A 1,051,545-nucleotide genomic window follows, 5' to 3' on the forward strand; every position below is an offset into this window, starting at 1 on the left:
AGAAAGAGTAGATAGGTACCAATATAAAAAATCTAACTATATCTAGTGAACAATTATATGACAACAGAGAATACGTGAATTAAACAAAATAAACAATGAGATTAAATTCAGTTTTAATAAATTCTTAATAATATAAATTAGAAGCATATTATATTATTTCCTCTAAATATTTTCTAAGCAATGACACTTGAGTGACCAGCGCACTGCAAACCACAGGTGTCGCACGATGTCCAATTAGCTACATCGCATTTCTTTTAATTTTCCGACCGACAACGTTATTTACCTGGTCATAATGAAATAACACATCACTCAGTCAGATGTTAGTCATTTAGACCGCAACTTGTCGATAGTTGGTGTTCACATTCATTTGCGCTGTTCTTTTACGAAAATAAAATAATATATTATAAACATCAGATTGGGATAACTCAATAACGATAATTAATTATTATATCATTATATATAACGACAACGGGACACTATTGTTTAATGTGGAATAATCTCGTGTAAAAAGTGATCTATTCGAAATTCAAAAAATATATATTAGTGTTGTTCTTAAACATTCTTTATATTTTGACGTTTTAAATTGTTTATTTTTTTTAATAAATAGTGCAAAATGGAATTCCAGTACACGGTGGACGACATATTTTAAAGTAAGTACTTACTTATATGCAAACACTTCTAATTTTCTTTATCAATATAACAATTTAAGTAATTAACGCCCCCTACCTTGAATGGTGACCTAACTAAAGATAGTTTTACTTTGATAATATATTTGTAAATATTTTTAAAAAATACATGTTGGTGTTACAACTGTTTTTAAATACAACATAAAAATTATTTTTTCCATTTGAATTTATTCTTACGACACGTGTTTCGTCTATACCGGAGAATTTATCAAGCATTATACATTAAGTACATTTTTTTAGTATTACTTAGTAAAAAAAATACCACGCTTGATGTCATTGTAAGGACAATCTAACATAATTTTATTTTATTTTGTATTTATTTATTACAACATAGTTTCGTCTACACGGCAGACTTTATGAAGTATGATAGTGTCACATATTATTAATAATTATTAATTATACAAAAATATAATTGTCTAAGTATTTGAGTTTATTGTTATGTCACATGTTTCGTCTATATTGTAGACTTTATCAAGTATGGTAGTGTCATATAAATCATAATAGCAATGTTTATGTTATTGTAAGAATACTGCATCTTGATCTCTACACAATAACATGATTTTTTAACTTAAAATAATTAAACTTTAAACAATTTAAATAATAATATAATATCATCATGAAAGGTGTTTTTAAAACTCCATAGAGATATTGATTCGTGAAACATATTAACGAAATGATGTTTTTTTACTGTATACATTATTCAAGTGTGTTTCAAGAGCATAAAAAATCTACATTTAAATAAGTATCTCAGAAATGAATTAATTATTAAGAATTACTTACAAAGAATTAAATTCAAAAGAAGAATAATTTGTTCTGCATTCGCATTCAACCGCTCTTTTATTGTTTTCAAAAGTAATTAAGAATCGATTTTAAATTCATTTGTTTTGAAATTTCAACATTTTTCATTTTACTGGTCAATATGTTATTCAAATGTAGTGAAACATGAACCAGCAAACCAGACATAATGTCATTTGAGTGGGTATATTATTACAATGCACTTGTTTTTACAAAAAAATCAGAGGTATACAATTCATTTATATTGTATTACTAAAATTTATATTCAAATTTTAATCTCATCATTAGTGAGGACTAAGGATTCCAATCCCGGGCTATTTTCGATACCTGTGAATCCCGGGATTGATAAACATAATCCCGAAACTTTCGGGATTGATTTTTTTATCATTTTTTATGAAAAATAAAATAAAAACGAAAATATAACAGAAAAAATATTTTTAATAACAAATAACTACATTAGAAATAAACTGAGTTTGAATGAAGTTTGATTTATATCCATGTGTAAGTTGCCGATTCATTTTATTTTTTCACATGAATTAATAAAAATGAGAAAGATTGGAAAAAACAATGCTTCGCACTTTTAACAAAGTGATTCCACCATGATCTCATACGTTTTACGGCAGTTTCATATTTGGCTGACTAATTAGATTTATGAAGCGGAAAGGTACACCATGATTATTTGCTTTACTATTTTAAATCTCGCTAACCCATTCATAAAGTCTTTACTATCAGAAACAGCAACCTCATATTAAATTCACATTATTATTTATATTACAATATTATTTACTCCATTAAACTTATGTATTTCCAAGATTGAACGTAGATATAGAATATTAACAATAAATGTCTTAAATAGTATAAATTATACTAGATTTATTTTCGACCGATTTTATCGATTTTATTTGTAAATATAAAATTTTAAATTAACAATGGAAAAATATTGTCAATCCCGGGACCAGTCCCGGGATTCCGGGATTGTCAAATTGTAATCCCGAAATCCCAGGATCAAAATTTTGGCGCGGGATTGGATTCCCTACTAGTGAGGACCACTATCTTAACTAAGTCTTCTTATATATTATATCATAATTTTTTGACATATTTCTCCTTTTATTTACCTCAATCTTAATTTCCTTGTAGTACATTACTGTCCATTTGAATTATATATTATTATACAACCCATATGAATCCAGTCATCATATCCTGGATTGTGATAATATCTTAACTGTATGAATATTGATTATTACATGTAGGTAACAGTACGGTGTGATGACTTTAAATTTAGGAGATATAGTTAAAATTACGTAATTATCCATTAACTAATATTTTTTGTTGGCGGGCGATGTATGAAGTATAGCAAAAGTGATTTTATTAATATGGAATCTTTAAAACAAGTAGTTATGTAAAATGTACCATACAAATTCACAATATACTCAATATACTCAATATGCTCCGCATATACTCCATCTATTGACCGCACCCCACTGGTAGGTCCACACTTCCATTTGGGGAAAAATAAAATATTGTTATTGTATGCATTCTATGAAGGTGTCTTAGTTTTAAAATTATATTAATATGAGCCCTAACTGCCCGATACTACTCCTTGTGGGAGCAAATCTACTATAGAGTGGGAATCGCTATTTGGTAATGAAAAATAAATGATGTGTGGATTACAAAAACATCATATGTCACTTTTTTTCATATTTGAGATTTATATGTTGTTTTTTTTAATGTTGTCTATAATAAGCTCTCATTTACCGTTCTTAAAAAAAACAGCATATAACACGAGTTAAGAGCCGTTAAAGTTTTTTTAATCCAGCAAAGTTTTTACAAATGCATCATAATAATTAAGTCAAATGACAAACTTATGTCTTTTTCATAGTTTTCTGATAGGTACTTCGAAAGTTCTAATAATTATTATTTTTCACTGCAAAAAAACACATATTGTGTAGTATCACATAAAAAAAATCATAATTCACAAGGAAGATTTTCTATTACTTAAGTTTTTTTGCTTTCCCGTAAAATTGTTCAGTTCTGACATATTATTATGTTGTTTTTGTAATCCACCCTTCAAATGAACTAAGCCTTATTGGACTAAAGACCTAAGAATGGTTTAACTATAGCACAAGATCCCTGTTCCGGGCTGTTGGTCTGTAAAATTCATTATTAAAATGCATTGTTTAAATTGACTAGGTATTTGAGAAGAAAATACATAATATATTGACAGCTTCTGATTATAACTTATTACCGAAACCAGATTCCAAATAAACACTTCACAAAAACACGTTTATTATGTAAGTAATTTCATCATTGGCATATAACAATATAATCATTATTAATAATATTATGAGCCATTAAAAATACATTTATTGTCAATTAAATTATTTATAATATATGTCGTTTATATATGTTAACAAAATATCGGTGAATTATAACTTATAACATTATGTACCGCAATCAATTATTATTATTTGGACTATATTATATAAATTAGAAATACTAATTAATAGTCACTAACAGAATTGCTGGCTTTATTGCTAACCACATCCACCTGTAGTAACAACACAATGTGGACTGAATTTCTGACACTATTTGTATGGTATGTCCCCATACGCTTTGTAGCGTGCATCAATCGGATGCAACACGGTACGGAGTTCATAAAGTCTATAGTTAGTCATTGCGACTATCTTACAAACTATTCGCGCTTTCATTCCAGTATACTTGCTATGACCATTAGTGTTCGACTATAAGTATCAGTTGCGAAGGGTGGAGGTAAGCTGTTAAGATCCGCCATAAATAGTGCACACTAAACGTTGTTAGTCATACGTATTTGATAACATAACATCAATGCAAGCGGTTAAATGCGACAAACAATACGCAGTTTAAATTCCTTACAATCTGACGTATTTTAGAAGCAGCGCCGCAAACCAGTCTGCAAATCTCCACCCAGTGGAGGCCCATATTATAATCTTCTTAGGATTGGGCGTGGGGTTAACAAAAATAACCAATATAAAATTCGAAAGAAGAAGACATATTAAGGCTATAAGTTGAGGCATGGTCTAAAAAGATCGTGACTAGGCGATGCGCGGATTGTGCAAATGACGCGAGCCGAACGAAATATAATTTGTCATAAAATTTCAACATGCGTCCTTTTTATGTTATGTTTATTATTATATTCGTAATAATAATAGTATATTCATTGACACGTTTTCTTTTTCAAGTACATGCGGAACGTTTTTCGTCATCTTTACACGATTTAAGAATATATTCCTCCGACGCCATCACAAAACAAATTGACGTGCAAACAGATCAACTATCGCTCTCCGAATGGCAATGCGGCCGAAATTTCGTTCCACATACAGTTGAAAATTATTTGCCGTTTCACTTATGTATGCTCTTAATGGCCGGGACATCCTATAAACGATGAGATCCGTACATGACACTCGAGTAAAAAGAGTGGCGTTACCGTTCAAGACTCACACGTATGCCGGCGTTAGCGGCGCCGCTGAAAAGACACACGTATGTAAATATCGCGTGACAATACGCAAACAACGTCGTCTGTTCCGAGGCCTAAGGTTCCAGGTATCATCATTTTTCATACGACTTTTGATGTATTTAACCCATATACCTAACATCTAAATAGTTGAATCCATGTTATCTAGAAACCCCCATCTTCATATAGATCAATATCCATAAAATAATAAAATATATAACTAAAAGTAAAAACGATACCTAACTCTACAAACACCGGGTGTGAAATAGGTACATATATCTAAAATCCCATGAAATATTGATAATGACTTCATCGAGGTAAAAAATTATCATAACGTCCAAGAAAGCCTTTTCTATGTAGACAGAGCCTAATTACTCGGTTATTTATTATTATTTACTAAGTTAATCGTTTCAAAATACTAATACTAATGAATAAACCGGCTACCAGTGAGTTTTGTTACAAAATGATTTCAATTATAGAAAGGAGAAAGGACGTAATACACACAAATCAAATTTTACAGGAGGCACAAAAACCTTTTTGTTACTTATGGTTTTCGGTCAAAGTTAAAATTCAAAATAGACATAACATTGAAGTGCAAGATAATTATTAATAATTTTGTTTAAATATTCCTAACCTGATTATTGAGTTAATTAAAGAAAAACTAACTAAACTGATGGTTAAGTCGTTTTTCCCACTTCACTTCCTTCTTTTGCTTGTCGCTTGCTAAGATAATAAATCTGCATTTTTGCAGCTTAAATCCTTGGGCACAACCAATATTCCCTTTAATTTTTCTATTGTGTGTACGGATCATCAACGCATCTGAGAAATGGTATAACTAGGGTTGGTGTCACCCGTCAGTGACGTGAGTAAGTGAGTGATTATTAGTTTTGTATTATAAATATTTTAAGTAAAAAACACAATATTTTTGTGTGAGGACTGTGCGGGGGATGAAAACATGTGTGCGGACACATATTGGTAAGTGTGCGCGAACACACGCGCACACCATACACGCCTGCCAGGGAACATTGGACACAACTTTTTTAGTCGTGTACAACGTTATTATCCAATAAAACCTATTTTGAAAAAAAACTGAGGGATACGTCCTTTTTCCTCTCTACAGTCGATTTGTATTAAATTTCATATTGTCATACAAATTACAACTATGTCTACACAGTGTTAGATTTACTAAAACAATCAATATCATAAATTATAATATTTTTAAGATAAACCCTGAAAATTGAAAATGTTAAAAACATCATTATTTAATAAGAATAATTCAATTACAAAAAATCGCATATTATGTCATTTGTACATAATATTAATATAATCTCAAGTTTATATTTTTAAATGATCCAACGTACAGAATATTATTTTATATTATATTAATGTCTACAAAGTCAAACGAAATAAAAACGTTAATAAACTGCTTTCAAGTATTATATAATATTTCAAACTCTTTGACAATGATTTACATTTTCAAACGTTATTGCTATGATGTTTTTTTATCTCCATACACTAAATTCATTATGGTTACATGTAAATTGTACGTAAATCATTTCACCGTGGCACAGTTCGCGTGAGCTTTCTTATCGGAAAGAGTTCACCGTATACTATACGGTCTCCAATTTTATTACATTCAATATGAGGACATTAATTCAATTTTCATAGCTGATTTAGACAAAATTCATGAATTCAAGAATTAAAACCTAACCTAACCTAACAAATAATCCAGTTTATCGGCTATTTTCAAAATTTGTTTGCTGCTAGCTTCCTATAAAGTGTAAATCGACAAGAACCGTGTTTTATTTAGACATGAATTTTATGTCAGTACTATACGACCAAAAGAGGTTGGACGGTCTTTAATATACGGCCATATATTATTTCCGATACAATATTTCACTGTGAAGTATGATACGGCGAACTGCATACGTATATGTTTCCGGACACAATTCATTATAGTATATTGTATTTTAAACATTAATTTCTGAAAAACTATATTATTTGAGAAGCCGAAATATCATCACTTATGTCTTATAGTACAAGACCTAATATCTTGGTACAACATAATTTCTTACTAGGCTCAAAAATTCTAAGAATAGATAATAAAATCATTATACTTTTCGTTTCTTAAAAATTTACTAAAAATGATAAATGTAAGTACGTGATATTATTATAGTTTAGGTGGCGATATGATAAATATGTAATGAGGTTACATATAATACTCTTTTTTTAATAATTTAATGCATTTTTAGGCAGTCATTGCATTATCATAAGATTTTAATAACATCAGTTAATTAGTAGCAATTTAATACGGCACCATTAACATTATTAAAACGTTAAAATACATCAACTCGTCATATTATAAGAGAAATTTCTACACCTTTTTATAAGAATATCATGTAAGATCTTTATGAGCTGAAAATATCAGTAGGTTAATCTTAATAATTAGACTATGTAAAATCTAAAATATGACCACATGTAGAGAGTATGTACATTTAATTGTTTTTTTTCTTCTTCTTGCAATGTCAAACTATTTCTTAAGGGGCCCGTAAACGAGCATCAAAAATTGCAGTTGCCGATACAATTGTCAAAAAAATAATGCAATTATTGCCCAGTTTCTGGGCAATGTATGACCCGTCATCAGTGTTGGGCAAGTGAAGCTGATATATTTTGTGCGAACTCGTGACAACAACGGCAGGCAATGAAGTTTCTGCACCATAAAAGAAATAATCACATACCTAAACAAATTAACCCAAAATGAAAAAAGGATTTGGATCGGGTCCTACTTTTAAACAAACGTGAAACAATAAGTAATATAAACCAGGAATTAGTTATTGATAATTATGTATTTAAAAACTTTAAAATAATGTCAAAATTTGACGTTTGTGCAGCTTTGTAGTTGGTCTTTTCATATTAGGATCATTATAGTTTGGAATCGATGTTCCATGGCTCCTGGACGTAAATAAACCTCATTAATAAGCTCCAATACCCTGTCGTTTGTCCATTTATTCATTGTACGTAGTGTGAATTGACGATTAGTAATAACACATTAATAACGACACGGCGAAAAATTATAACAATGTATTGTCGAATTGGCTGTCACAAATGTTTTTATTGTTGCTAGGGGTGAGGTCAAACAGAGACGCACATATGGAGCAGAGCGAGAATGAAATATATTTAACTAGCAATTATTGCCGTATTTTCGATTGAGTTCGATATTCGATATCGACCAAGTAAAAAACATGTTTTTGACACAAAATGATTTTTTTGTCCATTAAATTGCAAGTCCTTTTTTGGTTCACGATTTTCCAGTTGTTTCATACCGTCCGAAAAATAGTTTTTGTCGAACTCTATAAAATAGTAATTGTCAAGCCCACAGAACAGATTAATAAATAGAATTCCGATATGCTATACCCTAATACACTACATTTTGACGCAGTATTTTGAATGTGTGAGTGTACTACGAAAATAAACCACAAACAGTGTTGCAACCTTCAAATACACCAATATTAAATGTGCGTCAGTACATAAACCGAGAGCAGTTGTCAGAACGAAGGACAAGCGTATTTTTGACACTTGTTTTAGTTTATCCCATATTCTTTCACACTCGAGATCGGTTGCCTGTTATTCCACACCCATCGGGTATTTCAGTTTCCATTATTTCGGAGTTCCCTGGTCAAACATTTATCTGACAATTAATATAGACGCCAGCGGCTAGACTGATAACAAAAAGAGAATACAAAGTGAACTGCAACTAATTTTGGAGACAAAAATATTACCAAAACGACTAAAATGCGTCTAGTAAAATATTATCTTGTATTTCCAATTTGTATATATGGCTCTATGACTTGTACGGTAATGTCACTCGTAACTCTCTTCGTGATATCCCGTCGCAGGACAAAAATGTGATGTTTCGTGATACTGTGTACCGTGTGATTAGCCTATTTTTGATCACACCATAAAGGTTGATTTATTTTTTATAATTTTATAATCTTTGTGAACGTTTTAAATAAGTTAAATTTATATTTTTTTTATTATTTTAACTTAAGAGCGTACTTCAGTGAAACGGAAAATAATTTTCAACAGTAGGTGCGACGAAATTTCTCACTAGTCGCAAATCGGAGACGGACAGAGAGGTGTCCGCACGTCGATTTGTTTTGTCATGGCGTCGGATGAAAATATTCTTAAATCGTGTAAAGATGACTAAAAAACTTTACGTATGTACTCAAAAAAGAAAACAAGTCAATGAATATAGGTACTATTATTATTAGTAATATAACAATAAACATAACATTAAATGGACGCATGTTGGATTTTTATGACAAATTATATTTCGTTCGGCACGCGTCATTTGCACAATCCGCGCATCGACTAGCCATGATCTTTTTAAACCATGCCTCAACCTATAGCCTTAATATGTCTTCTTCTTTCGAATTTTATATTGGTTATATAAGAAGATCATAATATGGGCCTCCACTGGGTGGAGATTTGCAGACTGGTTGTTATTTGTAAATACGTATTTTTTATTAATTTCACACGACAAAACAGAACATGACAAAACAGAACAGTGACAAAACAGAACATGACAAAACAGAAAATGACAAAACAGAACAGCCAGGGGAAAAATTAAACATTAATTTTTGTGGAATCTATTTTGGTTAGATTAGGTTACGTCATTATTTCGTTGTACCTAGTCACCCAATCATTTTGTACATTATTATATTGATTAAGATGAGATATACTAAGCTTGCCGGCAAAGTCCCGTTTATTTGAGGTTTTCTAGCGATTAGTAATGCTGAAATTAGGTAAGTATATAATTTGATGTATTATGGCGTATTGAAAATCTGTGCTATTAAAAATCTATCAACATAGAGATGGGACAATTTCAATATTAAATTTATATTTTTCCTGAAAGGTCATAGTTATATTAATCGTTGTTCTGTTTTGTCACTGTTTTGTTTTGTCATGAAACCGTTTTTTATGTATTATAGCGCATTGGTCAATAACTGTAATGTCATAATACACTTTCTAATAAATACCTAAATGAATTCGTTGATTTTCCACCCTCAACCAACGCATAATCTTCTAGTCACTCACACGAAACGATACCTACCCTCATTTCTCTCAGATTTTAATTTCTGAATTAAATTTTCCTATATAGGTACTTAGTATTATTTTCATACAACTATTTTTGAGACCAATAATGTTGCTACAGTGGATAGGTGCTGCTCAAAAATAATTTTATATGTACCGTAAGAAGAACAATTAGAGGTTACAAACTTCTGCAATAATGGGATCTATTATCATTTTGATTGCTGATTAGCCCAATGTATTAAGATTGTTTGGAATATTCATATTAAAAAAAACAGTTTGCGGTGATCTAGGACGCTGTGGCATACAGTTTGAACACCATTGTCATAATATACATATTACCATAAATGCATCATGCTTAGTTTTTTTGTATTTGTTAATTAAACAAGTGGAAAATTTATCTTCATTAAATGAGGAATCTCGGAAAATCCGTGACCTAATCGTATATTCATTATTTCAAAATATTATATTATTTACTATCAATTCCAATCATCAATAATTATTATTACTATCAGTGTTCGATCTAAAAATAATGTGACTTTTATAAAAATTTCCTTATATTGTGAATATAATATAATATTATTAATCATTAACATTGCCGGATGATGGCCTCTACACAATATAATATACCTGAGTCGTTTGGCTTAGAGAAAATTTAGTAACCTAATAAATAAAATCCTTAACATAAATTATTTTAATAGAGTTTAAACTGAGTTGATAACTTTTTCTGATAACCCTTTCATTGTATAGCGAAAACAAAATCTTATGGCAACCGATTCACAGTGGCGACTCTGTCTAACTACGGGGCTCAAGGGGAGGTTATAGGTAATGCGTTCTACAGAGTCATTGTTGTACGCTAAAACCGATTTGCAGTTGTGTTGGTGTTCTTTGGTAGTATTGACACAGGATGTGCATGAAGTATTACGATAAATAAGGATATTTTTATCACTTATTGTTTTAATAAAATATTAAATAAAAATGCGTACATGAGAACATAGGTACTTATATATTATTTACTTATACTGAGAGTTACAATTCAATGAAAACATCATGTATTATTATTTATTTAGTTGGAATTGGGAATATACAATGTTTTGGAATTTATTAATAAGCCTTAACGATCGCATTATCGTTATTTAACAGATTAGTTATAAATTTATAGGGAACTACACAATTATAATACCGAAAATACGTAATTTCGTTAGCACTGTCATTTAATTATACATATAATCATTAGGACTTCGGAAAACACTTACACTTAGCATTTTCAACTATAAGTACACAATATGATATGCTGTTAAAGTAATATAAATAATAAGAAGAACATAATTTATTGAAAGTAATCGCTAATGTCATCCATTTGAGTCACTGTCTGTGTCAGTATCCGTATTATCTTCGTCAGAGGTATCTTCGGTGTGGATTATAATCTCACTGGTCAATTCATATGTTCATAATATATATCATATTCGTATATATATTATACACAACTTCCTTCGTTTGGGCATTAATATTATGATTAATTAAACGGGACATTATAATTCAGTATGCAAAATCGTTTCGATAACAATCACTATATGAATACACTGCATGACATGTTTATGACCATGGACTCTCAATAACAATAAAAATTCCGCCCTTTACAACCTTTCACTGCACGCCTAATCAATTGATGACAAGGTAATAATTGAAGGCGGTTCTAAGTAGGGTTTTATTACAAGCCTTAATGCATACACTCAAATAATACCAATACAGATGCGAAGCCATTTTACCGTACAATTATGACTCTGTAAGACGCATGGGCTATACCCGGTAACAATTAAATGAAAATGACGAAAGAAAAGTAAATATTTTTTCATTAATATCGGGGATTTCTCTTAACTGTACGACATAATTATGTATTGTATTACAAACAAAATAATATATCTACTATAGGAATCAATTAAATATATAGGGACCTGCGTAAATTATTTTTTTATTTTGTCGATGTATAAATAATAGTAAATCAATAATTTTATTAGTATTCCGTTTTTTTGTCGACCCCATCTCTATTGATACCGATAGGACAAGACCTACGCCCTACTGAAAGAATCAACGCCCAGCGATGGTGATTTTGCCAGCCATCCCTTCCTTGTAAGAATATGCCGTAACATTAATGTTTGAATGTACTATGTACAATATACGTATATTCAGATTGAAGACTGTGTGTACGTTCAGTTAATAGCACGACGAGTATCTTTTGAAAAGTCAGGGTAAATCAGCGCCATGGTGTGGTATCAGGCTATCACCCTTTTTATGTATCTATGCAGCGCCATCTTTAGGTTAATAAAGCCTGAGCATATCTTTTTGCACAAGCAACGAGTGGTCCACTGTTCAACTGTCAAAATCAGATCCCAGATTGCTTGACATATTGATTCGCCCTTTCTCGTTTTAAATTGAATTATAAAAAAATCTCAAATCAAATATATTAACTAGCAGTGTTATTTGTAAATATTATACATTCTTGTTATTCATCAGCTGTCAAAGTCAGACTAGTCCTTCATACAAAAACCGGTGGTAATATAGATTTCCAAAAAATATGTAGCATTGATCTATGCATTACATTATTGTAATGCTAATGCTAATGTAAGCATAAAAGTGGGGCCACACCGGCAACAAGTCGCGCGACAACTCGTTAAATTTTACGATAATTATCATAATTGCTTAAGAAATTTTACGATAATTATCATGCTTATCGTAAAATTTAACCAGTTGTCGCGCGACTTGTTTTCGGTGTGGCCCCACTTTTACGCTAGTGTATTATTTATCTTGTTACTCATCTATCCAAATCAAACCCTTCCCTGCGTGAACACGACAGACGCGTCAGTATGAACACTCTATAGAACAATGACAGGTCATCCATATACAACAACGGGAGAGGCGGAAAATGTAGGACCAGTCGTTGTGAATGTATCGGCTTTCTACTTGAGTCGGCAATGATCGATGCCAATTCACTATGTCCTATTGGATTTTCTCTTATACTAATGCATTTATAATGTATATATCATTAGCGTAGGGTGGAGGTAGGGTATTAAAATCCGCCATAAATAGTGCACATTCATACAGTCATACATATTTGGTTTTATTGAACTAAGACTATAATTTACATATGGTGTTGGTTAGAAAAATCAATTAAACCCTGCCTAAATCAAACCATAATAATTTTGATATATTTTGGGCGATCCGAAAAAAATTTATTGTGCACACTTCTTCATTCATATTTATTTGTTTTCGCTAAATTACAAATACATATTACACATGTTATTGTTTTTGTTTAAATTCATGAAGCCCTGCCTAAACCAAACTATAATAGATAAAAAATATTATTATATCTATAAAATATCCAAAATTATATACCGCAGGGTTTAATTGAATTTTAAAAACTAACCAACATCAACTGTAAATGATTGTAGTCTTAGTTCAATTAAAACAAATACGTATCACTGACTAAGTTTAGTGTGCACTATTTATGGCGGATCTTAACAGCCTACCTCCACCCTTTTCCACTGACGTATACATACCTACTAATGTATATTACCAATGATATGATATTATAATATAATATAATATATGTGTCCACTTATATTAATTAGGCTCTAAGTCAGTTTGTTCAAAGGAAATTTATTTCTTTATAATACGGATTTATTGATGGTATGGAATAGTGATTTGTAGGTATACGTTTTATATCTGTGCACTTTTTTGCACCTTTTACTACACTAATACGCCTCTTTCCCTCATTACCTAGCATAAAATTAGATCAAATGATATTCACTTGTATTAATATATGTAGTAATAAGAAAATAAATAGATAATAAATGTAAAAAAGATATTTTTTTTACATCATTTTCATCCTAGCGCCAGAGTGCAAAGTTATGAAGGATCTTCTGAATAGCACTGCAGTTTCATATAAAATATAAATGACATATAAATCCAAAACTCGCATTAACGATTATTCCATTTCAATTTTGTACTTCTTCGTTTTGCTTTTAAATTTGCTTATCAGTTTCATTATCTACGAATAGGGAATCCACCCGAGCCAAAATTCTTATCCTGGGATTTCGGGATTACAATTTAACAATCCCGGGATTGGCATTTTTTTCCATTGTTAATATAAAAATTTTATATTTATAAATAACATTGATAAAATCAGTCAAAAATAAATCTAGTATAATTTATACTATTTAAGATATTTATGGTTAATATTGTACCTATACGTTCAATCTTGGAAATACATAAGTTTAATGGAGTAAATATTATTGTAATATAAATAATAATGTGAATTTAATATGAGATTACTGTTTCTGATTGTGAAGATTTAATGAATGGGTTAGCGAGATTTAAAACAGTAAAGCAAATCACGGTGTGGGTACTTATGGCCTTTTCGCTTCATAAATCTAATTAATCACCCAAATATGAAACTGTCATAAAACGTATGTGATCATGGTGGAATTACTTTGCTAAAAGTACGAAGCATTGTTTTTTTCCAATCTTTCTGATTTTTATTAATTTATGTGAAAAAATAAAATGAATCGGCAACTTACACATGGGTATAAATCAAACTTCATTCAAACTCAGTTTATTTCTAATGTAGTTATTTGTTATTAAAAGTATTTTTTCTGTTATATTTTCGTTTTCATTTTATTTTCCATACAAATTGATAAAAAAAATCAATCCCGAAAGTTTCGGGATTATGTTTATCAATCCCGGGATTCATAGGTATCGAAAATAGCTCGAGATCCCGAGATTCCGGAATTCGGGATCCCGGTTTTGGAATCCATATCTACGATAGTATGACCTTCCAGCCTTCGGATAATGAGGACCGTTTCGCCTGCGTATTGTTTGGGAATCTGTAAAAGCGACCATACCTTCACAATATTCTTTTTAATAAACATATTTTTATTTATACATGAAAATATATTATTTATTGTTATATCAATACGTACGCAATTCATCATAAAATCTCGATAGTCAATGTGAACACACTTCAATGTCATGGTTGTATTTTTTTATAATCTTAATCTTATATTACACAATAAGGCATATTCTATTGTTACATATTTAATGGCATAATTGTTAAAACAATAATTCAAATTTAAAAATATTGACCAGTATTTAGGTAGACACTTAGACGAATCAAACAATATTTTTAAAGCATATTGCAACATAACATGATAAATAAGTAATTTTCCATAAATCTACTGAAATACATAATTTATTATAAATCATTAGTCATTTTACAATTTATGATAAATGCAAACCTATTATTTTTTATTAAAAATGTTTTAACCTTTAATTTCTCTCTCTAAACCGATAAAATAAACCGCAATGATATTTTAAAGTACCTACTAACTATGAAATATTTACAATCATTATTTCGATACTTTGGATTGGCTAAACGAAAGAGCTCGTGCAATTTAACATGCATCATTCTGAAAATACTCGCGCCCTATGCATTACTACTATGCTACTTTAACTATTGGCCTTTTGAAAACCCCCTTTTATACACAAGAGACGCAGGTTCGATCCTGCCGGGTTCCTTACTTTTTTCGAAAAAGATTTATTGGAATCTATAAGAAAGATCTATTGGCCATATTTTCTCATGAGTGTTTTCAGAATTATGTATGTTCAATAATTAGAATGGTAGGTACATTCTTAAATCTTGTAATAATTCTTTGAATAAAAGAAATAGTTAATCACGTAATTTAGTAAAACTGTATACTTACCGATTTTTTTTTTAAATTTTTTTTTCTCTTACCAGTTTTTTTTTTACGTTTTTACCGGTCATGTCAGCATTTCGTAGTTCTGCTATATATACTCTGACGCCTGATTTCGATTGGTTTGAAGAACTGGTAAGCCACTTTGTAAATCTGTTAAGGCATCATATGCATTTAAAAAAAAAGGTTCGGCCAATTATGGTCGCTTTCATCCCTCCTACCTCAAATCCGCAGTTAATGTCGCAAGTCCAGGCGACCAGCAGTTACTTCAAGACAACAGGCGCGCCTAGACTTATTACAGCTAGACCATGGCGAGTAATTCAAATCGCCTACAGACTGATTCAAAAGTTAAGTGTAGACCACAAGCTTGTAACAGTGAAATTGTCGTGGAAACCTTCTATTCGAGTCTCTGTGCAAACTCCGTTAATCAAACTACCTGTGATCCTTAATATAACCCCCGACCAACCGCCAACACCCACATCCATCAAAATTAATTACAGCCAACAACTGTTGTGTCCGTTCGAGAGGTGCATTTAGACTATTCCCAACCATAACTTTGCTACCATGATGACCGCGTCATTGACTTCAAACATATCATCAACGGTGCTGCTGGTTGTAACGAGTGGGTAACGTCATGTTCCGCAGTATCCCCACTTCGTCATATTATTTTACTCCGGTTTAAATCCAATTCATTGTCTTCCAAAATGCAGACTCTTGCAGAATCTAATCCATTCCGTATCACACTTGGTTTTCATTGGACGCAAATAGGTGGCGTGAGGTTCATTTTTTAGCACTGGGAATATTTAGGGAGTAGTCAAGGCTGAGTTTACCATGCATTGAAGTCTATGTTAACTACGATTACTGAGCATACTTCTTATAAATGCTCGTGTGAGAAATGAGCAAAGAGAATGGATGAAGCCAATGCAAAACGATTTGAGTGATTAAATAAAGAGATCCTCTCTCTCAGTCTATATGTTATTCCTATTGTTTTATGCTACTATTGTATGGCGATCAAGTCGCATTAGGGAATCTTATCCCCAAAAATTTTCAGTACCGATGAATCCTGGGACTAGTAAACATAATCCCGAAACCTTCGAGATTGATTTTTGTATCAATCACAATCAATTAGTATGTGTACAAAATTATGTTAGTGAAGTGTATATAATAAATAACATTTTTTTGTTGTCATACTCAATCGTAAAAACATCTGAAAAATAATAAATTCGTTCATTTAACCAACTAGACGCCACTGACGTTCTGGCACGCGAACGGCGTCTAACCGCCAGTGCCATGGACGTGCAGGCAGGCATTTGTTTCTACGCCGAATTTTATGAATGTTATCTTTTCTTAAATAAATAAAAAAACTTTTATTTTCACATTAATATCTATGTATATTACAATATTATTTACTATATATTAAACCCATGTATTTCCAAGATTGAACGTACACAATATGAACATTAAATGTATTAAATAGTATAAATTATACTTTTTTTATTAATTAGACATTTTGACCGATTTTATCAATGCAATTTGTATAAAAAAAAATATGAACTATCAAGAAAAACACAAATCCCGGGACCAGTCCTGGGAACCCGAGATCTTCAAATTGTAATCCAAAAATTTTGGCTCGGGATTGGATTCCCTAGGTCGGATGGGCCATGACTTGGAAAGAAGATGATTCTCATTTCGAAATAAAATCAACAAAAAATGAATAATTCTGATCGGAGGCGAGCAATCTTGCCTCTATTTACCATTCCATTGCGAATGCACGTACCTACTTATAAAACTACATATTTACATTTTATAGCAATGATTTTTATTTTTTATTATTTTACATTTATATTCGCGAACGAATTTCATTGTTTAATATCCACCTGCGATGTTGATCTTGAGAGATTACCGCAGTGTTGCACGGAGTCGTGTGCAAAAAAAACGTACCGCGGTTTTTTTAATTATTACACTCTAGCACAAACTAGCGACAACCGACACGCTCCAGCGAGCAAAAGGGTCACGCAATATGTCTCAACAAAAACAGCTTTTAATTTTACATTACTAACTAAAAGCATCCATTGATTCGTAATCCAATAATTTTACTTTGAAAATATAATACCGACGAGGGCTTTTTAAGGCCATACCTTAGTTGGGGCACGGTCTAAAAAGATCGTGGCCAGGCGATGCGCGGATTGCGGGTAGCGGGTGCAAATGACGTATGTCAAACCAAATATAATTTGTCTTATAAATCCAACATGTGTCCATTTAATGTTCTATTTATGGTTTTATCAGTAACAATAATAATATATTCATTGACATGTTTTCTTTTTAAAGTAAATGGGTAACGTTTTTAATCATCTTTACACGATTTAAAAATTAATACGGCCGTCGCCATCACGAAGCAAAATGACGTGTTTCCAGCTCCACGTTCTCTCTCCGAATGGGAGCGAGTGCAAAATTTCCTCGCGCCTATAGTTGAAAATTATTTGCCGTTTCACTGATGTATCACCTTAAACTACTGACTCAAGGTTCTCGGTTAAGGCGATACCTCTACGTCCTCTACCTACCAGAGGCACCTAGCGGAAAAATACAAAGCTTGCAATATGAGACATTTTTTCATAATTTACAATTTAAATTATTTTAATTAATAAATATGTATCTGAAAACATTAAAAGAAAAATATGTTTTATTTTAAATCAAAGATAAACTAATAAAATGCAAATTTGTCAAAGGATCCCATCTTATTATTATCTACATATCATTTTATGGGTAGAGCCTTTTGACTAATTCGTGGTTTTAATATTTTTTATATTTATTTTAAAATAAAAAAAATTACAAGATAAAAAGAACTTTTTATATACTTACAACGTTTTTAAATTTTCTGTTGAATTAGTATGCTCAATATGCTCAAACTTGTACTTGATATGAAGTAAATAAAAAACAAACAAACAAATATAGAATACTGAAATGTCATTTTGATTTCCATAGTAACACATCTTATATATTAATAATTTAGTTGCTAGGACCACCCACTTAGCAACCAATAATAGTAGATTGATTTCTTCCGAAATAACTTTTCATACAAAACAGAATTAACCGAAAATTAATTCAATTCTACTTAAAGGTGGCTAAAAGTATTAAAAGAAGCATCGTGTTCTGTTATTTTCTAAAAGTTTCAAATGTCTAGCTAGTCGGGAAGTTAGTTAAAAATCGATTGCAAGATTTTTACCGGACAAATAAGAATACGAGCTAATAAAAACGTTGTAAAATATAAATGTATATAACTTGAAATTCTTTTTATTTATATGAAATATATTATTTAGGTATGGTCCCATTATTGAAGCTCGATTTAATATAACGGTAAAAGATATTGGTTTCAACTTTTAACCCACTGGGTCTAAGATTTTTTCACTAATTTTCTAATATAAATGTTTAATAAGCTGGTGTATGTATTTCTTAATTATTTTTAATAATTACTCAGTCTCAAAAACATGATATTTTAACATTTAAAGACTACTTTATAATCGCCACATATAAAATAAATATTATTATCACATTACGTGTTTCGCTCACATCGCTATGTAGATACTTCTTTCTAGTAGTTTCGAGTCGTGATATGAGCATCATAAATCATAATATAAGTATTGGTGAAAACCATCAACGATAATAAAATTATGAGAATGAGAACTACGTGAGATTTTTAAAATAACTGACCAAGCGTAGGTGATCACAAAGATATTGGGATCCATCCAATTAAGGCTCGAAATGGACCGGAGTGCCGTTCCGGTTCGTGAAATCGGTTAAATTATCGCTTTGTCTCGTGGAAAAAATAATTTGACTGCTGAGCTAGGTAGGCCACATAACCAAAAAAACTTACACACTTATTTTTATAAAATACACATATAATTTGATAACTATGTTAATATCTTCAGAAAATTTCCAGCGCTCTGATTCGTAAACTTTTCCATTTCGAGCGCTACATCCAATTGTAGATTGATAACAACTGACGATGATTGATGATGAACAAATAGCTTGTTTTCGTACCCCGTCTGGTGCTTAAGTGCAGGGTTTTCAAAAAGATGTGTCTAAAATGTCTTCGATGAGCTGGATATCATGAATTTATAAAGATCCAAAGACTCTACTGGGTGAGACATATAGACGAGCACTTAACGTCGACAAAACAATAATATGAACGTCGATACGTTGGCCATATACATATGGATATCACGACTCCGGTGGCTGGACGGATTGGAAAAGCACCTCTGGATCCTCCGTGTGTCCAATTTGCGTCACAGGGCGAAATAGAAGAGATACTACTAATATATCTGTACTGTATTTACTATTTGTGGCACTTTCATTATACTTTTGCAGTATAATTCAATGCTTGTATTTAGAATTAGGTGTGTAGCTAGTAATATTCCACTAATATTATAAGGCTTCTAATTATTCGGTAAGTATAAATTTTCAAAAATAGGAAGTATCTTAATAAAAGTATTTTATTAATTTTTGGGAACAATTTAAAATCAGCAGGAAGTAAAAAATGCTCAATGGTAAGTATTCAAATAATATATGAGAAAGTATTTAAATAAGCACAGGGAATTATTAAAATGTTTAATGTCAAGTATAAATATTTGTGTGTCAGAATAGATTAAAATTTGGGCAGAAATAATTTAATTGGCCGCTTTTTTAAATTTTCTAGGATAGTATTCTTCTCTGTCATTCCAACCAGGGTTATAACATAGACTAATATTCGAGTTTGTTGTATCATAGACTACTACCATAATCGTCTATGGTTATGCTGTACCTTGACAGATGACAGTTGACTTCCTCAGCACTAGAAATCTAGAATAGTATTTTTTCTTTCTATTATAATGAATGTATCTAAAAAAAATGGCTCAATAATTCAATGTGGATCTTCTGAGCAGGTTTCTTAAGAAATTCGTTCTAGCCATCAGCTGTAACTGTTGGTTCTATGCTCTGGGTACAACAAAATTAGTTTGTAATCAATTATTAATGTTTATTAGAAACTGTTTTCAGTAGGTATCTACACTGGGCTAATGACCATTGAAAATAGATGCTCCATTATAGAATTATGTCGTATGCCTAGTGTGTATTATAATATATTTTTAACATTTAAAAAAATAAGAAGACAGGTAGGTAGGTACACCAGATGTGTCTATTATAGGTTTATTTTTGATATAAAAATAAAGAATAAGGCAGACTTCAGTTGTTTACAAAAAAAAAATACATGGCAACTTGAAGGGTCGCTTGGCTTGTCGTGTCAACGGTGAACGGTGTGACCAGGTTATTGTAAATTTTATAAAAATATATCAATATTTTCCCCACAGCAAAAAATGCCTAGCCATTGTCGATCAATGGACATTCCTTTTATTTGTAAATAAAATTATTTAGTATAATTTATCGATATCCGTAATTTTGATATATGGAATAAGTAATAGGTATGTTTCAATTGTCTCGACATTAAAAGGTTCGTTATCTAAAAGATTTATACTAATATAAATTGTTTTATAATCGACATGCAAACCAGAAAGTAGGTAGCTATTTTATTTGAATTAATACTAATATCACATAAACTCATTCGATTATCGATTTATTAGTTCGATCAATCATATTAGGTATTTTAATCTCATTCAAAATGTATGAAAAATTTGGTTGAATGAATAATATTTCACAATATAACATTTTTTATCAAATTTAACCTTAAAATGAGGTATTATTTTTCATTATTACTTTCTTTAAAAATATTTAAGTAAGTATATTAGATATAGGTTGAAATAGTCCATTAACTATCACTTAACTTTAAGCTCATTAGTTATTTTGCACGTAATTTCAATTGAAGACAAATTATTCATAATCGTTTCGATAGAATTAATTTGTGAAACAGGTTATTTCAATTAGATAATAATAGCTTAATAGGTATATTTTTAATTTCCATAATATTTATAAACCGTCAAATACCACTAAATTATTATAATTTGGGTTTAAAGTTATCGTAATTGAGGTTATCTTCTGTCATCTGTGTGATGTGCTCATATAATTATTGCTCTTTTGGTGCACCTTCGATTACTTCTTAGTTGGTGTTCTTTTAAGAATCACAATAATGGTGATTTGTACCGAATATTCATGAATTTGGCGTGCGAGCATAGACAAATATCCCTTACGTGCGAGATGGTAACCCTAAATTGCTACGCGTCCCATATAAAATTGTTTACTTGTCAAATTATCATAATAATAATGGATATATGTTTTATCTACTGACACGCGTAATTTAAATAATTATTTTTTAGTTTTACAACCGATTTTTTAATATTATTACTTCCTCAAACATTTATTAACCCTCCACACTAAAACTGGCGTCCTAATTCTGACACTTCGAAATAAATACTTACCAATGATTAAAAATTCTGACACTTGGAATTTAAAAACTTTTCAAAATTGTCTATTAATACTTCCTTCAAAAATACACGCCATATTATAAATCACGTTTTCTCAACGACAGTTGGCAACACTGATAGCAGTCCGTAAAATAATTCTCAGAGTTTTACCTGTCCACATCTATAAAAACACTAATACAAACAATACTTTTTAAAATAACCAGAGTTGATTAAATAATTGAAATAATTTTGGTATAACAATTACCTGTTCCACAATATTTTCTCATAATAGGTATATTATATTTTTTTAAATTTTAGTGCGGTCATAAAACCTGGTCTAATCTTTATCCCATTTATAAACTGCAAACATTGATAAGGATTAGATTGCAAATATTGTTTAAAAATGTATACGATTTATATGCAGTTTCGTTAAGAAATTTCGTCATACATATTCCAACATACTAACGACGTATATTAGAGTCAAAGTGTCCCTTTTATTCACTTTCTTAACGGAAACGTAACGAATCGTCACGATTGAAATTGATTTATCAATACTTTTTGTAATGACCGTATAAATTGTACATACTATTTTACTCATATTAGCTGAATTAGCTAACTTCAATACCATTGCTGCAGCTAGGTTTCTGGCTTATACAAAAATGCGATCTGTAAACGAACACTATATTCGCAGACTATTTTGGAAAAGTCTCACATTACCCACCTACTTATTGACAGCATTATTTAAAATGGTGTCATTATCACGGAGGACCGCCATCTTTATATTAATAAAGCCTGAGCATAACTTTTTGCACAAACAACGAGTGGTCTATTTTTCAGCTGTCAAAATCAGATCGCAAATTGCTTGACATATTGATTCGCCCTTTCTCGTTTCAAATTGAATTATGAAAAATACTCAAATCAAATATATTAACAATCAGTGTTGTTTATAAATAATATACATTCCTGTTTTTTTTTTTTTAGAATTATTAATAACCATATCCTTGCTTTTTCTTACAAGGTGGTTGTTAGTAATTTTGAACAATCACAAACATCCAGGCTTTGAGAAAAACACATAAAATGTTTTTGTCATGACCGGGAATCGAACCCAGAACTCTCGGGTGGAAGGCCAGCGCCTTATCCACTGCACCACGAGAGCCGCCTATACATTCCTGTTATTCATTAGCTGTCAAAGTCAGACTAATCCTTCATACAAAAACCGGTGGTAATAACGATTTCCAAAAAAATATGCAGCATTGATCTATGCATTACATTTGTAGAAAGTGTATTAATGCTAGTGTATTATTTATCATTTAACTCATATATCCTAATCAAACCATTCCCTGTGTCAAGGCTTACTTTGATCGTCACTTCCAATTATTAATAACACAGAACCACTAAATCAGATGAACTCCAAGGTCTCCAAGATACGTTAAAACAATCTGAAAGAATACTCCAACGAGTGAACACGACAGACGCGTCAATATGAGCACTCTATAGACAATGACAGGCAATGACAAGTCATCCATAGATAACGGGAGAGGTGAAAAATAGGACCAGTCGTGAAATGTATCGGCGTTCTTCTTCAGTGGGCAATGCAGGGAGTCTTATCTTAAATACGAAGCTTGCAATTATAGAATTTTTTTGGAGAATTCACTAGTGTTTTAAATAATAAATACGTATATAAAAACATAAAAAAGAAAAATATTTTTTATTTACAACAAAGATAAACTTAGGTACAATTATTAGAAAACTTTAAAAAAATCGATTTTATTATTATTTTGTGGTCATGTGTATTATTAAAATTTAGTTTATTAAGTTTTCTCTAACATACAGATAAAAATTTTAATAAATTTATGGTTTTAAGGTTTTTGTATGTTTTTTTATATGTGTGTAATTTAGAATCCATTCTACTAAGGCGGTAACCGGACAAAACAGAACAGTGACAAAACAAAACAGTCAGGGGAATAATGAAACATTAATTTTTGTGAAATTTATTTAGGTTAGGTTAGGTCATTGTTTCGTTGTACCTAGTCACCCAATCATTTTGAACACATCCTAAGCTTGCCGGCAAAGTTCCGTTTATTCGAGGCTTTCTAGCGATTAGGAATGCAGAAATTAGGTATATAATTTGATTTATTATGACGTATTGAAAATCTGTGCCATTAAAAATCTATTCACATAATAGAGATAGGACAATTTCAATATTGAATTTATATTTTTCCTGAAAGGTCATAGTTATATTTATCGTTGTTCTGTTTTGTCACTGTTCTGTTAATGCGTACCTACATATTTATATTCATATCTTCCGAAGTTGTCCTAAACGAGGATTACTCATTTACCTTTTTAGGGTATTCGCTAGATGCTACTAATCATAAGAATATACGGTACTGTTCGGTTATGAGGAATTAATACAGCGGAAAATACATTTTTAAAATACCCGATATACTGGATTATTTTTAGGTTAACCTAACCAAACCTAACCTAACCTAACCCAACCTAACCTAACCTAAACTAACCCAAACTAACAAATAATCCAGTATATCGGGTATTTTCAAAATGTGTTTTCCACTGTATTCCTCATAACCAAACAGTACCGAATACACTTAATAGAATTATTATATAACAGTAGGCTACTTATTAGTTATGTTCATTTACTGAATCACTAATAATAGTTTTATCAATATAATTGTATTATGTTATTTTAGTTCTCTTTTTTGTCTATGGCCAAACTGCACGGTTCTTCTTGGAAATAAAATATTTTATTTTGATTATCATTATCATACTGCTTCGGTGTAATCGAACATAATTCCGTAAATACCTGCCTAATCTAATTTGTATATGGACGCATTCGTTTTAGATTTCCAGGTATACAGTCATTATCTCTAATATAATCGCCATTGTTTTCCAATGATAAGCTTTATCTCTATACAAATCGTGTGTTTATACGATCATCGTTATCACTATTTTATTAAAACGTCAAGGTATAAATGTTATTCTGCTGACTGAAGAGAAATTTCAGAGTTATTTTTTAAATATTTTCAAATGATTGAAAGAAATAAAATATTATTCGGTTATATCTAAAAACAATACAAAAATATTTGGCCGGTATTCTTTTAGCTTTGCGTACAACTTTACAAAATACTTAGGGATCACCTATGTGTACGCAACATTACTATTCTCTTTGGCCCATGCCCAATCCACAGATGAACCATATAGACTACGCCGAGCCTCTAAGGCATAAAGCATTATACGCGCCCGCCGCATGAATCATCGTTTTTTCGCGAATCACCGCTTCTCGGCGATACGAATGAAAGAAAATACAATGGAGTCCATTCATTGAACACAGCGAGCAAAATCACGCTCTGGACGGCGTCATCGATCGACGGGCGAAAAGTCATTATTTAATAACAGAGAACGCATTGTTTAATTTTATTGCATGTCCTTTATTTCGCTGGTTGAATAATGTCGTCGTAAATATTTATTACAAGCCCGAAATAATATAATATTTTTATTGCTTTGTTATGAGAGACGCTGTAAAAATAATTGTTTTGTGCTGCTTGGGCCGCTTATTACATAGGTGAAGGGTAATGCGCGGCGAGAGACGTGTGATTATGGTTATGAATAAATACTTAATACGCCGACTTCGCCCGCTCGACGCGTTCTGTGGGCACCATCGCTAAGAATACCTGATGCTCACAAGTCTTCAAGGTGACGCCAGCATTCGTAGTATACAGCATATTATGCTGGGATTACATTATGATCACGTCACGTGCTGTATGTGACAGTAGAGTGACAAATTTAGTCTATACTTTCGTCATTCCGCAGAATATTTTGAATTATCACTATCTCTATTAATAATGTCAATGATCTCTATAAATGTAATTATGGAAAGTAACAACTCAAATTTATTAGTATTTTTAAATATTATTCATTACAAATATTCATGGTAATATCAATAAATTTTAACAGTGTCTACATGTTCATGCGTTAAAATTACTTGCGATATTGCATCCATAAATAATATTTTTAACAGAAAACAACCAGCGTATAGAGTATATATTAGACGTAAATACCAGACATAGATAATAATTTAATATAAAATCCATAGAGAAAAAAGATAAAAACAAAGATCGCGTATTTTGACGTAAGTCAAAAATGTGTAGGCATGCAGAACATAATAAAAAAAAAAGTTCATTGAGTCATGCTGTTGCTGATGTAGCGCGATACGCGTGAGGTGACCTCATTGTTTTTTTCTGGTGATTTCGGCATATTTTTCCAACTAACAATGTTACCGATTTTAAAGTTTCAAATGTGCTACGGGATAGGAGCATCAGTCTGATAACATTTTAAATACCAAGAAAAACGACGTTACACGCTTTTTCTTGTAGCGGCAGCTTACTGTGACGGCAGTTAACGTGATGATAATGTATTTGATGCATTAATGGTATTTGATAGCCTTCAATGACGCAATAATTTCATTAGCTTTAATGACAGAAAGGCTAGATCCAACGTTGCTTCTTCACTTTCAATGTGACGAGAGGCTGGATAGTTCTCTTTCTTATCTTTTTAAGTCATACAACCACAAATCCAGTATTTGCCTTAAGAATTTGTTCTTTAAGTTTAGTATACGGTTGCTCTGAGCTTTGTAAGGTGCCATGATTAGGGCTGTCAAAAAGTACCCATACTCTTTGACCAATACTTCTTCATTTTTTCATTCGATATGATGGCCTTAGCCATGTCTCGCTACCCTGACGTATCACCGTCAGAATGCAAATGTTGAAAAGGTGACATTAAATTTGGTGTACACCTGTACTAGGCTAACATTACTCACACAATTCACTATTCATCTGTTCGCCGCTCTTTCTGTGTCTTCGTTAATAGATTACCAATTCCCAGAAATATCTAAAATATCTTCAAGGATACCGTTAAATGATCATCAATCAATCCTAACCCAAACACGTGTGTAATTTAAAAAAAACCAATAAACTATTTTTACGTATGCCCAAGTATAATTCACTCCTGAATAGTTCGTTTATCAGCATGTTTAATACATCCGTTTAGACACTCAATCAAGTTTCTCAGTTTATAAGCATACCTATTACTATAAACATTGAATTTGTTTTTTATTTAGCCCAAATATGTATCTATTTTTTTATATTTTTACACGTCAAAATATGTTGGTATAATATTACACAATATACATAAAAAAATATTAATTACATACATAATTTTAAAACACCTCAGAAAAAATACAACAACTAATCTAAAAATAAGACACTCAGCGGGATTCGAACTCGCACCTCCTGGGATTCGCGCCCATGTACTACCACTAAGCTATATATGTCCTATCTAATTGTGACAAAATTAATAAGTGGTTTTTACAATTCTCACTGAAGTGCTTTCTAAATTGCGTTATTTTTTGGCAATCGGCTTTTGTATCTTAAATCAAAGTAAGTATTAAAAATTAGGTACCTTCTCCAAATTTTTGTTATAACGTACTTGCACTTGCTAATAATGTTATACCAATTCATTGAATATATTTTCTTTATATTATTAAATAGGTACATAATTTTAAGGTTATCAAGGGGCGGTTCGGACCTTTGAAACACTTTTTCTCCGTGAACACTCGATTATATACGGAATTATTTCAAAATAATATAACCCTGTACTTAAGTGACACATTTTTTATGACAGTTCTACACTTTACGTGTTAAGCTCTTTTGAATTAGTAACATACCTATATTATCAGCGATACTCTAATAATCTGTGAACATAGACTGGGAAATAAATATTGAAATCTAATCTCCACATTAATAATGTCACGAGCAGTGCATTAACAGTAGGTACTACATTCCCTTCGTATTAAGGTGTTTCGTATTAATAAACTTATCAAGGTATTATACAAATTAATATAATATCTACCTGGATAAAAATTGTTTAAAATTGTACATTTATATTGTGCAAGGGATCATAAAAAGTGTTGATAAAATGTATGTAATCAAGTGCGAATTATAATAAAATAATAAATAATACGTAAAGCTTAACAGGCTAAACTGAATAAAAATACACCTTTCTAAAACAGACTAAATATTTGCTCTTCGAATCAATACATACAATTATTACGTTTTTAATTCATCTAAAATATGATATTACCGTTGACGAGGGCTAGTTATTTGGTCATAACATTTGACAGAGTGAAAATACATTTATATACATTGTAAACCATGTAAAGCTATATAATATAGGCGCAATTAAATTAAAATAATATTTATAATTAAGTATATAAAATATACTACCAAAAATGCCTTGAAATTGATAACGAAAATCTTGAAATTGCTTAATTTTCATAATACGTTCAGTTTGTTTTAAATACGAGTATTATTTTTGTATATAAGTAAAAAATGGTTTTTAGTTTAATTGGATTAAACTCTAGGTACCTAATGAAAATATTATTTAGATAACTGAAATCACACTATATTGTATACAAAATATTTGTATTGAAAAAAGTAACATTTAATACATAACCTTTATAAAATAATGTGTGTTCGGTAGAATGGGGTCTATATGCGAGTAATTTATTACAACCGTAAAAGGGTCTATATAAAATAAGGATATATTAATACATAGTCATTAAACAGTAATTTTATTCGATGGCTACAAGATTTTTGTTGAATACTGATGGTATGTATTGTGTGTTGTGATATGTGCATCGGATCATTTAATTTTTGTTTTTGAATGGCCAAGGGCCCAGAGTAGGGAATCCAATCCCGAGCCAAAATTCTGTTCCCGGGATTTCGGGATTACAATTTGACAATCCCGGGATTGGCATTTTTTTTCCATATAAATATAAAATTTTTATATTTACAAATAACATTGATAAAATCGGTCAAAAATAAATCTAGTATAATTTATTCTATTTAAGACATTTATTGTTAATATTGTATACGTTCAATCTTGGAAATACACAAGTTTAATGGAGTAAATAATATCGTAATATTAATAATAATGTGAATTTAATATGAAATTGCTGTTTCTGATAGTAAAGACATAATGAATGGATTAGCGAGATTTAAAATACTAAAGCAAATAATCATGGCGTACTTATGGCCTTTCCTCTTCATAAATCTAATTAGACAGCCAAATATGAAACGGCCGTAAAACGTATGATATCATGGTGGAATTACTTTGTTAAAAGTGCGAAATTTTTAATAATTTATGTGAAAATATAAAATTAATCGGCTACCTACACACGGGTCTAAATCAAACTTCATTCAAACTCAATTTATTTCTAATGTAGTTATTTTTTATTAAAAGTATTTTTTCTGTTATACTTTCGCTTTTATTTTATTTTCCATAAAAATTGATAAAAAAATCAATCCCGAACTCCCGGGATTATGTTTATCAATCCCGGGATTCATAGGTATCGAAAATAGCTCGGGATCCTTAGCCCAGAGTACAACAGACCTAACTCTTTGAGCAAGCATTGTAAACGTTTTCCAAGGTTGCATAATATTTTGCGATTTTCTATCCCTTATAGACGCTTTTTTGAGGGAAGCCTTCATATATAGAAAATTATAAATCTTTTATATTTTTCCAAAGTGTGGTGCTAGTTATTTTAATATTAAAAGAAGTTACGATTATAATATATCAATATATTCAAACAATTTAAATATATCGACAGTTTTTCATGTTGTAATTGCATGTCTTAACTTTACTGTGGAATAATAAATCAATTTGCAACGTTCTTGGCAGTAATATTTAGCTAATAATTATTCGTATTTAAATTATTTTAATTAACTTGGATGAAGGTGTCTCCTAGCGTTTTCTATCCACTATCCAGCGGCCTGAAAGGTATGCCTTTCGTTCATACCTCTTAAGGTGACATACCTCTTAAGGTGAGGTATCCTTCAAGCTATGTATCCTCCGAAATTGCACTTAAGGTTTTTAGTAAACTAAGTATGGTAAGTCCATATAAGTGTTAAATAATCTAATTAACTATTTTTTTTTATTCAACGAATAATTCACAAGACTTAAGAATGTAACATTCATTTTATTGAACATACATAATTTAGAAAACACATAGAACCTGCGTCTCTCGGGTTTCGCGCCCACGTACATTGACCACAATGCTATAGGTATCCTATCTAATTGCGACAAATTTTAACTAATGGCAATTACAATACTCTCTGAAGCGCTTTCCAAATTGAGTTACTATTGGCGATCGGTTTTTGTATTGTAAATCAAAGTATGTATTAAGAAACTACTTTAATTACTAACCGATACCACAGTTCACTCCAAGCGGAGCGCAGGTTCGATTCCAGCGGGGTGTCGTATTTTGTTTCGAAAAAGATTTTTTCTATTGGTAATAAGTATATTTTCTCAGAACTATTTTGAAAATTATGTATGTTAAATAATCGTTTATTATCGAGTTATCTCCAGTGTTATTTGCAAATAATTATTGTATAATCCGGATATGAAGTGACCGCAAAATATAACTATCGATAAATATAATAAATGTGCTGTTATAAAAGTGAATGCAAAATATGTATACCGGAATCTAAAAAAGCACCCATGCAAATAAAATACACCATAAAATTCATAAATAACATACTAACATTCAATAATAATGGTCGATAAATACGTCAATTAAATCAAACAGTGAAAGGAAATTAATGTATCTAATAATAATTAAAAAATATCAATACGTCCTCTTTCATCTTTCTGTTTCTTTCATATTATCGAAAGTGAATTAATGTTATGCTTACACAGAACATCGTAGAATGCAATAATATAGGCGTTTCTGAAAAGCATATTCTCTGGATTTTTATTAGTTATATTATTTATTGGTGATATCATATTCGCGATGTCTCTGCCAAGATACAAACATCTAGATATGGACGCAGACGACATCGACTTGGAGACTTCTTCGGAGAATTCCGATTACGATGACGAGTATGACCCACTCGAAGCGATTATGATCTATCGGAGCATGTATGCGAGGTCTCAAGGTGATATACATTTCTTATAAAGATATTATGTTTCACTGATATACCTGTATTGTGATATCTTATTACGAGGGGCATTCATTGTTTTATATCTAAATCATTTGGAAAACGATGTAAAGGCCAGTTCAGGTTGGTCGAGTAGTTTATTCGAGTGGCGAATGATTTAGTTTCCACTAAATGATTTAGTATCTGAAAAGTGTCAGAACACAGAACATTATTGAGTAGCGTGTCAAAATGAATAGATCACAGCGAAACAAAGCAAAAATAAAAAATATTTATTTTTTTATTATTCAACGAATAATTCACAAGATTTAAGAGTGTATGTTCAAAAAAGTTAATAACTTCATTTATAATGGCTATATTAGTAGTAATTTGAAGAAGAAATTCTACAACAATCAATGAACTTGATTAAAGAAAACGTGTTCAGACCTGTCTCGTAGCTTATTTTTTAGTTAGAGATGGGCCCGCTACTCGACCGAAAAAATAGAACAAAATGGATTGACTCGACTAATTACTAAATTACTCGAATTACTAAATTTGTCTCTTTATACCAATGACATTATTAATGGACAACGCACTCAATACAGTAGCTAGCAAGTAAATTCGCGCATAGCGACATTTGCACATGTATAGGTAGACGTCACGCAATTTCCATTATGCGATATCACGCATCGGGAATTTATAGCAATATCACCTTTATTGTAATGGCCTTAGAACAGTGTTTCTAGTGCCAATGTTCATTTGAGCGAACCCGATCAAACCGAACCATTCGGCACACCAAACAAAAAGCATCGGGAATTTATAGCAATATCACCTTTATTGTAATGGCGTTAGAACAGATTATGCCATTCGGCAGACCCGACAAAGAAGTGAGTGTCATTTTTTTTCCAGATGATTCATCCATATTAATGTCATTGGTTTATACACGTTTAGTTACTAAATTACTCGCCACTCGACTAAGTTACTTGACTAATCCGAACCAGCCTTTAGATCAAAATGATTTTTAATACTTCTAGCTCTCACCGAAATCCTTCAGTATATTAGTGATATTTAAGAAGAAGATAACAAATCGATAGAATCGTCAACAATAAACTTAGTTTTTTTTTAAGAACGTTTTATGAAGAAACATTGTTGTTTTAATTTAATAAAACGATTTTTTTTGTAGTACTTATTCCACTATTAATCAATAGATTAGGACCTCTGAGGTCCTAGGAATAAACCGGTCCTAATCTATTGATTAAAAGTGGAATAAGTACTACAAAAAAAATGCGTTTTATTAAATTAAAACAACAATACAATGCAGTTCCACCATGAATTGACAGTTAACAAAATAAAAGGGGAAAAAAATGGAGAAACATGTTTGGATACGGGACCACCTTTAATTATAGTAAAATGTATTAAGACTGCATTAGCACCTCGTTAGATCTAATTTTAAATCTCTTTGTCTATCTATAATAATATAATATTATGTAATTGGCGAAAAAGGTTTTTGAGTGAGATAGAAAAAACATTACAGATTTTAGTTAATCTTTTTAATTTATTTATTTATTTTAAAAAGATAAAACATTGTGTACATAATAAATCAGAATTCAGTACGTTCACAACATGAGATTTCAATTGAAAAAAAAGCTGGTTCTAATCATACAAGGTAAATAAAAATACATACTTGTCTAATATTATATCACAAGAGAGAATAAAATATGTAATATGTTATATTATAGAGCATATTCAATTATATAATATACCTAGTGGCCTGCCAGTTAAATGCTTTTCGATACCTCTCTTGTAATGACTTTAATCACATCGAAAAAATCTTATTTTGATGAAAACACATAATTTTGAAAGATTAGATATACCTCTTAAAAATATCTTAAAAATAAAACTGTGGTTAGCAAAATGTGGTTATGGTTAATGCATACATTAAAGTGAATACTCCATCTACCAGAAGCATCCAGCGGATAAATACGAAACTTACAATTTGGGACATTTTTTATAATTTATATTATAAATTTTATAAATACGTATTTTAAATCAAATATAAATGAAAACAAATACTGGTTCCATCCAGAAACACCAAGTTCCCTTTCTAATAGTGTCTCAAATATTATTTTGCCAATACGATCAGATGTAGTCTAACTAATTGTAGGTATACATAATAATATGTACCTACCTAACTACCTACTCTTGCTTTTAAAACTTTTGAGATAAACTAAACGCAACTTTTCCAGTCAAAACTTTACCGGTGGTTTGACGTATGTTACATCTACTCACGTGTGGTTAAGTTTCAAGTTGAACATTATTCGTACAGACGTTCATGCCCTAACTAACGAAATACATTCCAACTGGTTTTCTCTGAAGAAACTTTTGATTCCTTGGTATTTATTTAAACCCTGTGATTTAATTAGCTTTCGTGTCAAGTGGTCGCAATGTACACAGTTCTTAATAGAAATAATTAAATATTAATATAAATTATAACCATGAAGTTATAAATTTTGATCTCGGTTCTAATTTAAATATGTTAATAACTATATTATACTTTAAAAAAATTCCACCAGTAAAAAATAATTACTATACACTACTGCTCTGTTCAAATTTTGGAACTTTTACATCGAGTAGTAATTATAAGTAAACATAATATGACGTATTAAAATGTCGTAGACGATTTCAAAATGATCTTTTACAAACAAGCTTGTCGACAAGTACCAAGTTCCATAGAAAAAACAAATTTTAAATACTATAAATATTCTTGGCTGTGATTATTTTCTAAACCAGACAAAATGAGTCAAAATAACTGTCTAGTTGATTACTTATAATATTTTCAAACAATGCTAAGTACTGAAAGAGCCATTCCGATAAAGAATATATATTTAATTAAACGACTTTTATTTGTAATAATTTTCAAAAGGAACTTATTTTTATTAAAATGCATAAATAATTATTACTCATCTGTAGGTAGAGTTGGGTTCGGGATTTTCCATCCCGAATGTCGAGAATTGAAATTTTTAACATTTCGGGAAATCCCGGATCTCGAGAATCTTTTCTCGGGATTCAGGATTTCTTAATTATCAAATATTTTTTGAAAAAACAATTTTCTATATTATGAAAAAAGACAGAAAAAACAAAACGTTCAAAGACTGATCGGGGCATTTAACACAATTAAGCCAACGTCGACTCAAAATGAGCGCAATTTTTACAACATCAGGGAACTTTGAGTCTCAAAAGCGTACGCGATTGTCAGATGCAGCGATTTACAGTCTGTGTTTTTTGAAAGTCTATTTAATAAGTAATGTTTTGAATTATTTTTGTTTTCCTACTTCTATCTTGTTTTGTCTTTTTTTTTAATTTGTCTGTTTATGCACTGATTTTAGGAGTTTTACAGTTTTTTTTTTAAATTTCCCGATATCTCGAGAATTTTCGAGAATTCTTTTCTGGAAATCCCGGATTTCGTTAATTCAAAATTTCATAATTTCGGGAAAATCCCGAATCTCGAGATTGAGATTTTCTCGGGAAATACCCAACTCTATAATACACAGTTCTAAATATAAATAATTAAATATTAATATAAATTATAACCATGAAGTTATATTTTGATCTCGGTTCTAATAAAAAAACTTATCCACCAGTAAAAATAATTACTATACACTACTGCTGTGTTCAAATTTTGGAACTTTTCCATCGAGTAGTAATAATTATAACATAATACGACGTATTAAAATGTCGTAGACGATTTCAAAATGATTTTTTACACAAGCTTGTCGACAAGTACCAAGTTCCATAGAAAAACAATTTTTAAATACAATAAATTAATATTCTTGGCTGTGGTTATTTTCTAAACCAGACAACATGAGTCAAAATAACTGTGTGGTTGATTATTTATAATATTTTCAAACAATGCTACTGAAAGAGCCATTCCGATAAAGAATATATATTTAATTAAAATACTTTTATTTGTAATAATTTACAAAAGAAACTTATTTTTATTAAAATGCATACATAATTACTCATCTGTAGGTATTCTCGACCATGTCCGATCCTAATAGGATTATATGGGTCTCCAAAGAGTGGAGGTTTGTATTAACAGATTTTGTTTTCACGAGAAATGGATGTCAGCCACTTGCTCAACCTATTAGGTCCACACTCTGACTCATACACAAATTGAAAAACAATATGTGTACTTCCCAGACCTAGGATTCGAATCTGGGACCTACGACGTTATAGGCCAACGCTTAAGCTGCGCGACCATCGTGGGTGTATATTCACAAATATAACGCCAAGGAAAGCAATTTCCTATTTTTACAACGTTTTATTAGCTCGTATTCTTGTTTGTCCGGTAGTTGTTTGTCCAGTACAAATCTTGCAATCGATTTTTAACTAACTTCCCGACTAACTAGACATTTGACACTTTTAGAATATATCAGAACACGATGCCAATGCATTCTTTTAGTACTTTTAGCCATCTTTAAGTAGAATTGAATTCATTTTCAGTTAATTCGTTTTGTATGGAAAGTTATTTCAGAAAAATCCGTAAAAAGAAAGAGACTATTATTGGTTGCTAAAGGGGTGGTCCTAGCAACTTAATTATTAATATAAACGTGCGTTACTATGGAAATCTAAATGAAATGTCAAAATGACATTTCAATATTCTATATTTGTTTGTTTTTTATTTACTTCATATCAAGTACAGAAAAATTAAAAACGTTGTATATAAAAAGTTCTTTTTGTCTTGCAATTATTATTCGTATTAACTGTGCAAATCAAAATATAAAATTTAAAATCTAAATTTAAATATGTTTGTACCTACCTTATCATATTTATTAACCGAAAAAAATATAGATAAGTCCACACCGAACCATTATTATTAGTTATTTTATATGTACCTATATAAAATTAATGTATTCAATATTACATATATAAACATTTATTTTGGATACACAAGCTTTTATACAGGGTAAACTTTATTAAGTAATATATAGTTAATAAAGCTCACCACGTGAGCTAAGCACCTATCGAAAAACATATAAAACATCATAAAATACCAGTAAATAAATGATGATTCTCTTAAAAAGTCATATAATATGTGTTTCGTATATATTTTAATATAAAAAGTATATCGAATACAGCTTAACAGCGTGTATTTAAAGTTCAGTATAGATAGATCAATACTAATTAAAAAGAAGCCATAGCAATAGGAATATCGACGACTAAACATAAGCAAATCATTCTATGTACAATATAATAATATATCGATGGATTAGTCGGGTTCGTGCACAGATATTGTATGTCCAATTAAATCTATATAATTAATTATTATAATCTAGGTACAACACGCCCACTTGCATTACACTTTTATACCCCGTTTACACGTGCATAGATTTACTGTGAACAGTAAGAAAATGTATGGGGAAACATGTATTATCCTGCAGTTGGCAAGATTGTGTGCATGAATCAAACAAGTTTGGAAGGTTCCGAATTTCAACGCGCAAGTAAGATTATTTTCGATCTGCGTCTGCGCAGTAGAGCGATAGTGGCGAATATGCCGGTAAAAAAACGAACTACTCATTTTGAGCTTAACCGATTTCAAATACGACCTGTCAGATAGTACTATAAAATGACAACATTGCGCCTCTCTTACTCTTGAAGAATGAGATTTGAGAGACAGTCAGCACTTTTACTTGTAAATAGTTATTGTCATGATAGTTTAAAATAAGCACTATTGCCGACAGTAATTCCATGCACGTGTACATTTCGTTTGATCCAAATCATACAAATTCAATTTTCTAAAAACATACAAAAACTGGACTTATAATTTATGTGCATTAAACCAATCGATATAATACATACCTATATATAATAGGTATATTAGTTTTTTACTGAGTTCATTTTTTTTAATGAACTATTTTCTCTTGTCATTTATAATATTCTCTCTTGTAAATAAATGAAATTGAAATTGAAATACAGTAGTGCTATCAGGGGCGGATTTACCATAGACCTAACGGACCTATAGTCCAGGGCTCCTAATATCCAAGAGCCCCTGAAACCAAAATATAAATGTGTGCTGTTCATGGGTATATCCCGAAATAATACGGCCAAATAAATACAATTTCTACAAACACTTCAAATATTCATAATTTGTTTGTTATATTTTTTATTGTGATCCTTGACTTAATAGGTAGGCGATAAAGTTTTTACTTACTTTATTGTATTAATTTGCGATATAAGTTAGAGTTAACTATATCCGTTGTCAGTGTGTTTTTGCCTTTTGGTGAGTGCACATAGTGCCTGAAGATCCCGAAAGCGAAACGTTGGTCACAAAAAACGACTCAAATGAAATAGTACAAAACTTAAATCCGTTAGAATTTAAATACAATTTCAATTATATATATTGAGGAAGGGTCTTGTAATATTTCCGTAGTTCTTTTACAACTTACTTTGTTACTAAATGAAATAAATAAACATTTTTCTTTAATTACGTTTTATTAAGTTTGGTAGTTTTGGGGTCCAATAAGACAAGTATTAGCTCAGGCCTCTTCAAGTGTAAATCCAATTTCATTTTAGTTTTAAATAAATGTCTTATAACAAAAAATATTTTTCCAGGTCTGTCGGTGTCAGAAAAGGGCAAGGGCGGCATGTGGGCATTAGCCCTACAGTCCTTAGGCGCCGCCCTTCGCCTTCTAGCTCCTACCGTCCTGCTCACCATCTTCTGTGGACAGGATTCCCTCATCATCAGGCTTCTGCATCACTGTGACAAGGCTGTAAGAGGAGGTAATACGGTATTGCTTTACTAACATAGCTACTCGTATTATTTTACGCGTTCAATTACAATTGAGGGGTTTAGAAACAGAAACGGCAGTTTCCATTTTCGTAAAGTATTGGTGAGTCATTAAAAAGATTTTTTTACTCTCTTATATGTATAATTTCTGAAAGAGAGAGAAAAATATTTTTATGACTCGTCAACGTTTTACGAAAATGAAAACTACCGCTTTTGTTTTTAGAGCCCACGATTGTAATCTTAGTAATACAAATCATGACTAACTATATGCTTGCACACGAAAAAATAAATAAAATCGAATGAGAATTTGACATACCACAAAAATAATAAAAAAAAACAGCGATATCTTTAAATCAAGTACACCAAAATTATGATTAATAAAACATAATTATTATATCTTGCATTTGATAGTCGTACATTTTGGACACTTGATTTTGCATTCGACTATTGCCTTAAGGCAAGGTCTAAAAAGATCGTGGCTAGGCGATGCGCGGATTGTGCAATTGACGCGTGCCGAACGAAATATAATGTGTCATATAAATCCAACATGCGTCCATTTAATGTTCTATTAGTAACAATACTAATAGGTATATTCATTGACATGTTTTCTTTTTCAAGTAAATGGGTAACGTTTTTTTGTCATCTTGACACGATTTAAGAATATATACCCCCGTCGCCATCACGAAACAAATTGACGTGGTCACAGCTCTACTTTCGCTCTCCGATTGCCAGCGAGTCCAAAATCAAAATTTCGTCGCACCTATAGTTGAAAATTATTTGCCGTGTCACTGAAGTATGCTCTTAAATATTCCTTCTAAGGTTATTTGTAAAAAGAAGACTAAAAATATTGTACAATTTACGTAAAAAATAATTAACCTACTTTCTTATTAACTTGTTGTAGTTCTTAAATACTTTTTTCGCGGCATAATAATTTGACAAGTTCATTTATCTACGCATAAGATGAGAATATTTTCGCAAATATAATTATTTTTGAAGAAATTTACTGGTCAGGTGAGTTTAAGATCGGTATACAGAATAGGAAAATTAGAGGGAATGTTGCTCGAGAGCCAAGTAGGTACAAGATGAATCTACTCTAATATCAATAAAATAAAATCAATTATTGCTGTTTTTTTTATATGTTCTCTTATTTGGCATAAATATTAGGTACATAGAAGAATTCATAATTATTTTTTAGCTTTTTGACAATGATCATTATATTATAATTTATATTATTCCATTGCAAACAAACAGTTAGGTAGATACATAATATACTTCATTGAAAATTACATAATATTTAATATTACATTCGAATTTTTGTCCGGATAAATAAGTAAAAATGTGTGTTAAATAATATTTCTGCGTTTTGAGGGTAGGTTTTTACCTCTTATACACAAATATAAAATACATAATTTTGAAAAACACTTTCTGAGAATATATTATAACCAATAGAAAAAATCTTTTTTGAAAAAAGTTACATCATCATCATCATCATAAATTAAGTTACATCATAAAAAATATTGGAGAAATCTACGATGTCGGTTAGTAATCGAAGTAATAGGTATCTACTTTGATTTAAGAAACAAAAATCGATTGCCAAAGTAGCTTGATTTGGAAGAGCGCTGATGAGTAGGTATTAAAATTTACCAATAGTTAAAATTTGTCGCAATTAGTATGTCACTGCGTAGCATAGTGATAATGCACGGATGGGGCGTAAACCCGGGAGATGCAGGGTTCGATTCCCCGCCGGGGTGGCTTACTTATTTCAAAAAAGATTTTATCTATTGGTTATAATATATTCTCTCAGAAAGTGTTTTTCAAAATTATGTATTTTCAATAATTAGAATGATACATTTTTAAATCTTGTGAATTATTCGTTGAATAAAATAAATAGTTAATTATAAATTATTAGCAATTGCAAGTAAGTTACACCATAAAAAAATATTGGAGAAATCCACGACGTCGGTTAGTAATCGAAGTAATAGGTATCTACTTTTATTTAAGAAACAAAAATCGTAGCATAGTGGTAATGCACGGATGGGGCGTAAACCCAGGAGATGCAGGGTTCGATTCCCCGCCGAGGTGGCTTACTTTTTTTAAAAAAGATTTTTTCTATTGGTTATGATAAATATTCTCTCAGAAAGTGTTTTTCAAAATTATGTATTTTAAATAATTAGAATGATACATTCTTAGATCTTGTGAATTATTTGTTGAATAAAAGAAATAGTTAATTATACACAAATATAAATTTAATGCGTTGTAGTGTTACCACAATTGCGCAGAGAAATAGCTGAATAAATTATTCAATTCATAATTTTTCATAGCCAATAGAAGGATAAAATGAAAAACAATAGAATTATTTTTATTACATGATTAAAAATAAACATGTAATGTTACTTGCTTCAAGTCGGCACATTCGTAAAAGCTTTAATCCGTCTATGTTCAGTTTACGCATGACCTTTCTTGCATTACAGTAGTTCATTCCAGTAATTTGAACGAAGCCTTATATAAAATAAATAATAATAATAGTCGTAAAAATCAATAACCTACATTTTCATCTTAGCCTACTTACATAAATATATTAAATTATTGGTTGTAACACTGGAAGTCCCGGCATAAAGCTTTCATATTATTTAATAATATATTTTTATGAAATAAAGTAATATAACCTAATGGCGCCTGTACACATGCATGGAATTACTGTCGGCAATTGTGCTTATTTTAAACTGTCATTACAATAACTATTTACACGTAAAAGTGCTGACTGTCTCTCCAATCTCATTCTTCAAGAGTAAGCGAGACACGAGGTTGTCATTTTATACTATCAATCTGACAGCTCGTATTGAAAATCGGAGCTGAAAATGAGTAGTTCGTTTTTTTACCGGCATGTTCACCCCGCCCCTATCGCTCTACTGCGCAGGCATCACAATTTGGAATCTTGTTTGATTTATGCACGCAATTTTGCCAACTGCAGAATAATATGATACATTTTCTTACTGTGCACAGTAAATATAATATGCATGTGTAAACGGCGTATAAGTCTCAGAGTAAATCGGTGCATATTTATAAAACTGTGCAAAAATGGGATCTAATTCAATTGATTTTTTGAATATTTATGATAAATTAACAATAATTTTCCATACTTATATTATTAGAAGTCAATGATTTTAATAAATAATATTTTGAACATACATAATTTTGAAAACTAACACTAAAAAACACAAAAACCATTATGCTAAAGGTGTCATACTTAATTGCGAAAAATTTTAACTAATATATTTTAATACTCTCTGAAGCGTTTTCCAAATTGAGCCACTATTGGCGATCGGCTTTTGTATTTTAAATCAAAGTAGGTATTGCTTTAATTATTAACCCTCACCTGTCACGGGCCTTTCTTACTTTTTTCAAAAAGATCTTTTCTATTGGTTATAATATATTTCCTCAGAAGTGTTTTCAAAATTATGCATGTTCAATAATTAGAATGTTACATTCTTAAATGTTGTGAATTATTCGTTTAATAAAAAAATAGTTAATTAAAAATAATATTTTCGTTTTGGAAAATTTTGAAAAAGCTCATTTGTGTTTGATTCTTTTAAAAAAAAAATACTATATCTGTATTCGAAAGAAAGTGACTGCTTTGAGCAACTATTTAGTTGGGACGAGTGGAATCAATGCCTACAAATTAGTAAATTCACATACAAAACAGTCCAAAACTCAATATGTACTCTATTGGCTCCCCTGAAAAATAACGGTTGTTGACTTATCTCTCCTTTCTTTTTGCACACAGATATAATATACAGATATGCCAATTTCACTTTGATTCTAATAAGTTTTCAATTTAAATTGCCTGCCACCCAGAATTTTTCTTTATAACAGAAAATAAGGCATCAAAGTTTTTAAAAGAGATTCTAAAACTATCTATGATTTTGCAAAGATTAGAAACGGAAAAAAAACTGTACCGATGTAATATACTTGTAAAATAATCTATTGAATCTACAGCAGTAGCGAAGGGTGGAGGTAGGCTGTTAAGATCCGCCATAAATAGTGCACACTAAACTTTGTTAGTCATACGACATACATATTTGTTTTTATTGAACTAAGTCTACAATTTGCAGATGGTATTGGTTAGTTTTTAAAAATCAATTAAACCCTACCTAAACCAAACCATAATAGTTTTGGTATATTTTGAGCGATACAACGAAATTGTGCACACTTTTTCATTCATACTAATTTGTTTTCATTGGATTAAGAATACATATTACACATATTAATGGTTCATTTTTTTTTAATTCAAAAATATTATTCTATCTATAAAATATTCAAAGTTATGTATGATTTAATTGCATAATTTTAGATATATTATAGATAGACGACTATTTTTTTACTTTTATCTATTATGGCTTTGCTTTCACAGGGTTTAATTGAATTTTAAAAACTAGCCAACACCATCCGTAAATCGTAGTCTTATTTCAATGAAAATAAATACTTATGACTGACAAAGTTTAGTGTCCTCTAACTATTGTGGATCTTAACAGCCTACCTCCACCCTCCGCCACTGATCTACAGTATATATTATACATCTGTGACATAGCAGCGTATTTTCGGTTGAATGAGGGTATACACATACGACCATCTCTCTGTGAATATGTATGTTTAATATTACAGCAGTATCTCTCTATAGTTTCACACCCCTCTTACAAGCTAATCAAGCTGAATAAAAAATGTATGCACGTTGTTTATGTTGGTTGCTGGAAATGTGTCACGATCAATAATAATTAGGCTTTATTTGATTTACGTAAGAGGTGTGCTTTCTAATGTGACATCAAAATAAATTACAAAAATCTTGGCCAATTCTTTACTATTTTAATCGTGCTTTTGCTATATTTGTTTCTAATAAAAATTAGCCAAATAGTTTTTGATAAGATAAGACGTTTTACGAAAAATGGTTGTCAGCATTTAAATCCATCGAGTCCTTGTTCTGTATCAAACATTTCAAAATCCAAAATTCAGAAAAAAAAATTACATGCAATATTTGCCAGAACACCGGAATAAGACCCTCACTCACTGCTTCAGAGACAAATTAATACAATACATACTCTCTACCCTGTGGCTGAACTGACATGGAGTTCCATAATAAATTGGACGGTTACATGTAAATTGTACGTAACATATTTCACCGTGGCACAGTTCGCCGTGAGCTTTATTGTCGGAAAGAGATGACCATAATTTTATTAGATTTTATTAGATTTCTCCAAGTTTATTAGATTCAATATGAACATTAATTCAATTTTCATAGCTGATTTTGGAATGAAAATTCATGAATTCGAGAAAAAAACCCAACTTAATCTAACAAATAATCCAGTATATCGGCTATTTTCAAAAATTGTTTGCTGCTGGCTTCCTGTACAGTGTACACCGACAAGAACCGTGTTTTATTTAGACATGATTTTATGTCAGTACTATATGAGCCAAAGAGGTTGGACGGTCTTTAATATACCGCCATATATTTCCGATACGACATTTCACGGTGAAGTGTGATACGGCGAACTGCATGCGTGCAAGTTTCTGGACACGTAATTGGACATACTAGCAGGTGGCTAAAGACACAATTGAATGCCTTATATTTATATCTGGAAAAATACATGTTATAATTTTGTTTTTAATTAAGACGTTTGTATTTGTAACCAGGATAATCTATTTGTTTATACCTTACGTCCTCTGACTAAAGGTTGAACAAGTGCCCAGAAACAATGGTCATAAAAAATCATAATACAATATACTTCATAAATCTATCTATAATTAGGCTGAAGAGGTAATCCTCGTATTGTAAATAGTAAGTAGTTTGCAAGTATTTTATTTGTCTATATTCACTCAATATAAATTTAATATAATATATGGCAGTTAAAATAAACTCAAACAATTATATTAAAACCTTTACAAGCTCTGTAAGTTTTTTCGTAAGCCACTTTGGTAAAGCTTTTACTGTAGGAATCTGTTCGCTCGATCTCACATCGCTTGGCGGGAAATCAAAAAGCCATTTTCTTGATCAGCTGACCGTGAAAACTTTTCCGTTACAGGAAATTCAATCTCAGAGATTGGCTCGTCAATATAACGAAGAATTTCGAAGGTGGATCTTTAGGGGTATGAGAAAAAAAAATGGAAAGATTGGGAATATCTTCGGTGGAAAGTCATTAGGAATAATATTGTTATATTCAAATATACGTGAATTCTTTATTCACTACAGGCATTATCGGGGTATTTGGGCCAATGTCTGTAGGTATTAATTTGTACTTAAAAATATTTTTTAATAAATAAATTTAAGATATTTCGTTAGTATGTGTACGTACCTACATTAGTGGCAAAGGGCGTCTGTTGAAGATAATATACAGGCTGTAGTAGATAGCTGAAAAGGTCCATAAATACAGTACGATTAATACGATTTTTTTCATCTTCGGTATTTTACTGAAATAAAAATATTAAAAATGTTACCATTTTTATAATAGATATTACATGAAAACAATACAAAATGCACTAAAATAGTTACCTCTATTCCATCTTGGGCTAAAAAATTGTGCTATCACGGCAGTCGGGCATTTAGACTGCGAGACTGTTTCGGTATGGGCCTGGTGCACCGAAAAGAATGTATATTTTTAGATCGGAGGGCACATTAGGCTTATATATCTACAGCCTCGGGTCACGTGATGGTGTGACACTGGTTTTAATATTGTATGTGTATTTTTACAATACGTATGTAATCGTACGTATGTGTTGTTCACGTGAAATGTACCAAATTAGTTTAAGCCTTTTTTGATTGTATTGGTGACGTTGATGAAATTCTTGCATACATATCCGTGCCAATAGCTACATGTCCGTCTAGTTTAGCAAGCTGGTAGTTAATTTATAATGTATATTATATACATAAAAACATATATTGTTGGAAAATTATATCACTTTTGTACAATATAAAATAATGAAGTTGTGTTTTAAATACGGTAATAGGTCATTTTAAATACGGTAATAGGTCATTTTTATTTTAAGAAAGCAGGCTTTAAATAGGTAGGTAGTCGCTTAGTATGGAGTATTTTCCACTGATGTCCATTAGCTTAGTTTTATTTTTGTCAATTGTATGTAATCATACCATCGATATATAGGTATACATAGAACCTGAAGATGGTGAAAAGCTAATCCCGGGTCAGAAAAAACCGATAGTAAATAATATTAATACTTAGCTCTAATATTTCCTTGTTGTTTTTATTTAATAAAACGCAATTTTTTGCAGTACTTATTCCACTTTTAATCAATAGATTAGGACCGGTTTCGTCCGCCTCAGTGGGATATTTTCAAGATTCATTCAGTTGAAAATGTCCCACTGAGACGGACGAAACCGGTCCTAATCTATTGATTAAAAGTGGAATAAGTACTACAAAAAAATGCGTTTTATTAAATAAAAACAACAAAATAATGCAGTTCCACCATGAATTGACAGTTAACAAAATAAAAGACATCTAATATTTCCCATTAACTACCCTCAGTTGATATAATATATTATTATAGTGTTAATTAAAAGTTAATTAGATATAATATTTTATATTTTTCAGTTCTTTTCCCAACTCCGCACCAGACAGACGGAATCCTTCAATGGCTTCAGACGTCCCTCCCAGGAGACAAGAGGACAAAATCCTTAGACGCCGTATGGGCAGATGGATCAGTCCTGTGTGACCTGGTCGAGTCAGTGGTACCAGGATCCTGCCAAGGTCATGCTGGAGAAGAAAGAGTAAACTTAACACACGGCCAGAGATTGGCTGAGCAATATTTGGGCGTAACTCCAGTAAGTACAATTAACTAAATTGTACGTAAAACATTTCACCGTGTTACAGTTCGCCGTGAGCTTTCTTATCGGAAAGAGATGGCCGTACCTATACTGCGTATATGATCTCCAATTTTATTAGATTTACTAATATGAACATTAATTCAATTTTCATAGCTGATTCTGGCAAAATTCATGAATTCAAGAATGAAAACCTAACAAATAATCCTGTATATCGGCTATTTTCAAAATTTCTTTGCTGCTGGCTTCCTGTAAAGTTTAAACCGACAAGAACTGTGTTTTATTTAGACAAAAATTTTATGTCAGTACTATACGACCCAAAGAGGTTGGACGGTCTTTATAATATACGGCCATATATTTCCAATTCAACATTTTTTCGGTGAAGTGTTATTTTAAATAAAAACATAATACCTACATATTACATTTTTAACGAGAACAGTTTAAAGATATTAAATAAAATAAAAGTTTATCAGATTACTGCTAGCTTCATTGTGGTACTGGTTAATATTTAACTATTTATTTTGTATGCAATAGTGAATATAATATACCAGATTTAACAATCAAAATATTCATAGTATTGAAAATACGTATGTAAATTTGAAAATATAATGTTTGAGGCTTTCACGGTTGTTTTTTATCGTAGTAGATTTTTGGGTTTCCACCGTGAGTCCTTCTACCTTCTTTACTCGACGTTTCGGGCTCGTTGCAGAGGCCATTATCAAGAGATGATATAGATATATAAATATATCATATAATATCATCTCTAGATAATAGCCTCTGCAACGAGCCCAAAACGTAAAATAAAGAAGGAAGAAGAACACACGGTGGAAACCCAAAAATCTAGGTACTACGTTGAAAATATATATACATATTAGCAAGTACAAGGACGCCATAATCAAACATTTGGATTGCTCGTGTCCTGACGCCAGACAAAGTCGATAGCAACTCTTTTTGAGAATTCAAAACCTCATTTTGCGTAGTTATTAGTAATAATTCGCATGATTTGTACACTTATTGATAGCTTATAAAGGGTAAGTGCATCCAAACTGTTTCTATAGAATTTTTGTAAAATGTATGTTTTTTTAAGTTTTTCATAATAATTTTCTCAATAATTCTTGTGTACTAAATAAAAAATATTGAATTAATAGTTAAAATTGAATAATAGTTTATGATCCTAAAGTAAGCTATACTCGATACTGGCTGTCTTCTCTAGATGGTGTATTTTCCAAGAGTTCAAATGTCCCTCATTTAATTAATCAGAGTCATTTTCTGGAGTCCAGACACCATTAGTCTTCGTGCCTTTCGCTGACAACTCAATTTCGACAAAGAAAATTAATTATGTATCTCTCGCACTCCGCTAAAAGCAGTGGCGAATGTAATATACGAATGAGATACGAAAAATAAAAACATGATACGTATGGACATAGACTAAAGAGTATAATATGCTTCATAACTTTTCACTCAGGCTGTAGGATGAAAATGATGTAATATATTCTAAAAATATTTTATTTAAATATATTATATTTATTTATTTATTATTACTTACTTATATTAATACAAGTGAATATCATTAAAATTTGATCTAATTCTATGCGAGGTAATCAGGTAAAGAACGTATCAGTGTAGTAAAAAGTGTAAAGTTATAAAACGTATATTATAGTAGTTTCCCAAACTTTCGACATTTGTGTACCCCTTCTATAATTTTTGTAACACTGAGTGCACCTCGTCAAAAAAAAATGCATAATATACTTTAATAACAATCAAAATATATTTATTTTTTCCTTTTTTTAGTACATAAACAAAATAATAATAAACGAAAAATTAAATTCATTCATAATAAAATATAAATAAAAGTTATATTATAAATAACATGCATTATAATCAATGAGAAGGATGAAATTGTTTATGTTGAGACAGGTCATCATAATTTGGTTCCCTGGTTGTTAATTTTAATCTGAGATGCGGTTCCACATCCAAAAGCATGTTACTTTTTTGACTTAATGTCTACAAAATGCTAAAAAGCAACTTCACATAGATATGAAGTTGGAAAAGGCAAGATGTATTTTAGGATTTTCTCTGTTAAAACTGGGTACACATGTTTCATTTGCAACCAGGATGATGTTAAAGTACACTTTTTATATTTATTTTTCAAGAATCCGTCTGAAGCTATGACATTAATATGAACGAATCATCTGGAATGCCGAATAGCATAATCTGTTCTAACACCATTTACAATAAAGGCGATATTGCTATAAATTCCCGATGCTTTTTGTCGGGTCTGCGAATGGTTCGGTTCGAACGGGTTCGCTCAAATGTACATTGACACTAAAAACACTGTTCTAACGCCATTACAATAAAGGTGATATTGCTATAAATTCCCGATGCTAGCCACTGTACTGAGTGCGTTGTCCATTAATAATGTCATTGTCTGAAGCTAATTCCAACAATAATTGCTCTTTTTCCGCATGCGATAAACCCTCTAGCATGGATGTTGTATTGATGTCGTAATAATGCTTGTTGCATCAGGCGCAGTCAAAGCCCGGTGCAGCGCGGACCCCCACCAAACTCTTCCCGTACCCCAGGGGGTACACGTAACACACTTTGGGAAACACTGAGTCTACCTGAATATCACGTCAACGGTTTTAACTGAGAATTCCTGATGGAATAAATAAATAAAATGAATAATGAATAATGAATAAAATGAAATACTTACATACCTATATTAAATATTCCTACATAGAACAATGATTCCCAGCAAGGATTTCGAGAACCGTCTCGGGGGATTCAGCGAATTCTCGAAATACTGCAAAAAATATAATCTTCAGACCTTATTGGTAATGTAATAATAAAGGTCACACTATCGAAATAATAATATGTTAAGATAAAATTTCGTGTATCCGAAGTGTATGCAATTAGTAATATTATTATAATGTATGTATTTTCTTCAAACATATTACTTAATTAATTATTATTTACTACCCCTGTGGGTCTATTTTATACATAGGCGGCTATCAAGGGTAGTTTAGCATATTTATGTATCGAGGTATTATCCTCATTGTTAAAATAAGTTAGCCGTCTAAACTTTCAAAACTGTCTATCTCGCTCTAAAAATTAACACAGCCATGAGAGGTGCTATTAAAACATAGCACTTTTGACAGTTCATAATATGCTTAACAGTTACTATTGTAACAATTAATACCTCAATACATAAATATGATAAACTACCATCGATAGCCGCCTATAACCGCCTTGTGTATAGAAAATATGTGCTGAGGGCACTTTTATACGAGTAGGTTGGTCATGCTTTGCTTAAAAGCCATAAATTCAAATGAGAGTTAAATTAAGGAAGCAATGCGAATCATACAACTGAATAGATTCGATCAGGTAGAGTGTAGACAGACAGAGATAAACATTTCGATCAGGTCAATATCAAAGCATAGCAGTATTTTGTGTACTATGCGCGAATGGCGGGACATTAAAAATTTATAAAATTTAATTCAAGAATGTATTATCCCTACCATAATAATGCATTAGTTTATAAATCTCGGCGCATTATCATGATGGTGGCAGTACTTACCATGGTGAACTTAGGACCCACGCACATCACGACTCCTTAAATCACGTCTTGAAAATTAAAAAAAACAACAGCTAACTTCCGAAGAGTGGTTCCCCCGAACCCCCTCTTAGATGAGCTAACGAGGTTACCCCTCCACCATATTTGTGTTTATTTTTCTGTTTGTTTGTTTGTCGGTTAGTTTGTAGAACTTTCTTAGTCTTTGTACAGTGCCGTAATAAGTAACCGTAACCGGGTAACCTGTATGAAGTTCGTATTTTTATCTCGATTTGTGGATTTTCTTACGGTAACTCATCGCCTTCTTTAACTTAACATTAAATAAAACCGGGAATTGGACAATTACATACCAAAAAAAATCCTGGACATTATCCGCTGTAAACAATAAAAACTCTTTAATGAAAATTTCTTTGACACAACAAACAATATTTGACAAAATAAATATGTTTTTAAAATAAATTATATGTAAGTATGTAATTAAATAATATCTCAATAAATTTTAATTATTTAAAATGAATTAATAATAAATGTATCTCTGTTAATCTTAAAATTTATATAAGTACATATTAGGTTTAAATATAATTTTGAATAATAATATTTAACTGCATTTTACTGTTATTCTGCCGTTCATAATGGCCCAAGAATGCGAATGTACCTACGTGGTCACGTGGTGGTCACCATTGCGAAAAGGGTACTAGTGTGGCATATAGCAGGCAAATTTTTGCCGTCTATAGACACAGTGTCGGTATTTTAATATGCATGCGCAAGTGCGCCAACATTCGCCTTACTTGGGCCATTGTGAAGAGGAGCATAAAATCTACATGTTAATATTTGTTAATTTGTGTCAGAATTTTTATTTTTTTCCTGGGATTAATGTCCGGGAGGCTATTGTACTGGGTGTTTTTGAAACAGGGGGTTATTGTATAGTGGGAGGGGGTAATTGTCTTCAAATATTTCATTGTGTAATAATACTAAAATATGTATATGATTTAGTGTTTTGGCAAAATGGGCGATGAGTCACCGTATGAAATGTAAGTACCTACTTCTAGGAGCTTGATTAGGTATGTACTGTGACACCCCCGTATGGTCCCCATTTGGGGATGTCTTTGTGTATCTTGAGAGGCCCGAATCGGTATCGAAGCCAACAAATAGTAACGGCTGGTTGCGAAAATAATTAAATAATGTTTAATATCTGTCTAATAAATATCTGACCGGCAACATTGTCAAAAAAAAAATACGTATGGCAACGCCGCATTTTTCGCACGGCCCGAGCGTGACAGTTTATTTTGGCGGGCAGAAGCTTCCTTGCGGGAACGCTACAAACAGCTTAATCGCGAACACGCCGATTTCGTCCTCCGCAAAATTAAATTATAAAAATGTAACGATTATAATATTAACGTAAATAAACTCGTCGTCTTCCATCATAATTCCGGTGTGTTAATTATCATCTCCACATCCCGAACCCAGACGAAAAAAAAAACCATAACAAAACACAAAGTGACAGTTGGTTTTCACATACAAAATGGAGGGAAATGATAGTACCTACTTAGTATTTTTTGCTTTTGACCATACCTACTCGATAATATAAAAAGTGAAAACTACAATAAATCTAAAACAAAATCAGTCTGAAGGTGTGCATACATTCTCCATACCTACTAATACGGGGAAGAATGGGTGGGGAACTCACATGTATGCTGGCAGCATTCTTCACGAGTATCACCTTGATTGAGGGTTGTGTGGACATCAGGACATATAATTCAAGATAAAACACTTCTTTGATTTGACAATTTCCCTGCGCAGGGACGTTTAATTACATTAACTTTTCAGACATTGGTTGGATTACATCATTAATTACACTTGCACAGGAGTCTTAGATTTAGCTATCGCACAGTCACCATGTGGGAACACGTGTTTGAACACATTAGCCAAACTGGCGCGAAAACGTTTTTTTATCGAGGACGCGACACATGGTTTTTAGGTGGTTATAGGGATTACTATCGGGCCGATTACACAAAAAAAGGGATTCACTGATTTATAATAATGAAACAAGCGCGACTTTACAGTTTACATCGTAAAGAATCCGGGCCGCACCAATGGTGCCGCCCTAGATGCCAGCTTCCACTTTGGCGGGAGAATAATTACTGTCCTATGCTCTTATCTGCAACGACCCTCTCGGTGGTGAGACAGCGGGGAGGGGTACGAAGGGAATCTTTCGGTCAAGTCAAAACCTAACGGTGATCTTTTCTGTCGGCAGGTACAATTTTGTTCGCCCGTCGAGGGTGTTATTGTTTACTTAGCTTTGTCAGAGATTCTAAACATTCGTCAGGGGCAATGGTGTTTTTGATTAAATCGCTGATCTGGAATTTGAAACTGTCGGGCACCAGGGCCTTCCTTTTTCTTTTGGTGACACTACCTACATAATTTGTTATAAGCAGTGACGTCCTTAGACAAACTGCCGCCCCTAGGCAGCGCCAAAATGCTGCCCCACTTTTTATATAGTGTTTTTTATCATCCTTGCATGATTCCTATATCTAATAAATGTGTTGTATGGATAGGTACATTACTAACAAAATATACACCATTAAATCTAATTTAAATGCCAGCTCTACTTCAATCGATAATATTCCGAGTCCACGATTTCAGATATAATTAAAAATACTCCTGACAACTTTCAAAAAACGCAAGTGACTGGTAAAAATATTTGAATAAATTAATTACGTCAGTATGTACCTACTGGTACCAAATACAACCCCTCGCGAAGAGACGTCTCCAATCCCATATCAGAAACCTTACATAAAACAACGATAACCGTCCCGTAAAATCACCATATGCTCTGCAAAAGCTTGCAACCCCCTATAAATATTATAAAATAAACATTTCGCAAACGAACATGAGGTTTCTCAGCGTCCCCTGACAAAAAGCAAACTACCTGTTTGCACTTCTCGATAAAAATACATCTGACTCTGATGGAGAAAGCATAAAATTTACCTACCCGAATTACCTTCCGAATGAAGGACTTCACAACACACACAAGGTATTACTACCTATAATTCAAATATAATTTGCAAATCTGCACGTTTCATTGCTGGCCATCAAGTACGTGACATCCAAGTACAGCGGAAGTAAACTAGATATCGCAACCCTGACAAAAAATATAGTCCTGTTAAACCTGTGTTATGTTAATTAATACATTTTGTTTCCAACCAGTGAGATGAAATTTTTAATTGAAAGATATAAGTTTAGGTACACATTTCTATATACTTATACCTAATGATTCTTCTCGATTTGCCGCCCTTCGAGTAACTGCCGCCCCCAAGCGACGTTCAATCTGCCTACCCCCGTGGAACGTTACTGGCTATAAAGCTTCAAGACCATTTTCAATGAGCCCATAAACATACGAGTTGTTATTTTTATTATTATTTGGTGCCTGTAATTCCTAATACGGTACTGCCACTAAAAGGAGGCATAGCTGCCGACACACTTTTTACTTTGTTTCGGCTTCCTACAGGCAATGTTAAACGACTGTTTGTTTATTTTCAATGTTGCGACTTACGTGGTACACACACCAGATGTACTTTATTAGGAATGTGAAGAAACTGTAAACTTCACCAAGATACGCCAATGGGGCACGTCTTTAGCACCAGGGCGGCATATAGCCTGACAATAAATTATAATATTTCATAGTCAGCATAAATTATTAATCCCCCCATTTTTTAAATTATTCCCTATAACCGAAAACACATACAGACACCTACCTACTTGTTTGTTCTCCCAAGGAGCAGAATTAACCTGCCATTGGCGATGCCAATTGGGAGGGCAATAGCTCTGTTCAACCAAATCGCTTTGGATGTTGATATATTCCACATACGTGAGGATTGGTATTATACGTGGGCGTTGTTTTATAAATTCTTAAAATAGGGTCCACTTAGCTCATTTGGTGTGCTTCCATGCTTTATAATCTATAATTTTTATAATTTTAGTGCCTTTTACTTTACTTTTCATACAGTTTTTGTGATACGGCATATTATATTTATTTCTTCTTTACATGTTTAATACTATTGCTTTATTTTTAAATGTCATGTTGTGAAAGTCTTAAATTTATATTTTGTAATGTTCACCAAATAAAAATCAAATAAAAAAAAAAAAAAATTGAATTTGAATTTAAATTTATCCTTGCATATTCTCAGCTATCAATTTCACAAATAAAACAAATATCATCCTGAATGACAGGACGAAGAATAGTTGGTATGGGTCACCATCATTACCAACAGGGGTGCGCCACATATGTTTGCCAAGCTTGATTTGATGTAAATAAAAAGAATTTCATATTTATAATTTTTATTAAAATCGATGTTTTTTAAATAAATATAAAAAACTTAAAACTATGAATTAGTCAAAAATATTTATAATGCATTAGGTAGATAAACTTAATAAAGTAAGCTTTAATAATAAACATGACTATAAAATAGTAATTGTGTAATAATAACATTTAAGATCCTTAAAGGAATTCACATTATATAATATGTTTAATCGTAAGAGTATCTAATTATGTATTTAAAGTATTAAGAGTATCTAAACTAATTATGTATTTTAATAAGATATCTCAAATATATTCCAGTGATAATATTATTATAGAGAATAATAAAATGTATCACTTGAAATACAAACTTGTGAAATCTAAAGTTACACAGCATAATCAAAACCTTTTTGTTTACAATGAATTGAACATAATACCAAAGCCTCTGTTCTATAATAAAAGTATTCTATTTTTAGACCAATAATTAAAAAAAGAAAAATATATTAATGATTTATTAATATTATTATAAAAAAACCCAAAATACACCACTGACATAAGACGGAATTAATTTTAATTGTTCTAATTATTTTGTTTCAGATCTTCTCAGAACGTGAACTATCCCAAAAGGCACTGAGCACATACCAAGAATGCAGACTGACACATTATCTCGGCTGTGTGAAAGATGCAGTCAGCCGCATCAGTCCACCAGTTTCGAGAACCGGTACTCCGCTCCTCAATGTCCAAGCCTACACCCTGGACTATGTAGCGCGAGGTATGGGGCTGGTCACGGCATCCAGGAATCGGCGATCAACATTTTACTTATATCCGACTGCACAACAAGGATTAGATCCCGGAGATATTTCGGTTCAGATTAAAGGTCCAGGAAATTGTTATGGATCCACCGTTATACCCGTGATATATGGAAGAGCACATATTATCCGTAACGTATTCTTAAATCTTGGACCGCACTCGAACTACTTGCATCTTCCTTTACCGGTGGTGCAAGGATCTTCATATTTAAAAGCGTGCAATAAAACGGAAGTAGAAAATAACTACTTTGTGCCGAAAGTTAAAAATGATATTGAGGTCAATATAGTTATACGGCATGATAGAGTAAAGGTTAACTATGTTCCACTAGTAGCAGGATATCATGAACTATCATTAATTAGTAAGGGATGTCACATAATTGGTTCACCGTTTACAATTGACGTGGATGTAGGATCAAAAGATAGACAAAATGGTACAGACTATCTGGATGAGGACTTTATAATTGAAGAACAAAATAAACCTGAAAGGAGAGTTGTGTTTAGGATTGTAGATTTTGTAACCGAAAAAATGCTTCTCACTGAAGACGGAACGCTAGAGAAGATCTCCGATAGAGATGCAGAAAAATTATTGCATTCTGCAGAATCTCTGGATGACATGACATTAAAATATCTTCAGTACACTAATAGGACACTTCCGGGACCAGATTTAATAGAATATAATAATAACAAACACGAGGACAGTCTACAACACACAGACAAAATTAAAAAGACGTTTAGTATTATAGCAAGAGAAGTTATGGTCATGCTACGAGTATGCAAAGAATTTAGAAAATCAAAAAGAATCCTCAAAGAGAAGTCTTATATTTCAGAAAAAAATATTGGTCTGAAAAAATTAGCTGTGACTCCTGATGTTGTGAATTCAACCATAAATGAAAGTCCTTTCAATAGTTTTAATAAATCGCCTGAGAATAAATTATCAGAAGACCCTAATTTGGGTGTGGACAACCTCAGAGATCAGTTCAAGAAAAAAGATTCAAGTTTTAATTTGACCATTGACGATGATAATGAAACAGAGATGATACCAGAAACTAAAGGTGATATAGATTCTAAAAATTTTGCAGGAAATGAAATAGTGAATATTAAAAGTGAATATGATTCAGAAAATGATAGTGATGATTTATCATATAATGGTAAACGAAGAGTTTATCCTCGAATGGCTTCCATAGAAATTGTCATATCATCGATAGACGAAGATGATGCTGATTTACTTGACAATTTGATACCTTCTACAATACTACCGGTTTTAGAAGAACTTCCTGAGAGACCGAAAACACCTGTTTTTAAAATCCTCGCTACAAAAAACTCTGAAGACACCAATTCAGTATACAATGAATTTGAACATTATGAGCTTGAGAATCAAATATTTGATTCACTCAATGAATATGTGAATAGCTATTGTCCACAAACTGATATTGCCTTAAATACAAACTTGATGACTGCAAATGAGTTAATTGAAGAAAGATGCGTCTCTCCATCTATCAATTTTCATATCGGTGCACCTGTTACTCCAACTCGAATGATGAATCCGCCTTCATTAGATTTAGATATGGATTCGATAATATTGGCGACAAATTTACAAGAGGCTCTCAAAAAATATGATTTGAAGTTACAAAAAAATATGAACGATAATGATGGTGATGATGGAAATTCTCCGATATTCACCACATCGAATCCTGCAACACCGTTTGAAGAAATGACAGACAGTCAGATCTTAAGAATGTATGAAGAAAAGGTACCTCTAAAATTGGAAGAAAATTTAACCGAAACTAAAAATGTGGATGAGTTAAACCAATTCAAAAGAGATAAAATAAGTTTAGAGAATTTAAAGAGTCAAAAATGTGATACAGATGATAGTCAAAGTTTAAAAAATGTCCAACAGCCTGTGATACAAAATTTAGAAAGTTTTTCTAGTTTTATGCAAAACGATGATCGATTTTCATTAAATGAAGCTGCACACAATCACAGCATTGAAACCTGGGATTCTGCATATATCAGTATTGATGAAATTAACAGTTCTCCAGATACCAACTCAAATAGCCCAAGAAGTGAATCGTCGTCAAGAGGAAAGCTGTTTTCAATAGTTGAAAATGAGAATGAAAGTCCAATCAAAAAGACCCTCGATAAACCTATGTCAGAAAAAGACTTTGATGAATTGGGACCTGCAGAAAGAGAAATATGGAGGAGTATAAGACATGAGACAAAGAAAGAGAATGACTTCAATTTTTGTTTAAATAGCAATGATATTGTGAAAACTTCAAAACCATTTACAAAAATAATTCAGACTGGTAATACAATAGAAACAATTAAAGAAGATGAAGATGCATTGTTTAAAACAAATGAAAATGTTAGCACCGATGACAATAGTTCGGTTTTTTATAAAACGGGCGAGCTATTAACTACTAATGGTCCATCTTTTTTACACCACGAGAATGACGATGACGCCCGTTTTGAAAAAATATCATTGAACAATAGCTGCGATAAATTATTTCTAAAAAAAGATACATGGAGACACCATAAACAAAAAGATAAACAAAGGAATGTACTTGACACCGAAAATAAATCAAATGCAATAACTGGTGACGGTTCGGCGTCTGATTTTATAGCAGACGTGAAACGATCTACAAAAACCAATAAATATTCAAAAGATAAACAAACCCATAGTGAGATTTTCTCGGTTCAGCTGACATCTGAATTCAAAGATGCAAGTCAAGATTTTAAATTCAAAAACAATAAACTAAGTGATCCTCTGGTAAACTTTTTTAAAGGTACCGATATGCTAAGTCAACAATTTGAGTACGACATAAGCCATTTACATCAAAATATCAAAGCAGAAGATGATAAGTCAAAGATGGTTTCTGAGAAAAAAGAATTTTGGGATGATATAATTAAAACGCAGGAAAATAAGGATGAAAAAAGATTCCGTTCTCCCCGTAAAAGATCAACCCTCAAAAGGAATGACTCTCTAAGTAAAAAGCGAGGAAAACAGAAAATTGCTAAAATACCTAGTATAACGGAAAAATGGAAACAAAGCTTTGAACCCAGAGTGCATAATAACAACGAAAAGTTACAAGTATTGCCTTATCCAAGTCTTGTTGCTAAGTGGAAGAATTACTGGAATGATGTAGTCGTTAGAGCAAATAGTCCAGAAAATCATGTAAAATCAACAGAAAAACATACTAATGACAGTTCTTCGAATAATATTGATATACTAAATCTAAACGGTAGCCCTAAAAAGCTATTTGGAAAGACCGAATACCAATTTAATTCATTTAATAATGTTAATGTTCCGTTGAAGAAGACAATTGAGCCCTACGGTGATAATTTTTTAGACAAAGAAAAGAATTTAAGTTTCCCTTCCTTAAAATATTCAGAAAAGAAAGAAATTCAAAGTGGTTCTGATATTCAAAAATATAACCCAAAGCCAATAAACCTCGAGAAGCTATCTGAAAGAATTGAAAAATTCTTAGACTCGTTGCCGAGTTCAACCCCGGTGGTCGATTATAAAGAGTCAAGATTCTCAACACCCGAATTTCCGTTCGGTGGTACGGTATCACAAAAAATAAGCAGCCTCTCTAAGGTTGAAAGTAAGCAAGAGAATAATTTACTAAAAATTGAGAAAAATGACAATCGTTTAACAATTACGTGGAATGGTGATTCTACAGATAAAAGAATGAAGGCATTACAAGAAATTAGTAATGAACCGACTCCTGATATTAAAGTTATTGTAGCAGATTGTGTGATGGAAAACAAAAACGGTTATCAGAAAGCAGTATTAGAAGATAAAGACAATATCGATGTGAGTGAATACACAACTCCGGAACCCTTTGAGAAGATACAAGATAAAGATGACTTTACAGATTTTCCAACGATTTCAGAAATCAAAGCAAAAATTGAAAACAATGAAAAAAATGCTAAAATTCTTGCAAAAGAATCATTCCTCAAGAAGTCGCACACTATTGATGTTCCAAAAACACATTCTATTGAAAAACTGAAGAGATTCTTTTCAGTGGAGTCGTTGGACAAAAATACGGAGAATAAAATCTTCTGTCAACCGTTTCACAGTAATAAAGTATTATCCAAAGGGCAGTCATTGAAAAATGTCAGCTTAGACTGTAATGAAAAACGTTTGGCTTTTCTAAATGAAAAAAGTGTATCAATTGAATCTTTTCCAACGATATCAGAAAGAAAAGCAAGAATCGAAAAACATCTCCAGTTGGTACAAAAAAGAATGACCCAAAATCAGGCGGAAATCGTTAATAATGAATTAGATAAAAATGATCAAGTAATAAGTGACAAGGAAATGGAAGTAGAAGAATCTCAAGTGATACGCAGCTGTGTAGTAAAGGATTCGGATGAAGAAAAAATACCTAGTTATAGCGTTGAAAAATATGTATACGAGAAGGAAATAAGAACTGTCAAAAAGAAGAAACCCGTAGGCGCTATTGTAGCAGCGTTTGAAAATTGGTCAGTACAACCAGAAATACAACACTCGAAATCAACAGAAATTTCAAACAAAAGAAAGAAAAAATTAGAAAGTAAAGTTATAAAAGAGACAATGAAAAATAAGGAAAATGATGAGTCAGTGAAATTTTCCAATATTGATGCCGAAAACGGAGAAGGTATGTAATACATTCAATAAAACATATTATTTATTAAGCTCTACATTTCATCCAATCACATTTTATTAAATATCCCAAGGGAGAGTATAATAGCGCCTATCAGTGGCGAAGGGTGGAGGTAGGCTGTTAAGATCCGCCATAAATAGTGCACATTAAACTTTTTCAGACATACATATTTGTTTTCATTGAAATAAGATTACAATTTACAGATAGTGTTGGTTAGTTTTCAAAATTCAATTAAACCCTGAGAAACCAAGCCATAATAGATAATAGTCAAAAAATACATGTCTATTTATAAAATATCTAAAATTATTCAATTAAATCATACATAACTTTGAATATTTTATAAATAGAATAAAAATTTTTATTTATTATAGTTTGGTTTAGTCAGGGCTTAATGAATTAAAAAAAAATAACCAACAATATGTGTAATATGTATTTTTAATCCAACGAAAACAAATAAGTATGAATGAAAAAGTGTGCACAATTATGTCGTATTCCCCAAATTAGACCAAAACTATTATGGTTTCGTTTAGGCATGGCTTAATCGATTTTTAAAAACTAGCTAACACCATCTGTAAATTGTAGTCTTAGTTCATTAAAAAAAAATACGTATGACTAAAAAAGTTTAGTGTACACTATTTATAGCGAATCTTAACAGCCTACCTCCACCCTTCGCCACTGGCGCCTATGTACACTTGCAAGGATTTACTTGCAGCAATAGTGTGTATTTTAACCTACCGCGATAATAACTGTTTACATGTGAAAATGCTAACTGTCTCGCCAATCTCATTCTTCAAGAGTAAGCGAGACGTATATTTTATAGTACTATTTGACAAGTCGTGAAAATCGGTTAACCTCAAAATGAGTCTGCGCGATATAGTTTGTTTTTTTACCGACAGGTTTACCACTATCGTTCTACTGCGCAGGCGCAGATATCGAACGAATCCCAACTGTCACGTGAAAATTCAGGAGCTCCTGAACTTTTTGATTCATGCATGCAATCTTGCAACTTGCATGATAATACATGTTTAATACATGTTTACACATGCATTTTCTTGTTATTTATTTATTTAGAAAAAAGTATTACGGCATTACAGTGATTGGCCAATGCGCCATAATACAAAATTATAAAGATGACTTAATTACAAAATAACAACTAGTATAACAAGAAAGTAGAAAAGACAGCATTTATTATGCTTATGTAGATATTAGAGTAAAATGATAAATACAATTACAAATTTTACCTATTTAACACGTCCACAAACATGATATCATTAATAAAAAACAAATCAACCTTAATGGTGCCATCAAATAGGTTAGGTATAAGTTATGGCCACGATAATACGCACTGTATCAGTCAAACATATTAAGTGCATCCTTCATATTATTTCGTTATGGCTCAAATAGACTCTATGACGATCGGTCATATAAATGCCGAAAAACCCGTTTCTTATGTTGGCGTCCTGTGTCACAGGGTGTCACAGAGTGTAAATACGATGTCATAGCTATCGTATAATATGTCGGAATGGCATAGATATGATCATAGACACTAAATCGCTATTAGCATATATGTGCCCGATCGTATAGTCTATTTAAACCTTTAGAAAATAAAAATTTATTATAACTGCACTTAATTGTCAAAAAATTAAATGATTTATAAATTAATCAAACCCATTTTGTCTTAAAATTCAGGTTTATTAACAATCACTCCATTGTTTTATGTTTTATCCTTTGTATGTATTGTTTCTGTGTTCTAATGACCAATGTCGGTGACAGTGGCAATGGGTGGAGGTAAGCTGTTAAGTTTCGACATAAATAGTGCACACTAAACTTGGTCAGTCATACTTATTTGTTTTCATTGAATTAGAATACAAATTGCAGATGGTGCTGGTCAGTTTTGAAATTCAGTTAAACCTTGCCTAAACTAACCCCTAATAGTTTAGGTATGCTATGGGCAATCCAATAAAAATAGTGCACACGTTTCAGTCATGCATATAATATGTTTTTGTTGAATTAAAAATACATATTACAGTAAAGTTAGTGTTGGTTATTTTTTTTTAATTCATTAAGCTCTGCCTAAACCAAATCATAATCGATAAAAAATATTCTTCTATCTATAAAATATTTAAAACTATGTATGGTTTAATGAATGGAATAATTCTAGTTATTTTCTAGCTTTTAATTTTATTAGTAATATTTAATTTAATTTTAATAATTTCAAAAACTAACAAACACAATCTACAATTTGTAATCTTAGTGTAATGAAAACAAATACATATTATGAATGACAAAGATTAGTGTCCACTATTTACATAACCAACGGTGGCCGCGCGGCTTAAGCATTGAACTATAGCGCCATGGGTCCCAAGTTCGTATCCTGGGTCTGGCTAGTACATGTATTGTTTTTCAATTTGTGTGTGAGTCAGGGTTGAGCAAGTGACTGACATCCATTTCTCGTAAAAAACAAAATCTATTAATACAAACCTCTACTCTGTGGAGGTCCATATGATCCTATTAGGATCGGACATGGTCGGAAAAAAAAAATTGTGTAAGATCTGAACAGCCTACTTAAATACCCTTCGCCACTGGTCTGTGAAAAAATTTAACAACAGGTAACCTAAGTAATTTCATCTTTGTAACTAATATCACTTTATTGTGTTCAGAAAATGAATGAAATTTTATAAAAACATTTATTACATTACACTCATCTTATAATCATTCTTTCATTTAAGAGAAATTATTTCTCATTTCATTTTATTATAATACCAATCATGCAAATGTATCGTATCATTTACCTTTTGGTTTTTAAATTGCATTAGGTACCGAGAGAAAACGAATAGACAATACCAACTCCAAGCCAATACAGGGAGGAATTGGACAGGACAAAATGGAGGATGTTAAAACATCTTACAGCAAGATACTTATAGATCAAGTAACGGGTATAAGTAACGAAACAGATGTCCAAAGACAAGGAAAAGATAATATCAATTCTGTAAAGCATGATAACGAACAGGCAGAATCGATTAAGTACAAGGAACGATTTCATAAAGCCAAATTGTTTTTTCAGACTCTAGACGTCATTCAAAAGAGCAGTCTAGATTCAAACAGTGCCTCTATGAATGAATGTGAAAAGATACTACTGGGAATAACAGATGTAAAAAAAGACAATATTGCAAACGAAACATGTGACGCATTAACGACAAAAGATACGAAAGCAATAAACGAATTTATAAATAGCAGAGAGAGTAAAAATAGACAAAAATTTTATGAGAGGCCAATTAGAAGACATTTTAGAAGATTTCCAATAAAGTCTTTTTCTGCTCCCACTTCAGATGCTGAAAACGACTATCATCACAGCTTTGAAAGAACGCGAGGAGGAAGCTGCAAACTGAAGAAAATATCAGAGAAATTCCTCGTCGATGACCTTTTTCAAGATATCGCGGGAGAATCAAATAGAACATCGGTCGGTATATTTAAAGGGATCCCTCATAAAAATGCAGTACTGGCTGCATTTCGATCCATGGACAATATGAGCCAGGCGACATCTTACGAATATACTGTATCACAAATGGAAGATTTCGCAAAGAAAAACGGTATAGTCAACGCTCAAACGTACCACAGTGAATATCCTTATTTACCGACTACGCAGCCAGGGAAGTATAGAGCGAGACAAGACTTTGTAGCATCTGGTCTGATTTCACGGAAAGATCTATTAAAAGTTGATAAGCCAAGACGTAACAGTGCGCCAGATGCATGTCAAATGAAACTTAGCTTCATAACACATGTATAAAAATCCAAAGCATATCTATTATCCTATACATACTACTATTCGTCACTTAAACACTTTTCAAAATATCAACTCATTAAAATGGTCAGTAGACTATATAACATCAATTTGTCAACTCAATACTATAACTAGGTCACTCACTTGTTTGGCTATCAATTAAACACTAAATTATTAAACTAACAGCATTATTTCTTCTCCTATATTCTGTGACAACTAGTTTACTCCATATATTACTATTATATTATTGTACTGATTTTAAATGTAATTACCTTCCAAAAACATAAACACTTGTTTATCATAACAATCGGGTAACTTAAAGTTATCTTAAGTTTGAAAAAATCAATTGTACCTACATAATAAAATTTCATGTTAATTAGAGTTAATCAAAATACGTAGATATGAAAATAATTTTTGTTTTTATTGGCTCCACAATCCGATGTGGATCTTGGCCTCAGGAAGAAATAATGGATATTAACCATTTGCTCAACCTGTTATGCTCTCGGTCCATACAAACATTGTAAATCAATATGTAAATTTGTCAGACCCGGAATTCAAACACAAGACACACAACTCGTCCATTGTGGATGTATAATCAATAAGTTAACTTGAACTAACAATAATTCACCCTTATTTGATTTTTTGTGACATATTACATTTTAGTATTATGTTATTTCATATTATTCAGTGCTTGAACGAAATGTAAAACTTACTTTAAAACTAATAAAATTGCAATATTAATGTCAATGACAATGATATATTGTTCCAAGCAATACAACAACATAAAGCATTTGATGAGATATATTATTATAAGCATACCATTTATCATCGAATTTCATTTCAGTCTAGTTATCGTGTAACGGTGACAATTAAAATTGTTTCATAATACCTAAGTGCAAGGCAAATTAGTGCCATAAGCTATGGAAACATACTGACACATATTTAAGTACAATTAAAGTACAATAAACAGTTGACATTCTTGTATTGTAGACTTCATAATTAATTAATACTAAGTAGATACTTATGTATTATAACATCCTAATAGATATTATTTTAGATGACGGAAACATAATAATGCAAGTTACAAAGGTACCGCATTGAAAATTGGGTTCATTTGTTGTTCATATTTGCACTATTGTACCATTATAAAGTCATTTGCAAGTTTTTATGTTAGGTATATAATATATACCACAAGAATTAAGTAATATTTGAGAAACTGACAATTAAAAAGATTCAAGTGAATACCAGCTAACCAAATTAAGTAAATCGACTTCATATTTAAATATACTATTGCAATAATTACTGCATAACTGTCTTCAACATCAAATAATGAGGTGTAATTCTCGAATGATCTAACAGTATTCTAAGAATATAACATTGATATTTCTTTAATTAGTATTCCTAATAGTGCCTTTGATATTAAAATTAAAGTGGTACAAATCAAGCAAAAAACATTAAAAATGGATAGGAACGTAACTATGAAAATAAAAATAAAATTTTATAAATAGAACTTCATGGAGTATCCAATTTTAGGAATAAAATACTTTAACATTTATGTAAAGTAACTAGGTACCTATCTTGTTACATGTTTGAATCCTTTTTCATTCACAATTATTAGTTTATGTGGTAATGTGACATCTGCCCATAACTATTTTTTTAATAATACTTAATGAGTAATTTCACACTTTACTTAACCTTTTCTTCTCACTTTTTTTCATCCATGTATGAATTAAGTACTTATTAAATTTGTTATTGTCACTATTATCAGTATTATAAGTAATTATATTTTACAACTTCAGCTCGCCAAAAATCTGTTATATTAAATATGATAAGATAGTTTGTATTCCTAATGATTTAAGTAGAAATTTTTGTGTCAACATAAATAATAGAAATTCTGTATGTTTACCCAATAATTTTATTATTATGACTAAGCTTCTGCAATCTACATTGGATGTCATCCTTAGAATCTTATTCGTAAATGAAATATTGTCTTTATTTAAATTTAAATATTCGACTAGGTACTGATAAATAATATCTGGCATTTGATGAATAGAAGTTTTATTTTGATGGAACGAAATTATATTTATTCACCCATTCATTAAAAAATATACCTATTTGTTCAAAATGATTGATTTCTGTACAGTGTAAAATATAATGGCATCTTGGAATATTTTCTCTCATCACAATAAGTCATAATATATCATTCCTCCTTCTCTCATGGACGACCTCTTAATGCAAAGAAAATCAAATGACACATAAAAGAAAATGTCAACTCGATAGAAAGAAAAACATGTCAACGAATAGAAATAAGAAAACCTTGTAATGTAATTCGATATGTGATAATTTAATTAAAACCTATTATATCATGTTTAATTAAAATATTCTACATTATGATATGAATAGCAACCAAAAAGCAGTACTAAATATTGACATACGGCTCATAATAAAAAATAAAATAAATATAGTAAAAATTATGTAGGTATTCTGAGTAGAACACATATTAAGGCTAAGTGAAATGCTAAAAGTGACATCTTGTAATGGAATTACGAATCATGCATTTTACTGACAATTTTATTTTATTATAGGTTTCTAAAAAACATTAAATTAGCCTTATAGCACCTGTACACGTGCATGGATTTACTGGCAGCAATAGTGTGTATTTTAAACTATCGTGACAATAACTGTTTACACGTAAAAGTCCTTACGGTCTATCCAATATCATTCTTCAAGAGTGAGCGAGACGCGATATTGTAATTTTATGGTACTATTTGACAGGTATTCAAAATCAGTTAACCTCAAAATTCGTTCATAGTTGGTTTTTTTGCCGGCAGGTTCGCCACTATCGTTCTACTGCGCAGGCGCAGATCGAAAAATTCTCAACCGTCACATGACAATTTATAAGCTTCCGAACTTTTTTAATTCATGCGTGCAATCTTGCAACTGCAGGATAATAAATGTTTACACGTACATTTTCTTGTTATGGCCGCGATAATACGTACTGTGAGCAGTACATCCATACACGTGTAAATGGGGTATTATTTTAATTTAAAGGTACGCTTATTTTTTTTTAATGTATAAAATGAAAGGAAGTTAAACAAAACATTGATTTAAACTTACGTAACTGGTACCTATGTACTTATTTTTACAATTATTGTTAATATAAAATGTAATGTTGAAGAAGTTTTAAGAGGTTTCAGAATAATTCATAGTTTTAATTTATTTTTTATTTAATTTCAAAAACATTGATATTATGAAATAAAAATGTTAATAACTAGAATAAATAAACTGCATCTTTCGTAATTCTATCAATAGATGTTCTTAGTAGCATTACACTCTCCCTTTAATAGAATGTTATAAAACATATTACTTACATACGTATTTTGTCGTCCTAATGTAAATTGGGTGTATCTACCCGTACATACATGTTCACTAGTCTTAAATTAGGATTCAAATAAAAGAAAACTTAAAACAATAAATTGCTGTTTTTTTTATAAATACTGTGCACCGAAAATGCACCAACAAATGTTTTCTGTAATTAATAAATTCTATCAATCTGTCTACTTTCTGTGTAATAGTATGTCTACAATATAATATATCGATACCTCAGTTTCAAAGTCAAAAATTTTCAGGTTTGAGTTTAGTATGAGGAAATGCATAAAATACCGATATCTACTAGCTCCAAAATGTAACAAGTGATAATCTGTGATTATTTTATAATGACAATGGTTATTATTCTTTAGAAAACTCATATTATTAATATTAGAAAAACATCAAATTATGTTTACAGTAATATTATAAATACACTTTTTAGATAATACTAGAATTTCATTAAAATCTACAAACATTAGGTGTGAAGATTAAACCTGCCCAAATTCTTGTTTCCTAATTATCTCAGAACTATGCTTTTTAAAGGGGTCGGATTGTTGTTACACTTTGGAACTGAGGTATCGAATTATACAATAGGTCAAAATCTGCAAAAAGTTTTTCTGTGACAATCAATTTTTGCCAACTTTACATAATATACTATGTCTTGAAATTCCATAAACATGTGCTATAATGAGGTGACAATAGATTCTATTTCTATTTGGAAGTGGTCCAATGCTCCAAACATGATGCTCCATAAAGTGACGTCCCGTGGGGGTAGGCAGATAGTGTCGCTTGGGGGCGGCAGTTAGTCGAAGGACGGCAAATCGAGAAGAAATAGCTATCTAAATGTAGTAATAACGAAATATCTTTCCATTAAAAATTCAGCATTGGTTGGAAACATAATGTATTAATTAACATACAAGGTTTAATAGGACTTTATTTCTTTGTTGGGTTCACGATGTCTAGTTTACTTCCGTTCCCATTTCCAACACATTTCTTAGATATTTGAGTCATGGAAGGATGATAAAAAATACTGAATAAAGGATGAGGTGGCATTTTGGAGCAGCCTAGGGGCGGCCTTCTGTCTAGGGATGTCACTGTGCTCCATACAATACTCTTCAAAAAAACTTACCTTTTTGCTAATGGCGCTATTAATCTGAAATCTTCACTACCTATTAGATTCTTAATGGACGTATAGAAATGTAAAAAAAGCATATATCGTCGCTCTTCTTTTAGTGATAATGGAATATAAACATTGCATTATTTTAGCATCCATTCCATATTATGATTGTCTTAAAAACTATCTTTTTTGCTAATAACACATCAATTCGAAACCTTTACCAATAAATAGATTCCTCATAGTGTCCAAATAAAAGTTTTAAAAAAACATAGGTCTCATTATTTTAATTTAATAAAATGCAAATTTTTATACTACGTCCGCCTCAGAGGGACATTTTCCCTTTAACACTCCCGTTGCCACGATGGTCTCGCAGTTTAGAAATGACCTTAAATCATAGATACCCCACTTATTATTATGTATATAAACGTCTACTTTTAGCTATTTGTAGATAAAATATTTAGGCATAAAAAGAAAAATATATAGGTGGTTGAATTGAATGTTTTATATGTAAAATTAATCATTTTTCGAAAGTCTAATCAATATTTTGATAAGACAGTGATAGGGCTATCTAGAAAGATATACGTTAGAGAAATGCGCATAATAGTAATGTAAACATGAGACGATATTTTAAAATGTCATTTGTTAGTCAGAGATAGAAATGTATGTCTTTGTTCAACATAATTCTGTGAATAATGCAATCAGTTATAGCCTCCCATAATATATCGAACCTTGAAGTATACATTGTTCAAATACATCTGACGATAAACGCCAAAGCAACCCTTAACGCAATGTTATTAGTGTTCATTTTACCGTGTTAACTTCGCTACATGTGGCGTTTATTCATAAACAATTAACGAAAAGGATCCAATGCTATTGACCATTGTCTAGTCAAGTCATAAAACCTTTTTTCCCGGATTTAGAATACAGACCCTTGCTACAAGGTTTGTAAAGATTACATCAGTTTGTGGGACATAGGCAATTGAAAAAAATTCTCGAGCGGGCTAAATAAAAACAGCACAGCATGTGGCGTGGCGTATTCACATGTTCTACATGTTTATACTATTATCATATTAGGCAATGCAATATGTTAAATATTGGCAAGGGTAATATTATTTCATTCTGTTTTAGAATTTTAGGAAAATAATACAATGCGATAAATTTCATAATATTGATGTACCTACCCATTCAAATGTTGTATTCAAACCCAAATATTAAACCCGTTTAAATAAATACCCTGCATTGAAATCAGACAGCTACAGAAAATGTAGGTATGTTCTAATGACTAGCATCAATAATAATATATTTGTATCTATAGTTAACTGTAGCTTTGTAAATTGCGGTGCGGTGCGGTTAATACGATATTCTAAAATATCCTTTTTTTGACGATATTACTAATACCTACCTATATTAGTTTTTTTTAATTATAAAAGATTATAAATGAGACATTATTTTGTTGGTCCAAGGTTGAACCGTAATAAATTGTATTGTCATCGTAAATCACTAATAATAGCTTTCATCCGAAAATAATAATGAGTCAGCAAATGCAATTTAAGTGCAACTAGGTAGTACACGTGGAGTTTCTTTTGTTTATGAAGTAGACACACAGTTGCAAAAAATATTTTATAGTGTTTGCAGCATTTTTATTTTTTAATTTTACAAGTACCAATAATAAAATTATAAAGTAGGTACCTACTTACATACCTAATATGTAAATAAATAATCATAGTGAACTTGTTGTGTTTACATGATATTGTGTTATAATATTATATATTATTATTAACTATATATAATAATATGTCCATAATATCGGTGGATTGTATGTAGGTACAAGAAATTCATATTAAGATTACTGAATCATTCTAATTTCATAAGTACTTACCAAATAATATTATTATATAAATAAATATTATCATACTCAATCTGATGTAGGTATATACATAATAATATACTATTATATTATTTCTCAGTGGTGAAGTGTGGAGGTAGACTGTTAAGATCCGACATAAATAGTGCATTGTGAGTCATACGTACCTATTTGTTTTTATTGAACTAATACTACAATAATTTACATAATATGGTGTTATATAGTTTTTAAAAATCAGATAAACCCAGGCCGAAATAAAACCATAATAGTTTCGGTACGCTTTGGGCAATCCTACAATTTTGTGCACACTTTTTCATTCATACTTCTCTTTTCGTTAAATATAAAATACATATTATTATTACACGTCATGTTGTTGGTATTTTTTAACTCTTCAAGTGAAGCGCCTAGTTTCAGAAGCCCTAAAAAGGTTTTCATAAAATTTTGAGTTTGATATATATTTAGATATATGTTTTTGTCCACTATATATTGGACAAAATGTAAGCAATAAAACTTAATGTGTTCATTAAAATATATCGAAGCCAATATTATTTCATAATATGCTAGGTATCTATTATTTTATGTGGCGAACGTAATAACGAACGCCTGCACACGTGTTATTCTACCTTACAACACCCTCGTCCGCTTCGGATGAATTAGCCATCCCCACTCTCCGTGAAATGACAGCGTGTGTTCGTTGTTCCATTTAAAACAGATCGAGACACACCGTGGTTTGGTTATGACGTACATTTATCGATGTCCGATTATTATACACGATTATAAGATAATTGCATGTGATATACACAGAATAACATGTTAAACGATGACTAAATAGTATTTAAAAACATACTTTACCTTTTGAAGCAATCAATTAGCTTTTAAAATGCCTTAAAATGCCAAATTTCTAGCGGGACACTGAGTGGACGGCATGGGAACGGGCGTAATTTTTTTACCATGGTAAGGGAAAGGTTAAGGCGGACGAAACCGGTCCAGATATTATAATAAATAAAAGTGGAAAAGGTACTATAAAAATTTGCATTTTTTTTAAATTTAATTAATAATACTATGCATTTCCACCACGAGTTGACAGTTAACACAATAAAAGAAAAAAAACACAGGTATCATCAACCTACCTTTCGAAATAATGGAACATAAAAATTGCATTAGTGCGCATGTAGCAAAAGACAGGTAGTGGCTCTGGCAGTGGGTCAAGGGGTGGTGTACCAAAGGCGGACTGAGGCCCACTAGTAATTCCATATAATTCTAAAAAGTATGTATTTTACAAAATACAAAAGAAATAATTATTTATATTTATTAAAATTTCTTATATACATTAACATACTTTTTACAGATAACTTTTAATAAACAAAAATACTATAATAAATCAAGATAACACAGTTTTAAAATATTTAGTTTGGCTTTGCCAGATTGACAAAAAACATACAAGTATCTGATAAACCAACACCCTGCAAAACAAAAATCTATATAATATAAGTTCAATACTCCAATTTAGTTATTTTCTTCTTATTCTCTGACCATGTCCACTCCTCAGAGTATATGGATAACATACGGCACCTTCAAGAATCTCTGTCGTTTGCCAGTCTTATTGCATCTTTCCAGGTCATGCCAGCATTCCGCAGCTCCTCCTTATACACCGTTTTTTAGTCGGTAGATATTTTGGTTTTAACACAATAATTGAAGGCGTCCCCCGAAAAGGGGTCTATATAATACATCATGTCAAAAAGTGATTTTATTGACTAAAACGGGTCTATATAGATAGCATTGCTTACGTTATTGGAAAGTTTTATTATTTTATCTGCCACAGTTTTTGAGATATTAGCAATACTAAAATGCTTACCGTAGAAGAGGGGTCTATATGATTTTAAAAATTTTGTCAATGATAAAGAGTGCTTTCATGAACATAATTATTATCACAGTTATACTCCAAAAGTCCGCATGATCGAATAAAACGTTTTTTTCCTCTCCTGAACAATTTTGTTTGGCATATAGACCCATTTTCGGGGGACGCCTTCAATTATCAACACCATAAGAATACGCTGTTCATCCTTGATAATTTAATATGTTAATACTATCGACCGAAGGTACTTAATGGAATTTGCATTTAAATTCTAATGGATCCATTAGAGTATAATAATATTATGTGTACTTACAAGACTATAACAAGACTATTACTTATAAGTATTTCAAATATAATACTAGTTTTCCAAAAACCTAATTAGCGTGAATAATTTTACAATAAGTTCCCTTTATAAAATAAACAATTGAACAACCAAAATAACTTTGGACAAGAAATCTAATTTTGTGGAATTTAAGAAGCCAATTTCGAATGTGTATTTTGAGATTCTTCCAATTTACATAATGTTCAATGGAAAATGTTATATTTTTAAAACTTACATACTATTGGTATTCAGTCTTGAACAAAAACATAATCTACATACTTAATTAAAAATTATTAGTTTTCAATAAACTTTTTTTTTTATTTAACGAATTAGATACAAGATTTGAAAATGTAACATTCTATATATTGAATATACATAATTTGGAAACATCTCATGCATGTACACACTAGAAAAAATCATTTTGTCGAAAAAAATATGACACCCGATGGGATTTGAACCTGTATCTGCTGAATTCGCGCCAGTATGCTTTTTCAATTAAGCTATGGGCATTTTATTAAATTACAATGATTTAAACTAGTAGTTGTTACATAAAATGCTTATCGAATTGCGTAATCCAGCAAATACAGGTTCAAGTCGCACCAGGTATCATATTTTTTTCTACAAAATGATTTTTTCTAGTGTGTATATGCATGAGATGTTTTCAAATTATGTATATTCAAAAATTATTAGCATGTCAAAATAAATATTTTGAGAGATCGTTTACAAAAGATGGTTGCCAATATAGACATTGAAATAACATCTCAAATGCATAGTTAGGAAATGTATCGATAGTACAGTAGAACCTTGATTATCCGGGTTTCTATATAATAGTCGGTTTAGTATTATTGTATGAAAATGAAAAGTGAAATTTCATTTTTTTTTTGTTGTTTTTCACATTTTTCGTCATCTGAACTATCGTCATAATGGATAATGGAGGTTCTACTATATATGCATTGGTAGTAAGTCCCATACAGTCCAAAATATAAATGTACTTATGTAAATGTTAACAATCCTTCATTGTGTATTACTATTACAAGATAAAAAGAACTTTTTATATACCTACAACGTTTTTAAATTTTCTGTTGAATCATATAAACTTGACTTGACTAGACTCGTTTAAGATCAAAAAAATTGTATTTGATAGAAATAATACTGAAATGTCATTTTGACTCTCATAATGATTTCCATAGTAATGCACGTATATATTAATAATTTCCTAGCAACCAATAATAGTGAATTGGATTACAGATTTCTTCCGAAATAACTTTTCATACAAAACAGAATTAACTGAACATGAATTTAATTTTACTTAAAGATGGCTAAAAGTATTAAAAAAATGCATTGGCATCGTGTTGTGATATAGTCTAAAAGTTTCAAATGTCTAGCTAGTCGGGAAGTTAATTAAAAATCGATTGCAAGATTTGTACCGGACAAACAACCACCGGACAGATATGAATACTTAAGTATTTACTGTAAAATGGAATTCTACCAATTAAATGCTTTCTCAATTAATCTATTATTATGCAGGCCTATTTTAACATATCACTTAACATCAAAAAAGAACTAACTGTGATAAATAATATATCACATTTATGACATTTATTTACTGATGGTTAATTATGTAAAAAAGTTAACTGTCGGAACTGTCAAAAGGTGATATCTTTTAACAGCCTCTCTCTAGGCCGTGCTAACTTTGAGAATGTTTACATATTGAGAATTGAGATGCAAGACCGACTGTTTTGCTGAGTTCGCAATGACATGACTAGTAAAATTGTAGATTATGTTGATATGTCTGAAGTGTCAATACAAAATTATTGTGTTCAGCTCATTACCGACTAGATGGTGCTGGTTCGGCTTTATCTGCTTGGGTTCGGCAGCATGAACATATCCGAATTTGATTGCCATGTCCACCAACCTAAATTTTTGCAGTATTACGAATTGCCGATAACCATTTATAGAATATCTTCCGTATTAATTTGTAACAATGATAATAACTGAAACGTGCTAAAGTGATAACCGTTAATAATAGACCCAATCGTTTCATCATTCCGATTCCTTTAAAATGTAGTACTATAATACTGAATGACGAGTAATTGTAAAACTTTATTAAGAAGTATTTTCGGGTAACTGGCTTGTAGATGAGTTATCATCAGTTTTGTCTCGATTTCTATTAGTATCTTGTAATGTTTTTTTCACATTATTATTAAACAACTCTAAATCCACATAATCACAATCGCTGTCATTCCTGTCGGCTTCATACATGAACACAGGATTAGCAACAACCATAATGCTGCGCTGAAAAGACTCTGCAATAGTATCAGGAGACACAGCATTCCACGATAATGAAACATTTACCATAGAATCTAATGTAATTCTTTTCTTTATCTCTTCTTCATTTAGTCTATCTTTTACATATTGCATATAATTATCAGTCAGGCATTTTTTATAATGTGTCTTAATTTTGTGAATAATATTTCCATCTATCGGTTTGATTATACTATTACCAATAGCAGGGAAAAAAAGTAGTTTAACGTTAGGCAGAGATAGGTTGATTATATTAAAAGCCGATGTATTATCCAGTGCAAGTAATACTTTACAATTTTCTTTTTCCATTCTCTTCTGAAATGCAATAAGCCATTCTCGTAAAATGCTCTCAGTCAAATGAGCTTTTTCATCGTAAACATACGTCACCGGTAATTCTTCTACTCCTGCCTCTTCGATAGACTCAGGTTTCGGAAACTTTCCAATGATTAAAGGTTTTAATTTTTCAGTACCGTTCATATTACAGCATAATAATATTGTTAACGTTTCTCTTTTTGACTTGTCTTTCTTACGTTTCTTTGAAGCCAGCGTCGGTTCGGAACAATACAAAAATATATTCATTTCCACTAAGTTATAGATGTCTTCATGGGAATATTTCGTGACAGTGTTCTGCATGATATCAAGCCATGCTTGCAGCACGGATGATTCTACTTTAGGTGCACTTTTAACGGTTTGCAATGATACGTTAAACCGTTTTTGGAATCTCCAAAGCCAACCATTGGATCCATTAAAATTAACAATATTCATCTCTGTAGCGAGTTGATTGGCTTTTTCTCTGAGAAGAAGGCCAGTAATTGGAAGGTTTGCAGCTCTGACCTCAACGAAGAATTCAAAGAGTTTTGTTTCAAGGTTTTCATGTTTTGCAGTGCGTAGCCGTTTCCTATCTGGTGGAATGCCTCCATTATCGATGTCTCTGTTATTGAATAACGTATTTAAAGTGGAATGTGATATGCCGTATTTTTCTGCTAGTTTTTCTTTGTTTATTCTTTGTGGGTCGACATCTTTGGTAATATTGACTTTTTGACAAAGTTTCAATCCATTATAATTGCGTTTCGACATTGTTCAATTATTTTTGTAAATTGATAGGTACTCTAGAATGACAATAAAATACCTACATTAATTAATAAAGACATTAATATAATTTTAGAAACAAATAAATGACATGCAGTGTTATCATATTCTTTCACTGATATACTTGTATGAAGATCGAGAATTTTACATTATCAAATCTTGTGAATAAATCGGAGAATAAAAAATATGTTTAATGTTGATTTTGTTTTTGATTCGTAACAACCAAACAAAAATGGTGATGTTTCGAATTCGAATAAAATTCGAAATTTCGAATGTTTGTTTTATATTATCGATATTACTACTGTTAATACCTATGACATGTCGCAATCAAAAATACACGAACAATCTCAGACAACGTCAAAATTCCTACTTTGGGTTTGGAATTTTGTCTGTTTCATTGTGTCACTTTTGACAGTTTGACATTTCGTCTTGTGACAGCCGTGATGTCAGACAGCAGACAATAAATAGACTTGACCATAGAGACAATATTATTCTATACATTTTTTGTATTCGATTCTCTTTGATTGTACAAACGTGATCGTGTTCATAATGCCTGCGCTCCATTGGCGAGCCAAAAGGCCGAGGACAAATCGTTCGATTTGTCTATGCTCTGTTACTGATCAACGAACGAATAAAAAAGTCGAGCTGTCAAAAGTCAAAAGTTGCGATTATCGTAATGTCTTGCAAAAATCCCATAATTTTGTGTTGTTTATATGTAGACTTCTGTACAATAATATAGCAGTGAAAACAACACAAATTTTACGTTTTCTTTTATGAATTTCATAAATACAAATTAAAAATGATCGATAAATCTCTCATTTTCTAATGTGTAAATTAACAAATTATTCAATAAAAATGTTTAAAACAATTACAGATTTTTTCGGTCCGAATGATCGCGTATTAATATCAAATCGAATTTGCATAGTGATCGACGGACGTAGTCTGGCAACTCAGTGAGTAAAATATCAAAAAGTTCCATCCAACAAAAATCAATCAACAAAAAAACATGCAAAAATCCAACGAGCCTGGTCTGCGGATTAAAAAGTCCGCAGATCTGGGTTTCTCCACGCGAAAAAAAAGTCCGAAGACTGTAAATCGTCTGACTTGCGTGCCAATGGAGCGCCGATATAAACCACAACTATTTTTTAACGTGGAAATTAAAATAGCTAGGTAGGTACCTATGTACATACTTACACAGAAACCAACTTATTTTATTATAATTTTAAATTCACTCGTAAGGGCAATATGTAGTTATATTATTGCGACGTTGGACCTGGCTCGGCCACGTGCTGCGGATGTCAAAAGAGAACCACAACCTGGCTTGCCTGTTCTTCAAGTCGACTGGATTCCGGCGTCCTGGAAGGCCGCTAAATACTATCTATAGAGTGTATACGGCGGAGCTACGGGATGCTGGTTTGACCTGGAACGAAGCAAGAAGACTGGAGAGCGACAGGGATTCTTGGAGGCGTCGCGTGGTGTCCATATGCTCCGATTAAGGGGCGGACATGGAAGAAGAAGAAAATAGGTAGGTAAGTAAGTGCTAAGATAAACTCAGTACCTACATACCTTTACAATTACGTTTATTTACTTAGGGACCCCAACTTTGATTAATTGTCAACTTTTTTGATTGCATATGTTTGTGCATCCAGGGCACGAAATGGAACGGAACGCACCGGAGCGCCGTTCCGGCTCGTGAAATTTGTAAAATTATCGCTCCGTCTCGTGGAAAAAATATGTTGACCGTATGAGCTAGGTAGGCCATAGAATAAAAAATCTGACACACTTATTTTTATAAAATACACATACGATTTCATAACTATGTAAATATCTTCAGAAAATTTGTCGAGCGCTCCTGTTCGTAAACTTTTACATTTCGAGCGCTGTTTGCATCGAATGTACGTTTGTACTTACACATTTTTTTTCGTTTGTGCACCTCTTATTACCTACCTAATAAACTCATGGCCGTAGGAAAAATTTAGCATTTTGATGCCCTTACCTATTTCTATTGCTATTTTACAATTGTAGTAGATCTAGAACCAACATTAGGTAGGTATACATGTATGCAATAAATCTACATATCCGTAAACAGCTAAAATATTATCATACAATGTTACACTAAACTTATATTTTATTTTTATAATTATTGTAAGTATTAACAATTGAGGGGTATAAAAGCATAACCGCCACTATCCATACTTTATCATTTTTCAAGTAATGATTGATTAATGATCGGTTTATTACTCTCTATGCCCTATAAACTTCAAACCGACGCAAAAACGCCTCTAACTCCTTCAAAATCGCCATCAAAAACGGCGATCAAATGCATAACCGCCTCTCTTACACTATAAGTGAAGTTCAAAAGCGCCACAACCTAAATGCACCAATCACGAACCAGTAAACACATACTTATCGTAAATCTAATATGGCCGCCGTGCTCAGTTGCCGTACAAACGTGTTGTGTTCGCTTTGCTAATTATTTAGAAATTAACTTTAAAAATGGATCTCAATGTATCACCTGTGCCTAGTACTAGTGCTAGAAAGCGTCAAGTCAACAGGGATCAATGGAAACGGAATGTACAAAAGTGAAATAGGTAAGAATTATTCACTTTAAAAAACTGCTTTTCAACCGTCACTTGTTAACACTTTAAGGGTCGGAGGACTGAATCGATTTTTAATAAACTATTTTTTTATAGATACGCACCAAAGAGTTTGCCGAATCTACAAGTAATTGGGAATACTTGTCGCCATGAAAACAACATAAAGATGAAGTGCAATGAAATAGGACCGCAAGACATCAGAAAATTTCACAGTGCCTTCTACGCAAAACATGATAAAGTATATCAAGATGCATTCATTTTGAAATTTTTGAAAGTGAAATTGCCTCAACGACACCGTCCAAAAGTCAATACAAGGGCGTTGCCACAAACGCACACTAGACTGTACGTGAGGAAGTCCACACAGCCGTTTCAGGTACTGCAGGTATGCCAAAAGTTTTTTTTAAATATTCTAGGCATTGGAGTCCATAGACTGCGATCCATTGCGAAAACTTTTCTACTTTCTGGAACACTCTTCCAAGATAAACGTGGTGGAGACAGAGTATCTAGCAAAAATGCTGAAAAGAAGACGGCAGTAATGAGATTCATCGAATCTTTCAAATGCATTGAATCGCATTATTGCAGGAGTGCAACGGCAACAAGAAAGTACATGGTATCTGATTTAAACATCAAAAAAATGTGGCGTATGTACCAAAATTTGCAGGGTAATGATGGAATTCTTAAGGTGCGGCATTGTTACTTTAGAAATATATTTACCCGGTATTATAATATCGGGTTCAAGACACCGAGTACCGATGTTTGCTCTAAGTGTCTTGAACTATCAGCAAAAATTAAAAATGAAAGCGACGACCATGAAAAGGCGTTATTAATGTCGCAAAAACATTTGCACAAACTAAAAGCTAAATGCTTTTTCGAATACCTGAAAGAAAACAATAAAGCGATGGTAACTCTTTCCTTTGATTGCCAAAAAAACCAGGTACTTCCAAAAGTACCAGATCAAGCGGCATACACTAGCCGACAGCTTTATATAAATAATTTTGCCATTGTGCAAAATAATGTGCAGAATGATCTTAGGAAGGAAAGTGTTTTTATATACACGTGGACAGAAGACAGGCATGCGAAAGGAGCTAATGAGATTGCTTCAGCTGTTTTCCATCGCCTCAGTCAGATCGATCTAACCAATATTAAAATTATCCGATTGATGGCTGACGGCTGTGGCTCGCAGAATAAAAATTCTGTGATGATATCGATGTGTACATTTTGGCTAATAAATAAAGCTCCAAGAACAGTCAAACATATCCAGTTAATATTTCCGATACCAGGTCATTCGTTTATGCCAGCGGACAGACTCTTTGGACTCATTGAAAAGGAGATAAAAAATAAACAAGAAATAATAGATCCATCCGAATACAAGCAAATATATGAAAATTATGGAAATGTTATTGAGCTTGGTATAGATTGTCCCGTACTTGATTGGAAAAAGGCTGGAGCAGAAATATTAAAGTCTCCCAATCAGTACCATTTTAAATTTGCACCTTGCAAAAGATATTTCATTGCTAGAGTTAAAGGAAATCCTGAAAGGGCATTACTAAAAGGTGAAATAAATTACAAAGTGGAACTTGGCGAGTTCAAGTCTTTTGTTAAGAGGGGTAAACATATTTCTAATATGACGCCCAATGTTATTAATCCATACGAAGTAAAATTGAATCCTCTGAAATTGAATGACGTTGAAAGACTCATTGAAAAACATTTCGGGGTAAACTGGAAACAAGATTTTGGCGTTGGACAACTCAAATTTTATAAAGACATAATTGAAAGAAATAACATTTTAGCAAATCATGAAACTGAAGATGAAAATATTTTGTGTGACTATTACCCAGAAGAAATTGGACAATCAGTGTAGTTGACGAATCTTTCTTAACAAATTGGTTGCTGCCGGCAATTTGATTTTTTATAGACATTTTTCGGTGTTTTATTGTCATGTGTTTTATAAGATTATATAAGGTACTCGTACTACCTACCTACCAATTATCATTATCGTTATCACTTATCACATGTTCAGCAATGGCGGCATTGGGTTATTTAGAATATTTTTCAGTATGATTTTATAAAGATAAAAAGTTTTTTAATCAAGCGCGCCACTGTTCAAAGAAAATATTAATTGGTCTACATATTATTGGTACTCAAATGGACTGCTTTGAAATTTGATAGTTTTCATAACATGGTGAGCAGACCGTAAAAAAAACCATAAAAAAAACTGTTGACATATTTTGGAGTGCGACATTCACAAAACCGACTTAAATAATGTTTTCAATGTATGGGTACTGTAAATTTTTTTATAATTTATGACTTGTTATAACATAACTTATTTATAACAAAATACAGTTCAAGTGGCGGTGCCGCTGACTCGGAGCGGTGCATTATATTTTACTGACGTATTTACATATTATCGACTAATAAAAAATATTATGAATATAGTCATCACTTGGTTTCGTCTACCTTGACCTAATTTTTACGTTTTCGTGAATTGGCACATGGCGTCAATTCTATTTTATACAGGGCGGCAGCGAACTGTTAATTTAAACAAAATATATTATAAATTATAACTATCTCACATTTCATTATCTATACATAATCAAATTTTAATTATTACAATAATTGTATCCGCATTATGTTATCTTACAATTATGTTTTGATCCTTTAAAATTTTTGTATCCTTTTTATCCGCTTTAGACATTTTCTTTTTAAATTAAAAAAAAAAAGTGTTTCTTTAGAAATGCAAAGGTAGCGTTTTATCTGTCACAATAACATGTAAAATTTAATTTTTTATATAATTTACATATATTTTGAATTTTTTTAGCCTGTAAATAGCCTATTATTTTACAATATTTTATCATTATTATTTGCAAATATTTTTACCTGTTCATTTTATGTAGGTACCCTATGAATAAAATAAAATAATAACAAAATTTATCATACATATTAGCTTTATTTCGTAGTTCTGGTCTCGAAATGGTTAAGTCATTAAGTAAAAGTATGTTGAAGTGCAAATCAGCCACTACCACAAACATTCAGTAACAAAAGCGCCACTTTGAAAAGATGAGATGCAAAACCTCCACTATTAAAAAAATAATTGTTTTTATTGCAGTAACTGAACTAAAATTGCTTGATTTGGAATCGCGAATCTTAGAACAAATCTAATAGGATGTGAATACAATTCAAAATCACTCAAAAAGGTGTAAAGGGAACATTAAAATCGTTTTTTTTAAATACTGAACAATTTGCATTTGTGGATAGTGGCGGTTATGCTTTTATACCCCTCAATTATTAATATTTTGAAACAGCCTAAGTACTTACTTCGGTTATTTATTATGTATATGGACAAGTTTAGTGTATGCAGAATTAAATTTGTTTCATCAATAATCATACTAAAATATGATGCATCCATTTATCCATAAAGATAATAAATAATTATTCCAGTAAGTTGTTTCAAAAAACTCTCTCAAAAATTTCAAATGTATGTTAGAATAGTTCTGCATTCAGAATTATTATCAGATAGAGATTCTTTAGAAAATCGTTTTTCTAAGTAGGTAGGTAGATTGCAAAAAATTATATTGTATTTATAACCATAATAATGGGAGTTGGGATAATAATTTTATTATGTTCATTTCTGAACATTATTCTATCGCTGTTGGTGTTGCTCATAGACTAAAATACTTTTGTGTTGCTTGTTGCTACAGTCACGTCGTTACGTTGTCGTTGTCGTTGTCGTCGACGCTTGCGCCTGTTGAGGGGCGTAAAAGTCATCCGCCATATTGCGAATTCTTCGGTCCCTTTTATTTTTCCTACATTTTGTTTTATCCAAATAATCCGTTTGTATTTGTGCCATCCGCGATCGGGACAGTTACGCAAAGTTACCGGTGTGTTATTTTCGGTAGCTCATTTTAAGTTTTGTATTGGTTTTTTGGCTCCGTGAACTATATTCTGACACCCTATCGGGGTGTAAATTCCAACATCCAAAATGGGCACTCGAGATGACGAATACGATTATTTATTTAAAGGTTTGTATTTTTGACTATATTATCTAAAGTGACCGTGTCCGTGTCATATTTGAGTCACTGTCTCGGCTTCAATATTTACCCGTCCGTATCTTTCATTGATTATCTAAACTCCGTTCCATTGTTTTGCGAAATGTCAATACATTCTCTATTACGATAATAAAAGAAAATCTTTCTACAACCATCATTTTATGACACCGCGGTTCACAATGTACGTTGGATTTGAAGATTGAAATCATTTCGGCGTTTGAAATTACAGTTTTTCTTTGTTATATTTGTGTTTTCCGCGTCTTGACAGATTTCAGACCTTGAAAAAAAACATCGATAAGTCATTGTCAGCAGCTGATGAAAGTACAACTTTTTACAAATGGTAAAAATGTCGATTACTTTCACTGTTTATGTTAACTATTGGGCTTTATTATTTGGTTTATTGATGCAGATGATACGTTTAGTATACTAATTAGAATATTCTCTACGTGTAGACCAAGTATTTTCTCTTTTTGCGTATCATGCGAAATCTTCTCACGACTTTTACTTTTTGCTTGCCCACTTTTCTATAAGTTCATCTTCCTGGCTTTAACTATTTCTATTGATTATTTTTCATTAAAAACCGTTTACTCCCCTTGATATTCACTAGTTTATCGTATTTCCCTATCGTGTGAAGTAGATATTATTTCAGTGATGAGTCATAATATCAATCGACGACTTTTTCATTGAATGACTCGAAATTCGTGATAATCCGATAATTAATATGACTCGAAATTGACGCATATTTTGTATGCTTTTGAAACTTTTCACACATTTTTAAATATACCTACCCATATACATTTTACATTATTTATCAATACTTCTAATTACCTCATATAGGTATGTCCAACGTGTACCTTGTTCACTAGTATTTTAATGTTTATAATATTATCGTATACCTATACCTAGGTATTATTATGTATTATCGAGTGCATCTGGATTTAAATGTTAGACATCAATTAATTAATATTTGAAAAATTCAAAAAAATGTTATGTCAGAAATTTCAAACTCAATGTTTACATTTCTGTTAGAAATGCTAATTAATAAATCTAAAATCTAACCTATTGTCCGTAATTCTAACTTGGTACGTACTTACATTAATTCAATTAAATTTACATTCTACCAAAAATTTTGAATTATAAAATATATAAGGATTCTTATATTTTATTTCTGTTATGACATTTGAAATTTATTTGGAAGCGCATGAAGTATGGTTAAATTGGTAAACTCCAAAAATATTAAAATCGCTCAGTTGCCATTCCGATTTTCTTACATACACAACGGCGGGCATTTTTTATGTCCATTGTGATTATGTACTCGAGTGCAGTTACGGTTTTACAGTTTTACTTGATTTTCCAACTAAATAATAATCAAGTGTCAAAGGTTATGGCCCTGCAAATTGGCAAATAAATGTCAGCAGTAGTGTGAAGTTCTTTGTAAATGAACCTGCAATACAAAGTCACTTGTAGCTAATTTCATTTGTGTTCCAGTGGTCCCTATTTTCTTCAATTTCATACATCTATTATATCTATAGGAGGTTTTCTACATTGCATATTTGCTTAGTTATTGTTGATTGGTAAAAAAAACTAATTTCTATCTAAGAAGGAGCATAATATTGATAGCCACCAACCATCTAACCAGTAACATACTATATGGCTCAAGAGGGGCGGGTGAGTCCTGGTAAGCAGTAGGAAAATTATGTTTTTATAGATTTGTCTCCGGTATGTCAATTATGTGTTTTTAAGTGGTGATATGTTCTGCTTGTACAGACAGTATTTCATGTAGCTACTTTTTATTTTATTGGAATATTTTTTTTATATAGGTATTAAGTAATGACTGACTGTAATAAAAGGGGCCAGCAAACTATGGTCTGAAGCAGGATTCTTCAATACGCTGCCCCGTTGGTTAGGTCTTTTTATTTTCACTCATTTTATACTAGCAGAATCGATACAGCAGAAGATTTAATTGTGAACGTATTGTTTTAATGTGGCTCTTGGATTACATGAGGTTGGATAGCCCCAGTCTAGAGTCTGTATTCTATAAACTGGCGTACACGTCACACAGAAAGCAGTGTGCCATCGCATTCAATGTTGCAAGTTCTCAATGGGAGGGAACGAGAAGGATGCTGAAGTGGGGGGGGGGGGAAACCGGCACGCCAGCTTATGGAAGACAGACTCTAGATGGATTTTAAAAGTCTGGTTGTAAGCCATTCGTTTAGCCCGGTAGGTCCATACCCTGGGTCAAACAAATTGATTTAAAAAAATAAATGAGTGAATTGCACCCTGGCACACAATCGTTCGGTCTAGAGGCGGGAGTTTTACCCCCTTCACCTTACGGTAGGGGCAAACAATTAAATACATATCTTTTTATTTCGAGTTCACTGCTTACATATTATGATTTACTTTCAATAGTAATAAATCATTTTATTTACTTTGATTAATGTAGGCCACATGAATTGGTGTTTTGAAGATGTGACATTGTATTTATATTTTTCTCGATCGGTCATCATATAGATTTGACCTTTGCTTTTTTTTCAATGATAGATTCCATTGTAAATGAATATTATAGCATGTAGGGACTGTGAAGCTTTGACCCAGTAAAACTGTTTAAACATATGTAGGTACATATCAAGTATTTATCCTAACACTTAAGTACTTATACTGTCTAAAAAATATTTATAAGCTTCTCATATATGAACGGTGTTTTCAAATCTCAAGGAAGTACTCACAGAACAGAAAAGCCATTGTCATCGACCAAGGTTTTGAAGCAGGTAGGTTCTTTATGACGGTCAGGCCGTAAAACCCAACTATAACGAATCATACCGACTGTCCCAATATTGAATGCACGTTACATTTGCATGACAGATTTTAATGCATATTATTAGTATACAAGTGTAACTGTTAAAAATAATATATTCTTTAATGTGTAGTTTATCTTATACTTTTCCACACTCATCTGTAGCCTATTACACCACACCCAGTAGCGTAAGCCGTTTCCATTAATTTTGTGTTCCCTGGAAGTACTATTGACAAAGAAAATAGATCATTATATTGTTAATTTAATTTTTCATGATTTACGTACGTTTTCAAGTATACTTTATGGACCTATTACTGACTAACTTTTTACAATCCTTATGTACATATTGATAATAATTTACCAAAACACTGAATAAGACAACAGTGTTACTTTCAGCAATAAAAATTGTTAGCATTATTCAAATTACGATTTTAAATTACTATAATACATAAATATATGAAAATTGTACAATATAAACTTTCAATAATTAAATAGTTATTATATCAGTGGTTAATTGAATAAATGCACATATATAGTATTTGTAGCATAATTTTTATTTATTATTTAAATAGCAACACACTTCCCATGTTCATTTGTATTATTCACTAATTTTTCATCGGTTAATACACAAAAAGGAGATCCTCATCAATGGCACTCAGCTCGAACAGGTGAAAAGTTACATCTATCTGGGACAACAAGTGTCTATAGATGGATGTATATTTGATGAAATTGTTCGCAGAGTAAAGCTAGGCTGGAGTGCTTTTGGCCGAATAATGTCTTCAAAAGTGATCTTCCACTGTGCCTAAAGCGCAAAGTGTTCAACCAGTGTATGCTTCCCGTAATCACATATACGTGTGAAACATGGACCCTAAGAGAGAGATCCAGAAACTTAAGGGTAGCACAACGTGGTATGGAGAGGTGCATGCTGGGCATAATGCGAAAGGACAAAAAGAGGAATGAGTGGATAAGGAAGCAGACAAGGGTTTTGGGATGTAATAGAGTTTATTAAAAGCCTTAAATGGAGATGGGCTGGACACAGTTTGAAGAAGAGACAATCGTTGGACAAATCTAGTCATCGAGTGGTATCCAAGAAGTACAAAACGTCCGCAAGGTAGACCTAGAAGCCGCTGGATCGATGAAATGATAAACTTCTGCGGAAGTACGTGGCAACTCAACGCACAGGACCGAAAGAAGTGGAAGCAGCTTGAAGAGGCCTTCATCCAGCAGTGGATAGATTCATGCTGATAATGATGGTGAATCCACTAAATCTCAAACATCTACAAGGTTTCCGCAGATAATCAGTATTGAACGATACCTTGATTGGTCCGAAACTGCATTTGATTGATTTCTGTTCACAAAACATAATTATTAGACAGCAACAACTGTCACTTTTTTTTGGATTTCATGTTTATTTTTTGCGTCATTTCTTATTCGCGTCGTTGACTAACACGTAAGCCCACTAATGGAATTAAGTATTACTATGCACTATCCTCTAAGCAACTTATTAATATTATAATGTTTTTGACTTTGTTTAATTTCTGAAAACATCAATCAAATTATTATAAATAACAATAAATACAGGTAATTTATCTACGACTTAATCAATAAATCAACTTTGAGACTTGTTTCTTGAAGCCAGGCGCTCTGTACATTATCTTCATGACACTATTATCAGTCTCATTTTATCTTAGCGGATATACTCAAAATTAAAGATTAAAAGACAGATGTGCCAGGTAGCTACTCTAGAGAAATTAAACGAAGCTTGTTTGGTTTGGTATCACTGACAATGAGAACTTTAGCATATTATCTTTATTATTTTTGATTCAATGTCAATGAATTCAATCTCTGTTGTTTTCGTGTTCTTATTATGTTTTTGTTTATAATTCCAAGCAACTGAACCATGAAAATACTTCTCAATGGCAGAATATAAATTCTCTCAAACATCAAATTAAATTATTAAGTATTGCTTTAGCAAGAACTCAACTCTTAAACTGTGTATCGTAGCTACTTATGATTAAACATAGGCCTTTTGAAGTACTTAGTTATCGCATACTAATAATAGGCAATGAAATGGTTAATCACACGCCGTGTTCTTGTATAAATAAAAAAATAAATAAACTTCTTTTCGATAAAATATTGATGTTTCGCCTATTGGAAAATAAAAAATAATGTTCATAAGTGAGTACTTGTAATTATTTATCTAATCACATCTTGTGGTTTCATTGACATGTATTTTCAAAGAAGCCCATCAATACTTCAAAGGTTTTACAGTCTTACAATAACTCATTATATTCAATGTGTATGTAATTTTACAGTAAGTAGGTAAATAAATTCCATATTGACCTTAGGATAAGGTAAGCTCTTATTCTACCGTAGACATAAGTAGTGGAATAATTGAAAAAATGGTTTTACTGCAAGAGAGTAAAATATTGGTCCTTGACAATGAAACATTTTTCTATCCATCTCGATACGAATACAGGAAGTTCTTCACCTTGCATTCCAACTCCTGCAAGGTGTTTTGAATTTTTTTCCCTGTGCTCGTGGAGACTCCTTTATGTGCGACAATCATACTGAGCCCACTTTCAGTTTTGGCTTACCTGCACCATAGAGATGTAAAGCCTCATAGTCTGCATATTGGCTAATACCAATAGGCCGACTAGCAAACAACCGCGATTGCCTTATGAATTTAGCTAAAAGCCCATCAATAATATCCTTCCTCTTTCACCAGAACTTATTAGTCTTTTATATCAAAGAACTGTATATAACAGTAGATGGCAATCATATATAAGACAGTCTTTTCATGATGTTTAGTTACTGCAGTATGGAGGCACCGGTTTGGTGCCTTTCCCATTCACAACTTTTCAAAGACATCATCTGTTCTTCTTTAGCTCTTAATGTTTTTGGTTCTGGCCCTTACAAGAAGCTGGAAAACACTAATCTTTAAAACAGCCATATTTTATTATTCCTGTATGTTTGTTATTCCGCAGTCCTTTCATTTTAGTGATACTTAAACCAGTACTGATTAGTCGCTGAGCTGTTATTAAATCTGTTCTGACATACGAAAACCCAATTGACCTATCTACCATATGAACTGAAGTAGTTTGCATTCATTTATTCTCTATAGGTCAATGAGATGCCTATTCATAAAATAATCTATAGTTTTTTCCACAACGTTTTGTAATATCCCTGTGCTACAACTCTGTAATGAATAACTAATGCAATGCCACCGTATAATAACCCATGGATGCGTGCCAAAACTTTGAGATCCGGTTATTCCAAAAATTAAACTCATATTGCCAAATGGCCAGTATGGGTATTCCAGCATTGTGAAGTGCCTTATATAATTTCTTGACTGTTATTAACAATTTGTTTTTTTTTTATTTGTTTCAGTTGTTCTAATAGGAGACTCAGGTGTGGGTAAAAGTAACCTACTCTCCAGGTTCACTAGAAATGAATTCAACTTAGAATCTAAATCAACAATAGGCGTAGAATTCGCCACCCGAAGTATAGAGGTAAGATATCTTATTTTATATTAGTTTAATTAAACCATGAATTATTCATGTACAAAAACTTAGTGCCTTCTTCTTGAAGCTCGGAGAATAATACAATATACTTTGATGATAATATAATATAATGATCCAACCAGAAAAGTGACCAAACAGTTCCTTAAGTTTTTCAACAAAGAAATGTTTATGAATATGGAGTTATTCATTATTGATTTTTGTAACGTTCATTATAATATTCAGCGCATCTATACTATACACAAGACTGCTTTCGGCCGCTACAGCAACTAATTATGGTTGGTTTGTATCAAAGTATTAGCACTTATTGTAACAATTACAATAAGTTAATTGTAACTGTTACAATAAGTGCTATATTTTAACAGCACCTCTCTTGGCTGTGATAAATTTTAGAGCGAGATAGACAGTTCTTACTGTTTCCACGGCTAACTTATAGTAATTGTTACAATAACTGCTAATACTTCGATACAAACCTACCCTAGGTAGCGGCCGAAAGCGGTCTTGTGTATAGAATAGATGCGCAGAGAGGCATTATAGGGATGGGAAACTGCTACCAATCTGCTATTAAATGAAGGAGTCATTTTTTATAATGGTCTGATAGAAGATGGCGATAAGTCTTAAAAGTCTAAAAATTAGTTAAACATGCCAAATGATCCATAATGCATAATATATAGACAGATGAGAAAAGGCAAAGTCGAATCAACACATCTGAAATACTAAATTACATACTTACATAAAAATTGGGAGTTCCCATACAAAACGGTCTAAAAATTTTTTTCTTTGGCCTCCTAAATAGTAGAGATTTTAAACATAATGCCTTCTTTCTTTCGCACACAGAGAACTAAAGTAACCCACATGTAAATCTCAGCTGTACAGATTTTGTCACCAATAGAAATTATACAATCACATGAAATAATATCAAAAAACTTTATGAATTTTATCTAAATTTCATGTTACGATCGACAGTTTGGATTTAAAGAGCTGGCGTCGAATGTCAAAAGATGGCGCTACTAGTATGTCCTCTATATTGGAAAAAATACTCAATATGGAATTAACGTTGACGCAAGTCACCAAGTTCAAATTAGTCAAAAAAGACCCTGTGGCACAATCTCACCCATACTCTCACAATTCCACCCCAGTTTACGGTACCACAAAACAGATGAATAAATTAGAAAAGCGAAACCCAGTCGCCCTAGACCAAGACTTTAATGACATTTTTGTTAATGACATAATGAGGGCAAGCCATTCAACGCAAATAATATCACTAATATTGAATGTACGTTGCACTTATGTGGCAAACTTAATGCATGTGTTGCATTCTTTATACCTTATTAAAATATACATTTTTTTTTTTAAATTTTGTGAATCGTTTTTCTTTTCGTAATTATTTCTAAATAATACAACTTGGCATTGATGTTGGTACAAGTGTTTTTTTTTATCATACCTTTTAAGTATCTACCTACCTAAACAAATATAGTTTTTTTGAGGATTTTTTTGTTTTATCAGTTGTGTGGTTCCATCCTTGTGGCATTCGGTGATGCACTTTGCTTCGTAATATGTTACAAATACTATTATATTATGCGATTATTTCTTTTAAACTTTGGTCCAGTTTCCATTGCAATCAATATTTTTTAATAGCAGTATGTATTATGCCAATTTGTATTTGAACGTGTATATCTAGATCGGTCTCTAATATCCCTGTGTTTCCAAAAAGTAAAGTAGGTCAGGTCAATATTACAAGGACAATGTTCGAAAGAAAGTCTGTAGTAGAGTTTGCACTGTGGTGTTTTACTTGCAAACAGTTTATTTAAATGAGCCGTCTCATTTACATTTTAATTGGACTTGCTATGCTATTTGTTGAGTACTTCACCTTTAGATAACTTTATTAAAATTTATAAAAATTTGACTTACTCTGGCTAGACTTTTGAATTCATTAAAAGGAATATAACTTATTATCACTTTGGTTGTTTGTATTAATACTGAGCAATAATTATTACTAGTTTCCACACTACCTACTTTACAGAAAGAATTTTACTCTTTACTTTCTTCATGCAGATGTTCCCAAGCAGAACTACAAAGCATGCTTATAAATGTACCTCATTCACACGAACAATTTATTCTTCTGATTTGATTTCATTCATCACAATATTCTGAGGAACATTTTTGGACACAGCGAAACCCAGGTCGCAAAAAACGACTTAAATGGCATAGTACAAAACTTAAATCCATTAGAATTTAAATTCAAATTCCATCAAGTACCTTCGGTTGATAGTATTAAAATAATACACAGTCAAATTGTAGATGCATATTTTTCTTGAGAGTTTCCGAACTGAGAAGGGAGTCCGTCGGGGATGTGTTTTATCTCCCCAGTTATTCAATAATATGGAGAGCATATAATGCGGAAAGCCCTAGATCAATGGCAAGGCGGTTGGTGGTGAGAAAATAGACAAATTAAGATTCGCAGATAATACCACTCAAATCGCCGCTGATGAGAACTCACAGAGCTACTACAGAAGAGGAAGAGTGTCGCAAATACGGCCTCCTTATTAATATGACTAAGACCAAGTCAATGGTTGTCGATATGGCTAACCTTCTACCAACAGCAAGTATATTCCAAAACTTAGAAACAGTGGACGAGTTGGTATATCTGGGATCGACCATTAGAGGAAAAGGTAAATGTGAAGCGGAAATAAGAAGACCACACACAAATTGCGAAAAATGCGATGACACGTCTTACCACTATAATATGGAAGGATCGGGGAATTTCAATTCCCACAAAAATTATGCTTGTGCATATGTTAGTGTTTTTCGGACATATTTTCCGGCACAGACCAGACAACCTGAAGAGAATGGTGGTTTTGGGTGGCCTCCAGAAAAGACGAAGCAGAGGAGCGTCGGCGCGCTGGAGCCAACGAATAAAGGAGCTGACTGGGGGCACCATTCATTCTGCTCTGAGAGAAGCGGAAGATCGAGAGGGATGGAAAGTCTTGGTAACCCTAAGGATGACGAATTTCAAAGGTGATCATGATCCTCAGCCATAAGGATACGACCGAGAAGAGAAAATAACCGCCAAAATACACAACACCGAATTGACAAAACGTGGCCGATGTGTCACCAAGTGTTGCTAATAGGGAAAAATACGCATGGAAGAAGTCACCAAAGTACTTTGGTGACTTTCCATAACACAAATATCCTTTTTTTTGTAGTTCGTGAATTTTTTGTTTTTGTGTAGGAGAGAGCGAGATTTAGAGAAAACATATTATTAAAAGAGCTATGGTGTGAGAAAACATACATGTACTTACTGACTAAAAAAGTAAATTTAATTTGGATTAATGCACCAAAATGACTGTTTGTAACATCCTAATGATTACCTAATTTCCTACATTCTTGCATTTGTGTTTACGTATCATTTCATGACTATTGGAACAGCCTGTATACAAGTAAAGGTTAACACTTTACTCACTTGGCCTACAATATGACTCGGTGACTCAGTAGCATGAGAATCACCTGTAATAATGACTAGTTGTTTAAATACAGGTGTTACCTATTATTTAACTAGTAGATAAGTTCTCTTTGTTGCAATATTGATAATTAAATAGCACTTTCAAAAGTTTATTCGGCTGAATTTAAGACCTCAGTGACATCAATGAAAGGAGGACACACTTTTTGATTAGTCTAGTGTCTCTATTGTGACAGTTGGAAAGCTAAATTTATTCAGAGAATAAGAATCCTTGACATATGACCGCACATAACCTAATGGATCAAGTATTGAAGGAGTATACTGTATTTCTTTAACATTGAAAGGTTATACAGCATCACACCTACTTCATACATAATTAGGATAGATGAAAAAATGACCAAGTGTAATAAAAATAGTATAAAACTAAAAAACAGTGAAACATTGACATTGTATCCCGGTTACAGTTCGGGGCTCTCAAGATTCTGAATCAAGGGGTCCATTTCCAAAATAAATTATGGTTCTCTTGGTTCCAGGGATCAGCACCCGTTCCATTTCATATTGTAATAGCGCCTGCACATGCACATAATTTACTGGCACCAATAGTGTGTAAATTAAACCATTTCAAGTGCTAACTGTCTCGCCAATCTCATTCTTCAAATGTAAGCGAGACAGGTTGTTGTCATTCTATGGTGTTATTTGACAGGTTGTGAAAATTGGTAAACATTAAAATGCTCTGTGCGGGTTAGTCGGTATGTTTTCCGGCAGGTTCACTATCGTTCTACTGCGCATACGTCATGCAAGTTGTAACAATTGCGCGAAAATTCAGAAGCCCTAAACTTTTTTTATCCGTGGGTGCAGTCTTGCGACATGCGCGAAAATATCTGTTTACATTTTATCATTATGGTCACGACAATGTGTATTGCCTCCAGTAAATCCATGTACGTGTAAACGGGCTATAATATTGTTCTGCTGGCAATTTTCAATCCCTCATCAATCATAATTTTTATTCATTTCATGAATGATAAATTAATTATTAATTTTCTATCAATTTTATTTTGCAAAATATTCATTAACTAGTTTGCAATAAATTCTATCCCATGTTACACATTTACCATAATATTTGGCTCCACTCCTCATAGCAAGATGTAATACTCACCCTGTCAAAAAATTACAGTCAATCAGTAGTATTTCATACAATTATTTATGGGTCTATTATTTCAATTGGTTCTGTTAAAATTCTTTTGTAATTATTTGTCATTTCATTGGACCCTCTTCTAGTCAATAGAATCGATACCCCTATGAAGTCAATAATTTGTTATCTTAGGTTATGTTACAATGTTGTGTCTGTGCACAGCATTAGTATGGGGATAACTAATAAATTCATAGTGTGTGCTAACCAATACGCACCCGTCCAGCATATGACATTGTATGGTGAGGTCATTGATTTTGTGTGGTGTTTTATTTTCTATACAATTATGGATTCTTTTATTGTGGCTGCGTGCATGTATGTGTTCTATGAATGTATGTGTGGGAACTAGTCTAAAGTAATATTATTTCAGCTTATTGGATTAATGTGTTGTTCAGTATTATATTTGAATATTTTGTTATTGTATTGTTTGAATATGGTGTGAATTATCATTATGCAAATGTTATTTTTTTTTAATTGGATTTATAAAATATCTGGGAGAAATTATTTAAATAATGATGACCATATAACGTAATGAACCATCCAAGCCTAAAAATCTCATTGGGTTACGTGTTTCTCAACCAAGCTTTTTCCAAACCATTTCAAATTATTAATTTACTTGTGGTTTCTCCATGTACAATTATCTTTCCAATAATCCTCGTTTACTTTATGTTAATTCAACATATAATTACTACACTGGCCGAGAAACCATTTCAGCTTTCTCAATATACATTCGAATTACTTATACCTCAGGTGTCATCTCAAAGTTTCTGGGCAATACTTCTTAAGCTACAATAAAATGTAAAGTACAGAAAAAAATCCCGTCTTGAAAATTTTGCTTTTCATGGTGGATTGGTACCAGGATAATGACCCGACGAGCAATTGGCTTACAACCGATCCTCAAAAACCTCAATTAGAACTATATAAGAGACAGACTGCCTCGATAAGTGAATAAGAATTAGAAATAAATAATCAGCTGTTATATGTATGTGTTTTCTTATAATGAAAATACTGTTCTCTACATTGTTATAAGAACGGGTTGTTTCTTGCATCCAACTTCGCTGACATCAGATAATGCTAGGAGACAAACTCACAGCATTTGATGTTTGGTTTTGGACACATGGTTTTTAAGTTTCAACCATGTCCTATCATAATTCAGCCACTTGCTCAACTCAACGTATTGGCTCCATACTCTGACTCATACACAAATTTGAAAACAATATGTGTACTTGCCAGGCCCAGGATTCCAACCTGAGACCTACGACGCTTAAGCCGCGCGGCCATCGTGGGGTCAAAATGGTTGGATAGATGTTATGACGTGTCCACACTGGCAACAAGTTGCTGGCAACCTCATTAAATTTTACGATAATTATTGTAAAATCTAACAAGGTTACCAGCAACTTGTTGCCAGTGTGGACCACTGGCCATTATATTGACAACATAAAAGTGCAATATATTTTCTTTAAAAATTGCTTCAACATAATTTTAGGTTTGCAATGCTTTGCAGAAAATGGGATAAATAGCCATAATTTCAGATGAAAGTATGAATCCAGATATCCAGGATGTATGGCAAAAGAAATAGTATTTACTACTTACATACTAAAATTAGTATGAAAAGACTAATGCTAAAAGAATGTTAAGAATACTTGCACACAAAGCAATTTTATAATTTCTTTATTTTCAGCTTTTACACAACACTGACAAAGGATTTTGTTGATTGCCAAATTCTTTGTCACTGTTCCACTTGCAAGAAGCCATAGATAGCATAGTTATGTTTTTGCCTGGCCGGGGTTAATATCCAGTCAAGTTCAAGGTGGACCAGTCTAGAGTGGTATTCTGATTATGTAGCAATTCACATTGGCTGTCCAAACTGCTTGATGTGCAATATTATTGTGTGTCATCGTGGCATGCCAGTTACCTGCATACCGTGAAATAGCTGGGGCCACCATGTTCTTGCTATCTGTTGCGCATTCCACTGATAAAAATGTCCATTGCTGCAATGCTTGATAATAATGTCACCATAATTGATATGACCACGAATTTATTCAAATTACACATTTATTATACTGATAACTGTGTAGATTTACTTATGAAATGATGGTTACTCAATTGTTTCATTATTTTCATGTTTTTACTGCAATTTTACCTACCAATGTGCTCATAAAAAGTACTTAAAACAGCAAACGTGTTGAAGAAAGCTGTCCATAGAGTCGAGCAAGTCATTTCACATTGTAAAATGATTTGTCACCTTATTTTTGTACTCTGAGATTTTTATGAATTTTATAAGTAAAATGTGGCAATATTATTTAGTTAGATTTAAAAATCCTCAATAATAATACTTTGTCATACATGGAGTATGACCAAACGTCAAACCAGGGCTTCTATCAGGTGTTATTCAACAAGTTTATGTGAATATTAATATTATTACATAAACTTTAACATAAATTTCAGTACCCATACTTGTGAGGGAAACATGTGTTGTAACAGAATTTTTTTATGTGGTGAATACCATGTGAAGAACAGATTTTATGAATTACCACTAAGTGAATAAATTTTCTCTTAATCTAATTATACCCTGTGCCAGTAATGGCGAACCTATGGCACGCGAATGTTTTATTTTGAAGCGAAAAAAAATACCTATAATAATAAATGACGCATCACATTGTATAAAAAATAACAGGCAAATAGAAGAATAAGCATTATATTTAATGTAAAATATATAATTGCATAGGCCATTCCTTACACTTTATGCGTCACATATAATATCGCACTAACCTCATCAGGCGATGTGAGACGTCGTGCCACAAACTGATTTTGATTGATTTACAATGCTTGAGACCACTGTAGCGAGAGAACGCCTCATCTGATCAGTCCAATTCTGGTGTCAATTTGTGCGTAAAGAACCAAAATAAGTAATACAGTAACAAACAATTTCATTTCTATCCATAAAAATGGCTGTACCAAATAAGAAACAAAAACTTGGTGGAGCTAGTTAGTAGTAGTAATTTTGGCAGACAGTTTCAAAATAGGTGGTCCGAAATGTATGGCGTAATTGAAAGTGATAAAGCTACATATTATGTTCTGTGAGTGTTATCTAGAATATCATCATTGTTTAATAGAATTCTTAAAAACTATTTTTTCCACTGTGAAAAACTACTCGGCACGTCAGACAGTCGAAAAATAATGTTTGGGAAATTTTGTCACGCGTACGTAAAAAGGTTTGCCAACCCTGCCCTATGAAATCGTTTTAAATTCACACAGAATATTTAATAGGTAACTGTAAGAAACCGACCTATAAGTCGAGCAATGCCTTTTCAACTGGATCATAAAAGGATCCTTTTATAAAATCACTCATATGTAAAAGTATACAAAATATATTCAAAGCACATGGTAATTTATTTCCCACAATGCCCTGTCAAATATATCAGCTGTGATTACTTTTAAAGATATGCCTAAACTTTTTTCATGTGTTTAGTTATTGAATTTTACATAGTTCGTCCAACAAATTGGGCTCTAATATTTATATTAATTTTTGGTTTCTTCATTCAACGATATTCTTTATTTCTATCAAAGGTATGCACGCTTTTGTGCTATAATCAAAGTTTAAATTAAAATAATAATTGAATTCAACATGCCTCTTCGCACACCCAAAGGAGAATAATCAAAATGTTGATTTGCTATCGGAACAGCCCCTATGCAAAAATTCACCTAATTTAATTTATTTTATGGTAGATGCTGAAAAATATGATCTTATCGATAACCATAATTGACTATAATCAATCAGTTTTGTATGAAAAAGGTATGAATGAATTTTTCAAATAGGTTGAAAAAAGTTCATGAAGTGTAAATGTTGGTTTTTTATGTTTTTGGTTATCCTGATTTATTATTCTCCGGACTACTCTCTATAATCTTGCCCGTCTGCCTCCTGGTGAGGTTACTTAGCAGATTTTTTAAAAAGAAACAGTTGTCGACCATTCGCCTGTCAGATCTGTCTCTAAACACATTCTAATAGCAATATAGGAATTCACCAGATGTGTGATTGAAACCTGTAACCCACAACTTAGATGCAGACATTCGGCCACTACACCGCCGCCTAAATATAGATTGATTTAATGTGTAATCAATATAATTTATACTGATATTGCACTATTTTTCTCGATGTTTGACATCTTATATCAAATATTTTATTGTACAACTATTTATACAAAAAGAGTTCACTATCTCAATTGGAATAACTTTCCCAATGTGCAGAGTCTGGGGCTCATAGTTGTACTTGGTCATAACCAAATGACTTTTTCAACTCTTGCATTCTAAACTGTGCTGCCTTATGGATGTGAGTCGTAACACCTCACAAAGAATCATAGCTACTGTTTATTACGACGAGAACTGATGCTCAGCGCAGCTGGCAGAAATGACAAGATTGTAAAGCCGAACATGGAGCCTTCCATCACATTTTAGCCGAGTCTCACATACAAAATCGTCTCTTGTGCGACAGCCATGAATCAAACATTATAGGTTTCTCACATCCATATTTGCATCTTTCGCCCTCGTACATAGCTGCCTAGCGACAGTGACGTGCGTAACCTTTCGAAACATCAACAAAAATGCCATCAGACATCAAAACAAGTGATATTATGTATTAGTACCGCAGAAATCTAAGAATAAAGCAAAAATATTAGGTTCATCCGTCAATTAGGCACATATCGATGCACAGTACATTACTGAAATAAATATTGGTGCTTTCTTCTGCCACAGCGACTGGCGAGTTTGATGTTTGAATTAAAAATGGCCGGCTTGTAGCTCCTGCGCATTCATAAATGCAACACCAAGTATGTACGACATGCAGTCAAGAGTCGCGTGAAATTTAGAGACACCAGTTGTTTTTATCAAACTAAAAGCTACTAGCGGTGTGTGGAGATCCATTAGGTTACGTTTGTTTTGTGAATACCAACAGAATCATATCGACATATTCCACGTGTTGCAGTCGCAACGAGTTTAGATGTCCGAGTTAGTTTAAGAGAAGATATGATGTTGAACCTGGCTTGCCTCTTTTTCAGACCGATCAGATTCTAGCGTCTTCGGTCGCTACATAAGGAACAAATCAAAAAGAATTCATTATTGACTGCTAAGCTTTTGATTTATTAGTTGTTTCAAAGGTCAATGACATTTCTAAAATCTGTCTGTCTAAAATTCACTTAAATTTGCTTATAAATGGGTGTTTGGTATGCTTGTTGGGTTAGTTAAGTGCCAGACTAAAATGATTGCTAATATAATAAGTGATAAAAATTATGGAATGAAACCTACTCGGCATTTTGCATGATTGGTCAAATTGCAATGAAAATAATAGCGTGTTGCCGTTCACAACATCAGCAATTTTCAAAATAAAAATTCATCACCGCAAACTTTTCAGTTTTTTTAATATTATTTTAGGCATGTAAGTTCCCTCAATTATTATAATTAATGGAAAGGAAATCTTTGTAAGTAATTGACAAAATTTTTGCAACTTATCTGGATAATTTTCTTGGCATTAGTGTTTTATTTTAAATGTGAAACAATATTAAATGTACTTTGAATTTGTAATACTTAGATAGTGTAGTTTATCACTCAACAAGACAGGTTACATTGAAATAAACAAGTAATAAATTGAGAAAGAAAAAAATAAACTATCACATTATTTTTTAATCTTAGTAGTAATAAGGATATCAGATGAATAATGTTTTCTAATAAAATTTTTCATTGACCTGAATGGAATGTCCAACAACTTATTATGATTATCTGTTGTGCTCTCTGTATTAACACATCATTAAAATACAAGAGAAAAGTGAAGATAACTTTGAATTCAGCATTTTATTTCCATGTTTTAGTCCCGATTTTCATCAATATACTTTTCAAGTATAGATCAGGGATTAGCCGGTGAAATTTTACCTAAAAAATTTGCTTTATTGATATGAATTTATATTATCAAAAAAATATACAAGAAATTTCACATCATGACTGTGATGTTGGATCTTGTTGTCTGTTGGATGATTAATGATTTACTGTGTATATTACAGTGAACATTTTATAAAATTTAAATAAAATAAAGACACTGTTACCTACCATAAAAGAAGGCTACCATTAATATCATATAAGTTTCCATATTTTTTTTTGATTCTACAATCCTATAAAATTTGGGAGATGAATATAGTTTTTCTGTAATTTTGTAATTGTAACACTTATTTAATTGACAAACTGCACTTCTTTTTTCTCAAAATTCACATTACAATTAATTCCTAAATACAGGAATTCCAATACTTCAAACTCAGAATTTTGGGGTCAAGAAATCGACCGGTACCCTACGATTACAAATCCTAGAATAAATACTCAGAATGATGTTAATGAGCATTGAGATCAAAGTATCTTCACTTTTATTATAGTAAATTAATGTAATCACCTTCCAATATGTGATAATAACATGAGTGACGTCTTTGTTTCCAGGTGGACGGCAAGACGATAAAAGCTCAGATCTGGGACACGGCGGGACAGGAGAGGTACCGGGCCATCACGTCAGCTTACTACCGCGGGGCGGTAGGCGCCCTCCTTGTCTACGACATCGCCAAGCACCTCACCTACGAGAATGTGGAGCGGTGGCTGCGTGAGCTGCGCGACCATGCCGACCAGAACATCGTCATCATGCTGGTCGGAAACAAGTCCGATCTGCGACACCTCAGGTCACTATACTTTGTTGGACATTCTCTGTCCCAGTCATGGCACAAATGTATGTATTGAGTTCATACAGCATCTTCTAAAAGGATTTGATCAGCTGCTCGTTGACACAAGCAATAGTAAAGCGACAGTGACAGTGTTGCTGTTTTTCATCATACAATAGATGTGTAAAAATTTTGTATTTTCATTCAGCAGCGTAAGAAGTGCACCGGTTCGATTGTTGATTTGTTGATTCGTTGATTCACCTGCTCTTGAATATCGGCATAATTTTTGATTATGTTGCATTGGCTTGGGTGCTTCAAAAAATGTCATTTAAAATCTCTAATTGTACTTTTGGAGAAAACAAAACTGCTAGTTGTTTGTTCTCAATTTCCCTTGCGAAACTCTGTCGTTGGAGACGAACTTGATTAGCAGCAAGATTTTCAACTGCATTGCAATTATTTCATATTTCTCTGATGTTTTCCTTCTTTTGGACTTTATTACAGTATAATTGAATAATATGATACACTGTTTCTTAGGCATTTTTATTTTGTTCACAAACTATGGAACGTTTGAATTTATAGACATAATAATATGTACGATTTACTTGTTTCATTAATTATGCCATTTCATTCGTTCCACCTGTAATATGTCAAATATTATGGTAATGTATTGGTACCTACTTCAAATGTCAATATTTTGTGAACACAATCACACGATGAGCTCAAACAACTTGCATTGACTTAGAAATCAGCTAATCTTTAGTAAAAATTCTCTCTTGAGTCATTTTGGAGCCTTTACATCTAAGATAAACAGGATGTCAAACTTTCAGTCCTATAGTATGTTTACTATGGATGATTAATGTACATTTAAATTGCTGGTGTTTGCTAATATGACTGATAATGTATCAATCAGGTACTCTTTGTAATGAAACATCCAAAATCTTCATAATGCATGATGCACTAATGCAAAGGAATAATTAATTATGTTCAATGATCAGTGCTTATCTATTGTACCAAAATAATTGTTTATATGGGTTTTTTTAGAAAGTTGGTATTGTTGTATTGAGGTTGGTTTGCTATTATGTATAATAAAAAAATAATTGATAGGATGTGAGTCAGCCCAGTCTAGGAATGACATAATTTTGTGGTTTTAGGTATATTATTATTGTTTTCTCTTATCATTACGCACATACCTGTTTTATCATCGAGATAAGGAATTTCTTATCAGTTATCACATGCAAGGCTGGAGGTTTCAGTATAATATTTATATCATTAAAAATGCATAATGGGAACTCCTAACTCTGATTGACAGTTTTCTCTTTATCAAATATTTGTATTTATAATCACGATTATGAATTTCACATTTGGGGTTTTCTACTGAACATGGGATTTTTATCTACGGTACGGGTAGTACGGGTGATTGTGACATTATCCCACCCACCACCCATAAAAAAATTTTCATTATAATTCAACCAGACTGCAGGATCCCTATACTAACTACTTCATATCGTCACTGTTCTGGCAGAAGACACTAATTCGAAAAAATGACATATTGAGTTAGTTATACCAAAATTTTCCTTATTTCAAACTTTACCGTCTGGAAAGCTTCTTAATAAATAAACAGTCTTTATTTTAAAGTCATCCTTCTTACGATTACTTAATAAACTTACATGATAGACCATTATTTCAAACATTTTAACAACTTCAAAGTCAAATTACTCAAAACTAGTATTCTCCAGTTAGTGTGTTCTGCCAGAACAGAGACGATATTATGTATCATGATATATTGAGTTAAAAAAGGCACATAAGTGATATATGTATACATCTGAAGAATTGTCAGTTATTATCACTTTGTATCTTTATTTCGACTTGTGGCACTTTAGTTGTTGGGGTGCAATAAACTATGTGTCCAAAAAGAGAAAAATAGCAACTCCTAATTAAACATTTATATTAATTACAGTAAACTACCAAATTAGTCAGGATATAATCGAAAATATATGGATTATCCAAACCAGTAATATTTATTTAGTTTTAAAATACTGTTACATAGTTCTAATACAGACTATTTTACATGTTTTGTATGGTGAATTTTGTTCATGGAAAATTCCACACAGAAAACTGCAGATGCAGAAAATTTCAGATACAAATCGCACCGTGAGTGTAAAACCAAGGCATCTGCAAATTTTTCAATTTCGAGATTAAATGCAAAACAACTGCAAAAGTCGTGAACTTGATAATATAAAAGTGAAGTAACTGAAAAAACATGCAATATAATATAGATATAAACCAAATATTATGTTTTTTTTTAGAAACTATTTCTCCTAACAAAACGAAGACTTCAAACCCTAATATATCCAAAATATGTCTTTTGCAGATGCCTTGGTTTTACACTCACGGTGCGAAATGTATATTCAGATTTAAAAAAAAATGTTTAAACAACAATATAAATACTCTTTTTTTGGTCATTCCTTCATGTCTGATGATCATGATCACCCGGAAATGCAGTAGTCTTCTGAGCGACCAAGAGTCTCCACCCTTCACGATCTTTTGCCTTTCCTGGAGGCTGCCCAAAACCACCAGTCTCTAGGTTATGCGGTCCGCGCCGAATAATATGTCCAATAAACTGCAGAATGCGTCTCAAGACATAGTTGAGGGCCATTCTTTTATCTGGAGTCGCTGGCTGATTAACCGGTTCATTCTGTGCTCTGTCAAAAGAATACAAAGCATTCCATTTCCATTTGGTGCCAAGAGCACATTTCGACGGCATCAATTGCTGGCCCTTTGCCCTCGGTGTCCATGACTTAACACTACAAGAATATGGAGAACACTGATGTTAGCACAAGAATCATTTTCGTGGCAATTGAAATTCCTCTATTCTTCCATAAAATGTGTCTGAGTTTAATGAGAGTAAAAAATTATTATTTGTTTACTCGACCAGCAAATAGTTACAAATATCCTATTTACCTATGCCGGAAAAGACAGAATTACATATTATTATTGTCTTCTTAAAAGTATTCAAATTTGTTACTATCACTTTCAATGTAGTGATATCGTTGATCTGATGACGAGCATTAAAAGTTTTTATGGCCAACAAACTGGTAGCCTTTATGAGCGGCAGCAATAAAAATCTTTTCTTTTTATTGCTGTGGATTGTCTGATGATTTATGATATCCAGAATGCTTTACTATGTAAAATGTAGATACACCTAAACCAGCTTATTTTATTGCATTTTGTAGCAAAGTGATATGTTTTTATGAAAGTTTGTAAACTGTTTCTAAAATTAAGCCTAAAATATCTTTATAATGGCTGTTTTAAACTTAATAAGGTAGTCATGAGAGGCTTGAACTTTATCGGAATGTAAAAAACAACTGAATTACTTTGGTATTTTTTACTGATTCTTGCTGTCACTTATGGATTCTCTGTTGGCTGAATGTTATGAATTATATTTATCTTTTTAATGGGACGAATAAAACTACAAAGTAAAATAAGCATTGGTGTATTAAAGGTTTTTTTAAGAATATCTTAGTAATCCCAGTTCAGCGGTCCCAGTCAGTCATAGCGGGGTATAAACTGGGGAAGGAAAATTAAAATAATAAACACTTTTTAATTGGTATTCCAGAAATAATGGCAATATCTTCTTTATAATAATTTTACTGAAAGCCTAAATGAGTATTCGTATGTAGAGACATCTAGTTTCATTAATTGTTTGTATTAAATGTCTTCAGACAGTATATTATACACATTATTAAATGCCATTGCAAGGAATCATGCAAATTGATCATTTTATATGTAAGTTATCAAATTACAACATAAAAAACCAGTGACTTCTCTAATTAGTATGAAATTATTCATAACTAATATAATGTAACGCCCACGGTGGCCGCGCGGCTTAAGTGTTGGACTATAACGCCGTGGGTCTCAGGTTCGAATCCTGGGTCTGGCAAGTACACATATTGTTTTTCAATTTGTGTGTGTCAGAGTATGGGCCTAATAGGTTAAGCAAGTGGCTGACATCCATTTCTCGTAAGAAAACAAAATCTGTCAATACAAACCTCTACTCTGTGGAGGCCCATATGATCCTATTAGGATCGGACATGGTCGAAAGAAGAAGAAAGAATATAATGTATGTATGTATTCAGTATATATTATGTTATTTTCAGCTTAGCTGAATATCTTGAAATAAATTGACACTTAGCCCCCCAAGTTCCCCATAAAACTTGGGATATCCAAAGCAAGCACTTTATCAAGCATAGATATAATATTGTTATGGTTACATGTAAATTAGTTCGCCGTGAGCTTTCTTATCGGAAAGAGATGACCGTAAACTGTATGGTCATCTCTTTAGCAGCAAAATGGAAAAATTACGCGTTCATTTAGAAATTGCAGACAATAATGATCCAATTTAAACCTAACCTAACAAATAATCCTATCGGCTATTTTCAAAATTTGTTTGCCGCTGGCTTCCTGGCATACCACACCCAAAGAGGTTGGACGGTCTTTAAATATTTCCGATATAACATTTCACGGTAAAGTGTGATATGACGAACTGCATACTTATAAACTTCCGGACATGTATTATTATAACACAATATAGATGGGGTAGTTTTTAAATGTGTATTGTTCTTCTTTTCGTTTGTTATAATCGTTCACCACTATCTAATAGGCAATTTTCCCTACATATTTTAGTATAGCTGTCTGAAGTTGTATAGGTTCTTTGAAATATGCCTCAAACATGACCATTTGTGTGATATGCCTTGCCTTACCATCTCTTGCAGGAACTTACTATGCTTGAGAGGTTGCATAATTAATAATCGTGTTTTATGTTTAAAATTTTCAATTTTGTCTTTTGATACTTCCAGATCGATTCCTACGGATGAGGCGAAAGCATTTGCAGAACGCAACGGCCTCAGTTTTATAGAAACTTCAGCATTAGATTCTACCAATGTGGAAACAGCTTTCCAAAACATACTCACAGGTAAGATGCCAATGGTTGTTTAATATTTCTTTCACACATTATTCATCCTCATATCTACCTGGATTAACAAGGCATTGTTTGCATGAAGTGACTCTGGAATGCTTTATTCAAGAAACCAGAACACTTGCTACATTTAGAGTTTGTCATTTTGTTTGTTTTTATGTATCAGTTGACAATGTCCTTGTAAGGACTAAGACACGGTGTTGCAATTTTCAGCAAATTGACGCAAACTGTGGTGGTTCTTGTCTGATCCCAATTTGATTCATTTAGAATCATGCAAGATCTGCCTTGTGGCATCGCAGTCTGCTTTGATTTGCAGCGGTGTGTGTCTTGGCCCTAAGCGATGACATCAGTCGTGATTGGTAAATTATATTGATTTTTATATTGACTTAATTAATATGTTATAAACTACTATGTATTGCTTTAGTGTTAAATTATATTTTTGGTGTACATATACGCGAATTAAACATTTTTGTAAATGTTCAGAGAGACCAAAGACCATTTTACCATGCGGGTTTACTTTGCTTAATTTGAATATTATGCTTCTTCTGCAGTATGGTTCGAACACAGTTTGGTTTAGAGTTGAGTAGTATGCATGGTTCATTTTGCAGTATTGATGATAGCCAATAACAAAAAAAATTCAAAAAGATTTTTCTAATACTTAAGTTATCATTTCTCTGAGGTGTTTTCAAATTATGTATGTTCAATAAAGAATGTTACATTCTCAAATATTGTGATTTATTAACTTGAGTTTTAATAGAACAGAATACAGCAAGATATACTTTAACCATTTGTGTCCAAAATGTCCGCTTAACATCTTCAAACGTGGATTTCATCATGTTGTTTGTTTGTTGTGCAGAGATTTACCGGATCGTGTCTCAGAAGCAAATGAGAGATCCCCCAGAAGGGGACGTCATCCGGCCAGAGAGAGTGGAACCAATCGATGTAAAGCCAACGCAAGCCGACAACGTCAGGCGTCAGTGTTGCCAGTAACATCACATTTCACACACACACTCACACCACAGCCTACAACTCAAGGTAACTCTATTTTAATATTTTACCATTGTGCTGTGGGTCTATTCTATACTTATCGACCGCTAAAGTGATAAAGTAATAAATATTATCATACTTAGGGTAGGTTTGTATCAAAATATTAGCACTTATTGTAACAATTACACGAAGTTGGTTTTTATTGTTGCAATAAGTGCTATATTTTAACAGCACCTATCTTGCTGCTGTTGAAATATCGCACTTATTGCAACAATAAAAACCAACTTCGTGTAATTGTTACAATAAGTGCTAATATTTTGATACAAACCTACCCTAAGTTTGATACTATTTATCACTTTCGTGTTTGATAAGTATAGAATAAACCCACTGGTATATTTTCTTAACTTAAGACTGAGTCATAGTCAAGTGGCATACAAAATATTAAAATCTCATCATGCAAAAATCAATTAATTACACTGAACTCCCCATTTACACGGTAGATACGTTCCACGCGATAGCGTGTTAAAAAAATGTGTAAAAATGGTATACACTAAAATACTTTAAAAAATCAAAGGTAACAAAAATTATTCACTATGTTTTAACACATTCTGAACAAATGGGTTTCCAACATGCATTCAGAGTTAATGGCTTTGCACTGTGTTATTTCAAAATCGTGTAAAAAAAAAACGGTGTAAAAAGGGAGTTAGTGTATAGTCAAATTTTTATAGCATGTCACTTGTTGAAACGAATGTTCTATGTCTGATTCATGATGAGAACGCCTATAAATAATGAAATAGCAAAGAACTTATTTTTTGTTCCATAAAATATTACATTAAACAATCCATGGAGGAAGAACGACAATGATATTCGTGTTCATGAAGTGACTAGCTGGGCTGTGGGGACTATAATAACAATTTAAAATATTTTTTACATTATATGTCATAAAAATGTCAAGGAATAGGTACCTAATTACTATAAATTGTTATAGCCATGTTTGTGATTATTCATTCAATATTACTGTAACTATACCAGAAAATAATACCCGTCCTAAGGTCGTAGCCCAGATACCATGTGTACGCATACAAGTTACTGATTAGGAAAAACTGACCAATCCTCAGTTATTTTTTTAAATGGCTTTATTTCATAGCAATGATGCGTATCAAAAAGGAATAAGTCACAAATTCAGCATAATCAGCTATTAATTTTGATAAAAGGAGGATTTTTGAAATTATGTTCAGGAAAAACAATTTTAGGGTTATAAAACTATCAACATTCAAGTAAAATTTTACAGTATCTATGGAATCTATATCTAATATCGTTGCCGTAGATGTCAAGGGAGTCAAGCCACAAATTTGGCGAAAATGAGTTCAGTACACCAAAGCATTTTTAAACCATGAAAGATGCCGTGGTCAATGGATTTGAGCCACAAAACTCTTTTGACTACCACACAGTATGCCAACTGTAGATTTAAATTTTCAGTGATCAAGAGATATAACACACATATATTCTAAAATACTATTTTTTTTAGTTATTCATCCAAAATAATAATAAAATAACATCACAAAGTATATTCTATGTTCAAAGTTCCACAGTTCTATCTTTAAAAACAAAAAAGTTCAACCAAATGTTATTTTTTTTGTCACACAAAATCTTTGCGCACCGATTTCTCACCTTTATGATTTGTGGACTGGCTCCCTTTACATCTCCGGCGACGATAATATATACTATATCATTCTGTACTAAATCTCGTTATTATATTGTAAGGAAAGCCGTAGTGATGTATACATACATAATTTCATTTTTTTTTAAATGTGCCGTATACATACATAATTTCATTTTTTTTTAAATGTGCCGTTTATTTCGATATATGCTCAAACTATCCAAGAAATTAATATTGTTTATGAAAATTGATGGTATGTGAAATTAGGGGGTATTGGAAAATTGGAAATACTCATATTTTGAACCAGTTGAGATGTACGGTGGTTGAATAATTCTTGTATAATTCCACACAATTGATGAAACTTCAAAGCCATATTTTTAAAATGTTTTTCATCCTTATGCTAATTAATAATTTGTATTGCTTACTTGAGTGTTATTGAGTCTTGATAATTGATTGTTTCAGACATGAAGTAAACGGATGGAGTGGTCAGACTGAGAAAGCGGTAAAGTTGGAAGCTTGTTGTTTTGACCGACCGACGCATATTTCTTGTAGATACCCATTTAAAATTCTCCAAAAATTAAAACAGACGTTTAAAATTCAACACACCCGTGAGGAAGAAGAATAATAAAATAAAACAAACGCGTCAACGTGATACGATAAAAAGAAAAAGGACAGATTATTAAAAATACATTATATATATTATGAAATCTATATTTAAATAATAAATTTTAAACAAACCTACTAAAAATACATCATGCAACTTTTGTAGTAGGCATACACTCGACTGTTTATTTTTTGTTTCGCTGTTACAAATAATAAAATTGTAGTCGATAATGATCATTGATTTGCCGTCTTCAAGCGATGTTTTCTCACTCTAGTTAAAATAAAATGGACCGAGCGAGGAACGAACGCCTTTTACCAGACAGACGAGTGCACAGGGTTTGCGGAGCATTTCTTTGGTTCGTCGTTGTCTAAATTGAATAAAAAAAATCAAGTGATACAATACTCTGGGATAGTAGTGAATCGAACACGACATCTATTGGAGTTTTTAAGCTAACGTGGTTATATTATGAGAAGCGGGCCCGGCGCGCCGGTGATTTTAGTCATAACGTTAAAAAAATAATAAATTATACTGGCCTTAATTTTTCTATACTTATGTCTCTCACGCAATTTTTTAGTTCCAGTGGAATGGATCGATAATGATTATTATTGAATGTTATTATTGTTCTCATCGGCGATGATGACAGATAATGTTGTTTTGAAGAATTATGTTACTTTTAGGATACCAATTTATCATTATTGTATTATTAAAAAAAAAATATGTTATATTAAAATAATAAACTATTATAAATTGCATACACACACCGAAGAGGGGTCAAATTGTATCCCCTCCCCTGGTTTTTGTGATGATCGAGTGAAGGGCCGATAACAAATCCAAACTTCTACAAACTTACCCCCATTTACAGAAGCAATATTGCAACCTAACCAACATTATTTATGTTTTAACTATTTTTTTTGTATTTAGTTGTTACATTATCTTCAACTAAGAAAAATTAATTACTAACTAAGCTCAGTCAGTCATTGACAACGTTGTTATGTATTGTTGTGAAACAAATTCAAGCCTTATTTGTACTGTCTGACTTTGAATTTTAGAGAGAAACAACTGTCACTATTTCTTTCTCACTTATTCCAGTGGAACTCGATACCTGTCTACGTAAATGCCAGTTTCATATATTATATTAGCCAGTTAATTGGGAGATGTATAAGATGGTTTTGGTAAAATTGCTTCGATAATGTTAATTATTCATTGTGCTGGTATGGATTTGATATTTGGGCCGCTCGTATAGACTTTACTACCATGTTGAGAAGTAATTAATATGACACCCGGTTTATCATTTGTATATTGCTATTTATATTTGAAACTATTGAAATAAAAATAAGTGAAGCTAGCGAAAGCTTTAACGTGACAACCCCCTCTTTTATTTTTTCTCATTATCCCCCCCCGCCTTTTTTATGTTTTTATTCTGTTAACAAATTCGTAAAAAACATGTAACCATTGTTGATAAGAATATGCTTTGTAGGGTTACACATTCACTGCATTGTTCAATAATTTACACTGATGTGTTGTCAAATATCATTAATTAGATTTCTAAATATTTCCCTTATCTAGTATTTAAATCTAACCCGTGAACTGGGAATGTATGAAAATCCCTCATGAATAGTTTTTCTATTTATGCTGCAATTAGATTGACATGTCGCCAGGTTGATCCTGAGTTCAATTCTTAACTTGGTGAAACAACATGTTCAATTCCAAGATGTGTCTAATGATTGTGTCCTCAGCCCCTCGAAGGAGCTCAGTGTATGGCTAACAAATGATCCTTAAAAAAACAGCAATAACTCATGATATTTAGAAATTTAAGTCCGAATATAATATTTGAGTACACATTCAGTTTTTAGTTAACATTTTCTTATTTGATAAGCTTATATCAGAAATAATTGAATGATTCAAACTATGTGAATGGGTATAGGAGTTATCACCCAAGACTTTCTCTTGGGAGGGTGGTAATATCATCCTTCAATATTAACCTGGCACTCGCGGGCTATTGTAGTATGACGAATTCACTCTCCGCGGTGACGGTTTTTGTTTAATTTAACTTCTGTGTTTCATAATAAAAATGGTAATAAAAAATGAGTTTTATGGCTCTTTAGGCGCCTAGACATGTTCAGATTATTTTACAACATTAAAAAACCGTAATAAATCAGTCATAATGTCAAAAATATCCGAAGAAATTAATTCTATACAAAGACTCACCATTTAGAAGATTTCCGCCATTTTGTTTTATGTATATGGAGCACTGCAAGGCTTGTATTTTGTTATTCGTCACGCTCGTGCTTGACGCGAGTATAGAAACACTTCACAAATGGTAATAAAATCACACATAATGTTTTTTCCCTGAGTAGGGTCGTAAATATAGCACAATAATTTTAGACTAAACAAACTTTTAGGCAGACACTTAAACAGCTATTAAATATTATTACTGAGTTACATATTTATTTTTACTTTTCACATTTAAAATTGTTTTGAAGAGTGGTAGATTTTATAACACGGACTGAGACATAAAGCCACATTGCAAATACAACACATATATCTAGATAGAGATGTTTTTTTTTTATTAATTTTTGAATTTCCGCACACATGACAGCGTCTTCTGGGCTTTTTATTATTTGCCGTGGGCGGAATGTGTTCCGGCAAATGATCTGTTAAAGTTCTAGGTAACAACCTCAATGGATTTTCACTAGTCGATGGTCTGGGTTGTGGAGTTTTCGTGATTTTCACAGCGTACTTAGCAACTAATTGTTTTATCACGACTAACTGAAATTCTCCTAAAGTTTTTTTACTACCAGTAACAGATTTATACATATAGAATGAATTTAATAAATAGAGGTCAATCATGTGAAATGCTACTTTTTTGTACCATTTCACAGATTTCCTCATGCACGACAAGCTGCTGAGCATCATGTCGGCCTTGTCGACAGTCCCCATATTTTTATTATACTCTAAGATGCACTTTGGCTTCATAATGGGTTCTCCGGTTCTAAAATTAGTTTTACCGGTTGGACCGAAGGAGTCATCGTGCATGGTTGTAAGCATGTGGACATCTCTTCTGTCACACCATTTGAGAGCCAACAGTGGGCTTTTTGACTTTGCCTCTGTCTCCCCCTTTTTCAGCTTTTTGAAGCATGGCATTTCTTTGCGATTCTTACGTACAGTCCCACAAGCATTGGTTTTATTTTCATGGAGGTGTTTGAATAACTGTGGACCGGTGTACCAGTTATCGCACCACAACGAATGCCCTTTGCCCAGATACTCGGTCAGCAGCGTTGTCACAACAGCTCCGGAAATTCCAAAGTTTTGGCTATCCACTATGTCTGTCCCGTCACCACAATAAATAATAAAATCTAAAATATAACCCGTCATAACGTCACACAGCACGAACATTTTGATACCGAAACGATGACGCTTCGATGGAATAAATTGTTTAAAAATAAGTCTCCCTTTAAAAACAATAATGCTCTCATCGATACAGAGATTTTGATGCGGAATCATCGTGTCTTTGAAAATTTTGCGTGTATGCTCTAAAAGTAACCTAATTTTATTTAGTCTATCTGAGGTAACACTTGTTGGATCGGAAAAATGGAGCATTTGGAGCAATAACTCATATCGGTCTCTAGGCATTGTCTGACCGAAAATGGGTGCACTTAAAAAACAATCCGTACTCCAGTGTTCTTCTAGTGACAAATGTTTGTTTCGTGTCATGAGCATTGACACCGCAAAAAATGCATATAATTCTGATACAGTTGTATCGATCCAATTATGAGAACGTGATTTTGGTCCAAGTTCTTGAGTATTATATTGATAGTGAAAAAAAATGTTTGTTTGTTGGACTACCTTCAACATTATATCACGGTTTAAAAAATGTTCAAAAAAAAGACACTCAGGCGAAGTCTCAGTCAAATCGCTGTTTGCTATGCCGGATTGAAAATCATCAAACTCATACACGATCGGGACATGGGGTCCGGATGTCCATGTTCTCAAGTGTTCAATTGGCTCTTCTGATATATCTACATCACTGAGGTCAGATGGTTCCAATTCTTCTTCAGACATTTCGTAATCGGAGTCCAATTCCTCACTTAAACCAGCCATATTGAAGTTTGAAAAAAGTTTTCAACCAAACACTCACACGATAACAAAGGTAAAATAGTCCAAAAAAATATAGTCAAAACACCTTATAACAGTTTAATACACATGAATGGAATAGTTAAAAACACATAAACAATAACACAGACAAAATATTTATAAATATTATAATAGTATTCACACAATACAATAGATCGCGTAAAATACGTAATATTTTGTACGGAAAAACGACAAGAGCGATTCCTTGCACAGTCCTCTCACAACAGTGATATTACGCATACTGCGCAAACGCAGTAAAGTGGCGCGATGTTTCAAGCCAAAATTAAATGAGCGTAGATTGACGGCCTGTCGAAGGCATGTCAAACATCGAAGTTTTAGTATTGTAACATAATTTATTTGACAATATTATATATATGTCACCGTTGGTAATGAAATAAGGCAAATTATGGTAGAGATTTCAAAATCATGCGTCATGTATATTCTACATAATCGACCGGCGCATTTTTGCGTACAACATTGGCGACAGAAGCGCTGTAGCCCCGTAGTTTTGCGCAATTTCGCGTACTACTTTCGTGACAGAAGCGGGCGCCGGGTTAAAATGTGTTTTTTTTTTTTTTTACTAAATAACTGATTTGTTTATTCCTCTTCATTAATCTATTTTATAAAATGTGTACACTTCCACATCAGCTGATGTTATTCATACCAGGATTTCAACTTTTGATATTATCATGGCTCTATACCGATGGCCGCGTGGCTTAAGCGTCGTGGGCCCCAGGTTCGAATCCTGGGTCTGGCAAGTACACATATTGTTTTTCAATTTGTGTATGAGTCAGAGTATGGACCTACATAATAGGTTGAGCAAGTGACTGACATCCATTTCTCGTAAAAACAAAATCTGTTAATACAAACCTCCAATCTGCGGAGGCCCATATGATCCTATTAGGATCGGACATGGTCGAGAGATACCACTTAGTGCTTGGCCAGAGTGAACGCGTGGGCAGCGAGGCGGCAGCAGCGCGTTAAGCCCAAACACATAACCGTGTGAAATACCCAAAAAAAGACTATACAAACATTTCACACACGGTTATACGTTTGAGTTGTGCACGCCACTGCCGACCGTTCAATCACTGCGTTCTAGTACTTACGTTTGTCATGCTTGAAGGTGCTGTAAGGCAAACCTGTTTTAGATCCACCAGAATAAGTTTTCCGCTGAGTGAAGGCGCCACATGCCAATATTTGACATATCACTCAATACTTTTTATACTGTGATGTGTGATAATGTGGAAGTGTAGATATTTTAAGTAATTTAGCCTTATGCAATGTGCGTTTTTAAAATGTGAATTTCAGAATCTGTAGGATTATTTTTGTCTGTCACATCTAAAACTTCAGTTCTCATCGAGGAAACACAGTTGAAAGAATTTTTTCTGATATAAAGTTGATCAAATAAGTGAAATGATTCCACAAAATAGTTGCCACTGTTTAACACCGCTTTTCTTTTCATTTTTAATGAAGTGCTATTTTTATGGATATTAAATTGAAAAATGCTAATGTAATAAAAAAATAAAAACAGCTATGAATTTTTTAAAATTTCATTTTAATGTCATTTTGCCTTATTCTCACAAAATATACAGTAACTTAATCATATAGCTAATCATTGTAAATAAATAAAATTTGCAGTCACTGTCAATAATTTTACAGGGATGGCCAAATAAAAGATAAAAAAAAAAAAACACGCAATACTAATACAATACGATTTTTATACCTCTTCCGACGGTTCAAAACGTAGCCCTTATGTTTGGCCGCCCCTGTTATATAGCCAATGCATTTTTAATTATTGTATACATGTAAATAATTTTATAGTATGGTAACTTACTGAGTGCATCATTGAAATATTATTCTACGCTTTTGTGTATAAAAAAAAACATTTTTTCTTAAATAAAAACATTAAAAATGATACAAAGGAATTTCAATGACTTCTCTAGGACACAAGTTTTTAGTTAGGTGCCCTTATATATTATAATAATTGGTTATTAATCATAATATGTTTATTCTTGTATAATATACAATAAAAATCTTTTAGGCACATTTACATTTTATATTACTGAATTGCGTTTTTTTATTTTAACATTATTTTGCAAAGCCTTTTATACTTTTATACAATATCAAATTTCATAATAAATATAGTCTAAAATGTAAAAATATTAATTCATTCAAAATTTTTATAAACAACTCTTTCTTTAAATTCAAATAATTTTATTTCGGTTATGGTAAATAAATATTTCATATTAACAAAAATTGTATCAGATTCTCACTTGCAGTACTTGGGTGTACATAGTATTTTTTTATTATTTAGTCATAAGCATTCAGAATTTACCCAAATTAAGGTAATATCAATTAACGATACCTACAGTCAAACATAATAATATAATATCCCATTTTTTTCAAATGTAAAAAATAATTACCTACCTACCATAGCTAAATAATTCATGGTATAATGATAATGAATAGTTTATAATAATTATTAGATCTAACAAAATTATTCATTAATTGCTACAATAATTACTTTTCAATATAATACAGATTTAGGTAATTAAAACTAATAATATTATGTATGGTCCCCTTGAGTCTACTTATAAAATACTTTTTTCATCACAATATCACCATTATAATATATTATTATTTAATATGTTTCTATAACCAGACTCATAACACAATCTGTCATTTTGATTTTTGAAAATACATTTTGGCAGGAATTCTAATACATTTTAATGAGTATTCATCACAAATAAGAATTATTTAATACAAGTGATTCACTCGCATATTTATGTATCAAGTATAAACGTTTAGATGACAGCAGCAATTATGAATTAACATGCAAAGACTGTCATAGGAAATATATTGGAAAGACAAGTGAAGTTTCAATATTAGGCATAATGAACATTTGATATAGGGCTTTCAACTGTTATTTTTTTTCCGTTTTAGTTTGTTCAGTTCCGAGTGATTAATTTTTAAGTTATTTTCTATAATGTATAACATTTTATAGTATTTGTATGATGGTGTCATGCTCTGAAACCAATGGGTATGTTGTACCGCACGGCCGTAGCCATAATTTTTTAAAATGATATATAATGAAAATTATGTCGAGATGCGTCACGACAACTGAAGTGGGGAGTAAAATCATCTTAAAACACGTGTTTTGAACATGTACCGAACCGAAAAAAACTGATTTTTTTTTTTCGGTTTGGTTCCGATTTTCATTTTGACAAAATTATCAACTAGTATCTCTTTTTAATATAGGTTTTATAATAAATACCTCATATAAAAAAATATATTTGATACATGCACTCAAACATACGTTTGTGCTGCTTTACTTGATATGTGAGCGATACGGTGTGAGTTATTAAATAATTCTTTTGTATGGTGAAAACCAAGTTATAGATAGATTTTATAAAAGAGTTTAGTAATTTTAATACCCATTCAATGTTATATTATGTATTATTTTTCTTGCCAAAAAACAGTGTTAATACCTAGCATAACATAATATAATAATACATAGTTTATATGGCTAAAGTTACATGCATATCATGCTGCCTAAATAATCACAAGATTTGCCATTATTCCTAAAAAAATCAAAATCGTTAAGTCTACTAGGGGGATGAAAAAGAATTCCATTATTTTTATGTCCTGTTTGAGTTCAATTCGTTACTACGGGCAGAGTAAACAAGGATTTTTTTGTAATATTGTTTAACTTTTTTTATTTATTGTAATGGTCTCATTTTATGCTGACTTTTTTTTTCAATCATGTCTTTAAACCAGACCAAAGCCATTAAAAAGTATAAAGAGAAATTGACAGATGTCAATGGTGATTCAAATAATATCAATCAGTCAATAGTGATTTAAAAGGGATAACCCTTAAAATTTGATGTCTACATGCTAAAATCACTAATTGAATCAGATACTCAAGCAAACAATAAATTGAGGAATTATAAAAACAAGCATTTAAGTTTTAAATGGATCGGTGAAGTGAACAAGTTTAAAAAGAATGGGATAAGTAATTCTTCATCATAATGGTACTACAAAAATTGCCTTTAAAAAATTTCAAACTGAGAGGTTCTATCACGCCCTCTATATTCCCCGGATATCACTCCTCGAATGATTATCTATTCAAATTCATGTCTAGGGAGACACATAGATTTAGACTAGCATGTAACTAAAAAAAACTTATGTTGCTAGATAAAATAATGAATTTCTTTCCAGTCCCCCAATATGTACATAATATGATTACATATTTTTTATTTGGATACATTACTTTCACTAACATATTACATGTCATTATATTGTAATCAGACTGATAAATTTTATTAGTAGGACGTGTTAATTGCATGTCAAAGTAATTTCAGGTTAACACATAAATGTATTAAGAAATATAAATTCAATAGCACAGCTTTTTTCTGACGAGTTTGATCTATAAACATTTACTTCTCTTAGTGGCAGAGCACACTGCAAGCGGCCTGGCGTTGCGCACACGGTGTAAGGGGCCTAAACGGCACATGTTTTTTACACCTATTGTGCCACATGCTCATCGCACGGCCACACGCAGTATGCTTTGGGTCTTAGACATGATAAATATAATATTTATAAAATAAATATAATATATTCTATACATAGACCACTTATAAATACAACATTTTTATTTTATTGAGATTCATCTAATGAAAGGTCCTTTTTTATCACTCACTAAATCCTAGTGCCTAAGTTTTAGCATGACTCATCAATTAGTATGAATGAAACAACATATTATATCATCTTCCATCTTCTGCTTTGTCATACATGACATTTGAAGTCAGTAATGTTGAATGAATTTGTCATCCTAAAGCTATTGCCAGATCTACAGCTGAGGTGGCTAATTTTGTTTTAAATCTCACACCTCGGCATTCCACGGTACCGCTACATTTTCGACGTGCACTTGATTGTCTCCGCAAAGTTGAGTTCCACAATTGACGGCCTATGAACGGTGTGTCGGCTCGGTACCACAAGATTTCCTTCAGTGTCGGCTGCTCTGCTGATTCCCTGTTCAGAGATTGTCATGTTATTGGTTCTGTTGTCAGTAGAGTTCTCGTCGCCTATCTGGAAGCCTGAGTTGATAACGCCCGCCCTGTTTTTATCTGCTGCTTGGGCCTCTATTTCACCTTCTTTGAGTATTCGTTCTTTCTTGTGGATTGTATACATCCATCTGGAAATGAAATTGTTGAAAATAATGAGATAAGTTTAATTATGTTTGACATTGGTATTCCATTTTTTTTTCTGACCATATCCGATCCTAATAAGATCATAAGGGCCTCCCTCCACAGAGTGGAGGTTTGCATTAACAAATTTTGTTTTTACGAGAAATAGATGTCAGCCACTTGCTCAACCTATTAGGTCCATACTCTGATTCATACACAAATTGAAAAACAATAAATGTGTTATTGCCAGACCCAGGATTCGAACCTGGGATCCATAATGTCATCAAACTTTTAAGGAATTTTTAATCATAAAATATTGGATCTTTAAAATATAGTTTTATTCTATGCTAAAATTTTTCTTCTCAGATTTTGATAAATATGCAGTTTTAAGATTTTTGATAGATACCTACTTTCTGATGAAGCGAAAACCTCTTACAAATCGGGTCCGGAATAAACATATTTTCATTTATTCTTAGATATTATTTTTTTGCGAATAAAGGTTTTTTACTGATGTTCATAATATAATCTTACTGAAATCAAGCTTCTGCTCTTTACTGTATATTCCAGCTTACAGCTAAAAATCACTTAAATTGTAAAAATTGTTACCCAAATATGAAAACAGCTGGTGCAGTCAGAGCTCCGCCCAACAAGAAGAAAGCTCCCGGTAATGTATTTATGGTTGCAGAGTATAATGAAGTGTACATCGGAGCATATACCAGAGGCATCATGGCTTCACAGACACCAAATATCGAGTTTACTTTACCTGAAACAAAAATGAATCACAATTAAATAAAAATTTTGGGCCAGATGCAGAGATGTCACTGTTAAATTGATGTAACTACAGGACAGATGATAAATAATACTCGCGTTCATAAGCTGCCTCTAAATATTGATATTTCAAGTATTACAGTTTGTTTATTCATATGCGAGGTTGCAAGAATATGTCATACGTCGAATACTGACAACTGCTCTCGGTTTATGCATTGACGTTCATTATTATTATTAGTATTACACACTATTGCACGTCTATAATGCGTGGTTCATTTTCGTAGATCACTCACATTCAAAACCCTGCGTCAAAATTTACTGTATTGGTATATAGCCTATCGGAATTCTATTTATCATCTATTCAGTAGTGCAGCCGCTTAATTGGGCCTAAATGAATTAGTCTTGATCTGTCCCAATTAAGTTGAATCGACTATATTATTACATGAATATTTTGACAACTAGTTAGTGGCATCATCAGTCACTAAACGATCGAATTCGCTGCCTAACGGAGTGGTTAGGTTGTAAGCATCTGGGCCATGATGTGTACTTCACATTTTTGTTTCAAAATTAAGTATTGACATGAAAATGAATGAATACTATTTCTGAATATTGAACAGCTAAAAGGGCGATACAAATCTGATAAACACAATATGACAAGGCACTAGGAATTATTATGTTTACAGTCATTCAATAGTTTTAAATATCTCTGTCATGATATTTGAGTTGTTCACAATTTGCAGTAAAGATGTTTGATATAAATGCATTTTGGCTCCCCACATAATATATTTATTATCCTACTGGGCCAATCCATACATTTATGTACATCCACACAAGAAACTAATTAGATTGACTGCTCATGTTACCAACGTACAAAAAGTAGTTCCATAAAAAATACTGCGCATAGATTGATATAGAGATAATTTTTATTTAGCGAATTGGGATACGCTGGTAAAATCTGTCTCCAAAGGGGTATTAGAATTAAGCTTGAGAAGCATTGGTGCATACAATTACTAGTTTTCAATGGATAATTCATTTTTATTAAAATTATTACTATCTTAACCCAAATTCCTTATTACTGATAGTGATTATAAAAATTTGCTATGTATATTATCATTATACCACCCGACTCTTTAAGGCAAATGCTTAATCTACCAGTGGCACCTAGTGGAGAAATATGAAGCTTGCAATTTGAGTCCGGTATCTTAACATGAAAATGTCGACATCGGACAAAGCACCATTTTTTATTATTTTATGGTTATGATTAAGTTTTCTCTTATATAGCAAAAGTTGAAAAGTCTACCAAACTAGTTAAGGTTGTGATGGAGAATTCTCGAGAACGAGAACTCTGAAATTTCGTTTCTTAAGAATTTTTCAGATTTTTGACAGATTTTAGAGAAAATGTATACAAATTTATTTATAGGAACAGCTGATAGGTTCAGAATATCAAAAAAAGCTTTCGAATCTACTTACTACATTAATTCTAATTAGCCACTCAGTAAAAACTTAAAAAGAAAAATTCTCAAAACTGTTTCTAAACGGATTTTCGGAATTGCAAAATTTTTCAGAGCTTTTTCTTTGCACTTTTCCTGGGATAAAACTTTCTCGTGAAACAAATAGTCTAGAAACACAACTCTTGTCTCAGCCGTGTTCTGCGCATTGTGTTTCCAAAGTGGACTTAGCTATGTTGGTAGTCAACTTGCATGAAAGGATGAAAAGAAGAAGAATCGAAATAAAATATTGAGACAGTTAAAAATATATTTTTTATTACTCACCAAGTTCGTCACTAGGCACAAGTTTCGAAGCTATCGCTCTCATAGCAATGAATGAAGTTCCGTTCAGTATTTCAATCAGGGGAGCTGTAAAATATAATTAAAAATTCATGTTAAAAATATATTTATTGAACTGCATTTTAATATAATATATGAGTATTTAGAGGAGGTTGTAGTTTGTAGTACAAGAGTTCTCATTTTATTTTAAAATCTAATATATCGTACTATATGTAATATGTAAAATATTTTCATTACTAATAAACCCAAAGACCAATCATAATCAGTGACGTCCCTTGAGGGTAGGCAGATTGAGCGTCGCTTGGAGGCGGCAGTTTCTCGAAGGGCGGCAAATCGAGGAGAATCATTTGGAATATATAGAAATAGCTACCCAATCTTAATAATAACGAAATTATCTTTCCATTAAAAAATTCAGCTCACTGGTTTTGTTGGGTTCGTGATGTCTAGTTTACTTCCGTTGCCCTTCGATGTCATTGGTGACCAGAAACGACACGTGCAGATTTGCGAATAATTACAGTCTGATATTTTGTTAGTAATGTATCCATACAACACATTTCTTAGATATTGGACTGAAAGGACTGGAAAGGATGATAAAATACTGTATAAAAACAAGGGGCGGCATTTTGGCGCTGCCTAGGGGCGGCATTTTATCTAGGGACGTCACTGATCATAATATTGGAGGACACTGTATATGCGTTTCCGAGACCTGTGGCATGAAACAGTTTAAAACTGTTTTACTAAACTTAATAATATGTATATGCATCAGCCAGTTCTCTGAAATTTTACAAATCGATGCAAGGGTTCTGCCAACAGTGCCAACCAAAAGAGTATGGAAATCACTATTGTATGTAAATTGTTAAAATTGCTATGCTAAATTTATAGTTTGTATTTTAGTTACCATCTTACATAATATGTGAATTTTTTATGACTTACCAATATACAATTGAAACTTGGTGACGGCAAAGGCATACATGAAGCTGGAGAGGATTTTACTCATGCATGACAGGATCCCTATCACTGCGTCGTCTATCTTCATCATTTGGCTGAAAACGCCAACCGAGAAAAGAGTTCCTGTAAGAAATGCATTACATATTAATAATTGTTATTCTTGCAACAATGCACGATTATATTGAGATTTTTCAATACATATAAGAAGAAAATTTATATTTTAAATGAGTAGCGGTAGTAATCAGGGAATTCAGAATTAATGGTAACTGAAATACCAAACGGGTGTGGAGTATAACAGGCAACCGATCTCGAGTTTGGAAGAACATGGGATAAACTTAAACACGTGTCAAGAATATGTTATTATAAGCTTGTCCTTCGTTCTGACAACTGCTCTCGGTTTATGCATTGACGCTCATTCAATATTCATGTGTTTGAAAGTTGCAACAAACACTATTGCACATCTATAATGTGTTTCATTTTAGTAGGACACTCACACATAAAATGCAGTGTATTGGGGTATAGCCTATCTGAATTATATTTATTAATCTGTTCTGTGGTAGGAATCTACATACATACACTTATTTAGTAAAAAAAAATCTCACCTGAAATGCTACATGCGTAAAAGAATTCTTTGTTACATACCTTTAGTCAAAGTCAACGTACCTATTCTTGACAGATAATAATATAACATACGTACTTTCATCAGATTTTAGTATTATATGTACGGATAAGTACGCATCAGATGTTATACCCATGTTTATATCCCAGTGGCTAAAGGTGGAGGTAGGCTGCTAAGATTCGACATAATTAGTGCACGCTAAACATTGCCAGTAAAACGTATTTGTTTTCATTGAATTAAGACAATGTGTTGATAGTGTTTGTTAGTTTTTTTTTTTAATTCAATTAAACCCTTTACATCTCCAAATTATTAGTTCAATGAAAAAAGTATGACTGACAAAGTATAGTGTGCATTATTTATGTCGAATCTTAACAGCCTACCTCCACCCTCGCCACTTATATCCTGCCTATAGTATTTTTACACTTACAGACATATTTCATTATTGACTAGATACCCACTTACAATGTTTCCTACTACGGGTAATTCTTGTCCCAAATCTCACATGCTAACAACCAAAACTGTAAAATTTGGAATATAATTCTATGAACTAAGTCCACAAACGATACGGGGGAGAGTGGACACAATATAATATTAAACCACCATAAAATATATAAATATTTCATATTGATCGAAAAATGTTACAGACATTTAAATAAGTAATGCTTTTATGGCATACAAATATTTTATGGTTTCATTCGTTCATTCATGCAATGAGAAAAAATAGAGCATCATACTGACCTCATCATCTGAGATTAAGTCTGAGATCCTCATCATCATTTCCTTTTTGACATTCATAAGGCTTTCTTTAATAAACTATTTTTTTATTCAACGAATAATTCACAATTAAGAATGTAATATTCTAAGTATTGAACAAACATAATTTTGAAAACACTTCTGAAAACTTTCTTTAATATTGTTAAAGTTTTTCATTTATTATTTTACTGTAAGAAATCTTGTTTCGCAAAAAAATCATAATGATTTTTAGTGCATAATAGAAAACAAATAAACGCACACAATTATTATAATGGACTGAATTGAAATGTAATCACAGTTTTGGATCATTGCTTTTTGAAAAGCGTGAATACCTCAAAAGAAAAAATGCGTATTTAATGACCGTTTTGACAATGACCAGTAAGTAATTAATTAATTAGGTAAATTTTAAAATACAGTTATTTTCGATTATCTCAGAATGTGCCAAACATCACATACGATAATCAATATTATTGAATATGCAGCGACGATATGTTATAATTATGCTGTTGAGTCCATGGTCTAAAAAAATTGTCAATTTTAGAGACAGATAGATTTTGGTTCTGTAATTTATTGGTATTTAATAATTAGAATGTTCGGTTCAAGTCTGTTTACTGTAAGCCAGGCGGGAACAGCTGGAATTTTCAGAGCCGATTTGGGGAAAATTCATGAATTCAAGAATGAAAACCCAACCTAACAAATAATCCAGTATATCGGCTATTTTCAAAAATTGTTTGCTGCTGACTTCCTGTAAAGTGTAAACCAACTAGAACCGTGTTTTATTTAGACATGAATTTTATGTCAGTACTCAGTAGTCGGTACTGGTACTATACGACCCAGAGAGGTTGGACGGTCTTTAATATACGGCCATATATTCCCGATGAAAGATTTCACGGTGAAGTGTGATACGGCGAACTGCATAGGTACACGTTTAGAAATATAGTAAATTAATAATTACAAGATAAAAATAACTTTTTATATACTTACAACGTTTTTAAATTTTCTGTTGAATTATTATGTTCAATATGCTCAAACTTGTACTTGATATGAAGTAAATAAAAAACAAACAAATATAGAAATACTGAATACTGAAATGTCATTTTGATTTCCCTAGTAACGCACGTATATATTAATAATTTAGTTGCTAGGACCACCAAGCAACCTTAGCAACCAATAATAGTAGATTGGATTACGGATTTCTTCCGAAATAACTTTTCATACAAAACAGAATGAATTGAAAATGAATTCAATTCTGTTCAAAGATGGCTAAACGTATTAAAAGAATGCATTGGCATCGTGTTCTGATATTTTCTAAAAGTTTCAAATGTCTAGCTAGTAGGGAAGTTAGTTAAAAATCGATTGCAAGATTTTTACTGGATAAACAACCACCGGACAAATAAGAATACGAGCCAATAAAAACGTTGTAATCTAAACAAACCGAGCAAGATAAACATTAATTAATCATAATATGTATTTTTGTATTCTGGAGAATAATAAAATAAAATACACATGTAATTTTAGGGTTCTTAGCATTTTACATTATTAGGTACCACTAATTCGATGTCCATGTATCCAGAGGGCTTGCTAATCCTAGCATCAACTCCACAGTTAATATAACAAACTAATTACGAATATTTTTTATCACGAAATGGTTATTTTTTTAAATTGAATAATATAAATAAATTCTGCACTATTTGATGTATTTCCCATTAGTTGCGGTCGCAGCTAATTATTTTATAAATAAATCGCCTTGATCTCGATTTGGTTCTGACTCGTAAAATTGTAAAAAAATATGAAAAATAACATTTTGCTAAAAAGGTGGATCACAATTATTAAATAATAATTAGTTATTGCGAACGTGCCTACCCTCTGATAGAGCTGTATAACTAGGGCCGCATTAAGGTACGGGGCTTAGTGGCTACAGCACCGAGTCTCAGCTAGCTGAAGTGTGTCAATCATATTTTTATTATCTTTGACAAAAAATACGAATTTAGCAGATATTAGAATATGAACTTATTTCACTTTTTCAGTTCATCCTATTTTATAAAGTGTTTTTTTAGGAAAATCAATGTTTTTTTCTAAATAAATATAAAATACATTGAAACTATGAATTATTAAAAAAAAAATCGATGCTCAAGAGAAAACTTAAGGTGAATGCGCCGCGGTAGCGAAGGTTGGAGGTAGGCTGTTAAGATCTGCCATAAATTGTGCACATTAAACTTTGTTAGTCATAGAACGTATTTATTTTTATAAGACTACAATTTACTTACTGACGGTGATGGTTAGTTTTTAAAAATCAATTAAACCCTGCCTAAACCAAACCATAATAGTTTTGGTATACTTTGGGCGATACGAAAAAATTGCGCACACTTTTTCATTTATACTTATTTTTTTCTGTGGATTAAGAATACTTACGTGATATTAGACAATATATTGTTGGTCCATTTTTTTACATTAATTATGTCCTGCCTAAACCAAACTATAATAGATAAAACTATTTTGACTATTATTTATTTATTTACTGAAATTTTGACTATTATTTATTATGGCTTGGTTTCGCAGGATTTAATTAACTTTTAAAAACTTATCAACACCTTCTGTAAATAGTTGTAGTCTTCTTTCAATGAAAACAAATACGTATGACTGACAAAGTTTAGTGTGCACTATTTATGGCTGATCTTAACAGCCCACCTCCACCTTTCTCCACCCAGCAGAAACATATGAAGTTTGCAATTTGTTTTAATTAATAAATGCATAGGTATCTAAAATCATATAAAATAAAAGTGTCTTCAGTGTCTTTTCAATTTACCTTTTTTAGATATCTATCGCGTTTTAAAATCCAAAAGGCCGTAATTGACAATGTACAGTACATTACAGCAATTTAAAAAAAATGTTATTTCGCCTATTCGCTTTTGAGACGCTGAAGATGGCAGTCGAGACCACCTAAGTACCTATATACATTTTTTCAAATTTCTACATATTGTGGACATTATAAATTATAAGTTTACGACGTTCACAACATGAAACATTATTATAAAGAAAAAATATTAAAAACGATTATAATGAAAATATAAAAGATAACATAATATAATATAAACATACAAAAGCAGTGAAAATACAATTATACATCTATATAAGTTCGACGAAGTACACCGAGTTTGCTAAGGAGACCCTATTTCAAGAATTTATAAAATAGCGTCCACCGAAACTCACCTCACGCAAGTGGAATATATCAACACCCGAAGCGATTTGGTTGACCATAGTTATCGCCCTCCCAAATGGCATTACCAGTGACAGGTTGGTTCTGCACCTTGGGAGAATAAACAACTGATGCTCCCTATTTCCCTATCACTGATACACAGGTCAACACTACCCAGAAAGGTAGAGTTCTCATTTATACCTCGAATAAGTCGAAAAAAATACGTAGCTAAATAAAGATCTCTTCTAAATTGCAGACTGCAGTATGTAAGCATACCTAATAGAAAGTCAGTTTTACATATCTACGTACCTAATTAAATTTCGTCGAAATGTTCTTTTAAAAGAAAATTTAGTGCACAATTTAATTCGTTCAAATTTCACAAAGGTCATCTGGTGGTCAAAGTCATGATCTAATCCTAATCTTTCTTACATTATACAAATGATGTACGATCATATATATATAATATATATATATATATATATATATGAGGCGCCGAGTGCCAAAGGAGCTCAAGCGCCAACTTTACGATTTTTGACATTTGAATGTAGGTTTTTTCTATAAATCGATATGTATCATGCCACAAAGTCTTATCGCTCAAATAATTATAGATATTTTACAATAGAGATTTATTTTCTGTGGCATAATTGTTTTGGTCGTTATGTCGGCACGCCACAAAAGCTTATCCGCCATTATTCTATGGAGAGCGCGAGACCAAAACAGCTGTCAGATTTGTCTTATTGAATATACGTTCTCAACAGTGAAAAAAACTAAAAATGAGCTCAAGAAGGATTAGAAAAATAGCTTCGATGTGTGTTAAACCTGTAAACGGGGAAAACCACGCTAAGTTTAACATGTTTTATCCGTTTTTCTTTCACATACGCTGTTGTTTTAAATATTTTAGATTACTTTTGAAATATGGTTATTAACGTCATTTTAGTAATTATGTCCACTAAGCTTTTACTTTCATGAAGGAAAATAACTCTTATTTCTAATTTCATCTTATTTTATATCCAATTACGATTGATATACACTAAAAAAAGTATTTAAAAAATCACCCGAATCCTTAAGAAAAAACGATGCTGTTAAATTTGAATAATGATTTTGTTATTTTGGCCAGTTTGTAGTAACGATTTGATTTAGTATTATCAATAATATTGGATATATAGACGGTTATTACAAAAAAAAACAATCCAAATGCTTTGAAATCATCGCTGTAATATTTATATCAAAATGTTTTTTTATTGCTATCCAAACCCTTACATTAAAGTATTTTTTTTAAATGATTTATTTTTTTAAATTAATGCCATTATTTGAGTTTGAAAATGTTAATGCCACAGAAGCTTATGCAACAAAAAAAAGTTTTAAGTGCCACCTTTTTTCATTTTTCTTTATGAAAAAGGGGCTCAAACACTATTTTTTTTGGAATCCAATAGATATTTTTCATTAAATATTATTGCAAATAATACTTTGATTTTTTTAAATTTGCTTTGCTTAGAAAATAATTGTCCATTTCAACATTCAAGTTTAAAATTAAAAAAATAAATTCACTGAAAACTTGTCGGCCATTTTGCAGCACTTTTGTTAAATGGTGCTTGAGCTCCTTTGGCGCTCGGCGCCTCATATATATATGTATTATTCAAAATGATTAATTACTATTCATATTATTTTCTAACAGTCTGTGTCAACAAAAGAACAGCTACGTACCTGGAATACTATGCAAAGTGAATTAGCATACAATGTTTTTTGCACCTTCGATATTGACTTAATTTAATTTAGGCATATTTATATGATTTTTTTGTTTGACCTATACGTCATTATCTCATATTCTAATGGTTAGGATGACGCATTATATCAGTGGTGATCATCCATATTCCAGACTATCACTACTCCAGACTAGGGATTGCATTACCGGTATTCCAGTATTTATCCACACCGAAATACCGGTTTTAAAAATCCAAAATACCGGAATTTTCGGTAAACGCACACTTCTTTACGTTTTTGAAAATGAATTATAAGTTATATGCTGCTAAAATGCAAATATATTGAGTGAATCCAACAGAGGTAAACAAATAATAAAACAAATTTCATCAAATTTATATAAGTAATTGTCGCGATAAATTATCATAATATTATTTCGAAATGGAAAACATCCGTGACAAAAATGTTCAATTATTAGCCGGCTCGCACATCACAATTCGCCTTGTGTGCCTAACGGCCATAAATCAAAAGTTGACAAAATTTCGACGAATGTTGCATCGTACATCCTCGCACATCTGCCCAGCGGCAAACGTCAAACACGAAAAAAGAGAAGTCTCTCGTCTGCCATTTTTATTGTGTTGATTGTATGAACAAACGTCAAACGCGGCGGCGTGAGCGAGCAATGACATTGTAGACAGAGACAAAGACAGAAATGACCGATGGCCGCCAGCTGTGCGCTTGCGCGGAGGCGACATTCCCGAGATCGACATGCACGCTTTGGCCATTGCAACTAGACGAATGTCGCAGGGTCGCAGAGTTGCAGTTGCATCGGCCAATCTGCGAAGGTCCATTTGATAACGTTTGTTTCTTGGTTTACGATGACGTCACATCGACGAATTCGTCGTAAGACGCATGCGGCGAGTTCTGATGTGCGAGCCCTCTTATGTAATTATTGATGACTGTACAAGCGTTGAATTTAAGAAGCTTTTCCTGCAGCCGGACTTATTTACATTTGATGAACATTTGAGGGCTTAAAATATTTTTAAATGTCAACATAACAAATGTAGTTATGTTGGTTTTTGCTATAAAATAATATATTAAAAAGATTTTAATAGCTATATTTATTAATACGCACCTTCTTCTGTTTTTTAATGCTTAAGTAATACCGATATTAATACCGGTATTCAATAAGAAATACCGAAAAACCAGTGACATTTTCATTCGGTATTGCAATCCCTACTCCAGACTAGCTAGAGATGTCTATTTCAAGGCAACATGTAGGTATCAAAATGTCAATCTTAAATTTTAGGCCCTTTAATAATATTATTTATGTTAGAACTTACCTACCATTGGCGATGCCAATTGGGAGGGCAATAACCCTGTGCAACCAAATCGCTTCGATTATTGATATGTTCCACCTACGTGAGGACGAGTATTATAGATGAGCGTTGTTTTATAAATTCTTAAAATATGGTTTACTTAGCTCATTCGGTGTACTTCCTTGTATCTAATTTATAATTTGTGTACCTACTCTTTCTACTTTTTAATAACATAATACTGCATTTTTTTATATAATACTGTTTTAATAATTGTTTCTAAATGTCATGTTGTGAACATCTTAAATTAATAATTTGTAATCTTCACTAGGTGTATGTAAAAATAAATAAAATTTGAATTTGAAATGTAATGTTGAAAAGTATGCAAAAGTATCCTTCAAAACCTTAGTAGGTATGTTTGGCTTATTTAGCGTAAAATTATAGTATAATAATATTATAGTATAATTATAGTATAATAATATAACTGTTACACATTTTTCGCGGCAAAATTCAGTTGCCAACATTGACGTGATGTTGAAAATAAGTCCATCGGCGATGGATCTACGTAATCTATCTAATATATATCTACTGTTTTAATACTATTTCTTTCTTTGTTTAAATGTCATGTTGTGAACGTCTTAAATTAATAATTTGTAAATTTTACTGTAAGTAATATTTATAAATAAATAAATTTTAATTTGAATACTGAAGAAGGTAAGTAACTAGAAATTATTTAAATTCATTTGAATGAATATTATATAAGAAATCTTTATTAAATTAAGGCGAAGCGAAGTGTTACAAGTGACACCTAGTGACGGAATTGCGAAACATGCAATTTATTGAGAATATTCGCTGATGGCTTGAAAGACTTTCAGGCGCACGGGGGGGGTTCGGGTCCGCGCTATCAATTTGTATAATTATGGTTCCCTATTATTTATTTGTAACTGCAATGAAGTATTTTTCATTCATTGACATTCATTCACTTTTGTGTATACACCTAGATTTTTTGTAATACATGAACTAATTAAATATTACCTGTGTTGTGATTTTCCATCGCGCATTGTTATACTTTGCGATTTTAATTACGTAATGTGACATTTTGAAAATATCACAATGATGGATTCGTCACACGTTTGACTTGTCCCAAAACCGCAACGCATTCAAAACCACCATTGTTGCGGATTAACCCAAATAGATATATCTATAATCCGACTGAATTAAATCGGATAATACTAAATTGCAACGACACTAAACACAACATGACATTGATGCCAATTATGTTTGCAGGCAGGTACTTACAGGTACACATTTCGTTTTAAACTAAACAAATAATCTAAATTAATTAGAGTTTTTAATTTCCTAACAAACACGTAGACATATAAAATTAGAAGTTTAACATAGATGGTACCTATAATTAATAGGGTTTGCAGTTCCGCAGTTCCTGAATGTATAAAAAATCCCGGAATTAGAAATTATGTAATCCAGGGACTGACTTTTATGTGATTCTCATAAAAATATTTTTTTTTTTTTTTGTGAACTAAGGAATTATTATTCAGATAAAGTACAGGGTGGGCCAACTTGCACTGACTGATATAAAAATGCACATAACTTTTCTAATTTTAATCTTTTAATATTTGAGAATGAAAGTGAAAGTGTAATAATATGTTATTTGTTTTATCTTTGTGTGAAACATAATATCATTTAAATAACCTCCATTTTCTTGTTGACAAGTAATGGCTCTTTCTAAAGCATTTTGCATTACGGCATGTCATTGATTACGGCACGCAACGTTTCTGGCCCCAACTTTGTTATTTCTGATTTCAGAATTTCTATAATAAAATTAACCAATTATTTACTGATCGGTTTCTAATTATTTCAGTTAATAATAGAATTATAAATAAGGTAGACCTAATAAACAGTTGATGATTTCACTTAAAAATTGAATTTTTTTAAAATATTACATATTTATAATATATATTTCGTTAATAAACTTAAGTTTTATAAGTATAGTAAATAGATTCCACAAAAATGAATATTTTATTTTTCCCCTGGCTGTTCTGTTTTGTCACCGTTCTGTTTTGTCATGTTCTGTTTTGTCACTGTTCTGTTTTGTCATGTTCTGTTTTGTCATGGAACCGACACTTCAAGTTATAATTTATTTTCGCACTCTATAACAGGGGGGGGGGGTAAACTGCGGCCCGCCGGGTATTTTTTTGCGGCCCGAAAAAAAATATTGATAATAGATTAAAATAGTAATATTGATAGTGTACCGACAGAGCTACAACTTGAGATTATTGATCTGCAGTGTGACACTGATTTAAGAGAATTGCATCGTCGTGAAGAAATCTAAAAATTTTACAATGCCCTTAATTCAGACAAATTCGACCAACTTAAAGATTATGAAAAAAAATGTTCGTTATTTTTGGATCAACCTATATATGTGAACAAACATTTTCGATCATGAACCTCAATAAAAATTCTTTACGATCAAATATCTCCGATGCCCATTTACAAGCAGTTTTGAGAATATCAACTACAAAATTAACACATGAATTTAAAAAAAAATGTTAAAAAATGTACAACAGTTTCATTCCTCTCATTAATTTTTTTATAATGTTTATTTTTCCTGATAATAAATAGTGTATATTGTTATCTAAAAATGGTATTTTACTTGCGGCCCGCCGCTCATTTTGAATTCTTGAATTTGGCCCTCCATCCAAAAAGTTTGCCCCCCCTGCTTTATAAGAATGATTATGACAGTGAATTTACATAATAATAATATATTGGTAGGTACTCAATTCCATCTACATAATAATATATATATTTTTTGTCAAGCAATATCATTGTTTGAATTTTTTCGTTATTCAAAAATTTTGGTGAATGTTTCCTTTCAAGGAAAAGCCACTTAACTCGATTAGATTCGCAATTATAAAATAAATTAAAATAAGATAAAACAATTAAATAATGACCGTAACTGGTGACTTACCGCAGAGGTTCGTGATCATGCTGTACGTCGAGAATATGCTGAAGTCCACTTCGTTCCAGTTGAAACGGAATCTGGTGAAGAGGTACATCACGACCATCTCGCCTGAAAGGAAAAACGCCATTGTGATGTTAGTTTTGTAACAGCAATTATTAGAAGACGGTAAATAGTTTCAGAACGATAATTATTTAGTATTTTATTCATTTAATGCACGGTTATTGAAAAATAGGTTAAATAATGTTGAGGTCAACTTGGATTATTAAGGTGACGCTAGCTCCTCACGACGGTATATTTACACCAGCGATTTCCAAACTGGGGAGGCGCGGACTGTTGCAAAGGGAGGCGCGAAAAGTTTAACACAATAATGTAGCCACAGGGCCCACAGGTTTGCAGTTTTCAAGTGCATAGTTTATAAAACGACAGCTAGTTATAAACTACATAAAAAACATTCCTATGAAAGTTAGGTTGTTTGCAAACCTGTATGAAGATATGGAGACTAATTTTATTAAGTATACCTCATTTCTATACTATTGTACATGGCCTCCACAAGAGGGGAGCTAACAGGGCTCCAGCCTGGGGGACCGGTGTTGCGGGTCGACCAGTTAAGTGAGATAAACACGCCGAAAATTCATTCTATCAGTAAAAAAAGTCGCCTTTGGTTACAGGATGATGACATTTTATAATATATGTGTCTGTGTGATACAATTTAATGTGATTGTGTGGTGTGTGTGTGATTGATGATAATTCACATGTAGAATTTTATTTTATAATTATTTGTAATGTATTTCCTGACTAATAAAAATGGCTATATGGAAACAAAAACATTTGTTCAATTTTGGTTGAATCGAACTGAAGAATAATTTAATAATTTGTCAGGAAAAGCGATGCGAGTAGGAACTGCTACCATTCGTAACATCATATTTATGCGAATCGGAATTTTCTGCATTAGATGCAATAAAATCCATATATCGAGCCCGTATATCGAAATCCATATAAAGTCACTTTGGTGTAAAAATGTATTTAATGAAATAAAGGGGGGAGGGGAGGGGCCAAGATTAGATTGTTTTAAAAGGCAGACGTAGTAACGTAGAGTTTGGAGACCACTGATTTACACAATATGTAAATTACATGACTAGAGTCACGTCCCTAGGCAAAGTTCCACCCTAAGCAAACATATAATTTGACATTCCCTTTCAATTTTTGTTTCAATTCGTACGCAAATTCATTAAGTACCTACTTAGTTTTATTATAAGGCCATGCATTAGTTGAGGCACGGTCTAAAAAGATCGTCGCTAGGCGATGCGCGGATTGCGGGTGGCGGGTGAAAATGACGCCTGTCAAACGAAATATTAATTGTCATATAAATCCAACATACGTCCATTTTATGTTCTGTTTATTGTTCTATTAGTAACAATAATAATATATTCATTGACATGTTTTCTTTTTAAAGTAAATGGGTAACGTTTTTAGTCATCTTTACACGATTTTAGAATTAATTGACCCGTCGCCATCACGCAGCAAAGTGACGTGTTCCCGGGTCAACATTCTCTCAGTGAATGGCAGCGAGTCCAAAATTTCGTCGCGCGTACAGTTGAAAATTATTTGGCGTTTCACTGATGCGTCACCTTAAACAGATTAACATATAAAAATCGGTACAAGTCGATTTACGGGAAGCCAGACGGCAACCGCTCCAATTTTCATGGTCGATTTTGACAAAATTCATGAATTCAAGAGTTCAAACATAACCTAACCTAACTTAACTTTACCGAACCTAACAAATAATCCAGTATATCGGCTATTTTCAAAATTTGTTTGTCGCTGGCTTCCCATAAACCGACAAGAACACAAAAATCTTTAAATTAATGAACACGTCATGATGTAGTGAGATTACTCTAAAAAAGCGGCGGTTTTAGGTCTCTGGCGCTGACAGATTTGGAGGCACCCTGAAAATATTTATATGCGATACACCGCCATTATAATACGTATTACAATACAACAATGGTTGTGTTGTCAGCAACTGTTATCAAACGCTGTAATATTAATTGTTTTCGTTCCTTCCTCCGTCTCTTTTTATAGTATGTCTTAATGTTTTGTCGAATCGCACATAACATACCAAAACTATTATGGTTTTGTTTAGGCAGGGTTTAATTAATTTTTAAAAACTATCCAACACCATCCGTAAATTTTAGTCTTAGTTCAATAAAAACAAATTCGAATGACTGACAAAGTACACCATTTATGTCGGATCTTAACAGCCTACCTCCACCCTTCGCCACTGATTACTTAGAATATAGTATACATACACGTATGTAAGTATGATAAATACATGTACCAATTGAAATATACAAGTTTAGCGAAGTGCTTAGTAACGAAAGAGTCATCAGGGGCGCGACAACCCGGGGTGGGTCCTGGCCTCCTCCAACAGCTCCCTCCACCTGTCCCTATCCAGTGTGGCCGCTTTCCAATTTGGTACCCCCAGAATACGGCAGTCACTGGCAGCTCCATCTAACCAGCGAATCTTTGGCCTCCCTCTTCTTCTACATCCTATTGGATTGCTGGATATCACTCTCTTTGCTGGTTCATTGTCATTCATACGGTGCACATGACCTATCCATCCAGCGCTCGAAATGGACCGGAACGCACCGGAGCGCCGTTCCTGTTCGTGAAATCGGTAAAATTATCGCTCCGTCTCGTGGAATAAATAATTTGACCATCTGAGCTGGATAGGCCACATAATATAAAATCTAACACACTTATTTTTATGAAAAAAAAACACATAAACTTTGATAACTTTAGTATGTACAAAATATTGAAAAAAACTGTCGAGCGCTCCGGTTCGCAAATTTTTCCATTTCGAGCGCTGTAGCCATCGCATCTTAATTGATTGAACTGCGCTGCAATCTTCGTACAGCCCGTAAAGCTCAGCATTATATCTTCTCCTCCAATTGGTGCCATCCCTGATCGGTCCATATATACGGCGGAGAATTTTTCTTTCAAAGATGTTCAGGGCTCGTTCATTTCGCAGAGTTAATGTCCAGGTTTCCGATGCGTAGGTGAGCACTGGCTTTACAAGTGTCTTGTAAAGAGTGCTTTTAGTTCGGCGAGATAGTAAGCGGGACTTAAAATGTCTTAACAGACCAAAGTAGCATTTATTCGCAGACATGATTCTCTTGTTGATTTCTTCTGTAATATCAGAGTTACAAGAGATCCAAGGTATATGAAACTGTCGACCGTATCAAACTTGTATGCACCAATATCTAACTTTGGTGCGACTTCTCGTGGTGTGACATAGACAGGCATGTATTCAGTTTTTGCCTCGTTTATTTGTAAACCCATTCTTTTGGCAGAGGCTTCTAGTGCTGTGAATGCCTCGAGTAACGAAAGAGTAAGGACTGATAATTGGTGTGGAGAAAGCAAAGAAAAACCTTCGCACAACGGCATATTGAGAGTGGATGAAATGGTAATGTTAGATAATATTGTTGATAATATTATACAGTCTTTATTTACTATCTGCGAAACAAATTCAAGAGACAAATAAATTGCTGTTTTCTTAAAACGTTGTACCTTTATGCCCCTGTCCATTATCCAGCGCGCCCTTTGTCTTACAAAGATTAATATTTTTGCAGAAACAATTTATTTATTATACAATTGCCAATCATATTGAGACTTTGGAACAATGCTTTTCGATATTTTGTAAACAACTGTGACATCATAGATCGGAAATTTAAATGTCATAAATAAAAATATAATATATACCTATGTAATGGTTGTATAATTCGCTCTTACTCCTCGATTTGACGCACTTACTTTATATATTTCACCATACAATTGAGTTTACGTAAGTTAAAATCATATATATTTTATTGAAAATGTTTTTTTCGGACTGTTACCGCCCGGGTGTATCGCACCCTTCACATCCCTCTTGGCGAATCCCTGTGGGCGTTAACTCATCAAATATTGATACCACGAAATACAGAATTAATGGAAACTGAAATACCTAACGGGTGTGGAGTAACAGGCAACCGATCTAGAGTGAAGAAGTATATGGGATAAACTTAAACACGTGTCAAGAATACGTCTTTCTAAGCTTGTCCTTCGTTCTGACAACTGCTCTTAGTTTATGCACTGACGCTCATTCAATATTGGTGTATTTTAATGTTGCAACAAGCAGTATTGAACGTCTATAATGTGTGTTTCATTTTTGTAGGACTCTCGCACATTCAAAACCCTGCTTCAAAATGTAGTGAATTGGGGGTAAAGCCTATCTGAATTTTATTTATTAATCTGTTCTGTGTTTGACACTTAAGTTTGATCATTTAAGTATTTAAGCTTTATGTTTGTATTGATTACTTACTTACCTTTCCTGAACTCTTATGATTCCAAACATCATGATTTGACTTCATTCTTATCGATTTCATTTTATCAATTTATTACCGTAGTGATCCATAATAAAATTAACAATGAGAGAAAAAAAACAAAATAATATATAGATATTCATATTTTTATCTTTCTGGCTTTCTTCTGTGGATAAACTTGCACGCATTAAATATAAAATGACATTGTTGTTTTAATTTAATAAAACGCATTTTTTTTGTAATACTTATTCCACTTTTTATCAATAGATTAGGACCGGTTTCGTCCGCCTCAGCATTCTCCGCATTCAGCTAAAAATGTCCCTCTGAGGCGGACGAAACCGGTCCTAATATATTGATTAAAAGTGGAATAAGTACTACAAAAAATGCGTTTTATTAAATTAAAACAACAATACAATGCAGTTCCAACATGAATTGACAGTTAAGAAAATAAAAGAAAAAATAAAATAACAACACTGGAAAATAAACCTTAGAGTTGTAGATGTAAGTTTAATTTTTAACGAACCGGTTGTTGGTTATAACTTCGCCTGCTACGATTTATTATCTGCTCTGTATGTGGGGTAAGGACCAGTTAAAATAAAATTTAATGTCGCTTTCTTTTTCTTTCCGCTCCAATTGACAATATTCTGTTACGATAAGTAATCTTTTTTTTATCGGAATAAAGGAACAGGCTTATTCAGCAGGCACGTATTACTAATTTAAAATGAAAAGATGCAATATACTTATTTTCTATAATTAAATAGTAACCCACACGAAACGAACTATATATGTAAAATAGTACCTGCTTTTAGAAACCTTATATAGTACATTGGTAATTATTACTATGCATAAGATACTCTGTGTAGTTCGTCGTATTATCATTACATCATTTAAAATCGTAAGTAGGTAGTATTTTCAGATACAAGTATGTTTACAAATTAAAGTTAAGTCGAGGGTCTCAGATTCGAATCATGGGTCTGGAAAATATACATATTGTTTTCAATGTGGGTTTGGAGTCAGAGTATAAACCTAAAAATACAGCTATCAATATTCGTAGAATGTTTATCACAATTGAATGGTCAAAGACATAGTTTATAATAAGTATCTTTAGAATGATCTTCAAATGTGTTAATCTTGCCGATTTTTTGAATAATAAAATGCCTAATTCTTGTCAAATTTGGGATCACAGAGATTTTCAATATAATTTTTTATCGTAAATATTTTACTAAAATTATCTCGTCATAAATTATACTAATGGTTTTATAAATGCGATTAAAAATTAATAAATGTAAAAAATTTTAACACCACTGCACATTCATGTACTGAAATATGACTATATTCTAAAACATTAGAGCGAGAGGTTTAAAAGAATACTATTTTATGTAACAAAAATACTTTATGCAGTCATCAAATGTGTATAATAAATATAAAGGATAATAAGGCTTCAAAATTATATAAATAGATTATCTACATCGTTTAAGGAATGTCCAGGATCATGGTTTGAAAATACAATAAAAACTCAATTTTGACCTACGCCGAGCATGTCCCCCCTTAATACAAACCTCCACTCTGTGGAGGCCCATGATGGGATTAGGATCGGACATGGTCAAAAATAATTTTAATATTAATACAAATTATGTCCATCATATAAGATTTTAAAAATAATTAAGCACAGCATGTATCTACTGATATTTTACTTACACACCGGCGTAGAGTGGAGAAAGTATAATTTATTAAATTATCTGCAAAATTAATACCTACCATAATAATATATGAGTATATCATTTTACATTATACAAACATTTTAGCTTGAAAATTTATTGGCTTTCTACGCAGATTTTAAAACGCAATAACAGATAAAGAAAAAAATTACCAATAGACAGTCAGACATTCCAATTTTATCATAAATGTAGATATTTTTGCCACGTCCTTGGGTGAGGTTCCTACCTAGTTGAAGTACGGCCTTATGGTGGAGAGAGTCAAAAATAAATTTTTAAGACTCCTTTACTTTCGGCTGTATGGATATTATCCGTGGCTCTATCCGACTGATTTTATCTTAGGGATGCTTACATACTGTAGCTTAAAATTTAGAAGGGATCTTTATTTAGCTACATATTTTTTTCAGACTTATACGCGGCGTAAATGTGAACTCTGCCATTCTTGGTGGTGTTGGCTTTTGTGTCTCTGATAATTACCTTAGGAATCGAGGGCATCCGTTGTTTGTTATTCCACGGTGCAGAACGAACCTGCCATTAGTAATGCCAATTGGGAGGGCAGTAACCATGATTAATAAAATCGCATCGGATATTGATATATCCCACTTACGTGAGGGTGAATTTAGGTGGACGTTGTTTTATAAGTTTTTAAGATAGGGTCTATCAAAGTTCACTCTGTGTGCTTCCATCTACTTTTATTTTGTTACTCTTTTTTTTTATTACTTATTCTCTGTATTTTTATTTTTAAAAATTATTAACACTTATTTTATGTCATGTCGTGAACGCTTTGAATTTATAATTTGTTATGTTCATTATATGTAAAATAAATAAATTTGATTTGATTTATTTGTTTATTTATAAGTATGATAATAATATTTCACTTTTATAAAACACCTATATCATTTTAAACAAATTCCAGATCATATTAAATTAAGTAGACCTAACTTATGAATTAATCTATTTTCACTTCATACAACTCAAACACGACTTACATTTTCATTATTTTATTTAATTTTTAATTATTTATTATCATTATTTAATTTTTTTCGGAATTTTTCTGAATTTTATAAATAATGTAGATACTTCTCAATAAGAACTCTAGCATTCAGAAAAATCAAGGGGTTACTAGCATACATAATTTGGATAAAATATTATTATATTCTTATTTATAATCAAACAAATATAGATATAAATTGTTATTTTAATGATGACAGTAACATTTTTGCATAAACTGGAATTTAATACATCTTACTGATCAATTTAATTATAAATACATCTTACTGATCAATTTAATTATCTCCTATATATTATTATCCTACAGCTTTGCCCGTTTTTGCGAGCGATTGTGTGCCTTATTCGTCATGTCCAATAGGTTTAAATGAAAAATCGGCTCTCGGATCGTGAAATATCGGTAAACCATACGTCGCTATAAGATTTGTTTCCCGAATATCCATTTTTTTCGAAATCAACATTTTAATGCAGTTCAATTTCTTTTATCGAACTCTACCGAAATCATTCATAAAAACAATATATTTTTATCTAGGAACAGAGATATTTTTTAAAAAAACCCGAATATGCCATGCTAAGTTACAATAACTCCGTGGTGTTCTCCCGAATGTCCAACTATTTTTACCTGAATATCCAAGTTAATTTCGGTCGAAATAAATCTCTGGCTGAGTTTTTATTTCCCGAATATGACTTTTAGCCAATAAACCGCGCTGACGCCGTGCATCTCGCTCCCACATTCACGCTGTCTAGCTCTAAAACAATCACGCCCACTTTCATATTTTTCGGCCGTCCGGAGTCCTCTTTCAAATTTCGTCTTATTGATATTGTTTTTAAAGTTACTATTGTTTTAATAGTGAATTCATCAAATTTGAAGAGATCATGCATAGCTGATACATCACCAGTTCGCCCTGAACTTACAGTACAGTTATGAAAGTGAGTATTTTAACCCAAATAACTGCATTTTGTTCTGATAAATGACACAAAATCCCAACGGCTATATGAATTCTACAGTGTGACCCGGCAACTACTATGACGTAAAAATAATTATTATTTCAAATTATTGTTAATCAAACATTGTTTGTCTTTATTTTACTTTTAATCTAGGTATTTCTATGAAAATAAAGGCGATGCTATTGTTATTTTTGAATGCGCTGATAGTTAATTTAATTTAATATGTATGTTAGTAAATATTTATTTGGTGAATATTATATACTTAGGATATTGGTACCTACCTAATATTAGCAGCCAATGGTAATTAATTTATACATGCTATTATTTTGTATTGTTATTCCTTACAATAGTAAATATATAATATTTATTTGGTGGTTTGTACGAGTAATAAGTTTAATTGTTAATTATAGAAATATATAGATATAATAATATACAAATATAATATACATAGATTTTTTTTTAGGAAAAAGTATTAATATAAAATTGTTAGCAAGTATGAGTAAGTACCATCATAAAATATTGGAGAAATCCATGACGTCGGTTAGTAATTGAAGTAGTAGATACCTACTATTATTTAATAAACAAAAACCGATCGCCTATAGTCGCTGGATTTTGAAGAATACTATAGTGGATAATTCGTGGACTGGGTCGTAAACCCAGGAGATGCAGGGACGATTCCTGCCGAGTGTCTTACTTTTTTCAAAAAGATTTTTTCTATTGGTTATAATATTTTTCTCAGAAGTGATTTTAAAAATTATGTATGTTCAATTATTAGAATGGTACATTCTTAAATCTTGTGAATTATTCGTTCAATAAAAAAATAGTTAATTACTTAAAAACTATTTTATTAGGTACTTAATTCGAAAAAAAACCGAAAAAGCGATTGCCGCATGTTATTATTACATACGAACTTCGGTGATTACGATCATTAAGTATTTAAATAGTAGAAGTAATTACTAACAATTATCGTATAAATAAATATAACATTCGAGGCGCGTACTTTTTGACCACTCAGTAATCCGTGGGCCGTGCAGCAATACGCTACGGTCTTAAATCCCGAACATCTTTGTTTTGTCCCGAATAACCATTATTCTGAGAGAGCGCTAAAAATTTCCCGAATATCCACAGTGAGTACTTGTAAATTAAACGCATTTTCTGTGCATTTAATGATTTATACCAGTATATTATTCTTGGAATCTATTCTTAGATAATGTTGCAATCATACAGTGTAGAAAGAATGATTGATAGATCTACTGATATTTAAATATACGACAATAAAATTAGTTTTTCGTCTCCTGTACAATTGACATTTGGTCTATTCGGGAATCAAATCCTATAGCGACGCATAGTTGACAGCCGTTTGACGAAATTCCACCCGATATCGGTGATTTTTATGCATTTCCCGATACATTTTCCAGCGACACGCCACTTTATTGACAACTGATTATGTCGGGAATTTATTTTTTCACAATGTTTGCAACACTCAAACCGACTAACCAAAGATGGCCGCTTTAAATTTAAAATGCGTTTTAACCGATATATACAATCGATTTTCACAAACTAATCATAATAAGATAAACCGATAAACATATTAGAACTGATTTATTTAAATTTTTATGAATTAAGTTCTTTGTTTAAGTTAAGTTTCTACACCTCTGACGGAAAGGAAGTCTTTTGACACTGCGCGTATTTATCATGCTATGTATACTAAATTACGGTATTTCAATTGACTCACCACATATTTACTTATCAGATGCATTCGAGTAACGACAATTTGAAGTGAGCACAATTTTGTAAAACTTAACACAGTCACAAAAAAATCACTTCTAAAAACTAGGTAACATCCGTCATTTGTTGTTTCACAGGTCACAGGTGATATTATTTACGTCTCACAATGATTTAAAAATGCACAGCACTATATAATAACTCACATTTATAACAAGTACCCGTAGATAACTATAATTATTCAAATAAACAATAACATTTATACGAATTCCGATTAAAACTGACCATTTCATTGAAACGCGGGCGCACGAAATATCGACGTTTTAACATAACCAAGGAATAATATTTCCAAATTTAATGTCACTTTTTTTTGTACGGCTGTTGGATGAATTTTTTTTGAACCAATCAAACTTATATATATTTAATTAGCTCATTATATAACCCAAAAATATTTAAAAGGTATCAACCAGTGTTGCCAACTAAAATTTTCAAAGTTCAGTAGATTTTTTGATTTTTTCTTCAAAATATCAGTAGATTGACAAAAATGTATAAAATTCAACGATTGTGTTTGGTGAAAGCGTGCATTTTGACACAATCTTACAAGTGTCTTTTAAAAAATCATGTAAAAAGTGACTTTTGTTCATCACAAATATCTTAATTTTTTCTTTTCCTGACAAAAATTTCAGTAGATCTAATGAAATTCCAGTAGACATGGCAACACTGACTATGCGATCAACCCAGTGTTGCCAAGTCAAAATTTAAAAATTCAGTAGATAGACATGGCAACACTGACTATGCGATCAACCCAGCAGTGTTGCCATGTCTACTGAAATTTCAGTAGATCAACTGATATTTTTTGCCAATATACTGAACTTTTGATTTTTTTTTTCGAAATTCAAGAAATCTACTGATATTTGTGTTTCTCCATAATTGTAAATTAACTGATGATTCTTTTAATAATAAACTTGAAATGATTTACGCATGACCTTTTTTGATGTTATACACTTCTAAATTAACATAAAAAGCATTGTAACTCTACCCAAGAGCACCATTTTACCCATTAATATCATCATTGCTTACAATAAATTAATATAATTAGTTATTGTTATTCTTATTAGTTTTAAATAATATCTAATAAACCACATTTTTCAAAATCTTCTGAAATTTTAAATTTTGACTTGGCAACACTGGATTGATCGCATAGTCAGTGTTGCCATGTCTATCTACTGAATTTTTAAATTTTGACTTGGCAACACTGCAAATATTAAATTTTGAATTGGCAACACTGGGTTGCAGTGTTGCCAAGTCAAAATTTAAAAATTCAGTAGATAGACATGGCAACACTGACTATGCGATCAACCCAGTGTTGCCAAGTCAAAATTTAAAATTTCAGTAGATTTTGACAAAAAAATCAGTAGATTTCATAAAATATCAGTAGATTTTGAAAAATGTGGTTTATTAGATATGATTTAAAACTAATAAGAATAACAATAACTAATTATATTAATTTATTGTAAGCAATGATGATATTAATGGATAAAATGGCACTCTTGGGTAGAGTAATGCCAGCGCTCCATTGGCGAGCCAAAAGTCCGAGGACAATAAATCGTCCGATTTGTCTATGCCCTGCTACTGATCAATGAACGAATAAAAAAGTCGAGCTGTCAAAAGTCAAAAATTGCGATTATCGTAATGTCTTTTGATAACCCTATAATTTTGTGTTATTTATATGTAGCCTTGCGTAAAATAATATAGCAGTGAAAACAACACAAGATTTACGTTTTCTTTTATGAATTTCATAAATAAAAATAAAAAAATAATTGGTAAATCTCTCATTTTATAATGTGTAAATTAACAAATAAATCAATGAAAATGTTTAAAACAATTACAGATTTTTTTGCGGTCCGAATGATTGCGTATTAATGTCAAATCAAATTTGCATTGCGATCGACGGACGAAGTCTGGCAACTCGGAGGTAAAATATCAAACATGTTTGAAATCCAACGAGCCTGGTCTGCGGATTAAAAAGTCCGCAGACCTGGGGTGCTCCACGCGAAAAAAAAGTCCGAAGACTGTAAATCGTCTGACTTGCGTGCCAATGGAGCGCCGGCATTAAAATGCTTTTTATGTAAATTTAGAAGTGTATAACATCAAAAAAGGTCATGCGTAAATCATTACAAGTTTATTATTAAAAGAATCATCAGTTAATTTACAATTATGGAGAAACACAAATATCAGTGGATTTCTTGAATTTCGAAAAAAAATATCAGTTGATCTATTGAAATTTCAGTAGACATGGCAACACTGGATACCATAGAATATTATTTCAAAATTTGATAGCGTAACATTTTTTTTATGGCTGTTAAATGATAATTTTTTAAACCAATGAAACTTATATGCATTCAATTAGCTCATATAACCCAAAAATATTTAAAAGATATTCAACAATAATTGGTGTTATACATATTATTTAAATCATTATCAACCAGGATCAATCCACTGCTGGATAAAGGCCCCCCTAGCTTGATTCTATTCCTTTCTGTCATTTGAATTCCTGTATTTATCAAAATCGGTGATATTATATTTATCCTCATATTCATATCGTCATCATAATCATCGACCTGAACCAATTCACTGCTGGATAAAGGCCTCCCTACCCTGATTCTACTCCTTTCTGTCATTTGAATTGCTGTATTTATCAAAATCGGAGATATTATATTTATCTACATATTCGTATCGTTATCATCATCATCATCAACTAGGATCAATCCACTGCTGGATGAAGGGTTCCGCAACCTGATTCGACTACTAGCAGTTAAACGAATTTGTGATACTATACCTATTTATATCATCCTTATCGACATCGACCTGAACCAATCCACTGCTGGATTAAGGCCTCCCTACCCATATTCTACTCCTATCTATCATTTGAATTGCTGTATTTATCAAAATTGGTGATATTATATTTGTCTACATACTCATATCGTTATCATCATCATCATCAACTAGGATCAATCCACTGCTGGATGAAGGATTCCGCAACCTCATTCTACTACTATCAGCGAAATGTCAAACTGTCTGACGTGAATAAAAAACCCATCCCGAAGAGAAAACTATGGCGCCATCTATGCATACTTCACAATTATATTAAAATCCAACACCGCCAAGCCGTCTGCAAGACCTAGCGAGACAGCTGGCTCAGCTAGTAAATAATAAATACGCAACCAAAAACTTATCTTTTTTGGTTAAAAAATAAAAAGTCTGGTTTTTATTAGTACCTACCTATATCGTATTTTATGAATAGTTTTCTCAACCAATGAAGTTCTTTAAAGTACATAACGTTATTATTTTTTATATTTAATAGCTAGTAACTCCTCAGCATGACCCCCACATCCTGAAGCGGACCCCAGGCCAGGATCTTTAACGCCCCCCCCCCTACCTATCACTAGGGTCAAAGGCAGTCTGACGTTCTACAGTGGCTTTTTCTAAATGGTGTTCGAGGTCAATAAAAATGTCGTGTATTTATTTGTAGCGATTTTAACACATCGAATTATAGAGTTGTCGAGTATCAACACACAATAACCAAAAATTGCATTACACTACCATATTATATTTTTAAATGGTGATAGCCCCGAAGTAAAATAGCGCCGCAGACGACTTTTTTTTACTATTAGAGCAAATTTAAGATGTGTGTTTATCTCAATTATGTGGTTGACCCGCCACGCCGGGCCCGCCCTGAACCCGGGCTCCTAGGCTAAAGCCCTGTCAGCCCCCCCTTGTGGGGGCTATGGTCCTCAGACATTAATATTTTTTATCTCTGGCTGTTCCAACGTAGTCTCTACATTTTCATATACCACTTGATCTTTTCGCTTACATAAAAAGTGTCATTCTAATATGAATGAAAATATACGTATAATAACTGTTCTATCTGTTTAACTGTATACTTTATTTAAGTTATTTTTATTTTCTAGTTAACATAATAATTATTATTGTCAAGGATAATTAATTATAAACGCCTAGATTTGTCTCTGATCATAATACTTATTCAAAAACTGGATCTCAGTACTTATGCGTGTTAAAATGTATTCAAATAAAAACGTCATTGGTAAGTAGTTCATTTAAAAAAAAACTCACTTGAATGACAAACAAAGAGTGACATATATGGGATACACAACAAACGATAGAAAGTAAAAAATTATATTTTAATTAAATCAGTAAAATTTAAAAAAATAGTTAGTTTATAATTGGGCAATCAAATGAACAGCTAATACCACTCCTCTTAAATATCTACTTACGTGTCGCAGCATGGATGTGAATTTTGCTACACACACTTAACTTGTAAAGTTATGAACGGTATAATAATATACGCGCATGTGCATACTTAGCTAAGTACTTACTTCCTTCCTTTATTTTTTTAATGTTTCATAACTGTAAATATAATACGAAGAAAATTCTCACGATGTCTCAAAAGCTAATCACAATTAAACAGTATTATTGCTTAATACATGATTTAAGTATATATATGTGGTGTTCAGGGATTACAATTTAAGATAGATGTTTCAATTCTGGGACATCGAGATTGGATTTGTTTGACATAAGAATTTCAGTTAATTACCCTTTTCAGGCTTATATTCCTTGTATTTTTTTTTACAATATCGATTGCTTAATCTACAAACCAGCTAACTGCACTTTTGACCAAAAATGAGACTTTGATGGCATTTTATTATAAAGCATGTTTTATATGCTCACACAAAATTTCAAACTTCTAAACCTATAAATAAATGCGTTATCGTTCTTTACACAAAACAGTAAACTGCAAGTGCCAAATTTCCAATATCGTAAATGGAACAACTCCGCTCGTTATATAAATTTTAATTATATATTAAAGGGAAGCTAAAATAATCTATTGATTCATAGTGCAGCTTCTTGGTAAAAAAAATCCAAGTGTATTTTTGGAATAAATTTTATTGTTCGATAGTTAAATTATTAAGTTTTTTCTTCTTTCTAAACAATTTGCCAAAATGGAGTTAGCCGGTTTGCAGATTAATCAATCGATTTATGTTATCTACTACATTGGTACATAAATGGCGGTTTTCTTTCAAAAAAACTTTTCTAGTTCACAAAGATAAGTTAAAACAGGATTCCACCGTTTTTATTTCAAGAATTTCAGCATCAAATCATCGAGCGGTATCCCGGGAATGAAAATCCTAATAGTCACATATATTTTCTTATTTTCAGTAGTCTCAATTATTCTTGAGTATATATGCAGCCAATTTTATTAAGGTTTGCACATACGAGTAAATATATACCTATTATCATCAGTCACCATTTTGACACCCATTCATTATACGCTGTTTAATATACAGATATGTGAAGTATTAATATTACAATGTCGTATTAAATATTATTTTTAATCATGCACAATCGGTCAAGTGTGTTTTAAGGTTCTTTTGTTATTTAATATAAACGCATGTAAATTATTGTAATATACAAATCTTTTTGGTTGTTTTTACATTTGTAAAGATAACACAATTATTATCATAGCATATTATTTTTATGACAATTGTAGCGTTTCTCGCAATATGTACGGGATGTTGCCAAACACTAAGTCATCCTGGACTAAGTGCCATGGCCCATAATTATAGCATTTATTGAATTGTAAAGAATGACTTTATATATAATAAATAATAATAATAATATATTAAACGATAATAGAATATAATATATTGACAGATAACCTCACTTTCTTATGTCCATTATATCTATGTTGCCAGTATAGTGTATTACTATAAGTACAAGAAGTGTTTAAGTGGACATAGACACTTCTTGTGTCAAGAATTACTAAACTTCCATAGCATATGTCAAGGTATTTATTAAAGTAAATAATGTTAAATAATTATTTAGACATACGCGCTGAGATTCGTATCTCATTCGTTTTATAGTGGTTGACATATGCAACTTTCAAGACTTAACTCAAAATGAGCAAATTTTTGACATCAGCACTTCTTTTTGCCAAGGTTCAGATATATATCATGACAAGTACATGAAACACATCCAATTTATTTAAAATTACGAGTGAATTACAAATTCCAATGAAAAATTTTCCGAGTATATTGCGCTATACAATGTTATATTTGATTAAATTAAAGGAACAACACGGATTGACAAAATAATAATAAAACTCAAAAGGTGATAATATTTTAACCGTGATATCTGACGTAGATACCAACTATTAAAATAAACGTTTACGTTTAGTATTATATTTTATATGATATATAAATAAAATTTCTACAATGAGAAAAGAGAAAGCTTAATAAAAGCTTATAGGTAAGTACATCTTTTCTACAAAGTATACAGATTGCTCAGATGTCAGCTTTCAAAGATACCTGACATTCTTAATTCTCCACCTTCACTGGGCATGTTGGTCATTCAGATATAAATTGACAGTCAACACCGTAAAAGAAATATTATTTTACAACGTTTTTATTAGCTCGTATTTTTATTTGTCCGGTGGTTGTTTATCCGGTACAAATCGATTTTTAACTAACTTCCCGACTAGCTAGACATTTGAAACTTTTAGAATATATCAGAACACGATGCCAATGCATTCTTTTTATACTTTTAGCCATATTAAAGTAGAATTGAATTCATTTTCAGTTAATTCTGTTTTGTATGAAAAGTTATTTCGGAAGAAATCCATAATCCAATCCACTATTATTGGTTGCTAACTGGGTCGTCCTAGCAACTAAATTATTAATATATACGTGCGTTACTATGGAAATCAAAATGACATTTCAGTATTCAGTATTTCTATATTTGTTTGTTTGTTTTTCATTTACTTCATATCAAGTACAAGTTTGAGCATATTGATCATAATAATTCAACAGAAAATTTAAAAACGTTGTATATAAAAAGTTCTTTTTATCTTGTAATTATTTAATTTCAAGTCAACGTTTATTTAACAGAATCTCGTAACCAATGGAACATATTGTATTAAGTCAATGATAAAATCAAAACGTGGAAAAGTGCTTTAAAGACATAATAATAACAACTCATAATCAAAGAATTATTCATTTAACTAATATAACGGTCTTCCATCAGGAAATGACAGTTGAGATAGGTAACTAATAACATTTATAAAGGGTATTGTTTATGATTCTTGTGTTGTTATTATAAATTATTATAACTCAAATAAGATTATCTAAGTAATTTAACATTGTATTTCTCAATCTTATAGCGATTATTATGGTGTATAACTTCAATATCTATTTTGCGTATTTATATTGCAATTAAATAAAGTTATTTATATTATTGTTATCTTGACGTAAATAATAATCACGTAGGAACTTGTAGAATACATAGTTATATCGTATGTTTATTTTTAAATATAGGCAACACTGTGGAATGTCAACGAACCTGTCACTACTTACGTATTGTTTTGTAAACAACGGAAATTGGCAATTTTTCTTTTGTTTTCATATTTCGTACGTTGTCAAGTTGGTGTAAGCATAACGACGATGTCTCAAACACGGCATGTCATTTTCCAATTTTGTCAGCTGCGATTTTATGACAATATTTTATTTTTGTCGTTTTGAAAAATACACAATTTGATTTCAAAACGTCGTGTTATTATGATGTCCACTTTATCAGTTCATTCAACCGTACTTGGGTACACACATATACCAATATAAAATTAAAATAAGTACCTAATGGATAAAGATTATGTACACATTAATACGTATTAAAAAAAAAAACGTCGCTGTTATGACTAATTTACAACAAACAACTATTTAAAAAATATGTAGGTATCAAAATAAATATATTATTAAAGAAACCGTTCTTCTACTGAATGTTTTGGGGGGCAATGTGCAAATCATTAATATTTGGTAAGTACATTTTTTTTATTAAAAATAATTCGAAAATATTTTTTTGAAATTGCAACCATGACTTTTCGAGAAAATTACTGTTGCCATTCCAATCATACATTTTAATTAAATGCAGCGATTTAGTTCTGTAAATGATTTGTTACTGAAAAAAAGAAATCGTTTTGATATCACAAACTGTGGAGAGTTAAGATTAAAATTGATCAAATTAGTACCTCACATAAAAACTCTTTATACATAGGCACCTACTTACCTAATTACGAAAGTTAAATTAAATAATTACAAGATAAAAAGAACTTTTTTTATATACAACGTTTTTAAATTCTGTTGAACCATATAAACTTGACTTGACTAGCTTAAACGATAAAAAAAATTGTACTTATCATGTCTTATTGATTTCCATAGTAACGCACGTATATATTAATAATGTAGTTGCTAGGACTCTAGACCCTAGCAACCAATAATAGTGTCGAAATAACTTTTCATACAAAACAGAATTAACTGAAAATGATTTCAATTCTACTTAAAGATGGCTAAAAGTATTTAAAAAATGCGTTGGCATCGTGTTCTGATATATTCTAAATCTTTCAAATGTCTAGCTAGTCGGGAAGTTAGTTAAAAATCGATTGCAAGATTTGTACCGGACAAAGAACCACCGTACAAATAAGAATACGAGCTAAGAAAAACTTTGTAAAATAGTATTGCCTATTTGCATTTTTTTTGAAACAATTCATTTTTTTCAAAATTTGTTAGTTAACACTATGAAATTTTGAAAGGGGGGGCATGGAAATTTTTGAAGCGTTGAAGTGGGGCATGGCACAAATAAGGTTCGTTAGTATCACCTAGTACCACCCAGTACCATCTAGTAACCAGATGGAGCCTACTGCAGTGCTCGTATCAAAATCACCGAAACAAGTAGTTCCAGTTTGTTGTTGTAAGTATCAGTTTTATAATATGCAATATAGCAGCGTGTCCGGAAACTTGTACGTATGAAGTTCGTCGTATTACACTTCAACGTGAAATGTTGTATCGGAAATATATGGCCGTATATTAAAGACCGTCCAACCTATTTGGGTCGTATATTACTGACATAAAATTCATGTATAAATAAAACACGGTTCTTGTCGGTTTACACTAATGAATACGTGTATTAAATAAGGCTCTAAGTACCAAAAGGTAGTATTGCCTGTAGTTACAAAATACCGAGTCATTGCAGTAAAATTTCATTAAGCAGACCTTTTGAAAAATGTAGTTTTACAGTGTGAAGCAATCACGGCACCTTCTATAATTTTAAGAACTCGCTAGTGTCAACACACCATCGTCAGCTATTTTATATTGAATGCCGTTGACCACTGCAGTGCTACTTACACCATTATAAATAAAACACGCCAACGGACTTACAACGTCGACAGGTTTAATTATTTTGCTGTATTTTTTTGACTTGCTTGAGGCACTTAGACTATAGTTGTAGTTATTGGCGATGGTATGTAGAACATTTTTCTATAAAATGTCAGTTTTTATTTTTTTGGTACTTAGCGCCTTAATTAATACACGTATTCACTTTACAGGAAGCCAGCAGCAAACAAATTTTGAAAATAGCCGATATACTAGATTATTTGTTAGGTTAGGTTAGTTTTTCATTCTCGAATTCATGAATTTTGCCAAAATCATCTATGAAAATTGAATTAATGTCCATATTAACCTAATAAAAATGGAAACCGTTATACGGTCATCTCTTTCCAATAAGAGAGCTCACGGCGAACTGTGCCACGGTGAATTTGCGTACATTGCAGCGACAATCTTCGAAGTGAAAATGGACGAAGAAGAAGATCTCTTATACTTTTGGTTCAATGGCTTTATACCATTGGGGAGACAATCTTTTAAAAACAAATAATGTCAAACTTGATTGCACACTGCGTAGGTCCTCGGCGTGCGTAGAATCAAATCCGGCAAAGATTAATAAAGACCAAGCTGTTTGTTTATAATGTTTGATTGTGCTCGCTGCAGATTTGGCCAAGGAAATAATCCTTGATTGTCTTTGATTGTCAAATTTCCATATTGAAAATTGAGCAGAGGATAAAGCTATGAACACATTCTGTACCCGATATTCTATTATTCATATTCTTTCATGCTAAAATGTAAATCTCAATTTTTGATACAATATGAAACATATAGACACAATGTAATATGTCCAGAACACTTTACTCTACAGTAGACTTTCTCTTTGATTGTAGAGATAATCATAGTGCCTTCACCTACCCATGCTTTGGCAAACTAACAGCTGAATCGAAACCATCTATGTCATATGAGCTTCAACCCTGGGACTCATGTAACTAGAAACACCTGTGAAAATCAGAGTTCCGCAGTGTGCGTAATATAGAAACTAAATAAAAATAATTACAAGATAAAAAAAAACTTTTTAAATACCACGTTTTTAAATTTTCTGTTGAATCATATAAACTTGACAATTCTGTGTTAATAAATACTTTTTTTTGTACTTGATAGAAATACTGAATAAACATAGAATACTGAAATGTCATTTTGACATTTCATATTGATTTCCATAGTAACGCACGTATATATTAATAAATTAGTTAATTAGGACCCACTTAGCAACCAATAATAGTAAGGAGTAAATAATATTACTTTTAACGAATTTCTTCCGAAACATACAAAACAGAATTAACTGAAAACGAATTCAATTCTGCTTAAAGATGGCCAAAAGTATTAAAAGAATACATTGTCGTCGTGTTCTGATATATTCATAAAACTTTCAAATGTCTAGCTAGTCGGGAAGTTAGTTAAAAATCTTGGAAAAACAAGAAAAAATCTGCACCGGCCAAATACTTTAATAAAATTGTAGTTATACTGTGTTATATAGTATACTGAATAAATTAATATAGAATACTGAAATGTCATTTTGACATTTCATAATGGTTTGCTAGGACTGGACACACAAGAAAAAATGTGTACTGGACAAACAAGAATACGAGCTAATAAAAACGTGGTAATAATTAGGAATTAACAATGTTTCAGAGTATATTGTTAGCTGAGTTATACCTATTGTCGCAATTTCATATCATTTGTATTTTCTATTTGATTAGGGAAATATTGCAAAATATTTAAAATGTGTTTCTAAGAATTAATTATCAATAACACTTAGTTTTGTAATATCAATACGTTTTCAGGGTATAATGGTTAGATAGAAATGTTTAGAAAAATATTCCCGTGTTCGAAAAGAGAAAGGAGATAAGTCTCAAATCATTAATCTACAAGAGAAATCATAGAAGGATTTAGATAACTCTTTTGTAATCAATGACATTGTTTGTAATATATAATAATTCACTCGCTCACAGAAACGATTCTCAAAAAATTTGAAGCTTTTGAAATGTGGGTGTATAGGCGCATGCTTCGTATCAGCTGGAAGGACAAAGTTACAAATGTCGAGGTGATGTCAAGGATGAAAAAGACCAAAGAAATAGTCAAACTAATAAAAACCAGGAAACTGGTATACTTTGGCCACATCATGCGGCATCCCGAGAAGTATCGCCTTCTACATCTCATCATTCAAGGGAAGATCTCCAGTAAGCGAAGCCCTGGTAGAAGAATAACGTCCTGGCTCAAAAACCTCAGGGATTGGTTTGAGCTCAGCACTCCATCCCTATTCAGAGCAGCGACGGACAAGGGCCAAATGGCCAAATTCATCGCCGACGTCTGATAACGGATATGTCACACAAAGAAGAAGATATAATAATTAAATTATCATAATCAACTCACTTTTAATTATTTTTCTGACTTTCATTCTTTTCCTTTCATGTATTTTCATGTGTTTTCATTTTAGAAATTGCTGCCAGTTATTTTGCATCACTATAAATAGTATATATTGATGCCAAATATACTGTAGTTAAATAATTATCAAATAATGCAATAATCCCAAACGTTTATAAAAGTTTTTTTTCGCAATTTTCGACGAGATTGAATGAAACATTTTTTTCTTTTTTGAAAAGTATAATGCCACTTTATCGAATTTTTTGTAATATAAGCTATTTATAACATTTAACTGTAGGTAAATCGCTTCGGAATGTCTACTTTACTTCCGCTGTCCTTGGACGTCACTTTCTTCGTGAACATCAATGACACATGCATACCTAATTAAAAATTTATCCAAATATGCCACTCTGATGATGAGTTTTTGAAGTTGTCAGGTGTATTTTGAAATGTACCTTCCTGAAGCCGTAGACTCACAATATTGTCTATTGAAGCAGAGATGGCATTTAAATTAGATTTAGTTGTACATAATATCTTGTTAGCAATGTATCCATGCAACACATTTCTTAGATATTGGAGTCATGAAAGGATGATAAAAAGTATTGTGACGTTGCAGACGTCACCAACGGGCTAATTAACAATTGTAATTAGTGGAGAGGTTTTTCTCTCGCGGGCAACACAAAAATCCTGCGGTTGGCACTTCAAGCTTCCGGGTTTGATAAGTGGTGGGGGGAATCGATGTCAGGCGATCGAATTTTGTTTGGATCCTTTTCTTTTCTGGTTGACCCTTGGGTACGAGAGGACGGGAGAGGAGCGAGTCCCGCTTGGCGGGAACGCCAAGCGGCTGTAAATACATTTCAATTTCATTTTTTATTAATTAATTAATTTTAAGTATTTGTTTAAATTATAACCTCACTCACATGTGGATATTTTGGTTTAAGTTAGGTTAAGTTGCTGAGAACTTATTGTATTAATATTTTAGTTTGCAGACGATAATATGTCTTTTGTGTAACGTAAATATTCGTTTATGTATTATAACATCGTCGTTTATGAATGATGGTGATTTGACTATGGCGCTATGTCGCCATTTTTGTACCTTCGTAATTAATTGTTATTACGTTCTAGTACCATTGACTTTAAATTACAATGTCATTAAATACAGTGAGGTTAAATTATCACGGTGTTTCATTTAATTTAATTGTATCCTATAATATTATGTTCTTTTATGTTCTTTTCTTTCATAGAAAAGGCTTTGGCGTCCAACTCGAGTTTAGTTTTCAATGCTCGCAATTAACCGCTGCAACGGTATGGTAAGGAAATGTCCATAGGATACCAATCGATTCCGATGATCCTTTCCGTAACAGGATTGGAATTCATCAGAGAGATAGTGCGAAAACCCAAAACCCTGAGCTAGCGGTGCCTGTTATCCACGTAGCTTGGATAACAGTGTTAAATGGATCGTTAGATGATATTTTATTTAACAGTATCTACTGTATAAAAAAATGTGGCGGCATTTTGGCACTGCCTAGGGGCGGCATTTTGTCTAGGAACGTCACTGGCTGGCGATCGCTGCCGAGGTGTCTTGGATGGAACACCGATAAAAATGCTTCGATACTGTCTAAGCAGTAAGCTAAACATAAGCGAGATACTGTTATCGGTGTGTTTGGATCATATTACTCTTCGGATACACTATTAAATTTGTCGAGTTCCAGAAAGACTCGAAATGTTAATTGTTTAGTGCCAGGTAAATGAGGCAGAAGATGTACATCGATGAGGTGGACTAACCAGGTGAAGGAATTAATTTGAAAAACTTAGAGCAGTTGTGGGGACATGCGGTCTTTGGAATGAATACAATGTTGTATATTTTGGTTAGTAACTATCACAAAGCCATGGCCCCCACACCCTGAAGCGGGCCCCCAGGCCAGGATCTTTGGTAGGTTCCCCTACCTATCACTAATATTAAAGGTAGTATGGCGCTCTACAGTAATGTTTTCCAAATTATGTTCGAGGTAATATTAATATTATTTAGCGATTTTTAGTATTTTTTAATACATCCACTTGAAATTATTGAATTTCTGAGTATTGTCATAGGTACCTACATCAAAAATTGCATCGCATAACTACATGTTTTAAAACCATAATCAACATTAACATGTGAAGTAAATTAGCGCCGCAGGCGACTTTTTACTATTGGGGTCAATTTTTAATGAGTGTGCTGATCTCACTTATCTGGTTGACCCACGACGCTGGGCCCCCAGGCTAGAGCCCTATCAGCCCCCCTTTGTGGGGGCCATGCACAAGGCTTCAGTGGATTAAAGAAAATTTGGATAATGCTGATAGAGACTTCGCCAGTATTTATTTTAGATTACTCACGATCATTAGTCATCAAACTGATGACGAGAAAGATATTATGTTGTATGATGGATTTTATTTGAATGGAAATACAGTAACACTTACATTCACATTATACGGTTTCGACCGTACGGAAAAAAATCGAATGGTAAAAATCCGAATCGGCAACAAGTTCACGCTGTTTTCTCACTATACGGTTTATGCACGGTTTTTTTCCCGTCATTAGCTCACTGTGTGGTTGACTGTTATATTGTTTGTACGATTTAAAACCGTCTAATATGGAAGCTTGCATTAGGTCACGCACACCGCTGAGTCATCGGTGACCGTCCGGCCGCCGTGTATACAGTGGAAATGGGCGGTTGCTATACCGTTTCGATGTTTAACCGTCGCCGTGTAGTGTGAAAATGGCCATGCTCTTCTTCATGCTATTAAAAGAATGTCGCCGTTCGATTTTTTTCCGTACGGTCAAAACCGTATATTATGAAAGGAGCGTAATACCCTGAAGTTACGCGATAGGTGGGTTCTACGAATTCAAGTAAGTCGGAGTATAATTTTGAATATAAATACATATATATTTTGTTTAATTGGGACCAAGGATGAACAAAAACACTAGTTTAAAAAAAATATTTAATAAAATTGCAGTTCTTTGTACTGTTTAACGGCCCACGTGCTCGTCGTAGGTCAAAATTGAGTTTTTATTGTATTTTCAAACCATGATCCTGGACACTCCTTAAACGTTGTAGATAATCTATTTATATAATTTTAAAGCCTTATTATCCTTTATAGTTATTTTAAACATTTTATGACTGTATAAAGTATTTTTATTACATAAAATAGTATTCTTTTAAACCTCTCGCTCTAATGTTTTAGAATATGGTCATATTTCGGTACATAACTGTGCAGTGGTGTTAAGATTTTTTACATTTATTAATTTTAATTAACCAGGATCATGGTTTGAAAATACAATAAAAACTCAATTTTGACCTTCGACGAGCATGTCCCCCCTTAATATTTACAAATCTTCAAAAAATAAATGAGTTACGTAAAATAAAATACGCTTCATACAAATTCGTCTGACGACACAATGCCTTTTTTTCACGCAGAATCACGTGAGCGACAGGCAATGGGACAACTGGGCGCCAGGACAATTAGGCGCCGCACTGTCGAATGAAATAAATAGACGTTCGTTACGATTTCATACAGAAAGTAGACGAGGAATTTTAATCTGCTACTTATTAGTTTTAATTCATTTTGCTCTTAAAGTAATGTTTTCTATTTGGAGATTGAGAATTATCATGCCTGAGGTTTTATGTAAAAATAAAATTACTGTCTTCCCTTTGGAACTTAAATATTTGCACAATTAAACGTTATTTACGTGTGCATATTTAAATTTTCACCAAGTGTTAAATATATATTTTAAGAGTTGGTACCTATAATTATTCATAAACGTATATTTATTTTCGAATTTCATTCGATTGCGTGGCGCCCAGTTGTCCAGGTGTCGAATTGTCTTAGACTGCGCCATGATAAGTTTCTGGCACAGTTTCCGAATCGTTTTTTTTTTTTTAAATATCGCGTAACTCTGAATTCGCGTAAGTCAGAGTAGCGCAAGTCGGGGTATTACTGTACTGTAATGAAACATATTCGGTCAGTATATTATTTCTTCAATAAGTTTTGTGATTCTGGTCTGGTTTGAAGAGTGTTAAAAAAGTATGTGCATAATTCGCTCGCTCATTGTTATCTTGAGCTGAACTTGACGTTGCGGAAACATCGAATTATTTCGCTGGCCCTTCGCTGGCTTCAATAATAATTTTCTATTTATTGCTGGCTGAGAGAATGATGTGTACACGTACAGATCTTATAACCATGTGCTTATCCTGTATAAGAAACAAAAACGAAAAATCTTTTTGACAGTTTTTTTGTAAATCTTGATACCCCCTAAAACATTTATCTTCAGGCCATTAATATAATATATTATAATATAGATTCATCACATTTAAATATTGGTGCTTAACTTGCGGCATATATAGTTCTCCAAGTCTACAGAGTTAATAAAATATGGAAACAACAAAATTTTATTACGTAGACTAGGTTTTCAGTGTAACACGATTTAATTAATTTTATTAACACATTTTATAACATTTTTTTATTGGAAGGTTATCTTTGTATTAACAGAAAATAATTACAAGATAAAAAGAACTTTTTCTCTTGAATTATTATGCTCAATATGCTCAAACTCGTACTTGATATTATAAAGTAAATAAAAAACAAACAAATAAATATAGAAATACTGAATACAGAAATGTCATTTTGATTTCCATTGTAACGCACGTATATATTAATAATTCAGTTGCTAGGACCACCCACTTAGCAACGAATAATAGTGGATTGGATTACGGATTTCTTTCGAAATAACTTTTCATACAAAACAGAATTAATTGAAAATGAATTCAATTCTACTTAAAGATGGCTAAAAGTATGAAAAGAATTCATTGGCATCGTGTTCTGATATATTCTAAAAGTTACAAATGTCTAGCTAGTCGGGAAGTTAGTTAAAAATCGATTGCAAGATTTGTACCGGATAAACAACCACCGGACAAATAATAATACGAGCTAATAAAAACGTTGTAATAAATATTGTTTTTAGATAAGTAGGATTTATTCTGGGACCAAATGCTGGAAGTGGCTATATAAGATTTTGACCATTTTTAGTTGGATATCAAAAAGTATTTTAAGCAGTGAATCGACCGCGGTTAATGAAATTTTTGTTACTAATTCGTTTTTTACGTTTACTTGTTTCAAATGTAACACTATTATATGTTTTTAGATAAGAATACTTCTATAATTGATTAAGTGTGAGACGTTAATTACACAAAATTTGTTTTTCCGGAAATGTCAATTTTCATTCTGAAAGTCTCGCTTCAATCATCAATAGTCGTCAATCACCATTGACTCGGAGGTTTTCCGCACCATCAATATACCATGAAGATATTTCATGTAATACTAACAATAATGATAATATTAAGCTTCCTGATATTTCATTAGAAAAAATAAGTAATTAATACAAAGTTATAGCACCAATGATTATGCACCAGTAAACAGTAGATCTAAGTGCATGGATGATCAAGGATAATGATTTAACTTTCAACGATTTCATATTATTAATCTTCAAATTTCTATAAATACGGTGGTGTTTCAAAAAGGCAAACAATTATATCTATAATACGAAAAAAACATAAAACAACTTTAAAAAAAAATCGGTCTGTGTACTTATGTACGCGCGTTAGAAGTTATACTTCTTTGGCGTAACAGAACAAAAACAAAACTTGTGATAACATAGATTCTTCGACTGGCTCTTAATTATCTTGTTAAATTACACACTCAAGAAAAAGGACCGCTTATTGGAACGCCGTTGGTTTATTTCTATACACTTTAACCTATTACTAAATTATATAATTATTTCTCATTGTTTTTATTTTTAAAGTGACAACTGCCACTATGACGTTTAATGATTTGTTTACGTGCATATGGCCGACAATAATAAATTCGCTGCCTAGGCAACGGAACAATTCTAAACTATAATATTATACTGTATAATAAATTCGCTGCCTGGGCAACGGAACAATTCTAAAGTAAAATATTATACTGTATAATCGTTACGATTGGAGTATCATACTGTGGTGTAATGGTAGTGCGTTTGGCTGACAACCGAACAATCGCTGGTTCGAATCCAATCAAGTGCGTTTATTTTTGTGTGAAAACATAAGTTATGTGTTACATGTCACATGCCAGAAATACACTGATCTGATTTTCCAAACGCGCCTAAAGAAGTAGGTATAACTTCGAAAAAACATAAACAGGAAACATGAAATTTAAACCTAGGTATGTTAGAAATGAATAAAATGATTTTCACTTGTTTCCATTCTACTGAAACGACAATTCGAATTGTGCTGTGTACCTAACTAACTATAATTTTGTGCACAAAGAAATTCCACATCTAAACCCACAGAATAGATTAATAAATAGAGTTCCGATAGGCCTTAATACCAATACAGTAAATTTTGACCCAGGGTTTTGAATGTGTAAGTGTCCATCGAAAATGAACCACGCATTATAGATGTGCAATAGAGTGTGTAATACACCAATATTAAATGAGTGTCAATGCATAAATCTAGAGCAGTTGTCAGTATTCGACGTATGACGTATTCTTGACACGTGTTTAAATTTATACCGTATTCTTCCTTATTGAAGATCGGTTGCCTGCTTATCCTTACCCGTTAGGTATTTCAGTTCCCATTATTTTTCCCTGTTCCCTGTTCATGTATTTATGTATGTAATGATGAGGAAATACATCTGTGTGTGTATAGGTAAATCGTTCTACAGCAGCACCATATGCAATTCGCCAGTGTATTGGAATTGTTTGCGGGAATGCAGGGTTCAAAGTAGCAAACAATACCACTACAACTGCAAGCTTCGTCTGCCCGTGCCCGTGATACCGCTGTAATACAATGACATTAATATAATATATTATTATTTTGTCTTACAATTTTGTTAGATCTAGCGTTTTTAAATAGGCGTTAAATCTAACGTTTTTTGACACCACAAAAGTATAAAACTAATCATAAAAGGCTAGAAAATTACAATAGATTTGTCTTGCATTCGTTTTCTACACTATGTATTAGGTACCAAACCAATACAACAAGTTTAATGAAAGTGATTGTATTTGCATTAGTTTTTAATTGTACCTAAGTCTTAATCATTATTTTTGAAGCAATATTTTTTTCTTCAAGACTTGCTTTCGTGAAAACAATGCTAATAGTTATGGCTTATTTTATTGAAAGTCCAGTTATTAAAAAAATCTAACATCACAGTTGAAAATGTATATGGACCTATAGTTAACTTTTCTACATATTATCATTAATTCTCAAAAGCACAGCATACACATTTCGAGCAAAACATATTTTTAAATATTATATTTTATTCGCGATTAAAAAGAACACGTAGAGTTGTTGAAATTTGTCAAGCATGTCAAAAGACTGTCAAAGTATTTTTTTGTGTTTTTTTTTTTTAAATAATTTAACTAACCATATAATTTAAAAGAGTCATTGTAACGCTTCTGTGGCCGATGTGATTGTTTGCAGAACGTTTGAAATGCATGCAATCAAAATAAGTAGCCATTTACAATTTTCAAGTGTTTTTTTTAGCAAAAAATAATCGTTCTCGATACAATAATAAGTGAGTTATTATATTATGTATTTTGGATTTGTTTTTATTTACTTATAATGGAGTCCACAGTGGAGCAAAGGTTAGCTTATTTGAGCGGGGGGGGGGGGGGGCGGTAAATGCTATTAGCTATATGTAGCGTCATAAGAGGAAGTAAACAATTTAATACAAATTCTTGATAATTTAACTTAGCATTATAATATGATTTAAATTCTAAGATACAGGGGCGGCTCTACCTTAAGGGTTCGTAGGGACCGTCTCCACCGTTATCATGTCAAAAATACACGTCCGATATTTTTACCATAGTCATAATATATCTACTTAATTACATGTCTAAAAAATGGACTATTTAATTTATTTCATCCATCTAAAAAAGTCGCAATTTTATAGAGATATTTATTATTATTATACTTATAAATAAATAATGCAATGATTGTAAATTATGTAATAACATAATGATGATTACGCGGTATTAAAATAATTAATTAAATTAAATACGCCCTATTTCACGGTGACTACATATGTAAAAATTAAGAAAGCTATTTCGTCTATTTTTTGCTGACCGGGGTCACTCAGACCCATCCCGTTGCCGCAGTACAAATCTCGTTATACAAAGGATGTGAATGCATTAGCGTTAGTATACGTATACTAGGGAGCGAATCAAATGACCCCTAAGTGATTAAAAACGCTCGCTGTTTGTCGTTGCTTAAAATTGATAATGGTAAATCTATATATGTAATAGTATCTTATTATTATTATTCAGTTAATATTTTTAAGTATGCTTTTTAGATGTGATTAAGTAACGACTTTGAATATCATATTATTTATTCTGAAAAAGTACTCATTTTCTCATTCATAAAATCATATTATTATAAGTAGATTGGTACATAGTAGAAAGTAGGTAGGTATGTATATTTAATAATAATTATTGGCCAAACCCCACCACCAAGAAAGTCGTCGAGCCGCCACTGCTAAGATAATCGTAAAATTTAACAAAAAAACCGTTATAAAATTTGCATCCGTTAAACAGATTTCTCTCAATAATACAGTGGTATCATCAACATATAGTTTAATAAGTTCTTTATACTAATTTATAAAACACTGATTATTTTATTCAATGAATATGTATGTGTATTCTTAAAATCTTTTTTATTTATATTGAGGTTCGATATTGTAAAGCCCAAATTACACTGTCAGTAACACTCATTGCCCCCGATCATGAATTGTCACTTTGAATCATTCACTGGAGTCGTGGTCAAAATAGAATAATACCTATTCTTCACTCACAATTCAAGATCAGCGACAATTAATTGCCGTTTATTATCGGTAATCATCGAATCAACTGAATCAACTATCCCATTGCCGACTCAAGTAGAAAGCCGATACATTCACAACGACTGGTCCTACTTTTTCCGCCCCTCCCGTTGTTGCCTATGTATGAACTGTCATTGCCTGTCGTTGTTCTATAGAGTATAATGTAATGCATAGATCAATACTACATATTTTTTGGAAATGTATAAAACCACCGGTTTATGTGTAAACGACTAGTCTCACTTTGACAGCTGATGAATAACTGGAATGTACATTATTTATTAATAACACTGATAGTTAATTTTGATTTGAGAATTTTTTATAATTTAATTTGAAACGAGAAAGGGCGAATCAATATGTCAAGCAATCTGGGATCTGATTTTGACAGCTGAAAAGTGGACCACTCGTTGCTTGTGCAAAAAGTTATGCTCAGGCTTCATTAATCTAAAGATAGTGGTGACTATCCCCAATCATCGATTTAAAAATAAATTTATAGCTCTAAACAACTGTCAACGTATTTCAAAAAAACACTACCTTATTCTTAGGTCAATAATTATTATAAAGTAATCATTATTCGTAGAATGTTTATCACACTTGAATGGTCAAAGACATAGCTTATAATGAGTATCTTTAGAATTATCTTCAAATGTGTTAATCTTGCCCATTTTTTGAATAATAAAATGCCTAACTCTTGTCAAATTTGGGATAACAGAGATTATCAATATAATTTTTTATCGTAAATATTTCACTATAATAATGTCGATATAAATTATACTGATGGTTTTATAAATGCGTTTAAAAATTAATAAATGTAAAAATTTTTAACACCACTGCACATTTATGGACTGAAATATGACTATATTCTAAAACATTAGAGCGAGAGGTTTAAAAGAATACTATTTTATGTAATAAAAATACTTTATGCAGTCATGAATTGCTTAAAATAAATATAAAGGATAATAAGGCTTCAAAATTATATAAATAGATTATCTATAATGTTTAAGGTATGTCCAGGATCATGCTTTGAAAATAGAAAAAAAGCTCAATTTTGATCCACGCTGAGCACGTCCGCCGTTAAGTAAGGACCTACTTATGCACAAATGTTAATGTAGGCATTTTGGTAGTAAATAATCTTAAGGTTGCAAAGTGATCATATTATTATTTATTTTAACTTTTTCATATTTTGAATTTGCAAATAACTGCGTTAGAATGCCGATTTAAATATAAACTTTGAAGCTTTTTTTAAATCAAGACTGTAAGTAGTCACTGTGAATTATGCTATGAAATATTTGAATAAATTAATTAGTATCAAGACGTTGACTCTTACAAAATATGTATTGTAGATAATTTAAATATTACAGTCTACACATTGACAGTAATAAGTAGCTTCAAACACCCGTTATAATGTCGCAAAAAAAACTGACAATGTATTTGACACCAAGTGTTTGCTATCCTATGTTTAGCATCTACGTTCACAAAACACAATTATTCTTCACCGTTAGGCTGAATTAGCTACAATTTTCAAAAAAAAAATATATATGCTTAAGGTTATAAGTACCTTAGTTGAGGCACGGTCTAAAAAGATCGTGGCTAGGCGATGCGCGGTTGCGGGTCACGGGTGCAAATGACGCATGTCAAACGAAATATAATTTGTCATATAAATCCAACATGTGTCCATTTAATGTTCTGTTTATTGTTCTATCAGTAACAATAATAATATATTCATTGACATGTTTTCTTTTTAAAGTAAATGGGTAACGTTTTTAGTCATCTTTACACGATTTAAGAATTAATACGCCCGTCGTCATCACGAAACAAATTGACGTGTTTCCAGCTCGACGCTCTCTCTCCGAATGGCAGCGAGTCCAAAATTTCGTCGCGCCCATAGTTGAAAATTATTTGCCGTTTAACGTTGACCAAATCAAAAAACAATAGTGCCCAATGACTTATTTAAAAATATTATTTATATACAATTATGTGTATATTTTATTCCAATTATTCTGCAAAAAAATAATTAAAAAGATGGGGATATCAAGTTTTTTTTGTAGCAGGATAGACTGTATTACATTAGGTTATTACCTAATACAAATATGGGTACTGTTCGGTTATCAGGAATACAGCGGAAAACACATTTTGAAAATAGCCGATAAATTGGATTATTTGTTAGGTTAACCTAACCAAACCTAACCTAATCTAACCTAACCTAAACCAACCTAACCTAACCTAAACTAACCCAAACTAACAAATAATCCAGTATATCGGGTATTTTCAAAAGGTGTTTTCCGCTGTATTCCTGATAACCGAATAGTACCCAAAAATTTACATGTGAAAAAGACGCATGTAAGTAATTAAATACCTACTTACTAATATAAAAAAAAATAATTTCCGACCATGTCCGATCATAATAAGATCATAATATGGGCCTCTACAGAGTAGAGGTTTGCATTAACAGATTTTTTTTTACGAGAAATGGATCTCAGCCACTTGGTCAACCTATTAGGTCCATGCCCTGACTCAAACACAAATTGAAAAACAATATGTGTATTTTCCAGACCCAGGATTCAAACCTGGGAACTACGATGCTATAGGCCGAAGCTTAAGCCGCGCGGCCATCGTGGGCGTTTTAAATTAAATTGATAATAATTAATAAACTGCAGAAGTTTAAACAAAATTCAACTCAAAATCCCGTCAGTATCAAAATCCAACTGTTGACTTTTATCTCCTTCCAACAGATATTCTTCACAACTACTATACATCCACCAGTGTAGTTCGCTGAGCGAGGGCGCCACATGCTAACATTTGACATTTATCATTCAATACTTTTTATACTGTGATGAGCTTAGTTCTAAATCCGAACACCTGACGATTTAATATGATGGTATATCTATACACAAATTTAAATATAAATAACCTTACCATTATATCATGGCTGCAGACGACTTGGCGGGGAACTGTATAACTTTACTACAGATCTCCCCGCACTTTGATGTATATTCTACACCCCGACCTCGTAAAATAATAGCCGAGAAATGGCTCTAGAATAGTGGATCAATTTTTAAATAGTTAGCATAGTCACATAATATTATGTAGTATGTATGTATCTGTCTGGCAAACATAGCGTTCCGGAAATAAACCCATATAAAAGAATTTATCCTATCCACTCCTCACTCGAACTAATCGCAAATGTAGTGCATCAATTTGTCTGGTATGTATAATGTATATTATATCTGTCAGGTAGATGCCACAGAACGGAAATAAAATCCCTGGACAATGGTTATCCGTAATTATATGTCGGTGAGTGGATGCCACTATCATACCATTATCATTAAATTCATTACTACGGCCGTGACCTTGACTCAGGTCTCTAATATGCACCGAGGAGAGCTCAACCATGATTCGCAGACTCTGTCAGAAACTGTCATTTCATTGTTGTATTATATTTATATTACACCGCAATAAAACGTCATTATTACATCGTCTGTCATATTTGGCATAATAACCCGCGAATGGCAGGTGACAGCTGTTGTTATTTTTTTGAATTTGGAATTTAAACTTTTTTTATATACTTATTCGAATGTCAAATGAATCGAACATTACGTTATAAAATTATTACCAAGATAGGAATCTACGTGGTATGCTTTTGTGCATTTTGATTTCATCTTTTTACATATTGTGTGAAAAACTATAATTTAGAATTTAGAAAGATTAAATTTACAAGCGTATTCAAAAAACTATACCATATTACGATAATTAAAGTATTTTATTTCAGTCTTTAATAATGTTGTGGGTCCCAGGTTAAAATCCTGGGTATGACAAATACATATATTGTTTTTCAATGTGTGGTTGGAATCAGATTATGGACCTAATAGATTGAGCAAGTGGCTGACATACATTTCTCGTAAAAACAAAAATCTGTTAATACAAACTTTTCACTCTGTAGAGGCCCATATGATCTTCTTAGGATCGGATATGGTCGAAAAAAATTGCGCACACGGTCAATTAAATGAGTTACATCGATGATCAATTCCTGAATAATTCAGCAATCATAAAGTAATAAAAAAAAAATCGTAAAAAATATTCTGTAATTAATATTTAATGATGTGCTTCTTTGGGGATCAATTAACCGTGAACCTAATCACTAATCACACATATTATAATTGGTTGAAAATCAATATTATAATAAATATAGAAAAACTTATGAGATTCACGAATATTTCACATCGACTGTAGAGAGGAAAAAGGACGTAACCATCACTTGTTTCAAAATAAGTTTTATTGGATAATAACGTTGTACACGACTAAATACACGTTGTGTCTAAAGTATGTAAGCTGCAAATACCTACCGATCTATTAACTAAATTTAGCAGACAATTAAAAAAAAAGAAGGAAGTGAAGTGGGAAAAACGACCTAACCATTTTGTTGGTTTTTCTTTAATAAACTCAATAATTAATATCAGATTAGGAATATAAAAACCAAATTATTAATTATCATGGACTTCACAGATATGTCTATTTTGTATTTTAACATTGACCGACAACCGTAACGAAAACGTTTTTGTGCATTCTGTAAAATTTGATTTGTGTGGATTACATCGTTTTTCCTTTCTATAATCGAATGTGTAGAGTAGGTGTAGGTGCCTTGTTTGGTACGGTGACTGATAAACGTAATTTTAGTGCAACGTGGGTGGCAATTACTTAGGGCCGAGAAGAGTGGACTATATTCTGGGTTGATGATAATGGCGTAAAAATATGAGATGGCCACACAAAAGAATTGCATTCATTGATATCATATTTTTTTATTAAGTGAATAAGTATTTGTTTTCCCCTGTATGCAGTAATTTGTCCAAGATGATGCTCGTAAATGTATTAAGAATTGACTAAGTACTTAAATGGTTTCTTCGAAACAAATACAAAGGAAAATTGGGTAGGTACTTTAATATGTATTCTTTAATAATTTAGTTAATATGTGTCCTTTTTGTTGGTACAGTCGGTGATTGAGCCGATTGGATGATAAATTCATGAAGTTAATTCTGAATAAAAATATGGTAGTATGTATGTATAAGACATTTAAATCGCGGACCCCATTTGTAGAATTCTTAAAAAAATCGAGAACGATGATTAAAGTTTAAATTTTGAATAATATGTACTAATTTGCCGATAAAAAGACAATAAAAATATCATCGTGGTTAGATAATTATTAATAATGAATATCTACCTTTTTTTAAAAAATAGTTTTTACAAGTAAACTATTTACACTGATATATTAAATTTGTACCCACACCTAGTGGCCTAGCGCACATACTCTAATCATGTCTCAAAACCTTTGCAAAAAACAATTAAAATTAAAATTTTAGAAAACTTTACAATCGCCATGTTAGTTAGTACATACCTTACTCAATTCTTTGTATAGAAAATTAAAATGCATGTTGAAGTTTTTCTTTGATTATTAATAAGTGGTGCTGTTATTAATTGCGATTTTAATACGCTGCATTCTATTGCATATTTTACATTTTTTTCGTACATTTACTTTGAGTATTTATTATGGCGCATTGGCCACTTAACTGTGACGCTGCAATAGCAACCGTACGGCTTTATGAATAAAATAAATTGAGGCACTCATTGTCATAGAGAGGTGCATTTAAAAACTACGTAGATTAGTAGATACATTATTATAATATACGTTATATTGTAATGTAAATACGGAAGCATTGAAAAAATGAGGCAGTACGGAGGTATATTGATAATTATTGTTTATTTGCATATAATATATGTTTGATTAAATATACGTAGATACGTTAATTTCTATTGTTCCATAAAAATGATAAATTATGATTGAATACATTTTGAACGGAATTCTATCGTATCAGTTATTCTATGTATTCTAATCTTTTTTTAATGGTTAAACATAATAAATTACCTGCCGTGCTATATTTGAATTGTAGGCTACAAATTCAACCTTTATATTATTAGGTACCTATAATATGTTATATTAAATTTCATCATTGGCCTTAGACCAGTATGTATACTAGAGGTGAGTTGGAAATACTGTCACCAGTTTGTGTATTGAAGTATCGGATGAAACTACCCATACTCAGTACGTGTGGCCCAATAAACTTGTTCCAAAAAACTTGTGATGATATCATCGCGAGTCGCTGGCTAGTTGGTAGACTTTCAATATTATTGACATTAAATGCGCGCGAGCGAGGTAGCACTTAAATACAATTATATTTTAATTTATTAGTCTATGCATGCGAATGACATCATCTTATGTATGGACAAATAGGTCATAAATTTTCTGTAGCAGCATATTGTTCCATCGGAAATGTGGTGAGGTGACTGAGGTGACGCAGTTTATAATAAAACAAATCATTGTTATTCATTTTACGTTAACAAGAATATTATAACATAACATAAAAACAACTCATAAATTTAAAATGTGTTTAAAATTTTATAATTAATGGGACATTTCGAGAAGCCCAGCTCAGTGTATTTTTAGGTATTCTATTGAAGCCGATATTTCAAATACTAATATGCAGTTAAGTTTTAGTTCCAGTTTAGTATGAGACTTATGTCGCATACGCACGCCAACCGCTCTATATAGTATTCCAAATACTAGTAAGTATTTTGGAACAAGTTTTGATACTAAGTATTTTTTATACTGGTAGTAAGTATACTTCAAAATCGACCAGCTTTACCATCTCTAATGTACCTATACTTAGACAGCATTAAATCAAAACCAATTTATATACCTTAAGCACTCACTGTCCACATTCGGGAATTTTTTCGTTCGCTAGATGAAAGCATCGCAGTGCATGCGTAGCTTGCGCATTTCCTGCCTCAAATCGGTTTCAAAATTGTCGTTTTTCGTGATGGAAGTGCTAGTGCACGTAGATCTATCACCGATATACTTATTTTCATATTATTTCAACATCACATCAATGTTTCCAACCGAATTATTCCGCGAAAAATGTGTAATACTATATTATATTATAATTTTATGCTAAATAACTTTGATAATAATCAAAATACTTTGGTTTTGAAGGATGCTTTTGCACACTTATCGGTATAATTACTTGCACAATTTTTTCGCACAGGTATAATATATGAGTATGATTATCATAATAAAGAACAAGTCTTTTGACTGAACATGCAATATAAAAATGTTTAAATTTAAGCAAGTATAAGTAAACAGGTGTAGCAAGAGACTTTCGCAAACCAATTTTTCATCGTGTATCTCGACGAATTGCTTCAAGCGGAAACTGACATACCGTGTAGTGTAGACTGAGACTGTAGTGTGTAGAGAGTAGAAACATATGCGCAAGTATACCGCTCAACTATGCAACGTATATAACTGGCTTTAGAAATTAGAAGTCTTCTAACTTTATTGAAGCGAAAGTTCGATGTATATATTATATGGTTTATTTTGACAATAATATATCTAAGTATAGTATTTGCATATGCGAAAAGGCCACAAAAGGACTATTCACTTTACTTAATGTTTTGGACGTTCTATATTTTTGAAATATGTATTTGTTTTCTTTTCAGATTAGTTGCATTCAAATCGAATCGAACACCTATTCGCACATTATCCTGGCTTGATAATAAATGAAAAATCGGAATAACACAGTATAAAATAAGAGAAAATTAACACTCACCATGCATTGGTCCAATAACAACACAGACGACAATCATAAGCATTGCAACCCTCATTCTTCTATTGCCAGCGCCATGCTTAAAAGCTACCGCGAAGGTGTCCTTAACGTGCTGAATATCAAAGAAGTTCTTCAGGAAGCTGATGAATCCTTCAGGGGGCACTGACAGATTCTCCTACAAAAAATCGATTAGCATTAATAACACCACGAGACAATCACATCCAAAAAACGACTACTTATGAACACAACCGCTAGCAAAACCTTCAGATTAAAATATTAAAAAAAAAATAATTGTCAAAAGTAAACATTCAAATATCTTCTATAAATATTGTGTAAGTACCAACCTAATCTCAAAACTCTATTGATAGCTTAGTAGGCAGATATAAATCGTGTTCTGAATCGATGTCCAACTCGCTGATTATAGGTTAATTAATTTCAAATAAATATCGAATTCGAAAATTCTACGGCAACGTTAATTGGGCTTCTTATCCGGTAGGCTACTCGAATTTTGCCTAAATGTGAAAAATAACTAAATCATTACAATTACACAATATACGCAAAGGTGGGTAGGTATTGTCGTGGAAGTATTAGTCGTTTTATATAATGAAATAGACGGTTCTAAAGCCGTGTCCACATTCAAATTTTTTTTGACCAAAAATTATTTTAATCGAAATTTAATGAGGTTGCCAGCAACTTGTTGCCAATATGGACACGGCTTTAGATCTCAAAGATAAACACCGTCTACTTCATACAAAAAAGCTTTGGACTATTTATACCAAGCCTTTATTAATCTGTTAGTAGAAAATTCTAATGGTTTTCTACAATTTTTTGACGGTCTGATGGTTTCGGTCAATTTTCATTCGTACAAGTATTTTTGTACAAATTACCGTATACAACATGATCTTTCATAAGTTGGTTGCTATTGTAGGGTAGGATACTATTAGAACTTCCTTCACAAAAAGAAGAGATTTATAGTTTATAGTTTAGCATACATACTATTGGACCGACTTATCAATTACGTATTAATTAACTATTTTTTTATTCAACGAATAATTCACAAAATTTAAGAATGTAACATTCTTTTTTATAGAACATACATAATTTTGAAAACACTTCTGAGAAAGTATATAACCAATAGAAAAAATCTTGGTTATATATTTTATCCGAAGAGTTTGCAAAAGTATGTATGTTGAATGATCCGTGAAGTTGTTAGTAATTAATGTAATTAATACCTACTTTGATTTAAAATACAAAAGCCGATTGCCAATAGTAACTCAATTTGGAAAGCGCTTCATAGTAAGAGCCACTAGTTAAAAATTTTGTCGCAATTAGATAGGATACCTATAGCATTGTGGTCGATGTGCGTGGGCGCGATTCCGGAGAGCCGCAGGCTCAATTCCTGCTGGGTGTCTTTTTCAAAAAAGATTTTTTCTATTGGTTATATACTTTCTCAGAAGTGTTTTCAAAATTATTTATGTTCAATTACATATTATATCCAACACACTGAAAGGTATATGATATACGATGAATTTTTTACGTAAGAGCGGAATGCATAATCTAAGATTTCGGTCCTAAGGATAAGTCGCCGAAAAGGATGACTTAACTATAGACTATACTGAGTATAGAGTTAAGGAACCCTTAACCATAGACAACTTTTGTTATGAACACGCCTCTTTCCGTATTACCATTTTACCCCTGACAGCTGCTGTCAAAATAAATTTGCGTGCTATAAAACAGTCCATACACTCATATTCATTTAATAATTTATCTCAATATGGATATTGATAGTGTTAATTAATTTGGCATGTACTTGCAGAATATTATTTTACTTGTATACGCCAGCCCGCAGAAATACAAGATGCCAGATGATAAAATGACACTTGCCGCTAGTGTTACCATGTTAAAAAAATATCTTGCGATGCCTGTGGAATCACGTATAATGACTTATAACGGAAACATAAGAGTATTATAATTAAATATTAATATGTATTTATAGTTATTGCATTTATAAAATTCAGTTGTCATATTTTTGTCATCGTTTAACAATTATAAAATAATTTACCTATACTATAGGAAAGAGAATTTTTAAATATGGTATTATTTTCAATAGAAATGATCTTAACTAAGGACAATGTTTCTGCATAGTGTTTTCTGCTAAGGAAATTTTAGTTATGACAAATGTTTCTGCATTCCGCTCTAAGAGTCACATCTCCTTCTTCCTCTTGCCAATTATCTTGTCTAATTATGGATTGAGTGAATGATTGATGATACTCCTCATAAACAGCTTGTTAGGAGACCTCTCCAGGGTGTGAGTCTGTAGGTATGTTTTCTTTGGGTTAGATAATATGTTTGATAAAATATTCTACATTTTTTGCAATATTGATTAATATTGATAGGTGTTTCCGGTAACAAATTCATCTCAACAATAATCTAACGCTATTTACTAAAGTATGTTTGCAGTATATTATTATGCAAATGGGTTTGTAGCCAAAAATAACTGTCAAAATTAAATAAGTAAATTCTCACAGCCATCTCTAAGCAGAGCATCATGGGACTCGACAGAATGGAGATTATATTATTATATTGTTTTCGGGGAATGTTTTTTAGCTATTCACCCTTGCAATGGATAAAATACACATTGAGAAAACAGATTCCAACCCGCAACTCACGGCTTCATAATAAAGGCAGCCGTTTTTCACACTAGGCTATCGTGGGTATTATAATACGATACACGATAATATAATAATATTATGTAAACACCTTGGGTGAAAAAGCGGCATGCATTTTTTGACAGTCACAGAATAGACCCGCGACCCACAGTTTCAGAGTGGGTTGTACTTGGTTTGGTGTTGTGGGTGCAAACTACTGTCAACGTTACCAACTTAGAAAAATAAAATTAACAAGACCTGTGTTGCATAATAGCAATGATATTATTAATGGACAACGCACTCAGTACAGTAGCTAGGAAGTAGATTCGCATAGCGACATTCGCACATGTATAGATAGACGTCACGTGACAAAATTTCGCAATTTCCATTATGCGATATCACGCATCGGGAATTTATAGCAATATCACCTTTATTGTAATGGCGTTAGAACAGGGTTTCTAGTGTCAATGTTCATTTGAGCGAACGATATTCATATTAAAATATGAATTATGCCATTCGGCAGACCCGACAAAAAGCATCGGGAATTTATAGCAATATCACCTTTATTGTAATGGCGTTAGAACAGATTATGCCTTTCGGCAGACCCGACAAAAAAGTGAGTGTCATTTTTTTCCCAGATGCTTCGTCCATATTAATGTCATTGCATAATAGCAAAAAATACTTTTATTACATATTCCATGCTGATGTAAATTAGCCAGTAATACCTTACTTTATCTAAATTTTTTTATGTAATGAAATCATTCTTACCTTTGACGTTGTTATCCTGACTGGTTCTTCAATATAGAAATATCCATAGCAGAAACTGACCAAATAGAGACACGCCGATATGCTGAATATCCCATAGAATCCAATCTGCTTCAGAAGTATACCACTCAAAGCCATCCCCACAGGAATACCAAGAGAGCAGAATAAATTGACGATGCCTATCCTCAACGTTCTTGTCTCCTCTGTTGTTATATCGCCAATATAACTAAATATTCCCATAAACATTGTGAACCATCCTCCCGTTAGACCAGGAAACAGTGCTTCTGTGACTCCAGCTACTTCCATTGGTAATTCATCGAAGTAGTATGTATTCAGGATAAGACCGATGCTTGTTAAAAATTCTCCGACTATTGGAAGAAGCATGCAAGGTTTTCTTCTACCAACTCTATCGCTCCAAGCTCCAAGAAAGAATATCAATAAGCATGGTAATGAAGATTGAAGAATTGTCTTCCATCCTTGCATTGCTGCTACTAACTGCTGAACTTCACTTTCTTCCATGGTGTAATTTGCAGTTTCTCTATTTGATAGGGCATCGCAAATGTGTTTGTCGTATTTCAAATTTACTCTACAGGCTTTTTCTAAATTTAGATTTTGTGTAGCTAAAGACGCTAGAACGCTTGGCATGATATAGCACGCTAGCATTGGTTCGACGGTTATGTATGATTTGACGGTTTTGTATCTCTCGAATAGAGTTTTGGTCTGCCATCTTAACGATAGACTTGACGCTTGTGTTTTGTCGTCTTTCGGTTTTTCGGTTATCGGTTTTTCTTGCTGAGTTCCGCCATTTGCTTTTGCGCCCTCCGCCATTTTGGGGCCAGATTACCTGCAATAAAAGAAAATCAAGGGTCAATATTTTATCATAATATTTTAAAATGAATTATTGAAAATTCTAAAACAATTTTAATAATCAACTAATTATAGTCCATGCATAAGAAACCTGCTGACTACAAGCCAGATCAACCCCATAGCTCAGCAATATTTAAAGTGTGCATCGACCTTCATTCAATACGCTTTTGGCTATAGGTACTTCAGTGGCTGTTTTCTATCTAGGTATAATATCATGTAAACTGCTTTTCCTTCATTGTTATGGTGACTATTTGTCATTCATTTCACAGAGAACCAGTGAACGAAATCTGTCGTATATGTAGAAACATATTATAAATATATTCAGAACCATCTGTCAGAGGTTAAAAAAAATAATCCACATCGTCATTTCTCTTCAACTATTGTATGTACCTATCGGATTATTGTGCGATGAATATTAATTATTTTGTATGGACTTTACCTCATGTGACGTCAGCCCTGTCTACAGAAATAAATGCAATATGATAGGCTCGAAAGGCGAAGCCTAAAACTTTTGCGCATAATATTATTGTCTATGACTGCAGCGTTGTCCAAAATAATTAATAATAAAAAAGAATTTCTATGGCATTCAATTACATATAAATTGTTTTTAAAAATAAAAATGAACTGTATCTAATGCTTTTTGATAAATATAAATGCTTAGAAAAATACAGAATTTAAACTCATCGCCCAATTTTATATCGTCGGTGAACTATTGAAATCCCATCGATTAAGTGTGTCCCTATTCATCAGTAGTAATATCGTATTATCATCTTATTTCCCTTAAGTATACCTGTCAAATGTGCTCTTTTTCTCTGATCTCCACAGACTACTTCTTTCGAAAAGTCACCCTTTGCCACTGTAGAGGACCGTCCTTTATTTGATTTTTCTTTTCTTTACATATATTTATTTTTGATTCAAACACTCATTTGTCCATTATTTCGAAAATAGTAATTTATCTTTATTTCAATATTAAATAACGGTTACGCAACGCAAAAAACTGTTTCTGAAAGGATTTTTTTATCGTTGATAATTAATAAAAATAATTATTTTATTTATTTCACTTAATATAGCGTTTTTCCCTGTCCCTGTCCAATAGTTTTGGCATATTTTATAGAAGAAAATTATTGGCAATATCTACTGCATGAATCTATACTTTTGTAAACATAACCTAGACCTGTTTAATTTATTGTATTATTTCTTTAGGGCGAAACTATAAATTTTTGTTTTTTCGTGTGTATTTTTCGTCTGATACTAATCTAGTATCTTTATTTTCTATGTGCAATCTTTCGATAAGATACCACGTATCAATACTTTATTTTTCAGTATAGTTATCATGTGTTTAGTCCCGGGAAAAGTGGTAGTCCTAGTGCTTGTTACCAATAACGACAATAAGAGGATGACATTATAGTATTGAGATGAGGTCAGATATATAATAGTATGTATGCGTAGCTGTACAATGTACCATGTAAAATTTAAAATAATTTGTATTGGTACACTGTTCATCCTGGCCTAAGTCTTGAGCGAACTAGCATTCACGTATAATAATATAAGCGTAGTGACACGTGCTTGCTTGGGTACAGTAATCATTCAATTGTCCACCGCATAGCTACGAATTCATTTAGCCTCGCAAATAATATTGTTTCGGCTTAAACGGACTTGGGTAGATCCAAAACTGACGTGTAATCCAGTAAGAAAATTAAAGATGCTCTCGTAAAAGCTTCAAATTATTCATGAGCAATGATGCAGGTGATGTCATTCTTTGAGACATATTATTGGACTGGATCAACCGTGCCAATATCAGTTAAAGTGTATTAAATATAATACTTCTTCTTCTTCTTTCTTCTTCGGCCATACCCTTTAGTTGGAGCATATGGACACCACGCAGCGCCTCCAAGAATCCCAGTCCCTCGCAAGTCTTCTTGCTTCGTTCCAGGTCAAACCAGCATCCCGTAGCTCCGCCGTATGCACAAACCTATCATTATCATATTTTTATAGAGCGTTTCAAACATCTGCGGAATTAAAATTATCGATGTTTTTGTATTTGGGTTTTGGGGTGTATTCTTCTTCCTTCTTTCCTCGATGTTTCGGGTTCGTTACAAAAAAACATTTTCATGACATAATCAAGAGTAAATACTATATAAACACACTTCATAGAAGTTCTTTGTATTCGCTACGGTGTAGGGCTTGTTTAGGAGTTTATCTGGGCCAGACAGGAAGAAGTTTAATTACTATTTATAAGGTTACCTACTCATACCAAATAACGCAATAAATTCCTAAATCTAACTCTTGCTGTTAGTATAGTTGTAACTTTTAAATAAATGAATCGATTTGAGGAATGTTAGACCGGGACGCATAATGAAACAAAATGAGGAAGTGAAATAGACGTTGTGTGGCTGTAAGGTTTGAGGGTTGGTAGTCGGGAATTAGCCCTTGACCTTCACTCTGGCACGTCCGAATCTTTTTCGCGCCAATCTGTGAAATATTGATACTTACTAATAATAATAATTGTTACTTCAATCAATATCTATGTTTTATATCTCGTGTGAAAAGCCAAATATACTTAATTTTTACTTTCCCGAATCCGTGGTTTTTATAAATTATTAAAGGTGAAACAAACATTTCGATATAAACCCATCCATTTACTACACTCATGGTAAACAGTCAAGAAATTTCACGAAGCATCATATAGCGAGAGGCCATGATGATAAGCTTATGGAGAAAGTTAAGATCAATAATTACAAGATAAAAAAAACTTTTTATATCCAACGTTTTTAAATTTTCTGTTGAATTATTATGCTCAATATGCTCAAACTTGTACTTGATAAGAAGTAAATAAAAAACAAACACACAAACAAATATAGAATACTGAAATGTCATTTTGATTTCCATAGTAATGCACGTATATATTAATACTTTAGTTGCTAGGACCACCTTCTTAGCAACCAATTATAGTCTTTTAGTTTTTACGGATTTTTCTGAAATAACTTTCCATACAAAACAGAATTAACTGAAAATTAATTCAATTCTGTTTAAAGATGGCTAAAAGTATTAAAAGAATGCATTGGCATCGTGTTCTGAAATATTCTAAAAGTTTTAAATGTCTAGCTAGTCGGGAAGTTAGTTAAAAATTGATTGTAAGATTTGTACTGGACAAACAACCACCGGACAAACAAGAATACGAGCTAATAAAAACGTTGTAATAAATACACTGCAAAATGATCAGAGATGACCTAAGTAACGTACTTATATCTGTTTAAGAGTCTGATTTAACTGTTTTAACACCGGAAATTAATTACAGTCCGTATAGGTAAATTTTTGAAGTGAAAATAAAAATAAAACTAAATAAAGTAAATAAACTACGCCAATGTTGTGTCGAAGAAATCGTATACATTTAACACAATATAACTTCTCTTTCTATTATGAGTGTTATGACCATTATCTGTTATGAGCCGTAGTTGTGAGCGTTCACTTTTGGTTTTTGAAAAATAGTTACGAGGGTGGGTCAATAATTCCTTAGAAAAAAGCATTAAAACAGTTTTTATTTTTGTATTTTTTTTTTATTTCTCAACATAATCTCCTTGGAGCTCAATACACTTGGTTAGACGTTTCTCAATTTTTTTTAAACCGTCAGAAAAATAAGTTTTCGGAAGGTCCTCAAAATAAGCATTTGTCCGATCGATGACTTCTCCATTTGAAAAAAAACGTTGTCCACTTAGCCATTTTTTTAAGTTTGGGAAAAGGAAAAAGTCACTGGGGGCTAAATCTGGCGAATACGGTGGGTGGTCGACCAATTCGAACTTCAATTCTTCAATTTTAGCCATTGATCGTAAACATGTGTGAACACGGGCATTGTCCTGATGAAAGAGGATTTTTTTCCTGTTTAAATGAGGCCGTTTTTCTTCAATTTTGTTTTTTAGCTGGTCCAATAAAGATGCATAATAATCCCCTGTTATTGTTTTTCCTTTTTCCAAATAGTCAACGAAAATAATTTCACGTGCATCCCAAAATACAGTAGCCATAACCTTACCAGCTGATTTTACGGTTTTCGCCTTCTTTGGACATGGTTTGCCTTCGCAATCCACTGCTTTGACTGTTCTTTCGTCTCGGGAGTATAGTGGTGTATCTATGTTTCATCTACAGTCACAAAGCGACGAAAAAATTCATCCGGATTGCGTTGCATGAGCGACAACAGGGCTTTAGAGGCCACCACCCTATTGCGTTTATTGTCGACTGTGAGCAAACGCGGCACCCATCTTGCAGAAATATTTTTCATGCCCAATTTGTCATGTAAAATAAAAATGACGCTACCTTTTGAGATCCCTGTAACCTCAATTATCTCACTCAACTTTAATCTTCGGTCACTTAACACCATATCGTGGATTTTATTGATCATTTCTGGTGTAGTCACCTCTACAGGACGTCCTGAGCGTGGTTCATCCTTTGTTGATGTACGACCACGTTTAAATTTATTTAACCAGTTATAAATAGTTGCAAGTGAAGGAGCAGATATGCCGTGAACTAAATCCAACTCATTTTTTTATTTCGTTTGCTGTTAACCCTTTTATATTAAAATGTTTAATAACAGCTCTAAACTCAATTTTCTCCATTTTCCATCTTTCCATTTTCCACAAGCAAATTTTTTTTTTAAATGTATGAGAAACACACAACAACCCGACCAATCTGATTGAAACTTCGCAGCATACTGAATCGGTAGTGCCGCTGCATGAAAACAAACCGCTTACAGTACTAGTCGCGCCACCTGTCGGCTTTTCTAAGGACTTATTGACCCACCCTCGTATCTTACGATCGTGAGACGGGTTAAAACCGTGAGGAAAAGCAGCTGTCCACATACTTAAATTATGTTTGTTCAACATTATGATGCAGTGGCGAAGGGTGGAGGTAGGCGTTAAGATCCGACATAAATAGTCCACAATAATCTTTGACAGTCATACGTATTTGTTTACACTGAAATAAGACTACAATTTATAGATGATGTAAGGTGTTGGTAACTTTTTAAAATTCAATTAAACCCTGCGGAAATCAAGCCATAATATATAATAGTCAAAAAATACTCGTCTATCCATAAAATATCTAAAATTATGCAATTAAATCATATATAACTTTGAATATTTTATAGATAGCATAATATTTTATTGGTTTAGGCAGGGCTTAATGAATTTTAAAAAATGAACCATACAATATGTGTAATATGTATTCTTCATCCAACGAAAAAAATAAGTATGAATGAAAAAGAGTGCACAATTTTGTCGTATCGCCCATAATATACCAAAACTATGATGGTTTGGTTTGAGTAGAGTTTAATTGATTAAAAAAAACTAACCAATACCATCCGTAAATTGTATGACTAACAAAGTTTAATGTGCACTATTTATAACGGATCTTAACAGCCTACCTCCACCCTTCGCTACGGAGACCAGTGGTAGTCAACCTGGTCCCTACCGCCCACTAGTGGTCATTCCAGCTTTCATGGTGGGTGGCAGGGGTTTTAAAAACATTTTCATTATGTTTAAACATTTATAAGTACAAGTCTCCATTCATAATTAACTATAATAATTCGAGCCGTAAACAAGATCAAATCCAATTCAAAAAATGATAGAATGTTTCGACAGCTTTGCCAGGATAATAATGAAGATTATATTAGGTTACTTCTGTCAAAGGGTGCATCTTTCGCTCGTTTTGTAGCATTTTATGATAGTGTCATACAATTTTTGGAAAGTAATAATGAGACCAATCTGTGTCAACAGTTAAAACCAGTAAAGAATGATGCCTTTTATTTGGCAAATGTTTTCAATTATAAAATAAAGTTACTTCCCTACTTCATACATCACAATTACTGTGGAACCGGTGGGCGGTTAGAAAAATTTACTACTAACAGAGATACTACAAAAGTTGGCGGTAGGTATAAAAAGGTTGACTACCCCTGCCATAGACAGACTATAATTATTAGACCATTCGTAATTATTAACTTTGTGGTGGAAAAACTGGCGCGGATATAACAAATTTTCATTGTACATTAGTTCATGTATTTATTGTTGCTCGGTGTAACATTTTTATTGTGTTGCAGGAATTTTTATTTTTGTTATTTTTGTGATCGGCTCATTGAGGTCACCACGCTCTTTGGGTTTCCATTCATTTGTTTCCAATCAGCTGTTACAGATCTGTCAGTTTGATTATATAACATTAAAATTGGCATTCACATCGTATGCAATAATTTATTTATAAGCGGTGTATGCCAGCCAGATAAAAAAATATTCGGTCCATTTTGAAAAAAATATCTATAAGTAATATTTTTTTTATTGATTTTTAAGGCGGCCGGAAGGGGCGGGGGGAGGCCCGTTTTGAAAAAAATATCTTTAATAATATTTTTTTTATTGATTTTTAAGGCGGCCGGAAGCGGCGGGGTTTACAAACTACTCACTTTGATAACCCCCGATACATTCCCCATACCCAGATACTCCACTTTTAAATCTAGTGATAAACAGGTATAATTTATTATGAGTTATTGCAACCTAATGCCGGGTCCACATTGGCGACATGTCTCCGGCAACCTTGTTAAATTTTACGACAATTATCATAATTGCTTAAGAAATTTTACGATAATTATCATACTTATCGTAAAATTTAACGAGGTTGCCGGCGACATGTTGCCAGTGTGGACCCGGCATAACGCATTCACAAGTGGTTATCAATTGCGCGTGGCTTAACGTTCATAAATATTAGGATTGTTAGTGTACGTTTGTGTCGTCCGTGCTGTCTAGTCTTTTAGACGCGACGCCTTAGATTATAGAAAAATCGCGACGTATTCTAATATAAAAGCAAACATTATACATAGCACCCCGGATAATTGCACCAATTTATGAGTGCTGCGGTTATTCCGGTGGCCAGATGCAGGTAGAATACCGAGAGGAGAGGAGGCACTCCGTTGAAAAGGCTTTTCGACAGCAAATTATCCGAGTCCCGATCCTCAGTCATGAGGTCCTGACGAAAAATAAGTAAGCAATTAAGAATTGATTTACCTAAATAATTAGCTGAATGCAGAACTATTCTAACTCACATTTAAAATATTTTACAAAAGTGCTTTTTGAAACAGCTTAGTCATTTATGTGTTACCAATTATATTTATAAATATATATCACATTTTTTCATCAACAGTTCTACTAAATTATGATGTATACATTTATTTTACAAGGGTTTGCGATGTGATTCAGTTCATTAAAAGCCTCAAATGGAGATGATGGGCTGGACACATTGCTCGACGAAGAGACAATCGTTGGACAAATTTAGTCATCCAGTGGTATCCAAGTGGTACAAAACGTCCGCAAGGTAGACCTAGAGGCCGCTGGATCGATGAAATGATAAAGTTCTGCCGAAGTACGTGGCAACGCAACGCACAGGACCGAGAGAAGTAGAAGCAGCTTGAAGAGGCCTTCATCCAGCAGTGGATAGATTTAGGCTAATGATGATAAAAATAAAAGGTTGTTTCAAAGAATCCCCTTTTCGAAAAATTCAAATGTGAGTTAGAATAATTCTGCATTCGGCTGACGTTTGATGATTGTATTTTGCCGTTTATGGAGGGTGTCGTCTGGACCAGAATATTTGCTCCTTGTGTGCGCGCCTGATGCATGCACATATTATAACAGAAATTTATTGTACCTTAATTGACTTATTTTATGTATATTTTACCGCTGAGTTTGTCACAATTATTTAAGTTGACAGTGCCACGGTTATATTATTTACATAACATAATTGTTATTACCCAATGCCGTATTATTTAAACTTTTTTCATCAATGCTTAGATATTATAATAGTGATTTGTAAAAAGTCTACTAAAATCACGCGTATTTTGGGGCTACAAATCAACAACATCATATTATCACCGTATTTTGTATTACGTGTTTTTTTTAAATTACCATCAGTTATCAAAATGTTTGTAATTTTGGTTTTTCTTCTAGACGCATTGGCGGAGTAATGATATATTTATAGAGTGTGGCTATTGTTCGGCAAAATGAAGCCGTGTTTCTTGCATATAACACACAGTAGAACCTCGATTGCATTAATATCAACTTAACTATGAAACGATATACTATCATGTTGCTTCTCAGTACGGCTACCAAATTTAAACACAACCTAGTTAACCATAATATTATGTTCTATTAAATTAACTAAAATGATTAAGTACCACTAAATTTATATTTAACACAAAAACAATAAATGTCAGCAATACGTGCTCGCAGTTTTTAAATGAATGTAATCAGTAAAATACATGTTTACCGGCGACGTTTACAAAAAATATTCAATTCAGCCGTAGAAATTCTATCTTACTCTAACGCTAACCTAACGCATACTGCAGAGATATAAGGGTGCCGAATGCTTACTCACTCATACTTATGGCTCTTTTTTTTCAGGCCTTGATTTTACATATTTTGATTAATCAGATAAAATCGTTGCTATTAGGAATTCTAGTATGAATATTAGACGTTCTAGGATGTCGTATTTTATATAATTATAATTTTTAAAATATTAAATCATTATTATCTTACATTATTAAGTTAGGGCAGTATGTAAGCAGCGTATTTTTATGTTATATTCTCATTATAAAACGCTTTGCACCCACGGTGACCTTATTAGTAGAGCGTTTATCTCTGAACCAGCGCTCGAAATGAATATCGCTCGATAATTTACCAAAAATATTAACATATTTATTTACTCAGTGTATAAAAATAAGTGTGTTAGTTTTTTTGTTATACACCTACCTAACTCATAAAAATGAAATAACAGTCTTTTTTCAAAATGTGTGGTAGGTACGCAAGAATATGCAAATTTTATCAGCGTCGCAGGCGATAAACAGGTAAATCCTCTCATAATTAAATTTCGTTATAAACATCTAAAAAATAAATAAAATAATTTAATTTAAGTGAATTCATAATCCGAAACGTAATATTTAATTTTTCCACGAAACGGAGAGACAATCTCGGGGATTTCAAGAACCGGAGTGACGTTACCGTGCCTTCCGGTTCATTTCGAGCCCGTATTAACGTGTACGTTGTTTTTTTCTATTTTTTAAACAAAATAATTTTATGTTTTTTCATTTTTTTGATAATTTATTAATAACAATAAAATTATAATACATATTATTTAGGTTTTAGATTAGAGATATAAAAAAATGGATATCTAAAGATTTTCGATATTATGTAATGTGCAGAGAAACCATTTAATGCTTAAAACGTAAAATATTCTCTCCGAATCCCTTCCCCTATTTTTTTGCATGGATAAATGCGAATAGTAAACAAGTGGCAAAATAAAACGCGAATTTTATTTATTTAACCATAACGATCAGTTAGATATGCAAAAAACTCAATAAGTATTGTTTTAATAATAATAAAAAATTAAATGAGTTTTTTATTGATCAATTTAATAAATATTAGGTCACGTAACATCGTTAATTATTACAGATTTGTTATCAGCTTTGAAATTTGCGAATTTTTTTAGGTCTACGTACGACCTTCAACCATTGCGTTCAATTATAAAATTATGTTTACATATTTTTTGGTCGTAGTATAGTTAACGAGCGTGAATTTTTGTTCAATTTTTGAATGGACGTCGGCCTCTATGACTATATTGATATAACTTTGATTAAGATGCAAACTGCCCTTGGATCGATTCCCAAATGCATCAAAACACACCATAAGATGATTTTATCTATTGAATACACCAATGGCGAAGAGTGGAGGCAGGCTGTTAAGATCCGCCTTAAATGGTGCACACTAAACTTTGTCAGTCGCACGTATCTGTTTTTATTAAAATAAGACTTCAATTTACAGATGATTTTGATTTTTAAAAGGCTTTTGTCTTCTATGAGGCTTGATTAATATTTCAATATCTCATATATAAGAAAGTACATAATATACAAAACTTGTAAACAATAATTATGTACTAAAATTACTCCAGGGTAACTATCTGTGTAGTTAATCAAGGTACCTAATTACAGTGGCGAAGGGTGTAGGTAGGCTGTTAAGATCCGACATAAATTGTGCACACTAAGCTTTGCCAGTCATACGATTTTGTTTTTATGGAACTAAGACTACAATGTTCAGATGGTGGTGATGGTTAGAAATCATACTAGTTTCGGTATGCTATGGATGAATGTATGCTTTGCAAAATATTGTACACTTTTTTATTCATACTTATTTATTTTTATTGAATGATGTTGGTAGATTTTTTTTAAATTAATTAAGCCCTGCCCAAACCAAACCATAATAGATAACAAAATATTCTTCTATCTATAAAATATCCAAAATGATGTGTGATTTAATGACATAATTTTAGATATTTTATAGATATACGAGTATTTTTTTTTACTATTATCCATTATGGCTTGGTTTCACAGGGTTTGATTACATTTAAAAAAAACTAACCAACACCATCTGTAAATTGTAGTCTTAGTTCAATGAAAACAAATACGTATGACTGATAAAGTTTCTTTTGCACTATTTATGTGGAACAGCCTACCTCCACCTTTCGCCACTGCTTAATTATATTACTAACATGATTATAGATGGCGCCAGGTGTGAACTAAATTTATTTTATTTAATATTGTATTTTTGGATCAATTCGGTACCTGAGTGATTTAGTCTTTCTTCTAATCTTTCTAGTCAACTCTATCCCTAAAATATTGACTAAACAGTTAGTGATGTTCATATCGATAAAATATTTCAGATTTTTATGTATAAGTACATATATGTAATATGATTTAGTAATCATATGCTTCACCTGGGATAATATTGAGATAATGTATGAATTTTTTTATCGCGTATGCAATATTATGTCAAGGTAAAATATTATATCTAATGAATCGACCAAATTAGAAATTCATACTACTATTAGAGTAAGATAATGTACTAAAAATTACCATTATTAAATTTAGTGTAAAAGTTAAGTATTAACTTTACTATAATTATCAACAAGTAGACCAGTCTAATTATTATTACATTAACTGCGAGATTTTTTGTTATTCATGGCAGTAAAAGTTTCTACATCAGTAATCAAAAACCTTTTACCAATAGCTAACTAAAAAATAATTGATTCTTAAATATTTGAAATGTTTCATTGTAATAGATTAGGCAATCGTTATTAGCCAAAACACCATAGTAATTTAATTACTAAAACGTGGTAATAAATCATCGCTACAAATAATTTAAAAAAAATGTATCAATTAATTGCATAACATTATTATTATGTTTTGGCAATTCTGGCATCATCGAGATTTGAAAGTAAAAAAATAATAATTATATATAAATAAGATTTTGAAATTGCTAATCTATAGTCTGGTATCTAAGCAATTAATTAATTTTCATTAAGTATTTCTTTTATTCAACGAATAATTCACAAGATTGTAATTATTGAACATACCTACATAATTTTGAAAACACTCGTGAGAAAATATAGCCAATAGAAAAAATTTTTTTTTGAAACAAGTAAGACACCCGGCAGGAATCGAAGCTGCGTCTCTTGGGTATCGCGCCCTGTGCATTACCACTATGCTACGACTGCCATGCTTATTTTTTCTATTGATTATATTTTCTCATGAATCTATAAAATATCTAAAACTAAAATTAAAATTTCTAAATTAAAATTATTAGCAAGTTCAAGTAAGTTACAACAGAAAATATTGTAATATAGAAAATAATATAGAAAATATAATCATACCAAAGAGAAGAAGGTACGGATGAATATTAATTTGACCTAGCTACCAGAATATTATGAATTCACGACAACATCGAGTTAACTGTTTCTCTATAGTGGGTGGCAATATAGTCAAACCAAAGAACGATGTAACCGACCATTCTTTCTAAATATAATTAGTATGAATTTTTTGGTATGCACAATGATAGTAGTTATAGAACGGTATCAAGAATACAGACTGCCACTATACCTTGGTTTCATTGATTATGAGAAGGCATTTCAATAAAAAAAATCTTCTATTATAGCAACCAAGGAATTTCCAGACGCTACATATACATATTGAACAGTATATACAGTGATGCCACAGCATGCGTGAAACTCCACAAACGGTCGTGTAAATTCCCCATTAACAAAGGTGTCCAGCAAGGTGATACCATTTCACCTAAACTATTCACCGCTACTCTTGAGGAAATATTTAGTTATACTTTCACAAGACCCGAAAGACCTCCAAGGTAGAATGCAAGAACTCGCGGATGTCAGTCAAACGGTCGGCCTAAAGATAAACGTCTCAAAGACAAAAGTGAAGAGGAACTGTTTTTCGGACCCTGCGATTATCTGTATCAATGGCACCCAACTCGAGAAAGTCAGCAGCTACGTCTATCTCGGACAGCAGGTGTCCATAGACGGAAGCATGCACGATGAAATTGCTCGAAGAACAAAGCTGGGATGGAGTGCTTTCGGACGTCTGAATAGTATCTTCAAAAGTGACCTACCATTGTGTCTTAAGCGTGGGGTGTTCGACTAATGTGTGCTAGCCGTGCTCACGTATGGCTGCGAGACGTGGACCCTCAACACGAGAGATGTCCAAAGGCTAAGAGTCACACAGCGAGGCATGGAGAGGTATATGTTGGGCATCACGCGAAAGGACCGTAAGAGAAACGAACGGCCGCTGGACAAATGCCGTCATCCAGTGGTACCCAAGGGGCACAAAACGGCCACAGGGTTGCCCTAAAAGCCGCTGGATTGACGAACTGGTAAAGTTCGGCGGAAATACGTGGCAGCGAACGACACAGGATCGAGAGAGTTGGAAGAAGCTTGGGGAGGCCTTCATCCAGCAGTGGATTGACCCCGGCTGATGATGATATAATGTAATGTCAACTTTTGGGTGAGATTTTGAGGATATTTGACAGTAATGACTAGATACCGGATTATTTATGCAACATAAAAAGCTTGAAATATGCATGAAAAGTGTCAAAATATGCAATATTAAATAATAATAAAAATAGTCATTTTTAGTTATTTATTTCAAAATCATCATGCAATTAGTAAGTAATTAATTAAAAATTGTTTAACATTTTGTTACTCTTGTAAACGTTAACAATCAGGTAGGTACTGTTCCAAATGTTCGGTAGTAAGATTGTGTCTTCGATCACTCAAAATATTTTTAAAAGTGGAAAAGGACCGTTTATTTTTAACCTTTTTCACCTGTACATTTATTTATATGTGTCCAAAATAATGACATTTAAATGCTCGTCTACCGACTAATTTTCTCTTAGGTATGCTTACATACTGTAGCTTAAAGTTTAGAAGGGATCTTTATTTAGCCACATATTTTTCCGACTTATACGCGGCGTAAATGGAAACTCTGCCATTCTTGGTGATGTTGGCTTGTATGTCTCTGATAATTACGAGGGTGGGTCAATAAGTCCTTAGAAAAGCCGACAGGTGGCGCGACTAGTACTGCAAGCGGTTTGTTTTCATGCAGCGGCACTACCGATTCAGTATGCTGCGAAGTTTCAACCAGATTGGTCGGGTTGTTGTGTGTTTCTCGTACATTTAAAAAAAAATTTGCTTGTGGAAAATGGAAAAATGGAAAATGGAGAAAATTGAGTTTAGAGTTGTTATTAAACATTTTAATATAAAAGGGTTAACAGCAAAGGAAATAAAAAATGAGTTGGATTTAGTTCACGGCATATCTGCTCCTTCACTTGCAACTATTTATAACTGGTTAAATGAATTTAAACGTGGTCGTACATCAACAAAGGATGAACCACGCTCAGGACGTCCTGTAGAGGTGACTACACCAGAAATGATCAATAAAATCCACGATATGGTGTTAAGTGACCGAAGATTAAAGTTGAGTGAGATAATTGAGGTTACAGGGATCTCAAAAGGTAGCGTCATTTCTATTTTACATGACAAATTGGGCATGAAAAATATTTCTGCAAGATGGGTGCCGCGTTTGCTCACAGTCGACAATAAACGCAGTAGGGTGGTGGCCTCTAAAGCCCTGTTGTCGCTCATGCAACGCAATCCGGATGAATTTTTTCGTCGCTTTGTGACTGTAGATGAAACATGGATACACCACTATACTCCCGAGACGAAAGAACAGTCAAAGCAGTGGATTGCGAAGGCAAACCATGTCCAAAGAAGGCGAAAACCGTAAAATCAGCTGGTAAGGTTATGGCTACTGTATTTTGGGATGCACGTGAAATTATTTTCGTTGACTATTTGGAAAAAGGAAAAACAATAACAGGGGATTATTATGTATCTTTATTGGACCAGCTAAAAAACAAAATTGAAGAAAAACGGCCTCATTTAAACAGGAAAAAATCCTCTTTCATCAGGACAATGCCCGTGTTCACACATGTTTACGATCAATGGCTAAAATTGAAGAATTGAAGTTCGAATTGGTCGACCACCCACCGTATTCGCCAGATTTAGCCCCCAGTGACTTTTTCCTTTTCCCAAACTTAAAAAAATGGCTAAGTGGACAACGTTTATTTTCAAATGAAGAAGTCATCGATCGGACAAATGCTTATTTTGAGGACCTTCCGAAAACTTATTTTTCTGACGGTTTAAAAAAAATTGAGAAACGTCTAACCAAGTGTAGTAATTGAGCTCCAAGGAAATTATGTTGAGAAATAAAAAAAAAATACAAAAATAAAACCTGTTTTAATGCTTTTTTCTAAGGAATTATTGACCCACCCTCGTACCTTAGTAATCGAGGGCATCCGTTGTTTGTTCTCCCAAGGTGCATAACTAACATGTTATTGGTAATGCCAATTGGGAGGGCGATAACTCTGTTCAACTGTATTACTCAGGATATTGACATATTCCACCTGCGCGAGAATGAGTATAGGTGGGCATTTTTATATAAATTCTTAAAATATTGTCTGCTTAGCTTAACTCATACGGTGTACTTCCTTGTACCTATCTATTTATTTTGTATTTACACGTTTCTACTGTTTAATGACATTTCTTTTTTATATATATATATAATACTTTTTTATGTTCAAACACGCGCGTTGACATCATTTTACTTCCTACTTAAATTAAAGTTTGTCAATTTATGGCTACGGCCGTATGTTGTAGCTTAACCAGTGGGGAATGTCAAAAGAAATGGCGTATTTCAAAATAACACTACCTTATTCTTAGGTCAATAATTATTATAAAGTAATCATTATTCGTAGGATGTTTATCACACTTGAATGGTCAAAGACATAGCTTATAATGAGTATCTTTAGAATTATCTTCAAATGTGTTAATCTTGCCCATTTTTTGAATAATAAAAAGCCCAATTCTTGTCAAATTTGGGATCACAGAGATTATCATTATAATTTTTTATCGTAAATATTTCACTATAATAATGTCAATATAAATTATACTAATGTTTTTATGAATGCGTTTAAAAATTAATAAATGTAAAAAATCTTAACACCACTGCACATTTATGTACTGAAATATGACTATATTCTAAAACATTAGAGCGAGAGGTTTAAAAGAATACTATTTTATGTAATAAAAATACTTTATGCAGTCATCAAATGTTTAAAATAACTATAAAAGATAATAAGGCTTCAAAATTATATAAATAGATTATCTACAACGCTTAAGGAATGTCCAGGATCATGCTTTGAAAATAGAAAGAAGCTCAATTTTGACCCACGCTGAGCACGTCCGCCCTTAATACATTGTAATATTCATGTAAAAATAAATAAAATTTTACTTCGAAAGGGCCCGATTAAAGTCAATGGTTCTCTTGTATACACAAACATATTAAATGCAGCGTAAATTCCACATAACAATAGAAGTGACTACATAATAATATGTAGTATTATAGCATCCTCGTAGATATAATTTACTTCCTAACGTATTCAGATTTTTGATACGTCTATATCACGTTTTTATGTGATTATCTAACATGTGAATCTTTACACGGGTTGCATTAGCTAATGAAAAAATAATGCTCTGGTGACAATTTTAATACAAATGCATTTTTATAACTTAATTTGCGATACCGAGTGATTTACTATTACATCTTTTGTTTTTCTTCTATTGTAATTTTGACACATGCACAGCACTGCGAAATTATAAATAACAATGGAAATACACATAATAACTCTAATGAATTTTATAAAAAAAATCGCAACGTAAATTTTTATTTTATGATATGAAATTAAACCACATAATAATATGACACCACTAAAATGCAGCAATTACGAGAATCATAATTTAAAATACTATCAATTAATTTTCACTAACTCAATTGCAGGTGTAATTTGAATATCATAAACCAGTGATACTCAAAATTAACATATTAACATACAACTCCTTTTGAAATATTCCTTTCCTTTTTTCCTTTACCTTTTGGACGCGGATGACGCACCCGGCGCGTAATGATCAGGCGGCCGATCGATGTAATTAACGTGCATTTTAAAGGTGCTAATTAAAAAATCATTATCTACTCAGCAGGGAATGAGTTAAATACAATATTTCAACACTAAAGTGGCCTCGTTTTCAGAATAGGTGAATTATCTAACAGCAATCTGTATCAATCGCCTTTGTTTCAGGGGGATACATGTAAGTTGTACGCATGCAATTCATCGAGGGACACTTATTCGTGCACTGCAGTACGTGAACCATGAGTTCGTATAACATTTTATCAAATGACGAGTTCTTCGTTGAACATTTCACCGTGGAGTATATTTGTACGTATGCTACAACATGTGGCGAATTTTATGAGATGTCTTTACTAGGTTAGGTTAGGTTAGGTTAGGTTAGGTTTATGCGGCGATAGTTTGCAAATAGTACTGTTTCAATTAGATTAACCCTAACCTAACCTAACCTAACCTAACCTAACCTAGTAAAGACATCTCATAAAATTCGCCACATGTTGTAGCATACGTACAAATATACTCCACGGTGAAATGTTCAACGAAGAACTCGTCATTTGATTAAATGTTATACGAACTCATGTTTCACGTACTGCGGCGCACGAATAAGTGTCCTGCGGTGAACTGTTTACGTACAAATTTCCGGATACGGTTTCAGGGTAAGTGCATATCAAAATGAATTTTTACTATACATATGTGGCTATACAGTTGTGGACACGTTGGGCATACTATATCGATAACGGTGTTAGGTAATGTAGTTTTACCCAGAATTTTACCGTTATTATAATGCGGATGAAGTTATTTTTTTAATCACATATATGATAGATTGTGCAGACTAAATAAAATGAAATATATTGCATAGTGCCATTTAATTATTCAAACACTTTGTCCACTTAATATATCAATGACCAATTTTGACAGAAAATATACAGGTAGGATAGTATCATAGTGCATTATTTTGTAATGCATACATTTTATTTTTGAATGCAATTTCGAAAAAAAATATATTTGACCACGTATTCCTTGAATTAATTTAGTCTATCAGTAGAGGTATCTACGATTACAACACTTTAGGAAATAGTATTAAAAATGCAATTATTTTATATGATTTTTAATCATTACTGCCCTTACAACCTAGAGTAGATTTTGACCTTGTTCTGAAGAAGTTTCTTGGCAGATTTCTTTTCAAGATAATAGTCATTTATTGGATTATTACGTAAAAGTTATTTAAACAATTTAAACATTAATACCACAATCACAGTTTTTTTTAATTTTGAATAATTTCGAGATGCTCAAGTTAAAAATGACGGATCTACCGAGAGTGTCCGAATAACAATGTCGGTTCTTACCGACCGTTGCTGTTATGTTCACCGGACAGACGGATGTTTTTATAAACGTTTAGAAAAGTTTCTGTAACCCGTATTTTTATTCATTATGGCAAGCAATATGTCACAAAGGATATTTGATGAAACATCTTTGATTGCTGGTATTGAAAAATAGCATTTTGCATATCCGACTTTTTTAATAGGGACCGACGATATGCTCTAGCTAGATTGAAACACCCATTGAAAAAATACAGCATCTAAACACAGGGCTCACATCACTTTAATATCCAACCAATTAACAAAAAAAAATAACCTTAATGAGTTTTATAATAATTTTTAATAATATATTATTATAGTATATATATATTATATATATATATATATATTAGGTATCTAATGAGCCATTATGGTAGGTATAGGTAGGGTTTTTTACATACACTTCAACTATTCATAATTTTCTTGTTATATTTTTTATTGTCATCTTTGACTTAATGGGTGGTAGGTGATAAAGTTTTTACCTATTTTATTGTACTAATTTATTATAATAAAAGTTAGAATTAACTGTATTCGCTGTCAGTGTGCATTTACCATTGGTGAGTGCGCATAGTGCCTAAAGATTCCGTAAGGCGAAACCCGGGTCACAAAAAACGACTCAAATGGAATGGTACAAAATTTAAATCAACTAGAATTTAAATTTAAATTCCATCAAGTACCCTCTGCTGATAGTATTAGTATCATAATTTATGTTTTAATCTTATTGCACTAGTATATTAACATAAAAATACCGTACAGTTAGAAAAAAACATAATACCATAACAGTAATAATTACCTACTTGTCTAATTATATGTCTTCTTATCAATGACATTAATATGGACGAAGCATCTGGAAAAAAAATGACACTCACTTTTTTGTCGGGTCTGCCGATTGGCATAATCTGTTCTAACGCCATTTACAATAAAGGTGATATTGCTATAAATTCCCGATGCTTTTTGTCGGGTCTGCCGAATGGTTCGGTTCGAACGGGTTCGCTTAAATGAACATTGACACTAGAAACACGGTTCTAACGCCATTACAATAAAGGTGATATTGCTATAAATTCCCGATGCGTGATATCGCATAATGGAAATTGCGTGACGTCTACATATACATGTGCGAATGTCGCTATGCGCGAATTTACTTGCTAGCTACTGTATTGAGTGCGTTGTTCATTAATTATGTCATTGCTTCTAATACATATACCTTAAATAAGCATAATATACTTAAAGTATGGTGGTTCGTTATAGTAAATTGTGAACACCCTTTTCATTGGATATTTATATTATATACAAATAATACAATTAGCAATCATGTGAAATAAAACAGCATAATCACAATGTTAGGTACCTAACTACATAATATAATCTATTAAACGACATTGAATTCTTGGCACCTCGAGCAATGCATTATTGTTCTAAGGGCAGCACAGTAATCCACACAGCAAACTACCAAATGAATATTATCAGAATATAAATATCAACATAATAATTTGTTATAATATTATTTTTGTACCTTTTCGATATCAACCATTACCATAATTTTAATATGATTATAGTATCATAGTTTGTTAGTAATAAGTAATAATAAATATATTTTATTAATCTATGCATAGACTATGTAGGAAAGATGTATATTATGCCATTATAAATATTACCCTGTCTTTTCTTATCTTAGTAAGCTACGTCGCTTGAAATTGAGAATAATGCCATAGTTTAAGTCTGTATCATTCAACCTGAATCAAACAAACGAAATGGAACCGTTTGGTTTGGGACCGTTTGGTAAATGTCTGACGACTAATTAGTGTTGCCAGTACTTAAAATTAATTCATAACATATTAGTCTCTAAAACAGAAACATATTTATTGAAACGTCAACTTGTTATGAAATTCTAACCTCCTATCGTTGTCTACAATAATACAAATTCGTATTCATTCATTTTAAATGTACAAAATATAAAGAATGCTTCGTGAATAGGTAGCCATTTAGTTAATTTATAAGATTTATAGGTATGATTAGTTTTTAAAAATTACTTTTGATGAGAGCTTTTTATAATTGACCACTTGTTCATGTCGACAGTATGATTTTGTGACTTAGATGACAATCGAACATATTAAATTGATAAAATTCGTTAGGTAGGTAATATAAAGATCATTCCGGGTTGATTTAACACAGTTTGTAAATTAGAATCTCCGTTACAAAATATAAATAAAATGAAAATAAATAATTCTTGGTCTGACATAATAATTATAGTAATGATATTAAATCGAACTCTTTGCATAGAAAATATGGCTGGATTTTAAGATAATAAGCCCAAAAGCGGCGTCTTGTTCGCGTATGGTTACTTATGCATAATATGTACTGATTATTAATCTATAATGTACATAATTCAAGTGAACTAACATATTATTATGAACACCTCACGATATGTAAATGCCGAATAATGCTTATCAACACTTTGACAGATTGCCATTAGTCTATGGATCGTCCGAATTGGTTTGACGTTTCATGTCAAACCATTTCTGATGGTCCGAGAACGGTTTGATTTTCAATGATACATTGAACCAAACGCCAAATCTCAAACCATTTCCGGTCAACTTTCTACTCATACTATTTGTACGTATATTGTCTATGGTTTAATTTAATTTGTTTCGTTCAGGTTGAAAGATACGAACCTAGTTTAGTACATCAAAATATTGTCCGTAGTTATAGTAAATTTAAGTAATAAGTTTAATGCAAAAATAACAAATTATCATCATCATCATCAGCCTGAATCTATCCACTGCTGGATGAAGGCCTTTCCAAGCTGATTCCACTTCTCTCCATCCTGTGCGTTGCGTTGCCACGTACTTCCGCAGAACTTTATCATTGCATCGATCCAGCAGACTCTTGGTCTACCTTGCGGACGTGTTGTACCTCTAGGATACCACTGGATGGCTAAGTTTGTCCAACGATTGTCTCTTCTTCGAGCTATGTGTCCAGCCCATTTCCATTTGAGGCTTTTTGCGAACTCTATTGCATCGCAAACCCTTGTCTGTCTCCTTATCCACTCATTCCTCTTTTAGTCCTTTCGCGTTATGCCCAGCATACACCTCTCCATGCCACGTTGTGCTACTCTAAGTGTCTGGATCTCTCTTTTACTTATGACAATTGACGGGAAAATCATAATATAAAGTCAAAAAACGTAAAATTTAGTAATAATCATTGTAGGTATGCATTCTCTCAGATACCATAGAATTATCGACTTTGTTAAAATATCAATTGACGGGAAAATCATAATATAAAGTCAAAAAACGTAAAATTTAGTAATAATCATTGTAGGTATGCACTCTCTCAGATACCATAGAATTATCGACTTTGTCAAAATATCAATTGACGGGAAAATCATAATGTAAAGTCAAAAAACGTAAAATTTAGTAATAATCATTGTAGGTATGCATTCTCTCAGATACCATAGAATTATCGACTTTGTCAAAATATCAATTGACGGGAAAATCATAATATAAAGTCAAAAAACGTAAAATTTAGTAATAATCATTGTAGGTATGCACTCTCTCAGATACCATAGAATTATCGACTTTGTCAAAATATCAATTGACGGGAAAATCATAATATAAAGTCAAAAAACGTAAAATTTAGTAATAATCATTGTAGGTATGCACTCTCTCAGATATCATAGAATTATCGACTTTGTCAAAATATCAATTGACGGGAAAATCATAATATAAAGTCAAAAAACGTAAAATTTATTAACTGTCAATTTTGTTGGCTCATCGATACATACACTAAACTTACTAAAAATACCTCTTGAAATATTAAATAATTTTTTTGAAAACCTTCAGAAACATACTTTTTGTATCGTGTAATACACACACCTTTTATTTAAACTCTTTTTAATTTATTATTCAGTTTCCGAGATATGTCTACCTACCTATTTTCAATAAAAAAATGTCATTCATAATTTGAAAACACTTCTGAGAAATATACAACCAATAGAAGATTTTTTTTTGAAAAAAAAATATGACACCCAGCAGAATTAGAACTTGCGTCTCTAGGGATTCACGCCCTCGTGCATTGACCACTATGGTATAGGAATCCTATCTAATTGTGACGAATTTAAACTAATGGTTCTTATAACACAATCTGAAGCGCTTTCTAAATTGCGTTACTATTGGCAATCGGCTTTTTTATTTTAAATCAAAGTAGGTATTAAATTACCTTAATTACTAACCATCTTCACGGACCACTCTAAGATTTTTTATTGTAACTTACTTTGAACTTGCCAATAATTTAATTAAATATTTTTTTAATCAAACGAGTAATTCACAAGATTTAAGAATGTAACATTCTTTTTATTGAACATAGATAATCTGTATTTATGTATGTATACAAATTATGTATGTTCAATAAAAAGGATGTCACATTCTTAAATCTTGTGAATTATTCGTTTGAGTAAAAAAAATGTTAAAAGATGTCATTCATAATTCTTATAAAATTTATTGAAAATTTAATCATTGTTCGCCGAACAACTCTTTAGGCTTGCCGCTCACGAGAATACTAAAAAAAGACGATACTGAAACTGAAATTCTAGCTAGACACTCTAGCAGCTAGCTAATGTATTTCAATGGCGGCTCGCTCACGGCAAGACTGGAATCTCTCAGTATCAAAACGTTCCTTATAAACTGAAGAGTCGCGACATGTTAGTCTCCCAGTCTCTCAGTTTCCAGTCCCCCATAAAACAGTGGTGCCAATATCAGTAGATTCGATGAAAAATCACATTTTCTTACCAAAATTGGTAGCGCTAAACTGAACTGAACAAGCAATAACGAGTCAAAACGTCAAAGGGGAAAAAAGGAAAAAAATCGATTTTTAATTTTAAATCTGTGGTGGAGGTTGAGAAATACCTCTGCTTGTATAATTACAGGCTGCCAGAATATTCCCGTAAAGTTATTACGGAAAAGGCTTGGAATCATGTAGGAAAGACAATGTGCTTGACAGTTTGAGGTTATGAGATTATTATTTCAAGTGGGCTTCAGTAGTGCCGTGTGCGAAGCATCAGTCATTGGCCAGTTTATAAGTTCCATCAACAACTAGTTGGTCGGATCTTAGTTTCTCCGTGAGCGAAAGGCCTTCTAAACATTTTTGTCGAGACTGAAATTAATATAAGTGAGCCTCTAATTTTTTTCAGTCGATACGTGTATGAGCATAAAATTACGAAAATTACCTATGCGAACAGATTCAGTTATTGAATAATTATTGTACCCACTGTCCACTGACCCATTCTCTCCGCCTGGTTAGGATTCATTGAGCTGTGGTCAAATTTAGTCATACCGCTTTTTATCATACTGGAAGTTGTTTGTAAACATTGCGACTTTTCATAAAGTTGTAAGAAAGTTGAAGATCTTGGCATAAAAACATCAAATGTCCACTTTTTTCCATTTTCATTTTATTGCATTTCTATATTCCCTGTGTATGATTACACACAACTGTGCAAAGATATATTTTTAAAAAAAATCCTAAGTCCCTCAAATCTGCTCTCCAAAATATGCCACTTTTCTAAAAACAGCAATAGTCCAGGCATTTTTGTGTAAAAACAGCAAAGGTCCAGTAGTTCTACACTTTTATCACCAGGTGGCGTTAATAATGTTAGTATACATTCCATACAATTTAGTGTCTGAGCTGTCAAATTATCCTTGATTCTTTTAATTATTGCTTTTAAAAACGTTTTCTTATGATTTTTTTAATATTTTATCATGGATATTACTAGCATAGACATCTGAAACGTCTCGAAAGAGAAAAATTAACAACACCAAGCAACGTTTTTGCCAAAACGGTGACTTTCATTATTGTTTAGTTGATAGTTCAGATCAGTTGAATAGGGTGGTAATGGATGCAATAAGGAAAATTCTAGGCCCTTCATTATAAAATCTAAAAATACCGGAAAAGAGATTTTTTTAATATCAAATATAGGTTCAAACTTTGGCATTTTTCGGTAAAAATTTGTAGGCTAGTTATAATGTACAGAATAGATCAGGATAGTAAGGGAGAAGTGCTTTGCGAACATTTCAGTTTCTCTCCGGGCTGTGGGATAGATTTAATGTAGTGAAGAAAAATCAAATGCAAGTCACGATTGCATTTAAAACAACACAATGGTGGATTAATTCCATTGAAAGGAGCTAAAAAATATATATTATTAGTATTATGAGCTAAATATTTACAAAACCCAATAAATGCATCGTTTAATTTGCTAATAGTGAAGGTGTCAGACGAAGCTAATAGGTTTTCTTTTATCGTGTTAACTATCAATTCATGGTGGAAATCCATTGTGTTAATGATTTAATTTAATAAAACACATTTTTTTAGTACTTATTCCACTTTTAATAAATAAATCTGGATAGGTTTCGTCCGCCTTAGAGGGACATTTTCAACTGTTGAAAACAGTTGGCAGAAAAACAGAGGCGGACGAAACCGGTCCACATTTATTTATTTAAAGTGGAATAAGTAGATAATAAAAAAAGTATTTTATTAAACTAAATCAATAATAATAATATGAAGCTAATCATTATTAACCCGCACATAATTAAAACATTTTTTTAAATATTTAATTCTTGAGTTTTTACATACATTGAAATCGTTTGTTAATAGGTAAATAATATGTTCAAACCTTATTAAAAGTTGTATTATGATTAAAAAATAACAGAAATATATATTCTTTATTTTATTTAATAAAATTATAGTTTTAGTCATACTATTTACATTTCGATCTTTTCAATTTTGCAATAAAAACAACAAATGTTAAATATTAGATAAAAATATTCTTTTATTTATAAAGTATCTAAAACCATGTACGGTATAATGGTATAATTTTAGATGTTTTATAGATAAACGATTATTTTTTAGTATTATGTACTATGGATTGGATTAGGCATGGTTTAATTGAATTTAAAAAAAAATAATACATTAATTAAACATTAATAAAAAAATACATTATTTAATAGCCAATAAATATAATATACTCGTATCTATTTTAAAACCTGAAGAGGAAACGATGTTCAACATTCAGTCTAGACTCTAGAAGAAAATGTATGGCTGTAATGCTTGTTCGTAAGTGTATTTTCAAAATGTTGCGTGATGTAATTCAAGTTTTTTCGTCTGTATCTAGTTTCTTTATCACATTATATCATTGGTGATATTAAAAAGGTTAAAAAAACATATGTATTTCGCTGCTTTTTACGAGAGTCCATAAATCTTCAATAACAATAATTGAACTATTTGTATCATGTCATGATTTAAATATAAATAATAGATACACTGTATCCACAGAGTAGACGTTATAATATGATATTTTTTATACGAATAATCGTGTAGGTAACTATTAGCCAAACATATTTTTTGGCCATTGCTCTGAATCAATCACACATTAAAAAACGGCAAGTGAATTACGTATGAGAGACACGTCTTTCAGGCTACTAATGAACGGCAGGTATTCGTAGACATAATAACACAAGCCTCACAGTAAAAACAGCAGAAATTAATGATATTTATTATTTTTCAATAACTACTCATTACCAATAAATTATTGTTATAAGTATGAACCAAAGTACGGAGAAAAAATCAAGATAGGTTCTTAATTATTTTTCAGCTTCCATAAAAAAAACGTGGAAACATTAAAGAGAAAATTACATTTGTTTTGCATTGTATTTGAATTTTTTGATTTGATATTTTGTACTAAAATATTAAATCATTATCCGTCATACAATTATTACCTAAGTATTTAATTACATATTTTTTATGATGATGTTTTCAAAAATTTGTGATAAACCATATTTTGAAAATTGTATCCACTGTAACTATTAAGTACAGAGTAGAGGTACGAAAACTGGTCGATTTTGAAGACTAAGTATACTTACTACCAGTATAAAAAAATACTAAGTATCAAAACTTGTTCCAAAATACTTACTAGTATTTGGAATACTCTATAAAGCGTTTGGCGTGCGTATGCGACATAAATCTCATAGTAAACTGGAACTAAAACTTAACTCCATATTAGTATTTGAAATATTGGCTTCAACAGAATCGCTAAAAAATACACTGAGCTGGGGTTTTCGAAATGTCCCATTTATTATAAAATTTTAAACACATTTTAAATTTATGAGTTGTTTTCCTGTTTGATTATCTTTCTTTCTTTCTTGTTAACATAATGAAGAACAGTCATTTTTTTATTGTAAACTGCATCACCTCAGTTACCTCACCACATTTCCGAGGGAATAATATGCTGCTACAGCAAAATTATGACCTATTCTCATACATAAGATGATGTCATTCGCATGCATAGACTAATAAATTAAAATATAATTGTATTCGAGCGCTATCTCGCTCGCACGCGTTTAATGTCAATAGTGTTGAAAGTCTACTAACTAGTCAGCGAAACTTGCAATGATTTATCATCACAAGTTTTTTGGAACAAGTTTATTGGGCCACACGTACTGAGTATGGGTAGTTTCATCCGATACTTCAGTACACAAACTGGTGACAGTATTCCCAACTCACCTCTAGTACAGAGTAAAAAATAACTCATTTAAACGGATTTATTAAATTATCAAAATAATAAACATGGCTGAGTGGCCTAAATGCATACTCATTTATTTGGTATGCATAGTCTACATTTTTTGCAATTGCATTCAATGTAAGGCCATAATATATCTCTCTATGTATATAAAAAAATAAAAATTCTTTCAACACATTATCAATGGATTATAATTATTCAGGGTTAATATGATTATTCATATTTTTTGTTATATAACTAAGTATGTATGTTATTATTATAATTTATAACATATGTTTTTGCGATAACACATACCGATATGCCGTCAATCGATTAATAATAGGTAGACATGCAGGCATTACTAAAACATTTCATTAAATGCAAATATATTTGAGTCACAGAAAAAATGACACACTTTATGAAAAACGTATTTCAAAGCAATAAATCTTCGCTATCTTTCATGTATTTCATAGTATCAAGACAAATTATTTTGTGTATACAATAAATTGTCATACATTTATCCTGAAATACCATATTATTATGTTTATCGTAATTAATTCTCTTGCAATAGGTACATCATAAAATTTAAAAAATATATGATAAATTTAATCATAAATGTTATTTATTGGTGAAATTACGTATTTAAAAAAAGCAATGACGATAGTTCTTTTAAATTGTTAAGATGACACATCGACATCATCTACCTGACTGTACACAAAGCAAATATTTTCTTAACTGTTTTTATTTCAATATATTCATTTATCATCCTTAAAACCAACTGCAATACTATCTATCCCAGGAGTCGGCAACCAGCAGCACAAACGTAATTCTTTATAACCCATAACGTGTTGACTATGCCAATTACCTACATGACATGAGGTCATAAATGTCGAAGTATTACAATAATAAATTTCATATAAATTTAACGATTAAAGAAAATCTACACTGTTTTACATGTTGCAAATTTGTATTTTAAGTTGTGTAGTAAATGAATAAATTCACTTTTGTTATTATAGAACCTTCATAAACTGAATTTTTAACTAGAATGTAATATATCAAACAATGGTGTACCAAACCAATATATTATATATTTTATTACTAGGTACGTAATGAAACATTGAGTCATATTTCATGGAAAATTTTATCGATGCTTGTCACCTTTTTCGCCTTTTTCGCCCAGTTATACGTCTATAGTGGGCTCTGCAGTATTAGATTTTGCTTTTTGGTTTGCACCCGCATCATCCCGCCGCTTTTAGTGGGTTTTGAATTACGTATTATATAATATATATGTTACGCCGAATGTGCGAAATTGACTATTTCATGAAATGGGCAAAATTTTGCCTATATCATGAAAAATGCAAGCCCATTGCCTTATTCATGAATTAGAAAAAATATCTGCCGAATGCGTGAATTCGGCAGTAATTTTTCTGCCTAGTTCATGCATTGGACAAATTAGATAGTATGTGTCAAAATGCTCATGCATTGGTCAAAATTTACGTATATTATCTATGGTCAAAATAGGTGGTCGCGCTCCGGTGGTGTTTTTTGCAACTAATCAAACTAACCAAATGTGTCAAATGTCATTGATTATATAAATATACACCAATCAAAAACTACAATGACGTTTTTTATGAATTATAAGTATAAGTATTTTAAATATTTTACGAATTTACTATGCGCAAAAAAAAATCTGAAACTATAATAAGAATTTTATTAAAAGGTATTTTCACGATTTGATTCGTGCTTGGGTATCAATCGTGCAATAGTCGATTGTATGTTTGTGATAGTTTGTAGACACTTGTTAACTAACCTCAAAATGGACATTCCGTTGAATAATTCAGAATTACAAAACCTAACCTAACCTAATAATAATAATATAATATTATGTCCAATTATAACTAATAAAACCATCCGTATTAAATTTACTTTTTCTACTGTCATGTTGACAGTTTAAGAATTCCATACTCTGGTGAATTCACGTACTCGGCAGATAATTTACCTAATTCATGAATAAGGCAACGGGCTTGACTATTACATGAATTAGCCAAAATTTTACCCATTTCATGTAATAGTCAATTTCGCACATTCGGCGTAACATATATATTATATAGAATTACTTATTAGAATTACTCTTACTTCATTAAAGATAACACTAATTATAAAAAACGACGAAAGGGCTCTGGAAATATTCGAAAACGAGGTTCTAAGAAGAATTATATTTCTCATTGAAGAGACTGGTATTTGGCGCTATGTCTGAGCAGGGATCGCAATACCGGTATATCAAAACCGGGATTCCAATATTTATTGATACCGAAATACCGGTTTTAAATATCCAAAGTACCGGTATTCTCGGTATTAAGAAAGCATGCGTTTACGTTGACGTGCTGATCGATCAAAATACACTATTAATCAATTAATTTAAAAATTAAGAACATAAGAAGAATGGATTGATATTTCAGATGTCTTACAATTAATACTTGTTTAGCTTAAGAAAACATACAGACTTCTACATGCCTTCATAAATATATAATCCAATCACGAAATCTAATTCAAGGATGAAGGTTTTTTCACTGATTGTCAAAATAATTGTACGATTAACATAATATTGTTATATATATATAATTTTAAAGATCAACAGAATATTATGTAGGTACTTAGATATTTTTAATATAAAATATGAATGTTTGAAATAGATTTCTATAGCTGTAAATATCTATTGATAGGTACTTCTGTTTTTTCGTATATGTTTTAACGAATACCGGTACCTAATTAATAAGAAATACCGAAATATCGGCATTGATATTTTTATTCGGTATTGCAACCCTACGTCTGAGTTGAATCAGTAAAAATGACTAGATATAAATAAGTAGAGATAATTTATAGAAGGAATGAATGACAAATTTATTACAATTCCATAGTAGTTCAGTGTTCTACCTAACGTTATAGGTTTATTTCAGTTAAACCATAAATAAATCATTCACATTCATATCTTACTATCAAGACTACCGATCTTGATAATGGTGTGACAACCAAAATAGCAATCAACTCAACATAAAAAAAAACTGTAGAATTTAATTCTATCATTGCTATTCTAATGTAAGTATCACGATTAATAAGTAGTGTTATCAACACAATAATACACTGTCAAAGTGTCTGAGTAGATATGTGTCGCTGAGTTTCAAATCCGCTATAACACTTTTTTGAAATAATTAAGATATATATATATATCGTTGGATTCGTTATTAAAATCTCTACATGAAAATTGTATCGCCTCTTTCAAAAGCCGCTACGATTAACTGTCATTTATGAAACAAAATCAATGTGTCTATCAAATGCCGCTATAACACTAGGTACTGAAATATTCAAAAACCTTTTTGATTCAAAAAGTTTTTGCTGATTTTCTCAACACAATGAAAAAGTGTTATAGCGGGTTTTGAAACTCAGCGACACATATAGTAGTGTTTATGACCAAAACATCTCTATATATATATAAAAATCTCGTGTCACGATGTTTGTGGTCGAACTCCTCCGAAACCGCTAGACCAATTTTTATGAATTTTTTTATGTATAATTGTTAAGTATGAGAATAGGTCAACAAGTATATTTCATACCGCTAGGTGATTCGGGTATCTCTATCCAGAAAAAAAATTCTTTAAAGCTCGACCGATTTTTATGATTTTTTTTATGTATATTTGTTAGGTATAAGAATAGGTCAACAAGTATATTTCATACCGCTAGGTGATTCGGGTATCTTTATCCAGAAAAAAATTTCTTTTATTTTTTTGACATTTTTTTTTGTATTTTTTTTTATTTGGCATCAAAAAATACCTATAACCCAAAATTTTCACCCTCCTACTTCCACCCTCCCATTTTTTAATCGCGATTTTAGTATTTTTGTATGAACAAATGAACCGTCGTTCATATTTCAAACAGAACGAAATTATTTATGTTGTTGAATGACAGATGGCGCTACGTCCAAGAAGAATTCACGAGAAGCGTTGCGTTATTTTGACATTTCATTCGGCATATCACAAGGCAGTGTGTGCAAAATGTTGTACGATTTATTTTAATTTATCTATTTGTGTGTGTGTGTGTGTGTGTGTGTGTTGTGTTACAGTGTACAATGCCAGCAAGACGCAAGGGGGCCTATTTGAGCCGTCAAACGAATAAAGCAACAAACATGCGAAACATTAGAGCAGAAATCACAGACGAACAAATCCAACAAGATAACGAAAATGTGCGTGTGAGCATGTCGCGATTGCGTGAATCTCAATCACAAGAGGCACGAACTGAACGAAATCAACAACAACAATTGGAACGGAGACAAGCGCGCCTGTTTGCAGTTAACACACGCAGAGCAAATGACCGACAACGTCAACAAGTACATCGAGCATTATCCGCTTCGTTCCTTCGTCTTGCATTCGAATACGAGCCAGATATTGAATATTCCGCTCATCCGAAAGTGCTGATTGGTGCTATGGACAAAGAATGTCCCCATTGTCATGCGCTAAAATTCAAACATGAGTCAGCCGGGATGTGTTGCGCATCAGGAAAAGTGCAACTACCAGAAATTGAGACACCACCAGAACCATTGAACGGCTTGCTCATCGGCACGGATCCAGATTCAAATCTGTTCCTGAAATCCATTCGCACATTCAATTCATGCTTCCAAATGACTTCGTTTGGAGCTACAGAAATAGTTCACAATACTGCGGCAAATGGTCAACAATTCCATTCAACGTTCAAAATCAAAGGCCAAGTGTACCACAAAGTAGGCTCATTGCTGCCAATGCCAAACGAACCACATAAATTTTTACAAATTTACTTCATGGGCGGTGAGGACATCAATCGCGTGGATGCACGTTGCGGCTACAATAACCTCAATTCGCCTAATGCCAGGCGCATCGTCGGCGAACTGGACACCCTATTGAATGAGCACAACGAATTATTGAAATTCTTCAAATCATATATGCACGAATTGCAAAGTGACAACCACGCTATTGTCATCAATCCTGATAAAACACCAGCTGGAGAGCACTTGCGTCGATTCAATGCGCCTGTTGTTGACGACGTTGCTGGAATCATGGTTGGCGACCGCACATCGCCGCGAGAAATCGTGATTCGAAGAAGAAACAATAATCTGGAGTTCATCGCTGACACACACCGTTCATACGAAGCTCTCCAATATCCGCTAATTTTCTGGAAGGGACAAGACGGATATTGCATAAACATTTAACAACGAGATCCCGCTACAGGTAATTCATTCATTATAAACATCATTATTCATTTTGAATTAATATTTATGAATGAATTAATATTTGTGAATATGTTGTTACAGGAGCCGAAACAAACAAGAAAGTGAACTCGATGGATTTTTATGCGTATCGTATGATGATTCGACGTGGTCAGGACAACGTCATTCTGCGATGTCGTGAGCTGTGCCAACAATTCATGGTTGACATGTACGCGAAGGTAGAGAGCGAACGACTGCAATTCCTACGACACAATCAACAGAAGTTGCGTGCGGAAGAATATATTCACTTGCGAGACGCTATCATGAGCGACGCCGACATCACCAAAATTGGTAACTCTATCATTCTACCATCATCCTACATAGGCAGTCCACGTCATATCCAAGAATACATACAGGATGCTATGACTTTCGTGCGCGAGTACGGACGACCGTGTTTATTTATAACGTTTACATGTAATCCAAAGTGGCAGGAGATTACATCTTTGCTATTGCCAAGCCAAAATGCAATACATCGTCATGATATTACAGCACGTGTGTTCAAACGAAAATTGAAGTCTTTAATGAGCTTCATTACAAAATTACACGTATTTGGTCCCACACGTTGCTGGATGTATTCGGTAGAATGGCAAAAGCGAGGATTACCTCATGCACATATTTTGATTTGGTTAGTCGACAAAATACGCCCTGAAGAAATCGATAGTGTAATTTCCGCGGAAATTATAGATCCGTCTACTGATCAACTACTGTTCGATATTGTTACCACAAACATGATTCATGGCCCATGCGGTGATCTGAATCGTTTATCGCCTTGCATGGCAGATGGAAAATGTACAAAGCGTTTTCCTAAACATTTCACCAACGACACGATCACAAATGTCGACGGATATCCAATATATCGTCGAAGAAATACTGATAGTGGCGGACAATCATTTACGCTAAATATCAACAATGCAGACATTGACATTGACAATCGTTGAGTGGTACCATATTCGCCTCTGCTGAGCAAAACATTCAATGCTCATATTAATGTTGAGTTCTGCAGTTCGGTGAAGAGCATCAAATACATTTGCAAGTATGTGAATAAAGGCAGCGATATGGCTGTATTTCAAATTCAAAATACCGATGTGAATGCTCCTCGATTGAATGACAACGACGAAATAATGCGCTACCAAATTGGCCGGTACATCAGCTCCAATGAAGCTGTCTGGCGTATCTTTGGTTTTCCAATTCATGAACGGGACCCAGCAGTTATACATTTAGCCGTCCATCTTGAAAACGGCCAGCGCGTATTTTTCACCAACGAGACAGCAATTGAGCGTGCCATAAATCCACCAAAAACTACACTCACCGAATTTTTCAAATTGTGTAATCGTGCGGATACTTTCGGTGCCTTTGCACGAACATTACTCTATTCCGAAGTACCTCGCTATTTCACATGGAATCAAACAAAAAAATGGATGCCCCGCAAGCAAGGCACACCAATTGTTGCGTGCCCCGGCCTATTCAAATCAAACACTTTGGGCCGAGTATATACAGTCAATCCAAGGCAGATTGAGTGTTTCTATCTGCGACTGTTGTTGGTTAATGTCACCGGCTCATTATCATTTCAAGATATACGCAAAGTGAATGGGCAACAGTATCCAACATATAAAGATGCATGCCTTGCACTCGGCTTGCTCGAAGACGACAATCACTGGGACGATATGCTTGCTGAAGCAGCATTGGGCTGTACAGCAACACAAATTCGTCTACTATTTGCTATAGTGTTGACTACGTGTTTCCCGGGACGAGCAGACACGTTGTGGGATAAGCACAAAGATTCAATGACTGACGATATATTGCATCGAATTCGTACACGATGCAACGATCTAACGATTACATTCAGTGACGCTATGTACAATGAAGCATTGATTACTATCGAGGATCTTTGCGTTGTCATTGCCAATTTACCACTCAGTCATTTCGGTATTAGTTCGTACTTCTGATTTAATGGACACCGAAATGAATCGTGAACTGCAGTACGATACTGCAGAAATGGCAGCAATTGTTACTCGCAATGTCCCACTACTGACTCATGAACAAAAAATCATTTACGACCGCATTATGCTGGCAGTTTTGGCGGGACAAGGTGGATTCTTTTTTTTGGATGCACCAGGTGGAACTGGCAAAACATTTCTCATTTCGCTAATTCTCGCCAAAATACGATCAAATAATGGCATTGCACTGGCTGTTGCATCATCTGGCATTGCAGCAACTTTATTGGATGGAGGCAGAACAGCTCATTCAGCATTTAAGCTGCCACTGAATATTCATAATAACCCAGACGCAATGTGCAACATAAAAAAACAATCGTCCATGGCCACAGTGCTGAAACAATGCAAAATTATCATCTGGGATGAATGCACTATGGCACACAAACATTCTCTTGAGGCGTTGAACAGAACACTCAAAGATATAAAAAACAACGACAAACTATTCGGTGGCACTCTGTTACTCCTTCCAGGTGATTTCAGACAAACACTTCCCATCATTCCACGTTCAACGTACGCTGATGAGATCAACGCTTGCTTGAAATCATCGCCACTGTGGCGTAATGTTGAAAAAGTCCAGCTAAAAATAAACATGCGCGTGCAAATGCTACAAGATCCATCTGCTGACACATTCTCGAACCAATTGTTAGATATCGGCGATGGAAAAGTTGCTGTCTATGAAAATACTGGATGCATAAAATTGCCCACTAATTTCTGCAGAATCGTTGATTCGCAAAATGCTCTCATTGACCGCATATTTCCCGATGTACGCACACAATACATAAATCATGCGTGGCTAGCAGAAAGAGCCATTTTGGCAGCAAAAAATGTGGACGTTGACGATTTAAACTTCAAGATACAGCAGTCGTTGCCAGGCGATTTAGTATCATACAAATCGATCGATACAGTTTGCGATGTCAACGAAGCTGTAAATTATCCAACAGAGTTTTTGAACTCACTGGATTTACCAGGCATGTCAACACACCTTCTACGACTGAAAGTTGCATCTCCGGTTATTTTACTTCGGAATTTGACCCCACCACGGCTGTGCAATGGCACGCGATTGATCATTAAAAAATTGATGAAAAACATTATCGAAGCCACCATTTTGAATGGCAAATTCCGAGCCGAAAATGTTTTGCTGCCACGAATTCCAATGATTCTTACAGACGTGCCAATTGAATTCAAACGCGTTCAATTTCCTATTAGATAGGCATTCACAATGACAATCAATAAGTCGCAAGGCCAAACGATGTCTGTTTGCGGCTTAGATCTGGGCACACCATGTTTTTCACACGGACAATTGTACGTGGCATGTTCTCGCGTGGGCAAACCATCGAGCTTATTCGTGTTGGCTAAAGACGGACTGACAAAAAATATTGTACACTCAATTGCTCTTCAAAATTAATATTGATTTTCTTTATTTCATTTTCCTACTTTAGGATAAAAAATTTATAATTTTTTTTCACTTTACATTAATTTAACTTTTAAGAGATCAAACAATGAATATGTTATCGGCGGTCATCATCTACAGTGCTCCATTCCTCTTTCTGTCATAGATCTCATCCCCACACCCTTACAATACATTCGTTATTTTTTATTTAACAACCAAAATATTTACTAGAAAAAATTTAGATGGCAGAACAACGTTTGCCGGGTCAGCTAGTTAATTTATAAATTTATATTTCCCGTGATTTCGTAATAAGTAAGGCTTGATAGAAAATCAACAGACGTACCATGATCACAGATTTGACGTTGTCGGCTGCCTGATTTTTTTCATTAGACGTCGGCAGAAATACGTATCTGTAGATACGTCTCTTACGTATGAATCACGCCATTTTGTTGTTGAGGATACTAGGAGAAATATTCAGCATTACTCTAAATCAGTGGTAGTCAACCTGGTCCCTACCGCCCACTTGTGGGCGTTTTAGCTTTCATAGTGGGCGGTAGGGGGGTTAAAAATATTTTCATTATGTTTCAAAGAAAGAAACTATCTGAATAAGAGGAGACCTTCGTTTCTTTCTCACAAAAATTGAGCCTAATATCCAGGATTTAGTTTCACAGCATTAGCCTCAGGGATGTCATTAATAATTTAATTTATTAAATGTAATTTCATCAGACTGCATGCTTCTATGTATGCAAAGTTAACTATAGTAAGTTGTTTTATAAAGATCTGACATAAAGTATTTGGTAAGTAATTATTATTATTGGCTTTAACTTGTCTTGCTGTAACTCTTATAAATTTTATAAAGTAAAGTTAATTCCCTACTTTATCAATAACCATTACTGTGGAACCGGTGGGCGGTTAGAAATTTTTACTACTAACAGAGATACAAACATGGGCGGTAGGTATAAAAAAGTTGACTACCCCTGCTCTAAATCCTCCGAGTATATAATTATAACAGTATAATATAATATATATTTAAGTAATGTTTAAAATAAAATCTCTGTAAAAAATAAATATATTAAATTTGTAGTGAACGAAATTGTGTGTAATGTTTGTTGTCATTCAAACACCCTAGTCCCTTCATAAAATCCTTAGTCGTAGACTTCTGTCATCCAGTAGAAGATAATCAACTGTCGTAATACGTAGCTTTGCAATAGGAATAGTGAATAGTGAATATGTAATAGATATATATATATATATATATATACCTAAATAAGTTTTATCGTGAACGAGTGAGTATCTAGGTTCTAGAACTTAGTAAACTAAATTGAAGGTAAGTATGTCACTGAACTTAGTAGTTTATGCATCATTATAAATTCTCGATGCGTTGCATTGAAATAAAATTTTGAATCTAGAGGACTAGGTACGCCGTTTAGTGTGTAAAAGAATTCTCCGGAAGAAGACAAAGCATCCGTTACGAATAGCAATTTGCATTATTTGTTTACGTACTTAAAACATACAAATATGTTCGCAGAATTTTAATGTGCAACATCAAATACGTACAATGCATGTCAAGGATTTGAAACACCGGAGACCAAGATGAGTAGGCGTGACACAATGTCTCAAATTATTATTAATGTCGATGAGTCTTGTTATTAACAAAAAAATGTATCAAGAATCAACTAAACCTTCTGGAAAGAGAGTAAATTTAATTTTTTGAGAGAGTATTTAATAATGACAAGATTATGGTTAAAGTTGTAATTAATATTCTTTTTGGCGTAACAAGTGGATAACTCAAAAAAACTCTTTTTCTCTTCTATGACGTTTGAAAAGACGATAAATCGAGTTATTGTCGGGCGATAAGATTTAGGATTTTTTTGTAAATGGGTATTCTAATAAGGCAGATTATTCAAGCTATCGCTGTTTTCCCTCTGCATAAGAAATTAGGTAACATGTAAATTGTACGAAAAACATTTCACCGTCGCGCAGTTCGCCGTTAGCTTTCTTATCGGAAAGAGATGACCGTATACTATACGGTCTCCAATTTTATTAGATTCAATATGAACATTAATTATTCAACTTTCATGGCTGATTTTGGCAAAATTCATGAATTCAAGTACATCGCCTATTTTCAAAATTTGTTTGCTGCTGGATTCCTGTCAAGTGTAAACCGAAAAGAACCGTGTTTTATTTAGACATGAATTTTATGTCAGTAGGTACTATACGACCCAAAGAGATTATTACGGCCATATATTTCCGATACAACATTTCACGGTGAAGTGTGATACGGCGAACCGCATACGTACAAGTGTCCGGACACGAGGAAATTATTAGAAAAAGAAGAAAGTGAGAAGAAATCATAATATTTATGATAGGTATAAAAAAATATAAATTCTTTTTTTAAAACATTACAACAGCCCATGACGCCCAATGAAAGAAGTGTAGTAAAACAGTACTTAGTGTAATTATTAGTTATATGAATGAAACAGTAATTACAAATAACAAGGCTTTGAGAAAATCACTTAAATTAAAACATAAATATATTGTGACCTCACCGGGATCGAATGCGGAGCCCTGGATAAACTACCCGAGCCTTACGCACTGGACTACAGGGGCCTCGATAACTACTCTACAACGCTAAAAACTTAATCGCTCTTTCCACTCAAAGACGAACAATATGGGTACTTTTAAGTCTGGTTCTAAACACGTAATTCGATTGGAAACCCAACATGAGAAATTCACTTTGCCATATAGTAATCGAAAACATACAAGCAGTGCGAAGCATTTGCAGTGTCAACTCATTTGTCAGATTTTCAGACATTTCACTTTTCTGTTCACACAATATAGAGTTATTAGATTTTTTACGTCATTGGGTTGCCTTCTTTTTTCCAGGGGAAAAAAATAACACAATGATTGATTTTTAACATTGCGGTTTGATTAAAGATTTTTTTTTAAATAAAATCAGTACATTTCCATATATTTCGTGATAAGAATAATATTATAATATGTACAACAAAAATCGTTATATATAATAAGCATTTTTTTTTTAAATTACCTACTGTGGAAATATTAATAAATGTATTATAACGGATTTAATGCATGTCCAAATACGTGGTATGTATTTTTTTTATTTTGATTATAGGTTTGTTGTATGAAAAACACAACTTCCTACTTATATATTTAAATTTTTCGTCAACCAAGGACAGAGTAATTTACTTCTCTTCTTTTTGAAAATAATAAATAAAAACATCCTAATATATTGTGAATATTTATTATACATCATACGTATTTTAATAGTAAAACTTGTTCGTCCAACAATTTTTAAAAAAATGCGTAAGTAACTAACTACAATGTTTTGTTTACAGATGACGTTTTAGATATATTTTTCAACAAATGCTTACTGTAATTACAAACTTAATATTTCATAGAACGACAGATTTTTATTAGAAATAACCAGCACCGGTTTCATCCAAACGGATATTTTCAATTGGCGACAGTTTAACAAGACAACATTTATACATTTTTTGTTTACACTTATATTCACAACCATCAACCAATCAAATACTTTACCTACACAGTGGGCACTGTATGAAATTAGCATCTCAATCAATTAAAATGCCATTAAGTAAAAAACAACACTGAAGGAAGTCATTTTGTAAAATTAGTAAACTATAATATAATAATTATGATAAAATTTAAAGTGTATGATATTTCTTATATTGTAATATCAATGAGCAATTGATTTATTTTCTAAATAATTTACAATGTTAAAGTATATGTCTCTACCAACTCACGAACCAGTACAAAAGTTGAAGAAACCTCAACACATCGAATTATATCTTACAGTAAACCAATAAAAAAGGACATTAATTCAAGTAAAAAAAATATCATCAACTGTACGTTGTAATGTAACTATTACCCAGTGTGGTAACCGCTGTCATTGGTCACGGTTCCATATGGATGAAATAGATTCAGATATTATTTATGCCCAGGCATGCGCCCGAAGCATTAAACAGCTGACAACCTAACCTCGTAAAAAAACTGTAAGATATCTCAGGAATGTAGAAATATTATAATCTCAATTGACGTAGGTAAGTGGGAGTTGTGATTTTTTATGTTTATTTATAGTGTTGCCAACTGGCATTCAAAAAATATGCCAGAAAGAGTAAGAAAATAAACTAGATGGCTGAAAAAATTGATAGATCTTCTCAAAATTAAAAAAGTGTTTCTAAAAACTAGCATTTTGAAAACATATGTCATAAAAATATTAACATTGCATTTACAAGAACAAAGATCGGAGAATATTTTCTTGTTTTAAAATTAATGATATACTCAGGTAAACAATAAAAAACTAGCGTTATTATGAAAAGTTCAAAGTTATTTTCGGCGTCAAAAACGCTAGATTTAACGCCATACGCTAGATGCAAATTTTTCAAGCTAGATCTGACAAGAAAAACGCTATATTAGCAATGCTGCATACTTGTAAGAAATATAAACTACACTTTGTTATTGATGCAAATCTAAAACATTTCACACCTGCTGTACAAGGTTTGGCATTGTTTCTTATACATATAATAATTATTATGAAGCATCTAAATGACACTATCAATGTTATCACATCACTTTAATGTACAGTCCCTTATTCAGGGATTACTTTGGTATATAAATTATTGAATTTAAAATATATTACATTAAAAACAGGAAACATATCTGTATTTAACTAAGAATTTTTTACTTACTTAGAAAACTCGATGGTTACAACGATGAAAAATGCATAGGTTATGTGCCTTGAAAAAATATAAAATCGATACGAAAATTACTAAACCAGGCAATGTTTAGAAGCCTCTCGCAATTCAATATTCAATACGGAATACATTCATATGCTTTCATCTTTTTACAATGCGCAATCAATCAGCGCTCGAAATGGAAAACTTTACGAACCGGAGCGCTAGATAATTTTACGAAAATATTAACATACCTAGTTATCTAATTTTACGTGTATTTTACAAAACGTATAAGATTTTTTGTTATATGGCCTATCGAACTCAGACAGTCAAATTAATTTTTCCACAAGACAGAGCGATAATTTTGGGGATTTTATGAACCGGAACCATTTCGAGCCTGGATCAATATGATCACACTTGTTACAACATTAATTGTGTACACAATTTAATACAGTTATACATGTTTAGTCGTTTACATAACCAAATACATGATTAATAAAGTATTTTTTTTTAAGATAGGGCTTTAATCGGCATTTTACAGTAGCGAAGAGTGCCAGTTAAATGAAAAGAGGCGATGGGTAATGGAAAAAGTGTACATTCATAAATGTGGTACATGAAGTCAAATTTTATTTCATCTTCAGTATTTTACCGATACAATTTGCGGAACATTAAAATATTATAGTTTACATTTTAAAAATAGATGTTTTATTAAAAAATCAATATGCGCTTTGAATGCCATGGAAACAAACCTGAGATCAACGCCTCAATATAAGGCTATTAGATTCGTAAAAATCGTATGATATAATAAATACATTTCAACCAAACTAGACAAAAATAACATATTCATATCAAACATCAGTAAGATCTAATCGCCAACGATAGATCGTTATTATCATGTAAAACACTAAACTAAACTATCGCTTATTACGGTATATTATATACATAGAATACACTTACTGTAATGTAAGGTTATCAGTGTTATCACATATTATGGCACACATAATTTTCAAAATTGACAGTATATATTGAACATTTAGTTTATTACGTATACAGGTCACGCTCCAATGTCATTGTAATTAGTAACCACTGTACATATTTATATGTCACGTCAAATCGTATTTCGTCAACATAAGTAACGATATATATATATATTATTATTAACTGATACCATATGCTTAAAATGTTTGCATTTATATCCGGATTATGTATACTTTCCGGTAAAATATTTACTATATATTTTATTTAACACTGCTTCTCAACTATTTGCACGAATGCATACTATTCGTCGAATTGGTAATAATAATTACAAAAGATTATTTATAAATTATCTTTATACAGATATATCGTATTGCTAATATATTGTTAGGAAACATGAATTTATTGAATTGCCAAGTATCACAAATCAGGGTAGTAATGACCTCTTTTCAGCAGCTATTATGCCATTTTTTAATTTGCCAAAATTATTCTCTTATGTATATATAAAATATGCATATTTGGACTCAATCTTCAAACTCAATTCAATCAAAATTGATTATTCACACCTTATAACCAGTTATAACTAGGGTGAAGATATACCTACAGTTTTTTGTACGTTTCATGTTGCTTCATAACTAAACAAGGAAGATTAGATAATGTTATTACTACTTACTCATGGCATGTACAAGGGTGGATGTTGACAGGGCTAAAGACTGGGGTGGGGGCGAAGTTGGGGGAGGACTGGTTTCGACGATTTCATAAAATATTAACTTTTTTATTTTCTATTTACATTCACATGCATTTTTCATGCAAATATTTGTTACATGAATAGTAGAAAATGTCGCTTGCGCCATTTTTTATTTAAAAAAATTAGTTTAAGGCGAAGTCTTCACTGAGCCTTTTTTAAAGAGGCACCTAGCGGAAAAATACGAAGCTTGCAAATTGAGATATCAATGAATAAATATGTATCTGAAAACATTAAAAAGAAAAATATTTTTTATTTTAAGTCAAAGATAAACTTACAATATTGTAAAAAATGTAATAAAGTGTGAATTTGTTGAATCGGACCGCACCCTATTATTACATATATTTTATGGTCATATTTATTATTAAAATTTAGTTTATTAAGTTTTCTAAGCATAACTTAAGAGATTTTTGACTAATTCATAGTTTTAATATTTTTTATATCTATTTTAAAAAACATCGATTTTTATAAAAAATATAAATGTGTATAACTTGAAATCCTTTTTATTTATATCAAATCAAGCTTCAATATTATGACCATACATAAATAAAATTCAAACTTTATTAAAGTTTATCTTTGACTTAAAATAAAAAATATTTTTCTTTTTAATGTTTTCAGATACATATTTATTCATTAATACAGTTGGAATTGTAAATTATCAAAAAAATGTCTCAAATTGCAAGCTTCGTATTTTTCCGCTAGGTGCCTCTTTAAAAAAGGCTCAGTGAAGACTTCGCCTTAAAAGTTTTCTCACTTTGATAAAAATGCCTTTATGGATACGTTTATTTGGCGGCGGTCGCAGGTTATATTTATAGCTACTGCAAAAGGAGTTCGAGATACGAGCAAGGTATGATCTGTATTTATAATTATTTTTTTTTGACAAAAAAAACACAAATAACCACTATACAGTTTTGGAACGCCCTTCATTTTACCTCGCCCAATCCTGGGGTTCCGCAGAACACCGTTCGAGAAACACTACTGCACAGCATTACGCTGTCCTAGTACCATAGCGATAGGTAGAGGGACCCGCCAAAGATCATAGTCTGGGGGCCCACTTCAGGATGTGAGGGCCATATCCCTCAACACCTACTAAGACTCACTCAGCCCATTTATTGCGGATGGTCAATAAATTAATGTGTTTTTCACACTCCTTTATAATATTACTATGATTTAAAAAAAATATGTAATAAGCCCGGAGAAAATCGATTAGCACACTTTGAGAATCATAATATGGTATACCGGTAAGGTGCTGTTATTTAATATAAATTATCGAACTAATTACAATCATTGGGTACATTACCTACATATAAAAACTTGATCTGGATCTACTTTGCAATAAAAAATCTCTCTTTCTCTGTACTAATAATGTACGAAAAAAATAATTGATATACCCATATTAAACCGAATTGCTGTTATATACAATCACAATTGTGCCGACTTAATGGTTTCATTTCGATAGCGTTACGTAATTATTAAAAGTGAAAAAGCAAAACAGAACAGTTCAAAAGGCTTATTCTAAAAACAAAAAAATATACTATATGTACTCAAAACACAACTTTCCCCAACATAAAAAAAAATATTTCTCGCGGAACGTTTTTTTATGTGTACCTATCCATCTACACTAAAAATTCTATGGCCGAATGGCGAAGGTTATATCTATTGGACGGAGGTAAGCGATTATTAAAAGAATAACAATACGTACATACAATTGTATAACAAAATATGTCGAAAATTGTATAAGTACAAATGTTTAGTAAGTAGGTACCTACATATTATATTTATTTAAAATATTATTTATCTACTTTCATATTTCTTACACTAATTATCTGTGTACATCAGTGGCGAAGGGTGGAGGTAGGCTGTTAAGACCCGCCATAAATAGTGCATACTAATTTTTATCAGTCATACGTATTTGTTGTCATTGAACTAATGCCGGGTCCACACTGGCAACATGTCGCCGGCAACCTCGTTAACTTTCACGATGAGTATGATAATTATTATCGTAAAATTTCTTAAGCAATTATGATAATTACCGTAAAATTTAACGAGGTTGCCGGCGACATGTTGCCAGTGTGGACCCGGCATTAAGACTACAATTTACAGATGGTGTTGGTTAGTTTTTTCAATTCAATTAAACCCTGCGATAACCAAGCCATAATAGATAATAGTCAAAAATACTCGTCTATCTACAAAATATCTAATATTTTATAGATAGAATATTTTTTTTATCTATCATAGTTTGATTTAGACAGGGTTTAACGAATTAAAAAAAATAACCTACAACATGTTACTAATTCAACGAAGACAAATAAGTATTAATGAAAAAGTGTGCACAATTTTGTCAAATCGCCCAAAGTATACTAAAACTATTATAGTTTGGTTAGGTAGAGTTTAATTGATTTTTTAAAAACCAACCAACACAATCTGCAAATTGTAGTCTTACTTCAATAAAAACAACTACGTATTACTAACAAAGTTTAATGTGTACTATTTATGTCGGATCTTAACAGCCTACCTCCACCGTTCGCCACTGATGTACATGCCCATATTAGTTACGATTACAGGTACAATAATTTGACAGTGTTACACTCAGTGACGTCCCTAGACAAAATGCCGCCCCTAGGCAGTGCCATAAAGCCGCGACATTTTTTTTATACAGTACTTTTTATCATCCTTTCATGACTCCAATATCTAAGAATTGTGTTGTATGGATACATTACTAACAAGACCTATACCTACCACTAAATCTAATTTAAATTCCATCTCTCCTTCAATAGAAAATATTGCGAGTCTACGGTTTCAGATAGGTACCTACATTTAAAATACACCTGGCAACTTCCATAACTCGTGAGCGACTGAAGAACGTGACGTCCAAGGACAACGGAAGTAAACTAGACATCGCGAACCCGACAAAAAACTAGTCCTGTTGAAAATTTTATAGCACCTACTTACCTAATTAATATATTTTGTTTCCAACCAGTGAGCTGATGTTTTTAATGGAAAGCTATTTCTGTTATTACAATCTACGTTTAGGTAGCTTTCTATATATTTTTTTTATTTCTCTTTTTTTATGTAACACTGTTTTATATTTCTTTGTTTCTAAATGTCATGTTGTGACCGTCTTAAACTTATAATTTGTAATGTCCACAATATGTTAAAAATAAATAATTTGAAAAAATTGAAATATACTTAATGATTCTCTTCGATTTGCTACCCTTCGAGTAACTGTCGCCCCCAAGTGACGCTCAACCTGCCTACCCCCACGGGACGTCACTGGTTATACTTACTGGGTGAAAAAAAAATGAATATAATAATGTTTTCATTTTTATGTGCACTAATATTTTATCGAATATTGTGTACATTTAAAGTACCTAATTACTTTGTTACGTATATACACTATGATAATATAGACTTTACTTTTGATTGACAAAATGACATATATAGGTTATGTCATACTGTCAAACTATTACTATTATTGACTGAAAATAAATGTTTTGATCGGACTACGATAATAAGATTTTATACCTGAATACACATTTTGCAAGTACCTACATAATATTATGTACAAAAATGTCAAGTAATAACGATTTAACTTGAAATATAGGTTTTTGTCATAGAAATATGTCTTTCTTTGCGGTATATGTCGTATATTTACGGTTATATGTCGGTATATTTACGAAAGATATATCTTCAAATATAATCCAATTAGTAAATGATTTGCATGAGGGTTTATTAATATTAATACAAAAATAAGAGCAATTCATTTAAATATAAAGTAAATGCCAAAAATATAATAAACCTAGTACTAATTAATGTATACTGCTTTTTGCAACATTAGTGGTCAGAATTTTCAATTTTATTTATAACCAAAACCACATTTATTTTCAAATAAAACTACAACCTGAAGATGCCCTACATTGCATCATATCTAACGTAAGACCAAGATTCGATGAAAAGATTACGATACAGATAAAAGTTCAACGATTTTTTATCAACAAATTGTTAATACCTATGACAACGTTGTAGAAATATGTATATACGACTTGACAAGTTTCTCATTAAGTTTTATTAAAAATAATTACATGATAAAAAAACTTTTTATTTACAACGTTTTTAATTTTTTTGTTGAATGATTATGCTCAATATGCTCAAATTTGTACTTGATATGAAGTAAATAAAAAACAAACAAATATAGAATACTGAAATGTCATTTTGACATTTCATTTTGATTTCCATAGTAACGCACGTATATATTAATAATTAAGTTGCTAGGACCACCCCCTTTACTTTTTACGGATTTTCCTGAAATAACTTTCCATATAAAACAGAATTAAGTAACTGAAAATGAGTTCAATTCTGCTTAAAGATGGCTAAAAGTATTAAAAGAATGCATTGGCACCGTGTTCTGATATATTCTAAATGTTTCAAATGTCTAGATAGTCGAGTAGTTAGTTTAAAATCAATTGCAAGATTTGTACTTGACAAACAACCACCGGATAAACAAGAATACGAGGTAATACAAATATTGTAAATTAGGATGAATGTAGAAAGGTAATGATTTTCATAATAATTTTTCCACGAGACGCTCCGGTACGTTCCAGTCCATTTCGAGCGCTTACTTTGCTTATATTACTGGTATTCGAAAATAGAATTCTGGTCGCCATTTTAAAAATCTGCATTACAAAATGGCGATTATCTTCGTTAGATTCGGTTGACCGCGTCGCAAAATGGACTTATTTATGATTCGTTGAAACGTAATGTTGCACAACCGACAAGAAAACTTTTACTTATTTAATAATGGGCAGGTACCTATGTTACATTTTATCACTGATCTAATGAATTTCGTATACTTATTACCTATAACGGATATAATATAATATGTGTAATAATAACCATTATAATTGAATCTAATCGTGCCAATTCGACGCAAAATCGCAAATCAATGTTGCGGTTATATTTTGAATACTGTATACAAACGTGAACACATTGCAACTATGTTGTTTTGACTGTAAGTGGTTTTATTGCAACGAATATATTGGCAAATACACATACCTTCTCAATTAACCCAATGATAGCTTCTGGATAGTTTGTAATAAACATTGAATTGGATCACCCCCATCTTTAGATTAATAAAGCCTGAGCATAACTTTTTGCGCAACCAACGAGTGGTCCACTGCCATACTATTTATTGATAACGTACTTGCAAGTAGAGTTTGGTATTCTATAATGACTGAAGAGTATAAATAAGTTATTAGTAAAGTTATTGTCATTTAGAATCGACTGTTGACAAACGTCCTAGTGTATTATGAAATTATTATACACAGAAGTTTACTTACTTTGATCGTCACTTCCAATAATTAATAACACATAACCACTAAATCAGATGAACTCCATGGTCTCCAAGATACGTTAAAATAATATGAAAGAAATCTGAAACTAAGAATACTCCGACAAGTGAACACGACAGGCGCGTCAGTATGAGCACTCTATAGACAATGACAAATCATCTATAGACAACGGGAGGGGCGAAAAGTATGACCAGTCGTGTAATGTATCGGCTTCCTTCTTCAGTGGGCAATGATTGGATATAATCTTCGAATGTCTCTAATAATATTAAATTTGACATTAACTCGTTTTAATCAAACTGTTTTTACAAAATATTCAATAATGTAGCGTTATTTATGTATGTAACTAGTACGTATTAAAAATACATATTTGCAGAGGATGAAAATTCACAATCCGAACTCTGTAGATATTATACAGTCGAATCGAACTTGGTTATTACGAGGAAGATGGGACCGACTGATTTTGCTCGTTATAAGCGTTACTCGTTATATCAGAGAATAGGTATGTTTAAATGAGCAGTCACATAACACAAAAAATTGAAAATAAAACATCTGAAAACCATCTTAAAAATCTCCGAAACAAGCATGGCATTCATAAACTACAAAAGAAGTTGTTTATTGTAATGAACGGTGGTAGGTACCTGGATTTTTTACTTATTTCAACCATATGCGTGGATACTTTTTCAATATTGTCGGCGAAAATACCAATTAGGTAGGTACTTAGACACTTAACTAGTGTCATAAACGTAATACGATCCCGGCGTCATCCTGTCCAGTCGGATTTTATTACTTAGGGTCGAAATATTTTTAAACTTCGACACATTAACAGTTTTAAGAAAATTTTTGACGATATTTTAGCTCGGTATATCCGATAAGTCGCTCGTTATAACAGTGAATAAATGTATGGAGTAAATCATAAACTAAAATGTCAACGAATGTTTCCTCATTACATCCGAGATCTCGCTATACCAGTGATCGTATTAATCCAGTTCGACTGTACCTATTAGTAATTAAATATTTTTAAGATATCGTAAAAAATATTTTTAAGTCACTTTTTTGTATGAAACTTCTGTCGACCACTGGCCTAATCTATGGGTCAGTGTTTCTCAACACTAAGTCATAATATTTTTTGTGACTTTACATAATAGTTGTTTGGGGGGAAGAAATGCACCGTTTATTTTAAGACTCGTAGTCCAACAGGAAAATGCGATCTTGAAGTGAATTTGATTGAATCAGTGTTTTTTTTAATTTAATGTTGTTATTGAATATTAATAGTTTAAATCGATTTTCATTTAAATTTAATTCTTTATTCTGACTGTGACTCCTCTAGAATTAAGGGACCAGTGTCCAAGGAAGGCACTTGGACCCTGGTTGAAAAACACTGCAGGCTATATTTTTTTTATCGCGCAACCCATTGTACCCTGTTCGAAAACGATATTTGTTTTATTTCGGGAGCAGAGCTCAAACCAGCACCAACAGTGATGACTACTGTAGGTACTACTACTCCACTGTGGGATTGAAGTAAGTGTATTACAGAAATATAAATCATCCTTCATCTCACATACTCTAGTAAATAATTATATTAACCCTAAACACTATAATTATTATTAAATCAATAGCGAATTTGTTAGATTTTGTAGGGAGGGTTCTACTTCAGAAGAATTCTCAACCAACGATAGTTATTTTAGTAAATTGCATACAAAATGATATTTACATAATATACCTTCACATAATCTTAATAAAAAATGTAGAATTTGATTAAGTATGAAATAACTATGGAAGAATTTCAGTCAGTTAACTGCAGAGCAATCCACTATTAAAAATAGGTAATCGAATTATTGGTCATGGCAAGTTTGTTGCAGTGCACACTCGAAAAGTAATTTGCTAATAGTGCGTTAAAAAGTTAAACTATTATGAAAACCAGTTAAAATAATATAAACTCAATAAAAGTATTTATTTTCTGCAAGAGATCATTATTGGCCTTGGTTTTCATATTTGTAATGGTTGAATAAAAAATACTTGTTTATTTTTGTTAAAAATAAAATAAAATAATATCTAGGTATATCTTTTATGATTATTTAATTTAATTTTATGGTTATAAATCAAATAAGTCTTGGGTACGTCGATATTTCCAGTAATTACAATATATAAACCACTTTTCCCATGTATGCAATAACAGCCATTGTCCAATCATTAGTGTAAACAGGAATGATATATTATGGGATATAATAATATAAAATAATGATTTTTACCTTCTGCTGATATTTTTATGACATGTAGGTATATATTACAATATTTTCGGGATGAAAATGAGAGTTTTTGCTAGAGTGGCTCTGATAACTACCAAATGAATCAGAAGTATACGTTATTCATTCTCACAATGTGTAGAAGTAACCTGCCATTGATGATGCCAATTATTATTAAGAGAAATATCTATGTTCAACTTAATAATGATGAAGTTCGTGCGTGTTTTTGTAATATTTTAAAATATGCTCATTAATGTGGGGACTGTTACACATTTATATAACTATATAAGAATGTGCGGTTAAAATCTATTTTTTCGTATGTAATTAATCACTTTTTAATCAATTCTTCAAATTACGTATGTAACAGTTTAATTTTTATTTGAGAAGTAAAAGAATCGAATCCTTTATTCCGAGTGGCCGTTTAGGATGTTCCTTAAGAAAAAATATTTTTGATTTGGAAAAATCAGGCGATAAAAATTCAATTTTTAAAACTGTGTTGTGATGAAATCATTGACCTGATTATTTATAAATTTATTTGGCAATTATTTTTATTTTAATAAATGTGTATGTACTATACTTTTGATTTTTTTTTGTAGAATCGATTTTTATTATTAAACATCACTTTCAAGAATCGATATTTTTGACATAGTCCTTTTGCCTTAGACATCATCACCATCATCATCATCAGCCTGAATCTATCCACTGCTGGATGAAGGCCTCTTCGAGCTGCTTCCACTTCTCTCGGTCCTGTGCATTGCGTTGCCACGTACTTCTGCAGAACTTTATCATTTCATCGATCTAGCGGCCTCTAGGTCTACCTTGCGGACGTTTTGTATTTCTTGGATTTCACTGGATGACTAGATTTGTCTAACGATTGTCTTTTCTTCGAGCTATGTGTCCAGCCCATTTCCATTTAGGGCTTTTAATAAACTCGATTTCATCGCAAACCCTTGTCTGATTCCTTATCCACTCATTCATCTTTTTGGCCTTTCGCATTATGCCCAGCATGCACCTCTCCATACCACGTTGTGCTACTCTAAGTTTCTGGATCTCTCTTTTACTTAGGGTCCATGTTTCACACGCATATGTGATCACGGGAAGCACACACTGGTTGAACACTTTGCGCTTTAGGCACAGTGGAAGGATACTTTTGAAGACATTATTCAGGCGGCCAAAAGCACTCCAGCCTAGCTTTACTCTGCGAACAATTTCATCGAATATACATCCATCTATAGACACTTGTTGTCCCAGATAGATGTAGCTTTTCACCTGTTAGAGCTGAGTGCCATTGATGAGGATCTCTTTTTGGCCCGCAAAGCAGTTGAACATGACTTTCGTCTTTGTTACATTTATTTTCAAACCTACTTTGTTGCTTACTTCGGCGAGTTCCTGCATTCTGCTTTGGAGGTCTTCTGAGTTTTGCGAGAAAATTACTATGTCATCGGCAAACCGCAGATGACTCTGGTATTCTCCATTTATGGGGATCCCTTTGTCATTCCAGTCAAATTGCCTGAATAAGTCTTCAAGGGTAGCTGTAAATAGTTTAGGTGAGATTGTATCACCTTGTCGGATTCCTTTGCTAATAGGAAATCTGCGCGATGGTTTATGGAGATTGACAGATGCTGTTGCGCTACTGTATATAATATTATTGAAAATATTTATATAGCACCCAGGGATTCCTTGTTTTCTGAGTGCGTCGAGTATTGAACATTTCTTTATCGAATCGAACGCCTTCTAATAGTCTATAAAACCCATGCATATGCATGGACGCTTGTATTCCTGGCACCGCTCTATGATTTCTCTGACGACTTGGATATGGTCCATAGTGCTGTAGAATAGACCTTAGACATATTCCCATGGAAAAAAATACAATTAATTTATACATAACTAATCGTATTTTAATGTTAATTCTTTTCTCTTGTACTTCTCATAGTTTCAGTCATATTACGATTAAAATAAAATTGTGATCGATAATGATCGTTAAATGAATTTCATATTCAGAAATAAAACAACATTTTAAATTTAATACTTACCGTTTTGTGAAGACACCACATTGCCAATAAAAGTTTAACGCGGCCAAAATATTGTAGGTATATTAAAAGAACATGATATTGCAAAATTGTTATACATATCGACAGTTACAGTGATTAAAAAAATATATATTACTTATTGATGTATTTATTACTACACCAAAACATCCGGTAAAGAATATAATATTGTATTATTATTACAATTACATAATACTCTCTGATACGCTGTAGGAAATGAATTAGTATCTATATTGCGTTGATTTATTAAGCAGACAGTATGTATGAATGAATTTCCTCGACCAATAAATAGTAAGTACAGAATAAGTGAAAGGTTCGCTTGCAAAATGTAATAGTGTACGACGAAAACAAATCTTGCGTAACGAATACTTGAGTGAAAAGCCATTTAAGATCGCTATCAATGCTAAATAGTAAGTTCATTTGTTTTTTTTTTTAAATTGAAATATTTTGTGGGTTTTCACAGTGTATTTGATATTATGTTCGTATAATGAATTTTTATTTTAAACCATTTAAGTTTTTTTTTTTATTTACTGTGAATGGTTGTTGGCTATTGTAACCTAATGAGAACTTACTGTTGATTAAATATAATATTATGCGTTGTCAAAAAAAAACATGTGATTGTGTGTGTAATTATTTATAATGCGTACATTCTGACAGTATCAACAATTAAATACGTATTTAAATAAATTAAAGATTTATAATATTAATACTATCGACCGAAGGTACTTGATGGAATTTGAATTTAAATTCTAATGGATTTAAGTTTTGTACTATTCCATTTGAGTCGTTTTTTGCGACCCGGGATTCGCTTTTCGGCATCTTCAGGCGCTGTGTACACACAGGTAAAAACTCCATTACCTACCTATCAAGTCAAGGGTCAACAATAAAAAAAACTATTACAACAAACAAATTATGAATTGTTAAAATGTTAGTAAAAAACCTAATTAGTAAAATCCCTTATCTTATTAATAATACACTCGACAAGTATATTATAATAAATCGTCAAAGCTTAATAGTTGATCATTAGTACTTATAAAACATAATAAAAATACTACACTCAACGTAAATCGTCAATTCTAAGAACAATGGTAAAGTATTGGAAAAATCAATTAGAATTAAACGTTTGTCTATATACCAGTGGTATTCAAAGAGTCCATCGAGGCGACCTGGGTCGCCTTAAGAGCGTACTTCAGTGAAACGGCAAATAATTTTCAATAGTAGGTGCGACGAAATTTCTCACTAGTCGCCAATCGAAGACCGATAGTCGAGGTGTTTGCACGTCGGTTTGTTTAGTCATGGCGTCGGATGAAAATATTTTTAAATCGTGTAAAGATGACTAAAAAACTTTACGTATGCACTTAAAAAAGAAAACATGTCAATGAATATACTATTATTATTAGTAATATAACAATAAACATAACATTAAATGGACGCATGTTGGATTTTTATGACAAATTATATTTCGTTCGGCACGCGTCATTTGCACAATCCGCGCATCGCCTAGCCACGATCTTTTTAGACAATGCCTCAACTGAAGTATATATAGCCTTAAATAATAAGGTTGTAAAAATACGAAGAAAATCAGCATGCTTCAATTAAATATAAAACTCTCACAGTAACAGCTAGTTTCGTTGATACACCGTAAAACTGAACTCAGCGCACAATCCTTTTGATCAGAAGGACGTTGAATGAAATCACGCTAAATAATGCAGATTTTACGCTGATTGTTTTTCAATAAGTGTATTTTAATCAATGGAAAGGATCAAAATTGTATGTTTGTACTTTAGCAAATGTCTAACAATCAATCTTAGTAAATATCAGTTTAGGGTAATATTATTCCATAGTCTACAATATAGAGGTTAACAATATAGTTCGCGACGTAAGGAAAACGGTGATTAACCCATAGATACATATTAGATTTAAAATTCTAATGCCATGTTAACTGTAAACTATATAAAATTATTATTTAAAAGTTACTTTTCAAAACTATATAAGTTCTATGTAAAATGGGAATCTTAAAAACTCATTTTTATAGACGAAAGTACTTTTTTATAATTACTGTTTGTTAAGTTTGTACCCACTTACATACCTGCATACAGTTTACTCACAATATGTACTTACATAATATCTCACAAAAGTTGTAATAAACAGTACATAATAAACATTGCCTATAACTTCGTCCACGTGAAATACGATATTCACGTGAAACAGATACTCACAATGAAGACAATGTATACTAAATCTTATTATTAATAATTATTCGATTTAAATGTGCATTTTCTACCCATGAGTCATCTCGTATAGTTGTAAATTGTGAACACAGATTTGTTAGATTTTTGGACAGACACTTTTGAATGCTCTTCATCCCATGTTGTTGAAAGTGTGTTATATTTTTATTTTCGAGATGAAAGTTTACTGAGTTGATACCATTAATGTAGCCTTTAAACTGTCTTTAAATGTTTCTGGTAAAATTGATTAATCGATTATAATATTTTTTCCCTCAAATTAATATTATTGTAAACCTTGGCTTGATAGCAATTGGTCTGAAATACAAGGAAGTACTCATGTACACATGTTATTTAAATAACATTTCACTTTTGCCCTACTAAACCTATCCAAGGGAGATTATTTTTTTGCCATAAGATAAAGAACTTAGCTAAAATAGTATGACGAATCAACGGCATTGCAAATTATTTGTTTAAAGTTTTTTACAACGTTTACCGGAGGGCAGATCATGTCGAATTTGCGATACAAATCAAATTGATTGTCAATTATTCGACAATAAGCACAAAAAAATGACTTACATTTTATTACAATATTATCTGCAAAAAATGGACAAGATGTTATCTTGAAAACGTTTTGTGAACTACTTAATTTATAATTAATAAAAATTACAACGATATTGAACATCAATAAAATTACTTTGTATTGCTACCCTTTTCACAGCACAGTTAAATATGTAATACGAATCGCAGTGTGATTCTAGTAAACAGCCAAGGTAATCAGTTGCCCACACCAAAGTATTTTTATTTTTATCCATAATAATGCAGTAACCATAAAGTAAACAAAAAATGGAAAAAAATCACCTATGTACAATGGTAAATTTTCTGTGGACTTTTAAAAATTAGTGGCCAATAAATGTTATACCTACTATAGAGATTATAATATTATGTAGGCATTTTAACTTTGATTCAAATTTATATAAATTATAAATATTATGAATAACAGTGAAAGAAAGGTTTTTTAATTTGTTTTGTTTATTGATTGAATGAAGTTCTCTGAGGGTATCGAAGATTGGGTAAAGCCAGCAGAGCATATCCCACACGGGTACCGTACATGGAAAGCCCTAAATATACGGAGAACCATGGTAGGGCGCACCCGAGACAACATTGTGAAACGGGGGTTCTCCGATGACCAATTCTGCGAGTGTGGTGACATACAAAGCGTGGAATACCTATTTTAATGCAAGGCTTGCCCAGTAAGAATTTTGAGGAGATCCTACAGACCGAGGAAAATGGTGTTGCCTTCGCCAATTTCTGGAGCAACACATTGTAGCCAATGAAGACCCGACACAACGAAGAATGAATGAATTGTTTGAAAAGTAACACATACAACATTATTTTGAAGTAGTAGAGCACATATAAAATGGCCACCGGAACGCAGTTATCGAGACATATTTTATTCTACATGTCTCTTTTACGCATTCAATGCCTGATATTAACTAACCTTTTTTTGTCTACGCTGTGGTATAGTATTTGTTTTGTTACGTGTTTAAAGCTATGGGCGATTGTAATATACCACTTTTTTGTGCCGCACTACCAATAATTTGGCGACATACCTTGGCGAATACAAAAACGGTGTTATTTATATGTCGAAAATCTAGTGATTATAATGCCCTTTAATATACGAGAAATTATCTACATTATATGAAATATTTATTTCCATATAAATTATACACAATACCTATGTATTTCCATTGTGTCATTTTTTTCATGTACTGCGTACTTTATCAAATAATATGATGTAGGTCATGGATGGCGAACCTTTTTACGTACGCGTGCCAAAATTTCCCAAATATTATTTTGTGACTGTCTGACGTGCCGAGCAATTTTTCGAGTAGATCAAGCAGGAAAAATAGTGAAAAATTGTTATGAGAATTTTATTAAAAATGTTCAAAATCATAAGCAATTGAGTTCTTGAGTATTATTATTATAATACCTACTTAGTTTGGTTCTTTACGAACAAATTGACGTCAAAATTTCTCGGATCAGATGTGGCATCCTCTCGCTACAGTGGTCTCAAGCATTATAAAATGATTGTAAATCGATTAAAATCAGAGGTTCGCGGCGACACGGCTTACTCCGCCGCCTGATGAGGTCAGTGCTATAATATTATTATGTGTGACGCATAAAGTATAAGGACCCATCTATGCAATTTAAATTAATTATAATGCTTATTCTTCAATAGTACCTATCAGCTGCCTGTTATTTTTTATACAATGCGATCTGTCATTTATGCATGTATTGTTTAAATTATATATACTTTTTTTCTCTTCAACACAAAACATTCGCGTGCCATGCGCGTCCCACTAGTGGCACGCGTGCCATAGGTTTTCCATCCGTGATGTAGGTACCTACATGTGTAATATTATTATTTTTTAAATATTTTATTTTTATTTCCGAAGCTCAAAGAGCAAACTACCAATATTAAAAAAACATACACACGTACCTATTGTCAGCTAGTGACATATTATAATCGCAATATATGATAAGTACCTTTCAAAACAGCCGAATAGACAATAAATTGAAACAGAAAATAACGTACTCTTCCAGTAAACAATTAGTAATTATCTACATAACTACAGGTGATCGATTATTTATTATTCATGATGTAGTATACCTAGGTATTGACTGTTCGATAGTGATAGGTAATGAAACCACGACGTCATTTACCCCAATAAACATTTATTCCGAGATAAATCCAAAAAACAAATGCCAAACTAAACCTAGAAAATAGATTATTGGATTTCAGTGAACATGTCAAATAATTATTGACCAAACAAGTGAGTGCGCTCCTACACAGGGAACTGAAATACCTAACGGGTAAGGAGAAGCAGGCAACCGATTTCGAGTAAGGAAGAATACGGGATTAATTTAAAAACGTGTCCAAAATACGTCATACGTCGAATACTGACAACTGCTCTCGGTTTATTCATTGACGTTCATTTAATATTGATCTATTAGACACACTGTTGCACGTCCATAATACGAGGTTAATTTTCGTAGAACGCTCAAACATTCAAAACCCTGCGTCAAAATTTACTGTATTTCTATATAGCCTGTCGGAATTCTATTTATTATCTGTTCTGTGGTCCCACATATAGCAAATAAGTATATCAATCTAAAGAGTAATGCAACATCTGTTTTACTCGTATGTGCAATTGAAGTATCCAGAGTGCTGGAGGAGGTATTTACTAACAAACAAAGCGTCACTTGGATTTATATGTTATATATTATTATATATACTGTCATCATCAGCCTGAATTTATTCATTATTAGATGAAGACATTTCCTAGCTGACTCTACTCCTCTCGGTCGTGTGAGTTGTGTTTCTTCGATCTAGCGGTTTCCAGGTCTGCCTTCTGATTACCAATTTAGTACAGAAAACTAGATATACCTAGTCGAAGAGGCGTCTAGCAAGAGAAATCATAGGAATATTATCAAGTTGTGTGTTAATACAGTCCCAAGATATCAACCGTAATAATAATCGTATTTTCCATGCTTAATTACTGCGCACTACAAGAAATCGCATCTGCGTACTTTCAAGCATAAATTCCATGGATTAGTCCAGCGATTGTCCCCTATTCGAGATATTATGTGTTTAGTCCATTTCCATTTGAGATTTTTGAATTAAACTCTATTACGCCGTTTTACGAGCGTTGGGCTATCACGCCGTGGGTTTCAGGTTCGAATCCTGGGTCTGGCAAGTACACATATTGTTTTTCAATTTGTGTGTGACGGGGTATGGACCTAATAGGTTGAGCAAGTGGCTGACATCCATTTCTCGTAAAAAACAAAATCTGTTAATACAAACCTCTACTCTGTGGAGGCCCATATGATCCTATTAGGATCGGACATGGTCGGAAAAAAAACATCGTTTTACTTATCCAATATTTCCGTGTTTGTCTTTTGATATATTATATATACATATTATATGCTAATTTTACATTGTTATATTTTTATTGTTAATGATATTATGTATATATTAATTTATTTATCTAACTATAAATCATGTAAAATGTAATAATTGTGACTGAATAAATTGTATGATTGAAAAATTATAAGTGTAAATGGAGAATTATAATGACCTAAAACGCAACGTAAATCTTGGAATGCCAGTTTTTGTTTTTTGATAAATAACTTACTACTAACTTAACTAAGTTAACTTGACTAGCAAAATATAGTTAAAGAGCTTTCTTTGATAAGTATAAATATATTGTTAAGCGAGGCACTCACTCAGCATAGGATAAACATTGCTAACGATATATTGAACATTTATTAAATTTGATCTAACAAATATTATAAAATGTTTTACTAATTCATTTCTATTATTACAATTTTCAGACTGCAAGTTAAAAGTAAAAGGTCACGTTAACCTCTTGACTTATTCTGAGCAATCTGTACAGCAACTTTACTAAAGAAGTGTAATTAGGGTTTGAAAATATACTCGTTTTATGCAATACGGTGTCATTATGAGTGCACTTACATAGATAATTTGTTATTACTCAAAGTTGCCATGTGGTTGCAAAACCTATACCTAGATACCTACGGTATTTTCACTATGCTACGATATAGGGAATGCCACTTTTCAAAATTTATTTATACCTAAATAATAATAATATTTCGAAATTTTATTCTGTTGTTTATTCTTAGGTTACCTAAAGTTCATAGTACCTACATCTAGAGGTATAATATAGGTATAATAACAAGTCAGAGATCTATGATTTGTAAATAATTGCATTTTGATTAGCGCTTTGACTATTTCCACGATTGGTACCTAAACACAAAATTATATATATATTATTTTAATATATTATTATTTTACCATTTCCGACCCTAAAAATATCATAGTAATATGGACCTCCTTAGAGTGTAGATTTTCAACAGATTATTTTAAGAGATATAGATGTTAGCAACTTTCCCAATCAATTAGGTCCATACTTTGGGTCCAAACACAAATTGAAAAACAATTCGGCCATTGTTTATTACCTATATATATTTAATAACTATTTTTTAATTCAAAGAATAATTCACAACATTTCAAAATGTAATATTATTTTGTTAAAGACACTTAATTATAATAAATCACACGGACGCAAATCCCAGGGGCGCGGGTTCCTATCCCGCTGGGCGTCGTATTTTTTTTTTCAAAAAGATTTTTTAAGTGGTTAGGTAGTGGGGTGTTTTTAAAGAATCATGTATAGGTATATATATATACTTTTAACTACACTCTATCATAGTTTCTAGTTCAGTAGTTATAAGTTCTTGAAAACAACGAGCTGGCAATAAATCATCACGCTTAGGTTAAGACGTTAGATAGTAGCGATGGAGTGGAGAGGTGAGGTGCCGGTAGAATGGACCGCACCAACATACTTTCTTATAGATTTGAAAAAAATCTGTCTATATTATATTTATTCTATATATTATGTATCTGTTTACTATTCAGTTCCAGTTTTAGTCCCTAGCTTGTTTTAAACAACAGATAATTCATAAGTTTTACCGATATTATAATACCCACGATAGCCGCGTGACTTAAGCGTCGTCCTTTAGCGCCGTGGTTCCCAGGTTCTGATATTGTTTTTCAATTTGTGTTTGAGTCAAGGTATGGACCTAATAGGTTGAGCAAGTGACTGACATCCATTTCTCGTAAAAACAAAATCTGTTAATACAAACTTCCACTCGGTGGAGGCCCCCATATGATCTTATTAGGATCGGATATGGTCGGAAAATAATATGAACAATATTTGAAAAATAAAACCTAATTTTATTAATAAAAACTAATAAATGTCAGTATGATACCAATGAATTCCTAATTGAATAATATATGCTTCTGAGAAACGGTTTTCACTTATCACACAAATCCTCCACATTTAAAAATATATAAAAATATAGAACGCCATTAAAAATTTAAGAAGACGATTATCATTTTTCAAAATACATACTGTACTTATAATATCGTGTCAAAAGATTGTTCACCTGTAGGTGAACGTATACACCAGGGAACTCAGAAATAATGGGAACTGAAATACACAACGGGTAAGGCGATAGCAGGTAACCGACTCGAGTAAGGATGAATCCGGGTTAAACTTACACATTTGTCTAGAATACGTTTAACGTCGAATACTAAAAACTGCTCTCGGTTTATGCATTTACGCTCCTTTAATGTTGGTGTATTACACACACTATTGCACGTGCATAATGCATGCTTCATTTTCGTAGGACACTCACACATTCAAAAGCCTGCTTCACCATGCGGCGTATTGAATATAGCCTATTGGTATTCTATTTATTATCATTCTGTTCTGTGGTATACACTCTGTAATAATATTATGACAATAATATATTCCATTGAAATTTGGGATTGGTTCTGTGCTCGAAATAAGGGTCCACATTCAAATTTTAAGAGATTTTTCCCCGACGATGTCCAATCCTAATAAGATCCCAATATGGGCCTCCACAGAGTGGAAATTTTAACAGATTTTGTTTAAACGAGAAATGTTTGTCAGCCACTTGCTCAACCTATTAGGTCGATGCTACTCATACAAAAATCGAAAAACAATATGTGTACTATAATAATATAGTACTATAGTAATATAGTATACAACGAAATATAATTTGTCATATAAATCCAACATGCGTCAATTTAATATTCTGTTTATTGTTATATTAGTAACAATAATAATATATTCATTGACATGTTTTCTTTTTCAAATAAATGGGTAACGTTTTTAGTCATCTTTACACAATTTAAGAATTAATACCCCCGTCGCCATCACGAAACAAATTGACGTGTTCCCAGCTCGACGTTCTCTCTCCGAATGCCAGCGAGTCCAAAATTTAGTCGCGCCTATAGTTGAAAATTATTCGCAGTTTCACTGATGTATCGTCTTCAGCCGCGCGGCCATCGTGAATGCTTTTCTTCTTGAAAAATCTTGACTAATCGAATTTCTAGATATAAAAATGTAAAAAAAAACATGTCTGCTATCGATATACTTTTCGAGATAATAAATAAAGGCGAATCTTTGATTAATCAGTTATTGTGTATAACACAATATTTTTATTAACTAGATACTAGAAAAGTGCAGTGACCTTTTTCTAATTTTGAACCATTTACTAATGCGAAGCTTTTTGCCTCATGGCCTCGTAGAGAAAGAAAAATTAATGAAAGTGCATGAAAAACTCCGTTTAGAGAATGTTTAGCAAGAATTGCTGCACTTTTAGTAAACAGCGAATAGGTTTTTTTTCTCTTTCGATCCAATTCAAACACAATTATGAAAATTCTTTCCGAGTAAAATGTATAAACACAAATTTTCAAATTCCATCACAATCAAATAAGGAATGTAATATTTTTTAGTATAATAAATTATTGTTATATTTTCTAAGTAAGAAAATATTTTCAACTACGTATAAAGTGTTTATTTTTTAAATTAAACATTTACATTCTTTTGCATAATATATAAGATACCAGTGGCGAAGGGTGGAGATAGGATGTTAAGATATGACATAAAGAGTGTACAATTTACTTTACTTTACTTTACTTCACGTAACTTTGTTAGTCAAACGTATTTGTTTTTATTTAACTAAGACTACAATAGATGTAGTAGATGTAGAAGAGTATATATAGTGTTTGTTGGTCTTTAAAATTCAAACCCTGCCTATAGGTAGATAATAGTAAAAAAGTCGTTTATCTATAAAATATCTAAAATTATTTCATTAAATCCAACATAATTTTAAATATTTTAGATAAAAGAATATTTTGTATCGATTATTATTTGACTTGGGAGAGCTTAAGGCTATACCTCAGCTGAGGCACGGTAAAAGATCGTGACTAGCCGATGCGCGGATTGTGTAAATGACGCATGCCGAACGAAATATAATTTCTCATGAAAATTAAACATGCGTCCATTTAATGTTCTGTTTATTGTTCTATTAGTAACAATAATAATATATTCATTGATATTTTTTTTTCAAGTAAATGGGTAACGTTTTTTAGTCATCTTTACTTTACATTATTAAAGAGTTAATACTCCCGTCGCCATCACGAAACAAATTGACATGTTCACAGCTCGACTTTCGCTCTCCGATTGCTAGCGAGTCCACAACTTCGTCGCACCTATAGTTGAAAATTATTTGCCGTTTCACTGAAGTATGCTCTTAATGAATGTATAATATGTATTTTTAATACAACGGAACCAAATAAGTATGACTGAAAAAGTGTGTACCATTTTTGTTCATGGCATACCTAAACTATTATGGTTTAGTTTAGGCAGATTTTGAATTTCCAAAACTAACAATTTGCAAATTGTATTCTTAGTTCAATGAAAACAAATAAGTATGGCTGACAAAGTTTAGTCTGCACTATTTATGTCGAATCTTAACAGTCTTAACAATCTTTCACTCCTCGCCACTATAAGATACATAATTGTCAGTTGTTTAATAATTATACAAAGTAAACATAAAATCTAAAGTTCAAAAAAACCAGAATAATTGGTCTTTACGACGTATCGGTTATGGTTATACAGATAATCGTATCAAATTTAGTAATGAATAAAAATGATTACGAGTAATGATTTCAGTTGTCTATATTTTCATTTCAGATGTACGATTGATAGCTGAACCAAATTGGTCGGAACTGTCTTGAAATATAAATCCCAATCAGAATCCCAGTTTGCAAATTGTTAGAAAAAATCACCGACGAATATTTTAATATATTCATTCACTCATTAAAGAGTTCTGTATATTGCAGATAAGTCTTCATGGCGCTTAGAAATTTTACAAATTCATCAATCTTGGTTAGGTATATTATATAATAGAGGTGAGTTGGAAATACTCTCACCAGTTTGTGTACTCAAGTTTTGGATGAAACTACCCATACTCAGTATGTGTGGCCCAATAAACTTATCCCACAAAACTTGTGATGATATCATAGTTAGTCGCTGTTCTGTGCACTCGCAAGTTGCTAGACTTTCAACACTATTGACATTAAATGCGCGCGAATAAGATAGCACTTTAATATAGGTATATTTTAATTTATTAGTCTATTGCGTTCGAATGTATGAATAATAGGTCATACATTTTGTGTCGCAGCACAGTGGCGAGATGACGCACAGGCTTATTATAAGACCGCTCAAAATATGTAATAAATTTTAAAAAAATCACTATTATTCATTTTTGTTAACAAGAATATTGTAACCTAACATAAAAACAACGCATAAATTTAAAATGTGTTCAAAATTTTATAATAAATGGGGCTATTCGACAAGCGGAGCTCAGCGTATTTTTAGCGATTCCATTGAAGCCGATACACAGTCTGAGTTCCCTGAGCCGATACGTATTTCAAATTCTAATATGGGGTTGGTTTTAGTTTCAGTTGAGTATGAAACTTTTATCGCATATGCACGCCAAACGCTCTATAATATAGTATTCCAAATACTAGTAATTATTTTGAAATAAGTTTGTATACTAAGTGTTTTTTTATACTGGTAGTAAGTATACTTAGTCTTCAAAATCGACCAGTTTTCCCATCTCTAGTATATGTCAAAAAGAAGGCTGTACTTTCTACTAATTTTTTGAATTTTATAAAATTACTCACATTGACACATTTTTTCATTCCAAAGAAAGAAAATATTGTTTTAGTATACATAATTTCCAAGTATTTCAGCCATACGACACTAGAGTTGTTAAGGGTAATTCTGAGGCTACTTTTGCCCGAATGCTACATGATTATTGTCTTCATTACCGGTAAGTATCAAAGGAATAAACTGAAGCGTGGAATATTGAGAATCCCTTAATTATTTAAGAACCCTTAATTCTGAATCTTGTAAGCCCCGAATTGGAGCGACAACCCCTTGAAAATGTCGGGGCTCTAGAGGTCCCATTTTTTACAATAATGTTGAAGCCAGATATCCCAAAAATATACTCGTATTTTAATGAATTTCTGATACTCACGTAACGTTTACGAAAAGTTTTTTTTAAACTGATGTAGTTGAATCATTCCTACAATTTGTATATTTCATACGTTCTACATGGTAATAATAATTATATTGACTACATATAAAACATCTAATTTTTTAATGTTAAAATAAATTATAATATATGACCAATTAATTATATACTAATAATTACGTAGATATGTATACGAACATATTATTATGTATGCAATATAATATTGGGGTTTCAATGAACCGAACCAAGGAACCATAGTTCCGATTTTTACACTGGGATAGAACCTAGAAACGAACCTTTACCAAATTGGGAGCTCTAACAGCTCTGGTGCGTAGGCAAGTGATGGTAAATTATTTTTGAGTAAAGAATATTGAAATGTTAATAGTCGCTTCTAAAATGTTACTATATTTTTTTATGTTCAACAAAAATACAAGGCATATCAAAAACTATGCAATGCATTTTATTATACATTACTCCACGCCTAATCGCTCTGCATATAATATATTATACACCTACAAGCAGGTTAGTTATATTTTCTATTGTCATATATAGCAAGGACGGATGCATTGTACCTAATATACAATAAAATTGTAATTGCTCACGGAAACGCTAACAATATGTACATACACTATAATTTATCATTGTCATTCTGATCGGATCATCTACTAATATTTATTTTATTGAGCATGTCCATTTTTATGCATGTAGGACCTACAGTTTTCCATGGGACACTATTTGTCATGTGAATATAAATAATGTATTATTATATACTTACGTTACATATTTTTAACGATTTTATTAATGCTTTTATGTACGATCTAACAGTAAATTAAATTTTTGAGTATGAAGTGAATCCAAGATAAATTGATTATAATTTTATATTAAACACTTATTATAATGCACGAAAATATAAAAAAATATATATTTTAATCAAATACGCTTAACATTCAGTTTAAATTGTGAGGAAAATACGAATTATACCTAGGTATATAAATACTATATTATTATCATAAATAAAATTTATAAAACCATCGTGAATTAGAGTGTACATTTTAAAACTTTGTACTTTTTACTTCACTGATTACCTTGCATAAAATTAGATCAAATGATATACATTTGTATTAATATATTATGTAGTAATACATAAATAAATAGATAATATATGTAAAAACATATGTTTAGAATATATCACTGCATTCTCATCCTAGAGCCGAAGTGCAAAGTTATGAAGCGTATACTATATACTATATCACATAGCTAACGCTGGATATCTAAAAAGATTAAATAATATTATATTCAAGAGGACGATTCCAAAATAGAGAATGGGTATATAAAAATAAACGAAAATTATATTAGTAACTATGGATATTAATGTACATACTCTTATAAATATTTGAAACGTATATGAGAACTATATATTTAAAAGTTATTAGGTATATTCATTGATAGTAATAATAATAGATTTTGTTAAATCTTCTATAATACAACATTATCGAAAATTAAAACTAAATCTTCATATAACTCGGTAACTAGCGAAATCACTAACCGCAAACTGACACAAACTAACTACACTAAACATAGACGTCTTACCAATAAGTGGTTTAACTTATTTTCAATTCAATTTCTAATAGAACGGTTAATTTTCCAATTCTCTGTAAAAATGATACTCATAGGACAAACTAAATGACAAAAAACACGACAAAAAGATATTCATTAGTAATTAAAATAACGCTATTTTTCGCAATGTCAACATTTAGTTGCTAAGCTTTATACGATAACATAATATAAACACAACTTACCGAATAGTTTTGATTTAAATCACTCTGCAGAATGTCATTTATTTAACTATAATATTTTACAACTTTGTTTAGTATTTTTAATTATTTATCATTATCAAAAATAAACACTGTATTATTTAATATAATTAAAGTGTGAGATTTTCTTTTTTATCACATAAGAAAAACAATATTAATTCTTATTTCTATCAATTGATTTATATTGTATATTGTATTTTAATATCGTGCTTAGAATTCACTGTTTATAATTGTATACTAAAATAAATATATATTAAAAATAAATATAACAAATACACGACATAAAATTCGGTATTGTTTATGTTATATATATTCGTAACGGTCCGGCTAATGCAATCACGCTACGAAAATGAAAAACTGTAATATTTTACGCGCTCTAATCCGTGATTTTCGCAATTTTCCACGCGAGACATATATATATATATATATGTATATGTTTATATATATTTGCCAGCGGCATAAGACTGATCTCGACAGCGAATATGAAACAACTGTGGCCGGATAGCAAGTACTCTCCTTCTTAAATCGGGCAGTAGTCGATTTGCCGCGAGCTGACTGTTAAAAAGTGAGATTCACTGACAGTTTTCGCGACACCGCTCAATGTGCAACTGTTTATTCAACATACCCCCACTACTAAAAGGGTGCTGGGTTTGAAAAACTTAGAAAATCTGTGATTAAAATAAACCTAAATAAAAAAAATACAAAAACACATAATATGGCAGCATCCAGTGTTGTAAAATATTAAATGTTATTTCGTCAAATATACATTGAAAAAAAAACAACATATATTTTCCCGCCAAGGATTCGAAGCCATAACCCATAATTGGCCGAGCGGTAACGTGTCGGCCTACAATGTCGTAATGTCAAATATGACGTTTTAATATTTATTCTACAAAACTATTAAAAAATCGCATTCTAAGCTAATTTGTTGTCACGTCGTTTGTATGCGTAAAGGCGTTATCCGTGGCGTAAATCTAACATGGTCGTAATGTATTGTTTCCAAAATAGTAATGAGTTACTTACAATATATAATCCAGCGGCGGCGAACCTATGGCGTATGCGCCACTTTTGGCACGCGCGGAAATTATCATGGCATGTGAAAGAAGTTGAATCCAATTTAATTTTTTATTTTTTTAGAAAGTTAAATTAAGTTTGTCTACCTCAGCGGTGGTGTACCCTTTGGTGTTCGAGTGGAATAATGGTAGTAGGTAAACCGTATTAAAATGTATTGCACTGTATAAAAAAATAGGTGGAAGAAAGGAAAATAAACTCTCACCTTGACTATGAACGAAATGTAAATTTCAAAAAAATCCTTTAGCACGCCACACATTTGTTTTATCACATAAGCATCCAAAGGTTCACCATTCCTGGACTAACTCATTCGAGACTTTTGAATTTATCTGTCACAAATTTATTACAAAGTCGCTTACCACCCTTTAAATACCTATGTAATATTTTCTATTCTACTAAAATATTTGAATTATAGAGTTAAATCATAATCTGTCTACATAGCGCTTGCGGCGTCCAGTCAATGGGCTCTTTTCGAAGTCATGTCGCTATATCACTTATTTAATGAAACTTTGTATGACTTTTATATCAGTATAAAATACTGCTGGTACAAATAATTATAATTATTACTTTTTATTAGAAAATAGATCAATGTAAATTTTAAAAGAAGTCGAAAAATTATTTTGTGTCTAGTTGTGTAACATTTTATAAATATATTTTTTGAAACTTTTATACGTTTTTTATTATCAATTACATTGCAATGTCGCTTTGAAACAAACTCTAATGTGTAATTACATATTGTAAAATAATAATAAATGTATTGAAAAGAAATGCTTTGTATTTTTATTGTCTATGTGATTACAATAGTGTTCCATCTAAAGATCTAAAATTATAATTAACGATAAAAAATGTTACCTAATCAGAAAAACAATAGATATTTAATATATTAATTATGTCTTTATTTATTTTAATGGTCCATTAAATAATTCTAAGCGATGTTATTAATTAGTATTATAATATATTTTCAGTGGTTTAATAAAATGATTTATTTAAATTTCACTTTAAAATCGTTTAGGTTTCATTACCACAAAATTTTAAACATTGAAATACTCGTATTACGATTTGTGGTAAGGTTGTCATAATTATATGAGGTATTGTGTATTTTATCGATCAATAATGTTTAATCTGCCACACATGGACATTCAATCAAAACGTTTCAAATTTTGATATAAATCCCGCTTGCATGAGTGAAAGAGTTAGGTGGACAATGTCTTATAAATCATTAAAATAGGTAGGTAGGTACTCATTCAATAAATATAATCATCTCGTATATTATTTTTATCACATTTCCTTTCAAGTATTCATATATACATATGAATCTTATGTATTAGTTTTATATCATGTTGTAAAATAATTTTGTAATATAATGAATGCATGTTGTGACTGACATACTGCGTATTGCGTAAAGGTACAACCCTCTTTTGACACGTATTGACAACGGGTCGATAATATTATTATGTTTACTTTTAAAAGATAACTGTATTTTGTACGTATCTGTTGATTTAATTGCCAAATAATTGAACATACATAATTTTGAAAACACTTCAGTAAATATCTGTACCTCAGAGGCAGACGGATGCAACTCCGTTTTTGGGGAAAATGAGTTTTTTTAAGAATCGTCATGCTAAAGGCTTTATCTATTAGTGACAGAGAGATGAAAGTCCTAGTCCAAGATATGTGTAGCATAAAGATGCAAATGCCATACCTACCTTAGAAGCATAAGGATGCAAATCCAATAATCCACTAAGATAAAATTCTCTCAAACCGTCTGCAATATGTACTAGACGAGAACCAGCCAGGAGAACGAGCTTTAGAGGAGGATACAGCACTATGGACCATATTATCCAAGTCATCAGAGAAATCAGAGCGGTAACAGGAATACAAGCTGCCGCTATCCATGGGTTTTATAGACTGTGAGAAAGCGTTCGATTCCATAAAGAAATTTTCAATACTCGATGCACTCAGAAATCAAGGAATCCCCGGGCGCTATATAAATATTTTCAACAATATATACAGTAGTGCAACAACATCTCCATAAACCATCGCGCATTTCCTATCAGCAAAGGAGTCCGACAAGGTGATACAATCCCACCTAAACTATTTACAGCTACATTTGAAGACTTATTTAGACAACTTAACTGGAATGACACGGGTCCCCATAAATGGAGAATACGTGAGTCATCTACGCTTTGCCGATAACAATAAATAGTAGTTTGCAAGACTCAGAAGGCCTCCAAAGCAGAATACAGTAACTCGCTGGAGTAAGCAACAAAGTAGGCTTGAAAATAAATGTATCAAAGAATAAAGTCATGTTCAACTGCTTTGCGGGCCAAAAAGGCAAATGACATTCAGCTCGAACAGGTGAAAAACTACATCTATCTGGGACAATAAGTGTCTATAGATGGATGTATATTTGATGAAATTGTTCGCAGAGTAAAGCTAGGCTGGAGTGCTTTTGGCCGCCTGAATAATTTCTTCGAAAATGCCTAAAGTGCAAAGTGTTAAACCAGTGTGTACTTCCCGTAACCACATGCGTGTGAAACATTGAGCCTAAGTAAATGAGAGATCCAGAAACTTAGAGTAGCACAACGTGGTATGGAAAGGTGCATGCTGGGCATAACGCAAAAGGACAAAAAAAGGAATGAGTGGATAAGGGAACAGACAAGGATTAATGATGTGATAGAGTTTGCTAAAAACCTCAAATGGAAATGGGCTGGAACATGGCTCGAAGAAAGGACAATCGTTGGACAAATTTAGTCATCCAGTGGTATCCAAGAGGTAAAAAACATCCGCAAGGTAGACCTAGAGGCAGCTGGATCGATGAAATGATAAAGTTCTGCGGAAAAACTTGGCAACGCAATGCACAGGAACGAGAGAAGTGGAATCAGCTTGGAGATTAGCGAGGCCTTCATCCAGCAGTGAATAGATTCAGGCTGGTGATGATGATGACATAATAAAAATTTAAAAAAAATGTGTTTTGCTTTGTTATATCTATACCTATAATTTTTTTTTAACTTACGAATTGTTTTATTTTGGCTAGGTAAATAAGATATAAATCCACATTAACAAAATATCTTTAGAGGCAGAAGGATGCAAATCCACACTACGTTTTTTTTTTTTTTTAGATATAAAATTGTATTATATTTATTCCTTTCTTACATATTCCAGAAGTACTTTAATTGAATTAGAATAAAAAATAATGATCATTCTATGTATATTTTCTTAGAAGTTATGACTGTTATGAGTATTCGTTTAAAATAAAAATTGTTTTTTGGCTCTCCTGAACAATTGGGTATTTGGATTTGCATCCGTCTGCCTCTGAGGTACAGATATTATATGACCCACAGAAAAAATCGTTTTTTTTTAATACAAAAACTGATCGCCATTAGTAACTCAATTTGGAAAGCGCTTCAGAGAGTATTAATTAGTTAAAATGTATCGCAATTAAGTATGATACCGATACTGCCCTTCTAAGCAAGAAGGCAGTAACTGACTCTCACTCACTTTCGAGTTAAATGACATAATGTGTTTTTTTTCAAACTTTATTACTGTAAATTAATAAAAAACGGTGGTAATTTTTATTAGTCGTACGTTAAAATACAAACATAGTAATAATAAACAAGCAGTAACTGCAATGAATAGCTGCAATTTACTGCCTTTTTGCTAAAAAAAAATGTATTAAATATTTTAGAAGATGTCTATTTTTTCACTAAGGATTTTAATGGTATTTTAGTGATAATACTGATTTTAAAGTGAACAGAATATATTATAGCTTTCAAAATGACTTAACGGATTGCATTCATAACTCAATTTCACAGATTTTGCGAGTTACTGCCTTCTTCCTTAGAAGGGCAGTATAGCATAGTGGTCCATGTGCATGGGTACGAAACCCGAGAGATGCAGGTTCGATTCCTGTTGGATTTTTTCTGAGTATATTTTCTCAGAAGTGTTTTCAAAATTATGTATGTTCAATTTAATTTTTGCTTGAAAATAAAAAAAAATAATACTTATAGGTAATTTACTAAGTGAATTTTCATTTAAATATCTTAATAAGTAGGTATATGACATTAATTTGTTCTTGTTATAAGTAATCGATATATTATTTTTAAGGTGGCAATGTGCTGACTATATTTTGTTGGGTTCGCTCTGCGTCATTTATATAGTGGAGAATATGCATAAGCATTTTTTTTTGTGTTAGTCAACGTTTGTGTACAACAATGTTCTTATTAATAACGGGACTCACCGAGCAAATGTTAAATATGAACACAAAATAATTTATAGTAGTCACCTATTTCTTATGTACCTAATTAATGAATCATTATTTTATCATATTATTATCTAACCAAAGATATACCTTGTGGGAACTCATAGCAATTGTATACCAGACGAGAACAGGTACTGGATGTGCGTTTGAAAGTAATGAGGATATGAGAAGCAAGACCATACAGCATCTCATCGCATTTAAGATGATGATGCGCAGTTTCAATTTAGCGGGTGCCGGATAAAGGTCGTGATTGAAAAATCTCGTCTCGAGAATTCTCGAGAAATAATCAGAAAATCTCGAGAATATCTAAGCTACCGACCGCAACAGAATTGTAAAAAATTGCAAATAAAAAATATTGGAAGAACAAACAAAAGCTAAAAAAGCACTTGAATTCGAAAAAGTTAACTATTCAACCTAGAATTCTCGAGAAAACATATATTCTTGAATTCGAGAATTTTCAAATCTCGAAAAATGAAAATTGTCGAGAAATGACAAGATCTAGTCACGAGTGCCTTACAATATACTAAAGGCCAAAATCCTGAATGGCTGAAATCCCGAATGTCGAAATCCCGAATGCCGAAATCCTGGAAGGCCAAAATCCCGATAAATAAATAATATAATAATAAATACTCTTTTAATACGTTAACTGCTTTCAATTACCATGTCAAATGAAATAGACAACTTTGTAATACTCTACTTCTTTATGAGTTTTGTAATTATTACTCTTCCTGTTACACTGTATATGAAAAAAAAATACATATATATACTTACATAGGTACTTATAATATTATTTTGATATTTATATCTATGTTCTAAATTCATTATTTTTTGTATATCTGCATTTAAATTACATGCATTGTCGGATGGAAACCTGAACACAAAATTACATTAGTCAAGATAGTACATGGTCACACCAGATACTAATAAGTTCTCAACCCACATCAAAGTCTTCGAATTATCCCAGCAAATGGAATGTAGTCCCTTCGGGAACAATACAGGATAAAGGTATCTACATAATGTGTCAGTGGTTTGGTGATATTTCATCATCATAAACACCAGATTGAATCTAATCACTGCTGGATGAAGGCCTATCCAGCTGATTCTACTCTGTCATATGGGTTACATTGCCACTAAGAAATACCGAAATACAGGTATTGGGATTTTCATTCAGTATTGCAATCCCTACTCCAGATGGAAGGAGATTTGGTAACGTCTGTATTTTAAGTGATCAGACGCCCAGTAATCCTCAGTAACAAATATCAAAAATCTATCAACAAAAACTGGATAAAAATATCATCCGACCATGTCCGATCCTAATAGGATCATATGGGCCTCGACAGAGTAGAGGTTTATATTAACAGATATTGTTTTTTACGAGAAATGGATGTCAGCCACTTGCTCAACCTATTAGGTCCGTACGCTGACTCGCACACAAATTGAAAAACAATATGTGTACTTGCCAGACCCAGGATTCGAACCTGGGACCCACGGCGTGACAGTCCAACGCGTAAGCCGCGTGGCCACCGTGGGTGTAAAAATATACCTACTTATTGTACGATTTTTTAATATTATGTTCACAATTTGTATTTCACATAAAAATATGTTTTTTGTCCAGTGTATAAGGAGTTTTTAAATTTATGTGATCGTTTTTTTAATCTCATTTTTGCGAGAGGATAATATTACATAATAAAATTATGAACAGAAGAAATAACATTCTTATTTGGGCACGGCTGTTGAAAACCATCATGTCTGGAGGCTAATGCTTCAGGAAGCCAGTACCTATATACCTAGAGCCGTTTTACAATACATTATTATATTACATAATATGTACTTACATAAGAAACATAAAAACTGTCGGCCTAAGCTGTCATGTCATATTTACTCACTATAACGGATACTATATTTTAGAAAATAAATTGCATATATGTATCTAAACAAGCAATTTCCTGATACCAAAAGTAAATGTGTAAAGACTGTTTTTAATTAACTATTTCATTCAACAAATAATTTACAAGATGTAAGAATGTGAAATTCTTATTATTTAACATACATAATTTTGAAAACACTTAAATAGCAAAACGTCGGTTAAAAATTAAAATATCACTTACCTACTTTGATTTAAAATACAAAAGCCGACAGCCAATAGCAGTTTAATTTAGAAATTGCTTCAGAGAGTATTATAAGCGCCTTTAGTATTGTGGTCAATGTGCATGTGCGCGAAATCCGAGAGATGCAGGTTCGATCCTACGGAATGTCTTACTTTTTTCAAAAAGATTTTTTCTATTGGTTATAACATATTTTCTCAGAAGTGTTTTCAAAATTAATTATGTATGTACAGTGGCGAAAATTCCTTACTAAGCGATTATTTAGCGTTTACCTTAAATAATACAAGCGAGAAGACTCGATAGTAAACTATTATTTAATAATGTTTTAACGCTTTCCCCGATATAAATAAATAAATATGTTCAATACTTAATAATTAAAAGATAAAAATAACTTTTTATATACAACGTTTTTAAATTTTCTGTTGAATCATATAAACTTGACTTGACTAGCTTAAACGATCAAAAAAAATTGTACTTGATAGAAATAATACTGAAATGTCATTTTGACATTTCATATTGATTTCCATAGTAACGCACGTATATATTAATAATTTAGTTGCTAGGACCCCAGACCCCTAGCAACCAATAATAATGTTTTACTTTTTACGGATTTCTTCCGAAATAACTTTTTATACAAAACAGAATTAACTGAAAATGGATTCAATTCTACTTAAAGATGGCTAAAAGTATTAAAAGAACGCATTGGCATCGGGTTCTGGTATATTCTAAAATTTTCAAATGTCTAGCTAGTTGGGAAGTTAGTTAAAAATCGATTGCAAGGTTTGTACTGGATAAACAACCACCGGAAAAACAAGAATACGACCTAATAAAACGTTGTAAAAGAGGGAAAATCGACATTTATGTATAGGTATATTTGAAATTACGTACAATGACATATATTTATTCTCAATGGAATCTGAATAATTTGAATTAGACATTAGTAACTTCGTAAATATATATAAGTATAATAGCGCTATATAGAAAACTATTTGCCTAGCAAGCAGCTTGCCACATAACCAAAAAATCCTATGTTGAACAAAGAGAAAATTGTACGAAAAATACTGTCTATCGCAGGTGGTTTTGTTCTTCTGGTGTAAACGTTTGCTTTGAAACAAAACTGTAATTTTTCAAAATGTATAATATTATTATGAGAAATGATTTTTACATTATTTTATGTTTTTCTTGTTTTATCTGTCTGTCTGTCTATAATGCAGCGCAACACGTCACAGAATACACAAACACACACACACACCATAATCATGTCTGCCAAAGGTACGCACAGCCAACAATAAATTGTCTCTCTTTGATGCGAGTAAATTTTCATGCGAAAAAGTTTGCGTCTTTGTTGCGCAATCGCATAAATCGAACACTTACGTTACATCCCTCTCACACACAGTTATACTGCACTTGGTCACATCTATGAATTTCGCATACAAGCTTAAATAAAAAAAAACTATTTTAAGACAAAACTACAGTACAACATACCGGCTTTATCGAAATAGATACCTACCGATGTATATTGGTATTCGAATGGACATGTTTTTTAGCTATGGATATTGTTAAGTATTTAAATATGGGTCTAGGACGATTTGGCACCGCGAACTGGCCTCCGGCGATTGGCCTCCGGTAATTGGCCGCCGGTACAATCGGACTCCGGCCCAATTGGACGCCGACCCAATTCGACGCCGACCCAATTGGCCTCCGGGAGGATTGGACGCCGCACAGTTGAATTAAATGCGCAAAGGAATAGACGTACGTTACGATTTGTTGGAGTAAATAAGCAAGTCAGTTTAATATGCTTCTATCTTCTCAGTAGTTGTACCTTATACATTTCGCGCTTGACACATTTTTAATATAGATTGAGAATAATTATTATGCATTATGATGTTTATTAAAAGAAAATAATTCTTCCCTCGTTAAAACTTAAAAATGTGCATAATCAATTAATTTATTGTCTATACATGGGTACTTATTTATATTTACAACAAATATTAAAAATAGTGTTAGATGTTAGAATGAAAATAACATAATATTTCAGCGTTAGTGAGTGTGAAGTGTGAAGTGTGAGTAGAAGTGTGAGTTAATAATAATATCTTTGAGAATGTGGACGAATTGAAAGGTACCCTGGCGGTGGATAAGACGGAAGAGCTTGGTAAAATTGTAAAGTTATTTAACAGAATTGGAGTGAGGACCTGATCGACGGATCTTCTTCTAGAAGAGAAGAAGCGACATGACGCAGTCAAAGCCTCGGTAACATCATAAAAAAATATTATGTTTATCAGTAGAAAATTGATGATAAAAAAATCCCGTACGTACTTATAACTGTCCAAGTGTGCACTATTTTCGGTTACCCGTCGCTTACCTTCTTCCATCAGACACTCTTTGCCACTAGAGTTTAATATTATGTCATATTAATTTTCTTAGTAAAAAACAACACGTTTCTCTCATAAAAATAACATCGAAGAACACATATTATAATACGCATTATGACACAAACAAAACAATGAAAAATTCATCATGTCATAGGCTTTTCTATCGCGATTTTTCACAATGAATGTTGTTTGTTTATTTATTAATTCAAATATATGTCATAACAGTCACCAAGATGACAAACACTTCAATGAAAGTCACGATACACAATGAAAGAGTAAAAATTTCACACTATTAAATTTACACAGAAACAAATAAAACGATTTTTTGTCAATATAATTTAATAATACTTTTATCGATTACATATTATGTACAATGTCTATATGCTGTCAATGTTATCATTTACTGAACTACCATTTTATTTAGGGCAACACCATTATAATGATAGAAATTTTATTTTATTCGTACAGTAAGGCAGACATATAATGGTTAGCATTTAGGGGCGGATTGACCTGGCTGGCGGGATACAAGGGTAGTTCTTTTTTCGGAAAATTTGAAACTGTTGAATGAAAACGTAATATGCGATACTCATCTTTCAATATTCGACAATAATAATTTATTCATTTTAATGGCATGTGAATATATTATGATGCAAGAATGGGGTTTGAAAAAGTCCAAACTACATAACACATGGTGAAGTTCTGCAACCTATATGATTTTCCTGGAAGAGTTTCAGCTAAAAACCTAGCCCAGGGTTGGCAAACCTTTTTATGTACGCGAGCCAAAATTTCCCATATATTATTTTTCAACTGTCTGACGTGCCGAGCAGTTTTTCATGAGGAAAAAAAAGTTTTTAAAAGGTATGTTAAAAAAAATGATAATTCTAGATACCACTCACAGAACATCGCACTCGTATAACTTTATCACTTTTTTTCAATTACGCCAAACATTTCGGTCCACCAATTTTGAAACTGTATACCAAGTTTTTGTTTCTTATTTGGTGCAGTCATTTTTTGTGGGTAGAAATGAAACTGTTTGTTGATGTATTAATTATTAATTTGGTTCTTATCGCACAACTTGACATGAGAATTGCTCCGATCAGGAGGATTAGGCATTCTCTTGCTACAGTGGTCATAAGTATCGTAAATTGATCAAAATTAGAGGTTCGCGGCGCGGCATCCTCCGCCGCCTGATGAGGTCAGTGTGATAATATTATATGTGACTCATAAAGTCTAAGGACCGACCTATGCAATTATATATTTACATTCAGCGTAATGCTTATTCTTGAAGAGTATTTGCCTGCTATTTTGCGATCTGTCATTTTTATTATTATTATAGGTATTTTTTTCTCTTTATACGCGTGCCATGCAAAATCGTCTCGCGTGCCACGCGTGCCGTAGGTTTGCCACCCATGACCTAGCCTAACGGAATGTTATTTTTAATTAATTCCTTTTTTTTATTCAACTAATAGAATACAATAAAAAAGAATACTATTTTATGTAATAAAAATACTTTATGCAGTCATCAAATGTTTAAAATAAATATAAAAGATAATAAAGCTTCAAAATTATATAAATAGATTATCTACAACGTTTAAGGAATGTCCAGTATCATGGTTTGAAAATACAATAAAAACTCAATTTTGACCTACGACGAGCATGTCCCCCCTTTTCGTTGATCTGCCGCCCTCTTCAAATGTCTGCCTTATGCAACGCACGATCTGCCTAACGGCACGATATGTTACTGCTAGTAGGCATCTTATAATAATTAGTAGGTACTTACGTATTAAAAAATGTATTATAACAGTTTTTAATACAGTCGAATTCCTCAAAGTTTGCTCATTCATATAGCTGTTAGAAAAATTCTCTTCCCAAGTAGAATTCGCTCTAGTTCAATAATAACTAAACCTAAGCAAGCTCAGCTTTCCAAATATGCACTCCATTGCAGGTCACGATAGATCTTACTATCACTTACGTATTACCAAAAAAACTTTCAAGATGTAGGGTACCTATCTAACTTTTGGGTAAGCTTTTATGATTTTTCGCGGAACCCCAGGGTTTCGTAGAACCCGGTTGGGAATCACTGAAGCCGTCTGCAAGACCTAGCGAGACAAACTGGCGACCGCCAGCTAAAATAAATTAATATTGTACTCGCGATGGACGGATAAAATTGTCCGTTGATGTAGTTAAATGTCTCGGATACATGAGATGCACGGATCTAATAGGTTCAACAAGTGGCTAACATCAATTTTCATTTTAAAATGTTATTCGGAAACCAGGAGGCGGTCAAGATTCGCGTCGGATAGTAAAAGTAAAATATAAAATCTTAAAAATCCTCCATTTCAGTTGATTTCAGAACAGATCTTCCATTTTTTAGTGTTAGTATTATTGGTAACCCTAGTCTAGGATTTTTTCAAATATTTCCGTGAAAAATATAACGGTGCTAAGTATATGATTTTTTTACATCCTTATGTATTATTAGTAAATAAATAAAAAAACATTCGGCGAGTAGGTGGCTTTTGTACATAATATATTATCAAAACATAGGTTGCCTACGTTACAAACTTGAACCTGTCAAAATATTATACTAATGATGTGACTGATAAGACGTTAATCGATAATATCAAGTATGTTAATAATGTGTATATTTATCACTTCAACACATTTGTCATAATATCCATATACAGGAATATTATTGGTGACAGCATTGATATAATTTTTGTAAGTCTTGTATATTTATAGTGCAGTAGTGAGACGGGTGTCCGGTATTCGACTATCGTTCACTGGGTGCCATTCAGTGCATGAAATGAAGATGTAGCGAGTCGGGAAAATATTTAATATGTCACTGACAACACTGCTACGATGGCAACCCCGGTCGACTTTGCGTTGTAATCTTAAATTACTTTTTTATGTGCCTTTATACATTACGACCAAGTCCTGACACTCAAGGAGCCAGTGGGGAAGGGTGGAGGTAGGCTGTTAAGATCCGCCATAAATGGTGCACACTAAACTTTGTCGGTCATACGTAGGTATTTGTTTTCATTGAAATAAAACTACAATTTACAGATGGTGTTGATTAGTTTTTAAAATTCAATTAAACCCTATGAAAACCAAGCCATAATAGATAATAGTTAAAAACACTCGTCTATTTCTAAACGAGTTTAAATCTCCAATAATGATAACTAACAACTACCTATATCCCGATACCCACGGTGGCCTAATAGAAAGAGCATCTGTTTTTGAAGCTTTTTGGGTCTTTTGGGTTTAATCCCGAGGATAAAATTCATGTTGTTTTTGATTCAGTGTATGCGCTCTTGGGTGAATAACTAACAATCATTATTCATTATAAAAAGTCTGTTAACATTACTTACACTCTGTGTTAGCATAATTTCCTTTATTTTTACTTCCTACGTCTACGATACCCAAGCGTCTAACAAGTATGCTTGTCGTGGTTCCAGGTTCTAATTCTGCGTCTGGCAATATACATATTATTTTTCAATGTGTGTTAGGAGTCAGAGTATGGATCTAATAATATGTTGAGCAAGTTGCATACATCCATTTATCGTGAAAAAAAAATTATCCACTCTGTGGAAGCCCATACAATCTAGAATCTACTTAGGATTGGACATTATCAAAAAAAAATGTAGTGAAACGGAAACGACTTCAGTGATTATTAAATTTTATATTTGACTACACATAATATAGACATCAGAAACTTGATATGGACGTTTATTTTCGTTCGTATACATATTATACTTTTTGTATATAATAAAATTATTTATATCACAATGGATTTTTTGCTTTGATATCAAATACTTGGAGATAACTACCGCTCAAATTTAGGATAAATAAAAAAGATGTTATCGTTTTAGGATTTTAATTTCAAGAATAACAACTTTCGTTACATCAAAACTGTCATAATAACAATATTCAACAATTATAATAGGTATCAATAAATATATGAGTCGCTTAGAATCATAACTCACATATTGCAATTTTGTCGTTTTTTAGTTAAATATGCCAAGTGATTCTAAATGAATTAATCTATATACCGAAAAATAGTTGAGTATTAAAAGTCAATTTAAACCATGTGAAAATCGTTGACAAAGTTCATTGTTGGTGTAATATGTCGTATATTTCAAAGAATAGAGTTTTGTCACCAACGCCTTCCTAACCAATCGGGGAGCTCTATTTCTCATAGTATGCTGTATGTCTGCAACGTTAGGAGTATTAGGTATATATATTTAAAAAAAAAAAAAAAAGTTATTCGACTCTCTCACTCATTAATATTCTAGGGAGTTCAATACTGTTCTTCTAATTACAAAAATTAGTGCTCTGTTGGTTTTTTAGCGATTATCTCAAAACTTAATTTTTTGAATATGTGAGTTATGATTCTAAGCGACTCATATACTACGAGTATGTTCAAAGAAAAATGTAAAAGCAAATAAATACATAGGTATTTACTATCTATATAGTTACATTTGTCTGATCTTATTGTATATTTTTTAAATCGAAATAGAACATCTTGTTTAACAAATATACATCGTATTTTTGGATATATGGTTAGACATATACTTATATACGGTGGTCCTCGTAGTCCAGTGGATAAGGCTCTGGCCTTTCTGGAATATTTTTTATAACGAAATACAAGCGGCGAAGGATGCCGGTTTGAAGGAAGGTAGGCTGTAGTTGGTAACTAACTGAATGAAATCTTCTTCTTCGATGGCGCTACAGCTCAAGTCGAGCCCTGGCCTCCTCCACCGCCGTCCTCCAGCCGGAACAGTCATCCGCACGTATTTTCCAGTTCTTGATTTTTAGCAGCTGTTGGCATCTTTTGTAATGTTATAACCCCATCGTGTGCGTGGCTTTCCCACTGGCCTTTTCCCCCCTGGGTTTCCTTCGAGGATCTTCTTCGGTATCCGTGACTCAGGCATGCGCTGGACATGGCCTGTCCAGTTAAGCCTCTGGAGTTTTTTGAAGGTGGAGAGTTTTGAATCTTGATATAAGCGGTATAGTTCCGTGTTGTACCTAATTCTCCACTCCCCACCATCATTCACAAGAAATGAATGTGAATGAAATCTTAGGACAGCCATATTCACGTTACTTGAATTAGAATTTTGTTTAATCCTCAGTATTTTACTGATACAAATTATAGAATATAAATTATTATAATAAGATATTTCACTAAAAACACAACATGCACTAAAATTAATATATTACAAAAAGTGATGCCTTCAGGGTATCGGCTTCGTTAGTTGGGTTTCTCGTTCGGTAGGCTACTCAGAGTTTTCTTATTGTGCGCAAAATAACATATTAGCCGTTACATCATCATCAGCCGGGTCAATCCACTTCTGGATGAAGGCCTCCCCAAGCTTCTTCCAACTCTCTAGGTCCTGTGTCATTTACTGCCACGAGTTTCCGCCGAACTTTACCAGTTCGTCAATCCAGCGGCTCTTAGGGCGACCCTGTGGCCGTTTCGTGCCCCTTCGGTACCACTGGATGACGGCATTTGTCCAGCGGCCTCCTTTCAGTTAGCAATGTGCCCCGCCCATCTTCATTTCAGCTGTTTGGCAACGTCTATTACATCGCGTACTCCTGTCTGCTTCCTAACCCATTCGTTTCTCTTACGGTCTTTTCGCGTGATGCCCAACATACACCTCTCCATGCCTCGCTGTGCGACTCTTAGCCTTTGGACATCTCTCGTGTTGAGGGTCCACGTCTCGCAGCCATACGTGAGCACGGGTAGCACACATTGGTTGAACACCCTACGCTTAAGACATAATGATAGGTCACTCTTGAAGATACTATTCAGACGTCCAAAAGCACTCCATCCCAGCTTTGTTCTTCGAGCAATTTCATCGTGCATGCTTCCGTCTATGGGCACCTGCTGTCCGAGATAGACATAGCTCCTGACTTGCTCGAGTTGGGTGCCATTAATACAGATAATCGCAGGGTCCGAAAAACAGTTCCTCGTCACTTTTGTCTTTGATACATTTATCTTTAGGCCGACCGTTTGCCTGACATCCGCGAGTTCTTGCATTCTACCTTGGAGGTCTTTCGGGTCTTGTGAGAGCCATTACATAATATGCACAAAAGTAGGAAGATGTTGTAAAAGTATTTACCGTTTCATATTATAATTAAGTACAGTTATCAGTTCACAAGAACAGACACAATCAAACTTAATAAAAATAATTACAAGATAAAAAGAACTTTTTATATACAACGTTTTTAAATTTTCTGTTGAATCATATAAACTTGACTTGACTAGCTTAAACGATCAAAAAAAATTGTATTTGGTAGAAATAATACTGAAATGTCATTTTGACACTCATTGATTTACATAGTAACGGACGTACATATTAATAATTTAGTTGCTAGGACCCCAGACCCCTAGCAACCAATAATGGTGTTGAAATAACTTTTCATACAAAACAGAATTAACTGAAAATGAATTCAGTTCTACTTAAAGATGGTTAAAAGTATTAAAAAATGCATTGGCACCGTGTTCTGATATATTCAAAAAGTTTAAAATGTCTAGCTAATCGGGAAGTTAGTTAAAAATCGATTGCAAGATTTGTACCAAATAAACAACCACCGGACAAATAAAAATACGACCTAATAAAAACGTTGTAAAAATGGATTATACCATACCATTATTTTCATGTCGCAGTAAAATTATCTCTTCACTTTACCTGGGTACATTATTATGTCTTAAGAAGGTATGCTTAAAATAATTCACTACACTACTGTCATTGGGCCTCATATAATAATTTACGTATCAGGGTTTGGAGCATATTATATCGATTGAAAAGCTTTAACTATTATGATGCCATTGGCATTACCAACATTTCTAGAGATGATGACACATTATAAAGAAGAAGATTATTTATTGGGAACGATCATGAGTTTCACTGTGAAAAAATAATAAGTCACAAATCATAACTATTTCAAAATACATACTCTCTCCTTCAATTTAGCTTTAACTCATTGTATGGGAAAAAAATTACGTAACAAATCCTTAATAAATTATGTATTACAAAAAATATATATATATGTGATTTTAACCCATCTGCTGGTTTTGAACTCGCTTATTTAGCATCTGACCTTTGATGGAAACAAGTTACTAATTATTACAGTAAACAATTGAACAATTTTTTGACTAAGTATGTTTTTCATTTTTCTCGCAATAAGTACAGACGGAAGTTTTCTTAGAAAAACCAATATTGATTAAAAGAAAATCTTAACTTTGACATAATTGTTTAAAAAAAACTTTTCAGTTAATTGTTAATGATGCTTAATATTTTATACAAAAGTCATCATCATTTGTGTAACCATCTAATTTTATAATATATTATTTATTAATTATTATTCTTAGAGAAACCGCAAAATTAAATATTTATTTTGACTTACAGGCTTTTTATATAAAGGGGCAATAAAAACAATACAAATAAAACTTAATTACATAGCTGTTACAAGTACCAAATAATAAAAATGTGAAATAGTCCGCCTCTAAATCTGTGAGTCAGGGATTTAAATTAAATTATGCAAAAGTATGAAATATTTTCAATGCGCGTGTACATACTGATTGAGCACTTTGCATTTTAGGCACAGTTGAATAACATTTTTGAAAACATTATTCAGGTGATCTGACATACATAGTGCATACTAAGCTTTATCAGACATATTAATTTGATTTCATTGAACTAATAATGCAAATTGGAAATAATGTTGGCTAGTTTATTAAATTCAATTGAACCCTGCTTAAATTACCTAAGTTTAGTGTGCACTGCTTATGTCGAATCTCTACAGCCCAGTGGTGAGGGTGGAGGTAGACTGTTAAGATTCGACATAAATAGTGCACGCAAAACTTTGTAAGTTATACTTATTTGTTTTATTTGAACTAAGAGTACAATTTGCAGATGGTGCTTGTTATTTTTTTTAAATTCAATGAAACCGTGCCTAAACCAAACCATAATAGTTTCGGTATGCTATGGGCGATCCGAGCACACTTTTTCACTCATACTTATTTGTTTTCGTTGAATTATAAATACATATTACAGATGGTGTTGGTTAGTTTTTTTTTTAATTCATTAAGCCCTGCCTAAGCCAAACTATAATCGATAAAAAATATTGTTCTATCTATAAAATATCTAAAATGATATATGATTTAATTACATACTTTTAGATGTTTTATAAATAAACGAATAGAGGGTTTATTTGAATTTTAAAAACTAACATACACTGTCTACACATTGAAGTCTTAGTTCAATGAAAACAAATAGATTTGACTGACAAAGTTTAGTATGCACTATTTATGTCGAATCTAAACATCCACCCTTTGCCACTGCTAGAGCCTACCTTTACTCATCACCACTTGGTGGCCATAACCACTCCAGCCCAGCTTTGTTATGTGAATAATTTCACCTAATTCTAATAGACACCGATTTCCCCAGAAAGATTTTCAGTTGTTCAACCTGAAGATGATCACTTTGTTTTCGTTTATTTGTATGCCTAATTGCTACTCACTTTAATGTATTCATGGATTCTGCTTTTGGAGGTCTTCTGTTGTTAGAGAAATTTTATCTATTCTTTAAATATAGTTAACTCAAAAGACTGACAACGAGTTAGAACTAGTACGAAAAAATGTCTAAATCAACTTCTTGGATAATAAGTAGGTATATTAAGACAATTAAATCTCAACTATATCAAGGTGATAGTGTAGTTCGAGTGCTTAAAGTCAGACAACGTTATCTACAAAAAAGTGTTTTTTTTTTTTTTGAGATAACGTTATTTTACATTTACGGCTACATGATAGTCAAACAACGTTATGTCAATCTTTTCTAATTTCTTATTAAATCGTCAGTAAAGTTTACCGCTAACTACATAAGTTACCCTTGTTTTCATATTTTTTAAAAACTATCCCTATAAATTTTAAGATCATATTAACTTTAGGTTTTAAATAAACATTTCCCTTGTTGAGTTACAAGAATCTAAAATAACGATTTTTGGCTCTCCTGTAAAGTTGCACTTTTGTAGATAGTGTTGTTTGACACTAAGTCCTCGAGTTGTACATATGTTATTTGTCGGTTAGCCGGCTCTCAGATCTAAACTCGCCTTGTCTGCCGCACAGCCATAAATCAAACCTTCCAAGAACGTCGATCCGGTGTTGCATATGAAGACCGAGCACATCTACCTAGCGAAATTCGCACGTAACCTTCGAAACGTATAGATATTTGGTTGCGGATATCGGCGAGCCGGTATAGGAATGACCAATTCGTAGGTGATCCTATGCGTCCTGGCGTTTTCGACTCGCAGCCCGAGAAGCATGCAACTTGTCAATTGGAACAGTAGATTTTTTTTTCAAACTAAAAAGTCGCATTTAAGAGCCGGCTTACATGTAAATTGTACGTATTATATTTCGTCGCAGCAGAGTTTACCATAAATAGATTCCCGTATAGCATTGAGTGAATACGAGTGAATACAAAATAGCGCCGTCATTACAATCATATATTTGATAATATGAACTACTTGATTCGAGTAATCAGAATCTTATATAAATTGTACCTACTGTAAGAATGTATTTCTAATTTACTTACCTAGGTACCTATTTTAGTCTGTCTTTCCTTGTATTCCGCTGGTTTTTATTACGTATTTTTAAGTGGTTTATTTAGGCAAATAATTTATTTCAATATTATACAGTCATGTATTTCCGATACAACATCTCACGATGAACTGTGGTTACGATCAACTGCATATGTACAAAGTTCCAGAGACAATATTTGTCTGGGAGGGAGTGTATTTTAAAATATAATTATTCTACCTAACTTGTTTGGCAATGACATTTTTATAACATACTAAATTATTTAGAATTAACTAAAATGTTAGTAGAATAATGTATTCAATATTCCTTCTATTCTGGTACATTATCAAAAGTATATTTATAAAATTACAATACGATCTTGAGTCATTCATAATATATTATATGAGATCTCTTTATTCGTTAATCAATGAATAATAACTAATCCTTGAATGAACGAGGTTTTCGTATAAAAGAAAGCCTTAATAATGAACAATATTTCAAGCAAATTCATTTAAATACCGAGATCATCAATTATTCTCTTGTAAGTCTTGTATATTATGAATTATTTAAATAAACAATTTCGCGGATCCTTATCATAATAGTTTTATAAAGGTCATATTAATCACTAATAATTAATACGACAGTGTTGAATAAAACGAATATTTCTATATAATTGCAATCATATCTATCGATAATTAAATTTAAAAAAAGAATCATGAGAAGGTGCTTTTGATTAAACTATATACCGGAAAATATTATAATTATATAATATCCGGGTCAACGAAGCCAAATATTATATGTACCTATATCTAAGTGTAAGGTTCATTTAAGCTCATCATTTGATAAAAATATGGTAATGCATTTGGGCAGTGAAGTCCCGTTGGGATAGGTAAGCAGTAAAATTGATAACAAGTAAATTGTATATTTCGCGCTAGCACGGTTAACCGTGGACTGTCTTACCGGAAAGAGACGTGTAGCATCGAGATAAAAATACACATCTGTGGAGAATTGTGGACAGTAAAATAATAAATGTTATTAGATTCAGTAACAACGTTAATTGGATAGGTATGACTTGATACTTATGAGTGACTTTCAAAAATTTATATAAATTATACGATATAATTGTAATTATTTACTTACCTACGTATTTTCTTCCGTCTTTTCCATGTATTCCGTAGGTTTTATTACGTATTTTGTACAAATGTTATTTAGATGTGAAAATGATCTAAATACTACACGGCCATATATTTCCGATACAACATATTCTAACTGTGAACAGTAATACGGCCAACTCCATATATACAAATTTCCTGGCACGATTTTAGAGGTATGCGCATCTATTCTATGCACAATACTACTATAGGCCGCTATCGGCAGCTGTCGAGGGTAGTTTTCACATTTTGTATCGAAGTATTAGCACTTATTGTAACAATTACAATAAGTTAGTTGTAATTATTACAATAAGTGCTATGTTTTAACAGCACCTCTCTTGGTTGTGTTACATTTAGAGCGAGATAGACAATTTTGACTAATAAGACTACTAACTTATCGTAATTGGTACAATAAGTGCTAATACTTCGATACAAAAAATGAAAAACTACCCTCGATAGCGGGCCTATAGCAGTATGGTGTATAGAATAGATGCGATGGAATGAAATATACATTTTTTCTTTATAAAACAGGAAAACTATTTATTTTAGAATCTATAAATTTAAACTAATTAATTTTATTATCGGAAGTGCTAATTTTTTCCGTAAATTAATAGATATTAATATAAAAATATATATATATGGAAATTCCGCCTTGAGCAGTCTTATAATACCACTCTATCAATTTTAGTTTAACTTTTAAAATAAATTCATTACGTAAATACTTACCTTTTTTTAATTATTTCTTCTAGAATCTAGGCTGTCTTAAACCGAAAAAAATCAATTACACATTAATATAGTTACACATCATCTACCGATGATCATATTTAAAATATGTCAGCGAAATCGATTCTCAACGTTTGTATTATTCGCATTTCTTCTTGCATTTCCATCCTTTAAAATTTGCCGTAATTGAGCAGTGCATGACCTACCTACTCGATGTCACTCCCAAGATGTATGTTACGGCAAGATCAAAAGAGATAAATCACCAATTAATTGAAAAGATAATAGTGGTTGGAATAAGCAATGAATTAATATTTCCAGAGTAATAAAGAGTTAACACATGTTTTTTAAACCCATAGAATTTCTTACAAATAAAAATGTATCGACGAGATTCAACAGGCGTGATCGTTATTGAAATTTAACAAGGGTCACTGCCATTGTCGCAGATACAAGAGACACTCCTAGACCTTGCCCTTCAATATACCGTATGTGCACCTGTCCTAAACGAATGCTTCGTATTATTTCATGAACAATCCCATGACCACACTATTTTAGATTCGACCTTTAATGTATTATTGTGTGCCATTACAGATTCCGGTGCAATACCCAGTAAATACAATGACATTCATTTATTATACATACCATAGTTTAGTAAGCAAGGTTTGAATCATGGCTAAATTATTATTTTTTACTTTACCATCAGAACTGAATGATTGACGGCAATTTTGTGCTTGATATTATGACAATTATTAATCATCGATAGTTTAAATATATGTATTGATACTACTAGGGATTGCAATACCGAATGAAAATAATTAATACCGGTTTTCGTAAAATAACTGGAAAAAATAGTAGTATAAAATAATAGTATCTAGATATTTACCAATAAATATGATATATCTAAAAAACTCTTAAAAATATTAATATTTTATACAATGTGTCATTGCTGGTCACCAATGATCGATGAAGTTCCACAGAAGTAAACCAGACATTGCGTAACCTGACAAAAATACAATTCTGTTATGTCTTTTATGTTAATTAATACATTTTGTTTCCACTGTCAATACCGAATATATCGGTATTGTATGATTTTTAAAACCGGTATTTCGGTATCGAAAAATACTGGGATGTCGGTATTGCAATCCCTAGTTACGACATATATGCAATATTCGCATCCTATAGAGCAGGGGTTCCCAAACCTTTTCTGCAATGGAACACTTCGCAAACCCGGAAATTTTAACGGAACACTTAGCTTATTTTGTAGGTTATTTATTAGCGCAGCTAACCGTTCTGCCAATTTTGGCAACTTTAGTTAAACTGACAAGACTTGTCTGCCGGTCAGTTAAAGACAATATACCCCATCTTTTTCATGCGCACGGTGTGAGAAAAGATGGTCCTCCGTAATATACCTAGATCATGGCCCCCACATCCCGAAGCGAGTCCCCAGGCTAGGATCTTTGGCGGGCCCCCTACATATCGCTAAGGTTAAAGGCAATATGACGATCTACAGTTGCATTTTCCAAATGGTGTTCGAGGTAAAATTAAGGGTATTTTTTAGCGATTTTTGTATTTTTAATACACCCACTTTAATGTTGATATGCACAATTATTATGGACATGTCAAATATCGACAATAATCAAAAATTGTAAGTATGGCAAAACCACATATTATTAAATGGCATTTTTTTTACTATTAGTGCATGTTTGCGATGTGTGTTTATCTTACTTGGCTGGTCGATCTCTCACAAACCTAAACCTAACCTAACCTAACCCCCCCCCCGTAAGCCCAGACCCCCAGGCTAGAGGTCTGTTAGCCCCCCCTTGTTGAGCCATGACCTATCTAGATACTTGACGTCATAAACATCAGTGGAGATTGATCATCACTCGTCTTTCAATATGAAGTAGATTCTTTAATTATTTTAGTTTTACTTATTTTACTTCTACTTAGTAGAAGATCTTTAAATGTGTTGCTTTGTATAAAACCTTTCAAAATGGTCGCGGATTTTTAATTAACAATTCAAATTTATATTTGAAAATCGAACAAAAACAATGATCGTATTTTTTTTTAAATAATGTCGTTTTGGTCAGCCGTAGTATTGTCGGAAAGGTACAATTTAAAAATAAAATAAAATAAACACCAAATAAACACAAAATAAACATAAATGTAATTTTATTTGTATATGCTTTTATTTACAATATTATATATTATTTATTGTCATGATTACAAACATAATGTCAGTGAAAACATAAATAATATAATAATATATGAAGGGTACAGGCGAAAAACATGTTAGGTATGTTACAATTTTGATTTTTTTAAACTGGCAATGCAGTCTCATAGATCGAACCGACTACTACAAAAGGTTATTTTAATTTCGGTATTAATAGTAATTAGCCAAAGCATCATAGAGCATTGAAAATTATCATACAGTCTAAAAACAAGAAATGTCCATTTCGTTCTGGATAAAAATATGTATCGTCTATGCCCGTGGTCAACATTCACGTCAGACTTAACACACTTGATAGTGCATTGTAATCATAAACCAAGAGTTCCCCCTGTAAAACGCCGGACGAATGGATGAGCGATTTAAGGCAGTGGCGAAGGGTGGAGGTAGGCTGTTCCACCATTAATAGTGCACACAAAATTTAGTCAGTCATACGTATTTGTTTTCAACATATATAATTTAGAAAAACACTTTCTGAGAGAGTATATTATAACCAATAGAAAAAATCTTTTTTTGAAAAAAGTAAGCCACCCCGGCCGGGAATCGAACCCTGCATCTCCCAGGTATACGCCCCATCCGTCGCATTTAACCAATATGCTACGGCGTGACATACTAATTGCGACAAATTTTAACTATTGATCAATTTTAATATCTACTCATCAGCGCTCTTCCAAATCAAGCTACTTTGGCAATCGATTTTTGTTTCTTAAATCAAAGTAGGTAACTATTTACTATTACTTAGATTACTAACCGACGTCGTGAAATTTCTCCAATATTTTTTTTTAGATGTAACTACTTGCACTTGCTAATAATTTATAATTAACTATTTCTTTTATTCAACGAATAATTCACAAGATTTAAGAATATATCATTCTGATTATTGAACATATATAATTTAGAAAAACACTTTCTGAGAGAGTATATTATAACCAATCGAAAAAATCTTTTTTTGAAATCATCATCTGTAAACTGTAGTCTTAGTTCAATAAAAAGAAATACGTATGATCAACGAAGTTTAATGGGCATTATTTATGGCGGATCTTAACAGGCTACCTTCATTCTTCGCCACTGCTATAAGCAATGCTAGACAAAAACCGACGGCCAATCAACGATATCTAAGCTTGACATTGTGTGACATATTATGTTCTTCTCCTGTACCCTTCATATGTCTTTACGGGAAGACCATTAAAATAATAATAAGTATTATTTATTTTAATAATACTGTAATTTGAAATACAAGGCAAGTCTTTAACTCAATTTATTGCAATGAAAGTAACTCAGCGTTTCTTTATAAATACTTAGATTATTTACGTTTAATATGAATGACTAAAAATATACATTAAAGGTTTTAAATTAATTATTAACATATAGCTGAAATCAAGAAATAGAAACCGAAAAATAAGTACCACTGCACATTAAGAAACAAAAAATATCTTTAAAATAATGTTATTTTAATAATAGTTCTAAAAATTAATTTCTAACGATTTATTTTTCAAAATTATTTCAACTGGCTCTTATATGGCAATCATTTTATTACGAGAGCTAGAAAAATAGTTTATACTATAGTTTTACGTAAAATTACAGTGTTATTTCAGGATATACTCTATAACCAGAAAATCTAGTTAAAAAAACTCAAATTGACTTTTTTAGTTAACTCGGGAAAAACTTTAAAAAAGTAAGGGGGTTGCCCAATAATTTTTATCTGGCTTAGATTTTATGTTTCATTCAGTGACGGTTTTCAACGAAGCTGATGAGATGATTGATTTTTACATTTTTCACAACCCTAGTAATGAAGCAATCATGGACTTTTTTTTAAACTCAGCAACATATATTTTTTATTACACTGTTTTTCTTAACTCGTATTATTATTTTTCCGGTGCTTCTTTGTCCGGTACAAATCTTGCAATCGATTTTTAACTAACTTCCCGACTAATTAGACATATGAAACTTTTAGAATATATCAGAACACGATGCCAATGCATTTTTTAGTCATTTTTAAGCAGAATTGAATTCATTTCCAGTTAATTCTGTTTTGTATGGAAAGTTATTTCGACATCATTATTGGTTGCTATGGGTCTGGGGTCCTAGCAACTAAATTATTAATATATACGTGCGTTACTATGGAAATCAATATGAATGTCAAAATGACATTTCAGTATTATTTCTATCAAGTACAAATTTTTTTGATCGTTTAAGCTAGTCAAGTCAAGTTTATATGATTCAACAGAAAATTTAAAAACGTTGTATATAAAAAGTTCTTTTTATCTTGTAATTATTCGCACTGGCAACAGTTTACCGTCAGAGAATCTGCAAGCTTATCAGCGTCCCGGGCCTCCACGTGCCTAAAACATCCACCGTTTTCACTAGTCTGAAAAGAGGTTAGATGAGCAATAACCGACCCTCATAAAAACAGGAATACGCACATATTTCACGATTATTACGAGGAGTCTTCGAGAATTAATGAATCGTATTTAATGTCTGATTTTTTAAAAACAAATTGATCTTATTCTATATATTGTAAACATCGTGGCCAATGGATCTACCAGATAGTTATCTTCTACGGAAATACGTGTAAATGGAAACAGGGGAGAGAGGCATTCATACAGCAGCGTATTTATATAGGCTTATATTAATTTGATCACTATTAACATGATCGTGACAGTTTTTTGAAAATGAGTGTTTTACCTCACTTGTTTTCGCTGTGAAATTATTTTGTATACTGTGTACTGTCGCACTCCTAGTGATTATGTATTCATTTTTCCTTAGCAATTTTAATAATTCTATATTTTAATAAGACATATATATTTGATTTTTTCCGGAAAGGGCTTATGTTACATTGTGAAAACTTTACAGAAGAGCCAAAAAGAATCACAGCAAGTGAAACCAGTATAAATGCGACTTATCTTCGACACTTCAAAAATAAAAGGCTCTTGATGTAAATATTTTGATTGTAACATTTGCCGTTCATCGAAGAAATTTTCCTTTCCATTTTATTGACATCTGTTGGCAGTTCATAGAACCTTTATTAACATAGTACGCCACATAGAATCTAACCTATCTAGAATAAAACCGTCCCCTTAGAGCAGAACAAGCCTAACTGATTTTTTTGTGAAAATACTTTTATTGTACTAGAACATTCCTTTTTGATTCTCTGTATAGAGTCAGAACACAGTCAGAACGTATCTGAATTATGAACGTAAAGTTATCAACTTAGATCATTCAAGCTTAACTTCAATCTTAAAAACATTTTGGAACAAAATTAACCTATCTGACCTAACCTAACCGTATCTGACGAAATATTTAATAGAACAGAATATACTTTTTAATGTTTTTTTTTCACATAAACAACGCTTTGAACTAATGTATTATTCTATATTTAAATCAATATTCTTATATTTACAGTTTTCAAATTAATGACAAAAGAGTTTAAAAGTGCTTTAATGTAAAATGTCAAAAAATCAGTTAGGCTTTTTCTGTTCTGAGGGGAAGATTAACGATTTTGGATAACAATTTAACATACGCATCCGGGAAAGTATTCATTCATATTTTTGAAAAAATAGTATAGTGTATTTATGTTACAAAAGCGCGTCCGCACGCCAAATAACAGTTCCATTTCAATCTCTCGTTTGATTTTTGCTATCGCCTAGTAGAGTAGAATGAGCCTTCGTGAGATACGATAAATACACAATAAGTACTATTACATTTTACTTCTAAAATACTTATGAACATGTGACCCATATTATGAGGTAATAAATAGCGGTGTAACTGTTCAATTCGACAGTAATATCCGGTTTGAGTTACCATCATGTTAAATTTTTTCATTTTCAATATCCAACCCCTTATTATCTTGTCCATAGCCATCTAAAGAACCCCTCAAAATTTGTGACTCATTTTGTTTACTCTCTCCCAGTGGCAACGATGTCTGCTCGGAGTTCTTCTCCTTGTGGTCCTTAATTTTCTTCATAATGTAAATTATATTAACAACTACGACCAGGACGACGGAGAATACTCCGATGCCGATGGCTATGGCCATGTACTGGTTCTTCGCAGGTGGCTTGGGCTCCTCGTAGGTGTCCATGAAGATTCTTAAAGGTTTGAAGTACTCCAGTAGCGCAGACGTGGAAAGCTTTTCATCTTCGGTGATTTCCAAATAGAGTACGCGCCAATCGTTAGTGGAATTGTCGGTAAAGAATTCTCTGGAAAAAACAAGCATATTGCATTATTGCGTATACATAATATAATATACATTATATTATATATACTTTTTGATATTAAGGAACATAAACATTGCATTTGGTGCACGTCGTTGTCTTACGTGTAGCGAGGTGTTTGTTAGGGCCTTCACCTCACTAATAGAAATTTCAATACCGGTATTTCAAAACCGGTATCACAGTATTTTTCGATACCGAAATACCGGTTTTAAAAATCAGACAATACTGATATATTCGGTATTGAAATTGGTAACAATAATATGTATTATTTACATAAAAGGTTTAACAGGACTGTATTTTTATGTTGGGTTACGCAGTTTGGCTTACATCCGGTGACCTTTTGACGTCTTTGACCAGCAAAAAGACGTGCAGATTTTTAAAATACATTTTTGCATTACTGGTAGGTACCTACTTTCCTTATTTAAAATTTATCCAAATATTATTTTCGCCAGTCACCCACGAGTGTTACACGTGGCAGGTGTATTTTTAGATGAATCTGAAATCGCGGTTAAATACTGTTCGTTTGTTTTTTTCAAAAAAGCAATATTGTATTTGGTTTTACTTCTTACGGGATACAAGTAAAATATGTATGACTAACAAAGTGTAGTGTGTACTATTTATGTCGGATCTTAACAGCCTACCTCCACCTTTTCACCACTGCCATATTATTATCATACCTTCACCAATTTTAACGGTTTACATAATATGTGTAAGTATATACATAATTATGCTATATATTTTTGCTATAAAATAATAATATTTTAAAGAGATTTATTGATGGATACTTTTGTTTTTCCATATATTTAAAAAATACCGGTTTAATACCGGTATTCAATTGGAAATACCGAAATACCGGTATTAGTATTTTCCTTCGGTATTGCAATCCCTACTCACTAGTAATATTATATGGTTCCCCAAATTTAAAAAAATAAATAAAGTAAATTAGCCAAAGTAGCACGAACGTTTAAAAACACAACGATCTTCGTATTACAAATAATTAAGCAATATTAACTTTTATTATTAAATTTTGAACTTATTTTTCGATATTTAAGAAAGATGCACTGTTTAATCCAGAGTACAATTCAAAAAATGTTGTGGAAACTATTATTAATACAACCCTCCATAACGCCAAAGTTATGAAACTCAAAAAAAAAAAAAATCAATTGAAATTGTATTAAAGCTATTTCATTTCAATTGACATATTATTGTAATATAAGAAAAGAGCAATATAAATTTATAAGTATATTTATATTTTGAAGAAATTTATTGATTACGTTGATTTAGGAATTTGAGACAACAATATTATGATTTTTAAATTAATTTATTAAAAATTTTGATTAAAAACTATATTTTTCTATCTTGGGCCTGAATTGCTAAATCCGCACCTGATGATCTTCCATTTTAAACTTGGAACACTTTCGTATAGGTAAACTTATGGGTGCATACTTACAGATAGAATTAAATACAAAGTCAAAAATTAGGCCAAGACTAACAACACTGCAAATTAGATTTTAATAATATCTGTATTAAAAATTCTGGTATCTACCGTAATCTGATTCCAGCTGATTCCGATCCGAAAAGATTGCATCGGTGGAGTTTGTTTTTAACAATCTTTCTACCGTGAAGCTTAGAGGTTTCCTTGCACAGCGATTTTAATATCTCATAACTCATCGTGTAACCTAAGAATTTTCTGAAAATGAGAAACGAAGACATGTAATTATAATAATTTTGTTATTATTTCATAGATTTAGCAGCATAATCTTTATAATGTTAAATATTGTGTATCTATGACAATATTATCCCATAGAAAAAAACCCCCGGAAGTTAATCTGTTAGCGGTGGATTATATGGAGAAGCATGAATTCATAGTGACTTGGATGTTGTAAAGGGTGAGTTTATGAATTTATCATTGCAATAATAAATGAATTCACCAATAATTCATTTGCGGGTAATTATGTGCTGGTGAGATCAATGTGATCAAGAGGTTGACTATATTAATAAACTGAAAGACTTGATTCGAGCTGAATTCGGTTGACAATATTGAGTAAAGGACTCGACGATAATAGTGCGTCGCGCGATGGACTCGATGAGTGAGTCAGAATTCATGTATTGTCCTTCCAATTAATACAAATGCAGTACATATAATATTACACGAGATATTGTCGCAATTAACAAATCGCAACATACCTTACCGATTTAGTTATGGTTGAAGAAATGTTGATTCTTTATCGCTCTATTGTTTTGTTTTGACAACAAAACATATATATTGCAGTGTGTCGCTCATTTATACGTTCAGTATGATTGTTACAAACTCCTGTCAACACCTTGTTTGAAAACAATAACCCGTATATAAATAAAATTACTTTGACACAAAAACAATAGAGTTTTAGATGGGGGGGGGGGGGTAATAAAAAATAAATTTGGGCTAAAATCCAAAAAAGCTTTGCCAAAAATTATTTATACAAATATTTTTTTAAAAAAACCTTAAAAAATGACAAATAATAATAATACTTTAACAATAAGCAGTATTTTAAAATTGAAAAAAAAGTAACTCTCAACAATCTTAACTCCATTTTGAATGTGCGACATATAAGGTTACCTATTTATTTAATGCCACTAAATTTAATATGCCGTTATTCAAAAATAGGTATACGAGACTAGAAACTTGATTTATAAACCAAACTTTTATATTGTATGTATTAGCGCCCAGTATTAACGTATGGATCAGAATGCTGGAATGAAAGGATGAGAGGAGACTTTTGTGAAGAATCTTTGGGGCTGTTCAAGAAATTGTAATTTATAGGTCAAGGTATAATGTGGACCTGTACACACTTTATAGGGGCGAAAAGTTCACGTAGCATATGAAAATCCAGAGACAGTGCTTGATCGGCCACTTGCATAGAATGCCGAAAGATACACCAGCAAGGCAGGCTGTGTACTCAACCCCCGAGGGCAAGAGAAAACCTAGACGGCTGAAATTGAAATGGCTGGACTGTGCCACAGGAGATTTAAGATTGCTCGCTCAAAGCAACTGGAGAATGTCAGCGCTGGATTGCCCAAGATGGAGCAAGTTTTTGAAAGATGTCAAAACACGCCAAGGATTGTAGTGCATTAAATGATGATGAAAGATTTGATGTTTTTTTACTTACGGAGTGAGTTCGCGATCCATTACGATATCATAGTTAGCAGCAAAATCAAAATCTTGCTTAGATCTCGTCACTGGGGGCTCGATGAATTGGTATTCTTTTCTGAAACATAATTATAGGTACTGAATACATACGAAATTATATTTATTGCACTCAGATACAAAGTAGGTATTCCTGGCAATATATTTAAAATTTGACAATAGATGGCGCCGGTAAATAAAACGACTTGTCAATAATTCGTAGTTGTAATAGGTACGTAGTAAGGATTCCAATCCCGGGATCCCGAGCTATTTTCGATACCTATGAATCCCGGGATTGGTAAACATAGTCCCGAAGATTTAGGGATTGATTTTTTTTCAATTTTTATGGAAAATAAAATAAAAACGAAAATATTACAGAAAAAATACTTTTAAAAACAAATAACTAAATTAGAAATAAACTGAGTTTGAATGAAGTTTGATTTATACCCATATGTAAGTTGCCGATTCATTTTATTTTTTCACATAAATTAATAAAAATGAGAAAGATTGGAAAAAAACAAAGCGTCGCATTTTTAACAAAGTAATTACACCATGATCTCATATGTTTTACGGCAGATTCATATTTGGCTGATTTATTAGGTTTATGAAGCGGAAAGGCCAAACACCACGATTTGCTTTACTATTTTAAATCTCGTTAACCCATTCATGACTATCAGAAACAGCAATCTCATATTAAATTCACATTATTATTTATATTACAATAATATTGACTCCATTAAACTTATGAATTTTCAAGATTGAACGTACACAATATTAACAATAAAAATGTCTTAAATAGTATAAATTATACTAGATTTATTTTTGACCGATTTTATCAATGTTATTTGTAAATATAAAAAAAATATATTAACTATTGAAAAAATGCCAATCCCGGGTCCAGTTTCGGGATCCCGGGATGTCAAATTGTAATCCCAAAATTCCGGGATCAGAATTTTGGCTCGGGATTGGATTCCCTAGTACGTAGCAACGAAAATCAGAGATCGTATGTTACAATGTTAGTCTTAATATGTCTACGAGAACTTGAAATTATGGAAAAACAATCCGCGATAACTTAATATGTCAGGGACAAATAATGTGACATAATATATAGGTAATATTATTACTGTGTTATTATGATACTGTTTGTAACACATATAATATGCATATCTTTACAAAGTAACATGACCAATGACTACTGTTATCTTTGTACAACCATATGACCCGAAGACTATGGGATGTATTATATCACGGTAACAAATAACTTTTAGGGTTCAAAAATAAAATATAATTCATTAAATTATCGACTATAAGAACTTATACACTCTACGTCTCATTAGTGCGTAGCATTCTTGAATGTGTGTCGATTATCTGGTGTCCTTATGAAGTTTCCTATAAGTATAAATATTTAGTTTATTTTAAAACGCGTCCAGAAGAAATTTCTTCGATGTCTTTATTTTAGGACATGAGTATAACTATTTTCCTTTTGATAATTCGTCAAATGATTATTTTCCAACTGCCTTTCTACAAGGCATGCTTACTTATCACTCTCTTGAATCTCGTAGGTCTCTTCTGCTCTTGAAACACTTTTGCCTGTTATCATGAGGGATGGTTTCCAATCCTGGTGTCCTAATGAATTTGAATTTACATGCGCCTGTCAATTACTTACGTGGTCGCAGCCATGATTTATTCTGGATCGAAACCGTTTCTTCGTGTCAAGCCTATCAGGCACCATTAGCGAGGGGGCAAGACTAGTCAATGCGCTCCCCAAAGACGTAGATATTTTCGGTGACGTGCTATGTATTTTGTATTCGAAATTTTATTGTTCTGTGTGAAATTGTATTCTAAAATCTCATGTTGTGTACGTCTTGGATTTAGATTTGTTATGTTCACAATGTTTTGTTTTCTTAAATAAATAAAATTAAAATAAATAAACATGGGCCCAGAATTGTCCTTTAAGCGGCCCTGGATTAATACATATTGGTGGTCCCTATAAACTATTATTTACACATTTTTAAAAAAATATTTCATGCTAAAGATTCATGCCTTTTTGTTCAAAAAATCACTTACTTAAGTATTATTTCATTAAAATGCATTATTTTTAACAAGGTAAATAACTTTACCAATTTTGAACGGTCGTGTTTCGCAAATAATGTTTATTTAACGATGAATGAATAATTCTAATGGTCTACGAGAATGAGAGGAGATTTTGAAAAAGATCAATAATAATTATTAATTAAAAATCATCTAACCTCAAATTCCACCAGTGCTCGTTCCACATATCCTTGGGAATATCTCCATCCAATGTATTCCATCTGAAGGTGTCAACGGCCAATGAATAAGCTATAGAGGGAAGAACCCTCAAGGCCTCCAACATCAAATTATTTATCTCCGTTTCATGATCCTGCTTTAAACCATGTTCGTCCAGCATCAGATTCCTCAGGTGGAAATCCATGGATACCTGCTCGGCGAGAATATTGCCAAAAGCTTCTGCAAATCCTAAAACATGGTAAAATAAGATATATAAACATACCTAAACGGCATAAACAGGTATAAAACAATGATGGTGTACATTACATCCAACGTTTTTTGCTAATAAAATGTTTGGTTACTTCATTTTGGAGTCCGTAAGAGACAGGTCTGTTATTTTGAAATCGTTATACGGATCATTTCGCTACGTGCCATGGGTTCGCCATGTTATGTTTATCTTGAAAAATATGAAATGTGACATTTTAGAAGCTAACGCTGGAAAATGGCAGATCAATAATGTCCATTTCTAAAATAGTGGGTTACGCATATAAAGTCAGTGAATCGGCCAAGATCATTGAAGTTAAAGTCCCTCCACCAAACCCGCCCCGTACCACCCTCGGTCTTAATCGAGAGTATCACGGGACCCATATATTGGTGATGTGAAGCATCTAAGATTTGGCCTGGGAGTGTCCTGGGAGAAGATGCCCAAGACTTAGATTGCTACGCTCAAAGTGAGCTCTGACTGAGTTTACTCTAATGCAAAGTGCCAGGGAGAGAAAAAGCACATGGAAATTACTAAAAAGAAAATGAACCTACGGCCAAGATCAACTTAAAGTCAATGCATTGATTGAATGATAAATTCAGTGCTTAATTGTAATAATGGCGAAGGGTAGAGGTAGGCTGCTAAGATCCGCCATAAATAGTGCACACAAAACTTTGGCAGTCATACGTATTTGTTTTCATTAATAAAGTAAGACTACGATGTACAGAATTTGATGGTGTTGGTAAGTTTTTAAAATTCAAATAAACCCTACGAAACCAAGCCATAATAGATAATATCCAAAAAATACTCGTATTCTTATAAAATATCTAAAATTATGCAATTAATTCATACATTCATTACTTTGAATGTTTTATACATAGAATAATATTTTTTATCTATTATAGTTTGGTGATGCAGGGCTTAATGAATTTAAAAAAAGAACTAATAATACGTGTAATATATATTTTTAATAAAACGAACACAAATAAGTATGAATGAAAAAGTGTGCACTTTGTCGTATCGCCCAAAGTATACTAAAACTACTATGGTTTGGTTTAGGCAGGGTTTAATTGATTTTTAAAAACTAATCAATACCATCTGCAAATTGTAGTCTTATCTCAATGAAAACAAATACCTACGTGTGACAAAATTTAATGTGTACTATCTATGGCAGATCTTAACAGCCTGCCTCCACCTTTCGCTACTGCTACCTACATTCTTAGATAGAAAAAATGTGTATATGTCATTAGCATTACCTTGATGAGGAAGTCTTTCAGCAGATAATGAAGAACCGTTGTGGTAGATTGAATACTCCATTAGACCTATCGCGTAAAATACATCCTTCAAGGCGTCAACACCATTGAAATTGCAAACCTGTAATCTATGAAAAGGGTTGTTTTAATACTCATTAGTATTTCAAAAGTTGTATTAACCCATAGCTTACGGGCCGCACAAAATTGTGTTTTTGCTAATTACTTTTCAAATGCAAATTAACACGTTAATTACAAAATTAATTAAAAGGGCCCGTAAGCATTGTGTTAATAATATCCATTCTTTAATTTGCCGCCTCTAAGCAACGTATATCTTGCTTTCCCTCAAATGGTGCCAGTGTCTACCAGTATATATATAAAGAAGGGTTATTACTGGTGGCGTCAGAGGATAGAAGGCATATGCCTACCAGATGTCGTGATCGGAAACATGTACGTATGCAGTTCGCCGTATTCACCGTGAAATGTTGTATCGGAAATATATGAACGTACATTAAAGACCGTCCAACCTCATTGGGTCGTATAACTGACATAAAATTCATGTCTAAATAAAACACTGTTCTTGTCGGTTTACACTTTACAGGAAGCCAGCAGCAAACAATTTTTGAAAATAGACGATATACTGGATTATTTTTAGGTGAGGTAAGGTTAGGTTAGGTTTTCTGTTGGTATTTATTATAGTAGGTAAGTTATTTGTTGGATTTGATACCGATTCGGGCCTCTCCAGATACACAAAGACATCCCCAAACGGGGACCATACGGGGGTGTCACAGTACCTATAATGTAGTAGTTAGTAATGAACAAAAAAGAAATTCATTTTCAAAAAACATAAACGTGTATGCATTCTTAGTACCGATAATACCGGTATTTTGAATTTTTGAAACCGGTATTTCGGTATCGATAAATAATTGAATACCACTTTTTAAATACTGGTATTGCAATTGGTACTACCGTACTGTTTCCGGTAGCAAACAATAAAGAATAAATCGAGCCGATGATGGCCGACCTCCGACGAGAAGAAGAAGATAATACTTAGAAATATATCTTATTCATCACGCGGACTCGTCCCTTGAACCTAAACCTTTACTGTACTCGGTGATGTCCCTAGGCAAAGTGCCGTCCTTAGAGCCGGACCACACCGGGCGACTCTGGTCTCGAGACCAGTCGCGCCACTGTGGTCTCTCGGGCGATTTACTCGGGCGACTTACAGGCGACCAGAGAAGCAACCAATAAATAATAATAATGAATGTACACGCAAGTTATGCAAAAAATACGTTCTACTTTATAGCAATAAAGTCGGGCGATCAGTAAAATCTCGTTCTTGCGCTCGGTCTGGTCTCGCGGTCTCTCTGGTCGGGCGACCGGTAGCGATGTATGAAAACATATAGCGATGTATTGAGTGCAGCCACACTAGGCGATCAGTCGCGAGAACCAAGCCGCGGAGGGAACGAATTTTTTTTTATTACAATCTTACATTATACATTCATTATTATTATTATTTATTGACTGCCTCTCTGGGGCCTTATGTTAGAACTTGCGAGTCGTGTGAAACATCGTAGTCATTCGCGAAAGTGACGTAGGTTATCGAAATAAGGCATGTCGAAACTTATCACTACCTGAATTAGTCATAATCTGTGTCGACAATATTACCCATACCAAAGGGCACTCGTGACCATAGTCCCCCATACGAGTTGAGTATGTGAGCATGCGCACTGATGTCTCGCGCCGATAACGCAGTTTAGTTTTCAACTGTCAAATAAAAGTGACAGGTTAGGCTGCGAAAAGATAGTATTTTATTATTGGGCTCGCGAGAATAATTACCTACATATTATTATTTTATATTTCGCCAAAGAATTGCTATAGATTTGTATCGTTCACCCAATTATTGTAAAATATGTCAATCCCATAAATAGTTACTTTTGCGGCACTTTTAGGATCACGTAATCATCCGCGAAACAGATCAAATAATTATGTTAACTTATGTCAAAATGCTTTTTCACTCAGTGATGCACTATTTATACGTAATTTTCGATTAAACAAAGAGCTTGTGAGATATATTTTACAAATTCTCACGCCATATAGGTTTATTAGGTATCTTAAGTTTAATGTTACTACCTACCTACAAGCGTGAAGAGTTTACAATGCGAAAAAATGAATATGGTTGTATAGATTAAAATTAATCAAAGACATAGAAGATGTATGTTATATTTTGACACATTATTACGTTTATAATATTATATGCATGGAGAATTAAAAAGTCGTAGGTAGGTATAATGTTGAGACGGACATAACCTCACCTACCTCATTTCAATTAAGATCACTTAATTGAAACCTCTCCATTCTTTTGCTACTTTTGCACGACGAAGGACGTGAATTCATGAACCTATTACCCGATTTCCATGTTTATTTTGATATTTCGTTTCGTATGTGACAGTGACCTTGAAAATCAAAACGTCAAAATGAATGAGTTCACTGACGGAAAGAACACGGCATTACCAATTTATAAACAATAAAGATGCCGAGTTATTATATTACCTATTCACAATGTTACTTAATACTCTGTTATCTTGAGTTCAATTAATTATGTTAATGTTTTATAATGGTTTGTAATGAATAAATACCTACATAAAAATAAATGTTATTGAAGACACTGTGTTTATTTTGTTAAATCTTGTTTTACAGTGTAATAATATTATATGGTTTCGCATTTATGTAAGGTTATATTCTACGTACATATATCTATATCATATTATACTAAATCAATCGAATATTGTAGGAATTATACACAAACATAACCAACAAAAATAATGATTTCGTTTGACATTTCATTTTTGACGTTTCATCTTGTACCATAGACACCGATTTTCTCGGTTTTGGCGATGTTGCCAACTAGTCACTCGCGAATTAAAATAGTCCGTAGCGAGTGGCTTCAAAAATAGGTGTTATCGTATACGGTATGAAACGGGCGATACTAACTTGTCATACCACACGGTTTTCGACCATACGACTCGCAAGTTCTAACATACCCGCCCTGGTCGCCTGCAAATCGCCGGCAGGCACGCCGCGGAGAGAACGTATTTTATGCATACTTGCGTGTACATTCATTATTATTTTTATTATTGGCTGCCTCTCTGGTCGCCGGCAAGCAGTGTTGCCAACCGTACTATAATTATAGTATTTGTACTATAATTTTGGTCCGCGTACTATGTACGATATAAAATAGATATAGTACGCCCAAAATACTATAATTTTGCACTTGCCATTTCGCAATCGAGCGGTCTTCGGAAATTTGGAAATTTGCGGCCCGCGGCGAAATATTTTTCCTAAAAAAAACAAGCCGACCATGAAAAATTGGGAACCTGCGGCCCGCGACGAAATATTTCACCTAATAAAAACGAGTCGACTGTAAAAAAATTGGGAAAATTTTCATTTTCAACAGATGACAACGCGTACTATATTTTATCCCCAAATACTATAATTTTGGAGGCTTTGTACTATAATTCCACTTTCAAAATATGGCAACACTGCCGGCAAGTCGCCCGAGTAAATCGCCTGAGAAGACCAGTCGCGCGACTGATCTCGAGAACCAGAGTCGCCCGGTGTGGCTCGGCTCTTAGAATACAACCCCCTTTTATTTTTAGTCTAAAATTGTGTGTCATTTTTTTGTACCTACCGGTCTAGTTTATCAATTATATTCTGCTGAGGATTAGAAGATTTCCACGAAACTTATTCTAAAACAGCGGTGTTTTTATGAACGTGGAGGTCTGAGGTGCTGATAGGTTAGGACGCCCCTCGTGATTTTTTCCCCAATGCAATTAACTGCCATTGGATATTCAATACAAAATAGGAATAATAAGATAAATTACAAGGATTTTTAATGTTTCCAATTTCCACTGAGATTTCGGCACTTTTAACAAATCGCCCGCATCGCCTGTTTCATAGAAAACCGTCACTGCTCTCAAAAGTTGAAATATTTGGGTTTGTTCCTTCATTTGCCGCCCCTAAGCAACGCATAACCTGCTTACCCCCACGGGACGTCAATGACTGTACTAAAATAAACTCACCTATATTCTTTACCAGTGCAGAAATCGTAAACCATCGGGTGGCAGTCCGAATCACGGTCCTCTTGTCGGAACATTCTCAGAGTAGAAACACAAGGGTCTTTGATGGCATTAAATCCCAATGACTTCAATAAGGTGTCGACGCCCCTGCAGTAGCTCCACGCTTCCAAACCCTCGGCTAAAGATCTTGAGAGATCAGGGGCATCAGGATAAGGTTTTACTATGTGATATAATGATGTCCAGCTTTCACCGGTTGTGCTTCCTGAAACATAAGGAAAGGAACAAATTACTTATTTTGAATTTAAAGTTTCTCTAATGTAGTAATCCAATAGAATGACAAATATGTTACTAGGGAATCCAATCCCGAGCCAAAATTCTGATCCCGGGATTTCGGGATTACAATTTGACAATCCCGGGATTGGCATTTTTTTCCATTGGTAATATAAAATTTTTACATTTACAAATAATATTGATAAAATTGGTCAAAAATAAATCTAGTGTAATTTATACTATTTAAGACATTTATTGTTACTATTGTATATGTTCAATCTTGGAAATACATAAGTTTAACGGAGTAAATAATATTGTAATATAAATAATAATGTTAATTTAATATGAGATTGCTGTTTCTGATAGTAAAGACTTAATGAATGGGTTAGCGAGATTTAAAATAGTGTACTTATGGCCTTTCCGCTTCATAAGTCTAATTAGTCAGCCAAATATGAAACTGCCGAAAACGTATAAGGTAATGGTGGGATTACTTTGTTAATAGTGCGAAGCATTGTTTTTTTCCAATCTTTCTTCATCAATTTTTAATTAATCTGAAAAAATAAAATGAATCGGCAACTTATAAAGCAAACTAACTATAACTAACTAAGCAAAAAAAAAAGCAAACAAACACATGGATATAAATCAAACTTCATTCAAACTCAGTTTATTTCTAATGTAGTTATTTGTTATTAAAAATATTTTTTCTGTTATATTTTCGTTTTTATTTTATTTTCCATAAAAATTGATAAAAAAATCAATCCCGAAAGTTTCGGGATTATTTTTATCAATCCCGGGATTCATAGGTATCGAAAATAGCTCGGGATCCCGTGATTGGAATCCCTTTATGTTACTGATTAGTGATTACATAGTAAATATATCAATGAATACTAAAACCACGTCAAAATCCACGCTAATTTTCAATGGACGTGTGATTTGAATGACTTTGTATGGATTAAGTTAAGAGCTATCGCCCATTCTCATTGCCAGCTAGTGTAACAACTACAACATGACTATAATATGCAGTCCGCTTAGATTCTGAACTGGCTGGGTATGAAGAGAAAGTCAGTCGGGTAAAGTAGGAGTACCGTTGAAGAATTAGTAAGATGAAGTAAACCGGCTCTCACATCTAAACTCGCCTCGTCTGTCGCACAGACATAAATCAAAACTTCCAAGAACGGCGATCCGGTGTTGCATATGAAGACCACGCAGATCTACCTAGCAAGAGTGGCACGAAATGTATAGATATTTGGATGCGACGATCGGCGAGCCGGTATAGGAACGACAGGTGTTTGTATGCGTCCTGACGCCTTTGAATAGCAGCCCGAGAAGCATGCAACTTGTCGATTGCAACAGCAGATATTTTTTTTCAAACTAAACAGTCGCATTCGACCAATCTGCGGAGCTCCATTTGGCAACGTGTGTTTTGTGAATAACGATGATGTTACATCAACGTATTCGACACGATGCAGACGAGGCGAGTTTTGATGTGAGAGCCCGCTAAGTTATGGCATAAACGGGGTACGTGTGTAGTGGTTAGCCTACCGACCAGCCGTTGTATCGAATTTTATCGACCGACCGGCGTAATGAACGCGCACGCTAAGGGCCTGTCGTCCGTTGGAATAAAACTTTAATTTATTTTGACATAAGTATGTCATTTGGTGTTAGTTTATGTAGTTATATTTTTCTCCGCCTTTGTATAATAATAATCTTATCATTTTCTGTTTGGGGAATTTTCGATTTATTTTATAAAAATATACTAAGAATCGACCATCGACCATGGAAGAAAATAAGCAGTCGAAGCATTCCTCAAGAGAAACACTTAGTTAACGTTTCGACCCCGAATAAAGCAAGATATTTTTAAAAGTAATGTAAATACCGCGAAGGGGAATTTACATATATATAACTAATAAAAGTGTTATTTAATTAAATTTACAGTCGGTTTATATTATAAGAAATAAATTATACAGAAACCTTGTAATAAATAGCCTAGTTTTCCTGCTGACATTTTAAAAATACGAATGAAAAATACGGAGAAACAAAATTGCATAAAACGGCTTACGATTATTGATTCAATTTTTATGTTTGTTAATAATCATGGCGATTTGATAGTAAGGCCGACGTAACATATTGTGATTCTTTATTTGAAATAATGTCAAATGACGTCATTAAGACTAAGTATAATTAAATTTAGTGAAGTTCACCTCAGATGCAATATTTTACCTAAAAAATGTGTTATCCATTAGCCTAACAACTGAGATTGTATTGACAACTTAGAACTGAATTACGTGAGCTGCAAAATGCGGTTGATGTCGACGGTTTGGCTATTTGACAATAGGATAGATATTCATAATAAAATCACTGTAGGTGTATTCATATTTAAAGACAAAATATGTGCCTACAAAATATGGTATATCTGCCTGACAACCTCGCATAAAATTAGGTCAAATGTAATGAGATTCACTTGTATCAATATAGTATGTAGTAATAAATAAATAAATAAATAGATAATTATATAATATGCAAAAAATATATTTTTAGAATATTATATTACACCATTTTCATCCTAGAGCCGGAGTGCAAAGTTATGAAGCATAATATACTCTACTAGTGGTTGTTACAGGTCTCAACGACTCGTAATGAGCATCCCATGTGTTTGTGACTAGAATCAAAGCTGAAATTTTCTATAAATATAGGAATAAAATTTTCAAAACCGGTTTTTCGGTATTCCATATAGAATACCAGTATTAATACCGATATTCGTTAAAAATATATAAAGACAATAATTCTTTCACGGCGACCTAATTATTTCCTCAGTTCCGTCAACTTTCCGCACAAAATGAAATAAAATTCCATCGATAAATCGAAATCAACAGGATTATTTTAGCTCCTGATAAGTTCCGTCCAAAATATGTTCTGGACTTTTTAGATATTATTTCACTTTTATCGCGTGATTCAACCATTTATGATATGTTCAGTTTTTTTTAATTATACCTAAAATACCGGTATTTTAAATTATTAATCCCGGTATTTCGGTATAAATGAATAGCGAGATCCCGATTTTTGGAATACCGGTATTGCAATCCATATAAACATTTTAAAGAACACGAGTCCGCCGTAGAAGTGACGGTGTGGCGTTACGGGGAGGGAGACTCTGTAACGTAAAGCATGCGTCGACCGGAAATGAAACCTGTGAAGATGAAATTCGGTCCGCATCGTATGGTTGTTTGTGGTCGGTGGACGTGTCTGCGCGGAGCATAAGCCGGCTCTCACATCTAAACTCGCCTCGTCTGTCGCACATCAATAAATCAAACCTTCCAAGAACGGCGATCCGGTGTTGCATATGAAAATCGCACATCTACCTCACGACCGTCGCACGTAACCTCCTAACGTATATATATTTGAATGCGGCGATCGGCGAGCCGGTATAGGAATGACCAATTCGTAGGTGATCGTAAGTGTCCTGGCGTCTTCGACTCGCAGTCCTAGAAGGATGCAACTTGTCGATGGCAACAAATATTTTTTCAAACTAAAAAGTCCCATTCGACCAATCTGCGAAACTCTATTTGGCAACGTGTGTTTTGTGAATAACGGTGACGTCACATAGACGTACACGAGTTTTGATGAATACACGCTAAAATACCTATTATTCAGGGTTCTAGGCAGTGATGCCAACCGTACTATAATTATAGTACAATACTATAATTTTAATTTTGCGAAAAATGTAAAATACTATAGTTTTACGCCAAATATGCCAAAATACTATAATTTTAAAGGATTCAAGACGTAAAATGTTCCTGTACTATATATTTTTCAGAAATACTATAATTTTTACACCTTTATACTATAATCAGCATAAAAAAAGATGGCAACACTGGTTCTAGGTCACCTAATCATTCATGGTAACCTAGGAAATAATTCCTGACTATCTGTTTGCAAAACATCTGAAAATTAAATGATTTGTTTGATGAAATTTTATTTTATATAATATTTACCTAATAAATGGGCTGGTATTAAATTCCCTTTCTGTCTGTATTTATTTCCGTAACGCAGCTTGATTTTCATAATCAAAAATTCATGAAGAGATTCGTAGAGAGGTTTGATTTCCAGCCACAATCCTTCCAAAGTATTCGTCAAATTTGCGTCTTTATATTTCTCCTTCAGCATCAAGGAGCCATCAGAATAGCCCAGCATTCTCGCAGCCAGGTTTTTTTTTTCGATGTATGTTTGGTAGCTTTCGAGGTCTTCTTCGGTCGAAGTGTTGTGCCATGATGTCCAGTAGTGGAGCAGCCTGTGATAAGACGATGGCTCCGACAGCATTATGTCGACAGCTGAAAATAATAATTAATAATAATTATTATTATAATTCAATTAAACCCTACTTAAACCAAACCATAATAGTTTACGTATCTTATGGGCGAGTCGACAAAAATAGTGCAAACTTTTTCAATCATACTTATTTGTTTTCGTTTAATTAAGAATACATATTACTGATGGAGTTGGTTAGTTTTATAAATTAATTTATTAACGGCCCACATGCTCAGTGTAGGTCAAAATGGAGCTTTTATGGTATTTTCAGAGCATAACCCTGGACATTCCTTAAACGTTGTAGATAATCTATCTATATAATTTTGAAGCCTTATTATCCTTTATATTTATTTTAATCCCTAAGGCCCTGCCTGTAATAACAAACCGTAAGAGATATAAAATATTCTTATATCTATAAAATATCTAAAACTATGTATGATTTAATGGCACAGTTTTAGATATTTTATAGGTAAACCATTATTTTTTGACTATTATCTATTTTGGCTTGGTTACGCAGGGTTTCATAATTTTTTTAAAGTAACCGACACTATCTGCATATTGTAGTCTTCAATTACCAGTTATGAGATTGTTTATTCGAAAATAGAAACATCTCGGTTTTAATGTTTAATATTTAAAAGAGAATACTTCGACCGGTTCACGGAAATAGATTAACAAGATAAGACGACACACTCGATACAATGAGCAGATGTACTTGCCGAAGGATTATTCACTTCAGGTGTGTGTCGCATTTGACAACTGGATAACCACACTTTGCGCTAGAAACGGATTTCAATAGTGTAAGGTGCTTAGTCTCAAATCTGTATGATCAAAAGGGTCTGAGCTAATCATACTAAGCTGAAGCTGAGAGATTGTGTTGTAATTCAATTAAAACAAATACGTATGACTGACAAAGTTTAGTGTGCACTATTTATGCCGGATCATAACAGCTTACCTCCACCATTGTCAGTGGGTAATATAAGTAGGTACATATTACATGTTAATTTGACTAAACGCGATAGCTGTTTAATTGATATTGGCAGTTAACACAGTATTAATAACAACAGTTAAAATGGTTTTTAATTAGAATCGATATCAAAGAAATCATCTAATTATCCGTCAAAAGAGGCAATATCCTAGAAATAACCAACTAATGTCACATCGCATTTAGCCTAAAATTATTTCTCAATTTGACATTGAATTTTAATGTACATAATTAGAGTAGGGTATTTCCCGAGAAAATCTCAATCTGGAGATTCGGGATTTCCCGAAATGATGAAATTTTGAATTCTCAAGATTTGGGATTTCCAGAAAAGAATTCTCGAGATATCGGGAAATTAAAAAAAAACCTGTAAAAATCCTAAAATCTGTGTAAAAACAGACAAATTCCAAAAAAATATGATTTTTATTAATTTATGTAAGAAGAAAAACAAAATAGAAGTAGGAAAACAAAAAAAAAGTCAAAACATTACTTATTAAAATAGGATTTTAAAAAACACAGACTGTCAATCGCTACGTCTGACAATCGGGTACGCTTTTGAGACAAAAAATTCCCTGATGTTTTCTTTGAGTTGAGTCCACTTTTTACATATAGAAAATCGTTTTTTCAATTAATATTTGATGATAAAGAAATCCCGAATTCAGAGACAAGAGATCCGGGATTTCCCGAAATGTTAAAAATTTCAATTCTCGAGATTCGGGAATAGAAAATCTAGAAAGTTTCTCGAGAATTCCCGTCGGAAAATTCCTGAAACCCAACTCTATTTCATATAAAATAATATTATGGGTAGGTACTGATACCATCATAATAAATAGGTAAGGTTTGTAAGCCGATTCATTGTAATGAATTGGTGATTGAGATTTAAATTGACCTATAACAAAACCCTGTTAATTTAGAAACACTGATATAATTATTAAACTACTAAATACTAAATAGTCAAAGCAGGATTGGTTGAGGTGAATTTGTGTGAACTTTGTATTCCTAATAAAGTTTCTGTATCATGTAGAATTGACAAGCTGCCAGCATATTATAAATAGTTTATTATAATAGGCGTTTAGAAAAATCATCATCGTCTGTCTGGATGAAGGCCTCCCCTATCTATCCAGCGAATTTTAGGGTGTCCCTGTGGTCGTTTAGTTAGTTTAGTGCCCCCAGGTAGCATTGAATGACGGCATTTGTTCTGCGGTTGTCCACTCGTCGAGTGACATTCAAACCCATTGCCATTTTATCTACTTAGCGACCTCTATCACATACATACTTTGCCTTATTCATTGATTTATTTTGTGGTCTTTCCGCGTTATGCCTAACATGCAACTTTCCATGCCATATTACGCTACTCGTAATTTTTGAAAATCTCTTACATTAAGACTATTAAGAGTCCATGTTTCACACGCATACGTGAGCACTGGTAGCAAATATTGGTTTAACACTTCAGATACAGTATGGCACTTTTGAAAATAATTTGCATTGCATTTGAATTCAGTGAGTAATCTCTTCGTATATAAATATTAATAATAAAAAACTATGGAAATAATAGCGAATGAACTAAGGAAAATGTCTTCATTTATTTTAAAAGAAGGTCGTTTATTTTAGTAAAACTGAAATGTGTTATTATTAAGTATTCAAAATACTGTTTCAGATTGAATTTGAATCGGACGATAAGTGGATTATGCTAATTTGAGAGGACACATAACTACGACAACAAGTAATGCAAATATGGGTTTTTTATGTCAAGCAGTTTTAATGGTCGATAGAACGATCACAATCTAAATCTAAGATTGATTTTTTAGCGATTGAATGTCTTATATGTACACATTGAAAAAACGGTCTAAATTCATAACAAGATAAAAAAATTATCAGGTTTTTTTTTTTAAATATTTTCTCTAAACAGCAGGCATTTACGTTTGTATAGTAGTAATAAAAAAGGGAGCATGTTAAATTACATGTCAATATATTTAATATTATCTAGTCCGCTAACCCAGGCATTCCCAACAGTGTTGCCAACTGTCGTTGACGAAAACGTGCAAGACGGGGTACGAAAACAAGCTATATAGCACAACACTAGATTTTGTGAAAATAAAATTTCAATACCCTCTTTTGGCTATCGAAAAATAAGTGCGAAAAAATCACACCACATTTTCCCAGAAGCTCATTTCAATATTTACAAAAATTTATTAATACATCTAATAATAATATGATAAGTAATAATTAGGTAATACTAGAGAGCGGAATCCCCGATAATCGTCAATACGACGCCACATGTCTAAGAACATATTGATAAATTGTCATCATGATTAACTGTAGTAGCGTATATGTGATGAGACGGCGAGGAAGGGTGCAAAAAAAGTTCAATCCAGCGAGAAGTACGTCATCATCATCACCAGGGGCGCGACAACCCGGTGTGGGTCTTGGCCTCCTCCAACAGCTCCCTCCACCTGTCCCTATCCAGTGTGGCCGCTTCCCAATTCGGTACCCCCAGAATACGGCAGTCACTGGCAGCTCCATCTAACCAGCGGCCTGCCTCTTCTTCTACGCCCTATTAGATTGCTGGACATAACTCTCTTTGCTGGTTCATTGTCATTTATACGGTGCACATGACCTAACCATCAGTCTTGCAATATTAATTGATTGAACTGCGCTGCAATATTCGTACAGCCCGTAGAGCTCAACATTATATCTTCTCCTCCAATTGGTGCCGTCCCTGATAAGTCCATATATACGGCGGAGATTTTTTCTTTCAAAAATGTTCAGGGCTCGTTAATTTCGCAGAGTTAATGTCCAGGTTTCCGAAGTGTAGGTGAGCACTGGCTTTACAAGTGTCTTGTAAAGAGTGCTTTTAGTTCGGCGAAATAGTATGCGGGACTTAAAATGTCTTAACAGGCCAAAGTAGCAAGCGTGAAGTTCGACTGGTACAATAAATAAATAAAATAATTTAAATGTCTACTGCAGCAGACCTTTGATTTCTTCTTTTGTACATCCTTGTAATAATAAAATAATTTTTGGTTCTTAAATTATTTGTTTCTTTGTCATATATCCCGTTCCTATCCCGGTTTAGAGTTTCATAATTATGGTAAGCCTAACTATAACGCCAAGAATTCTTCTATTGTTTCATCGTGTTGTTTTATTTCTCAAGAACCGACCTACCTTCATTACATATCTGAATAAATAAACTAAATATCTAGCTTATTTTCTGCACATTTAAAGCTGTTGAAGGCATCAAAAGACGCAAATAGAAACGCCATAAGCTAGATGCCTCTCTAAAAATGCTAGATCTCGCAATAAAAATGCTACGTTGGCAATGCTGATTCTCAACTGCTTCATGGTGGTGGTGGTGAGTCGCCGGTGTCATCAAATATTTACTAATTAGGTATGTATAGTCTCTCTCTTCTTGGTCGTGCACTCATGGCTGAGGATCGTGACCACATTTAAATTTCGCCATCCTTTGAGCGACCAAGACTTTCCATCCTTCTCGATCTTCCGCTTCTCTCAGGGCAGAATGGATGGTGCCCCCAATCAGCTCTTTCACTTGGTCGCTCCATCGCGCAGACGCTCTTTCTCTGCTTCGCCTTCCCTGGAGGCTACCCAAAACTACCAGTCTCTCCAGGTTGTCCGGTCCGCGCCTGACAATATATCCAAAAAACTGCAGAATTCTTCTCAGACATATTATCGTCGTGTATAGTAGTGGATGAATAAATCGCATACTGCGAGCATTGATGTGTTATTTTAAATAACAGTAAAATATTTATGAATAAATAATGAAGTGGGTACAGGCAGGTATTCTGCTATGCGGGTGGCGGGGAAAGGATTCCATTACATGACATTGGCCAATTGACAGCGGGGTCTAATTTACGTTTGAAGCAGTTTAACTACTAAATAATATACAGTTCTCAAAAACTTGATCAAAGAGTTTCATCCAAAATTATCGTACGCGTTGAAAAAAAAAATCAGCCGAATTTAATAAAATCTGTTCTGGATAAAACACAAACCATTTTTTTAGCTGCCTATTATTTTACTGGAGCAATTTAAGAATTTTTTTTTCAGAGTCTCACAGTCAAAAGCTCTTTCTTAGTCTTTTTCGCTCTTATCAAAGACAGGAGCTTTTTAAAGTTCTCTACATATTCCCGCCAGAGTCGCAGTTGCGAGCTTTTTCCGTTTTCTATCAAAATTATAGTACTTATTTCCACCAAAAATATATAATAGGACAAATCTTATTTATATGTATATTTTCTTTTATTTGATTAAAATTATAATACAAATACTATAAGCTTTGAAGGTTTTAAATACTTCATTTTTAAATATGCTAATAAATACTCTTTTTACGTTTATTGGTATATGATACTGCACACATTTGTAACCACAAAAGATTTGGCTAGCGTGAAAACAAAGAAGCTTCTGCTATATATGTGTATGTAAACATTATAAACAGTTTTTTTCCGGTTGTATATATTGACTGAAATTGATTTCAACAATATTATATATACATACTATGAAAGTAGTTTTGTACTTATGTCGAGATTTTAGTTCCCTTATTTTACAGAATTGGGGAGAAAGCCTTAACAATGGATCCTCAGTCAGAGGAGAAATGCGACATGACAACGGGTCGCAGTCAAAGCCTCGGAAAAATTAAATTTTAAAAAAACAATCCTCAACTATTTACCATCTTTCTATGTTTCATTTTCTTGTATTCAAAATACGATATAGTTCTACCCATTTTTTTATTGTCGTCTCGATGAGTTACACTCATCGAAAACGCACTACAAAAATCAATATGACGTTATTACTTGCAATGGTTATACATAAGTACCTAACTAGCATAGAGTATTTATTTCATGCATTAATAGAATACATTATTGATATTAGGTACTTATGACTAGGGAATCCAATCCCGAGCCAAAATTCTGATCCCGGGATTTCGGGATTACAATTTGACAATCCCGGGATCCCGGGACTGGTCCCGGGATTGGGATTTTTTCCATTGTTAATATAAAATTTTTATATTTACAAATAACATTGATAAAATCGGTCAAAAATAAATCTAGTATAATTTATACTATTTAAGACATTTATTGTTAATATTGTATACGTTAAATCTTGGAAATACACAAGTTTAATGGAGTAAATAATATTGTAATATAAATAATAATGTGAATTTAATATGAGATTGCTATTTCTGATAGTAAAGACATAATGAATAGATCAGCGAGATTTAAAATAGTAAAGCAAATAATCATGGCGTACTTATGGCCTTTCCGCTTCATAAATCTAATTAGTCAGCCGAATATGAAACTGCCGTAAAACGTATGATACCATGGTGGAATTACTTTGTTAAAAGTGCGAAGCATTGTTTTTTTACCAATTTTTCTCATTTTTAATAATCTATGTGTAAAAATAAAATGAATCGGCAACCTACACATCAAACTTCATTCAAACTCAGTTTATTTCTAATATAGTTATTTTGTATTATAAGTATTTTTTCTGTTATATTTTCCATAAAAATTGATAAAAAAATCAATCCCGAAATCCCGAGATTATGTTTATCAATCCCGGGATTCATAGGTATCGAAAATAGCTCGGGATCCCGGGATTGGATTCCCTACTTGTGACGATTTAAGTATTTAAGAGGATAGATACATCAGTGAAACGGCAAAAAATTTTCAACTACAGGCGCGACGAAATTTTGGACTCGCTGGCATTCGGAGAGACAACGTCGAGCTGGGAACACGTCAATTTGTTTCGTGATGGCGACGGGGGTATTAATTCTTAAATCGTGTAAAGATGACTAAAAACGTTTACTTGAATTTACTTGAAAAAGAAAACATGTCAATGAATATATTATTATTATTGTTACTAATGGAACATGGTGTGTAAAACTCCCACCTCCGCACCCGTTATGTATATGCACCACGTCATACGTGGCCGGCTAACATAACCCTTACGTGTGCCAGATCAAAGAATTTAAGCCCTCATTTTGTCCCGAGCAAAGCCGCACGGGACTGGTGATGCAACCTTGCACCGAAGTGCGAATGCATGATGTTAATTACTAATAGAACAAAATAAAAGTGCCCACCACCACCCGTCATATATGCACAACCGTGGATATGCACGGCCGCTTTCTATGACGCTTATAAACAGAACATTAAATGGACGCATGTTTGATTTATATGACAAATTATTTAATTAATTATAAAAAAAAAATCGTTCGGCATGCGTCATTTGCACCCGCGACCCGCAATCCACGCATCGCCTAGCCACGATATTTTTAGACCGTGCCTCAACTGAGGTATAGTCTTAAGACATGTCTATAGCAGTGGCGAAGGGTGGAGTTAGGCTGTTAAGATCCGACATAAATAGCGCAGAATGGACTTTGCCAGTCATGCGTTTTTGTTTTCATTGAACTAAGACTACAAATTTTTAGATTGTATCGGTTAGTTTTTAAAAATCAATTCAACCCTGCCTAAACCAAACCATAATAGTTTTAATATGCTATGGGCGATCCGACAAAAATAGTGCACACTTTAAGTCATACTTATTTGTTGTCGTTGAATTAAGAATACATATTAGGTACATATTGTGATCGCTAGTTTTTTTTTAAAATTCATTAATTCTGCCCTATACCATAATGGATAATAAATTATGTATGATTTAATGGCGTAGTTTTAGATATTTTATAGACGAATATTATTTGACTATTATCTATAATGACTTGGTGTACGCAGGGTTTAATTGAATTTTAAAAACCAACCAACACTTAGTTCAATGAAAACTTATACATATGACTGACCGGTGTGCACTTTTTATGCAGCCTGCCTCTACCCTTCGTCAGTAGTCTATAGTCTTCAAAGATGCTTAGTATTATAGAAGATGAAGCCTTCTGTGTTTTCCGTGTCAATGTCGTAGAAGCGAGTTGCAATAAAGATTGTAGTAGGTACGTGCAATTTTTCTATGCAACAAACAAAACAATGATTTTCGTCTTCTCTTTTCAAAGTTTGTAATAAAATTAGGTGACTCATTTTTCGTCGACGTGACAACAAATAGCAAAGGAAACCTCTATCCTAAAATTGATACCGGTTATTGCTAGTTATAAATTTGGCTACTTTAATGTAACAAAGTATTGCACTTATTATAGTAACAAATATATTTATTTACCAGGCTGACGAAACTTTCTATGAGATGTATGGGTGCCATCTCTATAGATGTCAACAGCTCTTCCTCTATAGCTGGACTCGAGAGATGCCAAGGCTAGTTGTAGCTGAAATTTAAATAAAAAACACTTCAATATTTTTATAAAAGAATTGGATCTGATTAATGAACATATTCGATGACGTCAATTTTACGTCATCAATATTTTTTATCAATATCTCCTTGGCAATACTTATTAGTAGGGAGCGGATTTATATGTAACAAAAAACATGATTATATGCATGCATATGATGATGATGATGATGCATATGATTATTGTGCTCTGGCATTAAAATTTACCGCATATCTGTCGAAAACGACCTCAACGTTGACAGAGGCGATTGGGCAAAATGTAAATAAAGGTGCCCGAGTTGACTTCACTTTTTCTGATAAATCCACAGCTCGGGGATACCATTAAAAATGCAAGTGCATCTAAACTATCTACCAACATGATATAGTAATATTTCGATAAAATAATTTAAAAAAAAAACTAAAATTATAAATGCAAAAGCCCTAAAATATGCATTTATATGCAGAATAAAATTTTATTTTTGTATTCTGCGTCTTTCAAAACGGATTTCTGTGCAACTCTCATAGCTGTGCATATACCCTAACGAAACATGCACTGGCATATAAATCCGGGCCCTACTTATTAGTAATTAGTATTTTTGTATTTTAGAATCAGTATAAGTAAAAAGAAACATTTTCTATATAATGTTAAGTACATAGGTATGGTTTGTAGTTTTAACAATCTCGCGGTTATGAATAAACTCAAAAGGTAAATTGACTCTGAAAGAGATGGTGAAATTTAATATAAGATATGTATAAATAATTTCGGTAAAATAAGACTTGAGACACAATGGCTCTTTTTCAATTACTCGACAATGGATTCGAAATAAGAATCACTCACTATGAATGGAATTAAATACGTCCGAATTGACTGAAAACATCCATTTTAAAAGGGTGGATTTTATTAAAATCTAGTATACCGAAATTAAGCTGACCAAATAAGGTATCAGATTTAATATATTATGTTATTTTATAAAAAAAAAATAATGAGAAAAAAATTACATAAATACAAAAAATAAGGTGATACCTATTATTTCCCCCCGACCATGTCCGATCCTAATACGATCATATGGGCCTCCACAGGGTAGAGGTTTGTATTAACAGATTTTGTTTTTTTACGAGAAATGGATGTCAGCCACTTGCTCAACCTATTAGGTCCATACCTCACACACAAATTGAAAATCAATATGTGTACTTGTCAGACCCAGGATTCGAACCTGAGACCCACGGCGTGATAGTTCAACGCTTAAGCCGCTCGGCCACCGTGGATGTTATTTATTTGATTTTGATTAGTTGTTATTACCGTGGACCTATTATTTACTCCCTTTTAAAGAATATTCATAATTTGAAAATATCTCATGCATATACACACTAGAAAAAATTCGATAAGCATTTCATGTAATACTAGTTAAAATTAATTGTTGTAATTCAATATGATTCTCGTAGTTTAATTAGAAAATCATACTGGCGCGAATCCAGCAGAGGTTCAAGTCCCGTCGGGTGTCGTATTTTTTTCTACAAAATGATTTTTTCTAGTATGTATATGCATGAGATGTTTTCAAATGATTTCAGTATTATAGAATGTTACATTCTGAAATCGTGTGTGTTATTCGTTGAATAAAAGAAATAGTTTATTAAAATCCTTTTTAAGTATTTAAAGTATTTCCGTATTGTGTCGCCTCTAGTGACAGAATACGGTTAACGCAATTTAATATAATTTTACTGATAATTTACATTTTTTTCATAGATAATTAGTACGTGTATAATACTGATAAAACTGTTATTAAATGCGCGTTTACTGAACAAAATTACCGAATATTCTTTCACATTTTTTTTGAAATTATGCAAATATATTTACACTAACATAAACACATAATTTTCAAATTGTTGAATTCAAGGCTTACTTGCCAGCGCAGGGCCATACTCCCACGTGTGCTCCGGCGCGTTACCGGTGGTTATACGGGTTCAAATCCCGTCGAGCATAGTATTTTGTTCAAATATGATTTTTCCTGAGGGTGTATATCTGAGGTGTTTTCAAGTTATGTTTGTTCAATATATGGAATATTACATTCTCAAAATCTTATGAATTATTCGTTGAATAAAAGAAATGATTTATTTATTAGTAATCAATACGATTAAATTAATAAAAACTTTAAAAAGTTAAAAAAAAAACAAAGAATACTTACACTATTTGCATCATCACTTGAGAGTACTGATATTCCAATACTGCTCACTGCAGTTTTGAGCTCTTCCGCCAAATTCTCATCTTTCTGTGATAGTTTCTCCAGGTCTACGGCTCGAAGAATTTTCAAGTATGATCCTTTTACCAAGTGATATGCGATTACATCGCGAATCTGAAAAATATTTCAGAATTTATACAAATATTAGCTTTTTGCGATCATCGTCACAGGGGTGGGCCTTATCCTACAGGCATAGGGATCTCTACTGCTATCTGCCTTTATAAACTATCTCACGTCGCCTAGACGATTTGGATACTCAAACATAATCAAAACAAGAAATTGATGACAGTAGTCTCGTAAGCGTGACTAGGGCCATCAAAAACTATGTTTTTTCGAAAGCGATACTTTATTATTCATATCGAATATTAAAAATTATATTCAAAATTAAATATCCTCTGGCAAGAATGAACGTTCCCGTAAAAATGCAGTTTGAATTAATAGAATTAATTAATTTGAATTAATAGAATATAACGTGAATTTAATTGAATTCTATAAAGGACTTTCACTTGAGGTATATCCAAATATAGTTGCTCATCAGATGGCTTCTTTATTTGGAAGTAGGTACTTACCTATATTTGTGAAAAAACATTTTCTACAATGAACATTAACTAACATTAAGCACTGCTGACTAGATAATGACTTTTTAATTACCACCTTTAAAATGCACGTTAATTACATCGATCGGCCGCCTGGTCATTACGCGCCAGGTGCGTCTTCAGCGTCCAAAGTATTAATAAATCAAACTTAAGATCAAAATTAACAGACAATCAAATCGCATCTGTTTTGCGTATTTACACCACAAAATTTGAGCCTAGATTGCAGAATTTAGTTTAAAACAAACAATTGCATGATTTATATGCTGAAAAAATTTAAATATTATTTTTTAGTATATTAATAAAGTAATAATAATGTATATTTAGTTAAAAATATAAGTTTACACAATGAAATTTTTGTTTTTTTTATAAGCAGAAAATATTTATAATAGAAAGGGCGGCCCGCCAAATATTTTTGATTTCAAAATTGTCCCTTTGATGAAAAAGTTAGTGAACCCTTGCAGTTTACGGAATACTGACCTTTTCATCCAGTTTATCACTGTCCCTGACGTTCGTCATATGGTTCCAAATGGATTGACTGACATTATAGCACTTATCTTCAACCACGTGGTTGTATCTTCGCATCAATCTCCTAACATCGTCAAGATTCAATTTGGCAGAGTGGCCAGATCCGAAGATATCATCCAACTCCTTGCCAAAGACAGATTCAAAATCTTGCGCTTCCTCCGGTGTCATGTCAGTTCCCTTATAAAGATTTTCTTCGCCATATCTGGTCTGTGTGGATTTTTTCCCCTCTTCAGTGCTTGCAACGTGCGTTGTGTCATCGTTTGATTCTTGTTGTACCGTGACGTCATCCATGAATTCTTCTGTAACAGTTTGAAAATCTGTGGGTGGAAGTGTTGTCTGGCAATAACACACTTTGGACAATATACATAAGTAGAGCGCTGCATGTAAGTACTAAAAAGAAACAGAAAATAAAACATGATATTTTAGTCATTTCATCTCAAGGTGCTATATAAAGATCGAAAATACAGTCGAACTTGGTTATTACCACCACAGAAACAGCGAGACCTCTGATGTAATGAGAAAACATTCGTTGTCATTAATTTTATTTTATGATTTTCTCCATACATTTGTTCACTTTTATAACGAGCTACTTCTCGGGTATACCGAGAAAAAATGCTAATGTGTCAATCGTTTAAAAACAAAATTTTCGACCCTAAGCAATAAAATCCGACCGGACAGTTAACTAGACCGAAGCCGCCGTAATCGAATTACATTTATAACACTAGTTAAGTGTCTAAGTACTTAATTGGTGTTTTCGCCGACAACATTGAAAAAGTATCCACGCATATGGTTGAAATTAGATGTAAAAAATCTTTGTGAAGTAAGTAGGTACTTACCTCAGCACTTCATTACAATATACAACTTCTTTTGTAGTTTATGAATGCCATGCTTGTTTCGGGGATTTTACGATGGTTTTCAGATTTTTTATGTTCTATGCTTAAATAGAACGTGGCGCGAAAAATGTTATATAACGATATAACGAGTAATGTTTATAACGAGGAAATTCAGTCGGTCCATCTTCCTCGTAATAACCTAGTTCGACTGTAGTTTGATTTACTTGAAAGCTAATTAGTGTGAAAAATCTGTAAACTTATAAGAAAGATTGTCACTGTAATGCCTTGTTTTTTTCATATTAAAAATCAACATTATTTATGATCACATAAAACATATTAATAACAAAAAATGGTACTATTATAATCCTCGTCTATTGAAATTGAGAATAAAGCCATACTTCGGTATATCGAATGTCCGTGTTTATAGCACTTTTAAATGTGTCTCCAGTTTTACCAATAACATTATATAGTACAATGTATTTGGTAAACTTTCTATTGGAGTTTGCAATTCACTGGTAATATGGACATTGTAATTATTTGTAAAGTTGCAACATTTTGCTATATTATTCAAAATTTCGAATTAATTTATTTTAACATACCACGAACATTACAAATTATAAATTTAAGACGTTCACAACAAGAAATAAATATATGCAGTATTACACAAACAGTATGAAAAATAAAGTTAAAGGTAAACAAATTATAAAAAAAAATATAACGCATGAAGCACACCAAATGAGCTGAGTGGACCCTATTTTAAGAATTTATAAAACAACGTCCACCTATTATACTCATCCTCACGTAGGTGTAATATATCAACATCCGAAGCGATTTGATTGAACAGAGTTATTGCTCTCCCAATCGGCATCACCAATCGCTGGTTAGTTCTGGTCCTCGGGTGAAGAAACAACTCATCCTCCCGATTTCTAAGATAGTTATCAGGGACACACAAGTCAATACTAATTGTTAGTGTTTAAGAGATATTTCATTGAGACTGCAGAGACTCCACTTGTATATCTTCGATATGTAGTTCGTATGCTAAGAACGGCTGAATTTCGCAGACTGACGCAATTCAGCTTTATTTTAGACCCCCTCCCGGCGCGGCAAATGCACGTTGTATCTTATTGGTAAGATCGGACCTTTGATTTTTTAAATGGATTCACTTATTACTATCCGATTATTGGTTTCTAAGGTACACCTATTAAAAATTACTACTAGCTTCATACTGCAGCCCCCAACTGCAGCGTAGCACTGTCCTTAGAACCGATTTCAAATACGTATTAAACTTCAAGAACCGTGCACTTTTAACTTCTATTCTATACACAATACTGCTGTCGGCGGCTATCGAGGATAGTTCATCATAAACTGCCAAAATTAACACAGTCACGAGAGGTGGAAAAATTACACTTTTTGGCAGTTTAGATGGCTAACTTATTGTAACAATTAACCGCCTCAAAAACTAAATATGTTAAACAACTTACTATACTCGATAGTCGCCGATATCCGCCGATAGCAGCCTTGATTAAATAATAGATGCGCTGGGGTGTTCTTATCTAATCATAATAATGATACCCGAGACCCCGTAACGAATATGGCACCAAAAGAAGACGAATGGTTAAAACTATTGCCAAACCGAAGTTAGGTTACTGTATGTTACTGAAGAAAATCTGTATTATTACAACGTTTTTCTTAGGTCGTATTCATATTTGTCCGGTGGTTGTTTGTCCGGTACAAATCTTGCAATTGATTTTTAACTAACTAACGACTGGCTGGACATTTGAAACTTTTAGAATATATCAGAGCACGATGCCAATGCATTCTTTTAATACGTTTAGCCATCTTTAAGTAGAATTGAATTCATTTTCAGTTAATTCTGTTTTGTATGAAAAGTTATTTCGGAAGAAATCCGTAAAAAGTAAAACACTATTATTGGTTGCTAGGGGTCTGGTGTCCTAGCAACTAAATTATTAATATATACGTGCGTTACTATGGAAATCAATATGAAATGTCAAAATGACATTTCAGTATTTTATCTATACTTCTATCAAGTACATTTTTTTTGATCGTTTAAGCTAGTCAAATCAAGTTTATATGATTCAACGCAAAATTTAAAAACGTTGTACTTATATAAAAGTTCTTTTTATCTTGTAATTATTTATATTAATAATATGTATGCAATTGTCCCATAAAAACACATACAATATCGATATTGTAAATAATTATAACTTAATTGTTGACTAACAGTTGTCATGGCGTTATCATTCAATACTGCAAACAATTTTATTTTCTATTGTTGTAATAAACAATTTCCATATACCTCTTGAATGAGATTGACTCAAGCGTCATTTTTCACTAATAGTTACGACACTAACTAGTAGCTATATTATCTTGAAATAACGTATTATTACATATTGGCCTTATGTATAATTGACGTCACATTACACATATAATACTATTTTCCAAAACCTGCGCAATATATTGATGAGAGCAATATTATATACTTAAAAAACCAAATGATATCATTTTATATGCAAAATAAATAACTCTAGAGTAGACTGGGATAGTATCGACTAATGGACTGTAATAAATTAATAAATTATATTACATTGAGAACATACTATTTAATATAATATTTATAATGTCTGTGGTCACGTCAAGTCATATACAGAGTACAACATCATGACGCAACAAAATGGCAAATATTAAAACCACTCGTAGTAGTTGGGCCCTGTCCATTTTTAAAAACAAATGGCGGTTTATCGCATCAGTGATATATTCATAAATGGGCCTATAAACCTGTCAAATCTTCGGCCTTCCGTGGACTTAAAATTGTTGCTATAGATAGATATTACTCAGTTTTATTTTATAGCGCTCAAAATGAAAAATATTACGAACCGGAGCGCTCGACAATTTTTCGGAACTATTTATCTAAATTGATGTATATTTTATAAACATAAGTTTGTTAGATCTTTTGTTATTTGACCTACCAAGCTGAGCTGGTAAAATTATATTTTCCTTAAAGCAGAATGATAATCTCAGGAATTTCACTGAACTGAAGCTGAGCTCCAGTACGCTCGAGTCATTTTGAGCTCTGGTTTGATATTAATTTCAAACTTTCATCTCACTCAGTCAGGTTCTTATTTAATTTTTAGGTTCTTATTACCAAAAAATGTTGTTTAGAGAGTTGATTTAATTAAAGGATGCGTGTAACTATGTACCTAGATACTGACCAAAAGAAGCCGTCCAACACCCAAATGTTATAAAACTACTACAGTCAGAAACTCAAAACGCGTTTGAATGATACTATATTATGATAAAGACTACCTACGTATGTATCTTTTATGTATGTGGGTTTTCCTCAAAATCATGACGATGCGCGAAAATAATCACATAGCTCTACAATATGTTGGCAGAAAATATTATAGCACCTTCACTCGAATGCAACTTGTTACAGTTAGTTCACAAAAAAGTTGAAAATTAAACTTTTCGATATGTTTCCAAACATATAACCAAATTTATGTATATATATACAAATCAGTGTATTAGATTTATATACTTGCTAAGCTTAAACGGTCAAATGAAAAAACAGTCTTTAAACTTTGTGCCATGCATAATTAGGCTATATAATAATATATAACAGCGCCACCAATAAAAATCGGTGTTTAAGACAAGTAATGTTTTACTACGGTTCTGACAAGTTTCGTATAAAAAGTATCTACATACGTGAATTTAATTACGGGGATATTTCGAACCTGAGCTGCGTTCCGGTGCGCTCCTGTCCATTTCGAGCCCTGTTAATACTGAATCTTTGACAGATACTATACCACGTAGTTTAAAATAAATCATTTATACCTGCAATTAAGCATTATTGTTTTTATTCTGTGAGTGAAACAATGAGTATTGTGTTATTAACTACGATCATTGTTTTGCAGAATACCTTTGCCAATCTCCATAAACACAAAATAGGTAGGTACTCATAAAATATTATTGTTGGGATGCATTTTTTATTGAATCAATTATTTAATTAGATGTCAAAATCACTTCGGTCACGACCAGTGTTGCCAAAATATTCACAAAAATATGCCAGATAGAGTAAGGAAATAAGATAAATGGGAGATAGTTCTATAAGTGTCTAGAAAAATATAATTTTGAATATTGTTTTGCAAGAAAAGACATTTTGAAGGATAATTAAGCGTTTTGTAAGTAATAATCAAAAAATAATCAGCTGCGTAACTTGGTCATCGATTAAATATCGCATGTTACCAAGGCCTGAACAAAAACGATGCATGAGTGCGAGCTGCGACACGCGCTAGAGTAAGATAAAAGGTCTACATTTGTGTGAGTTAGTTTCCAAAAGTATCGCCGGCAAATCGTGGTGAATCGCTTCACGTAGAATCGATAACCTGCGAGCTCGTGTTGCTAAAATTGCTATTTTTTGTGTTAAACATAAAGTCAGTGGTAAATATTTTTAGTTAATTAAGTAGGAAAGATGGTTCTGTGTGTTGTATTAAAATATGGTAGCCGTACTGATAAGCAAGAAGATGGTATTACGTTTCATAGGTAAGTTGATACATGTTCGTGATAATTTATTTGTATATTATTATATATTTTAATATCAGTGACCTAGTGTTTCTTTAAAATAACTTAAATTATGGATATCTTTACCTAATGGTTGCATTTTGACCGCCTAATAATACTATATAACGTAAAAAAATAGAAAATTATATTTTAATTCTGAGCGTCTGTTGCGAGCACTTTGGGCGAGCACTAGCGAAATGGTCTATGGTCTCGAACATTTGTAGACGAATGCGTTCGCTCGCCCACAAACCAAACACACGGCACGCAGTTTCATTTAGCAATGCAACGGGTGGCGTCTAGATGTATCTATAGTCTATGCATGTTACATTTTTAGTTTAATGTTATTATAAGATAGGCTCGAGAGGACAGCATGTTGATTTCCAGGCAAATTGTTATATTATTCTCGCTTTTTTGTGAGAAATTACAAGCTGTTTGCGGTGTCAAAAAACGCTAGATTTACGCCAGATAAATATTTTTCAAGTTAGATATATATCAAAAATGCTATATCTAGCAAGAAAAAGGTTAGTTGGCAACGATGGTGACGATCCTCTGTCATTCCGTCCCAATTAAGAGCTCAGACTACAGAACCAATTAATGAATATAATTCGGGTTACACTACAAGTACAACAATTTACAAGACATAAGTTTTTGAATATGTGAGTGTCGTACGAAAATTGACCACGCATTATAGACGTGCAATAGTGTGTTTTGCAACCTTCAAACACATCAATATTGATGAGCGTCGGTGCACAAACCGAGAGCAGTTGTCAGAACCCAGGACAAGCATATTCTTGATACGCGTTTAAGTTTATCCCATATTCTTCCACGCTCGAGATCAGTTGCCTGTTACTCCACACCCGTTAGGTATTTCAGTTCCTATTATTTTTGAGTTCCCTGGCTCAGACACACTACATTGTAGTACAGATACAAAAATCCGATTGTAACGCGGCGTGTTCGCAGGTGACGGTGCATCGATTACGCGCCCCATACACGTCAAATAGATTTACAGCGAACCACTTCACTGTCGGTTTTTTGACGAACATAAGAATATACGACGAGAAGCGCATGTAGGCACCTCATGGCCCCTGCATCCTGAAGCGGGCCCCCAGGCTAGGATCTTTGGCGGGCCCCCGTACCTATCGCTAAAGATAAAGGTAGTGCGACGCTCTACATTAGCGTTTTCCAAATAGTGTACGCGGTAAAATTAATGTGTGCTTTTAGTGTTTTTTGTATATTTTAATATATCCATTTGAATCATGGTGTTGTCGAGTATCGATACGTAATTAAAAATTGTATCGTACAACCACACAATTTTAAATAATGACACCAATGCAGATAAATAGCTCCACAGGCGACTTTTTTACTGTTAAAGATAATTTGTGATGTGTGTTTATATCACTTATCTGGTCGACTCGACACGCCGGGCCCTTCCTGAGCCCGGGCCCCCAGGCTAGAGCCCTGTCAGCCCCCCCTTTGTGGGGGCCATGAGGTACCTACATAGCGTGCTCGTGGGAAAAAATGCTGCGTTTCTGTCGCGATGTGTGCGACACCACCCTTCATCTTGTAGGTAAGTGATCGACCAGATATTTGTTTGATTTTCGGCTCCTGGAATGTCAGTTACGTTGCCACGAATGACACGTTTATCATATTAAATGATTCAGCCAATAATGCGGACCAATTTGATTGACTGTAGAATGTGCTGGCTCCCGTTTAAAGCTTATACCTAGTCATTGCTTCTCCCAATACTCTTTCCATATTTTTGGTCATGCACCAAGTTTCCGATTATCTAATGACAACTTACGGGTCTACGAGTAAAAGTGTCGGTGCAAGGCCTTGACCACATCTTCTCGTAATTATTTAGATTTCTAGAGATTACTCTCCTTGCTAATGGACGATCCCGGGTATTCGAAATTGTTAACCCTCTCAAAAGCTATGTTATTAAAATAACCTAGTAAAAATTATATTCAGCATTTATTACATTTTTGAAGCGCATCTAAATGTGTACTAATGCATGGCCCCACATTCTGATGCGGGCCCCAATGCCAGGATCTTTGGTGGGCCACCTTTCTTATTAGGTCAAGGGTAGTCTGACCCCTACAGCAGCATTTCCCAAATGGTGTTAAAATATACGTAAAATTAAGGGTATTTCGTATATTTTTAGCGATTCTTTGTTTTTAAAAATTGTATCACACCACTACATAATATATTAAAAGGTTAATATTCTAAACACCGCAGGCAACTATTTTTTTACTATTAGAGCAAATTTTTGTTGTGTGTTTATTTCACTTAGCTAGTCAACCCGCCACACCTGCCCACCCTTAAGTCTGGGTCCCAGTTGAGAGCCCTCTAACGTCCCTTTTTGGACGGCATGACTGATCACTGTACCACTGTATCTTTATTATATTTAGAGTGATTTTGCGTAGTGTCACCGCGTAAACCAAGCGTACTGTGTGTTTTCGTTCACTGGGTATTCCCCGCTCAAGTTCCCGGTTTTTAGAAGACTATAAGAGGTGACCCTATAAATATGCGGGGACATTGATCAGTAATTATGATTAATTCTACTGCGGAATTAATTGGTAGTCCGATTGAGGATTATGCCTGATTGTGATGGTTAGGTCGATATTTGTTCTAGATGACGAGTGTTTTGGACCTAAATTTAGTGGTGTCAGTTAGTACTTCTCGTAAAATTAAGTTAATGAATTTATCATGCCTAAAATCTGGTAACTAATCATCGGATTAATCCTACGATAACATAGATTTTATTACTTATTAGATTAATAAAAATAAAATACACATAAAAACATCAATAAGTTTAATTTAATTATTTTTATAGTTTTCATCCTAGTTTTATTATGATGGCTTTATAAACTATTAGCCCGTGACCAATTCACGTCCGGTTACTCATTATCATACGTTGCTAAAATATGTTACGTATTAAAACCAGATTTTTTATATGCATATTCGAAAACGATTAAGCGACCATAACATGTTTAGAATTTCGCATAGGTATTAGGTGGATTTTCTACAGTTTTATTTCCAAATCTGGCGAATGCATTCGTACATACATAATTACATTGTAGTATTTTACCTGCACTATTTTGAAAAAAAATACCGGTAAACAAGCGACGCAACAATTTATAATATATGTTACTATATAAAATAACTAAATTAATCAGGGCTTCGAAACCGAAACCCGAAAAAACCGTTATTTTTGTCGGAATAAAAACCGAAAAAAAAACTATTTTTCCGGTTTGGTACATGTTCAAACACGCACGATGCATAATAAATCGTCCACGATCGTGTAACGCATATCGACATAATTCTCATAATTTATAATATAATATTATTTAAAAAAAAAATATGGGCGTGCAATACAGCATAACCATCGGTTTTAAACCGTAGCGCTTGGCTATCATACAAGTACCATAAAATGTTCTAAGTTATAGTAGCAAATAATTTTTTAATACAAATAAAAAACATTTAAAAATCAATCACTCGGAGTTGTACCGAAAACCGGAAAAACCGTTATTATTTTCGGAACGAAAGCCGGTATCGAACCGATATATTATATTTTTTTACTTGAACCAGAACGAAACCCGAAACGAAAAACAATAATGGTTGGAAGCCCTGAAATTAATCATACATATTTAGAAATAACCTCTGAAATTTTATTCATTCATTTTTAAATTTTCTGTTGAATCATATAAACTTGACTTGACTAGCTTAAACGATTAAAAAAATTTGTACTTGATAGAAATACTGAATAATGAAATGTCATTTCATATTGATTTCCATAGTAACGCACGTATATATTATTTAATAATTTAGTTGCTAGGTCCCCCTAGCAACCAATAATGGTATCGAAATATCTTTTCATACAAAACAGTATTAACTGAAAATGAATTCAATTCTACTTAAAGATGGTGAAAAGTATTTAAAAAATGCATTGGCATCGTGTTCTGATATATTCTAAAAGTTTCAAATGTCTAGCTAGTCGGTAGTAGTTATAAATCAATTGCAAGATTTGTACCGGACAAATAAGAATACGACCTAAGAAAAACGTTGTAAAATACTAAGGTTAGCAACGTTGAATTATACATTTGATATGTATACGATTTTTACAGTAAACGTGGTGGAAATAATAATATTAAACCATTATGGATAATAGCGTTATAACATCGATAGGAAGTACATCCGTTATTTTTCCACCATTTCCCGCGCAATTTGTATATGCCTAAGTGTAGATGACGTTAAAAACAGTTACATAATATAAATCAATGGTATTATTAACTATATTCATATCAATATTTAAAATCTAATAAAACACAATATTGTAATAAATTACCTATGTATACACATACCTGCCGATATTGGTTGCGGTTTGAATCGATAAATAATTAATAACCGCTAATTGATCTCATTTATTATTTAAGTACCTAAACCCGCCGTGTAATAGTAGCTAAAAAGCTCACATCAAAATGCAATTAAAGAATCTCTAACTTCATGGTACGTTTTTTTTTTGTTCTTCGGTTTAATTAATTTTTATGCGTTTTTTAAGTTTCGACGGTAGATTAGCGTACCCATTCTTATTTTTTGCAGTTTGTAAATCTTTTGATACAAATTAATACAATATTATTGAAATAATAATAGTATGGTAGGTACATAATATAATATACTTATTATTATTCTTATAACATCGCGGTAGGGTCGACAGACAGTAGGTAGAGAACATACCTCTAAATCAGTAAATTAATCATGTCTTCGAATCCCATGGCTGGTTCAAGCTCTCGTGTCGTTTTTTTATCAATGTAGACATAAAAGGTTGAACGAATGACTCTTCAATCTGGTGTGGGTCTCATAAACAACATTTGAGATTTTAAATACTATCTAAGTTTTATGAAGAATGGTTATTAGCTATTTTTTTTTAGAATTATTAATAACCATGTCCTTACTTTTTCGTAATATAATATATTATAAAATATTAGCGTATTTTATTTGTACGTATACGTGTTTAGTTTTATCCCATATTCTTCCACACTCGAGATCGGTTGCCTGTTACTCCACACCCGTCTTAGTTCCCATAATTTCTGAGTTCCCTGTCAGGAACCAATCACAATGTAAAAACTACGAATACGCTACCGCACATATTATATGTATCGTCACTCAGTTTCTAACTTGTCGTAAGGGGAAATTACTTTGGCGAATTGTTATCAATTATTAAAAAAATGTTTTTTTTCTTTTTTTTAATCGGATATTTTATTAATTGGTATGCTTTGCTACTGAGAATTATACTCCACTTGAGGTATAAACTCATATCGCACATATTTCGATTTAATCTTCAAACTTTCATGCAGCTCTCGTAGTCCAATGCGCAAGACACTGGCTTTTCATCCGAACGCTCCGGGTTTGATCCGGTGATGTCGTATTACATGTTATAAGATGTTCTCAAAATATGTCAATTCTACTACACTGTACCTACTATTAAAAAAAACTATAAAATCACACCTATATGCGTGTACTTGGGTAACGATATAAAGGTACACCCCATAATAGTATTATTAAATGAACATAGAATAATTTTATTCAGCTGTATAAATTTACAAAATGAATACAAACTTGATATGGACAGAGTTGCCAACCTGTCATTCACAAAACTATGTCAGATCGGGTAAAAAAATAACCTAGATAACTACAGAAAAAATGTCAAGAAACAAGCAATTTAACAAAATAAGTCTTAATAATTATTATTTACATTATTTTTACGAGAACAAAATACATTGAAGAGATCTATTGTTTCACAATTTTATTAATACCCCGTTGGCACGTGCATGGTTATACTGGCTGCAGTACCAACGTATTATCGCGGCCATAACATCACATGTAAACACGTACTATCGTGCAAATTGCAAGATTGCATGCATGGATTAAAAAAGTTCAGAAGCTTCTGAATTTTAACGCGATAGTTGGAGCCTTCATGACGTATGCGCACGCGCAATAGAACGATATTGGCGAACCTGCCGGATGAAATACGAACTATACCACGCAGCGCATTTTGACATTTACAATTTTTTACAACGCGTCTCGCTTACGCTTGAAGAGTGAGATTGGCGAGACGTTTAAATAGTTATTAGTTTGTTTAATCTACATAATATTTGTGCCAGTAAATCCATACACGTGTACTAGGCGCAATAATACAAAATTTGGTCATTACTAAAATGTATGTAAGTAACATATTTTATTTTATTGTTTTTCAAGCAAATCTGATGTAATATTCTAGTCTTTTTAAGCTGTTTGCGATGTTGAAAAACGTTAGATTTAACGTTATACGCCAGATGCGAATTTTTCTAGTATTCCTATTAAAAAATGCTAGATCTGACAAGAAAAACGTTAAGTTGGCAACGCTGGATGCTGAGAACTTACTAAGAGAAAGTACGAAGTAATTTTGATAAGATTGGATTTAATATAAACTTGATTGGTCGATAGGAATATAATAATGGAGCTGATGTTTCCAAAGTATTCCTCCATAATAATAACCAGAAATAAACTGTGCTATTAATTTTATTGTGTATAACTTTAGAATTTAATATGTTTCCGGACGATTTGATGAAGATGATCCCTGCCTGTGCCTTCATCCAACGATTATAATGTTATGTTATGAAACTATGGCGTAAATTGAGTAGATACAATATATTATTATATATATAACGGAAAGAAACGAAACGTATGTATATGTATGTATAATTCTATTGTTTTAAACAAACTTTAAGTCGATTTTATAAATAACTTAATAAAACAACATAAATGAATCTCATATTGTGCCGAACGTTTATAAAATTCCAATCGTATGAAGACACTTAATTTAGCAGGAAAATGAGACAATAATATTATCGAACTCTCAATCGTAAAACAATATAATATTTAAAATAATCACATATGGATATAATATATTTATAAAAGGTATAACTAAGTTTTAAGAATAGATGATTGCATTATTTAAAAAAACTAGTATGATAATATCACGTTAAAACCAAGTAAATAACCTATTTTAATAATTACTTACCTTCATTTTATAAAGCATTCCAACATTATCACTAATTTGCGAACATGCACATTGTAAATTGTGTTTGGTGATACTGACATAAAAAACGGACGCTTGAGTATAGATAGATGTTCGGAGAAAAAAATATAATAAAATTATAAAAAAAAAGTTATAAACAAAAATCCGGTTTTCGAGCAGCTTAGCTTCGTTTGGTGGCTAATGGCTAACTGAGATTTCTATACGCTTTTTTGCGATTTACAATTCAATCAGCGGTGCCCAATCTTTAATCATGTGTTAAGCCGGGAAAATATTGCATTAACAACATTGTTTTTGTACATAAATTAAGAGCATACATAAGCGAAACGGCAAATAATTTTCAACGGTAGGTGGAACGAAATTTCGCAATCGTCGCCAATCGAAGACTGACAGTCGAGGTGTGAGCACGTCAATTTGTTTTGTGATGGCGTCGGAGGAATATATTCTTAAATCGTGTAAAGATGACTAAAAAATGTTCCGCATGTACTTGAAAAAGAAAACATGTCAATGAATATTTATTATTAATTATTACGAATATAATAATAAACATAACATTAAAAGGACGCATGTTGAATTTTTATGACAAATTATATTTCGTTCGGCTCGCGTCATTTGCACAATCCGCGCATGCCTAAGCTGAAGTATAAATAGCCTTAACGGAAACCTGACGATAAATTTTATTTTTGATTGACCGTATACTACGGTATATACCTTATGGTTGCTGCATTATTCATGATTGGATAAAGATAAAAAAAATACACGAATTATGCAAATTTAAAAAAAAAACTCCAAAGCGAAATAAAATAATAATGCGTGACTATTAGTACCCTTCGATATCAAATTAGTAGGTAATTGTTTTTTGAACAAGCTTTTGAATCTATTCGCGCGTGAAAGTTTCTATGTATGACATTTATATTATACTTTGATAATTGACTCGTTGAACTGGGGCCTTATGTTAGAACTTGCGAATTGTAGTCGCCCGGTCGACATGACGTCATATGACATCATTGTGACGTACTACCGGAGTGATAATAGCATTCGAGAAAATAGCGCTACTAAAATAGTGGCGTTATCCATTGTCACCATTCACAAATAGGTGTTTTAGCATAATAATATCTATGGTGAGCCATGTGTGTTGGACGGCTTGCCTCGAGCGTGTATTGGCTGATGCCACAATTACGTCATGTCGTCGGGTGACTTCATATCACTAGTTAGAACATAGGGCTGCTGATCGGGCAAATGTCACCAAGTACTTCCCACTGCCTATGGTCCTCACGATTTAGGAGTGTATAAAATAGGGAATTGCCCTAACTGTCAACTGAATAACGCACAAAGCACAGTACCAACACTATAAATAAACTGACAATTTCTATATTTAAAATATGTACTTAAATAAATTTGATGCCATGGTGTGTGTCAACTCGTGCCCGGAAATCTGTCTGTATGTAGTTGGTCGTATCACACTCAATCGTGAGATGTTGTATCGGAAATAGATGGCTGTATATTATTGAGATGAAATTCATGTCTAAAATAAATCACTTAATATGCGTAGGTACTCAAGGCGATACATCAGTGAAACGGCAAATAATTAATTTTGAACAGTATGTGGAACGAAAATTCCCAGTAGGTACTCGCCAATCGGAGACCGACTGTCGAGGTGACTGCACATCGATTTGTTAAGTGATGGTGACGGTGGTATTAATTCTTAAATCGTGTAAACATGACTCAAAACGTTACCCATTTACTTTAAAAAGAAAACATGTCAATGAATATATTATTATTGTTACTAATAGAACAATAAACAGAACATTAAATGGACGCATGTTGGATTTATATGAAAAATTATGTTTCGTTCGGCATGCGTCATTTTCACCCGCGACCTGCAATCCGCGCATCGCCTAGCTACGATCTTTTTAGACCATGCCTCAACTGAGGTATAGTCTTAATAAAAACCACCGAAATACAAGAGAAAGACAAAAAATAGGTAGGTATGTGAATCAGAAATACTATCATAATTTATATAAAATTCTGGTTAGTGCTTGTCAAACATCTGATAATGCAGAGTTATTATCAGATATTTGATACCAATCAATAGATATCAAATGTTTAAAATTGGAACATTAATATTTGCAATGTTCTACGAACAACGCGTAATTTGACTGATATCAATGCTATACGGCCATCTCTTTCTGGTAAGACAGCTCATGGTAATATGTGCTACAGAAAAATATAATATGTACAATTTACATATTCCGTATCAACTATCTCTAGACAGCGGAGAGGCGTTGAATCGTCAAGACTTGACTATGACTATGAATAGCATCATCTTCGTTCCATTTACAGAAGGTCGCGACCTTCTACAACGAGGAAAAACTACTACAGATGAACCCATGTAAAGTGTAGATTATGTAATAAAATGCGACCCACACTTTGTAACCATCACATAATAATATCCAGCGTAACCTTGCAAATTATTTTATTATGTATGGCTTATCACGACACAGACGTGTGCTGTATGAGCTTAACAACACCAATTTTTTCGTGTAATGAAGCACAGTCTTTACTTTATTACACATTGTTGCCCTTCGTCGTTAAAATTTCCAGTAATAACATTTTATACGGTCGGATTTTCATAAAACACTTTGGGAAGTTTAGAATATTCGCTTGTTACTTGTGTAAGTAGGACATAAAAATCTTAAGGCATACATACCTAAATGACATCTAGTAGTTTATTCAAATGAAGTACGTACCTGTAAGTACTTATTTAAAAACCTGTAATCAACACTACATACTCTGTACATAGTTGTATTGAAAATAATACGCATAATTTTAATATTGTTTTTAGTAACGCAGATAGGCATTGACATGTAGGTAACTGAAATATACAAAACGTGGGGTCAACTGGGCGCCACGCAATCGAATGAAATTCGAAAATAAATAGACGCTCGTCAATTATAGGTAGGTACTGTTAAAATGTATATTTAATATTATTATTTATATTCAAATTATTCGTTATGTTATTATTATTTAATACTTGGTAAGAATTTAATTATACACACGTAAATAATGATTTACTTGGGTATATTATTATGTTTAAGTTCTAACGAGAAGTGAGTTCTTTTATTTTACAACGTTTTTCTTAGCTCGTATTCTCATTTGTCCGGTACAAATCTTGCAATCGATTTTTAACTAACTTCCCGACTAGCTAGACATTTGAAACTTTTAGAATATATCAGAACACGATGCCGATGCATTTTTTTAAATACGTTTAGCCATCTTTAAGTAGAATTGAATTCATTTTCAGTTAATTCTGTTTTGTATGAAAAGTTATATCGACACCATTATCGGTTGCTAGGGGTCTGGGGTCTTTGCAACTGAATTATTAATATATATGTGCGTTACTATGGAAATCAATATGACATGTCGAGTACAATTTTTTTTGATCGTTTAAGCTAGTCAAGTCAAGTTTATATGGTTCAACAGAATTTAAAAACGTTGTACCTATATAAAAAGTTCTTTTTATCTTGTAATTATTTATATAAAGCCTCGGGCATGATAATTCTCAATCCGCTATAAAAACATTATGTTAAGAGCAAAATTAAGTAAAACTACTAAGTAGGAAATAGCAACTGTTCAAAATTCCTCGTCTACTTTCTGTATAAAATCGTAACGAACGTTTATTTATTTCAATCGACAGTGCGGCTCCCAATTGTCCTGGTGTCCAGTTGTCCCATTCCCAAAACGTTTGGTAAATAAAATCGCTTTTAATTTAATGTCTAACAACGAAGTTCGCTTCGGCCAGTATTCATCTATGAATCAGGGTCCTGGGTAGGGAATCCAATCCCGGGATCCCGAATCCCGGGATCCCGAGCTATTTTCGATACCTATGAATCCCGGGATTGATAAACATTATCCCGGGATTTCGGGATTGATTTTTTTATCAATTTTTATGGAAAATATAACAGAAAAAATACTTTTAATACAAAATAACTACATTAGAAATAAACTGAGTTTGAATGAAGTTTGATGTGTAGGTTGCCGATTCATTTTATTTTTTCACATAGATTATTAAAAATGAGAAAGATTGGTAAAAAAACAATGCTTCGCACTTTTAACAAAGTAATTCCACCATGATATCATACGTTTTACGGCAGTTTCATATTTGGCTGACTAATTAGATTTATGAAGCGGAAAGGCCATAAGTACGCCATGATTATTTGCTTTACTATTTTAAATCTCGCTGATCTATTCATTATGTCTTTACTATCAGAAATAGCAATCTCATATTAAATTCACATTATTATTTATATTACAATATTATTTACTCCATTAAACTTGTGTATTTCCAAGATTGAACGTATACAATATTAACAATAAATGTCTTAAATATTATAAATTATACTAGATTTATTTTTGACCGATTTTATCAATGTTATTTGTAAATATAAAATTTTTATATTAACTATGGAAAAAAATCCCAATCCCGGGACCAGTCCCGGGATCCCGGGATTGTCAAATTGTAATCCCGAAATCCCGGGATCAGAATTTTGGCTCGGGATTGGATTCCCTAGTCCTGGGTCTATGGCCCCGCAAGAGGAAGCTGACAGGGCTCTAGCCTGTGGTGACGGCTCGACCAGATAAGTTAGATAAACACACATCACAAATTTGCAATAATAGTAAATAAATCGCCTGTAATCGCTTAATTTTTTGAATAGGTTTATATGTGTCGGTGTGGTAATTTTTTTGGATACTGGCTTATAAAACAGATTATATTCCACGTAAGTAATACTATCTCCCGTAATACATGGCGTACAGCAGTGACGTCCCAAGACAAAATGCCGCCCCATTTTTTATACCGTATTTTTATCATCCTTTCATGACACCAATATCTAAGAAATGTGTTTTATGGATACATTACTAACAAGACCTATAACACTAAACCTAATTTAAATGCAATCTCTGCTTCAATAGACAAATATTGCGAGTCCACGGTTTCAGATAGGTACATTTTAAAATACATGTAACAACTTCCAAAACTCGCGAGGGACTGGTAAAAATATTTTGATAAATTTTAAATTAGGTACGTATGCACCTACCTATAATTCAAATGTAATTCGCAAATCTGCGCATGTCATTGTTGATCACCAAGGACGCGACGTCCAAGGGCAACGGAAGTAAACTAGACATCGCGAACCCGGACTGTTTTAACCTTTTATAGTAATTGATACACTTTGTTTCCAAACAGTGAGCTGATTTTTTAATGAAAAGAAATTTCCTTTATTACTAAGTTTAGCTTATACTTATAGTTTAGCTATACCTATACTTAATGATTCTCCTCGATTTGCCGCCCTTCGGGTATCTGCCGCCTCCAAGCGACGCTCAATCTGCCTACCCCCACGGGACGCTACTGGCGTACTGAATAACTGAGAAGATGCCCTTTCAATTCTCGACTACGATGGAATCTAAAATAATAATATAATCTCATTTTAATATGCTACACGTCATAATGAAATAAAGTGCTGTGTTGATACTCACGTGAGTGGCCAATAATCAGAAACCTTCAGTTTTTGTACAATTCAGTAAGCAAAAACAGCAATCAATTCGGTTGTGATTTATTACAAAGCAAACATTGACCGGTGCGCATACTTCGTTCATACACTTTGCGAAGAAATTACGGATTATGTGCGAATTGGCCTTGAGAATTGAAAATATGATTTTTAACATGTGGTCCATAATATCTGGTCTACTAGTTAATATAAAAAGGTCGTGTCAAAGTTGTTTGTGTTAATAAATTTGCTCTGTGACTGATCCGACTCATATTTCACATTTATTTCATCAGGGCTGTCGAAGACATAAATCATAATATATATTTATAATTTTAAATTTTTATTTATAATATATATTATTTAAGTTTTGTGCATCTAATGCCGGGTCCACACTGGCAATAAGTTAATTTGCTGGCAACCTCGTTAGATTTTACGATAATTATTGTAAAATTTCTTAAGCAATTATGGTAAGTATCGTAAAATTTAATGAGGTTGCCAGTGTGGAAATGGCTTAATATCCACTGTGGTTCACGTAGTGGCATGGACCTGGGGTTAGCTAATTCAGGAAGTCAACACCCATGATAGAATTTTTTCCAGTTTTGGTTGCATTATATTCCAAAACTCTTCTGTAAAAATCGTTTCCGAGTTTATAAATGGAAATTTCTCGGTGTACATAGTAAACAAACCTACGAATAAAAAAAGACAAAAAGGAACATACTGATTCATCGCAGTAAAATCTGGTAATCAAATTCGCCATTTTGAAAAGCGACGATTTTGCGTAAACAAATATCACGTGGTCTGTACGTGTGCGGCAAACTTCGAATGTGTTTGTAATTTTGTGCAAAGTGCGAATGTAATGTTTTCAAATAATTGATATGGATTAATTATACCATCGTATTATTTTCTCGAAATCATAAACATACTATAATAGTATTTGAGTATCAACCTATGTTCAATTTGAATTGGGTTATAATAATAATATACCCGTATATATATCAATAGTATGTTTGCTACAAAATCCACCCAAGTTATCAGTACGTACTTGCACAGGTTTGATTAAAAACCATGATGAAATTAACATTTAAAAAATATGAATGCTTAATATTATTTTGACAGCCCTGTTTTCTGATCGGCTTCATCTCGCAGGTGTTCATAAAATAATAATAATTCTCCGCGCGGCAGAAATTATCAGTATAATAATAATATTTCTTGAAATAAAATCTCCGATGATTAGTGATTTTTGCGAAAAGATCGATTTAAATTGACGTAGTTACGACGCCGAGGTCCTTTTTATACTGAATTATATTTGAACGGCGGGCTCTTCAGCGGGCCCTTAAGCCGCTCCCACACGAACGCCATAATTCGCGACGCAATGCAAAGAAGCTACATCGTAACATATTGCTAATTCAAAATTTAAACTTCCATTTCGGTCAAACTTCGTAGATTATTTTTCTTAATCCAGTGGTGCTCAAAATTATTCGTTTCACGGTGCCGTTTATATATAATTTCAAGGCATCGTAAATATTTTTATCTTGGATGGTCAATATTAGAAATTTTCCCTTCATAATGAGAATCGAGACCTTTTTGAGAGCTGACGATGAGAATGACATTCGGATTTTTTTTAGGTTTTCAGAGCAACCAATCGAAAATATATTTATCAAAATCAGATGTACCTACTACCTACATAAGGTTTGCAATTCCAAATGAAAAGACTAACACCGGTATTTCCAATTGAATACCGGTATTCGTCAAATATATGGAAAAAAACAGAAGTATGTATGTATCTTGATGCAGGGTTTTGAATGTGTGAGTGTCCTACGAAAATGAAGCACCCATTATGCACGTGCAATAATGTGTATAATACACCAACATTAAATGAACGTAAATGCATAAACCGAGAGCAGTTTTCAGTATTCGACGTAAAACGTATTCTTGACACGTGTGTAAGTTTAACCCGGATTCTTCCTTACTAGAGTCAGTTACCTGCTATCGCCTTACCCGTTATGTATTTCAGTTCCCATTATTTCTGAGTTCCCTGGTATCTACCAATAAATATATATATAAATCTCTTTAAAATATTAATATTTTACAGCATGTTTTATTACTGGTCTCCAAGGGCGTTGAAGGGCAACGGAAGTAAATAAGACATCGCGTAACCAGACAAAAAATACAGTTACGTATGTGAAATCTTTTACGTTAATTATTAATACACTTTGTTTCCACTTTCAATACCAAATATATCGGTATTATCTGATTTTTAAAACCGGTATTTCGATTTCGAAAAATACTGGGATACCGGTTTTGAAATACCGGTAAGTATTTACAAGTAAGTAAGTAGGTAAGTTGGACTACAAAGCCGTGGGTCCCAGGTTCGAATCCTGGGTCTGGCAAGTACAAAAATTGTTTTTCAATTTGTGTGTGTCAGGGTATGGACCTAATAGGTTGAGCAAGTGGCTGACATCCATTTCTCATAAAAAACAAAATCTGTCAATACAAACCTCCACTCTGTGGAGGCCCATATGATCCTATCAGGATCGGACATGGTCGAAAAAAAAAAAAAAAAAAAAAAAAAAAAGATGTACGTTCATAATAGCTTTTTTTCTGCGTGTTCCATTTTTAAAAATTTCAACGAAAATAAAGTAAGTACGGGATTAGTAACACAGAAATGGCGTTGATTTAGTAAATGGTATATCTACATTTCATTTAAGCATAGATTTTTGTGGGACGTCCCTCTTTTTAAGCATAGTTTGTTCCGCGCGGGACAGTTAAATTCACGATTATTCAACAAAATATAAATAAGACGTTTAGGTTAAGACAAAAGAACGCGATGGATGCACAATTGCACACAATATTTGCAAGGTCATTTAGTTTATTTTAATCATACTAACATCTCATTGCTACACCGAACGAGTATTTTCTCAGATGAATTTAAAATGGTCAAATGCAAGAAACGGATGTTCTATTGAGTTGATAAAATCGGAATTACTTGTTCAATTTAATATGAAATACGTTAAGAATTAGAATTTTACTAATATATCTAGCAGCAGAAAGAAACTATTCAGGAAGTATAAACGTCCTATGTACAAAGGCGAGTGTTGGGGAAAAATATTGTTTAATATTATTATTTTGATAGTTAAAGAGTTTTGTAGTTTGTGTTGTGTCATTTATAATTAATATTATAGAAATAAACATTAGAAATATTGAATGAAGAGTTTTTTAGGATGTCCCGCTTTGTGCTACTGATTTTTTTAAATTCACATGGTAAAAATCCCGATTTGGTAAAACACACATGCTGCAAAACAACGAAAGCCTCAATGGCATATTTTTATATTTTAATTTATCTACTTATATAATTTAAAATAATAGGTATGTTGGAAATGCATTACAATGATAGGTAGGTACTTGCATGTTATTTGTTTGCAGTACAAATGGCAATAAATATTGTGTATCTTTGTATATTATTGAATTATGTATTGTATATGTGGATATATCATTCTGACCAATAATAAATAATATTATACTAATAACATCAATCATAAACGTTATTATGATTATGATCCCAGGGTTATGTGATAGTTACTCTACTGTTTGAACATCAACAAGTGAGTTGTAAAAAATATATGTACCTATATAAGTACTAATTATGTCATATAGGTATGACCAGGTATTACACAACACGCCAATATGAATTTGATTGAATAAAAACAATGATTTATAAACATAATAAATTTCTAAAGATAATTTGGGATAAAGAGGGCAGTTAATAAACTAAGGCTACATTGTAGATCAGTGGTGGCGAACCTATGGCATGCGTGCCACCAGTGGCACGCGAGATAATTTTACATGGCACGCGGTTAAAGAGAAAAAAATACCTGTGATAATTTATTAAATGACAGAATTCTCATTGTGTAAAAAATAGCAGGCAAATACTCTTTAAGAATAAACCTTACTGTAAATATATAATTGCTTAGGTCGGTCATTAGGCTTTATAAGTCATATTATATAACCTAACCTAACCTCATCAGGCGGCAGAGGATGCCACGCCACGAACCACTAATTTTGATTGATTTACAATGCTTGAGACCACTGTAGCGACAGAATGCCTCATCTGATCGGAGTAATTCTGATGTCAATTTGTGCGTAAAGAACCAAAATAAATAATACATTAACAAAAAATAGTTTCATATCTACCCGCAAAAAATGAATACACCAAATAAGAAACAAAAACTTGGTGAAGCTAGTAGTAGTAATTCTGGCAGACAGTTTCAAAATTGGTGGACCTAAATGTAAGGCGTAATTGAAAAAAGTGATAAAGCTTTATGTGTGCTATGTTCTGTGAGTGGTATGTAGAACATCATCATTTTAATAGGATTTTTAAAAATTATTTTTCCCCATAAAAAAACGTCTGACAGTCGAAAAATAATATTTGGGAAATTTTGGCACACGTACGTAAAAAGGTTCGCCATCCCTGTTGTAGAATGCCCTTGTAAAAATCATCAACGTGGAGGAATATAGGAATAGAAGACTAAGCCAGCTAGGAGGAGGCTTGATTGAAACTGAACCCCTACCAAAAATAAGAATCCCTAGAGTTACGATTGTGTAAAATCTCAATATTTTCTGACTCTTGTAGATATTATCTCCTAATATTATTATCCTAGGACATTTTAGAAAATGCACACACATCTTACTTAAATGCCGTTCTGTTGTTTTTAAACAATTTCACGTCAATTTGTAGAGTCCCGAACTTACTTCGATTTGAATCCAGCACAATCCTATAAAACTCGAAATAATCACTTTTAAAAACGCGTTTTCTATCCGTCACCATATTTTTTCATGTCTTGCCGTCCATCTACTACAAATTAATTATAATGTCGCTTAATACTTTATATATAATCGATATATCACAATAATTATTATTCTTCAAAACTATTTAAATCTGAAATTACCCCTTGGGTGCACTGTGAGTACAAGAAAGTAACAAGAAATAAAAATGCATTGTTCCTCACCAATCACTATGAAAATATAATCTAAAAACACTTTACTGCTACTTATCTGTCAAACTGAAATATAAGATTGATTTGTCAATAAATTGTTAGTCAGAATATTTTCAAATTTAGAATTTGTGGAAATCCGAGAAAATATCGAACAATGATGTGACATTTCTATTACCATAAATAATCAAGTGAGTGTTTCACAAGCATAGTGAACCAAGTCCATTCTGGTTATTTTTGAGCAATCTAGGTTCAAACATAATTTTTGAGTATTTCTTATTCTATAAGGGTATGATTTCCCTTACATAATAACTTAAATGGATTAAAAATAATACTTCAGAATTTCAATCATACCCTTACAGAATTAGAAATACTCAAATATTATATTTGAAACTAACTTACTCAAAAATAACCAGAATGGACTTGGTTCACTATGCTTGTGAATAACTCAATTAAGACATTCATTGTAATATGAGTTTTATAATTTTATAATTTATAATAAATTAACAATAGGTAGGTACTTACATTGATTCCTAGATGGTGTCAGATTCTTTACAAATTTTAGCTTTAACATAGTAAGTTATTATGCTGGTAAAATCACAATTATGATAATCAATGTGTTGGGTCCATTGCCCACTGAAGAAGGAAGCCGATACATAACACGACTGGTCCTATTTTTCGCCCCTACCGTTGTCTATGGATGACCTGTCATTGTCTATAGAGTGCTCATACTGATGCGTCGGTCGTGTTCACTTGTCGTCGGAGTATTCTTAGTTTCAGATTTCTTTCAGATTATTTTAACGTATCTTGGAGACCTTGGAGTTCATCTGATTTATTGGTTATATGTGTTATTAATAATTGGAAGTGACGATCAAAGTAAGTAAACTTCTTCTATGTATAATAATATCATAATACACTAGGACGTTTGTCAATGTGACAGTCGATTGTAAACGACAATAACTAATAACTTATTTATACTCTTCAGTCATTATAGAATACCAAACTCTGCTTGCAAGTAGGTACGTTATCAATAAATAGTATGGCAGTGGACCACTCGTTGCTTGTGCAAAAAGTTATGCTAACTCTTTATTAATCTAAAGATGGCGGTGGTTGGATTGATTCACAGTTGGTATAAACTTATAATACCTACCATAATATTGTAATGTAAAATTTTGAATGAGGACTAAAAAACCAAGTGTTGAATACTCTAGTTTTTCTCTTTATCACCTCCACAATACGTCTCCACACCCGTGACATGGGTGCATACTGTGGCGTAACAAAGTGTTTCAGGATTTAATTTCCATGACATTGGTTGCCATACACTAGTGACTAGGGTGTGTGTGATTAAAGTTGGGTTTCGGAAATATCCCGACGGGAATTCTCGAGAAATTTTCGAGATTTTCTATCCCGAATCTCGAAAATTTAAATTTTTAGCATTTCAGGAAATCCCGGATCTCGAGAATCTTTCCTTGGGATTCGGGATTTCTTTATTATCAAACATTAATTGAAAAAAAACGATTTTCTATATTATGAAAAAAATGGACAGAAGACACAAAACGTTCGAAGACTGATCGGGGGCTTTGAACACAATTAAGCCAATGTCGACTCAAAATGAGCGCAATTTTTGTAACATCAGGGAATTTTGTGTACCAAAAACGTACGCGATTGTCAAACGCAGCGATTGACAGTCTGTGTTTTTTGAAATACTATTTTAATAAATAATGTTTTGAATTATTTTTGTTTTCCTACTTCTATTTTGTTTGTCTTGTTACATAAATAAAAAAAATTATATTTTTTTGGATATTGTCTGTTTTTACACAGATTTTAGGATTTTTACAGGTTTTTTTTAAATTTCCCGATAACTCGAGAATTCTTTTCTGGAAATCCCAAATCTCGAGAATTCAAAATTTCATCATTTCGGGAAATCCCGAATCTCAAGATTGAGATTTTCTCGGGAAATACCCAACTCTATGTGTGATTCCTATTTTACAATACGATCTATCCTCAATAAGAAAAATATTCTCACTCGCCATAAAATACCAGAAACTATTTGAAAGTTGAGAAATTTTGCCTCATAGATACCGAGTCAGATAGGTCGACCGGTCCAACTGAGGGTCGGCTATCAAAGGTAGTTTTTCATATTTTTGTATTGAAGTATTATAATTTTTACAACAAGTTAGTTGTAGGAATTGTTACAATAAGTGCTATGTTTTAAAAGCACCTCTCTTGGCTGTGGTAACTTTTAGAGTGAGATAGACAGTTTTCACTGTTTAGATGGCTAACTTATTGTAACAATTATAATACCTCAATACAAATGTATGATGAACTACCCTCGATAACCGCCGATAGCAGTCTTGTGTATAGAAGAGATGCGTTGGTCTTCATAAAGTGGTCGCATACTAACCATTGGTTTTTAAAGTGAAGTAAAATTTGTTGCAAGTACATATTGTATAAAATAAATAATTAGTTTAAACAAATTGTTTTTTGTATTGTAATTAAATTCTAGTAACAATTAGTTTCAACTCAGTAAATAAAAAAGAAGAAGAAGAAGAAAGAAGAAATTAAAAAAATTAGTTAACGGAAGTCAGTAAAAAGTTTCCTAAACTTTTTCGTCATGACACACCAGCGTTCCGCAGAACATTGTTTGGGAAATATGGTGTTTTATAAAATAGGACAATGTGCGAATTAATAATATGAATTCATTTATTTCAGATTTATTTATTGAGTACAGAAACACAACATTATCAAGTTAAATCACTTTGACATTATCAGTATTAATTATTACATTTATGAAGGTACAGATGATTGATACATGCATGCCATATCTAATTATTATTGTTTTATATACAGTTTTTCAAAAGAAAAGTATCATAAAATATATTATAAACTCATATTATGATAAAATATACATTGCCATTAAAATAATTATTCAATCAGATTGTACAAAATAAGGGAGATATTAATTTGTTAAAGAATTAATGTAGATTTTGTCTTTATTATTACAGAAAAATTACATTTTACAAAGAAATCTATATTATGCATATTGACTGTGTTTAGGAAAAAGGGCGTAACCCTCGATTTTTCGAAAAGTGCTTTTATTAGATATAACAATGTATACAACTAAATACACGTTCTGTAAAAAGGATGTAAGCCGCAAATGCCGAATTATTATCTAAATTCAGGTTTTAATTGAGCTTTAATTAAGTTTTGATTTAAGGAAAAAAGCGTTTACCCTTAATTTTAATGATTTTGTAATTGTAATAATTTCTTTAATTATCCTTAGATCAAAAACTTATTACACAAAATCATCAATTGCATCCAATGTCTGTGACTTTTTTTTTGTTATTTTTAATATTGAACAAAAATCATTCAAAAAAAGTTTTTTGCCTCTCCTGTAAAATTTGTTCTGTGAGGGTTACCCCTTTTTTCCTAAACACGGTCGAATTATCATTATAAATTTCAGTTAACAATATAAGTTCTAAGTTTCAATTTCGGGTATGACTACTTTTCCTGACTAACTACATTTCTCATAATATTAATTGTATAAAATGTCTATATAACGTCACCTCAGTTCTAACCAGGAGTGATTTAATAGTTTTAATTAACTGAGATTCTAAATTGAATCAAAGTATAACATGTATAATTATTATTATGTCCAGTTTGCAATGTTAGAAATGGGGTGACAAGTTATATTCGATGTATTGTAATGCAATAAAGCTGACAGTAGAAGAAATTAAAAAAATAAAATAAATACAAGTCCAAGGAATTAATTTTTGTTTGTTAAATCATCTATAAAATTACGCAAGATGACACTATAAGTAACTGTTTATATTACAAAAGACTTTTTGTTAATTAAGGGTGGAATACAGAGATTCGATTCTTCATAACATATATTATGCATGATTGTGTAATTAAATAATTTAAGTGAAACAGCTTTTATGTAATTATTTTCATTTGCTTATACCCGAATGTCGTCTCTGCAACTCACCTCAAGGCATTCTTAAGAATAACTTACATTACAGTACAGAAATTTACTTCTCTAATGACATTCACTAAGAAATATATTACTTAAAAAATGAGTTAGTATAATATATATTAGTCAAACATTATAATTATTATTTATAGCTATGACGAATATAGTAATGCAAAAATAAAAGCATTGGTTTTGATCAAAATATTTACATTACGTAATAAAAATTGAAGAAGTATAAAAAATAAGAAAAATAGGAAAGAATTCATTAAGCCGGTGCATGTTTTAATGTTTATTATGATTGTTACAATATTATAATTTATGTTTTTCTGTTTATATAAATTCTGTAAGTACTAATTTTTTAGATGACTATCATTATTTTATTCAAAAGAAAATCGGTAAATATTAATTTAATTAGACCTGATTTGATTACTTGAAATCATAAACAATATAATATTATGTTCATAGAAGCTTTATGAAGACAGTTTTTTTTTTGTTTGCGAGAAGAATAAGAAGATATCAAGTGATATTGATGTAAAGAGAAAAATAATAAAAGCATATTCAAACCATTATTGAATAAATTTATACAATTTATTTTAATCTAAAGGTAAAGGGTGTTAACTATTAAGTCTACCTGAGAATGATGTATACTTTAATATTTAGTGTAAGTAACCATTAAAACTAATAATTGTATATTTGGCCTCTGGTTTTAAATCAGTTTTAACAACTAAATATTCGTGAGATATGTAATTAAGTAATTTTAAAATAACATTAAATTATCATTACATATTACTATAACTTCATTGTTTCTTTACAGGTAGCTGCTTTGTACAATAATTTATATCAAAATGGTGTTAAAATATTCTAAACAAATTTACTCCACAACAACAACAAACAATAAAAAAATAAATAATCATACTTATTAATATTCATTCAATAATAATATTATTATTAATATTATTACAAATATATTTGTATTATCATTTAAAAAAAAACATTCATAATTTATGCCTGATTTTTAAAAACAGATTTATGTGTTAAATAATTCAGCAATAAATAACATGATTTTTGATCAGAAAGGTAATTATTCTATGGTAGACTGTAAAAAAATTCTTTAAAAAAATAAGAAAACAATTCAGAAGCGTAAAATATTAATTTTTCTCTTTAATAAATAAAGAAATTATTATATTCGCATCACTTTTGAGAACTTGTTTCATGTTATAATATTATAGTATAAGAATAGTATAGAAAGTCAGAACATACCGAGGTTGCTAAGTTATTAAATTTTACGTCTTCAGTTTTCCAAAAGTGTATAATGCCGCATTTAGACCAAGCAAGCGAATGTTTGTTCTTCCCCCACTCCAGTGAAATTCTCTTGACGTAACGCTTTTTGTTGAGCGAGCATAAGAATTTCACTGGAGTGGGGGAAGAAAAAACATTCGCTCGCTTGGTCCTCGAGTTCTTCTAGACGATGTTATCACCGAGTATTTGATAGCGTAGTTTAGTATATGACGAGATGTACCCCTATAAAGTTGGAAATGTCACTTACGACTTATTGACTTAGCGATCTCGATACTTACTTATTATGCCATTTGATATTATGATCATAAATACATTATATAGAAAAAATTTCTTTTTAAAAAAAATGCCATAATGTCATGATTATTGTGAGAAATTATTATATTATGTCATGTGAAAAAAATATTACTCTAATGACAGGTGTAGGTATTTTAAGCGTGTGTAAAATATTTTGTTTTCCTCAGATGAACAAACTATGCTTAATTTTAATATAACACTCACATTACATCGGAAACAATTCAGAGATAAATAGCGAATCGTAGAAATATCATTCGGATTGTTTTTGATTTCACATGTTTCTTTATTCCACACCACTGTAAAAAACTAGTTAAAAATCCGTTCCGTAAAAAATTCATTAAGCACTTTTTTATAATTTGTAATTCGTAATTTCACCGAATTCGAATTACACAAAAAAATCTCAAGCGGCTCCGTCCCTTCGCTCCCTCTCCAGTTCCTTCTTGTGCTTGTACCTTTTCCTACCGATAACGATAGCCAAAATAACAATAATAAGTGCGAGAAGTCCGAGACCGATCCAAACGTATAAGAGAGACGAAGAGGCTTGAACGATTGGTTGCTCTCCGTCTTTCGATTCACTCGATGAAGCTGCTGCGCTTCCTTCGCTTCCTTTAGCAACTAAATACGGATTATTTTCATAATTGTCAGTTGGTTCATCAATTGGCTTGGCGACTTCGGGTCCGGCTTGTGATTCCTTCACAATTTGTTCTGCATTCTTATCTGCGACTATTTCCTTTTGATTTGCTGCGTCATTTGCTTCATTTTCTTCATTAAAGTCTTCGATTTCCTCAGGCATGTCTGATTCTGTGTCGTATTTGTGTTCGGTATTAGGTTCGTCCAGTTCAGTTGCGAGGAAGTCAGCCAATTGCTGGTAGTAACCGACCATAGCATCCGCGCTGATGTCGTTGATTTGAAGAGGTTTGTAGATTAGTTTCGGCCATTCTTGTGCATATCCTTTGCCCATCAAATTCCTGTTAAAAATAATGAACCTTATTAATGAATAAATTCATAAAGTAGAATTCATTTAGTAAAATTCTTACATAATGGACCTGCGATAAAACAGTATCAACCGTTATTCTCTTAGGGCTTAATGCATAGAATGTCGATGTTATGTAAAACTAACTATTTATGAACCTTATGCATATATGTCAGTTTAGCAAAACAAGCACTAATGTAGCACAGTCACATTTGGCTGTCAAAATTGTTGCATTTTATTAAATTTATTAAATATTTTTAAATAACATACATTAACAGTTAATATAAACATCAAATAATTAATTGGTTACTTTATCTGTGTTTATTTAGCATTTGGATAGTACTCGAAATTGCAAAGATTGGGATACAAAATCACAAAAAATTTAAATCTGTATACAACGCTATCTATGATACATGACAGAAACAATAAACAAGAAACGAACAAACAAAAGAAAGAATGATAGTCGAAATGTCTAACTGTCAATGGTGTAGTGTGCCCAACATTTCGTGCTTCATGTCAACAGCTCAATTTGCTTGAAAACGATACTCATTGCGATATGACAATCGCTGAAGCAATTGTTTCTGCATCTCTAAGTCAGATACGCACTTTATTTACTATCATTATTTCGACATGCTTCCCATCGAATCCACGTGAACTGTAGAACAAATACAAGGATGACATGTCAGAAGATATTTTCAGAAGATATTTTACATCGAATTCGTGTCAGTTCAGGGAATCCCGATCTCGAGGTGAATGAGAAGATACATAACCAGGCTTTGCTTTTGATCGAATACATGTGTTACCTCACGTGCAGCAATTTGTTAGTTAGGAATGCCAATGCCACATCGTGGAATGTACGACGCTTTCAATCGAAAATTGGAACGTGAATGTGAATATTATGATCGAGATGCATTGAACCAATCAGTTCGAACGAATATACCACTGTTGAACCCCCAACAGAAAGAAGTGTACGATACTTTAATGAAGGCAATTAATGATGGAAATGGTGGCTTATTTTTCCTCGAGGCGCCCGGTGGAAGTATGAAGACATTCCTCATGTCATTGATTTTGGATACTGTGAGTGCGAGATTTGAAAATGCTGTAGCAAATGCTTCTTCTGGGATAGCGGCCAGATTGCTAGAAGGATGCCGAACGCCTCATTCAAAGTTGAAATTGCCCTTAAACCTGCAAACGACTGAAAAACCGACATGCAACATTGTGAAACACTCAGTAATGGCCGAAGTTTTGTTAGCAAGTAAAATCATCACCTGGGATGAATGCACAATGGCGCACAAACGCGCATTGAAATCACTTAATCGAACTATGAAAGATCTGTGTAACGACCCAAGAAGTTTTGGAGGCGCAATGAATCTACTATCTGGCGATTTCCGCCAAACACTACCAGTCATTCCAAGATCGGCCGCTGCCGATGAAATAAATGCTTGCCTCAAATCATCGACTCTGTGGCGCTATGTGAAGAAACTTCAGCTGACGACAAACATGCAAATTGTATTGCTAAACGATCCATCTGCCGAAGATTTCTCCAAGCAATTGCTGACTATCGGTAACGGCCGTGTTCCTGTCGATGAATCGAACGGATTGATTTCGTTTCCGCTGAATTTTTGCAATTTAGTCTCAACAAAGTGTTACCGAATATCATTGCTAACCACAAAAATCACAATTGGTTGAGTGAACGAGCATTCTTGCGGCAAAGAACAAAGATGTGGATCACTTAAACTTCACAATTCAAAATCAAATCGTTGGTCCACTGCATTCCTTCAATTCTATCGACTGTGTAACAAACGAAGACGAAGCGACCAACTATCCAACTGAATTTTTAAACTCATTGCACCGCACAATTTACAACTGAGGGTTGGCTCGGTAGTCATCATGCTTTGAAATCTGAACCAACCAAAACTATGTAACGGAACGCGTTTGGTGGTGAGAAAACTCATGGGCAATTTGATTCACGCGACGATAATCATACGAATATTCAAAGGTGAGGAAGTTCTCATTCCGAGAATTTCGATGATCCCAACCGATATGCCATTCAAGTTTAAACGAATTCAATTTCCAATTCGTCTTGCATTCGGCATGACGATCAACAAATTACAAGGCCAATCCTTGAGTGTTTGTGGCCTGAATCTATAAAATGAATGTTTCTCTCACGGTCAATTGTACGAAAAATATTCATATGTCGGCAAACCATCTGGTTTATTTGTTTTCGCACCTGACAAGAAAACGAAAAATGTCGTATATCACAAGGTGCTTCAATGAAGGGAATCGACCTGAGTGCAACCCATCCAGCAAATAGTTTAACAGAAAGTAGTGCAAAAATGCTACGCGAATCATTTCGATTCGCTTCAATAAAGCAAATGCCTTGCTGCCACGTGAATTACATTCTTTTTTTTTCTTTTGACCATGTCCGATCCTAATAGGATCATATGGGCCTCTACAGAGTGGAGGTTTGTATTAACAGATTTTATTTTTACGAGAAATGGATGTCAGCCACTTGCTCAACGTATTAGGACAATACTCTGACTTATGCACAAATTGAAAAACAATATGTGAACTTGCCAGACCCAGGATTCGAACCTGGGACCCTCGAAACTAGACAGGCGCATAATATACGCGGTCATCGTGGGTGTACAGTTTAATGTAATTAAAATACTTTTCATTTTGATTTGATTTTTGCACATTTATTGAACTTATTCATTTTGAGTATTCATTTTAACTTAATAAAAAACTGAATATAATTCAGCTAATAAGTTAACACAAGTATATTGATTCTGAGGCGGTACGAAGTTCGCCGGGTCAGCTAGTAATATACAAAAGTTTAAAATTGTAGGTGACAATCTATTTGAAAATTCTACAGCCTTGTGTCAATTTTAGAATAATAATTAACATAAGCAGGTTGTTTCTCTTCATGATAATGGAGTTTTACTACATTTACCGCTTCAAAATTGGTTCAATCTCAGTTGTGGTCTTGAAAAAAAATCTGTAAATTATCATAATCAGCAGCGTGATAACTGGAGTGCATCTTGATTTCCTCCAAAACTCTCAATACATATCTCTATCCAAAATGGCTCTAGCAAAAATTAACAATTAAAAACAATTCTTACTTCAGCTTCAGGGAGTCTTCTCCAATGTGCCTAACAAAATCGTCAGCTGGATCGTAAGTTTCTGATGTGAGGACATCCAAGATTTGGTATTTCAATACTCCACCAAGGAATTTTCTGAAAGAAGAAGAATATAATATAATATAATATATCAATAGATGAAGCCTTTTAGTTTTGTCATGTTAACCGAGTTGTGGCTTAAACTAAATGAAGATGGAATTATACACTATTCTGCCCTTCCAAGGAAGAAGGCAGTAACTCGTGAAATTTGTGAAATTGAGTTATGAATGCCATCTGTTAGGTAATTTTGAAAGCTATATATTCTTACACTTTAAAATCAGTATTATCACAAAAATACCGTTAAAACCCTTAGTGAAAAAATAGACATCTTCTAAAATAATACAATTTTTTTAGCAAAAAGGCAGTAATTGCACCAATTCATTGCAGTTACTGCTTGTTTATTATTACTTTGTATTTTAACATCCTACTAATAAAAATTATCACCGCTTTTTATTAATTCACAGTACTAAAGTTTGAAAAAAAAACACATTATGTCATTTATCTCAAAAGTGTGTGAGAGTCAGTTACTGCCCTCTTCTTTAGAATGGCAGTATTGGTATTGTAGATATTCTCGGGAGTAGATACGAAATCAGAGGTTTTAAAAGTGTTGAATTAATAATATTTTTTTTTCAAACATATTTTATAAACATTGTTGTGGTAGGTAGAATAAATTATAATAATAAAAATAGTAGACCTCCAAATAAAAACCTCATATTATTGATATGCTGAATTTGTGAAGTGACACCTTTTCTTGAACCTATCATATTGTAGGTGTTTCAAATTGGTATATTATTTATATATATCGGTGTGTATGAATACAAAAGTTATTCATTTTTTCATGAGCTAACATTACAAATTATAAGTTTAAAACATTCACAAGATGGCATAAAAGATGTCTGTTATTATTGCGTTTTTATTGAATTATAAAAACATGACTCATAAAAGAAAGCAATTCAATGAATATTTGTCGAGGCACAATTTTTTTTAAATTTAGTACGCAACAATCAAGATTTAAAAAACCATTATTATAATAACGTGTATTTGACGGCAGTACGTTTTGGTCGCCGCGGAGGATTTCGGAACATTAGTGTATAGAAAATTAATAATTGGTTCTTTAATTAGTGTACAGGCTTAACGGTATGTAATGTATTAGAATAACTATTATAAATTATTATTTTTTAAATTTTTTTTCTTCTCTATTGATAGCATCTAATATAATTATTATATTGAGGGTTTCTTATATCCATCAACCATGTTAGTCTAGGATCAACGAGTTCAGGCAATACACAATTCATATAAATCTTGTCAGTTGTGATGTAAAGAGTAATATTGTTTTTATTATTCAATGAACTTGGTTCTTACCTCATTATATTTTTTACTTGTGTTAAATAATTACTAATAAATGCCTAAGGTGATTCCATTCAATTCAACTCGGCATTAAATATATTAAATTCTAATGGATTTAAGTTTTGTACTATTTCATTTGAGTCGTTTTATGCGATCCTGGTTTCGCCTTTCGACATCGTCAGGCACTATGCGCACTCATCAAATACACACTGACAACGAAAGCAGCTAATTCTCACTTAACAATAAATTAATACAATAAAGTAAGGTAAAAACTTTATCACCTACCTATTAAGTCAAAGATCACTATGAAAAATTTAACAAACAATTAATTATGAATAGTTGAATTGTGGCAGTATGAAAAAAAAGATTTTACCACAAACCATCTGAAAAATACATATATCATAAAACATATTATACGTGATTTTGTGCCCCAAAAGACTTTTTTTATTATTATTTTAACGATTAATAAAATTGTGACACATGTTTCAGTGGCCATTACGATGACAGCATTCGAAAACGTATTTTACTTTAAATTTTCGGTACTGTTCGGTTAAAGCGGATACAGCGGAAAACGCATTTTGATAATGGCAATGATACGAATAATTGCGACTTGCCAATTTGATTGTTACTGCAAAGAGAGTAGAGGTCATTTTCCCATGAGTCAAATAATATTGCTTCGGACTAAATTTTGGGAAAAAAAAAGACGTCCTTACCCGTTGAAATTCCAGATCGTACTAACCATGTACTAACGTTAGAAATAAGAAATTAGAAAAACTGTATGGATTAATCGCAAATGGTCTCTTTTTGTTAATTTTGCAAAATAATTATATTTCTAAATTGTCTGAAAACAGGATAAATACATGAAAATGTACGACGTGTTTTGGTAATATAGCGTCACTAATTGTACCGAATTTATGGGGTTTTATTTATTTTTTTATTATAAATTATTATTTATATTATTACGGAAATGTTATATTATAATAAAAAAATATTTTTATTGTGCAGTATATATTATTTTGTGAGAAAAAATCATTCAAAATTGGCTGATGTATACTCAAACTAAAATGGCTTTAAAATCTTTATTTTTCTGAAATTAAAAAAAGTACGTGAGTTAATCAATGAAATGTATTGTTTTACCCATTTCTCTCATACAATATATACCTGCAAAACTATTATTAAGTTCAACATTCATTGTGGCGTGACAGTCGTTTTGACCAATTTCGAAAACAGGAAAACAGAACAATTTGTCATTTATTTTAAAAAGTAAAGCGATTCGAAAAATTTTAATGACACAGAACGTTTTAGTTGAATACTATTTATTAGATTTTAAATAAATAAAGAGTTTATTGTGTATCAATTCGTTTTAAACATGCTTATCATTTCCGCGATTCCGAGAAGACAGGAAAAAACGGGTCCAATGGCCTTAATGATTTTATGATAATGGAGTCACCAAGCATGCAAAGATAATAATTATTATATGTTGCAGGGAGTAGATACGAAATCAGAGGTTTTAAAAGTGTTGAATTAATAATATTTTTTTTTTCTAACATATTTTATAAACATTTTTGTGGTAGGTAGAATAAATTATAATAATAAAAATAGTAGACCTCCAAATAAAAACCTCATATTATTGATATGCTGAATTTGTGAAGTGACACCTTTTCTTGAACCTATCATATTGTAGGTTCAAATTCAGTCCAAATATTTTTCAAAAAAAAATCTAATACTTATGTATGTTTCTGAGGTGTTTCAAATTGGTATATTATTTATATATATCAGTGTGTATGAATACAAAAGTTATTCATTTTTTCATGAGCTAACATTACAAATTATAAGTTTAAAACATTCACAAGATGGCATAAAAGATGTCTGTTATTATTGCGTTTTTATTGAATTATAAAAACATGACTCATAAAAGAAAGCAATTCAATGAATATTTGTCGAGGCACAATTTTTTTTAAATTTAGTACGCAACAATCAAGATTTAAGAAACCATTATTATAATAACGTGTATTTGACGGCAGTACGTTTTGGTCGCCGCGGAGGATTTCGGAACATTAGTGTATAGAAAATTAATAATTGGTTCTTTAATTAGTGTACAGGCTTAACGGTATGTAATGTATTAGAATAACTATTATAAATTATTATTTTTTAAATTTTTTTTCTTCTCTATTGATAGCATCTAATATAATTATTATATTGAGGGTTTCTTATATCCATCAACCATGTTAGTCTAGGATCAACGAGTTCAGGCAATACACAATTCATATAAATCTTGTCAGTTGTGATGTAAAGAGTAATATTGTTTTTATTATTCAATGAACTTGGTTCTTACCTCATTATATTTTTTACTTGTGTTAAATAATTACTAATAAATGCCTAAGGTGATTCCATTCAATTCAACTCGGCATTAAATATATTAAATTCTAATGGATTTAAGTTTTGTACTATTTCATTTGAGTCGTTTTATGCGATCCTGGTTTCGCCTTTCGACATCGTCAGGCACTATGCGCACTCATCAAATACACACTGACAACGAAAGCAGCTAATTCTCACTTAACAATAAATTAATACAATAAAGTAAGGTAAAAACTTTATCACCTACCTATTAAGTCAAAGATCACTATGAAAAATTTAACAAACAATTAATTATGAATAGTTGAATTGTGGCAGTATGAAAAAAAAGATTTTACCACAAACCATCTGAAAAATACATATATCATAAAACATATACGTGATTTTGTGCCCCAAAAGACTTTTTTTATTATTATTTTAACGATTAATAAAATTGTGACACATGTTTCAGTGGCCATTACGATGACAGCATTCGAAAACGTATTTTCCTTTAAATTTTCGGTACTGTTCGGTTAAAGCGGATACAGCGGAAAACGCATTTTGATAATGCCAATAAACATACTCCTGGATACGTACGTCCCTTTGAAAATAACAAAACATGGCCACCCAGGTACATAAAAACTGTATTAAGTACATGCAAAGTTTTTCAAATCGCTTAAAGCCTAACCAAGTAGGTAAGTACATATTTATCAAAACAATTAAAGTCCACCTATATTTTATCTAAACTGCTCAAGACCAAAATATTTTTTTTTTATAAATGGGTCACCGAACGAATACCTTCAGTACTTCCTTGTAGCCATCGTGGTTGTTAGATTCAATTATCTTACAATATCTCACATGCTGCAACCATTTCAATTACAAGATAATAAATAATATAATAAATATAATAAAACTACATTTTTTTCAGTTTGACATTCAGTGGTACTATATGATGTTTGATATTTTAGTCAACACAAATTATAGCACCTGGCATGCGTCCTGTGTTCAGAATAGAACGATACAAATAATTGCGACTTGCCAATTTGATTGTTACTGCAAAGAGAGTAGAGGTCATTTTTCCATGAGTCAAATAATATTGCTTCGGACTAAATTTAATTGTCTGAAAACAGGATAAATACATGAAAATGTACGACGTGTTTTGGTAATATAGCATGTTTTGGTAATATGAAGTGTTTTGGTAATATAGCATGTTTTGGTAATATAGCGTCACTAATTGTACCGAATTTATGGGGTTTTATTTATTTTTTTATTATAAATTATTATTTATAGTATTACGGAAATGTTATATTATAATAAAAAAATATTTTTATTGTGCAGTAAGGTGCATTGGGGTAATTCCGAATATGGGTATATTCCGAAAGTTCAAAAATTCTACCAATCGAAGCGATATTTTCCTATTGGCAACATTTAGTCTAGACGCCATGTTCATTGTGCTCGCCTCGTCAGTCGTCGCTAGTTGCTAGTGTCAACAATGCGTGCATACCATCAAGTTTTTTCGGAGAAGTGTTTTTCGCGCCATTTTTGCTGATTCGTAATTACCCCAATTTACATATCTCGGAATTCTGGTAAGTCATTTGAATAAGTGATTGCTTTTACGATAGATTATCGTTTTTTACGAATTTGTGAGAGGAACACAACGTCATAGCTGTGTTTTAAATTTTTTTTCGGAAATACCCCTTTGGGGTTATTCCGATATATATTCATTCCGCAATAGCCCACTTAACTTTTTCATAGTAATTGGCAGTGATTCTCAATCTGTAAAGAAACTAAAATTATATCTAATTTAGATGTACATAATATACTTAATTAAATTAATATTAAAGTAAGTAAATTTAGCGTCGTCCTAACAAGAAGCTATCGCACATCCTATTATAATCTTGAGTAAGTGCGGTAACGCCAGCCTTCACTTAACAGCATAACTAGTGTATCCGACATCATGAGCGAATATAGCGATTCTGATATTATAGATTATCTTGATTTTGAAGAATTGATGGATGAATACTCTGAAGATGATTTTAAAATATACAAGGAAGAACCAAGGTCACAAAAAAAACAAAAGATGTGAAATATGGTGAAAGTTTAACTGACGAAAAGATACTAACCAACAACGATTCAAAATCTCTCTGTAAGTACTAAGAGTAAAGGTGTTGGCAAAAAAAGTAAAGGTAAAGAAAATCAAGCTGATAAAACAGACAAAAAAAACGAAGAGAAAAGACACATTGAAAGAGATGACAAAGACAACGTTGATGTTTTTATAAAAGGAAAACATATGACAACTAGAGACGACTCAAAATAAAAGACAAAGATGAACAACCGCTACTAAAACTGAAAAATAAAAATATAGTATACAAAACTGAAGCCGAACATGAAGGAAAATTACAAATTAAATGATTCGGTGCTTGTCAGATATTCAATCAGAAAAAATGGAGATACTATATTGGGTTTCCTAGAAGAAATAATAAAACATGTGGAAACATACTTCTCTATCAACTTCTTAAAAACTATGAGACCACAGCAGCAGCTAACCTTTATTACGACCAAAAGAAAAGATAGTGACAACGTTCCAGAGTCATTAATAGTGAAGAAGATAGATATACAAAAAAAGTGCTGATGAAAAAGAATATTACTTATCTAATGATAAAGATAGAATTTATTTTGACTGATTGCATACCAAACCAATAGATCATTATTATGTATATTTGAGGCTTTCAGACCTTAAGCAATTCTGTTATATTTTTTTAACAGTATAGCCCGCATTTTAGTTTTAGGTTTGCTAGCAAGAATAAATTATAAGTCTATGCCATAAAAGTAGATGAAAATGATTAAAAAGACAAGTTCCGACTTTGATTTAACATTTTTAATGTTGACTAATTTAATTGTATGGGTATGAAGAAAGTTTATTTTGCTATGCAAAAAGCAGGAAGTAAACAAAAGATATCTTTATAAAAAATATTGTTCTATCAAGGTAGTCAAATAAGAATGTAGACTCAAATAAAAATTGATTTTTAAAATTGTAACTTTCTTTGATTTTCCTCGTCTTTATTTTATTGATTTAAGGTGGTAGGTACTTGTGTCATATTGGGATATTTTTTCTCATTATTTGTCACCGGTGGGAACAAAACTGGTAGTGACAACCGAGAATAAACCTGCTCTGCTCCATCCCGTTCCACAATCCCTATAATCCAAAGTACTTAACTGAAATGTTGAGAACCACTACCTTTTTTAGGGGTAATTCCGAACTAATAGTATCAAAAGTTAGGGATTATGGATACTATTAACAAAATTGATGATATTTTGCGTTAGGAGTAATTACGGTCGAAAAAGAAAGGTAAACCTTCGGTCAAATTGCAATAAAATCAACTTTTGAATAATTTCGGAATTACCCCAAGATAGTTCGTAATTTCCCCAATGCCAAAAAAAATGACTCAATATTTCAAATTCTCAAATTAAAAAACCCAACTATATATTCCAGAATCTAATATATATTTATCATACATCTTTTCTTTAAGTACACAGAGGTAAAACAATAATGGCAGTAAATATAAAACACTTTGAATAATTAACCGAAATATATAACCTCTAGTCATCTCATAGAAATTCCTGTCGGAATTACCCCAATGCACCTTATATATTTTTTTGTGAGAAAAAATCATTCAAAATTGGCTGATGTATACTCAAACTAAAATGGCTTTTAAATCTTTATTTTTCTGAAATTAAAAAAAGTACGTGGGTTAATCAATGAAATGTATTGTTTTACCCATTTCTCTCATACAATATATACCTGCAAAACTATTATTAAATTCAACATTCATTGTGGCGTGACAGTCGTTTTGACCAATTTCGAAAACAGGACTTACTATTTGTCATTTATTTTAAAAAGTAAAGCGATTCGAAAAATTTTAATGACACAGAACGTTTTAGTTGAATACTATTAATTAGATTTTAAATAAATAAAGAGTTTATTGTGTATCAATTCGTTTTAAACATGCTTATCATTTCCGCGATTCCGAGAAGACAGGAAAAAACGGGTCCAATGGCCTTAATAATTATTTTTCGTGAATTCTTGAGAATTTTTAAAATATCAAATAAAATTAAGTATAATACAGACATTTATGTCATCATCGTATAATATAATCAACATTTTCATGAATAAATAAAAAAGTGACATAAATCTGCGATATTATTAATCGCATACCTTTCTGATTGGCATTAAAATATAAAGTGCTGGATAATATTATATAGAACCAAAATAATATGAAAATAAGATTTTCGTTTGAAACTGATAAAGGTAATATTTAAATAGTTTCTATATAGAATGGAGAATATCAGTAGGTACATGTTATGAAATTTCGTATATCGTATATGCACATATTTTGTCAAATAAAATCATTTAGAAACAGAAAGAAATATAATATATTAATATGTAACATTGTGGACTGAAATAATCAGCAATTTATAAACCCTCTTACCCGATGTAAGGCTTGTTGGACACGATTTCATAATCCCCAAGGTAGTCCTTATCAGATGGAGACACTTTGGAAATGTTTCGCCTCTCGTAAGCCCAAGATGATCCAATATTGATGGGTTCGTTTCCTTCCAAGAGCTTTAGACGCCATTTGTCGGCTGAGTAGTAATACGCAAGCCTGGAAAAAATATATACAAGTAGAAATAAAGGTTTAATGAAGATATATATTACAATTATTGTAATGTTTCTTGTAGCCGAGCCCACCTAAACCTGAGAAATAATTATTCATGACTTCCCAATATATTGTGACTGACTACATACTTTATATATATATCTTATAAATAAAAACAGTTTATAAATACAGGTACTTGCTTAATTGATAATCTAACCAAAATCTTAAAAACTTCATTAAAAAGTCAGCATTGCCAATTCAGCGTTTTTCTTGCCAGATCTACCATTTTTCGATAGACATCTGCAAAAAACCCATTTAGCTTGTGGCGTTTTTACTAGCATTTTTGATACATAGCTTTAAATGTGCTGAAAAATTGCTAGATATTTAATTCAACTTAATTCAGGTAGGTCGGTACCTATTTTAGCGTGGGAAATAAAACAACATAATTTAGCAAGTTGAAACAATAGGAGCATTCATGAGCTTATAGCCAAGTGGTATCATATAATTATTTTAAATATGCTTAGGTATGTGACATCAGTTTGACGATTATCGGGATGACATGAAACGAAGATTGAGCACCGTTGACAGAATATAGGCATTTGTTGTTAATTATGAAAAATATTTCTGTTAAAATGTCTGGTTTTTACACGTATAGACATTTTTTTCCATTTTTACACTTTTTTCGATACATGAGAGGACTTTGTGCTAAGTAGAATAAGTAAATTTACTTGCAATTTTATTTTCACAATATCTAGCATTTTTCCATGCCAAATAGTTTGTTGCCGTACCCCGTCTGGCACGTTTTTCTTATATTCATTAAAAAAAAGATTTTTTTTATTATCCAAATAAATCCATGATTTTTGAGTGAGTTTTGAATTAATGGCATATGCGTAAATTGTATACATAATCCAAAACAAAAACAAAAAAAATGAAGTTAAGTAATTCTCTGTTTGTGAAAATGTCACTAAAATTTAGTGACAGATTAGATTATTCACAGATTTAATCTATGAATGGATCAAATCATTTATCTTACTTTGGCAGATCCCTCAGCGCCGAAATAAGCTGTAAGGCAATCCTGCTGGTGAATTCATATTTCTGTGACTGCGAAATCTTGATCGGAAGAACTCCTTCGATGCTCAGTTGGAATGGAGAGAGAGCCAAAAGAGACCCCAAACCAGATAGTGCCTCATCCATAGCTAAGACAAAAAAATTAAATCAATGTAAGTTAAAACTAGATGCAGAAATTTCATTAACGTATTTTATTAGGTTACAATGTAAATTGTACGTAAAACATTTCACCGTGGCACAGTTCACCGTGAGCTTTCTTATCGGAAAGAGATGACCGTATACTATATGGTCTCCAATTTTATTAGATTCAATATGAATATTAATTCAATTTTCATAGCCGATTTTGGCAAAATTCATGAATTCAAGAATGAAAACGTAACCTAACCTAACACTTGCTTTTCCCTCCACCACCCGCCACGTCTCCACACCCGTTATGCAGGCGTATACCGTGGCGTAACGAACGATAGGCGCTGTTCAAATTTGTGCCGAAAGTGTCCCAGGAGCAACTTCCCAAGACCTTGGTTGGCGTGCACTAGAGTGTGCGTGATCCCTACTTCCATATAATGTATTACGGTCAATTCTCGATGAGAAAAGACCTTCTCGCTCGCCGTATAATGCTGCAAACTTTTTAAAAGCTGAGAAATTTTCCCTCGTAGATACCAAGTCGCAATGGCCGACCGGTCCAACTGAGGGTCGGACCGACTAACCTTACCTAACCTAACAAATTCAGTATATCGGCTATTTTCAAAATTTGTTTGCTGCTGGCTTCCTGTAAAGTGTAAACTGACAAGAATCGTGTTTTATTTAGACATGACTTTTATGTCAGTACTATACGACCCAAATAGGTTGGACGGTCTTTAATATACGGCCATATATTTTCGATATAACATTTCACGGTGAAGTGTGATACGGCGAACTAATGTACAAGTTTCCGGACACAAATTTAATAATTCCAAAATTAAGTGATATTTCTTTATTGATTACCTGTGAATCTATTGGCATCTCTGAGCATGTAAGTATTAGCCCTGAGAAGTGCTTTGATCTGCGAGTACATGGCACTCATTCCAATATCATGAGCATCCAATAAGTTAGTCAGACTGGGTTCCCCGCAGGTGAAGACTTTGGTATCACCTCCGCGGCAAAGTTTGAAGAGTTTTGCCGGACACGTTTTATTGAAAACGGAATCATTCCAGAATGATTCTTTCAATTGCTCCAGACCCAATCTCAGCATCATATCACTTGCTTGAATATATGCATTTTTGCCACCAAGTTGCTAAAACAAGGAAAATTAACATAAAATTAAAGAAACATAACCATCTCACAATAGTACCATCTATGAATATTTGTATGAAGCTTCTTTAGTTTCCCATTAGTTAGATTCTTACATTTATTAATAGATGGCAATGCATCACTAAAAAATTTTCCAGTTATTTTTTGAATAATTAAATAAAATTATATTATATGTATATAATATTATTATAATAGGATCCAGAACTACACCTACCTTATCTTTGATATTCTTGTTCATTTCTTCATAGATGTATTGGGTAGGCACAACCATTTCGATAATATTGGACCAATCCTCACCAAATAGAGATCCTACAGTAAAAAAGATTTTATTAAAAAATATAAATTATCTCATACCAAAGTATAACAGTCTACCTTTCACAGTTCAATGCACAAGTCACTGGGTTTCCAGGTTGAATTTCCGGTGAGGTCATAATAAAACTTATTGATTTTTCAAGCTCGAGTGTTTCTGTGATTGTTTCACTACTACCCTACTGTTTTACTACTATACCCGTAATTGGAGCCCATGGTAAATTAAAATTTAATATATGTATTACAAAATAAAAAAAAATCTATGTTAACTTCATATTACTATGTCCCAAATAGTTTTGAATCTTGAATATTTTTATAAGGCTTCTGTAAAAAATTATATCATACGAGGGTGGGTCAATAAGTCCTTAGAAAAGCCGACAGGTGGCGCGACTAGTACTGTAAGCGGTTTGTTTTCATGCAGCGGCACTACCGATTCAGTATGCTGCGAAGTTTCAATCAGATTGGTCGGGTTGTTGTGTGTTTCTAGTACATTTTAAAAAAAAATTTGCTTGTGGAAAATGGAAAAATGGAAAATGGAGAAAATTGAGTTTAGAGCTGTTATTAAACATTTTAATATAAAAGGGTTAACAGCAAACGAAATAAAAAATGAGTTGGATTTAGTTCACGGCATATCTGCTCCTTCACTTGCAACTATTTATAACTGGTTAAATGAATTTAAACGTGGTCGTACATCAACAAAGGATGAACCACGCTCAGGACGTCCTGTAGAGGTGACTACACCAGAAATGATCAATAAAATCCACGATATGGTGTTAAGTGACCGAAGATTAAAGTTGAGTGAGATAATTGAGGTTACAGGGATCTCAAAAGGTAGCGTCATTTCTATTTTACATGACAAATTGGGCATGAAAAAAATTTCTGCAAGATGGGTGCCGCGTTTGCTCACAGTCGACAATAAACGCAATAGGGTGGTGGCCTCTAAAGCCCTGTTGTCGCTCATGCAACGCAATCCGGATGAATTTTTTCGACGCTTTGTGACTGTAGATGAAACATGGATACACCACTATACTCCCGAGACGAAAGAACAGTCAAAGCAGTGGATTGCGAAGGCAAACCATGTCCAAAGAAGGCGAAAACCGTAAAATCAGCTGGTAAGGTTATGGCTACTGTATTTTGGGATGCACGTGAAATTATTTTCGTTGACTATTTGGAAAAAGGAAAAACAATAACAGGGGATTATTATGCATCTTTATTGGACCAGCTAAAAAACAAAATTGAAGAAAAACGGCCTCATTTAAACAGGAAAAAAATCCTCTTTCATCAGGACAATGCCCGTGTTCACACATGTTTACGATCAATGGCTAAAATTGAAGAATTGAAGTTCGAATTGGTCGACCACCCACCGTATTCGCCAGATTTAGCCCCCAGTGACTTTTTCCCAAACTTAAAAAAATGGCTAAGTGGACAACGTTTTTTTTCAAATGAAGAAGTCATCGATCGGACAAATGCTTATTTTGAGGACCTTCCGAAAACTTATTTTTCTGACGGTTTAAAAAATATTGAGAAACGTCTAACCAAGTGTATTGAGCTCCAAGGAGATTATGTTGAGAAATAAAAAAAAATACAAAAATAAAAACTGTTTTAATGCTTTTTTCTAAGGAATTATTGACCCACCCTCGTAGATTGATCGAAAACAAGGTAACTTTTAGTATGCCTTTTGCACTTCCTGGCAGAATCTAAGAACAAATAAGCTTTTATAAAAATATATATAATAGAGCAGGGTTAGCGAACCTTTTTACGTACGCGTGCCAAAATTTCCGAAATATTATTTTTCAACTGACTGTCGTGCCGAACAGTTTTTCATGGAGAAAAAAAATGAAAAAAAAAATTTTGGAATCCGATTAAAAAAAATTAAAAAAAAACAGTGCATATTCTAAAAATGCATTCTTGGTATAGTCTCCATCGCTGAATGGTTTTCCATGTTTGGCGATTACTTTGGCTACTTCAAAGCTAGCAGCGACAGTATTGAGATTACTACTAATAAACGTACATACTCGTGCTTAAGGGGGGACATGCTCGTCGAAGGTCAAAATTGAGTTTTTATTGTATATTCAAACCATGATCCTGGACACTCCTAAAACGTTGTAGATGATCTATTTATATAATTTTGAAGCCTTATTATCCTTTATAGTTATTTTAAACATTTGATGACTGCATGAAGTATTTTTGTTACATAAAATAGTATTCTTTTAAACCTCTCGCTCTAATGTTTTAGAATATAGTCATATTTCGGTACATAACTGTGCAGTGGTGTTAAGATTTTTTACGTTTATTAATTTTTAAACGCATTTATAAAACCATTAGCATAATTTATTACGAGATAATTTTTGTAAAATATTCACGATAAAAATTATATTGATAATCTCTGTGATCCCAAATTTGACAAGAATTAGGCATTTTATTATTCAAAAAATCGGCAAGATTAACACATTTGAAGATAATTTTAAAGATATTTAGTATAAGCTATGTCTTTGACCATTCAAGTGTGATAAACATCTTATGAATAATGATTGCTTTATAATAATTATTGACCTAAGAAGAAGGTAGTGTTTTTTTGAAATACGCCATTTCTTTTGTCATTCCCTAGTGGTTAAACTACAACATACGGCCGTAGCCATAAAATGACAAACTATAATTAAAGTAGGGAGTAAAATTATGTTAACGCGCGTGTTTGAACATGTACCTAACCGAATTTATTTTTATTTTTTTTTAAACGGTACATGTTCAAACACGCGCGTCAACATCATTTTACTCCCTACTTTAATTATAGTTTGTCATTTTATGGCCACGGCCGTATGTTGTAGCTTAACTACTAGGGAATGACAAAAGTAATGGCGTATTTCAAAAAAACACTACCTTATTCTTAGGTCAATAATTATTATAAAGCAATCATTATTCATAAGATGTTTATCACACTTGAATGGTCAAAGACATAGCTTATACTAAATATCTTTAAAATTATCTTCAAATGTGTTAATCTTGCCGATTTTTTGAATAATAAAATGCCTAATTCTTGTCAAATTTGGGATCACAGAGATTATCAATATAATTTTTTATCGTGAATATTTTACAAAAATTATCTCGTAATAAATTATGCTAATGGTTTTATAAATGCGTTTAAAAATTAATAAACGTAAAAAATCTTAACACCACTGCACAGTTATGTACCGAAATATGACTATATTCTAAAACATTAGAGCGAGAGGTTTAAAAGAATACTATTTTATGTAACAAAAATACTTCATGCAGTCATCAAATGTTTAAAATAACTATAAAGGATAATAAGGCTTCAAAATTATATAAATAGATCATCTACAACGTTTAAGGAGTGTCCAGGATCATGGTTTGAATATACAATAAAAACTCAATTTTGACCTTCGACGAGCATGTCCCCCCTTAAAGCATTTGATTTTAGATTCACTATTACTAGCTCCACCAAGTTTTTGTTTCTTATTTGTTGTAGCCATTTTGGTGGATATCAATGAAAATTTGTAATACTGTATTAGTTAGTTTGGCTCTTTGCGCACAAATTGACACAATAGTTGCTCCGATAAGATGAGGCATTCTCTCGCTACAGTGGTCTCAAGCATTACAAATCGATTAAAATCAGAAATTCATGGCGCGGCTCTCACTGTCGCCTGATGAGGATAGTACGATAATGTATTGCGCATACAGCCTAAGGACTGACCTATGCAATTATATATTTTACATTAAGAGTATGTACCTAATGCTTATTCTTGAAGAATATTTACCTGCCAATTTTTATACAATGCGATCTGTCATTTATGCATGAATTTGGTCGTTTCCGTTTGCGCATCGATTGGGAAAAATAATATTAAGATAAAAACCCAGAAAATACGCATAGCTATGTCATCATTATTTTAAATATATATTAAAATAAAACTTTAGCGTGCCATCCAAAATCATCCCGCGAGCCATTAGTGGCACGCGTGCCATAGGTTCGCCATCCCTGTAATAGAGTATGTCACACCATGTGTTTGGCTTCGCGTTTCTTGGAATTGGGGGATATTTATTATTTCTGTATGGAAACGCTCTATCTGTGTATTTAACTTAATCTGAAAAGTAAAGTAAAATTTTATCAAAATTCTCACCCAACAAGTATGACGGAATGGTACCATCTTCACGAACTGTGATGCCATTTTTCTGCAGTTTTAAAACAACATACTTTTGCAAATCGTTGTACAATGGCTCCAGCTTTTCCCAGAGGTCTTGGGATTTTTTGAAGGCATCTGGGTATTCTGCAAGCATCTCCCAATATTCCTCAACGCTGTCATAACCTAGAAAAAACGCGATGTGATACCTTTACATGGATTTTGTTTTTTTTTCATATTTTTTAGCTTTTATCCTTTTTACTTGGATGAACTCCACCTCCCCCCATATGTCCACTGTCGAGCTAGTAGTCGGAATTCCTTTGTCTTTGTATGGAAAATATTAGATCTCTTTAAAAAAAAATTATATTACAATACTTGATAGCAGCTCCACAACGATTTTAGTATGGTTAAATGGTGTGTATAGAAAAATAATTTTCTGTATGTTGGCGCATTGAAACACACAATCTTTCCATCCTGTTTTGACGTTCTATTATATTGGGTAAACTACATAATAATATGTAATGTTGTATCTAAACAAAGTGTCAGGAAATTATCTCATTAATAATAGTATGTGCACATTTCACAATTATTTATGAATTTAAAAAAATTAGCGGTTTTTTACAGTTACAGGTGATACATGTGTGAAGTATATGCCATCAATAAGTCTGCAATGCGAAATGGCTTGCAGCTAATTTTCTTAATAATGGCCGAGCGGCTTACACGTCGGTTTATAATGTCGTGGATCCCAGGTTCGAATCATGGGTCTGGTAAATACATATATTGTTTTTCAATTTGTGTTTGGAGTCAAGAGTATGGACCTAATATGTTGAGCAAGTGGCCGACATCCATTTATCGTAAAAAAATATATATATATATATGTTAATCTCCACTCTGCGGAGGCCCATATTATGATCCTATTAGACATGAAAAAAAAACTATTTTTTTTCGGATTCACATTCATATATTTCGAGTAGGACTAGTTTATATGGAAAAAGTTTTCTTAAATGGTTTTGTGTTTTCCCAATTTTCTCTCTCTAACAGACTACTAATGAAACAAACAAAAAATAATAAATAAATAAATAAAAAATAATAAAAATTATTTTTAGATAACTCCAAATAAAAATTATTCCTTCTTACCATTCATATGTGAAGAGTTCCTCAAGAGTGGAAGAATCCTAGTGGCGAAGGTGGTTTCGTTCAGCAGTACCTTTTCCCAGGACGCTTTGGCAGACGATAACACTTGAGGGTCTTTTGACTTCGCTAGGACTTCAATATATTCTGAAAACAGAAAATCATTTTATTTAAAAACGAAGGAATATTGAAAAGTTAACGAATCAAGGTAGGTATTGTCAATAAAAGAAAATTCTCAATTTGTAATAAAATAATAAATAAATCCCGTTAATACAATTGCCCACAGTTTTTTCACTTCTTGAACAATTTAATATTTGAGGGTTACAACAATTGGCTTGGACAGTCTACATTCTAAAGGCATTAATTAAATATACATATAGATGAAATTCCTCGGTAAATGGTTGCGCGCCTATATCTAACCGTTGTCTATCTCATTGATATGAGGAAAAAAATAAATCAGATCAGTATAGTTTTTCCCCGTATTTCACACGAAAAAAGTCGCGGGCTGTCGCTTGTAGATAATATGTTATACGGCAACTCCTGCAGTCCTATACCCAAGGCATATTCTTGTCATCCGGGGTTTACGGGTTAGACTTCCGGTGAGGTCACAATACATTTTTAAAGCCTGCGTGTTTCTGTGACTGTTTCACTTGTATTACCCACTAAACTAGGTACTGTCTCATTGAGCCCCATGGCCTCTATGTTCGATTTGATGAAAAGGAGATATTTAAATAATAATTCTAATAGGAAATACGTACCTGTAGGTGTACGAGTTTTTCCTATACTTTTAAATTAATCTTCAATGTATATGAATGTACTTTAGCTTAAAAATGGGGAGAGTTTGGACGTTGGAGACAAAATACGAAAAAAATAGTTACCAGCTTGGGTGCAGTTCTGCGGAGGACGAGGCCGGCAGTCAATACTCTTTGTGGTTTCCATGGCATTAACTGCAGTCTCTGAATATGACACCAACTGTACAATGAAAAAAACAATATTTTAAATCTACTGTCAAGACATATTCAGTGGCGAAGTGTGGAGGTAGGCTGTTAAGATCCGACATAAATAGTGAACAATAAACTTTGTCTGTCACACACATTTGTTTTCATTAAGTCTACAATTTACAGATAGTGTCGGTTATTTTTTTTAAATTCAATTAAACACTGCGAAAACCAAGCTATAATAGACAATAGTCAAAAAATAGTCGTCTATCTATAAATTATCTAAAATTAGGTCATTAAACCATACATAATTTTGGATATTTTATAGATATAAGAATATTTTAAAACTACTATGGCTTGGTTAGGCAGGGCTTAATGAATTTAAAAAAATATAACCAACAGGATGTGTAATATGTATTCTTAATTCAACGAAAACAAACAAGTGTGAATGAAAAAGTGTGCACTATTTTGTTGAATCGCCCATAATATGCCAAAACTATTATGGTTTGGTTTAGGCAAGGTTTAATTGATTTTTAAAACTAACCAACACCATTTGTAAATTGTAGTCTTAGATAAAGAAAAGCGAATATAAATGACTGACAAAGTTTAATGTGCAATATTTATGTAGGATATTAACAGCCTATCCCCACCCTTCGCCACTACTAAAAAATGTACCAACGGCACCATAAGTAGCGAACTCAAAATTCGACACAGACTTTCCTCGGTTTGCCTTCGCTCTTCAGTTTTTTGGTCATACAGCATGCTGAGAAGAGATGACAACCTGGAAAAACTCGTGTCATTGGGTCGGGTCGAAAATCGGATGGAGCTGGCTAGGATGAGCTCCCTCCGTACGGGCAGAATAAATTGATAGGGCCACAGGTTTCACACTGACGAAGGGCGTGCTTATCGCTGAATGACGAGGGGGATGAAGCAAAGCCGTGAAGAAGGTTATCAGATAGCCAAATCATCTGGTTCCCGACAAAGAAGACTTTTTGGAATAAGTTCATATTTACTACAATTTCTTTTCAACAAGAATTGACAGTTACCACCACTCAAAAAAAAGTACCGGTAAACTACAATTAAATTGTACTAAACAAAATCCGTTTTTGAAGTTATACTTCTTTTAGGGCGTTTGGTAGAGTGAAATTGAGACCTGCGCGCGCAGACCGTTACGAAAGTGCCCGACAGTATGAAGTTAGCTGTGAAACAGTCAGCTGTATACAAACGCAAGTGTGATAGTAGAATTGTTTCGAATTTTTAATGTCAGCCATTTGCAATTCCTTGCGTAAACAACCAATTAAACGTCAGAGTGACAGTTGTTCCTTTAAAAATAAAAACAATGAGAAATAATTATATAATTTAGTAATATAAGTTGTATAGAAATAAACCAACGGCGCTCCAATAAACGGCCGTTTTTCTTGAGTGTGTAATTTAACAAGATAATTAAGAGCTAGTCGAAAAATCTAGGTTATCAAAAGTTTTGTTTTTGTTTTGTTACGCCAAAGAAGTAAGTACCTATAACTTATAACGCGCGTGCATGTGCACACCGTTTTTCTTTTAATTAAAGCGCTATTCGTTGCGCAATTCCGCCACTAGCTGTCGCTAGTCACTACACTCCCCCTTAAAACCAGTCGGAAGGAAAAAACCACTCACATTGTTCCATTGGTCAGTTCCAAGAAGAGTGTCTCCGGATTTTGACAAGAGGTCCATCCTCCTCTTGTAGATGGGATCCGTTACATCACGCTTCATCGGCGCTGTGATCTCGTTCGCCTGAGTCTTCGCAAAGTCACCGAAGGCTTTTTCGATATCCAGCTGTGGGCAAAGAAAAACGAAATTCATTAATTATGTATCAATCAATCTATTTGGGAGGGCGGCTCTCGTGGTGCAGTGCGCAAGGCGGTTGCCTTCCACCCGAGAGTTATGGGTTCGATTCCCGGTCAGGATACAATATTTATGTGTTTTTCCCAAAGCCTGGGTGTTTGTGATTGTTCACAATTACTGACAACCACCTTGTACGAAAAAGCAAGGACATGGTTATTAATAATTCTAAAAAAAATCTATTTGGGATAAGAGCTTCAGCTATAACTAGATGGAATCGTTATGAACTCGAAGTATTTGTTATGTACTTATTTTTTAGTCTGGTTCAATTCAATTTTCAATTCATTTTTTTTTTAAACATATTGTGGACATTACAAATTATAAGTTTAAGACGTTCACATGACATTTAGAAACAAAGATATATAAATATAACAGTATTACATTTAAAAAAGAGATAGATCAGTAGATAAATTAGATAGGTACAAGGAAGTACACCGGATGAGTTAAGCAGACCCTATTTTAAGAATTTATAAAACAACGTCCACCTAAACTCATTCTCACGTAGGTGGAATATATCAACACCCGAAGCAATTTCGTTGAACATAGTTATCGCCCTCCCAATTGGCATTACCAGTGGCAGGTTGGTTCTGCACCTTGGGAGAATAAACAACTGATGGTCTCTATTTCTAAGATAGTTATCAGAGACACACAGGTCAACACTGCTCAGAATGGCAGAGTTCTCATTTATACCTCGTATAAGTTGAAAAAAATACGTACCTAATTAATTTATAATTGTACCTTAAGCTTATTATTAATTAGCTTAAGGTTGAATTTGTAGACACAACTAAATTAATATACTGTACGTTAGCGCATAGAAACATGGCGGCATTGTTTATAGCCACAGAACAGATAATAAATATAATACCGATATGCTATATTCAAACGCCGCATCTTGATGCAGGGTTTTGAATGTGTGAGTGTCCTACGAAAATGAAGCACGCATTATGCACGTGCAATAGTGTGTGTAATACACCAATATTAAATGAGCGTAAATGCATAAACCGAGAGCAGTTTTTAGTATTCGACGTAAAATGTATTCTTAACACGTGTGAAAGTTTAACCCGGATTCTTCCTTACTCGAGTCGGTTACCTGCTATCGCCTTACCCGTTATGTATTTCAGTTCCCATTATTTCTGAGTTCCCTGTTTATAGCTGACATATTATCTGACAGCTATTTTAAAGATTCGGAAATATACGTAATATGGTTTTTATGATTGTTTATCTAACATTTAATTAACAACTATATTCGGCGTCTTTGGCTGCCTTTCTATTCACAATAATTGAGGTGGTCTGTCATTTCATTTCTAATGAATACAAAAGACTAAGCAATGCAGTATTCTTTACTGAACCATACATAATTTGGAACCATTGATAATACACCAATGTTTGGAACACACCATAAACACACCTATCATATAAAAAATGAAAAGTATTCGAAACAAAATAAACTTGCGAATTTTGAGGGACTACTGCAGTCCGGCGCTGTTTTTTTACTACCTAATTAAGCTATCGATGTTTTACTGTTAAGGCTATAATACCTCAGTAGAGGCATGGTCTAAAAATATCGTGGCTAGGCGATGCGCGGATTGTGCAAATGACGCGTGCCGAACGAAATATAATTTGTCGTTTAAATCCAACATGCGTCCATTTAATGTTCTGTTTATTGCTCTATTAGTAACAATAATAATATATTCATTGACATGTTTTCTTTTACAAGTAAATGGGTAACGTTTTAGTCATCTTTACACGATTTAAGAATTGATACCCCCGTCGCCATCACGAAACAAATTGGCGTGTTCACAGCTCGACGTTCGCTCTCCGATTGCCAGCGAGTCCAAAATTTCGTCGCACCTATAGTTGAAAATTATTTGCCGTTTCAATATTTACCGTCTTAAGCCTCAATTACATTGAGCTTATTTACGAGCTGTTTATTGGCGAATTTATAATTTGCCTGTAAAGTCGCCCAGTGTAATCATCGAACATGTTAGCTTGTTCGATGATTACACTGGGCGACTTTACAGGCAGATTATAAATTCGCCAACACACAGCTCGTAAAGAAGCTCAATGTAATTGAGGCTTTAATATAAATCATAATTTCCATCAATTTAAATATATTAAAAAATGGATCATTTTCTTTATATTGTATTTCTTCAGCTAATGTATGATATTGTAATTCTATATAATATCTAAAATATGATAATTATTATAATATATAATATAATATCTAAAATATGATAATTATTATCATACCATATTAGGTCAAAATTCGAACACATTTGAATTGCATATCCTCCTTTATTTATAAAAGAATTTAGATAAACCTTAGTTAAAAAGAAAAAAAAATACCACTTGTCTGATTCCTTTGTAATATGTGACATCACTAAAGAGTAAGAGTGAGTTCAAATGAACGTCAAATAAAATACAATTTTATAGGGAAAACAGTAAATTCCGCGTCTCTTTAATTTCGGCATTGTAGGGCTGTCGTCTTTGGAATTTTAGCTCAGTCGAACGAAAAAAGAAATAAATAACTTGAATTTTCCACAAACGAACGGGAATGGAAACCATTGTTGTAGAAATTACACTGTCGTGGGGTAAAATGGAGGACAGGGGCGTACCGGCATGGGTCATAGCATTCATTTGATGGCCCATTATTTTTCCGCGCTTTGTTTTTTATTTATTTTTGAACGGCAACAGATGCATAAAAGGGAAACAGAAACCTCCGCCTCAAAATAGAGTGACGTTTAGATATCCTGTTTTATGAATTTTGAATGCATACCTATTTAATTTTAATAGCACTGATTAAAATAAAAAAATAAATAATTCAGTATGTCGCTGCCTGATTTTTCTATGTCACTTTCAGTAAAATGTTCAGGAGAGCAATTTGAAAGTTCACATTGAAATAATAAATTGCACCACCAATATATACATTGCTGTCTGATTCCCAGGTTGTTCTATGTCATTTTCTGTAAAATTCTCAGGAGAGCAATTTGATAGTTCAAATTGAAATAATTGCACAACCTATATATATTAAAAACTGTGTTATGTGTATAAAAGAATAACTTATTTTCGAGGTTATCTACAAATGTGTTCATAATTTTTATATTCTAACTAATGGGTTAAACAGAGTTCTGGAAATAGAACCAAATGGCATTAAAAATGTGAAATAGAACAACCGGAAATCAGGCAGCAATGTATAGTCATGTTTCATAAGATTTGAGAATGTACCTAACATTCTATAAATATATTGAACATACATAATTTGAAAACATCTCATGCATATACCCACTAGGTCCCGTCGGGTGTCGTAATTGTTTTCTTCGAAAAAAGAGATTTTTTCTAGTGGGTATATGCATGAGATATTTTCAAATTATTACTATGTTACATAATGGAAAATTCAACACACACGACCACCAAGAGCATACAATAAAATTGGAACTGATTTCATCCACCAGTGGGTTGGTTCAAGCTAATACTGACGATAGCAAGTATATAATATGTATATAACACGAAACTAGCATTTTAAAATTACTCTGACCGGCCCTGACTAAAAATACTAAAAATACTGCAATACACATAGGGATGTAGTATTGTGTATTCGTACACTTGTAGGTAATTTTCCTTTCAGTAAGCTCTTTCTGCACAAAAATTAGGTCTTGTACTTATTGCATCTGTCGGGTTAAAACAAAAATTAAAGAGGTTCCCAACAATTTTATGAATAACACATTTCAGCAAATATTTTTTGATAAAACTATATTATGTGGTATATATTATAATATTTTTGTGAATAACATTGAACAAGCAAAAAACCAATATGTATATCGGTTGGCCTGGAACTGAGAAGTAAACTGTCTTATTCAGAAAAAAAAAAATAACATTTAATGTGTTATGTGAGGGAATCAGTTGTAAAGTTAGTTTTCTCCACCGCAGATTATATCAAATTAAATAGTACCGCCACTTTACGTTTTATGCATTCCTTAAATAAATTATTCATTAAGTAGGCACCTACTTTTCCTACCATTAATATTATTTAATATACATACATAACTTGAAAACACCTCAGATATTATACCCACTAGAAAAAATATATTTGAAAATACGATGCTCGACGGGCTTTGAACCCGTATAACCACTGGTATCGCGCCACTGTGCATTAACCAATTATGGATTTCTCAATTCTTAACCGGACACGGTGGTTTTGCCTCCAAGCTCTGTCAGCTTGACCTAATAGAATCTCGGATTTGCTGATGTGACGAATTGCAGGATGCTGATCACATCCTCTGGGAGTGTCCCCTTATCTCAGTTGAAAGGGAATAGCTTCTCAAGTCGGTCCGACCCTCAGTTGAACCGGTCGTCCATTGCGACTTGGTATTTACGAGGGAAAATTTCTCAGCTTTTAAAAAGTTTGCGGCATTTTACGGCGAGCGAGAAGGTCTTTTCTCATCGAGAATTGACCTTAATATGTTATATCGAAGTAGGGATCACGCACACTGTAGTGCACGCCAACCAAAGTCTTGGGAAGTTGCTCCTGGGACACTTTCGGTACGAATTCGAAGAGCGCCTGCATAACGGGTGTGGAGACGTGGCGACTGGTGGAGGGAAAAGCAAGTCTTACAGCCAGTCAACTTAGTCTGATTAGATATGACCCTTTTGATCATACAGGTCCTATATTAGCACCTGACACTATCAAGATTCGTTTCTAGTGATAAGTGTGGTTTCTAGTTGTCAAATGTGATACCTACATGAACTGAACTAATTCTTTGGCTAGTTCATCTGATTATTTGGCCGAGTTAGTCATCTTATCTGTTTTCGTGTGCCGTTTAAAGTATTCTATGTTATTGTTGATTAAACTCTGTGAACTCTTAATAAATACTAAACCGGAAGTGTTTCTATTGTTATAAATAAAACATACTATACAATTAATTATTATCTTTAGGAAAACGTTGCCATGCTTTAAAATCAACACTTTGGAAGTTTAAGGTATCGCAACCAAGAGCTGTACAGTCGATGGCCACATAGCGGGGTATTTTATACGTCGGAAAAACATTACAGTGGTGCAGTTGTCTCTGAAGTAATATACGAATAAAAATAATAAACCAGAACACCCCTTTTGTGCGAATATACAGGTCCCTATTTTCCATTGTTCAGCAGGGTGCATGCATTTTCCATTCAGAGAGGGTGGAAAACGTAAATGTATGGAAATCATACCTGAGCTGAATAAGCCTGATGAATTAAACGGGACTGTAAATTAATATGTAAATGAAAATATTATATTTTTATTATGAAATGAACAATGACACATAAAGAAGTGTCATGAGTGGATTTGACAACATCATAAAAACGGCTCGATTCGCTTGGAAAAAGTTATTAAAGATGAACCAACAGAAAATGTTGCCAACATTTTGCATATAGCCCGGTTACACGTGCATGGATTTATTGCTGATAGTATGTATTGTAAACACGTATTATCGTGTAAGTTGTAAGACAGCATGCGGCTTCCGCATTTTCACGCGATAGTTGCAACTTGCTTGACAGAGCGATAGTGACGAACCTGCCGGAAAAAATACGAAATATACCGAGCAGAGCATATTTTGATGTTTAACCGATGTTTACAACCTGTCAAATAGCACCACACAAAGACAACGCGTCTCGCTTGAATGAGATGGCGAGACAGTTAACACTTTTATGTGTAAACAGTTATTGTCGCAATGGTTTAATATACATGCTATTACTAGCAGTAAATACATGCACGTGTACAGACATTATTAACAAACCATCAAAAGAAAATAATACCTATAGTAGATAGTATAATACATTTTGACATACTATTCTATAAGGTTGAAAAAGCCAGGGAGCTCAAAAATAATGGGAACTGAAATACCTAACGGGTATGGAGAAGCAGACAACCGATCTTGTATATGGAAGAGCACTTACAGGATAAACTTAAACGGGTGTCAAGAATACGTCATACGTCGAATACTGACAACTGCTCTCGGTTTATGCACTGACGCTCATTTAACATTGGTGTATTGAAGGTTGCAACACACACTATTGCACGTGTATAATCTGTGGTTCATTTTCCTAGGACACTCATACATTCGAAACCCTGTATCAAAATGTAGTGTATTAAATATAGTCTATCAGAATTATATTTATTAATCTATTCTGTGGTACAAGTATTGTTAAAAGCAACATGAGGTCTCCTTAGGGTAATTAATAATTCAGTCCACCTAATAATGAACTATGTAGGTGTTGATATATAGCCGTCTAATATAACAACATAATTAAATATTATAATTAATAATATAAGAATAAAATAAATACGTGTTTAACTCTAGCACTCGCTGCGCGACGCTGCTAAATACTAATTACTGTTTTATGTTTCACTTGTGTGTACGGCGTGATTCCAGTTAGTACTATTCGGTCAATAATTGTAAAGCGCGCATTATAAAATGTAATCTGTTATAATAACTCTGTATAATAAATATTCATGCAGTTGAATATAAATAAAGTTTTTCATACGAGGGTGGGTCAATAAGTCCTTAGAAAAGCCGACAGGTGGCGCGACTAGTACTGTAAGCGGTTTGTTTTCATGCAGCGGCACTACCGATTCAGTATGCTGCGAAGTTTCAATCAGATTGGTCGGGTTGTTGTGTGTTTCTCGTACATTTAAAAAAAAATTTGCTTGTGGAAAATGGAAAAATGGAAAATGGAGAAAATTGAGTTTAGAGCTGTTATTAAACATTTTAATATAAAAGGGTTAACAGCAAAGGAAATAAAAAATGAGTTGGATTTAGTTCACGGCATATCTGCTCCTTCACTTGCAACTATTTATAACTGGTTAAATGAATTTAAACGTGGTCGTACATCAACAAAGGATGAACCACGCTCAGGACGTCCTGTAGAGGTGACTACACCAGAAATGATCAATAAAATCCACGATATGGTGTTAAGTGACCGAAAATTAAATTTGAGTGAGATAATTGAGGTTACAGGGATCTCAAAAGGTAGCGTCATTTCTATTTTACATGACAAATTGGGAATGAAAAAAGTTTCTGCAAGATGGGTGCCGCGTTTGCTCACAGTCGACAATAAACGCAATAGGGTGGTGGCCTCTAAAGCCCTGTTGTCGCTCATGCAACGCAATCCGGATGAATTTTTTCGTCGCTTTGTGACTGTAGATGAAACATGGATACACCACTATACTCCCGAGACGAAAGAACAGTCAAAGCAGTGGATTGCGAAAGGCGAACCATGTCCAAATAAGGCGAAAACCGTAAAATCAGCTGGTAAGGTTATGGCTACTGTATTTTGGGATGCACGTGGAATTATTTTCGTTGACTATTTGGAAAAAGGAAAAACAATAACAGGGGATTATTATGCATCTTTATTGGACCAGCTAAAAAACGAAATTGAAGAAAAACGGCCTCATTTAAACAGGAAAAAAATCCTCTTTCATCAGGACAATGCCCGTGTTCACACATGTTTACGATCAATGGCTAAAATTGAAGAATTGAAGTTCGAATTGGTCGACCACCCACCGTATTCGCCAGATTTAGCCCACAGTGACTTTTTCCTTTTCCCAAACTTAAAAAAATGGCTAAGTGGACAACGTTTTTTTTCAAATGAAGAAGTCATCGATCGGACAAATGCTTATTTTGAGGACCTTCCGAAAACTTATTTTTCTGACGGTTTAAAAAAAATTGAGAAACGTCTAACCAAGTGTATTGAGCTCCAAGGAGATTATGTTGAGAAATAAAAAAAAATACAAAAATAAAAACTGTTTTAATGCTTTTTTCTAAGGAATTATTGACCCACCCTCGTATATTAACAAATACGTTGATTATTTACGATCCTCAAACGATCCACAATTCCCAACAGTATGTATATTAATCCAGATTTTCAAGATGTATTTAAAGTTTTGACACGGTAGCTGCTGTCCATCAATCTATGTAGTATTTCATAAAGACAGATTCGATAGCGGAACCCTGTAAACGATAGTCAAACACTTGGTTGACATACGATATATTGCGTAGCTACTAGTGTCGTTTTTGATGATAAAGTGCTCTATTATTGTTAGATAAATGTAATCGAATAAACCATCGCAATAAAAGAGCTGAACTGTAACAATGCAACAACTTAGAAAAGCAATATTCCGAATTCGGAAATAAAACATATTTTAAAAATCACAATCTCTCTCTATCCGATATCCACTCCAAAATCAACAATAAGTTAGTAGAACAATGTCACAAGCATCTAATTACAGCTAATAGCGACAAGAATACTATAATAAAGCTTTGCCTTTCTCATCTAGCCCATACTGACCTATGGACAAAAATGTAAGGCCGTATATCGTCTCTGTTCTGACAGAACACACTAACTGGAGAATACTAGTTTTGAGTAATTTGACTTTGAAGTTGTTAAAATGTTTGAAATGGTCTATCATGTGAGTTTATTAAGTAATCGTAAAAAGGATGACTTTAAAATAAAGACTTGTTTATTTATTAAGAAGGTTACCAGACGCTAAAGTTTGAAATAAGGAACATTTTGGTATAACTAACTGAATACCTATGTCATTTTTTCGAATTAGTGTCTTCTGCCAGAACAGTGACGATATTATAAGTACGTATAGTGCAACTTTTATATTAAGTCTTAAACGTCACCACGGTTGTTTGTGGAACTATAACCCGCCCCCGTATTTACTTTCTAATATAATTCAGTGATGTTCGATATCGTGTAGTCGTATTAACATTAAAATGCATAAACCTTTGCAGAAGCAGACGAAGTGCATTATTTAGAATATAGTGACGTATTGCGAGAAGAAGAAACTGAAAACCGCAACCACGTGACGTAGAAGACTTGATATAGAAGCTGGTCTATAGGTACCTACTAATTACCAAAGAAACGAAGGTTTTTTTATGGATATCTCTAAATATTACATAAGTTCGACGAAAAAACTTAAATTAACATATATGTTTGAATATTTTTAAGTTGTTTCAGTATTGCACCCGGAAGATGTAGCATTGCGTAATTTTACCCCTTAAAAGGGGAAGTTGGGAGAACGTTGATAGCCCCCTTTCAATAAAGATTGATGAATAGAAAAAGATTACAAATTGAAATATATTATACTTATTTGTTATTTTATTACAATGCAAACAATAAAACAGCGATCGGCAATACTTTATCAAAGATAACATTGGGTAATGTAAAAAAGACAATAAATGATATTGATATCTCCCTAGAAAAATAAGTGCTTTTTGCCCGCACTTGCTATAGTAATGCATAAACATGATAAGTATACCAGTGGCGAAGACCAAACGAGTTGTTAACTTTTACATAGCGACTTTTAAGCAGGTATTCGAACCGTTATTTTTTTTCGTTTCGGTTTTCATTCCGGTTCAAGTATCTAGAAATATATCGGTTAGGTTCCAGTTTTCATTCCGAAAAAAAAAACGCCTTTACCGGTTTTTGGTTCAGCTCCAAGTGATTAATGGATGGTAGTGAGTGACCCAATAGTCTAAGTCTAAGGCCACATAGATAGGTGCCTTGCTTGGTGGGTACGTGCTAGTTGACATAATATTCTAGCGAACGGACGCACACTATACTGTCGCAATGGCCACACTGCACGCTTCGCCCCTCGTTACGTGATTATTAGTCACCTAGTGAGTCTCCCGGCGAACAAACGTGTTGGTTAATTTTATTGCGTCACCGTGTGATTTTGCAAGTAGGAGGATGTTTCTTCAGTATGAGGTTATGAATAATGACGCATGGGCCGCAGTGTGCCCATGGACGAAAAAATATTGCGACGCAGAGACATAATAAAAAAACTAATAGATAAATACTTTTCAAAATTGTTTTACCTTACCTTAATGTTACAACAAGTTGTTCCTCGGGTGTTTATGTCAAATGAATTTGTACCTAAGCACGTAGCGTGCAATGTGGCAGTAGTGTTTTTAGTAGACAAGCATAGCACCTAGCTCAGCACCTACCTATGTGGCCGAAGCCTAAGGGTCCAATGGCCAAGACCCAAGACTTAAGACGTGTTGCGCCTACGACAACTAAAGTGGGAAGTAAGTCCATATTAACGCGCGTATTAAAACATGTACCGAACCGAAAGAAACATATATTTTTTCCGGTTCGTTTCCGGTTTTTGTTCCGACAAAAATAACGGTTTTCCGGTTTTCGGTTGAGTTCCGGTTCGAAACCCTGCTTTTAAGTTTCACGTTATATTTATTTATAGATAATGCATGCACTTTAGAATAGCGATATATTACAATAATAATAATTGAGAATGATGATATAGATATACTCATAATAATAAAAAAATAGTAAAAACGTAATATAATGTTCGAGTACCTGAACGGAGGTATTCAACATATAAATATACGAACTATTAGAAATGACGGTATAAATACTAGGTATTTAAGAATGCACTGAAAATTTTGATTTATAACAATCAATGGGTCACGATAAATTGTGAGGGCTAGTAAAAAATAGATTTTAAACCATTAAACACGACCAAAAGGTCAGCCGTTTGACGCTTTGATCAGTTATCTCCAGTAATTTACTGTAGACAATTCGACAACTCATTGCGAAAATTCTACCCCGTATTGACAGTAATTAATTATACCCTCATACTTTAAGAAGATCACCATACGCAAAACACGTGTCGTAAAAACAATATGTGGTGAATACCAAGTGATAAAACGATTTATAAATTATCATGAATTACGACTAAGTAAACGTTGAATACTTTGAAAAGCTTAAGTAACTTAAATTGTGATAACCTAGTATTTTCGCACCTAAATAAATTAAAGTTTTTAATCAATTAATTCAATGTATAGATATCAAATGGGTAGAGATATTTGATAACATTATGAAGTAATAAATAATTGTACGTAAGCTCGTCTATATTTCACGAAGTTTGCGTCAAGTTCAACCCCTTGCAAATTAATTTTAACTTTGGGATTGTATTTAACTAAATGTCAGACAGGGAAAGTTTTAAACGATTATACTTTCATCATCAGTAAGTATCATCAATACGCAGAGAGTTATCCAAATTTGGGATAGGTATCGATACTTAATTTCGACCATATCTTCATGGCCACAATATACCTACTATATACTAACGTTGCCAACAAAATTATGCCTGGTGTATCTATACACACTAAAAATAATTATCTCTTCCAATACAATTCACATACTAATAGGAGGACATACATAAAAGGACCCTCGTAACAAGCTTGCTCATCCACAAATTCGAATCTTTCGTGATAAAAATGATATCTAACTATAGATTTGCCTTATTATGATCAGTAGCGAAGGGTGTAGGTAGGCTGTTAAGATCCCCATAAATAATGCACATTAAACCTTGTTAGTCATACGCATTTGCTCTTATTAAACTTTGAATTTTCAATGTAAATTGATTTGATTTATTTGGTTTTCGCAGGGTTTAATTGAATTTTAAAAACTTATCTACACCACCTGTAAATTGTAGTCTTATTTCAATAGTAAAAAATACGTATAACCGACAAAATGTAGTGTGTACTATTTATCGCGGATCTTAACAGTCTACGTCCACTCTTCGCCACTGAATAATAATACATTGCAATACGGATTATTATTGAAAATTTGTGTTCATGTCTTTAGAATATTGTTGTCATAATTAATATGACACGTCTGCAGTTGCCTGCATATTGTGCCAGTATGTAGTTGAATTGAAAATGAATCTGCCTACATTGCAATAAGGATGATGATTGCAAATTCGCCATCATAATGATTGGAAGAAGGATTATGTAGAAACCGTCCCGAGCACACATTGATTTCGAATACGTCCATTAATTATCAAATATTTGGATAACATTATATAAGGACTATTGATTGAACTGATTGAGAAGGAATCAACAGCTTACATGCCGCGTATCTTCTGGAGCTAAGCCCGACATTCAGCATGTAGATGTCATTATGATGCCCTGTCTTTTCTCATTTTATAAATTAGATAATATAAATTAGTTTCATGGTCATATATTGACGCAGCATCATTGATAGTGGATCTCCAACCTTGACATGTATCCATGTGACTTTTTAGGGGTTGTAGGATCGGAAAAAAATATGAAAATCTATTAGGGTAAGAGCTACTATTATGGGCCAGCTTCAACTATTGGCCACTTGCAGATAAAATCTAGTTTTTTAAGATAATAAATCAACATTGCCATCTATAAAGTTATTAAAAAATCTCGTCAATTGTTCCTCCGTTGGTAAAACAGATAATTGTTACTTTAAGCATTATAAAACAACCTCAAAACCGCATTTGTATCTGACAGTTCGAGCGAAACCGTGAAATAAGTGCGATTTGTTGTAAATTGTACAAGGACATGACTTCTGTTAAAAGGTATGTTAAACATTTAATATCATACAAAATGCTAATCCAATTGACAATTATATATGCATTTGAATTATGTATACATCATTAGACATATATTTTGGAAAAAATATTATGATGGTGGCCAATAACTGATTCCAAAATATGTCGATTTTCCTTTATCAGCCGGCCTTGCTAATAATAGAATATGTGATTAATTAGTAAAGTATTACATTTATTTTTATTAGTTGAATAGTGTTTTAACAGTATTATTAATCTTCTTTGTTTTTATTATATTTCTCCGACATTCGTAGGTAAATGTTGGCCACCTGGCCCATAATTGTAGTTTTGATGGCCGATAATAGAAACTTTTTTCTTGATTGTTCCAGAATAAAAATACATCAAAATAAACGAATGAAATGTCAAGAACTGAAGTATAAAAGAAGCAATAGAGTATATGAAAGACCATAGTGAAGAGTCTTTGTGTTCAGTAACAAGAAGATTTGAAATACCAAGAAGCACACTAAAATTCCTTCCGCAAAAATCCTCTAATGAAAAGTTTTGTATGCTGTTCCGATTGTGAGAAAACTTCAATGATTCTCATTTATCCTTTATGCTACGTCAAGATGTTTGTTAACTTCTATTAGCTAGGTATAAGATCTCTTTTGAATTTTTGAAATCAATTTCCAACAAGCTCTACGTATTTAATTAAATATGCCTATCTCACTGTAACTCAATGTGAATGTGTTCTTTGTATTTTTAAGTAATATGTTACGTATGTCTAACAAAATGACGATAAAGTTGCATTAAGTACTTGATTGAACACTTAATAATGATGTGTGATCATAATATTACGTAAACTGTTTTTTAATTTTTGTTTAAATAATGTTATTACAGCAATTTTGGGATGGCCAATAATTGCATCTTTTGGTGACCAATAATTGAAAAAAGTGGCCAATAATTGTAGATTTCTGCCTTTTTTTTGATTCTTTTTTTATGTTGTAAAATATTCTTTTTTAAATGTTCTGATAATTGATTATTATAAACAAACTAGCTGAAGTACCTGGCTTCGCACGGGGTCGCTTCGTGGTTATATTTATCTTAGATATTTGAAAAATAATAAGAGGTAATTATTTCTTTAATATTAAAATATCTGTGTAATACAATATGGCAATATGAAAATAATTATAATAGGAATAAAGGTCAAACATAAGAACACTAAATTAAAATAGAATCCAAAATATGAAAACGTTATTAATGTTATAAATATGTAGTAAAAAAAAAATCAAAATTGGATGGAACAAACAAACAACAAACTTTGTATGTTATATAATAATAATTTAGAAACCGCACACAACTGACAAAAGTTTCATCGCAATCGGATGAATGGTATAGGAACGCATACGAATAGTAGAAGAAGATGATTTTCTAATTCAGAAACCTTCGTGGGCATGCGCATGACAACTCACCAAAGTTTCATTGCAATCGGATTAATGGTATAGGAACGCATACGAATAGTAGAAGGAGAAGATGGCTGTACTAATTCAAAAACCTTCGCGGGCTTGCGCACAACAACTGGTCAAAATTTCATCACAATCGGATGAATGGCATAAGAACGCATACAAATAGAAGAAGAAAAAGATGATTGTAGTAATTCAGAAACCTTTGCGGGCAAGGGCACAACAACTCACCAAAGTTTCATTGCAATCGGATGAATGGTATAGGAACGCATACGAATAGAAGAAGAAGAAGGAGGTTGTACTAATTCAGAAACCTTCGCGGGTGTTGGCACAATTACTGACGAAAAATTTGTTGCAATCGGATGAATGGAATAGAAACGCATACGAATAGAAGAATATAGAATAGAAGAAGAAGAAGAAGAAGATAGTTGTACTAATTCAAAAACCATTGCGGGTGTTACCACAACAACTGACAAAGGTTTCATCGCAATCGGATAAATGGTATAGGGACCATACGAATAAAAGAAGATAGAATGAAGAAGAAGAAGAAGAAGATGGTTGTACTAATTCAGAAACCTTCGCGGGTGTAGGCACAATTACTAACGAAAATTTTATTGCAATCGGACGAATGAAATAGGAACGCATACGAATAGAAAAATATAGAATAGAAGAAGAAGAAGAAGAAGATGGTTGTACTAATTAAAAAACCATTGCGGGTGTTACCACAACAACTGATGAAGGTTTCATTGCAATCGGATGAATGGTATAGGGACCATACGAATAAAAGAAGATAGAATGAAGAAGAAGAAGAAGATAGTTGTACTAATTCAGAAACCTTTGCGGGTGTTGGCACAATTACTGACGAAAATTTTATTGCAATCGGATGAATGGAATAGGAACGCACACGAATAGAAGAATATAGAATAGAAGAAGAAGAAGAAGATGGTTGTACTAATTCAAAAACCATTGCGGGTGTTACCACAACAACTGATGAAGGTTTCATCGCAATCGGATAAATGGTATAGGGACCATACGAATAAAAGAAGATAGAATGAAGAAGAAGAAGAAGATGATGATTTTTCTAATTTAGAAACCTTTATGGGTGTGCATACAACCACTTGCCAAAATTTCATTGCAATCGGATGAATGGTATAGGAACCATACGAATAAAAGAAGATAGAATGAAGAAGAAGAAGAAAATTATGATTTTTCTAATTCAGAAACCTTTATGGGTGTGCATACAACCACTTACCAAAATTTTATTGCAATCGGATGAATGATATAGGAACCATATGAATAAAAGAAAATATAATGAAGAAGAAGAAGAAGATGATGATTTTTCTAATTCAGAAACCTTTATGGGTATGCATACAACCACTTACCAAAATTTCATTGCAATCGGATGAATGGTATAGGAACCATACGAATAAAAGAAAATATAATGAAGAAGAAGAAGAAGATGATGATTTTTCTAATTCAGAAACCTGTATGGGTATGCATACAACCACTTACCAAAATTTCATTGCAATCGGATGAATGGTATAGGAACGCATACGGGACAGACACACAGACAGACAGACATACAGACAGACAGACATTCATTTTTTTATATTAGTATAGCCTATACTCTTCCCGCAAGTGCAAGCAATAAGTTTACAAAGTTTTATCGCAATCGGATGAACGGTATGGCTGCGCATTAAATACGAACAAACAAACACACAAACACACAAATATTAATTTTTATATATTAGATAAACAATTTAACAAATAATATTTTTTTATTTCACCTTCCTAATGATATCTGTCCACAAAAAAATAACAAAGTTGAAAGAATCCTTAACTGGCCAATAATTGTAGCTCTTCCCCTATTATTTTTTAAATTTCACATGCTAAGGATCTCGGTACCTATCTATTGAATAATATTTAATTACCAATGTAAAATAAAACAATATATGTATTTAATAACTATAATTAGCGATCTATCAAAATTTTACAGTAGGCACACACAATATTGAAATGAAATAATATTTATACGTTAGATTGCTATTATTTGTGTTTTCTGACATATTAATAATTATGGTGGTTGGATATGACGTTGTGGATAGATATATTCACTGTGAAATAATAGTAAAGGGCTTTAATTACAGATATACCTTCAGACCGATTTTATCGAAAATAGTTGTCCGCCAATGCTTTTAATAATGCCACCTAAAAGCCTTTGATGGAATGTTTGTCTGGCTAATTGAAATTTAAACTAACCCCATTGTGGGGCGGATAATTGACAATAGGGGGCTAAGTTACAACTCGGAATTATTACTATAATGAGAAACTGTTACTGATTATAATTCGAAGCTATTGTTAATTTTTTATTTGAATTATACCCGTATATGAAATTTATACAATAATAATAAACTACATAACCCTATCTCTTTTTTTTAAATTTTGAGTAGGGTAATCCAATCATGGTAAAATTTTAACAATGGTTTTAATAATGAAGCTCTTTATACAAGCAGTAAGCACCGCTTACATACATTATAAATAAGTAGGTAAATTATACGTAGTAACGTAGAATTGTCCCCTCTAATTTTACGTTGCTTGTGCGTGCGAAAAAATCTTGATCTGTAAGGATAACAGTTGTCTGTATCAGTGGCGAAGGGTGGAGATAGGCTATTAAGATCCGCCATAAATAGTGCACACTAAACTTTTTCAGCCACACGTAATTGCTTTCATTGAAATAATACTACAATTTACGGTGTTGGTGAGTTTTTAAAATTCAATTAAACCCTGCGAAACCAAGACATAATGGATAACAGTGAAAAAATACTTGTCTATCTATAAAATATCTAAAATTTTGCATTTAAATAATACATGACTTTAGGTATTTTATAAACAGAATATTATTAAAAATAAACCAACAATAAGTGCAATATGTAATCTTAATCCAACGAAAACAAATAAGTATGAATGAAAAAGTGTGTAAAATTATGGTGGTATCGCCCAAAATATACCAAAACTATTATGGTTTGGTGACAGGGTTTAATTTTATTGATTTTTAAAAACTAACCAATACCATCTGTAAATTGTAGTCTTAGTTCAATAAAAACAAATACGTATGACTAACAAAGTTTAATTTGCATTATATATGGCGGACCTTAACAGCCTACCTCCACCCTTTGCTATTGGTATATATTGAAATATAGACACAGAGTGAGAATGACAGCCTTGCCAGTAAACGAAAACTTTCTATAAGGGATCTGCTTTCATGACTAATATTTTTACAACACGAATTTTATTTATTTTTAAGCCAATCGAGCTGCGTACATTGAAGTTAAGTGCCCTCCACCAAAACCCGCCCCGCACCAAACTCGGTCTTAATCGAGCGTATCGCGGGACCCTACAATTGGTGATGTAAAGCATCTGAAACAATTGGACTGGGAGTGTCCTCGGAGAAGATGCCCAAGACTTAGGTTGCTACGCCCTACAGCAGCGATTTCCAAACTGGGAGGCGCGGAGTGTTGCAAAGGGAGGCTTAAAAAGTTTAACACAATTAATGTAGCCACAGGTTTGCAGTTTGCAAATGCATAGTTTATAAAACGGCCGCTAGAAATTACATAAAAAAAACAATCCTATAAAAGGTTGTTTGCAAACCTGTCTGAAGATATGGAGACTTACTTTATAATATAATTTTATAATACCAAGTAAAAAAGGCGCCTGCGGCACTACTTATTACGCTTGGCGGGATATTGAATATTTAAATATGTGGTTGTGCGTTGCAATTTGATGTGTTACCTATGATGATTGATATACTTAAATGATAACTCCCGTGTATAATTTAGGAAACACTACTTTAGAGCACCACACTGCCCTTAACCTCAGCGATAGGTAGGTGGGCCCGCCAAAGATCCTGGCCTGGGGGGCCGCTTCAGGATGTGGGGTCCATGATAGAATCCATTTGTCAATGAACGATGATGAATTTTGATTGACTGCTATTGAAAAGGAAAAATTGGTAGAATTATCATGTGATAATTCATTGAAACAAAAATCCTAGTTTAATTTTGGTTGAATCGAAGTGAAGAATAATATAACAATCTGTCAAGAAAAGCAATGCAAGTTGTAACTAAAGTACTGCTAACATTCGTAACATCATATTTATGCGAAACGGGATTTTCTGCATTAGCTGCGATGAAATCCAAAAAAATATCGATCCCGTTTAGTAGAAAAAGAGCACTTTGTACTAATACACAAGCACATTCATCGCATGAAAAACAAATTAATTTAAATTATAACAACCTTGTTTATTTTTAAATATTTCTTTTCATTTTTGTATTAGTACATTTTTAGCTATTTAAAAGGGTATCTATTATTTAATGAAATAAAGGGGGGGGGCGCCAAGATTAGATTTTTTTTAAAGGGAGGCGTAGTAACATAAAGTTTGGAAACCACTGCCCTGGAGTGAGCTCTGACTGAGTTTTATGAGTTTACTTTAATGCAAAGTGCCATGGAGAGAAAAGCACAAGGAAATTACGAAAAGAAAATGAGGTTACGTTGTGTATATAGCAAAGAAAACGAAGCTAATCATACGGACAGCAAAAATTATATGAAGATATCTTCACGCCCGCAGTAAGACGCCGTAAATTTTTTAAAAGCAAGATAATTGGCTTTAGTAGCAACCAAGTCGGACGGGCCGATGGGCCCAACAACTGGTTGGACCGACTTGAGTATTTCCTCCCGTTCGGAGCACATACTCAGACATTCCCAGAGGACAGCTACGCAAAGCAAACAATTTCTCAAAAGTGGTCTCTCAGTGCGCGCGTAACTACAAATGGTATGTCCCCTAAACACAAATCAAGCGAGCCGAGCAAGAAACGCGGCAAAATTTGCGGCATGTTGGCTGGTGCGGACAATGGTTTTTGGCGATCCGCTTACTTGTCGGTATTTCAACGAACACAAATAAATTTGAGACGGCGTGTACGTGGGAAAATGTTGTTTGAGCGCTCTCTAAGCACGGTTGATACTCGTGGGGATTGTTGACAGTTTAATTAAACTATTAATAGGAACATTGCACATGCATGAATACAATTTAAATTAATTATTTTTCATGCTACCTATTAATTTATTATGAAAATGATATTTTTTCTTGATGGTACCGAGAGTCGAGTAGATATGATGACAAGTTATCAGGATTGAATGTTCTAATGATGGCATCGCAGTCTGAAACAGCTGTCAAAAACAGTTTACTTTTGTCGGGACCGAATAATTGAGGATTGAGATCCGGATGATTTGGCCGTTGGTCAGCTGTCTTCTTCACGGCTTGGATCCACATCTCTCGAAATGCCCCACAAATGTGATTGTTTTGTACGGTGAATATAGATTATAAACCATTTTAAGGATGTGGAGTCGAAACCGTCATAAGTTGACTTCGACTAGATTTTTCTTTTAAAACACATTTTTTTTAAATTAATCGATAGGTAATGTAGACTCCGATTTTTATAAGCTGGCGTACACGTCATCGCGTCGCATTGACGATGGAGTTGGCAGTGTTAAGATGCTGAAGCGGGGGGAATTTAGGAATTTAGTTCTACTAGTACTAGTTCACAAAAGAACCGTATATTTGTACCTTACTTTTTAAATTTAGATTATAATATTATTTTAAATTTAAAAATGGAAGTCGGCGTCGGTTTTGAAGTGAGAACTTTTTAAAACCTGGCAGAAATAGTAGCAGTATAATTATATTTATACCAATTGGAATATACTATTCTATACCTACTAGTTAAATCGAATATTATTCTGTATTATATTTATATACTTAGAGAGAAAATAAGATTGAAATGGGCTTAACTCAACCAGTGACGTAGATACGTCAGAAACGATTTGAGAACCCCTACAAAATATCGTTACAATATAATTATAGTGCGATAGGAATAGAACTGACCTAAATGCATTGGCGTACGTATCTATTCCCAAATGTATGATGCAGCGTCAATAACTTACTACTAACTAGAGATAAGCCAGCTAACTTCTCCCATGGCGTCTGTTGGTGTGGAGATACTTACATATACTGACCTGGTCTTGCACAAACTGGTAGAAAATAATCGAAAAGAAGATACGTATTTTTGTGTTTATAATATAAGTTCAATATGAACCTTGTAAAATCAATTGTTGCATCAGGAAAAAGCTTACACAAGAACAAGCAGCATCTATCAATAGGGAGATCACGACACTAAAAGCGCAAGATGGAAGTATCGTGAGTAACTGGGATCATCTACTGGACACTGTTGTAGAGTTTTACAGCGCTCTATACAAATATGACACTGGCATCAATTCAGATCTTCTGGTGAACGGAGAATATGGAGATCCTCTTCCCGAGGTTAGTACCACAGAGGTGGAATATGCTATAATGTGCATGAAGAGTGGGAAAGCCCCGGGAGAAGATGGGCTGACTATCGATGTTCTCAAACGGGCCGGGAGGACGGTGAGCGAAGTGCTCGCACGTTTGTTCACAGCTTGTCTGCACGACCATTACTGACAATGCCCTGAAGGAAGTGAGTTAAAACGGGGTATAGTGTTACTAGGAATATTCAGTGATGAAATTAATATAATATGTACACGTTCGTACCTAAATACAATTATTTTCCTTTAAATGAATACCTACGTATCTAAAAATATTATTAAGTAAATACCTCCGCGCCTGAACGGTACCGTCAAAAGTGACTCCCTATTGTATCGCGTAAAGTGCTCAACCAATGTGCGCTACCAAAGCTCACGTATAAGCTTGCGTGTGAAAAATGAACTCTTAATGGAAGAGAAATTGTTATGTTCAAAAATGACCATAACCAACATTCATACTCTGGCAACCCCGTCGAATATTTATGGTCAAGTCATGGAGCGTTCGCGATTCCACAGATGTCGCTGTTAGAATTTCCGGCCGCAGCGGACCTCGCGAGGTGTGAAAGTAGCAACAGGGCTTTTTGATTCTGACTGTCGCCCAGTGAAGTCGTGCTCCGCTTTAGTTTTCCCAACATTTCTTCTTGGCCGTTATTCATACGGAACCTGTTGCATGTTAGTATATTTGTTTTTTTTTTATAGCCCTCACTTGAATGTGAGACGCGCTATAACCTATATTGGTTTATTAATTACATTTAACTTCCGACGTGTTACTGATGCCTTTGCAGTTGTCTGTTTTCCGCGTGGCTTTTCCGTTTGCTTTATTTCTTTATTCACTTTCACGTCCGCGCCTTTTGACGGATCCCAACCTGGAGTTTAGGAAGCTTTGTGGGGGGATTTTCCTTCCGGATGGAGACGCCGGTCGTGGTTGAGAATAGTCTCTTGTGTTGCGAGATCAAGTTAATTTTAACGTTCACGGTGTGGTAATCATATTGTAGGTTAAGTTAGTTTAGGCTTCATCCCTAGAGTAGTCCTGAAGAATGAACCGTGTTTGTTGAAGTCTACGACAGTCTCGTACCGCAATCGTAGACCTTTAACGTAGTTATTTAAATTTAGTTATCGCGGAGCTTCTCTCGTTTTTTTCGTTCCCTTGTTTTTGTATTTAATAGGAAATCTACGCGTAATTCAGTACACAGCTTAGATTATCAGCTCACGTTACTTTTATTTATTTATGCATTCAGGGAATCCAAGGTACTGCGATTGGTTGTTAACCCGCTGTTGAATTAGTCAGATTTGGTAGTCTGTACTATTTTGTTGTAGTTTAATTTTGCTAAATTTATTAAATATACGGATTGACGTTTGTCGTCAATACATTATACCGTTAGCCTCATACGCACGCCAATTCAAAAGTAGCTATTTACCATATTTTCTGTACTCATTACATTTCTTTTAATTCAGTAATTGATCAAGTTGTGGAATGACCTTTTTCTTTTTTTTTATTGCAATACTGTATTTAATAATGTACGATGATCAGTCGACAGTTCATTTATTATTTCTATACTGGTTTTTCTTCTTGACGTATTGCATTGCTTCCATCAACTATTTGCATCATTACACTTGCGCTGATTTTGATACCTTTTTGTCAAAATCAGTAATTTAAAATTCGAATTATAAATAATCATTTTTTATATACAATTTATTTTACGCTTAGCGTCTTATTACTATTCCTTACTTGCTAAAACTTATTGACTGAATTTCACAATTTATCTGGGTTGTTTATGAATGTATTTTGTTTTGTTTTGTAGATGCTTCTGTTTCATATTTTTTTTCATAAAAACAATTAGTTACTTCAAATCATTCTTCGTGGTGGAACTTCGTTAGGTAGGGAAAACTTCTACGATGGCTCCTAGACCTTCACTACCCCGTAGAACACCCTCCCGTTGGACCACCACACACAATTTCAAGATTACTTCCCTCCGACGTCAACCATCGGAGGCGAGCTTTACACCCAATTCTCGTCGTTTTTTTTACATAACATCTATCGAAGCATTATTATTGAAACGTACCAGCCCACGTCGTATGCCTCCTGGAAGGGTCACCCAAAACCGGAAAGCTACCACCAGGATACCGTCCGATGAAGCTGATGATTGAAAATTATGTTGCTTTCACATCTCCTCCCGTTTGCTGCCCTTTGTGCACGAGCCCCGGGAAGTTCACTCCTACTTTGAAGACATCCGGGACGCCTCAAGACGAAGCTCGCATCATGGCTGGACCTTCTCTTTTCCAAGGACGGGGATATTGTTATGTTCAAAAATGACCATAACCAACATTCATACTCTGGCAACCCCGTCTAATATTTATGGTCAAGTCATGGAGCGTTCGCGATTCCACAGATGTCGCTGTTAGAATTTCCGGCCGCAGCGGACCTCGCGAGGTGTGAAAGTAGCAACAGGGCTTTTTGATTCTGACTGTCGCCCAGTGAAGTCGTGCTCCGCTTTAGTTTTCCCAACATTTTATAATGGACGTTACTTAACGGAGCACGTTGCAGCCACAGTGCTTGAAGCCTTTGTATCGTTCCAAGTTTGGTATTGTAAAAACTATTACTATTTAATTCACTTATCTTCCAATGTTTCTTTTAAAACTTAGCTGCTTGCCTTTATTATAGTATTTCCTTTATAACCTTTTAATGTAATATTCTTGTTTTCGCTATAATATAGTTCGGTCAAGTACATAAATTGCTCTTTCATTTATTATTTCCCCTTTATTCCACACTGCTATATAATTCTAATCTTTCACGGTATCAAGACCGTGTGGCGTCCAGGACTTTAATAACTACATCTTTTAATCATAGATTGCACGTGCCTTCAGCCGTGCAATTCCTGTTTTGTATTTCTAATTTAATTTTTTACAGTTGTCAGTTGCGAGGTTACGGAAGTAATTTTGTTCAGCTTGAAAAGGATGCACGCAACCCATGGCCTTTGCTTATGTCTCATGCTCAGCTCTTTAACTTTATACTTTATTCCATCCCATCTAGAGAGGCTTCTCTCTTCTTTCTTTTTCTCTTTTATTTTGTAGTTGTGACGATAAGGATCGCAACTACAAAATATTAATATATCAAAATCTAAAAGTAAACAATGGATAAGGAAGCACACATGACTAGGTACGCGATGTGATAGAGGTCGCTAAGCGGATGAACCGGCAATGGGCTGGACATGTCGATCGGCGAGTGGACAAATGTAGTCATACAGATATAACCAAATGTATATATATTAATTTATCTTTTTAATGTTTTTATATACCTACTGAATAAAAAAAATACTGTTAAAGATACATTTTCAGTTTGTCGCTTACTCCCTCCTAATTATACTTTTATAATTACTAACCACGATGGCCACGTGGCTTAAACGCCGGCCTATAAAGTCGAGGGTCCCAGGTTCGAATCCTGGCTCTGGCAAGTACGCATATTGTTTTTCAATTTGTGTATTAGTCAGAGTATGGACCTAATAGGTTGAGCAAGTGGCTGACATCCATTTCTCGTAAAAATAAAATCTGTTAATAAAAACCTCCACTCTGTGGAGGTCCATATGATCCTATTAGGATCGTACATGGTCGAAAGAAAAAGAAGAAGAATTATACTTTTTATTCACCGGAATTATATATAATTGATATTTATAACGTGGTACATTATCTGTTGTCATCCTTCATCTTGAAAGATACGTAGGTACACGTGTTTGTCAAAACAACGAACAAAACGAACGAATCCTGTAAATATCAAACTTTTTAAGAGAGGTATTCACCGTGTAAATATTTGACATTCGCTACATTTAAAATTAGTTGCGAAGAACCGACAATCCAATAGAGCTCCAATTATTAATAAACTAAACTGGGAACATCTGCGGTACAATTTTAGTAATGCATCCATCATTTCGGTAGTATGGTTGCCGCAACGATCATTGGACAGCTGAGTGACGTTTTTATTGCATAAGTGCATTTGGGTGAAGGATCGACATTTAAGTTGGTTAAAGTCCTATGTATCGTAAATAGCGGTAGGTCACTTTTTAGACAGTCATCACAGCTGTTTTTTTGCGTGACGTATTATGTTCGATATTTAAATTGATAATTTTTGGTTATATAAATTGCGATATAATTATGTACCTACCAAGTTTATCGAGCCATAGATTGACGGAGGCATGATCTTATCTTTATGCAACCAATTATGCGCATTGATAAATTTTTCCAATTAAAAATAAGTATGTAAGTTTAGTGTTTTTACATTTAATTCAGTGAAACTTATTTCGTGACACTTAGGTATTCTGGTATATCTAATTGAAAGGTCAACTTGTTAGTACATATAAAAAAATGATCTCGGAATCTACCCATCACACATTGAACAAATTTAATAAGGTGTACCAAGTAGATATATAAGCACCGTATATTTGTCATTGTAGTAAATATATGTACCAAAGAATACAAATATTATTCTGTGATATATCTATACAATGGCACTAGGGATTGCAATACCGAATGATTATCAAAACCGGTATTTATTATTGAATACCGGTATTAATACCAGTATTCGTCAAAATATATTACAGAAAAAAGAAGTACATATCAATAAATATAACTATTAAAATATATTTAAAACACTACATTATAGCAACCTATCTACATTTATTATGTTGACCTTTATAAATATATATAGATCATAATATTTTAGAACTGCTATATTTTAAAAATATTATATATCCCGGTACAGGAAAATCTGTCTAAAATTTAACGTGTGTTGGATGTACTATCAACGTTGGATCAACAGTAAAGTTATAGAATAATTGGAAATATTTGCCACGAACGTTTTCTTTTTTGAAATATGTTAACGAATCGCGAAAATTCTTAAGTATATTTGATGGATTTTGTTTTATTATTATTAAACTTTTGTTGGTTCTAGTCAATATATTTGCGTTTTGGCAGCAAAAAACGAAAAAAATAATATACATTTTTCTTTAATACATATAAATTTCATTAAATTCATTTTTCGAAAAGCATAATTGTGTATGCTTTCTAAATACCAAAAATACCGGTATATTGGATTTTTAAAACCGGTATTTCAGTATCGATAAATAATTGAAGAGATGTCTCGTATTTACTGGCCATGTTGCAATTTATAAAAGTTTGTCCAATCGTCCCGTATTTACGTAATTATCAATTAACTATATTACTTAATGAAGTAGTTTAGTTTAAAGAACTTGAAAATTTCAAAAACATTGAATGAATTCAAATTAATAATCCTTTAACATCAAAGGCGACATAAAAAATGTATGACGTTATTCAGCGGGATTGAAAGCGTTATTAATTAATCTATAAGAGTATCTTGTTAACACTATGTCACCCGCCCTCAGGCATAGACCGTCTCTGACAAATTGCTGTGCTAAATCATTCCACCCATTCTCAGCGGGGTTTATTACAGTATGATTAGGAACAGAAACTAGCAATGTGTGAAAGGGAAGTTAGTGAGAATGGAGATCTAGATTCCAGATTCAAATTATGATTATATTAATTGGGTAATAATATTAATAAGAGTAATAATTATTATTAGTGAAACGCAAAAAGACGCAGAATTTAGAGAGTAAGAAGTACGGGCATTAAAAAGGAAAAGAAGAAAACATTAAAAACAAAATTCGAAACGATCTCCGTCTTGCGTATTCTTTTCACTCCATCGCTTATTGCTACATTACGTACCTATACGCCATCTTTACTTGGTTGTTGTACTATGTAATAATACTACACTATGTAGATAGTGTTTGTTAATTTTTAAAATTTAATTAAACCCTGCATAATCGATAAAGCCATAGTAGATAATAGTAAAAAAAAATATACGTCTATAGGTACGAGGGTGGGTCAATAATTCCTTAGAAAAAAGCATTAAAACAGTTTTTATTTTTGTATTTTTTTTTATTTCTCAACATAATCTCCTTGGAGCTCAATTCACTTAGTTAGACGTTTCTCAATTTTTTTTTAAACCGTCAGAAAAATAAGTTTTCGGAAGGTCCTCAAAATAAGCATTTGTCCGATCGATGACTTCTTCATTTGAAAAAAAACGTTGTCCACTTAGCCATTTTTTTAAGTTTGGGAAAAGGAAAAAGTCACTGGGGGCTAAATCTGGCGAATACGGTGGGTGGTCGACCAATTCGAACTTCAATTCTTCAATTTTAGACATTGATCGTAAACATGTGTGAACACGGGCATTGTCCTGATGAAAGAGGATTTTTTTCCTGTTTAAATGAGGCCGTTTTTCTTCAATTTTGTTTTTTAGCTGGTCCAATAAAGATGCATAATAATCCCCTGTTATTGTTTTTCCTTTTTCCAATAGGTCAACGAAAATAATTCCACGTGCATCCCAAAATACAGTAGCCATAACCTTACCAGCTGATTTTACGGTTTACGCCTTCTTTGGACATGGTTCGCCTTTCGCAATCCACTGCTTTGACTGTTCTTTCGTCTCGGGAGTATAGTGGTGTATCCATGTTTCATCTACAGTCACAAAGCGACGAAAAAATTCATCCGGATTGCGTTGCATGAGCGACAACAGGGCTTTAGAGGCCACCACCCTATTGCGTTTATTGTCGACTGTGAGCAAACGCGGCACCCATCTTGCAGAAATTTTTTTCATGCCCAATTTGTCATGTAAAATAGAAATGACGCTACCTTTTGAGATCCCTGTAACCTCAATTATCTCACTCAACTTTAATCTTCGGTCACTTAACACCATATCGTGGATTTTATTGATCATTTCTGGTGTAGTCACCTCTACAGGATGTCCTGAGCGTGGTTCATCCTTTGTTGATGTACGACCACGTTTAAATTCATTTAACCAGTTATAAATAGTTGCAAGTGAAGGAGCAGATATGCCGTGAACTAAATCCAACTCATTTTTTATTTCCTTTGCTGTTAACCCTTTTATATTAAAATGTTTAATAACAGCTCTAAACTCAATTTTCTCCATTTTTGTAAACAAGCAATTTTTTTTTTTAAATGTACGAGAAACACACAACAACCCGACCAATCTGATTGAAACTTCGCAGCATACTGAATCGGTAGTGCCGCTGCATGAAAACAAACCGCTTACAGTACTAGTCGCGCCACCTGTCGGCTTTTCTAAGGACTTATTGACCCACCCTCGTACCTATATAGTATATACAATATTTACCTATAAACTATATACTTTATTTTAAAACATTTAACTATTTTCCTTTCGACAATTCGTCAGATGATTATTTTCCGACTGCATTTCTACAAGACATGGTTTCTTTTCACTCTCTTGAATCTCGTCGGTCTCTTCTGCTCTTGAAACACTTTTTTCTGTTATCCACTGTTACCCAATCCTGGTGTCCTAATGAATTTGAATTTACATGCGCCTGTCAATTACCTACGTGGTCGCAGCCATGATTTATTCTGGATTGGAACCGTTTCCTTGTGTCAAGCCTATCAGGCACCATTAGCGAGGTGTGCAAGATTAGTAAATGGGCTCCCTAAAGTCATAGAAATTTTCAATGATGTACTTTGCATTTTGTTTTTGTAACTGTATTTTTCTGTATAAAATTGTAAGTATGTTTTTTGTTTTCAAAAATTATATTTTTATGTATTAAATTGTACTTAAGTATGTTGTGGTTTTTTTTGTTATTATTATTAATAAATTATTATTAGTAAATCTCATGTTGTGTACGTCTTGAATTTAGATTTGTTATGTCCACAATGTTTTGTATTCTTAAATAAATAAATATCTAAAATTATGCCATTAAATTATATATAATTTTAGTTATTTTATAGATAGAAGAATATTTTTTATCGATTATGGTTTGGTTGGGCAGGTCTTAATGTATATTAAAAAACCAATCAACATATAATAATATTATGTATTCTTAATTCAACAAAAACAAATAAGAATGACTGAAAATTGTGCACTATTTTTGTCGGATCGCCCATAGCATACCTAAACGATTATGGTTTGTTTGAGGCAGGGTTTCATTGAATTTTAAAAACAAACCAAACACCATTTGGAAGTTGTATTCTTAGTTCAATGTAAACAAATAAAACTGACAAAAAAGCCTACCCCCACCCTTCGCCACTGATACAAACAAGGTTATACGCTATTCTAACACGTGGTGTGAAAAATATTGTTCATTGTCTACATAGTCATAAACTGCATACGATGTTTACACATAACCATGAAAGAACAGACAGACATTTAATTGTGTTACTATAATATCTTCACTGTTCTGGCAGAGGACACTAATTCGAAAAAATGACATATTGAGTTAGTTATACCAAAATGTTCCTTATTTCAAGCTTTACCGTCTGGAAATCTTCTTAATAAATAAAGTCTTTATTTTAAAGTCAGCCTTTTTACGATTACTTAATAAACTCACATGATAGACCATTTCCAACATTTTAACAACTTCACAGTCAAATTACTCAAAAGTAGTATTCTCCAGTTAGTGTGTTCTGACAGAACAGAGACGATATTATACCTACACTACAAGAGTACATAATTGAAAATACGCGTCATAACGTGAAGGTGTGTGAAAAGCTCAACGCTTTATACGACAACTTCAGCATTAACAGGCGGCTAAATGCTGCGCTTATGTTTAATGGGTTAAATTTGTTATGCACGAATAAAACTGAGTCTAAAATGAATGTAAAAAAAGCTCGTTTGCTAGTAGAAAGTTTTCAGTAAAAATAATATTTTAAAAACGACTAAGCAAAGGGTTGTTGGCATGAACATCTTTTGAAATGCAGGATCAGATAGGGGAGAGTATGGAATTTGTCAAAACGAATTAACAAGACTTAGGGCTTGCCTGTGAAGAGTTTTAAACTTAATTACATGTCAGAAAACTTGGACAGAAATTAATTACGGACATTGAGAGGTTGACTAAAATATCTCTGTCGATTCTTTATCGCTGTGGGTATTGGTACCTACCTACTATAAAACAATGCCCGCACAAATGAAGTAAATTCTATTTTAATAGAAGCTTTGTGGATACGTATCTTACTCGTTATAATTATATACTCAATAATGGCTTGAAAATTTTCTTCACCGCAAATGTGGCAATTTTGCTTATTGACGTAGTCATTCAACCAAAAATGAGCTTAATCGCTGATGAAAATGTCATGGTGAAAATGAACTGAACTGAACCACGATTTTCGAAATAAATTTGCACAATTTGCAACCGTTGTTCTGGCGTAAGTCTATTCATGGTGAATGGCAAACCAAATTGACCACAAACCAGCTGTCAGCTGTCAAATTGGCTGTCGCTGGAAAAAGTGTTGCACAATTTGAAAAACCAACCTCTAAAAAAACACCCGTTATGTATTATAATAGTAAACAGTATGTACTTATAAAAGCTTTCTCATAAGCAAATAATTACAAGATAAAAAGAACTTTGTATATACCTACAACGTTTTTAAATTTTCTGTTGAATTATTATGCTCAATATGCTCAAACTTGTACTTGATATGAGGTAAATAAAAACAAACAAACAAATATAGAATACTGAAATGTCATTTTGACATTTCCATAGTAACGCACGTATATATTAATAATTTAGTTGCTAGGACCACCCCCTTAGCAACAAATAACAGTCTTTTACTTTTTACGGATTTTTCTGAAATAGCTTTCCATACAACACAGAATTAACTGAAAATTAATTCAATTCTGCTTAAAGATGACTAAAAGTATTAAAAGAATGCATTGGCATCGTGTTCTGATACATTCTAAAAGTTTCAAATGTCTAGCTAGTCGGGAAGTTAGTTAAAAATCGATTGCAAGATTTGTACTGGACAAACAACCAAAAATACGAGCTAATACAAACGTTGTAAAAATACGAAACTCTACTGCCGATTTGAGACTTTTTTTAGCGAAACAAAAATACACAGCAAAATAAAAATATGTAAGTATATTGTGTACATTTGGAATAATAAGGAGGATATCGTTTAAGAGCGGACGTGCTCAGCGTGGGTCAAAATGGAGTTAAAAAAATTGGTTATGTACATGTTCAAACACGCGCGTTAACATCATTTTACTCCCTACTTCAATTATAGTTTGTCAATTTATGGCTACGGCCGTATGTTAAAAACACTACCTTATTCTTAGGTCAATAATTATCATAAAGCAATCATTATTCGTAGGATGTTTATCACACTTGAATGGTCAAAGACATAGCTTATAATTAGTATCTTTAGAATTATCTTCAAATTTGTTCATCTTGCCCATTTTTTGAATAATAAAATGCCTAATTCTTGTCAAATTTGGGATCACAGAGATTATCAATATAATTTTTTTTCGTAAATATTTCACTATTATAATGTCGACATAAATTATCCTGATGGTTTTATAAATGCGTTTGAAAATTAATAAATGTAAAAAATCTTAACACCACCGCACATTTATGTACTGAAATATGACTATATTCTAAAACATTAGAGCGAGAGGTTTAAAAGAATACTATTTTATGTAATAAAAATACTTTGTTTGAAAATGTTTAAAATAAATATAAAGGATAATAAGGCTTCAAAATTATATAAATAGATTATCTACAACGTTTAAGGTATGTCCAGGATGCTTTGAAAATGGAACAAAAGCTCCATTTTGATATACGCTGAGCATGTCCCCCCTTAATGTCAGATATTGTTTTTGAAACTGCTCGTTAATAATATAACACGTAAGTTTTTGACTTAATAGCTGTAAATTTTTAAATGTCGAACCGATTCATTACCTACGAACATTCTTTTATGATTTTGAGTGTCACGCATTGTTGACATAAAGCGGAAACAATACACGCATGATTTATTCGACGCATAAAAATTACAATAAATTAAATTTTAGTTAAGCACGTGATTTGCTATTTTAATGACCCCTTTAAAATTTTGATACTTAACCTATCATAATAAACTGTGACCATCCCTAAAATTAATAATATAATACAGTATTTAAAAAAAAACAACAGCGTTATGTTGGTGTAAAACAGCGATTTCCAAACTGGGAGGCGCAAAAAGTTTAACACAAATGTAGCCACAGGTTTGCAGTTTGCAAATGCATGTTTATAAAAAGCTTGGGGGCCCGAACATAACACACATCACAAATGTACTCTAATAGTTAAAAAAAGTCGCTTCTTTGTTTCGAACCTATTAAATATTTTAAATATGTGGTAGTACGTTGCAATTATTTGATGTGATACCTATATGATGATTGCTATACTTGATAACTCCCGTGTACACTTTAGAAAACACTACTTCAGAGCACCGCACTGCCCTTAACCTCAGCGATAGGTAGGTGGACTCGCCAAAGATCCTGGCCTGGGGGCCCGCTTCAGTATGTGGGGCCCATGATAGAATCCATTTGTCAATGAACGATGACGAGTTGGATAGACTACTACTGAAATTGATTGTGCTGTTGTGTGTAGCACATTCATCGCATGAATAAACAAATAAATTTAAAAATGATTATATCTAATATAAGTAGTAAAACCTTGTTAATATTTTTTTTCCATTTTTGTAATAGTACATTGTTGACAATTTAAAAAGGTATCTGTATTATTTAATGACACAAAGGGGGGGGGGGAGGCGCCAAGATTAGATTTTTTTAAAGGAAGGCGTTGTAACATAAAGTTTGGAAACCACTGGTGTAAAATGTAACCATGACACTGCAATGCCTCAAATTTAGTATGTTTTATGACTCTAATGTAAATTTCCAAAAAATTTCAAGAATGATGGGAATTTAGTATATTTTTATTAGGTCCACAACGGCGTGGATCTCGGCCGTATCCAGTGGTGGAAATGGACCGGAGCACAGCTAAAAATAGCTCGACCGCCTGAGCTAGGAAGGCCCTGTAAGAAAAAAGCTAATATTTAAAAAAATACACAAGTACATAAAATTAGATAAATATGTTAAGGCTATTACTTCAGTTGAGGCATGGTCTAAAAACATCGTGGCTAGGCGATGCGCAAATTATGCAAATGACGCGTGCCGAACGAAATATAATTTGTCATGAAAATCCAACATGCGTCCATTTAATGTTATATTACTTATAATAATAATAGTATATTCATTGACATGTTTTCTTTTTTAAGTACATACGTTAAGTTTTTTAGTCGTCTTTACACGATTGGCGACGAATGAGAAATTTCATCGCACCTACTGTTGAAAATTATTTGCCGTTTCACTGAAGTACGCTCTTAAGACGATACTTCAATCTCATTCTTCAAGCGTAACCGAAACGCGTTGTCTTTGTGTAGTGCTATTATTTTACAGGTTCTAAACTTAAGGCGATACTTCAGTGAAACGGCAAATAATTTTCAACTATAGGCGCGACGAAATTTTGGACTCGCTGGCAATCGGAGAGCGAACGTCGAGGTGTGAATACGTCAATTTGTTTCGTGATGGCGACGGGGGTATTAATCCTTAAATCGTGTAAAGATGACTAAAAACGTTACCCATTTACTTGAAAAAGAAAACATGTCAATGAATATATTATTATTGTTACTAATATAACAATAAACAGAACATTAAATGGACGCATGTTGGATTTATATGATAAATTATATTTCGTTCGGCATGCGTCATTTGCACCCGCGAACCGCAATCCGCGCATCGTATAGCCACGATCGTTTTAGATCATGCCTCAACTAAGGTATAGCCTTAATGCTTTTATAAATTATCGAGCGCTCCGGTTCGTAAAATGTTCCATTTCGAGTGCTGGCCGTACCGAATATAAGTAGTTATGGTAACAGATATTTAATGCAATACGCATGTGAAATTAATCCACCTGCACGATTCAACTGAAGTAATTGACATATTTCCACTGATTTTCAGCGAAGGCATATTTTAAAATTCCAATAAATTGAGATACGAGTATATAAATAAATATATATAAGAAATACCCCTTTATAAGAATATGCTTTAGAAGAGCATGTCCTATCTCAAGACACCGAATGCCATTTTCAAGTGCCTTGATTGAAAATCACAAAATATGATCGCCAATATTAACGAAATTTGAGATACCCTACATCTAGGACGAGGACGCACAATAAATTTCGACGTGATTAAACATGGCCATAAAATAAAAAGAAATACCTACGTAGTAATGATACATTTGAGATGTCGTGTTGAAGGCATGCTAAGGATTCACATAGCCAGTAAAAAAGACAATAATTTGGAAAGGCTAATCGTTCGCGGAAACACCCAATCGTCACCGTTCAGGCAAAAGTCACTAACCCTGAAAATGGCAGTTTTGAGTTGAGTATGTCACCCGAAGCGTAAAATTATGTTCTTTAAAATGCAAAACTCACCACGGTACATTAGTTAGGAAAATTTTGCTTAAATCCGAATTATTTGTTTTTCACTAAATGACTTTCGATAAAATCTTAACAAGCAAAAGTCATTATAGGTGAATAGACATTATTGACTATATAAAAAAAAAATCCTTCGTTATAAATATACAAGCAAAAGTCACTATACTATGGATGGTGTGTTTTACTGATCCTTCTTTTGGCTAACATTGTTCAGATTACAAGCAAAAGTCACCAAACCATAATTGAGCTACCTTGCCTCCTTCAAAACCTTCCAGATGTTTTAATTAGCATCAAAAAGTAAAATTACCTTAAAGAAATTATTAAGAAGACATGAGAAAATAATTTTATGTAGATAAAACCTTAAAAACATTAAAATCTGATTTTTCCTGCATTTTCAAACTTTCAAATTGCGATATCTCAAAACTATGTTTTTAGGGTTGGTGACTTTGCCTGAACGGTGACGCAATGATCGATGCAGAAGAGGGATCGTTTAAATACTCAAAATTGAACGATGGTCCGACTACGTGAAGGAGGATGCAAGCCTCTCAATATCTATAGCTATTCGTACACCGTACAGCGGAATACAAAGATCGCTGGAGAGACATAACTACGACATTTTAAAACAGTCACGATCCTAACCGGCGAAGAATTGAAAAACAAAATATAATTACTTAATTATTTTTCACATTAAACATTTCATCAAACATATTATTTTTTACATCGAAATAAACGTCTATGAGATTTGATTTAAAATATTACAGTAAAATACACACTATACATTAATATTTTGATTTAATTCATTTAAAGGAAGATTTCAGCCGCCAGGCATTGACGTTATAAAGGGAATCATTTATGAAATGATAGATGTATTTATCTAAAGGTGGTTGTATGAGGATCCTGCTATAGAATGCTTCGCGAAACTCGTGGCAGTGAATACAAAAACCAATATATATTTTGATACAAGAAGAGGCAATGAAAGGGATCTGCCAAACGCATTAAACGGGAGACGAAATAAACTAAAAGCTTTTCATAATATTCAAAAGAAGAAATTTACAATTGAAACCACAAACTAAAAACTGGCCATTTTATCAACGTAATCATAGAACTGAAAGCTTGTGAAATGCTGGTGAAATAAAAATTCTTTGGATTAAAACAAAAAAACAATACCACACAAAGCAGCTACTTGAGAAAAGTTATCGTCTCACCGCCAGCGTTGCCAATTTAACCTTTTTCCTGCCAGATCAAGCCTTTTCCGATAGGCATCTAGCTTGCAAAAAATGCATTTGGCTTGTGGCGTTTTTACTATCATTTTTTGATGTCTCCAACAGCTTTAAATGTGTTGAAAGTACGCTAGATATTTAGTTCATTTATTTTCATGCGCATTAAATTTCTGAACATCAGATACCTATTTAATACAGGTAGTTAGGTCGGTACCTATTTTAGTAGCGTGAGAAATAAAACAACATAATTTAACAAGTTGAAACAATAGGAGCATTCATGGCCTTATAGCGAAATGGTATCATAGAATTTAATGTGCTTAGGTATGTGACATCAGTTTGACGATTATCGGAATGACATGAAACGAAACTTAAACGCTCTTGATACAATATAGACATTTTTTCGATTTTTCCACTTCTTTTAGATACGCGGAAGGAAAGGTACTGACTTCGTTCTTGGTAGAATAAGTAAAATTTACTTGTAATTTTATATCTACAAAATCTAGCGTTTTTTCCTGCCAAATAGCTTGTTTTCTTACTCCGTCTGGAATTTTGTTGTCAACGACGGTTGGCAACACTGCTCACCGCTATATGTGGGTCTATTCTGTGCTTATCGACCGCTAAAGTGATAAATATTATCAAACTTAGGGTAGGTTTGTATCAAAGTATTACCACTTATTGTAACAATTACAAACAACGTATTATGATTGTTACTACAATAAGTGTTAATACATTAATACAAACCTACCCTAAGGCCCATTTCAGACGGTGTCGCACTCGTATATAATAAGGAGGTCTTTGTATTCGAATAAAAGGGCCTTTGCATTATGTTTATGAACACCCCGAGCTAATGAGTCAAAGCGTGTCCGGTACACTTTTCCGTCGGCCGCTACATTCTCAAGCCGCTGATACACATGTTTTTATGACTGCAGCCAGTTTTATGTTCTAATTTATATCGCGAAATTATGCGTTGACTCATTAGCTCTGGGCGTTCATAAACATAATACAAAGGCCCCTTTATTCGAATACAAACGCTTCCTTATTATATACGAGCGCGACACCGGTGTCCCGTCTGAAACGGGGGTAAGTTTGATAATATCTATCACTTTATCACTTTAGCGGTCGATAGTATAGAATAGACCCACTGAAACTATAATATTATGTCACAAGTATGCCTCAGTGTTGGTTAACTTTGCGAGAGTATCGTTCCATATACGTGCGTTGATTCTAGATATTAATTAAATTTGTCATCGAGAAAAGTCGAAATACATAGTATTATACAGAATAACAGGGCGAAAATATATAAATATCGAGACGACTGCAGCGCATTAAGTTTGACATATTATTAGAATGGACAGGTAACAATAATCATCTTCGGCCGCTAGGAGAGCTTAGTGGGCTCGCACATCAGAACTCGCCACATGCGTCTTACGACGAATTCGTCGATGTGATGTCATCGTAAACCAAGAAACAAACATTATCAAATGGAGCTTCGCAGATTGGCCGATGCAACTGCAGCTCTGCGACCCTGCGACATGCCTCGAGTTGCATTGGCCAAAGCTTGCATGTCGATCTCAAAAAATGTCGGCTCCGCGCAAGCGCACAGCCTGCGGCCATTTCTGTCTCTGTCTCTGTCTACACTGTCATTGCTCGCTCATCGCTGGTCACCGCGTTTGACGTTTGTTCATATAATCAACACAATAAAATGGCAGACGAGAGACTTCTCTTTTTTCGCGTTTGACGTTTGCCGCTAGGCAGATGTGCGAGGTTGTAGCATGCAACATTCATCGGCGGTCTCAGAAAATTTGATTTATGGCCGTCAGGCACACAAGGCGAGTTGTGATGTGGGAGCCGGCTTACTTGTGCTCAAATACGCCATTCCTGTTAAACGCGTGGCAAGATGAGTAGCAACATAAAATGACATTTTGATTATTGTTGTTTTTATTTAATAAAACGCATTTTCTTGTAGTACTTATTCCACTTTTAATCAAGAGTAGGACCGGTTTCGTCCGCCTCAGAGGGACATTTTCAACTGAATCAATCAATCATTTTGATTATGTTTTGACAATTTGAAGTGAAATTAAAAGATTCTATTTTTGACAAACCCGACTAGATGACTGGGCAACGATTACATGCGAAGATTAACGATCTATTAAAATTATAATGCAGTTGTTTAAAGAAATAACACGCTTGATAAGATTGCTATGACGTGAATAATTTTGATTTTGTTACCATAGAGATAAATAAATAAACATAATATTCTAGTTAATAAAATGGCGATATAAATATTCTCTTGTGAGAAATCGCTATTGCAAGAATGTAGTAGGTATGCTATATTATTAATGTAAATAGTGTAACTAGCAAATAGACAATGTATAAAGAATATTCTCACACTCACTGTGGAGCAGTGATTAACAGGATAGACTCCTCATCGGTGGGATATTGATTCGACGCCTGCTGGCTGGGCAACGTGCATAATAATATGTTGTCATTTTAATCAATATTGTGTATTTGAAGAACTACTTGATAAATTGTATACAAATGACTATAATATTATCAAGAGATAGACAATTTAGAAACTTGGCACCTACAAATACGCACACAAGAAGAAATATCAATAGGTATTTGTATTAAGGTTATTGAAAAGATCATACATACATATTATTATGTAGGTAGGTACAGAAATGATAATGAAATAGTAAAACTGACAAAATACAAGAGTATAATATATCACGGTTAAATTATTACGTAGGTACATAGTTTCATTACCTACATTGCATTTATATGCTGTAAACGTGAATGAGTCCAACAGGTAAATTATATACTTAATAAAAGAATGGAAAATCGTTGAATAAATCTTTTTTCTATAAATATAAACTATAAAGCATAAATATATGAACGTAAAACGAATAAAATGTAACTGACTCTAATTATTAATGAATTAATTGAACTTCATTTACGTGATAGACGTCATAATAATAGTTTTAAAACATTTTTTTGTTAATTCTGCGATTTTTAAATTTAAATACAACAATATATTATATATATACTTTATAAATAGATGATGTCTACCCGACTGTATTGAACGTGGAGGGAAGCAGATATTTACGCCCTCTCGTTCTATCATGACTATCTGAGGATAAACGTTTGTTGTCTGAATTTTCAAATTATATTTTTTCTATTAAGAACCATGCCTTTACTTTTTCGAATAAGGTTGTTGTCCGAATTTTAATATTAGTTATCGTAGACCGATTCAACGATGAGGTTATATCCTGAAACAGTTGACAACATAAATAACTAAAGTATAATAAGGAGGCTCAATTATAAGAAAAAACTTTGTTTCAAAACTACACTAATTATTAAATCAGACCTAAGTCATTTTGCATTGCAGATTAATATGTTGCGTGCTCCGATTATTGATTTCAGGGCATCATTGAGATTTAAAAAAATCCTTGCTAGCTACCCAAAGCAAAATAACAGTACAGATCAGTCTGAGGATCACCAATATCGTATTTTTACAAAGTTTTTATTAGCTCGTATTCTTATTTGTCAGGTGGTTGTTTATCCAGTACAAATCTTGCAATCGATTTTTAACTATCTTCCCGACTAGCTAGACGTTTGAAACTTTAAAAATATATCAGAACACGATGCCAATGCATTCTTTAAATACTTTTACCCATCTTTAAGTAGAATTGAATTCATTTTCAGTTAATTCTGTTTTGTATGAAAAGTTATTTCGGAAGAAATCCGTAATCCAATCCACTATTATTGGTTGCTAAGTGGGTGGTCCTAGCAACTAAATTATTAATATATACGTGCGTTACTATGGAAATGATATTTCAGTATTCTATATTTGTGTGTTTATTTGTTTTGTATCTACTTCATATCAAGTACAAGTTTGAGCATATTGAGCATAATAATTCAACAGAAAATTTAAAAACGTTGTAAGTATATAAAAAGTTATTTTTATCTTGTAATTATAACGGTATCAATTCAACAGGATATAGCTATCATTGCTATCAATGAAATTAATGTTACTATAAAAAGTCTATAGTATGATTCCTTCTAGGTATATTACCAAAGATTTCAAACTATGTATTAATTACAGTATATTAAGCTAAGTATATGTCATAAACTTCAGTAGACATCGTACTCACAGAGGCGTTCATCCTAAAACATTAAGATTATGTCAGGAATACATAATTCATATAATTAATTAACTCAGCAAAAATCTGTTAAACTTCTTAATAAAATTAGCGTATGACGTTGTTTATTATTCCCACGGGTAATAAATTTAAATTAAGAATCTTACTTTATGGAAAGTAAAGTACTCTCTGCATATTTTTTTAAATTATCATTGGCTTTGAAATATAGGTAGGTAAGTATAAAGTGTTCTATTATATAAAATAATTAGGGAAATATTTTTTTGCTCTGTTAACACTGAAAATAAAAATAATAATCACCGTATTTTTATTGAGTAGTTTTGTATAGAGCAGCATTTCTCAAAATAATTTGAATACGGAACCTTTTTAAATTAGTACAGCATACAATAATTTGGTTATAGGTGAAAAAATATTAAAATATTCTAATAAAAAGTTACATTTTTCAAGAGAACACAATTACACGCCTCATCTTCTTGTTTTATAAATAAATGCAATCGGATTAAACATGTTATTTCACGGAAAAAAGATAAAGCTCGTGGTGGAACCAAATGCCGATAATTTAAAGTTTGCACATAGCATTGAACATATTTTACAAAGAGGATGAAGAGGAGAGGGTTGCTAAAACACCTAACTAGTATATACCTACTTACTGTGTGTACAGCGCGTGTAACCACGTTGCGATTACTGCATTGACCATTCACAATACTGTTCGAAACACGAAGCCCAACCAATCAATACCACGGATATGTGTACGACAGTTGACAAGTATTATTATACAACATGTGTGAAAAAAAACACCCTGATTCTATAGTGTAACAACTTAACCTTAAAATTGTGCAAAGTGCGATTTCTTCTACTGCACACGAATTATACAGGGTAATTTTAATTATTGTTACCGTTATTATTTTCGACTACTCTTACATGAAGTTTATTGCATATTTTTCTCTCGCTCGATGTCGCTCTAACTATGTCACATTTTCTGTCAAAACTATCGAACTTGACGCTTAGGCCTTCCGCTCACGAGAATAATCAAAAAATACGGGACTGAAACTAAAATTGCAGCCAGTATCTAGCTAATGTAATTCAATGGCGGCTCGCTCACGGCAAGACTGGAATCTCTACTAAACTGAAGAGACGCAACATGTTAGTCTCCCATAAAACAGTGGTGCCAATATCAGTAGATTCTATGAAAAAATATATTTTCTTACCAAAATTTGTAGCACTGAACTGAACTGAACTACCAATGACTAGTCAAAACGTCAAAAGTTAAAAATGGGCGAACCGATTTTTAATTTAAAATTTATGGCAGAAGTTGAGAAATACTCCTGCGTGTATAATTACAGGCCGCCAGAACATTCCCGTAGACACATAATTACGGAAAAAGCTTAGAATGAAGTAGGAAAGACAATGGGTTTGACAGTTTGAGGTTATGACATTATTATTGCATGTGGGTTTCAGTAGTTTCATGTGCGAAACATCAGTTATTGACGAGTTTATGAGTTCCATCAGCCACCAGTTCGTCGGATTTTAGTTTCCCCATGAGCGAAAGGCCTTATGTGTATGTTTATAATAATAATATTATCTCTTCTGTACAGACGTGAACGTAGATATAATATTTAAAACTGTAGATATCTCGGTTTTAAATCCATTTGGAAACGCTGGTATAGAGAATGCTCCCATCATGGAGTCGTTAAAATCGATTTGCACCGTAACATACAAGACGTTCCCTTTATATTCGAAGACTGTGGTATTCCCGGAACTCTAATGTGAAATTCTTCCACACTTATAGGCATTCAACGAAAAAACATTAACAATTATTTCAAAGATTCCTCTTTCAGAAACTGCGTTTTGTATCGACAGAACATTGACTGATTTAGACATTTATTTTCACTGTCTTGTAATGTAAACAGTATTGAAATGTAACGATTGGGTCACATTTTATAAGGCTATCTCTTCATCAAAGGTTATTTTGGATGGCTGAATGACAGCATCCAATCTAGTTAATGTAAAAATATTACACGATGATTTTTATCAGAATACTGGTATGGAACAGGGATGGCGAACCCGTAATACGTCGACCATTGTTATGTGACACGCGGGCGAAGTTCGAATGTTGCATGCCAAGGTTGAATTGATCGTAAAAAAAATAATTAATAAGGTAGATAATAATATGAACCTGCAATTTTCTAAAAAATAGCAATCGCCATTATAACAATATTGTCTAAATTTAGAAAATATACGGTATGTTCCAAATATTTTAAATAATATGTACCTATTTACAATGTTATGTGCCATTCAAATTACGTAACTATTAGTGAGTCAACATTCAAGTAGATTCGACTGGCTGGAACAATGAGTTCATTATTTTACATGTTAAATCTTGTTTCATTTTTTGGTTTGTTGCATCATCAATATTATTCCTGCCTAGTAGTTATCCAGTAATGTCCAGTATATAAAACACTCTTCCGTTGGACTTCTAACCAGAAACACATATTGTAATAATATTCAAACTTTATATTAGTATACCAGTAAAAGTGTTATGTGATTATATGTTATAAAGTGGAAATAAAGGACAACATTAAATATAATTAATAATATCTTTTAATAACTCCAACCCATAACAACAATAAATACTTAAACCATTATGTATTTTTGTTTCCATTTTCATGCGACTGTTTTTGTTAAGAAATGGTCATATAAGTTCACACATATATATAAAACGGTTTGCTATCCCTGGTGTAGAATATAGATGTTTAAACCTTTTGACTTTTTTGGGCCATATTGTGTGTGAAGAGGAATTTTCTTGTCCGCGCTCTTTTTTTGCAAAAAAATCGTCCGTCAAGTTAATCAAGAAAAATAAAGAATAACTTCGAGCCGACAGTTTTTTAACTCTTCCTTTCGAATTTTAGAAGAAAAAATGTTTCAAAATTATTAAAATAGAGTTCTACCAGGTAAATGTTTAATCAATTGATAACTATTAATTAATATCTATTAATCATTGTCTTATAACTATTTATGCTGACTTATAATAAAATATAAGGGTCAATTTATTTTATTTTATTACAACGTTGTTATTAGCTCGTATTCTTGTTTGTCCGGTGGTTGTTTGTCCAGTACAAATCTTGCAATCTCTTTTTAACTAACTTCCCGACTAGCTAGACATTTGAAACTTTTAGGTTATATCAGAACACGATGCCAATGCATTCTTTTAATACTTTTAGCCGTCTTTAAGCATAATTGAATTCAATTTCAGTTAATTCTGTTTTGTATGGAAAGTTATTTGAGAAAAATCCGTAAAAAGTAAAAGACCTTATTGGTTGATAAGGGGGTGGTCCTAGCAACTAAATTATTAATATATACGTGCGTTACTATGGAAATCAAAATGAAATGTCAAAATCACATTTCAGTATTCTATATTTATTTGTTTGTTTTTTATTTACTTCATATCAAGTACAAGTTTGAGCATAATAATTCAACAGAAATTTTAAAAACGTTGCATTTAAAAAGTTCTTTTTATCTTGTAATTATTTGGAAGTTATGTCAAACGAAATAATATTAAGTATACAAAATATTATACTTACCAGAATCTACGAAATATATTATCTATCTATCTATGACCAGAATATCAGAATTGCATTTTCTAATACTGCAACGCACCCGCTTTCCTAAATATCTGCAAGCCTGCACGAGTCATAATATTTTTATATTAGATTCTTATTTTTATGCGTTATAATAGAAATTTAATAAAATAAAAAGCACACAATGGAAAACATGCTTTTAGTATAATGTTTTGGTACGTATCACGTGTTCTTAGAAAGTTCAGGAACAAATAAGCCATAAAAACAAAGGACTTCAGTAGTGTCCCGATGCAACAATAAAATAGTATAAAGGTATTGAAATGCATGGAAAACTTTAAAGATAGTACATAACAACTATTTCAAGAACTAACTTTCTATACGGATTATACGTAAATTCTTAAGTAAAAGCCCTAAATACGTGTTTCTGGTGCTATTTCAAGTTATGTATTTTGAATATATTACAATTTTTATGCTCATATAGATTTAAATACCTACGTACTTATTAAATTTATTAATTAAAAACCATACATTTAAATTTCATTTATTTTAGCACTTATGACCAAATGCAACGTGGCGACGATAGGTTAGCTTTCGTTCTAATAGTAATACAAAATATGGAGTTCTGCGCAGTATCAAAAACATACGACAGGGTACTTAGTCGGCATTGTGAGAAGACAAAACTACAACATTCTCCAACTTGTCTAAGAAGGAAAGAATAACGGTAAACGTAGAGTATATGCTTCATAACTTTGCACTCCAGCTCTAGGATGAAAATATATTTTTTAGATATATTATTATCTGTCTATTTATGATCCAATTTTATGCGAGGTAATCAGACAAAGAGGCGTTGTTTATTCTTCCAAGGTGCAGAACCAACCAGCACTGGTAATGGCAATTGGGAGGGCGATTACTATGTTCAACCAAATTGCGTTTCAGGAGTTGACATATTCCACTTGCGTGAGGGTGAGTTCAGATGGACGCTATTTTATGAATTCTTAAAATAGGGTCTCCTTAGCAAACTCGGTGTATTGTATTTTCACTGCTTTTGTATGTTTATATTATGTTCTCTTTTTGTACTTTCATTTTTATCGCTTTTATTACTTTTATTCTTTTTATAATAATGTTTCATGGCATGTTGTGAACGTCTTCAACTTATCATTTGTAATATCAACAATATGATAAAAAATAAATTGAATTAAATAAAGAGTTCACAAAAGTGCAATGTTATGAAACGTATACTCTAGCATAGAACGACGCTGCAGCACCTCCCTGATGGTGGCTGACGTCCGATAGGGGATGGTACGAGAGGACTAAGAAGAAAAATAAACATGTCGTTTGTATTTCTCATTTCCACTAAGTCACCGATGTCGGTGGTGTAATGTTAAGCGTTGTCTGTAACCACTTAAGTACCTACATAATTATGCCTATGCATTTGGCACTTAGTGCTTATTATTATAAATATTCATTTCATTAACATTCCAAACATTTAAAAATAAAACTCATAATTATGTTACCCCTACATAATATATTCTATGCACTCCAGTATAAAGATTGCTTTCTTTCACTCTCGTAAAGCGGCTTCACAAATCACCATCTTGATAAATTATTCCATTAATCAGGGAAGCGGAAATGAATTCTGCACCCTGCTTTGAGAGCGTCTGCGGGGACCGGAAGTGGAGACCGATTCAAAAATTTGCAATTACCCGGAAGTGCATTAGGATTTCGTTCGCATTTCACTTCAGATTCTACTTACTGCTTGTATTTTACACTATGAACCCCGTATACCCACTGCGTATAGTTTTTAAAGATTGTAATATTACCTAAATCATTATATCTGTCAATGACTTTTTTATTGTACGTACTACTCAAATTGCATTAAGAAAGTTCCCAGGTTTTATGTGAATATTAAATCAGTATTTTGTAGTTAGATACACAGCGAAAAATCAATCATTTTATAATATTTTAATCTCAGCCACTGCTTCCACTCCTTGGTGGAAGCCTCTACTCTTCTCGGTCCTTAATCTTTCATTGCGACGTGCAAAATGTTATCTCATCGATTAAAACTCATTCGCTGCTGACTGGATAATGATTTTTTAATTACCACCTTTAAAATTCACGTTAATTACATCGATAGGCCGCCTGGTCATTACGCGCCAGGTGCGTCTTCAGCGTTCAAAGTATTAAGCTAACTCTCGGTCGCCTATAAGGTCATCTAATGTCTTATTACTATAAGTAAAATGAATGATGTGATCAGTCAATCGATAATCTGTTATTCGAGCGACGTGGTGTGCCCATACTCAAGTTAGTGACGTATTGTGCACTTTTCTTCATTCCCTTAATCTTGCGTATTTGGTTATTCTGATCGGATCAATTCTTAACTATAAAGTGACAGTATGTGTATAAATAAAAACTGGTAGGTATTTACGTGATAGATAGGAGCCGTTATAGTGTAAAAACCAACTTTTTTTCTTGAAACTATAGTTATACCTAGGTTTTTTATAATATGTAGGTATGTTTCTGAAATTATGTATTTTCAACAATGACATTATTAATGGACAACGCACTCAATACAGTAGCTAGCAAGTAAATTCGCGCATAGCGATATTCGCACATGTATAGGTAGACGTAACGCAATTTCCATTATGCGATATCACGCATCAGGAATTTATAGCAATATCACCTTTATTGTAATGGCGTTAGAACAGTGTTTCTAGTGTCAATGTTAATTTGAGCAAACCCGTTCGAACCGAACCATTCGGCAGACCCGACAAAAAGCATCGGGAATTTATAGCAATATCACCTTTATTGTAATGGCGTTAGAACAGATTATGCCATTCGGCAGACTCGACAAAAAAGTGAGTGTCATTTTTTTCCCTGATGCTTCGTCCATATTAATGTCATTGATTTTCATTGATATTTTGTATTCAAGACTGAATAATATTCAACATTTTAAAACACAAAATTCTTAAACAGTACCTACGTACCTAATTTAGAACAGATTCAAAAATTATATATTCGAAATAAACCTTGAAAAAAAATTGGACCGAACGGTACTTGGCCCAACAATCATCGCAATCTGCGTTAGAGCTTTACCAATGAAGTGGCTTAACTGGTTGGTATTCAAGTCGATATTTTCTGACGAATAGACATCTGAAATATTCCGGATTCCGTCAATAACGACAACCAATTTTTGTATTTTTAAATCGAGGTGATAATATTAGTTAGAATGACTCCTAGGTTGTGGCATCAGTAAATATAATATACTGATCTGGTATTGTGTGTAATGTGTAAGTATAATAATTGGAAAGGACACAGTATTGAAAAGTTAATCAGTCTATCGGTGTATCACCGTTGCGCGGATTCAACGAGTCAAATGTGCATCTGTCGCTCGGGTCGTAAATCTCGCCGGTCCTGCAAGGGGATAAGCTAACGAAATCGTTACAACTTATGACGTAAGCAAGCGTTTACGGTAACGGTCGTTAGAACTAATGACGAAAATAAACGCCGATCGCACGTATTTTTCGTGTTAAGTAGAATAGAACATCGAGGGGAAGAATTAAATCATAAATCTTACTGGATTTCGTTACAATATAAAAAAATGCAATCTTTTTGATGTTTTTGATAATATCTGCTAGAGCTAGATGACGGCATCTTCTTGCTGTCTTCATTTTCTGACTTTTAACCTTACGTTACTACTTACTTTCCCTAAGTTTACCTGTATCATTGATTTACCAGGGTCAGTATGCTTCGTGCCACCTCTTTGATTACTACTTTAAGGCTATACTTCAGCTGGGGCACGGTCTAAAACGATCGTAACTACGCGACGCGAAGATTGTGCAAACGACGCGTGCAGAACAAAACATAATTTGTCATAAAAGTTCCATATGAGGCCATTTTATGTTATGTTTATTGTGCTATTAGTAATAATAATAATATGTTCATAGACATGTTTTCTTTTTCAAGTAAATGGGTAACGTTTTTTGGTCATCTTTACACGATTTAAGAATTACATAATTAATAAACAAATTGACGTGTTCACAGCTCGACTTCGCTCTCCGATTGCCAGCGAGTCCAAAATTTCGTCGCACCTATAGTTGAAATTTGTTTGCCGTTTCACTGAAGTATGCTCTTAACCTTTTCTATGCTTCACGATATTACTATGGCAATATCTGACAGGCAGCATATTTTTAACGACTCACGTTGAATGTTACTAAAATCGCTGTAATACCGATAATTTGTGGCTTAGTATTTTATAAATATTCAAACAGATGTCAATGTGTGTTTAATTTTTAAGTCTATACAAATCAATCGACAGTGGCTAGAAATTTGAGTTTAACGACGGGCGAAATAACTCGCGAAATTTGTATGTGCGGCCTGTTGATCACGGCCTCATAAATCGAGATAACTCGCTGATGGTATATAACCGGCTAAGACCGTGAATCATGGTATTATATCCGAAATTTTTGTTTATTTCCTTGACAATTTATGTCTTATTAGATCCATGTGCGCTATGTCCAATATTTATCTCTTCATAACGTGTAGTGTTACTATTAGTTTTGGACCTCTTCTGTACATGGTATTTGGCTAAATGGACGACCTAAAGTCCTACGTAGAGACACGTATACTGATCACAACAGACATGTGCAAATCTAGTAGTGGAAATATTCAAAGAGAGGCAACATAATATTAAATTACCAGAAACTTCAAAAATTAGTCATTAATTTTCATATCTTCAAATTGATTCATCGCTTTTGGCCTGTCAAGAAAACAGATTTTAATTAAATTTAAACTTTGAAATATCATTACGAAAGCTCGCAGCTAATTAAAACAAATAAGCTTTTTAAGAATCATCATTCTTTATTATTTTTTAGACGCGAAAGTTTATTCGATGATAATATGTAAATCTAATTACGCAGTCATATTGAAGAAGAATTTTAATACTACTCGTAACTTCTTATAGCTTTTAAAGCTCAAACTCTTCCGTAAAGTCGTGTACACAAAGATTTAAACTTTAAGACAATCTCATAAAATACTTTATTTAATTATTGTAATTTATTTTTCCGTAAACTGTGTTAATAGGCTAACGAAAGTTTTATTTCTATTCCTTTATTCCGAGATTTAATGGGCAAGTCGAACCGAGTTACGGTTTTTGCAATATTAGTGTGTTTAACACGCATAATTATGTCGGAATATTTTATAGTTATTTATCTCCACGATGGCTGAGCGGCTTACGCGTTGGCTTATAATCCCATGTGCGAATCCTGGGTATGGCAAATTCACATATTGTTTTTCAATTATTTGTGTTTGTAGTCAGACAATGGGCCTAATGGGTTTAACAAGTGGCTATCATCGATTTCTCGTAAAAACAAAATCTGTTACTTAAGGCTATACCTCAGTTTAGGCACGGTCTAAAAAGATCGTGGCTAGACGATGCGCGGATTGCGGGTCGCGGATGCAAATGACGCATGCCAAACGAAATATAACTTGTCATATAAATCCAACATGCGTCCATTAACTAACGTATGTGCTATCAGTAACAATAATAATATATTCATTGACAGGTTTTTTTTTTAAAGTAAATGGGTAACGTTTTTAGTCATCTTTACACGATTTAAGGATTAATACCCCCGTCGCCATCACGAAACAAATTGACGTATTCCCAGCTCGACGTTCTCTCTCCGAATGGCAGCGAGTCCAAAATTTCGTCGCGCCTATAGTTGAAAATTATTTGTCGTTTCACTGATGTATCGCCTTAATACAAACCTCCACTGCGTGGAGGCCAATGATAATATGATCATATTATTAGGATCGGACATGGTAGAGAGAAGAAGAAGAATATTTAAACTAGGTAGGTACTTACCTATTTTCTTTTGAGCCCGAGCATATGGATACAACAATGTTGACTTATCTGTAAAGATATTTTACATGGATTTGTTTATAGCCATTTGGTCAAAAGATATCCTTGATCAAGAAAATTCGTAAGGTCACGAAGGTCTCTGAAGGCAAAAATTCCTGCAGAACTACTGATATTCCGTACACCGACCCCACTGCAGACAGCACCATAAAATCGCACCCACATTGGCACCGAAAAATTCAAAACACACTATACTTTAAAATGTATCAAAGTTGGATGTATAACGCCGATTGCCTCCGATCAAAAAAAAAACATTTTTAGTCGTTCCCATGAGTCGTGGTCAAAATAATTTAAATAAATCGCAATTCTATATTACTAATTCCATGTTTATTAAGTATTGATTTTGACTGGTTTTGTCTACCTCAGAGGAACATTGTCAACTAGATCTATGCAGGACTAAATGCATTTCAATTATGAATGTTCACCGTAAAAAAAAAAATAAGATAATTTATAGACACGACTCAGTTCATCCAAATGATATTTCACGGTGTAAGTAGGTAATTCTAGAATTAACAATTAGGTAATTCGTGCGTGTAGTCACCAGAGGGGAGATACCTTGGCTTGATGTCGATCCAGCAGACGTCCTGATTATTAGCAGGTGCAACTCTAGTTCAGGTTTGGTATACATACTTGGCAGTGAACAACAAGGAACCGAAAGGAGTAGATTTAGTTTGGAGAGATCATCATCTAGCAGTGTATTTAAACAGGTTGACGATGACACAAATAGTTAAAAATGATTGCTTGCTTTATTTGAGCAATACATTAAGTCGAAGAAACGATCGAATATCTTAAAATTTTGATAAACCGTTGAACTTATAAGAACTATATATACGTCTTTTTATGTGGAATCTTCTTTGAGATCTTTTCATATCAGAATAAAATTTCTGTATGGATAAAAGTTCATGAAATATTAGCCAAAAACCGTTTTTGGCCGCCATTTTACCAAAATAACGTCGGTTACCCGAGATGTCAAAGTGGCATTTGCTAGATTTATAATTATCGTACAAAACGTCAGAATCAATCAAAAACCCTTCGTGCCTCGACAATGCCAGATCACGATACATTTGTATGGGCTAGCGACCAGACTGTTAGTATTATGAGACCTCATACATATATAAAGTGTAATTTTCTCCAGTTGGGATTAGAACCCATACCTAATCCACATTGTCATTCAACTACAAAGTCTAACAAAGATTATCGATTGATTATTATAGGAAAAATGTCTCTAATATTTCGATTGTAAAAACTATAGGTATATTTAGGGACGTACTACGTAGTATTAAACATCAAAAGCCATAGATCGGCCCTCGACTAATTGAGTTTGATGTCAAAGATCATCGAAGTCACAGACCGGCTACCAATTGAAATATTGAATTAGAGGTCTAACAATTTGAAGAGCGCAATGAATCATGGAGTATTAGGGGTTATCAAGTTGTGAAAATTAATTGGCGGAAATTAAAAAATATAATATATTATACTTATGCATTAATACCTACTAAAGGTGCACATAATATATGTGTGTATCTGTGCATATAGATATTGAATAAGAATATTTCAATACAACAAAATTTCTACGATAAAGAGAAAAGCATGCTCCCAACATTAGATTAAAGAATGAAAATAAAATGTTGTATGTGTGGGACTCTGGATCTGAGAAATGAATTCAATAACCACATAATATGAGTATAAGTATCCATGTATTTTATATATTGCACTAACACTAAACGCTATAATTTTTTCCCAAATAGTGTTGACCTAATAATACAGTTTGGAGTGTGCCTTTTATAATTTCCAATAATTGACTTTATTGACTATTAAATAATCACATCAAAGACATCGTATTAAAAAATAATAAGACTTAAAATACATCATCTGCGGCCAATTGGCCGTGTTCAATTAACCGTTAGGATTTCTTAGATTTACTATATCTTCATATTTTGAAATATATCAACACTTATGTTTTTTGATTCCCTTGAAAGCAATATCACCAAATTCGATAAAATATTTTTCTGTATGTACGCAATGTACACAACCCGTGTCATGTGTCATAAACTTTTGGTTCGGGAATTATTTGATGCAGTGTGAAACTTCGACCTTTGTATATTTGGATTAAATTAAGCCGTGAAATCGGTAATAACCAATAGTGGGTATCGTGCGCGTCCCGATGAAAGGTACTTCGAATAAATGTGGACCGCGGGCTTTATATTTAACACCTCTTACTTATATACACTTTATTAGCTGTCGGGCATTATTGGCTAATACATATTATATACTGCGGCACTGACAATTTTAAAAATATTGGGGTGTAAAAAATGCCGCCGTGGAAGTCATACGAGATAAAAATTTATAATACAAGTCTTTCGCCGTACCATAAGCAATAATTTAATAAGTAATATAAAATAAAAGACCAGCCTTCGCAAATGTCATTAATACATTTTAAGTAGGTAGATATTAACTTAATTAATATGTAAAACAATTATTTGTGTAGGTACTACATTATGAATCATAAACGGATTTATAGCTTCGAGGCAAAATAACCAACCCGGAAAGTGAAAGACACATTCGGTCCTACTTTTTATTCTAGATTTTTTCCTAATATGTGTGCTTCTGAAAACTTAATAAAATTGTATTTTATAACTATGGATTATAAAGAATGTAAGGTTCTTAAACAACGTTCTTCTCAGACAATAATTGATAAAATACCACGACTGAATTAAAAAATCTACGATCGCGATGCAGAAACGTTGACGTTAAGCAGCCGTTCTAACAAGAAAAACACGTTACATCTTCTTTCTCTATCTTCCACTTGGGCGTTGTAATAAGAATTATAAATGTTTTTCTCACTGAACTTAGGGCGTCGAAATCGGACCCTTAAAGGGACCCTTATCTCAAAGACTTACGCGCCTAAGTATGATTCTGCATCGCGCTCTAGGACCTCGTACGTCGAAGTCGAGGTGACATTGATAAAGATGCCACCACACTAGGTCTTGAAAACTAAAGAAGCACAACACGCAGGATTGGAGAGAGATCATAGAGGTCACCAAAATGGTAACAAGATAAGAATGGTAACTTTACTAACTAACTAAATTGAAATATGTACTTAATTTTAAAAAAAGTAAGTAAGTGGAATTTTACTTACGGTGTTTTATAAATGTTTTCATTTAATTATTATTTTATAGATTTGTTGATAACGTTTGGTGGATGTGGGCCGTGTCCGGAAACTTGTACGTACGTATCACACTTCACCGTGAAATGTTGTATCGGAAATATAAGGCCGTATATTAAAGACCGTCCAACCTCTTTGGGTCATATAGTACTGACATAAAATTCATGTTTAAATATGACACGGTTCTTGCCGGTTTACACTTTACAGGAAACCAGCAGCAAACAAATTTTGAAAATAGCCGATATACTGGATTATTTATTAAATTAGGTAAGGTTTTCATTCTTGAATTCATAAATTTTGGCGAAATCAGCTATGAAAATTGAATAATCTAATAAAATTGGAGACCGTATAGTATACGGTCATCTCTTTCCGATATAAAGCTTAGCGCGAACTGTACCACGGTGAAATGTTTTACGTAAAATTTACATGTAACCGATGTGGGCATAAATTGTGGCAAAATCAGCTATGAAAATTGAATAATCTAATAAAATTGGAGACCGTATAGTATACGGTCATCTCTTTCCGATATAAAGCTCACGGCGAACTGAGCCAGGGTGAAATGTTTTACGTACAATTTACATGTAACCGATATAGGCATATCGCTGAATGATAAAAAAATTCGAGTCAATTAATGAACTGACACAATGACAGCGTTATGTATTTAAAAAAACCAAGCCATGTAAATAGCTGACAACCAAAAAATTAATTCGGCAATTAAATAAATGAAGTGTTTGTAAAACATAAAAAATGTAATATGCAAAAGATCCATTACATTTTTCAATTTATTGTTTATTAAAAACTCCCGACACCGATTGGATACATATTTAAAAATAGCTACTTGTTTAAGTACATACATATATCAAAAATAAAATATCGCTAAGAAGCTTTTACCTTAACACTTTCAGTATTCGCAAAAAGAAAATCTTCTCGATTTCTCCACAGAATAAACGAACATACCAAAGTACCTACCTTACTTATATATTATGTATCCCCTCAATTAGGTACCTAAATATCATATGTATTTATATGTCTAGGGATTATCTACTTACCGGTTTACCCATATTAATGGCATAGATAGAGAAACAAAATACATAAATGTAGGTACTATTTGTAGGTAGCTACTTCAGTAAATTTTAACACAAACAACGAACGATTAATATAATATTAATATTACGCTACATATATACCTATGTATTTCATCTAGGATTTGTGCCTACTGTAAGTATATAAATGCTAGATTCTATACAGCGAAATTCTTCCGCAATTGTTTGTATTCATATTACTTATATATTACCGTTGGTGGCGCTTTTTGCAGTGGACTGTATAATTTTGAAGGTGATGTGGATTCGGAATCTAGGGGTGGGAGCGATTTAAAAGGATGCTATACACTGACCTTTTTATGATTTTGATGATGGCTCCGTGGTCTGGTTGCACTGTCACTCGTGCGGTATTGTTTGCTTATGTTACCCAGTGCACAGCACTTGACGGTACACTGTTTATGGATGATAGGTGATAGGTGAGGTTGATGAATGATGATGATAGATTGTATGAATGATGAGAGCCGGTATCACGGCTTCAGAAGTATCGCTTGTACGACGGTCACACTATATCAAGCTGACCTGGCCGTGGCCCACGAACACCTTCTGAATCAGTCTGTATAACGCAATGCGGCAACACGCACTCGTTTGTTCACTTGAGCTGACTAAGCGCAACGGCTGTCTTGAAGTCACTCTTTTTGAGTCACACTGTAGGTAAGAAAAGTGTAACAACTTGCTCACGTCCGCTTGATGCCTTTTACTGAGCTAACTAAATGTTATTTGCATCACGGTCTCTCATGACCCGTAATTGCTAATTGTCTGGTCTTGTGACAATAATACTGGGATTTGAGGGAGGTGGGAAGTAAGGATTACGGCCACCACAATTTGGCGCAACGAACCGTATATAGTAACATCTATCGACATAATACATTACTAACTGTCTCAGTCGATAATGAAGCATTTGTCACAAAAGAGATGACATAAACTGATGTGTCCATCCGAAAGTGATGTAAAATTGAATAACATTAAATAACACCAAGGATAATAAAACTAACTATTATATTGCACTAATAATGAATGCTTTGTGTATACGGCAATGAAAGATTTTCGTATAACTGCTATGCAACATAAGTATGATTAAGGAATTTACATAATATATCATATCATAATCTAATAATGCAGATACCTATGTCGTGGTTTCATTATCTGAGTATATATTTGTGTCTAAAATTAGATAGGTATATTGAATTATCTATACGGGAAAATGGGCTTGGGGAATTTAAAGAATGCTCCATAAAAAATTCTTTCATCTTACAAAGGGACATATCTGAAAATGTTTCCAAATTTATATGCGCCTAAAAACACAACCTTGTCTTGCATTTTTCTATCATCAAAGGAGATCATTTTAATTCAATATGAGTAATATGACAAAAGAAATACAGTGCCATTATAATGTATACCTACTTGCAATATATAACACAAGATATATTTTAATATAGGTAGCTAGAAACATCTGAATAAAAAAACAAAAACAAAAACGGCGATGTTGGCAAAATCATCAAAATATAACAAAAAAAATGTCAATCGTTTTGAATGATTGATATATTATAGCTAGTAAATTACTAGGTGGCAGTGACACCTGTCTGCATTATTGGATATGGCTTAATTCGGTGCAGCATAGAGACATTATAGAGTGATTGTGCGCTGTTGTAGTTTTGGTAGACAAGAGTGTGTGTTCAATGCGCAGGCATAGGGAGAGAGTGTGTGTGTGTGTGTATGTGCAGTGTTGCGCTGCGTTACAGACAGACAGATAAATAATGACAAATATATAATGAAATATTAGATAACACCAAGGAACGCAGAAAAAATTGGAACTGAAATACGTAACGGTTCTAGAGAAACAGGCAACCGATCTCGAGTGTGGAAGAATATGGGATAAACTTAAACACGTGTTCGCATTCGTTCTGACAACTGCTCTCGTTTTATGCACTGACGCTCATTCAATATTGGTGTATAAGACACACTATTGCACGTCTATAATGTGTGGTTCGAAAACCCTGCGCCAAAATGTAGTGTATTGGGATATAGCCTATCGGAATTCAATATCTATAATACAGAGTGCATATTGTTTTTTTTTATTACATAACTTGAAATCCTTTTTATTTATATCTGATCGAGTTTCAATATTGGGACCACACCTAAATAAGATCTAGTGTTATTCATCTAAAAGGGCGTAAGTGACAATTCGTTTCTATAGAGGAGCAATTTGATAATAGAATTTCAGTTGATTGGTAATATTATAATATTTTTCACCAACTTGATAGGTACTTACCAAAATAACAGTTGAAACTGCGTGTCGAATAACTCTTCGTGGCTGTAGATTGGTTTGTCGAATAGACCAAATGTCAAATGCTCAGGAGATGAAAAGCAAATTTCATTATCCTATATTTAAATACATGTAGGTATTTAAATTGTTGTTTTTACAGCATATGCATGCTGTATTCATTACAAATTAATTTAAAGAAAAGGATGGTTCTGGTCCATTTAGATACAAAAAAAATTCTGCATTAAAAGGTCGATTTTGTCAACAACGGATATTCGACAAACCAATCCTATAGCGACGTCTTGTTGATACTGAAAACGCCCAGTGGTTCCCAACCTTATTTGTGCTATGCCCCACTTCAACGCTTCAAAAATCTCTATGCCTCCCCTCTATCAAAATTTTATAGTTTTTTATGATGATGGTAATAGTATTTTTCTTGCTAAATTTGTCATAATTGGGTGTTTTGTTTCTGTCTCGACAGAAAGCCATGCAATTGTATTTTTTTATGTTAAATAGTGTTTTAAAAGATTCATCATTTTGCAATTCTAAGGGTTCTTCTTAAGGGGGATCATATATGCCAACAGAGAACCTATAGGAAAAATACAAAGCTTGCTATTTGAGATTTTTTTTTGAAAATTTACAATTTCAAATGTATTAAATAAATATGTATCTGAAAACATTAAAAAGATTTTTTTTAAGTCAAAGATAAACTTACAATTTCCAAAAAAATGTGAATTTGTAGGTAGGTAATAGCTTTTGTTATTATTACATTATTTTTATGGTTATATTTATTATTAAAATTTAGTTTATTAAGTTTTCAAATTTTCACCGTTTAGATTTTTGACTAATTCATAGTTTTAATATTTTTTATATCTATTTTAAAAAACATCGATTTTTATAAAAAATATAAATGTGTTTAACTTGAAATCCTCTTTATTTGTGTGAGAAATTTGAAAACTTAATAAACTAAATTTTAATAATAAATATAACTATAAAAATAATGTAATAATAACGAAACTATGTACCAAATATGTGACAAATTCACATTTTTTTTACAATAATTGTAAGTTTATCTTTGACTTTGACATTATCAAAAAAAATCTCAAATTGCAAGCTTCGTATTTTTCCGCTAGGTTCTTTGATGGCATATATGATGCGCCTTAATGCTGCATGGCCATATCAGTTATCTGTGATATCTAGCAACATCGGTTGAGTTATCTAAGGTGTGAAAGCAATTTTTAACAAATATTAATGATTTGCGCATTGCCCCCCAAAACAATCCAAATTGCCCCCCGGTCGGGTGTACGCCCCACGTTGGGAAACTCTGATCTAACCCCATAAAATAAATAACAAATTTTCCCTTACGCCGTCTTGGATTATAATGGGCCCATGGCGATATTAAAAAAATGTATTGCGACTTTCATGGCAATGAGGTCCTATGGCAACGTCACATTTATTTTGTTAATATAAAATATCATTCACAAATCCTGTGATAAAACAGAAAAGCCGTAGCTCATATTGTAAGGAAACTCAAAATACATTGTAGGTTTACCTACTGTCTTTTGTTTTCTGTACGTAACCATGGGTACAATAAATTATTTTTTATTTCTCTTTCCAAGTACATTTTTGGGGACATATTTTTCCTCGCAATATACTCACGTACTTGTGCATTTTAATATGTAAGTGCTTTGCGATTTATACGGCGACTCTTTCTTCTATTGTTATTGGTCGCACAGTTAACTATATTTATATCAGAGTTAGAAATGTAATCGGAACCAAACCCAGAGACTCCGAGAACCCCTTAATTATTTTGGAACCAGAACCAAAACATGAACCCTCGATCTTAATCTTGAGAACTACGAAACGGAAAAGGAAAATGACGGGAGTTGGGGAGGATCCATTATTCTATTATTTGTGGATATCAATCCGTACGCATACTGGACCCGATTATTAAAAAAAAATGATAATTAATATGCTACTATACCTACATTCCATCGAACTGTGTACAAACGATTGTTTACTAATGTAGATTAATACTTAAAAATTGTGGTGCCAATATGCTTCATAGATAGATTCACCAATTTGTGAGTTTTGAAATTAAAAAATCATAATAAGCATAAATAAAAATATAACTATGTAGGTATAAGTAAATAAATATATTAGTTTTTTTTGTACCGAAACCACACCCTATTTTTCATTAGATAAACGGAATACGGATTTTTACAGAAAAACCGAACCGGGAACCGAACATATCAATAAAGTAGAGATTCTAAAAGCTCTGTTTTAAATTGTCACACAATGAATACAATATTATTATAGGCATGTTGCTAAGTAAGTTTTATTGACCAAAACGACATCTGTCAATGTCGAAACTGATAATTGTATTTTATTGACAAGTCATTTAAATATTTGGTATGAAGTATTTTTAACTACCATCATTTTAAAAACGACTGTCGTTAAATGGTTATATAATCTTCTTATGACGCTACTGTCCGCGATAGATCTTGACCTTCATAAGTACCAACTCCATTTTCATTGATCTTCTACTTTTTTTGACACAGTGCTGCACATCATCAGACATTTTCTTTTTTTGGGTGTCATCCTTGTTATTGTTCAATCAACTTCTACAAATCTACGCAAAAATAAAGTCGCGAGCTACTTACTTGTCAAATTCACAATTTTACCTACATGATCTTCTTTCGACCATGTCCGATCCTAATAGGATCATATGGGCCTCCACAGAGTGGAGGTTTTTATTATTACGAGAAATGGATGTCAGCCACTTGCTCAACCTATTAGGTCCATACTCTGACTCATATACACAAATTGTAAAACAATATGTGTAGGTACTTGCCAGACCCAGGATTCGAACCTGGGACCCTCGACACTATAGACCGGCACTTAAGGCTATACTTCAGCTGAGGCATGGTCTAAAAAGATCGTGACCACGCGACACGCAGACTGTGCAAACGACGCGTGCAGAACACAACATAATTTGTCATAAAAATTCAACATGAGTCCATTTAATGTTGTTTATTGATATATTAGTAATAATAATATATTCATTGACATGTTTTCTTTTTCGAGTAAATGCGTAACGTTTTTTAGTCATCTTTAAAAGATTTAAGAACATATTTCTCCGATGCCATCACAAAACAAATTGACGTGCTCACAGCCCGCTAACGCTCTCCGATTGGTAACGAGTCCTAAATTTCGTCCCACCTATTGTTGGAAATTATTTGCCGTTTCACTGAAGTATACTCTTAAGCCACTTTGATTGGAAGTTTTCTGACTGAACGCATACTTCGGAAAGGATAACACGGATTCTGTGGTATAGGACATAGTAAGGTGATAAACTTTAAACTGTAAATCATTTAAAAAAAATACACATTCATTAGAAATCATTTACTAAATAAATTAATAACACACTAATAATTTAGATTGTTAATGTTCAGCAGTAAATAATACAGAGAAAAAATACAACTATTATATGGTACGTACACCGAATGAGTTAATGGACACTATTTTAAGAAATTATAAAACAACGTCCATCTAAATTCATCATCGATATCCGAAAACGATTAAATTTCGTTGAACACAGCTATTGCTCTCCCGATTGTCATAACTCATAACTAATTACAGGTTAGTTCTACACCTCGTAAACGAACAACCGATATTCCCGATTTCTTAAATAATTATCAGGGACACGGATCAGCTTTAGCAAGGATAACAAAGATTTCATTTACAGTAAACACAAAACGGAAAAAATAAAGACTAAATAAAAAAAATATTGTACCGTGAGATTCTAAAATCTGCAATTAAAAAATCTGTGTTGCATTTAAGGGAGCATAAATTATCCTAACCACATATTTAATAAAATTCATTGGACCCCAGGGTTCATATGGAACGCCTTAAAATTTCTTTTAGTGTTATTTGTCTAAATAAATAATTTATGATACTTGTATGTGAAGGCATTCTATCACAATAAAAACAGTAACTGACCCCAGGCAGTTATTCTTAATTAAAAAATACACGCTGATAGAAAACAAACCATAAACAAATGTTCATAAATAGACGAATCTGCAATGGGTTTAAGATTGTGAAACTGAGTCTGATAATGATGAAAGTTATATTATATAGGTGGAGTATATGGATACTAAGGTCCAAGGTGCCTATGGGTTTACGAGAAATGGTTTCAAGGCTCCAATACGAAAATACAGTACAACAGGCCTATTCGAAAATATCACTTAACATCAAAAAAGAGCTACATAATTGGGATAAATATATCACATTTATCACTTAATTGTGTAAAAAAGTTAACCGTTAACTGTCAAAAGGTGATATCTTTTAACAGCCCTTCTCTTGACAGTGCTAACTTTAAGAACGAGACAGAGTACGTCAATTTTACATATTGAGAATTGAGACGCAAGATCCGACTATTTTGCTCCAATCGCAATGGCATGACTAATAAAATTGTAAGTTATGTGGATATGTCTGACGTGTCAATACAAAATTCTTTTGTTCGGCGCATTACCGTTTTTTTTTAATTATTAATAACCATGTCCTTTTTTTCGTACAAGGTGGTTGTTAGTAATTTTGAACAATCACAAGCACCCAGGCTTTGAGAAAAACACATAAATGTGTTTATCATGACCGGGAATCGAACCCAGAACTCTCGGGTAGAAGGTCGGCGCCTTACCCACTGCACCACGAGAGCCGTCTTCAGATGGCGTTAGTTCGGCTTCATCCGATCGTGTTCGGTCTTTTCCGCAAATGATAATAACGGAAACGTGCTTAAGTGATAACTTTACTGTTAAGAATATACCTGCATGAATGGATAATGTACAAATAAAAGCTAATGTAATTTGTATTATACTACTAATTATTAATGTCATTGTACTACATACTATATGACGTAACTGATCAAGAGAGGACTTCACTTATTTTTTGTTTAAGACAATTTGCTGTCCAACTTTTTCATTGTCTTATCGGAGGGGGGAAATGAGGTAATTTCACCGGTAAGGCCACTTGATCGATCCGAAAGATCCGACCCCGTAAAAAGCTCGATTGTGTATAAAAACTATACATCTCTAATTCAATTATCCACACAGTTTGATGCTGTTTATTGCTCCGGCATATAGATTAACTAAAATATAATCTATAAAAAGCTCTAATTCAATATAAGAAGAAAAAAGTGCTCACGTCAACAAAGTAATTCGTATTAAAAATTGTATGATACGTACTGGTAAATTGTACGTCGGTTACTTAGTTGTAACCCGGATTAAAAATAATTATGTATGAGCAGATATTAATAAACTAAGTCCAAGGCTGTATCTCTGACAGTCATCAAAATTAAATACGATACTTTTGCAATTATTAAAATAGTAAATTGACCATGTAAGTACTTATCTACAGACACGCTCATGGACAAGATTCCATTAATTATACAACACGATTATTTATTTTGTTATATAGGCAAAACTTAGTTAGTGATTAATAAGTACATAAGCACAACTTGGAACGCTACAGAAGGCGGCGTGGCAGGGGTGTGGAATTCGTAAGGATTTTTTTACGTGGCATGCTCACGCAAACAAAAAAGAGAAGCGAAATCGTGCAGCGTTTAATTATTATCTCGGAAAGTAGATTTTGAACATGTTTAAAAACTTTTCAACACTTAAGAGCGTACATAAGTGAAACGGCAAATAATTTTCAACAGTATGTGGAACGAAATTTCGCAGTCGTTGCCAGTCGAAGAGCAATAGTCGACCTGTTCGCACGTCAATTTGTTTTGTCATGGCGTCGGAGAAATATATTCTTAAATCGTGTAAAGATGAGTAAAAAACGTTCCGCATGTACTTGAAAAAGAAAACATGTCAATGAATATACTATTATTATTACGAATATAACAATAAACATAACATTAAAAGGACGAATGTTGAATTTTTATGACAAATTATGTTTCGTTCGGCTCGCGTCATTTGCACAATCCGCGCATCGCCTAGTCACGATCTTTTTAGACCATGCCTCAGCTGAAGTATAGCCTTAAGGGGGGACATGCTCGTCGAAGGTCAAAATTGAGTTTTTATTGTATATTCAAACCATGATCCTGGACACTCCTTAAACGTTGTAGATGATCTATTTATATAATTTTGAAGCCTTATTATCTTTTATAGTTATTTTAAACATTTGATGACTGCATGAAGTATTTTTGTTACATAAAATAGTATTCTTTTAAACCTCTCGCTCTAATGTTTTAGAATATAGTCATATTTCGGTACATAACTGTGCAGTGGTGTTAAGATTTTTTACATTTATTAATTTTTAAACGCATTTATAAAACCATTAGCATAATTTATTACGAGATAATTTTTGTAAAATATTCACGATAAAAAATTATATTGATAATCTCTGTGATCCCAAATTTGACAAGAATTGGGCATTTTATTATTCAAAAAATCGGCAAGATTAACACATTTCAAGATGATTCTAAAGATATTTATTATAAACTATGTTTTTGAACATTCAAGTGTGATAAAAATCTTATAAATAATGATTGCTTTATAATAATTATTGACCTAAGAATAAGGTAGTGTTTTTTTGAAATACGCCATTTCTTTTGTCATTCCCTAGTGGTTAAGCTACAACATACGGCCGTAGCCATAAATTGACAAACTATAATTGAAGTAGGGAGTAAAATGATATTGACGCGCGTGTTTGAACATGTACCGTTTAAAAAAAAATAAAAAAAAATTCGGTTAGGTACATGTTCAAACACGCGCGTTAACATAATTTTACTCCCTACTTTAATTATAGTTTGTCATTTTATGGCTACGGCCGTATGTTGTAGCTTAACCACTAGGGAATGACAAAAGAAATGGCGTATTTCAAAAAAACACTACCTTATTCTTAGGTCAATAATTCTTATAAAGCAATCATTATTCATAAGATTTTTATCACACTTGAATGGTCAAAAACATAGCTTATAATAAATATCTTTAGAATCATCTTCGAATGTGTTAATCTTGCCGATTTTTTGAATAATAAAATGCCTAATTCTTGTCAAATTTGGGATCACAGAGATTATCAAAATAATTTTTTATCGTGAATATTTTACAAAAATTATCTCGTAATAAATTATACTAATGGTTTTATAAATGCGTTTAAAAATTAATAAATGTAAAAAATCTTAACACCACTGCACAGTTCTGTACCGAAATATGACTATATTCTAAAACATTAGAGCGAGAGGTTTAAAAGAATACTATTTTATGTAACAAAAATACTTCATGCAGTCATCAAATGTTTAAAATAAGTATAAAGGATAATAAGGCTTCAAAATTATATAAATAGATTATCTACAACGTTTAAGCAGTGTCCAGGATCATGGTTTGAAAATACAATAAAAACTCAATTTTGACCTTCGACGAGCATGTCCCCCCTTAACACAGTACCTATTAGCAAATTTTGACATACTTAGGCACTTCTTTCACCAAGATGCAGATTTCTAATTCCTTATGTAATATAGATATCATAGATATAATAAGTAGGTAACTAGATTAGAAATACTATCATATTGTAAGTATATTTATGTAGTTTCACCATTAAAATATTTAAAACCATTAAATACATCTCATACAATTCGTATTGCATCAAATTAGAACAGAACTGTTTGCAAACTAGCGCCGCATGTTGTTACATGCGTACAAATATACTCCACGATGAAATGTGAATGTTCAACGAAGAACTCGTCATTTGATTAAATTTAATGTTGTACGAACACATGTTCCACGTACTGCGGAGCGCGAAGAAGTGTCCCACGAGGAACTGCATACGTACAACTTACGTGTAACCAACGAACAGAACCTGACTGATTAGTTTCCTAATACACATGTTGTATTTAAGATCATACCAAAAGTAATCAACTGTTAATTCTAGTTTGACACCATGTTTCCAAATACCTACTTAGTAATGTTGTGATAACATTATACACATTTCAAGTAATGACGCCTGTACACGTGCATGAAATTACTGTCGGCAATTGTGCTTATTTTAAACTGTCATGACAATAACTGTTTACACGTAAAAGTGCTGACTGTCTTTCAAATCTCATTCTTCAAGAGTAAGCGAGACGCGAGGTTGCCATTTTATACTACTATCTGACAGGTCGTATTGAAAATCGGAACTCAAAATGAGTAATTCGTTTTTTCACCGACATGTTCGCCCCTATCGCTCTACTGCACAGGCGCAGATCGAAAATAATCTTACTTGCGCGCAATAAATCATCACAATTTGGAATCTTCCAATCTTGTTTGATTTATGCACGCAATCTTGCGAACTGCAGGATAATACATGTTTCCCCATACATTTTCTTACTGTGCACAATACATTCATGCACGTGTAAACGGGGTATAAAATTTCAAATCAAAACTTCACTGTCCAGTTGCAATTTCTAATTTAAATCGAAACTTCATAACCGTAAAACGAAACATGAATCAAAGTGCAATTATAATATGAAGCTACGGTTCGAGATTTATATGGCGTAAATAAAACATACCAGACCATACAGGAACGTGTTGTATAAAACGTGAAACATGTGTAGGTTGTAAAAATTATGATACTATTTTAAGGAGAACATCAAACATTAATAATCATACTGAGTAATAATTATTATAGACTAGTTCGGAACATTGTACGCATGAAGTGCCACAGCACATCGGGGCGGACCTGTAATTGTTTAGATAGTATCTTAAATTATTTAGAGATACTGAAAATGTCATGATTTTATATGCTACGTATACGTATGTAGCATTAAATTATTATTAGCGATATACTAGTTTTATAGGGAAACAACTCAAAATTTCAAGGATTTAGGTTGATAATAATGCCATTCGACGTAGAAAGGTATTTTATTTATAATTCAATAAAAAAATAAACAAAAATTTCTTCAATGGGTCATAAAATGGAATAACCCTTTATGGGATTAATCTTTAATTTAATAATTATTCAAATACAATTTTTTTTATTTTTACACACGGTAAAAATTACAAATTATAAATTTAAGACGTTCACAACATGACATTTAAAAACATAGAAATAGTATTAAAATAGTGTAAAGAACAAATAAATATATGCAGTACTTATGTATCACAAACATGGTATGAAAGTAAATAGGTACAAAAATTATAAAAACTATAAAGCATATAAGCACACCGAATGAGCTAATTGTGCCCTATTTTAAGAATTTATAAAACAACACCTACCTATACTCGATTAAAGTAAAGATAGAAGCGATTTGGTTGAACAGAGTTATTGCCCTTCCAATTAAGTTAGTTCTGCAGCTTGGGAGAACAAACAACTGATGCTCCCAATTTCTAAGATGGTTGTCAGGGACACAGAAGTCAATACCACCATGAATGGCAGAGTTCTCATTTATACCACGTATGTTGAAAAAAATAGGTGAACAAACGGGAATGTCTGGGTTGATTGTTTGTTAAACTGTAAAATTTCATTGTGCATTGTGCAAGGCAAGTTCATTTGAACTAAATAAAAAATTCATAGATTTACTTGACATTGAAATAAGAATTAGTGCAAAATTTTCAAACAAACTTAGAACTCTCATTAACTAGTGTAGAGATTCCTGAACTTATTTGGCTCACTGCCCCCCTGTTAGAAAAAAATACTCAACGCCCCCTGGAAATCTACCTTTTATTAAGAAACAAACAGAAAGCTGCAGTGACGAATAATGTGCGTTCTTTTATTTAAATTTGAGTGGTTCACAAGCATAGTGAACCAAGTCCATTCTGGTTATTTTTGAGTAAGCTAGGTTCAAACATAATATTTGAGTATTTCTAATTCTGTAAGGGTATGATTGCAATTCTGAAGTGTTATTTTGAGTCCATTTAAGCTATTATGTAAAGGAAATCATACCTTTACAGAATAAGAAATACTCAAATATTATGTTTGAACCTAGCTTACTCAAAAATAACCAGAATGGACTTGGTTTACTGTGCTTGTGAAACACTCATTTCTACCCTCAGATTACGTTCTACCGAAAAAACATTGTACATCAAGATTTTGTTGTAAATAAAATGCCATGTTGCTTATATTATGAAAATTATCCATAGTTACATTACCATTAAACATAGAACATAATTAGAATTCATATTGTAAATATAAAAAATAATCATAACGAAACTGATTAAAGTGATACGCTGCTACAAAATTATTAATGTTTGGCTCTATTTTTGTTAGCACATAGGCATATTCCTGCCGACACGCTCGCCTTCAGACACTCTTGCTTGTTAACACTTGTCTACTAATACCAGCACATATAGGTATAACTTGTATTTTGTGTGTTTATTTGGAAAATATAATAAACACTACAAACTATTTAACTGTATGTCACACAACATGTGAAATATGTACCTAGTGACGAACAGTTATTAAAAAAATGATTTCTTTTTAAGTACATTATGACGTTATCGCCAATTTAGGAAACACTGATCTAGTGGTAGCTAAGAGACATTAAAATACTTAAACCGCGATTTTGGTCGCACAGGTGAATCGATGAGATCATAAAATTTAGAATAAGTAGGTATGAGGAAACGTTTGGGAATCTGGGCAGCAAGGAAAGCTTCATCCAGCAACATGGCTCCAAAATCCCGAATCGGGCCCCCAGAATAGATCGTTGGCGGACCCCCTACCTATCAGTAACGTTAAAGGCAGTGCGACAATCTATAGCAGGGGTAGTCAACCTTTTCATGCCGGTTCGACAATAATGGTGATTTATAAAGTAGGAAAGCAACTTTACGTTAGAAAATTTAGAAAGCAGAGTTACAGCAAGTTAAAGCATATAACAATAGTTACTTACCAAATACTTTATGTCAGACTTTCGCTAAGTTTAGCAGAATATATCTTTATAAAACAACTTACTGTAGTTAAATCTATCTTTTTATTTATACTTTGCATACATAGAAGCATGAAGCCTGATGAAATTACATTTAATTAATTAAATTATTCATGATACAGACTGATGCTGCGAAACGAAATACTGTATATCTGGCTCAATTTTTGTGAGGAACAAACGAAGGTCTCCTCTTTCGGAAATATTCAGACGGTTTCTTTCTTCATAATATGATTAACAGCACTAAAGCCTGATTCCACAAGATATGAGGTAGAGAAAGGTATCAATAAACTGAATATCATTTTCAACATATTTGGATGTAAGACAGAGATTTTTTTTTTATTATAAATAGTATGTTTTCTTAAATTTTAATTGTCACGGGGAATTTTATGAAAACATAATGAAATAATGTTTTTAAAACCCCTACCGCTCACCATGAAAGCTGGAACGCCCACTAGTGGATAGTATAGAGTCTATAGTAACGTGTTCCAAATGTTGTTCGAGGTAAAATTAAGGGTAGGTAGTGTATTTCAGCGATGTTTTGTGTTCATGAATACCTACATCCACTTGAATTATGGAGTTGTCGAGTATAGACACAATAATCAAAAATTTCATTGTACATCCACTACTCTCGAAGTAAAACGACGTTTTTTTTTTACTATTAGTGTAAATTTGTGATGACGTCTGTTTATTTTACTTATCTGGTCGACCCGTCATGCCAGGAGCCCCTGATCCCAGGCCCCCAGGCTAGAGTCCTGTCAGCCCCCGCCTCGTGGGGGCCATGCCCAGCAATGGATTGAGAGTGAATGACATGATGATGATTGACGGTAAATTAGCGAAAAGTAAACGTAAAATCTTATTTAAAAATATGTTGTGAAAGACAAATTCTTGATGAATGTCGTTATTACATTATAATGAGTGACTAACAAAACACTTTGTACCGCGTGTACTTACACAATAAAAAGGTGAAGAAGGAACAGAATATTTGTTTTCCATTATAGCCAAAGAAGTATTGTGTTATTTTATTACCACTCTATCGAAACGACACTCAACACAATTTGAATAATAGAAACTATCACCTGTCACGTGGCTAGTAAATAAATCGACTTGTCAAAATAGCTGTCAGCTCTCTATGAGAGATCGTCGCTCTGCAAAGTAAGTAGTAATACTGGTTTAATACTGGGCCACTAGTATTGAATTAATGTACATCAGAACAAATGTTGTCATTAATTTAAATGGAACTGGTACATTCTGATTTGAAACCATTTTTTACGACAGTATTTTTGTTAACACAAAATGGAGTTATGAATCAAATGGATGTGACATTCGCAGATGAATAATGAGGTGCTGAAAGGCTACGGAATTAAAGTGCATAATTATTATACGATCAAGTAAATTCTACATATAAGTATTTTCGACATTCATCATGTATACGAGTATACGTACATTATTACTATTCTAAGGAAGAATATTGATTTGTATAATCAGTGACGTCCCGTGGGGGTAGGAAGATTGAGCGTCGCTTGGGGGCGGCAGTTACTCGAAGGGCGGCAAATTGAGGAGAAATAGCTACCTTAACTTAGTAATAACGAAACTTTCCATTAAAAATTCAGCTTACTGGTTGGAAACATAATGTACATATTAATTAACATAAAAGGTTTTAATTGTAATTTTTTGATGGGTTCATGTCTAGTTTACTTCCGTTGCCCTTCGGCGTCTTTAGTGACCAGAAACGACATGAGCAGATTTGTGAATATTTACAGTCTATATTTTGTTGGTAATCTATCCAACATGTTTCTTAGATGTTGGAGTCATGGAAGGATGATAAAAAATACTGTATAAATAATGAAACGTTGTTTTGGTGCTGCCTAATGGCGGCATTCTGTCTAGGGACGTCACTGTGTATAATGAATTTGGGTATGACAATACGTATTTCGCTCATATAGCGAGCTTTATTAAGTTCAGAAACCCTAGAAAAAAAATGAAAATATTAACTGCAATAACACGTTAAATCGCATGGTTATGGAAAAATGCATGCTGGGTAAGACGTACAATGCGGAACGACAAAAGGCTATGCGATGTAATCGTGTTTTTTAAAAACTCTAAATGTAAATAGTCTGGACACAGCACGAGGAGGAGTCATCCAATAATATTCATGAAGTAGAAAACACTTTAAAGATATTACTAAGACCGATGAATTGATGCAATGCACAGGAACGAAAAGGCGGTAATCAGCTTAGTTTGGAAAAGACTTAATGTTAATCAACGATGAATACATTATATACAACTATTTCGATATTAGTGTAAAAATGACACAAAATTCCGTTTATACTTGATAATTACTTGTGCTCCTTGCGTTCTCATTCCCCATTAACTCGATACTTTTTTTCGATTCCTAATATTTTGTTTAACTTGATATTCATGAATTTTGAATATCATTTTGTATACGTTATAATCGAATGCTAAGTTTAATCATTAGAAGCTTTCAATACAAGCGTATTTTTCCACAGTCTATATTAAAATGTGTAATACAATACTGACGGACACAATTTACTTTTAAATATTTTCCTCAGTAATGTGATAAAATCTAAACATTGTACAAAGATACGTAATGCATAATATAATGGGTAAAGAAAAAAAAGTATAAGTACTTAACGGTATCCGATCATGAAATTTCATGAAATTTATATATTATTCGTGGAAAATGAATGAAAGAAAGTCAAAAGTTCAATGGTTTATTTTTTTTTTACACTCGATAATGATTTTGCAACGTTCTTTAGTGCGGTTAAATTGACAGCTATTTCCATGTTTGAATAATATAATGTGCGTATTAATCGCGATTTTTGTGACTGTTCATCTAAATATTTATCGTTCAGAAGATGCTGCTATAATATGTACGTACATATAATAATTGACGTGGTCTGTTCTTTCACAAGTTACATTCACATTATAACCGATAGCACAGCTTGTTCAAATGCTGCGAATGTTTAAATATCGGTACAAGTAGAGTTGGGTTTCGGGAATTTCCCGACGAGAATTCTCGAGAAATTTTCGAGATTTTCCATCCCGAATCTCGTGAATTGAAATTTTTGACATTTCAGGAAATCCCGGATTTCGAGAATCTTTTCTCGGGATTCGGGATTTCTTTATAATAAAATATTAATTGAAAAAAGTGGATAGAAAACACAAAACGTTCAAAGACTGTTCGGGGCATTTAACACAATTAAGCCAACGTCGACTCAAAATGAGCGCAGTTTTTGCTTTATACATATGCTTTGAATTATGTTGGTTTTCCTACTTCTATTTTGTTTGTCTTCTTACATAAATAAAAAAAAATTGGAATTTGTCTGTTTTTACACTGATTTGCTGCTATAATATGTACGTACATATAATAATTGACGTGGTCTGTTCTTTCACAAGTTACATTCACATTATAACCGATAGCACAGCTTGTTCAAATGCTGCGAATGTTTAAATATCGGTACAAGTAGAGTTGGGTTTCGGGAATTTCCCGACGAGAATTCTCGAGAAATTTTCGAGATTTTCCATCCCGAATCTCGTGAATTGAAATTTTTGACATTTCAGGAAATCCCGGATTTCGAGAATCTTTTCTCGGGATTCGGGATTTCTTTATAATAAAATATTAATTGAAAAAAGTGGATAGAAAACACAAAACGTTCAAAGACTGTTCGGGGCATTTAACACAATTAAGCCAACGTCGACTCAAAATGAGCGCAGTTTTTGCATTATACATATGCTTTGAATTATGTTGGTTTTCCTACTTCTATTTTGTTTGTCTTCTTACATAAATAAAAAAAATTGGAATTTGTCTGTTTTTACACTGATTTTAGGATTTTTACAGTTTTTTTTCAAATTTCCCGATATCTCGAGAATTCTTTTCTGGAAATCCTGAATCTCGAGAATTTATAATTTCATCATTTCGAGAAATCTCGAATCTCGAGATTAAGATTTTTTCGGGAAATACCCAACTCTAGGTACAAGTCGACCACGTTCCGTGATCAAAATAGTCAAACTTAAGACCTATACCTAAGTAACTATTTTCCTTTCGATAATTTGCCAAATGATTATTTTCCGAATGCCATTCTACAAGGCATGCTTACTTTTCACTCTCTTGAATCTCGTAGGTCACTTCTGCTCTTGAGATATTTTTGCCTGTTATCGCGAGGGATGGTTTCCAATCCTGGTGTATTAAAGAATTTGAATTTACATGCGCCTGTCAATTACCAACGTGGTCGCAGCCTCTATTCTGTGTCGGAACCGTTTCCTCGTGTCAAGCCTATTAGGCACCATTAGCGAAGGGTGCAAGACTACTCAATGCGCTCCCCAAAAACATAGACATTTTCAGTGACGAGTTGTGTACCTACCTATTTTGTTTTCAAAATTTTATTTTTCTGTATAAAATTGTAGGTACTTATGTGTTTTTAATATTTTATTCTTCTCTCTTGTGAGGGTAATATTTGTTATAATATAAATCTCATGTTGTGAACGTCGTGAATTTTTATTTGTTATATCCACAATGTTTTGTTTTCTTAAATAAATAAATATCTGAAAATCAAATAATTAATACTCTCGAGTGTTTGAGTGCACATAAAATTGTTTGTGACACATGAGGAAAATGCAATAATAGTGTGAAATAAAACTGCAATCCAAAATATCTAAGCTACTTTAATAACGGTGGTCAGCGTCGATTTCATATTATATTTATAGCAATCATACCACTCAGCATGAAATGAGTGACACACTTTAATATGTATAATTTTTTTTCGAAATAAAACAATAGAGCGATAATATTCGTCAGCATTTCCTCAATCATAACAAGATCGGTAGGATCTGTTTTGATTTTTAATTTAAAATTAAATCTTAAATTTAAATTTAAATCTCTTGTACTCAACTCATCGAGTCCGTCACGAGACGCACTACTATCGTCACGAGTCCTTCGCTCGAGGTAGTAAACCATCATTTCACTCGAATCAAGTCTTTCAATTCATTAATAATACCTATCATTAAACCTTTGATTACTCTACAGTCTACACCGTTATTTTACTCCAACTATTGTAACAACTCTCTGTACTACTGCACCAACATGAATAAACACCCACCTTCCTTTACCGCCAAATATTTACTCTATCCATACTATATCCATATTCTGGAGAAGGATTTCTTCGACATCTTTGGGCATAATTGTATACCTATTCCATCTCACACAACGTTGTAACGAGGCTCATCATTGATAGGTAAATCATGAAAAAACCGACGAAGCAATGATATACCCGTAAGTCTATTTATGTATCTAATGTTGATTGAAGGAGCCATTTTGTCTGTGCCTGGTCCTATTTTAGATCTATACAGTCTTCACTATATTTTTTGAACATGTGACATACAAAAATAATAATCACCTTGTCACATCTGCAATCATAACGCTTCTTTTACCTACCGCACACGATCAAAATATCCATAAAATATTTTCTAAACACCTCCCTGCAGCCTGTCTGGAATGGCACGTTTGAAGTTTTGACACACGTGTGGCACGCGCATCTACTGCGATGCCCTTTTGACTTGCCCACGTGTCCTCGGCAAAAGGGCGTGCGATAGAGGGAGTTGAATATGATTGCAATTTATTTGAAAGGTTCGCATAACACGTTTGACATTAACAAGACTATTTATTACTGATCGTGATACTTGTTGTGAAAGCGACTGAGAGTCCATGTAAAGTATAATATAATGCGATATTGAAATAGTATACCCATAAAATGCAGTAAATAAACAGATGGAGTGATTATATACAAAAAATACTACTACATAGTTTATCAGGGAATTTCAACAATGCTGGAGCTACCTACTACTTTAATTTTTCCTAAAGACACGCACCAAACAACGATCGTGCCAATGGCAGGCTTAAAGTTAACTCCGGTATACTTACGAGAAATAAGAAGATAATACGATATTAAAACTAATGAATGAATTAGAATACACACTAATGACAACGACACACTAATTTAATGAAACTTCCAAAACTCACTGACTACATAAAATTAAGCGATCAGTTTAAATTAAGTACGTATTTTTTCAAAACATTTATACACATCAAAAATCATTAGATAAAAGTTCTTTTTATTTTAAAAAACAGCCTATATTTATTAATATTCGATTAAGCATCATAGAAATTATTTTTTTTAAATTATCTAATTATTATTTATTTAGTTTTAGGCTCTGCGATCGGAGCTTACCTTAGTTCATACAATTCGATAGACCGGGCATGGCTACGTGACGTATAGTCCATATGAAAAAAATTGAGAATGATTTAAAAACATAATCCGACCTTTATGTACGTCAAGACAGATGGCGCGCTGTGGTATATTTCTAAAACCTTTGCAGATTGTTTTGTAATTATCTGTGTAATACATTCCTACACATACGGCAACTCTCGTTGGCAAAATAAATTATTTTATATAATATATAATCAAATGATTACATAAATAAGTCAATGTGCAATTAAAAAATATTTTTCTTTAAGAAGGTAGGCTTCAAATAATCGCCTGGTATGGAGTCTTCGCCACTGCTGAGTATATATTAGTAGAGTAATATGTACAAATCAAATGTATAACACTGTGTATCAATATTGACTATTTTCTTTCAATTTATGGCTGATGCGAGAAATTAGTGTTTTAAGGGATAAACTAAAATGCCTTACAAGTAACGATTCGATACTGAGTACCTATCAATACTTTATGTTTCGATATGACATACCTATCTAGTGCATGGGCCTTTCGCTGGCTATTCACTAATAATTTAAAATTAAAAACATTATTAATAGGTGCATTATTTATTTTTTTAAAGATAATTGTTCGAAGGCTATCAGTCGCCCTACAAAAAAAACATTAATATTTCACATTTTTATCATTTTAAAAGTAGAAAAAACTTACCATTCGCGAGTATAACTATTTTTTAAACATATGTCATGCTTTATCTTTATCAGGTATGATTGTGGCCTTACCTAAAACAAAAGAAATTTAAAATAAAATTAGTTAAACAAATAGAATACACGATACATATCGTAAACAATTTAATAGTGGTTTAAATTTCAAATCAATTGCTTGAATCAACAATCAACTTCTAACGATTTTATTTTTGTTGGTTAACTTATACCGGGCCATAGAAATCGAGCTACAAGTTGAATATGAACAATTAGATAGTCGAGTTTAAATCGAATCGATAAGTAAATATTACTGTTCCTAAAACAAATGTTGACTTTGTGTAGGTAGAGCCATATAACTAAATCTGTATAAATATTTTATCCTTTCATCTGTATTTATGTTATAAATAATGACAATGTTTTGGTTGCGGTAAAATAATCAATGTGTGTACCTAGTACCTAAATTAATAAAATACATATAACTATTCATGTACTTATAACAAAATTAACAGAGTAAATTTTAACAGAGTTAATGTTGGAAATATTTGTATAAAATGCACGTAATTGACTGATTGAGTGAATTTAATATTGCAGATTTGATAGATACAGACGATACGTATATGTGACATTGACGAATAAGTGGGCGATAAGAAGAGATAAAAGATAGTTGATCACATTAACATTTTTAAAGAGTGCGACACTTCGTACCGTTGTGGCACAGCCTCAAGAGTTCCATCGTCGTGGCCGGCCCTCCCTCACCCTGCAGCGGTGCTACAGTAGCGATCTACGCGCTGCTGGTTTGGAATGGCGGGAGGCGCCATTTTTTGAATTCATTTTTGAATTCTGCCGGAATCGGCTATGACAACAGTAACATATTATGTAAACAGACTTGTACCTATGATTTTATACGGTGCGACAAAAAATGCGGGAAGCTATTTGGTAGAGAAGAATTTCTTTAAATGTTGTTGTCATAAACCCTTTAAAATTTAACCGCAAGGCACTGGATAATAATACGTTGACTGTGTTATGTTAGTTATGTGTATCAAAATGATAAACGACATAGAAACTAGAGTTAGCCAGGTTTGTTTGTCTTGATTACGCTTCTGAAATTTTGAGGTTGACAAAGTGCACGCAGTTGAATGAATTAAAATTTAACCCATTGTACGTGCCGCCATTGCCCTTTTATATAAAACAGTCACGCATATTTTTTTTCAATTGTATATATAATAACCTTAATGCAATATAGTACGATGAAAAGAGTTGTGCAAAGTAGAAAGGGTTTGACATTCAATCACGTCCAATGTTATTTGAGGATGCGTAGCCATTTGCATGCCCGGCTTTCTCCAAATGGATTCGTCCGAATTAAAAAGTATACTTGAGTGATTCTAAAGGTAATAATCTATACAAATAAAATAGTTAGATTTCAAAAGTCACTTTAAACAGTTTAAACCATGCAAAAATCGTTGACAAAAGTTAACTGTTGGGTGTCATAACTCACATTTTTCAATGAACAATGTGAGTTCTGTCACCAAGGACTTTATAACCAATCAGGGAGATTTATTTCTAATAGTGCTCCGTGTGTCTGCAGTCTTAGCAGCATGGGCCCCACAAGGGGGGGGGGGGGGGGGGTTGACAGGGCTCTAGCCTGGGGGCCCGATGTGGCAACTCGACCAAATAAGTGAGATAAACACACATCACAAATTTGCTCTAATAGTAAAAAAAGTCGCCTGCGCACTATTTTCCTTCAATAATGTTATTATTTAAAATTATGTGGTTGAACAATGCAATTTTTAATTGTGTATCGATTCCCGACAACTCCATAATTCAAATGGATGTATTAAAATATACAAAAAAACACTAAATAAAACCGCCGTTATGCTTAACGATATATAGGGGACCCCGCCAAAGATCCTAGCCTGGGGGCCCGCTTCAGGATGCGGGGGCCATGCTTAGGAGTATATTATACTAATATATATATTTTTTAAATGTAAATCGATTGACTCACTCATTAATATTCAAGGGAATTCAATACTTTTCTTCTAATTACAAAAAAACATTGCTCCGGTGGGTTTTTACGATTACCTCAAAACTCGATTTTTGGAATAATATGTGAGTTATGACTTTAGGCAACTCACTTATACTTAACTATATTTTGTACAGATATTTTTCCGCGTAGAAAAGTCTAATAAGATATATATCCGTGATTTTGTAACTAAATATTTTGTTGCATGAAAAGACAAGTAATCCTCCAGATGAATTTTATCAGAAACGTCTAGCTTAGAGGCAGTGCGTTAAGTCCGCAGTACATTTTATAATAAGTTTGATAGTATCCGTTCGTTATTAAAAAAAAACTCTACGGTTGCACTCTAAAAAGAAAGCATTCCAATTACATTTTTTTGCAGCACGAAAATAAAGACAAGGAAACGCGATTATTTTGGATTTAGTGGACAAAAATATATTACCTAATATGTTATCATGCAATATAACATATACGTCGGTCGGGCATATCGGATCATTTTTCTAGTATAGATGAACAATTTAACATTAAACTTGCGTAGACTGCGACTTCTTCTAGTGCGCACGAATTATACAGGGATAATATAATTATTATCACCGATACTATTTCCAACTGCAGTGCTCTTACATAAAGCCTATTGCAACGTTTTCCCTCTTCGACACTATCGAACTCCACGCTTATGTGGTATGTTTATAGTGGACAACTACTTGTATAATCTCACATATGGTTCTATCGAGAGTGTACTTATTAGATTGTAAATTAAGTCAAATAGTATAACGATTAGTTAACATCATTAGAACAGTTATATCATAATTTAATTTGTATCCCAAGCATAAATTCAAAAAACTCTATATTATTTCCCACAGTTAATCTACAATCTATATGTTATGTAAATATTTACATGGTTATAATTCGACATATTTACTTACATATTTTTAAATGAGAAATAGGTAATTCCTTTTCCGCGAATAATACCGTTCTACAGTGGCTTTAATGTCTAAACCTAATATGTATTTATTATTCCTTAATATGATCTAAAATGTTGATTTTCGCTGTGTAAATATAAAATTGCTTGATATGGCAATGTCGACCGTAAGAATTTTATTTTATATCTGTTTGTGTACATTTTTATATGAAGCGTAATGTGCTTCCCTGCTGCAAGTCATAGGTAAACACAAACATTGATAAATTCTATTTACTCCACGAGCGAAGAGCTATACATTTACAAAATTAAATATAATTCGAAACAACCTCAGATACCCACATTTTTTTACGAATTGTGTTCGAACTCACACGTATCGCATTCCCATAAAACATTATTTTGCAGTTATCTTAATGTATAACCCCCAGTGCTCGAAATGGAAAATTTCACGAACAGGAACGCTGTATCATTTTCCGAAACTAAGTACTTATAAACTAAGTACTGCTAATCTGCTAAAGCTGAAATGATAATAGGTACCTACATACAATACAGATATTATGATAGTCGTACATTTTTATTGAAAGATATTCCTATTTTTTTTTAAACAAATTTACAAACAAAAATTAAGTAAAAGTTCTCTACACACTACCTATGTATTATTTCTATTATTTTTAAAGTCACAAGCTACAATGCATGTAATAATAATTATAATACAATAGGAACGTCCCAAATAAATAAACTCTGCAGAAGGCTATTCAATATTTTTTCTGCCCAAGCCGTCAATGGCCCAAACACATTTTTGTAGAAAACTTCATTCATTATTTATTGTAAAAATTGGGGTTTACGACTTATCATAAATATTTTTTTAACACGAGTCAAGTTGTTGAGATGATAATAATTATTGAATCACAGAACAGATGTTGCCACTGTATTGTCCACCGGAAAGAATTCCTAATGTTTTAGCAGATTTACACGAAGTACCTACTACGTAATTAAGCCTTCATTATTTTTATAAATATCCACAAAATTATCAAATTGTGCGTGTGGCCAGAATTATCTTAAATCAGTTTGGATACCAGCGACAATAGTATATAGGTATATATTATGTAATAATATAATTATGTAAAAATGGAGAATTTGTATCCCACAGGAAAGTACTTATTAAAAACGATAATTGTAAGGGTGATTATCCACCTATTGTTACGAATAAAAAGCGAATTTAACATAATAGACTTTTTAAAATATTATATTATAAAGCCTATTATAAGGACAGTATTCATCCATAGGTAATTAATAAATAAATGTCAAAGGTTAAAAATCCTCCTCCTGTAAAATAGTATTTTGGTTAATTCGCCCTTTTTACAATACTTCGACGATAATTATAAAGGTATTCGTATCGCCTGCTGAGAATTTTAACCAACTTTTAAGAGAACAAATTGTTATTAAAAAATATGTTCAACACAAAGTTAAAATTAAAACACAAAACTTAGCAGAAGCAACAAAATTCACTTACAAAAAAGTATACTCATCATGACCTATGGCAAATAAATGAATGAATGTTTATATCACAAGATTTATTGTACTATAGTCGCAATTCAACAATAATGTAAATTACAAAACAAATGTAAACATCGTAAAAATAGGGGTTTACGACACGTCATAAACTTTTTTTAACAAAAGTCAATTGTTGAGATGAATAAATACCATCTGTTGCCACTTCAATGGTTATTGGAGTGAATTCCTAATGTAATGTGGTTTTAGCAGATTTACACGAATTACCTACTACTTTATTATACCTTCATTATTTTTATAAATAACCACTCAATATCATTTTTAAATGATCAAATTGTGTAGGTATGTGGCCAGCGTTACGTTACCTGCGACAAAATATTTTTCAATAGTTTCGGTTAACACGTTTCGCCTGATGACATTTTTAGCCAACTTTTAGGAGAACATTTTTTTATTAAAAATCAAGTTAAACACACAGTTAAAATTAAAACACAAAACTTACTAGAATGTAGCAAAAAAAACACCAAACTAATAATATAAACAATTTTGTTTAGAAACGTATTTATATCTTAAATAATACAAAATATTTTAAAAGGCAACTAATAGGAATATTATAGCGGAATTGCACGAGTCAAATTATCAAACTTTTTTATATTAATTTATTTAACCACCGAAAACACAATTCATTCACCCGAAAATAAATGGCGAAGTAATAATTTTTGTCACTCCGAATAAAATAATATAATAAATTAGTAGGTAAGTTTTCAAATAGTGTCAGCAAGGCACATTTTTTTGGGTAATAAAGTAATTTACGCTTGCAGCTGGTTGTTTCTTAATATTTAGACAATGCATTTAGGCATGGACATATCGTCACAAAATAAGAAGGTTGACAGAAATTTAGGGATGTCATAATTTTTATTTTTAACCCTTGCACGCCCGGCATAACATAACTTCGTTAATTTTTAATTTTGAGAAAAACTTTAAAAGATACATTGATGTATAATTATCTCAATCTAACGAACCGCAACGCAATTTTAAATGAATCCACGAGCCGGAACGGTATATTTTGGAATTCCACGAACCACAACGGCGCTCCGGTGCGTTCCTGTCCATTCCGAGCGCTGAAACCTCATCATAAAAAATCTAAATATGTACAATGCAATTGAACTTACTTATATCAACTATAGCCACTTCATAGTTTAATTTATTATTACATAATAAAAATGTACATTTCAACACAAATGTATCAGAGAAAACCTTAGTTAAAATCTCATCATTATTCACGTAACCTAATATCAGTTTATTATAGTATCAACGCAAATCTCTATGTAATACAGAACTAACCTTATTTAGGGTTGGGTAAGAGTCAGTGTGAAAGAAAGTCTCCAGAGAGTTCTGCAATTCTTTGCTCACATAACCAGAAAATAAAACAATAATTTAGAATTTCCAGTCGTTGGCGGAAGCATCGTGAAGAGGGATATAACGATACCATATTTAAATAAGGAAACAACTCAGAACTTAAGATTTTTAGTTAATAATGCCGTTCGATGTAAAAAGGTCTTTACATTCAGCAAAAAAAAAAAAGATTCAAAAATATCTCCAATGTGTCATAAAATCGAATAACCCTTTCTGTGATTAATCATTAATTCAATTATATACTAAAATGTCTGGGTTAATTCCTTATTAAGCTGTAAAATTTCATTGTGTATTTCAGAATTCCACCAAACCAAATTTTAAAAACATACATTTTCCTCAAAATAAAGACTTTCAAATTAAAATGAGAATTTCTGCAAAAAGATTAAACGCCATTATCTTGGTTATTAACAGTCTTTTGAGTTGTTTCCATATTGAAATATAGTTTCGTTATGTATACGATAACTGAAGGATGCTACGAGCCTTTCATAGCTTGGGCATTTAAACATAATTATGATCCTCACCAGTGAGGGACATTACATAGGTACGGTAGTCATCGAATGTCTTGATATATCGAATTGTGTAACACCGGCATTACGACATTTTTAATCTAGCATAAAGAAAACTCATCTTTCGTGGATTTGGCTATTTTGCATCATAAATCTGTGTCTTGGTAAACATTCATAAACTTAGGATACGAGGAGTTTATGCCTGTACGAATTAAAATTAAGTCAATATTAAGTTTACATCTTTTATCCGTCTATGCACGCATTATAAAAAAAATTAGGGAATTCCCTACGTAAACATTTTTTTTAAATTTCATTATTGGAATAAATAAGGCGAAGAATTACGAAAAATACATTTAAAAACATAGTATGCTCAATTGAGCATAAACAAATTGAATTCATCTATTCTGTTTATAAATAATATTATAATAATAATAAATAAATAATATAAATAATAAATAAATAATATAAATAATATTACGACCATGTCCGATCCTTCTTCTTCTTCCACGGCGCTACATCCCGGGGTGGGATTTGGCCTCCTCCACAACCGCTATCGACTCACTCCGGTCTCTCGCCACACTTCTCCAGTTACCAGGTCTTCCTATATGAAGCCAGTCCACTTCTACGGCGTCAGCTCATCTCCTTCTTGGACGGCCTCTGGGTTTCTTCCGTTGGGGTAGCCACTTCGTCATGATCCTTGGCGCTCTAACTTCAGGCATTCTCTCCACATGTCCCGCCCATCGTAGTCTTTGGTTACAGTATCTTACGATTGTTTGCTGTTCAATCAGCTCTTCCAACTCGTGGTTCATTTTTATTCTGTAGTTCCCATTTTCCAACGTGGGTCCTAAGATTTTTCGGAGTATTTTGTTCGGAGTATTCATGTCCGATCCTAATAAGATCATAATATGGGCCTCTACGGAATGGAGGTTTGTATTGACAGATTTCGTTTTTACCAGAAATGGATGAATGCCACTTGCTCAATCTATTAGGTCTATACTATGACTCATACACAAATTGAAAAACAATAAGGTATATGGATTCGAACCTAGGACCCACGACGCTATAGGTCGACGCTTAAGCTGCGCGGCCATCGTGGGTGTATAATCACGTGTGCTTCACAATATTATATGGGATAGTAATAATTATGAGTGACAATGTACACCCACGATAGCCGCGTGGCTTAAGCGCCGGTCTATAGTGTCGAGGGTCCCAGGTTCGAATACTGGGTCTGGCAAGTACACATATTGTTTTTCAATTTGTGTATGAGTCATAGTATGGACCTAATAGGTTGAGCAAGTGGCTGATATCCATTTTTCGTAAAAATAAAAACCTGTTAATACAAACCTCCACTCTGTGGGGGCCCATATGATCCTATTAGGATCGGACATGACCGAAAGAAGACAATGTCATAGTGTGTCCTGTATGTGAGTCCAATTGATGTATTTTCATAGTAGATAGTTCATCTTCTTCTGTTGTGACTTATGCCTGAGTAAGAGATGCCCACAAAGGGTGCGGTTGAGAGGGGTTTACGTGTAATTGTTCAACGTACATATACAAGGGGATGCTCACCACACTGCCCAGTTTAGAGATATTTGCATTTCATTATCTAGGAAAGACGATTGACGGCACATTTTTTTACGTTTTACCTGGAAACCCACCACGAGGAATCGATTGGTGAAGATTTTAGATCGATATGACCATTCTTATGTCTATGTTATTAGCTTCTTCATGTCTACAGCTGGACAAACATTAATAGTATATTCCTGGTAAGTAAGTAAGCGTCATATTTGCAGTTGCAGTGTCGCTACGATCTCATATTGTCTTTGGGTCTAGGTCCACCAACACAAACCACCTGCCGCATCTATCGACCCTTCGTCGTAGGATGTATTTGAGCCAGCCGGCAAGGTACGCCTGCGCGGGGCAGAGGGTAAAACGTAACGTCTAGTGGTTGTATTGGCGGATAGCTCAATCTGGAGACATACTCTGTACATCAATATTTTTATTGATCTTACCAATACCAGTAATAAGGTGCGTCTCAAACAGCAGATACTGTGATAAGATAACAAACAGTAGAAACAGTAGATAATATTGTATTCACTTAACATTAAGTGTAGAAATATTCCTATTTTGAATTTGAATCTAGATCTATCATATTGTATTCTTCTATTTATCCATTGATATAGGTACCTACACACGTTTCTCAATATGTTTTCAATCATCACAGATGGTAACTATTTTGACATGAAATCAGAGTGTTCTAGCAGAGCTCAGAGCAAGAGCACGGAGCAGTGTAGCAATGGGGTTTTACCCGGAGCAGGAACACCGAAAATTTGCTAGACTGATCCAAGTGTATTTTTTTAATTATTTAATTTACGTCCTAAAATCCAATGAAAATATTATATTTATGTGATACTTTGCAACACTGAAATTATTAGAAATACGGCAACACTGCTGAGTGATAAATAACCTCACTTTTTCGACAAAAGAGGCAGATAGTGAAAGACCGACAATTTTGTTTAATATAATTAATACTACGAGTAATAAAACTACTTATTTTTGTTTTTTTTTGTATAGGTACATAGTATACTTAATACCTATTAAACCTTTTTACTCGGAACGGAGCCTAGAGCGTAGCTGGAGCAAGTATTAGGTACTGGAGCTGAGCTTGAGCGGAGCAACTCAAAAAATGGTCCGCTCCAATCCTCTGCATAAAATAACTACTGACTTCAACCTACTTCAGTAACGTACCTATTCGGCTTTCACCCATAAACTACGTAACAATAATTACAAGATAAAAAGAACTTTTTATATACATACAACGTTTTTAAATTTTTTGTTGAATCATATAAACTTGACTTCACTAGCTTAAACGATCAAAAAAAAATTGTTCTTGATAGAAATAATACTGAAATGTCATATTGATTTCCATAGTAACGCACGTATATATAAATAATTTAGTTGCTAGGACCTCAGACCCCTAGCAACCAATAATGGTGTTGAAATAACTTTCGATTATCAATATTTGTACTTGATATAAATAATACTGAAATGTCATATTGATTTCCATAGTAACGCACGTATATATTAATAATTTAGTTGCTAGGACCACAGACCCCTAGCAACCAATAATGGTGTCGAAATAACTTTTCATTCAAAACAGAATTAACTGAAAATGAATTCAATTCTACTTAAAGATGGCTAAAAGTATTAAAAAATGCATTGGCATCGTGTTCTGATATATTCTAACAGTTTCAAATATCTAGTTAGTCGGGAAGTTAGTTAAAAATCGATTGCAAGATTTGTAACGGACAAAGAACCACCTGACAAATAAGAATACGAGCTAAGAAAAACGTTGTAATAAAATACTACTACAATAATTGAGTTTCATCTGTGGTTGGGTGCATCAATAATTCAATATATTGGTAACTGGTTGGCTGTCTGCATCAAGAATCGATAAACATGTATATTTCACTTAATCATTGTGTAAGTGTTTTTTTCATCTGGAAAACTACTATATACCTAGGTATTTACTTAGGTCATAATCATCAACCTGAATATATTCACAGTTGGATAAAGGTGTTTCCAATTTGATTCAACTCCTTTCGGTCATGTACGTTTAATAAGTTACATAAATTATTAATCCTCAGCTACTTAACACGTTTGTATTTTTTATCTGCATTGAACAAGACCAAAGATCGTTGTCTGCACAATAGTGCAATAAAATTGTGTTCGTGAGTTTAAAAGAGTTTGAGCGAATGAAATTGATGAGTGCCTGACAGAATAAACGCCGTACTGACATGAAAATTATCTATCCGATATTTTTATTGAATACCAACTGTCATAAAAATAATATGTATCCAGCGACATCTATTATTACTGGTTTTTTTTTAAATATAAAATTGCGGAGCTACATTGTATGCAATTCGTGATGACAGGATGAAAGAAGACGATTTTGATGGATGGTAATAGTACAAGTTGTAGGTATATATTTTTATTATATCGAGGAATATTGGTTTCAGTTATAATATTACAATAAATACTTACCTGTGAAAGTTTTTTGAGATTACAATGTACTCCTGTTGAATTGCAATAATAATTTTCATGCAACACAAATAAAAAAAATCAATGGAAAATGTAGATAATATGTAGTTGGAGAATAACAACTCTATACAGTATCTATATAGGCTTTAAAGGGGGAGTCGTTTTAACCATAAACTTAACCCACGACTAGATCAAAACGTGTATATTGATTTAGTTAAAAACAATATGTAAATTTGACACACCTGCAGTATTTAAGCCTGCTCATCCACATATTGAGTTTGCAACACTTTAACTGGTTTAATTGTTTATGAGTAATGGTATTTTACTAGGCTTGCTGAATGTATCAACAATGGGTATCTAAGGTATTTTCAAACACTTAAAATTTTCAACACTAATTTTTATACGTGCTTCTTTTAGCAATAGGGTTTTCACGTTGTTAAATGTTTGTTATATAAACGAGACTTGAGTATATTGTGTCAGTGTGCATTTTCCATTGGTAAGTGCACATAGTACCTGAAGATGCCGAAGAAGTAAATGAATTAGATTTTTATTAGGAATAAATTTGAGGCGTTTCAAATTATTTATGTTTAATACTACCATAATAACAGTTTGATAAAATATAAATGGTAAAGTCATCCGCCGTAGAGCAACATTTTGATGGCAATTTTTATTTATGACTTAATGAGGGACAAGTCATTAAACGCAAGAAATACATAGCCCCTGAATGTCATCGAATATTATCAATGTTAAATACGCGTTGCGTTTACGTGACAAACTTTAATGCATATTAAGATACAAACGTAAATATTGAAATAAAATACATATTATAATATATTCTATATCACGTCGTCGGTGTTTTGTAAAAAGGGCAAATCAACCATTTTAGTGAAATTGAGATTTAAATGAAAAAAACAATACGAACCTCACTCACTTTGTTATGTAAAAACGGCGATTTTGTATCGCCACAGAAATGTACTACTTAAAAACTTAGTAGGTAATACGAGTAAAAATCGAATGTGACATTTAAAATATTATATTATAGGTAATGCCTATTTTAAGGACAGTATTCTTTCTAAGCTTTATTATAAACTTGTTAGACATTTATAATCATCTACAGGTAATTACTAAATAAATGTCACAAGTTAACAATCCCCCTCCTGTAAAATAGCTATTTGGTTAAATCGCCCTTTTTACATAACATCGACGACGTGTTTTTCCATATTTCTCCACACTCAAGAATTGTACCATCTTACAAGCACACCCAGAATGTGACATACTTTCCAGTCAGTGTTGCCATCTTTTTCTATGTTGATTATAGTAGGTATAAAAGGGTAAAAAAATAGTATTTCTGTAAAAACTATAGTACAGGAACATTTTTCGTCTCAAATCCATGAAAATTATAGTATTTTTGGCATATTTGCGTAAAATTATAGTATTTCACATTTTTAGCTGATTCAAAATTATAGTATTGTACTATGACTATAGTACGGTTGGCAAAATTGTTGCCAGTACGTTTATGTGTTTCCGAAATATTATATTGGTACAGATTCCTATAGGTACTTCGATAAACAAGTAGATACGAGGGTGGGTCAATAAGTCCTTAGAAAAGCCGACAGGTGGCGCGACTAGTACTGTAAGCGGTTTGTTTTCATGCAGCGGCACTACCGATTCAGTATGCTGCGAAGTTTCAATCAGATTGGTTGGGTTGTTGTGTGTTTCTCGTACATTTAAAAAAAAAATTGCTTGTGGAAAATGGAAAAATGGAAAATGGAGAAAATTGAGTTTAGAGCTGTTATTAAACATTTTAATATAAAAGGGTTAACAGCAAAGGAAATAAAAAATGAGTTGGATTTAGTTCACGGCATATCTGCTCCTTCACTTGCAACTATTTATAACTGGTTAAATGAATTTAAACGTGGTCGTACATCAACAAAGGATGAACCACGCTCAGGACGTCCTGTAGAGGTGACTACACCAGAAATGATCAATAAAATCCACGATATGATGTTAAGTGACCGAAGATTAAAGTTGATTGAGATAATTGAGGTTACAGGGATCTCAAAAGGTAGCGTCATTTCTATTTTACATGACAAATTGGGCATGAAAAATATTTCTGCAAGATGGGTGCCGCGTTTGCTCACAGTCGACAATAAACGCAATAGGGTGGTGGCCTCTAAAGCCCTGTTGTCGCTCATGCAACGCAATCCGGATGAATTTTTTCGTCGCTTTCTGACTGTAGATGAAACATGGATACACCACTATACTCCCGAGACGAAAGAATAGTCAAATCAGTGGATTGCGAAGGCAAACCATGTCCAAAGAAGGCGAAAACCGTAAAATCAGCTGGTAAGGTTATGGCTACTGTATTTTGGGATGCACGTGAAATTATTTTCGTTGACTATTTGGAAAAAGGAAAAACAATAACAGGGGATTATTATGCATCTTTATTGGACCAGCTAAAAAACAAAATTGAAGAAAAACGGCCTCATTTAAACAGGAAAAAAATCCTCTTTCATCAGGACAATGCCCGTGTTCACACATGTTTACGATCAATGGCTAAAATTGAAGAATTGAAGTTCGAATTGGTCGACCACCCACCGTATTCGCCAGATTTAGCCCCCAGTGACTTTTTCCTTTTCCCAAACTTAAAAAAATGGCTAAGTGGACAACGTTTTTTTTCAAATGAAGAAGTCATCGATCGGACAAATGCTTATTTTGAGGACCTTCCGAAAACTTATTTTTCTGACGGTTTAAAAAAATTTGAGAAACGTCTAACCAAGTGTATTGAGCTCCAAGGAGATTATGTTGAGAAATAAAAAAAAAATACAAAAATAAAAACTGTTTTAATGCTTTTTTCTAAGGAATTATTGACCCACCCTCGTACCTACTATGTAGATATGGTTAAGCCACGAATTATTATTTCAATGATTTCATTACTTTGTACATTTAGGCGTCGTGCACATAGAATCGGGCTTGCGGGGCGCTCGCGTATATTCAATGTGAATCATCGAAAATACAACGTAATCAAATACGCCAGCGCACACTGGATTTGACGACGCATTGTGCCCGCCCGGCCCATGATTCACCCGTGGTTTGGCTTCTCAGCGGAACGAATTAACGAAAATACAACGTAGCACATTCATTGAACACGGCAAGTAAAAGAGGCGCGTGCTGTTTATTTTATCCGCTTCTGGACGCGTCGTACGTCGGACGGGCGCCTCGGCATTATTTAATAACAGTGAACTCATTGTTTAGTTGCTGCCTGTCCGATATTTCGCTGGTAGAATGATGTCATCGTGAATATTAATTACAAGCCCCGAGAAATAATATTATATTTTTATTGCATTGTTATGAGAGACGCTGATAATAATAATTATTTTGTGCTTCTTGTGCCCCTTATTACATAGGTGAAGGGTAATGCGTGGGTGGGAGGGGGCCTACTTCGTAGTGAGCGCACCGAGCGCCGCTTTGGTGGGCTTTAGCGATAGTGCCCATAGAACGCGTCGAGCGGGCGAAGTCGGTGTATGAAGCGTTTATTCATAACCATAATCACACGTCTCTTGCCGCGCATTACCCTTCACCTATGTAATAAGCGGCCCAAGCAGCACAAAATAATTATTATTACAGCGTCTCTCATAACAAAGCAATAAAAATATTATATTATTTCGGGGCTTGTAATTAATATTTACGACGACATTATTCAACCAGCGAAATATAGGACACGGAATAAAATTAAACAAAGAGATCTCTGTTATTAAATAATTGCTTCTCGCCCGTCGATCGACGACGCCTCGAGCAGCGTGATTTTGGTAGCCGTGTTCAATGAATGGACTTCTTTGTATTTTCATTAAATCGTATCGCCGAGAAGCGAAAAACGGTGACTCATGCGGCAGGCGGAGCACAAGACATCGTCAAGTCCAGTGTGCGCTGGCGTATTTGATTACGTTGTATTTTCGATGATTTACGCGCCACTTGTAGAAATTTTGCGCGAGCGCCGCACTCGCTGCGTCAATGGGCTTTATGCCTTATGCCTAGGCTTACATACAACGGCTCGTTTTCGACATCATAATAGTAGTGATCCGTGTTGATGTAAATTCAATCAAGAAATAATTGACTTTCTCGCAGGTTGCGGCACACATGTCCATTGTATTCAAATTAATCTAATTTATGGGTTTAGAATAATATCATGAATCCATGACTCAATAGTTACACAAATATTTGATTAGAAAATCACTAGGCATTAATAAAACTATGCATATATATGTATCTACACCAGGGTTTCCCAAACTTTTTCTGCAATGGAACACTTTGCAAACCCGGATTTAATTTTTTTTTTTTAATTTTAACGTAACACTTAGTTTATTTGGTTGGTTATTTATTAGCGCAGCTAACGGTTCTGCCAATTTTGGCAACTGTCGTTAAATTGACGAGACTTGTCAGCCGGTCAGTTAAAAACAATATACCACATCTTTTTCATGCGCACGGTGTGAGAAAAGATGGTCCTCCGTCTGTACCAAGATCATGGCCCCCACATCCCGAAGCGGGCCCCCAGGCTAGGGTCTTTGGCGGGTTCCCTAAGGTTAAAGGCAATGTGACGATCTACAGTTGCATATTCCAAATGGTGTTCGAGGTAAAATTAAGGGTATTTTTAGAGATTTTTTTGTATTTTTAATACACCCACTTTTATGTTAATACGCATAATTATGGGCATGTCAAATATCGACAATATTAAAACATTGTAAGTATGGCAAAACTACATATCATGGCGACATTTTTTTACTATTAGTGCATGTTTGTGATGTGTGTTTATCTCACTTGGCTGGTCGATCTCTCACGCCGGGCCCCCCGTAAGCCCAGGCCCCCAGGCTAGAGGCCTGTCAGCCACCCCCTTGTAGGAGTCATGACCTATCTAGATACTTGACGTCATAAACATCAGTGGAGATCGATCATCACTCGTCTTCCAATATGAAGTAGATTCTTAATTATTTTACTTCTACATAGTAGAAGATCTTTAAATGTGTTGCAGTGTATAAAACCTTTTCGAATGATCGCGGAACACCTATTCAGGTTCGGCGGAACACTGGTGTTCCGCGGAACATAGTTTGGGAAACCCTGGCCTAGACCATATGGTACTAACACAGAACAGATAATAGTTCCCTGGGTACTAAAGACGAATGCTTTATTATAAGAGCGGAATGCACAATCTAAGATTTCGTTCCTAAGGATAAGTCGCCGAAAAGCATGACTTAACTATAGACAATCCTGAGTATAGAGTTAAGGAATCCTTAACCATAGACTACTTTTGTTATGAACACGCCCCCTTCTGTATTACCATTTACCACTGATAGCTGCTGTCAAAATAAATTCGCATGTCTATAACACAGTCCATACACTCAAATTCATTTAACAATGTATCTCAATATGGATATTGATAGTGTAGGGAACTCAGAAATAATGGGAACTGAAATACCCAACTGGTAAGGCTACGCAGGCAACCGATCTAGGGTAAGGATAACATTAAACGCGTGTTAAAAAATAAAACGCGTGTTAAAAAAAAATAAAACGTTATTCTAAACTTGTGCGTTGCCCTGACAACTACTGTCGGTTTTATGTTCATTTAAAATTGAAAATAGCAATCTGCTCAGTAAAAAGTTGTGGTAATGATACAAATATGAAAAATAAAACAAATAGTGCAACTACATTTCACAAGTAAGCATATTTTTATTGTTATTTTGAATATTTATGTCAATATCGTAACATGCATTAAAATTTATTTTCTGCATGGCATTTGACGTTCACGCACAAACAATGTTAAACGTTATTGACGAGTGCAACGCACACCACTGTAATGCATATAATGCGTGTATTTTGTTTGAATAACAGGGCCGCATTTCAGACAGGGAATATTAGACAATATTTATAATAATCAATTAGGGATAACTGTTTTCGTTTATCATAATGATTTATTGTTGCATATGCAATATGCATAGGTAAATGTGCATTTATTTACTGTCAATATTCATTTTAATTATAAAATAAAAATAATAAAATCAAGTGATTAAATGTTTCAGTTATTAATTATTGCTCACCGTTAATGTAGTGTATTTAGATACCGTTTTGTCATCAAGTAAGCAATTATTTAAAATTTCTTTTTGTACCTACCCATATTTATTCGGAAGGGAAGTGATGATGCCATGTTTAGAGAGATCTTCCATTATACATGCGACAGAATAGTCAAAAAACTTGATATTTGATTTATATGTTATATAATGATATTTTCTGTTAATATATAATTATAAATGCGATTAATGTTATGCCTATTTAGAATTACCTTTGTATGTAAATATCTATGTACTTATCTTGTTATTACTTAATCTTATATATTATGTCACGTATAAGTTTGATGAGGTTTTAATAATTATATTTAATATTTTTCATATTTATTCTGTACAATGTACAAACATAGAAATATACTTACTACAAAATACAATTAATATCCTTTTTTCAATTTCTATAAAGTATATTCATAACTGTGTGTGAAAAGTATGTTAATTTAAAAAACGCGTTAAAACACCAATATTAGTAATATGTATTTATAATATTATATTGTTTCGTATGAAATATATTTCTAATAAAAAGTAGACATCAATGATGCGGCTCTGTGTGCGCTGTGAAGGTCATTTTTTGTCCGTCCACCCTATTAACGCACACTTCTAAAATCCTGCTTCAATTTGCAGCGTTTGCAGGACCTTGGATCAGAGTTCTATTTATTTTTCTTTTCTGTGGTTAATTCTTTTGGCATGTACTTGTAGAATATTATTTTACTTTATACGCCAACCCGCAGAAATACAAAATACCAGGTGAAGAATAACGCTTAACGCTAGTGTTACCATGTCAAAAAAATATCTTGCGGTGCCTGTGGAATCACGTATAATGACTTATAACTGAAACATAAGAGTATTATAATTTAATATTATTATGTATTTATGGTTATTGCATTTATAAAATGCAGTTGTCATATTTTTGTCATCGTTTAACAATTATAAAATATTTTACCTAACGAGAATTTTTAAATATGGTATTATTTTCAATAGAAATGATCTTAACTAAGGACAATGTTTCTGCATAGTGTTTTCTGCTAAGGAAATTTTAGTTATGACAAATGTTTCTGCATTCCGCTCTTAGACTGTTACACAAAATTTGTCTTGAGGTGATATCTAGAGTTTTTTTTTTTAATAAAAACAGTTGTTTTTGCAATTGCAATTCGATGCGATTTATATAACTAAATTTTAAACGATTTATATCTACTATTAAACCTATTTTTTGATGTTGCGATCATTGATATGGTTGCGATACATGTTTGAAGTGATATTAAACATCGTATATTTTATATTCGATCATCCCATTATAAGTTATCTGGAATTTTGTAGAGCTGAAGAAAAATAGATGTGGGGTGTTATACGTTACGAAATAAGTTTCATATAAATGATATTAAATAAATAAAGTGACTGAGCAGCACACGTATATTTACCAAATTAATTATTAAACACAATTGTAAAGACTAAATAATTTGAATGGTGACAAATTGTTTCATTAGTAGTATCACGGCCAGATAGAGAGTAGAACATACTTAAAAAGTGCATATTTGAATGACTGGATCAGTCATTTTTAAACCTTTTCGTTTCACGGCACCCTATGTAAAAATTTTCGCTTCTTTTTCACCATTAAATTTCTTCACGTCCAGAATCAAGGACTACTCATTTTTTAGCTTGTCCTTAATTTTTTTCTATGTGCTGAGAGCGGAGCCCACATTTGAATACCACAGGACCAGGTGATATATTAATTTCTCCACACTAGTGTTGTAGATATGGGGCAGAATCGTGCATATTGTCTCGAGCTACGTAAATGGGGAAAAACAATTTGAGGTATGGGCATATTGAAGAATGCACGCGATAATCTGATGGAAAGATATGTAAATCACGATGACGACGCAAAAAGAAAAGGAAATCATTAGCACCGTAAAAACTTTTCGGTCACGTCATAAAATATTGTAGTTTACCATTCGATGTATAATGTGTTCAGGCAGTTAGTAAATCCCCTGACTGAAAAAACTATGAGGTTCAGTGAGTTTAAAAATAGAGACATCACTATATAATTACATTATAGAGAAAGTAAAAGAAGAAACTGAAAAGGGATAATTTTTTTTTCAGCGTATGTATTGAACTGATTTTGCGACAGACTATGGAATGGTTCCTTTTTGTTTATCGAGTGTTTGATTCCAGTAAAGATAAGTTGGAATATGTAGAGGTTTTATCAATGCCCCCACATCCTGAAGCGGGCCCCCAGGCTAGGATGGTTGGTGCCCCCCCTATCTATCGCTAAGGGTGAAGGCAGTGTGATGCGTTGCAGTAGCGTTATCCAAAATGGTGTACGCGGTAAAATTAAGGTGTATTTTTAGCGATTTTTTTGTACTTTTAATATTTACTTACATCCATTTGAATTAAATAAAAATTGCATCGTACAAACAAATATTTGAAATTATTAATATCATTGAAGTAAAATAGCGCCGCAGACGACTTTTTTTTTTATTAGAGCAAATTTGTGATTTGTATTTATCTCATTTATCGGGTCGACTCGCCACACCGGGCCCTTCCTGAACCCGGGCCCCCAGGCTAAAGCCCTGTCAGCCCCCCCCTTGTGGGGGCCATGGGTTTTATGCTACCCTACAACTAACTGTCATCAACTGAAATGACAGTATATTAAACTATATATTGAGCGTAAAGGTTTATAATAATACTTTTGAATTAGCTCTCGTGTCGACTACATTTTGGAAGCGATCTACATCAACTGTGTCGTTTCCGTTGCGTTATTGTCTATGCTATCTAAATGAGCACAGACAATAACATGTCAGTTGTAGGGTTGCATAAAACCTCTACAAATAACATAAGAAATTTTAAAATCAACACAATCACTGCTGACTTGTTAATTAATTTTAATTACCACATTTAAATATCAGGTTAATTATATCTAATGGCCAGGTAACGCAAACGCGCCAGTCGCGGTGCCAGCACTAAATGAATAATATTATCGCTCTCCAGACTACGATAAACGCAAGCTTATTTATAATGGTCTTGAAAAAAAAGTTTTTTTTGTATAATTCTACAATATTCGAGCTATTTATATTGACAGGTGTTTCATGACTATAAACCCATCCTCGGAACAGTCTACGGCTATACCCTATGGTTACCAGTAATGGGGGTCAAGGCCTGAACAAAAACGATGCATAAGTGCGAGTGAGAAAGTAAAGAACCTAACCGATTTTTTTTTTAAACGGTACATGTTCAAACACGCGCGTTAACATCATTTTACTCCCTACTTCAATTATAGTTTGTCAATTTATGGCTACGGCCGTATGTTGTAACTTAGCCACTGGGGAATGCCAAAAGAAATGGCGTATTTCAAAAAACACTACCTTATTCTTAGGTCAATAATTATTATAAAGCAATCATTATTCGTAGGATGTGTATCACACTTGAACGGTCAAAGACATAGCTTATAATAAGTATCTTTAGAATTATCTTCAAATGTGTTAATCTTGCCCATTTTTTGAATAATAAAATGCCTAATTCTTGTCAAATTTGGGATCACAGAGATTATTAATATAATTTTTTACTGTAAATATTTCACTATAATAATGTCGACATAAATTTTACTAATGGTTTTATAAATGCTTTTAAAAATGAATAAATATAAAAAATCTTAACACCACTTCACATGAACGTACTGAAATATGACTATACTCTAAAACATTAGAGCGAGAGGTTTAAAAGAATACTATTTTATGTAATAAAAATACTTTATGCAGTCATCATTCAGTCATAATAAGGCTTCAAAATTATGTAAATAGATTATCAACAATGTATAAGGAATGTACATGATCATGCTTTGAAATTAGCATAAAAGCTCCATTTTGACGTAGGTACGCTGAGCATGTGGGCCGTTAGAAAATGTAAAAAGCCAGACATGCTGGATTACAAATAGCGCACATAATAATTTTATAAGAATGATTGAATATTGAAGTATTTCATTGAATATGTTTAATTTTTGATCAAATAACACCGCCGCCGCTGTGTTTAATCTCAACAAGAATCTTCTCATACAAACTTTAATCTTTCGTAATAAACAGATAAATACAGGCAAAAAAGTGATAGACAAAATAAACTCTAATTGGGGTCATTTTGCAAACTGCGTTCATTAATTAAAACATTTATTTTTATTAATACATATTGTATAGACACTTTACTTTGCAATAAGGTCAACTCTTGCAGATGTGTGTGAAATGTGCACAGAACAGAAGATGTGTCATTGAGTCTATGTCAATAAACTTTTCTGGAAAAAAGTAGGTACTGAGGGATGGGTTTACGTAGGGTGTTGATTTATACTTTTCCACTTATTAAAAACACTGATTCAGAGACATTACGTAAGTATATTTCGCTTGATAAGTAACAATTAATTATTAATAACATTTGTGAACGCACGCTTTGGCGCAAAGAGGTGGCAAATCGTATTTAGAGGCGACGTTCAAGGCTCAAGGGTAGATTACCGACTGACCGTACCTACTCTCGACCCTTCGTCCGCCCAGAAACAGATAACGGTAACTTTCTTTTTGTTTGTTTCGCTGTGCATCCTGGTCTAAGCCTTGACTCATTTACAATTACAATAATATCGTTATATTCTCAGCTCTGTCGATTGGAGGATTTTTGATGGGGGATTTAGGCATTATGATATTTGGTATCAGTACCTATCCACTTGTTTCTTTTTAAAGATATTGTCTGGAAATATGCATCCTGATTACAGTAATGAGGGATGGATGTAAGCTGTTAAAACCCAACATAAATGGTTCAGACCAAACTTTTTCGGTTATACGTATTTGTTTTCATTGAACTAATAATACAAATTATGGTTCGTGTTAGTTTTTCAAATTCAATTACAACCTGCCTAAACCAAACCATAATAGTTTAGGTTTGCTATTGGCGATCCGATAAAAATAGTGTACATTTTTCAGTAATACGAGTACCTACTTACATATCTGTTTTCGTTGAATTAATAATGCATATTATTACGGATGGTGTTGGGTGATTTCTTTTTAATTCATTGGTCCTGCCCAATGACATATTAAATGGACGACTCACTTCATACCCGGCGCGCACGAGAAATTGTGCATGAAAGTCATTCACAGATGTATAGGTAGATGTCACGTGACCATTGACGTATCCGTTTCCATTATGCGATACAAGCTTCGAGAATTTATAGTAATATAACCTTTATTGTAATGGCGTATTAGTGTCATGACTCATTGCGTTAGAAACAGATTCTCGGTTACTTACGACTTCTCGGAGATTAGACGCCAGTGAGCTCAGCGAATCACAGGCGACTGACTGTCCAATGGTTTCTGTCATTCAATTGCATTGAATAAACATTCATCAATATCTTAAAATGGCATTTTATAAATAATAAATAATACTAACACATGCAAAGTGATATCCCATCTTTCTTGGAGTGTTTAGTAGTTTTTTTTACAATTTTTAACTAGGCACATTGGCATTTTGTAACACAATAATAACGGTGGAGTCGAAACCTGACAGTCAGAAATTTTGCATGGGCAGACCCAGCGGTATCGCCAGACCGCTTGCAAGCAGAATGTTCATTTGAGCGTAGGATACCGATATTAAAATATGAATTTCGCCATCCGGGAGACCCGACACAAAGTGAGTGTCATTTTATTTTCTAGATGCTTCGTCCATATTAATGTCATTGGTCCTGCCTAACCATACCATACTAGACAAGAAATATTCTTATATCCACATAATATCTTAAACTATCTGTGGTTTAATAGAATAATTTTATATATTATTTTATCATGGTGGTTTACGCAGGGTTTAATTGGATTTAAATAATTACAAGATAAAAAGAACTTTCTATATACAACGTTTTTAAAATTTCTGTGGAATTATTATGCTTAATATGCTGAAACTTGTACTTGATATGAAGTAAATAAAAAACAAACAAACAAATAAATATAGAATAGACATTTTGATTTCCATAGTAACGCACGTATATATTAATAATTTAGTTGCTAGGACCACCCCCTTATTAGCAACTGATAATAGTCTTTTACTGTTTACGGATTATTCTGAAATAACTTTCCATACAAAACAGAATTAACTGAAAATGAATTCTATTCTGCTTAAAGATGACTAAAAGTATTAAAAGAATGCATTGGCAGCGTGTTCTGATATATTCTAAAAGTTTCAAATGTCTAGCTAGTCGGAAAGTTAGTTAAAAATCGATTGCAAGATTTGTGCTGGACAAACAACTACCGGACAAACAAGAATACGAGCTAATAAAAACGTAAAAAATAATCAACACTATCTGCAATACGTAGTCTTAGTTCAAGTAAAACCAATACGTATGACTGATATAGTTCAGTATGCACTGTGTATGTCGGATCCTAACAACCTACCTCCACCGTTCGCCACTGATCCTGTACCTATGTCTATATATAATTAATGTTTCTGATGTAAGAGCAACTTAGATGCTGTTTTCGAGGTATCAACCGATGGCTTTGTTTTGTTTTTAACTACATCCCGGTAGAAAGCTTTTTTATAGAAATGAGTTTGCCCTAAAAAAATAAATAGATGTATTTGACTGAATATTCGGATGGTTCCTTTCTGTACAACACCGTCGAATTTGTTGAGACGAGATAATTAAATTATGAAGCACTCTGTACAAACACGCGTTTATTGATGACGTAAAGTGACGTCAGTGTTATGTACCAAACAGCATGCGCTGATGACCAATGTGTAGGATGCAAAAAATACACCATGATGACCTTTACCCGCAGTGCTGACATAACACCAAATTGGATAATTCGCGTCTTTTTGGCGTCGGAGTTCAATAAATTATTAAAACAGAAAGTTCATAATGTTCACATGCGAGATGTTTGTTAGCAATAAATTAATGTATCAATAAATCATTTTTAAAGCGATTCATCCCATTTGTTCGCAATCTTGACAAAAAATCTTATTTTATACACTTGATTAAAATAAACTGGTATAATAAATGTGTACAACGTTATTGTAATTATTTGAAATATTCAACAGATGGTCATACCTACCTGTTTTAGGATTTGACCGAAAAAGGATTTACCCTGAAGATACACGTTTTAACCATGTGAGATACAAACATAATATTGTCTTTAAAACAGAGCGTTGGAGCAGACCCTTTTTTGAGTTGCTCCGTTCCAGCTCCGCTCCAGGACCTAATACTTGCTTCAGCTCCGCTCCGGGTTAAAAGTTTTAATAATTGTTATATGTATAGATACAAATGCTAAAAAAATACAAATAAGTAGTTTTGAAATATGGTTTATTATTCGTAATTTTCATTATTATTTCTATTAAACCAAATTTGCTGTCGGAAACCGTCTTTCATTATCTGCCTCTTCCGTCAAAAAAGTGAGGTTATTTATCACTCGGCAGTGTTACCGTATTTCAAATAATTCCAGTGTTGCAAAGTGTCAAATATAATATTTCCATCGGATTATAGGATGAAAATTTAGTATTAAAAAAAACATCCGGAGCAGTGGAGCAATACAAATTTTCGGTGCTCCGGCTCCGCTCTTGCTCCGAGCTCCGCTCCAACGCTCTGCTTTAAAACACCAAATATACGGTTGTATCCCCTTAAGGCCATTGGACCCGTTTTTTCCTGTCTTCTCGGAATCGTGGAAATAGAAAGCACTTTTAAAACGAACTGATATACAATAAACTCTTTATTTATTTAAAATCTAATAAATAATATTCAAATAAATCTTTTTGTGTCATTAAAATTTTCTGAATCGCTTTACTTTTTAAAATAAATGACAAATAGTCGGGTCCTGTTTCCGAAATTGGCCAAAACGACTGTCACGCCACAATGGATGTTGAACTTAATAATAGTTTTGCAGGTATATATTGTATGAAAGAAATGCGTGAAATAGTACATTTCATCGATTAACTCACGTACTTTTTTTAATATCAAAAAAATAAAGATTTTAAAGCCATTTTAGTTTGAGTATACATCAGCCAATTTTGAATGATTTTTTCTCATAAAATAATGTATACTGCACAATAAAAATATTTTTTTTATTATAATATAACATTCAAGTAATATTAAAAATATTAATTTACAATAAAAAAATCAATAAAACCATATAAATTCGGTACAATTAGTGACACTGTATTACCAAAACACGTCGTACATTTTCATGTATTTATCCTGTTTTCAGACAATTTAGAAATATAATTATTTTGCAAAATTAACAAAAAGAGACCATTTGATCGATTAATCCATACAGTTTTTCTAAAATCTTATTTCTAACGTTAGTAGGCTCTGGAATTTCAAAGGGATAGGACGTCTTTTTTTTACAAAAATTATTCCGCCGCGAACATTATTTACTTTTATTTATTACTTAAGAAACTCATGGAAAAATGACCTTTAATTGCATTGCAGTAACAATCAAATTGGCAAGTTTCAATTATTTGAATATATAACATTATCGTTCTGTTCGGACCACAAGACGCACGCCAGGTGTCATAATTTGTATCAAACATCTTAACGTACCACTGAATGTCAAACTGAGAAAAATGTAGTTTTATTATATTATTTATTATATTGTAATACAAATGGTTGCAGCATGTGGGATATTGAAAGATAATTGAATGTAATAACCACGATGGCTACAAAGAAGTCCTGAAGGTATACGTTCGGTGCAACATTTATAAAAAAAAATATTTTGATAAGCAGTTTAGATAAAATATAGGTGGACTTTAATTGTTTTGATAAATACCTACTTGGTTGGGCTTTAAGCGATTTGAAAAACTTTGCATGTACCTACTTAATACAGTTTTTATGTACCTGGGTGGCCAGTGGCGCACCCAGGGGGGAGGGGGGGGCAAGGGGCCCTGGCACCCCCCAAAAATGAAAATTATCAGAATGATTTTAAAAATTGAAATTGAAAGCCAATAAACTATACCTTTGGGCTTAGACACATAAAGACACGACAAAAAAATGATTTGTAATAATTCTCCAGTACCCTTTTTAGAAAAATGTCTTAGATTTTAATTTCTAACACAAAAATTTCGAAACACTAATGTCAGGTTTTTTTAGAAACACAATCCCTAATGGAACTGTCAAAAAATTCTCGGTGTCCACCCGAATTCCGGAGTGGTGTAGGTCATGGCTGGGGAGGGCTGACAGAGCTCTAGCCTGGAGGCCCGGGCTGTGGGGGGCCCGGCGTGTCGTGTTGACCAGATAAGTGAGATAAACACACATCATAAATTAGCTTTAATAGTAAAAAAAGTCGCCTGCGGCGCTATTATACTTCATGGCCATGAACATTTTCAATTACTTATATAATTGTGCAATATATTTTTGATTATTATGTGTCGATATTCGACACTTCCATTATTAAAGTAGATGTATTAAAAATCGCCAATAATCCACTGTATGAGTACCCTTAATTTGAACTGAAACACAATTTGAAGAACGTTAATGTAGTGTTTCAGACTGCTTTTAATCTTAGCGGTAGGTAGGGGGCCCGCCAAATATCGTAGCCTGAGGGCCCGTTTCAGGATGTGGGGACCATGGTGTAGGTACATGTAGGTATAAACGAGAAATTAGGCTGTGAAGAAGAAAAAGATCCTATGGGACTAATTTACATTCTCCTCCTTGCCCCCCCCCAATATTAAATCCTGGGTGCGCCACTGTGGGTGGCCATGTTTTATTATTTTCAAAGGGACGTATCCAGGAGTATATTTATTGGCATTATCAATAGAAACATAATAATATTATTTTTCAAGGTCTATTTATTATCGATCTTAAGTGGTTTATGTCACAAATAGTAAATTGGTAGAAACTTTAAAGTAAAATACGTTTTCGAATGCTGTCATCGTAAGGGCCACTGAAACATGTGTCATAATTTTATTAATCGTTAAAATAATAATAAAAAAAGTCTTTTGGGACACAAAATCACGTATATGTTTTATGATATATGTATTTTTCGGATGGTTTGTGGTAAAAACTTTTTTTTTCATACTGCCACAATTCAACTATTCATAATTAATTGTTTGTTAAAATTTTCATTGTGATCTTTGACTTGATAGGTAGGTGATAAAGTTTTTACCTTACTTTATTGTATTAATTTATTGTTAAGTGAGAATTAGCTGCTTTCGTTGTCAGTGTGTATTTGATGAGTGCGCATAGTGCCTGACGATGTCGAAAGGCGAAACCAGGATCGCATAAAACGACTCAAATGAAATAGTACAAAACTTAAATCCATTAGAATTTAATATATTTAATGCCGAGTTGAATTGAATGGAATCACCTTAGGCATTTATTAGTAATTATTTAACACAAGTAAAAAATATATTGAGGTAAGAACCTAGTTCATTGAATAATAAAAACAATATTACTCTTTACATCACAACTGACAAGATTTATATGAATTGTATATTGCCTGAACTCATTGATCCTAGACTAACACGGTCGATGGATATAAGAAACCCTCAATATCATAATTATATTAGATGCTATCAATAGAAAAGAAAAAAAAATAAAAAATAATAATTTATAATAGTTATTCTAATACATTACATACCGTTAAGCCTGTACACTAATTAAAGAACCAATTATTAATTTTCTATACACACTAATGTTCCGAAATCCTCCGCGGCGACCAAAACGTACTGCCGTCAAATACACGTTATTATAATAATGGTTTCTTAAATCTTGATTGTTGTGTAATAAATTTAAAAAAAATTGTACCTCGACAAATATTCATTGAATTGCTTTCTTTTATGAGTCATGTTTTTATAATTCAATAAAAACGCAATAATAACAGAAATCTTTTATGCATCTTGTGAATGTTTTAAACTTATAATTTGTAATGTGAGCTCATGAAAAAATGAATAACTTTTGAATTCATACACACCGATATAATATATAAATAATATACCAATTTGAAACACCTCAGAAACATACATAAGTATTAGATTTTTTTTTGAAAAATATTTGGACTGAATTTGAACCCACAATATGATAGGTTCAAGAAAAGGTGTCACTTCACAAATTCAGCATATCAATAATATGAGGTTCTTATTTGGAGGTCTACTATTTTTATTCTTATAATTTATTCTACCTACCACAAAAATGTTTATAAAATTTGTTAGGAAAAAAAATATTATTAATTCAACACTTTTAAAACCTCTGATTTCGTATCTACTCCCAGAGACGCCGAGCGAAGCGATTTTTGTTTTTTTATGCGCGCTCCGCGTATTGCTATTTTGTTGTGGCGCTTACGTCAAATTTGATTCTTACGAATGAACCCATAGGCCTTAAGGGTGAGCGTAGTGCATCTAGTAACATAATTTCAAAGGTGCAATTAAATAAATTTTACAGATAACTTTCATTTTAAATAATAAACAGTGCAATTAAATAAATTTTACAGATAGCTTTTATTCCAAATAATAAACACGTGCCTATAAACATTTAAACTTTTTATTTAATTACAAAATAAACTTACAAATAAAAAAAAATATTTTATGAATAAGTGATTATTTTTATCAAATAATGTTTAATAAATTATCTAGAACGCCGTAGAAAGGTTTTTTTTAATAATTCATGGTTTTATTGCTTTGTATTTTATTTTAAAAACATATTTTGGTTCTTGTCGGTTTAGTGGAAGCCAGCGGCAAACATATGTTGAAAATACCCAATATACTGAATTAATTCTCAGGTTCGGTTAGGTTAAGTTAGGTTAGGTTTTCGTTCTTGAATTTTGCCAAAATCGGCTATGAAAATTGTCGCGGTTCCCGCCTGTCTTCCGGTAAGCTGACTTGCACCTATATTTTTTTCAGAAAATATAATTGTACATTACTTGAAATCCGTTTTATTCATAACGATTCGAGCTATGGTATTGTGAGTGTGTGACTGCACTAAAGTTTGATTGCACACGTCTGCAGCTATTCTCCCCACTGCTATTTCACATCAACACAGTTCATGCATTAAAAATCTGTAATGCGGTTAAACCGCTCACAACTTCAATACGTTGCTATCCGTCGCAACCAAAAGTGGTTGTCGTGTGCGGGCATCATTATTGAAAATAAAAACAAGGCAATGAAAGCATTTTTAACGCCTAATAATAAAAGTGGCATAATTTATTGTGAATTGATGTTTTTGTTTTCCAAACGACACACTTTTAGAACATTAAAAATAAAATTTTACTTTTTATTAATGTTATTAAAAACGAATAAAAAGAATAATGTCTGTTTGTTGAGGTCGCGGGCTAATATTTGAGAAAAGGTCAACTTATTTTTATGTATGTAACATTAAAAAGGTCCGTAAACAGGTGCTGGGCAAATATTTAAAGATGTCGTAAGTACAAGAATGCCACATTGCGTTTACAAAATATGTCTACCCGAAAAGAAAATATGCCGAGTAAGGGATTTCATACTTTAGGAATACTAAAGTACCTATCTATATGGGCGGCATTCTATAAAAATAATACAAATCAATAATACGAGACTGCTCTGTCAAAAAGTCGTAACCAAGAATTGTAATCAAGAATTTTCAAATTATATGTTATGTTGGGTTAGTTTTTAATTAGATATAAGTAGGTATACATTATAACATTATGTAATATGAGGACACCTGTAAACGCGTCTTTACAGGCTTTATTTAGAAGAGGTTATAGTGTTATACATAGAATATAGTTCGACATGACATAACTAATTAAAGTACTTAGTAATATGGCGTCGTTTGCCCAAGTGACACCCATTAGATTCTTAATCAACGGGAAAAAACTGAGTTAGATTCAGTAAAACATCTTTTGCCCACGTCCTACTTTAGCGATCACACTAAATGGGTTGGGCCGTTGGGAAAATGGATAACACTAATTATTATTTCTCGTTAAAAAGTCTGCTCATTGTGCTAAAGTCAAAAATGGCAATTTGTAGTATTCGATGACTTTCCATAATTCTTTCCGATTATTTTATATTAAAGAAATAATAACAAAAATATATAAGTTTGGGCTTTATTTCTAAAAAATGAAACCCTATATTTTTGATGCTTTTATGCATCGATGTCTTCTATGATATTGCAATATTTCATACATAAGATGGTTGTTTTTTTGTTACCGCTACTAGACAGAATTCGTATGCGGAAATGTGCCGAGGTGCGACCTAGGTTGGATATATAAACGAATCTTATGCAGTAGAAATAAATAATAAATAAAATAAACTCGATCTGGGGGGCCGCGATCCTAAATATATAAATAAATAATTGAATAAGAGTGACGTTTGGTATTCGAAAAAGAAATATGAAAATAAACTTCCTAATAATTATTATTTAAGTCACAAAAAACTGTTATTGCCACTTGCCAGTTTGTAGTAGGTAAGTATTATAAATGTTAATATATTATTATCTGATATTAAACAATCGGATAAAAAATTGCATGCAATTATTCATATTTTGACATTGTTCCCCAATATACGTGATGTCGTTATCTTTGTGCATATCTAAATATTTAAAAATAATATTACGACGTACCTAAGTGTTGTTTTCTTTTCCGTAAAAGTATACCGATTTTTTTTAAATTAAACAAAGACGAGTTTTAAATAAACTTTATAAGTGGACGAAGAAATCAGAAAGTTAAATGTTTAACGCCCCACGTGCTCCGCGTCAAAATGGAGCTTTTGTGGTATTTTCAAAGCATGGTCCTGGATATTCCTTAACCGTTGTAGATAATCTATTTATATAATTTTGAAGCTTTATTATCCTTTATATTTATTTTAAACATTTGATGACTGCATAAAGTATTTTTATTACATAAAATAGTATTCTTTTAAACCTCTCGGTCTAATGTTTTAGAATATAGTCATATTTCAGTACATTCATGTGCAGTGGTGTTAAGATTTTTTACATTTCTTAATTTTTAAACGCATTTATAAAACCATTAGTAAAATTTATGTTGACATTCTTATAGTGAAATATTTACGATAAAAAATTATATTGATAATCTCTGTGATCCCAAATTTGACAAGAATTAGGCATGTTATTATTCAAAAAATGGGCAAGATTAACACATTTGAAGATAATTCTAAAGATTCTGATTATAAGCCATGTCTTTGACCATTCAAGTGTAATAAACATCCGAAGAATAATGATTGTTTTATACTTACTTACTAATTATTAAACTAAGAATAAGGTTGTATTTTTTTGAAATACGCCATTTCTTTTGGCATTTCCCAGTGTTTAAGCTACAACATATGGCCGTAGCCATAAATTGACAAACTATAACTGAACTAGGGAGTAAGATCATGTTAACGCGCGTGTTTGAACATGTACAGTTTAAAAAAAAGATTTGTTTTCGGTTAGGTTAGGTACAGTAAAAACGACATTTGCTTTGTTTAGATTATATCACTTACTCTAAAGTGGTGTAAATATGTGTGTAAATATTTTATTATGTATGTCATTAAATTGTAAGTAAAAATCTATTATTTTCACTACATATGAAAGAAACTTGTTGAATTTGTTTTTTATAACACTTCATTATTAATATTCAAAATAACTATGCTGGTATTTTTCCTTCAATAATTAATAGTATCAAACAAGCAATCTTTAAATAAACGAGTAGTGATGGAGACACATTGTTTCAATTAATATGCATTTCCATAATGAATGAATGAATGAATGAAAGACGCAGTTGAAACTGCAATAAAAAATGAAGGTCAAATTGGAATAATTACTCCACTTTACTGTAAGTTGTAGCAATAATTACAGCGAATGAAAAAAAAATACACATGCCGCCCAGTGTTGTCTACGTCGACAAAAATATGTAAACGGATCATGAAAAAAAATGCCACATAGAAAAACATTTTTTTTTGTTTTTTTTTTAAATATACGCACAGTCAGTCGCACATTGAATTTTTTACGTAAAAACCAGATTAAAGACATATTTATAGATAAAAAAACGCTTTTTATAGATCTGGTATAAAACGTGTCCGGAAATTTGTACGTATGCAGTTCGCCGTATCACACTTCACCGTGAAATGTTGTATCGGAAATATATGGTCGTACATTAAAGACCGTCCAACCTGTTTGGTTGGGTCGTATAGTACTGAGATAAAATTCATGTCTAAATAAAACACGGTTCTTGTCGGTTCACAGGAAGCCAGCGGCAAACAAATTTTGTAAATAGCCGGATATACTGGATTATTTGTTAGGTTGGCTTAGGTTTTCTTTTCTGAATTCATGAATTTTGTCAAAATCGGCTGTGGAAATTGGTGCGGTTGCCGCCTGGCTTCCTGTAAACCGACTTGTACCTACCTAAAACACTTACAAAATACGTAATAAAATCTACCGACATACAAAGGAAAGACAGGATAAAATAGGTAAGTAAAGTTAAATTAGAAATACGAAATACTAACAACGCGTAATTTTTTCATCTCGGTGCTATAGAATAGAGATGACCGTATAGTATACGGTGATAAGTATGGGTTTACGTAGGGTGTTAATTTATACTTTTCCACTTATTAAAAACACGGATTCAGGGACATAATAGGGACGTAAGTATATTTCGCTTAACAAGTAACAATTAATTATTAATAACATTTGTAAACGTACGCTTTGGCGTAAAAAAATGGCAAATCGTATTTGGAGGCGACGTTCAAGGCTCAAGGGTAGGTTACCGACTGACCGTACCTACTTTCGATCCTTCGTCCGCCCAGAAACAGATAACGGTACTTTCTTTTTGTTTGTTTCGCTGTGCATCCTGGCCTAGCCTTGATTCATTTACAGTTACAATAATATTATCATTATATTCCCAACTCTGTCGATTGGAGGATTTTTGATGGGGGATTTAGGCATTATCCTCCCTAAAGACATAGACATTTTCAATGATGTACTTTGCATTTTATTTTTGAAACTGTATTTTTCTGTATAAAATTGTATATTTTCCGTTCTCAAAAATTATATTTTTCTGTATTAAATTATACTTAAGTATGTTTTGATTATTTATTTTTTTTGTTATTATTATTGTTATTATATATATATTTCTTTTTCTATATTCTCTTCTCTCTTGTGAGGGTAATGTTTGGCTTATAATGTAAATCTCATGTTGTGTACGTCTTGAATTTAGATTTGTTATGTCCACAATGTTTTGTATTCTTAAATAAATAAATAAATAAATTATGATATTTGGTATCAACGGTCATATCTTTCCGATAAGAAAGCTCACGGCGGACTGTGCAACGGTGAAATGTAATACGTACAATTTACATGTAACCGGTATAAAACGCTATGTTTGCAACGCTGAATTGCCGAGAGAACTGTGGTGTGACTACGTAGTATGTGAGCTTTTATTTGATAATATGAAATATTGCTTATGATAATTTATATTATATTATAAATTATAACATTTACAATCGACACAGTTACCTAGAAAATGGTGGTGTGTTTTTTGCACAGTGCCAGATCAAATATCACGACATCGTGACGTGTATTTTACAATGCGATAGTGACCGTATCACGATGAAGCCTATTTTGGTGGTATTTTATAGCGGCTTTTATTATTCTCATAATAACTGTCATATTTACAATTAAATTATTGACAAGCATATGATAATTTATTGTAAGATCAAACTATATTTAGAAATATTAGATTTTAAGTTATAGGCCTGGTAGGTATATGCCTTCTCACCATACGGCATTGAATGATTTGCACGCTATATTATAGTGAAACTACAATACATTACCAACAGTGATTCCTAACTAGGGTTCGGAGAGAATTTACCAAGGTTTGCAGAAAAGGACAACATGTAACCTTCCTTGCACTTGGCCTATTTATAAGACAATGAAACCTATTGAAAGTTTAACTTAGTTAGATATTCGCGCGATAGTTTGCATTGTTATCATTGAAGTAGCTAGCCAACGATTTAATTTTGGTGTGGATTTATGTAGCGGCTCAATAAATTATTCCCAATTATAATTTTAACTTTTGATTTTTTCATTGTTATACCATTTGCATTTTGTTACATGTAAATCGTACGTATTACATTTCACCGTAACACAGTTTGCGTGAGCTTTCTTATCGGAAAGAGATGACCGTATAGTATACGGTCATTTCTATAGGACCGAAATGAAAAAAATACGTTGTTCTGTATTTCTAATTTAATTACATACTTACCTATTTTTAACTGTTTTATGTTCACGTCGGTTACAGGAAGCCAGGCGGGAACCGCGCCAATTTTCATAACCGATTTTGGCCAAATTCATGAATTCAAGAATGAAAACCTAACCTAACCTAACAAAATAATCCAGTATATCGGCTATTTTCAAAATTTGTTTGCCGCTGGTTTCCTGTAAACCGGCGAGAACCGTGTTTTATTTAGACATGAATTTTATCTCAGTACTATACGACCTAACCAAAGAGGTTAGACAAAGAGATTGGACGGTCTTTAATATACTTATGACCATATATTTCCGATTCAACTTTTCACAATGAAGTGTGATACAGCGAACTGCATACGTACAAATTACCTGACACGTTTGCATTTGTATCTATGTTTAACATAAAAATTATTAATTACTTGCCCGGCGAAGATTATACCTATCAAGGAGTTTTGTCACAAATGAAGGTTTTATATACATAGGCAGAGATTTTTCAACTATGCATATTTTTTTTTACTTTAAAAGTTTTTTGCTTTTAAATTCAAGAGCCTATGTTGGATTTTTATCTACAAAAATAGATTTAAGTAGATATACCAAAATCTTTTTGCATAATTGGTTTCCCACCTGAAAATACGTGTTATATGTTATACATAACACAATATTTATTTTATGTAAAACTTAGCAAATCTTATACGGATCCATAACAAACATTAAAAAAAACATTGTGACAATGAACAAAACACTGAACTCACCTGCCAGTGTTATAAAAAGGAATAACCTTTTCTAGTAATATATTTCTCCCATCAAATTAAAAAAAAAAACTATTATCCTGCATTGCATTAAAACAATTTAAATCAATTTTTGAAATTCTGGTCATGCTTTTAAAATTGAGAAAAAGTATAGCACGTACTTGCGTAGGTACTGGAAGTTTCGCCGAGTGCATTTTTAGAGCTTTGCAGAAATTTTAAACTTTAGTGAAAAGTAAAAAAGTTTGACCAACGATATTGCAGACTGGTTCGGACGTAAACGAGAGTTTCAAACTGCGAAACTGTCACGTGTGAACGTCAAATTACGTTTACGATTAGTGCAGTGAAATATCTTTTTCAACTAGTATTTTATTAAGTTTTCCAATGCAGTTTTCTTTAAATATAAGACTGTATAAGGACTGCAATTTAATAATATCTTATTTGTGCATTCTTCACTGTAAAAATACAGCATATTTGATGATCTCACTCTAAGATGAGAAAAGCAAATCTTGCTTCTAAAAGTCTCAAAGAATGGGTAAAGCCAGTAGGGCATCTCACACTGGAGTCAGTCTCAAGTAAAGAACATGGAAATGTGTCAATGTACGTGTGGCGAGCATCGAGTCCGGTGGGAACAATGTTTAATATGTCATTGGGTGGGAACCAAGCATTGTCAGCAAATTTCGCGACATATGGGTCGATCACGAAAATATTATTCAATTATTTTAATGTACATTTTCACAGGCCATCAGCGGTATCAATTGTCGCTTACTCGGTGAGAAACGTTGATGGCGAAAATAATACTGTTTTTTAATATACATTTCTTACGCAGTCAGGCAATACTTTATGGGATATTCAATGTCAGCATTATTAAATTATGAGGCGTTCAATAAATTTAATAGCCTATCACGATTGAATGAAAGTCACTCAATATCGCCGCGCCTCGAGCTAAATATCTCACTAGTTTTTATCTTTTGTATTATTGTGTAAAACCTGAATTTATGTAACCGTATATCTCAATTGTAAATAAACTCGCCATCTCCACTAACACCAGCCAGTCATAATATTTCACTCTTCACATCGCCCATCTTTTATCATCTTTCAGCATCATCATCATCATCCACCAACACGCACCTAACATCCAAAATACATACTAAGAATCATGACGGGGTACACCCGAGACGATATAGTGAAATGGGGGTTCTTTGATGAACAAGCCTACAAGTTGAGGAAAATAGTGTAGCCTTTGCTAACTTTTGAATTGATACCCTGTAGCACATGCCTAGGGGGATTGACAAGACTGATTGACAGCTTGGGGGCCCGCACGTAGGAGGAGTCCAGCGTGGCGGGTCGACCACCTATGTGAGATTAACACATAACATTACTCTACTAGTAAAAAAGTCGTCTGCGGCGTTACTTGACTTTAAGGTTAATAAATATTTTAAATATGTGGTTGTGCGTTGCAATTTAATGTGATATGGTGATTGATATACTCAAATGATAATTCCAGTGTAGGTACAACTTAGTAAACACTACTTTAAAGCATTACACCGCCCTTAACCTCAGCGATAGGTAGGTGGGCCCGCCATATATCTTGGCCTGGGGGCCCGCTTCAGGATGTTGTTGCCATGCTGTGGCCATTGCAGATACGACGCGTCGAAGAAGAAGCAGTCATGGTCATGATAATGTTCAATGCAGAATGACTACATAAGAGTTAAGAGCGTACATAAGTGAAACAGCAAATAATTTTCAACACTATGTGGGACGTAATTTCGGCCGCGTTGCCATTCGGAGAGCGACAGTCGACTTGTGAGCACGTCAATTTATTTTTTGATGGCGTCGGAAGAATATACTCTTAAATCGTGTACAGATGACTAAAAAACGTTCCGCATGTACTTGGAAAAGAAAACATGTCAATGAAAATACTAGTATTATTAGTAATATAACAATAAACATAACATTAAATGGACGCATGTCAGATTTTTATAACAAATTATATCTCGTTCGGCTCGCGTCGTTTGCACAATCCGCGCATTGCCTAGTCACGATCTTTTTAGACCATGCCTTAGCTGAAGTATAGCCTTAATAGATCATTATACCTATCCGGTGAATAGTAAACTGTATAATAATAAGATGCAGAGATTATACAGGAGACCACCCGCGATTGTCCGGATATTGAGTTTTATTTTGATTCCATGAATATGTATTATTACATATTTAGTAAACAAGCAGTTACACTGCTTCGCAGTATGGCTTCGTTAAATCATATTATCTACGTAATACGTGTTTGAGATACTCTTATCTTCTCGACAATACAATAGATACTGTCCTGGATTTATATAGTTGTTCGGGTCTTTAAAATGTCCAGGGTTTTAAAGTATTTGTACATAATATGTGCTAACATTTATTTTAAATTTAAAAAAAAATTAAAAACATAGGAAATAATTACAAGATAAAAAGAACTTTTTATATACTTACCACATTTTTAAATTTTCTGATGAATCATATAAACTTGACAATTCTATGTATTAATAATTTAGGACAAATAAGGCAATTGTCAACAAATCATTATTTTGCTATTTTGCAACAAACAAACAAATATAGAATTCTGAATTGTCATTTTAATTTCCATAGTAACGCACGTATATATTAATAATTTAGTTGCTAGGACCACCCCTTAGCAACCAATAATAGTGGATTGGATTACGGATTTCTTCCGAAATAACTTTTCATACAAAACAGAATTAACTGAAAATGAATTCAATTCTGCTTAAAGATGGCTAAAAGTATTAAAAGAATGCATTGGCATCGTGTCCTGATATATTTTAAAAGTTTCAAATGTCTAGCTAGTCGGGAAGGTAGTTAAAAATCGATTGCAAGATTTGTACTGGAAAACAACCACCGGACAAACAAGAATACGAGCTAAGAAAAACGTGGTAAAATAGGGCAGCTCCGAGAAAAATCTGTGATAATTAAACTTATTTAAAAAAAAAAATTGAATTATTCGAAAAAGTTTAAATAATTCGTCATCATAATTACATACCTTAATGATTCCATAGAATAAAATTACGGACAGTAAATCATCTATAATTATTAAATTAATTTCAGAGGGAAAATAGTCAACATCTGAACCCGTGGAGTAGGTAGTAAATATTTTCCATTCTCTGGTTCCAGTACTACTCCAGGAAACCACATTGCTCCACTGTTCCAATACATAAATGAGCCGCCTGCACTGCCACAAGACTCTTGACACCATTATACCGATGCATATACATAAAGTACGTATATATATATATATATTTGAGATTTTTATTTGGTGTGCCACGGAACTAATTCCCTTCTCCAGTATGCCGTCGAGTATACAAGTTTGGCAGACACTGAAAATTAGGTACTCGCACGAAATAAATTTTGCAAGTGTGCGATAATCTTTTTGTACAAATTCATATGAATTGAGTTTAGGACTCGGGATTCGCCTTGCGATATTTTCTGGCTTTGAGGATAGATTGTAAATTAATTACTAAATTAACAAAGTAACCGATTGATCGTATATATATATATTATATAAGATGTTACTTATAAGTAGGTACATAGCAGTAACAATGATTTATTTATAGCGCTGCCTGGACGGCAATTCCTGAATGAAGCAGTGCAAAACATGTCACCGAACCGCTTCAACTGAAGCTCGTAAAATTTTTAGTTTTACAGGAGATATTGTGTGTACAGAGCTTCGAGTGAAACGGATAAACGGCATATAAGTGCGAGTGAGAAAGCATTCAACATGCTTATACCTCATGTCCATGCGTTAGAGTAAGATAGAAAGTAAACATGTCAAGACGGAACTATTGTCAATGTCATGGAAATTAAATAACATTTTTATCCATTTTGGTAATGACTTCATATTTAATCAGTACTTACCGTTAACGTTGCATGATTAAATCATTCATTGTTGAAGTACGTAACCAATTAATCTTTAAACACGCTAGTTACGTCTCCAATATAACAATATTACAACAAGATTACAACACGGAATTTCCGTTGTATTTTGCAAACAAACATGTGTGTTTCTGTATTACAAAATCACAATAAATACATCCTTAAATGAGAATTGAAACACGAAATAATAATTTTAGCGGTAATATGTGGTAAATGTAAAACAATAGATCAACAGCTTTCTCCAATATTACGTACGATACGAAATCTGACGTTTATTATGTCAAACGGAGAGTTGCGAGCGCCCCTACCGTCCAAGCATGTGTACTACCAAAGCCTGGCCTAGTGACACCCAGCGGTTGACTTTTAATATGCTACAGTTGAAGCAAGTTGTGTAAAGTTTGCGCAACTGGTCACTTGTGCTTCATAATGCTTCAGTCGAGAATTGACCTCCTGTAAGAATAAACAATTGTCGATAACTGCGGGTGAAATCAGCGAAGGAAAATAATATTATTGAGCAATACGACATCTTCGACCATACTGTGTGACAGTAGCGAAGGGTGGAGGTAGGCTGTTAAGATCGGCCATGAATAGTGTGCATTTAACTTTGTTAGTCATCCGTTTTTGTTTTTATTGAACTAAGACTACAATTTACAGATAGTGTTGGTTAGTTAAACCCTGCCTAAGCCAAACCATAATAATTTTGGTATACTTTGGGCGATACGACAACTTTGTGCACACTTTTTCTTTCCGTCAATTTGTTTTCGTTGGATTAAGAGTACATATTACACGTATTGTTGGTTCATTTATTTAACTACATTAAGCCCTGCCTAAACCAAACTATAACAGATAAAAAATATTATTCTACCTATAAAATATCCATAGTTATAATTGCATAATTTTAGATATTTTATAGATATACGAGTATTTTTAAGTAGGTATTATTTATTATGGCTTGGTTCGCAGGGTTTAATTGAATTTTAAAAACTAACCTGTAAATTGTAGTCTTATTTCAATATAAAAAATACGTATGACTGACAAAGTTAAGTGTGCACTATTTATGGCGGATCTTAACAGCCTATCTCCACCCTTTGCCACTGTTGTGTGATATCCTACCCGCATAATAAGGGGAAAATATGGAATAATAAAACGCATTCAGAAAATCCCATGGTAAATCGCATAAGTATTATATGACAGAAATTAAACTGACCGTGGGACTACACACTCTGTTGATAAAAATACCTTCCCACGTGATTGATGAAAATCTGAAGAGGGAAAACTTGGTTAAATATTTTTTCTTTGAATTTTCCTACTTACTGATAGACAAAGCCTGCTTTGACACGCTCAAAAATACCCTTTTGAAAGAGACAAATTTGAAAGGCGATCTCAGCAATTTTCGAAAAAATAAAAATCGTCTTCCCTTTTGTATTGGAGGGACTTTCGCTCGTTATGCGACGTCCATTTTTAAAATTCTCATGGTCAAAAGGCTCAAACGATTTTCTTATATATTTTTTTTATTACGGCCGTAGTAAATTGATGACACTTCATTTTTTCGTATTATTTTATTTTTGGAAATTTTGTGACTTCCCTCCGAAAACGATGGCTGTTCTATTTATTTATTTATTCTGTAATGGATTTCGTATCAATATAATACGAAATAGAGGTTATCAAGTTCCAAGGTACTCGTAATTTAAGAAAACTGTTATATTGATAGACCGATACGTAATTAATAGAGAATCTAATCCCGGGATCTCGGATTATTTTTGATACATATGAATCCCGGGATTAGTAAGCATAATCCCGAAACTTTCGGGATTGATTTTTTTTATCAATCATAATCAATTGACATGCGTACAAAATCAGTATGATAGTGACGTGTATGTACCTGCACATGTCACATATCACAGGGGAAATTGCCGGATGCTCACGGGTAATAAATAACCACGTTTTGCTGCCATACGCAATCGTAACAACGTCATAAAAATAATAAATCCGTTTATTAAACCAGTTAGATGCCTCTAACGTTCTTTTCGATTCCTATTCTTCCCCTAGGCGAAGCAGATCCTACCCCTATCCCTATTTGCCAACTCCAACCGTGAATGTAAGAAGGTAGAAAATGTGCTCGAGTTGTATGGCGCATCTAAAATCGTCTATGAAACAAATTGGCGCATAGTATGCAAAAGGTTGGCCACACCTTTAGGACTCTTGGACTCTAAACCAGGGGAGGGCAAACTGCAGCCCGCGGGCCGCATGTGGCCCGCCGGGTATTTTTTTGCGGCCCGCCATCATTAATTGTACTTCTGATTACGAATAACTTTTTTATATTTTTTTAAAAAATATTGACAATAGATTAAAATTTGAAGAATTTGTTGTTTCGTTAATGTATTATCTCAGTACGTCTTCCTTGCGTCTCGTCTCACACTATGTAACCACTATTTTCTATGTTGAACATCGTGACACATTTAAATACTTTTAACTCTGCGTTGCAAGGAAAAAAATGTATGCCCACGATATGGTGAACAGTTTGAGTGGATTTCAATTAAAACCAATGACATTAATATGGACGAATCATCTGGAAAAGAAAATGACACTCACTTTATTGTCGGGTCTGCCGAATGGCATAATCTGTTCTAACGCCATTACAATAAAGGTGATATTGCTATAAATTCCTGATGCTTTTTGTTGGTCTGCCAAATGGTTTGGTTCGAACGGGTTCGCTCAAATGAACATTGACATTAGAAACACTGCTCTAACGCCATTACAATAAAGGTCATATTGCTATAAATTCCCGATGCGTGATATCGCATAATGGAAATTGCGTGACGTCTACCTATACATGCGAATTTACTTGCTAGCTACTGTATTGAGTGCGTCGTCCATTAATAATGTCATTGATTAAAACTCAAGTTGTTCCTTCAACAAATATCGAATAAGAACGTGGACCACTTTCCAACTATGAAGTTGCTGAATATACCAGAATATAAATTTGAAGAATATGGTAAAATTATTAAAACTCTGAATGACGATTTTTTACAAAGATTTGGTGACTTCCGAAAAATTGAGACAAGTTTAGCAACAGTACGCGATCCATTTTCAATAGATATTGATAGTGTACTGACAGAGCTACAACTTGAGATTATTGGTCTGCAGTGTGACACTGATTTAAGAGAATTGCATCGTCGTGAAGATATATCCAAATTTTACAATGCCCTTAATCCAGACAAATTCGAACAACTTAAAGATTATGCAAGAAAAATGTTCGTTGTTTTTGGATCAACCTATATATTATGTGAACAAACATTTTCGACCATGATCCTCAATAAAAATTCTTTACGATCAAATATCTCCGATGCCCATTTACAAGCAGTTTTGAAAATATCAACCACAAAATTAACACCTGAATTTGAAAAAATGTACAATTAATTTTTTTGTAATGTTTATTTTTCGTGATAATAAATAGTGTATATCTAAAAATGGTATTTTACTTGCGGCCCGCCGCTCATTTTGAATTCTTGAATTTGGCCCTCCATCCAAAAAGTTTGCCCGCCCCTGCTCTAAGCTGTCTATCTCGCTCTAAAAGTTAACACAACCAAGAAATGGGCTGTTAAAACATAGCACTTTCTGACAGTTCAGACGGTTAACTTGTTGTAATAATTAACCGCCTCAATATATAAATATGATAAAATACCGTCGATAGCTGCCTTGTGTATAGAATAGCTTCGCTGGGATTAATAATTATCGAGCAAAATAGTACCTAACCAATTTGCGATTCGATCACGGGAGGTCGGTATTCTTGGAAAGAGTTTCAATCTAAAATTAATCTGGCAATAAAATTGTTGTCGAAAGTATCAATGAATAAAATTAATGAATGACAAATGCTACGTGTTAATAATAACTAAATAATGAGTTTATAACCAGAAAAACAGGATATGGCAATAAGATGTTTTGACTAAAATTAGACAACGTGGTTGCACATAGTAGTATTTTGAATGTGAATACCTTATCATACCTTCCATATGTGAATAAATTTAATAATAATGGAAAGGACCTTACAGCAGCGGTTTCCAAACTGGGAGGCGCGGAGTGTTGCAAAGGGAGGCGCGAAAGGTTTAACATAATTAATGTAGCCACAGGTTTGCAGTTTGCAAATGCATCGGTTTCCAAACTGGGAGGCGCGGAGTGTTGCAAAGGGAGGCGCGAAAGGTTTAACATAATTAATGTAGCCACAGGTTTGCAGTTTGCAAATGCATAGTTTATAAAGCGGCCGCTAGTTATAAACTATAAAAATAGTCCTATAAAAGGTTGTTTGCAAACCTGTCTGAAAATATGTAGAGTAATATTATAATACCTCACTTCTATACCATTGTGAAGCGCTCTGGCTATCTCGTGAAAAAAATTAAAGCAAAAATTTGAAGCAAATTTTCTTAAGAACGATAATTTTGTTGTTAAACTTGTCTATTTGGTTGTAATTTAAAAAAACTATTGAATAAATCAATGCAAGGACAATAAAAAGGTAAAGTGAAGGCATTCATAAAAAAATGGAGCTTTGTAAATCACACAGGTTTCCACAGAGTAGAGGTAACATTAACTACATTTGAATGGGGAACCGTTATTAACAATCAACTCACTCGGCGAATGGATAACCGCTGAAGTTTGGACAGATGCCGTTATAGGTACAGTGGTACCCAAGGGGCCTTAAAACGCGTTGGATAGAGTCCAGGGTTTTCCAAACTATGTTCCTCAAATATATCAGAAGATAACCGCAGTGTGCCAAAACAAAATATAATTATTGTTTTACTTCCATATACTACGACAGATTTATGCGAAGCAGGATTTTCTTATTATGCTACAATGAAGTCAACGTTCAGGAAGAGGCTCACCGCCACACCAGATAATAAAAGAATTCAACTTTCTAATAATATTGTGCCTGAAATCAAGAATATTTGTAATTCAAGGACCCAAAATCATCGAATTAATTAATAACTTCGTTCCCTTATTATTTTTATGTGTTATGTTTTAAATAATTACAAGTTACAACTTTTTATATACAACGTTTTTAAATTTTCTGTTGAATCATATAAACTTGACTTGACTAGCTAAAACGATCAAAAAAAAATTGTACTTGATAAAAATACTGAATAATGAAATGTCATTCCATATTGATTTCCATAGTAACGCACGTATACATTATTAATAATTTAGTTGCTGGGACCCCCTAGCAAACAATAATGGTATCGAAAAAACTTTTCATACAAAACAAAATTAACTAAAAATGAATCCAATTCAATGTAAAGATGGCTAAAAGTAATAAAAAAAATGCATTGGCATGGTGTTCTGATATATTCTAAACGTTTCAAATGTCTAGCTAGTCGGGAAGTTAGTTAAAATCGATTGCAAGATTTGTACCAGACAAACAACCACCGGACAAATAAGAATACGAGCTAATAAAAACGTTGTAAAATACTATACTGGTGATCTCAGACTGATCTGTTCTGTTATTTTGCTTTGGGTAGCTAGCAAGGATTTTTTTTAAATCTCAATGCAGCCCTGAAATCAATAATCGGAGCACGCAACATATTAATCATCAATGCGAAATGACTTAGGTCTGATTTGCATTGATTATGTATTATTTACCAACCCTAAAATAATAAAAAAAAATGAGTTAACATTCCAGGATTTTGGAAAGTTTGGAAAATAGACCCGAAAGACGACCCCATAAAGTTCGTGGCAGGAGCTGGGGAGGTCTTCATCCACCAGGGGATCGAACCCGGTCGATAATGACGATGACCGAATGAAACGACTACGGATAGATAGCTCAACGGATAAGAGCACTGACCAGGACAATGAGAATCCCAATCGAGTCATTTTTTTGATTTGTTTTTAATAAGTATCTATATTTTCAACGTTTTTAAAAATTATGTAGGTACCTACCTACCTACCTATTTATAGAATATTTTATTCAGTTAAAATATTAGGGTGCTTCTATAATATATAATGAATTGAGTGGTTCTATTATAATATTGATTAAAGCACAATAAATATGCAGTGGGTATGAAAATTATTTAATATGACTATTATCATTTATGTACTTTTTTAAAAGCTGTAGCGAACGAAATGTTGAATTGAAAATTACAATTCGAAAACTTTTTTTTAAATAAAAATACTATCCAGCGGACATCGAACATATTTTATTCAATACATTATATTGAAATCATTGAATATTATAAACTCATATTATGTGAGTGGGCAATTGACTGGGTTGCTTTTGTATTGCATATTATAATAAAAAATATCCTATCGGTTGAAAGCCAAATTTGATAGTCATTGATTTCTCTATGGATCCTTTTGCGATTTCTCATGTCGACACGCTTTATTGTTCGGTAAATAATAATATAATTTTGTTAAGTAAACATTTACTCAAAAGAAATATTCAAATGCAGTATAGCAATAAATAAAGAATAAGTAAATTTATTGCTAAACTTGTTAACTTTACTTGTATAAGAAAAAAAATGTTTATCAACGGAAAATTCTTAATCCGCTGAGACAAGGCATTGTCAATGAAAATGAATGAATTGTCTAAGGTTTATCTAGAAAAAAATCAGACTATGTTTTATTAAGTATTTGTTTCTAGTTTTGGCGTATTCATGAGAATGCCTCGTTGTGAGTTTATCGACAAATTCTCTCTGTAGTCAGGATACGAACTAACTTCAAAGCTATGACATCAAAACGGTCACTCCTAGGTAGGGATTGCAATATCGGTATTTCAAAACCGGTATTCAATTATTATTTATAGATACCGAAATACCGGTTTCAAAAATTAAAAATACCGGTATTTTCGGTATTAAGGTGACGCATCAGTGAAACGCCAAATAATTTTCAACTGTACGCGCGACGAAATTTTGGACTCGCTGCCATTCAGTGAGAGAATGTTGACCCAGGAACACGTCACTTTGCTGCGTGATGGCGACGGGTCAATTAATTCTAAAATCGTGTAAAGATGACTAAAAACGTTACCCATTTACTTTAAAAAGAAAACATGTCAATGAATATATTATTATTGTTACTAATAGAACAATAAACAGAACATAAAATGGACGTATGTTGGATTCATATGACAAATAATATTTCGTTTGACAGGCGTCATTTTCACCCGCCACCCGCAATCCGCGCATCGCCTAGCAACGATCTTCTTAGACCGTGCCTCAACTAATGCATGGCCTTAAGAAAGGATACACGTGTAAGTGTTCCGAAAATGAATTTAATGTTATTTTTTCATTACTTACTATATTGTATATTAAATTTAGTATATACGTTTTATGATGCCAAAACGCAAATATATTAACTAAAACCAATAAAAATTAAATAATAACAAAACAAAATCCCTCAATTATTCTATAACTATTGGTCCAACGTTGATAGTACATCCAACAAGCGTTAAATTTGAGAGATATTTTCCTGCACACTCAGTATTTGTAAAAACCATCAGTTCTACAATATTATGATCTATACGTCATATTTATAAAGGTCAACATAATAAATGTAGTTAGGTACTTTAAAAGGTTGCTATAAAATAATATATTAAATACATTTTAAAACCTAGCTATATATATCGATAGGTACTTTCTATATGTTTTAACAAATATCGGTATTTGTACCGGTATTGATATCTCATTCGATATTGAAATCCCTATTCCTAGGTAGGTACTGCAAATTTAGATGATGTTCCAGTTGTTATAAATTAATGACGACCCATTAAAATAACCATGAAAACTTATTTTATATAATAATAAAAACATGTTTATTGAAAATTTTACTAAAGGTCAGATACCAATATATTTTTGAATTTTGCAAGCCAAAAGGGCGTAAGTAACATTTTGAGGAGAAAAAAATTCTGCAAACTGGCAAAAGGGTGTGATTATAATAAACAAATAAAACATAACAGAAATACAAACAAAAAATTGAATAAAATAATTGAAAAAAAAACAATTCGATGTTTTCTTTATGAACTGAATCTGTATTTTTTATTGGACAGCCAAAAGGAATTAACTGATTTAAAAATTCTAATTGCAAATAAATAACTAAATTAACGCTACATACTCCAAAACAATATTCTACAATAATAGAAAGAAAAAAAACCCCAATACTAAGAACGAAGTTGTAAAGAAACGAAATTGTGCTCATTACGATGACATTTTTTCACTCTTTTTGCTCTTCTGAATAGTAGGGTTTTGTCACTAACGCGCTTTTGGATTATAAAAGTCGATTTTTTGTAAACAGAACCTCAAACCTCCGGGGGCAATTATTCGCAGTCGTTTTCCGTTTTTAGTCAAATGACTTAATTATGATATTTTTTATTGTGTTATTATTGTCGGCTTGCTCGACGTCACCCTTCTGCCCTTGGACCTATCAACATCCACCCAAATAACTCCAGCGCCCAACTTAGAAAACTATGGTGTTATGGAAACTGGCGATTCTGTATAAAGGTATATAATATAAAAGCAAACATTAATTAAAATGACAATAAAGAGATTCTAAAAATCTTACCTTATCTTCGAAAGCATTCTGCTTCCGGTTAAGCACAGCCCAGTTAGCATCAGCTCTCGCTATGCATTGGTCTTCATATTCCAGTTCCATGATATCCACCAAGCTCTCTATCCAGTTGTCGTCAGCGCCTTTGCTAGGGTCTGCGGCGTTGGCGCTGCATACTAAGGTGCTGCAGGCGAATGCCATCAGCAGGAATACGCCTGACATGTTTCTCCAGGGAGATCTTTGGCGCGATTTGGATTCCATAATTGTTTGTTTATCTGTAAGGGAAGATAAAAAAATGAATTAATGAAATATATTTATTATAATATGAAAAACTTTGTCATATAATAAACAAAACGAATTCAATGAATTAATCAAATGTATTTATTATAATATGAAAAACTTTGTCATATAATAATATATACAGTGGTTTGTCTGGACAAAACAAAACGAATTCATATTATGATTGCTATGAACATCGAACATTCTCCAAATAGGACCAAATGACGCAAATTAAAGTATCACAGTACAGTAAAAACAAAACAATGATTCGGTTCGTGGATTGTATGCGTACGTACACATACGAATAAGCGCTCAACGGCTACCGGGTATTTAGTACGGCTCCCCATCCGCACGCACACCATCGACCAACCGAATCATTGTTTTGTCTTTACTGTACATACGTATGTTTTTAAACTAATTTTTAACTGATATACAAATATTAAGCCGGGTACTCATTAGCGAGCCGTAACTGTGACCGCTGCAGATACAGTAATCAGTATGGACGCCAAATAATTAGTCTAATAAATAAGTATTTTGCATCTATAGTTGATAGTTGTTATAGAGAGAAAATGCTAATGAGACTTTAACCCACAACCATCCCAAGTTGCTAATTAATCTAACGATACAATCAACAATAACACCGATTTTTTTGTTTTATGTGAATTAAGGTTAGTAGGTATCAATACTGGTATTTTTTACATACTTTCACGCCAATATTAATGGAATTTGAAATATATTAACGATTGCATTGATATTTTAATTTGTATTGATTAAATTAATCAATTAAATTAGCTTTAACACAACATTGTCCGAATCGCGATGATTATGAGTTTAATTCCCATTAGGTATAAAAAAATTCAAAACAAATTAATAATCTGCATAAAACAGACGTGCCAAAGGAAAAATATACATATAATACCTAATGATCATATTATGCAACATGATAAATTCGTTTTTATTTTTTTGCCAGTTAATTGACACACCCCAATTAGCACATTAATTGGCCAAACCTTTTTTTTTCAGAATCCAATCTATTGAAACCACACAAAAACGAGCAAATTATTCCAACACCAATGTATATAATGTAGGGTGTGTGAACAAGATAATATAGTGTTATAACTCGAGCAACACTTGCCAGTGAAACGTGAATGGAAAGAATATAATATAGATAGCATGTTTTTCTCGGAATGAAAAACGCATAAGTTATACCGAACGTATATTCTCGAATAACTTATTTTCAGTAAAATATGTTTGAATATGGGTATGTAGGTATATCCCGGACCCCAGTATAAGTCAGTGTCGATCGAACTTTATGTATTTTAATATATTTGAGGTGACAATATGTGTAAGTTAGATAGTACGTTATATTAATTGAGGTTTTTTACTGACCGATATGCTTTTAGTAGGCTATAGATATTTCATATTGTTACGTGTATCTTAATCATGGCCCCAACATCCAGAAACGGGCCCCCAGGTCAGGATCTTTGGCGGGCCCCCCAACCCATCGCTTAGGTTAAAGGCAGTCTGTCGCACTAAAGTGGCGTTTTTCAAATGGTGTTCGAGGTCAAATAAAAGTCAGTGTATTTTTAGCGGTTTTTTAACGAATTAAAATAGCGCCGCAGGCGACTTTTCGAAGTTATACTTCTTTTGGCGCGTTTGGGAAATCAGATCAGAGTGTATTTTTGGCGTGTGACATGTAACACATAAATTATTTTTTCACACGAAAAATAACGCACTCGATTGAATTCGAACCACCGATTGTTCGTTTATCAGCCGAACGAACTACCTTTACGCCACGGTATGGTACTGAAATCGTGAAGATTATACAGTATAATATTATAGTTTAGAATTGTTCCGTTGCCTAGGCACCGAATTTATTATTGTTGGCGATTTGCAATTTCTTACGTAAACAAACGATTAAACGTCAGAGTGACAGTTGGTACTTTAAAAATAAAAACAACGAGAAACCATTATATAATTTAGTAATATAAGTTAAAGTGCATAGAAATAAACCAACGGCGTTCCAATAAGCGGTCCTTTTTCTTGAGTGTGTAATTTAACAAGATAATTAAGAGCTAGTCAAAGAATCTAGTTCATCACAAGTTTTGTTTTGTTACGCAAAAGTATAACTTCTATCGCGCGTACATAAGTACACACACCGATTTTTTTTACCTTTAGAGCAAATTTAAGATGTATGTTTATCTCATTTATCTGGTCGACTCGCCACGCCCGGCCCTCCCTGAGCCCGGGTCCTTAGGCTACAGACCTGTCAGCCCCCCCTTATGGGGGCCATGATCTTAATTGTCAAACAGTGATACAAAATAAGGTAAGATTTCAATAAATAAACAAAAGACCTTCAAGGGACTGTCATATGTCAGTAATAATTATAAAGACGTTAAATACAATCCGCTCTAGAAGACGGATAATAAATATACATAAGTAAAGCCGAATATTTAACTTCAAAGTCTAATGATTCAATTTCACTTCACAATGTAATTAAAATGTGGAAAACTTTACACTATTACCGCTTGTATATTATATTAAAAATGCAAGTTTTTTACACAATTTAAGATTCTCTCAATTAGTCAATTCCATAAATTATTAAACGTACAGATATTTACAAGATATTGATACTTCAATCAGGTGAGAATGGATTGTGTTTTTTTTTTATTAATTACATTTTTATAAATTAATTTATTTCGAATCCTGCCCTTACTTTTTTGTATACCGTGGTTCAAAGAGATAATTATATAGATTTATTTACATATTGCAATTGTGGGATATTTAGAATTTTCTCTAAAACAGTTTTGGTTGAAGTCTGTAGGTAAGTTATACAAGTAGGTACTTACCTCTATTATTTTTTAATTTCCTAAATTACCATAATTAGTTATTTTATGTAGTGTTCTTGTGTTAATTTGTTGTTTAGTATTTCGTGATTATATTGTCTACATACAGCAGTGAGAGGCCATCGCTCTTTTTATAATATTGGGCAGTCTTTGATGACATACTACACTGTTTGAGACGTGTATTCGTCACTTGAACGGCAGTCATCGTCCTCTAATTACTTGTTCGACTTGTATCGGAATTAAAGCATTAAAATTATACAGATGTAGCATATAACTGTATACTTATCTGTGAAAGGATACGCCTTATCAATTATTGTACAAATATATGAGTACCTTGGTATCAAAGTGGGACATACGCCACCTCCCACTAAATTCATGTTTTAATTGATTATAGTAGTGCAAGTGATGCTCTTTTCAAAAAATCCACTAAAAGTATCAAAAACGATAGTTTTCATAGAGATTTTTGAGTTTAAAGTTGGTATGTTATATGAAAAACGGTCACTTTTCACACATGTTTGTCAGTCTCCTGTAAAATTTTGTAAATGGTTTATGTCCCACTTTGATACCAAGGTACTCATATGCATTGAAATACACCACACACAAGTACTTTTAATAAAGGGATCAACATAAAAATGTGTACATACGTAGTATAACAAAATGTCAAAAGGCCATCAAATATGAAGGTTATAAACAAGATTGTATGGCCACAATTTTCCAATGCGTCAACGTACAGAATATTAATTTTGCTTTCATTTTAAAAACGCTAACAAACCGTCACAACATATTGTGATTAAAAGGATCCATAGGACATCTTCCCGTTATAATCCAAACTATTTAACTGACTTAGAACTTTTATCTTCTGCACAAGTCCATTTTATAGCGCTATTGAGATTTTTGTATCCTAGCCAAATTCTGTAAATGAAAAATTAAAATCAGAACTACCGATTAATTTTACCGGAGATGCTGATTTTTCAGATTCAAAAATATATAATAATATATTACAATATTAATTATTACTTAATGTCAGTTTTATATTAACGTTTATAAACTCTTAAATTTATAGCTGGCTTGTCGACATTGGGCGGTTGGCTAATAAATTACTATACCTACAAACATAATTTATTACAATATTATAGTTTATATTGTATGAACGAATTAAGTCCAGTGGGACGACAAATCTACACGCCGTAAAATCTTGAAAATGAGTCGATCGCTGGACAATTCTAATTACTAGTGATACCGCCCAAAATGTACACGACGAAAGAAAGGTACACCCAGACGTCACTTGATCAACGAAATAGTAAGTTCTCCAGTGGCTAGGACACTATTGGCGAACCTCTGGCAAAATAATTGCATAGGTCAGTCCTTAGGCTTTATCAGTTACATATAATATTATCGCACTAACCTCATCAGGCGGCGGGGGATGCCGCGCCGCGAACCTCTAATTTTGATCGATTTACCACTAAGACCACTGTAGCGAGAGAATGCATCATCTGTCTGACGGACATCTGTGGACCGAAATGTATGGCGTAATTGACAAAAGTGACAAAGCTATAATGTGTGCAATGATCTGCGAGTGGTATCTAGAACATCATTAAAAAAAATCCCCATGAAAAACTACTCAGCACGTCAGACAGTCGAAAAATAATATTTGGTAAATTTTGACACGCGTACGTAAAAAGTTTCGCCTACCCTGGGCTAAGAAATACGTATTATCACGATGAATTCAACCAGTTTAGAGACGAGAGGCCTGCAATGGATCTAAGTTGATCATAATGATGATACTAGTCTATTATCACCCTACTAATCTCAGGCCATAGTACAACATCCTTTTGCTCTCATCTCAATTAGTTTTTATCGCACCGAGGTAAGAAAAGGAATTTAAGCTTTGGTAATGTGGCTACAGACGAATAGGTACTCAAAATTCATTAAACTGAAATGGTGACTATAGTACGACTGTTTTATCAAGTATTCTACGTCACATCGCTGCATGCGTTGAAACTGTTACGTCACGTGTTTTTTGTGCGTTGATACTATTATGTAGAGTGCTCTTGTCATAGGAGATACTCTATTTCTGACACTATTGCGAGGGGTTTAAAGCTTTCTTTTCTGTTTCTCCTCCTCACAATACTACATTCTAAACAATGTTCATCGTCTGCTTTCGCAATGTTTTAGACATTTTAATGCAATGATGAAGTAGAAGAAAATATCTAACTTCATGGTTTACAAATCACATTGTCACTGATACGAACGCAGCTCAGCCAAATTGTTTCTGACAGCAGTCAATAGAATAGAGCAGCGGTGGCGAACCCATGGCATGCGAATGTTTTAATTTGAAGAGAAAAAATATACATATAATAATAATAAATGATAGATCGCATTGTATACAAATAGCAGGTAAATACTCTTCAATAATAAGCATTACTTTAATGGAAATATTTATAATTAAATAGGTGGGTCCTTGAGCTTTATGCGTCACATATAATATTATCGCACTAACCTTATCAGGCGGCGGGAGAAGCCGCGCAGCAAACCTCTGATTTTGATCATTTACAATGCTTGAGACCACTGTAGCGAGAGTATGCCTGATTTGAATGGATAAATTTTACAGTCAATGTGTGCGTAAAGAACCAAACTAAGTAATACAGTATAAAACATTATTTCCATCGACAAAAATGGCTGTACCGAATAAGAAACAAAAACCAGGTGGAGCTTGTAGTAGCAATTCTCACAGAGTATTTCAAAATTGGTGGACCGAAATGTATGACATAATTAAAAAAGTGATAAAGCTATATGACATGTTCTGTGAGTGATATCTAGAATATCATCATTTTTTAATAAAATTCTTAAAAACTATTTTTTCTCACTGAAAAAACTGTTCGGCACGTCAGACAGTCGAAAATATTATCTGGAAAATTTTTGACGAGTACGTAAAAAGGTTCGCCAACCCTGGAATAGAGTATAGACTATAGATAGTCTATAAAGCAAAGATCGCACCGAAAGCGTTGAAGTGAATCCCTGCAAACCAAAACCCGCCCCGCGCCACACTCGGTTTTAAATGACCGTATCACGGGACCCTGCAGTGGCGATGTGAAGCAACTATTTTAATTTTGCCTGGGACTGCCCTGGGAGAACATACCCAAGACTGAGGTTGCTACGCTCAAGGTGAGCTCTGACTGAGTTTAAAGAATTTACTCTAATGCAAGTTGCCAGGACAAGAAAATCACATGGGAATTACGAAAAAGAAAATGAATTTAAGGTATATATAACAAAGAAAACGAAGCTAATCATACGGACAGCAAAGATTATGTGAAGAGATCTTCACGCACGTAGTAAGACGGCGCAAATTTTTTAAATGCAAGATAATTGGCCTTAGTAGCAACCAAGTCGGACGGCCCGATGGGCCAACATTTGGTTGGGCAGACCTGGGCCTCCCGTTCGGAGCACTTACTCAGACATTTACAGAGGGTGTGGTTGGCATCCTGTATTTATTGTTCCCTCCGCATGGACATGTCGGACGGCTTGCCAGCGAACCCACCGTGGCCAGTCACAAATTGACTGGTGTGATGGTCAGGAGTCAAATATTTGCTTATCTCCAATCGCCATTTGATGTCTGGAAAAAACATATAAGTGTGCCGGCCCTTGGTAGATTCATTCCACCGTAGCTGCCAGGTCTTCCACGCCGCGTCAAGCGTCAAAAGACGTATAGTCAGCTTCGGCGTGGTTACTTTTTCAGCAAGTAGATCTTCGATTAGGAATGGTATAAGAAGAAGATGCATCATAATATTATGTAATAAAAATCCACAGAAATATACTGCTATTCAATGGCCAACCAGTACTTACATAGTTTTTTTAATCAAATTCGGAAGAATGAAAACATTTTTGCAGCTAACGCAATATTAAAATATGCCACTGTCAAATTATGCAATGGAATACGAGAATATCGCAGTTACACTGAGCCAGTAAGAGCATAAAGAATTTGGGAGAGCTTTTTTATGAAATAAAGCTCGAAAATAAACTTGACTGTGTCAACTGTCTTTTACTGTCACAATAAGTCGTTATTTCTACCCCGCGCTGCGTGGAATAATCAAGTTATACGGACGAACGAGTAAAGCAGCTCATCTCCTGAATAAAGGCATGTGTTAAGGGCCCGCTGAAGAGCCCGCCGTTCAAATATAATTTAGTATAAAAAGGACCTCGGCGTCGTAACTACGTCAATTTAAATCGATCTTTTCGCAAAAATCACTAATCATCGGAGATTTTATTTCAAGAAATATTATTATTATTACTGATAATTTCTGCCGCGCGGAGAATTATTATTATTTTATGAACACCTGCGACATGAAGCCGATCAGAAAACAGGGCTGTCAAAATAATATTAAGCATTCATATTTTTTAAATGTTAATTTCATCATGGTTTTTAATCAAACCTGTGCAAGTACGTACTGATAACTTGGGTGGATTTTGTAGCAAACATACTATTGATATATATACGGGTATATTATTATTATAACCCAATTCAAATTGAACATAGGTTGATACTCAAATACTATTATAGTATGTTTATGATTTCGAGAAAATAATACGATGGTATAATTAATCCATATCAATTATTTGAAAACATTACATTCGCACTTTGCACAAAATTACAAACACATTCGAAGTTTGCCGCACACGTACAGACCACGTGATATTTGTTTACGCAAAATCGTCGCTTTTCAAAATGGCGAATTTGATTACCAGATTTTACTGCGATGAATCAGTATGTTCCTTTTTGTCTTTTTTTATTCGTAGGTTTGTTTACTATGTACACCGAGAAATTTCCATTTTTAACTCGGAAACGATTTTTACAGAAGAGTTTTGGAATATAATGCAACCAAAACTGGAAAAAATTCTATCATGGGTGTTGACTTCCTGAATTAGCTAACCCCAGGTCCATGCCACTACGTGAACCACAGTGGATATTAAGCCATTTCCACACTGGCAACAAGTTGCTGGCAACCTCATTAAATTTTACGATACTTACCATAATTGCTTAAGAAATTTTACAATAATTATCGTAAAATCTAACGAGGTTGCCAGCAAATTAACTTGTTGCCAGTGTGGACCCGGCATTAGATGCACAAAACTTAAATAATATATATTATAAATAAAAATTTAAAATTATAAATATATATTATGATTTATGTCTTCGACAGCCCTGATGAAATAAATGTGAAATATGAGTCGGATCAGTCACAGAGCAAATTTATTAACACAAACAACTTTGACACGACCTTTTTATATTAACTAGTAGACCAGATATTATGGACCACATGTTAAAAAATCATATTTTCAATTCTCAAGGCCATTTCTGTAGAACGTCCTCTTACGTGTCTGAACTAATAATAGTATACTGAATATTCAAAGGAAGTAGGAAGAATATTTCAATTGACAGCAAAGTCAAAACATGTCATTTCAAAAATTTTATAATAATGCTTTAAAGATACTCGTAAACAAAATCACGTTTAGCATGAGTAGATCTTCGTTTTCAAGATGGAAAAATTGCTTTCGATTTGATTAGTTATGAATAAATTGGCGAAATAAATAAACTAAACTGACAATCCACTGCTAGATTAATGTTTCCTTAAGGGGGAGAGGCATGTCAGCAGAGAACCTAGCGGAAAAATACGAAGCTTGCAATTTGAGATTTTTTTCTGATAATTTACAATTTCAACAGTATTAATTAATAAATATGTATCTGAAAACATGAAAAATATATTATTTTTTAATTCAAAGATAAATTTACAATTGTTAAGAAATGTACTTAATAAAATATGAAGTCGTTGCAGGGTCACATCTTATTATTACATTATATTTTATGGTCATATTTATTATTAAAATTTAGTTTATTAAGTTTTAAATTTTTCGTCGATTGAAAACTTAATGAACTAAATTTTTAGAATTTTGACTAATTCATCGTTTTAATATTTTTTATATTCATTTTAAAAAACATCGATTTTTATAAAAATAAAATGTGTATAACTTGAAATCCTTTTTATTTATATCAAATCGAGCTCCCTCTGAGGCGGACGAAACCGGTCCAAATTTATTTATTAAAGTGGAATAAGTACTACAAAAAATGCGTTTTATTAAATCAAACAACATTACAATGCAGTTCCACCATGAATTGAAAGTTAAAGAAAAAAATATAAAAAACATCTTTTTTGGAAATATGAAAAGACTTGTATTGCGGTTAAGTATCTCACCATGATTCCAAGAGATGGTAGTGTATGTACAATATATTAAATTATATAAAACATTCGACAGTACTAGTGTAAAGTACGGCGTGTATACACGCTCATTTTCTATGTCCGGCCTTGCACAGACGGAATCGTAAACGCGCTTGTGGCATACATCCGGTTAAAGGTTTTGAATATTCCTGACCTAATACAGATTATGTCAACAATATTTAAAAAAAAATACAACTGAAAGGTAGTTTTTTTTATTATAGAAAAATATTAGAATTATCATGTAAAATGTAATGAATTATGTTATTATACGAATTTATCAGGGTCAAGAAACATAAGAAGAATATAGATTGGAATTTTGTAGGTAGCTATCGATGTATTTTTAGTAATTTTAATTAATTTACAATACGTATAACAGGTTCCAATTTACAACATAAAACATATCCTAATTTTATCGCTTATTTAAAAGGAAATGTTGTTGAAAACTATACTTCAACTAGCCTGCATGATTGCGAACGCTCAGCGTATGATTGGATAACAAGAATATTATTGAAGATAATCTAAATAAAATATTGCCTGCCAAGAATCCATTAATTACAATACTAATTTTGCGTCCACGATGGCCGAGAGATTACGCGTCAGGCTAATAATGTCATCGGACCTGGGTTCGAATTCCGGGTTTGGCAAACTCACGTGTTGTTTTTCAATGTGTATTTGGAGCCAGAGTTAGGTCTATACTCTGGCTAGCAAGTGGCTAACATCTATTTATCTTTAAAAAAAAATGTTAATACTACCTCCACTCTAAGAGATCAGTCAAAATAAATAGACAATATTTCGCAAAAAGCTAGTAGATAAGTTTAGTATATAAAAAAAACAGCATACATATAAAGTATAAGTCATAAGCTCATAAGTAACAGTTACCGCACGCGACAGTATATGACAAACTGTTAGAACATTAATAAAGCATTCTGCGGAAGAAAGCGTAAAACGAGTTTGGTATATCTAACTAAAGCTATCTTAATATCCTTCATAAAATAAAATATATTATTGTCTTTAAATAGGTATTCATCCAGCAGTCAGTAATGGTCCTGGAATAGTCGATCATACTGTTGACAGCGTTTGGTCGTAGTACATAATACCCTTGATTTATATACGAACTACGAATGACGTAAAAACATAAAACGGTCCAATAAACTAGGTCTTTATCTATCATAAATTTTATAAGTTAACCCAAATTCTGATTCTATTTCAGACCAATCCTTAATCTGTAAGGTTGTCAAATGTGAACTTGGAAGAGTTTTGTGGCCGTTGGCCAATATTCCATTCTCGAAATACTTTGCGCAAACTCGCCTATGCTGAATAAGTTTCTGTAAGTTATTTTATAATTGCCTAATTTAAGATATTATTTATCTAACGACCAATGATAATCGATACAATTATAAAAAAGGATTTATCAAATAAAAAATTTGGGACTTGAATCAACTAGAATTTAAAATTTGAATTGATTATAAAATACATCATTTTGAAAACACTTCTGAGAAATAATATATTATTACCAATATAAAAATCTATTTGAAAAAGGAAAAACACCCCGCAGGAATCGAACCTGCATTTTGCATTTGCATTTGCGGCTTCTTAATACTCACTGAAGCGCTTTCCAAATTGAGCTACTTGGTTATAATATATTTTGTCAGAAGTGTTTTCAAAATTATGTATGTTCAATAATTAGAATTACATTCTTAAATATTATGAATTATTCGTTGAATAAAAAATAATTAAAAATTAAAAAAATTAGAAAATAGTTTAAGCAATGATATTGATTAATGATTTTAATATTATTTTATCTGTGGCCTTTAGTAGTATTATAATATAATAAACGACTTAAGCCCCCAAACCTAGGAAAATTATAAAAGTTTTTTTTAATAACGTCGTAGGTATGAAGTAACAAACTTTTTTTTATTCAACGAATAATTAACAAGATTTATTAAATTAATAGCAAGTGCAAGTACGTTATAACAAAAGCCGATTGCCAATAAGTAAGGTCATTTATAAAGCGTTTCAGATTTTTTTGTAAATATTTAAATTTGTCGCAATTAGTAAGGACATGTATAACATGGTGCTCAGTGCACATGTACGCGAATCTCGAAGGGTGCAGATTCGAACCTGCTGGGTGTCGTATTTTTTTCGAAAAGATTTTTTCTAGTGGTTATATTATATTTATCACAAGTGTTTTCAAATTATGTTATAAGACGTGTTTGGAGTAACCGCCCGCCTCTACATTTTAATATAATATATTTTCATCGCATTAGTATATGTGTGCCGAATTTAAAGTCTCTAGGTATACAAGAAGTAGAGGAAATGATTTTTAACTGAAGGAAATTTTAGCATATTATAACTAATATTAACTCATTATTTCAACTTGACACTCGCAAAACATTATACAAAAGCAAGATAGGATATTGACACGAGGCGACCATTAATTATACATTCAACCAATATTCTACATACCTTTTCAGTCTCCGATAAAAATAAAATAATACTTAAAAACTGCCACTGATTTGACAAAGGTCTTAATAGAAAACTTATTAAAACCGACGTCATTTGAACGGTTAAGTTGTTTCACATGGGCACATGGGTATGAAATCATTTCCACTGCCAAGAATATTTTCCGCGATCTTATAAAAATATGAAAGAAAATAAGTTCGCAAAGAACGATTAACTCTATTCATCTGATAAATAACAAGTCAAATTAAGATTAAGGTGTTTGTTTTGTTAGGAGAATAGACCAATTAGTTAGATAATATATATTTATAATATATTATATTTCATATTATAGGAGCGAAGGATATTATAAGAACAGATAAAAATAGCATTTAAATGTCTAACACTTATCTACAAGTTATTATTAACTTTTATTTTAGCCACACGCTATTTATCTAGAAATTTTTAGCAGAAAAAGCTCGCTATCCGAATGGGAATGGCTGGAGCAACATTCAACTCGATGAGGAATGTCTGGGACTCACGATTATACTCGGTCAAAACCAAATGCCGCCTATTCCACGCTTGCATTCTGACGGTGCTGCTTTACGGTAGCGAATCATGGCACCTTACGAAGGCACAGAGCAACCGTATATTGAGCTTCGAAAACAGATGTTTGCGACGAATACTGGGTGTGCGGTGGTATGACTTTAGGAGCAACGAGGAGATAAGAGAAGCACCAAGCAGCCTCTCATCACACTGAAAGTGAAGAGCGATGTTGGACCTGGCTCGGCCACGTGCTGCGGATGCCGGAAGAGAACTTCAACCTGGCTTGCCTGTTCTTCAAGCCGACCGGATTCCGGCGTCCTGGAAGGCCGCTAAATACAATCTACAGAGTGTATACGGCGGAGCTACGGGATGCTGGTTTGACCTGGAACGAAGCAAGAAGACTGGCGAGCGACAGGGATTCTTGGAGGCGCCGCGTGGTGTCCATATGCTCCAGTTAAGGGGCGGATACGGCAAAAGAAGAAGAAGATTTATCTAGAACTAGATCAGTGATCACCAACCTTTTTTTCTAAACCCTTGAAGCATTTTGTATTCTTACTTGTCTGACACATATTAAAGAACAGAAGAATAAACAACAAATTATACATTTAAAGCGGTACGCAGTAAAAAAAAAAAACTGGGCAAGGCCTCCCTTAAACAGACTTAAAGAATAATGTACCTTACAATTTTTAATTTCAAGCAAATTCACCACTATATTTTATTATTCCCCCATGTCGACGCCATTATGTATTTTGTTAAAATATTATCAATAGTTTTTATGTCATGTTGTGAAAACCTTAAATTTGTAATTCGTTATAATCACTATAAGTATATATAAAATAAATAAAATTGAAAATTAAATCACACTAAATAACTAACTATAAACCATGGTAGAGTATTATACGTTTCATAACTTTTTTGCAATCTTTACTATACTGATACGTCTCTGCCTGATTACCTCGCATAAAATTAGATCAAATAATGATATTTATTTGTATTAGTATATAGTATGTAGTAATATATAAATAGACAGATAATATATCTAAAAATTATATTTTTAGAATATATTAGACCATTTTCAACCAAGAGCCGGAGTGCAAAGTTATGAAGCATATACTCTAATGAGTCTAATGCATGTATAGTAATCGGTATACTATAATGAATTTTGCCGTTTAAGGTCTTTTAAAATAGGCGAAATGTATTTTTAAGCTACAAAGTCATGCAACGGCAATTAGTAACAGACCCTGCGCAAAAGAGTACAACTCCAAGAATTTCAAACGTAGATCCGAAAATACTGGTTAATTCACAGAGTAAAATGTTAAAAATTCACCAGTCTATTTAGACGAGGTAAAAAAAAACCAATTACCCGTGCGCCATTAATATGCTTAATAGCTTTTTTGCCGGAAATCATGTTTTATTATTAAAGGGAAACTTTTAAAAATATTATAATAGCGAAATGCAAAAAGCCGCCGCCAGAGTGCGCCGCTTGTATTATTAATGCGATATTAATGCCGCGAAATAATTATTATTGCCCGCGAATAAAGCTCTCAGAAGCTTTCGGAACGGCGAAGGAATATAAATAAACATGATATTGAAATGTATTAAAAGCTACTGAAACTTTATATTGATAACTATAAATCACTGCCAACACATACAGTGTATTTAATTTAAAACATGAAAGCTTGCTCAATCTTCGATCTCTTTTTGAAGGAATGATATACAAAGTAACCGAATTAACATATCGCATGGAGACTTTTCATGTTGCGTTAATTCCAATATATGGTTAAGTAATAAAATAAACCAAGGTAGACCAACTTAATCAACGTAATTGATCATAATCACTGTTTAGTTAGTAATATCAGATGATACTTAAGGCGTTGCAAATCACTCTTGAATCAAATACGTATCCGACAACTGACTGTAGAATACTACCTATCGCGGAATACTGAGGCTCCGGGAAGAGTGCCAGGGGTTCTGTGAGAAGAAGTATAATATTATTTTAATCAATAGAGTAAAATAAGGTTTAACATTACGACTGTAGAAAAGAAAAAGGACGTAACCCCCAGTTTTTTCAAAATAGGTTTTATTCGATAATAACGTTTTACATTATTAAATACACGTTGTGTTCAAAGGATGTAAGCTGCAAATGTCGATTTATTATCTGGTAATTAAAAAAAAAGAAGGAAGTGAAGTGGGAAAAATGACAACGTTCATTTTTGTTGGTTTTTCTTTAATTAACTCAATAATTAATATCAGATTAGGAATATAAAAACCAAATTATTAATTATCATGCACTTCACAAGCATAATGCATAATATTTTATATTTTAACTTTGAAAACATATCAAAAACGTTTTTGTGCCTACTGTAAAGTTTAATTTGTACCTATGAATTACGTCTTTTTTTCTATCTATAATCAATGATTTATTTTTAGTTGGAAATCAGTTGACTATTCTAGAAAGTATTAAAATCTGATGGGTTTTGAGGGAGACATTAATTATTGTAACTTGTGATCAGTGTGATCCCTCGGGTTTAAAGATAGTGACATAAGTTGGTAACACTCCAGTGGTATTAAAGAAAAAAAATCAAAAACATTATAATTACATACTACCTGGAAAAATGCCATGATCATCATCCTCCATAAGAAGGGAGACCCTAAGGTTCTGAAAAATTATCGGCCGATCGGTTTGTTATCAATTCTGTACACAGCTTTCACAAAGGTACTCTCGAACCGCCTAGAAACTGTGCTAGATGAGAACCAATCGAGAGAGCAAACCGGATTCAGAAGGGGCAGCACAATGGATCATATTATACAGCCTGTCAGTGAAGTCATAGAACGGTATCAAGAATATTATAGACTACCACGCTACCTGGGTTTCATTGATTATGAAAATGGGTTTGATTCTGAAGACTTCCTAACCGACTATAAAATGGTTACATGTAAGTTGTACGTATGCAGTTTATCGTGGGACACTTATTCGTGCGCCGCAGTACGTGAAACATGAGTCCGTATAACATTTTATCAAATGAAGAGTTCTTCGTTGAACATTTCACCGTGTAATACATTTGTACGTATCTTACAAAATGCGGCGATAGTTTGCAAATAGTACTGTTCCAATAAGATTAACCCTAACCTAACATAGTAAAGACATCTCATAAAATTCGCCACATGTTGTAGCATACTTACAAATATACTCCACGGTGAAATGTTCAACGAAGAACTCGTCATTTGATTAAATGTTACACGAACTCATGTTTAACGTACTGCGTCGGACGAATAAAAGTGTCCTGCGGTGAACTGTTTACGTACAAATTTCCGGATACGCTATAAAATACAGTAAGACGAAATCTACCTATATTTGATAGATAAGTCACATAATGTCTAAAAAAATCCAATTTTTAATTGTATTATATTTATAATAATATATGAAGGATACAAGAGAAAAACAGGCTTATCGACAACATGATGTGCAGGAAAGCAAAAAGGTGAATGAAATCGTTATTGGTTGGAAAATGGGTTTAATATTAATTAAAAGAATGTATAAATTGATTTCTCATTTATTTTGAAATATAATGAAAGTGAAAATAGTGATGAATTTGTAATCAGCTCGTGTATGTTTAATTTATGATGCAATGATCCCGTTTTTGTGCAGTTTTATTGAGTTTTATACACAATGAGGTGATTTTTGACTTTCTTCTCCCTTCATTTATAAAGCTATGAAATCGATTTTTGTAGTTTTAATGATACCATTTTTGAGCACTTCCTCTGTTGAACAAATTGGTATTTAAATCTCAAAAATGAAAAAATGCGATGAGTCTGTTTTTGCCGTGTACCCTTCATATACTTATCCTACTACAATTTACATCAGACTGTTATATGCAAAACACGTGATTTTTGTGCATATAATGTAGTACAATATACAAGTTTATATATTCGGTTTTATCAATTGTAAATAATACTATAAGTATTATGTAAAGACGACATTGGTAATACATTTTAGCGTCGTGTAAAAAAATGTTGCGATTTTTAACATCTGATTGATGTCGGCGTGTTTCTATTTTCTGACAGATGTCTTATCAATCCTTTCATTTTAGAAATAATGTTACGCAATCTCAAGCCAAAATGAAAAACATATCTGTCAATCAAAAAACATTTTTGGAATGTACGATTCAGCACAGAATAATTTGTAAATATAATTACTTACAATAAGAAACTGGTATACATCACGAGAATGAAAAGAACACAATAATTTATATTTATATTAAACCGGTATTATAATTACAACTGAGTTTTATACTTCTTTTGGGGCGTTTGGTAGAGAGTGAAATTAGAGCTGCGGGCGCACACCGTTACGAAAGTGCGTGACAGTATAAAGTTGGCTGCGAATGTGTCAGTTGTATACAAACGCAAGTTTGATAGTAGAATTGATCCGTTGCCTAGGCAACGAATTTATTATAGTCAGCCATTTGCCATTCCTTACGTAAATAAACGATTCAACGCCAGAGTGACAGTTGTTACTTTATTAATAAAAACAACGAGAAATAATTATATAATTTAGTAGGTAATATAAGTTAAAGTGTATAGAAATAAACCAACGGCGCTCCAATAAGCTGCCGTTTTTCTTGATTGTGTAATTTAACAAGATAATTAAGAGCTAATCGAACAATCTAGGTCATCACAAGTTTTGTTTTTGTTTTGTTATGCCAAAGAAGTATAAATTGTAACGCGCGTACATAAGTACACACACCGATTTTTTTTTAATATGACGGCTCCGGAACATTAAATTTTCAAAAATGAAAACTTGAGCAGGTATTATTCTACGTATTATGCGCTGCACTGCGCGATGACTACTAATAACGGGGTCGCCGAATTGAAAAATGGATTTCGAGATAACGTGTACATCGAGAAATTCATAGAAATTCCGTCATTGACAAAAATGTATAATGTAGAAAACGATAGGTGGGTATAGATAACAGAAATAGTGAAAGTAGATGGATATTATTCTTATCATAATATTATGACATTATCGTCGCCCCAAAAGCAAAAGGGCACATGTGCAATTATGACGGTTTTGAGTTATGAATGCAGTTTTCTTCGTAATTTTTTTCTCTACATTATGGACAAAACGGCATTTGTGAAGCAAAACCCATGAATTCACAATTGAGCAAAGAAAATAAAGGTTACTTGTGTATTTGTAAACTGATCTTCATTTAATGTATAGGAAAAAGGTAACATGGACACGATTTTAGGAACTATGTGCAATGTTTACAAAAATAATATAGGAAAAAGGTAACAAGTATAATTATTTAAAAGCGAGTAAAGGCCTTTGTGCAAAAAAAATAATTTCGTTGCAGAAAAAGGGCACTTGTGAAATTTGTGAAAAATTTAAAAACATGTTGGCTGCGGACAAGGAGTCCCAAATAAATATTTTGGAAGATCACAATAAGCGTAAAGTGGACGCTCGAAAATCAAAAGATGAAAAAAAGCTATTCATAAAATTTATGCATATAGGAAAAAGGTAACATGTGACTTAAAACCTATTAAAAATTAAAAATTGACAAATTGACAAATTATAAAAAAAAATAAAATTGCATTTCAATCTTGAGTAATTAGGTCACATGTGTTCCAAATTTCATTTCAAAATATTAAGTAATTACCTCTCCACGATTTTTTTCACTCCAAAAACACTTAAAATGCGTTTTTCTCAAAACTCAATTTATGCACAAGTGCCCTTTTGCTTTTGGGGCGACGTTATTATCTATAAGAAATTATTTTCAAAATATGCAAATATTGAAGGCAAAAGGGGCATACCTAATGTAATTTAGACAATAATTAATTATTTAGGTCAGATTATTTAATCAACAAGTTATTCCGTGTCGAAGTAACAACATTTCTTGGCAGGGTAGTTAGTGAAAAATATTACCTATTATTATCTATTATTATAAATACTAATAACAAAAATCAAATTGTCTTACTGCAAAGTTATCAATTGTCACGAACGTTGTTTCGGAGCAACTGATATAATTTTTAATGAAAATAATTTGATGGATCAAATTTATATTTAAAAATTGAACACGTCATTTAAAAATACTAAAATAGTATTGGTCCCTCATTTATATACCGGTGTGTCATGTACATGTTGCACCATGTAATTTTTAATTTATCCATAGCCACCTGTTTCATGTCATGGGCGTCAAATTGGATATATTAAATTATGGAACACCTTGCAGATTGAAAGTGATCTAAAAGTAAATTTGCACATTACTTTGGTTTGATTTCGAAGTACCTATATATTTGTGGAAAATCTTTATTTCAATGATCATAACAGAATAGGTCATAATAATAATACCTACTATGCCATGGGTCTACGGCTTACGTCCCAACCACGGTTTGACCACCGTGATGTCAGCGTCACCGTATCCAGAAATGTGTACGTATGCAGTTCGCCGTATCATACTTCACCATGAAATATTGTATCGGAAATATATGGTCGTATATTAAGGCCATGCATTAGTTGAGGCACGGTCTAAAAAGATCGTCGCTAGGCGATGCGCGGATTGCGGGTGGCGGGTGAAAATGACGCCTGTCAAACGAAATATTAATTGTCATATAAATCCAACATACGTCCATTTTATGTTCAGTTTATTGTTCTACTAGTAACAATAATAATATATTCATTGACATGTTTTCTTTTTAAAGTAAATGGGTAACGTTTTTAGTCATCTTTACACGATTTTAGAATTAATTGACCCGTCGCTATCACGCAGCAAAGTGACGTGTTCCCGGGTCAACATTCTCTCAGTGAATAGCAGCGAGTCCAAAATTTCGTCGCGCGTACAGTTGAAAATTATTTGGCGTTTCACTGATGCGTCACCTTAAAGACCATCCAACCTCTTTGAGATTAAATTCATGTCTAAATAAAACACGGTTCTTGTCGGTTTACGTTTACAGGAAGCCAGCGGCAAACAAATTTTTAAAATAGCCGATATACTGGATTATTTGTTAGGTTAGGTTTTCATTCTTGAATTCATGAATTTTGCCAAAATCGGCAATGAAAATTGAGTTAGCGTTCATATTGAATCTCATAAAATTGGAGACGTTATAGTATACGGTCATCTCTTTCCGATAGAAAGCTCACGGCGAAATGTGCTACGGTGAAAGGTTTTACGATTTACATGTAACCCAGAGTCACTGGGTTAACATATCATTGATGATGTAGCTGGTTGCAACGAACGGACAGATCGTCACTTTTTAATTTTAACCGTCAAAGTATAATACTTGAGTGCATGACAACCCCAGTCTTGAGCAACTGGTCATGAAACATTCCCAGTCATAAAAAAACGATGAGTCACATCCATGGACTCCACAAGGGGGGTGGCAGGGATCTATTCTGGCGGCCCGGCGTGGCGGGTAGACCAGTTAAGTGATATAAACACATCACAAATTTGCTCTAATAATAAATAAAAAAGACGCTTTGCTATTTCACGAGAATATTAAAAAAAAAATTATTAGTGTGTTTCCTAAATAATAAAAATGACTATTTATTCAATATGGCGAAGGGTCGGATGTTACTTAAGCACAGCTTACAGCCATCACAAAAGAGGGTCGCGATCAGAGCTTCATAATATGATGCCGAGTGCCGACAATTCAAGTGAATTTATTTGAAATACCAAAAACCGCTAAAAATACACAGAATACCCTTTATTTTACATAATTATAAACCTGGAGTTCGACTGAAAACCATTCGGGAACATTCAATACACTGCCCTTAACCTTAGCGATAGGTTCGGGGGCCGCCAAACATCATGGCCTGGGGAGCTGGTTCAGGATGTAGGGGCAATTAAGTTCGAGGACCATCACGTCATGTTCCTTCCGCAGATTCCTCTGCGACAAATTCGCAGTATGACGGATAAACAAAGTAGGTATGTCAACTTTTTCATATTGTTTTTAGTTCAGGTTGGGATCCGATTCATCGTCTTTCCAACTGTATAAAGCAGGGTTTCCCAAACTTTTTCTGCAATGGAACACTTCGAAAACTCGGAAATTTTAACGGAACACTTAGTTTATTTGGTAGGTTATTTATTAGCGCAGCTAACCGTTCTGCCAATTTTGGTAACTGTCGTTAAACTGACAAGACTTGTCAGCCGGTCAGTTAAAAACAATATACCCTATCTTTTTCATGCGCACGGTGTGAGAAAAGATGGTCCTCCGTCTGTACCTAGATCATGGCACCCACATCCCGAAGCGGGCCCCCAGGCTGGGATCTTTGGCGGGCCTCCTACTTATCGCTAAGGTCAAAGGCAATGTGACGATCTACAGTTGCATATTCCAAACGGTTTTCGAGGTAACATAAAGGGTATTTTTAGCGATTTTTTGTATTTTAATACACCCACTTTTATGTTGATATGCACAATTATATGTCACGTCAAAAACGTCAGTAGAGATTGATCATCACTCGCCTTTCAATATGAAGTAGATTCTTTAATTATTTTAGTTTAACTTATTTTACTTCTACTTAGTAGAAGATCTTTAAATGTGTTGCAGTGTATAAAACCTTTCCAAATGTTCGCGGAACACCTATTCAGGTTCGGCGGAACACTGGTGTTTCGCGGAACATAGTTTGGGAAACCCTGGTATAAAGTAATATGACTACTTAATGTTAAGAAAATACATAAGTATTATAATATAAAGTGACATTTAAAAAAAAAAGATGCGCTCCACTAAAGATTAGATTTTAATTGACGCAATCGACAAGAATGATAGAATCAATGGATAAGCCTTCGTCTAGTTCAGGGGTGCCTAACCCAAATCAATTGGTGGGCCAAAAAAAATATTACCGAGCTTAGATGGGCCACACATTTAAAAAAATAAAACAAAGAACTTATTCAAAATATTTTATTAAGTAAGTACCTACCATATAATTAATGTGACACTTGTTTTTGTTATTTGTTGATATCTTTTTCATATTGACTGGTAATTTAGGCGACACGCATCACAGTTGATTGGTCGCGTTTTCATCGAGCAACCTGCTACGACACTTGGTTATTATTACATTTAATGTCGAGAAGAACGATTCGCAGCGATATGTGCCTAGTCCCAAATGCTGCTGTAATGCACATTGCCAGTCATTTTAATTTTGGAAATTTATCTTAGAGGATATATATTTCTGATGAAACTCAAGCTTATTCCCTTCGAACATGCACTTTAACTATATGCTTGACTGCAGTTCTATTAGCTTCATCTGTAAATTTGGAGGTGCTGATTCCACCTCCACGTTAAAATCCTCATATTTTTGCATAAATGCGAATCTAGTATCGAATTCTTTAATTAATTTTGTGACTTCATTAGAATATTTTTAAAAATCTTTACGGTCATTTAATGATGGGAAATGAATTGAATTATATGACCATAATTGATTTTCAGCTTGAGTTATGGGCCGCAAAAATGTTTTATTTAGGCCGCATGCAGCCCATGGGCCGCAGGTTGGGCATGCCTGGTCTAAAAGAGACGCACCCGATGATGCGAGCGATGACATATGGGTGTCAGTACCTACCCAATCGTAATACAAAATATCTCATTGGCAAACCTGACACGTTTTCTTCGAATGACCAGAGGGGATTTTTTTTTAACAATTCCAATTTAAAATATTTTTTATGCACTTCAAATAGTTAATAGACTGTTGATATTTATGCTGACATTAAGAGTAACTAATACATCAACATCAATTGAATACCGTTCAAAAGAGGATCATCAATCTTTTTAACTGAGCCTCGAGGCCGTAAACGTTAGCCATTGGCTGGAGCGAGGAAATTGCGGACTTAATTCGATACGCACGGTAAATATTGTCTCGTGGTACGAATTTCAGTCAAGTTGCTCTTCAAAAGTGAGCCTGACTGAGTTTAAATATGTGACGTTCTGAATCAAACGCTTTTATCTCACAAGAAATAAAGATTGAGATAACATTAATCCAAATTGTTAAGTTTCAAAAATGGCTCATTCCAACTGTCACTTTCAAACACGGCTTGATCCAAACATGAAATGTAAATAGATTTTTTAATAATAGAAATAAATAAGTTTCCCTTTGTTATCTATTTTAAATATGCTACACTACAAATTAACTAAAAAATCATACGACTTAGTCTGATATTTGTCTGTATAACAGTGTATTGCATTTTGCCGCAAAATATGTTTTTGGGAATGAGCCGGGATCGGAAATAGTAGCCTAAATTAATCTATTATTATGCAGGCCTGTTCTAACATAATATCACTTAACATCAAAAAAGAGCTAATTGTGATAAATATATCACATTAATCACTTAAGGTGACGCATCAGTGAAACGCCAAATAATTTTCAACTGTACGCGCGACGAAATTTTGTACTCGCTTCGCATTCATTGAGAGAACGTCGAGTCAGACATACGTCACTTTGCTGCGTGATGGCGACGGGCCAATTAATTCTAAAATCGTGTAAAGATGACTAAAAACGTTACCCATTTACTTTAAAAAGAAAACATGTCAATGAATATATTATTATTGTTACTAATAGAATAATAAACAGAACATAAAATGGACGTATGTTGGATTTATATGAGAAATAATATTTCGTTTGACAGGCGTCTTTTGCACCCGCGACCCGCAATCCGCACATCGCCTAGCAACGATCTTTTTAGACCGTGCCTCAACTAATGCATGGCCTTAACGTTTTCTGGCGGTTAATTATGTAAAAAAACGTTGACCGTCTGAAACTGTCAAAAGGTGATATCTTTTAACAGCCCCTCTCGTAGCTGTGCTAACTGAGAACGAGACAGAGTACGTCAATTTTACATATTGAGAATTGACATGCAAGATCCGACTGTTTTGCTGCAATCGCAATGAGATGACTATAATAAAATTTTAGGTTATGTTGATATGTCTGACGTTTGAATACAAAATCTACAAAATTTTCCCTACCTTGTTATTTCTCTAATTGATTTACTTGTACTTTTTATTCTAAATGTCATGTTGTGTACGTCTTGAATTAATACTTTGCTATGTGCTCAATGTGTTTTTTTTAAATACTTAAATAAATAAATAAAATTCTTGTGTTCTGCTCATTACCGACTAGATGGTGCTGGTTCGGGGTTATCCGATTGTGTTCGGTCTTATCCGCTTGGGTTTGGCAGCACGAACATATCCGAATTTAACCGACATGTCTATAAACCTAAATTGTTACCGTATTACGTGTATTACGTATTAGTGTAAAGAATACCTTCAGTGCTAATTTGGAAGAATGAAAATAACGGAAACGTGCTAACCGTGATAACCGTTAAGAATAGACCTGCACACTAGAAAATCTTGTCAAATATCATACTCGTCAGATACTTTGTAATGAATTTTGATCTCCAATTTCTTGCCTTCAGGCAATTTTACGCTAACGCGACTAGAGAGAGTTGCATAAAAAAAACAATCACAGAACGCAGCTAAATAAAACGTCACGGTACAAATTGTAAGGAAGTATTCAATCCGATTTACAGGTTAGCTAAGTATAAAGCTAAAGACGAAAGCACCTCACAGGAAAATAAAATTTACAGCCGGTAAAGTCCCGCGTTGATAAAGCACGTAGACGGGTGGAATAAGCCCCCTGTAACGATGCAAATACGCTAAGCTAGGGGGAAGGCAACCTATAGGTAATTTAAAATTATTTATACATAGGTAAATATTATCAGTTAGGTAAAGTTTTAATAAGCTTAATGAGCTTACATCAATCAGTATATGTATTTACTTTTGTCAATGATATTGCGTCATATTAATAATGTCGATTATGAAGGCAGAATGATGTCTAAGGAATGATATTTTTCAGCAAAAAATCATTTTATTTTTCAACATGGTTCCGTTTTAGCTCGATAGATACCTACGGGTTTAATTGATTTTTTAAATCTAACCAACACATACGAAAACAAGTACATATGACTGTGACAAAGTTTAGTGTGCACTATTTGTCTGATCTTAACAGTCTACCTCCACCCTGTGTTGCCATCTTTTTCTGTGCTGATTATAGTACAAAGGCGTAAAAATTATAGTATTTCTGAAAAAAATATAGTACAGGAACATTTTTCGTCTTGAATCCCTTAAAATTATAGTATTTTGGCATATTTGGCGTAAAATTATAGTATTTTACATTTTTCGCCGAATCAAAATTATAGTATTGTACTATAATTATAGTACGGTTGGCAACACTGCCTCCACCCTTCACTACTGCTGTGCGTGATTGTATAATGCGCGTGAATCGTGCTCCGAGGCCTACGACCAATGACATTATTAATGGACAACGCACTCAATACAGTAGCTAGCAATTAAATTCAGGCACAGCGACATTCGCACATGTATAGGTAGACGTCACGCAATTATTTCCATTATGCGATATCACGAATCGGGAATTTATAGCAATATCACCTTTATTGTAATGGCGTTAGAATAGTGTTTCTAGTGTCAATGTTCATTTGAGTGAACCCGTTCGAACCGAACCGTTCGGCAGACCGGCAAAAAGCATCGGGAATTTATAGCAATATCACCTTTATTGTAATGGCGTTAGAACAGATTATGCCATTCGGCAGACCCGACAAAAAAGTGAGTGTCATTTTTATTCCCAGATGCTTCGTCCATATTAATGTCATTGCCTACGATGGACTGATTTGAGCTTGACGCTACACATACGTACATATCCATTTCGATTTTTTGAGAATTATTTTTGATACTATCAGAATGCGATAGATTTGAATTAATTTATTTTGTGAATTTATATACCTTTCTTACGCGAACTAGCAGAAAAGCCACTCGTGTCTATAAAATTTCCTATGGTTTCATGCTAAATAATTTTAGTACGTTGATTGGAGGTATACGGTGGTCGTGCGGCTTACGCGTCGGCCTATAATGTCGTGGATCCCAGGTTCGAATCGTGGTTCTGGTAAATACACATATTGTTTTTTCAATGTCAGACAATGGACCTAATAGGTTGAGGAAGTGGCTAAAATCCATTTCTCGTAACATAAACCCCCATCGGGCATGATTAAAAAAAGAAAAAAGAAAGATTGGAGGTATATTTCTTACTATTTTCTTTAAATACAGATCATTTTGATATTATCAATAGGTACTTAATTGAATAAAACCGGTACCGACCATTATTAAATTGATTGGAATCGATTTTACATATGATTACAAAAAAAGCACTCGAATATATGAGTTTGCGACACCTACTGAAATGTTCTTCAAATATAAGTGTACATACGTCGTTATAGACGCGACTGGATTGGAACTGTATCGATAAAGCCGTTTAAACTAGTTACTTACCTTCTTTTAAATTAAAATGTAGGTCGTTAAGTAGTATAACAAATTATTAGGATTCGGTTCTTATCCTCTTCCTGTCATATAAATGTGTTCATCACGATAAACTCGTACATATCTAAGTATATAGTTACATATCCCAACTTACGTATTATTCAAGTTTCGAATGTTAAACTTTAAGGCTATACTTCAGTTGAAGCATGGTCTAAATCTAAAAAGATCGTGGCTAGGCGATGCGCGGATTGTGAAAATGACGCGTGCCGAACGAAATATAATTTGTCATAAAAATCCAACATGCGTCCATTTAATGTTATGTTTATTGTTATATTACTAACAATAATAATATATTCATTGACATGTTTTCTTTTTAAAGTAAATGGGTAAAGTTTTTAGTCATCTTTAGACGATTTAAGAATTAATACCGCGCATCGCCTAGCCACGATCTTTTTAGACCGTGCCTCAACTAACCTTAAGTAATCTAATCATTGACACCTGTTTATTTATTTATTCAGGTAAAAACCATATTATGACATAATAGTGATTGATCAACACGCAATAATACACAGTATGCAATAATAATGAGTAATAAATAATAAAAATCACTCAATGTAAAAAATGGAATAATCATTAATAAAAATAATTACAACAGAGTTTAATTTAAGGAAAATCTATTAATTAAACGTCATGTTAACAAATCATAAGCTATATACCTAACTCGAAATATGTGTCACCCTATTTTTCAGTAAAATTACTCTTCAAAAGTGACCCTGTCCGATTACAAATGTGACAGTCAGAATTAAAATCATGCACGATCAAATATTATTTTAAATCGTGGTCTTTTTTAGTCGTTTACATCAATCACTAGCATAGTTTTTGCAATTTTCTCTAATATCAATAAAAATTCATAATATTAATGTCAAAAATTGTACATCAACTGAACTTCTATAAAAGTTGTCAATTTCACATGGGCCTGGCGTATCTACATATTTTAGATGTACCTATGTAATTATTTTTTACGTCAACGAATACCTAATTGTAATCTAAATTTTATGGTATAAATCACTGTAATAAAGTATTTTAAATCAGTTAATAATATCCTGCTAAGAGGACGGAGCAGGTCCTAATCTTTACCCGTAGTAACACTGCGCTGGCACGTAAATATGCCCGAACGAATCAAGTCGTTTCGTAATGGGCATTCAAACATGCCGGAAATCAAATAAAATCAAAAGTATCACAGTTATTCAATAAATAAAATGCCTGTCGAAAGGACTAATTTATAACAAATTATAATACGTATTATGATATTATGAAGTAATTGTCCGCAATGAAGTAAGTGAAGTTAATTTGTTATTAAGTGTATTTAAAGTGGATGCATCTTATAAGCTACAATTGGTACCCAAAGTGTGAAATAAATTGTCAAGAAGTATGCAAAAAGAGTGTCCGATAAAAAATAATATATTTTTACATTAAATATGGCAATGGTATTACCTGTATAATTCTAGAATCTAGTCTAGATGATAAAACAATATTTTCATAGAAGGTAAGAAAACACACAGGGAAAATGATGGAGCATATTTTTTTCCCTTACTGTTGTCAACATGACATACCTAACAAAGTTTACCAATATATAGGTAAGTATATATTATATTTTGATTGATGAGTGTTTTTTCTACCGCAGGAAGATTTATTAGATTTCTATAAGTATTATATTTTTATATTACCTACAGTTTGCAATGTTATCTGATATTTTTGTACGTGTGAAAAGAATTGATTTGGAGTAGGTACTTACCTGTCCAGAAGTCGGAAGGTAAAATGACTGAGGTGAAAAAATAAACTATGTCACTGCTTTCGTTCGCCATTCATTCAGTGATGAACGAATCTATATTGATAATATATAGTTACATAATAACTAAGATAATTAATTGTTATAATAGGTATATATTACCCTGTTTACACTTTTACTTTTTTTTTTACTTATCGCGGCAATAACAAAATAATGCACGTGTAAACACGTATTATCGTTCAAATTTCAAGATTGCATGCATGGATTAAAAAGGTTCAGAAACTTCTGAATTGTCATGCGACAATTGGACAGTGCAATATCTGCGTATGCGCAGTAGAACGATAGTAGAGAACCTGCCTGTAAAAAACCGAACTACACCGCGAAAAGACTCATTTTGAGGTTAACCAATTTTCACGACCTGTCAAATAGTACCATAAAATGACACCATCGCGCTTCGCTTACTCTTGAAGAATGAGATTGGCAACACAGTCAGCAATTTTACGTGTAAGCCGTTATTAGTATATAAAAAAATATTACAGGCAGATTATTACCTACTTTGGATTCCGTAAACATCTAAAGTGCTATCATGGAACGCGAAAAATTCGTTATACTTATAGAAACACTGTGGAGACCAGTCCCCAAATATGGATCAGAATATTATCAGTAAAAAGTCTGAAAACGGTCTTCTGGTGATCTTTAGCGATGGTGCCCATAGAACGCGTCGAGCGGGCGAAGTCCGCGTATGCAGCGTTTATTCATAACCATAATCACACGTCTCGTGCCGCGCATTACCCTTCACCTATGTAATAAGCGGCCCAAGCAGCACAAAATAATTATTATTACAGCGCCTCTCATAACAAAGCAATAAAAATATTATATTATTTCGGGGCTTGTAATTAATATTTACGACGACATTATTCAACCAGCGATAAACTTGACACGCAATAAAATTAAACAATGATTCTCTGTTATTAAATAATTGCTTTTCGCCCGTCGATCGACGACGCCTCGAGCAGCGTAATTTTGGTAGCCGTGTTCAATGAATGGACTCCACTGTATTTTCTTTCATTCGTATCGCCGAGAAGCGGTGATTCGCGAAAAAACGATGATTCATGCGGCGGGCGCGTATAATGCGTCGTGAAATCCAGTGGGCGCTGGCGTATTTGATTACGTTGTATTTTCGTTGATTTACGCGCCACTTGTAGAAATTTTGCGCGAGCGCCGCACTCGCTGCGTCAATGGGCTTTATGCCTTAGGTGTTCGAAACAAAAATCATAAAAAGACGATATTTGAAGCCAGAAACGAATATGGAGCGTGTTGCATATATCACAATCACGAAATCTGGGGAACCCAACATAATTTTATTTTTTTTAATTTAAATTTAAAATTTACAAACATATTATGTTATTTTTTTTCTCTACCAAAATAACATTACTTTTTTCACTCAGATAAAGTAATACGTAGTGTCACCTCCGAAGGGATGAAATTGAGCTTTGAGTACTCCCTCTTGATTGCCAGTACAGGCCTGATATCGTCATGCTGGGTACTCGGCGACATAATGACAACGGATGTTTGCAGAGAGAAGCGGTATAATTTATTTACAAAAATACTTGAGTACCCGATTACAGCGTATACACAATAATCAATACTAAACTTGTAATATTATGATTTTACTGAGGCATAGCAGCAGAGTAGCCGACGTGCCGAAAGACAAAAGCCAAGTATTAGTCACAGATCTCGATAGAAAACAATCTAATAAAGAAGATAATCAAAATAACAACGTGGCTTCTACTGGTGAAAGTGGAGAATACCTCCGTATCTCTCTACCTGCAGTCTGGGGTGCTTCATCCCCTTTCTCCTTGCGTCGGCAGGTCTTTTACCTACATGTCTGTGTCACAAAATTTATCAGAACTCTGCCTGAGTAAGAGAGAGCCTGAGAAGCCAAACACATTTTTATAATATATATATGCTATATCTGGTATTCAACCCTGCTCATTTCTCTATGAGTCAGCGCGATAATGATTTCGACCATTTTAAAGTTCTGGAGTAGATTTCCTTCAGGGATGACACTTTTATTGGTATCAGTAGGTAGATCATATTTTATGATATTATAATTCACGAATATATGTGCATACGTACCTGAGTCAGCTCATTAAGCTATTAGGTCCAAAGGAATATCATTGCATTACATATACGATAAATGATAATAGTATGTTCTTATTCATTATTGCATCACATACACATGCATCAGCTGATAGGTATTCCAAACTAGTCCAGAGGATTGGTCAATCAACTAAAAATGCTGGAAAATAAATTAAAAAATATATTTCTTGTACGTACTTAAGTATTTTTATAATGAATAGTTACTAACAGCATACACATGCATCAGCTGATATTTATTCCAAACTAGTCCAGAGGATTGGTCAATCAACTAAAAATGCTGGAAAATAAATTAAAAAATATATTTCTTGTACGTACTTAAGTATTTTTATAATGAATAGTTTTGTGTATGACAAATGATAGGTAGGTAATGACACCACCTTTAAATTGAATCATAGATGACACAATGGATATGTGAGCAGATAATTAATGATATTTGTCAGAATGCATGACGTCATCAAGGCGAATCGTTTAAATAAACGAATTCATCATTAATCATTGTAAATATATTATGAAAATTTATTATATAGATAAATGAATAATGATAAATAATCAATGTTGCGCTTCAAACGCAATTAAATTGATAATTAAGTTCATTTCTATAACCAAGTCGCTGAAGGGCGTAAGGGCATTTAGATGAACATTAGTCATTAGTGGGTTAGAAAGCCTAAAAATTTCGTGCATGACATTTATCTCATGTTTATTAGCAAATTATCATTTACGCCCATTTGACTTAGAAAACTCGATATGTTTCGCCCAAGCACATGTTACTTGTAGTTTTTTTTATTAATTTTATAATTAGCTAATAATAAATTTGACAAAAAATAATAATAAAAATAACAAATTAGTTCAGTAGTTGATAGGTATTTCGGTCGTCACTGCTGCAGCTCCTCTGAGGAAATGCCCGAAGGCATGCGAACTCATCAGTTCTAATTAAATTAATACTTTATTAAGTATCATTTGGTAAAAGTTACTAAAGTTGGATCTCATATATATGTGTCTGTGCGTGCTTGTTTGTGTGTGTGTGTGAAACTTATTTGAGTTGAGAAAAAATGTTCATACCTACTTCTTGTAGTCTCGATAATGGATGATAACCGAAATGGTCGATTTATAGAATTTATATAATTATTTAAGTAAATTATACTTTTACTATGTAAGTGATAACTCTGTCAATGATTAATTATTTATAGTAATCATTACGGCAAAGGGAAGATTACCATTTCTTCTTCATATTCCGAGTATATGAAAGGATTGTTACAAATTCGTCTAAAACATCGGATGCATTTCTAAATACATTATATAGATCAGGGAAAAACATGTGAATAATTCAAACACGAGACTCTTACTAGAATACGGTCAGCTATTTATTTATTTAAGAATACAAAACATTGTGGACATAACAAATCAAATTCAAGACGTACACAACATGAGATTTACATTATAACAAGCGTTTCCGGAAACTTGTACGTATGCAGTTCGCCGTATCACTTCACCGTGAAATGTTGTATCGTTTAATAAAGACTGTCCAATCTCTTTGAGTCGTATAGTACTGACAAAAAATTCATGTCTAAATAAAACACGGTTCTAGTCGGTTTACACTTTACAGGAAGTCAGCAGCAAACAAATTTTGAAAATAGCCGATGTACTGAATTATTTGTTAGGTAAGGTTTTCATTCTTGTATTCATGAATTTTGCCTAAATAAGCTATGAAAATTGAATTAATATTCAAATTGAATCTATTATAATTGGAGACCGTATAGTATACGGCCATCTCTTTCCGATAGAAAGCTCACGGTGAGTTGTGCACGGTGAAATGTTTTACGTACAATTTACATGTTACCATTTAGAAGTAATTTGCCTAGTTGTCAAGGTTTGCCATTTTTTTCTGCGATGAACACTTCGCAAATCGTGAAATATTAACGGAAACCATGTTTATTTTGTAGGGTAAGTAGGTACAATCAATAAAATTTAAAAGTTCAGTTGAGTAATTATTTTTAAAACGTAACAAATAAAAATACAACTGAATGAAGTAGCTAAAAAAGTCAAATATGTTTGAATTTGTTGCAGCCGTTTCAGCATATAAAACTAGTTTTCCGGAAGACCTATTCACATTCTGCGGAACACCGTTTGGGAAACCCTGGTCTACACATTAAAAATATATACACAATAATATTCTGATTATATCTGGGGCCTGAAGACCGATTTGAGATGTAAATCTTTTTATTTTGTAGGTATTTTAAATATTTATTTAAATATTGATTTTAAACAATAAACATAATACATACTTTCAGAAATTTTCTTCAAAAGTAACAAATTGGAAATCATTGTTACGTAAATACCGGTTTTCATAATTTTAAGCAACGATTTCTCGGAAAACTCTCTAAATTAAATTTCGAATTTGGAAAATTTGATTTCCTTTGAGATTGTACGAATTAGGAAACAATGAAAAATTTACTTGTACTTAATATCACGGGAAAATAATATAATATATAAAAATGACCATGACATTTTGATGCCGTTTTAAATATGTATGCGTACCTTATATAACATTATTATGATCGAAATCGGCATAGGTCACAATATCACTGGCTGTAGAAATCCCCGAAAAATTTGCTTAACTCATTCGCTGCTGACTATATAATGATTTTTTAATTAGCACCTTTAAAATGCACGTTAATTACATCGATCGGCCGCCTGGTCATTACGCGCATGTGCGTCTTCAGCGTCCAAAGTATTAAGGCGATTGTACTACCTACCAGAGGCACCTAGCGTAAAAATACGAAGCTTACAATTTAAGATATTTTTTGATAATTTACAATTTCAACTGTAATACTTAATAAATAATATGTATACATTAAAAATAAAAATATTTTTTATTTTAAGTCTTACAATGTAAAAAGATGTTTTTAAATGTGAATTTCTCAAAGGATCTTCATATTACATAATATATTTATGGTCATATTATATATTATTAAAATTTAGTTTATTAATTTTTCTATTCTGTAAGTACTTAAAGAGATTTTTGACGAATTCATATTTCAATATTTTTTATATTTGTTTTAAAAAGATCGATTTTCATAAAAATAATGAAGTGTATCCATGAAATCTTTTTTATTCTCTCTCTGGAACTATTGAGAGGGAAAAAAGTTTTCTCTCTGCCTCCTCGTGTGGCGCTGTGACGTAGAATACTTAATATAAAAGTTGGTCTATAGCTGGGTTCATGGCCCAAGGTGGGGGGGCTGACAGGGCTCTAGCCTGGGTCCCGGGCTCAGGAAGGGCCCGGCGAGGCGAGTCGACCAGATAAATGAGATAAACACACATCACAAATTTGCATTAATAGCAAAAAAAGTTACCTGCGGCGCTATTTTTCTACCAATAATGCTGTTATTCAAAATTATGTAGTTGTACGGTACAACTCCATAATTCAAATGGATATATTAAAATATACAAAAAAAAAAAAAACACTAAATATGGGTAGACATTAATTTTACCGCGTATCTAAACGATTTGAAAAAACGCTACTGTAGAGCGTCACACTGCCTTTATCCATAGCGATGGGTCGGGAGGCCCCCCAAAGATCCTAGCCTGGGGGCCCGCTTCAGGATGCGGGGGCCATGGCTGGGTTTAGTAACATGAAAAATTGACTTACGCTGCTATGCTGACATAATATTATTATATAAGTACCTAAGTAGATAAAAACGAAACAATATATAGCTACTTAGTACCTACTGTGAAATGTGCTCTTCATAATAATTGTATGTTGGTAGATACATTTTTGCATTTTGCACCGTCAATGTCTGTTTTATTATGAATATAATATATGCATAATGTGTCCCAGGTACAATAATTGAGAAAACATCGGCAGATGGTTAACGGGAAATTCCTGGAACTAAATTAAAACATATTCAGCCTGCATAATCTGATACTAAAATTTCGGTGCACCAGTATTGTTTCATCTACATTTTGCAATATACCTGCATTGTATGACTTAGTGCATTGTCCCAATTTGCATCGGCCAACTGTAAATCAAAAGGAACCCACATTAAGTTATTAATCTACTGAGAATTTGGCTCGCTCCCATAAACACTGAAGTAAAATGTTATTAAATTATATAGCTGGTGCTAATTTATCCAAGCTTTCTGCGAAGATTTGCGTTGAAATTTAATTTTCGAAATATTTATTGCCTTGGTCTAATTACAAAGCTGTGACCTATCTCATTGTTTACGTATTTGCTTTAGATTCAGCCCACTGTCCATAGATTTATCTATATATCTACATATCGTCACATTACTATTAAAACCTCGTAAGTCTGTTTGAGAAGAATGTTGAGGGGAAGGAAAAAAACGTAATAAAAACAATATTTTAATCACCTCTCCAATCTGCTAACACTGGTTGTGAAATACGAGGTTTTAATTCCATATTTGAAACTACGATACTCGTACCTTCGAGTTTTTAAATTTTTTCGATAGATGGACAGCATACTAGTCTAGAGAACCGAGACTTCGTTATGATTTAAAAAGTTTTTTTGTTTAAATTTTGTCGAACAAACTTCATTTTTCCATATCTGACTCACGAGGTCTTAATAGTAAGGTGACGAGATATATAGATATAATTGAGTATTCTAAGTTCAGTCGTCTTTTTAGTTCAAAAAGCATAAAGGGACGAACAACGTGTATGCGTAAGTGAATGCGCGATGAAGCCGTCAAATTATCATGTTTTCAACGCGACAGCTGAATGCAGAACTATTATAACTCATATTTGATTTTTTTAGAAGAAACTTCTTTGAAACAATCTACTTCAATTATTTATATAAATAAATGTATAAATCATAATTTAGTAGAACCATTGTTGAGTAAAAATAATGATATACTTATGAATTTGTTAAAGTAGCTATTTCAAAAAACACATCAGTAAAATATTTCAAATGTGGGTTAGAATAGATCTGCATTCAGCTGATGAACGTGATTCACAGAAGATGTGCCCTAACTATTGTAACTGAAATACAAATAACTACGTTTGATTTTTTTAAATACATACTTATATTATCCAATATTGAATTAAGAATGTCTTCTTTTTTAGTGGTGTTTTCTACCCTTTAAGTGCCACGAACGAGTTTATTCGACAAAGTTGTAATGTACCGTTGCCATAAGCGAATTAACTCGCGAGATTTTTTCGACGCAGAGGAACGTGTGAATTTGGTAAGGTTTCGCAATTTTTTATCATTGTATGTGTCGTATATCATATATATCTAAGGTGATTTATTTTATTCCAGAGAAATAGCAGGCCTAAAGGTATCCATCTCGTAAAATTTGGCTGGCAGGATGGGCGACCAAATTGCAGTTCTTGGGCTAGTTGTATCATAACACCAATGCCTTGGACAGTGAACCACTTATAAATGAAGCATTATTTATAAAAAAGGTTTGAAAAAAAATGTATTAATATAATATAAAGAAGTAATGAACCAGTGTGTGCTTCCCGTGATGACATATGCGTGTGAAACATGGACCCTAAGTAAAAGAGAGATCCAGAAACTTAGAGTAGCACAACGTGGTATGGAGAGGTGCATGCTGGGCATAACGCGAAAGGACAAAAAGAGGAATGAGTGGATAAGGAAGCAGACAAGGGTTTGCGATGTAATAGAGTTTATTAAAAGCCTTAAATGGAGATGGGCTGGACACATAGCTCGAAGAAGAGACAATCGTTGGACAAATCTAGTCATCCAGTGGTATCCAAGAAGTACAAAACGTCCACAAGGTAGACCTAGAGGCCGCTGGATCGATGAAATGATAAAGTTCTGCGGAAGTACGTGGCAACGCAATGCACAGGACCGAGAGAAGTGGAAGCAACTTGAAGAGGCCTTCATCCAGCAGTGGATAGATTCAGGCTGATGATGATGATGATGGTGAAAGAAGTAGATCGATTGCAAACAACAAAACTTGGAGCAACCCTTATATTAGGGGGGACATTTTTGCTGATTTTAAACCTTACCTCAGCTGTTTGTAAAAATATATATACCTATATATTGTAAGAAAAGCATGTATATAAATCCAAAGCAATGTAATTTATATAAAACTATTACCATGGGTATTTTTATTAAGTAATTTATTATTATTTATTTGTGCTTAATGAACACAAAGTAATAAGAATATTAAATGAAATTTGTGACTAATGACTGGAAATGGGAACGTGAAGCAGTGAAGGGAGACCTTCATCTAGCAGTGGATCAACCCCGGTTGATGATGATGACATATATTATTTGAGATATATTTCCTACCCTATATATATATATAGCCTACACATCTTCAAGAAGAGACAATCGCTCGGCAATAATTTTATTATAATCGTCTAATAGTCACCAAAAGGCAGTTAGAGTCCTAAAGGTATACATAAAGGCTGCAGGTTAGACAATGCACATAACCGAGAGGAATATAATCGGCTTGGAGAGGAATTTATCCAGCGGTGGATATAACCGAAACGATATACGTGCTTTAATTAATCCATTATAATAATAGTCTATCAGTGTAATGTTTTAGATAGTATGATATAAAGCTGTTAAAAGCTCTTCAAATATAAATCGAAAGCTCCAAACATCGAATACAATTTCAATCAAGCAAAGTGCACGAGTCATTAATAATATTGTCATCGAGTGGAATATTATTAAATAATTCACTTAGCAATATAAATTGTATGAAGCCGTTATATTCGGATGTGCAGTAGAGTGCAATGTGCTAAACCACTATAAATCAATGGCACTTAGGCTTTATTCAATTATGACAGTGATGGCCAACGTGACCTAAAATAAATAAAGCCTTTTCTTACGTTTATATAATATTGTGTTTACGTTTTAAATAACACGTATTAAATTTATTAATTGACTATATAGGTACCTACGTGATAAAATCATTTAATAAAGAATCATGACTTAATTTTTAGAAAAGAATATTTAATTCTGTTACAGCGTCAGATGGTTAAATGCATGGCCCCTATAAGGGGGGGCTGACAGGGCTCCAGCCTGGGTGCCCGGACTTAGGGGGGCCCGGCGTGGCAGGTCGACAAAATTTGTTATATTATAAAAAAAAATTGGCGCCATTTTACTTAGTAAATATTAAAATATATAGTTGTGCAATACAATTTTATGTGATATGATGATTGATATAGGTATTATTATCTACCGACAACTAAATGATAATTCACGTATGTATCATTTTATATTATAATTATTTTGTGTTTCCTGAATAACAAAAATGGCCATTTATCAAATATCGAAGGGTCGAATGTTACTTGGCTACCATGAGAGGGAGTCGCGACTAGTGGTTCATAAATCATAATAATTATTATGATACTGAGTGCCGATAACTCAATAATTCAAGGGGATTTATTTAAAAATAATTACAAAATAAAAAGAACTTTTTATATACTTACCTACAACGATTTTAAATTTTCTGTTGAATCATATAAGCTTGACTTGACTAGCTTAAACGATCAAAAAAAATTGTACTTGATAGAAATAATACTGAAATGTCATTTTGACATGTCATATTAATTTCCATAGTAACGCACGTATATATTAATAATTTAGTTGCTAGGACCCAAGATCCCTAGCAACGAATAATGGTGTCGAAATAACTTTTCATACAAAACAGAATTAACTGAAAATGAATTCAATTCTACTTAAAGATGGCTAAAAGTATTAAAAATGAATTTACATCGTTTTCTGATATATTATAAAAGTTTAAAATGTCTAGCTAGTCGGGAGGTAAAATCGATTGCAAGATGTGTACCGGACAAAGAACCACCGGACAAAAAATAAGTATACGAGCTAAGAAAAGCGTTGTAATATAGAATATCGCTAAAATACACAGTACCTCTACGATTTGGGGAACATTAATGTAGAACATCACACTGCCTTAACCTTCGTGATAGATAGGGGGGCCCGCCAAACATCTTGGCCTAGGGGCCCGCTTCAGGATGGGGGGCCAAGGTTATGTGTATCATTTTATGCATTAAACTGAATTAAATTTTACAAAATTGCCCTTGTCTTTAACATAGTCTTGATTATCCTGAAGATAAAAACCAAATTAACCATTGACTATTAAATATTGAACGAGCATTAAAGTATTGATCGTAAGTATGTCAAATATTTTTAATAATCTCTCTTCTTTATGCTTGGTTGTTTCCTCACTCACAATTAAATGCTGTCATCTTCTGAGCAACCAAGACTGTCTAGCCCTCACGGTTCTATTTTTCGCTCACGCCGAGCGGTCACCAAACATTGTAGGAAAACTGCACACTTAATTTCCCTTCAATACAGATTATCGAATGTCGACAGCCGTTCCTTTATTTAAAGTCTCTGTATGCCTGATTGGTTGCTATGTACTCTGTCTACACTAAGGAGTTCGATGCATTTCTATAAAATTTATCGTGACGCATATCCTCGCCTTTTTGGATTTACAGAATGGTCCTGTTATAGGTACTGCACCTTTTACAAAAATATATAAGTTCAATGACATAATCTACATTTTGAGAAGTTATTTTTTCATTAAAAAAGGTAGTTATATTTAGTTAAGGAGAAAATATTACAAATTGCCAGAGTATCTAGTATCTACCTACAGTACGAGTCTAAGATTAAGTATGTAATGAGTACCGTATTATTGCTATGTCCCTCCATTAATTTCTTTAATTTTTAGTGTTGGACATGCTGTATAGTGATTCTGTGTTCATATGTTATTTAGTATTCTGTTTGGTTTTTGGAGGTAAATTTCATAATCGTGTTGTCTGCGTCAGAGTATGGATAATAGTAATGGTTACATGTAAGTTGTACGCATGCAGTTCATCGTGAGACACTTATTCGTGCTCCGCAGAACGTGAAACATGAGTTCGTATAACATTTTATCAAATGACGAGTTCTTCGTTGCACAATTCACCGTCGAATAAATTTGTACGTATCTTACAAAATGCGGCGATAGTTTGCAAATAGTACTGTTCCAATTAGATTAACCCTAACCTAACCTAACCTAGTAAAGACATCTCATGAAATTCGCCACATGTTGTAGCATACGTACAAATATACTCCACGGTGAAATGTTCAACGAAGAGCTCGTCATTTGATTAAATGTTACACAAACTCATGTTTCACGTACTGCGGCGCACGAATAAGTGTCCTGCGGTGAACTGTTTACGTACAAATTTCCGGATACGAATAGTAATAGGTTGAGCAAGTGGCTGACATCTATTTCTCGTAAAAACAAAGTCTGGTAATACAAACCAGTATTCTGTGGAGGCCCATATTAACTTATTAGGATCGGACACGGTCGAAAAAAAAAACAAAAGTTGTCTGCAGAGCTTTTAAAGCTCATCGTTTATTTCCTAATATATATTGGGCAGTCTTTAATGACATGCCGCATTGTTTAAGAAGTGCTGCCGTCACATGTAGGATAATCATCTTAGTTTGAATATTTTTAGATAATCGTCGTGTGTTAATTTAGTAATATTAAATTTATAATAGTTTTTACGCTTTTGCTAATTTCACATAGAATATTAAGATACTTATTTGTAAAAGGTGCAGCATCACTTAGTACATTCTGAGTAAAACACCATTAGCGTGTCCTAACAAAACATCTCTATTTAGGCTCGCTGCCTACAAAAACAACTTTTATGCAATATCGGTTCCTAGAGTCAAGTAGCGCTTGCATTGTTATGTATATGTGTATTCCACTTGCAGTCAAGTGAGCTATCAATATAACTGAGTAGGTAATGATAATATTTCAATATTTAATGAACCTTAAAATGTATGCGAATTGATATAAAATATAAACACTTTTGGATTTTAATTGAAAGCCATTTCAATATATAAGTCTCTCATAAATTGTGTTTAAATAATAAATATGATTAAGAATTATAAACTTTCTCAATATTTATTTAAGAGTTATAGGCATTGATATATCTACCCACGAGATATATCTACCATTTATAATGATTCTCTTAAAATATATATGTTTTTTAACGAATTGGGTATGGTGTATTAAAAATGCGACGTAATTTAGAGGGTGGTTATTTCGTACTGAAGTGTGACGATGAGGAGCGGGGGGTGTTTAAAAATACCGAAAATCGTCATTTTTATAGACGATTCCTAAGTTCCACCAAATTATATAAGCTATTATAATTATAATATGTAAAAACCATAAAATTAAGCAGAACGCCCCAATATTAAAGCGGACATATTAACAGAATATGTAAAAGATATTGACGCGAATACAATATCAAAATAGTTCATTTATCAGCGACATACAAGTGCTTTTTTTTATTTATATGGCACATGCAACTGTGTGAGCAGATTACGCCAAAAATGCTGTTAATAGATGAACGTGGTTTTAAAATAATGACTCTAAGTATTAAAGGTGTACCTAGATAGAGATCATTTTTAAAGCGCATTCATCAGTATCTACTTATCAGACATATATAAATGCAAAGTCAACCAAGATTCGTAGTTTACGACTAAATGGCGGTTAGACTATAAACCGCAAGAAACACAAATTCTCCGGAATTCCCTCAAATATTACCAATATCGAAAGCGCTTTTCATTTACGTGACAGACTTTAATTCAATGCATACAGACGTAACCTTTGAAAATAACATATTTATAGCTGTCAGTATATTATTAATCAAATATCTATTTTTAATGTATCAAATTATTCGACCGCAATAATAAATTCCCAGCGACTCATATACCGGTAAACGACTGTTTACCTGTGTCAGCAAATTGATTGGCGATATTAAAAATACGGTATCGCAATGGAAAATTAGTCTAATATCCATTCCCATAGTATCATATTATATTATGACTGTAATAAAAAAGAAAATTCACAGCTACTCTTATTTAAACCGCTGACTCGTTCAATATAATTATGTACTAGAATATAATGTTGAGGTATTACTTTTGACTGTATAAATTACGAATAAAGATTTATAAAAATATCACTCGAATCTAAGTACCTGGCTCGTAACTATCTCAGTAAATAATATGTACTGTCATTGTATTTATACTATCGTACCGACCGTTACGCTGCAAATAAAACTCACTCCTGCATACATCTTCGACTTCTTCATCACCATCCTCAACACCATAACCCACACATCGAACACTACATATTCTTTAACAGGTGTTTTAATCTTTCCCACATTTCTACTCACTCAAGAATAAAATTATACTTTCCGTGTACCACATCCAGAAGGTTACGCACTTCCCATTATTTTTGTATTCCCTGGAGGGCCCTTTTAATCTTCATTAATAGTAACAAACATCTATACCTACCTTTTGTATTAAAAATAAATAGTTATTTTCGGTCGAAACGTATGTATTGTTGTTTTTATTTAATTACATTTTCAGTATTTTTCCCCCAATAGTTTAACTCCCCTATATCAAAAATATTGAAAGTTAGTTAAGAGGTGTTAATATTAATTCATCAATATAGTACTTCCGTTAAAAAGTCAGTGGAAGACAAACAGATTTACATACGATCAGAATAATATGTACTCGCTAAAATAAGCGGAAACCGCGGCACAATGTATACTGAATATAAAACAGTTTCAAAGGTTTGGTAGATTATCGTATTACCATTACAGTAAGCAACGTCAGCCAAGCAGATATTTTTGCAGTGTCAATACTTTTCTCTCAAAATATAGAGGTTTTATAAAACGTCTACTAAACAAAATAACTAGAATGGAAATTTATATAAGTTTGTGACTCAATTTATACCAAATGAAAGCGAAAATACCAAGTTATTTTTACTAATGCGATATCGTAAATGCATTAATAAATAAGGAGCCCTATTTAGTATTCAAATTTGCATGAAATGTATTTTCTTAAAAATAATAACGTGCATAATTCAGGTGAGAGACACCTTGGGTACCTGTCACACTATCGTTTGCAGTGGCTTCACTGACTGATTTCGAGGCCCCATACGATAAAAAAATTAACAATCTAATTTTAATTTTCCAATGAAATCCATGCATTCGTACAATTTTTATTTTGTATTAATTATACAAACATAGTTTATCAATTGAAAGAGTCTCCTTTCTTACAAATCATAATATATAAATAGGTACATACTTACAGAAGAATACCTACCAATTTAGTAGCCGATCTCTGTTAATTGCTTTATAGGTACATGCGTACATTGGAAATAAATCGATATCAAAGATAATAATTACAATATAAAAAGCACTTTTTATATACTTGCAACGTTTTTAAATTTTCTGTTGCTCAATGTGCTCAAACATGTACTTGATATGAATTAAATAAAAAACAATCAAACAAACAAATATAGAATACTGAAATGTCATTTTGAGATTTCATTTTGATTTCCATAGTAACGCAGGTATATATTAATAATTTAGTTGCTAGGACCACCCCTTTAGCAACCAATAATAGTTTTTTTTTATTTTGTTAACTGTCAATTCATGGTGGAATTGCATTGTATTGTTGTTTTTATTTAATAAAACGCTTTTTTTTGTAGTACTTATTCCACTTTTAATCAAGATTACAACCGGTTTCGTCCGCCTCAGAGGGACATTTTCAACTCGGAGTTGAAAATGTCCCTCTGAGGCGGACGAAACCGGTCCTAATCTATTGATTAAAAGTGGAATAAGTACTACAAAAAAATGCGTTTTATTAAATAAAAACAACAAAACCAATAATAGTCTTTTACTTTTTACGGATTTTTCTGAAATAACTTTCCATACAAAACAGAATTAACTGAAAATGAATTCAATTCTGCTTAAAGATGGCTAAGAGTAATATAAGAATGCATTGGCATCGTGTTCTGATATATTCTAAAAGTTTCAAATGTCTAGCTAGTCGGGAAGTTAGTTACAAATCGATTGCAAGATTTGTCCTGGACAAACAACCACTGGACAAACAATTAATAAAAACGTTGTAAAAAGTAACATAGGGGAACATTTTTTTTGTTTTATTTACTGTTCGTAACCACTACTTAATTAGCCTACTTTTACTTATAATCGAGTACAATTGCAACCTATACTTTTATACAGGGATTTTGTCATGCTTTGTGCAATACCTATTTTCCACTCAGTTTTTGAGAAATACGTATCTTTTTTAAAATTTCAATATAATTTAATAACTGAGAGGCAGGTTTTGACTTTTCGGAGGCCACCTTTTAAATTTTCTATCAAATTATTTGAGTGATGTTGCGTTAGGGAAATGCATCTCTCGTCTTTTGTATGTGTGACTAAAATATTATTATGATATCGAACGGCATGCGTGACATTAAACTTCCAAGGGTTTTCTAATGAGCTAATGACATACGGAATGGTGGGAGTAGTTTAAGGACGGCATGTAGAAGCTGGACATCTTCGAAGTGGACAGTGTGTCTTCGGAGTGGTATGTGAATGCGGTGGATGGCAAAGAAGGTAGAAACATTTTTCTAACTGTCTGCATTGTGTAGTTATGCCCAGGGTTGTCATATCGAAAGAAAAATATGGGTCAAAAAATATTGACACTTCAAAAAATCGATACTTTTTTGACGGCCTCTATTGTTTTAGAGTTTTAGGTATAGGTATGTGCAAGTGAAATCATTTCGTTAGAGAAATCATATTGTGGCGGGTCATAACACCTAAATTACATACTATTATTCTCGGGGCATATGCGGATTTAACAATTCGAAAGCCTTATTCGCAGCACCATTTGAAACCATAGAGAAAAATATATTTTAAAATGATTTTATCTTCCTACCTAAAAATGGCGCGAAAACATACATTTATAATTATTATTAATTTTTTAAACGGGTTATCTGAGTGTTCATTGCATTTTCGATGTGCCCTAGTATAGTATGACAGTCAAGTCTCAGGCAATTTATAAAAAGTTGTGGATGCACAGCTAGCAGTAAATCGGAGGCGAAAACCCATTGTTATATCTGCAGTTCACGTGTTTATCACTAGACTCAAAATGCGAGTGTCGTGAGTATGGGGAATGTACCTGGAAAAGTGTGGTATTCCGCGGTTGTAAGTAGAAGGCGGAGTACCTACCTGTTAGATTTTGTTAACCTCGCCCCCTGCCGACGCATTAAATATCAAGAAAAGATATTACTTATAGATATTTTTTTCAAAATGAACCCCCCCCCCCCCCCAAACTGAGAGCATGCATGACCTTCACATTCTACGTTGCGCCACTATATTTGGATCTCTCGTTGAACTCTTGTGTGAGGGTCTATTGTTTCGTACCACAGAACAGATAATAAATAGAATACCGATAGGCAATATTCAATACGCCGCATGGTGAAGCAGGCTTTTGAATGTGTGAGTGTCCTACGAAAATGAAGCACGCATTGTGCACGTGCAATAGTGTGTGTAATACACCAACATTAAATGAGCGTAAATGCATAAACCGAGAGCAGTTTTTAGTATTCGACGTAAAACGTATTCTTAACACGTGTGTAATTTTAACCCGGTTTCTTCCTTACTCGAGTCGGTTACCTGCTATCGCCTTACCCGTTGTGTATTTCAGTTCCCATTATTTCTGAGTTCCCTGTTTCGTACCCATTTAATATGAATACGGGGAATACGTACACACTGGTTGCACTTACACTATAAAGATTATGTACTTTACAAAGTTTTAGTTTAGAATATAATAACACAATAGAAAGTTCCAGGCATTCGATAAAACTATGACAATAAAACCCACCTATATATAAACCAAAGTTAGTAATGCAAAATGCATTAGGTGTCTAGTAGAATTCTAATTAACATAAGACAATAGAACTTCATGATAATATTGTAACTTTCGTCAGAAACGTTTCACTTACTTACTTAAACAGACGTGCAGCCACTACAATATATTCCCAAAAGAGCGTAAGTAGGTAAAGCTTCTGAAAGCATGGCGCCACACCAAAAGCTTTGTAATTAATATGCCACGTTCTGCGAAGAGGAAAACTCCGTTATGGGATGATATTCAGTGATGTGCTGAACAAATATCTACCGGATCGGCGTAACAAGACTTCTACGCAACAACGCTATATCGAATAGTCATTGTAATTTAATAACCATGTGTTGATTGTTACCTAGGCACAGGACAAGAGAAAACAGTACGAAAAAACGATAGATAAAAAGATATAAGTATCTAGGTTATGAGATGGCTGGATTATGCAATATAACATTTAAAGATACTGGAACGTCCACGATGGAGAAACTTGCTACAGAAGACCAAAATCCGCTAAGGGTTGTAGAGTCAAACAAGATGAAGTTATTTATATAATATTATAATCAGCTTCGCTTGACCCCATGGTCCCCACAAGGGAGGGGCTGACAGGGCTCTAGCCTGGGGGCCCGGGCTCTGGGGGACCCCGACGTGGCGCGTCTACCTTATAAGTGAGATAAACACAGTCATCCCAAATTTGTTCTAATAGTAAAAAAATATTTATTAATAGCTATCTTACATGAAGATTATTAGATAACATTATAAAATATGTGATTATGTGATGCAAATTTTGATTGTTGTCTGTCAATATTCGAAAACTTCATAACTCAAGTGGATTTATTGAAAAATACATAATATAATCGCTAAAAATACACTGAATACCCTATATTTTAACTGGAACACCATTTGAAAAACGTTTCTGTCGAGCGTCACACTGCTTTTAACTCTAGCAGTAGGTAGGGGGCCCGACAAAGATAATGGCCTGGGGGCCCGCTACAGGATGTGGGTGCCGTGCTTGACCCACTAGCCGGACTAGCATAAGAAAACTACAAACCACTATAATCATTACATGGTACAAATGTAATTAACGTATGTTTGTTAATTAGCTACGGTTTAAAATATTGTTAATTATTAATCTGATATCGCCGTCATTTTTTTTTAAATTCACTATCATCATTAGCTGCCGGGGTCGATACACTGCTGGATGAGGACCTCTCCTAGCTTCTTTCACTTTTATCGAGCTTTGTTTCTTTGCTTCCACACAAATCCATTGAACTTGTCGATCCGGCGGGTTTTAGAGTATCCCTACGCCCCTTGGGTATAACGGCATTTGACCAATGGTTTTCCACTCGCCGAGCGACATGTCCAACTCATTACCATTTCATACGCTTGATAATCTCAATCTTACCACATACTCTTCGTTTGTCTCCTTATCCATTGTTTTTGTGGTCATTCAGCGTTATGCCCAGTATGCACCATCCTATGCCATATTGCGCCTTTTTATTATTTATTTCTAGAAGTCCTAAATTATCAATTTACTAAGCGAAATACGTGCCGTAAAAACAATCGTTATATATCGTGGTGAATCCCAAGTGGCAATAACTCTGTTCAACTAAAACGCTTCGGATGTTGATATATTTCACATATGAGAGGATAAGTATAGGTGGATGTTGTTTTTTAAATTCTTAAAATAGGGTCCATTTTCGGCTCATTCGGTGGGCTTCCATGCTTTATAATTTATAATTTCTATAATTTTTGTACCTTTTCATTCTATTTTTTGTGATACTGCATAATTTGTAATGTTCACCGTATGTAAAAAAATTGAATAAACTCATTTTATAAACTATCATGAATTACCACCAAGTAAACGCTAAATCTGTTGATGTTAGAAATTGATCTGATTTTTAAAAATTAACTCAAAATAACCAAAAGCAGACAAACCCTAATGAATGTTTGAATGACAATAATTTAGGACACCTCATCTATTAGAAAAAAATAGAAACATATTTACATTAATCCATCGATGCACATCGTTATTGTCTGAAGTTTAGATTTTAGCTATAGAAAACACCGCGATTTAAATTGAGTTGGCCCACTATTACTGTTGGGAACACTATCAATTTTATAAATAATCTGAAAAAAGTTATTTATATACTTATAGTCAAGTAGATTTCTAAATATTAATTTTGAAGGATAAGTTCAATGTTGTACCGTAGGTATATCGGTCATAAATTTAATTAACAAAGGAAGATGGTTGACGTAGGTAGAAGGATCCATCAAATGAAGATTATTTTTAACAAACTAGATTATTTATTTTTATTCAAGCGAAGTCTAATCCATCACAGAAACGCCCACACTGAACACTTCGGGAAGAATGTAAATATTTAAATACCGGGCCGCTGAGCAAACAAATACTAATTTAATTAATCATTAAAGAATACTCAACGACTACGTGTTAGTAGATTGATTCCGAAAACCGGCTCTCAGGCACATTCAATAAACTATAAAGGAACATCCCTAACGAAATCCTAATGATAAACATCAAACTTCAATGAACAGAAGACTATTATGCAAAATATGAAAGCCGTAATGCGTGATATGGGAATTTAACGGCATGTCTCATGTGTTATAATTAGTAGACATCCTGTGGATGCATTTTAGGAAGTTTGAAATTTCTTAATTTTATTAATTGAGATGGTATTTACTTGGTAGAACTCCGAAGTCAATTGTTAGAAAGCATTGACACATCATTGACATTTATTACGAAAATATAATATGATTTATCATATTCAAAGCATTTAGGTACGGTAGCATATTCGAATTATTTACATAACATTCCGCAAATTAAAATATATTTTACCAATGTACGCCAGTTAAAAGGAAAATTACCCAAATTATAAGCAAAATATCTCATAGTAAATACTAGTAGGTACAGTGGTGGCTAACCTATGGCGCGCGAGATGATTTTGGATAGCACGCGAATATTTTATTTTGAAGAGAAAAAAATCAATAATAATAAAAGACAAATCGCATTGCATAAAAATAGCAGACAAATAGGTACTCTTCAAGAACATTACGTTTAATGTAAATATATAATTACATAGGTCGGTTCTTAGGCTGTATGCGTAACCTATAATATTATCGCACTAACCTCATCAGGCGGCGGGGAAAGTCGCGCCGCAAACCTCTGATTTGATCAATTTAAAATGCTTGAGACCACTGTAGCAAAAGAATGCCTCGTTTTATCGGGCCAATTTTGATGTCAATTTGGCGTATATAACCAAACTAAGTAATACAATAACAATCATTTCTACCCACAGAAATGGCTTTACCAAATAAAAAAGACAAATACTTGGTGGAGCTAGTAGTAGTAATTCTGGCACAGACAGTTTCAAAATTGGTGGACTGAAATGTATGGCGTAATTGAAAAAGGTGATATACCTACCTATGTGTGTGCTATGCTCTGTGAATGGTACCTATCTATCATTTATTAATAGTATCCTTACAAAAAAATGTGAATCTATATGAAAAACTGCTCGGCACGTCAGACAGTCAAAAATAATATTTGGGAGATTTTGGCACGCGTACGTAAAAAGGTTCGCCAACCCTGGTTCTTGTAACTACACAAATGAATTTAAAAAAAAATGATATTTTGGCAGATTAGGATAATCCGGATAGCGATTACGCATAAATATTTTTTTTAAATTCTGATATAATTTTTAAAAAAATCCGTTCTGTGTTCTGATCACTGTATTCGTGAATGTTTGTTTTTAAAATTCTCGAATTATATATTTAAATTTCATGGTCCGTTTATATAACTCAATTCGGCGAAGCAAAAATTAAAAATCGCAAAAACCACAGTGTAAAAAGTTAGTAACAGGTGTTCGGCGCGGAAATATTAATAGAAATCTCCCTATATCGAACGGCACGCGCGCAAAATTGCCCGCCATAAATTCGCGCGCGCCAATAAAAACAGATAAAACACTTACGCCGGCCACGTGTGGGCGATTAAAAGCCCGCGAAACGATAAGCCGGCCCTGTGCTCGGCTTTTGACTTTCCCGCGCAAAAATTCGCCAATGGTGGGTCATTATTTTCAATGAATGTTTTGAATGATAGCTTTCAAATAACCGACCTTTTTACGCCGCATGCAGACGCGATGAAAGCTCCTTTGATAAAGATGTTTTTATATTTTTGTAAAAATGGTTTTTTTATAAACACTATACCTATACATAGAATTTTAAAAGGACTTTCTCTTGAAGTTGTTTGTAAAGATGCACATAATACATCTAAGTATGTACATGGTTGACTTTTGATAAATAAGATGATACTTATATAATCAAAACACTAAACTTATGTAGGTACTTATCTTATTCTTCTTTTTGTATGATGACAGGGTGTTTGTTATTAAATTATAATTAGTATCGTTATGTTATTTTATGTGTATTTATTATAATAATCAGACAAGATTTGATATTGAAACATTACTATTAATTGTAGTTTAATGTTGTTTTATTGTATGAATATTTTAATATTCCATCATGATAGTAACTATATCTTTATTATTTTGGTAGTTTTATGTCGATTGCGGACAAACAAAATATGCGTGGAACGATTATTCAATTGAGAAATTATTTCTGAACTGCTTGATTGAAAGGTTTGATATCGACTAATTTGATTGTGAGAATAATTTACTTTCTTTTTCTCAACGCTAGTGTTATCTCTCGTGTACACCTGTACGTGAAAAATGTTTTCCATCAAATACAAAAAAAAAGAGATTTATATCAAATCGACCCTTAATCGGCAGAACAACGTAAGCGACACTTTTTGGTAAATTGCGTTTTAAATGGAGAACTGTTCAATATCACCTAGCGCATAAGTGACAAAAATATTAGAGCCCGATCTCAATCGCGTGACATTTTTTTAGGGTCTGTGCCTTTTAGCGTTTGAACTTGTATCGCATTATATAGTAGAGCAAAACAACGTAACCGACGTTATTTGATAGTGTAAGCTACGGTACGGTTTATTCGGTGGTCCGTCTGGTAGTGAGTTGTGCGAAAACCGATTTGGGAGCAAAGCTCGCGCCGTCCAGTAAAACTGGCTGAGATAAAATAAACTTGGTAATAGAGTTTATTAAACAATAATTACCCGCCGTTACATCTCACTACTGTCGGAATAATCTACGAAGAATAGTATCTTCCTATAGATTTTTGAAATGTTAAAAATGAATAAGTATAAAATTTATACTGAAAATTTGGATTCTTTGAATGAATCCACTAATGTCGTGATTCGGAATGTTTTCAGAAACGTATTTAATAGACAGTAAGTTCAACTTGGGTTTTCATCTACCAAAAAAGATAACAGTGTTCTTTTTGCGAGAAAGTAACAAATATGTCTGGTGACGAGAGACTTCGGCTAATTGAAACGGATACTTACAAATGTCCCCTTACCGTAAAGGATAAATGCAAGGAGATGTTCTTTAATGATCTGGCCAAAAGTAAAAATCACAATGACATTTTGTGCGCAAGTTTTGACCTCGAGAAGGTGCTAAACACTCCCTAGTCGAAATACGCATACTATAATGAAAGTATCTACGAAAGTGGAACAAATAATGCATACTGCTTTTTATGGGGTGAAACTGATGGTAAACGTGGCGGTAATGAGATCTCAGCAATCATGCACAAATCTTTGGACAGGACTGACAAAGCCGGAAAAAAATCAAGGAATTATTATACTGTGATTGGTCAGAATAAGAACCGGGCAACACTGGGTATGCTATCTTATTTTATGAAAAATTCAACTTTCATTGAATTGATAGAAATACATTTTCTATTACCAGTGGGTCTATTCTGTATTTATCGACCGCTAAAGTGATAAAGTGATAAATATTATCAAACTTAGGGTAGGTTTGTATTATAGAATTAGCACTTACTGTAACAATTACAATACGTTGATTATAATTGTTGCAATAAGTACTAACACTTTTATATAAACCTACCCTAAGTTTGATAATATCTATCACTTTAGCGGTCGATAAGTATAGAATAGACCCACTGGTCGTACTACGATGCCGGTCGATTCCATTCATGCGACAATTGAGTCATTTATATAGTAGTTTGGGCACTATCAAAATGACCCACCATCATTCCCAACGCTAGGTCATCATGTCATATGCAGAATTCCGTGACTGGAAATCTTTCGCTGCTACTTGCATTCCTTCAAAGTTCAAGATTAAATTTGGTGAATTATGAAAGGCATAATTTAAAAAACTTACCAAATATTGTACCTACTCTGGTGACAGTAGGACTAAACTGTTAGACCTAGAAAATGTCATCAGATCCCGATCAAGTGCTGTGATGCTTTAAGCGCAGCCACCCTTGCTGTATAGTGCTAAATCACCAATATCGGAAATCCAGTATAACGAGTAACAGTATAAAAGTCTCTGTGTTAAATGTAATATCCCTCAGAGATGACGGATGAGTTTATGAAACTGCCACATGGATTATCAGTGGAAGATACTTTACCGGAATCCGATCAGGAAGATGTGAATGAGGATAATACAGCGATTACTGCTTAAAAAATGTGGGACAATAATTTTTTTGTAAAACTGAATAGTTGATTACAATTTTATTTTATCATAATTAGTAGGTCCCCATATTTAATTATGTACGAGTAGATACGTACCTATTTCATTTTGAAAAATAACAATACCTGATAATATTAATATTATAAGCGAAACCTTAAAAATACCAATCATTTATTTTTATTTTACCTATATGTGATTAAGTATCTACAAACAAAAATATTAATTTAAAAAGTCAAAGTATTTTTAATTTATTTAACAACGTCCCCTTTCGTAAAATAAATGGGTGCTTATGTTATTTATTTTAATACTTAATTAGTAATGCCCTGTGATGATAATTAGCATGAAATTTATAAATAAAAACGACTACGCCAAATAGCGTAAGCGACATGCCTGGAAAAAATATCGTGTCATAGACATAAGCAAAACAGCGTTACCGCCACTATCTCGAAAACTAAAAGCACTAATGCAATTGTTTTATAATTTCCGTATAGGCAGTAACCAATTGAAGAGTGACATTCCAAACCGGCCTTAGTCCAAAATTACAAATTTTCATGTTTTGATGGAATCCGATAGAGTGTGCTGAGATCTATATTCTCACTAAAACTTATATTTTACAAAAAATCCTAAGTCTCTTAAATTTGATGTCGAAATGTGCCTTTTTTTCTCAAAACAGCACTAAGGTAACGGTTGATTCTTTCCAAACTGGCCTAAGGTTATATGCGCATGCGCAGTTGAACTTTTTTGCAACATTTACGCTCCAAGCGGCCATAATATAATATTCTAACCCGTCAGATTAGAAATGTCAGACGAAATATTAGAGAATTTGTGTTTTATAAGTTCATGTGCACATCAGTAAACTATTTTTTTTTATTGAAAATGATCCTACATTGTAGTATTATTATATAATATATTATTTTGCTGTAAAAGTTACAATGTTTACATTTTATCAAAAAATGCAATAAAGTGAAAGAAATTTTATATTATTTTTATTCACTAATCATCCCAACAGACCTGTCCATGACCACATTCTATTACACAATCATAATTGTATTCACAAAAGACACTCAACTTTACTTTATTGTGTCCCAAACTGTACCTAGTACAGACTTAGGGCCATTTTGAAAAAAAAGTCAGTTTTTGAATGAATTTTTTTGAAGTTTTACTATACTTTTTAATGTTATTTATATATTGTGTTTTCGAGTCTTTGAATTTTCTATGAAATTGCCAAACATTATAGTACCGTAAAATTAAGAGGTAAATTGCAAATCACAAAAATATGATTATCTCAAAATCAGATTTTTAGACTTAGGCCGGTTTGGAATGTCACTCTTCAATTATTATTAACCACATTAACAGAATTCATTTTTGGAACTAATTACGGAAATAATTAAAAAAAAACCTTCTCCTGTAAAATTTATGAATTGTCGCTTACGTTGTTCTGCCGATTAAGGGTCGAAATGTTCGTAAATGTTTGTATAAAAATGTTCGTAAACAGTTAATAAATAACCTTCAGACGGTTTTGTACAACGTTCCTTTCTACGCGAACAGGTTTATTGAGAAATTATTTCTGAACTGCTTGATTGAAAGGTTTGATATCGACTGATTTGATTGTGAGAATAATTTACTTTTTTTCTTCGACGCTAGTGTTATCTCTCGTGTATGTGCGTGAAAAATGTTTTTTATCAAATACAAAAAAAAATAAAGAGATTTATATCGAATGTTTGTATAAAAATGTTCGTAAACAGTTAATAAATAACCTTCAGACGGTTTTGTACAAGGTTCCTTTCTACGCGAACAGGTTTATTGAGAAATTATTTCTGAACTGCTTGATTGAAAGGTTTGATATCGACTGATTTGATTGTGAGAATAATTTACTTCCTTTTTCTCAACCCTAGTGTTATCTATCGTGTACACCTGAACGTGAAAAATGTTTTCTATCAAATACAAAAAATAATAAAGAGATTTATATCAAAATGTTTGAAATGTCCGTAAATGTTTGTATAAAAATGTTCGAAAAACGGTTATTAAATAACTTTCCGACGGTTTTGTACAATGTTCCTTTCTACGCGAACAGGTGTATCTTGGTCAATACCAAGTATTCAAACGGTAAGATATTGGATTGCAAAAATCATGCCAAAACTTTATTGACAGGGATGACTGTTTGAGAACAGCTCGTCAAATCCTTTTACACATCGCAGAATTGATGTGACAATACGTTTTCGCATTATGGAATAAGTCTGTGTCGATACTTTTTTCGATTACAATAGCGGTATCAAAGCTTTCCTTGCAACATCGTTACCAAGTATTAATGATTGTGTGGGAGGGCTTGAAAAACCATCAGGATATTATTTATTATAAAGATACCTACTTTTTCGTTTGTTATAAGTTATAACTTATAACATTCCAATGTAAATTTACACCACGGAGAAAGATTAAAAAAATATAAGTAATTAAACTCAATCAAGATTGTTTCATTCTTTCAAGTATCATGTATACATAATAACTATACGTACCTACCTACTTCAATAAAACATACAGAATAAAAATGTTATAAAGTACTCGTACAAAGACGTTAAAACTAATAATTATAAGATAAAAAGAACTTTTTATATACCACGTTTTTAAATTTTCTGTTGAATCATATATACTTGACAATTCTATGTATTAATAATTTAGCACAAATAAGGCAATTGTCAACAAATCATTCTTTTGCAACAAAGCAATGCACGTATATATTAATAATTTAGTTGCTACCACCCCCTTAGCAACCAATACTAGTGGATTGGATTAAGGATTTCTTCCGAAATAACTTTTCATACAAAACAAACTTACCTGAAAATGAATTCAAGTCTACTTAAAAATGGCTAAAAGTATTAAAAGAATGCAATGGCATCGTGTTCTGATATATTCTAAGAGTTTCAAATGTCTAGCTAGTTGGGAAGTTAGTTAAAAATTGATTGCAAGATTTGTACTGGATAAACAACCATCGGACAAACAAGAATACGAGCTAAGAAAAACGTGGTAAAAAAAATGGAACAATCATGACACTACGAATCAAATCAATACTTAATTTCAATTCCTTGATACAACTTACATACATAATATACCTAGTCATTCAATGACATATAAAGCGATCAAAACCACCGTTTGGAAAACAAAAATGTGTTCAAATTCCACCCGACCCAAGATTTTTGTTGTACTCAGGGAACTCAGAAATAATGTGAACTGAAATACCTGAAATACGAATGTGGAGTAACAGGCCACCGATCTGGAGTGTGGAAGAATATAGGATAAACTTAAACACGTGTTAAGAATACGTTTGTCCTTCGTTTTGACAACTGCTCTCGGTTTGTGCACTGACGCTCATTCAATATTGGTGTATTTGAAGGTTGTACTCCACACTTTTGTACGACGTGGTTAATTTTCGTAGGACACTCACACATTCAAAACCCTCCGTCAAAATATTGTATTGAGTATTGTGGTATAGCACATCGGAATTATATTTATTAATCTGTTATGTGGTTGTATTAATTATTTTCAAGGCTGTAAGTATATTATACTAAGGTAAATATGAAGCTTTGTACTTACATTTCACAAGCGGGTATATTATTTATTATTGAAATATAATATGTAGGTATTCTTTTTTCGCCATTTAACTCACCTGAAACAAAAAAAAATAATATTACTACTAATAAAAATAACAAGTAAAAGACAAGATCGCATGCTACAGTGATTTCTAATGTGGGGGCAATTACGACTGGGGGTGGTGGAAGAAAATGGGGAGATAGGGGGCATTAGGCTACTCAAACGTAGCATACGATAAAAATAAAAAGTCGATAAATAGATACCTACAGAAGTATCTCACATTTATAATATGAATTCATTTTTGGTTTGTGCATGCAAAATAGCACACGACGCGTTCAATTTGTTTCCAGTTATAGGCTATGCTTGGCTATGCTAAGGCTATGCTTCGAATCGAAAAAGATCGTGGCTAGGCGATGCGCGGATAGCGCAAATGACGCGTGCCGAACGAAATATAATTTGTCATATAAATCTAACATGAGTCACTTTAATGTTATGTTTATTGTTATATTACTAATAATAATAGTATATCCATTGACATGTTTTCTTTTTTAAGTACATACGTAAAGTTTTTTAGTAATCTTTACATGATTTAAGAATATTTTCATCCGACGCCATGACAAAACAAATCGACGTGAGGACACCTCGGCCGTCGGTCTCCGATTTGGCGACTAGTGAGAAATTTCGTCGCACCTACTGTTGAAAATTATTTGCGTGATTAAAACTTACACTGGTGAGTAAGTACGTATATGAACAAATTAATATTGAAAATCGATGGTTTGACAGTTTATGTGTTTTTAGCACGTACCTACGTAATGTTTTTAAATTCCATAAGGTATGGCGTCACGTTACATGGGGGAATTGATAAAAATTTATGATCTAAAAAGTGACGGTAGTATATTTAATAAAGCATTTGGAAAACTAGGCATAATATATTTTGTCATATGCATGACCCCACGACGGCTAACTTATTGTAACAATTATAATACTTCAATACAAATATGGAATACGTCATACCATCACTTTACTCAGTAGTCACTAGACCCGCAGATGGCGTTATAATATTTAATTTCATGAACAAACTTAATTCAATTTAGTAAGTAACAAAAGCATGTATAAAAATCCGCACTTAAAAACATTGAACGTAGTCTACAAAGGCCAAAGGGATCACAAACGTATTTATAAAGCTGTAGGTAACGCGGCCTTTGATAAAATAAATCGTTCGGCTTTACTGGGGCGGAAATAAAATTTATTCGCGCACTTTTGCGGAAAATCTTCAACGAGATGCGATTTGCTGGTTTGAGACCCCTCGAGTATACTACGTTCGCGTTCTTTATGTATGCATCTATCTATATTCTATAATCTATATATACTGTGAAATATGCTACTATAGTGAAATCGTACTGTAAGATTTATATTTATATTCTTTAGCCTAGATCAGACCGATAACACAAACAAATATCTACCCATCCAAACCAATCCGCCCCGAACCATACTCGGTCATAATCGAGCGTATCGCGAAGCCCTACGTTTGAATGTGAAGCATCAGCAGTTTTTTACGCCTGACAATGTCTCAAGAGCAGATACCAAAGACTGAGGTCACCACGCTATTAAATGATTTTTGAGTTATTACTGACTGACGTAATTTAATAAAAGTGCCATGGGAGAGAATATCACAGAGAATTAACAAAAATAAATGAATTTAATGGTATAGATATAGGTATACAATATAAAAAACAAAGCTAAAACAACACTATGTGAACAGATCTTCACGTAAATGCTATAGAGTTGGCCTTTGTGGCGACCAGGTCGGATGGCCCGATGTCCCAGCAGCTAGTTGAAACGACAGAGACCTGCACGGTAAAAAAAATAAACATTGGATAAAAACTGCCAACTAATATTTACAAACAAGCAATTGTAACCATACTTACGAAAAAGTAGTTTCATCGAAAGTAGAGAAGCACGGTCTCGTGGAATGTTTGTTTGATTAAAGCGCAAATTTTAACGTTAGCAATCGTCTAAACTACGTTTAATTTGATAGCAAAATTGTGGACACGCGTTGAGATTCAAACAAATGTTTATGCACGTGTATTTACAGTTGTTTAAATTTTACGTGTACATAATAATATTATATGATATAATTATAATATATTAGTTTGGACTATGTGATGACTAAGCTTAGGATTCTTAGGTATTTAAATATTTTTTTTGAGTGGCCCCACAACAAAATATCAAAAATATCTATCTGCTACAGACAATTTTGAAACATTTAGGGCTTGCGCAGACAGAGAGCGGTCGGAGTTCTGCGTTCAACCGACCGTTGACCGCTAACGTTCAGGGACAGCAGACAGGTGGCGGTCAACAATAAACGTTACATTTGTTTACAAACGTTGTACTGACACAAGCGCTGCATAATGCGAGACCGCTATATTCCGACTGCGAGTGGAAGTGAGAAAGCACCGCTGTTGCGTACTCACTCCCCCGTGTGGTTTCGCTCTATGTTGTGTGACTGCTCAAATTCCTATGACGGGACTGGACGGGAGGTACGGCGTTCTCTGTAATTCCGGGCATAGAACTCCAGAACTCTAGCGTTCCAATTGACCGGCGCGGTCTGACCGCCGGCTGTGTACCCATACAGTATGGAGTCCATACAGTACAAAGAACGCCGAACTCCGAACGCGGAACGCAGACCGCCTGACCGCGCTCTGTCTGCGCAAGCCCTTAAGCCCTATTTGTTAGCACCTGTTTTTTAATATTTTTGGATAATTACATATTTCAACATATTTTAGGTTTAAGCACATATTCTCATATAAACACAAAATTAATTAAACATTTAACACAATTGAAATGTTAAAATTATCTACAAAGTCACTACGTAGTGGAGCAAATTAATATTTTAAACAATACTGCTGCTGTAGAAAATGTTCCTGGACCAATTGGAATAAAAATAAGTACAAAATTAAATAGTGTTTTAAATAAAAATACTGGACTTCAAACAATGCAGAATATTAAAGCTATTTTGGAAAATCCATCAGATGCCTCAGATGTTTCAATTTTTTCTACTTAGTGGAAGTTTTTCCATATATAAAAATTTCTTTTAATCAAATCGCAAGAGATTCACTTTCGAAAATTTGAAGCATTATTTTATTATTATTGTTTATTGTAATAAAGCGTTTTATGTTAGTGAGTAATTAATAATAAATCTAACTGTTGAAATATATATGATTTATTGTAATACTTACTTAAATTTTTAGCATCTATTTTTGTTTTTTAGGACATATTTATGAAATTTTAATAATGTATTTTCGAATTATTATATCTACATATTTTAGGTAAGTACCTATTATTCACTTTTTAGCACCTAAAAATCCTAAGCCTAGTTATGACATATTTTCTAATGATTAGGCACGTAAATGCACAGGTCTAGCAATCTTTTTATCGTGAAAGTTGACATTAGGTGAGTTATAGGTATATGAACATAATATATAAAAACATTGTTTTCATAAACCTATGACATGCATGTGGCGTGCGTTATTGACAAAGGTGGTTAGATGGTATCTGAAGATAATGACATCCTCTTCCGCCGGTAGATGTTGATAAAAGAGGACTCCTACCTGGCCAGTGACAGGTAAAATCACCTGTACCTAGGGATGTCAAAAAGTATAGATACTTATTTGATATTTTATCGATACAGAGTATTGACACTTTTACCTTGGTATGGTCACGCAAAAAAATCTACCTTGATTGTGGGAGAATTTTTTTTGAGAACAAACTATTTGGTTACGATACCTACAGGTATTGATATTTTTATTACAATGATGATATTTATTGAGGCATCCCTATATTTACCTAAATCATTATTATTTTAGTTGCCTTAGTTCTATCGTATGATGCATTCATTATGTGCGCATAATTTATATTTTTTAAAGGTAGGTAAGTACCTACCTATATAATATGAAGATACTTGATGGATTACATAAAATTATATTCTATAAGCGCCGGCGCAAGTACCTAACGTAGGTATATTGTGTTGAGGACGTATTGATTATTACGGTAAATTGATAAGAAGTGATCGATAATCGCGGGTATGTAGGAATATTATTTATTTATTTATGTATGTAATCATCATCAGCCTGAATCTATCCACTGCTGGAAGAAGACCTCTCCAAGCCAATTCCACTTCTCTCGGTCCTGTGCGTTGCATTGTCAGCAGAACTTTATCATTTCATCGATTCAGCGGTCTCTGGATTTACCTTGCAGACGTTTTGTACCACTCGGGTACTACAAGATGACTAGATGTGTCCAACGATTGTCCCTTCTTTGAGCTATGTTATGCTATGTTATGTCCAAAACCTTGAAAACTTATGTATTTACACAAAAATATTATAAATACCCGTAAAAAATTGACACCGGCCCTCGCATAAGGCACTGGCTTTTCATCAGCGGTTCCGGGTGGGATATCTGGTAAAATTACAATATACCTATTGATGTGACTTTCTCAAACTCTGATTATCTGTGAAGTGATTATTCAACTTATATTATTAACTACACTACTGTCATTGGTCCTCATGTAGTCACTACGTACCTTTAGATTAATTTTTAATTACCACATTTAAATAACATGCTAATTGCATCTAATGGCCGTTTAACGGGGACACGCGCCAGCCGTGTCGTCCGCGTCGAACGAGAATAGAATTTTATTATCTTTCTATTTTTGATAAGATTTTAGTTATCATTACCGAGGGTCGTAACCCGCATCGATTGTGACTAAGTATTGTTTACCCTCGTTTATAACCGTCAATATTATTATAACATAACTATTTCAACCATTGGCGAACTATTATAATATAATCGTTCATATTATGGTCGAAATGTGCGAAAAATATCATGTCCAGAAAGTTTTACACTTACCTGAAGTTTAGTCTGTTTTATAACAGTCATGGTTCATTCCATATTATTTTTAAGTGATACGTCTTTCGGTGAGTGGATAACCACCACAAACAAATATACGGTGGTACCCGAAAGGCATTAAGCAAGTGGACCCGACTGGATCGACGGACTGGACAAGTTCGAGAAATGTAGGTCAACGAATAACTTGGGACCGAGAATAGTGGTAGGATCTAATAGAGGCCTCCATCATGCAGTGCATCAAGCCTGGCTAAGGTAATTTAATTGATCGCTATGATGAATTTGAATTATTATACATACCTACCTATTATCATAATATATTATCAAACAAAACGCTAATTTTATTTAAATAAATAAAACTTGGAACGACAGTAATAAATAAAATACTTAATATATTTAGAAAAAAATACTAAAATATAAAAACGAAACATGGTCTCACAATATTATGTTTGTATTCTTTCTTTGACAATTTATTTATTTATCTTTCGGGTTTACGCGATAACAGCATCGCGATAAAAAGCGCGGGTAAAAGTAAAATACTAGTTCCTCCGGAAATAGCCGCAGTAGTGTCAGAATTCATCCACAGGTGGCGCTACTATGCGCGTCAGAAGTCGCACTAACAACACGGTGTTACTGTGATTAATACGTTTTTCACATTATCATTGTTTGTCATCAATAGGGTCATAACTTGACCAATTGAAAGCGAATGATGAGCTCGGGATATGATCGATGATTATAATCCACTCGGTGCGGCTTCCACGTCCAATGGTCGCCGTATTCGAAATAGCTGACGCTTCTTGATGACCGTGAAAAAGAATTTTATTTAAAATGAATTTATATTAGGTGCGCCAGGTTGATTTGAGGCAATTTGACTTTTGAGTAGACAGCAGTGTTGCCAATCGTAGATTGTTACTATTGATAATATAGTATGTGTTTGTTTACGTACTATAATTTTGCTCCGCGATAGTGTTGCCAACCGTAATATAATTATAGTATTTGTGCTATAATAGTTATTTTGAATATCGGAAAAAACATGTAAAAAGTACTAAGATTTCGATATTTTACATTCGATAGATTGGTACACAGTTCTATAATTTCGCAATATAATATGATTGACACTGGTTGACGTCCATTCTGGGTTGCCATCCTTTTCTATGCTGATTATAGTACAAAGGCGTAAAAATTATAGTATTTCAGTAAAAAATATAGTACAGGAACATTTTTCGGCTTAAATCCTTTAAGGGGGGACATGCTCGTCGAAGGTCAAAATTGAGTTTTTATTGTATTTTCAAACCATGATCCTGGACACTCCTTAAACGTTGTAGATAATCTATTTATATAATTTTGAAGCCTTATTATCTTTTATAGTTATTTTAAACATTTGATGACTGCATGAAGTATTTTTGTTACATAAAATAGTATTCTTTTAAACCTCTCGCTCTAATGTTTTAGAATATAGTCATATTTCGGTACATAACTGTGCAGTAGTGTTAAGATTTTTTACATTTATTAATTTTTAAACGCATTTATAAAACTATTAGCATAATTTATTACGAGATAATTTTTGTAAAATATTCACGATAAAAAATTATATTGATAATCTCTGTGATCCCAAATTTGACAAGAATTAGGCATTTTATTATTCAAAAAATCGGCAAGATTAACACATTTAAAGATGATTCTAAAGATATTTATTATAAGCTATGTCTTTGACCATTCAAGTGTGATAAACATCTTATGAATAACGATTGTTTTATAATAATTATTGACTTAAGAATAAGGTAGTGTTTTTTTGAAATACGCCATTTCTTTTGTCATTCCCTAGTAGTTAAGCTACAACATACGTTATATACTTAAGTTACATAGTTAAGTACTAGTTTCTTATCACGAGAAAAATCACAGAACTGGAAAGTGCAGAACCCGTAAATTCTGAACATCCATCCCATCATCATTCGAATTGATAGATTATCAACGAACATATTTGTTGTATGTTCTTTTTCAGATTTACGTGTTACGAGTAACGCAACATAGCATGGAAAAATGCATATTGGAGATAACGCGTAAATATCACAAAATAAACCAATGGATAAGAAAGCAGACAAGAGTATGCGATGTGAGACCGCTAAGCAGATGAAATGACAGTGGCTAGATATGTCACTCTGCGAGTGGAAAACCGCTGGATAAATGCTGTCATGTGGTAGTGGGAGCGCTTGATAATTTTCCGAAAATATTAACATAGCTATCTACTTTATGTATGTTTAAAAAAATAAGTGTACTTATTAGATTTCTTGTTATATGGCCTATCTAGCTAAAACGGACAAAATATTTTTTTCCACGAGACAGCAAAAATTTTATGAATTTCATGAAGCGGAACGGCGCTCTGGTGCGCTCCGGTACATTTCGAGCCCTGCTAAAACCTGCTGGGTAGACGAACTCATAACGTTCGATGTATGTACGTTTCAGAAGGCCCGAGAAGAGTGAGGGAGTTAGGGGAAGCCTTCATCCAGGAGTGGATCAACACCGTCTGATGATGTTGATATACACTTATACTAATTATATATTATCCAAATATCCAATCCAAATACCTATATACAATGATATTATTATGTTTAACAGTAATATACTAAATTTACGATGAACAATTTTTTTCTTCGTAACCCGTAGGTATGGCCCGTTTCAGAAGGGACACCGGTGTCGCGCTCGTATATAATATAGGAGGCCTTTGTATTATGTATATGAACACCCCAGAACTAATGAGTCAACGCATAATTTCGCGTTATAAATTAGAACATAAAACTGGCTGCGGTAATAAAAACAAGTGTATCGGCAGCTTGAGAATGTAGCGGCCGACGGAAGTGTACCGGACACCGGTGTCCCGTCTGAAACGGGCCTATGACTGACCAAAGCAATGACAGTCATTGGTCCAAAGTGATCATATTTTTTGGTGACTTCGTTTACTTGCTTTTAACAAGCACTATTCGCCACTAGTCTGATGAGGGATAGGTATAGTAACTATATCAGACATCAAAATTAATGTAGATTCCAAGTTGTGTCAATGTAAGCACACATTACACTGTAGGAATAATAATTATTTATGTGAAGACATGGCAAGGCAGTATTACAATATTCTCAAAGACAGCATAATATTACGTTTTAACTGGCATCATGTTTCCTTCTCAAAGCGGTTAACTAATATAGGTTAACACTACTGAACACATGGAAATGCCAAACTTCTGACATCAAAGAAACACAAATATCTATCAATCGTTAAATAGGTCACATAATAACCCTTTAATGTTTTAAACTTAAGTGTTAACAGCAATGTTACGACTGGTTTCATAAGAAAATTGTTGTTCCTTACATACATAAAAATAGGTCGTTTAAAATATTGCATATTTTTTAAGGTCGTCAACTGTAGTTAAAGCTTAAAATAAAATGTTTAATAATTTAACCCTACACTGCACGACATTTTCTTTTTGAATGAAAAAAATATTAACTTTTTGTATTTTTTTTTCAAATAAACAATATGATGCCAAATGGCATCTGCATGCAATAAGGTGAAGGACATTTTTTTATTTTTTAAAGATATATATACATTTTTCAAACAGTTTTTATTTTGCCCTCCCCTTGTCATTCAATTCTCGTTTTCTGAAATTCATTCTGGAAAAGAAATTAGAAATTGAGAACCAAATCATTACTGAAGTACACGCAAAAAGCAGTAAGTACGCCAATGCATGATGATGCCAAATGGCATCACAAACATTTTTCGAATTATTTCTATATATTTGATATTCAGCATTAAAATGATAATAGAATCATAAAGTATATACCTGAATGTATCACGAAATATTTTTTTTATGTTCTTGAATGGACTTTCTTTGGCTAAGAAGCATATTTGAAACAGGTGAATTTCAGGTGCAACCACTTTCACTTCCGTCAGAGTTTATTTGAAGTTTTGTAATAATTTGGATATATCTGATAATTAACTGTACTACTAATTACTTAGCATATTTACTAATGAAACATAGTAAAACATTTCAAAAACGAATTTGTAGATGGGGTTAGTAATATTTGCATTAAAATATCATGATGCCAAATGGCATCACTATGCAGTGTTGGGTTAAGATGATAGACATGAAAATCAACATAATCATCATCATCCGTTAGGTAGAGACGAAAACATTCTACGTGGGAAAATTTCTACCGAATAAAAAAATATTTGAATACAATATTATATGAGAACATAGTCGTAAAAAATTATTAAGGTAATGTTATTTATTTCAAGGATTGATTATTATCTCGAGTCATTGAGGGTTAGTGAAGTGCTAGGGGCATCTAATGATAGAATTAGGAAACATACCGAACATATACACAACTGTTTTAATTAATACATATTATTACAAAATATAAAGAACATATTATTTCTTTTAATTCAATTATAAAGTAACAATGTAGGTACATACATAATGACTTAATTGTACAATGAGATTTCCAGCCTATTACTTATTTTTTTGACTATTTTCATACTTGAGATCTTAAGTTTTCATGACGATGTAGGTATTTAATAATTAAAAAACAGATCTTCAAAAACAAAAATGTATTTTACTTGAAATCGTTTTTATTTATATCTAAGCGAGCTATAGTATTGTAACAATTGTAATTATGTCCTTGATACCTAGCTCTAGTGTCCTGAAACATAATATCGAATAATTACAAGATAAAAAGATATATATAGAACGTTTTTAAATTTTCTGTTGAATCATATAAACTTGACTTGACTAGCTTAAACGATCAAAAAAATGTACTTGATAGAAATAATACCGAAATGTCATATTGATTTCCATAGTAACGCATGTATATATTAATATTAATAATTTAGTTGCTAGGACTCACTTAGCAACCGATAATAGTTTTACGGATTTCTTCCGAAATAACTTTTCATACAAAACAGAATTAACTGAAAATGAAATCAATTCTACTTAAAGATGGCTAAAAGTATTAAAAAAATGCATTGGAATCGTGTTCTGACATATTCTAAAAGTTTCAAATGTCTAGCTAGTCGGGAAGTTAGTTAAAAATCGATTGCAAGATTTGTACCGGACAAATAAGAATACGAGCTAAGAAAAACGTTGTAAAAATCGATTACATACGGGTATTAGATGCGGTGGCATATTCACTACCTCTCAGATCGCGTGAGTGCAGTGACAATTTACAACTTCACAGGAACCAGTGGCGAAGGGTGGAGGTAGACTGTTAAGATTCGATATAAATAGTGCATACTAAACTTTGTCAGTCAAATTTATTTGTTTGGTGAATGGTGCTGGTTAGTTTTTAAAATTCAATTAAACCCTACCTAAACAAAACCACAATAGCTTAGGTATGCTATGAGTGATCGGACAAAAATAGTGCACACCTTTGCAGTCATACTTATTTGTTTTCGTTGAAATAAGAATAACATCCAAAGAATAATCGATAAAAAATATTATTCTATCTGTAAAATATCTTAAATTATGTATGGTTTAATCTTAGTCGCATAATTTGAGTTGTTTTTATAGATAAAAAAATATTTTTGACTATTATTTACTATGGCTTGAATTAGGCATGGTTTAATTGAATTTTACAAACTAACAAACACTGTCACATTTTAGTCTTAGTTTAATGAAAACAAATACGTTTGACTGACAAAACATAGTATGCACAATTTATGTCGGATCTTAACAGCCTATATCCACCCTACGCCACTGACAGGAACACCAATTTGAAATAAGAATTTTATTGTTATCGTCACATGGAATAAACTTTTGAGACGCTGGAGATGACAATCTAACATTATTAACAATTTAACCCCGTAACGCAGCGATTTCCAAACTGGGAGGCGCGGAGTGTTGCAAAGGGAGGCGCGAAAGGTTTAACACAAATGTAGCCACAAGTTTGCAGTTTGCAAATGCATAGCCTGGGGGCCCGGGCATAACAGACATCACAAATTTACTCTAGTAGCTAAAAAAAAAAGTTTGTTTCAAGACTATTAAAATTTTTAATATATAGTTGTGCGTTGTAATTTGATGTGATACCTATATGATGATTGCTATAGGTACTTAAATGATAACTCCCGTGTATCAAAGATCCTGGCCTAGGGGCCCGCTTCAGGATGTGGGGCCCATGATAGAATCCATTTGTCAATGAACGATGATGAATTTAGATTGACTACTATTTAAATTGATTGTGCTGTTTGTGTGTGTAGTACAATCATACGAGGGTGGGTCAATAAGTCCTTAGAAAAGCCGACAGGTGGCGCGACTAGTACTGTAAGCGGTTTGTTTTCATGCAGCGGCACTACCGATTTAGTATGCTGCGGAGTTTCAATCAGATTGGTCGGGTTGTTGTGTGTTTCTCGTACATTTAAAAAAAAAATTTGCTTGTGGAAAATGGAAAAATGGAGAAAATTGAGTTTAGAGCTGTTATTAAACATTTTAATATAAAAGGGTTAACAGCAAAGGAAATAAAAAATGAGTTGGATTTAGTTCACGGCATATCTGCTCCTTCACTTGCAACTATTTATAACTGGTTAAATGAATTTAAACGTGGTCGTACATCAACAAAGGATGAACCACGCTCAGGACGTCCTGTAGAGGTGACTACACCAGAAATGATCAATAAAATCCACGATATGGTGTTAAGTGACCGAAGATTAAAGTTGAGTGAGATAATTGAGGTTACAGGGATCTCAAAAGGTAGCGTCATTCTTTTTTTACATGACAAATTGGGCATGAAAAATATTTCTGCAAGATGGGTGCCGCGTTTGCTCACAGTCGACAATAAACGCAATAGGGCGGTGGCCTCTAAAGCCCTGTTGTCGCTCATGCAACGCAATCCGGATGAATTTTTTCGTCGCTTTGTGATTGTAGATGAAACATGGATACACCACTATACTCCCGAGACGAAAGAACAGTCAAAGCAGTGGATTGCGAAGGCAAACCATGTCCAAAGAAGGCGAAAACCGTAAAATCAGCTGGTAAGGTTATGGCTACTGTATTTTGGGATGCACGTGAAATTATTTTCGTTGACTATTTGGAAAAAGGAAAAACAATAACAGGGGATTATTATGCATCTTTATTGGACCAGCTAAAAAACAAAATTGAAGAAAAACGGCCTCATTTAAACAGGAAAAAAATCCTCTTTCATCAGGACAATGCCCGTGTTCACACATGTTTACGATCAATTGCTGAAATTGAAGAATTGAAGTTCGAATTGGTCGACCACCCACCGTATTCGCCAGATTTAGCCCCCAGTGACTTTTTCCTTTTCCCAAACTTAAAAAAATGGCTAAGTGGACAACGTTTTTTTTCAAATGAAGAAGTCATCGATCGGACAAATGCTTATTTTGAGGACCTTCCGAAAACTTATTTTTCTGACGGTTTAAAAAATATTGAGAAACGTCTAACTAAATGTATTGAGCTCGAAGGAGATTATGTTGAGAAATAAAAAAAAAATACAAAAATAAAAACTGTTTTAATGCTTTTTTCTAAGGAATTATTGACCCACCCTCGTAGCATGAAAAACAAATTAATTTAACAATGAAAATAATATAAGTAGTAAAACCTTGTTTATTTTAAAATATTTTTTTTCATTTTTGTATTAGTAGATTGTTGACTATTTAAAAGGTGTCTGTATTATTTAATGAAATAAAGAGGGGTAGGCGCCAAGATTAAAATTTTTAAAAGGGAGGCGTAGCAGTGATGCTACCCGTACTATACTTATAGTACAATACTATAATTTTGATTCCGCCAAAAATGTAAAATACTATAATTTTACGCCAAATATACAAAAATACTATAATTTTAAAGGATTCAAGACGAAAAATGTTCCTGTACTATATATTTTTCCGAAATACTATATTTTTCACGCCTTTGTACTATAATCAGCATATAAAAAGATGGCAACACTGAGGCGTAGTAACATAAAGTTTGGAAACCACGGCCGTAACGTAACTAACTAACGTTCGCCTAACTGCCCTAACTAAATAATATTCCATCGTTCAGTTACCTATACTAATGGTATGACTAGATATATTTTTTGTAGTTGCAATTTTCACAAACAATAAGTTGGCTAGACTGAATATTTTGCAAAAAAAAATTAATACCCACGATGACGCGTGAACATTTATTTTATTCGCGTAGATTATCGGCTTATCAGATCAATGCCAACGTCATGTCGGTCGTATTCGGAATAAGTAATATTATACGTAAGCTCATTAACTATTCAAAACGGATCAGCACTCAATGCATTCTTCTTTTATCTCATACAAGAAAATATTAAATAACACATTCGGGACCTGTGAATATTTGGGAATATTTATTTGGAAAACTGAGTCGGTTATTAAGAAATATTTATTTAGATCGGAATGCAGAAACATTAATTGTCATAACTAAAATTTCCTTAGCAGAAAACACTATGCAGAAACATTGTCCTTAGTTAAGATCATGTTGTCTATGGTTCACCTCGTCTTAAAGCTTCGTTCGTTTTTTCTATTGGAAATAATACCATATTTAAAAATTCTCTTTCCTATAATTTAGGTAAATTATTTTATAATTGTTAAACGATGACAAAAATATGACAACTGCACTTTATAAATGCAATAACTATAAATACATTTTAATATTTAATTATAATACTCTTATGTTTCCGTTATAAGTCATTATACGTGATTCCACAGGGAACGCAAGATATTTTTTTAACATGGTAACACTAGCGTCAAGTGTCATTCTATCATCTGGCATCTTGTATTTCTGCGGGCTGGCGTATAAAAAGTAAAATAATATTCTGTACATTACAGTACATGCCAAACGAATTAACACTATCAATATTCATATTGAGATACATTGTTAAATGAATTCGAGTGTATGGACTGTTTTATAGACACGCGAATTTATTTTGACAGCAGCTGTCAGTGGTAAATGGTAATACAAAAGGGGACGTGTTCATAACAAAAGTAGTCTATGGTTAAGGATTCCTTAACTCTATACTCGGTATAGTCTATAATAGTTAAGTTATAGTTTTCGGCAACTTATCCTTAAGATCGAAATCTTGGATTCTGCATAGGGCTCTTAGTATCTAATAATCGGCATATACTGTCGTTTATTTATATGATTAAATATTCACTTATTATAACACATTTTTATTTAGGCACAGGCCAAAGGCGCTGTCGTCGAGGAACTTGTTAGTTTATTATGGAAGTGCGGTTAAAAATAGGAGGAGCTTAAGTTCACAGTTTTAACACGTAGCCAAGAAGTTCTTGCTGGATGGTACAGTATGTTATCATACATAAGAGAAAGTCAGTCGGATAGAGCAACGGGTATTGGTATTGCTGGGTTTAGCTTCCAGCTCTTGTTTATACCTACTTCTGGTATCACAAGAGCTGCTCCTGCTTTATTCTCATCTTTGGACCCATCTATATAAAGGTGGATCCATCCTGCGTACATCTCTATCAGCATTTTTTCGACGAGCTCTTTTGCTTTATCGGATACTATGCTCCGTTTTGGTTTGTCTATTCCTTTGACATCTAGTTTGATAACAGAGCTGAGGTCGTAAGTACCAACTGGCCTCCTCAGCGAATACATACCTAGGCATTTTGTATTTTATACCTCCCAACTTTCTGTGGCTTTACGGATTCCTACCAGTAGTGGGAGCTTTCGTTTCTCATAGTATATATTGCTTTCCAAGAGCTCATATTATAGGAGTTTCACCTTTGCCAATATGGGGTTATCTATTATAGATTTCCACTTCATCCATGTCTTGGTATCCAGTGCCCATCTCCTGACATTTAGTGGAGGTACGATGAGTTCCGCTTGTAGCACGTGAATGGGTGTTGTCCTGATAATTCCTCGACCTATTCTTAATGCTTTGGACAGGATGCGGTCTAGCCTAACCGAATTAGTTTCGGCAGCGGAGTGGTAAAACATGCTCCCGTAATCTAATCGGCTTCTAATGAGTGCTGTGTGAATGGGAATGTGTATGGGAATGTCGACGAATTGAAAGATGCCCTGGCGGTGGGTAAGACGGAAGAGCTAGGCATAATTATAAAGTTATTTAACAGAATAGGAGTGAGGACCTGATCGACGGATCCTCTTCTAGAAGAGAAGAGGCGATATTATCGCAGTCAAAGTCTCGATAAAATCACAAAAAAAAAATATTTGAAATTTACACAAATAATGTAAAAATAATTAGAAATGGTTTCTCCCTCTCTTATTACTGACCTTAATCATTGGTTATATGACTAATAATAAGAATAGTAAGTGCCTATATAAAGTCTGGAAGTAGAGATACCTACTAGATAACAAGCTCTCAACTTTGGTTTCGTTAATTATAATGCACAGAGGCGGATTTACGAACGAAGATCAGCCGATGAAGTAAACTAGTAATTGCCCTAAAAATAATATATTTACATATCTAGATATTGCGTTTTCATTTCAAAACAAAGTGTTAAGATAATAATTTTGGAAAAATCTTATCGAATACTAATTATTGATCGGTTTAGATTGTGATAAAAGACTGATAACAATAAACACAACACGATAGTGCGCCTAAAATTATTGCGTGTAATGTCATTTAGTTTAATATAATATCGACAGTTCCAAGTCAAAACGGCGTTAGTGACAAATCGCTACTATTCAGGAGAGCAAAAAGAGTGAAAACTATCATGTTAATGAGAACAACTTTTATTTACAACTTATTTCCTAATATTGGATTTCTTTCATTTTGGGTAGACTAATATTGTTTTGGAGTATGTAGTGTTCATTTATTTATTTATTTGCAATTAGAATTTTTAAAATCACTTAATTATTCCTTTTGACATCCAAGAAAAAATACGAATTTCATAAAGAAAACATAGATTGTTTTCCCCAGTATTTTATTCATACGTTTGTTTGTATTTCTGTTATGTTTTTATGTTTATTAAAATCATTTTTTTTTTGGTGCGTTACGTTAGTGGTAGGTACGTTAATTATTATTAGCTTTCTGTAGGGTTATCACTTACGTCCAAATTGGAAAGTCGTAACTCTGTTTACAATCATTTATGAAGAGCGCCCTTTTGCCAGTCTGTAGATTTTTTTTTTGTAAACCTAACCTCATATTTAACTCAAAATCACCAAAATGTTACTTACGCCCGTTTGGCTTGCAGCATTCGATATGGAATCTATACTTGCGATACAACAAAAATGTATTGGGCTCTCGTCGGCCTCCCAGTATTTCTCCAGGTGTCCGGCCTGGCCAATCCACCCCTGATAATGAATAATCAATTGAACGACTGTGAGGACTGTAATACTAAACATGACATGACATCAATAATCGATACCTATACAGGTATCATTGACAATGGTAGAAATATGCTTTGTAATGGTAAACAATAATCAACTGACTTACTCAGGCTCCTGCTGTGTAAAATCACCAATTGGATACGCGGGATACGCCCTCTCTAGTGCTTCCCGAGTCCCCCCCTATAATGGTGATCACCAATATTGTAATGGAGTTGTGCCAAGTGAACGCCAGACCATTCAATACACATTCCTGCATCTTGATATCCAACCGAATGATGTCTTGAAATCGTATAAAGAAGAAAACTATGATTATATATTTTTTTAAATACTTTATACACGATTCAAGCACCATTCCCAAAAATATAAACAAAAAAATATAGCAAAGGGTGCTTTTCTTAAAATGAGATGCCTCCTTAATAATCGGAGCTTTAGCATAGGTAGTTTACCGCATCGTTAGCGCAACAGGGTAAATTAGTTGCGCAACTTCCCTTGCGCATTATAACGAATTATTGAGATGCGCATGCGCACTAAAAAAACGAAATGTCAATGTGTAACTATTTCAGTATTGCGAATATGTACGTAACTATTTGTCTAAAATTGTAAAATGACAATAGTGCAAATGACAAATGATATAATGTTATATCGGCATATTTCTCACTCTAGGATGTCAGGCAGAAGGAATATTTGTATAATTCGAACGGTATTTAATGTTAAGTATTGTATAAATATAAAAAAAAACTTTCTTGAATCTTTTGACATTTAAAAATCATTGTCAATTTTGAAACGAACAAAAAAATATGTAAACTGCGTAATTCTAGACGGAATCGTTATGAAAATTGAATTAATGTTCATATCGAATCTAATAAAATTGGAGATAAACTGTCATCTGTTTACGATAAGAAAGCTCACGGCGAACTGTGCCACGAACCCACGGTGAAATGTTTTACGTACAATTTAAATGTAACCTATAGGTACGTATGCAGTTCGCCGTATTACACTTCACCGTGAAATGTTGTATCGGAAATATATTATGGTCGTATATTAAAGACCATCCAACATCTTTGGGTCTTATAGTACCTACCTACTGAGATAAAATTAATGTCTAAATAAAACAATAAAACAAGTCAAGGAGCGACACTGAATAAACATATTTCTCTGTGCTAAATTTAATTTAAATCGAAAACTGATTTATTTTGAGTTCAAGATTTTCAAATTTTGAGTTGATTTTAAGTAATGGAACCTATCTACCATTTTTGTATGGGTACCTTATGTTTTTACACGGTTTTCTGTTGCACGGTAGTCTTTGGAACGTATCCCCGTGCAAAAAGAGGATCGGGTGTACTTACTGGATTATTTTTGTTAGGTTAGGTTTTCATTCATTCATAATTTTTGCCAAAATCAGAGATAACCGTATAGCATAATATGGTCATCTCTTTCCGATAAGAAAACTCACGGCGAACTGTGCTACGGACAATTTACATGTAACATAATATAGAAGACCGCAGAATTACGATATAGGTATGTGGTGGGAACATGCAAATTAATACTTGCTAATAAGTAAAATGAATATAAGAAAAAAATACACATATATACGCGGAGAGAAAGGGTTAATCGACATTTAAAGATGGAACCACTTTCGGATTCGAATAACGAATAGACAATAAATAATGTAGGAGGTGAAGTACGATATCCGACCGCTACCATCAGGATTGTCTATGCTACGGAGATCTTAAACGACTTTTATATTCAACATTACAATATATTATACATGTTTTAACATATTAGGTAGATGCTGTGTACGTGAATAATTATACGTGAAACTATTCACAAAAATGCCATGTCAAAAAACATTAAAAATAATTATCTCTCGACTTCCGCTTGCTATGAGACCTCGAAGACGGGATTTGAATCTAAAACCAGCGATACACAATATAGTCATAAAACGGAATAAGAATCTCTCTAGCAGTTACCGGATTGACAAATTGGTTTAGTTTAGTGGAGATACCGTGATATAACCGTGGGTTTAACAAATTTGTCAGGACTAGGGAATCCAATCCCGAGCCAAAATTCTGATACCGGGACTGGTCCCGGGATTGGCATTTTTCCATTGTTAATATAAAATTTTTATATTTACAAATAACATTGATAAAATCGGTCAAAAATAAATCTAGTATGATTTATACTATTTAAGACATTTATTGTTAATATTGTATACGTTCAATCTTGGAAATACATAAGTTTAATGGAGTAAATAATATTGTAATATAAATAACAATGTGAATTTAATATGAGATTGTTGTTTCTTACTTAAACTTAATGAATGGGTAAGCGAGATTTAAAATAATAAAGCAAATCATGGTGTACTTATGGCCTTTCCGCTTCATAAATCTAATTGGTCAGCCAAATATGAAACTGCCGTAAAACGTATGAGATCGTGGTGGAATTACTTTGTTAATAGTGCGAAGCATTGTTTTTTTTTCAATCTTTCTCATTTTTATTAATTTATGTAAAAAAATAAAATGAATCGGCAACTTACACATGGGCATAAATCAAACTTCATTCAAACTCAGTTTATTAAAAGATATTTTCGTTTTTATTGTATTTTCCATACAAATTGATAAAAAAAATCAATCCCAAAAGTATCCGGCTTATGTTTATCAATCCCGGGATTCATAGGTATCGAAAATAGCTGCTCGGGATCCCGGGATTGGAATCCCTAGTCAGGGCCATAAGGGTTGATATATTTCTCCTAAAACAATTAAATTTAGTTAATATGTTAAATAGGAAAAGCTTGTAATAAATCATATTTCTGTATTGATTTTATCCGTTGCTTAAGCTAGTGATTCAATCTTTTACGTTTCACGGTGCAAAATCTTTGAGTGATCCGTGACGTCGGTTGGTAATTAAAGTAATACCTACTTTGATTTGAAATACGAAAACCGGTCGCCTAATAGTAGCTCAATTCAGAAAGCGCTTCAGTGTGTATTAAAAAGCCATTAGTTAAAAATTGTCGTAATTCAGTACGACTCCTTTAGCACTGTGGTCAGACGCGATACCCGAGAGATGCAGGTTCGCTTCTCGCGGAGAGTCTTACCATTTTCAAAAAGATTTTTTCTATTGGTTATAATCAGTGGCGGCTCGTCCATATGCACTGCGGTACTGCAGCACCCCCAAGCAAATTGAGACAAATGTAATATTATAATATACATAAATGTATGTATATTATATGAAAATATCAATATTACTTATTTAGCGAGTAATCAGCTCGCCCGCGCATCGATATATCCAATGTCCAATAATATTATTATACACCGCGGTAGGTACTTGATTTTGCATAGTACCGATTTCAATAGAATATTCTCGAGTGGGCGACGGAGGGGCACGGGCAGCGGTGCTCGCAGCTTCGTACTGCCGGTCAGACAGTCCGATTTCAGTATTTCTCCGTTTCTGCGTCGCGCGTGAGCACGCGCGCCTCAGCGAGGAAAGAAATATTGCTATAATGATTTATTAACATTGTTAAAATTTATTTCTGCAAGCAATTTATGCAAAGTTCTTTATTTTAATTATTAATATAATTAATTATTTATATTTAATTTTGATGATAATAGTAAAATATAATCCAAATAAACATTTATTTTTATTTTTAATCAACCACAGCACCCCCAAATATCTTATCCACGAGCTGCCACTGGTTATAATATAATTTCTCAGAAGTTTTATCAAAACTATGTAGGTATGTTTAATATGTAAGTATTTGTTTTCATTGAACCAAAACTACAAGGTACAGATGGTGTTGGTTAAATTATAAAAATCAATTAAATCTGCCTAAACGAAACTATAATAGTTTTGGTATGTTATGACCGTTATGGGCAATCCGACAAACTAGTGCACAGTCATACTTATTTCTTTTCGTTAAATTAGAATACACATTGCAGATGGTTTAGTGGGTTTTTTTTAAATTCATTATACATTGCCTAGCCAAACCATAATCGATAAGAAATATTGTTTTATATAATATAGAATATTCAAAATTATATATGATTTAATGGTATAATTTTAGAAATACGAATATTTTTTGACTATTATCTATCATGGCTTGGTGGTTTTCGCAGGGTTTATTTGCATTTTAAAAACTAACCATCACCATCTGTAAATTGTAGTCTTAATTTTAATTCAATGTATAGGTATAACTGACAAAGTTCAGTGTGCACTATTTATGTCGGGTCTTAACAACCGACCTCCACCTTTCGCCACTGGTAGGTAGTCTGATTTGCCGATCCACGATGGATTTTAAACAGTATTTATATAACACTGTTATAGTTTGATAGACAGAGGGAGGGAAGTGAAATCACACACGTTATAGACTCGTAATGTCTACGAAAAGGAAAGAGAGAGCTCTGGGTTGAAATTTGTTACCGAACACATAAAGCAACCTGCCAACAACTCGATCAATCACTATTATATTATGTCATAATACAGTATTGTTTTTAATATGTGACAGTTAAGATACCTACAATTAATTAGTTAGGACAGGCATTCATCAGGCAATGAGACGATAACCGCTATTTACTATGAAAAGGACTGGATACCACGAGTTTTTTTTTTATAGAAATAGAATATGTATATCGCTAAATGAAAGCAACGGTGGAATAAGTAAAAATACTAGTTTCGAAATAATTGAGCTTTAATGTTTGTGCCATACAAATGAAATAGTTAAATACAGGTATGTTTATTTGGTTTTTTTCTGCGGTTTATGATAATGATAGTAAGATTATTTATTTTGATTAACATTATTAACAGTATCAAAAACCTAAGTTATAACATTGTTACTTTGAAGTTACATGACAATTTAATAAACGCAACATTGACATTTAAAAAAATGCGGTATTAGGTACATATTGCAACGTTTTTATTAGGTCGTATTCTTATTTGTCCGGTGGTTGTTTATCCAGTACAAATCGTGCAATCGATTTTTAACTAACTTCCCGACTAGCTAGACATTTGAAACTTTTAGCCATATTTAAGTAGAATTTAATTCATTTTCAGTTAATTCTGTTTTGTATGAAAAGTTATTTCGGAAAAAATCCGTAATCCAATCTACTATTATTGGTTGCTAGGGGTCTGGGGTCATAGCAACTAAATTATAAATATATACTTGCGTTACTATGGAAATCAATATGAAAGTCAAAATGACATTTCAGTATTATTTCTATCAAGTACAATTTTTTTTGATCGTTTAAACTAGTCAAGTCAAGTTTATAAGATTCAACAGAAAATTTAAAAACGATGTATTTAAAAAGTTCTTTTTATCTTGTAATTATTAGTTTTATTTTTAAATCTCTTTGATTTGTTATGTAGGTATAGCTTTCAGCAGTCTAATGGCAGCAGGGAACTCAGAAATAATAAGAATTGAAGAACCAAACGGGTGTGAAGAAACAGGCAACCGATCTCAAGTGTGGAAGAATATGCGATACATAAAATTTAAACATGTGTTAAGAATACGCTTGTATTTCGTTCTGACAACTGCTTTCGTTTTATGCACTGACGCTCATTCAATATTGGTGTAATTGAAGTCGCAACACAAACTATTTCACGTCTATAATGTTTGGTTTATTTTCGTAGGACACTCATTCAAAACCTTGCGTCAAAATGTAGTGTATTGCGTTATAGCTTTTCAGAATTATATTTATTAATCTGTTTTGTGAATGACATGCTAATAGTCTAAAAAGATCGTGACTAGGCGATGCGCGGATTGCGGGTCGCGGGTGCAAATGACGCAAACCGAACGAAATATAATTTGTCATAAAAATTCAACATGCGTCTTTTTTATGTTATGTTTATTATTATATTCGTAATAATCAGTGTATTCATTGACATGTTTGCTTTTTCAAGTACATGCGGAACGTTTTTAAGTACTCTTTACACGATTTAAGAATATATTTATCTGACTCCATCACAAAAGAAATTGACGTGCGAACAGGTCGACTATCCCTCTCCGCATGGCAACGCGCCTCAACGCGGACGAAATTTCGTTCCACATAGTGCTGAAAATTATTTGCCGTTTCAGTTATGTACGCTCTTAAATAAACTAGATGACGATTATCAAATAATATTAAAATATCTTATCAAAAGTGACATGACCAAAATGCAAATTAGGTTGTATGGAATTTTCGCAAATATTGCTGCAGAAAACGTGACTTAACTCATGAAAATATGTCTGGAATGAAGCATATGAAAAACTCGATATAGCTCTGATCTGATATTAATAATATGGGAAATTTTATATACTAGTTCATGGCAACGGCAACTTTTACTCGCCAAATGAATATATACAAATATACATTTTATGTTTTGTTGATTTTCCTAAGTTATAGGCCTATTTTCATACATTCATTTTCTAACCAGGAATTACCCAGCAAAACAGTGATGAGAGATAACTTTCTTTTTATGTGGAGATGGGTGTATTTAATTCAAAATACTTTTTTTTTTGAAAAACTGCAAAAACATACTAATATAAAAAATATAATTATATAACATGATGACTAATAGTGCAGGATCCCATAGACTTTTCGTATACATAATATGCGGAACGCGTTCTGACAATTGGAAGTTTTTACGTACTTTGTTGTATTGATTGGTTATATAATTTAAGAGTTAATAATAATTGTGTTCGTTGTCAGTGTATATTTGCCTTTTGGTGAGTGTACATAGTGACTGAAGATGCCGAAATTCGAAACCCGGGTCGCAAAAAACGACTCAAATGGAATAAATAGTACAAAACTTAAAACCATTAGAATTTAAATAATGAAATAATAATGTAAGCATTCAATTTTGTTTTATTTGTGTATGTATGTAAAACTGTATCTAACACGTCGGGTATTTTTAAGTGTAGATAGGTATTAAATAATACAAAAAGAATAAATTTTAACTGACAATAGATATTGAATTTAACACATCCGATGAAAAGTAAGAAAAAAATGTATTCTTTAAGGGGGGACATGCTCCGCGTAGGTCAAAATGGAGCTTTTATGGTATTTTTAAAGCATGATCATGGACATTCCTTAAATGTTGTAGATAATCTATTTATATAATTTTGAAGCCTTCGTATCCTTTATATTTATTTTAAACATTTGATGACTGCATAAAGTATTTTTATTACATAAAAAAGTATTCTTTTAAACCTCTCGCTCTAATGTTTTAGAATATAGTCATATTTTCGTTAAAAAAAACTGTTAGGTAGATGTTCAAACACGCGCGTTAACATAATCTTACTCCCCACTTCAGTTTTAGTTAGTCAATTTATGGCTAAGGCCGTATGTTGTAGCTTAACCACTGGGGAATGAAAAAAGAAATGGCGTATTTCAAAAAAACACTCCCTTATTCTTAGGTCAATAATTATTATAAAGTTTTACGTAGAATGTTTATCACATTTGAATGGTCAAAGACATAGCTTATAATCAGTATCTTTAAAATTATCTTTAAATGTGTAAATCTTGCCCATTTTCTGAATAATAAAATGCCTAATTCTTGTCAAATTTGGGATCACAAAGTTTATCAATATAATTTTTTATTGTAAATATTTCACTATAATAATGTCGACATAAATTTTACTAATGATTTTATAAATTAATAAATATAAAAAATCTTAACACCACTTCACATGGAGGTACTGAAATATGACTATATTCTAAAACATTAGAGCGAGAGGTTTAAAAGAATACTATTTTATGTAATAAAAATACTTTATGCAGTCATCAAATGTTTAAAATAAATATAAAGTATAATAAGGCTTCAAAATTATATAAATACATTGCCTACATCGTTTAAGGAATGTCCAGGATCATGCTTTGAAAATGCAATAAAAGCTCCATTTTGACGTACGCTGAGCATGTGGGCCGTTAAGATGCGTCAAAAATGTGCAGTCTATTCATGTGAAAATATAACATTTCAGATAACAAAAATGTTGCTACACATTTGGCACTCAAAACGTTAACAGTCAGTTATTTTACCGTGATAGAAGATAAATATTTATTGCTGGCGTATATTGCATTCCGTATAAGATTCCTTCGAGCGATATAAATACGATATTCTATTGCTGTTTAAACTGTGTTTTGATGTTTTATGGTTAGTAAAATGTAAAGGAAAAAACTATAAAAAAGTACGATAGTAAATTCCGGGAACTTTTTTAAACAGCTTCATAAAATTAACTCATTTTTTGACGTAAAGATGACATCAGTAGCGTAACTAGAAATTGTGCTGATTTAAATTCCACGCTTTAGTGAATTGCTAATATCGCGCACTATACAGTACGTATCCGATTAAACCTATATTTATTATTTTGGATATTGGTAGGTTCACATATGCGTCAATTTTTAATCATATTGGATGCATAGTTTATTTTTGACGGGCAAATAAGGAAGGCGGATTTTTGTTTGCACATCGTTTTCTTAAATTTTGAAAATTAGTCATTGTTTCCCAAAATGTGGTACCTACCTAAAAACATAAAAGATTTGAAGGACAAAGAGGTTGATTTTTTTTTGCCTCACCAACCGTATTTGTATTATAATATAGTTACTATGTAGTAGGTATCATAATATGTATGATACACAGAAATACTACAATTATTTTACATTTCCGTGTACTAATTGTAGACTATCGGAAAACTAATATGAAAAATGTAGGTAAGCGTGTATGTCATTGACCTAAAAAAATTCTCACATCTATCTACAATGTCAAAAAAACAAAAAATACGGTCTCGATTTACATTAATATAATACTTTTTCGCAGATAAAATTCATGTCTCTAAAGGGGGGTTAGTGTGTTGAATGTTTGGAAAACACTGCAAATGAGAAATATGTGATTTTCTCAACTGAGTTCGTGGCAATGAAAAAAAAACGATAGGTATAGCTTATTTTTTTATTGAATTTGCATTTGTCCCTAAAATGTGGTTGTTATGTATATAGGTTTTCGGGCAAATGTGATGATTTTAATAAATAATTCTTTTAGTTGTTCTTAATTATATTTAGAAAATATGATAAAGTGATAATATTTATCACGTCGTCGATAGCCGCCTTGTGTATAGAATAGCTTCGCAAGATTGCAATAACAAACCCTTCTTCATTAGTAATACTATGCTAGCATACATACTACAGTTTATTATTATTTAGTAACACACGTCAATATTAATGATACTCATTCAATATTAGGCCATTTCTTTCCATTTTGCCTATTCAATACAGTGACTCATCGATTCGTTTATCAAAACTAAATTATTTACGCGTTTGCCACAGAATTGTGACAATGAAGTGATTTATGGTATCGACATCAAAGGACAAAGCACCAAAACATCAACCGAACATTGTCCAGCTTTCTCCGATGACCATGTTCGAAATAGCGCTCCAATTAAATTACGAGAGTTCTTGATTCGCCTCTGGCCTTATCATTAGCCAATATTATGCACGATGTCAAACTGATGAATCAATAATGTATATTTAGTGCAGGTACGTATTTTGAAAACTTGTTTATCCGCCGTTCTTCACGTATTTTTTTTCCTCAAGAATTACAAATATTATCTTCTATATTATAACATAAACTCTGATTCTGATACTTCTCTTTACACACCTTTGACTTATTAATGATTATGGTAACCTCCATTCAATCTCGAGTGATTCTTCGGTTGGTGAGGTTTACGGAATACAATCCCGGGATCTCGGACAATTTTAAAATTAGTAAACATAATCCCGAAACTTTCGGGATTGATTTTTTTATCAATCACAATCAATAAAATTAGTTTGTGTACAAAATTATGTTAGTGAAGTGTATGGTGTATGTACATGCACATGTCATAGGGGGAATCGCCGGATCGGAAATCTTATTTAGGTATTGTCCCAATATTTATGTTCGATTTGATATAAGTAAAAAGGATTTCAAGTTATACACATTTATATTTTTATAAAAATCGATGTTTTTTAAAATAAATATAAATAATTTTAAAACTATGATTAGTCAAAAATCTGTACGAAGAAAAATTGAAAACTTAATGAACTAAATTTTAATAATAAATATGACCATAAAATATAATGTAATAATAACGTAACTGTGGACATAAATATGTAACATATTCAGATTTGAAGAAAGAAGTTTATCTTTTGACTTAAAAAAAATATTTTTCTTTTTAATGTTTTCAGATACATATTTATAATACAGTTGAAATTGCAAATTATCAAAAAAATGTCTCAAATTGCAAGCTTCGTATTTTCCGCGAGGTGCCTCTGGTAGGTAGAAGCCTCCCCCTTAAATAAATAAAAAATGCTTTACTTTCACATTATTATATATATTACAATATTATTTACTAGATTACACCCATGTATTTCTAAGATTGAACATCCACAATATTAATATTAAAGAATGTCTTAAATAGTATAAATTTAATTATAGATAATAGACATTTTTGATCGATTTTATCAATGCCATTTGTACATATAAATAAAAAAAATATTAACAATCGAAAAAACGCTAATCCCGGAATCCCGAGATCGTCAAATTCTAATCCCGGGATCAAAATTTTGGCTCGGGATTGGATTACCTAGTCAGGTTGATTTAGCCATTGTAAGTTCAGTTGCTCTCTGTTACATCTGCAAGGTGCCAACAATAATCAACCACCTCTCAAGGCTGCTTGAATGTGTTCAAATAACATCGCCGAAGAATTATTGTGTTGCGTACATATTAATATGTGTGTAACAGTGTAACTAACTCAGATGTATAATATAAAGCTCTTCAGAGATAAAAAAACATTTGCGCACAATACATGGAAAGCGGAACATCGCCCGTCAACTCTGTCTTAAAAACCCGGTTCTCTATATAGCATCATTATGACGGAACGATATTCTGGTAAAAAAACGTTATAAAATAAATAAATGAATCACCAGTTTCGGAAACAGACACCACAAATGCACATTGCAAAATATACCACAACTACGATGCACATACTGTCAACGGTTTGTGGATATTACCGATTGCAGTCGCAGGTAAAATCATTAAATTCCTGGAATACTATATTAGTATTATAATTTCGGAATCACAGGATTAGATTAATTTCCCAAAGTATAGTCAGTGTCCACGAAAATAGCGACACAAACACAAGTTTAATCAACTATTTCATTGTAATGGATTTAAGCTTTGTACTATTCAATATTAAGCTTAAATCCATTAGAATTGAAATTCAAATTCCATCAAGTACCTTCGATCGATAGAATTAATATGAAAAATATTTCATTCTTAAATCGTGTGAATTATTCGTTTAATAAAAAAATAGTTAATTAAATTATTAGCAAGTTCAAGTAAGTTACAACAAAAAATCAGAGTGATCTGTGCCGTCGGTTAGTAATTAAAGTAATACATACTTTGATTTAAAAATACAAAAGCCGATTGCCAATAGTAACTCAATTTGGAAAGCGCTTCGGAGAGCATTAAGAGCCATTCGTTAAAATTTGTTGGAATTAAGTATGGTAATTATAGCATAGTGGTCTATGTGCATGGGCACGAAACCCAAGAGATGCTGGTTCGATTCCAGTTGGGTTTCGTATTTTTTTTTTCAAAAAAAGATTTTTCTATTGGTTATATTATATTCTCAAAGTGTTTTCAAAATTATGTATGTTCACAAATTTAATGACCCAACATAAATATTTAGAAACGTGGGTCATTGAGAAATGGGACCAGTCTCGAGAAAAAAAAACAAAAATTCAGATAGCAAGGAGTACAATTTTGAAAATGAGACGATTTCTGATCAATCGAGACCTTAACCTGTGATTACTGCGTATGGTTCAGTGCTTTTGTTCTCCCAATCCTTTTCTACAGTAGGTATATAGATGATGCTAAACCATGAGATGTCACGGGGAGTTAACGTTTTCAAAATGTGTATATACCTATGTATCATGAAAATTCCTTGGGCCAACAGGTCAAACAATTTTACTAGCAAAACCAGATAATAATTAAAATACCTCGGCCACATTATGAGTGGAGAAAATGTACTACACTACCCATCGCAGAGGACGATACCGCATTTCGTGGCTTAAGAACCTCTGGGATTGGCACGAGTGTAGCGCCATCGAAATGATAGACAGAGCGACGATTGCCTTAATGGTGGCCCACTTTTTTATATAAGTATTCGATTTTATAAAAATAGGAGTTAAAATGCTTTATTTATACTAAAAAAATAATAGGTACGTATCATATGCGAACAAACTAGCGATACCTACAAGAAATTTAGCATTTAATAGAGCTTCCTTGATCAATAGTAAAAATGATTATTTATATTACCTACTTGATGCCAATGTATGGTAATGGTGTACCGAGATTAATGGTAGGTATATAGGTATCTGATATTCCAATATATTTAACCAGGAAACTCAGAAATAATGGGAACTGAAATACCTAACGGGTGTGGAGTAACTGGCAACCGATTTCGAGTGTGTAAGAATATGGGATAAACTTAAACACGTGTTAAAAATACGCTTGTCTTTCGTACTGCTCTCGGCTTATTCATCTCACGGCTCATTTTCGTAGGACACTCACACATTCAAACCCTGCGTCAAAATGTAGTGTATTGTATAGCCTATCGGAATTCTATTTATTACCACGTTTTTATTAGCTCATATTCTTGGTTGTCCAGTACAATTTTTTTCTTGTTTGTCCTAATCTTGTAATCGATTTTTAACTAACTTCCCGACTTGATAGACATTTGAAACTTTTAGAATATGTCAGAACACGATGACAATGCATTCTTTTAATACGTTTAGCCATCTTTAAGCAGAATTAAATTCATTTTTAGTTAATTCTGTTTTGTATGGAAATTTATTTAGGAAAAAAAACGCTAAGGGGGTACTAGCAACTACATTATTAATATATATGTGCGTTACTATGGAAATCAATATGAAATGTGAAAATGACATTTCAGTATTCTATATTTATTCAGTATTTCTATTAAGTACAAAAAAAGGATTTATTGATACATAGAATTGTCAAGTTTATATGATTCAACAGAAAATTTAAAAATGTGGTAAGTATATAAAAAGTTCGATTTATCTTGTACTTAATTATTAATCTGTTCTGTGTTTAACTAACTGATTTCTTTAAATTGCATTTCTCTAGTCGACAAAAAGTTTGTTGAAGTACCAAGTAGGTACTACGTCTATTCATGAGATTTCGGGATCCCGGAATTGCAGGCAAATATTAAACACGCTTATCGGTATTATGTTATAGTCTATTCATGAGATTTCGGGATCCCGGAATTGCAGGCAAATATTAAACACGCTTATCGGTATTATGTTATACCTACACGTAAACAACTCACTGTCTATCAGATACCTTTGATCGCATATTATGTTATGAATTTGCACCGTAGGATTGAGGCATGACAATAATTACATTATATCGTTATTTGTAATTCATTATTACGACTCCATTTCATAATTGGGATAGAAAAGAGTTTGCACTCGCATTGTTGTGATAACTTGATAAGCAGTATGATAGTTGATAACATTATGTTAATCATGGCCCCCACAAGGGGGGGCTGACAGGGCTCTAGCCTGGGGGCCCGGGTTCTGGGGGTGCCCGCGTCGCGCGTCTACATTATAAGTGAGATAAACACACATCACAAATTTGCTCTAATGGTAAAAAAGTCGCCTGCGGCGCTATTTTACTTTAATAATATTACCATTTTAAAATAGGTATGTGATGTAAATTTTTAATATTGTGTGTCGATCGATATTCAAAAACTTCATAACACAAGTTAATTTATTGAAAAAATGTTAAAGATACACTGAATATTCTTAATAGGGATAGGTAGGGGGGCCCGACAGTGATCCTGGCCTAGGGGCCCTCTTCAGGATGTGGGGGCCATGATTTTAATGGTTGCAAATGAGGAACAATCAAAAGTAATTGATTCGTATCATATCATATAATGATGAAATGTATCTAATATTCAATATACATAATTTGAAAACATCTCGTACATATACACACTAAAAAATATCATTTTGTGGGGAAAAAATACGACACCCGACAGGACTTGAGTCTGTAGGTATCTGCCGGATTCGCGCCAGTATGTTTTTACAATTAAGCGACGGGCATCTTAGTTAATTACTACGATTTTAACTAAAAGGTCTTGCAAATTATTTATATTCAATATTATATAACGTTACATTCTCAGATCTTGTGTCTTATCCGTTGAATAAAAAAAATAGTTTATTGAAATTTAATATAATAGTTTAAATACAATAATTGGACATTACATCAATAAAATAAATAATATACCTATGTACTTAACTAGAAAATAATGTTCAAAGTAGAGATAATAATAAAATTAAGAATAATCAATCACGTACTGATTTGTCTTGCCCACTTACTTTTAGTTAAGTATCTTGCTAAGAGTTATTTCCAATCAACCTGTCGACTGTGATTTTGGACAAAAGTTAGTAAGGGATGAAAAAACGTCTTTCGGCTTCAGTTTTGTGGACGGAATTTTCTTTCATGTTAGGCGGACAATTTGACGTATGAAAAAAATGAGGAATAAATACCGATATTGATATCGATTTTCAATACGAAATACCGGTATTGGTGTTTTCATTCGGTATTGCAATCCCTAGATACCCAGAATAAACATAGTTTTCATTTTGCACTGTGGATACATTTCAGTGACCGCAGTTATGTACATATTATTACTTATGCATCAGGATACAGATTTTCTGTAATGTATACTATCCAGGTACTACTTACTATCTACGATACAATACATAATAGTTTTAAAAAGATTTTTTAAATACTAGAACAGTTTAACGGGGGAAATGTAAATAAGCATATTTTCTTAAATAGCCACTGACGGGGTAATATTCCCCTCTAGAACAGATTTGTATAAACTATCACAGTATCTGTACATATAAAGAGAGAAATGTCTGCAGGGGAACGAAATATATGTAAATCATTCATTGTGTTAACTGTCAATTCACGGTAGAAATGCATTGTATTAATAATTTCAATAAAAAAGTGGAATCAGTACAAAAAAATGCGTTTTTATTCAAATTATTAATATGTAAATCATTCAACAGTGGCATCATGAGAACGGAAAAAGCAATTTGCAGTTGTATTGGTTTTCCTTTCTAACATTGAAATGGGCATCGTAGTAAATGACACCAATACAATGACGAACCACCCATGGTGTCACTGAAAACTGATTTACCTATATGGAAAACTAGACCTAATTCCGGCGAAGACTGTCTCATCCGAAGAAAACTGACATTGCGCGTAGGAAGTGAATTTAGCATGTTTTCGAAGAATGTGTAAGAACAGCAGAGGATCTCCAAAAGAGAGCAAGTTCTTGTACTGAACATGGAAAGCCATCGACAAACAGAAAATCGTGACAGAGCACCACAGAACAGTTTAATAAATATAATTTAAGTGTGGTATACCCTAATACACTACATTTCGAAGCAGGGCTTGGTAGACGTGCAAAAGTGTGTGTTGCAACCTTCAAATACACCAATATTGAATGAGCGTCAGTGCATAAAGCGAGAGCGATTCTCAGAAGGAATTACAAGCTTAGAATAACGTATTCTTGATACGTGTTAAGATTATCACGTATTCTTCCACACTCGAGATCGGTTGCCTGTTACTCCACACCCGTTAGATATTTCAATTCCAGAGCACACTCCAGACAATATAGTACAATGGGGAATCTTTGATAACAAAGTCTGCAAGTGCGGCGAATACCTAACGCATGGCCCCCACAAGGGGGGGGGGGGTTGACAGGGCTCTAGCTAGGGGGCCCGGGCTCAGGAGGGGCCCGACGTTGTGGGTCAACCAGATACGTGAGATAAACACACATACGGCGCTAATTTACTTCAAATGGTAATGTTGATTACTAGGGGCGGCATGGTATATAAAAGTATGGTGAAGCCGGCAAGTATGGTGAAAAAGTATGGTGAAACAGGCTGGTAATCAATTTGCGGCAAAATTTCCACGTTAACATTAGATTATATGGGTACGTTATAATGACCAAAGTAAATCCTTTGTGATGCCTTTCATTTTTTTTATCGCGTCGCCATTTCTTGTGAGTTATCGGCTGTTGTCGGCATGCTTCATTCAGTTGTATGAGGAAGCCATCTCGTTGCCTATCTTTACTTTTAATACATCTATGGTTGATTATGATTTTAACACATGTAGTTATGCGATGTAATTTTTAACGTGTGTTGATACTCGACAATTCAATAATTCAAGTGGATATATTAGAAAATCGCTAAAAACCTACTATAATATTTGGAAAACGTTCCTGTAGAGCGCCATAATGACTTTAATAATAGTGATATGTAGGGGGGCCTACCAAAGATCTTGACCTGGGGGGGGCTTCAGGGTGTGGGGGCCATGACCTACCGATACACTTATTTTCATGCAAGACGAGTCAAATAAATTGAAAATTCAACAATACCCTTTGTAGCGTATGTCAACTTTAGAGGGACACTTGTAGCTATTGAAGATCTGACAGAACGAAGAATGGTGTCTGTTCATTTATTAATTTCAAAACAACAATGAATATAATATAGCACCCGTTTCACGAGCAGCTGGTACCTAAGACCTGGCCAGACTATGTTAGGCATATTTCCCTGAGTGAAACATCAGCAACAAAATTTTGGCGCGCATCCAAGGTAAATAAACATTTCGGCGTGGGAAATCCATTAACCTGAACTGATATGTTCCTACTTTTATTACGGGCAATAAAAACACTATCAATCGGAGGGGATGCCTTTATTTATGGCGGGATACGGTGTACTTTTTGTGATCTACATATTGTAACATTCGGGTGAAAAACGATAAATAAGAAAAGCAGAGCATTTAACAATAACAATAAGTTGCCTGACATTAAAAATATCCACAGTATTTTCTTTTTAGTTACATACAATAATTAATTTTATAGTAGATATCACAACGAAAACCCGTAGTATGTTGAATTATTCACTACCAAATTAATTTACACATGACAGAATAATCAAAATTTTCTTAAAAACTCATTATCTACCCACTGCAATGACATTAATATGGACGAAGCATCTGGGAAAAAAATGACTCACTTTTTTTTAATCTGTTCTAACGCCTTTACAATAAAGGTGATATTGCTATAAATTCCCCATGCTTTATGTGGGGTCTGCCGAATGGTATAATTCAAATTTTAATATCAATATCGTTCGCTCAAATGAACATTGACACTAGAAACACTGTTCTAACGCCATTACAATAATGGTGATATTGCTATAAATTCCCGATGCGTGATATCGCATAATGGAAATAGCGAATTTTTGTCACCTGACGTATACCTACCTACACATGTGCGAATTTAGTTGCTAGCTACCGTACTGAGTGCGTTTTCCATTAATAATGTCATTGGCCCACTGAGACATTGATTTTAATATTAAATAAAATTAATAATAGTTATGACATTAGAATGCATGGAAAGAGTACCTATTGGGCTCATTTGAGCGGAGTGTACTGCGTGGTACATTCGGACCCATCAATGAGAAAATTATGAGTTGTAAAATTTCGACGGTATTTTCTTCTAGTTACATACAATGATTAATTTTATAGTGGGTATCACAACGAAAACCCGTAGCATATATTGAATTATTTACTCCGATAATAATTTAACACGCGGACAGAATAATCAAAGGCTTTTTAAAAACTGATTAGTGATTATCCACCCACTGAGACATTAATTTTAATATTAAACAAAATTAATAATCGCTATGACATTAGAATGCATGGAAAGAGTATTAGGCTCATTTGAGCGGAGTGTACTGCGTGGTATATTCGGATCCATCAATGACAAAATTAAGAGTTGTACGCTTTGTATGGGGGCTCGCACGTTGTACAGCCGCTTTAGATAGCTCGGTCATGTACACAGAATAGACGAGTTACACACGACAAAGAAGCTAATATTTCGGAAACTGGGAGGCAAGAGAAGACTTGGTCAACCTCGTATAATATGAAGGGATATTGTCGAGTAGAATTTAAAGACTTTGGGTGTACTAAGAAGCGAAAAAACTGGATGGAGGCCATGAACCACACAGGGTTGCAGCGCCAGGAAAAAGAAGAAGAAGAACATTACAAGACAACACTGTTGTATAATGATCACTTTGTGTTTCACTGTAACCAACGTTTGATAATACGGTTGGTTGGAGTACCTACCTATCTCCTGAGAATTTTATATAATTTGAGATTATTTATTTATTTTGTTTATTAGAAAAGTTATGGCATTGCAGCTACTGGCCAATGCGCCATAATACATAATAAAATACACTTAATAATATGAAATTATAAATAGTCATGAAATGAATAATAAAAGATGATTACTAATAATAACCAATACAGTTGATAACTAAATAGGTAATGGTTTTTCGTTTACGGTCAGTTTTTCGTGAAACTAGTCTCATATTACGTTAAGCTTAAGTTACTTCAGCCGGGGCACGGTCTAAAACGATCGTGACTACGCGACGCGAAGATTGTGCAAATGACGCGTGCAGAACAAAACATAATTAATTTGTCATAAAAAGTCAACATGCGTCCATTTAATGTTATGTTTATTGTTCTATTACTACTAATAATAATATATTCATTGACATGTTTTCTTTTTCAAGTAAATGGGTAACGTTTTTCAGTCATCTTTACACGATTTAAGAATCCGTCGCCATCACAAAACAAATTGACGTGTTCACAACTCGACTTTCGCTCTCCGATTGCAAGCCAGTCCGAAATTTCGTCGCACCTATAGTTGAAAATTATTTGCCGTTTCACTGAAGTACCGTCTTAAGACTGTCATCTATGACGATGACGTATTAACGTTGAGTGGATCATTATTTATCCCTTTTTAAAATTCATTTAAAACTTTAATTAATTCATAATTGTACCTACTGAGCATTTTTACAATCATTTTTGGTAGTTAATATAAGAGTTATTAATTAAAACATAACTGTTTCCTATTTTTCTTATGTGCCTTAAACGTATTCAAACAAGGTCTACCTATTGAAATACTAAGACTATTAAAAGTATAATAGTAAGCATTTGTGAGTAATTTATTACACATTCTAGACGTTACTGATCGTCTTAATGAAAATAACTCTACGGTCATATTATTCGAATTATTGTCGTGACATCCCTTTCTTAATATTATATTAAAGCAAAAAGCCTATCTTCGATGAATTATTTATGCCAACAAAAAATGTTTGGTGGAAATTCCGGAGTAGTTGATAGCTCGTTTTCACTTGTTTTCTAGGATGTCATGGAAACCGATTTTGTTAGGAATGTGACTTTCATTTATTTCGGCTCCTACGCAACTAAATTGTTGACTTGTCACTAATAAGGTTTGCACACAATTGAGGATTTCGTAAAGGTAATGTTTTGACCCTATGCAATCGTCATTAGATAACCATGATTCCAAAAGACAAAATCAGAACTGGATAAACCTGTCAGTGTCTGTATACGGCTATGTTCTGAATCACAAAAACAATAATTATGTTGATTATTATGCATTCAGTATTAAGTTGACAAAATAAGAATCACAGACGTTGGATTTTGATAATTCGGAAATGATGGCATTTTTATTTTACCATGTTCGATCCTAACAAGATGACATAATATGGGTGTATTAACAGACCTTTTTTACGAGAAATAGATGCTAGCCGCTTGCTCAACCTATTAGGTTCATAGACTTTAAGCATACATTTATAAACAATATGTGTACACTTGCCAAAACCAGGAATCGACGATGGGACCCACGACATTATAAACCGACGCGTTAGCCGCTCGATCATCGTGGGTGTAGATTAAAATTATTGTTAAAATAAAATTAATACGTGCAAAGAATAGTTGTAATGGTTGAAATAATAAAAAAATAATGCAATGAGAATGGCATTGTCGATTTCTAAAGGAATCAATTTATAAATAAATTACCTTAATTCTTAGCAGTGCTATAAGAGTTATCTACATAAATACCATACAAGTAGAGATGATCTAATATCTAAACATGAAACACTTTGGATACAAACAGCCGAAATTATTTACTAAAATAATTACAAGATAAAAGAACTTTTTATATAAGTACCTACAACTTTTTTAAATTTTCTGTTGAATCATATAAACTCGACTTGACTAGCTTAAACGATCAAAAAAATGTACTTGATAGAAATAATACTGAAATGTCATATTGATTTCCATAGTAACGCACGTATATATTAATATTAATAATTTAGTTACTAGTACCCACTTAGCAACCAATAATAATTTTATTTTTTACGGATTTCTTCCGAAATAACTTTTCATACAAAACAGAATTAACTGAAAATAAAATCAATTCTACTTAAAGATGGCTAAAAGTATTAAAAGAATGCATTGGCATCGTGTTCTGATATATTCTAAAAGTTTCAAATGTCTAGCTAGACGGGAAGATAGTTAAAAATCGATTGCAAGATTTGTACCAGATAAACAATCACCGGACAAATAAGAATACGAGCTAAGAAAAACATTGTAATAATAATAAAAGTAGGTACCTACTTACACTTTTTCTATTTTGCTAAAAATAATTTAGATTTGACCTCATGCCCTTATGACCTATGCCTTATATATGTATATGCAATGCGTAAGGACCGCAAAACTGTAAATGTATGTCTTAAAGAGTAATAAGGTAGGGCGACCTTAATTTTCTTCTGTCATTTGTAAGGCTGTCTCATTTAAACTTGTCCTTAGAACAGACGGCATGCGACAGTATGTGAAATTGTGAAGAAAAATACGACCCCCTCTATATTAAAGCTTTTCATTAAACTGCCTGATTTAGTGCTTCGCAAGGAATTCATGTAATTGACAATATTAGAAATATATGTGGTCACTTTTCTATTTTATATTGGTATTTTCAAAAAAATCTCTTTTATAGAGGCCATTAAAGTAAGAACCGACTAGGTTTTCTAAATGACCGGTACATACCCTATAACGGGTAGATTATAGTACAGGACAGTGCCGCCTTACCCTTTTCACCTCGCGACGTATTATTGACAACATAAAAAGTTCGCGACACACCACATATCGCATCTTATCGCATTTTCTCCACCTGCCTATCGTAAATACACGCTAAAATAATTATTATTAAGTTATACTTCTTTAGGCGCGTTTGTGAAAACAGATCAGAGTGTATTTTTGGCGTGTGACGCCGATGTAACGCATTTGGCGTGTGACGGAAGTTGCGCGCGCCGATGCAACACAATTTATTATTATGATAATTCATTAAGATTTGAGGATATATTTATGTAAGTATTATTACAATTATATTCATTTCGGCCTCAAGGGTACATGTTAAACCAGCGGCGCTCCAATAAGCGGCCCTTATTCTGAGGTGTAATTTAACAAGAAAATTAAAATAGTAATAGTAAATAATATTAAAAAATACGGAATGAAGCAACAAGATAATTTTAAGCCAGCGGCACTCTATTTCAACTTCCTACCAATAAGAAAAACAAATAATTTGGATAGTTCGATGAACCAAAGAAACACTTTTATTTATTTTGTGAACCTGATTCTAAATCACCACACCAGAGCTAGTCGATGAATCTAGGTTATCACAAGTTATGTTTTTGTTTTGTTACGCCAAAGAAGTATAACTTTTTATAATAATCGTTTTTCGGAATATTAGAGTTTATAAAACTTTAGAAAAACATGAAAAATGCATGTCAACAAGCACGTTGTATAACAGTGATGATATACTTTTCTGCCAGCAACGATTTATATAATAATAATGAATAAGATTTTATTATTTTGTAAAATATTTGTATTTAATTTGGCTCTCGTGAAACGATAAGTTGCTCATCACTACTGCTCTATAACAATTAATTATTGTTAGTGCTATGGTAGAGACTAATGCTTATACATATTTTTTAAACCGACATTAAAAATATTTACAAAGTTAAATGATGCTTAATTAATGCGTTCATAAATAGGTAAGTTTAGTATACCTACTTACGCTGAGAATACATAATATAATTTAAATTTGTACCAAGTATTTATTACACATAATTTAATGATTCCGTACGATATATTGTGATTTATTTTAATACATACAATGTCTATCACCAAGAATTGTCAGTTAATCCCATTACAGTGATATTTTTTTAATATCTGCATCGATGCTTGAAAGAGCTATTCATAATTCCTCATTTAAAAAAATTGAAATGATGAATTCATGATAGTGTAGTTACTTACCATTGCTGTACGTATAAGATGGTAACAATATGTATGCACACTATCACTACTTATACATAGATATAACTCAAGTTTCTATATAGTCAGGCCGCAGTGAAATTGCGAGTGATGGATGTATTGAAATACAGTCCCATAATGACTATTAATTATTTTTCTCTTTAAATCATATATTTACCTAATACCTACGGAAGCTATTGCCAAAGATTTATTCAAGGCGCCGTTCTCCAAAGCGACACTCGATTTTCGGCAGGAAAAAAGGTAAGTGCCTACTTCGATTCTTTCTGTAGGTATACTTTCAGTTGACTTTTCAATGCTCTCTTCTTGATTTGGTGGGGTATTTCTGTAAAGATTTTTATTCCTTCAACGTGCTTCACTTCCTGGATCTACTCTGGGATTGGAGTAGATTTACAAAATAATATAGATAAGTACTCATCATACATTTTTTTTAAATGTGTGTAGCCCTCGCGCGTGACAGGTTCGTGTGAAACGAAACAATGACAATTAAACTGCATTCATTAGAAACGATCTTAAATGTAGAAATAAAACCTTTTCAATTATAATATAGATATGAATATAAACAATAGAAAACAATCTTCGGTTTGTTTTTAGGATTAAAAGATAAAGTCTTCTTTTCACACCGAAAAAAGATTTACATAATAAATCTGAACATTTGTATAAACTATAAGGTATAATCAATTAATCGATTTGACAGGAAGATTTATTTCATTTGTTTCGAGCGCTCTATTGATTTAAAATTTCTCTATATTGTTTTGATCTTCATTTGCATCTCCTCGTATTATTGTTTCCTGACGAATTTAGTCTCACATTCCTTATGCTTAAGCCGCTTTGCATCGTGAGAAAAAAGCATGTAAACATATGATAATATTAAGAGTTTTTCAAATCAGATAAATAAAGTTTTAACTCGGTTATAATAATATGGTGGTTAGATGATAACTGTGTCCTAAGGTTTTCTTTCAATAATTTTGTATTGATTTTGCAACAAACTCATGTCTTGACGTCAAAACTGTATAAACACATATGGCAAAAAACCACAAAGAGTGTTAAAGTCACGAAGAATTTTATTTCGCGTAGCTTCAATGCCAATACAAGGGTTTGAAATCCCGGAAAAAATAATTAATCTCGGGATTAAAGGATTAGTAATTCGTCAATCGTCGTTTTAAAAAGATTTTTTTGATTTATGTAGGTATGTAGGTACTTAGCTAAAAAATATGAATTTATGCTTTCAAAAAAAAAATATTTTATACTTAGAAAGTAAAAAAAAAATATTAGCAGGTTCGAGTAAGTGACAACAAACAATCTTGGAGTAATCCGTGACGTCGGTTAGTAATTAAGGTAAGATCTATTAGTTAAAATTTGTCGCAATTAGATAAGATACTCGTACCTATAGCCATGTAGTCGATGTGCGTGGGCTCGAATCCCGAGAGTCGCAGGTTCGATTCCTGCTAGGTGTTGTATTTTTTCAAACTATTGGTGATAATAAATTTTCTCAGAAGTGTTTACAAATTATGTATGTTCAAAAAAATATATAATTAAGTTGGTATATTACTGGTTGTTTGTTTTCATTTTCTATTCGCAACTTGATTGTAAAACCATATTACGTCCCAATGACGTACTTTGCTGATATCAGCGTGCAAATTGTTATTCATCTAAATAAGACTACGTATGGTCAAATGCAGAGATGTCGCAGTTAAGTTAGCCCAACCAGTTCGTTCTCATTATAAACACACGGTTTGATTTACTCACTGTCACTTCAGTATGGCTATGCACCTAGTCTGTATTATGACGAATATAGTTAAAAAGTTCGACAATATGTTTGAGACGCTTTCGGAAGTTTTTTAGACACATTGTTCAGCGCGGACCGGATAACGTGTAAAGACTAGTCGTTTTCGGTAACCTTCAAGTAAGTCGAAACAGAGGAAAAGCGTCGGCGCGTTGGAGCAACCAAGTGAATGAGCTGACTGGGGGCAACCTTTCAGCCCTGAGAGAAGCAGAGGATTGAGAGAGGTGGAAAGTCTTGGTCGCACTCGACTCAGAAGAAGAGTTAAAAATTTAATTTATTACAATGTGAATATATTATATGTATACGTATAGGTATAACCAGTGGCGATGCTCGCGATGCTCCCTTGAGAGCGCTGGAGCGGTGGACACCCACCCACTCAATTTACGCGAAAAGACTTATTTTTTTAAATAAGTATTTCATTTATATTTGATTAATTAAAAGTGTTCTGATCTATTACCGTAGTCATTAATTCATATACAAAAACAAATTCTAATATGTGTTTTTAACCGGCTATTTTAAATATTATATGTTGATGGGAGCGATACCCGACATCGCTCGACCTAAGCGCCCAGTTCGATTTCTTTGCAATGAGAAAGAGCGTCGTCTGCCTCGTGGACTAGCAATATGTAAATATTTTTTCTGCGTGCTCCGGAGCGACAGTTTCAGTCGCTCCCGGTCCGAATGCGGCTTCATCGGTTTTAAAACAATACAGCTTGTATCACACGTACAATTATTGTTTGACAATTTTTATTCAATATTATTATACAAATTAATTCTTTTCACAGTACGTATATTAAATTTCCGCACATGTTGACAACATTTCTCAAATTTAGGCGAAGTACAATTTAAAAATAAACTTCAAGTTTTTTTCAGTTTGATAACTAAATTCACAATGTTTATCAAGTATGATATCTCTCCAAACTAGCTCTGTGGGGGGTTTAATATGCGTGGTAGGGTGGAAATCGTAAAATATCACGGCTACATGCTTAAATAATGTCAATTTTGATGAGTTACTGCTTTCAAGAGCCACATTAAATCAGGTCACCTATTTTCTTAATTTGTTATTGAAGTAAGCCAATCCTTAATATGTTGCTTCTCATTAGCAGAAGTCCTATTTTTTTATTGGAATTAATTGATAAATGGCATTGTTGATGATAATATTCTCAATAGTTTTTTTATGATTTCTTGGTGAAGTTTTGATGAAGGCAAAAGCCTTTTTACGGCAGTCAAAAGGTGAAAAAAGTGAACTCCCAGTAAAATAACTCACCGGTCGCCACTGGGTATAACATAAAGTATTATACACCTAAAAATATAATAAATCGGTCATTAGGTTGAAATTCATTCGAAAAAAATCTAAGTATTAAATGATTTAGATGATTTAGAGAATTAGATTAGTTGACAAAATTATCTAAACAGCTACCTAATACCGAAATACTAGATATGTATCATAATTATCCCGGGTTTTCGAGATGAAAAAATCGATTACGTTCCCGGGACCGCATACCCTAAAGCATACGAAATCCCTTCAAAAGCGGAATCTGGAACTGTGACGGCATTCATAATAGTATTTCTTTGTTTATAGTTTGGCAAAACATATTCTATTCTCTGGCCCTTTGCCAGGACCTATTACAAATTCAAAGTATTTTTACACATTGAAAAACTACTATGGCGTGACCGAGAACTGTGTGAACAGTGGTGGATTATTTCGCGGGCGCTCGGGACTTAACAGAGGGGCCTCAAAGCTTCTTGAATAAGTCTACAAACTTCGTTCATTCTCGAACCATATGTTTATCTTACCGCAGAGCAAAAGGAGAATTGCTTACATTTTTCAACTAGAGGAAAAGTTTTTCTACCCCTCTAGTAGGTACAATAGCTTTAACTTTTCATATGATGACCTAGTCTCGGACTTCAATATCACTTCTGAATCGCTAGAGATCAATGCAAGTAACTTTATTGCAAATAGTTGAATATTTGGTTTTATTCAATTCTTATTATTGTATCACCAAATAGGTATATTCGAAGCCGAAAAATGAAAACAAATTATTTCTTTTCACAAAGATAGCACAGAATTTCCCTACGTTCTTATTGTATATTATAATAATATTATAATTACATTATATAATTACAATTACAATTAAATACAATTATATAATTACAAGTATATTATAATAATATTATAATACAACAATATTATTGTCAACATCCAAAAAATGGTGTGGTGACATTTTTGATAGCACTTCTGTTTAGAGTGTTTAGACAGTCGTGATCCCATTATTGCTTTAAATCCTTGTAGCCATTAGATGACTTTACTTACTCTACTAAATTAATTTGAAAGAAAATAAATATCCTGGGAAAGCTGCAGATATATTATTATATATCAGAAAAGTCCTAAAATAACTAAAGGTAAGTATTTTTCTGCACGTTTATAATGTAGTAGGGACATAATTTTCGGTAAACATTGCATTATGTACTTATAAGTCGTGCCCGGAAACTTGTACGTATGCAGTTCGTCGTATTGAACTTCACCGTGAAATGTTATATCTGAAATAAATGGTTGTACATTAAAACTCATTTAGTGCTAACATCGCGACTGGCGCGTTTGGAGCTGTTGTTCATTAGATATAATTAGCGTGTTATTTAAATGTGTTAATTAAAAGGTCAGCAGTGAGCAGATTGTGACAAAAAACCGTCCAACCTCGTCGGGTCGTATAGTACTGGCGTAAAATTCATGTCTAAATAAAGCATGGTTCTTGTCGGTTTACACTTTACAGGAAGCCAGCAGCAAACAAATTTTGAAAATAACCGATATACTGGGTTAGTATTTGTTAGGTTAGGTTAGGTTAAGTTTTCATTCTTGAATTCACGAATTTTGCCAAAATCAGCTATGAAAATTGAATTAATGTTCATATTGAATCTAATAAAATCGGAGATCGTATAGAATACGGTCATCTCTTTTCGATAAGAAAGCTCACGGCGAACTGTGACACGGTGAAATGATTTACATACAATTTACATGTAACCCTTATAAGAGAAGTAGTATATTGATTTAATATGTTGGTAGGTATATGCGATTTATTCATAAATTTCTATATGTTAGTTATTGGTTTATTTGGAATGTCAATAATTTAATTGTTTTATTGATTGTATTTTATATGTTCGTAAACATCAGTCAATTTGTACGTATTAAAGAGACCATCCACATTGGCAACAAGTTGCTGGCAACCTCATTAAATTTCGATTAAAATATTTTTTGGTCAAAGAAATTTTGATAATTATCTTGAAATTTAATGAGGTTGCCAGTGTGGACACGGCACGTGACATTTTATGTCGCAAAATAATTAAAAATAATGAATTAATAATTAATTAGTTAATTAATTAAAGCTTGCGTGGTACCTAACCATGTTTTCGTTTCCATCTGGTGTTATTGCACCAGAGGTGACTAGCACTAGGTCAAAGTTTAAACTATTTCGAAAGGTTGCCAAAAAGCAGTCAGCGGAAAAGGTATATTTCCCCATGCTCGAACGCCTAGTATTCATTCAAGCTTATGAAACGCGCTGCATGTAATAACTTTTCCTCATTTGAACTGAGGGACTTCTCGCTTTCCGCTCTTGGCATCATCGGACCATGTAATTGGTAGTGTGGCAAGTGGCGGAATATTGCGGTTGGTCTAAAGCAGGGGAGTCAAATATTGTTTTAAGAAGCTGACATTATTAAAAAAGTATGTATGAATACGCATGGGCGGCTCTACCTTAAGGGTTCGTAAGGACCATCCACACATCGTAATCATGTCAAAAATACACGTCCGATATTTGTATTATTATACATAAAATACCTAAGTACTTCTTAACATGAAATTAAATAATAACATAATTATTACAAGGTAATAAAATAATTAATTAAATTAAACACGCACCATTGCGCGGTGGCACGTATCTTATGATGTGGTGTCTATCGCATCCCGTCGTCGCGACACAAATCTCTTCCACAAAGGATGCGAATGCATTAGCGCTAGTATACTATACGCACACTGGGGAGCGATTCAAATAACCCCGAGGTGAGTAAAAAAAAGCTCGCTGTATTGCATTAGGTACTTTTAAGTCGTGTCCGGAAACTGTACGTATGCAGTTCGCCTTATCACACTTCACCGTGAAATGTTGTATCGGAAATATATGGCCGTATAGAATACGGTCATCTCTTTCCGATAAGAAAGCTCACGGCAATCTGTACCACGGTAATTTGTTTTACGTACAATTTACATGTAACCCTAACGGAAATATTAACACTATGGTTAAAATTTTATTAACGGTTGTTAACCATGTCAAAAGGACAAGTAAATATATGCCACAGGGCGTTCTGTCCTACACTAGTATAATATCCACTGTGGGCGCTGCAGAATATACAAAGGTACGTACCTGTTGTGTAATGTTCTTTCTCTTTTGTTCACAATTTAAAAAGTTAATTTTTTGGAGTGTTAGAACGAATGCACACAATAAATATATATAATAGTTTACTATTATAAAAGAATCGTTACAGATTTTGTCTGTGTGCCAGTTGTCGATAAAAAATAAGCAATAGTGTGTAATGGTCCGCGAGCCGCAGTTTAAGCACCGGTTGCGCCCCATCTCCAGTTAAACCAGGTCAGGCGTTGGACGTCCTCTCACATAAGACTTAATCGCCCAAAACTACTATGTTATGGTCAGGGCCGGTTACACTTGCCAAGCCAAACATATGGCAACCGACCACCGTTACGCTGTTCCATCGCAATGGTGTAAATTAGAGAGATTTCCTGTCGAAATAACGCCACCCTGGATCAGGTGGGATAATAATTGACTTCCAGGTAGCAATGTCATATTATGTACACTGAGAAAATTGCACATTATAATATAGTAAATCCAGCTTTAAAAGATTAATATTTCTTACTAACTACATAATATGCATGGATGAAAAGTATGTAGCAATGAGTGCATATACTTGAGTATTATAAATTATTTAAATAAAACACATAATATACACTGTAATAAATACTGGCGGCGCTTTTTATAGTGGACTGTAATTTTTATATGATTGTTATGGTGGATGTGGATGATGGGGGGGGGGGGGGCGGTTACACGAGAGTTAGTCCAGGCTCTAACCTTATTGATGTTCAGCTGTCTGGCTGAAGCTATTCCCTCCCTGGTGTAGTTATATGATAAATGAGGAGACACCTATGCCGGTAACACGGCTTGACAGGTGGTTTGATTTACAGAGTTTGCATGAAGACTCTGTAGAATTATGGTTTCCACGACGTTTACACGGTACACGCTCGTGGTCTGCACTTAACTTATTGAGTCAGTCTATATGCGCTTTGAATTACTCGTTAACGGCAGCCAAACTTTAACAAGCCAAACGCGCCTGTTGTCTTGATATAACTGAAGTTTATTTATTAATAACGGTCGACTGCTGATTCGTAACTGAGTTGCACATTACTGCAATAATGAAGATTTGAAGTAGGATGGAAACATAGGGGTGAGGGCCACACTAATAATTGGCCCAACCAAATAGTTTTCCACATAATTTAATAGCGATCAGAACCGGAGTCATCCACTTATATAGAACATTCTCAACTGGACGAAACCGGTATTGATAGTCATTATTATTATGTCGACAACATTAAGTACCTACCTATATTACATATCGTATTTTATTTTAATTATAACAAAATCTTTTAACAAAAAATTGTCATTTAACAACATTTAAACGGTTTAGGTTACACTCTTAAATCTTGAGTTGATGCAGTATTTCAAAAATAATAATGACATTATAGGTTATTAGTAAATACCAGGACGTCAAAACTGAATTTGAAGTAATCCTGACGCTATCTATGAATCAAGATAACAATGATTTTTATTTAGATTGTTTATTTTTCTATTATAACTCGCTTGTAATCATTTTTTTTAATAAATACATATTTTAGTTCTGAGAATAATAGTATGTATTAAGTAATATATGCAAGGTCAGTAGATTAGTGGTAAAAGCCCTCACCAGACAAGTGAAATGCGTGTTTTCGAAGCTCAAAGACTTTTTCTCACAGTTATGTTTATTCTTGAGGTGGTTTGGTACCAATAAACGTATTGAAAACTTTCAGCAATAATACAACTTATTATCTTTTTAAATGAGATACATAGCGTCCAAGCCCTGAATTAATAATGTATATAAAAATTAAGACAAATTAATGTTATCTCTATAAATCGTATATGGGGAACAAACTAGTCCGAGGAAAACTGTGATGTTATTCAATTGTCAATAAACATGTGTATTGATATCATAATAATAGGCATCTAAAATCTATATTTAGTTGTGTTTATGTATTAACCTGCTGAGCATTGTATACTATATTATATAATATAAGTATATGGTATGATTAGGAATTCAGTGTTAATACCTACTCATCTGGAATTCTCGGTCAAGTCGACCCAATTCCAATAATTATTATAAGCCGAACCAGAATGCTTACAGCCTAAGTTAATATCTATTCGTACGGCATAAATATATATACACAAAGCTATGAGACATATATATGTATTTACATAATAAAATTCTGAGTACGATTCATTAAGAAATGGTAGATATCAGGAGAGTTATAGGCAGTATCAACTGTGGTTAGAATAGAATACCTACTAACTAGCGATATAATGCGTTGCATGCAAATTTAATACGGTTAAAAAGCACCAGGGTGCATGATTGTTACATCAGTCCCGTGCGGCTCTATATTGGGATAGCAGTGTGAGCGTGTAATTTTTTTTCTTTCAGACACGTATTAAGTGTCATAGAAGGTGGCTGTGCATATCCACGGCTGTACATCCTACATAACGGGTGGCGATGGGGAACCTAAAATCAGTTGAATAATGCTTGCGCTAATTTTTATATACAAACTTCCTTTTCTGGTCGTACAACATTAACATTGACAAGTAGAACCGAACCAACGAGGCAGGGATTAGTGTCTTACACGTCGTCAAAGCGAAAAGTCACGCTCCAAACGATAGTGTAAATCAACAGGCTGGTACAAAACAGATTTAGTGTTGTGGCCCACATTCGACGATCCAGTGACCCAGAAAGCCTCGAAATATTAATTGTGTTGAGCAACGTCCCTGGTAAAAGAAACAGACGACGATCGCTGATGAGATGGAGTGACAAAGTGAAGACATTCAATTGAAAGCCGATGGCATCTACTACAAGGCTGATCCATTGGTCCACATTAAGTCTGGCCGGGAAATGAAGTTCACGACTTGGTTTGAAGTCTGAAAAAAACTAACTACACAACCCTGAATATAACACACATTTTCCGGATGGCATGCATTTTATTTGTTTAGACGCCAAAGTAAGATGAAAATAAAAGCAACGCGCTCAATTTTACGGCGTTTCTATATTTAAAAAGTTGGTGATGCAATATTATTTGGCTCTCTATCTCAATACAATGCACTGTAAATAATGTGAAGCTGTGTAAATAATGTGTATAGTGCAGTGCTCCCCAAACTTTCAAAATTCCAATAATTTAATAAAGACATAAATAAACATTTAAATTCATTAATAAAAACATCATTTTTATGAGTTACAGAAAAAATAAACAACCGAAAGTAATCAAAACTTTATGAAATATATCTATACCTAAGTAGGTACATACGTAAATTAAAAAGTTGTCGCCCCACGAATAAAATAACGTTAAAAATGAATAGTATAAAATTCCAAATAATTACACGATAAAAAGAACTTTTAATATACTTACAACGTTTTTAATTTTTCTGTTGAATTATTATGCTCAATATGCTGAAACTTGTACTTGATATGAAGTAAATAAAAACCAAACAAACAAATATAGAATACTGAAATGTCATTTCATTCATCCATAGTAACGCACGTATTTTTCTATAATCTAAGAACGCACGTATATATTAATAATTTAGTTGCTAGGACCACCGCCTTAGCAAACAATAATAGTCTTTTACTTTTTACAGATTTTTCTGAAATAACTTTCCATACAAAACAGAACTGAAAATGAATTCAATCCTGCTTAAAGATGGCTAAAAGTATTAAAAGAATGCATTGGCATCGTGTTCTGATATATTCTAAAAGTTTCAAATGTCTAGCTAGTCGGGAAGTTAATTAAAAACATTTAAACCCTTAAATACTCTCCATTCCCTATAATTTACCCATTAAAAATCCTACCATCCCTATATCATATTAGGTAGAGGAAGGAGAGATTCTATTGGAATCGCGGCCACGACGAAATCACTTTGCAACGGTGTCTTTCGAAAGTAACGATACCAACACCTAAATGAGTCGCCTGCACTGCCACAAGAATCCATTTTACTTAGCTCTTTTTCTACCTCCACTATACAACAAATATTGACAATAATTAGATCATTACGTAAACTCAAATATAACTTTCAGTACTCATACTTGATAAAACTCACCAACGCGTGCTAAATTTATATGTCGTTTAAAGTCGTTTCATTTTATAAGTGCTCGTACAAACTTAGAACACACCTAGGTATTATTATAATATTTACTCAGATAGATAGGTACACCGGAACGTTTCACAAACAATATTAGAGATGATAATGTGGAATTTTGTAAATTCATGTAACATCCTATTATTATTACGTATAATATCCGTAAAATCTTTTATCGAAAATATTTAAAAATTTATAAAATATAATTAAATTTCCATTTTATGTTTTCGAGAATACAGAAAAAAAACAATTAAAACCTTAGACTATAGATACATTAAAACTGATTAATGTCTGAGACGGAACTGTTATCATTTCGATATGCGCTTCGATATAATTGTTCACTACCTACGTAAAGTTTGGGAAACAATGTGATTAAAATAAGAATTCGCAAAGCATATAAAAACCGCTAGTGTATTTTTGAGTAAATCTAGAGTAGGTTAAAATGTTATATTATTTTATAATTTTACTTCGTTTCTCTCTACTTAGTTTCAAAATTGTCTCACCACGGTTAAGAAAAAAATATTCCAATATTATCACATAGGTAATATTTTAAATTAAATGTCACATGTTATAGACTACAAAAAAATAAGATGTGCGTACATTTTTTACGATGCTTGGGTGGTAGCCGTTCGTTCTAGATAATAAGTATATTTTAACACATTGAGTGAAAAAACTACATTCAATAATTCAACGTAGACGTATCTAGACTGAAAGTCGTGACCAAAAGATCAGAAAACATGGATGCTAAATTCCAATATGGGCGCATAACAAATATAAGCAAATCAAATTAGGTAGATATTTAAGACTAGGATTTAGGATTTAGGATTCACATATGCTTGAAAATATTTAAAATTCGTAATATCCAAATAAATGCACGTCAGATTATTAAATCACTTAAACAGTAGCTCAATTTGGAAAACGCTTCAGAGACTCATTAGTTAAAATTTGTCGTAATTAAGTATGACGGCTTTAACATAGTTGTATATCTGTATGGGCGCGATACCCGAGAGATGCAGGTTCGATTCCTGCGGGGTGTCTTACGTTTTTCAAAAAGATTCTTTCTATTTGTTATAATATATTTTCTCAGAAGTGTTTCCATGTTCACTTAAATAACACTGTTGATAAGATAACAGTTGTATACAACAACAAAAAATGATTAATTTAAATTATTAATATGATCATGATAATAATCACAATCAATCAAAGATTGACAATAAATAATAATAATTTTGACTTGATTAATTAATATCCAGCTATTTCAATATTGATTCCTGTGTTACGTTCCTTGTTTATTTGCTCTAACAACATAAATCAGTCAGTGAACGATATAAATTATTTTTCGTCTCTTTTTCTAAAGTCTACTTTTTACTACTGCGTTGAAATGAACATATTTTTTTTTATAGAGTTTTCGGATATTTTCATCAGGGTTAAATAATTGAAAAGTATTACGTATTGCATCGAAATGTATCGCAAAATAATGACACAAATCCAACTCACAAAACAATATCGATATTATTAAGACAGAAACAATGGAAAGCAAAATTCAAATTTATAGAATCGTCGCGAATGAAGTTTGAAATGAATTTTCATTTGTTTCAACAACAACAATATACTCAACTATACTATAATTAAGATTAATCAAAAATATTACATACCTACATACTATAATTATGTATTGGCTAAGCTAAGTACAACAGAGGTCGACAGACTGTGGCACACAAAAGGTTTTTTTGTGGCAGAGTTTACGAGTCAGGTAGTCACAAGGTGATTTATATGAGGTCGCGAACTACCCTTTAATTTTGATGAAAAGTACAAGAAAGGCCACGTAGAAAAATTATAACATGAAAGAAAATGTTACGATTTCTAGTTAACATGAAAACATAGGTGAGAGAAGATTTATGATTATTAAATGATAATCCACGCGGAAAGATTTATTGTATCATAATTTTTAACCTTATTTTTTCACTCCATGCTGTGGGGGAACTCATTGAAACTAAACCAAAACGATTGAAGTAAAAATAATTTCAACATGTTATAGGTCCGCAGTTTTTCACCTATCTTTGTATTCTAATCGAGTATTGATAAGCAGCGTAATATCCTACGTCTAGTAATGCATTGATAAGGTTGACTTTATCACCCATTGTTGCAAGCTGCCTTTTTTATAGTATGTTTTATATGCCTATACTTTTCTTATCAAACTAAACATCTGAGAATGTTATGTTTAATATTGATAAAATTTGTTTTATATATAATCATACTTTCTTTTCAACTCTGGATCAACTCAGTGTTGAATAAGGAGGTATACACTGCATTCAATCACTGTATAAAATACAAAACTGTTAACAAGTCATTGTCCACAAAATAATAAAATATATATTATATATATTTTCAGCCGGGGTCAATCCACTGCTGGATGAAGGCCTCCCCCAGCTCCCACCACTCTTCTCGGTTCCTTCTTTTTCTCTGCCACGTACTTCCACCAAACCTGACAAGTTCGGCAATCCAGCGGGTTTTGGGGCGCCCCTGTGGCCGCTTAGTGCCCCTCGGGTACCACTGAATGACTGCATTCGTCCAGCGGCCGTCCATTCGTCGTGCAACGTGTCCGGCCCACCGCCATTTCATCAATTTGGTGACCTCTATCACATCTCTCACTCGTGTTTGCTTTCTTATCCAATGGTTCCTTCTGCGGTCCTTACGCGTTATGCCCAACACGCACCTTTCCATGCCACGTTGCACAACTCTCAATTTTTGGATCTCTCGTGTGTTGAGAGTCCATGTTTCGCAAGCATACGTTAGCACTGGTAGCACACATTGGTTGAACACTTTACGCTTCAGGCATATTGGAAGGTCGCTCTTGAATATATTACTTAAGCGCCCGAATGCACTCCAAGCGAGCTTAGCTCTTCGAGCAATCTCGTCATCTATGCCTCCATCTACAGACATTTGCTGTCCGAGGTAGACATAGCTGTTGGTTCTCTGGATTTGATTGCCGTTGATGAATATCGCTTTTGGATCAGTGAAGTGGTTTATCATTATTTTCGTCTCGAAAATGAAAGCTTTAAAGTAGGTTTAAAGATTAATGTCTCAAGGACAAAAGTAATATATTATATACATTCTAATAAAGCCAGTTTAAATATAAATAAGTGTTTATTTATGAAGTTTATCTCGCCGTTCCATAACAAACGAAAGCAAATAGGAAAGGCATTGTTTTAATTTTAGTTTAGGTATATTTAAATTACAAAATTATTTATTTTATCTTTTTAATGTGTTATGACACGGATCAATTAAATAATATACTCCCGAATGTAAATTATCAGTAAATTGCATGCTGTGTATTCTATCACTCGGCTAGATACCCTGTGGTAGCATTGCAATAAGTCAGTAAATTATAACGTGTAGCGGCATGGTTTCGAATAGAGACCCACAGATGGCGCTGCACATTAACTGGATGTCGCAAGCGTTATAGACGGATTAGGATTTAATCCTATATTAAATCTGTAATTTTTACTCAAAATCTCACAGCCTCAGCTTAGTCTGATTAACTCTGACCCTTTTGATCATACATATCCCCTATTTTGAAACTAAGCACCTTACACTATCGAGTTTCGTTACTAGTATTAAGTGTGGTTATCTAGTTGTCTTGTCGTCAGCATAAGCGCACATCTACGTTAAAAAAATAAAAAAGCTGACGACATAGTCATAACTAGCCGATCCAAACAAAGACTGATCGACCATGCCACAACATTGAAAAAGGAAGCGGAAAAGCTTGGATTAGAAACAACAGAAGAGGTGAACATACGACGCATAGCTGCTAATAAGTGCTTCTACGCCTGTAAGGGTCTACTGAGTTCGAAAATCCTAAGCAAGAATAGCAAACTGCTTATCTACAAAACAGTTATTCGACCAGTAGCTACCTATGGCTGTGAGACATGGTGCCTCATTCAAAGGGAAGAACATAAACTGGCCATATTCGAAAGTAAGATCCTCAGGAGAATTTTCGGGCCCACATTGGAAAATGGAAGTTACAGGATAAAAATGAACCACGAGTTAGAAGAGTTAATAAAACATGAAACGGTGGTGAAATTCTGTCGAACCCAAAGACTAAGGTGGGCTGGACACGTTGAGAGAACGCCTGAGCACAGGACGCCAAAAATCATGACCAAGTGGATCCCACAGTAGAAACGGTCTAGGGGCAAACCAAAGAAGAGGTGGGCTGACTGCATCGAAGAGGACTGGAGAAAGATGGGGAGGGCTGGAGACTGGAGATGAGCAGCCAGGGAAAGGAGCGTGTGGAGGACAATTGTAGAGGAGGCCAAATCCCGCTCCGGGATGTAGTGCCGAAAAAGAAGAATCTAGTTGTCTAATGCGAGACCTATGTATAATGTCATCTTATCTTATTAATCTATTTTCGTGTACCGTTTGAAATATTCTCTGTTTTTATTAATTAATCTCTGTGAACCTAAATAAATAATAAAGTGTGTCTATTTTAAAAATAAACATTCCTATAAATGTAAATTAGTATGACATTAAAAATAATATAATGCAATGCCTATACCGACAGGTTCTGATAGTTAAGAGGTGCGATGCATTATCAATTATCATAATATTATGTACCCATGTCGAGACTCAATAGTTAAATATAAATAAGATAAATAATGTGCAACTTGTTATGCAATTAGAGACGGATACTGCGGCAGGTGTGTTTATTGAATGGTTAAATGATGCGGTAAATATTTACAATATAACACCTTGAATGATAGAATCATCTTTAACAAATCGGACATACCTTATATTTGTATGTGTTACGCCGAATGTGCGAAATTGACTATTACATGAAATGGGGAAAATTTTGACTAATTCATGTAATAGTCAAGCCCGTTGCCTTATTCATGAATTAGGTAAATTATCTGCCGAGTGCGTGAATTCGACAGGGTATGGAATTCTTAAACTGTCAACATGACAGTGGAAAAAGTAAATTTAACACGGATGGTTTTATTAGTTATAATTGGACATAATATAATATTATTATTATTAGGTTAGGTTAGGTTTTGTAATTCTGAATTCAACTGAATGTCAATTTTGAGGTTAGCTAACAAGTGTCAACAAACTATCAAACCATACTATCACAAACAAACAATTGCACGATTGATACCCAAGCACGAATCAAATCGCGAAAATACATTTTAATAAAATTCTTCCGTTACCATATTATAGTTCTAGATTTTTTTGGGCATAGTAAATGGATATGAACGTCATTGTAGTTATTGATTGGTATATTATTATATAATCAATGACATTTGACACAGTTGGTTAGTTTGATTAGTTGCAAAAAACACCACCGGAGCGCGACCATCTATTTTTACCAATGCGTGAGCATTTGACACATTTGGTTTGGTTGCAAAAAACACCACCGTAGCGCTACTATCTAATTTTCCCTATGCATGAACTAGTCAGAAAAATTACTGACGAATTCACGTACTCGGCAGATATTTTGCCTAATTCATGAATAAGGCGACGGGTTTGCATTTTTCATGATTTAGGCAAAGTTTTGCCCATTTCATGTAATAGTCAATTTCGCAGATTCGGCGTAACATATGTAAATCAATAAACAGATACTATAGTCGAGGAAATAATAAGTACTCCTAAACCCCCCCCCCCCTCCCGCTTGAGAGTACTCCTCCTGGCCTTCTGAATTAATTATATTAAAAACACCCACGCACACTTATAAAATAACATAAAAAACGTAATTTTTTATATTTTCCTGCAAAGAGCCTACTGCCCGACGGCAGTGTTGAAGAGTGGAGGTAGGCTGTTAAGATCTGACATAAATAGTGCGCACTAAACTGTACCAGTCATACTTATTTGTTTTCATTGAACTAAGAATACAAATTGCAGATGGTACCTATTGGTATGTTTTTAAAATTCAATTAACCTCTGCGTAAAGCTCTAACCAAACTAAAAATCTCATAGCATACAAAAATGTCGTTTTTCAGATGTAAGTTCAAATACATTTAGTACCTACTTGAGTAATTAATAAATTTGCGGTAATAATGGAAAATTTCTTGTAGGTAAGTATTATGTTTACAACATTCTAATATTTATATTAAAAAAAAAAAACAAAAAAAAACATGGTAGGTAATGGTTTAGTATCGAGACGTTGTAACTTGTAACTGATATTCATCGGAAATCATATTATATAATGTGTATTTTTTGGCCTGGGTGAGACTCGATCCAACAATATACTGAAAGCTAGAGTATTGCTTTGTAACTTTGCACTTTTTACTACACTGATACGCCTCTGCCTGATTACCTCGCACAAAATGTATATAATTATAATGACAGTTTCTCAAACGAGTGTTTTCCGACTAACTTTCTTCAAGGCATTCTCGCCTTTCATTCTCTTGACGCTCGTAGGGCACTTGAAGCATTTTCCCCTGCTCTCACGTGGTATTGTTTCCAATCCCGATGTTCTGGAAAATTTTATGCACCCGTCAATTACATGCGTGGTCATGCCCTATTTTGGGTGAAAGCTGTTTCCTCATGTCAGGCTCACCAGGCACCAATAGCGAGGGCTTTGCTGCTGGTCAATGCACTCCCTAGAAATGTAGACATTTTTAGCGATGCATTATGTATTTTGTTTTTAAAATTCTATTTTATTTTTTAATTTGTATTTTTTTGAATTATTGTTTTTTTAATTTATTTCTTTTCAATGAAATTATTTTTTGCTTGATTTTTTTTCTCTACTAAGTTGATTTACCTGTAGGTACTTTTTAATCTAAAAGTCATGTCGTGAACGTCTTGAATTAATAATTTTTCATGTGCTCAATGTGTCTTTTTTTTTAAATAAATAAATAAAATTAGATCATATTATGATATTCCCTTGTAGGTATTAATATAATATGTAGTAATAAGAAAATAATTTTCACCCTAGAGCCGAAGGGCAAAGTTATGAGATGGCAACTCTATTAGGTGCTACGATTTATCAAACTAAATCCAAAATGGTTCAAACATTAGATATATTAAATACATAATTTCGGACTTTTACTGACAATAGGCAAAACAATGCGAGGATTAAAAGTGTTGCCACAGACTTTTAGTTTTTTGTTGTCGTGTCAAATTTTGCATATTTTTGCTGACGATTCAGCATGAATTCAATTTTCGCAGTCCTCGAATATTTTTTTTTAACATCTGTGGCTTGTTATTATAACGTTAATAACACTAATGGACGTCACTGGTTTTTTTGTTCGTTTATTTTTATTTCTCTGGATTTTTTTTTTAAAAGAAAATTGTTTTCAATTTATTTTCGTTATTGTGGTATAATAATCTCTTCTACGTTTTTTAATCAGAAATTTAACTTTTTTCAACGAAGCTCGACTGAAGTAATATTAAAAATCAATAAGTGGATAAACTTGTACAATCTTCTTCACCCTATCGACGAGGGTCGTAGAAACTTCTACCTGGGACGTCCTCAGCCAGCGCCATCTTTAGATTAATTAAGCCTGAGCATATGTTTCTGCACAAACAACGAGTGGTCCACTGTTCAGCTGTCAAAATCAGATCCCAGATTGCTTGACATATTGATTCGCCCTTTCTCGTTTCAAATTAAATTGTAAAAAATTCTCAAATCAAATATATTAACTATCAGTGTTACTTATAAATAATATACATTCCTGTTATTCATCAGCTATCAAAGTCAGAAAAACCGGTGGTAATATCGATTTCCAAAACATATGTAGCATTTATCTATGCATTACATTTTGTAGAAGGTGTGTTAATGCTAGTGTATTATTTATCATGTAACTAATCTATCCATATAAAACCATTCCCTGTGTGAACACGACAGATGCGTCAGTATGAGCACTCTATAGAACAATGACAGGTCATCCATAGACAACAACGGGAGGGGGGGAAAGGAAGGACCAGTCGTTGTGAATGTATCGGCTTTCTACTTGAGTCGGCAATACCTCAGCACAAATTCGAAAAACATACCTGCCTCGTTAAGCCACAGAATACACCACACAGGGAACTCAGAAATAATGGGAACTGAAAAACCTAACAGGTAAGGAGAAGCAGGCAACCGATCTCGAGTAAGGAAGAATACGGGTTAAATTACAACACGTGTCAAAAATATATCATACGTCGAATACTGACAACTGCTCTCGGTTTATGCATTGACGCTCATAAAATATTGATATCTGAATACCTAACGGGTGTCGAGTAACATGTAACTGATCTCGAGTGTGGAAGAATATGGGATAAAATTAAACACGTGTCGAGAATATGTCATTCTAAGCTTGTCCTTCGTTATGACAACTGCTCTCGGTTTATGCACTGACGCTCATTCAATATTGGCGTATTTGAAGGTTGCAACACACACTATTGCACGTCTATAATGCGTGGTTATTTTTCGGAGGACACTCACACATTCAAAACCCTGCGTTTAAATGTATTGTATTGGTATATAGTAAGCCTATCGGAATTATATTTATTATCTGGTCTGTGACACCACATATGGTGTGGGCAGTGGTGGAAGTAAATCGTGTATAAGTAAATTCTGTGGCGATCAACGAGTCCTGTGAGAACAAGGATTGTCAGCAAAATCCGTGACATACGAATCGATCGTGGAAACATTTCTTATTTATTTATATACATTTTTCACTAGTCGTCAGCTGTTAATGATTAGGTGAGAAACGCACACGTAAATAAAATTGTTTAGTACATACATTTTTAGCATACAAATTCCATAGGTATCTAATTACCAATTGTAAATAAGAACTTTTACATCAGTAATATTTATGTTAAAATACATATCTCACCGAAGGCATGGGATACTCAGTGTCAGCATTATTCAATCGAGAGGGGTTCAATAGATAAGCTATCGCGATTGAATGGATATCTTACTCCGCTTTTATCTTGATTTTGCAACAGTCACTCCATATCACTCACTCACTCGGGCTACACATCTCACTAGTTTTTATATCTTATATTATTGACTTTATTGTACCTATGTAAACTGTACTTGTAAATTTGAAAATAAACTCGCCATCTCCACCAGCAACTACCGCTCATCACATCATCCCATCATCACATCATCATCTCCTCCACACTCATTTCACCCCATATATATATATATATATATGTATGTGCGTGTGTGTGTCTTTGACGTATTTGTTAGTAATGCAAAACGTTTTCATTTAAAATACATAAAATCAGTAAGTAATTAAGTGGTTTTCGTGTGAAGGGGTGAAACATAAAGCTAAGAAATGGCCATGTTAAGTGAAATTGAATGGAGAAGCTTCCCAGTTACCTCGATTAGCAACGATTCAATAAAGCCCTGAAATGTTAACTTTATAACCATATTAAATACCCCCTATGCCTTTAAGTGCCAGTTTTACTCAACCGATTTAAATAAGGCTTCATCTTATATTGCCATGTAATATATTATTATGTTCGCTTTATCATCCCAGATAAAGAAAAATCGATTTAGTTCCTTAGTAGAACTACCCCTTTGTCGTCAGTTATCTGGTTGAAAACCTTCAGTCTTTGGATTGAACTGAAATTAAGTATGTACTTACATATATATTATTTAAGTTTAAGAAGGCAGTATATCTACATCGAATTAGTCTATAGATTTCTATGTAAGGCCCTTTTGCACCCTTAGCTTACGTTCATTAACTCAAACTGCTTGATTGAAGAAAAAAAATGTTATATTCTTCTTCATTTGTTTATTTTAATGTACTCTCAATGTTAGTCAGAAAAAAATAACCAAGATTAAAGGACGGCAATTCAAAGTTTAAAATTGCTCTCAGGTAAATTTAACATTTTGCAGATAACAATTAGATATGCCCAAACAACACCGATATGTATTTCACATTTCTAAACCTTGGACGGTTATGGCATGGGAAATATCTAGTCTTCCCAATGTATGTATTTAAAATAATGAATACCTTACATACTAGACACATATTAGTCGATTTGGTAATACTTTTGCTCTTCAAAATTGGTTGCGGTTTTGACATTCGATACTGAACCGGGTTCAATAGGGGAACAACTCATAAAACCTTGTTCCAAGATAATGGCGTTTGAATTTTTTGCAGTAATTCTAATTTTAATTTTAAAGTCTCGATTTCGATGAAAGTGTATGTTTTTTTTATATTTAATTTAGTGGATTTCATTAATGCACAATGAAATTGTATAGTTTAACAAGGAATTAACCAATAAATTTGATTATATAACAGAATTACTGGTTAATCTCAGAAAGGGTTATTCGATTTATGACACATTGAAGAAATTTTTGACTATTTTTTTGCTGAATTATAATGAGAAGACCTTTCTACATCGAATGGCATTCTTAACTCAAAATCTTTAAATTTTGAGTTGTTCCCCTATTGAACTGTGGTATCGAATTTTTGCCATCAATACCAGTTCCGCATCGCTGGTTAAGATTCACTAAATTAAGCACAACTCCTTCTCTAATAGTTGCACGGGATCTACAGCGAAGAAAGATAGGGTAAGATATCTGAGAATAATCTCCTCACAATGGTTACATACGTAAGAAGTACATGCATAATATTACGTAAGCATGTAATAGCGCTCCTATACTAGCATAGGAAGATAGTCAGTTCTTGCGTAAATGATTTTGATTAAAATAGTTTCCACTTTCATTTTGTGTATTCGTTTGTGAACATTCTTTTATTTTACATTTAATTTAAAAAATATATGTATAGGTAGGTACTTATCGATAATGCAGGCAGTGTTTACCAAACTGTAGTACGCGTTGTAGGTACCTACCTAAGCTTAAAGCTTTCGCAATGTGAGTGAGGAGATTGCAGACGCATCATACTGATGTATCAAATAAATGAGAAAATAATGTTACGAATGTTATGTATGTTCAATATAATATGGAATGCTACATTCCCAAATCATGTGAATTATTCGGTGAATAAAAGAAATGGTTTATTAAAAATTGTTAGCAAGTTTAAGTAGACGTTATAACTAGGGCCCGGATTTATATGCTAGTGCATGTTTTGTTAGGGTGTATGCACAGCTATGAGAGTTTCAGACAGAAATCTGTTTTAAAGACACAGAATCTAAAAATAAAATTTTAATGTGCATATAAATGCATATTTGAGACATCGGTGCATATTTCATAAATAAATGCATATTTTAGAGCTTTTGAATTTATAATTTTAGCTTTTTTAAATTATTTCATCGAAATATAACTAAGTTAGGAAGGTAGATAGTTTAGATGCACTTGCATTTTAATGCCATCTCCGAGCTGTGGATTTATCAGAAAAACTGAAGTCAACTCGGGAACTTTTATTTAAAGATTCTTCAATCACCTCTGTGGACGTTGAGAGGTCGTTTTCCGCACATAAACAAAATACTGACAGATACCTATGCGGAAAAATTTAATGCCAGAGCATATTGAAAAAAATAATTTTAATTTTATAATTTTATAATATAATAATTTATATTATAATTTTAATTAATTAAAATTAGTATTTTTTTTAGACAAAAAACAAAAAAATAGTATTTAGAAATAGTTAAGTGTGTCGTTTTTGTTTTTTAAGTTATGTTTGGTTTACATTGCATTTATTATTCAATTATTTGTAGGTACTTGTGAAAAAACTATTTTGAAAATTGTAATTGATTGACTTTATATTCATTGTGTGTGTTTTTTTTTGTTCTGCTATCGTATGGTGTTGAAAAATTATTAACTAGTTATTCGATTTTTTGTCAGTAATATTGGGTAAAGTGGGTATTTTTTTCCCACAAAAAATGACAATTTTTAACTGCATATTTCTTCGTTTTTAGTGTATGTTTTATTGATTTTAAGTGCATACGTGCATGCATGTAATCATGTTTTTTGTTGCATATAAATCCGCTCCCTAGTTATAACTAAATATTCCTTAATTTAAAACACAAAAACCGATAGTAAATAATAACGCAATTTGATAGGTAAGCATTTTATGTAGGACTTACTGGTTTGAATTATTGCAATTCGGTAAGAGGCATATTGGCGGGATACCAATCGATATACGTGTTCAAATCCCGTCGGTCATCGTATTTTTTTTAAATGCGATTTTTTTAGTGGATATTTATATCTGAGGTCTTTTCAAGATATGTATGTTCAATATAATATGGAATGTGATATTCTCAAATCTTGTGAATTATTCGTTGAATAAAAGAAACGGTTTATTAAAAATATAAGTATTGTAAGAAGCAAGGTTAGGTTGTTATCCAAAAACTTTAAGTATGTTACCATAATAACTAATTAGACTACCTATTAATTAAGTAGTCCATAATAAAACTAAATATATTTAGATTAGACATGCACCTATTGCAGTATAGAATAATAATTAATATGTCGACTGATACAAAAAAATAATAAAGCATGCAATTCGTATGCAAACTAAGTCTACGTAATTAAAAATTAAAACAAAGTAAACCTAAAACGGCCTGCCATCTGCATTCTGCGATTGGTTTGTTCTGGCATTGGCCAAACTAAACGGTAATTTAATATTCTAATTCGGCGGTTGGGCCCATTTTAATAAATGATTATTGCATCATGTCGACATTGGATCATTATCGCAAGCCTTGTATGCAGAATGGCGCAAAAACGCCATACCCTTTCAAAGATGCATTAGTCATGGGGACCCCATGTGAACAATGGCGCAAGAAACCCGTTTGAGTAGATTAGTGCGATAATTAAATTTGGGCATGGCATCGATCGACAAAGATTTTGCGATTCTACATACTACATAACTACACTAATAAAATAAACAGCACTCACATTTTTATCAAATCGAATATAAACTTTAAGTTGTTTGTCTTCGATAGTTTTTAAATGTACAGTAAGCTGTCTCTCACATTAAAACTCGTCCGCCTGCAACGTGTCGAATACGTCGATGTGACGTCATCGTTATTTACAAAACACACGTTGCCAAAATGTAACCTACGCAGATTGGTCGAATGCGACTTTTTCGTTTAAAAAAAAACATCTACAGTTACAATCGATAAGTTGCACACTTCTCGGGCTGCGAGTCGAAGACGCCAGGACGCATACAAAAACCTGTGAATTGGTCATTCCTATACACTATAAAGGCTCGCCGATCGCCGCATCCAAATATCTATACGTTTCGAAGGTTACATGCGACTTTGGCTAGGCTGTGCGCGGTCTTTATATGCGACATCGGATCGACGTTCTTAGAAGGTTTGACTTATGGCTGTGCGGCAGACGAGGCGAGTTTAGATGTGAGAACCGACTAACGTTTACAAAAAATAGGCGAAGGTTGGAAGGTAGGCTGTTAAGATCCGACATATTATATAGTGCACACTAAAAACTTTTGTCAGTCATGCGTCAAAAATATTACAATGTGTAAATAATGTTAGTTAGTTTTAAACCATACATAATGTTGGGATATTTTACAGATAAGAGAATATTTCTTAAGGATTATGATTTGGTTTAGGCTGGGCTTAATGAATTTAAAGAAACTGTAACACCATCATATTATGTAAATAAGTATGACTGAAAAAGTGTGCACCGTTTTGCCGGATTGTCCATAGCATACCAAACTATTATGGGTTGGTTTAGGCAAGGTTTAATTGAATGTTACATTCTTAAATCTTGTGAATTCTTTGAAAAAAAATTGTTAATTAAAAATTATTAGCAAGTTCAAGTAAGAGACAACAAAAAATCTTGGAGTGATCCGTGACGTCGGTTAGTAATTAAAGTAATACCTACTTTGATTGAAAATACAAAAGCCGATCGCCAATAAGTTGCTCAATTTGGGAAGCGCTTCAGTGAGCATTGTAAGATCCATTAGTTAAAATTTGTCCCAACTAAGTATGACTCCTTTAGCATAGTGGACTATGTGCGCGGGCGCAATACCCGATTCCTGCGGGGTGTCTTACTTTTTTCTATTGGTTATGATTAGGCATAGGATTTTTAGGTGCTAATTAGAAAATATGTAATTAAAATTTCATAATTACCTATGTGATAAAAAAACAAAAATAGGTGCTAAAATTTTAAGTAAGTATTACAATAAATCATATACATAACAGTTTAATTTTATTATTTATTCACAAATAGAAAACGCTTTCAATACAATAAATATCTAATAAAATAATGCTTCAAATTTTCGAAAGTTAATCTTTGACGATTTTTGATCCTAATAATTTTTATACATGGAAAAAAAAACTTCTTTCCACTTGGCTCTACAGATGTTATTATTGCGTATGTAAATGAAACTATTTCTGAAGTAGAAAACATTGACATCTGAGGCATCTCATGGATTTTCCAAAACAGCATTAATATTCTGCAGCCTTTGAAGTCCGGTATTTTTTAAAAATTTAAAACACTATTTAGTTTTGTACTTATTTTTACAACGTTTTTATTAAGTCGTTTGTCCGGTGGTTGTTTGTCCAGTACAAATCTTGCAATCGATTTTTAACTAACTTCCCGACTAGCTAGACATTTTAAATTTTAGAATATATCAGAACACGATGCCAATGCATTCTTTTAATACTTGTAGCCATCTTTAAGCAGAATTGAATTCATATTCAGTTAATTCTGTTTTGTATGGAAAGTTATTTCAGAAAAATCAGTTAAAAAACTATTATTGGTTGCTAAGGAGGTGGTCCTAGCAACTAAATTATTAATATGTACGTGCGTTACTATGGAAATCAAAATGAAATGTCAAAATGACATTTCAGTATTCTATATTTGTTTGTTAGTTTTTTATTTACTTCATATCAGTACAAGTTTGAGCATATTGAGCATCATAATTCAACAGAAATTTATTAATTAATAAATTATTATTCCAATTGGTCCAGAAACATTTTCTTATTTTAGCAGCAGTATTGTTTAAAATATTAACTTGCTCCACTATTTAGTGACTTATTAGGTGATTCTAACATTTCAATTGTGTTTACTAGTGTTATTGTGTTAATTAATTTTGTGTTTATGTGAAAATATGTGCTTAAACCTAAAATATGTAATTATCCAAAAATATTTAAAAATAGGTGCTAAACACATAGGGATTAAATGTTTCAAAATTGTCTGAAACAGATAGATATTTTTGATATTTTGTTGTGGGGTGCCCCATGCCCCATTACCGAGGAATATCAAAAGTTAAGTCAAAAAAAATATTTAAATACCTAAGAATTCTAAGCCTAGTTGTAATATAATATGTTTTCTTAGAAGTATTTTCACAATAATTATGTATGTTTAACATGTTATTGCTGATAAATGAATATTACAATTTACAATAATATATTATATTATATGATATACGACGACAATAATACATTGTAACACGTCAGAATACCGCATCTATATTAGTATACTAACTGGATGAACAACGTTGTGTTTCCGATCCATGAATTAGCACGAACAATAAGGACTTGTAAAAGGCATGCATCCGTAATCGGATCCTGGGCATGATTAATGATTTAATTCCCATTAATCATAACAGGCATAACAGTTCTGATGCACGCTGTTCTGTTTACGTTTATATAGCTATCACAAGAGCTTATGTGAATAAGAAAATCTCTGCATCCTGGGATAATAATATATTGATAATGAAGTGCTTTGTAATCATGTAAACAGGGCCGAAGGAAACAGACGACTTCACATCAAAGTACTTTCAGCAAAATATAATTTTATTAGAGTCAATTGCAACAACAGTTAATATGGACCCGGAAAAATATTTACAATTCACAAATCAATCAGCGGGTATATTCTAATCTATAGACAAGGCTATCTACGATAGTTTATCATATTTATGTATTATAATTGTTACAGTAATTTAACTACCTATCTAATTAGGTTCTAAACCAGGGGTGCCCAATCCAAATCGTTTGGTGGGTCAAAAAAAATATTACTGAGCTTAGGTGGCCCACACATATAAAAATAAAACAAAGAACTTATTCAAAATATTTTATTACACTCTTAACTATCAAAACTGTCTATCTCGCTCTAAAAATTAACACAGCCAAGAGAGTGGTTGTTCTCAAATTCAAATTTCATTTATTTATTACAATAGTGAACATTACAAATGATTAATTTAAGACGTTCACAACATGACATTTAGAAACAAAGAAATATTATTAAAACAGTATTATATAAAAAAAGATCAGTATTAAGTTATTAAATAGCAGAAAAGTGTAAATACCAAAACAATATTAATTTGATAGGTACCTACAAGGAAGTACACCGAATGAGCTAGGCAGACCCTATTTTATGAATTTATAAAACAGCGTAAAATAAATAAAACGTACTAACCATTTTTTACAGTTTAGACGGTTAAAGTATTGTAACAATTAACCATCTCAATACATACCTACATATTATGATAAATATTCCATCGACAGCACCGCTTATGTATAGAATAGAATAGAGTATAGACCATAGACTATAGATACATCGTATAGACCTACAGAAGATGGACCTGTTAACCCTAATCACACAAAACAACACACACAATTAATTATTGCCGGAAAGTCTAATATGTAAATATAGTGAGAAAGTCTCATATTATTGCTTTATTCAGTGTTGTTCTTTTTACAACATAAGTGAGTAGGTATGCGTAAAAAAAATACAGTTTAGAAAATATAGTATACCTACTACGAAAATGGGCCGCAGAATAAGACGTATAAGCTCAGGGGCCCTTCAAGTACAAAAATATGGCTCGCTCATAAGTCTGCGTTTACATGATTGAGTGGAAGTTTAAAATTCGTTAAAAATAATATATATTATGTAAGTACTAGTAGGGTTTAAAATGTAGTGCTGTAGGCGGACATTTAGAGTCATGCGGATCGCTAAACGAGCAAACGATTAGGTGTATCATCAGCGATCACCAGAATCTCCTTGATTTGCGTTCGCCAGCCTCTCCAATTTTTTCAGGTTCAGTCATTTATTATGAATGATTATAATAATACAAAGATAAGCTCAACGCAACAGAACCGAATCAGATTACCCGCTAGTTTCTCAGTGATAATGCAGAATGGATAAAATCGAGCCGTGGAGAAGGGTGTCAGATGTGCAAATTATCTAGATCACGGTCCTAAGTCATGAAATCCCGACGATTTAGAAAATGTAGTAAATTCCTACCCTGGCTACCTTCGGAGGCCCAACCCCCTGCCGGAGCCCCTAGATTCACAATGTTTAAGTTCCATTATGCCGAAAAATGGATAGTCAACAAACGTATTTTTTAGTCAGTTTTTAGTAAGAGTTCGCACAGTAAAGCTAGGCTGGAGTGCTTTTGGCCGCCTGAATGCGAATGTCTTCAAAAGTGACCTTCCACTGTGCCTAAAGCGCAAAGTATTCAACCAGTGTGTGCTTCCCGTGATCACATATGCGTGTGAAACATGGACCCTAAGCAAAAGAGAGATCCAGAAACTTAGAGCAGCACAACGTGGTATGGAGAGGTGCATGCTGGGCATAACGCGAAAGGACAAAAAAAAGAAGAATGAGTGGATAAGGAAGCAGACAAGGGTTTGCGATATAATAGAGTTTATTAAAAAAACTTAAATGGAGATGGGCTGGACACATAGCTCGAAGAAGGGACAATCGTTGGACAAATCTAGTCATCCAGTGGTATCCAAGAAGTACAAAACGTCCGCAAAGTAGACCCAAAGGTCGCTGGATCGATGAAATGATAAATTTCTGCGGAAGTACGTGGCAACGCAATGCACAGGACCGAGAGAAGTGGAAGCAGCTTGAGGAGGCCTTCGTCCAGCAGTGGATAGATTCAGGCTGATGATGATTACTAACCGTCTATGAAGATTCTATTGGTGAAGGTGTCAGATCAAGAGCGACATTAAGTAAAAAGTTTGATTTTTTGAAAAACGTTGTATGGTGAACCTACGTAGGTATATCCCCATGAAGTACAGAATCGCCTCCAAATGTTAAAAGAATAGTATACTATTGACACCACATTATACGGGAAATAGGCGAAAATTGGAAATGATAGAAAAACTTAAAAGAAGAACGTTGTATATTTTAATTTATATGTTTATAGTATACAGTAGGTAAATATTATATTAGGTAATTAAACTGACCGTACTAGTTTTATATTAGCTTCGTAGAGGTGTGCACATTTTGAAGAATTATTAAAAATCCCTTACCTGAAATCAAAGAGAAAAAAACAAATCAAAATAATGACCAAAATACTTTACTATTTACAATAACGACAATTTTTATCAATACATATTAAACACATTTAACCGAATAACAAAAGAGTATTTAAATATTGGTCATTTAATTATCGCTCTGCGAGTGGACAACCGCTGGATAAAAGCCACCATACAGTGGTACTCAAGGGGTGGTAAACCGCCCACAGGGACACTCTATAGATGAGCTCTTAAAGTTCGGTGGACGTACGTGGCAACAAAGAACTAGGGACCGAGAAGAGTGGAGAGACCTAGGGGCGGCATTCATCCAGCATTGAATCCACCCCGACTGATGATGATATCCTTTTAAATGATTTTTTTTACTAACTAACTCCCTTAATAAACAATTAATTACAATACTTGTAAACAAAAACAACACACATATAGAGAGTGTTAAGCCAAAAATTCGTAAGTAAATTTACTGGATAACATAGCTGTACCTACCTACTTGTAGGTATTGGTTTCGGATAAGTAGGTACATATTTTCACCAACATGTACCTATGTCCCTTGCGCTCTTTTGGCTTAGCAATATCAGTGTGTAAAATAAAATTTAATTATAAAAATAAGGTAAAATATTATCAATATGGCAATATAGGTACAAGTGGCGAAGGGTGGAGGTAGGCTATTATGATCCGCCATAAATAGTAGGTACCTACATATTAAATTTTCTATAATAATGTATTCTTGATTATTATTAAAGATCTACCATCGTAAGTTGGCAGCCGGTCGAATTTGAAACTAAAATTGTTTATCGAGGATAAATTTGTTACAAATGCCATTTAATTTTACAACATGTTTCTAGAATTATGGATTGCATAATATTTGTACAGAAATCTACTACCAATAAAAAATTATAAATTACCATTTTTTTGTTAGTTATGGTAAAATTCTCAATGTCAGACTAGCGCCCTCGCTGAAATGCCAATTTATGATGGTAGATCTTTAATAACAAATAATTATGACTGAAAAAGTGTGCACAATTTTGTCGTAGGTAGGTATACCCAAAGTATACCATAACTATTATGGTTTGGTTTAGACAGGGTTTAATTGAATTTTAAAACCTAAACAACATCATCTGTAAATTGTAGTCTTATTTCAATGAAAACAAATACGTTTGGCTGACAAGGTTTAGTGTGCACTATTTATGGCGGATCTTAACAGCCTACCTTCACCCTTCACCACTACAATATACTCGGTCACGACTATGTCGAGATTGAGAAACGCTGCTCTATTAAAAACAGTGACTAGACAACTTTACTTTCTCTCTATGAAAATCTCGCAGTTCAATATTATTTCCATAAAGCACAAATACATCCGAAAAGCCCCCCTTATATGGTTTGTGTAACCGCATACGTTTCCTTTGCCTATTAAATTGAAAATATCTTTGAAATAGTGAATTATTTGTTTGAAAACAAGATCGTAATAGAAACAGACAGCGTTCTTCCTTTTATGCCGTCATCCTTCAAGGAGATGTGTTTCAAAGTAACAGTCTGCGAATGTCTTGATCTGAATAAAAATATAAACGTAATACGAAGCTTTTAGTTTTAGAGTGGTGGACTAGAGGTGGGAAAACTGATCGATTTACGAGTATACTTACTACCAGTATAAAAAAATACTTAGTATCTTGTTCAAAAATACTTACTAGTATTTGGGATACCTATTATATAGATTATAGAGCGTTTCGCGTACTTGACTTTTTAGAAGCCATTTTTACACAAATTGTTAACATAATTATTATCCATTTACACAATCACCCATAAAATTTTAATTCAGTTAATAAGTTACAATTATAACACTAAAAAATTGAGAAACTCGACGTGACGAAACTAGATAAACGCGTAAATACTTATATATAGAACTCGAGCACTAGTATCTACCTATTCCGGGACTTGAGACTGATGTCAACTCGACATAAATCGCATACTCAACTGGAACTAAAACTATGAGCCCTATGCACAATCGTCTGTCATAATTACAACAAAATTACAACAAAACACTATCCAGAAAGCCTTTCTTAGTTATGATCGAGTTGTCTATGGTCCACCAAATCTGCAATAGCTTCGTTCTGTTTTTCTATTGAAAATAATACCATATATAAAAATTCTCTTTTTCATAATTTAGGTAAATTATTTTGTAATTGTTAAACGATGACAAAAATATGAAAAATATACAAAATAAATTCAATAACTATAAATACACAATTAATATTTAATAAAAATTATTAAATGTCTCCGCAATTAGTGAATAATATAAGTTATTTTTTGACCATGTTTTTCCCGATACGGTAACACTTGCCGTTGAAATGTCAGATTTTGTCATTTACAATTATTACAAATATAATATGCCATGATGTGAATAATTATATAGAGTGATTAAAACTAATATTACCAGGTTGGTGTGTAGGTAACTAAGTACTTATATATTTCAACTACCTATCTATTGGTTTAATATTACATAAATATCTAAATCTGAATAAGAAAAGTTAATTCATAATTCATTGACACTGACATTTCAATTCGATAATCGGTTTTACTAAATTAAGACATGTACAGAATCAAGAAAGCAAAGGAAAATATGTTGTATTAAATGACACGGATATTTAATAGTTGTTCAATACCCATATTGAGATCAATTGTTAAATGAATTTGAGTGTATTGGCCGTTTTAAAGACACGTCAATTTATTTTGACAGCAGCTGTCAGTGGTAAATGGCAATACGGAAGGGGGGGCAAGGGGGCGAGTTCATAACAAAAGTAGTCTATGGTGAAGGATTCCTTATCTCTATAATCTATAGTTAACAGATGGATTTCGGCTACTTACAATTTTTACTGTTATTTTATGGTAAGTACGAATTGAGCATCGCGCTCTAACTCCATATTATTACTATTCGACAAACATGTCACCATTTCTGTCCTTCATTATACCAACTTTATAACTAGGGAGAAAGAGAGAGCAATGACAGTTATTAGAGTATATATCACGGCTAGACATACGTGTATTATGCTATCTCGCTCACGCGCATTTAATGTCAATAGTATTGAAAGTCTACGAACAGTACCAACTAGCGAGTCGCGGCGATGATCTCATCGCATGCGTTCGAACTTCGAACAAGATTCTTGGAACAAGTTTAATGGGCCACACATACTGAGTATGGGTAGTACATGCCGAGACTTGAGTACGCAAACTGGTGACAGTATTTCTAACTCACCTCTATGGTGGACCAAAGCGGGAGCCGTGCAGTACACCACAGGTTTCAATCGTTTATTATTTTAAAAGTAGATATTTATCCTATCTGGTATATGATCTATTCTAACTAAGTAACACATAACACTTTTTTCGATATTTTTATGGTTCCGAGACAACAGCATGTATTACGGATGCATTCTGTGAATAAAACCGCTATGTAAAATAACTGGATTACATGTAAATTATACGTAAATCGTTTCACCGTGGCACAGTTCGCCGTGAGCTTTCTTATCGGAAAGAGATGACGATGTATACGGTCTCCAATTTTATTAGATTCAATATGAACGGTAATTAAATTTTCATAGCTGATTTTGTAGGTAAAATTTATGAATTCAAGAATGAAAACCTAACCTAATAAATAATCCAGTATATCGGCTATTTTCAAAGTTTGTTTGCTACTGGCTTCCTGTAAAGTGTAAACCGACAAGAACCGTGTTTTATTAAGACGTGAATTTTATGTCAGTATAGTACGACCCAAAGAGGTTGGACGGTCTTTAATATACGGCCACATATTTCCGATACAACTAAACATAGTAGTTGAACGTTATACAAAATTAAAATGACGAACGCAGTTTATAATACACACCAATATTGCACCTCTAGGTACGTTGTATTAAGGGTTGATTGGTGGAGGTCTATTATATTAGTAAATATTTTATTTTACACTATTTTATAATACAAGCCACTGAATTGTTTTCGATATATTACGCAAAGGGCTAATACCTACAGCTGGCCACAGAGGTACTCAAAATGTTAAATAAACATTAATAAGGTAAGAATAACAAAAAAAAAAAACAATATTTCTTTTATGTAGCAGATGTCTTGTAATATTGGTCCAGTTTCCCGTAAATGAAGATCTCAAAAAAAAAAAGATAAGACCCTCCCAGCGCTGGAAGTATCCCCCGCCACTCGTTTTTACATCTCCCGAGATCTTTAGAAGCCTCTTGTGGCATTTAAATACAGCCTTCCCGGAAAGACGTCCCAGTTTAGATTATGTCTGCCGCATTTATTGAAAAATACGTGAATTGATACTGATATACAGAACCTATAGTAAATATATATTTATCTTCAACTTCGTTGCATAGAATTTTCCTCTGAGAATGCTTGAATGCAAATACATATAGGAAAGTATATAAATATACACGTTTCTAGAATATGATAGATGTTTTAGACTCATTTAGAGAACCTCGAATAGATTGTCAAGCAGCTGGTAGAGTTTATTTATTTCCACGAAGTTACACAAACTAAAAAAAATACATCCATTGACATATTCGCTTCTTAATTCTTTGCTCTGTGTCGCGCTTTGCAGATGATATTGTTATATTCTCACAAGACCCGAAGGACATCCAAGGTAGAATGCAAGAACTCGCAGATTTCAGTCAAACGGTCGGCCTAAAGATAAATGTCTCAAAGACAAAAGTGATGAGGAACTGCTTTTCGGACCATGCGATTATCTGTATTAATGGCACCCAGCTCGAGCAAGTCAGCAGCTACGTCTATCTTGGACAGCAGGTGCCCAGACGGAAGCATGCACGATGAAATTGCTCGAAGAACAAAGCTGGCATGGAGTGCTTTCGGACGTCTGAATAGTATCTTCAAGAATGATTTACCATTATGTCTTAAGCGTAGGGTGTTCAACCAATGTGTGCTGCCCGTGCTCACGTATGGCTGCGAGACGTGGACCCTCGACACGAGAGATGTCCAAAGGCTAAGTGTCGCACAGCGAGGCATGGAGAGGTGTATGTTGGGCATCACGCGAAAGGAACGTAAGAGAAACGAATGGGTTATGAAGCAGACAGGAGTACTCGATGTAATAGACGATGCCAAACAGCTGAAATTTAGATGGGCGGGGCATATTGCTCGCCGAAAGGACGGCCGCTGGACAAATGCCGTCATCCAATGGTACTCAAGGGGCACGAAACGGCCACAGGGTCGCCCTAAAAGCCGCTGGACTGACGAACTGATAAAGTTCGGCTGAAATACGTGGCAGCGAACGACACAGGACCGAGTGAGTTGGAAGAAGCTTAGGGAGGCCTTCATCCAACATTGGATTGACCCCGGCTGATGATGATATCGTATTCTTACAAGGGGACTTTTGCTATCCACACTTTGACCACTATTATGGAACATCTCCGGTGATTTGTTCGAAAAGTTACACGAAGGTAAACAGGCCAAAACATCAGGCCAATTCATAAATGACGTCGGGGTCACCACTTATCATGGGGATGAATGGAGAGTTGTTCTTACTCCCGATGTTATGTTTAATCGTCGAAGGTTGCTTGGTGTGTGAGTGAAATGGTATGTTCGGGACAGAGTTGAATAATACACGGTGTTGGTATTTTCTTGGTTTATATTGTAATAATAAAGTTTGATTATACACGGCACTACGCAATGACTGTCACATTTATATTAGTTGATTTAAGTAAATTGAATTTTCAATTTAAAAGGAGACGCGGACGAGCGGGGCGTAATGAATACATTATAGGAAAACCGGAAGAAAACTGTTTTGCATATCCGTTTGCGTTATTGTCTGTGGTCTATACATGGCCAAAGACAATAACATGTCGGTTGTACGGGTATACGAAAACTCTACAAAAGACATTCGAAGAAATCAAAAAATTATGAGCACCCATTCCAGATTGATCAAATTTTTCCCTGAACGAATGTACTGCAACCTTTACCTCTAATCTTTATGAAGAATGCAGTACTTTTGTCCTCTTATAATGTGGTCAACGTAGGTACTGTAGGTTTCCGGTTTAGATACTGCGCATTGCAGTATGAGTATAGGTGGGCATTGTTTTATAAATTTTTTAAATAGGGTCTGCTTAGCTCATTCAACGTAGGTAGGTACTTCCTTGTATCTAATTTATAATTTTTGTATTCACACTTTCTACTGCTTAATATCTTAATATTGATCTATTTCTTTGTTTCTAAATTTCATGTTGTGAACATTTAAATTAATAATTTGTAATGTTCACTATATGTAAAAATTAATAAAATTTAAATCAGTTATTAATACTTACGTACGTTTTTAAATTCGTACAAACTATCGCTTCGGTAGAGTTGGTATCTGGTGCTACAATGAATTGGCACGACCTTATGTTTGCCCTACGGTCAAACACTGGGGCGTAATAGTGTGAAGTAAGTAAGTAGGTATGAAGAGCTGGAATATAAAAAATCCATTCGACTATTTGTTAATCGGCCTGATGGTTTCGGCAAATTTACGTTCATACAGGCGTTTTAGTGCAAACATCTGTGGACGGTTTTCAATACGCATAGCATACTTTAGCGTGTTCATCTCGATAGTGAACGAACACTATTCACGTGAGAAATTTAAAATATCGTTAAACGTATTAGATAACAGATTATATAAAATCGTTGTTGTATGTAGGTATATAACAAAAAGCGATTTTGAAAGAAAGTAAACACATAAATAAGGAAAAAGAAACAACGTGAAACATTTCCCTAAGGGAGGATAAGGTGTCAGGAAGAGAGGCATTTATCGCGTAGCAGATTGACATCAGGACTGAGCTGTCGATATCAATAGCAACCCTTACGCATCGAAAAGTGAAATAAACTAGGTAGGTACCTACCTATTAGATTTAATACATAATAGTAAATAAACGTTCCAATTTTTTCAAATATTAAAAATATATAAGTACATTCTTATAGGTATACTTAATTCAAAAAATCTTTATTTGATTTCCTTTTTAAGGGCCCACATGCCCAACGAAGATGGAGTTTTATGGTATTTTCAAAGCATTAGCCTGAACATTCCTTAAACGTTGTAGTTAGTCTATTTATATAATTTTGAAGCCTTATTTTTAATATTTGAGATTAGATTTATCATATTTTAAACGCATTTATAAAACCATTAATAAAATTTATGTTGACAATATTATAGTGAAATATTTACGATAAAAAATTATATTTATAATCTCTGTGAACCCAAATTTGACAAGAATTGGGCATTTTTTTATTCAAAAAATGGGCAAGATTACCACATTTGAAGATAATTCTAAAGATATTGATTATTTGCTATGTCTTTGACCATTTAAATGTGATAAAACATCCTACGAATAATAATTATTTTATAATAATTATTGACCTAAGAAAAAGGTAGTATTTTTTTGAAATACGCTGTTTCCATTGGTATTTCCCAGTGGTTAAACTGCAACATACGGCCATAACCATAAAAAGAGTTCGGTGAGGTATTATAACATAAATTTCAAAATATCACACTCCCTGTAAAATACTGTAGCAAGTGAAAAATGCATTTTTGTATGAAAGCCATTTGAAATTTAAATTTTTTTAAATATTCTCTGTAAATTCAGGAAAATCTGGATATATAATTTTTTTTTTAAATAAGACAAGAAAATGAAGATATTTTAATATTTTTGCATTATGACAGTATTTTACTAGATTGATATGACAATATTTTAACTTAACAATATTATACTTAACTCTTAAATTACCATTTTAGACTTATAACAGTATTTTACTGACGGTGGGTTATGTAGTCTGCAGGTCCATAGTGAAAACAATAGATCCATAACCTGTCAGAGTGCCAGGAGACCGTATTTCTCTTGAAAAGTGAAACAATACGTGATTCTTGTTCAAGTGATATTCTTGGTCCACTATGACCAGACGAAGGTTTTCTTAGACATCTTTGTGAAATAATTTGTGCAAAGTCGTCAATAGAGGTGGGAAAACTGATCGATTTTACATACATTGTTTAAATAATTATTATCCATTTACACAATCACGCATAAAATTTGAATTCAGTTTATAAGTTCCAATTATAACACTAGAAAATCGAGAAACTCGACGTAACGAAACCAGATAAACGCGTAAGTAAATGCTTATCAGAACTCGAGCTCTAGTACTTATTTCCGGGACTTGAGACTGATCAACTGACTCATACTCAAAAGTCAAAACGAACTTGTCACCATTTCTATCCTTCACTATACAAACTTTACAACTGGGAAGAAAGAGAGAGCAATAACGCCAATGACAGTTGAACGTATCACGACTCAACATACGTGTATTATGCTATCTCACTCGCGCGCATTTAATGTCAATAGTATTGAAAATCTACCAACTATCGAGTCGCGATGCCGATGACCTCATCGAATACGGTCGAACAAGTTTCTTGGAAAAAGTTTATTGGGCGACACGTACCGAGTATGGGTAGTTGCATCCGAGACTTGAGTACACAAACTGGTGACAGTATTTCCATCTCACCTCTAGTCATCAATCATTAAGCAAATATGGAGAACCCGACTATAAGAATATTTTGGAAGTCCCTATAGGCACATCACCAACAAAGTCATCGTAATGTAAGTGGAAATCTGATACGCGAACAGCGCCCCCTTTGTTCTGACGCCCTCGGGCAACTCTTTATGCCGTCTTATAATCTGATAAGCGTCCATCGCTCCAATTTATTCGACAAATTTTCCTTAATAGAAATAACTTCTTAAGAAAATATATTGTATAGAAGTTAAGGAAACGTGGAATAATACGATAGTAAGAGAGACGTTGATTGATATCTTTCCTTAACCTTTAATCACCGGTACAAAGTCACGAGGGTACAAGGTACATTTCTCCATACAAACCGTGGGCTTTATAGTCGCCCGATTTAGTGCCGCTGACTATGGCAGGCTCTTGTGACAAATTGATGTTTTCAACGGCGACATTTTAAAGATTGATAATTTATAATTTCCATTGAAAATTTAAATTGATTTTTTTACAAGTTTTATCAAGATTTATCTTCTTAATTCAATGATATAATACTACCAATCTACCAGGCAATAGGTATTAAATATTAAAGATTAAACTAATCAAAATAAAGATCAGTAGCATTTTCACTATTAAGCTAACCTAAACTAAAAAGCAACCATGCACCTTAGTGCTTAACAAAAGAGTTTTAGAAAATAAAAAGAATCTTGACTGACATGAAGTGTCCTCTGTACCCGTGTACTAAAATTCTGCCGAAAAAGAGGAGTCAGGAGTTAAAAGTGAGGAATCTAAGGAGGGATCGGAAATATTACGTCCTCCATATGACGCAGCAAATTTTTCGAAAGCCTCAAAGTTGGCCTTGGTTGGTATCAAGTCGGCGTGGCCAATCGGGCCCGTGTGTGGACGGACCCTGGCAAACAGCTCCGGTCGGTCGGATCCCATCAACGGGGAGTCCCAGAGGACGTGTTCACCATTTCCCTTGCTCAGGATTAAACACATTGTAAAACAGCATTAATTTTGCATAAATGAGAAAATCGATCTCGCCTCATGACACACGTGGTTTTACAGACAACTGTTTATAGCATCTCACAAGTAATATTCAATATAGACAATATCAAAATCAGGCACCAATAGCGAGGAGTGCAAGACTAGTCAATGCGCTCCCCAACGACATACACATTTACAGTGACGTGCAATGTATTTTGTATTCGAAATTTTATTCTTATTGACACGGGTAATGGTTCCGATCCAGAACAAATCATAGCTGCGACCCAGTGGCGAAGGGTGGAGGTAGGCTGTTAAGATTCGCTATAAATAGTGCACACTAAGCTATGTTAGTCATATGTATTTGTTTTTATTGAATTAAGACCACAATTTACGGATGGTGTTAGTTAGTTTTTAAAAATCAATTAAACTCTGCCTAAACGAAACCATAATAGATTTGGTCTAATTTGGGCAATACGACAAAATTGTGCACAATTTTTCACTCATAGTTATTTGTTTTCGTTGGATTAAAACTACATATTACACATATTGTTGGTTCATTTTTTTAATTCATTAAGTCCTGCGTAAATCAAACTATAATAAATAAAAAATATTATTCTATCTATAAAATGCTCAAAGTTATGTATGATTTAATTGCATAATTTTAGATATTTTATAGATAGACGTGTATTTTTTGACTATTATCTATTATGGCTTGGTTTTTCAGGGTTTAATTGATTTTTTTAAATCTAACCAACATTATCTGTAAATTGTAGTCTTATTTCAATGAAAACAAATATGTATGTCTGAAAGAGTTTAATGTGCACTATTTATGGCGGATCTTAACAGCCTACCTCCACCCTTCGCCACTGCTGCGACCACATAGGTAACTGACAGGCGCATGTAAATTCAAATTCTTTAGGACACCATGATTGAAACCATCCCTCGCGAAAACAGGCAAAAATGTTTCAAGAGCAGAATTAGTCACCTATGAGTTTCAAGAGAGTCAAAAGTAAGCATGCCTTGCAGAAAAGCAGTCAGAAAATAATCGTATGAGGAATTATCGAAAAGAAAATAGTAAGTACTTACGTATTATAATGTCTTAAAATAAAGACAGTGAAGAAATTTCTTCTGGACGCGTTCTAAAATAAGCTTATAGGAAACCTTATAAGATAGAAAATTATCGTTCATTGCTGTGTTTTTTTGCTATTAGATTATTTTTTGGCTTGTTTTTCTACTAACTTTATCACGTGTTATTTTCATGTTAAATTTCATGTTGTGAACGTCTTGAATTAATAATTTGTTATGTACTCAATATGGTTATTTTAATAAATAAATATTTCAATTAAAGTCGTATTGTTATTTGTCCAGTACAAATCTTGCAATCGATTTTTAACTAACTTCCCGACTAGCTAGACGTTTGAAACTTTTAGAATATATCAGAACACGACGCCAATGCATTCTTTTAATACTTTTAGCCATCTTTAATTAGAATTGAATCCATTTTCAGTTAATTCTGTTTTGTATGAAAAGTTATTTCGGAAGAAATCCGTAATCCAATCCACTATTATTGGTTGCTAAGGGACTGGGGTCCTAGCAACTAAATTATTAATATATACGTGCGTTACTATGGAAATCAATATGAAATGGCAAAATGACATTTCAGTATTATTCTATAAAGTACAATTTTTTTTTGATCGTTTAAGCTAGTCAAGTCAAGTTTCTATGATTCAACAGAAAATTTAAAAACGTTTTATATAAAAAGTTCTTTTTATCTTGTAATTATTTTCATATACGCTCAACCATAAGCCTTCGTTGTATAAAAGGGAAAGAAATAAAATTAAGTATGCTATATTACTAAACAATGTTTTGTATGCTATTATTCAATGCGCTGACTATCTAATATTAACAAATTTTCTGTATCTTAACTATTTATAATTCAATAACACTACAACATTTTCTTAGAATCGGCATAAAGTATTACATAAAGTAACACCTACTACAAATTCATAATAATCCCGCTTGAATTATATAATAAATATTAGTATTTAAATTCTAATATTATTAAGATATCTAGAGGTTTTTCCTATATAACTCTGGTCACAGTTGGCACAAGTAATGTTATTTGGTAATTATAGAACAAGTTATTCAGAATTAAAAAGAAACAAAGTACGTAAAAACGACTAAGGCCAACTAAATCTTATTATTTAATATTTGATATACGAAGCTCTTTCACTTAGGTAATAATTGGAAAGCATGTAATATTATGAATTGTTGTTCATTGCACGTACTACAGAAAAATGATTTATTGAACAGTACCGAATACTGGAATAGATTATAACAGTGTGAAAAATCGTTTCAGCGCCATATTGTTATGCAAGTATTTTAAAAATGTAATAAGTGTGCAAAAAACTAATAAATTAATATACTTTGGGGATTACGAAAAGTTGTGTAAATATATTTGAAATCGTTGAGAAATACGTTGAAATTTCTAATTTCGTAAATAACTTTAAGATATTTTTAATCCGCAATATGGTTTAGTGGGATTTTAAAAACATATTAGAAGGAAACTTTTCAAAAGTTTGATAATCCGTAACCCTAACCCAGTGGTTCATAAACGAAGTTTCGCGAAACTCTAAAGGTTCCGCGAGAATTCACAAAGAAGTTCGACTTGAAACCTTTGGCTCTATGAACACGTGTGGCAATATAATATTAAGATAACTCGTGTTTACAACGTATCCTAAAAGTAGGAATAAATATTCATTTTTCTCTCAATACTTGTCTTATTGCCAGTGACATCAAATGCATAGAAACATTCACATTTAAATTCACATTTTTTACATACGGTGAACATTACAAACAATAAATACTCGTACACTTAAGACGTTCACAACATGACATTTAAAAAGAAAGAAATAGTATTAAAACAGTGTCGAGATGAAATAAATAAGTAAGTATAAGCATTCTCTCAAAAAATGTTATGAAAAGTGAAGTAAAAGGTACAAAAATTATAACGCATGGAAGCACACCGAATGAGCTAAGTGGACCCTATTTTAAGAATTTATAAAACAATGCCCAAATATACTCATCCTCACGTAGGTAGAATATATGATCAACATCCGAAGCGATTTGGATGAACAGAGTTATTGCCCTCCCAATTGGCATCACCAGTTCAGTTCTGCACTATGGGAGAACAAACTGATGCTCCTTATTTCTAAGATAGTTAGTTACCAGGACACACAGTAAGTCAATACCACCGGGAATGGCAGAGTTTCATTTAGACCACGTATAAGTCGAAAAAAATACGTGGTCAAATATTGATATCTTCTCGCATTTAAACTATAGTATGTAAGCATATCTAAGAGAAAGCCAGTTGGATAAAGCCAAGAATAGTATTCAAAGAACCTCAAATAAAGGAGTCCAATTATCCAGATGTCAATATAACATTGTAAATGGGGCAGTTAATCAAGTATGAATTTTCACCTGCGGCTGCCAATGTTTATGAATATCAAAAGTTCGCTTCACATACCCGTTTAAGCTCTACACGCTTAAATAATGAAGTGTGTAATAGATAAATAGGGCACCATTTTGAGTCTGCGGTACTTTTCCTAGGTATGTCACTGCCTACTAATTTACACTGACCTTTATGTGCCCCTTTGGGGTTACTATCTTAATAATATATATCAGCCAGATAAGGGTTAATATTTTATAAAATGCTTCAACGGTTCCGGCAAATTTTAAAGTTTGGGAATCACTAAGCCTAGACTAACAATACCTACATAAACCGCGAATTCTTTGAAATAAAAGTACGCAGTTACTTACTTGGTACTTACTTCTCAAGGATTTTCTGATAGAAAAAAAAACATTTTACGAAAATGTAATGTGATGTATGTATGAATTTCAATATTATATATTCAAAAACATGGTTCGCTTGCCAAGTTTTTTCCGGGTTAATGATGTTTACATACTCTTCTCTTATTTGAATGTAAAAATTACATAATGGCCATAAAAGAGTGAATTTACAATGATGTTTTTTTTTTACTTGACATTATAATAATAAAAAATTAAATTGCCACAGGAAAAAAATGTGTGTCAGTAAATACACAATAATATGTGTGTATCTGCTGGGAGATTAACTTTGTTCAAATAATTTACTTTCGGACATAATTTGGCAAGACCGTTTCATTAAATCGGTAATATATTGTTTCAACTGACAATTTATTATTACTCGACCGGGTTTACCTATTTATTTTTGCGTATTGTCAATGAACTCATAAACGAATTGTGATTAGGGATTCCAATCCCGGGATCCCGAGCTATTTTCGATACCTATGAATCCCGGGATTGATAAACATAATCCCGAAACCTTCGGGATTGATTTTTTTATCAATTTTTATGGAAAATAAAATAGAAACGAAAATATAACAGAAAAAATACTTTTAATAACAAATAACTATATTAGAAATAAACTGAGTTTGAATGAAGTTTGATTTATACCCATGTGTAAGTTACCGATTCATTTTATGTTTTCACATAAATTAATAAAAATGAGAAATATTGAAAAAAACCAATACTTCGCACTTTTAACAAAGTAATTCTACCATGATCTCATACGTTTTACGGCAGTTTCATATTTGGCTGACTAATTAGATTTATGAAGCGGAAAGGCCATAAGTACACCATGGTTATTTGCTTTACTATTTTAAATCTCGCTAATCCATTCATTAAGTCTTTACTATCAGAAACAGCAATCTCATATTAAATTCACATTATTATTTATATTACAATATTATTTACTCTATTAAACTTATGTATCTCCAAGAATGAACGTAGATATACAATATTAACAAAAAATGTCTTGAATAGTAGAAATTATACTAGATTTATTTTTGACCGATTTTATCAATGTTATTGGAAAATATAAAAATTTTATATTAACAATGGAAAATAATGCCAATCCCGGGACCAGTCCCGGGATCCAGGGATTTTCAAATTGTAATCCCGAAATCCCGGGATCAGAATTTTGGCTTGGGATTGGATTCCCTAATTGTGATCCATATTATGGTCATCTGACCAAGGTGCTAAACTTCTGTAGAAGTAAATTGCTATTTTCCCTTCTGAATGGAGCAGAGCGCGTCAACTAGAGTTCTCAATTATTTTTTAGACTAGTTACGGATAGTGTGGCCATCATACATTTTTATGAAAATTTGGTAACGATTATAATTCACGAGGGCCTCATAAGCATGGCCCCATAAGGGGGGGCTGACAGGGCTCTAGCCTGGGGGCCCGGTGTGGCGAGTCGACCAGATAAATCAGATAAACACAGATCACAACTTTTGGCGCTATTTTACTTATTGATTCTTTAGATACAAAAATATGTGACTGTGCAATGTAATTTGATATGATATTATGATGATCGATATAATTAAATGATAATTCGTGCGTAGAATTTTATTTTATAATTATTTTAAGTGTGTTTCCGACATATATTTACTCCACCTTACTTGGGTACCTATTGGGTACCTACCACAAAAGGAGGTATCGATCAGTGCTCCATTATAAATGCTGAATGCCGAGAACTCAATAAATCAACTAGATTTATTTAAAAATCGTTAAAATACAAGGAATACCCTTAACCCTGGGGTTCCGTGGGAACCACTTGGGGAACACTACTAACTGTAGAAAATCACACTGCCCTTAACCTTGGCGATAGGTAGGGGGACCCGACATAGATCCTAGCCTGGGGGCCCGCTTCAGGATGTGGGGGCCATGCTCATAAGACACAACTTCCTAACATCGAAAGAAATATACGTATCAGTTACGTGCGGTGACCTTTGCTTGAAGGGATGCTTTTGAATACAAATAATAATATCCTTATAAGTACTTACATGTTTTTTTTTATTCTTTCTTTTGACCATGTCTGGTACTAAAAGGATCATATTGGCCTCTACAGAGTAGAAGTCTATTCTAACAGATTTTTGTGTACTTATATTAGAAATGAATGTTAAACACTGCTCAACCTATTAGGTCCATTCCATACTCTGACGTGTGTATTTGCCAAACCCAGGATTCGAGCCTGGGATCCACGACATTATAAACTGACGCTTAAGCCGCTCGGGCATCGCTACATATTAACTTTTAATGGTTTGTAACTTATTAAATCTTGGCAGATGAAGTATGTATTAGTTTATTTTATTGTGTTAACTATCAATTCATGGTGGAAACGCATTGCATTACTGATTTAATTTAATAAAACGCGATTTTTTTAGTACTTTTTCCACTTTTAATAAATAAATCTGGACCAGTTTCTCAGCCTTTGGGGGACATTTTCAACCATTTGGAACATGGCTCAATGAGAAATGGGACCAGTCTCAGGAAATAAGAAACTAGAATTGAGATAATAAGAAGTTCCTTTCTAGCAATCGAGACAATAACTTCGGTCTGAGACGTCTTAGGCATAAAGCCCACCAAAAAAGCGTTCGGTGCGCTCACTACTGAGTAGGCCCCCTCCCACTCGCGCATTACCCTTCACCTATGTAATAAGGGGCTCAAGGAGCACAAAATAATTATTATTATCAGCGTCTCTCATAACAAAGCAATAAAAATATTATTAAATTTCTCGGGGCTTGTAATTAATATCGGACACGCAATAACTAAACAAAGAGTTCACTGTTCTTAAATAATGGCTTCTCGCCCGTCTATCGACGACGCTTCGAGGAGCGTGATTTTGTTTTCCGTGTTCAATGAATGGACTACGTTGTTTTTTCGTTAATTCGTATCGTTGAGAAGCCAAAAACGGTGACTTATGGGGCAGGCGGGCACAGTGCGTCGTCAAATCCAGTGTGCGCTGGCGTATTTGATTACGTTGTATTTTCGATGATTCACATAGAAAATACAACCCGTAAGCCTGCTTTAGTGGACTTTATGCCTTATGGTACGTTGTTATGTTCTCTTAATTCTTTTCTATGGTATGGAAGTATGGACGCTAAACCAAGAGATGTCACGGAGACTTGAAACTTTCGAGATGTGGCTCTATAGACGCATCCTCACAATTCCTTCGCCTGACCGGATGACAAAAAATGGTGAAGTTCTCAATCGAACGGGAAAGGACCGAGAAGTTCTGCGTAGTATTATAACCAGAAAACTACAGTACCTCGGCCACATTATGAGAGGACAAAAGTAGAGCATTCCCCAACTTGTCATCCAAAGTAAGATCAACGGCAAATCAAATCATTTTTTTTTAAATTAATTTTACATAGTGAACATTACAAATTATTAATTCAAGACGTTCACACATGCTATTAAAAACAAGACATATTAATAAAACCGTATATACGTATATACAAAAAAGAAATATATCAGTGTTAAGTTATTAAACAGTAGAAAGTGTAGATACAAAAATTAAAAATCAGATACAAGGAAGTACACCGAATGAGTTACGTAGATTTTAAGAATTTATAAACCATTACCCACCTATGCTCATCCTCAAGTGGAATATGTCAACATCCAAAGTGATTTGGTTAAACAGAGTTAATGCCCTCCCAATTGGAATTACCAAATGTTGAGAGAACACACAATTACTGATGCTCCCTATTTCTAAGATAGTCATCAAGGCGGAAAGGTCAATACTACCAAGAATGGCAGAATTCTCATTTTCACTGCGTATACCTAAGTCGGTAAAAATGCGTGGCATATATAAATATCGTCTAGTGTTTAAACTACAGTATGTATGCACACCTAAGAGGAAGCCAGTTCGATAAAGACACGGATAGCATTCATATAACCTTTAGTAAAGGAGTCTCAAAAAAATATTTTGAACTCGCTCCACCATAAGGTCGTATTTCTACTGATGCGGGGCCCAAACAATCGACCAACTCTTCGCCGGCTTCTAACTAAGGAGTTATAGAGAATTTTTAGTAAGTGTAGCGGAGGACGGCGCCGCATTTTATGGCTTAAGAACCTCCGTGATTGGTACGAGTATAGCTACACTGAACTGCTCCGGGTGGCAGATGACAAAGCTAATATCGCCCTGATAGTGGCCGACCTCCGTTAGGGGATGGCACAATAAGAAAAATATTATTTTAAAGGAAATTTGTGCCAATTTGATTGACTGTACGCTAGTTTGCAATGCATGCTCGCGGGGGCACGGAGCGGAAGAAAATAAACAAAAGGAGACAAATTCAAATAAAGTTCAACGCTTTCTCCTTGGAAGAAACAAACTACTTATTCTTACTGTATGTATGCTGTATGATTGATTCGATTTGTAATACATTTCGAGACAATAAAGCGCACAGATTTCACCGAAACAATATATAATAACAACAAAAAAAAATACATCAGGAGCAGATGTCACACATCGAATCTGACCAAAGGGACATAAATATGCGTCTAAACTAACAGAAGTTTTAAAAATCAACAACAAGATCATGTTAATTCACCAAACAAAATATTTTTGATTCATTCACTTACTTAGAAAATCGGTGAATTCCATTTTAGAGTAGTTGGATAATATACGAGTAATATAACTTTAGGAGCAACGAGGAGTTAAGAGAGCAGATCAAGCAAACTTTCACCACGCTGAGAGTGAAGACTGAAGAAGCGACGATGGACGTCGTTCGGCGCTACTAATATTCAATTAGGTAATCATCGTAGTAGATAATATTTTAATGATATTACTACTATATTTTATGACTATGTAAAAGCCGAAGTGCCGGTGGACTTGATATGTATATTTTCTCTATTAAATGCGATTGCGGTGAAAAAAAGGTTATCGAAATGGTATATCATCACAAAAGTTTAAGATATTATGTGAACTAGACATTCAGTTGTTGAGTGCAGCTCTGATGAAAATTAAAACAGTAAAAAGGACCTATATACTTACCCTCCTAATTTTATATAAATATTTTATAATTCATTCACTTCACTCGTAAAATGGCAGGTTCGAGATGACGTCTTAGCCATAATATGCAAAGAAACATAACCGCAACTTCACGTTATCAAGAAATATCTTCCACTAGGAATCCGCTGGTAGAGTATTAATACAGTCGAACTTGGTTATTACGATCACGGAAATAGCGATATCTTGGATGTAATAAGGAAACATTCGTTGACATTTTAGTTTATGATGTTCTCCATACATGTATTCACTTTTATAACGAACTACTTCTCGGGTATGCCGAGCATACCTGTTAATGTGTCGATCGTTTAAAACCAACATTTTCGATCCTAAGCTATAAAATCCGACCTAGCAATTAACTAGACCGATGCCGCCGGGATCAGATTAAATCTATGATGCTAGTTAACTGTCTAAGTACCTAATTGGTGTTTTCGTCGACAACACTGAAAAAGTATCCACGCATATGGTTGAAATTGCATGTAAAAAATCCAAGCTTTGCGAAGTCAGTAGGTACCTACCAACGCCGGCCTGTTTTGTAGTTTATGAATCCCATGCTTGTTTCGGGGATTTTACGATGGTTTACAGATTTTTTTAATGTTCTATGCTTATAACGAGCAAATTCAATTGGTTCCATCTTCCTCGTAATAACCAAGTTCGACTTACATATATTCTTACCAGATAGCTCAATCGTCTAGATTAAACATTCGACTAATTTAGATCATCATCATCAGCCTGAATCTATCCACTGCCAGATGAGGGCCTCTTCAAGCTGCTTCCACTTCTCTCGGTCTTGTGCATTGCGTTGCCACGTACTTCCGCAGAACTTTATCATTTCATCGATCCAACTGCCTCTAGGTCTACCTTGCGGACGTTTTGTACTTCTTGGATACCACTGGATAACTAGATTTGACAACGATTGTCTCTTCTTCGAGCTATGTGTCCAGCCCATCTCCATTTAAGGCTTTTAATAAACTCTATTACATCGCAAACCCTTGTCTGCTTCCTTATCCACTCATTCCTCTTTTTGTCCTTTCGCGTTATGCCCAGCGTGTACCTCTACATACCACGTTGTGCTACTCTAAGTTTATCTAATTTATATATTGAATACAAAAGAAAAACCGAAATATTAGGGTGACTTCCTGACCAAGAAAATATTCCCTAACCGATGAATAGTTGGATAAATATAAAATAAGGAGATGCCGGTTATTCACAAATTTAATTATGCATGTCTTGCGAAATTTAAAACGAAAAAATGCGAATTTTAATAAGCCGATAATTTCAGTCCGAAAATAAAAGATTCGTTAATCGAATAAAATTACAAAAATTACCGAGGCAATGACAACGCTCTTAACATTTTATCGGCTTCTTTTACCACGGCGAACATTTTTTTTTACAAAAGCTTTCTCTGACATACGAAAACTTTCAACGATTTGCCAACCAATTATGCGGTAGGTAGGTAGGTAGGTAGTCAGTGGTGGTAAGTATTTTAACGAAATTAAAAAAAAACATGTATTCATTATTTTTATATTAATTATAATTCAACAGTTTTAATTACCGATTGTAATGGCGTCTCGAGCTATCTCAACTTGAGTCTTCTAATTTTTCTTCTTCGACAGTCTCCTCGATTCTTGGGACATGACCCGCCCATTATAAGCTTAAGAGGCCATCCATGGACGAAACCGTATGCGGTTTAGATCCGTGTGCCATACTAAATTTATGATTTTTGTTCATGAAAATATATTTTCACTAAATCTGTAAGTGTAAGTGTATGTTATTTAAACAGATACGATCATAATATACTTAATATTTTTCCATGACCAGAAAAGATAAGCTTAGTATAGCACACGGTTCGAAACCGCATACGGTTTCAGTCCATGGATGGCCTATAAGGCTCCTCAGCTGAGGCATGGTCTAAAAAGATCGTGACTAGGCGATGCGCGGATTGCGGATCGCGGGTGCAAATGACGCGAGCCGAACGAAATATAATTTGTCATAAAATTCAACATGCGTCCTTTTAATGTTATGTTTATTGTTATATTCGTAATAATAATAGTATATTCATTGACTTTTTTTTCAAGTACATGCGGAACGTTTTTTAGTCATCTTTACACGATTTAAGAATATATTCCTCCGACGCCATTACAAAATAAATTGATGTGCGAAGAAGTCGACTATCGCTCTCCGACTGGCAACGCGGCCGAAATTTCGTTCCACATACTGTTGAAAATTATTTGCCGTTTCGTACGCTCTTAATAAAAATGCATTATGACTCTGCAACCCAGAACTTGAAGTTGAACATCCTTCGCCGGGTGCATTTTCAGATCCGAAGATTTATCTTAAGATTTTCTCGTGAAATATGTATAATAAATTCATCATCATCATCATCATCATCAGCCTGAATCTATCCACTGCTGGATGAAGGCCTCTTCAAGTTGCTTCCACTTCTCTCGGTCCTGTGCATTGCGTTGCCACGTACTTCCGCAGAACTTTATCATTTCATCGATCCAGCGGCCTCTAGGTCTACCTTGTGGACGTTTTGTACTTCTTGGATACCACTGGATGACTAGATTTGTCCAACGATTGTCTCTTCTTCGAGCTATGTGTCCAGCCCATCTCCATTTAAGGCTTTTAATAAACTCTATTACATCGCAAACCCTTGTCTGCTTCCTTATCCACTCATTCCTCTTTTTGTCCTTTCGCGTTATGCCCAGCATGCACCTCTCCATACCACGTTGTGCTACTCTAAGTTTCTGGATCTCTCTTTTACTTAGGGTCCATGTTTCACACGCATATGTCATCACGGGAAGCACACACTGGTTGAACACTTTGCGCTTTAGGCACAGTGGAAGGTCACTTTTGAAGACATTATTCAGGCGGCCAAAAGCACTCCAGCCTAGCTTTACTCTGCGAACAATTTCATCAAATATACATCCATCTATAGATACTTGTTGTCCCAGATAGATGTAGCTTTTCACCTGTTCGAGCTGAGTGCCATTGATGAGGATCTCTTTTTGGCCTGCAAAGCAGTTGAACATGACTTTCGTCTTTGTTACATTTATTTTCAAACCTACTTTGTTGCTTACTTCAGCGAGTTCCTGCATTCTGCTTTGGAGGTCTTCTGAGTCTTGCGAGAAAATTACTATGTCATCGGCAAAGCGCAGATGACTCAGGTATTCTCCATTTATGGGGATCCCTTTGTCATTCCAGTCAAGTTGCCTGAATAAGTCTTCAAGGGTAGCTGTAAATAGTTTAGGTGAGATTGTATCACCTTGTCGGACTCCTTTGCTGATAGGAAATCTGCGCGATGGTTTATGGAGATTTACAGATGCTGTTGCGCTACTGTATATATTATTGAAAATATTTATATAGCGTCCAGGGATTCCTTGTTTTCTGAGTGCGTCGAGTATTGAACATTTCTTTATCGAATCAAACGCCTTCTCATAGTCTATAAAACCCATGCATAGTGGCAGTTTGTATTCCTGGTACCGCTCTATGATTTCTCTGACGACTTGGATATGGTCCATAGTGCTGTATCCTCCTCTAAATCCGGCTTGTTCTCTCGGTTGGTTCTCGTCTAGTACATTTTGCAGACGGTTTGAGAGAATTTTTGTGAACGTCTTGTAGAGAATAGGGAGTAGACTTATTGGACGATAATTTGCTAGGTCTTCTCTGTCACCTTTTTTGTGAAGAATGACAATGCTGGCATTTTTCCATACCTCTGGGACATCCTCTTTGCATATGCAGGCTGTGAACAATTGTGCAAGTACTTCATTTGCATCCTTTCCTGCTTTTTTGAGGATATCTATCGTTAAACCGTCTTCCCCGGGGGCTTTCCCACTTTTCATGTAATTTAAAGCATGGGTTACTTCCCAGGATGTAATTTCGGGAGTATGGTCTTCCGAATTTCCATTTCTCTGAAGATCTAAGTCTATAGTCGTATTGTCAGTGTCATCACTGTAGAGATCGCTGTAGAACTCTTCAACTCGGCTTAACAAGTGTTCCCAATTTCTGACGATAGAACCATCTTTTGCTTTTAGTGCTGTGATTTGACGTTTTCCTATCGACAAGCATTGCTTGTTTTTGTTTAAACTTCTGCCTGCTTTCACAATTGCTTGTATGAGGTTTACATTGAATTTACGAAGGTCTTCTCTAATCTTCCTTCGGAGGGTTTTGCAAAGTGATGAAAACTCCATATCGTTTTGCGCCTGTCTATCGCTCTTGGTTTTCCTTCTCTGCTCCATAAGATTCAATGTTGCCTTCGAAAGCTTGGTGGAAGGTGTAACTTCTGAGCTTTTTACGCCTGTTTTTTCTGCACATTGTAGAATAATATTCGTTATATCCTCCGCGTTGGATAGGGAAACGGTTTCGTTCTCATCTAAGAAAGCCGATAGTGCATTTTTGAGTTCATTTTGGAATTCAGTATTGTTCTGCAGGTATACGCGAGCATTTGACTTCTTCTGCAGTTTGGATCTTTCTGATTTGACGTTCAATCTTATCTTACATCTCACCATCCGGTGATCACTGCCGGTGTTAAACTGATTGATCACCTTACAGTTTAAAAATGTATATTTTCTGTCAGTGAGGATGTAATCGATTTCGCTGGTCCTTCCTTTCGGGCTTCTCCACGTCCATTTACGTGTAGGTTTATGTTGAAAAAAGGAATTCATGATGTGAAGATTGTTGGTTTCAGCAAACTCCACAAGCATGTCCCCTCTACCATCCCTTGAGCCATGTCCGAAATGTCCGACCGCTACGTCATCTCTTTGGTATGATCCAATACGTGCATTGAAATCTCCCATTATGATGTTGAAGTGGCATTTACTTTTATTTTTCAAGGATGTTATTTCCTCGTAAAACTCTTCCACTTTTTCATCAGGATAGCTCTGTGTCGGAGCATATACTTGCAAAATCTGAATGCGGTACCTAGCATTGATTTTAAGTATCACGCTTGCGACCCTGTCAGAAATGCAGTTGAACTCGACTATGCGGTCCCTCCAGGCTTTGTTGACAACAAATCCAACACCGCTCGTGCGTCCTTCATCGGTTCCTTTGGAGTACAGCACATGTCCGCTTTGTAAAGTAATAATACTCTCACCTTTACGCCTTACTTCGCTGAGTCCGACAACATCCCAGTGGATATTCCGGAGCTCTTCTTGAAACTCTACAAGTTTGGCATCGCTGGACAATGTTCTTGCGTTATATGTAGCAATGGTCATCTGTTGGCAGCCTTTTCCGGGTCTCCGGGGATTTTTAGCACCCTCTGCCTTCCTTCGCTGATCGCTGCCGTGATCAGTATCAGGTTGGCCTCCGGAGAATGAGGGCCGGGTTCTAGAAGTTTTTGTTTTCATATGAAGGTTTTGGACATAACACACCACGCTGTCCAGACGGGTTGGTGTGTGGTTTTTCTGTCTGGGTGATCCTTCCCGTAGCCAAAGGTCTCTCGTTTTAAGGCGCCAGAGTTTCGCCTTGCACCCTTCTCTATTGGCTACAGATATTATGTTGCGTTATACAGCACATTATCTGCATTGCCCGGGGGACGCCACGCGGAGGCTAGAGATAGGATTTGCTGACTTTCTTGGACAGTGGCGTCTCAACATTTTTTAGAAGTATACCTATTGGCATCGGTATACATCATTGAGGCCATAGTCAGCCTTTGCCCAACAAACAAAAAATTGGCGATATTATAGATGTGGATGTGTTAGCAAAAATACAATACTGAGGTACACATAAATTAACGCAAATTACAAATCGACCGTTATTACAATGTAGGTAGGTAATTAATTTAGAAGTTAATTTATCATCCAGGAACAGATTCTGTATTGTGAAGAAGTCATCAATTCGGCAAAAATACGTAGCAGCGAAGAAGTAGATACCGAGATGGATAGATGGACCTAGGGGAGGTCTTCGTCTAGGACTGGCGATGATTAGTACATACTATAACCGATTTCGTGGTTTTCAGCATTAATTTAGGTATATTTTCATTTAAGATTTTAGAATTATTGGATTAATTGGTACGCTACATAACAGCCTAAATATACTAGTTTCGTAAACACATTATATTTACGCATACAAACGACAAGATACGATTGCACAAAACGGCCAATTAGATGGGATATAACGCACATAGAGTGCGAAAAGTGTAAGTTGATGTGCGGAGGCTTGAACAACTAGAATCCCCTCCTCTCGCGTTTCAGTATTCATTCGCCTCACCATGAAAGCATTTAACGTTTCTTATAAGTGCGCAACATCCAATGAATGTCCTTGGCGACATCAGTCATTTAGACGTGTTTACAATGGCTAAAGTTTTGAAAAGTGACAGCAGGAAGATTATAAGTCATCTTATCTCCTACTGTAAAGAAGAAAAACGACAAAATAAGCTCATTCGGCCTTTCAACAACGTTATCGAAAGAGTTGCCGCAATGACAGGTACAAAACACACTTGAAATTTTAATGTTGCCATATAAAATTTATCCTAAGTTATTGGGAAAAAATGTATATCATTGTATTTGAAATTTGCGAAAATATATACCTATTTAAGGAAGTAGGAAATAATATTTTCCAATCCTGGCAATACTCTCACAATACTTCGAAATCGAAAACAATACGAGCGCCACTACGAAGCCTCACGTTAAACTTTTCGGTCTCTAGCAACAGTATCTATCTCTTTGATAAAAAATGGATCGATGAAAATTCGACTTGAATGCTTTTATGCCATTTATTTTATAAATCGGCTTAAAGGTATCGGTCAATTTTTTGTGAAACAAGAGTTTTCGTACATATTATAACGAACACGTTTAAAAAGATCTCACATGCTACAGTGGCCAAGTACGAGTATAAAAAGTATAACTATGCCAGAGCACCTACGTTATTAATTTTGACGTTTACATGTTTCGAGGTGTTGCGATTTTATGAATTGTTGATTGCTTTTGAAATGTTCACGAAATGAATTAGGAAACTAATTTCATCGTGTAACATTGTAACTGATATGTTACGCCCCTGCCATTAAAACAAAGCAGTTTTTGCGACATCGCTCAAGCCGCCACTGGCCCGACCGAATCAAAGGAATGAGATTGAAAACGATTTCGCTGACTATGGGTGGAAAAAATGTGAAATAAGGTCGAGTGGTGGTGGAGAAAGGGGGGAAAGATGGACTTCATAGGAAGAACAGAAATGCATTTTTTTTGGAGATAATAAATGTAAGTAGGTATATCAATATTATTTCTTATCATAAATAGTGAACGTATAATGTGCGATAAGAAATATTGAAAACCTTCACTACTAATATATTATATTAACATGAAGTTAAAAAAGGATTAATTAGCCAACAACCAAATCAAGTAGCTGAAGTCATTTCGAATTCATTTGTAGCAAATTTCATAATACAATTAAACAAATCTGCCAAAAACAAAAACCATTCTAACACAATTTTATATTCACTCAAAGAACCGTACACTAAAGCTGAAAGCCAGATGATGTTATTGATTCAACAAAAATGAGTTATTTATATTGAACCGATCATCACACCTTGAAAGAAGATAGGTATATATATACTTAACTATTTTAGTGTCCTTACGAAATGAATGTAGGTATAGCTATAAACAGCTGTCAACATAAATAACTCAATTATCCTAACCTAACCTAACCATTTGTAAAAAGACGCTAAAGATGTTGGGCTTTGTCTTGCGTACTTCCCGGGTCTTTTGGGATGTTACGGTACTAAAATTCTCCATAACTCCTTAGTTAGAAGCAGACATGAGAGTGGGTCTATCGTTTGGGCCCCGCATCAGTTGAAATACGGCCTTATGGTGGAGAGAGTCCGAAAGAAATTTTTAAGACTCCTTTACTTTCGGCTGTATGGATATTATCCGTGGCTCTATCCGACTGATTTTTTCTTAGGGATGCTGACATACTGTAGCTTAAAATTTAGAAGGGATCTTTATTCAGCTACATATTTTTTCAGACTTATACGCGGCGTAAATGTGAACTCTGCCATTCTCGGTGGTGTTGGCTTGTGTGTCTCTGATAATTAATTACCTTAGGAATCGAGGACATCCGTTGTTTGTTCTCCCACGGTGCAGAACTAACCTGCCATTAGTAATGCCAATCGGGAGGGCAATAACCATGTTTAATGAAATCGCTTCGGATATTGATATATTCCACTTACGTGAGGGTGAATTCAGGTGGACGTTGTTTTATAAGTTTTTAAGATAGGGTCTATCAAAGTTCACTCTGTGTGCTTTCTATCTACTTTTACTTTGTTATTTTTCTTATTTTATTTTATTTCTTATTTTATTACCTATTGTATTAACTATTTTTTTTAAATTATTAACATTTATTTTATGTCATGTCGTGAACGCTTTGAATTTATAATTTGTTATGTTCATTATATGTAAAATAAATAAATTTGAAATTTGAAAAAAAAACTATTTTAGTGTCCTTACGAAAATGGATGTGGGTATAGCTCTAAACAGCTGTCAACATAAATAACTCAATTATCGTATTAATAAGAAATAAAAAAATTGTAACAACTAGTTGTATCACATAAATGCCAATTTAATCAATAAATAAAAATCACATCTTATCGTTACCAAGTATCTATACATATGTAAAAGAAAATGTCTAATATTCCGATAATGCTGAAAATATGGACGTCCAGTGCTGGTTTGTTAAAGGTACCTACGCAAATCCAAAATAATTAGTCAAATTATTACACTTTGATGAGACAGCACACAGTAAACGACCTTGTGAGGTGTGGAATTATGAAACATTGTTAATCAATCAAACTTTCCCGCACTGCGCATAATAGTATCGAAGTAGTTAATCTTTGCCTGTCGCTATCACGTAAAGTAGATCGACGACATGTTTTTTTTTACATTTCCACTTGGAAACCGGCATGATTTGAGTTGCCCCATCTCCACCAGCCATGAATCCTTTGTGCACTGCCGCCTTCCATAACGCTATACACATGTCAGAATGAAACCGACAATGAAGAATAAGTTAGTGAAATTAAATTTAGATATGGTTGAGTGGGTGCGCTGCTCGGAAAATTGAGATGGGAACCGTCGCCTCGGCGCTCCGTATGTGCTTTGCTCATTGAAGTTAAAAGTTATTTTTATATATATACGTACACTATATTATTTTTTTTACCACTACTACCGGCCATAAAGCCCAATGACAGTAGTGTAGTTAATAATATAAGTGAAACAGCGTATATTGTGACTTCACCGGAATCAAACCCGGAACCCCCAGATAAAAGGCAAACGCCTTACGCATTGGACTACGAGGGCCGCCGGTCAAACTGTTCTCCTGTAAAATTGTGGATATGTGAGTAACATAATTGTATCTCCAAAGTAGGTAGGTACCTACAGTAAATTCCTAAATTATTCAATGCTTAACTGTTAGCGAGGTAAATCCAGAAACTTACATATGTTACGAACGGGTGTTATTGTTATATTAATTATTACATACATGACCATTTCGAAGAGGAATAGGATGTTTGACCTGCACCGGAACCAAAACATTCACATTATAATGCAAGAAAGTTAGTGAAACATATTACAACGCCATGTTTCGTGCAAAGTCATAATAGTATTGTTGATATTAATTGATGTCATTATTACTAACACTGTAATCCAGGAATAGGTATGACATTAATTAACAAATCAATTGTGAATTCACACGTGGCTGTGAAGTAACACCGCTAATGTCATACTATCACAAGAGTAAATACCTGCCTATTAATATCATTTACTGAAGTGTAAGGTATTAATTAACGCTATAGTGAATAGTTGCTAGATTGCTTCAGTGGGTACAATACGCACATTATTAACAACACTCTATTGAAATTGCTACGTAAGTATATACCCGAGTCAGAGCTTTCCAAACAGGAATGCAAGATATTGCTGGATATAGTAATATTTAGAGTAGACATTTTAACATCGATGGCATCAACTTTAATTTTTTTTATATATAAGTTTATTCTTTAAAAGGATTGAGTTTAATAGTTCTATTTTTAAATCTTTTAACTCCAAAGCAAAGAATTGTGGATTGTGCTTGTGGATTATTATTTTGATAAAATTGACATTCATCCTAAATACATTTTAAATGTGTTTCAAAAATCAGAAATATATCGAACTTAGATTATTCAATTATTAAATATTAATAGATACTATCGACCGAAGGTAATTAATGGAATTTGAATTAAAATTTTAATGGATTTAATTTTTGTACTATTCCATTTGAGTCGTTTAATTATTGGAGTTTTGACGATGTATACCTACGCATATTGTATTATTAGTGAAAGAGATTTTTTACAAACACTTCAACTATTCAAAATATATTGATTATATTTTTATTGTGATCCTTGACTAAATAGGTAGGTGATATATTTTTTACCTACTTTATTGTATTAATTTATTATATAAGTGAGAATTAATTGTTTTCGTTGTCAGTGTGTATTTATTTACCTTTTGTTGAGTGCACAAAAAATGACTAAAATGGAATAGTACAAGAATTGAATCCATTAGAATTTAGATTTAATTAAAGAAAAACCCATAGTGCAAATCAAACATCTTCAGTTTTCTGAATTTCCGATGTCGGTAAATGAAGTATTTCCAAAAATTGGAGAAAAGGAAATAACACTGAGTAATCTTTTTTCGAGAAAAATAAACCATCACCACATAACAACGCATGTCGCCATAAACCAAGACTTTGACGGCAATTATGGTTCAGTACAAATCCCCCTGAATATCTTCAAATATTACGAATATTTAATGCGTGTTGCTATTACGTAAGAAACTACAATACAATATGTTAAAATACAGAAGTAAATATTGAAAACATTTATAAAAATGCATTAGTGTTTAAGTTCATTAAACATTTTTCCACACTCAAGAAAGGTACCTTCTTACAACCACAGTTATATAGTTCATTTTTTTTGTTTTCTCTGATAAACAAAATGCATCCTTTCTTTGTATCATGACTTGTATGTTACAAACGTTCAAATAAATGTTTTCAATATTGTCTTATTGTCGTTGTGATGATGGGTTTATAGCCCGAACGAGCATAATTCAATTACTCAAATATTGTAAAAATTTGTTTTAAAACCATTAAAATTGTGTTCTAACTACTAATGAGTACGTAATTAATCATTTTTCTTCGAGATAGTGGTCGTTTTCAAGAATTGTAAAATATCATCTTTAAAATAATTGGTCAGGAATTACAAGTAGTTCTTTCAAGCATCGGACACAGACTTAATAATATAATATCTTAAACAAGCGCAATTATTTCATTTGTATATAAAATGTTAGTATAAAAGTAGAGATAGGTACATACGTACGTATTATTCAGTGTTCAGCTAAAAATTTGCAATATGAATAGTGTGGCGTGTCGCAAAAAAGTTTGCGAAGCACTGCTGGGTATTTCGTAAGAAATACTATAGTTGAATTGAAATCGATGTCGGTAACTATGCGTATTCAAAATTATACGAGCTTTCATATCGGGTTTATTTAGACCTGTAATTGAATTTTTCGAAAGTTTCTTTTAGGATTCGCTAGAGATTTTAAGATTTGGCATCTAGTACAAAAGAACTAGCAGTTTAGCATTCGTTAAGGCTATATCATATCATAACTCTTAGTTTTAATTAAGCGGCTTGGTACTCACGATGATGTGATGATAGGCAAAGCTTAGTTAGCATTCAAAGCTCGATGTATTTAACGAGTGAAGCACATGACGTTAATAGAAACATTGAAGTACTTAGAGATCATTTCACTTGATGATTCAGTTTAGTCAAAAGTAATCAATTACTGGGCAATCTATTCATGGTAATATAATATCTGATTATATTTAGTATATAATATTTATTGTAGGTATTTATTTTTACCTTTAAATTGTATTCTTAACGGCCCACATGCTCCGCGTAGGTAAAAATGGAGCTTTTATGGTATTTTCAAAGCATGATCCTGGACATTCCTTAAGCGTTGTAGATAATCTATTTATATAATTTTGAAGCCTTATTATCCTTTATATTTATTTTAAACATTTGATGACTGCATAAAGTATTTTTATTACATAAAATAGTATTCTTTTAAACCTCTCGATCTAATGTTTTAGAAGATAGTCATATTTCAGTACATCCATGTGCAGTGGTGTTAACATACGGCCGTAGCTTAACCAATGGGAAACGCCAAAAGAAATGGCGTATTTAAAAAAATACTACCTTATTCTTAGTTTAATAATTATTATAAAACAATCATTATTCATCGGATGTTTATCACAATTGAATGGTCAAAGACATAGCTTATAATCAGTATCTTTAGAATTATCTTCAAATGTGTTAATCTTGCCCATTTTTTGAATAATAAAATGCCCAATTCTTGTCAAATTTGGGATCACAGAGATTATAAATATATTTTTTTATTGTAAATATTTCACTATAATACCTAATGTCAACATAAATTTACTAATGGTTTTATAAATGCGTTTAAAAATAATTAAACGTAAAAAATCTTAACGCCACTGCACATTTTTTTTTACTATTAGAGCAAATTTGTGTTGTGTGTTTATCTCACTTATTTGGTCGATTCGCCACGCCGGGCCCCCCATAAACCCGGGCCCCCAGGCTAGGGCCCTGTCAGTCTCCCCCCCCCCCTTGTGGGGGGCATGGTATATTGTAAAACAATTTGGGGCGGCTCGGTACTAATCATGTAATAATATGTAAAGTTGACACTCGTACAATTCGTATCGAAACAATCCTCATCTACGTGAGCATTTTTACGGTGATAATCTAATTTACAGCATTCAGCATCATCATTTCTCAAATAGCCTATATATATATATTTTTTTAGTGGTTTTGATCAGTACCTATTTAAATATTCATACATCTGGGAATACGGTCATGCATCACTTTCCAAAATTGAATACAATTATCACATTGGCAAACAAATACTAGAATTGTTTACAAAGACACTCCTTTCAAATAAAAGCAAAATGCAAATATGAATGAGTAGGTATTCAGAGCCTTACCTAAAGATGGCATGTGAAGAGGAAGGGCAACCGTTAACTGTATGCAGTGGCGGCTCTACGACTTTCTAGCTAGGTGGTGGGGTTTAGTCATTAATTATTAAATATACCTACACACATACATACTTTCTCAATTATACATTATGTGTCAAATTACTTATAATAATATGATTTTATTAATAATGGGAAATGAATAATTTTTTAGAATAAATAATATGATTATCTGAGTCGTTACTTAATCACATCTAAAAAGTTTTAAAATATTAACTTAATTAATAATAACAATTAGTATAGACTTACTATAATCGGTTTTGAATGACATACATCGAGCTTTTTACCCACCTATGTGGTTATTTGAATCGCTCCTCAGTGTGCGTATACTAACCGAGTTACCCCGGTCAGAAAAAAATAGACCCCATAGCTTTCTTAATTTCTATGTATGTCACCGCGAAATAGAGCGTATTTTATTTATTTTAATACAGCGTAACAATCATGTTCATAATTTATACAAGCATTGCTTTATTTTTTTATATAATAATAATACATATATCTATAAAATAGAAAAGGATTTAGATGAATAAAATAAATAATTAAATAAGTGATCATGTAATAAAGTATGTGTATTATGTCCAATAATAAAAATATCTGACGTATATTTTTGACATGATATGGATGTGGGGATAATCCCTACGAACCCTTAAGGTAGAGCAGTCCCTGACTGTACGTATACGTTATATTATCATGGTAATGGTTATACAGTGATTCTTATATTTTCTCACATATGAAAAACATGTCGTGTCATAAGGCTCCTCTTCAGTAGACCAAATACAAAAATGAGGGTCAGGAGTCTTATGCAGATATGGATAGAATCCGTGGAAGGAATTTGCGGCAGAGATAATGCGGGTAGAGATATTTCTTAGAGGTGGCTATGATCCACATTTCATAACAGTACCAGCGTTTTCAACTTTCTGAATAGGCCTAACTTGCAAAAGTATGGTTTTAAATCCAGCATTTTTTGACACTGTAAAAATGGTTTAAAATTTATTATAAAAAGTTTAAAAATTAACACCAGATTTGCTTGAAAATCAACATGTTGGCTTTTTGTATCTTACGTATGACATCAGTGGCGAAGGGTGGAGGTAGGTTATTAAGATCCGCCATAAATAGTAGGTACACATTAAATGTTTTTAGCAATTCGTACATATTTGTTTTTATTGAACTAATACTACAATTTACTGATGGCGTTAGTTTTTAAAAATCAATTAAACCCTGTCTAAATCAAACCATAATAGTTAAGGTATACTTTGGGTATACGACAAAATTGTGCACACTCTTTCAGTCATAATTATTTGTTCTAGTTGGATTAATAATACATATTACACTTATTGGTTCAGTTTTTAAATTCACTAAGCTCTGCCTAACCAAACTATAATAGATACAAAAATATTTTTCTATCTATAAAATTTAATATCCAAAGTTATGTATGATTTAATTTCATACTTTTAGATACTTTATAGATAGGTGAGTATTTTTTAGCTTGGTTTATGGCTTGGTTTCGCAGGTTTTAATTGAATTTTTAAAACTAACCAATACCATCTGTAAATTGTAGACTTATTTTAATGGAACCAAATACTATTGTATATGTGCACTATTTATGGTGGATCTTCACTCAATCCCCACCCTTAGCCACTGTATGACATACGTAAGATACAAAGCGATGGCCAAATGTATTTTACCTACATTTATTTTTAATTTCATAATTATAGATATAAATAACTAATATATAATAATAAATACTTCCTTTTTTGGTCGAAAAACAGATAAAAATTGTTATCGTGAAAACAATGTTTAACTTTAAACGTATGATTTTCTTATAATTTCCAGACATGTTATATGTTGATACTCTTGATTGAAGATTTAGCATTTTTTTGGCATTTTGTTATCAATGACAGCTGGATAAACTGTGCAGTGTCAAGTATGATATCACCAGAATCACTACGACGAATGGTGTATGTTACGTACGACTGTTTGAAAGCACTTGAACGACATATTGACTTAGAACAGGCGTCACTAGGTGAAGTGTATTGAGCAGATGTATGAACTTTATACGTATTAGATCTCAATTGGGGTAGGTTTACACTCCACATCCTGACTAAAGGTTTACTTAACCAAATTCGGAAGCAAGGTTATCTCCCTACTTATCTGTTAAGCCGGCAATACTAGACTGTCACGTCAATTTGGTAATTGTCAATGGAAATTGGTATCTACTTAACAATCTCAACAGAATTACAAAACCAGTACTAGAAACAAAGGCTTTGTTTGATACAAAGCCAGTGTGGCGTACTGTCTCATCGTATTTCATTGATATTATATATGTATATATATATATACCAGTTGTATGTATTCAAATCAAAACAAAGACCAATTCTTAGGGGCGCCACAGGATTTTCGAAAAAATAATAATTCCAGACGATGTATGGTCACAATGATAGATTCGTATGTTTCGGTGTCAGTTCTTTAGACAATAACAAACTTTAACGTGGCATACTGCTCTTCCCTTACCGTAATCATTGTGTACGTAATCGAATACGACTTGTCATCTGGAACATGATGCAAATCAAATCCGACGAGAGGGAAGAGTTATTCGAGTTGGTCCAACCAGCTGTTGGGCCGAGAGGGCCGTCCGACCTGGTCGCCACAAAGGCCAATTATCTTGCATTTTAAAAAAATTGCGGCGTCTTACTGCGGGCGTGAAAAACTCTTCACATAATTTATTGATTAGCTTCGTTTTTTTTGCTTATTTATTAAATTCCTTTCTTTTTTGTTAATTTCTTTGTGCCTAGTATCGGTAAACTCAGTCAGAGCTCACTTGAGAGCGTGGCGACCACAGTCTCGGGTAACTGCTCCTGGGACATTACCAGGCGTAAACAACTGTACAGATGCTTCACATCAAACGTACTGCCTCGTGATACGCTCGATTAAGACCGAGTTTCGTGCGGGGCGGGTTTTGTTTGGAGGGCGTGTTTGTGTTGTCATCTGAACTGCTTATCACCGATCGACACTTTTCCACATCAGAAAACAACGGAATTTTCTGAGTTGCAAACAGTAACATAGTTATTATGGGTACTATGCATGATATTACATAAATATATAGTAGCTACGCACAGATAGGTACTATATATATTTATATATGCTAGGTAGGTATACTACAATACTTTCTAATTCTAAAAATCCTTAGATCCAGAATCGATTTAGAACTAAAAGAAAGATATTTGATTGGTCGATCGAAAGGCCTTTAAAAAGGGTCACATGCGAATCTGAAAGAAAACAAATTCAATTAACAGCTCAGAAAAAAATTAAAAAGGACCCAACAATATGTCTGCAGGCAACGAGTGGATAGCTATTATAATTTTTGCGGAAATAGGTACTAGATATTTAGGGCGCTTCGAAAAAAATATAATAATTATATAATATAAGTCGCTGTCGAATAAAAAATGTTTTACGACACTGTATAATATAATAATGTACTTCATACATTATTTTGTATATCTATATATTCGTAGTACAGGAACAATGGATTTTAGTGCATCCTTATATTATGTTTGCTTTGAATACATAGGTATATTTATTTATTTATTTAAGAAAATAAAACATTATGGACAGAAGAAATCAAAGTTCAGGACGTCCACAAGATGATATTGTTCTTGATTAATAATCAGTTCAAGATAGTATTACATTATGTAATAATTGCACAAAAGTAATTAAAGTAAGTTAATACAATATTTATACGAAAAAAGATTCAGTTAAGTTCCGTTATTATAGATGCAACGTACCGCGTATTGAATGAAACTATGATATTGATAACACATTATAAACATTAATATACCTATCGTAATTATAATATGACTTAATTGAGTGTAGATATGCAGATAGTAGCCAGTCCACAATTTGGACAAAAATATCATGTTCAACATACGTTTTTATACGCATAAATAATCACAAAGGCAGCAGAGGCTCCCCCTTAAAACAAAATGTTTTACACATCCATAAAGAAAGTTCTACTGATCGTAACCTTCGATTTGCAGTCAACGAACAGTTAAACTACCTAAAATAATATAAATATTCCATTTATCTCATTAATACTGAAATTTCTCAATTAGGTATGTAGAGTGAAAATTGTATTAAAAACCTAATTATCTTGCTGCCTTTCATGCCGCGTCACGTCATTTGTATGCGTACGTGTGTCATCAAAGGTATGAAGATAGAAAAGCCTTAGGATGGTGAGTAACGTTTTTAGCAAAACTTATAATTCAATACGCTCAGGGCTCGAAATGGACCGGAGCGCCGTTCCTGTTCGTGAAATCGGTAAAATTATCACCCCGTCTCGTGGAAACGATAATTTGACCGTATGAGCTAGATAGGTCGTATAATAGAAAATTTAACACACTTATTTTTATGAAAAACAGATAAAATTTGATAACTATGTAAATATATTCAGAAAACTGTCAAGCGCTCCGGTTCGTAAACTTTTCCATTTCGAGCGCTGAATACGATCTACTGATAACTGAGCATTGAAATACTTTTTTATTATTTTAATTAAAAAATAAGCTTACAGATTAAAACAAGATAATACTTAGATACTTATAATATGTGAGTTTGTTGGAAAACAAATTTTTATTAGTAGGTACACCGTATTGTATGAAACGTTGAAATGTCGTTTCATAAGTTTTCGGAAACGTGGCAAAATGATTTTTGAAATGTTTATGGTTTTAACGTATTTTTTTTTAATTAAAAAAATATCAATTTGGTATTATTAAAAAAAAATGAAAATGTGTATCTTCATTTTCCTTATTTGTATCAAATCGAGCTTTTCGGTGTGATCATAACAACAAACTTCAAAATAAATAAAAAGGATTTCATGTTACATTCATTTAAATTCATTACCTTTCTTTCCAAATTCGGGGGTTTAGAATCACAATAACATAGTTTTGAGATAAACACAAATAAAGATGTTGCTACTATGAAATTCATTAAATAAATCACGCTTTACTGAAATATATTTTTCAACGAATAAATTTATGTATTTACGTGGTCGCAAACCGCGGCTCGCGAGCCTCATGCGGCTCTTTGGCACTTTGAGTGCGGCTCTGCCACAAATGCCATCTGCTCTATTTGACTTGCTACAAAGAAGAAGCAAAGAAAAACGGAAGACGAAAACCGTGAATTAAAAGTTGAATGGACCGAGACTTTCGCGTTTATTCAAAACTTAAATGGCCTACCGACCTGTATTATTTGTCAGGAAAAATTGTCGCATAACAAGAAGTCAAATTTGGAGAGAAACTTTACAACTAAATACGCCCTATCACGTCATTTAGAACTAATTATCATGTGGGTGATGCAAGGAGAAAGCAGTTAGGAACTTTAGAAGAGTCAAGAAAAATCAAGTTCTGTATTTGATACAATCTTCCAACAATGTTAATATTGCAAGTTTTGTGGTTAGAAAAGGGATTTCTAAGAGAGGATATCAAGAGTAAATTGAGTCGTCGTCTTATTGACGAGAACCTGGAAGCGTGCGTAAAATTGAAGACAACAAAATACAAACCTGACTTAAACAAAACTTCCAAGGAGATGCAAGGCCATTATTCACATTGAGTGTTTGTCAGTCATTGCCATGATTTAAATTTAAATTTTATCAATAAATAAGATCATTATTAGTTGTGATATCAAGTTTTATTCAGTGTACCTATAGTTTAATTAAGACTTAAAACTTCAACAAAAGTTTATAAAGTTAATAAAAAGTGCATGTACTTACCTACATAATAAAATTTAAGTTTAAGAAATTTGGCTCTCAAAAGAAATCTCAATCGTTGTACTGTCGATATTTGGCTCTGTTGATTAACGAGTTTGCCGACCACTGACATAGAGCTTTGTGTCACCAATAATGACGGCATTATCGAAACTGAGGCCAACTCAAAACATGCATTTTTGCAGTTAGGCCCGTGTGATTTTAAAATACCGCATTATAATATATTTTTTAGAATTAAAAAATTAAAAAACATTTTTAATGTTTTAACCACCCTTAAAAATATTATGAATAAAAGCGCTAGTTTTTATAAGCTTTCAATTCGGTTCCACCAAGTTGTATACGTATAAGTAATATTTTCTAGAGGGTTTTTTTGTTTAGTTTGTTTACCTTGCATTTACAATTCATGTAAGAAACCCGTAATCTCGCCACTAAGTCGGAAATGTATGACACGGGTATGACGTAGGATTATCTTGGCTGTGGAGATATTAGGTAAATCTTCAACATAAATACAGTTATGTGCTTCTAGGAAATCGTAGTCAAGTACGTCTTTATACCTCCGTCATGCATCTACCTACGATGTCATAAATCAGTATTATGTTTTCAAAATATTATTCGGAATTTATTTGTCAAAAATTATGACAGCACAACGTGGTATTGTATCACATAGTAATTGGGTTATCATTGTGTGTCCTGTTTTATCCCTTCCCTGCTGGCGTCTTAAGATCGTTACAAAGCAGGGCTTCGAACCGGAACTGAACCGAAAACCGGAAAAACCGTTATTTTTGTCAGAACAAAAACCGGAACTAAACCGAAGAAATATCGGTTTTTTCGGTTCAGAATATGATTAAACACACGCGTTAAGGCAATACCTCAGTTGAGGCACGGTCTAAAAAGTTCGTGGCTAGGCGATGCGCGGATTGAGGGTCGCGGGTGCAAATGACGCATGCCGAACGAAATATAATTTGTCATATAAACCCAACATGCGTCCATTTAATTTTCTGTTTATTGTTCTATTAGTAACAATAATAATATATCTATTCATTGACATGTTTTCTTTTTCAAGTAAATGGGTAACATTTTTAGTCATCTTTACACGATTGAAGAATTAATACTCCCGTCGCCATCACGAAACAAATTGACGTGTGCCCAGCTCGACGTTCTCTCTTCGAATGGCAGCGAGTCCAAAATTTCGTCGCGCCTATAGTTGAAAATTATTTGCCGTTTCACTGATGTATCGCCTTAATATGATCTTACTGCCCATTTTAGTTGTCGTAGGCATAGTATTTTTTATCGTATGTGGCCTCAAAATCAGTCAGTGCTTCTAAGACGCCATCCATGGACTGAAACCGTATGCCGTTTAGATCCGTGTGCAATAACTAAACTTACGATTTGTGTTCATGAAAATATATTTTCACTAAATTTGTAAATGTAAGTGTATGGTATAAACGGATACGATCAGATGCATAAAACATACTTTGTGAAAATATATTTCCATGAACAGAAAATATAAGATAAGTATGGCACACGGTTCGAAACCGCATCCGGTTTCAGTCCATGGACGGCCTATAAGTCAGTACACGCACCAATGTGTCGTTGCGAAAGGAACGGGAGATTACCTAGTGCAGGGGTAAGCAAACTCTTGGACCAAAAGAGCCAAATATGAGTATCACAACGGTTAAATTTTTTTTCGAGAGCCATACATATATTTTTATAAATATGATTTATTTCAGTGAATGTTATTGTTTATTTATCAAGTGAAGAAGATTTTGCGAATAAAACTAACGCAAATATAAGTTTTTTTATTGTTAAAATTATAAATATATTTTTTTAGAGAAAATGAGTTAAGTACATACAATTTTCACGCATTCCTTAAAGCTAATGTGAAAATAATGTGAAACAATGACCGTCCTTGCATTTTTTGGAGAGTGTCTGTATGTTTGGTATGTAACTTGTAGTTTTCAATTTTAGGCGCGACTTAAAATTCTCATCGGTTATTTGGCTTCTCTAAATGCTATTTATATTATTCATGTTTGAAAATGATTGTTCACATACATATTATGTAGACTCGAATATGAGTTCGGAAAGCTATACCATGTATTAAAAATCGTAGTATCTACCTTAATATGTAGATCTTTTAGAGCGGTCCGATGAGCTGTGAAATTAAATTACATTTTTCTCTCTCCAAATCCTCAATTTTGGTGGCAAGACCTACAAATTTGGAGCTACATAACTAATTGCTTGTTAAATCCACAAAAAAATCTATTTCAAAAGTGCTAGAGTCAATATGAAATGGAGGAAAATTTAATTTGTGGACTTTTGCAATAGGCGGATTTAAAACGACAAAAATCATACCTTTTTGTAAATTGGAAATTGGGAATTTGGCAAAGAGCCGCACGTCAATGCCCAAAGAGCCGCATGTGGCTCGCGAGCCGCGGTTTGCCGACCCCTGACCTAGTGTAAGAAGAATCACTACTTTTCAGGAAAATATTGAATTGTTGACAACTTTGTATGGGTTAAACATCTATTAATTTGTGTGAACTTTAATAATCAACAGCATCGATTCCACTCACTTCTTTTTATGCATATAAGTATGCATTATTAGATTGTAGAGATTTTAAATTCAACATAAGATGCAGGTTTTTTTTGCCAATTCTTTTACAAAAATCTAACGTAAAATGGCCAAAGTCAGTAGATACGACGATATTCGCGAATCAAAGAAAAAAACATACGACAGAATTTAAATCCAATAATACAAGTCTGTGTGAGTTATTGCTTCCACAAAATTTCAGATTAGCCCTGCTACAGTATTCCCGTAACGCATTTCAATATGACCTGAATTCGGTTGCAGCTCGCCAAAAATTCTACAAAATAAAAAAACAATATTGGGTATGTGGAAAAAAACACTATTTCGGATTTGCCGCAGTACTATATTTCAAGATTAGACTACTGTAGTGGGGTTTATTGTTTTTGAAAAATAAAACACTTGAAACGACGAAGCCTGTAAAATGCGAATCAATAACGCACACCGAGATTATGTTACATTTTAGGCGATTGTACCTACCGATTCCGTGGTAAGCCTACGTCGCATGTGAACATTATAATCTCTATAAATGGAATATATAAATAATATTAGGTACGAGAAAATTATCAGTAAGTATAATATTATAATCTAGGAGCAGAATGCAGAAACATTTGTCATAACTAAAATTTCCTTAGCAGAAAACACTATGCAGAAACATTTTCCTTCCTTTCTTTCCATTTTCCTCATCATGTTCTCTATGGTTCACCTCGTCTTAAAGCTTCGTTCGTTTTTTTTCTATCGAAAATAATACCATATTTAAAAATTCTGTTTCCTATAGTTTAGGTAAATTATTTTGTAATTGTTAAACGATGACAAAAATATGACAACTGCACTTTATAAATGCAATAACTATAAATACATAATTAATATTTAATTATAATACTCTTATATTTCCGTTATCAGTCATTCATTATACGTGATTCCACAGGCACTGCAAGATATTTTTTTTAACATGGTACACAAGCAGTGTTGCCAACCGTACTATAATTATATTACAATACTATAATTTTGATTTCGCGAAAAATGTAAAATACTATAATTTTACGCAAAATATGCAAAAATACTATAATTTTAAAGGATTCAATGCAAAAAATATTCCTGTACTATATTTTTTACAGAAATACTATATTTTTTACGCGTTTGTACTATAATCAGCACAGAAAAATATGGCAACACTGTACACAAGTCAAGTGTCATTCTGTCTGGCATCTTGTATTTCTGCGGGCTGGCGTATAAAAAGTAAAATAATATTCTGCATGTAGAAGCTGCAAGTACATGCCAAACGAATTAACAACATCAATATCCATGTTGAGATAAATTGTTAAATGAATTTGAGTGTATGGACTGTTTTATAGACACGGGAATTTATTTTGACAGCAGCTGCCAGCGGTAAATGGTAATACAGAAAGGGGCGTGTTCATAACAAAAGTAGTCTACGGTTAAGAATTCCTTAACTCTATAGTCAGTATAGCTATAATCCTTTTCGGCAACTTATCCCTAAGATCGAAATATTGTATTCTACATTCCGCTCCATGATACCAATTAAAAGTAGGTTACCAAATGCGAAAAATAAGGACATATGAAATGTATTGTAAAATCAAATTGAAATGCAAATCGAGCAAAAAAGCAAAATAAAACAAACTTTATGATACTATTATAATATTGTATATTTTTGACAGAACTAAAAGAATATACATAATTTGAAAACATCTCATGCATAATATACACACTATAAAAAAATCGTTTATGTGGAAAAACATACTCGAAACATGCGCGAATCCAGCAGATACTGGTTCAAATCCCGTCGGGCGTCGTATTTTTTTCTAAATAAACGATATTTTTTAATGTGTATATGCATGAGACGTTTTCAAATTATATATTCAGTATATATAATGTTGCATTCTGAAATCTTGTGTCTTATTCGTTGAATAAAAAAAAATAGTTTATTAGAACTAAAAGAAACAGAAATTGTAAAACACGTCCTATTCTTAAAATCATATTGTGTTGTGTTTAAAATTCTTAATCACGCGAATGTTACTTAATAGTTTAGAATTGATATTATGAATGTAAAAAAATGGGATACCTAGCAATACTTAACACATTGATTAAATCCTAATTGCCCCCCACTCTACACGATTCCTCAATTAAGAATACTCACCCCAGTACATTGCAACATGGAAATTTTATCAACTACGTATTCCTTTCTCACATTAAATTCTTTATTTATACAGTGTACTCTACTATAACAGATAAGACAATAACGCAAATCTAGGGGGGTGTGCTGGCTCGTTTGGCCTTAAGATATTTTTTTTTATTTCTTTATTAAACACCACAAAAGGCCGTGAACCCCAATAATAGTGGTAAAACTCCCAGGCTTGAGGAATTTACATATTAGATTATGTAAATATATTTTGACCTCACCGGGATCGAACCCAGAACTCCGGGATGGAAGGCCAGGGGAATGGGACGACTGGCCTCCGGACAATTGGACGCCGCACTGTCGTAGACACGTGTAGACGAGGTATTTTAATCAGTTTCTATCTACTACTTAGTAGTTTGAATTCATTTTACTCTTAACATAATGTATTCTTTATCGCGGATTGAGAACTACCATGCCTTAAGGCTTTATATAAAATAAAAAAACTCTTTTTCCGTTGGAACTTAAACATATGCACGATTAAATCATTGTTTACGTCTGCATATTTACATTCTTACCAACTATTAAATCATAATATAATCATTTAAATATAAATAATAATATTGAATATTTTTTTAAAGTACCTAACATCTATTTATTTTCGAATTCCGTGGCGTCCAGTTGTCCGGTGCCAAATCGTCCTAGACCCAAGGCCAGCGCTTTACGCACTGCACCACGTGAGCCGTAATGAGCCGATATCGTAATGATTTATATTTTTTCTTACTCATCTTGAGGCCCAGGTCTTTCATTCAAGCTGCAAACACCATTTTGTATTAATCAATAAGCTTCGGTGGTTTTCTCACCATTGATTCTAAGTACAATACGAAATTATAAATTATTAACCAATGGACAAGGAAGCAGTCAAGAGTACACGATATAATAGCAATGAGCTGGACATGTCGCTCGATGAGTGGACAACTTTTGGACAAATTCCGTCATACAGTGGTACTCAGGGGGCACTAAACGCTACAGGGATACCCTTAACACCGCTGGATAGACGAACTCACAAAGATCGGTGTATGTACGTGGCAGCCAATTACTAGGGACCGAGACGAGTGGAAGGAGGTAGGGGAGGTCTTCATCCAGTAGTGGAAAGACTCCAGCTGATGATAATTATGAAATATTTATAATATAAAGTCAAACGTAAAATGTTGGTAATAATAGATACCTATATAACATAAAGCTTACCGTATGAACGAAATCAATGCGTGCCGTATTGAAAAATCAGTTGAACAGTTCGGTACATACCTGAAAAAAATAAAAAAAATATATATACATTAGTATGCATAAACATATCGTATATATATATATATATACATTTTTTTATTTACAGTTATTTCTTGTTGTAAATCCGTCATCATGGGAAATCTATTAATGCTATATGTCTAATACAAACTGGCATGTAGTCCAAAACAGCTGTCAACACTTCTAATATGAAATTTTATAATTAGGTAACACAGATTTTATTTATTTCTCAATACCTTCCTATAATAGGAATCTTAAATACAAAAAACATTACAACACACATTTCACAAAATGATTATTTGTATGCCACTACACAAGAGTAAACCTTTTAAACGGAAAATTTAACGCCGCAGATATACGAAAAACTATGTGAAATTTTATTGATTTTATTGTTACCATACAATTCTATCAGTAACGTCCCTAGACAAAATGCCGCCCCATTTTTCATATAGTATTTTTTATCACCCTTTCATGACTCCAATATCTAAGAAATATGTTCTAATATATTTTGTAATGATATGTTTAGTTTGAGATCGCTAAGGTTTAGTCATTGTTAAATCGATGACGGCGTGACGCTTCGATTTATTTTAGACTAAAATCGTGGACCCGGAGTGGTAGGTGGGACGCTCTGTAAGAGGAGGGTGCATCTTTAATATCGACGACCAACGCAACTTCCGTGCGTACTGGTTAATAACTCAGACTGTAATTATTCGCAAATTTGCACGTGTCGTTTCTGGTCACCAAGGACGTCGAAGGTCAACGGAAGTATACTAGACATCGCTAACCTGACAAAACCAGGGAGCTGATTTAAAAAAAAATAATAACAGCTATTTATATGATATATTCCAAATGATTCTCCTCGATTTGTCGCCCTTCAAGTAACTGCCGCCCCCAAGCGACGCTCAATCTGCCTACCTCCACGGGACGTCACTGAATTCTATGCATAAAAAGAAAAAGTAATTGGACTAATTTATTCGATGTGCTATCAATTATTATAAATACGAGTATAATATTATAATTATTATTCTAAATATCTAAATAAGAAAAGGACATAATATTCCTATGGTTATTAGGCATAAAGCCCATTGACGCAGCGAGTGCAGCGCTCGCGCAAAATTTCTACAAGTGGCGCGTAAATCAACGAAAATACAACGTAATCAAATACGCCAGCGCCCACTGGATTTGACGACGCATTTTACGCGCGCGCCGCATGAATCATCGTTTTTTCGCGAATCACCGCTTCTCGGCGATACGAATGAAAGAAAATACAATGGAGTCCATTCATTGAACACAGCGAGTAAAAACAAGCTGCGCGAGGCATCGTCGATCGACGGGCGGAAAGCAATTATTTAATTACAGAGAAGTCATTGTTTTATTTTATTGCGTGTTCAGTTTATCGCTGGTTGAATAATGTCATCGTAAATTTTAATTACAAGCCCCGAAATAATATAATATTTTTATTGCTTTGTTATGAGAGGCGCTGTAATAATATTTATTTTGTGCTGCATGGGCCGCTTATAACATAGGTGAAGGGTAATGCGCGGGAAGAGACGTGTGATTATGGTTATGAATAAACACTGCATACGCGGACTTCGCGCGCCCGACGCGTCCTGTGGGCATCATCGCTTAGTGGTGAAACATGGTGATCATGAACAAGTATTGTTTTGTATTGTCATAGTAATTATTTCAAAATTGAGGCACCTAATAGTTTATGAATTAAGTAGCTAGTAATTTATTCACCGTGGCTAATTATCCGGTTACGTTAACGTTAAGCTGTGCACTATTGAAAGCCAAGGTGTGGACCTAGGATTGCAATACCGAATGGACATACTAATACCCGTATTCGTGAAATATATAGAAAAAAACAGTATCTGACAATAAATATATACAGTAGGCGAAAGGCGGAGGTAGGCTGTTAAGATCCGCCATAAATAGTACACACTAAACTTTGTCAGTCATATGTATTTGTTTTCATTGAAATAAGACTAGGTACAATAATTTACAAATGGTGTTGGTTAGTGTTTAAAATTCAATTAAACACTGCGAAAACGAAGCCATAATAGATAATAGTCAAAATATACTCGTCTGTCTATAAAATATATTATGCAATTAAATCATACATAACTTTAAATATTTTATAGACAATAATATTTTTTATCTATTAAAGTTTGGTTTAGGCAGGGCTTAATGAATTAAAAAAAATGAACCTACAGCATCCTTAATCTAACGAAAACAAATAAGTATGAATGAAAAAGTGTGCACAATTTTGTCGTATCGCCCAAAGTATACCAAAACTATTATGGTTTGGTTTAAGGATGGTTTAATTGATTTTTAAAAACTAACCAACACCATCTTAAAATTGTAGTCATAGTTCAATAAAAACAAATACGTATGACTAACAAAATTACTGTCCTGTTAAACCTTGTTATGTAAATTAATACATTTTGTTTCAACTTTCAATACGGAATATATCGGTATTGTCAGATTTTTAAGAGCGGTATTTCGATGTTCAAAAACATGGGATACCGGTTTTGAAATACCGGTATTGCATTGCAATACATATAGTGGACTGTGGAAGCTAGAAGCTACGGATGCAGAGGCGTGGAAGGAGCATGCAGACGCTTTCATCGAGCATTGTCTTAGATTGGTGATTAAAATCCTACATATATATTAAAAAATATTAATTTAAGACGTTAACAACATGGCATATAATACATAAACGTAAGATAAAAATATGTACAGCGAACAGCGTAGGTACTGAGTGAGGTAAACAGAGTTTATTTTTAAATTAATAAACAAATATATTATTTTTAAACGTAGCTTTACGTAGGTGGACTACATACATCGATAACTGGGGGAACCCAGCTAATGCTCGCCTAGTTGGCATTTTTAATAGCAGATTACTTATACACTTCGGTAAAAGAAACAATTATTGATGATCCCGCTCTCTCGAACCTCTCGCTCTAATGTTTTAGAATATAGTCATATTTCAGTACATAAATGTGCAGTGGTGTTAATATTTTTTACATTTATTAATTTTTAAACGCATTTATAAAACTATCAGTATAATTTATGTCGACATTATTATAGTGAAATATTTACGATAAAAAATTATATTGATAATCTCTGTGATCCCAAATTTGACAAGAATTAGGCATTTTATTATTCAAAAAATGGGCAAGATTAACACATTTGAAGATAATTCTAAAGATACTAATTATACGCTATGTCTTTGACCATTCAAGTCTGATAAACATCCTACGAATAATGATTGCTTTATAATAATTATTGACCTAAGAATAAGGTAGTGTTTTTTTGAAATACGCTATTTGTTTTGGCATTCCCCAGTGGTTAAGCTATAACATACGGCCGTAGCCATTAATTGACAAACTATAATTGAGGTAGGGAGTAAAATAATGTTAACGCGCGTGTTTGAACATGTACCGTTTAAAAAAAAAGAAAAAAATCGGTTAGGTACATGTACATAATCTAAAATTTGCGGCGTCTTACTACGGGCGTGAGGATCTCTTCACATAAATTTTGCTGCCTGTATGATTAGCTTCGTTCTTTGATTAAATAAACAAGTAGCTTCGTGTTCTTTTTAGTAATTTCCATGTGCTTTTTCTCTCCCTGGCACTTTGCATTAGAGTAAACTCAGTAAACTCAGTCAGAGCTCACTTTGAGCGTAGCAACCTAAGTCTTGGGCATCTTCTCCCAGGACACTCCCAGGCCAATTCGTAGATGCTTCACATCACCAATTAACGGGTCCCGTGGTACTCTCGATTAAGACCGAGGGTGGTACGGGACGGGTTTGGTGGAGGGACTTTAACTTCAATGTGGAAGATTGGCGGAAGAGCACATGGCCCTTTGTCACGGGCACAGAATAGATTAATAAATAGTATTCAGATATACCCCAATACACTACATTTTGAAGCACGGTTTTGAATGTGTGAAGGAAAATGAAATACACATTATAGACGTGTAACCGTGTGTGTTGCAACATTCAAATACACCGATATTGAATGAGCGTCAGTGCATAAACCGAGAGTAGTTGTCAGAACGAAGGACAAGCTTAGAATGACGTATTCTTGATACGTGTTTAACTCGAGATCGGTTTTCATGTTACTTCATACCGGTTAGGTATTTCAGATCCCATTAATTCTGTGTTTCCTGGTCGTGGGTCTGAGGGAAAAAAAATAAACGACTTGTCTACGCTTAAATAATATAAAACTCACAGAAGAAGACGGAATGAACTCTCTCCCTTACCATGTATCTATTAATATTTTACTTATGACTATCGTGACCAAACGTCCCGTTTTTAGGTAGCCTATCCCGTTGTAAGCCCAAGCATAGTTTCGGGACGCCGAAATGTCCCGTTTTCAGAAAGAGGGCAACCCGTGGAAACAATTTCAAAAAAGGCGCGAAAAATCATAAATAATAAAAATCGATAGAAAAGCACCAATAGAAAGGGTATGTTCTCTTATTTAAGAAAAAACTCAGTTTCAATTCGCAATGTTAATTACCAAAGTAAATTATAAGACGCCAATAATTTCATTCTTATTTGAAATCAAAACCAAATATAAGTACTTTGTTCTTCAGAAAAATATCTTCTTTTCTTCTTTCGACCATGTCCGATCCTAATAGGATTATATGGGCCTCCACAGAGTAGAGGTTTGTATTGACAGTTTTTTTTTGTTTTTTACGAGAAATGGATGTCAGCCACTTGCTCAACCTATTAGGTCCATACCCTGACACACACAAATTGAAAATCAATATGTGTACTTGCCAGACCCAGGATTCGAACCTGGGACCCACGGCGTTATAGTCCAACGCTTAAGACGCGCGGCCACAGTGGGCGTCAGAAAAATATAAGACCACATAAATTATTTATTTTCACGTGCTCATTGCTGTTCTTTTCATTAATAAATAAAAACTATGAAGTTAATATGCGTTTATTTGAATACACATACTATTATCTAAAATAGCAGATGTACCGTTTTGAGGAAAAAATAAATGGTCACGTCACTTATGACCAAACATTCTGATTTTCTGAAAACATTCTCATTTCACGTATGTGAGAATTGGCTTCAGCAGTGATTTGTATATTATATGGATTTTAGTTTCCCGATGGAATATCAGTTACCATAATATTTTCATATGATGATGATGAATATTGTTTCATTTAAATTATCTGTTAAAGAGGACAAGGTCAAAATTTCATTTCCGCAATGGGTGCAGGTGGTCATTTTACTGTACTAATATTTTTATAACATGAAAATTGCGAGATTCCAAGAACTTAATTATTTTTTTGCGTATTTTTAACATTTTTCATATTTAACTGTCGCATGCGGACAAGCTAAAAAAGCTTTCGAAGTGACTGACGTGACCTAGCTTGACTAGTAAAAATTGTAATAAAAAGTGGCACTCCTAATGGACAACACTATCTCTAGTTCCGCTTCCGTGACTTTATGAACATCAATAAAATTACGGACATGTCCACTTTACGTTTACGAACGTAGGTACTTGGGCATGTTTAACTACAAAGGGAATTTTACGTTACGTCGAAGAATTAGGTGCTTAAAATGCCGTAAACATTTGTGGACGATGTCACCCCATTTTTTTTTTTTTTTTAGAATTATTAATAACCATGTCCTTGCTTTTTCGTACAAGGTGGTTGTTAGTAATTTTGAACAATCACAAACACCCAGGCTTTGAGAAAAATACATAAATGTTTTTTTGTCATGACCGGGAATCGAACCCAGGAACTCTCGGGTGGAAGGCGAGCGCCTTACCAACTGCACCACGAGAGCCGCCGATGTCACCCCATTAAAAAATATCTAAGATGGTTACATGTTACAAGTGGTTGGTTGTATATTTTTAAATGTATCGAAACGAAGGTAGGTCGTTGGTTACGTTACCCACGTAACTATCGACTCTGTAGATATATTTTTATACCATTGATTACTGATTGCTTCATCGGATAATAATGGTCTTATTTATTAAAACTCTAAATCTTAATAATTGACCATAAACGTTTATGTGGTTGATATCATCATCATCCTGAATCTATCCACTGCTGGATGAATTCTTCTCCAAGCTGATTCCACTTATCTCGTTCCTGTGCGTTGCGTTGCTTCCGGAGAAATTAACCATTTCATCGATCCAACAATCTGTAGATCTACCTTGCGGATATTTTGTATCTCTTGCGTACCACCGGATGACTAGATTTGTCCAGCGATTGCCTCTTCTTCGACCTGTGTCCAGCCCATTTCTATTTGAGGTTTTTAGCGAACTATACTACATCGCAAACGCTTGTCTGTTTTTCTTACCCATTCGTTCCGCTTTCACTCATTGGAATTATTTTGAAACATTTTTTTTTGTGTCTTAATTAAGTATAGGATATTTAAAATATTGAATTTGTTTTTGGCTATAAATTCATTCCCAGAACGATTCAAAGATAACTAATAAAAAATATGTAAACAGTGAACGTAAACAATAAATCGTATCAGTTAGAGAAAGTGTACCTACTGCATTAAACCTATCTGCTTCACCCCTTCCCTTGTCACAATAGTGAAGCAGTTTTTATTGAATTTTGAAAATAGCCGATATACTGGATTGTTTGTTAGGTTATGTTAGGTTTTCATTCTCGAATTCATGAATTTTTCCAAAATCGGCAATGAAAATTGTCGCGTTTCCCGCCTGGCTTCCCGTAAACCGACTTTTAGGTTGGCTTCCCGTAAACTGACTTGTAGATACCTTATATTTTTATCACTACTTATTCATTTCACTAGAACGATTTCTACTTAGACGAACACAAAATACATTATATATATTTTTTTTGAATTATTAATAACCATGTATTAATAACCATGTCCTTGCTTTTTCTCACAAGGTGGTTGTTCGTTATTTTGAAAAATCACAAACACCCATTCTTTAAGGGCGGACGTGCTCAGCGTGGGTCAAAATGGAGCTTTTTTTTCTATTTTCAAAGCATGATCCTGGACATACCTTAAACGTTGTAGATAATCTATTTATATAATTTTGAAGCCTTATTATCCGTTATATTTATATTAAACATTTGATGACTGCATAAAGTATTTTTATTACATAAAATAGTATTCTTTTAAACCTCTCGCTCTAATGTTTTAGAATATAGTCATATTTCAGTACATAAATGTGCAGTGGTGTTATAATTTTTTACTTTTATTAATTTTTAAACGCATTTATAAAACCATCAGAATAATTTATATCGACATTATTATAGTGAAATATTTACGATAAAAAATTATATTGATAATCTCTGTGATCCCAAATTTGACAAGAATTAGGCATTTTATTATTCAAAAAATGGGCAAGATTAACACATTTGAAGATAATTCTAAAGATACTAATTATAAGCTATGTCTTTGGCCATTCAAGTCTGATAAACATCCTACGAATAATGATTGCTTTATAATAATTATTGTAATAAAAATACTTTATGCAGTCATCAAATATTTAAAATAAATATAAAGGATAATAAGGCTTCAAAATTATATAAATAGAGTATCTACAACGTTTAAGGTATGTCCAGGATAATGCTTTGAAAATAGAACAAAAGCTCCATTTTGACCTACGCTGAGCATGTCCCCCCTTAAGAAAAACACATAAATATTGTGTCCTGACCGGGAATCGAACTCAGAACTCTCGGGTGGATGGCTAAAATACATTATATTAAAAGGATCCTCTCTTAAACTGGTTTAATAATACCCATTCGGAGGTTCAGGGGTGTTCTAAATTCCATGTTAAACGAAATATCAAAAGCTTGCATAGAAATATCGACGATATGTAAGAAGTAATCGTATGTCTGCGTATACTTACTATATTAATATTATCGTATATATGTTATGATCGATTAAACTTTTTCGTGTTTTAATCATACATAAATTAAATCACTGAGTCATTCATTAATTTTGAAAGGCAATTTTCGCGAACTATTTACTTTACTTCGCCACAACGATGGATGTGAATAATAGCTCCGAGTAGATTTTATCAAAACGTCGCAGTCACGCAGCGTCCAGAAAAAGGGTAGAACACTAACTAAGTATCGTATTTTTTCATGCGTTTGGTTGTAAATATAATAGTAAAAATACCAAAACATAACTAGAAAGTTTAAACTTCACACGCTAAAGCTAAACGCCAAGGCCATACGAGGTAGATACATGCAGTGTAAATGTCATCCGTCGACATCGGCGTATCGCGCTGAATCTACCCCGCAAGCCACATGAGCTTTAATTTATCATTCATTACAATATTTAAACAATTCGCTTGGAAATTGACACACTGACTTTTTATAAAGTAGGTAGGTATATAATATTAACAATAAAATAAAATATAGCATACGATATTTTTAAGCGACGACAAATTTCGTACCCACCTACGTTCATATTATAAATCACTTAAGTAGTGATTATATTAAGAGGCACGTCGCGTACTGTCACGCTATCACGGCGACAAATTAAGCCTATGGTTTCGTCATTTTGCAGAATATTGTGTACGATCACCACCTCTGTGAATTAAATGATGGAGAGTGCCAACTCTAGTGTATTAGTATTTTGAATTATTATTCATGCTAATTTCAATAAATAAAAAAACGCTCGTTGAGTCATGCAGGTGTCGATGCAGTGCGGTACAACGTGAGGTGACCTCATTTTTGTTCTGGTGATTTCGGCAGATTTTGTTAACTTACAATGTTCTTTTAAAGATTCAAAATGTGCTACGGGATGGGAGCATCAGTTTGATAACATTTTAAACACCAATAAAAACGACATTACAAACTTTTTTCCGTCGCGGCAGCTTACTGTGACGTCATGTGATACTACGCGATGTGCAGCGTAATGGGAAAACTGGTCGATTTTGAAGACTAAGTATACTTACTACCAGTATAAAAAAATATTTAGTATAGAAACTTGTTCCAAAATACTTACTAGTATTTGGAATACTATATAGAGCGTTTGGCGTGCGTATGCGACAAAAGTTTCATACTCAACTGAAACTAAAACCAACTCCATTTTAGTATTTGAAATACGTATCGGCTCAGGGAACTCAGACTGTGTATCGGCATCAATCGAATCGCTAAAGATACGCTGAGCTCCGCTTGCCGAAAAGTTTAATTTATTATAAAATTTTAAACACATTTTAAATTTATGAGTTGTTTTTCTGTTAGGTTACAATATTCTTGTTAACAAAAAAGAATAACAGTTATTTTTTTTAAATTTCAAACATGTTTTGAGTGGTCATATAACAAGCCTAAGCCTGTGAGTCATCTCACCACTGTGCTGCTACACAAAATATATCACCTATTTATTATTCATACATTCGAACGCAATAGACGAATAAATTAAAATATACCTATATTCAAGAACTAACTCGTTCACGCGCATTTAATGTCAATAGTGTTGAAAGTCTACCAACTGGCGAGTGCACAGAACAGCGACTCGCGATGATATCATCACAAGTTTTTTGGAATAAGTTTATTAGGCCACACATACTGAGTATGGGTAGTTTCATCCGAAACTTGAGTACACAAACTGGTGACAGTATTTCCAACTCACCTCTATTGGCAACACTAATATTTGGCGGTTAATACATTAATTACCAAAATGTGAACATTGTAAAGTTGTGTAAAATTAACCATATTATTCCACTTGTAATAATAACTGCTAAGTAAGACCACTATAATATATTAATATATATATAATATATAATTAGATACGCCTTCCTTCGCGTGAATACCGACTCAAATCACGGAAGACCTCTCAAGTGGATGCCCTACATATCTTACCAGGGAGGACGTAACTGTTCAAAATTACACAATGCAATATGTAGACTGAACTAATTGGTGTAGATTGTGGATTATGGAATACATCCCTCGGATGAAAATATATACCTCGTAATCTTTCGAATTTAATTGAATATGTTTACCCTCCCGAACGGTTTAGATTGTTTAGAAGGACAGGTAATTTCAATTTGGGCATAGGTACATAATAATAATTATCTACATATTGTTCAAATTAAAAAAAAATACCTATATTATATAAGAATTCATGTAGAAATGATAATATTATTTATTACGAAATGGACATTGTGGTATAATAAATTACATAAATATTTCCATAGTAAGAACGACATAAATTCAGGACTACCCATTCCTACAGGATATGTCATATGTAAAATATTATGATATATTTTTGGTCGATACAACACACATTGATCAAGTATAAATTTATTATCATCTTTGAAAGTGGTACGCAACGGAGAGTCTGTGAGCGCTGGGATTATCAATGTAAGTTTATTGGATTAATGCTGGATAAGTTTCGCTGAATTGAATTATTTTAAATCAAAATAAATTTGTTGTCAATAGTAAAAAAATATTTAACTACTATAAGGTCCAAATAAATACAACATACATCGTTTACTTAAGGCTATACCTCAGTTGAGGCATGGTCTAAAAAGATCGTGACTAGGCGATGCGCGGAATGTGCAAATGACGCGAGCCGAACGAAATATAATTTGTCATAAAAATTCAACATGCGTCTATTTAATGTTATGTTATATTAGTAATAATAATAGTATATTCATTGGCATGTTTTCTTTTTCAAGTAAATGGGTAACGTTTTATAGTCATCTTTACACGATTTAAGGATATATTCCTCCGACGCCATCATAAAACAAATTGACGTGCTTACACCTCGACTGTCGGTCTCCGATTAGAGACGAGTGATACATTTTGTCCCACCTAATGTTGAAAATTATTTGCCGTTTCACTTATGTATGCTCTTAAATATATAAAGCATAATATGTGAAGTGTGAATCATATTTTCTGGCACTTAAGCGATTCATTAATATTTTAGCCAAATAAAAAAAAATAATACAAAAAATATAGAGTACATATTGTAGAAGACAGAAATTGGTTAATAGATTTAGTTCTTGGAAATTAAATGGTAATTATAAAGAGGAAAATCATCATTTTATTGATGATGGTTGTAGCGTAGGTAACTACACATTCGATTGTACCTACGTGTTATACCTAGTTTTTCTTGAGAAAACACAAGTAATAATTTTATTTTTCCTGTTTTAATTTGAAAAACCATAATGAATTAGTAAGTGTGAGATATTATCACTTATTTTAGTATGTATAGGTACTATTTAACAGTAAATAAAGTATTCTGTACCGAACCGTTTGATAAATAGAATAATATGCTATAAACCACTACTTAAACTGTAAAGTAATATTATCAGATCAACAAAATCAATTAGCATTTTCAAAATTAATGTTATATTGCGCCCTTGATGACAAAAGGGTTGTCGACACCTGGATATATGACAACAAAGTAAAGATTTATTAGAATATACTAGTTTTATTATGGAATTTATAGTATCAACGTAAACATATTATTTATATCTTTTTTTTGGCAAACCAATATACATTAATTCAGGTTCACGGAAAATTGATCAGGCAGATAATTAACCGATCGTCGATGAAACATCGTTAAACGTTGAATTCAGCATTTTAATTGCCATTTTTGTTTACTTTCTGGATGATGCATTATTCATGAGTATATTAAAAGATGAGACCACTTGAGTAGCTCATTTAATTTTCAATAAGCTCGAATTATTGCAAATTATAAAGGAAACACTATAATAGGTTTTATTAAAGGGTATTTTTGATAAACCGATGTATGTGATCAATATGTCGTGGAGCTGGCAAATTCACACATTGTGTTTGAAGTCAGGATAAAGACCTAATAGGTTGAGCAAATGGTTAACATCTATTTCTCGTAAAAACAAAAATCTGCTAAGTAATACAAACCTCCACTTTGATCCACATGATCTTATTAGAATCGAACATTGTCAAAGAATGAAAATATTAATAAATGTTACAGTATTTTTTCAATATTGCAGTTAATATTTTTTCAATCTATTGGGCCTTACCCTCTCCTTATCCAGTCGGGTTTTTGTAGACAATTAAAACCATTTTTACTAAAGGCATAAAATAAACCACCCTATCTTTTTTCAATAGCATGCTAATAGTGTACGCGTTTTGAATCGATCTATGCTCCCGACTTACGTATGATTTACGCTCCTCATTTTAATTTCGTAGCTTAAACTATGATTAGTATTTAAAAATATTATATTTTACGTTTTTTTTTATAATAGATACCTACACCGCACCAACCGCAATTTGAACTTGAAACTTAACTGTCACGCTTTAGACGTTTTGACTGCGAGGCTATTTGACTTAGACCGCCGAAATACATGTTACAAAAATTACACCACTGTAAGCACTGGTCCGTTAGGCTTAAATACATATAGCTTCGGGTCACCTGATATTATGAAAGTGGTTTTGACATTGTGTGTTTTTTTTTACAATACGTGTGTAATCGTATGTATGTGTTGTATGCGTGAAATGTTCGAAATTACTTAGACCCTTTGTTTGATTGCATTGGTATATTACTGACATAGCTGGTAACGTATTAAAATTAGTGCCACGTACGTGTCGGTTAATTAAGCAAACGGGAAATCAATTTACAATATATAGTTACAGATAGAATAATTCTGAGCTGAATGCAGAACTATTCTAACTCACATTTGAAATATTTTTCAGAAGAGTTTTTTGAAACAGCCTACTTCAGTTATTTATTATTTATATAGAGAAGTGCATGCGCCATTTTTTTCATCAATAATCTTACTAAAATTTGATGTATAGGTACAGCTCTATATATATAAAAATCTCGTGTCACGATGTTTGTGGTCGAACTCCTCCGAAATGGCTCGACCGATTTTTATGATTTTTTTTATGTATATTTGTTAGGTATGAGAATAGGTCAACAAGTATATTTCATACCGCTTAGTGATTAGGGTATCTCTATCCAGAAAAATTTTCTTTTATTTTTTTGACAATTTTTTTTTTGTATTTTTTTTATTATTTGGCATGAAAAAATACCTATAATCTCAAATTTTCACTCTCCTACCCCCACCCTCCCATTTTTTAATCGCGATTTTATTATTTTTGTATGAACAAATTTAACCGTCGTTCGTATTTCAAACAGAACGAAATTATTTATGTTGTTGAATGACAGATGGCGCTACGTCCGAAAAGAATTCAAGAGAAGCGTCGCGTCATTTTGACATTTCATTCGGCATATCACAACGCAGTGCGTGCAAAATTTTGTACGATTTATTTTAATTTATCTATTTTTATGTGCGTGTATTACAGTGCACAATGCCAGCAAGACGCAAGGGGGGCCATTTGGGCCGTCGAACGAATAAAGCAACAAACATGCGAAATAGTAGAGCAGAAAGACAGACGAACAAATCCAACAAGATAACAAAAACGTGCATGTAAGAATGACGCAATTGCGTGCATCTCAATCACAAGAGGCACGAACTAAACGAAATCAACAACGACAATTGGAACGGAGCCAAGTGCGCCGGTTCGTAGTTAACACACGCAGAGCAAATGACCGACAACGCCAACAAGTACATCGAACATTTTCATCCGCTTCGTTCCTTCGTCTCGCATTCGAGTACGAGCCAGATATTGAATATTCCGCTCATCTGAAAGTGCTGATTGGTGCTATGGACAAAGAATGTCCCCATTGTCATGCGCTCAAATTCAAACATGAGTCAGCCGGGATGTGTTGCGCATCAGGAAAGGTGCAACCACCAGAAATTGAGATACCACCAGAACCATTGAACGGCTTGCTCATCGGCACGGTTACAGATTCAAACCTTTTCCTGAAGTCCATTCGCACATTCAATTCATGCTTCCAAATGACTTCGTCCGGAACAACAGAAATAGTTCACAATACTGCGGCAAATGGTCAACAATTCCATTCTACGTTCAAAATCAAAGGCCAAGTATACCACAAAGTAGGCTCATTGCTGCCAATGCCAAACGAACCACATACATTTTTACAAATCTACTTCATGGGCGCGGCGGTGAGGACATCAATCATGTGGATGCACGTTGCGGCTACAATAGCCTCAATTCGCCTAATGCCAGGCGCATCGTCGCGTCGGCAAACTGGACGCCCTGTTGAATGAGCACAATGAATTATTGAAATTCTTCAAAGCACACATGCACGAATTGCAAAGAGACAATCACGCTATTGTCATCAATCCTGATAAAACACCAGCTGGAGAGCACGTACGTCGATTCAATGCGACTGTTGTTGACGACATTGCTGGAATCATGGTTGGCGACTGCACATCGACGCGAGAAATCGTGATTCGAAGAAGAAACAATAATCTGGAGTTCATCTCTGACACACACCGTTCATAGGACGCTCTCCAATATCCACTAATTTTCTGGAAGGGACAAGACGGATATTGCATAAACATTAAACAACGAGATCCTGTCACAGGTAATTCATTCATTATGAACATCATTACTCATTTTGAATTGAGAAAATGAATGGTTGATGTTTTTTTTGTTTTTATCGGCGGTCATCGTCTACAGCGCTCTATTCCTATTTCTGTCATAGATCCCATCCCCACACACTTACGATACATTCGTTATTTTTTATTTAACAACCAAAATATTCACTAGAAATAATTTATATGGCAGAACAACGTTTGCCGGGTCAGCTAGTACTATAATATAATTTAAGTAAGTTGTATCAAAAATCTCTCTCCTCAAAATTTGTAAATGTATGTTAGAATAGTTCTGCATTCAGCTGACGTCAGATGTGTCTAGTAATAGTAGAATATAAAATAATGAAATTATTATTTAAATAAGAAGGTAGGCTTTGATGGAGTAAAACAGTTTCTCACTTTCGAAAAAGCAAAGTAATCTATGGTTATAATTTATTATTTTCGCCCATTTTCATCTAGGACTATCTTCCTCGTGAATAGAGACAGATGTTACATCTTTATTCTTGGCGGGCAGACGAATGAATCATGAAGTGGCTTTTAACATTTTTTGCTCGTTTTCAGTTTAAAACGCTTCATCTGCTGACAATGTTAAAGATCTGCTACTAGGTTTTGTAACAAAGATAACACAGCCAAATTAACTGTGTCAACTTCCATCTGTTTTATATTTTGCTTGACATGAATGACATCTTCTAATGTGAATATGATATCATTTATTTAAAGCTGCAAGAGCACTGTGGATAAAATTTTCCAAATAGATATTATAATATACCCAATAAGATTAATGTATGTATTTTTAACCAGCCAAATTCAGTGGCACTTTATAAACAAAAAAAAAAGTAAGAAATATTGGCAGATCAATCAATCACCGACAAGTTTAGTAAAATCACCTTTTTAATCAACAAATTAAAGTTGAATGGTCGTACTTATACAATTTCAACTGAATTTTCGAATGTGCAACACGGTTACGTGTAAAATGTACGTCAAAAAATTCACCGTGGCACAGTTCGCTGTGAGCTTTCTGCGAGATGATGGTCTCCAATGTTATTAGATTCAATATGAAAAAAAATATTAATTCAATTTTCATAGCTGATTTTGGCAAAATTCGTGAATGTAATAATGAAAACCCAACCTAACCTAACCTAACAAATAATCGAGTATATCGGTTATTTTCAAAATTTGTTTGCCGCTGGCTTGTGTAAACCGTCAAGAACCGTGTTTTATTTTTACATGAATACCTCAGTACTATGCGACCCAAAGAGGTTGTACGGTCTTTAATATACGACCATATATTTCCGATACAATATTTCACGGTGAAGTGTGATACGGCGAACATACGTACAAGTTGACGGACACGATCACCGATAAGTTTAGTAAAATCACCTTTTTAATCACCAAATCTAAGTTGAATGGTGATTCACTTTCGTTTGATTTCTCTTATATTAAGGGTTCATGTTTCACAATATCCATACGTCGGTAGCACGGATTGGTTAAATATTTAACGCATGCATATAGTACAAACTTTAGTTACGATTTTTTGGACTAAACGGTATCGATTTTTGCATACATTTTATATCCAATATCCAAATCCATCCAAAGTAGTAATCATTATTTCAATTCTGCCAATATATTATGTCATTGTAACCTGTAGTTGTTGGGATATAATTTGTAATCAAACGACGCGAGCCGAAAATGGTGTATATTATTATTATGTATGGGCCGGATTTTGGCAGTTATTTTTAACGGTTAAGTCAAATTCAGTTTTAACCACAATAGATTTTGATCGGGAAAATATTACTGGATTCTATAAGGTGGATTGATTGATTGGTTTATGACAATATAATAATTGTTAAAAAAAATAATACAGCATTTGTGTTTTTTGATGAAAATATATAAGTAGAAAAAACTATTAAATATTTTTTAAATTATTTGTCCCGTAATCACACCTAGGTTAAGGTTAAGAGGTTAAGACATAATGGAAGGTCACTTTTGAAGACACTATCAGGCGCCCAAATGCTCACCATGACAGTTTGTTTCTGCGAGCTACAAACATTTTTTCCTTATTGGATTCTTCTATACTGCCCTTGAATTAATTAACGATTAGGTAATTAGGTTACCAATGGCTCTCAAGTTTTAGAGAAAAAATGTCTATCTTCTATCGAGTATTGAAATAAGATACAATTAGACATTTTAATGATTGTCTTATTTTTTGTAAGCGGTGGGTCTAATGTGGAACTATAGAAAGCAAATAACTTCCCGACCGAAATTCAAAGTAGACAAAATAACATAAAAAAATAAAATAAGTAAACTATGTTTATTTTATACCTAATTTTATGCATAGGTACAGGAAGGACATATTATTCTTCTGGCATAGCAGCCACGACGATACCACTTTGCACCGGTGTTAGTGTCATTTTAAGTAACGAAACCAACACCTAAATGACTCGCCTATACTGCCAGAAGAATCGGACACCATTCTACCTGGCAGTGGCGAAGGGTGGAGGTAGGCTGTTAATACTAGCCATAAATAGTATCATACGTCTATTTTGTTTTCATTCAAATAAAACTACAATTTACAGACGGTGTTGGTTAGTTTTTAAAATTCAATTAAAGCCTGCAAAACCAAGCCATTATAAATAACAGCCAAAAAATACTCGTTCATCTATAAAATATCTAAATTTATGCAATTAAATCATACATAACTTTCGATATTATTTTATGGATCGAATAATTTTTGTTATCTATTTTCGAGTGGTTTAGGCAAGGATTAACGAATTTAGTGTATACAATAAATGAGCCAATGTGTAATATGTATTCTTAATCCAACGAAAACAAATAAGTATGAACAAAAAAATGTGCACAATTTTGTCGTATCACCAAAAGTATACCTAAACTATTATCGTTTGGTTTAGACAGGGTTTAATTGATTTATTAAAACTAACCAACACCATCTGTAAATATTAATAGATTTTTGTTTTTTTTACGAGAAATGGATGTCCTATTAGGTCCATGCTCGGACTCAAAACACAAATTGAAAATCAATATGCGTATTTGCCAAGCCCACGATTCGAACCTGGGACCCACGACATTATAGGCCGACGCTTAAACCGCTCAGCCACCGTGTATTCAGTCCATTTGGTCTTTACCACGTCTAAAAATTGCTTTACGACAGTGGTTAGCTTAATCAAAACTAGGTACCTACCGAAATTTACGTTTGAGTTTTGTATTGTTATAATTACTGTCTATATTGTGGTGAGCAATACATACCTAATTTTACTATGTAATGTGGAAAAGGGATAATTGGTAAAATCTCCACCCCTCTAATCAACGAAAACTTGTAATCTTACCACATATCCCTTTCCTGCAGTGCATCGTTAATTTTTCACCCCGACCATACGATATTTACAATAATTATGACATATTGGAGGGTACCTACATTTAAATTTCGGTAATTATAGTTGATAAAGTTTACCAAATGAGTGAAACAAAAATAGCTAGTCGATAAAAGTATATTAACATGACAGTGATAATAATAATAACATAACGTGAGCATACGTCCCAATTTCAGAAAGAATTCTAAAAAAGGCGCGAAAAATCAAAAAATCGACAGAAAAGCACCGGTAGAAAGGGTCTTTTCGCTTATGAATAAGTTTTGGACGAGCGAAAAAAACACAATGCAAGAGGCCATTCATAGACTAAAACCGTATGCGGTTTAGAACCGTGTGCCATACTAAACTTATGATTTCTGTTCATGGAAATATACTTTCACTAAGTTTGTAAGTGTATGGTATAGACGGATAGGATCAGATGCTTATAATACACTGAAAATGAAAATATATGTCCATGAACAGAAATCATAAGTTTAGTATGGCACACGGTTCTAAACCGCATAAGGTTTCAGTCTATGGATGGCCTCCAAGGCGCAGTTCTTAAGGCTATATATACTTCAGCTGGGGCACGGTCTAAAACGATCGTGACTACGCGACGCGAAGATTGTGCAAACGACGAATGCAGAACAAAACATAATTTGTCATAAAAATTCAACATTCGTCCATTTAATGATATGTTTATTGTTCTATTAATAATAATATATTCATTGACATGTTTTCTTTTTCAAGTATATGGGTAACGTTTTTTAGTCATTTTTACACGATTTAAGAATTAATTCCCCCGACGCCATCACACAACAAATTGACGAGCTCACAGGTCTACTATCGCTCTCCGAATGGCAACGCGTGCGAAATTTCGTAGCACCTATAGTTGAAAATTATTTGCCGTTTCACTGAAGTATGCTCTTAAAGCAATGTGAATTTCTAAAAGTCCTGCCAAGAATTTCATTCTTATTTGAAATCAAAGCCAAATAATATCCACTTTGTTCTTCAGAAAATATAAGACCACACTAATTATTTATTTTCACGTATTCATTCCTGTTCTTTTCATTAATAAATAAAAATTATGCGTTTTCTTGTATACACATAATAATACTTAAAAGTCACTAGATGTCTCGTTTTAATGAAGAAAAAAAATGGCCACGTTAAATTAAACATAATGCCCAACTTTGCAATGCGTTTCTGTACCATCGACAAAAAGACAGATACGAAATAAATTTTGCATAATTCAAACGGCGAAAGAATAATTTTGGCACGGATTTATTGACGTCCGGATAGCCCTCTATGTTAGGTTAGGTTACCTACCACGTCGATTAATAGCGGAAGATCTTTTTTTTTTTCATTTTTAAAAATAGATTTAAAATTTGGCATCGGTTAACTTTAACAGCCGGCTAAAATATTTGAAAACACCATCAAACGAATTAAAAACAAATCTGTTATTAAGTTATTTTGATGTAAGCTCCGATGATTGCCGTGTTTCGTTATCAATAGACACTCCAAGAATAAGAATACTGCAAAGGAAGCTGGTCAATCAGGGATGCGATATCAGTGGGTACCAGAATACCTGGACTGGAATGAGATCATGAAGAAAATGTGCCAAAGCATGTTGATAGATTTTCACCACATGGCATCCCTAGGAAAGGGGAAATGGAATAAGTCCATTCTACCATCCCCACGTTCGGTGCCCTGGTTTGTAGAGTCTCCTTTGAAGAGAAATGAGCTTAAGCTGATACTGAGGTAAAGAACACGAGACACAATGGGTAAAAGATTTGATATCCTCGTGTTAAGAAGCGATTTGCAGCTCTGCGATGAATGTGATGTTTTGGAGGACATTAGTACAATGCCAAAAATAATATGATCTACAGCTGCGAATTGCAGATATTTTTGAGATTGTCGATGAATTGAAAAGTGCCCTAGCTGTGGGTAGGACGGAAGAGCTTGGCGGATTGTAAAGTTCTTTAACAGAATTGGAGTGAGGGCTTGATCGGCGGATCTCTTCTAGATGAGAAGAAGCGATAAGGCCCGTTTCAGACGGGACATCGGTGTCGCGCTCGATATAATATAAAAGGTAAAATTGTATTCGAATAAAGGGGCATTTGTATTATGTTTATGAACGCCCAGAGCTAATGAGTCAACGCATAATTTCGCGTTATAAATTAGAACATAAAACTGACTGTGCTAATGAAAGCAAGTGTATCGGCGGCTTGAGAATGAAGCGGCCGACGAAAAAGTGTACCGGACACGCGTTGACTCATTAGCTCTGGGGCGTTCATAAACATAATACAATGGACCCTTTATTCGAATACAAAGGCCTCCCTATTATATACGAGCGCGACACCAGTGTCCCGTCTGAAACGGGCTTAAGACAGCGAGTCGCTGTCAAAGCCTCGGTAAAATCATAAAAAATAAGAATACTGCATTCAACGTGTACCTACGTACTTAACACTGACAAGAATATTTTTTTTTGTTAATTAAAGGTAGTAAATACACTGATTTACCTCAAATGAACATAAATTAAGACTCCTTAACAAAGAATGAAGAAACATTGCCTAATTGTGAATAATTACAAGATAAAAAGAACTTTTTATATACAACGTTTTTAAATTTTCTGTTGGAATTATTATGCTCAATATGCTCAAACTTGTACTTTATATGAAGTAAATAAAAAAACAAACAAATATAGAATACTGAAATATCATTTTGACATTTCATTTTGATTTCCATAGTAACGCAAGTATATATTAATAATTAAGTTTCTAGGACCACCCCCTTAGCAACCAATAATAGTCTTTTACTTTTACGGATGTTTCTGAAATAACTTTCCATACAAAACAGAATTAACTGAAAATCAATTCAATTCTGCTTAAATATGGCAGCAATAAACACAATTTTGGATCCGCCATTTTTCAATGCGCCTATTTACATAATATTAATTATGTGGCTAGCAATATGAGGAATATTATCAAGTATATGGATATTAGGAATATTATCAAAATATAAAGATTGTTAAAACTTCTATCCTAATAGTTATAGTGTATATAGGTATATTACCAGTGAGCTAAATAGATTTCATACTTTCGAAATTAATAAATATCAAATTTAGAACAACTTGATTTTAATATCGGATATTATTTTATTATACATCGATAAAAATTAATTTGGCGTAGCAACAAAAATAAATCCGAATACATAATGAAGTCAAATATTTTTAATATTGCCAACAGCTGGCAGCGCACATCATTTTCCGGCGGCATAAAACGAACCTACACGCTTTTCCATCAGTCATATTATTATCAAACAGTTTCCACGTGCCTGAAAGCTTTTCGGAATTCGTCTAGTTTATCTATCTTATTAACATAGGATAATATCGTGCATATGTTTTTTCCAGGAAGAACGGAAGTTATGGTTTATAATACTTATATCAGTAATACTGTAGTTTACCATGCGAATTTCCAAATGCATTATCATTAATACATAACAGGTTGATCACCATTGATCCAAACAATATAATTTAACTTTTAAAAATACTTTAGTGCAATCGTAATATTTACATTTATTTAATTCAATTATTGGAGGTGTTAGACTTTCGCGGTTCGTTACCGTAGTAGATTTTTAGTCACTGTGTGTTTTTTCTTGTTCTTTCTTTCGATTCAAGGTAAGTGTTAAGATTGCGCAAATTTTTACAGGAGAGACAAAACCCCATTATTTGTTCTAAAAAATGGTTTTTGTCTCTCATGTAAAATTTGCGCAAGGGGGGACATGCTCGTCGTAGGTCAAAATTAAGTTTTTATTGTATTTTCAAACCATGATCCTGGACACTCCTTAAACGTTGTAGATAATCTATTTATATAATTTTGAAGCCTTATTATCCTTTATATTTATTTTAAACATTTAATGACTGCATAAAGTATTTTTGTTACATAAAATAGTATTCTTTTAAAACTCTCGCTCTAATGTTTTAGAATATAGTCATATTTCGGTACATGAATGTGCAGTGGTGTTAAGATTTTTTACATTTATTAATTTCTAATCGCATTTATAAAACTATTTGTATAATTTATGACGAGATAATTTTAGTAAAATATTTACGATAAAAAATTCTATTGATAATCTCTGTGATCCCAAATTTGACAAGAATTAGGCTTTTTATTATTCAAAAAATCGGCAAGATTAACACATTTGAAGATAATTCTAAAGATACTCATTATAAGCTATGTCTTTGACCATTCAAGTGTGATAAACATCCTACGAATAATGATTGCTTTATAATAATTATTGACCTAAGAATAAGGTAGTGTTTTTATGAAATACGCCATTTCTTTTGGCATTCCCCAGTGGTTAAGCTACAACATACGGCCGTAGCCATAAATTGACAAACTATAATTAATAGATTTGGGCTTTCGGGATTTAGGTTTTCGGGATTTCGGCTATTCGGGATTTCAGCATTCAGGATTTCAGCCTTTGGGATTTCGTCCGGCACCCAAAAAAGCCCTAGATTTAATACTACATGCCAGGTGCGAGTAGACCAGCGAAAAATGATAGACCGGACCAAAGTTGGCAATCCTGCCATGATATTTTAAACACTCAAATCTCAATGATGAAATCTCCATCAATATCAGACGACAGACGGACACTAAGTTAATACATTGTTAATACACACCAACATAGAAAAGTCTTAACTATGTAGGTGTGTAATATTATAACAGAGTATTAAGTTAATATGATGCGATGTTATTTTTGATTGTAGTGATAGGTATGTGTGTATTTCTTGTTGAATTGATGTTTTCTGACGTCACGTCTCGAAATAGATTGTTTTGTTGGGTCCCCACAGATCTGTCGTTTCCGCAATCGTATAGGAATTCGTTGTTCGACGCAGACTGCGGTATTTGTCCTCCTGAAACATCTCGAGATGGGCCACGTGCATGTTCTGATGGGATCACGTGTCGGGACTGTGAATTTGAAGCCATAGTGGCGCAACTCGGAACTCGATAATTGGATGGATTATGCAAAAGTTTGGCCGAATCATAACTAAGTAATTTAAGATGCAGACAGAAGGGCGGGTGGCGAATCTAAAGACGAACGGGTTGGTGTCAGTGCGCCATTGTTTCAAATAATTGTAGAGAACTTTTAATTGGGTTAAATTACATTGGGTGAGACCGGACACTGCGCTTGTTGACTGCTTTCGTATTATTATTACATATTATTTTATAGTATCTTGAATATACAAGACATTTTATTTAATGTACCTATTCATCGATTAGTATTTAAAATCATCAATTTTTCTAACAAAAAAATATATTTGAAATCTTTTTTTATTTACATCAAGCTTTGGTTATACCATACCATGTTAGTCAAATTATTAGTGAATTGTATTACATTGCATGGTTCGTAATCTGTCGTTAGATGTCCATAGTAGAGCCACAATAACAATGCACTTTACGTTGCTATGTACAAAGTAAGGCCCGTTTCAGACGGGACGGTTCGCGCTCGATATAATATAGGAGGCCTTTGTATTTGAATAAAGGGGCCTTTGTATTATGTTTATGAATGCCCTTGATACCTAATTAAATATCATATTAATTTTAAAACCCAAACTTTATTTCATTGGATGAAATAACACTTATCAAAGTTTGTAAATTTGAAAATTCTCTCCCTTAAAGTTGCTGTAATTATTTTACATCATGCTGTGTAATGACAACAGTTATATAATAATCGCCTAATATTGTCATTTCAAGAGATTCAACGTTTACTTGGAAATACATGATGATTTATAAAATTAATTGTCACTTGTTATTTTCCACATATTACCTATAACGAATGTTTTACAACACGTGTTACACTGGGTACTGAAATTTACGTTTGAGTTTACATGATTTATAATTATTGTCAATGCTGTTATATGAGTACGGATTGCAATACCGGTATTCAATTTTATCGATACCGAAATACCGGTTTCAAAAATCCAAAATATCGGTATTTTCGGTATTACAAAAGCATACACGTATATGTTTCTCGAAAATGAATGTGCATAATGATATTTTTTCATTACATACTACTAAGCCGCGCGGCTTAAGCGTAGGCCTATTGCGTCGTGGGTCCCAGGTTCGAATCCTGGGTCTGGCAAGTACACATATTGTTTATTCAATTTGTGTATGAGTCAGAGTATGGACCTAATAGGTTGAGCAAGTGGGTGACATCCATTTCTCGTAAAAACATATAATCCTATTGGGATCGGACATGGTGAAAAGAAAAAGTATATGGTATATTAAATTTATTGTATAAGTTTTACGCTGCCAAAGCACAAAAATATACTGACTGAAACCAACATAATATTAAAACAAAATCCCTCAAATCACACTATCTACATTTTGTAGTATTAGTTCAATGACAACAAGCCCGAGAGATGCAGGTTCGATCCAGCTGAACATCCTACTTTTTTCAAAAAAGATTTTTGAAGTGTTGAAGGTGAAAACAAAAACGTTTGACTGCAAATTTGAGCACTATTTTAGTTGGATCTTAACAGCCTACCTCCACCCTTCGCTACTCGCAAGTACATAAGCAAACTTTATAATACGTAGTGAACAAATAAACATAATATGGAGTAAAGTTATATATTTTAATAGCGCAGTATACTATCAAGAAATGGAAAAGATAACTAACTGTTTACGCAGAATACTTTGAACATTATTAACGAGTTTTCTTTTCTTATCAATTTTAATAAAGGTAGATAGTTTACCACTCTTACATTATGACGGATAAATAATGTCCTAACTAAGCAGTAGTTATAAAAGAAACCATGGTCTTGAAGATCATATAACAGGCTTAAGTTCATGTTTCTGGGCTGACATGGGGCGATAAAAGGCTGCTGCGGATCGTTTATCTAACTAAGGCCCTACCAAATTTTCTTTATTAACTTTTCCCTTGGCAATTCACTTTTTTATATAGGTGCACAGCCATCAGTGATCTCTCTTCATATTGCTTTGCGAATAAACTATGTATACAACGCCGTAATATGTGGTGGCGTAATGCGCGGAAAACCGCTCGGAAAATGCCGTTTTATAAATAGGGAGTTCACGGAAAACGTATGGGATCCATACGAGTCGCTTTTATTTCGTCAAAGTCAACATGGTATAAATCTATATAAATTTCCAAGCGCATAGATATTATTGCAATACAGGTATAACTTAATATTAATAATTTGGGATAGCTTCAGAAGCGGGGCACGCTTAGTAAAAAAAAACCTGAAAAATATACTTAGGTACATACCAGTGGCGAAAGGTGGAGGTAAGCCAGGGATAGCGAACCTATGGCACACGAGATGATTTTGCATGGCACGCGAATGTTTTATTTTGAAGAGAAAAGAAATTACTATTTCATATATATTTAAAAATAATGACGACATAGCCATGTGTATTTTCTTTGGTTTTTCATATTATGTTTACCAGTCAATGCGCAAACGAAAACGACGAAATTTATCAAATCGCATTGTATAAAAAATTTAAAGCAAATCCTTTTCAAGAATAATCATTACGTTTTATGTAAATATACAATTGCATAGGTCGGTTCCCAGGAGCAAGCAATTAAAAATAAATATATTCAATCAACAAACCTTATGAAATTAATTATCGGCAGTCATTCAAATATAATAACTGCTTGTTATTTTGCTTCAAACATAATCTCTAAAAATGGAAAAACGTTCAGTGTTGGAGAATATACTTTATGAAAAAAGAGCAAATGCTTCTACGATCTCTTTGTGAATTTTGAAAACAAGGAAAAAAATATTCAAATAACATGTTAAAAGTTATGCATTCGGCTAGAAATACGGTGAAAGCTAGAATATCAAGAACTCAATTGTATTTTTAAACTTTTTAATGGAATTTCTAAAAACTATTTTTTAGAAAACTTTCAAAAACTTTCTTTTTCGCCATGGAAAACTGCTTGGCACGTAAGACAGTCGAAAATTATTATTTGTGAAATTTTGGCACGCGTACGTAAAAAGGTTCGCAATCCCTGAAGTAGGCTGTTAAGATCCAACATAAATAGTGGACATTAAATTGTGTCAGCCAAATGTATTTGTTTTCATTGAACTAATTCTAATAGTACTACAATGAGCAGATAGTGTTTGTTAGTTTTTAAAATTCAAGTAAACCCTGCCCAATCCAAGCCATAGTAGATAGTAGTAAAAAATACTTATATATCTATAAATATGTAAAAGTATGTCATTAATCCATACATAATTTTAGATATTTTATAGATAGAAGAATATTTTGTATCGATTATGGTTTGGAGTAGGCAGGGCTTAATAAAATTTAAAAAACTAACGTCACCTGTAATATGTATTCTTTCTTAACTAAATGAAAATAAATAAGTATGACTGAAAAAATGTGCAATATTTTTTCGGATCACCCATAAGCATACCAAAACTATTATAGATTGATTTATGCAGGGTTTAATTGAATTTTTTTCTTAATTCAATGAAAACAAATAAGTGTGACTGGAAAGTTTAGTGTGCACTATTAATGTAGAATCTTCACAGCCTACCTCCACCCCTCACACTGGTTCATACACAATTTTGAAAATACTGAGAAAATATATTATAACTAACAGAAAAAATCTTTTTTAAAAATACAAACACCCAGCAGGATCTAATGGAGTTTCGCGCCCATGCACATATACCACTATGCTACACGCATCATACTTCATTGCGACAAATTTTAACTAATGGCTCTCAATACTCTCTGAAGCGATTTTCAAATTGAGTTACTATTGGCGATCGGCTTTTGTATTTTAAATCAAAGTAGGTATTACTTTAATAATTATTAACCGACGTCACGGATCACTCCACGATTTTTTTTTGTTGCAACTTGATTGATCTTGCTAATAATTTTAATTAACTATTTTTTTTCAACGAATAATTGACAAGATTTGAGAATGTAACATTCTAATTATTGAACATATATAATTGAATTTAAATACGACACCCAGCAGGAATCGATCCTGCATCGCTCGGGTTTCGCGCCCATGCACATAAGCCACTATCCTTTAGGCATCATACTTAATTGCGACAAATTTTAACGAATCTTAATACTCTCTGAAGCGCTTTCCAAATTTAAAAAAAAAGATTTTTTTTCTATTGGTTATATATTTTCTCAGAAGTGTTTTCAAATGTATGTAAGTATGTTCAATAATTAGAATGTTACATTCTTAAATTTTGTGAATTATTCGTTGAATGAAAAAAATAGTTAACAATAAGTTAAAAATGAAACGCGGTTTTGGCAGCTAGCTCCAAAAATTAGACGCGAAAAGAAATCATAACTACAATCATTTGTTGCAAGAACTATTAATTACAAATATGACCAAATCATTAAAAGATCTCGCTCATTTGTTTACCGTGTTATAATTTCATTACTGATTTTAATATGGCGGCGGTGCTGGCCTTTCATTCAGGGCCCCCGAGTTCGACTCTGTGAGCCCACAATATATTTTCATTTGTGATTTTCTCAAAGCCTGGATGTTTGTGATAGGCTGTGTAAAAGAATATTTATATGTATTGGTATTTATTTTTCTTAGTATGTCGACGTAAACGTTAATCAATCGAATATTCGCACACGGAAATAGTTGAATATATTCAAAGTTAAACAAAAGCCTTACATATTTACTTAGTACACAAACAAAGACTAGCGATTCTATAAAATAAACAGATTTATTATACGCCAATGGATTTTAGTTTAAATATTAAACTTTGAATTGAAGTTTATAATAAAAGTATAAATAACATATAGGATTGCAATACCGGTATTTCAAAACCGGCAAACCAGTATTTATCAATACCGAAACACCGGTTTTTTAAATCTAAAATACCGGAATTTTCGGTATTAAGAAAGCACACTCGTTTACGTTTTTGAAAATGAATTGTGAGTGAATCCAACAGAAGTGAAAAAATAATAAAACAAATTTCATCAAATAATATATTTATATTAGACGTAATTGCCGCGGTGAATTATCATAATATTATTTCGAAATATAAAATATCCGTGACAAAAATGTTCAATTATATCATAATTATTGATGACTGTACTAGCATTGAATCTAAGAAGATTTTACTGCAGCCGGACTTATTTGCACTTGGTGAACTTTTGAGGGCTTTAGTTAAAATTATCAATATACATGACAATAATTATGATCAATATATATTTTTAAATGTCGACATAATAAATGTGTGTATGTAGGTTTTTGCTATAAAATAATATTTTTAAAAGATTTTAATAGCTATATTTATTAATGTTTTAATGTTTAAGAAATACCGGTATTCAATAAGAAATACCGAAAAACGGTATTGCGATCCCTACACATAGTATTAAATGTTTTTATTACCATTATTATTTAACCTTTTCTTATTTATGAAAATTATGGTATATTTACGAATATTTATAAAGATAATGTTAAATGACCACTGTATGTTGCCAAAACAACATTTGCATTTTAGGAGACAACCAATTCGATTAATACTTAGTGGTTTTGCCAAATATGGTGGCCGCCATTTCTTATTTCTCCACGTACCTCAGATCCATATTTATTATTGTCACAAGACCAAGCAACCAGTAATTACGGTTCATGAGACGACCGAGATTGCGTATAACATGGAGTTAATTCGAGTGACATCAAGAGAGCGGTCGTGTGCGGGCTTGTTATAGCTTAGCCGTCGTTAACTACCGAGTGACTCCAAAACTCATATATTTGACCTTCGTTGCGCTAAATCTGATACGGTTTGAGCGAACGTCGCGTCTATCATCCACCCTGAACTTTTCATCATCATTCATCTCAAAAACACAAGTGAAACCGTGAGAGTGACAGACCACTGCTAAAAGCGCCACCACTTAGTTTTAATATAAGTTATTATCTAATAATAAAAAAAACTTTTAATAATATTTTAAAATCGTATAGGCAAATCTAACGTCGACTTTAGACAGGAAGGAGCACTGATTTTTGATTTACGATGGTAGTGCTAGTTATTAATTATTATTCTCGAATGCAATGAGGTAATTTGTAATATTTTCGATTCAATATTTTGTTCAAATCAATTATGTAACGTATTGCCATGTATTTCAATATGGAGAAATCATGAGTTTCTACAGTTTCCATATTGCACTCGAAGTATGATCAATAACTAACACTATGATTGAAGCATTCAGTTTTATGCCATGGCCTGACTTAAGTGGGCTTTTGGAAAAAGCGATTAAATAGCGTTTTTTCAAAACAATATTATTATATTCGTAAGAATTGTTTTAGCGACCAAAAAAGATGGTAATATTATAATACTTTATATCAGGTTTTACCATATTTTTTTTGTAAAATCAGCATAAATTCAAATGTCGGACGCAAACTTCGTTCAATAATAATATAATGCAGATTGTAGATATTCATTTCTTCGTATATATACATAACATATATGTTGGTATAAAGCAGATAAAGAAGGCGCATTGAGAGATCACAGTCATAGCGAAACCACTGTCCTGTCATATTTTGATTGATGACTATAAGAATACGCATCAATTTTACTTCCAACTTGCTGGAATATTTTCATTCTTGGGGGTCGTCCTAATCTTTTAGGATTTTTCTCGACTCTTGCAAAAATAATATTATATTGTTTACATTGCCTATATATTAGGGGAGATGGATTTATTTTTTATGCGTACCTAAGCGATTGGAAGAATACTGTTCCGGAAAATTGGAAAAAAAATGTAAAAATCTGTCATCATTTCTAAAATAACATGAAGCGAATGTTATAATATAATGCAGCAAGCATCAAAGCGTTGGACTATAAAGCCGTGGGTCCCAGGTTCGAATCCTGGGTCTGGCAAGTACACATATTGTTTTTCAATTTGTGTGTGTCAGGGTATGGACCTAATAGGTTGAGCAAGTGGCTGACATCCATTTCTCGTAAAAAACAAAATCTGTCAATACAAACGTCCACTCTGTGGTGGCCCATATGATCCTATCAGGATCGGACATGGTCTAAAAAAAAATATATATATATTTTTTTTTAATGTATTATGTTTAAATATCTTACATTTCACAGACGGGCATAAATTGAGATCTATATATTTTTCTCGCACTTCAAAATATCAGCTGACTCACCTGAAACAAAAGGAATCAATATTATTATAACAGTAATTAATAACCATACAAATATTGTAAATCACGGGCACGCCCTACCTGGCCAACAATGCAAAGGCGGACAAACACAAAATGAACTGTGTGTTATATAGGTGGCGTTAATTTTAAAGTCACGATTTTTATTCGCTTATTCTTTCCTGCGATGTACACAAAATTTCACACCAAGTAAAAATAAAGCTATTTTAGTAATAACATAACTACATAAGACGCTCTATTGAATTAAGATAGACATTACCAGTGCCACATTGTATAAAAATAAGCCAAATTAAACTTTATTATGAAAGATGTTTAATTATCTTTCACAACATTTTACGAATTGATACGGCACCCTATCATGGCTTCCACAACTTCAGGGTTCTGTAGAACACCAGTAGTCGGTAATCAGTAATCACTATCCACATTTGGTAGGTACCTACATTATAATTTTATAATACACAAAACAACTACAATAAATCGAATGACATGTAATGATCAAAGAAATAATTCTCCTCTATTACGATGATGTATTTACGGAAATGTATATTTATTGCAATTGCAATCAGATATAATATTCATTCGATGGGCAACGATTTATTTTTATTTTATGTAAATGATAATTTACAGTCTCCAGTGCATTTTAATCAAATTAATGATTTTAATCTGTATTGAAGGTAATACTGTTAGATTAATGTAAAACTATGAATGAAAATGAAAAATATCGCAAATATTATCTATTTATATATTAGATTCGAAGATCCTTAAATGCTTTTCTATGAGAGGCACTTTATAATATTATATCCAAGTTATTTAAAATATTTTTAGGTGTTTTTTTAATATTCAAATCTATCAAACACTATAGAATTTTAGTACCTAGGTATTTACATTATATTTAAAATGTTTATTTTTGAGTAAGTATTTACTTGGTTTTATAAGTACTGACATATTATATAGAAGGAATCTCTGCGTGTGGGATTCAATAAAGACAAAGCAAATATTTGTTTTACTTATTTGTCCTTTAAGGAATTCCAGAAATCTTACGCCACCACTTATCTTGTAAGAAAGACCACCACTGGAGTAAACTACCTAATATAGATATATATGCTACGCCGAATGTGTGAAATTGGCTATTACATAAAATCGGCAAAATTTTGCCTATTTCAAGAAAAATGAATGCCCGTTGCCTTATTCATGAATTAGGCAAAATATCTGCTGAGTGCGTGAATTCGGCAGTAATTTTTCTGCCTAGTTCATGCATTAGGCAAATTAGATAGAAGCACTCCGGTGGTGTTTTTTGCAACTAATTAAATGTGTCAAATGTCATTGATTATATAAAAATATACCAATCAATAACTACAATGACGTTCATATCCATTTACTATGCCCAAAAAAATCTAGAACTATAATATGATAACGGAAGAATTTTATTAAAAGGTATTTTCGCGATTTGATTCGTGCTTGGGTAACAATCGTGCAATGGTCGATTGTTTTTTTGTGATAGTATGATTTCATAGTTTGTTAACACTTGTTAGCTAACCTCAAAATCGACATTCAGTTGAATTTAGAATTACAAAACTAACCTAACCTAATAATAATAATAATGTCCAATAATAACTAATAAAACCATCCGTATTAAATTTACTTTTTTCTACTGTCATGTTGACAGTTTAAGAATTCCATACCCTGGCGAATTCACGCACTCGGAAGATAATTTACCTAATTCATGAATAAGGCAACTTGCTTGACTATTACATGAATTAAGCAAAATTTTGCCCATTTCATGTAATAATCAATTTCCGCACATTCGGCGTAACACACATATATATATATATATATATATATCTACATCTTATATTTATATATATAGCAGTAGCGAAGAATGATTACTAAGCAATTATTTAGAGCTTATTTAAAAATATCAGTGGCGAAGACTCGAAATCAAACCATCATTAATTAACGTTTTAACTTGTGAAAAATATTTAATTTACAATCAATGACATATTAATATATTTAATTTCAATGGAATCTGGACTATTAGAAGCATAATGAGCTAAAAATGTATGAAAGATGAAGGTGTCATCGAAAACCATATCCGCGCCCTATGAAGAAACCAGACGCGTAACAAAAGATTTTTCTAGCATTATTTCAATTATTATAGGCAAATGTACGTACGTAAAATTGTACGTACTACATTTCACCGTACCGGAAATAGATGGCCGTATAGCATCTAGATAAAAAAATAATTATATTCGATTTTATTAAATTCAATAAGAACATTAATTTGATATTGATTGACTTAAATAAAATATGATAAAAGTCAAAGTAATGTTGAAACAAGTATTTTATTGTCATCAAAATAATATATTATAATATATACTACTTAATTACGTATTATGACATATTATTTTACGTACCTACTTACTAAATAATATAAGATTCTGAATGAAATGTAAAGCGTCTTAAATTGATACTTGGATATAGTATGTTAAATATCACAATTTATAAAAGAATAATTAACGATATGGAAGAAAATTGCACTTTTTTGGACTTTTGCCATCCCCTGAGTGTTCGCACCATTAACACCCCCGCTTGGCGTGCCAATGTGAACAGAATATCTTACAGATCTTGTCTGTTATAATATAACACATCGATTAGAGTTCGATGTTTTGGGGTACCTACCAAGTTATGACAAAATATTATTAGGTATATTTGAAAATTCGTCAAAACGGGTGCGATATTAGGAAAAATCGAATTATATCAAAGTGATTATAATTTTCTATTTGAATACTGCTACTTAATTCAGTAGAATTCCAATTGAAATATAAAATATTATGGAACCCTCCATCACTGAGGAGAAACTTAATATCCTTTTTTATGGGTTATGCATAATTCGCTCAACCGATATTTGCAATACGGAAATTGAAGGGAGAAAAAGGATAATTCATGCCCTAGTTAGATCCAGACAGGTACAATATATGCGTATTTTTTGACAAACTGGGTATTATGATTTGAACCCAGAGGAATACGACACGATCATATTTATGTATTATTAATCCGGGTCAAAAATATATTCCTGAATTTTCAACTTCCTTCAAACTAGGAGATTTCTTATTCAGAGATAGCCCAATATATTCATGAAATTATCAATGAATATGATAACTTCATAACTATTCATGCTGAACTAATCTTTCAACGCCATTTGGCAGTGATACTATTAATTAATATATTATTATACGAAATTCCTAAGTTAATATTAATAATTAATATATGCGAATATTATCTAAACCAGGGGTTCACAAAGTGTGTCCCGCGTGACTTTTTGGTGTGTCCAGCGACATTTATGTTATATCTATATTATTTTTTATTCTTCATATTGAATATTATAAAATACATTTGAAATTAAATATCCTCTGGCAATAATGAGGACTTTCACTTGAGGTATATCCAAATATAGTTAAACATGCTCATCAAATGGCTTCTTTATTTGGAAGTACCTATATTTGTGAAAAAACTTTTTATACAATGGGCATTAATAAATCAAACTTAAGATCAAATTAACAGACAACCATATCGCATCTGTTCATACCACAAAATTTGAGCCTAGATTGCAGGATTTACTTTCAAACAAACAAGTGCATAAATCACGTGGTAAAAAAATATTTTCTAGTGTATTAAAAAGAGGAATAACAATAAATATTTAGTTATAAATATAAGTATATAAAAATATAATATTTTTTTTTGCCTTATGTTTTTAAAAACAGAAAATATTTACAAAAGGGAGGCCCGCCAAACATTTTTGATTTCAAAATTTGACATAGTTATGCAGAAATAGGGAATCCAATCCCGAGCCAAAATTCTGATCCCGGGATTTCGGGATTACAATTTGACAATCCCGGGATCCCGGGATTGGCATTTTTTTCCATTGTTAATATAACATTTTTATATTTTCAAATACCATTGATAAAATTAGTCAAAAATAAATCAAGTATAATTTATACTACGAGTATTAAAGACATTTATTGTTAATATTGTATACGTTCAATCTTGGAAATACACAAGTTTACTGGAGTTAAATAATATTGTAATATAAATAATAATGTGAATTTAATATGAGATTGCTGTTTCTGATAGTAAAGATATAATGAATGGATTAGCGAGATTTAAAATAGTACCTACAGCAAATAATCATGGCTTCATAAATCTAATTAGTTAGCCAAATATGAAACTGCCGTAAAACGTATGATATCATGGTGGGATTACTTTGTTAAAAGTGCGAAGCATTGTTTTTTTCCAATCTTTCTCATTTTTAATAATTTATGTGAAAAAATAAATGAATCGGCAGCCTACACATCGGTATAAATCAAACTTCATTCAAACTCAGTTTATTTCTAATGTAGTTATTTTTTATAAAAGTATTTTTTCTATATTTTCGCTTTTATTTTATTTTCCATAAAAATTGATAAAAAAATCAATCCCGAAATCCCGGGATTATGTTTATCAATCCCGGGATTCATAGGCATCGAAAATAGCTCGGGATCCCTATGCAGAAAGTAGCCAGTCCACATAAAATAAAAAAATGAGATATGATATAGATTAGATGCGAGAATGTTTTCTCTACGTTCGCTGAAAATAGCCAAGCCGCAAAGAAATTATTCTTGAAATGAAATACTATTTACAATTTTACATACATTTTTAATATCATGTTGTTGCTAAAGTGCCATTATCTCAGTTCGACATTATTGTGGACTGGCTACATTCTGCATAACTACGTCCCTTTGACGAAAAAGTTTGTGAACCTCCGATCTAAACTCTTTACGTAGTTAGCGTATATAGTAAAGTTAATGATATCAAACTAGTCAACATTAAGATATTATAATGTAATGAGTGTTGTTTAACTAGTTAGGTATAGCAATTAGAATTTAGTATTTTCTTGCTAAATTTTCAAATAAATCCAATTGCTTATAAAATTGTGTCAAATCAGTAAAATATTTAATATATAACCTATTTTCAGTTTATGTACTACGCGCAGAGTTGAATCCGGTTTCATCTGCCAAAACCTTCAGTCATGGAAGCAAACGGATGCTGTTTCACGAGTGGAATATTTTCATGTTCGCATATCACAAAGTTGGAGTAGATTTTCCTACAATATGTAGATTGTAGACTATATAAAAGCGCATTTTTCTATGCTTCAGAAACAACTGTTATACTGGCTCACCAAATAAAATTAAGTAAGCAGGTACATACCAACTATTTGCTAACAGTTTTTTTTTAACTGAACACTTCAATCAAGTATCATTGTACATTCATGATGATACCAATAATCTAATAATTCAAAGTAACCATAGACAGTAAGATTGGCGTCCACCAATGATCCGGTAGGTACTTACTAATATTTAATGTCTTCAACTATTTCATTGGATCAACTGAATGCAATACCAACATATTGAATTATTTAAAGAAAACTCACTATAATTTTCAAACATTTAGTAATAACTACCTACTTTAAAATATATATATTATTTACCACATATAAGAACTATTTATATTCGACACGTGCGTCAATCTGAGATCAAAGATCTTTGCATATTGTTTGACTAAAGATTAACTTTTCTCTCGCACATCACTTATACAACTCTACGTACAAGCAAACATCTGGGATTCATCATGAGACAAGCTAAGCTATTTAAGAATCCAAGTACCTGTCCTACACTCTACGTGTCGTTATAATATGGAGTATTCTTGAATATGGGTATATTTATTATCTTGACTTCATATGAGTTTTCCTAGAAGCTATTGTTTTAGCAGGGGTTCTTAACCGCGCGCTTAATTATTTTCGTGCGCCCCGTAATAAATAACGAAAAAAAAAATTCATATTTTTGTTATTTTACGAATAAGTTTTAATTTTACTGTCAGTGAGTTAAAATTTAAATAATCAAAATGACATTATCTTAGAATCGAACGGACTGACTGAAAACATTTGGAATTTAGCTGACCATAAAAAGTACTACCCTCTTTTGAAAAAAGGAGCTTACAAAATTAACTCCTGTTTTGGTTCTACATATTTGTGCGAATCTTTATTTTCCACCACGAACATAATATAATCAAAAACAAGATCTCGACTTACTAATACCAACCTTGATAATTGTTTACGATTGGGACGGGACTATCATCTCACACTCCTGAATTTGAAAAGTTAGTAATTGAAATGCAATGTCAAAGATCGCATTAATAGCCTGTGTTATTTTGAATATATTTTTTAATCTTTTTATTTTCGATAATGTAACTGTATGGGTGTTTTATGTTTCTCTTGGAAATGCCCTCAGAGGCGTTTAAATGTAAATAAATGTATAATCTACCGATATAATAAATGTAACACATAATACTTAAATCTCGTTTTTTTAGAAATCCGATATGCGCCCGCCACTATTATCTCAAATCCAAAATGCGCCCGCTACCGCAAAAAGGTTAAGAACCCCTATTTTAGAACGTGTCAAAAATAAAATTCTCCGACATCTTTATTACAACGTAAATAACTATTTTCTTTTTGATAAATTCTCAAACGGGTATTTTCCGGCTATCTTCAAGGCATGTTCGCCTTTCTTAAAGCTCGCAGGTCACTTATGTTTTTAATTCACTTTCACAGCTCTCGTGTGGTATGTTTCCAATCCTGACATTCTGGAAAATTTGAATCAATATCTACCCGTTAATTATATGTGTGGTGGCAGGACGCAGTTATGACCTCATTTGGATGAAAAGTTTCCTCTTGCAATACTTATCAGGCACCAATAGATTCTTTAATGCAATCCAGAGGATTAGCTTTACCGATAAAACTACCAGCTGAAACATTATTATTAAACAAAATTTTCCGAGTCAATCGACAATTATTAATAAATTCATAATAAGTTAGCATATTAAAATCTATCGATATTACGCGAATGTTACGAAAATGTATGTTATCAAATACGAATACAAACCACAACATATTCGCCTGATACAGGTTTCTGCATTTCAGGTTAAAACAATGGTATAATATCTGAAATATATTCCCTGATTTAGAAATGGCAATACAGAAAATATTAATTGCCATTCCAACGAATTTATAGTACCCGACTGAGCCACAAGCCTCCAATTAAATCAGCCTTATTGACAAAACGTGAATATGAATTTGGGTCTAATGTGCTACATCGATAAGACACAAAATTGAATAAATTACCGTCAGTTCATTTCGTGGCGCAGGAAGTATATGTAATTGTATTATATTTCTATACATACTTCATGGATTAAAAATGATACGTAAACATGCCAACAGATAATCTGAAAATTCTACTCAAAGAAAGATGTCAAAAGAGATTTTAATTTATTATATTATATTTTTTATTTAGAATAAGTAATTCAAAGGAAATCATTTTAACATTTTGAAAAAGGAACGACTTTCGGTCATTTAGAAAATGTATTTATACATCTCTCTTCTTGGTCGTACACGCATGGCTGAAGATCGTGACTTTTTGTTTTTCGTTGACACTTTTTAATTTTGCCATCCTTTGAGCGACCAAGACTTTCCATTCTTCTCGATCTTCCGCTTCTCTCAGGGCAGAATGAATGGTGCCCCAAGTCAGCTCTTTTACTTGGTCGCTCCAGCGCGCAGACGCTCTTCTTCTTCTTCGCCTTCTCTGGAGATCACCCAAAACAACCAGTCTCTCCAGATTGTCCAGTCCGCGCCGGACAATATCTCCAAAAAACTGCAGAATTCGTCTCAGACATATTGTCGAGAGCCGTTCCAGTATCTGCCGTCTATGGATGATTGACTGGTCCGTCCTGTGCTCCTTCCAAGAAATACGAAGCATTCGGCGCCAACACCACATCTCAAAGGCATCAATTGCCTTCAGGGTCCAAGACTCGACTCCGTATACAAATATAGAGAACACTAATGTTTACACAAGCATCATTTTTGTGGCAATCAAAATTCTCCAATCCTTCCATATTATAGTGGTAAGACGTGTCATTCACCACTCAATACTTACTTAATTAAAAAATATATTTTTATAATATTGTTACCAATGTAATATCAACAACTGCAAGCCGGATCTCTTGAAAACACTTAGCTTACTACTTATAGTAAACCACAAGACAAATCTATTTCCTTTACCATAACAAACCATAGACAAAATATAATAATTATTAAACAGGGTATACGGGATATTCATTATATGGGGGTTGTACCCGACCTTAGTTTTTCCCGCGTATACAAATGAAACATGGGAGATGTCCGTTGGAGAAGTGAAGGGAAACTTTTAGAATTGTATCCTACTTACAAAGAGCGTCAGTTGCTGGACTCGCTGGCAGTCAGCTCTGTATATAATGAAATGAAGCCAAGCAAGAAGCAAAATAAAACGCACATTGACTACATAACCAATTTTAAGTCTATTAATAATTTAATTAATCCATACGTATACGTAATGCCGATTTTTGATGGATTTAATTTCTACTACGTCCTACAAACTGCCAGATTATTCGCGTTCTTTTCATTTAGATACTTAAGGATTAAGGAACTTAGTAACCATAAGGGTGAATTATAATATGAAAGTAGGTATACAAAGTGAAAACGGTTAAATGGGCAAGGTTTAGGCAGACTAATGTAATGAATTGAGTTTTATACTGTGAATATAACATGAAAGTTACAGACGTAGCTGGTACTCTGGTAGGTATACTAAAATTTATCATATTTTGGATTTCAAAAAGAACTCCCCTATTTCAGACGTTAATATTTTGTTTGGGGCGAATCTTATGAACCCTTCATGCCACACAAATATGCGGATATGTCCCTAAATTACGTCTGCCACATATTGCGGGATATCGAAAGCCTACCCCTGTGGTAACGGGGTTCATTTCGGCCGGACTTCCATCATCGGATGTCCGCAGACCAGTTGCCACGGATGCCGCCGCACAGCTCAATTGTGTGACAAAAGACACCCCCTATATTGAATCCAAAAGCTCTATCAGCGCGACCAAAGATATCCATAGAGGCAATATTCGGATGAGAGTTTTACTTAACTGTTTTCCCTCGAAAGAAAAGCGAAAGTGAATTCAACAGCTCAATACTTAGCTATATTACATATGGGAAAAGCATTAATTTAGGTGTATGTAATATACAGGACCCAATCCTAGAAATATAATTAGTCAAGAAACCGAGAACTGCCTCTCGGCCTTCATAAGGTTTCAGTTAAAATAAAAGGTAGATGAAAAAATCGGAGCCGATTACACTTATTTACTTTACAGACAACGATACAAATTCCCAATAATGCCAGACGAAAGCTTTCACTTGGGCGTATGTAGAGCTTTTGGAAGACCATATAGCGGAGTAATTATAACTAAGGATAATATTATGAAGTAAGGATACTGTCATGTTACGTTTCACGTGACATGTCTACTTTTCAAACGCAGATATTAAATAACAAAATTTGGCACAACCTTGTTAAAAAGTGTGTGTCAACCCTTGTTTCCAAGACAATGACGGTTAAAAATAGGCCAATCGGGTTCATTCCCGCTTTTTTGAAAGCGTCTTGTTTACAAATAACTTATTTCCGCCCACAAGATCTTCACTCCAAGTTTAGATTCAGTGCCGAACGGATGTCACCGGTTAACAGTTAGATACAGTTTCAACGCCATTTGTAGTTACTTCCTTTCGGACAGGAGGAAGGATTCGCAGTTCATAATTCCAGCCAAGATGAAGTTCCAGCCATCACAATTTAAACATAAAGTTAAGTAATAATTACCATCTTCCAACAAATAATGCTCTATGTCCATACCAAGTAAACGCTTCTCAAAGTTGTATTAAAAATCTGTATTTGTTTTAGTATGTTTTTAAATTTCAATGGTTTGTGTAATTAAATAACACTTTTCACGATTAGCTGTATTCTTATTTTTATACTGTTATATTTAATTTGTAATTACACATCTTTCAAGGCGCCCAAAAATTATAATTTAATATTTCAACGAGTTTACAAATGACATTTTATTTGAGGTAGATAAATGATTTATAAGGCATTCTTTACACAGGGTTAAGTTGGCAGAAAGCCGAATCTTATGAGCTGTGAGATTAATAGTATTAAATATTTCATGTTTTATTGATTGAATTAGTTGGCACTCTATGTTTAATAATTGTGTATTACAATTATTAAACTTTTTTTACTATCATTCAGACTATTTACATTTATACACCTTCCCATTTTTCTAATGTGACAATACTCAATTGCATATACCGCATACTACGTGCTAAGTGGAGTAATTATAACTAAGGATAATATCATAAAGTAAGGATACCCAATTATTAATAATGCTAAATACGAATGCGACACTGAAAAAACCGAGGAACACACGACTAGAGTTGGGTTTCGGGAATTTCCCGACGGGGATTCGGGATTTCTTTATTATCAAATATTAATTGAAAAAACGATTTTCTATACGTAAAAAGTGGACAGAAAACACAAAACGTTTAAAGACTGATCGGGGAATTTAACACAATTAAGCCAAATTCGACTCAAAATGAGCGCAAATTTTGTAACATCAGGGAATTTTGTGTCTCAAAAGCGTACGCGATTGTCAGACGCAGCGATTGACAGTCTGTGTTTTTTAAAATCCTATTTTAATAAGTAATGTTTTGACTTATTTTTGTTTCCTGTATTCCTTCTTCTATTTTGTTTGTGTTCTTATATAAATTATAAAAATCATATTTTTTGGAATTTGTCTGTTTTTACACTGAATTTAGGATTTTTATAGGTTTTTTTAAATTTCCCGATATCTCGAGAATTCTCGAGAATTCTTTTCTGGAAATCCCGAATCTCGAGAATTCAAAATTTCATCATTTCGGGAAATCCCGAATCTCGAGATTGAGATTTTCTCGGGAAATACCCAACTCTACACATGACTATCCATCTACTTACTACAGCCAGTAGCCATCGACGAGATTAGTGTTAAGTTTATACCTATTGGTTTTCATAATAAGAAGAAAGTTTTCCAAGTCATTTAAATATTTTCCACATAGATACACAGTGAAAGAAGAAAACTTAGAATGAATTATAATTAAATTATGAGTAAATATGGATCATAAACATAAACACGAAATCAAAAGTGAAACAAATGCTTTTAAATTTATATACAAGAACAAATAATAATTTCTTACAAACGCTGAGACTTTAAGAAACACTAAGCAATCAACGCAATAATTTCACATTTATTTGAACAAAGTTATTATTTATATTGAAAAACAGCTATTCAGCCAGCAAATTTGATAGTGAGTTTTGTTTGCTAGAAAGTTTTTGACGAACAAAAAACGTGCATAATTGGAAAATTTATTAATTATATTTATAATAATATTTATCATTTATTTAAGTGCTGTAACCTTCACGAAGAATGGTAATTAATTCAGTGGCGAAGTCTCCATAGTAGGCGATTATTTAAAGCCTACCTTCTAAGAAAAATAGATCAAGTAACTAATTTAATTTAAAAAATAACTAAATACACAGAAAAACCATCCAATTGAGAGTCATCTATCGTCAGGATTTAGAAGTTTTATTTTATTAATATCAGTAGCTGTTTTTTCATCTTCTGTAATACTTTTATTTTGTTAACTGTCAATTCATGGTGAAACTACATTGTATCGCTGTTTAATTTAATAAAACGCAATTTTTTTGTATTACTTATTCCACTTTTAATCAATAAATTAGGACCGGTCGTCCGCCTCAGAGGGACATTTTCAAGTGTTCTGTAATGGTACGTTTACATCTGACACTTATACCGATATACTTATTTTATGTGTCTGACATAAAAATTCACTTACTGTTTACACCTGCATGGATCTGACATAAAATTCTGGTATACTTCTCGTTGAAATAAAGTCTCGACACTTTATTCAATGGCAACATTGGAATAAAAATATGCGGTGTTTACATATGGTATTGTAATTTATTCGGACACTTATTTTGTATACTTCTCAAAAACGTTATGTCAGTTGTCAATATGGGAATGTTAAAAAAGAAAGCAGCGAGTGTTATTATTTAAAGTCTTTTTGCAACAAAAAGGAGGAAAAAATGGTCTAGATGGGTGCGGGAATGGATTCAGCGACGAGAAGAACTAGGTGCCTTCCGTTTAATGTCAGAGTTTAAAATCGAAGATCCAACTCAATTTGTGAACTTTAGTTTGCAAGATTGGATCTTTTGCCAAAAAACAAGACACACAATTCAGAAATGCGTAGAAGAACGATTAACAGTAACATTGCGATATCTAGCACTTGATCGTCATTGCATATTCAATATAATATTATCGTACCTAATACGAGTGCAGGTGTGGGCCAAAATGAATTAGGTAATTCCATTTAAAGCGCATTTTTTCTTCACAGAGTGCATCAGAATTAATCGTATGTGCCGATAACAAGCGATATTTTATTTTCGAACAAAATCCATAGAACACGGCACATCCGATTTATTTCTCATTGTCTATGATTTTTGACAGATCGCTACAGTACATTTATTAACGTAAACGTTGGGCATACATTCATGGTGTACCTATGATTATTGATTGTCCGTTGTTTTAGAAATATACATATGCAATTCACTAGGTACCTGTCAAACTACGAATATTGTGTCGGGTACTTGACATAAAAGTAGACGGTGGTCCAACTTCGGTGATATATCGCTCCAAGTTCGAACTTGTCGAATACGCGGTGTTTACATTTGCGTATATAAGTAGATTGAATAAGTGGTAGGTGAGAGTCGACACACGCAAAATAAGTGGCAGATACAAATATACTTACTGTTTACACTTAAGTGAATATGGTGTCATACATAAATATGACGATATTAGTGTCAAATGTAAATGTACCATAATACCGTATCGTTTGTTGTATTGTTTTTCCACGATATTTTTAAGCATTACGCTACTTACACCCATAACTCAAAATACTATTTTTTTCGTGATGTCATTCATAAAACACATGTAACTTAATATAGTGTTGCATATAGCGACGGTGCGATATTTTTGGTAGAAAATAATACTCGTAGCTACTGTCGAATATAACAAAATTCATAAACACAAAAAATGAAAAAACGCAAATGTTTCAGCTGTTCATTGCGGTATAGACATACCGCGGTGTCAGTTAGTCTCACGACGTCACTGTCCTGCAAAAGAGTTGCAACATTTCTTTGATTTGATTGATTTATGACCATGTCGAGACGATGTTGTATATGCGAGCGGGCTTAAGCGTATCTGCGATATATAGTCCTTTACAATAATTAGTAGACTAGGTGTGTAGGTACATAAATATAACCATTTAGTTATAACTTTTCCACAACTAGAATAGTTTACCTAATTAATGATTACTTTTGGTGTCAATTATCGTGGCGTAAATCATATCCCATATTTCCACCCTACCTACTATACTCATTGTTGTCATCCAGGCACTTTAATCAATCAACGAGTGACTATTCAACCGTGTTTTCAAAACAGTTAATTACCTGTAGACCACGAGAGCGTTAAGACTTGCACTACTTTGACCGCCATAGCGTTACCAAAGCAGTGATTCATAAAAACTATTAACTCATTACCCACCCATCCGCCACAAGTACAGTGTAACCGTGAGAGTGACTGGGGCTCCAGCCATCTCAACATCAAAGGTTAGTGCCTGGACTGATTCCCTGTGTAACCGCCCTCTCCCAGCATCCAAAGCCCTCTTCATACAGTCCAATATAAATAGTCAAAATAAAATATTTTGATTCGTGCTTGATGTAAATATTTGCGAGTTAATCCGGCTCATACTGTGAGATCAGAGATCGTTTTTTTCTCGTTAATCACTTACGATACCTATATTTCATCATATTTGAAAGCAGTGGGTAGGCAGGATAATACAAAATCACATAACACGGCGGCTAATCCATCACCCGAACGCCTAAATTATTGCATAAAAGGGCTTAAATTAAATCTCTCATAACAATTTGAATTAACCATGAAATGTCTAAAAATTATACCACGATATTCATGAAAATCTCGTTATATTTGCATCGCTAATACTAAATTTAGCGCCCAGCCATTCTAATACGTATTTAATAAATATATAAAATCGGGTGAATTTGGAATCTATGAATTATGGCTAGTATTACTAGGGCAGTTAGATAATCAAGGTAAATGCTAGATAGAGATAGCTACAGGCAAACATATTTAAAAAATACTTCACCTACCAATTCTTCAAGCGTGAAAAAATCAAGTTACGGTTGGGAAACAAGATGAAGATAGTTATTTTTTAGATATGGAAAAAAGGGGTTTGTCTCGTCATAAAACATTATTTTATAATGAGGAAAACGAACACCCTGATCAAAGCCAAGTTAGACCTATCTACCTCGCAACTAAACTGCGACAATCCAAAAAAATGTCAAACAGGGAAATTCAGCTTTGAAGTTGTCACCTTTCACATTTTGTACTGTTTTCGAAATGTATGTAGATAGGTATTGAACGAATTTTTTGACTTGCATTTTATGACTAGCTACTATTTTCGCTACATGTACTTAACTATGAATTATAAAACACGTTATATTTGAACTTGTGGGGGGCGGGGTTTAGTTGCGGGAGTGCGATATGTATACTATGATTTAAATCCATTCATACGAGGATTTCTGAATTTAAATGTTGGATAAGTTGTCACTGTGAACATCGCAGTAGATGCCCGAATTAGACGAAAATAAAGAAAATAAGAAAATCATAAATTCTTTTGGCCGTTAAGAGTTAGATATTAGAAAACCAATAAGCATTATAAAACATCGTAGATATATTATATAATTATGTATTATATTGTAGCACCCAGTACAATTAATACTTGTTATGATTTCCTTATAGTTAACATTAAATTATATTTTTTTAATAACTTTTACTGTGTTTATAGGAACCAGCAGTTATTACCCCCATTTTTAATTGAACATGGTTCTGGATTTTGACTGCAGTTCTTTAAATAACCAAAATACATACTTACACCTACGCACGTATATACATACTTACTAATTATCATGATTTTCTTACCAGGTGGAGCACACGGACAGTAAACTTTGCAGGTATTCTACAATTTTAGTTTTAAAAGCTTTGAATAAAAAATAATATATTGATATATAATATTTTTTTATTGACTATCTTTAGGATGGTCCATAAACAAGAAAATAATATTATCACAAAATAAAAATGCAGTGGAACCTTCAAAGCTCACGAGATTTTTAAAGGGTTCTCTTTCAAAAATAACTAAGCGGTTCTCATGGTTCGTTTCCAGTTTCATTTTCAGCTCTGGCTTATAATAAGAGATATATTTTAAAAATAACGTCATACTGATGCAACAAATATAAATAATCCAAAATATCTGCTTACTATTTGACTATTAGGTCAATTAAAGATCGATTCAGATGGTCAGCGTAAGTCACGATTATTTATAACTATATTCACAAAATGATCTTCATTCGTGAGAAACTTTTTATAATTTAAAATTGGTAGACATATGCAATATTCCAGACACATGCCAGATGTATTCCAAGTCATATCAGATGTTTCATATAAGGAGCACTAGAATATTATAGTATTAATGTAAGAGTCAAGATACTTTGCCGTAAAACGCTATGCATTCCTACTGTCTGGGAAATTAATGTATTTGTTGTTACTCCTTCTTCCTGAAGCGACGCTTCAATAGAGATCTACGCGCTGCAGGGCTCACATGGCAGGAGGCGCGGAACGCCGGAACGTGACTGTGGACCGTTGTAAATGCCACGACGTTGTGCTTTACATATTATGCTCCAGTGCAAATTTACTAGTTTGAGTGAAAACTGTTTCGTCCTGTCAGGCTCACCAGCTATCAATAGCGAGGGCTATCTGGCTGTTCAATGCACTCTCTAAAGATGTAGACATTTTTTATTATTTTTCGGTTTTTTTCTCTCTACTAATTTGCTTTGCCTGTAATTTTTATGCCAAATGCCATATTGTGAACGTTTTGAATTAATAATTGATGTGCTCAGTGTCTTTTTTTAAATAAATAAATGTACGTTTTCGAGAAAATCGAATTTAAATATTTCAGATTGATGGGCAGATCCCATAATAAGGCCATACCTCAGTTGAGGCACGGTCTACAAAGATCGTGGCTAGGCGATGCGCGGATTGCGGGTCGCGGGTGCAAATGACGCATGCCGAACGTAATATTATTTGTCATATAAATCCAACATGCGTCCATTTAATGTTCTGTAGAAAGCGGCCGTGCATATCCACGGTTGTGCATATATGACGGGTGGTGGTGGGCACTTTAACGTATGTTCTATCGGTAACAATAATAGTATATTCATTGACATGTTTTCTTTTTCAAGTAAATGGGTAACGTTTTTAGTCATCTTTACACGATTTAAGAATTAATACCCCCGTCGCCATCACGAAAAAAATTGACGTGTCCCCAGCTCGACGTTCTCTCTCCGAATACCAGTGAGTCCAAAATTTCGTCGCGCCAATAGTTGAAAATTATTTGCCGTTTCACTGATGTATCATCTTAATAAGTTTTCGAATGAAACAATATTTTATCAAATAGCCCATTTGGAGGAGGTACAGTATTTTTATAGAATCATCTTATTTATCAGTTACTACATTGTATTTGTTTTAAAAAAAGTATTATTCAATAATTATTATGGCTTGCAATCGTCCACAGTTATTTTGTTTATTGATAAGAAAGAGTTATGTATATTTTTTGTTTCTTGTAGGTAACCGTAAAAAGAGAGTAGAAAAAACCCTTTTCCTTGAACGGGGACGTTAATACGTTTAGAGCTTTTATACTGGACATAATTATTATGCACTATGATCTAATTATCTGTATTTAATCAATTGATATAAGAAGGAAACCACTTTCGACATGCTCGAATCAAAAAGCTCGATCGCGACACGACGTGTTAACTGGAGCTTTTCCAGCCTTGGATTTATGCGCTGTGCTTTTTCGTCTGAGGTTTTACAGAGGTCATTTTGCACATGGCAAGCCTCTTGACCTAATTCGATAAATGTGGAGTACTTTTTTTCTTACTCGGCATAATTACCAACATCTGGCTGATGTACATAATATATAAATATTTTTATAAGACAGTAAGCCTATTAAGACTGGCCAATCAAGGTTTTATTATTGATACGAAAAAGGTATATATAGAAAGTTACCTATCGGTACGTGCATACGGCCTATTTAAAATTGAATTGTATCTACTTCAATGAAATCGAATAAATAACGTAACTAGGCATGTACTTATTTTATTTATAAACTACTTACCTAAGTGTTATATGTATATTGAAAATGGAAAGAGATTGCATTATTGTATTTTCTACTCCTCCGGTGACCTTTCATGGCACCAGTGGGTCTATTCTATGCTTATCGACCGCTAAAGTGATAAAGTGAAAAATATTATCAAACTTAGGGTAGGTTTGTATCAAAATATTAGCACTTATTGTAACAATTACACGAAGCCGGTTTTTATTGTTGCAATAAGTGCTATATTTTAACAGCACCTATCTTGCTGCTGTTAAAATATCGCACTTATTGCAACAATAAAAACCGGCTTCGTGTAATTGTTACAATAAGTGCTAATATTTTGATACAAACCTACCCTAAGTTTGATACTATTTATCAATTTAGTGTTCGATAAGTATAGAATAGACCCACATACAAGCATTATTCAACTTGAGGGTTGCTACACTAATTTATAAGAAGAACTTCCATGGGGACGGTTAATTCAATTAAAAACCACATCAATGTTTATAGTTAACACCAGTGTATACCTACTTTAAAAAACATGATTATAGGGGAGGGATGAATTCAATTTTGCGACCCCGTAAACAAAATGCTGAGTGAATAAAAATGTTTGAATACAATTAAAAAACGTAATTTAGAAATTGGTCAACGAAGCGACTTTCTCGGACTTGACTGATCAGAGAAGAACGACACTGTCTTGACTTTTGATAATCCTAGTTTATGAGTTCACCTGAGCTCTTATCCCCTCCATCTGTTGTATTTTTTTTACAACGTTTTTATTAGCTCGTATTCTTATTTGTCCGGTGGTTGTTTGTCCGGTACAAATATTGCAACCGATTTTTAACTAACTTCCCGACTAGCTAGACATTTTCAACTTTTAGAATATATCAGAACACGATGCCAATGCATTCTTTTAATACTTTTAGCCATCTACATCTCAAAATACACGTAAATTACATCGATCGGCTGCCTGGTCATTACGCGCCAGGTGCGTCTTCAGCGTCCAAAGTATTAAGCAGAATTAAATTCATTATCAGTTAATTCTGTTTTGTATGGAAAGTTATTTTAGAAAAATCCGTAAAAAGTAAAAGACTATTATTGGTTGCTAAGCGGTGGTCCTAGCAACTAAATTATTAATATATCCGTGCGTTACTATGGAAATCAAAATGAAATGTCAAAATGACATTTCAGTATTCTATATTTGTTTGTTTGTTTGTTTTTTTTTTATAATTATTTCATATCAAGTACAAGTTTGAGCATATAGAGCATATTGAGCATAATAATTCAACAGAAAATTTAAAAATATTGTATATAAAAAGTTCTTTTTATCTTGTAATTATTTCTCTATATAATATACGACCATTTTTGGTTCCACGGTGTTTACAAAGCAAAGCAAAAATAATAAAAATAAAACGGGATGTTCTTAACAAATCAATTAATCACAATTTTAATACTGATGCAATATTACGGAGGAAATATTAATATGAAATGTGTATCTGTATCTAGAAGGAAAGTGATACAATTATATAAGTTTAACAGATAATATATTTTCATACATTATTATGTAAGTAGCATAAAGGATAAAAGCAGAAATGACGGTGGCAAGTGTTTAAGTAGTGGCTGACGGTTTGACACTAATAATTTTGTGGTGAGAGCCAACGCGAAATCCTATCTACATTGCCGTCCGTTCTGTGATATCTAATTAATTAAATTTGCGTCATACATAATCTTATACAATTTATTAATGATAAAAAATTGTTTATTTAATAAAATGGGTTTGCAAATTACACTTTTGTATAATTTTATAAAATATTCTAAAGAGCATAAACAACCCACATTAGAGAACCATGAATGTTTTACAACTTTATTTACAGGTCACAAAGTATGTAAGTTACACAAAATTAAAAACAATTGTTAATTATAATATCATTATATTAATACGTAAGTATTAGATAATATTTAATTAATGATGAAAAAATAATTACAGTCAGACATCGAGAAAGATACAATACAGATAATTAACACAAATTAGAACCTATAACATGTGTAGGTACGCGGGAAATAAAACTTTACGGCTATACTTCAGCTGGGGCACGGTCTAAAAATATCGTGACTACGCGACGCGAAGATTGTGCAAATGACGCGTGCAGAACAAATCATAATGTATCATAAAAAGTCAACATGCGTCCATTTAATGTTATGTTTATTGTTCTATTACTAATAATAATAATAATATATTCATTGACATGTTTTATTTTTCAAGTAAATGGGTAACGTCTTTTAGTCACCTTTACACGATTTAAGAATTAATTCCCCCGTCGCGATAACAAAACAAATTGACGTGTTCACAGATCGACTTACGCTCTCCGATTGCCAGCCAGTCCGAAATTTCGTCGCACCTATAGTTGAAAATTATTTGCCGTTTCACTGAAGTACCGTCTTAAACAATTATAATGTATAGAATATACCCACTTATTTTAAAAACACGTCAGATATATACATAATAGAAAAAAAATATTTGGACTTGTAACCACTAGATTTGCGCCAATGTGCTTTACCAATTAAGCTACGAGTATCTTACTTAATTACAACGAATTTCTTACATGAAATGCTTACCAAATTTGTTATAAAATATTATTAGATATAAGACATGAATCAATAGGTAAGTAAATATATGACTGACCGAATTCTCACAGTATTATGTAATATTGTTAAATTTTATAACAAGGAATGTTTTTTTATATAAATAAGTAAGGGATACCATTAGATTAAATACTGATTAGACTAGATTAAGAGTTATTGTGTATTCCCACAATATTGTAGTGTCATAAATTGTAATGTTCACATCATAAAATCAATCATTTATGATGTTTTTGTGGAAAATTTGCTGTAAAAGGGAGCTAGATATTCTCCCCTTAAAACCCTATTCGGTATTCAACCTATACTTATATTGAATATGTAGACAATATAATTACAACTGGCAATTAATTTAATCCAATAATGTATTTTAACAAGATAAAATCGTTTATTACTAATTTTTGATAATTAAAGCAGAATGCTTTAACTGTGATTTAACAAATTGCGTCAATGGTGGCTATTGGTTTATCGGTTAAAATGCAAACAAAAATGTTTAAACAGGCGATATCGGTATTCGCTTATTCAAAAAAATAAACTTGGAAAAAATAGGTAAGTACTACGTAGAAACCTGTGTGTTTATTTAGTTACTTTACTGATACGCACCATCGCAACTAAACTACCACAATCCAAAAAACGTCAAACAGAGAAAATCAGCTTTAAAGTTTTTACCTTTCGCATTTTTGTACTGTGTTTTTTAAATATGTTTAGATATTGAATGAAGTTTTGACTTGAATTTGATGACATAGAAATATGAATAGTAATTAACTCAAAACACGTAAATTTGGACTTGTGGCGGTTTAGTTGCGAGGGTGCGATTTATTCTTTTATTAACCATCTTAATTTATTAAACATCTTCTAAATCAGGGGTAGTCAACTTGTCCCTACCGCATACTAGTGGGCGTTCCAGTTGTCATGGTGGGCGGTAGGGGTTTTAAAATATATTGTCATTTATCATGAAATTCCCCGTGACAATTTAAATTTTAGAAAATATACTATTTTATCGCCCTCGCATAAATTAAGTTAACTTAACGTTAGGTACGTAAGTGAAACCAAATAGCGCTACAGTGCAACCGCAAACAAAAGAGTCTCGTCCTAGAACAGATCGCGCATCTCCCGTTAGACATTTATAAATTTTGTAAAGTAAAGTTATTTCCCTACTTTATAAATCACTATTACTGTGGAACCGGTGGGTGGTTAAAACATTTTACTACTGACAGAGATACAAAAGTGGGCGGTAGGTATAAAAACGTTGACTACCCCTGTTCTAAATCGTCGATTTCCTGTATTTCTAATATAGCTATTTGGATGGCACGTTTAAGTTTTCTCCTATTGCCATCAGATCGAATATTGCGTATGGTCGACGTGACAAATTTTCCAAATATCTCAGCATCCAAGTCCATTTTCAACGTGTCCTCTTTCGTCTGGTGAGTTACTTCTTCAGATTCTGTGTCAATTTTATGTTTTTTGCTCCGAGGATATCGTGGTGCAACATTTAAAGAATCTTCTTCTAATGATAAGCTCCTTGGGTTCTGTATTTTAATAATTGGCACATCGTCTTGTGCACTATGTGGACTCGGAAGGTCAATGCTGTGTTCTTCTTCCGGTAGAAGCTGTAATACAATGTGATTTTTAATATTAATTTCATATCGACTGTAGAAAAGAAAAGGGCGTAATCCACACAAATCAAGTGTTATAGGAGGCACAGAAACCGTTTTGTTTATGGTTTCCGGTTAAAGTTAAAACACAAAATAGACATAGCCTTGAAGTGCATAACAATTAATAATTTAGTTTGTATATCCCTGATATGATAGTAATTATTGAGTTAATTAAAGAAAAACCAACAAATATGATAGTTAAGTCATTTTCCCACATCACTTTCTTCTTCTTTTTTTTAAATTGCAAGCTAAATTTAGATAAGTAGATTCATCATTTGGAGAGAACATGTATTCACTCGTGTAAAACGTGATAATCCAAATAAAACCGATTTTGAAAAAACTGAGGTTTACGTTCTTTTTCGTTCCTACACTCGATATCTTGCGATCAATTGATTGTGTACTTAAGACCTGTTACTCTATAAAACTATTTCAATTTTGGTCATGCACAGTAAAATGAAACCACATAAAGTTAAGTTGCAATGTCACAAGAAGAGTAATATTCCCGCTTTTGAAAGAACTTAAAACGAATTAAGGGAGTTTTTAAAAATCAAACCCCATAAGGTCTCATAATATTCCTTTGGATTTAAAATATTTTCCAAAAGTTCAAAAAACTTAATGTTCTCCAATTTTTAACTCATTGGCATCTATGAATTTTACCAAAATCATTGCGAGAGTTGCTGCGGTATACACCAGTAGCGAATGGTGAAGGGAGGCTATTAAGATCTACAATGATCAGACAGTATTGGTTAGTTTTTAACATTCAATTAAACCCTGCGTAAACGAAGCCATAATTAATAACTGTCAAAAACCAGTCATATATAAATAAAAAAATATCTAAGATTATGCAATTAAATCATACAAAAGTTTGGACATTTTATAGATAGAAGAATATTTTTTATCTATTATGGTTTGGTTTACGGCTTAATGAATTAACCAACACCATCTGTAATAATATTAAATATTCTTAAGGGGGGACGTGCTCGTCGAAGGTCAAAATTGAGTTTTTATTGTATATTCAAACCATGATCCTGGACACTCCTTAAACGTTGTAGATAATCTATTTATATAATTTTGAAGCCTTATTATCCTTTATAGTTATTTTAAACATTTGATGACTGCATGAAGTATTTTTGTTACATAAAATAGTATTCTTTTAAACCTCTCGCTCTAATGTTTTAGAATATAGTCATATTTCAGTACATAACTGTGCAGTGGTGTTAAGATTTTTTACATTTATTAATTTTTAAACGCATTTATAAAACCATTAGCATAATTTATTACGAGATAATTTTTGTAAAATATTCACGATAAAAAAATATATTGATAATCTCTGTGATCCCAAATTTGACAAGAATTAGACATTTTATTATTCAAAAAATCGGCAATATTAACACATTTGAAGATGATTCTAAAGATACTTATTATAAGCTATGTCTTTGACCATTCAAGTGTGATAAACATCTTATGAATAATGATTGCTTTATAATAATTATTGACCTAAGAATAAGGTAGTGTTTTTTTGAAATACGCCATTTCTTTTGTCATTCCCTAGTAGTTAAGCTACAACATACGGCCGTAGCCATAAATTGACAAACTCTAATTAAAGTAGGGAGCAAAATTATGTTAACGCGCGTGTTTGAACATGTACCTAACTGAATTTTTTTAATTTTTTCTTTAAACGGTACATGTTCAAACACGCGCGTCAATATCATTTGACTCCCTACTTCAATTATAGTTTGTCAATTTATGGCTACGGCCGTATGTTGTAGCTTAACCACTGGGGAATGACAAAAGAAATGGCGTATTTCAAAAAAACACTACCTTATTCTTAGGTCAATAATTATTATAAAGCAATCATTATTCATAAGATGTTTATCACACTTGAATGGTCAAAGACATAGCTTTTAATAAATATCTTTAAAATCATCTTCAAATGTGTTAATCTTGCCGATTTTTTGAATAATAAAATGCCTAATTCTTGTCAAATTTGGGATCACAGAGATTATCAATATATTTTTTTATCGTGAATATTTTACAAAAATTATCTCGTAATAAATTATGCTAATGGTTTTATAAATGCGTTTAAAAATTAATAAATGTAAAAAATCTTAACAACATTGCACAGTTATGTACCGAAATATGACTATATTCTAAAACATTAGAGCGAGAGGTTTAAAAGAATACTATTTTATGTAACAAAAATACTTCATGCAGTCATCAAATGTTTAAAATAACTATAAAGGATAATAAGGCTTCAAAATTGTATAAATAGATTATCTACAACGTTTAAGGAGTGTCCAGGATCATGGTTTGAAAATACAATAAAAACTTAATTTTGACCTTCGACGAGCATGTCCCCCCTTAATTCAACGAAAATAAACAAGTGTGACTATTAGTTTGGTACTTGAGTTTTGAGAACACTGTGACAAGTCGTCCACGTCCTGACTTGCCGAGCTATCTATTATACTAGTCGCCCTGAGGCATAAAGCCCATTGACGCAGCGAGTGCGGCGCTCGCGCAAAATTTCTACAAGTGGCGCGTAAATCATCGAAAATACAACGTAATCAAATACGCCAGCGCACACTGGACTTGACGATGCCTTGTGCTCCGCCCGCCGCATGAATCATCGTTTTTGGCTTCTCGGCGATACGAATGAAAGAAAATACAATGGAGTCCATTCATTGAACACGGCTACCAAAATCACGCTGCTCGGAGCGTCGTCGTTCGACGGGCGAGAAGTCATTATTTAATAACAGAGAAGTCATTGTTTAATTTTATTCCGTGTCGTGGTTGAATAATGTCGTCGTAAATATTAATTACAAGCCCTGAAATAATATAATATTTTTATTGCTTTGTTATGAGAGGCGCTGTAATAATACTTATTCTGTGCTGCTTGGGCCGCTTATTACATAGGTGAAGGGTAATGCGCGGCAAGAGACGAGTGATTATGGTTATGAATAAACGCTTCATTCACCGACTTCGCCTGATCGACGCGTTCTATGGGCACTATCGCTGACAGATAGAATAAGCCAAACTTATTCCGTGATATTTTCAATTAAAGTTTAGTTTGAAATATTTTTATTTGATAGTTAAAGCTGTTTTAAAATGTTAATCGTTAATATAATGAATATGACAAATCTGTTTGGCCTTAATGGAAACCTGATAATATATTATATTATCTATGATATTATAGTTATTTAGAAATATACAAAAATGTACAAAAAATATTTAAGAGAATACGAATAGTTAAGGAAAAATTCAAGAAGATAGGTACATTTATTATAATGTCTTGTGAGTCAGCGTGGAAAGCGTGGTTAGGGCGAGTCAGTGTTGCCATCTTTTTCTATGCTGATTATAGTACAAAGGCGTAAAAATTATAGTATTTCTATAAAAATATATAGTACAGGAGCATTTTTTGCATTGAATCCTTTAAAATTATAGTATTTTGGCATATTTGGTGTAAAATTATAGTATTTTACATTTTTCGCGAAATCAAAATTATAGTATTGTACCTACTATAATTATAGTACGGTTGGCAACACTGGGGCGAGTGTTGCCATCTGTATGTGTATCTACAGAACCATTATTCTTGAATATTATGAGAAAACGTTTATAATACTATTTTTTTTAAATATGGTAACTTTTATTAAAGGTTTGTATTATTTAAAATGCCATTTTACCATTTTATCATGATAGCGACCAAGAGTTTTGGATACCTACAGTTTATAACCAAAAGAAAAAATCTGTTTTTGAAAAAATATACGACACCCAGCAGAAATCGAACCTGCGTCTCTCGGGTTTTGCGCCCACGCACATTGATCACAATGCTATAGGTATCCTATCTTATTGCGACAAATTTTAACTAATGGCCCTTACAAAACTCTGAAGCGCTATCCATTTTGAGTTATTATTGGCGATAGGCTTTTGTATTTTAACCCTTAGAATGCTACGCAACGATATATCGTTGTTTTTGATATTGGCCGCAACGATCGTCGTTTTGCATTTGATGCCTGAAATGTTAAGTTAATTTTGGAACATACTACTGCTTCAGCGGTATGAAACATTTTTGATATATTTAGTTTTATTGTTGTGTAATATAACTTGATTTATATATGTTTTGTGACTGGGTAGGGTTAGAACTTATAACTATTGTATTTTTTTTCATCGCATCAGCATTTTTATAATAAAAGCATTAATTTCAAATACAAATTTCAGTTTACAATATAAACAAATTTCGTTTTTTATTTGTTTACAGTCAAATTCTGGGTGAAATGACAATTTTGTATTTAATATTATACATTTGAAACAGTGGGAAAAGTATTTTAGAACAGTGTTTCCCTAAAAATACTAAAGATTATACTAACTTAATTAATACTAACTTACTTATTTCTAATTTACTAAAGTAAAATACACGGATCGTGACTCCCTGAAGGGACCGTAGATTTTCTATTAAATTAAAGTGGATTTATACTATATAAAAACAATTTCATTTATAAAAAAAATAATGAAATAAAAATCATTTGCAATATTTTAAATGTTCCGATAAGCAAATACCATGAAGACCTTTTTCACAACTCAAGCATATTGTACGCGATCTTTTAACGGGGCCACCATTTTTCCTACTGCAAACAATGCAAACTTTTTCTTTTCGGCCGGGTAATTTCCTAATTCCACTATTTTGTATTATCCCTCGAGTGTGATTGTTTTCAATAGCTGTTAAAAATAAAAACTCAATAGTTCGTTTCGCTCGTACACGTGGTCGTCAGTATGATAGAGCGAGAAAGAGAATTTCAATTAATTTTAAAGGCAGAAGAAGTGGGGGATATCTAATAGCCTCATTATCTATTCAAAACGATAAACTAATTACAAAACGTGTTTTCATAATATTCCGATTTCGCAGAATCAATTAGAGTGGTAAAGTGTCTAAAAATAATACAATACTTTAATTTATCGACAATTATTGGTAGCAACTTCGACCGGATTTTGCACAACATCGTAGCAGCCAAAGGGTTAAATCAAATTAGGTATTAATTACTTTTAATTACTAACTGACATCATGGACCACTCGAAGAATTTTTTGTTGTAACTTACTTGAACTTGCTAATAATTTTCTATTGGTTATATATTTTTTCAAGTGTTTTCAAAATAATATATGTTCAATAAAAAGAATGTTACATTCTTAATCCTTGTGAATTATTCGTTATATAAAAAAAAAAAAAATATCAACAGTTACTTACAAAACTCCAAGATGATTCACCAATTTTAAGAACAGGCAACATAAACTTTAAATTTTCATAATATTGCCAGGTACTTTTATACTGAATCTCGTTACCATCCAAGTCGAATTTCGTCGTCCTGGTCTTGCGTACTTCACTGCTCAGCTGATTCCTCAAATTATGCAACTTTCTTATTATTTCAGGAGAGTCAGTGTCATATTTTTTCGCCATAATTTCAAGAGAGGCTGACCTTTTCGATCGATTTTTAAATCCGGCGCATTTTACATTCCATAGCTCTGGAAATGATTCCCATTTTCCAATGAGTTCTCTAGTTTCACTACTCGTCCACTCTCGTTTCGGCATTGTACTCGATATCTCACATATGTGACACAAAACAATATGGCGACACTTCTATCCGACCATGTATCAATATAACAGAACTTGTATAACCTATCCTATCCGCTTGACGCCCCAAGGCCAACTGTCGGAGCGCCGGGCGAGCGGGGAATGTGGGAGAGAAGTGTCAAGAGAGCCGCTGTCTGATGGCAACGTTGTATGAGTGTGCTGCTATGGCAACAATGTACGCATACATCGGTGTTCCGTTATTTGTTTGCACACCAATTCTCAAACTACAACGTATTTACAAAACCAATTTTATACAAACGTGATCCTGAGGCCTCTGTCGATAGAATTATTAGTCAACTCAGTATGCCTAAGTGCAATTATTATAATAATATATTGCAAACGATTTTTTTAAAAAGATAACTAAAATGCTAGCTTAGTTCCTCGTATTAATCTACAAAATATAATGTATTTACACAAAACAAAAGAGTAATAATTACCTGGTAAAAAGAAACACTATTTACTTACTAATATAATAAATTGTAGCTACATTTCAAACGAGATGCTTTTATTAAATTACACTTGCCTGAGTGTTCTTCCTGGAATTTATAGTTATACTTCATAAAAGTTTTGTAAATGTCCAAATGAATCTGTTTTAGCGACTCATACAACTGACACAGATCAGTGTTCCTACAGTTTACATCGTATTAAGTATAAGTCCACTAAATTAACATATTTAAATATTATGTAAATATAAAAAAAATCCACTAAAGACTTTCCAAAGCCTGGGTCAATGACTAGGTAATATGGAATCTATAATTAATTATACACGATTGTTTTTTTTAATCATTAGGTACCCTTAAGACAATACATCAGTGAAACGGCAAATAATTTTCAACTATAGGCGCGACGAAATTTTGGACTCGCTGGCATTCGGAGAGTAAACGTCGAGGTGTGAATACGTCAATTTGTTTCGTGATGGCGACGGGGGCATTAATTCTTAAATCGTGTAAAGATGACTAAAAACGTTACCCATTTACTTGAAAAAGAAAACATGTCAATGAATACATTATTAATGTTACTAGCAGAACAATAAACAGAACATTGAATGGACGCATGTTGGATTTATATTTCGTTCGGCATGCGTCATTCGCACCCGCGACCCGCAATCCGCGCATCGCCTAGCCACGATCTTTTTAGACCATGCCTCAACTGAGGTATAACCTTAACACTTTTAAGAAATAATAATGTTCGAGTAGTTTTTGTTCAATTAAGGTTTACTATTTATTTTTTTCATCCATTTAAAAAAAAAAACGTAATTCAAACAACATATTATTACTATAGAAGTTACAGTAAGCTATCTCAGTATGTAGGTATGAGGAAAGATTGAGAACTACTGATATTGTATTCAATGAGTTGACTAGAATAAATAACACATACTGCCGAATTAGTGTGTGCACAATAATGTAAACATACACAAATTTATGTCTGACAGATACATAATAACGATGTATGTGTATGAAGTATTAAGTGTTTGAATTTTTATATACTCTCCGACATAAGTGGCCACATGATCATTTGAATACGTGTGAGGGCGATTTGGAATACAAAATAACAATAGCGTAAATATCTGACCACTTCATCGACCCATGGTGAATAATATTATGTAGTAAGTGCATTATTTTCGAGAAGTTATTAAAATATCTACTTAGTCGGTAGGTACCTACCAAGAATGTGGTCTATAACCTGTGCAAATTTCATTAATGTTGATCTATTATTTTTTTGATTTATAACGAAACAAACAGACAATCGAAAAAAAATCAAAAAATACTACACTTAACACATCTTGAGCGGGAAGGGTATTTCTACCCGCGCGCCGTACCGGTGCTCGTCGGCGGGACGGGTAGAAATACCTTTTACGCCGGCTCCACTTGAAGTGCGGGAAAGGTATTTCTACCCGATTATTGCATACGAATATTTTATGTCAACGGTTTGAAAATGTTTCAAACTACACACACATCTACAAAAAAAAATAATTTACCGTCGATTCATTTACTTACACACACTCTTGCGCAGCCCAAATGAGAGCTTGTGCGTAATCAGGAAATTTGTTTAGAGTCACTAAATCAGCGAACTATATTTCTGTAGACGATAAGAATGCTAAAACTATATGCGTCTTCTTTTTACACTTGTTTATTTTTTGATGGGTGAGCAGGAAGACAACATTTTGTGAAATATCGATGTATTCTTTAAACATGGTTTGTTCGCTGTACTGTGAATGCGATTATATTTATATTTTTATGATGTGTGATAAATACATAGGCCTCCTTTTCATACTATAATATTATCCTTTGTGAGCGAGTGAAAAGACGACAATTTGTGATAGACGGAATGCATTCTTCGCACTTGTTGTAAGTGATATTGTGCGGTGCGATAACGCTGGTATGCGAGCGGAGCAATAAATTATAACATAAGTGGAAACCAATGTTATTTAGTCTGTAATCTACTACGATCTATATTGAATATCAGTATTTAATTTTCAGTCTTGAAATACGGCGCTATAGAACGGGTGTGTTTTTACAAGTGAAATATATTTAAGTAATCGATATTTTATTTAATCTTTAAAAAATGGCTTCAGACAATTATGAAAGCGATGACGAAATATTTGCCGATAATTTGTCTGCCTATTCTGGTGAAGATTTACCAGAATTAGGCAGCGACAGTGATAGCGACAGCGATAGTGAAGAGTTCCCTCGCACGAGAAGGGTACCAGTGATACCGTTACAAATCAGTGATTCTGAAGACAGTGAAGTGGAGGAAGAGGAAGTCATGGAATGGTCTGAAATAGACAACCCACCGCATATTGAACCATTTTTAGGCAACGTTGGTATTTGCGTAGCACCAAACAATTCTGAAAATGTGATGGATATAGTTAGTTTATTTATTGGAGATGATTTACTTAGCATGATGGTAGAAGAAAGCAATCGATACCGCACACAAAATGAATCCCGAATCAAGAAAATGAAGAAATCTATCAAATGGAAGCCTGTAAATCTTGGTGAGATGAAAAAATTCCTCGGACTCATTTTGCTTATGGGACAAGTTCGAAAAGACACAAGAGATGATTATTGGTTTACTGATCCGAGTATAGAAACACCAATATATTCTAAAACAATGAGTCGTGATCGTTTTAGACAAATTTGGCAATCGTGGCACTTTTCAAATAACGATATCATTACGGATTCCAGCGATCGCCTTGAAAAGATTAGGCCAATTATGACATACCTAATACCGAAGTTTTCTTCGGTTTATAAGCCTCAAAGGGAACTTTCTTTAGATGAAGGTATTATACCGTGGCGGGGAAGACTTGTATTTAAAGTATATAATGCATCTAAGATAATAAAATACGGTATCCTAGTGCGCATGGTCAGTGAAGCCACTACGGGATACATCTGTAATATGCTCATTTACAGTGGGCAAGGAAGACCACTATTAGACACCATCCAATTGCTTCTTGGTCCGTATTTAAATTTGTGGCATCATGTCTATATGGACAATTATTATAATAGTGTAAAAACCAGTGAAGCACTTTTAAAAAATAAAATTAGGACGTGCGGAACAATGCGAATAAACCGAGGCTTCCCAGAATGTTTTAAACACGTCAATCTTAGTGCAGGACAGAGTATTTTCCGTCGGCGAAAGGATGTATTGTTACAACTCTGGAAATCAAAGAGAGATGTTCGAATGATTTCAACAATACATCCATCTACCATTTTAGAGAGTCACAACACCGATTGGAATACGAGACTACACATTTGGAAACCGCTATGTGTTATCGAATATAATAAATATATGAAAGGGGTTGACCGTGCGGATCAGTATCTCTCTTACTACTCGATCATACGAAGAACAAAAAAATGGACAAAGAGAGTTGTCATGTATTTGTTAAATTGTGCTTTTTTCAATTCTTTTAAAGTTTATAAAGTATTAAATCCGACCAAAAGGCTAACTTACAAACAGTTTTTGCGTAGTATAAGCAAATTTTGGATAGCCGACCATATCGTTGAAACCGACGCAATTTTGGAAGAAGCAGGGCCATCTACATCACGATTACCAAGAAGAGTGGGTAAAAGTGATCATCCTGGTAGGTTATCACTCGATATGAAGAAGCATCGAATGATAAAAATTGTTACAGATGGTAAAAAAAAATACCCACAAAGACAGTGTCGAGTGTGTTCGGTGCACAAAAAGAAAAGTTTGACTAGTTATATGTGTACATTTTGTGACGTCCCCCTACACAGGGGTGAGTGTTTTCATAAATATCATACTTTATCCAAATATTAGAATAATAATTTTTGTGCGGGAATTTATTTATAGTGAATGGAATATTTTTTGCGAAACCTTCCTGTAAATATGTGATTAGCACCATGTACTTATGTTATTTTAAACAATTTGTTCTAAAAAGAAACACAGCACTGAGGAGCAATATATGGTGAGTGTGAATTCCAAATTTTATTTAAAAATAACTGATAGTTTGGAAGATAGAGCGATTTTTGTAAAATTCGATTTTATTTCAATTGCCGCTGGTTTTCGCCCGCTGCGTGTACCTGTGAATTTGTACTGAGGCCCGCGCAAAATGTGTTAATAGGTAGAGGTGAATTTAATATTTAAGACTTTATGATAGATTTGTCAGATGGTCATATGTTTAATTAAAATTTAGTTTATTTAGTTTTCTATACTTAATGCTTTTTGACTAATTCATAGTTTTTTATATTTATTTTAAATAACATCGACTTTTATGAAAACTATAAACGTGCATAACGTGCTAATCCTTTTTATTTATATCAAAGCGAGCTTTAATATTAGGGCCATACTTAAATAGTATGTAAAAATAAGATTTTTTTATTAGGTATATGACAAAAAATCTAGCTCAGACGGTCAAATTAATATTTCCACGAGACGCAAGCGATAATTTTGGGGATTTTATAAACCGGAACGGCGCTCCGGTGCATTTTAAGCCCCAGAAAGTATTATGTATTATATATATAGTATTATGAAGAAACCTCTGAGAACCTAAGTTGCTCATTAGTCTTCTCGCCATCTTTAAAATATACAACGAAAAATACTACATCTACCATTTTTTTTACCATGAATACTTTTACTCTAAGAAAAACAACATGTGAATTTTTACCAAAACTGGGATTCGAACTAGTAAACCCGCGACATTATAAGACTGACGCGTAACTACTCGGCTATCGTGGGCGTGGTCTCATAAGTAGTAGGTACTGTAAATACTAAACAGGGAATTTATACTCGACGATGAGATGACAATACCAGTCAGCGATGGGATTACATTCAGATACTACTTACGTATTGTTAAGTATTATAAATTGAAATTCCAAACAGGAATTGTTATAATACCTATGTATTTAAAATACATACGGATCTTATGTTATGGGCATAGCTCGAAATAAAATTCGTGTTCAGCTGATATCATCAATCGCGTGTCGATCACTGAAATTAGGTAACGCTGGGTGCGGTCTGGTCTATCAGATATATGGATGTAATCCAGTGGCGCATCTATTTTACAGTACATATCGTCGCTAATTTTGTACAAACACGTATCTAAATTTTTGCCAGTTTTGAGTTGTTTGATGTAATGAATTCAGAATTTGAATACGTACATATTCCACTAACACGTATCTCAAAACATACTTTACAACATAATATATTTAAGACTGTAAATTAATGACAAAAACCCGTATCACAATAAAAGACTTTTATAAATATTATAAATTCGTATCTTGAGTTACGTGTTTGTAAGTATACAGAATACTGAACTCCGACAGATGATTGTACTGAAGCTCTTTCTCGTGAGTCAAGATACGTGTTTGCTGCAGTAATATTCGCAGTAAAGTTGCAACGTGTTCTCGTATCTCCGACAATATGACTGATCGGTCGAAAGTATAGTGCGATAAATTGGAGAAACATAACATGGTTTTCATGAAAATATGTGTGACTATACTAAATGGATATTTCATAGAAGAAAATTTATTTCTAAATTAATAACTGAGAGAATAAAGTTGTTATTTGCCTCTCCTGAAAAGTTGTGTTTTTTGAGATACGTGTTTGTAGAAAATTACAGACGATATACAATATTTTTTAAAACCTACGAAATTATTATTACACTACATTGTTTAATATAAATTGATTTAAAGGTACCAATATGTTATTAGTATGAGACAGAAGTAAAAATTAAAAACCATGATACTTGGTAGATCCAAGATTATTAACATTACCCAATTTTACAATAATTATCCGCATACAAAGTAGCACAATTAATGATTGTTCACCAACAGAAGCGGATTTCACTGTCTCATATGTAGCGGATATTATTATACGATCAAGATGGTGGCGCGACTTTGTATCGCGCGATAATATTCGCTGCGTGTGAAACGGGGGTTATGATTAGGTACACGTCATATGTACAACTTAATAACTATACAATGGGATAATTGGAGAGTTTAACTCACTTTCAACTGCTGACTCCTCTGTTTGGGCAGAGTTTCAATACACGGGACAGAAGACACTTCATGTCATTAAAGATAAATGACAGCAGAGCAAGTCAAGATTCTTTTTATTTTCTTAAACTCTTTCTCAGAGTGCAGAGGTGCATGGTTGCTACATCAATCACGTGCAGCATCGTTACGGGACAAGGAAGTGTGGCACTAAAATCTTTTCATTCTGACACATTTATAGTGTCACGGAAGGCGGCCGTGCACAAACCGCGGCTGGATATACATGGCGGGTGGGGAGGGTAACTCAAATCAAGTTACCACATTCACTCCCAATGACGGTCACTATGTTCAGATACTTAATCGTTTTAAATTAATTTCAAATTTGTTTTTGAGAATTCTTATTTGTTGTAAATTAGCCCAATTCCTTTTTAAGGCAGTGAAAAGAGAAGTCTAAAATCAGAAACAAATTTAAATACCTATTCACCGCAGCTTCCATTTAAAGTGCGTACTGACAGAAACTAGGGTGATAAGTAATAACCATTCTAGTTTGTATATGCCTATGCCTTCTAACATAATGGCAATGTTCGCACGTCACTGGAATATAGTGTTAATCCTCGTGACTGAGAGTAAGCCTTAGAAAGTGAGAGTAGAATCTAATATTGCATGAGGCTAAAGGAGGTGTAACAGTGTCAGTGTTAGCATTTTTATATCTATTAATATAGTATAAAGATGAAAAAATTATAGTATTTCTGAAAAAACTAGAAGTAGGTAGGTATTCTACAGTAGTTTTGGCATATTAAGGGCATACAATTTATTATTTAAAAAATTTTACAAAATCAAAAATATAGTATTGAACTTTAATTATGTACGGTTGGCAGCACTGAGCAGTGTAGCAGGTACAAATATTTCGCAAATAATTGTTATACAGACATTCTTCTTAAATATCATCATCACATTCCTCGTACCTGGAATCAATGAATCGATAAAAATCAGCAATAATCATATTACTTTGAGTCGATATTATCTATTAAGGCAGTGGTATTCAAAGTGTGCGCCACCAGAAATATTCCCTACAATAATAATTACAGATATCACTTAAAAACTTTCACATGAGACACCGCTGTTCATAGGTACACAATGTATGTACCTAACACTAACTTTAAAAACTACAGTACCTACAATATAATATATTCGGTACAGAATACTTACTACAGAATTTACAAAGGATTTTTTTAAATAATCAGCTCAGGAAAGCCAGAGGTTTCAAAACAATTAATAATGAAGCATTTTGAATTGACTACTCGGAAGATAAATTTTACAACGCCGTGAAAGAATTTTTTTTTATAGAAAGGGCACCGAAAAACGAAAAAGTTTTAAAGCCAATAGTCCATTAAACTACACGTGTACTGAATAAAAATAGTTTGAAAATAATTGATAGGTACTATCACTGTATATAGCATATTTATATAAGTATAGTAAGTATAATATGTATTTCCAAAATCGATTAATCTTTCAAAATATTGTGGTTTTCAGTAAATAAAACCAAGATAATTCTAATAGAAAAAAAAGAATTGTTGTGGACGGCTCAATGAAGCCACATACGTGTACTTGGAATGCGCGCGAGTTAAAACTCGCAATGTAGACAAGGCCTAACTTGGCACAGTGACGTGACATAACGCAAAAAATCTGTAAAATAAACTAGTTTTTTTTTTTTTTTAGAATTATTAATAACCATGTCCTTGCTTTTTCGTACAAGGTGGTTGTTAGTAATTTTGAACAATCACAAACACCCAGGCTTTGAGAAAAACACATAAATGTTTTTGTCATGACCGGGAATCGAACCCAGGAACTCTCAAGTTGTACACCGTTTGATAAATATCGCCAAACTGATGAAATACTTAGGATAACCGGTGGATAAACGCAGTCAACGGACACTAAATGGCATCAGTCCCCCTAAAATCCGATGGATTTAGAAACCTATTAAGTTCAACGGACATATTATTAATATTGCATGGGAGCGAAAAACTTACAACGAGGAGAAATTATAAAATACATGGGATAACCTTTATCCACCAGTGGATCAATGTCGGTCAATAATAATCGTGATATAAATAAGGAAATACCTACGTTCGTTTTAAAAGTATGTACCTACATACATTTTATTTATTGCGAGAAATATATTAATTATGTGGAATGATGAATATGCCGAAATTATATTTAAATTAATAGGTAGGTACGAGCAGTGACGTACCTAGACAAAATGCCGCCCCTAGGCAGTGCCAAAATGCCGCCACATTTTTTTATACAGTACTTTTTATCATCCTTTCATGACTCAAATATATAAGAAATGTGTTGTATGGATACATTACTAACAAGATATAAGTATACAGTTAAATCAAATTTAAATGCTATCACTGCATCAATGGACAATATTGCGAGTCTACGGTTTCAGATACTAAGGTAAATTTAAAAATACACCTCACAACTTCCTAACTCGCGAGTGACTGGCAAATATATTTGGATACATTTTAGATTAGGTATGTACGTGTTATTGCTGTTCACCAAGAACGTGACGTCCAAGGACAACGGAAATAAACTAGACATCACGAACCAAAAAAAAAAAAAGTCCTGTTAAAAATTGTATAGTAGGTACCTAATTAATATATAACTATTTTGTTTCCAACCAGTAAGCTTAATTTTTTAATGGAAATATATTTCCGTTACTACTAAGTTTACGTAGCTATCTATATATACCCAATGATTCTCCTCGATTTGCAGCCCGTTGGATAACTGCCGCCCCCAAGCGACGCTCTATCTGCCTACCCCCACGGAACGTCACGGGGTACGAGTATACATACTCATTGTACTATATACATATTTTTTTTATTGTTTTTCGGCAGTATCAGACAGAACTCATAGAAATGCGAATATAGTTACATTTGATATTATATTATTGCTAAAAGCCACAAAAACTAATCGAAATCTTTGACTGGTATGTACGAACATCAAATAATAAAATAATGTTTGTGTAAGAAGTTAAGAAATGACAGAGGTAGCGTAGCATGTATGGCGTACGTTTTTTTCAAACATAAGATTTTCTTATAAAATTAGGAGTGAAAAAAATAAATAATATAATTTAATTATTTATGTATTTCTTACGAAGTAACATTACTTTAATATTTAAAATTAATTCCATATTCAAATCGAAGAAATGGTATTCTTATTACTCTAAATCAGCGTTAACAAACCTTTTTTTATCAATTTAATGTACTTATACAATTTCTAATAAATCACAAATCATACTGAGTCCAGAGTCCAGACATCGGTACATAATATTATTGTTATCTATATTCTATACCAGGGATCAGCAGAAGCGGCTCTTTGCATATACGTTTGCGGCTCTTCAGGCATAAACTCCAATTTCTCCTCATCTCAAGCAGCCTTATAACTTATGAGATTATGAGATAGAGCCGCCGACACCGCTCGACACAGATGCTGGTTCACTTCAGATGCAGTTAATATATTTAAAAAACAGGGTACTGTGGAGCAACAAATTCACAGCACTCAGCTTTTTTCAAAATATCAAGTTAAAATGATCATGATAAACCTTTACACGTAAAACATAGTTTAATATACCTTCATGCTATCTTGCCGTGTAATGACTATGTTTACCCAACTGTACAACTGACACGTTATTGTCTATGCTAATGTTTAGAGCAAAGACAGTAGCGAGTCGGAAATGGCAGTTGTCTAGAGTCCTTCGTTATTTATATAGAAGTTACAAAGCCACTCAGCCTTTTCCGAAATATCAAGTTAAAAGGATCATGATAAACCTTTACACGTAAAACATAGTTTAATATACCTTCATGCTATCTTGCCGTGTAATGACTATGTTTACCCAACTGTACAACTGACACGTTATTGTCTATGCTAATGTTTAGAGCAAAGACAGTAGCGAGTCGGAAATGGCAGTTGTCTAGAGTCCTTCGTTATCTCCTCCTCACGTAAGTGGAATATATCAATATCCGAAGCGATTTCATTAAACACGGTTATTGCCCTCTCAATTGGCATTATTAATGGCAGGTTAGTTCTGCACCGTGGGAGAATAAACAACGGATGCCCTCGATTCCTAAGGTAATTATCAGAGACACACAAGCCAACACCACCAAGAATGGCAGAGTTAACATTTACGCCGCATATAAGTCTGAAAAAATATTTAGCTAAGTGAAGATCCCTTCTAAATTTTAAGCTACAGTATGTAAGCATCCCTAAGAGAAAATCAGTCGGATAGAGCCACGGATAATATCCATACAGCCGAAAGTAAAGGAGTCTCATCACTATTGTGTACCTGTAAGTACACTATACATGACTCAATACAGCACGTTACATAAATGATATCTGTTGAAGTACAATATATTTTAAATGTTATAATTATTAACGGATGTAAGCAATTTACTGTTTCACTAAAACACCTATGTATCCGAAGTAAAAAAAAATGTACTTATATGTATTTCGATTGGTCGGTAGGAAGCAATAATTAGCATGTCGGGTCGCAGGTTGTGCGCCGCTGTCCTGAATGGTAAACATGTACGATTCAACACACTGACACTTTCATTTCCAGGCATTAGGCTGCGGTTAGCGTACAGACGCTCATGCGACTCGCGTTGAAGTCTAGACTAATTATCCGCTCCAAATGTTTTGCCTGTCCAACGTAGGAGCGTCTTTTACCAGCGGCTTGAGCCAGTGGCACTTCACCTTTTCAATATAAATATTTATTTAATATATTTAATGAAATTGAGAACCTGAACAGACTTATTTGGATTATAACCAGAAGGTATTGTATGATCTTTTTGTAGAATACCCACTTTGTTTGTAAACTTATATCGCTTAACAAATGCACGTTACAAACATTTGGAAGTCTACGCACGTATTCACCTGCACACATTGTTATCAATTAAATGTAGTCTGGGCAGCCCGTATCATACAAATGTATGAGATTTAACCAAAACAACATTCGTTGAGACCACACGGCGTTACTTTTAGTGAAACAACATCTATAGACACGTCCACGCTCGCATGTTTCTTTGTGCGTTTGCATACGTTTTCTATTCGTGGCGAAATACAAAAAAGTGCACATTTGTTTAAAATATTATCTATGAATTATTGTTTTTATACAAATGTTTGCAAAGAATTGATATGCAATTTTAAAACTGTTTATATAATGCTTTTTTTTATTTATCTTGATTTGAGACTTGGCATAACTCGGCACTTGATGGCGGTTCCACAACGTTTTTAGTATTTGTGAATTTGTTATCAAGTAAGAATTATTGCACCATCCATTCTGCCCTGAGAGAAGCTGAAGATCGAGAAGGATGAAAAGTCTTGGTCGCTCAAAGGATGACGAAATTCAAATTTGGTCACGATCCTCAGCCATGAGTGCACGATCAAGAAGAAGAATTATTGAGATCATGTCGGCATATTGAAAGATCTCGACTACACACGCCTACGCAAACAAGTGTAATTTTATAAAGTGTTCATTTTATTATACACGCAAAGTTAAATATTAAAAATATTATGTAAATAAACATAAATAATTTACATAGCCCGACAGTCACTAGATCAAAAGTGATATACAAAATAAGGTTAAAGTATATAATTTCCCACACAGAAGCCGGATTTTTTTTATTGTGTATGTAAAAATCCCGTATTTCACAAAAACAGTGAATTTTCAGCATACCTATAAGATTAACCAAACCATAAAAATGCCGAACTACTAAAAAAACAATAAGAATTGAAAATTTTGAAATGTTGAGTAACGCACAAGCGCATTTTTTGAAACGTGTATTATAATATTGTATGAAATCTGGTATAAGTTAATTAAATATTATTTTATTCAGAATTAAATAATATAATAAAATAATAAAAGGTTTCATAGAACTGACCACATATGGTTTTGAAAAGAAATATTATGACGCCGTGCAATAAAATAAGAAATTTATCGACGTGCCGCGTATTATTATTAGTCTGTATTATTATTATTTTATCCGTAACACAATAATTTTGTCGCGAACAATATAAAAAAATAATAATATTTCATTGTTTGTTCCGCATAATTAAAAAAATACACTGGAGGAGGTAATATGATAATAATAATGTCTTCAATAACTTAATTATAGTAGGTAAGTATTTGTATTTACTTAAAAATAAACTTTTTCCGAGACCATTCAAAATCTACTATACCTATAGACATTTTTTATATCGTACATAGTGCGCGGACCAAATACGCCAAATAGTTCGGCTGGCAAAGAAACTTGGTTACCTACGAGGAACGGTTATCAGCCATTCGCCGAATTTATTGGAACCTTGCTCTGTTAAATGTTTTACCTTGTTATCAGCTCGCATCCAATCATAAACATTTAAGTTCTTAGCAGTTACTTATTTTTCATTCTATTTCGCTCAGAATAGGTCAAATTTATTCAGAGATGCGAACGAACGACATATATTTTTAATTTACCACCAATTTCGTCCGATATTTGAAAACATGTCTCACAATAACTTTGTATTTTGTTGTTTTTCAAGAATATATTGCATTTTTATAATATTAAAAAGTTTTAACACCTTGATATTGTCTACACTTGCAAGTTGAAAGTTGTGGTCTGTGATACCAAACATTAGTTATAATATTTTTTCTTATGTTGGATGACGTTCCTATTATGTATGTATGTATGTACCTACCTATGTGAAAAAGTGACGTCGAGACAGCCGTGTTTTCAGTTAGTATACATAATGACTTCAAACTAGAACTACGTATTTTCAGTACCTACCCAGTTAATAATATTAAATAGTATGTCTTTATCAAATCATTCTCGGATGTTATGTCATCTCAAAAGGAGTTCGTTTTTCACGTATGATATCTTAATGAACAGAACAAACATTCACGATTTGAACTGTGAAAGAAAAAGTGTAACATAAATACGTACCTACTTATGTACTTCCATAGTTACCTTGTATTTGAAGATTATTTGAATATCGAGCGTATTTTTTGCACTTCGTTCTTCCGTATTTGTTGATATAACTATACGAATGAAACCATAGTATATGTGCATACCTACTGTTATAACATTCCTTTGTATTTTTAATAATAATTCATTATACATATTGGAAACAATATGCACCACATACAATAAAATATGTTTTATTCAATTAATAATACACCTATACAAAGCGGTTGGACCGGGGATGATGGCGATGGGGCGAGGGAAATGGCGCGACCTTGTGCTTTCCTTGCACTACGATGATTGAGCCTGATAGTGTTAAAGTAAGAAATATTTATCACAGTTCAAAAACATAAAAAAATATATTTATTGGGAATTCTGTGCTCCGTGGCCATAACTCAAAAACTCCTGGATGATGTAATGATTGATGAAAATCTTATAGAACACAACTTATAGAACAGCAGCTTATTGGTACCAATTTACTAAAGTTTCTTCTTTTTTTGTGCTCCGAACATGTGGTCCCCAACCAACCTTCTTCCAAAAAACAACTTTATGTTTTCCATGCTTTGAAATCGTCTTCATAACATAAATAGATTTTTTTGTACTAGTTAGTTTCCAGATATGAATTTCAAAAAACGATATTACGATTATTATTTCAATATAAATCAAATCAAGGTTAATGTGTATTTTAAATCTAAAACTAACTTAAATAAATTTCATCAGTCTACCTATATCAGTGGCGGGTTTAGAGACTTGAACGGCCGATTCACTGACTGATGTTGAGGTCCCCCCACAATAAAGAATACTACAAACGTACCTAATAAAAATAACAATATATCTATTTCCCTATCCAATTATTATTGAAGATAACAGTGATGACACATAATATTAGTGGTTTATTTTTTGTATGTACAAGTACGTGTGAGTTGGAGGAATTCTGCATCTCTGCATTCAACATCTTCAGGCAATATGTAGGTAATCTTGACTCAATAGGTAGGTAATAAGCTTTTTACCTACTTTGCTGTATTAATTGTATTAAGTATATAAGATATAATTAACTGCATTTGTTGATAATGTTTATTTACCTTTGGTGAGTGTGCATAGTACCTGAAGATGTCAAAAACCGGGTCGCACAAAATGACTCAAATGGAATACATAGTACAAAACTTAAATGGATTAGATTATTTATACCTGTACATATTTAAAAAAAAAACTTAAAGTATAGGTACATGCTAGTGTAATTTATAATACTATGGGTTTAGTAGGTATTTTCCTTCAAATTAAAATGAATAGCAAACTAAGACGCGCGTAAAACACAAAATGTTTTGTGATCCGAATTAAATATAGCAGCGGCTTCCCAACGCTACTGATTGCAGACGTTTTTGGAAGTCGGGCAAACGAAGGGCGAGGGGAACAGTCAAATTTGTTTGACACACCGCTTATAAGCCGCTGGAAACGCTGCAAATTCGTCGAGCGGCCAGACTGTCTACCGCTCACTCTCCGCGCTTTCATGGTGGTCCCCATACATTTTTCGGCTCCGCTCGACCTGGCCGCTTGTAGGCTAACCAAGGGCTTACTCTTGACTTGCAAAATAATACTCTGATAATAATTACATTTGTATAAATAAATATTTTTCAAATAACTCGAGACGGTATATTAAAATTCACGGCGGAAAATGTTTGAACTAAAATGAAATAAGAAAAACTTTTAATGAGCAAATAAATAATAGCTCCTTCAAAACGGATAGAATATTTTGAGGGATTTTTAAAGAATTTATTCAAAAGCAACGCTAATATATTTGAATAACAAGATATATTAAGAAAATTATTTATGACAACAACTAACAATAAGATTTGTATTATTAAATATTTTATCAGAAAGTTATTACAAAGCTACTTCCTTTTATGGCGTAATCATTTTTATTTCGGCATATTATTACACACGTACAACTGATGAAAATCTTCACTACCTATAAAATTCCTAATAGGAGTTAGCCGGCTCTCACATAAAAACTCATCTCGCCTAATCTCGAATGTCGAATACGTCGATTCAAAAACACACGTTGCTAAATGGAGCTCCGCAGATTGGTCGAATGCGACTGTTTAGTTTGAAAAATAAAACATCTGGGGCCTTATGTTAGAACTTGCGAGTTGTAGTGCCCGGTCGACATGACGTCATATGACATCATTGTGACGTACTACCGGAGTGATAATAGCATTCAAGAAAATAACGCTACTAAAATAGTGGCATTATCCATTGTCCCCATACACAAATAGGTGTTTCAGCATAATAATATCTATGGTGAGCCGTGTGCGTTGGACGGCTTGCCTCGAGCGTGTATTGGCTGACGTCACAATTACGTCATGTCGTCGGGTGACTTTATATCACTAGTTAGAACATAGGGCTGCTGCTGTTGCAATCGACAAGTTGCATGCGTCTCGGTCTACAAGTCGAAGACGCCAGGATGCATACAAACACCTGCGAATTGGTCATTCGTACACCGGCTCGCCGATCGCCGCATCCAAATACAAATCTATACGTTCCGAAGGTTATGTGCGACTGTCGCTAGGTCGATGTGCGCGGTCTTCATATGCGACACCGGATCGACGTTCTTGGAAAGTTTGATTTATGGCTGTGCGGCAGACGAGCGAATTTAGATATGAGAGCCGGCTTACAGTTTTATAATAACTTAAAGTGTGGTAAAACGTAGAAAAATAATGATGTAGGTAGGTAGGGACCTACTTTAAAAGTTAGTCAAAATGAAAAATACAATAGAGAACATGTAATTCTGAAAAACTAGTAGGTATTGTTTATTTTAAACCACGATGGCCGCGCGGCTTATTTAAGCGTCGGCCTATAGCACCATGGGTCCCAGGTTCGAATCCTGGGTCTGGCAAGTACACATTGTGTATGAGTCAGAGTATGGACCTAATATGTCGAGCAAGTGGTTGACATCCATTTCTCGTAAAACAAAATCTGTTAATACAAATTTCCACTCTGTAGAGGCCTCTATGATCTTATTAGGATCGGACATGGTCAAAAAAAAATGTTTATTGTCAGTTGAAATAATGTACCTACAATAATAATTATTATTGTATATTAATTGTTAAGCGCTTTACAACACCTTGCCGCAGCTACTCGCTCACAGAACAGTAAAAGCATAGCATACCACATACTTGACCAGATCGACGCCAAGAAAAATAGAGGAGATCTATGCCTTCAATGGATGCCATCGCACATGGGTATTGAGGGTAATGAAAGGGCGGATGATCTGGCAAAGGAAGCTGGCCATTCAGGTGTGACATATCAGTGGATACCAGAAAACCTGGACTGGAATGAGGCTGTAAAGAATATGTGCCAAAACAAGTGGACAGATTTTCACCATAGGGCATCATTAGAGAAGGGAAAATGGAGTAAGTCTATTCTACCATCACAACGGTTGGTGCCCTGGTTTGTAGAGTCTCTAGCTTAAGCTAATACTGAGGCTACGAACTGGGCACACAATGGGTAAAAGATTTGATGTCTTCATGGGAAGAAGCGATTCGCAGCTCTGCGATGAATGTGATGTTTTAGAGGACATTGTACATAATTATAGCAGTACAATGCCCTAATTATGAACGTCACAGAGTACAGCTGCGAATTGCGGATATCTATCTATGGGAATGTCGAATAGAAAGATGTCCTGCCGTGGCAAAATTGTAAAGTTCTTTAACAGAATAGAAGCGAGGACCTGATCGGCGGATCCCCTTCTAGAAGAGAAGAGGCGATATGACAGCGAGTCGCAGTCAAAACCTCGTTAAAATAAAAAAAAATGTATATTATTAATTGATCGTAAAACAAAAAACTGACAAATTATTGAGATAAGAATAATAATGATAATCATTAAATAGGTACCTCAATCAGGTAGGTAATTAATATTATGAATAATAATAAGCATTCCCTCCACAAGGGATAGGGCTGACAGGGCTCTTACGTACAATTTACTTCACGCCCACGGTGAAATGTTTTTTTGTTTTTTAACCCAATGTTATACGGTTATCTCTATCCGATACAACAGCTTACGGTGAACTGTACGCATGCAATTTAGATAAACCACGCAGTCTGGCTATCTGGCTATAAGTATTTGATTTTAATCCACATTAACTTTCAACAAATTTACGATTACAATATGTGAACATAGTACCTACATCACATAGAAAATTTAATACGAAAGTTCCTATGCAGGAAAAGACGGTGAGTTAATCTTTTTTCAGCAAGATTATCCACACGTATGAATAAAAAATAAATAATTACTCCTATGGAGGCTTCAATGGAGAAGCAAAAGTTTAATAATTGCTCACCCTTTATCTTTACTCTACAACGAAGAACCGTGCTAAATAAAAAAAAAGAAAAAGGAAACGTACCATGTGAATGAAACAAAAGATATGTACTAAGGCTTCTATTCAACTTGTCAAGAAAGAGCATTTTCCGGAAAACTTTTTGTTTAGCTATTTCTATTGTGAGTTTCGATTACTTGCTGTGTTGGTTAAAAAAGTATTTAGGAAATCAATACATAACCATCACATTACGCCAATAATTAGCATTAGAAGTCACTTATATCTAATCTAACTATATTGTATACGTTGGTTAAATTTGTTAATCTATCTAGATTTCTAATCTGTTTTCTGATACACGATAATCAAATACTATATACCTGTGGTGCATCACTAATTAATTAGATTTTACGAACCCGGTTTTAGAGCGGAGAATTTTGTCGCCACTTGTCTAAACTGGATTTAAAGATTGAATTAATTAACTACAGATAACTATACGAAGACCAACGTCTAAATCTAAACTCTAACCCAAGCTTTGGATTTTATTAATTTATATTACTCTAATGGTAATTTAAATATAAGAATGAGACGCCAAAGAACATAATACTATTTTAATAGTCTTCAAACAATTTACTTCAAGATGCTTTCGACGTTTTAATACTTCATATTTTCATACAAAGCAATAGATTTTTACAACGTTTTTATTAGGTCGTATTCTTGTTTGTCAGGTGGTTGTTTGTCCGGTACAAATCTTGCAATCGATTTTTAACTAACTTCCCGACTAGCTAGACATTTGAAACTTTTTGAATATATCAGAACGGCATCGCATTCTTTTAATACTTTTAGCCATCTTTAAGCAGAATTGAATTCATTTTCAGTTAATTCTGTTTTGTATGGAGAGTTATTTCAGAAAAATCCGTAAAAAGTTAAAGCCTATTATTGGTTGTTAAGGGGGTGGTCCCAGCAACTAAATTATTAATATATACGTGCGTTAGAAACCAAAATTAAATGTCAAAATGACATTTCAGTATTCTATATTTGTTTGTTTTTTATTTACTTCATAATATCAAGTACAAGTTTGAGCATATTGAGCATAATAATTCAACAGAAATTTTAAAAAACGTTGTATATAAAAAGTTCTTATTATCTTAATAATTATTCTTATGTAATTTGTCTATGTTTTATGTTGTTCTTACTTTCTATCTTGTTAGGCTTCACTATAAATTACAATTTATATATGAAAACTTTGCTGGTTGCAATATCTTCTTCCTAACCTATTTTTATACATATTTTATATGTATATATGATCAATGTATTCAGCGGCGCGTTTATTTGATTCAAATGATGCAATCGATTCATCAGAAGATTTACAAGGGGCCTCGAAACGGTACAAACCAGTCACACAACTATTCGATTATACATAACAAGATCTTTAAAAAATGCATTATACAAATTTCGTACAAAATAATACTCAAAACGTAACAAAAAAATATAACATGTCTACGCAAATAGGTACTACGTAATAATATACAAAAAATAAACCACTAATATTATTATACTGTGTCACCCTGTCACAAGGGAAAATATGTGTATTGGTATTTTTACTAGGTACGTTGGTTTAGGTATGGTTTTATTTTATTTTATCGAAGAGGGCCTCGGGCTTCCAAGTTTCTAAACCCACCATTGAATGTAACTGTTTTCCTTAAAAAAATATATATATTAAGAAATCTGATGTTTTTCTCATATTTTTTATCGCAGATTTAAGAGCGTATGTACATAAGTGAAACGGCAAATAATTTTCAAATGTATGTGGAACGAAATTTCGGCCGCGTTGCCATTCGGAGAGCGATATTCGACCTGTTTGCATGTCAATTTGTTTTGTGATGAGGAATATATTTTTAAATCGTGTAAAGACGACTAAAAAACGTTCCGCATGTACTTGAAAAAGAAAACATGTCAATTAATATACTATTATTATTACTAATATAACAATAAACATAACATAAAAAGGACGCATGTTGGATTTTTATGACAAATTATATTTCGTTCGGCTCGCGTCATTTGCACAATCAGCGCATCGCCTGGTCACTATCTTTTTAGACCATGCCTCAGCTGAGGTATAGCCTCAGTTCAGGCATGGTCTAAAAAGATCGTGGCTAGGCGATGCGCGGATTGCTGGTGAAAATGACGCATGCCGACCGAAATATAATTTGTCATATAAATCCAACATGCGTCCATTTAATGTTCTGTTTATTGTTATATTAGGAACAATAATAATATATTCATTGCCATGTTTTCTTTTTAAAGTAAATGGGTAACGTTTTTAGTCACCTTTACACGATTTAAGAATTAATACCCCCGTCGCCATCACGAAACAAAATGACGTATTGACACCTTGACGTTCGCTCTCAGACTGCCAGCGAGTTCAAAATTTCGTCGCGCCTATAGTTGAAAATTATTTGCCGTTTCACTGAAGTATCGCCTTAATGGAATATAAAGTCAACGTATACGTACTTGTTGAGATCCAGCAACGACATGTTTTATTAATTAGTTATATTTAAATAATTGTGTACCTACATGCGTTTTAATAAATTGTTCTATTTTGATTCACAGCTAAGTGGTAATGCTAATTCCACCATGCTTTAAATCTTTAAAAGATTCGCTAGACTACATCGACATGTAGAGAGAAACACGTACTTATTACAATTACATAATACAATATCTGAGAGAGATTACAAAGATCACCTATGTAAGTAAGATTGCTTATAGGTACTATAGCAAGGTTGTTAAACTTTCTTGGATGAGGCGCCATCATGCGGGAAAAATCGTTAAAATGTCCTACCCAATTTAGAAAAGAGAGTGTTTATAAAATGACTGACGTATTCCTCAATATTGTTAACATTGTGGTACGGTGGTTATGTAATTTTTATATAATAAAAAATAAAATAAAATATATACACACATAATATACATATAGGTATATATTCTTTTTTTAACACTACACAGGCCTAGAGGACCAATGACAGTTGTAGTTTAATAGTAGTTTATCAATGACATTAATATGGACGAATCATCTGGAAAAGAAAATGACACTCACTTTATTGTCGGGTGTCTGCCGAATGGGATAATCTGTTCTAACGCCATTACAATAAAGGTGATATTGCTATAAATTCCTGATGCTTTTTGTTGGGTCTGCCGAATGGTTCGGTTCGAACGGGTTCGCTCAAATGAACATTGACATTAGAAACACTGCTCTAACGCCATTACAATAAAGGTCATATTGCTATAAATTCCCGATGCGTGATATCGTATAATGGAAATTGCGTAACGTCTACCTATACATGCGAATGCGCGAATTTACTTGCTAGCTACTGTATTGAGTGCGTCGTCCATTAATAATGTCATTGTAGTTTATATAGAAATTTATATAGGTAACTTCCAATGTTTGGAGAGTTATTGTTGTTAATAACTATATTTTGATCATATTATAATCTTGATAACAATGAACATTTCTATATATCTTACAAGCTACATTCTACATCAGGGATGGCGAACCTTTTTAGGTAAACGTGCCAAAATTTCCCAAATATTATTTTTTGACTGTGACGTGCCGAGCAGTTTTTCGAATAGTTCGAGCAGGAAAAAAATGATAACATAGTTATAAAAATTCTAATAAAAACGTTCAAAAATTATAAGCAAATGAGTTCTTGCGTATTATTACTATAATACCCACTTAGTTTGGTTCTTTACGCACAAATTGACGCCAAAATTTCTCGAATCAGATGAGGCATCCTCTCGGTACAGTGGTCTCAAGCATTGTAAAATGATTGTAAATCGATCAAAATCAGAGGTTCGCGACACGCTTCACCCCGCCGCCTGATGAGGTCAGTGCTATAATATTATTATGTGTGACGCATAAAGCCTACGGACCCATCTATGATATTTAAATTAATTATAATGCTTATTCTTCAAGAGTATCAGCTGCCTGTTATTTTTTATACAATGCGATCCGTCATTTATGCATGAATTTCGTCGTTTCCGTTTGCGCATCGATTGATAAATATTATTGGTAAAAATATTATAAAAACTGAAGAAAATACGCATTTTAAATATTATATAATAATTATTTAGGTATTTGTCAAACTTTTTTTTTTAAAAATGTCTTTTAAATTATATATTATCTATTTTTTTTCTCTTCAACACAAAACATTCACGTGCCATGCAAAATCATCTCGCGTGCCACTAGTGGCACGCGTGCCATAGGTTCGCCATCCCTGTTCCACATAATATAATCTTCCACTCATGTGCATCATATAAATATTGTTAGTGTCATCATCATCATCATCGACCGAACTTTATGAGTTTTTCTATCCATCTGGTTTTAGGACGTCTTTGTGTGCGTATAGTGCCTCTTAGGTACTACTATATGACGGCATTTTCATCTGCTTAGCGACTTCTATTACATCGCGCACTCTTGTCTGCTTCATTATCCATTGGTTTCTTCTGTGATCTTTACGCGTTATGCCCAATATGCACCTTTTTATTCCACGTTGCGCTACTCGTATTTTTAAGTTCTCTTACACTAAGAGTCCATGCTTCACATGCATACGAAATCGTTGGTAGTACATATTGCTTGAACACGTAAAGTGTTCATTGTTGGTCTGTACTACATCCAAACTGGCCATCCACTATGGCAATTCTATTTCGAATGCAATCAAAGACGTACATTTAAGGTCAAACGAATAAAAAATATTACAGAGTGACCGGCTTCTAAGTTTGATACGGTACGACTGATGAACTGGGGAAAACCATACATTGCTCAGCGTTGACCCCAACGGAATGAAAATAATACAATCAGATAATATTGCACTTATGCATAACGCGGTTTATATGCTTTCATGAACATCCACATATTATATCAATAAACGAATAATGGATAGGTTATATAAATATATCTCCTGCACAAATTTATATACGATGGCGATTTTCCATGATGGAGATGAAGCAGTTACTTAGTATGAGTCAGGAAACTCTTATAATTAAAAGATGTAAGTATAACAATTTTTCACAACCTGAACGTAAAAAAAAAAAGAAACAGCAATTATTAAATATATATTGAGCACCTAATACCGCACACCTGCCAACACCTCGGGTATTCCACGTGCCTAAAATCACTACAGTCTACCTACATCTACAATCTACATCAATCATTATTATTTAATTCGATAGAGCCATTATAAAACGTCAGATAGAAACATCGGTGAAACGCAAACAACCGCAGGGTGGCAAGATACGTCTTCACAAAGCATAGTCTAACTCTAATGTATAACTGCTTTGATTTAGATACACTCTTAATATAAGTTAAATGTGATAGAACTATTTTCTCCTCCGCAGAATAAAATTATAACATGTCACGTAGTTAGGACAAACTTGCCGAAGTTATGAAAATTTTGCTAAAGGATTATATACATGCTTTCGAAAAAAACAATACATTATTATTATAATAATTAGAAATAACAAAAAACTTAAAACACACATCACACATCATTCAAAATGGCTGCTTTATATGTCACTTTCAAATGTCATTTTAATAATGCATCCATTAGAAAAAACATTTGCTTGAGGCCCTCTTTCATTTTGTAGCTCTGTAAAACATTTGCGAACTTTAAAAACAGTTCCTAGTCGTGCTGTTTATTCATGTCATGTATTCTTATTCCGTTTTGACATCTCATAATAGAAGTGATTGAAGTGAAGTTAGTCATAATATAACTGTATGTATTGTCACCAAATGGAAATGTTTACTGGGAATACTCTATCCTTTCGTACAGTAGAATTATAAAATAAATGTGATAAAAAAACTGATAAATTATTTAAAGTTCATAATAATTATTAAATTTATATGGTACCGTTCGCACACTTTCAGACACATTTACAATTTCAAAATTTTAAATTAATGATCGGAGAATGAAATTTTATAAGTTTGCCATTATATGGACGTTATGACACATTATGACGTCACATCGTGACGTTGCTAACCAACGGATTACATTTGCACTCATGCATACAAATGAGCAGTATTTAGCCTATAAAGTATTTGGGAATCTCATGCATACGACCGTATATACCTTATAGGTTATGCGGATGTTAACATCCTTTTCTCGTAAAAAAATCTGTTAATTTTACAACCTCCATATGATCGGAGCCTTATAACTGTCTTACCAGTCTTGACAGCCTACCTCCACCCTTCGCTACTGCTTTGTGTAAAAGATCCGGTTTCGTCCTGGTAGCATATCAATTTAATAATTGGTTTCAAATAGAAAAAAAACGAGTACTTGGTTCTTTTAACGACAAAAATATTTACAAATAAATATTATTATTTAGGTATTATCGATGGAACATATTACTACGAGCTTTAATATGGGTCCAAAGTTCTGCGATTTGTAGCAATTCCATTAAGAAATGCATACGTAATTGCAAATGAAAGTAAAAGAGAAATAATAATAAGAAACATAGTCATAGCTCATCGACATTAATAATCATTAATAACCTACTGATAATTGATTATGTAAATATGTAGTTAGTATTTATATACCAGCGAGAAGGTAACTGACCTGACAACGGTGCAGTTATCTTTTAACCACAAATAAATTAAATGCTATATAATTATTAACATTGTAGTAAGTAAGTTACCACCCAAATATACAACATGCTAGTAATGCACATTTAAATAAATCGTCACCATAATACTACAACCAGATAACTTGATTTTCACTGTTTTTGAGATAGCTATTGAGTACAATTCTACATGTCCTTCTCTACAAAATGATACAACTAGCTACCTAAGTCAGAAGTTAACGGGAACTGTTTTAATTTTGTGATTGAAAATATTGGAAAACTTTAAAACCATAAATGCATTAAATAAATAAAATAGTATATATACAATATTTTTTCATACAAAAATGAACATTATTTAATTGTTACCAATTAGACAAGCACAATTTGCAATTTTTATTTTATATAATAATTATAGCCTAGATTTATGTTAATCAAATTAAGTTTAATTTTTTCAACAATGATCAAATCAGAGTTATCTAGTTGTAGTATTGAGGTGACGAAATGTGCTCATGCGTTACTTTATTGCGTTACGCAGATTTTATTAAAATACAGTATTTTGTTCAATAAAGAATAAAATTGTAAGTAAACTAGAGATGAAACAAAATCCAACTTCAAGTCCCGTACTGACTTAGTTAACGGGAACTGTTTTAATTTTGTGATTGAAAATATTGGAAAACTTTAAAACCATAAATGCATTAAATAAATAAAATAGTATATATACAATATTTTTTCATACAAAAATGAACATTATTTAATTGTTACCAATTAGACAAGCACAATTTGCAATTTTTATTTTATATAATAATTATAGCCTAGATTTTTGTTAATCAAATAAAGTTTAATTTTCCCAACAATGATCAAATCAGAGTTATCTAGTTGTAGTATTGAGGTGACGAAATGTGCCCATGCGTTACTTTATTGCGTTACGCAGATTTTATTAAAATACAGTATTTTGTTCAATAAAGAATAAAATTGTAAGTAAACTAGAGATGAAACAAAATCCAACTTCAAGTCCCGTACTTAACTGTCCTAGCACTTTTTTGGTACCTCCCTCCAACAGGCACTCAACAGGCCTATAGGTTTTGGAGGCATACTATCTTAAATTGACAACATATCGTCATTTTTTAAGATTAGCAATCACCGCCGTTGCGAAAAACAAAGCTACCCCTAAATTGCTGCAGATCTTTTACATTTTCTTCCCCACAGTTAGAGAAACAATGGCTATAGAGATCAACTAACTGTCTTCACTAATGCCGGTTAGTTCTACATACACTTTGGGTATATTATGTACCTACCTCACTTGAAGTAGGTAGTTCATTCCATACTCAATAATAGTAAAAATAAATGGAAATTTGCCATTTGCGCTCCAAGATAGAGGGGATGGACTTCCACATTTGATCCTATCAAATCTCGAAAAGCACCTCCAAGCCTAGCAGACCTAAGAGACCTAGATAGGTACATCTGTCCGCAGACAAATTAGTTTAATTTAAAAAAATATATAAGCTAAGTACCTACAATTATTGTTTCGAAACTTATTCTCGTAATAGTATCTTCGTCTGCAAACATTGAAATTAAATATAATGTAGTTTGAACATCATAAAAAACTACGCGCTTTAATCAAAACAACAAGAGACCACAAGTCGCCACTAGATGTTACCACCAATCGCAGTGTTATAGGTATGGTGTTCCGTGTCCGAAAATTTGTACGTATGCAGTTCGCCGTATCACATTTCACCGCGAAATGTTGTATATTAAATATATGGTCGTATATTAAAGACCGTTTAACCTCTTTGTGTCGTATAGTACTGAGATAAAATTCATGTTTAAATAAAACACGATTCTTGACAATTTACAGGCCGCTGGGTTGGCAAACAAATTTTGAAAATACCGACATACTGGATTATTTGTTAGGTTAGGTTAGGTTCAGTTATGTTAGATTAGGTCAGGTTAGGTTAGGTTAGGTTTTCATTCTTGAATTCATGAATTTTGCCAAAATCAGCTATGAAAATAGAGATGACGGTATATTAATATTGTTGTGTTTATTTAAAAAAAAAAAAAACACATTTTTTGTAGTACTTATTCCACTTTTAATCAATAGATTAGGACCGGTTTCGTCCGCCTCAGAGGGACATTTTCAACAAAAAGGTATATTAATACTATATTGTCATCTCTTTCCGATAAGATACCTCACGGCGAACTGTGCGATGGTGAAATGTAATACGTAATGTAAAATTACGTACATGTTTACATGTAACATAGTCATGGTCTTCAATACAGGGTCCAGTTTGGTCATATCATGCGGGAAAATGTGCGGATACTGCATTTCGCCGTGATATCCCAACATCGAAACCGAGCAATGTCCTGTGATTTGTGATAACGTCTAGTGTTTATCAATGGTGTCATGTGCACTCCGCAGGCAGGCTGTCAATTTTCAAACAGTTTTTATACATTTGTTTGCGAGAAAATGTTAGTTGTTACTAGGCCAGATAGACGTATTGCTAGATAAACCAAGCGTGGGTATAATAATAAGTTATAAATACGGGACTTAGTGCAATAAAAACCCGAAGATAAGCCTCTTCAAGTTTGGCCCCGGCCCAGAATTTAACTTTCAAGAGCAAGGCGATGTTATTTTTAGCATGAAAGTAACAAAATGTCGGTTAATTCAGTATCAGAAAATAATTAAATCGTACCTATAGTTTCAAAAGTTCTCCACTTTTGCCGTGAAATTGAATTAGCAGTGTCAGTTTGTACAACTTTTACAGCTCTACAAATAATATCGAATATCCTATTAAATTTAATAAAAAGTGACTGCTTGAAAATATGAGTCATTTTCAAAAATTGTTAACTCCGCCTCCGAGTTCATAACAAAATATGTTTACTCCATGAACAATTACAATAATAAGAAATGATTGAAAATGTTATATGATCTCACTCTTCTCACTGTGTGATATTCCAACAGCTAATTTCAAATTTGTTAACTCCCAATTGAATAAGTAAGTATAGCACAGTACAAATAGGTAGATCATTGTGAGCGTTTTTCTGTATTGAAAAGGTGTATCCTTCACTTCTAGGCGGTGCTGTAAGGTTTTGAAAACCGCTTTAGCCAAGAACAACGATAAGCAGAACAAAGATGGCGGATGTTAATGGAGTGATTTCAAAGAGAAAAACTGAAAGATGCTGGGAAACAACATATTTCCAAAAGGGGAACATCAGTTCCAGGGAAACAAGAGCCAAATGAAATGAGTAGAATAATGATAAACGTATTTTGACAAAATATTTGATTAAAAACGTGTTGATACGGTCAAGTACGATCCAAGTACACTTGGACCGAGTACCATCCAAGTGCACTCGTATGAGACATCTTCATACTAATTATTCCTATCCAAGCTACTTGGACCGCGTCCTACTCATCCAAGTTAGCTTGGACAGGAATAATTAGTATGAAGCTGTCACTTGGATGGCACTCGGTCCAAGTGTACTTGGATCGTACGTGGACCGTGTCAACGCGGCTTAAGTAAACGTTTTTCTTCATTCCTCAAATTTATTGAAATGTGCCTCTCATCGTTTTTCGGGGAGTGCCTTTAATTTTAGATGACATCGTAAAATATTTAAATGTTTTCAATGATCTACCTTTCAATTACAACAATAAATTCCTTGTTACGTTGATTTTCTTGATTTTTCTCAGAATGAAAACGTGAGTTAACATCTTTTGAAACAAACTATAGGACTCAATTACTGCTTAATATGTAAAATTCAATCACTTTTTAACCCGTGCATATTCAAAGTAAAGCTGTCTTCATTCTTACATAATTGTTTTTAACTTCAATTGCGTTCTTATATTGAAACACAAAACTAACAAACAATATTGTGATATATATCTCGTGTAACTTTTCAGCCTATTACACTTTAAGAGCAAATGTATCCATATAATAACGTAACCACATCTGTTGCCTGTAAATTATTTTATAAAGTTTTCAAAGCAGTCTTCTCTTCGAACAACAATTTGATCATAAAACGGATGTATTAAAACGTTTTCAGTTTTCATCAAGAAACAAATTCATGAAAAATATTAAAGTATGAACATCCGGTCGGTACTGTATTCAGGGCAGTTTATCCAATGCGCAGTGACAAAATAACAAAAATAAAAATCATCAAACCTGAATTTAATACATTTATTTAAATTTATGTTGAACTTATGGACAGACTGCGTCTTCAGCATGAAACACGAAAATAAAAAGTAGACAAAATGAAAAAATATGTCGATTTGATTTTTGTTCAAACCAATTTTGTCATAAGCAACACCGGTCTGACCATGTAACCTATTATATTTTATTATTTACTAAGGCTAAGCCCTGCATCTACAATGGTTGGATGTAGATGCACGCGCCTCTACCTGCACCTCACCACTCCACCTCTACTATATGACCATTTCATTCACGTATGCCTGAAGAATTTGTTGCAAGCGTGTCATTTTATCGAATTGAAATTACATCAAATTAGCCTCAATATGTATTATATTTTATAATCTATGCAAGTTTCATATATATTGTTCAAGTAGGTGTTTTTTAAAATTTATAATAGACTGACATTTAAAACTATTATATGGAAATATTCATAATTCTGATCAAAAGATAAATGTTTTAAAATAATAGACAGCAACTTAAATGTTATTAGAGTACCTATAACGAGAACTACAGCGAATTGCTGGCGCTTTTAGCAGTGGACTGTAATTTGAAGATGATGGTGGTGGACTACGGATCTAGGGGGAGGGGTTTACACAGGATGCCGGACACTGACCTTTTATGTCGAGAGGGCTGCCGCGCGCTAGAGCTAGAGTTGGTTCAGTGTTCACGCACTCACGCACTGGTAAACGGACGGTTCGGAATGTCACTATCACGGTTTCACTTTTGGTTTTGGGATGAATAGTGATGAAAAGTTCAGGGTAGATAATAGACGCGACGTTCGCTCAAACCGTATCAGATTTAGCGCAACGAAGGTCAAACATATGTGTTTTGAGTCACTCTGTTGTTGACGCAACCTTGTTCGTATCGTATCAGATAGATCGCGATAGCTTTAACAAGCCTACGTGCGTCGGCTGTCTTGACGTAACTAAACTTAACTTTCATCACGGTCGATCATGACCCGTGACTGGTGGTCTTGTGACAATAATTGGAGATTTGAGGTTGGTAGAAAGAAAGAATGAATGCGAATATAATTGGCCCAACCACCAATAATGAATAATTATTATAATACGTACGCCTTAAATTTAGAATATATAATTACAAAAGCTTTTTATATACAACGTTTTAAAATTTTCTGTTGAATCATATAAACTTGACTTGACTAGCTTAAACGATCAAAAAAAATGTATTTGATAGAAATAATACTGAAATGTAATTTTGACACTCATATTGATTTCCATAGTAACGCACGTATATATATTAATAACCACCCCCTTAGCAACCAATAATAGTGGATTGGATTACGGATTTCTTCCGAAATAACTTTTCATACAAAACAGAATTAACCGAAAATGAATTTAATTCTACTTAAAGATGGCTAAAAGTATTTAAAAAAAAATGCATTAGCATCGTGTTCTGATATATTCTAAAAGTTTCAAATGTCTAGCTAGTCGGGAAGTTAATTAAAAATTGATTGCAAGATTTGTAACAGACAAACAACCACTGGACAAATAAGAAGACGACCTATAGATCTACCATCGTAAGTTGGCAGCCGGTCGAATTTGAAACTAAAATTGTCTATCGAGGATAAATTTGTCACAAATGCCATTTAATTTTACAACATGTTTCTCGAATTATGGATTGCGCTTGCGTTTATTTAGCTTTCATGGCGTCAAAATATCAAAAACACATTATATTTAGTGTTGATAAATAAAATATACCGACCTATTAAAAAAAGAGATCAACAAGTAAAAAAGGCTTTTTCCTTTTAAATAAGGAATGTACCTAATACATAATTTTATATTTGATATAGTATTTTATAATCGAATGAGTGTTTGTTGCTAATTTAGGTAGGTACGCTGTTTTTCTTGCTCGCAAGATTTTTATTGTTTGTACATTTGAAAACATAAAGAGCATTTTAGACTATTAATAAACGAATGTGACCTTTCAATATTTGACATTATTCGATAGCTACTTAGGACCAATTATTTGGTAAGTATTTAAAGTAAGCTATATTTTAATATAATCAACAACGAATTATGTCTCCGCAGACGAAGCGCAAGCCGAAAATAACTTCGCAGTAAGTAGTGTTTACTGATTGGGCGTTATGACAAATTTATTCCAGACTGAGTCAAATGTTTACATTTTGAAACGTCAGCGTGCAGAATTCGGGATATATATTGTGTTATTGAAAATACAGAAGAAATAAGTATAGTGCATAATGGCAAGTAGTTCTAAAACAGTTCGTGGGAATGCCAGAGACATCATTTTAAAAGTATGGCAATTTTGCGATGATGAAAAAGGACAGAAAGAATTGATTATTTATATCGATAATGGAATACAACGGCCAGTCGCCATGACAGTTGAAGATTTATTTTCAGTGTTACCAAGTTGCATTTATATTACAACGCAAGTAATTTCTTGTTTTTTTTTAGTTTTGTTCAAAGTTATGATATAAATAAAAATCTATGTCGGATAGCAATATAAATGAATACTTACTTATTATTTGTGTATGTAAACGGATTTATAAAGAAATTTAGTATATTAATTCAACTGACATTTACAAGTTTGAATTCCATAATATGACCTCGACTGGTTTTATTTTTACCGTAAATGGTCCTGAGAGTGACACAGAATCGGATGATAGTCTATCTGGAATTAAAACATTATAGTAGTTATTTAATTTCTACATTGTTTGTGTAATTTATAGTTATCGTGTTTCATTTAAAATTCCATTTATGTTGATACTATTTAACTGTCTTTAGAGTTTAATTTATTTTCCTTTTTTTATTATATTTTTTTCCATGACTAAAATATACACAATACTACTTAATATTTTCCAATTTCTGATTTTTCCAACTATGCATTTTTTCCTCGTGGTTATAAAAAAAGTAACACGTTTTTATTTTGATTGTGTTAATTTTTTATTTTAATAATATTTGTACAGAAATCTACTACCAATAAAAAATTATAAATTACCATTTTTTTGTTAGTTATGGCAACATTCTCAATGTCATACTAGCGCCCTCGCTGAAATGCCAATTTATGATGGTAGATCTATAATAAAAAATATTGTAAAATAAAAACGTTGTAATAAATCAGGGAGACAGTAATGTAGTAGAAGAACGATTAACATTTTCCCGGTTATGGTCAGAGTTTCATGTCAGCAAGAGGTCATATATATATTGTGTTCAAGGTCGATTGTAATAATCGAGTAGGTATTTTCTTTCAAGACTAATAATATGAATTGTAATACGGACGTGAAAACGACAAAATTTGCATAAAATGAAGTAAACAATTCGGAAGAAGGTAGAAATAAAAGTGCCTAGGCTTTTTATAAAGGTCTTGAAATAACTCTGTTGGTCTACCATAGATGTTATAAAATAGAATGCGACAAGTTTAACCTGGGTCTTGTCGGCGGCGCTCGTGTTGTTATCGAAGTATTGTAAAAGTATTGCTAGGATTGAAAGATATTATTCTCCACTTACTTGATAAAAACAAAAATATAAAATACAATGACATGCGGCATTTTTTCCCATTGGATTGGATGAAAATGTCAAATAATTTGTATTGACGTTGTCGCGATTTTTACGTCAGCGTTGTTTAAGGTCCGAAGAAGCTCTTTTTGTCGTTTTCTTCTTCGAGTACGACATAATAATCTTTATAAAATCAACTTTCAAAACTTTTTGCATTAATAACACATCTAAGCAGAGCGTTGGAGCGGAGCTCGGAGCAGGAGCACGGAGCACTGAAGCAATGGGATTTTACCCGGAGCACCAAAAATTTGTAGTGCTCCACTGCTCCGGATGTTTTTTTATTATTTAATTTTCGTCCTAAAATCCAATGAAAATAGTATATTTTGACACTTTGCAACACTGGAATTATTTGAAATTAGGCAACACTGCCGAGTGATAAGTTAATAACCTCACTTTTTTGACAAAAGAGGCAAATAATGAGAGACAATTTGCTGTCGGTTTTGTTTAATAGAATTAATAATGAAAATAACGATTATTTTAAAACTACTTTTTCATGTTTTTTAACATTTGTATAAGTAGGTACATATAATATTTTTTACCCGGAGCGGAGCAGACCCTGGAGCGGAGCCGGAGCAAGAATTATATCCCGGAGCGGAGCAACTCAAAAAAGGGTCCGCTCCAACGCTCTGCATCTAAGTAAAGTAAATGCTTACAGCAATATGAAACGTCAAATGCTTTCAATGTGATGTGAACGAATATAGAAACGCTGTCAAAGTTCAGTGAAGTTGCCGCACGTTAAACTTTTTAAAGTTAAAGTTTAGCGATTGCATCATTTATAATAATATACGGCTTTCATAGTCTACTGATTAGGGAGCTGGCATTTCCCCCGAGGGCTCCGGGTTCGATTTCCAATGAGGTCACAATATATTTAAGTATGTGATTTTCTGAAAGGCTGGGTGTTTGTGAGTATTTCACTTCTATTACTAATTACACTACTATTTCACTACACTACTGTCATTGGGCACCATGGCCTGTTGTACAGTTCAAAAATAAATTAATATAATAATAAGTATTATTTACCTATATAGGTACGAAGTTAGAATGATCATAGATAGCGAACTAGGCATTGAATTCAATAGTTGTTCGGAACTTTAAAATCCCCTGGTTTTAAACAATTTCTTTACACAATTACATAACAACATCTTAGATGTTAAAAGCCAATCGGCTTCTTTGAGAGCGTTATTTTTAAGTACCTGACATACAAGGCAGCTTCAAACACAGTACCTTAAGTACATACACATTCGCACAGGCTCCCAGCGCAAGTGTTGAATATTGTACTATAACCAGTGACGCACCCAGGGGGGGGGGGGCAAGGGGCCCTGGCACCCCCCAAACAAAAAAATTATCAGAATGATTTTAAACATTGAAACTGAAAGCCAATGAACTATACCTTAGGCTTAGACAAATAAAAACAGGGCAAAAAATGATTTGCAATATTCTCCAGCACCCTTTTTAGAAAAATTTCTTAGATTTTAATTTCTAACACAAAAATTTCGAAACACTAATGTCGGGTTTTTTTAGAAACCCAATCCTTAATGGAACTGTCAAAAAATTCTCGGTGTCCACCCGAATTCCGGAGTGGTGTAGGTCACAGCTTGGGAGGGCTGACAGGGTTCTAGCCTGGGGGCCCGGCGTGTCGGATTGACCAGATAAGTGAGATAAACACACATCATAAATTAGCGTTATTAGTAAAAAAAAGTCAGCGCTATTATACTTCATGACCATGAACATTTTAAATTATATAATTGTGCAATATATTTTCTGATTATTATGTGTCGATACTCGACAGCTCCATTATTAAAGTAGATGTATTAAGAATCGCCAATAATTCTCTGTATAAGAACCCTTAATTTGAATTAAAACACAATTTGAAAAACGTTAATGTAGTGTTTCACACTGCCTTTAATCTTAGCGGTAGGTAGGGGGCCCGACAAATGTCCTAGCCTGAGGGCCCGTTTCAGGATGTGGGGACCATGGTGTATTGTGTTGAGTAGGTTTTTGTATAAGTTAAATGCAATAATACTTTTTTTTGTCCATTTTCAATTAATATGTTGGAACTTCATTATTAAAAAACCAAAATTCGACGATAAACATTCGGCGAAAAGAACGACTGCACCCACTATAGTCGGGGGTGGTGTAAATCAAAAGAACTTTTTTTTCAGTGGAATTCAGCATAAATATTGTAGCTCTCTAGAGTCTAGACTCTAAACCAAGCGGATAGCACAGCCGATATTATTTGAGTAATGTTTTAGCATACTAGGCGCACATGTCCAGCATGGTCGCTGTTAGTCACTTCCAATCCGCCAGTCGCTGATGACACGCTCAACGGTTACCGCCACTATGCCTCCAATTTAATAAAAACTAGCAGAAACTGTACAAATATGCCGCCGTGTATTGTGGACATATGTAAAAATAATTATATGAAGAAGAGAAAGAGCCTATATGACTAATTTAAATTCTCCTCCTTGGGCTCCCCCCAATATTAAATCTTGGGTGCGCCACTGACCATAACTATATGATTCGTTTATATTGTTACTATATAATATGTGGTACTGCTTATAATGTATCTACATATATACCGAATGTGTAAACTGTGAACGTATGCACCAATTGCCTTTAGTCAACTTTATACAATATTTTAAAGAATGGTGATACACTAAGAATAGGCAACTTTCAAAACAAAATTAAAAGTCGATCTTCTACGCTGCTCCTTAAAAGAGAAAGTTTATGAATATATAATTTTCAGGCCGCAAAGTAGGTACTTGCATCTCGTAACAGGTTGGTTCGCGTTCGATCTTGGTGAGGTCACAATAGATAATACTAAGTATAAGCAGTGGCGAAGAAAGCCTTCTTAAAACAAATATTTTTAGGTTGCATATTGACATATTTATATATTTATATAATCACTTGATTATTTTATATTCTATAAAAATAATTTTATTTACCAAATGACAAATGTCGTATAATATTATGTTGGAATGTATTATACAGATTCCAAACAATCTGCAAAGGTTTGAAAATATACCACAGCGCGCCATCTGTCTTGGCGTAAATAAATGTCGGATCAGTTCGTAAGGAATTGTAATATTTTTTTCGTACGGACTTTACGTCACATAACCTCAGTCAGTTTATCGAGTTGAATGAAATATGGTAGGAAACCTCCGCGCATAATATTGTTGTCATGACTGCACTGCGTCTAAAATAATTAATTATTAGATAATTACAAAAAAAAATAAGTTCTATGGCGTTTAATCGCATAAATAATTAATATAGATTGTTTACAAAAATAAAAAATTCCATCTAATGATTTTTGATGTGTACCTATAAATGTTTTGAAAAATACGTAATTTAAAGTCATCGCTCAATTTTATGCTGTCAGTGAAATTTTGAAGTTTCATTGAATTAGTGTGTAGTAGTAATATCGTATTATCTCTCTCTTTTTCTCAGATCTCCACAGCCTACTTATACCTACCTCCTACCTCTTTCCAAAACTCACCCTTCGTCACTGATATTATGTGATTTTCTTGAGAATCCTGCTTGAGCAAGGATGTTTTTTTGTGATAGATATTTAATGGACTCCTTTACACGAATTTGTATTAAGGCTATACTTCAGTTGAGGCATGGTCTAAAAATATCGTGGCTACGCGATGCGCGAATTGTGCAAACGACGCGTGCTGTACAAAATATAATTTGTCATAAAAATCCAACATGCGTCCATTTAATGTTATGTTTATTGTCATATTACTAATAATAATAGTGTATTCATCGACATGTTTTCTTTTTTAAGTACATAGTAAAGTTTTTTAGTCATCTTTACACGATTTAAGAATATTTTCATCCGACGCCATGACAAAACAAATCGACGTGCGGACACTTCGACTGTCGGTCTCCGATTGGCAACTAGTGAGAAATTTCGTCGCACCTACTGTTGAAAATTATTTGCCGTTTCACTGAAGTACGCTCTTAATACTATCTTATTATTAATTTCCTTAAATATAATTATTTTGATTTTCATTATGTATCATTTTATTACCATTTTCGTAATATATTTGTATAAACAGTTATGCATCAATACATATCTTGATAGATCTATATTCTATATAGTTACGGATGTCTACTATATTTTAGTAAATAAAAAGTGTACCATTTCAATATACAAAAACAGCTAAGCGTGTCACAATTAAATATGCCAGCAATATAATGGATAATTGTATGAGATGATATTATTACAATGCCAAGTTGTCTTAATACATCGTTTTATTATTGTAAAGGCCTTCACTTTTGGCTTGAGACGAACCGCATGGTAGATAGAATAATATGAACGGTCCATTATTGCAACTCAAAGTCGAGTATTTTTCCGACAATAAGAGTTTCCTTATTAAATTTTACACTGCAATTCATAAAGACATTGGAAAACATCGACCTTGATGTTATGCATTGATTGCATCGCTTGGAATATTTCATTAGACTGCGGTAGTTCTAAGATGAATTAACACGTCGATTTTTTTTAAATGCTTTCTTGATTAATTAATAATTTATATAATGTGAATTAAGACGGTAGGTACTTCAGTGGAACGGCAAATAATTTTCAACTTATAGGTGCGACGAAATTTCGGACTGGCTGGCAATCGGAGAGCGAAAGTCGAGCTGTGAACACGTCAATTTGTTTTGTGATGGCGACGGGGGAAATAATTCTTGAATCGTGTAAAAATTACTAAAAAACGTTACCCATTTACTTGAAAAAGACAACATGTCAATGAATATATTATTATTAGTAGTAATAGAACAATAAACATAACATTAAATGGACGCAAGTTGACTTTTTATGACAAATTATGTTTTGTTCTGCACGCGTCATTTGCACAATCTTCGCGTCGCGTAGTCACGATCGTTTTAGACCGTGCCCTAGCTGAAGTATGGCCTTAATGCATATTGCAACAGTATTTCGGTTTAAGGCTGTCTTCTACACACGGCAAAATCGATAAGATATTATACGACACATCATAAATAGTACTTTCGCATAGCACCCACAAGGAGGGCGACCGACAGGGTTCTAGCCTGGTGTCTGGATGAGCTAAGTGAGATAAACACACACATATCACAAATTTTCTTCGATAGTAAAAAAAAAAGTCGCCTGAGGTGCAATTACACTTCAGATGTGATGACAGTTTTCAATGTGTGGTTGTCCGATAGGTACAAGTAATGTGATATGACGATTGTGGAAATTTACGTATAGAATTTTATTTTATAATTATTTTTAATGTGTTTCCTGATTAATAAATAATTACAAGATAAAAAGAACTTTTTATATACAATATTTTTAAATTTTCTGTTGAATTATTATGCTCAATATGCTCAAACTTGTACTTGATATGAAGTAAATAAAAAACAAACAAATATAGAATACTTACTGAAATGTCATTTTGACATTTCATTTTGATTTCCATAGTAACGCACGTATATATTAATAATTTAGTTGCAAGTTCATTTTGATTTCCATAGTAACGCACGTATATATTAATAATTTAGTTGCAAGGACCACCCCTTTAGCAACCAATAATAGTCTTTTACTTTATACGGATTTTTCTGAAATAACTTTCTATACAAAACAGAATTAACTGAAAATGAATTCAATTCTGCTTAAAGATGACTAAAAGTATTAAAAGAATGCATTGGTATCGTGTTCTGATAAAGGAAGTTAGTTAAAAATCGATTGCAAGATTTGTACTGGACAAACAAGAATACGAGTTAATAAAAACGTTGTAATAAAATAGCTTTTTATCTAATGACGAGGGGTCGCGATCAAAAATATATAAGATAAACATAATCAAAAATATACAAGGAATACTTTTACGTCACGGAGCCCTGAGGCTCAGCGGAATACCATTTGAGAAACTCTGCCCTTAATCTTAGTTATAGATAAGGGGGGCTGCGAAGGTCCTGGCCTGGGGGCCCACTTCGGGATGTGGGCGCCATGATTTTTCGTGTACGTTTTCGTTATAGATAAGGCAATATAACTGGCAAATGCATTGGCAGTTTTAACGAAGGATACCTACATATAATATAAAGCCCAAGTGAATTAATGTTAATATATTATATGGTTAGTAAAAGTTGTGTAATGCACATAAACAATATCTTATGAATGTATGTATAAACTAAATATTATAGACGTGGGCTACCACCTATTCGCGTGTCATTTTTATTCGAAATTCAAAATAAAAAAACACAATTCTAATCGTAAGGAAATATGATACTCTAATATAGGTTACATACATTACATGTGTAGCTGTATTTTTAATTGAAAAAGAAGTGCACAAGTGCACTGAGCGTGGCAAGGTGCTACAAACGACCTGGCGACTAACCTTTTAATTAATTCGTAATATTTTATCATTCACGACCGCGGAATGTAACGGAAGTTTTAAATATTCCGGGTAGAGTTTCATTTCGGCTTATGAATATTTTCGGTGCGGGTAGACCGGGTTAGGGAATCCAATCACGATCCAAAATTCTGATCCCGGGATTTCGGGATTACAATTTGACAATCCCGGGATTGGCATTTTTTTCATTGTTAATATAAAAAAAAAAATATTTACAAATAACATTGATAAAATCGGTCAAAAATAAATCTAGTATAATTTACACTATTTAAGACATTTACTGTTAATATTGTATATCTACGTTCAATCTTGGAAATACATAAGTTTAATGGAGTAAATAATATTGTAATATAAATAATAATGTGAATTTAATATGAGATTGCTGTTTCTGATAGTAAAGACTAAATGAATGGATTAGCGAGATTTAAAATAGTAAAGCAAATAATCATGGTGTACTTATGGCCTTTCTGCTTCATAAATCTAATTAGTCAGTCAAATATGAAACTGCCATAAAATGTATGAGATCATGGAGGAATTACTTTGTTAAAAGTGCGAAGCATTGTTTATTTCCAATCTTTCTCATTTTTTTAATTTATGTGAAAAAATAAAATGAATCGGCAACTTACACATGGGTATAAAAATAAACTTCATTCAAACTCAGTTAGTTATTTGTTATTAAAAGTATTTTTGCTGTTATATTTTCATTTTTATTTTATTTTCCATAAAAATTGATAAAAGAAGTTTCGGGATTATGTTTATCAATCCCGGGATTCATAGGTATCGAAAATAGCTCGGGATCCCGGGATTGGAATCCCTAGACCGGGTACTATTCTATACATAAATATTTTCTGCCATTGGAAACAATAATATATCTCTCAAAAATATTAGTATATCACGAGTATTTTCATCCCCGCCCGTGAAAAATCAAAAAATAGACCTTAAAAAATCGATGACTTTTTCTTGTAGTTGTATGACGTAGGTTTAGATTTTTAAAAATAAGTGCGAGGAATGGAACTTAATTTTTGAAGTAGGTATTAACAATTTTAACAATAAGCTTTTATTGAAAAATTGAAAAATCAAAAAAAGATTTTTTTAATGACTATAGTTTCTCATGAGTATTTTCAAAATTATGTATGTTCAATAATTAGAATGGTAGGTACATTCTTAGAATCTTGTGAATTATTCGTTGAATAAAAAGAATATTTAATACATACTGAATATACCTTCACAATTTGAAAACATCTCATGTATATACATACATACACACTAGAAAAAATCATTTGGTAGAAAAAAATACGACACCCGATGGGACTTGAACCTGTATCTGCGGGATTCGCGCCAGTATGCTTTGCCCACGGGAATCTTATTGAATCACGACAATTTTAAATAGTTTTTGTTACCTATATGAAATGCTTATCGAATTGCATTATAACGTTGGCTATCGGTTTTAGTATATTAAATTAACACATACATATAAGCGCAGTGTAAGTAAGTTTATTTCACAAGGTATCCAACAGGGAACTCAGAAATAATGGGAACTGAAATACCTAACGGGTGTGGAGAAACAGGCAACCCATCTCGAGTGTGGAAGAATATGGGATAAACTTAAACAAAAGTGTCAAGAATACGCTTGTATTTCGTTCTGACAACTGCTCTCGTTTTATGCAATGACGCTCACTCAATATTGGTGTATTTGAAGGTTGCAACACACACACTACTGCACGTCTTTAATGTGTGGTCCATTTTCGTAACCATGAGTCAAAATGTAGTGTATTGCGGTATAACCTATCGGAATTATATTTATTAATCTGTTCTTTGGTTGTACTATTTCTTTTTCAAGCTGTAAGTATACTATACTAAGGTAAATGTGAAACTATGTAAGTACTTACATTTCAGGTATATTTATTATTGAAAGATATGTATTCTTTTTCGCCATTTAAACAGCGATTTCACCCACCTGAAACAAAAAGAATTAATATTAGTATAACTATAGTATATTGGGATATAGCCTATCGGAATTCTATTAAATGATCTGTTCTGTGGTATCTAAGCTTTTTATAAACACCACAGTTAGAAACGATTGTAATGCCGATGTCAATGACTAACAATTCAATTAAACTAAAATTTAGAGAAATTCAATTAAGTATAATTGATTTGAGTTTTGTTCTATTCTACTCATTTTTTGCGACGGCATATTTATAAAAATACGCTCATGAAATATAGTAATTATCTACTAGCAATAAGACAGGATCAAACTGGCTGCCATATCAAACAGCAAGTTTACTAGAATAAGAAAATTAATAATAACTTCATAGAATTGAAAAACTTTGTTCTGACAAGTTAATTTTTGCAATTTAATTCTCAAGATGGAGGGGGGTTCTCCTTTCCAGGATCGGCAGGTGATTGGTGTTGTCACGTGACTGCCACGTGGGATTTGTGGAAAATTGAATTTCGCCATACAACTCTTGCAGGGAAAAGGCCAACGTAACGTACTTCAAACTGGTACGGAGCAACTGTCATATATATACTTACGTAGTATATTTTATGACAGACTACAATGTAAGCAAACATGAGTAAAAGTTTAAAAAGTATTAAAAGACTCAAAATATATTTAAAGAAACCATTTTTACCTGAAAGCATATCAAATTAAAGTAACGATATTACATAATAAACGGTTATCCAAGATTTGGTACGAATTTGTTTTTTTACACGCAATAAATCCAGTGTTTCACGAACTGTATAGCATGTGACCCCATCCTGTTGGAACCACAATTATGTTTTCCTAATCGAAATATATATATATTATAATTCTGGCCACAAAAAGTCACTTACTATTTGCCTATAGCGGACGCCACTGACCGAAGTGGGTTCTCTTACATAATTTTCGAAAAGTACGACCCGATGACGTTTCCAGTCCAAAACCCGCCACAATCACTTTTAGTGCAGGATGCCATATTTTTATTATTTCAAATGGGATGAACCGTTCTACGACCATGCCGATGGCATGGTACAATTATTGCATTTTCAATCAATCCCTGATCCGGTCTTGGTTTTATTGAAGAACACAAAACAATTTTTGGTGGGTTATAATAAAAAAAATTAAAAACCTCAATAAAAAAAAGTTGACCACTAATATCGCCTGGCAACATCGACATTATATATCTTTGTGACCCCAAAAACCTATTCCAATTGTCAGAATGCATTCCGCATATTATGTATGTATACGAAAAGTCTATGGGATCCTGCACTATTTTGCGGTATGTAACGGCCGCTCACTTATACGTTTTCCTCGCCTTAAATACGACAGTTTTACTTATTAACATCCATTGAAGTGAAAATGTCCCTCATCACTGAAGATGATTCTCCTTAAAAAATCACCATCGGCTGGCTGTCTGCTCGTCCAAGACCCAATTGGCGAAAGTGCATCTTTTCCCGTCGTCCGTTGGCTTTAGTTCTTGAGTGAGTTGGTTCTTATGCCGGGGCCACACCGGCAACAAGTCGCGCGACAACTCGTTAAATTTTACGATAATTATCATAATTGCTTAAGAAATTTTACGATAATTATCATGCTTATCGTAAAATTTAACGAGTTGTCGCGCGACTTGTTTTCGGTGTGGCCGCACTTTTATATGGATGTAGGTGAAAGTGTTTCCATATTTTAAATTATTTCATTTTCGCTAATTGCGACAGTGTCCAAAACATATCCCTGGCGATCAACCGGGGTTATTTGTAACTTATTGGAGGCCCACTTAATCCGATGCGTAAGGCACTGGCTTCAAATCGGGGGGCTACGGGTTCGATCCGGCAAGGTCACAAGATATTTAAGTGCCGTTTACGAAAGCCTGGAGATTTTTGTAATCGTTTCACTGATACTAGTGCCATTTCACAATCAATACACTACTGTCGTTGGGCCGCATGTCTTGTTGTAGTACTAAAAATACCTTTGTTTTTATTTCGTATTAACTTTTGTTAAGTCAACTACTTTCTTTTTCAACGAATAATTAACCAGGTTAAGAATGTAACATACTTTTTACCGAACATACTTTACATAATCTGAAAACAATTAAAAATATGACACCTGGCAGGTTCTAGCCTGCGTCTCTCGGGAATCGCGCCCACGTGCGCTGACCACTAGGCTATATGTATCTTATCTCATTGCGACGAGTACTAACCCATGGTTCTTACGATAGTCTTGAAGTGCTTTCTAATTAAGGTAATTTAAAACCTACTTTGATTTAAAATACAAAAGCCGATTGCCAATAGTAAATTTTTATGTTATCTATTTTCTATCAAGTTTCATATATTATCCGTGTTGAATTGACCAAAAACTGTGATGCGACAATATTACTGAATAAATAAATAAATTATACTTAATATATTCTAGAATTATTGCAAATATATTAAAATGCAAACTGGGATGTGTCAATCACTCACCACTTATTCTTAGCATAGTAAAATATTTGACTATCATGCAAATATATCGCACTCATACAAACATCACTAGCTAAATGTGGTAGGTCTCGTCCACATAATTAAGGATGTAAGGAGAAACTTAAATGTAATCTATGTCTTTTATTCGATTTTTTCAGTAAACGTTTAAAAAAATAAAATATTTATGAGTCTTAAAATATATGATTTACTTATTTTTATCCATTTGTCCATTTGTCCATTACCTACCACCGCACGTCTATACCCTATGTATATTACATGCCCCATGTTATTAAAAACTACTGCAAAAGGGAGGGATTTGGATTTAAAATTGAAATAGAGAAAACGCACTTCATGATAAGGGTTTCAGCTGTGCGAATTAAGTTATGCAAGTATGTACGAAAACAAAAACTATTGTCCATTTGTACGTGGTTTCCAGGGGAATTTATTCTGTAATATAAATCTGCTTATTAATTTTGGAGGTGGATAATATGTTGAGAGTCTCATGGACGACCATACAGATGAAAAAGTCCATCGTCAGAGAACTCTAAAGTCGAAGCAGATTTAAGGCATAACCCACAAGGCGGCCTTCGTCTGGTCTCTCTTCCCCGGGGGGCCCCAGGTTCGATCCCGGTAAGGAAACAAATGATAATAATACATGTACATATATGATAATATTACCTATCGATGCCTGGACGTTTCTGTGATTCACTGAAACTTTCCGATTTCCGACCATGTCCGATCCTAATAGGATCATATGGGCCTCCACAGAGTAGAGGTTTGTATTAACAGATTTTGTTTTTACGAGAAATGGATGTCAGCCACTTGCTCAACATATTAGGTCCATACCCTGACTCACACAAAAATTGAAAAACAATATGTGTACATGCCAGACCCAGGTTTCGAACTTGGGTCACTGAAACTACTACAGTTTAACTACTGTCATTGGGCTCTATGAACAATTGTGATGCTAAAAAAAATTAAGATGACAACTTACGAAAAATTCGTGAAATTTGGTGAGGCGATGGTCGGAGAGGACGTTATAATGGCGAGAGAATGTTCCCACTGACTCAAGCTTTGCGTACCACTGATCGTTGAAAAGGGTCTAGCTGCCCTGAAGATGTCAGACGGCCAAAACATTCGAATCATAATCCTCATTCCTGACGAATAGCAGTTAATTTTGATGGACAGGTAACACATCATCGTTATGCTGTTAAAACCTCCGATATAACACACAAACGCGATGTTTATGGATATACAGGTAGAAGGTGAAGACATGACCAACCAAAAACATTTTCTGGTGACAAAATATTTAAAACATAAGTCTATTCGTGGCATTATAATATCGATCGTCCAGCCTGTTTTATCGTCAAATGCAGTAGGTATTGCTAGTATAATAAAGAATTACCTTCATCTAAAATTCTTTCGCGTGCTAGTAGAATTTCCGAGCGTATCACAGCGCGACCCGAGAACTACAAGGTTCTAAGTGTCGATTTTTGGCCAAACTAAAGTAATAATGAGGCAGTCTTCCAAGTCACATTATCTACATACTGTATAAATATGAGGTCGATATTTCTTATATTTTTTCATTAAACCCCAATACTACCGAGTTCTATGTGCACTTTACAGAATATCTGTGGTACTACAGAGTTCTACCATAATCTAAAAAGATCCGTCGTTCTACAAAGTTATATGTGCTTTGACATTTTGTGGTTGTGAATACATTTAAAGTTGTTAAAATGGTTTTAATTGCAATATGAAGAGTAAAATGTTGTTGTTTTGTATTTTAAATTTATTATTAGGACTCCATGCAGTGTATTTAACTAGAAACCACGAGTATTTAAATAAACTACTATAACTTCGAAATACATAACCTCAAAAAAAAAGGTTTCGTGATATTTGATATCAACAGTAAATTATGAACTCACTAATAGATGAATTATAATATTATGAAACGTAAGTAAGGTTAAATTATCGTTATTTTTTTTAAATATTGAGAGTATTTTAAGGCTATTTCATTCATTGATTTAATGTTTCAGGCTTAAAACTCTTCCTGAAAGTGATATAAATATTTGAGATGTTTCAAATCTCAGTAGATGAGGTGAAAAAATGGTTATGTTGTATTCTAAAATCCCTATTCCTGAGAATTCCCACACTATAGAGATTTAGTATATTAATTATACAATATTATTATGATGTTATGATGGATCTGAAAGATATGCCTCTTGGTGGCTTGAAGTTTATTCTAAAACTGAGGCGAATAATTTAATAAAAGAATTTTTACACAACATTCACTCAGCCATTAGTAACAACAATCTTGTATACACAATTACAATAAATGTATCTGATGTGAAGACAACGAGCCAGTTGAAATTGAACAATAAACATTGGGCTTGTTGCATCAACAATAGTTTTGTATTTTTAAATTATATTTTCAACATAATTTTCATTTAAAAATGGTATTAAACAAAAATTACAAAAAAAATAGTTTTTCCGAATTTCCCATTTTCCCAACAATTTCCATACATTTTCTCCGGAAAAAAATATTATATTAGATAACTTTCAAGAACTTTATTTATTTTAACATGAAAAGTGAAACTATGCGTCCTGAATTACCAGGATTTCCATACAAATTTCAGTTAGAACCTTGTAGTAAAGGCGATTTGTTTGAGTTTCAGGTGGACAATGTTCTAACTGAATTTATGATATATAAAATTAACCATTAAAAACTAGTTTTAACGTAGTTTTATTGATAGGTACAACATAGCTGTACCATAATTGATATATTCAATCAAAAAAATAATTGAAAACATTCACAATTAACAAAATACAAGCGTTCAAAACTTCAACAGCCCATAACTTTTTTGCTGCAGTTGTTCACTTAGAACTCTGTAGTTCTCGGGTCGCGACAGGTTTGAACCGCTGACGTACCTAGTAAGCAATTTACCATGCCGTTAAAATTCCATAATATAACACACAGCTGATACGAGTAAAGTAAACCCTATCGACTTTTGATTACGAACGATAAGGAATAAATAGAACATTAACATATATTCTATAAGTATTAAATGTATGAACGTCTCTTTGGTCAGCAACGGTCAACTATTATTTTTACGAACAATTTATATCATATTCTAGCACTTAATGTCTGAAAAAAATATAAGGATGTATTTATATAAAATTAACATTAAAGCTTTTCCTGGAAAATTTTCACTCTGATTGAATTCTTGAACGATGGAGAAAAACAAAGAAATGTTTTTTGAAACTCATGAAGTCGTAATGCGATTTATTCCTAAATACCTTTTGGTCTGGCGAACTTTCCAGGGATATAACAAACCACGCCAGTGAAAGGGTCAATATTCTTGAAAGGTTTTAAGGTTTAACCCTTTTGAACTGCGCGTTCAACTGAATAATATATTTATACATTAATTGAATTTCAACGAAGTTTTTCACTGGGGTCTATAAAACCTTTAGTAGGTACTAAGAAGGTACTTATTTAAACAATGCAAAACAGAAATTACTGTACTACTCAGTTACTTAGGCCAGAGAATCTCAACCAGTGTACCACGAACGATTGGAAAGTATGTCGCAAAATTTTGTGGCGAATATTAATTTCTTATTACTATTTGAGACCACATAATATTTCTCTTAGAAATCGTTTTCGTCGATGGTCACCAGTCACCCTAATAACTCAAAAAGTCAAATTTAAATTATTATCTTAACCAGGAATTACAAGTAGCTCTTTCAAGCATCGAGGCACACATTTAAAAAATATATTCTCCGAAGAATCACTTTGAAAAAATTGTTTCGGTTATTTAACTTAACATCTTATTAAACTTTTTAATTAATTTTAATAACGGAAGGCACGAAACTAAGGTTAAAACTCATTTAGTGCTAACACCGCGACTGACGCGTTTGGAGTAGTTGGGCATTAGATATAATTAACGTGTTATTTAAATGTGGTAATTAAAAGGTCAGCAGTAACATTAAGATTTTTCTTTATCAATAAAAAAGAAAAAAGGATTCCATAAACAAACCCAGCACACCGCCGCGTCATGCATCACGAAGGCTATGCAATATTAGATCATATTATTGCATTTTGGGCGAATGGTCGTACCTCTCGTAAAATTGATGCGAACACCGATCCCCCGCCTCTTCCGGTGAACTACTCCTAAGTCACATACTCAGTTTCTTTATGTCTATTCTCAAGAGGCTGGTAGTCATCCGACAACGTCGAATAACGAAGACGAAGTGGAAGAATACCAACTCACTGGAGTGATGATACGGGTTTCTTTCTACAAATAGTCCTCAGAGCAGGGGACCGTCGTGTCAAGGGTAACGGAGCTATTCCAGTCAGTGGAGGTTGCGACCAACGTTCCCTCTATTTTTTTATTGTGTGTGCAGGGGCTTATGTTAGAACTTGCGAGTCCCAGTCGCCCGGTCGACATGACGTCATATGACATCATTGTGACGTACTACCGGAGTGATAATAGCATTCGAGAAAATAACGCTAGTCAAATGCTGGCGTTATTCATTGTCCCCATACACAAATAGGTGTTTCAGCATAATATCTATGGTGAGCAGTGTGTTGGGCGGCTTGCCTCGAGCGTGTATTAGCTGACGTCACAATTACGTAATGTCGTCGGGTGACACACGAGTCGATAGTTAGGAAATCGCAGGCCAGATCATCAACGCATCTGAGCAATGGCGTATAACTAGGGTTGATGTCATCCGGTGCGGTAAATTTCCAGCCCCCCCCCCCCCACAAACACACAATTTTTCATTAAAACTTATATTTTAAGGTACCTACTATTTATTAATTTCAGTGATTTAAGTAAAAAAAAAACACTGCTTTTTGGCACGAACACTTACCGTTTAAAAAATATCGCATTGTTTTCACAATAAGGACTATTATAAAGTGTACTGACAATGTTTCTTGCAAGTTGAAACATGTCAAAGACTAAGAAATGTAGAGGACCCGGCACATAGGTGGTCATTGATAAACACTAAAATACGTATCTTATTTTCGTGGCACTTTGGCACGCGATAGAACAGGAAGGATATAATGATCCCGCTCGACGTAAAATTTCACTTGCGTACTCGCGTTAGTCGCACTTGACCTTCGCCTTCATAGAAATGAGTCGAAGGATCGTGCATGTGATAGTTTCGTGCATTCGAGCAAAACTAAAATCTGGCAAAGGAAACTTTCTTTTACAATATTTTTGTGTGAGGACTGTGCGGGGGACGAAAACATGTCGACCGTGTTTAGGAAAAAGGGCGTAACCCAAACAGAACAAATTTTACAGGAGAGACAAAAAACGTTTTTTGAATGATTTTGGTTATATATTTGGATAAAAAAAAATAGGCACAGACTGGGTGTATTGATGATTGATGATTTGATGTAATATCTTTTCGATCTATTAATAATTAAAGAAGTTAATTTAAATTGAGGGTAAATGCTTTTTTTCCTTAAATTAATTGAAGCTCAATTAAAACCTGAATTTTGATAATAAATCGGCATTTGCGGCTTACTTCCTTTTTTACAGAACGTGTATTTAGTTGTATGCATTGCTAATATCCAATAAAAGCACTTTTCGAAAAATTGAGAGTTACGACCTTTTTCCTAAATGCAGTCGATGGTATACGGACACATTTTGGTGTTGTGCGCGTGTACACGCGCACACCTTACAGGGAACATTGGTTGCCACCATCAGCAGCTAAGATGATGATTACGAAGAAGAATAAATTACTAAATGTCGCCCATTACTTCTGATCCATAAAATACATTTATATTATAAACCTGTGGCTCCGATATTGTATTTGGAAAAGGCGTTAGCTATGTAAGTAAACACACAACACAATATTAACAATAATATTATGTATGTTATATCATCGCATATTACGTTGGAGTAAAAAAATACCTTGCCAGGGTCACCTTTCCACGATGCCTTGATCGACGTATTTCCTAAGGCCAATGGCATGATGTAGGCGGATATAGTTCGACATACGAAAATTGAACGGTTTTTTTCCTGTACCTTTTCCCAATAAGCTCGCCTTTGTACACTCCTGTTTCCTGTCAATTAGTTTCTAATAGGGTTTAGAATTAGACTATGTCAATGCCACTCCTTTTCCACATGCTAATATATCTGTATCAGTATATGTAATTAAGCATACTTAAATTAAAAATAGGTTTAGATTAAACAAAATCTACTCTATGTTAAGTAGAGTCTGAAAAATATACATAAGAGTTTTATAGAATATCAATAGGAGTAAGTTTTTCGTTATTTACTAAATTAATTATATAGTAAATAAACGTTTCGTTGCGTTCGTTATCTGTTACGAAATGTTAAATATGTATTACAAAAACAGCTTATATACTTAAGTATGAAGTATGCAAGTTAACGGTGAAACGAATGGAATATGTAGCTGAGAGCCAGCGTATATTTAGTGCAAAAGATTATTCATGCCTTTAATGTTAATGTACTTACGGCTGTATGGTTTTTAGAACTTCGGATTTGCATAATGACTAATGAATATACCTACTTAATATAATGTTAATTCCCCCTAAAGTACCTCTACGTAACTCGATTTCAGTAAATCGGAATTGAGATACATAAGGTCTTTATACATATATAAATCGATTGCAATATATTAACAAGAATAACGCATTTGTTTGCAATTTAACCCTTAAAACACTTCATCAATATAGTGGTTTCAATGTAACAATAACGTAAGTCCTTAGAGTGACGGCGCCAGATCGTCCAGGATGGAGGAAGTTTGTGAAGGGGACCAAAACCCGCCAAGGGTTGTAGTGCCATAAATGATGATGATCATTGGGGGATGTTGGTGGATGTTGGTGGAACATTTTCTGGTAAGGATTGTAGGGTCATATATGAAATGTAAATCAAAGAAGAAGTATAAGGAATTGCTTTTTGAGCAGACAGGAATTCTATTGTATTGAGAAAATTCTAACGAAGACTATTAAATCCTCTAGTTTCTGCAGTGTACACGGAAATATAGCGAATAATTAAATGTCATTTTGGCGTCCCAAAAGTATGTCGGCAACAGTTATTTCGTGACGAAGTTACAAATATTTTCCGGTATGGTAATTTTTGTACACCTACTGCAGGACGTAATCAATACAATTTTTATTTTAAGTTTTATCGGGGGTATCTTTGAAGAAACTGAGGTAGCCCGGAGTGTGTGATGATATAGTGCTTCGGGTAGTGAGGAATGATACACAGTGGATGCATTTCTTGGTGTATTATAGATAATAATTTGGATACACATGGCAATACACAGGACTGGCACATTAGTTTTTATGCTGAATTTAGTAGGATTGACATTGTGATTTTAAGGTTGAAACGTTATGCGGAGTTGCGCGCATAATTTGACTGTATCGTTGAAGTGTCGGAATGCAACTAATGTATTGCCTGTCATTTCCTGTTCGTATTATTGTCTATGCTATATAAATGAGCATATGTATACTAATGCTTCAGTTGTAGGGTTGAGTAAACCTCTACAGTTTCTCACCTGTAAACTTCCAAATTTGCAATGATGCCCATTTGACTTAGTGTACTCAATATCATTCATTATGGGTGACACTTAAAATGAATAAATAGAAAATGAATAAATTAATTTGCTATAATGAGAAAAAGAGTGTGCAATGTAGGAATAAATCCATCAATCATCACACTAGTAATTTTATTATTTATTAAAGTATGCATAGCTCACCTTTTAAGATTAAAACTGTACTAATAGGTGGCGATATAATGCGTAACTAATATAATACTAACGTAGATATCCCTTGTTTCAATTTAACTACGAAAAAGAATTTTAGTCTGCGGTTTCTGTAATTCAATACAGTAGTTATATAATACCTATATATAGGAAATAAAACATTCTATTAGGGATGGCGAACCTATGGCACGCGAGATGATTTTGCATGGCACGCGAATGTTTCATTTTGAAAAGAAAGGAAATTACTATTTTATACAATATTAGATAAGTATATATGTTTTTTTTATAAAAAAGTTTTACAAATAAATATACTTACTTAAATACTTAGGTACTTATATATAATATAAAAAAATATTGACGACATAGCCATGCGTATTTTCTTCGGTTTTTCATATTATATATTATTTACCAATCAATGCGCAAACGGAAACGACGAAATTCATGCATAAATGACAAATCGCATTGTATACAAAATGTCAGGCAAATCCTTTTCAAGATAATCAGTACGTTTGATGTAAATATACAATTGCATAGGTCGGTCCTTAGGGTCGGGATATTAAAAATAAAAATATTCAATCAACAAACCTTATGAAATTAATTATCGACAGTCATTTAAAAATATAATGATTGCTTGTTATTTTGACTCAAACATAATCTCTAAAAATGGAAAACCGTTCAGTGATGGAGAAAATAATATGAAAGAAGAGTGGTTCAAATGCTTCCACGATCTCTTTGAGAATTTTGAAAACAAGACAAAAATATTCAAAGAGTAAAAGATATGCCTTCGGCTAGAAATACAGTGAAAGATAGAATATCAAGAACTCAATTGTGATTTTTAGACTTTTTTAATGGAATTCTTAAAAACCATTGTTTTAGAAAACCCTTAAAAACTTTTTTTCGCTATGAAAAACTGCTTGGCACGTCAGACAGTCAAAAAATGTTATTTGGGAAATTTTGGCATGCGTTAGTAAAAAGGTTCGCCATCCCTGTTCTATTCCATAGTAAACGAATCGCTCATGCGCTGGTAACTAGAAATTCATTTCCTTATAAATTTAATATTATTAATATATTATGTTAATATTGAATCAGGTCAATATCTTTTAATATTTCAAAAAAATATTAATGGACATACCTATTTTCTTTATTCCCGGAAAGGTAGATAAGTACCAACCTTGGTTTATGTTACAAAGAGTACTTTTCTGTCATATTTTTTTGATTGAAAGTACGGTTTTACTGAGAAATGAGTTGGTACACCTGTTTGCTTTTTGGGGAACAGGGGTTCCTAGAATATGGAAGGTTTCTCCCACAAAAATAATAATATTTAATTCAGTACAAATCGTAAGTCAACAGTTATAATATTATAACATATTATAATAATATATACGCGAGGTTCGGAATATTAATGGATCACATTCAGCTAACTCTATAGATAGAATCTGTCTGAGTATTACATATTATGCGATATTCGCAGATCTACTTGCTAATATTTAGATTTTATGTTAAAAGCTGAGTATATATAAAACTCCAAATATTGTAGCAGGTAGTAGATAAATGAACCAAAATAATTATGGAAACAAAGGGTAAATTTGAATATTATTTTTGATTTTAATCACTTTTTAGAAATTATTTATAAATACGTTTAGATATCTTATCAACACATTTTTCTGTTCGGTTTCAGTAAAAAGTCCCCTTTGGATCGGCTTAAGGGTTCGGTTTCATTAAATTAAAAATAGGAATCCTGGTTCGACAGTTCAGTCTAGGTTCTTAAAAAATAAATAGAGGAAGGTACCGGTGGCGTGCGGTGACTTTTACACGAAAAAATACTGCACTTAAAACACTTTTGTAAATAGTTGAATCGTGGTGAGCGACCAATGAAGTAGTATAGATTGTGCCAACGCTAATCAAAACGCAAATATTACGTTATCATTTTCAACACATTAATTTTATTTAACACCGGTCAAATGGAAGATGGTATAGATAAGTATGAATATCCTTCCGGTAAAATATAATCTTATATTGTACAATATACTACTTAATAGTGTACATTAACCTTGTCCGATAGAGAGATTTCGTTTGTTCGTAAATAACATACAAAGTTATTAACAGTGTTAGCTGTTGGCCCAGGGCTACCAACTACTGAAGTCAATAAAATTACCACGTAGTTGTAAAACTTTTATATTATTTCTTCTTAGCCTGCGCCCATCATACGAATGTTCACAATATAGCACTTTCCATTAGTGTATCCGGCAGGGGAATGGGACAACTGGACTCCGGACAATTGGACGCCGCACTGTCGTAGACACGTATACAGAACGTAGATGAGGTATTTTAATCAGTTTCTATCTACTACTTAGTAGTTTTAATTACACATAATGTATTCTTTATTGGGGATTGAGAATTACCATGCCTAAGGCTTATATAAAATAAAAAACTCTTTTTTCGTTGGAACTTAAACATATGCACGATTAAATCATTATTTACGTCTGCATATTTACATTCTCACCAACTATTAAATCATAATATAATCATTTAAATATTAATAATAATATTAAATATTTTTTTAAAGTACCTATAAGTACTTAACGTCTATTTATTTTCGAATTCCGTGGCGTCCAGTTGTCCGGTGCCAAATCGTCCTAAACCCATCCGGCAGGGTTCCACGGAGAATTTTTGAATTGTTTTCGTAATGACAACGATAATTTTCTTGAGGAAACATGAATGAAACACAACAAATCACAGGGTTACCTGACACCATTTTTCTTGACAATAATCTTTATATAATTTATTTTTTTCGAAATATAGTCAATTATAATTGAATGAAAATTAAGTTTCTTTATACTCTTTAGTTTTTACCCAACGAAAACAAATATCAAAAATATACGTCGAAATATTGAAAAAGTAAAAGTAAGAAACGTCTGTTATTATACCTAATACTTCGTAATAATATTAACTATTGATAAATCTACGTTATTTTCGTACACACGGCACACTTACAAAATGGATCAATAATGCATTTATAATTTATTTTAATATTCTGGGACTACTGCATCTGTAGCATATATAATTAATTACTCGCCTGATTGTGAATGTAATAGTAAAGTAACAAAAACATTGATTGAATATTCTAAGCTTGGGAATGGGACAATTGGGCGCCAGGACAATCAGGACAACGAATGAAATAAATATACGTTTTACACAGAAAGTAGACGAGGAATTTTATACAGTTTCTATCTACTTCTTAGTAGAATTATTATCACACCTGAGGCTTTATATAAATAATTACAAGATAAAAAGAACTTTGTATATACCACGTTTTTAAATTTTCTGTTGAATCATATAAACTTGACAATTCTATGTATTAATAATTTAGGACAAATAAGGCAAATGCCAACAAATCATTTTTTTTTTGCTATTTTGCAACAAACAAACAAATATAGAATACTGAAATGTGATTTTGATTTCCATAGTAACGCACGTATATATTAATAATTTAGTTGCTAGGACCACCCCCTTAGCAAACAATAATAGTGGATTGGATTACGGATTTCTTCCGAAATAACTTTTCATACAAAACAGAATTAACTGAAAATGAATTCAATTCTACTTAAAGATGGCTAAAAGTATTAAAAGAATGCATCGACATCGTGTTCTGATATATTCTAAAAGTTTCAAATGTTAGCTAGTCGGGAAGTTAGTTAAAAATCGATTGCAAGATTTGTACTGGATAAACAACCACCGGACAAACATGAATACGAGCTAAGAAAAACGTGGTAATAAAAGAACTCTCTTTTCGTTGGAACTTAAACATAAATGCACAATTAAATCATTATTTACCTATACGTATTTACATAATTATATAATTGAAATATAAACAATAATATTAAATATATATTTTAAAAGTAGGTACCGACAATTCACGAACGTCTGTTTATTTTCGAATATTATTTGATTGCGTGGCGCCCAGTTGTTCCGGCGCAGAATCGTCGTAGACCCCTAAGCTTGCACTGGAAATACAAAAAATTCCAATGCATATTTATTTTGTCCCAGCAAGAAAATATTGAAAAAAAAGCGACAAATTTTAATTTAGTACCTTTTCAATTTTTATGTAGATTCTGTAAAAAGTACACTTGCATAATTTAATTCTGAACAGTTACTGATCTAGTAGGTACCTACTGTCCGTGTAAATATGCCGTATTGGTCAATATCTTAAGCAGATAAATTTAAATGCACGGCACGCTGAATTTGGAAGTTTGATAAACAATGAGAATTATACAGCCTTGACGTGTTATGTAAGTAATTTGTCCAGTTTGTATGGAAACGCTGGGAGGCTCGTTCTATCTACCTGTGCTCGAAAGAATGATTTATAGAATCGATTTAAGTCAACGGATTTAAACTTCAAACTTATCGCCGGAGAGCAAATTTTCGACAAAAAGGCAGAACCGAAATATGATAAAAACGGTTAAAAAAATAGTATTTTTTGTTTGTTTCTTACACGACTAATCATACGAGCTCTAATTTACCAAAGTTTTTGTAAGAATTATTCGAGAGCCATTCACTCAGCCGCTATTTAAACGAGTAAGAACTCGTGATATTTTTATGAAGAAAAAAAAAGTATAAATTATAAAAAAATACTTATTAGTTATGTGTTGTATTCAATAGTTACAGAAATACAGACTTACAATAAATCAATTATTGAAAATACAAAGTTTTTTTAAATCTCCAGAATTAGGGACAAAATATAGAAAAATATTTTGTAAACCTATCGAAATTCTGACAGCGAGCTTTCTCACAGATCAAAGCTCATCGTCCAGAAGTCCCGTTCGGTACATCATTTTGTCAACAACAAAAACTGTGTTTATAAATTATAAACTGTTCGAAAGTTCTATCAAAACTGTTCAAGAACATTTATATCCCAATATTTACGATTATTTGCAGATACAAATGTCCATATATTTTTGTATTTCGACACGGGTGGAAAACATTGTGTACAAATGTTTTAGGTCTCGAATAGGCTTAAAATTAAGTTTCAATGTTGTCAATAAAGAATGTTGCATTCAAAAATCTTGTGTATTATTTATAGAACAAAAAAACTAATATGTTATTAAGTTTCAGTTTCTGTGGAAAGAAATATTTTATGAAAATAAAACATAATATTTCTTTATTCAACGAATATAAAACAAGATGTGAGAATGAAACATTCTATATATTGAATATATGGACATAATTTGAAAACATTTCATGCATATATACACACACTAAAAAAATCATTTTGTAGAAAAAAAAAATACGACACCCGACAGGCTTGAGCCTGTATCTGCTGGATTCGCGCCAGTATGCTTTTCCAGTGAAGCTACATGAATATTATTAAATTACGACGATTTTAACTAAAAGTTGTTATCGAATGCATGAGATGTTTTCAAATTATGTATTTTCAACATTATATATCCTGAATGTGGCCCTGTTGGTCTACGTAACATACGTAGGTACTTACGACAGTTTAACGTTTTTATAATCGGTTTTGGAATTAATTAATCCATATTAATCGCCAAAAACCAGTTCAACGTATGGAGTATATAATATTACGTCTGATAAAACTAATTAGAGTGGAAATTTAATTAGTATTCTATGTTACTGAATAGGGTAATAAAATATGATTTAATAAACCAATTCATGACTTTAAAAGGAAATACATCAACAATTTCAATGGTATCTTAAAATGGATTTTTTGATCTAAATCTATAGAATGATGATAGTATTATGGAATTTTATTTAATAGGTAGATACGTAATTCCTTTTATGGTTTCACTGCCAGATATATGTGGCGTCGCCCGAGTAAATAATAAGTGAACCTGCGTGGGGTTACTGCCAAAAGTTGGTAAGTCAATAAATTAGGTATTTAGAGTTAACAACGGGTTATGTGCATTTATAAAAATGTATCATAAAAAATCATGTTTATCCTATATTTATATACAACATGCACATAAAGCACAAAGAAATTATCATTATGCATGATTTTAAAGGGCATGTCAAATTTCAAATTGAAATTACTCCATAACTCGATTTCGAGACTTACCGACGTTTGGCAGTAACACACGATATTATAATGATTTGTTTTATTGGTTAAAATGCTTGAAGGTATATTTGAAATATAATTATTTATCCATAGATAAATTTTATTCATATATACTATATAGGTATTATAAAATCATCTCATATAAAATGTTCTATCGGGATGCCAGAAAGTTTTACCGCAATAAATTTTGATCGAAAAGTTTTTGACAATGGGTAACGAAATAAAACTAATATAAGTACATCTAAGGTTGTCAATCAGTTAACATACAATATGGTTATTTTTTTTTATTCATATGACAAAAAATAATGTTTATGCGTCGGTTTATAATATCGTGGGTTGGAATCCCGGCTCTTGTTTTTTTTTTTTTTTTTTTTAATAGTATTGCTTTTCAATTTGATTTGAAATTATTGACCTAATAGGTTGAGCAAGTGGCAAACATACATTTCTCGTAAAAACATAATCTTGTTAATAAAAATTCCACTATGTGGAGGCCCATATTATGATCCTATTAGGATCAGACATGGTCACAAGAAGAAATGAAGAAAATAAGTGTAAACAATATTAGGGTAGGTGTAGGTACTCAATACTAAAACATACTACTAGGTAAAAATAATTTTCATGTGATAATGCAAAATAAACGTTGTCAAAGTAACTTAAATTCAATATAAACATATTATACAATTTAAATAACTGCCAGTAGGTAGGTACATTTATATTATCAGAAAGCATATTTTTTGCACTACTTAAGTAATTGCTATTATGTAAAGCTTGTATAATAGCAATTACTTAGGTATAGACAATATAGTATTACAATTACATAGTATTAAGCTAATATCTTTTTAATTAAAGGGTATTTACACGATAGAAACGCATTATATGAATGTAAAATACCATGTATTTAATTAATTTATAATAATTAAAGTCTATCGAGTTATTTGTAATTTCATAAGCAAATTTTGGAAGATTCTGATTTCTGATGATGGATTTACAGCCCAAAACCGCTCTCCTCATGAATAATTAAAAATATTTCTGATATAATATATAAAATAATAAATAACAAAAACTGTATTACAATAGTAATATGGAATAAAAAGCACATTAATTTAGATCAATGATACTCAACCTTTTTTTTCTTCGGGCCAATTACATATATTTGTAAAGTAACGCGGGCCGCATCACTACCGGTGTGACGAAACAAATCATGAAACCCCCCGTTTTTTACAAAACATTTTTGAGATTTAAAAAATTATGCGTGTTTTTTAAATTAATCGTGTGCAATAGCAACACTCTTATACCAGATCTGATGTGGACCATAATGACAATCCTCTTCGGGTGTCACTATCTGTGCGTCAACTTCGAAACGAATCTCAAGATATACGAAATTCCTGATAATAAATGTGTTTCAGGCCGCACATATAAGCTAAAAGGGCTGCAGGTTGAGTATCGCTGATTGAGATCGTTCTGAAGATGGGACACAGCCTGAAACAATAGTTGTCATAAATAATTCTATACTATTTTAAAACAATAGTAACATATTTTAAAAATATCTAAATTTAGAATCGTTATGAGCATAGGTTTTAACAGAAACAGATGCTATCGAAGTATAAAAGAAAAAAATATAGAAATAATATTACTAGATAAAAAGAACTTTTTATATAATATAAAGTTTATAAATTTTCTGTTGAATTATTATACTCAATATGCTCAAACTTGTACTTAATATGAAGTAAATAAAAAACAAACAAACAAATAAGTATACAATACTGAAATGTCATTTCGACATTTCATTTTGATTTCCATAGTAACGCACGTAATATATTAATAATTTAGTTGCTAGGACCAGCTAGTCGGGAAGTTAGTTAAAAAACGATTGCAAGATTTTTACTGGATAAACAACCACCGGACAAACAAGAATACGAGCTAATAAAAACGTTGTAAAATAACTGTGTTTCAACGCCATGGTAAAAGCAATAAAAGAATATCGGTGTATAATACAAACATTATAAGTAATACAAATTATTTCACCTTTTGATAGCATTTCATTTAAATCCGTGCGACCTTCGACATAATATTATTATCATTTTAATTAAAAAATACATTATTTATTACATAATATTGCTATTAATAAAAACAACAATCATTGCGTTACTAACATAAAAAGAATTATACAATTAGTAAAACTCACGTTGTTTTATTAAATACTATCAAAGTAAGTAGATATCTATATCTAACTACCTACATACATTTTTACAATATTGATGTTATATTTATCGCATTGGTTTTATTATAAAAATAAACAATCATATTAATAATAATATTTATCAATATATTAATCAAAAATGAAAAATAAATAAATAGCACCAGTGGCGTTTGAAAATAAAAGGACGATTTTTTTAAATTTCATAGTACATAGGTATATGCAGAAAAGAAACGCGAGACTTGTAAAAATCTCGAGCGGGTAACGAGCCATTACTCAACGCACACAACGCAGTACACGTTACTAGCGAAGTAGTCAAATGTTTCATTATCTCGGAAAGTAGATCGGTGGTAGGTATATATTTAAAAACGTTTTTATTAGCTCGTATTCTTGTTTTTCCGGTGGTTGTTTGTCCAGTACAAATCTTGCAATCGATTTTTAACTAACTTCCTGACTAGCTAGACATTTGAAACTTTTAGAATACATCAGAACACGATGCCAATGCATTCTTTTAATACTTTTAGCCATCTTCAAGTAGAATTGAATTTATTTTCAGTTAATTCCGTTTTGTATGAAAAGTTATTTCGGAAGAAATCCGTAATCCAATCCACTATTATTGGTTGCTAAGGGGGTGGTCCTAGCAACTAATTTATTAATATATACGTGCGTTACTATGGAAATCAAAATGACATTTCAGTATTCTATATTTGTTTGTTTTTTAATTACTTCATATCAAGTACAAGTTTGAGCATATTGAGGATAATAATTCAACAGAAAATTTAAAAACGTTGTACATAAAAAGTTCTTTTTATCTTTTTTATATTTTACACACACTCACGCAAATATAGGCGCCGCTGGAGGTTCGGTTAAGCGGCTCATACATCCCTGACGCTCGTCATATACAGCAGCGATTTCCAAACTGGGAGGCGCGGAGTGTTGCAAAGGGAGGCGCGAAAAGTTTAACACAATTAATGTAGCCACAGGTTTGCAATTTGCAAATGCATAGTTTATAAAATGGCCGCTAGTTATAAACTACATAAAAAAAAACTATGAAAGGTTGTTTGCAAACCTGTCTGAAGATATGGAGAGTAATTTTATAATACCTCACTTCTATAATATTGTGAAGCACGCTGGCTATCTAGTGAAACAGTGAAATAAAAGGGACAAATCATAATATTGAAATTTGAGGCAAATTTGTTTAGGAACGATAATTTTGTTGTTAAACTCGTATATTTGGTTGATATTTTAAAAAAGTGAATAAATCAACGCAAGGACCAATAAGGCATTCACTGATTTAAAAAAACAAAGTAAAGGCATTTTTAAAAAATTGGAGCTTTGGAAATCAAAATTACAAAAAAATAAGTTCGCCATGTTAATGATTTCTGCGCCAGAAATATTGAAACAAACAAAAATCTATTTACTGAGTTCTTGGATAGTTTGCTAATGCACTTTTCACATTGTTTTATTAATAGTAAAAAAAAGTTTTTTACAATTATTCAACGGTAGGTAATTATAAATCATATTAATCCGATAGAGTCATATACACTCTTATAAGGCAACTCGCATGATGTCAATCACATCCTATTTGACTACCTCATGTGTCAGTTGAAAAGGAAGTACCCAAGTCTGTCCGACCTTTGGTTGAGCCAATTGGTTATTAAGACCTGTAGGTATATTCTATACTTATCGACCGCTCAAGTGATAAAGTGATAAATATTATCAAGCTTAGGGTACGTTTGTATCAAAGTATTATTTTAATTGTCACAATAAGTGCTAATACTTTGATACAAACCTACCGTAAATTTGATACTATTTATCACTTTATCACTTTAGCGGTCGATAAGTATAGAATATACCTACTGGTGTCTTTTGTAAATTAACCTATACTATGTATCTATAGTCTAAGCCTATACTTGATTGTTAACCATTTACTTATGTCGGTTGAAAGAAAAGGGTTGCTCAAGCCTGTCCGATCTTCAGTTGAACCGATTGGCTATTGCGACCTGGTTTATTTTGTAAATTAATCTAGAATTGGTTATTAGCCATGTCCATTGCTATTAATATCAATAATGAGGATCACCATGATGATTTTCATCAATCTAGAGGAAAATACATGAATAATAAAAAAGATCTACTTAGGTATCTACTAAAAATGGTAATTCCAAGAAAAAAGTGAAAAAAGTCCATATTATAAAAAATAATTTCTTACAAAGAACGAAACGTCTTATCTATTTAAATTTGAATTTCGAATAGTGTTATCTGTTATTGTAGCTTGTAGCACAAATTTATGGACAGAATTTCGAGACCGAAAGTAAGTATACAATATCACATAAATTAGATACATTAATGCTCTCTTACACAAAGGCCCGTACTTACAGCAGGGGTTTACGAACTTTTTGTTTCATGGCATCCTTATCTTATATATTTATACCTAAAGAATCTTCATCCTTAAAAATTGGATGTTTTAAGTCGCAAATTGAATTTTTCTCTTCATAACCAGATTCAAAACTTATTCCGAGCTCCCATCAAGTGTCAATAAGCAAAACAAACGTATCAAACGTACAAATCGTACAAATCAAACGTAGGTAAAAGACTTTTCTCCGTGACAATTTCAGTTTTATTTAGGGATCATTTTCCTTTTCCCAAAATTTCAACGAAAATATTGTACAAATATCGAAACGATAGACAAACGTGTCGCTAGATTTCAAAATCAGCCCCTAATGGATGAATAGGAGAAAACAGCTTTTTGTTTTCTCAAGTACACAGTCACAAGGGTGAAAGTTTATATTATTTCGAGTATAAAATATTTAAAATTAATAAGTTCCATATTTCGATAATGCAGAAATGTCATAAAGCAGTAGTTCTTCAGCAATTCACAAAAAGTCAAAAAATACCTAAAGGTGGACATGGCTGATTTTGAAATCTAGCGACACAAATGTGGGTCTGCGATATAAAAAAATCTAAAATGATAAAATATAAAATACAGTACGGATATCGGATAGTCAGTGTGGCGATGAAGAAAACAGCTCGTAAGCGCATTGAATCAATATTATTTGTTTTTCTTTCGAACAATCTCTGGCGCCCTTGGGGGTTTGGCCGCAGCACCCTATGACACCGCGACACACTCTTTGAATAACACTGCCTTACAGTATGAAATTATCACGGGTAAGTTGATATATTTAAACTTAACACTACATTAACATATAATGTTTTATAAAAAAATATAATAAAATATAGACGAAATTAATAAATAGAAGCACCTACAAATATTTGAATATTAAGATATGATATTATACATTCACGAAAATTTGTCCTTCATTCGCCTTAGGACAAATTTTCAACATTTTCATTGTACAATAATGTATGTAGGTAACTATTAAGTGATATTAACTGTCAATATTAATTTGATGGAATGACATTATAGTCAATTATTCAAATAAAACAGAAAATAATACAGTTAATAGTAGGAACTTATTACACACAATTTAATACTTTCATTTAAGGGGGGACATGCTCAGCATACGTCAAAATGGAGCTTTTATGCTATTTTCAAAGCATGACCCTTGATCAAAGTACGGTACATGTTCAAACACGCGCGTTAACGTGATCTTACTCCCTACTTCATTTATCGTTTGTAAATTTATGGCTACGGCCGTATGTTGTAGCTTAGCCACTGGGAAATGCCAATAGAAATGGCGTATTTCAAAAAAATACTACCTTATTCTTAGGTCAATAATTATTATAAAGCAAACATTATTCGTAGAATGTTTAGCACATTTGAATGGTCAAAGACATATCTTATAAACAGTATCTTTAAAATTATCTTTAAATGTGTAAATCTTGCCATTTTTTGAATAATAAAATGCCTAATTCTTGTCAAATTTGGGATCACAGAGATTATCAATATAATGTTTTATTGTAAATATTTCACTATAATAATGTCGACATAAATTTTACTAATGGTTTTATAAATGCTTTTAAAAATTAATAAATATAAAAAATCTTAACACCACTTCACATGGACGAACTGAAATATGACTATATTCTAAAACATTAGAGCGAGAGGTTTAAAAGAATACTATTTTATGTAATGAAAATACTTCATGCAGTCATCAAATAAATATAAAGGATAATAAGGCTTCAAAATTATGTAAATAGATTATCTACAACGTTTAAGGAATATACAGGATCATGCTTTGAAAATAGCATAAAAGCTCCATTTTCACGTACGCTGAGTATGTGGGCCGTTAAGTATATATAATTATTGATATCAATTTCCTATATCCCAAGCTTTTTATATCAACACATTACCTACGTGATTATAAGTAAATCAATGTATGTAGATATAGGTAATTTCATTATTTTTCAGAGATTTTGTTTATTATATTGTATTTAATTTGAATTCACGTCTTCAAAATATTTACTACCGGTGGCTCAGTTGGTAAAGCTCCCGTTTCCGAAGTCATGGAAGAGGGCTCGTCTGGCGTGAAAAGTGCACCTCGTTTTTTTAGTGAGTTTGATTGAGTACGACAATTCCTTGTAAAAATGTTCTAATATAACAACTTCCACTCTGCGGAGGCCCATATGGCCAGATTAGAAGCGAAAATATTATTTTACTTTTCACAATAAATTATTAGTACAAATAAGCAACTGTATTTTTCATAAATTTTCAACGTTTAGAGAATTTCCTACTAAGGAGCGGACGAAACTGGTCCTGATCTTCATTAAGATTAATGAATTTTTGCAATATCTCTACAATCGAATGAGGATCTAGGCTGCTTTCCAAAAGAGGTTTCATAACATATTATTTTATCATAATTACAAAAATTGCACTTTAATTAGCATAGCCGTAGTGTGAGAATGCGATGCAATGGGTTTGATGTACAGTCAAGAACGGCAACCGTAGCAATAGTCACATTCGCCCTGCGCCATTCCTGCGCAACAGAATAAATCGCATATGCGCATGTTCAAAGTTAAATTGTTCCACTATATACACATGCTCTACATCAGAGGGGGGCAAACTGCGGCCCGCGGGCCGCATGTGGCCCGCCGGGTATTTTTTTGCGGCCCGATATCATTAATTGTACTTCTGATAACGAATAACTTTTTTATATATTTTTTAAAAAAAATATTGACAATAGATTAAAATTTGTTTAGCAATAGTACGCGATCCATTTTCAATAGATATTGATAGTGTACCGACAGAGATACAACTTGAGATTATTGATCTGCAGTGTGACACTGATTTAAGAGAATTGCATCGTCGTGAAGAAATCTCCAAATTTTACAATGCCCTCAATTCAGACAAATTCGACCAACTTAAAGATTATGCAGGAAAAATGTTCGTTATTTTTGGATTAATCTATATATGTGAAAACATTTTCGATCATGAACCTCAATAAAAATTCTTTACGATCAAATATCTCCGATGCCCATTTACAAGCAGTTTTGAGAATTTCAACTACAAAATTAGCACCTGAATTTAAAAAAATGTTAAAAAATGTACAACAGTTTCATTCTTCTCATTAATTTTTTTTGTAATGTTTATTTTTCGTGATAATAAATAGTGTATATCTAAAAATGGTATTTTACTTGCGGCCCGCCGCTCATTTTCATTCTTGAATTTGGCCCTCCAGCCAAAAAGTTTGCCCTCCCCTGCTCTACATCGTACTAAACATTGAAACACAACATACGCGAGTTTCTAATCCTCGATCCACTGTTTGAGAAGATGTCAGTACTCACTAGGGCCGTCGAGGGTTATATTTCCGGAAAAAAAACAAAACATATCAGTATCAATATCTAAAGAAAGTATTGATCCTTTTTTAACGGCTCGGTATATATGTACTATTATAATTATTGTAATTTATTTTTATAAGTATTTTTTTCTTTATAATTAACCAGTTGCAATAATATCTACTGTACACCAATGGACCCGTCGAAGACATATTATTAAGATAGTACAGTATTAATAATTCGAGATAAGTCACTTAATATCAACTAACCTTTGACTCTTCGCCTTGTCACATGGATTGATCGAAGTTTCGTTCGTCCCAAGTCCTCGCGTATGGACTGTCAGAGAGTTAGTTACCTACACTGCTCTATTAGAGCGACAAACTTCAAGTGGTTAACTTGGTGTAGTAAACTTATTCGATGATTAAGTTAAAAGCACTGAACAATGATTATAAACAATACACTTTGTTTGACGATGCGGTCACTATGATGAATTAACCCGAAACCGGTCACAAAGTAGGTAACTCACTCGCGGAAATTAAATTTGCTTGACAAATTATTTGGCACGATATTGCGGTAGTACTACTACGGCTCTGGGCGAATCTGTAACAAAGAGAAATAAATAAATGGTGTTATTATTTAAAGTGAGCAAAATAATGTAACAAAAGGTTTTTTGGAATAAAGTGACAAACAAAGAGCTGTGAACACGGAGCATAATATAATTTTTCTCAAGCTTCGAGGAAGAAAATTTACGTGTAATATTTAGATGACAACAATAACCTTTACATTTTCCACACAAAACGTGAATTTAATGGCTTCAATTTGTTTAAAAAAGAGTTGACGATTTATCTTATTCATTTTAATGGTGCTAATTTTCAAATCTTGATGGAAAGACATTGTACTAATTAAAACGTAGTTTTTTTCTGCCCGTTGGGGTGCGAAATGTTTGGTCCATGAAGGGCCTTTGCTCTGAAATTAGTGACGAAAATTTGGTGGTCGTTTAGCGGAGAAAAAACTAGAGCAGTGGTGGCGGACCTATGGCACGCGAAATGATTTTGCATGGCACTCGTTTAAAGAGAAAATAAAACATATAATAATAAATTGTATACAAAATACAAGATAAATAAATGCTCTTCAAGAATAAGCATTACGTTTAATTTAAATATATAATTGCATAGGTCGGACCTTAGACTTGATGCGTCACATATAATATTATCGCACTAACATCATCAGGCGGCGGGGAATGGCGCGCCACGAAACTCTAATTTTGATCGATTTACAATGAGCGAGAGAATGCTTAATCTGATCGGAGCAATTCTGGTGTCAATTTATGCATAAATAACCCAAACTAATCAATACATGAACAAACAATTTCATTTCTACCCACACAAAAAGACTGCACCAAATAAGAAACAAAAACTTGGTGAAGCTAGTACCTAGTAGTAATTCTGGCAGACAAGTTTTAAAATTGGTGGACCGAAATGTATGGCGTAATTGAAAAAAGTGATATGTGTGCTATGCTTTGTGAGTGGTATCTAGGACATTATAATTTTTTAAATAGAATTTTTTAACTATGTTTCCCCATCATAACTGTTCGGCACGTCAGACAGTTAAAAAATAATATTTGGAAAATTTTGGCACGCGTACGTAGAAAGGTTCGGCAACCCTGAACTACAGAGTAATACCCCGTTTATAAGTGCATGAATTTACTGCTAACAGTACGTATATCACGGCAATAACAAGAAAATACGCACATAAACACGTATTACCGTGCAAGATTGCATGCTTGGATCAAAAAAGTTCAGCAGCTTGTGAAGTTTCACGCGACACTGTTGCGATATCTGCGCCTGCGCAGTAGAACGATAGTGGCGAACCTGACGGAAAAAACACTAACAACATCGTGCAAAGCATTTTTGACGTTTACTAATTTTCACAACCTGTCAAAATATACCATCATACTTACAACGACGCGTCTCATTTAAGCTTGAAGAATGAGATTGGCGAGACAGCAAACACTTTAACGTGTAAATATTGATTGTCGCAATAGTTTAATTGACACACTCAATAGCGGCCTTAAGCCTGGCAACGGGGTAGGTCAATTTTGAATATATTATTTTAATTTGCCTTTTCGTTGTATACTTAAAAGACGTATTGCAAATTAGCTTTTTATACATTATAGAAGAAGTACTATAAATTTTTATATGTAGGTTACTTACCCTTAAAAAAATTCCATTTTTCACGTTGTCAACTCATCGTTAACCGAAATTGCACCCAACACGTTATAATTTTTTGTAAATTAGGTCAAAAAATAAACTTTGTGTGTCTATTTATACACCTAATAACTGTTGTACTTAATACTATTTAAGAACATAAGATTAAAACAATCAAACACATTTAATAAAAACTCCGTTATAATACCTAGTGTTATGGAATGGCGGGATCATTTATATATAAACACTTTTTATATTTCCACTGATCTCATTAGAAGGTAACTTTATGATTAATATAGCAGATTACATTTTAATCGGTAACTTGTACACAATGGTTTAATACAGAAAATGCAGTCGATGGGTTTTACTCAAAGGTTGGATTTAAACTGAACTACAAATTAATAAAATAATAATATGAAACTTTCAGAGAACAATGGTCAGTTTGAAATAATAAGCGACAACAAATAAGAATAAAAAGGTTTGCCGCACAAATGAGACCTTGAAACCACAGAACAAAACTCTTGAAACATTTAAGGAAAAATTTATATCATTCTGTTTCATTTTACATATTGAAAATAGTATAGCTGTCTCGTTTTCGGCAATGACCAAAATTTAGTGTATGCAAGCGATAAAACAATATGAAAAAAAGGCGTGTTTTGTGCTTTCTTTCCGTCTCACATATGGGAAATGAGAGAGAAAGAAATATTAAGAAATATGAATCTTGGCGTTCATGAAATTGACCGAGAAACGCTTTTGAGAGTTGAGATACGTGTGTGTGTGTGGTGGTTAGATACACGTACATACAAATTAGCGTGCGTCACGTTACGATCGCTCGCCAAAACGGAAAAAGGCGTAGGATAATAATATATAGGAGATAATTGACATTGTATAATGTATATAGATTGTAAGATATTTATTTTTGGGAGGTCATTGACTATTTGACCCTAGGAGCCAGCCGCCCATGGACACACTATTGGTGCCAGTAAATCCATGCACGTGTCAGGCGCTATATCGTTCTTGAGAGTATCTGACGCAGCGGATTTAACACAGACATTCACAGAGGAAATGCAGTCGCAAGGGGTTGAGGGAGGTATTCTACCTGTTGGCCAGCGCGACATTAATTACAATGGACAAACAAAACGTTGATTATTTTATCATATTGTTATTATTATCAATAGTATAATATTGTATTATTTAACCTTAACCCAGGGGGGGGGCAAACTTTTTGGATGGAGGACCAAATTCAAGAATTCAAAATTAGCGGCGGGCCGCAAGTAAAATACCATTTTTAGATATACACTATTTATTAACAAGAAAAATAAACATTACAAAAAAATAATGAGAAGAATGAAACTGTTATTACATTTTTGAATTTTTTTTTTAAATTCAGGTGTTTATTTTGTAGTTGATATTCTCAAAACTGCTTGTAAACGGGCATCGGAGATATTTGATCGTAAAGATTTTTTATTGAGGTTCATGATCGAAAATGTTTGTTCACATATATAGGTTGATCCAAAAATAACGAACATTTTTTTGCATAATCATTAAGTTGGTCGAATTTGTCTGAATTAAGGGCATTGTAAAATTTTGAGATTTCTTCACGACGATGCAATTCTCTTAAATCAGTGTCACACTGCAGATCAATAATCTCAAGTTGTAGCTCTGTCGGCACACTATCAGTATCTATTGAAATCGGTGTTTAACGTAGAAAACAGTGGTTACATAGTGTGAGACGAGACGCAAGGAAGACATACTGAGATAATACATTTACGAAACAACAAATTCTTCAAATTTTAATCCATTGTCAATATTTTTTAAAAAATCATAAAAAAGTTATTCGTAATCAGAAGTATAATTAATGATGGAGGGCCGGGCCGCAAAAAAATACCCGGCGGGCCGCAGTTTGCCCCCCCCCTGCCTAAACCGATTATAAATATGCGAACACATGTCTTTCTATCTCCATTTTTGTTTACATTATATAATAATATGTATAAATTCATAATTGGCGGAATTTCAAAGACATGAGATAGCGAAGTTTTTAGTATTAATTAGCATGAATTACAAAGGGATCAATAGTCAAATGGATAAGAACATTTACCCGGACACGCATTACATATTATTATTGTCGTCTTTTGTAACGTAATTAGGTATACTATATTTTACGAAAACAGGGTAAAAATTATAGTACTTATAAAAAACATCTTAGTACATACCTACACGGTATGTTTTTTGTAATTGATATTTCAAAATTATAATATTTTTAACATATTTGTCGTGAAATTATTTTAGCAATTCTTAACACACTATTTAAAATTTTACACAAAACTAAAATTATTGTTCTTAGTAGTTTTCTTGCCAATTCGAGCATTTTTGAATACGCATCTAGCTTTCAAAATACGCATATGCCGTTATATCTAGCGTTGATTGATATCACATACAGCTTAAAATTTTCAATAAATTCACAATTTATTTATTTTACATATAATGAACAAGACAAATTATAAATTCAAAGCGTTCACGACATGACATAAAGTAAGTTTTAACAATAATTTTCAAATAAAAATACAGGGTAAGGTGAGTAAATAATGCAATTATAATAAAATAAGAAAAACAAAAGTAGGTACTTGGAAGCACACAGAGCTAACTAGGTTAATAGACCCTATGTTAAAAACTTATAAAACAACGTCCACCCAAATTCGACTCACGTAAGTGGAATATATCAATATCCGAAGCGATTTGATTAAATATAGTAATATTGCTCTCCCAATTGGCATAACTAATGGCAGGTTAGTTCTGAGTAAGAGGAAGGGAGAACAAATAACGGATGCCCCCGATTACTACGATAATTATCATAGACACGCAATAAAATAACACGAAGAATGGCAGAGTTTTCATTGTATACGTCGGAAAAAATATACAAGTAAGTAGAGATCGCTTCTAAACTAAATATACGTGCAGGCATTCAGTACATACTACTTTACCAATTAAACCAAATATAACATACAATATTTAAATTTTAAGTGATGGTAAAATGTTGTATCTGAATTAATTTTTAGTTGTATGATTTTTTTGTTGGAACCGAAACCATAGTTTCTTTTGTCAATTTCTTATATGTATTGAGTAAATATAGCACTTTTTTCTGCCATCTAGCTTATTTTCTAACATCTTGCAAATTATGTAAATGACAGTGAAAACTGTGAGTTCGAATCCCATTCGGTCCAACCCATTTTTTTCTGTGGTTTTTCAAAATAATATATTGATAATAAAAAGAATCTCATATTCTCAAAGCATTGTATGTGCAGTATTTAATAATACAAAATATTAATCAATATTATAATAATATATGTAGTAATATAGTACTTAATATAATTATATAATTTAATACAGAATAGGATCGGTTTCGTTCATTACGCAGCTTTGATTTATATTATTATAAAACTAGTCTATATTTAGTAAAAATTACCAGATAATGGAATTATTTTTAATTTACAAAACATTTGTTTTGTTTACACAGCAGTGGGTCTATTCTATACTTATCGACCGCTAAAGTGATAAAGTGATAGATATTATAAAAACTTAGGGTAGGTTTGTATCAAATTATTAGCACTTATTGTAACAATTACAATACGTTGGTTGTATTGTTGCAATATGTGCTATATTTTAACAGCAGCAAGAGAGGCGCTGTTAAAATGTAACGCTTATTGCAACAATTACAACCAACGTATTGTAATTGTTACAATAAGTGCTAATACTTTGATACAAACCTACCCTAAGTTTGATAATATCTATCACTTTATCACTTTAGCGGTCGATAAGTACAGAATAGACCCACAGGTGTACGGGCATATGTAACCTTTCTTATCATTAAAAACATACTATTCGTCGTTTATACGCATTCAAGAATTTATTTAAAAGGTCTGTACACGTCAGTAGATACCAAGAAAAATGAAAACCAATATCTACTGATATTATAATATTATCTGCCACTTGGTGCTATTGAAATACTAATCAAGATTAAACAATTATTAGTGATCCAAGTGCGAAGATTAAATATATAGTATTATTCACTGATGATACATAACTATGGAAAAACTAAGAAACACAGGAAAATTTGAGAAAATACATATGCACAAGATTTTAGAAAGACGCTTTTTTAATTGAAAATGCATAGATTGGAAAAGTCTAAGAAATAAAACGAGACGTGATGACCAGTACAATTATTTTATTATATTCAAAATAAACGACTGTATTAATGGATAATACGATTATGCATTATAAAACTATGGAGAAAATATTATTAAATACAAATACTAAAAAATCAATTACACTTACAATCGTTATTGTTCGCTGTATGCACTTATTGTCTTCTATCTATCCATTTGGCTACTACCTATTCACTTTATGTAGATCGAAAGTCAAGGCGACAGTGTTGAAAGGTGAATTGACAAAAACCAACTAAACAAAAAAGTAATGAATCAAAGGCGATATGAGTCTACCTAGTGATAGCTAAAAGTCCCGTAGATGACATGAATATTTTGGCAAACGATTAGCATGACCCATCGCCCATCGGTTTTGGATTGTTTAGCAAAGAAGTCGAAAACATTTTATTAACATTATTTATTAACCAACATAATTTTTTTTATCATCACATTTAAACACAATTTCAAGGACGCTATAGCTAAAAGAATTAAATACTGTTCACCAGTGGCGAAGGGTGGAGGTAGGCTGTTTAGATCCGACAGAAGCAGTGCACACTAAACGTTTTTAATCATACGTATTTGTCTTCATTGATCTAAGACGACAATTAACGATGTTGGTTAAATTTAAAAATTCAATTAAGCCCTGCGAAACCAAGCCATAATAGATAATAGACAAAAAATGTTCATTTATCTATAAAATAGGTAAAATTATGCCGTTAAATCATTCATTATTTTGGATATTTTATATAGATAGAGTAATATTTTATATTTATTATGGTTTGGTTCAGGCAGAACTTAATGAATTAAAAAAAAAAACTATCCGACACCGACGTAATATGTATTCAATTCAACGAAAACAAATAAGTATGAATGAAAAAGTGTGCATTATTTTATTGGATCGTCCACAGCTTACCAAAACTATTATGGTTTGGCTTATGCAGGGTTTGATAGATTTTTAAAAACTAACCAACACAATCTGTAAATTGTAATCTTAGTTCAATAAAAACAAATACGCATTACTGACAAAGTTTAGCGTGCATTATTTAAGTCAGATATTAAGAGCCTACCTCCACCCTTCGCCACTGCTGTTCACGCCAGCTATAAATCGTATAAGAAATATCATTGCAAATGGATCCAAAGGTAATGGATAAGATAAGAGTACTCACTCGGACAGTGAATAAATGTGACATCATATCATATCTTAATCAGACCTAATATTTTTATAGAATTTTTTCTAATAGGTGTGATTTTAATATTTTTAAAATGATGTAGTTTCAATAACATTAATCTTTCAGTACTATTTAAATAAATATTAATCAAAATAAAAAAAAATAATTAACAATAATAGCAAAGGAAATACCTGTATTAATTATTAGTAAGAAAATTATATTTTTATTATGTATGTATGCCGATCTAAAAAAAGTGTAGGTATATTGCTTGACTAGAGATCGCTTTATTTATTGTATATAAATCAAAATAAATTGAATATTGTTTTTATTACGTAAGTTTTTGTGTTGTTGTTAATGTTTCATAGTATTTTTTCCGCTTACTTAAAGGAAACTATGGTATTGTTGTTTAATTTAATAAAACGCATTTTTTGTAGTACTTATTCCACTTTTAAATTGATACAGTTGAGAATGTCCCTCTGAGGCGGACGAAACCGGTCCTAATTTATTGATTAAAGAATTGAAAATAAAAGAAACTGTGGTAAACAGTGAAATTGTTTAAGAAGTCACGTTATGGTAAAATTAAATTTCCTTATTTATGATATTAACAATGTGTGTGAATCCAGTCTTTAAGAAAGGTGCTTATTTACGTATGGTGTTTGGATTAAATCAGTGGTTTCCAAACTTTATGTTACTGCGCCTCCCTTTGAAAAAAATCTAATCTTGGCGCCTACCCCCCTTTATTTCATTGGATAATACCTTTTTAAATAGTCAACAATGTACTAATACAAAAATGAAAAAAAATAAACAAGGTTTTACTGCTTATATTATATTCATTTTTAAATTAATTTGTTTTTCATGTGATGAATGTGCTTGTTTATTAGCGCAATCAATTTCAATAGTAGTCAATCCAAATTCATAATCGTACATTGACAAATGGATTCTAGTTAAGGGCAGTGTGGTGCTCTAATTTAGTGTTTCTTATTTAAAATATTCAATAGTCCTGAAACAAGCAGTGCCGCAGGCGATTTTTTTACTATTAATAAAATAATGTGAAAATTGCATTAGCCAACTAACCAAGAACTCAGTAAAAAGATTTTTTTTTGCTTCAATATATCTGGGGCAGAACATGGTGAACTTATGTTTTTGTAATTTTTATTTCCAAAGCTACAATTTTTTATGAATGCCTTCACTTTGTCTTTTAAATTAGTGAATGCATTGGTGGTCGTTGCATTGATTTATTTACTATTATTTTTTTTTAATTTCATCCCAAGTTTAACAACAAAATTATCGTTCCTAAACAAATTTGCCTCAAATTTCAACATTGTGATTTGACCCTTATATTTAATTTTTACGAGATAGCCAGCGCGCGTCACAATAGTATAGAAGTGAGGTATTATAAAATTAGTCTCCATATTTTAAGACAGGTTTGCAAACAACCTTTTATTTGACTGTTTTTTTATGTAGTTTATAACTAGCGGCCGTTTTATAAACCATGCATTTGCAAACTGCAAACCTGTGGATACATTATTTGTGTTAAACTTTTCGCCCCTCCCAGTTTGGAAATCGCTGCCTTAAATACTCTAAGTATACACGCTTTTTTTAGTATATCCTGATTGTATATTATAATATTAGAATTGAAAGATTTTTTTCTACATTGGATCACTTCCCGAAAGTTTATGACCCCTTATCATCGTTTCTAATTTGGTATGCACAGTAAACAAATCTGCAGGTTGACAAAGGCCTAATACCCAACGACGGCCCTGTCAGGATCTATAAATCATTATTATTGAATACCTTTCAAACGACGGCCAATTGTACACACAGGACAGGTTGCCTGCTTTGATATGCGTAATGGATTATCGAATGGTCAGGGTCGGGGTTAGCTACCGGCGAATTTAAAGCTTATCTCTCATTATTCATTTATTTATTAATTAAAATCGGCATTGCATTTCAATAACATGACTTTTGGACGTCTCCAGGAAACGTGTTCACTGTCATCTGCTTGTCGATTACCCTTTCACCGATTTTAGCCTCATGGGACTGTGTCTTTTTCGACACAGTTTAAACCTATATCTATAGTCTATGGTTTAAACACATAGTCTACGTCTCCTGGCCACGCTTTTCTCTTTTGGTATATTGAACAATATCTTCTTGGCTGGTTGGTGTCTTCAATCCTTGAGACATGGCCTGTCATACAAAGTCCTTCTCTCTCCCACTCTCACGTATGAGACAACAGGGTAGAGCAGTGGTTTCTAAACTTTATGTTACTACGCCTCCCTCCTTATTTCATAAAATACGACAGAATAATAACAAGGTTTTACTATACTTATAATATATAATGCGATGGATGTACTTGTTTAATTAGCACAACGTTTATCAATATTGAAGGTAATTCAGAAAATCCAATTCACAAAAATGTGATGTTACAAAAGGCTACTTGCATTGCTTTGCTTGACAAAGTGATAAAACGTTTACTCTAATTATTGTAGAACGCATAAATATTAGACAATATATGACATTCGTCATAATTAATTAATCACCTTTTGTTGTTTCTTCAATGACGAAACAGTTGCTTTACAAATACTATGTAGTAAATAAATATTTAAAAAAAAATCAAAATTATAAAATTTGATAAACGGTGAGCAATAAATTAAAAATAAAGTGATAAGATAAGCAATTAAAAATTATACTAAATGATATGATAAAACCAAGATAGGCAATTATTATGATGATTTTCGTTTTTCTAAATTCAAGAGAAATACTGTGGATGCCAAAAATATTACTCAATTTTTATTGATATATATTATAGTATGTCAAATAGAATATGGATGATATGAAATGAGATGTGAGAAAACGAAATGGTATATAATCATTGAGGAAACGTAGCGTATGTGGGTACGTATATTGCACAGTAATGTGAAAACGATCAATCATATATCGAATAGACAGATTAGCAGAATATAAAAAACTGCTTCATAACACTAGGTATTCTACGGAAATAGATTGTGGTCAAGTCATTGCTAGAGATTTAGTACAAACCTTTTTTAACTATATAGAAATCCCCCCCCCCCTCCAGAAGTCGTCCTTAATAATGACGAGATGTTTTTTTAAAATTATAACCTCCCTTTCCATCCCATCGCAAACTTAGTGGCTAAGGCCCGTTTCAGACGGGACACCGGTGTTTCGCTCGATATAATATAGGAGGCCTTTGTATTCGAATAAATGTGCATTTCTATTATGTTTATGAACGCCCCAGAGCTAATGAGTCATCGCATAATTTCGCGTTATAAATTAGAACATAAAACTGGCTGCGGTAATAAAAACTAGTGTATCGGCGGCTTGAGAATGTAGCGGCTGACGGAAAAGTGTATCGGACACGCGTTGACTCATTAGCTCTGGAGCGTTCATAAACATAATACAAAAGCACCTTTATTCGAATACAAAGGCCTCCTATATTATATCGAGCGCGACACCGGTGTCCCGTCTGAAACGGCCTTAATCGTATACCGCCTGCATAAATTACGTATAAACAAAATTATAAATGTCTGCTGGTAGAAATTGAGATCGCAAGGAGTGCCTTTCTCAAAATGAGACGCTTCCTTAGCAATCGAGACCTTAACCTATGTCTGATACTGCGTATGGTACATACGTTGCAATATTTTCTAAATTCTATTCTATGGTATGGAAGTATGGACTTTAGCTGGGCGTCTTACGTGGGCGAGTCGGCGAAGCGTTGAGCGGCGCGCGCAACTCAAACGTCACGGAGACTTGAAGCTTTCGAGATGTGACTGTATAGACGCATCCTCAAAATTCCTTGGACTGACCGGGTGACAAATGTTGAAGTTCTCGATCAAATGGAGAAGGACCGAAAAGTTCTACGTAGTATCAAAACCAGGAAACTACAGTACCTCGGCCACAATATGAGAGGACAAAAGTACAGAATTCTCCAACTTGTCATTTAAGGAAAGATCAATGGTAAGCGTAGCAGAGGACGACGTCGCATGTCGTGGCTTAAGAACCTATGTGATTGGTACGAGTGCAACTACATTGATCTGTTCCGGGTAGCAGATGATAAAGATTGATCGCCTTGATGGTGGCCGACCTCCGCTAGGGGATGGCACAGTAAAAATATAAATGAGGTACGTAATATTTTTTAAGCACCTTCATTCGTTACAAAAGCATCAGCTTAATTATTATCAAGCTCGACGAAAGTAGGTACGTGGTAGTGAAAGATTTAGGATTGTGACAAGGAGAAGGGGCTAAGTAAAGTATTCATTACGAAAATAGTGTTGATGTTTATTAGTAAATTTATATGGCAGGTGTCAGTCGTCACAAAAATGCACACGTACCTACCTATTTACCTAATTTTAATAGATTTAACAATTTTCTTATGTCTGCTACCATTAATACATTTTTAATCCGAACGTAGTATATTTTACATTTAACATTGCCGGCATGCAAATCTAATGAATTATTGTATACATTTTTATAGTGCGTTCCATCTATTTTCGCGCACACTTAAGAATATTAATGTTTTACATAAAACTATTTACGATTCTAAATGATTACTACTGTCTTGAATTCCAAATCGATATAATTCTTTATGCTTAATACAATAATATGCATCAAGAATATCAATTGCTCCCAAAATAATATTATAGTCATCTAAAACACATCGATCACATTATGGCGCCGACTCACACAAAGTAAAAGGTGACGCATTATCCCGAATCGATTTGCTTGATTGTTTGCTTAGTAGCTAAAAAACATAATCCAAAATTGTTAATGCAACTCATGTTTATTATGTAGATTTTATGAATCATTTTACATTTCCAAATAGATAATTTCAAAACGTCTAGTTTCAAAAACCGATAAGTCCATAATTATTCAAAATTTGTAGTGAGTAGGTACATAATAAATATGACTTCTTTGTTTCAAAGTCCGTGTCCGGAAACTTGTATCACGTATGCAGTTCGCCGTAACAGTGAAATATTGTATCGGTTACAGGAAACCAGCAGCAAACAAATTTTGAAAATAGCCGATAGGTATACTGGATTATTTTTTAGGTTAGGTTCACTTAGGTTTGGTTAGGTTAGGTTTTCATTCTTGAATTTATGAATTTTGCCAAAATCAGCTATGAAAATTGAATTAATGTTTATATTGAATCTAATAAAATTGGAGACATGATAGTAAGTATACGAGCATCTCTTTCCGATAGAAAGCTCACGGCGAAATGTGCACGGTGAAATGTTTTACGTACAATTTACATGTAACTTCAGCGTTAGTTTAATTTTGCACTTAAAACTTTTAAACCACTGATGTGAACACAACTAATACATTTTTAAAATAATACAAATTACACAGTTGTTAAAGTTTATCGTACCCACTATACTAGCAAGTTAGGATTCTGGTTTCGTATGTTTTTTTTTTATATCCGATTATATTTTGTTAATTATTTTTTACAATGTTTTTGTTGGTATTAATACTAAACGTTTATGTATCTTTCGCTGTTACCGCATATGTCCAAAGACTTCAAAGCTTAATTTTTCTAGACCTCGTCGGACATGGTTACCCATTGTAATTGCTAAAGGAAAAGCATCACGGAGACACGTGGCCGTTGTGAAATACAAATGGAAGCCGAATTAATTAATAATAAATGTGTGCGACTAAAGCCTAACTGTCGCCATTCCAACAATAGAATATTCAAATAAGGTGAGCAGTGAAATTTTAATGAAGTCCAAAAATTCAAACGACCAGAAACAAAGCAGATGAGGAATAATAAATTATTTTGTATGACTGTTTTGTCAACTACATTTTTATCTTCTGACTTTGAATAAATATTGAGTAAGTAATAGATATGTTTGTACATTTAATATAACATGTACCTACCTACGTAATGATTTTAAAAATCTTAAAACATATCAATTAGAAAGATCCTATGAAATAATTCGATCAAGTCGGATTTTCACTCACATCTTTCACGATAATTTAACAAGAGAGCAAACACAGTTAAAACAGAGTTTGGAAGTTGAATTCTGAAGAAGTAATTTTTTATTGTGTGTACCTATCTACCCAATAGAGAATATAATATTTCACATTTATTAGATTGTTATAACGTATTATTAGAGATTGTAAAAAATGATAAATTTCGAGATTCTCATTTCTCGAGAATTCGAAAAATTCAAACGGGAAAAAAGCTGTCCACGTCAACTTTGATCTGAAAATGAGCAAGAAAGGTTACCTAAATTAAACTCTTGGCTTTACCGGCTGAGACAAGAAATAAATATATTTATTGAGAATCCTCGAGATCTAAATAAACCAATACTTACGTAAATCAATCACGAACTCTCGAGAAAAAATATTTTGAAAAAAATATTTAGAATTCTAGAGTCTTGAGAAACTAAAAAAGTGAAGAATTCCCAAGCTCTAAACTACATGTTCCAATCATAATCTTTCACAAAAATGGGTCAAATAGGGAGAGAAAATAAGCTAAATGGCAGGTTTTCTAAAAATAACAAAAATGACTAGAAACGAGTATTTTTAAAAAGTCATTATTATTAACATTGTTTTCTTTCAGAACTAATAAATACATAAGTCAGGTAGGAAATTTTGTCATCTCCTAAATATTGTAAGTAACATTATATTTTATTAGAAAAATATAGCGTAACAGCATGGTGATTGTCAAGAAAATCTCGCCAAATATTCTAGTTTTTTTTAGAATCTAAGAGCGGAATGCACAATCTAAGATTCGTTCCTAAGGATAAGTCGCCGAAAAGCATGACTTAACTATAGACAATCCTAAGTATAGAGTTAAGGAATCCTTAACCATAGACTACTTTTGTTATGAACACGCCCCCTTCTGTATTACCATTTACCACTGACAGCTGCTGTCAAAATAAATTCGCATGTCTATAACACAGTCCATACACTCAAATTCATTTAACAATGTATCTCAATATGGATATTGATAGTGTTAATTCGTTTGGCATGTACTTGCAGAATATTATTTTATTTTTATACGCCAGCCCGCAGAAATACAAAATACCAGATAAAGAATGACACTAGACGCTAGTGTTACCATGTTGAAAAAAAATCTTGTGGTGCCTGTGGAATCACGTATAAATGACTTATAACGGAAACATAAGAGTATTATAATTAAATATTAATATGTATTTATAGTTATTGCATGCATTAAAATGCAGTTGTCATATTTTTGTCATCGTTTAACAATTATAAAATAATTTACCTGATTTACCTAACGAGAATTTTTAAATATGGTATTATTTTCAATAGAAATGATCTTAACTAAGGACAGTGTTTCTGCATAGTGTTTTCTGCTAAGGAAATTTTAGTTATGACTAAAGGCCGGATCTTTCGAGTCTTTAACCGTCAACCCATAAAAAAACACATTAAAATGGTGGACGAATCCAATATCCTAAGGAGACTTTTGCCCAAATGATTCTTAGTATGGATTTCTACAATTAGTCAGTTGTTTTTTCTGGCAGCTCAGGTGCGATGATAATTATTGTAATTAAAATAATCGTCTTGCCAATATTATAATGCGAAGTGTGGCCACTTCAAACGAATTCAAATTCGCAAATCGCAATTAAAAAGATCGCATTACAAAATTGATGTTTTGTTTTATTGCAGGTAAGTAATGGTAAACCATTTTTATAAACTGCGTGTAGAATATGTTTTTCATAATTAAATATCGAATAGCTTTTGCGTACCTACCATTAATATAAATACAAATATTGAAAGATTTTGTCCGCTGACCCGTTTTATGTTCTAAATGTATCATATTGATACCTATTAGTATTACCAAGTGACAATACCGATATCGCAAAAGTACCTACATATCTTTTATTTTGTTAACTGTTAATTCATGGTGGAACTGCATTGTATAATTGTTTAATTTAATAAAACGCAATTTTTTGTAGTACTTGTACCACTTTTAATCAATAAATTAGGACCGGTTTCGTCTGCCTCAGAGGGAAATGAGTTCAGCCTTTATGCCTTCAGTTGAAAATGTCCCTCTGAGGCGGACGAAACCGGTCCTAATTTATTGATTAAAAATGGAATAAGTACTACAAAAAAATGCGTTTTATTAAATTAAACAACAATACCTACATATCGATAAAAAAGTCATATACTTATTTATTTATTTAGATATTTAAGTATTTTGAGGATGCTCTGCCCAATCTGGTCTATTTGATTATAAACTATTGACATTGAAGAATTTCATCAAATTGATCGTAAGAAACTTCCTCTTCAAAATACCAGTGGCGTACGGTCTATAGAATACATATGTAGATGCGAGACATCCCTGGAAATATTCGTTTGAATAATTAAAATACCTACTATTATAATATTGTGTATTGCGTGAGCCGTAATTGCATTTTTCTAAAAGGTTTGCAGTATAATATTACTTCAGATTTTCACTTATTGAATAGGTTTATTATAAATATTACGTATTACGTTAATATATTTAGATTTAGAATATTCCAGAGCTACTAATCCGCAATGCCACACACTAAACTACTCACCGTGATTAAATTAGTTATAAGACCTTGAGTAGATAAAATGCATGTTACAGACCTACAAACTTATCTGAAGAATGGGATGGGGGAGCCATTGTTGAAAACTACCCAATCAAGACTCGTAATTGGACAAAATCTGACATTTTTCAAATTTTGACCAATTTTCAAAATGGCGTCCTATGGTAGTTCGTAGTTCCATTTTTGGCCATTCTACAGGTAAGTTTGTAGGTGTGTAACGTTAAAAAAAAATCCCGCCGTCCCATTTAATACTTCAGATTTTCACTTAGTGATTGTATTGCGTTAATATTTATTGTTGTTTAATTAAAAAAACCTATTTTTTTGTAGTACTTATTCCACTTTTAATCAATAAATTAGGACCGGTTTCGTTCGCATCAGAGGGATATTTTCAACTGAACAAGGGAAGATTCAGTTGAAAATGTCCCTCTGAGGCGGACGAAACCGGTCCTAATTTATTGATTAATGTGGAATATGTACTACAAAAAAAAATGGAGCCATTGTCGAAAACTACCCAATCAAGACTAGTAACTGGACAAAATCTGACATTCGAATGAAATTTTCAAAATGGCGTCCTATGGTAATTCGTAGTTCCATTTTGGCAATTCTACAGGTAAGTTTGTAGGTGTGTAATGTTAAAAAAAAGTCCCGCCATCCCATTTAATTCATTGTACGCTAAAGGCGCGCCGATTAGGTGGCCATTCGACATAATTAGCATTATATTTAAATGTTGTTATTAAAAAGTAATTATCTGATATATGATTATATTATGTATTTGATTTAAATACTTACATATTATAAAGTGTAAAGAACTATTCATCACATAAAACGACTAGTACCTAGAATCTAGATACATATTTCATTAAAACACTTTATATGTACTTTCGTACTTTTTCCACATTTATTCCATAATGTTGATATTCAACCGATTTTATCCTAATGGACATTTTCAATTGAATAACAGTACAAAATATAGGTAGGTACATATTATTGCATTAAAAGTCAATTAAGTATAGAGGACGTGGGAGTCGATTGTTTACTTGAACTAACTTGTTGGTGATATTTGTCCTTATTTATTAAATGACTGATTTATATACATTAAGAAATAGCGTAACTTCAAAACTGTGAAAAATTTGCTGTGTTTAAAATTCCACATAGGTGTATGTATCAAAAAAGGTTCCCGACCAATGACAAAAACTTGAAGACGATTTTATTGCTTTTGTCGCATGATACGTACAAGAAGTCCACAACTTAAAAATGAATTATTTTCCATACGATAGTATGTATCATCATCAGCTGTAGTATATACCAATATTGTATATAAATTTATGTTTACATTTTAGATATAATAGTGCAACCATCTATAATACCGTGGATTTACAAGAATAAAATTACAAAGCAAAGGATAATCTTTGCAATGTGCTTTTAAAACAATATGAACGGCAGGTTTACATAGGTCGTAAGTGCATTTGCTAGTCACGCAGCCTTCGCTATCGAGGCTTGATAATTATATATAATATACTTACACAATATTATATATGTGACATATTATAATATTTATTAATATTATATTTCATCCATTGTTGTTATTTTTAAGTTAATAAGTCAAAAGAATAATATCAACTAAGATTAAATAACAATAAACAAAAATGCAAAATGTACAAAGTGTTTAAAAGTACCTTATATACCTTCTAGAGGAAAGTGGTATAATGGTCCCTATATCTAACGGGTACGAGTGGCAAAAATATTAATCAATAAATTCTAATTGATTTATGTTTTGTACTAGGTATTCTATTAGTCATTATTTACGACCGGGTTATGCCTTCTGGCTTCTTCGTGCACTATGCGCATCACCGATCGTAAATGCACATTGACATAATAAAAGATTGTTAAAACCTTCTTACCTATTAGTAAAGGATCAAGTAAAAAACAAATTTTAATTATCTGAAGTGTTTGTGAAAACACGTAATGAATATATTACATACTATTAATACATTCAATAGGTAAGCCCGTTAAAACGTCATTTCCCGTAAACAATGGAACCAGCTAATGTGAAATATCACGAAATATACCTACTCACTAAATAAAAACAAATAAACAATTTTAAGCTTAAGAAAATACGTAGATCAGTTAACAAACGCGCAGGTTAAGTTTTTTTTGTTTTTTCTACCATATTACTATAACATCAAATTATAGTTTCATGTGTGAACTCCCAGATTGGATAAAGCAATGAACTATTAGAACCAAGGTCAACTTGTTAAGGCAAATTGTAGGCACTGCAACTGTGTTATACCTATTTATATCTAATATTTTCTTGATAAAATAATTTATTATCAATGGTATTAGGTACTATATATACACAATGTATCAATGTCGACTAATTATGATTGTATCATTTTGATAACTTCCGAAATAAATAATTATATCGGGTTTATATATTTCATTGAAATAATACTATGATATATAATTTATAGTATTAGGGAGTAGCAATTAACAGAAAACGCATGTACTTACATATTTTGCATGATGAATATAAAGTGTTTGAAAATGGCCTATAAAAATGTCAAAAAAAACATTACAACATCAGTACCTACCTATATATTAAAATTGAATATCTCAATATGTCCAACCAGTTGCTTGAAACACAAAAGTACGATTTGAAGTATCTTTCGTACGAAGTTTTCATATTATATATTTTCGTAGTATCAACATAATATACGAAATCATTCAGATTTGGTACGATTTTAATAATACACTAGCTGTCAGGTCCTTCTCATTATGGGAGCAAGTGTGATTTGTTATTTGATAGTGAAAATAAAAGTAGTTTAGTAGAAATTTTAAACTTTGATTTCAATAATAGGTATATAAAAAGTCGAATATTATTAAATATTATAGATATTACTATTAACAACTAATTCTTCCACTCTATACGTAAGCGCTTCATTAATTTCTCTAAATAGTATAGTATATCTACTAATAGCAGCGTTTCTATATAATTAAGTATCGATAAAGTCTCTTGCACATATTATCAATATCATTTATTTCATATTTCATTGTACCTACTACATCGTACAACTTATTTTTCTGAAAAACATAGGTTCCATAAATTATTAACGCATTTTTTAATTAAAAAATGTTGTAATATTCGAGTCCGTCCCAAAAAAAAAAAGGACTCCAGATGTCCGGTGTCTAGTTATGACAAATGTTTCTGCATTCCGCTCTAACCTTAAATAAATTATTGGTTCTGATTCCAGATAGCAAAGTGAATCAAGCAATTACTACTTTATAATTGATTTTATTTTATTTGACGGGTAGTATTTATGACAACTTCTTCGATACCAACACTTATTGCATTTCTGTTTTCCTTAAGGCTATACCTCAGCTGGGGCACGGTCTAAAACGATCGTGACTACGCGATGCGCGGATTGCGGGTCGCGGGTACAAATGACGCATGGCGAACGAAATATAATTTGTCATATAAATCCAACATGCGTCCATGTAATGTTCTGTTTATTGTTCTATTAGTAACAATAATAATATATTCATTGACATGTTTTCTTTTTAAAGTAACTGGGTAACGTTTTTAGTCATCTTTACACGATTTAAGATTTAATACCCCCGTCGCCATCACGAAACAATTTGACGTGTTCACAGCTCGACTTTCGCTCTCCGATTGCCAGCGTTCAAAAATTCGTCGCACCTATAATTTAAAATTATTTGCCGTTTCACTGAAGTATGCTCTAGCTAGACTATACACGTCAAATCTATTCTTAATTTCATATTTAGGAGTATATTAGTCAACCGTCATAATATACGAAACATTATAATTCTCTGAGCATAAACCATTCTTATCATGAGCTACTAATTTAACATTGTATGCAAGTATTTCTCAGCTAACTGCTATTTGTTAAGTTAACTAATTGACTCAGAAATGACGTGCCGTGACTCAAATAATCATGACATCACATCAACCGACAGGAAACAATGAAAGTTTGCAGCAGAAGGGATTTCTTTGTGAGAAAAATAATAACCCTATTCTTAGTTTATAATAATTAATAATTAATTGAAATATTATTTTTAATTACTTATTCGATTAAGATGTATTTCATTTCTCACACTAAAATGTATTGCTTGTGGTTGTAATATTTTGGATAATTTTAATAACAATGATTTAGGAAGTAACTATGTTTCTAAAAGACCCTGTTTCCCGTGGACGTTTAAATAGACTAGGTATCTACTAGACGTGTTCAAAATCTTTTATTGTACAAAATAAGCCACGGAATCACCCTAGAAAGCTTTAGAAAGATTATTATCTTAGATTAGATATTGAAAAAATAGTCTATACGTAGATATAAAAAAAATGTCCCAACAAATAATGATCATTGAACATACTTACATAATTTCAAAACATCTTATGCCCCCTAGAAAAAAATCTTTCATAGAAAAAAATACGACACCTTGGACATGAACCTGTAACAGCTGCTGGATTCACGCCAGTGTGCTTTTCAAATTATGTAATATGTTCAATATATAATGTTACATTCTCAAATCTTGTGTCTTATTCGTTGAATAAAATAAATAGTTTGTTAATAATCATTAGACACCGGACATCAGGAGTCCTTTTTTTTGGGACGGACTCGAATATTACAACATTTTTTAATTAAAAAATGCGTTAATAATTTAAGGAACCTATGTTTTTCAGAAAAATAAGTTGTACGATGTAGTAGGTACAATGAAATATGAAATAAATGATATTGATAATATGTGCAAGAGACTTTATCAATACTTAATTATATAGAAACGCTGCTATTAGTAGATATACTATACTATTTAGAGAAATTAATGAAGCGCTTACGTATAGAGTGGAAGAATTAGTTGTTAATAGTAATATCTATAATATTTAATAATATTCCACTTTTTATATACCTATTATTGAAATCAAAGTTTAAAATTTCCAAATTACTTCTATTTTCACTATCAAATAACAAATCAAACTTGCTCCCATGATGAGAAGGACCGGACAGCTAGTGTATTATTAAAATCGTACCATTAAATGATACAACAATCATAATTAGTCGACATTGACACATTGTGTATATATAGTACCTAATACCATTGATAATAAATTATTTTATCAAGAAATATTAGATATAAATAGGTATAACACAGTTGCAGTGCCTACCATTTCTTAACAAGTTGACCTTCCCTAATAACTCATTGCTTTATCCAATCTGGGAGTTCACACATGAAACTATAATTTGATGTTATAGTAATATGGTAGAAAAATCAAAAAAAAAACTTAACCCGCGCGCTTGTTAACTGATCTACGTATTTTCTTAAAATCCGACAATACTTCAGTTTTGACGATTATGGATTATAGCTTAAAATTGTTTATTTGTTTTTTATTTAGTGAGTAGGTATATTTCGTGATATTTCACATTAGCTGGTTTCATTGTTTACGGGAAATGACGATTTAACGGGCTTACATATTGAATGTATTAATAGTATGTAAGATATTCATTACGTGTTTTCACAAACACTTCAGATAATCAAAATTTGTTTTTTACTTGATCCTTTACTAATACGTAAGAAGGTTTTCACATTCTTCTATTATATTAAATTACTATTTAAACGAAAATTAGCTTTTTTCGATGTCAATGTGCATTTACGATCGGTGAGTGCGCATAGTGCAAAAAGAAGGCATACGCCGGGTCGTAAATAATGACTTAAATAGAATACCTAGTACAAAACATAAATCAATTAGAATTAATTGATTAATGTTTTTGCCACTCGTACCCGTTAGATATAGGGACCATTATACCACGTTTTCCTCTAGAAGGTATATAAGGTACTTTTAAACACTTTTGAACTGATTTTTTGTCCACAAAATCACTTTATATTGAGACGTCACACAACTATCACAACTTACGATGGTTATTGTACATTTTGCATTTTTGTTTATTGTTATTAAATCTTAGTTGATATTATTCTTTTGACTTATTAACTTAAAAATAACAATAATGGATGAAATATAATATTCCTAAAAATTATAATATGGCACATACAATATATAATTATCAAACCTCGATAGCGAAGGCTGCGTGACTATCAAATGCACTATGTAGACCTGCTATTAATATTGTTTTAAAAGCAGATTGCATTGTTATTTTTTTAAGATTATCCCTTGCTTTGTAATTTTATTCTTGTAAATCCACGGTAAACATAAATTTATATACAATATTGGTATATACTACAGCTGATGATGATACATACTATCGTATGGAAAATAATTCATTTTTAAGTTGTGGAGTTCTTGTACGTATCATGCGACGAAAGCAATAAAATCGTCTTCAAGTTTTTGTCATTGGTCGGAAACCTTTTTTGATACCTACACCTACGGCAGGTGAATTTTAAACACAGCAAATATTTCACAGTTTTGAAGTTACGCTATTTCTTAATGTATATAAATCAGTCATTTAATAAATAAGGACAAATATCACCAACAAGTTAGTTCAAGTAAACAATCGACTCCCACGTCCTCTATACTTAATTGACTTTTAATGCAATAATATGTACCTACCTATATTTTGTACTGTTATTCAATTGAAAATGTCCATTAGGATAAAATCGGTTGAATATCAACATTATGGAATAAATGTGGAAAAAGTACGAAAGTACATATAAAGTGTTTTAATGAAATATGTATCTAGATTCTAGGTACTAGTCGTTTTATGTGATGAATAGTTCTTTACACTTTATAATATGTAAGTATTTAAATCAAATACATAATATAATCATATATCAGATAATTACTTTTTAATAACAACATTTAAATATAATGCTAATTATGTCGAATGGCCACCTAATCGGCGCGCCTTAAGCGTACAATGTATTAAATGGGACGGCGGGACTTTTTTTTAACATTACACACCTACAAACTTACCTGTAGAATGGCCAAAATGGAACTACGAATTACCATAGGACGCCATTTTGAAAATTTCATTCGAATGTCAGATTTTGTCCAGTTACTAGTCTTGATTGGGTAGTTTTCGACAAAGGCTCCATTTTTTTTGTAGTACATATTCCACTTTTAATCAATAAATTAGGACCGGTTTCGTCCGCCTCAGAGGGACATTTTCAACTGAATCTTCCCTTGTTCAGTTGAAAATGTCCCTCTGATGCGAACGAAACCGGTCCTAATTTATTGATTAAAAGTGGAATAAGTACTACAAAAAAATGCGTTTTTTTAATTTAACAACAATAAATATTAACGCAATACAATCACTAAGTGAAAATCTGAAGTATTAAATGGGACGGCGGGACTTTTTTTTAACGTTACACACGTACAAACTTACCTGTAGAATGGCCAAAAATGGAACTTTGAACTACCATAGGACGCCATTTTGAAAATTGGTCAAAATTTAAAAAAATGTCAGATTTTGTCCAATTACGAGTCTTGATTGGGTAGTTTTCAACAATGGCTCCCCCATCCCATTCTTCAGATAAGTTTGTAGGTCTGTAACATGCATTTTATCTACTCAAGGTCTTATAACTAATTTAATCACGGTGAGTAGTTTAGTGTGTGGCATTGCGGATTAGTAGCTCTGGAATATTCTAAATCTAAATATATTAACGTAATACGTAATATTTATAATAAACCTATTCAATAAGTGAAAATCTGAAGTAATATTATACTGCAAACCTTTTAGAAAAATGCAATTACGGCTCACGCAATACACAATATTATAATAGTAGGTATTTTAATTATTCAAACGAATATTTCTAGGGATGTCTCGCATCTACATATGTATTCTATAGACCGTACGCCACTGGTATTTTGAAGAGGAAATTTCTTACGATCAATTTGATGAAATTCTTCAATGTCAATAGTTTATAATCAAATAGACCAGATTGGGCAGAGCATCCTCAAAATACTTAAATATCTAAATAAATAAATAAGTATATGACTTTTTTATCGATATGTAGGTATTGTTGTTTAATTTAATAAAACGCATTTTTTTTGTAGTACTTATTCCATTTTTAATCAATAAATTAGGACCGGTTTCGTCCGCCTCAGAGGGACATTTTCAACTGAAGACATAAAGGCTGAACTCATTTCCCTCTGAGGCGGACGAAACCGGTCCTAATTTATTGATTAAAAGTGGTACAAGTACTACAAAAAATTGCGTTTTATTAAATTAAACAACTATACAATGCAGTTCCACCATGAATTAACAGTTAACAAAATAAAAGATATGTAGGTACTTTTGCGATATCGGTATTGTCACTTGGTAATACTAATAGGTATCAATATGATACATTTAGAACATAAAACGGGTCAGCGGACAAAATCTTTCAATATTTGTATTTATATTAGTGGTAGGTACGCAAAAGCTATTCGATATTTAATTATGAAAAAACATATTCTACACGCATTTTATAAAAATGGTTTACCATTACTTACCTGCAATAAAACAAACCATCAATTTTGTAATGCGATCTCTTTAATTGCGATTTGCGAATTTGAATTCGTTTGAAGTGGCCACACTTCGCATTATAATATTGGCAAGACGATTATTTTAATTACAATAATTACCATCGCACCTGAGCTGCCAGAAAAAACAACTGACTAATTGTAGAAATCCATACTAAGAATCATTTGGGCAAAAATCTCCTTAGGATATTGGATTCGTCCACCATTTTAATGTGTTTTTTTATGGGTTGACGGTTAAAGACCTGAAAGATCCGGTCTTTAATAATCATGTTATGGATCCCTAAAAATAAATTAATGTTTATTTGTAAGTAAGTACCTATTCTATTTCAGTACGTGTACGTAATAACAAATATAATATATATACTTATCTGAAAATAAATCATCTATTTAAATCTCATTATATTAAACTTATGCCTGGTCCACACCGGCAACAAGTCGCGCGACAACTCGTTAAATTTTATGATAATTATCATAATTGCTTAAGAAATTTTACGATAATTATCATGCTTATCGTAAAATTTAACGAGTTGTCGCGCGACTTGTTTTCGGTGTGGACCGGGCATTATGTAGACTGTTTTTCCATCACTCGATATCTGAGTGTTTACAAACGTAAGTACGTATGAAAAACGAAATTAAAAATAAACTATGCTTTGGGATCGATTCTAAGAAATGAAAATGGTAAACGTAGATAAATATATTGAAAAATATGAAGAGCTATTTGATTTGCAAAAAATAAACTGACATGGATTATTTAATATTGATATTATTGTAATCTGTATTATACTATACTATCTCTTGGATTCATGTCATGCCACACGACATGGAGTTTGTTTGTGTACATTACCTATATACCTATACCCAATAATGAATTGACGCGGTCTGTTCTTTCGTAGGCAGATATTACTACATATGTTCTGAAATGTGATTGCTTTGGTTCCGGTATGGTATATGTTATTCATATTTCATGTTCGTAACGGTATATAATATACATAATATAGTAAATAATAAATTGACAAAAGAATTGACGACTGGAAGTTAGTATCATCGAAGGACTAAGCGTCGCGAGGTGGAGGAATGAAGAAGCCAGTGATGGATTTTGGCTGCAGCGCCATCAAAGAAGAAGAAAATAACACTACCACGTTTGCACATGCATGTATTTACTGCTGACAGTACGTATTATCGCGGCCATGACAAGAAAATGCAAGTGAAAATATGTATTATCATGCATATTGCAAGATTGCACGCATGAATCAAAAAAATTCGGAAGCATCTGAATTGTCACGCGACAGTTTTTATTCTATATCTGCGCCTGACCAGTAGAACCATAGTGGCGAACCTGTCGGTAAAAAAACGAACTGCACTCATTTTGAGGTTAGCCGATTTTAAATACCTGTCAAATTGTATCATAAAATGACAACGTCTCGCTTACGCTTGAAGAATAATATTGGCGAGTCAGCACTTTTACGTGTAAACAGTTATTATCGGGAAAGTTTAAAATACACACTTGCTGCAAGTAAATCCATGCACGTGTACAGGCGCTATATCATTAACATAGCATCCACAATGTACTAATGAGCATGTTCTCACACTCAATCATCGTTTTAAATTATTGAGGTTATGGAACAGGTCAACCGACATATTGTAGGGCTATAGGCATCGAGTTTAGATGTATGTGGGTACTTAATGATTTTATTTTATATAAATAGATTTTATTTACTTTAATATTATATTCTGGCTACGTCTATGCTCTATAGTCTATACTTATAAAGAAGGTACTCTTCTACGACTTTGGTTATAAACATAGATATCGCTCTACTATTGCATAACATACTATAATACTATATAGAGTGCATTATTAGTATTACTGATAAGAGGAGATGCTGTATTAGAGATTAAAAATGAAGCCGACCGAGTTTCCAAGATTACTCTGACATACTCGACTTGCATTTTTAACTAGCAGGCTTAAAGCAGGTCACCATGCACGTGTAGGGAGTGACTTATCTCGTCTTGTCTGCAACACCCACGTGACGATAACAAAAGAAAGGTGCATTATCATAATAACAATCTACGGTGCTAGAACTGAGAAAAACGAACTTTTGAATGAGTTTTACAAACATTTATAGTAAATAGACGCATTTAATAAATACTCAGTTGTAATTTTTTATAATACACGGCGATCGGGTTAAAAAATTCGAAAGACGAAAATATCCCTTATTTATTTATAACTATAAGAGTATTTTTTAAAGTACCTATACAACTTCTAGATCAGTGGTCGGTAACCTACTACCCGCAGGTAATTAAATTACCCACTACAACATTTTGAATTACACGTCAAGAATATATGATATCTATTTTTTTCAAATCATTATTTTCATAAAATTATTTATTTATTGAAAACGGAATTTTACGCGAGATTCGAGGATTTAAAGACATTATAGTCCAATGTTTAGCTTTATTATAATACCGGATGAGATGGATTTCAACGAGCATGAACTTAAATTTTTTGAATATCTTAGAATAAATAATCTGGAATTAGAATACATTGAATTTAAATCTTCAGTTCTATAGCCATCCTTTTACGCTCTATTACCACAAAATTTTTCATGCTTAAAAAAATGCATTTGCTCTATTCTCAGTGTTTTGTTCAACATATTCTTGTGAGCAAACATTTTCTCGTAATACTCTGCGAAATCGATTAACACCAGAGAATCTTGATTTCTATATTCGACTTAGAACATTGCCAAATGTTGAAAAATTTGCAAAAAAAAATTCAAAACCAAGGAAGCCACTAATAAAAATATTATATTAAGTATATTTATATTTTTTATAAAATAAATTTGTATTCACACATACATATTATGCAAATATATCTACATATTATATTATATAATATATGTATATATTTTTTATTTTATAAAAATAAAATTGCTTGTTTCAAAGTTTTACCCACTATTCAATTATTTTTTTCAATTTTTTTTTACCCAGTCTATCAAATGGTTGCCGACCATTGTTCTAGATGCAACTAATTATTAAACACAAATAAAACTAAATTCTAACCTAGACGCTTCATTACACGTTTTGTTGTTTATTAGATGTAAATCAATGTGGGATTCATATCAAAACTATATTTGATATAAATAAAAAGGATTTCACATTAATTTTCTTCTATGAAATAATTCTATGAAAATCTATGAATTATTCAAAAATCTCTGTAATACATTATGAATAAACGATGATTAATCATAAAAATAATAATCACAATGTAGAAAACTTAATAAACTAAATTTTAATAATAAATATAACCATAAATAATATTATAATAATAAGATGGAATCTGTCTTTATCTTTGACTTAAAATAAAAAAAAATCTTTTTGATGTTTTCAGATAAGTACATATTTATGAATTAACAGTTTATATTGTAAATTATCAAAAAAAATTCTCAAATTGCAAGCTTCGTATTTTACGCTAGGTGCCTCTGGTAGGTAAAGACATCGCCTTAACACACATCTAACTAAATATATTAATTTACTATTCGTCACCTTAATACTACAACTAGATAACTTGATTTTCACTGTTTTTGAGATAGCTATTGAATATGATTCTACATTAATTTACTCTCTACAAAATGATAAAACTAGGTGAGTCAGAAGCTAATGGGAACTGTATTAATTTTGTGTTTGAAAATATTAGATAACTTTAAAACAATAAATGCATTAAAATAAAATAATATATCTACAATATTTAACATTATTAAATTGTTCTCAATTTGACAAGCACAATTTTCAATTTATTATATAGCTAGATTTATGTTAATCATATAAAGATAAAGTTTAAATTTCATTTTCCCAACAATGACCAAATCAGGTGACCTCTCGCCTTAAGAGCATACTTCAGTGAAACGGCAAATAATTTTCAACTATAGGTGCGACGAAATTTCGCACGCATTGCCATTCGGAGAGCGATAGTCGACCTGCGAGCACGTTTGTTCACTGCATTTGTTTTGTGATGGCGTCGGGGGAATTAATTCTTAAATCGTGTAAACATGACTAAAAAACGTTACCCATTTACTTGAAAAAGAAAATATGTCAATGAATATATTATTATTATTACTAATAGAACAATAAACATAACATTAAATGGACGCATGTTGAATTTTTATGACAAATTATGTTTTATTCTGCACTCGTCGTTTACACAATCTTCGCGTCGCGTAGTCACGATTGTTTTAGACCGTGCCCCAGCTTAATTAAGCTTAATAAAGCAGCCTTAATTAAAAAACTTAAAAATTGAAATTATATTAAATTGCATCTTTCGTATGTATATTTTAGCTAGATGTGGCAAGTAACACTACACTCCCTCTTAAACCACCCCCCATTTGTTTTTTTATGGCAAATGGTTTTCAATAATAAGTACCTACCTATGTCTTAAGGTATATAGCCTACGCCCTACAGTACCTATCAGCGACACTATTAAATTAACCTGTATATTAGTGTATATCATTGTTATTGTTATTATAGTAAGTACGATAAAGATCATATTAATTCGTTTTTATTCGCAGTATTATCAACATTTGTGTTATTTTATTACATTTTGAATAATGGCGTTCTGCCGAGAATCATCAGTTAAAATAACATGTAGGTACCTAGGTAACTAATTTTCTAGCAGTTTACTTTACCAGTAAACGTCCGGCCAGTGCAACGGCGATTCAGCGCAGCCGAAACGTAACCGACTTCCGTCGGTCGGGACGTCAAAAAAGTATTGATATTTTGCGAAAACAGAAAGCAAGCACTATTTCATACGATACTTGCAACTAAGGATATTTTCTTCGACACTTTGGCCTCGATATTTTTCTTTTGGTAGGATACCGATACCAAGACGGTATCGATACATCTTATGGTATAAAAGTTCTAACGATCGGGTTATTGCTACGTACGTATTTACAAATATTCTATCTGCCGTTAGCAAGTGCAAGGACGTGAAAAATTCCGACGCCTGTAGAGTTCTAACATTTTTCTTACTATAATGGTACGTTTACATCTGACACTTATACCATTATACTTATTTTATGTGTCGGACATAACATTTCATTTACTGTTTACACCTGCATGGATCTGACATAAAATTCTGGTATACTTCTCGTTGAAATAAAGTCTCGACACTTTATTCAATGGCAACATTGGAATAAATATATGCGGTGTTTACATATGATATTGTAATTATTTATTCGGACACTTATTTTGTATACTTCTCAAAAACGTTATGTCAGTTGTCAATATGGGAATGTTAAAAAAGAAAGCAGCGAGTGTTATTATTTTAAGTCTTTTGGCAACAAAAAGGAGGAAAAAATGGTCTAGATGGGTGCGGGAATGGATTCAGCGACGAGAAGAACTAGGTGCCTTCCGTTTAATGTCAGAGTTTAAAATCGAAGATCCAACTCAATTTGTGAACTTTAGTTTGCAAGATTGGACCTTTTGCCAAAAAACAAGACACACAATTCAGAAAGGGAATGGGACGATTTGACACCGCGAACTGGCCTCCGCCGATTGGCCTCCGGTTATTGGCCGCCGGTACAATCAGACACCGACCCAATTGGCCTCCGGGACGATCGGACGCCGGTACAATCGGGCGCCGACCCAATTGGACACCAGCCCAACTGGCCGCCGGGAGATTGGACGCCGCACGGCTGAATTAAATGCGCAAAGGAAAAGACCTACGTAACGACTTGGTAGAGAAAGTAGACACGACACTTTAATGTGCTTCTATCTACTTAGTGGTTGTACCTTATACATTTTTCGCTTATGATTGATAATAATTATTACTTATGCTTTATGCTGTTTATAAAAAGAGAAGAATTCTTTCCTCGTCAGAACTTGAAGATGTGCATAATTAAGTAAGCTATTTATTGTGTATTCTATTCATATTAAAAATATATAATATATATATTAATAATGAATTGGTTAGTGAAAATAATATCTTTCGGCGTTTTCTCGATTTCATGTTATTATAATTGAACTTTATATTTATTCATCATCCGTAAATAAGTATTTTGAAGTTTATGAAATTACAAACAATATAAGTAGGTAAAATACTTGAAAGGTACCTACATATTACATTATATATTATATTATTGTTTGAAATGTGTTGGTCAATCGATCTTTAATAATTAGGTACAATTTATATTAATCAAGGCGTTTACGTAATAAATAAAATAAGTCTATAATAATTGACAAACTATACCGTATTCAGTACCTACATGTATTCTGTACCTACATTATTATATATTATGTTGACAAAGCGAATTTGTATGTAGGTGCATATTATTATCAATAGACTATCGTTTGAAATAGGTGTTAGGTTTCTTCGGCTTAAAATTGCTTATTCCATTTTTATTACTAAACGTATTTTATAAAAAACGCGCTAACTCACATTAGAAAAATTTCAAGAAAAGTTGACTCAAAAAATTCAGCACGGTGCATAGGTAAATGAATATTTTTTCATAGTGTGGTATATTTTTTTACATTATTTTTAAAATAACTGGAGTAGAGTGTACTAGATATTAATTTAAGTCGAAATGTTCATATGTTAAAAATTTCACCTTTAATTTAAAATGTGTACACATATTTTTGTTGAAAGATAAATAGTATGGCTAACATCAATACATTATTATAAACATTATTATGGACGCTAAACCAAGAGATGTTACGGAGACTTGAAGCTTTCGAGATGTGGCTGTATAGATGCATCCTCAAAATTTCTTGAACTGACAGGGTGACAAATGTTGAAATTCTCAATCGAATGGGAAAGGACCAAGAAGTTCTACGTAGTATTAAAACCAGGAAACTACAGTACCTCGGCTACATTATGAGAGGACAAAAGTACAGTATTCCCCAACTTATTATTCAAGGAAAGATCAATGGTAAGCGTAGCAGAGGACGGCGCCGCATTTCGTGGCTTAAAAACCTCCGTGATTAGTACGAGTGCAGCTCCACTGAACTATCCCAGGTAGCAGACGACAAAGCTAATATTGCCTTGATGGTGTCCGACCTCCGCTAGGAGATGGCACAATAAGAAGAAGAAGATAAATATTTATTTCTGAAGAAAATCTCACAAATGGAAAATTCACTGTTGGAATATGAATACGTATAATATAACAAAAACAGTAAAACAAAATAGTAATAAGTAGCAGTGTAAACTTAATAATTATATATCCTCTTTGACAACAAAAGTCAATACCACCACCTGTCACCTGACCAAGGCTACTAAAAACCATCCACACATTATATATATGGTGGATACAGAATGGTGACATGACTTGGGAAGATAATAAGAAAATAAATAATCTAGGGAAAAAAATTATATTGACTGGTGAAACATTTCACCAAGCATGGATTTATATTTTATGAGTTGTATTGTTTTGTGTAACTACGTCGAAATATATAATACCTATTATATTAATCACTAGGAAGCCGATGTTTGTAATAGGGAATTATTTTTAATTTATCTGTGGAAATACCTGGGTACGTGGGAAAGCCCCAGATATTTAAAAATAATCTGATCTAACTACCTCATTAGCTCGATCAGGGGTTAAAAAATGATTGGCCTTTGTCATGAGAATTATTCAACATATTTTAATAGCGTTAAAAATATTTTTAATAGGACAAGAATTTCGAAAAATGTCTAACTCATCGGCTAACAGTCTAAGAGCCGGCTGTCCAGTGAATTCGTCCAAAAATATCAGCCAACCAAATATAATATAAAATATTGGAGTGATCCTGAAATCGATAATTCAATACCTACTTTGATTTAAAATACAAAAACCGATTGCCAATAAGTAACGCAATTTAGAAAGTGCTTCAGAGACAATTATAAAAGCATTAGCTCACTTCGATACAAGTAGATAGGACTCGTATAGCTTAGTGGCCAGAGCACGCATCTGGGCGCGAATCCTGTTGGATGTCGTATTTTTTTAGTTAGGTTAAATAATACTGGGTAATTATTGAGTTTGGAAGAAAATAAATCATTAAATCAACATTGACTGATTATATTGCAGCACGTTTTTATAAATTAAATAATTAGTATAACACAAATTATGACTTAATAAGTAGAATTGAACAGTAAACATATTATTAAATATATCGATGACCCAATCACATGAACCTTTTTTAACTGCAACCGGTTTCGTCCACCCAGAGGCTAGTCTAGTCAGTACGATAAAAATTGCGTTTTATTAAATTAAATCAATAATTGGATTCATTTCCACCATGAATTTACAGTTAACATAATTAATAAAAGAAATATTATATTAAACAGAATTATACGAGTGAACACAGTTTGAAAACCCCTTTTTTTGAGAAAAAAATAGGTTTAATAGTATTATTTCGATCAGGGTTGGCGAACCTTTTTACGTACGTGGGCCAAAATTTCCCTATTATAATTGTTCGACTGTCTGACATACCGAGATTCATGAGAAAAAAAATGAAAAACAGTTTTTAAGAATGCTATTGAAAAAGTTTAAAGATAATAATTGAGTTCTTGAGATTCTATTTTCACTGTGATTCTAGCCGAAGGCTAATCTTTTATTCGTTCAATAATTTTTTCCTTGTTTTCAAAATTTCAAGGAGATTGTGGAAGCATTTTAGCAACGTTTCTTTCATATTATTATATTCCCTATCACTAACTAAGCGGTTTTCCGTTTTTAGCGATTATATTTGAGGTAAAATAATAAGCAGCTGTTTATATTTGAATGACTGCCGATAAATTTCACCAAGTTGTCATCATTGTTGGATGAATATTTTTATTTTTAATCTGTCATTTTTTCCTGACTTTCGTTGATTGGTAAAAATAATATTAAAAACCGAAGAAAACATTGCTCTGTCGTCATCATTTTTTAATATTATATACTTACTTATAAGAACATTAATTTATTTGCAAAACTTTCTTGTATATTATTAAATTATTGTAGGTTTTTTTCTCTTTTCAAAATAAAACATTCGCGTGCCATGAAAAATCATCTCGCGTGACACTAGTGTCACAGGTTCGCCATCACTGATCTAGATTCATTCCGCTGTAGGGTTAATGCTTTTAACTTTTGCATTATCTACTTAGTATTAGTATTTTGAGATGTTTAAAAAATACCTAATGATTATTTACCTTTGTATACATAGACCATAATTTCGGAGTATATTTTCGGGGCAAATTTTCATAACAGCTAAATATGGTAAAATAAAAAAATGTATAATCCTCGTCATAGACATTTTCTTTGATCATTGTAAGTGGCAATATGATGCAAATCCTTACTGCTTATTTTAATAATAATCTAGTTTATATTCTAAATTTAATTAAACGTTAATTTTTTTTTTCTAACAGTGCTTTAATGAATTAAATTTACAGAAAAGATGATCGAATATACATTACAAGTTTTAGGTAGATAGGTAGGAAGGTACCTAATATTGTATTATTAGGTTCCTCCATTTATTCCTTTATTTTTATGGATAGTAATAAATATTTTGTGTAGTTTTCGTATCTTATTTTGTGATGAGGTTTTTTGAGATGAATATGTACGTATATTATGTTATTTAAATATCATAAGCAGGATTATAAAATACCCATACGATGTGTATTTATGAACTGCATTTTGTTTTTATATTATTAAAATGTATTGTCTAAAATAGGTTGTCATTGAAAATAAATGTATTATTATAATTGTCGTTTTATTTATCAATTTTGCTTAGCACTGCATAATATTGTGTTTTATTTTATTATTTAATATTGGTATTGTCTTTTCATCAAGGCTTCACTGTGAGTTAATACCGTTAAAGAAATTCATATGTAAGTATTATTATAAAAATATGACTTAGCAAATAGTGAATATTATTAATTACTATAAAGTTACTTTACATATTTATCCATCAACCTACTGAAATATTTACAGCAGATTATTTTCTTAAATTTTTAAAGATATTTTTATTTACCCTAAAACACACTTTAAAATGTATTGTTTTAATTTAAGAAAAGTCTGAAAGAATATTATTTTCATTCAAACTGGCTCAATTTAACTAATAAACTAGAAACAGACAAAAAAATAAAAAACACACGACGAAATAAATAACAATAGCTTAAGTGTTTTATGGTTGTATTTTAAATCATATACATTTAATAAACTTTAAAAAAATATGTACCATATACGAATACATATATTTTGGTTACTTACTGTTTTTATTTGGTGTTTTTCCTCGCTTTCTGTAAAGTTGAGTTTCGCATAACATATACTTAATTATCCCCTTTATAGGGACACCTACAGATTCGTAAATATAAATAAAAATACGTAAATTTAATTGTGCACATCTTTAAAATTTTTCCATTATTTTTATAAACATCATATATATACTATACTTAAATAAAAATGACTAAAACTTCCAATAAAGTTACAAATTAGCTTTGTCAACATAATATCTAATGTAATATGTATATACCTTTCAAGTAGTTTACCTACTTATATTGTTTGTAATTTCATAATTTTCAAAATACTTATTTACGGGTTATATACACATATAAACTTCAATTATAATGACATGAAATCGAGAAAACGCCGAAAGACAATATTTTAACCAACCAATTCATTATTAATATTTGTTGTTTTTAATATGAATAGGTAGGTATACACAAAAATTACTTAATTATGCACATCTTCAATTTCTGGCGAGAAAAGAATTCTTTTCTTTTACAAACAGCATAAAGCATGAATAATTATTATCTATCATAATAAAAATATATTAAGCGCAAAATGTATTAGGTACAACCACTAAGTAGATAGAAGCATTTATTAAAGTGTCGTGTCTACTTTCTCTACGAAGTCGTTACGTAGGTCTTTTCCTTTGCGCATTTTATTCAGCGGTGCGGCGTCCAATCTCCCGGCGGCCAGTTGGGCCGGTGTCAAATTAGGCCGGCGCCCGATTATACCGGCGTCCGATCGTCCCGGAGGCCAATTGGGTCGGTGTCCGATTGTACCGGCGGCCAATAACCGGAGGCCAATCGGCGGAGGCCAGTTCGCGGTGCCAAATCGTCCTAGACCCATTCAGAAATGCGTAGAAGAACGATTAACAGTAACATTGCGATATCTAGCACTTGATCGTCATTGCATATTCAATATAATATTATCGTACCTAATACGAGTGCAGGTGTGGGCCAAAATGAATTAGGTAATACCATTTGAAGCGCATTTTTTCTTCACAGAGTGCATCAGAATTAATCGTATGTGCCGAGAACAAGCGATATTTTATTTTCGAACAAAATCCATAGAACACGGCACATCCGATTTATTTCTCATTGTCTATGATTTTTGACAGATCGCTACAGTACATTTATTAACGTAAACCAACGTAAACGTTGGGCATACATTCATGGTGTACCTATGTTTATTGATTGTCCGTTGTTTTAGAAATATACATATGCAATTCACAAGGTACCTGTCAAACTACGAATATTGTGTCAGGTACTTGACATAAAAGTAGACGGTGGTCCAACTTCGGTGATATATCGCTCCAAGTTCGAACTTGTCGAATACGCGGTGTTTACATTTGCGTATATAAGTAGATTGAATAAGTGGTAGGTGAGAGTCGACACACGCAAAATAAGTGGCAGATACAAATATACTTACTGTTTACACTTAAGTGAATATGGTGTCATACATAAATATGACGATATTAGTGTCAAATGTAAACGTACCATAAGAACTACAAAATATTACTACTTGTCAACATTCTCCTTGTTTCTCTCTCTCTCACACGTGTGTATGTATGTTCTGTCTTACTGTCATTTTTTAAGTCATGATAATCAGTACACGGGTACACAGGGCGCATAACGCCGGCAGACAGCAGAGCTGGACCAAACTCTCTCTGAAGTCTTTCTTTAAGCACTGCGGTGCATGGTTGTAACATCAGTCCCGTGCGGCTCCGTTTCGAAACGGAATGAGCACTCTAACTCATTCGCTGCTGACTAGATAATGATTTTTTAATTTCCACCTTTAAAATGCACGTTAATTACATCGATCCGCCGCCTGGTAATTACGCGCCAGGTGCGTCTTCAGCGTCCAAAGTATTAAATCACTTCTTTCAAACACGTTCATAGCGTCATGGAAGGCGGCCGTGCATAATCCACGGCTATACATTACATGACGGGTGGCGTTGGGAACCTTAACATAATGTAGGTATGCATATCAGCTTGACAGTATGCGTAGAAATTTGTGACGTCCAAACGCTGTATCTATACTAGGCCTTAATTCAGTTACAGGTTATTATATTCGGTATATTGTTATGACATACACAGGTATAACTCTAACAAAAAAACGGTAAAATATTTATCTTCGTATACCCACGTAAATATATACGAAGTTTTTTTCGCTAAATTCTTTGCAGATCGCGGGTCATTGACCATAATCATATTTTAACATGTAGCGGTACATGAAAACGTTTTTCTATTGAGAAGTAAGTACAAATTTATAATTGGTAAGTAAGTACATCCCAATGCAAAAAAAAACTTCCCATATTGTAAGAAAGCACAATAGAATGGCGATGTTACAAACCCAGAGTTATTCGAAGTGTCCGTTTTGGCGCCCTGGGGGGCTGTAGGATATTTTAATAACTTCAAGCAATCTTAATTTCAGCTCAATGGTAAATTTGTATGGTTTGAAACCTAAATCACATTAGCAAAATGTTAAAAAAAAAAACTGACGTTAGAGCAGCGATACTCAACCTGCGGCCCGCGGGCCACATGCGACCCCTTAAGCTTTTATGTGCGGTTCGAAACACATTTATTATCAGGAATTTCGTATATCTTGAGATTCGTTTCGACTTTGACGCACAGATAGTGACACCCGAAGAGGATTGTCATTATGGTCGACATCAGATCTGGTATAAGAGTGTTGCTATTGTACACGATTAATTTTTAAAAAAAACACGCATAATTTTTAAAATCTCAAAAATGTTTTGTAAAAAAGGGGGGGTTTCATGATTTTTTTCGTCACACCAGTAGTGATGCGGCCCGCGTTACTTTACAAATATATGTATTTGGCCCGAAGAAAAAAAAGGTTGAGTATCATTGCGTTAGAGAGTCTGATATACAGTCATGGGGCAGTATATTAAAAAACATCGATATGGCAATGGTTGAGTTCAGATATTAATAAAGTAGATATACCTAGCTATAATTTACTGAGTGCTAAAACTTCTGGTTCCATATGCGAAACTGGGTTTTCGGCGGTAAGTATATTATGTAATAAAAACTAAAGATCGCCCATACCGTCATAACTCGACGTGGAACGGAAAAAATAAAAGTACTTAGGTGTATCTAGTTCAATTCTAAGATATAAGTAAGTGCGTGGTGAACAGGATTAACCAACACACTTTTATAATAATTGGTATTTTTAGGAAGCCGTGAAAAGTCCGTGAAACGAAAAAGTTTGAAAACCACCGAAAATATCAGACAATAATTAATTCTATCTTATTCGTGAAATATTGGTCATATTTAAAGTATTTATTACAAAATATTACATTTAACTTTTTTATAAAAGATAATTTACTTCAAACAACATGCATTAAAATAGATATTTTACAAAACAAGTAACCGACCGGACCCCAATCGAACTTGGGGTAAAAAATCCAAGCCGTTATTAGTCGGCCCTCTTAGCCAGTAGGTTACTGATAACTAGTAATGTGCATAAAATAGCACAGATATTACTCAATATGCGCAAATGTAGATAGGCGTTGTCGTTGTCAATTACCTACGAGGTCGCAACCATGATTTATTCTGGATCGGAACCGTTTCATCGTGTCAAGCCTATCAGGCACCATTAGCGACGGGTGCAATACTAGTCAATGCGCTCTCCAAAGACGTAGACATTTTCGGTGACGTGCTATGTATTTTGTATTCTAAATTTTATTTTTCTGTATAAAATTGTGCGTATGTTTTTTATTTATTATTATTATTATTAATAATTTATATATTCTCTTCTTATCTCTTGTGAGGGTAATATTTGTTATAATGTAAATCTCATATTGTGCACGTCTTGAATTTAGATTTGTTATGTCCACAATGTTTTGTTTTCTTAAATAAATAAAATAAATAAATATAATGAAGCAGACAGTCTGGAGATCTCAAGGACAAAAAATAGCATAAAACTACACACAAAAAACGAACAAAATAAGTACCTACCTATGTAATTTATGATGTAAAAATGTTCATCATTTATTTACTTAATAATTTTCTATGTAAATGAAACTATTCAAACTATTGGCCTGTATGTGTAGGACTGTAGGTAGACTGTAATACATTAAGGCTATACCTCAGTTGAGGCATGGTCTAAAAAGATCGTGGCTAGGCGATGCGCGGATTGCGGGTCGCGGGTGCAAATGACACATGCCGAACGAAATATAATTTGTCATATAAATCCAACATGCGTCCATTTATTGTCTCCACGAGTTTGGCTTGATAGTAGATGGCCCGGGTTGTACCTGCGGGCATGACCACCAAGATGTTGAACACATCATCTTTGATTGCCCGCTTATGGAATTCGAACGAGCGGAGCTGTTTGCCAGGGTCCGTCCTCACACGGGCACAATTGATCATGGAGATCTGGTAGCAACCGATGCCAACTTTGCGGCATTTGAGAAATTTGCAGCGTCGTATGGGGAGCGGGATAGTCCCGACTCTTCTGTAGACTCATCCATTTCAATTCGTGACACTCAGTATGCGGGTACAGAAAGCGCTTAACGTCAGCGGACAGCAGAGCCAGTCCAAAAAACAAACATTTTCTCTCTTAACTTTCTTCTTTAAGCACTACGGTGCATGGTTGCAGCATCAGTCCCGTGTGGCTCCGTCTCGGGACGGAATGAGCACTTAAAATCACTTCTTTCAGACACGTTTAAAGCGTCATAGAAAGCGGCCGTGCATATCCACGGTTGTTCATATATGACGGGTGGTGGTGGGCACTTAAATATGTTCTATTAGTAACAATAATAATATATTCATTGACATGTTTTCTTTTTTAAGTAAATCGGTAACGTTTTTAGCATCTTTACACGATTTAAGAATTAATACCCCCGTCGCCATCACGAAACAAATTGACGTGTTCACACCTCGACATTCGCTCTCCGATTGGCAGCGAGTCCAAAATTTCGTCGCGCCTATAGTTGAAAATTATTTGCCGTTTCACTGAAGTATCTTCTTAAGGCCATGCATTAGTTGAGGCACGGTCTAAAAAGATCGTTGCTAGGCGATGCGCGGATTGCGGGTGGCGGGTGAAAATGATGCCTGTCAAACGAAATATTATTTGTCATATAAATCCAACATACGTCCATTTTATGTTCTGTTTATTGTTCTATTAGTAACAATAATAATATATTCATTGGCATGTTTTCTTTTTAAAGTAAATGGGTGACGTTTTTAGTAATCTTTACACGATTTTAGAATTAATTGACCCGTCGCCATCACGCAGCAAAGTGACGTGTTCCTGGGTCAACATTCTCTCACTGAATGGCAGCGAGTCCAAAATTTCGTCGCGCGTACAGTTGAAAATTATTTGGCGTTTCACTGATGCGTCACCTTAACGTTTTTAAAACCTGTGCAATTCACAGAACACTGAAAATTGGCTCCACACAATATGTCAAGAAATATTTGGTTTTAATGGTGAGCTTTAAACCGAACCGAGTATTCAGATGGTGTTAAAAGTTGTTCGGAAAAGTAGAATAGGTATAAAATTTTACGAAATAATTATCATGCCATAATGCCCTCTGTTACTAAACACAAAAAAACACACACGTGAATACTTGCGATTAGAAACTAACGAATTAAGTAACAAATAGTAACTGTATTTTATATTATTGTGTACATACGTATGTATGTCTATTACTCTCGGCTACGTTGAATTGAATCAATCAAATTCGAGAATCATAAGAAAGACTTACGAATAAACAATACCTGTCATCGAAATACCTTTCTAATGCCAGTGATGATGAGATGATGATGAAGAGTGACGATATCTTCGCAAGGTGTATTATTAAAACAAATGATTTCAAAATTCTGACACTTGGCCTTGCTGCATAAAAGGAATACCTGCCAATTAAAATTTATTGCGTCGAGTGTAAAATACTCTTTTGGAGGCCCTTATTCAAGGCATCGCCCACACATTGTTGGCTAATCCAATCAAAAACAAGCATTTCAATGTAATGTTCATATGAATGAAATTTATATGAAATTTGGCAGTTTTAATTTCGAGTTATTTATATTTTTAATCAGCTTAAAACAAAGCATGCAAAAACAACACATAATTGGAAATTGACTATTTAGTACTAGGGGCGGCAGGTTTTATAAAAGTATGGTGAAGCCGGCAAGTATGGTGAAAAAGTATGGTGAGGCATGCTGGTAATCAATTTGTGGCAAATTTTCCACGTTAACATTATATTAGATGGGTACGCTATGATTACCAAAGTAAATCCTCCGTGATGCCCTGCATTTTTTTTGATCGCATCGCTCTTTCTTGTAAGTTGTCGGCTTTTGTTGGCCTGCTTCATTCAGTTGTATGAGAAAGCCGATTGCTTGCCCCTTTTTTTATTAAATACCTCTATGATTTAGTACCTAAAGCGCGGAAAATCCAACGAATTGTAAACTTCTGCATAAAAGCATGATGAATAGACATCATGTTGAAGATATTATTGATCAGGACCTCCATAATTCCAAAATGGCAGAGAAAAAAATAATTTTTTTATAATTTAATTAAATATCTACCATATAACTTTGTTGATTTTTAGTTTTGATACATATTTTGTGGTGCTGAATACCAATTTAAGAAAAAGTTGACATTTTGCAATTGGAAGTCGATAAAATACCAAAATTGTGGTCAAAAATTATAGTATTATTATTTGACTTGATTCATTTTCAGTATTGATGTATTTTCTGATAATATTCAATACTAATCCGAAGTTAAACTTAATATTTTGCAATTGGAAGCTCATGAAAGCTCACATTTTATTTATATTTCGGTTCTATTGTGTTTTTTGTTATACAACTAACAACTTGTTACAATTTTATACAAGTGCATACAAAGATTTTTTACTTATTGAAACTTTAGTTTATTTAAAGGAGTTAAAACAATCAAAAAAAATATATTCTCAAAAATTACCCTTAGTACCTCCTATACCTATACGATGCATAGTCACCATGCCAAAGTTCGTATGTGCACAATTTTCAGCCATGCCGCTGGACTAATAATTGGTATTAAAATTAGGTAGGTACTTATATTTGTCGAAATTGAAGCCCTGTATGTTCTAGCTAGAATCTAGTTTATCTGGCTTCATAGAAGAAAAATGAAAGACCGAGAGAAGAAGAAAAGAAGATTGAGAGATACTAACGCGTTGGTAACTCAGATAAATGACGGTTACCATCGAGCGAAAGAAAGCCAGAAACTTCTGACACATTCTGACACGAGAAATAATAATATAGGGTCTAAAGGCACACACACACGATACTGCAGTTTGCATGCGTCGACGCAAGTCATACTTGATTCTATTGAAGTTAATGGCGCCACCAAACCACACCCGGTCTTAATCTGGCGTATCACGGGACCCTACGTTTGATGTGAAGCACATTTTTTTATGACTGGGAATGTCTCAGGACAAGATACCCAAGACTGAAGTCACAATGCAATCAAATTTGCTTTGACTGAATTTATATGACTTTCATTTAAGTGTAGGTAAGTACTCGTAGAAGTGAAGACCACGTAGAGGCAAAATTAAAAATTATAGTAAGTAACAAAAACTAATACAAAACTGCCGTACAATCTAAGTGAAGAGATCTTCACGTTGGCAATATGACGTCGCAATTTTTCTAAATGCAACAAAATTGGCCTTTGTGGCGACCAGGTTGGACGATTCGATGTGCCCAACACCTGATTGAACCGATTTGAGCAGCTCCTCCGTTTCCGTAAACATTTTAGGACATTCCCAGAGGATATGGTTTGCATCCTGTATTTATTCGCTACAAGGACACGTTGAACGGGTAAAAAATCCAATTGGAGATTCTAATCGGATGCATTTGGCATCAAGTAAGACCTGCGCCGACGTACGCAAACTGCCATGAGTCTAAGCCCTTATATGTTACAATATCAATCAGGAAAAGATAAAGTGCGGAAGAAGGAACTTTCCTTGATAGTTTTAGTAGGATTAAAGCATGGGCCAAATATCACTTTAAAATAACAAAATAAAAAAATTTTACTAAGGTACTAAAACTGTAAAATCATACTCAATATAAAATTTTAAACAAAATTTTACTTTTTTTAAAGTCCCAGGATTATAATCCCCAGGACCGACAGGTACGTATCTACTTTGAGTAGGAGTGTAATAGAAGGAACTTTTGACCCTTTTGCAAAAAATATTAAAACCATACCTATGACAGCATACAAAACATTATGCCAACCACAGAAGCAACATAAAACATTAAAAAGGTTTTTTAGTCAAAAGCAGATGGATAAACTTGAGCGTTTAGGTTTTTTTAAAAGAATGTTTTGTTATTTCCTTTTTAATTCGACGAGATTTCCTGGTTATGATTCCAAGAATAACCTTAACAAAAAAATAATTCAACATTCAGGTTGGTGATATTTTCATAAGGTACATTCCTAAAAACAAATTGAATTTTGTTTTTACAACATGGCAAAACAGAAAAGCCCGAAAGTCTTGTAATGATTAAGATAATAGGTATATTATACCTATTTGGAAAATGATGATCCCTCTTAAGTCAACACAATTATTCTTTTAAAGAAAATATTCGTTAGGCTAGTATGTTCAATAGGGGAAACATGACCTCATTGTGTCTTCAATTTAAATGACCATTATAAGTATCTACATTTTTTAATAAATCTACCTACCTACTAAATTCTGTGCGGGTACGATATTTTTTTTTACGTTTTTATTAGCTCGTATTCTTGTTTGTCCAGTACAAATCTTGCAATCGATTTTAACTAACTTCCCGACTAGCTAACATTTGAAACTTTTAGAATATCAGAACACGATGTCGATGCATTATTTTAATACTTTTAGCCATCTTTAAGTTCATTTTCAGTTAATTCTGTTTCGTATGAAAAGTTATTTCGGAAGAAATTTGTAAAAAGTTAAACACTATTATTGGTTGCTAGCTAGCAACTAAATTATTAATGTATACATACGTTACTATGCAAATCAATATGAAATGTCAAAATGACATTTCAGTATTCTATGTTTATTCAGTGTTTCTATCAAGTACAATTTTTTTATCGTTTAAGCTAGTCAAGTTTATATGATTCAACAGAAAATTTAAAAACGTTGTATATACCTAAGTCATAGTTCTTTTTATCTTGTAATTATTTTAGTTATAATTGAAAGTTTTGAACCAAATTTCTCTATCCTGGGCCAGTCGTATCAGATCACCAACGCCTTCGACATTGAGCCACTTACCGAGGTTACATAGCCAAGAAAATATGCTTCTACCTCCGTTTCTACTGCCCTCTACCTTTCACTGCAGTGTGAACAGCAGTAGGTACATCATAGAAGTACTCAATTTATCCTACTAATTTGAATTCATATTACCGGAGCCATTTTCCATTTTTACAGTATGTGTAATTGTGTGTGTTTTTAAGTAGATTCTGTCTTCATGCGTGCGGTTTCCCCCCCGCTTCAGCATTCAGCACTGCATTCCCTCTCGTTCCCTCCCATTGTAAACTTGCAACAGTCGAACGCGATGGCACAATGCTTTCCGTACACGAACGACGTGACCTGATCGCCACCTTATAGAATACATACTCTAGTGATACATTATGCTTGCATACAAATACATATAATAAATAAATAGTCTATATATATTCAAATTTAATTTTGATGCCGGTATATACTTATCATTTTCTGGTTGTTAATATGGGAGCTGATTCGATTATATAAAAAGGGGCGGTTGGCAAAAAAGTTCGAGGAATTAAATGTACATAGAAAATGACGAAAGACATAAGTAATGCTGGCTGGCGGTGACATTTTTACATGCATACTGCGAATAGTTTTGTATTAAGCCATCTCTTGAAATTAGAATTGTTTGTATGGAGGCCGTCTCCCTGTAGTTAGTAAAATGATTGATGTATAGTAATTGTCAATTAGGGCAGGGCGGGACTTGGTCAATCTAGCGGAAGAAACGCCGCGTAATTATAATTACTCAAGAATCCACTCGGCGAGGGTGACTCTAAAGTAATTTATACGGTGCATTACATTATAATGATAATAGTGCATAGATACATAGCATATTATTATGTAAAATGAATTTTTGACTTTTAAGGGTTTTTCAAAGTAATAGCGCCTGTACACGTGCATGGAATTACTGTCGGAAATTGTGCTCATTTTAAACTGTCGTGACAATAACTGTTTACACGTAAAAGTGCTGGCTGTCTCTCCAATCTCATTCGTCAAGAGTAAGCGAGGCGCGATATTGTTATTTTATAGTAGGTACTATTAATTGACAGGACGTATTGAAAATCAGTTAACCTTAAAATGAGTCAACAGTTATTTATTAGCGAACCTGCCGGCAAAAAAACGAACTACTCATTTTGAGCTCCGACTTTCAATACGACCTGTCAGATAGTATGACAACATCGCGCCTCACTTACTCTTGAAGAATAAGATTGGAGAGACAGTCAGCACTTTTATGTGTAAACAGTTATTGTCATGACAGTTTAAAATAAGCACAATTGCCGACAGTAATTCCATGCACGTGCACAGGCGTCATAATACTAAAGTTTGTCACGGAATATCATAATGCGTCAGGAATGCATGATGTATGAAAAGATATTGAATTCTGACGAACCCAACAAAAATAAAAACATTTTAAAAATCGAACATTCGAAACAAGTGAAATATTTTTTATTGTCAGATCAATTGATTATAAAACAAAATGCTTATATTATTTTATTATGACGTAAATTTTTCCTCGGGTGCTAAAAAAACATTTTTTCATGTGTATTAATTAAGTATAATATCTTTTACGTTAATGGGTAATTATCGTTAATACCTTTATCTTGTGGTTTTGTTGTTTTCGTGGATGTCACGCACATTTCTTTGCATTTTTTTATGCCTTGCTTTTACATACAAGGTAGAAAGATTGTATGGATTTTGTGGATAAGTGTTGTATTGTATCTTATTATATGTTTGTGCGTGTCTTCGTTAATGATTATGAATATGGTGATTGTGTGAACCTAAGATTTAAAAGGTGTCCAAAGCCAAAATGAAATTCTAGGTATTTGTTAAAATTTCAATTCAGCAATTATTCATTATTTTAAAACATTGATCTTTGGCATTAGACTTTGATTGACTTTGAAACGATAATTTTTCATATAAAAAAGGATGACGCATTAAAGAATTTATGTTTCAGTACATAATGTATGTATAATCTAAAATATCTTCTTTTTTACTCTACGCATTTTGGCAAATTATCAAAGCGAAGTCCAGATTTGAAAAGATTTCAGAAGTTAAGAGACCAAGTCTTTCTTCAGCTGTTATCTTTATCTTCTTCGTGGACCACGTTTCCAGGAGTTCTCCACTGATAAAATAGGGTAACAGAAATTGACCAGACAACACAGTCACCCTAGTATCCCGCAACAAGTTTCAAACTTCAATTAAGTATGAAGGAGCTCCTATAATTAATTACCTTCAGCGTGCAATAAACATAATTGTAAATAAAGAATGCTATTAAACTAGAAAATCAATACTATACTGAATCAAGAATTCAATGTGCTGCTGACCAACTGTTTATAAAATCATAGCCGGACGAGCAAAGCAATAGGTAGTGTTAATACAATTTTTGCTGCAAGATATAATTATTATTACTTTAAATATAATATTATTTTCAAATGAATTACTTTGTTTTCAGTGGCGAAGGGTGACTTCTGGAAAGAGGTAGGCTGTGCAGATCAGAGAAAAAGAACACACTTGTCAGGTACGGGAAATAAGAAGATAATTCGAAATTACTACTGATGAATAGGTAGGTACTCACTAATGATAACGACACACTAATACAATGAAATTTAAAAACTCACTGACGACATAAAATTGAGTGATGCGTTTAAATTACGTATTTTCAAGAACATTCATACTTACACATCAAAAATGATTAAATAAAATTTCTTTTTTATTTAATCATTTTTGATAATTTATTAATGTGCGATTAAACGCCATAGATTTTTTTTTTTTAATTATCTAATTATTAATTATTTTGGTCATGACAACGATATTATGCGCGATGGTTTTAGGCTCTGCGATATGAACCTACCATTTTCATACAATTCCGAAAAAAATCACAATTCCTAGAGAGATAATCGACATTTATTTACATGAAGACAGATGGCGCGCTGTGGTATATATTTTTAAACTTTTGCAGATTGTTTTGTAATCTGTATAGGGACGACATTCCTACATATTTACGACATATGTCGTTGGCAAATTAAAATATTTTTATAGAATACAAAATAATCAAGTGATCATATAAATATGTCAATATGTATGTAATTAAAAAATATTTTTCTTAAAAAGGTAGCCTTAAATGGAGTCTTCGCCACTGTTTGTTTTTATATAGGTATTAAAATAATTCTTGGACAGTAAATTTTCAAAAATAAAGCTCAACAAAAAAATGTTTCAATGCAAACCGATTTCGTGATTTTATCAACTATTAAACTTAAAATTTAAATTTGGAAAGACGTTATCACTTTTACCAGAATGAGAATTTTTTCAAAATGGTAAAAAGAATATTAACGCTTTAAATATATATTTGATCATAAACTGCAATTTTATTTGAGATTTCTATGATTCCCATATAACTACAGAGCTAATTCCTTCCATTACTCAACTTACCCCATACCTTTTCTCAACTTACCTCACCCATGGTGTAAGTTGAGCAACTCCGAATTTTCTTGCATTTGTGACAATAACATCTAAACTACATCTGAAATAGTGTATTTTTCTGGAGACGTTTTTAGAACGATAAATTACGATTCTGTAAGTGTAAGTATCAAGTAAATCTCATGCGCCGTTTAAGAGGTATGATAGATTAAGATAAAAAAAAAATGCTCAACTAGCCCCTCCCTACCCTAAGTAACCACTTTTGTTTTTCAGGAAAATCAAAATTTCCGAAAAGTACGAGATGAACATGGACACGTCAGCAGACTGAAGAGACAGAATGCAGGGTTATTCGCACTGAAGAGCCTATTAAACTCCAAACTGCTGGAAAAGCTGGAACTATTGTCTATATATAGATTGATCACGTTATTGCATATGCGATAAATCTAGAACTCGACGATTTACGAAGGAACCTCAGTAGGCACTCGGTGGAGATGGACTAACAGTATCAAGATTCAAGAGGGAGATAAAGAGACCCAGCGTGGTCGACTAGTGCGGTAGAGCTCTGGATAGAGATCGTGGAGGACGGATGTGCAGTCGGCATAATAATATACCGTAGCACCAAAATAAGTAAGTAAAAATATGTATCAGAAACATTATAAATTACAATATGCAATTAATTTTTCACCACCATTATAATATGAGGGCTAGGTCAAATTACCCGGGTTACGGTTCTCATTCATAAGGACTCGGTAAATAAAAGAAGAAGATAATACAGTTATTAAATAAAATTAATCATTTGGTTTTACCTGATGTTTCTTTGGTAAAAGGTTTTGCGTACTGTGATAATATGGATATGTACTTAAAAATACAAGCAAAAGTAAAAACATGTTTTTATCTGCTTGGCCAACATAGTAATTCTAGATGAATTTTAATACATATAACTGGTTCTAAATCTTATAATTATTTTTTAGATTAAGTACATAACTTTGATGCTATTGCTAATTAAATGACCTTGGTTTGTTTGTACTGTTCGTAGAAACCCGAATAGTTTATTAGTTTTATTGTCTGCTGCGAATCTGTTTTGATACCTCGCAATTTCGACTGCAAGAAACAATGAAATTAAAAATAGACAGATATGCATAATCGAAATGAGAAATAGATCGATTCGATTACAATGTAATTTATTTAGCTATAATATAGACAACGTTAGTTGTTATCTTGTTACGCGCATTCTCTACCTGACTTTAAATATTAAAATGAAACTCCATTAAATTGGTACCAACAAAAACTTGTGCATGTTTCATCAATATTGGTCAAGTCATTTTTAAATTATAATATAACACACTGACAAAGAAACACTAAAAAAAACTATTTTATTTTGTGTATATGTATCATAGAAATAGTCAAAACGTAGTTTAAAAGGCAAATATTTTGAAATCACATTATATATTATTATTATGTGTCTCGATTTATCTGTCTGTCTGTTTGTTACGAATAATCTGTCTCTCCATGACGCCCTCGCGCGTCTTTGTAGCGCGATCGTATACATATAACACCCACGTTGCATCCTTTTTATGTGCGCTGCAATTCATCGCTTGGTCATGTACCTATACGCATTTCGTTGGCACGAATCAGTACATATTCAAATCGACACTTTCTTTATCCGATACCGATTTGCTTTTGATATAAAAATAGTATCATTGGGCGCATCGACAACAATGTTGACAGATGACACTGTCACCTGGTATTTTTCTGGTTGGTAAATAAACGTGAATGGAATCCGGTTTCGTTAAAAAAATATATTTGCTGTTTAGATTGAAAATAATATGTATGGAGACGAAATATCCTGTAGGTAAGAAATTATAGTCAATGGAAATTATCCACTTCTTTTGTCAGCCAATAGACGATAAAGTTCACAATTTGACATTTCACGCTGGACGTGGAAGATAATCGATTAAAAATGCCAGTTAGGGGAATCAGAATAGACATGTTGGCAACACTGCTACGCTACGAAACTTGAGATGTGAGTAGGAAAATTACTATAAAGCAGTGTTACCTAAACTCTAAACTAGAAACATGGCGCGAACCTCTTCAGAAAATTCAGATAAAAGGAGTTTTGTACAGATGGTGAGTAATATATGATATAATTATAATAATATACACTTTTCGAAGCAAAAACCTGTCAATCGCGGATCCATTGAATTTCTTGTGCGTATCACCTGATATTTTTTGTCATACCAGAGGTAAATAAATCTAATTAAATGCAATTGTTTATTATTGCAGTACCTATATGAGACGAAGAACAGTTCTTGCTTTTGGATTACATGATGAATGAATATAACTCACGAACATATTATTCAATTTCCTACATAAGCATACATTTCAAGTATCAATTCATTATATTTTCTACTTTTCTTGGATGTGTTACACTGTTTCTAATCTAGCAAGATAAATTTCTCACTGTATGGTCCCACCAACGACGTGCCTTGAACACACGCGGTCTTGCACGGTGCAGTTTTTCGTGCGGTTAATATCGATCGAAAATCATAGAATTCGTCTGAACATGGGAACAGACCATAGAGGTATTAAATAAAAAGAGAGGCAAGGAATCGGCTTTCTCATACAACTGAATGAAGCAGGCTAACAATAGCTGACAACTTATGAAAAATAGTGACCCGATAAAAAAAATGCAGGGCATGACGGAGGATTTATTTACCCATATAATATAATGTAAAGTTGAAATTTTGCCGCAAATTGATTACCAGCCTGCCACACCATACTTGCCTGCTTCACCATACTTTCATATAACCCGCCGCCTCTAGGAACAGACAGTATAAAATTAATCAATGCTACGGACGAAGTCAATAATCGGTTTGACAATTTGACAAGTGAATAAAAATCAAAATGAGAGATAAGCCAAATGTATCTCAAATTATTTTTTCTGATTATTTTTTATGTGTTTTCTCCCCCATATTAAATTGTCTCTTTGTGCTAACGTGGCGCGATTTCACAGATTATAAAAGTGGATAGCAAACTCAAAAAAGGTTGGGAACCCGTGCCTTAAAAGTATTGACGTGTAGAACTCGCATCAAGCAATCTTTATTATAGATCAAACCGATTATATAAATGGCATCTATTAAAATAATTATAGTAATTTTAAATGAATGAATTAATAATAATGGATTAACTTCCAAAGGTGTGTGCCGTGTAAGGAATTTATTAAAAAAAAATATTTATTTATATAAAAATATAACATTCAATGGTGATATTTTATCAATAAAATTGGATCAAGTAAGTAAGTGTGTATGAATGACTATTTATCTATGCCACTGAGTATACTATACTACTAATTATCAATTAAAATCTAATTCAATGACTACTTCTACTATTTTATATTAGCAATAGATATTTTAATATTATTTGCCAACATATTTAACTACACTAAGTCATAAAGCGAATGTCCCTCTTCCATTTGCTGATAAAATAAATAATCCCAATTAATTACAGTAAATAATTACAAGATAAAAAGAACTTTTTATTTACGACGTTTCTAAATTTTCTGTTGAATCATATAAACTTGACAATTCGATGTATTAATAATTTAGGACAAATAAGGCAATTGTCAACTAATCATTTTTTTGCTATTTTGCAACAAACAAATATAGAATACTGAAATGTCATTTTTATTTCCATATCAACGCACGTATATATTAATAATTTAGTTGCTAGGACCACCCCCCTATCAACCAATAATAGTGGATTGGATTACAGATATCTTCCGAAATAACTTTTCATACAAAACAGAATTAACTGAAAATAAATTCAATTCTACTTAAAGATGGCTAAAAATATTAAAAGAATGCATTGGCATAGTGTTCTGATATATTCTAAAAGTTTCAAATGTCTAGCTAGTCGGGAAGTTAGTTAAAAATCGATTGCAAGATTTGTACTGGATAAACAACCACCGGACAAACAAGAACACGAGCTAAGAAAAACATGGTAAAATAGTTGTGTTTGCAATAAATATACTCGTTTATAGCTTAATAACTTTTAAGATGTGCTGTTTCATGTAATATTAAAACCGTACCGTGATGTTCTTACATAGGTACCTAGTTATTCCACCCAACTAAGTAAAAATACAGTGTTTTTGGTTGTAGTGAAATGAGTACGCAAGTTTTAAGCTACATGTTCTCTTATATTATGTAAAATTATTGCATTGTTCTGACATAATCTCTAAATATACACTGTTTATTATCATATCGCTTGGCAGGGCAGTACTAACAAACCTTCCTCTAGATCCGAATGTATAACGAATATAGAAGAGAGAATCGCGGGGTACCTACTTGAGAAGAGGATGGTATGAATTGTGGAAAATTCAGATCAGAAAGTTCTCTCTGGCTGGATAGCATATACTGAAATAAGATAGTTTATATTTTTTTTTGTTCTGAGGGTATTAATTTACCGATACCCACAATTTTATTTTTGGTGATATCGAAAATCATGTCTCCGCAGGCATTTGAAACCGACGACACACCCTGGCGCGAAAATTCTCATTTATTTCCACCTTCTTGTTGCCACAAATAGATCGAAACGGTAATTACCTAATTATTTGTTATACTTAAGCCGAAGTCTTCACTGAGCCCTTTTTAAAGAGGCACCTAGCGGAAAAATACGAAGCTTGCAATTTGAGATATTTTTTTGATAATTTACAATTTCAACTGTATTAATGATAAATTTTGACTAATTCATAGTTTTAATATTTTTTATATCTATTTTAAAAAACATCGATTTTTATAAAAAACCTAAATGTGTGGGTATAACTTGAAATCCTTTTTATTTATATCAAATCAAGCTTCAATATTAGGACCATACATAAATAAAATTTGATATAAATAAAAAGGATTTCAAGTTACACATTTAGATTTTTTACAAAAATCTCTTAGGTGATGCTTAGAAAACTTAATAAACTAAATTTTAATAGTAAATATGACCATAAAATATATGTAATAATAGGGTGCGGTCCGATTCAACAAATTCACATTTTATTACATTTTTTACAATTGTAAGTTTATGTTTGACTTACAATAAAAAATATTTTTTTTTTTAATGTTTTCAGATACATATTTATTCATTTATACAGTTGAAATTGTAAATTATCAAAAAAATGTCTCAAATTGCTAGCTTCGTATTTTTCTTTTAAAAAAGACTCAGTGAAGACTGAGTGAATAGGTAGTTTCACGGAAAAGGTGAAGCGATTAAAAATGAGATGACTAGAGGTTATATATTTCGGTTAATTATTCAAAGTGTTTTATATTTACTGCCATTATTGTTTTACCTCTGTGTACTTAAAGAAAAGATGTATCATAAATATATAAGTATTAGATTCTTGAATATATAGTTGGGTTCTTTAAATTGAGAATTTGAAATATTGAGTCATTTTTTTTTGGCATTGAGGAAATTACGAACTATCTTGGGGTAATTCCGAAATTATTCAAAAGTTGATTTTATTGCACTTTGACCGAAGGTTAACCTTTCTTTTTCGACCGTAATTACTCCTAACACAAAATATCATCAATTTTGTTAATAGTATCCATAATCCCCAACTTTTGATACTATTAGTTCGGAATTCCCCCAAAAAAAGAAAGTAGTTCTCAACATTTCAGTTAAGTACTTAGGATTATAGGGATTGTGGAACGGGATGGAGCAGAGCAGGTTTATTCCCGGTTGTCACTACCAGTTTTGTTCCCACCGGTGACAAAAAATGAGAAAAAATATCCCAATATGACACAAGTACCTACCACCTTAAATCAATAAAATAAAGACGAGGAAAATCAAAGAAAGTGATAATTTTAAAATTCAATTTTTATTTGAGTCTACATTCTTATTTGACTACCTTGATAGAACAATATTTTTTATAAAGATATCTTTTGTATACTTACTGCTTTTTGCATAGCAAAATAAACTTTCTTCATACCCATACAATTAAATTAGTCAACACTAAAAATGTTAAATCAAAGTCGGAACTTGTCTTTTTAATCATTTTCATCTACTTTTATGGTATAAACTTATAATTTATTCCTGCTAGCAAACCTTAAACTAAAATGCGGGCTACACTGTTAAAAAAATATAACAGAATTGCTTAAGACATGGTCTGAAAGCCTCACATATACATAATAATGATCTATTGGTTTGGTACGCAATCAGTTAAAATAAATTCTATCCTTATCATTACATAAGTAATATTCTTTTTCATCAGCACTTTTTTTTGTATATCTATCTTCACTATTAATGACTCTGGAACGTTGTCACTATCTTTTCTTTTGGTCGTAATAAAGGTTAGCTGCTGCTGTGGTCTCATAGTTTTTAAGAAGTTGATAGAGAAGTATGTTTCCTCATGTTTTATTATTTCTTCTATGAACCCAATATAGTACCTCCATTTTTTCTGATTGAATATCTGACAAGCACTGAAACATTTAATTTGTAATTTTCCTTCATGGCAGGGTCCTTTTTTTGAGTTTTGTATACTATATCTTTATTTATCAGTTTTAGTAGTAAGTTGTTCATCTTTCGTCTTTTTCTTTTGAGTCTTCTCTAGTTGTCATATTTTTTCCTTTTATAAAAACATCAACGTTGTCTTTTTCATCTCTTTCAATGTGTCTTTTCTCTTCGTTTTTTTGTCTGTTTTATCCGCTTGATTTTCTTTACGTTTACTTTTTTGAAAACACCTTTACTCTTAGTACAGAGAGAATTTTGAGTCGTTGTTGGTGAGTATCTTTTCGTCAGTTAAACTTTCACCATATTTCACATCTTTTGTTTTTTTTGTGACCTTGGTTCTTCCTTGTATATTTTAAAATCATCTTCAGAGTATTCATCCATCAATTCTTCAAAATCAAGATAATCTATAATATCAGAATCGCTATATTCGCTCATGATGTCGTATACACTAGTTATGCTGTTAAGTGAGGGCTGGCGTTACCGCACTTACCCAAGATTATAATAGGACATGCGATAGCTTCTTACTAGGACGACGCTAAATTTACGTACTTTAATATTAATTTAATTAAGTATATTATGTACATCTAAATTAGATATAATTTTAGTTTCTTTACAGATTGAGAATCACTGCCAATTACTATGAAAAAGTTAAGTGGGCTATTGCGGAATGAATATATATCGGAATAACCCCAAAGGGGTATTTGCGAAAAAAAATTAAAAACACAGCTAGGGTGTTGTGTTCCTTTCACAAATTCGTAAAAAACGATAATCTATCGTAAAAGCAATCACTTATTCAAATAACTTACCAGAATTCCGAGATATGTAAGTTGGGGTAATTACGAATCAGCAAAAATGGCGCGAAAAACACTTCTCCGAAAAAAACTTGAGGGTATGCACGGATTGTTGACAATAGCGACTAGCGACAACTGACGAGGCGAGCACAATGAACATGGCGTCTAGACTAAATGTTGCCAATAGAAAAATATCGCTTCGATAGGTAGAATTTTTGAACTTTCGGAATATACCCATATTCGGAATTACCCCAAACCCTCAATTAAGAAATTTAAAATAAGGCAACATTAAATTACCTTTGTTCATTTTCCTTATTAAGTTAATACCTACCACTTGTAAAAGGTTATTGCCATTCTCACATCAAATGGGAGGAAGTATATTGATCTAGCTAGACAAAGTGAATGTACACCATTTACAAGAAATGGTTGTCAGCCATTCGATCAACTCATCGGCTCATTTCTCTGGATCTAAACTCTAAAGACACACTGATATAACATTGCGTCGTTAAGATATGAAAACCTCGCATCGAAAAATGTTAAAATGTTTAGGAGGATGAAAAAACAGTTTTACTCAAAATTTTCTCTAAGAACACGATCAAAGTTGTTTTAGAAGATGATTAATTAATCAAGTGGGGCATTTTGTACAGTTTGGATTTGGCTTATAGATTTGGCAGTATTTAACTTAGAAAATGAGTTACGAGTTTTTGTTATTCTAATGTAAGATTTTTATTGAGTTTGTAAGATTTTCATTGAGTTACGAGGTAATAAATATAGTTATATTTTATTATCTTTGAAAAGAAAACAAATTGTGGACATTTGGTTTATTTAATAATCTCTAAAAAGGATATGGAAAAAAAATAATGAAACAATAAAATAATAATTCAAATTTAAAAACTTATATTAAGTAAGATTGTTTGAGATACGAGTAGGTACCTATTACAACAATAAAAAAAAGAATTTTGATATACGAGTTTGTGATTTTTTGTCAATATCTCAGTAACTCTAAATAAATACCACATACGAGTTAGACACCTTAATAACTCATCAAATTGGCTATAAAATAAGTAAAAAACCAAATATCGTAAAATTTGAGTTACGAGGTTTTCATATCTTAATGACGATTGTCGTTTTAGTTTTTGTTAATTCTATGAAGAATGTAGATAGTGTAGATACCTACTACAAATGAGCAATGTGGAATTTCTTTTGTACTGTCATCAACGCGATTGATTATTAAGGTATTACGTTATCACTGTTATCAGTATTATCACATTTTTTATCAGATTACTATTAAGACGATACATCAGTGAAAAGGCAAATAATTTTCAACTATAGGCGCGACGAAATTTTGGACTCGCTGGCAATCGGAGAGCGAACGTCGAGTTGTGAATATGTCAATTTGTTTCGTGATGGCGACGGGGGTATTAATTCTTAAATCGTGTAAAGATGATTAAAAACGTTACCCATTTACTTAAAACAGAAAACATGTCAATGAATATATTTTTATTGTTACTAATAGACCACGTTAAATTTTCCACCACCACCCGTCATATATGCACAGCCGTGGATATGCACGGCCGCTTTCTATGACGCTTTAAACGTGTCTGAAAGAAGTGGCTCTGCTGTCCGCTGACGTTAAGCGCTTTGTGTACCCGCATACTGAGTGTCACGAATTGAAATGGATGAGTCTACAGAAGAGTCGGGACTATCCCGCAATAAACAGAACATTAAATAGACGCATGTTGGATTTATATGGCAAATTATATTTCGTTCGGCATGCGTCATTTGCACCCGCGACCCGCAATCCGCGCATCGCTAGCCACGATATTTTTAGACCATGCCTCAACTGAGGTATAGCCTTAAGGGGGGACATGCTCGTCGAAGGTCAAAATTGAGTTTTTATTGTATTTTCAAACCATGATCCTGGACGCACCTTAAACGTTGTAGATAATCTAGTTATATAATTTTGAAGCCTTATTATCCTTTATAGTTATTTTAAACATTTGATGACTGCATGAAGTATTTTTGTTACATAAAATAGTATTCTTTTAAACCTCTCGCTCTAATGTTTTAGAATATAGTCATATTTCGGTACATAACTGTGCAGTGGTGTTAGGATTTTTTACATTTATTAATTTTTAAACGCATTTATAAAACCATTCGTATAATTTATTACGGGAAAATTTTTGTAAAATATTAACGATAAAAAATTATTTTGATAATCTCTGTGATCCCAAATTTGACAAGAATTAGGCATTTTATTATTCAAAAAATCAGCAAGATTAACACATTTGAAGATGATTTTAAAGTTACTCTTTATAAGCTATGTCTTTGACCATTCAAATGTGATAAAAATCTTATGAATAATGATTGCTTTATAATAATTATTGACCTAAGAATAAGGTAGTGTTTTTTTGAAATACGCCATTTCTTTTGTCATTCCCTAGTGGTTAAGCTACAAAATACGGCCGTAGCCATAAAATGACAAACTATAATTAAAGTAGGGAGTAAAATTATGTTAACGTGCGTGTTTGAACATGTACTTAACCGATTTTTTTTTAATTTTTTTTTAAACGGTACATGTTCAAACACGCGCGTCAATATCATTTTACTCCCTACTTCAATTATAGTTTGTCAATTTATGGCTACGGCCGTATGTTGTAGCTTAACCACTAGGGAATGACAAAAGAAATGACGTATTTCAAAAAAACACTACCTTATTCTTAGGTCAATAATTATTATAAAGCAATCATTATTCATAAGATGTTTATCACACTTGAATGGTCAAAGACATAGCTTATAATAAATATCTTTAGAATCATCTTAAAATGTGTTAATCTTGCCGATTTTTTGAATAATAAAATGCCTAATTCTTGTCAAATTTGGGATCACAGAGATTATCAATATAATTTTTTATCGTGAATATTTTACAAAAATTATCTCGTAATAAATTATGCTAATGGTTATATAAATGCGTTTAAAAAATAATAAATGTAAAAAATCTTAACACCACTGCACAGTTATGTACCGAAATATGACTATATTCTAAAACATTAGAGCGAGAGGTTTAAAAGAATACTATTTTATGTAACAAAAATACTTCATGCAGTCATCAAATGTTTAAAATAACTATAAAGGATAATAAGGCTTCAAAATTATATAAATAGATTATCTACAACGTTTAAGGAATGTCCAGGATCATGGTTTGAAAATACAATAAAAACTCAATTTTGACCTTCGACGAGCATGTCCCCCCTTAATATCAGAATACGGTAAAAGAAATTTCTAACGAAAACATTCAAATCTATAGGAAGCATTTTTACAAATGTAAAACGAATTTACTATATAATGGATGGTCATCCAGAAGAGTGTAAGGAACTACGGAGAAGCCTTCATCCAGAAGTGGATCGACCCTGGCTGATGCAAGCCAATATTACTTTTCCATATACGCCCATTATCTTCCAATAAAAAATATATTAATTGAATTGGCATATACGTAAAAAAGAATTCATCCAAAACATAGTCTGAAAAAATTAGGTCCGGATAACCAATAATTACAAATGATCAAATACCAGGGGACCAAAAGGGTCCGAGAATAAATCGCTTCTCACATGGGCAAGCAGAAAAAATATTGATTGACCGCTGTTGATTACTGGTACGATGCAAATACATTAATTAATTATTGTATCACCACTAAAGTAAGTAAAAATGACAGAATTAAGAGGAAGAAGTACCTCGTGGTCACTACATTTTATTTATGCACTTATTTTTATTTACACTCATAGAAGAACATTCTAAAATAGAAACAATCCCAGGTGGCAGTGCAAACTATTAACTTTCTTGTCGATGCGCTCATTACTATTTTTTATATCATAAACATAGCAATATCGGGTAACAATATTCACAAGTTAAAAAAGTCGATTTAAATGCCAATGCGTACGAGGGGAATATACATGACTTGAGCTTGAGAGGGACGCAACGCGTGTGTTATATGTATGCGAACGCGCAACAAAGACGCAAACACTTTTATCAAGCAATTTTACGTGAGTCAGAGAGTTCATCACCTATGGTCTACATTTGACTTTACTTAGGTAGTAGTTTTGCGCATGATTTGGGTTTTAAAATGTGTAGAACCCACTGCGCCAACTGTCTACACTTGTACGTCAAATAGTTTTCAAACAGTGTTATCATCTTTTATTAACGCTGGTTTTAATAAATAAGACGTACAATAAATACCTATAGTATTTTGAAAAAAACTATAGTACCTACCTACACAGAACATAAAATTATAGTACAACTTACTTTTAACTAAACCGCCTCGATTGGTGTTGCTATTATACATTTATCGCAAAATCATTCGGTTGGCAACACTGACGTGATGTTGAATACAAATCCATCGCTGGCGGATCTACGCGCGCTAGAATTTTCATCGCGAAAAACGGCCATTTTGAAACCGGTTTGATGCAGGCAATGCATAGACTACGCATGCATTTTAATGCGGTCATAGGCTATTATAGGCAGCTTATAGGTTACAGAAACACAGAGAGCTAAATCAAGAGAAATATACACCTATTGCAGACAGTATAGACAAATATTAGGAGCATACATAAGTGAAACGGCAAATAATTTTTAAACACGACATTTTTCACTCGTCGTCAATCGGAGCCCGACAGTCGAGGTGTAAGCACGTCAATTCGTTCTGTGATGGCGTCGGAGGAATATATTCTTAAATCGTGTACAGATGTCTAAAAACGTTACGCATGTACTTTAAAAAGATAACATGTCTACAAACATTTTTATGACAAATTATACTTCGTTCGGCTCGCGTCATTTGCACAATCCGCGCATCGTCAAGACACGATCTCTTTAGACCATGCCTCAGCTGAAGTATAGCCTTAAGATTTAAAAATGCAACATTTTTTATTTGACATATTTTGTGTTTATCTAATAAATATACGAGATACCTACATATTAATTTTGATTATTTACTTACACCAATTTGTCAATTTAAATTCATTATTATCTCTCAAACGATGTATGTAGGTACCTATGATGGCTATTGAAAACAATGATTTTGATAGCTATCATTAATCATAGTTCATCTTCATCATCATCATCGCTATAATGAGTATTTAAAAATATACGTAAAAAAACTCAAGGTAAAAAAATACTTGCTACATCTAATCGCTTATCGCAGAAATTAGTCAATCAGTCCTGACGCAATATGTCAGCCGAAGTTTATTACAATTAATTATATACCTAGTCATTTTTTTCCTCCTGTATTGTTATTATTGCTAAAAAAAACACATGGCAACATTGCAGAGTTATTTTAAATACAGAAAAAAATATATTAAACAGCGGACTTATGCCTATTCATTGTCTGTAAATTTTCGTTGTTTTATTTTTGCTTTACACATGAAGCAATTACAGCTGGGTCCATACAATTATGCGTGGAAAAATAAGAAAGGTCCCTTTGATACAAGATTACATTTTCTTTTTATTTTTGTAGAATACAAAATGCGAAAAAGAGACTGAATAAGTACTATTATTTTTTAATTTATAATGCGAAAATTAGTTTGATAAATTGAAAATCACTCAGTCAGTGGAGATACATAATATATATTACCTATATTATTTTAGTTGTTTTGTAAATTTGGTAAATATGTCACTCAGTAAAAACTTGTCGTAAATGCGGTTTATTGGTGTTGAGTTAATATAATTTGAAGAATAAATCCATGTAAGTGTGTAATATTATTGAAGATACATTATTTTAAAATTTAAAACATCTGATGTATATACCTACTAGAAAAAAATCATTTTAGAAAGATAAAAAAATACCACACCCGACGGGACTTGAACCTGTAACTGCTGCATGTAACGCAATTTGATATGCATTTCATATAAGAACTACATTGTCGTAATTAAGTAGGATGCCCGAGTTTAATTGAAAAATCACACTGACGCGAATCCAGCGGTTACATGTTCAATTATTAAGTCCCGTCGGGTGTCGTATTTTTTTTCTAGTGGTTAAGTATATGATATTTGCATGAGATGTTTTCAAATTATGTATGTTCAATAATATACAGAATGCTGCATTCTCAAATCTTCTGTCTTATTCGTTGAATAAAACAATATAGTTTATTTATATAATACTATGTTGGTCATTCTAATTATATGGCAGATTGGAATTCCGGGTAGCTTAGACTTATTGACTGAAGAACCCGTAATTTAAAAAAAAATAGGTACAAACGTATTCTCTTATTTATGTTTAAAGTAATGAATGAATTTTTGTTCAGTTGTATCCGTTGATATTCAATGGTTGTATCCTAGAAATCTAGGACCGAGATATTGTAAAATAAAAACAGGTCGAAAACTGTACGATATTTTGGAAATGTGTCACAGTCTGAATCTATCCACTGCTGGATGAAGACCTCTCCAAGCCGATTCCACTTTTCCGAGACCAAGGGCCGAGAGAAGTGGAAGCATGTAATATATATGTATACAATTCAATGATATCGGTAGGTATTATAATAAAATGAATCATTAATATTTTACTAAAAAGTGCTATAATATTAAATGGCTCATAAGTAAATGGTTGAAGATATCTTGATAATTTCTTAATGAGATTTTTAGTAATGCGTAAATATAAAATGGAAGAAATCAAATCGTTCAAAAACATAAATGACATAAGAGGATAATAATGGATGACTGCAGATGTAATTTTCCACGTCCAATATCACGAAATATCAGCTGTATTTTCCATTTTAAAATGCTGGATATTTGCCGTTCCAAATATAACAATGATTTTCGCGATAGGGATTGTTTCGATATGGTCAATAATTTTGAAGCACCGTCGCCACCGAGATATAGATTTTAGTTTCACAATGTACCTATGTATGTATTTGCAGAATCGTTCCTAACCAGAACTAATTCGAAATCGAAATAATCTGCCCCTTCCTTATTTCGCGGAAAACTACTTTTTTCAAATAGTTTTCCACGGCAATCTAAATACAAATGTTTATAAAATGTAAATAATGGTGTAACTGAATATTGATACTGACCTAGTTGGTAACTGCAAGTTACGCCAATATTAATTAATATTATAATGAAAATGTAGACTGTGCTACATCGGCCACGTGTATAGAATGCGAGAGGAGGTACCAGCAAGATGAGCTATATACGCTACCCTGAAGGCAAGAGAGACTTAAGTGTGAATCATATTATGGTGCATGTCGCTGACTATCACGTGACGTCACAGTAAGCTGCCGCTACGGGGAAAAGTTTGTATGTCGTTTTTCTTTGCGTTTAAAATGATACTGATGATGAGACTGATGCTCCCATCCCGTAGCACATGTTGAACCTTTAACTAACATTGTCAGTTGGCGAAATCTGCCTAAATCACCAGAACAATAATGAGGTCACCTCACGTTGAACTGCACTGCATGACTCAATGGACGTTTTTATCATCTTCTTCTTCTACATGCCTACCTACACTTTTCGACTGTCGTGTCAAAATCACGTTTTTTTGTTATTGTTTTTGGCACTATGTATTTTTTATAAGAATGTTGTCTATTATCTATGGTTGCAGGCTGGGTTCTGTTCAAAATAACATTATCAACGGATGTCATGTCGCAAGTAATTTAACGTACGCACACGTAGAAACTGTTAAAATTAATTGAAATAAGCATGAATAATTTATAATAATTCAAATTACTAATACATTAAAATTGGCACGCTTCATCGGTGTCACTCTTCAGTGAATTGATAGAGATGGCGATCGTTCAAAATTTTCTGCAAAATGACGAAACCATAGACTAAATTTGTCGCCGTGACAGTAGGCGACATGCACCTCAATTTGATTCGCGCTTTAGTGTGCCTCTAGTGATTTAAGGATGCTCGGCCAAAGCAACTGGAAAACGTCGAAATCGCTGGATCTTACAGGGTAGGTAAGACACACCAAGGGTTCTAGTGCCAGAAATGATAATCTACTTTGAGTACTCAATAGAAATGAAATTTATTGTGTAAAGCCTCAATTACATTGAGCTTCTTTACGAGCTGTTTATTGGCGAATTTACAGGCAGATTATAAATTCGCCAACAAACAGCTCGTAAAGAAGCTCAATGTAATTGAGGCTTAATTGATTACAGGTTTGTACTATTCTATACCGATCGGTTTTATTGACCCGGGCACTATACTGATTGATGTTGATGGTGTGTAAAGTTTTGCAATTATGTTATTTCTATAAGAATTTAATGTAAGATTTTTGGATGATTATTCTAATTTAGCAACATGACATGACATAGATATAAATTTAATCACCTGTAAGTCATAATGTATTTTACAACGTTTTTATTAGCCCGTATTCTTGTTTATCCGGTGGTTGTTTACACAGTACAAATCTTGCAATCGATTTTAACTAACTTCCCGACTAGCTAGACATTTGAAACTTTTAGAATATATCAGAACACGATGCCAATGCATTCTTTTAATACTTTTAGCCATCTTTAAGTAGAATTGAATTCATTTTCAGTTAATTCTGTTTTGTATGAAAAGTTATTTCGGAAGAAATCCGTAATCCAATCCACTATTATTGGTTGCTAAGGGGGTGGTCCTAGCAACTAAATTATTAATATATACGTGCGTTACTATGGAATTCAAAATGGCATTTCAGTATTCTAAATTATTTGTTTGTTTTTTATTTACTTCATATCAAGTACAAGTTTGAGCATATTGAGCATAATAATTCAACAGAAAATTTAGAAACGTTGTATATAAAAAGTTGTTTTTATCTTGTAATTATTCTAATATAGGTACCTACTAATTACTTAATAAATTAATTATGAATAATAAGTATCGATCAGAATGCTGATCACTCAGTAAGCAAGGTAAGAAAAAGGTGGGTATCTTTGAGAGGTAAGTCTACAGAAGAAAATGGTACATAAATTACCGGACCGCCGAAACTGAGATGGCTAGACTGCACAATGGAAAAATATATTGAAAAGCTATGGCACTGGATCTTCCGGGATGGAGAAAGTTTACAGAGAAGACCCAAGATTCACCAAGGGTTTTAAGTAAAACAAAGTAAATTGTCATATTTGATTCTAGACAGAACATATGGGCCTCTAAATGGCGGAGGTTGTATTAATAGTATTTACGAGTAATATTTGTCAGCCATTCGCTGAACCCATTGTGTATTTGGTTGTATAATACTATAATATTGCGTAAGAAATGAATAACGTCATTATGACAAATGTAAATAAAATTGATAAACAATAGTATATTATTAAATATATTATACATAAAAAAATACGTGGACTTTCCATAATAATTGATCGAAAACTCTCAATAAGGACTTTGGCTTCTTATATGATAGAATTGATAAATAATTTATTCAGGTGTGCAGCTTTGGTTTTACGACTTATGACAGTTTTATGTATGATATATAATTTTATGACAGGTATGAATGACATAGCAGTGACGTGGGATGACAATGAAATGCTTTAATCGCGTGATTTGCGCAACACAATCAGAATACCCAAACAATTTGATCGTCCACACAAACATTGCGTGTAGACAATTTTCACACTACCTGTGTGACGTCAGATGATGAGCAGCGATCAAAAGTGGGCATGTTCATTTAATTATTACGTTTCACGGAAATGTCTTTGTTGCGTGCCATGTTGGGCTCAGAAAAAATCAAAATCTCCCGGACTGTTCTCGGTGAAGCGAATCAGCGAAGGAAATAGATTTCTTGACGTTTTTTACAATAAACGATGTTTACCAATAATACATTTATTATAGATAGACGTTCGCCCGTAAACTACAACACGCTAGAGCAAATTTCGAAATGCCTGTTAGTGACGATAAAAAAGTATCCATATTTTTTATTTGGAAAGGAAATTTTTCTTCTGGTGCCCATAAGAAGTAGAAAACGAAGATTTGAAAGCACCAAAACATATATCATCATCATCAGCCGGGGCCTCTATAACTTCTTACACTCTTCTACATGGCCCCACAAAGGGGGGAGGGGCTGACAGGGCTCTAGCCTAGGGGACCGGCGTGGCTGGTCGACCAGATAAATGCTCATTTGCTCTAATAGTGAAAACAGTCAGTTCACTTCACTTTTAAACATAATATGGTTGTGCGATGATTTTTTTTGTTGCTACCCTTGATACTCAACAACCCCATAATTCTGTGTTAAAAAATCGCTAAAAATACATTGAATTTTATTTGACCAAGAACACAATTTTAGAAAACGCATTTTTAAAGTGTCAGAGTGCCTTTAACCTTAGCGATAGGTAGGGGGGCACGCCAAAGATTATAGTTTGGGGGCCCGCTTCAGGATGTGGGGGCCATGCTTTTCTCGGCCCCTAGTTTTTAACTGCCACGTATCTACCAAACTTTATGAGTTCGTTTATCCAGCAGGTTTTAGAGTGTCCCTGTTGGGGTTTAGTGCTCCTTGGGTACCACTGTACGACGGCATTTCGTCGCTATATGATTGGTTTGTTGAATATCCTTTTTTGTCAAAATCGACCTTTTAATGCAGAATCATTTTTGTATCTAAATGGACCAGAACCATCCCTTTCTTTAAATTACTTTGTAATGAATACAGCATGCATATGCTGTAAAAACAAACAATTTAAATACCTACATGTATTTAAATATAGGATAATGAAATTTGTTTTTCATCTCCTGAACATTTGACATTTGGTCTATTCGACAAACCAATCCTACAGCGACGATTTGTAGAGCGGTTGTCCACTCTCCGAGTGACATGTCCAGCCCATTGTTATTTCGACCTCCATCACAACGGGTACTCTTGTCTACTTCCTTACAAATTGGTTTATATCGTGATCTTTACGCGTTATGCCCAACATGCACCTTTCCATTCCACGTTGCGCTACTTGTAATTTTTTAATTTCTCTTGGGTATATTAAGAGTCCATGTTTCATATGCGAATGTGAGCACATCGGTAGCACACATTGGTTGAACACTGGGAGGTCACTTGAAGATACTATTCACGTACCATTCCAGTTTGGTCCTGCGAGAAATAATCGTCTCTATAATAATTATACACAAATGTATTATTATGTTTGGAAATAACAAACACTTCTTTAAATAAATGTTGGTTGAAAATATTAGTAGGAATCGGGATTTTAAAACCTTAGGTACACTAAAAGGTATCTAGTACTTACATATTTACTTATAGGTATATCAAAAAATAAAAAAATATTTAAAGCAAATTGATAGTACTTATTTATTAAATAGCTATCTTTAAGATTAATTTAATTGTGATATATATAAACAAAAGCTAATGACATCATTGCCTTATTTATGACGACCAACGAAGCGTTGTTTCTTTGCTAATATAATATAATGTAATATAATATAATCTAATATAATCTAATAAAATCGTCGTGACATAAAGCCGTGCGATAATATTCCGCCAAGCGGTTGTAGTGGAGCGTCGAACCGTGTGTAAGCTTTCACATAACACGTCGGCGAACAATGGCCGCGCGATAATATTCGCTGCGTGTGAAACGGGGGTTAATGTCTTGGAAGCATTTGCCTAAGACGTGGGTAACCATGCATTCAGTGTGCTTCGACTGAATTTATATTTTAAAATGATCATGGGAAAAAGCAAACAAAAAATAAGAAAGAAAAGCCATAAACCTGACTAAGAACTCTCTAATTGCATTTAATGTCGACATAGTATTTTTATTAAATTCTTTTAATATTTTTCTCATATCGGTTTCCCAACGTTAGCAATGACTTTGGGGTAGACGAGTTTCTATCTAGCGCTACGAGGAACAGTTTCTCTACTCGAACCCCAGTCACCAGTCTCTGAATCTCCACGATCAGGATGTTACTCGTAGCATTATCATTCTAATTAAATATTGATTCTATCAATGATTGCCAAGGATACAACTCCTCATCTATAACTATGAAGTATTTGCGATGGATCAATAATAAGGAAGTTTTGTTTCCGTGCTACAAATATCTTAAGAGTTTAAATCTAACCCAACCGGAAGACCACTAAATACCATCCGTAGGTTATATGGTGAAACTACATGATGTTAGGCATTACCTGTGAAAATGCAAGAAGACTGGTAAGTGATAGGTATTCTTGGAGGCGCTGCGTGGTGTCTACATGCTAAGGAGCAGACATGGACTAAAACCGTAATGCAGAACCATATTATTTAGAAGTGTAAGTAGAAAAGGTAGACGTCTAACTTACAGATACTTAAACTCTTCGACAGGGTAGTTGACCCGAAAGTTTTTACCTTCTATTTCAGCAGCACGAGACGTCAGTTGCGCAAAGGGCTATAGGGCTATGTTATGAGATGACTCAGATCCTCATGCGAGCAAGCCTGCACCGGTTTAAAACAACATCTGACTGGAAGTGTCCATGCGACGACGGAAGTGATCAGGACATCCTATATTTACTCCTCTGTTGTCCAGTTTTTAGCAAGAAGCGGCGCAACCTGATTTTTTTATTACGGGTGGCAGATGCGGACATTCGAGACCTTCTGGTGACCATGGCAAACGAGGCCGGAAGAGATGCACTTTTAAATTTCTGTATTGATGTAATAAAAAGAATCAAAATAATAAACGATTACATCTAATAATTAATGATGATTCATGCCTTTCAGATCCAGTGATTGCAGTCATATAAGATAGGATAAGTAGGTATATAGGTACTCTGAATATCAGTCGTATGCGACATTTCTTGTACCACGGCTATACATCGCAGTTCTCAGTTCCCAATGAATACGACAAAATATTCATCAAAATCACCACCGCCTTGCGCTACAAAGAATTTTCTAGGGTTTTTGCAATGTGGTTTCATAGGACTTGGCCGAATTCAAATTAGCAATACCCGATGCAGACGAATTGCCGGCCACAGACGGACAGTTCTCGTAACAGGTTGAACATGCCAGTTAATAACCATACAGTTATCTTTGGTAGATAATCTGCTGCGCCCATAGACGGAAACTTTTCGACCTTTCAGATGTGTGCCATGTTCAAACTGCCAGCGACCCCCCACTCCCGTGTTTTTGTAAAACTGTTGGAATTTCAACTAGCCGAAAGTTCTCGAGTGACATTAGATGTCGGTAACGTAAAGTAGAATATACCGCGCGATACGACTACGGCTGGTGTTGCTTGTTATAAAATACAAATTCATTTATTATTAAAAATATAATAATATTATGTACGCGGAGATCGCAAATATTATATTTTATTATTTTTACGAGAGTAAAACAAAGTAATAGTTATTTATGTAAACATATTATTTTATACAATATAATATAAATGTTAAAATTTTAGAGAGCATTATAAATATTAAGTTATTGTGAAAATATAGACTAATTTTATTTATTGTATGTAGTGAATTATTAATTTAAGACGTTCACAACATAAATTAATATACCTAATTGTGAATGACAATGTCGCTAAATCTAAATAAAATTTGAGTATATATTTTAATAATATCATAGTAATTAATTATTATACTGATGATTGATGTAAATATAATTTTGTGGCTTATTGTATATAAAATCAATACCTTTATAAATATTACCGTTTTCTTACTTAATTAATACTGTCCATTAAAGGGAATAATTTATTCAAAAGAAAAGATTATATTTTATATTTACACGAATGTGTACGATCGATAAAATACACAATCCACTAGCGAAATCATGATTTATTTTACCAACGTCATAGGTGTGTATTTTATGTCAATTTGTTTCTAATAAAAACAATTATAACCATAATAAATTCAAAGTTAAATTATTCGTGTATCATCGTTCAAGTATACCCTACCTAAAACTAATTTAAACAATACCCCTGTGTATTATCTCCGCGAACATAACCTCCATAGTTTTTGACACTTGCTCTGCCACAGACAATAACTGTACGTATATGGGCACATCTGTTGACAGTTCGACAGATTTAAATGGGGTAGTTAAACTGATCTGTGGTGTGGCCACTAACGTACAGTTATTGAACAGTTATTGTCTGTGCCATGTTCAACCTGTTACGAGAACTGTCCGTCTGTGGCCGCCTAATGGTTTTCAATAAGGCATCTTTCTCAGCCGGCACAATTTTCATTTGACTAGCATCAAGTAGAGTAGTTTGCGTGACAAAGTCCTTAAAGAAACCTCGATAGTAAATGCGAGGTATCAATAAAGGCATCTAGGAAAAAAAACTTGCGATGCCTAGATCGGCAACCTAGTATGAGTGATAAAAACATTCTTGATTATTCTTATTAGAACGCCCGCCCCAGTGGAAGTGGTACAAATCGAATCGAATTTTGGTGAGATCACAATACTGAAACTCAATAAATAAAATTGATTTCAAGTTGTATTTTAATATTTAATAAAAATCGATGTTTTTAAAATAATTATAAAATACATTACAACTATAAATTCTTAAAATATATATTCGTTACATTATAGAAAACTTAATAAACTAAAGTTTAATGATAAACATAACCATAAAATAACATGTTATAATAATATGTGATCCTTTAACGAATTCACATTTTATTTTTATTTTTTAAATACGAGTAGGTATAATAATATATGACATTAAATATACGTCAGTAACTATTTGTCTTTGTAATGTATTTCGATACGTAGTGTATCTCCCGTCAAGTCGAGAGCGTGAAGATGCATTCCTCTCCTCGCTCAGTATGCTGGTTGCTGGTCATCATCTGTCATTTGGAACTTGGGAGTGAACAAATAACACCTCGGAATTGTCGAAAACGGCGATTTTTATTTAGAAAAATACTATTTGGTGCTACATTTTATACAAATTTTAATAATTTTTACGGAGGACGAGTTTGACACGTGTTTATCGTGTCGATATATAGACGCGTCTGCACGCCAAAACTGCCGCTTTCGATCTCGCTTACAACGAGAAGCGCCTTTTTGGATAGCGCTTTTAGCGATCTCTTCCACTAAAATCGGTATACAATTGCAGCGTTGCATTTTTTTTTGCTTATTTTTATAATTATTCTTTTCCCTCGCAATCAACCATTACTATGCGTAGGCTTGAAAATGGTTCAGGCCTCTTTAGACCCCTAGAGGAGACATCCCCAAATGGAGACCATTCGGGGGTGTAACAGTAGGTATTCATAAATTAAAATACTTTTTAATAAACTGTCTCAAATTGCAAGCTTCGTAATATTCCGCTAGGGGCTTCTGGTAGGCGGAACATCCACCTTAAGAACGGTGATAAAATCACTTTCCTCACCTTCACCGTTTCTCGCAGAAGGCGTTCATTAAAGTAAAATATAAAAAAAGCATTGTAATATTATATTTTCTGTTAAAAATACATGTATTTCAAAAGTCTACCTTTTCGCAATGAAAATAGATGAGACAGAAACGAAAATTACTTAGAAACTGGACATATCCGGTCTCAATCGTATCCTCCCCAAATTGTATTGTAATTTTTTCCGCCTACATTTTGTGCGTGGAAATTTCGGACTGGTTTTATTGAACAATGGATTTACCAGGGCCCGATTCAAACACAGGTAATTTAATATTCATCGCAATGGTAGATAATTAAAAAATAACCAAATAACAAAAGAAATCTAAAAAACACAAAAATATAAATATAATATACTATTGTCATTTGATTGGGTCTTTCGGGAATAGGTTACGTCAGCATTTCCCGAAATGTGGTACGCGTACCCACATGAAAGAAGGGGTACGTGTTGAAGCCTTTTTCTTAAAAGATACTGCACATAAATATACTGAGAAGAAATGTCTAACATTAATTGATTCGATTGAAGAAACTTTCGATTAGCATTTTGGTATATTCGCTAGAATCCAAACAATTTTTTTTAATTAACATCCCAAAAAAATAAGATAGGACTTAATTCGTCACACAAAAATATCCATATAATAGCCACTATCTTTCCCAAGAAAACATGAACATCGTACGTATTGTACATGCGTTCACAGAAAAAACAATAATTCTTACATTTACATTTTCAATTTGCAATATTGTAAATTTGGGAAACACTGTGTTAAGTTTTAAGTTAGGAGCACATTGTTTGATAAAAAAATTGTAATTACCTAAGTCAAGTTATACTATGCAAGACAATTTTTTAAAACCAGTAACGCACTATGATATTTTTTATTTATTTTGGGTCAACGAAATACCTTATCACGGCCCTGTCATACAATGAGATTGTGATAAGCCAATAAATAACTCGGTTTAGTAATATGGCAATACATATTGTATTGGAAATCAAATTTAACGTTTATTGTTCAACACAATAGGCGTAAAGAATACACCTTCGGGATTGCTAACACAATTAACAGTGGTCAGAAACTTCCTAAAATAATTCATAATTTCACAGAAATTTCACATAAAGCCGTATTATTCAAATATGTTATCGAATATAGACGAACCTGTCGGAAATAGCATAATTTATTATAGGTACATGTACCCATATTTATTTTACTGAGTAACCAATACGGAAAACTATCATAATATCACTGAACCGTTCTAGTAAGGTGACCAACTTGTGGTACCTACCTAACTATTAGTTGGTCCTCATACTTGAACCGTTGGCTAGAATTATACCGATAATTTGAATACCTTCAATACATAAATATTCGTTCTGGTTCAAGCAGAATGGAAAAACAACAATTACGCCAGGAATTACGGGCAACTTCGTGTTGCTGCTGCCGGCAGTGGCAACTCGGAGATCCCCGATTTTTCATACAAAACTAATAATGGATGCATACACAGCAACTCACTGCTGCCGACCTCGGCAGCTGCAGTCGACGCGCTGCCCGGAACCACCGAGTTGCCGCAGTCAATTTGTCGCCGCGTCAAACATACACTTGGCAGCGCTGGCTGCCCGGTATAGCAACTCAGCCCCTCTCACCTCCCTCTCCGCCTAGTCATGCGCACTGTCATTCCAGTCCGAGTTTTTGTCAAAGATGGACGACAATGATTTTGACACGGACGCTTTTATAAGTGACATAAAAAACTATGAGTGCATTTGGAATCTAAAGTGTGCCGTCTAAAATGTACCGTAGTTGCATAAATAGAGTATGAAATTAACCATGTCCAGCCCTTTGAGGCATGATAGGATGTATCCAAAATCTGCGAGTTTTTCTACGTCTTCTTTTACGTACTAAAAGCACAAGCACTAACACTTTCATAAACAACACAGCTTCTCCTTCAACATCATTTTGGATATGAGTCGAGATTCGTTCGTAAACTCCTGCTCCCGCTGATACATTTGCTGCCAAGCACAGCAGCATGAGTTGCCTTGGTCGGCAGTTAGTTTGCTGCCGATCACGGCAGCACGAGTTGTTGTAGTCGGCTACTCGTTTGCTGCCAGCAGCAGCAACACGAAGTTGCCCGTATATTTCCGGCCTAAGTTTTGCCAGATATTTCGACTCGTGCGTTGATTGGATGCAACTCGTTACGGAGTTCATAAAATCCAAAGCTGTTTGTTGGTACTGACTTTCAGGCTTTACCCGCATATCACATACGGCGGCTTTTATTGCAGGCGGAATCACTTCATACATAGACACTTTGCTCAACTACAGATTATTTTCAATAAGGTAGCAAGGTTTTCAGTGCAACGAAAGCAATTATATAACCACCGGCCGCCACAGGTTACGGCGTGGAGCACCCGTAAGTAATTATTTTGTACGCACATCCCTACTGGCAGGTGCTACGTCCACTACTGTAACTGCGGTCGTCAGATTGATCACTAAATATTTTTTTGTAGATCTAGTAGATACACCCTACTTACTATACCAGTGGTGGCAAATCCCTATAAGATCGAGGCAAACGATTAGAATAACAACTTTCATTTGGACAGTGAAGCGATGTGTTAAATCATTGCTCACTGAAGAAGAAAGCCGATACATTACACGACTGGTCCTACCTTTCGCCCCTCCCATTGTCTATGATGACCTGTCATTGCTTGTCATTGTCTATAGAGTGCTCATACTGACGCGTCTGTCGTGTTCACTTGTTGGAGTATTCTTCCTACCTTTTCAGGGCTTATTTACACAAGAAGCGTGATAAGTATAATAGGAGAATGTGAAGATCAATTTTTCAAACGTATGACCTACTTGATTTCAGTTTCATTCATTACAAGCCATTCTATTTTCAGAAAACATATTCCTAGACTATTCATAATATATGTAGCAGTGTATTAGCATAATAGCAGTGTATCACTGTTAATAAAAATATGAGTATTAAAATGCTATTACAAATCGATATTTCCAGCTGCCTTGACACAGAGAATGGTTTGATTTGGATACATGAGTTAAATGATTAATAATACACTAGCATTAATACACTTTCTACAAATGTAATGCATAGATCAATGCTACATATTTTTTGGAAATCGATATTACCACCGGTTTTGTGTGGACTAGTCTGACTTTGACAGCTGATGAATAACAGGAATGTATATTATTTATAAATAACACTGATAGTATATTTGATTTAAGAATTTTTCATAATTCAATTTGAAACGAGAAAGGGCGAATCAATATGTCAAGCAATCTGGGATCTGATTTTGACAGCTGAAAAGTGGACCACTCGTTGCTTGTGCAAAAAGTTATGCTCAGGCTTTATTAATCTAAAGATGGCGGTGGTTAAATACAATAAGCAGCGACCGTAAATAACGCGTGAAAAATTGTTCACAAATCCCATGTTTAGTTTATTTTAACCATTATGTACTATTTTAAGTTTAAAAATCTATTTTTTTATATGAAGTTGGCGCTAGTGGTTTTCATACTAATTTTACTAGTTACATGTAAGTTGTACGTATGCAGTTCATCGTGGGACACTTATTCGTTTGCCGCAGTATGTGAAACATGAGTTCGTATAACATTTTATCGAATGACGAGTTCTTCGTTGAATATTTCACCGTGGAATACATTTTGTACGTATCTTACAAAATGCGGCGATAGTTTGCAAATAGTACTGTTTCAATTGGATTAACCCTAACCTAACCTAACCCAATGACATGACCCGGCTCACGGCTAGCTCAATAATGCTACCGGGCCGTCACTGAGGAGACTAGTGATGAATTAGGAGAGGTGGATCTCCTTTGTAGTATCACAACTTTTGAATTCCCGAATAAAACTCTCAGCTGGTGTGGTGCCGAATTTATTCAGGTACTAGAGTTCACGGTCACACAATAAGGTTAACTGTCATTGTTCCCGTAATTAAATCTCATTAAAGTATCAGCAAACTATTTATTTGTTCACTATAGGATCTCTGTGAAATCTTTCACAAATTCCCGAAAAGTCACACCTAATTCAGAGAATGTATACGCAGATATTCTTTGGATATTTTTAATTCGAGAAATATTTTCCCATAAGAAAGAAAATATAAATTATTCTTTGGTCACACAGTATTAGGTTTATAAAAAAGAATAGAATTATTTTATTGTTGTTTATAAAGTTTATTTATATTCACAGTGTATTTACAAATATTTATTTGTGATTACAGACTTGTTTACAGAAGGTTTGCTTAATGTTTACAAATTTATTTACTAAAATTTGTTTTTATGTTTATGAATTTGTTTACAAAAGTTTATTTTATAATTATGTTTACTTAATAAAGTTTCAAAAATTTATTTTATAATTCCGAAAAAAGATTTGTAAAATTTATTATTACAAACTGAGTTTATTAATTTGTTTTTATAAAACAAATCCGATCACGTAATTTATCCCGATTACGTCACCTCGTATGATGAGTAATGAAAAATGAAATTACTCCGCGAGCGCGTTACTATCGACAGATACGTGGTATTCGAGCTACGTTTTAGCGGTCGACGTCACTACCGACAGATACGTGTTATTCGCGCTACGTTTTGCGGCACACGTCACGACCGGCAGATACGAGATATTCGCGTTACTTTTTGCCCGTCGATGGGGACTTATTGTAGGTAAATTTCACGAATGTTACTGAAAACCGTATCTCGTATCCGCGGAAGGACTGCTGCTTAGTAGGAGATCGCTGGTGAGAAGTGTAGAAACTAATGATTTTACGGAAAAAGGATGTCACCTTTTATACCCTCGGGATGGAGGTTTAACAGGAAACAGTCCGTAAGGGATAGCAGATGTATATCTTTCTCTCACGGGATAAATTTACGTATATCTCCCGTTCCTGGTAACTTTCTAATAGAGATATCTTCTAATTAAATCGGGTTAAATTTACTCTACTTTATTTCCGCAAAATTAAGACTTAATAGGGGTGTTTTAAGCACCCTCTAGAACATGTCCTTTAAATACGTAGTTACGGTGACGTCAGCAAAATAGTTGATTTTATATGATTTTTCGTGTTCAAACGAAGGGGAAAGTTTTTAGCTTTCCAACGAGGTATCAGAATAGGTACTCGTGTACTAAATAAGGGAATGGCAGTCTTTAAATTTAAAATGTCAAAATGAAAGGTTGACACCCACGTACTAGTCCTTTCCACCACTCTTGGCCTTTTTAGGCCAATAGAATTTTACTAAGTTTTAATAAAACTATTTGGAGCCGCAGAAAACGTTTCATTCGATATTTACCTTTCGGACGAACATTATTACGTGAAAATACTATAATATTATACTTAACATTTCAACTTAAATATATAAATGCTTAATCCTAACAAGATGTTATTTACAAGCGACTACAAATTTATTTCGTCCTTAATAGTGGCTTTTCCATAGTAATCTAAACGTAACCTTGAATCTATTTTTATCCGGCAACTCAACACAGCCGGGCCGTAAATTCTAGTCGAACAGAATTCAGTTAAGGTTCAAGGTCACGCGCCAATTTGTGTTTTTAGTCGCAGTATTTGATTCTTTTATTACTTAGGAGGCAATTAAGACTTATTATTGTTTATGGGTAGAAACCCATCTATACCAGAATCTCAAGTTTTTCCAATTGTTACTTTTACAATATTCATTATAGTCAGCAAGTTATAGCATTAACAAAATCTATAATTATAATTACGCGTCTATAGATATAGATACGCGTTTACAATATTTTTATAACGGTAGTTAACTCCTATCTTGTATTGATAAAATTAATATTAAAATTCTTTATTTACAATTATACAGTATATAAATTTATAAATATTCAATTTTCTTTTCCAATTTTCATACACTTCCATTATAGCTATAAAAGTTATTGAAGCATGTACCTGCTTAATTTTACGTAAACAATCTCTCCCATAACTTATTTTCTAAGTTTAATGGAGATTTCCCGGAAATTATTTCCGAAATAGATCGATTTGAAATTTCATGGCGTGTCATTTCGAGGTCTGCGGTCACAGCGTTCCAATTACACTTGAACAGTCTCGATTCTCCGAGGCGAAATTTTTTACGTAAAATTTTATTACATTTTACAAAGAAAAGGTTAACAACATACATTTTACTTCCTAATACTAAACGATTACGCTACTGGTTACCTGTTCATGGTCTTTTTCGACCATTTCTTCTCTGCTTCTTCCATAGTTTAGGACCATGGGACTTATATATTCTGTTTGTACCTCGTCGTGAGGTTGTCGCACGGCTATTTGAGAAGTAGAATTGACTACAAGGCTAGATTTGTATAGTTATGTCGTTAAACCATACTCTGCCATAAACACTAACTGAAGGTCGGCGTTTTTGTTCGTGTCACCAACCTAGTAACGACATCTCATAAAATTCGCCACATATTGTAGCATACGTACAAATATATTCCACGGTGAAATGTTCAACGAAGAACTCGTCATTTGATTGAATGTTACACGAATTCATGTTAACGTACTGCGATGCACGAATAAGTATCCTGCGGTGAACTGTTTACGTACAAATTTCCGGATACGAATTTTACTTAGGAGTATCGGACGAATAATTGTATAAGTACTAATTATTTATAGTTGTCACCGGTTTCTCGATTTGTAATTTCAATACTTATTACTTACGGATGGATTAGTAAAAGTTGTGGCGCAATTACCTATATAACATTACAATTTTAACAATATAGTATGCGCCTCCTGCCATGTGACAAGTGAAGTTATTTAAATAATAACTCATCGTTTACTTTTTCTACACATATGCGAATAAGAATGTATATATATTTGTATAATATTAAAATATAAAAAACAAAAATGCAATTTGTTTATTATTATTAATTGTTGAGTACCCCTACATGAGGTAGGTACGGAAAAGGTATCGTAGAGGTATAGTTGGTCGACACAATAGAGGTCGGATGACTTAATTGAAAAGCACTGCCTGCCCACTGTTGGGTATACAAAAACGGACAGTAGAAAACAGATTATCACACCACTGAAATATATATTATGTAAATGGACCACAATAGGTCAGACGATCACGATATTAACATACTTTAAAGGCTAAAAAAGGCTAATTTACGAGTATGAGAACTAAATTATTGAATAAATTGATAAATTCTGTCAAATTTGACTATATAAATAATTGAAAAAGCGCGCTCAGATGGTCTGTATATAGCAGTAGCGCAGGGATAAATAGTGCACATTAAACTTTGTTGAGCATACGTATTTGTTTTAAATGAAATAATAGGTACCCACTACAATTTACAGATGGTGTCGGTAGTTTTTAAAAATCAATTAAACCCTGCCCAAATCAAACCATAATAGTTTTGGTATATTTTGGACGATACGACAAAATTGTGCACACTTTTTCATTTCATTCATCTTATTTGTTTTCTTTGGGTTAAGAATACATATTGTTGGTTTATTTTTTTAAATCCATTAAGACCCGCCTAGGACCAAACTATGACAGATAAAAAATATTATTATATTAATTATAAAATATCCAAAGTTATGTATGATTTAATTGCATAATTTTAGATATTTTATAGATACACGTGAATATTTTGAATATTACTTATTATGGCTCGGCTTTCGCAGGGTTTAATTGAATTTTAAAAACTAACCCACTATAAATTGTAGTATTATTTCAATGAAAACAAATACGTATGACTGACAAAGTATAGTGTACACTATTTATGCCGGATCGTAATAGCCTACCTCCACCCTTCGCGACTGCGACATACATAATGAGTGAACAAATCAATTTATATGGGAAGCAAGCATTGGCGGCCTTAGGCCCGAAAAACTGGTAGGTCAATTTTGAATATATTATTTCAATTTGCCTTTTCGTTGTATACTTAAAAGACGTATTGCAAATTGACTTTTTATACATTATATAATAAGTGCTAGAAATTGTTATAGGTGGGTACCTACTTACCCTTAAAAAAATGTCCATTTTTCATAACGCCAACCCATCGTTAACCGAAATTGCACACAACGCGTTATAATTTTTTGTAAATTAAGTCCACTTTTCTTTCTTTACTTTTTGAAAAATCATCAATCACACGATTATAAAAATTGTCTATTTTTCCCACATATTTTTTTTCAATACTGAGCATTGCAAGAGCGGTCAGTCTATCTTGGCCCATCGTATTGCGTAGAAAGGTTTTTATTCTTTTGAGAGTGGAAAAACATCTTTCACTTTCAACTGTTGTCATTGGTATGACGCAAATAAATTGCAGAACTTTGATCGACTCGGAAAATGTTTCATTGAAATTATTGCTGAGTAAAAAATGTAGAAGAGAAACTGCACTATTAGCGCCATGCAAATCATCTCGTTGATAAAACACCAATAATTCATTTTTTAACTTGGTTATGTTTATTTCTTCTAACTGTTTTATCAAATTTACTTGACTTGTGGGAAAATTATTTTTAAAATCAGCGTAATTTTCTTTATTGAACAAATCGGATATAATGAGATGATCGTTGGATGTGAATCGTGCTTCTATTTCCACTATAATTGTATCACAGACTTCAATTGCTACTGCGTTGCTATTGTCATCTATCCGTCTCTTTTTATGGTCACCCGTTGCACAGCTGGAATTCGGATTAGTGCTAGCTTCATTTCTGATTTCGGAAATATATTTTTTAAAATTATCGATGTATGTTTTTATCTTAATAGCGTCTAAGTTTCTTTTTTGCATTTGTTTAAATAAAATTTGACAATGAGGCATTATTTTGTGAAAAAAAGTCAACCAATTAATAAAAGTGTTTTTTTCCAAATTATTTATTAAGTTTTGGGCTTGACTTAGGGTATTGGTGTCATTTTCTCTGTCCAGTATTGAATTTAAGCACTGTAAAATGTCTTCTCGGTACAAAAAAACTGTCTCCACACATTTAGCATTGAAGCACCATCTAGTTGGAGCTGCTTAAGGTAGACGCACTTTGACGAATTCATCTAATATTTTCGTTCTTTTTGGTGATCTCGAAAAAAAGACAGAAAATGATTGGACGGTGGCAAAAAAAACTTTCAGACCAGTGGTTATGGTGGATGCTTTTTGCATAACTAAATTAAATTGGTGAGCATAACAGTGGATGTACTGTGCTAGTGGAAAAGTTTCGCGGACTCTCGTCTGAACTTCTCCAGTTTTTCCACTCATTATTGCCGCTCCGTCGTAGCTTTGCGCTATTAGCTGTCGAGGATGAATTTCCAAGATTCTCAGCTCTTTTAAAATTTCTTCTGTTAATCCTGTTGCTGTGCACACCTCTGGATTTACAAACTTCCAAAATCTTTCACATACTATATTGTCTTTTAAATATCTAACAACAAAAACCATTTGCGTTTTTGTAGAGCTGTCTGTAGTTTCGTCAACTTGAATAGCTACGTAATTAGATTTTTTTATGTCACATCTAATTTCTTCTTGAGTGACTTTTAATATTGAATCTAGCAATTCGTTTTGGATAGTCTTCGAAATTCCTTTGAATGAAGTTGACCTTTCTAAATGCTCCTTCATAACAATATCTATTTCCTGCATGAAATTTATTAATCCACGAAATATACCAGGATTATCAGACTCTTTAGACTCATCATGGCCTCGTAAGGCCAGCTCAAACGATCCGCAAAATTGAATACACTTTAAAATTTTTGTTAAAATTAAACGATTTTTATCGACAGTTTCATTGTGATCAGCAATCGATCTGCGGTATGCACTATCTAACTGAATTCGGATGTCTGTTGTTCCTAATAAAACAAAACTCATAGAATTATTTATGTGTGCTGTTGACTTGCTATGCTTTTTTATTTTTTCTTTAAGATGTTTTAGATCACCAACACCAAATTCTGTCCATTGCTTTTCATTTTTGCAATCAAAAATTAAACAATGAAAACAAAAAAATAAATTCCTTTCATTGCAACCACATATCCATTCACAAAAATGATAGCTTTTCTTGTTGAAATATCTGTTAACATCTTTGCTTTTCTCTTTTGTTGTTTGAATTATTTTCATATCCGGCATGTACCTGCCTAATATCTTCGCTTGTAGACGTTTATCATAGTTAAATGTCCCATTCTTTATTTCGTTTAAAATATAATCCACTGAATTAGACATTATGTGTCAGTTCAAACAAATAAACCGTCGTAAATTCCACAAAACTTCACGAAAATGTAATAAATCACTAAAAACCAAACTTTGTGTGTAAATTCGTATAATAACTACACCAAAAACTATTTAAATACGTTTAAAACAACCAAAAGTCATTCGTCGAAACTTGTCAACTGTCAGAACAAAATACAGTATACAATAATTTTCGGCGTGGCAGAAGAATGGGACTCCATAATTCAGTCGACTTTATCATTCTGTTTCGCAAAATTAGCTGAAAATATGTTTTGTTTCACACTCGGACAATGGGCGAGACGCCTGTAATGCAAAGATCTTTGGAACTCAAAGCGTCGAATATTGAATTTATCTTTCTCTGTCTAATGTATGAGAAATGAGAGAGAAAATTTTATAAAAATATTAATTTTGGGTCAAGAATTGAATTGTCCGGCAATTGGCGGGGAATTCTCGCCTATCGAGAATACAAAACAAAAACAAGCGTACGCCTTATAATTTCAAATCCACCGATTATTATTATATATGACATTGTAGATATTATTAATATTATTCTGTCGATTGTAAGGTATTTATTTTGGGAGGTCATAGACTAATTGACCTAATGATGGAGCCGCGCATGGAAGCAAGTCTGTATTCGCCAGATGCGTTGCTAGAAATGACTGTAGTTACAGATTAAGAGGTACTAATATTTAGTATAACAGTAAGTAAAAGAGTAAGGGTCGTATGCATGAGATTCACAAATACTTTATAGGCTATATACTACCCAATTGTATGCATGAGTGCAAATGTAATTTGTTGTTTAGCGACGTCACGATGTGACGTCATTATGTGTCATAGCGTGGAAATAATGGCAAACTTATAAAATTTCATTCCCCGACCAATAATTTTGAAATTGTAAATGTGTCTGAAAGTGTGCGAACGGTAACCATATAAATTTAATAATTATACATGAATAATTATTATGAACTTTAAACAATTTATCAGTTATGTTATCACATTTATTTTATAATTCTACTGTACGAAAGGATAAAGTATTCCCGATAAACATTTCCATTTGATGGCAATACATACAATTATATTATGACTAACTTCACTTTAATCACTTATAGTATATTGAGATGTCAAAACGGAATAAGTAATGATAGAAATGAAAATGGATTTAGTTTAGAATGTAATGTAATGATCTCTGTATAATATTATATAGATACAGCAGTAGGTACCTATCTTTGCGGTCGTTTAGCGGAGATATTTTATCGTAATCTTACGTAAATCCATGTTATCCTACTATCTATCTATCTACCTATCTATATATCTACCATCCTACTATCTAGATTATAGACTATAGGTCAAAACTATACGTATTTTGTAAACAGCACGACTAGGAACTGTTTTTATAAGTTCGCAAACGTTTTACAGAGTCTACAAAATGAACCAGGGCCTCAAGCAAACGTTTGTTGTAATGAATGCATTATTAAAATGACATTTGAAAGTGACAGATGAAGCAGCCATTTTGAATGGCGTGTGACATCAGATTGCTTACGTCACAAACAGTGCTATACGCTATATGGTGGAAAATCGGTTAAATAGCTTATAAAGAATTTGGGAATCTCATACATACGGCCCTAAGTAGTCAGAGATAATAATGTTAACTTGTCCGGGTTCGGCAAATTTACATGCTTTTTTTGGACTCAGAGCATGTTAGCAGAAAATCTAATAAGAAAAATTTTCATGAGGCGGCAAAGATCCGTATTGAATTGTAGAGCTAATGACAATAATTGCCATTCGAAAAATACATTACTCATGATAATAAAACAATGAAATAATCAACATTGTTATCAATTTGATTATTTTTTTTTTCAGAACAATTTGGTGATATTACGATATGCCTACCATTGTTTCAACTAGCTGCCAAAGAATTGAAATACGATAGCCGCAAAGCAAAGTCGAGTATTTTTTGGTAGATACCTATCGACTGCATTTTGGGGCCGGTGTGACACTGTTCCAAGATATAAATCGTAGTGGGCTACGTCAGAAAAGTATAGGCATATATAGTTCTCAAATAAGAGATATTATAATGTCTCAATAAGTTGATTGTATCACGAGATGTATGCGATGTTACACCATCTTGTTGGAACCACATATCGTCCAGATAAAAACCATCTAATTCATGCCAGAAAAAATAAGCAATCATGTTTCTGTAGCGTTCTCCATTGACAGTAACTGCATTGCCATTTTCGTTTTCAAATAAATATGGTCCAATTACACCCTACAGATCATACACGACAGAAAGACGTGTAATAATTGATTGTTCTGGATTTTCATCCACACTTTTATTCATAACGTCGATATTTTCAGCAGTACGTTTACGATTTAGACGAGTTGAATTCTTAACATAACAAACATTACCATTTGGCTCAAATTTTACAATGAAATAACGAATCATGGATCAATTATTTTAACCATAAATGTCAAATAATGCCCGAAACGTAGCTCGAATACATTCGTTATTGTTGTAATAAATTTTAACAATTTGTATAGATACGCTGTACAGCTGTGTAACTTTCCATGATGATTTGCCAAACAATACTGAACACAAATGTCACTTTTGGTGGAAATCAGAAAAAAATGGTTGCTATGACGTTTTAATAGTACTAATTTGATAATCCTTTACGTTTTCTAGCACAATTTAGATTTTACAATACAAAAACATCAGTAGTTGATTCCTTCGACCACTTAGCTACAGAGTCTAACTTAACGACAAGTGACTCATTAATTCAACAATAATTAAAACTTCGTAGAAATTAAGAGTACTTTAGTACCATTAAAAGAGTTTTTTTGCTGCAAACATTTACCTAGTTAATTGGTACAAATTTTGAATGCGAGTGTTCATAAAATATCAATTAATATGTCACAAGATCTCCAGCAATTAATGCTATTAACCGATCATTAAAAATTGTAATATTAATGTATGGAATTATAATGCAATAATAATGTTTAAGCCATAAGGCATTACTGCTTTTAATTTAAATTATCTTCTAATAAAATCACTTAAGTTGTGATTATATTGAGATGCACGTCGCGTACTGTCACGGCGACAAATTTAGTCTATAGTTTTGTCATTTTGCAGAATATTTTGAACGATCACCATCTCTGTAAATTCAATGATGGAGAGTGCCAACTTTAATGTAATAGTATTTTGAATTATTATTCATTATTCATGCTAATTTCAATTAATTTTAACAGTTTCTACGTGTGCGTACGTTAAAGTTACCTGTGGTTTACATCCATAAGATAATATTTTGAACAGAATCCAACCTGCAGACCATAGATAATAGACGTTAATTACCACAATGTTTCTTAGCCTTTTTACATCCGCGGACTACAAAAAATGTTTTGCGGACCATCAACATTGGAATAAAATAATAACTATTTTTACACTATTTTTGGAACATTGTCGAAATTATAATACAACCCCACTTCAAATGTTGGGCTTATAGGTAACTATTTTTGAACTGCAGAAAAATTTTGCGGCCGCCCAAAAATCTTCGCGGACCACCGGTTAAGAAACTATGGTATAGTATACGGTCTCCAATTTTATTAGATCCAACATGACCATTAACCCAATTTTTATTGGCCGATTTTGGCAAAATTCATGAATTCATGAATGAAAACCTAACCTAACAAATAATCCAGTATATCGGCTATTTTCAAAATTTGTTTGTCGCTGGTTTCCTGTAAACTGAAAAGACCGTGTTTTATTTAGACATGGATTTTATCTCAGTACTATACGACCCAAATAGGTTGGACAGTTTAACGTACCGGTGCCTATGTTAGTATCGCATTTAGGGATGTCAAAAAAAGTATTGATACGTTTTAGACTGTTACTTCGATACTTACTGTTTTTTATATTTTCTTTTAATATGACGTTTCATAGTAGTGCGCACATTCCTTATAATGCCGGGTCCACACTGGCAAGCTTTAACACTGGTACGTGTATCAGCTAACTAAGTAATAATATGTCTATGGACGACATCACAATTGGGTTCATTAATTTCACTAATTCATTGTCAATGTTCTTAGCACATATATTGTAGTACCTATGGCCCATGCTGTTTAAAAAAATACCTGAACGCAGATAAAGTGCATTTATTGCATTTGCATAGGGCATTGTAAGATACTTTTTGGTCGTATCTTTGTATGCATGAATTAGATAACTAGTTTAAAAATAAGACAGTGTTACATTGTCATTTAAATATGTTTATGTAATCAAATGCGACCAGTTGAGGAAATTTTTGGCTTAAATTATTTTTACATTCTTTTTTATATTTTTGCTTAGTACAGTAAGTTTGCATTCGTATATGATGACCATTTAACATTTAACCTAATGCCTTAATACTTTGGACGCGGATGACGCGCACGGCGCGTAATGGCCAGGCGGCCGAACGATGTAATTAACGTGCATTTTAAACGGGGCAATTAAAATCTCATTATCTCTTCAGCAGCGAAAGCGTTAATATGTGAACTGGACGAATAAATAAATTTAATATAATATATAGTTATACTACGCGGCTTCTTAGGCCCGTTTCAGACGGGACACCGGTGTCGCGCTCGATGTAATATATAAGGCCTTTGTATTCGAAGAAACGGGCCTTTGTATTATGTTTATGAACGCCCCAGAGCTAGTGAGTCAACGCATAATTTCGCGTTATAAATTAGAACACAAAACTGGCTGCGGTAATAAAAACAAGTGTATCGGCGGCTTGAGAATGTAGCGGCCGACGGAAAAGTGTACGGGACACGCGTTGACTCATTAGCTCTGGGCGTTTATAAACATAATACAAAGTCCCATTTATTCGAATACAAAGGCCTCCTATAGTATATCGAGCGCGACACCGGTGTCCCGTCTGAAACGGGCCTTAAAGCTGTTGAGGACATCAAAAAACGCTAATAAAAACGCAATAAGCTAGATGCATTTATGGAAGCTAGATGCCTATCTAAAAATGCTACATCTGGCAAGAAAAGCGCTTAGTTGGCAACGTTGGTTGGTATCTGTAGGTAATTTAAAAAATAGTACCCAATAAGGATAATTAATACACAAGGTTAAATAAAATATATCAGGTCTAGAGAAAATTATGAGTAAAGTGTGTACATACAGTAATTTTGTCGGTACAATAAGAACTATGAGAATGTATGGCAGTTTGCACACTACTTCGAAAAGATGCTCACTCACGCTTCAATTTATCCGCACATTTGAAGAAATGTTTTGAACTGCGCACACTAGAATCAATATGTCGTCTTAACGACATTACAACTAGTATTGAAATAGTACGTGCGCCAGTAATTTAGGAATATGGTCATATTTTTGTCACTAGGGTGCGATACAATGACAGTGACAAAACGTCATCTGAAACAAACACATCGTAGGCGGTGACAGGGGAATTGTTGAGTAATTTAATAAAACGATTTTTTTTTGTAGTACTTATTTCACTTTTAATCAATAAATTATAACCGGTTTCGTCCGCCTCAGAGGGACATTTTCAACTATTTAAAAAACAGTAGATTAAATTAAATATAATAAAAAAATAAATAATAATTAGGTAGTAAATAAAATGAGAACATTTTGAATGGCTATTCAGAATCAGACAGATTAATAAAGATAAGGTGAACTACATTACTACATATTAAAATTAATCTAACAGGATTAAGATTGTAATATTACGTTAATTCAATTTTCTCGTTATCTCTAAATGTGCATATTTTTAATTTGCATCCGTATTTTTTCGTGTTAAATATTTTTTTATGTTGTCAACTTTATTTTAAAATATTTATTTTGTGAGATAAACTTTTGCATTAATTATTAAAAAAATTGTTGTGTCAATGAAATTTTATAGAGTTTTAATTATTATACGGGGCGTTAATGTCCGGGGGAGTTTTTGAAGAGCGGAGGGGGTTAATATCAAGGGACTAATTGTCCTAAAACCTCGTAGACCGCTCTGACATAAGGGCTGTATAAAGTTTGCCTCTAATGCACGCACGTCCTATGAACGGGGCATTAATATAATATAAAACTAGGACGACGTGTATAATTACTTAATCTTATAAGGAAATACTTTAATAACAATGATCAGTAGAAATGCATTATGTGTATGTATTAGCTTGGCTACGCTGACTAAGTGCACAACTAGAACGAAATGCAAGTGAATTTCTAGGACGTTTTGCAGCCATTCGTAATAAGATTTATGCTTGGTCTACCCCTACCGTAAATGGTGACCTCTTGAGATCTTGAATGAAGTCTGAAAAATATTTGTTAAATTGTAATATGATATTTTGAGCTTGGTATAATTTTCGAATTATGACAATATGAAATATTTAACAAAATGGTAATTTGAAAAAAATAGTTTAAATTTCTGTTCCGAGTCCATAGGTAGCTATTCCAGGTTGCATTCCATAGTCAAGACTCAAGACGTACATAATGTGAAAGGCTCAAAAGCCAAACAGTGTAGGTATGTAATTTTTTTTTCTTAAAAATAGGTCATCTAGATTCTAGATACTGCCAATTAAGCAGCAAAAATAAGATATATGGATTAAGGTCTCCCATGCCAAGATTTCCCATCGTGTCCGACCGGAATGATACTACACCAATAATAATACGAAAGTGATCCTCATATTGCATTTCCGCAATTGTGGGAGCTGAGCCAAGGAAAGTGATAAAGTAGTACATAGTTAGTAATATGGTGCATACAAGGGGGTGTGAAAAGATATGGGATATACTTAAACACGTGTTAAAGAATATGCTATTTTCAATAGTTAATAATAAATGTATTTTAGTTTGTCTCGTTAATATAACTTCAATATTTGGGAACAGTAAACATAAACTGCCCTGCTTCAGAACTTTGGTCCATGGCGATGTCTTTTACATTTATATATTATATTAATCTGTTCTGTGGTGCATACTGAATACTGATTTCAACAAAACTTCCATCCGTCTATCTTCCAATAAAAACAAAAAATAATTACATGATAAAAAGAACTTTTTTATATATAACGTCTTTAAATTTTATGTTGAATTAGTATGCTCAAACTTGTACTTGATATGAAGTAAATAAAAAACAAACAAACAAATATAGAATACTGAAATGTCAAGGCCTCCTTATTATATACGAGCTCGACACCGGTGTCCCGTCTGAAACGAGCCTAAAGGTGGACAAGGATATTGCGCTACAATGTGATGATTGTGATGAATTTTACAAAAATAAATTACGATGTTAATTATTTTACTTTCTAGTGTTTAGAGTGTTAGAGTCTTTCAAGAAAGTGACGTAGTGAATTACCCAGTCATTTGATATAATTGTTAATCAATCGATGCTATAAATCACGATAGCGTGGGTGTGACGCCGCCGGGCTAGAATGTGTTGAGATTCTGTGAGCAGTACACGAGGAGTTAACATCTTCGGCGCGCGGAACCCTCTTTTACACATCTCCAGGGGTCGAAAATACGTCATCAGAAAATAATAAACAAAATATTTGACAATTGACACTGCAGAATGAAAACTTCGCGAAATATGATATTATAATCCAAGCGAACTGTTTTGGTCAAGTATGTAGATACCTACTTCCCGGACACAAATCGCGTCACACTCTATGATGGTGTGTTATTGTATTAGTAACAGCTTTACAGTACTTCCCAATTTGTTCTTCTTCTGTAATTACTATCGGTATCAGTGGCGAAGGGTGGAGGTATGCTATTAAGATCCGCCATAAATAGTGCACATTTCAGTTTGTTTTCATTGAAATAAGACACAATATACAGATGGTATTGGTTAGTTGTTAAAATTCAATTAAACCCTGCGAAACCAAACCACAGTAGATAATAGTCAAAAGATACTCGTATCTATAAAATATCAAAAATTATGCTATTAAATTAAACATAACTTTAGATATTTTATAGATAGAATAATATTTTTTATTGATTTTAGTTTGGTTTTAGTTTATAAAAAAATGAACGAACAATATGTGTAATATCATATGTACCTACCTATTCTTAATCCGACGAAAACAAATAAGTAGATATGAATGAAAAGTTGTGCACATTTTTGTCGTATCGCCCAAAATATACCAAAACTATTATAGTTTGTATTAACTATTTCTTTTATTCAACGAATTCAACGAAACCTGGGAGATACTACTGGGAGATAGTACTCCCTACTTCAATTATAGTTTGTCAATTTACGGCTACGGCCGTATGTTGTAGCTTAACTACTGGGGAATGACAAAAGAAATGGCGTATTTCAAAAAAACACTACCTTATTCTTAGGTCAATAATTATTATAAAGCAATCATTATTCATAAGATGTTTATCACACTTGAATGGTCAAAGACATAGCTTATAATAAGTATCTTTAGAGTCATCTTCAAATGTGTTAATCTTGCCGATTTTTTGAATAATAAAATGCCTAATTCTTGTCAAATTTGGGATCACAGAGATTATCAATATAATTTTTTATCGTGAATATTTTACAAAAATTATCTCGTAATAAATTGTACTAATGGTTTCATAAATGCGTTTAAAAATTAATAAACGTAAAAAATCTTAACACCACTGCACAGTTATGTACCGAAATATGACTATATTCTAAAACATTAGAGCGAGAGGTTTAAAAGAATACTATTTTATGTAACAAAAATACTTTATGCAGTCATCAAATGTTTAAAATAACTATAAAGGATAATAAGGCTTCAAAATTATATAAATAGATTATCTACAACGTTTAAGGAGTGTCCAGGATCATGGTTTGAAAATACAATAAAAACTCAATTTTCACCTACGACGAGCACGTGGGCCGGGTATGACAGATAGCAAAACAGTGACTAAATTATTATTATTAAATTACTCATAAATTATTAAAATATTTCTTTTTTGTCGTACAATTGTAAACGTATGCAAACTGCATAATACTTAATATAAACATTACACAATTTAATGGTTGTTTTGTCAGTGGTTTAATTGAATAAATGCATACACCGCAGTTGTACGTGCATACATATTATATTCATTTTTTTAGAATTATTAATAACCATGTCCTTGCTTTTTCGTACAAGGTGGTTGTTAGTAATTTTGGACAATCACAAACACCCAAGCTTTGAGAAAAACACATAAATATTGTGACCTCATCGGGAATCGAACCCAGAACTCTCGGGCGGATGGCCAGTGCCTTATCCACTGCACCACGAGAGCCACCGATTATATTAATTTGGTGTTTATAGTAATACATAATGTAATAAAACGGGTTTAATACTGTTAGTATTTTGTCTTTCCGTAGGCCCACGATGGCCGAGTGGCTAAAACGTTGGCTTATTATGTCGTGAGTCCCAGGTTCGAATCTTTGGTTTGACAAATACAAATTTTGATTTTCAATGTGTGTTTGGAGTAAGAGTATGGACCTAATAAATTGAGGAAAAACAAAAAAAATGTCAATACAAACATTCACTCTGTGAAGGCCCATATGATCTTATTAGAATCGGAAATGGACGTGGGCGTCAAAAAAATAAAAATTATCCTAACTATATTAATTAATTTATTGTTAGAATACGTATGACAGTTGTTATAAGATACACGCATTCTTTTATCGCTATTTTTATTTATCCGAAAAATGGCTAAATGCCATATACGTTTATGAAGATGGCCCGTTGATAATGAGTTGCCCATCGCTGAAATCAAGTGGCAGTAGCAAATGTTAGCTGTATAATAATTGCATTCAATCGAGTGTGAATAATGTAAAATCTATACATGCCACACTTAGGAGTAGTGCTCCGGGGAAGTGATTACGGACAATTCGTAGGCGGGACGATCCATGGAGAATGAAGAGTGGTTGGGCCCAAAGACAATAGTCAGTGGGGACTGTAATGAGAATCAATGGCGGGTGACAATTGGAGAGTATTGAATTTATAGTAGAAACCAAAATAATCTATCTGTGTTACTTATCTAAGAGGCCATCCATTAACTGAAACCGTATGTGGTTTAGAACCGTGTGCCATACTAATCTTATGATTTCTGTTCATCGAAATATACCTATTATCACAAGGCCCTCACAAGGCGGGGGCTGGCAGGGCTCTAGCCTGGGGGCCCGGCGTGGCGAATTAACCAGATTAAACACATCATAAATTTGCTGTAATAGTAAAAAAGTCGCCTGCGGCGCTATTGTCCTTCAATAATATTTTTACACGTACAATGTTTAATTGTGTATGGATACTCGACAACTCCATAATAATTAAAATGGATGCAAGTATTAAAATATACAAAAAAAAACCACTAAATATACACATTCATTTTACTGCGTACACCATTTGGAAAACGCTAGGTACTGTATAGCGTCACACTGCCTTTATCCTTAGAGATAGGTAGGGGGGGCGACAAAGATCCTAGCCTGGGGGCCCGCTTCATGATGTGGGGGCCATGATCACAAAGTATATAAGCACCTGATCGTATCTGTCTACACTCACACTTGCAAAACTTGGTGAAAATATATTTTCATGAACAGAAATCGTAAGTTTAGTTTGCCACACGATTTTAAAGCGCATACAGTTTCAGTCTATGGATGGCCTCTAAGAATACGTTGAATTACTGTTTGATCTTTTCACGAGAGACTGCATTAACATTCTGTTATTAGTGTTATTACCGTAATATTTATTTTCACTGCAATATTTTAAGTAAATACTCACAAGCTTGAAAGTAAGAAAGTAATAAATATTTAAGTAGGTACATGAAAGATAGTAAAAAAAAACTAATTGCGTATTACTACTAATACCGACAGAACTGTCTGCCTTCAGCAAACGGCCCCTCTAGGGTACGAAAAGACCGGATCATCGCCCTCCAGTATAGTAGTCAGCTGGTCTTGAATAAGTAAGTAACCCTCCTCCTAGCTACCATTCGAATATAATAAAAAAATATTTACTAAGTAATCATAATAATATTAAATAAGTAATATTAATTATATTAATATTAGAATCAGTCAACCTTAAAGGGTTAGAGACGTGGAGTGATATACACAGGTCGATCCGATTGGTGGAGAGACCTCGGACGATGTGCCGTCTAGCCTGTCGACGCTCCAAGGCCAGGAAGCAAATAGGATAAATAAAATTAAAAAAAAGCAGTAGAAAAAAGCCCTTTCGAGTGAGATAACGTTAGGTTAAGAACGAAATGTTAAGTTGCGAGTAAAGATAATAATGTTATAAGATAAAGCTATTGTATTAAATTTAAGTTATTGTGAGAAGTTATTTAAGAGACAGTGAAAATATAACAGTTAAATTACGCAGAGTTATTTATTGTGAACCCTTCCCTACTCCCGGCGAGTTAAAAAAAAAAAATAACGGAAAAGATGTATTAAAAAAAATGTGGTGAAATGTACGAGGTAGCAAGTGGCTCTAGCAACGTGTGGGCTTGCAAAGCTGAATTCGCTTGCCGATAACCCAACCCTGAGATAGGAGAAAATAAACGTGAGTACATGTGCATTAATTCCCGAAAACTCGCCAGACGCGGAGTTAGGAGATGGGCAAAAATGAATACAATTTTTAAGATTGAAGAAAAAGAAGATAATATGTGTCAATTTAAATTTTAAATATGAAGAAGATCTTAAATCTTAATTGCGAAGATTTTGAACTAAAATCCTAAATCCGAAGAAGAAAATTTTTGCAAAGAATAATAAACAATTAAATATAATTACGATAAATAAAAATATATACAATGACATGTTATAATATTAATTTTATAATACATAAATTCGGTGAATAACAAGTGAACATAACGATGTATAATACAACAATAGCCAATAAGAGTGACGGAAAATTCATTGTTGAAGCAACTTAATTATACACAATATTATAGAAATTTATTAAATAAAAACAATAAACGAAATACGTGGAAATATTAAACATAACGCAGCTGTTCTATAGTTAAATAGTAGAATTTAGAGAGCAGAGATTTTAATTTTGTTTTAACGTCAAAATAATTAACAAGTATATAAATAAATTCTGATTTGGAATATAACAAATAAATATTGCCAAAACTAGTGTATTCACGGAAACACCAAAGAGAATGATAAAAAGAATCCCAGAAATCGTGCGTCATTCAATACGAGAAAACAAAACTACAGTAGAACTCCGCCAATCCGAATTCTGAAAGTCGAATTCCGAATTTTCGAATTTCGAGAATTAAATAAGAAAACAGAATTGTCCGGACTGGGCACATGCCGATTACCCGGTCCAAATCTGAGAACAAAGGACAGTCTCAGTGGTGCCCAATAGAACGAACTGTTAAGATGCCGGAAATTGACAAGACAGCCGGACCAAGCGACCTGTTTGAGCCCGAATTCCAACACGGACAAACGTTTGCGTCAGACAGCCCGAGGACGGATGTCAGCGCCGCAGGAGCAGCACAAGAGATAATAGCCTCGTGCAAAGAAAGAAAGTTGAAGAACAAACCTGGAATTGGAGCATAGAAGAGCACACGCCGAAACCAGCGCAGCCTGATGAAAGGGGTGCCGTCAACAATGACCGCAGCTTCTAAGATCATCAAAACAGCAACCGCGGTGGATACCATGGACGCGGTATCCAGCGTGGTGGAAGACCTTGTGGAGTCGACCGGGACTCAACGGAACAAAATCGCTGTCTCCGATTCCCTGACTTCTACAAGTTGAGAAATTGTTTGACGTCCAACCAGCAAGGGCAAGCTTGTTGCTCAGTAGGATCAATGGTGAGCAGGGTTTAACCACGCTGTGTGCATCTGGTGAGCGCGGGGAATCTACAAAGGTTCGTGTAGTTATGAATAAGAACACTAGTGACATAAACAGCGAACTTTGCCCAAAAGGACAATACGCTGAATGTTTAAGCATATGGAAGTGGACACGGGAGTTATTAAAATCCCTTGCACCGACACTGGTGAACAATTTAAATTCATGGCCGTTCATGGCATAGATAATAAATTGGTTGAGGCTGACCATTGTTTATCAGTAGATTTAAGTAACTTCCCTTGCGCCGACACTGGTAAACAATTTAAATTCATGCCTAGTTTTAAGACTGAAGCTGGTCAAATTAAAAATGTTATCAGACCCTATGTACAGGGAGCGTGCTTTAATGCCACACAGACTGCAGAGGGAGATAATTGTAAAAATGATAAGATTGCCGAGACTGGCTTTGGTGTTTTTTGCCGACGCTGGCCACTGTTTAGCACGTAAGTATGTAGCCGAGACTGGCCATAATGTTAACACTGAGGCTGAATCTAGTTTACTCCTTAGGAATTTAGATAGTGTTTGGTTAGAAAGTAAGTCAGAAGTATTTTTTGCGAATAGACGGGAGATAGATGAGACAGGAGAAACCAGCAGGCGTACTTCAACGTCGCAAACCAACCAAATGCTAGTAGGTGGTGGTACTGCAACGGTGTTAACCGACAGGCCCGCCCCCTATACGCCCATGGATGGAGAGGATGCATGCCTGAGTCATGGGAATAGCCATGACCTGGCCGTGTCTAAACAGAAAGCGTCACCAGCAGAAATCGGTGACAGCCAAAGCGACGCCGCCGATCAAATCGCGACGTCACAAACCAACCAGGTGCCAGTAGGTGGTGGTACTGCAACGGTGTTAACCGACAGGCCCGCTCCCTATACGCACATGGATGGAGAGGATGCACACCTGAGTCATGGGAATAGCCATGACCTGGCCGTGTCTAAACAGAAAGCGTCACCAGCAGAAATTGGTGACAGCCAAAGCGACGCCGCCGATCAAATCGCGACGTCACAAACCAACCAGGTGCTAGTAGGTGGTGGTACTGCAACGGTGTTTTCCGACAGGCCCGCCCCCTATACGCCCATGGATGGAGAAGATGCACACCTGAGTCATGGGAATAGCCATGACCTGGCCGTGTTTAAACAGAAAGCGTCACTAGCAGAAATCCGTGACAGCCAAAGCGACGCCGCCGATCAAATCGCGACGTCACAAACCAACCAGGTGCTAGTAGGTGGTGGTACTGCAACGGTGTTTTCCGACAGGCCCGCCCCCTATACGCCCATGGATGGAGAAGATGCACACCTGAGTCATGGGAATAGCCATGACCTGGTCGTGTCCAGAGAGAACGAGGCGAGAGGCGGTGTACCGCCTGCAAGTCCTCTGAGTTCGCAGGACCGTACAACCTGTGAATTCAATAGCAGCAGCGCCATCACAGGCAACTTAAAGCAGAATAGATTAGAAAAAGAAATAACGCTACCGGACCTCACCATCCGTAGTGATCTAGAGACGAGAATCGATACCCTCGTGGGGTGCAGTAGCAAAATGCCCTGCATCCCTATAGAAGCTTGTGTAGGAGAACGGCATGCGGAGCCATGTGCTTTGGCCATCCGGACGCGGATGTCTGAAGGAACGCTGGAAACTCTGCCGCCAATCGAAGCTTCAGCTAGATTACCGCCCGAAAGAGTAGAAGGACCGACAGCGGTAGAGAGACGACCACGTCATTTCGGTCGCGACGGAAGGCGACGTCGTCTCAGCCGCAAAGAGCGAAATAGTAAGATAACAGAGAATTTATAGGTTAAAGGGTTCTGTACACCAAAGTTGGCAAAATTCGTCTAAAACTATTAACAGCATGACAATTTTAATATAGAAAGAGAGGATTCGTATCTGCGTCCGGTATCTCGGTGACTGTTATTTTTCCAAAATCATTTTTTTCGCTCCACCATATATTGACGTAGATGAACATTTCGATTTCTCTCTCGTTAGCAGAATAATGGAGTGAACTAGATGCCAGAATAGGGGTAAGAGATTTCTTTGTTTTGTTAGATTTAAAGACGTAATTACTTTACCGTGTCGTCGATATTGTTACTTATAAATAAAATAAATATAAACATGATGTTGTGTTAAATGTAATTAAAATTAAAGTTATGTATAAGATGTTAAATGTATTAAGGATTGAGATACATATAAAATGTTACTTTTAATTTAAGACTTGCAGTCTAAACTAGCAGAATAAATTAGATCGCGTAAAATCATTTTTTTTTTTTTACATTAGAACTATTCAGATTGTTGTCATTCCCTATCCACATGGTGGTTAACTTTTAGAATGATAGCTAGAAGGGTAGTTGCATAGTCCAGTTGATGCTGAAAGCCGACCTTCCGGTCTCTTTTGCTGGGGGCGATTAATACCGACAGAACTGTCTGCCTTCAGCAAACGGCCCCTCTAGGGTACGAAAAGACCGGATCATCGCCCTCCAGTATAGTAGTCAGCTGGTCTTGAATAAGTAAGTAACCCTCCTCCTAGCTACCATTCGAATATAATAAAAAAATATTTACTAAGTAATCATAATAATATTAAATAAGTAATATTAATTATATTAATATTAGAATCAGTCAACCTTAAAGGGTTAGAGACGTGGAGTGATATACACAGGTCGATCCGATTGGTGGAGAGACCTCGGACGATGTGCCGTCTAGCCTGTCGACGCTCCAAGGCCAGGAAGCAAATAGGATAAATAAAATTAAAAAAAAGCAGTAGAAAAAAGCCCTTTCGAGTGAGATGACGTTAGGTTAAGAACGAAATGTTAAGTTGCGAGTAAAGATAATAATGTTATAAGATAAAGCTATTGTATTAAATTTAAGTTATTGTGAGAAGTTATTTAAGAGACAGTGAAAATATAACAGTTAAATTACGCAGAGTTATTTATTGTGAACCCTTCCCTACTCCCGGCGAGTTAAAAAAAAAAAATAACGGAAAAGATGTATTAAAAAAATGTGGTGAAATGTACGAGGTAGCACTACACATCTAACTATAATAATTTATTGTATCGTCACCTCATTAATACAACTAGATAACTTGATTTTCACTGTTTTCGTGATAACTATTGAATAAAAGGTATGATTCTATATTTTCTTCTCTACAAAATGATAAAACTAGGTAAGTCAGTGTCAGAAGTTAATGGAAACTGTATTAAACATAATTATATAATTTTGAAAAACACTTTCTGAGAGAGTATATTATAACCAATAGAAAAAATCTTTTTTTTGAAAAAAGTAAGTCACCCCGACGGGGAATCGAACCCCGTATCTCCCGGGTTTACGTATTGTATTCTTAAATATTGTGAATTATTCGTTGAATAAAAGAAAAAGTTAATTATAAATTATTAGCAAGTGCAAGTAGTTACATCTAAAAAAATATTGGAGAAATTCCACGACGTCGGTTAGTAATCGAAGTAATAGTAATAGTTACCTACTTTGATTTAAGAAACAAAAATCGATTGCCAAAGTAGCTTGATTTGGAAGAACGCTGATGAGTAGGAATTAAAATTGACCAATAGTTAAAATTTGTCCCAATTAGTATGGCACGCCGTACCATATTGGTTAAATGCGACGGATGGGGCGTAAACCCGGGAGATACGGGGTTCGATTCCCCGTCGGGGTGACTTACTTTTTTTAAAAAAAGATTTTTTCTATTGGTCATAATTTACTCTCAGAAAGTGTTTTTCAAAATTATATATGTTCAATAATCAGAATGATATATTCTTAAATCTTGTGAATTATTCGTTGAATAAAAGAAATAGTTAATTAGAAACTGTATTCTAATTACGAATTTTCTATTTTTATTTTAAATAATAACAAATAATAGTCTAAACTTATGTAAATCTAGTAAAGTTTAAATTTCATTTGCCCAACAATGAACAAATCAGAGTTATCTAGTTATAGTATTGATGTGACGATATGATAGAAATTTTCCATTGCGTTTAGCAAAAAAACAACCGTTTATCAGAAGGTAGTTTTCATCAATTAATTTCAGGAGGTAGTTTTCAAAGTAGCATTACAAAAGTTAATCTTAACAATGTGTAATTTTCAGAACTCGCTAAATTCAATATCAAAACGCTTTAAAAGCCTACTAAATATTGTATCTACTAATTTTAAATCGTGGATAAATCCGGCAGATTTATTTTCAAACAGCGTCAAATCCATTTCAACCAATTATGACATCGCAAAGGCAGACGCCATTTTGCTAAGTGCCACGCATTATGAATGCGATCAAAGACACGATATGTTTATTTTATTCCTAGTAAACACAAACCGTTTATGAAGCAGGAGTGAAAATATTTCATATTTGAGAATTATCTCCTGATTTCTTGTAAAAAATACCGTTAGATTTTTTTTTCATGTACATAATGCACATCGGATTATAGATCCAATGGTGATGAGACATTTTTTACATGCCTGATGCGTGTATAATTAATATTTTACCCACCAGTATGATTGGTGGATGATTCTATTCATTTCATTAGCCTGCTTCAAGTAAGTATGTAAATATAATGTATTTGTGTAAGATACTTTAGTCTAAGAGAAAAATAAATATATCAAAACTGAACATAAGACATACTAATTTTCTTCACTTTTGATTTTTAACAAGAACCGGTTTTGAGACAACTAAACCTAATTGTCAAGGTCGCATTCTTGAATGGGCAGCGGTAATGTAAAAACTTATTCAATATTTTTTTCAATGGTTTATCAGATAAATAGATACAATATTATAATATGAATGAATGAAAAGATATATCCATTCATCTAAATATGGGTAATATTATTTATCGTCCATACTTTCTTACTTTCGTCTTCAGAAAACTTTCAAAAAAGTATTGTTAGCCTATGTACCTACCCACACTTTGACTGATATTCGATATTATATTGTATTGATACTTTTGTCACGTAAGACCTGCAAAGGGTTTTAGATGTGTTATTTCACTGCCTTCTTGATACAAAGCCTAAGCCTATCTATTTGCACAAGTGTATTTTCCAAGCGAGTGGTCCCACCGTTCAGTTGAATCAAATCGCAGATCGCTTGAAATATTGATTTGCAAAATCACTTAATTATAAGTATTTTCTCGTTCCGAAAATGAATTATAAAAAATCCGCAAATCAAATAACTCAACGCATTAACAGTGTTATTTACAATACATTCCTGTTATTCATCAGCTGTCAAATTCAAACAAACAAAAAACGAGAGTAATATCGATTTCGAAAATATGTCTTATGCAGCATTGAGCTCACGGTCCCCACATCTTGAAGCGGGCCCCCGGGCCAGGATCTTTAGCGGCTCCCCCTACCCATCGCTAGGGTTAAAGGCAGTGAGACGCTCTACAGCAGGGGTTCCCAACCCCGTGCCCGCGGGCACCATGGCGCCCGCGGAACGATTCGTATGTGCCCGCCACTATTCGACAGAGACAGAATTTTCACGCTAGCCTGACACACGCAGAAAACCCGATGTAAACGAACGCCACGAACTGAGCCAATGCAATTTGAATAATAGTTTTATTATTTTGCAAAATTTTTGTTTATTATTTATTAATAAATTATGAATATAAGAAAATAAATTATGGGAAAATGAGAAGTTATGGAAGGAGTTTGTCGATTAAAAATAGGTGGTGCCCGCCACCCTACCGATATTTTAGAATGTGCTCTAAAGTGCAAAATGGTTGGGAACCCCTGCTATACAGAATAGTTTTCTAAATATTGTTACAGGTAAAATTAAGTGTGTATTTTTAGTTTTTTGTATTGTTGAATAAATCCACTTGAATTATGGAGTTGTCGACTATCGACAAACGATAATCAAAAATCGCATCACACAACTTGATATTTTAAAATGTTAATATTATTATCCGGGTAAAATCCGCAGGCAAATTTTTTTTCCCATTAGAGCAAATTTGTGATTAGTGTTTATCTCACTAATCAGGTCGACCCGTCACGCCAGGCCCCAGGCTACAGCCCTGGCAGTCCCCCCCTTGTGGGGGCCATGATTGAGCTATACGTTACGTTTGTGAAAAATATGTTAATATTAGTGTATTATTTATTATGTAACTCTTTTATCAAAATCAAACCTTTCCCTATGTCAATACACTTGGAAACATCGATTTACAATATTAAAAATTCGTATTTCGTACACTAAATCAGATAAACTCTGAGGTCTCTACATATGTTAAAATAATCCGTTTCTAAGGAAAACAATACACATACAACATACAAGTGAACACTACAATATATAATAATGATAAGAGATCCATTGACAGTGGCAGGAGGGGCAGAAGAGGTAGGACTAATCATTGTCGGCAAGTCTCCATAAGTAGCGGCTTGTATCAGTAGTAGGCAATGGTTACTTCCATCTGGAAGATTCAACACTACGATTCGAAAGTAAGTATCTGTGCCGTTAAGTTAAGAGCATACATAAGTGAAACGGCAAATAATTTTCAACAGTAGGTGGGACGAAATTTTTCACTCGTCGCCAATCGGATACCGACAGTTGAGGTGTAAGCACGTCAATTTGTTTTGTGATGGCGTCGGATGAAAATATTCTTAAATCGTGTAAAGATGACTAAACAACGTTACCTATTTACTTGAAAAAGAAAACATGTCAATGAATACACTTTTATTATTACTAATATAACAATAACATAACATTAAATGGACGCGTGTTGAATTTTTATGACAAATTATTTTTCGTTCGGCTCGCGTCATTTGCACAATCCGCGCATCGCCTAGTCACGATCTTTTTAGACCATGCCTCAACTTAAGAATAGGGCCCCAGGTTCTTCATACAACCAAGCCCTGTCAGATATCTAAGAAACGGTCACGCCACGCGATTTCATATACCTATTTATCTAAGTATGTATTAGATATCGATTCTAGTAACTAATATAAAAATCATGGAATTTAGCAAACAAAGATTAAATTTATTATGTATATTCATTTTCTATCTAGGTATCGAAATCCCGGAATTGAAAATGGTAGAATTCTCCGATGTTGCAAGTAGCGTAGCTATGATAAAAGTAACATAATAAGTTTGATATCTAAAGAAACGTAGGTCATATTTTAAAAAGGCGGTTAGTAATAGTAAATTTTTGTATTTCAAATTAAGAATACAATATACCTACCTATCTAATGAGTTTACTTCGTGAATAAACAGTTAAAGAAAACAAAACAAACAAAAATTCAAAATTAGAAGATTAGAATGATAAAAGTGGGAGCAATACAAAAAAACCCAATTTAAAATTCAATTATCGAACATCATGATGTGGGATGGCAACACAATAAAAACATCCGATTTTTTTATATTGGAACTGTATCAAAATGAATAGGTATTCGCAATTGACAGCATTACATTATGTTATTTTTGATGAAATGAAAATCACTTCAACTTTGGTTTTCGTGGAATAAAATATCATTTAGTTTTATACAAGCTTGCGAAAGTAACATATTTTATTAACAATACTATTAAAGGCTTCATAATAATTGCGTGACCACCGAAATAAAAAAAATATCTGAATAAATAAAAATGTGACGTTAAAAAACAAACGTGGTCATCTCTAGTCAATGACTTTTTTGAGATTTTTGGTTGGTATGATTGCTTGTGTTGTTTTATATAATAATATTCAGTTAAGACATGGCTATCTCCTCAATTTCTGCTTCAAAAATTCAAATAAAAGATGTGATTTTTTTCAAACTTAGTCAAATCCATTGATTTTTTATATCAAACGTGGTCACATTCGTCTTGGCCAATAACGACGTAGCACTTTTTCAAAATGGCCAATCATGTCGTGGCATTTTATCAAGATGACTGCCATCAGCAAAAAGTTTTCTCTGTGTATAAGATGTGCTCTTAAAGTTTTTAAGCGAAATAATTGTCAAAGAATGGAAAATAATCCAAATAAAGTTTGAAATAGTGTCTCCAGATAATACACGAAAGTTAACCAGATCAAATTATACCATTAAACATTCAAAGAAGACTGAAAAACGGTAAGTAAATTTTGATTTTCAAACGTTTTACGACAGTTAGCATCTTAGAACCTCAGGGCTGTGCCTTGGCTGTTCATATTTTATGTTCAGTTTTAAAGCTGCATAATATCGTGTAAACTGGTTCAGTCATCTTTATTTTTTTTATATATTTTTATTCAAAAATATTGTTATGTTTGCTTAGTGACCTATTTAATTCTAATATCATAAAACTCAAAATAAATTCATAAACCCAATTATAATTTTCAAATTATTAAGTGTTAGTTGTAAATATGAAATAGTTCTGAAAATAAATCTGGTTGAAAATTATTTTGTTGCATCATTCCATAATTAATAATAGTTTTTTATATAACTATTCTAATTATCTTGTTAAATTACACACTCTAGAAAAAGCGCCGCCTATTGGCGTGCCGCTGGTTGAAAATTATTTTCTTGCTTCATTCCATAATTAATAATAGTTTTTATATAACCATTTTAATTATCTTGTTAAATTATGCAATCGAGGAAAAGCGCCGCGTATTGGGGTGCCGCTGGTTGAAAATTATTTTGTTGCTTCATTCCATAATTAATAATAGTTTTTATATAACTATTTTAATTATCTTGTTAAATTACTTACTCAAGAAAAAGCGCCGCCTATTGGGGTGCCGCTGGTTGAAAATTATTACTGTTTATATTTTTTATTTTTCGGGATTTCGGCCTTCGGGATTCCGGCCATTCAGGATTTCGGATTTCGGCCGTTCGGGATTCCGGCCATTCGGGATTTTGACATTCGGGATTTCGTCCGGCACCCATTTTAACACAACCCTGTTTGTAAGAATACAAAACAAACCGTTCGAATACAAAACAAAACTGTCCATCTCCAATAGTATTTATTTCAAACCTGGTCAAATCCAGATGATACAAAACAAACATAGCCATCTCCAACATAAAATCGTAAATATCTTGTTTGTTAAGGATCCGCGATTATTGAGCTTTGTTTAAATCGTATTTTTTAAATAAAATATAATCATAAATTAGGAAATTATTAACTCACGGGTTCAAATTAACCACAAAAACAAAAAAGTTGATTTACTCAGTTTCACTTGTGATGGAGATGACCACGTTTGTTTTTTAGCGTCACAAATAATCTATATGAAATTGTTCTAATATAAGTACTTAGGTAGTTTGAATTTAAAATAGTGGTTTAATGTTCTAATACACACATAAGTTATTAACACCATAAAACATCGGCAACTGGGGTGTGACTTTTAAATCTCAGAAAAAAATAAACTATAGTTAGGGTAATACACTATTTCTTTTATTCATTGAATGAGACACAAGATATGAGAATGTAACATTCTATATAGGTATTTAATATAGGTACTTACTTACATAATTTGAAAACATTGCATGCATATTATATAAACTAGAAAAAATCTTTTTGTAAAAAAAAATACGACACCCGACGTGACTTGAACCCGTATCCGCTGGATTCGCGCCAGTGTGCTTTTCCAATTAAGCTACGGGTATTGTCGCACACTGAATTTTCCGCCCCTGTGGGGGGCGCTCCCATAAGGAGTAGTGCCTCCCAGCCGCTCGGTCTGACCCTAGTAGTCAATGTGCCACAGGTGGAATGATTACGACCCTCGACAAAGCTGAACAAAATTAACATATGTAGAAGTCCCACAGTTTGCCTTGTCGAGTGTTGGCACTCCGCAAGGTGAGCTGTGGAGGAGATAAGTCGGTCGCAGACCATGTACATATAGGTAATAAGGTAATAGGATTAAAATTTTGATCAAATATAATATGCTTAGGTAAAGGGTAATTAAATATAAAATATGATTTGGATGTAAGATAATTGGTAATGTATAATTGTAATATAATGGTTAATAAAATGTAATAGGCAATGGGTTAGAGAAATAATAAAGTAGGACATATGGATGGGCGTTAGTGGTATATAGTAATTAAGGAATTAATGTAATTAAAGTAATATAAATATTAATCATATTATGTACATCGATATCGCTATATGTTTGGTTGATAGACTGACGTCCGTCAACCTTATATAAATGTGTAGCATATGGCGGTATCGGTGATCGGTGAATTGGTAAGAAATACGACCACCCACCCCTAAGGATAAAAAGGCAAGATTATTAAATCCAAAATCAGTCTGTTTTGTGGGTTTCAGGAGGTCGCTTCGGCGACGCTTTGTGCCCCGGGACCCTCACGATCTCGTCTGCATAACTAATTAGAAATAATTAAGTTAATGTTAAATAATTAGTTAATAATAATCAAGTTGATTTTAAAATAATTAAATAATAATATTCGAATTAATTTTTAATTAATCAGTAATAAATGTGGTTATTTTTGTGACTTCGGATATTAGTTGACTCTTGTTTATTGAGACTTCGAACTGTGAACTTCGAATATTAATTGATTTGACTTTCCTTTTCTTACTAATTGTGGTGTATGGATAATAACAATAAATCGAGTTTCTTTTAATTATTATAACCTTTGGGACTTTCGATACCAATGTGAATGATACCTTTGGACTATAATCCTTGATGAAGGAATGCCATAAGGCCAAACATATTCTAATAACAATAAAATACGAGTTCTGAAGATTTCATCTGGTGTTTAATTGACTTTGTGCCCCGTGACTTCTTGGTTACTCCACGTCTATGAAGTTCCTGCCTGTTCCTCCACATTAATGAACCTCCACTTCCAAGTGCCTGAGCTAGTCAGGAAGTCGGAGGCCTTCAGTATCCTATTTAATTACGACGATTTGAACTAGTAGTTGTTAGATGAAATGCTTATCCAATTGCGTTACAATGTTGGCTACCGGTTTTAGTATTTTACATTAAGGTAGGTATCAATTGTTGGGGTAACACCAATTAAATTAAAACACACTAAGAACTTGTTCAGATGACGCGTGTGACAGCGCAATGCGGTCATCTGTACCTCGACCACGCGCGACAAGTGACACGCAGCGATTACATGTGGACGGCTCAATGAGGTGACATGTAGCTGGAATGCGCGCGAGTTTTTACGCGCGAGTCAAATTGCGCAATCTGGACAAGGCCTAAGATAATTAATTTATGAGATTTATAATAAATAGTTTATGAAGTTGTCAACTTTTTCTATCTGTACGGGTGGCAAAAAAGGTACTTTATAGTGATTGTAATCTTTAGATATGAAGAAGTAAATATAAATAAAAAAATAGTATTACAAAGAGTCGATAAGCTTGAAGATTAGCATTTAAACTTGTTTATTTATTATAAATTCATTCGTGGTAAAGAAATGAAGGCAATAAAATAATATTAAATCATTTAACTTGTTTACATTTAATAAAAACTACTCATATTACGTACTTATTTCAAATGAAATTTAATATATCTTCAGATAAAAGGTTTACATGGAACCTAATCGAATTACTTAAACGACTTACCGCCATTGAGTTAGCTGCAATAATAAATTGTTTCATGCGACATGAGTACAGTGTTGCCATATTTTAAAAGTGGAATTATAGTACAGAGCCTCCAAAATTATAGTATTTGGAGATAAAATATAGTACGCGTTGTCATTTTTCCCAATTTTTCATAGTCGGCTCGTTTTTATTAGGAAAAATATTTCGTCGCGGGCCGCAGGTTCCCGATTTTTCATAGTCGACTTGTTTTTTTTAGGAAAAAAATTTCTATAAATAATTATTGATGCACAGTATCCATGTAATAAATAAATCACAGCTTCTGCATCCGTGAGACATTTTACATATCGTTCCAATAATAAGGTTACGTACTTCGTACCTTACTTCTATTTGAAATCCACCGGGTGTTCATGGATTTAATGCAGCTACTTTGAATAAAAATAAAACCAACGTACAGTGTATTCATCAGTCAGAAATCCAGTTAATTATGGGATCAGTGGAAAAAACCGGAATAAAAAACCCACACTTGTTATGCCCCGCAATCTGAGCGTATCTTTAAATTATTCTTATCAAATGTTAATAAGTAGTACAATGAATGTCTCGCAATGCATTTGATAACGATTTGATTTATTGCTTATTATTTCAAACTTCCTCCAAACGATATTGTTGTCTGCGAATGCCATATATAATATCAATGTTTGTTTAATACAAAACAGCTTTACAATTCTTTATTCAATCCTACCTTACAGAAAGACGCATCGACTGCATTCACTGTATTAAAATTAAACCATATTGTAACAAGTTGTCTAAAATGTAATCTACTTTACATATTATATTAATTAGTTTCAAATAAAATCAGTTTAAATATAAAAGGTGTTTGTATGACAATGATCCCGCCGTTCCATAGCACACTAAACAACCTGACCTAACCTAGACATGGAACATTAACTCGAGTTTACCTATTCAACGAAACCTACATTGGTTAAGATAATGACGTCATTATTATGACGGTATTTATATGTACACTTTTTTAACATGCATCTATCTATTTAAGCCTCAATTACATTGAGCTTCTTTACGAGCTGTTTATTGGCGAATTTAAAAGCGGGCGATTCAGCTACTGCGATTTGATGATTACACACAGAACTTTCCATTCGCTGAGAAGCCACAAGCCAGCGACTATTTTGACGGAACGTAGTTCGTTTTTTTAGCGGGAGGTTAGTACTGCGCTCTACTGCGCAGACGCAGTAGGCCCACACGCCGGCGTGTAGCGTGTAAAGTTGACCGGCTTTCAACTTTTTTCGGTAGAGTGTTTACAACCTGCTTATTAGCTTATTCGATGATTACACTGGGCGACTTTACAGGCAGATTGCAAATTCGCCAATAAACAGCTCGTAAAGAAGTGCAATGTAATGAGGCTTTATGAAGGGTTATAAATATTATAGGATATGATTTAGACCAGCGGTCGGCAACCCAAATACATTGGCGTGCCACAAAATAGGTAATTCAAAGTACTGGACACTCAGCGTGCCACTGAAATAAAACTAGTAAATCTATTGTAAGACAATTTTATTCAACTATAATAATCACGCTACATAAAAACATCATAAAAATCACAATATTATACATTAGTGACTCATTTGAGGTTCAATAATTTTGGAAGTTAACACGTAACAATATTTGGTTCATAGTTCGAAGTTTATAATTTTATGCACATTTCCGATTTCTTTTCAGTTAAACGATATCGATACGGGTTTATAATATATTTCATAACTGAAAATGTTTGCTCACAGTAAAGTACGTTGTAACGAAAACATTTGAAATAGCGAATGCGACTTTTTTCATACAGTAAAATCTGTCTGGGAGTTTATTCCACGTTTAGGTTATCATGTCAAGAAAATTGTCTTCGTTTTTCATAATTTCATCTCTGGCAGTTATGAAGTTTAATGTCCAAATTTTAGAATAGTTTAATTCGATTAACTCTAAATTAACATAGGTACTCAATGTTCAAAAGTGTATCATCACATAATATTACGGTACAGTTTTTAAAGTACCGAAAATTTTAATACATCTTCATTTTCTAGGCGTGCCACCAAAAATCCTTTCGCATGCCACCTAGTAAGTGACACGCGTGGCATAGGTTGCCGGGCGCTGATTTAGACGTTCTCCAAATCCACACTGCATAATATTATATTCATATATTTCAACAGTACCACCAATTCTCCTAATCTAATGCATGACGAATTTGAGTGGCAAACATCTTAGATGCGACCTAATGATATGGGCTGCGTGAACTCAGTATAATGTAACTAATAAATTATTAATAACGATAAATTGCATACACAAAAGTTTGCTTATTCATCAAGTAACTTCATTTCCGTTAGTCGAGTGTTTGATATTTAGCGCCAAAGACAGTGAGATTATTAACAATTTAGGTGGCTTGGTAAGACATCCCGCCCACCTGTATTTATTTTTATTTATATTCATAATATCTGTTAAACAATTGTACAATAAAAAATCATACCCTCCATACAAAACAAAATGTTGATAAAGCAAAACAACAGTGACTTCACAAAACGTAGTGTAATGTTTCCCCGATTCTTTCTCTGACATTTTAACTGAGCTTTTTACATTTCAGATGGCTGCCATAGAACATTCAGAATAATTTTAGATAGAACATCATACTTCACTGTTTCACTCTAATTTGAGATTCAAATATTTTTGATGAATCCACAACCAAATAATCCGGAAATGCATGTGCATTTATACCCGTGAGTAATTGGGAGGAAAGTTAGTCAAATTCTATTAGTTATCAGATATTTCTTGAGTACCCTGTGATTCACGGCGATATTTATGCACCATCTGTGCAGGAAAACGTGACAAGAGCGAGGAAAACTGATACACTGCTTTTCCAGTGACACTCAAATATATCATGTGTATGAGTATGCGTTATTCTATCAGTGATACTCAAACCAAGGTAACATCAAAAGGTGAAATCATAAAATAAAACGATTGACTAATTATAATGATTCATCTTTACAGTGGCCCAAGCAAAGCGAATGTTGGCTCTAAGCGATGGTGCCCACAGACGCGTCGGGCGCGCGAAGTCGGCGAATGCAGTGTTTATTCATAACCATAATCACACGTCTCTTCCCGCGCATTACCCTTCACCTATGTTATAAGCGGCCCAAGCAGCACAAAATAAATATTATTACAGCGCCTCTCATAACAAATCAATAAAAATATTATATTATTTCGGGGCTTGTAATTAAAATTTACGACGACATTCTTCAACCAGCGATAAACTGAACACGCAATAAAATAAAACAATGACTTCTCTGTAATTAAATAATTGCTTTCCGCCCGTCGATCGACAATGCCTCGCGCAGCGTGTTTTTGCTCGCTGTGGTCAATGAATGGACTCCATTGTATTTTCTTTCATTCGTATCGCCGAGAAGCGGTGATTCGCGAAAAAACGATAATTCATGCGGCGCGCGCGTATAATGCGTCGCCATATCCAGTGGGCGCTGGCGTATTTGATTACGTTGTATTTTCAATGATTTATGCGCAACTTGTAGAAATTTTGCGCGAGTGCGGCGCCTGACGCGTTCTGTGGGCACCATCGCTAAGGCGTAAAACCCACTTAACGCAGCAAGTGGGGCTCTCGCGCAAAATTTCACAAGTGGCGCGTAAGTCATCGAAAATACAACGTAATCAAATACGCCAGCGCACACTGGATTTGACGACGCATTATGCGCGCCCGCCCCATGAGTCATCGTTTTTTGGCTTCTCGGCGATACGAATGAACGAAAATACAATGCAGTCCATTCAATGAACGCGGCGAGCAAAATCACGCTCTGGAAGCGTCGTCGATCGACGGGCGAGAAGCCATTATTTAATAACAGAGAACTCATTGTTTAATTTTATTGCGTGTCCGATATTTCGTTGGTAGAATAATGTCATCGTGAATATTAATTACAAGCTCCGAAATAATATAATATTTTTATTGCTTTGTTATGAGAGACGCTGATAATAATAATTATTTTGTGCTTCTTGGGCCCCTTATTACATAGGTGAAGGGTAATGCGCGGGTGGGAGGGGGCCTACTCAGAAGTGAGCGCGTCGAGCGCTTTTTGGTGGGCTTTATGCCTAAGGCATTAAGCCCATCAAGACGGACGAGCGGGCGCAGTCGGCGTAAGAAGCGTATATCCATAACCATAATCACACGCCTCTTGCCGCGCATTACCCTTCACCTATGTAATAAGGGGCCCAAGAAGCACAAAGTAATTATTATTTCAGCGTCTCTCATAACAAAGCAATAAAAATATTATATTATTTTTCGGGGCTTGTAATTAAATATCGGACACGCAATAACTAAACAAAGCGTAAACTGTTCTTAATAATGGCTTCTCGCCCGTCTTATCGACGACGCTTCGAGGAGCGTGATTTTGCTTGCTGTGTTCAATGAATGGACTCCGTTGTATTTTCGTTAAATCGTATCGCTGAGAAGCGAAAAACGGTGACTCATGCGGCACGCGGGCAAAAGGCGTCGTCAAATCCAGTGTATTTGATTACGTTGTATTTTAGACGATTTACGCGCCACTTGTAGAAATTTTGCGCGAGCGCCCCACTCACTGCGTCAATGGGCTTTATGCCTAAGTGACGACGCCCACTAGAAGCCGCGTTCGGGGCGCTCGAAGTAGGCCCCCTCCCACCCGCGCATTACCCTTCATATATGTAATAAGGGGCACGAGAAGCTCAAAATAATTATTATTATCAGCGTCTCTCATAACAAAGCAATAAAAATATTATATTATTTCTCGGGGCTTGTAATTAATATTCACGATGACATCATTCTACTAGCGAAATATCGGACACGCAGCAACTAAACAATGAGTTCACTGTTATTAAATAATGCCGAGACGCCCGTCCGACGTACAACGCGTCCAGAAGCGGATAAAATAAACAGCGCGCGCCTCTTTTGCTTGCCGTGTTCAATGAATGGGCTACGTTGTATTTTCGTTAATTCGTCCCGCTGAGAAGCCAAACCACGGGTGAATCATGGGGCGGGCGGGCACAATGCGTCGGCAAATCCAGTGTGCTCTGGCGTATTTGATTACATTGTATTTTCGTTGATTCACGCGCCACTTGTGAAATTTTTCGCGAGTGCCCCGCTCGACGCGTCTATGGGCGCTATCGCTAAGGCATCACTGTCAATAGACGGCAAACATTTGCCGGCCATGGGCCACACAACGCGTATGTCGCCGCTTCACAATGGTGGCAACCACGTGGTTACGTACATTCGCCTTACATGGGCCATAGTGAAGGGCAGCATAATAAGCGACAAAAGATATAAATTACCTGTGGACACTAAGTTTTTATTCTATTTACGTGGTGGCGGTAGCGTAAACCTAATTTTTTCTCAGCGACTATATGAAGTTAACCTTGATGACTATGGCAATCATAAAGTAATAAACGGTATCTGGCTTCAAATCTTTAGTCCATAACGACAGGGTGTTTGCGATATATTCAAACAATACCTATTTATTATTGCAGCTACATATAACATGCTCACCAGGCACCAATAGCGAGGGCTATTTGGCTGGTCAATGCACTCCCTAGAGATGTAGACAATTTTAGTGATGCATTATGTATTATGTATTTTGTTTTTAAAATTTTATTTTATTGTTTAATTTGTACTTCTTTTAAATTATTGCTGTTTTTTTTTTTTAAATATTTGTCGCTATGAAATTATTTTTTGCTTTGTTTTTTCTTTACTATGTTGATTTACCTGTACTTTTTATTCTAAATGTCATGTTGTGAACGTCTTGTGAATTTGTTATGTGCTCAATGTGTCTTAAATAAATAAATAGCACAATAGAGGTTGTAGAATCACTGATTAATCATTATACACGAAGTGTAGATATTAAAAAATTATCTATATAATTTAAGTGGGCACATTAAAATTCTGGCGTAGAACGTACCTACATATTGATAAAGTAATATATAAAACAATGTTATGTACAAATCAAAAATCCGATAGCATAGTTACTAAGTCCTAATTATATAATTAATTGATCTGATACTATGTGTGTTTTTTTTTTGTTTTATCTGTTGATTTATCACAGTTGATTTCATAAAGACATAATATCCAACACGTTAAACACTTTTAATTAGATGATAATATAAAGCACAAGTGTTAATCTGACTTTGATACTTAGTAAAGAATATTTTTTGCAGCAGAGAAAAAGGAGGACGGGAGTTAATACCTGCGACAAGTATTATTACTCTAAGGATGTGGGATTAAAAATCTTATTATGGTACTATTTGGTCTCGTTTCATTCGATTCTTTATATGTAATACATATATTTAATCGATTTTCTTTGAAAAGTTGTAATAAATCGAATTGAAATAATCGTTATATCATAATAATTTATAAATCTATTTATTTTTTAAATTATTATGATTATAATAAATATATTATAAAAGGCTAAAATAGCACACTGAGAGTGGCCATGTGATGCGCGCGTGGCGCGAGAAGCGGAAAAAACAAGTGCCGTTTAGCCCCGTTTCAGACGGGATACCGGTGTCGCGCTCGTATATAATATAGGAAGCCTTTGTATTATGTTTATGAACGCCCCAGAGCTAATGAGTCAACGCATTATTTCGCGTTATAAATTAAACATAAAACTGGCTGCGGTAATAAAAACAAGTGTATCGGCGGCTTGAGAATGTAGCGGCCGACGGAAAAGTGTACTGGCCACGCGTTGACTCATTATCTCTGGGGCGTTCATAAACATAATACAAAAACCCCTTTATTCGAATACAAAGGCCTCCTTATTATATACGAGCGCGACACCGGTGTCCCGTCTGAAACGGCCCTTAGGCCCCCTTCGGCTTCTTATAATGTGCTACGCCACAAAGAGTTTTTCTTATGTACCTACTATTCAAATTACGAATTATTAATACCTAGCCAAAAATGGTTTATATAATATATTACGATTTGAAAAATCTGATTAATTAAGATTAATCTGTAGTGAAGTGTATGTATGGCTACTTTAAATAAACCATTGTTTTTTTAAGTTCCTATACTTAATAGAATCGTTAGAAAAAGTGCAATAGGTACTCGAACATTACTACATTGTTATTATATGTTTCTTATATGAATTTAATATGCTATAATATTCAAACAATAATTACGTATATTATGGCTGGTCAGAACTTTACATTGGGGAGGGGGGGAAGGGTTCTTTCGATATGATCCACACTTTGTTGTTTCGTTATGATACTATATAAAATATTGATATCCTTTTCTATAGCCACAACACAAGACAGGGTACCGATTCCCGATATTACAGTGAATATTTTCATTCATATATTCAATACTTTTCAGATTGAAACAGGCCATTATAACATAAGGTATTGTTTACTTTACTATTACAATATCAAAATAAGTTATGGTTTACAATCCCCACTCACCCCTAGGGGATTTAGAATTTCGGAATCACACATGGTTTTCAGTATTAGATTTTTGATTAAATTTGGTAAAAAAGAATATGCTGCTTTCAATTAAATAAGTGTATTTAAAAAAAATAGATCGTTTTCAAAGATAAAATTTTCTCTCATACATATAAACTCATAACTTTCATGCAATCGCGGGATCAGAAAATATAGCCTATTAATGATTTTAAAAAGTATTTTGTTCAGTTAGGAAAACTTAAAAAAAGCAGTTGGATCTAATTTTGAATGGAAAATTTTCATTAGAACGTCTGTTGTTTGATGTTTAATTCGTCACACAGAAAACAATAATAATGTTCGGTACTTTTACTAAGAGCTAATCAAGAATGTGCTGCTAAATGTGAAATTTATTTTTAAAATAGTTTTATCAATTTATCAAACTGTAAAAAAATGTGCAAAATTGTAATAGTTTTAGATTAATCCACGGATTGATAAATGTTATCCAGTAATCCTGGGATTGAAAAATCTATCAGGGATTTCAACTTGAAATCCTTTTTATTTATATTAATATAAATATTTTATTCATATTTATAAAAATAATTGATTTCGAAGGATTTTGAAGGATTTCAAGTTATACACATTTATATTTTTTATAAAAATCGATGTTTTTTAAAATAGATATAAAAAATATTAAAACTATGAATTAGTCAAAAATCGCTTAGGTGATGCTTAGAAAACTTAATAAACTAAATTTTAATAATAAATATGACCATAAAATATATGTAATAATAGGGTGCGGTCCGATAGAACAAATTCACATTTTATTACATTTTTTACAATTGTAAGCTTGTCTTTGACTTAAAATAACAAATATTTTTATTATTAATGTTTTCAGATACATATTTATTCATTAATACAGTTGAAATTGTAAATTATCAAAAAAATGTCTCAAATTGCAAGTTTCGTATTTTTCCGCTAGGTGCCTCTTTAAAAAAGGCTCAGTGAAGACTTCGCCTTAAGCAATGGATAAATGAAATAAGAAAAAAAAAACATTTCAATTAAATGTGTTTCATTATCTGTTAATAGTTAACGATTCACTGGAAATGTACGGAAGATGTTACAAATCACAACCGACGTCACGATACACGAAGTGTTTGTGAACGGACAGAATGGAAATGTAAAGTGGAACTCTTCTTGAAACGTGTAAGAAGCTCCCGTGTCAATCGAACAATTTTTTAACAAGATGGAAGTTAGGACATACATAATCGAAAGCGCTAAAGATGTACCAGGTGGTCACAAAAATACTATTATAAAATTATTTACAATTAATCAAAATGTAGATGATTATCTAAGTAATCATTTATTATTAATGCATTGTTTTATTAAAATACTCATGAAAACTTAAGTCGGAAGGTTAATCATCCGAGACCAGTCGTCCGCTAAGAGAAGGTGTGTATTCGTATACCACTAGGTGCAAACCAATAACCATGGCCCCACATCCTGAAGCAGCCCCCTGGCTAAGATGTTTGGCGGGCCCCCAACCTATCCCCACGGTTAAGGGCAGTGTGATGTTCTAAAGTAGTGTTCCACAAATGGTATTCCGTGGAACACCAGAATTCCGCGAAGTAAAATAAAATTAAGGGTATTCCATGTATTTTTAAATAAATCCACTTGAATTATCGAGTTATCCGTCGTCATAATATTATGGAGTATTGATCGCGACCCCCTTGTGGTAGCTAATTGACATGCAACCCTTCGCCATATTGGATAAATAACCATTTTATATTAATCAGAAAACTTTACTAAAAACATTTATAAAATAAAATTCTGTAGGTACATGCATTACCATTTAATTATATTAATCATCATAATATTATCACTTAAAATTTCATCGCATAGTAACAACTTTTAAAATGTTAATATTCTCCAAGTATAATACCGCCTTTTTACTATTAGACTAAATCGGGCCGGGCCCCCAGGCTAAGTCTTGTCAGCCCCCTTCTTGTGGGGGCCATGGTCGTAATTATGCATTTTTACAACGTTTTTAATAGCTCGTATTCTTGTTTGTCCAGTACAAATCTTGCAATCGATTTTTAAGTAACTTCCCGACTAGCTAGACAGTTGAAACTTTTAGAATATATATCAGAACACTATGCCAATGAATTCTTTTAATACTTTTAGCCATCTTTAAGCAGAATTGAATTCATTTTCAGTTAATTCTGTTTTGTATGACAAGTTATTTCGGAAGAAATCCGTAATCCAATTCCACTATTATTGGTTGCTAAGGGGGTGGTCATAGCAACTAAATTATTAATATATACGTGCGTTACTATGGAAATCAAAATGGCATTTCAGTATTATTTATTATTTGTTTGTTGCAAAATAGCAATGACATTAATATGGACGAATCATCTGGGAATAAAAATGACACTCACTTTTTTGTCGGGTCTGCCGAATGGCATAATCTGTTCTAACGCCATTACAATAAAGGTGACATTGCTATAAATTCCCGATGCTTTAAGTCGGGTCTGCCGAACGGTTCGGTTCGAACGGGTTCGCTCAAATGAACACTTACACTAGAAACACTATTCTAACGCCATTATAATAAAGGAGATATTGCTATAAATTCCCGATGCGTGATATCGCATAATGGAAATTGCGTGACGTCTACCTATACATGTGCGAATGTTGCTGTGCGCGAATTTTATTGCTAGCTACTGTATTGAGTGCGTTGTCCATTAATAATGTCATTGCAAAATAGCATGAAAATGATTTTGTCCTAAATTATTAATAGGTACATAGAATTGTCGATGTTGAACATAAAATTTAAAAACGTGGTAAGTTTATAAAAAGTTCTTTTTATCTTGTAATTATTTACTATTAGACTAAGCCGGGCCGGGCTTCCAGGCTAAAATCTTGGCAGCCCCTTTTTTGGGGACCATGGTCGTAATTATGCATTTTATTATTTTATTTCGACACAGTTTTTTTATTTATTTTTTTCGAACTATCCAGTATTCTGAGTGTAAGCTATTCCAGAAGTCTTCAGTAGGTATACGCTATGTACATATTATTAGAGAAGTACAATGTACCGTATGTTGAGTTGTATGGATGTTTTCAAAAGAGGCAACTCGGACTAACCCTTCGGGCTAGGGGGAGATGGGTGTTTTGCTAGTTTCAGTGACGTCATCCGCGATCAAAAGATCACGTCATCAGTGGGATCAAAAGAAGTATTTTTACTTTCATATGACTTTGTGTCACTGCAACATGGAGATAGGCCAAGGGCGTTATGAACATTTGTGTTGGTGTATGTATATGATAAATGCATCTTTTTGTATAATGTAAATACATTTTAAGTAGGTATATTATGTTGAATAGTAGGTATAATTGTGTACTGAGGGATTGCAATATCGGTAATTCAAAACCGGTATCCAAGTATTTTTCAATACCGAAATACCGGTTTTAATAATCAGATTATACCGATATATTCGGTATTTGACAGTGGAAACAAAATGTATTAATTAATATAAAAGGTTTAACAGGACTATATTTTTTTGTCAGGTTACGCGATGTCTGGTTTACTTCCACGGCCCTTCATCGTCCTTGGTGACTAGCAGTGAAACATGCTATAAAATATTAATATTTTAAAGAGAGTTTTACATAATATAATATATTTGTATTTTACGAATACCGGCATTCAATAGGGAATACCGAAATACCGGTATTGGTATGTTCATTCGGTATTTCAATCCCTATAGTGTACTAACGGAAAAACAATAAAAGAAAACAAAGGACCTACAATTATCTTCTGAATCACAAAAAGTAAGCCACAGACCTGAATACACATAGGTACAAACCATCAAAAAACAATTACATAAATGACTTTAAAATATAGTAGATATATATATATATAAGACTTAAGTAATACGCGAAAGTCAGCCTGAAAAATGGCTACAAAGGCAAATGATTAAATTAGATGCAGGACACTTCACATGAACCTTCATACTTTGTGCTCTGAAATTTATTTTCTCTTGCATTAGTGTACCAACCCGAAAAAAGTTTAACATACATTAACATAATTATATGAACAAGTATGGCATTTTCTTTTTTTAATTAGTCTGTTCTGGAGTGCACTTATTTCCGAGGAACGGGCATTCATTCAATACTTAGGTATTAGCTTTGTGGTCCAATGCGTAAGGCAGTGGCTTACTATCTTTGTTCGATTCCTAGTATGGTTACAATAATACATTTATTTGATTTCCTCAAACGCTGTATTTCTGGGATTGTTTCGTATGTTCTGGAATTTAACATACATTGAACAAAAAAATAATAATTTCGTCCAGTAGGTAGTGAGAGCTGAATTTGCGAGTTACGAATTTAGGGGAGGATTTTTATCAATTATATTGTATTGTAATATAATAAAATGACCCTCCCCTCCTTCATATACGGCACGACATCGTTGCTGTGACGGCGAAATTTGTGAGCATGTTGCATTCAAGTAATATGAAAACATGTCTGGGTTGCACGTTCCAATATTATATTTTCTTGGTACGTGAAAACATACCCTTACAAAGAGACAAGACAACCTATCAAGATATTGTTGAGAATTTTACATAATACCTAATAGGAATGTATTATAAAATCATACATGAATCTATAATACTTAATACATAGATACCTAGGTAATATGCAGGTAAAACTTAGTAGGGACGTTGGTGTTATTCGATAAAAGCTAAGTTATAGGTATGGATTGATATTAATATGTATGTTACGCCGAATGTGCGAAACTATTACATGAAATGTGTAAAATTTTGTCTAAATCATGAAAAATGCAAGCCCATTGCCTTATTCATAAGTTAGGCAAAATATCTGCCAAGTGCGTGAATTCGGCAGTAATTTTTCTGCCTAGTTCATGCATTGGACAAATTAGATAGTAGCGCTACGGTGGTGTTTTTTGCAACTAAACCAAATGTGTCAAATGCTCATGCATTGGTCAAAATCATAGATGTTAATATGGTAAAAATAGATAGTCGCGCTCCGGTGGTGTTTTTCGCAACTAATCAAACTAACCAAATGTGTCAAATGTCATTGATTATATAAAAATATACTAATCAATAACTACAATGACGTTCATATCCATTTACTATGCCCAAAAAAAATCTAGAACTATAATATGATAACGGAAGAATTTTATTAAAATGTATTTTCGCGATTTGATTCGTGCTTGGGTATCAATCGTGCAATGGTCGATATTTGTTTGTGATAGTATGATTTGATAGTTTGTTGACACTTGTTAGCTAACCTCAAAATGGACATTCAGTTGAATTCAGAATTACAAAACCTAACCTAATGTGACGCCCCCGTATGGTCCCCATTTGGGTGTGTCTTTATGTACCTGGAGACGCCCGAATCGGTATCAAAGCCAACAAATAATAACGGCTGATTGCGAAAATAATTAAATAATGTATAATACCACTAATAAATAATATCTGACCGGCAACATTGTCCAAAGAAAAAACACGTATGGCAACGTCGCATTGTGCACAGCTCGCGAGTCCAACGGTTTTTTTTTTTGGCGCTGAGATCGCGACAAGCAGCAAAATCGCGAACGCGTACATTTTGCGCTCCGTAGAATTAAATGATAAAAAATGTAACCATATAGTATATATTAACACCAAATAAACCTCGTCGTTTCCGAAACCATTCCAGTGTGTCAATTATCCACCTTCATCCCAAATACAGACGATAAAAAAAGAAAACTAAAAATAAAAGTGACAGTTGAGAAAAATCCACACATATCAAAATGGAGGGGAGTGATAAGTGGCCCCAGTCAACGTGGGACTACGCTTCTTGATTTTGATCGTCTGGAATCAAGAAGCAGGTGGAATTTCTTTCACCCGGACACACAACCCTGAGATCCAAACACCGGAATAGGAAACGGCGAGGAAGAAACATCCAGAGGCTTGCCTCTGGTGGCGCTCAACAAAGTATAATAATAAGCAGTAGAAATAGGATGCTGCCAAAGCCAAGCCAGTGAAGAAAAGAGCAGAAACACCCGGATTGCGAAGTCATGGCTCCCGATGTACTCCCGACCAACTGCATCCGCCAGCGAACTTGGCCCACGGACGAGTGTATCGGGCAAGACCCTGGCTCCAACGAGGGAAAACGGCATCAAATGCCCTGCATCATCAGCCGCTTGAGCCCTCTTCGTCAACAGCAGCGTGTCTGTGAGCCTTGCAATCAGCCCTGGCCCAGATGCACCATGATGAAGAGAGCTACAAAGCGGCCTTCTTCAGCTGAGCAAAGCAGCCTCCATCAGCGGAAAGCAGCCAAGCAGCATCCTCAGCCATTAGCATCATAGATTAGTTAGTTTTAAGTGTTTTGTGTTTGGAAGCGATGTATAATAAGTTATTTCAGTGCTCGAAGTGGAAAATTTTACAACCCGGAGCAGTTGTATGAGGCAGAATGGCATTCCGGTCCATTTCGGGCCCTGATATATTTTTAAAATTATTTTTATAAACTTTAAAGCCATTTTAAGTATAAAATTAAGTTTTCGCATATTATATTAGTATAATATCAGTGCAGTGCGTGTAATTCGATAGCCGCGGCAGGGCAAGCGAGCAAAAAAGGGGGTCAAGTAATGCGCCGGTATGCACTTTCGTGAGGGATCGACTGATTTTCGGACGGTCGCTGTTGGGAAAGCTGGGTGCGACGTCCTCTCTCAGCATCCGCCCGTACGGTAGGCCTGGGAGCCGCGAACCACTACGCCCACAAAGCGGCGTAGTGCTGCATCCGAAACTCTCTGGTTGCCGACGGTCCGAGGGTGTTGAGAGGGCTGGGCGCGACGCCCTCCTCTCTCAGCAGCTTTACGGTGGGCCCGGGAACCGCGAACCACTATGCTACAGTGCTGCATCCGAGTCTCTCCGGCCGCCGACGTACCGGTGGGGCTTCGATCCTTCAACGTCTAGAGACGCAACCACCCCTTATCAAGCCACCGCACTGTCCAGTTACACACGCTATCGTAATCAGCCCTTAGTTGGCCCGACCCCATTCGGGCCTTTCCAGAGAGGTGCGCTTGTGACGCCCCCGTATGGTCCCCATTTGGGTGTGTCTTTATGTACCTGGAGACGCCCGAATCGGTATCAAAGCCAACAAATAATAACGGCTGATTGCGAAAATAATTAAATAATGTATAATACCACTAATAAATAATATCTGACCGGCAACATTGTCCAAAGAAAAAACACGTATGGCAACGTCGCATTGTGCACAGCTCGCGAGTCCAACGGTTTTTTTTTTGGCGCTGAGATCGCGACAAGCAGCAAAATCGCGAACGCGTACATTTTGCGCTCCGTAGAATTAAATGATAAAAAATGTAACCATATAGTATATATTAACACCAAATAAACCTCGTCGTTTCCGAAACCATTCCAGTGTGTCAATTATCCACCTTCATCCCAAATACAGACGATAAAAAAAGAAAACTAAAAATAAAAGTGACAGTTGAGAAAAATCCACACATATCAAAATGGAGGGGAGTGATACTAACCTAATAATAATAATATGTCCAATTATAACTGATAAAACCATCCGTGTTAAATTTACTTTTTCTACTGTCATGTTGACAGTTTAAGAATTCCATACCCTGGCGAATTCACGCACTCGGCAGATAATTTACCTAATTCATGAATAAGGCAACGGGCTTGACTATTACATGAATTAGGGAAAATTTTTCCCATTTCATGTAATAGTCAATTTCGCACATTCGGCGTAACATGATTATATCGTCACCTCGGCTCTAAGTTTTGTTAGTGAAATGTATTAGTTTGCAGTGACTTAATCGAGTTTGAAGATTGCACCCAAGTATATGCAATATACGGCAAAGTACAAATAGGTGGATCAAATTCAAAACTGGTCCAAAATGAGTAATTTTATTAATAATAATTTATTTATTTAGTGGCGATGATTTGACTCGTCGCTTTTATCTTTATAATATAGCATATAATATGTATTATGGTTGACTTGACCCCAGACTTATCACAATTTTCTTTTCTCACATAGAAAATATAAAGAAATATTTACTGAGCAAATAATTACTTAATAAAGTCGATTTTTCGGTGTGGTAATACATCATCGAGTAGAGGGTCCCTGCTTTACATCAAATTATGTCAAACACACGTATCTGTATTTAAAAGAAAAAAGATTAAGAATAACTGTTTTAGGTAATCGATAATTACGTGGACCTCTATTACGTAAAACATAATCTTTCTCTGCCGTTTTTTTCTGTTTATTGAGGTTATATAAAAATTTATCAAACAAAGTACTTCAGGCTATACCTCAGTTGAGGCATGGTTTAAGTTTAAAAAGATTGTGACTAGGCGATGCGCGGATTCTGGGTCGCGGGTGCAAATGACGCATGCCGAACGAAATATAATATGTCATATAAATCCAACAATGCGTCCATTTAATGTTCTGTTTATTGTTCTATTAGTAACAATAATAATATATTCATTGACATATTTTCTTTTTCAAGTAAATGGGTCATCTTTACACGATTTAAGAATTAATACCCCCGACGCCATCACGAAACAAATTGACGTATTGACACCTCGACGTTCGCTCTCCGAATGCCAGCTAGTCCAAAATTTCGTCGCGCCTATTGTTGAAAATTATTTGCCGTTTCACTGATGTATCGTCTTAACAAACATTGAAGTAGATTTGGTGCTCTAGCAGGATCTAAGATACAAACGCGGCAGCTAGAATTATACCTAAAATGGGTAAACGTAGATTTATACTAGAGACTACGATAGCTTAGTATAATGGTAAAAAATGAAGAACCACGTTTTGTTTAAAATTATTTCTGAAAGATTATATTATTAATATTATAGTCATATAACTACTACACCACATTCTGAGCGCAACACGCCAATTTTTTGTACGCGATAAGACAATGCCTTTTTGTTTATTTTGTGGTCTGAAATCTAAAGTTATTAGTAACCAGAGGTAAATTATAAATATAAAGATGAAGAGAATAGTTTCGAATCACTGCCAGCGTTAGGGCGAATGCACGGCTATTATACTCTTATACTTGGGTTATGATGGGTTGCTTTCTGGCCCACGACGTATTGCTTTCGCCCCAGAGCGGCCGGAGGGAAAATACATTTTTTACGACGTTTGACGTTTTTACATTTCTGCATCTTGGCTTGGCTTGCAGACAAAAAACCATTTATAATGAAAAGACATAGAGAAATGATTCGCCAATAAAAACAAACACAAAATTTGCTTTAGGTTGCTTTATACATACAAGAGATCTAATAGTCATTTATAAGTAGTCACATACTTTAGAATCAAAAAATTCGCTCTTTAACTGTGCGCAAAATTGACTAGGTACCTAGTACCTATACGAATACTTAAAGAAATCAGAATAAACTTACATCAGGTTTTAATCATTTGAACACTTGTACCCAAACACCGATGATAAAACATAATATATGCCATGGAGAGATTCGTGTTAGGCATAACAAAGAAAGACCACAAAATAAACCGTAGGTAGGTAAGAGTAGGTATGACTTTAAGAGCAACGAGGAGATAAGAGAACGCAACAAGCAGCCTCTCATCACGCTGAGAGTGAAGACGCGACGTTGGACCTGGCTCGGCCACGTGCTTCGGATGCCAGAAGAGAACCTCAACCTGGCTTGCCTGTTCTTCAAGCCGACCGGATTCCGGTGACCTGGAAAGCCGCTAAATACTATCTATAGAGTGTATACGGAGGAGCTACGGAATGCTGGTTTGACCCGGAACGAAGCAAGAAGACTGGCGAGCGACAGAGATTCTTGGAGGCGCCGCGTGGTGTCCATATGCTCCAACTAAGGGGCGGATATGGCCGAATAAGAAGAAGAGAAGAGTACGCGATTTGATATAAGTTGTCAATATGAAGTAATGGGAATGGGTCGGATAAGTTGCTCGGCGAGTGGATAACCGTTGGACAAACGCGGCCATAATGATACATAGGTATCCAAGGGGCATAATATAACGATCGCAAAACACCTGGATCTATTAACTCATCTAGTACGTCGGGTGTAAGTACGTGGAAGCAAAAAACTGCGGACTGTGAAGGGTAGAATAAACTAGGGAAGGCTTTCATCCAGCAGTGAATCGACCAGGCTGACAACGATGATGATATTACTATTAAATGCTAATTCATAATTGCTATTTTGACGAATTTGATTTGTACAGAAATTTTGATATTTACTTAGAGGTATTAAAATTCGTAATAATTGGAAAAAACATTGGTGTGTGTATATTGAGAATAATATGAAAATTGAAAACACACCCACATATAGTAGAATATAACCTAATTTTTAAAATGAGATGAAAAAATCCCAGGTTGCCCCCAATTTGACAAGAGGAACGATAGTTTTAACGATTGTCGATCTGTTATGTGCCTCAGGAAGGAAGGCAAAGGAAATAGGTAGCTTGGGTTGACAGGAACATGATGTGGTTTGATGGTGTTATCCTTCTTTCGTCTCCTTATCAAAGTCTGGACTTCTGTGCAACTGCTGAGTAGTATTCACAGTTGTTACGTATGACAATAATTACCTTCAAGATGTATTTAGACAGGATGGCGAGAAGATGATCGGTAAAAAATACGTTTTCCCGAAAGTTGAAACAAATTCTATTCAACGGGAATGAAAGTACATAATACAACGGACAGATATACCTACGCGTTACAAAGATTTAAAAATAATAGACAAAAAAGCGCGAGGTGCGTATCCCTTTTTATATTTTTTTGGTGATAACATTTTAATTAGTTTATTGACGTCTTGTGTGTGAGATCCGGTGTAGGTAGGGATTGCAATGCCGAATGAAAATTTTAATACCGGTTTTTCGGTATTTATTATTAAATACCGGTATTTCTTAAACATTAAAAAAACAGAAGTAGGTGCTTATCAATAAAAATATAGCCATTAAAATCTTTTAAAAATATTATTTTATAGCAAAAACCTACATACCTACATTGATTATGTTGACATTTAAAAATATGTATCGATCATAATTGTAGAACTAGTGATTTTTTTACAAATAATTTGAATATATTGATAATTTTAACAAAAGCCCTCAAAAGTTCATCAAGTGCAAATAAGTCCGGCTGCAGGAAAATCTTCTTGAATTCAACGCTGCTTGTACAGTCATCAATAATTATAGAATAATTGGACATTTTGATCACGGATGTTTTCTATTTCGAAATAATATTATGGTAATTCATCGCGACAATTACTTAAGTATATAAATATATTTGACGAAATTAGCTTTATTATTTTTTCAACTCTGTTGGATTCACTCAATATATTTGCATTTTAGCAGCACATAACTTACAATTCATTTTCAAAAACGTAAACGAGTGTGCTTTCTTAATACCGAAAATTTCGTTATTTTGGATTTTTAAACCCGGTATTTCGGTATTGATAAATACTGGAATACCGGTATTGTAATCCCTATGTGTAGGTCCATAGTTAAATGACAGTCTGGCGCACTTGCACTTGTGCTCATCAAGTTAGAATATTCTGTAGGTACCTACTGCATTATATTACCTACATGGGGCTATTGTTTATTAACCCTTATAAACTTGCAAAGTTTGATTGGTATAACATACTAGAATAAAAGATCGATCACGTTCAGTTGAATGTCAATAAAGACTGATACTATGTCAAATTTGATGTTTTTATTTGGCCCATGGCCCCTTTAAACATAGATCCACCCCTGAGTATACTTTGCGGAATATGGGGGTCACAATGGTGCGATTTTCGCCAATTTATTAGATAAATAAATAGCATTGCCTAATAGTATTGGTACAACGGAAGAAGCAACGTGCTATATTGTCGGTATTCAAATGCAGTTCTGTGTGATTCACGATAATTAAATTTACGTATTCCAGACGCATATGAAACAATGTTTTGGCTGGAGCAGGGGGGGAGTTGTGAATATCAATGCGCCTCTATTACAAAATTCGTAATTGGCTTTCCTCTCCCCTATCTAATTCTCATTCCGGTCTTGCGCCGAATTTCCTCCCATAAGTAATAATTTTAAATTAGAATCCGCCAATTAGTTCCGATTGCTGCGCGCCGCATTTTTAGATGCACATGAAAAGAAAAAAATAAAGACCTCAAGCAATTTTCGGGTGAATGAATTCGTTGAATGAAACTAGAAAATTACATTCAAATTATGTTGAATCCCGAGCTTCTAGAACGTTCGCGACGTTTGATCCCCTTTAAAAATAAATTTCAAAAAACCAATAGTTCTCAAACATTTTTTGGAGGCTAAGATAAAATAAAATTTATATAAGTACCTAAATAGTGTATGGTAAAAAGAGCGTACTTCAGTGAAACTGCAAATAATTTTCAACAGTAGGTGCGACGAAATTTCGCAATCGTCGCCAATCGGAGACCGACAGTCGAGGTGTGCACACGTCGATTTGTTTTGTCATGGCGTCAGATGAAAATATTCTTAAATCGTGTAAAGATGACTAAAAATACTTTACGTATGTACTTAAAAAAGAAAACATCAATGAATATACCTACTATTATTATTAGTAATATAACAATAAACATAACATTAAATGGACACATGTTGTATTTTTATGACAAATTATATTTCGTTCGGCACGCGTCATTTGCACAATCCGCGCATCGCCTAGTCACGATATTTTTAGACCATGCCTCAACTGAAGTATAGCGTTAATCGATTATTGATAGATTACATTAACTCGTAATAAGTAATGCAACTATGAAAATTTTCTAAGCATCATACCTACAAGGCAATTAAGCATCACAAACACATTTGTTATTCCACCCGTAAGCAATAAAATTACAACGTAAGAAACTAGCGGCGCCTTTAAAATACTATGAAATTATTGTGTCTATAATCGTAACAATATATTGAACGTCTTGAATTTATAATTTGTAAAAATCACTACGTAGAATCGACAAATTTGAATTGAAATTAATATACAGTCGAACTTGGTTATTACGATCACGGAAATAACGAGATCTCGGATGTAATGAGGAAACATTCGTTGACATTTTAGTTTATGAATTTCTCCATACATTTATTCACTTTTATAACGAGCCACTTCTCAGGTATACCGAGCAAATTTTCGACCCAAGCAATAAACTCTGACCGGGCAGTTAAATAGACCGATGCCGGCGGGATCGGATTACGTTTATAACACTAGTTAAGTGTCTAAGTACCTAATTGGTGTTTTCGCCGACAACATTGAAAAAGTATCCACGCATATGGTTGAAATTGCATGTAAAAAATAAACAACTTCTTTTGCAGTTTATGAATGTCATGCTTGTTTCGGGGATTTTTACGATGGTTTTCAGATTTTTTATGTGCTATGCTTATATAATATATACGTGGCGCGAAAAAATTTACATAACGAGTAATGCTTATAACTAGGAAATTTAAGCGGTCCCATCTTTCTCGTAATAACCAAGTTCGATTGTGTGTCCAAAATTCTTATGTGTTTGGCACCACACACAGAACAGATTAATAAATAGAATTATTTTGATTCAGGGTTATGCATGTGTGAGTGTCCTACGAAAATGCGCACATTATAGACGTGCGATAGTGTGTGCTGCATCTTTCAAATACACCAATATTGAATGAGCGTCAGTACATTAACCGCGAGCAGTTGTCAGGACGAAAAACAACTTTAGAATGGCGTATTCTTGATACGTGTTTAAGTTTATCTCATATTCTTCGACAATCGAGATCGGTTGTCTGTTATTCCACACCTATTAGGTATTTCAGTTCCCATTAATTCTGTGTTCCCTGGCGCCACACAAAAGCGTCTAATTTACAATGATTTAGGTATGTTGGAATATTTTTATTGAAAATAGATGGTACCTACTTAGTTTAAAAAAATAACCCTGAAAGATATGTATTAGAATAAAAACATTTTAGTGTAGTTATTAGCAATAGTACATACGCAAAAAAATAAGACACAAAAATAAGAAATATGTCAAAAGCCACAGACGCTCTAATCCATGCTCAAAGACTTAAATGGAAATGGGCGGGTCATGTAACGCGACTACCAGATGAGAGATGGACAAAAATAATTACTTCATGGAACGGCCCAAAAGGGAAACGCTATATAGGAAGACCCCATGCGAGATGGCAAGACGACATCATAAAGACAGCGGGCCCAAATTGGTTACAAATAGCCAATAGTCCAGTGGGACTCTTTAGAGGAGGCCTTCACCCGAAGAGGGGTTCTTACAAACCAAACAAACTAATTACATTTCATTGTTTAATTTATAAACATTATCTAATAGTATTTATACTTATACAAAATAAAAAAATCTTAATATACTCGTATATTATATGTATTATACAAAAAAATATAAAAAATAATAATAATTAATATTATATCAACTAGAAAATAAGTAGATAATACAATCATAGATAGATATATATATACATAATAGATATATTCATTGGATATAGTCAATTAACTGTCATTTACTTTTGTTTGTAAGAAATAAATAGGCTTTTTATTTTTATTTATATTTTTATTTATTTATTATACATACTCATGAGTCATAGACAGATCGAGTTTTTTGGATAAGATAAGAGCATTCACGCGGATAGTGAAAGATGCGAGTTCGTATCGCACATATTATGTGCGATTATTGCGATGTTTAAAAACTCATTGATTTAAAATAATCTTCAAATTTGCATGAGTCACCGACATAACATAACAAATAAAGTTGGTAAGTGCCTATATATTTAACTTATGTATAGATACATTTTATAGAATGAAAAGTAGAAACATCTTTCGAATAGGTTTGTGTTAAAGTATACCTGTCGTGTCATTAAATACACGCTAAGAGGTAAAATTGACGTAGAATTTTCATAAATATTCAATAATTTATCCTTGGAGTGTTTGCTCATAAAAATATTACGTCATGAATATATTATAAATTCTAATAATAATACTAGAAGATGGCAGGAATCATAGTCGATAGTGAAATAAATACCTGTATGAATTGAAAAATAAACGTGAACAAAGTACCTAAGTGACTAGTTGAATTACAGCGGAGTACCTACATGAACGAAAATAAGATAAGTAATTACAAGATAAAAAGAACTTTTTATATACTTACCACGTTTTCAAGTTTTCTGATGACTCCATATAACCTATGCTAAAATCGATTATTTTCAACGATTTAACTAATGGGAAGTGAGTCTAAAAATGTGACGTAATTTAGTCAAAGATCTCATGGGAAGGTGTTGGAGGGGGGGAGTCAAGATACCGAAAATCGTGTATAGACCTACTTATCTAAAGAATGGGTGGGGGAGCCACAGTCGAAAACTACCCAATCAAGACTCGCGACTGGACAGAATCTGACATTCGAATGACGTTTCCAATATGGTGTCCACATGGTAGTTCGTGGTTCCATTTTTGACCGTTCTTTAGATAAGTTTCAAGGACTGTAACGTCATTTATGGTTAAACAAAAAACTACTGTTTAAAGTAGGTACTTAATATGATAAACATATATAATCAGATTGGTAAAACTTTTCATTTGTCAATTTTAGTACTTTTAATGAGATATAGTAATCTTTTGACTCATTTGTTTAATTTCTCTATATGACCACCAATAGCTGCTATAACCGAAAACACGCCGGTGTAATAGGAACAATACTTTCGCATGCATGGCCCCCACACCCGGAAGCGGCCCCCCAGGCCAGGATATTTGGTAGCCCCGCCCCTACCTATCACTAAGATTAAAGGCAATTTTACCAAATGGTATTCGAGGTAAAATTAAGAGTATTTAGTATATTTTTTAGCGATTTTTAGTATTGTTTTAATACATCCACTTGAATTATTGAATTGTCGAGTATCGACATACATTAAAAATTGCATCGCATAACTATAACTACATGTTTTAAAAGCATAATCAACATTAACATTTGAAGTAAATTAGCGCCGCAGGTGACTTTTTTACTATTAGAGTCAATTTGTAATGTGTGTTTATCTCACGTATCTGGTTGACTCACCACGCCGGGCCCCCAGACTAGAGCCCTGTCAGTCCCCCCCCCTTGTGGGTGCCATGATCGCATGGTTGACCATTACGAGGAGTAATGGCGGAGACTAATAGGCATGGCCCCCACAAGGGCGGGGCTGACAGGGCTCTAGCCTGGGGGCCTGGGCTAAGGAGTGGCGAGTCGACCAGATAAGTGAGATAAACACACATCACAAATTTGCTTTAATATCAAAAAAAAGTTTTTCCTTCGATGTTATTATTTCAAATTATATAGATATAATTTTTAATTGTGTATCGTTACTCGACAACTCAATAATTCAAATGGATGTATTAAAATATACAAAAACAGTGCACATATTGTTTTTCAATTTGTGTGTGAGTCAGGGTATGGACCTAATAGGTTGAGCAAGTGGCTGACATCCATTTCTCGTAAAAAAAACAAAATCTGTTAATACAAACCTCTACTCTGTGGAGGCCCATATGATCCTATTAGGATCGGACAGGGTCGGAAATATACACATTAATTTTACCGCGTACACCATTTGGAAAACACTGCTGTAGAGCGTCACACTGCCTTTATCCTTAGCGATAGGTAGGGGGCCGGCCAAAGATCCTAGCCTGGGGGCCCGCTTCAGGATATGGGGCCCATGCTAGTAGGGATCCGATAATGAGGATTAATACTTCACGATTATTACATTAATTTAGTACGCTTAAAAGGGCAATACATTCATAATTCAATATAAGTATGATTGTTAAGGAGTTTGATAAATCAGTAATATATCAATACACAGAATAATGAGCATTATTGCAAAAGGCTGCAGCGATCACGATCGAGTATCCATGTTTGTATAGAAATGATAAATTTAATAATGTAATAATAATTATACCTACACATTACTTAAAGTGGTTTTATTCATAAGGTCAGGAAATACTTTTATCATCAGACAATTGGTATCAATGAAAAATTTGATGCTGATGGAAGTAGATACATACCTAGGAAACAGTATATTTTTTAATAAGTCGATAGTACTTAATAAATACCTACTTCTAATTTTAATTTTAACATATTGATATTTAAATTATTAAACTTGCAATAATGAAAAAAAATCTTAAATTTATTCACAGATGAGAATGTAATAAAATTAATTGTGTTGGTCAGTAACATTCAATCATTGGGAGCATGTGCCAACAATACGTTCTCGTTGCTGTATACGAGGCAGGTAAATTTATTATGTAGTTCATAGTTAGTAAAACTTACAACCAATATTAAATTTACAATACCTACTCGACAATCGACATACATGCCTCATATGGCATTACAGCAGCGATTTCCAAACTGGGAGCGCGCCTCCCTGGGGAGGCGTGGAGTATTGCAAAGGGAGGCGCGAAAAGTTTAAAACAATTAATGTAGCCACAGGTTTGCAGTTTGCAAATGCATAGTTTATAAAACGGCTGATAGTTATAAACTACATAAAAAAACAGTCATATAAAAGGTTGTTTGCAAATCTGTCTGAAAATATGGAGACTAATTTTATAATGATAGGTATCTCACTTCTATTTAGGTATATTGTGAAGCGCGCTGGTTATCACGTGAAAAATGAAATAAAATGGTCAAATCATAATGTTGAAATTTGAGGTAAATTTGTTTAGGAACGATAATTTTGTTGTTAAACTTATTTGGTTGAAATTTAAAAATAAAAATGAGTGAATAAATCAATGTAAGGACCACTAATGCATTCACTGATTTAAAAAGACAAAGTGAAGGCATTCATAAAAAAATTGTTTTTTTTTGAAAATCAAAATTACAAAGAAATAAGTTCGCCATGTTTCTACTTTTAAATGATTTCTGCAGTATATATATTGAAGCAAACAAAAATCTATTTACTGAGTTTTTAGTTAGTTTGCGAATGCACTTTTCACATTATTTTATTAAAAGTAAAAAAAGTCGCCTTCGGCTGCTTTGTTTCAGGGCTATTAAATATTTTAAATTATGTGGTTGTGCGTTGCAATTTGATGCCTATAAGATGATTGATACTCGTATACTTAAATGATAACTCCCGTGTATTATGTAGGAAGCACTACATTCTTAACCTCAGCGATAGGTAGGTGGGCCCACCAAAGATCCTGGCCTGGAGTCCCGCTTCAAGATGTGGGGCCTATGATAGAATCAATTTGTCAATGAACGATGATGAATTTGGATTGACTACTATTGAAATTGATTGTGCTTATAAACAAGCACATTCATCGCATGAAAAACAAATTAATTTAAAAATGAATATAGGTAATTAATATAAGTAGTAAAACATTGTTTATTTTTATATATTTTTTTTCATTTTTGTATTAGTAAGTACATTGTTGACTATTTAAAAAGATGTCTGTATTATTTAATGAAATAAAGGGGGGCAGGTGCCAAGATAAGATTTTTTTTAAAGGGAGGCGTAGTAACATAAAGTTTTGAAACCACTGCATTACAGTATCCACTATCTTAAATTGTCAAATTTCACAAAACAATCAATACAATAAAAGTTATAATAAAATAATAAATATATAATAAATAATAAAAAGTTAAAAAAAAAATATGTGAAAAATCAAGTTTTTGAAATTTTTGCCCTCTGGTCAGGTAAGTATTTCGTCCCATTCAGTGGCCTTGACCGGTTTATAGAGTATATTTGCATAACTATATTCATCTCCGCTAATATACATTATACATTATCGACGAAGACCGGTTTCGCCTATTTATTACAGCATTGTACACAGATGCCACTTATTGTAAATGGCATTTATTAATATATCGCACCCTCGCAACTAAAACGCCACAACTCCAAATTTACGTGTTTTGAGTTAATTACTACGTTTCATTGTATATTGTTCATAGTGTATGTACCGAAAATTTCATATCTCTAAGTCATCAAATTCAAGTCAAAACTTCATTCAATATCTAAAAATATTTCAAAAACACAGTACAAAAATGCGAAAGGTAAAGACTTCAAAGCTGATTTTCTGCTTGACGTTTTTTGGATTGTGACAGTTTAGTTGCGATGGTGCGATATGAACATGTTTACTTTAAAGTATTATTGAACATGGCGTGTAATGACAAAATATGAAATAATAACTGTACAAGGAAATAAACAACATGTTTGATGTAATACAGTTTGGTAAAAACCCTAATTGATAACGGACAGGCATATAGCTCGTAGTGAAATAATAGCTGGATAAATCCAGGAATCAAGCGGAATCCAAGATGCAGGTCCGAGCCGATCGGAAGTATTTGGATGCAGTGCACTCTGGGGGAAGAATTCAGGAGAGGAATAACTATCTACAACTTACTGAATGCATGAAAGTTATTTTATATCAAAATCAGAAAAGCATTCTCTCAAAGTCTCAGTGAAATGAGGCAATCATTGAATAATACAAGCATGACACGTATCTTCAAAAATGTAATTCTTCGTGCAAAAAAGGGCGCTAGGAAATAGAGTAGAAAAGATATAAAAATTAGGGATGTAAATTATTTCTTCCATGGATAATAAAAAAGCCACCTGCGGCGAAATTGTCTTTGATGTTATTATACATTTTTATGATATAAAATATTGTAAAGTTTATGATTATTGTTTATCGATATGTTTAGCAAGTACCTACGTTTTAACTTTTTATTTGGGTATCTATATTTATGTTATACATGCCTGATTTTTTTAACATCCAGTATTATAAATTTTATCTGTAAAGGAAATACTTCGTCAAATAGGTACAAAAGCTCCGAAATGTAGAAGTAGAGGCCGCTGGATCGTAAAGCTAGTATAGTTATAGCAATAAATAGCCTATGTTACAGGAATACTGCAGAAGCACGACGTGACAATTCAATGCACAGGAGCAATGGATCCAGTGACGTCCCTAGACAGAAGGCCGCCCCTAGGCAGCGCCAAAATGCCGCCTCATTCTTTATACTTACAGTATTTTTTATCATCCTTCCATAACTCCAATATCTAAGAAATGTATTGTATGGATAAATTACTAACAACATATAGACTGTAAATTCGCAAATCTGCTCGTGTCGTTTCTGGTCACCAAGGACAGCCTGTTAAACCTTTTATGTTAATTAATACATTATGTTTCCAACCAGTAAGCTAAATTTTTAATGGAAAGGTACTTTCGTTATTACTAAGTGTAGCTATTTCTCCTTGATTTTCTTCCCTTCGAGTAACTGCCGCCCCCAAGCGACGCTCAATCTCCCTACCCCCAAGCGACGTCACTGAATGGATCAATCCAGGCTGATGATAATGATCCATTGAAATTAATGACAACTATCGATCTACTGATACGTAAACCGTTAACGTGGAGGTCTGAGATGTTCATACAGTTACAACTAGGGAATCCAATCCCGAGCCAAAATTTTGATCCCGGGATTTCGGGATTACAATTTGACAATCCCGGGATCCCGGGACTGGTCCCGGGATTGACATTTTTTCCTATAAAATTTTTATATTTACAAATAACATTGATGAAATCGGTCAAAAATAAATCTAGTATAATTTATACTATTTAAGACATTTATTGTTAATATTGTATACGTTCAATCTTGGAAATACACAAGTTTAACGGAGTAAATAATATTGTAATATAAATAATAATGTGAATGTAATAGGAGATTGCTGTTTCTGATAGTAAAGACTTAATGAATGGATTAGCGAGATTTAAAATAGTATAGCAAATAATCATGGCGTACTTATGGCCTTTCCGCTTCATAAATCTAATTAGTCAGCCAAATCTGAAACTGCCGTAAAACGTATGATATCATGGTGGCATTACTTTGTTAATAGTGCGAAGCATTGTTTTTTTCCAATCTTTCTATTTTAATAATTTATGTGAAAAACTAAAATGAATCGGCAACCTACACATGGCTATAAATCAAACTTCATTCAAACTCAGTTTATTTCTAATGTAGTTATTTTTTATTAAAAGTATTTTTTCTGTTATATTTTCGCTTTTATTTTATTTTCCATAAAAATTGATAAAAAAAATCAATCCCGAAATCCCGGGATTATGTTTATCAATCCCGGGATTCATAGGTATCGAAAATAGCTCGGGATCTCGGGATCCCGGGATTCGGGATCCCGGGATTCGGGATCCCGGGATTGGAATCCCTAGTTACAACATAATAAATTATTACATTGTAATCTCAATTAACCTAAGCCAACTTTTTTCAATCAAGCATTTTATTTGCAGGTAAGACGTAACTAACTGTTCCTAACTACAGGTTATAATATTGCATTGGAGATTCTATGTGAGTATTCTTCTCACTAGAATTTCTTACAGCTGTTATAATAGAATAATAGATCGAAACAATCACAGTAGGCAGTGGTGGATTAAGGCACTTTCGACGCCACCTGCGTGATAAATTTGAAAAAGTAAAAGCCCCATGGATATTAGGCAGTCACTATGTACATTGTACATATTTATATTTACTTTGTATAGTTTTAATGAATAAGTACATCATAATATATCTACTTCAAAATAGGTAGGTTTAAAAATGTGTTTTGATCAGTGAACACAACATTAATGGGAACTGAAATATCTAAGGCGTGTGAAGTAACAGGCAAGAGATCTCGAGTGTGGAAGAATATGGGATTAACAAGAATACGCCATTCTAAGCTTGTCCTTCGTTCTGACAACTGCTCTCGGTTTATGCACTGACGCTCATTCAATATTGGTATATTTGAAGGTTTGCAACACACACCATGGCCCCCACATCCTGAAGCGGGCCCCCAGGCCAGGATCTTTGGCGAGCCCACCTACCTATCGCTAAGGTTAATGGCAATGTGATGCTCTACAACAGTGTTTCCCAAATTCTACACGGGAATTCATCATATCACATCAAATTGCAACGCACAACCACACATTTAAAATATTTCATAGTCCTGAAGTAAACGACTTTTTTACAAATAGAGTAAGATTGCGATGTGTGTTAATCTCATTTAGCTGGTCGACCCTCCACGCCGGGCCCCTATGATAAAGCCTTGTCAGTCCTCCCCCTTGTGGGGGTCACGACACACACTATTGCACGTCTATAATGTGTGGTTCATTTTCGTAACACACTCACACATTTAATCATTAGCTTTAGTAACCTTTTTCAACTTTACTTTCTTTAAATTCATGTTCCGTAGAATGTTTTCTTGAAATATTTTCACAAAACCTCGCTTTTATGCTAGTAATATTAAAACAACCTACCTATATCTTTCTGTTCTATTTTAGTGGTACCTACATTAAAAATATTATAAACACTAGACTTGTCGGCAAGTTGCAGTTCATAAGCAGAAACATCATCCACCCGCTTCCATCTTTTTTTTTAATATTTAGTTTCGGCAACAATATTTGCAATAAACATATTTTTACATATAATAATACCAAATCCCATAAAAATCTCTTCTCCAAGAAGCCTAGTCAATAAAGATATAATTTTCTTTCTTCCATTATTTGCCGCCCCTAAACAGGGTATGACCAGCCTACCCAAACGGAACTTCAATGCATAATCACACCAGAAATTTTTATAATGTAACATATTAAAATAATATCTAAAAGAAAATCGTAGAATTAATTGTTGTAATAATAATATTATATTTATGAACAAAAAAAAAATGCACAATGTTTTATTTTGCTTACGAATTATGAACATTTCCAGGAAGTACCTAAACAAGTACATAATATAATAATAATTCGTAAAATATGTAGGTAAATTACTTATCTATTAATTTTTTTCAAGATAAAAAAATCTTGATTTAGTGAATTTACCTGTAATAAACAATAATCAAGGTGAGTTCCGTGATATTGATAAAAAATATATAAATAACCTACAAAACAGGTGTTTTAAAAAAACTTACGTGTTAGTATGTCAGCATGGATCCATTATGTCATTGAAAATTTAATAACAACACATTTAGTGTCAACACAGAATTTAAAACGATTAGAGGATAGTAATTATCAATTAAATGAATCTATTATTATAAAAATGAACACTATTTGGCGGTAAAAAAAACGTTGAAGAACTAACGGTGAGCTGTCATGCTTTAAAAGTTTTTTTTTTGTCGAAGTTTTAAAATATTATCAACAGGTTATAATAATATTCACTAAGTTGAATAAGTATGTTAAAGATAAATAAATTTAATATATATTTTTAAATAGTCATTCAACGAGAAAGATAACAATGTTTTAGTAACTGCATGTAAGTTATTTTGATGGAATTTTTAAATTATCGTAATAATACTTCGGCACGTTAGCCGCACTAGCGCCATACACGACCAACTGGCAAAAGTTTCGTTTACTACTAAAAAAGTTATGTAAAAATAACTCCGAGCTGTGAAGAAGCGAGAGATCCGAGAGATACGAGGTAACAGAACGAAACAGAACATCAAAAAGCAGGTATCGTAAACATTTTTTAGGTAGCAATAAAATCAGTTTTATTGAAATTATATCATACTAAAGTTTGTTGTATTTTAATAATTCAAGCGAAGCTTGAACGGGGATTACTTTTATCATTAGCCTGTTTATCATCTAGATAATTTTGTAATAATGTTCATAATTCTCATCCACTTTTTTCATATGGTGGCGTGTTGTATGCAGTGCTTGAAATTGAAAAGTTTACGAACCGGAACGCTCGACAATTTTCCGAAGTTATTAATAAATTTATCAAATCTTATGTGTATTTAATAAAAATATGTGTGTTAGATTATTTGTTATATGGCCTATCTAGCTGACAGTTAAATTATTTTTTCCACGAGACGCAGCGATAATTTTATCGATTTTACGAAACGGAACGGTGCTCCGATCTATTTTGAGCCCTGGTTGTATGTGATAAAAGAAATATAATAGGAGTAATGCGGTGATGGAAATACTGAGAAAATATTTAAAGGTATACACTCGATGTAATCGTTTTGTTTCTGGTAGTTTAATTTTAGTCAATATTCGTGTATTTTTAACTTTCTAAAACTGGGAGATTCTATCAATTTTTACACCCATTTTCAACTAAACCATAATGGCGACTGAAAACGTGCATGTATTTACTGGCACCAATAGTTTGTATTTTCAGCTATCATGACAATAACCGTTTACACGTAAAAGTGCTGACTGTCTCTTCAATCTCATTCTTCAAGAGTAAGTGAGACGCGTATCAGATACAGATAGGTAAATAAATCACGATACAGTAGCACTATGGGCCACAATGCCGTCAGTTTCAATGCAAATAAACATTATCAATACAAATATGAATCACTTTGGCGTACCTATGGTACCAGTATAGAATGATTTACCTATACCAGTGACGAAGACTCGACATGTACTTTCGATTATTCAACACTTTTTTTACTATCAAAATTCAAGAGGTTACATTTTTTATTTTTAACATAGTATTATTATTCACAGTTTTTCTATTGCTTTAATGTATTTTTGTTATAATACGTCTTACGCCCAGCAGTTACTCTTCATTGCTGAATGATACCTACGCGACTTTGCCAAATTAATATTTCGTCGTTTGGTTTCAATGGTTTTCGTCCCATGAAATTGCAAGCCATACGCACGCGCAGATTCCGTTACGAAATCGGCGGTAAAATGAATTTTATAAACATTTTACTCACATTTAAATATAGATAATATTGATGTATTTTATCATTGCATTATGAGGAGAGATTATCATTGCACAATTTCTGACATAAAACATATTCAAATGACAAGCGTACACCAAAATAAATAATAGGTACCTACTAGGTATAATTATTAAGATAAATAAGTTCTCTTTATAAGCTGGTTACCTACTTTTTATTATTATATAGGTAAGTATTTTTCTTTATAATGGTAGTTTTTAATTGGTAAGTATGTACTAATTATATTTTTACTATTGTAAGTAACTAAAATTCTAATATTTTATATCTCACATTTTGAATAACTAGGTAGATTATAATATTCTATGTTGTCACTTTTTATTGGTGAAAAAATATTATTTTATTTCATATTCATAATAATTACAAGATAAAAAAAACTTTTTATATACTTACCACGTTTTTAAATTTCCTGTTGAATCGTATAAACTTGACAATTCTATGTATTAATAAATACTTACTTTTGTTTGTACTTGACAGAAATACTGATTAAATATACAATAATGAAATGCCATTTTGACATTTCATATTGATTTCCATAGTAATGCACGTATATATTAATAATTTAGTTGCTAGGACCCCCTTAGCAACCAACAATAACAACTTTCCATACAAAACAGAATTAACTGAAAATGAATTCAATTCAGCTTAAAAATGGCTAAAAGTATTAAAAGAATGCATTGTCGTCGTGTTCTGATATATTCTAGTAGTTTCAAATGTCTAGCTAGTCGGGAAGTTACTTAAAAATCTTCAATCGTCCAATACAAATTTTGGACAAACAAGAATACGAGCTAATAAAAACGTCGTAAAATATACGAAGCTTGCTTACCATACTCTGCCATCTGTGAATAAATATACAAACTAGTTTTTGTTTATCAGCCAGCACACAGCAGACTTTATTATTAGCCATTATCTAAGGATGGCGCTGGCCGGCAGCATTGATTCTAAAATTTAATTTGTTATTGAAAAATAAATAATTCCAGCAGGTAAGTATGACGTTCTTTTTGTATTTGGTGAACACTGTATAATATAATATGTGGTGAATACCAAATGGTAATACTAAGTATGTAGACGCTGAAGACTAGAGAATGATTTCAATAAGCTGGCGTATACGTCATCACAGTTCTTTTATGAACTAGTGGAACTAAATTCCTAAATTTCCCCCGTTTCAGCATCTCAACACTGGATTACGTCCGCCCCCCGCCAAATCCATCGTCAATGCGACGCTCACACTTGTACGCCAGCTTATAGAAATCTGAGTCTAGGTAGGTATGTATATTTTTAAATAAACTGTGATTATAATAAAAATAAGTTCCAATGAACAAATACAAACAAGTATATAATCACATGTTTCAACACTGGTTGAACCTCATACTGAAAAAAGTGTCGAATAGGACAAACCTATGGATGTATCGATTTATTAATTTTGTTGGCTTGTTGGAACTTAACATTTTGTCGTTTTATATTAAGGTGATACATCAGTGAAACGGCAAATAATCTTCAACTATAGGCGCGACGAAATTTTGGACTCGCTCGCATTCTGAGAGAGAACGTCGAGCTGGAAACACGTCACTTTGTTTCGTGATGGCGACAGGCGTATTAATTCTTAAACCGTGTAAAGATGACTAAAAACGTTACCCATTTACTTTAAAAAGAAAACATGTCAGTGAATATATTATTATTGTTACTAATAGAACAATAAACAGAACATAAAACGGACGTATGTTGGATTTATATGACAAATTATATTTCGTTTGGCATGCGTCATTTGCACCCGCGACCCGCAATCCGCGCATCGCCTAGCCACGATCTTTTTAGACCGTGCCTCAACTAAGGTACAGCCATATATACCTCCTATGTGGTAATTTTGAAGAAAATGAGTTATTGATACCATGTACAAAGCGGATACAGAGGAAAACGCATTTTGAAAATAGCCGATAAACTGGATTATTTGTTAGTTTGGGTTAGTTTAGTGTCACACACTGAATTTTCCGCCCCTGTGGGGGGCGCTCCCATAAGGAGTAGTGCCTCCCAACCGCTCGGTCTGATCCTGGTAGTCAATGTGCCACCGGTTAGATAATTACGAGCCTCGACAAAGCAGAACAATTCTTATACATGTAGAAGTCCCGCAGTTTGCTCTGGCAAGTCCCACCACTTCTCAGAGTGAACTGTGGAAGAGATAAGTCGGTCGCAGACCATGTAAATATAAGGTAATAAGGTAATAGGATTAAATTTAGATTAAATACATGTTTAGTTAAAGGGTAAATAAGTTAGATTAAATGTAAGATATGATTTGATTTGTAATTGTAATGTGTAATGTAAATTGTAATATAATAGGTAAATTTAATATAGATATGCAATGGGTTAGTCAAATAATAAAGCGAGACATATGGACGGGCGTAATATTATATGGTAATTAATGTAATTAAAGTAATATTAATATTAATCATATTATGTACATCGGTATCACTATAATGTTTGGTTGATAGACTGACATCCGTCAACCTTATATAAATGTGTAGCATATGCGGTATCGGTGTGAATTGGTAAGAAATACGACCACCCCTAACGGATAAAAAGGCAAGATTATAAAATCAGTATCAGTCTGCTTGTGGATCCTGGGGGGCGTCTCTGTGACGCTTTGTTGCCCCGGGACACACGCGATCTCGTCTGCATAACTAATCAAATAATAATAAACAGTTTAATTACAAATAATTAGTTAATAATAACTAAGTTAATTTTAAAATAATTATTAATAATACTCGGATTAATTTTTAATTAATAAGTAATAAATGTGGTTATTTTTGTGACTTCGGATATTAGTTGACTCTTGTTTATTGAGACTTCGAACTGTGAACTTCGAATATTAATTGATTTGACTTTTCTTTTTTTACTAATTGTGGTGTATGGATAATAACAATAAATCGAGTTTCTTTTAATTATTATAACCTTTGGGACTTTCGATACCAATGTGAATGATACCTTTGGACTATAATCCTTGATGAAGGAATGCCATAAGGCCAAACATATTCTAATAACAATAAAATACGAGTCCTGAAGATTTCATCTGGTGTTTAATTGACTTTGTGCCCCGTGACTTTTTGGTTATTCCACGTCCATGAAGTTCCTGCCTGTTCCTCCACATTAATGAACCTCCACTTCCAAGTGCCTGAGCTAGTCAGGAAGTCGGAGGCCTTCATTAGGTTAGGTTTGGTTAGGTTAACCTAACAAATAATCCAGTTTATCGGCTGTTTTCAAAATGCGTTTTCCGCTGTATCATCTTTAACCGAACAGTACCTTTTAATGTATAATTCGATGGGTGATTAACACAAAAACATATCTATAAAAAATGCGTTTTTTAGTTGAGTATGCAGAATTGTTCACTATAATCGGTTCTATTCGTAACACAAAGACATATCTCCGTATATACTATGAGTAAGGAAATAATCTAAAACATATCTCATAATTTAATCGAAAAAAATTAACACAAAAACATATCAGCTGATACATTTTTGTGTTTATGGAGTCTAGAAATACTTGTTTGGCCTTGTTTTTCGACTGTCAAACTGTTGCTTTTTCATTTTGAAGTAATTTTACATAGTTTTTTCTCAAGAAATACTACCTACATAAAAATAAAAAGACAATATTTGGTTACTCAAAAACATAGGATGATATCCCATTTTCTATAAATAATCAACATCAGTATGATGAATCTCTAAAATCTTTTTACTATCTTGAAAGGGAAAAAAATCATTCCGATCCATAAAACAAAATTTATTATTCATATGTACTAGTTTTGCTAAAAAGTCTAATTTCAGATTTTTTTCAATTATCTCAGAATATGACTGAAATCACATACGAGGTATTTTTAAATACAGCGACAATTTATTCATTTATAGCTCAGTCCTGAATAATTATGATGGTTTATTGTTTTGAATTTTTATTTTACTATTATCACTGTGATTTTAGTATTATCAAAGTTTTAGGTACACGGCTCTGATGAGTTTGGAGGTTCATTTAGAACAAATTTCCCAGTAATAGTACACTATTGCGTGTAAAAATATACCAATGGTTATGACTGCGTTGCCATGTTAAGCAATCTTTGATTCATTTTTTACAGTCGGTATGTGCACAATATACATATTTTGAAGAGAAATACTACTAGATATGAGAACTCTACATCAGTCAATGACATATTAAATGGACAACTCACTTCATACCCGGCGCGCACGAGAAATTGTACATGAAAGTCATTCACAGATGTATAGGTAGATGTAACGTGACCATATGACGAATCCGTTTCCATTATGCGATACAAGCTTCGAGAATTTATAGTAATATAACCTTTATTGTAATGGCATATTAGTGTCATGACTCATTGCGTTAGAAACAGATTCTCGGTTACTTACGACTTCTCGGAGATTAGACGCAAGTGAGCTCAGCGAATCACAGGCGACTGACTGTCCAATGGTTCCTGTCATTCAATTGCATTGAATAAACATTCATCAATATCTTAAAATGGCATTTTATAAATAATAAATAATACTAACACATGAAAAGTGATATCCCATCTTTCTTGGAGTGTTTAGTAGATTTTTTTACAATTTTTAACTAGGCACATTGGCATTTTGTAACACAATAATAACGGTGGAGTCGAAACCAGACAGTCAGAAATTTTGTATGGGCAGACCCAGCGGTGTCGCCACACCGCTTACAAGCAGAATGTTCATTTGAGCGTAGGATACCGATATTAAAATATGAATTTCGCCATCCGGCAGACCCGACACAAAGTGAGTGTCATTTTATTTTCTAGATGCTTCGTCCATATTAATGTCATTGACATCAGTACACATTTAAAGTATAGTGTATAAAATAATCATCAATTTTCTGATTGACTAATTAATATTAGTATAATAAAAACACAGAATTAATTGAGAAATTGCGAAAATGGTTTATTAAAAATAATATACAGAATAACCTTAATAATACGAGAGCAGAAGCAGATGATGCGCCAACGCTCTGTGAAACTTCAAAGTTATTTTAACACAGCGAGTGTTTTCCAAACTGTCACATGATAGTCACCACATTGTGCTTTGACGCATCGCCTGCATCAGGGTGATTGTCGGTGAAGAATTATTACGAACTGGTGACCATGGTCCTCATCAGGTTTGAAATGAATTTGTCAATCTTTCGCAAGTCCTGTTGAAGTTCAGTCTTGTATTGTAAACACTGCAAAAAGCAAAATCAATATTACAGGAAAAGTTGCCGTCGGTCTGTCTATGCCCTATGGGGTAAATACAATTAATTTATTAATCTTTTATACATGTAGTTGCATTTATTTTCAAACCTACTTTGTTGCAAATAATGTTTGAAAATTTGAAAATGTTTGAAAATAAATGTAACAAAGAAGAAAGTCATGTTCAACTGCTTTGCAGGACAAAAAGAGATCCTCATCAATGGCACTCAGCTCGAACAGGTGAAAAGCTACATCTATCTGGGACAACAAGTATCTATAGATGGATGTATATTTGATGAAATTGTTCGCAGAGTAAAGCTAGGCTGGAGTGCTTTTGGCCGCCTGAATAATGTCTTCAAAAGTGACCTTCCACTGTGCCTAAAGCGCAAAGTGTTCAACCAGTGTGTGCTTCCCGTGATGACATATGCGTGTGAAACATGGACCCTAAGTAAAAGAGAGATCCAGAAACTTAGAGTAGCACAACGTGGTATGGAGAGGTGCATGCTGGGCATAACGCGAAAGGACAAAAAGAGGAATGAGTGGATAAGGAAGCAGACAAGGGTTTGCGATGTAATAGAGTTTATTAAAAGCCTTAAATGGAGATGGGCTGGACACATAGCTCGAAGAAGAGACAATCGTTGGACAAATCTAGTCATCCAGTGGTATCCAAGAAGTACAAAACGTCCACAAGGTAGACCTAGAGGCCGCTGGATCGATGAAATGATAAAGTTCTGCGGAAGTACGTGGCAACGCAATGCACAGGACCGAGAGAAGTGGAAGCAACTTGAAGAGGCCTTCATCCAGCAGTGGATAGATTCAGGCTGATGATGATGATGACATGTAGTTGACATTACAAAATATTAGTTTATACAAATTGCACATTAAAACTACTGAATAGATTTCGGTGTTTGACAGCTTGAAAGAAAGACATGGGTCGCAACACTATACAAAGATTGTTTCATTTCCACCGTTATTAATTGTTTCTGATGTCTGCACACTGTTGTTAAATGCGTGAATACTCATATGGCATTTCAACAACTAGTTTAAGAAATTCAATGACCTACCAAATGAGTTGACAACAGTTTACACGACTATGGCGAAAGAATTATTAATATTGGTAAAATTTTATAGTACTTCATATCGTCATTGAGGTTAAGGTGTTCTGAGACCAAACACCACCAAACCAAAACCCAATACAACCCAGTGAAACCCCAAAATAAGCAGCTTGTATTAGGTTATTTGAGTCTTTTTACTGATTCTCCGCCACCGCTCGCTGTCATCTGTCAGTGAGCGCAGTGTTGCCAACCGAACTATAATTATAGTACATTTTGGTTAGCGTACTATTAAAAAAGTATAGTACTTCAAAAATACCACAATTTTGAAAAATGGAATTAACTGAATTCGCCGGTTCTGCGAATATTCCCCATTGCTTATTTCATTGCGTTTAAAAGTTGACTATATTGTCGATGTTTAAAGTTCCGTAAAATTTCGTACTTTAATCACAGCAAATCGTAATAACATGAAGCGAGGGACGTAGTAAGTATAATCTATATAATATAAATAATATAAGATCTCAGTATGTGATATTAGTCTATGGACGTAGTCTTGCGTTGTATACTCTAAAAAACTAACGTGACAGTTAATGACGGCGGCCAGTGTTAGCATTTTTCGGTCGTAAGAGGTGTTTTAATAAAGCAGGGCATCGGAATTTCTCGAATTCTCCGTTATGTTTATGTGACAAACAAAAAACTTACATTTTCAACAAGTCCTATAATGTTTGCCGAAATACTATAATGTCTTGGACCGCGTACTATAATTCGATGACAAAAATATAGCTGAATTCCAAAATGGCGACTGAGAGATAAAGACGACGGAGAACCAGTAAGAAGCACCGGTTATTTTTCAGTAGGTTGTGTTAGGTTAGATCACAAAAACGATATGGAGTACTATTTAATATGGTTTTACCATAATATTAATCTCTCCTTTTATCAATCATTCAATTGGCATACACATTCTTTCATTCAGAGATTAAATTTCGCACATGAAATAGATGAAAATACATCCAGTAAACCATGTCAACGCCGTTTACTAAGCTACCCTTCAAAAATATCATTTGAATTAGCAATAATAAGCCGTGAATCTACGCTGGTATTACGTATAACTAATAAAACATGCGGGGTTGCAAACTTACTTTTATGTTGTCAGTAAACTTCAAAAGCAGTAATTCCTTCGAATGGTTATACTTCATTGTGTAGCGTACTTTTGCTGGGTCGGCGAGATATAATCTTTCCGCACATTTCTCAAATTCCTCCCAGTCTTTAATGTATGTCATTTTTATTTTGCAAGTGCCAACTCAGAACCATTGACAGATGCACACGCTGAAAAGTATTTGACGTCTTGGTCTAGTGTTGCTATAAATGAAAATTGAAAACATGTCAGTCAGTGCTTACAACGCAAACAATTACGATAATAAATATAAAAATTTAACCTCTTTGACAAAAATCTATGTTTTCAAAATAAAAACTCCTGGAAATTGGCGTTATAAATATAATTATTACAAAATCAAGTTTTCATACAACAAAAATAAAAGCAATATATATGTGAAAAATATTGTGATCACTCTGCAAATAATATTGTAGGTTGGTACGTTGTAATTCAATATAATGAAAAGAGTTTTACCTACCATTAAAAGTCTTATTATTCGAATTTGACTTTGAAGTCCTTGAAATAGAGTTTGCTCTTCCTTCTTCGCGTGAGGTTATATTCTACTAATTTATTTTCCTTTTTCTTGTCGTTCGTCATTCCTCCCTTTTTATTTACTGGTCATACCCGCGCATCCCTTTTTTATGTAGGAAGTTTGGGACTTCTTTGTCTTCATTCTGGTTTTAGCTTTCTTACTGTTTAGATGTTGCGTCTGACATTTCATTTCTAACTATAAAAAAAAATATCTTGGACGACCGTTAAGTTATGGTTAAGTGAACGTTAAGTGATCAGTGATTATTGTGCAACATCTGAATGAGCGTGAGGAGGATATTCCAAAAGCAATGGACACCAGACGGCGAAGCAAAACTGCTACAGGAGGAAAAGTTCAACGTACGAGCGTCGATTATGCTGCTGATGTTTGAGGTATCCTCGTTACGTACCAAATTTCAGCAGGGAGACCGGCAAGGAGTATCACAACGCCCAAAAACAATTCTTGGTGGCCCCTACGTTTATAAAGTTAGGTCTAAATGACGAGTAGCGTCGGTATGACCACTCGTCATCAGCTAACCATCTGACGGAGAGGACCATCGCGGCCCTCCAGAATGCGATGTTTTCCCAACGGGACAGCTTCTGGAAGGGTATGCAACGGTTAGTGGATTGGGCAATCAATCCTAAAAACATCATAATAGCGATGGGCCTGTACCAAAAAAAAAGTGGGTTTTTGGGGACAACGCGTAATCAAATTTGCGAAGACATGACTCAGATGCTTACCGGGAAGCGCGCCGAGATTATACAAACTCGACGTCAGGTGATTTCGTCTTCAATAAAGGATACCTTCACCCGGGTGTAGTGCCTACTATCAAGGATTTCTCCGAGCTCAGAGTCCCGGAAGGCCCTCGAACTCACATTATAGCTGGGGTACTCCCAATGTGAGACGTCCTGTGGAAGGGAGTTCTCCAGGATAGGTACGGGCTCCACCAGGGTTCCGTACTCCAAGCAGAGGTAACCGCATCTGGACGACCAACAATATTGGAGGCCGCCTAAGAGACTTTCGGGAAGTCTGGATGGCGTAGGGTACCCCCCCCTCCAACATTGGTAAAAAAATAGAAATAGCCGTAGCCCGCATACCTTTTGTGCGGACACCACCATTGGTAAGTCCTTCTTTACTTTTACCGAAAGAATTTCAAACGCAACAATCAGCAGAGGTCACTCTCGAGATCGAGGAGTTAAAGAACTCAGGGGTTCTAGAAGAAGCGGGTCCAACCCCCAGTTTTCTCTCAACCCTGTTTCTGATCAAGAAACAAGACGGGACCCTATGCCCTGTCTTCAACCGAAAGCGTTTGAATGCGACCCTACAGCCAAAGCCATTCAAACGAATTCACCATTATGAGGTTCCAGCCGTCGTACAAAAAGAAGACGGCTAGTAATAATAGATCTAAGCCAGGCGTACCTCCAGGTACCCATGGTTTCTCAACATCGTCGATTCGTTCGACTATCCTATCGAGGGGAGCTCATACAATTTACGTGTCTCCCGTTCGTGCTGTCAGCCGCTCTGATTATGTTTACATCCCTGATCAATTGGGTCGCCGAACGCCTACGAAAGAATGGCTGAGAATATTCACTTACCTAGACGACTTATTAGTAGCCAACCAATCCGAGAAACAGTCTCGGTTTAGGTGGAATACAGGATAACCTTCCTACAGTCTTTAAGGTGGTTAATAAATATAAAAAGATCATGTCTGATCCCAAGCCAACAATGAGGGTTCCTGGACATCACGTGCGACACACACAACAAGCGGATGTTTCTGTCGCCAGCGAAGTGTGTAGCACTCCGTCACCATCTGCTAACGCAGGTACAAAAAGGCAGTTGGTCCCTCAGACAGACACATATCCAATCCCTTCTGGGGCGACTCAACTTCACATCCTACCTCCACGAGGAAGGTTGCATTGCCGACGGCTACAACGCCCCAGTCATCAATATGGCCGAGGTCCCATCCTCGCCAATTGATGACAATCCCACCACAGGCCCAACAGAACATCATGTGGTGGCTCTAGGCGATAGGATCCTCAGAGTTGACACAGCGCAAGTGAAAAAAGGCAGTTGTTTCCTCAGACAGGCACATGTCCAATCCCTTCTGGGGCGACTTAACTTTGCATCTTACCTCCACGAAGAAGGTTGCATTGCCGACGGCTACAAAGGTTCAGTCATCAATATTGTCGAGGTCCCATTCTCGCCAATAGACGACAATCCCACCACAGGCCTAACAGGACATCATGTGGTGGCTCCAGGAGATAGGATCCTCAGAGTTGATACACAGAACGACATTCAATCACTTCCTGACGACAGACGCAGCCGGCACAGGCTGAGGAGCCAACTGAATGAACACCACCTATCAGCTACGTGGAAACAAGACCAATTAGCATGGTATGGCATTCCAACAGGAAGTAAATGTTTACAATTCCATCTCGGGTACAAGCAATCATAGATCTGCTTCTGCAGACAGACAACAAAACAGTGATGGCATATATCAACAACGAGAGCGGCACAAAATCTGTCACCCTCCTAAACCGATGCCGACAGATACTAGTATTTACCAGTCGAGCCAACATCACGTTTACTGCACAATACCTCCGCAGAAATTACAACTTTACTGCGTGGCAGATCATCCCTCCTTCATCAACATCAACACCGCAACCAACCCCCCCCCTGCTTCAAAGATGGGGAGTTCCCGAGGTGGATTTATTCGCAAGCGAAATAACACATGTCGTTGCAATGTACTGCTTAGTCCAGTGATGAGTACTTTAAGAAAGCAGGTGATTTGGGTTGGCAGATATCCTGTATGGTTTGATGGTATTAACCTTCCTTAAGTTTCTTACTAGAATTGGGACACTCTGTGATACTCCTTGATGTAATTCTTCACAGTTTTCTTGTACGGTTATAGACTGTACGTCTTGAAAGTAGTTTGTCAGGAGATTTACCTTCTAGGATGCTTGAGCGGTAGACGTTTATAATTGATTGTGAACACGGGGAAATAATAAGGTTTTACGTAAAGTAAAACATTACTATTTATTTCAGTAATAGTTTTAATACAAAGTGTTTGACAGACAGAGGTTACGTACTGTACAATGGTTGGAAACAAAAGACAAACAGGGATGAGATTTCTTGGGGTTATATACGATTCATTTTAATGGGTTTTTTGACTTGAACAAAGTCCACTTTGCATCTGCAGGTGTTCATTATGACATCTACTTACATCAGAGAGAAATAACAGTGATAACTGATTTATGAGTCTTTGGCTCGGTCCAAAGTCTAAAGAGGGTGTAGAATGCAGATAATATCTAACCCAAAAAGGTACACACGTGTGCAATCAATGTAAATAACAGATTGCTTTGCTCGTAAATAACATCGATAACGAACAGTTTTAAAAGTGTATTTCTTAGCTGAGGTCAAAGTTTAAAAGAGAGTAAAAGTCGATATAAGAATATGCACCTGTTCAAATCAACAGTGATAAAATATTACTTTGACTACATAAATACATATTTCATATTTTATTATGTGCAAGCACGTGTGCTTTAGTTTAAGAACGTTATCTCCTTAATTTATTGTTAAGATAAGGAACTGAATGTTGTGAGACTTTTTGAACATTTCTTAGATGACACAGTCAAGTAGGTAGATAAATATTTATATCATATTATATTATATTGTTTACTTCAAAAGCTTAAAGTTTGTATGATGCTATAATCAAATGGTATTGTAAATTAAATAGATGTGATGCCTTATTAGTGTACACAGCAGTACGTCTCATGAGACGTTACAGACAGTGGCGCGCTGTTTCGCGACGCCTTCAGCCGAGTATTGGAATTCAGACTGGCGTGGATATTTCCACCACCAAACTTACTTCCACGAGTCCTAGCACACCTGAACTCAGCAAAAGGGAAGTACTTACTAGTGGCACCGAGCTGGAAACAATGCTTTTGGGAAGTGGACTTACGAAAAAGGGCGATAGTACCTCCTTATACAATACCTCACCTACACATACGACATTAGTAGGTACGGAGACCAACCGTCCACTTCCAAGGACCCAGGACTTGTCCCTTTAACTATGGATAATTTCGGGTGGGGTGAAATAACATCAAATTGAATGGTAGAAGAAAGGGCACTCCTTACTTCCAGATGGCGGCCTTCGACTCTGAAAACTTACAAACCAAGCTGGAGCAAATGGAAGACAATGACATGGTGTAACATGATACTAATGGATCATATTAGCCCTCAACGAATGGAATTGGCCAGATACCTAGGCTACTTGCACAACACGGAAGGTTTGTCGTACAACACCATCCTGGTGTATAAGTCAGCCATAGCCACATTTTGCAAACCGATTATCATTGTAGATATCAGCATCAACGTGGTAGTATAACACAATATTATGTTAAAGTAAATTTTAGTACTTAAAACCAAACCCGTCAAACCATCGGTTTGGGATCCAGGACGAGTGGTAGATCATCTAAGGAAAACAACACTGGTGGAGTACAACCTATTCGAAACGTTTCGCAGGACAGCTACTCGACTGCTTCTCGCATCGGGACGAAGGGCTCATGACCTCACACTACTCAGTAATAGTAGACAATGGAATAGTGGATAAAGGTGACCACATAGTTATATGGCCAATTTTTGGCGCAAACACAGATACCGCCAAGCATCATCAATCGGAATGGAAGCTAAGCGCATCCACGTGTCAAAACATCGACCCAGTATTACGTGTACAGTATTATCTGGTTACGGAAACTCGTCTGCGTGTCAAACCCAAGGAGAGAAGAAGGTGGGGATATTTCGGAATTATTTATATCTTCAAGAGGACCACCAAAAACCAGCCACCAGAACAGTTATAGGGAATTGGATAAGGTCAGTACTGTTGGAAGTAGGGGTACAAGAACCACCAGGCAGTGTCCGCTCAGTGGTGGCTTCCTTAAACTGTAAATATACCCAATAGATGATATCTTAAAGAGAGGTAACTGGCGTAGTGAGTCGACATTTCATGACAACTACCAGTGAACGATGGACACACCACCATCAGAAGGGGAAAATAATCCGTTAACTTCTCTATTAAACCCTATTTATTGAACGTCACGATCTACCTCGTCAATGAATCATTGTTACATACAGGAATTTGGCATACCCAACACCATGTGATAACAAACAGATATCTTAAGGACTCAAAGTCAAATTCGAATAATAAAAGGAGTTTTACCTACCAATAAAACTCTTATTATTCATGTTGACTTTGAAGTCCATGTAACTTCTACCTGGTTCCTTGAGCCATAAGGGACGCGCGGGTATGACCAGTAAATAAAAAGGGAAGAATGACCAACGACAAGAAAAAGGAAAATAAATTAGTAGAATATAACCTCACGCGAAGAAGGAAGAGCAAACCCTATCTCAAGGACTTCAAAGTCAACATGAATAATAAGAGTTTTATTGGTAGGTAAAACTCCTTTCATTATTCTTGTTTACTCTGAAGTCCCTTGAGATGTCGATCGTATTTTTTGCCTTGTGTTCTTCTGTGCTGGCCCTTCTTACCCCTTTTTCTTCTCGATTATGTATCTCTCTGGTTGCTCATCTTGTTTAGCAGGCTGGCAGCACTGATGCTTCCGTTGGTGGCGTCCTTTTTTGTTTCTACTATTCATTTTGATATGTCTCAAGGAAACTAGGTAGGTGTTCTCTGGACTTCAGAGTCAACAAGAATATTAAGAGTTTTAATGGTAGGTAAAACTCCTTTCATTATACGCTATTGACTCTGAAGTCCCTTGAGATATCTGTTTGATATCACCTGGTAAAGCAAGATAGATCCTGCAAGATAGGATGGATGAAACCTAACATGGGAATTAGGTATAATAATATTCCTTGCTTTTAGACTCAGTGCACCGGGCTGAACAGAGAGGTCAATATATTTCGTTCCCCCGCTGTAGAAGTCTGTGTGTCTATCGGTCTCTGGTAAAATGTTTTGAAGGTAGCCTCCTGGCGCCAATTACCTCTTTGCAGGATGTCATCTATGGGGTAATCCTCTAACCAATTTAGGGAGTCGACTGCTGATCGGGTACTGCCTGGTGATTCCTGGACCCCTGCATCAGAGAGTATTGACTTCACCCAATTTCAGATAACTGCTCGAGTCGCAGGTTTTGGGGGGCCTCTTGACGAGATAAATAATGCCGGAATGTTACCACCTTCTTCTCATCTTTCATTGGAAACGCAGATAAGTTTTCGTAGCCAAAATACTGGATCGATGTTTTGGCAACTGGAAGCGCTGAATTTCCATCCAGATTGGCGGTGCCTTGATGTGTCCATCTTGGAACCAAGCACTGGCCATAGAATAATATGGTCGCTATTATCGACTAGGCCATTATCCGCTACATTGAGTAGGGTAAGGTCATGAACCCGTCGTCCCGATGCTAGTAATAATAATATAGCTGTTCTGCGTGAAACTTCATATTGGTTGTATACTAGTGGTGTTGTTTTCTTGAGGTAGTCTATGACTATTCATGGATCCCAAATCGGTGGTTTTGTAGGTTAAGTCTTGCGGGTGGATATGGCTTTTAACACATGACGCACTACTATGTTACTGCTGATGTCTTTACTGATCATATGTTTGCAAAAGGTAGCTATGGCTGACTTATGTACAAGAATAGTGTTATATGAAAGACCTTCTTTATTGTATAAGTGACCCAGGTATCTAGCCACTTCAATCGGTTCGGGGGTAGGTATAGCTTATCGAGTTGGCCAAGCACCATATCTTCCATTTGTCTCATGCAGGTTTATAGGTCTTCAAAGTGGATGGTCGCCAGCCGGAAGTGAGAAGTGATCTGTCCTCTACCGACCAGCTAGAAACTTACTCTGCCCACCCGAAATTATCCATAACTGGAGTGATAGGTCCCGGACTTGTGGAGGTGGATGGTTTGTCACCGTGTCCTACTAGAAATGACTCTAAGTGCGGGATAGGGTAGGGTGGTTCCAGTGATCTCTGCTGTAGGTCTGCGCTCCAAAAACACTTCTTCCACCATGGGGCCACTAGTAAATATTTTCCCCTTGCCGTGTTCAGGTGTGCCAATACCTGTGGAATTAGATTCGGTGGCGGGAATATCCAGGCTAGTTTGAAGTCCCACTGTCGACTGAAGGCATCGTTCGGATTTCGTGAGACATACTTTGTATCAACATGGACTGTGTTGGACGCGAACAGGTCTACGTCTGGGAGTCTGGGGTCGACGTCCCCATCTTTGAAATATGCTGAATATAATGTGATAATTTTGCTGCGTGAGAGATGGTCTGCCATGCAGTTGTATTTGCCTGGAAGGTACTGTGCAGTCAATGATATACTGGCCTGGTTGGTGATTTCCAGAATCTGTCGGCAAATACTAAGTAGGGTTGCGGACTTTGTGCCCCCTTCGTTATTGATGTAGGCCACCACTGTTTTGTTGTCGGTTTGTAGGAGTAATTCTGATCCCCTGAGCGTTTGCTCCCGGAGTTGTATGGCTGAGAGTACTGCATACAGATCCTTTCGGTTGGAGTGCCACGTGAATTGGCCTTGTGTACATATACCTGATATGTGGCACTCGTCTAACTGCGCTCCCCAGCCTGAATCGGCTGCATCTGTGGTGAGGAAGTGATTGTAAGTTGCCCTGTGAATCTTTCCTGAGGAGCCCACCATTCGAATCCACCACATGATGTCCTCTCGAGCTTGTGGGGAAATCGATGTTGTTCGGTGAGGGTGGCTCCTTGATAATTGAGCGCTCGTACGTTGTAGACGTCGACAATGCAACCTTCCCTGTGGAGTGACGAAGGTTGCAAAGTTGAGTCGCCCGAGGAGGTGTTGGGCCTGCCTGAGTGACCAAATGCTTTTTTGGATCTGCAATTGTAGGTGGTGATGTAGGTGTACTTCTCTGTTGATAGATATTTCCGATTGTTGTGAGTATCCCATGTGATACCCAAGAACTTCCGTTGTTGGCTCGGGATTAGACAAGATTTTTTCTTGTTGATTATCCAGCCTAGTGCCTGCATGAAATCTATTAAATAAGTCAGTTGCGACAGAAGAATCTCTCTGGACTGATTTGCCATCAGAAAGTCGTCTAAGTAAGTGACGATTCTCATACCTTTTCCCCGGAGGTGTTCGGCCACCCAGTTTGTTAATGAGACAAAGAGTCTTGGTGCTGCCGACAGTCCGAACGGCAGGCATGTGAATTGCAGGAGTTCTCCTTGGTAAGCTAGCCGAAGGAATCGGCGATATTGTATAGCTATAGGTACATGTAGGTACGCTTGGCTTAGGTCTATTTTAACGAACCAGTCTTCCCTTTGCAGGAATGTTGGGACCTTGAAATGGTGGAACAGTTTCAACGGCCTTGGTTGTAGGAAGCCGTTTAGGCGTTTTAGGTTGAAGACGGGTCGTTGACTGCCGTCTTGCTTCCTTATTAAGAACAGGGTTGAGAGAAAGCTCGGAGATGGCTCTGCCGATTCCAATACTCCCGATTTCTTCTGTTCCGCGATTTGTGAAGTGATCTCCGGCGATTGTCGCGTTTGGAAATCCTTCTGGAAGGAATTATTAGAGGGGGTTTCGTTATAAACGGAATACGGGTTCCCGTTATTATTTTTAATAATGGTGGTGGTGCACTCTTGGCCTACCAGATTTACTGGAGGCGTCCCCCTGTGAACGTGGTGAGTGAGACCCAGCCACCTGCGTCTAGGGTAAGTGCCCCTCGCACCACCTCGGTTACCTCTGGGAAAACCTCGGTTGAATGGGCGTGGGCCTCTCGGCAAGCCAGCCCTAACCTAGTCTGACATCCTCCTCGTGTATCCCTGCCTCCGAAATGTGTCCTTGTGTCCACCTGACGAAGTGCTAGGTTGGGCTAGCTCAACCACTTTGGGGGTCTGATCGAAGAACTTCTCGCGACCCCCACCTCTCTCTAGGAAAACCGCCAGTTGATCTTTGTTGAAAATGTGCTCGGCGCTAGGTGGGATCTTGGTAAGAGCCTCTCGCGTAAAGGTGTCTTTCTTTACCGAGAGGATTTTCTGCCGTCTCGTCTGAATCAACTCTGCCCGTTTTCCACAAAGGATCCGGGTGACGTCCTCAGACACTTTGTTGAGTGCTGACGAGTTCCCGAATTCCTTTACGACCCTCTCAAAAAGAGCCGTACCAATGGTGTGGTCGCTGACAGCGTCGCCCACTCGCTGTAATGAGTCCCGAATGCATTCCTTAAGTGCGAGCATCGCATTTTGGAGGCCGGCGATCATACGCTCCATTAGATGAATGGTTTGCGATGAACGATCGTAGGGCGAAATTCATCGTTGAGTCCCAAGTCAACAAAGGACGGGGCCGCCAAATACTGTTTTTGGGTTTCAGCATAGCGAACCCCCGCCCAATTATCTGTTTTAAAAAGCTGGAGCCTGTTAAGTTCTGCTACCCGAGCTTTGTCTGGCGTCGGAAAGCGGCTCCTATACTATGACACTAAATACAGGCAACGGAATCCTGTTGGGTTTTTCCGCTGGTTCGGGCCTTGCGGGCGGCCGTAAAAAACTTACCGGAGAGTCGATGTTTACCGTCGGCTTCCGCGGATTAGGTACCACTGCAGTTAGACCCTGTTGGGTCAACATTGAAAAGATTTGCGATACCTTATTGTCCAGTAACATTACTGAAGTCATCAGTTCACTGACACTCACGGCGTCCTCCATCAGTAATTCCGACTCATTCGAGTCGGTTTCCATCACCAGTCCTTCCGCGATGTTGCTGTCTTCATTGCACTTGATTTTAACGCACAAATTCAAAATTTTACTGTACTTTCGACTCATTTTTTTCGCTTGCGAACAAAGGAAAAAAATAATCAACAATGTATCAAAATGAATAACAGAGACAAAAAAGGACACCACCAACGGAAGCATAGACTAATATACTTTAACGGAAGCATCAGTCCTGTCAGCCTGCTAAACAAGATGAGTAACCAGAGAGATAAATAATCGAGAAGAAAAGGGGGTAAAAAGGACCAGCACAGAAGAACACAAGACAAAAAATACAATCAACATCTCAAGGGACTTCAGAAATAATAGCGAATAATATATTTTAATAATCAAATAATAACACAGACTAATTAAGTTTTTTGCACTCGGGAGCAGTGACGTCCCGTGGGGGTAGGCAGATTGAGCGTCGCTTGGGGGCGGCAGTTACTCGAAGGGCGGCAAATCGAGGAGCATCATTTGATATATATAGAAATAGCTAAAATTATTTTCTTTACATCATGTTGTACAATGATAATGTCTACCTATAGTAAAATGGTGTGGAAATAATAAATCTGTGTATTGATAAACGGTACAAACCAAATGTGTCAGAAATATCAACCAAATAGAACCTCAGACTCTGGTGAATTCGCTTTTTATATCTAAATTTAATTATGTTTTAGTGGTACCTAAGTATAGGTATATTTTGTCACTAATGTATCCATACAACACATTTCTTAGATATTGGAGTCATGAAAGGATAATAAAATTACTGTATAAAAAATGCAGTGTGTCCCATGCCCATGTGTGCAGTATGTACTGCATGAGAGCAGTCAAAAGATCACTCATATCTTTGTTTATTGTTGGCATTAAAAGATTTGTCCAACGGTTGTCGTTGGACAAATTTAGTCATCCATTGGTATCCAAGAGGTACAAAACGTACGCAAAGTAGACCTAGAGGCCGCTGTATCGATGAAATGATAACTTTCTGCGAAAGTACGTGGCAACGCAACGTACAGGACCGATAGAAGTGGAAGAAGCTTGAAGAGGCCTTCATCTAGCAGTGGATAGATTCAGGCTGATGATGATTAAAAGATTTACATGTAGCCGCCATTAACGAAAATATCACCCGGCCGACCTTTTTTTTTTTTACATAGAGTATTAAACAAAATAATATAGGTAAGTACCTACTTTCATAAAACTATAGGAACCTACAGACTTATAATATGATGACTGTAGACATCGTTCCTGCCATCAGCTGTAGAATTTGAGATCACCCTAGACTTTTTGTTATTATATTTGAGTCATAATATAGTTAAGTATATTTTACAATAAGTCCACTTTGATAAAATGTTGGCAAACTAAATATTTTCAAATAATTACTTCTTCCTCTTATGAAAACCTACAATTGAATTTGTTTTATGGTGGTTTGTTTTTATACAAATATTCACAATAAAATTAATCATTTTAGTAGCAGTAAAGGAGAAATTGACAAAACAGTGATGGACTTATCGGCATTTGAAGCTAACTGTCAAATTTATCGTATTTAGGAACCCAGCAGGTGTGACTTAATCGGTCTTCGTTTCTCAACACTAACGATACGTGGTTGACAAGTAGGTATAGGGTAAATAAAAAACAATTATTATTTCAATATATACAAAAATAATTTCAATCATTGGCGATGTGAGAATTATTGCCAATAAAATAAAAATCGTATTTTTTTTAAATTATTTATTATTATAAAACCTAATACCTTAGAACGAATCGAACATAAGTTTTGTCTTCTCTTCATCTAATTAACAAATAATTATTAAAATTAAATCAAAAAAATATTAACATGGTTATATATCTTTAAAAGGTTTTTTTAGGTAGGTAAGTGATAGTAGAAAAAGATACACAAATGTAAAAAAAAAAAGAAGTTAATTACCGTCTTCGCTCCTAAGCAGAGCATATGAACCTCTACAGAGTGAAGGTTATATATTAACAGACCCTTTTTACGAGGAATGGTTGTTGGATCTGGATCACTGGATCAAGCATACATTGAAAAAACAACATGCACTTTTACACAAATGTACCTATTATGTATAATAATGACATTTATTTACGATCAATAATGTAATCACAACATATTTTTTTAAATAAACGAAGTCCGAGTAATTTTTAACAGAAAAAAAATGTTATAGAAAAATGTTATTAAAAAAACTATTTTTTACAATCACACAGATTTTATTTTGTTCAGGTAGAACAATTACAAAAAAGTACGGAAATAACTAAAATAAAAACAATTGTTTAATTCGAGGGAAATTCTCAATTACCCCGTATTTGCCAAAATTCAATGAAAACTATTCGTATTTTAAATACTTACCTTTCCCGATGATCCACGTTCTTTTTCCATAATTCCTAATTGAAGACTCGTTTTCTTGATATATTTCCTTCCACTTTAGCAACATTCTGGGTAAGGTCAGACATTATTTAGTTGTATTTCTACTAAAAACTTCAGACACTTTTGATAACGTGAACTGCTACAACGGCCATGTTGATTTTTGCAAATACTCGATGCTAATTGGCTGTCTACAAGGTCGCATGGACTTATCGGCCTTTGGAACAAACCGCACCGCGGACTTATTGCCGATAGGAATTCATCGTGATTTTGAAACTCTTTTCATATGAATTTATAGCCATTAAGAACTGATCAACATTTTATTAGTGTGGAGCGCTGCTGGTAGAAAAAAATTTCATCATCTCAATTATGACTAAAAGTGGACTTAACGTATATAGGAACTATATACTCATTTACACCCCGATTCTGCCCGCTCAGTCCTTTATATTGGATATAACTCGATCAAATTATAGCGTAGTTCATTTCCGCTTCACCTGTAGTTTGTCAATCATTTCTTACCGAGGTTCCGTAAGTAGGGTCAAGGGCTCTGCGAGAATTTGCGTAGACTTTTGGTAATTATAACAAAATGGTCTCATGTGCCATTTTTAAACAATCAAGTATTTTGAAAAAAATGCTTTATTAGAGATGCTATGAAAGCATTGAAAATATGTGGGTACCGATGGTGTATGTGTACAGTGTCTTTTGACATCAGACATGCTTTTATATTACAGCTATAACAGCTATTTTGATTATAACATTTTTGTTATGCTGGATATTCCAATATTCGATAAAAGATTTTCAAAACAATTGTATTCAGTGTTGCTGTCATTCGTTCCTAATTAAAACATCTGTTGACGTTGCTGTCTGACAGTAATAGGAAATTGTTTGCAAAACATGTAAGATATACCTACTATCTAATAGCAGGTCGCACACCATACCACATTTGCAGGACATACCCATGTAGGGAGAAGTACTTTTTTTCAATTTATTTATTGGTTATTTTACCATTTGAATAGGTTGGAATAATTAAGGCATGCACCGTATTCACAGCGTTTATAGAGCGCACGCCACTGGTAGGTGCGCTAACGTTACAGTTACAGCAAAGTATTGATTATAGTGTTAAGAATGTTTTCACAACTTCTAGTGATCGTTGTTAATATCTACCCATATTGACAATGATGTATGCCAAAAAAATTGTACCATTGTTAAGGCTATACCTCAGTTGAGGCATGGTCTAAAACGATCGTGACTAGGCAATGCGTGGATTGTACAAATGATGCGAGCCGAACGAAATTTTGTCATAAAAATTCAACATGCATCCATTTAATGTTCTATTAGTAACAATAATAACATATTCGTTGACATGTTTTCTTTTTCAAGTGAATGGGTAACGTTTTTCAGTCATCTTTTCACGATTTAAGAATTAATACCCCCGTCGCCATCACAAAACAAAATTGACGTGTTCACAGCTGGAATTTCTCCAATATTTTTTAGAAGTAACTACTTGCACTTGCTAATAATTTATAATTAACTCTCTCAGAAAGTGTTTTTCTAAATTATACAATGTTCAATAATCAGAATGATATATTCTTAAATCTTGTGAATTATTCGTTTGAATAAAAGAAATAGTTGATTATAAATTATTAGCAAGTGCAAGTAGTTACTTCTAAAAAATATTGGAGAAATTCCAAGACGTCGGTTAGTAATCAAAAGTAATAGTAAATAGTTACCTACTTTGATTTAATAAACAAAAATCTATTGCCAAAGTAGCTTGATTTCGAAGAACGCCGATGAGTAGGTATTAAAATGACCAATAGCTAAAATTTGTCGCTATTAGTATGTCACACCGTAGCATACTGGATGAATGCGACGATTGGGGCGTTTACCCGTGGAGATGCAGGGTTCGATTCCCGGCCGGGTGGCTTACTTTTTTCAAAAAAGATTTTTTCTATTGGTTATAATATACTCTATCAGAAAGTGTTTTTCTAAAACATATAATATACTATTTTTGTAAGTCTTCCTTCTTTGTTACAAAAGTGTGATTTGCTATGTACCTAATATTGTGTAAATGGTAAAAATGGACACATTCAAAAATTGCAGCTAAATTTATTAATATACCTATGGGATAACACAAAGGCGAGGTAAAAGAAAAAAGTCATAAATTTGCATAAATTATTTGCATTTGATCTTGATATATATTGGATATTATACATCACAATATAATTGTACAATGAATAATTACAAAAATGTTTAATTGACACTGTAGCGCGGTAATTACAATGGTATATAAACACAGTGAGCTTTTGCGTTTTACTTAAAAATAATATTAAATCCTATCACAAATTTGATTTAGATGCTCTAATGCATTTGATTCAGTTATTAGTTTTGTATTTTATACCATATATTATTTACTTGTCCATCGTAGTATGTAAAAAGGGCCCAATTATTTTATATTGAGAATGTGTATCTACATATTTGTCTATAAGCTATGCATGTTTATTCGTCCCTCAAAAGGCAATCTAAGAAAATAATTTAAGCATTCTAGATAGTACATAACCGTTTTGATTGCTAATAATTATAATTAATACGTAATCTCAATTTGTTTATTTATTTTGAGATGTTATTGCAACGTAAACTGACTATTTTATAGCAGTATCTAAATCTACAAACACAAAATAATGTGCGTATTTATGTATAATACCGTAAAATTTCAAAGACCAACAAAATAACATTATGTAACTCAAATAAATTAATTTAAATAATTCTTTACCGGAGACATCTAAAAGTAGTAATAAATAAAATTATATGTATAACTGAATCCTTTAAAAAGTAATATGTCGATTGCAAATAATAAAAAAAAAACAACTTCCATTCACATATTGAATGAATATTTTGATGGTTTGCATGGAAATTAATGAAAATTGTTAAAAATGAATGATGATGAACGTTTTCTGCTTTAGTTAAAAACATAATATTCATAAAAAATATAAAATTTTTAGTGTTTAAACGATGCTTAAATACGACCTAATGATAATGCTCATAGGTTAATAATGTTAATATGAAATCTAGTCAGGTAGGTACTAAATATTCCAGAAATAATGGATGATGACAAATTTTATAATCGCTTTCCATCCACTGTCGATGGTGAAACACACTAATTATTATAATTAGACATAGCAGTACAAAATATCACCATTCGAATGATAGGAATTAACCATCGAGTACAAAAGTAAAAATTGCTGCCAATTGGCAAATTATTATTTGTACAATTTTTTATAATTTTAATTAACAATAAAACCAATAAGATTCTAGGAACATTATAAAGACCGTGTTTTAAAACGTCACGTATTTTTTTTTATAGAAACTTCAACTAATTTATGGTGCGATACAAACTTTCAACAGCTTATTCCAATAAAACTATTAGGCTATCCAAATTTAAATAGTTTTATGACAGATTCAAATTATGATTCAAGATCTCATGCGCCACAATTAAAATCAATCAAAAAACTTAACAATTTCCATCAATCCAGCTAGTGACAATGTGGATGATGCATTCTCAAAATGTTTTTTCTTCATATGGTAAACATATTAAGAATGTATCTCGTAGGCACCTGACCTTTATGCACGACAAATACTAGAAATATTAGTATGAAAGTAAAATTTGTCTAACCAGTCTTAACAAGATCTTTCAGTAATCGATAAGAACTCTATAATATCTGTCATATACGCTAAAAATAAAATAATGTACTATTGAGGAAAATCAGATTGTATCCTAAACATGTATCATAATTTTATCAGTTAACATTAATGACAGGAGATTGCAGAAGCTATCGATATTATTATATTTGAGGCTTCAAGATCATAAAGCTTCAATTGTTTCTAATGAGACGTCGCGACGGATGCAGGCCAGGAGTTAAATATTTTTCTAAGGCATCTACTTGACGTTTAAGATTTTATTGACAGCCGTGACGACATCCTGCGGCGAGGGCAGGGCGGCGATCTCTAGGCTTTTGGTGTAAGGCATGGGAATGTCAGAGCCGGTGATTCGCCACGCGGGAGAGTCCAGCTGGAAGAATGCTTCGGATTCCATGATGCGGGCGCAAATCTCAGCACCGATACCTACGATTAATAAAAGAGATGATGTTATTCGTCACGCAGTAGGTTAGCGCGCATGAATGAGTAGTAACGACTGTTAAGATATGTAAAAGAGCAACAACAAATGGTTTGAAGATGATTTGACCATGCATTTCTATCGTTAACAAAATAATTGTTCTTGAAATATAAACACTGCAATGTGTATTTTCTGAGGATATCTCTTATCTCTACAGGAGGACCTCGACTTTCGCACATAATTGGTTCCTGAAAAGGCGTGCGAATGTTGAATGTTCAAAAGTAGAGGGAAGTAAAAAAAAAATTAAATTGTGTGTATTTTGAAATATGTATTTATCAAGTAAATATAAGATGTTTAAGAGACATGTTTAAGTGGGGTTTGCGGATGTTTCCCTTAAAAAGTTATCAAGAGTTAACTGTTTGCCACTCTTCTTTTTCTTATTTTAAATGGTAAATTATTAACTTTACAATATTGCTTAACTGCTGGCACGAAATGTAAAGTGAACCAATCTTTTAATATTAACGCAGTAAACCCAGGTTTTTTTTGATCTTTATTTGATTACTGGAAGCAATTCTTTATCCTTCCCTTTCAATGCCCTGGGATTTTCTGGTTGATAAATTAACATTGGCATCAATTTTAAATCACCAGTCAAGTTTCCACCAAGAAGCAATATCAATCGGTTTTTAGAAGGTTTATGCCCAGGGGCAACTGATTCTTCCTTAGATAAGAATCTACGACTAGGCATTTTTTTCCAAAATAAACCTGCGTCATCTACATTAAATATTTGGCTAGAGGAATATTCTCCATCTTCAATAATTTTGGATAATGAGGAAATAAATTCTCCGTGAAAATCAGCCGATTCTCCAGTGAATTTAACATAAACCAACCGTTACTTGCTTGAAAAATCGTTCGAATCTTCTTTTAATCTAGCCTTCCAATCTTTGTGCAAACTAAGAGCCTTCGCTTGAATAATTGAAATATTCAGAGGGACATCTTTTTGATGCTGGTCGTCGATCCATGATGACAAATATTTTTCCATTTCATCCATAACTATGCCGTGTCTTTTGGAAAAACAACCTTTAAAGATATATTTCCACAATTTTGAACGTATTCCTTAATTTTATTTTTATTTTTCAAAATTGAACATATCGTAGTAGACCTGTTTGTATCATACGAATGTCCGATTGAAGAAAAAGATTCACCGCAATCAGAACTTCGTTCAGAACAGTCCTTGATTTCTCTTTGTTCGTATCAACACTGCAGTTTTTCTGTTTCTCACTCTTGTTTATAAATCTTTAGGGTGAAATATTTCAAATGAATAAAATTAGTAAAACGCACAACATGACACGTCCGCACGCGCTCCTGCGCAAGACTAAACCTATCCTAGCTAGCTCACAAGCAAAGTGACGGGTGCGAGCAGGATGCAAGTGACGCAAGAAATGCACTTGCTTGTGAGCGAGCGAGAAGGGGATATCTTAACCCCACGGCCAGCGCGACGTTTCAAAAAAACAATTTTTTTTGAAATGTGCGAAATAGCAAATTGTGCGAAAGTCGAACGTTGGTAAGTCGAGGTCCGCCTGTATGTTTGTTTTGATAAATATATCAATGACTCTTTAATTAAAATTGCGTATCTTTGCTAACCTGATGATGGCCATCCTTGTTCTACTGTGATGAGGTGATGTGTCTTGGAAACCGACTGAACAATCGTTGCCATATCCAGCGGCCTCAAACTTCTCAGATTGATTACTTCGCATTCGATTCCTGAAAACAAAAAACATACAGAAATCAATTAAATACAATGGAAAGAAATTATAGTAGTCCTGGATAAACAACTACACAATATGATCATTTTATTATTTTTTCCTGTACAAATAAGTATTGGCGATTCACATTGTAATCTTCTGAAGATTAATTATTTATTTATCATTAAGATACAATTTCTTTTACCCAACCATTACTTATAAAAAAATTACTGTATAAAATGTAAACACATCATAATATGGAAGTATTGAATATGTTTATAATTTATTCTATATCCTACTGTCTTCACAATATGGAAAACTTGACCTAAGTAGATATCAATCAATATAAACTGCAAAATATTTATGTTTATGAAAAATAAATAAACAAATAGTGATCTTGAATTATAACATATTATCTAATCGCAATTATAGCGCCTGTACACACATGCATGGATGAACTTCAACCAATAGTGTGTATTTTAAACTATCGTGATAACAACTTTTTGTTTACACGTAAAAGTGCTGACTGTCTTGCCAATCTCATTCTTCATGAGTAAGCGAGACGCAGTGAACTCATTGTATGGTATTTCACAGGTTGTGAAAATCGGTTAAACTCAAAATAAGTCTCAGCGCGGTGAAGGTAGTTCGTATATTTTACCGGCAGGTTCGCCACTAGCGTTCTACTGTGCAGGCATAGATATCGCACAGTCCAATTGTCGCGTGAAAATTCACAAGCTTCTGAACTTTCTTGATTCATGCATGCAATCTTGCAATTTGCACGATAATACGTGTTTACGAGTGCTTTTTTTGTTATGGTCACGATACTACGTATTGTTAGCAGTAAATCCTTGTACATGTAAACGGGGTATTAAATTGGTTTGTATGGCACACAACGTTTGCATTAATTTTTTTTATTGCGGGTGTGGATCGTAAGCTTCACTCATCTGAGTAAATTTTGTAAAAAAAAAAATTTGTGAGCAAACATTCATCATTCTTGTCGTAGATAAATGAATTTGTCAAATTATTATGCCACGAAAGAAAGTACTTAACTATGAAGGCAGTGATTATATTTATAGTTAATGTTATTATAATAAAGGATTTTCTATATAAATAAATGAATAGGTGATAATATTATGTATCTATAAGCATTTATTGGTTACCTTTTCCTGCTAATTGTTCGGCACCTAACAATGCTGTTTCTACTGCTTTGGCAAATGAAACAATTGTCACGTGCTTGCCAGCTCGTTCTATTTTTGCTTTGCCTACAAAACAACAAAAAAACATATATTTATATTAGTTTTGACACCACAATCTTGTCAATCAGTCTTGAATTATACAATTTTAAAAAAATGTGCTAATATAAAAGTTTATTAAATGTCAATAATATTGGTAGATATATTATTTATAATAAAAATAATGTAGGGACAATATATTTATAATATGTAAAACTGCTGACAATATATATTATATGCAATTTAAACATAACTTTAATTTTTGCAAACTTTATGTTTATTATTCCCATATTACCTATGTACCATCTATAATGAAAATGTGGTTGCATAAAATCTTCCCCATTTTGCCATTGTATTTATGATTAATTACTTACTATACTTTTGTGGGGTGACAGGGAAAAACAATACATATAATAACACTCACAGTTATACCGGCGCATCTATTCTATACACAAGACTGCTATCGAGGGTAGTTTTTCATAAGTTAGTATCAAAGTATTATAATTGTTAATTAGCCGTCTAAACAGTCAAAACTGTCTATCTTGCTCTAAAATTTAGCACACCCAAGAGAGGATAGCATTTATTGTAACAATTACAACTAGTTAAGTCAGAGTTAATTGTATTCGTTGTCAGTGTATATTTACTTTTTGGTGAGTGTACATAGTGCCTGAAGATGCCGAAAGGCGAAACCCGGGTTGCAAAAAACGACTAAATGCAATAGTAGAAAACTAAATCCATTACTTATTGTAATTGTTACAATAAGTGTTAATACTTCGATACAAAACTACCCTCGATAGCTGCCAATAGCAGTCTTGTCTATAGAATAGATGTGCAGGATACGTAGTGTCTACACTCTACATGGTGTCTTAAATATGTAATTAATATAATCTATTGTATTTATGTAGCATTGATTAAGACTAAAAAATTTTAAATTTATGGTAAATATAATGACTTACCAATGGGCAGGACAAAATTGGGGTCGAGCGCCTGGTCAGACATTGGAAACTGGACACCATAAAGCATTTCATTTTCTAAGAATACTACTGGATCGGGATCCCTAATGGCTGCCTTCAGGAGACCTAAAAATAAACAATTACATTTATTTATAAGCGAGTTCTTGTGCTGTTATGATGGATAAGAAACTAAAAATGCATTATTGAGGAGTTGTTCACCTTTGGCATCTTCCGCGTTGTACGGGGCAAGGACTTTGAGGCCAGGGCAGTGAGAGTACCAAGCGCCGAAGCATTGGGAGTGCTGGGCGGCAACGCCTGACGCTGCACCGTTGGGTCCCCGGAACACAATGGGCACATTCACAGCTCCCGCCGACATGTAGAATGTCTTCGCTGCAGAGTTTATAACCTGTTAAAAAATTTACACTTATCATCTTCATAAAGCAATTTAAAAAAGTATTTTTACCCATATGGTAAGATGGAACAATTTATGTGTCCACAATGTACGAGGGTGGGTCAATAATTCCTTAGAAAAAAGCATTAAAACAGTTTTTATTTTTGTATTTTTTTTTTATTTCTCAACATAATCTCCTTGGAGCTCAATACACTTGGTTAGACGTTTCTCAATTTTTTTTAAACCGTCAGAAAAATAAGTTTTCGGAAGGTCCTCAAAATAAGCATTTGTGCGATCGATGACTTCTTCATTTGAAAAAAAACGTTGTCCACTTAGCCATTTTTTTAAGTTTGGGAAAAGGAAAAAGTCACTGGGGGCTAAATCTGGCGAATACGGTGGGTGGTCAACCAATTCGAACTTCAATTCTTCAATTTTAGCCATTGATCGTAAACATGTGTGAACACGGGCATTGTCCTGATGAAAGAGGATTTTTTTCCTGTTTAAATGAGGCCGTTTTTCTTCAATTTCGTTTTTTAGCTGGTCCAATAAAGATGCATAATAATCCCCTGTTATTGTTTTTCCTTTTTCCAAATAGTCAACGAAAATAATTCCACGTGCATCCCAAAATACAGTAGCCATAACCTTACCAGCTGATTTTACGGTTTTCGCCTTCTTTGGACATGGTTCGCCTTTCGCAATCCACTGCTTTGACTGTTCTTTCGTCTCGGGAGTATAGTGGTGTATCCATGTTTCATCTACAGTCACAAAGCGACGAAAAAATTCATCCGGATTGCGTTGCATGAGCGACAACAGGGCTTTAGAGGCCACCACCCTATTGCGTTTATTGTCGACTGTGAGCAAACGCGGCACCCATCTTGCAGAAACTTTTTTCATGCCCAATTTGTCATGTAAAATAGAAATGACGCTACCTTTTGAGATCCCTGTAACCTCAATTATCTCACTCAACTTTAATCTTCGGTCACTTAACACCATATCGTGGATTTTATTGATCATTTCTGGTGTAGTCACCTCTACAGGACGTCCTGAGCGTGGTTCATCCTTTGTTGATGTACGACCACGTTTAAATTCATTTAACCAGTTATAAATAGTTGCAAGTGAAGGAGCAGATATGCCGTGAACTAAATCCAACTCATTTTTTATTTCCTTTGCTGTTAACCCTTTTATATTAAAATGTTTAATAACAGCTCTAAACTCAATTTTCTCCATTTTTGTAAACAAGCAAATTTTTTTTTAAATGTCCGAAAATAAAAAACAACAACCCGACCAATCTGATTGAAACTTCGCAGCATACTGAATCGGTAGTGCCGCTGCATGAAAACAAACCGCTTACAGTACTAGTCGCGCCACCTGTCGGCTTTTCTAAGGACTTATTGACCCACCCTCGTATCTCACACTATTAAAGAATTCTTGATGATGGCTACATTATCGTGATTATATTGTTTTGAGGACATTTCACAGATGGTAGTTTAAAGCTAGCGGTTCAAACTGACCGAGCAGACGACATTGACAGAAAGACACTATTGCTCTCGCAGCGGTAATGTCACCCGTCGCACCGCGACACATCCAGTTAAACACCACTGAGTAATACTGTCGCTTGTCACTGTCGTCCTCCATCTTTGTCGTAGTGCTAAAAATCTAGCTTGGGTGTACCTATATAAATCAAACTAAGTTTTTTATGTCAAATACACAAAAAATCTTTCTAATTGCAGTGTTAAGGGCATGCAATAGTAGACGAAATCATTTGAATTTCGCTCTAGCGACCAAATCGACTGTTGTAAAATGCACAATATAATGTTACGATATGTTGGATCTTAATTTTTGTGTAATAGATTTAAAGTAATCGATTTTTTTTTCATTATTTTCGTGATGGAACAAATATTCACAGGAATGCTTTCTTTTTCGAGTGGACAAGGACTTTTAAAGTCATGAAATTTTATTGTTACAATTATTAATGCTGCAGATCGATGTTTGATGTCTATGGCCGTCAAAAAAGCGTTGATACTTCAATACTTTCCTTTGATTCGATCCTGATATCAGATATTGATACTTTTTTTATATGACGTAGACATATTTTGATATGACGGCCTTACCATCGCCTATGTTGAGTGTCATAGCCGGAAAGACGTAAGGAGGAAGGGCTTGCGCAATTTTATGTATAGGCCCAAAATTTTGTGATAAGTAAATCAAAAACGTTAAATAAAAAATGGGCTATAAAATAACCTCTGAATATAACAAATAAAATATAGTGTTAAAAAAATACTTAATATTCACATAAATAAATCTATTTCTCGAAAGAATCATATTTTCTTTTATTTATAAAATGTTTGTTATGAAAAAAAGGGGCTCGAAATGTTCAATTTTTTTGTATTTTGCTTGTGTACCCACATAAGATATGAAAGAAAACTTGCCTGATCTATGGCCTGCATGGAGAAGTTGAAGGTCATAAATTCGCAGACGGGTCTAAGGCCAGCCATCGCTGCACCGACGGCGATCCCAGCAAAGCCACTTTCCGTGATGGGTGTATCAATGACTCTTTTGTCTCCATATTTCTTCCAGAGTCCCCTTTACAAAAACAATCAACAATTATGATCAAAATAATGTAGGCTGATACACGAGAATATTATATTTTTCATTATGGTAGTGAACAGATAAGCTAAAACTAAAAAATTATTAGGCCAAGCATGATTTTGAGTGGTAATTTATGGGACACTCTCAGCACAATATTGAAAGGTGCCTAACGTTTATTACGCCACGGTTTATGTTTGAAAAACGGGTGTGGAGACAAGGCGGGTGGCGGAAGAACAGCAAGCGGTAGTTTCATAAGATTCAGAACACGTCAAAAATTAATCACCCACAAAGAGAAAATCTTAGAAAAACACCAGACTGATTCTAATCTTTGAAGTGGCGTCATTATTGCTATGTCAATAAATCCTGCTCGATGTAAGTAATATTAATGAGGAGAAGTATGAGTGAGATGTACAGGGCTCGAAATGACCGGAGCGCCATTCCGGTTCATAAAATCCCCAAATTTATCACTCCGTCTCATGAAAAAAATAATTTCGACCGTCTGAGTCAGATATGCAATATAACAAAAATCTAACACACTGTTTTTTGTAAAATACACGTAAAATTAGATAACTATGTTAATATTTTCGTAAAATTATCGAGCGCTCCGGTTTGTACAATTTTCCATTTCAAGTGCTGACGATGTAAGTAAAAAATAAGTTAAGAGAGGTAGGTCATCACATAGGTACCTATTTAATTATGGTTAAAAAATGATTCTAACATAATATGTGTTTGTATTATGTGTGAAAAGCTATATGAATAATAGTTAAAATATTGGATTCCATGATTATCTGTGTATAAGAATTCAATTCTTTGGCCTGACTTGCACCTTTAAATTAAACAGTAAAAACACTAATAAACAAAGAATTAATTAATATAAATATATTAGCATAGGACAAGAGAACAGATTAACAAATATAATTCCGATAGGTTATACCACAATACAATACATTTTCACGCAGGGTTTTGGATGTGTGAGTGTCCTACGAAAATGAAACAAACATTATAGACATGCAATAGTGTGTTGCGAACTTCAAATACACCAATATTGAATGAGTGTCAGTGCATAAACTGAGAGCAGTTGTCAGAACAAACGATAAGCGTATTTTTAACACGTGTTTAAGTTTATCCCATATTCTTCCACACTCGAGATCGGATGCTTGTTACTCCACACACGTTAGGTATTTCAGTTCTCATTATTTATGAGTTCCCTGCATAGGACTAATGTTTTATTTGATAAAAAACCTCATTTAGAGAACAGTTATGTTGAATATTTAACTTTTAAGTCGATATACCCAACTTGGTAACCTATGCACACAGATCCCTTTATTTCTCGTGTCCTTATTTGATTAGTGTAGTTACGAGGAATATCCTGCAAAAATAATCAGTAGTCTAACTTTCCTTCTACTTAGTCGTTGATACGTTGATCTGTTGAGATCACTGAGACAAATAATATTGTATCACATCGGAGGCTGACTTATCCTCAAGTAAAAGGGTTTTTATAAGTGAGAATTGAAATGTCATGTCAATGTAAGTGTGTATCATATCAATTGGAGCTTAGTTTTTAAAGACAGTTTTAAAATTCACCTGGAAACTTTATAGGCTCCATCATATTGAGCGACCTCTTCGCCGAGAATGAAAACTCGTTCGTCCTTTTCCATTTCCTCGTCCAGGGCAGAGTTGAGAGCGTCTCTGACCGTCATCTGTTTGGCAGCGACTGCCCTCGACGTCGAAAAGGCTCGACATGTCAGGTTCTTGACCACTGTCAAGGATTTCGGCAACATATTTGATACCATTCTGGTGATGTAACCTATTCTTGTGACATAAAAGTAATGTAAATATTAGACTGAGTGACCTCACGAAACTGTCATGTGCCGTGTTATGTGTTTTTATCACTTATTTACTTTCGGTAATCGGGAAAGCGGCTTAATTTCTAGGTGCTGACAGGAAATGTGTAAATCACAGCTGTAACGATAAAACTACTTATTTGATGTCACTTAAAAAATAAATGAAGGTCGATGGAAGTCATTCATACGAACGACGTGAAGTGAGCTAAAGAAAATAATATTAACTGATAAAGTTGCAAGGCTAAAATTTATTTTTCTTAAATTATATTTTTATTCTAATATTCATTTTATTACATAATAATTAATGTAATCTTTACGGAATTAACTAGGTACGTAACCATATCAAAAGAAGAATGGAAAAAACCAAAAATATACACAGAAACATAAGTAATATAAAAAATCAAATTTTATTTAATTTTACTTGTAAGTAGGTATATAAAAATGTCTAATTTTATCGCTCACCCGATATTGTTGACACACATGATCACAAATTAATAATAATGTATATTTTTTCACCTATGTATGTCACGTAAAGCTTTTTAGAATCAAGTAACGTTAATGCAAGGTGTTACCTACAAATAGAGAATGTATGAAAAACATTTGACATGTTGTTGATAGATGACACTGTAATGATTAGCTTTAACTTTGGCGACATAATACTAGTATTACTATCTTTTCATGCCAAATATCTACCATTTTTGGGCTATGATAGGCTTGCCGTTTTTCGACTTTCGCAAACAGCTGTTAACTTTTCATAAAAATCTTAAAATTTGACAATATACATGCTAGCATTTTATACCTTATATTAGCAATAAATTAATACAATCATGTTACACGCAATTTGATACAGTACTTACCTAATTAAATTTTTCGTTCTATGACCTATGAGTTTTGAAACAGTAAATTTAATTATTTTTCAATCGTTGTTCTCCTATATGAGGGAAGTTCCATAAGCTAGCGGAATGGGACAGAAAGAAAAGTAGGTAGGTATATAATAAGTCATCATCAGCCTGAATCTATCCACTGCTGGATGAAGGCCTCTCCAAGCTGCTTCCACTTCTCTCGGTCTTTTGCGTTGCGTTACCACGTACTTCGCAGAACTTTATCATTTCATCGATTCAGCAGCCTCTAGGTCTACCTTGCGGACGTTTTGTACCTCTTGGACACCACTGGATGAGTAAATTTTTCCAACGATTGTCTCTTCTTCGAGCTATGTGTCCAGCCCATCTCCATTTGAGGCTTTTGTACTTATATATATATATATATAAATATATTATTTTTTATCTTTCAATATAATCTACACGGATATGAATATACGTTAAAGTGCCCACCACCACCCGTCATATATGCACAACCGTGGATATGCACGGCCGCTTTCTATGACGCTTTAAACGTGTCTGAAAGAAGAGATTTTAAGAGCTCATTCCGTCCCGAGACGGAGCCGCACGGGACTAATGCTGCAAACATGAACCGTAGTGCTTAAAGAAGAAAGTTAAGAAAGAAAATGTTTGTTTTTTGGACTCTGTAAGGTGGGTGTGGCAATTCCTGGAAGCCGCATTTTCTCATAGCAATTGCAATTTGAGCCTTGTGAACAAGTCCGTTGTCATGAAGGTAAGAACATGCATTTTGTTAATAATTTGCCTCTCCTTTTTGCTTATAATAGATTCTTATAATATTAGTGTATGTTGGTGCCTATAATCTTTATAATCTATTAACAGGATTCCTTGTAAATCCCAAAACACTGTTGCCATCACCTTCCCAGCCGATGGTACGATCTTAAACTTCTTGGGGGCTGAACCACCTTTTCATGCCACTGCATGGACTCCTGTTTTGATTCAGCGTCATAATGATGAACCGGTCTCCCGTAACAATAATTTTGTTGATAAGTTCTTCTTGATTGACTTTTTTGATGTGGCATAAGCATTCGTGGCACTCATCTTGCGCTTACCTTTGACATCCAAGATTTTCATGCATACTTCAGGAAATTGTTGTTTTGGGTAGACTGAACCTTTCTGCGATATCGATTAGTTTTAGCTGACCATTCTTCGATTTTTAATACCATTTCCGTGTAGTGACGTCACTTGACCTTTCACAACGGTCATCATCTTCTAATGACTCTCTACCTTATTTAAACAAACGTGATCATTTGTAAGTCATCGTTTTACCACAACAAAGAGTGCCATAAATCACTTTCATTTCAATTTGGATAGTTTCCACACGTTTCCCCTGTTTTGTGACGAATTTTTACTTCACGGAGCTCAATATTTGACATTTTTAAAATAGGTATTATCATAGATTTTCATTTGTTCTTTTGAATATTGCAAGCGATTTAATGGAACAGTCAATTTGAAATTGCACAAGTATACCTAAAATAGTATACCTAACAATAAAAAAAAATCGGTGTGTGTACTTATGTACGTGCGTTAGAAGTTATACTTCCTTGGCGTAACAAAACAAAAACAAAACGTGTGATAAACTAGATTCTTTGACTAGCTCTTAATTATCATGTTAAATTACACACTCAAGAAAAAGGACCGCTTATTGGAACGCCGTTGGTTTATTTTTATACACTTTAACTTATATTACTAACTTTACGTAAGGAATTGCAAATGGCCGACAATAATAAATTCACTGCCTAGGCAACGGAACAATTCTAAACTATAATATTATACTGTACAATCATCACGATTGCAGTATCATACTGTGGCGTAAAGGTAGTGCGTTCGGCTGATAACCAAACAATCGGTGGTTCGAATCCAATCGAGTGCGTTTTTTTTGGTGTGAAAAAATAAATTGTGTGTTACGTCATGTCACACGTCAAAAATACACTCTGATCATATTTACACCAAATGACAATTTTTTTTCGAATGACAGTATGTTGGCAACACTGCATTTAATGTTCACCGAACCGATATTTGTGGTTAGGTTATCTTGACATAGTAAAAATACTGAAGGAAGAGTTTCTGGAATCAATTTTACACTCGCCTGTCAAAATATAACATCACATAATATTACATTCCAAATACATGTTCATTCTTCGGACAAATTAAAAAGTAACTACCTAATACATTAATAGGTTTAAGCGTTGGACTATCACGATGTGGGTCTCACGTTCAAATCCTGGGTCTGGCAAGTACACATATTGTTTTTCAATTTGTGTGTGAGTCAGGGTATGGACCTAATAGGTTGAGCAAGTGGCTGACATCCATTTCTTGTAAAAAACAAAATCTGTTAATACAAACCTCTACTCTGTGGAGGCCCATATGATCCTATTAGGATCGGACATGGTCGGAAAAAAAATATCACTGAAGAAAATGTGGGTATATAACAAGTTACAAAATGAAGGGTGAATAAGTTTTAAATGTTACTTATTGTGGGTTATACCCTTTCGCCCGGAAGCTATCGATGAGCTTTACGAGCTTTCCTTATCGAAAGCTGTCTGCACAGATTGTGTTTTAGAGTTTGAGAAAAATAACCTACAGCCCGAGGCGACTGCCACATATTTTGTACTACTTTCCTTGAACGAAAATATGCCAAAGTTAAAAAGGTTCTCTATAAAATGTATTCAACATGGTGTCAGTATCAAACTCATCACGCTAATTTGTTGCGAAATTTAAACAGGGATATCCATAATAGATACATATTAAATTTTAATTAGAAGAGAAAATTAGGTAGGTACCTACCTAAGCCATAAATAGTGCTCACTAAACTTTGTCAGTCATACGTATTTGTTTTCATTGAACTAAGGCATAAAGTCCACTAAAACTATGTGAATCATCGAAAATACAACGTAATCAAATACGTCAGCGCACACTGGATTTGACGACGCCTTGTGCCCGCCTGCCCCATGAGTCACCGTTTTTGGCTTCTCAACTATACGAATTAACGAAAATACAACGTAGTCCATTCATTGAACATGGCAAGCAAAATCACGCTCCTCGAAGCGTCGTCGATAGACGAGCGAGAAGTCATTATTTAATAACAGAGAACTCATTGTTTAGTTATTGCGTAATTACAAGCCCCGAGAAATATTATAATATTTTTATTGCTTTGTTATGAGGACGCTGATAATAATAATTATTTTGTGCTTCTTGGGCCCCTTATTACATAGGTGAAGGGTAATGCGCGGGTGGGAGGGGGCCTACTCAGTAGTGAGCGCACGGAACACTTTTTTGGTGGGCTTTATGCCTAAGACTTCAATTTACAAATGGTGTTGGTTGGTTTTTGAAACTTAATTACGCCCTGCGGAAACCAATCCATAAAAGATAATAATCAAAAAAACACTCATCTATCTATAAAATATCTAAAAATATTATGTCATTATAGTTTGGTTTAGGCAGGGCTTAATGAATTAAAAAAAAAAACCAACAAAATGTGTAATATGTATTTATAATTCAACTAAAACAAATAAGTATAAATAAAAAAGTGTGCACAATTTTGTCGGTTCGCCCAAAAAATGTACTAAAACTATTATGGTTTGGTTTAGGCAGGGTTTAATTGATTTTTAAAAACTAACCAACACCATCTGTAGTCTTAGTTCAATAAAAACAAACACGTATAACTGACAAAGTTTAGTATGCACTATTTATATCGGATCTTAACAGCCTACATCCACCCTTCGCCAATGCTACTGACACTATTCCAAGTCAAACATATTGGGCTTATAGACCCAGGTTTCGCCTTTTGGATATAAACAGATACATATAAGTCAGCAGAATGATATCACTTCCAACACGTCACCATTGCTCCTAGAATGTACGATTTTACATATCTTGAGTGTAGCATTTTTATTGTTTATAAGTATTAATGATCTGTCATAAGGTTTTGACGATTTATTATAACATGCTTATCGAGTGTAGGTATTATTAATTATTATTAATAAGACATGGGGTTTTTTACTAACACTTCAACTATTCATAATTTGTTTGTTATATTTGTTATTGTGACCCTTGACTTCAGAGGTAGGTAATGGAGTCTTTACCTTCTTTATTGTATTTATTTATTATATAAGATAAAGTTAATAGTGTCCGTCGTCAGTGCGTGTTTATCTTTGGTGAGTATACATAGCGCCTGAAGATGCCGAAAGGCGAAACCCGGGTCGTAAAAAACGACTCAAATGGAATAGTACAACACTTAACAGAATATAAGTCAGCGATTGCCGATTAAATTTAGTCGCGGAATCATTTTACTATATAAAAATAATTTCGCGATGATGTAATGTAATATAAGGCGAGCGCACAGAAAAAAAATTGGGGCGGGGGAGTACACTTCCAAAAAATATCTACTTACAATATTAATTTATTATTGAATTTCAAGGGTGCGGAAGGGGATGAACTTTACAAAATCTAACGAGTGCCGATGACCTCCACATTTACATGTATATTTTTTCATATTTTAATTTTTCCTCAGAACCTTAATTTGGAAACGCTGATATTATATTTTAAGCTTTCATGGAATTATTTCCGACTTACATTTCACATTGAGAATGGATGCATCTGCAGAGGATCCAATGCCATGAGGCCAGAACCATTATCGTGCGGATTCATGGAGACATGAGCAGGGTCGATTACGAGACGGAGCAATTTCTAGCCCATACGCAATTTTATAGTCACCATTTCTACAACTTGGTCGATAACTATGTTCAACTAAATTGCTTCGGGTGTTGATATATTCCAGATACGTGCGAATGAGTTTAAGTGGACGTTGTTTAATAAATTCTTAAAATAGGGTCTGCTTAACTCATCCGGTGTACTTCCTTGTACCTATCTAATTTATCTACTGATCTATCTCTTTTTTTATGTAATACTGTTATATTTATATATCTTTGTTTCTAAATGTCATGTTGTGAACGTCTTAAACTTATAATTTGTAATGTCCACAATATGTTAAAAAAATAAATAAATTGAAATTGAAATAACTTCACCAAAAAAGTTTAATGGAATTATTTTACCTATTAATATAAAATAAAATTCTGCATTTTTTATACATTAATTCTAGAAGCAAGCCTAATAAAACCGAGCGTCATTATAATTCTATGATTCAACAACAAGCAAGCTGTCATTTTAAAATGAGTAAATATCAAATGTTTAGTTATATAACTTAAAACGATCGTCAGCACAAAATTATAGATAAAATACCTAATAATTAATATAATTTTTAATATTATTATATTAGCCTTCATCATATTTCGACCGATATAATAATTATATAAATATTAGAAGCAAACTAAGTTCATTAGGTTAGGTTAGGTTAGATTACATTAGGTAAAATTTGAACATTTATTGTCTGCAATGCTCCATGAACAACGCGTATTTTTTTCATCTCATGGCGAACTGTGCTACGGTGAAATGTAATACGTACAATTTATATGTAACCAACTATTCTAAGCTAATCTGTGAAATACAAATAATATCGCCAAATAATTGACAACAAATAAATGGCGATCTCAGATTACTGGTGACCGCTAATGTCGAAGGAAAGTAAAATACCTTCTTATTACGTTTACCTTTCAAATTCAAGGCAAGTATTACAGTACAAATTGTTAATTTCCTTTTGATTAAGTGCCTTTAAGTACACAATTTCCCGATCACGTCACTCTGTAGGAAAAGCTTGTCAAAGTGCCACGTCAATCGGTTTCGAAATATCGATTTTCATAATTATTATCGACCCTGAATTATGTTACAATGATGTAAATGAGTTTTGCTACCTGTTTCCAGAATTAAAAAGAATTTTCAGGGCTGTCGCAAGGTGGATAATAATAATATATGCTCCACTCTGGCGATATACATAACAAATGTAATGTCACTCTATGCCAGCGATTTCCAAACTGGGAGGCGCGAACACTTAAACATAATAATTAATGTAGCCACAGGTTTGCTGTTTGCAAATGCATAGTTTATAAAACGGCTGCTAGTTACAAACTACATAAAAAGAAAGTCCTATAAAAGGTTGTTTACAAACCAGTGTGAAAATATGGAGACTAATTTTATAATACCTCACTTCTATACTATTGTGAAGCGCGCTGGCTATCTCGTGAAAAAATGAAATAAAAGGGTCAACTCATAATGTTGCAAAGAAAATAAGTTCGCCATGTGGAAACACTTTTAAATGATTTCTGCGCCAGATATATTGAGGCAAACAAAAATCTATTTCCTGAGTTCTTGGTTAGTTTGCTAATGCACTTTTCACATTATTTTATAAATAGTAAAAAAAGTCGCCTGCGGCGCTGCCTTATTTCAGACCTGTTAAATATTTTAAATATGACATGGTTGTGCGCTGCAATTTGATGTGATACCTATAATGATGATTGATAGGTATACTTAAATGAAAACTCCCGTGTATAATTTAGAAAACACTACATTAGAGCACCACACTATCCTTAATCTCAGCGATAGGTAGGTGGGACCGACAAAGATCCTGGCCTGGGGGCTCGCTTCAGGATGTGGGACCCATGATAGAATCCATTTTTCAATGAACGATGATGAATTTGGATAACAAATTAATTTAAAAATTAATATAATATAAGTAGTAAAACCTTGTTTATTAATATACTTATATTTTTTTTCATTTTTGTATTAAGTACTACATTATTGACTATTTAAAAAGGTGTCTCTATTATTTAATGAAATAAAGGGGAGGGGAGGCGCCAAGATTAGATTTTTTAAAAAAGGAGGCGTAGTAACATACTGTTTGGAAACCACTGCTTTATGCTGGAAAGAAAATACACCATAATTGAAACCATGTCTAAATAATATTTCGAAAACGTTTTATACCATATTAATTGGTTACTGAATTGTGATAGAAATTTAATTGGTATAATTTTATTTAAGCTATCTTCACAATTAATTAGGCACTTGAGAAAACTTTTTGGCTTGTATATAAATTATTATAGACGGAAGTATATTATATGAAAGTGAATTGGGTGATTAAATACGCCGCAAGTCATTTTGCATTTTAGATTCACTCAATCCGTTAATTATTTAAATTTTTATAATTTGTCTGAATATAAAAACCCGAATTTATTATAAATATGGATGATATTGTTTTATTAATTAAATGGAGGGGGGGAGGGTTAGTAAAGGAAGCTTTCCATTAATGATCGATCCCGGATATATAAACTTGTCTACTGTTGCTGGATTTCGGAGATTCTGGTGAATACATTGTAATACATGTAACAAAATGATGATTCGGAAAAAAATAAGTTAGTCTTGATAATGGTTCTGAAACCGAAACGTTGATCATTTATATCTATAGAAACAATGTTCAGATTATATTTATATTTACTCTGTTGGACGTGAAATGGAGTCTATTGGTAGAATTGGAGGAGTGGTAGATTTAGACACAATGATAATAATAGAGCTTCAATATTGTGACCATGCCGAAATCAGATTTGATATAAATAAAAAGGATTTCAAATTTCAAGTTTTTTTTAAATACATAAGTAAGTATATTAAAACCATGAGTTATACAAAAATACGTTTGCTGCATTAGAGAAATTTTTATAAAATATTTTTTTTCTTATTAAGCTACAAAGTCTCAATTGAGTCTTATTTAGCTTTACTTTAAAACATACAATGATAATACATAGTATTACAATAATTACTCATACATTTATTAAAATACAAATTTACAGGAGAGAAAAAAAAACAAAAACAATTTAAACTTGTAGGCCACACTCTCTCAGAAACACTTGGACAGACTGGAACGCCTTGATATTCGGCTGAGCCAAAAATATCGCAAGATCCAGAGGCAATTGGTACTTTTGTTTACGTAGATATTTAAGAAGCCGCTGTCTCTGGTTATCGTACAGAGGACATTGCCAAACAACGTGATTAACATCTTCAATCTCACTTCCGCACTGGCACCCAGGGTCATTTATTATACCCAAGCGAGCCAGGGATGAGGCAAGATTATAATGGTCCGCTCTACAGCGATTGATTGTGACAATTTATAAACTAAATTTTAATGATAAACATATTCATAAATTTATGAGTAATATGTACTAAGATAGGATTGATTCCTATTCGCTGCGTCCAACACAACTGGTGTGTTGCCCACCAGGTGGCCATTAGATATACTTAGCATGTTATTTAAATGTGGTGCTTAATTAAATATCAATTAAAAGGTCCGCAGCGAATGGGGAATTCACCATTTATAAAGTTTTTCGTTGATTTTAAATAGACATTATCTTTTTTTGTTTTAGATCAGTATTGAAATGAAAATTATCAATAAAAATCTCAAATTGCAAGCTTTCTATTTATGAGCAAGGTGCCTCTGGTAAGTGAAGTGTTCACTTTAGATAATTATGAAGGTTTATAAATTTTGAAAAGGTTTCTAGCCACTTAAAAACGAAAAAATTACATCAAAATCGTCGCAAAGAGACGTGTCGCAATAGCAGTAAAATGTGAAATATGTGTCTGGGAAATATTGGGGTGAACAAATTCATTTTGTCCCGTTAAACATTTAGGAATATTGAAATTGTGCCAGAGTTCCGGAAGAGAGCAACGAAAAAGTTCCCGACAAGCGACAATGGCACTGTTTACCCACTCTGATGTTAAATTTGCATATTCACACGTTTTCCCGTTAGGATCCCGTCCAAGCGACAAAATCTGTTACACATAATTTTTTGTCCGACGAGCGTCTGAATCTGTTTGAAAAAAGAACGTCAAAAAATATTCGCGAGGGAACAGTTAAATAATTAAAGGGGTGTCTGGAAAAATAACGTTAAAAATATTGACGTGAGAACAGTTACATAATAATTAAGGGATGCCGGCACAATAAGAACATATATCTACTGATATTTAAGAACGATTTATTTAACATGCATAATTGAACATACATAACTTCCTCCCCGTCGAGCTTAGTATATTTTTCAAATATGATTTTTTCTAGTGGGTATAAATATTATCTGAGATGTTTGCAAGTCATGTATGTTCAATACCTATATGGAATGTTACATTCTCAAAATCTTGTGAATTATTCATTGAATAAAAGAAATAGTTTAATAACATACATAACACTTCTCAGTAAATGTATAATACGACGCCCAGTAGGAATCGAACCTGCGTCTCTCGGGATTTGTGCCCACGCACATTGACCACAATACTATCCTATCTAATTGCGATAAATTTTAACTGATGGCTCTTACAATATTCGATCGCGGGTGGCTCTCGTGGTGAAGTGCGAAAGGCGCTGGCCTTCAATCCGGGAGGTCTGGGCTTGATCTGGTGAAGACACAATATTTATATATTTTCTAAGAGCCCAGGTGTTTGTGATTGTTCGAAATTACTAACAACCACCTTGTACGAAAAATCAGGGACATGGTTATTAACAATTAAAAAAAAAAAAAAATAAGTCGCGGGCTTGGTTTGTGTAAGTGCAAATATTTAATAGAGCTCAATTTCATGAATTGGTTCAGTTTATTTTTTTTCTTTTAATATTATATGTAATAAGTATAGAATAATGGGACCCGTGGTACCACGTTAATTTTAAGGGGTTTTGGTTCCGGTGCAGGTTTGTCAGGATTCCAGCTCTGATTTAAACAAGAGTTTTTAGCAAGTATCTTTCACTATGCCAATGTTGAGAAGACGAACTTTCTTATGATTACCAATCCAACAATACTGAGAATTTTAAATTCTAATGGATTTAAGTTTTGTACTATTCCATTTGAGTCGTTTTTTGCGACCCGGGTTTCGCCAACGACTCAAATGAAATAGTACAAAACTTAAATCCACTAGAATTTAAATTCAAATTCCATCAAGTACCTTCGGTCGATAGTATTAATACTGAGAACTTTGGTAAATCACGAATTTTACTGGTCCTTGACGCATTTTGGCGGGCAATCCCACTAATAACTCAAATTTTAATTACTTTGTGAATGCTATCAAAAAATTTAATCAACTGTACAAAAACGAATACTTTATTACACGTATTCTGAATTTCCTTCCTTTGTAACTTATGAGTATAACCCAATCCAAAAGTGTGCTCTCTGTTCAAAGTACCCGAATAAATTCCACCCAAATAAATTAAGTTATTTGTACCAAACGTGCTTGTTCCATAATAATTAAAGTAACCACATTTTATTAACATGAACTTGACCCACGTTCATTTGCTCCTAAAATTATTGAATTACCTTCGATAATTTATAAAATTATGGAAAATTCCCGGAAAATTAATTTTATGAACTGAAAATTATTGCGGATTCATTACATATTAACAAGCGGTTTCATTGAACTAGAAAATCAAATTATTATCGGTATATTTTTTGACATTCTTAAGGGCGGACGTGCTCAGCGTGGGTCAAAACGGAGCTTTTGTTCTATTTTCAAAGCATGATCCTGGACATTAGAGGTGGGAAAACTGGTCGATTTTGAAGACTAAGTATACTTACTACCAGTATAAAAAAATACTTGGTATCTAAACTTGTTCCAAAATACTTACTAGTATTTGAAATATCAGCTTTAATAGAATCGTTAAAAATACGTCGGCTTTTTGAAATGTCCCATTTTCGAGACAGGTACAGCTGGAACTGTGGCGCTAGTCACTCATGTTTCAGTAGTTATCCATTTATACAATCACGCATATAATTTGAATTCAGTTTATGTTTACAAATTACAATTATAACACTAAAAAATCGAGAAACTTGACGTGACGAAACCAGATAAACGCGTAGTCAGTTAGAGTTATCAGAACTCCGTTATTCCGGCTTGCGACTGACGTCAATTCAATGTAAATGTCTTACTCAACTAAAACTAAAATTAAAACCCGTCGCATACTAAACATACGCGAGTCGCGACGCCGAGGCGATGATTTCATACGTGGCAAGACTACGAACTAGCTAGCGGTCGGCGAGATCCAGTGTTGCCATATTTTAAAAGTGGAATTATAGTACAGAGCCTCCAAAATTATAGTATTTGGAGATAAAATATAGTACGCGTTGTCATCTGTTGAAAATGAAAATTTTCCCAATTTTTCATAGTCGGCTCGTTTTTATTAGGAAAAATATTTCGCCGCGGGCCGCAGGTTCCCAAATTTTCATGGTCGGCTCGTTTTTTTTAGGAAAAATATTTCGTCGCGGGCCGCAGGTTCCCAAATTTTCATGGTCGGCTTGTTTTTTTTTTTTTTTTAGGAAAAATATTTCATCGCGGGCCGCAGGTTCCCGATTTTTCGTGGTCGGCTTGTTTTTTTGGGAAAAATATTTTGCCGCGGGCCGCAGATTTCCAAATTTTCGAAGACCACTCGATTGCGAAATGGCAAATGCAAAATTATAGTACTTTTATATAAAATTATAGTACGATTTTCAAAATTATAGTATTTTGGGCGTACTATACCTATTTTATATCGTACATAGTACGCGGACCAAAATTATAGTACAAATACTATAATTATAGTACGGTTGGCAACACTGGCGAGATCTCATACCATGCGTCGAACTCCTGGACTCGATAAAGTTTCATACTCAACAAACCAAAAACTCTGAAACCTAAAACCCTTAGGCGAACTCAAAAGTATCCTATAAAACGAACACGTGACCATTTCTGTCCTTCACTATACCAACTTTACAACAGAGGAGAAAGGGAGAACAATGACAGTTGAGTATAATATCACGGCTAGACATACGTGTATCATGATATCTCGCTCGCGCGCATCGAACATCTAATACGTTTCAAGTTTCTTGAAACAAGTTTATTGGGCAACAAATACTTAGTATGGGTAGTTTCATCCGAAACTTAAGTACACAAACTTGTGACAGTATTTCCAACTCACCTCTACTGGACATACCTTAAACGTTTTATATAATCTTTTTATATAATTTTAAAGCGCTATTATCCGTTATATTTATTTTAAACATTTGATGACTGCATAAAGTATTTTTATTACATAAAATATTATTCTTTTAAACCTCTCGCTCTAATGTTTTAGAATATAGTCATATTTCAGTACATAAATGTGCAGTGGTGTTAAGATTTTTTACATTTATTAATTTTTAAACGCATTTATAAAACCATCAGTATAATTTATATCGACATTATTATAGTGAAATATTTACGATAAAAAATTATATTGATAATCTCTGTGATCCCAAATTTGACAAGAATTAGGCATTTTATTATTCAAAAAATGGGCAAGATTAACACATTTGAAGATAATTCTAAAGATACTAATTATAAGCTATGTCTTTGACCATTCAAATGTGATAAACATCTTACGAATAATGATTGCTTTATAATAATTATTGACCTATGCCTTCAATGGATCCCATCGCACATGGGCATTGAGGGAAATGAAAGGGCAGATGATCTGGCAAAGGAAGCCGGCCATTCAGGGGTACCACATCAGTGGATACCAGAAAACCTGGACTGGAATGAGGCTATAAAAAAAATTTGCCATAGTATGTGGATAGATTTTCACCATAGGGCATCATTAGAAAAGGGGAAATGGAAGTCAATTTTACCATCACCACGAGAGGTGCCCTGGTTTGTAGAGTCTTCTTTGACGAGGAATGAGCTTAAGTTAATACTGAGGCTAAGAACAGGGCACACCATGGGCAAAAGATTTGATGTCCTCATGGGAAGAAGCGAATCGCAGCTCTGCGATGAATGTCATGTTTTAGAGGACATTGTACATATAGCACTGCAATGCCCCAAATATGAAATTCACAGAGTACAGCTGCGAATTGCAGATATCTATAAGAATGTCGACGAATTGAAGGGTAAGACGGAAGAGCTAGGCAAAATTGTAAAGTTATTTAACAGAATAGGAGTGAGGACCTGATCGACGGATCCCCTTCTAGAAGAGAAGAGGCGATATGACAGCGAGTCGCAGTCAAAGCCTCGGTAAAATCACAAAAAAAAAAATTATTGACCTAAGAATAAGGTAGTGTTTTTTTGAAATACGCCATTTCTTTTGGCATTCCCCAGTGGTTAAGCTACAACATACGGCCGTAGCCATAAATTGACAAAGTATAATTAAAATAGGGAGTAAAATGATGTTAACGCGCGTGTTTGAACATGTACCGTTTAAAAAAAATCGGTTAGGTTATTCCCCCCTTAAAGTTTGATTTAATTAAATAATTAGACGCTTTTATGTGTTCATAAATCAATCAACTCTTTCGTGATTTTAAGATAATAACCATCAGAAATTTGTATTATAATAAAGGCAGACATACGTCGAAAATGAAAAAAGGTCTTTTAAGATCGGTGAACATTTTTATACCTAAAATATTTATCTGCTTTTCAGGATATTTTTTTGTCAACACGTGCATTATACTTTTAATGTAATATACATTGCATATTATAAACAAGTAGGTACTTATATAGTAGACAACAGGTGTATATAGTATGATGAAAAATGATTCGCAGAACAAAGTCTAAGACCTAAAACGCAGTGTTCAATTTAGTATGTGGTTTCAGTAATCACGTAAGGGTGCAAAACATAAACCCTCAGTACAAGGAAGAGAGACCCAGAAGCGGGGTGGCACGGCATGGTATGGTGAGGTGCATGTTGGACATAGCGCATAAAGACGTAAAACCTCAAATTGAAATGGACTGGGTACCTACATCGGTCGAAGAAGAGATAGTCGCTGGACAAATCTATGTTGAGAGGTAGAAAACTTCTGAAAAGAAGACCTAGAGACCACAGGATCTATGTAATAGTGATTTTTTTTAGTAGGCAATTGGCAATGCACAGCACAAAGCAGTGGAATCGGCTTGGAATGTTTTTCATCTAGTAGTGAATAGATCCTCATAATTGATTTTTGAGTTTGTTGTCTCGACGTTTCAAGCTCGTTACAAAGGCCATTCTCAAGAAATAATGTATTGAAGTGTACTGTAAGGTGTATAAATGCGAACGCTGCTTGTCGAAAAAACGTCGAGTAAAGAAGGAGGAAGAACACGCGATGGTAACCCAAAAATCTATTACCATAACAAAAAACTGTGAAAGTCTCAAAAAATATATGTTATGTACAGTATAGTTTGTTGATTGAAACGCAAATACAGACATTTTTCAGTTTCTCAAACATCATCAGTTTATTGTTTAGGCCAATAGAAAGTTTTACCAAAAATATGTTACTATAATATAATATTATATTATATAATATGTGAATAATATGAAAAAGGTCTTTCGTGAAACTGATATATTATTATTACAACGTTTTTATTAGCTCATATTCTTGTTTGTCCAGTAGTTGTTTGTCCAATACAAATCTTGCAATCGATTTTTAACTAACTTCCCGACTAGCTAGACATTTAAAACTTTTAGAATATTTATCAGAACACGATGCCAATGCATTCTTTTAATACCTTCAGCCATCTTTAAGCAGAATTGAATTCATTTTCAGTTAATTCTGTTTTGTATGTAAAGTTATTTCAGAAAAATCCGTAAAAAGTAAACGACTATTATTGATTGCTAAGGGGGTGGTCCTAGCAAAAAAAAATATTAATATATACGTGCGTTACTATGGAAATCAAAATTAAATGTCAAAATGACATTTCAGTATTCTATATTTGTTTGTTTTTTATTTGCTTCATATCAAGTACAAGTTTGAGCATATTGAGATTGAGCATAATAATTCAATAGAAAAAATAAAAACGTTGTATATAAAAAGTGCTTTTTATCTTGTAATTATTTTTTTAATAAAGTTGTGTCTCATATTAAATATTTTTGGAATTGGAACAATGGAATTTAACACAAAACTCTCTAAATAACATGGATCTATAATATTTACCTGTTTCAAAATTCCTTATTTAATATGGATATGTCATTTGATCTGTTAATGCACGCTATGCTTCAATTAATCCATACAAACCGTAAGTCAGGTTTAATCGTGGAATGGAAGTGGAATGCTTATAATTGAAATATTGTAGATACTCTAGTATTGAACTGGAGTCTAGTTCAATACATTTGACGACTGTTGATTTAGATTAAGGGGCATTGCTATGATATAATTAATGTGATCATATTACACGTCTCATCTGAAATAACCCTGACTGAACGTGTAATTTTCATTTATTTAAAATCATATTATTATGGAAGTATTAGACATTCACAAGTTGATATTGTTTAGGAACATAGTTATAAAAAATAAAGTACATAATATATAGTTCCCCTATCAAGGCTGAATCAGAACATAGGCAAAGCATTTATAGTTGCGGCATTTCCCTAATACCAACAAAATCACATCGACATATTCGACGTGTTGGTGTCGAGACGAGTTTAGATGTGAGACCAGGCTTAGTATAGAGGTAAGACATGCGTCGCGTAGATTGTTTTTCTAACACTCAGCATGTTATTATCTTTTTGTGCAGTGGTAATTTTTGTATTTTTGTGGTAATTTTTTGATTGAAACACAGAAAATAAAAAAATATGTAAGTATATCACTGCTGTCGTAAGATTGTTGTATTTCTGAAAGCTCATCATTATTATTGGTGGTTATGAATCTTAGGTAAGTAAAGCTATGTATTGTTTAGAAGTAGTTTGAGAGTAGCTTAATTGGTTAAAGCATATTGGCGCGAATCCAGTGGTTAGAGGCTCAAATCCCGTAGGACATCGTATTTTTTATTTTTTATTTTTTTTAGTACCTAGGTTTTATCTCTGAGGTATTTTCAAATTCTGTATCTTCAATATTGTGTAAAATGCTACATTCTGAAATAATGTGAATTATTTGTTCAATAAATGAATACGTGTATTAAATAAGGCTCTAAGTACCAAAAAGTAGTATTGCCTGTAGTTACAAAATACCGAGTCATTGCAGTAAAATTTCATGAAGTAGACCTTTTGAAAAATGTAATTTTACAGTGCGAAGCAATCACGGCAGCTTCTATAATTTTAGGTATTAAGAACTCGCAAGTGTCAACACACCATCAACAGCTATTTTATATTGAATGCCGTTGACCACTGCAGTGCTACTTACACCATTATAAATAAAACACGCCAACGGACTTACAACGTCGACAGGTTTAATTATTTTGCTGTATTTTTTTGACTTGCTTGAGGCACTTAGACTATAGTTGAAGTTATTGGCATTGGTATGTAGAACATTTTTCTATAAAAATGTCAGTTTTTATTATTTTGGTACTTAGCGCCTTAATTAATACACGTATTCAAATGGTTTATTAAATAATAAATATGTACATTACTTGTCAACAATAATTGAGTCGCTTAGAGTTAAAACTCACATTTTGTAATTTTTGAGTTAAATAATATACTTAGTGATTCTAAAGCCATTAATCTATTCAAATAAAAATAGTTGGTTACCAAAGTCACTTTTTTAAACCATGTGGAAATTATTGACAAAGTTGACTGATGGTGTCAGAAGTCATAATTATTTTTCAATGAATAATGTGAGTTCTGTCATCAAGGCCTTTCTAACCAATCAGGGAGTTCTATTTCTCAGTGTGCGCAGCCTTAAAAGTATTATATAGATTATAATATATTAAAAAACTTTTCGGACGTCTGAATAGTATCTTCAAGAATGACCTACCATTATATCTTAAGCGTAGGGTGTTCAACCAATGTGTGCTGCCCGTGCTCACGTATGGCTGCGAGACGTGGACCCTCAACACGAGAGATGTCCAAAGGCTAAGAGTCGCACAGCGAGGCATGGAGAGTTGTATGTTGGGCATCACGCGAAAGGATCGTAAGATAAATGAATGGGTTAGGAAGCAGACAGGAGTACGCGATGTAATAGACGTTGCAAAACAGCTGAAATGGAGATGGGCGGGGTACATTGCTCACCGAAAAGACGGCCGCTGGACAAATGCCGTCGTCCAATGGTACCCAATGGGCACGAAACGGCAACAGGGTCGCCCTAAAAGCTGCTGAATTGATGAACTGATAAAGTTCGGTGGAAATACGTGGCAATGAACGACACAGAACCGAGAGAGTTGGAAGAAGCTTGGGGAGGTCTTCATCCAGCCGTGGATTGACCCCGGCTGATGATGATGATATTAAAAAAAATGTAAGTCGACTCACTCACTCATTAATATTCAAGGGAGTTCAATAGTATTTTTCTTCTTATTACAAAAAACAGTGCTGTGGTAGTTTTTTGCGATTATCTCAAAACTCGATTTTTGGAATATGTGAGTTATGATTCTAGGCAACTCAATTGTGTAAATATGAATTGTTTCAATCAGTTGTCAATGTCTCATTGAAGCGGACAAAATTGGCCGCGCTGTAATTAAACTATGATGAATTAGTACCTAATACATGTTGCATTATGTTTCAATTAATACCTAGGTATATAGATTTTTTCAGAAGATGTTTGTTGTGACAACAGGGTGTTAAAGTATCACGGTATGGCAGCCTTCTGCAGTTAAAAACCTCTCTGATTGCTTGTACAATAAACTAGTAAACGATAATAATATGCACTTATCACAATGATTATGCAATTTATTACATTCATGGTAACTTCATATTCTTATAAAATGTTATGAAGGTTTCAATAAAATTTCTATAGTATCGAAGGCACTTACGGTCGATTTAGTTTGAATATTACCACACTAAATATTCTAATCTGGACGTTATTTGCGAGAACAGTCCGATATATTTTTCTAAAACGTTGCGTATTTCAGGGCAAAGAACTGGGGTGCATTTTTATCGGGGGTTAACCAAACTTTGAGAGAGGTCACGGTTGAAAATGCAGGGTGTTCATATGCATATCATTTTTTTATTAAAATATATTAGATTATATAAAATATAATAAAAGGTATACAAGAAACGACGGAGTGTTATAGAATATCGGGATCATTTTCATATAAACATCTTTTATATTTAAACTGATTTTATTAGAAGGTAATTCATATAATATATATAGCACATTAAGTTTTAGATTTAGACAATGACTTGTTAACAGTCTGATTTGATACAGTGATTGAATGCAGTATAAGAGGTGAGTTGGAAATACTGTCACCAGTTTGTGTACTCAAGTATCGGATGAAACTACCCACACTCAGTACGTGTGGCCCAATAAACTTGTTCGAAAGACATCATCGCGAGTCGCTGGCTAGTTAGTAAACTTTCAATACTATTGACATTACATGCGCACTCGAATACAATTATATTTTAATTTATTAGTATATGCATGCTAATGACATCATCTTATGTGTGAACAATAGGTCATAAATTTTCTGTAGCAGCATATTATTCCCTCGGAAATGTGGTGAGTGACTGAGGTGACGCAGTTTACAATAAAAAAAATGATTTTTTTTTATTTTTTTTAACAGAATATTATAACATAACATAAAAACAACTCATAAATTTTAAATGTATTCCAGTTTAGTATGAGACTACGCATGCCAAACGCTGTATATAGTATTCCAAATACTAGTAAGTATTTTGGAACAAGTTTTGATACTAAGTATTTTTTATACTGGTAGTAAGTATACTAAGTCTTCAAAATCGACCACCTTTCGTTTTCTCACCTCTACAGTATATGCGTCCTTCTTTAAGGTTAAATTAAAACTGAATTGAAAGCTATTTTGATTCTATATATAAAAAATTTCATGGCCCCCACAGGGGGGGGGGGGGCTGACAAGGTTCTAGCCTGGGGGCCCGGGCTTAGGAAGGGCCCGGTGTGGTGAGTCGACCAGCTAAATCAGATAAACACAGATCACAACTTTGTTCTAATAGTAAAAAAAGTCACCTGCGGCGCTATTTTACTTCAATGTTATAATAATATTTGGTTGTACGATACAATTTTTAACTGTGTGCCGATACTCGATAACTCCACAATTCGAATGGATTGTACATATTAAAAATAATAAAAATCGCTAAAAAGACACATTAATTTTACCGCGTATACCATTTTGGAAAACGCTACCGCAGCGTGTCATACTGCCTTTACTCTTAGCGATAGGTAGGGGGCCCGCTTCAGGATGTGGGGGGCATGTCAACTTTAATATTACGTATGTAATTCTCAGACAACATTATCCGTTAGAGAGAAGTTTGAAACAATAAGCGATAAAGATGCATTTCTTTCCAGTCGATTAGATTGATAAGAACAATGGTGTGATAAATAAAATCTTTATTAAATGCATTCCCAGCCATTCATTATGCATGCTTATTAATAATTGATAAGAAAATGTAGGCTTAAAGCTGTGGGGCTCTAACAGGAGTCATAGGTATTACCATGGCCCCCACATCTTGAAGCGAGCCCCAAGGCTAGGATCTTTGTCGGGCCCCCCTACCTATCGCCAAGGTTAAAGGCAGTGTGACGCTCTACAACAGCGTTTTCCAAATGGCGTTCACGGTATTAAGATAGTTATTTAGTGTATTTTTAAAACTTACATCCACTTGAATTATGGAGTTATCGAGTAATGACGTAATTAAACCCTTATTAAATGTAAATAGCGCCGCATGTGACTTTTTTTTACTATTATAGAAAATTTGTGATGTGTGTTTATCTCACTTATTTGGTCGACTCGCCACGCCGGGCCCCCCATGAGCCCGGCCCCCCAGGCTAGAGCTCTGTCAGCCCCCCTTTTGTAGGGGCCATGGGTATTACCCATTGTAATCACTATCAAATATATTATTTGCCAATATTAACGCAATTTGAGAACCGCATCAGTTGTAAGACTATTATTTATATTAGTTAATTTCTTGTTGATAAGGTAATGTGCAAGTGGTTCAAGTGGTAAAGCACATTGGACATAATCTGATGGATACGAATTCGAGTCTTGTCTGGTGTCGCATTTTGTCGGTTAATTTTTTTTCTAGTAAGTATGTTTCTGAGGTAGTTATATTGAATTATATTTAGAATTAATGTTCAATTCTCGAAATCAGACCAGATAGAATAATAATAATTTGTTCGTTATTTTAATTTTGTATAATGTCCAACAACTAAGTTTAATTTTATATTGATAAATATTTGATGGAAAAACACAGAACTGTGTTAATGGTTGTTTATTGTTTCATGTCTATTTTAATATTGCATGAGAGTGTGGCTTTATTATTTTGATAGTTTAATGTCTATTGCGGACAAACACTGTATGCGAGGAACGATTATTCAATCGAGAGATTATTTTGTGAACTGCTTGATTGAATGGTTTGATACCGACTACTCATTATATCTAATACGATGTAATATAATATGTAAGTTCGAGTAACGTGTAGTTAATTATCGTTCGAGATCATTAGTTTTATTTTATGTTGATAGATATTACTATTATCTTTGTAATCAGATTAATATTATAATATGTTAAATAAATGCTACAAATTACGGGTTTGGCATGTTTCTGATTGATGAAAATTCCATTCGTTTGAATGCCCTACTGCCATTTGTTAATCGGCCTCATATTTTCGACCAATTTTCCATTTCAATTTTGATTTAAAAATTTGCATGTAAACTCAACTTTATATAATTTTATTTAGTCGACACTGATTTCTCGGTCCCTAGTTCTTTTCTAAGTACATTTGTGTTGAGTTTTGTGTGTGTATTAATTCATCTTTGCTATAATATACCTACATTATAGTATTAGCATGTAAAGTTATATGAGTCAACAGAAATGTTGTTAAATTCTAATGGATTCAAGCTCTGTACTATTCCATTTAAGTCGTTTTTTGCGACCCGGGTGACGCCTTTCGGCATCTTCAGGCGCCGTGTACACTCACCAAAGGTAAACACATACTGACAACGAACAATCTTTACTCTAGCTTATATAATAAATCAATACAATAAAGTAGGTAAAAACTCCATTACCTACCTATCAAGTCAAAGGTCACAAAAATACAATAAACAAATTATGAATAGTTGAAGTGTCAGTAAAAAACCTAATTAGTAAAAACCCTATCTTATTAATAACAATACACTCCATAGCATATTATAATAAATCGTCAAAACCTAATAATAGATTATTATTCTTTATAAACAATACAAATACTACACTCAAGAGGTGTAAATCGTCAATTTGTTGTAAACATATTATTTACCTTTTTAAAATGTCCGTTAGAATGAAACTGGTCTCTAAAAAAATGTTGAAAATTACGCAAAATAAAATATAAATTATGTATTAAAACGATTGTCTTTTGACATCAGTGAAAAAAATGTATAAAATGCTTACAACTTTTTAAACACAGCCGTTACATACTTCAATTCAGTTTCATGTATAAATAGGTAGATACCTACGTAGTACGTGGTAATGTGAAACCCATTTTTACTGGCATGTCTTTCATATTCCGTTAATCCTCACCACTTAAAATATTACATACGTATGTGAAAAGCAAAATCATCTTTCATCTTTCATTTGTTATTAATTTTAATTTGAATACAAAAAATATGGATATTATATGTGTTTCGGTGGAACCAAGCCCTGCGGCGTTTCGAAGTTTTGAGATGTTTCCCGATCGCCGTCTCGGTTGCAGAAATTCAATCGCTCTAGACATCTTAATGGTTCTTCTGGGTGCCAAAGGAGTCTGCACCATTACCTACCGCAATTCGAGAACACCGGGGGTGACAGAACGCCCCCTAGCACGCTATTCAGGGTTTGAAAACGTTCTTCAACAGTTGCCAATAGAATGAACATTGAATTAGCAAACTATTAAATAATCAACACATTATTTTTAAATGTCAGCTCATGAACTCGAGTGTACACTTCTGGACCTTTATAAAATGCAACGTCTTGCAGCAAATGAATACAGCGATGACCTCTACCTAACTTTAACTTAGATCAGTGGTTACCAAAGTTGACTGGGCTCCGACCCATCTAACAAAATTTTCCAATCTTGGGACCCACCTCTTAGCTGTCTTAGAGAAAAGAGAGCATAAATATTGGTAATGCTCAGATTCCCTAGTGGCGAGTCGTGGAACTACTTAATGCTGTCTTATTTGTTCTAATTGAAATAAAATAAATATTTTTTATAAGTGTTATCAATATGAGTGAAAGACTGTTGAAATAAGAAACACAATTTAAATAAAAAAAAATATTACTTAAATACCTACACCCACGATAGCCGCGTGGCTTAAGCGCCGGTCTATAGTGTCGAGTGTCCAATCCTGGGTCTGGCAAGTACACATATTGTTTTTCAATTTGTGTATGAGTCAGAGTATGGACTTAATAGTTTGAGCAAGTGGCTGACATCCATTTCTCGTAAAAATAAAATCTGTTAATACAAACCTTCACTCTGTGGGGGCCCATATGATCCTGTTAGGATCGGACATGGTCGAAAGAAGAAAAGACCTACACCTGCAAGGTTTTTTTTACAAAGTTATTTCAATGGGAAGGATGTATTTGTTTCTTACTTTTCTTCATTACAGTTTTAACATCAACTTCAACTTTAGTTACTTTTAATCGTAGTGAGTTTGATATATCCAATTTATTTCGGTATTTAGCTGAATGAAATATCAAATTTATCACTTCCTATTTTTTCAATTTATTTGTATACAGTGGCGAGGGCCCACTCAATATTTGCTCGCGACCCACTGGTGGGTCGCGACCCATAGTTTGGGAAACCATGAGTTAGATAATACGACCATAGATAGATATATATACATAATAGATATATTCATCGGTTATATATATATTCATTAGATATTAGTCATTTAACTGTCATTTACTTTTGTGTGTAAGAAATAAAAAGGCTTTTTATTTTATTTTTATTTATTATTTATAATGCAACCCGCCATGCCCATGCGGATTCCAAGTTCACTAGAAAGATTGCTATAATCGGCAACCGTCAAGAAGATAAACTTGTTCACCAGCTCGCAGTGGCGAAGGGTTGAGATAGGCTGTTAAGATCCGACATAAATAGTTCACAATAAACTCTGTCAGTCATACGTATTTGTTTTCATTGAACTAAGTCTACAATTTACAGATGATGTCGGTTGGTTTTTCAAAATTCAATTAAACACTGCGAAAACCAAGCTATACTAGATTATTGTAAAAAAATAATCGTCTGTCTATAAAATATCTAAAATTATGCCATTAAACCATACATCATTATATGGAAATTTTATAGACATAATAATATATTTTATCTACTATGGTTTGGTTGAGGCAGCGCTTAATGAATTAAAAAAACTAACCATTAACATGTGTAATATTATGTATTCTTAATTAAGCGAAAACAAATAAGTAAGTCGAATCGCCCATAACAATATACAAAAACTATTATGGTTGTTATATTATTATAATCAATTATTATATCACAATCAAATGAAGACCTACATAGTTTTTGCGGCGAGCCTGTTTATTGTGTCCTTCAATCATTCGATCGCCAAGTCAAGGTTCAAGACAAATAAAATATCATAGCATAAATATATAATAATATATATATATAAACTCTGAAGAGACAAAACATTATTGATAAGAGCAATGTGAATGACATTATTTTGGTATAAAAAAGGTTCTCAATCTTTATCGCAGCTAGTTGTTCCTTTGTTTCATCTTTATTGTCCAAACAGTTCGGGGAAGTGACATGATTTATTGTAGCGTCTCCTCATCATAAGTAAAAGTTTGCTCTGTCTGTGCTAATGGAGAGTTTTGTATCAAAAGTTGCCATTACTTAAAAAGAAAATATGCTATTATTATTATTATTATTATTATTTCTTGAATAAAATATTATACATCAATCAGTCTTGCGAGTAAACACTCGTCTATCCTTGAAATGTCAGTGTAGTTAATACAGAAAAATAAAATTTTCGTAAGTGAGCTTTCAATAATGTTATATTAAATAAAAAAAATCTTTATGTTTTTAAGATGTATCAGTAATATTATTAGTCGGCAATACAACACTTCCCACATTTTTTTCAAAACCACTGAACAACACTTAGAAAAGCTACAAAATTTAAAACAGTTTTTCAATATTCATACAAAAAATAAAAACAAACTATAGGGGTTCATTTAGAGCCAAAAGATAAAGTTAATAAAGGTTGTGTAATTTAATTAAGATAATGTATTACTTGTATTTATATTATTCTATACACAAGGTTGCTGTTGGCGGCTATCGGCAGCTATCGAGGGTAGTTTATCATATTTATGTATTGAGGTATTATAATTGGTACAATAAATAATTAGCCGTCTAAACTGTCTCTAAAAGTTAATACAGCAAAGAGAGTTGCAATAACATAGCACTTTTTGACAGTTAAATTATTGTAACAATTAACTGCCTCAATAGATAAATATGATAAACTACCTTCGATAGCCACCGATAGCAGCCTTATGTATAGAATATATAGAATAGATGCGATAAATTAAAATTATTGTACAAAAATCGTCTTAACAACTAGTTGAAGACTTTTCTTTGCTCATTGCTCATCAGTACCAGCTAAATATCGGATATTTATATTTAATTTATCAATGATCTTCAGATCGATACTAAAATTGATTGATTTTTGAGATCTGGACCATGTTTCGCTTCTTTCACATTATACGGTTTTGACCGTACGGAAAAAATCGAATGGCGACATTCTTTTAGTGGTGCGAAGAAGAGCATGGCCTTTTCACATTACAGTGCGACGGTTAAAATCGAAACGGCACCGTATAGAAGCCATACATTCCCACTGTATTTACGGCACCCGTACGGCCACCGATGACTCATTGGTGTACGTGACCTAATATACGCTTTCACATTATACAGTTTTTTAATCGTACGGCACAGCACAATACTCAACCACAAACTGAGCTTGTGACGGAAAAAAACCGTGCATAAACCATATAGTGTGAAAAGAGCGCGCTCCTTTCACATTATGGTTTTGACCATACTGAAAAAAAATGAACGGCGACATTCTTTTAGTGGCGTAAGAAGAGCATGGCCCTTTTTACATTACACGGCGACGGTTAAAAACCGAAACGGCGCCGTATAGCAGCCGTCCATTACACTATATTCACGGCGCCTAGACGGCCACCGATGATTCAGTGGTGTACGTGACCTAATGCACGGTTTCACATTAAACGGGTTTAAATTGACAACACTCAACCACAAACTGAGCTTCTGAAGAAAAAAAAACCGTGCATAAACCGTATAGCGTGCAAAGAGCATGAACTTGTTGCCAATTCGGATTTTAACCATTCAATTTTTTCCGTACGTTAAAACCGTATAGTGTGAAATGCGGTTTTGGTCCACTGGACCGCTCCCATATTTGAATAGAATCGATTTTAACTGCCTTAGAAGCAGTGTACTTAAAGTGCTCTAGGTACACGGAAAATGAGCTAAATGAATTAGATAATGAAGTTAATAATATATAATAAGGAACAATAATATTATGTCTTAAATATGTGTCTCCACGCGTTGCATTATATTACGACACCCAGCAGGATTCGAACGTACGCTCCATGGGGTTCGTGCCCATCTGCTCTGATCACTAAGATATACGTGTCCTATTTAATTGCAACGAAGTTAACTAGTGGTTTTTACAATACTAAAGTATTTTCAAATTATGTATGTTTAATAAAGGAATGCTACATTATTAAATCTTGTGAATTATCCTTTGAATAAAAAAAATGGTTTAATAATGTCTTTTCACTAAGTTTAACGTGAAATAATTACAAGATAAAAAGAACTTTTTATATACAGCGTTTTTAAATTTTCTGTTGAATCATATAAACTTGACTTGACTAGCTTTAACGATCAAAAAATTTTGTATTTGATAGAAATAATACTGAAATGTCATTTTGACATTCATATTGATTTCCATAGTAACGCACGTATATATTAATAATTTAGTTGCTAGGACCCCAGACCCTTAGCAACTAATAATAGTGGATTGGATTACGGTTTTCTTCCGAAATAACTTTTCATACAAAACAGAATTAACTGAAAATGAATTCAATTCTACTTAAAGCTAAAAGTATTAAAAGAATGCATTGGCATCGTGTTCTAACATATTCTATAAGTTTCAAATGTCTAGCTAGTCGGGAAGTTAGTTAAAAATCGAATGCAAGATTTGTACCGGACAAATAACCACCGGACAAATAAGAATACGAGCTAAGAAAAACGTTGTAAAAATCCATAGTCAAGCATGGTACTGAATTGTGAGTTACATAATATTATAATGACATTACTAGTTAATGCTTATTTTAGAATGCAGTGCTGATCGTGACTACTTATTTTCCTACTTATTTTATTTTATAATAACAATGTTAAGTTAATAGATTTTCGTATAAGATTTAACGATATACTATTTTATTCTCGGGCCGTCATTTTTTAAACCAATCAAGTTTAAAAATGACAATACATATTTTATTTGAGGGGCAGGCAGTGACAGTTTTGAAAATTGACAACTGCCGCTAAGTGCTTTTGTGGAAGTATTAATTCATAAGAAAAACGTTCGGATCACAAGCAAAGAAAAGCTCTTAATTGTTATTATTTGAATGGAGAATTACGTAATTGTATTTACATAATTAATGAAAAAGTTTTTCCCTCCCTATTGACGCAAACTTCCAACGTAAGCATCCTGTTTACATAATATAATTAGTGAGATTCTAACAAATTTAAACGTGATTTCAATATATCAGTCTAATAAGAAAGATGCAATATTTTTGTTGATTGGCAATATTAGCAATCGTAATATGCGGGATTTAATTCCGAGCTGGGTAAAATAATAATAATCTTGCCAATAAATAATAAGTACCTGACTATCACTCTCACATTTTATATTTTAAAATTCACCATTTTACTACACGGTAAAATTCTATTCGGTCATTACCAACCTTTCTTGTTTGGCGGAACCCTTGAAGCATTTTACAAAATCTCGCGGAACATAACTGGTCCAGAAGAGAAAACTACAAAATACACTTAAAACGCTACTTCTTACTAATTTTTAGTCATAATTCGTGTATAAAATAATTACCCAACAAATACATAGTGCTCAGGGGAAAAATTGAGTCACCGACAGAATCTACTGCAAAAACTTATATTATCTCGCAGTCCTCCCCTAATTTTCTGCCTTCTTAAAATATGTCGTCCCGAAGCACAGACGTCCCGTGGGGGTAGGCAAATTTAGCGTCGTTTGGGGGCAGCAGTTACTCGAAAGGCGGCAAATCAAGGAGAATCATTAGATATTAGATTTCATATAGGAATAGGTACCTAAACTTAGTAATAACAGAAATATCTTTCCATTAAAAAAATCAGCTCACTGATTGGAAACAAAATGTATTATTTAACATAAACGGTTAAACAGGACTGTATTTTTTTTGTCGGGTTCGCTATGTCTAGTTTACTTCTGTTGTCCTTGGACGTCACGTCCTTGATGATCAGCAATGACACGTGCAGATTTGCGAATTATATAGATATGTACATACTTACCTAATTAATTTATCGAAATATTTTTGCCAGTGACTCGCGAGTTTTGAAGGGTGTATTTTTAAATATATCTGAAACCGTGGACTCGTAATATTGTCTATTGAATTAGAGATGGCATTTAAATAAAATTAGATTTTGTGGTATATATTTTGTTAGTAATGTTTCCATACAACACATTTCTTAGTCATGAAAGGATGATAACAAATACTGTATACAAATGGTGTGGCATTTTGGCACTGTCTAGGGGCGGCATTTTGTCTAGGGACGTTGTTGTCCCGAAGCAATGCATGTCCTGAATCAATACTACTACTACTTCACCATGTTCGATCCTAAGAGGACCATGTGGGCCTTCAGAGAGTGGAGGTTGTATTAACAGATTTTGTATTTACGAGAAACGGATGTCAGCCACTTACTCAACTTATTAGGTCCATACTCTGACTCATGCACAAATTGAAAAACAATATGTTTACTTGCCACACCCAGGATTCTAACTTGGGAACCACGATATTATAGGCCGACGCTTACCCCCGTTTCAGACGGGACACCGGTGTCGCGCTTGTATATAATAAGGAGGCCTTTGTATTCGAACTCATTAGCTCTGGGGCGTTCATAAACATAATACAAAGGCCCCTTTATTCGAATACAAAGGCCTACTATATTATATAATATGAGCGCAACACCGGTATCCCGTCTGAAACGGACCTTAACCCGCGCGGCCACCGTGGATGCTAATCAATACAATGACATGGACAATTTTATTGTACTTATTAATTATTAGAACACTAGTCCTGTACTCCCGCATTTTCTTCCTAGGTCATTTCGCAGCTCGACGAAATACGTTCTGTGGGTGGTATTTTGAGACCCTCCAAGACGATGGGATTCGGTTGGCTTGAAGAAGGGGCTCCGAGTTCGATTCTCGGGTGAGGTTACAATATATATATGTGATTTTCTCAAAGCCTGTGTGTTTGTAATTGTTTCACTTATATTACTAACTATACTACTGTACACTATATTACTGTCATTGGGCCTCATGTTGCCTTGTCGTAGTCTTAGAAAAAAAGTCTAACCGGGTTTAGGTTCTCTTAAGGCTATACTTCAGCTGGGGCACGGTCTAAAACGATCGTGACTACGCGACGCGAAGATTGTGCAAACGACTCGTGCAGAACAAAACATAATTTGTCATAAAAATTCAACATGCGTCCATTTAATGTTATGTTTATTGTTCTATTAGTAATAATAATAATATATTCATTGACATGTTTTCTTTTTCAAGTATATGTGTAACGTTTTTAGTCATCTTTACATGATTTAGGAATTAATTCCCCCGTCGCCATCACAAAAGAAATTTACGTGTTCACATGTCGACTTTCACTCTCCGATTGGCAGCGAGTCCGAAATTTCGTCGCACCTATAGTTGACAATTATTTGCCGTTGCACTGAAGTATGCTCTTAACGCGAAATTTATTTTTAAATGGACATCTTGACCATTGAACATCTAAACCCAAAAATCAGACAAAGTTTATACCTTAAAATATATTGCTATAAAGAAAGATGTTGCAAAGGTAGTTAATCCCTAGGAGACACTTAGCAAACTTTACTTAGTAAAACGATGAAGTTGGTCTTCAAAAACGTTTCTAAATTTCGGTTTAGTGCAAGCAATTTTGTGACTAATTGCAATGATAGGTCAGTGATCACATCAAACAGAATTTTATGAGTGTCTTCGCATACAAAGTGTCAGTCTCTCTTTAAACCACACTAAAACGGTTAAATGAATATTTTGTTACTATAGTGATACCAGCCAAAGTTTAGTAGCATAGTGCAACATAATCAGTAAGACAATAAAGAAGACAGCATATTTTAATACCTTAGGCACAGGTATTGATATACAATTAAAATCGTTAAAATATAAAGTAAGGGTTGCGAATTTATTTCTTATCTTTTGTTTTACAAAACTTAAAAAAATAATAAAATAATATAATCGACCGAGGGTACTAAATGGAATTTGGATTTAATGGAATAGAAGGTAGGCTGTTGTGATCCGCCATAAAAAGTGCTTCTTCTTATTATTGTGCCATCCCCTAGCGGAGGTCAGCCACCATCAAGGCGATCTTATCTTTGTAGTCTGCTACCCGGAATAGTTCAGTGGAGCTGTACTCGTACCAATCACGGAGGTTCTTAAGCCACGAAATGCGGCGCCGTTCTCTGCTACGCTTCCCATTGAACTTTCCTTGAATGACAAGTTGGGGAATGCTGTATTTTTGTCCTCTCATAATGTAGCCGAGGTACTGTAGTTTCCTGGTTTTGATACTACGTAGAACTTCTCAGTCCTTCCCCATTCGATTGACAACTTCAACATTTGTCACCTGGTCAGTCCAAGGAATTTTGAGAATGCGTCTATACAGCCACATCTCGAAAGCTTCAAGTCTCTGTGACAAATAGTGCACACTAAACTTTGTTAGGAAATCAATTAAACCTTGCCTAACCCAAACCATAATAGTTTGGGTATATTTTGCGCGATATGACAAAATAATTGTGCACAATTTTCATTCATACTTATTTATTTTCGTTGGATTAGGAATACATACATATTACACATATTATTGTTGTTTCATTTTTTTTAAATTCACTAAGCCCTACCTAAACCAAACTATAATTGATAAAAAATAATATTCTATCAATAAAATATCCAAAGTTATGTATGATTTAATTTCATAATTTCAAATATTTATAGATATACGAATATTTTTTGACTATTATCTATTATGGCTTGGTTTTCGCAGGGTTTCATTGAATTTTACAAACTAACCAACACTACATGTAAATAATTGTAGTATTAGTTCAATCAAAATAATCACGTATGACTGACATAGATTAGTGTGCACTATTTATGTGGGATATTAACAGCCTACCTCCACCCTTCGCCACCGAGTTACATAAGTTAAATTATATCCACTTTTCTGTCTAAAACTTTATCTCATATTTTATTTGCCAAATATGGGGTTGAAATTATTCCATAAATGCGCCAGACTGATATATTATTTTTTTGTCATTGATCAATGATAACACTGGGTAACAACCTCATTTATAATTCGACGAAACAATTTTGTATATTGTTAGACAAAACAATGTATCTACATACATACATATTTCAAATATTAAAATGCATAACAATTATCATTTATCTTGAATATCCACTATCACAAATTATTCACAGCGCTAAAGTAATAATATTATCTATTGGTGACGAGGAGACTGATGCCGACCCACTGGACCAGTCAATTCATGACTGGCCATGGAAACTTTGCGGCCAAACTGCATGGGTTTGGTTTGGCAGGACATGGGTCGGATTGCTCATGTGGATACGACCAGCATAACACAGAGCACATCCTGTGGGACTGTCCACTTATGGGCCCCGAACGAGCGGAGTTGTTTGCCCGGGTCCGACCCCATTCGGGCCCAATAGGACACGCGGACATGGTGGCAATCGAGGCCAATTTTGCGGCCTTTACTAAATTTGCCAGAGCGTACGGGGAGCGGGACACTCCCGACTCCCCTTGCGACTCTTCAAATTAAAGCCACTTTGATAGTTGCCATATAAATTAACATCATGCATTTAGGTGCAAGGCTGCATCACCAGTCCCGTGCGGCTCTGCTCGGGACAAAATTAGGGCTTAAATTCTTTGATCTGGCACATGTAAGGGTTATGTTAGTCGGCCGCGCATCGACGTGGCTGCATATACTTAACGGGTGCGGAGGTGGGAGTTTTACACACCATGACTTTTTATGATGTTGATGATGGCTCCGTGGTCTGGTTGCACTATCATTCACGCGGTATTGTTTCTTGGGTTACCCGGTGCGCGGCACTTGGCGATACACTGTTAATGAATGATATATGAGGTTGATGCATGATGATGAAAGCCGATATCACGGATTGCCAGGTATTCAGAAGTATCGCTTGGACGACGGTTACACTAGCTGACCCGGCCGTGGCCCCCGAACAACTTCTGAATCAGTCTGTATAAATTGAATTAATGAATAAACTATGGCTTACCGTTAACAGGCCAACACGCACACGTTGCTTGATCTAACTCAATGTTATTCGCAATCATGGTCGTCTCATGACCCGTAATTGCCCGTCACCTGGTCTTGTGACAAAAATAAATAAAGATGTATGGTAGGTGAGGAAATAAGGGATGACGGCCACATTATTTGGCTCAACAATCTATGTATATTATATTACTTATTAGTATTAATATCAATGGCGGATTTCGGCGTCCTGGAATGCTGTTAAATACGATCCACGTCATGATGTATGTTGCGGAGATATAGGATGCTGGCATGATCGGGGAAAACAAAAAGAAACTAACGAGCAACAGGAATTCTTAGAGGTGCAGTATGCTCCAATAATTAAGGAACGGAGATAAACTAAAAAGAAGAGGACTCGTGCTAATAATAAGGACATAATAAATTAATTTAGGGATATTTATATCAAATTAACATATTATCTACATAGTTATATTTTATCGATTAAGTATTTTAATAAAGTAGGTACTCTTTATTTTTCTGTTGCATTGTTATCCCTATTGTGAAGTACACGCAGAGCACATGTCTCTGATTCCATATTATGAGCAGATTCGTATTCAACGCTAGCTGACAAAAAACCATGCTGTTTTTTATGTATGTTGGAAACAAGAGCAAACAATCGCAATATTATTTGACGAAAATGATACAATCGATTCGTATGAAGTTTCGAAAGGGAAAATCTTTAAAAGATGCATATTTCTCAGACATTGTGTACCATACAATATAACCCAAAGTATAATAAAATCCCTACAACCATCATAAAAAAGCCTGTCATATTATTATAACCACTTAAACTTAAAAAAATATATTATTATATGTGAAAAAATACATTTTGTAATTTTTCGTCACATAATATACAAATTATTTTACGACACCGGTTTCGCTCACTTACTCCGCTTTATCTAGTATATCAAGTAATTAACACATGTTATAAATTAATATGAATTACCACTAAGAAAATAAAATAAATATCAATTAATTATTTAATTAATTGAAACCGGAGATGTTTGATAACTATAATATGATGCAATTGCAACCGATAGTGCAAATTGATTTATTGACACATGCGAAGCTATTCTATACACAAGGCGGCTATCGGCGGCTATCGACAGTAGTTTATCATATTACAACGTTTTTCTTAGCTCGTATTCTTATTCGTCCGGTGGTTCTTTGTCCGGTACAAATCTTGCAATCGATTTTTCACTAACTTCCCGACTAGCTAGACATTTGGAACTTTTAGAATATATCAGAACACGATGCCAATACATTCTTTTAATACTTTTAGCCATCTTTAAATAGAATTGAATTCATTTTCAGTTAATTCTGTTTTGTATGAAAAGTTATTTCGACACCATTATTGGTTGCTAGGGGCCTGGGGTCCTGGGGTAATAAGTAAACCATCTTAACTGTTAAAAAAGTGTTATGTTTTAACAGCCCCTTTCATGTCTGTGTTAATTTATAAAGCGAAATAGACAGTTTATACGGTTAACTTATTGTTAAAATTATGATACCTAAATACATAAATACGATAAACTACCGTCGATAGCCGCCTTGCGTATAGAATAGACACCCTGGTATGTATAAAGATCCATACTGCGTATAATTTCTCCCCACGTCGAATTCAAATGTCAAAGATATATTTACAATAATATAATTTAAATAACATAAATTATCGGTTATTATCGGAATTAAATATAAACGATAATAATTCTCAAGTGCCACTAACCAATTATAAACTTCCACATCGATTAATGTAACGAGTTTTTCAGACCATAAATAAAACCACGATCAATAAATTAATTCAGTATTCTAATTTATTACTCGCAGCTTCCCTATTAACAATTAAATGTCAGGGTACCTGATCCCGATTGATACACATCCAATGTTACAAAACTAATGACCCGAAACAAAATATATTCAGATAAGTCTTCAGGTTAAACCGAATATGATAGAACATATTGCCATACGTTACGTCAGCGATTTCCAAACTGGGAGGCGCGGAGTGTTGCGAAGGGAGGCGCGAAAAGTTTCACACAATTAATGTAGCCACAGGTTTGCAGTTTGCAAATGCTTATTTTATAAAACGGCCGCTAGATATAAACTACATAAAACAGTCCTATAAAATGTTGTTTTTTGCAAACCTGTCTGAAAATATGGAGACTAATTTTATAATACCTTACTTATATAGTATATTGTGAAGTGCGCTGGCTACCTCGTGAAAAAATTAAGTAAAAGGTCAAATCATAATGTTGAAATTAGAGGAAAATTTGTTTAGGAACATATTGGGTTTTTTTGTTGTTAAATTTGTCTATTTGGTTGAAATTTAAAAAAAATGAGTGGATAAATCAATGCAAGGACCATAGTGAAGGCATTCATAAAATATTGGAGCTTTGGAAATAAAAATTACAAAAAAAAAAAATAAGTTCGCCATGTTTCCACTTTTAAATGATTTGTGCGCCAGATACATTGGAGCAAACAAAAATCTATTTACTGAGATTTTGGTTAGTTTGCTAATGCACTTTTCGCGTTATTTTATTAATAGTAAAAGGCGCTGCTTTGCTTCGAGGCTATTAAATATGTGATTAGGCGTTTTTTGTAAAGGGACGCGTAGTAACATAAAGTTTAGAAACCACTGCGTTACGTAAAATTGCTATTATGTCTATGTGTGTATTGTTCTTTTAATTAATATGCAATTTACGGATACTCTGTCAAAGCGGTTGCAATTGGTCATCCGGGATGGAGAAAGTTTCTATAATAAACCAGGATTTGTCATGTGTTATGGTACCAACATGATGATGATATTAATCGTGTCAGCTCCAGCCAGTATCCACCACTGATATTCTGTATTATTTCATTTAGGTACTTAAGTACTTTGATGGCTTTCCATCAAAAATTGACATTGAAGAACACTTAAGTGATAATATGACATTAATTAGCTCTTTGTGATGACCATGAGTCGATATCAAATATCTTGGAGAGTTGAGTTAATTCTATATAATAATATGAGTACCTACCCATAGGTTGTCAATCTTTTTAATTAATAGGAAATTAATACTATCGACCGAAGGTACTTGATGGAATTTGAATTTAAACTCTAATGGATTTAAGTTTTGTACTATTCAATTTGAGTGGTGTTTTTGCGACCCGGGTTTCGCCTTTCGGCATCTTCAGGCGCTACGTGCACTCACCAAAATGTAAATACACACTGACAACGATTACAGTTAACTCTAACTTATATAAAAAATTAAGTAATACAATAAAGTAGGTAAAAACTTTATCACCTACCTACCTATTAAGTTAAGGATCACAATAAAAAATTTAACAAACAAATTATGAATATTTGAAGTGTTTGTAAAAATCCCTTACCTTATCACTAATAATACAGTCGATATATCGTATTAATTGTCAAAAACTAATAATAGACCATTAGTAATTATAAACAATAAAAATACTACACGGGGTTGTTTGTGAATTTGTTATAATAAAAAAATATTATAAAAAAGTAGGTAAGTATCATGCAAGAATATTATTGCATATTAATTGATTAACTAATAACTTTTTAAAGACATATATCATAGATATATCCGATAGTTAACTCCATTAAATTCCCAATACGTTACCATTGTTCCCAGAATGGACGATTTTACACCTCTTGAGTGTAGTAGTAGTGTAAGATGACTCGGATATAATACTATACATCTAAGAAACAGCTGGTGTACTCAAGGCCACTGGTAAAAAGACGCTATGAAATATGAATAGTACCTATCTAGCCAAGTCAACAGAGAACGCATCATACTGTAGTATTATAGTACTGCGAGATCCCATGCATAACAAATAATTCATGAAAGAATGAAGCAGCTTGACTGGAAAGTCTTACCATATCCACTATATTCACCGGTTATCATCTGTATAGATTTATGAAGCATTCCCTCAAAAATGAAAAAACGTACTTCAAAATATCAGTGATATTCAAATTCACACCGAATCATGTGTTTCATCACAGAAGGGGTAGGCAGATTGAGCGTCGCTTGGGGGCGGCAGTTACTCGAAGGGCGGCAAATCGAGGAGCATCATTTGGTATGTATATAAATACCTAAACTTATTTCGTTTACATGATGTACAATAATAACATAGTAAAAATGGTGTGGAAATAATAAATCTGTGTATTGCTAAATGGTACAAACCAAATGTGTCAGAAATAGCAACCAATTGTGACCTCAGACTCTGATGATTTGGGTAAGTCTCTAACATACCTTATTTATTAGCTTTTTATATCTAAATTTAATTTGGTAGTGGTATATATTTTGTTAGTAATCCATACAAATTTGTATCCATACAACACATTTATTAGATATTGGAGTCATGAAAGGATGATAAAACATACTGTGTAAAAATGGGACGGCATTTTGGCGCTGCTTGGGGGCGGCATTTTGTCTAGGAACGTCACTGCATCACAGCCAGTTCATATTTATAAGAAAGGAATTGAAAATTTAGGTTGTGGATAAGGAATATATAATATATAACAATAATATGTATGTAATAATAATAAAAAAAAAATAGTCTCACGTGCTTGTTTACCTTTGAAATGATTGATAATTTATGGGTAACATTTATGGCCTATCATATTTTAGTATATTGATAATAAAATCCTGGACAGTTTTTCCAGGATAAGATATACGATGAACATTTTCAATCACATATGATATTTTACAACAATGAATCCTCCCCAGAAGTTTAGGCGATTTAGGTGTTAGGTTTTAAGTATTATATTATGTTCCACGTTTAAGTAGTACGCTGAGAATTATATGATAAATTGCCGGGTAAGCCAAGGACAGTCTGGATTGATAAAAATATGTTATGTCATATTTTATCGAATATGTGAAAGTGCTAAAAGCCTTTATGTCACTTAAAGGCTGTCAAATTGTGTAAAGCTCTCGTATAGAAGTAATTATTGATGAAAGCTTGCGCCTCATTTTAATGGATATTCGAAAGCTCATGGGATTATATTTCCTTTATATTACAGCACGTATATATTTTTCTGACTTAACAATGTAACCTTGTATTAAATCGTGCCAAGCTTTGAATATCTGTTAACATCTTTCATTCTCATAACATATAAATACTCTTATGTAGCTTCTAATATTTCCTGATATATTTAGAAACCTAGAATGACTCATTTCAATATTTTAACTACGAATGATGTGAAGAATTATATTACTTGAGAAGATATAAGATTGAGTAAAGTAGAATAAGAGTAAAGGGTCGACAGGAAGGCTCTTTTTGATGTTGATATACTATGTAACAATAATCATTGACGAAAGAAACGTACTGTGAAAAGCATAACCACGAGGTGTTTGTATTACAAATAGTGATTACCGTCCATCCGTTATATTAAGGTGACGTCTCTAAGATATAAAAAATATTTAACCATGCAATAGGGTTCTCCTTCATAGTCTGAAATCGAAAGACAAGTTAGGATATTTAGATTGAGATGGTTGAAGTACGAAGAAAGTAACACAGCATCTCTAAGGTCGGAACAATAGAAGGAGCGTGTAGCTGATATTCGGGAGTACCTGAAGACCTTAGCTGGAAGTGACAGAAACTCACGTTGTATTTGGCTTCCAAGTATGAGAATTATATTCTAGTTTCTTGTTAGCAACGTGTCTATTACATAAATCCTAGTTAAATCAACGAACAGTTATTTGAAAACTCCTTTTGTTCTGTGCCATAATCTATAATCAGACTTTGGCAATGGTTTTGGTTTAGGGTTGGAAAGCGAAGCTCAAACCAGTCTCTAATGGTTTTCGAAAGGGTCACTATGATAAAATATGCAGAATTTGACATCTCTTGGAAGGCTGTATGACGTGGTCAAAATAGGTTATTTTTTATGACACTTTTCATCCCCGGATATTCGTAGTTATATCTTTAAATGTAATACAGAGCATGTGTTTGTTCAAACAATATTTTGGAAGCTCAATGTGTAGGTACGATTGAAAATATATGTATTTTTCTTAGTTGTATAAAAACTGCCCTTGTCAGTATTTCAGCTCGATAGTATGGTACCAAAAATGGGTGAGTACCTCGGAGTAATTATATATAGAGAGTGCCTATTTTTCAGCAAAATGAAGCCGTTTTCTTGCGTATAATGCACAGTAGAACCTCGATTTCATTATTATCAACTTAACTATGAAACAATATACCATCGTGTTGCTTCTCAGTACCCAAGGCTACCGAATTTAAACACAACATAGTTAACAATATGTTCTACTAAAATAATTACCAATAACTTTATATTTAACACAAAAACCATAAATTTCAGCAACACGTGCTCGTAGTTTTTAAATGAATATCATCATCATCATCATCAGCCGGGGTCAATCCACTGCTGGATGAAGGCCTCCCCAAGCTTTCTCCAACTCTCTCGGTCCTGTGTCGTTCGCTGCCACGTATTTCCGCCGAACTTTACCAGTTCGTCAATCCAGCGGCTTTTAGGGCGACCCTGTGGCCGTTTCGTACCCCTTGGGTACCATTGGATGACGGCATTTGTCCAGCGGCCGTCCTTTCGGCGAGCAATGTGCCCCGCCCATAAAATAAAATGAATTATGATTAAATGATTAAATGAATATAATCAGTCTAATCCATTTTTACCGGCCACGTTTTGAGATAATATCTAATTCAGCATTAGAAATTCTATCGTACTCTAACGCAGATGTAATATAAGCGTGCGGAATGCTTACTTACTCGCAATTATGGTTCTGTTGGTGTCACCACTGTGGTGTTCGATGTGTGGGTTATGGTGTTGAGGATGATGATGAAGAAGTCAAAGATGTATGCAGGAGCGAGTTTTATTTGCAGCGTAACGATCGGTACAATAGTATAAATACAATGACAGTACATATTATCTACTGAAATAGTTACGAGCCAGGTACTTAGATTTGAATGACATTTTGATAAATTATTATTCGTTATTTATACAGTCAAAAGTAATACATAAACATTATATTCCCGTACATAATTATATTGAACGAGTCAGCGGTTTAAATACGAGTAGCTTGTGAATTTTATTTATTATTACAGTCATAATATAATACGGTACTATGGAAAAGAATCATTCGACTAATTTTCCATTGGGATACCGTATTTCATATCGCCAACCAATCTGCTGATAACTTGTTTACCGTTATATGAGTCGTTGAGAAATTATTATTGCGGTCGAATAATTTGATACATTAGAAATAGATATTTGATCGCTAATATACTGACAGCTACAGTTCGTTTTTGTTCAGGCCTTCGTGAGTACTCGAAATAAAATTTTAATACAAAGGCAACTGAAATCTAAAGTGCATTTGGTAACCCCTTTACAGCACATATACTTAAATAATTTTAAGTCAACTACACTGTCAACTACACAGAATAGATAGTAAATAGTGGTAGTAAGTTGGTTGTTGGCTGAAAAGAATGTCCCGATAAGGTTTCCATCTCATTGCGTCCAAATAACAAATAGCTGTTATACGCTTCCTTAAACCTACTAAGAACCAAAAATATTTTACATAAGTATAATTTTTCTTTTTGTTTAATTTGTGGGTGTCTTACCTTCAGGCAGAGTGTAAAGTTTAATTTAGCACCATAGTTTGTTTTAATACCCTAGAAACTATGTTACTTTGAAAAAAAAAATAGTATTAAGTATGTCTTTCAAATCAATATCAAACCAATTACCATTGGCACATTCTGCGGTCAGTCAACTCGGTTGAGCAACCGCCTCACAATAACATGTAATAATTTTTCTTGCTAAATTCACTGTTCATAAGAATTTAGGAATGCAAACGCATCAATAACAAGCCAATTGTTATTGCGAGAAAATTACTAGTCCGATCATGCAAAAATGCAATGGTGCAACTTTGTATCATGAAATACACTATTAATTGATTGATAACGTTATGTCGTAATGCAAAAAGAGACAGATTTTTACGAATTTGTTTACAGGGCATGAACTCACCATCATTCATGCGATAAACAATGACATGCACCCACAGGACATTTGCCCCATGCCAACTTGGTATTTCCTTTGTCTCAAATCACTATAAAAGCCAAAGGGACGAGAAATAAAAATAACACACGTATTAAAGCCATTCTAACTTCTAGTCGCATCTACATTCTCACGATTAGTAATTTTCTCGCAACACATCTACGTAATTATTATCTGTAAAATTCATTAATATCATAGTACAAGTCTGTATTAATGATTGTATCTTTTTGTGGTTAAGAGAAATAAACTGGGTTTACTTTATCACGCATAATCCTTCTATTCATTGGAATCAACCTACCACATCTCACACCTTCCTTACCTAAAATTTAATTTAAATGCATCTAAATTTTAATTGATTTAGGATTATTCTTGCGACCCGGGTTTCACCTTTCGACGTATTTGACACTATAGACACTCGCCCAAGGCACATTATAGTCAGGCCTTGACACGAAACTGTAAACGAATATGGTAGAGACAGTCATCGCGCATACTTAAAATGCAATATGTTAAACTGTTTGTATAAAATTATGATTGTTGCATGTATAAATAAATGGTTATAATTTGAATGAAATACGTAATCGAAAATCTTAATATACTGCGAACAGAACATAATCAATAACTAACATTACCATCATAATTCTCAATTCGGTGCCGCGGTCTGAATATAGTCGGCTTCGCTTTCTGCATACACAAATAGCACTTTGGTCAAACTGGAGCTTGTTATAAAATATATTATATTTTGGATGGAAATTATAGGAGGATCCATCTGGAAAAAAATCGACATTCTTGTAATAAACTATTTACCACTATTCACTAAGTATATCTTGAAATGGTTAAGCTTGATTTTAATCATAATATGTGAAGTTTTTTTATAATATTGAAATTAAAGTAAGACAGTGATAGTTTGATAATAGAGATATCGTGACCTAATTAAGGAAATGAACTCAAATGACATATTAAAGAAAATTATGATGTAAGATGTAAGAATTGTTTTCATTCGACATTTCGGGTTCAGTAATCTTTAAAGCATTCAACAAAAGTTCTCAATAATTATTTCGTATGTAATACTAGTATTTTTTCAAAAATATTTTTCTAATTTTGTTTCTGAGGTGTTTCAAATAATTTATGTAAAAATTATGTATAGACGATTTGTAATATAGATATTATCTTGTCAATAAACTAATATAAAATACACATGTCCGAGTCTGAGTGGCTTAAGATTAGACGCTATTCCAGCTTCACGCGACAGAAGCACTTGTAATGGAGGAATAAACGCTCTTCATCCGGCGGAAGACCATGACCTGAAATCCGGAAGCGAGCCTTGACTCTTCCACATCCTCAGCTACTCTGTCATTCAACACGAAAAGCCATTATCAGGAACTGTTATTTTTGCATGCCACTTCCTAGGATGATTTAAGTAGGATATGCGGACTAAACATAACGATAAATAATCTTTTACATTGTATTTCTCACACGCCATCTGATTTGTGAATTTTCTAAAATGTGAAGATGATAGAAAATAATATTATTATGTATTATGTAATATATTAAATTACGATTGCTTTCCTTTTACCATCGATGATTTCCCATATATATTTAATATATTTATTTAGTACAATTAATTTTTAATTATTATTTCGAAACTGTAATATACATTGGATATATCATTTTACTGTCATACAGAGAGTACATACTAAAAACAATCAATCACAAATATAATATAGATAATGAGTTCTTAAAAACGGAGTTATCAAAATGAAACCACAGAATCCATAATCGTTTCATTTTTACCATAACAATGAAGTTCTATAATGTAGACACACGATCATTACGGAACGAGGAAATGGAAAAAATTAAAATTATCCAGACAGATAATATGAGAGTCTATAGATTTTAGGTTATCTTAATAGTTTTTTTTTACTACAATAAATGTTTGTTGGTCATTTGTTTAACCTATGGGTCCATATTCTGGTCTCTGGATATACAATCTTTCTTATTTGGCTTTGCATGCTCATCAGGTGGATGCTTTAATATGTACCCTCAGGTATTTAAAGCTGTCGACACTTTCATCAGACGTAGGTGTTTTTCACGTCTTTGATCAAAAGCTTTTAGTGATGGAAATTATATAATAGATAGGATGAGTAAAATAGTTAATTAACGTTCAACATTAAATCGATTTAGTATTACTTATGCAGTATTACTGTGGTTATTTATTATTAGTAGGTACGTATATTATTGATGTTAACTCTATTAAATTTCCAAAACGTTACTTAGTGACATTGTTTCCCAGTAATGATGATTTATAAGCTTATTGAATGAATTATTAGTGAGTAGGTATTAATTATCTATTACAGGGTTTCCCAAACTTTTTCTGCAATGGAACACTTTGCAAACCCAGAAATTTTAACGGAACACTTATGTAGCTTATTTTTAGATTGATTCCCACTAGTTAAAATTTAAAAAAAATGTTATAAAACACATTATTTATTTAGTAATTACATATTTTAAATACAAAATTATAATATAAACATAAAAATATGAATAAATAAAGCACTTAGGTAATGACTTTGATAAATTTGAGTCCTTGAATTGCATATCTTCTTGATATTAGGCACAATATTGGTAAGTTGCATTCTAACATCAGGTGTGGCGTCGAGCCTGTTCCTACCCTTTGACTTCGTTGCAGCATAAATAGAAAATTCCGCTTCGGATAAATAGATAGTAAAAAACGGAAGTAAAGCAATCATGGCCCCCACATCCTGAAGCGGGCCCCCTACCTATCCTTAATGCTAAAGGCAGTGTGATACATCACATTAACATTTTTCAAATTTTGTTACAGCTCAAATTAAGGGCCCTTATTCAGTGTATTATTAACTATTTTTTTTTATTTTTAATACATCTACTTTCATCGTGGAGCTGTCGAGTATCAATACGCAATAATCAAAAATTACATCGTTCAATTATACAATTTAAAATTATCACATGTTAATAGTCATGAAGTATAATGGCGCCTTTTCTAACTATTAAATCAAATTTGTGATGTGTGTTTATCTTACTTATCTGATCAACCCGCCACGCCGGGCCCACCGAGAGCCCGTGCCTCCAAAAATACTGTCGGCCCTTGTAAGGGCCATGAAAACAATAATAGCTTGTTTTGAAAAATTGGGGCACTCTTCAGACAAACTCGCCCAGAAATAAAAGCTGATCTTCAAATCAGAGTCACTAATTAAATCAATAAGATTTTCATAGTCACTTGCGCTACTTACTGGTTTAGCTGTCACGGAAAATGGATTCCGAACCCAGAAATCGTCCTTACTAGTTTTCAGAAAATATTGCAAAAGTGTATAAAATCTTTCCAAATTGTCGCGGAAAACCTATTCAGGTTCGGCGGAACACTAGTATTCCGCGGAACATAGCTTGGGAAACACTGATCTATTAGGTAAGGGGTTTTTAACAAACACAACTTAGTTGGTAGGTAATAGGGTTTTACCTACTTATTAATATATTATAAGCGATAATAATTAACTGTATTCGTTGTCAGTACGTATTCATCATCGGTATCAGGCCACAAAAAATACTCAAATGGAATGGTACAAAACTTAAATCCATTTGAATTTAAATTCAAATTCCATCAAGTAGGTACTCTATTTGAATACACAAACAAAAAGTGATTACGAGAGTGATAAGAGATGGCTGCGCTTTTCAGTGGACTATAATACAACGGGAATGAACCGGATGCTGGAGGAGGGTTATACCAATGATGCCAGATACTGACCTTTAATGATGATAAGACAGGTGCATTAGGCTGGATCCGTGATCTGGTTTTCATTCACTAGCATTACCACTCGCGAGAGATACATATTTGTTGAGTCACCCTGTGCATGACGATTGACGGTCCAAATCAGTGCAAGTAATGACGTCTTAATGTTTTACAGGTTACATGTATTTACACTACCACGGTTGAAGAATTACTGCCTGTTAAGGGCGGACGTGCTCAGCGTGGGTCAAAATTGAGCTTTTTTCTATTTTCAAAGCACGATCCTGGACATACCTTAAACGTTGTAGATAATATATTTATTTATTACATAAAATAGTATTCTTTTAAACCTCTCGCTCTAATGTTTTAGAATATAGTCATATTTCAGTACATAAATGTGCAGTGGTGTTAAGATTTTTTACATTTATTAATTTTTAAACGCATTTATAAAACCATCAGTATAATTTATATTGACATTATTATAGTGAAATATTTACGATAAAAAATTATATTGATAATCTCTTTGATTCCAAATTTGACAAGAATTAGGCATTTTATTATTCAAAAAATGGGCAAGATTAACACATTTGAAGATAATTCTAAAGATACTCGTACTCATTATAAGCTATCTTGTTGACCATTCAAGTGTGATAAACATTCTACGAATAATGATTGCTTTATAATAATTATTGACCTAAGAATAAGGTAGTGTTTTTTTGAAATACGCCATTTCTTTTGGCATTCCCCAGTGGTTAAGCTACAACATACGGCCGTAGCCATAAATTGACAAACTATAATTAAATTAGGGAGTAAAATGATGTTAACGCGCGTGTTTGAACATGTACCTAACCGATTTTTTTTTAAACGGTACAACCAGAAATTAAATTATTTTTAAAGCTTATTTTAGAAAAACATCGACAGATTTCTTCTCCTTCTTCGGCCATATCCGCCCCTTAGTTGCAGCTAATGGACACCACGAGGCGCCTCCAAAAATCCCTGTCGCTCGCCAGTCTTCTTGCATCTTTCTAGGCCAAACCAGCATCCCGTAACTCCACCGTATACACTCTATAATATATAGTATTTAGTGGCCTTCCAGGACGCCGGAATCCGGTTGACTTGAAGAACAAGCAAGACATATTGAAATTCTCTTCTGGCATCCGCAGCACGTGACCGAGCCTGGTTTAACGCCACCTCTTCACTCTCAGCGTGATGAGAGGCTTTTTTGTGCCTTCTCTTATATCCTTGTTGCTTTTAAAAGTCACATTTAATATTTTATATATTTTAACCCGAAAACTATAGAAATATTGTTAATAAAATTAGCTTTCTGTTATTATTCAAAATCAACAAAATGTAATAGAAAAAAACCAATTTAATCAATTTGGTAGAAATGTTACTAAGTTAGGGCACGTATCCACGGTCATGCGTTTTTATTTCCTTCTTTCCGAAGAAAATAATAATATATTGTGCAGAGCATCCTCTAAAGAATTTTTATTTCTTGTTACAAGATATATGCCCGTGCAATTTAAAGTAATAGCAAAGTGGCAGCGAGTATCTGTTGACTGTTCCTATATCTCGCGTCAATATATCACAGAGGTCGTTGAATCCTCTACTCATATTATATGAACGAGCAGACATATCGTACATTCTGTAGCAACTTCTTTGCTAAAGTGATATAAACTTCCTGGTTACCTACTATACCTAATAATATACACTGCACGCGAAAAGTTTGATACACTTTCCTAGTTTAATTTTATTAATTATATCTTAGCACGCAGTTTTGTAAGACATATTTTGAAAATGATTATTAATAACACTGTAAAGTTATTGGTGTATTGTTTTAGTTTATTTTATAGGTAAAATTATTGATGTAATATTATGTTTAGAAGTAATATGCGGTAGTAAACTTTATACGCACGAAAAACTCGTCGTAGGCACTAATTATTATATTTATTTGCGAAATTAGAACTCATAATAATTTTATGGTACCAGAATCAAGAATAGCTAAAGTTATGGTGTTTTTTTTAACCGTTAATTACGTCATGGTAATATTCTTCTTACATACAATTTAGTTGTTTTTTTTATCAGGCAATGTTTACATGTTGTTTTTCAATGAAATTTGAATTGAGAATTGACAAATGAGAATTTGTGAAAGCCAACGAAAATGTCTGGGTATTAGAATGAGAATAGTCAGGTGCTATGTATGTTAGGTTCGCACGTCCATAGCGGAGGCGTGGTAATTTACGAAAATAGTGCTCAGAAAATTAAAGCTTTAATTTGTAACTAGTGTGTACAAATTTGTGTTTTCTATTATATAACCAATGACATTAATATGGACGAAACATCTGGAAAATAAAATGACACTCACTTTCTGTCGGGTCTGACGGATGGCGAAATTCATATTTTAATATCGGTATCCTACGCTCAAATGAACATTCTGCTTGCAAGAGGTCTGGCGACACCGCTGGGTCTGCCCATACAAAATTTCTGACTGTCAGGTTTCGACTCCGCCGTTATTATTGTGTTACAAAATGCCAATGTGCCTAGTTAAAATTGTAAAAAAATCTACTAAACACTCCAAGAAAGATGGGATATCACTTTTCATGTGGTAGTATTATTTATTATTGATAAAATGCCATTTTAAGATATTGATGAATGTTTATTCAATGCAATTGAATGACAGAAACCATTGGACAGACGCCTGTGATGCGCTGGGCTCACTTGCGTCTAATCTCCGAGAAGTCGTAAGTAATCGATAATCTGTTTCTAACGCAATGACACTAATACGCCATTACAATAAAGATTATATTACTAATATATTCTCGAAGATTGTATCGCATAATGGAAATGGTACGTCATATGGTCACGTGACGTCTACCTGTACATCTGTGAATGACTTTCATGCACAATTTCTCGTGCGCGCCGATATAAAGTGAGTTATCAATTTAATATGTCATTGTATATAACAGTCTAAAATTTCTAACGTAGATATCAGTGGCGACTCGTTGATAAGATATCTGGGGGCGCTGCGGTTGAATAAAAATAAAAAAAATGTTTATTTTTTATTATATTTTACTATTAACATCAAAATTAAATATAAATTATTAATTATATTATTAAGTAATTAAAATAAAGAACTTTGCATAAATTGTTTGCAGAAATAAATTTTACCAATGTTAATAAATCATTAAAGCTATATTTCTTTCCTCTGCTGTCGCGCGCGTGCTCACGTACGAACGCAGAAACGGAGATATACTGTCGGGCCGGCAGTACCGATCAAGCTTCCAGCTACGTGCCCCGCTCCCCGCAGCTCTCCTATGCCTATTCGAGCATAATATTCGTTTGAAAACGGTACTGCAGTATCGCGGTGTATGATAAGTATTGGATGTATCGGTGCGCGGGCGAGCTTAATTCAAGTTTAAATAATATTGATATTTTCATATAATATACATAAATTTATGTAAGTATATTATAATATTCAATTTTTCTCAATTTGCTTGGGGGTGCTACAGTTCCACCCGCAGTGCATATGGACGAGCCGCCACTGGTAGATATTAAGGTGTCGGCGATAAAAAAAGCCAAAGAAATAACTGAAGAGGTTAAAGATAGCAATAATATTTTGACCACACGGTGCGACATCCACAAAACTTACAAATTCTTCTCGCTGATAGTGGCCAGCTTCTGATAGAGGTTGTCATATAAAGAAGAAGAATATGAATGATATTTTATGGATTGGTTACCTTCTGTGAGTATTTGTATATATATGGAAATAATTAAAACATTTAATACACTAGGAAACAAAACCACCAAAATAAAATCACACAACTGGTCGTATAACAAATCACTATCAATTTAAAATGCTATTATACTGGATACATGTCATATCACCTGGTGATTCATAATTGAATAAGTAGGTACTGGGCAACTTTTAGTGTCCGTAGATTATCCCACCCACGGTGGCCGCGCGGCTTAAGCGTTGGACTATCACGCCGTGGGTCTCAGGTTCGAATACTGGGTCTGGCAAGTAAACATATTGTTTTTCAATTAGTGTGTGAGTCAGGGTATGGATCTAATAGGTTGAGCAATTGGCTGACATCCATTTCTCCATTAGAAGAAGGTTATTAAGAAAACAGAAAATGTCAATAATAAAATCACGTCGTCTAAACATAATTTAAAATATATAAACACTATTAATTATTAATGATCTCTCTATGGCAGTAGTTAATAAGTTTTTTTTTTTTAATTTGTTATTGCAGACAGAGTGCTGGAGCGGATCCTTTTTTGAGTTGCTCCGCTCCGGGACCTAATACTTCCTCCGGCTCCACTCCAGGGTCTGCTCCGCTCCGGGCAAAAAGTTTTAATAAGTACAATATGTACCTAAACAAATGTTAAAAAAATAAGTAGGTACTTAGTTTTAAAATAATCGTCATTTTCATTAATAATTCTATTAAATAAAACGACAGCAAATCGTCTCTCATTATTTGCCTCTTCTGAAAAAAGTGACGGCAGTGTTGCCATATTTCAAATAATTCCAGTGTTGCAGAGTGTCAAAATATACTATTTTCATTGGGTTTTAGGACGAAAATTTAATAATAAATAAAACATCCGGAGCGCTACAAATTGTCGGTGCTCCGGCTCCGGCTCCGCTCTTGTTCCGGGTGAAATCTCATTGCTCCAGTGCTTCAGTGCTCCTGCTCAGAGCTCCGCTCCAACGCTCTGGTTATTCGGACGAAATAGAAAATAACTTTGACGAGCAGTGTATTAAATATATGGGAATATCGGAAAAGGGCGAGACAAACCATAAGAAATAGTTTATTTTACGCTATCTACGGAAAGTGATACTACAAATATTTTCGTTGTATTAAAAAATAGCGGAGGTATCTACTTTGAAATGGAGGTATCACTTCATTGACTCAACATAGATGGGCCGGATCAAAGATAGACTCATTTATAACAACTAATTAAACAAAATTATTTCTGACTTATTAAAAATATGATATTGAATTTAGGTGGTAAAGGACTATATTATTATAATTTATTTATTGAATTCTTTCTAACAATGAAAAGGTTTGATATAAATGACTTTATAATTCAATGTTTTAACTATTCACAATAAACCAATTGGAGCGAATAATTTTTGTCACCTAAACGTGTACCACTTACTTTTCCCTCCACCGCCCGCCACGCCTCCACACCCGTTATGCAGGAGTATACCGTGGTGTAACGAACGTTAGGCGCTCTTCAGATTTGTGCCGAAAGTGTTTCTTTCCAAGACCTTGGTTGGCATGCACTAGAGTGTGCGTGATTCCTACTTCGATATAATGTATTACGGCCAATTCTCGATGAGAAAAGACCTTCTCGCTCTCCGTAAAATGCCGCATACTTTTTAAAAGCTGAGAAATTTTCCCATGTCAACAAAATCGCAATGGCCGACCGGTCCAACTGAGGGTCGGACCGACTTGAGAAGCTCTTCCCTTTCAATCGACATATGGGTACACTCCCAAAGGATGTGATCGGCATCCTGCAATTCGCCACATAAGCAAGTCGGAGATTTTATTTTATTATATATTACACGATTAACGGTAAAACTCAATTATTATATTATGGTAACTGACAATAATTATTTTATCAAATTCAAATTCCACATATATTTTACATATAATGAACATAATAAATTATAAATTTAAAGCGTTCACGACATGATATAAAATAAGTGTTAACAATTTTTCAAATAAAGATACATAGAAATGTGAGTTAATAATACAATAAGTAATAAAATAAGAAATAAAATAAGAGAAAAAAAAATAAATAACAAAAATTAAAGTAGATGGAAGCACACAGAGTGAACTTTGATATACCCTATCTTAAAAAGATATAAAACAACATCGACCTAAATTCACCCTCACGTAAGTGAAATATATCAATATCCGAAGCGATTTCATTAAACATGGTTATTGCCCTCCCAATTGGCATTACGATATACTTATAAGAAAACACACTTAGGTCGGTAACTTAGTGATTCGAGATGACTGCTTTTGAAGTTTTTTCATGTATTTTTATAGAATGGCATTGTTATCACGCGAATAAAAGACATACGATGTCAAACAGTGATTTAAGCTCGCATTCCTTTGAACTTTTAACAATTTAAAACATACGGTAATGTTTTTCAGCAGTGTTTTATGAGTTTCAGAAACTTCAATTTTATTATCGTGTCTTGAAATGATACCAGAATAAACTGAAGTAAAATTGCTTGCGTTTACAGCAGTTTTGTGTGAAAAAATATATTCGATATGAAATAAAACAGAACTGCGGTTGGCGATTGTAAGCTTAAAATTGAACTGGTATTTTTTTGTATTGTCTTGAGTTCGCTGAGGGATTGAAAATCCAACGGTGTTGGTCGTGTGATGTAATGCCCGTATCCGAAGTAAAGGATGCGAGTTTGAATCCCGCGTTTGGGTTTAATCCATAACAACTACAACCCAATAGATTCGGAGAATCGCTATCAATAATACCTCGTAAAACATATGTTAAGAGCGTACATAAGTGAAACGGCAAATAATTTTCAACAGTAGGTGGAACAAAATTTCGCAGTCGTCGCCAATCGGAGACTGACAGTGAGGTGTGAGCACGTCAATTTGTTTTGTGATGGCGTCGGATGAATATATTCTTAAAACGTGTAAAGATGACTAAAAAACGTTCCGCATGTACTTGAAAAAGAAAACATGTCAATGAATATACTTACTATTATTATTACGAATTTAATTATAAACATAACATTAAAAGGACGCATGTTGAATTTTTATGACAAATTATATTTCGTTCGGTTCGCGTCATTTGCACAATCCGCGCATCGCTTAGTCACGATTTTAGGCCATGCCTCAGCTAAAGTATAGCCTTAATATAACCTCTACCCTTTGAAGATTCATGTAGGGGGAGGCGGGGCTTGTTGTCACAAAAAAAGAAAAAGTTATATATCTTAAATCCGTTTATCTTAAGTCACATCATATTAATTATTACTAATTCTATATATATATATATATATATAGCTATTACAATACGGTTTATTTGTATCCATACATACCTTACAAAAATTACAATAGCATTAAAAACAAAAAATGAAAATTGTAACAATGTGCCTCAGCCGGAAGTTGTTACAGGGTAGGGTTGTTACCAACTAAAACAATAATTAAAAATGTATGTAAAAGTAAGTTTTTTGCTTGTGATTTCCTTTGCATTTATATTTAGTCATTAAAATCATAATTCTGACACATGAAATTAACTTTATCCCCACGAATACAGTAAATGTGATCCCAATTTTTGCATGTTGTGCATTGGATCCATTATTGCCCAGGTTTAGAGCAAGTATAATTCTCCAAACAGAAGCATTCTTCATTCTCTGAGTTCGAAGAAGATAACACCACTTTCTTAGTTCCTTAGGCCATAAAATATTTTGTTACATTTTGTTATGTATGTTGCAAGCTCGTTTTCTTGATCGACAGAAAATTCTGGCGAGGTTTTGCGTAACCCACTAACTTGGAAGTGGTCGGACGGTTATCTTTACGTTTTATATAACGTTGTAAGGTCATAAAGTTTACTTTGTATGCTTGGGCAGCTTTTTTCCAAGAGATATTCTGTTTTCAATTACTTCTTTAGACGTTCTGTTGTATGTTTCCTGGTAAATTTTACCTCTATCGGTTTTGTTTTTATATGTCCTCGCCATTGTAAGATTGTAATCTGGAGGAATAAAAATAGATGGTATAAGTACGTACATATGGCAAATAATGAAGATAACAAAGAATTTGTAGTAAAGTGGTAGTGAGTGGGGTTAGTTGTTACAGTAATAACCTGCCCCCACCTCACTGTGACAACTAGCCCCTTAGACCCAAATAAAATTGAAATTGTTATAACGTTATCACGGGAAATGTATTTACTTCAGTAAATAGCATAAATATGTATATTTTTAATAGCATACTTTTAAAAAAACTTACTTCATATAGTCTGGTAACAATCGAACTTCAAATTTAGCCAACAAAATTTGCTTTGAGACACGAAATTCACTCAAAATGGTTTTATTTCAACTGCATACAATCAATGCAGCAGACCTTTTGCTAGCGACTCCGGACAAGATATTTACATCTGATAGGCGACACATAAGCCAGAGGACCTTGTGGTTGGAAAGTTAACTACAGTGTAACAATGTGCCCCCGTAACAACTAGTCCTCTAGTCAACTAGTCCAACCCGCCTCCCCCTACTTACTTACCTTTTTGTATAATATAAAAGTAGCGATTAGATCAAATTGGGACATGCTTCAGTAATTTTAATTGAGAAATTACTATCAATCTATACATGTATATAAAACTATATTTTACCACCTTAAGTATATATTGGATAAAATGACCTTATAACTGTTATTTCTTCCCGGATGTCACTCTTATGACTTGTATTCCTCGTATCAGGCTTAAATAAATAAATACTTTATGTTAGACAATTGCTTCTCTACTAATTGGATTAAGTGGTATTGTGCATGCATTTATTCCCACGGCATGCGGCGTCCAGTTGTCCCGTCGTCAAGCCGACGTTATCCCGTCAGGTGCACCGAATAGACCGATACCCAATAATTCATCGTTTAGTGCAAGGGGGGGGGGAGGGGCAAATTGCGGCCCGCCGGGTATTTTTTTTTGTTTTTTTTTTTGTTGTACCGGACAAACAAGAATACGAGCGAATAAAAACGTTTAAGTAAATGAATATATACATATTTTTTGTTATATAAATTCAATTTTTATGATAGTAATTGTTATTTTTGGAAGATTTATGTTCAGGTAGATAATAAAGATATCATGAATTAATTAATTGAAGAAAGTGAACTAAAATTATGTGTTTAAGAGAATTATGATGTAAGAATTGTTTTCATTTGGAATTCCGGGTTCAGTAATCTTTCAAGCATTCAAAGAAACTTTTCAATAATCATTTCGCAGTTCAAATAGTTTCGGAAAACCAATTTTCACCGTGAATACTTCTGTGGAGCTTTCGAGAAATGATAATAATACAAAGTTTTGAGGTGTTTACCAAAATACGAACTATGTGAGTAAAATGAGTGTTGAATTGAATGAAATCTTCTCTAAATGTTTACAAATTTCGTAGATAATTCTCCTAATACGATCGATGTGTGGATTTAACAATATTTACTTGAATATTATAATACGAGACGGTAAATATTATAAAAACATTTTTTTTTTTAAATCTTAGAAACATACATATTAAAGAAACATGTGTCTATGGTAAGCATACGCAACAGAAGTGAAAAGAATCGTCGTATTTTTATTGATATTTTCAATTATTTTCTATTTGTTGATTTTTATAATCTAAACCAGTGGTTCCCAAAGTTGACTGGTCTCCGACCCATCTAACAAAAATTTCCAATCTTGGGACCTACCTCTTAGATGTCTTAGAGAAAAGAGGGCATACATATAATTGGTAATGCTCAGATTCCCTAGTAGCGAGTCGTGGAACTAGTTAATGCTGTCTTATTTGTTCTAATTGAAATAAAAAAAATATTTTTTATAAGTGTTATCAATATGAGTGAAAGACTGTTGAAATAAGAAACACAACTTAAATAAAAAAAATATATTACTTAAATACCTACACCCACGATAGTGTCGAGTGTCCAATCCTGGGTCTGGCAAGTACACATATTGTTTTTCAATTTGTGTATGAGTCAGAGTATGGACTTAATAGTTTGAGCAAGTGGCTGACATCCATTTCTCGTAAAAATAAAATCTGTTAATACAAACCATCACTCTGTGGGGGCCCATATGATCCTGTTAGGATCGGACATGGTCGAAAGAAGAAAAGACCTACACCTGCAAGGTTTTTTTACAAAGTTATTTCAATGGGAAGGATGTATTTGTTTCTTACTTTTCTTCATTACAGTTTTAGGATCAACTTCAACTTTAGTTACTTTTAATCGCAGTGAGTTTGATATATCCAATTTATTTCGGTATTTAGTTTTAATGTTAACCATAGCCGGAAATCCGACCTCACATAGATATTAGGTAGTAAAGAGGAGGAGGATTTTCATTGAACTCATTTTCATTGATTTCGCTTCATCGAACAGGCAAGGATAATTCGAGTGCTTAAAGTCAGACAACGTTATCTACAAAAAAGTGTTTTTTTTTTTTTTTGTTGAGATAACGTTATTTTACATTTACGGCTACATGATAGTCAAACAACGTTATGTCAATCTTTTCTAATTTCTTATTAAATCGTCAGTAAAGTTTAACGCTAACTACATAAGTTACCCTTGTTTTCATATTTTTTAAAAACTATCCCTATAAATTTTAACATCATCATAAGCAAGATAAATGTATAATACACAATAAATTATAAAATATTAACATTAGGTTTTAAATAAACATTTCCCTTGTTAAGTTACAAGAATCTAAAATAACGTTTTTTGGCTCTCCTGTAAAGTTGCACTTTTGTAGATAGTGTTGTTTGACACTAAGCCCTCGAATTTATCAGCAACTGAGAGCCAGAATTTCGTTAACTGTTTACGATTGAAACTATTTTTCAGTGACGTATCTTTTGATAAATCAATGAGTTCTTCACTTGCTTTTGTTGACATACTAGTTGGTAAGTCATCTTGAAATGGGTTACAAATCCAACGCAACGAATCAAACTTTTTCATCTCTTCCCCAATAGTCGTCAAAGTTATTTATTAACAGTGATAAATGACTGGAAATTTCAGACAGTACGTCCATCTTAGGCTGCACTTGGTTTTCAATAATAAAAGTTTCAAGTGTTTCATGAATGAAATATCAAATTTATCACTTCCTATTTTTTTTTAATTCATGTATACAGTGGCAAGGGCCCACTCAATATTCGCTCGCGACCCACTGGTGGGTCGCGACCCATAGTTTGGGAAACCATGATCTAAACAATTAGTTTATAAATGAGATCAAACCAAATCAAATTTTATTTAGTTTTGCATATATTGAACATTACAAATTATTAATTTAAGATGTTTAAAACATGCAATTTAAAAACAAAGACAGAAAAAATATTAAAACAGTACAGGTATATAATATATATAAAAATATTATAAAAAGAAATAGATCAGTAGTAACTTATTAAGCTGCGCGGCTTAAGCGTCGGCCTATAGTGTCGTGGGTCCCAGGTTCGAATACTGGGTCTGGCAAGTACGTATTGTTTTTCAATTTGTGTATGTGTGTGTATGTGAGTCAGAGTATGAACCCAATAGGTTTAGCAAGTGGATGACATCCATTTCTCGTAAAAACAAAATCTGTTAATACAAACCTTCACTCTGTGGAGGCCCATATGATCCTATTAGAATCGGCCATGGTCGAAAGAAGAAAGTGTTAATACAAAAATTATAAATTAGACACAAGGAAGTACACCGAATGAGCTAAGAAGACCCTATTTTAAGAATTTATAAAACAATTTCAGCTTATTTCTAAGAGAATTATCAGGGACGCATAGGTCAATACTACCAAGAATGGCAGAATTTCCATTTTCACGGCGTATAAGTCGGAAAAATACGTGGTCAAAAATATAAATATCGCTTAGTCTATAAACTGCAGAATGTAAGCATACCTAAGAGGAAGCCAGTTCGATAGACAACGGTTGGGTCTAAACACGCACCTCTTTATGTATACCAAATAAAGTTATAAATGTCTAAATGCCATGATATTTGTACGTAGGTATACATTATGGACGTGAACATTTATTCAAATAACAGATAGCAGAATAGCATTGAGACCAAATGTTAAGTTCTTCGTCCAGCATTTCACCGAGCGGTAAATTAGTACGTGTTCATATATATATGAGAAGCTACGCTTATTCATAATTGTATACAGTGATGTTCCAATAAAATTGAATTTGACCAATTGAGATTGATTCGTATCAAATATTACCTACTTACTAACCAACTATTGAATAATTCAGACTTCTTTCTATACTTTATTATTATAAGATGTCTTTATTGGTTTTTAATAATTTTATATTGAAACTGTTAACGTATAATCGGACACAAAGTTTTACATATTAGACAATCTGTTTTATTTATTAAATTTTATGTCTGTAGGTATAGTCTCATGAAATTGACGTGAGTCGATTGCTATACAATTCTATCATTCCACATTACGTGCACATGTTATTATTTTCAGCTGAGATGAGGAAATGTAGGAAATAACTAAAAAAACACGAACAAAATTTCGTTATATATTATATTGAATTCAAACGAATTTGATTTATTCGAGACGTTTTTATGAGTGGTTGTATGCATTCGTTATGTATATTGTGTCTATGGTCTGCAACCAAAAATATATACAAAAAATAATAATGTAAATTTATGTCGTAATATATAATAACAGTTATTTCTTTTATGTATATGTCATCTATATGTAGGTACTTGCGTGAATTATTTATCTAAAATTTTTAGAATTTTCTTCTCTACGGGGTGAATGACATTGGTTCTCAGCAGTGCTGATTGCATGTGAAGATACTATGTTTTAATAGTCGAGTGGCAGATTTAATTCTGATGCCAGGAAACCGGCTTGATAACAGACTACTTTTACGATGTTCTTATCTGTCCTTATATACACCGGAATTGTCCTAAGAAAGCGTTAATATTTGTATATTTGGAGATAAAAAAACATTTCTGTTTGTTTGTTGATTTTGCTAAGGTATGTAATGGAGAAAATTTTTTTTAAATAGCGTTAATTAAAAAAGTTAAGTAAATGATTAAATTTATTATATTACCTTTAATAAAATATACAAAAATTACTTTTAAAGTAATAGCCGATTCAAGAATATAAATGTATTTTTTTAAATTTTGAAAGAAATTATAATATTGAATATTTAGAAATAAAATAATATATTATGTTAATATGCATTATGTATTTCTTCATTGATTTTATACTGTTTATGACGTTAAAGCCTCAAAAGTTTAGTAAAAAACCTGTCAAAAGTGATAAAAATCTTGTTGGTTGGGGCATTTATGTTCCCATTCCACTCCTTATCTCCTCACCCACCTCCTAATCCCCAGTGTTATTGTTACCAGACATTCAATAAGCAATTAGGGGTCATGAGAGACGGTATTACAAAAAACATTCAGTTGCATCTCGACAGCGGACGCGTGCGGGCTTCTAATAGCTTTCCGTCGCTTAAGTGATTGACTCAATAGATACAGACTCATTCATAAACTATCATCATCAGTCATACACCCTCATATATAATCCATAAAACTGTGTCACAAAGTGCGGGAGTGTACGAACCGGGTGACCCAAAACAACGATACCGCCCGAGTGACAGTTGAAACCAGACCACGGAGCCATCATACATCATCACAAAGGTCAGTGTCTGGCATTCTGTTCCATCGCCCCCACCTCTAGATCCGACCTTCTCATCTTCCCTTAAAATAATTACAGTCCACTTAAAAAGTTCAACCACTTGTCAAAATACTAATTTGTAAAAAGGGGATAACGTGAAATATAAAATTGAATAAAAACATATTTTTAAAACTCTAACTTTATAAAGTAATCAAAACGTCAGAAAATAGAAAAATGTTAAACTAAGAGTGACTACTACCTATAAAATCAATACGTAGAATTATACAATAGAATAGGTTGAATGTTAAAATGTAAAGCCATCGTAAGTACCCCATCGTCATAGAAGACACGTGTCTCGATTCGAATCCCTGGCGAAATTACATGTTATTTTTAAATATGTGTTTCGGTCTAGATGAGAAACATACATTTCTCGCAAAAACATTGTTAATAAAACTTTTTTTGAGGCGTTTATGACACACTAATAATAATAATAAAATTGTCATATGAACGTAGTTTGTATGCAAGCGACAGAAATATAGAATAGGTATTAAATTTTTTTAATTTCTATAAAATGACTAGATATTATGCAAGTGACGGTTTTTACGACTTTCTTTTGTTTTTGTTTAAATCTTGTATAAAATGAGAGGATATCAAAATATTAAGTTTTGAATTTAGAATGGTTATATGTTATTATAAACAATATCGAAATAATTACAAGATAAAAAGAACTTTTTATATACCTACCACGTTTTTTAATTTTCTGTTGAATCATATAAACTTGACAATTCTATGTATTAATAAATTAGAACAAATAAAGCAATTGTTAACAAATCATTTTTTTGCTATTTTGCAACAAACAAACAAATATATAATACTGAAGTGTCATTTTGATTTCCATAGTAACGCACGTGTATATTAATAATTTAGTTGCTAGGACTACCCCCTTAGCTACCAATAATAGTGGATTGGATTACGGATTTCTTCCGAAATAACTTTTCATACAAAACAGAATTAACTGAAAATGGATTCAATTCTACTTAAAGATGGCTAAAAGTATTAGAAAAATGCATTGGCATCGTGTTCTGATATATTCTAAAAGTTTCAAATGTCTAGCTAGTTGGGAAGTTAGTTAAAATCGATTGCAAGATTTGTACTGACAGGGCTCTAGTCTGAGGCCCGAAAATAGGGAGGGCCCGGCGTGTTTCGCCGAACAGTTGAGTGACATAAGCATACACTACAAATTACTATAATACTAAAAATCCGCTATCATAAAAAATATTAACAATTTAAAATATGTGGCTATGTAACGCAATTTGGTGTGATATGATGGTTGATATAGTTAAATGATAATTCACGTGTATAATTTTATTTTATACTTAATTATCTTTAGTGTATTTCTTAACTAAATGGCTACTTATCCAATATGACGAAGGTCGCATAAAATACATGGAATAACCTTAATTGAATGGAACATTGCTGTAGTATATCACATAGTCCTTAACCTTAACTGTAGGTGGGGGGACCCGCCAATCATCCTGGCTTGGGTGCCCACTTCAGGATGTGGGGGCCATTATCTGGAGAGACTACATGTGTAAGTCGATCAACTCATATGTGAATAGGAATATTCGATTCTCGTAAAACGATCGGTTAAAGTAATAATAAATCGATTCTACAAAAAGTCGCTTATGTTTTTCATATTATAAAATCGATTTAATAGAGAATTGATATTTTTTCAGTATTATAAGTGGGCACTATTGACGTAGGTACCTAAATGAGATTATATTTAATATTATATTACAGTATACCACCATGCTTTTAGTGAATATTCTGTCTAGTGTGTATAAAGGAAAAAAATCAATTACTAAGTATGATTGAATTTTCTTTGAGTTTTCCAGGTAAAAATTTCTTGACTGTACAAAAGTTAAGTGACTTTTTTCTTTAGTATTTCTTTTGCCACTCTTGGCAGATTGTAAAATAATAATTTAGCAGTAAGTTTGGACAACTTTTTTATCTCTCCAAATAAGGGAAAATAATAAAATCATTTAAAGGTAAATTTCGTGAAATGTTCGTTCGCCGCAATTGGTTTTCCTTAGGGTCGATAAACTGCAAAACTTAATCCTGATTAAAGTTTCAAAATTCGCTCGAAAAGATATCACGTGTCGGCGATGAAAGCTTTTCAAACAATCGAAATAGATTTTGTGTAAATACACTTCTAGTGTTTTCCACTGTGATTTGATATGTAAATGCACTTTGATAGGCGACGAGCAATGTAACGTCTGGTGTTATATAGTATTTGACAGTACTTAAAGCACGCTTACTTATATTTAATGGCGTTTTTGGTGTTATATACAGATTTTCAATGTATTTTTCAAAATGCATTTACTTATGTTTATTTATTTATTTAAGAACATAAAACATTGTGGACATAACTAATCTAAATGCAAGACATACAACATAAATATTACCCTCACAGGAGAGAATATATAAAATAATTCTCTTCTTTCTTCTTTTGACCATGTCCGATATTAATAGGATCATATGGACCTCTGCAGAGTAGAGGTATGTATTAACAGATTTTATTTTTTACGAGAAATGGATGTCAGCCACTTGCTCCACCTATTAGGTCCATACCCTGACAGACACAAATTGAAAAACAATATGTGTACTTGCCAGACCCAGGATTCGAACCTAGGACCCACGGCGTGATAGTCCAACGCTTAAGCCGCGCGGCCACCGTGGGTGTGTGGAAATAATAATAAATAAAAATAAAAACATACTTAAGTTGTACATAAGTACAATTTTATACAGAAAAATAAAATTTTGAAAATAAAAAAACATACAATTTTATAGAGAAAAATAGAATTTCGAATACAAAATTCATAGCACGTTACCGAAAATGTCTATATCTTTAGGGAGCGCATTGACTAGTCTTGCACCCCTCGCTAATGGTGCCTGATAGGCTTGACACGAGGGAACGGTTCCGATGCAGAATAAATCATGGCTGCGACCACGTAAGTAATTTTATTGACAGGCGCATGCAAATTAAAATTCATTAAGACAGCAGGATTAGAAACCATCCCTCGTGATAACAGGCAAAAGTGTTTAAAAGTGTTATGTTAATTTATAATACATATTATATGAATTCGTCTTATATACTTTGTTTAAAATTGTACGAACAAATTTGAAGAAGGCTGTATTGGAAAATTAAAACTATTTATTGGTAGTGTTGTATAGAGATTCTTAACCGATGTGTCGTGAGACATAGTTGCTTATAGTCAATCATTGTTATTTATGAATCGCAATACTTTCGTTACTTGCGGATGCATTAAGTTTAACCTATGGGTTCTAATGATGTGGAAATACCACAGAACAGATAATAAATAGAATATCGATAGGCTATATTCAATACGCCGCATCTTGATGCAGGGTTTTGAATGTGTGAGTGTCCTACGAAAATGATGCACGCATTATGCACGTGCAATAGTGTGTGTAATACACCAACATTAAATGAGCGTAAATGCATAAACCGAGAGCAGTTTTCAGTATTCGACGTAAAACGTATTCTTGACACGTGTGTAAGTTTGACTCGGATTCTTCCTTACTCGAGTCGGTTACCTGCTATCGCCTTACCCGTTATGTATTTCAGTTCCCATTATTTCTGAGTTCCCTGGGAAATACTATTATAAGACTTTTGGTCAGCGTCGATTTTCTTTGACGCAATTGACGAGATCAATTCGTCAGAAAATTTAAAAGGGGCCTCAAAATACTTCAAACCAATCAAATACCTAAATTTAAAAAGATGAGCATTTATCACAAATTGAAAATAAATTAATACCATACGCATAATAAAATCCTTGACAATAACTTCAAAATGCATACAGCATAATCACTTAATAAAACACGTAGGTACTGGATAAAAACACTAATACTATTTTGTATCAGCACTGTCATCTTCGATAATAGTTATTGTTAGTTTCTGTATGTGATCATGAAAGAAATACAATGCAATTTTAACTAGGTACGTTGGTTGTTGGAATTAATGGCTTATTTTTAATTTTTTATTATGGTCTATATGTTCCTAAGCATGCCATTATTATATATATAATAATGGCATGCTTATATATTAACGTATAGTTAAATCCTAATTCGTCTGCATAGTGCTTGCGATGTCCAGTCAATGGGCAGCGCCTTCTATGGATCTATTTTCGAAGTTACACCGCTGTATATATAGTTAAATCCTACATAGCGCTTGCGATGTCTAGTCAATGGGCCGCGCCATCTATGGGTCTTTTTCGAAGTGATGCCTGCTATAACACTTTTTGCCATAAGTGCGAGTAGGTTCGATCCATGGATTCAGAGACGCGGGTTCAACACTCTACAAAAAGTAGAAACTACACTACCTACCGTACGGCACAATTATTATAATATAGCATCAACTTTATTAATGTGGCTGATAATAAAATTGATGGTTAAATGGAAGAAAATAAGTTTTACCAAATAAATCAAGAGTTTGTCAACAAATTGATTTAGTTCTATAAAACATAATGTAATAGTCAACCTTTTCAGTACTTCATACCTAAAGCGTTTCAAAAGAAATTGCGCACACTTATATTAAGTTTCAAATCTATTCAATTCATATCCCCAGCATAACAGCGTAGTAAAAGTTACCTTGGTAAAAGAATTTAATTTTCCGACCGTTTCAATAATACGTCTGTCGCGCCGGAAGTTCTTAGGACTTCCGGCTGTACGTGTCTGAAATGAAATTTCATTTTCCGCCCGTGAAAAGAAATTTTTCCTTAAATCGAAGAATAAACGTCGCAGGCTGCTCGCGAAGGCTTTTGTACCTATATCAATTATTATTAGTTGTTTGCGTTATTACGTAAATATTAGATTCTTACCGTGTTTGAAAATCAATTCGCATTTTTATTAAGTTCGGTGAACTTGTGTGGTCTCGTAAGTAAAAGATTTTTGTATTTCTTTGTTACGACTAAAAGGGTTTGAGTTTACACACAATTTGACTGAAAATTGTACGCAACGTTCAAAAATTATTAAACCAAACTTGGCATAGAATTTTATGTGCTCAGTATTTTTAAGGAAATTTTAAATATTAATACTATCGACCGAAGGTACTTGATGGAATTTGAATTTAAATTCTAATAAGTTTATTTGTGGATTTGTTATATTGAAAAAATAATATTATAAAAAAATAGATATAATGTAAGAATATTATTGAATATTAATTGTATAACTAATAACTTTTAAAGACTGATATCTTAGATATATCTCATTAGTTAACTCCATTAATTCCCAATACGTTACCATTGTACCCAGAATTGACGATTTTACACCTCTTGAGTGTAGTATTTTTATTGTTTATAATTACTAATGATCTATTATTAGGTTTTGACGATTTATTATACGCTCATCGAGTGTATTATTATTGATAAGGTAAGGGGGGGAGGTCTTTTACAAACACTTTAAATATTCTATATGTTTATATGTTCTATATGTTTGTTATATTTTTTATTGTGACCCTTGACTTGATAGGTAGGTAATGGAGTTTTTACCTACTTTATTGTATCGATTTGTTATATATAATATAATAGTTTTCGTTGTCAGTGTTTATTTGCCTTTTGATGAGTGTACACAGTGCCTGAAGATGCTGAAAGGCAAAACCCGGGTCGCAAAAAACGACTCAAATAGAATAGCACACAACTTAAATCAGTTATAATTGAAATTTGAAATGTTGTAATGATATTATTGATTCATAATTGAGAGAAAGAATGATCGAATGCTACGTTTTGTTATTGTTGCTTTATGACATTGAAACATGGACTTAGAATATTATAAGCCAGCTGGCTTGATATGGCTTGGTGTGAATAGCTGTTTTCAAATAGCATGTGGTAGCAGAGATGGCAACACCATCGACAGGCGGAAAATAGTAAACCAGAAAACCATAGCAACCAATAAACAACGATATACAAGATCGATCACAACGAACACGAAGTGAATCATTGGTGTTATTACTATTATCTACAATTGATAATAAATACATTAAACATAAGACCTATTATTCTAAAAGCTGTTGGGATAAAATACTTGATGTCTGTGGAATGTGAACATCCTGTGGATTATCGGATATAATGCTGAAATTAGAAGAGAGATTACTCGACATAGCGTAATACATCAGAGAGAAGTATTTTATTATTATCTATATTTTATATTTATAATACTCAATATACAAATCCTTTGGGTTTTATATATGAATAAAATGATATAAATATTATGTATATTAATTTTAATTAAACTATTTTATAATATTATATTTATGATCCAAATTATGCATGTTAAATAATAGTGAACGCTATATTCTGACATTTTTATTCATTGAATATTAATTTAAAAAAATATATTAACAAGTATGAGTACGACCAAAGCTTTAGACCTAACCTAACCTAATCTAAACTACCCCAACCTCATATTACCTCATATCTCAGTAATCATATCATCAATCATAGTAATCATCTCATAATCTTAGTTTGTGATAAAGGTGCATCAAAATGTATGAAAATTTAAAAGTTTCAATTAACGACTAGCTGAGCCAGCTGGCTCTCGCCAGTCTGTCTCGCTAGGTCTTGCAGACAGCTTAGCGTCCTAATGTATGGTATTGAATTTTAATAAAATTGTGAGGTATGCAGAGACGGCGCCGTTTGACATTTCGCTGATTTTTCACTTTTACAATTTGCAAGTCGTTACTTTCGATATAAATTTGGCGTCATATGCAGAGTCTATTCTGGATTCACCATCCCAGGCTGCTAGACCTAGCAGAATAGCAGGTAATTTGATTGCGATTCAATAATATAACGTTAATATTAATCTCACGCGTATCCCCTTGAGGTAATAGATGAAGATTAGCCATATAACTATTAAATTATTTTGTTTAATTGTCTAAAAAAATGCTTGCAGCTATAGAATAATATTTAAAAAAACAAATTTTGAATTAACATTTTATATAATGTTTCCCGGTGCGGGACGTTCATATCGAAACAAATGTTGATAAAAGAAGGAACTCGTAGATCTGAGAGGAAGTAATTGGGTTAGAAAGGACTTCGTCTATATATGTATTGATCCAAACTGATTATGATAATGGCATTATAAATATTTAGGTAGATATATGTATGTATATGTTACGCCTACGTGTGAAATTGCGTATTACCTACATGAAATCGGCTAAATTTTGCCTATTTCATAAAAATGCAAACCCATTGCCTTATTCATGAAATAGGCAAAACATCTGTCGAGTGCGTGAATTTGGCAGTAATTTTTCTGCCTAGTTCATGCATAGGGCAAATTAGATATTGGCGCTCCGCTCCGGTGGTGTTTTTTCCAAGTAAATCAAATTTGTGAAATGCTCATGCATTGGTCAGTATAGATAGTGGCGCTCCGGTGGAGTTTTTTGCAAATAATCAAACTAACCAGATGTCAAATGTTATTGATTATATAAAAATATGCCTATTAATAACTACAATGACGTTCATTTCCAATTACTATGCCCAAAAAAATCTAGAACTATAATATGATAACGGGAGAATTTTATTAAAAGGTATTTTCGCGATTTGATTTGAGCTTTGGTATCAGGCAATAGTCGATTGTTTGTTTGTGATAGTATGATTAAATTTGATAGTTTGTTGACAGGTGTTAGGTAACCTTAAAATGGATATTCAGTTGAATTCAGAATTACAAAACCTAACCGAACCTAATAATAATATTATAATATTATGTCCAATTATAACTAATAAAACCATCCGTATTAAATTTACTTTTTCTACTGTCATGTTGACAGTTTAAGAATTCTATACCCTGCCGAATTCACGTACTTGGCAGGTAATTTGCGTAATTCATGAATAAGGCAACGGGCTTGCATTTTTCATGAATTTGACAAAATTTTGCCGATTTCATGTAATACGCAATTTCACAAATTCGGTTCAGTTCAATTCATAGAACAAAAAATAGTGGACTCAGCTTAGAGAGGCCTTCATCGAGCAGTGTATTGATCCGGTGTAATTATGATAACGATGAAATGAATATATTATTATTATTTAAAAATGTTTGATAAATGCAGCAATGTATATAAGAGGAATGGAATTAGTTCTGAGACGGCTATATCCAGTAGTGGATCGATCCTGGTTCATGGTGATAATGAGGATATAAATGGGTAGGTACATCAATTTTGATAGATATAGCAATTCATATGACCAAGAGGATTATTGGAATAACCTTCACCCAGCATGGAATCTTAATAAGCATAGTGACACACATTGATTCTTCTATATAGTAACCACATGGATGCAAATAGTGGATAATAATATGACGTAGGTACTTCATAGTGCGATTATGGGATGAAATGATCATAATTGACTTTTTTAGTTGTCTATAAAGCATGAATTTTTCTTATATTGTGTAATAAAACGTTTAATTCAACATTATATAAATACTATATATTAATAAAATTGTAAAAACCTTGTGTATTTATTACGTATAGTAAACGTCATTTTTAATTTACCTACCTACGTTGTCTATGAATATGACAGCTAAAATAAAAGTATTTTGTCTATGGTTCAAAATAAATAAAAATGCATGCGTAAATGATGCTCCGTCAATATTTTTTTAGGATAATTTGATTAATCAACGTAGTTTTATATTTAGTTTTAATCTTTGATGATGATGATAATCGTTGAAATGTGGCCTTATTTTTAAATTTAAATAAACTCATCGAATATTGTGAAGAGGCAAGGCAATGTGATTTGTGACAGCCAGGAATTTTCGGATTAAATATGGGCAAAAATATATCTATAGGAAACGTATTTCTGAAAGTGATTGACTATTGTTTTTTTATGCTCGTTTATAGAGACATTAAAATATTATATTTATTATGCAATTAACGTAAACATTAACAATAAATGTCTTGATTGAAATTGATTATTTAATATGCTAATAGAAATGTCACATTTTTCGATTATTTCTGCAAATTCTAAATTTGAATTTTGACACGTCAAATGAACTTGTTTATATCACAAAAGAAAACAATTGAAAATCAATCATCTATTATTTCAGTTTGACAGATAAATAGCAGTGACGTGGTTTTAGATTATATTTTCGTAGTAATTAGTGAGGAAATATGTATTTATTTCTTGTTCGTACGCCAATGTGCTACTTACAGATTTGAATAATTTTGTGGAATATTAATTTAGATATTTTGCAATATTGATTATATAGAAAGAATTAAGCGACATTATAATCGATTTGCGGTAGACGAAAGGCAAGATGCGAAAATGTATGGTGACGGATGTAAAACGCGATTTAAAAACGATAGTATCTGTGATTGTGTCGAGTTTTATCAGATTGTGCCCGATTCAAATGGAAGTAGATTCGGGACTCCAAAAATTGAAGTGAATTCCTTTAATAATCAACAAAGTGGTATTTAAATAAAAAAGTTGACGTATTTTCCAAAATCTCTTAGGATAATAATATATAGGAGACTAGCTGAGCCAGCTGGCTCTCGCCAGTCTGTCTCGCTAGGTCTTGCAGACGGCTTGGCGGTATTGGATATTAATATAATTGTGAAGTATGCATAGGCGGCGCCATAATTTTCCCTTCGTCGTAGATTTTCATTCACCTCAGACAGTTTGATATTTTGCTGATTTGTCAGTTTTACGATTTGCAAGTCGTCACTACCAATATAAATTCGGGGTCATATGCGTAGTCTATTCTGGAGTCTGGCCTTTACAATATCGTCTGACACCACTTCAGACTGATAGGCCTAGCAGAACAGCTGGCAATCGCCGATCGCTACTACTGACATTTTAATAGAATATACCTAATATGTTTATATATTGCACTTTCTCATTCATTCTTATTTATTTTCGTTAAACTAAGAACATACATTACACGTCATGTTGTTGGTTAGTTTTTTATAATTCATTAAACCCTGCCTAAACCAAACAATAGTAGTTAAATATTATTCTATCTATTAAATATCCAAAATGATGTATGATTTAATGGCATAATTTTAAATATTTTATAGACAGATGCGTATTATGGCTTGGTTTCCCAGGGTTTAATTGAATTTTAAAAACTAACCAACAACATGACGCGTAATGTATGTTCATAGTTTAACTAAAATAAATATGAATGAATGAGAACACTATCTGTAAATTGTAGTCTTAGTTCAATGTAAATAAATACGTATAACTAACAACGTTTAGTCTGTACTATCTATGGTGGATCCACCCTACCTCCACCCATCGCCACTGCAGGATAGTCTTATTTTTCATACATTTAGATTATTGCGATATAATACGTTTTATTTATTCAATGGGATCACCTTAGATTGCATCCACTATTTCTTATAATAAGTCTTTTAAGATACTCGTAATTACCACTCTGAAGGGGTGTGTCCATATGCTTTGCTTAAGAGCAAAAATGGTAAGTACTTTATTTTAAAATTCGTAAGTTCTTAATATACTAATGAATAAATTTCAACATGCTAAAATTATTATTTAACAAATTATCTTTGTGGGGAAATAAAAAAAATATTATTTTTATCATGTACAAAAATGGAAAAAGAAACAGGTAGGTACTTACTTATTGTACCTAATTGTGTCGTATAAAGGTCATAATCGACTATATTTGACTATAAATATATATTTCACTTAGAAGAAATAAAAGATGAAATAGCAAACAACATGCATAATATCATTATCAAAAGAAACATTATTGCAATTTAATTTTTATTAATATTAATAGTTACTAATGATATAAAAGAAGAAGGAAGGTTACTGTAATTTTATATTTAATTATTATTATAAAATATATACCTAAACATTATAAATGTTTAATTACTTGTATTAAACGTCACATGAATTTCATTTACCAACGAAATGTAAAAATAATACAATTATTACTGAATCACGATAACTACCTATCTATTTTATATGGAAGTGTGTGATACTTCGACGTTGATCTGACAATAGTATCTATCTGACATTTATAGTCAATTTTTCAGGCGATTCAAAAAACTGTTTTTGTCGGTATCAGTATTATTTTTATTTTTCAAGTGAAATGATTTAATATTAGTACTAAAACAGTCATTTAAAGATGTATGAAAATTGTAATGTCATAATAAAATAAATCACGCAGATAGATAATATTTCTTTTTAGTTTCTAGACACTTCGATGTAGATAGACACTATTTTCCACGTCAAATTTGAGCATTTTAGGATTTTTTTCGTAGAACAATAATATTTCCATTCGATCCGTCACCATTTTGTACAAAATACACCAATAACCTAGAATTTGCCAAAACTGCAGATAGATATTATTGTCAGATCACAGTCGACTTACTATAATATTGAGAAGAGCGTAATATGTACCTCTATAATCTGGTTTCTTATTTATTAAGTCTGAAATTATTCAATTTATTGATGGAATTATTAAAATTATCTTCATCTTACAATAAATGTCTTGATTGAAATTGATTATTTATGGGTGCTAATAGAAATGTCACATTTTTTCGATTACTTATTCCTGCAAATTCTAAATTTGAAATCTGATACGTCAAATGAACTTGTTTTGCGAAAGAAAACAAATGACAATCTAAGTCTTTTAGTTTGACAGATAAAAAGCAGTGACATGGTTTTAGATTATATTTTCGTAATAATTAGTGAGGAAATATCCATTTATTTTTTGTTAAATTTCTTCGTACGCCAATGTGATACTTACAGATTTGAATAATTTTGTGGAATATTAATTTAGATATTTTGCAATATTGATTATATAGAAAGAATTAAGCGACATTATAATCGATTTGCGGTAGACGAAAGGCAAGATGCGAAAATGTATGGTGACGGATATAAAACGCGATTTAAAAACGATTTTATCTGTGATTGTGTCGAGTTTTATCAGATTGTGTCCGATTCAAATGGAAGTAGATTCGGGACTCTAAAAATTGAAGTGAATTCCTTTAATAATCAACAAAGTGGTATTTAAATAAAAAAGTTGACGTATTTTCCAAAATCTCTTAGGATAATAATATATAGGAGATTATTGGATCGAAGAACCGATGCGCCGACAGGAAAGGGTATTTATTATAATTGTCTATATGGAATAAACTGTTTAGTAAAAAAAATATAAAAGCTCATGGTCACCTCTGCGGCACAATTACCCGTAAAATATTTAGCAACTTAAAAATTGAAGAGATTCAAGGAATCAATCTCATGTTAAGGGGGGACATGCTCGGCGTAGGTCAAAATGAAGCTTTTGTTCTATTTTCAAAGCATGATCCTGGACATACCTTAAACGTTGTAGATAATCTATTTATATAATTTTGAAGGCTTATTATCCTTTATATTTATTTTAAACATTTGATGACTGCATAAAGTATTTTTATTACATAAAATAGTATTCTTTTAAACCTCTCGCTCTAATGTTTTAGAATATAGTCATATTCCAGTACATAACTGTGCAGTGGTTAGATTAGATTAATATTAACACATTTGAAGATAATTCTAAAGATACTCATTATAAGCTATGTCTTTGACCATTCAAGTGTGATAAACATCCTACGAATAATGATTGCTTTATAATAATTATTGACCTAAGAATAAGGTAGTATTTTTTTGAAATACGCCATTTCTTTTAGCATTTTCCAGTGGTTAAGCTACAACATACAGCCGTAGCCATAAATTGACAAACTATAACTGAAGTAGTGAGTAAGATCACGTGATTCGCTACATGAACGCGCGCGTTGTGTTTTCTTGCCCATTTTTTGAATAATAAAATGCTTAATTCTTGTCAAATTTGGGATCACAGAGATTATCAATATAATTGTTTATCGTAAATATTTTACTAAAATTATCTCGTCATAAATTATACTAATGGTTTTATAAATGCGTTTAAAAATTAATAAATGTAAAAAATCTTAACACCACTGCACAGTTATGTACCGAAATATGACTATATTCAAAAACATTAGAGCGAGAGGTTTAAAAGAATACTATTTTATATAATAAAAATACTTTATGCAGTCATCAAATGCTTAAAATAAATATAAAGGATAATAAGGCTTCAAAATTATATCAATAGATTATCTACAACGTTTAAGGTATGTTCAGGATCATGCTTTGAAAATAAAAAAGCTCCATTTTGACCCAAGCTGAGCACGTCCGCCCTTAATATCTTGAGTAAAAATACACAAAAGATTATCTACCGTCATCAGATGACGATATCAGTTTATCTCTACTAAACAATTTCAGTTATGTTATGTGTTAGTGAAGAAGGTGTTGTTCTAGAACTCTGAGAAGCAACGGCCTTCTCTTTTTGTCATATAAGTCTGTCATTATCTCTTCAAATAACATGAATTTTTTGTATGTTCAGTTTGTAAAAGATAGATTGACGTACTTACTTTCGTCACTCGGACAAATTTTATATAGCGGTTGAGACACTGTTGTATTTTGGCCGTGATAATTAAAAAAAGTTATCGCCACGTTGTAAACTGTTTAACCTTGATACACGTGGAAATTACGTATTATAAAAAAATAATCTTGCAATAAGCGTAGGCTGCGAAGTGACTATATTATGAACTATCATTGTTTTTATTTATATAACATAAATGTTCTTATGTTCAGTTGCGGGAAGGACGAGTTATCACTACATATTCAAGTATGCCTGTTTGTACCAGGGAGTTCGAGTGGAGCTCGGAGCACGAGCGCGGAGCATTGGATCAATGGGGTTTTACCCGGAGTAGGAGCACGGAAAATTTGTAGTGCTCTACTGCTCCAGCTGTTTTGTTAATATTATTATTACATTTTCGTCCTAAAATTCAATGAAAAAATTATGTTTGACACTTTGCTACACTGGAATTATCTGAAATACGGCAACACTGCCGAGTGTTATATAACCTCACTTTTTTGACAGAAGAGGCAAATAATGAAAAACGATTTGCTGACGACGATGTGGAAATTTTGTTTAATAGAATAATGAATATGACGATGAAAATATTATTATTATATTACATTATATTATTATTAAGGTACATTTTACTCTTTTTCCACGAAGCGAAGCAGATCCTGGAGCGGAGTTACTCAAAAAAGGGTCCGCTCCAACCTCTGGTCTGTGCCGTTGAAAATATTGTGATCTACAGCTACACTATTTGGAAAGGGATCATCACTGTAAGTGATCATGCGCTACATCTTTTTGCTCTCTGCCGATATAACAATCATCGGAAGATGTATGCTGGTTGCATTCATCGTGTGTTCACTAAAATGAATTGGAATCCTTCTGCATTATCTACCTTCAGTATTTCTAAAATGTAAGTACTCTTCCGGGAAATATGGCCAAATAATGTGTCACTAATTCACTACTTTCAGAGTATGTTCATCTAGTACTATACTATCTCAAAATTTCATATAGTACTATTTTTATAACTTGAAAAACAGTCGACCTTTCATATAATTTCATTAATTTGTGCATACACAATAGTTTATAAAGACAATATTTTAGAAAAGGTAAATCATCTGGACAAATACACGTGGTATTTGTCACGTCTCTACACTCGAAACTTTATCTTGTCTAGCCGTTTCAATCGAAATATATGTCTACAAAACTACCATTGTAATCAAATAATATTGCTTGTTTAAAAATTGTTTTGCTTTTTCGTTATTGATATAATCTTATTCTAAGAAAATACAATGAGAAGATTGCAGAATATATGTTTGGCAATAATGATTAACTTACAAGTGAAATATTGCAGACATCTAGATTATTGTAATGCAATTGATAAAGATTATCAAAATGCATTTTGTATTAGTCTTTCTTTGTATTTCAAAGAAAGTTTTAATTGATTGAATATGAATATAAAATGACCTTTAGAATATTGGGTTTTCGATTGAAATTTAATCACAACAAAAAATGCAAACAAGACCATGCAATTACATAAGAACTAGCGATACAGATGCATGATAACTGCTCGATAAGTGTAGTCATAAAATGGTGCCTAAGGAGTACTAAACGGCTACATAACCGCCAACGAGCTGTACCGAAGAAACAATTTAGACAAAATCACAGATATCAATATATTGAATTCAAATATATTTGTATTATTATTTATGACTTGAAGTAATTCAAATGCACACTTATTAATTTAACTGGACTATATATTGTAGAAGTGCATTATAATTGGTTTGAGTTATTTATGTTATCTATTGTAAATAATAATGACTCTAAAATATATTATGTATCAAAACGATCAAAATAAAACCGTTAAAAAGTGAAAATAAGGTATGAATAAAGTGTCACCTGTGGTAGATCTTATATGTGTCTGAATTCAGAATACGAATATTATAATCTTCTTCTTATTGTGCCATCCCCTAGCGGAGGTCAGCCACCACCAAGGCGATCTTATCTTTGTCGTCTGCTACCCGGAGCTGGAGCTGCACTCGTACCAATCACGGAGGCTCTTAAGCCACGAAATGGGGCGCCGTCCTCTGCTACGCTTCCTATTGATCTTTCCTTGAATGACAAGTTGGGGAATGCTGTATTTTTGTCCTCTCATAATGTGGCCGAGGTATTGTAGTTTCCTGGTTTTGATACTACGTAGAACTTCTCGGTCCTTCCCCATTCGATTGAAAACTTCAACATTTGTCACCCGGTCAGTCTAAGGAATTTTGAGGATGCGTCTATACAGGCACATCTCGAAAGCTTCAAGTCTCCGTGACATCTCTTGGTTTAGCGTCCATACTTCCATACCATATAAAAGAATTGAGAGCACATAACAACGTACCATACGCAGTCTCAGACCTAGGTTATGATCTCGATTGCTAAGGAGGCGTCTCATTTTGAGAAAGGCGCTCCTTGCGATCTCAATTCTAGTATTTATTTCCTGAGACTGGTCCCATTTCTCATTGACCTATGTACCTAAATATTTATAATGGGTCACACGTTCGATTGGTTCGCTGCTAATGGCAAAATTTGTGTTGGTGTCTGGTGTCGCTGTTTTTGATACTAGTAATAGTTTTGTTTTATTGAGGTTCATTTTGAAACCATAAGAATTACTGACTTCATTAACCTTTTCTACCAGTTGATGTAAACTCTTTAAACTATCAGCAATCAGCACAGTATCATCGGCATATCGTATATTGTTAATATGTTTGCCATTAACCACAATACCCACCGATTCACCATGTAAGGCTTCCTTGAAAATAGCTTCCGAGTACATGTTAAATAGCAAAGGTGACAATATACACCCCTTACACCGTGACGAATTTTTACCTCTCCACTGATTTCGTTTTCAATCTTAATATTCGCTGTTTGATTCCAATATAAGTTAACTATCACTTGAATGTCTCTTGCATCGATGCCTTTCTCCTGTAAGAGTTCGAGAAGTTTAGGATGCCTAACAGTAACGAATGCTTTCTCGTAATCGATGAAACACATATAAACATCAACATTAACATCTAGGCATCTTTGCACTAGAACATTCAAGCTGAAAAGTGCGTCGCAAGTGCTCAAACCACTTCTGAAGCCAAATTGTGTGTCATCCATGTCTTCTTCGCATTTTCGAAAAATCCTATTATGGATGATTTTTAATAATACTTTTAACATGTGGCTCATCAAACTTATTGTTCTAAACTCGCTGCACTCCTTTGCATTCGACTTTTTTGGTAGAGTGATGAATGTCGATTTCTACCAATCATCGGGAATTACGCCCGTTTCGTAAATTTTATTAAACAAATCAACGAGAATTTCTAATTGTTATAATAATTGAGGAAATAATTGAAAAACTATTTGTCAGAAAATTATGCTAAAAAACTCCTCAGCAGTCCACTAAACTGCACGCTGATGATGATCAGTTTAGTATTGGTGAGTACTGGGAATATTTATTTATACACATGTATGAGTAATTTTATTAAATTTATCTACAACTTGTTGGTATTCACCAAATATAAAAAAAAACTATATAATATGACAGGTGTTGTTCTCAATAATTACCTTAATCAAGAGTTAAATCGAGTACTTGATAATGCGTAATGTATGAAAGAAACACGTGTCGAGCTACATAATTTTGTGAATATCGTGAATACAAATGAGTGTTTTTTTATATAAAATTATCATGAATAATTGCCATTAAATAAAAATTGAACCTGTTCCGAGTATCGGAAATATTATAATAATTATAACATTCAAAAAAGAATACTTACATTCATGCTCAATAATCTTGTATTTTCAATGATCAACCGGTCCTTGCTAATTGTGAAAATATTGTATATCAAGAAAGCTATACTTGAATTTTAAAAGTAAGTTTCTATAATACTATATTACTTGTAGTTTATACATCAATAAAAGATAAAGTTAAACCAAAACAAGTGTCATTTGTCTGAGCGTAGAAGACATTTGCATAATCAACCTTTCAAACGAGACAGAAACCTTGTGAAGAGATACTGTGTTCTTTTAGTTTTTCCTTCTTTTATAACGTTAGTCCATATAAAAGGCACCCTCTGATTCTTTAAAAAATGATCTAATCCTACATAAGTCGAGTGTAAAAACTAAAAAGCTCCGAGAAGCTCTGAAATATCATCGGTGCTTTGGTCCAGCGGTGTTTTTTGGCATCTTATTGTCTCAAGATAAGTGGCTATTTTTCACGAATTTCTTTATTCCCTCGCCAGACTGATTATATGTTTTTAATCCAAAACTTTTCGTCCGGCCTTGAAAGGACTGACAAAAGTTCAACAGAATTACACAAAAAACATCATTTTCAGACACTCTCTGCTCTGTACTAAAGTGTTTTTTTCGCCACCTAATTTATCATTCCTATAATTAAATTTAAATGATATAACCAATGCGCATATTTTGTAAAGTTTTCTGGCTTCAAAGTGCGATGAAGTCACCCTTTTATATTATTATTTTGTATAGCTAAATACACATATAATATATACTTATATTATCATACATTATAATATAACGAACCACTTCCGTCGCGCCGAATATTCCAATTTTATACAAATTATTCTGATACTTACTTTAAATAAGTTTAAAAACAATCAAACATGACATCTAATTTCATTAGTTCATAATTAAATTACAATTTAAAAAAATGTTTGCTTTTCACTCAGTTTGTTCACTTAACGTAATATTTATTAAAACCAAAACTAAAAATGTCTAATTTATCAAATTCATTTTTAACGACCAAATAGCAATTTCTTCACCACAGCACATTTGCTCCCACAGGGAGCAATACCAGACAGTTATTCATAATTATAAGACATTTTTTTCAGATAAGTATATGTTTTTACTTTATGTAGGTACCAGTGGCGAAGGGTGGAGGTAGGCTGTTAAGTTCCAACATAAATAGTGCAGACTAAACTTTGTCAGTCAAACGTATATGTTTTCATTGAACTAAGACTACAATATGTAGAGAGTGTTTATTAGTTTTTAAAATTCAATTAAACCCTATCTAATTCAAGCCATAGTAGGTAAATAGTAAAACATATTCGTCTGTCTATAAATATCTAAAATTATGCCTTTATACCATACATAATTTTAAATTACTTTATAGATTAAAGAATATTTTTATTTATTATGATTTAGTTAGGCAGGGCTTAATGAATTAAAAAAAAATAACGAACACAATCTATTATAATATTATGTATTCTCAATTCAACGAAAACAAATAAGTGTAAATGAAAAGGTGTACACTATTTCGTTATATCGCCTATAACAGCACCATATGCAAATTATATTATTAGTTCAATGAAAACAATTAAGTATGTTTGACAAAGTTTGGTGTGCACTATTTATGTCGAATCTTAACAGCCTACCTCAACCCCTCGCCACTAGTAAGTACTTAGATATAGATAAAAAAAATTGTCACACATGATATACCAATTTTGATATTTATGATTTTTATACTTTTATTGTATGACGTCATCTGGAGCTTAGTTTCATTAAGTTATTTATAAATTAGTCGGTAAAGTGATACATGTATAATAATAATGTTCTACTTTTATTTAATATTGAGTTCACTACCAAGTAAGTAGCCAGTAGAGGTGAGTTGGAAATACTGTCACCGGTTTGTGTACTCAAGTTTCGGATGAAACTACCCATACTAAGTATTTGTGGCCCAATAAACTTATTCCAAAAAACTTGTGATGATATCATCGCGAGTTGCTGTTCTGTGCACTCGCCAGTTATTAGACTTTCAACACTATTGACATTAAATGCGCACGAACGAAATAGCACTTGAATATAGGTATATTTTAATGTATTAGTCTATTGCGTTCGAATGTATGAATAATAATAGGTCATAAATTTTGTGTCGCAGCTCAGTGGTGAGATGAAGCACAGGCTTAGGCTTGTTATATACTGCTCAAAACATGTTTAAAAGTAAAAAAATCACTGTTATTCATTTTTGTTAACAATAACATTGTAACCTAACAGAAAAACTACTCATAAATTTAAAATGTTATAATAAATGGGACTTTTCGACAAGCGGAGCTCAGCGTATTTTTAGCGATTATATTGAAGCCGATACACAGTCTGAGTGCCCTGAGCCGATACGTATTTTAAAATACTAATAATATGGAGTTGGTTTTAGTTTCAGTTGAGTATGAAACTTTTGTCGCATACGCACGCCAAACGATCTATATAGTATTCAAAATACTAGTAAGTATTTTGGAACAAGTTTCTTTACTAAGTATTTTTTTTATACTGGTAGTAAGTATACTTAGTCTTCAAAATCGACCAGTTTTCCCATCTCTAGTAGCCAGTACCAAATACACCTCATTTGCTTACATCGGGTACAGTGCTGGAAATCATTTTTGATCATTGCAACACAATATAAAATATATAATGGGTAAAATACCAAAATCATACTTAGGTTTGACAGGTCACAACAACTTCAAGTTCAAGAATACACTAGAAGATTTAGCCGCAGGCCATGTGTTCAATTGCTAGCAGGGTAAAGATTATTAATTAATCTAAGTTGATTATAAAAATAAAATGTTCATTTGGTCGATAGTGAAATTCCTGGCAGAACACCACAATTATTCGCTACAGTAGACAAAAATAACATAACATAAAAACTCAGATATTTTTGATTGTATGCATGTATATTATAATATTCAAAAAGCGACGAATTTGATTCCAGCGGAGGTCACATTTGTGGAGATGCGCTCCATTGAAAACGCCATCAATGAGAAATCGCAGTATGGGTGTGAACAGAATTTATATTCTTTTAAATCCGAAGACATTTCCATATTATTATTCTATAGAAGTCATATTACTGCAAACACAAAACCCATGCTTTGTACTGCAATTCATACAACGTAGAATTTTAGAGCATATTATTAAATATAGATATAAATTTACTAAGCCTTTTCTAATGTAATACAACAAGGTATGTTCTATTAATACTTCACAGGAATTAAATTAAACAATGCAGTAGTTCGTATAACTATGGAGTGACCATCTCTAAAACAGAGGGTACAATATGTTCGAATTGTCATGTAAAAATGAATGTATGTTTATTTCATAGTATGGACCTAATAGATTTGGCAAATGTCTAAAAATCAGTTTACGTAAAAAGTATATTTTAACGTATCGTACACTATTTGGCGGCCTATTATATAATATAAGAAGTATACTCAGCGTTGAAAGGAAAACGATGGGTAGAAATTAACTATTTACGTTTTATACCATACTTTCAGTATCAATCTCTTCAGGCTAATTTACCCTTTAATATAAGTAATTCATAATTTCAAGAAAATCTGGTACTTTTAAAACTAGGTGGTCACATTCCATTTTAATCTGTATGAGACGCACTCTTCAGTTATTTGGTCATGTGACTAGGCAGAGACGATTTTCTTTGACGTAAATCACGCAAGTTATCCATCAATATTTTTTAAAAGGGGGGCGCGAAACAAACTAGTCATACAATTATTATAATCTAAGAAAATATATTAAGATGTATGTTTATCAGAAAAATATTATTTTATATTAAGCAAAGCATAATAAAATTCCTACAACTAACATTATCATAACCACTCAAATATGTACGTACTGATACACAAATATTAAAACATTAATGTTATTATGAATCACGATCACAATCATAAAGAAGAAATACGTTATATAATGTTTGAGGCTTTCACGGTTGTTTTTATCGTAGTAGATTTTTGGGTTTCCACCGTATGTCCTTCTTCCTTCTTTACTCGACGTTTCGGGCTCGTTGCAGATGCCATTATCAAGAAATGATATGTTTTATGATGAAAATGTACTGTAGGCATGTGAATGTAAACATTGCTCCAAGAATGTCAAAAGGAAGAAGGACACACAGTAGAAACCCAAAAATCTACTACGATAAGAAATACGTTGAGTTAGTAGTAGGAATTGATGGTTTTTAATCGGTGGGGGGGGGGCTCAAAATCAATCAGTGCCACTGGCCTCCAAATCTCTAAACTCGCCACTATGACTAGGGGAAGGTGGTGACAGATTAAGGAAACTCGCCATAATTGAAACATAAAGCGTAAAACATTCTGGCGTCTAGAGTGTATGTTGGTGATCGACATGGATTCTTGGAGGCGCCGCGTGGTGCCTTTATATCCTGACAGAGGAGCAAAGATGGAAGAAGAAAAAATAACTGTGGGTATATAAAAAGATCCAGGTAATTGATTGTAATGTTTTCCCATTCTAGGAGGAAAATTTTCACTAAAAAAACAAAGCTTGTGAGATTAGCAACATAAAATGCGGAATGCAAGATAACGACTGTAAATATTTAATTTAAAATGAATTTTGAATTAGCATTCAAATTACTTTCCATAGTATTGAAAATCATATAAAAAAACAGAAAAAGAAACATTCGAAAAACAACAGGGTAGGTACACGTTTTCGACGATACAAAATCAATCATGTCAAATGGCTATATGCGATCTGATAAATTGTATTGCAATTTAATTTGGTTGTTATCTCTATCGGGCAGACATCTTTTCTGAATTTATATATATATTTTGAAACAAAATTAAGTTTTTCCGATTTTACGTATGAAATATTACACTAATAATAAAGACAATCCTCTACTAATAAAAAAATGTCTGTATGTGATATCAAAATATTTTTCGCTTTGACCTGAGTTTAACTATTTCCATGATACCTAAGTACAAAACATAGTTTTTTTAATTGCATTCCTGTTAGTCTGTTTGTATCATTATATCTCAAAAAATATTGAACCAATATTGATGAAACTATATCGCCAGTACTAATTGAGTAGTTTTTTTTTTAAGTTAATATAAAACTTATTGAAAGTAACGCACTTGCAACAATTCATCATGAGTAAGTAAACTGGACAAATAGCAGTGACAGAGTGGTAAGATGTAGTGTACATAGAGGGGGGCGCATCTACATACAACTGTTATCGATCGCGCGGGCTTAATCGAATTACATTGAATTACTTGAGATATCACCTCACGACTAGGTAAACTGGTCAGATATCAACGACTGATACGTGAGGTGATATCTCATAAATTTTAAAAATAAAATAAAAATTCATTAATTTATTTTATTATTGTGTAGATATTATAATATACGAGATTTATGTTTAATTTCCGTATTTCACGCGGACAAAGTTGCGGGCCATTGCCATATTTAACTAATTTTGCAATAGCGATATCTTTTATATACATCTATGTATTTGCTAATACAGGGTTTCCCAAACTTTTTCTGCGATGGAACACTTCGGAAACTCGGAAACTTTAACGGAACACTTAGTTTATTTTGTAGGTTATTTATTAGCGCAGCTAACCGTTCTGCCAATTTTGGCAAGTGTAGTTAAACTGACAAGACTTGTCATCTGGTCAGTTAAAAACAATATAAGTACCCCATCTTTTTCACGCGCACGGTGTGAGAAAAGATGGTCCTCCGCCTGTGTCTAGATCATGGCCCCCACATCCCGAAGCGGGGGCCCTACTTATCGCTAAGGTTAAAGGAAATTTGATGATCTACAGTTGTAAATTCCAAATGGTGTTCGAGGTAAAATTAAGGGTATTTTTAGCGATTTTTTGTATTTTTAATACACCCGCTTTTATGTAGATATGCACAATTACGGACATGTCAAATATTGACAATAATCAAAAATTGTAAGTATGGTAAAATCACATATTATTAAATGTTAGTATGCTTGAAGTGAAATAGCACCGCAGGCGATATTTTTTTACTATTAGTGCATGTTTGTGATGTGTGTTTATCACACTTGGCTGGTCGATCTCTCACGTCGGACTAGATGCCTGTCAGCCCCCCCGTTATGGGAGCCATGACCTATCTAGATACTTGACGTCAGTGGAGATTGATCATCACTCGCCTTTCAATATGAAGTACATTTTTTAATTATTTTAGTTTTACTTATTTTACTTCTACTTAGTAGAAGATCTTTAAATGTGTTGCAGTGTGTAAAACCTTTCCAAATGGTCGCGGAACACTTATTCAGGTTCGGCGGAACACTGGTGTTCCGCGGAACATAGTTAAAGAAACCCTGTGCTAATAGATGCCAACATTACAAATGTAGTAAAACAAAGTTCCCTTTGCTCTTTCGTTAGAATTATCTACAGCTTTTGAAAAGAATATTTCACTGTAATAAATTGGATGTCGTTTACATGAAGACTAGAGTCCAGACCATGAGATCAAGATTTGAATTGAGATGCTAAGAAGCGTTTTTGAGAAAATTGAAACATCTCTTCTGTCAAGAGTTGAATAATTTGCAAAGGCACATATAATACAAAAAGAAAAATCACAATCTATTCATTCTTAGACGAAATGCATTATGGTCACGAACAGTTGCAAGTGTACTAGAAAAATATATTAATCACTCCTGATATCACAATTCTACCTATAGGTATTGAAAATTTTGTTTTGTCATAGATAATACAGAAAAGAACCGGGTCTCCCGTATAATTTTGAACATTTATAGTTTTTCTTTTAAACCATGTATGATCCTAAGAAGGTCGTATGGGCCTTCACAAAGCGGAGGTTGTATTGACGATTTTACCACGTTTTTCTTAGCTCGCACTCTTGTTTGTCCGGTGCTTGTTTATCCAGTACAAATCTTGCAATCAATTTTTAACTAACTTCCCGACTAGCTAGATATTTAAAACTTTTGGAATATATCAGAACACGATGCCAATGCATTCTTTTAATACTTTTAGCCATCTTTAAGCAGAATTGAATTCATTTTCAGTTAATTCTGTTTTGTATGAAAGGTTATTTCGGAAGAAATCCGTAATCCAATCGACTATTATTGGTTGATAAGCGGGTGGTCTTAGCAACTAAATTAATAATATATACGTGCGTTACTATGGAAATCAAAATGACATTTCAGTATTCTATATTTTGTTTGTTTGTTTGTTGCAAAATAGCAAAAAAAATGATTTGTTGATTATTAATACATAGAATTGTCAAGTTTATATGATTCAACAGAAAATTTAAAAACGTGGTATATAAAAAGTTCTTTTTACCTTGTAATTATTTGTTTTTTTTTTTACAAAAAAATGATGTTTTTTTTTACCAAATCAGGCATATTTTTTTTATTAAATTGCTTATTTCTGTCTGCTTCACAAGAAAAGCATACATATTTTTAATATTTACATTAACATAATAGCAATGTAGGTACAAAAAAAGAGTTTTGCAGATAATATCGTTTTATATATATTATTAATATAATAGCACACGCGGTGGAAGAATGTGTGATTATACTTTCAGTTTATTTCAATTTATTTAATTTTTAGCACACGGTAATAAGTCTACAAAACCTAATAAGTCTATGGGTCAAAACACACATTTAAAAACATCATGTGTTTTTTTGGGTGCCAGACCCAGGATTCAAACCCGGAACCTACGACATTATAAGCCAACACGTTATCTGTTCAGCTATAATGTGTGTAGTTTACAGCTAATTAAATGAATTATACCAGTAGATTTCCGTTGTATTCATTTCTGGATAATGCATCAACCACAAAGAAAACAAAAATATATTATTATTAATATTATTGTCTTTCATAAATTTGTTTAAACCCTTGAAATTTGAGTAGGTGTACAAACAATAAAATTATATTATGGAGTAGGTATAGTTGTTATACACTTATGGTAGTGAAATATGGTATCTGACACAGAAAGATTAAAAAAGAGAAAAGAAGATCCTTAGACCCACATTAAAGAATTAGGTTTGCAGAATAAAGATGATCTAAATAACCTAGTTAAACTGAAAAATTATGGTAGATCCTTGAGGTAAAAACGGTTACAATGATCAGGCCATGTTGAAAGATTGCTAGACGACCAGAACAGAGGCCTAATAACTTGAGAAGGTTAGCGAAAGACAAGAGTTAGTGGAGAAAACTCGTGGAAGAGGTCAATTGCCGCTCCAAAATAACCTAAAAAGAAGTTGTTACAAATTCGAAAAAATCTATATTAATATAAGTAATGATTAAAAAATAAAACACTTAACTTTTACACAATCCAGCAAGGTTTGTACTCATGGTTTACTGATTGTAAGTATGTATAGTCCTTTTAGTTCTGGTTTATTGTGGTTTAATTTAAATACAATGATTTTTTTTTAAATATATCCTAGTATATAATATATTTTATTTGTCGCTACTTCTAAATTCGGTGCGTAAATTTTTTTGTGTGTGACGAAATCATTTGATAAAAATAAAACAAATGATTGTTCACGTACTATTACTTTTTGTGTCATTTATTTCGCATTAAGATACAATCGAAAATGCTTATTCTATTTTTGTGGTTAAAAAACCTTTGCAAATAAAAATGACAACAGAACAGAAAATAATAATGTACTTAATCGTATTTCTCGTTGAATCTGGCAAGATTCATTTACACTGGTTTATATTTTTATGAATAATATATTGAAAACATTATTTGCCATCATCAATTTCTGTAAATTCATAGCTTGATGAAGAAATTACTATTGTATTACGTTTGATCTGCTTGACAGGCAAAATATATATTGTCTTTTTCCATCTAGATTCAGAGTACACATTTCCTTACCATAAAAAAATATCTCAAAAATAATTTACTAAATTATTATCAATGAATGAAATATTGAACAAAATAATTTTGTTTTAAGTGTTATACGTAGTTAATACTACCGTAACTACGATGTGACCTTAAGCGGTATCCACATTGACAACGAGTTGCTGGCAAACTCATTAAATTTCGATTAAAATAATTTATGGTCATATAAATTATTATAATTATTGCAACTGCAAATATTCCGGCAATTCAATTAATTTTTCAATTCAATTTTATATCAAATGAAAATGTTATTATTTTAAAAATCGATATAATTATCCAGTTAATAGATATAATTGATAGATATCTGTCTGATTTCATTTAATTTTCATAAATAATAAATTATAAATGCACATTGCAAAAAGAGCATTGCATTTCATTACGAACAAAAGAGATATCTTCTTCTTATTGTGCCATCCCATAGCGGAGATTGGCCACCATCGAGGCAATCTTATCTTTGTCGTCTGCTACCCGGAATAGTTCATTGGAGCTGCACTCGTACCAATCACGGAGGTTCTTAAGCCACGAAATGCGGCACCGTCCTCTGCTACGCTTCCCATTGATCTTTCCTTAAATGACAAGTTGGGGAATGCTGTATTTTTGTCCTCTCATAATGTGGCCGAAGTACTGTAGTTTCCTGGTTTTGATACTATGTAGAACTTCTCGGTCCTTCCCCATTGTCGGTAAGTCCAAGGAATTTTGAGGATGCGTCTATACAGCCACATCTCGAAAGCTTCAAGTATCCGTGACATCTCTTGGTTTTGCGTCCATACTTCCATAACATAGAAAAGAATTGAGAGAACATAACAACGCACCATACGCAGTCTCAGACCTAGGTTAAGATTTCGATTGCTAAGGAGGTGTCTCAATTTGAGAAAGGCGCTTGTTGCGATCTCAATTCTAGTTTTTATTTCCTGAGACTGGTCCCATTTCTCATTGACCCATGTACCTAAATATTTATAATGGGTCACACGTTCGATTGGTTCGCTGTTAATGACAAAATTTGTGTTGGTGTCTGGTGTCGCTATTTTTGATACTAGTAATAGTATTTTCTTTTTCTTTATACAACTTTCTTCAAAATATGGTAGATAGTATTTAGCTGTGACACTTAAAAGTATGTCTCAACCACACACTTATCAAATTTTTATTTGGGGTAAATATTTTCTAATCTAAGTACATATTATATAATATCATGATCTTCAAATAAATGTCGTATCTCAAATGAATATTACTTAGTTGTAAAAATTCGTACAAATCACTGCATTATTTGGTGAAAATTGTATTTGGAGAGAATACTATTCTGCCATTTGAAAATCGGTCTGATATAAAATAATTACAAGATAAAAATAACTTTTTATATAAAACGTTTTTAAATTTTCTGTTGAATTATTATGCTCAATATGCTCAAACTTGTACTTGATATGAAGTAAATAAAAAACAAACAAACAAACAAATTTAATATAGAATACTGAACTGTCATTTTGACATTTCATTTTGATTCCATAGTAACGCACATATATATTAATAATTTAGTTGCTAGGACCATCCCCTTAGGAACCAATAATAGTCTTTTACTTTTTACGGATTTTTCTGAAATAACTTTCCATACAAAACAGAATTAACTGAAAATGAATTCAATTCTGCGTAAAGATGGCTAAAAGTATTAAAAGAATGCATTGGCATCGTGTTCTGATATATTCTAAAAGTTTCAAATGTCTAGCTAGTCGGGAAGTTAGTTAAAAATTGATTGCAAGATTTGTACTAAACAAACAACCACCGGACAAACAAGAATACGAGTTAATAAAAAAGATGCAATAAATAGTTACTTCTATTGAATGTTCTAAGTTTCCTCGATTAATTTGTTCTCAAAGTTACATAATATTTATACCTACTATAGTTTCAATACAATTAATATATTCAAAAAAAAAGCAAAATGGTGGACGTTAATAAAAAAGTTTCTAAATATCATGTGATGTATTTATATTTGCTATAAGTTTGTCACACATTTATAATATGTCTTCTATATAACGTAGAGTTAATAAAACGTGTCAAACAACCTTGCAACGCCGCAAAAACCAATTTCCCCTCAATAAATCCTATCGCATGCATGGCTAGCGAAAACAATGGATTATCCTCCGGAAGGCCAGGATCCCTTTTGCATTAGCGTCTCCGGGGATGCGCGAGTCCTCGCTCGGTGTAATGCACCCTTGGACCAAGTGTCAAGGACGTGAACCGTTGATTTGTCGCTGAGACCCGCTGTACGGGAAAATTTGTAAGGCCGGCTTAAACAACCGTGAAATAATGTGATGGAAAATGCTACTAAGATTTAGGGAAAGCTTTAAGGACATAGTTTGACGTCAGTTGATCTACAAGGCTAATTTTGTTAAGTAATTTATAAAGAGGACTTTGTTACTATAAATAGAGCCACTATAAATCGCTGCCCATTGACGTAGCTAACCAGAATATATTTTAAATTAATTAATAACGTAAATACTTGAAGGCCATTAGAGTAAAACAATATAGCTAGTGAAAATATATACTTAATTTGGTTTTTATACTCTGAGTAACTTAAGAGGCGTCTACAATGTAAACGTTGTATTAAAGAATTGGTTTTTACGAGAAATGGCTGTTAGCCGCTTCCTCAATCTATTAGGTCCAAATATACATTGAAAAACAAGCTGTAATTTTTCCAGGTTTGGGATTTGAACTCGGGACGTACCACTGCATATATCGACACATTACTGTTTGGACATTGTGGAAAAAATCTGCGAAAGAAGCTTGAACCAGATGAGACCAGCCAGGTGACTAATAAAATCCATATTAATGCGAAATTTCATTCGTTGGTGGCATTATAATTCCTCAAAAATTTTGTGTCGACGTCCTTGGACTATCTTTTGTAAAAAGTAAATAACCATTTTCATACGGGCCTTCGCAGATTGAAGTGTATTTTAAAACTTTTTTTGAGTACTGGTTCATTGATATTCGCTGACACATTAGGTTAAAGGACTGAATCGATCACACATTTAAATATATCATAAACATCAGTGGCGAAGGGTGGAGGTAGGCTGTTAAGAACTGCCATAAATAGTGCACATTAAACTTTGACAGTCATACATATTTGTTTTTATTGAACAAAGACTACAATTTATAAATGATGTTGTTTAGTTTTTAAAAATCAATTAAACCCTACCTAAACCATACCATAATAGTTTTGGTATATCTTGGGCGATACGACAAAATTGTGCACACGTTTTAATTCATAATTATTTGTTTTCGTTGGATTAAGAATACGTAATACACATAATATTGTTAGTTATTTTTTTAAAATTCATTAAACCTTGCCTAAACTAAACTATAATAGATAAAAATATTATTATATCCATAAAATATCCAAAGTTATGTATGATTTAATTGCATAATTTTAGATATTTTATAGATAGACAAGTATTTTTGACTATTATCTATTATGGCTTGGATTTTGCAATGTTTAATTGAATTTTGAAAACTAACTAACTAAATTGTAGTACTATTTCAATGAAAACAAGTACGGATAACTGGCAAAATTTAATGTGCACTATTTATGGCGGATCTTAAGAGCCTACCTCCACCCTTCGCCACTGATAAACATAGTATTGTTATTACCTAATAGTTTTAAAAAAAACAACCACTTAATCACTACCATGTTTGGTACGAGTATATCAGTAGACAATTACTGACTTTAATCAACATTTAATAACATGATAATATTTAAGCTAATTATCAATTTATACATATACAATAAAATAATATATTATTACAACTTAATGGGATACTCGAGCAAATAAAGGAATAAATATTTGTTACAGGAAAATTATATAAATAAAAAATTAAGATAAATGATGGACAATCTATGGAATGTTTAATCAATAAGCCAATCAAAGATCATTATATCCGATATGATAACGGAGAGAACACAAAATTCAATTGACCATTCAAGAACTGTGAATTAGGCAAAAATTTAAACCCATTAATTTCTAAGATTTCCTGTATATCCAACATTTTAGATTAATTATTTAAAGGTAAGATTTTTTAATCGTGTTAAATAAGTGGTTGTTTAAAGATAAAATCATGTTTGCAAAAAGAAGAAAACTCATCTAAATTTTAACTTTGATTGATTTAAACTAATGATACAATTGATTTCCACCATGAATTGAAAGTTAGCACAATAAAAGAAAATATATTATTGTTAATTTAATAAGCAATGTGTATTTATTCTGAGTTCAAAACCTTTCTATTTTCTGATTGTTTGATAGTTACACAAGGTCAGTGCTTTGAACTCAATATTGTCCGCAGAAATTATCCGAAAAATATAATCGAATTTAAAATATAGTTTGACATTTACAAAATGTGTTGTGGCCTGTGTAGCGCAAAGTAAAAGTTTTTGATTTATGTCTCAAATGTAATTTTGCAAAGTTGGTCACACTTTTCAAACAAAAGTACACATTTAGAAGTTGGATTCAACAAAATGAAACAATGCACATAATGCCATAAGTTATTGAAAAAGGAATATTTTTTTACGATTTTTTGGCGAAAATTATTATTGAAAGCTTCGGAAAGTTTTTATTATTAAGTAATTTACAGTGGTTTATAATATTTATTGATTATTATATTACGTAGATACTACAATAAAAAAATATTTCATTTGTAATGACGGTGTAAATTAAAATTTTTAATTCTTTTGTTGAAAATTTGCTAATTGAGTTAGATCATCGGTGCCGCAAAGAAGACTAGAGAAATCGATCATCATTGAAGAGTCAAGAAGTAGAATATTGGTCCAGACAAAATAAAAACTGATGACTACAGTTTAATGAGTGGAATGAAGTTTTAACACCGCCAGATGGTGTCATTCCCTAAGGATAAAATTGTTTGGAACCCCAAAGAGGCCGGAATCATTATCGGGCAGTCTCATAGACATGCGAGCAGGATTAATTACGAGACAGCAATACATTTTTTAAACCAAGAAAAAATATTAATTATTTATTACCTTAATAATATAAATATTCGTTTCTGATTCGCAATTTGTTAAAGACAGCGTAGATCTTTCGCATGATCCAACTCGTTTTAAATTGGATGGATTGAGGCGCGCTATTCTATTTATAGATTAGTGCATCTGTACTTGCATAAGCAAGCTTGTAAAAAAACCGCAAACATTCTTGGACGTTTGATTGGCGTGGTACTGCCGCCATATTTTTCTTTTAGCCTAGTAACACAATGTAACAACTCTAATCATTATTAAGTAATTAAATCTCGCATTTTTCTGTGTTTTTTATTATCCGAAGTACAGCAGATGATGTCACTCGGAATGGAGCAGAACGCCCTGGAGCGCCGTTCCAGTTCGTGAATTCCTCGAGAATACCGTTCCGTCTCGTGGAATCCTCGAATATACCGTTCCTTCTCGTGGAATCTCGAGCCTCATCAGAATATTTCATATGGCGTTCCGGTTCAAAATATTTTGAAACATAATAAAATAATTATCTTTCTATTAAACATTGATTTTACTGGTTGAAAATCCCTGATTATTGTTCCTACATAATATGTCGATACAAATGGGTGCCACAATTAGCCAAGGTAAAATTTTGTTTTTAGAAATACATCGAGCTAGGTATATTTTTTCCCAACAATGTATTTCTAGACAACCCATGTGTTTAATAATAAAAAAATAAAAGTTGAAGAAAGCACCTTTAGATGTATTGCTCTCTTCCGTTTACTTAATAAGACAATATGATAATATAATGGTATATTATTACAACAATGTTTCTTTGCGTGCAGACAAAATCACAAAATACATCATTTATTTAGGGTACCTGTGGGTCTATTCTATGCTTATCGACCGCTAAAGTGATAAAGTGAAAAATATTATCAAACTTAGGGTAGGTTTGTATCAAAATATTAGCACTTATTGTAACAATTACACGAAGCCGGTTTTTATTGTTGCAATAAGTGCTATATTTTAACAGCACCTATCTTGCTGCTGTTAAAATATCGCACTTATTGCAACAATAAAAACCGGCTTCGTGTAATTGTTACAATAAGTGCTAATATTTTGATACAAACCTACCCTAAGTTTGATACTATTTATCAATTTAGTGTTCGATAAGTATAGAATAGACCCACTGGTATTATGGGTATATATTATATAAGGACGTAAGGTAGATGGTTTGTGAAATACAAAATTATCATGATGCAATCAATCCACTTTTCGAATATTCACGTCATTCTTATAATAGCAATATTATATACAATGGAAAATGTATTTGGCACTCATAAAACCATTGCAGGTAAGTGTATATTGGTATATTATATTATAATCAAATTATTAATGAAAATAGTTTTTATTATTATTTAAAAATTATCTTGGTTATTGCCTTCTAAAATTTTCACGTTTTTAATAATGAGCTTAAAATATATTACATACATATTTAAAAATAGAATTTTCACCTATTTATTACTAAGCTGAAAATAATGTCGAAATTGCATATTTTGAAAAAAAATGTATTAGGCTCTCATAGACGCCTGCAGGTAGATTGTTTATGAAAAATGGCAATGCCTACAATTTTCAGCTATTTATTACTAAGCTTAAAATAATATCGATATTTCAAATTAAAATAAAATGTATTAGGCTCTTATAGAACCCTGCAGGTAGATTGTTTTTGAAAAAATGTCAATGTTTTATAGAATTTTTACTTAGCTTAAAATAATATTCATATCGCATATTTTGAAAAAAATGTATTAGGCTCCCATACAATCCTGCAGGTAGATTGTGTATGAAAAATGACAATGCCTTCTAAAATTTTCACCTATTTTTGATTTGCCTATTTAAAAAAAAAATATTAGGCTCTCATAGAACCCTGCAGGTAGATTGTTTTGAAAAAATGTCATTGTCTTATAGAATTTTTACTTAGCTTAAAATAATATTCATATCGCATATTTTGAAAAAAAATGTATTAGGCTGTCATAAGACCCTGCAGGTAGATTGTGTATGAAAAATGACAATGCCTTCTAAAATTTTCACCTATTTTTGATTTGCCTATTTAAAAAAAATGTATTCATCTCTCATAGAACCCTGCAGGTAGATTGTTTTGAAAAAATGTCATTGTCTTCTAGAATTTTCACCTAGCTTAAAATAATATTCAAATCGCATATTTTGAAAAAAAATGTATTAGGCTGTCATAAGACCCTGCAGGTAGATTGTGTGTGAAAAAATGACAATGCCTTCTACAATTTTCACCTATTTATTACTACGCTTAAAATAATATTCATATCGCATATTTTGAAAAAAATGTATCGGGCTCGCATAGAACCCCGCAGGTAGATTGTTTTAAAAAAATGGCAATGTCTTTTAGAATTTTCACCTAGCTTAAAATAATATTCATATCGCATATTTAAAAAAATATGTATTAGGCTCGCATAAGATCCTGCAGGTAGATTGTTTATGAAGAAATGACAATGCCTTCTACAATTTTCACCTATTATTACTACGCTAAAAATAATATTGATATTCCATATTTAAAAAAAATGTATTAGGCCCTCATAATATAAAGCTCATAGATAAGGTAGATTGTTTGTGAAAAAATATAAAATTATCATAATGTTCTATTTTTAAAATATGCACCACATTCTTATCGATGCACTGGAAAAAATATATTAGGCACTCATAAACTTATGTAGGTATATTGCTTTAAAATCAATTAAAGACAATTCGTTTTTGTTTAATAGTTACCATGGCAATTTCTTTTAGAATTTTCGTATTCTTACTAAATTTAAATAATGAATAATGATATTTTCATACTAGGCGAATGTATAAGATTCTTATAAAATCCTTGTAGAGTGTAGGTAGTAGATGATGGTTTATGAAATACTAAAGTAGGTGTCATGATACTATTTACTTTAGTCTCCATTCTTATAAAAGCACTGGAAAATGTCTAGGCACTCATACAACCTATGCAGGTGATTATATTGTTTTTTAAGCTTTTTTTTGAAGTTATACTTCTATTGGCGCGTTTAGGAAAACAGATCAGAGTGTATTTTTTGCGTGTGACCAGCCGCGATGTAACACATAATTTTTATAATTTATATTGCATTCGGGTTGCGTAATACTTTGAAATATTTATTGTTGTGTAAGGCGGAATAAAATAATTTTAAACCAGCGGCACTCAAATAAGAGGCTTTTTTCTGACTGTGTAATTTAACAAGATAATTAAAATAGTAATAGTAAATAATATAAATAAATGCGGAATTAAGCAACAAGATAATTTTAAACCAGCGGCACTCCATTTCAACTTCCTACCAATAAGAAAAACAAATAATTTGGATAGTTCGATGAACCAAAAGAACGCTTTTATTTATTTTGTGAACCTGATTCTAAGTCACCACACCAGAGCTAGTCAAAGAATCTAGGTCTAAGTTTGTTTAAAAGTATGCATATTTAATAAAGAATGCTACATTTGTAAAACTTGTGTATTAATTGAGTACCCAATTTCATAAAATTAATTTATTATGATGTTCATACTGTGTTCTTGATGATTGATGCTCTTGTTTTTTCGTACATGTTGGATTTTGATTTGATTAAAAAATAGTTTTATCAAAGTTTACTAAAAATCAGAGCTTTGAATAAAGTAGCATGTGTCTTGTCTGTATATATCTCAAAGGCTGTTTGAGACTTTCACGGTTGTTTGACATCGTAATTGATTTTTGGGTTTTCACCGCATGGACTTCTTCCTTCTTTCCTTGACGTTTCGGGCTAGTTGCAGTGCAGAGGCCATTACAGATTAGACAGGATATCATAATATCATAATCAAACATAATAATTATATTATAACATATCGAGGAAAGAAGGAAGAAGTGCACTTGGTAAAAACCCAAAAATCAATTACGACAAGGTAGGCTTTACTTATAATATGTTTCCATCTACACTTAGTTATACATTTATAATTTATTCAAACTACTGACGAAAGCAATGGGAAATTGTATTGGTTTGTCCATTATTTCATGTATTTTTATGTTTCCTACTCCAATTAGATTCATATACATTTAGATATTTATATTTGTATATTAATGTTATGATTTTGTAAACGATTTCGTAAACTTATATTATTATATATTTTGATGTCACAAACAACTGATTCGGGCGAATGTGGTGATGAAAATGTTTTATAAAGTACATTATGTAAAACTGAGATATTTTTGTGTTACAGTTATTATATCGAATATTGCACATATTTTTTGAAAAAATATTGAGCGTTCCGGTTCGTAAAATTTTCTATTTCGAGCACTGGATGTCACCATACACTAAACACAGTAGTGAGATGTAGTACTAAAAGCTCCTCTTCCTTAAATTTGGATGTGATAGTTTGAAAATGTGTATACCGAGCATAACGTATCAGGACAAAAATTCAATTCAATTCAATTCAATTCAATTTATTGTTTTAGCATATTGTGGACATTACAAATAATAAGTTTAAGTCATTCACAATATGGCATGAAAAAATATTATAAAGAAGATAAAAAAGTGATGAAAGCGATAAAAATGAAAATATAAAAAGAAAACATAATATAAACATACAAAAGCAGTGACAATACAATTATACATTTATAGAAGTTTAAAAAAGTACACCGAGTTTCTTAAAAAGACCCTATTTTAAGAATTTATAAAATAGCGTCCACCTAAGCACACTCTCACGCAAGTGGAATGTATCAACATCCGAAGCAATTTGGTTGAACATAGTTATCGCCCTGCCCATTGGCATTAGCAAGTTGGTTATACACTTCGGGAGAATAAACAACTTAGATGCTCTCTATTTCTAAGATAGTTAGTTATCTGGGACACACCGGTCAACACTGCCCAGTTCTCATTATTATAACTCGTATGAGTCGAAAAAATACGTAGCTAAATAAAGATCTCTTCTAAATTGCAGACTGCTGTATGTAAGCATACCTAAGAGAAAGTCAGTTGGATAAAGTATGATAGTATCCATACAACCTCAAGTAAAGGAGTCTCAAGAATTTCTTCTAAACCCTCTCGACCATAAGGCTATATTTCAACTGATGCGGTGCTCAAATAGTAACGAAATAGTATGGGCGAGAATCAGGATACATTATTTGTATTATTATAATAATAATTAATAACAGTTTGTCACCGCATAGTGTCTATAATAGCATGCACCTAAATAATATCCAGGTCGAGTCAATTTGATATTCTAAGAATTATTATAATATTTTAGAAAAAAAGAAGCCTAATATACATAATATAACAATTGTATATTTTTAATTTGTTCATTAAAAATAGTTAAGCAGCCTTGTCATATACGTAAATGCAACGAAGTTTAAAAAAAAAACAGAATATGTACCGTATCTAATTTATCTTAATCAGATGTATCTCGGACATTTTAATAAAAAAAATCGACTCAAAATAGAACTTACTACAAGTGGGAGTCATTGTTATGTGTATGGGTTCACGGTGACCGACCTCGAAATCTACACTAACAAAAAATTAACAATTTCGTTCAAGAGCACTGTCTTCTGCGAAAAGCGCATGCTGATCTGAGAATTATTATTTTGACCTCTCTCCGAACAATCGGCACGATTTCCATTCCTATCTGCTTGCTAAACTAAAGAGTAAAATAAAAAATCTGCGATTATGGATTTCAGTAAACTTGACCTGCCGAACAAGCTGCGCGAAGTGAATACAAATAATATTATGTAGTAACGTTTTATTCGATATAAATATATTATACTAAGACCCATTACAAAACGATTATGAAGCATTTACCTTGAATACTGTGTTTTATTACAAGCATTTACCATAATACCCAAATACCATCAATTTAATAGTGTTGATAAATAAATTAATATTACAATTACCGTAACAGCAACAAAAACGTAATAAGTACAATTGAAAGCTATTAAAATTTTATAAGCATAATTTAAAATCACCCTTCATATTAAAATCGAAGCATACAATCTAGCACACAATTATTAAAATTTAAGAAGGCACTTACCTGCAATTATATTATAATTTACAAGTAATTACATGCAATTATATTATAATTTCCGATATATTCCAAATTCAAAACGTATTATTCTGATATTCACTACAAGAATTTAAAAAAAGACAAAATACGGTCGCAAATACTGTCAGTTGCACACTATACTATCCACACATTTGAATCATATTGCGTATTTAACAAAATTGCATGTGGAGTGGGCAAGGTAAATAAGCTGCTTCAAAGAAAATCAAAATCAATACAGAAGTTTATTCAATTATATTGAAGTGATTGGACCTACATATTATTTCACCGTTATGTGACACAATCACTGCAATCCTTTTAATTACCACATTTAAATAACACGTCAATTATATCTAATGGCCAACTCTAAGCGCGCCAGTTGCGGTGTTAGCACTGAATGAGAAACAAACTTGAAATTTTCATTATTGTAATTTTATTTTTCATTAACAGATAGCAAATCTTACACCACACAACATATTTGATCCCGTAGAATATCCCGATATTCCGGGCAGGTAGTAATTTATTAATAACAATCGAATATTTATGTAATTGTTAAATTATTTTTTTTTATATTTTTAGTTTGATTGATCTAATTATTAAATCGCAAAATGTATCTTTTAACTTATACAATTTTAATTAATGAATGAATGAATTTGCAATCAACAGTATATTTTAATCTTTTGAGAATGGCCAATGCAACGTATCCGAAACGTCGAGAAAATATGAAGGAAGAACACGTGGTATCAATCCAAAAATCTATTATGTAAGCGAACAACAGCAAAATTCTCAAAAAATATAATATATAATTGTTATTCATGTCTTCAATAAATATCTAAATTTTAAAATCGTTAGTATATACAGCGATGAGAATGTATATTATGTAGTATCAGCTGAGAATTTACCACTGAAGTGGAAGAAACCATTCGTGATCATTAGTAAATTATGTACACACACTCAGGTACACTCATACCTAGGGAATCCAATCCCGAGCCAAAATCTTGATCCCGGGATTGGCATTTTTTTCAATAGTTAATATAAAATTTTTATACATACAAATAACGTTGATAAAATCGGTCAAAAATAAATCTAGTATAATTTATACTATTTAAGACATAATATATTGTTAATATTGTGTATGTTCAATCTTGGAAATACATACATAGGTTTAATGGAGTAAATAATATTGTAATATAAATAATAATGTGAAAGTAAAACAGTTTTATGTATTTATAAAAAGATGATAAATGCATTAAAAATATGGTGGAATCACTTTGTTAAAAGTGCGAAGCATTGTTTTTTCCAATCTTTCTCATTGTAATTAATTTATGTGAAAAAATGAAATGAATTGGCAACACATGGGCAATAGATCAAACTTGATTCAAACTCAGTTTATTTCTAATGTAGTAAGTTGTATGTTATTAAAAGTATTTTTTTGTTTTTATTTTATTTTCCATAAAAATTGATAAAAAAACTCAATCCCGAAAGTTTTAGGATTATGTTTACCAATCCCGGGATTCATAGGTCTCGAAAATAGTTCGGGATCCAGGGATTGGAATCCCTACTCATACCAATTTATATCAAGTACCTACCAAATTAAAAAGTTGATTCATATAACAAATCTCCAGGTCACTACAGATTACTATCTTCAAAGATTCTATTTTTAAATGAATCTACTTTGACCTCAGACAGTGGAAACTTTCAACATTACCTACGTAAATTAAGTGAACTTTATGTTAAATCTCTCAATCGAAGAAAACTTTTTTCTTTTTGATTTTCGCCTTTCCCGTCTTGCATCGCCCTTGACACACATTGGGAGTAAATTCAGTCTGGTTCAAGCTGATCTGAGGCCACACGTTAATCTCCACCGGGATGACCTTTTAAATTTCGGTTATAATTTTATTTTCACATCTACTACGGATCAAGATGCTTTCGAAGCGGCTGAGATTATAATTTCATCCACCAGGTGTCCTTAGTTTTATTTGTGTTAAACTTAGTGAGTTTTAATGAGCCATAACTGAGTAGTTCGTTCAATAATAGAATAATTATCTCGTTTTAATACAATTATTATTTTTTAGATACCTATTTTTTACCTAAAAGAATTGCGGTAATCCATTCAATTCAATAATACATGAAACACTTAACCCACCTTCTTGGATAACGATTAGTTTATGAAGAAATTGTCGAAAAAACGACATTTTGACAGGTATTTATTTCTATAAAAAAAAATATTTAACACAGATTTAGTTAAGTACATCAAATCAAATTCAATCAAATTTTCAAATCAAATTTATTTATTTTACATATAATGAACATAACAAATTATAAATTCAAAGCGTTCACGACATGACATAAAATAAGTGTTAATAATTAAAAAAAAATAAAAATACAGAGAAAAAGTAATAAAATAAGAAAATAAATTAAATAAGTAACAAAATAAAAGTAGATGGAAGCACACAGAGTGAACTTTGATAAACCCTATCTTAAAAACTTATAAAACAACGTCCACCTAAATTCACCCTCACGTAAGTGGAATATATCAATATCCGAAGCGATTTCATTAAGCATGGTTACTGCCCTCCCAATTGGCATTACTAATGGCAGGTTAGTTCTGCACCGTGGGAGAACAAACAACGCATGCCCTCGATTCCTAAGGTAATTATCAGAGACACACAAGCCAATACCACCAAGAATGGCAGAGTTCACATTTACGCCGCGTATAAGTCTGAAAAAATATGTAGCTAAATAAAGATCCCTTCTAAATTTTAAGCTACAGTATGTAAGCATCCCTAAGAGAAAATCAGTCGGATAGAGCCACGGATAATATCCATACAACCGAAAGTAAAGGAGTCGTAAAAATTTCTTTTGGAATATATCAATATCATTTCAGTCACTCCACTGCTGGATAGCGAAATTTATATACTGTCTTCATTAATTTTCAGTTTTATTAATATTAAGCCAGTAACTTTTGATTTTTAACGGAACAAACTAAAGAATAAAAAACTACTCTATATTCTGTGCTTAATTAACACAATAACTGTGATTACAATGTAAATATTTAAAAATAATCGACACAAACATGTATTTATTTTTACAGACGATTTTATAATGACCTAGTATTGGCTCAAGTTATTATTACTAGATAATCAAAAACACTGCTATGTATTAAGCTTTACGAGTGATTTTCCTTCAATAGACGTGTAACAGTGATAGCTAATATTGACAAGTAAAAAGAGAATTAACTTTCAATAAAATCGATACTGCATGACCTTTTGAGCTTGCTTGCTTTCTGCTTTCGATGTAAATTGTAATGAGTTTTATTAAATTGACTTAAAATTTAATCACTGAGTTTAGTGTCGTCTTTACAAATTGTATTAAAATTATTAACGATAAATTTATTGGTAATAGCGGAAAAAATAATCATTTTAAATGTGAAAACAATAAATTGAAAGTTAATGTTATATATTTTAAATCTAGTTTAACCTTCCAACTGAAGATTCTAGAGTATTTAATTAGTTATAAGTATGAATATTTGAAATACCAAAAATTATCATTTACTTCATCGTCGTTGATTTCATTGGATCAGTAATAATTGACTAAATAAATTCTCAATTTATTCAAAATACAATATGATTTTGGATCGACAACATTAATAACACAACAAAGTATTTTTTTTACAAAAAACGTTACATGGGACCATGTTGCAGTACCGGACCGCCCCCACTTTTTAAAATAATTATTATTGTCACTGCTTCAGCACAAAATCTTCGTTTACATAAAAAATACGAGAAAATTTTCGACACCAGAAAACAGTAGTACTTATTTATTTCTTGAACACACAATATGATTTGGAATACCTCATACATCTACTGGATTCCAGCTAATGTGCTTTATCAATTAAGCCATCTGTATTTATATAACCATTACAAATTTAACTAACATCTATGCGTTTGAGATTTTGTTATTATTACCTCGTGATTTATTTTTTATTTCATTACAGAATTGCATTTTTATACCCATTTATTATGCATTAAAGTAAGTATACCAACTTGATAATTATTATGTCTCGATACTGATCCGTTATAAAGACAATTCCACAAAACTTATAGACTGACTGGCTTTTGCTACATTAATCAAATTAAGTTAATCGAGGTATTATTCATTGACCTCTTTTAGAACAAAATACGTTAGGTTATCTAACAAACTGAGGATTATCCATTTATCGTGAAACCCAAATTTAAACATAATTTATTTACTCAAGTTATGAGACACTCAGTTTATGTAGAACAGTGATTATTTAGGTACTTTAAAAATTCCTCAGTATTACCAAAATTAGATATAATATTAGACACGACTACTTAGGTACTTATTAATGTAATATTATCTACTTTATAAAACAGGACATTTACTGAATAATGAAGGTTTTTTATTTACTTTATAAATTATGTACTTTATACTTACATTTATAATGGGTGTATAGTGGTATCGTTGAGGGGTAAATGGGGTGGTTTAGAGTGAACATCTGACCTGTCCTTAAAGCTGCCCCCAATTCGCTGTCAATATCAACTTTATAAAGCATAGGGTATTCAGAAAATAATAAAGTGTCACACATTTAAATGGCGACTGCCAGTTCAGTGTTAATGTATCCGTTTGGTAAGTCGAGGGTCTCTGGTTTAAATCCCGGAACTGGCAAAAAATTATATATTGTTTTATAAATAAAAAATAACATATTCCTTTTTAACATTTGTAGATAGGTACGTATTGATTAGTTAAAATACTTTAGAAATCTAAATAATCAATGAATTGAACATATATTATTTTGAAAAAAACACTTTCTGATATAGTATATAATAACCAATAGAAAAAATCCTTTTTGAAAAAAGTAAGTCACCCCGACGGGGAATCGAACCCTGTATCTCCCGAGTATGCGCCTCATCCGTCGCATTACCATTATGCTACGGCGTGACATACTAATAGCGAACAAATTTTAACTATTGGTCAATTACTATACCTACCCATCAGCGTTCCTTCCAAATCAGCTACTTTGGCAATAATGTAATGGTAATGTTAATGGTAATGGTAATGCGACGGATGAGGCGCATACTCGGGAGATACAGGGTTCGATTCCCCGTCGGGGTGACTTACTTTTTTCAAAAAGGATTTTTTCTATTGGTTATTATATACTATATCAGAAAGTGTTTTTTTTCAAAATAATATATGTTCAATAATCAGAATGATATATTCTTAAATCTTGTGAATTATTCGTTGAATAAAAGAAATAGTTAATTATAAATCAATGAATTGTTTCAAATTGCAAGCTTCACATTTTCCCACTAGGTGCTTCTATTAGGGTGAATATTTAATTATGTCATTTTAAGGGGGAGAGGCATGCCAGCAGAGAACCTAGCGGAAAAATACGAAGCTTGCAATTTAAGATTTTTTTTTTTGATAATTTACAATTTCAACTGTATTAATTAATAAATATATATCTGACAATATTAAAAAGATTTTTATTTATTTTTTAATTTAAAGATAAGCTAATAATTGTAAAAAAATGTAATAAAAGGTGAATTCGTTGCAGGGTCACATCTTATTAATACATTATATTGTATGGTCATATTTATTATCAAAATTTAGTTTATTTAGTTTTCAATTTTTCGTCGTTTAGATTTTTGACTAATTCATCGTTTTAATATTTTTATATTTATTTTAAAAAACCTTGATTTTTATAAAAATATAAATGTGTATAACTTGAAATCCTTTTTATTATAATATAAATAAATATACATATGTATATATATATATATATAATATATAAAAAGGATATCAAGTTATACACATTTATATTTTTATAAAAATCGATGTTTTTTTAAAAAAAATATAAAAAAATATTAAAACGATGAATTAGTCAAAAATCTAAACGACGAAAAATTGAAAAATTAATAAACTAAATTTTAAAAATAAATATGACCATAAAATATAATGTAATAATAAGATGTGACCCTAGAACGAATTCACCTTTTATTACATTTTTTTACAATTGTAAGTTTATCTTTAAATTTAAAAAAAAATAAAAATCTTTTTAATGTTTTCAGATACATATTAACTAATTAAGACAGTTGAAATTGTAAATTATCAAAAAAATCTCAAATTGTAAGCTTCGAATTTTCCGCTACGTTCTCTGCTGGAGTGCCTGTCCCCCTTAACAAGTTATAGCTTTTCTAATCATTCGCTTATCAAAAATATTGGTAAAAAATTTAATTAATACATTTTTTATACAACCCCATCTACATTGAGGCTGTTTGACGTTAGATCAATTTGGATAACTACTGTATTCGGTGTTCAACCGATTTATTTACTTTGTTTTTAAGTTCATGAGAGACATTTCAGTCAATCCATAATTAAAGATTTTGTGCTAGTAGCTATATACTTTTTCTATATATTGCTTATTACGAATTGATTCTTATAATTGATTCGCTTCATTTATAAAAAAATAAAAGAAAAATAAGAGCAACAAAAAATTATCCTGCATTATCCCAAGATTTTAAGTTTTATTTCATGTGAAGTAATTTATCAGTTCTCTGATACCTGACGTTAACTAATTATTATCATATATAGTTGGAGCATTTTCATTCAATATTGAAATTATGAAACATGTAACCATATACCAGCGATACTAAACCTGCGGCCCGCGGGCCGCATGCGGTTCTTTAAGCTTTTATGTGCGCCCCGAAACACATTTAATATCAGGAATTTCGTATATCTTGAGATTCGTTTCGACTTTGACGCACAGATAGTGCACAACAGTACACGATTAATTTAAAAAACACGCATAATTTTTAAAATCTCAAAAATGTTTTGTAAAAAAGGGGGAGTTTCATGATTTTTTTCGTCACACCAGTAGTGATGCGGCCCGCGTTTCTTTACAGATATATGTATTTGGCCCGAAGAAAAAAAGGTTGAGTATCATTGCTATATACCATAAAAAACACACAAAATTATTATGTAATTATGACCCAGCTCAGACGGAAACCCAGACTCCCCTTTGACTCACTTTTACAGACAACCTTTACTCACAATATAGAAGATAACATGTAAATATTACTTGACATTGTAACGAATGGAGTACAATGAAAATTCGGCAAAAATATTCAAAAATAATACCTACCCTGTATCTCGAAGATACCAACCTCCCGTCGAAGCCTCAGGGAATTAATCTATTATGTGTTAGCTGCCATTGAAGAATATTGGAAATGCGACAAGGAAAGTATTTCAATAATTAATATTTAAGCGACCTCTCGTTTTAATATTACGATATATTTTTAATTTAAAAATGTATACAATAATTTCCATGGATATTGAAATTTTTTAATATCGATTTAATTAAAGTTTGATTGAAATTTTTTGGCATAATAAAAATGTTTTGACTATAATAATGAATATTTGAAATAATACATTATACCTAATTAAAATTGATGAACATTAAAAAATATTCGGCTAGAGGCTCTATGGGTGGTTAACCTGTGGGTTGCGATCCAAAGTTGGCTTGGTATAAGTATTACATGAAGTTTTTCTCCATGTTAGTTTTAATAAAATACCAAATAATTGAATGGAATCAAAAGAAAAACGAAAAACCAATACGTATATCATAAAAAATATGAGCCACGGTTTTCAACTCTAAATACAAATAATTACAAGATAAAAAGAACTTTTTATATACAACGTTTTTAAATTCTGTTGAACCATATAAACTTGACTAGCTTAAACGATCAAAAAAAATGTACTTGACATATCATATTAATTTCTATAGTAACGCACGTTTATATTAATACTTTAGTTGCTAGGACCCCAGACACCTAGCAACCAATAATGGTGTCGAAATAACTTTCCATACAAAACAGAATTAACTGAAAATGAATTCAATTCTACTTAAAGATGTTTAAAAGTATTAAAAAAATGCATTGGCATCGTGTTCTGATATATTCTAAAAGTTTCAAATGACTAGCTAGTCGGGAAGTTAGTTAAAAATCGGTTGCAAGATTTTTACCGGACAAATAAGAATACGAGCTAAGAAAAACGTTATGTAATACACTGTTGTGAAGATCATGTCGATATGTGGCATGACAATATCACAAAGGCGACTGACGGACATACATAAATCATGGACCGTAGGCGATTTATACCCAGTCGAATGTGTACGGAGAAAAGCGAACACGTCCGATCATTCTACTTAAAACTTTGACACAGCCGCGTTACGATATTTTATGGAGGCAGGTCCAGCGAATAACGTATTCAAAGTTAAAACTAAACTATGAAGTAGCTTGAAGATTACATCAAGTGAAGCCTATCTTACTTATCCAAAGACAAGGTTCGTTTTAATAAAATTTAATGTTGTTACCAATATAAATACGGTATTTTCTATTATTATTAAATTCTTCTTCTTCTTCTTTCACCCTGTCATGACCCAATATTGGGGCATAGGGCAAGCACAAGTTTGCGTCACTTCCCTCGATCCATCGCCAATTCTAGCGCATCCCGCCATCCCAGACCTACAGCGCGTATATCGCTTTTGTAGCATTACTGCAGGGTGAGGGAGGGCCGGCCACGACGACGGAACCCTTGAGGTTGTGCCACAAGGGTACAAAGTGTCGCACTCTTTGGCGGCATCCGGAACACATGTCCCAGCCACGTAAAACGTATCTTCGTGTTTACCTCAACCACCGAAGGCTGCTGTGTCTGCTCACGAACTTGGGTGTTTGTAATGCGGTCGTACCAATGTACCCCTAAGATTCAGCGGAGACATCGATTCTCAAAGCTCAAAAGCCGAGACCCACGAAGATTAGTAAGATGCCATGTAAAAAAATCGTTATTGGTATGTATTATTTTATTAAACTTTTCTTGGATAGCGAAACCAAAATTATTTCTCTGACCGCGGATTAAAAAAGGTTAAGAAATCCTGTTTTATTATAATCGATAACTAAAATAAATTTAGTAGAAATAAATATCATACCATATTTTTATATTCAAATTTAAGGAAGTATTTTAAATTGGTTATTATGTAATATTAATACCGAACTATATAGAGTACACACTTAGGTAGGTACCTACTGAATTAATATGATAAGAACGGGCAGTCATGTGAATTCAACAATAGTCATAATAATATGCATGTTAACCCAGCTGTGGATAGGGCCCAAGATCTTCCTAACAGTGGCCCAATAATTAACCAAGCTAGCCGCAGCAGCCGTATATTTGAATAATGATTAGTATTTTGATTTGGGTTAAATGATAAATTATTGGAAATCCCTTTAGTTGCGCATTCTCAAATAATTAACCGCATTAGTCCTTGATGTCACGTGTAAGGAGACATATTTCAACATGGGTGAGGTACTCAAATTATCTACCCACAATCCCGCAATATTAGTGGGGCTGAAAATTTAAAGATCTGCCGGTTTTTCAAGTGTAAATAATATAAATATTAACGTTATATAAAAGAGACAATACAACAAACGTAAACAATTACATTAGTTTGTTACAGTTAAATTGTTATTTCTGTTTTTTTTGCTAGTGACAACCTGTCACCATTTTGAAGAAGTAATAAAAAAACCCTTAAAATAGAATTCATCGATATTTGTAAACCAGCAAGGCAATCATCTGTTCGCCTAGGGCAGTGGTCGGCAAACTTATTAGTCAACAGAGCCAAATATCAATAGTACAACGATTGAGATTTTTTTTGAGAGCCAAATTTCTTAAACATACTATATAGGTAGGTACACTGTTAACGTGATATCATTCTTAATATATAATGATCTGATTTATTGATAAAAATTAAATTGTAGGTAAGGTATTTTTAAAATTAAATCATGACAATGACTAACAAACACTTAATGTGAACAATGGCCTTGCATCTTCTTGAAAAGTTTGGATAAGTCAGGTTTGTATGTTGTTGTCTTTAATTTTAGGCACGATTCCAGTTTCTCATCAATAAAATGACTTTTCAATTAACTCTTGATAAGGTTTATGCTTGAAAAAGATTGTTCGCATGAATGTGTTAAACCGGAAAGGGAAAGAACAGCAAACGCTAGTTTTTTCAACTGATCATATGACTCAGGAATACTATTCCAGGTATTATTTAAATTCTTATTATCTTATTAAAAATCATCATGTATTCCTTCTCCAGGTCTTTCAAAGCAGACTACTAAATTTGTGCTGTGTTTGATATTTGAGTAACAATAATCCTACAATTTCTTCTTTAGGACCTGTAGATGAAATAAATCGTTCAAAACGTAAAACTTGTGCTGTATCATTTATGTCACAATACTCGTTAACTGCTATTGATAAAGCTGAAACCAATTTAAGATCTTCGACTTGCTGGTTGGTTATATACGAAGATATTTCGACTGTTATATCTTTCACTGTTTTAGCCCGTACGTGGTCATTTGTGGCAGAGCCACACCCAAGGGGCCAAAGAGCCACATGTGGCTCGCGAGCCGTGGTTTGCCGACCACTGGCCTAGGGTGTCTCAAGGAAATTAAATGTTTAAAAATATTGTGACATAATAAGGTGCCTGTTGGCCATAACGCAGAAAATCACATAAGAAATCAATTAAAAAAGGGGAAAATAACATTACGTGATGTGGTAGAGGTTGCCAAGTCGATGAGATGGTAATGCACCGGATATATCGCTCGTCGATTGGATAACAGCCGGACAAATATGGTCATAGACAGTTTTAGCCAAGAGGGACCGAGAGATCACATATCTGCACTAAAACTCCCTGGATTTATGAACCGAAAGAGAAGAGATTAGGAAACGATGAATCGATTGCAGCTGATGATGATTTTTATAAATTTAAAATGGTATAAGATATAGAATTTATATATATATATATATATATATTATATAACATAAAACTTCCAATCACAAACATTCAAAAACAAAACTCTTGTATTTGCTTTAAAAAAAAAAAATATTTAAAAAAAATCGTATTCTGTACCTATTGTGTTTTGGCGCCATTATGAAAAAGTGCGTCTCTTTTCCCGTAACGACGTCGATTGAAATTATTCCCGTCGATATTTTAAATAATACAAAATGTAACAATAACCATTTTCTTAACTTTCTACAAAGTAATGCCGACCTTACACTCACTTGTAAACAGAGTGCGCGAGAATATTGTCGCAATATTGACAATGACTGTTATTTTTTTTATTATAATTTTAAACTTCCCCTGTAAACAAACAATATTGCAAAAGTTCTTTGTAAACAAGCATTTCGATTTTCTGTCACGTGTTTCATATATTGTGTGAGAAACTTTGCCGGCGGAAAACCTTTAATATTACGTACGAGGTATTGACCTTATCGTATATTGTAAAACAGAATAATGTGTTGTTTTTCCATGAACATAGATCAAGTAGGTATATTTTCGACAGGATGTAGTGTAGTTATTTATCGTAAATACTTTAAAACGTTTTATAACTTCCCTTTGCCACCCACTACTCGTTATTCCAGTGATGATTTTTTTTATTTATTTATTTTATAATTGTTCACGTTGCGATGTATAATATTATATTCTTACGCGAGTTTTTTTAAAACATTTATAATTAAATATGGATGGCCGCGCGGCTTAAGCGTCGTTCAGATTTTGTTTTTACGAGAAATGGATGTCAGCCACTTGCTCTACCTATAAAGTCCATACTCTGACTCATGCAAAAATTGAAAAACAATATGTGTACTTGCCAGAACCAGGATTCGAACCTGGAATCCATGACGTTATAGGCCGATGCTTAAGCCGCGCAGCCATCGTGGGGTACCTAAGGAGCACTAAACGACCAGAGGGTCGCTGTTGGATAGATGAACTCATAAAGTACGTTGGATGTAGGTACGTGGCAGTAAATTACTAGGGACCGAGACGAGTGGAGGCAGCTAAGGAATTCCTTCATCCAGCAGTGAATCGACTCCTCCTGATGATGATACAATAGTGGATCAATCGACATGTTCAAAAAAAATGATTTATGAAATCGCAGAAAATGATAAATTATTACATTAATACATCGATATAATAAAACACCCATCTATATGTACCTATCAATTTTGTTGATTTTATCGAAAATTTTAAACTAACTTAATATTTTATTAGTTATATTATTAATAGATATAGATCTACATAATATTATTCTGCGACATTATTATTCTGTAGGTATATAAAATTATCCGTAAACGTCCATCTAAATATATATAACGTTCTCTTTTCCACATAAAAACTTAGGAAGGCCTTCATCCAGCGTGATTCTGAATCAAACATTAAATTGAGTATAAAAAAGCAGGTAATTGTATTCCTAATCGCTTATCGACGATCTAAAACTTATAAAATAAATCAATCGCATCGAAGGTTCTTTATATCGTGAACTATCGCCGAGGTCACTATCCCTTAAAAGGAGCGAATTCTGCAGTTTCTAAAGCCATAAATAACATAGCAAGTCATCAGATTGCAATAATGCAGGGTACTACCTATTATATAAGGCTATACAGCACAGGAAATGGTATCGTTCAAGGGCACCAAGCAACAGGTTTGATCTAAATAACATGACATATTTCCCACTGGCTGGTCTGATACTGCGCGGGAAATCGAAGCTAGCTTTAAGCACTGAACGAGCTTTTTGGGTCAAACTCGATCCCAGGCGAGTTCTTCCATAGACGATGCGTTTCTTGTAGATTTTTAATAAGACAACCTTTTATAATAAAGGTATAAGCCTTGTTATAACTTATTCGCAGAAAGTACATTTATTATTATAAAGAAAATAAAATAACATTAAAAAACTAGGTCACCGGAAATAGATTCATAGATCATTGAATCGGCGGATAGAATTGAGTGGATTTTAAACTTTTTTCATTCAAAATGCTCCATTCTAAAAGTGTATTAAAATTCACTTCACAATAAATTTATATCTCTGAAATAATAAAGCTATTATATTATTAGATATATAGTTATATATATTTAAAATTTAAAAAATCACGTTGTCTTAATAATATATATATATATATGTATAAGTAGACGGGGTATAAATGAGAACTCTGCCATTCTGGGCAGTGTTGACCTGTGTGTCCTGGATAACTATCTTAGAAATAGAGAGCATCAGTTGTTTGTTCTCCCAAGGTGCAGAACCAACCTGCCACTGGTAATGCCACTAATTGGGAGGGTGATAACTATGTTAAACCAAATTGCTTCGGGTGTTGGTATATTCCACTTGCGTAAGGGTGAGTTTAGGTGGACGGTATTTTATAAATTCTTAAAATAGGGTCTTTTTAAGAAACTCGGTGTACTTCTTTGAACTTAATATTATATAGATGTATAATTATTGTATTTTCACTGCTTTTGTAGGTTTATTACCAAGTTTTTATTAGCTCGTATTCTTGTTTGTCCGGTACAGATTTTTTCTTATTTGTCCAAGATTTTTAACTAACTTCCCGACTAGCTAGACATTTGAAACTTTTTGAATATATCAGAACACGACGACAATGCATTCTTTTAATACTTTTGGTCATCTTTAAGCAGAATTGGATTCATTTTCAGTTAATTCTGTTTTGTATGTTTCGGAAAAAATTCGTTAAAAGTAATATTTACTACTCACTATTATTGGTCGCTAAGTGGGTCCTAGCAACTAAATTATTAATATATACGTGCGTTACTATGGAAATCAATATGCAATGTCAAAATGACATTTCTGTATTCTATAATATTTATTCAGTATTTCTATCAAGTACAATAAAAAGTTTTTATCAATACATGGAATTGTCAAGTTTATATGATTCAGCAGAAAATTTGTTGTGGTATATAAAAAGTTCTTTTTATCTTGTAATTATTTTATGTTCTCTTTTTATATTTTCAGTTTTATCGTTTTTATAACTTTTCTTCTTTATAATAATGTTTCATGTCATTTTGTGTACGTTTTAACTTTAAAATTTGTAATGTACACAATATGTTACTTTATTTTGCTAAATTGAAATAAAGTAGATACCAGTTTATCCCACAGGGGGTACAGGTTCGATTTCCGGTGAGGTCACCATACATTTATGTGATTTTATCAAAGCGTGACTGTTTACGTGATTGTTTCACTTATGCTACAACACTACTGTTTCATTACACTAAATTAGTCCTCATGGCCTGTTGAAGTGTTAAAACATATTATATATTATATGAGTGTATAGTTAATTGGTAGACTGAATGTCTTTGAAAACGTGGGCCATGGGCTACATTCCGCTGCTGGCAAAAATGCATGTTATTTATTCAATATGTGTTTGTTCAGGTTAAAAAATACATTGGTCTTTAGCTAATGGCTGGTAATTCTCTTAAATAGTATGTTAATAACCTGCACCCTATGGAGATCCACAAGCTCCAATTTGGCTCGAACATGGTAATTTATTTGACTGTATAATTATATTCTGACCATGTCCGATCCTAATAAGATCATTATGGACCTCCACAGAGTGGAGATTTGTATTAACAGATTTTGGTTTTTACGAGAAATGGATGTCAGCCACTTGCTCAATCTATAAGGTCCATACTCTGACTCATACACAAATTGAAAAACTATATGTGTACTTGCCAGACCCTCGATTCGAACCTGGGACCCACGACGCTGTATGCCGACGCTTAAGCCTTAAGGCTATACTTCAGCTGGGGCACGGTCTAAAGCCATCGCGACTACGCGACGCAAAGATTGAGCAAACGACGCGTGCAGAACAAAACATAATTTGTCATAAAAATTCAACATGCGTCCATTTAATGTTATGTTTATTGTTCTATTAGTAATAATAAAAATATATTCATTGACATGTTTTCTTTTTCTAGTAAATGGGTAAAGTTTTTTAATCATCTTTACACGATTTAAGAATTAATTCCCCCGACGCCATCACAAAAAAACGAATTGACGTGTTCACAGCTCGACTTTCGCTTTCCGAATGGCAGCGAGTCCGAAATTTCGTCGCACCTATAGTTGAAAATTATTTGCCGTTTCACTGAAATATGCTCTTAACCTAACCCTTAATACTATTAAATATTATTTGTTATAAAAGAATGTTGTTTGTTGCTTATATAAAATACTTAAATTACACATTACTTATTACAAATTACTATTATTTAAATTGAAGATTATAATGCTGATAAAAATTTGATGACGATTACCACGGATTACCATTAGAGAACCACTGTTTTTACGTGAAACTTGGACATACAATAGTTTGGCATCGCACCGATATTTTTGCGACGGCCTGTTGCGTCAAGGATACAAGTCTCTGGTGAATTGCCAAGGACCTACGACATTGCGACATTGGACGTTGAGGAAATCAACCGTATTATATAAGCCCAATTGTATTGTTAGAAGGTCGATCGCTTATCACCAATCAAGAATGAGTAGACAGGGGCTTGTCAAAACATTGCCAATTTTCTTCAGTTGAATAGATATTTTTAAGTAGGTATCAAATATTAAAAAAAAAAACTATTTTCTATTACATATTTGTAAAGAAGATATTGAGAAGGGTTTCGTGAAAAGTCTATTATCTCACGTGAAAGTAGGGCGAGCAATCTCTCAAGGGTGGAAGATACCGAATCACCCAATTGACACTTATGTATTGAAAAAGACAATCAGGTGAGCTAAACTGAGGTAGGTTTAGTTATATTGTGTTGAAAGAGGCATATCATCTTTGAGACTAAGGCATACAGAGAAGATGGGGACATCTGAAGGTGATCAAGGTCCACATTAGATTGACGTGCTGATGAACAGTGGCGGATTTAGGGATTCACTGACTGATGATGGCCCGACAAACAATAAAATAAAAATCTATAAATTCCAACTACCATCTTACCCAGTAACAATAACAATGTAGGTAGGTACTGTCCAATAAAAAGATTTAGGCACAAGCCGGAAGGCGCTGTCGTCGACTAAATAGAAGGAGCTTGTTATTTTATAATGGAAGTGCGGTTAAAACTGGGAGGAGCTTGTTAGTTCATAGTTTTAACACGTAGCCAAGAAGATCTTGTTCGACTGTATATCTAATTATGATTGAAAGTGATACGTCATAATAATTAATAGCAGTGGTTTATTTTTTTGTTTACAAGTATGTATCTGTTTGAGTGGTTATATCATAGACTCATGGGCCCTTTTGATGTTAGTTGCAGAAATTTTGTTATTACATTACATTCAATTGGGTAATATTTTATACAAAGTTTGTGAATAAACAGATATAACAAACTTTCTTGAATAGCAAAAAAATTCGCCTGCGGCGCTATTTCACTGTAATATTTAAAAATATGTAATCGTGCGATGACATTTTTGATTATTGTGTGTCGATACTTGACAATTCCATAATTCTAGTGGATGTATTAAAGACATAAAAAATACACTGAATACCCTTAATTTTACCTCAATTACCATTTGGAAAATGCTACTTTAGAGCGTCACACCGCCTTTATGCTTAACGATAGGGAGGGGGGCCTGCCAAAGATATTAGCTTGGAGGCCCGCTTCAGGATGTAAAGGCCATGGTTTCAAGGACCTCATTTAATCATCTGACGAATTGATTGCGTCATCTGCGTCAATGAAAATCTTCGCTGTCGGTGAAAATGGATATTTTAGGGAGTTTTTGGGATGGTCACATTAGCCAATAGGTCATAATAACTTACAGCTACTATCAAGCGAAGAAGTGATATGGCTATAGTATGATTAATTAATCTATAATAATGTAGGGAAAGGCGGCGGGTAGCAGAGGCGTAGACGGAAGGAGATTCTCTTGGTAAAGAAATCTCCGTAAGTGAGTCAATGTTTAAGGTGTTGGTGATCTGATGCGACTGGGCCAGGAGAAGGAAATTACTTACCTACTTCAATTCGGCCGCCAGCTTTCTATAAAATACAAATTAAGACGAAGACCACGATAAACATTTGAATAGAAATAATGTCGCAATTGTCCTAAACGTCAAACAATTTTCCTTGAAGCGCATAAAGCCATCGCTTCATTAGAAAGTATTTTTTAATTAGATACTTAGCATCATAAAATCACACTATATATTCTTGCGGTACAACTCTATGCTTAATAATCAGCTAGTAGATACTATTATACATGGTGCTGTCCCAATGGACAGTATCAAATTTGATAATACCGCACATAATATCTGTGACACAATGATAAAATTATCATATGAATTGTATTTAATTATTGTACCTGTACATACCTCTTCCGAATGACATTGCCCCCATTCCGTATGCCCTATAATAGCGCCTGGTCTGATTTTGAACGCCGCTTGCACAGCACATGTGTTGAGTAAGTTGCATATACACTGTAATTGTAGGCGTAATCGCTGTTACTGGTTCAAGGTCGATAGGAGACTACATTTTATTGCAGCCCCCGTGGGGTAGATTTGGGAAATTATACGAATAATGATTAAGTACCATTGTCCATTGGAACTATTTAAATTATTATCGTGTGGAACAAGGTTATTTAAAATAATTTGTTACGTATGTTAATACTTGTTATTACAATAAAATTTAAATGAATAAGTTATTTATTTATTTAAGAAAACATAACAAATCTAAATTCAAGACATACACGACATGAGATTTACATTATCACAAATATTACCCTCACAAGAGAAAAGAATTGAATAGGTATATAAAATAATAATAATAATATGTAGTAATAAAAATAAAATAAAAATATACTTAAGTTAAATTTTCTACAGAAAATTAAAATCTTGAAAACAAAAAACATACAATATTAAACAGAAAAATAAAATTTCGAATACAAAATACATAGCACGTCACCGAAAATGTCTACGTCTTTAGGGAGCGCATTGACTAGTCTTGCACCCCTCTCTTATGGTGCCTGATAGGCTCACCACGAAGAAACGGTTCCGATCCAGAATAAAGGTAATTGACAGGCACATGTAAATTCAAATTCATTATTATACCAGGATTGGAAACCATCCCTCGCGATAACAGGCATATTATATATGTGATTTCAGTTAAAAATAATTTCTACCACTATATAATATAATATAATTATCAGCAATATTAATGATAGCGACACGTGAATCTTCATACCACCTAATGCCAATAAAACAACAAATGAACTGCTTTAAGAAACGTCAAAAACTGTACCTATACGAGACAAAACAAAAAGATCGTATCGTCTTCTAGATGGAATGGAGCCTTCTATGTTTTTCCAATAACAATGCTGAAAGCAATTTCAGTTTGACATAAGACCCATTTTTGTACGGAAGAAGAAAGAAACAACAATCATAATAATACTTAAGAGTTTGTATAAAAATAAATCGTATTATTTATATAATTTTCATACATTTTAAGCTCCATCTCTAATATGAGAAGGTTTTGTTTAACAGCTTTGATTCAAAGTATGCAAATTTACTCAAAAGTCTATTCTATATTGTAAATCAATGAGTTTTTCATTAGAATTATAATACGTTTCTCTAAACCAGATGACAGTAACCGGCAACCCGAACATGCATTTTTTGCGATTCATGTTATTTGGCTGACCGTACAAACATACCATGCGACCTGTATACTGAACTATTTCAATAATACATGTTCTAATATGATTAGATAACGGAGTTTTTAACAACATAAATATGAAAGTTTTGGAATCTCTTATATAAATAGATCCGTGACGGAACAAACTAACCATACATGAAAATTTTGTGATTACAATATGAATTTGCGAACAAGCATTTTCTACCATGAGTTTTAGAAATAATAAATTTTCTTCTAAATTGACATGAACATCTGCATGTTTCAATTCTTATTTGTACTTCAGGTTTTAAATTAGATACATAATATACATTAGCTAAGGGAAAACATCAACAAAATTATATTTATCATGGACACAGATAATGATGAATTATGTTTTTGTTGTTAATCAATAATACGTTCAGCTTTTATAAATCATATTAATTTTATAATCTTGAACCTACTTACTGTAAAATTTTCTTTAATTGTTTTAAAGATAAGAATAATAAAAAGAGAAAATATTTTTTTACACTCACAATCTTTTTTCAAAATTGAATGTAGTTGTAGCCCATAAGTTTGTCGACCGCTGTTCTAACGAGTTAAAATACCACTTGTGCCCAGTGATAACTTATTTTCTAGTGACGACATATTAAGATAATTCTTATGTATAAATATTGAATAGTCTAAATAAAATATCAGGTTAATGTTGAAATGGTTTATTTATCAAAATAGAGTATTATTTTTCTAAGAAAGTACCAATAGTCTTATCGATGACATTCCGATAGAAAAATTCGCAGCACTCCGCCTTGATCCAAATTGAATTTGCGGCCATTTTCCAAGTGACATTCAAAATAAGAACAGCCTTTTCCCGCCATCTATGTGTAGGGCTAATGTGTTCGTAAATGCTTCCCATCGTGCGGATTGCATATACGGACGTTACGAACACACTCGGATGTCAGTGCGCGGCCTTCCCGTGGCGTATATTGTGAACTCACAGGATAAACGAGAAATGACGAGAGGTGACTACTGTTATACCGAAGAACTTTAGAAGAAGTCTTTATATAGAACAATCCCTTTTTTGTGGTACGTACGAATGTTATCAGTTCTTTAACAATATTTGGACGTTGAACGTGTACCATGTATCCAAAGCTTACTATAAATTCAAGCCTTGACACGAAACTGTAAACTTATGCCAGCGCTCCATTGGCGAGCTAAAAGTTCGAGGACAATAAATCGTCCGATTTGTCTATGCTCTGCTACTGATCAACGAACGAATAAAAAAGTCAAGCTGTCAAAAGTTGCGATTATCGTAATATCTTCCGATAATCCTATAATTGTGTGTTATTTATATGTAGACTTGCATTACATAATATAGCAGTGACATAACATAAGTTTTACGTTTTCTTTTATGAATTTCATAAATGCAAATAAAAAAAAAAATTGGTAAATCTCTCATTTTCTAATGTGTAAATTAACAAATTAATCAATGAAAATTTTAAAACAATTACAGATTTTTTTTCGGCTCGAATGATTGCGTATTAATGTCAAATCGAATTTACATAGTGATCGACGGACGAAGTCTATCAACTCGGAGAGTAAATAATATCGAACATGTTTGAAATCCAACGAGGCTGGTCTGCGGATTAAAAAGTCCGAAGATCTGGGGTGCTCCACGCAATTTTTTTTCTGAAGAATGTAAATCATCTGACTTGCGTGCCAAAGGGGCGCCAGCATTTATTAGATGGTCGTGTTAGTTAGTAATGCAAGATGGTAAACTGTTTGTAGAATGATCATTGTTGCAATTTGAACGAAATATGTAATTGAAAATCATTATTTATTGCAAATAAGTTACAATACAAGGGGGGGCTGACAAGGCTCTGGTCTGGGGGCCCGGGATCAAGGAGGGGCCCGGTGTGGCGGGTGGATCAAATAAGTGAGATAAACGCAAATTAAAAATTTCATCTACTAGTAAAAAAAAATCGCGTGTACTTTACTTCAAGAAAATTAACATTCTAAAATATTTGGTTATGCGATATAATTTTTGATTATTGTGTATTGATACTCGATAATTCCATAATAATTGAAATAATTAGATGTTTTAAATTACACTTAATACCGATAATTTTACCTCGAACACCATTTGGAAAATGTTTATATAGTGTCACACTGCCTTTTAGCGATAGTCCCCCGCCAAAGATTGTAGCCTGGGGGCATTTTCAGGATGTGGGACCATGATCACTACCATCGTAATTCGCAATTCAGAATAACAGCCTGAATGCAGTAGGCCGTTGCTACACGGTATTCAATTCATGTTATTCACAATATTAAAGGTATTTTTAACACATAAACAAAGCGAATCTGAAATAATTATATCCATTCATATGAGTTTTACGGTGAAAACGTAAACAAGATATCATAATATATTAATATTTAAATAAATAACCAAATAATCGTCTGCGCTTGCATCTCTTCATCCGTAACCGGGGTACAACCGGGCCACGGAATTTAGGACAGTCCACCGGCAAGGACCTAGACCTCCATTCGGGGTGTGATGCACCGACACACTAATGCGAAATAAAACGAGATTGCTACGGTCACTGCGTTTTGATGTGCGAAATTGTGACATTTCTAGGTTATGTTATCAATTATTATTGCGTCAATATTATTAAAAAAACTCCCCTGATAAACGTAAGGCTTGCTGTAATTCTCGTAATTTTCACAGCCTTGAGAAGAATCTTAATGAAGGCTATTAGACCTTGATATTTTTGATATGGCTTGTTTTTTTGTTTTTAAGTTGCTTCCTAATTTTAAATTGAGTACCGACCTACAATCTTATCTGTAGAAAGGCCAAAAAAGAAACTACGAACTACCATAGGACGCCATTTTAAAAATGTCATTCGAATGTCTGATTTAGTCCAGTTACGAGTCTTGATTGAGTAGTTTTCGACAGTGGCTTCCCCATACCATTCTTCAGATAAGTTTGTAGGTATGTATACAGGTACATAGTAGTAATAATAAATCATATTAGGGTTTTACCTGGAAATATTTCCTCTAAAAAGAAACCTTTGCCTACGCAACTACACATTGGGCACTAGCACTATGCATAATTATGTAAAATCTCCTTTTTATGCATTATTTTCCAAATAAGGGGCAGTTATCATCTAACAGAAGTAATAAATTAAGTTTTAATAATAGTTTCATTTATATTGAAAAATGTAAAGCTAATAATTAACAACTGTGAGTAGTTGACATTATTCATCATTGAAAATCACCGCCTGTATTGATTAAAAAGTGAAGTTTTGAATAGATTAGTAATTACTAAAAATGTCCATTGTCATTGACTTTACCTGCATCGAAATTTGTAACATTTTGTCAATCCAAACACTGTGACGATAGCGCTCCAGTTTTCCAGGCTTGTAGGTACAACTGGTTAGATGCGGCTGAGAATCGATAGTCGTGGCTCAAGTTCAATTCCAAATTTGAAAGTTTTGTCTATGCGTTGCCAGAAATTTTATTATCGAAATAAAAACAAACGGCGATTAGTGAATTATTTATGCAGGCGTTGACCTCTGTGACGATAACTACATTAAAACCTCTATGACGGGAAAATTGTAAGAATAAAAATATACTAAATTAGATATCATGATGTTGAAGGTTATACTATTTAGTTTTTGTGGATGTTATTAGGTATATAGAAAATTATATTATAATAAATTTCAAAAAATGAAAGAAAATATGTGAAATAAAAAAAATGTTAAATACAAACTTCTAAAAAAATTAAAAAATTTAAACTACCAAGTAATACATTTTTTCTCATTGAGTCAATAATTAGGAAAACAATATTATTGTGTTATAAAAATAATTTAAATAAATACATTCTAAAGATAGTTAAATTTCTATCTTCATTATGCATATTAGTGGCAGTGTGGCATGACAAGGTGTAGGTCATGGGTTCGAATCCCACATATGGAAAATTTTGCATGTTGTTTGATTCAGAGCAAAGATTTTATTACTTTAACTAATGCTTTACAAACATTTCTCCTAACAATTACCTCGCTTATAAATGAAATGGTAACTTACCTTACCTAAATTTTAATCGACGATTAATATGTCATTATCATATGGGGTTGTGACAATACTGCCTATTTTTTAGGATAATTAAAAAATGTAATAAAAACAATGCAACATATTAGTAGGTCAAACAAACAATATTTCTCCCGAAAGGTTTCCTTCGTAATTTATATTTATATTATTAACGTGGGTTATAGGTTCTGAGTCTTGTAAAACAATGATTTTCTAATCTGGCAATCTCACCTTGGGCACCCGCTAAAAGTACAACTGGAATAAATATGGATTCGAACCCTTATAATATTTATAGGGGCGTTGGTAAATGGGTGACCTATATTCCCGGCCGGGGCACTCCCATACCCCGCGAACCTCCTAAAGCGGCCCGTTTACGACCTATCACATCTTGGTGCACAATATTATATTATTTTATTAAATTAAATTATGTATTTTTACTCTCTATACTAAAATAAAAAAATGTAGAAAACGTCTAAAAGTTAGATTTGGTGGTAGTGGAAATGGCGAAATAGTTATGTTCGACGATGAAACCCAATCCAATTGACAGGGCCGAAAATAGTGAAATTGACTTGGAGCGGCTTTCATAATTATAGATGTGGATTAGTTCGGTGTAAGCGTATCCAAAAACTTGTAGTAATCAGTGAATCTGTTTTAAGTGGGCAATGGACAGACGCGCTCACTGTCTTGGCTGAGGTACTTCCTCTCGATCTGCATAGTCTACAGGTGACTTTCATCTTATGGCGTCTCCACGCCTTGATGGCTATTCACAAGCAAGCGGATTGTCCGTCTAATGATGCTGAATGCTGCGTTAAAAACCTGACAGAAAAATGGGATACCTTCCACACATTATATATATTATTTTTACCAAATATGAAATTGGCGAATGGAGATAACCATTTTGACTCCGGACCATAACACCAGCTATTGATTCTAGACTGAATATAGTGGCTTCGCTGACAGGCTCTATGAGTTTGGTCTTGTTACTCGTTCAACATGTTCATGTGGTGGAGAGATACATGTGCAAACCACATCCTCTGGGAAAATGGGAGAGCTGCGTTGGACCCATTGGACCGTCCGAATTGGTCACCCCAAAGGCCAATTTTGTTGCACTTCGAAAATTTGCGACATCATACTGCCAACGTAAACATATCTTCACTTATATTAATTTGTTCACAGTTTTGTATAAGGTTTTATTACTACAACTTTTGCCTCTACAAGTCCACATGATCCTATTTTTTTTTACCATGTCCGATCCTAATAACATCATATGGGCCTCCACGGAGTGGACGTTTGTATTAAAAGATTTTTGTTTTTACGAGAAATGGATGTCAGCCACTTGCTCAACCTATTAGGTCCATACTCTGACTTAAACACAAATTGAAAAACAATATGTGTATTTGTCAGACCCAGAATTCGAACCTAGGACCCACGACACTATATGCCAAAGCTTAAACAGCACGGCCATCGAGGGTGTATATCATGTCTACATGATCCTATGTCCTATGGATACTCTTAATTTAAAATCATGTAAGTTCAGTCAAAGCACATTTGACTAAATGGTGACCTTAGTCTTGGGAAACTGCTCCTGTCATTCCTAGTTATAAAAAAAAAGTTTCACACCATACGTAGGGTCTCGTGATAGGCCTGGTTAAGTCCGAGTGTGGTGCGGGATGGATGTGGTTTGGTTGGGCCATTAAGTTCGCTATGGATTAATCTAAGATAATCGTGAGGATGATGATGTTAATAAAACTTATCTTGATTTAATGGCGCATCTTCGTGTCATTGAAAAGTCTTCTATATGCGACTATAGCGACTACCTGTTTTCACCGATTTTTTGTTGTCTGACAGTATATATATATATATATTTATATGTTTTGCAGTGAAAGAAAAAGACCATGGCCCCTACAAGGAGCGGGCTGACAGGGCTCTAGCCTGGAGGCCCGGGCTCTGAGGGGGCCCCGCGTGGCGCGACTACATTATAAATGAGATAAACACACATCAAAAATTTGCTCTAATGGTCAAAAAGTCGCCTGCGACGCTGTTATACTTTAAGAATGTTAACATTTTAAAATATGTGATTGTATGCAAATTTTGATTGTATGTCGATATTCGAAAATTTCAAAACTCAAGTGTATTTATTGAAAAATACAAAAAATCGCTAAAATACACTGAATTGCTACCCTTAATTTTACCTGGAACACCACTTGGAAAAAGTTTCTGTAGAGCGTCACACTGATTTTAGCCCTAGCGATCGGTAGGGGGGCCAACAAAGATCTTGGCCTGGGGGCCCGCTTCAGGATATGGGGGCCATGGAAAAGACAGTATATATCAGTGGCGAAGGGTGACCTTTGGAAAGAGGTAGGCAGTGGAGATCTGATAAAAAGAACACACTTGTCAGGTATACTTACGAGAAATTAGATGATAATACGATATTACCTACTACTGATGAATAGGTACACACTAATGACAACGACACACTAATTTAATGAAACTTCAAAAACTCACTGACGACATAAAATTAAGCGATCAGTTTAAATTAAGTACTATGTATTTTTTCAAAACATTTATACACATCAAAAATCATTAAATAAAAGTTCTTTTTATTTAAAAAAACAGTCTATATTTATTAATATTCGATTAAACACCATAGAAATCATTTTTTAAATTATCTAATTATTAATTATTTAGTTTTAGACTCTGAGATCGGAGAAAAAAATTGAGAATTATTTGAAACATAATCCGACCTTTATTTACGTCAAGACAGATGGCGCTGTGGTATATTTTTTAAAACCTTTGCAGATTGTTTTGTTATTATCTGTGTAATATATTCCTATACATACTTACGGCATCTCTCGTTGGCAAAATAAATTATTTTATGGAATATATAATCAAGTGATTACTTATATTATAATTAGTCAACATGCAATTAAAAAGTGTTTTTCTTAAGAAGGTAGGCTTCAAATAATCGCCTAGTATTGAGTCTTCGCCACTGGTATATATTATAGATATTTATATGTTTTGCAGTGAAAGAAAATCAAGCGGAAATGATGATGAGTGTTTCAATTGAAGAATAATTCAAATGGCGTACATAACAGCTGTGTGGTGTTCGCTCGGTGCACGGCGGCCCGCCGAAAGTAGGCCAACCCGCAGTAATTGAAAAAATGTACCCACACCGCATTTGTTTACATACTGCCTCCTACATCCTGCCTACTGACAATCTGTTGCTCTTTTGCCGGCAGTAAATACTTGTTTTAGCTGTAGGGAGAATCGCATTTGGCTCGAGATGGGTCATTGCCGAATGTCACGACTAGACACAGTACATTTGGTTGCTCGGTGACCTCTTCTGTGTGAAACAATGTCTATATATCGTAACATATGTGATAATATTGTTACATATAAAAAATAATCCCTTATCCGTATAAATTATTTATAACCAGTATCATTGACTATATTTTAATTTATATATTATTAAACAGTGTGAAAGCACACGAATAAAACATAATTCTGAGGACTAAGTAAGACAAATAATAATCAACAAAACTAGTATCTGTATTTAACCGAATAATACAATTTATTACCTACCTAGTAAATTAAATTGAAAAAATTACAAGATAAAAAAAACTTTTTATATACAACGTTGTCATTTTGACATTTCATGTTGATTTCCATAGTAACACACGTATATATTAATAATTTAGTTGCTAGGACCCCAGACCCCTAGCAGACAATAATAGTCGATTGGATTACGGATTTCTTTCGAAATAACTTTTCATACAAAACAGAATTAACTAAAAATGAATTCAATTCTATTAAAAGATGGCTAAAAGTATTAAAAAATGCATTGGCATCGTGTTCTGATATATTCTAAAAGTTTCAAATGTCTAGCAAGTTGGGAAGTTAGTTAATAATCGATTGCAAGATTTGTACCGGATAAACAACCACCGGACAAATAAGAATACGACCTAATAAAAACGTTGTAAAATAAATTATAAAATTAAAAATTTCTCATTCCTCGTCGTCACTCTCGTAATTAATTCTAGTGATCGTTCTGGAATAGATAGGGTAGAGTGAGGTTAACTGGATAGGATAGGTTAACTGGTCACTGGTAATATGCTGGTTTGAATGAAGATTTTAACGAAAACAAGCAAGGACAGCTATTAATAACTAATTTAGTGCTAACACCGTGACTGGCGCATTTGGAGTAGTTGGCCATTAGATATAATTAACATGTTATTTAAATGTGGTAATTACAAGGTCAGCAGTGATTGTAAGCAGCAGTAACTTAACGCCCATGATGGCCGCGCGGCTTAAGTGTCGGCCTATAACGCCGTGGTTCCCAAGTTCGAATTCTGGGTCTGGCAAGTACACATGTTGTTTTTCAATTTTTATATGAGTCAGAGTATGGACTGTGGCTGACATCCATTTCACGTAAAAACAAAATCTGTTAATACCATATGATATTATATAACAATATGACCATAAAAATGATCTTATTAGGTTCCGACATGGTCGAAAAAAAAATTAACAGTCAGTGTGTGTCAATTGAAACTACTCACTAAAAATCATTGTAAGTAGTATTATAAGGTATTTTTTTGATCAATAAATCTATCCACGAGGCTTTGTCTACTTATGTTGGACACGTTTCTCTTTTATTTTAGTCTTTTAATAAATCTCTTTAAAATAACTACGCTGTAAATTTTATCAAACAAATGTGAATAATAATATATTTATTGCACTAAACGAATATCTCTTGATAAATAAAATGCTAAAAAATGTGGGCCCAATTAACCTCATTCTACCCTTTTGCGGAATTTTGTATCATCGTTCTCCAACTTTTCTTATCATCTACAAATTTTAATCTTGTGTTTGACGGTATTGGTTTTCAAATGAATTCCTTTAATGTTATGTGAAATCTCTGTAAATTGAATCAACATGTCCGATTATAGATACAGAATACGTTAAAATAAATATTAAGATGCATTTACAATGTAAAAGTGTACAGAGGTCAACGTTTTTTGAACCTGTGATGGGTATCTTCAAGAATTCTTCACCATTCCGGTATATTCTCAGCTTCCCTCTGCTGCATTCTTATAATAAATACTACATCTACAGAAATTTTCTTGCAGATAATTTAATGGTTAGCCACAATAAATTTTTAAGCTTTCTTTTATAAAAATACTCCATCTTCATAGAAAAAGTTTATCTTCAATATTCTTGGAAAAAGATATTTTATTGAATTTGTATTACACCACGCCTTCTTCCAAATTCTACGGTCGCAGGTTCAAATACAACGGATTGATCAAATTCATAATAATATTATATTCTATTTGTGTATTCATTTCCATACCATAGTAGCCCTTACCCATATTTGACAGAATGAATATCACTTGTTGCTAGTAAATAGTCTTTTAAGATGATAACCATTATTTCTTTTAGTGGACTCCTACGCTCAGCCTATTCTAGAGAAAATTGAAATTTACCTTTCATTATGCGTCAATTACATTGAGCTACTTTACGAGCTCTTTGTTGGCGAATTTACAATCTGCCTGTAAAGTCGCCCAGTGTAATCATTGAACAAGCTAACAGCATTGTAAACAATCAGATTGCAAACAAGCAGATTGTAAACAATCTACAGAAAAAAATTGAAAGCCAGTCAAATTTACACGCTACACGCCGGCGTGTGGGTCTACTGCGTCTGCGCAGTAGAGCGTAGTAGCAACCTCCCGGTAAAAAAACGAGCTACGTTCTGTCAAAATAGTCGCTGGCTTGTGACTTCTCAGCGAATGGAAAGTTTTGTGTGTCATCATCACAATCGCAGTAGCTGAATCGCCCGCTATTCAATTCGCCAACAATAGCTTGTAAAGTAGCTCAGTGTAATTGACACTTTAAACATAATATAACATCTGTCTTATGGTTTCCCAATATTTCTGCCTCACTGAATCTATTTCAGTGGTAGGTATAAACCTACATCAGCTTCATATGATTTTTTTTATCATAGGCCATAATCCAGGATGACATGTATGTATTTTTTTTGTGAAGAGGTATTTATTAAAAAAAAACAAGATCGATTGCAGCGTATTACAATACTTAGACTTGCCAAGGATTTGTACCCGAGAGATCTCTTACCTGCGCGACCTCAGGTGGGCGGCAAGTGACGACAATCTCTAATCACCATCCCTTCTCACATCTTGTATCTTAAGTTATCGCAACGTTGAGTTACCTTAGAGTTTTGGGCACGCTTATGTATGATTATGCGTATGCATTTGGTTATAAATTCTAAAAGCTAGTTTTTATAATTATTGAAATATAACTTCATATTAATGTTAGATAAATTTAAGCCAATCCCTGCTTTTAAAGTTGTCTTAATCCCCAAAGGTGGGAAGAGAGGGCAGTTTAGTGGGTGGTTAGTATATCCTTTGCAACTAGAACTTTTGGCACGCGTTTTCAATGTTTTGCCGATAATTCAGTAAATTAATACTTCTTGTAATTGCAATAAATTATGTATTATTATTCTTCACTTGGTTCTCAACACCTCTTCTATGAATTCTGGAGCCAGTAAGGCCCGTTAGAGACGAGACACCGGTGTCGCGCTCGTATATAATATAGGAGACCTTTGTATTGGAATAAAAGAGCCTTTGTATTGTGTTTATGAACGCCCCAGAGCTAATGAGTCAACGCATAATTTCGCGTTATAAATTATAACATAAAAACAAGTGTATCGGCAGCTTGAGAATGTAGCGGCCGATGGAAAAGTGTACCGGGAACGCGTTGAATCATTAGCTCTGGGGTGTTCATAAACATAATACAAAGGCCTTCTATATTAATACGAGCGCGACACCGGTGTCCCATCTGAAACGGGCCTAACGATCTCTCCGAGGTAACTCCAGCACCCAATTTGGAAAACCATGATCTAGTACTCGAATAAGGTAATTTGTGTCTAAAATACAGAAAGCATTTAAGTAAATATTATAAAACATTATTATTAATAGGTAGGCTTTCGATCTAACTAAGTATTTTATACTTGAATTATGAATGCCATAATAGTCGTGATATATCACATCTATATGAAATTAACTATAATTTATCTGAATTTCTAGTAATTTATAACTTATGTTTGTAATACTCGTTGAAATTATATTGTTAGTACTGTAAGTAATATAGTACAGTTTACAGTGTAATAAAACCTCGGCCTTTATTATTTTCGCATTTTCCAGAATTATTTTTAATTATAATTTTTGTTCTGTCTAAATGTATTATTATATAGGATATTAATTATGACTTGAATTTCATATTGGCAATTGAGGAATTGGGTAAACAAGAGATCCATTTATATTGGTATAGTTATAGGGAAAAGACGTTTCAACTTTAATTTTACGATTGTTTATAAAACGTATAAAAGGTGAAGTTTATCAGGTACCTACATCGAGGAGGACTTACCATAGTTAATATGTATGTATTTTTTTTATTCAACCCTATAATAGTATAATAGTATAACAGACTAAGAGGCATATCAGAGAATATTTAAAAGTAGTGAAAAAGTCATCGAAATACCCTGCCTTGGGTAATATATATATGTATAACTGCGACCTCTTATTCAGCCACCAGTATTAAAATTCAGTGTCTTCCGCATTGGATTACAAGGGTTGCATTGTAAATGCTTGTGAGGTTGGAGTAAAGAAAGAGCTACATAATATGCACGATGAAAGAGGAAAAAATCCTAAAATAATAATAATATAGTTTTGCACACCCACGGTGGCCGCGCGGCTTAAGCGTTGGACTATCACGCCGTGGGTCCCAGGTTCGAATCCTGGGTCTGGCAAGTACACATATTGTTTTTAAATTTGGGTGTGAGTCAGGGGACCTAATAGGTTGAGCAAGTGGCTGACACCCATTTCTCGTAAAAAACAAAAATATGTTAATACAAACCTCTACTCTGTGGAGGCCCATATGATCCTATTAGGATCGGACATGGTCGAAAAAGAAAAGTTTAAAATGTTCAAAGGAAGCGCCGAATCTCTTGAAAATATGTTAATGCTGTTTTTAATATATAACGAAAATCAGTATAATATTATCTAATTTTTTATCACTGGCTGTAAGAATAGAAATATAATACAATAATAGAATAGAGAATTCTTAGAACAATATCACAGTAGAACACCCTAACTTTCGTTATACTCTTTTTCTATTCAGGTCTTCAATTATGTTTTACTGTTTTTTTAAGTGGGTAGTACCTATATGTCATATGCATGTTAACGCTGAATATTGTGAGTACCAAATACTGCTTTTTCAGCGCGTTGGGCGTTACCTGCTCTTTTACGAGGGTGGGTCAATAATTCCTTAGAAAAAAGCATTAAAACAGTTTTTATTTTTGTATTTTTTTTTTATTTCTCAACATAATCTCCTTGGAGCTCAATACACTTGGTTAGACGTTTCTCAATTTTTTTTAAACCGTCAGAAAAATAAGTTTTCGGAAGGTCCTCAAAATAAGCATTTGTCCGATCGATGACTTCTTCATTTGAAAAAAAACGTTGTCCACTTAGCCATTTTTTTAAGTTTAAGTCACTGGGGGCTAAATCTGGCGAATACGGTGGGTGGTCGACCAATTCGAACTTCAATTCTTCAATTTTAGCCATTGATCGTAAACATGTGTGAACACGGGCATTGTCCTGATGAAAGAGGATTTTTTTCCTGTTTAAATGAGGCCGTTTTTCTTCAATTTTGTTTTTTAGCTGGTCCAATAAAGATGCATAATAATCCCCTGTTATTGTTTTTCCTTTTTCCAAATAGTCAACGAAAATAATTCCACGTGCATCACAAAATACAGTAGCCATAACCTTACCAGCTGATTTTACGGTTTTCGCCTTCTTTGGACATGGTTCGCCTTTCGCAATCCACTGCTTTGACTGTTCTTTCGTCTCGGGAGTATAGTGGTGTATCCATGTTTCATCTACAGTCACAAAGCAACGAAAAAATTCATCCGGATTGCGTTGCATGAGCGACAACAGGGCTTTAGAGGCCACCACCCTATTGCGTTTATTGTCGACTGTGAGCAAACGCGGCACCCATCTTGCAGAAATTTTTTTCATGCCCAATTTGTCATGTAAAATAGAAATGACGCTACCTTTTGAGATCCCTGTAACCTCAATTATCTCACTCAATTTTAATCTTCGGTCACTTAACACCATATCGTGGATTTTATTGATCATTTCTGGTGTAGTCACCTCTACAGGACGTCCTGAGCGTGGTTCATCCTTTGTTGATGTACGACCACGTTTAAATTCATTTAACCAGTTATAAATAGTTGCAAGTGAAGGAGCAGATATGCCGTGAACTAAATCCAACTCATTTTTTATTTCCTTTGCTGTTAACCCTTTTATATCAAAATGTTTAATAACAGCTCTAAACTCAATTTTCTCCATTTTCAATTTTTCCATTTTCCACAAGCAAATTTTTTTTAAAATGTACGAGAAACACACAACAACCCGACCAATCTGATTGAAACTTCGCAGCATACTGAATCGGTAGTGCCGCTGCATGAAAACAAACCGCTTACAGTACTAGTCGCGCCACCTGTCGGCTTTTCTAAGGACTTATTGACCCACCCTCGTATATGGATATGAGACGTGGAATCGTAACAAGGCCTATTAGTCTCGATTTTTGAGGTTTGATAATCGATGTCTTCATAGAATCTTAGGGATATACAGATATGTCATCTTTACAAGCACTCAAGTTCGTAAGATAACACGTCAGACTCGGTGACTGACGTAATCAGGACGAGACGCTTTACATGGCCAGGACGTGTGTTCTAGGTGTGTGAAGTAGGTATATAATATTGACTGTGGAAAAGAAAAAGGGCGTAGTCCACACAAATAAAATTTACACATGAAGCACAAAAACGTTTTTATTATGGTTTTCGGTCAAAGTTAAAATACAAAATAGACATAACCTTGAAGTGCATAATAATTAATAATTTGATTATTAATCTTTAATCTAACAAAAATGATTGTTAAGTCGTTTTTTTCATTTCCTTCTTTTTTTTTTTTTTTATTGCTAGTTAAATTATGATAATAAATCGGAATCTGCAGCTTTCATCTTTGGACACAATGTGTATTTAGTCGTGTATAACGTTATTATACAATAAAAACTGAGGGTTACGCTCTTTATCCTTTCTACAGTCGAATATTATATACTTAACTTATTTTAAAATAGAACGGTGAATTTTTTAGAAGAATAAGACAGATTTATCATGAATTCAAGACTTTATTCAATTTAATTTTGAGACAGTCATATATTTTATAATAATAATATTTTAATAATAAATCATAACATAAATTTTATATTTAAATGAAAACATTACATTAAAAATTTCAATAGATATTATTTTGAAAAACATACAGTAATAATAATTTTACAAACATTCATTTTGTTATTAAATACATTTTCCACTCTTAACATAATTCTTAATCAAACATATTTTTAAAATTTAAAATTACATTCAATAAAAATTTAATTAAAAATAATAAAACATGAACATCAATTAATTAATTTATATTTTTTTGCCTTAGCTATAGTTATCGTAGAAGTATAAAATATTATACCAGTAAAAACACAGGCCAATATGTAATACTATTATAATAAATTTTGAATATTAATAATTGTGTATACAAATAAAAACAATAAATTTTAAGATGTTATTATTCTTATAAATTATATTTTTAAAACATATAAATGAAGTACCTAATAATGACAAAATAAATATGATCCTAATTATAGTTAAAACAATTATAATGATCTTTTGTTTCTTTCAAGGCGACAGTGCAATCTAAATTGTATATTTAAAGGACTGCAGTTAATAAAGATTTTTTTTAAGATTCATTTCAGTGATTATTAATTACACGTATTTTATAAAATGTGAATCACTGAATATTCACCACATATTCACAAATGTGTTTAAAATAAGACTTTCACTCACACGGTGAGCTTTATCAAGTACCTATTTTTTATTGTTTATTTTCATATTTCATGTGGTGAATACATTTTATAAAAAGATATTTTTGGTTTGAGTGCATTTTCTTTGGTATCGTTTGAGTTTTCCTGTTATTTTTTTCATGTATTGGACGTTTGAATGTTGAACTTTTTATTTATTCTTAAAGTTAAATAATGATGAAACATATTATTATTATAATATTCTACATATTAATTTGACAATATAAAAGTTGTGCTTCATTGTCGTTAAAGGAAAAAATTGACATGCTGACATATTTTTCCGTCTTTACTGTTCTATAGTCACTTAGCTACATAACCACAGAACAGATAATAAATAGAATTCTGATAGGCTTTATACCAATACAGTAAAGTTTGACGCAGGGTTTAGAATGTGTGAGTGTCCTACGAAAATGAACCACGCATTATAGACGTGCAATAGTATGTGTAATACACCAATATTAAATGAGCGTCAATGCATAAACAATACAGTTGTCAGTATTCGACGTATGACGTGTTATTGACACGTATTTAATTTTATCCCGTATTCTTCCTTAGAAGAGATCGGTTACCTGCTTCCCCTTACCCGTTAGATATTTCAGTACCTATTATTTCTATTTCTGAGTTCCCTGCACGTAACATTTTGACGCGAGTATTAAAAACATTGTTACCCAAACCAAACTAGTATTTTATTCATAAAATCAAACCAATTAAAAACTATTAATCTTTAATTTTTTAAATATGGTTTGTTTGTGGGTATATTAATGTTTTATTTAAAATAGAATTCTGATAGGCTTTATACCAATACAGTAAAGTTTGACGCAGGGTTTAGAATGTGTGAGTGTCCTACGAAAATGAACCACGCATTATAGACGTGCAATAGTATGTGTAATACACCAATATTAAATGAGCGTCAATGCATAAACAATACAGTTGTCAGTATTCGACGTATGACGTGTTATTGACACGTATTTAATTTTATCCCGTATTCTTCCTTAGAAGAGATCGGTTACCTGCTTCCCCTTACCCGTTAGATATTTCAGTACCTATTATTTCTATTTCTGAGTTCCCTGCACGTAACATTTTGACGCGAGTATTAAAAACATTGTTACCTAAACCAAACTAGTATTTTATTCATAAAATCAAACCAATTAAAAACTATTAATCTTTAATTTTTAAAATATGGTTTGTTTGTGGGTATATTAATGTTTTATTTAATTTTTTTATATATTGCATGGCTTGGTGGTTAACTTATGCTCTAAACTTCAGTAGAGCTTGTATTTAAATAACAATATTTTCATTGCATACTCAATCAATGACCATTATTGTCGATACTGTCATCTCATTTCTTGTCGTTCTCTTTCTTTTCCTCAGAATAAATTAAAAACAGCGAGTGGTTGTCAACCAATTCCCGCCAAAAATACTGTTACCTACACAATGTGCAGCGGTAATTATTTATTCATCTCAGAGAAAATGCTAACAAGATTAAAATCTTATTTTATAAATATCCGTTAACATTCTTGCATTTTTTTTAATAATTAAGAATATTAGATAATAATATAAATTGTTTATATGCTGATTACAAGGTGATTAAATAAAATAGTAAACAAACCTAACACACTGAGTTAAGAATATAGAACTCTTAATAAAATACACATTATATTATACATATTACATAATATTAAACATTTATATTATTAATAAGTTTGCAAGATGTCTGTCTATTAAATAATATTTGAAATTAATATTTAGATACTTAAGTATATAAAGTTATTTAATTTAATTTGCAAAACATGTGATCAAATAAAGCAAAATAATTGGCATTTTATATATAGCATTGATGATTTTTGTATACAGCATAATAATAGTTGACAATAAAATATTAAAAATATTTTATTTAACGTACCTATGTACGTCTACAAAATATAATATGAACATAATAATTTTATATACTTTTTTTCTACCTAACAAGTATAATGTTATGTATCTACAAATAAAATGTACCATTACGTTATTATATATTCTAATATTATGTAATAATATCTAAACACATTTTTCTACATCTAACACCCAAAAAAGCGATTACGTTATGTCACAGATTTGCAAAAAAGTATTTAAGTATAATATAACTAACTAGTACTTATTCTAAGCAAAATAAATACACATCAAAATTAAAAATGATAGTATCTAATTTAAAATAAATAATGCATAAGTTTTATTATAATAAAGATAATTGTTTTCCAATATAATGTGGAACTATCTGTACCATCTACTTGAAATGATTTTTTTTACGATAATATTGATTTATAAGTTGCAACATTTTCACATTATAATTTATTATATTATTATACCAAATAGGTGTTATTTTTGAATTTGATTTATAAAAATTCAACGTTAATATGCTTATTTTTCATTTCAACTCGTTACATTTTGTGTGCATTATTTCTACATTTAAAAAACAGCAAATTATTAAAATTAATTACAATATTTTAAATATCATGCAAGGTATCTATAATACTAAATCCAATTTAAATAACTGTGGATAGAAATTTGAATAATTTACTTGATTGATATGGGAATACAGTATAATATATTAGACACCTATTATAGAAACTGCAAATACACGAAATTTAAATAGTTTCAAATGTTGAAAGATAATTTTAAAATCTTGCTTATTATATATATATATATTACCTTAAAATTGGCAAATGAAACTTTTATATATTTTGTATTGCAATTTTTTTTTGGTAATTGAATACATAAAACGTATTAAAAACAATACCATTATGGCTAAATGTGTATACTCTTTTTTCTAAAAAATATGTGGTTTTATTTATTAAACACCTTTTCGTCTTTAGAACTAGGATACAAATCTACACACCCAAAAAAATTAAATATGCAATTAAAATTTTCGATGAAGTAAAAAAAAAAGACATTTTTTAAAAATCTTC

General features: G+C 33.1%; 10 protein-coding genes across 13 annotated transcripts; 4 read left to right on the forward strand and 6 right to left on the reverse strand.

The window, feature by feature from the left end:
* The first annotated feature begins 311 nt into the window (after window positions 1–311).
* On the forward strand, window positions 312–66,344 carry LOC147073450 (uncharacterized). 3 transcript variants are annotated; one of them, XM_085945550.1, is made up of 5 exons: window positions 312–650; window positions 37,801–37,968; window positions 45,571–45,800; window positions 54,266–59,114; window positions 61,937–66,344. In XM_085945550.1, the coding sequence occupies exons 2-5, from the start codon at window positions 37,833–37,835 to the stop codon at window positions 62,905–62,907; spliced, it is 6,186 nt and encodes a 2,061-aa protein (XP_085801676.1). In that variant the 5' UTR covers window positions 312–650; window positions 37,801–37,832; the 3' UTR covers window positions 62,908–66,344. The 3 variants fall into 3 exon arrangements, with proteins under 3 accessions (XP_085801676.1, XP_085801675.1, XP_085801677.1); XM_085945549.1 differs by lacking the exon at window positions 312–650 and adding an exon at window positions 30,631–31,209; XM_085945551.1 differs by lacking the exon at window positions 312–650 and adding an exon at window positions 30,631–31,209 and having other exon boundaries at window positions 62,450–66,344.
* A 14,818-nt stretch (window positions 66,345–81,162) lies between these two features.
* On the forward strand, window positions 81,163–107,417 carry Rab11 (RAS oncogene family member Rab11). Its single transcript, XM_085945498.1, has 6 exons — window positions 81,163–81,437; window positions 87,649–87,770; window positions 98,903–99,135; window positions 103,971–104,086; window positions 104,946–105,124; window positions 107,199–107,417. The coding sequence occupies exons 1-5, from the start codon at window positions 81,398–81,400 to the stop codon at window positions 105,077–105,079; spliced, it is 645 nt and encodes a 214-aa protein (XP_085801624.1). The 5' UTR covers window positions 81,163–81,397; the 3' UTR covers window positions 105,080–105,124; window positions 107,199–107,417.
* An 8,718-nt stretch (window positions 107,418–116,135) lies between these two features.
* Window positions 116,136–238,132, reverse strand: LOC147073452 (putative peptidoglycan muropeptide transporter SLC46). The gene is made up of 8 exons (XM_085945496.1): window positions 238,008–238,132; window positions 172,085–172,925; window positions 168,672–168,843; window positions 130,732–130,833; window positions 120,149–120,286; window positions 119,201–119,284; window positions 117,267–117,423; window positions 116,136–116,668 (listed from the first exon to the last, which is right to left on the reverse strand). The coding sequence occupies exons 2-8, from the start codon at window positions 172,907–172,909 to the stop codon at window positions 116,383–116,385; spliced, it is 1,764 nt and encodes a 587-aa protein (XP_085801622.1). The 5' UTR covers window positions 172,910–172,925; window positions 238,008–238,132; the 3' UTR covers window positions 116,136–116,382.
* Window positions 203,247–205,190, forward strand: LOC147073453 (uncharacterized). The gene is made up of 2 exons (XM_085945172.1): window positions 203,247–204,485; window positions 204,569–205,190. Exon 1 carries the CDS (start codon window positions 203,354–203,356, stop codon window positions 204,464–204,466), a length of 1,113 nt encoding a protein of 370 aa, XP_085801298.1. The 5' UTR covers window positions 203,247–203,353; the 3' UTR covers window positions 204,467–204,485; window positions 204,569–205,190.
* On the forward strand, window positions 206,891–207,727 carry LOC147073454 (uncharacterized). The gene has a single exon (XM_085945651.1). It carries the CDS (start codon window positions 206,891–206,893, stop codon window positions 207,725–207,727), a length of 837 nt encoding a protein of 278 aa, XP_085801777.1.
* Window positions 238,133–263,317: 25,185 nt separating the features above from the next.
* LOC147073455 (angiotensin-converting enzyme-like) lies at window positions 263,318–305,445 on the reverse strand. The gene is made up of 11 exons (XM_085945227.1): window positions 305,371–305,445; window positions 292,852–293,289; window positions 291,725–291,892; window positions 289,437–289,539; window positions 280,981–281,316; window positions 276,722–276,980; window positions 272,646–272,770; window positions 271,130–271,376; window positions 268,864–268,962; window positions 267,261–267,404; window positions 263,318–265,699 (listed from the first exon to the last, which is right to left on the reverse strand). Exons 1-11 carry the CDS (start codon window positions 305,386–305,388, stop codon window positions 265,312–265,314), a joined length of 2,325 nt encoding a protein of 774 aa, XP_085801353.1. The 5' UTR covers window positions 305,389–305,445; the 3' UTR covers window positions 263,318–265,311.
* A 16,294-nt stretch (window positions 305,446–321,739) lies between these two features.
* On the reverse strand, window positions 321,740–886,148 carry LOC147073456 (angiotensin-converting enzyme-like). Its single transcript, XM_085945495.1, has 13 exons — window positions 885,704–886,148; window positions 751,160–751,490; window positions 464,398–464,657; window positions 344,502–344,660; window positions 342,789–342,882; window positions 341,917–342,057; window positions 340,780–340,965; window positions 336,552–336,646; window positions 336,032–336,320; window positions 335,013–335,175; window positions 333,812–333,985; window positions 325,584–325,697; window positions 321,740–322,456 (listed from the first exon to the last, which is right to left on the reverse strand). Exons 3-13 carry the CDS (start codon window positions 464,641–464,643, stop codon window positions 321,889–321,891), a joined length of 2,229 nt encoding a protein of 742 aa, XP_085801621.1. The 5' UTR covers window positions 464,644–464,657; window positions 751,160–751,490; window positions 885,704–886,148; the 3' UTR covers window positions 321,740–321,888.
* Window positions 679,552–686,332, reverse strand: LOC147073457 (uncharacterized). Its single transcript, XM_085945329.1, has 2 exons — window positions 685,864–686,332; window positions 679,552–680,581 (listed from the first exon to the last, which is right to left on the reverse strand). Exons 1-2 carry the CDS (start codon window positions 686,203–686,205, stop codon window positions 680,225–680,227), a joined length of 699 nt encoding a protein of 232 aa, XP_085801455.1. The 5' UTR covers window positions 686,206–686,332; the 3' UTR covers window positions 679,552–680,224.
* Window positions 886,149–892,400: 6,252 nt separating the features above from the next.
* Srp9 (signal recognition particle 9) lies at window positions 892,401–895,113 on the reverse strand. The gene is made up of 2 exons (XM_085945103.1): window positions 894,901–895,113; window positions 892,401–892,702 (listed from the first exon to the last, which is right to left on the reverse strand). The coding sequence occupies exons 1-2, from the start codon at window positions 895,039–895,041 to the stop codon at window positions 892,610–892,612; spliced, it is 234 nt and encodes a 77-aa protein (XP_085801229.1). The 5' UTR covers window positions 895,042–895,113; the 3' UTR covers window positions 892,401–892,609.
* Window positions 895,114–909,708: 14,595 nt separating this feature from the next.
* On the reverse strand, window positions 909,709–920,610 carry Pdhb (Pyruvate dehydrogenase E1 beta subunit). 2 transcript variants are annotated; one of them, XM_085945492.1, is made up of 8 exons: window positions 920,466–920,610; window positions 920,149–920,371; window positions 918,405–918,558; window positions 915,804–915,990; window positions 915,588–915,710; window positions 914,560–914,661; window positions 913,299–913,418; window positions 909,709–911,665 (listed from the first exon to the last, which is right to left on the reverse strand). In XM_085945492.1, exons 2-8 carry the CDS (start codon window positions 920,355–920,357, stop codon window positions 911,481–911,483), a joined length of 1,080 nt encoding a protein of 359 aa, XP_085801618.1. In that variant the 5' UTR covers window positions 920,358–920,371; window positions 920,466–920,610; the 3' UTR covers window positions 909,709–911,480. The 2 variants fall into 2 exon arrangements, with proteins under 2 accessions (XP_085801618.1, XP_085801619.1); XM_085945493.1 differs by having other exon boundaries at window positions 920,149–920,376.
* Window positions 920,611–1,051,545: the final 130,935 nt, after the last annotated feature.

Source organism: Rhyacophila brunnea, unplaced genomic scaffold (genome assembly GCF_057557595.1).
Source record: "Rhyacophila brunnea isolate RB1 unplaced genomic scaffold, BYU_Rbru_1.0 scaffold_18, whole genome shotgun sequence".
In the NCBI taxonomy this organism is placed as follows: domain Eukaryota; kingdom Metazoa; phylum Arthropoda; class Insecta; order Trichoptera; family Rhyacophilidae; genus Rhyacophila; species Rhyacophila brunnea.

Coding starts and splice junctions, on each gene's coding strand:
- LOC147073450 (XM_085945549.1), top strand. CDS start 31,065: ATGTCTCTGCCAAGATACAAACATCTAGATATGGACGCAGACGACATC. Junction 31,210..37,800: donor CATGTATGCGAGGTCTCAAG/GTGATATACATT, acceptor ATATTTTTCCAG/GTCTGTCGGTGTCAGAAAAG. Junction 37,969..45,570: donor TGACAAGGCTGTAAGAGGAG/GTAATACGGTAT, acceptor TATATTTTTCAG/TTCTTTTCCCAACTCCGCAC.
- Rab11 (XM_085945498.1), top strand. CDS start 81,398: ATGGGCACTCGAGATGACGAATACGATTATTTATTTAAAG. Junction 87,771..98,902: donor TCGCCACCCGAAGTATAGAG/GTAAGATATCTT, acceptor CTTTGTTTCCAG/GTGGACGGCAAGACGATAAA. Junction 99,136..103,970: donor TCCGATCTGCGACACCTCAG/GTCACTATACTT, acceptor TGATACTTCCAG/ATCGATTCCTACGGATGAGG.
- LOC147073452 (XM_085945496.1), bottom strand. CDS start 172,909: ATGGCGGAGGGCGCAAAAGCAAATGGCGGAACTCAGCAAGAAAAACCG. Junction 119,285..120,148: donor CAAGTTTCAATTGTATATTG/GTAAGTCATAAA, acceptor TATATTTTACAG/CTCCCCTGATTGAAATACTG. Junction 117,424..119,200: donor TGTGCCTAGTGACGAACTTG/GTGAGTAATAAA, acceptor TTTTTGTTTCAG/GTAAAGTAAACTCGATATTT.
- LOC147073453 (XM_085945172.1), top strand. CDS start 203,354: ATGCCAGCAAGACGCAAGGGGGCCTATTTGAGCCGTCAAACGAATAAA.
- LOC147073454 (XM_085945651.1), top strand. CDS start 206,891: ATGGCACACAAACATTCTCTTGAGGCGTTGAACAGAACACTCAAAGAT.
- LOC147073455 (XM_085945227.1), bottom strand. Junction 271,377..272,645: donor TGAAAGACTTCCTCATCAAG/GTAATGCTAATG, acceptor ACCATGTTTTAG/GATTTGCAGAAGCTTTTGGC. Junction 267,405..268,863: donor ATGGATCGCGAACTCACTCC/GTAAGTAAAAAA, acceptor TCTCATTTTCAG/AAAATTCTTAGGTTACACGA.
- LOC147073456 (XM_085945495.1), bottom strand. CDS start 464,643: ATGGAATCCAAATCGCGCCAAAGATCTCCCTGGAGAAACATGTCAGGC. Junction 340,966..341,916: donor GAACTCTTCACATATGAATG/GTAAGAAGGAAT, acceptor CGTTTTTTCTAG/GTTATGACAGCGTTGAGGAA. Junction 325,698..333,811: donor TCCAACAAGCCTTACATCGG/GTAAGAGGGTTT, acceptor TTCTTCTTTCAG/AAAATTCCTTGGTGGAGTAT.
- LOC147073457 (XM_085945329.1), bottom strand. CDS start 686,205: ATGCCGAAACGAGAGTGGACGAGTAGTGAAACTAGAGAACTCATTGGA. Junction 680,582..685,863: donor GTGAATCATCTTGGAGTTTT/GTAAGTAACTGT, acceptor ATTGTATTACAG/CTTCTACCGGAAGAAGAACA.
- Srp9 (XM_085945103.1), bottom strand. CDS start 895,041: ATGACATACATTAAAGACTGGGAGGAATTTGAGAAATGTGCGGAAAGA. Junction 892,703..894,900: donor AGTTTACTGACAACATAAAA/GTAAGTTTGCAA, acceptor TGCTTTTTGCAG/TGTTTACAATACAAGACTGA.
- Pdhb (XM_085945492.1), bottom strand. CDS start 920,357: ATGGTATCAAATATGTTGCCGAAATCCTTGACAGTGGTCAAGAACCTG. Junction 915,991..918,404: donor CCATGCAGGCCATAGATCAG/GCAAGTTTTCTT, acceptor ATTTTTTAACAG/GTTATAAACTCTGCAGCGAA. Junction 911,666..913,298: donor ACAAGGATGGCCATCATCAG/GTTAGCAAAGAT, acceptor TATTAATCGTAG/GTATCGGTGCTGAGATTTGC.